The sequence below is a fragment of the Hesperophylax consimilis genome, chromosome 2 (assembly GCF_061612785.1).
Source record: "Hesperophylax consimilis isolate HC1 chromosome 2, BYU_Hcon_1.0, whole genome shotgun sequence".
Taxonomy (NCBI): Eukaryota; Metazoa; Arthropoda; class Insecta; order Trichoptera; family Limnephilidae; genus Hesperophylax; species Hesperophylax consimilis.
In genome coordinates this window covers 14,590,013-15,743,445 of record NC_142837.1, presented here as the reverse complement: position 1 = coordinate 15,743,445, position 1,153,433 = coordinate 14,590,013, and the positions used below count along the sequence as shown (strand labels likewise).

At 34.3% G+C, this 1,153,433-nt stretch overlaps 5 protein-coding genes and 1 long non-coding RNA gene across 6 annotated transcripts; 2 read left to right on the top strand and 4 right to left on the bottom strand.

The window, feature by feature from the left end:
* The first annotated feature begins 444,519 nt into the window (after positions 1–444,519).
* Positions 444,520–1,072,206, top strand: LOC149425722 (gonadotropin-releasing hormone receptor-like). The gene is made up of 7 exons (XM_089646095.1): positions 444,520–444,843; positions 630,524–630,751; positions 691,623–691,827; positions 826,299–826,452; positions 887,357–887,544; positions 960,355–960,437; positions 1,066,054–1,072,206. Exons 1-7 carry the CDS (start codon positions 444,520–444,522, stop codon positions 1,066,693–1,066,695), a joined length of 1,824 nt encoding a protein of 607 aa, XP_089502221.1. The 3' UTR covers positions 1,066,696–1,072,206.
* On the bottom strand, positions 552,807–556,585 carry LOC149425727 (lewis-type alpha-(1,3)-fucosyltransferase-like). Its single transcript, XM_089641372.1, has one exon. The coding sequence runs from the start codon at positions 556,319–556,321 to the stop codon at positions 555,140–555,142; it is 1,182 nt and encodes a 393-aa protein (XP_089497498.1). The 5' UTR covers positions 556,322–556,585; the 3' UTR covers positions 552,807–555,139.
* On the bottom strand, positions 627,001–628,791 carry LOC149425726 (lewis-type alpha-(1,3)-fucosyltransferase-like). The gene has a single exon (XM_089641384.1). The coding sequence runs from the start codon at positions 628,644–628,646 to the stop codon at positions 627,504–627,506; it is 1,143 nt and encodes a 380-aa protein (XP_089497510.1). The 5' UTR covers positions 628,647–628,791; the 3' UTR covers positions 627,001–627,503.
* LOC149425725 (uncharacterized) lies at positions 874,042–876,047 on the bottom strand. Its single transcript, XM_089645660.1, has 4 exons — positions 875,896–876,047; positions 875,410–875,678; positions 874,761–874,829; positions 874,042–874,178 (listed from the first exon to the last, which is right to left on the bottom strand). The coding sequence occupies exons 1-4, from the start codon at positions 876,045–876,047 to the stop codon at positions 874,042–874,044; spliced, it is 627 nt and encodes a 208-aa protein (XP_089501786.1).
* Positions 938,026–939,051, bottom strand: LOC149425724 (uncharacterized). The gene is made up of 3 exons (XR_016304203.1): positions 938,930–939,051; positions 938,771–938,842; positions 938,026–938,433 (listed from the first exon to the last, which is right to left on the bottom strand). It is a non-coding gene; the product is annotated as an uncharacterized LOC149425724 (long non-coding RNA).
* On the top strand, positions 966,457–968,863 carry LOC149425723 (uncharacterized). Its single transcript, XM_089644610.1, has 7 exons — positions 966,457–966,585; positions 966,726–966,963; positions 967,201–967,272; positions 967,385–967,501; positions 967,669–967,743; positions 967,833–967,949; positions 968,411–968,863. The coding sequence occupies exons 2-7, from the start codon at positions 966,757–966,759 to the stop codon at positions 968,471–968,473; spliced, it is 651 nt and encodes a 216-aa protein (XP_089500736.1). The 5' UTR covers positions 966,457–966,585; positions 966,726–966,756; the 3' UTR covers positions 968,474–968,863.
* Positions 1,072,207–1,153,433: the final 81,227 nt, after the last annotated feature.

Below are 1,153,433 nucleotides of genomic sequence, written 5' to 3'. Positions count from 1 at the left end.
GTATATTTTGAAGGATAAACAATCAAAATCCGAACATGATTTTTATTTACGTTAAGGTAATAAACGATTAGAAAAGCGATTAACTTTAACGTGGACCTTATGGGAGTATTTAGATTAGACAAAAGAGATTAAAATTAATAGGTTTGAAATTAAATTAAATTTACGAGTCTAGTACCAAAATTTTAAACGTAAACAGGTGTCCAGACATATAATTTATGTGAAATCTTGTAAGTGAGGGATGGAGGATGGGGCGGAGATTGGATCAGGCAATAAAAGTGACAGATATCCCAGAGTCAAATTAGGTATATCTCCCATAGAAGTGTGGAAAACTATATATTAATTAATAATAAATGAAGTATGAAATTTTCCTGGAGACCACACACATCGGGAAAAGTGGAGAAAAGATAAAAGGAAGGGTAAAGAACGGAGATAAAGAATAATCCAAGTGGAGAAAAGTGGTACAATTCAAATTTATCCGTGAAATAAATAAATACGACTTGGAAAATAATTAGTTATAGAGTTATGAGAAATAACAAAAAAATAAAGAAGAAAATTGTGCAAGAAAACGTCGCGGATAAAAGAAAATCCAAAAGATAAGGAAAAATTCAAATCTGCGGCATTAAGAGAGAAAGTACTGGTGAAAATGGAAAAGCCCATATAAGGGACAATAAAATTGAGTAGAATTTAGACGAATCGAAATTCAAAAATGCGTAGTAAAGATTTCAGCATGGATTTAAACAATTTCGCACGAGATGCATAAAATTGAGATCTATATATATGTTATTGAGGACGGACCTATCGCGGATTGAGAAAAAAAAGGAACGCAAAATCATGAGATTTTAACTACATTTTTGTATGAACAGAGGACAAAGGGAGCTTGGGCGATTAACGCAGACTTACCTGATTCGGACCCTATCGATTTAGAATTGTGAGATGGAAACTGAACACCGCCTTGAGCCGGAAAGCAGAACATCTTATGTAGGAACGATCGATATTGATGGAAGGGGTGTTTGGATTTACGAGTTGATAGGAGATAGAATTAAGCATCAAGAGACATTCAGATACGTCTTTTGGAACCTGAGAGGGGTATAAAAGATGGAACTCATCAGTCAGGAGACAGTCGCGCCGAAGATTCGAAAAGTTGTTACGTGGCAGTACTACGTCTTTGGTAGGATTAACAGTGAAAAATCTTTAAGTGTTAAATTTTAAATAAGCCCTGGACTTAGGAAAATTTTGTGAAAAATACAAGTGCTAGAGTCAGTGAAATTTAATAAGTCAGTTAAATTAAATCAAACAGTAAAACAAATACAGTTTAAACTCAGTGCTTTAAAAGTAAAGTGTGAAGTGCTTAAAAGTGTTAAAAGTGGATAGTGCAAAAAGTGTTAAAAGTGAATTATTAAAATTTAAAAATAATTATTTCATTCAAAGTGAAAACATTAGAATTTAGTGGAGAGTTTTATCGTTAATCTAGAGTGAACGGGTTCGCGGATTGATATTTAAAAATAGATTATAATTTAACGTCAATTTGGTTAAAAAATAATAATAATAGTAATAAATACTTCATCTTAGGTTAAAAGAAACACAAAAAAAAAAAAAAAAGGATTCGATAATAATAAACGTTTAAATCTTTGTTCTAAAATTAACAGTTAGAAAATATTTAATTTATTAATAGTCGAGTAAATTAAAAGTTTGCACAATTTGGAATAAATTTTCTTATCAATTTATATAAAAAGAAATTTAGAATTAATAAATTGTTCAATTAAAATCCATCGTGCGTATAGCGACAGTGTTAAAAGTGTTTGTCGTTCTAACCGGAATTTTAATCATCAGTCTATCATTTCGAAAAAGAATTTGAAACAGCTATCATTCAAAAAGCCTAAACTGGAAAGGTGTTATTAAATCAACGGGTTTTCTGGATTAGGATTTCGTTCGGAAGAAAAATTAAATATCAGCTAATTTATACGATTCAAGCGAGAATAAAATATTAAATAGGAATAAATGGTCGAAAAGATTTATTTTGAAATTAGTTGAAAAATACAATTAATTAGGTAGGATTTCTTCATCAAGGTTGTTGTGTACTACCCGACCGGAAATACCTTGACGTGGGTGAGTTTTCCTTTTATAAATAATTTTCAGGTCCCAGGAGACACAGAAGGGCTGTGAAGTGGAAGTATATCAATTGAATATTAAATTAAAACAACAAAACAAAGAATTACATATTAATATATGTATATTGTATATTAGTATATATATTTATAAATATAAAATAAAATATTGTATATAAAGAATATATATATGAGTAATGTAATTATATATATGTATTTTATTTATTAATCGAAACATCGAAATGGTAGCGATTTTTAATACCTACCCGAGGACATATCTATATTATTGAAAAAGAAAATATGTATTTATTAATATTCAAGACCATGTAGAATCATATATTTTATATTTATTTATTAATATATGTACTCTTAGTTAACATATTTTGATAATCGAGATATGTGTACTTATATATGTATATTTATTCTTCAATTAAACCTAGTAAGTTTACTAAATTCGGAAAATGAAATAAATAGTTTAACTTCAATAAAGGATTAAAAAATATTTTAATAAATAGTGCGCAATAAAAGTAAAGAGGCACAAATGACTTCTAAGGAATTTTAAAATAAACAAATCTCACATTTAGGTTAGTGTGTCAGGAGATGTTTATATTATTTGTTTACAAAACAAAGGATCACTGGAGAATTGGGTCAACCGCATAGTTTGAAAACGACCTTGGCCATAATTAGTTAGTCACAAAGGATTTTATTAATTACCCGAAACAGCTGGAAGATGCGTGTTCTCAAATACTTATCAATCACAAACGACAATTGAAAAATCACGGGTTAGCCAGATTTACATCAAAAAATTACATAAAACATTTAAATACCATTGATTAGATAATCGCACAGTTTTTATTAGTTACCTGAAACAGCTGGAAGCTGCGTGCTTACAAATACTTATCATTCACAATCGACAATTGAAAAATCACGGGTTAGCCAGATTTATATCGAATAATTATACGAAACATTTGAATTTTATTGATTGGGTGCTCATACAGAACCCCATCAGTTGCCTGAGATATTTGAGGGTCGAGTACTCTCTAATGTGGCAATCAACCACTTGAAACAATTGGAGAATCACGGGATAGGATGAACAAAAATTAATGTTGAACCCTGGAGGTAAAATTTAAAACAAATACAGTTCATCAATAGGAGGCAGTGGTCGCTCCTATAACAAGACCATTAACCAAATCCAATAGAGATGGCGATTCTCTTAAATAAAAACGTCAAAACCAAACAAACAAAAGCCTGGAGTTCGATAGCTCTCCAAAACAAACTATCAAATATGACCTTATTCTACTTGTATTTATTAGTATCACCTTATTAGTACGTATATATTCGGTTACCCGACCTAGAGCTTCGCAGAGTTCTTGGCGCGAGATCCGAGCTCGGGATGCGAGGTAGATAGCCTCGTATTGCGAGTTATAAACCTTTCCCAAACTGTATGTATACATATATTTATTCGTATGTACTGTTTACTGGAGAATGCGGACCTGCATACAGCTTGCATTTTAGGTCTTATAGACCACTCCCGCATTTTCTCTTAAACGTGGAATGAGGATTCACGACCCGTAAGTCCACACCAACCGTGAGTATATGATTGTATATAGGACGAAACCGGTTCGCCCTAAGTAAATTGTAGTCCAAGGAGGGGTCGGAATTTGGGGGTATCGGGACTCGAGGGGAAACTTGAATGCAGTACATGATGACGTGGAAGGCTTTTTGGGACGAGATAACTTAGGTATCAATCAAAGAGCCGTGTCAAGGGATTGTGCAAATTTCTTGTTGACTCACGATCATCTCGTTTACTTGCAGGAGGATTTGGAGCCAAATTATGCCAGCAAATGGGCTATTCCGAGTTCGTCAAATATGCAATTAACTAATTACATTAACCTACTAAATCAATCTTTACATGTACCTTATAGCAGCAGAATCATAAAGGAGTGGCGCCAGACAGACACAAGAGTTTACCAAAATCAAATTTACTAACAATTAACCATTTGAGTTATATTTAATTACCTGTCCAAATAAACATGTATAATATCTTTTATCAGCGTTTAACTACGATTTTGTTAGGGTGCAGGGAATCAGAAAATTACAATAGGAAAGTTAGCTCATCCAGAGAATTCATTTAAGTCTAGGTTTGCAATGGAAAGACCAATAAAATTGTGAAACTCAACACCTCGATCAGAACCAAGGGGGTTACCACAAAAATGAAGGTAATTAAAATCCTATATCATAAATCAAAAAAATTACACAACGTTTGATGGAATTTAATTACAATATAAATACGGAAATATTTGCGTTCAAGTTCGTAAATAACGTATTAATTAGTTGAGTACATATGTCTATGAAGATATATAGTACAAGAGAGCTTTAAGTAGCTTTCTGTAGATATCAAAGAAAAGGGTCCAATTTTCATGGAGGCTTATGTGTTGTAGGGGAGGAATTTTCCATCCCTGCGAACACATATGCAAAGCCTTAGAGAAAAAATTAAATATCGGTCATAGCCAAGAGAGAAGAAAATTTTATATTGTTTTAAACAAATAAAAATAAAAGAAAATGGTGAAAAGGCGAAAACATTACAACTGCATAGCCGTGTCCAGGAGGTTCAGGTTTTATAAGTCTTTGAGAGAAAAAAAAACAAAGTTATTGGTCAACCTATTGCAAAAACGGAGAAAATAATAATAATAAATAGGACGAAATTAATTAAAGAATTAACAAAAAAAAAAAAATTTTATCAGAAAAGTGCGACATTACATAAATATACAGTAAAATTTAAAAATAAAAATAGATTAACGTAAACAAACAATAATCCAAAAAGAAAGTGTAAACGAATAAATCTTATAATACAAAAAGTGTCCTTATAAATAAAAATGTGTTAATTCAAATGACCGTGAACTTTAGAGTCAATAAAAATTCCTTTCATACGATAATATAAACAATAAGAAAGGGTATGTAGGTTAATGATGTCATTCACTCGAGAGGAATGCGTTCCGTAAACAAAAACATTGTTTATGTTTTGGGTTCATCGAACAAATCGGAATGTTGATATAAAGCAAGTTTAATAAACAGACAAACCCGAAAAACATCGAACTTATTGGGACAACAAAAAACATCTAAAAATTGATAAGATAAACATCGAGATTTTAAAAGTCGGAAACATCGTTGAATAATACGTATCACTCCGAGGAACAAAAAATTAAATAACAAACGTCGAGATTAAATAAACAATGACACAAAGACGAGATAGCTGGAACAAATATAACATAAACATTGCATTAGGATATCGTGGAGTATTGACGTAAACAATTATTGTTTATCTTAAATCCGAAAATACAGACCAGCGGCGGGCCGTGGTACTTAACAAATTATTCACAAAGTCAGGAAAAGAAATTATTATTATTTCATCGCTAGACATTCGACAGAATTATTAGAAGATGAGAAAGGTTTAGACAAATTAAATTGATTTAATGTTTTGCAATATCCAATGTACCTTACTAGATATCATTGGTTTTGCAAAAATAATGATTACGAAAAATATAAAATTGATTAATATCAATTGATAAACAAAAAAAAAAAAAAAAAAAATGTTTTTTGATTAACATTAATATCATTATAAAACAAAAGAAAAACAATTCTTTTGAGATGTTGGGGTGTAATCTATTATGATCATGTTGTAACATAATAAATAGCGGAAATATTACACCCATATCATGTGATAGATAGATCTATAATAACAATAATATCAAAATAGAAAAGTGTAATTGTATTACATCATAGTTAATCATTAGGACCACGTGTTAGATTCAAATGGTCGCGCTACGTGCCGCCAATGTAGATACTTGTTGTCAGGATCACAAATCTCGATAAACGACAGAGACATTAATGAGGGTGAAACATTTGATGTTTTGTTTTGTGAGGTAAGATTAATCTTACATAATATAATTTACCATATAAACGGGTAAGTTGAAATAACATAAGATTTACTCATGATAATTTTGTTGACATTCGGATCAGGTTGTTGACTATTAAGACATATTTTAAGACACAGAGAACCCAGTCAATGGATTCGATAAAGAATTCAAGTATAGGCCAAACAAATAAACGTTGTTTTGAAAAGACAAAGTGTTAGTTGAGAATTCGAGTTTCAATTTCAAAGAAAAAAAAAAACAATTCAGAGTTGGCTCGAGATTTTAATGTCGTTGACGAATGTTTATGATGGGATATATATATATGTGTATATATATACCTATTGAAAGGAAATTCATGTTAGGTATTGAAAAAAAATCATGTTAGGTATTTCAAAAAAAATCATAATAGAATTTGCAAATTTTGCAAATTGAATATAGATTTGAACTCAACAATAAATAAATATGGCAGAGAAAAGAAAACTCGATGACGCGAAGGTAAGCACCGAGACAGTTCCTATAGTTGATGAACTAAGAGAAATATTCAAACGATCGCGAAAAAGTTCGTTACAAGTCGAGAATTTGAAGGCACCTGAAAATATGGGTCAGTCAGAGGGGGAGGCTAGAACATATTCGGATATCAAACAAGACGAGGGTATACAAGAGAGTGATGTGAAAATCATAAACGAACTTGAAATTTTACAGGAACAGCCAGGTGACAAAACACAGAAAAAAATCTAGAAAAACAAAAAAAAAACAAAAAAAATAAGAAAAACGAGAAAATTAGAAAAAAAAAAATAGAATAAGAAAGGCAACATATATATAAATAATTAAGGAAGTTAAAATAGGAATATTAAGGTTGTCGCTTAGTAAGGAAAAAATATAGATACATAAGCCGGTAACACTCGGAAGAGCTAAGAAAATGGTGGGAAAACGTGGAATGGGGAGGCAAACAGAAGCTTTAGTGACGGCAATCGAGGAAAATGCTACAGCTGGGACGTCAGCAGTGAACATCGGAGATATTACTACAATAATTCAAGCAGCCTTAGCACCGCTTGTTGATAAAATGCAGGAACTTGAGAAACAATTAGGAAGACCAACAACAGTGGCGGTGACAGGAGAGGATAGTGCGCCGAAAAACGTTCTCCAAGTAGTGGAAATGCTACCGCAGCAAGAACGACCTTCATTTTCCGGTGGAAATCAAAACCCCATAAGTTTCTTAGAAGATATAAAAGAATACACTAGAAAAGTGAAACGTACAGATCCATTAATTGTCGTGCGGGAGAATTTGAAAGGGGAAGCAAAAACGTGGGCCAAACTATACAACAAGCGATGGGAAACAATGTTGGATTTCGAAAGAGATTTTTTAGCTACCTATTGGGGAGACATAAAGAAGAATGAGGTTCGCCGTCGTCTTGCGGAAGGGGTATATGATGCCAAGAGAGATATATCCATGCTCACTCATTTCGCAAATTATTGGGATTTAGCGAAAGCATTAAAAATCACAGAAGCACCGTTAATCGTAGTTGACGAAATTATGAGACATTACCCTAAAGAAGTTCAATCGCTATAGTTTTCAGGGCAGTCAGGAGATGAGATTGTCGCTGCTGAGTTTCTTCGAAAACTAGATACAATGGTTTGCACACCGGAAGAACGGAATACAAAGAAAAGGAGTGGGGAGGAGTTCGCCAAGAAGGACAAATACCGTGACCGTTACCACGCTATAAAGAAGAGAATTCACGCAATAGAGAGTGTGGAAGGAGGCGCTAGCTGCAACAAGTGTGCCGAAACTACGACATCTTCAAAGGGAGGTTCTACAATAACTACAAGCGGCAAGGAGCTAGTCATCGCGAACAATTCGGGAAACGGCCGAGGGTTGATTCATTAGCCCTCATGAATACGACTCACACAGGGAGAGGGACGCCGGCACCAAAACACAACACTGCATTGAAGATTATGATGAAATGGGGGTGGAATCCAATGAAAAGACTGGGAAAAAATGAACAAGGTATGATTGCCCCAATAAAAGCAGAAAGGAATGTGAGAAGACGAAAGGATGGAGCGGAAGAAACGAGAACGGAAGCGGAAATAGATGTGGAAGTATGTGTCAATTCTTTACAACAAATAACGGATGAATGGAATCAATTGAAAGTGAACGAAGAGAAAACAAGCAGGGAAATTAGTGGGTTCAACAACATTTTCGAAGACAGAGATTATGAGGAAGTAGAAAAGGGTAGCACTTTACCGTTATTACCGGAAGCCAAAGCACAGATAGATAACACGGAAGTTCACTGTTTAATAGATACCGGAAGTCAAATCACGTGCGTTTCTCAAGAGTTTTATGAAAATTATTTAAATGATCAAACAATTTATCCTATTATGCCTGTAACGACTATACAGATTAAAGTAGCGATAGGACACAAAAGTCAGAGAATATCTAGGTTGGTTCTAGTACCATTGCGATTTGGAGATGTTATAATAAATACGCCGTGTTTAATAATACCAAAGTTAATTAGGCCAATTATATTGGGTATCAACTGGTTAGACGAATATACAGCTGAATTTAAATGTGGAGAGAACAGAAAGTTAAAAATAAAAACAGGAAATGGGAAAAAGGAAATAGAGTTAGTAAATTCAACCGTAATTCATAGGAAACCTAAACAGGAGGCTAGAAATCAAAATTGCACAAGTGGAAAAATAATTAGTATTGAAGTAAACCCTGAAATAAATAATACGGCGTGCCTCGAGCGTAGAATAACGACCTTTGTGTCTGAGTTAAATTTAGATTCAAAAGGAAAAGAAGGGTTAGAAAAGATTTTAATTAAACATAAGAATGTATTTATAGACAAACCGGGTCTAACTACTTTGTACACTCACGAAATAAGAATGACGGACGAGACGCCTTTCGTTAAGCGATCCTACCCAGTACCATTTGCTTACAGAGATAAGATTGATGAAAAAATTAGAGAATTGGAGTCATTAGGAATCATCAGTAGAGAGGCCACGCAGTTTTCTAGTCCTCTAACATTTACCTTGAAAAAAGATGGGACGGTTAGGATACTCTTAGATGCTAGATTCTTAAACACCAGAATGCAGGCGGAAGTAGAAAAACCACCATTAACTTCAGAAATTATACAGCGTTTTCATGGTGTAAAATTCATAACCACAATAGATCTAAATTCAGCTTACTTTCAAATACCTATCAGTCCAGAAAGTCGCAAGTATACTGGGTTTGTATACAATGGAAAATCTTACGTATACAAGGTATTACCGCAGGGGTTAAAAACATCAGTAGGGAGTTTTTCAAGAGGAATGGACAAAATTCTAGGACCAGGGGTGAGGGAATTCTGCGCTAATTACTTAGATGATTTAATAATATATACGTGTGGTAGTCAAGAAGATCATTTTGAACATGTAAACGCAGTGCTTGAGAGGTTAAAGGAAGCAAACATGACTTGTTAACTCGAAAAATGTCAATTTTTATTCACAGAAGTACGTATGTTAGGACATATTATAACGCCTTTGGGAGTTCAAATGGATCCGGAAAAGATTGACGCCATAAAAAATTTTCCGGTACCCAAGAAAATAAAACAAGTTAGAGCCTTTCTTGGACTTTGTAATTATTACCGTAGATTCGCGAATAAATATGGGGAAACAACACGGGTTTTGTGCGATTTACTTCAGAAAAATAGAACCTGGCGATGGGGTGACTCAGAACAGCGCGCATTCGAGAGGGTGAAAACATTATTTTTAGAGACAGTTATTTTACATCATCATGACCCAAATAGTACTTATTATTTACAGACAGATAGTTCGGGGTTCGCCATAGGAGGAGAATTATATCAGTTGGATGAGGAAGGGAATCACCACGTTATTGGATTTATTAGCAAAGCTTTAAGAGGACCGGAGTTGAAATGGACCACGTCAGAGCAAGAGTTATGGGCGATAATATATGCTTTACATAAATTTGAGACATATTTAAGAGGAGTACACTTAATAATTAGAACGGATCATCAAGCATTGACATTTTTAAAGAGCTGGAAGATGTACAGTGGCCGACTAACACGGTGGATTTTGTATTTAAATCAATTTAACTTCACTGTAGAGTACGTCAAAGGGAAGGAAAATATAGGGCCTGATATTTTATCTCGTTATTCTTGTGATGCAAAAAATGTACAGGAGGAGAAAAACACGTGCCCAGAGATAGCAGCTTTTGCAGTGAAAGGTAGACAACAGATTCGAAAACACTTAGAAAATATAACTGAACTACAAAAACAAGACACATTTTTGGGAGAAATTTCCGGATATTTGCGCAAGGGAAAATTTGGGCCGCCGACAAAAGATGTTAATAGGTATTTGAAAAATTACAAAAAAATAGGCAAGACTTTATATTACACAACAGGACTAAACAAAACGGTGTTAGCAGTACCACAAGAGTTGACTGAAGAACTAATAAAAATGATACATTTAGAAATTGGACACGGAGGAGTTTTTAAAACAGGGACAGCTTTGGGAGATAGGTATTATTGGCCAGGCATGCACCGAGATATAAAACGCATAGTGAGAGGGTGTCACCTATGTCAGCTGGCGAAGCGCGAAATTCGACCAACTGTAGGGCCGAGTAAATCCATAATTACCAAAAAAGTAGGACAATTAGCTATGGCAGATTTATACGGACCTTTACCGAGAGGAATAGGAGGGGTTAGATTCATTTTCGTGATCCAAGATTCATTCAGTAGATTTGTAAAATTATATAAATTGAGGATAGCAAGTACTAAGACCGTGTTAAATTGTGTAGAGGATTTTAATAAAACAATACAAATAGATGCTTTGTTAACTGACAACGGATCCCAATTTACATCGAAGAAATGGGAAAACAACTTAAATAGGATGGGCATACGAATCGTACATACTTCAATACGAAATCCCGGACCGAACATAACAGAGCGCGTGAATAAAGAATTAGGTAGAATTTTCCGTATTTATTGTCACGAAAAACATACCAAGTGGGCGGCTTTCCTTAAAGAAATAGAACAAACCTACAATAATTCGATACACTGTTCAACAGGATTCTCACCTAATGAAATAGCTTTTGGGAAATCACCAACTTATAGTTTAGACAGGTATACTCAAGGCTGCGGAAAATCTACGAAAACAATAAATGAAATAAGATTAGCAGCACGGAAAAATTTAGAGAAAAGCGCTGCAAATCGACAGAAATACTATAATCTCAACAAAAGATTAATAACTTATGAGATTGGGACCCTAGTCAAGTTGAAAAAATTTACACAATCAAACCTACTCAAAAAAGAAATAAAAAAATTCAATCTGCTTTACGATGGACCTTATGTAATTGGGTCAGAAGTTTATAGTAACACGTATACGCTAATTGATCCGGTAACTCGGGAAATAAAAGGAGATTATAGCGCAATTCATCTAGCGAAATATTATACATGTAATAAGGAACAAAAACCGAGTTTAGAGATAGTGGAAATCAACGAATAAAATGCGAAATTTACAAATATTTGAAACTTTAAATAAACAAACGATTGAGAAATACAAATAAGAATATGTTAGAATACGATATAATTTAAGGAGGGAGGGAGAAAGAAAATTACTAAAATATTAGACTATCAGTTTGTTTGCGAGGGGCGGGTCGTCCTTAAGTCTTTAAGGTTGAGTGAACAAATTTCTTAATAAGCGACAATCAAATTCTAATTTACTAATAGAGTAAGAGAAAATTTTTTCGATAATATTGATTTTCTAGTTTAGAAAAAATTTTTTGTGTGTTAGTGTGTAGGGAAATTTTGTTAGAAAAGTAAGAACACAGAAGGAAAACGTATAGGAGCTATATACCCACAAAAGGAACAAAAAAATATATTTATTATAAATAGGATAGGGTACGTTTTATAAAACAAGATTTTAAATTGACAATGCATAGAGTTAGAATTTTTTTTTTGAAACTTGAAATAAGGTTAACTATAGATTTAGAGTAGACATTAGGTAAAGATAAAAAGGGAACATTAGAAATTACGATATGGTTAGGTTAAATTTTCAAAAAAAAAAAATTTTAAAGGAAACAGGAACGATGAGAAAATTGGAGGTTAGTTAAGAACATTTATGAAATTAAAAAATTTAGGATGGGCAACACCTAGGCTAGAACAACTTGTTTGAATGATCTATGAAAAGACAATTAGAAATTACACAAAAAAAATTTTTAGCGAATAAAAAAAAAAAAAAAAAAAACAAAATGCTGGAAAAGTTTAAATGAAACATGTATACCACTGATTGTCGGATTGGGTGAGGTCGTGCAAAGATATACATTTCACAAAAATATAATACTTACAAAACCAAAACAAACGATTATTTGCACACCAAGAGACCACCCGCCCTTCAGTTGGTCAATAGACCGCGAGATTGCAAACAATCTTTACCTGAATCATTGTAAGGGAGGTCTTAGTCCAACCAGGTTGAGGACCACCTAAACACGCGAGTCGAGGGGCGTGTTTTTTCCCAGAAAAAAAAAGAGATTAATTTTGAGTTTATCAAAATTAGAGAAAATTCCATAAAATAAAATCTACGCGAAAAAAAAAATAGAAAATACAATGTGATTCAAAGTCAAGGTTGTTAACAATCCAAACAGAATGGAAAGAGAGATAGGGAATGACAGAATGGAAGGAGAGATAGGGAATAACAGAATGAGGGGGGGGAGAAAGGAAATAACAGAATGGAAAGAGAGATAGGGAATAACAGAATGAGGGGGGGGAGAAAGGAAATAACAGAATGGAAAGAGAGATAGGGAATAACAGAATGAGGGGGGGGGGGGGAGAAAGGAAATAACAGAATGGAAAGAGAGATAGGGAATAACAGAACGAGGGGGGGAGAATAGTTAGACTACATTTGAACACAATTTCGATGTCTAAAGTAGTATACAACGTTAGCCACAGCAAATTGAGTTCAGAGGGGGGAACTGTGATGAAAGGCTTTAAATCACAGTGAAAGAAAAAACAGATAAACCATAGCTGCAAGAAAATATGCAAATTATTTATGAAAACGGACATGCTAACGACATCTGGCGGAGAAAGAATTGATCCAGCTTGCTTGCAGTAGACTCCTGTAATAGTTGAAATTATATCGAGGTTCTAAGACGAAAGCAGAGAGGTCGTAAAATCGTCTAGGACGACTGGTACTTCCCCTTTTCCTAGGCCTATAAATAAATATTGAATTTTGTCAACCAATAGATCTGAACAAAGAGCTATAAAATTTTGAGTAACCAATCAGTGAGCGGAGGGAGGTGTGTCTACGACGGACAAAGGAATAAACTTTGGATCGGGCAATGAAAAAAGATAATTAATGGCTTCTTCTTTCCCACAGAAATTAGAGGTGAACGCACTTTAGGGTCAACATCGACTTTCAAGGTGACAAACTCCTGGGAATGTTTACAATAACTGAGAAATTTATGGGGTATCGAACCATTGAAATCGGGTGCTTGGAAGTTTTACAAGTTGTAAAGCGCACACACAAAAATGCAATGAAAAAAAATTATAAACGCGATAGTATAAAAAAAGGACGGAAAAGCGAAGGAAAGTTACTGGCGGAATTTCAACTGTAGTGCAATTATTTATGATAGAAGGAGGGTGTCATGTTCGATAAAAATCGTACTAAAGAGAGGAGTGAGTGTTGGAAACAATGGAAATTAATCGTTATCAATTTAAGATGAAACGGACATATTGGTAAATCAATCTTGAATGAAAATCTCGCAAAAAAAATACACATTTTAGAAAAGTGCGGCGATCGAATGGAAGGTTAATACAGATATTTTGGACTGCTACGAAGGTCCTAGGGACGTGAAAATCGAGTATCAGAAGAAGACAGTAAAACTAAACATATATCGATAGATTAGATTCAGGAAAAGTAGACATTTTCATGATTATTAGGTTAGATATATATTAGAGTTACCCAATATTACGGAGGGATCGAAACAAGATAAAAGGTTGGCGGTCTCATGTATATTTTGAAGGATAAACAATCAAAATCCGAACATGATTTTTATTTACGTTAAGGTAATAAACGATTAGAAAAGCGATTAACTTTAACGTGGACCTTATGGGAGTATTTAGATTAGACAAAAGAGATTAAAATTAATAGGTTTGAAATTAAATTAAATTTACGAGTCTAGTACCAAAATTTTAAACGTAAACAGGTGTCCAGACATATAATTTATGTGAAATCTTGTAAGTGAGGGATGGAGGATGGGGCGGAGATTGGATCAGGCAATAAAAGTGACAGATATCCCAGAGTCAAATTAGGTATATCTCCCATAGAAGTGTGGAAAACTATATATTAATTAATAATAAATGAAGTATGAAATTTTCCTGGAGACCACACACATCGGGAAAAGTGGAGAAAAGATAAAAGGAAGGGTAAAGAACGGAGATAAAGAATAATCCAAGTGGAGAAAAGTGGTACAATTCAAATTTATCCGTGAAATAAATAAATACGACTTGGAAAATAATTAGTTATAGAGTTATGAGAAATAACAAAAAAATAAAGAAGAAAATTGTGCAAGAAAACGTCGCGGATAAAAGAAAATCCAAAAGATAAGGAAAAATTCAAATCTGCGGCATTAAGAGAGAAAGTACTGGTGAAAATGGAAAAGCCCATATAAGGGACAATAAAATTGAGTAGAATTTAGACGAATCGAAATTCAAAAATGCGTAGTAAAGATTTCAGCATGGATTTAAACAATTTCGCACGAGATGCATAAAATTGAGATCTATATATATGTTATTGAGGACGGACCTATCGCGGATTGAGAAAAAAAAGGAACGCAAAATCATGAGATTTTAACTACATTTTTGTATGAACAGAGGACAAAGGGAGCTTGGGCGATTAACGCAGACTTACCTGATTCGGACCCTATCGATTTAGAATTGTGAGATGGAAACTGAACACCGCCTTGAGCCGGAAAGCAGAACATCTTATGTAGGAACGATCGATATTGATGGAAGGGGTGTTTGGATTTACGAGTTGATAGGAGATAGAATTAAGCATCAAGAGACATTCAGATACGTCTTTTGGAACCTGAGAGGGGTATAAAAGATGGAACTCATCAGTCAGGAGACAGTCGCGCCGAAGATTCGAAAAGTTGTTACGTGGCAGTACTACGTCTTTGGTAGGATTAACAGTGAAAAATCTTTAAGTGTTAAATTTTAAATAAGCCCTGGACTTAGGAAAATTTTGTGAAAAATACAAGTGCTAGAGTCAGTGAAATTTAATAAGTCAGTTAAATTAAATCAAACAGTAAAACAAATACAGTTTAAACTCAGTGCTTTAAAAGTAAAGTGTGAAGTGCTTAAAAGTGTTAAAAGTGGATAGTGCAAAAAGTGTTAAAAGTGAATTATTAAAATTTAAAAATAATTATTTCATTCAAAGTGAAAACATTAGAATTTAGTGGAGAGTTTTATCGTTAATCTAGAGTGAACGGGTTCGCGGATTGATATTTAAAAATAGATTATAATTTAACGTCAATTTGGTTAAAAAATAATAATAATAGTAATAAATACTTCATCTTAGGTTAAAAGAAACACAAAAAAAAAAAAAAAAGGATTCGATAATAATAAACGTTTAAATCTTTGTTCTAAAATTAACAGTTAGAAAATATTTAATTTATTAATAGTCGAGTAAATTAAAAGTTTGCACAATTTGGAATAAATTTTCTTATCAATTTATATAAAAAGAAATTTAGAATTAATAAATTGTTCAATTAAAATCCATCGTGCGTATAGCGACAGTGTTAAAAGTGTTTGTCGTTCTAACCGGAATTTTAATCATCAGTCTATCATTTCGAAAAAGAATTTGAAACAGCTATCATTCAAAAAGCCTAAACTGGAAAGGTGTTATTAAATCAACGGGTTTTCTGGATTAGGATTTCGTTCGGAAGAAAAATTAAATATCAGCTAATTTATACGATTCAAGCGAGAATAAAATATTAAATAGGAATAAATGGTCGAAAAGATTTATTTTGAAATTAGTTGAAAAATACAATTAATTAGGTAGGATTTCTTCATCAAGGTTGTTGTGTACTACCCGACCGGAAATACCTTGACGTGGGTGAGTTTTCCTTTTATAAATAATTTTCAGGTCCCAGGAGACACAGAAGGGCTGTGAAGTGGAAGTATATCAATTGAATATTAAATTAAAACAACAAAACAAAGAATTACATATTAATATATGTATATTGTATATTAGTATATATATTTATAAATATAAAATAAAATATTGTATATAAAGAATATATATATGAGTAATGTAATTATATATATGTATTTTATTTATTAATCGAAACATCGAAATGGTAGCGATTTTTAATACCTACCCGAGGACATATCTATATTATTGAAAAAGAAAATATGTATTTATTAATATTCAAGACCATGTAGAATCATATATTTTATATTTATTTATTAATATATGTACTCTTAGTTAACATATTTTGATAATCGAGATATGTGTACTTATATATGTATATTTATTCTTCAATTAAACCTAGTAAGTTTACTAAATTCGGAAAATGAAATAAATAGTTTAACTTCAATAAAGGATTAAAAAATATTTTAATAAATAGTGCGCAATAAAAGTAAAGAGGCACAAATGACTTCTAAGGAATTTTAAAATAAACAAATCTCACATTTAGGTTAGTGTGTCAGGAGATGTTTATATTATTTGTTTACAAAACAAAGGATCACTGGAGAATTGGGTCAACCGCATAGTTTGAAAACGACCTTGGCCATAATTAGTTAGTCACAAAGGATTTTATTAATTACCCGAAACAGCTGGAAGATGCGTGTTCTCAAATACTTATCAATCACAAACGACAATTGAAAAATCACGGGTTAGCCAGATTTACATCAAAAAATTACATAAAACATTTAAATACCATTGATTAGATAATCGCACAGTTTTTATTAGTTACCTGAAACAGCTGGAAGCTGCGTGCTTACAAATACTTATCATTCACAATCGACAATTGAAAAATCACGGGTTAGCCAGATTTATATCGAATAATTATACGAAACATTTGAATTTTATTGATTGGGTGCTCATACAGAACCCCATCAGTTGCCTGAGATATTTGAGGGTCGAGTACTCTCTAATGTGGCAATCAACCACTTGAAACAATTGGAGAATCACGGGATAGGATGAACAAAAATTAATGTTGAACCCTGGAGGTAAAATTTAAAACAAATACAGTTCATCAATAGGAGGCAGTGGTCGCTCCTATAACAAGACCATTAACCAAATCCAATAGAGATGGCGATTCTCTTAAATAAAAACGTCAAAACCAAACAAACAAAAGCCTGGAGTTCGATAGCTCTCCAAAACAAACTATCAAATATGACCTTATTCTACTTGTATTTATTAGTATCACCTTATTAGTACGTATATATTCGGTTACCCGACCTAGAGCTTCGCAGAGTTCTTGGCGCGAGATCCGAGCTCGGGATGCGAGGTAGATAGCCTCGTATTGCGAGTTATAAACCTTTCCCAAACTGTATGTATACATATATTTATTCGTATGTACTGTTTACTGGAGAATGCGGACCTGCATACAGCTTGCATTTTAGGTCTTATAGACCACTCCCGCATTTTCTCTTAAACGTGGAATGAGGATTCACGACCCGTAAGTCCACACCAACCGTGAGTATATGATTGTATATAGGACGAAACCGGTTCGCCCTAAGTAAATTGTAGTCCAAGGAGGGGTCGGAATTTGGGGGTATCGGGACTCGAGGGGAAACTTGAATGCAGTACATGATGACGTGGAAGGCTTTTTGGGACGAGATAACTTAGGTATCAATCAAAGAGCCGTGTCAAGGGATTGTGCAAATTTCTTGTTGACTCACGATCATCTCGTTTACTTGCAGGAGGATTTGGAGCCAAATTATGCCAGCAAATGGGCTATTCCGAGTTCGTCAAATATGCAATTAACTAATTACATTAACCTACTAAATCAATCTTTACATGTACCTTATAGCAGCAGAATCATAAAGGAGTGGCGCCAGACAGACACAAGAGTTTACCAAAATTAAATTTACTAACAATTAACCATTTGAGTTATATTTAATTACCTGTCCAAATAAACATGTATAATATCTTTTATCAGCGTTTAACTACGATTTTGTTAGGGTGCAGGGAATCAGAAAATTACAATAGGAAAGTTAGCTCATCCAGAGAATTCATTTAAGTCTAGGTTTGCAATGGAAAGACCAATAAAATTGTGAAACTCAACACCTCGATCAGAACCAAGGGGGTTACCACAAAAATGAAGGTAATTAAAATCCTATATCATAAATCAAAAAAATTACACAACGTTTGATGGAATTTAATTACAATATAAATACGGAAATATTTGCGTTCAAGTTCGTAAATAACGTATTAATTAGTTGAGTACATATGTCTATGAAGATATATAGTACAAGAGAGCTTTAAGTAGCTTTTTGTAGATATCAAAGAAAAGGGTCCAATTTTCATGGAGGCTTATGTGTTGTAGGGGAGGAATTTTCCATCCCTGCGAACACATATGCAAAGCCTTAGAGAAAAAATTAAATATCGGTCATAGCCAAGAGAGAAGAAAATTTTATATTGTTTTAAACAAATAAAAATAAAAGAAAATGGTGAAAAGGCGAAAACATTACAAAGTTAAAGCAGAAACAGATGAAAATAAAAATTTGAAATGCCTTATTTGTGATGAAAATTATATTGAACCATTAACAGAGGATTAGATTCAATGCAGCCAGTGTAAAAGTTGGGTTCACGAATCATGCACCTCATATATTGGATATGGTTCTTACTTCTGCTACTATTGCGATTCCTAATACTCTTTGCCCGGAGCCCAAGTTCACTTTGCCCGTGTACCCGGGCAAAGTGAACAATACGAAGTTTTTTTAAATTTACATTTTTTTTTATAATTCTACTTAATATTACCTTTTCATTTATTTTACTTTTGTAGACAAACATTTTTTTTACATTACACTTAATAAAGTTTTTATGTTATGCAAACATTGTGTGTTTTATTTAATATCTCCCTTAACATTTATTTAATATCCGCTTTGCCTGGGTCTCCCCTAATTTTTTACGGATAATTATAGTTCTTCTATTTTAAGGGTGATTGCAGCATCTAATTATTGCAAAGCCCCTAAATCGACTTTTATGTTTTTGAATAACCGAAGTGAAATTTATACCTTTTGAAAGCATTCGCAAAAAATGTTCGCTTTTACATCAGTATTTTCTTTAGAGACAATTTTGTGTGATGTGTACATTTTATTTTCTAGATTAATTTTTCCAGGTTATTATTAAAAAATAGTTATGTTTTAGTGGACAATTGAATTATTTTAGCAATTGACTGTACTGGTTTTTGAAATTCCCCACATAATGAAATCATGTGCATTATGTAGTACGGAAAGAAATACGTTTCCGGTAGAATGTTTTTTCAGAAATTTACAAAATTTTCATTATATCAAAAAGATAAAAGACTTTAAAAACAATTCTCGACCAATTTTCCCATAAGAAAGTTTCCAAGATCAACAATTTCTCTTCAGAGGCCTTCTTTAATATGTTGAGTACTGTTTGGCAGTAAATTTCTTAGAATGGGAGATTGTTACGGGGTTGAAATAAGTTTTCAGAAACAGGGTGTTTCTGGGGGCAGGAGGCACTTACTACTTACTATAACGTCTATAACTAGGGGCGGGGCGTACCGGTACTGCCACGCCCCGCTCGAGTTACTTTGCCAAAGCTTACGTATAGATAAAAGAGAATACAAGGATCGGCACCAATGACATGTTTTAATATATTTTGGTAAAAAGATAAGTTTCATAATTTAAAATCTTAACATTTAAGCCAAAACCACAAATATGTTATAAATGCGACAAGTTTAGTGCCAGGTACAGACTTAACGCGTCGTCTTCGGGCCCGTTCCCTCTTCCGTTTTAAAAACGGATGCCCTAGCGGCTGTAGTGAATGTATGGAGCTGTTCACACTTGTCCGATACGATTTGAAAACGGATTCGATGCCAGCGCAGCGCGTCCGTTTTCAAATCGTGTCGGAACACGCTCGCTTATAGTTTTGTATGGAGCTGTTCACACTTGTCGCCAAGTCTTTCCGGCAGAGTCCCCGCCACACCCCGACCCCTCCCCGCACGATGCGTGCTTGTATTTGGTTATTTTGTTAAGTAAATAAATTAAAACGTATTTTTTTCCTAGCAATCTAGCTCGCTAAAAACTCACGGACCGCCACTGGAAGATCCAGTAGCCAACAAACTACAATATTTTATTTTTAATTAAATAAAAACAAAACGCTTGGTGTACACTACTTTTTTGTATCAAAGTTATCAACATGTTTCAAAATTTATTTTTTATTTTTTAACCCTAGAATACTAAACATATTTTTTAGCCCATTAATGCTAAACTTCGCCTGTGAGGCGACTTTTATAAAAAAAAACCATATTTTACTTTAAAAAAATACAACATATTAAAACAAAAACAAAAACACTTTTATTACATATTGGGTAACAAAAAAAAAATAACACAATTCATTTTTTAAATACATTAAATATATTAAAAGCTTATTTTAAGATCATATATTTTGTTTCGTGGTATACAGAGATCTTTTACAAAAAAAAAAAAATCAAAAAAATTCACAATTGGAAATAAAAAAAAAACTTCTGGGTCTTATAGACCTGAGATGTACTAAGTCTATAAAAATATATTTCACAGCTTACAACTTAAAAATATTCATTGAGACCAAAATAAAGTTTCGGTTTTTTCCACCTACTTTTTTTTGTCGCATTTGCAACAGTTTGGAGACCGGTGTTCTAAGCAGTATGTTAACTTGCATTTTGCGCAGAAATAAATACTCATACGCCTCAATTTCGGGGGGCAGAAGTCACACATTGATCTTTTTCCCTTTTTTATGCATGGTTCATCTGAATCAGTGTCAGTATTATGACCAACCACGTCATGAATTGCAGAACGGACTCTTTTCTGCATACGTGGCCTTTCTTCCAAACGGATGGCGCACCAGTCGCTGCATAGGTTCTTGCTTAATATCTTGAGAAATTCTCTTCTTGACATTGGCTTTATTTTCAAAGCTTCGCAATTGGATACATAAATTACAAAGCTATTGAGTAGAGCCATATTCAACATTCCATAGAACATGCAAAGTGGCCAACGCCTAGTTTTACGGCTACAGCTTGAGTGACCACACATCTGGTCAAAAGTATCCACAGCACCTTTTGTTTCGTTATAAGAATGAATTATTGTCGGCTTACCGGAAACGGAGTCAACAGAAGGCTTGTCGTGCATCGTAGAGAGCAAAAGAACGGTCTTTTGAGGTTTTGGCTTGTAGCTAACAAGAGTGAGCTTTTCGTGGAATCCAAAAAGAGATGTCCCAACAGGGCGTGATGAATTATGTTTGAACTCTGGTGGAATTTCTTGCTTATTATTTCGAATTGTTCCAATAAGAGTAAGGTTGTATGGTGGTCGAAGCAATTGCTCAGCTAGCGGTATAGAAGTAAACCAGTTATCGGCAGTTAAATTACGATTTGTGCCATGTATAGTCTTTGTAAGCAGCTTACAATAGTAAGAGCCTAATGGTTCGTTTATAGCTGTACCGAGGTTTTTTCCCAAATACGGTGAGGCATCAAACATATATTTTGATCTAACATCGCACACTAAAACAATCTTTATTCCGTATTTGGCCGGCTTATTAGGAATATACATACGGAATGGACATCGTCCCCTGAATGCCAAAAGTTGTTCATCTATTGTCACGTATGAGCTTGGTTTATACAGATCTCTACATTGCTTGATAAAAATTTCCCAAATATTTCGGATAGGCGCAAACTTATCAGTTTTTTTTCTGTCGTCTCGAGTGTTACGATCATCGAAACGCAGACACTTTACAAGGAACTCAAACCGTTCACAGCTCATTGCAGCTAAATTTTGGGATCCACAAATCGTAGGATCAAACAGCTCATTTGTTGTCAAGTGATTATTTTTCAACGCTCCGCTCAAGATAAATATGCCAAGAAGCGCACGAAGCTCTTCTATTCTGACCTGTGATGTAGTAGTATTCTGAATTTTATACTTGGTAGCTGTTTGTATAATATATTCATTAGTCCGCAAAAGTACTTCGTCCATCAACTCCGAAGTAAAAAACAGTTCAAAACATTTCATGGGATCAACAATGCCCTTGGCGCCTTCTTTTGGGCCTGGCACAATATGGACTATGTTTCTCGAAGGAGTTCTGTTCGATTTTTGTTGTGACGAAGAAGGTTCTGAGGACCAAATATATTTGTTCTTTCCCCTCATAATCGATGCCGATGGCGTAATTATCCGATTCTCACAAGCCGGCTGCTCCCTATTTTGCGCCGTGGCTAAAGCTTCCTGAACATGAGTCGGTGTGGATTGTACATCGACATGAATTTGATTTGATACATGAATATTCTGCAAGTCATCGTCTAACTCAGTGACGTAATTGGGGTCATCCACACTGTCATCTGAATCAAAATCCGCTCCTAAATCGTCGTCCTCTTCACTTCCATCTACCGATATTTCCTCCAGCCATTTAAGTAGCTGCGCTTCAGACGTTGCCATTTCATAAAACTATAAAAATTATACTCAAACTTTAATTTTTAGCAAAAAATCAAAAAAAAAACCACAAACATATATGTACAAAAAAATTACCTTTAATGCTAAACTTCGCCTCACAGGCGCCACACGTGTCTGTATCTCAACAACGCAGCCGAGCAAATCCAAAAAACGTCTGTGCGCTAGCTCGTACAACACTCAACTGAGTTGGCGCGAGCGCATGCTTTGATACGAGTGAGCGATCAGGAGATATCACTCCAAAAAAAAATTGCTTCGCCTCACAGGCGATGTTTAGCATTCTAGGGTTAAACTTTACTTATTTTTCTTTATTTTAAAGCTTAAATGAGCTGCACGATGCATGGAAGGGCGCATTAGTTTGATAAACAAATAATAAATAAAAATATTTGAGTTGTATCTAACTGTTTTATTACATTAAAAATATCGATAGCCTTTCTTCAGGACAAATGCACTCTCTCAATTTTGTATTTTGATGCGTAAAGCTCTCTGAAATTCGTTTCAGTAGATGGTTAAAGGAAGTGATAGACATTCTAAAATAATTAAAGAACTTTAGTTAATCACTTATCAACTCACCAATTAACACTTGGAAAGTTCCTACAAAAATCTTTCACCCAAAATTTTCTTTTCATTTTTTTCCTTCTTTTTAATAAGTACCACATGACAGCAAGAGCTTTATCGTCGTCCATTGCGCACGATCGTCTACTGAAAAATGAGCAAATAAATTTTTTTGGTTAAATTGACAATTATTTGTTTTCGTAGAGTATGATCCGGTTTTAAAACAAAACCGTTTTTAAAACGGAAGTGTGAACAGGGCCGTAGAGCATCCGTTTTTAAAACGGGACCCGTCTCCGATTTGAAAACGGAAGTGGGAACGGGCCCTTCGGGGTGGGGGGCCCCAGCCAGGGACCGTTTTTTTGTTTGTTTATTTGCGCTCCACAGCAGGCCTCTATAGGAAATTAGTTCATTAAGGTATAACATGTCATCTTTGGGGATTCTGTTAAAATAGTGCACAATGAGGACAAAGGACTCGAAAAGCAATATTTCAAAATGTCCATTCGGCCTTATCATCGGAGGGCGCCCAGCTTGGTGCCAAAATGATTCACATTAAACTAGGGGAATCCGACGCATTTGTCCACTTAGCTACTATCCGGTTAAGCTAATATGTTATAACGATTACCATTTTAAACAATACGCAAAAAACAAGATGATAAAATTATCTACATTAAGCACCTTGATGATATGGTGAAAATAATTTAGTGAATAATATGAACAACATTACTTAATCCACTTAATAATTTAAATTGAGAAAATGAATAACGCACTAACAACAAACATACCAAACATATCATCCATAAACAATAATTTTAACATAATGCACCAGAATATTAGAAGTATCAATAAAAACTTTGATGAACTACAAATATTGATGAAAAGCTTAAATTTAAAATGGGATATTATTATTCTTACTGAATGTTGGCTAACTGATAAATACTACCCCCTACAAATTGGGAATTATGTCCCTTACTCTACAATAATGAACAACACAAAAAATGATGGTGTCATCGTATATATTAAAGAAGATATAGAAGCTGATGTCAGAGAGATCTGTATCAATAATGCAAACTGTCTAAGTATATCAATCGGTAATAACACAACAATACTCGCAATTTATAGATCTCCTTCTACACAAAATCTAGAACCATTCCTCAACTCCTTATCTAATCAACTAAGTCTACTAAAAAGAACTAAAGATGTATTTATCATCGGTGATATAAATATTGATATTCTTGAAAATGGCCATCCAAAAAAATTTGATTATATGCAAACACTAGCATACCATGGATATAAAAGCCTAATTGATGAACCAACACGTGTATATAATGAAAGCAAAACTTGCATTGATCATATCTTTTGTAAAACTAATAGAAAAACTCAAGCCATTATTTGTACTACCACACTGACAGACCATTATACAATAATTCTATCTATTACAAAAAAAAATACATATGTAAACCAAAAAAAGAAATCACTCCTAACGAAATCTGAAACAAATTGGGAAAACGTCAAATGCGAGTTAACAGTGAATGACTGGACAAGCCTTCTGGAAAAAGATGATACTGATACTGCTTGGAGTTATTTTATAGAAGTTTTACAGAACATTATCCTATCAAACACCAAAACCATAGAAAAAAAGTTATCTCATAAAAATTTACACATTAAACCTTGGATTAGTCAGAATATTATAAACTCAATCAGAAAAAGAGATGAACTGCACAAAAAAGTCAAAAACAACCCTTATGATATCCTAACACTTCGATTCTACAAAAGATATCGTAATACATGTAAAAATGTAATACGTTATGCTAAAGAAACATTCTATAAAAACAAGATTGATGAATGTAATAATGATTCACGTAAACTCTGGCAGATCATAAATGAAATAACTAATGCTAAAGCCTCACATAATGACAATAGCATTAAGGAATTAAACATTGATGAGATTCCCACATCTTTTACAGAACACCCGGACAAACTTCTTGACTTTATAAACAACTATTTTTGCAATATAGGCTCAAACTTAGCAAATAAAATTAAACAAAATTCAATTAGTACTATCGAAAATACAGTGAGGATTGACGATGTAAATCAAGAAAACAGCCTCAATATTGTCAAGATAACAAGTGATGAAATAAGAAATATTATAGCCTCCCTAAATATAAATACTTCATCGGGAAATGAACTGATATCAAGCAAATCAATTAAATATCTACAAAATGAGTTAATCCACCCACTGACGTATCTTATAAATCTGTCAATATCAAATGGTATTTTTCCTGCTTGTCTTAAAATTGCTACGATCATTCCAATATATAAAAACGGTCCCAAAAATGATGTATCAAACTATCGACCAATTAGTATTTTAACTACACTATCAAAAATATTAGAAAAAGTTATAAAAAAACAAATGCTTACATTTTTGGATTCTAATAAAATATTATCATCTACGCAGTATGGTTTTAGGGAAAACCTGGGTACTGGTGACGCTATAGCTAATGTAACAAATACAATTATTAGAAAATTGGATGAAGGCAAAAAATGCCTAGCAGTTTTCATTGATCTTCAAAAAGCTTTCGATACCATTGACCACGAAATACTGTATTTAAAACTAAAAAAAAATGGAATAACCGAAACAACCCTAAACCTACTTAGAAGTTACTTAACGGGAAGAGAACAATTTGTACAAATTGGTAGAAGAAGGAGCAAAACTCTACCAATTAAGTACGGTGTCCCCCAGGGAAGTGTATTAGGACCTATACTATTTCTAATTTACATAAATGACCTTATGAATCTTCCCATCAAAGGAAACATAATGAGCTTTGCAGATGACACTGTAATTTTATTCCATGAACAAGATTGGACAAGCACATATAAGGAGGCTGAACATGGCCTAACTGTTCTTCAAAACTGGCTTAAAGCAAACTCCCTTACATTAAATGTGAATAAAACCAAATATTTAATTTTCTCCAAAAACAAAAGAGGACAACCAATGAATGAGCATATACTCAAACTACATGAATGTCAAAAAAAATTTCCTCAATGTTCCTGCTCGATTATAACTCAAACCAAAAGCATAAAATATCTTGGTATTGAAATTGACGATAAACTACACTGGGATTCACACATTGATCGAACTTCAAAAAAGTTAACTAAACTCATCTACTTCTTCAAAAAATTACGGAACATTTTGTCAGCTAGGGATTTAAAGAGAGTTTACTATGCTTTATGCCACTCCAAATTGGAATATGGAATAATAGGATGGGGCTCAGCAGTATCAAAACATATAAAACAGCTGAAGGTAACTCAGAATTGCATCATAAAGACCATACTAAAGGTTCCCATAAGGACATCAACAACAGAAATTTTTAAACAATTTGACGTTCCAAGCATACAGAAAATCTATGCCAAAAACATTTTGGTACAACACCTCAAAAATAATTCTCAGGAAAACACCTCACATACTCATAATACCAGAGCCAAACAAACAGAGATACTAACTATACCAAAGTGTAACTCTACCTTTGGACAAAGAAGCTCTGAATTTTTAGCAGTAAAGGTATATAACAAACTCCCACTTAGTATCAAACAAATCAAAACAAAAAACAACTGCATTAAGAACATTAAATCTTGGCTTAAGGAATTACCGGAAAAAGAACTTACTAGCATATTTAAAACATCGTCGTAGAAGTTTCTGGAAACCCTTACCCAAAACATGAAGTCGAACCATAGAAGTCGCTGAAAAATTATTCAAAACCTAGTCCCCCTCAGCACAGGATCTCCTAGTGAGGAGGACTATAAAAATCTATATCAATTAATCATATAAATATATATAATTCTTATAAAAATGTTTAAAAAAATGTAATATAGTAACTAAATAAAAAAAAAAAAAAAAAAAAAAAAAAAAAAATTTTCATCAAGAAAATACTAAGGGATTTTGGCCCTCATAGCTTGTGGAAATAAGCACATGAAGTATCAGTTTTCAAATCAGGTGACCAATCTTTGATAAAAAAACTACAGCCCAATTAGTATACTGTCATGTTTTGCCGAGGTTTTTGAATCGATGAAATACAAAAATATTTTTTCACATTCTAAGCCTATTTTCTGCACTAGGAAACATGGGTTTGTTCCTCGTAGATCTATCAACTCAAATCTTTTGGAATTTTGAAATTGTGTATGTAATTATTTTAATAAAAGATTTCAAGTAGACGCAATTAATACTGATTTCCAAAAAGCATTTGATAAAGTTAACCATTCCATCTTACTAAAGAAACTAGAACAAATAGGAATACATATGGAGACTTATTGCGCTGGATGAAATCATATCTATATAATAGAACACAACTAGTGCTTATTAACGGATACAAATCATCCCCTATAGTTGTAACTTCTGTCAAATCTTGGCCCTCTGCTTTTTCTTATATTCATAAATGACCTTGGCTCGAAATTAAACTGTGATTATGCTTTTTTCGCCTATGATCTTAAAATTTTTGGTAAAATTAAGTCTGTTACCGATCATCTAGTGCTTCAAAAGGATCTCGATACACTAAATAACTGGTGTACTGTCAATGATATGCACTTAAATGTTGAAAAATGCTACATTTTAAACTTTACTCGAAATAAGGTCTTAAAGAATTTTTCCTATTTCATTAATAAGATTATTCTTAAGAAAGTGTCTTCTATAAGAGATCTAGGAATTACTCTTGATTCTAAATTCATATTTGATTTATACATTAATGAAATTGAGTCCAGATCACTTAAAATTATTGGATTTATTCACAGAATAACTAAACCTTTCAAAGATCCTCAATCAATTCTAACCCTTTAATTCTATCCAAATATGAACTTGGCAAACATTAAATGGAGTATGTGCGAACTACTTCTACTACTCTGCAAACTATTTTTATACTTTCCTTTAATCATTATCATTGATTTGGAGGATTTTGGCAGATTCTCTATTTTTCATCTCAATTATTTGTACCTATATTTTGTTAACTCGTATATTTTTGTATATTTTTTTATATAACCTATATTTATCATATAAAATATAAGATCTGTATAATTTATTATCTGTAAAAGCCCTATGGGCGTTTAAATAAATAAATAAACCCTTTACTATGCCTTCATTAGAAGTAAACTATTTGGAATGCACATAATTGCAAGTATGAAAAAATTATAGAATCGGTTAAAAAAAATGCCAAGACTATTATCTTTCAAATGTGGACTTCATGACCATCTTAGATCATACGACGTACGTCGTGAATACTTTAAGATTAATAGATACACTTAAAATAAGAAGGCAATTACTGACCTAATATGTTTATATAAAATTATCCACGGCCATTTTGAAACCTCATCATGCCTTAGCAATATTGAAATAAATGTCCCCAATTCCCATTGTTTAAGACACCAAATCATTTTTCACTTGAATATTTTCAAAAATAATATCGCCTATTTTAGCCCTCTGACCCAAATGTGTGGACTGTATAATAAGATTGAGTGTGCTGAAGTAGATATTTTTGTCGATAATTTATATGGATTATATTATGTATTACTTGCGTCTCTTACTATTCTGTAATATTTGTATTTCATATTTATTTTTAATTTTAATTTTAATTTGTTTTATATTTTAATCTTTATTTAGGTATATGAAAATTAATGTGTATTTGTATGTTAACTGAGTTTTTATAAATGGATTGTTCTCACGTAAGTGAGATCGTCTGTAAAAACCCAGTATAAATAAATGTTTTTTTTTCGGAATAACTTTACTGAGTAAAACCTCAAATTGTAAAATTTAATTATTGAAGACAATATTAGCGATTTCTAAACGAAAATCAGAAAAGGATAGGTCACATCTAGGACTCGAACCCAGGACCCTTGCCGGGACACCGCTCTACCGCTGAGCTAATGGGACCCTATCCCCCTCGGTCACTTTTAACTGTATCATACTTCGAATAAGAACTACCAACATTGTCTTCATTTTTTTCCCCGCACATTTTTTTATTGTCCTAGATGTGACCGTATCCTTTTCTGATTTTTCTGTTTCAGATTTTTGTTTAGAAATCGCTAATATTGTCTTCAATATTTAAATAAATGTTGTTGGGATACCGACTACCGACTCCTAAAAAAAGTATTTTTTGGTTTGCCCTTCGAGCTAGAGATTTTTCCCTCTGCAGCGCTTTTATCACTTTTTGTGAATGCATGTAGCGTGATTCGACAAAACCAACTTAATTACTACGAGAAATAACTTTACATGTCGAAATGGTAAAAGATGCATTAAAATGCCATCTTTCTCTTAGTTATGTTTGAAGGTAAGGTTATGATAGGTTAGGTTAGGTTAGGTTAGGTTAGGTTAGGTTAGGTTAGGTTAGGTTAGGCTAAACTAAACTAAACCCTTAAAATCTATTTTGTGCATGTTTACTTAAACTTCCCATTTAAATAGTTATGTCCGTTAAATTTTTAGTTGAAATCAAGTGTTGTTTTTTTAAAGAGCCTTTGCATGCAGCGGAATTCGTCAAGTTTATCAAATATTCAATCGGACTAAATACATCGGATACCTCAGTGCTCAGTGGCTAAATAAAGAATTGCCATTTTATCAACATGTCCATATTACAAATACTTACATATATATACCTAGTAAAAAAACCTTACAGGCGTTAATAAATTACTTTCCTTTTGATTCAATGTAAGATAAATGTAGACATTCGCAAGTTTGTCCGCGACTGACGCGACAGCTCGTAACACAATTTTGGGCGGTAAATGCAGCGTCATCTCTGAACGATCGAGTCATCTAATTTCAGCCATTTTTAAAACCATAATATTACTTAATAATTTCTCAAAACAACGTTTGCATATATAGAGTAAAAAGGTCATCACAAATAAACCACTCGCGACGTCGTGCGTGTCATGTAAAGTCAAATATATTTAAGTAATTGTCAAAAGCAACGGATTACAGTGCTGCTGTTTTTTTTTTTTTAAATAAAATCACTTAAATATATCGACGACGGATCATTTTTACGTAGTGACGCCATAAGGTAAAAAACGGATTTATATATTTTATTATTAAAAATAAATTTTAATAACATTTTAGTAATATTAGTAATAAGAAGTAGATTATCATAATCATTTAATTTGTACTGGTTTCTGTTGACTCCATCATTTTTAACTCCATAATAAGATAAATGGTAATTAATAGTACTATCGAAAAACATTGTAGTGAAAATTCTTTCTTAGGAATTAATATCCGTAATAGAAATTTTAAACCGTTAAATATTTATGTTATATACAGAAAGCCTACCTCAAACATTAACGAATTCTTAATGTATCTTGAATCTATTTTAAATAACTGTAGAAATGATACCCTTATCTTTGGTGACTTCAACATTGACATTCTTCAAAAAAATAATACATCTCTTAAGTACATCAACACGCTAGACTCATACAACTGTTTCATATGTAACACATCCTATCCTACACGAGTAACAGATACCTCTACTTCTCTAATAGACCATATCATCTCAAACAGACAAAATATTTCCTCAACTACTGCAAATATAGATGCCTACCTAAGTGATCATAACATTTTGATATTAGATTACCAAAACAGCTTGAAACATCACACTAATAATAGAATACATTATTTTTCAAACAACACCAAAACCGATAAAAACATGTTAAAAACATATTTAGAATCCCACAACTTTCCACACGAAACCACCAGTAATGCCAATGAAAACTATAATAATTTTAATGAATACATCAAAACAGCAATAAAATCATCCCAACATAAATCTGAGTTACGCATAGGAGACCAACGGAGGGGTAATACTCCATGGTTTGATGCAAAATTAAATGCACTTATCAAACAGCGCAACAATGCGTTTAAACTCTGGAAAAAAAATCAGCAAAGTGATATATTCACAGCACTGAGAAATAAAACAAGAAATCAAGTTACCAACTATAGAAGATATGCTAAAACCAAATACTACACGACTATATTTAAAGAAAACCTGCGTAATCCGCGACAGACATGGAAAATAATAAATGCAATTCTAACAAATAGCTCGACACCCCAGAAAGATGAAATTGAATGTCTTCTCATTAAGAATGAAGAAATAACATGCCCAACACAGATAGCTTCAACTTTTAACAACTTCTTTATATCAGTTGGGGAAAACTTAGCAGCCACAATTGCATCATATCCAGATGATTCTATCACTATAAACACGGATCAAAAAGCAATCCAGTCCTTATACATGGCCAAAACAAATAAAACAGAAGTTCTCAGTATCATCTCTCAACTAAAGTCTAATGCATCTCCAGGTTTAGATGGAATTACACCAGTGTACCTGAACTTTCGCAAAGATATATTAGCTGACCACCTTGTTTTTCTTATTAATCAATCCCTGGATAGTGGAATCTTCCCAGATCAACTAAAGATAGCAAAAATAATTCCGATTTACAAAGATGATTGCAAAAAAAATCCTTCTAATTATCGTCCTATATCCATCCTATCTGTCGTCTCTAAAGTTTTTGAAAAGGTTATTAAGCTTAGGCTCACTAAATATCTCTTATCAAACAATTTACTCGCATCCCAACAGTATGGATTCAGAAACCAATCTAACACAAAATGTGCTGCCTTCGATTTTGTATACGCCCTCCAAAAGCATATAGACCAGGGTAAGCATGCTGCAGGCTTATTTATAGATTTAAAAAAGGCATTCGATACGGTTGACCATGGGATACTACTAAAGAAGCTAGAACACCTAGGCATAGTAGGCACTCCCCTGAAGTTACTGTGTAGCTACCTCTCTAATCGACACTGTCAGACCTTTGTTGGAAAAGGGACAAGCAACATGGGAACGATAAAATGTGGCGTGCCTCAGGGCTCCGTACTTGGACCATTGCTATTTTTAATATACATTAATGATATTGCTAAATGGGGACTTAAGGGTACAATACAACTCTATGCAGATGACACAGTGATTCTTTATCACAATAATGATTTAAACGAACTTGAAAAGGAAATGGAAAGGGATATAGCTTGCCTGGCAAACTGGCTGCGATTAAACAAACTTAGCCTAAACATAAAAAAAACACATTACATACTGTTTGCAAATAAAAAAAATGTAAGTCTTAATATAAGTCTTGATAATAACCGCCTTGAAAGGGTTGATGTTACAAAATATCTTGGCCTTTTCATTGATTCACAACTCACATGGAATCACCAATTTAAACATGTTCTATCCAAAATTACTCCTATAACTGGTGTTTTATATAGACTTCGCGGGTTACTTCCTCCCTCTCTATTAAAATCGATTTACCATGCTATGATTCACTCACATCTAATATATCTCGCCGGAATCTGGGGATTTGCTACAAAAAAAATGATTTCAGAAATCCAAGTCGTCCAAAATAGAGCCCTGCGAAATATTTTCAGTCTACCTTGGGACACACATGTCAAAGACATCTACAGAAACACCCAAATACTTCCTTTTAATACCATTCCCACTTTTGAAATAACGAAAACTATATTACAAGTAATTCAACACTCGGCACATTCCAACACTACACTCTATTACAATTGCGACGTACACCAACACAACACAAGAAATCACAACAAACTTCATATACCAAAAATCAAATCAACAAAATATGGACTAAGATCCCTAGAATACATAGCTCACACAAAATATAATCAACTACCCAACGAGATCAAATGTGCAAGTCAATGTAAAAAGATCCAAACTAACATGCTCAAACTTCAACTTATTAATGACTATCTGAAATAATAATGTTGTGTATGTCCCATCATATACAACTATATGTTTCATGTAATGCGTATCATTCCCGCAATGAGTTTATTAACTCCTGGGAGTACGATGCTTTATATAATATACTATATTCTGTATTGTATACTTTTAATAAAAAAAAATAAAAAAAAAAATAAAAAAAAAAAATAAAAAAATAAAAATTGTGAGTAAGTGTTAGGAAGTAAGAGCTTCATAGATGCACGCACAGATGGCAGTGCATAGAGCTTGCGTGGAAGTCCGCAAGATGGAGCCAGTGGCCAGTAGTCGCCAGGGCCAGAGCGAAGGGTCTCAGAGAAACTTACTGTTTCAGATTCCAATTAGCAAGCTTCTAGTTAGGTCGACTACCGAGTCACCATTATAATACGTGGAGTGTTTAATAAATCCCTGATTTATCTAAAAGAACCAATTAATCATAAACTCTTTCCAAGACGAGTTGGAGACCTGTTTGTACGGCAAAGTAAGGCACAAATTTTACACCTAAACAAATTTAGTTTTCAAAAAAAAATCATCACACAATTGCCCCATAACTAAACCAGTCAATCTACCTTCCCATCTACTCCCGTCCTTCGTTTCATTATCCTAAACCTAACCCCCCCCCATCAAAATACAAATCATCTAATTAAATAGTACACATATTATTAATATCAGCAGAAACTTCATAATTGGTAAAGAATATATTCTGATTATTATATATAAGTTAATTTAAAGATTTTCTGTCAGCATTCCGAAAGTAAAAATATTTTAGTTCACTGTTTTGTCTCCTGTATACTTTTTAGCGTGTAGATATTTTTTTCCTATTTTTGTCATTGAACCGCCCATATCGGAACTCCTACATTTGGCAAACATTGCTTATTTAGAAGCTTACTTCTATTTCCTAGAACGGCCAGAACAGACCAATCCTAATAAAATACCCCGCTTTGCGAAATAAGATCTTCTTAAAATTCACAGATAAAAACTCCAAATCAATGTTAAGTCTAGAAAATTCGCGATTATCGAAGTTATTGGTTCAAATAAAGAAGTAGGATCTCAATATACAAAATCTATAAAAGCATTACATTCAACCGTACTGATTTATTCGCCTACAATTAGCGCCAAAGATGACTCCAATAAAGTTTTTGATTCAAATGAAGAAGTTGGATCCTAACAACAATTGGCGCCAAATTAATGTGACTATAATAAAGATGCTTCTTTTAGTCATACGTATGAAACAAATATTTCTGCATCGTTAAAACAGTGTTGCATTAATATCACCGTTGTAAACACTTCAAAATAGTTTTTTTTTGCTAAAATGCAATTAGCCCAAGCTGCAAGTAATTAGAAATTTATTTAATTTTTATTGTTTTTTTTTTAAATTTTTCTTTCTTCAGTGTTTTTTTTGGTTATTTTACAATTTTTGGGTGTGTTAAGACCACCAAACTAGGTATATGCCCGTGATGTGGTGGTCGATTATATTTACAGTACATTGAAATAATAATTTAAGTATGAAATATGGAAGAAATTAAAATTAGTACAAAAATTATTTAAAAGAAAATAATGAGTATATAGGTTAAGATAATATATGTAATATACAATTAAATATAAATATATATTTATACATACAAATATATATTTACACACATAAATACCTATATATTTACACACATAAATTCAATTTAAGAAATCCATGTACTAATAAGAAAAAAAATTAACTATTGATATTTTATATGTGCGAGTTATGTTGAAATATAAGAGAATTTAAAAAGTATAGAGTGTAAGACATGGTAAAAAGTAAAAAAAGTGAAAAAAATAAAGAAAGAAAAAAGAATAAATAAAGAGTAAGTAAAAAATAAGTAAATAAAATTATTTTTATTAATTTGAAAGAACATATCAAAAGATTGAGATATAATAGAATTTAAAAAGAATAAAAAATGATAGAATATAAGACATTGTAAAAATTAAAGAATTTAAGAAAAAAATATATAAAAGAAGTTATTAAATTTTTTTACATATTGCATCAAAGTGAGCATGTATTAACTAGGTAATCAAATATAAAAATATGGTAAACTGTTGATAATAATGTTCGAGTTACAGTGTAATATGTGGATACATTATTCTTCAGCATTCTAAGTTTAGATTCTTTTGGAACTCCGGCTAATAATACTAGAGTGAAAAAAATATTGTCACAATATTGTTCTTAATAAGTACTGAAGCGATCCTTAAGTACATGAAACGTATCAGCGGTGTCAAACCATTTTTAAAAATTGATGCAAAAAATAATAAACCTTTCTGCCAATATTATTGTAATTTAAACACGAAATCTTTTTGTGGTGGTATAGATTCATATATGTTTCTTAAAGAAATTTCGCCCCTTTTCAGATATGCATTTTTGGACATCGGTTTTAAATCGAGTAATTGATCTTGATCTTTGATGTCATTATTTAGTGTGTTGAATATTTTAAGTGCGATATATGTGTTTTGTCTCTGTGAAAAGTTAGTTTTTGTTTTAGGAATTTTGAATTTTATATGCGTTGAGTAGCGTGTATGTATATCTTTTTGTGTAGAGTGTATCAAACCATTTTTCCAGATATGGATTAGAATTATCTTGATGTATAGTTGGCGAATGTCTAGGACTATCTGTCTAGGAAGAGAAACATTTTAATATGATCCTTGCACAAGTTTTTGAACGGTCACTAGAGAGTAGGGAATGGATGCTGTACAACCTTCCCATCCTATAACGCCACAAGTTGCTATCGATTCAAATAGAGCAAAATAAACACTTGATCGAAGTGAGTAAAAAAATAGCACAACTTCCGAAGTCTCTTTGTTATGGAGCTAATATAGGCCTCCCGACGTAATTGGTTAATCTATAATGACACCAAAGTACTTAATTTAATTAGTCGGTTTGAGAATTGGGCATTGTTGTAAACTTTTATCCAAATCAGAGCGTCGCTTATTTCAAATACTAAAAGGATGAAATTAACCAAACTAATTTACTTGGTAGTGTTGTTTTCCAAGTTCTTCTACTAAACACAATGAATATATTTAAAACAATAGTAAAAACATAGCTGAGACAGTAAAGTGATAATCAACTTACAAATATTATGAAGACGATGTAAAGACAACTTGAAACTAAATCCAAAAGCTTAAAAAACTACAGGCCACCTCCGAACAGAAATTTGAATTTATACTTTTGTTATACTTTTTATACACGTAGAAACTATGCATTGTAATATTAATAAAAACAAATACGTCCAGAAGATGTATTTAAAAATCTTAATGGAGATTTTTTTTATACGCAGATGTTATATCTTACTTTGGCAAAAACTTAAATAATATACATATGTCAGACATAAAAGTAGTTTGACTTCAGTTTTTCTTAAAACTTAATTTATATAGGTATATCTAGTACTTATGTACATCTGGACCTCGTCCACATTGTTAGATACTGTAAGTATCGCAATTATCTGTGAAATTAATTAAAATAATTATGCGAGTACCTACCTACTGCACAAGAGTCCCAACTGCTCCCAAACAACTGTAGCCAGTAATGTGATGCTGTAGGGCTGTTCAGATCCGGCCACCAAACACGGCCAAAGCCATTTCAAGCAACGTTTCGATCCTGAATAGTAGTCTTTCATCAGGGCGATACTGAAAGTATCTACCACTCTGACCACCATTCAAAATGCAAACGTTGTTTGAATTTGCTTTAGCCGTTCCTTCCACACCTTCCTCATCCCCATCTCCTTCCTCTCCCTACTCCGTTCAGTCTCATGACGTACCCAAATTGGTGATGCCATAGTTCCAGTAGCCCGGAGAGTTGAAGCTCTTGTGCCGCATTTACATAAAAACTTTATTAGAAAAATCACAAATGGATCTGAACATATTAAGCGCTTGGCTTATAAAAAAATTTTTTGAAATAAATATATTTTTTAAACTAGTTACATGATCTAAGGCTCACCAAAAAGAAAAACTAGTTATATAATCTTAATAGCTGACGTGTACCCAGCGTTGCCGGGGTTATCCGTAGGAGATAGACATATTTATATAGCTGACGTGTACCCAGCGTTGCCGGGGTTATCCGTAGGAGATAGACATATTTATATAGCTGACGTGTACCCAGCGTTGCCGGGGTTATCCGTAGGAGATAGACATATTTATATAGCTGACGTGTACCCAGCGTTGCCGGGGTTATCCGTAGGAGATAGACATATTTATATAGCTGACGTGTACCCAGCGTTGTCGGGGTTATCCGTAGGAGATAGACATATTTATATAGCTGACGTGTACCCAGCGTTGCCGGGGTTATCCGTAGGAGATAGACATATTTATATAGCTGACGTGTACCCAGCGTTGCCGGGGTTATCCGTAGGAGATAGACATATTTATATAGCTGACGTGTACCCAGCGTTGTCGGGGTTATCCGTAAGAGATAGACATATTTATATAGCTGACGTGTACCCAGCGTTGCCGGGGTTATCCGTAGGAGATAGACATATTTATACCATCGCGGACTTTTCTGTACGCCTTTTAAGAAATTAGATTTCCGTGGTGCATTATTTTGATGTAACTTACAAGGCTTAGCCAGCGTTAAAAATGTAGTGCTCGAAAACGTATTTTTACGACTTGACAAATATCGTATTTTCTCTACTTTCACTTAAGACATTATTTTATAATTTTTGGAGAAGTTCACCAAAAATAAAAACTATTTTTATTATCTTTTTTTTTATTTTTTTTTGTTTATAGTGAATACCTCACAAGAGTCCCAACTGCTCCCGTCTGGAGCCAGTGAGACTATGGCATCCCCAATTGGGGGATGTTGTGAGGCTGAAGGTAAGTGGGGAAGGGAAAGAGGAAGGTGGGGAAGTACCTGGCTATTCAGATCTAGTCACTAAACACGGCTAAAGCCATTTGGAGCAACGTTTCAATTCTGAATGGTGGTCTTACACCAGGGCGATACTGGTAGTATTCTTCCACTCTGGAACGTGCCGCAAATATACTATATATTATATATTATTTTAATTAATTAATTGTGAAATAACACAAATTAATCAAATAAAATTTATTTGCGACCTTCGGAATGGCGGTCCAATGCGTTACCACTGGACTATGCCGGACGTCAAAAAGAAAAACTAGATGTATGATCCTAAGCTCACCAAAAAGATTAACTAGTTATTTGAACTTAAGATCACCAAAAAGAAAAACTAGTTATATTATATTAAGCTCACCAAAAAGAAAAACTTTTTACATGATCTTAAACTCATCAAAAAGAACAACTAGTTAAATAATCTTAAATTCAAAAAAACAAAACTAGTTTCATGATCTTAAGCTCAGCAAAAAGAAAACCTAGTTATACAATCTTAAGTCGAACAAAAAGAAAAACTAGTTACACGATTTAAGCTCACCAAAAAGAAAAACTCCGTCTCATAAACAATTTCAAATATAAGGGGAAAACTTACAAATTTCTGATTGTGACAAATACCTGGGAATACTTATCGATAAACACTTGTTATAATTGAAAATTTGAAAATAATCTAAAATTAGTAAAAGAAACAGGCCATAAGGGAGTAAAAACATACAATCTTGACAAAAGTAAATAAAATGAATATGCTTAAGAAAAAACTGCTTGCTCTTAACTATTTGTTCAGTGAGTTTAATTAAAATTTACTTATATAAGTTGGTAGTTAAAAAAATATATTTAGATTTTTATTAAGTTAAGAGAGTGAATGTACATTTTGAGAAATTCAGTTTAAAAACCTCGAAGAATTGGGCGATGAAGCGACAAGAAAACAGAAATATACTTTTCCGAAACCAAATACAGAAATCCTGGAAATTCTAGAGTAGAAGATACTTTCGTTAGCTCCCTGGTGAAAGACCAGAAAGATTCAGAATTGAAACGTTGCCTAAAATCGCTTAAGCCGTGTTTAGCCCTTTGTTTCAGCCTTACAACATACACCCAGATTCACTGGCGCCAGACTCTTGGAACTCTTTAAAAAACTCCTTAGAAAATTTTACAAAAACAAACTAAAGCATGAAAACATATCAAGGTAAACATTTCGGCGAACTTGAGGTTGGCTTATAAGTTGTATTAGTTGAGAACCCCGAGGACCTTGATCTTGATGAAGACAGAATTTGAGGTTGGCTTAAGTTTTATTAGTTGAGAACCCCGTGGACCTTGGTCTTGATGAAGACAGAATTTGAGGTTGGCTTACTTAAGACTTTTTTTTCATAAGAAGCAATTACTTTCTGGTTAGGCATTATATTTTTTAAAATAAAACAAACACTTTGTATTTAACCAAGAATATTTATTATTTTACACATCGACCGGTTTCGCTTAAACCAAGCTTCATCAGGATATAATAATAACTAAATACTAAGACAGAGTTGTTGGTTATATATAGGTTGACAGACAGAGGGAGAAAGAGTATAATTAGACAAAGACAACATTATTTGAAAGAGATACAAAGGATAATCAATAAGTGGAAGGGAGACAACAATATACATGTAATTACAAGTAAATTTACAAACAATTAATGGTTATAAATTTTAAAGGTTTTTTAAATAATCATAGAAATTAACACAATAATAATAGTGGGTACTATTTAAACATCTCAGAACAACAATATATAGAATGATGGTCTGAGATGAATAGCCGGAAACAAGTTAAAGATCGGGCTATAGGGTGTATTTTTTTGATTAGATAAATTCATTTGGTTATTAAGTAAAAATTCCGACATATTTGCATTTAATGATTTCCTAATTTCTAAAGCTTCTAAATTGTCTAATTAAATACACCCCATAGCCCGATCTTTAACTTGTGTCCGCATATCTTTCTCGGGAGTCTCTTCAACCGTTAATAATGTAATGAATCTTTCGACGAAGCGTACCCAGGCACACAACGCTTCTTCGTACAGAACCTAATAACCTTGATTTGAAATTTTCATTTCATCTCTCTGCACATTTTCTTCGATATTATTATTAAAAACTACACCCTATACAAATTTCGTTAAAATTAAGATTAAAATCAGTTTGTATTGTAAGTACTTAAACAATGTATAATTTGGTAAACTTGACGAAATTCGCTACATGCCGTAAACTCTTTAAAAAAACAACACTTGATCTCAACTTATTTATCGAATGGAGAAAACTTTCTTAATATATTTTATTTATTTATGTCTATTCTTGAATACACATTTTACGAATGATTACAGTAGTTTATATTGTAGTACAGAGAAAAAAAATACAGAAAAAGGTACAAAAAATAAACAAAATAGGTTGATATAGGTTAAACTGTGTATGGGTGATATTGTATGTTACGTGAACACCTCACTAGGAGAACCTTTGTTGAGGTGTTAACGTGTTTGTGATGATAAGTGTGACAGGTATTTATGTGTTGTAGCAGAAAGTTAATTTTTTTCAAAGACGTATATTATACATGAATACACACATTTATATGTGAGTGTATGTATTTTTGGATAATTCTTGAAAAACGTATAAAATATTTAATTTTACTTATTATATTTTGGTTATGTTTGGTTTGGAATTATAATCTTTTGAATAAAGTGAATATCTTGTTTTTTTATCCAGGCTACGATATGTTTTTTTGAGAAAGTTTTTAGATGTATTTACAGTCAGTAATTGTTTCAGAGTAATGGGCATACTGTTAAAAAGTTTGGTTGCGTAGTATTGAAAGTGTCTTTGTCCGTGTGTGTGTCATCGAAATGTTCAGTGTTTTATTTGTTTAGGACCTGGTTTTTATTGTGACTTTTGGTTGATTTGTAATATGAAGATTATTATGGATGAGGTGTAGGAGAGCAGTTTTGGCGTAAAGTTGTCTTATTGACATGACGTCTAGTGTTTTGTAGATTTTGGTTGAATCTGTGAAAAATGTTACTTAGTATGAGTTTTATTATTGCCTTTTGAACTATTTCAATTGGGTCAATTGTTTTGTTTGTAGCGCTTCTCCAAGCTAATATTTCGTATTATACAAACATTTATATAATAAAATATTAGATAATAAATACACAGATTTAGGAAATGAGATTAAAAGAATTTGCCATTCTCAGACTATAAAAATATTACGAATTATTATTTCGGCTACTGGCATTATACCTAGCTCTCTCATTCCAAATTTAGGCGTATTAGATCTGTCAAAGATTTTATATTTTAAAATGATCAAATCAATCATTTTAAGTACAAACTTAAAAACAGTAATTTAGTATGAGTGGTCATGTTCTTAAAATTATTTCTACAGTGCGCCTTACCCAATACAAATCTAATATTATAACACTAAATGTACTGTACAGTTTATACAAAGCGATGACAAAGAAAAGAATAACAATAACAGCAGGACAGGGCAAAACAAGAACATTAAAACTAAAACATAATATAAAACAGAAGCCAGTTTGTTCACAGAAATGAGAATCTTCTGAGCAGACATTTAAAAAAGGTAAAACAAGGAGGCTACCGTAACCAAACAATTACCGGAAGTTTGAGAATATGGCTTATTATAAAATATTGAAAAGAAGTTTACATTTTTTTTTATTATTCTTTATTTTGGCTTTCACCCATTAAGAGTAATCTTGGCCATACATTACAACATTTTTCTTATTAATAAATACAACAAATTACAGGATAGGATGAATGGTAGGATTATTAAAATAATTTTGTTTTTAAAGCCCGTTTAAATTCAGCCAAATTCGTAAGTAAGATCTGTGGGAAGTATATTCCAGATGAGCGAAACGAGCGATCACAGTAAACGGTTCGATTTGACCTAGAAAGTTCGATTAGACTAACATCTCGATCTGCTGAACTCACAGTAAACTGTCTATCACTTAATTTTTGTCGGACACATAGTTCCGATATAATATAGGCTATAGAAGATAATATATTTCCTTTCATTTAACCTATCTTCACTCAATAAATTATTCATCTTTTGAAAATGGCACTGACAATGACAAAAAATTAAAATTAATAAAAATTGTTTTTACCAGTGCCCCACTGAGGCGCGACTTTCGACGGCATTTGCATGGCTTCCCAGTTGACACTAGCTGACAGAATGAATGGCAGTGTCAGCCATTTTAAAAGGAGCCACCATTGTGGCTAGGAAAATTACCTAGATAGTTTTCATATAAAAAGTTACTTAACACGATAGCTCTGCCGAAATAAAGATTACTAGGTAAAATAATTTTCAATAAAATAATATATAAAATAATTTTCATTAAAATAATAGGTAAAATAATTTTCAATAAAATAATTGGTAAAATAATTTTCCATAAAATAATTTTCATTTAAATATCATGTGAAATAATTTTCAATTTGTTTTTTATTAGCAAAATTTTTGATACATATAAAATTCAGGTACCCACATAGTAATATAAAATGAAAGAGTAACAAAAAAATCCCACAAAGGCGAAGCCTGAGCGTGGGTATTATAGTGTAAGGATAAAACAGTGGTGTTTAAAATATATTTTTTAAAACATGTAAAAAGTATCTATAGAGATCAATGTGATTGGTTTTTTTTACAGAAGTTTCTATTTTTTTAATTTACAAATATGCATACACACACAACACACACACACACACACACACCCTCACCCTCACACACACACACATACCCACACACACACACATAAAACATAGATGCATGTATATTTTTTTGATTTACAGAAATTAATCTTTAATTTACAGAAAGACATGACATGTGGTATTTTAGCTATTTAGAAACAGACAGCTTAAATTATAGAAACAAGTTACTCGCTTCGAAATTATTTCTTATCCAACTTTTAACATTTTTCTTATATAAGTTCAGGTTTTGACACATGTTGATGGAATTGGCACTACAATACTTATTCCGATGTCCTTCAAAATTTCAGACATGATTCATCAATATTTTTTCATTTATTCAAAGATTTTTATAGTTTGTAGCTACAAAACGCAAAACACTTAGTCTCTACAAGAAATATTATATCATTTCACATCATTGGCTTAATATTTTGCAATTTTCTTGCCTACCAAAATAATTAATAATTTCTATTTTTTTTTCTTCATGTTGGCCTAAAACGATTATAAGAGATAACATAGCATATTATAAGAATATGAATACATTTTTACAAAGAAAATACAGATACATTTTTCTACAAGCTTTTTTTTCTTTTACAACATAAAACATATTATTGGATTATTGTTATTTTTTTATAACTTTTATTATTTATTTATTTATACATGCAGCTATTGATTACGTTGTATATTGTTTTCTATCGTGATAATATGACTGCATTATCACGATAGAAATTAATATAATATGCAAAACAATTAAAATTAAGTCAATTCACAACGGTGATCCATTGCCCGTAAATCACAGAAGTAACACTGCATTGCCTCGAAAATATGTACCTACACATCATTTTATCCTAAAAACTTACATTTGAATCTAACGTACAGTAATATTATAATACTTTACATTAATATTTTAATATTTGAAACTGTCATTTCGTGGTGGAATTCCATTATAAATATATATAAAGAACACAATTTTAAACTTTTTAAAACTTTTTTCCACTTGTTTTTATTTGACCGTGACCGGTTTCAGCCTGTTAGGGCCATCTTCAGACTGGTACAATTGTTGTCTTAAACTAAGGTTTATACATAGGCAAATTACATAGAGGGGAGGGGTAAACATAATAGGTTGGTTTGAATTATGAGGGGTTTTATTTATTAAATATGATATTTCCCAAATAAGTATTGTTATTAAAATCAAATGAATTTATCTATAGAACTATGATAATTATGCCTATTAGGACTATCAATTTAAGGATTTACCCAACATAAAGTTATCGGTAATCTATTGTGTGGTTAGGAAAAAATATTTTAATGAATTTTATATAATTCAAATACATATTTAGGATAGGTGACATACTGATTATAATGGATATATCAGCGGAGATTTAGCAACTGATTCTAATTTTGTGTTCATAACATTGTTGGAGTTTACTTTTTTAGCTAGGCGGGTTATCTCTAATGACTCTAATGTTGGGTAAATCCTTAAATTGATAGTCCTAATAGGCAAAAATTGTACCAGTCTGAAGATGGCCCTAACAGGCAGAAACCGGTCACGGTCAAATAAAAACAAGTGGAAAAAAGTTTAAAACTGTGTTCTTTTATATATTTACTCTACATTAGTTTTTCAATATCAAAACCTCACAAAACCGATAACTAACTAGCCTATCCACTAATTGTGCTGCAAATAAGAATTGAAGCCACATAGTTTTTCAATATAAAACATCACACAACAGTAAATTAGCTTATCAAGTAATGACATTGCAAATGAAAGTTGAAGCCACATTGCAATAACTTAGCATATCAAGCATTGACACTCCAGACACAATTTTAAGCCACACACCTTTTCAATATAAATCTTCGCAAGACATAGATTTTTCAATGTAAAAACTTCAAAAACCAATTGATTAGCCTATAAAGTAATGGTGATGCAAATCAAAATTGAAGCCACATTTTTTCAACATAAAACAACAAACCAATAAATTAGTAAATGACATTTCAAATAAAGTTATAAACCAGATAGTTTTTCAATACAAAACTTAAAAAATCAATAAATTAACCTAAAAGGTAATGGCACTGCAAATACAATTTGAAGCCATATTGTTTTTCAACATCAAAAACTTCACAAAACCAATAAATTAGCCTATCAAGTAAATTGTATTACAAATAAAAATCGAAGCGACATTCAACATATATTTTTTACGTTTTTGTTTTTTATAACATCTAAATATTAATGTGTTGTTGAATAATGTTATTTTTATAGTCGACCCAGCATTTAAGGAATTTCTATCGATGATTGATAGAAACAAACATAATTTTATAAGCATATCTATAAGCATGTTTATAACCTACTTATTAGACATATATTTGGTTCAGTTAACATTTTTTATACTACCTACATTAACATAGTCATGTCACTAGATTTTATTTTGAGTAAATTCATAAAACACTATGTAATATGACGTGCTTTCAAGCCCATAATTTATTTTTAAATGAATAAGAGTATAATTAAATTAATTAAGGGTTAACAAAAAATCTCATTTGTCAATCTTATACGTATATACGGTAGCGCATTCGTATACATACCTACTTCTATTTGGTTGATCGAATCTGTTTATGAAATGTAGAAATAATGATAAAATAAAAAGAGTTCATTTTTAGTTGAGTCCGGAGGTCATCTTTGAAGGTGCGAGAGGGAGTCTAGGTTATTGAAGGGGTATGTCGCTCGCGTCTCTGATGTGTATAATTGGAGTATCCTTATTTTTTCGGAGAAGGACGTTCCCGTTCTTCGTCCACGCGTATTGGTAACCCATCGCCTTTGTTGCTCTCGCTAGCCAGAGCAGTTGTTTATTTTGTGGCGTCAGCTTATCGTTTATGTAGATGGGTTTTTCTGAGTTGGAGTGGTTAATATCTTTAGCGGAGAAATATCCCGCTTTCTTTTTTTGGAGAATGAACTTGTCTTTTTCTTCTTTTGTGGCCATTTTTACAGTTATAGATTTTTTTATGGAGTTGGTGTAGGAGTTTGTTATGGTGTCAAGTAAGTCTTCACATCCTATTTTTTTAAAGATGCGTTCTATTGGAATTTTAGGATTTTCGTCTTTCTTCGTGTCGATTCCATTGATTTCTAGCGATGTGTCGAGAGAATTTTGTAGAGATTGGTTAACAATGTACTTTAAATTTTTATTTTCCTTTTCAACTGCCTTAATTTTTTTGTGGAATTTGTTTCTCTCCGCCTCGTAGTCGTCGATTTGTGAGAGAAAATCGATGGTTTTAGTGAGTTCGCTCAATTGGTTCTTGTTGTTTTTGACGTCTTTCAATTCGGAATTAAATTTTTTTCTATGATTTCTGACATTTCTATCTTTATGCTGTCGAGGTTTTTTTGGTTTTCAATATTTTGGTTTGTTATTTGAGATATTATATCTTTTTTCATAATGTCCATTTTTTTTCTAGGAACTGAATAATCTTGTCATCACTTTCCAGAGTGGTTGTCTTGCCTCTCGTGCTTGTCATTGTCGATTTTTGAAGGTAAATTTACCGTCGAATTTAATTAACTGCACACTTCGGTAATTAGCGCCTAAATGCCGCAATCCGTTGAGCACAGACGAACAATGATAACACTTTCCACCAATGGGACACTAAGTGACGACACTTTCGACCAATGATGATCCAAATGTTTGCGTCTGCGCAGTTAGATTGTAATTGATTTCAGATATATTTGTTCTGGATAAATTTGTTTTTCAATTCACGATACCGTACAGTATTCATTACGATGCTGAAATCTAACTGATTTAAAATGTCAAACACGAGATAATTTAAACTGGGTGACACTTTCTGTTATGTTTGGTTGCAAACCGATCTTGTTTACGATAATTAAATCTATATTATTTTTTAAGCCACATTTTTTTTCGCTGGAGTTCCTTATTATTAAAATATAGATAAAATAATTCATGTAAAATAATTTTCAATAAAATAATAGATTAAATAATTTACAATATAATCATTTTCAATAAAATACCATGTAAAATAATTGTCAACTTTTGATTTTTATTCAACCTTAGCGAAATGTACTTATAGATGGTTTTGAAAATTGTAAAAGAGACATTTTTTCTGGTCTTTTCCCAGGTGTTCTAGGCCAAAATGATTGGGAACGTCAAATTTATAATATTTAACAATAAATAAAACATTGGATATATCAATCCGAGACACCATCTGGATCAATAAAAAAAATAAGGGAAAAGCTAGAAACAAGATGATATTTTAAATTCTGAATTTGAAATATGATATCGACAAACATGACGCTTAATAAATAGGTCCTAATGGTCGAATGGTTTAAGACGCTTGTCCAGATAAGACCAGAGATCCTGTAGATCAAGCACGTGAATTTAAAAAAATAAACTTTCTACAGTAGGTACATGTATTTTTTTGGTTTGACTGAGGATTGAACTATCCTTCGCAGGGACTTGAGCCAAACTGAGCCAAACAACTGAGTCAAATCGTGATTGAGTAGGACCGACATTTATTTAGTATATTAACTACTGTAATATCATCCAATTTGAGAGAAACAATCCTCACCCATGCTAAGCCGCTAAACGTAGTGATCCACTTGTGGTGACCTATGGAAAAGGTGTTGGCTATTCAACAAATTGTGTTGTCTAATATTTAAAAATATTTATAAGGTTTTCATTGCCGCGGAATAAACGGTGACCGAATAAATCATCACATCTTTAAAAAGTTATATAAAGTCATGGAAAGTGATGAAACAATAACTTTATTTACTGGGTTAAGTAGGTTAGATTAGGTTAGGGTAGGTTAGGTTGAAATTTTTTTATTTTTCATGTTCCTAATGACTTTATATCACTTTTTAAAAGTGTGTTGAATTGTCACTGTGTTGAGTTATCATGGAACCGGAATAAACATAAAACTTTCCCACCAACGCCACTTTTATGTACCGTACGTGTTATATAAAAGGTTTTAAGACCGTGAATGGATTGAAGGTTTATATTCATTTAGATTTCCTATCCAACTAAGCCATTATTAGAATGCACCAACAGAGTAAAGTAGGGTCAGTTTAGCCAATGTGCACGGCGCGTCAGAACTAAATACATTATTTGACTTTTAGTTAATTAGTTTTATCAGGGCGGACAAAGTTAGCAACGTTGACAGAATAAGCAGATTTATCCACGCCTTTTGATACCAGTGTTAGGTATCACATGGTACAAATATCAATGTTCAAAATGGTCTTAAAGGTCGAAACGGATGTATGCAATCATAATTATTAGTCAAGATGAAAAATGCTGGCAATCCTAGCAAAGTAGAAATTAATAAATCGATAGGTCGGGGGTTTAAGTAAACATGCACAAAATAGGTTTTTAGGGTGTAAGTTTGGGTTATTTTAGTAATTTGTGCGTATTTAACTTAACCTTGATTGAGAAATAATGTAACTTTCATGCATCTTTTACGATCCACCACAACATAATTGGTTATTTCTCGTAGTAATTAAGTTGAAACAAGTTCTGTTCGTATTTTTTTGCGTATTAGGCATGCAGCGGAATTTGACAAGATTAATTTTGATTTTATATACATATATATTATTTACATTAATATTTTTTTTAATCTTTACGCCGCGTCTAAATTACTCTCAACTGTCTGGTGCCAGTGAGACTATGGCATCCGCAAGTGGGGTATGTTGTGAGGCTGAAGTTAGTGGGGAGGGGAAGGAAATGAAGAATCTGGCTATTCAGATCTGTTCCCCAAATACGACTAAATCCAATTCAAGCAAAGCTTCCATTCCGAATGATGGTCTAACACCGGACGACTCTGTGATTTTATTCCACTCTGGAACTTGCCGCAAATAGAATATTTATTTTTTTAATTGAATAATTTGTGAAATAACACAAAATCAATGACCGTCCCAAACATACTAGATGGAATATTTTATTTCACAACAATAACTTTGTATTCAATTCAGTTATCGAGAGGGTACATAGGCTGGACAATGAGAAATTCTAATTCTAGACCCGTACAAATCCAAATCAGTTCAGCAATTTTCGGATCATGCAAACAACGAGTAGGTTATCATAATTTAAGCATAATATGCTTAATTAAATATACATAATATCTTTTATAATTTATTTTTATTTTTTTATTACACGTATGTAAATTTAAAGAGTTTTTTTTAAAGTTAATTGTGATAATAACTTAATTTAAGTTTCTGTATTTTATGCTTCATTATTTGTGTTATACTGTGGTTTTAAATTTATGTTGTGATATTTATGTAAAAGCCCAGTAGGGCGTTGATACATAAATAAATAAATAAAATTTACTTGCCCACACCGGGATTGGTATTATGTTATAGTGTCTATATACATAATAATAAATAAAATCACTTCCACGTCATACGCTTATATTCTATCATTCGAACTAGGTACTCTAAATACCCTAGCATAAATAAGAACCAACTTAGAAGTTTTCAGTGAAATCGGTCCAGTAGTTGTTGACTCTACAACCTGTTCTTGCATCCATTGTTTAAAAACTGTAACTACATACTTGGATATTGATAGCATGATCTATCTATTAATACAATTACCCTAAAAACTCTTTGCTGTTCGTTGGTTCGCCCTAATCTACAATTGCTTGGAGGTTTTTTGCTTCATTTTTAGAAAAAAACGTAGGAAAGACCGTGATCTCATATGCATTTTCAAAATTATTACCGATATGATTGACTCTCCTGCTTTGTTGCAACTCAATCAACTCAACCTTTCAATATCTCTTTACGCGGACTCAGAAACAATGAATTGAATTTATAAAATGAGTAAATAAATATAAAAAGAGTGTCTGTGACCTGTGGCGCGGATTTGAATTGTATACAAATTTACAATCGTACTCCGAAGTTAATGAAATTTTGAACACTTGACCTTCAAAATGCGAGGAAGGTCGCCTATATAAGATATCAAAAAACCCTGCCTAAACCCTGTTCAACGTCCGGGATTTCAGCTAGTTGAATGTAAAGTAAAGTGGCGTATGAAAAATAATTCATAAAATGAGATTCCACAGGAACAAGAAAAAAAGAATTTATCGATAACAGAAAAAGAAGAAAACAAAAAAGCATTCAGGGCTATTTTAAATTTTGATTTTGTAAAAGTAAAACAGGATTGATTGAGTAGCTGAAATACAACGTTCTACCGTTTTGTATAATATGACAGAAGCAGCAATATGCATTCAGGGCGGTCTTAAGCCACGAAGGGGGCCATGGGCATCATGGGGGGGGGGAGGTTAGAGAATTGGGTTTCGGGGCCTTTTGGAAAGCCAAAACATACAGAAAAAACAACAAAACACAAAATAATGTTTCTATAATACAAGTTCCGTGGCCCACGTAAAGGGTAAAGACAAAAAACAAATAATGGAAGACATAACAGATATATTTTTTATATATATATTTTTTTGTTCATGAATGTATTTATGTATGCATGTATGTATGTCTATGTATGTATGTATATGTATATATATCTGAGCATCTATATATGTGTATGTATGTATGTTAGCATATATAAAAAACATATATTTTGTTTTATATTTTCCTTAAATATGTTTATTTATTTTTCTTCTATATTATGTTTTACTTTTTATTACTACAACATATGGTTTAATCGTAATTTATAGCATTATGACTACCACAACACGGGCATAAGCCTAGTGTGGGAGTTATTAAGTACACACAAATTGTAATAGGTACATAAAATTCACTGAATAAAAAAAAAGAATAAAAAAGAAAAACTGACCCTTTTTCCATCATCTGAACATTCGTCACTGAATGTTAGAATATTAGCATTTTGAAACTTTAATCAATAAATTTAATCAATGGTAGCATATCGTTTTTGTCGATGATTTGAGATTTTCACGGCCAAAAGTATAATAGTGATTTATTTTTGGGGTATTATGCCGTGTTGCGCTACCTTCTTCTTCAGCCCACGTTTTGTCCGAATGGACAAAAATGTACCTATTTGTTTCCTCTTGGCTCCGAAGGTTGGACAAAGAAGGAGGTAGCGCAACACGGAATAACACCCCAAAAATCCAAATCTTTTTTCGCTATTTTTAAAAGAGTTTTTTTAAATACAGGAATTTTTAAATATTACATAGAAACAACCGAAATAGGTAGGTACTCAGTTTTATAAGATTTATGCAAAATACAGTAGGTATAGTAAAAAAAACAACTGAATAAAGATATAATTTCTTAAACAATAAAAAGTGTGTAAATTAGTATTTTATGAAGAAGATACAGATAGATCACCAGTGGTTATATACTTGAGGATTGAGAGCATATAACATAAGATACAGAGAGATCACCGTTGGGTGAGGATTGAGGGTATATAACATCAAATGATATAATTATTTACGTTTATCACTATTACCTGACATTGTAAAAATAACGGATTGTAGTGGATCATGCGCAGATAAGCCCACAAACTCACATCAAGAGATAAATGCAGGATCGCTACTCGTAACTAGTTATGTGGTCAAACTTTTGCGGGTAGTTTCGTCTATGTAAAACTTACTGAACTAATATTTACATAGCAGATAAAGAAAGTATTGTAGATAAAAAAGTCAAAGGGATCAATGCGCAACGATTTATGCGCATTTATGTTATAATTCCTGGTTTTCATGCAATATTATATTAAAATACACAAAAAGAAACCAGCGCTAATTTGAGTCAAATCAACTCGCAAAATCCATTCAGTGCTTGGGCATAAAAATATATTATTGTACAATGTTATTTAAAGTTCAGCATCAACCTGAGTTGTCACTGTGGCCAACAAGGATCCTTCCCCGACACTAGAATAAACCAGTACGAAATTGAGGCAAATCAACAAGCACATTTCATTAAGTACCTACTCATACTAATCGATGACAAGTTTCGCTAGCTTTAGTAGCACAAATTGAATATTTGTCTGACATTTTACTGGTTCATCTATAATCAATCAAACAAAAAAATCATTAGTTTATTAGTCAATCTAGTGCTTGATCAATGGCAAATGATATTTAACTTGGATTATTTTTCATTGTTACTTTTAGCGTTTTAACGAACTGCTTCATGTGGATGTTTAGACAGATCCCATTCCAATAATTCCGTATTCAATGCGTGATTGGCAAAGAGCATAGTAGAATTTAAACAGATCATTTTTACTTTGCATGTTTATAAAGTAGAACATGAGCTTTGTGAGTTTCTTTGTAACGCTATTTGTGTGCGATTTCCCCCGGAGATTTACATTTAAACTGAAGAATGTTTTCGATCGACAACGATTGCCTATCTTCCAATTTGCCAGGTATTATAGCAGGCTGGGGGGGAGATGCCTTAACGTTGCTACCTCCTCTGACAACAATACAAAAAGGAATATTTAGAAAGTCCTTCAGGCATCCAACAAAGTCGCTTTACCGGTCTTTAAGAATTCTCAACGTCATACTTCGAGATCCGGATCCTAAAAATAATGCGTACACCAAAATCATCAATGTGTAGTAGAGACAAGAAAAACACAAAGTGTACAAAAACACAAAGGCGACTTTTGATACCTTTGATATACATACGACATATGATATACGACAATCTTTGCTCAAAGACACCATATAAATATGCATACAGCGTCTCACCCGTACAACAAACTGCCACTATAGACTATACCAACAATTTATTTATATTTCAAAAAAATCATCTCTGAATGGGTATAGCTAATGACAAAAGATCACAAGAACATTTAAAACCTTATGAAATAGAACTTGTTATTCCGTGCGCATTAATGTAGTGTCCTGTATTTTATTTAATATTTTAGACATGTAAACTAAATGTCTATAATCTAATCAAAAATATGAATTCTTTTCCATTACATGCTAATTAACATAAACGAATCTGTCAACAACATTGCACTGAGATATTTCTTGTACAATCTTGTCACTACGTCTGAACAGGTCAGATCTGAACACCTAGTGAGTAGCGAGTGTAAGGCAAACGATTAAATTATGATATTTGGTACTTAACCTTAACGCTCGATTTTATTCCACGATTCGATTTTATTGTATTATTACAAATATACATGTGTAATCTAACTAACTTATTAATACTATGTCTTTAATATAACATATCCAACATATCCTATTATAAATGGTCGCTGAAACCCATCAATATTATGGCCCCGTAGTAAGCGTTCAAAGATGGTTTGAAAGGGAGATATGTAAATACGAATTTCAGAGGGAGCGCGCTAATATTAAAAAACGATAATAATTAAGCGAAAATGATGAAAATATTTAATAAAACATGACTCGTTTGAAATAGAGCAAAAATCTCTCAAGAAATGTTTTAGTTGCATTTAAAGATACACTGTGATTTTTTTCATACCAATAACATATTAAATAACAGAATAAGACGTGTTTTTAATAATTTTCGCAGCTTACTTTGCAATTATTTTCTATTTGCTTTTAAATGAAAAGACATTATCATCAAAATTAACTTTTTTTTGGAACTTAAAAAGTTAACGAGAAACTTGTTATAAATTAAATTTGTTATAAATTAAATCTAAACTAAAAACTTATCTTTTTAAGCTGTCGTACCCTTAAATTTAAATACCATTCCTAAGAAAAAGTCCAGTTATATTCAATTTTTCAATTAAGTCCTAAATCCTGTATCTAAATTTCGCTAATAAACAATTAGATAATGTTAATGAAGTGTTAATCTCAAGTGACCTACCAGGTAAGTATTGTACTGTATATTATCTCCATAAATAGTTAAGTAATAAATAGATCACTGTAGAAATGTATTATAAGTTTTTACAGCGCCCTTCAGGTGATTTTGCACAAAAACGTCGCTATACAAGTCATCCACTTATTATTATTATTAAATCGGTAGAAATTGGGTATACGGGGGCGGAGGTACATACAAGCTGTTCCTCTATACGATTACAGAACGCTCTTCACGTTCCACGCGACCTCCAGCTTGCTAGTGGAGAAGCTTCCCCCTCGACAACGGAGGCCGTCAATATTCGCCGTCTATAATTTTCAATCAGTTTTACTCTCTCGTAAATTTGTTTTACAAAAGGAAATTGTTTGTTAATTGATGCAAGCAATGTGTCACATGGTTTTGTGAGCAAAGTAATATTGAGAGTTTCCTATAAAGCATAGACCAGACGGTAATTGACCATGTCGTAGGGGAGCAAATTAAATTGTAAAAGGTCTTCGTCAAAAGTGGTGTCGTCGGTAGCTTCGCCAGCATCCGAGAACGGGGAGTCACTAAACTATTTGCCGTAGCTCCCCTTGTGAGGTAATTGATACATTCTGTCAAAATAATTATTTCAAATTGCCTTTTCATATTGAATAGTCAACATATGAGCGTATTTTCATTTTATTAATATTGTTAGTTATCGGCATGTTTGGGTTATTATTTGTTTGTTTATTTATTTACGACCATACAACTTTTGCATAAAACAAGTCTAAGTTCCGTGTAAGTGTATTAAAATTAACATAGTAATATTCTTTTTTATTTCTTGGCAGAGCAATCCCGATTGTAACGGGATAAATTAAGTACCCGTTAATTTTTATTATTTCGTGTACAACTGGCGACACCATGAGACAAGGTTCGGAGTTGGCTGACGGAACAAGAGGAGCTTCGTCTTCAGTATTCGGGTGGCAGATCCAGCAATCACACGTACGGGGAAGAAAGAACTCTTCGCGGATGGCGTTCAACACGGAATCGGGAAGTTTTTAGTTTATCATTATGCATTTCAATATTCATTTCAAATATTCAATCTATAGTTTCTCTTTTTACTTCAATCATTGGTTTACTATAATTTATAAATTTTGTTCTATCGTTTATATATGGAACTGGCGCCCTTAATATTTATAGTAATGATATTTAAAATTATAATTCATTTTACTACCTACAATGTAGCATATCTTTCAATCACATGTTAATTATTTTTACGTAATAATACCGACCTACTAACGCTTCTTCGAGGTTAGTCGCACCCTGAGATTATTTATATTTAAATCATTCATTTGAGTCTCTTGCTATGTTTTGTTTTACAATAAATTATATTCCGTAAATATGAATCTTTTATTTAAGATTTTCATCATCATTATTCTTACATACATTCATATTATTTTTAGCCGTTACACGATGAGTTATAAAACCCAATTTAAGATGGGAGAAACTTTGAATTATTTATAAGTGGGATTAATAGGTACATTTTTAAATGTACTTTCGTATCAAAATTTAAAGTTCAACTTAAAATACAGTACGAAAAAAAGAGAGGTTAACTAGAACAAACAACAAGAGAAAACAAAAAACAAACAAACAGAAGGTAGGAATTTACAGAAAGGTATTAGTCACACAAAAGTAAAAATAAATGTTGGATGCTTACAAATACAGGGATTCTACTTTATTTCATACCTACTTAAAAAAATATTATTTTAAGGCATTGGCACAAAAATGTTATAAGGAAGTTGGAACACGTGTTCTCCAAACTAATAACACTTTCGCTTCTCGTCCATTACATTTATTCAAACGCGTTGTGAAAGATGGAGTAACAATGCGAGAAAAGAAAGGAGGTGCAATGAGTAAAATGCAAAAGCTTAAAAAGCGGCTGTCTTTGAGCTTTGGCAGATTATAGATATTGCGTTAAGTATTCCTTATACCTGACTCAAGTGTCAAGTGGTGTTGGGATTTACGGGACCTTTTCAACCGAGGATGTCTGCATGGAGGACAGATAAGCCATATTTTGTTTAAAGTTTTTGTCTTTGTTTTTATTTCCTGTTTTTGTTTATGTATTTTGTTACAGATGACACTCATAAACTTCACTTTATCTTTGGTTCAAGATTTTGCTTATGATAGCCTGCGATAAGCGAGCCCTAAGGGTCTGAGACAGAGGTGTGAAATCGTCGGATCACGACAATAGAAAGAATGTATTGGAGCCAGGAAGGAGTCTGAAATGGTCGAGAGGATGCACTAGGTGGCATGAAAGGCTGGGAGGTGACTGGAGAGACTAAGGTAAACTAGGATGAGGTGATTTTGCACAGCGGTGCTGCCAAGGTCTGTTATCTATGTGAGGATATTGTGTCGGCGCTCTTTATTGGCCTTGGCAGCTGGTACAGTTCCTTCGCTACCTAGGACTCTTGCAGCAGAGTCTCCATCTTCTGTCTTCGTCGAGCGTCACAGCGGTGCTGCCAAGGTTTGTTGTCTATGTGAGGATGTTGTGTCAGCGCTCTTTATTGGCAGCAGACACATGTCAGCGCTATATTGGCGGCAGACACATGCCTGAACGGATGACGAACCTCGTGCTGGCACAGTTGGTCTAAATAACAAATGTAGATCCTAGGAAATAAATTGTACAGCGCCCTTGAGGTGATTTTTCACAAAAACGGCGCTATACAAATTATCCAATTATTATTATTATTATTATTATAAGGCCACCTGCATGACCAGTGTTCTGATATATTCGGAATGACTAATATTTTATTAGAGAATTGTCACAGTGTCACATTTTTAACTGTTTCCTGATAAAAAAGGCGTACTCATTTTTCTGCGTATAGATTACATTCCTGGAAAATACAGATTATTTGCATCTGTTTTATATTTATATTGTAGTTGTGGTGAGTAAAAGTGCCAATAACTTTCTAATTGATTCCCCATAACTTTCCCCTTGCTCGTGGCAGGTTGAACCACCCCCCTATACAGTGGCGGATTAACCCTAAGGCAAAGTAGGCACGTGCCTAGGGGCGCCAGTTACAAAGGGGCGTCGGCGGGCGCCCCTAGAATTAAAAAAAATATATATATAAACTTAATTTTGTAAGTAAGTATGCACCTGCTTACACAATATAAAATATTATTTACTTCTGTAGAGATGCAGAGCTTCCAAAGCATACTCGCCTTCTTGATTATTCCTCCATGCCTCCATCGCATGATTTTTTAATAGAAGACCGCTCGCTCGTGGATTCGTTCGCGGGCGTTGCTAGATTGCAGGGCAAAGGGCGCAGCGGGGGCAGGGGCTAAGCGGCCGGCACCGGACTTCCGAACGGATGACGGGGTGACAGTCACACTCATCACTTTCAGCTTGGATGTCGCCGGTTACGCGCGCTTCTATTGATTACGTACTCGCAGCGGTATTTGTGTGAATTAATTAGTACATTGCGTTTTAGTTCATTACCCAAATAATTTTTACATTAACCCAACACAAGAGGCTCTGAGGAAAATAATTTCCCTCAGGGCCTCTGTCATTTTTGAAGATGCTGTGTGGAGGGTCTTTTTGAGGAGAGGAAGGAGTGAACGTGGGTCTTGAAGAGACCCATGTTGTAGGAAGGAGGAAACACAGAGCCCGGCAAATCGTTCCACAGCCGAGCTGTTGAACACAATAACGAGTCGTAGAAGCAACCCGTTTGACATTTGTCACATGACAAATGTCAACCGTGTACATATGTTGGGCGCGCGTTTGGTGTGTTTCCCGACTATGCACCGGTGCCGAGGGGATCAATGATGCTAGTTCCTTGGAGCATCTTCCATTGAAATACCGGTTAGTAAATATTTTCCTGTTGATGTTTTTTCTTTAGAGAATTCTGAATTTTAGTAAAAACGTCCGTAGTTGTTATGGCGGTGTGTTTTCTTGCAAGTTTCAAATCATCAGGAATATCAAATAAATGTTCATCGGGTGACTCGATTGAAGTTATGCAGTTCACACCGGTTTTTCCACCCAATGCCTCTAACACTGTAAATGTGAATCGTAACTTATCCATTTTTCTTCACTAAAAATATCGTTTTATAAGACAAATAAAACAATGCGTTGCTCTGAAGTACAAAGAAACGACATTTAAAGTTTATTTGTCGTCCTTTTTTATATTAAAAAATTACATTATTTTTATTAGTCACTCAGTCAGCCACATAGCGAGTACACAATGCTGTTCATAAATAAATGCTGTTTAAGTGTAACCAAGACAACACATAAGTGACATTTGAAAAGTGCATAAAATAAAATTCGTAATTTAAACACAAAGGGATCCTAGGCATTTCTAGGTAGGTACTTATTAGTGAGTACTTATTCCTTTACATAAATAATTGACCATTTAAATTTTTTATGTTTTATTAATTATCCCTATTAATATTATAACTGCGAAAGTGTATATGTGTGTGTTTGTATAGGTATATGTTACTTCTTCATGCAAAAAAACTACTGAACCGATTGTGATGAAACTTGGTATGCAAAAAAAAGATAGCTGGCAGTGTTGCCAACGAGGGCGATATATCGCCATTTAGGCTACTCAGAACGAGAATCAGCGCTGAAAAAATCTAAAAGGCGACTGGTCGGGCTACTTCAGAGTCAAGTTAAAAACATCAATTTTAAACAATTCTCTAGCCACCCCCCCCCCCCCCATGAATTTTTTTTTTCGGGACAAATTTTATTTTCTTGAAATTCTCTAGCCACCCCCCCCCCCCTCCCACGAAATTTTTATTTTCACGTAAAACCCACCTAACTACAAATTCGGCTACTTTAGGTACTTGTTAAAATTTATAATATGTGGTCGCTAGAGGGGCGCCGATGAGGTGCTTGCCTAGGGCGCTCTCAACAGTTAATCCGCCTCTGCCCCTATATAATTTATCCTTATTGGCGCTATAGCAAACGATAGAAAATAATATAAAAGATAAACGTAATATTTTTAGGTACAATAAAAAAAAGAAGAGAGAGAATGGATACCAGCCCACAATAAATAGATACCCGCCAAAAACAGAGTGCCTTGGTAAGGGGTTGGGAGGGGGATGGTGGGGAAGTGCCTGACTCGGCGAATGGCATTTGAGGTAACAAACAACACAGACTACAGCAATACCAATATTGGTGGCAGAGAAGTTGTGCGCCGCGTGCGTACATTTTTTAAATTGTGCCCAAAATTTAAGAAATGAGACATGAATAGTTTTGAAATTAGATATAAAATACCGACCAAATAATATTAAGTACGAGTTTTTACTTACGATGTGTAAGCGATCAACAAATTACTATTTGTAATTTTGGTGAAAATACAGGGATAGTAACAGTTGTTCAAAGACAAACAGGTTCAGGAAAGCTCGTTCACGTAAAAGTTATTTGTAGGTTCTGTGTTTGATGACAATGTCTGACTAATAATATCAAGTAAACATTTTGAATTATGGAACGGCTGAAACCATCGCAAAAATTTTAGCGATATCTAAAAGTGATCATTGTATTAATTGATAGGTGCCGTATTCGGAGAATGATGAAGGGAATTTATAACTTTGTCAATAATGATTTGAGTGGTTTCGGGTCGTCCTGAATCATCATCAGGTTTAATTAATAATATACACACCAAAAACAAAAACATCAGAAATACCCCGAGTAACGATAGAAGAGAAATGAGAACTTTAACTTTGATGGGGGTTGGGAAAGAAAAAGGGATTGGGTAGACGAAGGGAAGCAAAATTGAATATATCTAAAATTTAGCGACTCGATAAATCTGTTAGTTTATTTATTTATGTACCTATATATTTTTGGATCTATTCCAGAAGTTAATGAATGGAGTGATCTTTTTTAATTAAATGTAACTCGATTTCGCAATAACCTACACTAATTAGGCATCTCGTATAGGTATATCTTGAACTCAAACGGGTTTTAATAAATGATGACAAATTACACAAGATTTTTCTTTCTTACGCAAGTTGTTGTGTTGCAAATGAATACATTATTGGTAGTTCTTAGTCGAAGTATGATACATTTTAATATTACCAAAGGAAGTAAGATCCCATTAGCTCAGTGGTAGAGCTAAGCAAGGCAACACTAAGGTCCTGGGTTCAATTTCTAGATACGACCGTATGATTTTTTCTGATTTTTCGGTTTCAAATTTCAGTTTGAGAATCGCTAATGCTGTATTCAATGATTAAATATTAGAATATGTTGTAAATCCTCCAAGCAATGTTTTTATGAGCCCAGATATTATATATTTATGTTAAAAGGATTTCATGCCAATATATTCTATTAGCGTCAGATGCAGATACTATAATATGGAACTTAAAAACTTATATTTTATTACAAAATCTAATTTTCCAAGATTACTGAACCTTTAATTTCAGTTTTCTCAATGTGATGATTTAACACGGAGATACAGTATTTAAACTCTAAGCCATCGTGCGAACTTTTTCAAAAAATGAACTGTTCTAAAACGGAAATATGATGATTTTGTAAAGCGACATCTGGAGTGTCAGTACCTATACCGGATATATCCCATTTTACTGAAAGGATGGCACGGATCGTGCAATCAGAGGCTTAGCTAGGGTGGTTTAGGGCAGACTGAGGCAGGGTGTGTGGGTGCATTTCTATTTGAGTGTGAGAGGATTGTTTACGTTGTTGAGTTGGTTTTATTGCGGGGTTTTAGAGTGCTTCATTGAATCTGGTATCAGCTCAGATACCTTTAACTTAGATACACACACATACTCGTATGTGCATGTATGTATGCATGTGTGTTTGTGTGTATATTCGTGTAACAGAAAAATCGTAAAAATAAAAATAATTATGTATATGCATGTAATCTAATGCTGATTAGCCGCCAAGTATAGTGATTTTATATATCTATTCTCTGTAAATGTATGTTTCATTGGTCACCATGAAACAGGCAGCCGCCGACTATAACGATTTAATATATCTATTCTCTATAAATGTATATTCCATTGGTACAGGCAGCTTAAATTTACTGAAAGATATAAATTGACGACATTAATAGTTTTAAAAGTGGATAAAAAATACGTAATTGTAAATTTGGTAAGATCCACATGCGTCTGATACTCGTATATTGCGAGTGATATGCGAATGATACAAAATGTGGAAGATTCTGATTCAACGTGTCTTTGCTATGGTACTACATAGATCTTACAAAGCTCGTACATCCTTCCTATCAGTACCAGGAAATAAAATATATTGAATTTCCGCTCTTGGAATTTCTAGTATAAGTAACGTAACAAAGCTAGAAACCCTTTTGTTATTCGCTTCCCGGACGAAGGGAGGATAACCTATATTATACTGGGTACACAACAAGCGATACATATAATAATTTAATAAACAACAAACCTGGCGAGAGATGGAAAGGCTGACAGAGATATTAAAAGAAGAGAAAATGCAAAAAATTACCCAAAGAAGCGCTAGCAGTCCACAATGGAGTGCTGGTACCTACCCGAATGCATGATGATGAGGCATGGAACTGGCAGAGGAAGGATGAAAGTAAACTGAATGCTGAGAAATAAGATCACTGAGGCGTGTGTGTGGTAAAACCATGTATGATCGTGTGAGAAATGTGGAGATCCGCAAATAATGCAAGTCTGACGTAAGCATAATGAGTAAGATTAAGAAAAGGACGCTTAGATGGTTTGGGCATGTAGAGCGAATGAACGAAGAAAGGGGTGTAAGGAGAATACATAACGGTAACGGTAGCAGAAGTCGGGGACGCCCGAGGAAGACATGGCACTATCAAGTGAATCAGATACTTGAGTCGGGCAATGTCAAGAATTAGAATAATAGGAGAGTATGTATGAAACGATGTATGAATGTGAATGAGGCAAGGAGTGTGTGCCAAGACCGAGTTGTTTGGCAGTCCGTTCTCTCTGCCTACCTCTGCGGGGAAACGGCGTGATGGTTAGTTATTAACCTGGTACCAACAGAGAAATAGTACCAACAAGAGAAACACAATCATAAATCGTATGGTCGCTAGCAACTAGCAACTACGAGTACCTACAATAAACTTAACAACGAACTGAGATATTCCGTTTCAACAACCAAGTTATTAGACAACAGTTGATCCACCTTGAGAAAGTTTGTGCCTGGGGTAACTTGGTCAGTTTCACCGTCTCAAAAACCCAAGTCCAAGTCCAATTTCGGCAAAGAGGGAGATCAATGATTGTCTGGTGCAATTTGACGGAAGCAACCTAATCTATGGAGTCCATTCAAATGCTCGTAGTAAGTATATCAGACCGACGCAAGTATAGGGATTCAATGAAACTAGACATTTTGTATAAGGCCACCAGAGTGACAAGCTGCTAACACTGTATGATATACGCCCAACAATATAATTTGGAAGGAATCGTCCCACAATACTTGATAAAGCTACTCGATTCTGTGCAAAGGAGGATAATCCGTTGTTAACAGACCAATTGAGATCTCTAATGCGGTTCCACGATAACTCACAGTGACAATTAAACACACCTTTAAAAAGTGATATAAAGTCATTAGAAATGATGAAAAAAATAAAATAGAAACCTAACCTAACCTACCCTACTTAACCCAGTTAATAAAGTTTTTGTTTCATCACTTTCCATGAATTTATATAACTTTTTAAAGATATGATGAATTATCATTTTGATGATTTATCCGGTCACCCTCTAATGCATAGACGCAATGTGGGCATGCTGAGTTTCATCTACAGCTATTTTAATGGAGCTTGCTCCAAGGAGTTAGTAGAATTGATCTCCGGTGCACCGGTGCACGTGCGTGAAACTTATACACGAGCGGAAATCCCGTTCACAGTTGATGTTGGCTTCATGAGTTCGTTTCTTCAACGCGTTTTTGTGCTGACTCGTATGTGGAACGAGCTACCAGCATTAGTTTTTCCTCCTTCGTATAATCCGGGCCTCTTCAAGACCTGCATTAATAAATCTTTTCATATAGCCCCTACCTTAACCCGCTTTACAACGCTGCCCAAACCGGAGTCATCATAGTTCCCCTGTCTCTAAACTGTACAGACAGAGGCGCTCTTGTGAGATGACGAATAATAATTAAAATAAATAAAACCTACTGAATCAAACGCTGACGAAACCGGTTGCGAATTATTAAAAATAAGTAATAAGTGAAGGAACACTGTCCTCTTGATAAGGACGGAGGGGGTGGGGAGGCATTAGGAAGAAAAAGTACTCGTAAATGGTGTGGTTTGCTTTGTTGCGGCCCACAAACTTAGGCCCTACATGGCTGATATAGATGAACTGCTTAGGGAGAAGTAAATAAGCTCAGAAATCAATGGCTATGGTTTGTCGGGTATGTGCTGATAATTCCTGTATTTTTTAATTTCTTCCATTTTATTTACATAAGAACTAATAATAATAATATATGTAGAAATTATGTTATTAACTTTCTTTATATTATTTACATGAATGTCCAAATATAGTATTGACAACTGAAATTTCAATGAAAAATACTTATATGGTATAATAATAGACTAGGATTACAGTACCTATGAGTTTATCAATTTCTATTTTGTATTTCAGTTATCTTGAGTAAAAATATTTACAAAACAATTATTATTATCAATGTTACGTCTCTGTATGGATGAGTAAAGGTTAGCGCAAAGTTGGTACGAAATAGTTCTTCATGAAATAAAACCATCGACCAACTAAAGTCATCAATGAATAGAACTGCACATTAATCCTTACATGTAACACTTAGCTCCGTAATAACTTACGTACTTAGATCCGCAAAAAAAATAATAAATCGCAGTCAAAAGTAAACAAACCACAATATAAAAGTGATAATAAGGTACAGAATTTAAACATCAAAAACCTGCTAGATTAATAATAGCCAAATTTTCATTACATTCCATTAAAAGTGTACGAAATAAAAATAATCAGAAGCTGTCAAACCAAAGTGTGCTAAGTGCCTAAACTATATCAAAAGTGATTAGTGATTTTATGTTTAATGTAACAGATCGCCAAGTTACTTAACAATCATATTCTGTCATTCAATAATTATAAAAGTTAAAACAATCAGTAATTTTACAGTGAGTAAGTTCATTAAAAACAAAGTTATTTTCAAAATAGCTTTATCATTGTCACAAACTGAATTAAACACACTAAAAAGATCTAAATTGACATCATCTCTCAACCAGGCCGTAGCTTAGTTTGGTAGTACATTATTTTGATGTATCTTCTAAGGTTTAGTCAGGGTTAGTAATGTAGGCGCACGAAAATATTTTTTTTACACTTGGTTAAGCGGTCGATTTTCGATTCAGTTCGTCATAGCGACGGCGCGTATTCGATTCTCAAGTAAACCAACAGATTTATTTTGTATTTATTCTCCCTCTGTGCATCAGTCGCGATACTGTGTGATTACAGCTACATTCAAATTCGAAATAAATATTTAAAAACCTCTAAACATGAGTCGACAGAGAAATGCACATAAGAAATCAACGACATCTAGTGACGCTGAAGAAGATGACAATAAAATCATTACTTATATCGACAAAATATTTCTAAATATTCTGCCAGACATAAAAGACTCCATCGGCTTCATTTCCGCCGAGTACGAAAACCTGAAAAAATGTTATCCGATTCTTTGGGCACAATAAAAAGTCTACAAGCTGAGAATGTTAAGCTGAACACAGAAGTGCGCGATCTTAACGCGCGCACGTCCCACATGGAACAGACAGCCAGGGAAACCAACGTCGAGATCCAGTGCGTAACTGAGCATAAATCTGAGAACCTGATATCGATAGTAAAACAACTTGGAACCGTGATTTCCCGCCGCATTGCCGAGTCCAAATACTTAACATTCATCGAGTCTCCAAGATCAAACCAGATTCCAGAAGGCCCAAGTCAATCGTCGTGAAGTTCCCGAGCGTGAGGGCAAGGGATGAAGTCCTGGCTGCAGTAGTCAGCTACAACAATAAAAACATGAACTCCAAGCTAAACTCAACTCATCTAGGCATCGACGACATCAAATCACCGGTACACGTCAGCGAACACCTCACACCAGCAAACAAGGCCCTGCATGCAGCCACGAGGATTAAAGCGAAAGAAGCTAATTATAAATTTGAGTGGATCCGTAATGGTAAAATTCTTGTTCGTAAAGATGAACACTCAGCGCATGTAGTGGTGATCCGCAACCAGGACTTGTTAGCTTCGCTTGCCTGATATTCCTACCGTATTTTGTCTAAATTTCAATTGGTATATGTATATGTGTATGTATGTATGTGTGTATACATGTATGCACCTTACAGTTTTCTTGTTGTAATACCTATACTGTTAAGCATATTATCCATTTTATCATCAATGTTGTGTTTGTCTGTAATTAGTGATAATATCAACCATGTTAAATGTACTTGTATTTGCGAGAGCTTTGATATGAATCACCGTTCACAAACCTAAAAAAAAAAATTGGTCTAACCCCCTCAGAGGGGGTTGCATCATTTTCAAATATCGCCTGGCTAGCCTGACCATTATCTGTTATATATACCGACACTTGTAACACATCACATGTCAGGTCTGTGTGGCGATCGATACGGTGTTGTATAGCGTATAGCGTCGCCACCCCGATGGAAACCGTTCGTCCTGTATGCCTTGCCTAAGTATATCGGCCGTATATACATAAGCAAGTTTATACCGGCTCCCCCCTTTGCAATATTACACTTTACTAATCCAGTCAATAGGCTTGCCTTGCAAAAAGTTGAATCAAACATATTTTGATTATGAAGGTATCAAAAATCCATGTTTTCGACGTTGACTTTCCTCTGCTAATTTTGTTTGAGAGGTATCAAAAATTATTTTGTTCAACGGTTAATTTAGGTACAAACTTAAATAAATATAATTTCTTACATAATGTGATACAGCGGCGGAAATATGAACGTTATATAAATCGTTAAATTCCCCGTTTTAGTGTTTTATTTTATTATTTCTGGCTATTCAATCGAAAATTATGATCAGTTTATGAACTCATTTCCAGATCACCATGTGGTAGTGTAAGCGTAGCTCTAGGGGCCAAGGAGCCAAGGCGCTGATAATAACAGCGCCCTTAAGGTTTTTACTAGCGCTAGGCGCCGCTTGGATCAGGGCCGGCCGTGCCTACCACTGAGATGTTTTGGAAGGAGACGACAAAGCATCTCATATACCTATATATTGCGTCCTCGTTGCGTACAGATTATGTAAAAAACACTAATATCCATTTGCAACGTTATCGAAGGGATATTTTAAATCGAAAAACTAACTACACACAACATTCATTTTCCAGAAGAATGTGTAATAATATATTTTCGGACGCCGATATTTTATATTTGTCCTTAGTTCAATTTACTTAATGTATATTGGAGAAAATTAAATCAAATTGTTAATTACGTACCCTCTCTCCCTGCTGTGTGTAAGGTATTTGAGGTGTGTAAGATAACTAAGATATCACGGTTATTTTCATTAAGGTATTTTTATGTTTTTCTGTTGATTAATGTTTTTTTCTGTATTTAAAGTGAATTTTAGGTGAAAACTTCACTGGTTAATGCAACATGTAAAATGTAATTATTTATATACAAATTGAAAACTCTTTGTTTCCCCAAATAAAATAATAAATAGAAATATTGATTTACCAAAGCAAATATCGAATTGGCCGGATGTCGATGCAAATAGTTTACAAATAAACTTACAAATGTCAAAAATGACATATATATATTAACTCCACACAGGAGGCCCTGAAGAAAATAATTTCCCTCAGGGCCTATGTCATCTTTGGGGATGCTGTGTGGAGGGTCTTTTTGTGGAGAGGAAGGAGTGAACATGGGTCTTGAAGAGTCCCATGTTGTAGGAGGGAGGAAACACAGAGGCCGGCAGTTCGTATGATATCTTCTTATATGATATCTTCTTGCCAATCTATGTCGAAAGATACCGCTATCAATAATCAGAATTATCGCACAATTGATGAAATAAAACAATATTAACTTTATGTATGCCCAAGATTTATTACAAACGACCGGTTTCTTTTAACACGACCATCATCAGATTACAAAATTAAACTAATAAAAAAATACATGGTGTGTTCTTATGTATACATATATAGTCTTACTTATAAAGATTAGGTACATACGCTGCTGCAGCGCTGGTATAGCTATTCGGCGAGGAGAGCCGTATACTGCTCAGGTTAAAATATTTACTCATAATAATATTCATGAAAGATTTTTAGACTGGCACCACTTTGTTCCAACCCTCAAAAAAACGGTAATTTTTGAATTTTGAGTTTAGTTGCTAACTTCACGTTTCTTCAGATGATATTTGCGATGTCGTTGACCCGGCCTGCTTTGAATTGCTTATAAATTTGGCCAATTTGGTAAATCGACATTTCGATTTAAAATATTCCTCTGATAGTGGTACCAATTGGTATTACTTTTTTACATTTTCACTGCGCGACCGATCGATATTTGTGAAATAAAACAGATTTTTAACAAAGTCCGGGATCTCTGTCTTAATATAATAGTAATACATCCCTAATCCTGGGGGTCGGGTGGTTTAAAAATCTGTCTGTTACTGCGGTATTACGACCGGTATACGCAGAACGCATAAGCGTGATTATGCGTAACGTTTTCTACTAATCTGTTCTAATTCATCCGTATTATCTATTACGAGTAGGAGAATAGAGTGAGACAAACTATGACTTAAAAAAAAAACAATAAGCATGAAGTTTAAAAAAATGTATATAAACGGTAATACATATTGGCATAATGTCGATGCATCGAAGGAGACAAAGCGTATACTGAAGAGGTACAAACAAGCCATTGGTTAGTTTTTCTCTAAGTATAATATTATTATAATGAGTAACGATTTTAAGACTCCGTTATAAGCGTTCAAAAACAAGAAGAAGATTACTGAAGGTGGTTTGAAATTGAAATATTATATAAATACGGATGATAGAGGGAGGGCGCTACTATAAAAAATCCGCGGTTATTAATATTAATGAGCTTAAGCAATTTAAAATAAAGCCAAAATCTTTTGCAATCTGAGTTAAGTAAGTTTTGTGAATTTATTCATACCCTATAATATCATATTAAATAACAGAAATATGTATTTTTTTTATAATTTTTAGAGTATACTTTGCCATTTGTTTTCTATTTTTTTTAGTTCGGCAAATATTTACTTATACTGTATTTCTCTCCACACGGAGAAAACTTAAATCTTGGTGGAATCGTTCACTTTGCTCATTACAAATCGGACAGTTCCGAACTCCTGCAACTAGCTAATTCCCCGGTACAGCGGTTTCGTACTATGCGAAACCAATACCGAACCAATACCGTAACAATAATGTTGTGATTCTCTGATCACGGTACTTTAAATTTTTTTTTTTTATTTTTCACTCAACTTTAAATTTAAATTTTTATTGCATTTATTTTTAATTTTTTTTTTTTTTTTTTTTTTTTTTTTTTTTTTTTTTTTTTTTATTTATTATAAATTTTTAAAGATACAGGTATATGCAGTCCCACAAAGCTGTCACACATGACGGCTTGTCTGTAGGTTCTACAAATAATATATATAAAACATTTTTAATTTTTAATACATGTATGACACAAAATTATACAATAAACAATATCACAAAATAATATATATCAAAGTACCTACCTATATACAAATTATTTAGGCAGGTACGTTGAGATGTTCAGGAATACATCAATAATAAAGTTCAGAGATACATTGATTCGTCGCTTATTAGCCAACGCTTAGTGTTTTTGGGGCAGGGTCTCTCATTATTCTGAGGTTTAAAATAATTATTAAATTTATTGAAAATCTCTGGTATTAAATATTTAAGCGTTCGGCTTCCATACTTATTTGTTACTCTTGGAATAATGAGGCCCTTATTTTCAGTGAATCTTGTTGTGTGATTATGCACCGGTTGCTTTTTATATTTGCTATCTCCCTCATTATCCATTATAATAATGTACCAAAGAAGACCCTTTATTGGAAGTAGGCCCTCAGAACCATACAGTAGTTTTAGATTACTTCTTTGTCTGTAGATATTCGGTGGTACAATTTTTTTTATTATAGCAATTTGTAAGTTTTGTATATATTTAATATAAATATTGCTTGAGTGCCCCCAAGTTCGTATGCCATATCTGAGTATGGATTCGACCATAGAAAAATAAATTATTTTAAGAGTACAATGAGGCAAAACAAATTTCAGTTTATAAAAATTACTTGCAAAAGATCGGAGCTGGTTACAGATTTTAGCCACTTGTTTATCCCATTTAAATTTATTGTCTACTATTAGTCCCAGATAAGTATATTCGTTAGTAAAGTCAATTGTTTCACAGTGGCAAATATTTTCAATTTTTCTATGAATACATTCAGAATTATGAGCAATTATTTTGGGTATATTCCATATTCCCAGGCTTGGTGATTTTACATACATACATTTTGTTTTTTATTTATGTATGTATGTATATTATTTATACTATATTATTATATTATTTATACTATACTATATTATTTATAGTATGTATTTTATTTATGTATGTATGTATATTTTTCATTTATGTATGTATGTATATTTTTTTCTCATGTTAAATTGTACTGCCTTTATGTATATATGTAAAAGCCCTCTGGGCGTAAAATAAAATAAATAAATAAATTACTGACTGCACAAAGGTTTTCCGAGAAGTCAGCAAAGATGGCTATGCAAAAAGGCAAGAGTTTTGTAGGCCTCCAAGCGTTTCTGGACAATTTCGGTGTAGCATTCAGATAGTCAGTCTTTCAAAATTGTCTGAAGAGTAACGTTATACGTATTTTAATTTAAATGAAAAGATTAATTTTTAATTTGTTTTACCTATATGTACTGCACAGCCGGAAAAAAAACAACTGCCAAACTACATCAGTAAAACCAAAGTTTCTCAATTAAGGAATATGAGAAACTGGCGAAAGGAGGCGACGAATGAGTTACAAGCGTTTTTAATCTGGTAACATCACATAGCTTAAGAAAAGCGTTGTAAGTTTTTTGATTCTACTTGAACCCGTGAAGATTATATCCAGAGTGAAGAAGATAACCATTATACACTGTTGTTTAATGTTCTGTATTAGAATAAAATGCTTTATTAAATAAGTTTCATAAATTATATTTCTGTAATTTTAGAAATCTAGATTCACATAATTAAGTTCACCTTTGTACACATACATAATTAGACTAAGATAATTTCGTACGTACTAATTTTCAAATAAAACGAACTTTGCCGTGGTTCATTTCTAATAACTTTCTTTCAACTTCATTATCACTCAAGAAGTGAGTAGGTGCATCAACTTAAAGTGCCCCTTGAGTTAAAACCAAAGTTTTATCTTGTTGTGAACCTTTTCGCAAAATCTGTAGAGAAAATTTTCTGTGCATTTATCGGATGCACAAAATTCTTCAGGAAATTCAAGAAATTGTAAATTTTATAATATTTTAACTTTAGTTTCTCCCAAAGTAGGCATCGCCCGCGGGATTAAAAAAAGCTGTTGGATTTTCAAACCCTAAATGTATTTATTTTAATTTAACACGCAGGAATTATAAATGATCACCCGCGGGATTCGAAAGAGCTGCGGGATTTACAAACCTTACATGTATCTATTTTAATTTAACATCCATTTAAATGCCAAAGGATTTAAAAAAAAGTTAATTTGAAAAGAATAGTAGGTAAGTAGATGGCAGACGTGTTGATTCTCTTAAACTCAAGACAATAGAGAAATAAATAAAAACAGTTAATACCAAATTAAGGTTCCTTTATTCTGAACAATTTAATATTTATTATTCTATAGCCTATGCAGTATATAAGCGAAAACGAGTATCGCATCGAAGAGAAGATTTACGCAGCATACAATAACGAGTGCTTCCCTTTCCCGAATGTGTTGGTCCATGCACCCTGTAAACCAGAAATAATTATATTATATTAAAAGTGTTAATAATGGAATTTTTTTTCTTAGATACAATAATATGTCCGGTAACTAGTGATTCTAGCTTTCATTTTCGAGTACCTAAATAAATCGAGTCCGTATTAAGGTCAAATTTGAAGAAAAAACAATGAAGTACAATGTTAAAAGTACATGGGTACTATACTAAGATATTTGTTGAAACACGTGCAAGGATTAGAAAACATTAAATTGTCAACATAAACAAAACAATTATGAACTCCGATAACTTTAAAATTATGAAGTATTTCGTAGGTAGGTACATCCCAGAAATCTACTAACCAACCAACATACTACAATTGAAAGTATTTAATTAAATTGAAGGCACTGAATCGACATCATCGGCAGCAACGCACTTGGCTGAGGGACTCAACACTCAACAGGGAGTCATACAGAGGCAGTGCCTTTTCTGTGCGGAGTGTGGCCAACTGGCCATCCTCCAAAGAATAACTGCGGTGAATAAGAGCTGGTGATGTATATACTCGTATTATTATTGAACAGCGCGCATCTACTCCATTATTCAAAATAAAGCACACAAACTTTTGATTTAAATTATTCTTTAAAAACGTATGTTTCGATTTCATTAAAAGTATAAGTTTCGTAGGTGTTTACTGACTAACTAAGTAAATATATAAATTTGCATGTTAAAAATATGTAACTTTCCAATATTCTAAGACAAGTAACTTTGAAAAAAACTTAACATATTTATTGTTATTAAGTTTAATTTGTAGAACTCCATTTTAATTTTAATTTTTTATATATTCAATAATATTGTTATTGGGTTTATAAAAACAGTTTATTTTTAAACAAGTTCTGCTGTGTAATTATTATTACGCGTGACAGCTGTTACAACTTAACAAACTGTCCGTTTACCTAGAATAAGGACGATTTCTTCCTTATTCCATGCCTTTTACAATTTACATTACTAATCTCAGTCTAATCACATTTTTTAAAGAAATAGTAATGGTATGCCAATTCAGCCACTGACTGGTATAATGGTCATATACAATGGCATTTAATGTTGTTGGAGAGGAGGGTTTTTAGAGGCCAGGATTGGGGTTTATTGAATTTTGTCAATCCCCATTTTTGAGCTTTGCAACTTAAGCGGTCAAAATCGCTAAAAATACCAAAATGGGCTGCTTCTCGGATACTATAAGACTAAGTACACAAAGACCATTCTTAACATCTTACGAAATGAATATTATATTAAATATGATATGAAAAGGGGACGCGCGACCGAAAATGGCGAGAAACGTCGCTTTCTGTAGCTTCGTTCCATTCCCGTCATTGGTGTCTGGGCTCGCGCATTAACTTAGCATGCTCTATCTATATTAACACTTTCATCTATTACTCTTATAAATACGCCCATTGGGCTTTTAAATTGGGTAAGTAATAATAATAAACCATGGTTTCGTACGGTTTAAAATACACAATAATCTAAACATTTTCAGAAACAATATTTTGACATGAAAGATTGTTATATTAAAAATGTCGATATTAATTGTTTGCTAAACTAATAATTAGCGAGTTGCCTACATAATTTGTATATTCGTTTGCAAAACTATGTAGGCGAGGAATAATTACCGAGTTAGCTATATAATTTGTTTGTGACCGGTTGAACATTTTTGTTTTATGCAGGTTATAACAACATGTTTTATGCAGGTTGTAACAACATGTACGTGAAGAATTTTAGCCAGCGAATCCTGATAATATTTGGAGTAAAAAAGTGGACATCATTTTGCTGTCCGGTGATATTTTCTTTAATGACAACCAAAAAAAAAAATTCTATCACACGTAGTAGCCAAAAATATGGTCAGGAATCGCTGGTTAATCCTTAAAGTAGGTACGTTCAGTTGGACCCAGTATATAATATTACATAATTGATTGTATTTACAACGTTTTTACCAGTAAGTAAGTATGTAGCGCCAAAAATCTTGTAAACGCAGTTTTTTTTATTGCGTTAGTATTTTTTGAATGTTATAAAATATTTTGAATATATCTTAAAGTCCCGTTAAGACGTTAGATAGCATTTTAGCGAACGGGTTCCTTATGACAATCTACTTATGTTTTGTGAACGGGTTTCTTATGACAATCTACTTATGTTTTGTGAACGGGTTCCTTATGACAATCTACTTATGTTTTGTGAACGGGTTCCTTATGACAATCTACTTATGTTTTGTGAATGGGTTCCTTATGACAATCTACTCATGTTTTAAATTTTTGGATCTGCACACATTACTTTTTAAAATAATGCTTTAGTCGAATTTGTCTCTTTTCTTATATATTATAATATACAACTATATGCACCTTTAGACCGTGTATAAGGTCATATTTTTTTGTCTTCTAAACCTTAAAAAATATTATTTCTCCGTATCAGGCACTAAAATGTAAAAAATTCAGAGCACTTGCCCGGACATCAGAAGGTACGGGTTCAATTCCCGTTGGCGGCATTTATTTTTACTAGGGAGATTTTTTCAATTTGTATTCATATTTCAGGCGACTAATGATTGCTTATAATTATTGGTAATACGTGTAGTATTGCTGATATCTAGGCTTCCGACCTTTATACGGATTACGTTCCTAGCCGCGCTGAGCTCCACATTCCAACCAAGCCGAGCTTTAAATCAACCGCTATACCATACTTAGTAGATTAGTTCATATTCCCATTTCTTTATTTGTAATACGTGTAGTATTGCTGATATCTAGGCTTCCGACCTTTATACGGATTATGTTCCTAGCCGCGCTCAGCTCCACATTCCAACCAAGCCGAGCTTTAAATCAACCGCTATACCATACTTAGTAGATTAGTTCATATTCCCATATCTTTATTTGTAATACGTGTAGTATTGCTGATATCTAGGCTTCCGACCTTTATACGGATTATGTTCCTAGCCGCGCTCAGCTCCACATTCCAACCAAGCCGAGCTTTAAATCAACCGCTTTACCATACTTAGTAGATTAGTTCATATTCCCATATCTTTATTTGTAATACGTGTAGTATTGCTGATATCTAGGCTTCCGACCTTTATACGGATTATGTTCCTAGCCGCGCTCAGCTCCACATTCCAACCAAGCCGAGCTTTAAATCAACCGCTATACCATACTTAGTAGATTAGTTCATATTCCCATATCTTTATTTGTAATACGTGTAGTATTGCTGATATCTAGGCTTCCGACCTTTATACGGATTACGTTCCTAGCCGCGCTGAGCTCCACATTCCAACCAAGCCGAGCTTTAAATCAACCGCTATACCATACTTAGTAGATTAGTTCATATTCCCATATCTTTATTTGTAATACGTGTAGTATTGCTGATATCTAGGCTTCCGACCTTTATACGGATTATGTTCCTAGCCGCGCTCAGCTCCACATTCCAACCAAGCCGAGCTTTAAATCAACCGCTATACCATACTTAGTAGATTAGTTCATATCCCCATATCTTTATTTGTAATACGTGTAGTATTGCTGATATCTAGGCTTCCGACCTTTATACGGATTACGTTCCTAGCCGCGCTGAGCTCCACATTCCAACCAAGCCGAGCTTTAAATCAACCGCTATACCATACTTAGTAGATTAGTTCATGTTCCCATATCTTTTAATAATTTTAATACAAAATATCACCAAAAAAATAGCAATCAACAAAGGTTATCATACTAAATTAATAGATAATAAGTTAATCAAAAATATGAGAAAAAGTTTATTTTTATCTAATGTTTACACACATATGTATACAATGTTAAGAAGCGGACAAAAATATTATTTCAAAATAATAATGCTTCAAATTCAAAAATTAAAAACTTTCAAAGACTATCCACCCCGCTTTTCATTATAATAACAAATTTAAAAAAATATAATTTAAATAACAAGAATAAGGAAAATATTTTTTAAAAGAGTCAGGAGTTTTTTTTACATTTTTGTTTTATACGGGGTGTAACAGCGGCAGAGATGTGATTTATTTCAAATGGAAATGCAAAATGCAAAATGGGTATTTTCCATTTTGCATTTTAAATACTTTTCTAAAAACCATTTTGCATTTTGCATTTTAAATGCTTTTCTCAATGCATTTTCCATTTTAAATGCTTTTTTGCAACATTCTTCCTACTATCTCCACTCATCTTTTTTTCATAAGCCCCAAATATCAGTCGGTCTTCAACCTCGCTATGAGAGATAATTTACATTTGTCAAGTTGCTCCCTGGTAGGAGCCCTGGCAATTTAGTGATACCATTACAAAAAATACTGATTCAAAAACTAAACATGGGGCCATGACGCTGTAATATTAACTGCTAAGTTTCTATGTTTTTACGTTGGCAACATTAGTCCCGCGTAAATTTTTTGTGGTTTCATAATCTGTAGTCGTGGTGTTTTTGGATTTACCATCGTGTAATATGTTTATTCTACATTGATATCCATTATTAAATGATAAAAATGTTTAAAAATTCTATAATTATTTTATTGTTTGACCTGAGAAACCATTTTGCATTTTCAATGCATTTTGAAAACAGGTATTTTGCATTTTGCATTTGAAATGCTTTTCTAAAAACCATTTTGCATTTTGCATTTTCAAATGGAAAAATTTTGACCCATTTCCATTTTGCATTTCAAATGGTTTTGAGTACCCATTTTGCACATCTCTGAACAGCGGTGTGGATAAAAAAAAAAGTGGACGTCATTTTGCTGTCTGGTGATATATTTTTTAATGAAAACCAAAAAAAAGTTTTTATCACGTGTCGCCACTGACCTCACTGCTACACGCGCGATGGGATCACGTAATACACTCTCTCTCTCTCTCTCTCTCCTCTTTTATCGTGTAACTGGGAAAAGACGGAGTATAGGTCTCGCAAGTTAAGTTGGCTTCATCACAGTACTCACACAGATGCAAAACTTACATACAGCGTCTTTCGATTTAAGATTGAAAAAAAAAACAATTGATGATTATTTCACAATTGAGAACTCTAAGCCAAAGCGTGTTGAAGTCGGTCACATAAAACTTATTTTGTTTTACGACATCGTTATTGAAATATTGAAGTTTATCATTTTTTTTCTAAACTAATGTGATAATTTTCAGGATTGAATTCAAATGGGTAGGTGTACGAAACAATATACTGTCCGTACAATAACTGTAGATACGAAGGTAGCTGGGTACACTTTTAGGCGTTTTCAGTCTTGGTAGATGTTGTAGAGCCTTTGTGGTGGAGTTTAATGTCACGATCAGAGAGGAATTTATTCCAGATCTGAACTGACGAAAGGAATTTAATACTGGCAAAAACTGAATTTACTACTGAATAAAACACTTGAAAATATTTCTTGAGACTTTTGGAGACTTGGAGATGGTTTCTTCAGGAGAGAGGATTCTCTTTCAGAGGTAGTTGTTGAACTGACTTTGTATGGAATTCGGTTCTCTATTTATAGAACGTTTTCAAATCGAACCCTCTCGGAGGCGTTCTATCCTCTTTCGTGAGGAGTAAAGTGGTTAGGTATTTTTCCTCTCTGCAATTATCTTGTTGAGAGGAAAGTTATATTTTAATATGATACCTTTCACCAAGTCAGTTCAATCTACCAAAACCATCTCCCGCAGTCCCGTTTATTTATTTTATAAATAATTATACAAGTTTTCATATTGGGTTTGAAATTAAATATCTTTGGTTTGAACATTTCCCAAAGGGTAACAAATATAGTTAGATATAATTATTCATGTTATTATATTAGTATATAATCATTTCTTGATGTTGATAAATATTTCGTAGTCATATCTTGCATCTTTTTCCCGTAAATCCAGTCTGATGATATCACAATTAATCACATTTGAATCTGTTATCAGTGTTTGATAAGGAGGTCAAGGTGATATGCTGGGCTGTGATTGGTTGGAAAACGGCGGCCATCATGGAATTCCATCCGGGGAGTAGTGGAGGGGGTCCCACGTAAATACTGCGTAGCCTTCCTAGCTGTGGTCACTTCGTGGGTTGGTGTGTCCGAGGGAGGTAGTGGATGATTATTTTCAGATGTGTTTCAGGTTCTGCTATTATATTGCTATGTAATTATCTTGGTTAATCACATATAATACATCATTTGATTGAGTTATTTGGATGTAAAGATTTCCAAATGTGTCGGCGACACGGTATCAAGCGGTTTCGGGGTTGAAGTGTTTTTGTGTTTTTTGGCGTAAATATGAATTCTCTTGAAATATTCTGGAGGTCTGGATACGTATGATACAGGTAGGTATTCTTAAAAAAGACAATGGTATTCCTATATTCTTCTAATTTAGTGAGATATGTGGTACGTTTAAGTCGGATATCATTTTTTTCAATAAGCAACTTTCGGTTTGTTTCTGTTTTTCTCCATCGAAAACCCAAATTGTGAACAACTTTCCTTAACGTAGTTATACACCCTGCGTAGTCGATGTCCCCTTTCAGAACTCTATGAATCTTTTTCATCGTTGGCAAAGACTTATGAACTAAATGAAAATCATACACACATCTTCTAATAACTTCCTTATCGAAATCATCTACATCTGATTTGGTTGATAGTCTGCGTCGTATCTTCCCTGGTGTGCTGAAGGTTGGTCGTTGAGTTGACGATGATGACGGTTGTGTTTCTGCTTCCTTTGCCACTCCAGTTACGATACGTCGAAAACTAGTCTGCGATACTCCAGTTGCCTTAGACGTCAAATCATATAAGTCAGTCATGCTTAAAAATTGACCACCGTTTTTTATATTATGCATAAAATAATTAAACACGCGGAATAAAATTTCACGACTTTGTCCATTCAGTGATTTGCCACGTCCCGTTTTGTAACAGGACGAATGATGTCGTAATAAATATTCACTTGCACACTTTAAAAACACTCTGTAAATCTACTAATTCGAATTAAAAATGATGAAAACTATTTATTATTTCAAATTCAAAAATTGGTAATTATTTCACTTGCGATATGTAGGTGCACGTATGTTTAAATCAAATTACTAACTGAATGAATAGGACACCCCGTAAGTATACCCCATAACGGTATTGTTAAAACTTGCCTCTCTTCTAACTAGTTACAATAAGTGAGCGTAAGCAAGACAGAGAGCCTTATCGCGTTAGTGGGCGGCGCTTGACGTTCACACAGATAGACCAATACATCAATTCTAAGCATTTTTATTGCTTCCTTCTTTCGTTGCGTTACCTATACCTACGTATCACTTGATCCGTGCTGGCTCCACCCAGTTGCGACGAAAAAAAATATCAACGGACAGCAAAATGAAATCTACATTTTTTACCCTAAATATGCTCAGGATTCGCTGTTTTGTCTTCTAAATCTTAAATACTTTTTTTTGTTAAAAAATCATGTAAAAGCCCATCGGCATCAGTGTCGATAATTAATCAACAAATAAACCAGGATGTAGTCCTGTGAACAATTGCAGATCTTGCGCCCAAAAAGGTGTATTGAAATTTTCTTTTATTTAATACATCAGAAATAAAATCTTCCCTGAAATCTTAAGATTTGTAAGTAGGTAGGTACCTATTTAAATTCCCCTCTACTTAATTATAAACCATATGAATTTCATGATTTAAAAAAAAAAGAATGATATAATTGACCGGTCGGTGGCTGAGTTGACACGCTATTGATTATCACATGATTATCTCCCATCCCAGACGTGGTGTGTTCAATGCCTTGGCTGGCTAAGTCCTCCATCACAACACAAGCAACGTTTTCCGCTTAGTGTGATGGTAGTAAGAGATTTTCAAATATTCTCATGTTATTCGTAACCCGGGAATGTTTGTCTTTCTTTACAAGAAAAAAATAATAATTTGTACAAATAAGTGTAGCTATTTCCATGACAAATCTTTTTTCAATCTTTCTTAAGGCATGTGTATGAAAAAAAATGAGACATAGAAATATTTCACATTTGAAAAAATATTTTTTAGTGAACCCTAGTCAAAGATAGAACTATTCAAAGTTGGACACCTAGTTAAAGTTAGCTATCTAGTCAAACTCAGCTATATAGTCAATGTCAGCTAACTAGTCAAATTTAGCCACCTTGTCAAAGTTGTCCATCTAGTCTAAGTTAGCCATCGCATAGAAAATGAACACACAACCGACTTGACAGATAAGTGAAAAAAGCGCCAGATGTTTTGTTTGTGTTTCCTGGTATCCCAATTGGAGTTACTATGTGGGTCAAGGGAGTGAAATAAGAATTTTTATTCACAAAAATACACGGAAAATCCGCAAGTGACAAAATGTCATCTATAACGGAGAACAAAATAAATCCTTGAAATTTTTGTTTTCGGAAAGTCAGTATCTCAACAATATTTAGACAGAAATCCTTCAGTATTTACTCAAATGATAATGTTTTAGTATTGTTTAAAACGGAAACCTTTAAAATATATCAGCTTAACCGACTAGTAGCCGAGTGGACAAAGTCGACAGATTCCCACCCAGGCGTCACAATTTCAATCAAATGTTCTCCACCATTGCACAGGCAACATTTTCCGCTTATATAAAACGTGAACTATTTTTTCCTAGTCCTGTGCCCCCTATCAAGTTAAAACAGGACTTCGCTACGCTCAGTCTATAAATAAATAATAATATTAACGTAGAAGAATGCTATGCATATTGCATTATTTCTGTGTATAAAATAAAGATATTTACCCTTTTTGTTCAAGTTTTCTTCCATATTTGGGGATATTATTCCATTTCCTGTCTCCGCGTCTTCCATATCTGAAAATCAGAATAACTTTTAATTACTTTCACAAAAGGCGATGCAACGTAAAGTCGTGTGAAATCATGTGTTTTTGTTTGAAAATTTGATCGTTAATTAATATTACACGTATTTCTCTTAAATACTGTTTTCGAACACGTCATGGCCGTTGAAAAGAAGAAATAAAATTATTCCAACATAAACCTATATTTGGTTTATTTATCGAATAATGTATTCGTATTTTTCTATTAGGTATACAGGCACTTATTTAATCTTTATATTAAATTAGAGAGAAAGTATTTAAGCATTATTAATCAATAAATTTTTACGTGTTTTACCTATACAGGGTTCGGAGGGCTGACACAATTTTAGGTAAAACTGGTTAGTTTACGAGATAATTGCACATTTATGAATTTACCTATACAGAGTTTGGAGGCCTAACAGGCCAACTCATGACGGACCAGAATGTCATGACGTGATTTTAGGTAAAAGTGGTTAGTTCGAGATAATTGCACATTTATGAATTTCGAATTTTGAGTGCCACAGCTACAAAATTCCATATTCTAACGTTTACTACGCAACATCCAGTAGCCCTGCTATTATTATTGCTACTAATATTCTTTGGAAAATAACAACAATTTTGCCTGATTCGTGCGTTATTTTTTTATTAACTGACCTTGACTCGTGATTTTTATTAACTGAAAAAATGTACCATGCCAACCCGGCAAACAAAAATAGTTATTTATTATTTTTTTTTTTGGTAAATTAATGTTTAAGATAAGATTTTTTATGCATAGCACAAAGGGTAACAATTATTTTATAAGCAATAATTATTAGCCTGAAACACTCATCCACATTGAAAAATCTCTTGATAAAGATACATGACGCCAACGGGACTTGAACCCGTCTCCTTTCGATTTCCGGTCGACAGCTCTGACCACTGAGCTATGACGGCTTATCTCTTATCCGCGAAATAATTCAATATATACTAGTGTTTCATTCAACAATTACTGCTTATTACATTTTTTCACCTGGAAAAAACGTGTTTCAGGCTAATAATTATTGCTTATAAAATAATTGTTCAAAAATAGTGAGTTGTCATTTAGTGTAGTTTTAACCGTACTGTGCAAAAGTCCTGAAAGTTTGTTCGTTTTTTTGCAGGTAGAAAACTGATATAAAATATTGATAATTTATTAAGAATCTCTTCAATTTAAAAGAAAACCGGTAAAAAAACGGGACTGTGGGCCCTCGATAATATCATTAATAAACAACAAGATGGCTCAGCAAAGGGTTCTAGAACAAGCCTTTTAGTAGCAGATATACTTTTTAAATATTTTCAACGATAAAATTTTTAACAGTCGTGCATTATTATTAAAATATGTTTATATTTGCTAAAAAAACGTTGGCATTATTTTATATGTGAACTGGTTCTAATTAGAGAAAATATAGGTACATATCTAAAATACGAGGAATTTTTCAACGCCAGGACAGTGTTTTCAGTGGTTTGTTTGTCATAATTTCATGACTAGTGCATTCATTGACTACAGCAAAACAAATACTTTTTAAATTAATATCCTTGCGTATTAATTAGCCTGTTTGTGTTTAAAATTAAACAACGATGCAACAAAACTTTAAAATGGTTTGAAAATGGGTAATGAATTAAATATGACCGTTCCTTTAGAAAAGTCGGTTTTGTAACAAACACTTTCTGTCTATCCGTAACGGCACAAAAACGTGACTTCTGATTTTAAAAAGTAGATAACATGTTATTACACAGTTGCCTTGTAATTTGGTGAACTGAGGAAGGTAAGTCTAATAATTTACACAAAGCATCGTAATTTTGTATTGAATGTACATACCTTGTGTATTCAATGTTACGAATTAGACAAAGTTTTCCTTCAAATCAAGTCCAAGCACGCCCACTTGACTGTTACAAAGCTACTCACTAACTGAAGTGAAGAGTCAAGATTGCAACATAGTGTTCACATGGATGTTTGGGCAACACCATAAAAATGAATTTATTAAGAAAAGTATTTGTAATGGTTGCAACTTGCGTTACGAAACCGAACAAAAAAATTTAATTTTTTGATGGACATACTAAAAATGTTTGTATTTCTTTAAATTTTGTATTATTCCGAATAACTATAATTAAAATTAAATGTGTCATTATTTGCACTTCAAAAAATTACAGCGTTTGATGCCTAAGGATTGTTTTAATAAAAAATAGGAAGGTCACATCCAGCGTATTCAAATTGAGACACGTATTTTATTATGAACTAAAAAAAGAGAACTATTTAAAAAAATATTAAATAATCATCTCAATAAAATAAGCTAGGTACTATAATTTCTGCTCTTGACAAATAATAGAAAAATATACGGAATAATATTGAATAGTGTAAATTAGCAATATTGTTAATAATAGTAAAACACTGCAGATTACAGATAGTGATTAGAGTGAATACAAATACACAATATAAAGACACGGACATCTGTAAATTTCTTATACAATATCTCATTAATTCAGCTTTATAGCTTATGACGGCATTTTATATTGTTATAATGTTTTTTTATTATAATAACAATTCGGCACAAGCGGACACGAACAAAACCCCAAATATTGTTTTTATATCCGACTTATTTTCTTGGTACTTTTCTGAATGATTAAGTGACACAGATTAATTATAGGCGTATACAGTTCTGTCATTACCTATTTCCTATTGCAAGTACTTATAATATAATACACAAAATAATGGTTTTAAAACTTCACCCATTAAACAACAACTACTTTTAAATTCTGATTGTAATAAACGGACATGATGAAATCGATACTATCATAATAAGTATGATAGTATCTACTGTAATAACCTTGGAAGATAATGATAAAATTATGCAATTTGATTGGTCAGATAAAATTAACATAGTACATCAGAACATTAGAACTAAAGAAAATTTGTAGGACTTTCTCATATTTTTAGATGATATGAAATCTGTAGTAAGGTCTCATTTAAATTTTTCATTCGTGAATGCAGATTAAGTGATTCCTATAACCCCAAAAAAAATTCAGAAAATAATGAATATCACACATCAACCAAAATAGCGGTGTGGTAGATTATAGCGACAACTTTTGGCTTTTAATTCTTTTCATTAAAAATATAATTATTTTCTTTTCATTTTTTTTCATATTTTTTCTTCTCTTCTTCTGCCATTGGCATAATAACTTTTTTTATTTTACTTTGGTATCATTTTTATTGGTATATTTTTTAAATTTACAATTTGATATCAAGTACGTATTAACCAATACAAAATAAAGCCATTAGTTTCTTAAATAAGCCACTGCCTAGTTAGAAACTAATGTTGACTAGGCCATAATGTATTCACGCCTTTATTACAGCTTATCCTCGATGTACGTTGTAATTTTCATTTCATAATAAGAATAACATGGCATTTATATAGCGTAGTTTAGTGACATTTCACTTCAAGTGCGCTTAAATACAAATTTAAAAACGGTAATTTAGTATTAGTGGTAATTTTCTTAAAATTATTCCTACAGTGCGCCTCACCAAATACAGATCTAGTATTATAGCACTAAATATACTGTTTATACAAAGTGATGACAAAACTTAGAATAACAATAACAGAAGGACAGGACAAAACAAGAATATTAAAATATAATATAAAATAGGAGTTAGTTTGTGCTCAGAAATGAGAATCTTCTGAGCAGACATTTTAAAAGGCACAAGGAGGCAACCGAGACCAAACAAAACCAAGTTTTAGAATATCGCTTATTTATTTATTACACGCCCTAGTGGGCTTTTCTATCAAAGTAAACACTTAAAAATTAATACAACGAAGAAAATGTAAAGATAATAACAAAAAAACATATGAACCATGATAAACACAACAGAATAATGACAAAAAAGGTTGCAAAAAAAACACAGAACCAAATTCGTAGTTAAACATGTGAACAGGAACTAAGAATCCTCACGCATATAATTGAATTTAAAAGATTAAACAAAACGTTTCATAGAATATCGAAAAGAAGTTAAGATTTATAAATGGTATGATTTTTTCATAAATGTATTTATGAACATATCCAATATTCTATTATATTAATTGGCCTAATGTGTGGCTTATACATTTTCTGTATCAGATGTATAATACATTTATAATGACATTAACAGCTCGATGGAATATTATGGAAAAGCTAGAAGAGATTCCGCAGATATTAATTATCAATGGCCTTATTGACTGTTTGCCCCTTTTGTATGAGATCCAAGTTTAAGAGTCCCAAGCATAAGAACTATGTAGAGACAAATCAATTTTTCATCTTCAAAAATGTTCTAATAATCTCAGGCAAAACACTTTTATATTCAGATCGTGTAACTTATATAATAAGAATTTTAATGATATTGACATATTTTCGTGTAGTTTAGGAACATTTAAAAAATATTCCTTAGCTATTATTGAATAAATATTTATAACATACTTCAACTATCTTTAACCAAATACATTTTTTATAGAAAAAAAAAAACAGAATCATAAATCCCATACAGTACGGATTTCAAAAAGAAAAAAGTACTACACAATTACTTTCTAATTTCACTGACCATATAAATTGTCATTTAAATGAAAAATATTACGTTGGTATAATTTTTATAGACTTTAAAAAGGCCTTTGACACATTGGATCATCAAACATTACTAAAGGCAATGGAAGAATGTGGTATTAGAGATCCTTTAAATAAAATGTTTGAATTAAAGTTAAAATTGACGGAAATTTCAGTGATGAAATGTTGACACTGGAGTAGCAACAGGGTCGATATCGGGACCTACGTGTTATATAATGCAAGTAAACAGTTTACCTAACGTTATAAAACATTGTAAATGTTACATGTTTGCAGATGATACTTGCATCATATGTGCTGACAGAAATCTACAGAAAATTGAGGAATTTTTACCCACAGACCTAAATAACATAAACCTCCGTCAAACACAAAAACAATTAATATTGAGGATCAAGATATCAAGTTGAAATTAAATGTATTATTGTTTAAACATACAACAAACGATGTTGCACTCCCATGAGTTATCAAACTCATTAAGGGATCGCCAATTGGTAATTTTGAAATAGAAGAGTAAAAAAATAAAAAAAGAGTTTTGTACAGAAAATTTAGACCCAACCCAACCCAATAAGCTAATAAATAGAAAAAGTGAGAGATTTCTTACAATTAAACTGATTGATCAGTTTTGTAGGATCTAAGTAAGAGAAAATAATGTACAAATAAAAAAAACTGAATAAACACATATAAAAAAAAGTTATCATGTTGTTGATATGAACCCTGTCCATGTGATTCATTATATTTAAAACATTTGTTCAGTTTAGTTGTAGGTATATACATATATTAGTAATTATTGGTGTTGTCAATGAGGATAAAATTTGACATATTGTCATTTATTTGTGTTCTTATTTCCTAGGTCATTTTTATTTTATTTAATATTTACAATTTTGTATTTTTTGTAAATATTTTTAGCCCACGGGTACTGGACCCTTAGTTTGTTGTTATAATTTTATGTTTACGTGAAAACCTGTCATTAGAATTTATTTGTATTGTTAATAATTTTATCATTTAAAGAAGTAAAAAAATATGTTGGTTTTCCTATATATATAAAATAATTTTTTTTTTTTTTTTTAAATTTCTACATTCCATACGTGACCTTACCTTTGTATAACTTGGCTGTGATCATTTGAATGATCACAGCCCTTTTACAATCTAATGCCTTGTAACCCTCCATACATTGGTTAAAAAGTTTGCACAACTATGTGGGAATTATACGGCTCGTTTAAAGTATTCAGCAGCAATATTGTCAAAACCAACGGCCTTACCATTCTTCACACATTTAATCCATCTCTTTATCTCATCCATGTTGATTTCATTAACATTCACCCCCATCATCATGCATATCTGATTCACGGTTCCATGATATTTCATCAAAATGACAATTAAACACACCTTTAAAATGTGATGAAAAAAAATAAGTTAAATATTTACCTATTTAACCTAGTTTTTGTTTCAACACTTTTCATGACTTTATATCACTTTTTGTAAGTGCGTTGAACTGTCATTTTGATGAAATACCCGATCACCCCAATTCTCCGCTGGAATCACAATTACTCGTTTTGGGGTCGCTTTTGGACTTCCTAAGATATTTGATTTATCTCCGTTTAATTTCTTCCTCATTCGTCAACATTTGTCCATCTTTCGATTTTATCACTTTCATGCTTATGTTTTCTGGACCACTCCGGGACCTTTTGACCTCCTTCCAAAACAGTTTAATATTTTCTTGGAGAAAACACAAATGCTTCAAATTAATAAATCATAAAATGTATACGGAGAGAGAACAGAGAGGCATAAAATTCCTGAAATGTTTAACGCATTACCTGAAGACATAAAGAAGAGACATCTATTTCAAAAGTAAAAAAAAGTCAGGCCTTTCCATCTTCGTAAAACATGAAAATCTATGCATCTATTAATGTAAAATACTATGAAATATGCATCACTACATACTGTATTAGTCTTTAGAAACAAAACCTATTTTTTAAATTCTACAATAGGCGCCACATTCAATTTTAGTTGCAAGAAAAAACCTAATTTTAATTCGTACCGCAACATGTATCAAACAAAACTTTTTCTCTTAAGTATTTTAAATAAAATTTACTGATAATATTTAATGTTTAAAGATTTCTTACAATCAAACTGAATGTAACTTAGTTTTGTAAGAAGTATGTAAAAAGGAATTAGAAATGTAAGTGAAAGATGAAGGTCGGCATTTAGTGATAGGAAAGAGAAAGTTAACTTACTTTCACATACGCGAAAACATCCTTCGTGGTCGGAATTACAGACATCGTGACACCGTCCCTTTATTGAGTTCTCGGTTGTGCTCCCAAGTTTGAAGTTTGAAGAAATGCCCATCGCGGGGGATATTGGGGCCCCACTTGCCATGCAACAGGTTATGATGATTACAAACGTGATTTTCATCTGAAAATAAAACAAATCTAATGAAAAGCGAAAATTAATGATTTTGGCTGATTTTTTAGTTTTTTTTAGACACAATGAATGAGTTCTCTCATCGGGTTACAAAGTATAATGAATATTAAGACATTTTATAGTGGAGATATTTAAGTAAACATTGATATTTAAATAAAAAAAATAAAAAAATATAACCGTTTTCGTAATTATCGAAAAAAATATCTTTTTTTATAAATTATTACGAACATTTAACAGAGCGATAAAAAAAGTAACACCTACATATTGATAATAGAAATATTAAAGTTAGGTCATCGATCCATAATAATAATAATATTGGACAATTTATACAAAATGTTTTCACCATGCGTTAAGTAATGGGGACAATAATAAATAATTATAAAGTCAACAAGAAAAGAAAAATAATACACACTAACAAATTAGTGCATAATTAAGGCTAATAACGTTTTTTTATGTAAACATGACGTTTAATTGAATTATTTTAATATTATTATGTCAGTTGGAGAATAGATCAAGTTCATTGAACATTCTATTTTCGTAATACAAACGACACGTCATGCGAGAGAGAGGGTTAAAAATGCTGCATAACTGTTGAATATTTCTAATTTAATAAATTAGTGAAGACTCTTTTAATAGAGTCAAATAAGTTATGGTAAATAATAATTCATAATGAGGGCAATATATTGGGGAACCCGTGGACACCCGATTCTAGTGTGCTACGTACGAACCAGGATCACATTAATGCCAAGTTGGTAACTACATATTTTGGTATTAAAATAAATCACCATATTATTTTTGGCAAATCTTTAATCAATCCGTCACTGTCCTCATTTTATCATAATTTTTACAATGCACTTTTACACCCATTATTTGTATCCACTGGTATTATTTGATAATAAAGCTATTTCTGTTCTAATTTGAATGTTAAAATAAGATGAACATCACTAGTTTTTATTTATTTGAAGATTTCTCAGGTTCATTCAATTCAACACAACAGTAGAATATATCTTCAGTTTTTGATGAATCGTGGACAGCCAAAAGCCTATAAATAAAACCTATGTTTCAAATGATTCCTAGAAAGAAAGTAAATGAATTGTAATGTTTGATTAAAACAAAACACTATAATATACTTTTTAAATTATCATTAACACGATTTCCCAACACCCTGACATTACTCTACTGATTATTCTACCCTGATTACTCCAAAACAAAAACTTTGTAAGTTACCAACTTTTGGCAGAAACATTTGTGGCTTTCGGGATTTTAAATGGTTTCGTAATTGTAACTAAAAAAACATAAGGATCAACCAAGTTGCCTAGATAAAAAAAATATTATCAATATAGTAGTAATTATTGTGAAAATAAATGATTAAGAATATAGGTAGTTGGAATTAATATGAAAATGAATTATTTTGAACAGAGTATCAATTAATGTGAACATAAATTTTGGAGACGAGAAAGTATTTAAAAAAAATTTATTACTAATTTTTGACTTATACGAACACTTTTCATAATTAGTGTTTATTATTTACTTTTATGTAAATTTTGTTTTATATCCGTATTTAAATGGATTTTTTATTTAACGATTTCTAATTCTAAGTTAAATTTTGTTTTATTAAGTGTTAACTTTCAGTACACTTTGTAGATAAAACAGCCCGTATTTTCATTGAACACTTAACGCTCAAATTATTTTAGACAGAATGTAACCAATTTATATTTAAATTAATTTAATTTGCCGACCGTGCGAACAATCCTGCAGAAGCGTCAACGCTGGTACGAGTTTTCAACAGACTGACCAAATACTAGATACGTGTAGAAGAGATGCAAGGTACGTTATATAATTCAGCTGTTGCACAAAATATTTTCACCACCAGTGGCGTAGCTAGGTAACCAAGGGCCCTGGGGCAAATTAAAAATGGGGCCCCACTGCTATGTAAACTGATTAGGTTTTATCAAATAAAAATATGAAATATACAAACACTTTAAAAATGCTAAGCTACTTAAACTCTTTGTTGTGCACTGCAGACTGCAGGGCAGGTAATAAAAATATTAAACAGTAACAACATAAATTACAATAAATACTTGGTGTAGGTTTGGCTAATAAAACAAAATAGAGATGATTCAAGGGTTTATTATATAAAGGTCGGGCCTACCAACTGACTAGATAACAATTATATTTACAATTTTTTCCTAGCTTTAGTTTTCGCAAAAGTATCAATGACTTCGTTTAAATCCAGGCTTGATGCGGTTTTGTTTTCAATTGCTATTAGCGATAAATGTCGGAGTCGAGTTTGGCCCATCTTATTTCTTGAATATTTTTTTTTTGGTAAACTAATGTTTAAGACAAGATTTTTTATGCATAGCACAAAGGGTAACAATTATTTTTTATAAGCAATAATTATTAGCCAGAAACATTCATCCACATTGAAAAATCTCCTGATAAAAGATACATGACGCCAACGGGACTTGACGGGTTTAAGTCCCGTTGGCGTAATGTATCTTTTATCAGGAGATTTTTCAATGTGGATGAGTGTTTCAGACTAATAATTATTGCTCTTAAATAATTTTTTATTATTTTTAATTTACTTAATGACCTTTCAGCTGCTGCAGAAGTGACAGGAATTGTAAAGAAAAATAACATTGCTGTAAATACTTCCGTTAGGTCGCATTCTAGAACTCCATATTTGCTCATTATTTCCTTACATAATTGGTGAACAGTCCATGCTTGAGTTAGTTGAGGTAAAACTAGATGGTAAATATTAATAAATTGAAGTGAAAAACTAGGGCCTATTATATCTGAATATTTTCTTTGGAATTCGTCACACTTTTTTAATAAAGTTGCTTCATCAAGATGTAATAAAAATGTTGGTGTTAGAAAATTGAATATATGACCGACTGAACTCATACCAATAAAACGTGTATCTAATTGAGATATTACTGTGTCTAGTACATTATTGAAAATCTCAATTTTAAATATTTTTCTCGGTTTGGAAATCGGTGATCAGCAGCTAATTCATCAAAATGTTTTTTCTTTGAAAATGCCTTTTTTCTTGAAAATGGGTATCAATACCATATTTTTTTGCAGTTTCACTGGCTTTGCACTTGAATAATTCGAAATCATTTCTATAAATTTGCAACTTTGCTTTGGTCTCTGCTAAAACTTTACTCGCCTCGCCCAAATTGATGTCGAATTTTGTAAAGGTTTGGATGCATAATTGATGTCGTTCAATACACTGTGCATGAATTCGCAAAGCAACACGAACTCGAAATTTAGCATTTTTGTTTTAATACTCTCTGCTTCACTACGCTCATCTTTATTAGGTCTCTTTAGAACTATTTCTGATAATGCTTTGATAATATCAAAATAACGAAGTTTCATTGCAGATATCGTATTGACCCTAGTGGACCATCTAGTCGGATTTAGTTTTTTGTCCGATTCGCCAGTGAATTTTGACAGTAGATCCCAACGTTTGATGCTGTTTCCGAAAAAGTTATACAAATCTTGCGACGTTGCGAAAAAAATCTGTATTTCCACACAACTGCTAACGGCATCATTTATCACCAAATTTAAATAATGAGTGGCACGTACCCTGCGTTAGGCAGCGTCTAGTATTTTGGAATAACACAACCAAAAACGATTAACTGGCCCATATTTAGAACACGAAAAGTAGTACGATTTTGAAAAACACCTATTGTTTTGGTTGATGTCTGTTGGAAAAGGTCCTGAAGGCTGTAAAGGTCCTATATCAAGAATATGACGTTTTTCGTTATCATTAATATTTTGTTCGTGAAGTTTCCCAAGTCATAAGAAGATTTATCGTACACATTTTCGAAAAATGTAGAGGTCTGTGGTTCCTCCAAACTGCTCCAAACCCTCCGCTCTTATGTGTGTCATGCACGTTCACATGATCGGCGGTAGAGGTATCTCCAACTGCAATAATTGTCGAATCTTCCTCAGTAGGCTTCTCAACCAACACTGCAGTTACCACATTATTTGAGTCACTATAAATAGAAATATTTTGGCCTGATGTATTTGCAGAAGGCTGACTAAAAAACTTGGCAAATTTTATTTACTATCTTCTCTTTCTTGGCGTTTAAATGCACCACTTGGTTTCTTCTTTTTATCCATATTTTAATACGCTACAAGTGTCATTTGGGAATGACGCACATATCACTATCCGTCTAATTGACAACACTGCCAACCTACAGAAAGAATTAAGGGGAATTCCCTAGGCATAAATTTTGAATTTCTCCCAACTGAGTTGTCATGATTAGCGTGGGGTTGCAAGTTGCAACCTGTCATACTTATTTTGAAAATGGGAGAAATTTCCAAAATTTCAGTTCGAGGGCCCCCTGAGCTTGAGGGTCCCGGGGCACTGCCCCGCGTAGCCCCTAGGTAGCTACGCCGCTGGTCATCACCCTGCGCAGGTTTGTATGCTCAGTGGCGCGAAGGCCTTGTCCTACGGAGCGAAAGAGACAACATGTCACACATGCAGACAGAATCTTTTCATTGCATCCGGTAGATTGTTAAATTGCATTGGGCGTAGGAATTCGTAGTGGTAATTCGTATTACCTGATCTTCTGGGTCCTTGCACTCCACATTGAAGAAAGTTCGTATTCTTTAAAAACTTTTCATTTCAGTTTTACAACCGGTAGGATCTTAAATTTATCAAAAAGTTGACTGGTTGGAAAATCTCTTGCTTTTTTAAGTATGACTAAATAATAATTTTTGGGTTTTTATTATTGAATATTTATGTATTAAATAATAAATATTTCTAAAACATACTACATTTTGTAATAGAATTGTCTAACCTATATTTATAATAGTTTTAATGATACAAACTGATTTCCGACGTACAAATCAGAGAGAGTTGCTGGTCGCAACCTTTCAGGTGGTAAACAATCGTTTTCTTTAATGGAGTAAGAGTAAAATAAGGAATAATTTGTGTATTTCAACCATCTTTTTCCTTGCTCTGTTGCCACTGTATCCACCGGAAACCTGCACAAAAGGCAATAGATGGTACTTATACCCTACTCTAACTAGTGTTAGTCAAATCAACTGTAACTTTCTTTAAAGCCCATTATCGCATAACTTCGGTACCATGTACCGTACAATAAACGTGTACCAGAAGCGCGTGGCGGAAACGAGTGAGTTATTAACATTCTTCGTCTATGGTATTTGTTAAGTGTTGTGTCGTCCTTTATAATGTTTAACTTATTTTTTTACTGTTATTTTAGGCTTAAAATCACTTTTTCTATATATTTCCACCTATCTCTCTACATTTTCGTTTGTGTCTCAATTTACCTAAAATTATCTATAAAAATTCTTTGTGTCTCTATGCCTTTCTTTATGCCTTTCCGAGAGGTAAAAATGTCAAGTCGTTTCTTTTCTACGGCTGAATATTGTTATCATTTTAATGCAAAAACATCTTCGCAAATCATTCTGGTCAGTCAAATCATTTTGGATATTCACGATACACTGATTCGCCCGCGTTCATTAAAAAAATCATACCTTCGAAGTTTGAAGGTTTATGAAAAAATAATCTTTAAATTCACAAATTCGTCTGATTCTTAACAAAAATGGTTTAAAATGGAACTAAGGTATTACAGGAGGTTTAGTGAACATGTATTTAAAGCTCGTTGGAACTAAAAACAAGGTTTAAGGCGAAGCTTAATGCCAAATAACTATTTTGATTAATCTTTATAACGTGTTCCGTCACGCCGATTGCTTTTGACAGGCCGTGTGCTAACCAATAGTATCGTCAGAATTTCAACTGTATAGTTTAAATTTCGCACACGTCAGCAATAACCACGGAGGGCCGTGGGCCGAGCAGTCGCACAAAAACCATTCGTCCTGTCAAATCTCGATCGCCGGTTATCTATCGGAATAATCATTATACGTATTTTTTATCGCAATTTAATTTAAAATAACGAGTGCTAACGAACCACAATCCCGTTCCAGTGCTGACAGATGAGGCTCACTATGCAGATTTTACCATCGCCACCCGGTAAGTTGATTGTGAATTAACGTTACGCATTGTGTTTTCGCATTCGCCTGTCACAAGCCATAGAATTTTTTTTTTTTTTTTTTTTTTTTTTTTTTTTTCTTTATTCATGAAATATTAATGTGTACAGTTTTTACATGCTTTTCGACTACCACACTAGACACACGCCCGTATTATGGTAGTCGAAATTTATATACATAGGTTTATATAATTATATAAATGTAATATTTGATAACTTGTTAATCTAAGTATTTTTTTCTTACATGCAATGTATGTGTATAATAGGTGACACTTTTACTGGTTCCCAGTTCAGTAGATTGCTCAAGTGTACATCAACCGTATTTTAAACTGTTGATATTAATGAGATAAAATGAACACAATCAGCAAATAAATAGGTTACTTTACTTGTTAAAATAATGAAAATAAAGTAGAAATTATGAAAATGAACTTGTTGAAATAATGAAAATAAAGATTAATTAATTAATTATTAAACTTTTTTCTTTACAGAATTGAATGAAAAACAAAAATGACTAATAAAGAAAATGAGCTTAATTTAATGATGGCAGGCATTCCTTGAAAAAGTTCCTTCCCTTTATAAATAACCAATTTTGAACACTTATGACATACAAATTGTGAGTTTTTGATTTTCTGATATCAATACTCAGCGAGTTGAATATTTTGGGAGCAATATAAGAAAACTGCCGCTGGGCGAAAGCTGTTTTCGTTTGGGGAATTTTACATTTTAGGCGTGACGAGTAACGGGTGTTAATTTTTTGTTGTGTTTTATTCACCAAGTCATTTTTCCGTATGTATATGAGAATGGTCTTAACATATAATTGTCGAATATCTAATATTCTGAGTTTTCTAAAAAGTGGTTCTGATGGGTTTGTTGGCTTACATTTGAATATTATCCTCAGTAACAGTTTTTGAATTAAAACCATGGGATGAAGAATCGTTTTTGCACAACCTCCCCATCCCACTATACCATATGTAGTAATTGATTGAAAAAGTGCAAAGTATACACATCTTAGTGTTTGTAGGTTAAGGATAGATCTGAGAGAGTAGAAAATGTAGCATAATTTGCGAAGCCTTTTTGTTGTAGAATTTATATGGGCCTCCCATCGCAGTTGATTGTCTATAATGACCCCCAAGTACTTAATTTCGTTTGATATTATAAGGTTATCGCATGAACAATTTTTGTGAAGTGATGTAGCCATGTTGAAGTTCTGTGAACATGAATGTATGGTAAGTTTATGATAGTTTTGAGGGAGATTAGGTTTGCGTATGGAAAAAAGTAAGTATTTAGTTTTCTCAATATTTAGAGTGAGGAGGTTGGAATCTAACCAGTGTTTTATTTCATTTATACCATGATTTGCTTTTTCAAATGTTGAATTCAAATTTTCATCTGCAAATATGATAACCGTATCATCGGCAAAAGATATTATAGTGCCACCAGTATCCAAATTGCATAACGAGTTAATGTATATTAGAAACAGAATTTATTCGTTATCTGTGTGGAATAGCCCTTTAGTCGTATTCCAACCCTTGTTCGTTCCTCGAACATAACGAATTGGTGTAAATTATGAATACCAAAAAAATTGCTTTAGATAAATTGAAGGTTGTCCTATCGCGTTGCTTGAGTAGAATACAAATAAAAAAATAAATTACTCAATGAAAAATATAAATGCAAGGTACTAAAAAAAATATTTTTTCAATAGAAATGTATGAACGCATAAAGGAAAACAACGTTTAAAAAATACAGTAGATATTATAGCCAAGATTATCTGTGACAGTTTCATTTGATTAACTTTTTTGCTTTCTTATAAAATTATTTACAAAATAAATAAAAACAAGTATTTGCTTGAAATCGGACGTTTCTAGACTCCGTTTGTCAAACGATTTTAATGCCTATTAACTACAATATAAGGTACACCAAGAATATACACATTTTTGGCTTGTAGCTTCCTCTTAAACAATATTTATTTATGATAACAATACGCATTACTATTTTTAATTTTAAAACATTAAGGACGGGTTGTTTTGAACTTGAAAAATTCGTAAAAATTTAATGTCAATTTTCAATTCTGTGAAAGTCCTATTGAAGTTTTGTTATTATATCATTATGGCTTCACAGAACTGAAATAATAAAATAATTGCAATTGAACTTTCACCGAAATTGAAAATTAACTTTGAAATTTGATGAATTCTTCAAATTTCTTGAAAAAACCCGTCGCGTCGTTAGAATGTAAAAAACTTTAAAAATGGCTTCTTCGTTTTTTCGCTCGCAAATAATTTTTTAATCGTAATTTATCATACTAAACATTATTATCCTAGAATAATAAAAATTGTATTTATTTCTTCGTTATGAATCACTCTAACTGAATTGGTATTAAAAATCACACAAGTTACGATATCACAGATTTTATTTAACGATAATTCAGGTACCGCATTGAAATATGATATCGACAAATATGAATAAATAGGTCCCAATGGTCGAGTGGTTTAAGACGCCCGTCTCGGTTAGACACGCGATCCTGGGTTCGATTCCTAGTTGTGACCGTTATCTGTTTATTTGTATGTGTCTTGTTTTAATTGATGTTCAATATCATTTATTAGTATTATTATCTTCTACCTGATTGCCATAACTAGTTATTTCTTGTAGTAGATAATTAATTTGAAACCAAGCGTTATCAATTTAATTAAGTACTAAATACATAGTTATTCCTTGTATTTGTCAGTATTGGTAATACTCTCTACCACTTGTGACAGCCTACTGTCCCAGACTATTCTTCGAGATTGCCTCTCGATGACAGCCTACTGTCCTAGACTATTCTTCGAGACTGCCTCTCGATGACAGCTCTACGTCACTGAATCCATTTACTGACTGAGTTCTCGATACTCGGGGTATCTGCCTTATATAAATATACAAAAACATACTAAAATTTGACCTTGCTCCCACGTCTTGGTTGCCGTGTGGGATACATTTTTTCTTAGCCTAAAACAATAATTTTAAAGGGACGTGACATTAACAATAGGAATGTATTTACATTATCTTAGGGTTGCATTTTTCAATTTGCAAGCTCTTATTTTATGATAGGTTAGCGGCATCCTTGCAATTCGGTCTTTGAAGCTGAGAGTAATAACATTCGGGAGATTTTAAACAACAACAATAAAATATGCAGAGGCTTCTGAAAGGTACTTAAAAGTAAAACGAACCTACACTAAAAACATATTACAGAGAAATAATTTTTAATCCTAGAAGAACGTTGTGATTATAAAATACCAGGCTGTTATATATTTATTTGGGATTTTACATTTCAGATGTGGGAAAGAAATATTCTGTTGTGCTAATGTTAAAATTAATCTTAAGTCTAAGTTATATAAAATGGGTATTGTCGCATTCTGGAATGCACAATATGCAAGAAAGACATTTCAAGTGATTACCTACATACAATACAAAGACATCAGCAGTGGGTGAGTTGACATCGCTTTGGGTCCCACCCGCGCGTAGTGTCTTCAATTCCTCGACCGTCACAACAAAAACAACATTTTCCATCCACTGGCACTGTGGCGGTAATATCTTTGGTGGCGGTAGTAGGACATTTTCAAATATTGTCAGCTTATTCGAAATGCATAAACAGATAGATATAACATTCTCATAAGCATATCTACACACAAAGGCACACAATATACTTTGACACACTCATAGGCATATTTATACATAAGATTACCTTTTTTACATTTACTCAACACAGAGGTCCTGAGAAAAATATTTCCCTCAGAACCTATTGATTTAATCTCTGGGGATGCTGGGTGGAGGTTCTTTTATTGGAAAGGAATGAGAGGAAGTTCTGGGAAGAAAGAAGCTATTAGAGGTGGGTAGTAATCTGGGGGTCAATGTGTCCAGGAGCGACAGACCTATGAATCCACCCTCCCACTGCGTTTCAAGGCGATGGGTAGAATGATCCCGGCTGGAGAGGTCAAAGGGTCTCCCCAAAAGCAACCTCTCCCGCTCCGACACGCCACGCAGCTTGTGGACAGGCGCACTCTGAACACACCAACCCAATGAACCCGGGCGCCCCGACCTATGGCAGGAGTGTTATCCAATTAATTGGTTCCCTGGGCGACGGTACACATACCCGCTTCCCATTTAATCACTGGATACTAATTTAATAATAATAAATCATCCTTTCTTAAATAATAACATTTTTAATAAGTCCCATTTGCTAAAAAATTTAATGTCACCCTAAACTAGCTGTCTTAATTATCTACTTTATTTCTTCTTGGGAATATTGATTAATGCTTAGTTATGGTTCAAATATTTTTACAATGTACTGTCAAATTACCCATTTGGTAACTCATCTAATAAATATTTTTTCTTTCTTTTTGAAATATTTTTTATTTTCGTGTAGTATTACTTCATGTTTGTAATTACTTTAAGTTTACTTCACTCAAGTATAATTTGTTAACCCTCGATACAGGCTTAGTTGATTTTTATGAGAAAAAACATGATTTATGTACAGTGAGACGCAATAAATAAATAAACGTACAGGGCCGGCCTGAGCCAAGCAGCTCCTAGCGCTAGTAAAATTTTGACGCCTCTTGTCAATACCAGTAGACCAGTAGACCCCTGGGTAGGTGACAATTAGTGTAGCAGCGTTTTTATGAAAAATAATTAATAAGCGCGATTTGTTAAGTCAGTTAGGTGTAAAATATTGTCAATCAAATAAGGAAATTCAGTCCATTTTTTATTTGTTTTTATCAACATCCACATTCAACCTTGAATACCAGCATTATGTTTTTTTAATTCGTTTTCGTAGTTAACCCCTCAGGTAAATTTGTTCGCTTTTGGGAACAGTTCATATACGTTTTATAAAAATCGTTGTGTATCCCTGTTGCGTTCCCACGGAAGATCCTCTTCCTTCCTCCGTGGTTCCCACAAACAGTTCTCCAACTCGTCGTGGAAGGAGATTATAAATAAATGGTTCTTTGTGATAAATCAGAGATTTATTAATACTTCGCGTTTTACAATGGTGACTCGATAGTCAACCTAACTAGAAGCTGGCTAAATGTGATCTGAAACACTTAGTTTGTCTGGGGGCATTCTAACTGGTCCTGGCGACTACTGGCTACTAGCTGCCATCTTGCGGATTTCCACGCAAGCTCTATGCACTGCCCTCTATGAGTGCATCTATGAAGCTCTTACTTCCCAACAATCCCCTACTGTCATTGTGAGAAATATTATCTAAGCGGTGCTATAGAGGGAATAATTAACAACAGAAGAACTAAAATGCGCACCTCTTTGAAACTAAGTTTTTCGACCACAATTTGAGAAAATTTTATGAAACTATTTTTTATTCAATCACCTATCAAAAAGTTTTTTTAATTTACGGATACGTCTAAAAATTTTCCATTTATTTGGATTTTATTGCAGAGCGGTAACACTCCAAACTTCTAGTGTGAGAAGAGGTGATCTGCGAGTGCATCATGTTCCCCAGGGTCATCACTACCGGGGAACTCGGTCTTTCTTGCCGGCACCTGCGGATTGGCGCGTTTTGAAATGCGGTATACCGGTTGAACCTCCACCCCGAAGAACAGCCGGGGACGCCTGCATCTTGGGAGCCTCCGTGTCCTCGGGCGGGGCTGCTGGGATGCGGGGACCGTGTAGCGTGTGGTCCCTGTCTTCATGGTCCACGGAGAGGAGCCTCGTGGGGAACATTGTCGTGGCGGGTTTCTTATACTTCCTCTTCTGTATAAGACACTTGTTCTGATGCGTACATGAGGCCAGCGTGGGTCTGCGTAAATGAGTTTAGTGTATGCTACGTAGTAATTTTAAATCACGTGTTTTTGGTTTGAAAATTTGGTCGCCTAGAAATGTTTCAGATGCTTTAAGCCTCAGCATACGCTGTTTGGAATTGCGATTTGGGTAACACCCTCCTTTTTTAGTTTTCACAACTGCGCATAGGGTTTTGATTGTCGCTAAGATAGCAATTTTATATATTTCACTTCTTGCGTTTGCTACATCTGTTGATATTATTGAGAACTAAAATTAATTTTACCAAAAGTTGGACATACTCTCCAAATTCGCCGTGCATTTAATAGTCCAGTCAAGTTAAACATGAAAAGGGGGTTGTGCTTGCAAAAGGTCCAGTCATTCTGAATTTTTTATATGTTGTTAGGACCTAAACCAGTATTAAAAAAAAAAATTTGCAACTTCGAAAGTGCTGTGCGAGCGGCGGTGGACCTAAAAAACCAGTAAATTTTCGGATTTTTTTCAGTTTTTGCTCAATATCTCAGTAAAGGAAGGGTCTGACCGGTGTAGTTGGTATAGATACTTTTAAAGTAGACTAAATTTTCTACAATTTGAGACCAAATCAAGCAATATAAAGCCATTGGTTTTCAAGATACAGTTCTTCAAAAATAGGCAATTTTTTCCAAAAAGTGAAATTTTTTCGAAATGGTCACTTATTTTGTAACATAATTTCTAAAATACGCATCTCACGTCAAATATTGTCTGAAATAAAGTTGTTGTAAATTTAATTTACTTTCATTTGAAACTAGATTAATATCTGTAGACTTAACGGTTCTCTAAAAAATGACAGATAACCAAAAACAGTCATAAGTGGATTTTGGGTGAAATGCAAATAAACTGTTCTCACATCTTTTTATGGTTTTATTTATCAAACAGTTAACAGATTTTTGATGAAAAAAAGAAAAGATATTACATCTATCGGGAATTACGTCATCTTCAAACATTGTTTTATATACCTACATACCAAAATGCTTGTACAAACATCATGGTACCTACTATAAGGACAAATTACATGTATACAAAAAATAAAACTAATATAAATCATGTAGGTATTGTGTCTTGGTTGCCAAATCATGACTTTCTTTTTATCTTAGCTGGGAGAGGCGCTCAGTCTGTAGTCGGGTCATCTTCATCGTCCGAGCATTTCAGCTCCACATCCGGGACGTTAATGCAAAATTTGCCACCGCATGACTGACAGAGGACTGAGCAGTGGAGCCCAGCCTTTCTACACGAGCAGCTCCCAGAGCATCCTTTATTGCATTTACACGAAATTTTTCGCAAAAGGGCAGGAGGTGCGGGATCCATCGTGGTGGGGATAGGGGTGAGTCCTTGAGAAGACAGCTTCCACCCCCATTCAGTGGGATTCAAGTTGACTCCCCGCCACTTCTGCACTTGAAGGTAGCACCTTGCTGCATGGTGGGCTGCAGCATTTTCCGTCGGTGGCAAACGGGCGAGGTTTATGTTTGTTGAAGTGACAAACATCTTATACCTCAGGAAATCCAAAATATCCCTCGCTATGTCACCCCCATATAGAGCCACGAAGCACTTGATGCCTGCTTCACTCACGGCTTGTGGGGTAGAGTCTGGCCGAAGGAAGACCTCCACTTGCTCAGCAAGTGGTTCACTCTTGCTCAGAAGTGTGCTGATTTTGGTCTTTCCTTGGCCAAACGGTGCTGAGGTGGTATCGCACCCGGCAAACGCGTGGGTAAATAGTACCGTTCCTGGTAATTGTCGGGAGTCCTGGTTGTTGTAGGAGGTCGTAGAGTAGTGACAGCAACCGGTTTCACCCTTCGTGCTCTTCTGAAGATAGACGTTTGTCTCTTCAGCGCCTAAACCATTGAGAAGAACGAGCAGACATCTTCTCCCACTATGACGACCCGATCGGCATCTGCTCTTTTTGATAACGCCATCATGACAATCTCTCGATCAGCATCTTCTTCGGCAACAGCCATTTCTACTCCCTCCTTCTGAAAGGCGTCACAGAGAAGAGTTTATAAGGCGTTTCTTATTGTTTTCATTGCCCAAAACATGCTCTTGAGCAATTTGAATTACTGTGGATTCATCGAAAGTCAATTCGTAGCTGGAATGAGCTGCGTAGCGCCGGAGTCGTTCTGCTGTTTTGGTGTTTTTTTTTGGTAGCATCTTCTAAACCGGTAGAACCGTGCTTTTCCGCTGCCACACGACCTTGTGCAAGAGGTAGCCAACATCCAAAATGACGTGAGTGCTGGCATCTATCGGCGTGTGGCTGGAAAGAGGAGTGAAGGCAGAGTACAGAGTAGATTTTGTGCCCTTGCGCATCCCTTGTTTATTGAACAGAGACATCGGAAACGGGGCCAACTCATACTTGAAGTCATCCTGTAAATCCTGTTCAGATTTCTTTGCAATACACACTCGCTGAAAAATTGTGAGCGGATCCACAGCCACTCTTCTGTTTTTGTCCGGCAGTTTAACGGTTGAGGTGATTGATGTCAGCGTGGTAACTTTATTTTTCCGTTTTATTACTACCTTGTCGTACATTTTCCCCACAATTTTCATTACTCCTTCCGTTCCAACTCTCTGGGCTGTGTGGCAATTAATTTCAGGACCTGCCAGTAAACCACTACTGATAGAAATTAAACTGTCAGTTTTGGGAAATGGAGGGTGGAGAGCAAACCAGTTTTTTAGTTTTTCCACATCACTATTATCTCGGATGATTCGAGAAGGTCTCATGTCTACATGCTGCTCTCTAGTATGACATGATAAGCTGCAAAAACTTTCCAGTTCTTCACAAATGTTCAATATAAACACCATTCCTGTGGTCCACCTTGCCAGAACACTTTCGGAGATTCCTCTTCCTTGGGTCAACCCACCGTAGGTTTTCATGGATCGCATCAGCTTCTGCTCAATTGTTAGGTCTGACCACAACCCAGACCAAAACTTGTCAGACCGGCAAATGGTGAAGGATCCTTTTGTGAACATGTCGTATTCACTTTTATCCATCCGATCTTGTAGAGCCATCATATCCTGAAGGTAGAGGTGCGCGCTCTTAGCATACAAAAAATGTCCAGCTGCGTGGAAAAAAGGGAGCATCTTGTGGACAGTGTACAAATGAAGGTTCTAATCACCAGAACGCTCTGCCTGGATGAATAGTTTTATCAAAGTGGTCATACGAAAGTATTGGACCCACAACTGTGATGTTGGACCATTTGCTTTAATTTTCTCCAAGGCACTTTTAAATTTTGCCTTTAGTATTTGGTAGGTATCAATTTCTTCTGCTGATATAGTGAGAGACCTTTCAGTGTCTCGCAGCAATTTTTCAGTCTCGTCTCGCTCCTCAGGAGTTATGTCAACCTCATAAAAAACAATGCTGGCCAGTGTGAGGTTTGCCAAAATGTGGGCTCGAACAGCTCGTGAATATGCGTGCCCATTCATATGGGTACCCATGGGTAGGGGTACTAATGGGTACTTGAAATTTGAAATAGTCGTAATTATATTATAACCCTAGGATAAACCCACGATGATTAATGGATTTACTTCACAGCACAATAAAACCATAAAAAGACGCGAGAACAGTTTATTTGCATTTCACCCAAAACCCACTTATGACTGTTTTTGGTTATCTGCCATTTTTGAGAGAACCGTTTAGTCTACAGATATCAATTTAGTCTCAAATAAAAGCTTATTAAATTTACAACAACTGTTTTTCGTACAATATTTGACGTGAGATGCGTATTTTAGAAATTATTTTACAAAATAAGTGACCATTTCGAAAAAATTTCACTTTTTGGAAAAAATTGCCTATTTTTGAAGAACTGTATCTTGAAAACCAATGGCTTTATATAGCTTAATTTGGTCTCAAATTATAACAAATTTAGTCTACTTTAAAAGTATTTATGCAGACTACACCGGTCAGACCCTTCCTTTACTGAGATATTGAGCAAAAACTGAAAAAAATCCGAAAATTTCCTGGTTTTTTAGGTCCACCGCCGCTCGCACAGCACTTTCGAAGTTGCAAAATTTTTTTTTTAATACTGGTTTAGGTCCTAACAACATATAAAAAATTCAGAATGACTGGACCTTTTGCAAGCACGGATGTACATCTTGACTGGACTATAACGGCAACACGTAGTAAGGGTCGACAGGAGTCCGCCGGTCGTTAGGTATTTGGTACTTGATAAATAAACTTTTATTTCGGTGGACAAATACTAGCGAAGTTACTTGAACTGGACGCGCGCGGGACTTAAAACGTCTACAATTCTCAAACTAAGGATATTACAGATTTAATTAATTAAATCTTTTTTATATTAAATTAAAATGTAACTTATGTATATACTTTTATAAAATTATATACATAAGTAAATAATTACATATTTATATACTTTTATAAAAGTATATACATAAGTAAATAATTACATATTTTAAAAATACTTTTAATTGTTTTAAGCTTTTTTATATCAACAGGGTTTGAACTCTAGGTTCCTTCTAAGGACTTGTAAAACAGAAGACTTTTTGTAATTATATATTTATTCATTTAAACAGTACAATAATTTTAAATAGTTATCTAATAAGTTTGCATTATAACATTATGAACTACAATCTACCATATTTTACCCCATTACGACGTATATGTGCTGACGGAAAATCGGCTCTACTCGGAAATAAAATCAACAGAACTCAGACTTAAGGCGAAGCTCAATTAGTGCTAAATAGTGATTTTCCATTAATCTTTATAACGAATTTGTTTACATTATGAGTACCAAATAAAATGCTTTATATAAATTGATGCTTTTCTTATCTTTTCTCTTGAGGAGAATTCAAATGAAAAAATTATTTACTTCATATAAAATATAAATGTAACCTACTAAAAAATGTATTTATTCAATAAAAATGTATGAATGCACAAATGAATCAACTTTTAAAAAATAACATATTATGGGTAAAATTATTTGTGACAGTTTCCTTTGATTAATTTTTTGCGTACTTATAAATTTTTATACAAAATAAATAAAAACCACTTTTGCGCATGAAATTGAGTGTTTCTTGAATCCATTTTCCAAGCGATTTTAATGCCTTTTACCTGTGTATTCGTCACGAAATAAGGCAAACAAAGAATATACATATTTTTGGCTTGTAGCTTCCTCTTAAGACGCGGCATTCTGCATTTCGAATTGTAGATGGGCGACGCCCACCACTTTTACTTGTCATAGAGTTCGTATAGGGTTAACAATCTATTGTGTTTTTTTTTATAGAACAATATTTTTCCATAGAAAAATATTTATTTATCCTTTAGTTTATTACCTTACTTACCTGAAATCGACCTTAAAGCGTTGGAATTTCGAAAAATTAACATTTTATTTTTTACTTGTATAATCACGCAGAATTACCTGCACCCTGTGTGGAGTTACGTAACAAAAACATCATCATCATTTAATGGCCAATACAAAACAAACTTACTCGGTTTTTACAGTTATCAATGCATTAAATATGTCTAAATGGACGCAATCTAAAAAATAATACAAAGTATAAAATTATAAAAACAACTTGAAATAGTTGAATATGTTTTGTAATATAGAGTTGTCCCTTGAGGATAATTTCTAATACTCTATTTTTTGCTTTACTTCACTTTTTTCTTTTTTAAATAAAAATTGAATTTCATAAAGATATTTGTAAATTTTATAAAAGTATACGTGATAGATACATTTTAATTAAATATGTTATTCAAAATATTTTTTGTTGTTGTTTTAAACCACTTTATTTTGCTATACACGTCGACCGGTTTCGTTTGATCTCAATCTACTACTATTTCTAATGCTTCTATATTATTAAGTCGTATTCCTATTTTATTTTTATGTACAATTTTGACTCCTGTATTTTTATCAAAAGTATGGTTAGTATTAATTTAATGTTCGGCAAAGTCTGAATAACCAGTATTTGTTAAACACCTGACGTGTTTTACTCTAATATTTCCAGAGTGGCAAAAAACGACTGCGGAATTCATTCAAGAAATAATCTCACAGTTTTAGAACAATCAGCTTACATCGCCTTGTGGCAAACGAATTTTTGGCGAATAGTACTTTTGTACACAAGCCGCGGCCTTGGGACATTTAATTTATGTTTGTTAATTATTTTTCAATTTTGAAAAACAATATTATTTAACCGATAAATGCAATATTCACGTTAAATAAGCTATTCAAATATTTTAAATTAAATATTATTTACAGTAAATCACGTAATTTTAGATGCCAAAAATTCTGACACACATCCACTATGCCTGCCGACTGCGCGGGACTGATGAATGTTTGAAATGGTCTTATGTAAATCAGAATGTTAGAGAGAGCGCGCTAATATTTAAAAGGATTGGAACGAACAGACGTAAGCGACTGCTGTGAAAATATTTTATGAAACACGACTCATTTGAAATAAAGCAAAAATCTCTCTCCAATGTCTTTAGTTGCATTTAAACATACACTCTGAATTTTTTCGTGCTTATAACATATTAAATAACAGAACAAAACGTATTTTTAATAATTTTCGGAGCTTACTTTGCGATTTTTTTCTATCGAGGGAATTTCAAATAATTAACGTTTCGGCAAAACAAATGTATGGATATTATCTTCAAAAACAACATTTTTTTTTTGGAACTCCAAGACTTAAGGAGTTAGCGAGAAACTTGATATAAAATCGGTAGAAATTGAAAATGCCGGGTCTTAATTAAATACTGCGAGTAGAATAAATCTTGACCTTTGAAATAATCGAGTATTTTTTGGATAAGTCTTTTTATAAGCACAGAAAATATAATGTATAGGCCTATGATCACTGCTTTAAAGTTCAAAATCTCCTACTTACGAACCCATTTTCGGTTATGGTTTTATTGTATAATGTGGCAAATTAAGTTATTTATAAAATATAATAAAAGGCACTTTTTGGCCATGTTTTTTTCTTGCATAAATCAAAACAGGTGGATGATGTGAAGCGGGAATTTAAGCCTTATCGCCATAGAGCCGGCAGTACTCGTCCAGTCGGCTGGAAAATAGCGGGTCCTGGCTGTGTACACAACAAGCCAGACAGTGACACTTTTTCGGCTGTGTTTCAAACCACGAAAGTAAAAAAAATCAATCCTTGAACCAATATTCTGCTCTCATTCAATATCTGTAATTTGCGCTCTCCCCCTCCCCCAGATTACAAAAGGGCGCATCGAGAAGATACACATCATAGAGATGGTCACCACATATTGACTCTCCAAGATAAAAGTAAACACATTATTTCAATTAAACCATCTCTTATCTCGTCAATAGCGAAAATCCTTCAATAGCGCTTGTCCGCATACCTGGCCTTTACTTTTCAGAGGAAACCGGGGGGCGTTTTGTCCATACAAACGTATTTCCCGATTTCAGGTGCAGTTGTCCTTTTCGCTCAGTATTCGAGCGGCGGTAGAGGGTTTTAATAAATACGTATACAGTCAGCAGTGATATAATAATAGTGATTGGATTATTTGTATAGCGCCGTTTTCCCGAGAAAATCCCCTCAAGGGCGCATTCAATACATTATATCGATTCTCGGATGTTTGTCCTGTCCCGAGTTATGGATGTTTCTTTTTAATTTTTTTTTCTGTTTGGTGACTTATCTCGAGTATGCTTACACTTACCGTGCTTACTTATTTCATATGTATGCTTACTACGATTGTGTCGAATTTCATTTGTTTACATCAAATCGAAAAAAAAACTCACCTGTGACAGAAAGATAGACAACAAAGAGGTACGTATTACTAATTTATTTTATTTTCTAACAGAAAAACAAACATTTCCGGGTTATGAATAACCCGTCAATATTTGAAAATCTCCTACTACAACCAAAGTAAGCGGTAAATGTTGCTTGTGTCGTGATGGAGGACTTACCCAGCCGAGGAAGTGCACACACTACCCCTGAGTGGGACCTAAACGTGATGCCAACTCAGCCTGTCAAGACAGTTAAATATATTTTTTTAATAATAATAAAACACATTTTTTGTATATGACCATGAGTTTTAATTTTATTTATTTACCGGCCGGTTTCGCTTTGCTCAAGCATCATCGGGGTACAGATGAATACTAAACACAAAATACATAGTGTGTGCTTATACAATACATAAAGACGAAGACAACAAGAAAAACAAATAACAAACAATACAGAGGGAAATAGAGTACATTTACATTAGTACAAATACCTAAGTGTTTTATTAATTATTAAATTTCACAAACCACAAAGTGATTGCTTTGTACACTATTTTTTTGTTTGTAAACGCTTTATTATAGAAAACAACTGTTTTACATCTACACAATGAAATTAATACGATGAATGGTTTAGACTTTTCTCTCATCGATAAATGTCTTAATATACAACTCTCGGTTCCGTAATAACTCAACACAATGACAATTTAACATAATAACAATTCAACACAATAACAATTCTAAACACCTTTAAAAATTGATATAAAGTCGTTAAAAGCGATAAACAAATATATAAACCAAACCTAACTCACGTAATCTAGTTTTTATTCATCACTTTTCATGAATTTATGTATCTTTTAATGCTTTCCGATCACCGCGACCCTCAATTATTTCTGGTAAAGGTATTAGTGGTAGAAGTTTTCTAGCAGTTCGTTTTTTGGCATATTGAATCAAGCCTCTAGGAGACTCCACACAACAATATTAGAGTACTATGTAACTGGTCTTGTGCTTGGTAGAAGTAATTCAGCAAGCCTTTAGGGGACTCCACACAACAATATAAGAGTACTATGTAACTGGTCTTGTGCTTAGTAGAAGTAATTTAGCAAGCCTTTAGGGGACTCCACACAACAATATAAGAGTACCTACTATGTAACTGGTCTTGTGCTTGGTAGAAGTAATTCAGCAAGCCTTTAGGGGACTCCACACAACACTATAAGAGTACCTACTATGTAACTGGTCTTGTGCTTGGTAGAAGTAATTCAGCAAGCCTTTAGGGGACTCCACACAACAATATAAGAGTACTATTGTCTTCAACTTTACTGAAATCAATTTTCTTTTAGTTATGGTTTGAGATTGTCGTGGCCAAAAGTATTATAGTAATTTTATTTTGTTCAATTCCCTCTTCTGGTTACATATTCGCCATACTGTAAGGGCATTTAGCTTCAATTACAGAATCCTTACCGATAAGGTCATCCGAACTTGCAGTTATTTTTTTTTGTTTTCATGGGATAGTCCACAAGCGGATACCTGTAAGCTTGTTTATTTTATTTATAAATTTTCTTTTCCATTATTTGTGGTCGGAGTTTTTAACATTGCGAGTACAGTAACAAGTTTAATACTGAAAATTTCGGCCGCAGCTTAGAACATTTTCCAAGGTTAGATGGTGTTAGCTGCTATGCCTATCAATTGTTTGTATTCGTGAGTGGGTTCTTCGAAACATGTATATATATTTACTCCAAACAGGAGTCCTCCAGGAAGATAATTTCCCTCAGAGCCAATGTCATATTTGGGGATGCTGTATGGGGGGTTCTGAGAATGAAAAAAATATGAGGAATGGGTAGGAATCTACCCATTACTACCCATATTAATTAGTGTGTCCAGTAGTGACGGACGTATGATCTATCCCTCGCGCTGCGGTGCAAGGCGATGGGTCAAGAGAGACCAGTTGCAGAGGTCAAAGGGTCTCCCCAAACCGGCCTCTTTTGATCCGGCCCGCCACGCAGCTGGAGTTCAGGAGGATCCTGAACATGGCAGAACTGTTGGTTATCCAATAAATGTTTCCGGGGCGGCGGTACCCAAACCCGCCTCCCAAATAATAAATTATCTTGCGTGGTATTTCCGTCTTCGGTCTATAAATTATCTTGCGTGGTATTTCCGTCTTCGGTCTATAAATTATCTTGCGTGGTATTTCCGTCTTCCGCCTATAAATTATCTTGCGTGGTATTTCCGTCTTCCGTCTATAAATTATCTTGCGTGGTATTTCCGTCTTCGGTCTATAAATTATCTTGCGTGGTATTTCCGTCTTCGGTCTATAAATTATCTTGCGTGGTATTTCCGTCTTCCGCCTATAAGTTATCTTGCGTGGTATTTCCGTCTTCCGTCTATAAATTTGGCGAAAATGTTGTTGAATAAATTGCTAGACGTTCTATATTTGTTATTAGAGACAAAAAGAATTGTTGGATTTCAGTCCATATTCCACAATCCTGAATATCATTTGTATTATTATTATACTTCTCCAGCTGCAATAGTATGACGCACATTTTTTGTGATAACCATTCGGTGTTGGCCAAGCTTGTTGCATTTTTATAACCATTTTGTTTTGTTTTTTTTTGCTTTACCAACTATTTTTTTACTTATATAATGTATGTTTGGAACTATGCATTTTGAAGCATGTAAATAATATATATTTTTATTTTTCAGTTTAAGGCCCGCTAAACCGAAAAAAATTAACAAATTATATAAGTAAAGCATAAGGCATAAATTTATATAACGAAAAATTATAATATGCAAAATAGAGGTATGTAGAAGAATAATTATTATAGAATACAATAACGTTGGTACAGTACCATTCCTTGATCACTAACAAAATAATGAGTTAATTTCTTATGACAATGTATGGTGTGAGCATTAATTGGTAGGTCCATCTAAGTAGTGGTTGGAGAGTCGGTATTATGTCACCATCCATCACTTTCCAACGTCAAAACTTCCACTCAATACAGAAATAACTTAAATAACAACTCAATAGTGAATACAGATCTGCATTCTTTACTGGTCTTATTATGCAAGACGACTAAAGCTAACACCGCTTGAATTTCAGTTTCCACTTGCACAGTCATTGATTTCTTGAATATGTACTTGAAATACCGATGCCATTATACCAAACGCATTCTTCACAGTCCTTCTGGCACGACATTATCTATAATTAAAAATGCACTCTCTTGAGCTGTGTTGAAATTGTCCACTATACTATGACTTAATTCCGATAGAGGAAAGGCATCATTTTCTACGATGACTGGTTATGGTTCACTGGTAAGAATACACAAGTTTATATTACGATTATTAGTCCCCACGTAAGGAGAAGTTCTTATAAGATGCCGCAGATATATAAGAATGCCAATCAAATATTGACTACAATCACTATCAATCAAATCAACCACTGCCAGAAGTACCACACTGATTTATTTTTGATATATATAATATAAACCCCCTGTATTTGCTGGAGCCTACATGGTCACATGTTTACCATCTAGTGCACCAGAATATGAGGGAAATTACATTTGGCGTCAAAACGTCTAGATATTCCTTTCCATTCATTTTCAGATGTACGACTTATGTACCTGTAAAAAGAGAATAATACTTTATTATTTAAATTTAAAAATCTTTATTTCAGAGTGAAGAATTTCATCAATCACCACCACAGCGACCACGTCTATGCTAACAGCGCCACCACTCCGACCACCCTCTGCGCCAACACCACGACTACCCTCTTCGCCAACACCGCCACCACTGCAACTACCATCTATGCCAACACCGCCACCACTGCAACTACCATCTATGCCAACACCGCCACCACTGCGACCAGTGGCGGCTGGTGCTCACAAAAATGGGAGATGCGCTAAAAATCTTGGACATACCTACGTACTGTAATTAAAATTAATTTTACTATGAAAAAATCCTACCTATTTGTAGATTATGTAGATCCTCCAATGTTTCTATCTATATTGACCCTGGAATTGCAGTCCGATATAATATATATAAATATATTGAATCAGGCGTTTTTCAATGCTCAGCACTGACAAAGCATTGAGTCTTTACCGATGTCACAGGGACTGTACACAATTTAATATACTCGAAAAAGCATCCGAAAATAGATATTGACCCATCGGCATTTGTAAAAAGTTTATCTCTTTATTTAAATATCCAAAAAATGCCTATTTATAGAGACAAAAATCGAGTTCAGGAATTTTTTTGTTTTTTCAGGAAACTTTTCACAACAGAGTAACTTAGCTGCTGTTTGGTGATCTGTGAAATGAAATCCTGAATATACTTGAGATAATATAATATCATACACTTCTTTACAAATCCTCGATTTAGTAGTCTTCATTATTTTGAATCCTCACCTCACCAAGCACGGAAAACAAAAACAAAAAGTGTTCTGTGTATCTTACCAGCACAATCAATCTGCATTATCTCTTCTGTAACTAAATAGTATAAAGTAAAGTAAAAAGTCGCTATCCGTGTCTTGCTTAGATTACTAACGATGGCTAAACCTCATGATATTACTTAAAAAGAGGTCTACAGAAAAGTGAAATTTGGTACATGTCTATATCCAAAGGATAACCCCCAGCAACGCCAGGTAAACGTCAGCTAGTTACTACAAAACTCTTTTCAAAAACCAGTTTCAAACTTGCACTCCTGTAATACGTAAAATGGGCCTGGATCAGCGCATTGTTTTTTATCAACGATTATAATAGAAATCATATTTAATTCTAAAGTTTTTATAAGTTTAAAGAGCTGTAAACATAATTTTAATACAGACATGATCTCAACAGCTATGCATTATACCCGTATAGCTGGACGTCTGCGAAAATATAATCTGCGCTTGCAGTGCAAGGAGAGATTCGAATTTAGTAAATAATTGTACATGTTAATATATAATGTCTAGAGTACATTTCTTCAGATTCCAGCTCTGGTGTTGGTAATTATCAATAATGGCCAGGTTTTGAAATATCTATCAGGCCCATGACACAGTAAAAAGACTCCGCAAGTTCTGCCATATATTCTGCTCTCTTGGACCCAACTTAGACGTGGATACTCTAGGAAGCATCTATTTTGCCCTTTTAATCCGTTGCAACATATGGTATTGAGGGATGGGGTGGCTGTGCTGAATCTAATATCAATCCAGTTATTACAGTACAAATACTAATTTTGAGAATTTTATTTAAATGCCAACCCCTCAAACGAACTATTTGCAAAAATTAGGGGCTTAGATATTCGCCAGTTATTTACTAAGACAAGCTTATGCTACATACGGAAAAATCTTTTCAACATCAAGCACACACCCGATTTTCATCAAACCTGGGATGCGAGGTCACTAAAACTAGAACCACATTTGCTCAACGACAATAGGGTACATGCAGTGTATTTAATATAGTGTTTTTAATGAATTTAATATTTGTAAAGAATTTAACTAAATGCGAATATCGTACTTGAAATCCCCCAAAAAAATGAGTAATTAATTCAGCTTTAAAGTTGTATGAAATTTCAAATACCTACCAATAAACGAGACACGATTAGCTGGGGAGATTGTGACGTCACAACGTCCTCGCGTCATGTTGTGTTTTTGTTTCCGTTGCTGGTTAGATTGCTATAAACGTTTAGTTCAGCATTCTAAACCGATTTGTTTTTAAAAACATATAAGTAAATACCTACCATCATGACAAACAGCGGTTTACTACAAAGACAGTCCGATAATTTGCCAAAAATCGACGCAATCATGTTGGCATCATTCTTCTACACGTGTAAAATCCTTTATATTTGAAATTATATTGCGGAAGCTGATCGATGTGAGTATAAATCTTTGATGGGCGGACATAACAGTATAACTGCATTTTTGACCATTTAACGATTTATATGAGAAAATGTGTCTTGTGTATGCCGGCATCAATGGTATTAACAGTATAGTTACACCAGTACTCAAAACATAAATAAACAACTTTGTGCCTATTAAACTAACTTAAAATACTTGAGATAATTGGGTTCATAATAATGTTTTTTTGCTCTCCTGAAAAGTTACACTTCTGCAGTTATACTCTTATGTCCGCCCATCAAAGAAATAAGATGTGAGATTCGATAGGCAGGTACATTGGCAGGTACTTCCAATCTAAAAAATCACTTAACCAGTGGTAATAAACGCGATTCGAAATTATTTCCGAAAATGATAATAATGGTCACTCTTAAATTATGTAAATAAAAAACCAGATAATATAAATAAATTAAACATATTTTTATAATGAAATACCCCTGACTTTTCATATGAATAAATTAGTGTGTTATTAAAAATATAAGTCAACATAGGTCATAAGTCAATCCAAGTGATTGACTATGTTTATTGGTGCCCGGGTTCACGGGGTAAGGATTGTCTTGGTCTTGGCAACGGATGCATCTGCCCACCTACTGTGTAGAGGGCTGTATTTGGAGAGACTGGTTGAGCGATACCTTTTTACCTCTCTAGCACTCTCTCGACCCATCGCCTTGCACCGCAGTGGTAGGGATGAATTCTTGGTCTTGGCAACGGATGCATCTGCCCACCTACTGTGTAGAGGGCTGTATTTGGAGAGACTGGTTGAGCGATACCTTTCGCCTTGCACCGCAGTGGTAGGGATGAATTCTTGGTCTTGGAAAAGGATGCATCTGCCCACCTACTGTGTAGAGGGCTGTATTTGGATAGACTGGTTGAGCGATACATTTTTACCTCTCTAGCACTCTCTCGACCCATCGCCTTGCACCGCAGTGGTAGGGATGAATTCTTGGTCTTGGCAACGGATGCATCTGCCCACCTACTGTGTAGAGGGCTGTATTTGGAGAGACTGGTTGAGCGATACCTTTCGCCTTGCACCGCAGTGGTAGGGATGAATTCTTGGTCTTGGAAAAGGATGCATCTGCCCACCTACTGTGTAGAGGGCTGTATTTGGAAAGACTGGTTGAGCGATACCTCTTTACCTCTCTAGCACTCTCTCGACCCATCGCCTTGCACCGCAGTGGTAGGGATGAATTCAAACGTCCGTCACTCCTGGATACATGGACCCCAGATTCCTACCCCCCTCATACCTTTTTCCTTTCCAGATATTCCTCTCCTTCCTTTCCTTACAGCATCCCCAAAGATGACGTAGACCCTGAGGGAAAATATTTTTCACTGAGCCTCTTGTGTTTTAATTTTTATTTCAAATACATGATAAAAAGCCAGGGCTTTTTTATAACACACATAATTTAATTATATACAAAACCCAGCGTTATTCAAAAAATATTAAATTTATTTATATCACACGGTTCTTTTATTTACTTAATTTGAGAGTTATTCTAATTAGAAAGTTTGTTTGCCATATATTGACAATCCATTTTTCGTGCCTAATTTCGAACTAGGGGAACCCGGCGTTTATAGTCCTTTGTATGGTCCCTTGTCAACTCTTGACAGGCCAAGATGCCAAACAAAACGTCCGCAACAAAGTGGGTCTTCCGACGACCCCGTGTATTTTTTCTGTCTTATGGGCTTTTAATTTTGGAAAACATGTGATGTATCGGATGTATCCTATTTTTTCGGCAACATAGATCGGTTTTTTCAAACCATCATTGAGAGTGAAGTGGTTTATTTATGCTTTCATTATCACGTCTACTACAACGGCTATCTATGATTATGTCTAAGATGCCGTTGTTTCCATGGAATCGCAAACGTCAAAATATGGTAAAAACGTCAAAACAATACAGATTTAATTATCGGTTAGTACATTAATTTTGTTGATTATTATAAATATAATTTTAGTGGAGATTTCAGTCGAATTAATAGATTTGCCTTATTTATCGGGATAACTAAACATTAATTTTACGAAAGACGAGTGCCCAGAGTTATTATTGACAGCATGGACAGTAATCTAAACGCACCCTCGAAAATAAAGAAAAGAAACGCGGTGATGTGGAGGGAGGGAGGACAAGGAGGCGAGGATAGAATAATAGTTAGCTTTAATTCTCCTACATCAGGTATTATTTCAAACGATTTCCTTTATTTTTAAGAATATTTTCTCACTGGATCCTTTGAATATTGTTCTTTTTTTTAGGTGGATTATTTTGTTTTCAGCTGAATCGTTATAGTGATTTTATCATTATCTGCAGATTTCAGGTCGTCCAAGACCATGAAGATGAAGTACGGTGGGCTGCAGCGCGCTGTACCTGACTTGTGGGGGGCCCAGCAACGCAGTTTCCTTGCACAACGCGGAGGTCTTGATCATCGTCAGAGGATCACCAACAGCATGGACAGCCACTCTTCATCATTGGTGAGACTACCATACTTTGTACCTGTATAAAAGTCAACTAGACCATTTACAGACCGTGGACAACAATAATACCCCTTTACAGTAACTGTTAAATCGTTATAGTGATTTTATCATTATCTGCAGTCTTCAGGTCGTCCAAGACCACGAAGATGAAGTACGGTGGGCTGCAGCGCGCTGTACCTGACTTGTGGGGGGCCCAGCAACGCAGTTCCCTTGCACAACGCGGAGGTCTTGATCATCGTCAGAGGATCACCAACAGCATGGACAGCCACTCTTCATCATTGGTGAGACTACCATACTTTGTACCTGTATAAAAGTCAACTAGACCATTTACAGACCGTGGACAACAATAATACCCCTTTACAGTAACTGTTAAATCGTTATAGTGATTTTATCATTATCTGCAGTCTTCAGGTCGTCCAAGACCACGAAGATGAAGTACGGTGGGCTGCAGCGCGCTGTACCTGACTTGTGGGGGGCCCAGCAACGCAGTTCCCTTGCACAACGCGGAGGTCTTGATCATCGTCAGAGGATCACCAACAGCATGGACAGCCACTCTTCATCATTGGTGAGACTACCATACTTTGTACCTGTATAAAAGTCAACTAGACCATTTACAGACCGTGGACAACAATAATACCCCTTTACAGTAACTGTTAAATCGTTATAGTGATTTTATCATTATCTGCAGTCTTCAGGTCGTCCAAGACCACGAAGATGAAGTACGGTGGGCTGCAGCGCGCTGTACCTGACTTGTGGGGGGCCCAGCAACGCAGTTCCCTTGCACAACGCGGAGGTCTTGATCATCGTCAGAGGATCACCAACAGCATGGACAGCCACTCTTCATCATTGGTGAGACTACCATACTTTGTACCTGTATAACAGTCAACTAGACCATTTACAGACCGTGGACAACAATAATACCCCTTTACAGTAACTGTTAAATCGTTATAGTGATTTTATCATTATCTGCAGTCTTCAGGTCGTCCAAGACCACGAAGATGAAGTACGGTGGGCTGCAGCGCGCTGTACCTGACTTGTGGGGGGCCCAGCAACGCAGTTCCCTTGCACAACGCGGAGGTCTTGATCATCGTCAGAGGATCACCAACAGCATGGACAGCCACTCTTCATCATTGGTGAGACTACCATACTTTGTACCTGTATAAAAGTCAACTAGACCATTTACAGACCGTGGACAACAATAATACCCCTTTACAGTAACTGTTAAATCGTTATAGTGATTTTATCATTATCTGCAGTCTTCAGGTCGTCCAAGACCACGAAGATGAAGTACGGTGGGCTGCAGCGCGCTGTACCTGACTTGTGGGGGGCCCAGCAACGCAGTTCCCTTGCACAACGCGGAGGTCTTGATCATCGTCAGAGGATCACCAACAGCATGGACAGCCACTCTTCATCATTGGTGAGACTACCATACTTTGTACCTGTATAACAGTCAACTAGACCATTTACAGACCGTGGACAACAATAATACCCCTTTACAGTAACTGTTAAATCGTTATAGTGTTTTTATCATTATCTGCAGCCTTCAGGTCGTCCAAGACCTCGAAGATGAAGTACGGTGGGCTGCAGAGTGCTGTACCTGTCTGATGGGGGGCCCAGCAACGCAGTTCCCTTGCACAACGCGGAGGTCTTAATCATCGTCAAAGGATCACCAACAGCATGGACAGCCACTCTTTATCACTGGTGAGATTACCATTCTTTGTCCCTGTTTAACAGTCACCTTGACTACTTATAGACCAAGGACAACAATAATACCGTTGTACAGTAGCACACTGTTAAATACACTCCAGTTAAAAAACTAAATAAGTGAACATCCTCAATATATTTGCGCAAAAATTATACTAATATACATATACAAGAAATCACAGAAATAGTGCAATGAAAGAGTTTATTCCAAAGTATCTGTGTTAACTTAAGGGTGGCGACACATTACGCTATACGCATCAAAGTGTTTTTTCATAATATCGCTCACCATGCAATCCCATACAGACCTGTCACAACTGACAGATGATATGTTATAAGTGTGGGCGTGGCGACGATAATACGCCGTGATCTGCTACCCGTGGATATTTGAAAATGATGAGTAGATCAGTGGAGTGTCAGATCAATTTGTGGAGCGCCGTAATCATGCGGCTGTCAAGGTGACAGATCCCGTTCAAAGAAATGATATAAGAATTGATAGCAGTTCGCCAATTGATCTGATTCCCTCTCCTGCCATAGGAAGAGGAAGATTATAGCTTAGTGTGACACCTCAACATCTAATCTATATAGGCCACACCCAAATAAGCGTTGATGCCTATAGCATTATGTGTCTGTAAGGTTTAAATCTAAAGTTAAAAATCTGTGTTGCCATGACAATTGATAATCACCGATCACTCAGTTCGAACTCTGTCGGTGTGTGTCGTGTGTGTGCGGGAAAGCCGACTCTAGAGACATTTAAACACTGATTCCCCACCAACCGCATCTTGCAGCAGAAACATACCTGTAATATCTATTCTTTTATAACTGTAGCAATCATATTATATATTCTTTGAATACTGCTACAATGGATCCAGGCAACAAATTCACCAAAGGACAAATGGGAAAATTGACACCGCAACTCTCGGAACTACTAGGAAATATATAGCCTTTTTGCTACTAAAATGTGCTTTTTAGAAGGTGAACTTAAGCCTACGCATACCCTATTTCTACCGATTTATAGCAAGTTTCTCGTTAACTCTTTATGTTTTTAAGTTCTAAAAAAAAAAAAATTAATTTTGAAGATAATATCTATACATTTGACATGCCGAAATGCTAATTATTTAATACACGTTTTGTTCTGTTATTTAATATGTAATAGGCATGAAAAAATTCACAGTGCATCTAATTCAACAATAGCATTTGTCGAGAGATTTTTGTCCTATTTCAAACGAGTCGTGCTTTATTAAATATTTTCGCTTAATTATTATCGTTTTCTTTAAATATGAGCGCGCTCCCTCTAACATTTGTATTTACATATCTCCCTTTCAAACCATTTTTGAATCCTTACTACGGAGCCTTAATTAAAGAATAAATCCATGCATCTTAGAGAACTAGCCGCTCCAGCCTCCGGCCTTGTCCATGCCAAATGAGGAACAAAAAGCTTGGATGTGCAAAGTATATGTTCGGGCATTATACCGATAGATATTTTCAACTATTATTTCCTACCTACCTGTCCTTGTAACCCTATTACTAGGAGAAGAATGGTTAGCCAGTACAATTTCTACACTGCCTTTGTAAGGTTGCATTCAATGTTTAGTGCAATTTCGCCGTGGAGTTTCTTTACGTGCTGACCAAGAGGAACATTGAGGACACCATAACCAAGGCAGGACTTTTTTTGAATTTTTCTGGTGGCATCCTCTTATAGATCCTGTTCGTTCCCCTTTCGCTATACCATATTCAAGGAAGAAATTCGCGGCCGGAAATATGTCCGGTTATTTATTTATCCAAGAGCTATCGAACCAGTAGCCCATGAGTTAGAAGAAAGGAAGGTAAGAGCCAAAGATTATATCATTACCAATGTGCCCTAAAGCATCATGGTGAATCAATTAGACCGAATAAAACAGGATAAAATTAAAATATTGAAAATTCTCAACAGAATAGATAAACACGCTTGTTGAAAACTCTGTCAACTTTTTCCTTATTAGCGGGGGAAACCTAACAAAATGCGACAAATAAAATTAATTCTTAGTGAACCATTGAAAGGTTTAAATATAGTGCTTAAAAAAAATATAACTCTGACAATCACCGAGTGTAAAAATTACTCCGACCAAACTCCTCAACAAAGACAATATCTTAATGATCTTAGACAAACCCTGGCAAACCGTACCCTAGAAGGCGACGTCGGGAACTCACCATAAAATTTATTAATAATACACCATTTATAGTAAAAATTGTCCCAAGAAACCTAAATCCACCATTGGATGCGGCCGAAGTAGTCGAAAATGCCAGACCAAATGCCCTGACATAATTAAAATCTATTACCAGATTACATGAGGACTTTGTACTATATTACATAAACTTAAAACAAGATGTAGAAAAAGTCAGGGATACTCGAGTAAGACATGGCACAATCAAGTTAATCAGATACTTGAATTGGAGCATTTCAAGAGTCGGAATAATAGAAGAGCATGTATTAGATGATGTATGAATATATATGCGTACCAAGAACAAGTTGTTTGGCGGTTCGTCCTCTCTTCCTACCACTGCGTGAAATGGCATCATGGTTAATTAGTTAGTTTAAAACAGCAGTACCTTTACACAGATAAAATATATTTCTCCTTACCGAAACATGGCTCGTTCCAGAAACAAAATCTCCAGAAGTTGGCTTTACACACCATAAGATATTTCGGTGTGACAGAAATCCAAAATCTAGTACCAAATCCAGAGGAGGCGGAGTTTTGACAGCAAGGAAAATTTATCAGCAAAAAAACCAAACATGCAGAATAATTCATTGGTGCAATTATTTGTACAAATTTGTTACCCTTATAGAAATAATCGTCATTGCAGCTATTTACATGCCACCAAACTCTGATATTCAAACTTACAAGAAACAAAAAATCCTGCTTCGAAAATAATTATTGTGGGCGATTACAATCTTCCCAATTTAAAATGGAACTCAAGTGACAATGAAAGTTCTAACGACCCTGCATGTGAACTGATTTTTCACCAACATAATTATGTGTACAATGTATGTGATCGCCTTTTAGATCTAGCCCTTTCTACACGCTCTAAACTTTGTGTTGAAATGTCAAACTATCAGCTCATACCGGTTGATAGTCATCATCCTCCCTTGTACATTTTGGTTAATATGTTCATGAATAAACCCCCATTGAAACAAACAACTCATCTTGAAAAACACCAATTACGATTCTATTAGCTACCGACTATGTAGGTACTATCAAATTCATAGAAGAAATATTGAATGTGTACAGCACAAATTTTTACGATTTATTAACTTTAAACTACTGATACCTATTCAACACATTAACTGTACATTCTTACTAAATATGCTTAAAATACATTCCCTAGAAGATAGAAGATACAAATAGATAATTAAATTGTTTGTTTAAATTTATTCATTCCAAAATAGACTTGTGAACTCCTGCACTTCATCGATTTTAAAGGGCCAAATCGAGCAACTAGGCAGAGTATGTTATTCTGCAACAATAATTCTAGGACTAACTACCTCAAACGTGCACTTATTTCTCGCCTTCATACTCTTGGAAACCAATTCACCTCAAATATTGACATATTCAATATAAGTTTAACAGTATTTAAGAGATTCCTGAATTATGTTTTTATGTAGCATAATATTATTTTCTAAGAGCATCGCATAGGAGTGATTGCATATATTTTTATATTCTTCTTGTTCCACTTGTAATTTATGTATTATGAACCTGTATTATTATTTTTATGCCATCTGTAATTTTAATACTGGTTTCTGTTTTTTTTTTTTTCTCTTTTCTCTCTTTTTTTATACATTTAAATGCTTTATATCCAATATGTGCTATGTTAAAATTAAAGTTTTTATATTGTTATTTTTTGTTATCTGAACATTAAAAAACCCTTGTCACTGCATCGCATGATAAATCACGTAAAATTTAAAATTTACTGTATAGAATCATGTAAAATATACTGTATAGAATCATGTAAAATATATATCACGTAAATTGCGATAGTAAATTATGCATTTATAATATAATGAATTTATGGTGCATATTTAAAAATCAGCCGTACATATTATGTATTACCTCTTTTATTTTATTTATTTATTGACGATCTTTTTAGGGGCTCTTACACAGGAATAAAATAAAAATTATACACAACTGAACTGTCTTTTGTATTTGTTTAGTGATAAATTGAGGCCCCTAGAAACAAAGACGGAAGTGTCCACTTTGTTAAATTGTTGGCAATCTAAAAAAAACTTTTAATCAGTCCGTTATTCATCAATATGCAAGGAAATTTTAATAATATGATAGTAAACCGGTTTAAGAATACTATTTTAAATCATCTATGTATCTAAATGCCCCAGTTTCTTTAAAAAATGAATTTTTTTGATGGACACTTCCGTTTTTGTTTCAATCATTTTGACCATCTTGCTTGGACACTTGCTGTTTTGTTTCAATCATTTTGACCATCTTGCTTGGACACTTGCTGTTTTGTTTCAATCATTTTGACCATCTTGCTTGGACACTTGCTGTTTTGTTTCAATCATTTTGATCATCTTGCTTGGACACTTGCTGTTTTGTTTCAATCATTTTGACCATCTTGCTTGGACACTTGCTGTTTTGTTTCAATCATTTTGACCATCTTGCTTGGACACTTGCTGTTTTGTTTCAATCATTTTGACCATCTTGCTTGGACACTTGCTGTTTTGTTTCAATCATTTTGACCATCTTGCTTGGACACTTGCTGTTTTGTTTCAATCATTTTGACCATCTTGCTTGGACACTTGCTGTTTTGTTTCAATCATTTTGACCATCTTGCTTGGACACTTGCTGTTTTGTTTCACAAACAGTTGGAAACTGCCGGTTTTGATGTAAATGACAATTTCAACAGACAGATGTTGCAGTCAATGTAAGAAAACTATATTTTTAGGAAGATTTTTTTTATTGAAAAAGTTGCAGTTGAGTTCCTCTTGAAGATATTATTGAAAGTTGATAGGTCACTTCTATCTTAGAAATTTTCATAAATTCTGGATAACAGAAAATAGATTTAAAAAAAAGTAAAATAGATTTAATAAAAGGTAAAAATAGGTTTAAAGAAAAGTTAACTAAATTATAAAATAATACAAAAATTAACTAAATCATTAATAAGTCTGACACGATTTCTGCCGATTCCTCATTACATTCTATGTGAACATAATCATCTTCTTCTTCTTGAGGTACAAGCGAAGTAGTTGGACATAATTTCGAGTAGAAATTCAATTCGGGAATATTTCTCCAGTCACCGCCAAAGTGGAAATTTAGCAGTTTTGCAACATCTCGTAATTTTAAAGGATTAACCGAAATTTGATTAGCCTCAATTAAACTGGGATTTATCATATTTGCAGTTGAATTCCTCTTGCAGATATTATGGAAAGTTGATAGGTCATATCTATAATTTGTTTCTCCTTTTAAAAGAATAGTAGTTTTATTCTTGTTTCTTTTCAAAATGAACCTTTTCGTCTCTGAAAATCGGCCTAGCCGATTCGATCCAGTTCCTTGCAAAAAAAATTGTGAACAAATTCAGATAAATCTAAAAATTTCATATTTTGACATTTGCCTACAACATGATGGGGGTTTACCTTTTTTTCTTGGCGATGTTTGCCTTCCATTTATGCGGTTGTTTGACACGTTTTCTCACTGATTCCGGTGGCAATATATCGGGGAAAGTTTCCATTCTTGGAATATTTGACGTCCACTAACAATAAATGGTTATTTCCACAAAAAATAACAACTTTTCACTACACGATTCACTGACGCTTCCCCACGAGTTTGTATGAATTCAAGTACGGCCGCCATTATGAATAAAGGATCCTGATTGGCTATTTGAAAAACTGCTGCTTTTGTTTCGGAAGGAGGTGGACACTGCCGTATTTGTTACAACAACAAAACTTTAAAGCCAAAATACTATGGTTTAATGACAATTATATTAAAAACAGATATATTCTCAAGATAGAATGAAACTTTCTCTATAAAACTGCATATTCAACTCATTTTTGACGTTTGGTGGACACTTCCGTCTTTGTTTCTAGGGGCCTCAATTGAAGATGTCTACGGACTTGAATTAATTATTTCCCTCCATAAGTTTTCTGGGCAATGACGAATTCATAAATAAGGTAGTTGTCCCAGAATTTGTGCACTGAAAGAAGTGTATAAGTGTTTCATCGCTTGTTTTTATTAGTTCCAGATAATCCGAATGCCATTGCCGAAGAGAAGCTTGTAGAGGTGTTCTTCATAGAAGGAGACTTTGATAGCCAGCCGTCCACCTCCAGAGCTGCTGCTGAGTACTCAGTCCCCGGTCTAGAGGCCCCGCTCCAGAGGTCCCGCTCTAGAGGTCCCGCTCTAGAGGTCCCGCTCTAGAGGCATCCCACGCAGCCTCAGCCAGTGTCTTGTGCGAGGTGGCAACTGTCTGAAACAGGCCGCCGTCTCGTTGTAGAGAATTCCCCAGACTCGAGAGGGTCCTGATCAAAGATACCGTTTAAAGTACCCTAATTAGGTAGTACTCCGCCTACAGTCCGGCGGCCAACATAGCAAATCTCGTTCTTCTAATATCTTTGGTCCTGATACTTGAGAGGCAATTGAGGAAATAGGAGTATGATGAATTACTGTTACCTCTTACTAATATTGTTTCAGATTTAGTTTTCATTATATTCCACAATCAAACATCAATTCGCCATAACTGATCCATACACTCTTTTTTTAATTTTTTTTTATTTAGTTACTTTTTTAAATTATTAGGTACATTTTTGTATGGCACATGAAAAAAAAAAAATATATAAAATTAAAACAGATCATTGAAGTCCTCCTCACTAGGAGATCCTGTGCTGAGGGGGACTATATATATTAGTATACATTTTCAGCGACTAAGATGATGTTTTTAATATATTAGCTAGTTCTTCTTCCGATATTTCCTTAAGCCAAGATTTGCTCTAATCCTTAACATTCATTCAAAGAAAAACCGTCCATCGTCTCAAAATCAATCCTGGAATAAACATATTATAGACTGTGAAAAGCTAAAAAAAATCACTACAAACTGGAACCTGAGAATCATTATACAAAACTGAAGACCTAGATGTTGCTTGAAAAATATTTATTGAACTCTTTTAATTAAAAATACAAAAATACACTTCATTAAAAACCTACATGTATCCACATAAAATATCCATAAAATCATTAAAAAGGCTTGGATTACTCCTGGTCTACTTAATTGTATAAGAAAAAAGGACAAATTCCATCAACAAGTAAGAAATAGTCCTTACGACCTTTCCCTGAAAATATTCTACAAAAACTATAGAAACATCAGTTTTTCAGTTCAGTTTCAGTGCCGGCAACCCGGGCGTTTATTTAATTTCAAGGTTGTTTACATTGTTTTCTTTTCTTTTACCCGCCTCACTAGACAAAGTCTGTTCCGAGGCGGGTAAATCACATATTATATTTGTTCCAAAAGAAATGTATGTATTTAAAAAAAAAATGTATATATGTATGTAAAAAGACAAAAAGATACAATTATGTGGTGGTATATTAAATATTTACATACATACTTTTTTTTTTTTTTTTTTTTTTTTTTTTTTTTTTTTTTTTTTTTTTTTTTTTTTTTTTTTAATTATTTTTTTATTAGTTACATTCCATGAGAAGATTGCCTATGTAACATAGATAAAAGTAAAAGTAAAATTAAATTTTGTGACAATTGAATATAGATATAGCGGTTACATGATAATTAGTATTGCAAAATTGCAGTTTCTCGCATTTGTTTTATTTGAATAATATATAATTTCGTGAGAAATTGTATGAAATGTTATTTATTTTGAATATCTGTTCTTTCCTTTTCATTCAGCCATAATACAAATCTTTTGAACAGCCAATTCAAATTATTTGGGGTGACGTAAGTTTTTGTTTGTGTTAGGAAGGTATTGAAAATGTGTGGTGCTAGGTAAGATTCGTGTTTTTTTGCAAAAGTTGATTTGATATGGGGAACTTGAAAGTGCTTATTAGTTTTTGCTCTTGTGTTTTGCGAGTGAGGTATGTGGAGATGTGAAGTTTTGATACAGTTTTTGTAAATGATCTTCCTTATGAATAGTTTATTTACGTCTAGTAATTTGTTTTTGATCATTAGCTGTTCCGTCGGATGTTGGTAAGGTTTTTTAAACATAATTCTAATTATTGTTTTGTGATTTATTTTAAGAGAATTGAGGTAAGTATCTGCTGCTCCTCCCCAAACTGATATTCCATATGTTAAAATACTTTGACAGAGTGCGAAATATATATTTTTTAGTTGATTTAATGACATGATGTTTCGTATTGTTTTGAAGATGTATGATAATTTTCGTATTTTTTTTGATAATATATTAATATGGAGATCCCATTTTAGTTTATGGTCAACAGTTAAACCTAGATATTTAATATTGTCTGCATAAACAATTTTGTCACAAGTACAGCATGTGTTATTTGACGAAATATTGGTGCAGGGGTTAAGATGTAGTTGTGGTTGGCTATGTGGTTGACCAGCCTTTGTTTTGCTAAAAGTTAGATATTTTGTTTTTGAAATGTTCAGTGTTAGTAGATTATTTTGTAGCCATTTATTTACTACAGTCATCCCTGTTTCTGTGTTTTTGAATACCTTTTCCCATGATTGTGCCTTGAACAAAATTGCAGTGTCGTCTGCATAACTGATTACTTTGTACTCAATTTTTCCTAGGTTTATCTCAGTTAGACTATTTATATATATGAGGAATAGTATGGGACCCAAAACGCTGCCTTGCGGTACTCCATACCTGATATCTGCTTTGTCACTGCTGTATTTATTTATTTTTACTATTTGCTGTCTCTTTTCAATGTAGCTGACAAACCATTTTAGCGGTTGACCAGTTATACCGATATTTTTGAGTTTTTGTTGTAGTAAGTTATGCGAAATGGTGTCGAAAGCTTTTGCTAGGTCTAAGAACACCCCAATCACCTTTGATCCGCCATCTATGCTTTTCACTATGTAGTTAGTTAATTCTGATAAAGCATCTTCTGTACCCATTTTGGCACGAAATCCAAATTGACGGCTTGAGAGCAGGTTGTGTTTTTCAAGGTACGCAAGTAATCTTTTTTTCATAGCTTTTTCTAGAAGTTTAGATAGTGAGTTTAGCAAAGTGATTGGTCTGTAATTTAATATCAGAGTTTTGTCTCCCGATTTATGTATTGGAGTAATACATCTGCTCTAATCTTACTAAATTGGCTAAACAAAATTACTAGAGAGCTAAAATAGATAGATCCAATAACAACCCAAAACTTATCTGGCAAATAACTACACAAACAATTTTTTTGCAAACATAGGTTCGAATTTAGAGAACAAAATAACCAAACCTCAAAACTTTAACCCGAACATAAACAAACACTCAAATTCGCAAAGGAAGAAATTTGCACAAAAAACCAACCACTGAACACAAACTAACACTAATTTTATCTAAATTAAAAGCAACATCTTCATCTGGTAGTGATGGAATCACAATGAAAACAGTAAAATACTTACTTAAGACGAATGTATTGAACCGATACTCTTCCTAATAAACAAATCCATTATGGAAAGCAAATTTCCTTCTCAATCCAAAATAGGGACTATCACACTACAGGTAAAAAAGACATAAATACATCAATACCACTGCCCCTCTGTGTTTCGGCACGATTCTCAGAATCGTGCCCGCGTGGAACGTAATGACGTCGTACCGCCGGTCGTTCTTTTACACCATATGTTTCTCTACGATTCTCTGTCTGTTTTCCTCTACCCACACTCAGACGTTTTATTTATTGTGATATTACATAATAAAAATGGATTATGTAATATCACAATATTTATTAAATAATATAAATTAGACGTATGACAGATACAGCATTTTTATGATAAGTAGGATAAGGAGAGAAAATATGATAATATGCAATGGGCTGAGCGGGACTAGTTACCGCAAAGCGACTTTAGTGTAGGACAGTGACAGTGGCTGAGTCCGGAGCAGTATGTCCGACACAATTATAGACCAATTACTTTTTTATGATATGTAGGATAAGGAGAGAAAATATGATAATATGCAATGGGCTGAGCGGGACTAGTTACCGCAAAGCGACTTTAGTGTAGGACAGTGACAGTGGCTGAGTCCGGAGCAGTATGTCCGACACAATTATAGACCAATTACTTTTTTATGATATGTAGGATAAGGAGAGAAAATATGATAATATGCAATGGGCTGAGCGGGACTAGTTACCGCAAAGCGACTTTAGTGTAGGACAGTGACAGTGGCTGAGTCCGGAGCAGTATGTCCGACACAATTATAGACCAATTACTTTTTTATGATATGTAGGATAAGGAGAGAAAATATGATAATATGCAATGGGCTGAGCGGGACTAGTTACCGCAAAGCGACTTTAGTGTAGGACAGTGACAGTGGCTGAGTCCGGAGCAGTATGTCCGACACAATTATAGACCAATTACTTTTTTATGATATGTAGGATAAGGAGAGAAAATATGATAATATGCAATGGGCTGAGCGGGACTAGTTACCGCAAAGCGACTTTAGTGTAGGACAGTGACAGTGGCTGAGTCCGGAGCAGTATGTCCGACACAATTATAGACCAATTACTTTTTTATGATATGTAGGATAAGGAGAGAAAATATGATAATATGCAATGGGCTGAGCGGGACTAGTTACCGCAAAGCGACTTTAGTGTAGGACAGTGACAGTGGCTGAGTCCGGAGCAGTATGTCCGACACAATTATAGACCAATTACTTTTTTATGATATGTAGGATAAGGAGAGAAAATATGATAATATGCAATGGGCTGAGCGGGACTAGTTACCGCAAAGCGACTTTAGTGTAGGACAGTGACAGTGGCTGAGTCCGGAGCAGTATGTCCGACACAATTATAGACCAATTACTTTTTTATGATATGTAGGATAAGGAGAGAAAATATGATAATATGCAATGGGCTGAGCGGGACTAGTTACCGCAAAGCGACTTTAGTGTAGGACAGTGACAGTGGCTGAGTCCGGAGCAGTATGTCCGACACAATTATAGACCAATTACTTTTTTATGATATGTAGGATAAGGAGAGAAAATATGATAATATGCAATGGGCTGAGCGGGACTAGTTACCGCAAAGCGACTTTAGTGTAGGACAGTGACAGTGGCTGAGTCCGGAGCAGTATGTCCGACACAATTATAGACCAATTACTTTTTTATGATATGTAGGATAAGGAGAGAAAATATGATAATATGCAATGGGCTGAGCGGGACTAGTTACCGCAAAGCGACTTTAGTGTAGGACAGTGACAGTGGCTGAGTCCGGAGCAGTATGTCCGACACAATTATAGACCAATTACTTTTTTATGATATGTAGGATAAGGAGAGAAAATATGATAATATGCAATGGGCTGAGCGGGACTAGTTACCGCAAAGCGACTTTAGTGTAGGACAGTGACAGTGGCTGAGTCCGGAGCAGTATGTCCGACACAATTATAGACCAATTACTTTTTTATGATATGTAGGATAAGGAGAGAAAATATGATAATATGCAATGGGCTGAGCGGGACTAGTTACCGCAAAGCGACTTTAGTGTAGGACAGTGACAGTGGCTGAGTCCGGAGCAGTATGTCCGACACAATTATAGACCAATTACTTTTTTATGATATGTAGGATAAGGAGAGAAAATATGATAATATGCAATGGGCTGAGCGGGACTAGTTACCGCAAAGCGACTTTAGTGTAGGACAGTGACAGTGGCTGAGTCCGGAGCAGTATGTCCGACACAATTATAGACCAATTACTTTTTTATGATATGTAGGATAAGGAGAGAAAATATGATAATATGCAATGGGCTGAGCGGGACTAGTTACCGCAAAGCGACTTTAGTGTAGGACAGTGACAGTGGCTGAGTCCGGAGCAGTATGTCCGACACAATTATAGACCAATTACTTTTTTATGATATGTAGGATAAGGAGAGAAAATATGATAATATGCAATGGGCTGAGCGGGACTAGTTACCGCAAAGCGACTTTAGTGTAGGACAGTGACAGTGGCTGAGTCCGGAGCAGTATGTCCGACACAATTATAGACCAATTACTTTTTTATGATATGTAGGATAAGGAGAGAAAATATGATAATATGCAATGGGCTGAGCGGGACTAGTTACCGCAAAGCGACTTTAGTGTAGGACAGTGACAGTGGCTGAGTCCGGAGCAGTATGTCCGACACAATTATAGACCAATTACTTTTTTATGATATGTAGGATAAGGAGAGAAAATATGATAATATGCAATGGGCTGAGCGGGACTAGTTACCGCAAAGCGACTTTAGTGTAGGACAGTGACAGTGGCTGAGTCCGGAGCAGTATGTCCGACACAATTATAGACCAATTACTTTTTTATGATATGTAGGATAAGGAGAGAAAATATGATAATATGCAATGGGCTGAGCGGGACTAGTTACCGCAAAGCGACTTTAGTGTAGGACAGTGACAGTGGCTGAGTCCGGAGCAGTATGTCCGACACAATTATAGACCAATTACTTTTTTATGATATGTAGGATAAGGAGAGAAAATATGATAATATGCAATGGGCTGAGCGGGACTAGTTACCGCAAAGCGACTTTAGTGTAGGACAGTGACAGTGGCTGAGTCCGGAGCAGTATGTCCGACACAATTATAGACCAATTACTTTTTTATGATATGTAGGATAAGGAGAGAAAATATGATAATATGCAATGGGCTGAGCGGGACTAGTTACCGCAAAGCGACTTTAGTGTAGGACAGTGACAGTGGCTGAGTCCGGAGCAGTATGTCCGACACAATTATAGACCAATTACTTTTTTATGATATGTAGGATAAGGAGAGAAAATATGATAATATGCAATGGGCTGAGCGGGACTAGTTACCGCAAAGCGACTTTAGTGTAGGACAGTGACAGTGGCTGAGTCCGGAGCAGTATGTCCGACACAATTATAGACCAATTACTTTTTTATGATATGTAGGATAAGGAGAGAAAATATGATAATATGCAATGGGCTGAGCGGGACTAGTTACCGCAAAGCGACTTTAGTGTAGGACAGTGACAGTGGCTGAGTCCGGAGCAGTATGTCCGACACAATTATAGACCAATTACTTTTTTATGATATGTAGGATAAGGAGAGAAAATATGATAATATGCAATGGGCTGAGCGGGACTAGTTACCGCAAAGCGACTTTAGTGTAGGACAGTGACAGTGGCTGAGTCCGGAGCAGTATGTCCGACACAATTATAGACCAATTACTTTTTTATGATATGTAGGATAAGGAGAGAAAATATGATAATATGCAATGGGCTGAGCGGGACTAGTTACCGCAAAGCGACTTTAGTGTAGGACAGTGACAGTGGCTGAGTCCGGAGCAGTATGTCCGACACAATTATAGACCAATTACTTTTTTATGATATGTAGGATAAGGAGAGAAAATATGATAATATGCAATGGGCTGAGCGGGACTAGTTACCGCAAAGCGACTTTAGTGTAGGACAGTGACAGTGGCTGAGTCCGGAGCAGTATGTCCGACACAATTATAGACCAATTACTTTTTTATGATATGTAGGATAAGGAGAGAAAATATGATAATATGCAATGGGCTGAGCGGGACTAGTTACCGCAAAGCGACTTTAGTGTAGGACAGTGACAGTGGCTGAGTCCGGAGCAGTATGTCCGACACAATTATAGACCAATTACTTTTTTATGATATGTAGGATAAGGAGAGAAAATATGATAATATGCAATGGGCTGAGCGGGACTAGTTACCGCAAAGCGACTTTAGTGTAGGACAGTGACAGTGGCTGAGTCCGGAGCAGTATGTCCGACACAATTATAGACCAATTACTTTTTTATGATATGTAGGATAAGGAGAGAAAATATGATAATATGCAATGGGCTGAGCGGGACTAGTTACCGCAAAGCGACTTTAGTGTAGGACAGTGACAGTGGCTGAGTCCGGAGCAGTATGTCCGACACAATTATAGACCAATTACTTTTTTATGATATGTAGGATAAGGAGAGAAAATATGATAATATGCAATGGGCTGAGCGGGACTAGTTACCGCAAAGCGACTTTAGTGTAGGACAGTGACAGTGGCTGAGTCCGGAGCAGTATGTCCGACACAATTATAGACCAATTACTTTTTTATGATATGTAGGATAAGGAGAGAAAATATGATAATATGCAATGGGCTGAGCGGGACTAGTTACCGCAAAGCGACTTTAGTGTAGGACAGTGACAGTGGCTGAGTCCGGAGCAGTATGTCCGACACAATTATAGACCAATTACTTTTTTATGATATGTAGGATAAGGAGAGAAAATATGATAATATGCAATGGGCTGAGCGGGACTAGTTACCGCAAAGCGACTTTAGTGTAGGACAGTGACAGTGGCTGAGTCCGGAGCAGTATGTCCGACACAATTATAGACCAATTACTTTTTTATGATATGTAGGATAAGGAGAGAAAATATGATAATATGCAATGGGCTGAGCGGGACTAGTTACCGCAAAGCGACTTTAGTGTAGGACAGTGACAGTGGCTGAGTCCGGAGCAGTATGTCCGACACAATTATAGACCAATTACTTTTTTATGATATGTAGGATAAGGAGAGAAAATATGATAATATGCAATGGGCTGAGCGGGACTAGTTACCGCAAAGCGACTTTAGTGTAGGACAGTGACAGTGGCTGAGTCCGGAGCAGTATGTCCGACACAATTATAGACCAATTACTTTTTTATGATATGTAGGATAAGGAGAGAAAATATGATAATATGCAATGGGCTGAGCGGGACTAGTTACCGCAAAGCGACTTTAGTGTAGGACAGTGACAGTGGCTGAGTCCGGAGCAGTATGTCCGACACAATTATAGACCAATTACTTTTTTATGATATGTAGGATAAGGAGAGAAAATATGATAATATGCAATGGGCTGAGCGGGACTAGTTACCGCAAAGCGACTTTAGTGTAGGACAGTGACAGTGGCTGAGTCCGGAGCAGTATGTCCGACACAATTATAGACCAATTACTTTTTTATGATATGTAGGATAAGGAGAGAAAATATGATAATATGCAATGGGCTGAGCGGGACTAGTTACCGCAAAGCGACTTTAGTGTAGGACAGTGACAGTGGCTGAGTCCGGAGCAGTATGTCCGACACAATTATAGACCAATTACTTTTTTATGATATGTAGGATAAGGAGAGAAAATATGATAATATGCAATGGGCTGAGCGGGACTAGTTACCGCAAAGCGACTTTAGTGTAGGACAGTGACAGTGGCTGAGTCCGGAGCAGTATGTCCGACACAATTATAGACCAATTACTTTTTTATGATATGTAGGATAAGGAGAGAAAATATGATAATATGCAATGGGCTGAGCGGGACTAGTTACCGCAAAGCGACTTTAGTGTAGGACAGTGACAGTGGCTGAGTCCGGAGCAGTATGTCCGACACAATTATAGACCAATTACTTTTTTATGATATGTAGGATAAGGAGAGAAAATATGATAATATGCAATGGGCTGAGCGGGACTAGTTACCGCAAAGCGACTTTAGTGTAGGACAGTGACAGTGGCTGAGTCCGGAGCAGTATGTCCGACACAATTATAGACCAATTACTTTTTTATGATATGTAGGATAAGGAGAGAAAATATGATAATATGCAATGGGCTGAGCGGGACTAGTTACCGCAAAGCGACTTTAGTGTAGGACAGTGACAGTGGCTGAGTCCGGAGCAGTATGTCCGACACAATTATAGACCAATTACTTTTTTATGATATGTAGGATAAGGAGAGAAAATATGATAATATGCAATGGGCTGAGCGGGACTAGTTACCGCAAAGCGACTTTAGTGTAGGACAGTGACAGTGGCTGAGTCCGGAGCAGTATGTCCGACACAATTATAGACCAATTACTTTTTTATGATATGTAGGATAAGGAGAGAAAATATGATAATATGCAATGGGCTGAGCGGGACTAGTTACCGCAAAGCGACTTTAGTGTAGGACAGTGACAGTGGCTGAGTCCGGAGCAGTATGTCCGACACAATTATAGACCAATTACTTTTTTATGATATGTAGGATAAGGAGAGAAAATATGATAATATGCAATGGGCTGAGCGGGACTAGTTACCGCAAAGCGACTTTAGTGTAGGACAGTGACAGTGGCTGAGTCCGGAGCAGTATGTCCGACACAATTATAGACCAATTACTTTTTTATGATATGTAGGATAAGGAGAGAAAATATGATAATATGCAATGGGCTGAGCGGGACTAGTTACCGCAAAGCGACTTTAGTGTAGGACAGTGACAGTGGCTGAGTCCGGAGCAGTATGTCCGACACAATTATAGACCAATTACAAATCTAAACGCTTTATCTAAAATCTTAGAAACAACAAACAAAAATCAACTCATCAATTACCTAGAATCAAAGAAACTATTATCACATAAACAATTCGGGTTAAAAAAATCTAGGATCATCCAACGCCATAGTAATTTAAAATATTAAAAATTCTCTAGACTCACATAAAAAATGCATCGGCGTATTCCTCGACCTGTCAAAAGCGTTCAACACTATAAATCACTCGCATCTTTTTAAAAAACTAGAAAATATTGGGATTACTGATAATGAATTGATATTTTTTAAAGTTATATGGAAAATAGAGAGCAAACAGTAAAACTTAACAACACAACCAGCGAGTTTATTGATGTCAAATTCGGGGTGCCTAAATGAAGTATTTTGTTTCCAATCCTCTTCTAAATTTATGTTAATGACCTTTGCTATGTGAAGACTTTATGAAATTATAAGTTTGGCGGATGATACAGTTCTTCTAATAAATGGGAAAAATTGGGCAGAAACATTTAAGAAGACACACTAAACAATATCAAAAAATGACTAGACTACCACTCACTTACACTTAATGCTAATACATAAATCCAAATTCATCACTTTCAAAATAAAATACAAAAAACTCGGAAGGAAACCTGAACTTAAAAATACATAGCTCCCACTACTTAAATAGGCATTGTAATAATTGTCCCCAATTGGAAATCGTTGACCTTGTTACTTATCTAGGTGTAAAAATTGATCTATATTCAAATGCGCCTGAGCACATAATAAAATTAAAAAACTAAGTTATTTCTTCAAAACCATCAGGAATGTTCTTAGTAAAAAAGACTTAACACTTTCACTGCGTTATTTTAATATGGCGTAAACCAACTGTGCTGATAAAATACGAAATTTTCATAACGGGACTACTTCCCTAATCCGAAAAAAATTGGGGCTTTTTCATGTTTGGTTTATTATTGGGGATCACATCTACCAATCGCACTGCTTGACAGCGCTACATACTCTCCAGTTGTTATGTAATTGGCAGGACAAGATAGTAGGTGTCATTGCGTAATGGTGAGTTTACACGAGACATTTACTGTACTATTTACTCATCAAGAAATTATATTTTTATAAATTATTAGTAAACTCAAGATTGATTTTTTTACTACTACATACTACGGGGGTAAACAGAGAAAACAGAACGCCAGACTGCCCTGTCCTTACACACAATCTCTGCTTTCACCACGTTCATGCAGTTTGTCATAGTTATAACAAATTGATTTTGACCGCCTAAAAAGGGTAATTATATAGTATTGTTATAACAGTATTGTTATAAAAAGAGAAAGTGCAGGCAAAACCATCGTGAACAGGTAATTATCGGTTTGAAATGAAACAATGGGGTTTTTATAGATTATTTTCATCATGGTAATTCCTAAAACAGGGTTCGATACAAAATCCAGGCATCTGTGGACATTCCTTGCAGCAATAATTAGAATCGTTCCGTTTTTGATTTTTTTCCCAGCAATATTTGCATTGCCATTTTTTTAACTTTTCCTTTGTCGTTTCTTTCGCATAGGGCTGGCAAATGTCTTATATTTGACACTAATGGACGAGGAATGGCAGAAAGAGGAGAACCAAGTAAATTATCGATTACTTCCAGTCTAAAATCATATGGACTTTTCTTACGCTCACTCTGTGCATTGTACAAATAGTAAGCATTTATTAGCATTGATTGGAAAATGTGAATTCCCAGTTTCTTATACCACCTCAAAGTTTTTCGACGACATGGGTAGTAGGCAAGCATTTGGTCGTGAAAATCTATGCTGCTCATGTGTTTGTTGTATTCAATAATCATTTTTGGCTTACAAACCTCCTTTCCTCGACGATTGGTAGCTTTCGTCAATTGCCCATCGAATTCGGAAGATATCGTCACAATTTCGCGTCGATCCTTCCATTTTGTGACGCATATCCCTTTATTTGTATACATGCTGGTAGACTCTCCGGTTTTTAATTTTTTTTCAGTAACTTCCTTCGGTGTGTCCTTCCGGTTTGATCCGAGGGTCCCAGTAACAAATGTTTTGTTTTCTAATAAATGCTCCGTCAATGGAACGCTATTATAGAAATTGTCCATGTATAAACTGTGCCCGACTCCAGTCTTTCCTTCCATCAATTTCTTTACCACTTTGTTAGTGTGGTCTTTACCACCGAGTTCGATGTCTGCTGCACCACCATAAACAATTATTTTTAGGGCCAATCCATTTGACTGACCCAACATATACAGTTTTATGCCATATTTCGCTTTTTTCCCTTTCATATATTGACGGATCAATAGTCTCCCTCTCCAGAGCACCAGTGATTCATTGATGGAAAGATTTTTACTAGGAGTATATATAATCTCCATCCTATCATTGAAAAAATCGATGAGTGGCTGAATTTTTCCTAAACTTGTTGATTCTTCCTCATTACTATTGAAGTGAAGCACTCTAAGGATAAGTAGAAACCTATCTCGAGCCATGTATTGAGAAAATGTCGGCAGGTTGAATAAATGATTTTTCTTCCAATAGTCGTTTAGGCGATTCATCCTAATAGTTCCCATGTGGAAAATAAACCTTAAAATTCCTGAATTCCTCGATTGTTAGGTCCCTCCACCTTGTGATTCGGCTTTTATCACCTTTCGACTTTGATAACACCTCTACCGCATAATCGTTTGTTTGTTTGATGACCATCTCACACAAGTCATCGTTGGCGATGGCATTGAAAAAGTTGATCGGTTCTCTTCCAGCTTCCATAAAATTTATGCCAGATACACCGGTAAATGGGATGTGATGTGATGGTTTGGGTGAATTTGACCACTGTCTTGGTACGGACATTGATGGTTGGTTTGGAGGCAGTGGTGATGCTGCCGGTACTGGCTGGATAATGTCGTCTTCATCCGATTCATCGTTATCCATGTCTTCCAAGTCATCTTTATCCGATTCGGGGAAGATCTCTAAGTAGCTTCCCGAATCGTCGAAATCTCTATCGGTGTCGCTAAAGTCGCTATCTAGCCTAGCTCTTTTGGATGTTGATGGCTGATCCATATTTCAAAGTATGTATAACACAAAAAAATATGAAAAGTCCAACACAAATATAATAATAAAAACACTTTATAGTAAATGAATTCAATATAAATTACTTGTAGTCTAAAACACAATATTTTGATTCAAAAGTCCCAACACACAAAAAATAATAACGAAAAGTCTAATAAAAAATACTTATAAACGAGGAGACACTTTGTATAAAGTCAATAACAATCAAAATTATCGCACACATATAATTCGTTGTAGTTGTGTGAAACGTATAGAAAAAGTCGCATGTAAACTCGCCACAAGGTACTACGGTAGAAAAAAAACAATAGCGACCGACCCACGCAACATATAGATGTATACTGAAGTTATCCTAAATGCTGAGGGTATTATATACACAATCCGTTTGCGCTAACGTTTTTTTTTATTATCATTTCTCTAAGTTATAAGATGTATACTGAAGTTATCCTACTTGCCGAGGGTATTATATACACTATCCGTTTGTGCTAACGTTTTTTTTTATTATCATTTCTCTAAGTTATAAGATGCCCGTACCTTGTACTTTATATTATCCATACTACTAAATTTTCATCATATGTGAATGAAATCCTCAGTATGGGAGATCCCAGTGAGGATATCATTATATCCATTTGTTACAAAAAAGATAATAAAACACTTATTATTATTCAAAAATACATATTCTTATTACACCAACGTGGTTTTTTTCAAGGTAGATCTGTTGAATCGAATCTAGGACAATTTACTGATTTTGTTCTCAACTCTATGGATAGTGGGAAACAGGTTGATTCCATTTACACAGATTTTTCAAAGGCATTTGACAAAGTAAATCACGACATACTATTAAATAAGCTCTTGAAAATCGGTGTATGTGGAAATCTTCTGAGATGGTTCTCCTCTTATGTTAAAAATAGAAATCAAGCTGTTGCCTTAAAAGGTTACATGTCACAAATTATAACTATTCCCTCAGGGGTACCTCAAGGTTCTTATTTAGGGCCTCTCTTGTTTACATTATATATAAACGACATAAAATGTGTTATTAGTCATTCTTCTTTCCTATTTTACGCAGATGACATGAAATTATATAAACTTATTGACTTCATAGATGACTGCAACCTGTTACAAGAAGTCGTAAGCAAAATTAAACAATGTTGCGATATCAATCAACTTTATCTAAATACAGAAAAGTTTAACGTTATTACATTTACACATAAAAAACAGCCGATTAATTAAACCATGTACCCATACAATGAGTAGAATCGATCAGAGATCTTGGAATACTGCTAGATTCTAAAATGTTATTTAAGGACCATATTGAACATATTTTAGAAAAAGCTTATAAAAAATTGGGATTTATTATACGCATTACAAAGCCTTTCACTATAGCACACACACTAATTCTGCTATATATGTCATATGTAAGGTCACAACTCGAGTTTGCCTCAGTCATTTGGAATCCTCAATATCAAATATACATTTGTCGTATTGAAAATATCCAATCCAAATTTATTAAACACCTATCGTATCGCTTTAGCGATCATCGGTTCGACCCTACTGCTTTATATAAATGTAGAAAATTTTCTGATGCCCTATTCTTATACAAAATTGTAAACAGACTTGTTGATTCATGATATCTGCTGGAAAAGATGGCATTTAATTGCCCTGAACACAACACCAGATCGAACAACTTATTTAGAACACCACACTGTAAAGCCAAATATGCGCAAAACTCTTTAATGGGACGTATCTGTAAAACTCACAATGCCTCTAGAGATGTAGACATTTTCAAGTGTAACTTGAAAACATATAAAATGCAACTTACTAAACTGATAACTTAATTTTTTATTTTGTGAAATAATTCTACCATCTGTGTTTATTTTATTGTTTTTACTATAATCATGCGAAAACTGTATTACTACTAACTGTCTTTAATTGTTTTTATAACATTTTGTAATTCCATATAATGTTTATTCTTTATATTTCTTTGTCATTTATAAATATGTATATTGTGCAAATATTGAATCAACGACTAGAATTAATGGAACATTATTGGTCTAATATTGTAAATAATTACTTTTTATGCTAAATATATAAATGACTGTTTGTTTCCTAAATGAAATAAAAAATACTTGTACACAGTATCACAGTTTTATACATATTTGTATATTCCTATTTTGTACCTACTTATAATGGATTACATCCACATATGTACTATTATTATTACCTATATAATACAGATATTCTCCTATGTACACTGCAACCAACATGTATCACTTTTAGGTGTGTAAATAAAAAGAGGTGATTAACCGTTCGGGCTGATTTGTTCGGTTTTGTGAATAAACAGCTGTTACCGTATTCTGAGTCAATTAGAATAGCTACAGCTTCCATATGTGGTCTCATATAAGTTTACTGTTAAACTGAACAATATGAACACTTCTCTTTATATTCAAATCTAGAAGTTAACCACAGTAGGATGAGAATGAGCACTTCTATGGAACCGAAGGTTCCGATCGCAATTTTTGAACAATTTGTCCAACAAAATTAGTGTTTTTTATTCATTACCCATAATTTTAGTTTAGTGTTTACTTGAAAAAACGTAAGGTGAGCCATTTTTTGAATTTTTTTATGTTTGCATTAAAAATTTTAATGTTTAGAAAATTGTATATTGATTTCTGACAGTAAAATTTTAATGCTTATTTTATCACCTTTTAAACGGTTTCTAGTTTTGGATGTAGCGGAAGTACACATAAATTCTCCGACCTTCTGACAGCGTCTTTAAGAAATATAATGGTCAATATGCCAGAGGCCTGAGGGGTTATGGAAACTGAAATCAAATTAAAAATTGCAGTTATAAATTAATGTTTTTTATTTTTTTTAGCAAATATATTTTTTAACAATAAGGAACCCTATGTTATATTTTAACAGGCAAAGCCTATGTCATATACAGGCACTAATAATAATAATAATGATTGGATTATTCGTATAGCTCCGTTTTCATGAGAAAATCACCTCAAGGGCACTTAATAACTTAATTTATGTACTTAATCTATTCCTATCATTGTATGGCGGCGTCGAGATTTGAGACTTGTTAAATTGTCGGCACTTCTTTGACGTAGTTCTTGTACGCTACCATAGTGCAAACAAACATCCTCTGATACATCTCCTGATAAACTATTTCAGTCTTTCGAAACTCCATTATTATGAAGAAAAAGGTGTGACGCTGTCAAACTAACCAATAATAAAATGCTCCTTTATCACTTAGGTCAACTGCATTTTGTAGTGGGGATCATTTTGATGCAAGTACAATTTAAATTTAGGTGATCTAATAAACATTTGCTACAAATTTAACCCATACATATTGTACTTGTAAGTTTGATTACACCTTGGTGTTTCGACTGCATATTTTCTTTTAAATTTTCATGAGAGTTTCTAGGATGTTTTCTTTGTGGTCTCATTGAGGTATATATTTCAATGTGTGTTACCCTTCGTTATGTTAGAATTACATATTTATTTATTTTAGTGTACTCGTGTAGGAACACGCCATATAGAGTATGCGAAATAGTGTGATTTTTTACTGGCGCAACATGTAAATAATATTTCCACTTTCTCCCTTCATTTTGCATCCCGTTTTCTTTCCATTTTTACCTCGGAGTTATTATGATATCTCGTTGGGGATTTCAGAACAATCTGAAGATCGTCAGTTAGATGGCGGAGCTTGTGGGATTTCTCCAAGGGGATGAGATTTAAATATCGATGTATTTCTCGCGGTAATTGATTTGCTTCTGATTGAATTTAAACGTAGATCCCGTTTCACGCTGGCTGTATTGTTGTTCTACCCCTAATTGAGTTTTTACTCGTGACGTATTGCGTTTAGTGATTGATTAGAAAATTTAAAATGTGAGAAGCATTAAAGCTGAAAGCAAACTTATTCAAGACTTGGTACGTACCCAGAGTAACTAGGTATACCTTCTTCTTCTATGGTTTCTTCATTAGAAATTATTGATATTGCACAATAAATATTTTTTTATTATTTACATCATAAGCAGTACCCTATGTAGGTTTACAAAAGAACCAATAAACCCACAAATTTAAAAAAATATATTTTTTGGTATTGGAAACAAAATTAACGCTTTTAACGTTCTTCATGAAAGTAATTATGTACACATTTGCTTTACATAAATTGGTTATATCTACATACATAAATTTGCGTTATTTATACAAATTTTTACACATCAATTTGTTGTACACACGGAGAAATATGAGTACGGCTTTTAAAGAAATATCAAATTATTGTTAAAAATGGGGTGGCCGTTTCAAGTAAAATATTCATTCAGAATATATATGAACGCGTGTTGCCTTGTCCGAAAAAATATAATTGACGAGACGCTAAAATATTATTATACTTAAGAACACGTGTTTCGATTTACTCATAATATATTCGTGCTTTATTATCAAGTTTGTTGTGAAATTTGTCTCCACTTCCGTTTTTAACCGGAAAACAAATAATTTTACAAGATTTTTAATAAATTAACAATATTTCATATCAGTAAGTTATCTCCGTGTATACTTATTTTTTGGATATATATTTTGTCATTTATAAATTAGTTGTACGGTGCGGTACAATATAGTTGTCCTATGATACTATTTACTTAGGAGAATGTTATTGTTGACAACTTTAAACATACTACCCACCTTTAATAACCGTAGTGTATATTTTTGTAGGTTTTTATTTTCAATATTATATTAAGTTTACATGCATTTTTTATTATTTACTTCCATTGTGTTGCTGCATATCTCGACACAGGAATTACCTTGTTAGATGAGCGGCTTATGATTTTATTTATGTTGTCTTGTCTTTAATCTAATGTTGTCTTTACCGAAATGAGTTTTGCAAACTCGCTGGGAATAATACATTATAAATTTGTTATCTTGTAATAAATAAAATAAATAAATAGTTGACAATGATAAAATTATATATGTGTATTATTATGTAAGCAGATTACCATATAAATCTTGTGTTATGATGCCACTCAACTAACCTCAAAATGCCCATCTATCATGCTATACATAAACAGTACAACAGCTTTTGAGTAGAGTGATTTAAAATATATCTATCAACTGTGATTACTTCTATTGGGTGATTAAGTAACGCATGCCTATTTTTAATTTAAATATATTTTTGAGATTTTTTATTTTGATACAACGTGAAGATATTGTCCCAGAGATTGAAAAAGAAAGAAAATCATCTAAAATTTCATTATTTTTTTATACTCTTTATACCTAGCATGATATGTAGATGTACATAGTTTTAAGCTATAATATTTTTCACTGTAGTCTCTTATTATTTACAAATAATATGGAACAACTTAATATATAAAAGATTAAAACAAATATTCAATGATCTGGTGAGTCAATCCAAGCCACCTTGTAACTGATAATCAAATTGGCATCAGAGATCACTAGCACATTTGTGGAGAAAACACCTTTTCCTTTGCGGATTACTTGACATTTTATCCATCTGAAACAAGGAAAAGTAATTAACATTTTAAGTTGGCGAAATGCAATAAAGTTGTATATAATTGTTTAGGTACAATACAAAGTGAGAACCCTTTCTTGTAATCTACACACAGGTGCGATGGAATGCCATCGGGCGACACCAAACAACACACAACACTGTGCGCTTGTTGCTTTCCGACCAAAGTCTTCTGAATGAAGTCAACTTGTGCTTTTTAAAATTCTTCATACTGATTGATCACTATAGTACTGTGTACTGTAGTATGATAGCAAAGATACTTATATCGTGACATTGCAACATGCCCACAGGATTTTGGAAGCCAGGTCCTAAGGGAAGTGAACGATACTGGACGGAGGCGTCCAATAGCCTCCGAGTGCTCCTTTATGAACCTGTCTCCTGACACCAACCGTCAGAATCCGAGCCGGAAACATAACCAACTATAACTTCTTGAGAGTTGTTATTTCTTAAAAACATAATATACGAACTATTAAAAGTGTACAAGCGTTTAATTTATTCACTTATAAATTACAGAAATGAATTTTACTAAAAATTTGGCGACATTGATCGATAGGGATTTTCCCTTCATTACCAGAAATCAATGTAATTGGGCGGTTGACAAACATTATAGTTATTTCATCACCTTGGTTGGACAATTGCAAATTGCAAAACCATTTCTTTTACTTTTACTCATGTAACCAAAATAATTTTCAGAGCCATATTTCTGTAGATAGTTGTATGGCGAAGTTCTAACATCAAGCTTTTAAAGCTTCCATTTATTTTACAAGGTTCTAATATCACTTAGAACCTTTCACAATCACTATTTTGTTTGTATCTGACGACGAATTATCATAGTCTATTGAACAATTTCTGATTTTAAGGTTCAATCTTGTATAAAATATTTTAGTTTATCATATTTTAAATGGAAATATTTTAATATGATGTGGCTGTCTTGGAATGGAATTAGAGAAATGTAGTTAGAACCTTACGCAATGAATGCTACAATGAGTCCCACACGTTTGCCTGGTTTTTTCTGGATGTTTAGGTATGTTCTAAAATAGTAAGTATATGTCCTATTCAAATAAATTGAAGTATTAAATAAATACATAAAGAAATTGCAAATAGTAGAGTAGTATTGAATTGTAGTAGGCATTCTAAGATAATTATTATGCAGAAAAAACTAGGAAGGTTAAGTGTGAGACAGCGAATAATTTATAATATTCTAATATATATATATTTAAGCTAAAAAATAAGATGCTCCCAAAATACATGTTTAAAAATGTAAATTTTAATTTTACAATATATGGGCTACCTCACGAGAAACTGAGGAGATTTTAGTCTTCCGAAAACAAATTTGTCGGGAACCCAAAATAATCTCTATTTTAAAGGATTTAAGATTTTTAATGAGCTGCCAACAAATGTTAAGGAATCTAAAAGCCTTGCTGCTTTTCGTGGGTTATTGTCATGTCATAGAAAAAGGTTTATACTAGATATAAAAATGTAATTTTTTATAACTAATTAAAAACATACAAAAAAAGAAGTTTTATTTTAAAATACGATATTAAAATACTTTACACAAGATTCTACCTAAAAATCAGAGATTGGTAAATAGATAAAAAGAAATTGTCTTTGCAAACTTTGACACTTCATATTTCAGAACAAGGTAAAGTGAAGTTACAACTCTGTCCAAGCTAGGTTACTATTTGCCCATCATTTCTCACAGACTTATTTGATATTACTGACATCTATGATCAACAGTTCAAACTCGAAACTCGCTGGCTTCTAATAATAATCTTGGAATCACACCACCTTTTCAAACACTTTTCACGTAGCCCACAGGAGACAGGGGTCTGAGAGGATTATTATTATATAGGACCCAAGGACCGGTCCGTGGGACAGTTGACATTGCTTTTGGGTCCCACTCAGGCGTAGTGTGTTCAATTCCTCCGTCACAAAACAAACAGCATTTTCCGCTTATTGTGGTGGTGTAGGAGATTTTCAAATATTGTCGGGTTATTCGTAACCCGTGAATGTTTGTCTTTGATTTGGTTGTGGATCACGTTTAGGTCGCGGGTGCAAACTTAATGTGAGCAAGTAAATTTTATTTGATGAATTTGTGTAGTACCCTAGTGGTTGAGAGGTAAGGCTCTCGTGCGTTAAAATCTCGGCATGTGCAAGGAAATATTATTTAATTAATTTTTGTTATTTATTAAATTGCACATAAAAAATAATATATAGTATACAAGAGAAAACTTCGTTATGTTCTCGATTATTAGCTGGAAAATATAAATAGCTTTGACCAGAATATCAATAAAATTTGTTTGTTAATGCAAATTTTTTTTTTGTAATTTTACTAATGGTACACCCTCTATACGTGATTTATTATAATAATAATAATTGGATAATTTTTATAGCGCCGTTTTTGTGAAAAATCACCTCAACTACACTATTTCGGTTACGAGACCTCCCATTCTCCACCTCCTACCTCATCACCTTCCTACTGCCTACCACCTACCACCTACTACTCACTACCTACTAATACCTAGGGCCTAGGCGTCTACTGGTTTTGATAAGGGTCTCCAAAGTTTCACTCACGCCAGGCGCCGTTTGGCTCAGGGCTGGCACTTACTCACTCCCTTACTAATAAACGTGTTTCAAATTTTACACAACTGGTGTGTTAAGTTTAAAATATGTTTACTTGTAAGGGGGTATCTACATAAACATATATCCACTAACCAAAACGCACTGAACGGACTCTTCACCAAACAGGCATGTTGTCATTTCGTACTTCATTTTATATGTACTCCTCATTTTATCGCTTTACTCACACTGGCAATATAGATTGTGCCTACACAATACTTTCTTCTATTACAACAAACGAAATGATCAAACTTCCATATCAATGGTTTTTACGCTTCATTAGGAGTTGCACCCGCGTCCTCTGTCTCAAATTCAAATCATATCATATCACTCATTATATGGTGTCGATGATTCAATCCAACATTCCAACATGGTATTTGTATGCCTCTCTTCAAAGAATTGAGTTTTTTTTACCAAACAAACTGTTTGTTTATATTCATATTGCATATGTACGTAGCAATCAAATAATTTGTCTTAATATAGTAAAGCAATACCTTGCAAAAAGCGTATTTTAATAAAATAAATAAATTAACGCCATCTATGGAACACGTAGAATATAACGACGTAGGGTGTTTGCTGGTACTGACAAGCAAGAGGTAGAAAACTCGGCTAAATAACCGAATAGTAAACTGGGACTTTATCTTGGAGTATTAGCTTCTTCAGGACAACTTGCAGGACAGTATGACAGCATCAAGGCGGCCCTATTCAGGCGCAATTGGATCAGTCCGCCTACCTAGACGTCTACTGGCCAAAACTTTACTCTCGCCGGCCCTAGACAGTATGCTAGGGTTTTGCAAATCGAATGGTGAGTAGTCAAAACCGTCATCAGCCGAATTATTATTATTCCGCTGCCCGGCCCTTGGAACTGGATCACTTCCAAGTTGAAACGTGAGTAGTCAAGACTCCAACCAAAAACAATTTCTCGTTATGATATTGTTCCGTGCGGTTTTTGCTATAATATATATTTTTCTCAATAGATTTGCGAATAAATAGTATTAAACTCTTTTGCCGTCATTAATTCATTTCTAAACTGAATTTGGTAATTACAATAAAATAGCGAGACCTACACAATTTAAGCCTCAGCATACGCTGTTTGGAATTGCGATTTGGGTAACACCCTCCTTTTTTAGTTTTCACAACTGCGCATAGGGTTTTGATTGTCGCTAAGATAGCAATTTTATATATTTCACTTCTTGCGTTTGCTACATCTGTTGATATTATTGAGAACTAAAATTAATTTTACCAAAAGTTGGACATACTCTCCAAATTCGCCGTGCATTTAACGGCAACACGTAGTAAGGGTCGACAGGAGTCCGCCGGTCGTTAGGTATTTGGTACTTGATAAATAAACTTTTATTTCGGTGGACAAATACTAGCGAAGTTACTTGAACTGGACGCGCGCGGGACTTAAAACGTCTACAATTCTCAAACTAAGGATATTACAGATTTAATTAATTAAATCTTTTTTATATTAAATTAAAATGTAACTTATGTATATACTTTTATAAAATTATATACATAAGTAAATAATTACATATTTATATACTTTTATAAATTTATAAGTAAATAATTACATATTTTAAAAATACTTTTAATTGTTTTAAGCTTTTTTATATCAACAGGGTTTGCACTCTAGGTTCCTCCTAAGGACTTGTAAAACAGAAGACTTTTTGTAATTATTCATTTAAACAGTACAATAATTTTAAATAGTTATCTAATAAGTTTGCATTATAACATTATGAACTACAATCTACCATATTTTACCTCATTACGACGTATATGTGCTGACGGAAAATCGGCTCTACTCGGAAATAAAATCAACAGAACTCAGACTTAAGGCGAAGCTCAATTAGTGCTAAATAGTGATTTTCCATTAATCTTTATAACGAATTTGTTTACATTATGAGTACCAAATAAAATGCTTTATATAAATTGATGCTTTTCTTATCTTTTCTCTTGAGGAGAATTCAAATGAAAAAATTATTTACTTCATATAAAATATAAATGTAAGCTACTAAAAAATGTATTTATTCAATAAAAATGTATGAATGCACAAATGAATCAACTTTTAAAAATTAACATATTATGGGTAAGATTATTTGTGACAGTTTCCTTTGATTAATTTTTTGCGTTCTTATAAATTTTTATACAAAATAAATAAAAACCACTTTTGCGCATGAAATCGAGTGTTTCTTGAATCCATTTTCCAAGCGATTTTAATGCCTATTACCTGTGTATTCGTCACGAAATAAGGCAAACAAAGAATATACATATTTTTGGCTTGTAGCTTCCTCTTAAGACGCGGCATTCTGCATTTCGAATTGTAGATGGGCGACGCCCACCAATTTTACTTGTCATAGAGTTCGTATAGGGTTAACAATCCATTGTGTTTTTTCCTATAGAACAATATTTTTCCATAGAAAAATATTTATTTATCCTTTAGTTTATTAACTTACTTACCTGAAATCGACCTTAAAGCGTTGGAATTTCGAAAAATTAACATTTTATTTTTAACTTGTATAATCACGCAGAATTACCTGCATCATGTGTGGAGTTACGTAACAAAAACATCACCATCATTTAATGGCCAATACAAAACAAACTTACTCGGTTTTTACAGTTATCAATGCATTAAATATGTCTAAATGGACGCAATCTAAAAAATAATATAAAGTATAAAATTATAAAAACAACTTGAAATAGTTGAATATGTTTTGTAATACAGAGTTGTCCCTTGAGGATAATTTCTAATACTCTATTTTTTGCTTTACTTCACTTTTTTCTTTTTTAAATAAAAATTGAATTCCATAAAGATATTTGTAAATTTTATAAAAGTATACGTGATAGATACATTTTAATTAAATATGTTATTCAAAATATTTTTTGTTGTTGTTTTAAACCACTTTATTTTGCTATACACGTCGACCGGTTTCGTTTGATCTCAATCTACTACTATTTCTAATGCTTCTATATTATTAAGGCGTATTCCTATTTTATTTTTATGTACAATTTTGACTCCTGTATTTTTATCAAAAGTATGGTTAGTATTAATTAAATGTTCGGCAAAGTCTGAATAACCAGTATTTGTTAAACACCTGACGTGTTTTACTCTAATATTTCCAGAGTGGCAAAAAACGACTGCGGAATTCATTCAAGAAATAATCTCACAGTTTTAGAACAATCAGCTTACATCGCCTTGTAGCAAACGAATTTTTGGCGAATAGTACTTTTGTACACAAGCCGCGGCCTTGGGACATTTAATTTATGTTTGTTAATTATTTTTCAATTTTGAAAAACAATATTATTTAACCGATAAATGCAATATTCACGTTAAATAAGCTATTCAAATATTTTAAATTAAATATTATTTACAGTAAATCACGTAATTTTAGATGCCAAAAATTCTGACACACGTCCACTATGCCTGCCGACTGCGCGGGACTGATGAATGCAGGGTTGGTATGTCCAAAATTTATTTTTCCCTAGATTCCGGGTCTAAATTTCCCTAGATGACAGTGGTATCACCTTGGCACCTTGATATGGCAAAAACTGCTGCTGTCGGGGGGGGGGGGACATCTGACAGTTACGTTTTTCACATTCATACAGAATAATGTGATGGTAATGGCACGGACATTTCTTGATGTATTACCATCATATGGAAAATTTAATATAGGTTTGGGTACTTTTATTTATTATTTCTTAGTTATTAAATTTCTTTACATCGAGAAACTACAGAAAATACATACAGAGAAATAACATTTCAAAGGCATAATATAAATTAGATAGATATAATATAGGCAACATATGCGTAGAATTTTAAAATCGTCATTGAAAAACAAAATAAAACCTCACATTAAAACACACAGTACTTAAATCATCAGTAACATCAGAAACGAAGTATTGTTTTTGGTAATTATGCGGGTGTGGCAGAATAGGCAATATTTAGGAAAAAACATTTGAATAGAGTAAATTGTTAAGATCAAATACTAGCATTACATAACATAATGATACCTTAATCAGGAATTGTGTGTAGTAGAAGATTACAGTAAAAACATTCGAATAGAGTAAATTGTTAAGGTCAAATACTAGCATTATATAATGTAATGATACCTTAATCAGGAATTGTGTGAAGTAGAAGATTACAGTAAAAACATTTGAATAGAGTAAATTGTTAAGGTCGAATACTAGCAATACATAACATAGTGATGCCTTAATCTGGAATTGTGTGAAGTAGAAGATTACAGTAAAAACATTTGAATAGAGTAAATTGTTAAGGTCAAATACTAGCAATACATAATATAGCGATGACTTAATCTGGAATTGTGTGAAGTAGAAGATTAGAGTAAAAAATATATTTTAATGATAATAATAATCGTATAATTTGTATAGCGCTGTTTTTGTGAAAACTATCTCCGAATGTATGTCTGATTTGCAGATTAAGGCATCAATAAGTTATATTCATTGTAATTGGCTTCTGTGATTGTGGGTTCTAGTCATACGCCGAAGATTTTAATTTGAATTTAGCAAGGAACAAGAAAATTTGGATTAATAATATCATAAAAATAATAGTTTGGATAATTTGTATAGCGCCGTTTCAGTGAAATATTACGTCAAGGGAGCTTTAAATATAATATATTAGTACAGGTTGAAGACTAATTGAAGTTCATCAGTTTGGCACTTGGGATAATACAGAAGTGAAATGACAGAGGACAAACTGAATATTTAAAGCGTGAATAAAACCTGTACTGTTTAATGCCGAACAAAACCCAGAAGTTCAGTTAATCATAAATACTTTTATCCAATTTGTTAACCAATGTTTTCCCTATTTCAAAATCTATGCAGGTATTTGAAGAAATTAATGTTTTGGAATGTAATATTCCGGATAATGTTTTGGTTGACAAACGGTTTCTAATTTTAGTTTTATTTAGATTAATTTGCGAAAATAGTCTCTCTACTGTTGCACTTGAGTGCGGCAAACACAGCATTGTTAAAATAAATTTTGAAAGCTTAGGAAATTTAAGAGTGTCATCGCCCAATTTTGTTTGACTGATTCTAATCCAAAATTGTAAAATCGAATGGTCGGGCGATGGGCCAAAATCAAAACATTGCAACTCTCTCCACTCTCTATCAAGGTCATTTAAATCTCTCTCTCCTACCAGATTTGGAAATAACATTGCTAGAGGAGCGATCGACCTGCATTGTTTTGACTTGACATTAACCGGATCTAATAATTTCAAATGTTTTAATATTTTCACTGTTTTATCTCTAAAGTTAAATCTTTGTAAAATTTGGCTAACGCCTTCAATATAAAATTCTAAGCATCTCTTTCTTAAATCTTTATCTAGACTTTCAGAATCTATTTCAATCAGTCCGTTTGATATTTTGCCAGCCAGTACACCACCCAAGTACACATTTTCTAATGTAAGAAAATAGCGCGGATTATTATATTCAACATCTACTAGCTAGGTCCGGTTTAAATAATTCGGTTCAATATAACAACCTAGAATAGTTTTTAGAGTAGATTCTACACGGCTATATAGGAGATGGATTTTAATTTTTTCTGACTGCATCTCTAAATTGAGATCATAAAAAAAGGTAAAGAAAATTCTAAAAAATATAAATACATTTTGACTACGGGATCTCTGAGTTTGTCTAAAATAGATGCGGCTGCGGGAATGTTTTCCTGAAGATGAGCATGTGTAAAAAATAATACGAGTGCTTCGTATTGCTCTAGCAACCTTTTCACAACCGCGATCAAGGATAACCACCTGGTTTGAGATGGGTGGAGAAGTTTGTGTGGTTTGAGCGACAGAAATTCCTGAAATTCGACTAACTCAGACTGTCGCTTATAACTGTTTTTTAAATAGGAATATATGTCCCTTGCTAAATTTTCCACACCGGATGGAATCTTTTCACATGCATTGCTAGCACACAAGTGAAAAGAGTGACACACACATTTCATTATAAAAAGTCCTGGAATATCATTTTTGAAAAGAGAAGAAAGCGAATGCCTAGAACCCATCATCAAATTCGCACCATCTGCAGCAAAGCCCACCATATTAGCAGCATAAGGGATATTATTTTTAATAAAAAAATCTTTAATTTCACTATACATATTATCGGCAGTTGCAGAAGGGAACTAAATTCAAAAATAAATCTACTACTTGGTTAACGCTATTATCAAAAACTCTACTTACTAAGGCTAAATGCTTAATGCTGCTAATATCAGTGGACTCATCTACAATCAAAGAAAATTTATTCTCCCTTAATAATTGACACACTTTGTCAAAACCAACTTTCCCCGTGACGTTATTGACAATTGCTGTGCATTTTCTCCTGCAACATGTAACTTTTTTGGCAATTTCCGAGTCTGGGAAAAGAGCTTGGCCCAACTTGCTCAGATGGTCCATGGCATTAAATGGTATGTTATGTTCTACAGCAAAGGCGGCCAACCTGAAATTACAAATAAATAATTAACAAAATAGTAGATATTATACATTTCAAAAAATGTTATAAAAATAGAGTAGATTTTTTTCATATTAATGTCAAATAATTTAAAAATACAGTTTAGAACCAATAGCGTACCTTATCTCAGCTTCTTTTATTTTTGAAACTTCTGTTGTCCTTTTCTGTATAGCTTGCATACCAAATAATGTGGGCTGGGAAGCGGCAGCTCTGATATTCGTAGTGTGTTTGATACTTTTCGCATGTTTTTGAATCTCTGACTTTCCAAAAACAAAATCTTTATTGCAGGCATTACAGTAGAAGAATGTTGCCCCCTTTTTGCTCTCTTTTAACCACCCTTTAAAACTTTCATCAGTCTCCCACTTCTCTTGATATTTTTGGGTATAATAAGTTTTCTTGCACTTCTTGGCCGAAGACGAAGTTGACGAAGCGTCTTCCTCATCTGACAGGTTCCTCCTTAAGCCAGAAGTAGAAGGTGTTGAATCCATCGTTTTGGCCTATAATAAATACTACATTATTTTCAGGATGCACTTTTAAGTTGTCTTAATGATATATTAGAAAGTAGCAGCTCAACATTGAACTTATATTGTGTTACACTAACACATAACACCGTTTTATATGTTTATTAATTGGAAAGAGATTGGAATGATTGGAACGTAGTAGATGTACTTATAATATTGTGCTTTTCCAAATAAAACAGTGTTTACTAATGTAATAATATTGCCAATTAATAGTTTCAAACTATGTATGTACTTACCACAGAATTCCTAGTAAAAACCACTAACTTTGTAATAAAAAATCAAATAATTAACTGCAATCACCGAAAGACAAGATAATTTCTTGCAATATTCAAAGAAAAAAACGTAATCGGAAACCTATAAATATCTTTGAGGAATCCCCATTAATGGTTTTTATTTTCATAAATACACATTATTTTGAGTTGTCAGTGTTAAAAAATATTATTTAAGAATAATGGGAATCCCAATAATATAAAATTATAATAAAACCATTTTCACTAGCAATCCCAGCTATATTGTCATATGTAAAAAAAAAATTTACCAGAGTTCGAAATTTCCCTAGATTTCGTAAAATTTTGTGCTAATTTCCCTTTTCCCTAGACAATATTTTTCTCCCCTAGATCTAGGGAAATTTCCCTAGACATCCCATCACTGGATGAATGTTTGAAATGGTATTATGTAAATCAGAATGTTAGAGAGAGCGCGCTAATATTTAAAAGGATTGGAACGAACAGACGTCTTTAGTTGCATTTAAACATACACTCTGAATTTTTTCGTGCTTATAACATATTAAATAACAGAACAAAACGTATTTTTAATAATTTTCGGAGCTTACTTTGCGATTTTTTTCTATCGAGGGAATTTCAAATAATTAACGTTTCGGCAAAACAAATGTATGGATATTATCTTCAAAAACAACATTTTTTTTTTGGAACTCCAAGACTTAAGGAGTTAGCGAGAAACTTGATATAAAATCGGTAGAAATTGAAAATGCCGGGTCTTAATAATAAGGAACACCAGTTCTTTTTAATAATGACCTTTAATTGTTATGGTTAGTTTTAATAATTATCAAAGCTTTAATTTTTCAGGTCTCGCCAAAACGCACCAAGTTTATGAACGTGAAATGTGACGTCACCGGTCACCAGTCTCAAAAGCCTACGTTTTTTTTCAATCGTCGCGTGTCGCTGTATTTTGTACGGGAGTCGATTCGTGTTTTATTATCAAGTTTTGTACGGAAGTCGATTCATGTTTTATTATCAAGTTTTGTACGGGAGTCGATTCGTGTTTTACTATCAAGATTTTGTACGAGGAATCGATCCGTGTTTTATTATCAAGATTGCCCGCTTTTACCATTGAAGAACACCAGGTAAAATTTTAGCATCTCATTTTAGTTGGTGGATTAGGTATTTCGGAAAATGGAGAAAACATGAATTTTCGATATCATCAAATATAATCATTTAATTGTAGAGCTAAAATGTAATGATATTTCGCTTTGTGGAAACTTTCAAATACGTAGGTAGATCTTTCTCCTTTGCACAAATTCGCAAATTTTCGACCACTTTTTAAATAAAGATAGCTTTTCACAAATAAATTGAGTTTTATTATTTTTCATCGTGTCTAAGGTAAGGCTGTTTCACGAAATTTGAACAATTCATCAAATGGCAAAGTTGATTTTCAAGTTCTGTGAAGGTTCTATTCTAGTTCTATTATTATATCATTATTGGCCAGTTACTTCACAAAACTGAAAAAATAACAAAACTTGAATAGAACCTTCACAGAACTTGAAAATAAATTTTGAAATTTGATGAATTATTCAAGTTCTGTGAAACAACCCGTTCTAACAATTACATGAATTGAAAAATTGAAATGAACAGTGATACAATTACCAATAAAATTATTATTCACTTAACGGCCTTCGCTATTAAATGTTTCTAGCTCGAATTCGAATATCGAACTCGCTGCACCAGCAGCTGGCAGGTGCGTTCCATTCAAAATCAAGACACGCACAGAGCAAAACAATTTATTATTAATTAAAGATATTGTGATTATGAAAATTATGTTAAAATATATTTTAGAATGTAATGCAATATAACGATAGCTTGATTCATGGAGGAGGTTCTCAGTAACAACATTTAATATATCTTTTTATTTGGAACTTTTTTTGATACATACATAGATGAGATGTATTACTATGTGTACCATTGTACCCATACAAAGGTACACATAGTAATACATAAAGAGTGATAAAAGGCTTGGCCTTTGTTCCAGCCTGGTTTCGCAGTGCGGCCGGGCACTGTTAATACTAAATTGTCTAGTTTGATGTGAGGTCACGGATTCAAAACAAATTTAATTATATTATATGAGTATATCATATTGAAGAATCAATTTTTTTTTATATAGGTACATATAATGAATCTGTACCTCGTTCCAAAGTGGAAGATACGTTCAGTATCACCCTGGTGAGAGACCATAATTCAGAATTGAAAGTTGCTTGAGAACGGCGTAGATATATTTAGTGAATAGATCTGAATACTGAATAGCCAGGAACTTTCCAACCCCCCTCTTCCCTGTCTCTTATGTGGACTACATACATTAGGAATATAAATAAAATTTCTTTTGAAGACCCTTCAATGAAATAAAATGTTGATTGATTTCTTATTAACAATTCCTTCTTACATGTTTTGGTTTTAGCTGAAACTAATTTTACTTTACTTCTTTTCGGTATTATGCACTTTTCTAAATACTCAGGATTTCAAATAGGCATGCAGCGATTATGTCGAGGATCAATTAATTCGGGTAGCATGCAAGTTTCCAAAAGGTATTTTTTTTGGATTATACTGCTTCATATATGAGCATGCTGCGAAAGGATATTTAATTTCAATCACGGTGTCTTCAGAAGAAATTCCATCTGGGGTCGCACCCATATACGGACACTCTTCATCTATGAAAAGACCACACTTTTCTATGGTAATGCTTTTTAGTCCTGCAAGCTCCTTCAGGACACTGTATTCATGTTTTTGTCCCTGTCGAATTGAAGGAATATTTGATAAGGATTGCTGATACAGTATGTGATGAAAGGCTTTAAATCACAGTGAGAGAAAAACAGATAAACCATAGCTGCAAGAAAATATGCAAATTATTTATGAAAACGGACATGCTAACGACATCTGGCGGAGAAAGAATTGATCCAGCTTGCTTGCGGTAGGCTCCTGTAATAGTTGAAATTATATCGAGGTTCTAAGACGAAAGCAGAGAGGTCGTAAAATCGTCTAGGACTAGACAGGGCTTCCCCTTTTCTAGGCCTAAAAATAAACAATGAAGGTTGTCAACCAATAGATCTAAACAAAGAGCTATAAAAATTTTGAGTAACCAATCAGTGAACGAAGGGAGGTGTGTCTACGAAAGACAAAGGATTGAACCTTGGACCCGACATTAAAAAAGATAATTAATTGCATTTCCGTTCCCACAAAAATTAGAGGTGAACGCACTATGGCATAAACACTGACGTTCAAGGCGACAAACTCTAGGAAATGTTTACAATAACCGAGACATTTAGGTGATGGCGAACCGTTGAAATCGAGTGCTTTGAAGATTTTACAAATTGAAAAACACACGCACGAAAATGCAATGGAAAATTTATAAACGTGATAGTATAAAAAAAGGGACGGGAAAAGCGAAGGAAAGTTACTGGCGGAATTTCAACTGTAGTGCAATTATTTATGATAGAAGGAGGGTGTCATGTTCGATAAAAATCGTACTAAAGAGAGGAGTGAGTGTTGGAGACAATGGAAATTAATCGTTATCAATTTAAGATGAAACGGACATATTGGTAAATCAATTTTGAATGAAAATCTCGCAAAAAAAATAGACATTTTAGAAAATTGCGGCGACCGAATGGAAGGATAATACAGAGATTTTAGCTGCTACGAAGGTTCTAGGGACGTGAAAATCGAGTATCAGAAGAAGACAGTAACACTAAATATATAGCGATAGATTAGATTCAGGAAAAGTAGACATTATACATAATTATTAGGTTAGATATATATTAGAGTTACCCAATATTACGGAGGGATCGAACCAAGATAAAAGGTTGGCGGTCTCATGTATATTTTGAAGAATAAACAATCGAAATCCGAACATGTTTTTTATTTACGTTAAGGTAATAAACGATTGGAAAAGCGATTAACTTTAACGTTGGTCTTATGAAGTATTTAGATTAGTCAAAAGAGATAAAAATTAATAGGTTTGAAATTAAACTAAATTTACGAGTCTGGTACCAAAATTTTAAACGTAAACAGGTGTCCAGACATATAATTTATGTGAAATCTTGTAAGTGAGGGATGGAGGATGGGGCGGAGATTGGGTCAGGCAATAAAAATGACAGATATCCCAGAGTCTAATTAGGTATATCTCCCATAGAAGTGTGGAAAATTATATATTAATTAATAATAGATGAAGTATGAAATTTTCCTGGAGACCACACACATCGGGAAAAGTGGAGAAAAGATGAAAGAAAGGGTAAAGCACGGAGATAAAGAATAATCCAAGTGGAGAAAAGTGATACAATTCAAATTTATCCGTGAAATAAATAAATACGACTTGGAAAATAACTAGTTAAAGAGTTATGAGAAATGACATAAGAATAAAGAAGAAAATTGTGCAAGAAAACGTCGCGGATAAAAGAAAATCCAAAAGATAAGGAAAAATTCAAATCTGCGGCATTAAGAGAGAAAGTACTGGTGAAAATGGAAAAGCTCATATAGGTGACAATAAAATTGAGTAGAATTTAGATAAATCGAAATTCTAAACTGCATAGTAGGGATTTCAACATGGATTTAGGTATTTTTCACACGAGATGCGTAAAATTGAGATGTATATATATATTATTGAGGACGGACCTATCGCAAATTGAGAAAAAAAAGGAACACAAAATCATGAGAATTTAACTACATTTTGTATGAACACAGGACAAAGGAAGCTTGGGCGATTAACACAGACTTACCCGATTCGGACCCTATCGACTTAGATTTGTGAGATAAAAACTAACTACCGCCCAGAGCCGGAAAGCAGAACATCTTATGGAAGGACAATCGAGATTGATGGAAGGGGTGTTTGGATTTACGAGTTGATAGGAGATAGAATTAAGCATCAAGAGAAATTCAGATACGTCTTTTGGAACCTGAGAGGGGTATAAAAGATGGAACTCATCAGTCAGGAGGACAGTCGCGCCGAGGGTTTGAAAAGTTGTTACATGGCAGTACTACGTCTATTGGTAAAATTCTAGTGAAATAATCTAAGTGTTAAATTCTGAACAAGTACCTGGACTTAGAAAGTTTTGTAAAAAGTCTTAAATTCAGTTTCTAAATTCTGAAAACCCCACCAGTGAAGTTTTGTTAAATCAGTTTAATTTGGTTAAACAGTGAAAATAAATATAATTTAAACTCAGTGCTTAAAAGTGTTAAGTGAAGTGCAAAAAGTGAATTGTGAATTAATTAAAAATTTAAAAATAATTATTTCATTCAAAGTGAAAACATTCAAATTAAATTTAAGAGTTTGTTATCGTTAATCTAAAGTGAACGTGATCGCGTATTGATATTTAAAAATAGATTATAATTTTGTGTAAAAATAATAATAGTAATAAATATTTACGTCTTAGTTTAAAATAAACACAATCTAGACAGTTCGAAAAGAAATAATAACAAATGCTCAAACCTTTGTTCTAAAATTAACAGTTCGGAAAAGAAATTAATTTTAAGAATCGAGATAATTAAAAGTCTGCGCAATTCGAAAAAATTTTCTTTTAAAAATATATAAAAAGAAATTTAGAATTAATAAATTGTTCAATTAAAATCCATCGTGCGTATAGCGACAGTGTTAAAAGTGTTTGTCGTTTTAACCGGAATTTTAATCATCAGTCTATCATTTCGAAAAAAGTATTTTAACAGTTATCATTCAAAAGCTTAAACTAGAAAAGTGTTATTAAATCAACGGGTTTTCTGAATTAGGATTTCGTTCGGAAGAAAAATTAAATATCAGCTAATTTATATGATTCAAGCGAGAATAAAATATTAAATAGGAATAAATAGTCGAAAAGATTTATTTTGAAATTAGTTGAAAAATACAATTAATTAGGTAGGATTTCTTCATCAAGGTTGTTGTGTACTACCCGACCGGAAATACCTTGACGTGGGTGAGTTTTCCTTTTATAAATAATTTTCAGGTCCCAGGAGACACAGAAGGGCTGTGAAGTGGAAGTATATCAATTGAATATTAAATTAAAACAACAAAACAAAGAATTACATATTAATATATGTATATTGTATATTTGTATATATATTTATTTATAAATATAAAATAATATATTGTATATAAAGAATATATATATGAGTAATGTATTTATATATATGTATTTTATTTATTAATCGAAGCATCGAAATGGTAGCGATCTTTAATACCTACCCAAGGATATATCTATATTATTGAAAAGGAAAATATGTATTTATTAATATTCCAGACTATGTAGAATCATATATTTTATATTTATTTATTAATATATGTAATCTTATTTAACATATTTTGATAATCGAGATATGTGTACTTATATATGTATATTTATTCTTCATTTAACCTAGTAAATTTACTAAATTCGGAAAATGAAATAAATAGTTTAACTTCAATAAAGGAATTAAAAATATTTAAATTAACTATGCACAATAAACGGTATCATAACTGAATCAGTAAAGAGGCACAAATGACTTCTAAGGAATTTTAAAATAAACAAATCTCACATTTAGGTTAGTGTGTCAGGAGATGTTTATATTATTTGTTTACAAAACAAAGGATCACTGGAGAATTGGGTCAACCGCATAGTTTGAAAACGACCTTGGCCATAATTAGTTAGTCACAAAGGATTTTATTAATTACCCGAAACAGCTGGAAGATGCGTGTTCTCAAATACTTATCAATCACAAACGACAATTGAAAAATCACGGGTTAGCCAGATTTATATCAAAAAATTACATGAAACATTTGAATACCATTGATTAGATAATCGCACAGTTTTATTAGTTACCTGAAACAGCTGGAAGCTGCGTGCTTACAAATACTTATCATTCACAATCGACAATTGAAAAATCACGGGTTAGCCAGATTTATATCGAATAATTATACGAAACATTTGAATTTTATTGATTGGGTGCTCATACAAAACCCCATCAGTTGCCTGAGATATTTGAGGGTCGAGTACTCTCTAATGTGGCAATCAACCACTTGAAACAATTGGAAAATCACGGGATAGGATGAACAAAAATTAATGTTGAACCCTGGAGGTAAAATTTAAAACAAATACAGTTCATCAATAGGAGGCAGTGGTCGCTCCTACAACAAGACCATTAACCAAACCAAATAGAGATGACGATTCTCTTAAATAAAAACGTCAAAACCAAACAAACAAAAGCCTGGAGTTCGATAGCTCTCCAAAACAAACTATCAAATAATTTCTTATTCTACTAGTATTTATTAGTATCACCTTATTAGTACGTATATATTCGGTTACCAAGCTAAGAATTGTGCAGAATTCTTTGTGCGAGATCCGAGCTTGGGATGCGAGGTAAATAGCCTTGTATTGCAAGTTATAAACCTTTCCCAAACTGTATGTATACATATATTTATTCGTATGTACTGTCTATTGGAGGATGCGGACCTGCATACAGCTTGCATTTAGGTCGGTAGACCACTCTCGCATCTTCTCTTAGACGTGGAATGAGGATTCACGACCCGTAAGTCCACACCAACCGTGAGTATATGATTGTATATAGGACGAAACCGGTTCGCCCTAAGTAAATTGTAGTCCAAGGAGGGGTCGGAATTTGGGGGTATCGGGACCCGGGGGGGAAACTTGAATGCAGTACATGATGACGTGGAAGGCTTCTTGGGACACGATAACTTAGGTATCAATCAAGGAGCCGTGTCAAAGGATTGTGCAAATTTCTAGTCCACTCCCGATCATCTCGTTTACTTGATGGAGGATTGGAGCCAAATTATGCCAGCAAATGGGCTATTCCGAGTTCGTCAAATATGCAATTAACTAATTACATTAACCTACTAAATCAATCTTTACATGTACCTTATAGCAGCAGAATCATAAAGGAGTGGTGCCACACAGACACAAAAGTTCACCAAAATCAAATTTACTAACAATTAACCATTTGAGTTATATTAAATTACCTGTCCAAATAAACATGTATAATATCTTTTATCAGCGTTTAACTACGATTTTGTTAGGGTGCAGGGAATCAGAATAATTACAATAGGAAAGTTAGCTCATTCAGGGAATTCATTTAAGTCTAGGTTTGCAAAGGAAAGACCAATTAAATTGTGAAACTCAACACCTCGATCAGAACCAAGGGGGTTACCACAAAATGAAGGTAATTAAAATCCTATATCATAAATCAAAAAATTACACAACGTTTGATGGAATTTAATTACAATATAAATACGAAAATTATTTGCGTTCAAGTTCGTAAATAACGTATTAATTAGTTGAGTACATATGTCTATGAAGATATATAGTACAAGAGAGCTTTAAGTAGCTTTCTGTAGATATCAAAGAAAAGGGTCCAATTTTCATGGAGGCTTATGTGTTGTAGGGGAGGAATTTTCCATCCCTGCGAACACATATGCAAAGCCTTAGAGAAAAAATTAAATATCGGTCATAGCCAAGAGAGAAAAAAATTGAATATAGATTTGAAACAAAATAAAAGAATGGCGAAAAGGCGAAAACATTACAAGTATATTTTTGACTAATGGAGCGCAACTGCAACCGCAACTTTATTTTTCCTCTTGACCACAATTCATAGCCTTCCGGTACGTTATTGCACAACGTACAGCCGTTCTCAGGCGTAAAATACGGCTTGACACAATCTTCCTCAATTCTAAGGGATACTTTGTATCTTCTGACAGTGATCTAAGTTTTTTGCAATAATTTCGAAGTAAGTGATTTCGGCATTCGATCTTTTCGACTGAAACATTTTTATACGATGTGCTTCTTTTATTTTATTGTAAAAGCTGGAATATTTTATACACTTTTATATTTTAAATCCATCAAATTGTTTATTACTATATTTATTAGAAACCCGAAAAAAGTTAACAATAAATTAATTCTTAATAATATCAAATTGTTTATTACCTAGAAACCCGAAAAAATGTTAACAATATATTAATTCTTAATAATATCAAGTTGTTTATTACCTAGAAACCCAAAAAATGTTAACAATAAATTAATTCTTAATAATACTATTTGACACTACACAGCTTCGACGGAAACGCACAGATGAAACATAAAAAAAGGCGACACACTATTATAGTCCCTAAGCGCAACGCTTAGAGTGGAATATTGTTGAAACGTCACATGGAAGTGTAATAATTACGCGGAATTTCTAACTTTGAAAAAAGATTGACACGACGGACCGTAGAAAGCGTGCATTCACGGCCACCTCATAGAGCCGAATGAGTAGGAGAATTCTTAGATGTTCATTATATAGTATTTAACGAAAATAAATTGTTAGTAAAAACATATATCTCGGCAGAAAAATGTATTTATGATAGCCTAGCGTGGCTACATTATCGATATTTTGACGATTAATAACTTAGATTGTCGTTTGAATCTGACAATTCATGATTCTCCATACAACGATTGAGATCGCTAGTAAGGAAGGCCCTTAAAACTGTCCCACGAAAAAGGTTTCGTAGGTATTTCTCGTAGTGAAAACGCTCCTCAAATTAAATTTATTTATTTCCAAATTTTGTAAGAAAACCATTCATTACCTATACATATAATATGATCATTCTTTTTGCATATTCATTTGTACTTTATTTATGTTAAATAAAATATACACGGTGTCCGGAAACTCGTAGTACAAGCGGGAAACTGGAGAATCTACACCACATGGCGAACCCAAAAAAACATAAAGTTTTTTGATTTGAGCATTTTCAAAAAAAAAAAAAAACCAAAAAAAAATATTTTTCGGCTATTTTAGGGTTAAAGTTTTTTCTGGTTTTTAGGGTTGAATAACAGATGTTTTAACCCTGCAGAGCAGAAATATTTTATGATTACACCGGGTTAAATGAAGGGTGATTTCAAAATAATGCTTCAAATCCGAGTTTCTTCATTTGTTTTACTTTCAAATAGTTTTAATTAGTTGGGTTAGGTTAGGTTAGGTTAGGTTAGGTTCAAGGTTCAAGTTAGGTTAGGTTATTCAAATAGTTTTAATTAGTTGGGTACTTTGATCTTCAGTAATAATTTATAAGAATTTGATTAAAAAAAAAAAAAAAAAAAAAAAATCAACTTCAAACTCGATTTACTCGATAACGAAAGCTCAAATAAAAAAAAAATATACTACAAAATCGACTCCAAATGTGATGTAGATTCACCAGTTTCCCGCTTGTACTACGAGTTTCCGGACACCCTGTATATGTAAATGTAATTGTGCATAATTTTTCGCATGTAATATAGCAGACTGTGATTACACCGTCCGTTAACTGATAAGGATATTGCAATATGCAGTGGAAGTGGATGGTAGAAAAAGTTGGTGACACCACAAAAAGATATGGTACGATTAAGGGAATAAAATAATGATGTGTGATAAAATGAGCTGATGTGATGAACTAAGAAAGCTGTGAATAATATAAGAAGTCGGGGACGCCCGAGGAAAATAAGAAACAAAAACATATATTAATACTCAGTTTCTTTGTTTTTTTTCGTGGGGCATTTAGGCAAAAAGCGACCGCTCTCCCCCTCAAGTCGATACAACTTGAGGTTCGTTTTGGCGTGCGAGAAAAAAGTTGCCTTTCATTTGTTTCGGGCTTCAGGAGAAAAGCGACCGAGACGCCTTCCCGTCCGTATAGAAGCCGAGGTTCAATTCGGTCTGTAAAAACCGAAAAAACGAGTCAGTAAAAGTTTGTATGGAAATGTTTACGATTATATTCGTTCGGGCCAAGATGTCGACAAAAATTTGAGGAGCCTCTGGCGGCGGAAACTGGAAGCGCTCGCGGCGTGCCATACGAAAGCGTAACACTCCAATAGGTTGATTTGTCGCCGATTAATTGGCACAGCTTCAAATCGACGTTTCCGCGCGAGTGTTGCCAAACGCACGGTTTCGAAACGGCTAAATTTCTATGCATTTTCGCAATATTTTGTTTTCATCGATCGCCATCGATCTGTAAAACTTTTTTTCCCTCACCGTTTATATTTTTATTCAATTTCGAAAGCACCCCGAACGCGAAATGATTAAAAAAAAATTTCATGCGCCTCTTTTGCTCGAAAATGTTTCGTTTTTCGCATTATTCTAACGTAAATTAAAAACACGATTGATTTTGATCGAGCGTCGGGTCTGATTTAATCAGGTATCGTTGTTTTTTTTTTAATTTCACATAAAGTTTTACGAAATTTCCTCATTTTTAGGGAAATACGTTTAATTTAAGTGGAAATGTTTTTCTTTGCATAATGGTATCATTGGAAAAAAAAATAGTCACGTGGTCATGCAAAAACCACGTGGTACGATTTTTTAATCAAATCTACATGGTCATCGTGATGATTGAATTCCGTCGCAAACACGCAGTCTGCGGGTAAAATTTTCGAAAAAAATCATCGTCCGAAAGTTTAGGAACGTTAATCGGCCGTTCTACATATGGCGCTCGGTTCAAAATGTCCCACAATAACCGGCTAAAGTTTGAAAAAATGCCAACAGTCGGGCTTTTGGTCAATCAGAAATCAGCCAATCATAGACTAGCACCGAAGTGATGTACTATTTTTTTAGGGATGTGAATTCAAAGAAACGATAAAATCTGTGTAGGTATTTTTTTATTGTTATTAAGTTTAATTTGTAGAACTCCATTTTATTTTTTTAATTTTTTATATATACAATAATATTATTATTGGGTTTATAAAAACAGTTTATTTTTAAACAAGTTCTGCTGTGTAATTATTATTACGCGTGACAGCTGTTTCGCCCTCTGAAGGCATTATCAAACTGTCTGTGTAGGTACTTACTTTGGCAGTTTATTTTTTTAAAATCGATAGTGCTTTTGAACGAAATAAAATAAAGTTTTATAAAAATAATTTGGCAAGGGTACCGTCGTCCCGTAGTGAAAAACTACATAAATAGCGTCACGCAAATTTAAAATTTATACCAGGAGCGCAGAAATTGGGAAAGGTTAGCCTAGGAGCCATTCATATTTAATGTTATTATCTCTTTTTTAACGTGTAGGTACCTAATTGCGTTATGAATATATTTTTTCGGTAAATTTTTAAAAGTAGGTGCAGGTACCTACACAGATGGTACCGGGTAGAGGTCCTAGGTAGGCAGGTACTGAGAGCGTGTTTTAGTCCGTTTTCTAGGTTAGGTCCGTAGTGTTGTTATATAACGTATGAATTTAAAATTAAAAAAAACGATCATCTCTGTTCAGGTACCTACTTACTTTGGCAGTTAATCTTTTGAAAATCGATAAAACTTTTGAACGAAATAAAATTAAGTTTGGTAAAAATAATTTGGCACGGGTACCGTCGCCCCATAGTGAAAAACTACATCAATAGCGTAACGCAAATTTATAATTTATACCAGGAGCGCAGTTAATATAGTGAAGCGATGTTAATTGTTTTGTAAAATAAACATTTTTTTGAATCAAAAGTTTTTCCAGTTTGAGTGTTTGTAATATAATCATTAAATTTGGGAGGCGGGCATGGGTACCGTCGCCCCGGGAGCCATTCATATTTAAAGTTTTTTATCTTTATTTTTTAACGAGTAGGTACCTAATTGCGTTACGAAAATATGTTTTCGGTATTTTTTTTTTAAGTTTTAAAAGTTTGAAATGACGACTTTTTTCCTCCATAATGATAATTCTTATAAAGCCATTTCTGCCAAAAATTACCTCGAGGACGCTGTAATCTACCAGGAGCACAGAAGTTTGAGAAAGTTATTTACTATTAAAAACGGATTATTTAATTTTTTTTTTTAAATAATTTTTTCCAATAAAAGTTTCAACATTTTGCGTGTTTGTAGAGCAATGTTTTTTTCCAAAATAAAACTCGCTGGGACTTTTGAAGACTGTCGGTGACAAAAACCGTACATACGATATGGGTATCAAATTACGCGTCTCGACCTTCACAACCCGAACGGCTCGGTGAAAAAATGATCAGTTAGCTCCTTGGCTCTTTTTTTTCTCCAAATATACATTTTTTGATCAAAAGTTTTTGCTTTTCGCGTGTTTATAATAGTATAAATTTTCGCAAACGGGCATGGGTACCGTCGCCCCGGGAGCAATTCATATTAAAAGTGTGATCCCTTTATTTTTTTACGAGTAGGTACCTTATTGCGTTATGTATGCATTTTTCCGATATTTTTTTGTGAAATTAAATTAAGATTGTAATGAAGACATTTTTCCTCCATAATGATAATTCTTATAAAGCTATTTCTGCGAAAATTTACCTCGAGGACGCTGTAATCTACCAGGAGCACAGAAGTTTGGGAAAGGTATTTAATATTAAAAACGGATTATAAAATTGTTTTTTTTTTTTATATAATTTTTACCAATAAAAGTTTTTACATTTTACGTGTTTATAGAGCAATGTTTTTTTCCAAAATGAAACTCCCTTGGACTTTTCAAGAGTGTTGGTGACAAAAACACACTCCTTGCTTCATTTTTACCCATTAGTTGCCTGCAACGGGCGAAAAGCTAGTAGGTATTAAAGCGAGGTGTAGGTATGTATAACATGTAAGTCTGATGTAAGCGAAATGGCTAATATTATAAAGAGATGCTTAGATTGTTTGGGGATATAGAGCGGATGAACGAAGAAAGGAGCGTCGTGATATTATATGACGTGAAAGTGAATGGCAGAAGGAGTCGGGGACGCCCGAGGAAGACGTGGTACGATGAAATACACTTTTCAATTATTGACATTATTATTATTTCCTCTTTAGAACTACACCCTGCTTACTAGAATTTACAACCCAAAAACTTAACTCCAAACCATTAATAGTCCAGAGCATCGACGGGTTCACTTCAGTTGCTAGAAGATTGTATAGAAATGAAGGTTATACGGAATTGATGACATTTTGCACACTTGGCCTTCAAAACAAGAGGAACTTCACTCTCTCTAAGTCTGATTTAGTGTAAAGTCCGAGCAACCCCGGGAACTTCAGCTATTTATCAATATCAAGGGCGGGCGGGCGTGCAGATACCGGGCGGGCGGCGAGGATTTGATTTTTATTCAAATCTACAGTGTTATTCTGAGATTGATGTCATTTTGCACATTTGACAAAAACACGCGGAAGGTCACTGTCTATTGTGTGAGATTTCCATTTCATTTTTCGCATTTCAAATCCAAGGTTTCTGAATTCCCGGCATACGTGCAGCCGTAGTACTTACTATTGTTTATTTACTTACATTCAATTGGTAGAGCAATATTTCAACCTTACCTACAGTTGGAATCAGGTGTGGTAAATATCACTATGTTTAGTCACCGTTGCGTAGGTTATAGAGCACAATATTTAACTGTAACCGGAACATTTCGCTCTTTAATTGTACGCATAATAAATCAAAGTACGTTAACTGTTTGCCGTTACGAACATCACAGTTGGTGTATGTGTTAAATTGAAAAATTAAATATTTATGAAAGTGAAAATGTTAAATGAGGAAAATGTCAAAAAGGAAAATGTTAGCAAGCGCTCTACAATCATTATTTTTCGCCGAAATAGGAGATTTAAATTATTTATTGTAGGAAAGGTTTAGTCATCCTAATAACATCCAAAAGGATTGTATTGAGGAATTAATTATTATGGAAATTTTCAGCCGGAAACACTGTCCAAGAATCCACAAAAAACGTCAAAATATAGGAAGTACATTGGTAATTATTGCATCCTTAATAAACACTCGCGTCCTGAACTAAGCCCGTCGTTCCACGGGTCGGTAAGGAATCGAAATAAGAATTACTTCAACACAATCGAACAATGACTAGGAATTTATTAAATTACTATTATATTAGGATATTAAATTTATCTCCTTTTCCAGATTACAAATGAAAACATAAAATCATATTTCAATTTATAAGGACACATTATTTAATTAGATTATATTTCCATGTTTCTGTAAATATTGAAGTTTTTTATTGTGCGGCCCACATAAAGTATGACCTTGTTTATTTAGCCCGTGATCCTTTTGATCGAGAGCCTTTCAGTTTGACATGCTTGAGGTAGACTAGAGGTATTTCGGTTTGACATGCTTGGGGTAGACTAGAGGTATTTCAATTTGACATGCTTGAGGTAGACTAGAGGTATTTCGGTTTGACATGATTGAGGTAGACTAGAGGTATTTCGGTTAGACATGATTAAGGTAGACTAGAGGTATTTCGGTTTGACATGATTGAGGTAGACTAGAGGTATTTCAGTTTGACATGCTTGAGGTAGACTAGAGGTATTTCGGTTAGACATGATTAAGGTAGACTAGAGGTATTTCGGTTTGACATGATTGAGGTAGACTAGAGGTATTTCAGTTTGACATGCTTGAGGTAGACTAGAGGTATTTCGGTTTGACATGATTGAGGTAGACTAGAGGTATTTCGTTTTGACATGCTTGAGGTAGACTAGAGGTATTTTGGTTAGACATGATTGAGGTAGACTAGAGGTATTTCAGTTTGACATGCTTGAGGTAGACGAGAGGTATTTCGGTTTGACATGCTTGGGGTAGACTAGAGGTATTTCGGTTAGACATGATTGAGGTAGACTAGAGGTATTTCGGTTTGACATGATTGAGGTAGACTAGAAGTATTTCGGTTTGACATGATTGAGGTAGACTAGAGGTATTTCGGTTTGACATGATTGAGGTAGACTAGAGGTATTTCGGTTTGACATGCTTGGGGTAGACTAGAGGTATTTCGGTTAGACATGATTGAGGTAGACTAGAGGTATTTCGGTTAGACATGATTGAGGTAGACTAGAGGTATTTCGGTTAGACATGATTGAGGTAGACTAGAGGTATTTCGGTTAGACATGATTAAGGTAGACTAGAGGTATTTCGGTTTGACATGATTGAGGTAGACTAGAGGTATTTCGGTTTGACATGCTTGGGGTAGACTAGAGGTATTTCGGTTAGACATGATTGAGGTAGACTAGAGGTATTTCGGTTAGACATGATTGAGGTAGACTAGAGGTATTTCGGTTAGACATGATTGAGGTAGACTAGAGGTATTTCGGTTAGACATGATTGAGGTAGACTAGAGGTATTTCGGTTAAAAATGATTGAGGTAGACTAGAGGTATTTCGGTTTGACATGATTGACGTAGACTAGAGGTATTTCCGGGTGGAGCCGCCTAATTATTTATTAGATAAATAAATGGAATTTCGAAAACTAATAAAACTGATACTAATACATGATAGATATTATTATTTTTCTTATAGGTAAAAACATTTGAGCGGGAAAATTAATATGTTAATACGCATATCCACCCACCCCCCCTTAGGGAGGGCCCTGACTCCTGGGAGAGGTCTTCATTTAAAAATATAGCGGATATTGATAGAGAACTACCTTGAAACATTCGCATTCAACAAATTTAATATTATCTACAAATAGCTGCGAACGGAAAAAGAAGCGGAAACAAAAATAGATCGTGCCAAGGTAAATGCTTGCGACATTTCCTTTTTCTAAATGATCAATTGATTTCACTTAGCCTGTCTTTCCTGTTTCCAATCTAAGACAACAAAATAAAACATGAATACACTTGAACAGAATTTTATTTTATTGCCTCGGGATGGAATATTGGTTTTGGATGGAATATTCGTTTGGATAGAATATTGGATACAAATTTCGATCCTTCAGGAAGTAAAGGAGGACATTTTTATTTCTTTTAGGTAATTCAAAGTATTTACTTTCGTGTTTTCCAATAACATTTCAAAAACTTTTTTCTGATTCCCCTCTCTCTTGCACAAATACATCTCACCGTAAGTTTTTGAATGCATTCTCAAGAACGGTCGGGCAGTACCGGACAGTTCCGACCGCAACCAGGACATGCAACATAAAAAAACCTAACCGAGCGAGTCTTTCTCGAGCTTAGTGGAGTCGTGGAAACTATTCGTTCTCGTGTGACAAATAACAACCATGTACAAATGTTGAACACGCGTTTGGCGTATTTACCGATTATGCACCGGTTCCACTGAAATACTGGTAGAACAATAACAGCATTCCCACGTGACTTTTTCTAATTTAATGTTATTCTGTATTCATTTAAGTATGTATTTATAAAGCTCTGAGTAAGGTCCGGAGTGAACCGAAACCGGTTTGGTGTTTTCATGATCTCCATAAAATAGTTTTCAAGCAAAATGTTTTTTAACATAATTATGCTACATTTTCTTGAAACGCTCAAAACGGTCTAGGGCGTTATCAACCATACATTCTTAGAGTGCGGTCACACACATGGAAAGAATGTATGGTTGATAACCTAAGAATGTATCGTTATCAACCATACATTCTTAGAGTGCGGTCACACACATGGAAACAGATAGTATTCGTGCAGCTGTTGAGAACAAAATATATACTGTTAGGAAGAAATCAATTGAAGTGGTAGAAATGGAGCCAGATATTTATTTTAATTTCAAAGAATTCCAGTATAACTAAGTAAAAGCGAGAAGTACGAGAAAATGATAAAATCCTTAACAGGTAACCTCCTTTCTATTCACGGAATACGTGTTCCCATTCCTACCAAAAGTGCCCCCTGGTGTACCAAGTTGCACCGGGACATGAATACTCCTGGCTGGGGAGGTACATCCGTATCGTTTCGTATACTTTTATTGTGTATATTCCGGTCCCAATCCAAATTTTAATTGACATTGGACCACTTCGTTTAACTTAATTCTATTGTTCCTTCAATAATTCATCGAGTAGATAAATGTCCAATTTCAACACTATCTTTTTATATGAAAATAATTAATAAAACATACTTTATACTGTTCAGAACACATAAAATGTAACACATACAAATTAAATCTATAAAGTTTTTCGTTTATGTCCATAGATTTTTAGAAAACACGATAAACTGCCTTTCAATCAATAAACCAACAATCGATAATTTTGACATTGGACCTTTTTGTATTGAGCAACAGAAATATTTTATTTAAATATTCAGTATATGTGACGCGTTAATAAAATATATAACCGTCGCGGTCGTGCAAATGCTGCCTATTTGAACATTGATTATTGATAACAACTCGAGCGAATTTAATGAATACCATTCCTCAAACTAATATTATTTGCAGGAATCTTCCTAGATTTCACCGTTTATCCCATATATTTAGGTTCTATAAATATGGCACATTATGGTAAGCGATCGCTCAAAACATTTTTGCAAACTTGGCATAATTTGCCAAAAATCGCTTCAGTGGTTAACGTTTAAGTGGCGTTTCGCGCCGTTTGCGGTTGCTTCGTACCATTCATTTTTTTCGTCATAGCACGGTCATGGTACGTTCCGGTTATGTGGGAGATCATTATCAGCTTCTTGTGCGCATCGGTGTGAGATAGTTCAACGCTTCTTGTGCGTAACGGATATATTTAGAAAAATGCAAATTTACTGCTTATTATTAAACTAGAAAACAAAATCATTTGCTAAAACAGAAATAATTTCCACTGAAAATTCCTTTGTTGAAAGTTTAGATGTTTGCCGTTGTTTGCTTGAAGAAACGTTTTGGATGCAGAACAAAGAGCACATTCATTTCTGAAGGAAAGCTTTCGCGATTCTTGTTCTTAGAAAGCGGCAAACATGGAAATTGCAATTACTTCACCCAACTAACAAGAAATGCGCCACTGTTATTCTATTTTCAATATAAGACGAATTAACTGAAAATATATTTTATTTTCCTTTTATATTTCTAGGTACAAAACAAGAACTATTACTTTTGTTTTAGCTCAGCTTTGACTCATTCTTATTTTATTTTTATCAATAATAACTTAACTTATACTAGTATATACTTTTAGATTGTTAAAGTTTAATTTAATTAATTTTCATAGTTTTAAATTTTCGGGTTTCCCAAAATGGCATGAAATCTATTGATGTGGCGTGTGAAGTCAGCCAAACCAAACGTCAAAGTTTTTTTTCCGACCGGCGCTGTATTTTGTACGGGAGTCGAGGGACACGTTTTTTTATTCTTAACATTACCCGCTTTTCACATTAAAGAAGACTTAGTAAAATATTAACATCTCGTCACTAATGTTATTATATTGAACCAAAGTGCGAAAATAAACCCATGACCGCACCGTATAAATAATTTACTTGTGTTTAAATAACAGCATTACTACAAAAGCAATGTATTTTAAAGTGTTTAATTCGTTTTAAAATGACGATTTATAAGTTCTATGTAATATTAAAAAACTTATCTATTCAAAATCAGCGTTTATTGATCTATATGAAAAATCCATTATATATTTCACTCGTGTTCCTTATTGTCTTTTTAATAAATCTTTTTTAGCACCTAAATGATTTATTCAAATGTATTATTACTTCACAACCATCTATAAGACGCGGTTATGTATACCTAGATTTTAAATTGATTTACTTTTCTTGATTTGTTACATTATGTACATGAACAACTGATTTGCGCAATGTAAAATTTTGTTCAATATTTATTAATTCCCGTTAAAAGCTGGTGCTTGTTCTTAGGAAAGGAGTACTCGTTAATAATAACTCGTTAAAGAACTCTGTAATGAGAACAAATAAAAAAGAGAAATGGAAAATGTCTGAACAGAGGCATGACGAAATGATATTCCTCTAACTAGCTAGGGATTATAGCAATACCCTTTCATGTTTCTAACTGACTAGTACTGCGGCTCACTTGGCCTTATTACTATTACCATCTGATGGTTGTATTTACTTGACTGATTTGTGTTACATTTATTTTTTATATTTACTCCACACAGGAGGCCCTGAAGAAAATAATTTCCCTCAGGGCCTATGTCATCTTTGGGGATGCTGTGTGGAGAGGAAGGAGTGAACATGGGTCTTGAAGAGTCCCATGTTGTAGGAGGGAGGAAACACAGAGGCCGGCAGTTCGTTCCACAGCCGAGCTGTTGAACTTAAGAACGAATCGTAGAAGCGACCCGTTCTCATGTGACAAGTGTCAACTGTGTACAAATGTTGGGCGCGCGTTTGGCGTGTATCCCGACTACGCACCGGTGCCGAAGGGATCAATGACGCTAGTTTCTCAGAGCATCTTCCATTGTAATACCGATAGAACAAGGACAGCATACCTACCTGACGCCTGTGCTCTAAAGATTGCAGTCCGTCTGTTAAGATTGGGGAATCTATCAAACGGACCGCCCGTTTTTGCACAGAGTCTTTGTCCGACTTTGTTTTTGTTGCACATCAATGACCTTTTGACATGTGCACCGATTCATTGCTACGCGGATGACAGTACAGTTCATGATAGCTTTTTGTTTGACAAGCCCCCAAAGGGCACACAAACTCCAACGGCTCGGAGGGCTTTGAAACAGAGAATGGACGGTTATCTCGAGAGTATTTCCTCCTGGGGTAAAAATAATCTCGTCGAATTTAATGTTTCAAAGACCCAATCCTGTCTGATTACGTCTAAAAGGGATCCAAATGATAATCTAGTCTCCTTCAACGGAAGCAATCTTCCGAACAGGCCTTCCATTGATATGCTTGGTATAACTGTAAGTGACCAGCTCAGGTACGGGGGCTCCATCGAAGCCAGAGTAAAGTTGGCCTCTCAGAAACTGGGCGTACTGTACAGGGCCCGCAGATACTTTAATAATACACAACTGCTGACCCTGTACAAATCGCAAGTGCGCCCTACTGTCGAATTTGGCAGCCATCTCTGGTCCGGAGCCCATAAATACCTGAAAAAATCCCTAGACTCTGTAGACTCTACATTAATGGCTTTATGAGGAAAAAATCTTAACTGAATAAAAACCCTCATACAGAGAAACGAAAAACAATAAGTTCTGAACTTTTGACTTAATTTTGCCATTATGATTGACTGAATGTAAGATTAAATTTTGTTCATCGTTGGACTGCGTCTTTTTCTCTTTAGTAGACCTGCTGCACCTACAAATCTGTGTTTACTTGCATATTTACCTGTTGGGAAAAAAGCAGTTGGGAGAACAATAATGTTCGAGAATAATGTACGTTTACAACGAGTTACAATAATGTTTCGGCCGGTGACTGTGATATCATAGCACTGACCGAGACATGGCTAATTGCTGGTGTTTTGACCTCTGAACTTTTTGGTGGTGACTTCTTAGTTTTTAGAAGAAATCGAGATAATGGCAGTGGTCACAGGCAGGGTGGCGGTTGTCTCCTTGCCTACAAGGGTGAGGATGGGGTAAAGGTAGAGCGCATCCACACCCTGGAAACTGAGCAATAAGATTTATGGGTAAAAGTATCAAGCAAATTGAAAGTCACATTCATTTGTGTGGTTTATTTCCCGCCTAACAGTAGGTGGGAAGTATTCAATCAATTTTTTGACAGGATACATTCTAATTTCGATGCAATTGGTCAAAAGAATGTCGTCATACTGGGAGATTTTAATTTGCATTCCGCTCGTGAAGTTTCTAAGTTAAAATCTGATTTGGACTATCTTGCCTTTGGTCTCTCGCAGTGTAATAACATTCTAAATTCCAATTCCAGAATCCTTGACTTTGTTCTGTGTAATGCCAATCTTGAGGTAAGACGCTGTGAATTTCCACTTGTACCTGAGGACAGCTTTCATCCGGCTATTGAATTTCAGTGCAGCTTGATGAGAAAACCTTTTGGAAGTAATAGAGTCCCGACCCTTGAACGTGAAATCTCAAGGGGATGGAATTTAAAAAAGGGTAATTTCATCAACTTGTATGGATCAATGAGCCGGGTGGACTGGCAAAACCTCAGCACTTTCTGTACAGTAGATGAGGCGGCGCAATATTTTTACAGATGTATTTATGACGTATTTGATTCTTGTTTTCCCAAAAAACGTACAGACTGTGGTGGTCGCAAGTATCCGAAGTAGTTCTCGAGAGAAGTCATCTCAAATATAGAGATCAAACACGCCCATCATAAGCGCTGGAAAGCTGAACGCCTTCAGAGTGAATACGATCTGTTTAGTTTTTACCGAGCGTTAGTTAGGCGCGAAATTCGAGTGGCCTATCGAGCCTACGTGTCTGACATTGAGGAAAACATCATGCATGATCCCAAAATGTTTTGGCACTATATAAAATCTCTTCGGAAGGATGGTGGTCTCGAAGACACCATGATGAAAGGTAATCGGGAATTTCGTGGCTTGGGTGTAGCTAACGCACTTGCTGATCATTTTCAATCGGTCTACAATAAAGACCCTCCACTTCTAGACATTAATAATACGGCCAAATTTAATACCAGAGGAGCTTCAAACGTCGATTTAGGTTTACTTACGGAATCTGACGTTATGAGTGCCATAAGACTCATAAAGAACTCACACTCTATCGGACCAGACTTCTTTCCCGTATTTTTTATTAAAGGGTGCGCCGAGTTCCTAAAAACACCACTATCTCTTATCTTTAACTTAGCTATAAGTACTTCCACTTTTCCCGAACTATGAAAAACTTCAAAAATATTTCCTATTTTTAAGAATGGTTCAAAAAAGTTAAGCGATAACTATAGACCAGTTGCTATACTATCAGCTCCTGCTAAACTATTTGAAAAATTAATTCATAAATTCATTATGCCTCAGATAGACGCATACATTATCCCCGAACAGCATGGTTTCAGGAAAGGAAGATCCACTGAAACCAATCTGATGGTTTTCACCGACTATGTTACTAGGTCCCTAGACAGAGGATACCAAGTGGACTGTTCGTACAACTACTTCTCCAAAGCTTTTGATACTGTGAATCACGATATCTTACCCATAAAACTTGCCCAGATGGGTTTTTCACTACGGATGTTATAGTTTTTTAAAAGTTACCTCAAGAACAGAAAACAATTTGTCACTCACGGAATCTTCCAATCTGCCGAATTTCTTGTTTTTTCTGGGGTTCCCCAAGGATCGATCCTAGGGCCTCTTCTTTTTTCCATTTTCATTAATGACATTGCTGGAGTCATTCGTTTTTCTCGCTTTCTGCTGTTCGCTGGCGATCTAAAATTATTTTGTAAGAGTAAGAGAATAAGAGTCTCTCCACATTGACGAGATCTTTCACCACTGACTGAATTTTTTTTTCGAAATTCCACATTTCTTGAAATTTCTTTTTTTATGTACAAATACTTGAAAACAATCTTTTGTAAAAAAATTAAATAACCTACATGCATTAAAACTTATATGCATTAAACCCTAATTTGTAATTGTGTAAGAAATTAATAAATAATAATAATAATTATTATTATTATCACTGTAATCAATCATTTTCTTTCGTTCCTTTCAGTTAAAACCTCGACTTGCTCAATGTAGAATTATTCTGATAGTAACAAAGTCAGCAGCTGGTTGTGGATTCAACTTGCTTGATGTGGGATTGTTCTGACGGTAACAAAGTCAGCGTATTTTTACTGGCTACGATTTTTATACATAATTGCAAGATTCTTCCCGAACTAAATGCAATCTGGATAGTGTCTTAGATAAATATATATTCACTTTTATGTTAATGTGCGATATCTGTTGAGTTTTTCGCAAGTCTGATGAATATTTTTAGTTTAGGATAACTGAGTAGAATCTCAAATTGTATCTTTTAAGAATCTCTAGTTTAAATTAAAAATGGGTTGTGGGATTCGACTTGCTCAATGTAGGATTATTCTGATAGTAATAAAGTCAACAGCTAATTGTGGAATTCAATTTGCTCTATGTGGAATTATTGATTTGCTAACAAAGTCAGCACCTGGTTGTGGGATTCAGCTCGGTATGGAATTATTCAGATGGTATTTGCTCGATATGGAAGGATTTTACTCGCGTGGTGTGGGATTATTCTGATGGTAACGTAAGCAGCTGGTTGTGGGATTCGACTTGCTCGATGTGGGATTGTTTTGATAGTTACAAAGTCAGCAGCTGGTTGTGGGATTCTACTTGCTTGATGTGGGATTGTTCCGATAGTAACAAACTCTGCAGCTGGCTGTGAAATTCGACTTGCTCGATGTGAGATTGTTCCGATAGTAACAAACTCTGCAGCTGGCTGTAGAATTCGACTTGCTCGATGTGGGATTATTCTGATTGTAACAAAGTAAGTAGTTGGTTGTGGGATTCGACTTGCTCGATGTGGGATTATTCTGATTGTAACAAATTAAGTAGTTAGTTGTGGGATTCGACTTGCTCTATGTGGGATTGTTTTGATAGTAACAAAGTAAGCAGCTGGTTGTAGGATTCAATTTGATCAATGTGGGATTTTCGGATAGTAACAAAGTTAACAGCTGGTTGTGGGATTCAATTTGTTCGATGTGGAATTATTGATTTTCTAACAAAGTCAGCACCTGGTTGTGGGATTTAGCTCGGTATGGAATTATTCAGATGGTATTTGCTCGATATGGAAGGATTTTACTCGCGTGGTGTGGGATTATTCTGATGGTAACGTAAGCAGCTGGTTGTGGGATTCGACCTGCTCGATGTGGGATTGTTTTGATAGTTACAAAGCCAGCAGCTGGTTGTGGGATTCTACTTGCTTGATGTGGGATTGTTCCGATAGTAACAAACTCTGCAGCTGGCTGTGAAATTCGACTTGCTCGATGTGAGATTGTTCCGATAGTAACAAACTCTGCAGCTGGCTGTAGAATTCGACTTGCTCGATGTGGGATTATTCTGATTGTAACAAAGTAAGTAGTTGGTTGTGGGATTCGACTTGCTCGATGTGGGATTATTCTGATTGTAACAAAGTAAGTAGTTAGTTGTGGGATTCGACTTGCTCTATGTGGGATTGTTTTGATAGTAACAAAGTAAGCAGCTGGTTGTAGGATTCAATTTGATCAATGTGGGATTTTCGGATAGTAACAAAGTTAACAGCTGGTTGTGGGATTCAATTTGTTCGATGTGGAATTATTGATTTGCTAACAAAGCCAGCAGCTGGTTGTGGGATTCAGCTCGGTATGGAATTATTCAGATGGTATTTGCTTGATATGGAAGGATTCGACTTGCTCGATGTGGGCTTGTTCTTATAGTATCAGTATTCAGCAGCTTGTTATGGGATTCAACTTGGTTGACGTGGGATTGTTCGAGATGAACAATATGCGGAGAGCATAGGTCACTAGAACATAATCATTCAAAGCCGTTTTTCAGAAAATCGTTTTAATTTAATTTTATTATTTTCTTAATCTGAGCTATTTGAAGTATTTTTTCTTGTACTTTCAAAGTTGTTTTGCATTTATTGAAGAAACATTTATATAAATTGGGTATTACATATGTCGTCACATGAAAAATCCTGGTATAATTATAATCTAATTTGAATATATCCATATGGTTATAATTACGTTATAAATGTTTTACTTTCTTTTCTATATCCATAAAAAGTAAATATGGCGATTTTCTTTTCCAAGATATGCCTTTTCCCAAAATGTTTTAGCAATTTATTATAATTCTGTATAATATTTTAAGAACATTTTATTTATCATTTGGATTAAACATTTGCTAGGCAACCTTGGAAAGAAACTAAAATTTATAGGAAGTCAGTAAGGAAATAAGTGTTTGCTGACAATAAACTACCTTCCTTCAATTTAACTTTGTGTCGGAAATTCTAGAATCTGAGAATCAAACTTTATTAATTAATATTCTGTAGGGACTAAAATAGTATTCAAAGCTCATCACCGTAAGAAACTTTTTTTTATGAATAAAACCCATAATTATATTTTGGTCTTGAAATGAAATGGAGAAATTTGTGATCTAAAACAATGTTCGGAGTAGGTAAGCCGTCCATATTTGTGTTGTGAGTGAAATTCTTTTCTGTAGAAAACAACGGATTCCACTATGGTATCTTTTAGGTCTTCATACCAATCGATTCTAAAAATGAAGTACTCATATGTGGCTACTTACTTTTAGGTCTTCATCAAAAATATATTGAATCGTGAAACTGTTTTCTGAAAGTAATGGAGCAGAAAATAAAGGTAATCATATTGTTTAGGTGTGTTTTCCGACAATTCTCAACGTCTCAATTCGAAATTATTTTAATTTTTTATATGATCATAAGCTTTTTTTTTTTTTACAGTGAATACCTCACAAGAGTCCCAACTGCTCCCGTCTGGAGCCAGTGAGACTATGGCATCCCCAATTGGGGGATGTTGTGAGGCTGAAGGTAAGTGGGGAAGGGAAAGAGGAAGGTGGGGAAGTACCTGGCTATTCAGATCTAGTCACTAAACACGGCTAAAGCCATTTGGAGCAACGTTTCAATTCTGAATGGTGGTCTTACACCAGGGCGATACTGGTAGTATCTTCTACTCTGGAACGTGCCGCATATATACTATATATTATATATTATTTTAATTAATTAATTGTGAAATAATACAAATTAATCAAATAAAATTTATTTGCGCACGCCGGGTTCGAACCCGCGACCTTCGGAATGGCAGTCCAATGCGTTACCACTGGACTATGCCGGCCGTCAGCTTACCTGAAAGTAAACCATTAAAGATACAAGAAAGAAACCTACACATTCTAGGTAGTAAAAAATACATGTGCTTACGTATTTTACATATTTACAAACATTCGACCTCTAAACAGATCATTTGATGGAGAAACAAAAAAAATCACTAATTGGTGTGTTTTGTAGAATCGGTCATCGTCTACCAACATATTAAAAAAAAAAAAAAAATAAATAAAAAATTCAGAAAAGAGCCGTTATATTGGCCCAACTTATCTGATAGAAATATGGGAAAACACATATTACATTGTAGCAGTTATTTCAAGCCCGCTACAGAGTAATAGCATTATTAGCAGTTCTGTCTGACTCGCTTGAGAGCAATGACTGTAATCAGTTCCATCTCTGATTTACAGCTGCTTTACCGCATGGCAACTCCAGCACAACGACGGGCTCGCGGTCAGCACGGTCACCTCGGCGAGTCAGTATTCAACAGGCAGCGGTTCCAGAGCGTTGTGGAACAGGGAAAGACACGAGCCACCTCATGGGCCGACACGACATAATTACGAGTTTTGATGACGAAGCAGTTTAGCGAATTTTGCCTTGGTCATCCATCGTTCTTCACATAAAAATATTAGCTTTGCCGATGGCACTGCTTGGCGCCCCTTATTACCATTTATCAGGTTAGTTAAATTTTAAATGTCACCATCCTTTTTGTCACTCTCAATGTAACCTTAAATTTCCAATCGTGCATTCAACCTTCGGCTGATGCACACGCCTAAGATATTTGCTATTAAATAAAAAGTTCTTATGTTATTTAAAAGATGTAGAAATAAATGTTGTATTTTGGAATCATTTCCTCCTATCTTTTATTTTCTACACTTATGTTACGACTTATCCTGAGATAATCGGCGCGCAACGTGCCCTTCACCTTTATAATCTCGTTTCAATACCGCCCAACGTGGTAATAACCTCGTTTCAACATTATTAAATAATTTACAAATAATGCAGTATAATGCTATAAAAAAAACTCTTTAACTGTTACCTAGATACGCCAAACAAAAATACTATATCTATAAATTATTCAATATCGTATACATATAACACATACCTTTTAATGTACAAAATATAAAATGAACTTATACACACGAACACAACATTTATAAAAAATAGCACAAGTACACGAACACTATTCAAGTGGAAAAAGAAGCAAACGCCATAAGGGTTTAAACATTCACAATCTCCTTCCCGATAGACTGAAAAAGGAGAATCGAATAAGTAAATTTAGAAAACACTCTTCGATCTTGAAATAAGCGAACAGAATGTAGAGTGATTGTTAAAATGAGATGTAATGTACTTTTCTTTACGTTTTCTTTCCACATGACCAGCTGATTGCAGTCTTTGAAATCTAAATAATCTGAGGATGGTTTTGTGCTTTTGAGTTCATGGCGCATTTTCATATTTTCTGTTTTCTAGAGTTGCGTTGATTGAAAGATATTTCTAGGTATTTTGCGTTCGAAGATTTCTAATTGAATCGGTTGTGCGAAAGTTACTATTATATTATTATATTCACTTTTTTTTTCTTACCTTTTATAAAACGGTTTGTTTTTAAAATCTATGCGTTATTACTAAATGCGTGAAACAAAAAAAAAACTATAAGCTTAAAATGTATTCTTTTCATATAATGTAGTCGTTAATAATAATAATTATGAATTATTATTTATTATGCATATGTTTCATCAAGTGTTATTTTAGTATATCAGCAAAAATCATAGGGTCACCGTAATGACCGTTCTGACCATCACAAGAGAGATAGTATTAATAATTAATAACAATAAGTATATCATAGTAAAAATTGGTAAATAATAACAGGAATGTAACAATTTGAACAAAAAAATTTGAGATTATTAAAAAACAGCACACAGAACAGAACATAACAATAGAAAAAAATGCTAATCCGAGTCTCAGAACTGGAGTACAAATCTAGATCCAATGTCTTAGAGATAGCGGGTATCCCCCAGAAAAATGGAGAGCAACCCATCGAAATAGTAAGGAGAGTTGCTGCTGCAGCCGGTGTAAAAGTTCAGCACTCTGACGTCGGTGAAGTAACCAGAATTACAGACCGGCGCAACCAGGCACCCCCCAAATTGCTTGTGAAGTTTTTAGACACAAGAATAAGAGATGTACCTACTTTTAGAAGAAAAAAAAGACATAAATAACAGTTCAATTCAAAATCTGGCTACAGACTCGATATTTATTGGAGAAGACATAAGCCCGTACCATAAAGAAATTTTATGGAAGGCAAAACAAATAGCAAAAGAAAAAAAATATCAGTACGTATGGATAAAAAAAGGACAGAAAATGCTACGCAGGGCCCAGAATGAAACAATTGTATACATAAAACACCTAGATGACCTGAACAAAATTATTTAATTAAATGTTTCTCCATATACTACATACCAAAAATAATAATTTACCAAAATGGATGAACAAATAACTATATCTAAACCAGAGAACATAACATCACTTAAACATAATTTTAACATTTTACATAAAACATAAGGAGCATTAATAAAAACTTCAATGAACTACAAGGACTATTAAAAAATTTAAAATTAAAATGGGATATAATTATACTTACCGAATGCTGGATAACCGATAAATACTCTGCTTTACAAATTGACAATTACATCCCTCACTCAACGTTACTGAATAAGGGAAAAAGTGATGGTGTAGTTGTATACATTAATGAAGATATAGAAGTTAATGTTAAAGAAATCAGTATAAATAATGCAAACTGCCTAAAATTATCAATTGGGAACGATACAGCCATACTAGCAATTTATCGATCGCCCTCAACCAAAAACATAGAACCTTTCCTTCATTCTCTATCTCAAGAACTAAATCAACTCAAAAACATTAAAAACGTTTTTGTTATTGATGATATCAATATTGATATTCTTCAAAATGGACATCCAAAAAATTTTTACTATATGCAGACGCTTGCTTACCATGGATTCAAAAGCCTCATAAATGAACAAACTCGAATATCAAATGAATGCAAAACTTGCATCGGTCATTTCTTCAGTAAGACCAATAAACAAACTCAAGCCATCATATATACATCCACCATTACAGACCATTACTCAACAATTCTCTCCGTTAACAAAAATAAAACAGGAAAAATCCAAAATCATATGATTGTACTGCAAATATCAGAAACCAATTGGAAGGAAGTAAAAAAAAATTACAAAATACTGAGTGGACAAACCTTTATGAAACAGATGATACAAATTCTGCTTGGAGCTATTTTAACGAAATTATACAACATACAATACTATCGAATACCACATTAATAGAAAAAAAGATATCCCATAAAAATAAGCACATCAAACCTTGGATTACATAAAACATCATCAACTGTATAAGAAAAAGAGATAAAATACATTTAAAAGTTAAAAAAAGACTCTTACGATATACTTAAATTAAGATTATAAAAGATACAGAAATATAAGTAAAAAATTTATTCGCAACGCCAAAGAAAACTACTATAAAAGGAAAATAGAAAAATGTAACAATGACTCCAGAAAAATATGGAAGATTATAAAATAAATCACCAACTCTGAACCCTCCTACAACAAGAAAATGATTGGAGAATTAAACATTGACATGATTCCAACTTCTTTTGCATAGCATCCTGACAAAATTCTGCAATATATTAATACTTTTTTCACTAACATAGGCTCGAAATTGGCAAATAAAATCACAAAACCAATTACTAATGAAAAGGAAATAGAAAATATTGATGTCTCAATCCAAGATAGCACACTAAATCTAAACCAAATAACTAGCAACGAACTAAGAAAACTGACTAGATAACAACACTTCTTCAGGAAATTATCCCAATCAAAACTATAAAACATCTCCAAGAGGAGTTGATCCTCCCCCTGACATACCTTATAAATCTTTCTATATCAAAGGGGATATTTCCTTCTTGTCTAAAAAATGCTACAGTTTTACCAATTTATAAAGATGGAAGCAAAAATGACATAAATAATTATCGCCCTATAAGTATCCCAAGCACTTTCTCAAAAATCCTGGAAAAAATTTTGAAAAGCCAAATCGTCCAGTTTCTGGAAATTAATAAAAAATTTCCCCGACACAATATGGATTTCAGGAAAGTTTGAGTACCGTGGACGCCATTAAACATTTTACAAGAATAGCCATAAAAAAATTAGACGATTGAAAAAAATGTCTGGCTGTTTTTATAGAACTAAAAAAAGCCTTTGACACAATAGATCATAAAATTCTTCTCACAAAACTTAAAATATTGGCATATCTGGCACTCCACTAAATTTACTGATGACGTACTTGACAGGACGAACACAACAAGTACAAATAGGCCAACAAAAAAGCAATCCTCTTCCAATAAACTACGGCGTCCCTCAAGGAAGTGTCTTGGGACCAATCTTATTTCTCATCTACATAAATGAAATTACCAAACTTCCCATCAATGAAAACATAATTAGTTTTGCTGATGATACTGTTATGTTATTCCACGAAAAGGACTGGATGGACACTTATAAAGAGGCTGAAAATGGACTAACTGCACTTCAAAATTGACTACGGATGAACTCTCTTACGCTCAATATAATTAAAACTAATTATCTAGCCTTTTCAATAAACTCAAGAGGTCAACCGGGTAAAGAATACACTCTAAAATTGCACGAGTGTCAAAACAATAAGTCACATTGCTCTTGCCCTATTATAACAAAGGCAAAAAGTAGTAAGTATCTAGGAGTGGAAATAGACGAAAACCTTAGATGGGACATACATACATATCGACGGTCCCGAAGAACAATGTCGGATCTGCAAAATCGTAGTTTTGCAGGAGAGCTGTTTAAAGTTTCGTTTCTGCATTTTTACTGTTTTTTGAGTGAAATAAATGTAAATTTGATGTGATATTTTGCATTAACCCTTATTTATTTAATTGTAAAAATACAGTATACCACCAGCTTTTTGCAACATTGTTGTAGTTTTTAAGAAAAATCACTTCCGACTTTTTTTTTACGGACAAGGAGTTGTCGTATAGAAACATCCGACATTGTTCTACGGACATAGTATGAAACATGTGTGTCGTATATGTATATCCTACTTTATTCTTTGGAACTCAAACATAAGTTTTTGTCCTATTTACAACCTAATTTTATTCCATATATTTTTTTTGTTTCTAGTATAACCAAAAAAAAGTTAATCTATTTTTTTAGTAATAATTACGTAAAGGAACCCCTTTATAATAAAAGTTATATATAAGAATTTGACACTAAATAAATAAAAACAGGGAAAATAACATATTCAATTTTTTATTCGTTTTTAATGCAACAGAACTGGGAGGATATTTCAATCTCAGTCTGCCATATTACATGAGATATCCACATTATTTATAGAGAAAAAAATATAAGAAAAATTAAAAACATAACAGGTTACCTAATCATATCATAAAATTAAAACATCCGTAGTTTTATTTGTTTTAATCTAGCAGTACTTGGTACTGGGAGGATTATTCAATCCCAGTCTGTAACATGAGTTAGTTACATAAGTACGACTATCACATTATTTAAAGGAGAAGAAATAAGAAAATATAACAAAAGTTAAAACATAACAGGGTGGTACCTAATCATAACATAAAATTAAAACATCCGTAGTTTTATTTGTTTTAATCTAGCAGTACTTGGTACTGGGAGGATTGTTCAATCCCAGTCTGTTACATGAGTCAGTTACATAAGTACGACTATCACATTATTTAAAGGAGAAGAAATAAGAAATTATAACAAAGATTAAAACATAATAGGGTAGTACCGAATCATAACATAAAATTAAAACATTAATAGTCTTATTTTCGAAATAGAATATTTTTAATACCTAGACCTAAATTAATAATTAGGTATTATTATTCAGAGTCACCATCATTGACACAAATGTTTCCGTATGTTATGGTCTTATAAAATTCATGATATTGTTCATTCCTGAATTGCAAAGACTTATAAGGTCATTGTATTTATCTTTTTGAATCGGCAAAGGGGTATCATACGCCTTATGAAGTTCGATGTCAATAGCATGAAAACGTCTTGTGGCATTACGAACGATGATAGTCTGAAACTCTTTTCTGAGCACATATTTATACTCCAGCTGATTGGAATGATCTCCAGAGGTACGAACTTGCTTGACGCAGCTCCATGTCATTTTTTTATTTTGGGTATCTTTAGTCCAATTTTTATTCTTTAGCAGTATTTTAAAGTCGTAAAAGTTATCTTGCGACATATCTCGAACTTCGTAGGAATTTTCATCAATTTTTGCCCATCTTCCATTCATTTGGACCATAAATCGTCCTAGGAGCACTTGCTTTTTCGATTACTGCGTGCACACTATCTCCCTCATTTTGAGTGTGGCCCTTTTCTAAGAAGCTGTGTGTAATGGTGATTCCGAATTCTTTAGCTGCATATAAATACAGGCTAAAAAACACTCTATTTCGATTCTGTCCAGGGCAGTTATCAGACCAGAATCTGAATTCTTTAGCCCCCCTTTCAACTTTTTTTTAATGAAATCAAGCAAACAACTACCTACTTCATTGGCTTCTCGTTTTGCGATTCCTTCGTGCCACATATAGCAGATCCCGTGTCTCGCTGCCATATCGTAAACGGTGAAATTGTAGGTGGACAATTTTCGTTTTAATAAAAAATACTCGCCTTACCATGAGGACAAGTAAACACCTTTTGAAAATCAAAAGTCGCACATATGATTGACCAATCAGAAGCAATAGTTTTGGCTTTGTCGTTATTTTTTATGTCTGGGTTAAACCATTCAATATACAATTTGAACATCCTAGCAATGCTGAGACTTCCATCTAAATATAACTTTGTCGAATCTTTTCTGAACCATCAGGAAGAGGTGATTCAGGATCCCTCTAAAAGGTTTAAAAAAATTAAATAAACTCTGTTTCTCATAAGTATCTGAAAATCTGATTCTACGTACATTTTTAATTTTTATGACGAATAATAAGTAATTAAAGTAAAAATTATTGACCTTCTTCTTCCTGCAACAATGGTGACTGAGACGAATCAAAGAAATTCAAATCTGGATTCATCGTTTTTGTAATATCCGTATTATTTATTTGATTCGGAGTATCTTCATGACGTGAACAGGGATCTAAAAACATGGAATATGTTAATCTCAAATACTTATAAATTATATTTTTTTATTGTAACACAAATATGAAAATATCATAATATTATTATATAATTTATTTACACAGCAGATAAATCTTTACAAAATTGATGCAACATGATACAATAATACATTTTCAAGCACGATTGTATTTCCTTTAGTTAAATCAACAACACCACAGAAAAAAAAAATAATTTACAGGTGTTTAAGAGCTTTTTTTTGTCGAACAAAGTAGTATTGAAAAAACTTCCCAAGAATAATGTTAGATGTGAACATCCGACACGAGAAAACATTTAAATGTTCCAAGAACAAAATCGGATGTTTGTTTCCTGCACACCGCTACTTGACAGATTCCAACAAAAAATGTCGGATGGGCTTTTACGGCGACACATATTTTTTTATCACTTATACATATTTAAGTACCACCTAACAATGTTTTAATTAATGTAAACTAAAAACTCTCATTGTAAAGACAAATGATTTATTTTCTGTGATTGTTGTCGGTTTGACAATCCGACATTGTTTTTGGGAGGCCCGATGAAGTTATTTAAAATCATAGCAGTTCTGTAGGAAAACAATAAAAACTTACCTAGTACAACTTCTTTTTCATTCTCATTATCCTGATTTGGATGAATAATGTTATTTGTAATGTCCATTAACTGCTTTATTCGACAATTAATGTTTCTCGACACGTTAGAGGCATGTCCTGGTTCTAGTTTATCTTTGTCTGCACTTTGTTCATTCCCTTCAATTGGACACATTTTACTAGGCAAACATTTAAAACGATTATTATATTTTCGAGGCAAAGTTAGTTTATACTGCCTTGATAACAAAAGAGCAACAATTTACTTTTATATTGATGTGCACGCACTGATTTTTCACACACGCCTTTACTGTTCTAACTCTCCGAAGAACTAAGTCGATTCTGACAATCCGACTGTGGGCGCGCACCTCCAATGGTGGACTTGTGACAACGAACAAAGTCGGTTGCGCACTACTGACAAAAAAGTATTTTATGCTTTATGTCATTCCCGTCTTGAGTACGGAATTCTAGTATAGGGATCTGCTACAGCAAATAATTTTAACAACTTAGATATTGTCCAGAAGAGCATTATAAAAACCATACTAAAATTACCCATCAGAACCCCCTCAAAAGATATTTTTAAGTGTTTTGACATTCTAAATTTAAAACAAATATATGCCAACAATATTTTAATACATAATTTTAAAAACAGAAAATCTCTTAATGAAACTCGGATACATGATACAAGAGCCTCAAAAAGGGATATACGAGATGTTCCAAAATTCAAGACAAGTTTTGGCCAAAGAAACCACATATATCTGGCAACCAAACTTTACAACATCCTTCCTCCAAGTTTGAAAAAGATAGAAAAGATAAATAAGCTTAAGGAAAAAATCAAAACATGGGTGAAAGAAATTAATGCAGACATACTAGAAAATGTATTCAAAACATCATAGAAACTAAATAACAGAAAATCAAAGAAATCTACCAGTCCGCCTCAGCACAGGACTACCTAGTGAGGAGGACTAAGAACAAACAGATGAAATATTATAGATAATCATATATTGTAACTCCCATCAAACCTGTAATTAAATAGACACTAATAATAATAAAAAAATTAGTAAGTAATAATAAGTTAATAATAGTAAGTAAATAAATATAAATAAATTAAATGGAGACTAATTAGAAAATAAAAAAAATCGTAATTAGGTAAGTAAAAATAACCAAATAATTATATACAATATACAAAAGTAGGAATGTACAGCGAAGAAAGTATTGACGGTCCCAACACTTTCTACAGTGCGCTACAATGCTTGACTCTGGACTCTGATGGGATCTATGATAAGGACATTAAACTTATATTAATAGAGTATTCTCTGAATCTCTTCACTTTTATATTAAAAGATATGTGTAAAAAATATTGACACCAATAAAAACAAAAAATTACTTTTGCGATTAATACGTAACAAGAAAAGCTTAAAGAACTACTATACTTTACCCAGAATGCTGAACAATATCTCTGATTGTCAAAACACCTTATATTGAGTATCATATAAACAAAAACACATTACCCATTTGCCTCACCTACTCGTATACTGTATTTTTTGGTTATTACTATTGGTGTACTGTTTTATTGCTTAGTATTTCTGTCCTTTTTTGAAAAACTTAAAAACAGTATGACGTTTTTCTCACTAAAATACAGTTTAAGATACCTACTCCTATTCTATATGCTATGGAATTCATAAAATCCTATTCTATATGCTATGGATTTCATAAAAAAACGTCTAGTTCTATTTATCAGTTTTGTCACTTCAACTGTCTTTTTGCTTATAACTGTAGTACACGTATGACATTATTCTGAACTATTAAGAGAAACACAATGCAAATTTCAGAATTCAAATAAAAAGATTTTTTCCGAATATCAAAGGAAAAATAATTCGTATAACGGCTTTGACATAAACTTTCCTTCAACGGCTCTATTGAGAAGGCGATGCGAATCGAATCCCTTTGACGTACCTGGTACTTCAAACCTCTAATTTATTACGAAATATTTCAAGTCAAAGCTTATAAAAATTCCATTAATTATGACGGTGTTCCTTTCATATAGTCTATAACTTTTGATAGTGTTGACTCTTTACAATTTCAACACAGAGAACCCTTTTCTATAATTAATAATACAATTGGGATACTTCTTATTGTGTAGAAACTTTTCTTTCTTCTGAACAGTGATGGAATCTTTTAAAACCTTTCGAATGATCAGGAAAGTTTTTGAAAATCTATCTATCTAAGTCCGTTTTAATTGCCTCAATAATAAATATTATTAGAACTTTGTTTCATTTCGAGACTCGCAGTTTATATTCTTTGAGCAAATAATATACAACAGTCTAACGTTTCCAAGATACTTGGAATTGAAACGATTTTTCTTTAACAATAAAATAGTCCAACTTTCTCCTGTGTTTTGTTACCAGTTATGTTTGGAGTGTAAGAACTTTTCACTTAATTGTTTTCGTCTGCCGGGCTAAAAAAATATATGTTTTAAATCCAGCGAGCATTTGACGTGATCAAAAGTAAAAAATTCTACTTTTACTGTAAAAATTTTTTGCAAGAAATTAATAATATTGTAGGTACTAATTATTTATAAATACGTTCTAATTTTAAAATTTCTGAAGATTCAAATTCTTATTTGTTAAATAATAATTTATTTATTATTGAAATTAAGTACCTAATTGTTTTTTGTTACGGAATTATCACCTAAAATTGTTCGTCCAGAATAGCGTAAGTACCAAATCTGTTCACAAGATTTTACAGGTAAAAACAAATATTATTTAAAGGAAAGTAAATATTCTTACAAATTTTTAAACAGACGGTACTGACGTAATCGAGGAAACAACTTTGTAAAACAGTTCATGTTAAAATACGTACAGTGAAAAATATCAATCAATTCGTATCATTATCAATCAAGCAGTACGTGTTATTTGTTTTGTGAAACCGCACAGGAGTCTCAACTGCTCCCAAACATCAGGGAGCCAGTGAGGCTATGGCATCCCCAATTTCAGTATGTTCTGAGGATAAAGGTAGTGCGAAACAGGAAGGCGGGGAAGTACCTGGCTATTCAGATCTGGTCACCAAATACGGCCAAGGTCATTTCAAGCAACGTTTGCATTCTGTATGGCAGTCTTACACCAGTGCGATACTCAGTGTATCTTCCACTCTGGAAAAAATCTACCTTTTATGATTTAAATGATTAAATAGTGAATGAACACAAGTTAATTAAATAAAATTTACTTCCGCACGCCGGGATGTGAACCCGCGGCCTTCGGATCGACTGTCGAGAGCCTCACCCCGCGATCACGGAGATGTCGTGTCACGTGTATCATAGAATGATAGACCGAGTGTTTGTGAGAGATGGGACGATTAGATGTTTTGTAAATAGTTATATAGTAGCGTAGGTTGGTTTGCGGTATATATTTAATTCAATTATATTATTCGATGGGGAGAGGGTTTCTAGCAAGTTTAAGAAAGAATTACTTCATATTTGTACGGTAAACTGTATTTGCGCGTAAATAGAATTTATTAGCTGGAGGAAAGCATTTAGTTATCGATCCGAACCTGTCCAAATACAAAATATATCATCTACGTATCTATTCCATGTCAGGATGTTTTTAAGAGAGGAGATTTGCAAGAACAAATATTATTTTCAAGATTATACATAAATATGTCAGCGACCAAAGGGGACGTTTGAGAACCCACGGGCAAACCCATATTTTGCTGATAGATAACATTGTTAAATTAAAAACAATTTCGGTTTAATCAGAGAGAGGTGACTAGTAAAATCACCTGGTAATTTCAAATTATTCAGTAAAGTACCAATTAGAGATTTGTTTTCATTAAGGGACAAATATACTTCATCAAATGAAATTATATAGTTTAGTTATAAGTAGGTCTCATAACTCATTCATTTGGTCTATTGAGTAAAAGTGTATTTGGGGGGAAACACAGCGGAGTTATTAAATATGTTGAAGATAAATGATAGATGAATTAGAAATTTGTGCCAACTAGAGCAACTTGTTCTATAGCCAGTGAGACTTTGGCATCTCTAACTGAGGTGTGTTGTGATGCTGAAGGGTAGAGAAAGGTGGGGCAATTCAGATTTGACCAAAAACGATTGAAGCAATTTCAAGAAACGTTCTAATTTCGAATGATGGTCGTACACCACACGTATCCTTCACTCAGTATACTTGATTGTGAAATAACAAATTAATTACATCAAATTTATTAGCGCACGATGGCATTTGAACCCTCGACCACAGTCGGGGGGAGTCAAAATAGGGGTATTAGCTTTATTAATTTTTAGAACTCCATATAATTTTGTTATGTGAGTTATCTATAAAGATAGGGGTTTTGCACGATTTTAATGTTTTTTTAACATTATCGAGATTTTTATTTCTTGTGTTTTGATATAAGGTGGCTGAGTTGACATCGTGTTTGAGTCCCACCAAGGCGTAGTGTGTTCAATTCCTCGGCTGGCTAAGTCCTCCATCATAACACAAGCAACATTTTCTGCTTACTGTGGTGGTAGTAGAAGATTTTCAAATATTTTAAGGTTATTGGTAACCCAGGAATGTTTGTAATTCTTTAAAAAAAAAAAGAAGTTTTCATTAATGAAATCATCCAATTTTGAATGATGATCACATTTAGACAAATGATATGACATGATGACAAATTAATTGGTAATTCTCAAAATTTTTACGAATGCTTAACAGTGCTCCGAACTGGATTTATTGTGTAAACCCAGTTCTAACCCTTTTTTAAAAGCACTAGTATATATGAGTAAGGATTTGGGTGGCTATCTAGAGCAGTCTCTATGTCAACAGCAACATTTTCAATTGCATCCTTGAGACTGGCTTTACTGCAGTTTAAATTATATTTTAAGCCTATTGATAGAAGTGCCAATTCTTCTGGAGGAAATTGCATAGGCAAAAGGTTCAGCACTCGGTCGAAAAACTGGTGACAGGTTTTTAAAATTTCACCATTTTTCGGGAATGTTATTGATCAGATTAGCTGTGTGGCACAGATTTTTAAAATTTATTAAATTAAATTTTCACCTTTTTTAACACTTTTAATGATGCAATGTATCTGAATTTATCGTCAAACATATCTCATTCCAAGTACACGTACAAACTCCCTGTGTAAGACATGTGGATTTAGTTTAATGTTGTTAAATTCTTTGTACGCACTTTTTGAGTGCCCTTTAAGCCACGTATTTTTGGATCGTAACACTGAAGATTTGGGGGTTGGTTTACTACTAGCCCGGTTGAAATAACCACTTAAATAGTTTGGGAACACTTTCATTTTAACCATTGTTTGTAAAAAGTATATATATATTAATGTGCATAACTCTTTACTTAATTGTATAGTTTTTATACATTATTTTTGAATTTGCTGAAATATTTTTTTACTATTTTCTAAACACGTAGTAATAACTACTCACAAAAAAAGGAATTAGAAAGTTATTAAAGACCGCACTAACCAATTAACTCCACTTTTAATGTGAAAGAGTGCACGCGGATTACCGATGTTTATTTAAGTGAGAATTTCAATTCAACATTGTCAATATATTCGTATTTTGACGTAGCCGCTTGACGTTTGGAAATGTTGATCCATAGACAATATTTGCCGGTATTGCCATTGTAAAACGATTTCTTATTTATTTCGCTGTCAGTATCGGCTAGACAGTCGACGGACTTGAGATCCGACGGGCGCAACCCTGCTCGGGAAATTGATATGAATTCGTCATTAGTTAAGCATATCGGTCCGATGTTGTTGAGTTGTCAATTTGGCCGTTCTAGATCCTCTTATATCTGCGCAGAAATAAAAAAAAAACAAATAGAGAAATATATCTTAAACTGAATTATATGAATCAACTATTAAAACAATTTTCATGACTTTTTCAACGCAAGGTTAGTAATTCTTGAATTGGCCTATATAGGGCCTACGTTATATTGTGTACACACTAGTAAAAGTTATACATGAAGATCCCCTACCTTCCAATTCAAAGTCAAAACCATAAACCGCTGAAGTTCTCGACAATGTTTCCATCAGCCATTCAACTTGAAAACCGCAAAAACTTAACTGAAAAAACTTTGCGGAATTTCATATCATAACCGTACAAGTTTTACTAAATTATTTTCATTATCACAGCGTGTTCATGAAAATGAAGTTGACTCAGACTCAAGCGGTTGGAAAGAGTTTGAACATTAATTTAAGTCAAGCTTTCCTGGCGGTGCTGGATAGTAACGCAGGATCGTTTGCAATAATAATTGTGATATCAGGAAATGGAGATATTCCTTCAAAGTATGTACCTTCTTTATTCCTAAAAATAAAATAAATTAGAGTTCAGGAATTTCTCCGCTCTTGGTCATTTCAGATTTCTTCATAAAAACTGTCGGTTAACTGGTTTTAGGGGGTAAGCGTTTAATCTGTTCGCTTCCAGGCTAATTACAGTGCATAATAGGACAGCCCTTTGATACTGAGTTAAAGTGCCCTAGAACTCTTCGTATTATTTTAAAAATAAAGTCTTTACTTGGATGGTTTGGGCATGTAGAGCAAATGAGCAAAGAAAGGAGTGTAAGGAGAATATATGGGACGAATAAATTAAACAAATGCAGCATCTAATTCGACAATTAACCGAGCTCTTCACACTTTTAATAATATTTGTCTTAACTCTAACATTGACATTTTTTCGGATTCACTGGCCAAATTCAAACGTGGCATCATAAATAATTAATAAATAATAAATAATTTAAACTATTCAATGCGCATACATACAGACACATACACAAAACACTCACATGTATATTACACACGTCACACACACACACCTATAAACTACACAAGTCACCTGGTAATTAAGGAATAAACATACCACTTGGCAGACATTACAAGGAAACATATCATAGGTACACAACATGAAATATCTTATTCCTGTATATTATTTCAACTTTATAAATCACGTACTGTTTGTTTCTTTAATATAAAATTAAAAAAAAAAAAAAAACAAAATAAAAATGTGACGCAGTATAAAGGTGAATGAGGCAAGAAGTGTGAGGCAAGACTGAGTGGTTTGATGGTCCGTCCTCTCTGCCTACCCCTGTGGTTAAACGGCGTGATGGTTAGTTACTTTTGTTTCTAAGATCCGGCAATAGTGAGGAGAAATCATTTCGAATTGTTTTTATTTTTTATGTACTGTATATTTGTTTTCGAGGGTAAATATGTATGTATATATTAATACAGATTAATACATGCTATATGCTGGGACACCGGCCTATTCAATTCCTAAAAATAACTAAAACAAAGGAATAAGTAATTATTTATTGTAAGCCTGATGCCTTAAAACGTCAAAAAAAATCTGGTTACTAGTAGTTACTGCTCCAATTTCAACACTATTTTAGAGTATTTTATCTTTTGAAGTCGGGCTATTTGTGGCCCCTCAGCAATGGGAGAATGGCCCCTCAGCTCAATGGGAGAAAATTAAAAAGACGGCTATACTACCCTCCTAACCAGCGGATTAAGGTTAAATAGTAAGGTGGAGCGGTCTAGTATGGAGAATTTTTTTTTCGTAATATAGAAATCGGCATACGCGGGATCGGTGCTCTGTTATGTACTTATCTTAAATAAAAAAATATTTATTTATAATTACGACATCGCCACCACTTTGAATTTTTGATAAAAACACTGAAAACACCAATAATGTTCTCCCGATTCTTAGAAATGCTTATAATTATGTTAAAAAAATTGAGTGTTTATTTATTACCTATGATATAATTACATTATAAATTTATAATATAATTATAAAGTAGGACTGTAGGAACAGTTAAACTATTCCCACAAAGCAACGAATCCTTCTACCCCAAACGCGTATCAAACAGAGTGAAGTGTATCGCGTATCATCTTGGCGAAGTTTCCGATCCGCTAGACATTATCTAGTAGATCGGGGTAGTGACGCTATTCCTTCTTGTAGTTTAAACTTTAGACTCTCAAAAAAATGTGCTTCGTCTTCAATTCCTCAAGAAATAATGCAAAGTGAAGCACAACCTAATAATTCTCACCATGAGATGAAGAAAGACTTCCCTGTTGTTGCCAGAACATTAGACAGATATTGTATTTCAGATCGAGCAGGAGTTGCAATTGTTTCCGCTGTATAACAAGATGTTGGCTTAATTTCACAGAACGATACATCTCGCGTTGTGGATAGGATTAAAATTCGTCGAGCTCGAATGAAGAAAAGAACTGCCCTTACTAGTAAGCCGTTACTAATCGATTCCAATTAATTTGGTTTATACTTCGACGGACGGAAGGACAAAACTTTAAGCATGGAGGACAACCGGCGAAAAATAATAACTGAAGAACACGTTAGTTTAGTAAAAGAACCAGGTAGCGAGTACATGAGACACATTCCATTGAAAACCGGAAAATCTGAAGCAATAAGTAATGGAATTATTTCATTACTGTCTTCGAAAGATATTGCTTTGGAAAAAAATATTGTAATTGGATGCGACGGAACTGCAGTTAATACGGGGTACAAAGGAGGTGTTATTCGGCGCCTTGAATCACATCTCAAACGGCCTTTACAGTGGATCGTCTGTCAATTACATGCAAACGAACTCATTTTGCGACATTTATTTATTAGTAAAGGTAAGAGACAAACAGCTTATACATAAAATATAAATATAAATATATACACGTTAAATACAGTCAAGCCAAAAAAGTCTCCTATATTAAAATCGATTGGAGATGGAGTTTTATTGCATAAAAAAAAAAAATATATATATATATACACGGTGTCCGGAAACTCGTAGTACAAGCGGGGAACTGGAGAATCTACACCACATGGGGAACCCAAAAAAACATAAAGTTTTTTTTTTGAGCATTTTCAAAAAAAAAAAAAAAACAAAAAAAAATATTTTTCGGCTATTTTAGGGTTAAAGTTTTTTCTGGTGTTTAGGGTTGAATAACAGATGTTTTAACCCTGCAGAGCAGAAATATTTTATGATTACACCGGGTTAAATGAAGGGTGATTTCAAAATAATGCCTTAAATCCGAGTTTCTTCATTTGTTTTACTTTCAAATAGTTTTAATTAGTTGGGTACTTTGATCTTCAGTAATAATTTATAAGAATTTGATTAAAAAAAAAAAAAAAAAAAAATCAACTTCAAACTCGATTTACTCGATAACGAAAGCTCAAATAAAAAAAAATTATACTACAAAATCGACTCCAAATGTGATGTAGATTCACCAGTTTCCCGCTTGTACTACGAGTTTCCGGACACCCTGTATATATATATTTTAGGTGAGGAGGGGAGGAAAAGGAATTTAGGATGAGGATAGGAGATGCTCTGGATACATACCATACTATTGTATTAATTTTCGATCGTACGAGTTACTTCTAATCGATATTTGTGAAGTGTATTGCTAAAAATGTCTAGGTTTTGAAATTTAGTACTATATTGAGCACATATACGTGGAATTGGTGAATTTTTCTAAAGTTAGTTCTATATGTAGGTAAATGAAACAAATGGTATTGCCGTGTTGATCTTGTTGGAATATGAATTGGTTAGCTCTGGTGAGTCGAGGCCATTGTTAAGAATTTTAAATAATAAGATTTGGTCAAAAATCAAACGTCGTGTATGAAGTGAGTTGAAGTTGTGGTAATTAATAGAATCGGCGTAATTTGAGAAATGTAAGTTTTGTTTATAATTAATGTGTTTAAAATTTTTTTTTTGAATTCTTTCGATTCTTTCAATGTGAGCTTGGTAAAAAGGAGTCCAGATCGGTGTGCAGTGTTCTAGGTGGGGACGGATGAACGCTGTGTAAAGGGAATATAGAGTCTTAAGGTTGCGGAAAGGTTTCGTTAAACGTAATATAAATCCTAGCATTTTGTTGGCTTTGTTGATGATTGCATCAGTGTGTTGAATGAAGTTTAATTTCACATCCAGTATTACCCCAAGGTCTCTGATAGATTCTACTTCTTTGATATGTGTCCCGTTTAATGTATAATCAATGGAAATTTTATTTTTGTTACGTGTAAATGATAATTTATTGCACTTTGAGTTATTTACTACAAGTTTATTTGATTCACAGTAGTTACAAAGACGATTGAGATCTTTTTGAAGTTTAATGCAATCTTCGATTGATTTGATAACTAAGTAGATTTTTTTATCGTCTGCATATGCTAGGTAATTGGCGTGTAAAAAACATTTGTGAATATCATAAATATACACATTAAATAGTAATGGCCCTAAATGAGAACCTTGAGGTACACCGGAGGGCACGGAAAAGAAACTGGACTTAGTTCCCGCAACTGATACACATTGAAGTCTGCTCCGAAGGTATGAAGTGAGCCATCGAAGTAAGTCACCATGGATGCCTATTTGACTTAATTTTTTAATTAAAATGAAATGGTTCACTTTATCGAAGGCCTTAGAGTAATCAGTGTAGATTGCATCTACTTGGTTTCTATTGTCCATATTGCTCGTTAAATATTCCGTGAAATTTACCAAATTTGTTAATACCGATCTTTTTTGTAGAAATCCGTGTTGTTGGTTTTGTATGTTGCGAACAATTGTTGTATAAATTTGATCGTAGACAATTTTTTCAAAGAGTTTACTAAATACCGTTAGAATTGAGATTGGGCGGTAGTTTACAATGTTGCTTTTAGAACCAGTTTTAAGAATAGGGATTATAGTTGCTTCTTTAAACTTTGTAGGAAATTTTCCTGCTTTTAGTGACATTCTAAATATATTAGTTAGGGGGTATGAAAGATTTTTTGCACATTTTGAGACAAGTATGGCGATATACCATCACTGCCAGCACCCTTACTAATGTCTTAATTTTTCAGGTATTTATTGATGAAAAAATTGTTTATTTGTACGTTCCCAATCGGGTTATGATTATTCATATAGGTAAAACTATTGGCTATACTGGGATCATTCGTGTCCTTATCATTAACGTAGGTGGACTGAAAGTGTTTAGAGAATAGTTGACACACTTGATGAGCACCGGTGCCTGACTCATCTTTAAGGTGCATGATTTGTGGGATACCATTTGTTTTACTTTTGCTTTTAGAATAGTTCCAAAGTTGTTTATTATTTATAAGAATATTAGATTCAACTGAACTTATGTACTGAATAAAGCAATGCTTCTGTAAGTTTTTTTGTTGGGTACATTTGATTGAAAACTCTATGTAGTCTACTGGATTATTATAGGATTTCCATTTTTTATGGAGTTTTTGTTTATCTTTATTGATTTTAATTAGAGAAGCTGAATACCAGTTTGGAAATTTTCTCTTTTTGATGATACGTTTAGGGACAAACTGGTTGATGGTACTGTTTAAAATGTTGTAAAAAGAATCGACTACTACGTCAATATCCGAATTTTCCTGAGTAAATGACCAGTCTGTCATTGACAGATGTTGGTTGATTAAGTCGTAATTGGCTTTTGTAAACTGATACATTTCTTTAGGTGGGGCGTAAATAATAGGAAGTGTATCGATTTTTAGCATAATTTTGAGTGATGGGTATTGCGAGTCTTCGCTGACAAGAGGATCGCATGCACGAGATACTTGGCATTCCTCATTACAGATAACTAAATCCAGGATTCTGTTATATGCATTTTTTATGTAATTATATTGTTTTAATTCAGAATAATTGATTGTGTCAGCAAGTGAGGAACTAATTGTGTTCAAGTTTTCAGGTGTCAAGTGTGAATCATTGTTATGTATAATCCATGTTATGGTGGGCATATTAAAATCTCCAATTACAAGTAAAATATCATCAGGATATTGATCTTTTACGTTAGCAAGTAAGCAAAGGAATGAATTGAGTGCAGTTTCATACCCTTGTCCCTGTGGGAAATAAACACAGGAGAGGAACACAGAAGGAGGAATAGTTACCCAGATACATTCAGCATTGCAGACCAATTCTTCGCGAGGGTAAGCATTAAGATTGTTATGTGTTATGATCATCACTCCACCACCTCGACGAGAATCTTCTTGGTTGTTTATGCTATTAATTGTAATGTTATTTGATCTATCCCGTCTGAAAACGCTGTAAAATTCTGTTGGTGCTAGTTCTGGATCTAAAATAGAATTTAAATATAGAAGACAATATTAGTGATTTCTAAACGAAAATCTGAAACAGAAAAATCAGAAAAGGAAACGGTCACATCTGGGAAAATAAAAAAAAATAAGATAGGTTTATCTAAAAAGACGCTGTCTGGATTGCATTTAGTTTGGGTTGAATCTTGCGATCATACATAAAGATAGTTGCCAATAAAAATGTGCGGTGAAAAAAATGAAGACAATGTTAGTAATTCTTATTCGAAGTATGATACAGTTAAAAATGACCGAGAGGAATAGGGTCCCATTAGCTCAGTTGGTAGAGCACTGTCACGGAAAGACAAGGGTCCTGGGTTCGTGTCCCAGATGTGACGGTTTCCTTTTCTGATTTTTCTGTTTCAGATTTTCGTTTAGAAATCACTAATATTGTCTTCAATATTTAAATATTACAATTTGAGGTTTTACTCAATAAAATAGAATTAATTAGCCAAGTTTCAGAAATACCAAATATGTAACAATCGTCATTCAATAAACTATTATTGTGAAATATGTCTGTTTTAGTGCGTAGTCCTCTACAGTTTTGATACATAATAGTAATAATCATGAATTATGTAAGTATTTCTATAAGTGTAAATAATTTTGGTAAAGATAAGAGATAAAAAAAAAAATAATAAATGCAGAGTTTCACGAAGGACACGCATGATGTTATACTATACTGGAGAAATAGTGAAATATAAATGTGAGCAGCAAGTACGGAGAGCATGTTAGGAAAGAGGGGGGGGAGTGAGAGTGGAATGGGGGAATGGTGTAAGGTTATGGATAAATAATACGTCGATTACTCGAAGAATTATAGAATTACAAAAAATATGACTATAAACAATATAAGAAGATAACAAAATATAAGGAAATAGAAAAAACTAATTAAAAAAAACATATATATTACTATATTCAACGGAAGGTTAAGATAAAAATGCAAGAAGTGCGCGATGATCTTAATAGTACGGTTGTAAGTTAAAAGCAATATTTTTAGCATAAACAAAATATTAATTTATAAGATATATAGGATATAAAATCATGTCTAAAATTACATCATAGATACCCAAGTGAATTGTTGGTATATGTGAGTCGTGAGTTACTTGTGAAATACACGTAAATATTATACATATACAAACACACATATGTATACATATTTTTTAATCATTGGTGAAATATAATAATATTTTTATTATGCGCAATGTTCAATACGTCATATACCTACATGCATTTTTCAAATCAATTACAAATTAAAACGGCATCTATGAAGTTAATAGAAGGTGACAATATAATTAAAAAAATTATAATGGTACAGGTATATATAAAACTTCAAATCAAAAAAAGTTAGAGCAGAAAAAGGCAAACTAAATTTATCAATAGAAACTGCTTACGTGCGTAAAATAGAGTTGAAAGATAGACTTACATTCATATAATAACATCATAATATGAAAAATAGAGTAAAATAGAGTAGAAAGAGTAGAAATAGTAGAAAGATAGACTTACATTCATATAATAATATCATAATACGAATGTAAATCTTCATAATATCATATTGTAAACAAAATGTAGGTACCGAGACGCTTAGTTAAAAGTCTGTGTGTATAGTCTGTGTGTACATCTCTCTGAGAAAATCGACGGAACCACGACTGGACCGCAAAGTTTCACTGGAATTATTGGTAAATCTTTAAATAAGTGTGAACAACTTCCTGTCGTGAAATTTAAAATCATTCAATGTTCATTACCAACTATGACAAATACACAGGATTTAAGTACAGATCAGCTGTATCTACTGAAAATGTGTAAAACTATTGACTCCGGATTCTGCAATGAAAATTTATCAAAAACAAATTCTGTTAAAATTGTACAATCCAGGTGGCTCACTACAGCGAATCGGATTCTTCGGCTTTACATTTCTACCTTAAAACTATCAAAAATATAGTAACTTTAATGACATTTGTATTAACAGTTTACGCACCTATGTGGTTCAACATTAAGACCAAACCATTATGTATTTCCGGTGCAATGCATTTAAACGAAACAATAGTGCTTTCACGGTATTTGCCCAGTGATTTAAAAGATATTATTGATCCAGTAATCCAGCGTAATGGCTTTTTTGGGCATCACGAAAAAATACTGTTAGCCATGTTAAACGACAACCGAAAATAAGTAAGAGAGTTGGCTTTGAGAAGAATATTGAAAGCTCGGTGTAAGTGACGAGACAATTTTACAAGCCATTACCGATCACACCATAATTGACGATGTCATACTACCAATGATAAAGAATTTACCTTGCCACACTCAAGCTACAGAGAGGTGTGTGAAAATTGTAACAGAAGCCTCAGCCGTTGTTTGTGGACCCTTGAGGCGAGATGGATTAATAAAAACAAGGTTAGTCACGACACCTTATGCCTATTTTTAATACCAAAATGCAGTACCGTTCATAGTAACTTTTGTAATTTTCAAGTTTTTCAATGCGGTAAATAATATATGAAGATTTTTAATTTCCACTATTTGTTCCATTCTAACTATCGAATGTATTAGGTACAGATAATTACAGATTTTACAGATAATACGAATGTATTATCTGTAAAATAAATGGTAAAATACAAATTTTATGTGTGTTTTATTTCGCGTATATGAGCTATAAATACTTAGGTAAAATCGTGAAAATGATAAAATATAAAGCTTTGGCGATGTCTAGGTATTGTGAATATATTTTTTTTATAATTTTTTTTTGTAATTGTTAATACATGGAGCATCTTTCCCAACTATGCCGATTTTGAAATTCTCAAAAAAAAATGTCACTCCACCTTATTAAATAGGTCACATGCCTCAAGGTTTTCACAATTCTTTAGTATAAAGTTGAATAAAAATGCAGTTAGTTTAAAAATCCATTACCTACATGTAAAATTTATTGATTGAAACTCACCGCTTCAATTTTTATTTTCTATAAATTGTTTTTTTTTTGAATTAGCTCTACATAGGAGGCCATGAGGAAAATAATTCTCCATCTTTGAGGATGCTATGTGGAGGGTTTTATATAAAATAAAGGAGATTAAGTTTAAGTAAGGAAAAGGTAATGAGGAGTGGGAAGGAATCTGGAGGTCAGTGTGTTCAGGAGAGACGGACGTATAGATCGTTCTCTTTCACTACGGTTATGGTTCGATAGAGTCCTGCTAGAGAGGTCAAAAAGCATCCTTCAACCAGTCTCTCCCGATCATCCACATCCGCTGTCAAAACCCAGACAAACCTCAACCAGTCTCTCCCGATCATCCACATCCGCTGTCAAGACCCAGACAAACCTCAACCAGTCTCTCCCGATCATCCACATCCGCTGTCAAGACCCAGACAAACCTCACCCCATTAACCTGGGCACCCCTGCTAAGGCACAGGTCGTAGCTCGCCCCTATGGCAGAGGGATTGGTGGCGGTACCCATGCTTCCATATTGAAAGGCTGATTTTCGTTAATTAACATTGAACTTGACCGGGAAAGCTGGGTGCGTACCTAGACATTTGCCCTTACTTCGCTTCCCGTCAAAAACTATGCACTGCGAGATAACCATGTTACTATTGGATATTATGAGACGTTGGAAAACAAAGTTTCAAACGTTTACGAATAGAGAAAGCGAGGAAATGAGATCACAAAAGCGTTGACTACAAACTGTTCTTTCATAAACGTTTTTATTGCATCCAGCGTATGCTTCAAACAAGCACACGCCGGATGCATGAAAGTTCAAAGGAATCACTCAGGACTCCTATTTTTTAATCGATAGAGTCATGTGGGGCAATCATACACGGCGGGTAAGTGTAAAATTTGTAGCACTTTGGGTCGCCTTGAATCAGGTCGTATGTACACGACCCCAATGACATGCGCGAGCCTGACGAGCGATCCGCCCTCCTTCAACAACCAGGCGAACACTCTGTCCTCAGGATTTTCGGAAACTTTCCCTTCTCTCCCACATACATTTCTTGGAGGCACAATTAGGGAGTGGACATCGGGTTTCAATCCAAAATATCCTAGACCTAGGAGGTTTTTGGTTGATCACCATGCGCATTCTCATTGTGCTAATCGGCGGTTTGTGTAATACCTTATGTGGCTATTATGTTTTCTGCTATTATCATAAATACTTACATTACATTATTACCTTTGAATTTTATAAGGTTTCTCCGCGGGGTTGCAGCTCTTATTTTTTTCTCCTTTTACAAATTTGAATGCTTTTATTTATATTCTTATGTTATCTTTAGAAGAATTATCTAAGTACATTGGAGAACTTAGTCATTGAAAATATATGTTCGGGGGTAAGCGTACGTGGTAGTGTGGGTGCGTACATTTACCCCTCCGCATAAAAATGATTTTGAAGGATTTGTATATTTTATCTCCAGTTAAATTTTGACCAGTTTAGTATGTACGTTAGAAAGCATCCGGAAAAGGCATTTTGAATTCGAGTATGTTGAAAGCAAATTGTGTAAACTTACACTACGGTATGCGTATACTTACCCAGCTAACAAGTGTACGTAATTGACGTGCATTGATGGGAACTTTTGAATACATTTTTATTTTATTTATAAGGTTTTGGTGTTTGTTTTGAGATACAATAATCAATCATAATGTTCAATTAATTGGCATAAAATATCTGTAACTTTTTGACACAAGAATCTTATGCAAACATTGCATACGTTTACCTCAAGTGACTCCATTGCTTTGCTTAAAACAGTTTCAACTTCATTACGTTTAGTACTACATTTATAAATATAAGAATACTACAGTACTACATTTCTAAATATAAGAAAGTGGACCGATTTTTTTATTCTTCTTTCAAAATGCAGAAAGAAAACCATTTAACTTTCGTAATTTACGTGATTTAATTTTTGAGGTCTTATGCTGTGTTGCGTTTCCTCCTGCTTTAGACAACGTTTTGAAATTTCGGATAACGTTTTAGTGTTCATTATAAGCAATAACACCCTAAAAATAAATCACGAAAATATTTTTGGCGGTGAAAATATCAAATCATATTCAATACAACCTAAGCTTAAACATCTCGTGGTGTAAAAAGTCTAATCAAGATAAAAATGTAAAAGCCGGTACCCGGTTGGACAGCTTAGGGGCAATAGGAAGGGTTTTATGATTGCGATGTAGGTATTGTTAAGTAACGGAAATAAGCAATACCTTACGGACTCCCAGAATGCCGGAAAAAACCCTTCCAGTTTTTAGTTCCAACATGTGCCGCAAACACGGCGCCAGTAGCGCTCGAACGCGGCACAAACGAGAGCCGCGACCGACCCGTCACCCGCCAGAACAAAGCAAACGCTTCTAGAGTTAGGGCACGTCAATTGTGGGGCTGAAAGTTCCCGCGTCTGACTCGAACGCTTGGTGCCGAGAACTTCCGCCTCGCGGCAGCCCCATTTAAATAAGATGGGCCACTTATTCGAATAAACCAGACGACAGGTTGTCCATTTTTATCTGCCTGGCCGACTCGAGAGATGGCCTAATTCTCAACGCAATACTCAAGATCCACGTGAGTCCGTTATTTACCTGTATTTTCCCTGCTGTGTCGTGTCTTGCCATAACATTAAATTCAATACCCCGGAGCCCAGATAGAAATTAGATAGGATAATGCTGAGATGTTTATAACCCATGTTTTGTGTTGTTTAATACTATTAATTTATTTATTTATTTATTTATCAAAAGAAAGTACATATTACATATTGGATGCTTTGCCTGTCCAACTAGGAAAGTTTCCCGTTCTAGGACAGACAAATTGACATGTTTAGTTCATATTATTACTGAAATGTACATAATTACATAACAAAAACCAAAAAAGTTTCATTTTTCTCTGAAATTAAGTTGTGTAATAAAGAAAATGTATATAATAAATATAAGTACACATACATTGTTTTGTGAGAAGTAGAAAAAATTAATCTGGTAGCATATATTATAATCGGATTTACCGAATTAACCTGGTAACATAAAATATTAAAATTTACAGAGTATGAGGTAAGCGTTGTAACTAGAATGTGTAATAAATTATGTGCATGATTGTTTTCACTGAATTGAAACATGAATTCAGAACAAATTATATTATACGGCAATACGAATATATACCGCGCTCATTTCTTGAACTACTGCTAAAATGTAAAAACAATAACTATATATATAGATAGAAATATAAACTATGAAACATAAACTATGAATATAAATACATAGTACCTAATTTAGTGCTACTTTGGTGAAATTGGTGCATTACTTCGTACGCCATATTGTGTTATGTATTTATTATAAATCATTACCGTAGTAGGTACCAAGTTTCACACAGAGTTAGTGTGCGACGTACAAATGTGATACGCTTTACAGTAGTGATGTACCTAATGAGCAGACAGGCTTCAGGGGCGCATAACCATAAATCTTAGGTTGAAAAACATCAGAAGTTTGGTGATTTTGTTTAACAGTTGATTTGGTGATTTTGTTTAACAGTTATACAGCATACGTTCACTTTCGACTCTCCCTAAGTTTAGAATCCAATCATTGACTAATTTACGCAGGACGCTTCCACTTTTCAATTTCCAAGAACCGGGTATAAGGTTGAACATTTTTGGACCTAGGTAAGAATATTGTCTTTGAGCAAGGGATGTCATAGTAGCAAGTGGAACTATTGGATTCCTCCCTGCATGTCGGGTGTTGTGATAATGTTCTACGGAGGGGAAGAGGTGACGATATTTTTGTGTGTATAATATAACTTTTCTTATAAATAGTTGCCTCACATCCAGAACTCCTATCTCTTTGAATAAATCATTACTGGGGTATCTAAATGGTTTTTTAAGTATGACCCTTAGTAGTGATTTCTGTGCTTTGGCTAAGGGGTCCAGAATTGATTTGGTACATCCTCCCCATCCTAAAGATGCATATTCAAGTAAAGAGTTGCACATGGCATAGTACATTAGTTTTAGATCTTTTGCGCATAGAATATTTCTAATCGCCATGAAAAGATGCGTGAGTTTTCTGACCTTTGTGGAGATTGAATAGATATGTTCATTCCATTTCAGATTCTTGTCTACAATAATTCCTAGATATTTTATGCTATCCACATACTCTAAGGTATTGCAATTGCAAGTGTTTGGGTCATTGCAATGGTGTATAATAATTCTTTGAGTTTCTCTTGGTTGTCCCGCTTGAGTTGCACTGAAGCAAATGAATTTAGTTTTGTCAGTATTGAGAGTGAGAAGATTATTATCTAGCCATTGTTTTACCTTGTTAATACCAATTTCTGCATTACTATGAACTTCATTCCAATTTTTGCCTTCAAATAATAATACTGTGTCATCGGCAAAGGTGATAATATGATCGGCAAATGAACTGTTACATAATTCATTTATATAGATATTGAATAAAAGTGGTCCTAGAGTGCTTCCTTGAGGTACACCAAAGCTTATATCAGCCGGATCGCTTAGAGTATCGTTAATATTCACTCTTTGGCTCCTATTTTCTATATAACTACCTAACCACTTAAGTAGCTGACCCTGAATGCCGATGCGCTGTAGTTTTTTCAAGAGAATTTTGTGTGAGATAGTATCGAACGCTTTGGCTAGATCCAAGAAGAGCGCATTTTCTTCCTCTATCTAAATTGTTGGAGATGATTTTCGTCAGGTTTGTAATGGCATTTTCAGTGCTCAATCCTGGTCTGAAGCCATACTGTCTATTGGAAAGGATATTGTTTTTTTCAAGGTAATGACTTAGACGATTCTTTACAATTTTCTCAATAATTTTCGAGATTGAATTGAGCAAAGAAATTGGCCGGTAATTGTGTATCTGCGATTTATCTCCATTTTTGCGAAGCAGTATAACAATAGAGTGTTTTAAATGATTTGGAAATTTTCCTGAATTGAAGCTTAGATTGGAAATATACGCGATTGGAGTTGCTATGAAGGATTTAGTAATTTTTAGCAGAATTGATGAAACGTTGTCAGGACCACAAGCATTCGATGACTTGAGTTCGTCAATTATATTTATGACTTCGTTTGAAGTTGTTTGGATGTTGTCTAATTTATGAGCGAAATTAGAGATTTTTAACTTAGCGAGATCGGATTCTGTTGTATTAAGATTGTTGAGAATTTTTTTCGCAAGTGTGACTCCCACTGACGTGAAATAATTATTGGCAAAATTCGCAATGGTTTTTGGGTCTGAGGTGTTCGCGTTATTGATGTTCAGTGATTTAATATCGGAAGATTTATTTATTTTTGTTTTAGTTATATTACGAAATGCTTCCCATAAACGTTTTGGAGTACAGTTATTTTCGTAAATTATTTTTTTATAATAATTTTCTTTTGCCGATTTTATTAGTTTTTTGCAAAAGTTCCTATAATTTTTGTAATGAGCTTGTACTAAAATATTTTCAGGGCACCTATTTGCCTTTTTATGAAGTTGGTTCCTAATGTTAATCGATTTGATAAGGCCAGGGGTGATCCATGGCGTAAGTTTTATTTGTTTATGTGGTATGAGTTTATTGCTTGTATGTTTTGAAATATATGAATGTAATTTAGTGATAAATTCATTCATCGATGAGTCGGCATCAGTTTGGTCTAGAACATTTTGCCAGTTTTCTGAGCTCAAGTCTTCAATTAAGTTATTATAGTTTATTCTTGCAACATGTTTAATTTTAGCAGGATTAGGAGGTTTGTTTTTAAGGCAGAGTGCTGTTGTAAAGTGATCTGAGATTGTAGAGTGAATGACAAATGAGTTAACATGGTTAATTTTTTTGACGTTGATGTGGTCAAGACAAGATTTACTCATGCCCTGCTCACGAGTAGGGCTATTAATTGTCTGAATGAACCCATTTTCAGTTAGCAAACATAGGTAATCGTTGGATTGGCGGTGGTATTCGGTAATTGTATTGATGTTGAGGTCGCCTATAATTATTTGCCGTTCTATATTTTTTGAGCTGTTGATAATTGATTATTATTCAATACAATTTTCAGGCAGTTGGCTTGTGATAAGAAAATTTCATCAACTTGAGATTGAAGTCCGTCTCTGAACGATCCCGATAGACTTATTAAGATATATGTTTGTGTGGTGTTCAGAGTAATTGTGAATAACTTTTGAGGTGTAATCTTTACTAAGCCAGCATTCCGATAAAATAATAACGTCGAATTGGTAATTGAATTGATCCAGAAAAATTAAAAAATCGTCAATATTAGAAATGCTTCTTATATTTTGGTGTATAATTTTAACGCCGTAAGCACACCATTTATAGTTATTTAGATTGTTCATATCATCAATGACATTCATGTTAAGATCTATGCCGGAATCATTTCCGGTATCATAATTTAATTGAATCATAAGTATGTGTTGGTTGTGTGTTGTATAGAAGTTGGTTCCCGAGTAATATATAATTAAATGTGATTCCAAATGTAGTACAAATGTTGTGGTTAGATGTAGTACTATTAATGAGATAGCAAGAAGTAAAAACAAAATGGTAGCAAGAATTGCTTGATATCAAATGAATTAGAAAACGGTTGTAAATTATACAAATATGAGTAATATATAATAATATAGTATAAATAATGTAATTAGATATAGTACTATGAAAGAGATAGCAAGAAGACAAAACAATAATAATAATAAAAATAAGGTAGCAGGAACTGCATAACATACATAACAAATGAATTCCAGAAGGGTAGGAAATGAAACAAATATGGAGAAATATAGAGCGAGACATAAATGCACGGGTCAAGACATACCTCGAAAGAATAGCCATTAATTCAAAATTATCAAAGCGCAGCCAATTTGCTTTCGTCTGAGATAACAATGGCATTAGTTCCCTCGTTTTTACGAAGATAAATTTGCCCCCGTTTAATCCAAAAAAAGCGATATTGTTTCTCCTTCGCCGCTGTTCGTGTCTTGTACCACAGCTGTTTACCGCGAAATGTTAGTTGTTCTGAAATGAAGATCGGCGAGCAGGAACCAGCTATACCGATGTTTGAGGTGTTCAATTTGTCTTCTGGATTCTGTTTGTTTTTGTTGAAAGTTTTTGCGTCTGTTAACAGGTTTTCTCTTGCTATGTTCGTTTTGAATTTAACAATGATTTCTCTCGGATGACTCTTGTTGTTTTTTTTTGCTGCGCGATGAATGGCATCAATGTCCTTTGTATCAGTGGAGGACTTTGTTGTTTTGCAGATATTGAAAAAAACGTCTTGCAGATTTTCTCCTTTGATTTCTGGGATGCCTCTTATTTCTATGTTGTTCGCTTTGAGTTCCCTTTCCTGCATGTCCACACATTTTTCCAAGACATAAATCCTAGCTTCCAGGGTTGAGTTCTTTTTAGTGAGTTCATCATTTTTTAGTTCGATGTCACGGATTCTAGCCATGAAATCCTCATATTGAGAACTCATAAATTGAATACTTTCAAGTATTTTGTTATTCTGATCTAGAATATCATTTTGTGTTTTTTCCAGATTGGACGTCTTGTTCATGACTAGATCTTGAATATCTTTAAGATTTGTCGGTGTCTGAGCGGCGAGCGCTGAACTAATATCCGTAACTTTTTTAATCTGCTCCAAAGGTTCAGTATCACTGATTGTCTGCAACGGGCTAGCAGCGCCGGGCTTGGCTGAATTGCAATGCTTGCAAACTTGTTGAGATCGCCGTTCTTGATTAAGTCGACGATATGTGTTCTCAATAATACCTCCGCAAGCCAAATGAAATGCGCCTTTGCATGCGGCACACGTGAATTTTAACTCGTCAGTACGTAGAGTTTCTGAGCACACTCGGCAATGCATCTTGAATTAATGTTTTTTTCGTACTACCCGCGTAAAAGCAAATTGTATTGTTTATAGTTTTGCTGATTTAATTCGGAAGGAACTTTAAATAACTCGGATATTATAAAAAATTATTTTAGAACTTTGTAGTACGAACACGTAACACTCCGAGTAACTTTTAATTTGAGCGTTATAGTTTTTAAAATACACGTTACTACGGAGCAAGTTAATATGAACTATTCACAGGTATAGAATATTGTTGAATGATAATAATGTCTGTCTCATATTGTGACGCCCTGTATTGCCCGATGTATTAAACCCGTTTTATCACAATACTTCTTTCATTTGGTAACTGAATGCGACGTGAACCCTTTCTAGCAAAAAGGTAGGTCCAGAAACATAATTCCGACTGACGATTCATGCCTGAAGTTGAGTAGTCCATCTTGCCGACCACAGAGCTAGTTGCTGGCACTGTATACCCCTGCCTCGCCGGGGGCCCTCATACCCACGAATCTAACAGTATGTATGCTAAAGTTTCATTGAATTGGAATGAATGGATGGAAAATCACCGAAAGTGGGACGATCACGCGACCTCCAGCGCTACGCGCATTTTGTATGTTCTTCTTTGTCCGATTGGCTGGTCTATTAATTTAAATTCCTATGGAAGAATATAGCGAAGTGGATGGATTATGTGGTCGGGTGCAACCCACGCATTGATGGTCTCCATGGTCGAGCGGTAAGGTCATCGACTGCGAATCCACAGGATGCGGGCTCGAAGTAAATGTTTCATTCATATATTAATTTTTTTCAGTTTTGATTAAAATAAAATAATATATAGTATAGGTACTTGCGGCATGTTCCGAGGTGGTAGATGCTCTCAGATTGCCCTGGTGAAAGCCACACTGAAAGAAATGTTTAGGTACTATCTACAAAATTTTCAGTAATTATCTACTAAACAGTTTAGTTGCTGTGGTGACTGCCGAACTTTTAGCTACTGTTTGCTAAACAACAGTTTATTTATGACAGCTTAAAGATTCAGATATTCTAGCTAAACTAATCGGTTGAGACAGCTTTCTATGTTTAGTTGTGTTACCTAAACTGTATTTATGACAGCTTAACGATTCAGATATTCTAGCTAAACTAATCGGTTGAGACAGCTTTCTAACTTACTGTGTTTAGTTGTGTTACCTAAACTAAAAATTATATAACTAAATCATTTTGTAGTGTTTGGTTAGAAAAACAAAACTGTTTAGGTGTAGTAACCTTATTATTTAGTTCATATTACAAAATGGTTAGGTTGATTAACTAAACTTCGGTTGGAATAGCCCGACCGATATAAGTGTTTTAGCTCTCTACTGCTAGCTAGCTTTAGGTACTGTAGCTTAGCTTTTTAGTTAGATTATCTATATTAAATAGGAAGTGCAGCTTTGCTTAGCTGAAAACAATACAGGGTGTAAATGTAACCATCATCATCTCAAAGGATTATACCCATAATTCAGAATCATGGGTTAAATACTTTGAGTTGCAGGTAGTTTATTACAACCGTTTTGAGAGATGAAACCTAAATAAATAAATATTATGTTTTGTAAGACTAGAATAGTACTTGTTAAAAACCTCATTCATATAAAAGTTATTTTGTTAAGAATCGTCTCTCAAAATATTGTTTCCAGCTACCAGCAAAGCCTAAAAAAAAACACGTTTGATCATACACACATTTATATTATCATATTTTTTTCTTAAATATGGTATAAGTTGTTTGTGTCCTGATTTGGCAAATTCTTTTCGGCGCTGCCTGTATGTGTCTAGTAATTTACCTTTAGCAGCATTTTTATGGGTAGGCCCAAAACATACATATGGGGTGAATACAGCTGCGCTTTCTTTATTAAAGACTTTGGTGATTTGAAAAGCAAATTCATAAAATCTCTTGCTTGTAATGGATCTATCTGGATTACCCTGCAATTCCTTACTAACAATAATACTGCACAGTCTGGCAAAATTTTCCAACAGACCCTTTGACTCAAACTGCATTAAAAATGCTTGCCCTTCATTGATTGATAGGAGATGATTGCGTAAGTCCTAGAAAACAAAATAAAATTGCATATTAATTACATAACTAATAACCACTTCTATAATCATCATAATATTAGTAACAGGCGGCTATTCTACGCTGCCACTACTAAAATACATATATCAGAATGTATAAAACAATTAACTTAAGTTACTAAGGTATCTGAAACTTACTAAAATTATTTAACTTACATTCGAAATTTGCTCTTCAAAAGCTTCTTGCGTTATTCTTTGTGATTTGTTTATATTTTCCAACAAGGAAATGTCATTTTCAACGAAGTCATCGTGTTGATAATATATGGGCGTTGTTTGTTTGGAAGTTGAAGGTATATCTTCAATCTGAAACAAAAAGCAGGTATGTACACAAAAAGGGAAAGAAGGGGTGAAGGGGTCAAGCTTTGTTTTTATCACTTTGGAATTGCTTGACCCCCCCGGCAGTCGATTTTGAAGGTACACCCACCCTGTCCCACCCCGGTATAGGTGACTTATGGTCACCCCTTCGGAGCTCTCGCATGAATCTAATTTTTTTAAATAAACGGCTCTACAATTTATATAAATGAAGCTAAGCCTTCAATGTCCCCGCATACGGTGTTATGAAGCGGTATGCAAGCGCTTAAAAGTACTAAACTAAGGACAACACAGAAAAATAAACAACAAAACAATCAAGTTCAAGTGTCAGGTAGATAGTTGGTGGAGGGGACCTACACTCCAGTACCTGTAAACACATAAAAGTAAGGTAAACAATTGAGTGACGGGGGAGTTTCGTCGAACCACGACTTGCAGTCCTGTTGAGAAATTGGTGGTGGTTGGGGCGACTGGTGCAGGTCAGGACTTCCACACCCCTTAGCCGACCACCCGGTGGTGCCCTGAAGATAAGTATTGGAAAAAGAGGAATAAAACCCTAAATAACCTAGGGGAAAGAAGCGTCCGGAGGTCGGAGGCAGGGTGGAGGTTACCCCAGCCCGCACAGTCACCCCTCTGACCACCAACGCTCATCAGGGGTGGCGCAGGTGATTGGCGGAGTCCCCCGGTAAGAAAGAATAATAAGAAGCTCCAGTCGTGCATGCGGGGACGAGGCCCGTTATCCAACCCCTAATGGGGAAAATAAACAAAACAAAACAGACAACGGAGTTCAGTTGTCGCCTGTAAAATCGTTGCTGTTACTAAAAAAAAAGAAAAGAAAACCAGAAAAAATACATGTAAAAAGAAGAGAAAATAAGAGGAAAAATGAAAAACAATAATCAATCCAAAAAGTGCCACATAAGGGCAACGGTAAATAAGTAAAAACAAAAGTAAAGGTGTAAAAATAAGATCTGCATGGTCTGTAAAGAGGACAGTAAGTATTGAATAAGATAACAAAGTAAAGTAAGAGAGATAATTAGTAAACACAAATATATAATAGCATATCGCATAAGATTCTACTAAAAAAAATGAATAATATAGGCATAAAAGACAACGCGATTAAATGGATTTCAAACTACCTAAAAAATCGACCACAAGTCGTAAAAATAAATAATGTTAATAGCGATAAAGAACATTCTGACTTTGGAATCCCGCGAGGTACAGTGCTTGGACCAATTCTTTTCACCATATATGTTAACGACATTTTCTTTCAACCACTACATGGCCAAATTACTTCGTATGCCGACGACACAGTTCTAATAATAAGCGAAAAAACTTGGGAAAACGTAATACTTAAAGCCACTGAAGACATAAATACTCTTAAGAATTTCTTCTACATTAATTTGCTATCACTAAATAGCGATAAAACATATGTAATTCCATTTGCAATACACACAAAAGACATCCCTAAAAATTTTAACATTATCATTCATGACAATTCCAAAATACATAATAAAAATTACTGTCTCCAAAACTGCACAATACTAAAAAACACAAACACAATCAAATATCTAGGAGTAATTATCGATAAAAATTTGAATTGGAAGGAACAAATATGTCAAATTGTAAAAAAAATCAGAAAACTGATATATGTATTTTTAAGAATCAGAAATTTTTTGTCTTTAAAAAACCTATATTTAATATATTATGCCTTGGTCCAATCAACGCTACAATATGGTATCATTAGTTGGGGATCCACATACAAAACTAACCTTACTCCAATAGAAGTGGTACAAAGGTTAATAATTAAAATAATATTACGAAAACCTTCCGATTACCCAACGGATCGATTATTCGAAGAATTTCAAGTGCCTTCATTTAAAGATCTTTATATTAAAAATGCACTAATTCAAATCATAAAAGAAAAAGACAAGTATCAATTTCTAACTGAAAACCGTACTAGACTTAAATATATTTTTCCATGCCCAAAATTAAACACTTCCTTTGCACAAAATTATTACACTTACCGGGCAAGAATTTTTTTCAATCGACTACCTGAAGAAATAAGAAACATTAATGATAACATCAAAATAATAAACACTGTAAAAAAATATTTTAAAGACAAACTCACAAAAAATAAAAATGTTTCCAATCGAATTAATCTTAAGAATAACTCACTTCATGAAAAATAACTCACTTCATTTAAATAAGTTTAAAATCATTTTATTTTTAATTACTTACTTATTGTAATAAAACAATGTACACTCCTCTTCCAGCCACAAGCTAATGCTTCTATGGAAGAGGGGTCCTGAAATATTTTATCTTATATTGTAACAAATAAACAAAAATGTACTTATATAATAAATAAATAAAAAAAATATAAGAGTGATTACAGTGTCTGTAAAAAGAAAAACAGTGTGTTAACCTAAGACAGGGAAAAAGAAAAATATGAAAAGAAAACAGAAAATAAGAATTAAAAAGTACAAGACAAGTTAATTAAAAAAACAAAATATAAACGAATGGAAATCATCTGCAACAGCTGGTACAGTAAGAAAAAGAAATAAGATAAGAATAATAAAATAAGAAAAACAGAATAGCATATACAATAATGAAAGAGTTGTAAAAGAGTAAGTCATGGAGCAGGAGCAGTACACCGGGGGTTCCCAATTATTACACTAGTCAACGACTCTAAGCACAGGCCATCTCTCAACCCAGATCCTAGTAAACTTCCTCAAACATTCGAAATTCACACTGTTAGAAACAAGATCGGTGTTCCACACCGGTCTAATGGGAACATTCAAACCTTCTATCATTTCGTCTCTGGCATCCTTCAAAATCTCACAGTGCCACAGAATGTGCTCGGCCGACTGGTAATTATTGCCACAAGCGCAATTGGGGTGGGTGGACAGGGCAAGGCTGTGAAGCCTTCCCCTGAATTTCCCGTGTCCTGAAAGGAGCTGCGTAACGTGATGGTCCAGTTTGAGGAAGGCCCCTTCCATTCTGAGTTTAACTGAAGGGAAGAAGGAGAAGGTCCATCTTCCCTTGCTCGACCTATCCCAACGGACCTGCCACTCTTTGAGCGACAGGTCCCTCATCGTTCGGAGCAGTCCTGGGAGAGTTCCTGGTCCACCCGGTGTCAGGACGACACCAAGGTGGTTGGCCGGGGATCCACAGATTAATCGCTGCTTCGCTAACACCTCCCTAATTTCTAGATCGATTGGTAATATACCAGCCAAAATTGGCAAAACGTCCGAAGCAACGGTTCGATAAGCCCCAGATAGTGCCAGCAGGGGAGTGCGCTGACCCCTAGTGAGAGCAAGAAGTATTAAGCAGTTATCCAGGCGATGCTCCCAAACAGAGGCGGCATATGCGACTTGCGCAACATATACCCCCTTGTAGAGAGCGTGCAAAGCCGGTCTGCGAAGTCCCCACTCTGCCGTGGAGATTCTTCGAAGCTTCAGAAACAGCGACTGAGCCCTGCAGGATACATCTTTGACATGAGCCAGAAAGGAGGACGATCGATCTAGAGTGACACCTAAATATTTAACGTTATCCACAAATTTGATATTAGTGTCTTCCATACGGATGGTAGGGTTTCTTGTCTTATTGAAAGAACCCTTCATCAGGAGGCCCATAGTCTTCTGGGGAGCGAAGGTCATTTTATTCCTCTCCCCCCATTTAAGGAGGGTGTCCAAACCTTCACCAGCCTTACGTTCGACTTCTCTTCTACTGTCCCCAGAGACAAGATACATTTTATCATCCGCATAGTCGATCATGATACATCCTTCAGGTAAGGGTAACCTAGAGGAGTCATCGAAGGTTATGTTCCAAAATTAAGGACCTAGTACGGAGCCTTGAGGACACCCCATATTGGTTTCGCGTTCAATAACAGTGTCACCATGAGAAATGATAACAGTTCGGCCCGATAAATAGTTGTCTACTGACTTAAATAGGGTTTTTGGGCAGTTCCTATTTTTAACCTTAATACGTATCATGTCCCACCATGCGAAGTCGAAGGCACCAGTTATATCGAGGAAGATTGCAACTACATACCTCATTGTACAAACCTTCACCCAGTTAAGCGCAAACGAAATGGCGTGCACTGTGGATCTACCGGAGACGAAGCCAAATTGGAGATCACTAGACGGGGAGAATGATTGTTCTAGCCTATGCCGGATAAGTTTTTCCAGGATCTTGCCAAGCACTGGAAGTAAGGTGATGGGCCGATAGGCCTTTACATCAGTTAGTGGCTTACCGTTCCCCTTTGGTATGACCCTGAGCACGCCTCTCTTCCATTCAGAAGGGAAAATTCCTCTTCTCAAACACGTTTTCATCACATGGAAGAGCTCCTCCCTAGCGTGGATCCAGACTTGCTTCGCTATCACGCCATTAAGTCTGTCATGCCCTGGTGCCTTCTTAGGACCGAAACCCTTAATTATTAGGTCGATTTCTGCTCTAGTGACTGGAATGACTCTATCCTCTTGGGCGAGGTCTCTAGGTGGAAGCCGTGCCAGGAGTCTAACCTGTTTATGGTGGTCACTTTCCCCAATTACTGATTCTACAGGAACTAACTTGCCCAAAAGTGTATTGAGAGTAGAGGCCACATCTATCGTCTCAGCGTTCCTACCTTCTGTGATCCCAATAAGACTAGACAAAAACCGATCCGATCCTTTTCCGGATTTTTCAATTGCGCTGTGGATTTCCCACGGGTTGGCGTTTCCCACATTATTAACCCAGTCATGCCAAGCAGCTCGTTTCGCAAGGAGAACCGCCTGTTTGAAAGTTGCCCTGGACCTCCTGAGAGCTGCCTGAAGGGTAGCTGTCTCCTCCTCCGTACAGCATCCCCTCCTGGACAGTCCCAAGGCCCTGTAGGCTCCTTTATAGGCCCCCTTCAGCGAAGTCAGCTCAGGTGACCACCACGGCGTTCTAATTTTCGTCTTTGGGTTTAATCTGCCCAGAGAGGAGTCAGCCGCAGATACAACGGCAGAATTGAAAAAGGTCCCCAAATTTTCCGGATCACTAGCTGCTACGTGGTGAAAATCCCTTAATGTATCTCGTAGCGCCTCCCCAAAGTTATCCCAATTCACCCTAGAGGTGTTGAAATTCCAGGAGGATCTCGGAGTTTTTTTTTCTTAACACCTATTGTAAATGTGATTAATCTATGATCCGAAACTATTGCGAATTCATGGACCCTCCATTTAGATATCCTGGCCGCAACTGATCCAGAGCAAAGAGTTAGATCAATGTTGCTCTCTCCCATTGTGTTTGAAAAGGTAAAGAACGAACTCTGTTCGTTAACGATACAAAGGCCTTGCGCAGCAATAAGGTCTTCAACGGCGTCAGTCCGTGATCGTACTGAATGGTTTTTATTATTGTCAAACCAAAGAGGAGAGCGAGCGTTAAAGTCCCCTCCGATAACTACGTTACGACCTTTAACGGCCCTCGCTACTAAATGTTTCTAGCGCGAATTCGAATATCTAACTCGCTGCACCTGGCAGCTGGCCGGTGCGTTCCATTCAATACAAGACACGCACAGAGCAAAACAAATTATTATTAATTAAAGATATTGTGATTATGAAAATTATGTTAAAATATATTTTAGAATGTAATGCAATATTACAATAGCTTGATTCATGGAGGATGTTCTCAGTAACAACATTTAATATAACTTTTTATTTGGATTTTTTTTTTGATAAATACAATTATAAAGAGTTACAAAAGGCTTCCCTTTGTTCCAGCCTGGTTTCGCAGTGCGGCGGGGCACTGTTTATACTAAATTGTATAGTTTAATTTGAGGTCACGGGTTCAAAAGCCGGCGAGGACAAAACAAATTTAATTTAATTTATATAAGTATGTCATATTATAGAATTAAAATAAATGTTATATAGTTACATATAATGAATCTGTACCTCGTTCAAAAGTGGAAGATACGTTCAGTATCACCCTGGTGAGAGACCATAATTCAGGATTGAAAGTTGCTTGAGAACGGCGTAGATATGTTTAGTGACTAGATCTGAATAGCCTGGAACTTTCCAACCCCCCATCTTCCCTATCTCTAAAAATGTAGACCACATACATAAGGAATATAAATGAAATTTCTTTTCAGGACACTTCAATGAAAATGTTATTGATCTTCTTAAAAATTCTTACATGTTTTGGTTTTAACTGAAACCAATTTTACTTTACTTCTTTTCGGTATTATGCACTTTGAATTACTCAGGATTTATAATAGGCATGCAGCGATTATGTCCAGGATCAATTAATTCGGGTAGCATGCAAAAATTGTAAAAGCGATTCAGCTGTTCAACCATATTAGTCTGCCGAAATTCGTCATCCCGTAAAATTTTTTCGATTTTTATCCGAGTTCAGTCCATACAACAAACATACAAATAGCTTTTTTTGTTACATGTAATTGGCCCTGAACCTGGTAAAACCAATCGTGAGATGTATTTACCAGAATTTCTCCATTTTTGCTAACATAATTTTTTTGGATTTTACTGCTTCTTATATGAGCATGCTGCGTGCTGCAAAAGGACATTTAATTTCAATCATGGTGTATTCAGAAGAAATTCCATCTGGTGTCGCACCCATATACGGATACTCTTCATGTATGAAAAGACCACACTTTTCTATGGTAATGCTTTCTAGTTCTGCAAGCTCCTTCAGGACATTGTATTCATGTTTGACTTTGACTTTGGACAATACCCTCAACACTACATCACTTGTTCTTGTATTCTCTCTGAAACCAAACTGATTGCTAGAGAGTATATTATATGTTTCTAAGAATGATACCAATCTCGACATAGCTAATCTCTCTATTACTTTTGAAAGAGTATTGAGTAAGAATATAGGTCTGTAATTATTAACATCTAGACGATCTCCATATTTAAAAAGGGGAATTACTTTAGCTTTCTTACAATGAGAAGGGAACATCCCACTCTCGAAGCTAATACAGTGTTTTCCAATAAGAGGTGTTATTTTGAATAGCCCGCTATTTCGGTAGATGTTACTTTTGAAGCTGTCATTTTTTGACATTTGACAAGTAGAAACAACGCCATTAATAAAATGGAACGATACACGCTTCAACAACGCATTGAACTTATTAAAATTCACTGAGTGAATCAAATGCAAATCATTTTGAGTGATGAGGCCCATTTCCACCTCGGTGGCTTCGTCAACACGCAAAATCGTCGCATCTGAGGCTCGAAAAACCCAAGAGTTATTGTTAAAAAGCCTCTTTACACTCAACGTGTGACTGTTTGGTGCGGTTTATGGTCCGGCGGAGTCATTGGACCTTACTTTTTTGAAAATGAGGCTGGAGCAACAGAATGGACAACAGTGAATGGACTGCGCTACTGATAAAAAATTAATGATGTTTTATGGCCGGAATCGGATGGTATTAATCTGGACAACGTTTACTTTCAACAAGACGGCGCTACGTGCCACACAAGCAACGAAACCATTGATATTTTACGATTAAATATCAAAATTACACCTCTTGTTGGAAAACTCCTGTATTTACAAGGTGAGATATGAGACAAGCTAATTCGGATACATGCATTTTATACACCATAACACTTAAAGAATCAATACCGCACGAGAAAGACATTTTTAAATCATTTATCACATTTGTGACTTCAGAAATGCTAGTTGGTTTAAAATAAAAATTGTCCCCTGTAACGTGAAGTTCAGATTTAAAATCATTCACCAGACACATCTCAATAGTTTTATTAGCACTGCACAAATTACTAGCGAAGCTTGGACCAATGTCACTGAAGAAGTAATTTATGTGATTAGTAATTATATTTGGACTCTCTTCTATTGAAGTAATAATACTATTAATTTTAAATTTTTTAAGGTAGTTTGTTTCTTTAGTTGTTTAGTGACTAGATCTGAATAGCCAGGAACTTTCCAACCCTCCTTTTCCCTATTTCTAAAAATGTGGACTACATACATTGGGAATATAAATGAAATTTCTTCTGAAGACACTTCAATGAAATAAAATGTTATTGATTTCTTCGAAACAATTCCTTTTTACATGTTTTGGTTTTAGCTGAAACCAATTTTACTTTGTTTCTTTTCGCTATTATGCACTTTTCTAAATACTCAGGATTTCTAATAGGCATGCAGCGATTGTGTCGAGGATCAATTAATTCGGGTAGCATGCAAAAATTGTAAAAGCGTTTCTTGACATTATCAAGCTCGAAGTCATATTGGGTACGTAATTAGTGTCGCCAGTATCCCGTTTGCAAAAGTATGCCCGTTCCTTGCATAGTGAGTGGTCTCCAAATACATGTTTTGGACCATTCAATATATCCAAATAAAACTGTTTTATTTTTCCTAATTCAAAGTCTTCCGGTACGTTATTGCACAACGTACAGCCGTTCTCAGGCGTAAAATACGGCTTGACACAATCTTCCTCAATGCTAAGGGATACTTCTAACAGTGATTTAAGTTTTTTGCAATAATTTCGAAGTAAGTGATTTCGGCATTCGATCTTTTCGACTGAAACATTTTTATACGATGTGCTTCTTTTATTTTATTGTAAGTGCTGGAATATTTAATATACTTTTATATTTTAAAAACATCAAATTGTTTATTACTATATTTATTAGAAACCCGAAAAAAAGTTAACAATAAATTAATTCTTAATAATATGAAATTGTTTATTACCTAGAAACCCGAAAAAATGTTAACAATATATTAATTCTTAATAATATTAAATTGTTTATTACCTAGAAACCCAAAAAAATGTTAACAATAAATTGATTCTTAATAATACTATTTGACACTACACAGCTTCGACGGAAACGCACAGATGAAACATAAAAAAAGGCGACACACTATTATAGTCCCTACGCGCAACGCATAGAGTGGAATATTGTTGAAACGTCTCGTGGAAGTGTAATAATTACGCGGAATTTCGAACTTTGAAAAAATATTGACACGACGGACCGTAGAAAGCGTGCATTCACGGCCACCTCATAGAGCCGAATGAGTAGAAGAATTCTTCGATGTTCATTATATAGTATTTAACGAAAATAAATTGTTAGTAAAAACATATATCTCGACAGAAAAATGTATTTATGATAGCCTAGCGTGGCTACATTATCGATATTTTGACGATTAATAACTTAGATTGTCGTTTGAATCTGACAATTCATGATTCTTCATACAACGATTGAGATCGCTAGTAAGGAAGGCCCTTAAGCGCGTTTAGGGCGCGCGTCAGACTCAGGATATGTGGTCCTACCAGATACCCCATTTAAAATAGACTGAGATCAGATAGATCTCAGTATCAGCAAATTTAATACATACACAGGTTTGGTACTCATTAGACAGCCCTGCCAGAAGGAGGGGGCTGATCAATGATGTATTGACCAGAACACCCGCCCCCGGCGATGAGCCGACTTCGAGTACCGCTCCCGGAAATTCAATTGGTGTTTTACCTTCCCAGGTGTACTGCTCCTGTATAAGCATTATGTCAATATTCAGGTCAGATAAGACCCGCTGCACATCCAGTGTGGCCAACCGGGATCGCTGCAGATTGATCTGAACTAAGGAGAGAAGATTAACAGGAGCCATAGTCAGTCATTCTGACTTGGGCGTTAATAGCGGCCAGTTGGGCAGGGCAATCCCTATCCCCAGTGGGGTGGTCAGCTGACTTCCTGAAACGGGTACAAGTAGCACAGACAGCGGGAAGTGCCTTCTTGGGGCAATCTTCATGAGAATGACCCACAGCGGCGCAGTGGCGACATGTTTCCTTTTCCTGAGAGCAGGATTTACTAATGTGTCCGTACTGTTGACACTTGAAGCATCTAGTAGCTCCAGTATAATCCCGGGTGTGGCAGGCGTTCCACCCAAGGAAGCACATTCCGCTGTCTAGAAGGACTTTGCGAGCGGCAGGATGACATGTCACCACCATGTTCATGGTGGGGATGTCGCGCTTGCCAAAAAGGGAGACTCGCCGCATGGTACAAAGATGATCTTCCAAAGACAGTGTTGTCTGGCCTGCAAGGTTGTTTGAATAGATCTCAGTAAATAATTCTGGGTCAGCGGATTGTTCATTCTTTGGCACATTGTATATAACTATTTTGGGAAGGCGACCCAAGGGGTTGATCATCTTTAAACCACCTGCTGCGAGCCTCGCTTCTGCCTTCTTAATGTTGTCCAAACCCTTCACGTCCTTGGCTTGGAAAGCCATACCAGCCCCTTTAATCTTTCTGGATCGGACGATCTGGAAGTCATCCTTCCTGGGATTCAGGATTTTCTCCAGGGCCTTCAGTGTTTGCTCCGAAGTTTTGCCTTCAGGGGCATCTGGGTAGACCAGTACGGTCACAGGCTTCATGGGGATCGGGCGTTCAAAGCCGTTAATCGAGATCTTCTTGGAGGCAGGCAGATTTGCCGCCGCATTAGCGTAGGATATAGACTCTCTGGTGGTAGCAGTACTCGAAGAAGGAGACGAAGAAGAACATCCTCCGACCTCCTGACGCTTCTTTCCCCTAGGTTCTTTAGGGTTTTATCCCTCTTTTTCCAATACTTATCTTCAGGGCACCACCGGGTGGTCGGCTAAGGGGTGTGGAAGTCCTGACCTGCACCAGTCGCCCCAACCACCACCAATTTCTCAACAGGACTGCCAGTCGTGGTTTGGCGAAACTCCCCCTTCACTCTATTGTTTACTTTACTTTTATGTGTTTACAGGTACTAGAGTGTGAGTCCCCTCCACCAACTATCTGCCTGACACTTAATCTTGATTGTTTTGTTGTTTATTTTTCTGTGTTGTCCTTAGTTTAGTACTTGTAAGCGCTTGCATACCGCTTCATAACACCGTATGCGGGGACTTTGAAGGCCTAGCTTCATTTATATAATTGTAGAGCCTTTTATTCAAAAAAATTAGATTCATGCGAGAGCTCCGAAGGTGTGACCATAAGTCACCTATACCGGGGTGGGACAGGGTGGGTGTACCTTCAAAGTACTCGAAGAAGCAGGACGCGTTTTGATGGCTTGGTCGAGTTTGGTGGACAGAGCTGATTGGGCGGTCAGCATCTCGTCAATCTTCGTGCTTCTCGTAGACAGGGTGTTTAGTTCCAACATCATCCTAGTGATGCCTGACATTAGATCATCAAGTGTGGTGTTTATCAGGCTTTTATCGGCCTTGTTTAGTTTGTTAAGGCTATCCATACAAACAGACCGGATTTTCCGACATTTAATCAAGGCTGGAATTGCCTTCCACTCCTGGTTGGTCGGCGAGTCGCTATAGCGGACCCGTTTTTTGTTTTCCGCATTCGGGGTGGTAGATGGAGCAATCGAGGGCATCTCACACGCGGATGAGTCGCTGTCGGAGTCAACCGACTGTGGTTCCCTTTGTGTCTTTGGTTTCAGCCTTTTTTTAGTCTGCGACAGTGCAGAGGTGGAAGCAGTGGGGCTCAAGAGGTCTTGGATCTGCTTAACAATTTTTTCCGTGTCCCCTGGTGGTTCCACTGGGTTGCCAGTGGGACCACGCGACCCGCCCGACAATTCTGAGTCGAGAGGCATTTTTTTCGAAAAAGTGGGGAAAATGCAAAAATTTACCCCAGATTTTCAATTTCCCCCAAAAATGGGGAAAAAATGGGGAAAATTTTATACCTAAACTTCGATCAAAAGTCCAAAAAAGTGAATAATAAGAAAGTTGGTCAATTTATCACTGAATTTACTGAAATTACCAATTTAATCAAAATATTAATTAAATTTTTAGTATCCCTCCCCATAGAAAATAATTAAAACCGCAAAAATAATGTTTGTTCAAGCCACTTATTAGTCCTCCACATTTAAATGATTAACTAAGAAAAAATATTTTGTTTAAAATGGATATGGCACTAGTCTAGTTGTAAATTAATTGTCTTATCCATACAAAAATTCCAAAAAGGGTATCAAAAATATCTGTGTTCTCAAGGAGTGGACACGTCCTCCTAAAAGTTCTTTCGTCACTTAACAAGAAATCGACGTGGAATGTTCTAGAATTATTACGCACGTGGCGAGCACTTGAACACTAATAACTAGAAAAGTATTATACCCACAGAAAAAGTAAAACGGACACTAGACGCAGAAAAAATTTCTGCGTCGAGTGGTCTAGGTTTTGTTATCACTAACACTATGGATCACTCAGAATTGGGGCGATCCTTGGGTAACACCGCACAACAAAAACTTAAACTCTCAGTTTTATGCTCACAGAAAGAGTCAATCAAACTGAAAATTCGCACTAAGGGTGCGGAAACACAAACTACGCCCTGTATCAATAGTAGATACAGGGATTTTTCTTTAGCACAGCCAAGATGGCAATTAAACGTAAAAAACACCAATTTGTTTTATAATGGAATGGGTTAACACTTTTAAACACAAAAAAAACAATACAGGCGGATAGCCCGTAAAAAATGGCACCGACTGGCACTATTTGAGGTTTGAAAACTTTGTTCCGTAACCGGTTTGTAGAGACTTGTTGCGGAGCAAAAATTTCGCTGCGTTCTCACACGGAGGCGAGAACTGAACTGATTGAATGGCAGTCGATTTATTCATTAATTACAGGAATTATTATTTTAAATACTATTATTTTTGTATCAAAATCGCGTCCGGTACAACTATTTCCAAATGGTTAGCCAAAAAAGGCCTTGGTATACAATATATCATCATTACTGCTTTTAAAAACTTACTCTTATAACAGGTGGATTAATAACATCCTTGAGCGCATAAATACGCCCGGTGCCCTACAGTCGGAATCAATTCTTTAATATCATCTTCAGATATTATCAGGAGTGTTTTCGAGTCTATGGCTTGTTCTGAAATAAAGAAAAAAACGACGAGAAAATACAAATATTTTCAAAACAAGAAAATAAAAATTTATTTTTCAAATTAATGAAAATTATTCATTAAAAAAATATATATTTATACAACAGCAGATACCGAACACCCTATATCGTGAATCAAGCGGAGATAAAATAGTTTTAATAATGAAATTATTTAATTTATGTGAAGATTTCCAATGTAAACATAAACAATGGGTGGTCACCCTGTATTTAAAAAAACATATCCCTCCCAAAAAAAATTATAGAACTCAATGTTCAAAATGTTATGTCCGAATTAATAATTGCAATACAAATTTATTAAAATTAAACATAACCTGCTATGATTGACCATCCATCGCTACGATTTAAAGCTAGTTTGGTTGGTTCTAGTTTCTGGCTAGGGTAAAACTGTAACTTAGAAAATACTGCAGTTTCAAACAACATTCGTTCAATACAAAATAATACTGGCGGAAACGAACAAAGAAATAAAGGCGCCCGTGAGGTGATTTTGCACAAAAACGGCGCTATACAAGTCATCCAATTATTATAATTATTTTTTACATACCACTCTCTGTAACCTGTGTCATGACTCCTGACACAATCTTGGTTGTAGCGTCCACACGCACTCTTCAAACTAGGTACATAATAAATACAAATCTACTAAATCTATTGCGTACTTGAGTCATAGAATAATGAAAGTGCCAGTTTCTAAATCAAAAAGAATGGATGTTATCATAACATATATCATAGTTCCATGATCTAAATTCTAAATCAATAAAAAAATGAAAAAAAGAAAACTCACCTTTAAATGTTTCTATGTAAGCTTCCAGATTCCAAGAAATTAAATAATCCTCCACGGTTTTGTCTGCCACTTTCACTAGGAACTAGGAACAGCGGTTATCATAAAATAAATTCGTAACGAACGTCAATTCACGTATGGTGCGAACTATGGCGAACTGAGAACTGCGTCATAAATAAACAACTGCGTCATCAGACCTCTAGCGACGACGAAAAGATCTATCAAAGTTCGGGAGATTTAACTAAAGTTTTGTTGCACTTTGCTCAAGTTTGTGCAAAGCAACTAATTGTTATGTAAAAATACCAAATTTAGATATTCCAACCTAAGTTTGTCTATTTGAACAAAACATTTAACCAAACTAGATGTTTAGTTAAATTTAGCTAAATACTTTGGGAAGTAATACATAAACTTGAGTTACTAAAGTGAAATAGGTTTAGTAAATTACTTTAGCTTAATTAACCAAACCGATTATTTTGTTTAGGTAAGTAAGCTTTTAGTATGCTATTATTAAAGTTTGGTTGTAATAGCTCAAGCACATTTTACTAAAAAACGACGGTATCTGCACATAAAGTAGTTTGAGAAGTAGTAGCTGAAGTTTAGGCGATGGTTACACAACTTCAATTAGTTTAACACTTTAGCTAAATCATTTTTTTCAATGCACCATTCAGAAACGAAATGTTGCTTCAAATGGCTTTAACCGTGTTTGGTGACCAGATCTGAATAGTCAGCTGCTTTTGCCACATTCCTCTTCCCCATATATTTCCCCTCTCCATACTCTTCAGCTTCACATCGTACCACAATTGGGGATGCCATAATCGCACTGGTTCCGGTTAGCAGACGTAGTAAAACAAAATAAAACGGACGACAAGTTTTCGACTTTCGAAAATCAACTTGAATAATGCTAGGAGTGTTTGCAGTCATGTAAGAGACAAATAAATTCACAAATACAGAACTGTATTAATATTCAACTGCTCCCAACCGTCTGGAGCCAATGAGACTATGGCATCGCCAATTGGGGTATGTTGTGAGGCTGGAGGTAATAGGGAGGGGAAGGAGATGGGGAAGAGGAAGGTGGGGAAGTACCTGGCTATTCAGATCTGGTCACCAACCACGGGCAAAGCCATTTCAAGTAACGTTTAAATTCTGAATGGTGGTCTTACACCAGGGCGATACTGAGAGTATCTTTTACACTGGAACGTGCAGAAAATATACTATATAGTATTTTAAATATGAATGTGAAATGTGAATGTGAAATGTGAATGTGAAAGATGAAATATGAATGTAAAATGTGAATGTGAAATGTGAATGTGAATGTGAATGTGAATGTAAATGTGAATGTGAATGTGAATGTGAATGTGAATGTGAATGTGAATGTGATTGTGAATGTGAATGTGAATGAGAATTAACATAAAGTAATCAAACAAAATGCACTTGCGCACGCCGGGGGTTAGAACGATGGCAAAAAAAAATTGGTTCCAAGTTTTTCCAATTTTTTCGGCAAACCGAAGGGTTAAATAACTTTTAAGGCCCGAACAAACCGCCGCGATCAAAGCGCGTCCGCGATCCCGTGCACGGTGGCGATCAGATGTTGTGTATGAACTTGTAGCAACGTGTTCACATCGAAGCGTTCTCTGATTGGCCGCGGCGTCCTGTGCAGCGTCTGGACGCGGCAATCGCTCGCGTCCGCGATCAGTTGCTGCTTGCAGGATCTGCACGCTGCACGCAACGTAATTATCTCTGAGTTTGTGGTATTTCTCATGATGTCGGATACAAATACAGAGAGAATCATCAACGAAATTAGCAAGCATCGTTTACTTTATGACACTTCACATCCAGAATATAAAAATAATAGAAAGAAGTATCAAGTTCTATGGTTAAGTTATTAGCTCAAAAACATATTTTTTCACAGAGACGAAACATATCATTGTTGTATCGGAATTTAACAATATTACCGGTGCAGGCCTTATTATGGTACAAAATATTGATTCAACATATATCTGAGTCTGATTATAAAAGGAAAGTGGAACATGAATATAATACAAGGTTTACAAAGAATGAAGGAATGGTTGTTCCAAAATATAATAATAAATACGGACGGCGAACCCTAGAATTTAACGTGCCAAAAATGCTAAATATGTTACCCATTAATATAAAAAATTGCGATTCCACAAATAGATTGAGATATATGCTGAAACAATGGTTACTAAATAGAGATAGTTTATATTAATTTAGGTGTGTTAATTGTATAGTTATAGTAATAATATTATTTTTGTATGTATGTAATTGATCATTAACATCCTGTTGACAAACTGCTTTATTGAAGTTTAACGGGATTGTAGCTTGAAAACCAATAAAAAAAAAAAAAGTTTGGAAAGAAATAGGAGAATTATTGGGATTAAGTGGTAAGTTTTAGAAAAAATATAGAAGTAATAATACTTCTTCAGATTCGTCTCCAAACATGATTATGATTATTTAAATGGTTCCCGCTCTGAGCTATACCTACCACACAACCGACACGAACCTACGAGTGCCACGGACGCCAGCTGATCGCTAGTTGATCGCTAGTTTGGTGTGAACGGTTCTGCACGCACACAGGACGCTCACCATGCACGCCATCACGGACGCAAAATGATCGCGGCGGTTTGGTCTTGCCTTTATCACACCAGTCCTATTTTTAATAATATAATAAAAGGTTTTAAACCTTTTTTCCACTATTTTTTTATTTTTGACCGTAACCGGTTTCAGCCTGTTAAGACCATCTTCAGAGAAGTACAAATATTTATTAACCTATGGCTTATATATTACATAACATTTGAGTGAGGGGGTAACATGGGGTGTCATATAATGGGTTTATTCAAATTATTTGAAGATACATAGCTATAATTATCAGACGCTTATTTTTGGAGGGGCGAAACCAATTTAGAAATCATTGTGAAACCATCCCACTGCATGCTAGAATTAACCCTACCTCTTTCTCAGCTAAAAAAACCCCCAAAATGACACTAATTTGTTAAGTTAAAATTGAACTGTAAGAACCACAACATTTTTCGTGACCTTTTGAATTCGGATAAAATAATATTATTGCCTTAACGAATGACTTTTTGGGTTTTCTCATAAATAACGAGTCAAAGTAATTCACTGTTGAGTAGTCTTTGTTGGTGCTAAGAAAGGGGATTAACAAACCTTAACTAAGTCTAGATGTTTCCATTAAAACATTTTTTTCAGTTGCTCTTTGTACAATCATTGTATTTTACACAGGCCTTAGAAAACCGAGGAATGAGGTTGGTTGTAAGAAATCAAACATTTTCAGATTTTTTTTTTCAATAGGTATTTCCTGTAAGTTTATTTTCTAATACTTCTAAAATTTGTATGATATTAAACTAGGTTGTATTATATAGTAACTATTTCCTACTAATTGTAGGTTATTTCCATTTCGTTCATGTTGAACATTATAATAATTAATTATAACATGCGACCAGAACTCTAACGTAGATTAAAACTACCAAAAACATCGATTGTCTTATTGTCAAGGGTGTAGCCATATTATAAAAACACTAATAATAACTTTTTTTAGTAGGTACCTACTAACTATTTATATTATTTGGGGTAAAACCCAACGAAAAGGAACAAAACAAATTGACTGATACTAAATAAATGAGGTTATCTGGGAAACATTTTCGTTTAATTGGGATAATTTCACATCTGAATTCTACGCATAAAGTGTCTCGGAAACAAAGGCGTGTGCTATTTGATATCATTCTTGGAAGGGAATGCGCCTGATCATTCGTCTGTAATTAAATAGATTTTTAAATAAATTTATTTAGTTTAAAAAGCACCCAAGAGAGCTCGAATAAATATCATTTGTATATATATGTTTTTTATTGTATAAATATAATAAACAATACCAATAAACAGTTAATTTTCATTTTTTAATCTACATCAAACTTCGCTTATTTGGGACAGCTGCTCTTTTAGGATAAAAGGTTTGGGTCCAATGTGTCCCAATTAAGCGGAACCGTCTGAAGGTATTATATTTATCATAACTTATGAAAAAAAAATAATTACTGTAAAATGTTATTCAAATAAAATAAAAATATGTAAAATATTACTGTTCGAATTTGCTCCGAATTTCAAACCAATTATAATTTATATAGAGTAACTGATTTAGAATACAGATGGCGCTAGTTTACACCTTCTTTAAAGGCAGCCAAATTATGTTATTTAAGTCCCATTTTCGATTAGGGAACTCACTTCTCTTCGATAGTTTCTAGCTAAAGGAACCCAAAGTGACAATTATATTTCGCTCTCCGTTGGTGGAGTGATCTCCACAGAGTGTCGGTAGCAATATAAACTTTGGAAAAAACCACAATAAATTCGGTGTAAATTCAACTTCCACAAAGTGTATCATTTATATTTATAGAGGAATCTACCCTTTTGTTATCAAGCCTAATTTAAACAATTACTCTGTAAAAAGAAGTTTCCACTGTAGGAATCGTATTGTTTTTGCACTCGACCAAAATGTTATTTTTAGTAAACTAGTGGCAATAGTAACACTAGTGAAAATAATAGCATTTAAAGTAAACATAATGAAGCAATTAAGACAGAAAGAGAATTAAAAAAAATAAATATATGTATTTTTTTATTTTTTTTATTTACCAATATACATATAATACATAATTAACCAATATATAATATTAGTGGTAACAATACCTCCCTAATTGAGAAATTCTCGTGTTTAGGGAAGGAGCTCTATCAAATTGATAGAACTATACATACTTATCAGTTGTTGTCAATTTGGATGCATGAAGGACTACTTTTTTTATACATAAGTTGCATTTTTATATTTTCATAATAATTTTTTTTTTTTTAATTTTTATTCCAGATCTCAGAGAGGGTGGTGCAATCCCACGAGCTCCATATTATACATAGAATATATATAAAGTAAATATAAAAAAATATTGTAAGATAATACATACACAATAAACAAAAACAAAAGACCATAATAATAATAACAAAAAACATAATGAGATTAAAGTTTTTTTTTTTTTTTTTTAAGAAAAAATATTATATATAGGTATATATTTTTTTTCTCTATGACATCAGGATTTGGCTCCATCGCTTGTAAATAGGTCCCTGCCAGAAGTGCAGTGCTGCCATCACGAGACCGTTTTCGCTCGCATAATGAACCTAAAATAATTTAAAAAATATCACTTGTTTATTTATACAATAATATTAAATACAAATTATGTAGTGTTTAAGTTTCGGATAAAAAGTTGTTGGCTGGTTCAATTATTTCTGTTGATTTTTGCGGGTTCGGTTTAAACGGTTAAATAACATATGTAAGTAATATTTTTAAAATTTAAATTTTATGTGACAGTTGTAATGTAAGGATTAAAATGCCGCAGATTTACCTTTATACCTTCTTGTTCTGAATACCTCGGCGGTGCGTAACTGTGATATTCAATGGTTTGCGCTGCGTTTGTCAACAAGGACGCCTTTTTTTCCCACTACACGTTGCGTTTACATCAGCGTACATTTGTCGTTGTAAGGGGTTTGGGAAGATTAGATTTGGAATTTGAACACATGTTTTAGGCAACTCAAGCACTTATGAAACAAATTACGTAGGTGCCAAACCGGGGCAACCAAATAGATTTTGGAAAAAAATGTATACTACCATTAATTTTTACTCTGTGTCTGTTTTTTTATTTATTTTTTCATATTATTTTGTTTGTTGGTGAATTATCAGCTTCCAGTTAGTAAAATAATGCCTCGCTGTTGCTACTCTTGTTGGGTTTTGTATTATTGTGGCCTTTTGTATTTATCTTGAATCGTGTACTTTTCATCGAATTTTTTTTTTACTTTAACCCCACTCAGGGGGGCTTCTTCTCTCATTCATCTTCTCATCTTTTGAGATGCTGTGTGCAGGGTCTTTTTTAAGGAAAGAAAGGAAAGGCAGTTCTGGGAAGGTAAAAGGGTTGGGGAGGAATCTAGGGATCAGAATGACGGACATATGGATATATCCCTACCACTGCGGCGCAAGGCAATCAGCCAAGAGACCAGTTGGAGAGGTCAAATGGTCTCCCTAAATCAGCCACTCCCGATCTGGCACGCTACGCAGCTGGTGGGCGGACGTATCTTGAACACACCTCACCCGATGAACCCGGGCACCCCTGCTTAGCTTGTCACTTGGGGCGACCTATGGGAGGGGTGTTGGTGATCCAATAAATGATTCCAAGGGCGGCGCTACCAAAACCCGCCTCTTAAATTATCTGAGTGCTTCAGGTATTGTCACTAATAATAATGCTATAAATGATGCCCTATTTAAGTGCCTATGCATACAGGCATATGAGCTGGAAGGCACTTAGCTTAGCACACATCCTGCATGAGCCTAGTTTTCATACCACCTCAGTTAGCGAAGGCTTTCGGTATAACTTTGTGAATATTTCGATCGGAAGTTTGCCAAAATGATGCATTTCAGATCGCACCACTGTCTGCACCGCGACGTTCGGCTTCTCTACCCTATATTGAATGATAAAACTAATATATTAATTTGGAGGTATGTTCTCTATACACGTATCTTTGTTTGTACGTGTACAAACTCGAGAGTTCTGCACTGAATCAGTTCAAAATCGATATAAGGAAGGTTAATGAGCAGGTAAACTCAAACCTAAAGTCAAAATGCACAACTTCGGGAGTTCTGCTTTGATTTATTTCAAAATCAGTTTAGCGAATATTGGGGAGAGTTTGAACTCAAATCCAAAATCGATAGGCAAAGTTTCGGCGACATTCTAGAAATTCCAAAGTTCTGCAATATAGGGGAGGTTAGGATTTGCATTCTGATCTTTTTTTAAAATCCCCAACATGACCGTACATTGGATTATGCCAGGCATGACGTCATTTCACGGGCAATTCCATTATTGCTAAATACCAGCGGTGTTCATTTAACGATTTAAGGGTGCAACTCGAACATCTTCTAGCGTTATTATTTCCTACCGCGTTATTGAAGTAAGTAGACGCTTTTAAGCAAATTTTTAGGGTACATTATTATCCGTCTGTGGGAAAAAAGGATAAGGATTTTTTTAAAATCTCCTATAAATAGAGTCCACTTAAACTTTATAGAACGAAAAACTACGTTGCTTTTAACCTCGTCTAATTTTCTGGCAATATATTTAATAAATTAGAGATATTCACATGATCTCAAAATATGATTATATATCATCTCTATTTTATTGTCTCACACAATCTCTATAAAGTGGTTCACTAAAAAAAAAAAAAAAGTATGTATGTAAATATTTAATATACCACCACATAATTGCATCTTTTTGTCTTTTTACACATATATATATATATATATATATTTTTTTTTAAATACATACATTTTGGAACAAATATAATATGTGATTTACCCGCCTCGGAACAGACTTTGTCTAGTGAGGCGGGTAAAAGAAAAGAAAACAATGTAAACAACCATGAAATCAAATAAACGCCCGGGTTGCCGGCACTGAAACTGAAACTGAAAAAAAAGAAAATATGCAACAAGTTCATATTGTCCACAGCACACTTTAACATATTTATTTTTTGATGGAATCTATCCTTAAATATAGAATACGATCATGGGGAAATACAAGCAAAACTTTTAAAAAATATGTACAAATTTACAAATCGCGATCTGACAAAAATTATCACACCTATATATATATTTATATTTATATATATATATATATATATATATATATATATATATATATATATATATATATATATATATATATATTTATCCCCTCTCGTTCTATGTTGATCTCGCGCGACGGTACGCCAGGTATATGTTGATCCGTTTGCATTTGTTGATCCACCCCGGATATGTTGATCCACTACCCAAGCTGGCATACATATGTAAATCCCTACAGATCAACTTGTGTCAACGAGATTTTGCTGTAAGCCACGCCCATTTTTCGGTCGCATATACATTTTACACGATTTATTTTGTTGATCTATATATTTCTGACAAACTTGACCGCTTGCATGTGTTGTAACTTGAAACCGCCAATTTCGCGCGCGTTGTGGTACTTTTTAGATTCCGTTAGAACATCCATATTCTATGAAAATGACTCTGTACTTAAAGAGGATAGACTGCCTCACGCGTATTTATATTGAAATGGAACTTTCAAAAACGTCAAATCCATGCTTAAAAAATCTTTTGAACTTGATTAAACAAAAATGTAATTTTAATGCATCATTTACTACGTTTCGTGACTTAGCAGGGGTGCCCGGGTTCATGGGGTGAGATTTGTCTAAGTCATTTTATAAGAGAAATTTTGAACATTGATTGAATAAAATTTTATTTTAATGTATCTTTTACCATCTCTCCCGACGTAAGTTTCTTGTAATGATTAAGTTGAAACAAAGCGTAATATCCATAATATGTGCCTATTAAAATTGCGGTGATTAGATTGGTGAGAATTTTTATCTTTCAAATTTTAAATTGAAATTGCTGAAAAATTTATTACAATTTGTTTTTTACCAAACATGGCTAAAGTCATTTCAAGCACCGATTCCAACCAACGATGTTTTAGTATATGTTCGTCAATCAACAGGAGCCATAATGTCTGTACATCAGAGCCCTCGAGAATTATTACAATTATGTGTACCGCCGCCCCGGGAGCCAATTATTAGATAACCAATACACCTACCATTAGTCACCGCCAACGATTTAGCGAGATAGTTGTTTATTTTTTGTATTTTTTTACATCGTCTCCACACAGGAGGCCCTAAGGAAAATCGTAACTCTCAAGGCCTATGTCATCTTTGTGAATGCTGTGTTGGGGGTATTTTGAAAGAAAGGAAGGTCAGTGAGTTCTGGGAAGGAAATAGGTATGGATGGGTGGGTAGTATTCTGGAGGTCAGTGTGTTCGAGTGATAAACATAAGATTCCAACTCTCCTACTGCGTTGCAAGGCGATGCGTTGAAAGAGGATTAATCGATCCGGCCCACCACGCATTTGGTAGGCAAGCGCATCCGCCGCCAAGAACCGAACAAACCTCACCCCATAAACCCGTGCACTCCTGCTAAGTCACCAAACATATCAAACTACTTGAGGTGGCTCTCGACTAGCAATCCGTAGGTCGCGGGTTCAAATAAATTTTATTAAAATTAATTTGCACTATTTTACAATTAGTGTTTGGTTATATCTGAATAGCCAGGTACTCTCCCACCTTCCTCCTCGTCATCTCCTTTGAGGTCACCTTTGAGGATGCCATAGTCTCACTGGCTCCAGACGGAAGTTTTTGTAAGTCTCCATATTCAAATTCGGCGGTATGATTTTTTTATGTGACACCTCTCACTAGAGCGCCCCTGTCTTTACACGTTAAATACATAGAAACTATGTCGCCAACCGGTTGGGCAGCGTTATGAGGCGGGTTAAGATAGGGGCTGTAGGAATGAATTTATTAATGCGGGTCTTAAAAGGCCCGGATTATATTGATAGCTCGTTCCACATGCGAGCCGACTTACGATAAAACGAGTCGGAGAAACGACCCGTTCATATATGTATAGATAACATCAACTTAACTGTGAACGTGTATTCCGCTCGGTCCGTCGAGTATCAAGCACGTGCACGGTGCACCGGGGATAAATGCTGCTAGCTCCTTTTAACAGGCTCTAATAAAATATCTGTAGAATAGACACAGCATACGCACATTTTGTCATACATGATTTTACCGTACATATGCCTCAGGGATCTCATTTCTACAGTATTCTGTCTACTTTCAGCCTTCTTCTGCCAATTCCATGCCTCATTTCCATATATTAGGGTAGGTACCAGCACTACATTGTGGACTGCTAGCTTCGCTTCTTTGGACAGTTTTTAGTTAGCTCTAACCGCGTCCAATCATCCATTAATTACCCATTATAACCAAGAACCCGGCCTCCCCTACTAAGTCACGAAGCGTAATCAGGAGAGATGGTAAAAGATACAGGTTCAAAATTTCCTACATAACATTATTCCTTTTGCCGCCATTTTGGATTTTTATGGTCGAAAGGTATCCCTCAACCAGTTTCTTTCGATCCGGCCCGCCACGCAGTAGATGGGCAAACGCATCCGCCGCCAGGACTTAGACAAACCTCACCCTATGAACCCGTGTACCCCTGCTAAGTTATGATTTTTTTATGGATTTGTTTTTGCGAAATTTTCGTTTCAATCTAAATACGCATACTTTTCTTATAAACAATTCAAGAAACACACGTCATTTTGATTTGAAACGGTACCATCTCACAGTCATTTCATGCGATATTCGACTCTAGAGACTAATACTTTGAGTTCAATATCACAAAAGATTACGGAATCACATAAAACCTTGTGATGAACAGTCCACCGATTGCCCCCTTGATTGGTTCATTTAGTAAAACCATATATAGGGACACAGATCAACTTTGTCTAATAACTTCTTACCTGGATCAACATACTACGGGAATAGATCAATATATATGAGATCAACAAAATCTTTTGAACTTGATTAAACAAAAATGTAACTTTAATGCATCATTTACTACGTTTCGTGACTTAGCAGGGGTGCCCGGGTTCATGGGGTGAGATTTGTCTAAGTCATTTTATAAGAGAAATTTTGAACATTGATTGAATAAAATTTTATTTTAATGTATCTTTTACCATCTCTCCCGACGTAAGTTTCTTGTAATGATTAAGTTGAAACAAAGCGTAATATCCATAATATGTGCCTATTAAAATTGCGGTGATTAGATTGGTGAGAATTTTTATCTTTCAAATTTTAAATTGAAATTGCTGAAAAATTTATTCCAATTTGTTTTTTACCAAACATGGCTAAAGTCATTTCAAGCACCGATTCTAACCAACGATGTTTTAGTATATGTTCGTCAATCAACAGGAGCCATAATTTCTGTACATCAGAGCCCTCGAGAATTATTACAATTATGTGTACCGCCGCCCCGGGAGCCATTTATTAGATAACCAATACACCTACCATTAGTCACCGCCAACGATTTAGCGAGATAGTTGTTTATTTTTTGTATTTTTTTACATCGTCTCCACACAGGAGGCCCTAAGGAAAATCGTAACTCTCAAGGCCTATGTCATCTTTGTGAATGCTGTGTTGGGGGTATTTTGAAAGAAAGGAAGGTCAGTGAGTTCTGGGAAGGAAATAGGTATGGATGGGTGGGTAGTATTCTGGAGGTCAGTGTGTTCGAGTGATAAACATAAGATTCCAACTCTCCTACTGCGTTGCAAGGCGATGCGTTGAAAGAGGATTAATCGATCCGGCCCACCACGCATTTGGTAGGCAAGCGCATCCGCCGCCAAGAACCGAACAAACCTCACCCCATAAACCCGGGCACTCCTGCTAAGTCACCAAACATATCAAACTACTTGAGGTGGCTCTCGACTAGCAATCCGTAGGTCGCGGGTTCAAATAAATTTTATTAAAATTAATTTGCACTATTTTACAATTAGTGTTTGGTTATATCTGAATAGCCAGGTACTCTCCCACCTTCCTCCTCGTCATCTCCTTTGAGGTCACCTTTGAGGATGCCATAGTCTCACTGGCTCCAGACGGAAGTTTTTGTAAGTCTCCATATTCAAATTCGGCGGTATGATTTTTTTATGTGACACCTCTCACTAGAGCGCCCCTGTCTTTACACGTTAAATACATAGAAACTATGTCGCCAACCGGTTGGGCAGCGTTATGAGGCGGGTTAAGGTAGGGGCTGTAGGAATGAATTTATTAATGCGGGTCTTAAAAGGCCCGGATTATATTGATAGCTCGTTCCACATGCGAGCCGACTTACGATAAAACGAGTCGGAGAAACGACCCGTTCATATATGTATAGATAACATCAACTTAACTGTGAACGTGTATTCCGCTCGGTCCGTCGAGTATCAAGCACGTGCACGGTGCACCGGGGATCAATGCTGCTAGCTCCTTTTAACAGGCTCTAATAAAATATCTGTAGAATAGACACAGCATACGCACATTTTGTCATACATGATTTTACCGTACATATGCCTCAGGGATCTCATTTCTACAGTATTCAGTCTACTTTCAGCCTTCTTCTGCCAGTTCCATGCCTCAGTTCCGTATATTAGGGTAGGTACCAGCACTCCATTGTGGACTGTTAGCTTTGCTTCTTTGGACAGTTTTTTGTTAGCTCCAACCTCGTCCAATCATCCATTAATTACCCATTATAACCAAGAACCCGGCCACCCCTACTAAGTCACGAAGCGTAATCAGGAGAGATGGTAATAGATGCAAGTTCAAAATTTCCCATATAACATTATACCTTTTGCTGCCATTTTGGATTTTGATGGTCGAAAGGTATCCCTCAACCAGTTTCTTTCGATCCGGCCCGCCACGCAGTAGGTATTTTTTATGGATTTGATTTTTGCGAAAGTTTCGTTTCAATCTAAATACGCATACATTTCTTATAAACAATTCAAGCAACATATATTAGGGTAGGTACCAGCACTCCATTGTGGACTGCTAGCTTCGCTTCTTTGGACAGTTTTTAGTTAGCTCCAACCGCGTCCAATCATCCATTAATTACCCATTATAACCAAGAACCCGGCCTCCCCTACTAAGTCACGAAGCGTAATCAGGAGAGATGGTAAAAGATACAGGTTCAAAATTTCCTACATAACATTATTCCTTTTGCCGCCATTTTGGATTTTTATGGTCGAAAGGTATCCCTCAACCAGTTTCTTTCGATCCGGCCCGCCACGCAGTAGATGGGCAAACGCATCCGCCGCCAGGACTTAGACAAACCTCACCCTATGAACCCGTGTACCCCTGCTAAGTTATGATTTTTTTATGGATTTGTTTTTGCGAAATTTTCGTTTCAATCTAAATACGCATACTTTTCTTATAAACAATTCAAGAAACACACGTCATTTTGATTTGAAACGGTACCATCTCACAGTCATTTCATGCGATATTCGACTCTAGAGACTAATACTTTGAGTTCAATATCACAAAAGATTACGGAATCACATAAAACCTTGTGATGAACAGTCCACCGATTGCCCCCTTGATTGGTTCATTTAGTAAAACCATATATAGGGACACAGATCAACTTTGTCTAATAACTTCTTACCTGGATCAACATACTACGGGAATAGATCAATATATATGAGATCAACAAAATCTTTTGAACTTGATTAAACAAAAATGTAACTTTAATGCATCATTTACTACGTTTCGTGACTTAGCAGGGGTGCCCGGGTTCATGGGGTGAGATTTGTCTAAGTCATTTTATAAGAGAAATTTTGAACATTGATTGAATAAAATTTTATTTTAATGTATCTTTTACCATCTCTCCCGACGTAAGTTTCTTGTAATGATTAAGTTGAAACAAAGCGTAATATCCATAATATGTGCCTATTAAAATTGCGGTGATTAGATTGGTGAGAATTTTTATCTTTCAAATTTTAAATTGAAATTGCTGAAAAATTTATTCCAATTTGTTTTTTACCAAACATGGCTAAAGTCATTTCAAGCACCGATTCCAACCAACGATGTTTTAGTATATGTTCGTCAATCAACAGGAGCCATAATGTCTGTACATCAGAGCCCTCGAGAATTATTACAATTATGTGTACCGCCGCCCCGGGAGCCATTTATTAGATAACCAATACACCTACCATTAGTCACCGCCAACGATTTAGCGAGATAGTTGTTTATTTTTTGTATTTTTTTACATCGTCTCCACACAGGAGGCCCTAAGGAAAATCGTAACTCTCAAGGCCTATGTCATCTTTGTGAATGCTGTGTTGGGGGTATTTTGAAAGAAAGGAAGGTCAGTGAGTTCTGGGAAGGAAATAGGTATGGATGGGTGGGTAGTATTCTGGAGGTCAGTGTGTTCGAGTGATAAACATAAGATTCCAACTCTCCTACTGCGTTGCAAGGCGATGCGTTGAAAGAGGATTAATCGATCCGGCCCACCACGCATTTGGTAGGCAAGCGCATCCGCCGCCAAGAACCGAACAAACCTCACCCCATAAACCCGGGCACTCCTGCTAAGTCACCAAACATATCAAACTACTTGAGGTGGCTCTCGACTAGCAATCCGTCGGTCGCGGGTTCAAATAAATTTTATTAAAATTAATTTGCACTATTTTACAATTAGTGTTTGGTTATATCTGAATAGCCAGGTACTCTCCCACCTTCCTCCTCGTCATCTCCTTTGAGGTCACCTTTGAGGATGCCATAGTCTCACTGGCTCCAGACGGAAGTTTTTGTAAGTCTCCATATTCAAATTCGGCGGTATGTTTTTTTTATGTGACACCTCTCACTAGAGCGCCCCTGTCTTTACACGTTAAATACATAGAAACTATGTCGCCAACCGGTTGGGCAGCGTTATGAGGCGGGTTAAGGTAGGGGCTGTAGGAATGAATTTATTAATGCGGGTCTTAAAAGGCCCGGATTATATTGATAGCTCGTTCCACATGCGAGCCGACTTACGATAAAACGAGTCGGAGAAACGACCCGTTCATATATGTATAGATAACATCAACTTAACTGTGAACGTGTATTCCGCTCGGTCCGTCGAGTATCAAGCACGTGCACGGTGCACCGGGGATCAATGCTGCTAGCTCCTTTTAACAGGCTCTAATAAAATATCTGTAGAATAGACACAGCATACGCACATTTTGTCATACATGATTTTACCGTACATATGCCTCAGGGATCTCATTTCTACAGTATTCAGTCTACTTTCAGCCTTCTTCTGCCAGTTCCATGCCTCAGTTCCGTATATTAGGGTAGGTACCAGCTCTCCATTGTGGACTTTTGGAGGAGGCCCACCACTTCCCCGCCCTGTTTTAGGTACTGATGGTACCCCTTCAGAGCTCTCGCAAGGACGCTAATTTTTTAAAAAACGAATCTACATTTAAAATTTCAAAACAAGACCTCCAAAATGTCCATGCATACGATGTTATTCGCAGTATGCAAGTGCTGTGTTTTAATAATTTTAGTAAGTTCTATTCTACTTGGTTAATATAATAAAAACACATTTACAAAATGTCAACAATAGGTAGAGAAGAATTAAAATAATACACAGCCACCTACAAAGAGAACAAAAAAGAAAAATGGTAAAGTATGCGCCTCTTTCTGTGGTGAAGGGGGTGTCGATACCCACTAACAGGCAGGGAGAGAAAGCTGGGCGTTGGATTGGCTTCACGAGAATCAGGTTCCGCGCCCCTAAGCCAGGAAACCGGTTGTGCCTCGACGAGAAGTGTGAGTTGGGGTTGGGAATATCCCGAAGACCATGAGGAGAAAGCGTCGGAATACCTGGAGGCAGGGCGGAAGGTTGCCGATCCACGTTCGGCCCATCCTCAGTACAGTTCCTGACCTCAGGGGAGGCGCTGCGAGCAGACGATGACACAGATCCCTCATCGTGATTTGATCTTGAAGTTTGATATGCACGGACGAGGTCTTCTGTCACCCCAGAGTTGGGGTACGCCGGACTGACACAAGAAAAATATAAGTTCAGTGCTACTACCAGCAAGCAGGTCACTCTATAGTAGAAAAGAAAGAACAAGATACAAAGCAGTGTATAAAAATAAAAGAAAATCTTAAAAAAATTATAAGCAGAATCAGTCTGTTACAAAATATCCAAAATAACCTGCAATAAGAGATAGAAAGTAAACATTAGATGCAAATAATAAACATTAGTATAATCAGGAACAGAAAATTTGTAGAATGCTAATTAATACAGTAAATAAACAGAAAGAAAAAGAAAAAAAAACAGTTATAAATATGTACATGAAAACAATTGTCTCGTAGTCCATTGTGTCCAGGAGCAACACCTGGCGTTAAAGCTATCGATTTTAGTCTAGTACTCGACTCTAAGATCAGACCATCTCTCAACCCAGATCTTTGTATACTTCCTCAGACACTCGAAATTCACTTTGTTCGAGACGAGATCGGAGTTCCAAACCGGTCTCGTTGTTACTTCCAAACCGGCCAATAATTCATCTCTTGCATCCATCATAATCTCACAGTGCCACAAAATGTGCTCAGCGGTTTGATCAGAACTACCACACGCGCAGTTTGGATGTGGGGACAGGGAGAGTCTATGTAGTCTCCCCCTGAACTCACCATGTCCTGACAAAATTTGGGTCATGTGATGATCCAATTTAATGTGGGCTCCTTCCATTCTGATTTTAACTGATGGGAAGAAGGAGAAAGTCCATCTTCCCATATTCGACCTATCCCAGCGAGATTGCCACTCGTTGAGTGACAAATCACTCATTTGTCTAAGCAGTCCAGGAAGAGTCCCGACACCGCCTGGCGTAAGAGTTACGCCGAGATGGGTAGCGGGGAGTCCCCTGGTCAACTTTTTCTTCGTTAAAACCTCCCTAATTTCTAGATCGATTGGCAAAATACCGGCCAACACGGGCAAAGCGTCTGAAGCAACGGTTCTATAAGCACCGGAGAGCGCCAGCAAGGGGGTTCGCTGACCCCTCTTGAGAGCCGAGAGTATAAGCGAATTCCCCAAACGGTGCTCCCACACAGAGGCAGCATACGAGACTTGCGCCACGTATGTACCCCTATAAAGTAGTCGCAGCGCTGGGGATCGCAACCCCCACTCAGCTGTAGAGATTCTTCTCAGTTTCAAGAAGAGGGCCTGGGCCTTGCTGGAGACCTCTTTAACATGAGTTAAAAAGGAAGACGATCGATCTAGTGTTACACCAAGATATTTGACAGAGTCTGCAAATTGAATAGTGGAGGCTCCCATTCTGATGAAAGGATTTCTTCCTCTACTGAGGGTGCCTTTCATCAAGAGTCCCACGGTCTTTTGGGGGGCAAAGTTCAACTTGTTCCTCTCACCCCAACTGAGGATTGCTCGCAAACCTTCTTCAGCCTTTCTTTCCACTTCCCTTCTGCTGTCCCCCGAGACCAGATACAACTTATCATCAGCGTAGTCGACCGATGTGCATCCTTCAGGAAAGGGTAACCTGGAGGAGTCATCAAAATTTATATTCCAATATTTAGGTGCCAATATGGAGCCTTGTGGGCATCCCTTATCAACCTTACGCACTATTTTCTGATCACCATAAACGATCTCTATTGTGCGATCATTTAAGTAATCGCAGTTGATTTTAAAAAGGTCTGGTGGGCAGCCTCTATTTTTAATTTTGGTGATCAACATCGGCCACCACGCGTGATCGAAGGCACCAGTTATATCTAAGAAGATTCCAATGACATACTTCTTTGGACAGACCTTCACCCATTCAAGCGCATACATAATGGCGTGCTCGGTAGATTTCTCAGGGACGAAGCCAAATTGTCGCTCACATGCTGGTGAAAGATATTGCTGCAACCTGTTATTTATTAGTGTTTCCAAAATTTTGCTGAAAACAGGCAAAAGGGTGATTGGACGGTAGGCCTTCACGTCCGTCCTGAGTTTGTCGTTTCCCTTTGGGATAATCTTGAGCACACCTCTCTTCCATTCCGTAGGGAAAACTCCTCTACGCAGACATGTTTCCATAACCTGGAACAACTCTTCCTTGGCATGGATCCAGACGTTCTTCGCTATTATACCATTAAGACGATCGTGCCCTGGTGCCTTCTTCGGACCCAAACCCTTAATTATAACATCAATTTCAGCCTTAGTTACTTTTAGCGTTCTATCCTCACTGGCGAGGATCCTAGGTTGAAGCCGTGACAGAGCTCTTATCTGTTTGTGGTGGTCGTTTTCCCCGATTACTGAGTCTAATGGAACTAATTTATCCAACAAGGTGTTTAGTGTGCTGGTCACATCGGTACTCTCAGAGTTCCCAGAGGGATTATCCGATATGACGCTAGTCAAATACCGGTCAGAACCTTTTCCCGTTTTTTCGATTGCGCTGTGGATTTCCCACGGGTTGGCGTTACCCACTTGTTTTACCCAATTGTGCCATGCAGTTCGTTTTGCCGAGAGGATAGATAATTTGAAAGCTTTCCTGGCCCTACTGACACGAGTCTTAAGAGATGTGAGCATCTCTTGCGTGCCACCAGTCCTCTTTAGGGATCCAAGTGCCCTAAAAGCCCTCTTATAGTCCCCCTTCAGCAAAGTCAACTCACTCGACCACCACGGCGTTCTAATAGCGGTTTTTGGGTTTGATCTTCCCAAAGACCGTTCAGCAGCTGACACAACGGCTGCGTTAAAGTAATTCCCCAAATTATCCGGATCGTTTGCTGCTACGTTGTGAAATCCCCTTAGAGTGTCACGTAGAGCCTCCCCAAAGTTATCCCAATTCGCCCCTGTGGTTTTGAAGTTCCAGGAGGTTTTCGGAGCATGGGTCTTCTGGACCCCCACAGCAAAAGTAATTAATCTATGATCGGAGACAATTGCGCTATCATGGACCTTCCAGTTTGACATCCTGGTCGCAACTGATCCAGAGCAAAGAGTTAGATCTATGTTGCTCTCCCCATGTATGTTTGCGAATGTGGTTAAGTGACAGTTTTCATTTAATAGTAATAGACCTTGCGCAGCAATTAGATCCTCAACGGCGTCTGATCGTTCCGTTCTATGATTATTATCGTCAAACCACATTGGGGAGCGAGCATTAAAGTCACCTCCAATAACTATGTTACGGCCTTTAAGCGCGTTAAGGGCGCGCGTCAAGCTCAGAATGTGTGGTCCGACAGGGTTGCTATATTTAAAGTAGACTGAGATTAAAATAATCTCTATCTGGCCAAAATTAATAGATACACAGGTTTGGTATTCGTTCGACAGGCCAACCAGGAGGAGGGGGCTGATCAATGTGGTATTGACCAGGACACCCGCCCCCGGTGATCTGCCTACTTCAAGCACCGCCCCTGGATGACTTACTGGTGTTCTCCCTTGCCAGGTGTATTGCTCCTGGATGAGCATAAGGTCGATTTTCAGGTCGGACATGACCTTCAGCGCCTCGAGCGTAGCTGCCCGAGATCTCTGGAGGTTGATCTGACCTATGGTAAAGAGAGGGTTAACGGCCATAATCAGTCATTCTGACCTGAGCGTTTATGGCAGCCAACTGGGCCGGACATTGTCTGTCACCTGTTGTGTGGTTGGACGGCTTCTTGAAACGGCTACAAGTAGCACAGACAGCCGCTTTGCCTTTGTTGGGGCAGACTTCAAAATCATGTCCAGTTGTTGCACAATGTCTGCAGATGGCGGCTTCCTGTGTACAAACCTTCGAAATATGACCATACAAATGGCATTTGAAGCATCTAGTGGCTCCAACGAAATCTCTAACCCTACAAGAATTCCAACCAAGGAAACAATGGCCACTGTCGATTAGAATTTTCCTGGCCTCGGGATGGCAGGTTAAGATCATGTTCATATACGGCCCGTCCCTCTTTCCGAAGAGCGAGACTCGTCGCATGGTCCTTATGTGATCTTCCTTGGTGAGGCTACCTTTATCTGAAATGTTATTAGTATAAATTTCCTCAAAAAGGGCCACGTCTGAGCTTGCTTCTCCTCTTGGGACGTCATACAAAACGATTTTGGGTAATCTGCCTTGGGGGGAGATCATCTTAATTCCTTGGGCGCTTAGTTTTTCTTCAGCCTTTTTGATGTTATCTAGACCTCCAAGAGAGGTGGTCTGTAAGGCCAGGCCAGCTCCCTTTATCTTACGAGTGCGCACCACTTGAAAGCCGTCCTTTTTAGGATCTAGAATTTCTGTGAGCGCTTTCTGTAGTTGTTCAGAAGTTTTACCCTCCGCGATCGAAGGGTAAAACAGCACCGTAGGTTGTTTTTGAGGTGTTGGTCGCTCTAACCCATTAAGTACAATGGTCTGTGATGCTGGGGCTCCCGAGGCTACACTGACATAACTCCTTCTTTGTGGTACAGTGACAGGCGGTTGTACTATGATTTTGTCCATTTTATCTGACATCTTTTGTTGAGCTTCCAAAAGTTCCTCAATGGTTGCACCTCTCGTTTTTACTTTTGTAAGTTCAATCGTCATGGAGGTCAAATCCGTCATGAGTGCATCTACCAAGGTGGTAATTTCCGTTTTGTCGGTTTTATTTAATCTATTGCTGCCATCATTAATAATTCTAACAATCCTCATCAGTTTTTCCATAGAGGGGATAATCCGTTCTTGTTCGCTATTAGGTGAATCATTAATTCTGGCACGTTTCCTATTTTCCTGGTTAGGTGAGTTTTCGATCGAAACTATGGTAGGGTTTGGTTGGTCATCAAGTAGCACGACTTGCTTGTCGCCTTTGTCTCTTTTATCACTCTTATTTTTTTTTCGTGGTTTCTTGTTTTTTTTATTGACAAATTCCATGAATTCTTTGATATTGTGAGTGGATATGGTTCCAGTAGACGTACCAGGTTGTTCTGAACCTGCGACATGCTTGTCACCATTGTCTTTATCATCCATTTTGTTCTTTCCAGAAATGAATTCCATAAACTGACTCAAACTGAGCTCCGCTTCTTCATCGCTTGAAATTTCATTCGTTGAGGACATTGTTTTCGAAAATTTGGGGAAAAATTTCCCTAAAAAAGGGAGAAATTTTTTCACTAGAAATCACATAAAATGTTCAAATACTTAATATCATTAAGCGAAAATATATTTACTAAATATGATAAATGGAAGCACCAAAAAAAAAATATATATATATATTTATTAAAATTAATTAAATAACTAAAGAGAGCCTGTCTAGTTCACTGGTTTCTGTGGAGAAAAAAAAAACATGGCCGGCGCCAAAAATGTCGAGTAATTAAAATCTTAAAAATAAGATTAAGTGTACAATCACTACACCGAACTGGGTATGGGGGGTGTCAAACGACGCAGGAAAATTTCCCGGGTCCGGATGACCGTAGTCACAAGTTAAAAAGAGCACTTAAAGGTAATTAAATTATTTTGAAAAAAACAGTTTTAACACAAGTGTGATGAATTGTCATTGTGATGAATTGTCTGAAACACTCAACACAATAAAAACAACACTGAAATTGTATTAAGAGGATCACACGCAGATTCTACCTGCGTAGATTTTGACGGCGCACTTTTTAGTGTTATATTTGTCTCTCTAACACTATTATTACTAAAGTTATTACACTATTTATATTCGTATATCACAAGGATTATATTAGGCCCTCTATTTTTGAGGACTTAAATTGTTGATAAAATGCACAATTGTTGAATCGGTTTTCAAATAATTTTTTCCTATGCGTACCCGGGAAAAACGCGCACACAAGGGTTACCCTTAGGGGAACCTAAGGGATACGGGGGCACTTGGATGGCACCCAAACGGGAAGTTTGAATGCCAAATTGTTACTTTGAAAACTAAAAATACTAAAAAAGCACGGTTTATACACTTAAGAGAACTGAAAAAAAGCACAAGGCTTTAAGCCCGTCACTTATAATCCCGGTAACACACTTTTTTGTTCGATTTGCACGATATTAATGTTTTTTATGAGAAATATGGCGCTGAGCGAGAGAAAGTTTGACAGATCTGCTCAAAGGCGAGAACTGAACTGTGAACTATGAACACTTCCATTGTGGACTGCTAGCTTTGCTTCTTTGGACAGTTTTTTGTTAGCTCCAACCTCGTCCAATCATCCATTAATTACCCATTATAACCAAGAACCCGGCCACCCCTACTAAGTCACGTAGCGTAATCAGGAGAGATGGTAATAGATGCAAGTTCAAAATTTCCCATATAACATTATGCCTTTTGCTGCCATTTTGGATTTTGATGGTCGAAAGGTATCCCTCAACCAGTTTCTTTCGATCCGGCCCGCCACGCAGTAGGTATTTTTTATGGATTTGATTTTTGCGAAAGTTTCGTTTCAATCTAAATACGCATACATTTCTTATCAACAATTCAAGCAACATATATTAGGGTAGGTACCAGCACTCCATTGTGGACTGCTAGCTTCGCTTCTTTGGACAGTTTTTAGTTAGCTCCAACCGCGTCCAATCATCCATTAATTACCCATTATAACCAAGAACCCGGCCTCCCCTACTTAGTCACGAAGCGTAATCAGGAGAGATGGTAAAAGATACAGGTTCAAAATTTCCTACGTAACATTATTCCTTTTGCCGCCATTTTGGATTTTTATGGTCGAAAGGTATCCCTCAACCAGTTTCTTTCGATCCGGCCCGCCACGCAGTAGATGGGAAAACGCATCCGCCGCCAGGACCTAGACAAACCTCACCCTATGAACCCGTGTACCCCTGCTAAGTTATGATTTTTTTATGGATTTGTTTTTGCGAAATTTTCGTTTCGATCTAAATACGCATCCATTTCTTATAAACAATTCAAGCAACACACGTCATTTTGATTTGAAACAGTACCATTTCACAGTCATTTCATGCGATATTCGACTCTAGAGACTAATACTTTGAGTTCAATATCACAAAAGATTACGGAATCACATAAAACCTTGTGATGAACAGTCCACCGATTGCCCCTTGATTGGTTCATTTAGTAAAACCATATATAGGGACACAGATCAACTTTGTCTAATAACTTCTTACCTGGATCAACATACTACGGGAATAGATCAATATATATGAGATCAACATACATAAGTATGCCAATTTTGGTAGATCAACATACTACGGGAATAGATCAATATATATGAGATCAACATAAGTATGCCAATTTGGGTAGATCAACATAAATTATGCATCCGATTTCCATACAAATTTTGAAAATTTTACTAACAGTATATCAAATGGTTTTTCTGGCAAACTGGCAACATTGATAAGTATTGTACCACTGTTGTCAATTCATTCAGATGTATTCCATAATAGCCAAGTTATATGGTGTTTAAGGTGGATCAACTTAGTCTAACAACTTCTTACTGGATCAACATAATACGGGAAGAGGACAATATATAAATATAAATATATATATATAGGTGTGATAATTTTGTAAATTTGTATTTGTATATATATATATATTTAATTAGAGTTAGGTTTTGTACATTGAAAAACACATTGTGTAAATCGCCACCTGAATATCTGTCCTCTACAGAGGATACGGTTTCTTGAACATTCAATGGTCAACCTGTTAGAATTAGTTTCTATTCCAAATAACCAAATAAAACAATGCAGATTTGTGTAATTTCCAGCTACAGCTTGCCGAAACGCTAATTTTAAAGTTAAAGCTGGAAAACCACTGCCAAAAAAAGTCTAGGTACGAGTTCAACATAGATGGCACCGCGAATGTCTAAGGGTTACAGGGAACATTTAATTTTGAACCCATGCGGTTCGACGGTCTTGGTCATTTTCTTTATTTTGGAGAAGTAAAAGAGGCAGATTTGTTAAAAGTTGGGTGCGGAAAGGAGACTTTTCACACCAAATAATCTTACAATAATCTTACGTAAAATGGTTTGAGTTTATTTAATCCAACGAAAGTAGCTATTATGTGCAATGTACAAGTCAGGGGCAAGCTCATTAGATAGAAGCTTTTACTTTGAATCTTATTAAGTATGCTATTGCCTACTAATCTATCGGTTGTACTTGTCTGTTAATCGCTACGTGATAAGTAGCTATGTAGTGGTCGCACAACTTAAAGGTTTCTACTGTGTTATGAGTTTTTTGAGCAACCAATTCGATGATTGCGAGTAGATATTATGTAAAAAACTAGTCTAGGTAAGTAAAAGCCTTTTGAATATGATTTAAGATTTTCACGGCCAAAAGTATTTTTGTTATTTGTTTTTGGGGTGTTATGCCGTGTTGCGCTAACTCCTTCTTTATCCAACGTTTCGGACAGCATTGCAGTGTCCATCATCAGGGCAGATGTGTTATTTGAGGTTGTGTTAAAATGTGAGCTTATGTATGAGGTTGTGATACCGTGTTGCCAGCTCCAAGCTTCTGAGCTAACATTAACGTATCATTTTATATTTAAAGTGGTTTTCTTCGTTTAGCTCTGGTGTATCCGTCAATTACCGGATACCAAGAACTATTGAGCTTAGCTCCATCGTCTCTATTAATGTTTACGGGATTTTTATGAATTTCAATGGCTTCCGTAATCAGCCGTGCTCAATAAGTTTTGGGTTTCCCCAGGATTTCAGGAACAAATCCAAAGTAATGCCCGGTGTCAATCAAATGCTCGGCAATTGCCGATTTGTCAGGGTGGCCGAGTTTACAAGCTCTGAAGTGTTCTGAAATCCTTTTGGAGATAGTCCGCTCTGTCTGGCCTACATAGATCTTGTCACATCCGGAACAGCTAAGTTTATACACTCCATCTGTTTCCAGAGGAAACTTAGTCTTTGCAGACCTCAGCAAGTCCTGTATCTTTGTTGTTGTTCCGAAGACAGTCTTGATATTTTCCTTTCTTAATAGCCTGGCAATTCTCTCTGTCACATTATGCACATAAGGCAGGAAGGCACAGCCTTTCGACTCTTGTTCAATTCTGTCTTCGTTTGGTGCACATCCAAATAAAAAGACACATCACATCCCGGAAAGCAGATAAAGTATTCCAAAGAGCGGAGGCTGCACTATTAAGGGAGAGGATCCACAATGTGCGAGGCGAGCTGGATGGAGTATCTCGGGACCTTTTCGCTCTACATCTGCACCTAAGTGCAACCCTTACCGAAGAAGACTGGAGAAAAGTTGACAACATGACTTACCAACAAGCAGTAAGATCTAAGCAGTCAACAGATGCGAGACAGAAACAAAAGTTTGAAAGGCTCAACCGAGACAAAAAAGGTGACCGAAAACAACTCGATCAAAATAAAGTTGTCATCAACATTTCGACCCTTGCGTTGAGCCCAGACGCAACTTCTGTGCTGGCAAAGGGGATGAATTTTGCAGTGGCCCCCAAAAAGATACCTGTGAAAACCATCGTATGTGGTGTAAAGACTGCACTACATACAATGATGAAAGTACACAAAATGTCAGAGGTGCAAGCAGAGGACATCCGGCAAGAGACTTGACATATTTTGAAAAGGGCTGAAATACCCCGCCTCAATATCACGAAAGGAGAGTTTGCGGCCCTAAAAGAATTACGCGCCAATGAGGAAATCTTGGTTCTGCCAGCTGATAAAGGAAATGCCACTGTCGTGATTAATACGGCAGACTACACAAAGAAAATGGAAGACCTCTTGTGCGATTCAGGCACCTATAAGAAGATTAAAAACAACCCCACCAACAAGATTGACATAAAGACAAGAGAACTAGTGAAAGTTTCTAGCATCAGGAAAGAGGATTGGTCTAAGCTTTTTGTAAAAGCCTCTAGAACTCCTGCCCTATACGGTCTTCCAAAAATACATAAAAAGGAAATCCCAATGAGACCGATTGTCAGGGCTATTGGTGCTCCTACATACAAACTTTCCCAATACCTCTCGAGATTACTGCAGATGCAAACTGGAAAAACCGAATCGTGGATTAAGGATTCAACAGATCTGATTAGTAAGCTCAAGAAAGTTAAGACTGAGGAAGGAGATATTCTGGTCAGCTTTGACGTCGTGTCACTTTTCACAAATGTGCCTCTAGAAGACTCCATGACAATGCTCAGGGAGATATATGAGGAAGACATTTGCAAACTTTTTGAACACTGCCTCAAAACGGGATACTTTGCGTTTCAGGGTGAACTATTTGAGCAATTGGAGGGAGTTGCGATGGGCAGTCCGTTATCGCCAGTACTCCCAAAACAGTAACCCCAAAAACAAATAACAAAAAAAAGCCTTTTGTGTTAAGAATATTTTTTCTTATATGTAAACCGTGTTAATTGTTAATTTTATTTAATTTTAATTTTATTTTATTAGGGAAACAAACACTCATTTATATATTTAGCAAAAAAAGCAGTTATTTACGATATAAGACCAATAATGTTCCATTAATTCTAGTTGTTGATTCGATATTTGCACCTATACAATATATCTATAAATAACAAAGAAATATAAAAAAATAAACATTATAAGGAATTAAAAAATGTTGTTAAACAATTAAAAACAGTTAGTAAGTAGTAAGTCAGTTTTCGAATGACTATAATAAAAATAATAAAATAAACACAGATGATAGGATAATTTCACAAAATAAAAAATTATGTTTTCAGTTTAGTAAGTTGCAATTTATATGTTTTTAAGTTACATTTGAGTTAGATCTCGTAAGGCATTGTTTTACAGATACGTCCTATTAAAGAGTTTTGCGCATATTTGGCTTTACGGTGTGATGTTCTAAATAAGTTGTTGATCTGGTGTTGTGTTCAGGGCAACGAAATGCAATCTTTTCTAGCAGATATGATGAATCTACAAGATTGTTTAAGAATAGGGAATCAGAAATTTTTCTGCGCTTATATAAAGCGGTAGGGTCAAACCGATGATCATTAAAGTGTTTAATAAACTTGGTTTGGTTATTTTCAATACGATCAATGTATGTTTGATATTGAGGATTCCAAATGACTGAGGCAAACTCGAGTTGTGACCGTACATATGACGTATATAACCTAAAATTAGTGTGTGTGCTATAGTGAAAGGCTTTGTAAGGCTGTGTAAACCACAAATCTCTTAAAAACTACATCAAATTTTGGCTAAAAAATACTGAATTAGATATTCTTTTCTTAAAAGTCTTAGCAAAGCCATCTATTACATTTATATCCATAGACAGATTATTTTTTATTATTTCACATACATACAAAACAGCAGACATATTTTATTGTTTGTTATGCTTTGTTTGCTAATTCACTTAAATTTATGGTTCTTGATAGAACATAGGGATCAATTAATTTTTTTTAAATTTTTTTTTTTTTAAAAGAAAGACAAACATTCCCGGGTTACGAATAACCCAACAATGTTTGAAAATCTCCTACTACTACCACAGAAAGCCGAAAATGTGGCTTGTGTTGTGATGGAGGACTTAGCCAGCCGAGGAATCGAACACGCGACGCTCGGGTGAGACCAAGCGCTATGCCCACTCAACCACTGACCGGTCATTGCTTGATAAATAATTTTGTACAATTTATTAGTAGCTTCTTCCATACTCACTGTATTAAAATATTTGACCAGTTAAATTGCTCTAAAATCTCGTTAATCTTGGTATAGTTAGCTGAATTAAATAACAAACTTGCTGTAGTTGATGTTTTAAGTAAGGTTCTTTTTTAAATCTTATTTCAATTTTGAAGGATTTGTGGTGCAAGTCTTCAGTTAAAGGAGGATAAAAGCAAGGTTGTAACGAGCAGTTAATGTTGCTTATAGCTAGATCAAGAACACGTTGATTTATGTTTAAAATGTTATTATATTGGTAAAAGTTACAAAGAGATAAAAAGTCAATCACAGTAGAGCTAGCTTCATCAGTAGCAGCTTGTGGAATCATCTGTTTTTCTGAATTTAGATCCCAGTTAAGTCAAGAAATATTATAATCACCTATCAGAAGAAAGTCATCATCAGAATAGTTCAATCGGAGCTGACTAGCGGATTCAAAGTGATATTTAAGGTTTGTAATATGATTTGTGCCATGGGAATGATAAGAACAGCAATTATTTTTTTTAATATGGGTATTTTTTTATTTATTTTATTTTATTTTATTGACATATGATTAAGAGAGTACATGTGGTTTTTTGTGATATTTCACCCTCCATGCTAGGGTTACCCCTGCGTTATGGCGGGTGAATTTTACAGTTTGCTGCCTTAGTGCTTTTATGTTCAATAGACCATTTAGCAAATTTTAAAGGAGACTATTTTTTTGTTTTTACAGGAAAATTCTACAAAATTCACGATTTTGGTAATTTGGTTTTACACACATGTGTAACAGGAAATGTTTAAACATAATTTTTAAAGGTTGACGCTATTATTTGCCCATTTTATGACTTTAAAGGACATGGCGTGAAAATTATGAATGATTATTTTGGATATTAAAAATATCGTCTGGAGAATGAACACCTCAGCTCCTATAAATTTGAGGTATTTTTTGTTAAATTGTTTATACAGGGTGATTTTCAACACACCGTTTTTCTCTTAGGTCAGTAGTTGACTTAAAGTATTACTTTAAAAGATACAAACAGGGTCCTTGAGGTGATTTTTCACAAAAACTGCTCTATATAAATCATCCAAATATTATGTAAGTTTGAAAACAACGTACAAGTACAAAGGTACCTACCGCTAATTTACTACTATCGGTTGTCGGTGCATGCGTGATGTGAAATATTCTTAAATCGTACGTATTACGGCCTCCGTGGTCTAGGGTCTACTCTCCGTGGTCTACTCTTGACCAGAGATCCGGAGGTCGCGGGTTCAAGTACCGGCGTGCGTAAGTAAATTTTATTTGATTCATTTATGTTATTTCACAAATTATTCATTTAAAAGTAAGAGTAGTATTATTTAGAGTAGTATTTAAATTAAATTTATTTGCGCCAGAGTTGAAGATATGGTGTAAAGTTTACCATCAGAATTGAAATGGCTTTTGCCGTGTTTGGTGAGCAAATCTGAATAGGTTCTCACTTACCTTCTCTCTCCTCCTTACTCCTCCTTCCTCTCTTTCTCGTATCCATCTCCTTTGCCTTCACACTACCTTCAGCCTCACAATATACAAATATACCCCAATAGGGGATTCAAGAGTCTCACTGGCTCCAGATGGTTGGGAGCAGTTGAGACTGTGTCTGGTATTCCATAAAAAATAATCCGAGTGATGTGTAAATTATTCAAATTCAGTTGTAAATTGGAACTGATTAGTATTAAATTGAATAAATAAATTAATAATTCTATATTTGAAATGTGTTTTTTTATTGTTTCGTTACCTTCATTTGACAAATGTAATTCTCAAAGTTTACTTTCCTTAGAAAGATTTTTTCATTCGTAAGGTCTTATGTGCCGTGAGATAATTATTTAAATTGATTATCGTGAGTAAAATATTATTTTTTTAAAATAGTTTCAGCTCTTAAAATCCTAAAATTATAATAGTTATGGGTCTGCGCTAGTATAACAATACATTGATTATTGTTAGTCGTGTGGCTAGTTGGTTTTATTGTAGTTCCTACATAAAAATTTATTTACTGTTTTTATAAGTGACTAAAAAACCAAAAATTGGAAAGTTTTAATTGAATGAATTCAAAATTGAATGATTTGGACTTCGTTTTCATCAGCGATCTCAGCAATGATAACGGACTAAATATGCGTCGTAGATGTCTTTCAATCAGACTATGAGGACAGTAGACTTCTTGCACATTTCCATGTCCTGGCTCTTTTGTTGTATTTATTGAAAAAAATAAGTTTTGATTCACTTATATACATATATTAATACTCAGTTTCTTTGTTTTCTTTTCGGGGGGCCAATTAGGCGAAAAGCGACCGCCCTCCCCCTCAATTCGATACGACTCGAGGTTCGTTTTGGCGTGCCAGAAAAAAAGTCCCATTCAATTGTTTTTTTGTCGAATTCCTGGCAAGCGAAAAGCGACCGCCGCTCTCACAGAGCCGCTTCGACTCGAGGTTCACTATGGCGGGACGCGTTTTGGGCGAAATTCAGTAAGAGTTTGTATGGAAATGTTTACTATTATATTCATTCCGGCCAAGATGTCGACAAAAATTTGAGGAGACTCTGGCGGTGGAAACTGGAAGCGCTCGCGGCGCGCCATACGAAAGCGTTTATTTTCTCACTTTTCGGCGGCAGGGATGGTAACACTCCAATAGGTTGATTTGTCGCCGATTAATTGGCACAGCTTCAAATCGACGTTTTCTCGCGAGTGTTGCAACACGCACGGTTTCGAAACGGCCAAATTTTGGTGCATTTTCTCAATGTTTCGTTTTCATCGATCGCAACCGATCTGTAAAACTTTTTTTCCTTCACCGTTTATATTTTTATTCAATTCCGAATGCACCCCGAACGCGAAATGATTAAAAAAAATTCGTTCGCCTCTTTTGCTCGAAAATGTTTCGTTTTTCGCATTTACGTTAGAGTATAACGTAAATTAAAAAGACGATTGATTTTGATCGAGCGTCGGGTCTGATTTAATCAGGTATCGTTGTTTTTTTTTTTTTAATTTCACAAAAAATATTTTGAAATTTCCTCATTTATCGGGAAAGAGTTTTAATTTAAGTGGAAATGTTTTTTTTTGCATAATGGTATTATTGGAAAAAAATTAGTCACGTGGTCACGCAAAAACCACGTGGTATGCTTTTTTATAAAATCTACACGGTCAACCTGATGATTGAATTCCGTCAAAAAGGTGCAATCTACGGTTAAAATATTCGAAAAAATTCATCGTCCGAAGGCTTAAAAACGTTAATCGGCCGTCCTACAAATGGCGCTCGGTTCAAAATGTCTCACAATAACCGGCTAAAGTTTTGAAATTTGCTATTTAAACCGAAAAATGCCATTTTAAAACAGTCGGGCTTTTGGCCAGTCAGAAATCAGCCAATCATAGACTAGCAGCGAAATGTTGTGAATTCAAAGAAACAATAAAATCTGTGTAGGTACTTACTTTGGCAGTATATTTTTTTTAAATCGATAAATTTGAACGAAATAAAAGAAGTTTCATAAAAATAATTTGGCACGGGTACCGTCGCCCCGTAGTGAAAAACTACATCAATAGCGTCACGCAAATTTATAATTTGTACCAAGAGCGCAGAAGTTAATAGAGTGAAGCGATGTTAATTGTTTTGTAAAATAAACATTTTTTTAACCAAAAATTTTTCCAGTCTGAGTGTTTGTAATATAATCATTAAATTTGGGAGGCGGGCATGGGTACCGTCGCCCCGGGAGCCATTCTTATATTAAGTGTTTATCTCTTTATTTTTTTAAATTTTGTCAGTGACGAAAATCACTACCGAGTCACAGTGACAAGTTACATTTTTAATCTTATGACGACATCCCTAGCTAGGGACGCTAACTTTAATTGCAATATCTATGGTTTTGAACTTTCTTTTGATTTCAGATTTTTATCTGTTAGAGCTGTGTTTTACGCATTGTCTGAAATTTTTTATTGATTTTACTGAATAATTATGAATAAAAGTTCGCAAAGTAGTGTTTCGGGGAGTGAGTTGATAGATCAGGGTAAGTGTGCTATAAATGCTCAGTGTGAAAGGCAAAATTTGCGAAAATGCTGGGTCCCCTCACAAATTTGTGAAATATCTTCTGAATGCATAATCGGCGATAGGAAAATTATTGATATGGATGTTGTGCCAGATGATCTTGATAAGAAAGAGGAATTAGCTATTGATCAAGTGGGAGAATGTATCGCCGATACCAGTTCTAGAGGATCGGAAAATAGGCGGGAAAATGAAAATAGGAAAATGTTTGGTAATGAAAAATTCAAAGCGAATGAAAGTAAATTAAATACAGGAGAAAAGAAACTAACTTTAAATCAAATAGCATATCAAAAGAAAAACGCAAAGAATGAAAGTAAAAAACAGGCTGAAAATGTTCAGAAAAGCATTAGTGTGGAAGAAGAACGCAAAAATAAAATAAAATTGATAAACAAAAAAGCGTATGAAAAGAGACAGCAGAAAAAGAATGCAGAATTTGAATGCAAGAAGTTGGTTGAAAAAAAACTGGCTGAAAAAAAATTGTCTGAAAAAAAATTGTCTGAAAAAAAACTGGCTGAACGGAAAGAACTAGAACGCAAAAATAAATTATGTTTGAATAAAAAAGCTGCTTATAAACAGAGAAAAATCGATTCGAAAGAAAAAAAAAATTCAAACAGACAAACAATCCTATCGCATTAAACATGCTCAACGTAATGTCGATTCAGTGGCGGATGAAAGTCCATCAACATCGCGAGGTGTAGCGGAATTCGTGGTTGATGAAGCATTTTATCATGAAGTAGTTTATGCGCCAAATGGAGATTTTGCACCAACGAGAGCTGTTGCAGAATTCGTGGTTCATGAATCACTACACGATGAAATTGTTTCTGCGCTGAATGAAATCCCTTCACCGACGATGATCTCCGACCCTGGTGACATATTAAATTTACAATACAATCGCATTAAACATGCTCAACGTAATGTAGTTCCAGTAGTGGATGAAAGTCCATCAGCATCGCGAGGTGTAGCGGAATTCGTAGTTGAAGCATTACATGATGGAGTGGTTCTTGCGCCCAACGCTCCTGCACCAACGAGAGCTGTTGCAGAATCCAAGGTTCGTGAATCACCTCATGATGTGGTTTCTACGATCAACGAAATCCCTACACCAGCGACGAACGTGACTGCATCTGACTCTGGTGACGTATTAAATTTTGTAACAGTTTTATTGCCCAGAATAGTCCTTCTACGCAATAGGAGCAGGGTTTCTTCATTCAAATGTGCCATTTCAGGAACTTCAAACGCAATGTCTCCTTCTGTTCATTATTTAGGAGTTTTGGATCGTGAATGTACCGTAAACCACTGTCGAGCGGTTCATTTTGCAGCAGAGAGAAGTCGTTTGAAACATAGTTGTTGCCACTCTGGAAAAGTCTTCTTCAACCCACAATTAGACTACCCAGCCGAGTTTAAAGACTTTTTGTTAGGTAATGGTGCCCGTGCTAAGAATTTCAGAGCTTTCATCAGACAATACAACAATGCCAGCGCTTTTGCTTCTTTCGGTGCTAAAATTGTTAACGTTCCAGGCAGGGGTCCGTTTTGTTTATAAATTTCAGGCGAGATATGTCATCTTACTTCAACCACGATGAAGCCAGAAGCAGATCGAGCCCCCTCTTATGCTCAGTTATGTGTATTTGATTCAGACACGGCAGTCACTCTTCGAATGAATCATCCGGCCAACGTGAATTGTGTCCAGGAAATCACGTCCATTGTAGATAGGGTAATCCGTCAAATTAGTCCTTATGCAGGTAGCTATATGAATCTTCAAACGGCTGTTGAGGAAGAAGACGCACGTTGCAGAGAAAGCGGTGATCCACAGCGTATTGTAAGTTTGTTGTTTTCGCGTTATGTTATCTCCAAATTTAGATTCCATGGTCTTTCCTTTGCTATTTCCTTCAGGAGAATGCGCATGGTCACCAGATCTTCAGCACCACCCAGATTTTGTAGACTCGAGTTCGGAAGAATGTCACTTTGCTCCAATTTTATTCGCACAAAATTGCAATTAGGCGTGCTATTTTCAACCCCATTCATTCTTCAGGAAAGTTGTTTCAGCAGTACATCGTCAATTCGTATGTTCGCTGCAAATCCAGTAGATTTAGTTATTTGAGGTTACATCAGCAGGAATTGCGCGTCGAGTGTTACCAGAGATTGTTGGATCATTTGAACAATAGGCATGTAGATCGTGACATTCGTGCAGGAAACGTCGTTATCTTGCAGTCGACCTTCATCGGTGGCCCTCGGCATATGTCTAAATTATACCAGGATTCTATGTCAGTGGTCAGAAAATACGGTCGGCCTGACCTGTTCATAACGTTAACCTGTAATCCAAAATGGCGTGAAATAATTAATGAGCTCCATCCATGGCAAAGTGCCTCTGATAGGCCAGATTTAGTGGCGCGAGTTTTCCAGCTGAAGGTTGAAGAGTTCATCGATGATATTGTTAAAAGGGAAGTGTTCGGTAAGGTTTTAGCGTACGTTTACGTAATTGAGGAACAAAAGAGAGGTTTGCCACATTTTCACGGTTTGTTCACTCTTGGCGATTCAGACAAGTTGTATTCCCCGTCCGATATAGATAGTGTCATCAGTGCAGAGTTACCCGACAGAGAGAGGGACCAGAATTTATATAGGACGATTCTAAAGCATAATATTTACGGTCCATGCGGCGCAGTCAATCCTAACTCAATTTGTATGGTTGACGGGAAATGCTCTAAGAAATTTCCTAAAGCGTTTTGCAAAGAGACTGAAGCGGATTTAAACGGCTACCCGGTGTACAAACGGCGTGACAATAGTGCAGAGGATCATTTGTGTCGTAGTCTCAAAGTAGACAATAGGTTTATCGTGCCCTTCAACTCATATCTGACAAGAAAATTCAACGCCCACATTAATGCAGAAATTTGTTCCTCTGTCGTTGCAATCAAATACATTCATAAGTATCTCGCCAAGGGTCACGATTGTGCTCGCATGGAAATAAGACTTCTTCAGGAAGCAGCTGAGAGCACCAGCAACAGTGCGATCGTTCATGATGAAATTAGTCAGTTTTTGGACTGTAGGTTCATCAGCGCCCCGGAAGCAGCTTGGCGTATTCTTGAAAATCCAATTCACGGTCAGTCCCATACCACAATTTTACTTGATGTGCATTTTCCGGGTGGAGAACAATGAAGGAAATGAAGAAGAAACACTAGCGCTCAGCCACATTACGACTTTAACTGCTTGGTACAATTTGAATCGATTAGATGACTCTGCCCATTCCAATTTTTACCAGGATATTCCGAATTTTTTTGTTTTCAACAGCAATTAGATCTGAAAAAAACGCAAACAAGGGGACGACAAAGTTATCGGGCGAATTTTTTTCCGTTTCACCACGCAATCGAGAACTTTATCATCTCAGAATTCTCTTATTGAAAATCAAAGGTGCTACTTCTTATGAACATCTCCGAACGGTTGACGGCGTCATTCTTCCTACTTTCAGTGATGCACCCCGTGAATTGGGACTGACGGATAACATCAACGAATACGTAAAGTTTTTAGAAGAAGGGGTTGTTTTCATGATGCCGAAGGCACTTAGAAATCTTTTTGTTGTCATTTTAGTTCACTGTTTTCCCTCTGATCCACTGCAAATTTGGAATACTTTCAAATCAGCCATGTCGGAAAATTTTCTCAGATATGTTGATGGTGCAGACTTGGCGGTGAATCTGGCACTTCTCAAAATAAGTGACGCCCTCCTGAACGAAGGTTCTTCTTGCATCGCACAAGGTCTACCGGAACCCGATAGAACTGTGAATATAGACATTAACCGTGCAGACAATGTAAATGAAGGAAACCTGGCATCTGAGATGCAGTCATTGTTGAACGCCCAACAACGAGAAGTGTTTGATTCAATCCTTCAAGTGCTCTCGGATAAATCGATTGAAGGTTCTTCTAGGTGCTTCTTCATCGATGGTGCAGGAGGAGCAGGAAAGACTTTTTTGTACAAAACATTAATTCATTCGTTGCAATCGCAGGGGATCAGCGTTTTAAGCGTAGCTTGGACTGGAATAGCCGCAATTTTGATTTCTGGTGGCAGAACGTGCCACACTGCATTCAATTTACCTTTAAATTTAAATAGTTCGGTGACGTGTTGACTTTCAAATAAAAATAAAACTTTAAAGGAGAAACGCCAAGTTAATATTGTGGGATGAAGCTCCGATGGCTCCTATTTTAGCTTTTGAAATGATAGAACGTGCGATAAGAGATGTAATGAGAAACGAACTGCCCTTTGGCGGGAAAGTTATCGTTTTAGGCGAAGATTTTAGACAAGTCTTGCCCGTTTGTTGTAGAGCTTCCCGCGGAAAAATTGTTGCATCGTCCATCAAAAGGAGTCCGCTTTGGAGATTATTTAAAACGATCCATCTAAATATCAACATGCGTACTGCGAGCGACCAGACTGCGTTTGCCGAATGGTTGTTGGAGTTGGGGAATGGAACATTACCAACTCCTCAAAATTGCGTACCGTGATCAATAGTTTTACCGTCAAGTACAATTTGCCAAGATGTTATTAGCGCACTTAACGGAGATTATCATTCTGTAGCCGATTCAAATTTATTCAGTGACAGGGCGATACTATGTCCCAAAAATGTAGATGCACGTAAAATTAACGAAAAAGTCTTAGAAAAATTAGAAGGTCCCTTGAGAACATTTTATAGTATTGATTCCGCGAGAGATGATAAGGGTAATCCAGATCCCGAGGAGCAGGTTAGATTTCCATTGGAATTTTTAAATTCTTTCAATCCACCCGGTTTACCTGTTCAGGCCTTGAATTTGAAGATTGGAGCCATAGTAATGCTGTTAAGAAATATGTCCATCGCAAATGGCTTATGCAACGGAACTCGAATGATAGTTAAAAAATTTTCAGATAACATTTTACAGGTTGAAACAATCACAGGAGATAAAAGGGGAAGCACTCATTTTATACCTAGAATTATATTAGATACTTCCGCAGATGTAACTGTTCCTTTTAATCTTTACAGGCGCCAGTTCCCAGTTCAGCTTGCTTATGGAATGACAATTAATAAATCGCAGGGTCAAACTTTTAATCAGATTGGTGTTTATTTACCAGAACCCGTCTTTACGCATGGACAATTGTATGTAGCTTGCTCCAGAGTCAAAATAATAAATTCATTAAAAATTCAAATAGTCGCCGAAAGTCGTCAAGGTGTAAATGAAGCCGGAGTTACAACCCAAAACATTGTTTACAGGGAAATTTTAGATTAGGTATTGTCGTTTTATATCTATTTAAACCAGTAAATTTAATCTATTTAAGAACAATTTTCCCATTTTAAATTTCTTCGCGGAGTAAAATACATACAGCGTGACTTGAACTTATCATTCGATGATAACGCGTTTCTAAATTTGTAAAAACCTGTAACTATTTGGGGAAACTGTTGATTTTTATCATTAAGAAAATTTAGTTTCAGATTTAATAGATTCCCAAATGCATTTTAACTATTTTTATATTCTGTTAAAACTTTAAAAAGTAAAACAAGTTAAACTCAAAAGTTGTTTTAAATATTACTAAAAAAATATGGCTCGACTAACCTATTAACTATAAAAAAATATTAAATATCTCTGACCAGTATTTAAAATGAAATATAGATTCAGTTATAGAAAAGTAAACATCTACGATATATGAATAATTAATTATCTCACACATACTTTGAAAAAGTATATCTTATATAGAAATGTTGGCTAAAGAAGGAGGAAGCGCAACACAGCATAATATCCCAAAAACAAATCACTATAATCACAGAGATTATTATAAAATATACTTAATAACAGCATATCGTTCCCCACACATTTCCATACTGACCTATCAGACTAGAAAAGATAAAGATAAAAAGATCGCCCGAGAGTGTGTTTTATTTTAGAAAGTTCAAGCACAATTAATGAAATCTTTTTTCATCATTTTCTAGATAATTATTAAAGCGATATTTGAAAAGTAACGCAACTTCTTTTGACACGAGGGGCAGTGTTACTTGAATAGAATTTTGAAGGAATAGGCCTTTGTGGCGAATTTGAAAAACGATATTGGCGATAGCTTCATAATTCATTTGACCTCTTCACTTTTAGAAAGAAATCTTTCGTACCATAATGTTTTATCATTCAGAGATTGAATCAAATTTAAACCGCAAACTTTAAAATGCTTTAAATCTCTATCAAAGGTTAAATTCTTTATAAAATGAAAAAATACGCTGTTATGATCAGATAAATTATTATTTAACAGATGGCCTTGAATTGACATAGGTAATTTCCAATAATTTACCTGCACAGTAAATTCCTTACAAAGATAATTTTGAAGGTAAATCAATAAATACTACTTTATTTATAAACCAATTCTTAGAATTCAACGATTTACAAATAGAATTGTATGTGGACAGTTTTTGTTAACAATTTAATATATTTTTAATATGTTTAAATAAAAGTTTCTCTGTTAATTTTAACATTCTATACCTTGAGAGTACTTCATATTCTTATTTTTTAGTTGTAACACAAAAATAATTGTACAATATACGTAAATATAAATTTTTTATCAATGTATGTATTACGCTATCTTATGTTGGATTTTAAAATATATAAACACAGTTTATTATTCAATTAGGTACTAAACTACACCAAGTGCATAGTTTCTTTCAATATAATTTTTTCTTCTAATATCAACTGTATTTCTTCGTCGACATTATGTTTGTAACCTCCCGTAAATCATTTTATAGAAAAATATATTTTTTACCACACAACTGCATCGCAAAATGATATAATTAGTAACATAATCAATGTAATGAAATATGGTGAATATATAATTTGTAAAATGTAATTAAATGAACTGTTTTTTTTACAATGATCAAATAATATAAAAATAAGTTGAAATAAGATTACATATTTTTTATGCTTCCGATTTTGTTGTCCGGGTTAAATCTTCCCCAAAGGAAAAACTAAACCCTTCCACTCACTTTTCCACAAATGATCAGCTAGTCAATCAACACTATGCAAGTGCATTATATAAGTAAAATAAATACAAAACAATACAAGAACAACAACACGTCAACTCACCAGAGATCAAATGGGAAAAAAAAAATTCACCGACTCCAGATATTTTCATATCAGAGGGTTCGGCTCGGTAGTACTTCTAACAGGGCCTATAAATCCTACTGATCCCTCAACATAAATATTTAAAAAATCTTTCGTTATCCTACATGTATTCAAAATGACCGACTTTTGCATCTTTATATATACATTTTTTGATAGATCTAATACGTCTAAATTTTTAATGAGAGAGCTAGGTATAATGCCAGTAGCCGAAATAACGAATGGTAATATTTTTATAGTCTGAGAATGCCAAATTCTTTTTATTTCGTTTCCTAAATCTGTGTATTTTCTAATTTTTTCATTAACAGATTTTTGAATGTTACAGGAATTTGGAATAGCGACATCAATGATATAAGTTATTTTTTTAATTTTGTCATGTAAAACTATATCGGGTCTATTATGACTAATCGTTCGGTCTGTTAGTATAGTTTTATCATAATAATATTTTATAAAATTCGTTTTCTAAAAATGAATTTGGTTCGTATTCATAGTATGGTACTATATAACGGCAGTCAATCAAGTTATGTTTAATTACCAAATTTTGGTGAATTATTTTTAAAACTTGATTGTGCCTAAATGTATACTCGGACGGTGCTAATATAGAACATCCAGACATAATATGTTCTATAGTTTCCGGAAAAGCCAAACATTTTCTACACAAATCATCAATTTGATATATTATTATTTATTTTTATTTAATTTAATTTGATATATTATTATTTGATATTTTATATATTATTATTCTGGCTGATATTTGACATGAAATATGAATATTTGAAACGCAATCAATATGCTATATGGGTTTCTTTCTGGTTCTTCCCATATTACTTATATCGAATCAGATTTAAAAAAAATAAATACACTTTAATGAAATTAAAACGTTTTTTTTTTTGTTATTTGTTTTTGGGGTGTTATGCCGTGTTGCGCTAACTCCTTCTTTAGCCAACGTTTCGGACAGCATTGCAGTGTCCATCATCAGGGCAGATGTGTTATTTGAGGTTGTGTAAAAATGTGAGCTTATGTATGAGGTTGTGATACCGTGTTGCCAGCTCCAACCCTCTGAGCTAACATTAACGAATTATTTTTTTATTTTTTATTTATTTAAAGTGGTTTTCTTCGTTTAGCTCTGGTGTTGCCGTCAATTACCGGATACCAAGAACTATTGAGCTTAGCTCCATCGTCTCTATTAATGTTTACGGGATTTTTATGTATTTCAATGGCCTCCGTAATCAGCCGTGCTCTATAAGTTTTGGGTCTCCCCAGGATTTCAGGAACAAATCCAAAGTAATGCCCGGTGTCAATCAAATGCTCGGCAATTGCCGATTTGTCAGGGTGGCCGAGTTTACAGGCTCTGAAGTGTTCTGAAATCCTTTTGGAGATAGTCCACTCTGTCTGGCCTACATAGACCTTGTCACATCCGGAACAGCTGAGTTTATATACTCCATCTGTTTCCAGAGGAAACTTAGTCTTTGCAGACCTCAGTAAGTCCTGTATCTTTGTTGTTGTTCCGAAGACAGTCTTGATATTTTCTTTTTTCAATAGCCTGGCAATTCTGTCTGTCACATTGTGCACATAAGGCAGGAAGGCACAGCCTTTCGACTCTTGTTCAATTCTGTCTTCGTTTGGTGCAGATTTGGCTCTTATGATTTGTCTTGTCTGACTTGCTGGGTAGCCGTTACGCTCCAGTGCATCGGTCAGCTTCGTAAGTTCCGCTCCGATTTTATGTTCTTCACATATTCTGGTCGCTCGGGTCACCAATGTATGGATAAGTCCTCTCTTCTGCGCTGGGTGGTGGTGCAAATCAGCGTGTAAGTACCGATTCGTATGGGTTGGTTTCCTATATACAGTATGCCCTAGGCTACCATCGCTTTTTCGCATCACCTCCACATCTAGAAAAGGCAGGATTTTATCTTCGTTTTCCAGTTCCATTGTGAATTTAATTTTGCTGTGGAGAGAATTAAGATGGTCCAGGAATTCGTTTAGTTTCTCTGTTCCATGAGGCCAAATGGCGAAGACATCGTCGACGTAGCGCCACCATACTTTAGGGACAGCCGAAGCTGTGTCGAGTGCCACTTCTTCAAACTTCTCCATAAAAAAGTTGGCTAGTACTGGCGATAACGGACTGCCCATCGCAACTCCCTCTAATTGCTCAAATAGTTCACCCTGAAACGCAAATTATCCCGTTTTGAGGCAGTGTTCAAAAAGTTTGCAAATGTCTTCCTCATATATCTCCCTGAGCATTGTCATAGAGTCTTCTAGAGGCACATTTGTGAAAAGTGACACGACGTCAAAGCTGACCAGAATATCTCCTTCCTCAGTCTTAACTTTCTTAAGCTTATTGATCAGATCTGTTGAATCCTTAATCCACGATTCGGTTTTTCCAGTTTGCATCTGCAGTAATCTCGAGAGGTATTGGGAAAGTTTGTATGTAGGAGCACCAATAGCGCTGACAATCGGTCTCATTGGGATTTCCTTTTTATGTATCTGCTTTCCGGGATGTGATGTGTCTTTTTATTTGGATGTGCACCAAACGAAGACAGAATTGAACAAGAGTCGAAAGGCTGTGCCTTCCTGCCTTATGTGCATAATGTGACAGACAGAATTGCCAGGCTATTGAGAAAAGAAAATATCAAGACTGTCTTCGGAACAACAACAAAGATACAGGACTTACTGAGGTCTGCAAAGACTAAGTTTCCTCTGGAAACAGATGGAGTATATAAACTCAGCTGTTCCGGATGTGACAAGGTCTATGTAGGCCAGACAGAATGGACTATCTCCAAAAGGATTTCAGAACACTTCAGAGCCTGTAAACTCGGCCACCCTGACAAATCGGCAATTGCCGAGCATTTGATTGACACCGGGCATTACTTTGGATTTGTTCCTGAAATCCTGGGGAGACCCAAAACTTATAGAGCACGGCTGATTATGGAGGCCATTGAAATACATAAAAATCCCGTAAACATTAATAGAGACGATGGAGCTAAGCTCAATAGTCCTTGGTATCCGGTAATTGACGGCTACACCAGAGCTAAGCGAAGAAAACCACTTTAAATAAATAAAAAATAAAAAAATAATTCGTTAATGTTAGCTCAGAGGGTTGGAGCTGGCAACACGGTATCACAACCTCATACATAAGCTCACATTTTTACACAACCTCAAATAACACATCTGCCCTGATGATGGACACTGCAATGCTGTCCGAAACGTTGGCTAAAGAAGGAGTTAGCGCAACACGGCATAACACCCCAAAAACAAATAACAAAAATACTTTTGGCCGTGAAAATCTCAAATCATATTTAAATTAAAACGTTGTTTGATTTTTACTAATTTCCAAAATCTGTTATTTTATAATAGGTTAAAAGTTCCATTATGTTGACATTACAGTTATTATACATAATTTCATGGAGTGGACTATTCAACAAACTGCGTCAAACTGTACAGATGATTTTGAAGTGCCATAAGTTAACGTTCCAGAATTTTTCCCCCTTTTTACACTTAATGAGTAGGAGGCCTGAATGAAAATAATTTCCCTCGGGGCTTATGGCATCTTTGGGGATGCAGTGAGGAGGGTCTTTTGAGGAAAGAAAAGAGTGAATACAGGCCTTGAAGAGACTCACGTTGTAGGAGGGAGGAAAAGCGACCCATTATTTTAATTATAATTTTAAGAATTTCAAAGATAATATTCAAATTCTGTTATTATTTAAGTACTGTGCACAGTTCTTCCAGTGAAATAATAAAAAAAATACATTTGATGAATTGTTCAAGTCCTGTGAAACAATCCATACTTTTACTGAATGGAACTTAAGTAGCGTGTAAATCTTAACACAGCATAGATTTGTCGGTCAAATACATTGTACCTAAGTCTGTTCAACGCTATGCAAATCATCCAAATATTATTTTTTTATTATTAAAAGCCAGTTATTTCACAGAAATTCAAATATAACATTCAATTGCCATCAGAGAGCCGTTCAAGCAGTTTTGGCCCCGTTGAACGCTGATTTCAGTTTCAGCTTTATTTGGATATGTTTGTGGTTATTAAAAATTACGTATGTATTATGGTAGATTATTCTCCCTGCAAATGCTTATGAATATACCCTGGGAGAAACTAGGATTATTATTATTCGTAAACATTCTCCACCTTTCAATGGCTCAGATTTTGAAATACACACTACGTTAAAACGTAATTATGACACGAAACAACAAATTAATTTTGAATACATTGTAAAAGATGCGTTTCAATTCTATTTTTATTAAATTAAAGTTTAAAAAGACTTCCTTATGTCTAAAGCACGAATTTGACGTTTTGTATCAAAGAGTTTATTGAAACAAAGTGCATTTCCCGTAAGTTTTTGCTGCAAATTATGGGATATTAAGCATTAACGATTAACCAGCACAGCCTCATAGAAAGTATAAAATAAATCGAAGTGTTATGAAATAATTAGCATAATCTGCCAAAAATGCGCATACGTCAGTTCAAATGACATATGGAAACCACAGATCGATGATAAAGTAGATCGATGATCGATGAACAACCAGTGTTTATGAAAAATATTTAAGGCTAATCAAACTTAAATAATTTGGCAATGTAAAGTCACCATAAATTGTCACAATCAATAATAATTAATATAACCGAATAATATTATATACTTTATTATTGAATTTGATTTAAATGTAAGCATTCACTTTAACATACATATATTTAAATACATTTGTGTGTGCCCACATACACAAAGATTCCATTCAAACATCACAATATAATTATAAAAGTAGCTAAGACAAAAAGCTAATTTTAGGCACATACATTCAAACATACATATATTTTAATACATTTGTGGTCACACATTCATTGCTTCATTCACATGCAAACATACATATTAAATTTTTAAAAGTTTTTAAATTTTGCGTGTTTTTGAAGTAAGGTTAGGTTAGAAAATGGGAAAAGGTATTAGAATCAAATCACAAACCAGTCTATACAAACCTAGCGTAGCCCACAAACTACTTGAAAACTGGGATATAACTCTAAAGGGGACGCGAGCAGGCGTTATTAAAGAGGCAATTTTTTGTTACTTAAAAATTTGTAGTCCCACACCCTAGCCTCATCTACATTCAAATACCACACCACGCACCACATTTTTGCCCATTAGTTGCCTGCAACGGGCAAAAAGCTAGTATACACATAGTAATACTCAGTTTTTTTTTTCGGGTGGCGTTTAGGCGAAAACCGACCGCTCTCCCCCTCAATTCGATACGACTCGAGGTTTGTTTTGGCGTGCCAGAAAAAAAGTTGCCTTGCATTTGTTTCGGGCTTCAGGCAAAAAGCGACCGAGACGCCTCTCTGTCGGCATAGAACCCGGGGTTCAATTCGGCCTGGAAAAACCTTAAATACGAGTCAGTAAAAGTTTGTATGGAAATGTTTACTAATATATTCGTCGGGGAAAGATGTCGACAAAAATTTGAAGAGCCTCTGGCGGCGGAAACTGGAAGCGCTCGCGGCGCGCCATACAAAAGTGCAACAGTACTCTCTCCGGTCGCCGGGATTGCCTAACACACAAAAAAATTATTTCCGGCCGTTTAATCGGGAGAGCTTCCCGGCGAAAAAGATAGTCACGTGGTCACGCAAAAACCACGCGGTATGCTTTTTTTATAAAATCTACACGGTCAACCTGATGATTGAATTCCGTCGCAAACACGCAGTTTGCCTTTAAAATTATCGAAAAAATTCATCCTCCGAAGGTTTAGGAACGTTAATCGGCCGTCCTACAAATGGCGTTCGGTTCAAAATGTCTCACAGTAACCGGCTTAAGTTTTGACATTTGCCATTTGAACCGAAAAATGCCATTTTCAAACAGTTGGCCTTTTGGCCAATCAGAAATAATAGCCGATCATAGACAAGCAGCGAAATTTTGTGAATTCAAAGAAACAATAAAATCTGTGAAGGTCATAGACTAAATAAGACTAGACACGGCATAACCATTGAAAAATAACCCCAACACAATTTTGGTTTGGTTCACGTGCACATTTATGAAAAGGCGCACGCATTGTGTCGCAATGCGAAATGGTCACTGTGCATTGCGTTTTACCTTTTGTTGGTCTAGAGTTAAGCTATTTTGCTTGTCAGCTATTTTTGCTGGTAAAATTCCTGACGTCACATGAATAACACACCCACAAGGAATCCACCAATAGGGTGATTCATGTTAATTATTATCACGTGCGGATATACAAATATCACGCAACCAATGCGTGATAATTATTGATGTATTAGTCGTCTAGCGTTGACACGCGTGACAGCTCAAGTGTGTGTGAATTATTTAGTCCGTGCATTTTGCCAATCAGGGTTGTATTAAGTCGTTATTGCCTTTCGGGTAATATCTGCATCGCCTTTTCGATTTTTTGTAGAAGAATTGATAGAAATAAATTTGCGTCATTTAATGAATTCATTTTTTTTAATGGGTATTTTCGCTTAGCTTTCCCCACAAAACCGGAAAAAATTGAGAAATGGTTAGAAACAATCCGAATTCAATTATGTGACAATAACTGGGTACCATCAGCAGGAAACCGCGTTTGCTCTAATAATTTTCAAACATATTTATCTCACTGCAAGCGGCCTCCGACGTGTAGACTGCAAAACTTTGTTTATTATGGATTTATCAGGTTTTCATTGATAATGTCGGTGTTTTCAGGCTGATATCGGACAGTCGCTGTCCACTATGGGCACAGGTCCTGCGAAAAGAGATACCGTCATTGTTTTTTCTCGAACAGGACTGGTTCTCGATCCAGCTGAAACTTTTTTTGTAATCGAAAAGCCGGTTGTTCCTCTATCAGAATTGCAACAACCGATGTGCGTGAATGCCGTAAATAATACGTAAAATCCTATTTAACGGGCGTAAATAAATAAATAAGTATATATTGTAATCATGTAATCTCCACCCCCCTTAACCCTTACCCATACGCTCTCTGAAGCTCTGTCATAATCATTGTTGCTTATTCAATTAGGTTGCTTCGTTCCTTTCCCATAATTCGTGGTTCAGCTCGCTTGTGAACCCGCAATATTTTATGATTTATCTCTCTCTTTAGGTTAATCTTACATTATGTTTAATGTAAAGTCGTTAGGTTAGTTTTAGTACTTAGGTTAGTTTTCAATAATGCTATCTTGAAGAAGGTTGAGAAACTAGCTGACCAAAACTAGTTGACACAATGTCTTCAATTCTAACAAAGTGGTTGAAGACAAAATAACTTTTAATTGAATGATAGTAGTATAATTATTAAATGATACGTAGTGTTGTTCTAGTCTCTATAATTTTATGTTACTGTTAAATTTTTAACTAATATTACTTTATATTCATCAGTTTTAATTATTTTGAATCACTTTCGACAGCTTACAAGATATATTCTGTTTTAAAATGCATGCAAAAGCCAGACTGGGCATGAAACCAAATTAAATTAAATGATTTCAAGTCACAAAGTGATTGCTTTCTTCAATAATTATATATCATTCTTTATAAATACTGTGGTAAATTAAAAAAAAACCTATTCACAATAGTAAAAATATATACGTTTTTGGTTCTATAAGACCTGTATAGAAAACAAAATATAAATTAAATTAAAATCATTTTGTATTATTTATCAATTCTTTCCTGATTCAGCCCTTATTCAGCGCATAAAATTTGCTGTAAGTGTTAGTTTCTTTTTGGCTTTATGTCCATATTACAACACCTCTGACAACAAATTCTCCGTGGTTTTGCTTACGAGTTTGAACGCTTGTACAAGGAGTTTAAACAGAGTTGGTTTGTTAAGTTCATCTCCATATTTTTGACGTACGCTATGTGGGGTCATTTTAAAAATGAATTTAGCTAGACAGGGCTAATCTAGTATAATACATCAATGGTGTAGGTACTTACTTTAGCAGTATATTTTTTTAAAATCGATAGTGCTTTTGAACGAAATAAAATAAAGTTTGGTAAAAATAATTTGACACGGATACCGTCGCCCCGTAGTGAAAAACTACATCAATAGCGTCTCGCAAATTTATAATTTGTACCAGGAGCGCAGAAGTTGGATAAGGTTAGCCTAGGAGCCATTCATATTTAAAGTTTTAATCTATTTATTTTTTAACGAGTAGGTACCTAATTGCGTTATGTAAATATTTTTTCGGTAAATTTTTAATAGTAGGTGCAGGTACCTACACAGATGGTACCGGGTAGAGCTCCTAGGTAGGCAGGTACTGAGAGCGTGGTTTAGCCCGTTTTCTAGGTTCGTAGTGTTGTTATATAACGTATGGATTTAAAATTAAAAAAAAAACGATCAAATCTGTTCAGGTACTTACTTTGGTAGTTCATATTATTAAAATTGATAATGCTTTTGAACGAAATAAAATTAAGTTTGGTAAAAATAATTTGGCACGGGTACCGTCACCCTGTAGTGAAAAACTACATCAATAGCGTCACGCAAATTTATAATTTTTACAAGGAGCGCAGAAGTTAATAGGGTGAAGCGATGTTAATGGTTTTGTAAAATAAACATTTTTTAAATCAAAAGTTTTTCCAGTTTGAGTGTTTGTAATAAATTTGAGAGGCGGGCATGGGTACCGTCGCCCCGGGAGCCATTCATATTTAAAGTTTTTATCTCTTTATTTTTTAACGAGTAGGTACCTAATTGCGTTATGAAAATATTTTTTTGATAATTTTTTTTTTAAATACCTATATTAAGTTTGAAGTTTTTTTTTTAATATAATTTTTTACAGTAAAAGTTTTTACATTTTGCGTGTTTATAGAGCAATTTTTTTTTCCAAAATAAAACTCGCTGGGACTTTTGAAGAATGTCGGTGACAAAAACCGTACATACGATATGGGTATCAAATTACGCGTCTCGACCTACACAACACGAATGGCTCGGTGAAAAAATGATCAGTAAGCTCTTTGGCTCTTTTTTTTCTCCAAATATACATTTTTTGACTAAAAGTTTTTGCTTTTCGCGTGTTTATAATAATATTAATTTTTGCAGGCGGGCATGGGTACCGTCGCCCCGGAAGCAATTCATATTAAACGTGTGATCCCTTTATTTTTTACGAGTAGGTACCTTTTTTGCGTTATGTGTGCATTTTTCCGATATTTTTTTATGAAATTAAATTAAGATTGAAATGAAAACTTTTTTCCTCCATAATGATAATTCTTATAGAGCTATTTCTGCGAAAAATTACCCCAAGGACGTTGTAATCTACCAGGAGCACAGAAGTTTGGGAAAAATATTAAAAACGGATTAATAAATTTTAATTTCAAATTTTGATTTTTTCCATAAAAGTTTTTACATTTTGCGTGTTTATAGAGCAATGTTTTTTTCCAAAATAAAACTCGCTGGGAATTTTGAAGAATGTCGGTGACAAAAACCGTACATACGATATGGGTATCAAATTACGCGTCTCGACTAACAGAATCCGAATGGCTCGGTGAAAAAATGATCAGTAAGCTCCTTGGCTCTTTTTTTTCTCAAAATATCCATTTCTTTCTAAACATACATATATTTTAATACATTTGTGGTCAAACACTCATTGTTTCATTTATCATTTTTTTATCGGCCGGCGTGGTCTAGTGGTATACGCTTTTGACTACAGATCCGAAGGTCGCGGGTTCGAACCCGGTGTGCGCAAATAAATTTTATTTGATTAATTTGTGTTATTTCACAATTAATTAATTTAAAATAATATATAGTATATTTGCGGCACGTTCCAGAGTGGAAGATACTCTCAGTATCGCCCTGGTGTAAGACCACCATTCAGAATTGAAACGTTGCTTGAAATGGCTTTAGCCGTGTTTGGTGACCAGATCTGAATAGCCAGGTACTTCCCCACCTTCCTCTTCCCCATCTCCCTCCCCTCCCCAATACCCTCAGCCTCACAACATACCCTAATTGGGGATGCCATAGTCTCACTGGCTCCAGACGGGAGCAGTTGGGACTCTTGTGCGGTATTACTGTAAAAAAAAAAAAAAAAAATATGCCAAAACACATATTACATTTTTTAAATTTTTTAATTTTTGCGTGTTAATTGAGCAATTCTTTTTCCAAAATAACAACTTTTGAAGAATGTCGGTGACAAAAACCGTACATAGGATATGGGTATCAAATTACGCGTCTCGACTTACAGAATCCAAATGGCTCGATGAAAAAATGATCAGTAAGCTCCTTGGCACTTTTTTTTCTCAAAATATCCATTTCTATCTAAACATACATATATTTTTTTAAATTTATTTATTTAATATCAACGTTATAAATATACCATAAACAATGATAACATGTCACAGTTAAAATTAATCCTAGAAATATTAAAAAAAAAGAATTACAAATATATGTGGCATTTGATTGTGAAATGACATTAGAGAGTAAGTAAGTAAGTAAACAAGAGATACAAGTACATAAGTTTCTATAGTGCAAATAAGGTAGAATTAGATTAAATTAATATTGATTGAAAAGATTTGATAGCATAGCCCTCTTGTACCTAACTTGCGTGCAGTTAAATAGATCTGCCACATCTGCGTATCTATTACTAACTTCATGCAACCTAGGTACAAGCGAGTGTTTGGAATACTCAGTTCTGATATTGTTGCATTTAAACAAAATTTTAGAACGAGTAGCTCTTGTGGGTATATGTGTAGTGGTACGCAACTACTTCATTCGAACGAAATTCTAGAAGTCTCGATTGTTCCAAACAAACTTCTTGGATGTTCTTTTATTTATTTGTTTGGAAAATTCTACATAGCGACCAAATTGTTCCAGAAGCTTCTTCACCTTTTAAAATCGACAGCATGAAGAAGTCAGTCAGTAATCAATCCGCCATCAGCTAACAAGGTGCTCAACGAGTGATAATCCGCGCACTTCACTTGCGCGAAGGACATTCTTCCCGGCTCTGCTCATGGACTCCATCGGGACATCATCATAGCGCTTTGGCCCAGATCGCCGTTCCTGGCCAACGCTACGTGGATTACAGCGCCCTGGTTCCAGCGTCTCTGACCAGCGCTTCATCCACTCACCATGACTACCACGAGGACACGCAGCATCCTCACTGGTTTGCTCAACTCCCACTCAACCGCCTACAAGGTCCACTGCACCTTCGGCTTTCCCGTCAGCACTGGAGTACTGATTGCCAAGATCGCCAGTGCCTGACAGACAACGAGTCCGGTCACCAGCGCCCGGCGTCGACTCACAGACCCGCGCTTGACCAGCCATCACAGCCAGCATCCGGAGAATACAACATCAGTCCTACGCCCATTCTCATCACGGCTACCTGACTCATCAAATAAACACTCTGACCTTCACAACAACATCTTTCATTCCGTGCCTCCTCACCAGATCCACAAATATGAAATTCAATGAAGTTAATCAAATCAGGACTATCTATACTACCATTTACAATTTTGAACATAACTATTAAGTCGGATATAATTCTTCGATCTGAGAGTTTTAATAAATTTAGATTTTTCATCAAGTAATTATAGTTTATATTTTCAATGGGAATAATTTTAATACATTTGTGGTCACACACTCATTGTTTCATTTATATGCCAAAATACATATTACATTTTTAAAAGTTTTTAAATTTTGCGTGTTAATTGAGCATTTTTTTTTCCAAAATTACAAATTTTGAAGAATGTCGGTGACAAAAACCGTACATACGATATGGGTATCAAATTACGCGTCTCAAACTACACAACCCGAACGGCTCGGTGAAAAAATGATCAGTAAGCTCCTTGGCACTTTTTTTTCTTAAAATATCCATTTTTTTCTTTAATTTTAGTCCCGCACTCTCGCCTCATCTATATTCAAATACTACACCACGCACCACATTTTACCCATTAGTTGCCTGCAACGGGCGAAAAGCTAGTAATTTATTAATACTCATTTTAGGTAAAATCCCTTAGGGTGTAAATAAATAATTGAATAAATAAATAATAAATGAAGCATCCTGTAGCCTAGCAAATTCAAGAAGTACATGTAAAATATGTACTTACTAATGTACTAACAAATTCAAGAAGAACATGTAAAATATGGTGAAAAGGCCTATAAATGACATAATTTTAAGACTCACCTTTCTATTTGAGCTACTGGTCTAAGGTTTATTGATTCTGGAGTCGGTGAAGTCATTTTTTAGTTCCATAACAGCATATATTCTCAATTAAACGTATTTTTAGTGGAACAACTTAGTTGTTAGAAAACAACTAAAAATCAACATGGCCGCTAATCTTAACGAGCCGACTCCTGATTGGTTGAAAGTAGAGATTGAACATTCAAGACCTCAACGTTTGGCGGGATGTTGAATAAATATTTATGAACTTTAAAAAAAATATTTATAATTATTATATCCATAACGTTAAGTGTTTGAATGTTCAATATCCGGGAGTTTGAACAAATAAGCTAACTACTGGTATCATCATCGTCATCGGTCCAGAGCTATCTTTCATTGTCACACTAAAAGATCCCACAGATCCATCATACGGCCTGGACACATGGCCTTCCCAGAAATTCCTCTCCTTCCTTTCTTTTAAATGACCTTCCACACAGCATCCCCAAAGATGAAATGGGCCCCAAGGGAAATTATTTTCCTCAGGGCCTCCTGTGTCGAGCAAATGAAAAAAAAAGTTTTACTGTTTTGTGAAACGCATAAAAAAAATTTGTAAAACTCTCTATAAGTGACGTTGAAAATTTCAATGGTCAATGCAAAATCGGTGAGCAGTTGAGTCGTTCTGTTCATTGGCGATATTTCTATTTATTATTTATATTTTATTATAGACATAACCAAAAACGGTTGTCAGGTTGCACGTTAATCAATTTGTAAGGAGATGAAAATAGTTTAAACTTGCAGATGCCAAATTTCAAACAACATTAGTTGACAATAGACACCGAAAAAGCACAAGATGACAAGTAGTTCTGCTTTTGAAGCATAGACTTAAACCATTTGTCATGCATTCGTGTAAGTACTTACCATCTCAGTGCACATTATAAATAAATAAAAGCATTAACACGATCTTTGAGGTACTTGCTTAAATATTAGGAAATTATAAACTAACCGAAACAAAAATAAATTTTATTTTATAAAAAGATTGGAAAAAAGGAAACGAAGATATTGCGCCAAACACCGCTTAAATAGTCGACCAGTGTCTTCGACGACAAGTATCATCGCTGAAATTCGACTGGACCATCAGAAAAAATTTCCTTATTTATTATTTTATAAGAAATTTTACGATGTTACTGAATTTGAAAGCATTAAATTGAAAACTCGACCATTGCCGTTGATTGCCTGCGGTCGTTCGTTTAATTAAAGTGCCAATCCATACTGAGTAAATAAATTTCCAGTACGTCACCTAGTGCTTGATTGTCCGAAAAATCAATCAGCAAATTGTTAAATCTCCATTTTTTTTATTTTTTATTTTTATTTTTTATTTTTTTTTTTTATTCTTTAATATATTTGTTAAACAATGGTATAGTATATTGTCCTCCACGCTAGGAGTTCACCTGTGTTGTGGAGGATAAAACCAAAAACGACAGTTAGTCACTTTACTAAGAATTATATTACCTGTGTTTAATTGTAATAAAAAAACCTCTTCTACTGTAAAAATTTGCCAAATGGTCATTTGAATAAATAAGCACAAGGGCAACGAGTAGGGAAACCTTTAGCACCATAAAAAACGTTTGTAATTACGATGAACAAAATTTAAAATGCATGATCAAGGAATGCAATATTCCTCATCAAATAATTTTCCAAATAAATTCGTACAAATCAAGATATTTATTAATGGCGTGAATACTTCCTCGAATCTGATTTTCCAACAAATACTGTCTTTTGTTGCTAGCCACTGCCGGCAGCTTTTTTGAGCGCTCAGAGTTAATTTTTAAAATCTTGGGAAGTACTTAATTTTTTGCATGTATTTAAGAGGAACGGCTGCGCGGCCTTCTTTAAACAAAACTTTAATTTAGATTTGGGGCCAAAATACTTCTAATTTTTATGGCAAATATCTACTACGAATATGTGCTGCTTTATTTATTTGAGTTTTAAATTTAAATCTGTAATCTCAGTATCACTAGTGGTATATTCCCCAGCCATTTTAAAAGTGCAAACATAGTGCCAATTTATAAATCTGGAGACAAAAATAATCCCACAAACTACAGGCCAATCTCTCTTTTAAATGTGCTCACTAAAGTACTCGAGAATCTAGTAAAAATCCAATTTGTAAACTACTTAGACACACATAAAATCTTATCAGAAAACCAGTATGGTTTTCGAAAAAATATGGGACCACAAGATGCAATATTAAAAGTAACCGAGACCATTCTAAAAAATGTTGATCAAAAAAAAAGTTGCATTGCGGTATTTCTGGATCTGAGCAAAGCTTTTGATACAGTGTCCCACAAAATCCTCCTTAAAAAACTGTAAAACATAGGTATTAAAAATTCAGCTTACAACTGGTTCAAATCATATATAACTGACCGCAGCCACTCACTAAAAGTAGACAATATAACAAGCCCAAATAGATACATAACTTACGGAGTCCCCCAAGGAAGTAAATTAGGACCCATCCTGTTCTTACTATATATTAATTCCTTATGTCAGCTTGACATAAGTGGAGATGATATTTGCTTTGCGGATGACACTGTTCTTGTTTTTACTTCGGATTCTTGGACAAGTGTATATAAAAATGCAATTGAAGGAATAAATAAGATTAAATATTGGTTAGACAATAATCTGCTGACACTAAATATAGATAAAACAAAGTACATGACATTTAGCATAGATCCCAGACGACAACCAAGACTCGATGAAAACTTAACCATTCATGACTGCACATCTAAAAATAACTGCCTATGCAACCCATTAACACGAACTCAGGTAATTAAATACCTAGGCATTTACATTGACAACTATTTTAGATGGACAGAACAAATAAATAAAACAGCGGGTAAAGTTAGAAAACTGATATATTTCTTTAAGAACATACGAAACATAATGCAAACGAAGACTCTAAAAACAATATATTACGCACTAGCCCAATCAATTATCACTCACGGTATGATTGGTTGGGGTGGTGCTGCTAAAACTAATATGGACCCTCTTGTCAAAGCGCAAAAAGCCTTAATTAAAGTTATCACAAAAAAACCTTACAGATTCTCGACAATACAGTTATTTAAGGACTTCACCGTACTGAACATACAGCAACTATACATAAAAATTATAACTCTATATTACCAAAAAGACAAACTTAACCATCATACTATACAACACAATTACGAAACAAGAAACAGACATCAACACATGACCCCGAAGATAAATACCACCTATGGACAAAGACATTTTCATAATCTGGCCCCAAAAATTTTCAACTTAATGGAAAAAGATATTAAAGACCTGGCAACAAGTGTAAATATAAGACACAAAATCCACACATGGATAGTCAACAAAGGCATTGTATACTGCGGACAGATAACATCTACAATACCATAAATTATAGCACACTCCACGCCTGAATTTTTCTCTTTTGTTCTCATTCATTTATTTGTATCTGCATTATTTCTTATGTTTTATTTTTAATTTTCATCTATCTAATTATTTATCTTTTCTGTATATCTTTTTTTTTTATATCTGTGATTCTATATTAATTAGCATTATACAAAATTAGATCAAACTCCCGCCACCTCGGAACAGGCTCAGCCTAGTGAGGTGGATTATACCAAAAAAAATCTATGTTAATTTATTGGTTAATAAATAGTTTAAAAAAAAAAAAAAAATTAGAAAATAAAGGCAATTAAATAATTCAATATATCACCATTTAACAGGCTACTTTGACATTTTTTTGCAAGTTAATGGCAAATAATTAAAAAATTATCTTTCCTATGTAAATAGTATATAACGTATATAACGTATAGTATATACGTATGTTATATACATTATATAGTATATAATGTATATAACGAAATTTAAATTTAAAAAAGCATTTTTGTGCCTGAATTTAAAATTTATTCCCGACAAATTTGTGTTCCAATGGGAATTGGTCAATTTAAAATAAAATTTAAACCCATCACAATAGGTTTTTTTAACAATTCATGTTATATAATTCATTATGTTTGCATAGTAAAAAAAGTAACATTATTTTTTTGGTAATTATCATTAAGTCACAAATAATTACCGAACTTGCCTGTGAAATCTTGAATAATGGATTTCTTTAATTAATTAATTAATTAATTTACTGGACAATTTGTATAGCGCCACTTTTGTGAGATATCACCTCATGGGCGCTTTAAAGTTGATGTAGGTATTACAAAAATATAAATATTACTTAAATAAAGTGAAGTTAAGTTTGGTAAAATGAATAACAGGAACAGGTGACACGAAGATAGAAGAAGGAGGCTCTGCAGCAAGAATCCTAGGTGGTGAAGAAACTGGACCAGCTGCATCAGCGAGGGAGTCCACAGGGTCCACCAACAGTGCCACCACGAGGTTCATCATCCATCCAGGTATATGTCTGCTGCTAATAAAGCGCTGACACAATATCCTCATAAAGATAACAGACCTTGGCAGCAATAATAATTGGATGATTAACACAGCGCCATCCCTGTGCAAAATCACCTCATCTCTCCTAGTCTATTTAAGTCTCTTTTAGTCACTTCTTAGCTATTCATGCCACTTACTGCATCTTTTCGACCCTTTTAGGTTGAATTCTAGTCTATTCCCATGTTTTAAAGATGACTTCTTATCCTTTCCTATTTTGCCTCTTCCTGGCTATAATACCTAACTCTAACAAAGAAATCTAACAAAGAAATTAAAAATTACAATTTCTTCTATTATGTCGTGGTCCAACGATATCATACCTCTGTCTCAGACTTAGAGAGCTCGCGTATCGCAGGCTATCATAAACAAAAATCTTGGTGAAATCGAATCCAAAATCGAAGTGAAGATAATGTATGTTTGTCATCTGAAAATATGGCTTATCTGTTTTATAGGTAGATATCCTCGGTTGAAGAGCTCCCGTAAGTCCCCAACTAATGACACCACTTGACACTTGAGGGGCCAGGTATATAATCTCCGGCTGCATTGAGGGTCCTTCTGGCTACACTTTCCAAAATTTTTTGGCTTAAAATGTTATAAAAATTGCGAATTCCGACAAAATGGTAAAAGTTGCGAGCATTTCGTGAAATAAGAAGGTAAGCACTATATAAAACACGAATGTTGAACACTTTTCAGCAATCTCTTAACAAAAGAAACTTTCTGAAAGAATTAAAAAAACCGAGGTGGTTGAATCACGTTCGCTCTTCTTAAATCCATTGATATATAGCCCATATTTCATAATGTGAAGCACAAATAAATAAAATAGTACATATCCGTACCTGATTTTTGCTAAGCCCCTTGCTTGAAAAAAATATTCGGTTTGGTTGGGTTTTTTTGGCCTCAAATCCAAATTTAAGTTTTATATGAAAAAGGCGGCGCAACCGTTCCACTAAAATAATGCATAATATAACCGTTTTTAAAGTTATGTCGATAGTAAAATATAATAATTAATAGAAACATCGCCAATGAACAGAGCGACTCAACTACTTACCGATTTTTGCAAATTTTTAACGTCACTTATAGAGAGTTTTACAACTTTTTTTTATGCGTTTCACAAAACAGTAAAACTTTTTTTTTCATTTGCTCGACACAGGAGGCCCTGAGGAAAATAATTTCCCTTGGGGCCCATTTCATCTTTGGGGATGCCGTGTGGAAGGTCATTTAAAAGAAAGGAAGGAGAAGAAGTTCTGGGAAGGAAAAAGATGGGTAGGAATCAGGGGTCAATGTGTCCAAGCCGTATGGATTTGTGGGATTTTTTAGTGTGACAATGAAAGATAATGATAGTATTGTGTCACAGTGTTTATTTTGAGTCAGTATAATTGCGCAGTTGATAGAGTGATGGAGACAGGACTTGTGGATGTGTTCAGCACTGGTGAAGGTGTGGGGTCTTCCGTGTACTTCGGTTTGAACGAGGTAGGCGAAGGTGCAATGGACTGGTCTGCAGATGAGCGGGAGATGCTGGCCGGCGACGATGTCGCGGGGCCGAGGCGCAGACCGGCAAAGTGGTCGCAGGGTCTAGGCGCGTAAAGTCAGCGCTGGCTAGGAATGATAGCCGGGGCCAGGGCGCTGAGGTAAATCCCAAGGAGTCCATGGTTGTAGTCGGTGCAAAACCGGGTGTAGGTCCTGAAGCGTTGTGGTGAAAAAAGAGCGAGGCGCAACCCAGGGGAACCGTCCATAACGACCGACTCCATTACGCCGAGTCGGACTTCTCGGAGTGGAATGATGATGTACTCAAGTCCTTCTCCGTCTATATAGGTGATGATTCCTTTGTGCTCGTCTTCCGCAGGTTGGAGCAGCGTCTGGACATCGAACCCGCAGGACCGCTGACTCGGTTCATTTTATGAACGTTTTGCATCACCCTGCATTCCTTCATATTTGTATTATCAGCAGTTTACGTATCGCGGTATCAAAGGTCGATATTTCAATTGATGTTTCGTAAGTCTAATTGTTGATTCAGCTTGTTTTCTTCGCCATCCTAGACGTGCGGTCTGATTATGATATGATGATATGATATTGGTTACGCGACTGCTACAGATCCATCCCTCCCATTGCGGTGCGAAATGGAGGGTCGAGAGAGTCCGGCTGGAAATTTAAAAAGGTATCCCTCAATCAGTCTTTCTCGAACCGGCCCGCCACGCGGTAGGTGGGCAAATGCGCCCCCCGCTGAGATCTAGACAAACCTCACCCCATAAGCCCGGGCACCGTTTGGCTAATTCACCAAACGTTGAGAATCACTTGGGGTGTCCTATGGCAGGGTTATCCAATAAATGATTCCGGGGCAGCGGTTCCAATATATGTACCATATAGTATGTAGGTACCTAAAATTTATAATTTTTTCAGTGATATATATATTTCTTAATTTTTTTATTTTCTATTTAACGGCAATATAAATAAAAGTAAAAAAGATACAATATTAAGTATAATAAAAATACAGGGTTTTCCAATAAGAGGTGTTATTTTGAATAGCACGCTATTTCGGTAGATTTTACTTTTGAAGCTGTTATTTTTTGACATTTGACAAGTAAAAACTACGCAGTTAATAAAAATGGAACAATAAATGCTTAAACAACGCACTGAAATTATTAAAATTCACTTGTGTTAATCAAATGCAAATCTTCTTGAGTGATGAGACCCATCTCCACCTCGGTGGCTTCGTCAACAAGCAAAATTGTCACATTTGGGTCTCGGAAAACCCAAGATTTATTTTTGAAAAGCCTCTTTTTTCTCAACGTGTGACTGTTTGGTGCGGTTTATTGTCCGGCGGAGTCATTTGACCTTACTTTTTTGAAAATGAGGCTGGAGCAACAGTTACGGTGAATGGATTGCGCTATCGAGAGATCATTCTTAATTTTTTATGGCAGGAATTGGATGGTATTGATCTGAACAACGTTTAGTTTCAACAAAACGGCGCTACGTGGCACACAAGCAACGAAACCATTGATCTTTTACGATTGAATATCAAAATAACACATTTTATTGGAAAACCCTGTATAAAGTGATGTAGTTTGTTCCAAGTCCTACTCACTAGGTATTCCTGTTCCGAGGGGGACTGTGGTTGTTGTAGGTGTGTTGATCACGATTTTTTCATCTTCTAATTTGTTGATTCCCACAAAATATAAAATAAATTAAACAAAAAGTATTTATGTTTGTTGTCTGGTGGTTGCGTTGGGGTTACTTCATTAATTTAATGATTTCCTCATATTCATGTTTAGATAGCCATTATTTGATATCTTTTTTAAACTTTTCTATATCCATGGTGTTTTTAATTTAAATAGAAAGGGCATTATATAATTTTATAGCATGGAAATAGTAGTTTTTTCTGGCTAAATGTATGTATATTTAATGTGTATTTAATTTTGGAATGTTTAGTAGATTTGAGGATTTCGTCCTTGTAGTGTTGGTGTGTTGTTCAGCAAGGTTCTCATATTTTTCTTTAAACTTGAGTAGTGCATTTTTTTAGTACAGTTTTATAATGCTGAACACGTAAAAATTTTTAAAAATTTCTTTTGATGGAGTCCTTATGACCCATAAGGACTTCCCATAAGGACACATTTCAGGATTATTTTCATTATTACTTTTTGTGTTTTAACGAGCTGCTTCATGTGAAGGTTTGAGGCAGATCCACATCCAATAATCCCATATTCTATGCGTGATTGGCAAAAAGCATAGTAGACTTTATAAAGATCATTTTTATTTGGTATATTGCGTACGTTTCTAAAGTAGTACATGAGCTTTGTAAGTTTCTTTGTAATGCTATTTATGTGAGTGTCCCATCGAAGATTTTCATCGATTTCAACGCCGAGATTTTTATGTTTCTGGAGTTTATGGTTCTGGGTTTTATGCTTCTGTTAATTGGTATTGATATATAGACTTTCAAGACCCATCCACCCCTCCAAAGCTTATTGGTGACTATGAAGGAGCCCCTATCATGCACAACGACGGTTTCAGCGTGGTATGAATTTCTACTTATTACTTCTTCAATAGTTTCAAAATTACTTTGCGGCGTAATTTTAATTATATTAAAATGAAAAAGAATGTTAATAGTCAATTAAATATTATAAATAACCCATTAGTTTCTTAAAATTGCCGCCTGTTAAATTTATTTTCGCTTTAATACCAATATCCATAAATGTTATTATGTATTTTATTTTTTGTTATTTTTATCTATTTTAGTTACTCGTTAACTATTCTATGTTGGATTATAAAAGTTTTCTATTTATGCATAATTGTGTTTGTTTATAAAAAAATATTGCTGTATATATAAATCTAATAATTACTTTATGAAAATTTGATTGGTTTTACATAATTTCATTTTATATAATGATAATAATTTATCACTTCTCATTAAAACATATGCATATTTTTTCTGTAAGTACTTATTTATTTTTTTAAGTTCCTTAATTTTCGCTATCCTGTCGAAGAAGCCATTGGATTTTAAACATGAAGATTATTATCGACATAAAGTGGTGTATTCAAAGCATTTTATTATCATATAATTGTGCTTATTAACTCGGCGAGTTAAGATCGCTTGGCGTATGTAATTTCACTTCGGACGTCAATTGGAGAATAACACATTTGCCTACACTATTGCACTCGGATTACCAAGATTCATTCCTCTATGTATTCATTCTGATTTTATTCGACCATTGACCAGTCAGACACTCCAAACGCCATGACAGAGTTTGGAGATTTTCACTTTATCATGAAATCATCAGATGAAATAAGCAAGTTCATAAATGGATCCGCTTCAACAATTATTTCCGTTTTAAAACCCAAATAAATATTAAGTGAATACCTCAGTTGGACAAGATTCTAATGTTTTAAAAAACGACCTTTCAATGCAAAACCACATCTTTTTTTAAAATTTCTATAAACTACAAAGACATGTATATTGTATTTTCGTAGATATTTGCATGACTAAGTTCTAACATGAAGTTTTTAAAGATTTCCTTTATTTTGCAAGGTTCTAACATCTCATTAAAGCTTTTGCAGTTGCTATTTTGTTTGTATCTGACAGTTGATCGTTTTTACGAGGTGCAGTGTAGTTTGTTGGATAGGTTTCTAACTTTGCCTTTAATAAATCACTTAATGCCCTGAAAGTGATAGAGTTGCTTAAAACACTCTTAGTTATCTTAGTTTAATTTTAATAAGAAATGGACCGCTAGCAATAATAAATAAGATTAGTCACCGAACCTCGGAAGTGTGCAGTCGTGTTTAGGTACATCCAGTACTCTGTGTTTGACGGCTTGCTGACGGCGCTGCGTACAAATAAGATTTATTTATTGTTACCTTTTCGTATTCTTTATTTTTGTTTGTGTAATAACATACACGCAATATAATAATAATACCCAATAATACAAATAATAATAATACACGCAACTTTGTCGCAAACCAATAGGTTTGCGACGAAGTTGCGTGTATTATTTCTAAAATAATAATTATTGCTTAATTTTTTTTTAATTTGTTGAAATGGAGGAGGACGAACATCGACCTCCGGACCCTGAGTCAATTTATAATACAGACAACTACGATTCTGATGATACCCAGACTTCTGTAACCATTCCTTCCCGAAAACGACGACCTCCACTTTGCCTTAATGTACCTCCTTAAATTAAATCTCTTTCACAATCAAACGAAGCCCCATTCTCTCATGGAAGTTATAATGATACCATTCCTCCAGAAGCAAAAGCCATTGAGCTTATGTATTCTATTTCATCTTCAGCTCCATTTATTGTCAATGTTCTAAGGACTGAACAGGGGAAAATAATTCATCCCCTGGATTTTGGTAAATTTATTTTTTGCTCGAAACTCAATAACCTCGGTATTATAAATGGATCAATAAAACCGGAAGGTCGATACAAACTATTCAAAGAATTTAAATCTGCCACATTAGCTGATGATTTTGTTAAAAAAATAGGTACTCTTTCAAATAATAAATTTAAATCTTTCATACCTACTTTAAATTTAACCAGAATGGGCAGAGTAAGAGGTATCCCAACCGATCTATCAGAAACAGAAACAGTAGACGCTCTTAATGACTCTCAATTAACTCCAAAAGTTTTAAAAGCACGTCGTTTGAATTTCAAGAATATTTCCACCGGCACCACTATATGGAAACCTTTCCAATCCGTTTTTATTACTTTCGAAGGTCAAACATTACCATCCCGTGTATTTATTTATTATAACGCTCTTCCCGTTGAAGTATACAGATTCCCAACTATCCAATGTTTCAACTGTTGCCGTTTTGGCCATTCAAAACATATTTGTCGTTCCCCTCTTCGTTGCTTCCATTGCGGAGAGGATCATCCCTTTGAACAGTGTCAAAATACAACGAATTACCCTATTTGTATTAATTGTAAGGGCAACCATACAGAGATGTGCAAAATGGGTAACCAAAACCATTTGAAATGCAAAATGGAAATGGGTCAAAACTTTTCCATTTGAAAATGCAAAATGCAAAATGGTTTTTAGAAAAGCATTTCAAATGCAAAATGCAAAATACCTATTTTCAAAATGCATTGAAAATGCAAAATGGTTTCTCAGGTCAAACAATTAAAATTATTATAGAATTTTTAAACAATTTTGTCATTTAATAATGGACATCAATGTAGAACAAACATATTACATGATGGTAAATCCAAAAATACCACGACTACAGATTATGAAACCACAAAAAATTTGCGCGGGACTAATGTTGCCAACGTAAAAACATTTAATATTACAGCGTCATGGCCCCATTTTCAGTATTTGAATCAGTTTTTTTTTTCTGTATTTTATTTTATTATTTACTGTAATATATATTTTTGTTTTGTTTTCTTTAAATATCAAAAAAAATGTTAATAAAAACGTTGGAAAAAAAAAAAAACAGTTTAACTCAATAAACAACAAAAACAGTCAAAATTAGAATATGAAATTTTTACACCAAAAGATATATTCATCCGGTTTTATATGTTTTCAAGATATAAAATTGAAAGTTGAAAGTTTTAATGATAATGTCTAATGATTTTTAATATGTTATACTGAATAAATCAATTGATCTGGTGTGGCAACGAAATGCAATCCTTTCTAATGGATATGATAAATCAAAAGTACATTTCGAATAAGAATAACGCATCAGGGATTTTTCAACGTTTATATATGTTCATTATCATAACGAGTAATGGGATTAAATTGATGATTAATAGCGATATGACAGTTGTTCGATAGTTAAATTGTTGATTACAAAAGCAAAATGACAGTTGTTCAATAATTTTTTTTGGATGTTTTCAATACGATCAATAAACAATATATATTTGACCTATCGAAAAGATTGTTTGATATTGGGGATCCCAAATTACAAACAAGTTGTGATGTATACGTTTGTCTCATAAAGAAAAATAAGGGTGTGTAGTATGATAAAGTATGTTTTTTGCATAGTAACAATAAACTAATATACTAGATTTCTAAAAAAAAAAAAAAGTATTTTTTGTAATGGTATCACTCAATTGCCAGGGCTCCTACCGGGGAGCAACTTGACAAATGTAAATTATCTTTTATAGCGAGGTTGAGGACAGACTGATATTTGGGGCTTATGAAAAAATATGACTGGAGATAGTAGGAAAAATGTTGCAAAAAAGCATTTAAAATGGAAAATGCATTGAGAAAAGCATTTAAAATGGAAAATGCATTGAGAAAAGCATTTAAAATGCAAAATGCAAAATGGTTTTTAGAAAAGCATTTAAAATGCAAAATGGAAAATACCCATTTTGCATTTTGCATTTCCATTTGAAATGGATTTATTTGAAATAAAGCACATCTCTGCAACCATACTGCTGTTAGTGTGGCCTGTCCAGAGTTATCTAGACAGAGAAATATCAAACAGTCAATGGCTGCAGACAACATTTCCTACTTTCTGGCCGCTAAATTATTCGCTCCTACAAAAAAATCTTTTGCAGAGATAACGTCTAACGCTTCTCTCTTTTATTTTTCTTCCCCTAAATCTCCTCTATCATCTTCCCACAAAAAAACAATTTTCAAACCGATAAAATCTTATCAAAAAATTTATTTCTTCTTTCGATAAAAACTACATAATGATCTTTTACTTAACCCGAATGGGAATAATAAATCCCAGGCTCCCAATGGGCCTGCCTTAAAAAACTGTTCCACTTCCGATATCTTCCCTAAAGTCATGATTGAAAATTCTTCTTTTATTCAAACTTTAATTACCCTATTAATTACGATCCTTTCAAAAAACAATAAAGTACCGTCCAACGCTGCCGATTATATGAAATCTTTACTCTCTAGCCTTTCCGATGTATCCGCAACCGAGCAAAATACTTCAATGGAATAGTAGAAGTCTATTCGCCAACAAAATTGATCTTGTACAGTTACTTGATGAAAATAATATTTCAGTTGCTGCCATCTCCGATACGTGGTTAAAACCCTCATACCAATTTAAGATTCCTGGATATCATTGTCTAAGACATGATAGACTGGATAGCAAAGGTGGCACTGCTCTTATTATACATAATTCTATCCCTTTTAAACAAATTATTTTCCACGCTCTCTCCAATAATTTTCAGATAGTTGCAGCTGTTGTATCTGATATTACATTACTATCAATATATATCCCTCCCTCTACAATTTTTGTTGAAAACGAATGGTCAACATTTATATCCCAGATTCGTCCACCATGTATGATACTTGGGGACTTCAATGCTCATTCTCCTTCTTGGGACAGTGAGTTAACAAACCGTTCTGGCTATAATCTATTAGATTTTATGGATACCTATAATTTATGTATTCTAAATTACGGATCTCCAACTCGTTTCACTGCCTCTCAACATCGGAAAAGTGCAGTCGATTTATCTCTTTGCTCATCTTCGGTGATTCCCATATGTTCTTGGAACATTCTTAAAGATCCCCTTTCCAGTGACCATTTTTCTATAATAATTACCTTCCACCATCTTTTTTCCACGCATTCCTTATCGATAAACAATAGTTTTAAATTTAAAACGAAAGATGCGAATTGGAGAAATTTTTCTTCAGAATTAGACTCCATTGTTCAAGCATCTAAGTCTTCCCTTGTCAACACTAGTTTACAATGTGAATTATTTCCTAACATGATAATAAAAGCTGCAGAAAAAAACACTTGTTAGCACAAAAAACGTGATGACGTGAACATTAAAATAAAACATTCCACCCCATGGTGGGATAAAAAATGTACTAGTGTCGTTAAATCCAGAAAAGAAGCAATTTCCATTTTCCGTAAATGTATTTTTTTCGAAAATTACCATTCTGTAAAACGCGCCCAGGCAGAAGCGAAACGCGTTTTGAAAAACAAAAAGCGGTCGGGATGGCCAAAATTCTGTGAACGCTTGTCTCCTGAATCTCCCCAGTCATCTGTATGGTCCAATTTAAAAAAAATCGGTTCGTCATATACTCCCCAGCGTTTCAAACATATTCCAGAAGAAATTATTATAGGTTTTGCTGATAAGATAGCTCCTCAGACAATTGCCAGATGTGAGGAAATGCCTTCTTTTATTTCTTATCCATCTCACTCTAGCTGGCTGGACACTCTTTTCTCAGTAAGTGAATTAAATCGAGTAATCAATTCCCTTCCAGACTCTTCTCCTGGCCCTGATGGAATCTTATATACTTTCATTAAAGCATTCTCAGACATGTCGGTTGAATATTTTTTATCCCTAATTAAATACATGTTCGAAACAGGATTTATTCCGGAAGTCTGGAAAGTTCAAAAAATCCTTCCGATTTTAAAACCAGGCAAAAATCCATCTAAAATCTCATTCTATCGTCCTATTGCTCTTTCGTCATGTTTAATGAAAGTAGCAAAACACTGGATAAAGAACAGATTGGAATGGTTTGTTAAAAATCACAGAATTATCTCTCCTAATCAATATTGCTTCCGGAAAAAGAAATCAAACATAGATAATTTAAGTGTGTTAACAACAGACATCCGTATATCTCAGTCCCTTAATTCTTGCACTCTGGCCACATTTATTGATCTTTCGTCAGCTTACGACGATGTATTAATTAACATTTTGAAAGAAAAATTAGTTAAAATAAAAATTCCCTTAAAAATAGTTCAATTTATTATTAATTTACTAACAGACAGATCCATTATTATCCACTTTTCCTCAAAAACGATAAATCGCAAACTATGGAAGGGGTTACCTCAGGGGTCCTTAATCAGTCCATTATTATTTAATATATATAAGTGATTTAGACAGTGTAATTCCTTCATCTATCAAGCGACTTTATTTTGCTGATGATTTATATATTTATATATTTATCACACAAAAATCTATCGCGCGCTGCGAAGGAATTGAATTTGGCTTAACATAATATTAAAATTTGATTGTTGACAAATGGGTTGAATTTAGCTACGTCTAAACCAAAGTAGTGGTTTTTACGCGCAAAATAAGAATACCTCCCTTTTCTGTCTGCTTTGATAATGTCCCTCTTCAAATCGTTAAGCAAATTAAATTTCTTGGACTAATTTTGGATCATAAACTTTCCTGGCTCCCGCATATTCAGAACATTTCGGCTAAGTGTGAAAAGAGGCTAAATATTATGCGAGCTGTTTCCAGAGTGTGGTGGGGATCTCATCCTACTACTCTTAAATTAATGTATGGTGCTCTAGTGCGAAGCCATTTGGATTACGAAACATTTCTTTTCGATCCTCTTCCTAAATATTTGGACAAAAAACTTGAAAGAATTCAGTCCAAAGCGCTCAGAATAATTATTGGAGCGATAAAATCTTCTCCAATTTATCATCTCCAGGTAAAATGTGTAGATCCCCCCTTAATTTTGAGGAGACAATTCCTGGCTGATAAAGACATCGTTAAATCTTTTTCTATATCGCGTCACCCTTTAGAACAAAGCCTTGATTATTTGTTCACTAACTTAAACAACGAAAAAAGATCGACAGGTAAAAATCGACTTCCTCTCCTTCTAAAAAGTTTTCTTTCATTCAAATCTCTGTCTTCTTCCCCCCAAAATCAACAAAAAGATCCTATCCTTCCTATTTTCACCATCCCATTTGATTCTATCAATTATATCCCCAACGTTATAACTTCAGACTTCCGAACTGATATTTTAACCTCATCTAATCAAAATGTTGAGGAAAAATTTAAAAACATTACATCTTCTATGTTTCACAGAATTTTCACTCATTTACACAGATGGTTCTAAGTCTGATAACAAAGATTGTGGAGCTGCGGTACATATTCCCGAATTTGATTTAGATTAGTTTTATAAATTGCCTAAATAAATTTCTATATTTACTGCAGAATGCTTCGCAATTGAACAAGCTTTGAGTCAAATCCAGCTTTTCAATATTCGACGAGCCTTACTGTGCACCGACTCACTAAGCGCAGTGTTGCTCAAATATCCATAAACCAGAAGACTTTATTATTTATAATATCAGAAATACCCTTATATCTATAAATGAATTAAATTTCGAGACAATATTAGTTTGGGTCCCTGGCCATTTAGGAATCGAGGGTAACGAGAAAGCCGATTCTCGAGTTAAACTTGGAACGGTTTCTGGCTCTAATCCTTTAGATTTTAGAATTCCTATCTCTGACGTCATCCCAATTCTTAAATCCAACATGATTCGCTCCTGGGAAGAAAATTGGACTAATACGAAAACTCGAACTGGTGCTTTTTATGCTGGAATACAAAATCATATTCCAAGTAAACCTTGAGTCCACGGCAAGAAAAAAATCCAAAAGATTTATATCCTGTATCTCGAGAATGAGAATTGGTCATTGCTCCATTGCATCCCATTTGTTTAAAATCCGGGTCCTAGATAGTCCACTCTGCCAGTGCGGCATGGAAAATGAGACTCTTGATAATTTTTTCTTTAATTGTAAAAATCATTCATCTTTCAAAGGCATTTATCGTTTACTTATAAAAATCACCCACCAATCTTCCCTTAGTATTCCTTATTTACTTTTTTTAAACAATTCTCGCATTTTCTCAGTTCTATACAAGTTCATAGACTTAAATGACTTCAATATTTGAGATTTCCTATTCCCGTATAGATTTCCCATAAAATTGTTACCATCTCCCTTAACTTTAACGGCACATAGCACTCTTTTTAGGGTGAATTGCCTAATACAAAAAAAAATACTAAATAAAAAAACTTAACAATAAATAACAATATAATGATTTCTTAATACTTCCACAAAATTAGTTTGTCTTCTTAATAGTAGGTCATTCGTCGTTTTTTACACAAATTCATTAAAAAATGCTTTTTGTTGAACTTTATGTTTGATTAGTGACTAAACCTTTAAAACTAATCTAACATAATCTATTTAACCCTTGTTCATGACTTTATATGACGTTTCAAAAGTATGTTGATTTGTCACTGTGATGAGTTGTCCCGTTACCCACTTTTTTACATTCAATTGACCTCCAACTTCTCCAACGCTAGCAAAGCTCTAGCGCCAAACGACCGGAAAATATGATATCTGGTCCACGCTCACCGTTTACCGCAATGGAAAACGTTTCGAAGAGACATTAGAACTCAAAAGTGCATCTTTTTTACATTAACCCCACATAGAAGGCCCTGCGGAAAATAATTTCCCTCAGGGCATATGTCATCTTTGGGATGCTGTGTGGAGGGTCTTTTTTAAGGAAAAGAAAGAGAGGAAGTTCTGGGAAGGTAAAATGTGTAAGGCTTGGGTAGGAATCTATATATAGATCAGAGTGTTCACGAGTGACGGACAAAATAATATATCCCTCTCACGGAAGAGACCATTTGAAGAGGTCAAAGGGTCTCCCCAAGCCAGCCTCTCCCGATCTGGCACGCTCGCACGATGGTGGGCAGGCGCATCCTGCACACACCTCTCCTGATAAACCCGGGCACCCCTGCTAAATCACCAAACCACTTGGGGTGACCTATTGCAAAGGTGTTGGTTATTCAATAAATGATTCCCGGGACGTCAGTACCCAAACCGGCCTAACTAATTACCCGCCTCTGATTGTATAGGATGTAGGTGATATATATATTTATACTTTGATTGTGTTTTTTATTTAATTATAATTAAAAAAGATAATTTTTTTTTTTAAATCCGTCATAATTATTTTTCATAAAAAGTTTCGCCCAACTAATCCACCGTTTTCTTGTATAAGTGTGCGCCTTTGTAGTGTTATTATTAACTTCAACAAGTTTTTGATAAGAAAATTCCATGGAAATTAATATTTTTTGCCACAAAATATAACATAACATGAAAAAAATCCAATTTTATACCTTTTCAACTCATAACCTTCTATGAATTCCTTACATTTCGTAGAAATCGAATGAACCCCTTTGGCAAGAAGCAACACAACATCAGTAGCGTAGCTAGGTAACCAAGGGCCCTGGGGCAAATTAAAAAATGGGGCCCCACTGCTATGTAAACTGATTAGGTTTTATCAAATAAAAATATGAAATATACAAACACTTTAAAAATGCTAAGCTACTTAAGCTCTTTTTTGTGCACTGCAGACTGCAGGGCAGGTAATAAAAATATTAAACAGTAACAACATAAATTACAATTAATACTTGGTGTAGGTTTGGCTAATAAAACGAAATAGAGAAGATTCAAGGGTTTATTGTAAATATAATAGTTATTTAACTGACTAAATAACTATTATATTTACTATTTTTTCCTAGCTTTAGTTTTCGCAAAAGTATCAATGACTTCGTTTAAATCCAGGCTTGATGCGGTTTTGTTTTCAATTGCTATTAGCGATAAATGTCGGAGTCAAGTTTGGCCCATCTTATTTCTTAAATAATTTTTTATTATTTTTAATTTGCTAAATGACTTTTCAGCTGCTGCAGAAGTGACATGAATTGTAAAGAATAATAACATTAGCATTCCATATTTGCTCATTATTTCCTTACATAATTGGTGAACAGTCCATGCTTGTTTTTTTTGTTGTTTGTTTTTGGGGTGTTATGCCGTGTTGCGCTAACTCCTTCTTTACATCTTCGGATCTACCGGATCTGCCCTGATGATGGACACTGCAACGCTGTCCGAAACGTCGGCTAAAGAAGGAGTTAGCGCAACACGGCATAACACCCCAAAAACAAACAACAAAAATGCTTTTGGCCGTGAGAATCTAAAAACTTACCAGTCCATGCTTGAGTTAGTTGAGGTAAAACTAGATGGTAAACATTAATAAATTGAAGTGAAAAACTGGGGCCTATTATATCTGAATATTTTCTTTGGAATTCGTCACACTTTTGTAATAAAGTTGCTTCATCACATGTAATAAAAAAGTTTGTAATTGATTTAATTTAATAATTAATTAAATTAATTTAATTTAATATTTTAATTCCTCTTTGGTTTTTTTAGCATTGAATCCTCTATCTAAAATGTTAATTAAAAGCAAGTTTGGAATAAAAGTTAAGGGTAATACAAGGGAAATTAGTACAATTTCGCATTTATTATATATGGATGACATAAAATTATTTTCGAATTCTGAACAAAATTTAGAGAAAATGATCGAGGTAGTTAAAAACTTTTCAGATGATATCAAAATGACTTTTGGTTTAGATAAATGTAGAACGATCCATATAGAGAAAGGCAAAATTGTAGATGGGGACTAGAGTATATTTAGAAATTTCCAAATTACTAGTATGAAAAGGGATGAGGTTTATAAGTATTTAGGATACCCACAATCAAATAGATTAGACCATACTAGTATTAAAAATGATATTAGGATTAAATTTCAAACTAGGATCAGGAAAATTTTAAAATGCAATCTATCTGCTAAAAATTTAGTAAAAGCAATAAATACTTGGGCAATACCTCTATTAACGTACTCATTTGGCATAATTAAATGGTATAATACAGATTTAGATAACTTAGAAAGATTAATTAGAACTACGCTAACAAAGTTTAATTGTCATCATCCAAATTCAGCTATAGAACGAGTTAATTTACCTAGAAATTTAGGAGGTAGAGGTATAGTCAAAATAACTTCTTTGAAACATAATCAGGTAGAAATGCTAAGAACTTTTTTCCATAGGAAAGCTCATAGCTCAGAAATGCACAAAATAATTTGCAAGGCAGATAGAAATATTACACCTTTAAATTTATACGATGAAAATGCCAACATTTTTATAAATCCCAACCAGTAATTATTAGATTCCTGGTCAAATAAAATTTTACACGCAAAACACTTCAATTATCTCAACCAAACGTATGTTGACAAAATTTCGTCAAACAAATGGTTGAGTATTGGAGAGTTGAGCGCAGAAATAGAAGGATTTATGCTTGCCATTCAGGATAGAGTCATTAATACTAAAAATTATAGAAAGCATATAATCAAAGATACAAATCAAATTGATGATTTGTGTAGAAAATGTTTGGCTTTTCCGGAAACTATAGAACATATTATATCGGGATGTTCTATATTAGCACCGTCCGAGTATACATTTAGGCACAATCAAGTTTTAAAAATAATTCACCAAAATTTGGTAATTAAACATAACTTGATTGACTGCCGTAATGTAGTACCATATTATGAATACGAACCAAATTCATTTTTAGAAAACGAATTTTATAAAATATATTATGATAAAACTATACTAACAGACCGAGCGATTAGTCATAATAGACCCGATATAGTTTTACATGACAAAATTAAAAAAATAACTTATATCATTGATGTCGCTATTCCAAATTCCTGTAATATTCAAAAATCTGTTAGTGAAAAAATAAGAAAATACACAGATTTAAGAAATAAAAGAAAAAGAATTTGGCATTCTCAGACTATAAAAATATTACCATTCGTTATTTCGGCTACTGGCATTATACCTAGCTCTCTTATCAAAAATTTAGGCGTATTAGATCTATCAAAAAAATTATATATAAAGATGCAAAAGTCGGTCATTTTGAATACATGTAGGATAACAAAAGATTTTTTAAATATTTATGTTGAGGGATCAGTAGGATTTATAGGCCCTGTTAGAAGTTCTACCGAGCCGAACCCTCTGATATGAAAATATCTGGAGTCGGTGAATTTTTTTCCATTTGATCTCTGGTGAGTTGACGTGTTGTTCTTGTATTGTTTTGTATTTATTTTGCTTATATAATGCACTTACATAATGTTGATTGACTAGATGATCATTTGTGGAAAAGTGAGTGGAAGGATTAAGTTTTTCCTTTGGGGAAGATTTAACCCGGACAACTAAATCGGAAGTTTAAAAGAAAAAAAAAGAAAATTGAATACATGACAGACTGCACTCATACCAATAAAACGTGTATCTAATTGAGATATTACTGTGTCTAGTACATTATTGAAAACCTCAATTTTAAATATTTTTTCTCGGTTTGGAAATCGGTGATCAGCAGCTAATTCATCAAAATGTTTTTTTAACTTTTCTTTGCCTTTTTTCTTGAAAATGGGTATCAATACCATATTTTCTTGCAGTTTCACTGGCTTTGCACTTGAATAATTTGAAATCATTTCTATAAATTTGCAAATTTGCTTTGGTCTCTGCTAAAACTTTACTCGCCTCGCCCAAATTGATGTCATTTTTGTAAAGTTTTGGATGCAAAATTGATGTCGTTCAATACACTGTGCATGAATTCGCAAAGCAACACGAACTCGAAATTCAGCATTTTTGTTTTAATACTCTCTGCTTCACTACGCTCATCTTTATTAGGACTCTTTAGAACTATTTCTGATAATGCTTTAAAATAACGAAGTTTTATTGCAGATATCGTATTGACCCTACTGGACCATCTAGTCGGATTTAGTTTTTTTTTGAGTGGTGTCCGATTCACCAGTGAATTTTCACAGTAGATTCCAACGTTTGATGCTGTTTTCGAAAAAGTTATAAAAAATCTTGCAACAAAATCTGTATTTCCACACAGCTGCTAACGGCATCATTTATCACCAAATTTAAATAATGAGTGGCACAATGTACGTTCTCTGCGTTAGGCTGGATATCCTTAATATGTTTTTGTACACCATTATACACACCACTCATCACACTGGCTCCATCATAGCCTAGAAACACTTCTTTTACTTCTATATCAATTGGCTGTCCATTTTCCGATCTGGTTATTACTGAATACCTCACAACAATGCTTAGCTGATCTACCTTCGATATGTCCTGTGTCGTATCCATTATGATGGCAAAAAACGGTGACGCTCTAATTTGTTCTAGTAGATGGGTTTTGAGTTTGGTCCCCAAGCTCTCAATCGTTTCATTTTGAATTGTTGCACTCAGATAACTTGTAGATCCTAAAAACATAAAAAAACACAATTTCAAAAAAGTTATGTCAAGTTAAACAGTTAATAATTATAAACAAAATAAAACGATAAAAAACTTAGAAATAATTATTATTACCTTTGGGCATATCCAAAACTTGCCGCAAAATGTGATCATATCGAGCGACATGCTCTACAAAGGACAGAAAATTTCCGTGGTATCTTTCCTGACTCAAGTCTTCTTGATGTCATCTCAAAGTCAAAGAACTCTTTGCTAGGGTAAGTATGATATCGCATAACCTTTGAAGAACAAATGATGCTTCTTTGCGAATTTCATTTTCAAGTTCCTTGTCGATAGTAAAAGTATCGTTTTTTTTCCAAAATTCATACAGAGCACATGCTTCCGAATGGCCACTCAAACAACTGTGTTGTTTAATTCTTTCTGATAAATGCTTCCAATCTCGAATTCCCGTACACCAAACATTATTCCTTTGTGAAGCAAATAACCAGCAGGGTTGACAATAGGCAGCGTCTAGTATTTTGGAATAACACAACCAAAAACGATTAATTGGCCCATATTTAGAACACGAAAAGTAGTACGATTTTGAAAAACACCTATTGTTCTGGTTGATGTCTGTTGGAAAAGGTCCTAAAGGCTGTAAAGGCCCCATATCAAGAATTTGACGTTTTTTGTTTATCACTTAATATTTTGTTTGTGAAGTTTCCCAAGTCATAAGAACATTTGAGGTCTGTGGTTCCTCCAAACCCTCCGCTCTTATGTGTGTCATGCAAACATTATCCACGTTCACATGATTGGCGGCGGAGGTATCTCCAACTGCAATAATTGTCGAATCTTCTTCAGTAGGCTTCTCAACCAACACTGCAGTTACCACATTATTTGAGTCACTATCAATAGAAATATTTTGGCGAGATGTACTTGCAGAAGGCTGACTAAAAAACTTGTCAAATTTGAGCAATTTTTGTTTTCTATCTTCTCTTTCATGGCGTTGTTTGCGTTTAAATCCACCACGTTTCTTCTTTTTATCCATATTTTAATACGCTACAAGTGTCGTTGGGGAATGACGCACATATCACTATCCGTCAAATTGACAAAACTGCCAACCTACAGAAAGAATTTAGGGGAACTCCCTAGGCATGACTTTTGAATTTCTCTCAACTGAGTTGTCATGATTAAAGTGGGGTTGCAAGTTGCACCCCGTCATATTTATTTTGAAAATGGGAAAAATTTCCAAAAGTTCAGTTCGATCGAGATTTCTGGTAAAGATTCGAGGGCCCCCTGAGCTTGAGGGCCCCGGGGCACTGCCCCGCGTAGCCCCTAGGTAGCTACGCCGCTGCACAACATGTAAAAACTACACATCTTGTATTATCTTACGCTCTACTATATTACTTTTTGCTCCTACACCAAACTCAAGAGCTTCATTAGTGTAGAAATAGCAAACAACATATTTTTTTCTTATGGCATACAGTATAACTGTTTAACCCATATGTAGTAAATCAATGTTTACGTATTTAGTTCAAGACTCTCATGTATTTATTTCGCGTGCGATCCAAAGGAATTGAGAAAATAACAAATCCAGTCATTTAAAAAACTCAATGATGACCTTGTTACTTAAATATCATATATATGTATTTTATTTGTGGTTAGTTTTATAGTAAAGTCTTCATTTTTCGGGTCTCCTAAAATCGCACCAAATCAATAGATTTTAGGTGTGACGCCTGAAAAAAAACCTACACGGGAGTCGATACTTTTTTATTCCTAAGATTACTCGCTTCAACATAGAATAACACAGTTAAAATGTTACTGTATTAAACCAAAGTGCAAAAATAAACCCATAACCGCACCGGATAAACAATTTACCGGTGTTTAAAAACCTACATTAGGTACTACGAAAGAAATTTATTTATTTATTTATTAAACGCCATAAAAGGCTTTTACAGTAATGTGAAACATTAGATTATAAGTACACAGTTCAGGACTGTCAGAGACTTGACAATTAAAAATAACATTTTTCATTAAAATAATACATCCGTTAGCCAACACTATAAGACATCTGAAGCAAGCAGTTTATATTGATGCAATACATATACATTTCACATATATGTGGAATGTATATGTATAGAACACCATACATATTATGTTACACATAAAGAAGAACATGTCAGTATGATGCAGTACAAACAGACATTTAACATTTCACAAACATATCAGTTACATTCACAACCAAGTATTTTTGCCTTGATGCAAGACGGTGAGGTTTTGAAAATATCAAAAAGGTCTGTATACGTGTTGGCAGTGCGGTGAAAACGCGCCAACGGTGAATGATACAAATAGTTAGTGCTTTGACTGTCACTGTGGAAAAGATGGTGGAGTCGAGTTGATTTAACAGGGACACGAAAATTTATAACACTTAACATTTGAGGGCAGTATATGAGATTTTTCAGTAATTTAAAAAGTATAAGAATGTCATTAATAGTTCGCCGTGTTGAAAGAAGTGGAAGATTTAGACCAGACATTAATGTATTGTAGCAGATATCAATTACAGGCTGTCTCAATTTGAATTGAACGTATCGAAAAAATTTTCTTTGTACTTTCTACAAGCGGCGTAAGTTACAGGTATAAATCGGAGACCATACAGGAGATGCATATTCCAGGTGCGATCTCACAAGAGAGCAGTAGAGTAATTTAATTGACTCAATGTTTTAAAAAGTCCTCGTGTTACGCATTACAAAACCTAGAATTTGCATGGCCTTATTGGAAATTGTTTCACAGTGACGATCAAAGGTAAGTTTTTTGTCAAAAATAATACCAAGGTCTTAGATAAATGGTACAAATGCAATTTCCTTATTGTTAATTGAATACGATCTAAAAATGGCGTGACTCCATCAAACTAACAACTAACCATCAGAAGAATGCTTCTCTATCACTTCGATCAGCTGAATTTCGATCTGGTGATCTGATGTAAATACAAATAATGTTGAATTTAGGTGGTATAATAAATGTTTGCCATACATTTATCCCATAACGTATATAAAGATTGTTTACACTTTGGTGATTCAATGGCATATATATTATTTTTAAATTACATGGTAGTTTCTAGAATCTTTCCTTTGTGGTACCTGTTAAATTCGAATTATTATAATCAACAATGATAGTATTAATATAATTACGAAAGATTTAGAAACAAATTATATTGAGGGATCAGTAGGATTTATAGGTCCAATTAGAAGTTCTACCGAGCCGAACCCTCTGATATGGAAATATCTGGAGTCGGTGAATTATTTTCCTATTTGATCTCTGGTGATTTGATGTGTTGTATTTGTATTATTTTGTGTTTATTATGTTTACATAATGTACTTCATAATGTGGATTGACTAGATGATCATTTGTGGAAAAGTGTGTGGAAGGGTTTAGTTTTTCCTGTGGGGAAGATTAAACCCGGACATAAAGTGGGAAGTAAAAATATATTATAAACAAAAATAGCAATTTAGATATTATAATATGAAAAATTGCTTAGCATATGCTTTGCATTTGCTCTCTGATTATTTTTTGTTTTATCATATAAAAAAGAATTAGCTGTGATTCCGAAATATATAAATATTTGAAGGTAAGTATATAAGATAACGTAATAAGTAAGCTGCCAGTAAGCCATAGGATATTCAGATAATTAAATAGGATTTAAAACAAAGATATGTGAGGACTCCAGTAACCAAGGTAAACAAAAATATATGACATTCACTTGAAAAAATAAAAAAATTTTATAGGTATATTTTTATTTTGATCGTTGTTCTGGTAATATAATATATTTAAGATTTGTAATGTTGAAAGGTAGTTTAATTGGAAATTATAGATTTATAATGTTGAAAGGTAGTTTAATTGGAAAATATAGATTTATAATGTTTAAAGGTAGTTTTATTAGTATATTTAATATGGGCATATTGAAAATTATTTGTTGATAAATGAAATTACTAGGTTACAATTGTTGCCAGGTTACTGGTGCAGTAACGATACAATCATCTCCGAGTTGTTTTGCAAAATGAATTTTACCAACGTAGATGAGCAGGGTATTATTATGTCATCTGTACAGATGAACATGGATAGTCCCAATATAAGACCACAATAAACAAAAGCAGGTATTCCTAGACAGCGTGTGAAATGGATAATAATATATTTTATTACCATACAAATACTATTGTGTTTTGATTTTGACACTAACCTTAAAATATCCTTTATTGATAATATACCTATCATCAACGATCCATTGTTCATCAATGGCTAACGCCATTATTAATTTTCTAAAATATAAATTATTGTAGGCGCCTAAATAATGTATCAATTCCTTGAACACTGAAACAACAACAATAATAGTGTGATTTAAGATTTTCACGGCCAAAAGTATTTTTGTTATTTGTTTTTGGGGTATTATGCCGTGTTGCGCTAACTCCTTCTTTAGCCAACGTTTCGGAAAGCATTGCAGTGTCCATCATCAGGGCAGATGTGTTCACTGATGTGCCACTGCAATGCTGTCCGAAACGTTGGCTAAAGAAGGAGTTAGCGCAACACGGCATAATACCCCAAAAACAAATAACAAAAACAATAATAATATTTTACTATCTTCCTTTTAAGAAAGATAAAAAAAAATAAAAGTAAATAAAAAAAATAAAAAAATTACAAATACAGATAGTGATATACTCACTGGGATCTCTATGCTGGGGATTTAATTTAGAAATTATTAAAGTTTACTACTATTAATAATGTAAAGTAATTATATAAATATAAAAAAGTGTTTTTTCTGAAATAATTATAAATAAATTGTATCATACGGGAGTCCTTTACATTGATTGTAAATAGGGGGTGCTGGGTTTTCTAGTCGGTAAGATGCTACATGTTCAGGGTCTGATCCGGTTGATGTGATGTCGTATATCCAAGGAGAGAGCAGTCAGTAGTCTAACGAAGCGCAAGGTCAGAAGTCAAAGGTTGTTGTAGTGGTTCCAGCGGGAGAAGCAGTCCAGAGAGAAGCGGTCAGAGTAGAGGTCGGAAGAGAGATGATTGAGATCGCTTTTCGCGCGGTATATAAAGGGATAGCGGAAGCGTGCACATATCGGTTTGTGCGCGTCACGACCGCCCCGTGTTAACGAGGTGCATTTTTGTGCAGCTTCGTGTGTTTTTACATCACTTTAATAGTCAATATTAAAATTATTTATTCAGTAGTACTCTTTACGCCGCTTCATCTCATGACAACTGCTTTTCCCTAGCATTTTTAATGCTTTTATAATAAATTGGAAAATATGAATCAGTGGGTCCTCAGCCCGACATTGGAGTAAGGCGGGGGTTCCCAACCTTTTGGTACTCTGGAGCACATTCTAAAATATCAGTAGAGTGGGGGGCACGACCTATTTTTAATCGAGAAACTCCTTCAATAACTTCTAATTTTCCTATAATTTATTTTCTTATATTGATAATTTATTGATAAATAATAAACGAAAGTGTTAAAAAATTATTAAATTATTATTCAAATTGCATACATAGATAGAAATGTATTTACAAAACGTAAACAAATTAAACAAAAAACACAAATACAAAGAAAACATTTTATAAAAAAATATTATATCGATATGTCAATGTGATCTTTGGCATTGCCTTTCATTGGCCAGTGCCTCATAATTAAGAGAGTATGACGATAATCCTGTTAAAAAACAATCATAAAGATGCTCATCGGTGAGTCGAGATCTATATCTTGATTTTATTAAGTTCATGTTTGAAAACAATGATTCGCATAAATTTGTCGAACCGAAAAATGATTCAATTTTGTATGCCGCTTTTTTGAAAAATGAAAACTTTTCTTTGTCCACTTATTCCAAAAGTTCTCTGATATTAAGGATTTTGGCAAAATATCATTCTTAGGGGGTATTTCACTATCTCTGATTATGTTCTGACTAAGCACTAATCCGCGTCGTTTTCACTATATCTGAATAACGCTAACGCTCGGGTTAAAGTTCGATTTGACTAATCAGTGCTCGAACTTCACGTTAGGCGCTATTCCTCGAATCGATGACGTCAAAACATTCCGAGTTTGACAGCTAAGAAGTGAGTCGAATTTTGTTGAATGAATTTGAATGATTGTATGATCCATCCTGAATTATTTGATTGTGTTCAAAATAAGAAACAATGTATTAATTCGACACGAATCTATCTAAAATGACCTGATAATCAACATAACATAACCAAAAAAATGCACACTTCGCGGTGTCCGGACTGTGACGCATGACAGCCGTGGCAGTAGATGGAGTAACTGCAAACATTTTGCGATGTTGCCAGACTATTTCGAGTGTTATCTATCTGGAAGCTCGAAACAATGGTGAAACGGTCGCCGTTGAATAACGAAGTTATTCTGATCTTTAAAGCCAGCCAACGGATAGCTATTCAGATATTTAGCCCGACATAGTGAAATACCCCCTTAAGGTCAAACATTTTTAACTCTAGTTCTTCTATCTTAACTTGAACAAAATCTACAGTACATGCGGCTATTTCCATTACATTTATTTGGCAAGTACAGAAGGAAACAATTTGCTCGATATGTGTAAACTGCAAAAATCTGTCTTCAAACTGTTTACTTTAACACTTGAAGATGCTTAATGAATAATGACCGTTTAATTCATTGTTACCTAGCATTTTCTTCAATGCACGACAGAATTGATCTGCAGATGTGATATCAACAAATCCAATTTAGCTTTAAATGACTTTACAGAACTTATCATTTCAGCTATGTTTTTGTCTTTCTCCTGCAACTTCAAATTTAAACAATTCAATTTTTCCATGATGTCTGTGATAAATCCCAAATCTATCAGCTAGCTAGAGTCAGCTAGTTCATCATAATTTTCCTTTTTATCGCGTATAAATGTTTTTATTTCTTCAATTAAGCTGACAAATCTTGTAAGAACATTTCCTTTACTAAGCCAACGTACTTCAGCATGCAGAATAAGATAATGTTCTTTATGTTCAGTATTTTTTAACAGGGACTTGAAAAGTCGGTGTTGCAAAGAAGCTGCTAGAATAGAATTGATTATTTTTGTAACTATTTTCATAACGTGTTAAAATGGCAATATTTTACAACACAGAGCTTTCTGGTGGATAATACAGTGGTAGGACATAAAGTTTGAAAATGATTCATCCTTCTTGCAGAGGGCAACAACTCCTTTGTTTTTACCTACCATTGCTGGTGCCCTATCGGTGGTTATCGCAGACAGCTTATGCAAAGGCATACTTATTGACTTGGCGTATGTTCTGAATGTATTATAAATATCCTCACCCCTTGTCTGTCCTTTCATAGGTAATATTTGCAAGACACACTCTTTTGCTGTGAAGTTACTAAGTACCATTCTCACCATAACTGCTAACTATGCGGTGTCTGATATATCTGTTGACTCATCAAATTGTAGCGAGAACCAGTCACGTATTTCCAAGTCAGTCTTTAACTGAGTTTGTATGTCTGTTGAAATTGCATGTATTCTTCTTGTGACGGTGTTATTTGACAACTGTAAGTCTTGTATTGCTGAAAAAATCTCATGTTTGATAAAAAATCCATCAAACAAACAATCGGCACCAGTCAAAAATAGTTCTTTAAACAACTCACGTCAATGAAAGGTTTCTTCTTTTATGCGAGCATGTAGGAAATTTTGAAAGAAGCAATGGTGGCATTTTTAGAATTTTCCACATGTCTAGTGAAAACAGTCTGTTTTGAAGTAAGACTTGCTTTTAGTTCACATATTTTTTCTTTCTTATTTCATATTTAATTGTCTGAAAGTGTACTACTACCACACAACAAACAAACGCATTTATTTTTCAAATTAACGAAACAATATGATTCCTCCCAGTCAGTGTTAAAATTATAGGTTCGTTGTCGTTTGCTCGGTCCACTCATTTTAGGATTACAAAAATAAAAAATAAATAATAATGGAACTACAATATAATATCAACGTTATAGCGCACGTCTGTTCTAGATTATATGCATAAATGTATTATAACAAGGACTATAACTATCCCCATAATCATAATAGATTATTGCTTATTAATTTAATAATTATAATAGATTACGCCTATAATAGATTAAGGAATATCAAAACTACTAATTCGTGTTTCGTCAGACGAAGATGTCTTTTAGCTAACTGTCGCGACCCAAACGGACCAGCAATCGCAATCACAATGACACCATCGCGATTCCAGGCGGGGAATGTTATTTTCACATCACTCCTTGTACACGCCGAAAATACGAAGTGAGCCGATGATCGCCGAAGCAATCGGGACGGTACAAGCACGTGACTGCTGTCAGTTTGGCTGTCGTGACCATGCTTATTGCTTTCACTGACACGACAGAGCTGTCAGAGTCATGTGCTATGTGTTATGGCGCCTTCGGCGTTCATCGGCTCAGTTCGTGTACAAGGAGTGATGTGGAAAAAGAACTCCCCGTTCCAGGCTAACGTGAAGAGTGCAGTCTGGCTCGCCGCTAGACAAGTTGCGACAAGTACTGTCAGCAAAGGAACCACTCATACATACAATATCGCAAACATACGAACGTATTTAGTAAACCTAGGCACTCAAATAAATTAAAACTCTAACAAATTAATAAAATTAATTCACTTTTTTAATTAATGTTTATGAAAAAATTCTTTCACTGTCGAATAGTGGCGGGCACATACGAATCGTTCCGCGGGCGCCATGGTGCCCGCGTGCACGGGGTTGGGAACCCCTGGTGTAAGGAAATCCTTATAACTACTTAATATTAATGTTTAGATATTTCAATCTTACTTTACAACATAGACGCGAGTCCAGCCTTTCAACCTGTATATTTTTATTTATCATTACTGGGGCGAGACTCACGCAAATATAACATTAATTTGCTCAATTATGTATTAACAGAGAAATATTTCTAGCTATTTCGTGCTTTGTAGTGATTGGCTGACGGTCACCGGTTAGTGTTTGGCCTGGCTTTGCATGGGCAAAGAAGAGGGGATGTGACGTAAATACTGTGTTCTTATCGGTGACATTTCTGATGGTTTTGAAGAAATGACTTAGTTTTTATTATTTATCTAGCTAATATGCCTGTCCATTTCAATGTGTTTTCAATTGTACACGTACACATATGTAAGTCACATGGTCAATGTTTTCCAATGTGGGACAATTATTGCAATGCCTATTTAAGTGATGGGACCATCGACCAATTCAATGGATGGGGCCGATCAATTTTTAAGTTCAGTTCAGGTTTCCTTCCGAGTTGTTTGTCCTTTTTATTTGGAAAGTGATGAATTTGGTTTTATTAGCATTAAGTGTTTTTTATTCATTATTTGTTTTTTTTTTGTTTTTTTGATTTTTTTTTATTTAATGAAATAAACAACATAATATATTATAATTTTACTGGTCTTCCATTAAAAGCCTTAGCTTGTGGATGGAAGAAGAGTTAACATTTCACATATTATGTACAAATAAAGTCATGTGTACAGTTAATACAATGCAGTTAATACAGTTAATACATTTCATATAATTACAATTACTATTTACTATAATCATGTATTTCAATATATATGTATGTGTAGGTAATATAGACACACGGCAATCAGACCCGTTAACTAAAATATGTAAACATATATGTATTCAGTAAGAAGAAAAACAAGTAAGATTTTTAGTGTGACATTCTCTAAAATACTTTTTGATGGAGTTCAACAATTGAATTTTGTTCCTAATGCTTCTGATTTTTTACCAAGCTATTTTAATCCTGTATAGTGTGTCTCCTGTTTTTTAAATGTTAATTTGATCGTTGTATCTAAGATTTTAGATAAAAGGTTCAATAATAGTAATTGGTCTATAATTATTTGTGCACAATTTAAAAAATGCAATCTTTAAAATACAAGCAACTGCAAATCATATTACCATCGAACCAATGATTATAGACCATAGGCATATTACTCACTTTTTCGCTGGAGTTTTTTTTTTTTTTTAAATTTTTTTTTAAAAAAGAAAGACAAACATTCCCGGGTTACGAATAACCCAACAATGTTTGAAAATCTCCTACTACCACCACAGAAAGCCGAAAATGTTACTTGTATTGTGATGGAGGACTTAGCCAGCCGAGGAATTGAACACGCGACGCTCGGGTGAGACCCAAGCGCTATGCCCACTCAACCACTGACCGGTTCCTTATTCAAATCCTAGAAATGGCTCTCTGTTGACCAATTTTTTTAGTACAACTCTACGGTCGTTACAAAGTCATAAAATATCATTAGATAAGATAATGGGTACCTGAGTAGTATTCTCAACAATGTAACGTAAAATGTCTTATGGGAATCATTGCCGTAACATGTGAAGTAAGTTTGCCACCATTTCATTTTCATATTGCAGCACAAGGACACATACATGAGCAGACTGCGGTGAAAGCCTTCAGGAATTCGCTATCAAATTACATAAACTGTTATGATGTGATATAGTACAGTTGTGCGATAATCGCGTAGACTATCGACACATGGGGTTAGATTATAATGGTTATAATCTAGGCAGGTATGTACCTATGTAAATTAACGCTCCATTCGCTGAACCAAAAAGATAGGTATTCGCAAATGTGACTTACAGAAGAGTTGGTTGTGATGTTCGATGATATGGTTCTTTTGGCAGCGCTCGTATGGTGGACGAATTCACAGGCACTCGTATAAGATTGAACTAATTATAACTCCGGCTGAAAATCGAATTGACACAGCGGTTGTTTTCTCGGTACGGTGTTTTGGTCAACTGTCATTAGCTGACGTTTTCGCTACGGCGCGGGCGGCTGGATTAAACTCAAAGCAACACTGCGTAGATTCAAACCAGTAAAATTTGAATCCTAGCCTCCTTATTGGATGGAGCGGGAAAAGCGTTAAAAAATTCAGCGTCACGAAACAACAGTATTATTGAAATCAAGAAATATTGATTCATTATTTTTGACGTTTTTCAACGAAATTATTTGAAGCATTATTTAACAAAATGAAAACATTGTCATTGTAAAGAAATCAATAAATTATTCATCAATTCAGTCAATATCTAAGAAAATCGAACAAATAAATATGAACCACAGAAAAGTTACATACTCAGTACAATATCAGAAAAATACTTTTTCATGGACTTTTTATATTATTTGTTAACTTCGCAACTGAAAATTTCCACTTTTGACATTATGGTATGATAATTATTACATATTCTGTAAAGAAAGAGTTTTGTTTACAGTTTTTTTTGCATTGATCTACTTTAAACAGGAGAGAAGAGCGCGTGGAGCGCGTAAGTATATTACATTGAATCAGTTTCAGTGGCGGCAACCCGGGCGTTTATTTTATTGTATTTTTTCATTGCGTTGTTTTCTATACCATCACTAGACAAAGTCTGTTCTGAGACGGGTACTATCTTACGAGTTTTTGGAAAATTTGACCATTGAATATTATTAAATACAATTTAATATATATTTTGTAAATTTCATTCAATATATTCAGAAACATAAAATGAGAAAATAAGATAGAATTTTTAAAATTTTATCAGACATCAACCAAATTTTATTGGCACATCGAGAGTAAAACAATTTCATAATGTAAATTAGCTCTATTTGAGCACCATAAAATGTGCTAAAGCTAACTTACAATGCAATATTGTTGAACTAAATATATGTACAACATCGAAGTTTTATTTACAAAAAGTGTTACAATACGTATTAATATTTTTTCCGGTAAAAACAGCTAAGACACTGAAATACAGTTTCGTTCTCGACCTGTTTGTATACTTACTTACTTTGTCCATGAGTATTATTCCAATCTCTTTCATATCACTTTATTCAAATGTGACGATAAAAATTTACATATTCTTCCACATAAGTACCTACCATGTTTAACCCACTGTAAACTTTGTTTTTTTTTTAAATTTATAATGCATCTATTTGAATTAACTTTTCTTTTCGGTAATGAATGACTGCAAATCTTGCCACTTTTCAACATCCGATCAAGCTGAAACTTGGCAGACCGACTCGTTGTCAATGACAATGCATTTTTTCAACTTTTGGTTGCAATCACTTTCATATCACTTACATACACGCGGACATTTTTCTGAAATCGGATGAGATTGCAGCAGTTAGTATATGAATATTTTCTTTGTATTTTTAGTTAAAATTTGAGATATTTCCAGTATCTTGAGTAGTGTGGCTAGAGCTACAGACTAAAGAAAATTACAGTCTTTTTCTTAACGTATAGTATTCAGAAGGAACTGATGCCGGAGATCGTGGATCTGTATATACGTACCTAAACTCATTTATTGTATTTTATTGGTGTTCTCGTACCAAGATAGTAGAAACACTAGTTGTCATATGTTTCACAAGGTTATAGATTGCTTCTCCATTGTTCACTTTGGTAACTTTGTTATATTAAATAAATTTTACTATTTGCTGACGATATGAAGATATACCTTCCTATAAGCTCCCCGGACTGTTCTGCGCGTTCACAAGCAGATCTTGATCGACTTACGGATTACTGTCTCAGAAATAAGCTTTTTATCAATATTTCTAAATGTTGCAGTCACATTCACACCTAACCGTGTGAAAATACTGCATGATTACACCATTTCTGGATCGATTTTAACAAATAAAGACTATGTACGTGATCTCAGGGTTTTCTTGGACTCTAAACTTACCTTTGATAAACACGTTGATAACATTGTCACCAAAGCATCAAAAAGTCTAGGTTTTGTACTGAGAACATACAAATTTTTCAAAAATACTAAGACATATCTGACTCTCTACAATTCACATGTTTGTCCTCACCTGGAGTACTGATCATCGGTTTGGAACCCGCGCTATATTGTTTATGTTAACAGGTTAGAAAGAGTTCAAGAACGATTTCTCAAATTGCTCAATATTAAATCATTTAACATATACAACTCTTACGACGAAATCGAGAAACATTTTCGAATCACGAAACTACTCAACAGCAACTCTAAAGTTGACTGCCCGGAGTTGCTGAACAATATAAATTTCTATGCGCCAATTCGATACAGCAGACAAAATACCCTTTTCTACATTGATAGATGCAATACCAATTCCAATCAAAATGAATTTATGCAATGTACATGTAACTACTATAATAATAAATTTGCAAATATAGACACTCATGCTGACATATTCACTGCTAGTTACTATCACAACAGAATTTCATTGTATCACATTCTAACTCATATTCATGACTGTTAAATTGATTATACCTAAAAATTTTAACATTACTTGCGTGGCAACTTTTCCTTATCCCTCTCCTCCCCTTTTCCGTTCCAACCTAAGTATATTTAAGTATAGTTATAATCCCTTTTATTTATTGCTGTTTATGGAAGGCATATTATAGGTTTATCGTTTGTTGAATTTACATTCGTATTATTATTTTTCTTATTTGCTGCTTTATTCTGTTTTTTTATTATTTTTTTTATTAAATATTCTAGTTTTTATGTTTCTGAATATCTATCTGTGAACATTAATAATTGGTCTGTTTTTTTGTTATCCTCTTATGTATATTGTATTACTAAGACTGTTTATGTTCCTCAAATAAATAAATAAATATTATGTGCAGTATATAAAATACGTTTGGAGCAAGATTGCTTCATTTGCGTCATACTTAGAGTTCATTCCGTTGGTACAACAAGGCTCGGATTGGTACAACAGCCAATTGCATGAAAAAAAGATTTTTGATAAATGTGATATTTATGAGAAAGTGAATAATTAGATTATCTTTAAGAGCGCTTTGTAGATGATTTTTCACAAAAACGGTTCTGGGCCAATTTTTTAAAATTTTATTTTAATATTATATTTACTTACAATTGTGACGTATTACCCATCTCACTAGGTATGTTACGAATGTGTTGAGATGGCAATTTACAGATTGGTTGTTAATTAGGTTTTAGTTAACACAATATTGTGAAAATTCCAGATAAAATAAAATCAGTATTTTGTTTTAAATTATACAATTAAAGAATGAATGTTGAAGATGAAGGCAAAGCGATAATAATTTGAAGTAATTAATTAATAAAATTTCAGTTTGACCAAAAGGCTTATTATATTTATCTTATTATATATATATATATATATATATATATATCGGAGAATTTGAACAATTCATCAAATTTCAGCGTTCATTTTTAAGTTTCCTGAAAGATTTTTCAAGTTCTGTTGTTATTTCAGTTCTATCAAGCAACTAGCCTATAATGATATAATAACAGAACTTGAAAATGACTTTCACAGAACCCGAAAATGAATGTTGAAATTTGATGAATTGTTAAAATTCTCCGAAACGACCCGTCCTCAGTGTCTTAAAAATAAATTCAGTATTCGTTCTTAATGGGAGATCCTTTTAGAATAACCTTCAGAATTATTTTTTTAATCTTTGCTAAAGGATCCAGGCTAGTATGTGTGGCACTACCCCAACTGATAATATCATAATTAACAGACGATTCAACAAGAGCACAGTAAATTTGTTTCTGTTGTTTTCTATTTAAAATATCCCTAACATATTTAAAGAAATAGATGAGATTCCTCATTTTTTTCGTTAAGTTTGAGACATGTACATTCCATTTAAGAAGATCGTCTGTTTGAATACCAAGATATTTAATAGTATCAACTCTACTTATAGAAGGACAAGTACATGGGGTTATTACGGGGTTGCAGCTGTGCAGCTTGAGGCCTTGTTGAGACAGTAAGAGCGTGTTTGATATTCCAAATGTTAACATTTTTGTTCTGTCTGTATTCAGGGTTAATATGTGAGCATCAAGCTAATTTTTAACAGTACGAAAGACATTTTCTGCCGTTTTACAGACTTCATCCCAAGATTTCGCGTAAAATAGCAAAACAGTATCATAGGCAAAAGTTGTGATTTGTCCACAAATTTGTAGGTTGCATAGATCATTAAAATATATTAAGAATAATAAGGGTCCTAAGATGCTACCTTGTGGGACACCACAGACAGTATTTTGAGGACGTCTATAGGTACTGTTAATTTTAACGCATTGCGTTCATCTGTTAGATAACTACAAAATAATTGCTCTATATATATAGTCTGATAATCCTATCCTCTTAAGTTAATCTAAAAGTATTTTATGATTCACAGTGTCAAACGCCTTTGCAAGATCTAGGAAAATTGCTAAACATTTATTTCGTCTGTCTACATTACTTATTATGTAGTCTGTAACGTTGGCGATGGCATCTGAGGTTGATAAGTTTTTGCGAAAACCAAACTGGTTTACTGATAATATTTTACTAGAGTCAAGGTAAGAAGTCAGTTGATCTCTTAATAGTCCTTCATCAATTTTTGAGAGTGCACTTAGAATACAAATTGATCTGTAATTGGTAATTTCAGTTTTTTTCCACATTTATATATTGGGCTGATAATACCTTGATTTAATACATTAGGGAAACAACCTTGAGTGAAGCTCTTATTGATTAGAAATTTAAGGGGAAAGGCAATCTGAGATTTCAGCGATTTTAATAGTTGGCTTGGAATTTTGTCGTGTCCAGGTGATGTCCTCTCTTTCAGTGAGTCTGTTTTTTTGATAATATCCTCGATTAATACGTCTTTTAGAGAGAATTTTTTAAAAGTTTCTTTTGGGAGATCATCTGGTGATGGCATTTAAAAGCTGCAGTTGATGTTTTATTTTATTTTACCCTCCAGTTTCGATCCAACTTTTGTAAAAAAGGTATTTGCATAATCGGCAATAGTCTTCGGGTCTCTGAGTATCAATTGTGAGTTCCTCAATTTGACCTTTAAATTGTTTTGCATGAGTTATCTCTTTAAGAATTTGCCAAATCTTTCTGAAGTCATTATAACATTCCATAATTTTTCTTGAGTAGTATTTATTCTTTGCATGTTTAATTAGCTTAGTACATATATTTCTTATAGAATGTAGTAAGTATGTAATTATTTGGATCATTCGTAATTTCTTTGTGTATGTTGTCTCTTTTCCTAATACATTTTAATAGTCCAGGTGTAATCCATGGTTTTGTGATTGTATTTTTTTTTCTTCGGTAGCTCTATGAGTTTGGCGTGTAGATTTATTTGTTTTTGAATAAAATTGGTGAAATAATTCCATGCCGTATTACTATCGGTAATTGAGTACAGAAGTTCCTATTTTTCAGATTGTTTTTTACGTAAACTACAATTACATCATTTTGTTTAATATTATACGAAGTATTTTAGTAGACTTCTATATTTTTGGCGTGTAATTTTGAATCCAACATTTTGTTAGGATCATCATATCAAATTCAAGGTTTAATTGTTTTATATTTATAAGAAATCCTTCGAATTTTTTTTTGATGCTTCTTATATTTTGGTGTATTATTTTTAAATTATTTTTTAGACATGGTTTTTGTTGCTAATGTTTGTAGTAACAGTGTCATTTTCAAGTAGATGGTTTGTAGTCCAGTCAAGTTAAACATGAAAAGGGGGTTGTGCTTGCAAAAGGTCCAGTCATTCTGAATTTTTTATATGTTGTTAGGACCTAAACCAGTATTAAAAAAAAATTTTTGCAACTTCGAAAGTGCTGTGCGAGCGGCGGTGGAACTAAAAAACCAGGAAATTTTCGGATTTTTTTCAGTTTTTGCTCAATATCTCAGTAAAGGAAGGGTCTGACTGGTGTAGTCAATTTACATATTTTTAAAGTAGACTAAATTTGCTATAATTTGAAACCAAAGCAAGCTATATAAAGCCATTGGTTTTCAAGATACAGTTCTTCAAAAATAGGCAATTTTTTCCAAAAAGTGAAATTTTTTTGAAATGGTCACTTATTTTATAAAATAACTTCTAAAATACGCATCCCACGTCAAATATTATCGAAAATAAAGTTGTTGTAAATTTAATTAACTTTTATTTGAAACTAGATTGATATCTGTAGACTTAACGGTTCTCTCAAAAATGGCAGATAACCAAAAACAGTCATAAGTGGATTTTGGGTGAAATGCAAATAAACTACTCTCACGTCTTTTTATGGTTTTATTTATCAAACAGTTAACAGATTTTTGATGAAAAAAAGAAAAGATATTACATCTATCGGGAATTACGTCATCTTCAAACATTTTTTTATATACCTACATACCAAAATGCTTGTACAAACATCATGGTACCTTCTATAAGGACAAATTACATGTACACAAAAAATAAAACTAATATAAATCATTTAGATATTGTGTCTTGGTTGCCAAATCATGTCTTTCTTTTTATCTTAGCTGGGAGAGGCGCCCAGTCTGTAGTCGGGTCATCTTCATCGTCCGAGCATTTCAGCTCCACATCCGGGACGTTAATGCAAAATTTGCCACCGCATGACTGACAGAGGACTGAGCAGTGGAGCCCAGCCTTTCTACACGAGCAGCTCCCAGAGCATCCTTTATTGCATTTACACGAAATTTTTCGCAAAAGGGCAGGAGGTGCGGGATCCATCGTGGTGGGGATGGGGTTGAGTCCTTGAGAAGACAGCTTCCACCGCCATTCAGTGGGATTCAAGTTGACTCCCCGCCACTTCTGCACTTGGAGGTGGCACCTTGCTGCATGGTGGCCTGCAGCATCTTCCGTCGGTGGCAAACGGGCGAGGTTTATGTTTGTTGAAGTGACAAACGTCTTATACCTCAGGAAATCCAAAGTATCCCTCGCGATGTCACCCCCATATAGAGCCACGAAGCACTTGGTGCCTGCTTCACTCACGGCTCGTGGGGTAGAGTCTGGCCGAAGGAAGACCTCCACTTGCTCAGCAAGTGGTTCACTCTTGCTCAGAAGTGTGCTGATTTTGGTCTTTCCTTGGCCAAACGGTGCTGAGGTGGTATCGCACCCGGCAAACGCGCGGGTAAATAGTACCGTTCCTGGTAATTGTCGGGAGTCCTGGTTGTTGTAGGAGGTCGTAGAGTAGTGACAGCAACCAGCTTCACCCTTCGTGCTCTTCTAAAGATAGACGTTTGTCTCTTCAGCGCCTAAACCATCGAGAAGAACGAGCAGGTCGACATCTTCTCCCACTATGACGACCCGATCGGCATCTGCAGTTTTTGATAACGCCATCATGACGATCTCTCGATCAGCATCTTCTTCGGCGACAGCCACTTCTACTCCCTCCTTCTGAAAGGCGTCACAGAGAAGAGTTATAAGGCGTCTCTTATTGTTTTCATTGCCCAAAACATGCTCTTCAGCAATTTGAATTACTGTGGATTCATCGAAAGTCAATTCGTAGCTGGAATGAGCTGCGTAGCGTCGGAGTCGTTCCACTGTTTTGGTGTTTTTTTTGGTAGCATCTTCGGAGTAGCCGTCAAAAACGATGGAGACGTTCTTCCCAAAGTGGTTTCGGACGTAGGTGGTATAACGCGCCAAAAGTGCTCGAACCGTGCTTTTCCGCTGCCACACGACCTTGTGCAAGAGGTAGCCAACATCCAAAATGACTTGAGTGCTGGCATCTATCGGCGTGTGGCTGGAAAGAGGAGTGAAGGCAGAGTACAGAGTAGATTTTGTGCCCTTGCGCATCCCTTGTTCATTGAACAGAGACATCGAGAACGGGGCAACTCATACTTGAAGTCATCCTGTAAATCCTGTTCAGATTTCTTTGCAATACACACTCGCTGAAAAATTGTGAGCGGATCCACAGCCACTCTTCTGTTTTTGTCCGGCAGTTTAACGGTAGAGGTGATCGATGCCAGCGTGGTAACTTTATTTTTCCGTTTTATTACTACCTTGTCGTACATTTTCCCCACAATTTTCATTACTCCTTCCGTTCCAACTCTCTGGGCTGTGTGGCAATTAATTTCAGGACCTGCCAGTAAACCACTACTGATAGAAATTAAACTGTCAGTTTTGGGAAATGGAGGGTGGAGAGCAAACCAGTTTTTTAGTTTTTCCACATCACTATTATCTCGGATGATTCGAGAAGGTCTCATGTCTACATGCTGCTCTCCAGTATGACATGATAAGCTGCAAAAACTTTCCAGTTCTTCACAAATGTTCAACATAAACACCATTCCTGTTGTCCACCTTGCCAGAACACTTTCGGAGATTCCTCTTCCTTGGGTCAACCCACCGTAGGTTTTCATGGATCGCATCAGCTTCTGCTCAATTGTTAGGTCTGACCACAACCCAGACCAAAACTCGTCAGACCGACAAATGGTGAAGGATCCTTTTGTGAACATGTCGTATTCACTTTTATCCATCCGATCTTATAGAGCCATCATATCCTGAAGATAGAGATGCGCGCTCTTAGCATACAAAAAATGTCCAGCTGCGTGGAAAAAAGGGAGCATCTTGTGGACAGTGTACAAATGAAGGTTCCAATCACCAGCACGCTCTGCCTGGATGAATAGTTTTATCAAAGTGGTCATACGAAAGTATTGGACCCACAACTGTGATGTTGGACCATTCGCTTCAATTTTCTCCAAGGCACTTTTAAATTTTGCCTTTAGTATTTGGTAGGTATCAATTTCTTCTGCTGATATAGTGAGAGACCTTTCAGTGTCTCGCAGCAATTTTTCAGTCTCGTCTCGCTCCTCAGGAGTTATGTCAACCTCATAAAAAACAATGCTGGCCAGTGTGAGGTTTGCCAAAATGTGGGCTCGAACAGCTCGTGAATATGCGTGCCCATTCATATGGGTACCCATGGGTATAAGTACTAATGGGTACTTGAAATTTGAAATAGTCGTAATTATATTATAACCCTAGGATAAACCCACGATGATTAATGGATTTACTCAAAAAGACGCGAGAACAGTTTATTTGCATTTCACCCAAAACCCACTTATGACTGTTTTTGGTTATCTGTCATTTTTGAGAGAACCGTTTAGTCTACAGATATCAATTTAGTCTCAAATAAAAGCTTATTAAATTTACAACAACTTTATTTCAAACAATATTTGACGTGAGATGCGTATTTTAGAAATTATTTTACAAAATAAGTGAATATTTCGAAAAAATTTCACTTTGTGGAAAAAATTGCCTATTTTTGAAGAACTGTATCTTGAAAACCAATGGCTTTATATAGCTTGCTTTTGTCTCAAATTATAGCAAATTTAGTCTACTTTAAAAGTATGTATAGAGACTACACCGGTCAGACCTTTCCTTTACTGAGATATTGAGCAAAAACTGAAAAAAATCCGAAAATTTCCTGGTTTTTTAGGTCCACCGCTGCTCGCACAGCACTTTCGAAGTTGCAAAATTTTTTTTTTAATACTGGTTTAGGTCCTAACAACATATAAAAAATTCAGAATGACTGGACCTTTTGCAAGCACGGATGTACATCTTGACTGGACTATTGTGAATTCATCCAGATCGGTATCCATTTTGAGTAAATTATGTATGTCAACGATAAAGTTAGATTTTAAATTTTTAGTAAATCTCTTTCGTGTTTTATGTTTATTATTTTAGATTCGGTTGTCTTCCTTGTGAAAACTTTCCCATTTTTGAACCAGGTATATGGGTGGTTTAATAATAATTAATTTAATTTAGTTTATATTTCATATTATAAAATGAAGGCCTCAGCACGGGCAAGCCACCCAGTGAGGCCTACATTACTGGAAAACCTGAATTGTAAAAAATATTGTACCTAATAAAATAAATAAATAAAATAAAAATTCGTGGGCTCACCTTTTGGTCTTCCATAGCAAGTCCTTGTTGTATGAAAACAACACTTCACCGATGTACAAGGCTGACCTTAGCTTCTTAGTTTTGTTATTTGCTGCAAGGAATTTAAGTCGAGTTTGAATGCTGGAATTGTTGATTTTAATAATTATTTTTCTAATTAAAACCTTGACGACAGTCAGGAACGCGATAAATGTCTGAAAAGTCTTCATTAATGGTTTCAAGGCCTAGCTTATTGGCAATATCCTTTACCATTTTTACCGGGTTTTCGTTTTTATTTTCATCTACTCCAGAGATTTCGATTTGGTTCGACAAGTTATTTTGCTCTAATTCAGCAAGCCGAATATCAATATGGTTTATTCTAGAGAAGTCTTTTTTAATTTTTTCAACTTCTGTTTTTATACCCGTCAGGTCGTTTAATTTGGCTAGTATTTCATCGTATTTGTGTGCAATGAATTCGGTAGCTTTTTTAGTTTCAGTCGTCTCTTGTTCAATTTTTATGAACATTTCTTTTTTAAAACAGAAAATTTGCTGTCTATATAGTCAAAAAGAGTCTGATTAATCTCCATTGGCAAGGGATTCGGTGATGTAATGATATGATTTTTTGATTTCGTGTTTTCTAGTGGCATTGTTGTTGTGTGTTCAATAATACCCCACCCAAAATTTTAATAACCGTAATATAACTATTATTGTTTATGGTACGCAAAACTGCTTTAACATTGTATGTTCACAATGGACTTGTTTATTTATGTTCACAATGTAGACAATGTACGAACAGTTGGGTTGATCGATTGTGCCATGTGGTAATTATTAATTGAACTCTAACAAAACCTAACTTGTATACATGTATTTTTTGTAAAAAAAATAATTTTTAATGCTTCAAACGGGAGCTGTCAAAATAAGTTGTTAGCAACTATAGTTAACCATAACCAATTATCTAAATATTATTATTATTAAGAAAATTTCAAAAATAAACATGGCCTTTCGCGTAATATAACCGTAAACATTGAAACTGGGACTGGAATCCTGATCGTTATTGGAACGATGATTAAATATTATAACGATTTTGTAAGTTTCCATTTGTTATTCTTCGTAAAATTGAGAATTAAACTGATTAAAATAATCGGACAAGACCCCATTTCTCCTAGCTTCTGATTTTCAAAGCTACAAGGTTCTTACCGTTTTTTTAAACTTATTTTTGGCTAAATGACACGAATTTTTTTAAAAGAACATTCATAAGAAAAAAAGAAAATTCAAGTCCTATTTGCTTCAAATTGTATTGATTCAATATTTCAGTATTTCAGTAGACAAGAGGCGTTATCAAATTGGACCCCGTTTAGTCGCATGTTAAACAAAAATCTTGATAACCCCTGAGATTTAATATTCATCCCTTAATGTGTTTCCCCTCACAGAACCATACATAATTCACTCCGTCTGACGTAACGGGTATAACCTTAAGCCCTGAGGTGATTTTATTACTTAACTCAACTTTATGAAAATAACAACTAAAATATTTATTATAAATGTCAGTTTCTTATTACAGACACTAGATTAATATTGCGTAAATACCTACTTGTTGGAAGGCCTACTCAGGTTTTCTTGAATACTTAGCACGTGATTTCAGAAAACGAGATTTTTCAATAAGTATTAAATATTTAATTAGGCCTCAGCACGGGCAAGCCACCCAGTGAGGCCTACATTACTGGAAAACTCGAATTGTAAAAAATTTTGTACATAATAAAAAAAAAAATATATATATATCTCGTTGTGGGATTTTGCTAGGCAAAATCATTATTTGTTTATATATAAATATTTATTTGTAAGATATTTAGGATAAATAATTTTTTTAATAATTTTTAAAAATTTAAATAAAATTAAAATAATAATTTTTATATAAATAATTTTTCAACTGTAGGGCCAATTGCATCGAAAATAATTAAAGTAAGGTTTAAAGTTAAATAATTAAACTGAGTTTAAGCTAAAATTCAACAAAATTGAGTTGCACCAACATTAAAATAGTTAGTTTAAAGTTACCAGTGTTGCCATCGAAATGGCTTCGAATTTTCCTTGTATTTGATGTTTGTTAATAAAAATAAACACATAAGTTCAACGCGCTTTATCATTGTCTTTGACGAATCTTTGACGTTTACGAAGTTTTGAGGTTATTTCGCAGCTTAGTTGAAAACATAATTAAAATGCAAACAATCACAAAGTAAGTAGGTTTTATTATTGTCGTATGTGTATTTTATTCGACTTGTTATATTATTTTCTTCTCAATACGACGAACTTTACTTTCAGAGAGAGATCTTCAAACTTTAGCGCCGAAGATGTCATTTTGCTGAGAGAGCTCGTGGAGGCCCACAAGAATATTCTTTTGAATAAAAAAAGCAATGCTGTGCATGTCAAAGAGAAGGACCAGACATGGGAACTATTGACAAATAAGTATAACGCCTCCTGTCCCGCAAACCGTTATAGATCCACAAAACAGTTTAGAAACAAGTTTGAAAACTTGAAAAAGTCTGACAGAAGGGTTTGTAGATTGTCACACATTGTTTTCTGAAGTCATGGATTGTTTCAAAATTGAAATGATAAGTTAATGTTTTTCCAGGAATCTTCACAATTCACAAAAGAATGCCGAAAGACTGGGGGTGGTCCACCACCATCCAAGCTCAGCGATAATACAACATGGATGCAAGGTGCCATCCAGGATCCATGGAAGGGATCAACTCTGAATTTGATGACGATGCTTCTATAAGTAAGTTCTATATACTATCCACTATATGATTAGCATTCCAAACAGCGTTACTTTCATTCACAGTTATGGATTGCGAATAATCATTTATTTATGACAAAATATGTTATAAAACCAAATCCAACATTCTGTTTTAAGCTGCTGAAATTCTTCCGTGCGCCCCGATCCTGCATTTAAGACCCAAGACACCGGAAGACCCAACTGTGGAAGAAGCGGATGTTCAGACACCATTTTTGATGGAATTTGTAAGAAAGACGTTAATATTTTTTACAATTTATTTATTTATTTAATATCAACGGTATAAATATACCTTAAACACTGATTAAATATCATAAATTAATTCTACTTTTTTTATAAGAAAACTCTCTTTTTAACCCTTGAAGGTTATTCCCATCAATGTAATATATCATTGAAGAAGATAATAATAATAATCTAAATTAAAATATGAAAATGTACATGACACAGAAAAAATAAAATATAGCGGTTGCAACTGGGACTCGAACCCAGATCTCTCGTCTGGTAAAACTTTTCCATAAGCACAATACGTGTTGAAAAGGGAGAACTCATTTACCCGCTATGAGTATGGAACTTGTCCCCCAACTGTTAGCCAATTATTCTTCCCACAATAACATGGAATAATGATGTCTTTATAGGTGGCAGTGGAAGATCCCCCACTCCCTTGTGCATCGGAGTATCAAGGTGTAGCAACTAAACGCTTACCAATAACACCATCCCTGAAAAGTGAGTTTAGTTGTGCCTTAAGTATTATAGAATCTTATTATCTTAACAGCATCTCACTAAATGTTTCAGTAAATTTGTCTAAACTAGGTAGTTTAGACAAATAATTTAGAAAGGTAGTAGGTACTTACTATCTAACGTTTTTAATGTAATGTAATATTTTTTTATGCCTATCAAGAAAAAGAAAATTATGCACGCCAAACGATGTCCGCAGAAATTTCATGGAGTTGGCGGATGCACAAAAAAAATCTGTAGATTTGTCTACAGATTTAGACCTCGAGCACAAAAAAATTCTTCACGAACAGGAATACAGGCATCGTGAAGCTATTTTAGAATTGAAAATTAAACACATGAAACATGAAGACAGGCGTCGTGAAGCTATTTTTGAATTGAAAATTAAACACATTAAACATGAAGACAGGCGTCGTGAAGCTATTTTTGAATTGAAAATTAAACACACGAAACATATACACGAGTTAGAAGTAAAAAAAATCAAAGAGGAAAACCGAAAGGAGAATGATTTCCCCGTTACAATAGATTAAAACATTTATATTCTTTCTTTCTATTATTATTTGTAAATCTTTTTTATTTTTAAGTTAATTAATACATTATTTTATACAAAAAAATTACAATAAATGAGCAAAATAACTGTTGACAAGATTTTGTCGTATGTCATTATTACCCTGTCCAACATTTTCAGGAAAATGTCCTCTGTCAATTTCTTGGAGAATGGTGACAAAGTCTGGTGGCTCTGTGACATTGTTGTTAGTGCATATGTTGTGCAACACCGCTGTGGCAACAATCACGGCTTCCACTCTTGTGGCAACAATTCTCAATTTCATTCCTACTGCAGGAAAACGCCTTTTCCATATCCCGAAAGTCCTTTCTACAACATTTCTTGTCCTGATTTGGCTTTCATTGTACAAAAGTTCAGCGTTAGAAACAGGATTTGCCAGTGGGGTTAATAAATATGGTTTTGCTGCATAACCACGATCGCCAACTAGGTGTCTGGCTCCATAGAGCCCATCTTCCAGTTTTCCTTTAATTCTGGAATTGTTATAAATGGTGCTGTCATGCGTAGAACCTGGCCATCTTGCCACAATGTTGGTTATTTTGCAGTTGGCATCCACTATTGCTTGCACGTTGTATGAAAAGTAATCTTTTCGATTACGGTAATACTCAGCATTGTTCCCTCCAGGAGAGAGAATTCCTATATGGGCGCAGTCGATGGCACCAATTGTGTTGGGAAATCGAGCAATGCTGTAGAACTCGTTGGCACACTGCTGAATTTCATTCTCTGTTTGAGGGAATACAATATATTGTGACCGAAGGCGGGTTATTGCTCTGCTAACCCTGTCTACTACACGCGAGACAGTACTTTTATGCACCCCAGAGATGTCTCCTGTGCATCTTTGGATCGTTCCTGTTGCATAAAAATGCAATGTTATTAGAACCTGGTCCACAACACAAACAGCATGATTTCTGAAATGACAAAAAAATTATTTTGTCAGTTACATAAAATATAACTATGCTAGTATATTAACAATAGAACTTAGTAGATACATTAGTTTAAATAAACCTACTTGTTTGTAGACGTTTTGATGTCATTAGCAATGAGTGATGTTAATTGCCTAACCATACTTTTCGACATCCGAAATCTGGCGATAAAATCCAACTCTTCCCACAGAAAATGATCGGTTCGTTGTTTAAATTGTTTTTTTTTTCTATTTCCCAAATATTCTAAAATCAATCGATTTTCAAAACCCGGATTGTCGGACATTTTTTCAACTATTTTCTCTTCAAACAATCCTTTTTGTTCCTTGAAAGATGGTGACGGATGACAGCTGAACTAAAATTGACCAAAATCTAACTTTAAACTCTCAACATCGCTGGGTTAAATAAAAGTAACTATTTTATAACAATTTAGTTAACTTTTATTTAAACGAAGTTGAAACAACCCATTTAAGCAAGAAATGATAAAAAAGTTACTTTTATTTAATTTTTATTTATTGTTATTAAGTTTAATTTGTAGAACTCCATTTTATTTTTTTATTTTTTTATATATACAATAATATTATTATTATTTTGTTTATGTTGGACAAACGGGCCGGTCCTTTAACACTAGGTTCAAAGAACATATAAGATCTTTTAAAAATAATAATAAAATACAATCTCAATTTGCCAAACATCTCCTAGATGAAAATCACTTACTTAATGATAATAATAAACCAACTCCGTTACACGTACAAAATAAAGGCAGTTAGAAATTAACGAAAATTCTAATAATCCGAAAGCTATTCTAATTAATAAACAAACCAATATAATTCGTTCACCCCTACTAGATATCTTCAAACCTAGTGCAAATACGAGTGCACATTGAAGTACTTAATTATACTATTAAAATAACCCTATGAGTCATCGTTTGGGAATAACTAACATTAAGACATTCAGTCAAATTTAAACATTACACTAATTGGGGAAACTTTACTAGGGTAATAACCATCAATAATTTCTAACATTTTTACACAGAAATCAATCAAGAAATCAGTAATTGAAATTAAAATACCTACCTAGAAATAATATAAATGTATCGTCTGTAAGTGGGCTACCCACAGTTTGATAATGCCTTTAGAGGGCGAAACAGCTGTCACGCGTAATAATAATTACACAGCAGAACTTGTTTAAAAATAAACTGTTTTTATAAACCCAATAATAATATTATTGTATATATAAAAAAATAAAAAAATAAAAAAAAATAAAAAAAAATTAAAAAAAACTTTTATTTAACCTTAACTAAAAAGTAACTTTAACTATTTTCGATGCAACTGAGCCTAAGAGTGAAGCACAAGCTATAATAAATTCATTTTCAACTGTGAGAGTGCAACACAAGCTAGAGTAAATTTATTTTCAACTGTGAGAGTGCAACACAAGCTAGAATTAATTTATTTTCAATTGTAAGAGTGCAGCACAAGCTATAATAAATTCATTTTCAACTGTGAGAGTGCAACACAAGCTTTAATAAATTCATTTTCAACTGTGAGAGTGCAACACAAGCTAGAATAAATTTATTTTCAATTGTAGGAGTGCAGCCGTATGACGAATAATTTTAAAATGATTAAAACAAAGAGTAACGTAAAGTAAAAATATGACTTATTGAAATTTTAATTTTCCTATGACACAAAACGATTGAGTTTTAGGAGCGCTGTTCTAGCGTAATCCCTCGGCTTGTTCACAAATTGTAGCGCTGTTGTCGGGCAATCCCTTAGCTTGTTCACAAGTTATAGCGCTATTTTCGGGCGATCCCCTCGCGTTTTCACAAATTGTAGTGCTGTTGTCGGGCAATCCCTTTGCTTGTTCACAAATTAAGCTAAAAATCATATACGTCCCATTTTATTTTTGACACTTTTTTAACTATGCGGTTGTACATTTTCACATTAAACTGAAAATAAATTTGAGATTTTAAATCATTAAAAAGCTTATTTTTAATAAAAAATATATGCAACTAAGATATTTTCATGTGTCAATTTCAAGTATGCAAATTTAAAAGGGCAGAAAACCTTACATATATGCATTTATCTGCTTAATAATAAAAATTATTAACAAACAAACCAAAAATAATTCATTTTGTCTCTGAATACTTCAGTAATTTATTACTATGCACCTGCGTTGATCGACGTATTATAAATTTATATAATTTGAAACACTATTTGCCCAGTTTTGTTCTTAGAAATTTTACCGTACTTAACCTCCATTTCTAGACTGATGAGTTTTTCTTAGAAAATAAGAAAAGTTGTACGGACAAAGCGTACACGGTGAGGAAATGACCTTTTAATTACTCAGTGCACAGTTCCTCCCATGCTCCTCGCAAATAACAGCTAAATGCATTTGGATTTCTTGACAATATTCAAATCGATCAATAAGTTTTACACGTGGTACAAACTAATCCGTTCTTGATTAAGGGAAGCATTTTAATCTCCTTATTTAATCAGAAACTTTCCTTAACCACTTTTCTTCAAGCTTGGGATTATTTTATTATTGGATTATCTTAAATATACATTTTCGTCATATGAAACGTCTGATGAATCCTTTTATATTTAGGTATGTATAATTTTTTGTCATCACTATTATTCTGTATTTACAAAAAACCGTTTTTGACAATTTCATAAGATACTTTATATTTTAATAATGTCAAATTTAAAAGAGTCAGAGTTTTTTGGCAATCTTAATAATATAAATGTTGAACATTCTAGATTTCTACTCAAAACAAAAACATCTGAAGATAGATTTCTATCTGGAAAAAATTGAGCTTGCTTCGTAGTAGTAATAATTGTGCCATACCGTGCAATTTCGTGGCGATGTTGAAGTTGAACTACGTGGAGTGCAGAAGCCGGTATGCCCAAAAAAAAAACGTTTTTCGAGAGAGCGGGGAGCTTTGTCACCAGCTCTTTTCATGTGAAATGCTAGTCTGGACGCAGTATAATGAGATGTCTTCCAATTTCCAATATCCAAGAATGAAGTCTCCATTTTTAAAATAATGACGAGATTATTAAATTAAATTATGAAAATAATAGCGAGCGGATTCATCGATCATCAGCCAAGAGGATGCCCACTAGGGTGGTTACAAAAAATCAATGTTGTAATTGCGCTGACCCCCCTAAAAGCTGTCAATTGGCTAAAAAATGAGATTGGTGAAGTTTCAGCTCAATTGAATAAAGTTAACCTGTGCCTCATCAAGGTTGAAGTTTAACATTCTATAATTTTTTTATTTTTATAAAATACCTAACAATATTGCAAGAGTTAAGTACACGTACTGTCCAGGTTTGGCTTTATTTATTTTCTCAATTGGTAGATAAAAAAGGGTGTAGTTAAAACTGTTTTCAAAGTAAATACAGCACAATCCAAATTGAAAATGATGAATTTACGAGAAAAGAAATGCAAAAAGGTATAAAAAACAAGAAAAATTAATGTTCAAAGTTTTATTATTTAAAATATACGAAAGAAAGCATTATGAAAGAAAGAAGTTATTATTATTTTTATTTACATTTACAATTAATTATCAGATTAAGGTGGTAATGGCTTAGATAATGTGGCTTTTGAAGTCAGGAAAAAATTTTCGACATTCCGATACAACCTTGTAACAGAAACTGTCGTTGTTCTTCATCTTTTGTCAAACAGGAATTGAAGTCTTGGATTAATTTTACCCCTCTTTCAACCGTTCACTATTTTTTTGTGCAATGTGTATTTTCACACCATATATCAGGATCCGTAATTAAAAATTCTGTATCAATTTCAAATCTCTTGAAAAAATTAAGAGTTTGATGAGAAACAAAAAAATCGATATCTTTGGAGACTGAGTTTTGCTTTCACATCCCTATCACATGTTTGTTCTTCAATTGGAATTAATTGTAGAATTTTTACAGCCATGCTTGTTTTGACACTTTTTTCTAAATTTTCATCAAAGAAAGAAAATGCGACTTGCTCAGAATTGAAGTACCACAGATGATTTATCATTTTAGACAGTGCCTTGTCTGAAAGTTTTTTTTATCGATTTCTATATATTTTACAAGAGATTTTAAAAATTGTAGGTCTTGGTTGGGGGCCAAAGAGTCTTTGGAGGCGTTAAACCAAGCTTTTACATAAATTTTTATTAAAAATAAAAAAATGTCAGTGATAGCTTTTTTTTCTACATTTGTTAATGTAAATTGATCCCTGAAAAGATATATTTTGATACAATAAATGGCCTTTGCCATCCATCTAGCTTGATGAATGGTACCAGGAACTTTGAAAAAAGTATCTTTTGGGGGAGTACGTCCTAACACAACTCACAAAAGTTGAATTAATTCTTTGTAATCATCCTTTGGCTGTTGGTTTTTTAATTTTTCTGTGAGAACAATTGATATTTCATCTGAATTCCCTATTTTATGTCTAATATTTTTATCTTCAATAGCAGTTTTGTGTTTTGTCTTATCTAGCTTTGACCACCCAGTCTGAAAGTTTTGAAAAATATTTGAGCGGGGTCCAGTAGTTGTGCCCATTTTTAAATCAAAAACTGATTTGAGAATAATTTCTAAAATATGGTGGTGACATGCTAAATAAAGAAGATTTTTCTCTAATAATTGCTCCAACAAAACGCAGGTTCCATTGAAGCGACTAGTATTTACCGCAGTGGTATCAAAACACATTGCCTGGATTTTCTCAATTGCCCCCCACTCTTCAAATTGCTGAAAATACAGCTTTGGCCTGAGTAATTCCCGTACCATTTTCAAGCTGAGGAACTCCTATCAATTGTTCTTCATCCCCACAACTAATAAAAACCGCTACCCTTTCTACATTTTCTTTACTCAAACTATCTTGAAGTAATTTTCCGTCCCATGGCACAGCAGCTCTTTCTAAACCGGAATTTTTGAATCTATGTTTGATAAGCTCAGTCCTTTGTTTTCGGAATAGCTGTCTGCGAAGTCGTATTACACTTCTACATACAATTAAATTCTGTGAGTCAAAACCTAACGCCTCTGCAGTAGCTGATATTATTCGAACTGCGACTCCTTATGAAATACTTAATCTATCTAACAATAAAGCCAATTTTTCGGTAATAATCTCTACACTTCCTCTAGCGTACTTCTTTTCTTTATTTCTGGTTCTCCTTCCTCTGTGTCGGGAAAATTCACCTCCATCTCTTCTTGTTCCTCTTCTTCTGATGTGCTGCTTGTTGAAGATTCCAGTTGTGCAATTAAATTTACATCTTCTAAAAAAAAAGAAAAAAACCCACTAACCGGTAACAAGCAGCAAAGCACTCACGGAATAGGCATCAAGTCAAATAATCTCAAGAGAAAAAGGATAGAGAAAACGTGAAAAAAGAGAGAAAAACTCTACTAACCTACTTTTTTGTGATTTTTTCCAATCTCGCCATCTCAGCTGCATGTATTTTTTCTCTTCATTGTTGTGCTTTTACTAAATTCATGCAACGCCTCCCTTGCAGCCAGAACATCCTTTTTTTCTCTGGAGTAACAAAAACTGCTTGTCTTCTTCAACAGTGTTTTTAATGCATCCTGATGAGCAATATCAAAAAGGTCATCAAGGGCTGACTTGAAAGCTTCTACTTTTTATATTTTGAGCTGTTCTTTTAGATCTGTAAGCGTTTTTTTGTAGTTTTCTCCAGTCTTCGTACAGTTTCTCAAGCTTTATAATGCAATCTTGAAAGTGTTTGGTTGGTATCTTAGCTTTCTCCCAAAAAATTACAACTTCCTTTTTTCAACCTTCAAAGGAAGGTTGAAAAAATGTTTGTTTTATTGTATAAAGTATTATTTTATTAAATATAATGTTGTTTATTATATTGTTTAATAATGTATAATGTTCATAGGAAACAAAATTTGATCAAAAGTGATTAAATTGATTGACATTATCCAATTGAACTAAAACTTTCCAAATCTTATTTTCTAGACAAATGACAAATTTAAGGGGGGTCAGGCCGGCATTTGGACGAAAATTTTTTTCACCTTATACTTTGTAACCACCCTAATGCCCACTGCTCTGGGTTGTCATCCAGAAAATGACGTGTTGCTCCGATTTGAACTCTGAGGATCGGTAGTTCGAACGCAAGTTTGACAATCATAGCGACCCAAAAATCCAGGGTTAACAAGATGGCCAATATTCGATGGAAAATGCTGATAATTTCAGCTGATACGAGTTATTGATTGAATAATATTCAAACTGACAATTACAGCTGATACGAGTTTTTGATTGAATAATATTGCAACTGACAATTACAGCTGATACGAATTATTGATTGAATAATATTCTATCTGAAATGTTTTTCATTTCTTCCATGGACACCAGCATCATATAGTTCATATTAAAGGAATTAGAATGTGTTAAATGTTCCAACTGCATCAGTAATTTGCTGTAATTTGTGCAACAAACTTTCAACTGCACATGTAACTTTGTTATTCCAACTTCAAAATTTATTTTGAAACTCGCATCGCAATAATCTATACAGGCAGTTCCATCTGACGAACTGTCAAATTTCTTCGCGCTACTATTTGAAGTGTTAAATACAGTAATTCAATCTGATTCCTTATTAAAAAGTTTTAACGCGAAAATTACAGTGATTCCGGAATATCTAGCTGTATTTGGAGTGAAATCTTAAAAACATAGATAAAATAATTTCCATCAGGGTCTGTGTCACCTTTGGGGATGTTATGGGTCTTTTTGGTGAGAGGAAGGAGTGAAAATATTTTTTTTTTTTATAGTGAATACCTCACAAGAGTCTCAACTGCTCCCGTCTGGAGCCAGTGAGACTATGGCATCCCCAATTGGGGGATGTTGTGAGGCTGAAGGTAAGTGGGGAAGGGAAAGAGGAAGGTGGGGAAGTACCTGGCTATTCAGATCTAGTCACTAAACACGGCTAAAGCCATTTGGAGCAACGTTTCAATTCTGAATGGTGGTCTTACACCAGGGCGATACTGGTAGTATCTTCCACTCTGGAACGTGCCGCAAATATACTATATATTATTTTTATTAATTAATTGTGAAATAACACAAATTAATCAAATAAAATTTATTTGCGCACGCCGGGTTCGAACCCGCGACCTTCGGAATGGCAGTCCAATGCGTTACCACTGGACTATGCCGGGCGTCAAAATAGGTCTTGAAGAGATCCATATTTTAATAGGAGGGAGAAAACAAAGAGGCAAAACGTTCCACAACCGAGCTATTGAACACAAAAACTGGACGTGGCGAAAATGTATGATTTGCACAAAACGTATCGTGAAGAAAAGAATTCAACGTTGTGCATATTTGCATGACCAAATTTAATATTATTTAAGTTTGGACGTGAAAAAATCTGATAGATGTGATCTTTGCGAAAAGCTTCTGATTTCAAAAGATAATAATCTCTTTTTTTATTTATTTTTTTAATTTTTAATTTATTTATTAAATTTAATATAATTACATTTAATACAATATAAGATATGGGTAGTCCTACAAAGCTGTGACAATCAGCTTGTCTGTAGGTTCTACCATTTAATGTTATGACATAATACACATTAGTTTAAGTTTAAATATTAATACCAAATATAATGTTTAGGATAGATAAACGTTTTGTTCATTTATTAACCACTTTTTTGTCAGTTTAGGGCAAGGTTCCTCATTATTTTTCAAGTTAAAGTTTTCGTTAAATTTGTTATAAATCACAGGTATCAAATAGTCAAGTGTTCTGCTACCATACTTATTTGATATTAGTGGAATTTTTAGGCCTTTTTTTCAGTAAATCTTGTTTTTGACTATGCACCAATGGCTTTTTGTACGCATTTTCTCCCGCATTATCCATAATTATAATAAACCAGAGAAGCCCTTTAATTGGGAGTAGGCCCTCAGAGCCATACAGTAATTTTAAGTTGTTTTTTTGTTTGTAAATGCTAGGTTTAACAATTTTTTTAATTATAGCAGTTTGTAGATTTTGAATGTATTTAATATAAATATTACTGTGAGTGTCCCCAAGTTCGAATTCTGATTTTTTTTTTTTAATGAATTTGAATTTGAATTCTGAATTTCTTGACTGAACACATTTGTCATTTAAGTACAAAAACCATATTAGTATGGTGATGGGGAGGGTAAAAAATACTGATAGGAAAAATAATTGTATGATACGAGTATATATTTTGTTATGATTTGCAAAATGTTAAATCGTATCCAAGAATAGAAGTTCCTTCTATTTTTGAGAAAATTGAAATTGTACACATTCAATGCACACTACTCGGTAACTAAAACCATATAATGTCAGAAATGACTTAAAAAAATCTTTAAAATCATTTTAAATTTCCTGAATTTGGAAGTGAATTAATTCAAGATGCATTGCCGAGTGTGCTCAGTAACTCTACGTACTGATGAGTTAAAATTCACGTGTGCCGCATGCAAAGGCGCATTCCATTTGGCTTGCGGAGGTATTATTGAGAACACATATCGTCGACTTAATCAAGAACGGCGATCTCAACAAGTTTGCAAGCATTGCAATTCAGCCAAGCCCGGCGCTGCTAGCCCGTTGCAGACAATCAGTGATACTGAACCTTTGGAGCAGATTAAAAAAGTTACGGATATTAGTTCAGCGCTCGCCGCTCAGACACCGACAAATCTTAAAGATATTCAAGATCTAGTCATGAACAAGACGTCCAATCTGGAAAAAACACAAAATGATATTCTAGATCAGAATAACAAAATACTTGAAAGTATTCAATTTATGAGTTCTCAATATGAGGATTTCATGGCTAGAATCCGTGACATCGAACTAAAAAATGATGAACTCACTAAAAAGAACTCAACCCTGGAAGCTAGGATTTATGTCTTGGAAAAATGTGTGGACATGCAGGAAAGGGAACTCAAAGCGAACAACATAGAAATAAGAGGCATCCCAGAAATCAAAGGAGAAAATCTGCAAGACGTTTTTTTCAATATCTGCAAAACAACAAAGTCCTCCACTGATACAAAGGACATTGATGCCATTCATCGCGCAGCAAATAAAAACAACAAGAGTCATCCGAGAGAAATCATTGTTAAATTCAAAACGAACATAGCAAGAGAAAACCTGTTAACAGACGTAAAAACTTTCAACAAAAACAAACAGAATCCAGAAGACAAATTGAACACCTCAAACATCGGTATAGCTGGTTTCTGCTCGCCGATCTTCATTTCAGAACAACTAACATTTCGCGGTAAACAGCTGTGGTACAAGACACGAACAGCGGCGAAGGAGAAAAAATATCGCTTTTTTTGGATTAAACGGGGGCAAATTTATCTTCGTAAAAACGAGGGAACTAATGCCATTGTTATCTCAGACGAAAGCAAATTGGCTGCGCTTTGATAAATTTGAATTAATGGCTATTCTTTCGAGGTATGTCTTGACCCGTGCATTTATGTCTCGCTCTATATTTCTCCATATTTGTTTCATTTCCTACCCTTCTGGAATTCATTTGTTATGTATGTTATGCAGTTCCTGCTACCTTATTTTTACTATTATTATTGTTTTGTCTTCTTGCTATCTCTTTCATAGTACTATATCTAATTACATTATTTATACTATTTCTAATTCATTTGATATCAAGCAATTCTTGCTACCATTTTGTTTTTACTTCTTGCTATCTCATTAATAGTACTACATCTAACTACAACATTTGTACTATATTATTTATATTAAGCACATTTACCATTTTAACTACATTTGGAATCGCATTTAATTATATATTACTCGGGAACCAACTTCTATACAACACACAACCAACACATACTTATGATTCAATTAAATTGTGATACCGGAAATGTTTCCTGCATAGATCTTAACATGAATGTCATTGATGATATGAACAATCTAAATAACTATAAATGGTGTGCTTACGGCGTTAAAATTATACACCAAAATATAAGAAGCATTTCTATGATTGAACATGGGCACAATACTAGGTTCACAAAGAATGAAGGCATGCTTGTACCTAAACATAATAATAAATACGGACAGCGAACCCTTGAGTATAATGTGCCTAAAATATATAATATGCTACCTGGTAATATTAAGAAATGCGAATTTCCAAATAGAGTCAGATATTTGCTGAAAACGTGGCTACTAGGTAGAAATAATTTGTATTAGGCGATTTAATGTGTAAGTTTATTGTTATTGTATAAATTAAGGTCTAAGTTGTAATCTGTAAAAAGTTGTAATAAAAATCCTGTTTGACAAACTACTTAACTGTAGTTTAACGGGATATATATGAAATAAAAAAAAAAAAATAAAATAAAAAAAATATTGACGATTTTTTAATTTTTCTGGATCAATTCAATTACCAATTCGACGTTATTATTTTATCGGAATGCTGGCTTAGTAAAGATTACACCTCAAAAGTTATTCACAATTACTCTGAACACCACACAAACATACAGTGGGTTGTCATATTAATAGGGGCACCTAAGGAAAATGTGTTTTTTTATACTTTGTGTTCATAAAACACAGATGTGTATGATTTTAGGTGCGGTTATTATTTTTTATTTACAAGGACATTGAATTTAGAAAAATTAAAGACCGTATTTGTCCTTAATCTACGATTATTTTATTTTTTTATTATTTTTAAGCATTATCGAACAAAAAGTCAATATTTCGCAATTTCGCCTTTAGCCGCAATAACAGCTTGTACACGCCGTGGTATACTCTCAATGCACAAATTTGCGTTAATCTTTAGGTCAGAAGAATGATGCCACACCCGGATGAGGGTTTCGATGAGCTGCTGATTCGTTGTGATCACCTCCTTGGCAATCTACCTCCTGGTGAGCTCCTACAGGTTTTAAATAGGGTTCATGTTAGGGGAATTCCTCGGCCAAGGTAAAACCTGCACATTTTTTTCAGCCAAGAGTGCAGTGACAGTCCTGGCTTTATGACAGGGTGCGGAGTTGTGCATAAAGACGTATTCCTGGCCACCAGGGAACCATTCTCCGACTTGAGGCAGTAATCGATTTTCCAGTATTTGTCTGTACTGATCCTGCCCCATAGTCCCTTGCACGATGTGGAGGCGCCCCATCCCTTTGGAAGAGATGACTGACCACATCATGATACTGGTAGGGTGTTTGATAGTCTCTACAAGGCAGTCCGGATGAAATTTCTCTCCTGAGCGTAGTCGGACAAACGATGATTAATCCAACAAAAGTTGGAATATGGACTCGTCAGAGAAGCACATCTTAAAAAAGGGCCATAATCAAACTAATGGAATTTTTTGAAAGCTTGAAAACCACAAAAATGTTAATTACCATATTCCAGTTCTTTATAGTCATGTTTTGGTGCGCGTTGGCCCATTCCAGTAGTTTTTTCCTCATATCTACTGTGAGGCGAGGTTTTTTAGCTGGCCGATGACCAATGAGTTTCTCCTCAGCCAATATCCTTTGGACTCTCCTATGGAAGATTTCGATATCTTCTTTGTTGATCATCAAGGTCAGACAAGCCACACTCTTTTTGCGGTTTTGAAGACAGAAGTCTTTGATTTTGCGGCCAGTAAGAGGTGTAGTGATTCGTTTTCTGCCACATTTCCCAATGTGATCCAATTCAAGGGGCAGGTTTTTATTGATTTTCTAATTTATCCTGTTAACCACAGACTTTAACATACCTGTAATGGCTGCTATATCTCTTTGGAAATGTTTTGTGTTCAACAATAGTGTCTTCACTTCCGGAATTTTTTTTGGTGACGTGTCTGAAGACCTAGCCATACTGAAAAAACAGAACATTGGACTCAATATGGAAAAACTATTCACTGAAATAAAATATGAAAGAAAAAATTACAGAAATTAATAGATAATTAATAATTACTTACATTTTTGTATAGGTAAACTGTTAAAACTCGTAAATATAATTATAATGTATTTTTATTTACCAGAACTTCAATAACGCATTTTCACAAAAATTGGATACGTGCAAAAAACCTTAAATTTTCGAGGGATGTGGCACTTTGCGAGTGTTGCCACTTCTTAAAAATATCAGTGGTGATACCAGCAAATAAAATAACGAAGGAATGGCCATCATATCCAAGTTATTTAGAAGTAGAGACAACGTAAACATAAAAATCAGGAAATATTGGAACTGTCCCTATTAATATGGCAACCCACTGTATATCTTAATAAGTCTAGCGGGATCGTTGTATACATCAGAGACGGACTTCAATCTTAAGTTGATGAAATTTTCTTATCACAAGCCAACTGCCTGAAAATTGTATTGAATAATAATTTATGTATTTTTGCAATATACAGATCACCCTCTTTTCAAAATATTGACACTTTTCTGAATTCACTCCAATCAATTATCAACAGCTCAAAAAATATAGAACGGCAAATAATTATAGGCGACCTCAACATCAATACAATAACCGAATACCACCGCCAATCCAACGATTACCTATGTTTGCTAACTGAAAATGGGTTCATTCAGACAATTATTAGCCCTACTCGTGAGCAGGGCATGAGTAAATCTTGTCTTGACCACATCAACGTCAAAAAAATTAACCATGTTGACTCATTTGTCATTCACTCTACAATCTCAGATCACTATACAACAGCACTCTGCCTTAAAAACAAACCTCCTAATCCTGCTTAAATTAAACATGTTGCAAGAATAAACTATAATAACTTAATTGAAGACTTGAGCTCAGAAAACTGGCAAAATGTTCTAGACCAAACTGATGCCGACTCATCGATGAATGAATTTATCACTAAATTACATTCATATATTTCTAAACATACAAGCAATAAACTTATACCACATAAACAAATAAAACTTACGCCATGGATCACCCCTGGCCTTATCAAATCGATTAACATTAGGAACCAACTTCATAAAAAGGCGAATAGGTGCCCTGAAAATATTATAGTACAAGCTCATTACAAAAATTATAGGAACTTTTGCAAAAAACTAATAAAATCGGCCAAAGAAAATTATTATAAAAAAATAATTTACGAAAATACCTGTACTCCAAAACGTTTATGGGAAGCATTTCGCAATATAACTAAAACAAAAATAAATAAATCTTCCGATATTAAATCACTGAACATCAATAACGCGAACACCTCAGACCCAAAAATCATTGCGAATTTTGCCAATAATTATTTCACGTCAGTGGGAGTCACACTTGCGAAAAAAATTCTCAACAATCTTAATACAACAGAATCCGATCTCGCTAAGTTAAAAATCTCTAATTTCGGTCATAAATTAGACAACATCCAAACATCTTCAAACGAAGTCATAAATATAATTGACGAACTTAAGTCATCGAATGCTTGTGGTCCTGATAACGTTTCATCAATTCTGCTAAAAATTACTAAATCCTTCATAGCAACTCCAATCGCGTATATTTCCAATCTAAGCTTCAATTCAGGAAAATATCCAAATCATTTAAAACACTCTATTGTTATACTGCTTCGCAAAAATGGAGATAAATCGCAGATACACAATTACCGGCCAATTTCTTTGCTCAATTCAATCTCGAAAATTATTGAGAAAATTGTAAAGTCTCTAAGTCATTACCTTGAAAAAAACAATATCCTTTCCAATAGACAGTATGGCTTCAGACCAGGATTGAGCACTGAAAATGCCATTACATACCTGACGAAAATCATCTCCAACAATATAGATAGAGGAAGAAAATGCATTGCGCTCTTCTTGGATCTAGCCAAAGCGTTCGATACTATCTCACACAAAATTCTCTTGAAAAAACTACAGCGCATCGGCATTCAGGGTCAGCTACTTAAGTGGTTAGGTAGTTATATAGAAAATAGGAGCCAAATAGTGAATATTAACGATACTCTAAGCGATCCGGCTGATATAAACTTTGGTGTACCTCAAGGAAGCACTCTAGGACCACTTTTATTCAATATCTATATAAATGAATTATGTAACAGTTCATTTGCCGATCATATTATCACCTTTGCCGATGACACAGTATTATTATTTGAAGGCAAAAATTGGAATGAAGTTCATAGTAATGCAGAAATTGGTATTAACAAGGTAAAACAATGGCTAGATAATAATCTTCTCACTCTCAATACTGACAAAACTAAATTCATTTGCTTCAGTGCAACTCAAGCGGGACAACCAAGAGAAACTCAAAGAATTATTATACACCATTGCAATGACCCAAACACTTGCAATTGCAATACCTTAGAGTATGTGGATAGCATAAAATATCTAGGAATTATTGTAGACAAGAATCTGAGATGGAATGAACATATCTATTCAATCTCCACAAAGGTCAGAAAACTCACGCATCTTTTCATGGCGATTAGAAATATTCTATGCGCAAAAGATCTAAAACTAATGTACTATGCCATGTGCAACTCTTTACTTGAATATGCATCTTTAGGATGGGGAGGATGTACCAAATCAATTCTGGACCCCTTAGCCAAAGCACAGAAATCACTACTAAGGGTCATACTTATAAAACCATTTAGATACCCCAGTAATGATTTATTCAAAGAGATAGGAGTTCTGGATGTGAGGCAACTATTTTAAGAAAAGTTATATTATACATACAAAAATATCGTCACCTCTTCCCCTCCGTAGAACATTATCACAACACCCGACATGCAGGGAGGAATCCAATAGTTCCACTTGCTACTATGACATCCCTTGCTCAAAGACAATATTCTTACCTAGGTCCAAAAATGTTCAACCTTATACCCGGTTCTTGAAAATTGAAAAGTGGAAGCGTCCTGCGTAAATTAGTCAATGATTGGATTCTAAACTTAGGGAGAGTCGAAAGTGAACGTATGCTGTATAACTGTTAAGCAAAATCACCAAACTTTCCTGATCACTAGACCAAAATTCCAACCACACTTCATGGAGTTCTGATATTGCTCCGCAATGTTTCGACATCCATTCTGATGTTTTTCAACCTAAGATTTATGGTTATGCGCCCCTGAAGCCTGTCTGCTCATTAGGTACATCACTACTGTAAAGCGTATCACATTTGTACGTCGCACACTAACTCTGTGTGAAACTTGGTACCTACTACGGTAATGATTTATAATAAATACATAACACAATATGGCGTACGAAGTAATGCACCAATTTCACCAAAGTAGCACTAAATCAGGTACTATGTATTTATATTCATAGTTTATGTTTCATAGTTTATATTTCTATCTATATATATATAATTATTGTTTTTACATTTTAGCAGTAGTTCAAGAAATGAGCGCGGTGTATATTCGTATTGTCGTATAATATAATTTGTTCTGAATTCATGTTTTAATTCAGTGAAAACAATCATGCACATAATTTATTACACATTCTAGTTACAACGCTTACCTCATACTCTGTAAATTTTAATATTTTATGTTACCAGGTTAATTCGGTAAATCCGATTATAATATATGCTACCAGATTATTTTTTTCTACTTCTCACAAAACAATATATGTGTACTTATATTTATTTTATACATTTTCTTTATTACACAACTTAGTTTCAGAGAAAAATGAAACTTTTTTTGGTTTTTGTTATGTAATTATGTACATTTCAGTAATAATATGAACTAAACATGTCAATTTGTCTGTTCTAGAACGGGAAACTTTCCTAGTTGGACAGGCAAAGCATCCAATATGTAATATGTACTTTCTTTTGATAAATAAATAAAAATAAATAAAACAATATTGGAATTCTTTTTATAAGCACTGCAATTATAAAAATCCTGAGAGAAAATTTCACTAATAACTTCGGTTACAATGAATTGTTTGATAACTGGTCATTTCTGCATACAACAGTATTACCGTGCCATTGTATTACTCGATACCTGGTCATTCCTCCATACAACTGTTCGGATACCTGGTCATTTATGCATACATCAGTGGTACAGTGCCATTGAGAAGGACATGTTCCTCCGTAGTCATGTCTAAGAGCGAGCTCTTTTCTCCACTCAGTCTCATGAGAGTTCAGAGGTCATGGAGTAGAACACGGTTTACTACTACTGTACACTGCAACGCTCTCCGATAGATTGGCTAAAAAATAAAGAAGCGTAACACGGCATTCAACCTCATTTAAACAAATATATTAACTCCACACAGGAGGTTCTCAGAAAAATAATTTTTCTCAGGATGATTGATGATCTGGGTGGAACCCTACAACATTATAAATTGTACACTAATACAGCAAAGACTGAAAATGGTAAAAGAAGCGAAGGCCATGCACACTAGGGTGGATCGCCATTGTATGGAATTATTTATTTTTAAAAAATCAGTTTTCGCGGGGTGCGGAATAGATGCTCTAGGTACATACAATTAAGCATACAAAATATCAATTTAAAATTTTGATAGGAAGTACTGCCCCAAAGCAGTTGAATTATTTAAAATCTGGTTAAAAAATGTCCCCTTATAAAACAGTTTTGTGTCTATATTAATACTTCAATTTTTACTTTTACAAATCATAATGAATAATAATTGCCGCGCCTTAAATAATAATATTTAAAAAATGTGATAATATTTATTTTCCCGCGAAAATTTGACAAATTGCTGAGTCCAATTTCACGCCTCGCTCGCGCACCGCGCATTCCCGCGCGCAGTGACGCGGGGCCACGGGGGTGTTGCATGCGTTATTGCAATCATCAGTAAACAATTGTAATTAGCAGCTAGTGTGTTACCAAGTTATGAAGACATGATGAAATATTTTATTCACGTCTCGCAAAGCATAGAAAAACGATTCCAGGATTTGGTAAGAGATACTAGTGAAATTGTTGCTACTAAAATAGAAAATATTTGGAAACGACCGTCTCTACCGATCGTGGAACATCGCACAATTTTGGCGCGAATAAAGGACTACCATGAAAAATATCAGGCGATTCTTAAACCATGCAAAGGTAGAAAGCATAGTGAGAGTTACCTTAAAAAACTGGATGATTTCAAAAGACGCACCTAGACGTTATTTGATATCGCTGCTTGCAAATGTTCTTCGTTCGAAAATTTTTTTTGTGCGCAAGATCAAAAAGTACCTATTAAAGAAAGACATTTTTTGATAGATCAAAGAAGTGACAGAAAAAATGATGATTGGTTCTTTAGATAGAAAAACTACTGAGCAAAATGAGAGCAATATGTTAAGAAAATTAAAGCGAAAACTTTACCAAGAAACACAACAAACATCTTTAGATCAACCGTCCACATCTCGCAGTACAGTTTCAAGTTTTACTAACGTTGATATTCCAACTGACCAACAATACTTTGCTTCATCTACTTCTTCGTCTTATGTAATAAATCCAACAGACAGTGGATCTGTTGTATCCAGAACATTGGATTGATACAGTATTTCTGATTGGGCAGGTGCTGCCATCGTCTGCGCCACATTACAAGATATTGGAATAGTGACAACAGATAATCTAACAAACGTGATCGATCGTTATAAGATTCGACGTGTTCGTGCCAAAACTAGGACCACACTGACTGCCATCAATCAGCCCCATTTTGATTCGTGCATTTGCATATCGTTTGACGGTCGAAAGGATAAAACATTAATCATGGAGGATGGACGCATAAAAGTTGTGATAGAAGAACATATCAGTCTTTTGAAAGAACCTGGCTCACAATACATTGGCCACGACGGTGCTAAAACAATAGCTCACAAATTTTTTGTATATTTTGTGGCAAAATCCATTGATTTAGCGTGCATCGTGGCTATCGGATGTGACGGAACAGCAGTTAATACTCGAACTAAGTCTGGCATTATTCGACTTCTCGAAGGAAAGCTCCATCGTCTACTTCAGTGGTTGGTCTGTCAGTTACATGCTAACAAGTTAAGTTTAAGACACCTTTTCAAATATCTTGATGAAACGACAACAGGTCCTAGAAGCTTTAGCAGCCAACTAGGAAAGTTACTCAAGAACTGTGAACATCTTCCTGTGATAGAATTTCAAGCAATAGAATGCAACTTACCGGACATTACAAAATTCCGTGACGACCTTAGTACAGACCAGCTTTATTTATTGGAAATATGCCGAGCAATTGCCGAAGGACAATGTAACGAAAACTTAGCGAAAAGAAACCCGAGTAAAATCTGTCATTCGCGTTGATTAACAACAGCCAATTCTAATCTTTGACTTTACATTTCAACCAAGAATCCGTCAGAAAATCAGGTGATGTTGACTGAATTGGTGCTAAGAGTGTATGCTCCGATATGGTTTAAAATAAAAACACAACCCTCGTGTGTTTACGGGGCGAGAAACCTCCACGAAACCATAAAATTGTATCGTTACCTTCCAGAGCATTTGAAAAAGGTGGTAGATCCCGTAATTCAAATACACTTATTAGTATGTTAAACGAAGAAGGAAGACAAATTAGAGAGTTGGCTCTGAGACGTATTCTAAGTATCCGAGAACGTACGTCACGGTTTTCTCCAATAGGAGTATTTAAGCTACCAACTTATAATTTCAACGCAGCAGACTATATTGACTTGATCTACTGGGAAAAACCATCAGAACCACCTCTTACAAAACTGATATCTAGCGAGACAATAATTGATTCCATTGCAGACCACGAAATTATCGAATCCAACATTTTTTGTAGGTTTCGATTTATGCCCAGTCACACGCAAGCCACGCAAAGATGCATCAAATTGGTAACGGCATTATGCTTTTCTGTTTGCGGCCCTGAAAGAGGTGAAGGGTGGATACAAAACAAGGTAGAATCTTGTCGTATAATGCCAGTATTCAATTCGAAGAAGGACTATAAAACAAAATAACTTTTATGATTTTTGACTTTATTTTTTAACATTGTATTTTGATTTTTTGTGTAGCAATGGTACTTTTATTGTTTTTTGATTAGATTTTTTTTTATATTTTAACTACTTTTATTGAGCAAAGATTAAGCCCTTCTTTTTCTAGTTTCTCGCTGTTTTTTTTAAATTTGAATTGACTTGGGGCAGTACTTGCACTCGAAATATCTTAATGCTGTCATAATGACTTTTAAAAGTATCCCCATAGAGCATCCATTCCACACCCCGCTACTAAGAAAAACATAAAAACAAAAAATCGATCCACCCTAATGCACACTACACAATTCCAATCTCCTTTCCGATAGCCTGGAAACGGAGAATTAAATAAATAATTTAAAAAGAAGACTGTTCAATCTTGATAAGTTAATGACATAATATTTTACTTTAATTGGGAATATTTTAAAGATATTTTGAAGATACCTAATGCTATATATCAACATTTAAAATCTCTAAATTACCTTAATTTAAATAATAAAGAAACTGAAAGAGTTCTACGAATTAAACTTTAACAATAAATAAACAATTTTTTGGAACCGAAATTATTGTGGTTTCCCCTAAATCCCCTATAATGCTCGTTTTCAAATATAACGTTAAAAGTAGATGGATACGCCACTTACTTAAAATACTCTTAACAGAATGAGGTATAGTTGCGCGTGAGGTTTTAAAATTGAATAGCCTTAAATGTGTACCCTTCACCCCCCCTTTGCCCCTTGTCCCCTTTCCTTGACCCGGGCCCAAAGACAAGGAGTATTGTTATCGTTGCATCTTACCCGCGAACATTCGTGTCATCTTGAAAACCCGCAAATGTTGAACTCGGCTGTGACTGTTTTTGGAGCACACATCGTCCAGTGAAACGTTTTACCCGCCGCAGTGAATATCACTGTTTTTGTTTTTGTGTTAAGTGAGCGAATGTTACCCCTCCCACCCCGTGTCAGTTCGGTTTTGTTCCCGGTAAATCTACAGAGCATGCCCTTATGCATGCGCTTGAATGGGTGAAGGTTCGACCTGAGAAGTATGTCGTGGGGATCTTTCTTGATATCACAGGTGCCTTCGATCATGCGTGGTGGCCGATGATGCTCAACAAACTCAAAAGTAGAAGCTGCCCTCCGTGGCTTTTTAAAATTTGCTCAGACTTTTTCAATAATAGAACCATAATTGTCACCTTTGGGGACTTTGTCATCGAACGTGAGGTGGACATGGGTTGCCCACAGGGATCAGTTCTGGCCCCTGAATTCTGGAACATAAAGTTTGATGACTCCTCCAGGTTACCCTTGCCTGCGGGATGCATCACGGTCGACTACGCTGATGAAAAGTTTTTCTTGGTTGCGGGAAACAGTAGGAGAGAGCTTGAACGAAAGGCAGGTGAAGGTTTAAACATGATCCTCCAATGGGGAGAGAGAAATAGACTGAACTTCGCTCCCCAAAAAACCATGGGTCTCCTGATGAAAGGTTTTCTCAGCAGAGAGAGAAACCCAATCATCAAAATGGGAGACTCTAAAATCAAGTTTGTAGAGACAGTAAAATATCTTGGAGTTACTCTAGATCGATCGTCCTCCTTCTTAGCTCACGTTAAGAAAGTCTTCACTGAGGCCCAGGCCCTTTTTCTGAAGCTGAGGAGAATCTCCACTACGGAATGGGGACACCAGCGATCCGTCTCCTATACAGGGGGGTTTTTGTGGCGCAAGTCACTTATGCCGCCTGCGTCTGGGAACATCGTCTGGATAATGCCCTTATACTCTTGGCTCTCAAGAGGGGGCAGCGAACTCCCTTGTTGGCACTTTCTGGAGCCTATAGAACAGTCGCTTCGGACGCACTTCCAGTGTTGGCAGGTGTCCTGCTAATCGATCTAGAGATTAGGGAAGTGCTTACAAAAAAAAAGCTGACTAAGGGCCTCCCGGCTAACCACCTCGGTGTAATTATTACACCAGGCGGTGCCGGGACCCTACCCAGTCGACTTAAACAAATGCGAGAGCTGTCACTCAAAGAGTGGCAATCTCGGTGGGATAGGCCAAATATGGGAAGATGGACCTTCTCCTTCTTCCCATCAATTAAACTCAGAATGGAAGGGGCTTTCATCAAACCAGACCACTATATGGTTCAACTGTTGTCCGGACATGGGGAATTCAGCGGGAGACTTCACAGACTCTCCCTGTCACCCCATCCCAACTGCGCCTGTGGCAATACGGACCAAACCGCCGAGCACATTCTGTGGCACTGCGAGATAATGACGGATGCGAGGGATGAATTACTGAGAGGCCTAGATGTAATCACGAGACCGGTTTGGAACGCCGATCTCGTTTCGAACAAGACAAATTTCGAATGTCTGAGGAAGTATGTTAAGTCATGGGTTGAGAGATGGCCAGCTTTGAGAGTCGCTGACTAGAGTAAAATCAATCATAAATTGGTGTACTTGCTCCTGACTTCCTTGACCATGATTTGTATACTCTTTTACACCCTCGCCAGATTTTGCTGATAATTGTTCTTCATCCAGCTCAGATGATAAACACCAGACCCAGCAGCAGCAGCTCCCATCTTTGTGGATACCTTGGAATGACAAATAATATATATATATATATATATATATATATTTTTTTTTTTTTTGCTTTGGAAATTGTAGCTTCTACTAATTCTCCGTTCTTTCATACTTTTGTTTTATTTTTGCTTCATAATTTTCTTTATAGTTTCCTCACATTTTTCTTCTGCTTTCTTTTCTTATATTTTGTTATTCAGGTTATACACCCATATAGAAGAAACCTTTAGGGGCAACACGAGTCCGGGATGAAACTGAACATCAATGTTCTGTCAATGTCCATTTTCCCCACAAGGGGGTGGATAAACCTCGTCCCCTCATACGGCCAAAGGACAGACCCCGGAAACAGGATATCCACAAACCTACTGCGCCTCCCCCGAGGACAGTAGCAGGTTTGAGGGATTGTCGGTCGACCTTAGGGAATCTTCCTCCCCGCCTCCAACGATTCGACGCATCTCTCCCTAGGGTCTTCGGGTATCCACTCCCCCATCTCTCAGTTACACTTTCTTCAGGGCACCACCGAGAAATCGGCTAAAGGGAGCGGTCCCCTGACTTCGTAACCGATCAACCCAATCACCAACTGACTCGCCCCGGGACCGCCGAAAAGAATGTGGATTATTCCTCTCCGGACCAGCACCAGATGTTTTTCGTTTGTAATTTTGTTTTATCTAAATTACTATGCACATAATATGTAGACAAATAGTCTACACCAGTTGTTTTTATTTTTGTATTTATTTTTTTTCCCCTTCTACTAACATAGAAACAGAGGCAAGTACTCTACTAACAAACTAACATTGTACACAGAAAGCACTCGCAGACTGCTTCCCTAAAAACGTATGCGGGGACATTCGAGGTTAAGCTTCGTTCTTATTAAATGTAGAGTCGTTCTTAACAAAAAAATTAGCGTCCTTGCAAGAGCCCTGAAGGAATAACCATAAGTTACCTATACCGGGGCGGGTAAGTGGTGGGATCCTCGAATGAGCGAATGTTAAAAGGGAATTGCAAGCTGATAAGTGAAAAGAAACCAGTGGCTAAGGAGAACGAGACCAGGGTAAGTCTTTGGCCTTTCCTACTCATTTTTCTCTTGCAAAGACTAAGGCAAAATTCAATTCGTTTTGTTTGTCTAAGTCTTTATCGCACTTTACCGCACCACCGCATTCAACCCCCGCACAATTGCGAACGAAAGATTTGCGCACCACCATCAGATTGGTCCAATTTTGAACCGGATTATATTGTATTACTTTCGTTCGCAATTGCAATCTATAATCATTATTTGTACCAAAGTTATGACATTTGCATAATAAATGGGTTAAAATTTAGTCCGTCAAATAGCTATATTAAAAACAGATTACATTTAATTCCACGTTGCAAATTATAGGTTGACAATAATTTAATCGTGTATGTAGGTACCTGGTTTAACGCAAGGAATCGTATTGTCTAAGTAGGTACTTGTATTCAATACTCAATTCTAATAATACGAGTACATACTTCGCTAGCGTTAAGTAGGTAGGTATGTATTAACGACCGCTATAATAATAGTTGGTAAACAAAAATAATAATTCAGTTGTTATTGAGTTTAATTTGGAAACACTTCTCAGAAGAATTGTTTACTTTAATCACTCGCGCTAGCGTTAATTAAATAATATCGTTATTTAAATTATAATTAATTATTTGGGTTAATTATTTATTGCTAAATAATGGCTACTAAAGAAAAAAAGCTGAAATTACTGACGGCTCAACGAGATGCGTTAGATGCACGTCTTACTAAGTGATTTTATTTTTTTTATTTTTTATTCTAGATAAAAGAAAATTACATTTTCACTTATTTAACTAGAAATAACATATATATTACACATAAATATATAACACACCGATATTATTCACTTTCATTGTTTTGTTGATTGAGCATAAAACTGAACAATTTTTTTTTAAATGTACCTAAGTATACTTTTTTCATTTAAAAAAAAAACTATCAAATAAAATTTCCGACCTGAGTATTCTAGAGGAGTTTCTTTCGTTAGTTGAAACACTAGACTTGACTAGAAGTAAGTATGAGGACATATTTCAACAAATAAATATATTAAATTTAGAAATCGATTCAAACTTTGAACCTGATTTTGAAAGATGGTTCAAGTTCAATAATATGTACGGACATATCAAAAGAAAAATATCATTAAATCGGGAAAACACTTCAAGGGTGGTCAGTGAACCGAAAAAATGTATTGTAAAACTCCCACCGATTGAATTGGCATATTTCGATGGGGAAATAAAAAATTGGCCCATATTTTATTCAAGTTTTATTAACACCGTACACAATAATGATACACTTTCGAATTCACATAACTTTTGTGAATTCTTAAGGGCTTACCCCCAATCAAATTTTAGATCACCCGCTATGGTTTTATGGCCCACCGTGGATGAAATTTAGGCCTGATCGGTGGCACATTACCACATTTGATGTTACCATGGTGACAGAACCACCCAAACAGAAGTCTATTTCGTTAGTAATGACTTCTAAAGGAGTACATTGCTTTCTCCGTTGGAAGGTTTTAGCAGCCTGATTCCACTTATAATAGCTTGGAACTTAGTCATATGTCTGTGTTTTTGTGAAATGAGTACATAATTAAAAAATAATGTTTGTGATGTATCCGCGGATTAGTAATAATATCATTAATGTTATTTTCAGTGAGACATACTCTGTTTATTTTCTAAATGAACAGCAAGGTGGGTAATTGTGGGTGCCCGGTTATCATGTTGACTGATAAAATCCTCAATAGTTCTTTGTAGCTGCAGATTGATATTTCTCCACTTCATTTGGTGATTGAATCCCAAACGTAGCTTGATTAGTTTCTTTGTTTCTACATTTAGTAATGCGTTGGATTGATTTTACTGAACCGCACAACTCAACGTTCATGTGAGCGTCGAAAATTTTTATAAATAGTGAGTTATAGGGAACGACCCACCGGCTGTCAATTTCATGGTTTTGCACAATACAAGATTGTCAACCTTCATTTGGCGATATTTAGAATATCCGTCGTCGTAGGTATAGGTTTTTAGAACATAATTTCGTGCAGGGTTGGATATTCTTCTTTATTCGGCAATATCTTCTGAGGTATAACAAAATATCTACATTTAAAGATAAATATAATTAATGGGAGTAATTTACATAAGGTTTAAAACTTTATCGGTCAAAGAAGCTTCGAAGTTTTTTTTATTGTTCCGCGTAATATTAAATCTAAGATTCATGAAATGGTATGTTGTAAAGGGCAATCTTAAATCTAAGATATTCATGAAATGGTATGCTGTAAAGGGCAATCTTAAATCTAAGATATTCATGAAATGGTATGCTGTAAAGGGCAATCTTAAATCTAAGATATTCATGAAATGGTATGCTGTAAAGGACAATCTGAAATCAAAGATATTAATGAAATAGTTTGTTGTAAAGGGCAATCTTAAATCTAAGATATTAATGAAATAATATGTTGTAAAGGATCTTAAGTCTAAGATATTCGTGAATTGGTATGCTGTAAAATTTATCCGATTTATCTATTTATCTGGCATTTTGATGTATCTCATAAGGTTTAGCCAACGTTAGCAATGTAAGCGCCCGAAAAATATTATTTTTACGACTTGATTACAAAACAGATTTTCTCTACTTTCTATAAGAGTATTAAATATATCTGAATTATATAAATTCTCTAAATGTATTTGAATATACAATCAATGAAATTATTCTCCAACACCTAAATCAAATCAAAGATCTAGGAGTTATTTACGACAGCAAACTAACCTTTCACCAACACATCGATGATTTAATAAGCAGAGGATACAGGCTTCTCGGCTTCGTAATTAGAAACTCATATCCGTTTCGTAACACAAAAACACTGACGTTATTATATAACACACTAGTCCTAAGTGTACTTGAATCAAACTCGATCATCTGGGCTCCACATGAATTAACATACACTTTACGCATTGAAAGAGTCCATAAAAATTTTTTAAGGTTTTTATTCTCGCGGCTCTATGGACGTTACCCTTGGCTTTACCCATCGATTTATATATTAGGCATGACCAATTACCACTCCCTAGAGACACGTAGAGGTATTGCTTTGCTTAAATATTTTTTCCAACTAATAAACGGTCACTTATCTAATAATGAGATACTGGCCCAATTAAATTTTTTTGTACCAGAGTCTCACTCTCGAGGACGTCATCACAATCTTCTATATAGTAGAGCAAGCCGCACTAATTTATTAATGAACTCACCTGTGGGGAGAGCTACGTGCTTTTTGAATGCGGTAGATAAGAAATTAGATTTATTTTTTGTGTCCTATAGCGCATTTACGAGATTTTTGGCATTGCATATACACTGCATAAATGGTACAATTATAACGTCTTAGGCTTTATTACCTGTAATTGTTATAAATAAATGTACTAATTATATATATAAATAAAATAAATAAAATAAATAAAAAATAAATAAAAGATAGTGCAAACAAACCCAAAATTCGTTGCGTCTTTAAGAATAACTAAGCGCACAGAAAGACACGGATAGAGACTTTGTTTTATGCTATTTAAAGTATTTATTATTTAATAAATATATTTGTACGGCCATAAGCCAAATATTATTATTAGGGATTAGAGATAAAGCAGTCACCAAGGCTATTTGGGAATTGATTGTCATGATGAGTTATCAGAATATAATATTGTTTTGTTTAATATTGTGAAATCATCATTTAGGCATTTGTTATATTATAATGAGAATAATACAGTCATTTTTACTAATTTATTTCCGTTAACACGACACCCATTAGTAAAAGCTGAATTCAACTGATCCTGTAATAAGACAAGCCCGAGGAAGACATGGCACGAACAAGTGAATCAGATTCTTGAGTCGCACTATGTCAAGAGTCAGAATAATAGAAGAGTATGTACGAGATGGTGTATGAATGTGAATGAAGCAAGAAGTGTGTTCCAAGACTGATGGTTAGTTAGTTAGTTTTTTAATAAAGAGACGATCATTTCGGGAAACAGTTCCAGTAAATCACATAATATAATAACCTATCATAACAGAACATTCGCTACTGTCCTTGGAAAAGAATAAAAACAACCGAGACCTTTTATCAAAAGGTAGAAACCGCAAGACGAGTAATAAAACGCACAGCAAATAGAGCTTTTATTGGTAGGGACAGGTAAGAGAAAGCAATGACTAAGACGAATTTTAAATTTAATAAAATATTGAACCCAAGGAATGTTTTTACGTTGAAACAGATTGAACATTCGCAAACTTCATGATACGAGTATAATACTGATTGCAAGCATACACTTTTGTAGCTAACACATTTTTTAGCGTGAAACAGACTGTAAATTCCCAAACTTCAAGATACGAGTGTAATACTGACTATAAGCATACATTTTTGAAGGCATTCTGTATATATAGTATGACAAGAAAAAGTTGTATTTTGAGCCGATTAACATCTTAGGATACATTTAAAATCAAGAAAATGGTATCTGATGATTTTAATTTATACTACCTTAAAAGTCTACCTAATCAAAAAAAAATATACAAAAAATTCATTAGAATACATTAGAATAATCAATATACAAAACGAACTTACTCTCGCTACATCAAGTCAATCAAGTCTACAATAACAATATTCGACTGTTGGATTTAGTGTTCTCCAGTGATCTCTCAATTCATGTTGTTAAATTAGTTGATGAGCTCCTCCCCCTAGACTGCCACCACCCCGCTGTAAGCATAAAAATTATGACAAGTAACTCACTAGACGACACAACTATTCTGCCTAACCTTACTTACAAATTTTCTAAAGCTGACTATCCTAACATGAAACATTATCTTGCTAGTGAAGACTGGTCATTTCTTCACCTCAACAATAACAATAATATTAATCACAATATGGAATTATTTTACACAATTATTAATAGGGCCATTGAAAAATATATACCACTTTCACACTTCAAAGAAGCAAAGTTCCCAAAATGGTTCACTGGAAAGTTAATTAACTTAGTAATATGTAAACAAAATTGCCCACAAAAACTTTAAAGAATCAAAATACCCAAACGACTACAAGATATTTCAAAACTATAGACCTCAATGTAAAAAATGTCTAAAATATGATATATTAATTACTTAAATGGAATCGAAAATTCTGTACCTTCCAACATTCAGAACTTTTTCAATCATATTAACTCTCTAAGAAAAAACAAACAAGGCTTACCCATCTCAATGCATTTCAAAGAAAAGAGTAGTACTGATATGAATGTAAAGGTTAACTATTTTGCTGACTACTTCAAAAGTGTTTATGACGAAGATATCCCAGACAATTACATCCCACCTTCATCCATTAACGAGACCATACATATCAATATAAACGACGTTAAAACTAAGATTAAATTCCTAGACAAAAACAAGAAGGCCGCACCTGATAATGTGCATCCCAGTATCCTTATAAATTGTATTGATTCACTGGCTGAGCCGATTTGCGTATTGTTTAATCGTTCCCTTGATACAGGTTGCTTCCCTAACATTTGGAAACGTTGTTATCTGACACCTATATTCAAAAAAGGCAATAAATGTGATAAAACCAACTATAGACCAATATGTAAGCTATCCGTTATACCGAAACTTTTTGAAAAACTGTTACTTGATAAAATTTCACCTTCTATTAACCACCTCATTGTTCCGAATCAACATGGATTTTTGTCGGGCAGATCAACTTTGACAAAGCTCGCACTATATGAAAACTATATATCGAACGCATTAACTAATAGAACTCAAGTCGATTCCATATATACGGACTTTATTTAGGCATTTGACAAAGTTTGCCATAAAATTCTCCTAGTCAAACTATGTAAGCTCGGTATCGATGGAAAACTTTTAGAATGGTTCGCAAGTTATCTAACTGATAGAGTTCTACTAGTAAAAATCAATTCATTCCTTTCCAACCAATTTATAGCTACAAGTGGTGTACCGCAGGGGTCTCATTTAGGCCTAATATTGTTTTTACTGTTTATAAACGATATCGTTAATATATTTGATAACAATATAAATGTATTACTTTTTGCAGACGATTTAAAAATATTTAAAAAAGTAAAAACCGTTAAAGATTGTATCAGTCTACAAAATAACTTAAACAGGTTAATTAATTGGTGCACTCTGAATAAACTATATCTCAATATAAATAAGTGCCATTCAATAAGATTTTACAAAATAAATCAACCAATTATTTATTCATATGAACTCAATAACTCAACCCTTACCTTTGTTGAAGAAATTAATGACCTGGGCATCATTTTCGACTCTAAATTAAACTTTATATCTCACATAAACTCAATTACAATAAGGGAATGAAATTAACAATAAGGGAATGAAATTAACAATAAGGAAATGCTTGGATTCATTCTTCGAAACTCCAGAGGCTTCAGAAATTTTTCAACCTTGAAAATTTTGTATACATCTTTAGTTCGAAGTCAAGTCGAATATAACTCCTCGATTTGGTCCCCACATTATAAAATACATTCAGATTCAATAGAAAAAATTCAACACAAATTCCTAAGGCACATTAACTTTAAACTCGGTATTCCCATTGAAAGTATAAACTATAATTACTTTGTGAAAAAAATTTTTTTATGATAACTCTCAGATCGAAGAATTATATCCGACTTAATATTTATGTTCAAAATTGTAAATGGTAGTGTAGACAGCCTTGATTTAATAAACCTCATTGAATTTCATGTACCCATAAGAGCTACTCGATTTAAAACCTTCTTAAAAAAATTATTCTAAGACTGAACATTTCAAACACTCGCTTGTACCTAGATTACATGAAATTAGTAATAGGTACGCAGATGTAGCGGATCTGTTTAACTGCACAGAAGCTAGGTAAAAAAAGGCTTTAATATCATATCTTTTATATCATGACCAATAAAATGTTAGTCTACTCATACTTATGTAAATATTCAAATACGTAGAAAATTGGTATTTTTGTGAACTCTGCTTTTCATATCCTCTTTTGTTTTCTATTTGTCATAAATATGAAATCTCTATTAATACTCTAATTATCAAACTAAAAAATTTCAATTTTTTAAAACATTTTTTATGCAAATTATGATAATATTCATACATTGATGTATGTATGTTTTATAGAAATTCGCAGAAAAACATTTAAAATCACTATTTTACTATATCTGTGGTTGAGTGGCATAATCCTAGGCTCTGGCCCTAGAGGTAGTGGTTTCGAAACCAATTATATGTTTTTATCAGTCAACGACATAATGTAGGTCACTAGACTCGCTTTGTCGTCAGGATTTTTGACCTTCGTACCATTGACCTATTATAAATTTAATGTACCTACATTATCGTACTCCTGAACAACTTACCTACAATAATGTTTGCATGTAAAAGCCTTCAAGACGTGAATAAATAAATAAATTTTTAATGAAAGAATTAAAATAATTAAAATTCTCCGACTTAATATTTATGTTCAAAATCGTAATTGGTAGTATAGGCAGCCCTAATTTACTTAACCTCAATGAATTTCATGTACTTGCGCGAGCTACTTGTTCCAAAATAATGTTTAAATGTAACAATACCAGGGTTGAGCATTGAAAATACTCACTTATACCTAAATTACATGAAGTTAGTAATAGATAATCAGATGTGGCGGATCTATTTAACTGCAAGAAGGCTATAATATCATATATTTTCAATAAATATTAATTAAACCTAGAAAGTCTACTTAGAAATTTTGCGTGTACCTGCATCTCCATCTTTAATATCATTATAGAGTTTCTGATCATTTTATACTTTCTGATGTCATTGTATTTGATTTATTTTTTATGGCATATTTATACCGTTGTTATTATTAAATAAATAAATAATTCCTAACATTAGTCAAAACATCTCCGAGAGAATGATAACCAACATGCAAACATTATGAAGATACTCAGTACAAACATATAAAAAATACAGGCCGCCTCAGAATAGGAGACCCTTGTGAGGACAGTGACATTATTCTTATAATTATTTATTCCGGTATATTATATGTTCCAACATTAATAAAAATATAATTAATAAACCAAAAAAAAAAAAAAAAAAGAATTAGAAAATGGCAAATACAAGAGGAAAGGGAGTTATAACGGAAACCGAAGAAAAATTTAACATTGATAAAATTATACAGATTATTGAAAAAAAAATTGAATCCATGAAAAAAGAAGTTATATCAAAAATTGAAAAACAATCCCAGGACACTCAAAAAAGCATTGATTTTATGAGTAGTCAGTACGATGAACTAATAAAAAAACTAGAAATAACAATTCTACAAAATAAAAAAAATTGAAAATGATTTTGAAAACATAAAAAAGAACACCAGGAAAAGAATATCATTATTAAACAACTTGAAATAAAAATTTCAGACCTCGAATACAAATCTCGGTCTAATTTCTTAGAAATAGCGGGCATTCCCCAAAAAAATGGAGAGCAGCAGATGGAGATAGTAAAAAGAGTTGCGGCGGCGGCAGGAATGGAAATCCAGCACAATGATATAATTGATATAAAAAGGACACATGATAGAAGGAACAATGCGCCACCGAAACTGCTAGTGGAATTTGCGGAAAAAAAGACAAGAGACAATCTTCTTTCTAAAAGAAAAAATATTAATTATGCAGCTATAAAAGATATCTCCACCGAACCAATCTATATTGCAGAGGAATTGAGCCCATATCAAAGGGAACTGCTCTGGAAAACGAAAAATCTGCCAATGAAAAAATTTACTCCTACGTTTGGTTCAAAGATGGAAAAATAATGACGCGAAGAATGCCAACCGAAAAAATAATTTAAAACATGTAGATGATATAAAAAATATTGTATAACAAAAGGGCACAAAAACGATTACGAAAAAAATATAAAAATGGCTGACATTATATTAACCTCGGAACCAAATGATCTATCGAATTTAAATAACAACTCTTTCAATATACTACACAAAAACATAAGAAGCATAAGAAAAAATTTTGATGAATTGCAAATTTTATTGAAATATTTAAAAGTTAATTTTCAAATAATAATACTTACTGAATAAATCATAAATACATGAAATTGGAAATTGCTGGATATACAACCTACTCAAGTTTGAATAACAAAAAACAAAACGATGGTGTAATTATATACATTAAAAACGAAATAAAAGCCGAAGTTGAAGAAATTATTATCACTAATGCCAATTGTTTAAAAATTAAAATCAGTAAATAAAAAGCTATATTAGCAATCTATCGATCGCCCTCAACAAGAAACATCGACCCATTCCTTAAATCCGTAGACAAGGAACTCTGCCTTCTTAAAGAAACGAAAAACATATTTATTATTGGAGATGTAAATATAAATATTTTAGAAAATGGACACCCTAAGCAAATTCAATATCTGCAGATGCTAGCATCCCATGGACTGGAAAGCTTAATAAATGTTCTTACTCGAAAAGTGGACAGCAGTGAAAGTTGCATAGACCATATAATGAGTAAAACAAAAGACATTACTCAAACTGTTGTATTTAATTCAACTATAACCGATCATTATACAACTATGCTTTCAATAAAAATAAACAAGTCAAATAAAATGAAGAAAAAACCATTAACAACAGAAAAAACAGAAATCAACTGGAATATCTTTAAACATAATCTACAATGTACCGATTGGAAAAAACTGCAAAGTATGAACAATACAAATGATGCATGGAATTATTTCATAGAACTTCTTCAGAATAACATACTATCTAATACCACAAAAATTACTAAGAAAATCTCACACAAAAATGTACATATTAAACCATGGATTACACAGAATGTTATAAACTGTATAAGAAAAAGAGACGAGTTACACAAGAAACTTAAAAAAATTCCATACGATATACACATGTTAAGATACTACAAAAGATACAGAAACATTTGCAAAAAAGTTATTATGTGTACAAAAGAAACCTACTATAAGAAAAAAATTGTAGATTGTAAACAAAATCCCAGGAAAATGTGGCAAATAATAAATGAAATAACCAGTTCTAAATCTGCCAACGTTACATCAATTGACGTGCTGAATATAAACAATGTTCCCAGGACATACGCTGATAATCCTGACCAAATACTTGAATACGTCAATAATTTTTTCATAAATATAGGATCAAATCTAGCAAAGCAAGTTACAAAATGTAATGAAGATGTACAAATAAACGAACCACCTGAGCAAGGAAATCAGCTCAATTTTAAACAAATTACAGCTGACGATATCAAAAACACAATTTCTTCTTTAAAATCAAATATTTCTTCAGGGGAGGACACAATCTCAACCAACGCAATAAAATATCTCTGTAAAGAACTTATCGAACCACTTACATACTTAGTCAACATGTCTATAACGAATAGCATATTCCCTACAGCCCTCAAAAAAGCGATTGTTATACCAATATTTAAACAAGGATGTAAAAATGACATAAAAAATTACCGACCAATAAGCCTACTAAATACATTTTCAAAAATATTGGAAAGAATACTAAAAAAACAACTCTTATCCTACTTAGAAGACAATAAAAAATTATCAAAAACTCAGTATGGATTTAGGGAGAACTTAAGTACAAGTGACGCCATTGAAAAAATTACTGATATGATCACTAAAAGTTTAGACAGCGGAGAAAAAACTTTGGCAATCTTCATAGACTTACAAAAGGCTTTTGACACAAGAGATCACAAAATACTTTTTTCAAAACTTTCAAAAATTGGTATGTCATGTACAACACTAAACTTACTAAAAAGCTATATGACGGAGCGTACACAGAGCGTCCAAATTAATAAGAGAAAAAGCAAACCTCTCCTAATCAACCATGGAGTACCACAAGGAAGCGTACTAGGTCCGATAAATGATATCTGTAACCTAGAAACAAGAGGAAAAATCATTAGTTTTGCTGATGACACAGTAATTTTATTTAAAGAAAAAGATTGGATAAATACCTACAAAGAAGCTGAACACGGACTTGGTTTCCTGCAAAACTGGCTTAAAAGAAACTCCCTGACGCTTAATTTCAATAAAACAAAATATCTGACATTTTCTAAAACAGCCAGAGGGCAGCCGTCAGAGGACCTTAATCTCAAATTACATTCATGCCAAGGAATTTATCAAAAAAATCAAGGCTTATCATGCCTCTGTCCCACTATAGCACACTCCAAAAGCATCAAATATCTTGGAATTGAAATTGATGATAATCTCCGTTGGAACTCACATATAGATGTAATTACAAAAAAACTAACCAGGTACATATACTTCTTTAGAAACATTCGCAATATCCTCAATATAAACGATATTAAAAAAGTATACTATGATTTGTGTCAATCACAAATAGAGTACGGAATAACTGGATGGGGGTCTGCCTTGAGCACTCACACAGAGCGGCTCAATATAGCACAAAAAGGAGTATTAAAGACTATACTGAAAGTTCCGATTAGAACTCCGACAGAAGAAATATTCAAAAACTTCAATGTTTACAATGTTTACACGAGTTGTCTATGGTTGTCAATGACAGATGTCATCTTTTATACTGCTCCATTAAAAATAGTGAAATATTTGCTAAAAAACAGATTTATGCGACATAAAACGCTATTAACAGTGACAGTGCAAAGCTATAGTAATCTGAAGAAAGGAATGTGTACAAAATCCATGCAAGTGGCCTATTAAATGCTCTTACGATAATCAACCGAAAGTGTGTAAAAAAAGTGAATTCGAACATACAAATTTGAAAATAAGTGCAGTTTTGTGCGGGCTATAACGGTGTTTTTTATCCTCTCGGTATTCCATCGGAAAATATTACAAGTGCAATATTTACAAGTGATATTCTAGCGAATAACAATAATATTGTTAAAACCGGGTAGTTTAAGTAGCTGCATGACGATTGGTTGAAAGTGAGCTCACTTTGTTTACCTTTTACCAGTGCTAGCCGATTTGCGGAAAACAGGCGTATCTCTGCCAATTCCCATTATACAAATAAAGTGCTAGTCCGATTGCAGACAAATAGGCGTTATCTATTCCAAAAGCGAAAAACACATATTAAAGTAATTTTATAAATTCTTAAAAATCCCAAGTGCTGACACTATTATTATAATAATTTATTATTTGACGGTATAACAACAGTGGAATTTGGACTAGAGGCGAACGCGTTAGCGCCGAGTTTCGAAGAACGACAGTTCGAACCCCATTAATTCCAAATAAATAATTACCGTTTTATATCTATTTTTTTTTCCATAAATATTAGTAAATATAAAAATAAATATACAAGTGAAAAAAAAAACAGGACATTACAATAAATACAATACAACTCTTAGTGACATGTAAACATTAAAATAAACTTTAAATGGCAGATCCCCCGTGTACCCCCCCAGGGGCTAAAGATCCTTTTAAAAAATCGGGAACCACGCCGAGGTCACCGATAATCCGGAACATTAGCAGTCCAGAACTAGTTAAGTCCCCAAGACAAACCCGAGCCGAAAGCAGAAAAGTTATGGACAAACGACAAAAGAAGGAAATTAAGACTAATAAACAAGCGTCAATCCCCACTAACACCAACTCTGCTCTTTCTACCACCACCGCAACAACATTCTCCTCTACTACAAGATCCTCACCAATAACACACGAGTCCAGTCCAGCGCTTCCATCTATCAACGAAGACAAAATTCCTCCTCTCAAAACCAAACCGATTCTGACTTCTGTTAAAATCCCCCAATATATTTCTCTCCAGAAAACGAAACAGTCCGAGACAGCCATGAATATTGTTCAAATTGCCACTCTGGCACTGAAAGCAGCCGAGCCTCTCAAAAATAACATATCCAAAGAAGTCCGCGACACAATAATCTCATCTTTGCTGGAGATAATTGAGAAAGGAGCCACACTGGGAAAACAACTTCATGCTCTGGAAGTCGAATTACTTGAAACCAAGGTGCAGAATGCAGAATGTCAACTGAAGATGGAAGAAAGACACTGTAGGGAAATGTCAGCTTTCTGCGCCAACTCTCAAAAAGAACCCGTACTCAGTTACGCCTCGGCAGTAGGGAATCGAGGAGATCGCACCAGACATGCCGTAATAGTGTCGTCATCAGACCAAGAAGCGACGTCAGAATCCATCACCTCAACAATAAAGGATATTATCAAGCCAGCCGACCTCAGAGTGGGTGTCAGTGGTATGTCAAAGGCCAAAAATAACAAGGTCATAATTACCTGCCCTAAAAAGTCAGATGCACAGAAGATCCTAACAGCAATTCCAGGGCTGACCAATGGTAACTTGGTTGCTCATGAGGGCAAACGTCTTAGACCTAATGTTATCTTGAAGGGGATCGAAAAAGAAACACAAGATTCCGAAATATTAGACATGATTTTGCAACAAAATGATACTATCTACGAAGCCACTGGAAATGATAAGGAAGCTATTAAAATTCTAAGATTCACAAACAACAGGAAAAATGATAGGCTACGAAATGTTATTCTGATCGTCAAAAAAGAAGTACACTCAGCTATGTTAAAACAAGAAAGAATAAATATAGGTTTCCAACGAGTCCGAGTCGAAGACAGCTGCCCAATCATGCAGTGCTATAAATGCATGGGATACGGTCACTCCGCCGCGAGATGTACTGAATCAAAAGATCGTTGTCTACACTGTGCTGGTGAACACAAATCATCTGACTGCACAAAAAAGGAACAAAAAGAAGAATTCCGTTGCTGGAATTGCTTTAAAATGGCCAAAGGCAAAATTGAGGCACCAAAACACAGATCAAACGATAGGGACTGCCCCTACCGTGCCATAATGATGTCACGCACAATGGAGAGAGTTGACTATGGCTAACTCAACTGTAACTACAGCATCCGGGACCCAGGCCAGTATAAATGAATACAAATATGAGAAAATTGAAGACTACAAGCCAATAAAAAATAGCCTTCGAATAATGTATCTTAACGCGAGAAGTATCAGAAATAAAATTGACGAGATTGAAGAAACTTTAAAGAGCATCAAACCCACGGTACACGTACTTGCAATATCCGAAACCTGGTTGGAAGATGGTGAGGAGTGCTTCTTCAACATCGACGGCTACCAAAGTACATTTGCGTCTCGCACCAATGAAAGAGGAGGAGGGGTGATTCTCTACACACACCATTCACTAAATGCTACAACTATCGAAAAACATTGTAGTGAAAATTCTTTCTTAGGAATTAATATCCGTAATAGAAATTTTAAACCGTTAAATATTTATGTTATGTACAGAAAGCCTACCTCAAACATTAACGAATTCTTAATGTATCTTGAATCTATTTTAAATAACTGTAGAAATGATACCCTTATCTTTGGTGACTTCAACATTGACATTCTTCAAAAAAATAATACATCTCTTAAGTACATCAACACGCTAGACTCATACAACTGTTTCATATGTAACACATCCTATCCTACACGAGTAACAGATACCTCTACTTCTATAATAGACAATATCATCTCAAACAGACAAAATATTTCCTCAACTACTGCAAATATAGATGCCTACCTAAGTGATCATAACATTTTGATATTAGATTACCAAAACAGCTTGAAACATCACACTAATAATAGAATACATTCTTTTTCAAACAACACCAAAACCGATAAAAACATATTTAGAATCCCACAACTTTCCACACGAAACCACCAGTAATGCAAATGAAAACTATAATAATTTTAATGAATACATCAAAACAGCAATAAAATCATCCCAACATAAATCTGAGTTACGCATAGGAGACCAACGGAGGGGTAATACTCCATGGTTTGATGCAAAATTAAATGCACTTATCAAACAGCGCAACAATGCGTTTAAACTCTGGAAAAAAAATCAGCAAAGTGATATATTCACAGCACTGAGAAATAAAACAAGAAATCAAGTTACCAACTATAGAAGATATGCTAAAACCAAATACTACACGACTATATTTAAAGAAAACCTGCGTTATCCGCGACAGACATGGAAAATAATAAATGCAATTCTAACAAATAGCTCGACACCCCAGAAAGATGAAATTGAATGTCTTCTCATTAAGAATGAAGAAATAACATGCCCAACACAGATAGCTTCAACTTTTAACAACTTCTTTATATCAGTTGGGGAAAACTTAGCAGCCACAATTGCATCATATCCAGATGATTCTATCACTATAAACACGGATCAAAAAGCAATCCAGTCCTTATACATGGCCAAAACAAATAAAACAGAAGTTCTCAGTATCATCTCTCAACTAAAGTCTAATGCATCTCCAGGTTTAGATGGAATTACACCAGTGTACCTGAACTTTTGCAAAGATATATTAGCTGACCACCTTGTTTTTCTTATTAATCAATCCCTGGATAGTGGAATCTTCCCAGATCAACTAAAGATAGCAAAAATAATTCCGATTTAAAAAGATGATTGCAAAAAAAATCCTTCTAATTATCGTCCTATATCCATCCTATCTGTCGTCTCTAAAGTTTTTGAAAAGGTTATTAAGCTTAGGCTCACTAAATATCTCTTATCAAACAATTTACTCGCATCCCAACAGTATGGATTCAGAAACCAATCTAACACAAAATGTGCTGCCTTCGATTTTGTATACGCCCTCCAAAAGCATATAGACCAGGGTAAGCATGCTGCAGGCTTATTTATAGATCTAAAAAAGGCATTCGATACGGTTGACCATGGGATACTACTAAAGAAGCTAGAACACCTAGGCATAGTAGGCACTCCCCTGAAGTTACTGTGTAGCTACCTCTCTAATCGACACTGTCAGACCTTTGTTGGAAAAGGGACAAGCAACATGGGAACGATAAAATGTGGCGTGCCTCAGGGCTCCGTACTTGGACCATTGCTATTTTTAATATACATAAATGATATTGCTAAATGGGGACTTAAGGGTACAATACAACTCTTTGCAGATGACACAGTGATTCTTTATCACAATAATGATTTAAACAAACTTGAAAAGGAAATGGAAAGGGATATAGCTTGCCTGGCAAACTGGCTGCGATTAAACAAACTTAGCCTAAACATAAAAAAAAACACATTACATACTGTTTGCAAATAAAAAAAATGTAAGTCTTAATATAAGTCTTGATAATAACCGCCTTGAAAGGGTTGATGTTACAAAATATCTTGGCCTTTTCATTGATTCACAACTCACATGGAATCACCAATTTAAACATGTTCTATCCAAAATTACTCCTATAACTGGTGTTTTATATAGACTTCGCGGGTTACTTCCTCCCTCTCTATTAAAATCGATTTACCATGCTATGATTCACTCACATCTAATATATCTCGCCGGAATCTGGGGATTTGCTACAAAAAAATGATTTCAGAAGTCCAAGTCGTCCAAAATAGAGCCCTGCAAAATATTTTCAGTCTACCTTGGGACACACATGTCAAAGACATCTACAGAAACACCCAAATACTTCCTTTTAATACCATTCCCACTTTTGAAATAACGAAAACTATATTACAAGTAATTCAACACTCGGCACATTCCAACACTACACTCTATTACAATTGCGACGTACACCAACACAACACAAGAAATCACAACAAACTTCATATACCAAAAATCAAATCAACAAAATATGGACTAAGATCCCTAGAATACATAGCTCACACAAAATATAATCAACTACCCAACGAGATCAAATGTGCAAGTCAATGTAAAAAGACCCAAACTAACATGCTCAAACTTCAACTTATTAATGACTATCTGAAATAATAATGTTGTGTATGTCCCATAATATGTCCATTTAATACATACAACTATATGTTTCATGTAATGCGTATCATTCCCGCAATGAGTTTATTAACTCCTGGGAGTACAATGCTTTATATAATATACTATATTCTGTATTGTATACTTTTACTAAATAAAAAAAAAAAAATAATAATAAAAATAAAATAAAATAAAATAATAATAAAAAAATAATAAAATAACAACGTACAGAAACTATATTCAAAAAATATTTTATTTAAACTGAAAAAAAACATATCCGAATACTCCACTGCCCAACATAAATACACAACCAGGGCAAAAAGCGAAAATATCCTGATTACTCCCAGTTTGAACACATCTTTTGGACAGAGAAATAATAAATTCCATGCTATAAAATTGTTCAATGCTCTACCAAATGTAACCAAAAAAAAAACGAAATGAGTATATTTAAAACAAAAGTCAAAACATGGCTTAGAGATCAAAGTAATAATCAACTTACAAACATTATGAAGACAATGTTGTATAATTTTCAGGGTAATTATGTACCATTAGTGACATCTATGAAAGCTAAATTATATTATTTATGAAAGGTTCGCGCCTTTGCTAATTGCTTGATTAAATTCTGTCAGCAAAGACGATCTCTGTTTTGCGGCCTATTGAATTTGAATGTCAACAGTCTTTTGTCAGGTTATAAAAAGGTGGTCTTTGTTTAAAAACAGCTCTCTTATTCATAAACAATCAAAGGTTTCACCTCTCCGAAATAACTACGGGAACTAGTACCTGTACCCAGAGTACTTATTAAAAAGTGCTTAATCATACCTGTGAAATTGGAAGTTTATTGTCAAATAAAAAGTGATTCAGTTTAACTCTCAAGAATCTGAGTTATTATTCTAAGGACCCCAATTTATAACATGGTCCTAGCGATCCGGATATTGTAATGCAAGCGAGATTACAGAAATTTAAACAAAAACCAAGCGGCCAAAAATATTGAAGAGATCCTTGAGAGATCCAGCTGGAAGTAGCTGGAAGTCTGAGAACCTGGAAACACGCCATCGCATCAGACAGATAAGTCCAATCCTTCCAAATCCAACTCCTATCACATCTAGAATTCCCAAAATATCCTTATTATTTTATTCAAATAATAATATTAGAAATAATTTGTTACAAGATATTCCGATTTACTGTTTGTCAACATCATAAAAATTGCAAGTCATAACTTAATTTTATATGACATTTCACAATAACAATATTACCTACGTGTTTTATGTGCAGATTTTATCGAAAATAGTAAACATTGTAAGGATTTTGTCATCATTTCTTTCAAATTGGAGTATTAATACGCGAATAATTTACCAGTTTTAGTGAATTATTGTAGTGATCATTATTATCGGAAATTTACTGTCGCGATTCATAATACGATGGAGAAATTGAAAGGATTAGTGAATAAACGCGGAGTTTTAAGGGGAAAATTAACCAGATTCAATGATGCATTGAATACTCTTTCAGCTCACGAAATAAAACTAAGATATGACAGAATTAAATCTATAATTGATGAATTTGAAGTTATTCAGGATGAAATTGAGGAAATCTCAGATGTAAATGAAAGCGAAAATGCTTCTCAGAGAGAATCATTTGAAAATCAATATTATTCATTAATGGCAACGGCCAAAGGTGCATTAGAATCCGTAGAACAATCGAGGGTAGAAATAAAATTACCTGACCTAAAGTTACAAGAATTCCACGGAGATCAGAAAAATTGGAACACCTTTGTAGAAACTTTTAAGACTCTGGTTCACAATAATAATTCGATTTAAAATGTACAGAAATTTTATTATTTGCAATCTTGCTTAAAGGGAGAAGCAATTAAAATCATTTCGAATTTAGAAATCTCTGATTCTGGATATCAAGGAGCATGGGAACTATTACATGAGAGATATTCTAATTTAAGGGCAACTGTACATAAGCATATTCAATTCATATTCCAAATGAAGGAAATGAAGCAGGAAGATGCAGTCGCATTGCGGCGATTGATAGATGGAACTAACGTTAACTTAAAGGCTTTACACAACTTAGGAGTTCAAGTAAATCAATGGGATGCTTTAATTATTTACATAATTTCAAACAAATTAGACGTGATTACTAGAAAACATTGGGAACAAAGCCCAATTGAAGGGAAGTTGCCAACACTGAAAGAGTTCTTGAAATGTTTAGCTTTACGAGCTCAAACTTTAGAACTTATGCAAACTACGGACAAAAAACCGCACAGCCAAGTTAAATCACATTTAGGGATTAATAATAGGGAATCAACTGTGTTATTATCTGTGAAAAAGGGAAAATGCACATTCTGCGGTGAGGATCATCCGATCTTTTACTGCAAAAAATTTCTAAAATTAAAAATATCGGAAAGGATAGAAGCCTTGAAAAAGAGTCGAGCATGCTTCAAATGTTTGAAACCGGGTCATCTTGCACAGGATTGCAGGATCACCTTTAAATGCAAACGATGTGACAGTAATGATCACAATACGTTGCTTCATAAAGAGGGATTCCGTGTAGAATCTCCAAATTTAGGAACTGAGGCAGAAGATGTCTCAGTTAACAATCATTCTGCCGTAGGTAAGGCAGAAAATTTAGTATTGTTGTCTACGGCGATAGTAGGTAGGTATCGTGGGTAGCGACAATAATTTATATAAGGCAAGAGTACTAATAGACTCTGGAGCACAATCCAATTTTATGAGAGAGGATTTTGCAAAAAAATTGAATTTAAAATTTAATCACATAAATAAGCCGGTATCGGGCCTATACAATAATGTTACACACATAAGGAAAAGTGTGTCGGTAGACTTTAATTCTTTAAGAACCAACTATAAAAATACAATATCTTGTCTGATATTACAGAAAATAACGACAAGTCTGCCGCAAACATCAATACCAAGAAACCAGATTAAGTTGCCTCATGGATTAGAATTGGCAGACCCGAATTTCAACATCGCAGCGCCTATCGACATCTTGTTGGGGGCTGAAGGTTTTTGGGACATCCTGACCAATGATAGAATGAAGTTGGATACCGGTCCCACACTTCAACGAACACAACTGGGATGGATCGTCTCAGGACCGACCAACGTATATCCCAACCAAAGGCCAGTATCACAATTCTGTAGCTTATCCATAAATAAACTAAGCAATCAAATTGAAAAATTTTGGAATCTTGAAGAAGTCAACCCCATGAAATATCAAAATCATGAGGAGAAAGCTTGCGAAGCTAATTTCATAGCTACTCATGCAAGAGAAGAAGACGGTAGATTTACAGTAACTTTACCACGCCGTCCTTGTATTGATCAATTAGGAAACTCATTGACAACAGCGGAGAAAAGATTCCAAAACTTAGAAAGAAAATTATCTTCAAATACCGAATTAAAATCGCAATATGTACAATTTATGCGAGAATACCAGGAACTAGGTCACATGGGGGTATGTGATAAACTAGAAAGAGATCATAACTCCTATTTCTTACCACATCACGCCGTCATTAAGGAATCGAGCTCCACCACGAAGGTGAGGGTTGTTTTTGACGGATCAGCCAAAACTTCCAAAGGAATTTCCCTGAATGACGCCTTGATGGTAGGACCTGTCATTCAAAAGGATTTATATACCCAATTGTTACTTTTCAGAAAACACCAATATGTCATGACAGCTGACATCGAGAAGATGTATCGGCAGATAAACGTGAGAGCAGCTGACCGCAACTTGCAGAAAATAGTCTGGCGCGAATCACCGGAAGATGAGATTCAGCATTACAAGCTGAAAACTGTAACGTACGGGTTAAGTCCTTCCTCTTTCCTAGCTACAAGATGCCTACAACAAGTTGGTATGGATAACCAAATTACTTTTCCTAAAGCTAGTCAAGTCATAAAAAACAATTTTTACATGGATGACCTATTGACCGGAGACGATAATTTGGAATCCTGTAGAAATTTAAAAGGTCAATTAATTGACATATTGCTGTCTGCAGGCATGAGGTTAAGAAAATGGAGATCTAATATCTTGGATTTGTCATCCGAGTCGGGCCAAGCTGAAATTGCCGGACAGAACAATTGTGAAAAAATTCTATCTGACAAACCCAAGAATGAAAAAATTCTGGGCTTAATCTGGAATAATGAGTTAGATTATTTTTCTTATGTTATAACAAAACCATCAAAGCATAGTGAAAATAAACGCCAAATATTGTCAAGCATAGCATCAACATTTGACCCATTGGGGTTACTTGGACCAATTATTGTTGTGGCAAAATTAATAATGCAAAGGTTATGGCAATCCAAGGCTTCCTGGGATGAAGTATTACCAAATGAAATACTGATACCATGGAGAAGTTATATAAATGAATTAAACCAATTGAATGAATTGAAGATTGAAAGGAAAATTGTATGCAAGCACGCTAGTAATATTAAATTACATGGATTTTGTGATTCCTCTGAAAAGGCTTATGGAGCCTGCATTTATATCACATCAATGGATCACAATGGCAAGCAACATTCTCATTTAATAACATCCAAATCCAGAGTAGCGCCATTAAAATGCATATCATTACCCAAGCTGGAACTATGTAGCGCTGTATTACTAGCAAAACTAATAAAAAATGTCAAACAAGCATTAGGTATGATGGAAGTGGATACATATTATTGGAGTGATTCCACGATAGCGTTATGTTGGATAAAAAGTCAACCAGCACGTTGGAACACATTCGTAGCGAATCGAGTCGCTGAAATTCAAGAATTTAGTAACCCAGAACAATGGCGTCATGTGCCATCTTCTGACAATGCAGCAGATATATTATCAAGAGGAGCTACTGCTGATCAACTAGTGAATTCCTCAATATGGTGGCATGGGCCAGAGTGGTTGACTAGAGAAAACAACACTTGGCCGCTATCGAAAATATCTTGTTCAAACCCTCCGGAAATTAAAGGAAAAAATGTTTTAATTGTAACTAATCCGGAAGAATGGGACATCTTTAAGAAATTCTCTTCTTTAACTAAACTAAAACGTGTAACTGCCTATGTATTAAGATTTCTAAATAATTGTGATAAATTAAAGACCAAAATATAAGGAAATTTAAACGTTGAAGAACTTGAATAAGCTTTGAAATATTTAATTGTATCGTCACAAAAATACAGTTTTCAGGCAGAACGAGAAGCCTTAATAAAAAATGGAAGTGTAAATAAAAATAGTTCTTTAAAGGCTCTCAACCCGTTTTTACATGACCAATTAATACGAGTTGGTGGGAGATTGTCCACAGCAACACATTTAACTTTTCAACAAAGGCACCCTATGATTTTACCTGCAAGGCATAAGTTGACAGAATTAATAATACGTCACTATCATTATGCGAATTTACATGCAGGAGCACAAGCGTTACTGGCCGAAATAAGGTTAAAATTTTGGCCGATATTCGGTAAAAACACAGTAAAACGAATATTACATAACTGTATAATATGTTTTAGATGCCGCTCCGTCGTAGGTCAGCAAATTATGGGTAATTTGCCTATGGACCGAATAACCCCTAGCAGGCCTTTCTCTGTAACCGGTTTGGACTACGCGGGTCCGCTCCAAATCAAAAGTGGAGTTCTGAAGAGAGCTCCTCTAATTAAATAGTATCTATGCATTTTTGTTTGTCTTGTTACTAAGGCTGTCCATTTAGAGCTAGTAACAGATTTATCTAGCGAAACTTTTTTAAATTGTTTGAAACGGTTTATATCTCGCAGAGGTCAACCCAAGAAAATATATTCCGACAATGCTTCTACTTTCAAAGGAGCATGTAATAAACTGGAGGAACTTTATGCCAGTTTGAGAAAAAATGATGACAAAATTCAGGAGTATTTAGCAAATAGGTCAATAGAATGGCATTTTATCGCTACACGCGCACCAACGCAAGGAGGTCTGTGGGAAGCCGCAGTCAAATCTGCCAAATATCACTTGTATAGAATTACTAATTGTTCATCTTTAACTTTTGAGCTTTTTTATACTGTACTATGTCAAGTCGAAGCTTGTCTCAACTCCAGACCCTTAACACCACTGTCTAACGATCCTAATGATTTAAATCCTCTGACTCCTAACCATTTCCTTATGGGCACAAATGCATCTGTTATTCCAGAAGAAGATGTCCGAGATGTACCATACAACAGACTATATCAGTATCAAAAAATGACAGAACTAATTCAATCCTTTTGGTTCAGGTGGAAAAAGGATTATCTGGGAGAGCTTCAACGGAGGAACAAATGGCAAACCAGCAACCAGAGGTCCCTCTAGGAAAATGATCTAGTTATTTTGAAGGAAGATAACTTACCCCCCACTCTATGGAAAATGGCTCGTATACTATCCTGCCATCCTGGATCTGATGGAATCACAAGGGTAGTCACCCTCCGGACATCACAAGGGACGTTCGTGCGACCAATTACCAAAATCTGTCTGAAAAATTGTCCATAGAGGACAACCTTGAACGCCAATGACTGCCTCGTTCAACAAAGGGCGATATGAAGAAACACCACGATCGTGCAATTTATGTTTTTTGTTGCACGCCACAAACTGATGTAACCAAATTGATGACCCTGGCTCAAATTGATGAATCCTCGTGCAAAACTGATGACCCCTCGTGCACAAGGTTATTCTCATGGAAATCATAACAAGGAACCCATCCAGATGGAATTAGAAGATGAAGCCAATCAAGATTTGTGTTGTGTTGTTAAAAACTGAATCCTTTATATTTTATATGTATTTTGTTTTTTCTTTCAATGATTTTAGAATTTAAATTTTTTATTTTTTATTTTGGTTACTATTAATGTTTATATTATGTAGTTATATAATTTTCTTTTATTAGAAAGAACCTTAATTGGTGAATTAAGTTTCTTTCGGGGGGTGCATGTATAATTTTCAGGGTAATTATGTACCATTAGTGACATCTATGAAAGCTAAATTATATTATTTATGAAAGGTTCGCGCCTTTGCTAATTGCTTGATTAAATTCTGTCAGCAAAGACGATCTCTGTTTTGCGGCCTATTGAATTTGAATGTCAACAGTCTTTTGTCAGGTTATAAAAAGGTGGTCTTTGTTTAAAAACAGCTCTCTTATTCATAAACAATCAAAGGTTTCACCTCTCCGAAATAACTACGGGAACTAGTACCTGTACCCAGAGTAGTTATTAAAAAGTGCTTAATCATACCTGTGAAATTGGAAGTTTATTGTCAAATAAAAAGTGATTCAGTTTAACTCTCAAGAATCTGAGTTATTATTCTAAGGACCCCAATTTATAACAAATGTAAAGACAATTTAAAACTAAATACAAAAATTTAAGAAAAACTACAGGCCGCCTCAGAACAGGAAACCCTAGTGAGGAGGACTGTGAAAAAAATCCAAAAAATATACTTATATTATACTTTAAACCTACATAATGTACAAATTTTGCTATTGATATTAATAAAAAAAAAATAAAAATATAAGAAACACCTGGAAGAGGAAGAGGGAATCAAAATGACAGACCGCTTCCAAGAAACCTCAGGCTGTCTGAGAATAGGAGACCCTAGTGAGGACAGTGACATTATTCTTATAATTATAAATTCCGGTATATGTATAATATATACAGGGTGTCCGGAAACTCGTAGTACAAGCGGGAAACTGGTGAATCTACATCACATTTGGAGTCGATTTTGTAGTATATTTTTTTTTAAATTTGAGCTTTCGTCATCGAGTAAATCGAGTTTAAAGTTCATTTGTTTTTTTTTTTTTTTTTTTTTAATCAAATTCTTATAAATTATTACTGAAGATCAAAGTACCCAACTAATTAAAACTATTTGAAAGTAAAACAAATGAAGAAACTCGGATTTGAAGCACTATTTTGAAATCACCCTTCATTTAACCCGGTGTAATCATAAAATATTTCTGCTCTGCAGGGTTAAAACATCTTTTATTCAACCCTAAACACCAGAAAAAACTTTAACCCTAAAATAGCCGAAAAATATTTTTTTTTGGTTTTTTTTTTTTTTGAAAATGCTCAAATCAAAAAACTTTATGTTTTTTTGGGTTCCCCATGTGGTGTAGATTCTCCAGTTTCCCGCTTGTACTACGAGTTTCCGGACACCGTGTATATAAGAAACGCCTGGAAGAGGAAGAGGGAATCAAAATGACAGACCGCTTCCAAGAAACCTCAGGCTGTCTCAGAATAGGAGACCCTAGTGAGGACAGTGACATTATTCTTATAATTATATATTCCGGTATATGTATAATATATATGTATAAGAAACGCCTGGAAGAGGAAGAGGGAATCAAAATGACAGACCGCTTCCAAGAAACCTCAGGCTGTCTCATAATAGGAGACCCTTGTGAGGACAGTGACATTATTCTTATAATTATATTTTCTGGTATATGTATAATATATATATATATATATAATTGCTACAAATTCATGCACACAGCCTCCAGATGCCTAAATCGAATGAATCCATCGGTGTGCCCGCATTGCACGGGTGACTATACTTTTGCTAAATGCCCTGAAAGAGAAAAAACACCGGTTTGTGCAAATTGCACATCGCAAAATAAGAAATATGGCGAGAAAAATAAAACAGACCACGCAGCTTTGAGCAACTTATGTCCCTACAAAAATAAAATGCTCAAAGTAGCAAGAGACAGAATAGATTTCGAAGAAAAATGACAGATTTTTATACAACGCACTAGACGAAAAAAATAATATTGACGAAAAAACATATGACAGCTATCAAGAATACCGTACCCACCAAAACGACCTCAATCGCAGCCCTTTAATTCTACACATGAACATAAGAAGTTTAGAACGAAACATGGATGAATTTTTGACAACAGTAAATAATGATCTCAGGAAGCCCGCTTGCATTGTGTTAACGGAAACACATTCTAGTGGCGAAATGGCGTACTATATACCGGAATATACCTATGTATCCACTACAAACCGAATTAACAAAAACAGTGGAATCGTTATGTTCGTAGAAAATAATTGTGACATATTATGCGAGGAAGAAATTAATGTGAATGGAACAAACTGCTTACATGTACAAATGAAGTGTTATAACAAAAAAATTGATATTATCTCTCTATACAGAACGCACTCGTCTACTGTCTGTTTGTTTATAGAAGAATTAAGACATGTGTTATTAAACTACAGAAACGCGAATACAATAGTTTTAGGTGACATTAATTTAAATATATCGCACGATTATACATCAAACGATAAAGATAATTACTTAATTATGATGGCGGAATTTAATTATGTGTCGTGTATTAACTCTTATACCAGAAACGTCAATGGGCAACGTTCATCATGCATTGATCACATTTTCACAAATATCAAGGATATAAATAATTTAAACTCGGGAATTATAAAAACCTCAATTACTGACCACTACATGACTTTGCTACATTACAATTCAATAATACCTCAGGCGATAAACCAACATTGCGGACAAACTGCTAATAATAAGAAAGAAATATCTGTTGTTAATATCGAATCTTTGAAAAATAAATTGTCATCTGAATTATGGTTAGATATTCTCCAAAGTGATAACGTCAACGAGTGCTGTAAAATATTTGAAAATAAATTAACGAACTTTATAAATGATCCAAAAAAAATTATTCCAAAAGGAAATTCAGCAAAATTTCGTAAAATCTAACCGTGGATAACACATGGGCTTGTTGTGTCCATAAGACACAAAGAATGGCTTTATAAAGAAACAAACAAAAAAACCACTAGACAATAAATTAAATGTTCATTTTAGAGAATACAAAAATAAATTAACCACGCTCATAAAAAACACGAAAGAAAATTATTATAAAAATAAACTTGATGATTCTGAAAATGACAGTAAGAAAGTTTGGAATATAATCAATGAAATCATGGAAAATAAACAAAAAACCAAAAGTAATACTATTAAGAGTGTAATACAAAACAATAACATAATTAACTGTATTGAAGAACCTAAAAAAGGAGCAAACGCTTTTAACGATTTCTTTGCAAATATCGGAAAGAGTCTAGCAGAAAAAATTACCGTGAAAAAAATAAATAAGATGTATATTGAAAATATTCCGAATATAGAAACTAAACTTGAACTCTTCGAACCAACCAATCCGTCTGAAATTGTACAAATTATATCAAAAATGCGAGGTGGTTCTGCTCCGGGATTTGACGGTCTCGCTGTAAAAATACTAAAAATCATTAAAAATTATATTTCTACACCAATCTCTCATATTATAAACAATAGCTTTAAGACAGGAGTTTTCCCGAGCACGTATAAGAAAACCATAATCTCTCCAATATTTAAGTCCGGTAGCCCGGAGGACATTTCTAATTATAGACCCATTTCACTCTTATCTAATATATCGAAAATTTTTGAAAAAATTGCTTAAAAAAAGACTAACTGCATTCTTAAAAAAAAACTCGATTATAAATGAAAATCAATTCGGTTTCACAGAGGGAAAAAGAACCCAAGATGCCATTGCGAAAATTTCATCTAGTATTCAGAGTGCCCTGGACAAATCAAATAAATGTATAGGAATTTTTATTGACTTAAAGAAAGCATTTGACAGCATTTCCCATGAAAGACTTATATTAAAATTAAAAGAAAATGGCATTGACCACTTAGCTCTTAAATGGATAGAAAGCTACTTAACAGAGAGACCTCAAATTGTAAAATTAAACCAAACCTTTAGTACACCACTAACAAGGACATTTGGCATTCCTCAAGGCACGGTCCTCGGACCATTACTATTTCTAATGTATGTAAATGACATTTTCCAACAGAAAATCAAAGGTGAATTAATCTCTTATGCTGATGATACTGTCTTATTAATAAAAGGTCAAACATGGGAACTAGTTAACAAACTTGCAAATGAATGTATTAATATCTTAAAATCATGGTTTGATAATAACCTACTCACACTTAATGCCAAAAAAACAACATATGTATTATTTTCACTACAAAAAATACCTAAACACAAAGTAAATATCATAATCCATAGTGAAAATTGTGACAATGTCAATTGTAAACTACTTAATCCTATTTGTACTGTAATCAACTCTTTTTCTGAAATTAAATATCTTGGTGTGATCATCGATGAAAATTTGAAATGGAAAAGCCATATTACGGAGTTAGTAAAGAGAATAAGGAAATGTATATAATAATGTAAATATTTTAAATGTGAAAATACTAAAAAATGTATATATTGCTCTTGTCTACTCCCTGCTTATTTACGGAATCATAGGTTGGGGAGGATCTTATAAAAACAACCTACACTCAGTAAAAGTCTCACAAAAAATATTATAAAGGTAATACTTAAAAAAAACTCTACTTTCCCAACAAAATTGCTTTTTAAATTGTTTCCAGTACCAAATATTGATGATATATTTAAGCAAACTTCAATTATAAAAATGTGTAAAGAAAAAAATAACACAGAATATCAAGAATGTTACAAACTGATGAGAAATGGAAATCAATTTATTACGCCAATCTTTAAAACAACTCAAATGCAAAACCATTATATTTACCAAGCCATAAAAAACTACAATAATCTCCCTTCCGAATTGCGCTGTATTACGAACCAACAAGAACAAATAAATAAAATCAAACTTTTTTTCCAAAAAAACTTATATTAACCCGGAGGCTGCCGTGCGCATCTATGTTTGATTCAAGATTCCGAGCCCTCGCTGCCGCGCGCAATCATACATGATTTGAATTTCATCTTGCGATATCTCGGGACTTTCTGTATAGATGGCGCAAAACTCGGGCTTAAAAAATAATTTGAACTTTTATCTAGCGACATCCCTACACAGATGTGACAAATTATTTTGTTTATATAATGAAAGACCTCGTCAAACTGGAGACTACAATATTTCCCCTGTCAGTGTTTGAATTCCCCGCGCGCGCGTAGCTGTGTTAGTGTATCACGTGGTTCCTTCTTATCTCGACGGTTCGCGAATACTTAGAATCTGCAACGAATCGTGGTTCTAACGTTATTATTTTAACAAATTGTTTTTATTAAGTGGTCATAATTTTAGTGCAAATAAGTTTTGTGGTAATCAACATGTTTTGTTTTTTTAAATGAAATAAGTTGTTATATCCGCCTTTCGAGTGAAAAGGTAATAATATACATTTTATTTTAATTATCTGTGTTTAGAAACTAATTATTGTGTTAATTTGTCGTTTTTCCTAATATTTTTTTTGTGTAACCCTTCATCATGGCTCGACGCGACTTGTCTGGTGACCAAATAAGAGAATATTGTCTCGATTTTATATCTGTTAAATTCTTTTATTGTACACAACACCATAAAAAATTCAGGTATGAGCTTCCCCGATTATCAGTTATGTGTGATAAGACAAGTAATCGCAAAACACCACAAAAAACTCAACTCTACTCAACTCCTCATTCGTCTCATCATGACACACCATTACGTCTGCTTTCAAAAGAGGTTGTAAACATCAAAACAATCCAAGCCATACAGAGCCTGCCATGTTTGTGCGAATACAAAACTTAAACAAAGCCGCAGAAAAATGGCTCGATATGTGTTCCCAGTGTAATGTGGCATTGTGTATTCATTCTTGTTTTAAAGTCTACCATTCGAATAAAAACTATTAACATAAATAATACGATAAGAAACTGTAAATAAAAGTTTAATAAATAATTAAGTTTAAAACAATAATATTATCACAATTGTATTGTGAGAAATTTAATGGTGAGCCGTTGCAGAGGTCCCACTTCGGAGACGTGAATACTGATATTACTATAGTATGTCTGTATGTGTTGGTGAGATTACTGATTTGATAATGGCGGCGGGTCGAAGTTTGTTGATGTTTCATAGATAGTTTTTATTCGTCAAATAATGCATCAATTCATAAAGATATCTTGTTTAGACTTTTCAAAAGTGTAACGTAAACAAGTTTTTTTTTGTTTTGGTAATAATTTACAATCTCTAAGTGCTGAGGATAATAAATAATGAGGCAATGTAAAATATTCTAAAAATCCTTGGCGTGGGAGTATCTATCTTGTGTTTACTTTCGGGCAGCAAAAGGGTTAAATAAAATATGTAGGTATATATATATATGTAGAATAATGTTCTCGGTTTACCCGCGTAAAGTAGTCCTTAAAAGGACTTTTTAATTTCTGACGTTTCGGACAGATCTCACTGTCCATCTTCAGAGGCCTTATGTCCTGAATTTCGTCTCAAACTGAACGCTTTCGCGTGTCTGTTCGGTCCGGAAGTCAAGATACAAGTGGGTGCTTATCAATTCTTATGTCTAGGACGAAGTATGCGTGTTGATAGTGATTTGACGGTAGAGGGGGTGGGGGCGGGGTTGGCAATATCAAGCAGTATGTGTGTAGCGACCTGATTGGGTTGCTTTGAACTTGTTGGAAGTGTTTCTGAGAATTTTGGAAATGTCGGTTTTGGGTTATTTTGGTCAATTATAACTTTCCAGGTGTAAGGAATTCTAATTGAGTCATTTCTGGTATTCATATTATTTTTATGTTTATGAATTTCAATTGCTTCGCGGTAAATTCTTTTTGGCTCATTGTATATGCTAGCTATTGTTGTGGTATTATTAAAGTCCATTTTATGACCTTCATTAAGGACATGTTGTACTATGGATGAAGTTAAGCGTTTATTAGTGACATCTACCTTGTGTTCTGCAATTCTACATGATATTTTTCTGTTACACCGTCCAATATACACCTTTTCACATGCCCCACAAGGTATTTTATAAATACCATGAGACTCAAGTGGAATGTGGTCTTTCGGACTTAATACAGATGAGATTTTATTTTCCGATTTATAAATTGTTTTGATTTTATTGCTTTTGAGGATACGACTAATTTTATCTGTTGAGCCTTTGATGTATGGGAGAATCGCTATAGAAAGGGGGGGTTCTTCTTCCGTTTCAGGATCAGTTTTTTTTTTTTTTTTTTTGCGTCTATTTATGGATTTGTCTATTAAATATTTGGAGAAGCCATTTGCTTGAAGAGCGCTGCTAAGAAGATCTAGTTCTTCGTGAATATGATCTTTGTCCGCTAGTCGTTGTGATCGGGTAACTAAGGTATTTATAACTGATGATAATTGAGATGGATTGTGATTTGAGTCTGATCCTGAAAAACTGATCCTGAAACGGAAGAAGAACCCCCCCTTTCTATAGCGATTCTCCCATACATCAAAGGCTCAACAGATAAAATTAGTCGTATCCTCAAAAGCAATAAAATCAAAACAATTTATAAATCGGAAAATAAAATCTCATCTGTATTAAGAAGTCCGAAAGACCACATTCCACTTGAGTCTCATGGTATTTATAAAATACCTTGTGTGGCATGTGAAAAGGTGTATATTGGACGGTGTAACAGAAAAACATCATGTAGAATTGCAGAACACAAGGTAGATGTCACTAATAAACGCTTAACTTCATCCATAGTACAACATGTCCTTAATGAAGGTCATAAAATGGACTTTAATAATACCACAACAATAGCTAGCATATACAATGAGCCAAAAAGAATTTACCGCGAAGCAATTGAAATTCATAAACATAAAAATAATATGAATACCAGAAATGACTCAATTAGAATTCCTTACACCTGGAAAGTTATAATTGACCAAAATAACCCAAAACCGACATTTCCAAAATTCTCAGAAACACTTCCAACAAGTTCAAAGCAACCCAATCAGGTCGCTACACACATACTGCTTGATATTGCCAACCCCGCCCCCACCCCCTCTACCGTCAAATCACTATCAACACGCATACTTCGTCCTAGACATAAGAATTGATAAGCACCCACTTGTATCTTGACTTCCGGACCGAACAGACACGCGAAAGCGTTCAGTTTGAGACGAAATTCAGGACATAAGGCCTCTGAAGATGGACAGTGAGATCTGTCCGAAACGTCAGAAATTAAAAAGTCCTTTGAAGGACTACTTTACGCGGGTAAACCGAGAACATTATTCTACATCTTACACCCGTGAAAACCTTAACCATAACATATATATATATATATATATATATATATATATATATATATATATATATATATATATCCCGCTACATTTGTTGCGTCCGACCCCTAAAAACTCCATAGCATTGTAGCGTCCACCGACTTACAGCGTCCGATATACGGACGCTGCAATGTTTTGACGTCAAAATTGGCCAGAACGATGCTTACCCCATGTAGAATCGTATGGCAAAAATTTTTGTGGAAGCAAAAAATCTCTCGGAATGTCTGGAAACGAATATTGAACGTTTGACATTTTGCCGACAGGTTCGCTACACAATGTATATATCGAGCAGTGTATGTTTTTATTCATTTCTACGATCTTGCCGCGTCCACGAAGTAATATAATTTTCGATACATAACGACGATCTTGCTGCGTCTACGCATTACGTCGATAGTATTGCGTCCGATATTATTTTATATACATATCGACGGTCGTACTGCATCCACACATTACGTCGATAGTATTGCGTCCCCATGGCTGTTCGCGAGTAGATATTATTTTGAATACATTACGACAGTCTTGTTGCGTCCACGCATTACGTCGATAGTACTACGTCCCCGTAGCCGCTCATGAGAATATCTTATTTTTAACACATAATGACAATCGTGCTGCTTCCATGCATCACGTCGATAGTATTGCGTCCTAGTGAACGATCACAAGTAGATATTATTTTGAATATACGACGACGGTCGAAATAATTTTCAATACATAACGACGATCGTACTGCGTCTACGCATTACGTCGATAGTATTGCGTCCTCGAGATCGATTACGAGTAGATATTATTTTATATACATAACGAAGGTCGTGCTGTATCCACGCATTACTTTGATAGTATTGCGTCCCCATGGCCGATCACGCTGAAATATTATTATGAATATATAACGACGGTTTTGCTGCGTCCACACATTATTTCGATAGTACTGCGTCCCGTGGCCATTCATGAGTGCATTGTTATGTATTATTTGAGCGTTTGGTTGAGTAAATCATCAGATTTGGCAACATTGGGTTAATTTACAACGATGCCGCTTGACATTCAGAACTAAGAAGCGTCCTGCGTGGTTTTTAATGCATAACGACGATCGTGCTGCGTCCACGCATTACTTCGATAGTACTGCGTCCCCGTGGCCATTCGCGAGTACATTGTTGTATATTATTTGAGCGTTTGGTTGGGTAAATCATCAGATTTGGCAACATTGGGTTAATTTACAACGATGCCGCTTGATGCTCAGAACTAAGAAGCATCCTGCGTGGTTTTTAATGCATAACGACGATCGTGCTGCGTCTACGCATTATGTTGGTAGTATTGCGTCCGTTCACGAATAGATATTATTTTTAATACATATCGATGGTAGTGCTATATCCACGCATTACATCGATAGTATTGCGTACCCGTGGCCGATCTTGATTAGGTATTATTTTTAATTAATGAAGACAATATTAGCGAAACTCAATCGAACATCTGAAACGGAAAAATTTGAAAAAGACACTGTCACATTTGGGACTCAAACCCAGGACCTTTGGGTTTCCGAGCCGTGACCCTACCAACTGAGATAATGTGTCCCTATCTGATTCGGTCATATTTACTGTAATATACTTCGACTAAGAATTACCAATAGAGTGGAAGTTACTCCCAGTATCGCCCTGGTGTAAGACCACCATTCAGAATTGAAACGTTGCTCCAAGTGGCTTTAGTCGTGTTTAGTAACTAGATCTGAATAGCCAGGTACTTCCCCACCTTTCTCTTCCCCATCTCTTCCCCTTCCATATACCCCAATTGGGGATGCCATAGTCTCACTAGCTCCAGACGGGAGCAGTTGGGACTCTTGTGAGATATTCACTATAAAAATAAAACATACTTAATCTTAATTTTCTTGACGCATATTTTTATTGGCTGCTATCTTTATGTATCATTGCAGGATTCAACTCGAACTAAATGCTATCTGGATAGTGTCTTGGATACATTTTTCAATTTTTACTTAATATGCAACACCTATTGACTTTTCTTCATGTCTAGGATGATTATTATTTTATATTATATCTCTACACTATGTTTTCAAAACTCGTATGAGCGGAGTTTACACAAACACACTATTTTACATTGAAATCATTATCGAACGAAGAACGAAACAATATTGTTTTTTGAAGAACATTCGGTGGTAGCGAAACCCGGTCGAAACAAAATATAAAAAATAAAAGTGGTGTTTACAAAGTTATTGTTAAATTATTATTTAATTGCAAAGAAAATCGATTTAAAATTCTCTAATACCACCTCATAACTTTTTTTATTGTTTGATATTATTTATTTTATTTCAGGGAAATCAACAGTTTACAATGTGGTTCATTAATACATGTGTAATTTACCTAACTAAGAAACCAATTACAGATTTCCTCAATATACTATTCTATTATGTATCTAAAAATTTAAACACTATACTTACAAGAACTAAAAAATACTAAATTTATCGAAGAAAACAAACACTTTGTAGCTTGACATTATACAAAATGAAACAAATACTTTGTTTAAAAAGACTTTATTTTAATTTATATTTCGTTGACCGGTTTGGATTGAACACAAATATTGTGATAAATAAATATAAAGTGGTTTAAAACAAAGTACGGTTTTATTTTGTAAAAAATAAAACGTTATTCAAGAGGGAGCTTATTATAACATGAGGTTATTATAACATAATATATGTCATTAGTCATTACATAATATAATTACATTTTTTGCAGTTTGGTACACGTTTAATACATTTTAAATTGAGTTTTTAAATTTATTTTGGTTACATTGAAGATAGAATCAGAGAGAATGTTATTAAACATATGTTAAACATATTCTTCTAAGACAAGCATTTTTATTTGAATTGGTTTTACAGTGTTTTTCTTTAAATAGATTACATGAGCGTGTGTGCCGTGTAGGTACTTTCAAATCAATTCTGCTTAATAAACTCCACATATTATGTTTCTGCTTATCATTTCTTGGTATTATTTATATCTAACCTGTTTTTATTACTTTTATTGTATTTTCTTGTAAGGTTATTAAGAATTTTTGTAATAATATTTGCAATATAAATATATGTAAAAATATATATTTTTTTTTTTTATATTTACTCCACACAGGAGGCCCTGAAGAAAATAATTTCCCTCAGGGCCTATGTCATCTTTGGGGATGCTGTGTGGAGGGTCTTTTTGTGGAGAGGAAGGAGTGAACATGGGTCTTGAAGAGTCCCATGTTGTAGGAGGGAGGAAACACAGAGGCCGGCAGTTCGTTCCACAGCCGAGCTGTTGAACTTAAGAACGAATCATAGAAGCGACCCGTTCTCATGTGACAAGTGTCAACTGTGTACAAATGTTGGGCGCGCGTTTGGCGTGTATCCCGACTACGCACCGGTGCCGAAGGGATCAATGACGCTAGTTCCTCAGAGCATCTTCCATATAGTTGTCCTCTCCTAAGCACAAGCATCTGATTTATCAGAAAAGTGATTGAAATATTACATAATATTATGTAGTAAATATTGTAACGCTAAAGATGTTAAGAAATAAAAATAAATATTTTTTTTTTTTAACTTAATGATAGTAATAAGTTTAACACATTAATTAAAATATTACAATTTGAGGTTGAACTAATTAAGTTAGATATAAAAACAGATATTATTATATTGAATACGTAACGACGGAAGTGCTTCGTCGATGGTATTGTATCCTCGTGACCGATCACGAGTAGATATTATTTTGTATACATAACGACGGCCGTGCTGCGTCCACGCATTACGTCGATAGTATTGCGTCCTCGTGTCAGTTTGCGAATATATACATTGTTATGTAATATGTATTGTTTGAGCCTTTGGTGAAGCAAAACGGTAGATTTGGCAACATTCAGTTCATTTACAACGATGCCACGTAGCACTCAGAATTAAAAATCACCCTGCGCGGGTGGACATTTTTGTAAGATGGTTTACAGTAGACGGTAAATTGATGTCCCGACCTAAAAAGGTCCGACCGCCCTCTGCAATGGAGCGAACTGGCGCGTTATGAAATGATACATTTTTATTCAGGATATCGTTGTAAAAATGATTGTCGCTCGCCTGCGCCCAGTAGGTACTTTTGTATACAAGATGCAACAAGATATTCATTCAAAATTCTCACTATCAATAGACAGTTTTTTGTCAGGTCTGGTGTGTTTCTGGATGTCAAAAAAATAAAACATATATATATATATATACATATATTTTTTTATATACCGCACAAGAGTCTCAACCGCTCCCGTCTGGAACAGCGAGACTGTGGCATCCCCAATCTGAGTACTATGGTGAAGGTATTGGGGGGGGGGGGAAGAAGATGGGGAAGAGAAATGTAGAAAAGTACCTGGCTATTTATATCTGGTCTCCAAACACGGCAAAAGCTTAGAAATAACGTTTCCATTCGGAATGGTGGTCTCACACCAGGGCGATACTGAGAGTATATTTCACTCTGGAACGTGCTGCAAACACACTTTATATTATGTTTAATGTATTAATTGTGAAATAACACAAACAAATAAAAATTTATTTGCGCACGCCGGGTTTGACCGTCAGATTTACGGGCTTCGGATTGCGAGTCGAGAGTCTTACCTCTCAACCACAGATGCTGTAATTAATTCACTATGAACGTGAAAACTTCACTAGAAAAGTAAGAAATATTTTGTGTTGTTTATTTATTTGTTAATTTATTTATTACACCTAAAAGACGTTTACTTTCTAGTTTAATAGTTGAGTTTCGCAGTTATTATAAATTCTTCAAAATTAAAACAATAGAGAAAACAAAATTAAATGAAAAAAAAAATGTTACAATAAAAGCGTATAATAAAATAAGATACATTGGTCAAAATGATAAGAAGTCTCACATAAGTAGATATTCAAAATAAACAAAAGATTGCAAAAATTATGGATGTCTATTTGTCACGATATATAAAAGAATTAAAATAAACAATATTTATATTGATTATTTTTAGGGTGAAATATATCTCCCATATCAGAATAAGTCATGTTATCCTAAGGGGTTTTATAATATAAGGGGCGTAACAACGGCCTAAATGTACCTTTTGAAACTCTCAAAACAAATCCAAGAGTCTTAAGGGCATTATATACGGAAGACGTAAAAATTAAATCGACCTTCAAAACGCCATGTAACAAACAAATAATATACACTCGGACGCCAGAATAAATTATACAGTATGGACGTGAAAACTTTATTAGAATAGTAAGCAATATACGGAAGACGTAACAATTAAATTAGAGTGAACGGACGTGAAACCTATATTAAAAGGAACCTTCAATATATAAAAAATATACACCCGGACGTGAGTATGTACGTGACGCTAGAAATGTATGAAAGTGTAATAAACATCAAAACCTGCATTATTATGAATATTAAAAAAATATGATATTTGCGATTATTGTGAGTAAAACATAGTGCAATATTCACAAAAAAAATCTAAAAAAAAGAACTAGAAGTGCTGGACGCCCAAAGACGGATTTACGCACGGACGCAATAAATGTTGTGGGACCTATATATATATATGTATATATATATATATATATATATATGCATATATATATATATATATATATATATATATATATATATATATATATATATATATATATATATATTTATCCCCCCTCGTACTATGTTGATCTCGCGCGACGGTACGCCAGGTATATGTTGATCCGTTTGCATTTGTTGATCCACCCCGGATATGTTGATCCACTACCCAAGCTGGCATACATATGTAAATCCCTACAGATCAACTTGTGTCATCGAGATTTTGCTGTAAGCCACGCCCATTTTTCGGTCGCATATACATTTTACACGATTTATTTTGTTGATCTATATATTTCTGACAAACTTGACCGCTTGCATGTGTTGTAACTTGTAACCGCCAATTTCGCGCGCGTTGTGGTACTTTTTAGATTCCGTTAGAACATCGATATTCTATGAAAATGACTCTGTACTTAAAGAGGATAGACTGCCTCACGCGTATTTATATTGAAATGAAACTTTCAAAAACGTCAAATCCATGCTTAAAAAATCTTTTGAACTTGATTAAACAAAAATTGTAACTTTAATGCATCATTTACTACGTTTCGTGACTTAGCAGGGGTGCCCGGGTTCATGGGGTGAGATTTGTCTAAGTCATTTTATAAGAGAAATTTTGAACATTGATTGAATAAAATTTTATTTTAATGTATCTTTTACTATCTCTCCCGACGTAAGTTTCTTGTAATGATTAAGTTGAAACAAAGCGTAATTTCCATAATATGTGCCTATTAAAATTGCGGTGATTAGATTGGTGAGAATTTAATTTTTCAAATTTTAAATTGAAATTGCTGAAAAATTTATTCCAATTTGTTTTTTACTAAACATGGCTAAAGTCATTTCAAGCACCGATTCCAACCAACGATGTTTTAGTATATGTTCGTCAATCAACAGGAGCCATAATTTCTGTACATCAGAGCCCTCGAGAATCATTACAATTATGTGTACCGCCGCCCCGGGAGCCATTTATTAGATAACCAATACACCTACCATTAGTCACCGCCAACGATTTAGCGAGATAGTTGTTTATTTTTTGTATTTTTTTACATCGTCTCCACACAGGAGGCCCTAAGGAAAATCGTAACCCTCAAGACCTATGTCATCTTTGTGAATGCTGTGTTGGGGGTATTTTGAAAGAAAGGAAGGTCAGTGAGTTCTGGGAAGGAAATAGGTATGGACGGGTGGGTAGTATTCTGGGGGTCAGTGTGTTCGAGTGATAAACATAAGATTCCAACTCTCCTACTGCGTTGCAAGGCGATGCGTTGAAAGAGGATTAATCGATCCGGCCCACCACGCATTTGGTAGGCAAGCGCATCCGCCGCCAAGAACCGAACAAACCTCACCCCATAAACCCGGGCACGCCTGCTAAGTCACCAAACATATCAAACTACTTGAGGTGGCTCTCGACTAGCAATCCGAAGGTCGCGGGTTCAAATAAATTTTATTAAAATTAATTTGCACTATTTTACAATTAGTGTTTGGTTATATCTGAATAGCCAGGTACTCTCCCACCTTCCTCCTCGTCATCTCCTTTGAGGTCTCCTTTGAGGATGCCATAGTCTCACTGGCTCCAGACGGAAGTTTTTGTAAGTCTCCATATTCAAATTCGGCGGTATGATTTTTTTATGTGACACCTCTCACTAGAGCGCCCCTGTCTTTACACGTTAAATACATAGAAACTATGTCGCCAACCGGTTGGGCAGCGTTATGAGGCGGGTTAAGGTAGGGGCTGTAGGAATGAATTTATTAATGCTGGTCTTAAAGAGGCGCGAATTATATGGACGAGGAAAAACAGATGCTGATAGCTCGTTCCACATGCGAGCCGACTTACGGTAAAACGAGTCGGAGAAACGACCCGTTCATACATAGATAACATCAACTTTACTGTGAACCTGTGTTCCGCTCGTGTCCGTCGAGTATCACGCACGTGCACGGTGCACCGGGGATCAATGCTGCTAGCTTCTTTTAACAGGTTCTTATAAAATACCTGTAGAATAGACACAGCATACGCACATTTCGTCATACATGATTTTACTGCACATATGCCTCAGGGATTTCATTTATACAGTATTCTGTCTACTTTCAGCCTTCTTCTGCCAATTCCATGCCTCACTTCCATATATTAGGGTAGGTACCAGCACTCCATTGTGGACTGCTAGCTTCGCTTCTTTGGACAGTTTTTTGTTAGCTCCAACCTCGTTCAATCATCCATTAATTATCCATTATAACCAAGAACCCGGCCACCCCTACTAAGTCACGAAGCGGAATCAGGAGAGATGGTAATAGATGCAAGTTCAAAATTTCCCATATAACATTATGCCTTTTGCCGCCATTTTGGATTTTGATGGTCAAAAGGTATCCCTCAACCAGTCTCTTTCGATCCGGCCCGCCACGCAGTAGGTATTTTTTATGGATTTGATTTTTGCGAAAGTTTCGTTTCAATCTAAATACGCATACATTTCTTATAAACAATTCAAGCAACATATATTAGGGTAGGTACCAGCACTCCATTGTGGACTGCTAGCTTCGCTTCTTTGGACAGTTTTTAGTTAGCTCCAACCGCGTCCAATCATCCATTAATTACCCATTATAACCAAGAACCCGGCCTCCCCTACTAAGTCACGAAGCGTAATCAGGAGAGATGGTAAAAGATACAGGTTCAAAATTTCCTACATAACATTATTCCTTTTGCCGCCATTTTGGATTTTTATGTTCGAAAGGTATCCCTCAACCAGTTTATTTCGATCCGGCCCGCCACGCAGTAGATGGGAAAACGCATCCGCCGCCAGGACCTAGACAAACCTCACCCTATGAACCCGTGTACCCCTGCTAAGTTATGATTTTTTTATGGATTTGTTTTTGCGAAATTTTCGTTTCGATCTAAATACGCATACATTTCTTATAAACAATTCAAGCAACACACGTTATTTTGATTTGAAACGGTACCATTTCACAGTCATTTCATGCGATATTCGACTCTAGAGACTAATACTTTGAGTTCAATACCACAAAAGATTACGGAATCACATAAAACCTTGTGATGAACAGTCCACCGATTGCCCCTTGATTGGTTCATTTAGTAAAACCATATATAGGGACACAGATCAACTTTGTCTAATAACTTCTTACCTGGATCAACATACTACGGGAATAGATCAATATATATGAGATCAACATAAGTATGCCAATTTGGGTAGATCAACATACTATGGGAATAGATCAATATATATGAGATCAACATAAGTATGCCAATTTGGGTAGATCAACATAAATTATGCATCCGATTTTCATACAAATTTTGAAAATTTTACTAACAGTGTATCAAATGGTTTTTCTGGCAAACTGGCAACATTGATAATTATTGTACCACTGTTGTCAATTCATTCAGATGTATTCCATAATAGCCAAGTTATATGGTGTTAAAGGTGGATCAACTTAGTCTAACAACTTCTTACTGGATCAACATAATACGGGAAGAGGACAATATATATATATATGTATATATATTATATTTTTATTTTACACATAACATTGAATCTAAGTAAGAATCGTGGCTCCCTTATCAGGCACAAGAGCTCCTCTTTTCTGATAAGGTATACATGACCAACTATGTACCTAAATATTATATTTTGCAAAATATGTATGTATTAATGTAACTATGATCTATATTAAAATAATAAAAAAAAAATAAAAAAAAAAAAAATATATATATATATATATATATATATATATATTGTCCTCTTCCCGTATTATGTTGATCCAGTAAGAAGTTGTTAGACTAAGTTGATCCACCTTTAACACCATATAACTTGGCTATTATGGAATACATCTGAATGAATTGACAACAGTGGTATAATAATTATCACTGTTGCCAGTTTGCCAGAAAAACCATTTGATATACTGTTAGTAAAATTTTCAAAATTTGTATGGAAATCGGATGCATAATTTATGTTGATCTACCCAAATTGGCATACTTATGTTGATCTCATATATATTGATCTTTTCCCGTAGTATGTTGATCTACCCAAATTGGCAAACTTATGTTGATCTCATATATATTGATCTATTCCCGTAGTATGTTGATCCAGGTAAGAAGTTATTAGACAAAGTTGATCTGTGTCCCTATATATGGTTTTACTAAATGAACCAATCAAGGGGCAATCGGTGGACTGTTCATCACAAGGTTTTATGTGATTCCGTAATCTTTTGTGATATTGAACTCAAAGTATTAGTCTCTAGAGTCGAATATCGCATGAAATGACTGTGAAATGGTACCGTTTCAAATCAAAATGACGTGTGTTGCTTGAATTGTTTATAAGAAATGTATGCGTATTTAGATCGAAACGAAAATTTCGCAAAAACAAATCCATAAAAAAATCATAACTTAGCAGGGGTACACGGGTTCATAGGGTGAGGTTTGTCTAGGTCCTGGCGGCGGATGCGTTTTCCCATCTACTGCGTGGCGGGCCGGATCGAAATAAACTGGTTGAGGGATACCTTTCGACCATAAAAATCCAAAATGGCGGCAAAAGGAATAATGTTATGTAGGAAATTTTTAACCTGTATCTTTTACCATCTCTCCTGATTACGCTTCGTGACTTAGTAGGGGAGGCCGGGTTCTTGGTTATAATGGGTAATTAATGGATGATTGGACGCGGTTGGAGCTAACTAAAAACTGTCTATTAGTATAGCACTGCACATGTCATCCATAAACTGTGAAACAAATCAGCCTCTCGTTGGGTGGTCATGTTAAATGAATGTTATTCACTGATGTATTAATCATTATCTGATTATAATACTGAACCAATATTTCTATTTTCATTATAAAAAAAAAATGAATATCGCACCAGAGTCCCAACTGCTACCGTCTGGAGCCAGTGAGACTATGGCATCCCCAATTGGGGTTGTTGTGAGACTGAAGATATTGTGAACCTCGAAGGAGATGACGGGGAGAAAGTTGGGAAAGTACCTGGCTATTCAGATCTGGTTGCCAAACACTAATTGTAAAATAGTACAAATTTATTTTAGTAAAATTTATTTGAGCCCGCGACCTTCGGATTGCTAGTCGATAGCCTTACCCCTCGATAACGGAGGCGGTCATTTAGGTACGTTTTAAATTATGTTTTACATTTGAAAGTAGAAGTTTATCACAATTTGGGAGGAGGGTATGTGTACCGCCGCCCCGGGAACCATTTATTTGATAACCCACACTTCTGCCATAGGTCTCCCCAAGTTGTTTGATATGTTTGGTGACTTATCAGGAGTGCCCGAGTTTATGGGGTGAGGTATGTGAGGGGCTTGGCGGCGGATGCGCCTGCCTAATAACTGCGTGGTGGGCCGGATCGATTAGTCCTCTTTCAACGCATCGCCTTGCAACGCAGTAGGAGAGTTAGATTCTTATGTATATCACTCGAACACACTGAACCCCAGATTACTACCCACCCATCAAACCTATTTACTTCCCAGAACTCACTCTCCTTCCTTTCCTTCAAAATTCCCCAAGCACAGCATTCACAAAGATGACATAGGCCCTGAGGGTTACGATTTTCCTCAGGACCTCCTGTGTGGATATGATGTAAAAAATATAAGAAATAAACAACAATCTCGCTAAACGTTGGCGGTGACCTATGCTAGCGGTGTTGGTTATCTAATAAATGGTTCCCGGGGCGGCGGTACACATAATTGTAATAGTTCTCGAGGGCTCTGATGTACAGAGATTATGGCTCCTGTTGATTGACGATCATATACTAAAATATCGTTGGTTGGAATCGTAGCTTGAAATGACTTTAGCCATGTTTAGTAATAAACAAATTAGAATAAATTTTTTAGCAATCATAATTTAAAATTTGAAAAATTTAATTCTCACCAATCTAATCGCCGCAATTTTAATAGTCACATATTATGGATATTACGCTTTCTTCTTCTTCTTCTTCCTAGCACTATCCCAACTCATTGCCTAGGTAGGCTGTTGGGGTCGGCTCTTCTCGTTCTCAGGTTATATCTTCTTCGGTTCTGAGTGTCGCTTTCATCTAGGCCGTTTCTTTGTTTCCACTTAATCATTACTTCGCTTTGTTTCAACTTAATCATTACAAGAAACTTACGTCGGGAGAAATGGTAAAAGATACATTAAAATAAAATTTTATTCAATCAATGTTCAAAATTTCTCTTATAAAATGACTTAGACAAATCTCACCCCATGAACCCGGGCACCCCTGCTAAGTCACGAAACGTAGTAAATGATGCATTAAAGTTACATTTTTGTTTAATCAAGTTCAAAAGATTTTGTTGATCTCATATATATTGATCTATTCCCGTAGTATGTTGAATGTTGATCCAGGTAAGAAGTTATTAGACAAAGTTGATCTGTGTCCCTATATATGGTTTTACTAAATGAACCAATCAAGGGGGCAATCGGTGGACTGTTCATCACAAGGTTTTATGTGATTCCGTAATCTTTTGTGATATTGAACTCAAAGTATTAGTCTCTAGAGTCGAATATCGCATGAAATGACTGTGAGATGGTACCGTTTCAAATCAAAATGACGTGTGTTTCTTGAATTTTTTATAAGAAATGTACCTATGTATAAATCCATAAAAAAATCATAACTTAGCAGGGGTACACGGGTTCATAGGGTGAGGTTTGTCTAAGTCCTGGCGGCGGATGCGTTTGCCCATCTACTGCGTGGCGGGCCGGATCGAAAGAAACTGGTTGAGGGATACCTTTCGACCATAAAAATCCAAAATGGCGGCAAAAGGAATAATGTTATGTAGGAAATTTTGAACTTGTATCTTTTACCATCTCTCCTGATTACGCTTCGTGACTTAGTAGGGGAGGCCGGGTTCTTGGTTATAATGGGTAATTAATGGATGATTGGACGCGGTTGGAGCTAACTAAAAACTGTCCAAAGAAGCGAAGCTAGCAGTCCACAATGGAGTGCTGGTACCTACCCTAATATACGGAAGTGAGGCATGGAACTGGCAGAAGAAGGCTGAAAGAAGACTGAATACTGTAGAAATGAGATCCCTGAGGCATATGTACGGTAAAATCATGTATGACAAAATGTGCGTATGCTGTGTCTATTCTACAGATATTTTATTAGAGCCTGTTAAAAGGAGCTAGCAGCATTGATCCCCGGTGCACCGTGCACGTGCTTGATACTCGACGGACCGAGCGGAATACACGTTCACAGTTAAGTTGATGTTATCTATACATATATGAACGGGTCGTTTCTCCGACTCGTTTTATCGTAAGTCGGCTCGCATGTGGAACGAGCTATCAATATAATCCGGGCCTCTTTAAGACCCGCATTAATAAATTCATTCCTACAGCCCCTACTTTAACCCGCCTCATAACGCTGCCCAACCGGTTGGCGACATAGTTTCTATGTATTTAACGTGTAAAGACAGGGGCGCTCTAGTGAGAGGTGTCACATAAAAAAATCATACCGCCGAATTTGAATATGGAGACTTACAAAAACTTCCGTCTGGAGCCAGTGAGACTATGGCATCCTCAAAGGAGACCTCAAAGGAGATGACGAGGAGGAAGGTGGGAGAGTACCTGGCTATTCAGATATAACCAAACACTAATTGTAAAATAGAGCAAATTAATTTTAATAAAATTTATTTGGACCCGCGACCTACGGATTGCTAGTCGAGAGCCACCTCAAGTAGTTTGATATGTTTGGTGACTTAGCAGGAGTGCCCGGGTTTATGGGGTGAGGTTTGTTCGGTTCTTGGCGGCAGATGCGCTTGCCTACCAAATGCGTGGTGGGCCGGATCGATTAATCCTCTTTCAACGCATCGCCTTGCAACGCAGTAGGAGAGTTGGAATCTTATGTTTATCACTCGAACACACTGACCCCCAAAATACTACCCACCCATCCATACCTATTTCCTTCCCAGAACTCACTGACCTTCCTTTCTTTCAAAATACCCCCAACACAGCATTCACAAAGATGACATAGGCCTTGAGGGTTACGATTTTCCTTAGGGCCTCCTGTGTGGAGACGATGTAAAAAAATACAAAAAATAAACAACTATCTCGCTAAAACGTTGGCGGTGACTAATGGTAGGTGTATTGGTTATCTAATATATTGGCTCCCGGGGCGGCGGTACACATAATTGTAATAATTCTCGAGGGCTCTGATGTACAGACATTATGGCTCCTGTTGATTGACGAACATATACTAAAACATCGTTGGTTGGAATCGGTGCTTGAAATGACTTTAGCCATGTTTAGTAAAAAACAAATTGGAATAAATTTTTCAGCAATTTCAATTTAAAATTTGAAAAATTAAATTCTCACCAATCTAATCACCGCAATTTTAATAGGCACATATTATGGATATTACGCGTTGTTTCAACTTAATCATTACAAGAAACTTACGTCGGGAGAGATGGTAAAAGATACATTAAAATAAAATTTTATTCAATCAATGTTCAAAATTTCTCTTATAAAATGACTTGGACAAATCTCACCCCATGAACCCGGGCACCCCTGCTAAGTCACGAAACGTAGTAAATGATGCATTTAAGTTACATTTTTGTTTAATCAAGTTCAAAAGATTTTTTAAGCATGGATTTGACGTTTTTGAAAGTTCCATTTCAATATAAATACGCGTGAGGCAGTCTATCCTCTTTAAGTACAGAGTCATTTTCATAGAATATGGATGTTCTAACGGAATCTAAAAAGTACCACAACGCGCGCGAAATTGGCGGTTACAAGTTACAACACATGCAAGCGGTCAAGTTTGTCAGAAATATATAGATCAACAAAATAAATCGTGTAAAATGTATATGCGACCGAAAAATGGGCGTGGCTTACAGCAAAATCTCGATGACACAAGTTGATCTGTAGGGATTTACATATGTATGCCAGCTTGGGTAGTGGATCAACATATCCGGGGTGGATCAACAAATGCAAACGGATCAACATATACCTGGCGTACCGTCGCGCGAGATCAACATAGTACGAGAGGGGATAAATATATATGTAGGTATATATATATATATATATATATATATATATAAGAAACGCCTGGAAGAGGAAGAGGGAATCAAAATGGTTGACCGCTTCCAAGAAACCTCAGGCTGTCTCAGAATAGGAGACCCTAGTGAGGACAGTGACATTATTCATAAACTTGCTATGTTATGGATTATACTTATATATTCCTCTTTATTTATTTATTTATTTTTTCATGTTCTCCATGAAACGGTTATACACCAATATATCATAGAGAAGATTACAAATTAAAAGGTTTACACAGGCAGTTTTACTATTTTGTCACATGCGTTATAAGATAGTTACTGAATTGTCTGTAGGTGAAATTGAAAATGTCGATGGCTAATGCAGAATTGTCGCTCTGTTTATTGGCGCGTTCTGATTGGCAGAAGTCCTCGCTTTCGGAGCATATAAGAGTGCATGGGATCTTCCTCGAGTATAATTGTTAGGGACATAAAAGTTAACCTCTTTCAACATAGGCGGATTATGTATTGTACCAGAGATTAACTTAAAAAAGTGTTTGCCTAAAAATATTTTTCTGCGGGCTTCTAATGTATTGAAATCGAGCATTCCTGTTAAGAACAAGGATGGATACAGGAATGGATAGTATGTATATTCCCTCATATACAGGTAACGCATAAATCTTTTTTGTACTTTTTCTATTTCTAAGATATGGTTTTGTTCAGAAGTGGCCCAAATAATGAAGCTGTTTTCCAGGATACTGCGGACAAGCGCTTCATATGTTCTCCGTATTGCAATTCCATTAGTAAATGATCTCGCATTACGAAGAACAAATCCAAGCATTTTGTTGGCGCGGGAGACAATGTCATATATGTGGGATTTGAAAGAGAGATTTGCTTCGAAGATCACCCCAAGGTCACGAATCTCGTTTTTGCGTGTTAATATATTTTTATTAATGTGATAAGGGAATAGAAATGTATCTTTGGATATAATATCTTATATATAACTTACTGTGATTTTAAGTCATAACCTGGTAAAAACTTATAATATAAACTATTAAAATTTTTAAAAAGTGTTTATTTTACTTTATAATGCTTTGTCTTGCGTTTAAAGCCAATCTCAAATACAACATTCAATAATATATATGTAACATGTCGAATACACAAAAAAATATAAAAAATACGTTTTCTCAATCCCTTATAAAAGTAATTAATAATATTATTATTATTGCTATTAATATCCATGACTGGTGTGTGCACGAATCTATACATCGTAATCTCATATTCCACATGTTTTTCCAACCGAGTAGGTATATGATTGAAGTAAGCAAAATTCGTACGATAAATGAAAATCTATACTTAAAATATGTAGGTATTTAATAAAATAACTTTAATTGTAGTTTTACTCTTAGACCCCGAAATAGTGTAATATTAATATTTGGCTAACTTATATAGCGTCGTTTCCGAGAGAAATCCCCTCAATGGCGAGGTTCAAGTATATTTAGAAAATAGTAGTTGAGGTACACACATTAAATTTGTGTAGGTAGATTGATGGGTATATAAAACAGTTGAATGTCTGTTTCCAACGCAATACGAAGTTTCATAAGCAAATAAATAATAGGTACTATCCAACACAGATGATAATTTGCTCAAACAAATTAACGTGTTTAATTATATTTACTTGGCTGTGCTAAACTATTGTTCAGTGTTCAATGTTCAATCCACAACTCGCTCAGCATGTTCTGTTTACTACATTCAGCTTCGTTACCGATTTAGGAAGATCTTTACAAATACAATATAATGGGAAACAATGAAAAAACTAATTTATTGTGTTTTTGTCTTTCTTTTTTGAAAAGTCTTCATGGTTTCGTGCTCGTGTACTTTGCGCTATGTTGGATGATGCTAACAAAACCACTCTTTGTCTGTTAAATAAAGTCACATTTCAATGTAGCTATAAATATTTTACGTTTTTATGTCGATCAAAAAAGTGTAATACATTACTAATTTTATGAATTAATATGAAAAGCTTGTTATGGTAAACACCATAAAATACAAACATTACGTATTTATATCATAGTATAAATTTACCACGATATATCTACCTCCTTGTTGCATTTTATAAAATATTGCATTCTATCAACGTACAATCATTATGATGTTTGTACAACAAAAATGAGATGCTCTATCCATAAAGCTCTCCAAGTAACGGCTGTTGTTATTTTATTTCACTAAGAAGTTTAATTTAAAATAAACTTTTTTTCTAAAATAGTGACTATAGTGATGCATTTTTCCCTACTTCTCGTCTTGCAATAATAAAAAAAAGTCCTATTCCGCGGAGTTATAATTTTTTCTTTAATCTTTGTTTCTGTCCTTATCACATATTTTTCCGGCTTAGCGTCAGTTTTGGTGTAAAAAAAATTGTATTTACAACCACTGCTTTTATTAGAGTAATTTAGTTAATTTCCGAAAAATATGATGGTTGAATAGTGGTAAAATAAATAGAATTTATACAAAGCATATCATAGTCGTTTTGTGTTAAATAATTTTTTTCAGAAATTATTAACGACTAGGTAATGTTAATTTGTAAATAATTTTTCCGAAATAATAAAAAAGCTCCTTAAAAGGAGATAGAAAATTTAAAACACCCCTTTTCACTAACACATGTACTAATCAAGAATAACCCAATAACTTTTATAAATACTTTTCCATGACTATAACAATTTATTTTAATAATAGTCAGTTAAAGTCAAACTATTAAGCCAAAATAATCAATAAATGGAAGATAAAAATGATCAATTCACGACACATAACTTTTCTTACAAAAAGTAGGCACTAGAACATATAGTACATAGGTACAAGGTACTAGGCACGTTAAACTAGTTTATTGTCAACTGCCGGCATGTTTTTCCTTGTTTTCTCACGTCTGCATTCGAAAGACTTCTGAGAACATCCTGAACATCGGTAGCTAATTTACTTATATTTATATTTTAAATTGATGTGGCAGAAGTCGTGAACTCCATCAAAACTTTGTTCCTGTTTTGACTTGACATTATCTCTATTGTTTATGTGCCCTATTTTTGCTATAGCAGACATTTTTTAACTATCCTGTTTTGTAACACATATCCTTTTATTAACTTTGTGTAAGACGTAATGGTTAAATCTACTGTGGTCTTTGTCAAGCCATAACTAAAGCAGACTGTCTTATAACCAAGTTAAAGTAATTAAGTACCAAACCTCAAAACCACACATCTTGTGTAAAAGTATGGCTTTACTAACAATGGTTGGTTTCAAGAAAAAATAAAATGTTGGCAAGTACGTTGCTCTTTGAAGAATATGATTAAGACAGGTTTTATTATACGAATATTGTATACATTTCTCAACTTCTTACATAAGCACCACGTTGATATTAATTCAAGTATATATAAGTTTAATATTATACTGATCTTAAAATTAGGACAGATTCAAATCATTCCTTTCTCTTTTAAACATTCGTCAAAGTATAATTTTTTGGAACGGAGCGTTTTTCCGAAAAATTATTTATGTATTCCGAATCAGTCTCAATCTTCTCAAAATAAACCTTGTCAAAATAAACCTTATTTATTCGAAGTGGCTGACAAAAGAACTCAATACTACTAGTCCCGTTTCCAGTGAGGAGGAGTAGCTACTACCAAATTTATTACTAATCTCATGTCCCGTGACGAGTAGCTACATGCAAGTTTACTACTAATCCCATGTCCTGACGAGGAGTAGCTATTAGCAAATTAAACATTGAAAAAAACGCAAGGCCAAAAATATGAGTGACGGACAAGCACGACTTTAGTCGCTAAAAGTAGCCGTTGACAGGCAATCTAACATATAAAATCAACCTATGCCAAACAGATACTAAACACACTCTCGGAATTTTCAATTTTCGGAAATACATGGAATGTAAAAACTGGCTTTTCAAATCAATAAGACAATACTTAAAATATTATGACTCGCCGAAATAATTACAACAAATTAGGCAACTGAATTCAAAGGAAGTGTTGTTATGTATTTATACCACGTTTTCTATAAAATCGAACAATTATTAATTGTATCATGTAAATACTGAATTGGCCATTGATGCTGACAACCAATTCTTCCTGGCTACCAAATGAATAAGCCATTAATGCTGAAAACCTAGAAGCCGGCCAATTCTTCCTGGCTACTGACGGAATTAGTCATTGATGCTGAAAACCTAGAAGCCAGCCAATTTTTCCTGGCTACCAAATGAATAAGCTATTGATGCTGAAAACCTAGAGGCTGGCCAATTCTTCCATGCTACCAACTGAATTAGCCATTGATGCTGACAACCTAGAGGCCGGCCAATTCTTCCTGGCTACCAAATGGATAAGCTATTGATGCTGAAAACCTAGAGGCTGGCCAATTCTTCCTGGCTATCAACTGAATTAGCCATTGATGCTGAAAACCTAGAGGCTGGAAAATTCTTCCTGGCTACCAACTGAATTAGTCATTGATGCTGACAACTTAGAGGCCAATCGATTTTTCCTGGCTACCGACTGAATAAGCAATTGATGTTGACAACCTAGAGGCTGGCCAATTCTTCCTGGATACCGAATGAATTAGCCATTGATGTTGACAACCTAGAGGCCGATCAATTTTTCCTGGCTACCGACTGAATTAGCCATTAATGTTGAAAACCTAGAAGCCGGCCAATTCTTCCTGGCTACCAACTGAATTAGCCATTGATGCTGAAAATCTAGAGGCCGATCAATTTTTCCTGGCTACCGACTGAATTAGCAATTGATGTCGACAACCTAGAGGCTGGCCAATTATTCCTGGATACCGAATGAATTAGCCATTGATGTTGACAACCTAGAGGCCGATCAATTTTTCCTGGCTACCGACTGAATTAGCCATTAATGTTGAAAACCTAGAAGCCGGCCAATTCTTCCTGGCTACCAACTGAATTAGCCATTGATGCTGAAAACCTAGAGGCCGGCAAATTCTTCCTGGCTACCGACTGAATTAGCCATTGATGCTGGCAACCTATAAGCTGGCCGATTCCTGCTGGCTACCAATTGAACTGGCCACTGCTGCCGCAGTCGCCTACGCCATTTGCTGTATCGTATGGCGCGATGATGCACAATATGCTCCAATCTGAAATTTACGCTAAAAACATTCCGACTGTCTCAGTTTTTTATCTGTGTATTAAAACAAAGTTGTATTGAAATACATATAACTACTGTTTATTGTGAATTGGGTTGGCTGTAAAAATAGGAAGTAACTACAAGCTACACCCCCTTGTACGTTCTGTATACCAGAACAATATTTCTAATTAAAATGTGAATTTTGATTTGAATCGTCTCTTTTATGATGGTTTAGATAGAACAACTCACGGTGTTTTATTTAAATCATTACCCAGGTTGAGGGCTGATGTGTGCCGGTGCTTATTATTTACAGTCTTTTCTTGTTCTGGCAAACACGTCTCGTACACATATTGTGTAACGCAAAACGCCGAAAAATGAAGCACAATAATATTACTTACCATAACAAATGCATCCAAGTGAAACCACTAAATATTAAGATTGACACAAATTATACTAGAGAAATGACGGGCCAACGTCCATCATGTATCGATCACATATGGTGTAGCGCAAAAGTTACCGACAAATGACGCACAATAATATTACTTACCATCGAAAATGCATCCCAGCGTTACAACTAAATATTAAGATTGACACAAATTATACTATAGAAATGTCGTGCCAACGTCCATCATATATCGATCGCATATGGTGTAACGCAAAAAAAATACCGACAAATTACGCACAATAATATTACTTACCATAATAAAAAGGGTAAAAAGTTACCTTTCCAAACGACCTCAAGTCGTAAAAATTAACAATGTGTTTAGCTTGCCAAAAACGAGTCAATTCGGCATCCCGCAAGGTACAGTTCTGGGTCCGTTACTGTTTATCATCTATGTTAATGACATATTCATACAAAAACTAAACGGGAAAATAATATCGTATGCTGATGACACTGTCATAATAATCGAAGGTACGGATTGGAATACTGTTAATAACTTGGCAAATGCTGATATTAATATACTGAAAATTTGGTTCGATAAAAATCTTCTCTCCTTAAACACAGAAAAAAAAAATTTATCCCATTTTCAATCGATAAATTTAAATCAGAACCAGAGTTAAATATTATAATACACCAACGCACATGTGGCAGAACTAACTGCAATCAAACTTGTCCTATCCTTAGTCCAACATCCAAAATCAAATATCTTGGTGTATATATAGATCAATATTTTAAATGGAAAACAAATATTTGTGAACTCCTCAAAAGAATTAGGAAATGTATTTATATATTTATAAGATTTAGAAATATTCTTAGACTAGAAAACCTAAAAAGAGTGTACTATGCGATTGTTCAATCTATATTACAATATGGTATTATTGGTTGGAGAGGAACATATAATAAAATTTTGAATCCACTTAAAGTAGTTCAAAGATTGGTAATCAAAGTAATTTTGAAAAAACCGTCAAAATTTTCTACCGAAATTCTTTTTACAATTTTCAAAGTACCTACAGTAGACAAAATGTATCAAAAATATTCAATACTTCAAATTTACAAAGAAATACAGTCAAATACTCATAACTTGCAATTCAATACATCAGCAAGATACCAGAAAACTATTAAAATCCCAAAATTTAACACTAAGCTCATTCAAAATACCTATCTTTATCTAGGCATAATTTATTTTAATAACCTTCCATTAAATTTAAAAAATATCGAAAACATTCAGGAATTTCACCTTAAATTAAAAAATTACCTTAAACTATTATAAGTCCATAATACGTTCACTACTTACATCTAGAAGTAATATTGTTTAAATCTTGTGTTGTTTCTAATTAATTTATTTACTTTAATACTAATATGTACATAATTGAACAAGAATTCCCTCACCAAACACAAGAGCATTGTCTCTTTATGGTGAGGAAAGGCTATAATTTCAATTGTTTTATATCTTGTTAATATCCTGTATTTATCTATGTAAAATAAATATTTTTCCTAATCTTAAATAAAAAAAAAATTATTATAATTTTTATTTATTTATTTATTTATTATAAGAACTTTTTGAACATTTATACATATTTTTGATAATTCATCCGCCATGCTAGGGATGTCCCTGTGTTATGGCGGGTGATATTTACAGATTGGATTTATAAAATAAGTTAATTATAAGTTATAAAGTTATGCAATTTAGATTAAAATATAAGTTAATTAGATTATACAATTAGATTATACAATTAAATAATAAGTAAGTAATAAAACTATACAAATTAAATTAAATTAAAAGTTATTAAATTATACAAATTTAATTGCATTACAAATATTAAAATCATGGTTTCTAAATGTATTTATAGTAATAAAAATAGTATTAAATATTAATAATAATTGATAATTAGTTGAATAATAATAAATGCATCCAAGTGTAACAAATAAATATTAAGATTTACAAAAATTCAGAAAGCAATACTTATACAAGAAAGTCACTAAACCATATAAAATAAAGTTAAAAATAAGTGCGGAAACCTTGAATGCCGTATTCGAATATTTGTGTGCAGAAACCTCAGCAAAATTTTTAGATAATATTCTCTGCAGTTATAACTCAACATCAAATGATTTCAATATTACTCGTTTTATAACTGTAGCGAAAATGAACTTATAATTAAAGCAAAATTCAAAAAAATTAAACCTTGAATTTCATATCTCTCAATCGTGTCAAATTTAATAATTTAATAAACTTTTCACTAACGTCGGACAAAATTTAACCACGCGGATCTATGAAAATAATAGACCTTTTCGAAATTATCTGTTTGACTTTCTAAACAATATAACATGTCTGTTTTCCAACCTGTAACTATAAAAGATATTGAAAATATTTTTAATGAATTAAAAGGTTATCTGCACAAGGACTTAATATTAAAATATATAAATATTTAAACTTACATCAATTTATTAATCAATCAAATGCAAACATTATAAAATACATGTTTGATTAGTGGAAGATCCCCATCAGTAAAAAAAAACTATCATAAAACCTATATGATTTAAGATTTTCACGGCCAAAAGTATTTTTTTTATTTGTTTTTGGGGTGTTACGCCGTGTTGCCCTAACTCCTTCTTTAGCCAACATTTCGGACAGCATTGCAGTGTCCATCATCAGGGCAAATGTGTTATTTGAGGTTGTGTTAAAAATGTGAGCTTATGTATGAGGTTTTGATACCGTGTTGCCAGCTCCAACCCTTTGAGCTAACATTAACGTATCATTTTTTAATTTAAAGTGGTTTTCTTCGTTTAGCTCTGGTGTAGCCGTCAATTACCGGATAACAAGAACTATTGAGCTTAGCTCCATCGTCTCTATTAATGTTTACGGGATTTTTATGAATTATTTCAATGGCCTCCGTAATCAGCCGTGCTCTATAAGTTTTGGGTCTCCCCAGGATTTCAGGAACAAATCCAAAGTAATGCCCGGTGTCAATCAAATTCTCGGCAATTGCCATTCAATTCATGGTAAACTCATATATTTTGCTGAGAAAACTGCAATAATTATCGAATAAAAATATATTTCACGCCATTACAAATGCAGCCAAACAAGACATGAAGGTTATCAACACATGGTTCGATAGCAATCTATTATCATTCAACATAATAACAAATTCTTAAATTCCCTTCTCTCTACACGAAGACACGCAAAAAAAAATAATTTACATAACTAAAATTAACCCCTTAGATAGAATAAGCAATAGATTCAAAACAAATTAATGGCTCCCAGTCATTCATGTAGTATACTAGATTATCCCTGTCTAGTTAAATTCATTTTAAAAATGACACCACATAGCGTACGTCACAAATATGGAGATGAACTTAACAACCCAACTCTGTTTAAACTTCATGTACAAGCGTTCAAACTCGTAAGCGAAACCAATGAACAGCGTTCATTTTGTTACCGAGGTGTTGTTGAACACCTCGGTATGAATTTGTGTCAATGGTAGTGATCCAAGTCTTTATAACATTTTTGTATATGCTGTAAGACGATATATTTTTAGATTTAATTTCTATAGTCTGATAGAGTGCATTGTAGATTTTTGGGGCAATGAAAAAAGCATGTCTCTGCGCAAGCCTAGTTTTGCACATTGTATCCTTTTTTTCGAATATAGGCACAACTTTAGATATCTACGGAAAAAAATATGACTGTACCTTCCTTCACAAAGATAGGAGTGAACCGCGCCAACAACCTTGCCAAATGCATGCTGATCGGGTAGGACCCACATTTATTTCGTATATTAACTGCTGTAATGTCATACGATTTCGGAGAAATGCCTATTCAGTGTTTTTTTGTAGTGCCATTTTTGTGAAATAATATAGATGGTGCTTAATCAAAGCTAGAAAATAACAACAAGTAATTGAAATAACCTTTCTCAGATGAAGCAACGATACCTTATTTGTGGGTATATTACATTCTCTCCTCCTCACAGCATGCTCAAAGATTATAAAGGACCTGAAAGAAATTGCAGTCTTAACGATTGGGATGAAAATGATTTGAGCACACATGGTTTCCTGATGATGGTACGGTCAACGTGTTCCAATATCGTGATAATTAATGTATTCGAAATTTACTTAAAGTTCAACCAGAAACCTGTTCATTCATTCGTTAAAGGCCTGCAATCCGCTTTTTTTTAAAATAAATTAGCAAAAACTCTTTTTTCCGTATTTATAAATATACATTATATACCATAAATATTACCCAGTTATTTTTACATAATTGAATCCGGATTGCTTATTTCCATTTCTCAATTTTTTCTCTGTTTGTGGTGAAACCTAAGCGAAAATAAGACATTTTAAGAATAATTATCGGAATGTATATAGAAAATATTTATTCATATAACTAACATTTTAACATTATAATTATATAAATAAATATGACAAAAAAACAACAAATTTTTGTTAGAATACAACATCGCTTGTTACTAATAGCTGTTGCGTTGATTAAGGTAACATTTAAAAAAAAAATGCTCAATATATAATAAAAATGGTTAGTGTAATATAAATATATATATATATAAATACTTTGTAATATATATTTTTTCAATGAAAAGAAAAATGTAATTAACATAGTACACACAAAATAAATTACTCAACGACACGATTTTTTCATGTAATTTAACACGCAAATAAATAATTTTAATACAACCCTGAATTAGAGACAAGCCAAATAAATAACCCATACTTCTGAAGTTTTTTGTGAGTATCAAGTAAAAACGCGTGATTTTAACCAACACATCAATAATTATCATGTGCCAAGCTCGTGCAGTGCTTAGAGTAATAATATACTAGAGACCGCACTAATATTTGTACAAATCGTTGACATACTCGCAAAATAAAGCTCTCCCTTCCAGCTCGGTTCCATTAACGTACAAAAAACCGAGACAAACAATTTCTGTTAACCTTTTCGTCCCGGAGAGAAAAAAATCACATAAGATCCGAAGGGGGGTCACTATGGTCCCCCAATTTGTTTTGCTTAAAAGGATGTTAATGGCATAATATTGTGTAATTTAATTTAGTAATAATTAGGGGGGAGTATATTCAAAGTGTTTCAGAAGTCATTATCAAAATATTTTCCTAAATAAAGTCGTAGTTAATATTCTAATGAATTTAAATAATAATGCGCCTTTTTCCATACAAAACAGGGAAGGCGGGCCGATAACGAGCATAACTCCTCGTTTCTGAATCTCGATTGGCGATTGGCGATTACAGCGTAGCTAGTTTGTTGCACAAGGTAGTCCGTAAATGATGGATCTATTTATAAATACATATTTTTAAGTTTTAAAAACCTACCACTACTAAACTAGGTACGGATGTTATTTCTAATATTATGGAATATTTAGATGTTAGTGAAGGTTATAATTCCTAATTTATGATATTATGTAGTATATTTACATTTAGGGTCAAATCGTAGTGTTTGCCTTACCATAAATAATGGGTTCGTTTGTATGTCGAGGGGTTCGAAATACAAAGAATTTTTCGAATATAGTGAAAAAAAGGTATTTTTAGAACTTAAACGTGGAGTAAATTATTTTTTACTGTAACCTCAGATAATCCTGTTTTTGATTTTTCTATATAAAACAACACAACAGTCCCAACTGCTCCTATCTAATCATCTGGAACCAGTGAGACTATGGCATTCCCAAATGGAGTATGTTGGAGTGGCGGCTCGGAACTTTTAGGTGTACTAGAGTGATAATATTACAACTAATAGTAGACCCAAAAGTCACGAGCCGGTACTGGTATGTTGTAAGGCTAAAGGTAGTGGGGAGGGGAAGAAGATGGAGAAGAGGAAGTTGGGGAAATAGCTGGCTATTCAGTACTGGTCACCAAACAAGGTCAAAGTCATTTCAAGCAACAACCGAGAATGTTGTTAATGTCAAGAGTCAGAACAATAGAAGAGTATGTATGAGACGATGTATGAATGTGAATGAGGCAAGGAGTGTGTGCCAAGACCGAGTTGTTTGGCGGTCCGTCCTCTCTGCCTACCCTTGCGGGGAAATGGCGTGATGGTTAGTTAGTTAGTTAGTTAGTTACCGAAATGAATTCTGGTCAGTAAATTGTGAAATATCACAAAGATTAAAATTTACTTGCGCACACCGGGATTTGAACCCGCGACCTCCGGTTTACTAGTCTAGAGCCTTACCCTTCGACAACGGATGCTGTAATATTTATGAAAGAAAAAATATATATAATATCAAGTTGCAGGGCGGTAGATGCTTTCAGTATCGCCCTAGAGAAAGACCACCATGTAGAATCCAAACGTTGCTTGAAATGACTTAAGCCTATATGGTAACTAGATGTGAATATGCATGCACTTCCACCTTTGTCTTACCCATATCCTCCCCCTCCCCATCCCCACTATCTTCAGCCTCACAAAATACCCCAATTGGGGATGCCATAGTTCCACTGGCTAGGACTGTTGGGGCTCTTGTGCGGCTTTCACACAAATTAATAAAAACCATAGAATTTTATGATCTAATTTAAAACATTGGTAAATATGCCGTAATAAACTGCAATAAATACATGCCGACTGATTACATAAATTCTAATATTGTAAGTACAGAATAAATATTTTACAACCCTGAAATAGATATTAATTTATAAACACCATTTCATAAGTGTAAATGTACTGCTTACCAGACTGAAGATGCCCATAGCAGGGCAAAACTAGTCCGCTTTTACAGAAAATTATTTACCACGAAAATTTAGAGAATTAGCAACTAAAACCCAATATACAATTTAACAGAAGTTTGCGATAGACTTTTTAACCATATAGTACTTAAATATTGAAGGCAATATTAATGATTTCTAAACGAAAATCTGAAACAGAAAAATCAGAAAAGGAAACGGTCACATCTGGGACTCGAACCCAGAACCCTTGTCTTTCCGGGACAGTGCTCTACCGACTGAGCTAATGGGACCCTATTCCCCTCGGTCACTTTTAACTGTATCATACTTCGAATAAGAACCACTAACATTGTCTTCATTTTTTCACCGCACATTTTTATTGGCAACTATCTTTTTATGTATGATCGCAAGATTCAACCCGAACTAAATGCAATCTAGACAGCGTCTTTTTAGATAAACCTATCTTATTTTTTTTAAATTTTTTTTTTTAATGTGCGACATCTGTTGACTTTTATGTAAGTCTAGAATGAATATTTTATTTTTCGGAATAACTTTATAGAGTAAAACCTCAAATTGTAATATTTAAATATTGAAGGCAATATTAATGATAAAATAAAATACTTTTTTGTTTTAAAACCACGATATTTATTAATTTAAGAACCGACCGGTTTCGCTTTACTTAAGCATCATCAGGGTACAAATTAATACTGTAGTATATTGAAGGCAATATTAATGATTTCTAAACGAAAATCTGAAACAGAAAAATCAGAAAAGGAAACGGTCACATCTGGGACTCGAACCCAGGACCCTTGTCTTTCCGGGACAGTGCTCTACCGACTGAGCTAATGGGACTCTATTCCCCTCGGTCACTTTTAACTGTATCATACTTCGAATAAGAACCACTAACATTGTCTTCATTTTTTCACCGCACATTTTTATTGGCAACTATCTTTTTTTATGTATGATCGCAAGATTCAACCCGAACTAAATGCAATCTAGACAACGTCTTTTTAGATAAACCTATCCTTTTTTTTATTTTTTTATGTTTAATGTGCGACATCTGTTGACTTTTCTGCAAGTCTAGAATGAATATTTTATTTTTCGGAATAACTTTATTGAGTAAAACCTCAAATTGTAATATTTAAATATTGAAGGCAATATTAATGATTTCTAAACGAAAATCTGAAACAGAAAAATCAGAAAAGGAAACGGTCACATCTGGGACTCGAACCCAGGACCCTTGTCTTTCCGGGACAGTGCTCTACCGACTGAGCTAATGGGACTCTATTCCCCTCGGTCACTTTTAACTGTATCATACTTCGAATAAGAACCACTAACATTGTCTTCATTTTTTCACCGCACATTTTTATTGGCAACTATCTTTTTTTATGTATGATCGCAAGATTCAACCCGAACTAAATGCAATCTAGACAACGTCTTTTTAGATAAACCTATCCTATTTTTATTTTTATTTTTATTTTTAATGTGCGACATCTGTTGACTTTTCTGCAAGTCTAGAATGAATATTTTATTTTTCGGAATAACTTTATTGAGTAAAACCTCAAATTGTAATATTTAAATATTGAAGGCAATATTAATGATTTCTAAACGAAAATCTGAAACCGAAAAATCAGAAAAGGAAACGGTCACATCTGGGACTCGAATATTTAAATATTACAATTTGAGGTTTAACTCAATAAAGTTATTCCGAAAAATAAAATATTCATTCTAGACTTGCAGAAAAGTCAACAGATGTCGCACATTAAAAAAATAAAAAAATAAGATAGGTTTATCTAAAAAGACGCTGTCTAGATTGCATTTAGTTCGGGTTGAATCTCGCGATCATACATAAAAAGATAGTTGCCAATAAAAATGTGCGGTGAAAAAATGAAGACAATGTTAGTGGTTCTTATTCGAAGTATGATACAGTTAAAAGTGACCGAGGGGAATAGGGTCCCATTAGCTCAGTCGGTAAAGCACTGTCCCGGAAAGACAAGGGTCCTGGGTTCGAGTCCCAGATGTAACCGTTTCCTTTTCTGATTTTTCTGTTTCAGATTTTCGTTTAGAAATCATTAATATTGCCTTCAATATTTAAATATTACAATTTGAGGTTTTACTCAATAAAGTTATTCCGAAAAATAAAAAACATATAGTACTTAGTTTTTATTCAAGTTCCTTCAAATCACTTAAAAATGTTAACAAAATATGTGTCTCTTTCTGACCGATTTATTTTCCATGTGAGAAACAGAGACAGAACTAATTTTAATAATGTTTCTAAACATGAGAAATTTACCGGATGTACACTAGACAGGCCGATCTTAGTCCAGCAAGCGAGCATTTAGCATCGCAAAAGGAAATCCCAGAAGTGCAGTGTACGCGACCGGGAGTTAGCCCTTTCCATAAAATGCAACTTTTACGGTCCAATTCTTAGCTCGCTGGATCGTTCTTGGTAGAGACCGGAGAGTGGGGATGGAGACGGGGGAATTTTAGCCGATGCTACGAAGCTGAGGTGCGGGGCAGGGGACAGGAATTTTGCCGGAATTTTGTACAAACTATTTAATATCTAAGAAACTAGAGATACAATATAATTTTTTTAAATGAAGATCGATAACCAAATAGTTTTTTTAGGAATACGTAAATTATAGAGTATGTTGTATAAAAAACAACTTAGATATAGCATAAAACTCTCGTTAGTGTAAGTGTGTTCCCCCCGTCCGGTGCGGGAGTGTTAAAAACATACTGTGTAAACGGTATGAAGCGACTTTTTTAAGCGGGCGAAGTTCACACCAGTGTCATCTGTCAAACTTTCGGTAGCTCGAAAGTGCAAACATATTGATATTTTTACGTTAATTGAGCGAAATTAAAAAAAAAACGCTATGGCTATATGTGCTATGTATGGGTGCTTCAACCGAAGCTCGAAAGGAACAAAAAAAATAAGTTTTCATAGGTATTTATTAAAAAATTCATGTTTTTCACTGTATTCAATCTTTGATATCAAATATTTTATATGCTTAACTACAAAACCACAAGTAACTTCCACCATTATTTAAACAATCTTTGCACTATTTGTATCTATATAATAAACATCCGTTTTGTATGCGTTTTAATGCACTTTTAATATGTTTTACTAACAAGAAATCTTGGCTAAATTATGATAATGCAACTTACTTATTTCAGTCGGCATCTGAATGTATCTCTGTCTCTTTCTCTCTCATAATATGAACGCTAATTTGTTGGTAAATGGACAGAGACGGAATAATTTTTGTCTTTGTTTTTTTTTTCGTTACAAAAAATTCAGGGCTGTGCTGAAATTGGTTTAGTATTAAATATTTAACTATTACAGTTTTCCAAAGGATGAAAAAAGGCTAATGAAATGGATTCGTGCAACAAATAGGGAAAATTGGCCTCCAAAATACCACAGTGCATTCTGTTCCGCACATTTTTTAAATGAACACTTAGACACAACGAAAACAAAGGTCCGTCTAACGGATTTCGCGGTGCCTCAATCTAATTTAAGAGTACTCTTGGTTACACAAAAGGTTTTTATGATTTTTTTTTCATCCGCTTTGACACCACCATAAAAAATATTTGGTAATGACTATAAACTAATAAACCACTAACTTACTATTGACTAATACAGAATAATATTTTCAGATTATACCAAACTCAAATGTGTCCTCCCCGCCTGTGTCAGAACAGGCGCTTATATTTAATGCAGGCATAGATGTTGTAAGTATGTTAACACCATACAAAATTTTCAAACTTCTTACTATCATTTATTTATGCAATGACTTATGACTAATAAACTACTTACTTACCACTAACTAAAAAATAATATTATTTAGATTTCATGTTTACAGATCATGAAGAATTCAGATAGCCTTGACCCGTAACTCGCGCCCCCATACCTGAAACCCCACGAAAAATAATTTTAAGAAGAATTTTAGATCGGCGTAATACGCGAATTGTCAAATTAACAAAAAAAATCTTGACATTACAACAGTCGAAACGGCGACCATTGCGGAAAATTGATGATTTAACAAAAATAATTCAGGACTTGGATAAAAAGATTAATAAATAAATACATAATTTCTGAGTTCCCAATGTTAAAATTTCTAACAATGTATAAATTTAATCAGGACCACATTGAGTTATCTTTTGGAGCGATTCGATCTCACGGTGGTTTTAATCAGTCATTCAATTTAGATCCGCGTATAGAAAACTCCTTATCCATGCAGAAATCAAAGATGTTAGAACCGGGAACTGCTTACCTTTAGACCAAATAAGTATTTTGAACTGTAGTAGCTCTGGAAATTCCGTAAATATTATTAATTTCACCGCTCCCAAAAGCACAATAATTATAGAGGACAAATTAAACAATATGTATACTAATGATGATGACGATGATGATGATGATATTCCTGAATTTATGTGTCCTGAATATTTATGTAATAGGAAATATTTCGACTCTCTGAAAAAATACTGTCGAGGCCTGAAGGGTTAAGTTAATTTTCGATGGAAATGAAATTTATTTTATAATTTTATGCATTACTTTCTAACTGTTCATATTTATAAAATATTTCTAAATTTTATAGGGTTGGAAAATTATTAAATGACAAGCCTAGACCAATAAAAATAGAACTACAAAATTCAACACAGTCCAGAAATATTCTAAGCAAACGAAGTCTTCTCAAGAACAATGTTAGAATTTACCCCGACTCAACACCGGCGCAACAAAAATTTCTGAGCGATCTGAGGGTTCAGCTGGAAAAAAGGAAAGAAAATGGTGAAGATGTCACCATAAAATACATTAACTCCACCCCCCGATCGTGCCTAATCGACCAAAAAACTAGGAAGTTACAAAAATATTCAAGAAATCCCACCTAACCGAACCAGAACCATAAAAATCTATTATCAAAACATCCGCGGACTGCGATCAAAACTCGATGACCTACAAGCAGCTCTACCTTCTCATCATCATGACATCATTATACTTACGGAAACCTGGCTAAACTCGGAAATCAAATCGACTGAACTCGGTCTTACTAACTACAAAGTATTTCGTTGCGACAGAAACGTCAGATCAAGTTCCAAGTCAAGAGGTGGAGGAGTTATTGCAATAAAACAGAAGTTGTCAGCAAGAAAATTAACCACGAAACACAATAACATCGAACATATTTTTGTGCAAATAACGACTCCTCTCGAAAAAATTATATTTGGAACGGCCTATCTACCACCACTTTCTGACCCTCAGTCATATAGAAACCACTGTCAAAACATCGAAACAATTTCATCAAAATATCCTCACTCGAAAATTGTTATTCTTGGGGATTATAACTTACCAAACTTAATATGGAAAGCAAATAACTGTGGTCTCATCATAAACGAAAGTGAAAACGATCGTGCACGTGAAATTTTGGATATGGTAAACTTTCTAAACTTTCATCAACATAATTTTATATATAACAGTAACAATCGCTTATTAGACTTAGCTTTATCAAACTATCCTAAAATGTCTGTTGAACTCTCAAATGATCCACTTCTACCTATAGATAATCATCATCCTCCCCTATACATTAAATTAAATATGACATGTGATAATGAAAGGAAACTTTCACAAAGCGTCCTAAACTTTAAACGAGCCGACTTCAACTCAATTAACTCCCATTTCTCAAATACAGACTGGTCTTTTTTATCCGATGAAAGCGTTGATGAATTGTTAGATAAACTTTATTTATATTTTTCTAATACTATTGAATCCTATGTACCTTTTTACACACCAAGAAGCTATACCTACCTGGTTTGGTTTTCATCAGAGCTTACAACCTCTCTTCAGCAAAAAAAGAGTCAACACAAAAAATTCAAACAAAGTAAATCCATAAATGATTATATAATCTTTAGCGAAACTAGGAAAAAATGTAAAGATCTTTCCAAACAATGTTACAAAATGTACATAACCTCTGTCGAGGACACTGTCTTTAAATCCAAAAACCTTTGGAAATTTCTTAAAAAAATGAACAATGAAAACACAGACTACCCGCCAATAATGCATATGAATGGAATCAGTGCAAACAATACACAGGATATTGTAAACCTTTTTTCGGACTTCTTCAAAAATGTATATGATGAAGACACTCCAGATGATAAAATACCCGAATACAAATTTAATATGACCACAAACTTAACAAACTGCCAAATCACACAAAAGTGTTGCGAACAAAAATTACTTTCCTTAGACACTGACAAATCCGCTGGCCCAGACAACATTCCACCAATATTCCTCAAAACACGTTCTAATACATTATCTAAACCACTTACATTACTATTTAACCATCTCTTGTCCCTTGGACATTTTCCAGACCGCTGGAAATCTAGCTTCATTTCACCGATCTACAAAAAAGGAGACGATACTGACATAGCTAATTATCGCCCCATTTGTATACAGTCAGTACTGCCAAAGCTTTTTGAATCATTGGTCCTTGATGAAATCTATCCCAAATTAATAAAATTAATTAATCAAAAAAAGCATCCAGAAGATCCACCGCAACTAACTTATCGGTATTTCAAAACTTCATTATACAATCATTTGCAGAAAATAAACAAGTCGACTGTATATATACAGACTTTTCGAAGGCATTCGACAAAGTATCCCATAAACTACTAATCCAAAAACTATTTGCTCCAGGAATAAGGGATAACATGCTAAAATGGTTTAGTAGCTATTTGTCAAATCGTAAACTGTTCGTTAAAATCAAATCTTGGATGTCGAAAGCTTTCTGGGCTACCAGTGGCCTACCGCAAGGTAGTCACCTTGGCCCGGTTTTGCTCCTCATTTTCATCAATGATATAACCAATTGCTTCAACGATGTCGAGGTATTGCTCTTTGCAGATGACGTCAAACTATACAAGAAAATAACTGATATAAATAAATATATAAATAATATATATAAACTTAATACAAAGCACACACAAAATACCTATCTCTATCTAGGTATAACATATTTTAACATCCTTCCATTATATCTAAAAAATATTGAAGATATTCAGGAGTTTAAAATTAAATTAAAAAATTACCTAAAAGTACTATAAAAGTCCATATCTTACTCTTATTATTATTTCCTTCAAATCTTGAAACTGTATTATTGATAAATCTTGCCTATTTCTTACTTATCCCTTTTGGTTTTGCAAATATATTATTTACTTACTTACATGATTCCATATAATTAGGCTAGGATTCACTCACCAAACACAAGAGCCTCGTCTCTTTATGGTGAGGAAAAGCTTTTATTATTTACCTTTATAACACTTTATAATATGTATAAATTGTATATTTATTGTAAAAAACATACAAATATTAAATAAAAAAATAAAAAATAAATCATTGCCATATACTACAGTCAAATATTAGTAAGTTTAGAGATTGGTGCGTTAAAAATAAATTATTTTTAAATGTAGTAAAGTGCAAACCTTGACTTTCTTCAGAAACAAAAATCCTGTTTTATTCGAATATTCCATCAATAACATAGCTTTAGAAAGAGTCACGGAAATGAGAGATCTTGGAATTATTTTGGACGAAAAACTAAGTTTCACCAATCATATCCATCAAATTGTGAACAGAGGTATGAAAACACTAGGCTTCGTATTAAGAACAACTAAAAACTTTAATTCTTTGCAAGCCATTAAACTATTATACGTATCTCTAGTAAGAAGTCTAATTGAATATAACTCAGTAGTTTGGTCTCCATCTTATACAATTCACATTAACAACATTGAGCGAATACAAAAAAATTTCTACGTTTAATAAATTTTAAATTAAATATCCCTGTCAAAGACTTAAAATACAATTTCTTATTAAATACTCTAAAAATACATACATTAGAAGATAGACGTAAAATAAACGATTTAACGTTCTTATTCAAAATACTTAACTCTAAATTCGACTGTTGTGAACTCCTGCAACTTATAAACATACATACACCCACAGTAACAACACGACAAAATACAATATTCTACAGCAGCACACATAAGCGTAACTACATTGCCCACTCTCCGATACAACGACTTCACACCATGGGAAATCATTACTTGGGTGATGTTGACATATTCAATACCAACTTGGCAAGTTTTGTGGATCATTTAAAACATTTATTTCAACAATACTCCTAAACACATCATGTAAACCAACAAATAGCTGTTATTTTATGTTTTTGTTTCTTGTGTTTGTATAACTTGTTACATAGCTTTTATCAAATGTAATTTTATTCTTATTTTTTATGTTTGAAAGCATTTGTCAAATTAAAATTATACTACCAACCATGTAAAAGCCCTCTGGGCGTTAAATAAATAAATAAATAATGTAATATATTAAAATATATATACTAGAAATTGCATTTGATTATTTACGACTCACGACAAAATAACTATTTGTTTTAACTTTTGACAACCCTGCATCAGTTTGTAGACCATATGCTCTTTGGTCATCTTTGGTCCAAAACCACTTACAACATTTCGCATAGTACGGTCTCTTGTATATTATTACTCTAAGGTGCAGTGTCGTATTGTTTATATGTATTCGTTAAAAGTGTATAACGCACTGCAAGACGTCATGATTGTGACTAGATTGAAAGATGACGTCAGAAAATTTACTTGTCGATAGTGAAATTCTATTAATTTCTGATATTTGTTAATGCGCTGCCTTCAAGATATTTTTAAGGTACTTATATTTTTTTGTATTCAGATAGCTGATTACATTTTCTAAAATAAAGTCCGCGATGGGTACAATCTAAAATATTTGGAACTGGGTTATTTTTGTGATTAAAAAAATGAACTTGCCCAGCCATAGCTAGGAAGCAAAATAAGTAAACTCTAGACCAACAAAAGGCAAAACGCAATGCACAGTGCCCATTTCGCATTGCGGCACAATGCGTGGGCCTTTTCATAAATGTTAGGGTCATTTTTTAATGGATATGCTGTGTCTAGTCTAATTTAGTCTATGCTCCCAGTGCTAAGAACGATCATGGCTTAGCACCGCTCGTGTTAAAACGTGAGATGAGATGGATATATGACTGTCCAAAAAAAAATATCGTTACCAAAACCTTGAAATACATATAACAATTCAAATAGCAAATTAACTCCCCGAAATTTGAGAATTGTACCCTTAATATTTGATAACAACATTTATAATACATACATGACCGGTCGGTGGCCGAGTTGACATCGCGCTTGGGTCCCACTCGGGCGTAGTGTGTTCAATTCCTCGGCTGGCTAAGTCCTCCATCACAACACAAGCAACATTTTCAGCTTACTGTGGCGGTAGTAGGAGATTTTCAAATATTGTCAGGTTATTCGTAACCCGGGAATGTTTGTCTTTCTTTTTTTTAATTAAAATTAAAAAATTAAATAATATCTTGCATACAAAAAATCTTTGGCTTCTTTGATTATTTTTCTTAAACTATTTTTCTTAAATTGTATTTATGGAATTACGTGAGTGGTTATTTTGAATATTTAATTATATTAATTTGTGTGTTGGAATACGTTAAGGCGAAATAGGTAGACTTGACCTGAAATTTGGCATTTTTGAGGCCAGTTTTAGACCTATGGACACTTTTCTAGAGAAAAACACAAATTGATTTCGAAAGATCGTTATTTTATCTATTAAAGTAAGATGTTAAATTTTGAAAAATAATATTATTTTCATACCATAATAAAGTGTTACCGTTGGACGATGCGCAGATTTGTTGCATTTTCAAAGGTGAAGTTGTATTATACAACAAATATTTCAAATCATATAATAATACAGTATAAACAATCAATAAATTATCTATCATATGTATGTATAAGAATTTTGTTTTTATTTCAAATAAAATTACTAATAAATTAATCCGAGGACGCGTTTTGTGACGAAAATCCCGCAATTTGACTATTTATTTATGACCTTACAAATTGGTATGGTTGAGATTTTTTTACAAAAATAATTTACTATGATATTATTGAAACATTAAAAATAATTTATGACCAAGAAATATATTCTTAAAGTATATAATAGTAATTAATTTCGATTCGCGTTTATTGTTTGTTCGTTGTTTCTGATTACCTCGGCGCAAGCCGAAATTTTTATCATTCCCCGCTGCGACAGGGCGGCGAGCGGACGTCTATTCCACGCCAGTCTACTTGATAACATTTTAACGAAATTCCGCGTTTTAAAATGGGGAGAAAAATACTATCGGACAAAATTTTTATAAGAAAACAAAAATTTCGTCATCAAAAACGTACATGGGAAAAATATTTGCAGAAAAAAAAGGGTTAGTCATATTTAATTATCCTTGTACATTGTACGACGTACGTACTCTATATGCTACAGGGTCGTTCAAACGAATCAGTCAGAATACGCATATATTTTTTATAACATTTAGCGATAATTTTGTGTTGTTTAATTTTCAGGGAAAATAATCACCTTCCGACGAATGATTGTGATTCTGAAGCAAATATTGTCTCTAAAATTCCGTCGGTATGTGTAATTTACATTAATATTATTATTATTTTATTATGTAAATAGGTAATACCTACAATATATTGTGAATCATTGATATTATGGTGACCGAAACCGTCAATATCGGGGTATTTATAAACTAGCAATTATTCCCGGCGTTACGCGAGTTACACGCACAAAACCATACCCTTGTATACATGGTGTCGGGAAACGCGTAGTATATTACTGTGACCGATTCAACTCTAATTACCGCGGTAATTATAACCAAGCATTTACTACCCGGTGTTGCGCGATTTACGCGCATGCAACATTACCACGTGTACACGGTGTCGGGAAACTCGTGGTGAAATTACGGTGACTGAAACCGTGAATATCGCGGTAATTATAAAATATCAATAATTCCCGGCATTACGCGAGTTACACGCACAAAACCATACCCTTGTATACCAGCGCCCTTGAGGTTATTTCAGCGCCCTTGAGGTGATTTTGCACAAAAACGGCGCTATACAAGTCATCCAATTATTATTATTATTATTATGGTGTCGGGAAATGCATGGTATATTACGGTGAACGATTTAACTGTAATTACCGCGATAATCATAAACCATAATTTACTACCCGGCGTTGCGCGAGCAACACGTATGCAACAGTACCTTGTAAACACGGTGTCGGGTAACTCGTGGTAAAATGTTTCCAGTCATGAATTCAACGCTGGGATAAGTATATCTCTAGTCAAGCACAGTACTTCGAAGGAGATTAATTCCATTTGCATGTAAACTTATTTGTAATAAAATTTTCTTAGTTACACATTAAGCTGTACAATTTCTGTTTCGAAATCTTCCTCATATAAATATATTTAACTGGCTACAAAAGAGCAGGAAATGCCGCATTTTAGTCTATGCGTATATGATTCCCGTCAAAATAACGGTTTTGATTCGTGATGTGCGATTCAAATCATGTTTTTGCTAATCATTTCTATTCTATTGTCCAATTCCCTATTACATTGGTATAATTCAACATATTTAGTATTTTTCGTGTTACTTTTTGTCAGTTTCATAATGTCATATTGTGAATTGAGCTTCTTGTTTTAGAAGAAAAAAAAACGAGGTTATTTTGTGTATACTTACTTAATTAGAAATAAAACTTACTGGTAATACCTATCTTACAAACGGATAAATATGTAAGACGAGAGATTTTTTACAATCAAACTTAATGTTAATCACTTTTGTAAAACCTATGTAAAATAAAATTTAAAAAAAAACAAGTGAATAAAAATATTTGAAAAATTAAAACAAAATGTTTATTCAAATACCTTCCTATTTTGTACCTACTATGTCAACGCACTGCATTTGTATTTATTTATGTTTACGCACTCCGACGTATAATTTACAAATATGTATGTAACTACTTATTAGGAAGAAAGCTACAACTGAAAATTCAAACACAATAATTGTTATTTCATCGGAACCATGCTGTAGGTTTCGACCGCCGGGCGGAGTGGACGGCTGGCAGTGGAATGAATATGGTATTTCTGTCTCGTTCTAAAAAACGTCCGATTGCGAGACGGTCTTTTGACGAAATTCGAATTCTCGGTCGCTGGTTAATACGCCTTAAAGTTTATTTCAATAAGTCTTTGAATATCGTTTACAAATCGTCACTTAAGTATTATTATCTTTTTTCTATGTAATTAAGAGCTTATGTAGTTCACCTTATGAAGTAATAGTATAATTTAGAAAAACATTGTGTGAATTTTCAAACAGGTTTAATTTGAAATGTTAGATTATTTTGTAATAAACAAAAAAAATGTTGGAATTTCTTCTTGTAAAAGTAAAGGAACTTTCAGAGGGAAAGAAACAGTAGGTATTTATTGATCTGGATTTTTTTTTGCTAAAAATCACGAATATGTATGTTTTGTTTTTTTCTAGTTTTATTATACCTTATCACCAAAAACAACATCAAATAAGAAAATAAAATATATAACCCTAAATGAACGAACCGGAAAAAAATACCTTGCCAACCAACGACATGGTAAAAATATATTTTCAGTAATTGGAAATGATAATCAATGTATTGAAATAAAACTTCAAACTGATATCCATTTAACTAGTTATAGTTCCTATAATACTAGTTATAGTAAAATACCAACTCATATATAATTATGTGGCGGGTTTGGAATAAGCCGACGTAGTTAAATAGTTAGAGCAGCTGACCGGCAAGCAAAAGACTGTGAGTTCAATTCCCGTAGGTATTTCACGGGAGATTTTTTGGGGTGGATGAGTGTTTCACGTGAATAATTATTGCTTATCTGATAGTATTATTACGTTATCGTCTGGATGGTTTCGGCCCTCTGATTGGTCGAATTCAAATTGTATGTTTCGGGTATATTCCGCATAGCCTTCGCGCAAAAAAATAATAAATCGGGTGTCTGCAGGCAATAAACGACCACTCTGCCCCTCATAAGACATTTTTTGGCTGATTTTACAATCAATGTAGCGTTTCTAGCTTCCGATTGTGTTTCATGTTTTTATTGGGTCGGCAGTGCCTACACTTCTTACAACAAACGCGAATTATGTGCGAACTTCATATCGGTGTTCTGTCATAATGGTGCGTCAGTTAGCCAATTTTCGCGTAAATTATTATTTACGTAAATAATATAAAATAAAAATATTTTTCAACACTGTAAATTCAAAAAGTTGTTGTTTATTGTCATTAAGTTGAATCAAATGTTTGTTTTTTTAAATGCATATTAAAAAAACGGTGGTTGTAGGTAAAATTTTACCAAATTTACCTACAACTAGAATAAATTTAAATATCTTCATTCTTATTATGCCTAAATTGAACATTTTATTATTCATTAACTCCTTCTTGTTCCGTGTTTTAACAATATGTATTCACCCCCTCTCTCTCTGTGAATGGCCTAATATTTACCAATTAAATATAACTATTTTCACTTAAACTGGGCAAAGCCCAATTAAGTGCCGCCCGCAGGGCCCTAAAGCAAAAAACCCGCGGAGTGGGTTTTTAATTGCTAGTTATAATTTATTATCCTCTTTTATAAGCATAAAAATGTCTTGCAACCATTAGTTTATCATTTAAAATAATAAAATAAAATGGTTAAAAGGTTTTTCCCTCCTGGGCCAACGTTGACGCCCTTCGGCCTGAAATCACATTCTGCGGGTCTTTCTGGGTAGAGTATAGTTTGGCAATACGAAGAATTTTCCGATCTTTGACCCAACTTTCCTTTAATTATTTATACTAATTACCAAAGTTTAAAAAGGTTTTCATCATTTGAGATTTCCCCTGCTAAGGAAGTGTTATTTTCTTTTGGAGTTCAAACGGTTACGGTATGCGTCAAGTACCATTAAACGTGGCAGAATAAAGGCGTCAAGACGTCCCAGATTTCAAAGAATTTGGGACAAAATAAATAAGACGGTGAATTATGAGGCTGCTTTAATGTACGCTGACGGAAATACGGAGAAAATTTTTATAATCAATTCAAATTTGATGAGCAACAAATCTGTTGAAATTATTTACCGTAGGATTAGGTAGCAACAATTTTAAATACAAATAATATGGAAAAGACCAGCTGTGTTCTGAGTATTTTGTGAAGGTAAAGCCGTGAGTTAGTACTTCAATGGAAAACATTCAATCTGATCTGTAAAGGATGGGGGTTTTTGTAAACACAATGAAAAAGCGTTACGCATTTCAGATATCGAAAAAATTGCAGCTTAAATTTAAACAAAAAAGGCAAACAACAACGAACTATGGCAAACAGAAGGGGTTTGCTTAATAATGGAATGGTGTGATACCTTGTGAAACACGGTTGAAGAACGTGTAATCCGCAGCAAATATCTCAACTTGATTTCACACAAATAGCTCTTCGCAAATTTAATAGCTCTTAGTAGATCTCACAAATTCCTTTAAGTAGATTTAGAATAGCTTTGTGAAAGTTGTCCCCAAGACCAGATCTAGTGAAAGTCTAGGATCGGAAGATGTATTTGGATTCTCCATAATGCTTCAAAATGTATGAATAAATAAAAAATGATGACTTAATTATCGAGCAGATTCGTCGGTCCCCAGAGGTTTATTTAAGTCAACCACTTTTTGACTCTGTTTCCGAATGAGCTGAAAGCAATCCGAGCGTAATCTGCTTTTAGTATTTTTCGATAAAGGGTTTCGGCCACACTCCACTGTCTTGTAGCGGTTGTAGAAAATTCCAGTGTTACATCTCGCTAATGTCGGATTAACAATATATTCAAATCTGCTAATATTTACAACACAACAGCCTGCTTCAGGTTCAAGATGTCAAACAAAACCACCGCAGATATCCACTCAGCTGTCAAAATTCATAGTTTTTCATTAGATAGTTAACTTGATAACGTTTCAGACCACAGAGATTACCGTTTCTTTTTTTCGATTTCACTTTTCGATCGGAGTTATACCCGCCTGGGTGTCAATTTCTCTGAGCTGTTGAATAGTAAATGATCTGTTGCTATGACTCTCAGAATTCAGGTTTTGTGATCGAATCGCAGGCGATCGCAGGTTTGGCAACCGATGTGTTCTGAAAAATTCCAGGTTCGGTAATCTGACCAATGCACAATCTGCACTGCGTAAAGACTGGAGGTACTACACACCGAAACCATAGATATAAAATATGTATGATGATCCACACACTTTGTTACAAATTCTTTATGATACAAAATGTACTGCAAGTAAAATTAAAATTTCCGTGATATTTGTATAGCTACTAATGTTATTACAAAAATAATTACTTTAAAAACAATTATTCCATTTTTGCAATGGTGACAAAACAACTTCAAATAAAAGTACATTTCTTTCAGGAGAAATTCGCATATTCGACAGAAAATAGGACTGTACGGAGAATGCATGACGGGGAAGCAAATGCCAGAAGAAGTCGTATGTACGAGACGGTGTATGAACACGAATGAAGCTAGTAGTGCGCCAAGACAGGGTTTTGCGGAGATCTATTCCCTATGCTTACCTCGGCCGGGAAACGGCGTGATGCTTTGTTCGTTAGCTGCACGTATTTCACATCAGTGTGTATTTTTGTAATAATCCATCAGAAACTTTAAACTACCAGCATTTTTTACGTGCTTTTTTTACATGCATAAAAGCGTGCACTAGCGAAAAATACATTACCAAGAAAAAAATTGTACCATAATTTTTTATGTCTGTTAAAATATGTACTGCTTAGTTAAATTTTCTCTTTTGTTAAAAAACTGTTGTTCTAAATAGTTTAATGTAGATATAAGTCGCCATTAACCTTTTCTTATCTGTGGTGTGTATTTACTACACATTGCTTCTAGTAACTTTAGTAACTCTAAAAATATAATAAATTCTGGTTCAGATTTAAGATATTCCTCCGTTATACATTTATGCACTGAATTAAAAAATAAAATTTCACATAGTTTTCAAATTCAATTAAAAATCAGATTTTTTTTTAAATCGGAAACAAATACACCAATACAATCAACCGTGTGACACTGCTACTCGAAGAGTGTGCGAGGAAATGACACGCTATTGATGTCCCGCTTTAGTTCGCTATGCGGGAACATGAGAAATCCACACGTCCGCAGTTGTATTTTGATTTAGAACATCGATACCTACGACCGGGTGTGTGTGCTAGCCGCCAGCCAGTCGGTCGCGGACCGTCGATAGATGTGGAATCCTCAAACGTTTTTTTAGCATCTGCCGATGGTTTTTTCATGTTTTCAGCAATTACATTACAATTATTATCAATTTTGAAATAAAATATAATAAACATAAGCAATTAGCTATGAATACTCATATTTTTCCGATATTAAATCGCTTATTTTGATAGGTGTATCGACTACACAGCACCGGAACGCGTATATTTTTTTAGCACAGTAAGGGAAAGGTTAACCGGGTACTTTTTTGAGCAGCCCTAAAATGAAGAAATGAATTTTCTGAAAATAAATGTGCGCCTAACTGTATTCGTTGTTTATCATTTATCTCAATGAAAATAATTTAGTGGTCATGCTCAAAAAATTATGGATCTATTTTAGCTTCGAATAAAAGAGACCCGTATCTAGTGCCATGCCTGACTTATATCGGGCACCGGGTGATAGAATACATATATCTGGTGCCCGGATATAGGTAAAAGAAATTGGACAGAACTAACTAATTAACCATCACGCCGTTTCCCCGCATAGGTAGGCAGAGGACGGACGGATAAACAACTCAGTCTTGGCACACACTTCTTGCCTCATTTACATTCATACATTGTCTCATGCGTACTCTTGACATGGCCCGACTCAAGTATCTGGTCACTTGGTATTCACTTGGTCGTGCCATTTCTTCCTCGGGCGTCCCCAACTTCTGCTACCATTCACATCTAAATCATATATTCTCCTTACTCTCCTTTCCTTGCTCATTTGCTCTACATGTCCAAACCATCTAAGCGTCAATTTCTTGATCTTACTCATTACGCTTACATCAGCCTTTATTTATTTATTTATTTATTAAACGCCATAAAAGGCTTTTACAGTAATGTGAAACATTGGATTATAAGTACACAGTACAGGGCTGTCAGAGACTTGACAATTAGAAATAGCATTTTTCATTAAAATAATACATCCACAAGCAGTTTTTATTGATGCTATACATATACATTTCACATATATGTATATATGTGGAATGTATATGTATAGAACACCATATATATGTTACACATAAAGAAGAACACAACAGTCAGTATGATGCAGTACAAACAGACATTTAACATTTCACAAACATATCAATTACATTCATAACCAAGTATTTTTGCCTTGATGCAAGACGGTGAGGTTTTGAAAATATCAAAAAGGTCTGTATACGTGTTGGCAGTGCGGTGAAAACGCGCCAACGGTGAATGATACAAATAGTTAGTGCTATGATTGTCACTGTGGAAAAGATGATGGAGTCGAGTTGATTTAACAGGGACACGAAAATTTATAACACTTCACATTTGAGGGCAGTCTATGAGATTGTTCAGTAACTTAAAAAGTATAAGAATGTCATTAATAGTTCGCCGGGTAGAAAGAAGTGGTAGATTTAGACCAGACATTAATGTATTATAGCAGATATCAATTACAGGCTGTCTCAATTTGAATTGAACGTATCGAAGAAATTTTCTTTGTACTTTCTCCAAGCGGTGTAAGTTACAGGTATAAATCGGAGACCATACAGGAGATGCATATTCTAGGTGCGATCTCACAAGAGAGCAGTAGAGTAATTTAATTGACTCAATGTTTTGAAAAGTCCTTGTGTTACGCATTACGAAACCTAGAATTTGCATGGCCTTATTGGAAATTGTTTCAAAGTGACGATCAAAGGTAAGTTTTCTGTCAAAAATAACACCAAGGTCTTTGATAAATGGTACTAATGCAATTTCATTATTGTTAATTGAATACGATATGGTTATTGGAGTCCGTGAACGGTAAAAACACATGTGGAAACACTTTTTTACGTTTAGGAATAATTTGTTTATTTCACACCAGCTAGCAAGTCTATCTATATTATGCTGAAGGATAAGTGCATCATTTAAACATTTTATAATCTTAAAAAGCTTTAGGTCATCTGCAAATAGAATGAATTTGACATTTTCGAAACATAAAGATAAATCATTTATAAACAATACGAAGAGAAGTGGGCCCAGATGAGAGCCTTGAGGAACTCCCGATGTTACTTTAAATTTATATGAGACTTTATTATTTAATTTTACCATCAGTTCGCGGTTACAGAGGTAACTATTTAACCATTTTAGGAATGATCCATGTATACCAAGGGCTTGCAGTTTCGCGAGAAGGATATTAATATTTACTTTATCAAAGGCTTTTGAAAAGTCAGTATATATTGAATCTACTTGTGCACGAGACGTGAAAGCTTCACAGATATAGGGTTCATACAATAGAAGATTGGTTGTGGTAGACCGACCGGTCACAAAACCATGCTGTTCTGGAGTAATAATATGCCTAAACTTAACAGCAATTTTATCTAAGACAATACTTTCAAACATTTTCGGGGTGGTAGACAGTATGCAAATTGGTCTATAATTTAAAACACAATTTTTATCACCTGATTTAAATACAGGTGTCAAGTGATTAAGTTTCCAAGGATCAGGATATATTCCAGTTTGAAGTGACAGATTGAATATGTGTTGAAGTGGAGCTGCTATAAACTGAGCGCATTCCTTTATGAATACCGGTGGAATTTTGTCAGAACCTGACCCCTTCTTACAATTTAGAGATCTGATCTTTGTATTAACATCATGTTGATATGTCAGTTACATTGGTGTATTTAAATTCAGGTATAGTTACATTATCATTTTTCTGTTCATAAACACTTGAGAAATGATCAGCAAAGAAGTCAACTATTTCTTGATCACTGTCAGCATGTTTTCGCCCTGAATACATTGATCGAGGACAGCCATTGTTGTCTTTAAGAGAATTCACATAATTCCAAAAATGTTTTGGATTTGACTTGATAGTCTGCTCTACATCTGTAATATAATCTGAATAGCATTTTTTAGATAGACTTTTACATTTATTTCGTAAAACAGGAAAAATTTTATAGCAGTCAGTGGAGTTATCGGATTTAAAGTTAATGTGGGCAATTTTTTTACATTGAATGAGTTTTTTTAGTTCAGTACTAACCCATTTTGGGTAACAGTCGTTACGTTTTACAATAGAAGTTGGTATGCAATTTTCAATAGTATCATAAAGGTTTGAGTTGAACACATTTGTTGCTTCTTCTACGTTTGTAGACATAAAAATGCGGGACCAATTGAGCGAAGAAAGATATAACCGCACTTGATTATAATCGGCTTTCTTGTAGTTTAGTTCGTGAACGGGAGGTTGGGGACTAAGGAGTTCAATGAGTGCCAAATAAATGGTCGCTTGTAAAGGGGGATGATGAGAGTCAATGGATACTATTGATTCACGCGATTCGCTGACATTACTATTATTTATGTTTGATATGACAAGGTCAAGAATTCTGTCATTTATATTTTTAACATGATTTAATTGTTTAAGGTTGAGAAAGTTGATGATATCAATGATTAATTGGGCTTTAGCAGAAATGGGATTTAAAGACTCGGTGGGTTGTACCCAGTTTACATTTGGGAGATTAAAATCCCCAAAAAATATTAATTTTGCATCAGGATATTTCAATTTCAAAGATTCAATTTCATCACAATGTTTACAATACACATCAGCACTAACTTGGGGGGGTATATACACACACACAATTATTATTTTTGTTGCTTTGAGTTTCACTAATATAGCTATTTGTTCAATGTTTTTATTTTTTAGTTTTAATAGTTTTGAATGGAACATCTTTCTGATCGATATTAAAACCCCGCCGCCAATAATATTTTCACGATCTCAGCCGGTAAACATCGTAGTTGGTGAAGCCTAATTCAGGGGAAGATATATTTTCATGAAGCCAGGTTTCTGTTAGGCAGTACACATCGTTATTTATCGTTGGAATATTACATCTTAGGGTGTTGAGCTTGGTACGCAAACCTCTAACATTTTGGTAGTAAAATGTTAGTTTCGTGGGGAGTTTTTTGTATTTACAATAACAGGTTTATTGTTCTTATATTTGATTGTGAGACCTATTTCACCGTCTCGGGTTCTTTGGTCTAGGGTTAATCGTAAATTGGCGAGATAGTTTCTTTGGGCTGGAGTTTGGTCGGAATAAATTTTAATGCCAGGGTACTCTGTTATGCTATTTTTTTTTTCGCAAAATATCAATGGCTTGGGTGGGATTGTCAAGCATCACTTTTAGAGGTCTGGGTTTGTCCGTTTTTTTTATCCCCAGACGAAAGGTTGTGATGTTGGCCTTGGTGATGGTTGAGTTTATGGCCGTTAGTGTATTTGATATTTTTGTCGTGTCATCTGTAATTTTGTCAATTTGAGAACAGGCCAAGCTTTCAGGAAAGTTGAAAATAATAATGTTTTTCGAACGTTTTTTCCTCTCCTCGAGCTCGTCAGCAGCTTCGCACATTGTTAAATTTGGTAAATATGAAGATTCATGTTGTGAGGTTGATTCTATCAATTTTGAGGAGACCATGTGTTCATATGACTTAACCTGTCCCTCGAGGATTCCAACTTTGACACCAACATCCAGCATGGTGCCAGAGAGGTTGGAAAGTTTGTTGAGTAATTTAGTCATCTGATCTTTAGTTAGTTTAAGTGCCGGATCAGTAATATTACTATATAAAGCACTAATTTCCTCCTTAGCCTTGTTGATATATGATAGTGCATCAGTGATACTCATCTTGCAATTGGATTTTGTATATTAATAATTTATATAAGATGCAGTGACAACCCTGTTCATGCGTTGTCTATGGCGAGAAGTGGGTGGGCGTTTTACTTGTACTCTTCGAAACTTTGATTGTATTAGTATCCTTCCTTCTAATCGGCTTTGTATGTGTGTGTCTAATGGAATCCAGTGACAGTTGAAATTTTAATTAATAATAAAGAATTACCGGTTAGGCAGCTGCAACTGTTGGTACACAATGTTAATTTTTGATTATGGTAAAGTACTCGTGGGTGAAAAACACTACTTTAAGCTCTTAATTTTAATATAATTATTAATTTGTGTGGAGCAAAAATTTACTTGTTGACTGTGACACTTAGTATTGTTGTCATCCTTGTCAGCATTGCACTCTTTGCGGATCTACACATTTATCACACGATCATACATGGTTTTACCACACATGCGCCTCAGGGATCTTATTTCAACAGCATTCAATCTACTTTCATCCTTTCTCTACCAGTTCCTTGCCTCACTTCCATACATCTGGGTAGGTACCATTACTCCATTGTGGAATGCTAGCTTCGCTTCTTTGGAATTTTTTTTGCGCCAACTGCGTTCAGTCCTCCATTAATGGAGTTACCTGCATTTACCCTTCTTTCAATATCTTCGTCAGCCTTTCCATCTCTTGTCAACATACTTCCTAAATACACAAACTCATCCACCTGCTCCAAGTATTACTCATTCACAACTATATTGCACACTCTTTTCGTACTCTCTTTCAAACACCGTGACTTTAGTAAGTAACTTAAGTAGTAGAAACTCATTATTCATTCATACTTCGTTCATCCAAACCACGAGAGACTGTAGATCTTCCATCGTGTTAGCCATCAGCACCGCATCATCAGCATATAACAGGAAAGACACTTAAAATAAAAAATAAAAAATAAAAATCAAAATTACGCATTTTTTCGTTTTTATATGTTTATAAAAAATATTCTTTTAAAGCCTTACTTTGATTTTTTTGTACATGCTGGCTATTTTTATGCATTTATTTTCTTAATGCTATTAGGTTTGGAGATCTCCACGCTATGCGCCGGTGCTAAGCATCACGTAGGGCTTCAGTGCCGGCTTTGGCAGGTCAGAGGTAGAACTCATGAGAATCCATTTACTAAGCTCAGAGTAGGTTGGCAAATAATGCCTTTGCACGGGGAACTTTCAACAATCTAGCCTCCACTTCCCTCGTCAAATAAAACTCCTATGGGAATGATAAATGGGTGTATTTACAGTCTAAAGGTACATTGTATAATACAAATGGGGACACAGTAAACATCCTAAATTATTTCCTGGATGATTGAATTGAACAATCTCTCTCGTATTTGCTCTGTCTGGCAGGCGTATTTAACAGACATTAAAAGAAGGCACATTATGGGCCAAAGGTTAAGTAATACGCTTACATGAGCCGTCCAGGGAGATGCAGGAGTTGTGAGACCATGAAAGTGTTACTCACAGTCATGGTGGAGTAGTAACCAAGGTGGTGCTCGTCTACATTTAATTTTAGTTTCGCGGGGTTTTTAAAATGCCTTTGAGAGATCTGCTTCGTGACAACGCCCAGAGGGCTTTTACATGAAGGTGGTACAATTTTGATGACAGACAATTTTGAAACATGAGAAAGAAATAATTATAAATTCTGTCCGTAAGTCAATTAGGTGCTTTTTCTGTGCCGGGGTCGAGTCAGGGTAAATGTGTACATTATTCTTTAAAAGATATTTTTTTTCCTTGTAGTACTCGTATTTTAGCTGTCTGGGAGTTTTCAAATTGGTTTCAATTGGCCTTGGTTTATTATTGTTATTTTTACCAAAGGTAAACTTTTATAATTTTATTTTTTGCGGGTTTATCTTTATTGGAAATTATTTCCGTTAAGTACTGCAGTTTGGTCATCCAAGATTTTGTCAGTAGCTGTTACCTTTGCACTTTCAGGTACATTGCATAAAATTATGTTTTTTGACCTCTCCGTAATTTCATTCATTTTGTGGATTACCTCACAGATATTAATGTTATTTTGAGATGGAATATTTTTTTGAATATGCCCGCTGTTCACCTTCCAAGGCACCGGTTTTGGCAGCTACCGCTGCCGAAATGCTCCTAATCGCCAAGATTTCGCATGCTATCGGCATAATTTTAGCGATTTGGATTTTGTTGAACTTATTTCCAGGATCAAGAAGCACCTTGTTTATGGCGTTGACTGCCCTTTCTGCATATGAGATATATGATTGGACATCAATTGTGTATTTTAATTATTTTATTATAATTATTTTTATTTTTATTTTTTATTATAAAAATAATTGAACCCCGTTTCAGAATCACAGGCTTAACTTCACTGACGCAAGCAGGTAGAGTAATAGGTAGTTTGTATAGATCTATTTAATTTTTCTGTTGACACTGGGACATTAAAATCTGCAGTTTTAACACTTTATTTTACTAAAATTATCACTTTTTATTAATATTGTTTGTTGTTTTAGTGTTTAGATTAACTGTAAGAACGTTAATTTTATTAAAATCTTGAAGACAATATTAGTGATTTCTAAACGAAAATCTGAAACAGAAAAATCAGAAAAGGAAACGGTCACATCTGGGACTCGAACCCAGGACCCTTGTCTTTCCGGGACAGTGTTCTACCGACTGAGCTAATGGGACCCTATTCCCCTCGGTCACTTTTAACTGTATCATACTTCGAATAAGAACCACTAACATTGTCTTCATTTTTTCACCGCACATTTTTATTGGCAACTATCTTTATATCTTATTTATTGGCAACTATCTTTATCTTTATTATAATCAAGTGCGCTTATATCTTTCTTCGCTCAATTGGTCCCGCATTTTTATGTCTACAAACGTAGAAGAAGCAACAAATGTGTTCAACTCAAACCTTTATGATACTATTGAAAATTGCATACCAACTTCCATTGTAAAACGTAACGACTGTTACCCAAAATGGGTTAGTACTGAACTAAAAAAACTCATTCAATGTAAAAAAATTGCCCACATTAACTTTAAATCCAATAACTCCACTGACTGCTATAAAAATTTTTCTGTTTTACGAAATAAATGTAAAAGTCTATCTAGAAAATGCTATTTAGATTATATTACAGATGTAGAGCAGACTATCAAGTCAAATCCAAAACATTTTTGGAATTATGTGAATTCTCTTAAAGACAACAACGGCTGTCCTCGATCAATGTACTCAGGGCGAAAACATGCTGACAGTGATCAAGAAATAGTTGACTTCTTTGCTGATCATTTCTCAAGTGTTTATGAACAGAAAAATGATAATGTAACTATACCTGAATTTAAATACACCAATGTAACTGACATATCAACATACCACATTTCTCTGGATGATGTTAATACAAAGATCAGATCTCTAGATTGTAAGAAGGGGTCAGGTTCTGACAAAATTCCACCGGTATTCATAAAGGAATGCGCTCAGTTTATAGCAGCTCCACTTCAACACATATTCAATCTGTCACTTCAAACTGGAATATATCCTGATCCTTGGAAACTTAATCACTTGACACCTGTATTTAAATCAGGTGATAAAAATTGTGTTTTAAATTATAGACCAATTTGCATACTGTCTACCACCCCGAAAATGTTTGAAAGTATTGTCTTAGATAAAATTGCTGTTAAGTTTAGGCATATTATTACTCCAGAACAGCATGGTTTTGTGACCGGTCGGTCTACCACAACCAATCTTCTATTGTATGAACACTATATCTGTGAAGCTTTCACGTCTCGTGCACAAGTAGATTCAATATATACTGACTTTTCAAAAGCCTTTGATAAGTTAAATATTAATATCCTTCTCGCGAAACTGCAAGCCCTTGGTATACATGGATCATTCCTAAAATGGTTAAATAGTTACCTCTGTAACCGCAAACTGATGGTAAAATTAAATAATAAAGTCTCATATAAATTTAAAGTAACATCGGGAGTTCCTCAAGGCTCTCATCTGGGCCCACTTCTCTTCGTATTGTTTATAAATGATTTATCTTTATGTTTCGAAAATGTCAAATTCATTCTATTTGCAGATGATCTAAAGCTTTTTAAGATTATAAAATGTTTAAATGATGCACTTATCCTTCAGCATAATATAGATAGACTTGCTAGCTGGTGTGAAATAAACAAATTATTCCTAAACGTAAAAAAGTGTTTCCACATGTGTTTTTACCGTTCACGGACTCCAATAACCATATCGTATTCAATTAACAATAATGAAATTGCATTAGTACCATTTATCAAAGACCTTGGTGTTATTTTTGACAGAAAACTTACCTTTGATCGTCACTTTGAAACAATTTCCAATAAGGCCATGCAAATTCTAGGTTTCGTAATGCGTAACACAAGGACTTTTCAAAACATTGAGTCAATTAAATTACTCTACTGCTCTCTTGTGAGATCGCACCTAGAATATGCATCTCCTGTATGGTCTCCGATTTATACCTTTAACTTACACCGCTTGGAGAAAGTACAAAGAAAATTTCTTCGATACGTTCAATTCAAATTGAGACAGCCTGTAATTGATATCTGCTATAATACATTAATGTCTGGTCTAAATCTACCACTTCTTTCTACCCGGCGAACTATTAATGACATTCTTATACTTTTTAAGTTACTGAACAATCTCATAGACTGCCCTCAAATGTTAAGTGTTATAAATTTTCGTGTCCCTGTTAAATCAACTAGACTCCATCATCTTTTCCACAGTGACAATCATAGCACTAACTATTTGTATCATTCACCGTTGGCGCGTTTTCACCGCACTGCCAACACGTATACAGACCTTTTTGATATTTTCAAAACCTCACCGTCTTGCATCAAGGCAAAAATACTTGTTTGTGAATGTAACTGATATGTTTGTGAAATGTTAAATGTCTGTTTGTACTGCATCATACTGACTGTTGTGTTCTTCATTATGTGTAACAAATATATGGTGTTCTATACATATACATTCCACATATATACATATATGTGAAATGTATATGTATAGCATCAATAAAAACTGCTTGTGGATGTATTATTTTAATGAAAAATGCCATTTCTAATTGTCAAGTCTCTGACAGCCCTGAACTGTGTACTTATAATCCAATGTTTCACATTACTGTAAACGCCTTTTATGGCGTTTAATAAATAAATAAATAAATGTATGATTGCAAGATTCAACCCGAACTAAATGTAATCCAGACAGCGTCTTTTTAGATAAACCTATCTTATTTTTTTTATGTTTAATGTGCGACATCTGTTGACTTTTTCTGCAAGTCTAGAATAAATATTTATTTTTTTCGGAATAACTTTATTGAGTAAAACCTCAAATTGTAATATTTAAATCTTGAAGACAATATTAGTGATTTCTAAACAAAAATCTGAAACAGAAAAATCAGAAAAGGAAACGGTCACATCTGGGACTCGAACCCAGGACCCTTGTCTTTCCGGGACAGTGCTCTACCGACTGAGCTAATGGGACCCTATTCCCCTCGGTCACTTTTAACTGTATCATACTTCGAATAAGAACCACTAACATTGTCTTCATTTTTTCACCGCACATTTTTATTGGCAACTATCTTTATGTATGATCGCAAGATTCAACCCGAACTAAATGCAATCCAGACAGCGTCTTTATAGATAAACCTATCTTATTTTTTTTATATTTAATGTGCGACATCTGTTGACTTTTTCTGCAAGTCTAGAATAAATATTTATTTTTTTCGGAATAACTTTATTGAGTAAAACCTCAAATTGTAATATTTAAATCTTGAAGACAATATTAGTGATTTCTAAACGAAAATCTGAAACAGAAAAATCAGAAAAGGAAACGGTCACATCTGGGACTCGAACCCAGGACCCTTGTCTTTCCGGGACAGTGCTCTACCGACTGAGCTAATGGGACCCTATTCCCCTCGGTCACTTTTAATTGTATCATACTTATTTTCCAGGTAGATACATATACTAATAATTTAATACCTGTTACCGGGTACCCGATATATAAGTAGGCATTCTATCGCTGGGTTCCCGATAAATAGCAAGCATGGAAGCCGATTTATGGGCCTCTTTTTTTCGTCGGGTCGCTAAATTATTTTAATGTTCACATATGAAAATAAACAATATCAGATAGGTGCTCGCACATTTATTTCCTGAAAATTTTATCATTTTCTTCATTTTAGGGCTGCTAAAAAATGTACCCCTTAAATGGCGACTTAACTCTACTTCGATAATACTATATGCTGATATTTTTTAAAATAAAATGCATTGAATAAAGATATTAAATATTTATTATTTTGGTACTGGAATTACAATATGGTACGATAGTAGTGTATTCAAATCATATTTAAGGAAATAACATAAATAGTAATGTGGCACAATGGTAGTGTATTCAAATCACATTTAACCGTCGAAGAAAACATCACAAACAGTAATGTGGTAAGATGGTAGTGTATTAAAATCACATTTAACCGTCCAAGCAAACATCACAAATAGTAATTTCGTACGATGGTAGTGTATTCAAATCATATTTCACCACTGAAACAAACATCACAAATAAAACTATCATTTATCATTACCATAGCAATCTAAGTGAGTCCGTTGCGTTAGAGCATACAATTCATTTAACACTTCCACCCCGGACCGGGGTTATAATTCTACACTAACTAGAGTTTTAAGCTGTATCTAGATGGTTTTTTACACCATATAACAAATAATTTAGGTAATCTTAGAAAAACTATTCAGCTATCGATCTGCATTTAAAAAATTTATATCGCATTACTACTTTTTAAGATATTAAATAAATTACATCTAAATCTGATAGAATATTTTTTACGGGGCGGGACTTTATAATCGTTTCCACGAACTGGACGAAGATCCTGCCGAAGCCGGTAGCCGAAAGATAAATTTTGCATTGTAATAAAAAGGGCTATACCGTTATAATTGAGTCACGCTAGTATTCTTATTATCACTTTACCATTTTGCTTTACTTAATGATTGACCGGAATTGAAATGGGAGAGGCGGTAACTGGACAATTTTTAAGGGATAGTAAGTAATTTCTTAGTTATTAATGGAAAGGACTTAATCCGAATCGGTGACACAGCGCTTCTCATATGTCCTTTTGAAATACTAAGATATTCACTTGGCGGTCCCAGACCATTTCGTCTGGGTAACATCCGGCGCAGGTGTCCTTATACATTCTATGAGCAACACATTTTAGGAACACAATTAAAATTGCATCCGTCTCTGTTTGTCGTATGAAATACAAATAGACCAGAAAGAGACAATTATTTTTTTAAATTTGTTGGAATTTGGAAGATAGAACTTGCTCAAAAGTTTAAAGTACAGTATGGTTGAAGACTGCAGCGAATAAATAGTGTTTTCGGTTATTGCTAACTTGTGTTTTGGTGTTAAATAATTCTCTTTGGGAACGGACCAGTTTCACAGTGCTACGGGCGTCTTCAGATTGGTAAGTACATTTATCTTATGCAATGGCGTATAAAAGTATATGTTTCAGGGGTGTTAACTAACTAACTAACCATCACGCCGTTTCCCCGCAGGGGTAGGCAGAGAGGACGGACCGCCAAACAACTCGGTCTTGGCACACACTCTTTGCCTCATTCACATTCATACATCGTCTCATACATACTCTTCTATTTTTCTGACTCTTGACATGACCCGACTCAAGTATCTGATTCACTTGATCGTGCCATGTCTTCCTCGGGCGTCCCCTACTTCTTACACCATTCACACTTGCGTCATATATTCTCCTTACGCTCCTTTCTTCATTCATTCGCTCTACATGCCCAAACCATCTGAGGGTCCCTTTCTTAATTTTACTCATTACGCTCACATCAGCCTTGCATTCTTTGCGGATATCCACATTACTCACACGAGCATACATGGTTTTACCACACGTACGCCTCAGGGATCTCATCTCTACAGCATTCAGCCTACTTTCATCCTTCCTCTGCCAGTTCCATGCTTCACTGCCATACATCAGGGTAGGTACCAGCACTCCATTGTGGACTGCCAGCTTTGCTTCTTTGGACAGCTTTTTGTTGGCGCCTACGGCATTTAACCCACCATTTATGGAGTTACCTGCATTCACCCTTCTTTCAATATCCCTATCAGCCTTCCCATCTCTCGTAAACATACTTCCCAAATACACAAACTCATCCACTTGCTCCAAGTATTCATCATTCACAACTATATTGCACACTGTTTTCATACTCTCTCTTTCAAATACCATGACTTTGGACTTACTTACATTCATAAACATTATTTATTCTCCACAATATTAAAATATTGCATTTTAATAGTTTGCTTTTATTGATGGTATCAGTGTCAAAATTTCTCGGTGTATTATTATTATAACTGCATATTATTGCAGCTTGTTTTTGCGTTTTTACTCAAAATGTTCATTTGGTTCCCATATTCTTTTATTTTATGATAAAAATTATTATATTAATTCTAAATTTATTTTCATGTAAACATTATGTATTATGTTTTCATAAACTATAAAAGTAAAAAATATATATCCATCATTTACAGACCACCCTATGCAAGAAACTAGCCACCCACGTCGACGCTTAATCGCCAATCGGCAGTCGAGATTCGGAAACGAGGCGCGATGCTTGCTACGTACCCGCCTTCTCTGTTTTCTTTGAAAACATATGCGTTATGGTCTAAATTCATTAGAACATTAATTATGACTTTATTTATGAAACGATTTTGATAATGACTACTGAAATATGTAATATATACTTCCCTCTAATTATAACCAAAACAAATTTCATCGAATTATGTCATTAACACCTTTTAATAAGCAAAACAAATTGGGGGACTGAGTGACCCCGCTTCGGATCCAATGTGATTTTTTTCTTTCCGGGACGAAAGGGTTAACAATGTTTCTCCTCTAAAATTAGATGAATATTTGTAACAGTATACGTACGCTGCATCTTCATTGGTCCATGAGAATGACAGTTTCATCATTGCTCCACCACTGGTAATGATGGAATCCATTGGTGTCCATGAGATTGACAGTTTCATCTTTGATCTCACCACTGGAACTGCTGAAGTCAATGAGAATGACAGTTTCATCGTTGCTCCACCACTGGCACTGCTGAAAACCATCGGTGTTCATGTTAATGCCAGTTTCGTCGTTGCTCCACCACTAACACTGCTGGAATCCGTCAGTGTCCATGAATATTACAGTTTCACCATTGCTCTCACCACTGGTACTGATGAAATCCGACGTGTCTTTTTGCTTTTGGTATTATCGGATGGGGAAAAGCAAATAACAATATCCTAAAATCACTCATTAAAACCAAAAAAGCCCTGTAAGAACTAACACTGCCGAAATCTTCAAAAAACTTAACATCATGTCACTTAAACAACTCTATTCTAAAACAATACTCATTTATGTACATTCATAAATGCAAAACACAAGAAATAACACATATGTTAGAAACACTAGATCTCAGGATCAAATACATATCCAAAAAGTAACTACAAATACAACACTTGGACAAAAAAGCTTCCTATACTATGGTACTAAACTCTACAACAAAATCCCACTCTAATTCAAAACTCACAACAATAGTTTAACATTCAAATCTCAAAGAAAAAGCTGGATACAAAACACAGGGAGATCAGACATAGATAACACACTGACACCAAATATAGACTGAAACCGAAACCAATAAAAGGAACAAAAAAACAACTAGTAACATATTCATAATTATTTCAGAAAAAACACGATTCAATATATTTATTATTATTTAAAAAAAAACACTTTATAATTACTTTATATATCCGTAATATAAAACTTTTATCACATGTAAATGAAATCCTCAGCACAGAAGATTCTAGTTATCATTATATTATCAATGTTATCATTATAACTATTTATTACAAAAACATAAATCCCTTATTTTTATTATTAGGTTTAACCTTCGTTGTAAATTCAGTTTTCGTCTGTTTTTTATAATTTATAAATTTCATTTACTGACTGCAATTTATCATGTTTAGTTATATAAATATTTAGCTCTATATTTATTGTGTATTTATATCTCTATAATTAAGCGAGCAGATCCTGTTGTTTACGCGTGTTAGGTTAAACAGTAGATAGTTCTCTAATGTCAATAAATGTACCTAAAGGCAATAATACAACGATAGCTAAACACTTGACATTGACTCTTAATATTAGATAATAATAATAATGAAGAGAAAATTTACGTGGCGCAGTTTTTTTGTGAAAGGTCACCTCAAGGGCATTGTAAATTCAATAGTTAGATTCTCATTTGTAATCGCAAATATTTAAAGAAAACTTTTTGATCGATAGTTAATCTAGAATTTGCTTTGAATAGTCATTTCCACTTTTATGAATCTATTAAGTATTTTCACCGCTAAAAAAGGTAAAAAATATCGTTTTAGAGATAATTTTTTTTTTTTAATCAGAAAAAACCAAAGTCAAAAACTTTAATGGGAGCACACTGGAAATACTATCAAATAAGTTTAAAAAAACTTAAGTAAGTAATTAAAATGTCATTAAAGTACGTACTGACCTTGAACCGGTCTTGTTGCGGAGGGGAAGAGTCAAGCTACACGTAAGTGTAGCAAACATGTCGAAAATAAAATTCATTCGGTCGTGAGAGCCTCAGTATACTGACTTTCTGGATACGCCTCGTATCAAAGCCAATTTTTCCCCTTTATTCTTCTTTTTATTCCATTTATTCGATATTTTTGTATGAAGTAATGAAGGTGGGCATCTGAAATATGTCTGAATCCGGTCTGATCGGAAATTAATGAAAGTGGAATAATAGGCAATCTTCTTGATAATTAAATAGATCTATGGAATAACTGTCGTCTCAGGCGTTGCGTTTTTTTGAAATGAAACGTTTACTTTACTTTCATCAGCAATTCCTTAGCTTACCTATTTGGTGTAAAAAATGTATTTCGGTAAAAATAAAAACATGTCACCGGAAACCAAAATTAATCTACTTCTTTTACTCCAAATTCAATTTGCTCAATTCAAGTTTTTCGACTGCGCATATATGTATATACCTAAATATAAAATTATTTAAACTGACATTGTACAATTATTTTCTGTAGAAAACTTATTCCAAAAATCTAATATATGTGTGTATTTCAGTAGTACCTTCTCCAATCCGTTAAGAATTTTCCTTGGTGCCGTAATTTTGTTCGGGATAAGACTCTTTTTATGTTTTGCTTTCCCATATTTACTTAAAAAAACGAAAATCTATAATTTTTTTTACCTATCACTTTGTGTAATATTTTATACTAGGGCAGAACCTGTGAATTCGAAAAATCAGTGTGCAATTTAAAGTTGAGCATTTTTTTGTTAAAATATTATATCGGCTATAGATATTTATGACATGTTTGAATTCTTCACAATCACTTCCAATTTTTCATTGCCCAAAAATTGGCATGGCTGAAAGCCAAATAATATAATTTGTATGTAAAAATAAAATATGTGCATTACTTATAATAATTATATTTGAAATACTTTTTATATGAAAAAAAGTTCTAATTTATAATAATTTTTAGGCGTGACAATTGCAAATAACAATCACACAAAACAACGAAACTTTTTACTGAAAATAATATTTAATTCTTTTTTTTAAATTTTTTATTATTTATTGAGTTAGTTTATACATTTGAATATAAACTAATATAAACAAGATCATATTTCATTTTTTAAGTTTACATATTTTTACAATAAATATAACATTTCTTTTTAAATACATTCATTCTTCCTTCATTCTTCAGACTTTCAGGCATTTCATCATCATACATTTGTAGTCCTTTGTACATTAGTCAGTTCTGTGATTTTGTTTTTTTTTTCATATGTAGCAATCTAATCCTATTAACATTTCTGGTTTTGTAATTATTTATTTATTTTATTTATTTTTATTTATTATTATTACATTTATTACATACAAGATATACAAATATAAAAGGAAGCTTTGACTGTCCAACTAGGAAGTTTCCCGTTTTAGGACAGTCAAATTGGCAGGTTGCGTGTACATAATTCCAGGTAGGTACATGTAAAATATAAAATAAAATTAAAATATAACATATAAATGTAAGAAAGAAAAATAGAAAGAAAATATTTTTTAGGAAAATACAATTTAGCAGTAATGAACAATAAAATCCAGATAGGTACATGTAAAATATAAAATAAAAATATAATATATCAATGTAAGAAAGAAAAATAAAAAAAATATTTTTTAGGTAAATACAAAATACAAAATCGAGGAAATCAACTCAGACTACGTTTTTTAATAATTTTTCGGAATCTGTCCTACCTAAGTCTAATAACCATTTAGTAATTTTAGTACCGAAGGCTGATAATTCACATAGTTTAAATTGAGAGGGGATTTTGTTGTATATTTTTGGTCCTAGGTATGAGAAAACTTTTTGATAAGCCGCAGTATTGCTAGTTGGAATAGAAAGGTCGTTTCTGCTCTTACTTCTGGTGTGATGATTATGATCGACTGTTATCGTTTTTTTTTATTTTTGTGGACGCAGATTGTTATTTTTTTTATGTAACACTGTCGAACATCAAGCACATTAAACTCCTTGAAGATAGCGTCGCTCGAGTATCTGAAGGGTTTCTTCATAATGACGCGTAGAATGGATTTCTGTGCCTTCAGTAGCGGGTATAATATTGTTAATCCTGTTCCACCCCATCCAATGCAACCGTAGGTTATGACGGAGTTACAGAGCCCGTAGTATATTTTTTTAATGTCTTGAGTTTTTATAATTTCCCGCAATGCTATAAATATATAAATAAGCTTGCGCACTTTATTAGCTGTGTTTTCAATTTGTTGTTTCCATTTAAGATGGTTATCCACTATTATACCTAAATATTTAATAGATTTAACACATTCAAGGGTTTCGCATTTACAAGTATGGTTATTATTTCCAAGGCTACACTTAATATTATGTATTGTGAGGTGATGAGGTGTTTTGGGTTGACCTGCAAGGGTAGCGCTAAATGTGAGATATTTTGTTTTTTGTATGTTTAGTGTAAGCAAATTACTGTCTAGCCACTGTTTTACTCTGTTTATACCTGTGTTCGCAAGGTGGTGTGTTTCTATCCAATCATCTCCTTCAAACAAAATAACTGTATCGTCAGCGAACGTGATAATTTTGCCACCAATGTGTTGGTTACAAAGTTCGTTTATGTATATAATAAAGAGAAGGGGCCCAAGTGTACTTCCTTGTGGTACCCCAAAAGTGTATTTTAGTGAAGTGCTAATAGCCTCGTTAATTCTGGTTTGTTGAAATCTATTAGATATATAACTTTCTATCCATTGAAAAGCTTTTCCCTTTATTCCTATATTTCTAAGTCTCTGTAAAAGAATTTTATGAGATATAGTGTCAAATGCCTTGGCCAGGTCCAGGAAAAGGGCAATAGTTTTCTTGCCATGGTTCATATTCCCTGCAATAGTTTCAGTGAGACATGCGATGGCATCATCCGTTCCCTTACCCGACCGAAAGCCGTATTGGTTAGGACTTAGAATGTTATGTTTCTCCACATATTCGTTTAACCTAGTTTTGAAAAGCTTTTCAATGACTTTGGATATCGCGCTTAATAGTGATATTGGCTTATAGTTTTCTACAAGAGATTTAGGTCCACTTTTGTGAATTGGGACAATTATTGATTTTTTGAAGTGATCAGGAAATATTCCTGATGCAAAACTTAAGTTGTAAATATATGATAGCGGAGCAGAAATCTGATTTTTAATTTTTTTTAGTATTTGTGTATTTAGACTATCTGGACCCTTTGCATGTGTAGTATTAAGGCCGTTGATTATTTTTAAGACCTCTTCTACAGTAGTTGGTTTAATATTAAATGAAAAAGATTGTTCCTTTGTTTCAATTGTCGATGCTAAAGAGTCTTCCGTTTTCTGGGTTTCTAATAAAATTTTTTTTGCTAGATTTGATCCAACAGATGCAAAATATTGATTAGTATAACATGCAATTTATTGATTGACAGTTATAATCAAATTTCCGGTATTTAATTCAGTTACAGATGCATTGGTATTTCTTTTACTTTTAGTTATGTCTCTGACAACATTCCACATGTTTTTGCTGGAATTATCCTTATCAAGTAAGAATTTATAATAACGCTCTTTACATTTGCGAATAACGGTTTTGCAAATATTACGGTAACGGTAATAGTTTTGCTGTTTAGTATCGTTCAATGGGTCTCGTTAAGCTATTTTATGAAGGTGATTTCTTTTGTGTATAGATTTAACAATGCTGTTGGTAATCCATGGTGTGAGATGTATTTTACTATATGGAATGCGTTTAGTTATTGTGTGTTTTGTTATGAATGTATTGATTTCATTAATAAAATAGTTTAGAGCATTGTTAACTTCAGTCTCTTTATAAACATATTCCCAATTTTTATTATTAAGATCATTTAATAAAGCCTCATAATCGATAATCTGTTTGTGATTAATTTTATGTTTTTTGGGTGTTGAGTTTGGGATACTGATTGCAGTGGTGTAATGATCAGTAATTGTATTATGTATTACAAATGCATTTGAATTTGTTATATTTCTGGTATATATATGATCCAAACATGAGCTAGAGCTACCTTGTACCCTAGTTGGAGAATTAATATTGGAAATAAAGTTACTTTCAGCCATAGCACATAAGTAGTCGTCGGACTGCCTATGCAATACTTCTCCTATAGTATTTATATTCATGTCCCCGATCAGTACATATTGTGCATAATCCTTAGTTTTTTTTAACTCACCAATAAGATTTTCCAGGAAATCTTGGATGTCATTGAACGATGGTGATCGGTAGATAGCTAGGATACCTAAATTTTCATTAATGTTGATTTTTAAACAATTACACTGATTTATGTTTATTTCTTGTACTAAGGAATTTAATGTGTTGTCGATATATACTACTACTCCGCTATTTTGGTTAATATGCGATGTTGTATGGTATTCGTTATAGCCTGAAATTTGTTTGGCTATGTATGAATCATTTAACCTGCATTCAGTGAGAATTAGTACATGGAACTTTACCACAGCTTTTATTTTTTCCAAAAATATAAGAAAATCATCCAAGTTTCCCATCGTTCTAATATTTTGATGAACAATATTAATCCTATTAGATTCCCAATTAAATTGCATAATTTTGTTAATGTTTTCAAAAATTATTTCAGTATTTGGCACTAAGATACTATCGATTTCATGTTGAAGATCGTTTATTACCATTAGAATTCAAAAATTAATTGTTGTTTTCTGGGTAAAGTTATAAAACAGTATTTTATTATCATATAAATACTTGTAGTACGAAATATGTAGCGACAAAACGGTAAACAAAATGATGTAATTAGGAAAATTAAAATATATATGAGTAAGAAATAATATCTGAAATAAAATCCAGGAAATAAATAACGTATGTAGTTGGTGTGTGGCATTTTCTCTTTCAAAAGACAGTAAAAAGTAGTATAAGTATGAAAAATAAGTAATATCTGGGTTATATAAAATATGTTGATTAGAGTTCTCTTTTGCCGAATTATTAGTAATATTACTAATAAATCAAATAATAATCTTATAATAAGTGTAGTTACCATTCTAGAGAGAATAAAGATTAAAATTAAAGTTAAAATTAAAATTAGGATTAAAAGTGTTCCAGTACAAATTGGAGTTATGCAAAAACCTAGGTGTTCATATAATATAGTGCTGTTATGTAATAGAGTATGAAATGGCGATATAAAGCGGTAGTCAGTAGTTTTATCACGATAATCAGAATAAAGAGCAGGTAGTCAGAGCTTCGGTATAGTTTGTTCTGAGTCTATTAATATAGGTCGAGAAGAGTCATCTTTTTTCATGTAGATTAGACCTGCTTTCGTCCAGACGTACCTATATTTACATTCCGTCGCACGTTGGCGAGCTAGATACCAAAGCCGTTTGCCTTTAGACGTGAGGAGTTCTGAGACGTATATGGGTGTAATTGGGCCAGACAATCCGATTGTTCCCGTGTTTAGTTTGTCCCCAATATTTTCGCAAGACCTATTATATTTTTTTATAGCATTAAGGAGTTCCTCTTTTAACGGTATTGAATTAAAGTTAATTACCACTGACCTAGGTTTAACTGTTGGAGGAATATTTTTGTTTCTTTGTGATACTCTATATATATTATAAATATCATTTGTATTTAGTTGGCAGTCTACTATTTTACTGGTGTTGAATATAATGTCTTTTAAGGTTTGTGATGTTTCCTCTTTGAATTCTGGAAGCCCTCGAAGTTCAAAACAAGTATTGTTGATTCGTCTGTTCCTGTTTTCTTGGTCAATCTCGATCGCTATTATTCTTTTTTCTAGGTCTTCATTTCGTTCTGTCAAGAGACAAATTTTTATTTCATTTTCTTTATTTTTTTCGCTTTTTTTTTCTAAGACCTCAAGTCTTGAATTTAAGGCTGAGTTTACTTGTTCATGTAGTTTTTCCAAATTATTTATTCGATATTTTAAATCTTCTTGCTGTTGAGATATGTTTTGAATGGTTTTTAATATTTCATTATTTTGGAGCAGGATTGCATCGTATTTTTTTCCAACAGATTCATTAACTGAGTCTTTGAAATTTGCGAATTCAGTTAAAAATAGATCGATTGTCAGATTACTAGTGCCATCTGTGGTTGTTGGTGGTAAGTTCACACTGGCGTATGATGAGGCGGCAATTGTAGATTTTGGTGTTGATGAAGGTTGTTTATTAGGTTTCTCGATAGATGTCAGTTCTAGATTTTTTTCAGACGTATTGTTTTTGGAGTTTTTTTGTGTTTTTGTGCAAAGTTTGCAGCGCCACTGTAAAATCTTAGTTCCTCGCCGTGAGGTCACTGCGATATCGGCACAAATGAAGTGGTAATTATCGTCGCAGATACAACATGAGATGAAGTCTGACGGGGTGTCAATGTTTTTTTTACAGATGGAGCATAGTGTATTCATTTTAAAGGTAGTTTTTCAAAGTTTCACACAAAAAGAAAAAAACGACACAATGCTTGTTTCTTGTATGAGAGATGCCAGAGCCTTTGTGACGCTAAAAACGCCTTTGGGATAGGTTATTTGTGTTTATATAATGATCGAGTCACTTTTGCACTGAATTGTATTTTGTGGTACAAACACCAGAATAATGACGAGTATTCCGCCTTAGCGAGATAATTTGTGGGATAAAAAATTCACTGTCCCAACGCGCACTATCCTGATTAGACGAGTTAACCACTTTTTTAGTTTGATTTTCTAGTATTATGATTGTTAAAGCTAGGTAAATTGAAGCAGCTGTCAAAATACGTCAACACTGGTAGACAATATGGCGGAAGAATTATGAACATCTCTATTAAAAACAATTTCATCCTTAAAATAGTTTGGCATTTGGTTGTTCATGATTTTATGTGCAAAAATTAACACATTAAATAATAGTCTCTTTTTTATAGAAATCCAATTTAGCTGTTCTCTCATTTGATCTATGCTTGCGTATTTTCCTTTTCCTAGAAAAGATCTCATAGCTCTATTCTGTATAACATCTAGCTTGTTCAAGTTTCCTTCATTGGCCAAATACAACATAGTAGAGCAATAATCTAAATGTGGAGCAACTATAGTTTTATAAATCAGCTCTGTAGTGTTTCCATTTAGTTTATTTCTTAATCTTCTAAGAAAATTGACTTTTTTAGATACCTTCTTTAGCACATATTCAAAATTTGCTGCGAAAGTTAGTTTTGAATCTAGTATCACACCCAGGTACTTAATTTCATTTACTTTTTCAATTTTTTCGTCATTAATTGTCAATTTTAACTCTGTGTTATGCGTTTTGTTGCCTATTTCCATATATTTTGTTTTGTTGACATTCAGTTTTAATTTGTTTAATTTCAGCCATTTCGCTATATTTTGTAGGTCTTCATTTAATTTATTGATTGCATCTATGTACTCTTCACATGAAATATAGATTAATGTATCGTCTGCAAATAATCTAATTTTGCAATGTTTTATGGTTTTAATTATATCATTAATGTAAATAATGAATAGAATTGGACCTAATACCGACCTTTGTGGAACACCGAGGTTGTTTTCTATCGGTTCTGATTCTGAGCTTTCCACTTTTGTTACCTGTTTTCTTTCATGGAGATATTCTTTGAAAAGATTTAGAGCTACTTCAGAAAGACCTATATCTTCTAATTTTAATTTAATTACGGAATCCTGATTGTTCGTCCCATAATATATGATGTTTTTCTAAATACTCAACCAGTTGTTTCTTTATTACAATTTCTAGTACCTGTTCGTATTTTGGTAACATATTTATTGGTCTAAATTTTTCACATTTTCTGGTACTAACAACTTTCGGAATCGGGATCACAATAGATGTTTTCCATGTGTTTGGAAATTTTCCACTTCTTAACGATTCATTTATTATGTTCAGTAGATGAGGTCCTATTACTGACATTGCATCCCTTAAAACTGTAAAACTTATTCCATCTCGACTCTCTTTTTATTTGGTGCTGTTTAGAATCTGTAAAAGATATGTTTAATCAATCTCTTTAAACACAAGTTTTTCTCGGTTTAGGGGAACATTTCTCACGCGTTTGTCTTCCTTCAGTATTGGTATACTCTGATGTAATTCCGTTATGCTGTTTACAAAATATTTGTTGAAGCAGTTCTGTATGCTACCCTGTATCTGATGTGGAAATTCAATGTCATGTTTTATTCCTTTATCTTCAGTTTGCATTAATCCTTTTATGGTTTTCCACATTTTTTAGTGTCTCCTTTTTCACAGATAATTTTATTTTTGAAGTAATCGTTCTTACAAACTTTCAGTTGTTTTAAGTATTTATTTCTTGCATTTTTGAATGCTTTCCAGTCTTGTGAGTTTCTTGAAATTTTTGCAATTTTGTACAGTCTATCTTTTTCATATTGTATTGATTGTAGTTCTATGTTATACCATTTATTTGTTCCTCTTATTTTAGTAGTTTGGATTGGTATTAACTGGTCGATTACTTCTTGAAGGTTATTTATTAATGATTGAGACTTTTCATTAAATTCCATTTGATGAAGTTCATTCATATCACCCAGAAGTTCAATTAACCTTTTACTGTTATATTTTTTTATAATTTCTGTATTTTATTACTTTGCTGGTTTTCGTATTAGTTCTTTTTGTGTTATCTGTAATGTGGATAAGGTTATGGTCGGTTATTTTTGGCTCATCTAGAACTTTTACATTCAAATCTAATCTGTTGGATATGACAAGGTCAATTAACGTCATGGATTTATCCGTTATTCGTGTCTCACTTTTAACAAGTTGTTTCAATCCCGAAGCTTGGATAATTTTTTTAAGTCTTTTAGTATATGTATCATTCAAATTTTTCTTTATCTTCTTCTTCTTCGAGGTTTTCGGTGCACCAGTTCTCTATAAATGATAGAAAGTCTTTGGTACTTGCATTTGGAGAATGGTAAATTACTCCGTATACTCCTTTCTTATATCCAGAAGTTATCCTGAACGCTAGTATCCAGCAGTTCTTTTCGTATTGTGGGTTAGAAATAACTTCATATAATATGTCTTTTTTGATAGTTATTATTGCTCCCCCTGTGTGTCTACTGTAGGAATCACAGCGTATTGTTGTATATCCTTGTATATCCTTGTATATCCTATTGAATTAAAGAAACTTAAGAATTTTAAAATTTCTAAAAAATAAATTGTTTTCATATTTTTTTATCAATGTCCAATTTTCTCTGGAACTTCACCACTGTGCACATTTAAAGTACAAATCATTTTAAAAAAAAAATATTCTTTTGTATTGGTGAAACATACAAAAAACCTTTAATTAACTGTAGAAGAAGTCAAATTATAAAAAACAGAAAATTTCACTAATAGATTTAAAAGGAATCGTTTGATTAAATAAATAAATACGTAAAAGAAATCACCGTACATTCGGGCCGGGAAAAACACGACCCTTCCGGCTTAAGCTCTGGCTGAGACTGAACAATAACGGTGTAAGTACTTCAGCACCTGCACACGAATACAGTTACGTATGTTGCGGTATTAAAGTAACTTACGGCGGTGTTTCTTTTAGCGGTATAGAAATTGGATATTTCCGAGTGATATATTTTAATTGATTCTTATGAATACATTAATAAAATCTGTAATTTTTCTAGAGGGATTCGTCGGGAAATTATTTATTCATCGTCTAGAAAAATAAAATCTGGTGCTTGCCGCTTATCTTACAACATTTTAAATTTAATAAAATGTACATACCTTTTTCCATAATATATTTATTGTAAGGTCCTGTTTTTATTAATCTTAAATATAAATAACTTGCATCACTAGGAATCCCTTTAGAAACATTTAAGATTTTAGTAATAAGCACATCAGAAATAATTAAAATGTGAGCGTCGTGGCAAATCCCCGTTATCTGGATATTGTGTCACCTTAACTAAACATGGCATTTCCGGTCTATAATATAAACACCTTTACAATACCTACCTACAGCACCTTTGAAATTATTTTTTTTTGAATCTGTAAAAAAATTTTCTAGTTGTTTATTACAATTTTGAGACAATCGTATTCTAGTTATTACTGTAAATTAGTAGAAATGTAGAGATTCGCAAAGAATGCATGGTTGATATAAGCAGACGATAAGATGGTTTAGGCGTGTAGAGCGATTGTAAGGAGAATATAAATATGCGAATGATTGAAGAAGTTGGAGAGATGCCTAAGAAAGACATGGCATGATCAAGTGATATTTAATTTACTCGAGTCGGGCCATGTCATGAGTCAAGATAACATAAAGGTTTTTGTATGTTACGATATACGAATGTAAAAGAAGAAAGAATTACGTGCCAACACCAAATTGTTTGGCAGTTCGTTCTCTCTGCTTATCTCTGTGAGAAACAGCGGAATGGTTAGTTAGTTACTAACTGTAAATATCTGCGATGAACAATTTCATTGGGACTTTCAGAAGCGGAGGATCATGAAATTGCTTAAAATAGATAGTTTTTTATTCCTGTGCTCTTTTCCATAATACGTACCAATTTTTTTAAATGGCTTTGTTGTAAAACGGGCCTTAAATAATATATTCCTTCCCCACATTGGCGGCTAGAGAAAATACTTTGATTAGCACAGCATCCGAAATGATTTGCGCGTGCGCAAAAAGCCTCCCAAGCAATTCCGGCAAACTCCATTAAAAGCTCATAGTTACCATCAAACCTCCTCAAGGTGGACACCGTTCCACGCACGGAGAGATATTCACGAAACTTTCCGCTACGACAAAAAGAGCGGAATATATCCAAGACAAAGTAAATCGAAATATATATTTAAAAATTACACAAAGTTATTTGATCATCATGAAAAGTTTATAAGAAATCTGTAAAATTGGTACTGTTCGACAAATGAATAGGTATTTTAAAAGTGATATTTTGCATATTTTAAGTGGTTATTTGTGAAATTTCTAAGTGTTTTAAAGTTATTATCATAATGGTTGTTTTTCTCCAACTAAACTTAAGTGTTTTAAAATCATGATATTAGTGTTTTAAAAACTTTACAGTAACATTAACTAGTAAAAGTAATTTTATTTATAATAATTAACGATACTTAAATAATTACTTTAAGGACAATGTCGCCATTAAACTTTGTTAAAAAGATTGTATGCTGGGAAGGTGTTGACATTACTCGATATGTGTTGTGAAGTGTTGAATCCCTGCAAAACACCTTTTGTGTAATTGTCTAAATATATTTGTTCTATTTGATAAAAACAACTTATTTTAAAGCGTTGTTCGTGCAATATTTTCAACGACTCTTTATTGAAAATTTGCTGCACGTCAAGTTTGAGTTTATTTACAAGCATGCTGTGTGACATACCGCTAGATATGAATTTCTCATCCCTCTTTCCACCTTTGTACCCGAATATAGTGGGTATAAAGAGTAGAGAAACTCTCTTCAACGACATACTCAAAAATGGTGGAGGGTTCGTGCCTCTGAACGCCACGTTCCCCAATATACCTCTTTTTGACTACAATTCTCTATCGGTTGTGATTGTGTATTGTATCCTTTTCGTAATTGCGGCAGTCGGCAACCTGACAGTGTTCATTACATTATACAAGGCCAGGCGGAGGAAGTCGAGGATTAACTTGATGATATCGCATTTGACCGTCGCTGATCTCATAGTGACATTTGTGATGATACCACTTGAGGTAAGTGACAAATTATTATTTTTTCCGCTATGTTTTACAACATTCTTGCTTACATAAATACGATGAGTCAAGATAAAATAATATTTTATTTTTGAAGTGTTTTATAGAAGAATGGTTAATATTATTTGTGTTTGATATTTAAAGTTTAATAGTAAAAAATCAACTGTTGCGAACGAAAATCGAACTATTCATCTGGTTTTCGAAAGGAAAACAAACCAGGATCAAGCATAACCGAGATTAATTAATGCTCGTCATTTAAGAGTTTGATACTAATAGTTACAGTTTGTTGAAACTTTCAAAGTGTTACAGTTGTTATAAAAACATCTTATATATAAGTCAGATTTCTACTTTAAAAATATTGAACCAATGATTTCCCGAAATGTTTTGAAATAAATGAAAGGAATCGAATATTAGAAATGTTTTAACTGATTGGGAATTGTTATAATCAATCAAAATAAACTCCAGTAATATTTATCTTTCTCAAAAAGTTATTTGGATTTAAAATGCTTTAAGTTAACCCCCCGTATTCCTAAATCTCAATAGCGATCTATCCTAATCTTACTAAAAGGCATTCTAAAGACTAAATATTAAAATTAAAATTCTCTGAGTTAACCCTTATTATTACAATAATCGACGACACGATATTAGATTATTATAAGAGTCATCCCTGGATACAAAAAAAACATTGCAGGTTTTGAACGATCTGTTATCAAGGCGATGGGTCGAGAGAGTCCGGTTGAAATTCCGACCAAACATAGTGAACTTGGAGTGACTTATGGCAGAGTTGTTGGTTATCGAATAAATGGTTCCCGGGGCGGCGGTACCCATACCCGCTTACCAAATTGATTTTGAATTATTTGGTCCATGTTTGTTAAAAATAATTATGTAGATAAAGTATTTAAAATATTTAGCGAAGAAACGAGTACGATATAGATTCTAGGGCGATGACTAGTTGCGGTCTATTCTCTGTGCCTACCTCAACACGACGGTATGTTTCAGCGAAGAAACGAGTACGATATAGATTCTAGGGCGATGACTAGTTGCGGTCTATTCTCTGTGCCTACCACAACACGACGGTATATTTCAGCGAAGAAACGAGTGTGACATAGATTCTAGTTCAATGACTAGTTGCGGTCTATTCTCTGTGCCTACCTCAACACGACGGTATGTTTCAGCGAAGAAACAAGTACGATATAGATTCTAGGGCGATGACTAGTTGCTGTCTATTCTCTATGCCTACTTCAACACGACGGTATGTTTCAGCGAAGAAACGAGTACGATATAGATTCTAGAGCGACGACTAGTTGCGGTCTATTATTTGTGCCTACCTCAATACGACGGTATGTTTCAGCGAAGAAACGAGTACGATATAGATTCTAGGGCGATGACTAGTTGCGGTCTATTTTCTGTGCCTACCTCAACACGACGGTATGTTTCAGCGAAGAAACGGGTACGATATAGATTCTAGGGCGATGACTAGTTGCTGTCTTTTCTCTATGCCTACTTCAACACGACGGTATGTTTCAGCGAAGAAACGAGTGTGACATAGATTCTAGGTCAATGACTAGTTGCGGTCTATTCTCTGTGCCTAGCTCAACACGAAGGAATTTTTTCAATTTGGTTCAAACGTAATACAACCTTAGCGGAGTGTTTCTTTGAAGCAATACTTAATACTTCAAACACTAGACAAGAGATAAAGACAAGGCAAATATTTGATTTTTATAGAAAAGTGGAGAAAAGGTGTTAATTTCAGTTTATTGCTTAGAGAAAGTTATGAAGGAAAAATTAACATTATATCATTCTGTTCAAAAGACACCTGCATACTATACAGAGTATACAGTACCTTTTTTGAATAATAAAAATAAATAATTTATTTAATAAAATAAAATACTTTTTTGTTTTAAAACCACGATATTTATTAATTTAAGAACCGACCGGTTTCGCTTTACTTAAGCATCATCAGGGTACAAATTAATACTAAACAAGAAGTACATAATGTGTGTATATATATAACAAAATATAGAGGGAGACAACATGATACAAATATAAGCAACACAAAGACGGTCATAAAATACATTAACATAAGTGCACAAGTAATGGAAAAACCGCTAGATAATTATGTAGACTAATGGGTTATATCAATAAATCGGGAGAAACAAAGCATCAACTGGCATGGTGGTAAGGAGGTAAGGAGAACTGGGATTTTTTTATGGGTTTATTGGAAACAGACCTAATGCATTAATATCTTCATCAAATATATATACAATATCATTTATAAATAGTAAAAATAATATTGGGCCTAAATGAGACCCCTGTGGTACACCACTGGTAGCTATAAATTGATTGGAAATGAAAAAATTGATTTTTACAAGTAAAACTCTATCAGTTAGATAGCTAGCAAACCATTCTAAAAGTTTTCCGTCAATACCGAGCTTACGTAGTTTGATCAGGAGAATTTTATGGCATACTTTGTCAAAGGCCTTGATAAAGTCCGTATATATGGAATCGACTTGAGTTCTGTTAGCTAATGCGTTTGATATATAGTTTTCATATAACGAGAGATTTGTCAGAGTTGATCTACCTGACAAAAATCCGCGTTGATTCAAAACAATGAGATGGTTAATACATGGTGAAATTTTATCAAGTAATAGTTTTTCAAAAAGTTTAGGAATTACGGATAGCTTACATATTGGACTATAGTTAGAAACATCACTTTTATTACCCTTTTTAAATATAGGAGTTAGATAATAACGTTTCCAAATATCAGAGAAGCACCCTGTGTCAAGGGATTGATTAAACAATAGAAAAATCGGCTCAGCCAGTGAAGTAATGCAATTTATCAGGATATTGGGATGTACATTATCAGGTCCAGCCTTTTTGTTTTTGTCTAGGGATTTAATTTTACTTATAACGTCGTTTATATTGATGTGTATAGCAGGGATATGTATGCTCTCGCTAAGCGACGAAGGTGGTATATAATTGTCTGGGATATCTTCGTCATAGACGCTTTTAAAATAATCAGCAAAATAGTTAACTTTTACATTCATGTCAGTACTACTCTTTTCTTTGAAGTGCATTGAAAAGGGTAAACCGTGTTTATTTTTTCTAAGAGAGTTAACGTGAGTGAAAAAGTTTTGTATATTAGAAGGTATAGAGTTTTCGATTCCATTTATATAATTGAAATATGAATTTCTTGATAGTTTTTTACATTGAGTTCTATAGTTGTGAAATATCTTGTAGTCGTTAAGAGAGTTCGATTCTTTAAAGTTTTTGTGTGCAATTTTTTTACAGATAACTAGGTTAATTAGCTCGCCACTGAACCATTTTGGGGAGCAGCCGATTATTGGTATTGTAGACTTGATTGACTTGATGTAGAGAGAGTATTTTTTTTTTTTTTTATTTTTTTTATAGTCGGAGGCGGTTTACTTACGTTCCCCGCGAGCACTTAGGCCATAGGCCCATTGTACTATCTCCCATTTTACCTCATTCCCTTGCCAGTAACCCGGTCCCTTTTATGAAGTTCACCAGGGCTGTCATTGGATATGTGGCGATGTCTTCTGGTTCCACACTGTGTCTTCCCAGGTATCTGAGCCTTATTCCCAGCAGAGCGGGGCATTGGCACCATAGGTGAATTGGAGTCTCTTCCTCCTCTTCACATTTCCTACAGATGTTGGTGTTTTCCACTCCCAACAGTTGCATGTGTCTCCTGAGATGGCAGTGTCCCGTTAATAGTCCTACCAGTTCCCTCAGTGAGTTTCTGTCCATATCGAGTAGTTGCCTGGTTCGGTTAGGGTCCGGTCCGTTTATGAGTACTTTAGATTGCCTCATTCCGGGTGCCTTCTTCCATTCCTTCCAGTGTTGGGATTTGATCCACCTCTTGATATGTAGTTTGGTGTGGCAAGCTGCTATTCCTACGGCCGGCTCAGATCCCACAAGTGGTGCTTTCGCCCCTTTCCTTGCTAGTTCGTCAGCCCGCTCGTTGCCCTCAATACCTTTATGTCCCGGTACCCAGAGCAGGGTTACTTTATTGATGGTCGCCAGTTCTATTAGGATAGTCCTGCATTCCATCACCAGTCTGGAGTCGCATCGGTTACTTTCCAGTGCCATTAAGGCCGCCTGGCTATCAGAACATATGTTTATGTTCTTATTTCTGTACCCGATACTCATATTCTCCTGTGCGCAGACTAAGATGGCTTTCATCTCAGCTTAAAACACAGTGCAGTGCATTCCTAGAGGTATACTGAGTTCCCTCTTAGATCCCTGTAGACAGACCCCGGCCCCTGTTCCTTCCTCCATCTTGGACCCGTCTGTGAACCAGATTAGTTCCTGTTTGGAGTTTGGACCTGGGACCGTGTCCCATTCCTCCCTTGTGGGGTACGTCACTTTAAACAGCTGTCCGAAGAAGTATTCGGCTTGTTTGCCGTCCTGCTTCATCCCAGCCGTCGGACTAATTGCCCTCAGTCTTATTCCTATCTCCGTGTGACTGTTTCTGGGCAACTCTCCTCTCCATTGGCCATTGCAATGTAACCTGTAGGCTGCCGCCATCGCCGCCCCCTCTATTTCTATGTTTAGTGGGGGTAGGTTCAGCAGCACTCCCATGGCTAGTATTGGAGTGGTTCTCATGGCTCCTGTGATGCTTCTGCATGCAAGTCCCTGTATGTGATTGAGTGTGACCATCACTGTTTTCAGTGTTGTTCTCCTCCACCAGACCAGGGCTGCGTGCATGATCCTTGGTTTTACAACGGCTGTGTAAAGCCATTGCATCATTTTAGGTTTGAGACCCCACGTTCTGCCGCAGATTCGCCTAGTTGCCCACATCAGAGCACAGGCCTTTCTGCCTACAGTTTCCACCTGGTTTTTCCAGCTCAGTTTGGCATCTATGATGACTCCGAGGTACTTAACCGTGTCAGAGGGTTCTAATTCCTTTCCATAGAAGGTTGGATTGCTCCATCCTTCTAGTTTCCTTTTACGCGTAAAGATTACTAGTTCTGTCTTGTCTGGGTTGACTGACAGTCCTGTTTCTTCACACCATTCTTCCACTGTTGCCAGTGTTGACTGTATAAGGCCTCGGGTTGTGTCTGCATCCCAACACCTTATTATGGTTGCAATGTCATCCGCATACCCTTGCGTATATAGGCCCCTGTTGTTGAGTTTCCGGATGAGGTTGTCCACCACCAGGCTCCACAGCAAGGGTGATAAGACCCCTCCCTGTGGACACCCTCGTGTCACCAGCACTTTGATGCTTACCTCACCCCTTGTCACCGTAAGTATCCGGCCTGAGAGCATGTTCCTCAGCCACCTTCTGGTGGTTTTGTCGAGTCCATGTCTTTCTGCCGCTTCATCAATGGATTTAATAGTGGTGCAGTTAAATGCTCCCTCTATATCCAGGAATAGCCCTACCGCCAGTTCCCCAGTCGCTTGTGCCTGCTCCAGTTTGTACACCAACCTGTGCAGTGCCGCGTCGACTGACTTACCTGCTTGGTAAGCAAACTGTAACTCGTGGAGGGGCTTCTCTTTCAGTGCCCCGTCCCTTATGTGCCTGTCCATTAGCCTCTCCATTGTCTTCAGAAGAAATGAGGTGAGGCTAATTGGGCGGAATGCACCTGGTTGGTCGTAGTCAGCTCTCCCCGGTTTGGGTATGAACACTACCCTTGTCTTCCGCCATGGTATGGGGATGTATCCGAGGGCACAGCATGCCCTCAGGATCTTCGTCACCGTAGAGAGAGTAAGTTCGTCATATCTATTATTTCGCAGGCATTTTCTGGTAGGCTTAAGTTGTTATAAAAGTTTTTATTTATCCAATCAATGCAAGGGGTATTATAGTCACCAAATAAAATTGTTCTGGCATCAGGGTATTTATTTTTAAAGGTTTCGAGGTCATCTATGTGGTTTCTGTAGACAGTGATATTGGATCCAGGAGGAATGTAGACACATCCCAGTAGAATTTTGCCTGATTTAGTTTTTAGTAAAACGAATACCTGTTCCACGTCCAGATGTTTACAAATTAATCGAGTGGATGGCAGTAATTTTGTAACGGATATAAGAACTCCTCCTCCTCTGGTTTTAGTACTAGTGGCTGGATTTCTGTCAAGGCGGTAGGTGTTGTAAGATGAAAATCCAAGTTCCTCGGTGTGAATATCTGGATCAAGCCAAGTTTCGGTAAGAAGAAAAACTTCAATGTGTTGGAGTAGTGGAAGAGTAGTTATATACAATCTCCTTTATCATATTTAATGATGTAATTGTAAAGTTCTGCAAGTATTTTAGTTTTTTTATAATTGTGATTTCTCTTTGTGAATAACCATGTTCCGTTTGAATAATTAAAATACATTATTTTAGACATTACACACATCGAAATTGGGTGGGAGTAAATGGACTCATATAAATAAGTCGGTTCCATAATAACTCAACACTGTGACAATTCAAAAAACTTATAAAAAGTGATATAAAGTCATTAGACACGATGAAATTTTTTTTTAACCTAACTTAACCTAACCTAACTTACTTAACCCAGTTAATAAAGTTTTTGTTTCATCACTTTCATGACTTTATATAACTTTTTAAAGATGTGATGAATTATCATTGTGATGATTTATCCGGTCACCAAATAAGTCATCTCAACGTAGACTGACCACAGTTTTAAAATGGCATTGAACGCCGAATCATTCGCAGAGCTTAATCATTCTTTTTCTCTAACCACAGAAGGCCCGGACGAAAAACAATTTCTCTCAGGGTCCGTCTCATCTTTTAGAATGCTGTGTGTAGGGGTTTTTTAAGGAAAGGAAGGAGAGGAAGTTCTGAAAAGATAACATATATGAGAGTGGGGTAGGAACCTAGAGCTCAGTGTGCCCCGGAGTGAGGAGTGAGGAGTGAATATATCCCTTCCACTGCGGTGCAACACGATGGGTTGATTGACCAGTTGGGGAGTTATTCCCAAACCAGCCTCTCTCGATCTGGGATCGCATCTTGACCACACCTCACCCGATGAACCCGGACATCCCTGCTAAATCACCAAACCTAGCGAACCACTTGGGGTAATCAATGGCAGAGGTATTGGTTATCCAATAAATGGTTCCCAGCGGTACCCAAATCCGCCACCCAAATTATAATAATAACACTATTAAAATTGATTTACATTATTAAAAAAACGAGTTTTTAATAACTTGAAAAATTGAATAACGCACAAGTTAAGAGCCAGTGGGCTGTGTTGGCATCCGCAAATTGGGATGTGTTATAAAGCTAGTGAGGTAGTAGGAAGTACACGGAGAAGCGTAAGTTGGAGGAGTACCTAGCTATTCAGATCTGGTCACGAAACATGGCTAACGCCATTTCATTTGTATTTTTTTATTATTAATTTCTTAAGCATAAGAAAAAAAAACTGAAAGTTTTTGGAGGACTGTATTTGTTATATTTTAAAATTTAGTTGATTATCACTATGTTCTTACTTTAGTTTCAAATATTTTCATTTCAGTTAATTTTAGTTTGATTTGATAGAGCATTATAAAAACGGAATAAAATAGCGTTATTCTATGATTATATAGTTTCGTACCATGAAATTTGATTTTCAAACTGGGAATAACCAGAATATTTTGGCTTATTGCTCCGGTTAAGTATTTTCGTTGGGTAGAGGAGTATTCACGGACGTATTTTTTATAGTTTGAATAAAACAAAGTTTTTTACACTGAAAACTTGAATGTTTTTAAATATTTTATCGGTCGGAGTTCTAACCGGAACATTCAGACTTGTCTTTAGTACTCCTACGGCGGTGACCGTATGACTCATAAAAATGACAATTCAACAAACCTATAAATATTTTATCGGTCGGAGTTCTAACCGGAACATTCATAATTGTCTTTAGTACTCCTACAGCGGTAACCGTATAACTCATAAAAATGACAATTCAACAAACCTATAAAAAGTTTTATAAAGTTATGAAAACTGATTAAACAAAAACTAGGTTAAATAGGATACATATGTAACTATTTAGCCTAGTCTTTGTTTCATCACTTTTAATGACTTTATTTAACTTTTTAAAGATGTGTTGAATTTTCATTTTGAGGAGTTATCATGGAACCGGTTAGGGCTATGGCTAGGGCTGCTCTGCATTATTTTTTTGTATCTTCTAAGGTTTAGCCAGCGTTAGCAAAGTAAGAGCCCGAAAAAAAATTTTTTTGACCACAAAGCATCGACTTTTCTATACTTTCTACAAATGTAACTTGCATGTATTGTTTTTATTTTATTTATTGGATAATTTTTATAGCGCCGCTTTTGTGAGATATCACTTCAGGGGCGCTTTACAGTTGATGCAGGTATTACAGAAAATATAAATATTACAAAAATAGAGTGAAGTTAAGTTAGGTAAAATGAAGTATAGGAACAGGTGACACGAAAATAGAAGATGGAGACTCTGCAGCAAGAATTCTAGGTGATGAAGAAAATGGACCAGCTGCTGCAGCAAGAGAAAAAAACTTGCCAGGGTTCAAACTTGCCCAGTTTCCGAGAATTTTGTTGAAAATATCTGGGGTGCATTTACCGATCGCCGTTCGTTTCGAATGTCCGATATTTTTGAGCGAATTTCCGAATATTCACTTTGAAAACACTGCACTCAAATCACATATTATAAAGTTCAAGTATTTATTAAATTTATTTTTATTTAAGTTCAAATGTTGATTGATTGATTTTAAAAATAATTTTAAAGGGTTGTTTCCTCATTTCCCTTGAAAATACTAAAAAAAAACACAAAGCGGTTGGAGGACGCGTTAGGACGCATCCTGCTGCCACGAAGGACGCTATACCACATGGTATTATATATAAAGCTTGATAGTAAAAACCCTATCAAAATCCTAAACTAAGCGCACAAACACGGAGAGCGATTTTATTTTATACTATTTAGAGATTTTCCAATCTCAAAAAGTAGAGAGTACCTTGCACACTGAACAATAAGGAAAATAACATTTTTATCACGTAAAATCTTTGATAAGTTCATTTTGTATGTCACTAATGATTAATGATTTTAAATAAAAGAGATAAATTTAAATCAATCTTATCTTTTATTAGATATGTTTTTAACTGAATATAGTGGTGTTACTCCAGTTAACCCTTTTCATAAATATGATCTGGCAGAGATTTAAATGTTTTGAAGTAAAATGCAAAATATAATGTTTAATGGATAGTTAAGCTTTATTTTTTTAAATTTATGAATGCTTACATTTGAACCTTTTGAACGCGTTAATTTGCTCCGTTTTATCTATACCCGTACGCGGTACATATTTTCAAATACCTATACACGCAATTAAATGTCAAATTATAGCATTCTGGCATGATTTATTGGACTATATAGACAAAACAGATTATTTTCCACAATATGAAAACAAATTCTTGTGTGTCAACACTCTAAGATGTTTATAAAAACAAAAACATAAAATTTCATATTAAGACGTACAGTATCTTTTGAATGTGGTCCCGCCATTCACTTGGCGTGTGTGTACTTAGGCCACTGCGTTGATAGACACAAGTGGGACACCATGATCATTTATCATTTTTAGTTATCAAAAGTTGTGAATGACATACTAGTACTAACGTCATCCGTTGACAAAAATGTAAACTAAAGGACTAAAAGGCGCGAAGAGGCGCACTTGATTATCGATCTTTTTTATGAAATACAACTTTTTTTTTGAGAAATTCTTGTAAATGTCAGCATCGTGATAGTTCTACGAATGTCCAAGTGAGCAAGAAATACATTTATGACGAAAGAGCGCTGGAATATCGGCCGTCAAAGTTTCCGTATCAACTGTTGATACAGCCGCGTGTGAGTATTGACGTTTTGCCGCAACAACAGTTGATACGGCCGCGTGCAAAGAGTTTATCCAACATTAAGAAATGGCGCAAGAAGATGGCTTATGAATAGTGTGTGTATGTTATGAATAATATATTTTATTTTTAAAAAGTTAGGGGCGCCCGAGGAAGAAATGATCATATTAACCAGATATTTGAGTTGGATCATGTCAAGAGTCACAACAACCGAAGCGTACATATGTGACGATGTATGAATGTGAATGAGGAGAGGAGTATGTGCCAATACCGGTTTGTTTGGCGGTCCGTCCTCTCTGCCCACCCCTGTTGTTAAACGGCGTGATGGATAGTTAGTTATATGTTATATTAGAGTGGATATGTGACTAAAAAGACGATATTGAAACGTTGCTTGAAATGATTTTTGACGTGTTTGGTGGCTAGATCTGAATAGTCAGGCACTTCCCAAAGTTCTCGTCCCATCTCCTTTCGCCTTACAACATACCCCGATCGGGGATGACATAGCAGGCTCAGTGTAGTTGCGACTCTTCTGACTATTTTCTGGGTGCTGCTTTTTCACTTTTTCACAAAAGCGTTGCTATTTGTTGTTATTTTGCTTACCAACGGTAAGCAAAATAAAAAATCGAATATTTTTAATATTATTTTTATAACAGATATTAATATATTTTACAAACTTTTTAAAACAGATGTCTGAATAAGTGTCTGCTAGAGTTTTGACAAAAAATCAGTACCTTAGGCCAAGTATAAGTATGCTACAAGGTTGAACAAAACTCCAAAACTTTAACCCCTGATTCTGGGGAATGACTCCCATGTGAATTAATCTGTATTTACTTACCACGGCAGTATATATTTATTAAATGTTTTTTCTCCTTCTGCTACTTCTACTCCAGCACTAAATATTACTTAAAGTATTGTCGGTGTTCCAAACATATTTTTGTTTAATTTAATGTAATGACTCGCTGCACAAAATATTTATTTTCATTTAATAAAAATAATAATAAATTCATACATTTTATAGTACATCACTTCACTTTGATCGATGAAATCTTCGTAAGGAGCAGGTTCAGAAAAATATTCATTGCGCTTCCATGTAATATGTTTTTTAAAAATGGCAAGCACTGATATAATGGAACACTGAAATTCAACAAGCATTATGACGATTTCCGTCCTTCTAGTTATCGATCCAGAAATCTGTTTATCCACATCATTGTAGGTTCATTATTTCATTTATTAAAGACAATATTAGCGATTCTTAAACGAAAATTTGAAACAGAAATATCAGAAAAAGATATGGTCACATCTAGGACAAATCATGACTATTATTTTACTATTACAAATATAAAAACTAAATTTTTATTTTAATTACTAATAGTTTGTATCTGACTTGGTCCTTGAATTCAGTACCAAATTAAAACTTTTATAACCCAAACAAGGTAATTGGTCTACAACACCACTTTTGCATCCACGTGAATCACTGCATAGATAAGTAACATTATTTGAAAATGAAATTCATAATGCTAGTCAGTATTTTGTTATCCGTGTTCCCGCTGAAATGATACCTCTAATTACTAAAACCATTTCCAGTCACCGCTGTTATGTACGTAACCTTAATAAATACCTCGAAATACAACAAAGATTAACAAAATGCTCTTTTACTCTCCTCGAATTTTATTAAAACATAAATATTTAAAAACAAAATTACGTTGTTTTAAAAGGAAGCTACTTACTTGGAGTAATTTCATTATCATCATCCAACTTGAATTAGACTCGCCTCACCAAAACGATAATGAAAAATAATACGCCCACCCACCTTGTTTCATGTCTTTCATTAAAAATACCACGATCCCATTATATTTCCGAACTCTTTTTCACAAATTCAACTAAAACATAAAGTTGCCTAATTTCTGTGAAAAATTACCTTTAAATTGACGCGTGAAATAACTTATTGCTTCCTGAACGAAAAGAAATGGTCCTGGCGAAAAACTTTTGTTACTTTCTTGGGGTTGTGAAAAAGATGTATTTAGATGTTGTTTTTCTATTGGAATAAGTTTCTGTTGAAAAATATTAGTTTTTATTGAAAAGATTTACAAAGTCTTAATAAAATTATTATTATATTTTTGTTTCAAAAATATTTTTGATACGTTGGAGAATTATAAAATACAGGGTAATATAAAAAATAAAAACATTCAAAATACAAGGTTACATAAACATGTTAAATCCTCAAGGGCTGTGTGTGGGTATTTGGTTAACATTTTTAAACATATTTCTAGGTTTTGTATATTTATATGTTAAAATTGAACACACAAGATTAATTTTTTAGGAAAATTTTATAAAATAGAAGCAAAAACATAAAACACGACATTGAACAGATCTTTTGGAAAAAAAAAATTAATCAAAGCCGACCGGTTTTAGAACAATCCACTCTCACTAATCCCTAGTTACGCATCCTCCACCACTTCTTTTGTAATTGTAATATTAGTTTATATTTTGCCGTGATGAAGGAACAGTCGCGTTCATGTATAAACAAATAAATACATAGTGGTTCAAATAAAGTAATATAGTTTAACTTATTTATAATGGATAAACACAGTTTTAGCTACATTCAAAGATATTGAATTTTTTAAGCTTGCATTTTATTAACAACAGCCACATTTGCCGTCCAAACGAAAAATTAGATATTAGAACTTACTAATGGCAGCTTTTCCAAATGTCTATTGGGGATGAACTTTTTCAGTGATAGGTATAATGCGTAGTATTCAATAACCTGTGATTATTTCCGACTATTTTGAGTAATTGATCATGCAGTTATCTATAACCTATAACAATTTAAATTATTTTTTCGACTTTTTAATTATTTTATATTTGTACAGGACCGCAGCACTGTGCGATGCGTACTTTTATAAAGTTATCTATGGTTATCATAATTATTGTTAATCTTATTACATTAACTATAATTATATATTTATAAACTTAATGATAATCAAATCAGTAAAAAAATTTGATGTGCCAAGTTTTATTAGCGGTGAGAATTTGAAGTAAGCTTTATTTACTGAAGAAAAATTCTAATATCCTAATTGTATTTCTATCCATTGGCAACCAACATTGGCAGCGTTGTTCGCGTTTCGTGCTGAGGAAACTTTTAACTTAACATTTTCGATATTGGAATTATTGCTTACGTTAAAAAATATAATTTTAATTTTCTCATCAGGTTTTCTGGACGCGCGTAGGAACTATATATTTTCAGATATTTAAATACAATTAGATGTAGATGCACGGATGGTGATGGGTAGGTACTAGGTAGGCAGGTACTAAACACGTTAATAATACGCTAAAGATTTTTCATTTACGTATCGAAAAAAGCAGTTTATCCTTCATTCTAATTTTGACATTCCATAAAATTACTTATTTGTAATAATAAATGATCACTTTATTTTTCACCAACTTTTCTCCAAAATGATAATCTGCGAAAAATTACCACGAGGACGCTGTAATCTACCAGGAGCACAGAAGTTTGGGAAATTAAAATATTATTAAAAACATATTATTCAATAATTTTTTGTGCATCATACTAGGTACCTACTTAGATTAGGCACAAGTTCTTTGCTTCATCCACACTTTAACATCAAATCATAAAAGTAGACTCCTTGCTTCATGCACGTTAATTCAATCAACACACAAATTACAACATATTCAAATTTTAAATTTAAAAAAATTAGTGTAATTAAGTGTTTAAAATAATTAAAAAATGATTAATTAATTAATATATATTTTTTTTAACTAAAAAAAAATTATATTTTCAAAAATAATTACAGGGACTGTTTTTTGTACATTTTTAATGAAATAAAATTGATTCGATAAATATATATTTCTTAATTACGAGCATTTGTACTAGGAAAACTCACCTCAAAGGGGTCTGAACAATATGCCGAACTTTAACAAGGTGAAATTTTAATAAAATACATTTATTATGTTAGATTAGACAACTATTTTTTTGGATTAAATGTATGTACGACGCGGCGTACATACGCCGTTTACACATTTTGCATGCTTACTATAAAAGTACCGCCGCCCTGGAACCCATTAATTAGTTGTCTAACAGCTCTGTAAGAGCCCCAAACGTTTCGCTACCAGTTGATTAGAAAATCCGCAGAAGTGTGATCTATACCTATTGACAAATTTCCGTTTCTCAGTGACCTTTCGAATCAATTACTACACGCATCAGTATAAACAATTCGAAGAGTGTGTTGTGTATGAAATGCAGGTAAATACTCTAGGTAGGTACTGTAGATAGGTACTGTGGGTAAGTATTGATTCTGGAACTATTTTTCTTTTGGTATTTAATTAATGGCACCGTAAAGTAGCAGCCATGGGCATAAAACTAAACATTTCGAATTTCGTAACTCGTTAAGGTAAGCTATTAGGTTATTTTGCGAGATAAGGCTCATTCTGAACGCCTCGATCCGGCGATCGAAGTGGCTCAGTTGTAGGCATACGAAATTGAGCGGTTAACTCCCTGGGCCCTTTGTAAAGGCACATACTGCTTGATTCATCCACATTCAAAGACAGGTTTTTTTCTTTAATTTTTTTTTAGTAATATTTATAGGCACACACTCCATGCTTCGTCCACACTCAAACATTAAATCACTTGCATTAACATAATGTGCTGGCACTTACCCCTTGCCCCATCCACATTCAACCATACATATTTTAATATATTTGTAGGCACACACTCCTTGCATCATCCACATTCAACACCAAATCATACTTTTTTTAAATTTAGTTTGAATTCATTCATTTTTACCTCTTAGTTGCCTGCAATGGGCAAAAAACTAAGTGTTGGCACACACTGCTTGCTTCATCCACATTAAACACCAAAAATTTTTTTTGCACATCAGTTTACACAAATATTTTTTACCAATTAGTTGCCTGCAACGGCAATAAGCCAGTTAATATATTATGACTAATATCCAAAACGAGTCTATTTACCATACACAAACTGAAAAAAATAATAGTATTGGATTCAGGTAAACAATTTTTTCTTCAATGACAATACATTTAACCAACGGTGTAGAAATAAATTGAATGAGTCTGTCGTTAAATGTACTACATTTGCCACAAGTCGTAAAAAACATATCAAAGGACGTGCCCCTATTTAATGAGGGATAAATACAAAAGACAAAAAAAGAAAAAAATGCGCTGGCTGGTTGTGGGGAATGAATAGTTTATCGCCGGTACTTTACCATCGACATCAATTTAAGAAGTGCGGTCTAGGGTCTAGGCTAGTCAAGTACAGACGTGAGCTATTTTGATATAATGCTCGCGTTCCATTTGATGGGTTTTGCTTTCCTTTATTTTTCGATGTTATAAATAATAATTTAATAATAAATAAAAGAAAAAAATCTAATTCTTTTGCCAACTCTACAACTAGATTCAGGTTGATACCATCTCTGCGTCTTGAATCTATTAAAGGCAAGACCATTTTGCGTCCGCGACGGCGTGCATGGCGAGCGTCCTGTGTGCGTGCAGAACCGTTCACACCAAACTAGGGATCAACTAGCGATCAGCGGGCGTCCGTGGCACTCGTACGTTCGTGTCGGTTGTGTGGTAGGTACAGCTCGGAGCGGGAACCATTTAAATAATCATAATCATGTTTGGAGACGAATCTGAAGAAGAATTGTTACTGTTTTTGTGAAAAAATTACTGATACAATTTTTTAAGATAAAATAATTTCTAAAAGAGGCGTGTTTTTAATGTTTTTTGTAGTTTTGTTCACTGATATAATATTGATATTTTCTCAAGTATAAACAAATATCGCTAGGTGAAAACAGAAGATGTTAATTCGTGAAAATATTAATTCATAAAAATGTATGTCCTATAAAAATATATATATATTTTTTCTAAAACTTACCACTTAATCCCAATAATTCTCCTATTTCTTTCCAAACTTGGTACTTATTTCTATTATTTTTATATTCTGGATGGGAAGTGTCATAAAGTAAACGATGCTTGCTAATTTCGTTGATCATTCTCTCTGTATTTGTATCCGAAATCATGAGAAATACCACAAACTCAGTGACAATTACGTTGCGTGCAGCGTGCAGATCCTGCAAGCAGCAACTGATCGCGGACGCGAGCGATCGCCGCGTCCAGACGCTGCACAGGACGCCGCGGCCAATCAGAGAACGCTTCGATGTGAACACGTTGCTACAAGTTCATACACAACATCTGATTGCCACCGTGCACGGGATTGCGGACGCGATTTGATAGGGCGCAATCAAAGCATTTTCGCGCGGTAAAACAAAAATTGACAGCTAGACTAGATTTTGACAGCCAATTCCATAGAAACGCCAACAACCTACCACTCGCTGCCCTGTTTCTACTGGTTATACCCAGTAGTTGTTGTGTGGAATGACTTTTGACGTTTGGCGTCGAAGTATGTGCCTTCGACCAATTTCGGGAATAGCAACGACGACCAACGTACGTACTTTCGACGGCGATTACGAGCGCCCTCGATTCAGGAATAGAGCCCCAGGACGCTCACCGTGCACGCCATCGCGGACGCAAAATGATCGCGGCGGTTTGGTCTTGCCTTTAGGTATACTATATTATGTATTAGCGTAGACCCGTGAACAATCTAATTCTCTTGCCAATTCTACAACTTGATTCAGGTTGATACCATCTCTGCGTCTCCCATCTATTAGGTATACTATATTATATATTAGCGTAAACCCGTAAAAATCTAATTTGCTTGTCAATTCTACAACTTGATTCAGGTTGATACCATCTATGCGTCTCCAATCTATTAGGTATACTTATTATGTATTAGCGTAGACCCGTGAAAAATCTAATTCTCTTGTCAATTCTACAACTTGATTCAGGTTGAAACCATCTCTGCGTCTTCCATCTATTATGTATACTTTATTATGTATTAGCGTAGATCTGTGAAAAAAAAACATATTTCGTCACGAAATCACACCAAATATTTAAGCGTTCATTCGCGCGAGAAGACGTTTATCAAATTACTGTGGCTGAATTTTTGTATAGATAATAATCGATTACACTGGATCGAATGCTTCGCTTGTTTTTGAAATATTTCTCAGTGACTGGCTGTCATTAGGTAGAAAAGAATGTTGGTGCTCTTTTATGCCTAATCTGAAATCCTTGACAGTCTGTTAAAAGTGACATTAGGCAGTAAGTACGCAGCAACGAAAATAAATAACTTTTCTATCATGACGCCTGAATTCTGAAAATGAAGTGCCTGTAGATCAGAGCTTTTTTAGATCTGAGAAAATATGTTTCACTGAAAACAGCACGAGTTTTTTTTTATATTTAACAAAGGCTTATCACATATTTTGTTTTAAATGCCGAATTATTTTGTTTTTCCATAATTTTTTTGCTTAACTTCCATGGACACGAGAAATCACAGACATGCCAATAAGGGTGAGGGGAACAAACCAAATTAATTATGTCAGACCTGGTCGTGTTACACAGAGTCATCACTAACTTAAAAGACAGTCCTGCCATCGTTACCACTATTAAATTCCAAGCAGATCAGCATACAACAAATCGGCAAAGGAATGCAAGAGAATCATTAATAGGTCAAAATTTGAACACGACCTGCAGATCAGCAAAAAGCTGGCTGCCTGCCCGCATGGCAGCAGAGCATTCTGGTCCCTTGCGGGCTCAATAGGTCGGAATTTTTGCAAACCAAGTTTGCCACCTCTTACCAGACCTGACGGCTCACTAGCAAACACCGCCACCGAAAAAGATAACCTATTAGGGGAAATGTTTGCGGAAAACTCGACCCTCGATGACGGAGGTGCTGTTCCGCCGTCGGTTCCTCACTGCGGCTTCTATATTAAAAAGCTGAGGATCCGGCATCGGGATGTACTCCACATTATACGGGGGCTCGATGTTAACAAAGCTAGTGGACCTGATGGAATACCTGCCCTGGTATTGCAGAGGTGTGCTGCGGAAATAGTTCCAGTTTTGACAAAGCTCTTCAAAATGTCCCTGAAGTGTGGCGCTGTGCCCTCTGGTTGGAAAAAAGCGGTCATTCACCCTATTCCCAAGAAAGGTGACCGCTCCAACCCGGCCAACTACCGCCCCATAGCGATCACATCAGTTCTGTCCAAAGTGATGGAACGTGTGATCAACGACAAACTGCTCACATACCTCGAGAAGAACAAAATTATCAACGACCGTCAATACGGATTCCGGCGGAACCGCTCGTGCGGTGATCTTCTCGCGTATGTGTCGCATGTTTGGGGGCGGTGCCTGGAACGTCACGGTGAGACCCAAACGGTCGCACTAGACATATCCAAGGCCTTTGACCGGGTCTGGCACCGAGGACTTGTCAACAAATTGCCTTCTTACGGACTTCCCGCATCCCTGTGTACGTGGATTGCTGACTTTTTAAGGGATAGGTCGATTCAGGCAGTTGCTGACGGTTTCACCTCATCCTCACACTCCATAAATGCTGGCGTCCCACAGGGATCGGTTCTGTCTCCGACTTTGTTTTTGTTGCACATCAATGACCTTTTGACATGTGCACCGATTCATTGTTACGCGGATGACAGTACAGTTCATGATAGCTTTTTGTTTGACAAGCCCCCAAAGGGCACACAAACTCCAACGGCTCGGAGGGCTTTGAAGCAGAGAATGGACGGTTATCTCGAGAGTATTTCCTCCTGGGGTAAAAGTAATCTCGTCGAATTTAATGTTTCAAAGACCCAATCCTGTCTGATTACGTCTAAAAGGGATCTAAATGATAATCTAGTCTCCTTCAACGGAAGCAATCTTCCGAACAGGCCTTCCATTGATATGCTTGGTGTAACTATAAGTGACCAGCTCAGGTATGGGGGCTCCATCGAAGCCAGAGTAAAGCTGGCCTCTCAGAAGCTGGGCGTACTGTACAGGGCCCGCAGATACTTTAATAGTACACAACTGCTGACCCTGTACAAATCGCAAGTGCGCCCTACTGTCGAATTTGGCAGCCATCTCTGGTCCGGAGCCCCTAAATACCTGAAAAAACCCTTGACTCTGTGCAGAAACGGGCGGTCCGTTTGATAGATTCCCCAATCTTAACAAACGGACTGCAATCTTTAGAGCACAGGCGTCAGGTAGGTATGCTGTCCTTGTTCTATCGGTATTACAATGGAAGATGCTCTGAGGAACTAGCGTCATTGATCCCTTCGGCACCGGTGCGTAGTCGGGATACACGCCAAACGCGTGCCCAACATTTGTACACGGTTGACACTTGTCACATGAGAACGGGTCGCTTCTACGATTCGTTCTAAAGTTCAACAGCTCGGCTGTGGAACGAACTGCCGGCCTCTGTGTTTCCTCCCTCCTACAACATGGGACTCTTCAAGACCCATGTTCACTCCTTCCTCTCCACAAAAAGACCCTCCACACAGCATCCCCAAAGATGACATAGGCCCTGAGGGAAATTATTTTCTTCAGGGCCTCCTGTGTGGAGTTAATATAATAAAAAAAAAAAAAAAAAATGTGCCTGATCATCATAGGATGCATGATCTGGGCAACAAGTATGGGGGGTACTATTGATGTATTTATTCACTCCATTTATAGAATAAAGCGTAATCTATACCAGAATGTAATAGTAGTATAATATTTAATCTTTACTATCAACATGTAACAGAAGCATAATATTTTATGATACTGTTACACGTTACTAATATTATTTTATATTCATCAGCTTTAATTTTTCTTATAATTTTCGATAGCTAACTAGATATGTTCTGTTTTCAAATGCATGTAAAATCCCGGCTGGGCGTAAAAAGTAAAAAAAATAATAATAATTAAAAATAATTTGCAAGGAGCGGAGAGGTAGCGTAGGTATCACCCTTCTAATGACTGATCAATAAATGAAAGTAAAATAAATCCGACACTTTCCAGGCAACTCGCATTGTAATATACAAGATAACTACAGAAGAATTCAAATTTGCATCCCTATAAAACCAAAGGTTCCGAGGTCAATTTGAAAAAAAAAAAAACTTTGTGAACTTTTTAAACTATTATGTTTATGTAATATAATATATGTTTATTTCAAACATTGAAATATGAAATCATAAGGATGCACTATTCCTATATAAAGTAGTTAACTATAATATTCAATGCCCAGAGTTGCTAAATAAGATTAAATTCAATTTACCTGCGCCTTCAACACGCTCTTCTGTCCTGTTCAGGGTGAATCAATGCAATACAAACTCGGAGCAGAATTCTTGCCTGAACAGACTATGCAATAATTATAATAGCGTATTATGCAAGGTGGATATTTTCAGTTGCGAACTTACCAAATACCAGAGGTCCATAAAAATAATATTTCTCTGATGGTTTGTGAATAATGTTATGTCTCTATTGTTTATATTTCTATTGTGATTTGATTTATATCTACAACCTCTCTTCATGACTATAAATGTATTGATAAATGTTTTATTTTGTATATTTTTCGTTTTATATAATTTTTTATGTTGTATAAATTTTTGAATTCATATTCTGTCTCAGTAGAGGTAAAATAACAAGGAGGAATCCATAATTGGTTTTATTTTGGCCATATAATACTTATGTGCAAACTGAAATAAATGTAAGCTTTCGATTTCCCGAAAATTAATAAATAAATAAATAATAAGAAAACCATTCTCAATTCTTATTTTAATCAATTTATGTTCATTATTTCATACATAATTACGAGCATTTACCTAGTTTGGGGTATTTAAAAAAAAAATTATCTGCGCCGAGTTGTAGTAGATACTCTCAGTATCGCCCTGGTTGCTAGAAATGGCTGTAGTCGTGTTCGATAACAAGATGTGATAGCCAATAAATATTAATATGAAGCAATATAGAATATATAACACCACGGAGGAGCGTATAACCTTATAGAATTATTTGTCCAAACGTAAACGACAATTAACGTTATTTGTCGATTTTATTGAAGTGCCCATGGCACGATTTTCTGTGAATATTTTAGTTATTTTTTCATATCGTTTTCAAAAGGATGATTGGTTCGCTTAGAAACGAACATTCAGACCTTTTACAGAAAAGTGTCACAAAAGACTGCGCTGCAAACCTTACTTTAGCGAAATTTACTTTTCTGCGCAAAGTTTGATTATTTCAATGTTCGCTCAACGGCGGTAAATGTACAAATGATGTATTATATACGTTATTCAAAAAAAGTAAGTATATATAAACATAAACTTTTTTTTAAGAACGAACAAAATATCAGGTTACTAGTAACCTGACATTTTTTGAAAATCTCCTACTACCACTACAGTAAGCGGAAAATATTTCTTGTGTTGTGATAAAGGACTTATCCTGGGTGGGACCCAAACGCAATGCCAACTCAGCCAGTGACAGGTAAAACATGCCGGAATTTTCCGGGGGCCAAAATAATTGTCACTTAGTTTGCATTCAGCTCGTCGAAATAATACTTAGATGTTGTATTACGGCATATCTACTTATTCATATTTCTTTGTTTACTTTAAATTTCCATTTACAGTTCATAAATTCATTATTTCAAAGTGCTTCTTATACCTATAATTTATCGAACATCTTTTATTTTATTTTTTATTTTATTTTATATTATTGAAACAAACAGTACATGATTTACAGAGATGAAACAATAAACAGGAATAAGATACTTCATGTTGTGTACCTATGATATGTTTCCTTGTAATGTCTGCTAAGTGGTATGTTTATTCCTTAATTACCAGGTGACTTGTATAGTTTATAGGTGTGTGTGTGACGTGTGTAATGTATGTGTGAGTGTTTGTGTGTGTGTGTGTCTGTATGTATGCGCATTGAATTCTTTAAATTATTGACAAGATGCAACGTTTGAATTTGGGCAGTGAATCCGAAAAAATGTCAATGTTAGAGTTAAGACAAATATTATTTAGAGTATGAAGAGCTCGGTTAATTGTCGAATTAGATGCTGAATTTTTTTTATAATTTAGCGTGTGGAATAGCACTGTATGTCGTGTACGTCTCAAAGTTATGTTAAAGTTAATAAGGGACAAAAGTTCAGTACAGTCAATCTCATTGTTTAAAATTCTGTGTATAAATATTGAGTCAGCTACTGCTCGTCTTTGCTGCAAAGTTTCAAATGTACACTCAAAATTATTGTTGAATCTGTGGGTAATATATTTTATAATTTTTTTTTGGATTCGTTCTATACTATCTATGTAAAGTTTATATTGTGGATTCCAAATAGGCAATGCATATTCCAGTGTACTTCTGACTATTGCGAAATATAACATTACAATTGTACGCGGATTACTGAATAATTTACTTACACGTAGCACGAAACCAAGCATTTTATATGACCTATTAACGATTGAGTCAATGTGCTTATTAAATATAAGTTTGCTATCAAGTTAAACGCCGAGGTCTTTAAATTCCGTTTTAGAGATGACAGGTTCATTGTTGAGTGAATATGAGTACTTAATTACGAGTTTATTTCTGGTGAATGTCATAGTGTGACATTTAGAAACGTTTATATCTAGACAGTTAACTTTACAATACTTGCAAAGCCTATCTAGGTCACTCTGTAACGCTTTGCAGTCAGAAAGAGAACGAATAACTTTGAATATTTTCATGTCATCGGCATAAAGTACATACTAGGAATTTTGAAAACATGATCCAATGTCATTTATATAAATGTTGAACATTAGCGGACCTAGGTGGGACCCTTGGGGGACACCAGATTTTACCTCGATAGATTTTGAGAAGACACCGTTGATTAAGATTACTTGATTACGGTTACTAATGTTAGATTTGATCCATCTAAATAGGTCGCCGTGTATACCAAATAGGACAAGCTTTTTCAAAAGAATTGAGTGTATTACGCGATCGAAAGCCTTAGAAAAGTCTGTATACATAGTATCTACCTGCTCTTTGTCATCCATCTTTCTATGCAAGAAGTTAATGAAAAGGGCCAGGTTGGATGTCGTAGACCGACTTCTCATGAATCCGTGCTGATTCGGTGTAATTATTGTGGAAATAGCCGAGTATAATTGATCAAAGACAATTTTTTCTAGAACTTTGCTTAAAATAGGAAGTTGGGAAATTGGACGGTAGTTTTTAACGTCATGCTTATCACCGGTTTTATAGATGGGTGTGATAACAGCTGATTTTTACTTGAGGGGAAACGTTCCTTCTGTCAATGATTTTTTATAGATGGCGCAAACCGGAAGACAGATATACTTACTACAGTTGCGTATAAAAACTCCGGGTAGCCTATCAATTCCTGGTCCTTTTTTAATATCTATGTTTGAAAAGTATTTCAAGGTGATTTCTTCATTTATTTTAATTGAGAATATTAATGTGTTGTTCAGAGGATCTTCCTTATTATTAACATTGAGTTTTGGAAGATCATTTCTAAAGACCGTTGAGAAGTAATCAGCGAACAAGTCTGTAACTTCTTTGCTATCGTGTGCCGTTGTCGAATGATAGGTCATATGTTCTGGTATAGTGGGAGATTTTCTTTGCGTCTTAACATAATTCCATATTTTTTTAACATTATTTTGTATATCTGATTCCAATCGAACAATGTAGGCGTTATGAGTATGACTAGAAATTTTCTTTTGTCTTTTGCGAAGTATTGAGAAAGATAGGTAATCTAGAGGATTCTTGTACCGTTTTCAGGCACGAAAAAACTTTAATTTTTCTTTAGTTATGTTAATTAAAGCCGCCGAATACCATGTTGGAAATTTGGTTGATTTGATTACTTTATTTGGAACCAGATCATCTATCAGGGCATCAATAATACCATACAAATAATGTACTGCAGCATCTACGTCCTGTGCATTAACGACAGAGGACCAATCACTGTTTCTGAGAGCATCAATAACTACTTCGTAGTTAACTTTATTGAACATTTTGACTATCTGGGGTTTTAGGGTTTTAGCAGGGAGAGGAATATTTAGTTCAACTATAATAGAATTATGATGTGCATCTTCGATTACTAGTGGCGAGTCAGCCGCGGAGACAATGACTGCAGTGTTACAAAACACGAGATCTAAAATTCGTCCGTGAGTATTATAAATTTCGTTATACTGTGTTAAATTGGAAAACGAAAGGCAGCTAAGGAGGGTAGAGATACAGAGGTCAATACTACGTGGCTCATACGTAGAGTTCCAGCTCACATTTGGCATATTATAATCGCCTATTACTAGAAAAATGTCATTTGGAAATTCAGTAGTTAAGTCAGATATGGTAGTTGTATGACTATTGATAATAGAGAAACGCTGTGCATTAGACAACTAAGGACTAACTCCTGGTAAGTAAGAGCAAAAAATATGAATATTTGAAACGCAATGTTTTGAATGTCTTAGTAATAGTGAGATCCATATATCCTCGGCTTCTGATGTCCATGACTTTTGAGATCGAACTTTAAAGTCTTTTTTTATACCTATAACAACGCCACCCTTTTTAGTTTTACCCGTTCGATTAGTATCTCTGTCATTTCTATATACGTTATACCGGCAATCAAACAGCTCATCATTGGATATGCTGTCAACTAACCACGTCTCGCTAGTTAATATTATGTCGAATTCGTTGATCAGGACGTTTTGATAGAATTCTTTCGTCTTCGATCGGAGGCCACGTGCGTTTTGATAAAAAATTATAATGTTGTTATGCATCATATAAAAGAGAAAATACTATCCAATTTTGATTCAAAGTAAATAGAATAATATTTTTAAAAAAATACATATTATTATATTCACTCAACAGCCAAAAGTCCACTGGGGTGAGCATGGTTTTCGATTTGCGCAGATGTGAGTGTATTATGTTGTAGTGTTTTGAGTAAGTTGAGTAGTGTGTATATATAATTAGAGTTGAGTACAAAAGTGGTATAAGTTGAAAGCAAAAATTCAATAAAATCAAATTAAAATTATATTTCGAAGAAATCATTGAGTTAAGTTGTTCAATACGGTTTGACCAGAAACGAGGATAGCAGGAGAGGTAACATTCTTTCTTATATTAATTTTTGAGTTTCGTACCCATAAAAAATCATATTTGTTTATATTTTTAAATTCTTTAGCTGATCTTAGTATCAATTTGTTTTTTCTGGTGAGGTGATCATTTATAAAAATTTTACCTCCTGCAACACCTACGCTCTTGCAGTCGACCCCCTTCTTCTTTTTAATGGCCGCAAATAGTTTGTCCTTCTTCCTTTTGGAGATGAATTTAACCACCACGTTTCGAGGGCGGGCGTCACGGGGAGCTGCTGCTATTCCGTCTTGAGAATGTTGGCGAGGTTTGGCTCGACTAATGAATTCAATGTCCTCTTCTTTAATGATTTGTCCAACGTTATATGCGATTTTTATTAGACTGTCTGCTAGGTTTTCATCCTTATTTTCGGGGAGACCAAAGATTTCAATATTATTGAGGAGCGACTGCTATTCTCTTTCGTTGTTTGTTTTGTCCAGATAGGTTACGATTTTTTTTAATTCTATTACTTCGGCTTCAAGCTTATCCAATTTTTTTAGTTTTTCTTCTAAAACCAAATTTTTTTTCGTGTAGTCTTCGATTGTGCTATTATTATGAACGATTATCTGTTCAAAGGAAGATAGTTTCGAATTCATTGAGTGGAGCTGGGAGGAGAGTTTCTTGATTTCGCTAAGAAGAATTGAAGAGTCGACAGAGTTGAGATTGCTGAAGAGCGGTGATTGTCCTGTTTTGCATTTAGCGCACGTCCATGACTCCCTGTTCTCCTCCGACATCTTCTTAAAATTTGCAGACGTAATTTTGGCACAGCTGAGATGCATTTGGTTTTTACAACTTATACACCTCATACAGTCAGACGTTTGTACTGCCTTGTTACATTGGTTGCAGGTAGAACTCATAGTGGGTAAATTTATGGCAACAATATTATCAGTGTGATGACTTTTTACTTCAAAATCGATTTCTGCAATGTAATATCACTAAATCCACTCAAATTCGTTACTTTTAAATTTGTAAAATTTCTTCCAAGCAAACAGAAAGCGACGTTTGTGCAAAATGTTCACTATAACATAGTATTTTTTAATTAATTTAGGGAGCAGAGTAAAACACATCTATCACTTGAGTATGGTATTGATGTATATATTACGTAATTTTTACTTTTGATTATACAGGACAGATTTTACCTTCATAAAAATAAACTTGAAGAGATCCCGCGAAATGATGAAACTTTATTCGCGTTTCTACGTTGAAGCTCACGCAACTCGTTTACAAAGTTTTATGACCACATCAACATTTGTTTTATTCCTGCGGAGGGCTAAGCATTTTTAAAAGGCATAAAGCCTATGAGTGAACGTACGGTGAAATTACATCCAACATTCTTTCACGCTGTTATGAAAGAAGACTAAATATCTTATAAAATAACTTGAAAGCTTTTAAAAAAAAATCTTACCTCGACTGTTAGTGGATCAACATGGATTCGGTCATAGACGCCCGTAAAATCGCGTATCGTTGGAAAAGTTAAATTGACTTTCCAACGATAATCTAAGACTACACGTCGTTATGAGTTTTGGTGTCACATAATTAACGAAAATTTGAATACTGTTTTTATTTACTTAAATAAATGACAAAATTATAATGACATTTTCGAATTCTAGGCGAAAAATAAAAAGCGCAATTTTTATCAAAAATTACTCCGGGAACTGATTTGTTAATAATGGTCCACATTTATTAATAAATAACTAACAGTTGTTGTTTAGTATGCTTACCGTATTGGAGTTTATGGAATAAACTATTTACGAATCAGACTTTTATCCTCTTTCCAGTTTCTGCCTCGAATAATTCATAATTCTTTTGAAAATACTGATAATCTTACTTGTTTAAAATCTGCGTACTTAGGCCAAGTACAAATAAATGTCGTAAAAAGTGCAAGTAGCTAATCAAAATGTAATCTGTGAAATATTGAATCATTTCGTTTAGTTGAACGCAATTTTTATGATTTATTCTACTGCAATGGAACATAAATAGTTTTGGAAATTATTATTTATGTTTTTATCTACGTGTTTTTAGTACGTGCCTGTAGACATGTAGCTACTTATAAAGTATGGTGAAGACATGGTTAAAACTAACCCTTCATGAACACGAAATATTTCTTCATGCACTTTCAGAAGCTCTCCGTTCAGGAAAGATGGTGGAATGCTTTTCGGACCCTGTCCGAAAAGCTGATGCACAAAAACGAATAAAAACAGTAGAAAACGTCCCATGGAAATTTCACACTTTGAAGTGACAGAAATATTTGTATGATACGATGCTCATATTTTAATGATGTAAGAAATAGTATCAGGACCGAGTGGCGGTCCATCTGCCCTGTCTACCACTACGGGGAAATTTGTTAAACGATCTTACATTTCAAATTACGATAGTTAATACTTAATTCTAAAAAAAACGTTTAAAATAATGTATCCATCAAAAGGAAAAAGGAGCGTAAAAGGAATAGTTTAAAAGTTTTATTTTTCCAAAAAGACTAACTAATTGCTTTTAATATCTCCGTGCTGCTTCCAAGCATTATATACCAAGGAATTTTATCAGATCTTTTCCGATTTCGAACGCGGTGTACTTTGGAAAGTGAGGAGTTTCCAATATCTACTTAACATCGTGTAAACAAGTCACGGAATAATTTCGCTAACGGAGACGAAGGTGTGAGAAGTGCCAAGGCATGCAAGTCAAGTTCTTGCACACAATTCATTAACTTCTGTTAATAATATTATGACATAAGATTTGTGATTTTGCATCGAAACTTCTATACATTTTTTTTACATTTTAAATAGATGTGCGAATTTAAATTAATCAAAAATGAATTGAAAATTGTGTTAAAAATGATGATTAAATTAATTAGAAATTAAATATATTTTTCATGGAATCATCAAACATTGTGAAACATTACATTGTTTTATATGTATACTAGCGATCGGCCCCGGCTTCGCACGGTTGCAGTGTGGTGTAATAAGTGATTTAGACACATCAACCTATCGGATCCATTTTCATGGAATCATCAAACATTGTGAAACATTACATTGTTTTATATGTTTGTAATGTAATTGATTTATATAGATACTAGCGATCGGCCCCGGCTTCGCACGGTTGCAGTGTGGTGTAATAAGTGATTTAGACACATCAACCTATCGGATCCATTTTCATGGAATCATCAAACATTGTGAAACATTACATTGTTTTATATGTTTGTAATGTAATTGATTTATCTATATACTAGCGATCGGCCCCGGCTTCGCACGGTTGCAGTGTGGTGTAATAAGTGATTTAGACACATCAACCTATCGGATCCATTTTCATGGAATCATCAAACATTGTGAAACATTACATTGTTTTATATGTTTGTAATGTAATTGATTTATCTATATACTAGCGATCGGCCCCGGCTTCGCACGGTTGCAGTGTGGTGTAATAAGTGATTTAGACACATCAACCTATCGGATCCATTTTCATGGAATCATCAAACATTGTGAAACATTACATTGTTTTATATGTTTGTAATGTAATTGATTTATCTATATACTAGCGATCGGCCCCGGCTTCGCACGGTTGCAGTGTGGTGTAATAAGTGATTTAGACACATCAACCTATCGGATCCATTTTCATGGTATCATCAAACATTGTGAAACATTACATTGTTTTATATGTTTGTAATGTAATTGATTTATCTATATACTAGCGATCGGCCCCGGCTTCGCACGGTTGCAGTGTGGTGTAATAAGTGATTTAGACACATCAACCTATCGGATCCATTTTCATGGAATCATCAAACATTGTGAAACATTACATTGTTTTATATGTTTGTAATGTAATTGATTTATCTATATACTAGCGATCGGCCCCGGCTTCGCACGGTTGCAATGTGGTGTAATAAGTGATTTAGACACATCAACTATCGGATCCATTTTTTTGCTTTTGACATTGACAGTTTATATTTCCAAAAAGTGCGTTTAGAAATAATTTTACTTAACATAATGTGTTTTTTATGAATATTTTATTGTGAACACACATTTTTTTACACAGCTTACCAATTTAGCGGCTTTCTTAAATTATATTAGCTGTTAATATTTTTTTCTTGAACCGGACAACACTGCAAGTAACTACAAAATGTTTTTATTTTTATAATAGGGCTATAAATAGTTGTTCATGTGAAAAACATTCAACGCTAAAATCTAAATCTTCCATATTGTTTAGTATTGAAACAGTTTTGTATAATATCTACCATTTTTATCATCATATACCTACTGTCATACCTACTATCCATTTCCTTCCTTAAAAACAGCCTTACCCACACTTAAAAAGAAGAAAATATTTTGTGTTTTTATTTTATTAATACATGATTTGGAGGGTACATGTGGCTTTAGTGATATTTCCAGTTTGAATTTTACAGTTTGCGGACATAGAATGTATACATTACTATAATATGAAAAAGGAAAATAAGAAAAATGATGTATAGCTAGTTTGGGTTGCAAAAAGAGAATGGAGAAGTTAGAGAATTATAAGAAGACGAAAAATTTGAGAAATTATTAGCAAATGTTGCTTTATAAACTGTCGCAAGTACAACATTCGAATTTGTGTCGTGTTCTCGTCGTATTATTCACATGCTTTGTGCTCTGTTTGCATATGTCAACATCATATTAAAGATTATCTAGTTTTGGAGGAAATTTCACCCCGTGTAACAGTGCAAGTTCGTCGAGAGTTCTATTGCCGGGATTCTTGAGAATTCAAGGTAGGTTGTTCCTTTATTCCACTTTTCTCGTGAGTTTTCAAAACCAATTGAATGAGCTTTACACTGTCGTATAGTTGTAGATTTGATTTACAGTTTATTTCCGTGTAATATAACACGTTGCAGAAATTGAATGTTTGACTCTGCGATTTATTAATGGTCATTGAAAAAAACAGTTTTATTGCAAATTGAAAAGGTATATCCGTTGGTCTTGAAGGAATCAATGGAATTAAAACAACTTCTCCAGTTCCACATCCGGTCAGTATTGTACACTCTGTACATTTTTGAAGATTTTACCTGCGAACGTGTTCCATTGCAAAATGTGGGTGAATAAAAGTTCCGTAATAAAATAATAAACACCCTAGGGAGAGTTAAAAGGGCTACAAGGAATTGAGAAATTCGTCGGAAAAACAAACAGCCTCTTTAATATTGAGCACAGTATATACAGAGTAGTATGTTTGCGTTGGTGCATTAATCTTCGAGAGAGTCAAGTTATCCACTTTGTCGATTTTTGGTATATTATGCCAAGCTTGCAAGAAAGCTTTGAGCGATCGCTAGTCGAGGGTTTGAGGCTCCATGGTAGAGGCTGCCGAATTCAACAGTGGGACGCACTTGCGATTTGAACAGGGTGAACAACATTGGCGGGGACCCACCCTTTCCCAACGGCTGTGTGAGGAAACTGATTGTTTAACCTCAGTCACTCGTGGTTCGTGGGACGGCTGCACCGGATTACTGTCACCTGACTCGATGCAAGATCAGGATCTGTCCACCCCAGGGTAAACAACAGTTGTTGAGAACTGTTGAAGTGCCTGCAGGTCATTTACAGTTTGCCCAGCTTCCGAGAGCTTGAATTAATTCTGGCGTCGATGGAGCCCCCGTGTTTAAGTATTTATAGTTCACCAGCTATATCAAAGGAAGGCATAATTTGAGTTGATTTTGCAGATTTTCTTGTCCACAAACATTTTGTATAATTTTAACCGAAATTAAATTTTTATTAATATTAACATTTCATAATATAAAAGGTGTCCCGGGGAAAAGTGCACTAACTTCGGCAGGTGACGATGATGGTAGATGGTAGATGATGATGGTACATGATTGTAGGAGTAAAAAAGAGAACCAATTTTTTTCGAAATTCTAACTTTTTTTATTCCATACAAAAAAAACATAACTAATAGAAAATCTTTAGTGTGTTTACTCACCCAATGAATTAGCTGTGAGCTCGCCGCGGCAACGTTGTATATTTGTGATTGGCCTGTATCTATGGAAACCGCATGTAAACAATAAAAAAGACCGAAATTTTGACATTTACAACAAGCTACAAAATCGTTTGCTGAAAAAAAAATTTTAAAAAAAAAATGTTCTAAATTAGATAAGATTAGATTTGCTTGAGTTGTCCAATTATTATATGAAGTTTGTTGATGATTCATCGTTTAGTAAATATTTTTAATTTTCTGTATATTAGTGTTTTTGAAGTTGTTGTATTTTTTTAGAAGTTTGTGAGAATTCTTTGGTTTTATTGCCAGGTACTTTGTGTATTTTGTGGCATATCATAGATAATAAGTATAAAATACCGCAGTATTTCTATGGCTCTTGTGAAAAATCAGAATCAAAGCATTTGCGGAGGTTGAAATACCGCAGTCTTTCTATGTCTCTGGTGACCAATCAGAATCGAAGCATTTGCGGAGGTTGAAATGATTTTAGCCAAAAATCACCACCTTCACATACTCGCTACCATCAGCCTTACTTTCAAGCTTTAGTTAGAGATGCTATAGTCCCACTGTCACAGGGTTACATAGACTTTTACGATCATTTTGTATCATACTTCTACCGCTATAAGACACTATAATTGTCAATTTCAGTCAGCAACATAATCAGTTATCTAATGTATATGTGCGCCAAACTGCTGGCAGATGCTTAGTAAAATATTGCGCTTACGGGGAAGCATACCCGAAAGTTTTGTATGTAAACTAACCCCTGATCTTACACCAATATAATTCTGACCATAATCATTCCGGGCGGAAATTGTGTAAATCACGTCCGAGTTGTGTATCTTTTGAAGTGGAGCAGACAAATCAATATATAATAATGATCTCAAAATTTCTATCAGTTTAAAACAATCCGTTATGCCTGCCCTTCACTAGCTCACTTCACTGACTAAATAATTCAATTTTCTTAGTGGTTCGCTACGTTCGGTTATTTAGCAGTGGTTAACGGATTCATCGGGTGAGCTGTTGTGAGGTCTTGGTGGTAGATGTGCCTGCCCCCCAGCTGTGTCGCGGGCCAGATCAAGAGAGGCTGGTTTGAGGAGACCTTTTGACTTCTCCAACTGGTATTTCTCCAAATGGCACTCCTGAGCACACTGTTACACCTCTCACTCTATTTTCTTCCCAGAAAACCATCCCCAAAGATGACACAGACCCCGAGGGAAATTATTTTCATCTCTAGCCATCTTGATATCTCTTCCATATCTATGAAATAATTTTACCAAAAAAACAACACCTTTCCTAGTACTATTATTACTTTCATAATTATTACATTAATTATTTTTCTCGCATTCTTCTTGTTCCCCAGAAAAAAAGTTTTTTTGGTTCCTGAGATCTGATCTGACAATATAATGTAATGAATAAAACCGAGCTGCGTTATTTTGAAATTTCCGTAGATTGTCCACAGTTTTATCATGTAGGTACTACAAGCAATACATTTTTAAATGTATGTCAGCAATGGAATTAGAGTTCCGCTTGGAAGGGCCACCACAAGGTCCTGCTCTGCCTTCTTAGATTTCATAGAAATTAATTAATTGCATATTAGTGTCATAATTGTATTCCTTGGAATTTTCACATTATTGTGAAAATCGTTTTAATATCGACGTTTTTACTTCGACGAATGCCGAAATGATTAAACAATAAACCTTATTTACAAAATTGATGTACTTTCCGGTAAAAATAAAATAAAGAATTGGTGGAGGCGATAGGATATTACGTTCGCTTAATCGGTTTGTTCCTGCTTAAAGTGCTTTGTTCGCGCCACGAATCTTTCATTGAATGTCATATTATAATAATTGATCTTCGTACCCAGGGGCATTATGGTATCGCCAATTAAAAGCAAGGTGTACAAGGTAAAGTAAAAAATATAAATGGAATAGATTAATTATCACTAAAATTGCGAGATAATGGCAATCAAACTTTTCTTAATATTATGTTTCGATGAATCTTTACGATAAGTTGAAATTGAAAATGATTACAAAATAAGGAAAACCGATATCTATTCTATATAATATGTAAAAAAATTATATTGTAATATATATATATATACAGGGTGTTGTTATGAAAATAACATACGATTATTACACTAAGTAAGAACCTGTCAAATCTGTGATTTATCTTGTCTATTGTTTATGCTCTGGCAACAAGGAACTCTAACAGGAAGTGACAAAAAATTCAAGATGGCATCACTTCCCGGCCGGACGGAGAGGAGTAGGGTGTCCGGTCGGGGGGTCAATTATTATTTCTGGGGCTCTGAGGATCTGATCGAAAGATATTTCATGGATTTGTGATTAATACTGAAATGTTCAGTTTGTGCTTCAAGTATAGAAGTTTAATAATATTTCCCGCGAGTGGAATTCGCCCCGGGTGGCGTGGATAATGAAAACGTATTTTGCCATGTGTGCCCATGGAGGTAATCAGAGTTTATCCGAGTGATCGGTGGTTATTTCTGCCGATAGACTGTTTTCGCCGTGTGCATTTTGATTCGGAGCATTATTAAGTCCCACCTCGCCTCGTGGAAGGGCAACTTACGGATTAACCGTGAAACCGGCACATGGCTGGACCTTACTGGGCCGTTGGCCAGCCACATCCTGATGCCGTCTACTCCTCTTGGCTGGACCTCACTGGGCCGTTGGCCAGCCACATCCTGATGCCGTCTACTCCTCTTGGCTGGTACTCACTGGGCCGTTGGCCAGCTACATCCTGATGCCGTCTACTCCTCTTGGCTGGACCTCACTGGACCGTTGGCCAGCCACATCCTGATGCTGCCGTCCTCTAGCTACTTGGCTGATTCATCTACTCCGCCATTCGCGGCACTCAATGTTCGTTCCTCATAACTAAATACGTTCATATTATTTTAGACAGGGTAGATAGATTCTACGTTCTGGTCGATGGAGGTAAGTTTTCACTTTTATGTATATCTCTGTGAAATTTATCAAAATATAACTTGTTACGGCCAGTCCAAAGTTTAACCAGATTACTTTCATTCTATAACCTTGCAACTTCCTTTCAAACATCATGTAGATGGGATATATTTTCCCCGCCCTGAATGGAGAATTATGTTCTACCGGGCGGCGGTTGGTCGGTTTGGCGAGTTCTTTTCCAGTTCAACCACTGGAAGGGACTCTGGCGCGTTGGCTTTCAAAGACCAACAAAGTCAAACTTGGCCACTCACTATTCAATCATCATAACAGTCAATAATGTACTTAAAAAAACCTATTTTTACCCAGCCTATTCACACAACATTGGGCTAAGTAAGTATCATAACATTGTGGAAATATATTAACATAACAGTGTATCGGCACGTACCCGACAAACTTTAACCAGCTATTCCTTAGCACATTTGGAGTAAAAAATGTTATGGGCACTTTGCTGTCTGGTAATATTCGTAAAAATGCATTGTATTGGACATGAGTACTATGCCGGCCGGCATAGTCCAGTGGTAACGCATTGGACTGCCATTCCGAAGGTCGCGGGTTCGAACCCGGCGTGCGCAAATGAATTTTATTTGATTAATTTGTGTTATTTCACAATTAATTAATTAAAATAATATATAGTATATTTGCGGCACGTTCCAGAGTGGAAGATACTACCAGTATCGCCCTGGTGTAAGACCACCATTCAGAATTGAAACGTTGCTCCAAATGGCTTTAGCCGTGTTTAGTGACTAGATCTGAATAGCCAGGTACTTCCCCACCTTCCTCTTTCCCTTCCCCACTTACCTTCAGCCTCACAACATCCCCCAATTGGGGATGCCATAGTCTCACTGGCTCCAGACGGGAGCAGTTGGGACTCTTGTGAGGTATTCACTATAAAAAAAAAAAAAAAAAAATGCCATGTTTTCATCCTTGTAACAAAGTTATTGATTTTTAAGTAAAATAAGTGTTTAAGTGTTAGGCATAATATAAACTTATTGGAATTAAAAATAAAGCAGTGTAATACGTAAAAATAAATATAAATAAAATAAAAAAGTCAGGAAACAGTATTTTTAGGGTTTTAAAAAAAAATCCGAAAAAATGACAAATTGAGTGCGCAGTAGGTACATAAAGACGGCGGACGACACTTGACTAGTCCGCTTAAATACGCACAGATATGTAAAAGTTATATTGAAATGAGTTTTTGTCAGACGGAAAAACTGGAAACAGAACATTGTTTGAGATAACACCTTTGTCCACCCAATGCTTGAACTGTGAAATGTTTTGAATCTGAAGGAAAAAGAGAGGGAAAGGATAAGGAGTTTATTTTTTATCGCATATCTTTCACTTTAACACGGGAATCTTCAGAAGGTAAGTTACACTATTGATTTCATCTATACCTTTTTTAAAACTCCGAATGACTTGGATTTAAAGTTTAGACAAAAAGTGATATCGTAATATTCTTGTGTATTATAAAATTGCTATTTTTTAAATGAAATTTGGTTCAGAGATCATGGATTAAGATCGTACAATCGGTATGTAAATTTTTTATACCTTTTAGATATCATATGTAAGTCAAATTTAAAATATACTCAACGAAAGGGCTTCGGAAGAGTTAAAGTATTTTGTATTAAGTACCAACGCAAGATACTTGGTTCATCTGACATATTATGTGCTACTATATACACATTATGTTATTAAATATTGGCATTTATCCGAACCCGCCTCTTCAGACATATGCACGTCAGTTGATAATTACGCACGGAGGGCCACTAACAATAAATAACTTATTAGCTGATTACTTACGAGTTAACTCTGGAAGCAATAATTTGCTCGATTAATTATAATCACTGGCAAAACCATAAAAACGCTACCTTGTACACTAACCATTAAATATTACAAAAGACTTTCTTAAACCTAAGTAAAGATTCGTCTTTACGAGTTTGTGGCCATTCCGCTATAGTAAATGAAATTAGTTATCACCGGCTCAAATTTGAAAACTACTTGAAAATTATGCTTTTTGTTGTACTGAGTTTTTACAGATTTAGTGAGTGTTGACAATACAAACACAAAAATCAGATTCAAAAAGATACGTAACTTTTTTTTTTTTTATTAAAATACATACATTAAATATAATAAAAAATACATAAAGTTAACTAAAAGTGAATATTTTTTTTAACAGAGCTGCCCCTATCTATCAATGAATCAATTCTCGTGTTTGAATTTCATAAAATAGACAAATACTACGAATGAAAGAAAAATAATAGAAAAAAGAAAATAAGAAATACTCTCAAAATTTTGGAAAACGTTTTTCCCTATTAACGAATATAAATCTTACCTTTCTGTCAATCTTACATTGAGCTCTGGACAGACACGATTAATCAAGCGAAAAAATACCTTTCTTCTAGAGACATATTACCTATTATATTTGTAATCTTACTTTCCAAGAATAATTGTTTATTGACGTGGACTCACATTTTCTGAAATAATAAACTAAACAATTACGGACCCAATGGAAAAATGACAAAAAATATTTTTTATTATTTTAAAAATATTTCATTTTAATAATAGGTAACTGGGTACTGTGTGTCAGTAAATAGGGTAATAACTTATTCAGCTGGTTGATTGCTGCTAAGAATGATCATATTTCAAGCACCGATTAAAATGTTATAACCCCATAGATTAAATATGAAATCTGGCATAATAAATGAACAATTAACTCGTCTCTTAAAAATAAAACAGAACTACCCCACGAGCATAAATGCATTTTAATTTAATCGAACCCCTTTGGCCGGATTGTGGAGAGGAAATGACATTTCCCTGTTAATCGGCATTTAATTAAACAGGACTTTCTAATGAAAATTTATTTAATATAAACGGTATAAATATACCATAAACAATGATAACATGTCACAGTTAAAATCGTAGAAAGATTTAAAAAAAAAAGAATTACAAATATATGTGGCATTTGATTGTGAAATGACATTAGAGAGTAAGTAAGTAAGTAAACAAGAGATACAAGTACATAAGTTTCTATAGTGCAAATAAGGTAGAATTAGATTAAATTAATATTGATTGAAAAGATTTGATAGCAAAGCCCTCTTGTACCTACCTTGCGTGCAGTTAAATAGATCTGCCACATCTGCGTATCTATTACTTACTTCATGCAACCTAGGTACAAGCGAGTGTTTGAAATACTCAGTCCTGATATTGTTGCATTTAAACAAAATTTTAGAACGAGTAGCTCTCGTGGGTATATGAAATTCAATGAGGTTAATTAAATCAGGACTGTCTATACTACCATTTACAATTTTGAACATAAATATTGAGTCGGATATAATTCTTCGATCTGAGAGTTTTAATAAATTTAGATTTTTCATCAAGTAATTATAATTTATATTTTCAATGGGAATACCGAGTTTAAAATTAATGTGTCTTAGGAATTTATTCGATTGAATCTAAATGTAATTTGTAGTGGGGGGACCAGATCGAGGAGTTATATTCGACTTGACTACGAACCAGGGATGTATACAAAATTTTTAATGTTGAAATATTGTTGAAACCTCTGGAATTTCGAAGAATGAAGCCTAGCATTTTCATTCCTTTATTATTAATATTATTTATATGCGATATAAAGTTTAATTTAGAGTCGAAAGTTATCCCCAGGTCATTAATTTCTTCGACAGAGGTAAGGATTGAGTTATTGAGTTTATATGAATGAATAATTGGTTGATTTTTTCTGTAAAATATTATTGAATAACACTTTTTTATGTTCAGATGAAGTTTGTTAAGAGAACACCAATTAATTAACCTGTTCAAATTATTTTGTAGACAGGTACAATCTTCAGCGCTTTTGATTATTTTAAATATTTTTAAATCATCTGCGAAAAGTAACGCATTAATATCTTCATCAAATATATATACAATATCATTTATAAATAGTAAAAATAATATTGGGCCTAAATGAGACCCCTGTGGTACACCACTGGTAGCTATAAATTGATTGGAAATGAAAAAATTGATTTTTACAAGTAAAACTCTATCAGTTAGATAGCTAGCAAACCATTCTAAAAGTCTTCCGTCAATACCGAGCTTACGTAGTTTGATCAGGAGAATTTTATGGCATACTTTGTCAAAGGCCTTGATAAAGTCCGTATATATGGAATCAACTTGAGTTCTGTAAGCTAATGCGTTTGATATATAGTTTTCATATAACGAGAGATTTGTCAGAGTTGATCTACCTGACAAAAATCCGTGTTGATTCGGAACAATGAGATGGTTAATACATGGTGAAATTTTATCAAGTAATATTTTTTCAAAAAGTTTAGGAATTACAGATAGCTTAAATATTGGTCTATAGTTAGTAACATCACTTTTATTACCCTTTTTAAATATAGGAGTTAGATAACAACGTTTCCAAATATCAGGGAAGCATCCCGTGTCAAGGGATTGATTAAACAATAGAAAAATCGGCTCAGCCAGTGAAGTAATGCAATTTATCAGGATATTGGGATGTACATTATTTATTTATTTATTTATTTTCACATATACGGCATAACATGTGCCATTCACATACTAAATTACAGAGAATAGTACAGCAACATAAGGAATGCAACAATATAAATGTAAGTATAACGGTATAATCAGTAAATAGTAGTAAGGTTAAAAGTATGAAAAAAAGATATACAAATAAAATATATGTAGCAATCTGTAGTATAGTATTAAGTCAAGTAAAAAATTATATGTTATAATATACAATAAAGTAGTATAAGCAAGAATGAAGTGCTTATAAAATGTCTGAAAGGCAATAAGAGTTTGTAAAAAATAAAATAAAAAATTTAGAAAGGTATATACTATTAGAAAATGAAAAGAATAAAATAAATACTATTATAATATGAAAAGGAAACAAAAGTAATAAATGCGAGAATCGCGTGTATAATAATAATGTGCGACACTGCTTGACAGTGCGATAAAGTTTTACATAGTACCTATGAATGATGACTATGATATATAATGCACTGATATCAGCTTCTACCTATCGAGTGCTAGTAGTTTTTAATCTGAAGTACATAAACATTATGATGGTATGGTATTATTCGACAATTTTTGTTTTATGCATCTTTTATATGATAATAGACAATCAGCGTGATCGATGTTGGAATATTATTATGCTCAAGTTTGGCTAATACGAAAGCAGTACAGACCACGTAACTTTACTAAATAGTGGTAGACTTGAACACTGATTAAAAATAGTCAAATGCGTTGTCCTTGAGTTCGATATCTCTGTAATAGTGTAAAACTAGCAATTAAAAACCCGCTCCGCGGGTTTTTTCTGCTAGGCCCTGCGGGCGGCACTTGGTTGGGCTTCGCCAATTTTAAGTGATATTTATTTATTTATTTATTTATTGTTTGTTTGTAAATATTACATAATACAATTAATGAACTTAAAATGTCCAACTAGGCGATTGCCCGTTTTAGGACATTCCAGTATGATAAAGTTTTTACATGTAGTATATGGTACATTATAGTGTTGACTATTCTGTTGTTAAAAAAAAAAAATATACATATGTATATTCATACTCTAGAATACTTCCAGTTATATCACGACATATTTTACTATTATTTAGCTGACATAATAACTGAATTAACATAACATAAGCTGAATTAATAGATAAAAACAAGAAAATGAAACTGAATTGAAGAAATTCTGTTGGTAAGGTAATACAAATGTATATTCATTTTTTTTTTTTTTTTTTTACTATTGTTTAGCTGATATATTAAACTAAAGAAATATTAATATATAAAACAAGGAAATGAAAAATAACAAAAAATTAAAAATGAAAGTAAAGAAGGAACTTTTCCTTTAAGGAAAAATATCACGAAGAATTGAACAATTTTCGAACTTTCTTTATGTAAAAATACACTTCCTGTAATGCTAATATAATACCAATATAAGTTAAAATGTAAAGAAGAATGTAAAGAAAAACAAAATTTACAATTTAATTACTGTTTTTTAGCATATTCTCGCATTCAACTCTCCCCAAGACCAGAAGCCAATTGTTTACCTGCATACGCAGAATATTAGTACTCTTTGCCTTCCATGCATCAGGTATGAGATTGAGCAGTTTAGGGCCTAAGTATGAGAATTGTCTCTGTGCTAAAGATGAGGAAGTGGTGGGCGGAACTGTTGGGTTTTTTTTTGCATGTCTTGTATTATGACAGTGGTTTACGGAAGCTAAGTAGTGCCTCTGTTTTTGAGTATGTAAAATGATTTTCCTCATGTATAATTGTCTTACATCAAGAACACGAAACTCTGCGAACAATGAATCGCTGGGGTACCTGAAAGGTTTTTTCAGTATGACTCTTATAAGCGATTTCTGGGATTTAGCTAAGGGATCGAGTATGGTTTTGGCACAACCTCCCCAACCTAAGGAAGCATAGTCTAGTATGGAATTGCACATTGCAAAGTAAATTCGTTTCAAATCATTTAGACATAGAATATTTCTTATTGCTATAAACAGATGTGTAAGTTTCCTGACCTTTGTGGAAGTAAAGGCTATGTGTTTGTCCCATCTCAGAAATTTATCAATGATAATTCCTAGGTATCTTATATTGTCCACACATTCTAAGGTATTGCATTTACATGTAATAGTGTCGTAACAATGGTGTATTCTAATGTTAATAATTTCTTGTGGTTGACCCGCTTGAGTTGAACTGAAGCAGATGAATTTCGTTTTATCCGAGTTTAGAGTGAGGAGATTACTATCTAGCCACTGTTTAACTTTGTTTATGTACTAACAACAGTTACATTTAATAGATAGATATTAGGTCATTCACAGAGAGAAGGTGAGTATATATTGTTAAAACACGAAACAGAGAGGAGTTAATGAATAATAACATGCTAAATTTACGCAAAATAAGAATGACAATTGTTTAAATAAAATAAATTTTACGTATTTGTGATGGATTATTTCAAAAGAAACACTATTATTAACTACATGACTACAACTGATATTAACTGTTATCGTACCTAATATAACTAGCTCATGGGAGACTTGCAGTGCTTAAATATTGTGTTACAACCGTCAATGTCTATAAGTTGAATCAATATCGTATAGTTTGTCACAACAATTAAAGATAGTTATAACAAAGTTGACTGAAATAATAGATTATTACATATTGATTAATTGTACCCGTGTTTATGAGTAAAAGGAGGGTAATTGTGCGATGAGATAAGCAGTCGGTCTAATTAAAAGGTGTTAATTTTACTTTAGAGGTGGTAATTCTTTACCTACAACTGTTACTGTATCTAATAAAGTTCAAAGTTAGATTATATATACACCTTCATCAGGAGAGTAAAAATCTATACATAAGGTAGATTATTACAATATAGCGCCCCTGAGGTGATATCTCACAAAAGCGGCGCTATGCAAATTGTCCAATAAATAAATAAATATAATGTTTACATTTTATTGTCTATACACCGAAGTCAAAAATTAAATATAGATTGCAATTGGAAAGAAGAAGTGGAAGGAGGGGGGAGGGGTAAGAGTAGGCTGGGTTTATAAGAATTAAGAATTACAATATCGTTAGACAGGAAAGAGCAGTTAAGTGGGAAAATATTTAAAAGAGAGTTTATAAAAAAATTCTTGTTAATTATATCTGCTTTTATATAAACACGTTTCCTAATTTCTAAAATTTCAAAATTATTTATAGTGAAGTATTTTAAGACCTGAAAAAAACAAATAGCATATAACCATAAAACAATATATTCATAAGACAAATAGCATTTAACAACGGTTATTCTAATAAATTGATAGTTGAAATACTAAATAAAAAAATTAAACATATTTTCTTCAAACGGTATTTCTAAAGATAGAAATAAACAATGGCGTAGAATTCTGTTTGTGGGTAACGATACTTCTAAAATTATATATAAAAACAATTCTGGTACTATTCAACTGGCGTTTTACACTAATAACAATGAAGAAATATATTCCTAATAATAAAGATAGCTAAAATCAAACAAAAAAATCAGGATTTAAAAAACTCAATTGGGATGATTGTAATTTCTTTTACAAAGGTAGAACTAATAGAAACTTTGAAGTCAGAACTAAATAATATCTCAGGGTTCTAAATGGAAATAGTGAATCTGAGTTTGCAAATCATCTTTTGAATAATGATCACACTTTCGATAAAAATTCAGGTCTTAAAATACTTCACTCAGGATATAAAGCATCGCAAATAAATAATTTATAAATTTTAGAAACTAGAAAACATGTCAATATAAAATGAGATATAATTAATAACCAAGAAAAAATTATAAATAATAATGGAAAATGCCTTTACAAAGTGATAAGCTTCCAGAAGAAATCTTCTTATTAAACGCTTTTTAATGGTCAAGTAGTCAAGTATTGTAAGCTGCATATTTACATATTCGCGCCAGTCATTTGGTTCGTTTTTATACTGCGCTCTGTCGGCCATCTATAGCCGTGCGTATCGGCCATATTGAAGGAACGCGTGATTTTTTATAAACGTAAAACATAATCACGTAACTATGGATAATTTTAATTGTAATCCAATGGATTATGAACTTTCTAAAACATATTTTCTTCGATACTATCCAAAACTTATATCAGCAGAAACGATGCTTTTGAAGAAATCTGGTGATCCTATTTTAGTATGAAATCGGGTCTTAATTTTCAAGTTAGCGGAATTTACACGAAAGAGTCAATTTGAATTTGACCAATCAGAGGGCCTACATCGTCCAGACGATCGCGTAATAATACTATCAGACACAACAATAATATTCAATGACAGCTGTCGTGTTTTTCATCGCTCTCTAGAAATATCACAAAATAAAACAAAAGTCGTAGCTAAAATCTAAATATCTATATTTTTATAAGTTTATAATAGTAGAGTGTTAATATATTAGTTACATTAGCTAATATTCCGTGCCAATATGACTACAAGGGCAACTGCAAAGACTGCACTACATAATACAGACACACAACTCCTCCAACTCCATGACAAAAAGTTTCAAGAATTTGAGGTGCAATTTCTGGAAACCGTGAGAAACGAGTATAAAGAAGAAATTGAAGAATTAAAAAAACAAAATGTTAAATCTGGAAAAAAATTGACACAAAAAAACAACAGGATTGAAAAAACACTGGAACAGAATGCTCTAATTCAAAGTGAATTCAACGAATTGCAAAAACAGTTGGATTCTAACGAGCAACCCGCACGCATTCATAACATAGAGATCATTGGGATACCGGAAAAAAACCTTACGGAGATTCGTCAAATATGATTTAAGATTTTCACGGCCAAAAGTATTTTTGTTATTTGTTTTTGGGGTATTATGCCGTGTTGCGCTAACTCCTTCTTTAGCCCTAAAGAAGGCTAAAGAAGGAGTTAGAGCAACACGGCATAATACCCCAAAAACAAATAACAAAAAACAACAAAAAAAACTTACGGAGATTATCCAATTAATAAGTTCTAAAACAATTTTTTTTTTTTTTTTCAATTTACATTTTTTTTATAATTAAACACTTATTAGTTCATATTAGATATGGGAATTTGTGTAAGTATTTGTTTATAATATTTCTTTAAAGTGAACAAATCACAGCTGTTCTGTTACCGGCTATAAAGCGTGGGAAGGGGGGGCCGGGTAGCGGGTGTTAGTTCTAGGATCGGCCGGTGGTATTCAAATGATCCAAAAGCAATAATAATGCAGTACGCACACGCCGGCGCAATTTTTCGTTTGTAGCTGAAAAGTACACCTAAAAGTTGAAATTTCAAAAAAAGTTAATTTTTCTTTTTTACTTCTACCGTCATGTAGAATCACCTCCTAAAGTTACTGCACTTTCACCCCGGACACCCTGTATATATATGTGTTTATTAAAACAAAATGCTTTGTTTATTACACCATTATCGATTCTCTTATTGGATATTAGACTATCCGTCAAGTCTAGTTGAATGTTTTTAATATATATGTGTGTATAAACCCTATCGAAATCCGTTGCGTAGTTTAGAAGAACTAAGCGCACAAACAGACAGACGCGGATATTTACTTTATTTTATAATATTTATAGATTACCTTTGTCTCAGTAGCCCACTATTAAAGAGGTACCTACAATACCAACATAATTTCGACAAGCTAACATCTATCAAAATAAATATTGTTGAATACCTTTAAAGTGGCTTAGGGTAATAATTTCATTAGCATAAACATGTCGTTCCACCATTGAAACACAGTCTTATGTTTATTTATACCAAATACGCTTAACTAGAGATTTATTTCAATGCTATCAACCATTGATTACATTTGGATGCGAAATACGAACTTCATTATATTATAAATGAAAAAATAAAGCTATCAGCAATTTAAAAACTGGTTTCTGATTTTTTATTTCTTTTTCCTCTCTTTTATTTATTGTATACATTTAAATGCACCTATATTTTTTAATACTGTCGTTATTTAAACCTTACTACCCACTGTATCGTGTACTAAATCACGTAAAAGCCCATCAGGGCAATGATTAATTAATAAAATGGAGCAACGTGATCAATGATGAAGAATTTGATTATCATATAGCAGGGTATATTTACTATCGGTCCTTATCTGATAAATAGTAATTTTATGTATTCTGTAGAACTTGTAGGTAATCCCTTGGTAATTAAGGGACTATTCCGTAAAGTGAGATATTTATATATCAATTAAGAGAATATAAGCTCTTTACAGATATGTGAGGTAATGTGACTTTTAATTTACTGACGCAATAACTAAAAAAAAATCCGATTGCTCGAAATTTATTTTTTTGTGAGGCAGAGTGAAAAGACGGGGCAGAAGATTGGAAGAAAAACAAAAAATGAAAAAACAAGATTTTTGTATCTGGTTGCTAAACAATTTGGACATGGATACAAGTTATATTATTAATCACAAAATATTAGCATTAACGTACTAACTTTCAACTATCTGTAACATGGTTCAAAATCCAAATCATTGTCACATTGGTTGTTAACTATCCCGCAGCCTAGTGGGAGGAGAAGGTAGTACCCAAAATTACTATCCTCCTTACATTAACTTAAATACTTGACATATCATTTAAGTATTTTACGTATTTATGAGCAAATACGTAATCGACTGAATAATAGGGATTTTTATAGTTTAAAAGCCCGTAAGACAGAAAAATGCATGGAGTCGTCGGAAGACCCACTTGGTTAGAGACGATTTGTCTTGCATCTTATTAGCCTGTCAAGGGTTAACATCATTTCTGTCCATGGCGTCAATGTCGATTATATTATTTGTAACGCACATAATTTTGTGAGGTACAAAATGTTATGTGTATTACACCATTATTGATTCTCTTGACACTATCCGTCAAGTCTAGTTGAATTTTTATTCAATATATTTTTTAATCTTTTGTGGCCACCATACCAATAGAGATGGGGTTGGAGCATTATCGTTAACGCTGATTTTTATTCCACCCTCCTCATTTTTCGTTTTCACCCTTCAGTCCTTAATATTCAATACTTTGTCAAACTTATATAATTATTTTATTTGACCACCTACTATCTTATACTATCTTCTAGATATTTTCCCGTCTACTGGAAATCCAGCTATATTATTCCAATATTTAAAAAAGGTGATAAAACTGACATTTCAAACTATCGACTAATATGCACACAATCTATATTACCCAAAATCTTTGAATCTTTAATTCATGAAGAAATATATCCCACACTATTAAAGGTAATAAATGATAAACAACATGGCTTCATTAGAAGTAGAACAACTATAACAAATTTACTAATGTTCCAAAACTGTATACTTGAGTCTTTTTCTAAAAATAAACAAATTGACTTTATATATACTGATTTCTCGATAGGCTTTTTATGGAGTATCTCATAAAGTACTGATCCAAATAATTTATGCTATAGGAATCAGAGCAAATATATAAAGCTGGTTAAATAGCTACATATCTGGTAAAACTTAATTTGTTTAAATAAAATCCTTTTTATCTTAACCATTTTTAGCCTCTAGTGGCGTACCGCAAGGTAGTCATCTTGGCCCAATTTTATTTATTGTTTTTATAAACGACATAGTCAAACAAAAATTTGGTATTTAAATGTAGAAAAATGCAAAATTTTGATCATTTCCAGAAAAAAAAATTACAAATTTTTGGCTTTTCAAAAAATTTAGAAAGAGTAAACGAAATGCGAGATCTTGGCATAAAAATGAATGAGAAACTAGACTTTACGGCCCACATTCAACAAATTATGAATAAGGGTATGAAAACATTACGATTTATATTAATTACAATTAAAAACTTTGAATTTTTGCAAAACTATCGTACATATCCCCTGTTATATACATAAGCCTGATAGAGCATTACTCAATAGTTTGGTCGCCCTTCTACAATGAACATATTCATAATGTTTAAAGAATTCATAGAAAATTTCTACGCTTCGTAAATTTTAAACTTAACATTCCTTTAGAACACATAAATAACCTGTCGATAATGAATCTTTTAAATATTCCAACATTAGAAAACAGAAGTAAAATAAACGACCTAAACTTTTTATTAAAATTATTGAACTCTAAATTCGATTGATGTGAACTCCTGCATTTAATAAATCTACACATACCTACACGAACAACTATGCAAATATCAACATTTTACATACATACATCTCATTCGAACTATAGTTTTCACTCTCCAATATAACGTTTAATCAGTCTTGGTAACAAATAACAATATAAATGCATTTGACAATAATTTGAACTTGGCAAACGGAGTATGTGCGAACTATTTCTACCTACTTTGTAAACTATTGTTATACTTTCTCATTATCATTATCGTTGATTTGGAGGATTTAGGCAGATTTCCTATTTTTAGTCTTACTTATTTGTACTCTATCCATACCTATATTTTTTAATCTCTTATATTTTATGTAACATATATTTATTTTTCGGAATAACTTTATTGAGTAAAACCTCAAATTGTAATATTTAAATATTGAAGACAATATTAGTGATTTCTAAACGAAAATCTGAAACAGAACAATCAGAAAAGGATACGGTCACATCTAGTCCTAGATATGACCGTATCCTTTTCTGATTTTTCTGTTTCAGATTTTCGTTTAGAAATCACTAATATTGTCTTCAATATTTTAACATATATTTTGTTAACTCTGATATTTTTTTATGTAACCTACCTATATTTTTTTAACACCTATTTTTTAATATAATCTGTATAACTAAAAAAATAAAGATGTACATTATCATACGTAACAGCCCTATGAGCGTTAAAATAAAATAATTATGAATAAAATTTAATAACGGTTATTTAAGTACTTAAATTATTAATAGTGGCAAAAAATTCCAGAATATTTGCAGTGTTACAACTATAATCATAATGTAGGATCGAGGTTATTAGCGCCTTGCATATATCTCCTTTGTAGACAATAAAATTATGAAAGCTTCATTTAGCTCCGTATCGGTGTTATCGTACGTACCTATCAGTGTTGAGAGTAATTATATTTATACAAAGAGTCGCACGGGTGGTAGATACTCTTAGTATTGCCTTGAAAGACCACTGTTCAGAATCGAAATTGCTTGAAATGGCTTTAGCCGTATATAGTGACCGTGTGTGAAAACCCAAGTACTTATAAAGCTTTTTCTTCCCACTCTTATACAAAATAGCCCAAACTCTTTACATCACAGCCACAAATGAAATAACACATCACTTAATCATAATCCAAATTTCAAAATAAAAAAGGATACAAGTATATTCAATATCAATAAAATCATATCATATCAATAAGATCGTCAACATAATTAAATCCTACTAAAATTGTAGATCTAAACTCTTTTAATGATTGGTGTAAAATCAACTGCTTGAAACTAAATGTTATAATTGACACTAACTGCAAATGATGTCATTTTATCGAGCAAAGAAACCTTGTTATTATAAACTAAATGATCTCAGCTTATCTAGTGTTCAGTCTATTGATAATCTTGGTATAAAAATATTATATTCACGAAACATACAATATTACTCACATACAGTTTCACCTTCTCAAACCTACCTTACACACAACATATTATAGTTATAAGTTTGAAATATATCATGTACAAATATAAATAATTATGTGAACACTGTAAATATTATATAGAAATAAATAAATGAAAATAAATAAAATAACCTTAGATGTTGGCCATCTTTTTATGAACACTGCGTCTTAAATTACTACTGATTACTAAATTTCTAAATTAGAATTACCTCTGACTTCAATTATATAAATACCCTAAGAAATTTTAACTGTTCGTTGGTTTATCCTAATCTAGAATATACCTGCGTTATTTGGTCTCCATTTCATGATGTTCACATTAATCACATTGAATCCGTACAGCATCATTTTTCAAGGGAAATCGCTTAATGGCTAGGGCTAGAAACAGGCAATTAATTATTAATTTGTAAGTAAAATTCAACCTTTCTTCTTTGGAAAAAACGTTAAAATATTAAATGGATTTGGCGCAGTTGCTAGCGCGGTTGATTCCAAACCCTTGGGAGGCCTTCAGCCCTCAAGAAAAACAAATAAATATATTTATTTTAAGTTTTAAAATACATTTAAAAAGTTCGCAACAGTCAAATTTATAAAAAAAATTGCTTTTGAAATTTGCTACTTGATGGCCCAAGAGATGGCGCTACTAGGTCGGAAATTGTAAATAGAAGTATCGAAATATAGTCATTCAAATCTTTGAAGCCAGCTATCTCAGAATTGGGTCAGAGTCATATGAAACGATTTTATGCCTCGTGTTAGGGATTTTGATTGATGACACCAATCTTGATTTTAAAATAATTTTATCGCATTTTACAATTTAAATCATAACTTTTAATGATTACATTTATCGCGTATTGTGATAAAATGTTTGCATTATACTGATGCCCCACATAATTACGAAAAAATCATCAAATTAACGTAAAATTGTTACAACGTTATTCAAAAGTTTGAGAACTTCTAAAAAATAGTGTGTTTCACCATGATTTTGGCGATATACGATGCCAAGCAAGCGTAAGAGAGACAGAGCGCGCACTAAATGTTTTGAAATTGTTTCCATTTAAATTTGTATGGAAGGATCTTCTAAAATGTTCTTCATGGGCTTATCTACTACCCTGCACAGAGTGCAATCATCGTTTGAAATGCCTTTAGCTACGTTCAGCATCCATGTAGCCATATCAGAATACAGAATAGTCAAGTACTTCCCGACATTCGACTTCCCCCCCTTTCCCCTCCCACACTTACTACAGCCAGATAACACACCCCAAACTGGGGCAGTACTCGTATTCGAAATTACAGTCAAATAAGCTCTGTGTTTCTATGATTAACCCGACAGACATTAAATAAAGGTTTAATATAGTTGGCTTTGAAAGCTTGAAGACAGTTCAACGTATACATTTAGACCCGGAAAGGCTTGCAATTGCATCCAGCTTGGTATTCAACCACTACTTTAAAAGGTTTATTTTACTTGAATGCTTTGAATCGGTTTCCATTTTCCAGTATCTACGGAATACTTCCGACAGCTTCCGAAAACAAGTAATGTTTTGTGGCTTTTCAATTCTTAGCTATTTTATGAGCATGAAAGTGTACAGTGAAAACATGTTTCACATTTATTTGGATAAACATTTCACGAACATCAACTTAGTGGCTAATTAACATACATCAAAATATTTAGCTCCATGGATAGGCAGATACGATGGAACACAACACAATTATACATTCGGACTTATCATTTCTTCCTTCTGTCCACTATTACCTCCGCACCAGTGCTGTTACGTCTGGGGACATTTTGAATTTGAAAGGTTTTTTTTATTTTTAAAGAAATAAAATGAATCGTTGAACAATAATAAAATTATACATTTTGTTCGGTGGCCATCAGTGAGCAATGTGTCAAAATATTTATATTTTGTAATGTATCCAAGTAAAATCATACGTAAAACAGAAAAAAATGATGTACTTCAATTTTGTAACTCCTCTCCGCTCATAGAAAGTTGTCGCGTTTGTTTTACATGGCTACAATAGGCAGACCTTAAGACCCCGCATTCCCAATTTCTACCGATTTATAATAAGTTTAAATATATATTTTTTTAAGATAATTTATAAATACATTTGTCTTGCCGAAACTACAATCTTATGAAATTTCCTGGATAGAAAAAAAATCGCACTGTAAGTTCCGAAGGTTATTAAAACCACGTTTTATTCTATTATTTAAAATGTTATAGGCATGAACAAATTCAAAGTGTATCTTTAAATACAACTTAAGTATTTGTAGAGAGACTTTGCTTTATTTCTAACGAATCGTGTTTTATGAAATATTTTCACAATTTTCTCTAACATTCGTATTTACATATCTCCGTTTCAAACCATCTTTGAATGCTTACTACGGGGCCTTATGGCAAATAGTTCTAAAACATGTAGTTCACCAGATTCACTCGAGTGATGGCGTATTTACAAAAAAATGTCTTGAGTGATGGATGTTTCCGGCGGTTCGGGTTTGGATTGGCCCGAGCTCATTCAAAAACTCATACCTAACCACTAACATCACGCCGCGTCCCCGCAGGGATCGGCAAAGAGGACGGACCGCCAAACGACTCGGTCTTGGCAAACACTCCTTGTCTCACGTTCATACATACTCTTCTATTATTCTGGCTCTTAACATGGCCTGACTTAAGTATCTGATTCACTTGATCGTGCCATGTCTTCCTCGGGCGTCCCTGACTTCTGCTACCATTCGCATTTGCGTCATAAATTCTCCTTACACCGATTTATTCATTGATTGACTTTTCCATTCCATGTTCTAGATCGGATTAAAATCTATTTACAAAATTACCAACTACCTAAGTTCATTGTTTTAAATTAAATATTAATAAATCCATTAAAAGAAATACAGTAAAGTAAATGTATAAAATAAAACAATTAAGGAAGTTATTTAAACTTAGCAATATATGTATAATTATTGGTCCGGTTGTGTATAATATGTGTATCATGTGGGTATATTGTTTGTTCTGTTAAAATGTACTTTTTTGTAATTTATCATTTTTCGGTCTTTAATTGTTTTTGGAAAATGTTTCCCTCATTTTTGTGTCGAGTGAAGATTTTTGAATGCTTTCCTTGCCTGGTATTTGTGGTGTCTTTATCCAAAGTTTATGTTTACCGTCAGATTTTTAATGTTATTTTTGTACGCTTGTCTAACTGGTCTGTCAATGATAGTTTGTGATTTTGAAATTTGTTTTTCTGATCAAAAACGTAGATTAGTAGTGTTTTTATGTATAATTATCGTATACGCTATCCGGTTAAATAGATGGTTTTCTGCAAGATTTCCATATGACCGATAGCTGAGTGTATTACTCCTCCCCAAACAATGATTCCATATTATATTATGGATATGACAAAGTGCAAGCTATATTGTTTTCATTTGTTTTAGTTTTGGAATATGTGCATTATTTTGAAGAGTTTAGTTGTGATTTGTTTGATATTTATTTGATATTATTATTTAATTTAAAAGAAAGAAATAAGCCAAAAATACCTCCATTTGAATAAATGATGTAAAATGAATAGGGAATAAAAAGCAAATTTGGATTTTTTGCCACGCGTGTTATTATTTCTGGCAATACTCAATATGTTTGTGACACAATTCAGTGTTTATTAATATATAGATAATAGGTAGTAAAGTTAAAAGGCCATTATGACAAATTTATGAATTTGCAAAATATTTTATATTCTGAGTAATGCTGAAATTTTAAATGAGTCCCAAGGTTTCCGACAATGTCTTTTCAAATGTATTTTATAATGATGACTTTTATTCCTTGTCACATGTCCTTGTTTCGTTTTTGATTTCCTTCACAAGTTAAAAAGGGTGGTAGAAATTTGTTTTTAAATGTTCATATGTATTCAATTACATTACTATCACGAGTCAAAAATAGGAATTTAGAATCCTGAATTTAGAGAATTTCGTGAACCCGCACCCACTCACCCACAGATCCATTGTTTATCTTACCATTCAGCAAATTTTAATAAGGTCACCATGTTTATTATTTTTTAATAATAATAATTGTATTATTTCTAATTTTGAAACAGGTGATGGTTCCCTTCTATTGTGAATTTAAAAAAAAATCCGTTTGTTCCACTTGTTCAACAGAAAATCATATAAAATATAACTTATTCTCTTTTGATTATACTATTACCTGTCATTTACTTTGATTTCTAACTTTGACCTACCATTTGATTTTAATTTTATTAGTACTTACGTACCGGATTTTTGTACATAGCTCAATATAATAATAATTAGAAGATCAGTAAAGCGCCGTTTTAATGAAAAATCACATCGAAGGCTAACATAACTGTAACTATCATAATGAGCGAGAAGACCAATAATAAGTTAAGAGTGTTACTCTAAGTAAGCTCTTATAAATGGTAAATATTTCTCTAGACAGGGCCGCGTTTGGGTAGCAAGGGAAAAATCCATATCCGCCGCCGCACGGTGGGCTGAAAATCGCCTTTCATAGACATAGAGACTTGAATTTTCAAGGTATTTTTTTTGGCTAGAAATGGATTCTGCTGATCATTACTATGCCATAAAAGGTCGTACGAAGCAATTGCGTGTACAAATGAAGGAGTTATAATTTTTTTAAGAAAAATTTGTATGGCGCTGACATTAAAAATGAGGCTATCTCTGGAATCATAAGGTTGGCCGTTCTATCTTTACACACAGATAATACTACTATTTATTTGTATTTTTTTGACATACTTCATATTGTGGCGCAAGGTGCGATTATTTTTTAAAAATCCTCAAAGTTGAAAAAAAACCTTTTTTAATGTTGATGATTCATTTTAATGCTAAAATGATTCATCAACAAAAAAAAGATTTTTTTTCAACTTTAGGATTTAAAAAAAAAAAATCGCACCTTGCGCCACAATATGAAGTATGTCAAAAAAATACAAATAAATAGTAGTATTATCTGTGTGTAAAGATAGAACGGCCAACCTTATGATTCCAGAGATAGCCTCATTTTTAATGTCAGCGCCATACAAATTTTTCTTAAAAAAATTATAATTATAGACATCAGTCTCAATGTGGACTAACCACAGTTTGAAAATGGCCTTGTAAGCCGAAACAGCTGTCACAATAATAAAAAACTAAAACACTTGCAGAACTTAATAATAATATTATGAACAGTTGGTTTAAAACATGTTTGCATTTAGCAAACCTTTATAACGTCAGGTTACAGAACATGGCTAAATTAATACACCTTTAAAAGGCGCACAAGAGGAAGAAGAATTAAAGATATAAATATATATCGGAAGATGGAGTGTTATAGTAGGTAAGTGTTTTAAAGGTAAGTTTGTTAAAAAAAACATGTTGTTGTTGAGGAAACGTGTTTTATAAAACTTTCTTGTCTTGTATTTTTAGAAACTTATAAAAACATAACGAAATATTGAAAGTTGTACAACGGATATTAAATTGTAAGTTGAGTTTAAGCGGGAAGTATGTATGAAATAGTATTAGAAAAAATTATCACAATAAATACTGTAAAACATATTTTCAAAAACAAAACAATGAATATCCTACACATACAGGTAAGAACACATACACTAAGAAATGTGTTTAAATTTTATATAAAATGCGTAAATAGTTGTTCATCACTTGTGTAAAATTTAAAACAGGCAAGGAGGACAGTGTTTAGATTTGGAAGACTTGTTTTAATTAGTAAAAGGTGGTTAGGTACACTGTTTGTCCAAAAATGAAATGAAATGAAAAATGAAATGCTGATTTTGAAAAAAAATACTTACACGGCGTTTTTTTACGTTTGGTCAGCCGTACTTTTAAGAAAGTTAATACCATTTTATACTGAAAAATTTATTTTTGCAATACGGCGCACAGTGGGCTGAAAATCGCCTTTCATAGACATAGAGACTTGAATTTTCAAGGGTATTTTTTTTGGCTAGAAATGGATTCTGCTGATCATTACTATGCTATAAAAGGTCGTACGAAGCAATTGCGTGTACAAATGAAGGAGTTATAATTTTTTTAAGAAAAATTTGTATGGCGCTGACATTAAAAATGAGGCTATCTCTGGAATCATAAGGTTGGCCGTTCTATCTTTACACACAGATAATACTACTATTTATTTGTATTTTTTTGACATACTTCATATTGTGGCGCAAGGTGCGATTTTTTTTTTTTAAATCCTAAAGTTGAAAAAAAATCTTTTTTTTGTTGATGAATCATTTTAGCATTAAAATGAATCATCAACATTAAAAAAGGTTTTTTTTTAACTTTGAGGATTTTTAAAAAATTATCAAATTTACTTAATAATAATATTATCAAATTTAATCTTAATTAAATTTATAAAAAAATTAAATGGAGTTCTACGAATTAAACACAAAAACAATAAACAACTCTTCATGTTTTTTTTATAAATATCAACATGTTAATACACATTGCTATGTAAATACTTTCATAGTACCTTAAGTACTTAATTTTTACTCTTGTTATTATGTACAATTATTGGACTGTTCAACAGAACTCTCTATGATAATCAGTATTGTACCCGCTTATATCGATCATACTCAGTTTATTGCTATGAACTATTTCGTACAAAAATCAAACGAAAAACCTAGGAAGAAATAAACAGGTTGGATTACAATTACCTATCCTTACACTCGGTCAAAACTTACTACATAACATTTACAGTAACGGAAAAAACCCTTTCAACAATAATTCCAAAATTACTATTCTTAACTCTTGTAAAAATTATTCTGACAACTGCAACTCACCAAAATGCTCATCACTATTTGTCACTACAAAAAAGAATTTCATTGAATATTTAGGAATAATAAAAGATCACCGGACAGAGAACTACGGGACAACTAATAATCCCTAAGCTCAATACAACAACGGCACAACACCATTACACATAGTCAGCCAATAAATGCTTTAACAAACTCCCTAAACAAATACAAGCTGAAAAATATAGTGAAAATTTTAAGAATAATCTTAAAATACACATTACCTCAAAGTAATTTGGTTGTGTGTTATAATATTGTATAAAAATTGGTGTTAAAATATATGTATTTATGCACACGCAAATTTTATTTTAGTCAAAATATTTTTTAAATTTTGCAATAATTAGCGTATAGACATCTGTTATTCTGTAAACATATGTTTATAATTATAAAGTTTATATGTTTGGTAGTATTCCTAAAATTATTAAATGTATTTTTTTATTTAATTATTTGAATATTACATTTAAATACAATAATGACGTATTGCCCATCTCACTAAGTGTGTAACGCCTGTGTTGAGATGGCAATTTACAGAGTGGTTGTTAACTATGTTTTTGTTTACACAATATTATGAAAAAAAACTGTAGATGACATTTCCTCTCTGAAAACGAGTTATTATCAATAATAAGATATTAATTAACAGCTTTAAACATATAAAATATAATTACCCTCATGCAGATCATTTGAAATAACATATTGTTGTATACCGTCATTGGACGGTTGGTATTTATTTATTTATTTATTAGATACAAATAATTACACACATATTAAGGAAGCTTTGGCTGTCCAACTAGGAAATTTTCCCGTTTTAGGACAGCCAAATTGCCTGGTTTAGTTAACATTTGTACACGCTGCTGTTTTGAATTATATTTCCATACTTTAAATTAATAGTTACGCTAGTAATATAGTCTATATACATATATATTTATCTAAGTAATCAAAATAAAAACTTTTTCAGACATATTTGTACACCCGAATATTAGTTTTTTTTATGAAAACACCTAATAAATTTTATCAAGGTACATGTAATAATATGCAATTAAGGAACACTGTATCAGGGTACATGATAACATATTGGATTAATTCAATTTATAGTTACAATATAAGAAAAATATTAGGTGGGTTTCTTCATTTGATCGCTGTTACTGTGCTGTGTATTAATTTACATAATCAAGGTACATATAATATAATATACATAATCAAGGTACATGAAAACATATTGTATAAACATTATCAATCACAAAAATTATCAATCGCATTGTATAAATCAGATGCATGGTAGGATTTTTTTATTAAACTGCCAATAACAATGAATAAATGTGAGTACAGAACATTTTTGTTTATCTGTTGGTCATCATAAGTTCGCTTTCGACTCTTCCTAAGTCTAGAAGCCAATAATAAACTAATTTACGCAGAATGCTTATGCTTTTCGATTTCCATAAATCGGGTAAGAGGTTGAATAATTTTGGACCAAGGTAATAGAATTGTCTTTGGGCAAAGGATGTCATAGTAGTAGGTGGAACAACTGGATTCCTCCTTGAATGTCTAGTGTCGTGATAATGATCAATGGAAGGGTAGTGGTGACGTTGTTTTTGAGTGTGTAATATAATTTTTTTTATGTATAGTTACCTTACATCAAGAACTCGTATATCTTCGAATAATACATCACTGGGGTACCTAAATGGTTTTTTTAGGATGACCCTTAATAGTGATTTCTGTGCTTTTGCTAAGGAATCCAGTATTGTTTTGATACATCCGCCCCATCCCAAAGATGCATATTCAAGTAATGAGTTACACAGAGCATAATATAAACATTTCAGATCTTTTATGCAGAGAATATTTCTAATGCCCAGGAAAAGATGAGTAAGTTTTCTGACTTTTGTGGAAATTGAGTCTATATGTAGGTCCCATCTCAGAAATTTGTCTATCATAATTCCTAGATATTTTATACTATCTACGCATTCTAGGGTGTTACAATTACAAGTAGTTGGGTTATTGCAGTGGTGTATAATAATGTTTTGTGTTTCTTTCGGTTGTCCCGCTTGAGTTGCACTGAAGCGGATGAATTTTGTTTTCTCCGTGTTGAGTGTGAGTAGATTATTATCAAGCCATTGTTTAACACTGTTTATACCAGTTTCTGCTTTACTGTGAACTTCATTCCAGTTTTTACCTTCAAATAACAAGACCGTATCATCTGCAAAGGTAATAATGTGGTCGGCAAGGGAACTGTTACATAGCTCATTAATATATATATTAAACAAAATTGGCCCTAGAGTACTTCCCTAGGGTACACCAAATTTAATATTTGCTGAATCGCTTAGAGTATCATTAATGTTCACTTTTTGGCTTCTGTTTTCTAAATAACTAACCATCCACTTTAATAGTTGACCCTGTATTCCAACGCACTGTAGTTTTTTCAACAGAATTTTATGTGATATAGTGTCGAACGCTTTGGCTAGATCCAGGAATAGTGCAGTGCATTTAATTCCTCCATCGATGAGATGATGATTTTTGTCAGGTTAGCGATAGCGTTTTCTGTGCTTAAACCTGGTCGGAAGCCGTATTGTCTATTAGAAAGAATGTTATTATCTTCCAGATATGTGCTAAAGCGATTTTTTACAATTTTTTCAATAATTTTCGAGACCGAATTTAGTAAAGAAACTGGCCGGTAATTATGTACATGCGATTTGTCACCATTTTTGTGAAGCAATATAACTACTAAATGTTTTAAATGATTGGGGAATATTCCTGATTTAAAGCTTAGATTCGAAATGAACGCGATCGGTATTGCGATTGAGGATTTAATAAGTTTTAACAGATTTGATGAGACTTTATCAGGACCACAAGCATTTGATGACTTAAGATCGTCAATTATTTTCATGACTTCGTTTGTCGTTGTTTGGATATTGTCTATTTTATGACCGAAATTAGAGGTAGTAAACTTAGCGAGATCAATTTCAGTAGTATTAAGTTTATCAAGAATTTTTTTCGCAAGAGTGACTCCCACTGAAGTGAAATAATTATTGGCAAAATTTGCCATAATTTTTGAGTCCGAACAGTTTATATTATTAATGTACAACGATTTAATTTCGGAAGATTTATTAATTTTTGTTTTAGATATATTACGAAAAGCTTCCCACAGACGTTTTTGCGTACAGTTATTTTCGTAAATAATTTTTTTATAATAATTTTCTTTGGTCGATTTAATTAAATGTTTACATAAATTCCTATATTTTTTATAATGAGCTTGTACTAAAATATTTTCAGGACATCTTTTCGCCTTTTTGTGTAATTGATTCCTTCTGTGAATAGATTTGACAAGGCCAGGGGAGATCCAAGGTGTGAGTTTTACTTGATTATTTGTAATGTGTATGGGACTAGTGTGTTTAGATATATATGAATGTAATTTTGTGATAAATTCATTCATTGCTGAGTCAGTATCAATTTGGTCTAGAACGTTTAGCCAGTTTTCTGATCGCAAGTCATCGACCAAGTTATTGTAATTTGTTCGAGGGACATATTTAATTTTAGCATCAGTGGGAGGTTTGTTTTTAAGACAGAGAGCTGTGGTGTAGTGGTCCGAAATTGTAGTGTGAAAAACAAATGAGTCGATTAGGTTAACATTTTTAACATTGATATGGTCTAGGCAAGATTTACTCATGCCCTGTTCTCGAGTAGGGCTGTTAATTGTTTGAATGAATCCATTTTCAGTAAGCAGGCATAAATAATCGTTATATTGACGGTGGTATTCGGGAATAGTATTAATATTGAGATCGCCTATGATGATTTGACGTTCTATTTTTTTTGAAGTATTGATGATTGCTTGAAGTGAGCTCAAAAAAGTGTCGATGTTTTGGAAAGCGGGTGATCTGTAGATTGCAAAGATACATAAGTTATTGTTCAAAACAATTTTCAGACAGTTTGCTTGTGATAATAAAATTTCTTCTACTTGTGCTTGTATTCCGTCTCTGATGTAAACAACGATTCCACTTGATTTATTTAAACTTATGTTAGTGTGATATTCAGAGTAATTGTGTATAATTTTGGAGGTGTATTCTTTATTTATCCAACATTCCGACAAAATTATAACATCGAATGAGTAATTAAATTGATCAAGAAATAATAAAAAATCATCGATTTTTGAAATGCTTCTGATATTCTGATGTATGATTTTTAGACTATATGAGCCCCAATTGTATTTGTTTAGATTATTTAGATCATAAATAACATTTGTGTTATAATTTATATCGGAATCATTATAATTATCATATGGTAAACGAAACATATTAAGTATATTTTAGATAAGTGTAGTATTGCGTAACATAGTTATTATATTTTAGATTAACGTGGTGCTGTGATAAACTTTCGCATAATATAAGTTTTAATACAATATCTAATTTAGTTTTATTGACACCTAAAATAACTATAAAGCTGGTGATAATACAAGTTCCTAGCAGGTAGTGGAAAGCAATAGACATGATGAAGCGGGAACAACGACTAAATATAAAAGTAAACAAGCGAGACGAAATATACCTCGAGAGCGAAATTGGTACAATTTTATAACAGTGCTGACAATTTTGTCATCGGAAATGAGAATAGCATTTGTTCCCGCCTCTTTTCTAATATATATGTTCCCTCCTTTAACCCACGCGAATCGAAACATACGTTCCTTGGCATATTGGCGTGTCTTAAACCAGAGCTGCTTTGATCGAAAGGTCAGTTGTTCGGAAACGTAGATAGGCGAACGAGGACCGGCAATTCCAATGTTCAATGTGTTAAGTTTTTCTTCGGTATTTTTTTGATTTTTATTGTAATTTTTCACATCCGCTAGCTAGGTATATATACTTTGTTATTACTTTGCAATTTTCTTAATATTAACCCTCTGTCTGCTGTACAATTACTGATGTTCTTGCGTGCTTATCTATTATTTGTTATCACTCTGTTCCGTAGAGGTGGTTTTTCACAAAAACGGCGCTGTACAAGTTATCCAATAATTATGAATATTGTTAATAAAAAATCTTATTAATGAATTTCTGAACAACTTATCTATAACAATGTATACTTGCAAGCCTTCAAGGCGTGAATAAATAATAAAAAATAAGCATTTTACCCGTGGGCATATACAGTATTTTTGGGACAGCCAAGGTATTTTTTTTCTTATGTTTACTATATTATTCTCCTTTAAAACACACTTCACGCATAAATTCATTATCGACAATGAGTCTATCGACCTACTGGAAGCGTTCGCAAGCGAATTGTCTCCATCTCTATTTGAAACACAGCTTAGAACTAACGTGTTATATTATTGCAATACTTTACTTTCCAATATTTTTTTTTTTTTTTATAAGTCGTTGCAAAATATGGAAACGTAATAGTGTAAAGTTTCGGCGGAATACCTCCCCTCTAAAAATTGCCGCTTTAGTAGGTAGGTGTCTAGGTTGCTTAGGCCTAAATACGGCATTGTCTCCAAGTTGACCTCGCTTCAAGATTATCTTAGAATCTGTATAAATAACCGAATAAAATTAAAAAAATTCTATCCAATTCTGTTTGCAGATACCTTCCTTCCTGCTCCTATGACATACTTGTAGGTATCAATTATTATTGAAATGAAGAGTTCTTTATGTTATATTGTCACCTTATCTCAGATAGCCTTATTTTATTGTGCTGCTAAAATACATAAATATTTTTAAGTCTTTAAGGTATTCATTACTCATATGTTTTCGTGTGCAAGGAAGTTTGGGGATCTGGTGAGGAAGCTCCAAATGAAAGATGTTGTGTAGGTCACAGTGTTTTATTTGAGTCAGGTTGCCGTATATGAGATTACTTGAGGACCGATGATGAAGACTCCGGATGCAGGCGGTGAAGTGCTGGTCAATGTGCAGGTCAGCGAGTCGACGCCGCTGCTGGTGACCGGACTCGTGGACGTATCAGGTACTGGTGAAGAGCGTGGGTCTTCCGGGTGCTCCAGTACTGACAGGAAATCCGAAAGGTGTGGTGGACCTGGTCAGCAGTTGTGCGGGAGATGGCTTAGACCGGCGAGGATGCCGCGTGGTCTAGGTACGTGGATGTAGCGCTGGTCATATGTGCTGGAACCAGGGCGCTGTGATCCGGTGAAACGCTGGCCAGGAACGATAACCGGGGCCAGGGCGCTGTAATGATCCCGATGGAGTCCATGGTTGAACCGTGCAAAGCTGGTTGTTATCGCCCCACGCGCAACGGAGAGGCGCTGGTTTCACTCGCGAATTCTTGTAAATTGTTGTACGACTGATGACTGACTAACTGACTAGTTCCTTCATGCTGTCGCTTCTATAGGGTGAAGAAGCTTCTCGAACATTTTGGTTGCTATGCAGATATTGCCAAGCAAAAATTAAACAATAAAAGAACATCCAAGAAGCTTATTTTTAAGAAAATCGAAACTTCTAAAATGACGTTCGATTCAAGTAGTAGCGTACCACTACAGAAACAAGATCACAGAGTTCATCGCATTTAAAAAAATGCGTTCATATTTAATATTTCTACGCTATGCAACACAGAAACTATTATTTTTGTAACCAACCGAAAGATTACTTCAACATAATACGTATTTCTGTGACCCTAAGATTTAAACTGCCCGGAGCTAGTGGCCAAGTATTGTATTCCCAAATTGGGAATATTGTTCGCTGAATGAACTTGGGGTGGGGGGAGTGAGTCGCGAAAGAGGAAGGTTTGAAATTACGTGACGAATCAACTGTGTTAATCTCCTGTGATCAATACACTATTACACTATCAAGGCAGCATTTTAACAAGGTACCTCACAATAGAATTTATTATTGTGTGTAATGACTATCAAATCGTTCACATGAATTACACAAGGGGCCACCAAATACACTCTGCAGTAGGCTAGAGTGATATTGCAAAAATCAAATAAAATTAGTAGTGTAAAAGCAAAAAAAGACTTATTTAATCCACATTACAGAAAAAATATTTGAAAATTTCTATAATAAGTGAACGTATAATAATTTATTTTACAGCTTTTTATAATTGGTATATTATATTGAACAAAAATTTTATGAAATTTTTTTTAATCAATTTTCTGGGCTGCTTCTGAAATAACCCTGCTGACTTTCACAATGGTGGACAAACTTTATCTGTTTTAACGACACTCATGTAAATATATAATCTCTGAAAGATAACCACCTGTTACTCACGAATTTTAATACGTAACCTACGGATTTTGGAATAGATTTCAAGGTTTTCCAGATTCTAAGAAAAAAATAAAATTTTAATGTTGAACTCAAGACTTTTGGAATGAAATCAAAGACAAATTATTCAACATTGCTTACCAAGTACCAAAACACATGTGGCTGTCAAATGGCACATGATGTAAACTCAAATGAATAACTTTTTTTTTTTAAATAACTTAGTGAGTAAAACCTCAAGTTGCAATATTTAATAATTAAAGACAATATTAGCGCTTCCAAAACGAAAATCTGAAACAGAAAAAGATAGTTCACATACGGCCTTGCCGGGTGACCGTATCTTTTTCTGATTTTTCTGTTTCAGATTTTCGTTTAGGAATCGCTACATCAAAAAATAATAACACAGCAAAATGCGTCAAAAAATTAATGATAATCAAATATTTAATGTCTCTTCTATTTTCAAAGGTTAGTCTACAAAATGTGCAATAAAACAACGAGAACTAACCTTAAATTTTGATAATAGAACGACTAGGTAGTTCTTCTTCGCACCCTTCTCTACGACGAGAAGATTCCCGCCGTTTATCATTTTATTATTATTATTTTTTTTAAATATTTTTATTTATTTTATAAAATACAGTATAATTATTTAAATTTACATAGTAAAAACATATTTCAAATAAAATTTAACATGTTTACCTTTACAAGAGTCTAAAACTCGTGTGTAAAGGGAAAAAAATAAAAATATAAACTTAACATACATATGTAAATAGAAGAAAAAAATTCATAAAAACATATAAAGTGAAGAGATTTTTGGTTTTTTTTTTCTATAATATAGTGAAATGTCATCGTCATTCTAATTCGCTAAATTATTTAAGGTGAAGTTTATTTTATTTTTAAATTTATTATAGTCCGGTTTTAAACTCATCTCTGTCGTTAGTTGATTAAACCACACCACTCCAGTGTACGTGTAATAGTGTTGTGCAAAACTGGTGTGCATTAATGGAGTGCATAAGCGACCCATTGCATTTTGCCTATTGCTCTCAACACGAACCATGGCATGGTTTGAGTTCTTAATACAGATCTTTGTGGATTTGAAGCAGCGTATTTTTTGTATATGTATTTTTTAGGGATAGGACTTGAAGGTCTTGGAAATAATATTCTTTTCCAGTAATATTTTTGTTAAAATAAACTTTCTCAACGAATATTGGAATATTTGAGAGGTATTTTAAATACCATTTAAAACTAGATAAAATTACCTTCTAGATTTTTGTATTTGAAATATACTTTAAATTGTAGAAAACACGAGATTTCGAAAAAAACACTCCTTTTATTTGGGAATCTAAAGTTCCCACATACCCAAAAATCAATATTTGATTTACAAAAATATTTTTAAATTATAAAAAAAAACACATTTGTTCTGTAGCATTATGAGTTGTCAGAGTTAGTATTGATATTACTTAGTTGACTATAATTGTGAAATGGTATGTAGTCTTGATAAATAATAGATGGTGATCTTTAATAACCAAAATAACGTTTATTGTAACAGAGCACACACAATATTACAGCCATTACAGAGACTTATACTTTTGACACTTACTTCCTGTGCATGTAGTGTTACCAACTGAATGTTATTTCATTGCCATATTACAACATCCTCCCTCAATGTAATAACATTCCAATAAATCGTACAAATAACTCTTTACTCAATGATTTAGTGAGAATATCTACAAAAATTTTGAAAACAAAAATTATTCAATAAGTTTATCAACCAGCAAGCCTCACCAGCAGCCATACTCATAGCCACATACTTAGACTCAGTTGACGACAGGCTCACAGATGCTTGTATCTTAGAACTCCATAATATTAAACATTTTGAGAAAAATAACATATAACCAGAAGTAGACTTTCTATCATTTATATAACCACCCCAATCTGCATCGCAAAAACCCTCTAAACCTACATCTGTGCATCTGTAAATCAACTTATAATGTAATGTATACTAAACATAGCGCAATACCCTTTTTAGAGCAGCTAACAATATATTATTTGCACAATATTGATACCTACTTAGCATTGAAACAGCAAAACATAAGTCTGGTCTTGTACCTTGTACAGCATACATTAAACTTCCTATTATCTGCCTACATAATTTTTCAATATTTTTATCTACCTTTTGATTTTGAAAGATTTTAAAATTAAAATATTTAACCATCGGTGTAGCCACCGGTTTACAATTTTCCATTTGAAATTTTACAAGAATATTTTCTAAGTAACTTTTCTGACTTAGTTCAGTTATACAAGATTTTAAGTTCTGACTCACATTAATACCTAGAAAATCAGACATACATCCCAAATCCTTCATTTTAAATTCACTATTCAAAGCCTTTTTAAGCTGTTTAACTTTACAGTTATTTGTTCCAAAAAATAATAGGTCATCAACATATAACAATACAAAAATTTTATCATTTCCATTATACCCTTTGTATAAACACGAATCACAGCTTGATCTTAGAAAACCCTCTCTAGTCATGACATCATTGAACTTATTATTCCAACACTGAGGAGAAATTTTTAAACCATACAGCGATTTGTTTAATTTTACAATATTTTCATTACTAGAATAAGCTCCTTCAGGTAACTGAATATATACCTCATCTTGGATTTCTCCATACAAAAATGCACCGGTAACATCCATTTGATAGATTTGCAAGTTCAATTTACTAGCTATAGCAACAAAAAGTCTAAAAGTGGATAATTTTGCTACTTGAGCATAAATGTCTTGATAACTAAACAAATTATCTTGTTCAAACCCCCTAGCAACCAACCGGGCTTTATATATATATTTTTATTTATTTATTTACGCCCTAATGGGCTTTTAAAAAAGTAGTTAACAAGTAATACAGTTGTGTTACATAGTTTACAATAAATTATGATTTTTGATTAAATTAAGGTCAATTCAAATTTATAGTGTAGATTACGGAAAGCTAAATATGTATTAAGGAACAAATACATATAAAACAAAAGTGTATTCACTACAGAGTTGTGAATTCATACATCTCAGTAAAATGATTAAAAAGATTTCGTTTTATAATGTACCGTCATCTGGTCACAGCCCAATACACTAATTGACTCGCCATTACCGACTATCACTGATTTATTCAAAATGTCTGTTAAATTTGTAAATAAGGCTTTATCACAACACATATTATGTTCATCCGCACCGGTGTCTACGAGCCACTTAGAATCTTGATAATTGTCGTAAATTTTATTTAATACGACAAACGCATTACTTTTCTTTGTGTTGTATTGACTTGAGTCTTTATTTTTACTAAACCAGCACTGCGATTTATAATGTCCAAACTTGCCACAATAATAACACTTGTTATTTTTGTTTTCTTCAGTGTTATTTTTATTTTTCCTACATTCGCTCTGGAAATGTCCGATTTTTCCACACTTAAAACACTTTCCATTTTTTTTTTCATTACGAAAGCTGACGATCATGGGGTTTGTTGAAGTTCAATATTCTTTTCAGAAATTTCTTCTCCCAATTGTTTTAACTGGTTCTTTAATTCTTGTATTTTTGATAAAAATGCAGATATTTCTGTTCCTTTTTCATATTTGTACTGAAAAAATCGCTGTTGTACAATATGAATGCTGGTTCTCGTTTTTTGTTCATACACACTCAGCAACGTCTTCCACATTTCCGCTGAAGTAGAATATGATATAATGTGTAACATAACATTTTCTGTCATCCTTCTGACTATTAAGGACTGAGCCTTTTCATCCTTGTTTTTCCAAATAATTTTCTATGCACTTTCTTCAGGTTTTGTATCCCTGATATACCTTCCACTATATCCAGCCATCCTTGTCCACGTAACAATACTGCAGTCTGGAACTTCCACACATTCCAGTTTCTCGACCCCTCCAATTTTAACATATTCTGATTGCCTTCCATCATTACAAGATGTTTTTCCTCTTTTCACATGTGCCTGCGCCCTTAACCTATAGTCTTGATAAATAATAGATGGTGATCTTTAATAATCAAAATAACGTTTATTGTAACAGAGCACACACATTACAGCCATTACAGAGTCTTATACTTTTGACACCTACTTCCTGTGCATGTAGTGTTACCAACTGAATGTTATTTCATTGCCATATTATAAATAATATAATATAAAATTAGTTTATTTAGTTGTAGTTATTTTATTTAGTAATGCACAAACATTGCATGTTATTACTCTCCATGGGTAAAACTTTTTTTAATTAAGTCATATAAAATTTAATTATAAACGAAGACATTCTTTATATTGCGCGGGCCCATCGACTGGTAATAAATGGTAGTAAATGCGGCTGTGCCTACTTCCCTAGAAAATATTTCCAACATATGAGTTATCCCAATTTTTGATAATTTCCTACACAGACAAGGCCTATTGAGGATACAATTAAAATGTTAACAGTAAATTTATTAACCATTCATATTTAGCAAGTATTTATGAAAATAGATATTTTCATAAATACTTTAACCACCGGAGCAACAAGATATGCACGATGAAATGCTTATTATTTTTGTAATGATAAACTAATGTTTATAAGACAAGGTTTTTATGGATAGCACAAAGGATAACAAATTATTATAAGCAATAATTAGTCGCCTGAAAAATCCATAATAATATTTGACAGGTCAAAATATTTCACCAACAAATGTAGATATAATATCTCTCGACGCCATCTAGTGGGAAATTTAGCATTAACAAAGCCTTTCCTACAAAATAAAACCGTTTTTTTAATTTTTTTTATATTAACTCCACACAGGAGGCCCTGAAGAAAATAATTTCCCTCAGGGCCTATGTCATCTTTGGGGATGCTGTGTGGGTGGTCTTTTTGTGGAGAGGAAGGAGTGAACATGGGTCTTGAAGAGTCCCATGTTGTAGGAGGGAGGAAATACAGATGCCGGCAGAATGTAACACGCCTTCATATAAATGAACCAAAATTATCACAACCACAAAATAGATCCTTCAATTAATTAATCGCTGTCGAAAGAAAAAATAACAACACGTGACATATTAATTCGATTAGATTGAAGGGTCGAGGTACAGTGAAAAACGTTAAGGTAGAAACCTAAACGCGAAGATCGGCCTTGATAAACTACAAGGCGTAGATCGCAACAACTACAACAGAGACAGAATACACCCCGTTTTTATGTAGGGGAGAATCATTACAGTGCGGCCGTGGCCAGGACGAGGCTACTCTACGTTACAAATCGGTAGTCCTTCTATTGTATGAAGAAAGTAGATTCACTAAAGACTCAACCACTTTTTTTCCTCTGAAAAGTTTAAAGCTTTCAAATCACATACAAAAGGTCTAAGTAACAGCCGACCATAACCGGAAATATTTTTGAAATACGAGAAATTGGTATCAATGATCCCTCAGAACTTCGTAATTATCAAAGTACCGTTTAAACTAGGTATTCGTATTTAAAATTGTATCATCTTCACCGGAAACATCACTAATGTTTGGTGTTTCAAAGAAAAAACAGCGCTAAGTGATTTTGAATTGAGAAGGCTACTTAATCACACCATTTAGGTCAAAACAGTGATATGTATTTACTTTTTTAATTTTTTATTTCTTGCTAGAGCAATCCCGATGAGTTACAAAACTCATTGTAGGGTGGTTAGAACTTACAATACATAGTTGGGAGTTAATAGGTACAATTTTACATTGTTATTGTATTATTTATAATTTTTATTTATTCAAACGCCATATAATGGTTTTTAAAATATGGTGATAATAGAATTACCAGCGTACAGAGGTAAACAGTATAATAATAGCAATTGACATAAAAGGGACATACACATAAGCACAAAGACAAGTTAGGAAAAAAGGTACTTACCCTTAATATATTTTTCAGTGTGTGTTAGAGGAATGCGGATTTTATTGTTATTTCGAGTATTGTGGTTGTGGATGTCTGGATTGTAAAGTAGCTTGATGCTTGTGTGGGTTGATTGGTGGATAATTTGTAGGATGGTTCTCGTGATTTAATGTTTGGTAAGGACTGTAATTGGAAAAATATCGGAAACTGAATAGATGTCCTGACATGCGTGTCCCATGAAAGACAAAGAAAATTTCCGAGAGCTCGGTTTTGGACCATCTGCAGGTCAGCTACAGTTACAGCAGAGATAGGAGAGGTGTGAATGTGCAATGGCACAATACTCCGAAGTTAGTAAATGAATGGGTAGTAATCCTAGAAGCCTATATAGTACAGCAGTAATGGAGGTAATTTTTGCTTTCATATAATTTTTGTGGAGAACCTACCATAGCTGGGAATTTACAATCGGCCCAAATATTTTGTGTTCATTTTCTTTTCGAGACAGTTGTCACAAATTTTGATATTGAGGCTGCATTTTTTTCGTTGCCGAAAATAATGTAATGCATTTTTTTCGTTAAGGTTAAGTTTTTTTATTCTCAACCGGCATTCATTTCCGTTTCAAGCTCCGTTAGATTCGGTTTGTTATATTTAGATAAAAATACACTTTGTCGTCCTCATAAGGCTGTAGAGTTCCTGTAATACCCCACTATGTTATGTCATTAACAAAGATTAGAACAGTAACGGTCCAAGAATTGATCCCTGGGGTACTACACATTTTATTTTACCTAAGTTACTCCTGACTCCATCCAGTTCTACTGCCGAAAAGCGATTTGATATATGAGATCGGAAATGTTTCAGGGGAGTTCGAAAAATGCCCAATTGTTTCAGTTTTTCGGTCAATAGCCTTCTTTAGATCAATAAATATTGCCGCGGTAAAATCACGACGCTCAATATGTTTCTGTAGATTCAAAAGAGTAGATACCAAATCAAAAGCTGCACATTGATGTTTTGAGAATTTTGTTGTTTTCGAGATATTTTGTTATTAATAGTCTTTCTTTAATGACACGTTCAAAAATTTTACAGATAGCTGAAAAAAAAAGATTGAACATTAATTTTGGACATTTTTTTACATTCGTCTTTCTGTATAGATATAATCATCGCAATTTTTAGTTTGTCTGGAAAGAAATTTTTTGACAGAGAAAGATTTATTAAGAATACCAAGTTGCCACTAGTTCGTGTTTGCAATTTTCGAGAAGGAAAAAGATTACATCATTGACACTACCTGCCGCTTTAGACTTAAGATTAGATATGACCTGTGAGATTTTTTTTCTATTTGTCCTGATCATATTGAATTGTATTGCTTGAGGTTCCGTGTAGATTGCATTTACATCAGTTTTAGACATTTTATGACTGGTAGCCAGGTTTCCGTGATCACGAGAATGTGCACTGTTTCTGTTACATTTTTTTAGAGTTTCTTCGATTTTATCAATTTTATTTCTAATGCTTCTAGCATTCATATACATAATACGCATACAGGAACTTCATGTGGTGTATTCTTGAATTTTATTTCCTCGAGGTTGCCTTTAGCAGTGGCCCACTTAGTCTCTGAGAGCTTTTCTCTGAAGCGCTCATCCACGAACTTCCAGAATAGGCAATCCAGATTTGTTGCCTGATGATTTCTTGTACCTCTACTGCAATTTGAACACGTTTGCTTCTTTCGCCTTGTTAGGACATGTGTCGTATTTGTGACATTTTCCAAAGTGAATACAGGTTAGTTTCTCAGTACAAAAACGTTAGGTGTGACCAAAACCCAGGGATTGGTATCATTGCATCAACAGTGATTGATCTTTGACAACAAGACTTGATATCCTACGTTTATTCGTCCAGCTTCTACCAACGATTTCCAACCTTTCGGTGAAGCATCCAGGACAACGTTGCACAGAAGATTTTGCTTCTATTACTTTTCTTATACTTTATTCTTAGATTCCGTTGATAGTTCAATTCACATCCTTTATTTCAACTTTTGAGTGATTTCAATATGTCGTTGTGGAAAGCTCCTTTTCTAATTATAAGCGGATCAAGTTGCTTACCGTCAACAACTTTAATTTTGTGCTTCTTTGCTCAGCTCCACCTTCACATTATTTTTGTCCTGTAGTGAGGCCATTTCAAAAATGAGTTTACCTCTGTTAGTTTTTCGCATCCCCAATACACCAATACAAAGAGATCGAACATTAACATGTTTCTTTATCAGCTGGTCCAAATCATCAGTATTTTCCCCGGGCCATCTGAGCTGATCAATACAGCGTGACTCTGTTGGATAGTTCTCGGTCTAGCTGCAATATTTTTCGTATATTTTTTTTTGGTCCAGCTTAGCTTTGGTTTCGTTAAAGTTGGTGGTGAGCGATTTTTTTTATGCGAAAACCTTTTCCAGTGGTTTCGATGAAGAGTTCTGTACCGTAGCCTCCAGATGAACCATAATGCTATTGAGATAGTTTGTAAGGGATGACCGCCTTTTTTGCTTAAAATTTTAATAGAAAGCAAGTTTTTTATTTTCTTGGAGAGCACGAGCCTCAGTTAATATGTCACTCTGTAACAACACAGCGGGCTCGTTCTTATTAATTTACTCCCATAGAAAGTTTACATAAAATAAGAATTATTAATCTACATTAGTGCTTTAAAATAATGAGACATAATATAAATATAAATAATAACGATATTATATTTCAACACAGTATTGATACCTACCTAGAGTAAATAGCAAAAATTAACAGTAAAATAATAAAGTTGGCTATGAATATGGTAAATATTATCATAAAAAGTAAGTTACGGATTGTATAGAAAAATATAAAGGAATTAAAATGGTAGAAATTTTCTGATTCAAATTTTAGTATGGAATAAATGAAAATATTAACGGAACGGAATTTATTTCTAAGCCTATGGAGCCTTTGGAGTGGGGAATGAATAAAATAATTTGTTTTCGACGAATAAATCAATAAAAATTCTGGAAGCTTCCTGTTATGATTTGGAACGTTATTAGCTTTAGTCAGGTTCATCCATTGTCCATTCTAATTTGCATAAAAGTACCAAAATGCTCATGATTCTTCTTCAGATAAGTCGGTTAAATAAATTAATTTCATTAAATTAGCATAAACAATTGGTTCTATGGGTATGGATAGTTTGATATTGATGAACCTTAAAAAAAACGTATTGAACTCTCTCAACTTGTATTTCATGTTCTTTATGGGGACCAAATTGTATTCAAACTTACTTCTGACTAAGGCGATAAAGAAAATCTTATAATAATAAAGCGACATAAAATCTTTTACAGTTCAAAATAAATCCCAACATTTTATAGCCTTATTTGTTACTTCATTGGTGTGTGGGAGAAATGGTAATTTTTAATCAAATATGATATGAGATATCTTTTTTTAGAGGAATTCTGATTCTGTAATACGACATAATAGGAATTTTGTTACTAATAATAATAAACTGACACAATATTTAAAAAGAGTTCATTATGTCTACACAACTCCTGCAAGCGATCGAAATTAGATGCTTTACAATTTATTGATGGACGAAATCGTTTTTTAAATCTTAGGGTCATTGGCAAACAAGAGCATGTCGAACTCTTTATATTTTGTTATAATAGCATTGATAAATATTTAAAGTAATACAGGTCCCAAATTATGACCCTATGAAACTCCATTGGAAGCCTCGAATTGCTTTGAGATTAAATCTAATATTTTGACTGAAATTTTTCTCGAGAGAAGTAATTTTGAACCATTTTAATATACTACCAGAAATACCAAGAGCTTTTAGTTAACTCATTAACATTTAATCTGCTACCTTATCGAATGCCTTAAATGTTAATTTCTGTATACACTGCATCAGTTTGGAAATGTGTATTCAATGTTTCAACTAGTTGATGTTGATAAATCATAAGATTTATTAGTGTTAATCTTATCGAAATGTATCCGCGTTGAAATTGTATAATAACTTGAATTTCTTCCCTGTTTTGTTAGTGAGATAGATTTAAATAATTTAAGATTTGCCTATTGTAAGCGTAATAAACATCTACAATTTGAGATTTTGGTTTAATTTTCACATTACAGATTTCAGTGATAGAATAAAAATATTCATTAATAGAATTGTAAAAGCGGATACCCCTTTTAAAAGATTGGAGGGACATTATCTGGGATTGCGGAATTATTTGGTTAATTTAATTTTAATTTTAAATGTATTATTATGTATTTCGTATTTTAAATTTTAAATGTATTATTTTCTTTTTAAATGTATTATTTTCTTTTTAAATGTATTATTTTCTTTTTAAATGTATTATTTTCTCTTTAAATAATATGTAGATTATATTTTCATATTATAAAATGAAGGCCTCAGCACGGGCAAGCCACCCAGTGAGGCGTACATTACTGGAAAACATAAATTGTAAAAAATAATGTACCAAATAAAAAAAAAATAGAGAGAATTTTCATTTTGATATCGGTTTCATTAAACACAAAATTGTTAAAATGAATCTTATAATAAATTATAATTTGGTTTATGAGATATAATATTATTTTCAGGAACATACCCGGAACCTGCTTAGAATTAAATTAATGCAAATATTTATATATTGACTAGTATTATTTATTAATATTTTAAAGTAAACAATATTTTTTTCTACATTCTTTTGAGATATCAAATCACGGAAAATATTAACAAATGTAGATTATTTAATATTACAGTAACTACAGCCACGTAATAAATAGTTCAATTTGTTATCTAGATGGGGATGTTATCGACGTTTTCTATGTTATCTATGTTGATATCTGCGCTGTTTTATCAGAAAACTTTTCAATGGAAGTGAATTTACTGATACGAACAGGTAAGTACTTCGAACTTCGAATGGATTTCAATTAACGAAATTGTTAAAAACTCTACAATCACTTTTTTCGGCACCAAATTTTATTACTGATTTTAAATCTTCCAAACAAAAAACGATCTGTTTGCTAAAATTAGGATCCAAGATCTTCGCCGGATACTTACTAAGAGAAGTTTAATACGGAAAAATAACCTGCTGGTATCTCCACAACATCAAGCACACACCTGCTTTTTTTCAAACCTGGCAAATTGCTCCCAAAAACTAGAACCACATTTTATCAACGACAATTCTTGTTCATCGCTACTAAAGTAGATAGTGCATTGATCACCGATACAAAGTAAATTTATTCTATATACTTTTTTACTATCCGTGTTCAACATTGGATTATTAAAAGGGGACGAGCTTTGTTTAAAGAATACATGAGTATGCTAACACGGTTTAAAAAAAGTTTTCACTAATTTAAAATTTTTTTATTATTAAACTTTTTTATATCGCTAAATTCAAATGTGACAATTTAACCGTACATAGATACATTTCTAGATAAGTACGTACCACAATTAACCTGTATTAAAGAAAAAAAGATGCAAAATAATAATTTATTTTTTTCCGACTTTATGTCCGGGTTAAATCTTCCCCACAGAAAAAACTAAACCCTTCTACACACTTTTTCACAAATGATCATCTAGTCAATCCAAATTATGCAAGTGCATTATATAAACATAATAAATACAAAACAATACAATGAAAACACGCCAACTCACCAGAGATAAAATGGGAAAATAATTCACCGACTCAAGATATTTTCATATCAGAGAATTTTCATTTTCTAATCTAATCTGCCATTCTGGTTTACTATAACATATAATATATCATCAGTGGACGATAATTTAATTTCTAACTTATTACATACATAAATAGCACTATTGTATGAAAATCTAAAAAACCAATGTCGTCAAATATTATTTTTGGTAAAATTATATTATTTAATTAAAAAATTAAAACAGATAATTTCTTTGACGTATGCAATTTTGGTAATTTTGGTCTCTACATTTATATATCAGTTTATATTATTATGAAGTAAGTTAGGTAATTCTACAACATTATCATCTAGTAAGTTTTAATTTGCAATGTTGACTTCTCTAAGATTATAAATAACGTCTAAGTTATTTGAATCTACTGTAATATCATTATAGTAATATAATATTAACCAAACTATCTACATTCAATGCATCTGATATAACATTATTACTTATATTAATTTGTTTTAAATTATTCCCCATTTGCAATTTATCTGTTACTTCCTTTTTAATCTGATCTAATCTGGAGGAATTAAATTATTTTTGAACATTGTTCGCTTTCGGCTGCTTATCTTTTTCATTTACTCGGGCAATCGGATAATTTTGTGAGAAAAGTAAATATATTTTTTCCTGTATAACATATCTGTTTCTAGTTTAATTGAATTAATTTTATTTTAATATTACAAACAATATTTTTATTTCTATTTTCTTTAAATTTTTTTTGTCGATCAGTTAAGTCTTTATTTGTATATGCAATATAGTATTTACGCCAAATAATGACTAATTGTCGTTTCATAGAGAATTGTTTATGGCAATAAATTTTGTTCCTGAACCCCGTTTTCCTCTCCTTCATACATCTCCTCTTTGTTCGAGAGTCAGTCAAAAACCAACAGCCGTGACGCGAGGTGAACATTATTACCCATAACGTATCTCATCGCAAAAAACTTAAAATCATCTTAACGCATCGCAATAAATAAAGTTTTGCTAATACCAAAACTAGAGTGCAATCAAAGTGCATCCCAACACGTGAATGTTCCTCCACTTCCGTAAGTACCCTTATACCTTTATAAAACTCATTGCCAAAGAATAATTGATTATGTTATAAAATATAACGGGATAAATCAAAGTCTTGGACACTTTTGGAAGTTGGTGTATTATTTATGTTTTACACTTTTAAAATGGCGGGTGATATCTAGATCCGTATTCGTCAGAGATTGCGTCGAGAAGAGAGCGCCAACCAAGGGTGGCTAACCTAGCTACCCTTCCAGCCGGTCCAGTGTGGCCACCCGCAGCATATTAATGAATCTTCCCAGTGTGTCCGGGGTTGGTTGTTGCTTTTACAAAAAGGTCCACAGCTTAAACATATAGTTTCTATAGTAATATGTATATTTTTCATTTTGGTTTTACCATGAGACGTCCTTTTCCCTTATGTTTTATTATTTGTTCTACAAAATATTATTTTGTTATTCTTACATTAATCATGTACGACCATAATGTAATCATCCTAAGGGCCCGTTCCCACTTCCGTTTTCAAATCGGAGGCGGGTCCCGTTTTAAAAACGGATGGCCAATGGCCCTGTTCACACTACCGTTTTAAAAACGGATCCGTTTTAAAAACGGACCATACTCTACGAAAAAAAATAATTGTCGATTCAACAAAAACATGTTATTTGCTCATTCTTCAGTAATGGTGCGCAATGGACGACGATGAAGCTCTTGTTGTCATGTTGTACTTATTAAAAAGAAGGAAAAAAGTGAAAAGAAAATTTTGGGTACACCCAATCATAGCCGAATGATTTTCTGTAGGAATTTTCCAAGTGTTAATTGGTGAGTTGAGAAGTGATGAACTAAAGTTCTTTAATTATTTTAGAATAATAATGATTGGATTATTTATATAGCGCCGTTTTCACCATGAAAAATCACCTCAAGGGCGCTTAATGGCTTAAGAGAATGTCTATCACTTCCTTTAACCATCTACTGGAATGAGTTTCAGAGAGCTTAACATATCAAAATACAAAATTGAGAAAGTGCATTTGTCCTGAAGAAAGGCTATCGATATTTTAAAGTAAGAAAACAATAACAACTCAAATATGTTTTATTATGTGTTTATTAAACTAATTCGCTCTTCCGTGCATCTCATTAAAGCTTTTAAATTTAAAAAAAGTAAACTTAAAAAAATAAAAATAAAAATTTCGATGTACAAAAGTTGTGTACACCAAGTGTTTTGTTTTTATTTAGTTAAAGATAAAATATTACCATACTCTTTCTTCGACCAGTGGTATTAAATTTTCGGGATTTATTTCCTTATCCATTATTGTAGTTTTGATTTATTTACTTAACAAAATAACCAAATACAAGCACGCAGCGTGCCTGCTTCCTTGCGACAGGGAGCGGGCGGGGAGGGGTCGGGGTTTGGCGGGGACTCTGCCGGAACGACTGGACGACAAGTGTGAACAGCTCCATACAACACTATGAGCGAGCGTGTTCCGACACGATTTGAAAACGGACGCGCTGCGTAGGCGTGCCATCCGACAAAAAATGTCGGATCCGTTTTCAAATCGTGTCGGACAAGTGTGAACAGCTCCATACATCCACTACAGCCACTAGGGCATCCGTTTTTAAAACGGGACCCGCCTCCGATTTGAAAACGGAAGTGGGAACGGGCCCTAAGACGATGTAACCACAATATGAGCATGAGCCTAGTATGGTAGTTGAAGAAATCACTATTATTGTAATATTTTAAAATTTATAGGATGAAAAAAATAGGTTTATGTGAAAAATCACGGAATATCCATAGAGGCGCTATTTTACACTAATTTTTCGTCGAAACGTGTTCTACTATTATCAAGCTAGTAGTAGTGCACGCGGACTGGAATCAGTAGTTTTCGGTCGTTCGGCGTTATATTATTGGGACGATGGTGGTCAAATTGGACTAATAGAAGATAAAAAAGCTGAGGCCATTTTTTCGCTTAGGTAGTTCACCTAGTCTGAACTCTTGTCAATTTACTTTCAATTTTGAAAATGGCAATTATTTTATTTTCTCCGAAACAAACACTTCCGCTTTTGAAAATTAATCTCAAATTCAGAGTCCGTTAAACCAGAGTTACAGACGGTACAGAGACATACAACAGAAATAATTATTTCAAATAATATTTCAAGATAAAACTATATTTTTTCTAAAGCTGGGTTCAGTTACCTCGCTAGTCACTCACAATGTTCTGTCGGAGGTAAACACATCATATTCCTAAACAGGTATTTTTTCATAACCTATTTGTGTTAATTCGCAATGTACACAATTGAAAACTGGTATTTGTTTATCTTCTCGTTAATGACACTGAGAGATTAATATACAACCAGTAAAAGGAGTTGTTTACGTACCTCCAATTTGTTCAGAATTAATGGGAGTACGTAAAATAAAACACAGTAATAGTTTTCATTTAATTATCTGCCTACAATGCAAAATTAAACAAATCCACAATAATAATTGACTGAGCGTAGCGAACTCCTGTTTTAACTCTATCGTTCTCATTTTGTCTGACTGTAAATTTGTTGGTACGATCCGTTCCCAGTTCAAGAAGGTGGCCAATTTAATGGTTTAGTAAAGATATTTTTTTGAATTGGAAAATCATCGCGTTTATTCGGAATTTCTTATTCGTATTTTTCAATATTATGGTATTATGGAACTTATGTACATTATAAAGAAAGTTTTCAAATTAAAAACATATTTTTAATTAGAAATTTCTTTGGAAAAATTGTATAATTCCTATAAAAAAATAAATTACATAAAATATCCGTCCTATACTTAACCCATTTCACCCACAGTATGTTGCCGCTACGTCTATCTCAGTTTACTTTATTTACGTATTGGCTAGCATCTCGGGCCGCTAAATGCGCTATTGTAGCATACTGTCATCCGAATGTATGAGACATGTCAGAAGTTGGAGTTATTAATAACTACGAGTATTTTCCACAGAATTAAATCTTCTAGTAAATTTTATGCGATTAATTCGCGTTATTTCACAAATTACTCATTCAAAATAAAATAAATTGTATTTTTGCGGCAGGTTCCAAAATGGAAGATACTCTCAGTATCGCCCTGGTGTAAGAACACCATTCAGAATTGAAACGTTGCTTTAAATGGTTTTGGCCGTGTTTGGTGACCAGATCTGAATAGCCTGACACTCCTCTACCTTCCTCCTCCTCACTTCCTTCCCTTACACAATGCCTTCAGCCTCACAACATAATCCAATCGGTTATGCCATAGTCTTAATGGCTCCAGACGGTTCGGAGCCGTTGGGACTCTTGCGCTGTAAAAAAAATAAAATTGCTGCACTTTGACGCCTCATGCCAATATTTAATACCAATAAACAGAGGATTAATTATTATTATTTATGTTAAAGTTTAATTACATTGCAGAAACCTTGACTTAACCGGTTTGTTCATGAAAATTGCCGCCAATCATCATTCATATGTATAAATCATTTTTATAAATTATATAAATACACTTTTTACAATATATGTCTAATAATCTCTGTACGGGACGTGTTTGCCTGCACAAGAACCTACATTTGTCCTTTGTAATGATTCAAATAAAGCACTTGAGGTATTTCATTTGAATCGTTACAGAGTTATTTAAAATACCATAAAATGCAGGGAATATTGACTCTTGTAATATGTTTGCATAAACGAATGCGTCTTGAGAAGGACGATATATTCGACATTTGTAATCTGCATTTTTAAAATAACGCCTTTATAAAGAGTTGTTGGTTTTTATTGCGGGTGCAACTTCTTGTATCCCTCCAGGCTCAGTCGGTAACGGCTCTGCGGGGCGCTGACTGGCAGGCTGGTTCAGTAGGCAATGGCAGATCCCCTCTCCGAGGCTGGCTGATGGGAAGGCTCAGTCGGTAACGAGTCTGCGACATCAGGTCTAGTGAGTAGGCCAGCTCAGTAGGCAACAGTAGATCCCCTCTCCGAGGCTAGCAGGCAGGTTCAGTAGATAGCGGAAGTGGAGCGGGGGGGGGGAACCGGGTTGAAATCAAACACAGCGAGTTAGTTCCCAGGTAGCAAAGCGAGTATGAGCATAGCGGACAGCGGTAGGTATCGCTCGGTCCAAGGCTCGAAGCGAAATGCCCAGGGACGGTTTTTGCGGCGTATTAATAAGATTCATTACGACCGCCTCACCGACCCTGGTTTGTAATATCAAATTCCCGTAGCGAGTTTTGCTTCTTTTGCTATGAAGCTTGCCACGTTGAAGGATTAAATTTGTTTATCTCAGAAATATCGGAATATTTTATAATATTAGACCTTGTCTACCGCTGTCGTTTTGCCAAAACCACGTCGTCGCAATATTTTTTAATTGGTTATAATAAAACATATTCTACAAGATAAGTGGTCAAATCTCTGTAACATTTTCAGAGTTTTGCTGAGCACATAATTATCTTACGTGTAACATATTTTATTTCTATTCAAGCTTATTTAATTAACATGTAATTATCTCTGTACAAAACTATTTAGATAACATTTTCTCCTATTGTTACAAAAAAGGCTTGCAAATTCTAGTATTTTTTCTAAATCTCTCATTGCCTGTTGACGGAAGAGCGGGTTTTTTCGTTCAGCCAATGAGCGTTTGCTTTGCGAGAGCAAGATGGTTGCATGCGTTAAGGTGAGACAACTGCTCTCCCATTTAGCACGATGAAATTTACCGCTAAGCCGCAGGGCAGGTTTTTAAACATGAGATACCTATATGTAGGGCAGGTTTATCAACATTAGTTTTTATGGAAGGTTTTACAAAGTTTTCGACAGTGGTAAATATGATGGAATTTTGTTGTTTATGTTATATTTGATGTACATGTTATATTGACGCTGTTGCTGATGACGATGATGCTGATGACGTTCGATACAATCTCTAAAGAGTGTAAAATAAAGTCGCTATTCGCGTCTGTCTGTTTGTGCGCGTTTTTCTTCTAAACTACGCAACGGATTTTGATAAGATTTTCACTAATATTTCTGAATTTCTTCCGAAAGGTTTATGTTTATAATACGTGCACATTATATTTATAGAAAGTAGATAAAAGTCATTTTTTGTAATCAAGTCGTAAAACGCTACTTATTAGGCCATTCTGGTTATTTCAAAAGGTCTAGGAAATCTGTATCATCCGATCAAATGATCAGGCGCGGACTGGAAAAGCAAGTTCCGATTCTCATAGGGCGCTTTCAATACTTTAGTGAACGCTGTTTTTTGAAGTGTGAAAACGGATTTTAAATTCCGGACTTTTTCATTTAAAAATGTTATTGTGTCCGCAAAATTTCTTTAATGACTTTCTTTAGCTACCCTGATAGACGAATGTCTCTTTATTCTAACCAGTCCAACCCGAGAAATGCCCACTGCAACCATCTTTGACTGAGGTCACTATCTAACGTAGACCTGGGGGGTCTGCAAGCATTACCGCTAATGTCGATTATTATTTCAATTTCGTCGCTACCTACGTCTTATCAGCCGTTTTCATCAAAACACTCCCTTTCATATTTGTCCTACAATCACAAGATGCGTAGATTGGTTTAAGACTAGACAGCAGTATCCCCTACCGTCTACATTTGTTTGTGATGTGGTACGCTTTGTTTTTAACGCTTTCGCGAGCCTAGCTTTGATCATCTTCAATTTGCCTCTGATGACTCACTTTCCACTCCCTTTTCTACGTGAACCCATCACTCTTCCGCGATTTTTTTTGTCTCCAACTTCCGATTTTTTTCCTGACTGTACGTAATTTTATTGCTAAATATTCTATTCGGGGCTGTACCTTTGTTTTGTCTCTTTCATTCACGAAAAAGACATAAATAAGTTATAATGTGCCAAACATCACTTGAAAATGTTAGCAAAAAAGCTATTAATTTATTTATCTCTGGCCATTAATTTTAATAGATTTTCTTATTCCTATACCCACCATGTAAAATTTTGTGGGTACTTGAGACTCAAATTCTGTTAAATCTTTCCACTTGAATTTTAAAGAAATCGGAAACCTTTTTCTCGAGTAACAGATCTGTTTCAACCCTGTCTCGCGTCGACCCACCCGCTAGGCGTTTAAAAGGGTTTTGAATCCCTCAAAAATGACAAGTTAATCAACCTTGATCCTGAGTGGCTCTAGCTAGTGCGTTCACCTAAACATTTGGTGGGAATATTTTCAAGGTCGATGTCATATAAATCAAAGCTAAAACCCCACCCCTCTCTTAAGATATCCTTTGTCCTGTCAAAAGTCGTACCTTCTTCTTTTTCCCTGTAATCCGATTGGGCAATTCAATTCCTCTGATAATCCCTGATAGAAAATTTTTAAACAAGTATGCAGTTCCCTTTAATTCATATGCGCTTGTTCCGATAGATGTTTGCCATGACGGTTTATTCCATTTTCCTTGGGAAAGACCTTGATCTATCACAAGATTAAACGCTTCTTTTTCAAGTTTCTCGCTGTTTTTTTTTTTTTTAATTTGAATTGACCTAGGCCAGTTCTTGCACTCGAAATATCTTAATGCTGTCATAATGACTTTTAAAAGTATCCCCATAGAGAATCCATTCCGCACCCCGATGCTAAAAAAAAAGAAAAAAGAGAAAAATATATTAGAACAGATGGAGGCAACCTCCGAGCTGAGATGGCAGGGAATTCCCGAAACCTGACACCCTATGCATGTCGGTACTATACTATACTAATTTGTGCAATAAAAAAACTATTTCAAGTGACAACAACTGTATTAGAGTTAGGCGTACTGTAGGGGACAAGAGTAGGTTAAGCGCACGGTTTTATAAGAAAAATTTTTAAAAATGTAATGGTAAAGATATTACTCACTCTAATTTAAATGAAACTGGATTACCACAAACATATGCATTAATATCTCGTTCATATAGGGTAACTACCCTTCATATAAATTTAAAAACCAAAAAAGATAACACAACGCTGAATATATTGCGAAAATAACTCTTAAGATCTTGTTACTGTATACTCCATACAGGGATCGAAAGGCTTAGCTAGGGTTTCTTTTTAAGGTATGCCTACTAAAGGGCGCCACCACTAGCTTCGGAAAATCGAAGGACAATGACCAGGATGCTACAACATTTTACTATCAGATAGGAGAAATCATCATTTATTTTAACGTAGGTAGAAATTTGGGATCATCACAATCTATGTTCAATAAAAGTAGTTAAAATATATATATTTTATTTATTTACTAATAATATTATTAACTAATCAAGAAACAATAAAAGTACCTGTATCGAACATGAAAACATGATATTATTGCATTAAATATTATAAAATTTGCAATTTGAAAAATGCATCAAGATATTCGGTTACTAGGCGATTCAAGCCGGAAAAAAAAAATTAAACACCTGACGCTGACTCATACAAACACCTGCAAGTTTGCCAAATCATAATATTTACGAGTTGAAAAGTATCTATCAATCAAATATCTATCAAAATATCTATTACCAGGCCGCAAAAAGTCTGAATCTAACATGAAACAGTTCGATAATCCTATTTTTACAAAGTGTTGACGAGGCAGTCGCTGGGCAAGATTGTTATTGGCGCCTAAAAATACCTGCCTTTTGAAAAACGTAAACATGTTTTTGCAAGCTGACGCCACACGAACGCTGTTAGAAAGACATTATAAATACCCAGTTAAAACAAGATATTGGGTCAGTCAAATTTCAAAAATTAACACGAGTGGACGGAACACCTCCAGTTAAAAACGCGATCTGTTATAATTATAAATTCCTGAGTGTCAACTAAAATCTGTAGTCGCTTCTGTTCCTCCATCACGGCACAATCATTTTAAAGATAACAACTTTTTCTAACGAGCTGTTTACGGCCGGCACTCTATCAGTTGAGTCAGACGCATCTGTCATCATTACAATAATGGGGCGTCTCCGTGTGCCGGCTCTTATAATCAAACGACTGAACCTAGAGGCTGATGAATTTTTCCTAGCTACCGTCTGAACCAGCCACAGATGCTGACAACTTAAAGGCTGACGAATACCTGCTGGATATCGACTGAACTGCCCACTGCCGGTGATCACCTAGATGCTGGCCAATCCCTGCTGCATTAATGCTGACAACCTAGAGGCTGATAAATTCCTCCTGACTACCGACTGAACCAGCCACAGATGCTGACAACCTAAAGGCTGACGAATACCTGCTGGCTACCAACTGAACTGCCCACTGCCGGTGATCACCTAGAAGCTGGCCAATCCTTGCTGCATTGATGCTGACAACCTAGAAGCTGACCAATTCTTCCTGGCTACCAACTGAATCATCCATTGATGCTGAAAACCTAGAAGCCGGCCAATTCTTCCTGGCTACCGACTGAATTAGCCATTGATGCTGAAAACCTAGAAGCCGGCCAATTCTTCCTGGCTACCAACTAAATTAGCCATTGATGCTGAAAACCTAGAAGCCGACCAATTCTTCCTGGCTACCGACTGAATAAGCCATTGATGCTGAAGCCTAAAGGCTGGCCGATTCCTGCTGGTTACCATTCGAACTGGCCACTGCGCCAGCAGTCGCCTACGCCATTTGCTGTATCGTATGGCGCGATGATGCACAATGTGCTCCAATCTGAAATTATCGCTGAAAGAATTCCTATTGTATCAATTTTCTATCTTTGTTTTAAATGCCAGTTTTATTGAAATACATATAACTGTTTCTTGTGAATTGGGTTAGCTGTAAAAAAATAGGAAATACCTACAAGCTACACCCCTTTGTACGTTCTGTATACCAGTAAAATACTTTCAGTTAAAATGTGAATTTTGATTCGAATCATCTTTCTTTTATGATTGTTTGGATAGAACACCTCACGTTTTTTTACTTAAATCATTACCCATGTTGAGGACTGATGTGTTCCGGTGCTTATTATTTACAGTCTTTTCTTGTGCAGGCTAACACGTCCCGTACAGTACCATTGCTACGCAAAAAATCACAAACAATGTTAAAAAATAAAGTCAAAATATCATAAAAGTTTTTGTATTTTATAGTCCTTCTTCGAATGGCATACGACAAGATTCTAGCTTGTTTTATATCCGTCATTCAAATCTTTCAGGGCCGCAAACAGCAGAGCATGACGCCGTTACTACTTTGATGCATCTTTCTATGGCTTGCGTGTGACAGGGCATCAATAGGAACTTACACAAAATGTTTCGAGATCTACCACCTTTTTCAAATGTTTTGGAAGGTAACGAGACAATGTTATGGTTTTGTGGAGTTGTCTCGCACCGTAAACACACAAAGGTTGTGTTTTTTTATTTTGAACCACATCAAAACATACACTCTTGGCACAAATTCAGTCAATATCACCTGATTTTCTGTCGGATTCTTGGTTGAAATTTAAAATCGGAGAATAGCATTGGCTGTTGTTAACCAAAGCGAATGAAAGATTTTACTCGGATTTTTTTCGCTAAGTTTTCGTTACATTGTCCTTCGGCGATTGCTCGGCACATTTCAAATAAATAAAGCTGGTTTGTGCTAAGGTCGTCACGGGATTTTGTAATGTCCGGTAAGTTGCATTCTATTACTTGAAATTCTATCACAGGAAGATGTTCACAGTTCTTGAGTAACTCTCCAAGTTGGCCGCTAAAGCTTTTAGGACCTTTTGTCGTTCCATTCAGGTATTCGAAAAGGTGTCTCAAACATAACTTGTTAGCATGTAACTGACAGACCAACCACTGAAGTGGACGATGGAGCTTTTTTTCAATAAGTCGAATGATTCCAGACTTAGTCCCAGTATTAACTGCTGTTCCGTCACATCCAATAGCCACGATGCACGCTAAATCAATGGATTTTGCCACAAAATATGCAAACAATTTGTGAACTATTGTTTTAGCATCACCGAATTTAAAGTCTATGTGGCCAATGTATTGTGAGCCAGGTTCTTTCAAAAGACTGATATGTTCTTCTATCACACCTTTTTTGCGTCCATCCTCCATGATTAATGTTTTATCCTTTCGACCGTCAAACGATATGTAAATGCAAGAATCAAAATGGGGCTGATTGATGGCAGTCAGTGTAGTCCAAGTTTTGAATCTTATTACGATCGATCACGTTTTTTAGATTATCTGTTGTCACTTATCCAATATCTTGCAATGTAGCGCAGACGATGGCAGCACCTACCCGATCAGAAATACTGTATCGATCCAATGTTCTGGATAAAACAGATAGTCCACTGTGTGTTGGATTTATTACATAAGAAGAAGAAGTAGATGAAGCAAAGTATTGTTGGTCAGTTGTATGATCAAAGTTAGTAAAACTTGAAACTGTAGTGCGAGATGTGGACGGTTTATCTAAAGATGTTTGTTGTGTTCCTTGGTATAGTTTGCGCTTTAATTTTCTTAACATATTGTTCTCATTTTGCTTAGTAGTTTTTTTTTTATCTAAAGAACCAATCATCATTTTTCTGATCCGCCTCTTTGATCTATCAAAAAATGTCTTTCTCAAATAGGTACTTTTCAAAAAACAGTTTTCTAACGAAGTTCATTTGCAAGCAGCGATATCAAATAACATCTGACTGAGTCTTTTGAAATCATCCAGTTTTTTAATTTAATTCTCTTTCTATGTTTTCTACCTTTGTATGGTTTAAGAATCGCCCGATATTTTTCATGGTATTCCTTTATTTGCGCCAAAATTGTGCGATGTTCCACGATCGGTAGAGACGCTCGTTTTCAAATATTTTCTATTTTAGCAGCAAAAAATTCACTAGTATCTCTTACCAAATCCTGGAATCGTTTTTCTGTGCTTTGCCAGACGTGAATAAAATATTTCATCATGTCTTCATCACTTGGTAACACACTAGCTGGTAATTCCGCACCACAGCCAAACAAAGGACAGTTTTTCTCACCGCTGCGTAAACTCATTGCTATTTTGTTAAACTTGAATAATAATTGTAAACTGTAATTCCCGCGGCCCCGCGTCCCTGCGCGCGGGAATGCGCGGTGCGCGAGCGAGGCGCGAAGGTAGACAATTTGTGAAATTTTCGCGGGAAAATAAATATTATCACATTTTTTAATATTATTATTTAAGGCGCGGCAACTTTTATAGATTATGAAATGTAAAAGTAAAATATTAGTAAGTGTTAATATTGACACAAAACTGTTTTATAAAGGGAAAATTTTTGTACCAGATTTTAAATAATTCAACTACTTAGTACTTTTTATCACTATTTTGAATTGATATTTTGTATGCTTAATTGTATGTACCTAGAGCATCTATTCCGCACCGCGCGAAAACTGATTTATAAAAAAAAAATTCCGTATATATTTACACAAGTTTTGTTTTTGGTTGTACATATGGCACAATAAATACACTTTTATAAAAAAAATTCTCAATAAAAAGAAAGAAAAAAAAGAGGTTAAATAAACATATTCCAACTGGCCCTTTCTTGGTAAGCTGCCTATCAAAGACACACTTGATTTCTATAAAAGAGTCAGCTAATCAAATAAGGTTTTGCGTTTGTAATAATGCTATAGTTTGTTGCGTATTTGTTTAAACAATCATCTAAATTAATGTGTTTAAATTTAAAAAAAAACCCTTCATCATTCGTCGACGAAAATTCTGATGAAAAACTCTGGGTCTGGTAACCGGAGTCACTGAGGCTATTAAATCCCCAAGTAAGGTATGTTGTGATGCTAAGCAGTAATGGGAGTGGAAGTGGAAACCGGCGTCAGTGAGGTGTGGAATCCTCAAGTGAGATACGTTGTGATAAGAAGGGGTATTGGGAGTGGAAATGGTAAACGGAGTCAGTGAGGCTATGGAATCCCTAACTGATCAAGTGAGCCTTAAAAGAACACTTCCACAATCTGGAAAAGTGAGCTCCTTTATAAGCGTTCAAAAAGAAGAAGAATATTATAAAATGTGGTTTAAAAGAGAGATATATTTCTTATTTAAAATACGGAAAAATTCTAGCAACATCTTATTTAGTTTCATTTAAAGATTCTGTGACGAATCAAATTTCGTCACAAATAAATTTGAATTATAAATTGAGTGTGTTTCCGCAAAGACAAAGAAAGTGTTGACAGACGTGGGTTGTAAGGAAAGAAGTGAGAAGTGCGGGGTCGAGCAACACGTCCTACGAGCTCAGGAAGGAAGACAGTCAAGATCAAGGCGGGGGAGAGAGGAGACGGAGACAGGAGTGGTAGTGAAGTACGCGCTCCCCGCCCAGCGGTGTGATGCTGGGCGGTGGATGAAGAAGCTACAGTCGAGTTAGAGAAAGTGATTTTCAAGATATGTATCCTCCGCCCGGCGACCAATGCTGGGCGTGAGGCGAAGAAAGTGCGTTGACCAGACGCAGTCGGGAGGCGAAAAAAGTGCGGTGACAAGACGCAGTCGGGAGGCAAAGAAAGCGCGGTGACCAGACGCAGTCGGGAGGCGAAGAAAGTGCGTTGACCAGACGCAGTCGGGAGGCGAAGAAAGTGCGGTGACAAGACGCAGTCGGGAGGCAAAGAAAGCGCGGTGACCAGACGCAGTCGGGAGGCGAAAAAAGTGCGTTGACCAGACGCAGTCGGGAGGCGAAGAAAGTGCGGTGACAAGACGCAGTCGGGAGGCAAAGAAAGCGCGGTGACCAGACGCAGTCGGGAGGCGAAGAAAGTGCGGTGACAAGACGCAGTCGGGAGGCAAAGAAAGCGCGGTGACCAGACGCAGTCGGGAGGCGAAGAAAGTGCGTTGACCAGACGCAGTCGGGAGGCGAAGAAAGTGCGGTGACAAGACGCAGTCGGGAGGCAAAGAAAGCGCGGTGACCAGACGCAGTCGGGAGGCGAAGAAAGTGCGGTGACAAGACGCAGTCGGGAGGCAAAGAAAGCGCGGTGACCAGACGCAGTCGGGAGGCGAAGAAAGTGCGGTGACAAGACGCAGTCGGGAGGCAAAGAAAGCGCGGTGACCAGACGCAGTCGGGAGGCGAAGAAAGTGCGGTGACAAGACGCAGTCGGGAGGCAAATTAATTAATTAATTCTTTAATTTTTTTTTAAATGTATAAATTCTTAAATTATAAAATGGGGGCCTCAGCACGGGTAAACAACCCAGTGAGGCCAACATTACTAAATTGAAATATGAAATATTGTAAAAAAAATGTATCAACAATAAAAAAAAAAAAAGAAAGCGCGGTGACCAGACGCGGCCGGGGGGCCTTGCATTTGGTTGCAGAACTGCAGAAGCTGCCACCTAGGACTTCGGTCTTCCTAAGGCCAACGCACAGAACCAACTCAGCGACAACAGTGTAGCTACAGTGAACAATGACTATGTGGATAGCGAAGAAGCAACCCGAACCATATGACAACTAGTTAAGCTATAGATGTAGGTAGATCTAAGTATAATGTATATTAAGTATTAAAACTTGACAAACCCAATTAAAATCGAGACTCATAATTAATAGATGTTCTTAATAAAATTCACCTCCCTAGTCCCCACACAAGCGACCCGAATTGATAAGAAGGCAAAACATACGATGAAGAGGTAAGTATAAAACAGCAATATATTTGTAAGTATGATTCTGAGCTAGTTGCGGAGAATATGTTAACGATATTGTTACAATTTACTGTGATCTTTTTCATACCTATAGCATGTAAAATAACAGAACCAGATGAGTTTTTTATAAGTTTTGGAGAATACTTTAGGATTTTTTTCCACTGAGGGAATTTCATATAATTTTAAACTCGGCAACTGAATAGAGATTTTATTAAAAAATAATATAATTAAAAAAATCATGTATGAGCCTTTCGATGCGGTGGCTTCAGTTAGTACTTGGGCCGGCCAGTCGTCTGTGTTTTTTCTGTAGTATTAAAATATTTTAAAATTCTTAAAGTAGGAATCAGTCGATATATTTCTATCAAATAAGATATCTATGTTTTCACATAATATATTAACATCTCAACAACAAAACACAAATCAGTGAACTAAAAATAATACTAGACAAAAATTATATCCTTTTTTAAGATCACATAAGCCACTTTCCATAGACAAAAGAGTTCCGTAAGAATATTGAAAAAAATAATCAATTATGGTAACATAAGGCAGAACACGGTTACGAGGAAATATGAAATCTCTGACAGACCGAAAACCGACTTTTCTCTTAGCTTTTATTTCTTCTCACTATTTTTTGTAATCTTCTGTGCGTCGTGATTAGTTTCTTAGAACAGGCACTGTCTAGTTCGAAACTAATGTTAACTTGTCACATTGAATTCACACCAGTATTGCAGGTAATCCTCGACGCATATCGTACTTATCATTTTGTCGTATATCTACTGTGAATTTATGAATATCTGCATTATTTGGCTTAATTTTGTAACTTAAAATTTTCTGTATGAAATCTCAAATCTCTAATCTCGGAACGATCGCTCAAAACGTGTTGCGAACTTGCATGCCAAAAATCTATCGAGTGGATAACTTGATTCTCTCATAATAAAGTATAAAATACTGACAAGATGTGGAACTGGAGAATTTATTTTAATTTCCCTGATTTCTTTAAGACCAACGGATATACCGTTTCAATTTCCAGTCAAACTATTTTTTCAATGACCATTATTAGGTCACGGAGTCAAAAATTCAATGTTGCAGTTTTAGATTTGAGCGTTGAGTGTTTTTAAAATGGACAACTATATATAGCCCTTTTTTGTATATTCATCAAGATTTATTTGTGCTGTCGATCGAAAAAACAGTTGTTTACATTGTACATCATTCTGTAGCTACTGGCAGTGTTATCTGATTCAAGAAAAAACTTTGATATTTACATCTAATATAATTTAATAAAGTGGATAAATCGGTAAACTGTGTAAAAATGTATGTTTACAGTAAAATATTAATGGAAAAACAAAACACATTATTTAAAAAAAACTTTCTTTTAAAATTATTGCTAAACGCTCTTTTTGGAACTATATTAACTGTCAATGTCAAAGCGCCAAAAAATGGATCCGATAGTTTATCTTTCACTTATGCCGCCACAGTATACATTGCACTCTTGCGAAGCCGGGGCGGGTCGCCAGCAATAAATAATTTTAGTTGAAAGAATTTTGATTGTTTAATACTATTTTTTATGTTATTCTTCTTGAAAGTTCATTCATAAACTTTTTATTTATTGAATGCGAAAACATTTTTCACAAAAAAGTTTCTCAAGTCGCAGTAAAGTAATGACATTTAAAATAGAGCGCAAAGGCGAAGAGAGTAGCGACCTACTTACGGCAGAATCGTCATTTTAAAATTGTAATCAAAAAGACAAGTTTAATGTAAACATAATTATCTTTCGCAGAAAACAAATATAACCGAATGAATTTTACCGGCAATATAGCATTTCTTAGAAAATATTCCATAGCAAAATGCCTGAGGGGGAATACAGCAATCAAACATTGAAAAAAAATTAAATTCGTTCTTTCGCTCTCGCTGTTGGTTCTAACAGTAAATATTAATATCAATTAAGCTTTTTTAGTTTATTCAACTCTCACAAATATTATTTAAACAGACAACGGCGTAGATGCTGTGTGCAGATGCAGGATGCAAGATACCTGAAAACTAGACTGCAGTCGTATAAACGCTAAGTGTTTGTTTTTTCCGTGTTAGTTTGTCGAATTTCATTATTGTCAGCATTAATGTTTTTGGTGCATCTGAACTGTTATTAAAAAAAAAAATAGTAAAAAAAATAAATAAATATATAACCTAACGTAACCTAAAGCAACCTAAAGTTACCTAAAGTAACCTAGCGTAACCTAACGTTACCTAACAAATATATATTTAACCCAACAAATGAGTTAAATAGAATATATATTAGAAATAAATAAATATAAATAAATATATATATATATATATATATATATATATATATATATATATATATCTACATACGGTATAAAATAGTCGTTTGAAACAATGTAGTACAATGCGCACTGCGTAAATTTTTTGTTGCTGGAATTAAACCAATTTTAATATGACAATACAACTCGTCTTTAGTAAAACTTCAGACATTAGTATTAGAAACGATATTTTATGAGAATATATATTGTTTGAACAAATAATAATGGAATAAGTTCGCAAGATAGGAAGAAAGGTGATGCATCGTGGGATAGTGAGATTAAAGCAGTGGTTTCAAAAAAGAAGAAAACATGGTTTTGTCTGATTGATTCTTCGTGTGAGAAATGTGGATATCAGCAAAGAGTGCGAGGCTGATGTAAGCGTAGTGGGTAAGATTAAGAAAGGTACGCTTAGATGGTTTGGGCATGTAGCACAAATGAGCAAAGAAAGAAATGTAAGGAGAATGTACGACGCAAATGTGAGTGGTAGCAGAAGTCGGGGATGCCCGAGGAACACGTGGGACGATGTGAATCAGATACCTGAGTTGGGTCATGTCAAGAGTCAGAATAATAGAAGAGTATATATGGGTCGATGTTTGAATATGAATGAGGCAAGAAGTGTGTGCCGAGACGTGTGCGGGGAAACGTTGTGATTGTTAATTAGTTAGTTAAATTAAATTCTACTAAGTATTTCAAGACCTATGTGAAAAAAACTGAATATAAATGGTAGCTGAAATTGTGATAACACCATCAATATTATACATAATATTATTGATGATTTGTGGGCGCCCGCACAGTTACAGACAAGACTTTAATAAATGGATTATGTTAGGTTTCCTCATGCAATAGTTTTTCACTATTGAAGTACGTGCAGCATTACCACTATGGGTACAATAATTACTCTAATTAATGTGGACTTTTGAATAGAAATTATTAAATGGCTTTTTTTATTTGATTAAATATAATAGTTTTGGTTGGCAATAAATAGATTTCTAATTAAACAAAATAATTAAGAATTCTCACCACCTCCAACTAAAGTGACGAACTACACATTGACTCCAAACAACAGTCAGAGTAATGTTTATTTATTTATTTATTTAATATCAACGGTATAAATATACCATAAACAATGATAATATGTCACAGTTAAAATCGTAGAAATATTTAAAAAAAAGAATTACAAATATATGTGGCATTTGATTGTGAAATGACATTGGAGAGTAAATAAGTAAGTAAACAAGAGATACAAGTACATAAGTTTCTATAGTGCAAATAAGGTAGAATTAGATTAAATCACCGGTCAGTGGTTGAGTGGGCACAGCGCTTGGGTCTCACCCGAGCGTCGCGTGTTCGATTCCTTGGCTAGCTAAGTCCTCCATCACAACACAAGCAACATTTTCGGCTTTCTGTGGTGGTAGTAGGAGATGTTCAAACATTGTTGGGTTATTCGTAACCTGGGAATGTTTGTCTTTCTTAAAAAAAAAAAATTAATATTGATTGAAAAGATTTGATAGCATAGCCCTCTTGTACCTCCCTTGCGTGCAGTTAAATAGATCTGCCACATCTGCGTATCTATTACTAACTTCATGCAACCTAGGTACAAGCGAGTGTTTGGAATACTCAGTCCTGATATTGTTGCATTTAAACAAAATTTTAGAACGAGTAGCTCTCGTGGGTATATGAAATTCATAATATAGGGTTAATTAAATCAGGACTGTCTATACTACCGTTTACAATTTTGAACATAAATATTAAGTCGGATATAATTCTTCGATCTGAGAGTTTTAATAAAGTTAGAATTTTCATCAAGTAATTATAGTTTATATTTTCAATGGGAATACCGAGTTTAAAATTAATGTGTCTTAGGAATTTATTTTGAATTTTTTATAAATTTTTATACAAAATTTTTAACGTTGAAATATTCTTGAAACCTCTGGAATTTCGAAGAATGAAGCCTAGCATTTTCATTCCTTTATTATTAATATTATTTATATGCGATATAAAGTTTAATTTAGAGTCGAAAGTTATCCCCAGGTCATTAATTTCTTCGACAGAGGTAAGGATTGAGTTATTGAGTTTATATGAATGAATAATAGGTTGATTTATTCTGTAAAATATTATTGAATAACACTTATTTATGTTGAGATGAAGTTTGTTAAGAGAACACCAATTAATTAACCTGTTCAAATTATTTTGTAGACAGATACAATCTTCAGCGCTTTTGATTATTTTAAATATTTTTAAATCATCTGCAAAAAGTAACGCATTAATATCTTCATCAAATATATTTACAATATCATTTATGAACAGTAAAAATAATATTGGGCCTAAATGAGACCCCTGTGGTACACCACTGGTAGCTATAAATTGATTGGAAATGAACAAATTGATTTTTACAAGTAAAAATCTATCAGTTAAATAGCTAGCAAACCATTCTGGATGGTTAATACATGGTGAAATTTTATCAAGTAATAGTTTTTCAAAAAGTTTAGGAATTACGGATAGCTTACATATTGGTCTTTAGTTAGTAACATCACTTTTATAACCCTTTTTAAATATAGGAGTAAGATAACAACGTTTCCAAATATCAGGGAAGCACCTTGTGTCAAGGGTTTAATTAAATAATAGAAAAATTGGCTCAGCCAGTGAATTTGTGCAATTTATCAGGATATTGGGATGTACAGTATCAGGTCCAGCCTTTTTGTTTTTGTCTAGAGATTTGATTTTACTTATAACGTCGTTTATATTGATGTGTATGGCAGGGATATGTATGCTCTCGTTAAGCGAAGAAGGTGATATATAATTGTCTGGGATATCTTCGTCATAGACGCTTTTAAAATAATCAGCAAAATAGTTAACTTTTACATTCATGTCAGTACTACTCTTTTCTTTGAAGTGCATTGAAAGGGGTAAACCTTTTTTGTTTTTTCTAAGAGAGTTAACGTGAGTGAAAAAGTTTTGTATATTAGAAGGTATAGAGTTTTCGATTCCATTTATATAATTGAAATATGAATTTGTTGATAGTTTTTTACATTGAGTTCTATAGTTGTGAAATATCTTGTAGTCGTTAAGAGAGTTCGATTCTTTAAAGTTTTTGTGTGCAATTTTTTTACAGATAACTAGGTTAATTAGCTCGCCACTGAACCATTTTGGGAACTTCGCTTCCTTGAAGTGTGAAAGTGGTACAAAATTTTCAATGGCCTTATAAATAATTTTGTAAAATAATTCAAGATTATAGTAGTTAATAGTATTATTTTGGTGAAGAAATGACCAGTCTTCATTTGCAAGATATTGATTCATGTTGGAATAGTCAGCTTTGGAGAAAATATAAGTTAGGTTAGGAAGAACAGTTGTGTCATCTGGGAGTTATTAGAAGTGATGGTTATGCTTAGGGCGGGGTGGTGGCAGTCTAGGGGGAGAAGCTCGTCAGCTGATTTAGCAATTTGGACTGAGGTATCACTGCAGAATACTAAATCCAGCAGCCGATTATTGGTATTGTAGACTTGATTGACTTGATGTAGAGAGAGTAAGTTCGTCATATCTATTATTTTGCTGGCATTTTCTGGTAGGCTTAAGTTGTTATAAGAGTCCTTATTCATCCAATCAATGCAAGGAGTATTATAGTCACCAAATAAAATTGTTCTGGCATCAGGCTTTTTATTTTTAAAGGTTTCGAGGTCATCTATGTGGTTTATTTCTACACTGTGATATTGGATCCAGGAGAAATGTAGACACATCCCAGTAGAATTTTGCCTGATTTAGTTTTTAGTAAAACGAATACCTGTTCCACATCCAGATGCTTACAAATTAATCGAGTGGATGGCAGTAATTTTGTAACGGATATAAGAACTCCTTCTCCTCTGGTTTTAGTACTAGTGGCTGGATTTCTGTCGATGCGGTAGGTGTTGTAAGATGAAAATCCAAGTTCCTCGGTGTGAATATCAGGATCGAGCCAAGTTTCGGTAAGAAGAAAAACTTCAATGTGTTGGAGTAGTGGAAGAGTAGTTTGTAGCTCTATGAGTTTGGTTCGGCAGCCTCGGATATTTTGGCCGTATCCGATGATGTGTTTGAGTTTTTTGAAGTTGACCTTATTATTGTGGGCTTGTTATTCATATATTTTATTGTTAACCCAGCTTCTCCTTCCTTTATCCGAGTTTCCAACAAGTCCGACAAGAATTTTCGTTGGTTCGGTGTTTGGTCGGAAAAGATTTTAACAGTGGGGTTCGTCAGATAAAAGTTTTTTCTCCTGAGGATATTTATTGCTTCAGTGGAGTTCTTTAGAATAACCTTAACGGGCCTTGGTTTTTCCGGCCTTACTGCTCCAAGGCGTAAAGTGTTGATAGAGTTAATTTCAATGTTACTATCAATCTTATTCAAGATATTTGTAATTTGTATTTTGTCATCTTGTATTTTTTTTATTTGGTTGAGCTTAGAACTTTCAGGAATATTTATGATTATTAGATTATTTGCTCTTTTTTTTCTTTCTTCGAGTTCGTCGGCTGCTTCACAAGTAGATACTACTGAGTTAGGTTTATTGGATAATTCTTTAAAAGCTGACAGTTCACCCTCGAGTGCTGGCAGCCATTTGAGCAATGGTTCCGAGAATAGCATTTGTTTTCGGTACCATTTTTGCGATTTGATCTTTGTTTAATTTGCTTGTTGGGTCAATTATTAATTCAGTTAGGGCCTCAACCGCGTTTCTCGCCAGATTGATGAATCCTTGGGAATCCATTTTATTAACTTAAAAAAAAAATATATATATATATTTTTTTTGGAAAAATGGAGGGCGGGTCAGCCTGTATTTAAGGTGGAGTGATTTGAAGTAGATACTTGGAACCCAGCCGCGCGGTAGTAGTTTGGGTGACAATAATACTTAGGACGGGTTGTTTCGGAGAATCTGAACAATTCATCAAATTTCAACGTTCATTTTCAAGTTCTGTGAAAAATTTTTTCAAGTTCTGTTTTTATTTCAGTTCTGTCAAGCAACTAGCCTACAATGATATAAAAACAGAACTTGAATAAGTCTTTCACAGAACCCGTAAATGAACGTTGAAATTTGATGAATTGTTCAGATTCTCCGAAACAACCCGTCCTAAATGTTTTGACTTTTAATTATATTGACAATGCTCAATCAGTTATGAATTTAGGAACCAGCAGGATTGCTCTCCGACTTCCTTAAACTAGCAGTCTCTCATTGACTCGTTAAATTGTTAGTTTCACTGTTTAAAAATACTGTAAAATATTAAATTGTGTTAAGCGTAAAATTGAGTGTGCTCTCCGTGTCACTACTAGAATATGTATGTTAGAACCTTGTCAAAACGTGGAAGCCTCAAAAGCTTGATGTTAGAACTTCATCATACAAGTATCTACGGAAATACAACTCAGATGGCTATGAATATTATTTTGGCTGTGGAGATAAGCAAAATAAATGGTTTTGCATTCAAGGTCATTTTTTAATAAAATGTTAGTAAAAACCTTGTCCAATCAAGGTGTTGAAATAATATTATTAAAATAATGGTTTTCGCTGTGTCAATTTTAACCGCATGTTATATAAACTGAGCGCTGATTAAATAATTACAACAATATGAAAATACGGGTATAAATTACTAAGGCTTACTTTTGTTAAATTCATGTACCATATTATCAAGTAGAATAGACATTAAATCGATTGAGTCAATGTGTAACAATATGCTTGACAATATCCGCCAAGCTATAGACATATTGAGGAAAAAACAAAAACAAAACCGAGTACCCGGGTATTAAAATTTATTCTGACCAAACTCCAGCCCAATGAAATTATCTCAACAATTTACAATTAAACCTGGATCAAAAAACTCGATATGATGAATCCGGACTCATCATCAAATACAAAAACAATATACCTGTAATTTTATTTATTAAGAAGACAAATAACTTACTGTATATACACCATCACCACTTTTATTTATATACACCATCTACATTTTTTTTAAATTTCTTTATTAAATATTAAATTTACAATTACATGTTGTTACATTACATTAAGTTTGTTTTTTTTAATACATTACAGTACATCGTGATACACCTTTTTTAGAGCAAATGCTCGTGTTAAAAAGGCGGAGAAACGCGTGTAAATAATAATTTAACATATTTTTTCAGAGAGTGTAAAGATCATGAAAAGAATTTTTATTTTTTAATATAAGAAAATAAAAATTTTCTATTTAACAAAAATATATCAAACAGAAAAGAGAAAAAGATGTAAAAGAAGTAAAGAGATAAGAATAAGAAATAAGAGAGAAGGATTTCAATATAATAATAATTTAAAATGATTATATTGTATTTTTAAGTATAAACGATTTTAATATGCTATTGATATAGTGTTTTTATTGAGCTTTTGATTTTTTTATAATTCGTTTCCAATCTTAAGTTAAGAGGTAATTGGTTTAACCATTTGACACCAAAATATTTATAAAATTATTGGGCTGTGGTGGTGTTACAGCGCGGGATAGTTATAGAGCCAAGAATACTTGTCTATTGCTGTTCGAAAAAGTTATTAAGTTGTCATTGTTGAAACAATCTTTGTGTATTTGAAAAAGAGTTATTTTTTATAAATAATACGAAGTGAAGGGACTTTAAATTCTTGAAATAATCTAATTGTGGTGTAATCATACGGTTTTTTCAAAATTATTTTTATTAATATTTTTTGGTTGATTTTTAAAGGTAAGAGAGAAGTTTTGAATGCTCCACCCAACCAACAATATTGTAATACAGATTGAATTAGTGAAAAATAGATGGTTCTCAATAATTTAAAATTTAGTATGTTTCGTATTCTAAAAAAAATGTACAATAATTTTCTTAACCTTTCAACTATTGCATTGATTTGTAATGTCCACTTTATGTTACTGTCTATAATTACACCTAGATATTTTACATTAGTTTTAACAGTAAGTACAGAGCAGTCAGGTTTACATAAATTTGAAATTCTTTTACAATTATTTGAGTGTATAATTATCTTTAAATGATCAGGGAATGAATTTTTTGGTGAAAGGTATTATGAAAGTTTTGTCAGTATTAAGTGTTAACAAATTTTTATCGAACAATTTTTTTAGTATATTTATGACTAACTCTGCTGTTCTTTGGGTTTCATTCCAAGTTAATCCCTCAGTTAAAATTGCTGTGTCGTCAGCGTATGAAATAAGTTTAGACATAATTGAGAGTTTAAAAATATCGTTGACATAAATGATGAAAGGAATTGGACCTAGAATAGTTCCCTGCGGGATGCCAAAATTTGTGGTCTGCGAATCACTCAGAGAGCCATTTAACTTTACAAATTGCTCTCTATTAAATAGGTAATTTTCGATCCACGTTAAAGCATTGTTAGTTATACCAATTTTCGCTAGTTTCGAGATAAGATAAGAGTGTGATATACTATCAAATGCTTTTCTTAAGTCGACAAATGTTCCAATGCATTTTTTTTTAACTATCTAAAGATTTATATATTTCAGATGTTAAGTCAACGATAGCATCTTGAGTGCTCATATTTTCTCTAAAACCATATTGATGTGCATTTAAAATATTATTTTCTTTTACAAACTTAAATATTTGTTTTTTTACAATTTTTTCAAATATTTTGGCAATGTTTGAGGTGAGAGAAATTGGCCTATAGTTACTACTTAGATTGGGTTCCCCAGATTTAAAAAATTGGGAAATAATAGTTTTTTTGTAGGTAAAGGAAAAGTTGCCATTTTCAAAACTTGTATTTATGATGTGAGCCAATGGTTTACAGAGTGAGTCAGAATTTTTTTAAAGTATTTCTACAGAAATGTTGTCAAAACCAGGGGAAAAATTACTTTTTTATTTATTTATTGTTTTTGTGTTTAATTCGTAGAACTCCATTTAATTTTTTTATAAATTTAATTTTTGATTAAATTTGATAATATTATTATTAATTTCTGCAAGTGTTTTAGTTTTTTATTATTGTGACAGCTGTTTACCTTCCAAAATTACCTTCTATTTCATTAACAATTTGTTTAATTTCATTAACATTAGTTCGTTGAAATTGTCTCAAGGTGTTACAATTATTGGATGTTGATGGTAGATCTTTATTATCAGTGTTATTTATTTTAAGTGCTAATTTTTCATTATTATCAGTTTTTTTTTTATTATTTTCAGTGCTAATTTTACACAAACTGACCCAAAATAACTGTTAATTCGTTGGATCCGTGTTTACATCGTAAAGTTTGTTATCAATATCTGTGATTTTGTTTATGTAAGATTTTTTTGGTTTTTTATTGATAATTTCATTTATAGTTTGCCATATCTTTTTATTATTGTTGCCAGCAATATTGATTTTTTCTTTATAGAAATTTTTTTTGGTTTTCCGAATAATATGGCATAGTTTATTTCTGATTTTTTTTAAATATTCGTATGTTTTCTGGAAACTTTTTATGTTCTTTATAATTTTTTTCTTTATGTTTAATTGAAATTATGATTCCTTGAGTGATCCACGGTTTGAATTTTTTAATTTAGTTTTTGGAGAGTATTTTATAATGGAAGAGGAAAATTTGATGTGCTTATTCAAGATTGCTTCAAAATTTAGTGAACATAATTCGGTGTTAGTAGAGGATAGAACAGTTTCCCAATTTTCAATATTTAGGTTTTGTTGTAATTTGTCGTAATTAATAATAGTTTTTGGAAAATTATTGCGGGAGTAATTATTCACATCTATTTCGTCAGTTTTAAAAGCTACAATGCATGTGTGATGGTCAGTGATGTTATTTTTCCAAATAATTGTTTTTATTTTTTCAGTTTCATTAGTATTACACCAGATATGATCTATGCATGATGGCCTTTGTCCATGAAATTCTCTCGTTTATTTTTTTACACATGGTTTAAAATTTAGTTCCGTTTATGTGTTGATATATTCATTTTTTTCTTTATTTCTATTGTTTTCAAATTCATTAGATATATAAATATTAACATCGCCTACAACAAATGCATTTTGAGAACAATTAATATTTATAATAGATTTCAGATTCTCGGTGAAATTACTAATGCTCGAGTTATGTGTTCTATATAATGCTATTATATCATAAAACGTATGTTTTATAATAATTTGAATATGAAGACAATTTACAAGATCGATATGAATTTCATTAACGGAAATATTCTCATGAATAGATTTTACAAAAACAATGAAACGCTGTTTTGATTTATTTTGTAAGTTGTGACAAAGTATTTGTATCCAGGTAAATTATAGGTAATCCGCTAATTCTGGCTTCATGCAAGTGTAAAATGATCAAAACTTTTCGAGACACTTCGAATATTTAGGTGAAGGATTGTTAATGCTTTTAGATGATCTATTTCTAATAATGTGTTATTACATTCGACACTAGTTAAACAAATATTTTTCGAAATCTTAAAAGATGAGTCTATCTCTTCAAATAATGAGTCAGATATGGTAGTTTTTTTTTGTTATTTGTTTTTGGGGTATTATGCCGTGTTGCGCTAACTCCTTCTTTAGTCAACGTTTCGGACAGCATTGCAGTGTCCATCATCAGGGCAGATGTGTTATTTACAAATAACACATTTGACTAAAGAAGGAGTTAGCGCAACACGGCATAATACCCCAAAAACAAATAACAAAAATACTTTTGGCCGTGAAAATCTTAAATCAGACATGGTAGTGTTTTAAGAGTACATAAAAATAAATTATTGATTTTGACATTGTTTTATGTTTCGTGAACGATGTTCACATCATCAGGATTGGATGTACACTCACAGTGTACATGTAAATCCAATCTACATAATGGGTTGCTAGCAAAATATAAGGGGCTGCCGCGCCAAATATATTTAATGACTGAAACTTGGTTGGATTCGTCTTTCATGCAATGCAGAGGAATTAGGGTTCACTTCTCACAACACATACAGCTTCGACAGAAGTACCACTACTAGCACCAAATCAAGAAGACGGGTGTAATAATATCTCTTACCAAATCTATAACTTCGTTTAGTCTAAGACAAACTTAGGGATTTTTTTCTTGCATGTTTTTATATTCCACCTGGATCAATTACACAAATATTTTTATTTATTTTTATTTTACGCCCATAGGGCTTTTACATATATACATAAAGGCAGTACAATTTAACATGAGAAATAAATATACATACATACATGAATTAAAAATAAGAGCACAAAAATTTAAAGTACAGTGAAAAATAATAACAATGAAGTAACGATAAAAAAATACACACAAGATATAAAATTACAGCAACAAAAAATTAAAGTACCGTGATCAGAGAATCACAACATTATTGTTACGGTATTGGTTCGGTATTGGTTCGGTATTGGTTTGGTATTGGTTTCGTATAGTACGAAACCATTGTACCGGGGAATTAGCTAGTAGTAATTTGCAGGAGTTCGGAACTGTCCGATTTCGTTTTTAATATTTTATAAAAGTTAATTTGTCCTCCACAACACAGGTGAACTCCTAGCGTGGAGGACAATGTACTATACCATTGTTTAACAAATATATTAAAGAATAAATAAAAAAAAAAAATAATAATAATGAAAAACATTTTTTTTCTTGCAACTAATTAATACTACAGATAATTATTGTTTATAATACTCCTACGAATCATGCATTTTATATCATACAAGATTTAGGTAGAGATATGTTTAGTAAATTTGCAGATGTAGTTTCATAAATTTAACAAAGAACTTCTTTAGTGAGAACTTGTATCATGGATAAATGATTTGATTATTTCATGTGTATATTGTATCAGTGACCAATTCCATAAATCTATGTGTGAATTCATATTTCCCAAGTTTTGAATTCTGTGTAGTGGTATATTGAACTGCGCCCTGGTCGTAGTATTACCACAATAAAACGGTAGTACTGACCTTGTGTTTCTGGATGGCACATTAAAATTTATAATCGCCAATAATTCAGGGCTGTCAATTGTACTATGCAAGATTTTAAAGAGAAATACTAGATCGAAAACAGTTCTTCTGTCACTCAAATTTAATAGATTAGATAACCGTAGTAGATAAGTGTAGTTTATTTGTTCAAAAATCACATTGAAGATGTTGAAGCCCTCAATCAGAAATATCCAGAAGGTAGAATGCTGCTAATCGGTGACTACAATATTCCAAATATAGACTGGATTAATAATCCATCAATACATTTTAATATCTATGCGAATAAATTTGTCAAATTTCCTAGGACTTAAGTCAAATTAATAATGTAGTTAATTCTAATCACCACATTTTAGACCTCGCACTTAGTAGCGATCCTAATGTATGTATAGGAAAATAATGTAAATCAATAGATACCCTTCTCCCCGTAGATTCCTATCATCCTCACTTTAACATCACCATTATAAACAATTACCTTAACACACACTCCAACGCTATTCCTAATTACTCATATAATTTTGCCAGAGCAGAATATACACTGATAATAAAACACATTGAAAATACAAATTGGTATTTTTAGACAAAAACAAAAATGTTAACCAAAATCTTTTAAAAAAAAAAATAATCATAACAATATTCGGCCAATTTATATAGCGCCATTTTCGTGAAAAATCACCTCAAGGGCGCTGTATAAAAATGTTTATTAAATAATAAAACTGCTGGCTTACAATTAGAATTCATAATAACTAGTGACTTAAATCTAAGACTTTCTAGTGACTTACGACTAAGGCTTAAATATGTTTACTTATGTAGACACTTGCAACTAACTTAATTTTAGAACACAAGTGCAAAATGCGCCCAATGTGTTAGCTGGATTTATAGAAAAGTATACATATATTACTTAAATGAATTAATTTTTTTTTTTAAAGAAAGACAAACATTTCCGGGTTACGAATAATCTGACAATATTTGAAAATCTCCTACTACCACCACAGTAAGCTGAAAATGTTGCTTGTGTTGTGATGTAGGACTTAGCCAGCCGAGGAATTGAACACTATACGCCTGGGTGGGACCCAAACGCGATGACAACTCGGCCACTGACCGGTCTGACATTTAATCGTTAAATGTCTGACATTTAATCATCATTTTAAACATTCACTTCACTAAGTGAATGTTAAAAATGAATATTTACCGCATATGATTCATCTGCCAACAATTAAACCGGTTGACGGGTTATGTTCCCACTGATATTGTCCATTTTTACTTCATCATCAACACGGCTATTGATAAATACGTACCCTCAATTCAAATCAAAACCATGAAAGTTTCACAAATGGTTTGATAATGACTTATAACACTGACAGCAACTCTATCTCATACTAAAATAAATTTCACAAATAAAGAACTGACTGTAAAATACTCGCCAGTAAATTATATCAAACCCACATACTTAAGACGGAAAAGTCTATTCCTTCAGATGTCACACACTTTTTTAAACACATAAATTCTCTAAGAAAAAATAAACCCTGCCTTTATATTATATTATTATTATTGCTATTTTTATACGCCAAACTAGGCAAATCCCCGTATTATAGTGGTAACATAAATAAGAAAATATACAAAGAAAATATAAAAACATATAAAAGAAAATATAAAAACGATTATACAATGTTGTACATTATATCGTTATACAAATGCAATAAAAAAAAAAGTGGGTGTGTCAAGCCTACGCAAGACAGAAGTGAAACTTCTTTTGTTAAACCGTATGAACCACAATCAATTACGTATTTCACTCGTATTACACTCACGACGCAGTATACTAACCAAGCAGCTGATGCTTTGCGTGGCGCAGTTCGCTGGTGTCTGAGAGAGAGGAAATAAGAGAAGAGAGAGAACGTTCGTGAGCGGCTCCCCCACCTCAACAAGGTTTCACTTCAAAAATGCCACAGCCGAGAATCGAACCTCGCTTAACTGATTGAAAGCCAACCACGCTGAGCACCAACTGTAAGCAAAGCCGCATAAATTGATTATATTATGTAGGTTCTGAAAATATGAGAGCTTGTTATGTTTTATAATGTTACCTACATCACACCCAAAATATAATATATTTTTAAAAATAATGTACAATGTACAGAAATAGAATCCCACACAAGATCGCGTAGTGCGCTCTAGCGAACGGATATTTTATCAGAGGGAGATAGTTTTAATTTTTTTTTCTGTAAATTATTACATATTATCAAAATAAATAAATTAATTAAATAAATGTAATACAATTATCATAATATACGGATTAGATAATAATTTTAATCCAACACAATAACGCAAAGCGCGCTCTAGCGGAGTAATGTTTTATCACAGTGAGATAAGTGTTTTTATTATTTTGCAATATTATTTTCTTTTAAAAAATGTTCTGACCTACTAAAAAATAAGATATTGAATGAAAAAGGCGTTAAAAACAAAAAAATAATGTGCGATGGCCGAGAATCGAACTCGGATCAACTGCTTGGAAGGCAACTATGCTGACCATTACACCACCAACGCCAGTTGTCGGGATGAGCTAAGAAGCATTTATATGTTACTTCAAAACTTTGACTAGATCAAATGAACTTTAATCGGTGGTGGGGGTACCCGCATTTTCGTTTCGATCGTGACTCGGTTTTACTCCGTCCCCGAAAATGACCATTACACCACCAACGCCAGTTGTCGGGATGAGCTAAGAAGCATTTATATGTTACTTCAAAACTTTGACTAGATCAAATGAACTTTAATCGGTGGTGGGGGTACTTTATCCATATTATCGTAAATATATATTTGTTTTTTTTGAAGTGAAACTTCTTTAGGCGCGTAATGAATTTTCGGGGACGGAGTAAAACCGAGTCACGATCGAAACGAAAATGCGGGTACCCCCACCACCGATTAAAGTTCATTTGATCTAGTCAAAGTTTTGAAGTAACATATAAATGCTTCTTAGCTCATCCCGACAACTGGCGTTGGTGGTGTAATGGTCAGCATAGTTGCCTTCCAAGCAGTTGATCCGAGTTCGATTCTCGGCCATCGCACATTATTTTTTTGTTTTTAACGCCTTTTTCATTCAATATCTTATTTTTTAGTAGGTCAGAACATTTTTTAAAAGAAAATAATATTGCAAAATAATAAAAACACTTATCTCACTGTGATAAAACATTACTCCGCTAGAGCGCGCTTTGCGTTATTGTGTTGGATTAAAATTATTATCTAATCCGTATATTATGATAATTGTATTACATTTATTTAATTAATTTATTTATTTTGATAATATGTAATAATTTACAGAAAAAAAAATTAAAACTATCTCCCTCTGATAAAATATCCGTTCGCTAGAGCGCACTACGCGATCTTGTGTGGGATTCTATTTATTTATTTTGTGAAACTTCTTTAGGCGCGTAATGGATTTTCGATGGACGGAGTAAAACCGAGTCAGGATCGACACGAAAATGCGGGTACCCCCACCACCGCTCACCGTTCACTGTCCCTCTCTCACCATATGCGCTTGTTGAGGTGGGGGAGCCGCTCACGAACGTTCTCTCTCTTCTCTTCTTTCCTCTCTCTCAGACACCAGCGAACTGCGCCACGCCAAGCATCAGCTGCTTGGTTAGTATACTGCGTCGTGAGTGTAATACGAGTGAAATACGTAATTGATTGTGGTTCATACGGTTTAACAAAAGAAGTTTCACTTCTGTCTTGCGTAGGCTTGACACACCCACTTTTTTATCCATCACTCTTATTACAGCTTTTTGTTCCTTGGCTAACGGATCTAGTGTAGTTTTAGCTGCACCGTCCCATGCCATACCAATAGAATGGCACAACATTATATGAAGGTGCCTGCCAGATAAATTCGAAGGAAAGTCACTTTTAAATGTAACAATAACCTCAATACTAACTTTCCATTTATTCACCAATTCCAAGAATTCATCACCTTAAAAATAAACGCTGTCAACTTATCGATGAATTTGGTGTTTAAAAAATTGTGGGTTTCAAAAGGCAACTAATTTCAGACCTATTTGCTCGTTATTAATTTTTATTATTTCTTGTCTTTTTAAAAAATCTTTTTTCTATACCTTCCTACAAGTACATCGCATACTCCTTTTTAGTTTTATTTGTTTTTAACACACATATTAATGACTGTTTGCATGTACGAACATACGTGCTTTATATTTTATACTTCTATTTATTTACCATTTCAGGTCCTATTATTTAAATTCGATATTAAATATGGCATTAGTATTTTGCCATTACTAATTAATTTTTTTTCCATTGATAACTGATCTCTTTTATAATATTAGTATTTACCTTGCGAAAAAATTATTTTCCTGTTTTCAGTGTTACTGGTTTGCAACAAACTTAAATAATTGTAAACGTATACGAATGTACAATGTACATTCTTAGATTTATATTTGAACCTTTGTTTTACTTGCAATATCAGATGTTATTATTTGGATTTGATGTTAATCACAGTATTAGTACTTTCCTGTTTTCAGTGTTGCTGGTTTGCAACAAACTTAAATAATTGTAAACGTATACGAATGTACAATGTACATTCTTACATTTATATTTGAACCTTTGCTTTACTTGCAATATCAGGTGTTATTATTTGGATTTGATGTTAATCACAGTATTAGTATTTAAAAAAATATATTTAGTTATGCTATTATCCATGTATTTGGTTACATTTACACACATAAATTGTTAATTTTACTTGTAAAAGCCAGATAGGGCGTCAATGAATAATAAATAAATAAATCATTAAATAAATATAATACAAAACGGATTTCCAAAAAAATCCCAAAAAGCCACGTTTTATCTACAAATGTAGTAACTACTTACAAGAAAATAATGAAATACGTTCAATAATGGAACATTCGATCATGTGGTTAGAAACTTACCGCAAATATTAATTACTTCAACGGTAACGTTTTTTGTTTCTTGATTTGTGGCATTTTTAAGTTATGGCAAAGAAACATTTACAATCATAAAATACTCAACCAAACCAATAAAAGGCATAAAACATAATGATTGTTAGAACAACAACACTTTTCCTGCTTCCCGTTCAAACAATTATGTATTCTTTATTATTTCTGTCTATTATAAATGGTTTTACCTAAACGAAAAATATAGCTCGCGGTGACATCAATAAATTATTGTTTTGTGTTTCTTACCAATAGAAAAAAATCAACAAGTGAAGCTACAAATGCATATCAGGTATGTAAATGTGTAATTATCAATATTTTAAAATGGTATCTTGATAAAAAATACATTAATTACGCTTAACGATGAGACTTTTAAAAATGTTTGAATCATTGGTCAGTATACTAAAATCTAATAGAAATTCTATGTATCCACCTTGTACAGCTCTAGCTCGGGCTTTTACCTTTAGGTATGTACTGTGAATCTTTAGGAATAAGCATAACTGTAAGTAGGTACTGTGAATTTTTTGAAATAAACATAATTCTAAGTAAGTATTGTGAATCTTCGGAATAACCATAATTGTAAGTAGGTACTGTGAATCTTTAGGAATAAACATAATTGTAAGTATTGTGAATCTTTTGAATAACCATAATTGTAAGTAGGTACTGTGAATCTTTAGAAATAAACATAATTGTAAGTATTGTGAATCTTTTGAATAACCATAATTGTAAGTAGGTACTGTGAATCTTTAGGAATAAACATAATTGTAAGTATTGTGAATCTTTGGAATAACCATATTTGTAAGTAGGTACTGTAAATCTTTAGGAATAAACATAATTGTAAGTATTGTGAATCTTTTGAATAACCATCATTGTAAATAGGTACTGTGAATCTTTAGGAATAAACATAATTGTAAGTAGGTACAGTGAATCTTTTGAAAAAAACTTATTTTAGGATGTTAAAGATAACGTTAGTGTAATATGAATTCATAAAAACCGTTTTTTAAACCAGTATTTTTTTGTGCTTTGATTTATATTAAAAACAGTATTTTTTATTAAACATACGACATAATGCAAATCATATTACCAATCTCATTAAACCTCTCCAGCTGGAGTTTTCATTCGAAAATAACCCGTTTAAAACAAACACTGACACAAATAAAAGTAAAGTAATGATTTGCATATAGGTATGCAGTTTGCGTAAGTTCAACCTGGATAGCGATATTGCGATATTGCCCAAACCTGAATGGTAATGCCGCACTCACGATTTCGAAATTAACAACACACAGGCCATGCTCGGGCATACTGCGGAAAAGCAATAAGTAATTTTTGCTGATTTTTCAAACAAGCTATTTTTACGGAACAACGCACATAATATTTTAGTTCCATCCATTATTGGTAGCATAATCTAAAATCCAAATCGAAATAACCGATTATGTCAGTAATTGAAATTTTTATGTTTGCACTAAAATATTGTTTTAATTTTCTTCGAATATTCCAACCCCTAATTAAATTAACCTTAGAAGGGTACTAGTGAGTAAAAATGACTCACTTCTAAATAGAACCCGCGACCTAGATGCGGTTAGAGCCACGCCACCGCTTTCCCCATTCGGTTATGTCTCAACCAGTGGCAAAACTCTCAAAACCAGGCGAGATTTTTTTTTACTAACTAAAACCCCTAAACTTATATGAATTCATATAAAATTAATGTAAAGCACAACAGAACTTACTGCAAAGAGGACATTTGTGGGAATCTCAAATGCCTGCAGGCATCCCAAGGGTGGAAATATTCTAAAATAATTAATTTATTTAATCGTTACAAATTCGGTATCGTGTAAACTGTACAAGCTATTTTATTTTATTTAGGAAACAAACAGTCATTTATACATTTAGAATAAACAGTAATTATTTATATGTTCCAGACCAATAAAGTTCCATTAAGTTTAGTTGTTGATTTAGTATTTGTACCCACACAATATATTTAAAAAATGACAGGAAATATTTAAAAAATATATATTATAAGGAATTACAAAATGTTATAAAACAAGTAAAGACAGTTTTCGCATGATTATACTAAAAACTATAAAATAAACAAAATGATAGAATTATTCACAAAATAAAAAAATGAAGTTATCAGTTTAGTAAGCTGTATTAATCAATATGTATTCAAGGGTTCCATGATAACTCAACACAGTGACAATTCAACACACTTCTAAAAAGTGATATAAAGTTATTAGAAACGATGAAAAAAAATTTAACCTAACCTAACCTACTTAACCCAGTTATTAAAGTTTTTGTTTCATCACTTTCCATGACTTTATATAACTTTTTAAAGATGTGATGAATTATCATTGTGATGATTTATCCGATCACCGTTTTCAAGTTCCAATTGAAAATGTGTACATCTCTAGAGGCATTGTGAGTTTTACAGTTACGTCCTATTAAAGATTCTTGCGCATATTTGGTCTAGAATTTATCTTAAAACATCAACATTTAATTTATTTTTATTGTTTTAGAATTTAATATTGCGATTATCATAATCTTTCGATCATCACTAAGTTTAATATGATTTAAGATTTTCACGGCCAAAAGTATTTTTGTTATTTGTTTTTGGGGTGTTATTTGTGTTGCGCTAACTCCTTCTTTAGCCAACATTTCGGACAACGTTACGGTGTCCATCATCAGGGCATATATATATGCTCACATCTGCCCTGATGATGGACACTACTTTTACGTAAAACAGTACTTTTTCGTATAATGAATAAAAGCTGTAATTAATTAACTATATTGTGTATTCCATTAAAACAGAGAAAGCTGGCCATTTGTTTCTTAATAATATTCGATGCACTTTTCGCAAACCTCTATCTTGCAATTATCACTCGCTTTATTATTTCGGTTTTCTTGCATTTTATAAAAAGTAAATTTGGCACTTTCAGGAGAATTATTTGTCGGTTCCTTTCTTTCTTCTCGAGTAAATATAACTGGACCAGCTTTGGTATTTGTATGTCATGCTCTTTATTCTCCAATGATACACATTTTTTGTAATCTTTTCATAAATTATTTTCCATGCCATAGCCCACTGTCGACTAGATCACGTGTTTATTTATTGAACACCCGTTAGACTTTTACGGACATAATATAAGTCGAATAATAAAGATTACCGACATTAGAATGCGTATAATACCGTCATATAAGTACATAAATAATACAGATTACCGACATTAGAATGCGTATAATACCGGCATATAAGTACATAAATCATAAAGTACAACATTTTGAGTCATTTGGTAAATTATTTTCTAACTATCTTTGGTAGAATTGAAAATAACAGTCATTTCGGACAAAAAAAAATGCGCACGCAATTTAGCTATGCTGTAAGGCTGCAAACGGCTTGAAAGGGAATGATGGAAAGTACCTGACTATTCAGATCTGGTCCTCGTGTATGGTGGGATGGGTATGTTTGGAAATAATTCGGCTTAGTGGCCGTCACATTGACAGCCGCGGTATTTGTATGTATAAATCAATATGTTTCAAAAATTAAATCAGATGAGAAACTGCTTTTTTCACAACGGATCTAAAATTTTGAAAGGTGAAAAGTAACGTCAAAATAACGAATACGGTCTTTCTAGTGTTAAGATAAGAAAGTTTTTTTTGTATTCATAATGAACATATTCAACATGTAGTCAACTAACCAATCCATTATTCAGCAACTTTAATGTATCGCATTTCATTTAACAAGAATTTTTTAATTTTCTGATTAAAACTTAAACCTTTTTGCACCAAGCCAACGAGTGGTATATCATCTAATGGTGATCGTTAGTGATTGTTGAAATGTTTATAAACATGTTCGCATTGTAATCAGCTACTTCTAAATCGACTTGTCACAGGTATGTAATGAAACGGTTTATATCACAACATACTTTACACTTCTTAAAAACTACTTAATTATTTACGACGTAGTGCTGTAAAAAAATCAAGAATTCAATTAAATGAAAACATCTATCGTAGAAGTAAATCTACCACTTTTTACGTGTTGATACAATGTGATACAGTATAAAAAAATAAAACAATCACTTTGTATGAACCACTAGTTAAATGGCACAATCACTATGTAAGTTGATAATAATACATCTTGAAAATAAGCGATTTTTTATAATACTTGTATTAGAGGCAATAATGAATTACTTAATATACGAGGATATTCTACCAAGTGATTGTTTCAGTTCAATAATATTATTTTAGTCAGTCGTTAATTATATTTTATATTGTTTTGAAGCAACTGGAGTGTTTACGATTAGATTATTATAAACTACAGTCGTATAAAAGTAAGTTGGTACAAACAGTTGATATGATACTATTACGGATGAAATCCTCCCTCGCATACTTTGCCAATAGAATCACCGTTCCACCAACTACTGAAATCGATGTATTGTTTCGATGGCAAATTAGGGTCGTGTAACATTTCACATAATTTACAAAAAGGTTGATTTTGAGGGTCAGTCCGATAGGTGAGTCTGTAAAAGTCTTTCCACCAGAAGTACGACAAATACTCGGTTGCATTTAGCATGACTGATTTTAGTTTATCCGCTAATTCACTAACTGACAACACTGAGGCGTCGATATAGGAATCAGGTGGCAATATTTTGGAGAAATTAGCTCCTCCATACATCACAGGAATTACGTCATTCAACATTGCATTCGTTAACTTCTCCGTTATATAATCCTTACAGTTGGAGTTCTCAAAACTGAGGTAAAAGAAATAGTCCCTTCTAAGCATGTCAAAACAAACTCGTGCATCGTTTCTCGGACACTTGAAAGGGCCACATCCTCCATAGACATCAACCGATAGTAATTTTTGTAAATTTTTTACAAGTTCTTGTCTGTTATTTTTACTACCACAATTTGAAGCAAACCAAGCAACAGGTTTTTTTTTTGATTGATAGATTGACGTGTGTCTGTTGGATTGCAAACGGTTTGATTGGTTATTCCACGGCGGGTCATCAAAGTACGAGGCTCTCTTTCCACTGGCGTCATAAAACTCAAAATATGGAGTCAGAATATCAGAGTCTGATCGATAAGTCATCGTCCAATTGAAGAAACCGTCAAACTTCTCTTTAGCCGGTCTGTTGAGCGGTGATTCCATAGAAAAGTAGACATATCTTTGGCGTTTCGATCTGTCCTTCGGGGTATTATCCGGGTGGTTGGGGTCATATTCCGGTCCATGGAAGACGATGGCGTCGAACTGATCGACCGGTCGTTCGGTTCTATCTCGTGTGATGAAGCACTCCTTCACTGCACAATTGTGGCTGATAAATGGCTGCGACCCCTCTCCGAATTCGTAGGTCGGGTCGGAGAAGAACCCATTCCAAAACAGGATTTGTTTTATTTGGCGCACTCTAGGAACAGACTCAACGTAGGTTTGATTGATTGTTTCTAAGCTCGTTGCAGATTTGTTTATATACACAAGTATGCACAACGTCATCGCCGTTATAAGCGCGACTTTGACAAAATTACTAGTATTGTTTGCGTTAGAGTTCATCGTTGCTCTATTAGGATCTAAATTATAAAATAAACGTGTTTTTCCTGCATCGTGTTATTCAATATTGCACCAGTATTTTAATAAGTCACATTTCAGAGCGATCGAGTACTACGCGTGGAGACTCACATTTTCCCCGTAAGCAGATAATTAGCGTCTAATCACCGTACGCGTGTTAGCAACTCACAAGTAGAATAAACACTATCTACGTTGAATCCACTCCAATTGATGTGTCATACTGACGTCTGTTATATCCGTTAAGTATCGTTTATCGCTCGCACTTCCACTGGCGCTGGCAATGGCTCACTCGTGTACCACAAACCTTCACCAATTCCTAAATAGCGTTATCAGCAGGATGAAGACACTTTCGACAACAAACATTGCAAAACCGATACGTAACCTGTTAATAAATAAAGACACCTCATTGTTTACGTTATTTTGTCAACAAGCTGTCCTTAGAACGAATCCGAATTTATTTATTTTTTTAAAATGTTAATAGGTAATAAGTACCTAAGTACTTGATTGGAGTAGTATTAATTTATTTTTAGAGACCGGCTTAGAAATAGGTGCGCCTCATTCCGAACTACTTACATAAACTGAGCAACTAAACCTACTCGTAACGCGTAATGTTTGTTAAGGTGTTAGGCGCGTCACGTGGCTGTTAAAAAAAGTTGTTAAATTCCTTTTGGTCGATAGTGCAGAATCGGGTCAGTTTTTTAACCATGCTTGCCACGATTCAACTTAAATGTTGTTTTTTTTTTTAATTCGATTATTAAGATTATTGTAGGTGTTTAGGAATAAAACAGATATAACAATACGATTAGGTAATTATAATAATTAACAATAGATTCGATTATTTAAGAAGTTTATACACAACTAGGTACCTAATATTTGGCTAATTTATACAACGCCGTTTTCGTGAGAAATCACCTCAAGGGCGCCTACTACATTACAAACAAAACAAAATAAATAATATACATAAGATATCATAAGAAGAACCAAAATTAATACAACTTTTGCATTATCGACTGATTTTCAAAGTCCTGTTTCAACTCAACTATTTGGAATTTCATCTGTCTGTAAATTTGATTGTTAAGTTCCAGTCCCCAAGATGGTGATCGTGTTGGATATTATATTTTTATCCCGCCAGATTTCGCATGATCGTGGTTACATGAGCTGTCTAATCGGAATTTTCATTAAGTACACCTGATAACAATTATCAGGTGTAGGTACAGGTACATTATATGATATATTGTATTCAATATATTATAAATCGGAATAGCCAATACCATCATATTGATTATTCCGATTTGACAGATGACTACACCTGCCTGAAGAAACGTTCATAAAAGAATTCTCATTAACGGCCCTCGCTATTAAATGTTTCTAGCTTGAATTCGAATATCGAACTCGCTGCACCAGCAGCTGGCAGGTGCGTTCCATTCAAAATCAATACACGAACAGAGCAAAACAAATTATTATTAATTAAAGATATTGCGATTCTGAAAATTATGTTAAAATATATTTTAGAAGGTAATGCAATATAACTATAGCTTGATTCATGGAGGAAGTTCTCAGTAACAACATTTAATATAACTTTTTATTTGGAACTTTTTTGATACATACATAGGTGAGATGTATTACTATGTGTACCATTGTGCCCATACAAAGGTACACATAGTAACACATAAAAAGTGACAAAAGGCTTGGCCTTTATTCCAGCCTGGTTTCGCAGTGCGGCGGAGCACTGCTATTACTAAATTGTCTAGTTTGATTTGAGGTCACGGGTTCAAAAGCCGGCGAGGACAAAACAAATTAAATTTAATTTATATGAGTATAACATATTGTAGAATTAATATTTTTTTATATAGGTACATATTATAATGAATCTGTACCTCATTCCAAAGTGGAAGATACGTTCAGTATCACCCTGGTGAGAGACCATAATTCAGAATTGAAAGTTGCTTGAGAACGGCGTAGATATGTTTAGTGACTAGATCTGAATAGCCAGGAACTTTCCAACCCTCCTTCCCTATCTCTAAATATGTGAATTACATACATTAGGAATATAAATAAAATTTCTTTTGAAGACACTTCACAAGACACAATGAAATGTTATTGATTTCTTCTTAACAATTCCTTCTTACATGTTTTGGTTTTCGCTGAAACCAATTTTACTTTACTTCTTTTCGTTATTATGCACTTTTCTAAATACTAAGGATTTCTAATAGGCATGCAGCGATTATGGATCAATTAATTCGGGTAGCATGCAAACATTGCTATTGTAACTATAATGCTGATCTTTTGCTGGAGCGAGCTGCAGGGTTTTTCTTTTCTTTTTTTTACTTAATACTTGTTGATTATTTTTCTGAAATCTTTTCAATTATAATTTATTTATGAGTTTTCCGGGACTATGACCGGTTGCAAATTTATGCAAAGAATAGTGTGGACGATTGGTGTTGAACGCCACTACCGTTGCAGCGCACCTTCCATTGTCGGACCGTTTTAGAAAATAGTAGATAGTAATTAGTGATACGCTTTCCACAAACAAATTTAGCCACAACATTAGTATAGCCCTCCACAGTATTGCTGTCTACATCATGTATTAAAATTCGAGCATTAGATGCCAAAAGTCGAACGTTCTGCATTATTCTGGACATCATCAAGCTCGAAGTCATATTGGGTACTTAATTAGTGTCGCCAGTATCCCGTTGGCAAAAGTATGCCCGTTTTTTGCATAGTGAGTGGTCTCCATATACAAGTTTTGGACCATTCAATATATCTAAATATAGCTGTTTTATTTTTTCCTCTTGACTAAAATTCATAGCCTTCCGGTACGTTATCGCACAACGTACAGCCGTTCTCAGGCGTAAAATACGGCTTGACACAATGTTCCTAAGTGTTAAGGGATACTTTGTATCTTCTGACAGTGATCTAAGTTTTTTGCAATAATTTCGAAGTAAGTGATTTCGGCATTCGATCTTTTGGACTGAAACATTTTTATACGGATTTGCTTCTTTTATTTTATTGTAAGTGCTGGAATATTTTATACACTTTTTTATTTTAAAAATATCAAATTGTTTATTACCTAGAAACCCGAAAAAATGTTAACAATAAATTATTCTTAATAATATCAAATTGTTTATCACCTAGAATCACGAAAAAATTTTAACAATAAATTAATTCTTAATAATATCAAATTGTTTATCACCTAGAATCACCAAAAAATGTAAACAATAAATTAATTCTTAATAATACTATTTGAGAGAGACAATACACAGCTTCGACGGAAACTCACAGATGAAACATAAAAAAGGCGACACACTATTATAGTCCCTACGCGTAACGCATAGAGTGGAATATTATGGAAACGTCACCTGGAAGTATAATAATTACGCGGAATTCCGAACTTTGAAAAAAGAAAAGATATTTCGAACTTTGAAAAGACACGACGGACCGTGCATTCACGGCCACCTCATTGAGCCGAATGAATGGGGAGAATTCTTAGATGTTCATTATATAGTATTTACGAAAATAAATTGTTAATAAAAACATATATATCGACAGAAAAATGTTCTTATGATAGTTTAACGTGGCTACATTATCGATATTTTGACGATTAATAACTTAGATTGTCGTTTGAATCTGACAATTCATGATTCTCCATACAACGATTGATATCGCTAGTAAGGAAGGCCCGAAGGTGACATTTATTTTGACAAATTGTATAATTTCTCATTGGAAATTTTTTTAAAGTTACTCGTTTGTAAAATATTGATGGTTTATAATTAATTATGTGGGTATTTAAGTACCTACTTACAAATTTCAGAGGAAATTTTGTTTTTAATTTATTAAATAAAGAAAATTATAAACACACATTTTTTACTGTTCACAAAACTGCCAATATGATAAAATTTATTGTGATCGACTGTTATCGAGTTTTATCATTTAATTGAGGATACTTTGTCTCACGCCGATGGCACGACAAACAGCTTATTGATAAGCGTTAGAAGCTTGACTCTTTTATGTATAATATAAAAAGTATTTCGATTTAAATTTTTGAAGCACTAATAGCTTTAATAAATGGAGCCAAGAATTTTCAGACGTAAGTGCTAATTTGGGTGGGAGAGTGGTAAAATTAGAGAGGGACAAAATGTTTGACATATAGATGCATTAGTTAGTCAGTTTGAACATTTAGAGTGTGGTAAAGCCGGCCTTGAGCGTGGTTTAAGACCGTTTAAACAAAACAAATGCCATGATAATAAGTCAAGTTCTTCACTTTAAGTTACGCACCATGTAATATTTACACCGCGTTTTAAGTAAGGGGGTTATTTGGTAAAAGCATATAATATTATTCTTTTCGTTAGATAGGTAGATTTATTTTTCAATGCATGATTCGTTCGACGAATTTCAAACTACAAATAAACAGAATCGTGGTTGTGTTGGACCTATTTTGTAGCAAACCGCACGTGCCTTGGACGTATGAAATAACCTGCTAATATATTAAATATTGTACGACGATAGAAGTCTTATCGTAAAATAGGTGAACTGCGTTAATTTCCCAACCGATTTATATATATACTTGACTGGCTTAGGAACCTACCTACACAGAAGGTGATTATATAATGTGAGTGCATCAGCAGAATGCTGCTCTTTAACTAATAAAAATAAACGTGCAAGTAGTAAAATCACATCGTTGGAAAGTTTCATTTTCATAGTTTCAATTAATCGATTATTGATCTGCAGAAAGACCCACATAAAACATGCCCGCTTTGGGAAATTCAAAATCACGCAGAAAATACAAAATCAAACCATTTATGTGTTTTGCCGTATTAAATTTGTTCAACAACTTTGAAAACTCGGTTTCGTGAAATGAGGACAGCGTTTGTCAAAATTTGATAGTAATTATGTGAAAACGATTTGTAAATTCCGTGTTGATTGATAAAAATAAATTAGGTCAATCGTTTTATATGACAACGTATGCATGATTTGGAGTGATAGAGTGATCTACTATTACTATTATAAAGCAGCCTTATAACTACAAGGTTGGTCTACCTTTGCATTGTGTATAATAAAACCGAACATATTTTGAATATCATTTCAAATACATCTGGCCTACTTTCATCTTCACTCCTTCATGAATCAAAGAGAGCCATTCAGAGGTGGTAACATAGCACATATATTTATAAAAAAATTTGGTTTGAACCAGCAAAAACAATTAATTTAATTATTAATATTTTTATACTTCTCAAGAGCTCTCCTGTGTCAACAGTTTTAGGTAGGGGGGACTATTATTGCCCCAGATTGTTCAACGTTGTGAAGCGGGTTTAGGTACCTAGGGCTATAAGAAGAAGAGAGTTATTAATGCTGGTCTTGAAGGGGCCCAGAATATATAAAGGAAGAAAAACAGATGACAGTAGCTCATTCCACAGTCGGCTTTCGCTGAAACGTTGTGAAGCGGGTTTAGGTACCTAGGGCTATAAGAAGAAGAGAGTTATTAATGCTGGTCTTGAAGGGGCCCAGAATATATAAAGGAAGAAAAACAGATGACAGTCGCTCATTCCACAGTCGGCTTTTGCTGAAACGTTGTGAAGCGGGTTTAGGTACCTAGGGCTATAAGAAGAAGAGAGTTATTAATGCTGGTCTTGAAGGGGCCCAGAATATATAAAGGAAGAAAAACAGATGACAGTCGCTCATTCCACAGTCGGCTTTTGCTGAAACGTTGTGAAGCGGGTTTAGGTACCTAGGGCTATAAGAAGAAGAGAGTTATTAATGCTGGTCTTGAAGGGGCCCAGAATATATAAAGGAAGAAAAACAGATGACAGTCGCTCATTCCACAGTCGGCTTTTGCTGAAACGTTGTGAAGCGGGTTTAGGTACCTAGGGCTATAAGAAGAAGAGAGTTATTAATGCTGGTCTTGAAGGGGCCCAGAATATATAAAGGAAGAAAAACAGATGACAGTCGCTCATTCCACAGTCGGCTTTCGCTGAAACGTTGTGAAGCGGGTTTAGGTACCTAGGGCTATAAGAAGAAGAGAGTTATTAATGCTGGTCTTGAAGGGGCCCAGAATATATAAAGGAAGAAAAACAGATGACAGTCGCTCATTCCACAGTCGGCTTTCGCTGAAACGTTGTGAAGCGGGTTTAGGTACCTAGGGCTATAAGAAGAAGAGAGTTATTAATGCTGGTCTTGAAGGGGCCCAGAATATATAAAGGAAGAAAAACAGATGACAGTCGCTCATTCCACAGTCGGCTTTCGCTGAAACGTTGTGAAGCGGGTTTAGGTACCTAGGGCTATAAGAAGAAGAGAGTTATTAATGCTGGTCTTGAAGGGGCCCAGAATATATAAAGGAAGAAAAACAGATGACAGTCGCTCATTCCACAGTCGGCTTTCGCTGAAACGTTGTGAAGCGGGTTTAGGTACCTAGGGCTATAAGAAGAAGAGAGTTATTAATGCTGGTCTTGAAGGGGCCCAGAATATATAAAGGAAGAAAAACAGATGACAGTCGCTCATTCCACAGTCGGCTTTCGCTGAAACGTTGTGAAGCGGGTTTAGGTACCTAGGGCTATAAGAAGAAGAGAGTTATTAATGCTGGTCTTGAAGGGGCCCAGAATATATAAAGGAAGAAAAACAGATGACAGTCGCTCATTCCACAGTCGGCTTTCGCTGAAACGTTGTGAAGCGGGTTTAGGTACCTAGGGCTATAAGAAGAAGAGAGTTATTAATGCTGGTCTTGAAGGGGCCCAGAATATATAAAGGAAGAAAAACAGATGACAGTCGCTCATTCCACAGTCGGCTTTCGCTGAAACGTTGTGAAGCGGGTTTAGGTACCTAGGGCTATAAGAAGAAGAGAGTTATTAATGCTGGTCTTGAAGGGGCCCAGAATATATAAAGGAAGAAAAACAGATGACAGTCGCTCATTCCACAGTCGGCTTTCGCTGAAACGTTGTGAAGCGGGTTTAGGTACCTAGGGCTATAAGAAGAAGAGAGTTATTAATGCTGGTCTTGAAGGGGCCCAGAATATATAAAGGAAGAAAAACAGATGACAGTCGCTCATTCCACAGTCGGCTTTCGCTGATTCGAAATAAATGACCTACAATTATTTTAATAGCACACAATGCATACATTTTATCATTAGTATTTGGGTCGAATGGGCACGTGAGTTTTTCGTATTTTTAAATGAGTTAAATTTGCATCATTGTTTTTCCTCTTTTGATTACGAAATACTTTGCCAAAGATTTCAATACCTACTGTTTTATCGTAATTCAGAAATTACTTAAAAAAAGCAGACCTTCCTGTTTTGGTGCATTCATTTGTTTTCATGGTATAGATGTGGCTGACAACTAACGCATCATCAATCATTAATGCAGAATAATATAATGGAAAAGGAAAAACGGGTTTCTTGTTCACTTTCGAAGATAGTTAAGTAGATATAAAATTAATAAAAAAATGTTAGAATAAAAGTTTGCATTTCTCAGATAATTTCGCCAATCATATCCACCAAATTGTAAACAAAGGCATGAAAACACTAGGCTTCGTATTAAGAACAGCTAAAAACTTTAACTCCATACAAGCCATTAAACTGTTATACATATCTCTTGTTAGAAGCATAATTGAATACAACTCAGTAGTTTGGTCTCCCTCTTATAAAATTCACATAAATAACATTGAGCGAATAGAAAAGAATTTCTACGTTTTATAAATTTTAAATTAAATATCCCACTAGAAGACTTACAATATCATTTCTTATTAAATAATCTAAAAATACACACATTGGAAGATAGAAAATAAACAATTTTTTTATTCAAAATTCTAAACTCTAAATTCGACCGTTGCGAACTTCTGCAACTCATAAACTTACGAATACCTACAATAACAACACGACAAAATACACTATTCCACCGCAACACACAAGCGCAATTACATTGCGAACTCCCCAATACAACGGTTTCACACTATGGGAAACCAATACTTAGGTGATGTCGATATATTTAATATTAACTTTGCAAATTTTGTGGATCACGTAAAGACTAATTTCAACACTATTCCTAAATGGAAGTTGTATTTTTGTGAACCAGTTAAATCGCTGTATTTTTTAATTTATGTTCTTGTTCTTTTTATTTTTATTTCTTGCATATATTATTTTTGAATGTAATTTTATTTTTATTATTTCTTTCTTATGTTTCAAAATTATCTGTCATCAAAACTGTATCACTAAAATTGTAAAAGCCCTCTGGGCGTTAAATAAATAAAGAAGAAAAATTTGAAATTTATCCAGAAAGTACAGAGATGGAAGAATATAATCGTGCGATACAGGTACAAGAAGGCTTTACTATAATATCTTCTAAATCATTACGAATATAATGTAAGTCAACTCATACTTGTTGATAATATTTTGTATGTACTTGTATCTCATCCTAGTATTAATTTTATACTTTCTGTCGTCATTTTATTATCAATTGCCACAGTGAATTGTTTTTCTGTGACATGAATTGTGGTGTATGGTATATTTATACCGTTGATATTCAATAAATAAATAATGATCTCGACCGTTCTCAAGATGAGTCAGTTTCAATAATAATGTTTGCGATTTATGCATTTTTCCTCGAAATTCGAGAAGATTGTCTCGAATTACGCTACATACATCTACAGGATATGTCTGAACAAAACCGACAAAACAGACAGCTTCCTTATTAATAGACTTATTACATATATAACTTGTAGATGGCACTTTTAGATTAACTTAAGAGGATAGGATTATCAGACTCAGTCCTGCAATTATTTTGTAGTTATCTAACGGATCGAACGCAATGCGTTCAAATAAACAGTACCTTTAGTCGTGCTCAAAAAACGGTATGTTGCGTCCCACAACGTAGCATCTTAGGACTCTTATCATTTTTAATATACACGGTGTCCGGAAACTCGTAGTACAAGCGGAAAACTGGTGAATCGAAGTATAGCGCCCTTCGTGGCAGCAGGACGCGTCCTAACGCTTCCTCCAACCGCTTTGTATTTTTTTTAGTATTTTCAAGGGAAATGAGGCAACATCCCTTTGAAATTATTTTTAAAATCAATCAATCAACATATGAACTTAAATAAAAATAAACTTAATAATTATTAGAACTTTATAATATGTGATTTGAGTGCAGTGTTTTAAAAGTGAATAAATAATCGGAAATTTGCTCAAAAATATTGGACATTCGAAACGAACGGCGATCGGTAAATGCATTCCAGATGTTTTCAACAAAATTCTCGGAAACTGGGCAAGCTTAAACCCTGCAAGTGTTTTTTATTAAGCCCAGGGTAATTTAATACCCAGCTTTTTATTGCGGACAGAATGCACCACTTCAACAATTAACAGGAACAGGATTACGTGGAGATAAATGATGGACTTGCCGAACGTCACAGCGGTGCTGCCAGGGTCTCTTATCTATGTGAGGTGTCAGCGCTTTATTAGCAGCAGATACATACCTGGACGCCGTTGTTGGACGCGGTGTGGACTCTTTTACTGCAGCAGCTGGTCCAGTTCCTTCACCACTTAGGATTCTTGCTGCAGAGCCTCCATCTTCTATCTTCGTAGAACGTCACAGCAGTGCTGCCAAGGTCTGGTATCTGTGAGAGGATAGTGTGTCAGCGCTTTATTAGCAGCAGACACATACCTGGACGGACGATGAACCTCGTGCTGGCACTGTTGGTGGACGCGGTGGATTCTTTCGCTGCAGCGGATGGCCCAGTTTCTTCACCATCTAGGATTCTGGCTGCAGAGTCTCCATCTTCTATCTTCGTGTCACCTGTTCCTATACTTCATTTAACTTAACTTAACTTCACTCTATTTTTGTAATATTTATATTTTCTGTAATACCTGCATCAACTGTTAAGCGCCCCTGAGGTGATATCTCACAAAAGCGGCGCTATACAAATTATCCAATAATAAATAAATAAATCTTTATCACATTTGGAGTCGATTTTATGGTATAATTTTTTATTTATTTGAGCTTTCGTTTTCGAGTAAATCGAGTCAGAAGTTGATTTTTTTATGATCAAATTCTTATAAATTATTACTGAAGATCAAAGTACCCAACTAATTAAAATTGTTTAAAAGTAAAATAAAAAAAGAAACCCAGATTTAAAGCATTATTTTGAAATCACCCATCATTTAATCCGGTGTAATCATAAAATATTTCTGCTCTGCAGGGTTAAAACATCTGTTGTTCTAAAATTCATACCTATCTCTGACATATTCGCAAAATATAGCTTTCTCTAGAATGCTGGGTTCAACTAACATATGAAGGAAAGAGACGCACGATAAGCAGATGTGACATTTCTGTTAAATCGTAAGTAGGTCAGTTTTGGTTTATGGGTCGCCGCACGTGGCCGTATTTATGTGATTGTTTACATTGCATTTTGCTTTAAGAAGTTTTCTCGTTAATTTAAACATAAAAGCAAATTTTGGTCGAAATTTTTGTGTTTTAATACGCGTTATTATTGTTTTGATAGCGATACTTTAAGATTTACCATCGATGCGTTCAACGTGTTTGAAAACAGTTGTACGTTTTTAATGTTTTGATTTTGAGACTTATCATTGACATTAAAAATTAACTCATGACATGATTCAAATAGTGCAATAATCAACCATCAGACGGACCCAACTGTGCTTGAAAGTTAACGGTGAACATTTAAAATAATTTATGTGACGTGTTTGTGTTTTGAATTGGAGATCGGAACATCGCTACATATTGTGAGTACCTACCTATGCTAATAATAATTTCTATCCGTTGCGTCGGCGTTTCAGATCGAATGATGAAAAAATTTTAACCCTGAAAAAGCCGAAAAATATTTTTTTTGGTGAAAATGCTCAAATCAAAAAACTTTATGTTTATTTGGGTTCCCTATGTGGTGTAGATTCTCCAGTTTCCCGCTTGTACTACGAGTTTTCGGACACCGTGTATATTAATTATCTATGCAACCTACAGATTTGTGGACAAATCACAACTTTTGCCGATGATACTGTTTTGCTATTTTACTCTAAATTTTGGGATGAAGTCTATAAAACGGCAGAAAATGGCCTTAGTACTGTTAAAAATTGGCTTGATGCTCACTTATTAACCCTGAATACAGACAAAACAAAAAAAATATATTTCGAATATCAAATAAGCTCTTACCGTCTCAACAAATCCTCAAACTGCTCAGCTGTAACCCCGTAATAACGCCATTTACTTGTCCTTCTATAAGTAGAGTTGATACTATTAAATGTCTTGGTATTCAAATAGACGATCTTCTTAAATGGAATGTATATGTTACAAACCTAACGAAAAAACTGAGGAAACTCATCTATTTCTTTAAAAATTTGAGGGATATTTTAAATAGAAAACAACTGAAACACGTTTACTGTGCTCTTGTACAATCGTCTCTTGAATATGGTATTATCAGTTGGAGTAGTGCAACACATACTTGTCTAGAGGCTTTAGCAAAGATTCAAAAAATAATTTTGAACGTTATTCCTAAAGTCCCATTAAGAACGAGCACTGATTTTATTTTTAAGACACTAAGGACGGGTTGTTTCGGAGAATTTGAACAATTCATCAAATTTCAACGTTCATTTCCGGGTTCTGTGAAAGACTTATTCAAGTTCTGTTTTTATATCATTGCAGGCTAGTTGCTTGAAAAAACTGAAATAAAAACAGAACTTGAAAAAATCTTTCACAGAACTTGAAAATGAACGTTGAAATTTGATGAATTGTTCAGATTCTCCGAAACAACCCGTCCTAAATGTTCCTAACCTGAAAAAATAATATCCACAAAATATCCAGCTTCATCAATTTAAAAATACCCTTATGTATGAAGAACGAATAAGCACTAGAGCCTTGAGACAGTCACATGTAAAATCTTTTGACATCCCAGTTTATCAAACTTCAACTGGCCATTGCTGCAGCAGTCGCCCAGCCATTTACTGTATCGTATGGCACGATGATACACAATGTGCTCCAATCTGAAATTATCGCTGAAAGGATTCCGGTTGTATCAGTTTTCTATCTGTGTTTTAAATCCCAGTTTTATTGAAATACATATAACTATTTCTTGTGAATTGGGCTGGCTGTAAAAAAATAGGAAGTACCTATAAGCTACACCCCTTTGTACGTTCTGTATACCAAAATAATACTTGTAATTAAAATGTGAATTTTGATTCGAATCGTCTTTCTTTTATGATGGTTTGGATAGAACACCTCACGGTGTTTTACTTAAATCATTACCCAGGTTGAGGACTGATGTGTGCCGGTGCTTATTATTTACAATATTTTCTTGTGCAGGCAAACACGTCCCGTACACATACACATTAGTAGTATTTCATAACATATAAAAAAAAGCTTACTGTGTGTTTATATATATATACTATGCCTTTTGGTTAAACTGAAATTTTATTAATTAATTACTTAAATATATTCTCGCTTCTTCTTCATCTTCTACATTCATTCTTGAATTGTATAATTAAAAAATAAAATAAAATACTGATTTAAAAATGCCAGATAAAATAAAATACTGATTTTATTTTATCTGGCATTTTCATAATATTGTGTAAACAAAAACCTAGTTAACAACCACTCTGTAAATTGCCATCTCAACACAGGCGTTACACACCTAGTGAAATAGGCAATACGTCATTATTGTAATCAAATGTTAAATTCAAATTAAATAAATAAATAAATACTTTGCTGTACCATAGACATGGGAAACCATAGACATGTAATAAGGGTGAGGGAACAAACCGAATTGCGAGGAGCGGAGTGGTTTCTTTCAACGACTGGTCAATAAATGAATCCGACATTGTACAAGCAACTCGAATTGTACTATCACTGGGTCTGATTATAAAAGGAAAGTGGAACATGAATATAATACAAGGTTTACAAAGAATGAAGGAATGCTTGTTCCAAAATATAATAATAAATACGGACGGCGAACCCTAGAATTTAACGTGCCAAAAATGCTTAATATGTTACCCATTAATATAAAAAATTGCGATTCCACAAATAGATTGAGATATATGCTGAAACAATGGTTACTAAATAGAGATAGTTTATATTAATTTAGGTGTGTTAATTGTATAGTTATAGTAATAATATTATTTTTGTATGTATGTAATTGATCATTAACATCCTGTTGACAAACTGCTTTATTGAAGTTTAACGGGATTGTAGCTTGAAAACCAATAAAAAAAATAAAATAAAACTTTTAAAACTTTGAAAATAAAATCTGCTTACAAATTTCTAATCCTTTTTAGTAGCTGCAGCTTACGTAATAGCGAATTCAATCCAGCGTAAAAATTCCGCTTGTTTAGATATATTTTGTACAGTATTTAGTCAAGACACTTTTATAAATTAGTTATAATTTACTTAACGCAATAACAAACACATGCACGCTGAGCTAGCCATGATATATATATTTAAGGTTGTCACATGAAAGCTCATATCACGAAAATAATACAATAATCTGTTTAATTTTTAATTTATTCATGTGAATTATTTCAAGCACACATAATTCAATAAAAATAATAAATGGCAGGTAGATTATTTGTCTAGTTGTAGTAGATGCTCTCAGTATTGCCCTAGTTACTTCAAGTGGCTCCACTCGAGTTTAGAAATCAGATCTGCTTAGGCAGGTACTTGTTACCACTACTTCCAGTAGCACAATATATCCGAGAATGGGGATGTCATAGTCCGCAATCTCTTAAGGGCGCGCAGGAGCGCCGAGAAATTTTAACGATAGGTATTTGTAAAAATTATTTCTATTTCGTTCATCTCAGCGGGGACAGCAAAAGCGCTATCGGTGTATTGGTGAACCCCAATGCGTGTGTGTGCGTGGCTGCAGGTGTTGGAAGCACGAATGGTCGCGCTGCGCCCGATAGCGACTTCGCGTCATATTATCGCGATCAGTTCTTATTATTTCATTTACTGTTATTCATTTATTCCAAAAATTAAGTAGGTGCCTAGGTACATATTCGTAATAAAATAGCGAGGTCTACATTATTTAATATTGTATTGTACTTAACTTTATTATTATTATTACTTACTACAAATATGTACGTAGATACATTTATTTTGCCTCCGTGGTTGAGGGGTAAGGCTCTCGACTTCGAGTCCGGAAGTCTCGGAATAAAATCACGGCGTGCGCAAGTAAATTGATTTTAATTAATTTATGTTGTTTCACAATATTAAAAATAATATTTATTAAAAAGAATATTAATTAAATATAATATAAAATAATTGTCTGGAGAAATAATGATACACGCGGCGACTTAGTTACGGCCAAATCAGCTATCAGCTTACAGGGTTTTGTAATACTAGTCCAATTAAGTCGCCAATTGGGGAATCCACAGTCTCACTGGCTCCAGACGGGAGCAGTTTGGACTCTTGTGCGGTATTCACATAAAAAAAGTCACGTCGCAACTCGCAACTAGAGCGCCTGCTGTTCGCTCATCACCTCAGTCACATCGCGACTTGTGCGTAGTTATATACATGTGACTGCCTGCTCCGAGCTCATCTTCTGCACACGCACAAGTAAATGAGACTTGTGGGTGCGTGTATACAGGTTGCTGCACACATAAAAAAGTCATGTCGCAACTCGCAACTAGAGCGCCTGCTGTTGACTCATCATCTCAGTCACATCGCAACTTGTGCGTAGGTATATACATGTGACTGCCTGCTCCGAGCTCATCTTCTGCACACGCACAAGTCAATGAGACCTGTGCGTGCGTGTATACAGGTTGCTGCCTGCTGCAACAGATAAGTCAATACGCGTCGCGACTTGAGCGTGCGTATTCCTATATAATAGATATCTTCTGCGCTCATAGTTCATTCATCTTGTTACTATTAGTAAAGTAAGATGCACGCTGTTTTGGTTTAGTAATATCTGGAGATTAATACCATCTTTTTTTATAAAACGTCAGCATAGGCGCGGTAGGTCCTTTTTTAATTAAACATATAAATATCGCTAAAAATGTTGTTGTTTTTTGGCTCTCCCTGAATAACGTAAATTCATCAGTTTTGACTGTATGCATAAAGTGCATTAGTGCAAGTCGGTACATTTGTTAACATATCTAGTAACCTATAATAAATATTATTCTACGTCTTAGGCTGCGTATACACACGCCAGCCGAACAACGGATTATGGGAAAGGAACGAAGCGAAAGCAAACTGCCCGAAACGCTGCGCCGCTTGCGGTTGCTTCGTACCTTTACCATAATTCGTGGTTCGGCTCGCGTCTCTGTCCGCAAAGAGTGGCGTGCACTGATTTTTCAGTAGGCTAGAATCCTAAGATTGAAAATACGACATTAATGATGTTGTCGTAGCTGAAAATTAGTTTTTTTCCGAAATTTCAATTTTCAAATTCTGTGCACGCCACTATTCGCAAATATATACGTAGCATAATATATGTGTATTTAGAAATTGAGTTACATAAAATCGACCACTATATTACCTACCTTCAACTCAAAATTTTTTTTCTTACAGATAAATAATGGGTAAAAGAAATGGAAACAAAGCGCGTTTGTTTTTATCTACTAGACGAAAAAAACCGATTATTAGTATCAAACGGCAGATTCATGTTGCACCACGTTCGACATCTAGGAAAGTCGAAATATCGCTTTCCTGTTACTCTTACTACTGAACCTTCCTAAGGTTACCTTTACGTACGTAAAGTTTTTTTTCCCGTAAGTTGCTCACATAAGAGAGTTATGGCAAAATTACCACTGGGTATCGTTTACATTGATAATTTTGCCATAACTCTCTTACGTGAGCGACTTACGAGAAAAACCTAAAGATTTATACCATGAGAGCCGTGTATTATGTAGCATGTATAACGGGAAAATGGGATGGACAAATTTAAATAAATAAATCATTTGCATTTACAGGGATATGGATGTCATCGATACTACTTTTGGAAACTTAACTACATCTTCACTAATGCATGAAACTTCCATGGATGAATCATTTGCTCCAAATATAGACGAAAACGCAAGTTCATCATGATCAACAACGCTTGATGATTTGGTGATAGAACCAGACCATATTGATGAAACCCATAATTTCGAAGGTCGCAGAATTGTGGATATAAAATATTTGTTTTCGGAGATATCAAATATAAAGCACGAACACACCAACTGCACATTTTCCGATTTAAAATTTGTGAAGGAACGACGAAATGGTCTTCTAAGCCAGTATGTTTTCGAGTGCAAAATGTGCAAGAAAATAGAATACGTACACTCTGAAGACTCGAAACGGAAAATGTCTATAAATACTGCTGTCGTCGAAGGAGTGATGTGCACAGGAAATGGGTATTCACAATGGAATGAAATTTGTGGGGTTTTAAATATGCCAAATATGGATTGTAAGACTTACACGAACAAATAACAATGTTTAGCGCCAACAATTGAAGAATGTGCCTGAGAAGAAATGATCGCAGCTGGTGAAGAAGAAAAAAGGCTAGCTATTTTAAACGGTGACGTAGACGAGGGTGGCTATCCTTTGGTAACGGTGGTCGCAGGTGGCTCCTGGGCAAAGAGGTCGTACAAAAGTGGATTTAGCTCCTCATCTGGCGCAAGGTGCATAGTTGGACTACGAACTAAAAAGGTTTTATTTCTGGGAGTGCGAAACTCATACTGATGCATATCTGCTAGAGCTACTAAACTACACATAGTTGCTTCTGAGCACAGGTGCTTCATAAACTGGCGTGACAGTGCTAATGCCATGGAAGCCCACATTATAGCAGAAGGGTTCTCGAGAAGCATGGAAATGCATGGATTGAAATTTAATTTAATGGTGATGGCGACTCCAGCATCATGAAAAAAAAAAATGCAACAAATGCCATATAGTCCTAACCTTATAGTACAAAAAATAGAGTGCAAAAATCACTTACTCCGCAATTTTTGCAACAAAATGAAAGCACTTGGAAAAAAACCCAACAACGCTAAAGGCTTTGTACCAGTTCATATAAGCAAAAAGGTTGAAGCAAACGTTTTACGCATGAGAAGAGCTGTAGTTGGAGCAGTAAATTACAGGAAAGAGCAAGAAAACACAGTACAAAGTGATAAAATAAAAAATTTGAAAATGGACATAAAAAATACCGCAAATCATGTGTTTGGTGGTCATAAAAATTGTGCATCGTACTATTGCAAGCCGGAGAAGTATACTGATGATCCAAATTTAGTAAAAGATCTTCGAGATTGTGGAATATGGACTGATATCCAACAATTCTTATTGTCTCTAATAGAAAATGCAGAAAGTCTTATTATTGACGTGACAAATAACACTGTGGAGCAATTCAACAATGTTATCGCCAAATTTATATGTAGAAAAAGGGTAAATTTTACTACAAGAGGATCTTACCAAGCAAGATGTTTTGGAGCAGAAGCTTCGTGGAATAGTGAATTGGCAACCCATTCAAGAATACAAAAGAAAATCCAAGGCCACAGTCCCGGCAAATACACGAAGCACTTTATAGAGAGAAAACGACGTTCGAAGGAGAATACACAAATGTGTCGAAAAAAAAAACTAAAGTATAATGAAAATATGACAGAAAAAAGAAAAAAAGTTACAGGGCCCGATGAAAATTATGGTCAATTGGAATTAGAACCAGATATGCCACCTGAAATATTTGAAACGAAAAAAGAGGAATTTCTCAAAGAATTATGTTCAACAAATAAGAGAGAGCTCGAACGAAATACGGTAGGCTAAAGCAATAACAATCTGTGGGCAATTGAAAGACGTAAGCGGATAACGGCGTCTAACTTTGGAAAAATATATAAGCTTCGTCAAAAAACTTCAGTTACGGGAATATTAAACTCTTTACTGTACTCACAATTCAAAGGAACTATGGCCACAAATTATGGAAAAAAAATGAAAGCCTAGCAATAGAGCAATTTTCAAAAAAAACAAGTTTGCAGGTATCCGCTTGTGGGCTATTTATCGATAAAACCAAAAACTTTTTAGCGGCAAGTCCGGATGGCCTTATCGGTGAGGATTCTATAATTGAAAGTAAATGCCCTTATAGTATAGCAAATATGTCACCAGAAGAGGGAATTGCACAAAAGATAATTGATTACTGTAAATTGGAAGACCATTCTTTAACATTAAAACGGAATCATAATTACTTCTACCAAGTACAAGGCCAGTTACATATTACTCGTCGTAATTATTGTTATTTTGTTGTGTGGAGTCCAAAAGGTTTGCTGTATGAAAAAATTGAGAGGGACGATGAAATCTGGCAAAAAATCGTTACATTGTTAGAAAATTTTTACCACCAATGCCTTTTACCAGAAATAATTGACGGTCGCATACCAAGAAATTTACCGGTGAGGGAAAGGTCTGGACCATAAATTGTTTTAATTTCATTGTGTACATGTTAAACAGTAATTTTTTTACAATAAAGCGTTTAAAAACAAAAAATATTAGGTCATTGAAGAAGATTGAAAATGTCAAGTGATGTAGGAGGTATTCCCAAAAGTGCATTTTTCTGTAATAATATAACGTATTAAAAAGTTAAATAAAAACTAAACTAGTTATGTGTATGTACCTAATATGTAGCACAATAAACAATATGGTGCCTCTTATACATAGATTTCAATATTCATTTGTATAATATGATATTATAATAACAAAATTGATTCAACAACATGTGGTAGATGCATGTACCACTGAACATACGCTGTACCAGCATTCTAACATCAGTGGTGTATGTACTTACCAAGTTACATTCAAACGATCAGTGGTGTTTGTACTTACCATCACACATTTTCTTGTAAAATATATATATATTTTTTTCAAATCTAGAACAATATATTTAGTCAAATATAAAAGTTTTTTTTGGTTCCGTAGTTGTATCTTAAAATAAGTGTCCTATAAAGGGATAATATTATGTTGAGTACAACCTTCAAAAGTTATCAAAAAATATTTTTATTAATTTTTGTGTTCCATATCCAACTCGGCAATACGGAACGGAATCATCTCGGGGTCTGTCTGTAACAGGTGTTTTTTTTTCAATTTTTTTCCATTAATTTATTTGACGTAAACAAATTAAATTTGTCACAATAACTTTAGTAAATAAGCTCGGTAAGTATTGGCACACTCAAGATAAGTCACCAAACAGAAAAATAATTTTAAAAAAACATCGATAACTCGGGACATGACAACACTAGTGGACTAGTGTATCGATATAATTATTGAGAATGTCACATCACTTCGTTAACTGTATACGTATTCAACAAAACCCTCTCCGCCCCCCCTCACCCCCGAATACTGAGAGAAAGGGACACATGCACCTCAGCCTGATAATACCTAAATAAAATTGTCAAAATCGAGGTTTTGTAGTCCTCATTTTTCTACTCCAAAACTGAACCTATTTCGAAGATTTTTTTTACCAAATGTATTGGAACAAAACATTCTATGTCTGTACGTTTTGTTTTTTTTTAAAAATACATCGACTTATTTGTATACTGAACGTTTGTTGATGGCGTTAAAAAAAGGCAATTTTAACAATTTTTGAAGGGTTATAACTCCTATAAAAAGTAATTTATCAAAAAAATCAAAACGTACCGACACGCTTGCGGTCAATATTCATATTATTTAAAAAAAACTATTTTCTCTAGTGTCAAAATCCAGAGAGGGAAATGAGGAATACGTTTGTATGGAAAAAAACACCACCCGGTTTCCTCTTAAATATAACTCTTTTATGTGAATTATTTCAAAGCATAGTTACATTTAAATAATACATAAATACCAGACCAAGTGCTTGGTCAAAATTTTATGCAAGAATAAATTATGTATTTTTGAATGGACTTCTTTAGGAAAATGTTATATACTTTAAGGGAACCATTATTTTGACGTGAATACATAAATGAACACTGAAGTTAAGAAATACAAAATATTTCATATTACGGAGGAATACATAATAAAGTCATTATGACAGCAAAAGAAACAATTATCTGTGTATTTTATTTAAGTACAAAAGGCACATCCCCGATTCTCGTAAAAACGTACATCCAGACCCTGCACAGAAAAGTCCCACAATCGACTGGGCCGCAAATCTTTACCTTACTTTAGCGAACTTTAATTTTCTGTGCAAGATCTGGTTATTTCAGTATTCGCTCGCCGCAGTCAATGTACAAATGATGTCGTATATTATTCAAAATATGTTTGAACCCTCCTGGTGCCAAAATGATTGTCCAGTTCGTCGGAATGAAACGAAACATGATTTGGCGTCTTAAACAATGGAATTGAAATTATGAAAATTTATTTCAATATTCCTAAGACACCTATGAAGTACCAAGATGGCCATGAATAATGTTGTGTAAACATTTCCCTTCTAATTTTAACTGTATTAATTTTAAAGTATTCAAGACTTATGTCGTATTATCTAAGATGGCCGTGTAGACCGCATTAAAGGTAACAGTCTTACTATTTTTTTAACCGGTTCCCTTTTTGAAAGAAATACAAATATTCCCGGGTACGATTAACTTGACGATATTTATAAATCTCATATTGCTACCACAGTAAGCAAAAAGGTTGTATGTGTTGTTATGGAGGATTAATCCAGCCAAGGGATTGGAAGGGTGGGAGCCAAACGCGATGCTAAATCAGCCAATTCTAAAATCTTTTCATATTTGCAGTAATGTAGATTCCAAATAGTGCTTTCATATTCCAGTTAACTTCTAATTAAGGCATTGTTCAAATTGATTGAGGGTCTTTGAAAGATTTACATATTCTGTGAGTAAATCCTATATTCATATTTAATGTCGTTAATGTGTACATAACATATGAGTTTAGAATCAAAAGTGATTTCTAGATCTCTCATGTAAGACAGTTTTTGACAATATACCCATATATTAATACGATAGGAAAAATTATTTTATAATTCTATTTCGATTGAGGTTACGTGAAAAAGACTTTTTTAATTTTAAGATCATCGGCGAATCGAATGTGTAATTACAATTTGATTTTGAACCAAGGTCAATAATGCGCATCAGAAAGAACAGGGGTCGAAAAATTTACCCCTGTGGTACAACAGATATTACAAATATGACACTTAGCTCTATCCCGTACATACAGCCGTTTATGAAATACAGTTAGGCGTATCTGTTGAGAATGCAGGTGGGCATAGGAGGGGACATTCCAAATCTTTATTTGCGTTTCACTCAAAATGATGTTTTTTTTATCCTGTGATCCTAAACCCCCGATTTATATCCATTTATAATCACTAGTTGTGTTCAATTATATAAATATGTTTTCACCCAGCGCTTTAGATCTCCACGTATTCGTGTATGTATGTAGGTTTAAAATTAATACCTACAGTCATAGTCATTTTGTTGCATAAAAAGGGTCTTAAATACTTATTTTTATTGTCTTATTCATACGGCAATAAACAGTGATAAGTGATCCTCATTTATTCAAAAGACTATCATGTTGTAAAGACGTCATTTATATTACTGCTGCTGTTTGTCTTTTTTGTATTTTCAATAACAGCCAACACTTCCCTAAAAATACAATAATCTATCATCTATCACTGCTTATTATATATATATATATATATATATATATATATATATATATATATATATATATATATATATATATATATATATATATATATATATAATAATAATAAGCAGCCATCCTCATTTATTCAAAAGACTATCATGTTGTAAAGACGTCATTTATATTACTGCTGCTGCTTGCCTTTGTGTATTTTCAATAACAGCCAACACTTCCCTAAAAATACAATAATCTATATATATATATATATTATTGTAATACCTATCCAGAACTACTATCCAGAATTTACCCAAATACGAGAGTCATTGGATTTATAAATGACTCTGACAGCTTTTGTTCTCAAACAAAATTTTCAACCATTTGAACGGAATCAGTAGACAACTCAAGAAATTCAGAATAATTTAAAGAATAATAATTGATGAAGAAATTCAGGCGGTTAAAAGTATGCACTTTGTCATTAGATTCGAGTTCAGCGCACCTGCAAACACACTACAGATAGTGAAAGAGGTAGAGAATTCAATACATTCAAAGCGGATGCCAAAATTATGCATTTTCAATGCACGTCCCCTAACTCCCTAATCCAGAATTTGAACCAAATTGGTAGGTAACTTGAGAAATTCAAGACTGATGCTAATATAATAGTTCATTTTAACATTAGATCCGAGTTCAGTTCACCTCCAAACTCTATTTCACTGACATTGAATATCGGTTAAAACTATAGAAAATTAAAGTTTTCATCGATATTACTTATTTTGACTACTTTATCTTCTTTTCATCCAGTGGGTGGGTTTCTTTTTAAGGCTATAAGCGCGCGATATGCTCGACATCTTTATTACTCCCCATTTTGAAAACCTGAAAAAGGTGAAATAATATTAGATAATAATCAAAATTTAATACACCTGCTTACCATTTAATTCCCTTTACAAAATAAAAAGTTTATTCGCATTATTATTTTGGCTTCGGACAAAAAAAACTGAAAAAATATGCGTGCGCCCACTTTAAAAATCACTTCGGGAATCTTGGATTCCGTAAAATGCATTTCTCCATACAACTTTGTATTGTGGAAAATACTTACATATAGATACACTGAAGTGTTTTTAATTAATTTACATGGTCATCTTATTTACTTTGAGGTTACGGAAGGATTTTTCGACAGAAATATCTATAATAGGCTAAGATGTTAAAAAATCACCAGGCTGCTGGTCGACAGACAAAGACCTTTTTCAATGGGATGGGTTATACTACAGTTATACATTGGATTCATTCATGTACTTGATGTCGTAAATTTTAGCTACTTTAAATCCGGCTGCCTGTGAAAGCTCCTGGCTGCCGGTCGGCAGATCTGTTTTTTTCCTCATCTACTAATCGTCCCCTATCGTAAGACACCATTCCTGTCCGCGTACCTCATGACGTAGTTTTGTAGAAAAAATTACTATTCACTATTTCCACTACCCTCCAAATGGCGCACCGTCAGACCAGCTTTTTCGGGCTTACTATACGTCCATTCTAACTACAAAGTTTTATCTGTGTGTCCAATGACGTTAGGTTTGTTGTACTGAGATCCCAGAAAAAGAGGGGTGATATTACCGTTAATACAATAAAAACAAAATACATCACACATAGTGTTACACAAAGAGGTCAACCTCCACCTAACATAGACCTGTTTCTACATGACTGTGAACAAACTTCACCCAATTGCCAATGCGAGCGTATAGAAAGGGTAAACCAAACAAAATACCTAGGGGTCATTATTGATTCACACTTACGCTGGACTGAACATATAACATTCATTACTAATAAACTAAAAAGAGTCATGCACCTAATAAAGTCAATAAAAAACATTTTCCCACATTCGATACTTAGATCTATATATTTCGCACTCTGTCAATCGATTGTTACTTATGGCATACTGGCTTGGGGAAGCGCTACAAACACTGCAATCGACCCAATACAAAAAAATCAAAAGGCAATAATTAAAATCATCTTGCAAGTACCATTCCACACAAATTCGTCATGACGTCATGTCAATAAGACAACTTTATGCCAAATCTGCACTACTAAATTTCCTCCAACAGAAAGTACACATTCCAATGCCACCTCAAACAACAATAAAAACAAGGTCGACAACAAACAATACCCTGAACATACCGATAACATACACCACACACGGACAAAGACACTTCCAGTATTACGCTACAAAACTTTTTAATTGTATGCCCACCACTCTGAAACTACTACTAATGGAAAATACATACACAAACATTCACAAAAAACTGATCACAGCCTGGATCAAAAAACAAGATATCCATTTTATACAAAACATTGTAACACCAAACCAAACATAATCATGGATGAATGTGTATGTATGTATGTATACATGTGTTTACTTATATGTGTGTATGCATGCATATATGTGTATTTATGTATGTATGTATGTGTATACATGGGTGTATGTATATATGTGAATATAAATAAATATTTTTTTCCTTTTTCTTAAAATAACAATGTACAATAACCATTAAAAAAAAATTAAAATCCCAACTTACACTTTTATAAGAAAATTTAACCAATACAAATAAATACATGTACCATTTAATCATAACCACGTAAACACCTCAGCACAGGTTCTCCCAGTGAGGTGTTCACGAAACATATAACATTACCCACCACAGTGTCACCTACTCAAACCCAGCATAAAAAAAACCATTTTAACAACAGTTCTCAATGTATGTATTATATACAAATGTAAATATTTGGTAGACACAGTAATGTATGTATAGAAATAAATAAAAATAAAATAAATTGTAATATTAAAATCGTCACGTTCTTTATTCCTCCGAGGTCATGTTAAATTACGAGGATAGGGTGTACAAGTGTACATTCATTCATGGGCATACGATCATTTTTTATGATTCAAATAAAACAGTCTACGTTTGAAATTTTATTTGTTATGTTTTAGATTTCACAGCCCCTCCTCGAAGTATAGAACCTCTAATCAAATTTTCGTTATCTCTTCATAAAACTCTAAAAGGTTATCTCAAAAAATAACCATGAAGCAGAAACATTATGATATGAAATATATTGCGTCATTGCTACAAATAAACGGTCGATCTGAGACTTATCTAATCTGGTCGAGCTCTTGAACGGGAATATTAAATGATTATATTAGGCTCCATTAAAACCTTCCACGTCAGTGAATAATAAATACCTACAAAATTGTTATAGTCATTGTAATTAGCACATATTTTTCCATTTAGCCTTGGACCACAAGATTATTATATTATTAAATAGAAATAAGACTTAAAAACGAACCTTGCTTAATACATCAACCACAACAAGTCTTATTATTTAATTCAGCTGACTACGTCAAGATTAACGAGTTTTTGGAGCAATTTGACTGGTCGAATATTTTTAGTTCAATGGGTATGGAAGAAGCAATTGATAAATTCTACGAAATTATTAATGTAGCTATTAATAATAATAAAAAAAAAGAAAATGTAGCTATTAATAATAAATTTATTTTACATAAAAATCATACAATAAAACATGCGGAACTTTGACTAGCCAACTAGGAATGGATCCTGTTTTAGGCCAGTCAAATTGACATGTTTAGTTCATATTATAATTTAGCATTTAATATAAAACAAAACCGGTAAAGTAAAAAATAACAGCCAGATAGTAGTAATAAAAAGACAGATTACCAAAGGATTTGTAAGGTAGAAAAAATGGGAAGGGTAGTTTATAAGTTATAATATAGAAAATAATCTATAGCATTGATAAATAAAGTACAGATTAATACAGAATTGATAATTATGTTCAGAGGTGATAAATATGTGTTTTTGTATTTTATGGATTTTGTATCAGTGTATCAGTGTTTTGACAATAATGTACATATATATTTTTTATAATTTTTTATAGTGAGATTATCTATTGATCAACATATCTTCACTTTTTACTCTCCCTAAATCAAGGAGTCAGTTGTTGATCAATATGCGCAAAACTCTGTAATAGTACGTATCTGTGAAACTCACAATGCCTTACGAGGTGTAGACATTTTCAACCATAACTTAATATCATATAAAATTCAGCTTAATAAATTATTAAATTAAAATACTTTTATTTTATTCGATTTTTTTGTTGTGAAAAGTACATTATTATCACCCGTAGTGAATAGTATAGCTATGAGAAAAGTTGTATATTTTCTTTTTGTTTTTAATTTTATGTATTTTTTTTTTTTTTTTTTTTTAAACATACAACAAACGATTTTGTATTCCCATGAGTTATTAAACTCATTAAGGGATCGCCAATTGGTAGTTTTCAAATAGAAGAAATAAAAAAATTAAAAAAAGAGTTTTGTACAGAAAAATTAGATTAAAAATTAAAAATAACCAACCCAACCCAATGTGCAGACACAATGTATGAAGAAAACATTTACAAAACATTTCACAGAAGCGACATACAAACACAACATATGAAGAATCACTTTACAGATATGTTACAAAAACAATTGTCTTATAAGACTTTATGAATTTTTATAATCACTCATTTGATTTATGTACTGTTGGTGTCAAAAAGTTGAAAAAGTATACTCAATGATGGATTATATAAATGCATAAAAACAAAATCAGGAAAATACATTAAAAAGTACGGGGTCAAAAATAAACAGACCTAATACAAGATGTTTTACATTCAAAATACATGAGAAGATTAAAAAAGCTCATCATCTCTGGATGTACAAAGTTTGGTATTTGGAGATAATTAGGACGGCTATCAGAACAGAGTTTGTACCTACTTATGACTCGTTTTCCAAATAACATTTGAAAAAATAGGATTTCAATATATCGTTTCGAGATTTGTTAGAGGCATATTTCTTCAGGCAATTTGTTATAGTTAGTGTAGGCAATATATTCTAATGATTTCAGTCCGAACTTTGTTGAGTGTATTTTTGATATATGTAGTTTGTTGTGTTGTCGTGTATTATATTGGTGAACATCGTTGTTATAGTTCAGTTTTATATTTGTGTGGGTGTTACACTGAATAATATTTAAAATGGTGTTTGTTATCTCAAAGCTAGGAACCATCTTAAATGGCAAAACAAGTGCGTGACGGTAAATATCTTTAACAGGTATATCCCAAGGCAAGCCAAAAATGTTACGCATGGCTCTATTTTGGATTATTTGCACCTCCGATATCATTTTTTTGGTAGCAAATTTCTTTATTATGTTTATTTTTTGCCATTTAATATGTTGTGTAGGTAAAAAATACTAAATCTACATTTAATTTAATGGAACTTAATTGGTCTAGAACAAATGAATGTTTATTGTTATAATTTTTTTACTGTACGACTGTTTGCTTCCTAAATAAAAAGAAATAAAAGAAATAAAAATAAAACATTTGTCGTCATCAATAAATCATTTTCGTTTTCCAAGCATTAGGAATGATATATAATTTAGGTCCTAAGTACGAGAATTTCCGTTGCCCAAGGGACATCGTGGTTTTTATTGAGACTATTGGATTAATCCTTGAAAGTCGGGTGTCGTGAAGGTGGTCGATGGAAGGGAAGTGCTGACGTTGTTTTTGTGCAAGTAATATGATCTTTCTAATATACAGTTGTCTAACATCGAGAACTTTTATTTCCGTGAATAATGCATCACTGGGGTACCTGAATGGTTTTTTGAGGATGACTCTTAGTAGTGATTTCTGTGCTTTAACCAGGGAGTCTAATATTGTTTTGGCACAGCCACCTCAACCTAGGGATGCATATTCGAGTAAAGAATTACACATGGAATAGTATATTGATTTCATATCTTTTAAAGAGAGAATATTTCTGATAGTCATAAAGAGGTGGGTAAGTTTTCTGACTTATGAGGCAGTTGAGTTAATGTGTTCTTCCCATCTCAGATATTTGTCTATGGTGATTCCTAAATATTTTAAACTATCTACGAATTCTAGGTTTTTGCAAGTACAAGTATTCGGTTCATTACAAATGTGAATAGTAATATTCAGTATTTCCTTGGGTTGTCCCGCTTGAGTTGCACTAAAACTTATAAATTTTGTCTTTTCCGTGTTGAGAGTAAGGAGATTATTATCTAGCCAATGTTCAACATTCTTTATCCCAATTTCGGCTTTTCTATGCGTTTTGAACCAGTTTTTCGCCTCAAATATTAAGACCGTATCGTCAACAAAAGTGATGATATGATCGGCAAGGTTACTGTTACAAAGATCATTGATATAAATATTGAACAATATCGGTCCTAAAGTACTTCCTTGTGGAACACCAAATTCGATATTGGCTGGATCGCTTAGAGTGCCACTAATATTAAATCTATGGCTTCGATTTTCTAGATAGCTTCCTAACCATTTAAGTAACTGCCCCTGAATACCGATTAGCTGAATTTTTTTCAAAAGGATTTTGTTCGAGATGGTATCGAAAGCTTTAGCCAGATCCAGAAAGAGCGCGATGCTTTTAATTCCTCGATCGATGTTATTAGAAATGACTTTAGTAAGATTGCCAATGGCATTTTTGGTACCTAAACCCGGTCGGAAGCCAAATTGTCTTTCAGAAAGAATGTTATTATCTTCAAGGTAAAAGCTAAGACGTTTTTGACAATTTTCTCGATAATTTTTGAGACCGAATTGACCAGAGATATCGGCCGGTAATTTTGAATCGCAGAATTATCTCCATTTTTGTGTAGTAATACATCAATTGAATGTTTTAGATGGTTAGGGAATATTCCTGATTTGAGACTTAGATTTGATATAAAAGCTATCGGAGTTGCTATGAATGACTTAATTACTTTTAGCAGATTTGTCGAAACTTTGTCTGGTCCACAAGCGTTAGATGGCTTTAGGTCGTCAATTATTTCCAAGACTTCGTTCGTCGATGTTTGTATATTGTCTATTTTATGGTTGAGGTTAGAGGTGACCAACTTGGCAAGATCGGTTTCAGTTTTATTGCATTTATCGAGGATATTCTTGGCAAGTGTGGTTCCCACCGATGTGAAGTAGTTATTAGCAAAATTCGGTATATTTTTAGGATTAGAGGAGTTTGTGTTACCGATATCTAATGATTTAATTTCGGAAAACCTGTTAATTTTTGTTTTCCTAATATTACGAAATGCTTCCCACATACGTTTTGGAGAATAAGAATTTTCGTAAACGAACGTTTTATAATAATTTTCTTTAGTATTTTTAATAATCGTTTTGCATAATCCTGTATTTCTTAAAGTGAGTTTGAACTAAAATATTATCTGGAAATTTTGCGCCCTTTTGTGTAGTTGGTTTCTTTTGTGAATCGATTTGACAAGGCCGGGAGATATCAGGGCGTAAGTTTTAACTGGTTGTTCGGTATGAGTTTGTTACTTGTATGTTTAGATGTATGTTTGAAGGATGCAGATGAATTTATTCATCGTAATGTCAGTATCAGTTTGATCAAATACTTTTTGCCAGTATTCAAATTGCAAGTCCTCAATTAAATTCTTGTAGTTTGTTCGAGGGACGTACTTAATTTTAGCAGTTGTGGGCGGTTTATCTTTAAAGCAGAGGGCTGTTGTGTAGTGTTCGGAAATTGAAGTGTGGATAACAAAAGAGTCAGTTAAGTTAATATTTTTTACGTTAATGTGATCTAAACAGGATTTGTTCATGCCCTGTTCACAAATAAGTGTATTGATTGTTGCTATGAATCCGTTTTCTGTGAGCATGCGTAGGTAGTCGTCGAATTGGGGGTGAAATGGAGATAAGGTGTTAATATTACGGTCGCCTATAATTATTTGACGTTCAAATTTATCGGAACTGCTGATAACAGTTTGGAGTGAATTTAAAAAAGAATCTATGTTTAAGAAAGAAGGTGATCTACATATAGCAGAAATACATAAGTTATTATTAAGAACAAATCTAAGGCAGTTACCTTGCGATACTAAGATTTCTTCGACTTGCGCTTGAATACCGTCTTTAATGTAAACAACGACCCCACTAGATTTATTTATATTATTAATTGAATGATATTTCGTGTAAGTTTGTATTATTTTAGATGTGTAGTTTTTGTTGATCCAACACTCTGATAAAATTAAAACCTCAAAAGTATGATTGAATCGATCTAGAAATAATAGAAAATCATCAATTTTTGACATACTTCTTGTAACGGACGTAGTTGGCCACATTATTAAATTTCATAAAAAGATGTTTTACATTTATAAAATGTGCCTACCCCACGCCACTGGCAAAATCATCACTCCCCGCCACTGGTCATTTTGTTCCAATTTTTGGCCCAGGCGGCCTGAAAACTTTGACCCCGAACGGCGTCGATACCGCATCGCGCGTCTATCATTGCCGAGCGGATCGATGTTCAACTTTTTCTATGTAAAATTTACTAGGAAAAATCAATTTTTAAATGTTGCAAATGTCCGTATTTTACTTGTACATCCCCTCGGCGGTAGTTAAATAAACACTATTTGCTTTATATTACCGCTGAGGAGATACTAAAAAAGCTGTTTTTCACATATATGTATAACCATTTTTGAAAAATATTTTTTACCTTTTTTGCGTGTACGAAAATCCAGGAACCTCGTAGCATAGTGAATCTTATCTCTTTCTAAGCGCTATGTTATGGGAGACCTGGGAAAAATGCTAACTTAACAATATTTTACAAATTTGATCGCTCAAGATCATTTTTACACTTTTATTTACAAAATTTTCTTATTTTTTGTCGTATCTTGACAAACAAAAAATCTAGTTGTCAAGATACACATTATTATAACTACTATGCATTTAAACTATGTAATTGTTATTCATGTAAGCCTTCAAAATCTTTTCTAACTCGCAAATTCAAGCGACTACCTTCGACTATGCTACCGGCAAAATGAATATGCGACATTTTGCCGGGGCATATAAACACATTACTGGCGCGGGTAGAATCCCCCACCACTCTTGGACTTAAAGCCCAATGTCGGGTGCGAGTCATGCTTATTGCATATAAGCAGCGACACAAAAATAAAAATTAGTTCATCTTTACCACCGAAACCAAGCGTTTTATTTATCAACAAGTGACTCCTGCCCATCATCTGCCTCACCTCGCCAAGTTTTCTGCTCCAAACCTTCTGGTGTTACCTCTTAAAGACCAGCCGGCCCTTCTCTGGAAAACCGCCAACGCCAGAAGCGAGCAGAGACGAAAGCACACCCAGTGCCCAACATTCACCAAACCTGGGTGCGGGAGGCAGATTCATCATAAATATTTCTACTATCATCATCATCGGCCGTAAAGGAGCATTCTCATCGGTTGAAGACACGGTTTGGAACCGGCGCCCAAATCTAGTCTTGTGCGGACTCCCGTCCAGTACACTTCTGATATTCTGGTGAATAATCTTTAAACTATAAGACTTCCAACTGTAATTATTTAATTTGCTGAGATCGACAGTCAAATTCGAGTTGCAAGTTATATTTGTGTCATTGAAGATATCAGGAGGTAATTGAATCATAATTATTCAGACGAAATGCTAAGCAAAAAATATTTCACTACTATACGATTTTGATCCATTTCCAGAAACAGTATATCATACATAATATAATATAGTGTTTATGAAAACAAGCATGTGATAATAATCGAAGCATTCCCAGGTAAGTGAACATAGAAGTATTAGTGAATAAGTACATAGTAGAATCGGAAACATAATAATAATATAATGAATAGCGGAAAGTAGCATACCTCGTGAGTATATTTGGTTCTAATGACTGGGTGAGGATAATCACTGGATATAAATATGGCAACAATACTCTTTTGACAGTACAAACATATTTTGATCTACTCCTGTCAAAATTAGACATTTAAACTAATTACAGTGAATTATTACACATAAATATTATCGAATATTAACAAGCACCACTTATTTACTAACATAGCAGTATTTAGCATTGGAAGAACTTGTGTACTGTGTCAACAAAAGCAAAAATAAATCATCGACTCCCAACAGTGATAAGCAGTGAATAGTGAATTTTTAAACGTTTCACAATGGATGTGCAAAATTTCATCTCCAAAGCAGAAATAGCTGTCAATGCCTTAAATAAAGTACTTTTTGATCCGGCCAACAAATTTAACAAGGATCAAATCTCTGAAATTTCCCCAATTGCATGTAAAATTTTAAGTGCCATAAGTACCATGTCTTCAGCTGTAGCATCCAAAACTGCTAATTTAGAAGGTAAACTGCGTGCATACAAGGATATTAGAGCAAATCCTTCGCAAAACAACTTTAATATTTGCGAGGCAATTTCGGAAATGAATGAACAACAAGTGCGATCTAAAAATATTATTATTTGCAATGTGCCCGAAAGCATTAAAGCGACAGAAGCTGGCAGGATCTTGGATGACCAGGCAGCTGTCACCAGTATAATCGGTGTAATCGACAATTCAGCAAATGAAAATATTTCTATATTTTATAGGGTTGGAAAATTATTAAATGACAAGCCTAGACCAATAAAAATAGAACTACAAAATTCAACACAATCCAGAAATATTCTAAGCAAACGAAGTCTTCTCAAGAACAATGTTAGAATTTACTCCGACTCAACACCGGCGCAACAAAAATTTCTGAGCGATCTGAGGGTTCAGCTGGAAAAAAGGAAAGAAAATGGTGAAGATGTCACCATAAAATACATAAACTCCACCCCCCGAATCGTGCCGAATCGACCAAAAAACTAGGAAGTTACAAAAATATTCGAGAAATCCCACCTAACCGAACCAGAACCATAAAAATCTATTATCAAAACATCCGCGGACTGCGATCAAAACTCGATGACCTACAAGCAGCTCTACCTTCTCATCATCATGACATCATTATACTTACGGAAACCAGGCTAAACTCGGAAATCAAATCGACTGAACTCGGTCTTACTAACTACAAAGTATTTCGTTGCGACAGAAACGTCAGATCAAGTTCCAAGTCAAGAGGTGGAGGAGTTTTAATTGCAATAAAACAGAAGTTGTCAGCAAGAAAATTAACCACGAAACACAATAACATCGAACATATTTTTGTGCAAATAACGACTCCTCTCGAGAAAATTATATTTGGAACGGCCTATCTACCACCACTTTCTGACCCTCAGTCATATAGACACCACTGTCAAGACATCGAAACAATTTCATCAAAATATCCTCACTCGAAAATTGTTATTCTTGGGGATTATAACTTACAAAACTTAATATGGAAAGCAAATAACTGTGGTCTCATCATAAACGAAAGTGAAAACGATCGTGCACGTGAAATTTTGGACATGGTAAACTTTCTAAACTGTCATCAACATAATTTTATATATATTTTTTTTTATTTTTTTTTATTATCAATATAAAGTTTCTTTTACAGGTTTTTTTTTTCGATGTCTGTCTCACTAGGATAAACCTGTGTCGAGACAGACGTATTTGATACATTAAAAATGTTTACATATTTTTTGATACATTAAATATTTCACTACATTAAATGATATTGTGAAAAAGATAGAAAATAAAATAATAAATAATAATAATAAATGATACATTTGTTAATCAGCATCTAGTTGGAGTACATACTTATGTAGGGATTTTTATAAAAAAATTTATCATGGATCTGTCTTGGCTGATGATCCAAGATTTGATGTCTGTTTTATATTTCAGAAAAAAATCGTTCAGTCTAATGGCTAGTGGGAGAGCATTATATAGCCTTGTTGCAAAATATCTAAAGTTTCTCTGGCCAAAAGTTGTTTTAGCGAAAGGGATTTGTAAGAAATTATGTCCTTTTGTTCTAGTATCACGAGCAGTTTGGATATTGTCAAAAGTAGTTTTGTGTTTGAAGAGGTGTGTTAGTATGTTTTTGGCATAAAGTTGCCTAATGTCCATAACACAGATTTTCCTAAAGATTTCATCCGAACTGCTTGTGATTGGTAGTTTGAGGATAATCTTTATTATAAGTTTCTGAGCTTTAGATATTGGATCAATGGCGGCAGCGTTTGCTCCTCCCCATGCTATGATACCATACTCTATTAAAGATTGACAAAGTGCATAGTAGATTGTTTTGAGCTGGCTTAGGTTGAGAAAGTTGCGAGTTTGTCTAAAAAAATAAATGAATTTTCTAAGTTTGTTTGCTGTAGAGGTTATATGTTCTTTCCACTTTAAATTGCTATCAAAAATAATACCTAAGTATTTAATTTTAGTTACCTGTTCTAAATAAGGGCAATCACATATTATCGGATTTGTCAGGTTGCAAGCACAAATTTTAATTTGATTTTCTGGGTTTCTTAAGGAAGGATTAATACTAAATTCAATGTATTTAGTTTTGGTCACATTCATTGTTAGTGTATTATTGTTTAACCATCTTTTAACCACAGTTATGCCCCTGTTAGCTTTTATGTATACATCATTCCAATTGCTTGATTTGAAGAGGAGAATCGTATCATCAGCGAAACTTACAATTTTGGCATCTATTTGAAGATTACATAATTCATTTATGTATATTAAGAACAGGGTAGGACCTAAAACACTTCCTTGAGGTACGCCGTAGCTAATTGGTAATTGATTGCTATTGCAGTTGTTGATTTTCACACTTTGCTTTCGGTTTGACAGGTAATCGCTAATAATAGTAAGTTCATCACCATTTATACCAATATTAGATAGTTTTTGTAAAAGTTTAGAGTGAGAGATAGTATCGAATGCTTTGCACAGGTCTAAAAATATTGATATGCATTTTGATCCCTTGTCTAAGTTTTCATTTAGAAAATCGGTAACTGTTGCCAGGGCTTCGGAGGTGCCTTTATTTTTCCTGAATCCAAACTGGTTGAGTGATAGTATGTTATTTTGTTCAAGGTATTCAATTAGTTGATTATTAATAGTTTTTTCAAAGACTTTAGATAGTGAATTTAGTAATGTAATTGGACGATAGTTCGTTATGTCCGCTCTAGAGCCTCCTTTATGTATTGGGATTATGATTCCGTGTTTTAGATTGTCGGGGAATCGGCCTTTTAGGATGCTTAGGTTAATAAGATTTGTTAAGGGAGTGGTTATTTCTGATACAAGTTTTTTTAAGGCAATATTTGATATATCGTCTAAGCCAGTTGAAGACGAGTTTTTTAATGAGTTTATGATCAATCTAGTATCTTCATTTGAAATTTGTTTTAGACTAAAATGCAAGTTGTTGGGCAAATTTGTATTACAGCTCAGTGAACTGGAGTTGGTATGGTTTACATCGATATTTTTTGCGAGTTGTTCACCTATTTTTGAGAAGTATTTATTTGCATGATTAACAATAATATCGGGATTATTAGAAAAACTAAATATTTTATCATTTACTTTTAGTTGTTTTAAGTCATTCGTAGGATTAGGTTGAGAGTGGGTGGCTTCTTTAAGTGTTTTCCAAAGTTTTTTAGGATCATTATTACAGTTTTCTATTTTCTGTTTGTAATATATCTCTTTAGCCTTTCTTATTATTTGGGTACAAATGTTTCTATATCTTTTATAAAAGTTTCGAAGTTGTATATCATAAGGATTGTTAATAACGTTTTTGTGGAGTTTGTTACGTTTACGGATAGATTTAATAATAGTGTGGTTAATCCATGGCTTAATTGGTAAAATATTATTTGGTATATGTTTTATAATTATGTTTGTATGTTCGTTAATGGTAGTCTGTAAGTAATTGATAAAGTACGTCCAGGCGTCTTCTGGATTTATAATGTTAAGTAATTCTGACCATGATTTACTCATCAGAGATTGACGAACACAATCATAATTGATTTGAATGATTTTTTTCTTATTTGTTGTGTTTTTATGTTTGTCTTTTCTGTTGCATGTTTGTATGGAAAGAATAGTGGTGTAGTGGTCGGTAAGTGTAGATTCATATACAATAGATATTACTGGGCAGTTGGATTTGACCATGATGTGGTCGATGCATGAAATGGAGTCTAATGTAGCACGTGTGGGAGTGTTTATGGTGCTTTGGAATCCATGGTAAGTGAGCGTATTTAAGTATTCTTGGCACTGAGGATGTTCGTTTGTGGGCAGAATATTTATGTTGAGGTCACCAGCAATAATACAATTTTTAATATTACATAATTCAGTTAAACAGTTATTAATTGATTTTAGGAATGGTGAAATATTATAAGAGGATGGAGAACGGTATATTGCTAAGATACATGTGTCATTTTTGAGAGTTATTTGCAAACAGTTTGCACCGCTGACTTGGATTTCCTTGACAGATAAACCAATCAGGTCAGTTCTGGTATAGACAACAACTCCATCATTTTGTTTAGTATGTATTGAAGTGCTGTAGTGATCATACCCTTTCAAAATTTTAGGAGCATAATTTTTTGGTATCCAGCATTCAGTAAGAATAATTATATGAAAAGAGGTTCCAATATTATCAAGTTGTAGCAAGAATTCGTCAAAATTCTTGGAAATTGATCTAATATTTTGCTGTAAGATTTGAAGAGAGGATGAGTGTGTTTGTAGTACATTTTTACAGAATTTAGGATTTGACGTCCTATAATTGGTAATACATTCCATTTTTAATAATATCCATTACAGTAAGGGTTTTCTCTAGAATTAAAAATCTACAATACTATTTTTTTAATGTCACTTTCATGTTTGACTTTGAATGATTTTTTTATATATAACAGTAACAATCGCTTATTAGACTTAGCTTTATCAAACTATCCTAAAATGTCTGTTGAACTCTCAAATGATCCACTTCTACCTATAGATAATCATCATCCTCCCCTATACATCAAATTAAATATGACATGTGATAATGAAAGGAAACTTTCACAAAGCGTACTAAACTTTAAACGAACCGACTTCAACTCAATTAACTCCCATTTCTCAAATCCAGACTGGTCTTTTTTATCCGATGAAAGCGTTGATGAATCGTTAGATAAACTTTATTTATACTTTTCTAATACTATTGAATCCTATGTACCTTTTTACACACCAAGAAGCTATACCTACCCGGTTTGGTTTTCATCAGAGCTTACAGCCTCTCTTCAGCAAAAAAAGAGTCAACACAAAAAATTCAAACAAAGTAAATCCATAAATGATTATATAATCTTTAGCAAAACTAGGAAAAAATGTAAAGATCTTTCCAAACAATGTTACAAAATGTACATAACCTCTGTCGAGGACACTGTCTTTAAATCCAAAAACCTTTGAAAATTTCTTAAAAAAATGAACAATGAAAACACAGACTACCCGCCAATAATGCATATGAATGGAATCAGTGCAAACAATACACAGGATATTGTAAACCTTTTTTCGGACTTCTTCAAAAATGTATATGATGAAGACACTCCAGATGATAAAATACCCGAATACAAATTTAATATGACCACAAACTTAACAAACTGCCAAATCACACAAAAGTGTTGCGAACAAAAATTACTTTCCTTAGACACTGACAAATCCGCTGGCCCAGACAACATTCCACCAATATTCCTCAAAACATGCTCTAATACATTATCTAAACCACTTACATTACTATTTGACCGTCTCTTGTCCCTTGGACATTTTCCAGACCGCTGGAAATCTAGCTTCATTACACCGATCTACAAAAAAGGAGACGATACTGACATAGCTAATTATCGCCCCATTTGTATACAGTCAGTACTGCCAAAGCTTTTGGAATCATTGGTCCTTGATGAAATCTATCCCAAATTAATAAAATTAATTAATAAAACAGCACGGTTTTATCAAAGGAAGATCCACCGCAACTAACTTAACGGTATTTCAAAACTTCATTATACAATCATTTGCAGAAAATAAACAAGTCGACTGTATATATACAGACTTTTCGAAGGCATTCGACAAAGTATCCCATAAACTACTAATCCAAAAACTATTTGCTCTAGGAATAAGGGATAACATGCTAAAATGGTTTAGTAGCTATTTGTCAAATCGTAAACTGTTTGTTAAAATAAAATCTTGGATGTCGAAAGCTTTCCGGGCTACCAGTGGCCTACCGCAAGGTAGTCACCTTGGCCCGGTTTTGTTCCTCATTTTCATCAATGATATAACCAATTGCTTCAACGATGTCGAGGTATTGCTCTTTGCAGATGACGTCAAACTATACAAGAAAATAACTGATATAAATCATTATAAGTTTAGAGATTGGTGCGTTCAAAATAATTTATTTTTAAATGTAGTAAAGTGCAAAACCTTGACTTTCTTCAGAAACAAAAATCCTGTTTTATTCGAATATTCCAATATTATAACATAGCTTTAGAAAGAGTCACGGAAATGAGAGATCTTGGAATTATTTTGGACGAAAAACTTAGTTTCACCAATCATATCCATCAAATTGTGAACAAAGGTATGAAAACACTAGGCTTCGTATTAAGAACAACTAAAAACTTTAATTCTTTGCAAGCCATTAAACTATTATACGTATCTCTAGTAAGAAGTCTAATTGAATATAACTCAGTAGTTTGGTCTCCATCTTATACAATTCACATTAACAACATTGAGCGAATACAAAAAAAATTCTACGTTTTATAAATTTTAAATTAAATATCCCTGTCGAAGACTTAAAATGCAATTTCTTATTAAATACTCTAAAAATACATACATTACACGAAGATAGACGTAAAATAAACGATTTAACGTTCTTATTCAAAATACTTAACTCTAAATTCGACTGTTGTGAACTCCTGCAACTTATAAACATACATACACCCACAGTAACAACACGACAAAATACAATATTCTACAGCAGCACACATAAGCGTAACTACATTGCCCACTCTCCGATACAACGACTTCACACCATGGGAAATCATTACTTGGGTGATGTTGACATATTCAATACCAACTTGGCAAGTTTTGTGGATCATTTAAAACATTTATTTCAACAATACTCCTAAACACATCATGTGAACCTTCAAATAGCTGTAATTTTCTGTTTTTGTTTCTTGTGTTTGTATAACTTGTTACATATCTTTTATCAAATGTAATTTTATTCTTATTTTTTATGTTTGAAAGTATTTGTCAAATTAAAATTATACTACCAACCATGTAAAAGCCCTCTGGGCGTTAAATAAATGAATAAATAAAATAAATAAATAATAATAAAACCTTCATCTTATATTTGTTGTCGGTATGTGTATTGTGTTTAAGATAGTCATAGGGATGCCAGCTAGTTTTCATCTGATATAAGAATTGCGCGTGAACCACTCTCTTTCCGCAAATATATCTGTCCTTTTTTGATCCATGCAAATTGATATCGTTTTTCTCTTGCAACTTGACAAGTTTTATACCAAATCTGCTTCGCCCGAAAAGTTAGTTGCTCAGAAACATAAATTGGCAACCGGGGGCCGGCGAGACCGATGTTTAACGTGTTGAGTTTTTCTTCGGTATTGTGTTTGTTCTTGTTGAATGATTTCACATCAGCTAGCAGTTGGTTCCAAGCCAGGTTTGATTTTAATTTAAGAACAATTGTCCTTGGTTGCTTCTGGTTGTTTTTTTTTTTGTAAACGATATACAGCATCACGTCCTTAGTTTCGATGGGAGATCCTGTTGTTTTGAAGATGTTGAAAACCATGTCTTTTAGTGATTCGTCCTTTATATCAGGGATGCCTCTTATTTCTACATTACTTGTTTTTAAAGCCCGTTTTTGGAACTCGATACTATTCTCCTGTAGAACGATTCTGGCTTCCAGTGCAGAATTCTTCGCTGTAAGCTCATCATTACGGTGTTCGACGTCGCGGATTCTGGCCATAAAGTCTTCATATTGCGCGTTCATAAATTGAATACTTTCCAGTATCTTGTTGTTTTGGTCTATGATGTCGTTCTGTTTTTTTCCAGGTTGTTCGTTTTGGTTATGACTAAGACCTTAATATCTTCGATATTAGCGGGGGATGATGATGATGATGGAGCTCCTTGATCCTTAGTGGCCGTTAATTTTTTGGGCGGATCCAAAGGTGCGTTATCGCTGGCGGCGGCCGATCGTGTGTCCTTCTTACACTGCTTACACTTATATTGCTCTCGACGTTCTTGAGTGAGTCGACGGTAGGTGCTTTCCATTATTCCTCCGGAGGCTAGATGGTATGTGCCTTTACACACCGAACACACAAATATCGACTCGTCTGATAAAATAACTTCAGGGCATACGCGGCAGTGCATTGTGATTGATTTTTAATAACTACCGACACGATGATGTTTTGATAAATTTAATATTTTTTCTGAATTAAACTAAGTTCGACAGTAAAACACCTTGATATTATTTGAATATGTTAAACTTTGATGCCGCGACAGGAAGCAATATAGTTTCTTACTGAATTTAGCGATTTAACCTTCAAAAAATAAATCTTTAAACGGAGTAAAATTAATATGAACTAGTCATACGGATATTGTCTATAAATATATTGATCACTACATACCATCAAAAACCATTTATCTGTCTCCCAAATATCCCCCGTGGTACACTCCCTACCTAATCAAAATCATCAAAGAAAAGCTAAAGTATCACCGAAAGTTTAAAAATTATTCACCCCTCAGATCATCATACCTTCTCATTACTCAGGACTCGCCAAAAAAGAACAGAAAAAGAGTGTTATACTAATTATACAAAGAAAGCCGAGTTAAATATAAGGAAAGATGTGAAATATTTTTGGACTTTCATGAAATCAAAACAGTGATCTTCTGAAGTACCTAATAGGGTGTATAACGTGTATTTGACTCATGCAAAAATACTTTTATTAGCCCGCACCAACACGGTTTTTTTCAAGGCAGATCTGTTGATTCGAGCCTAGGACAGTTTATTGATTTTGTTCTTAACTCTATGGATAATGGAAAACAGGTAGATTCCATCTACACAGATTTTTATAAGGCTTTTGACAAAGTAAATCACGACATACTGTTAAACCAGCTCTCGAATATTGGGATATGTGGAAAACTTCTGAGATGGTTCTCTTCATATGTTTAAAATAGAAGTCAAGCTGTTGCTTTAAAAGTTTACATGTCACAAATTATAATTATTCCCTCAGGGGTACCGCAAAGCTCCCATCTAGGGCCTCTCTTGTTTATTTTATACATAAACGACATGAACCGTGTTATTAGTAATTCTTGTTTCCTATTTTACGCTGATGACATGAAATTATATAAATGTATTAACTCCATAGATGATTGCGACCAACAAGAAGACCTTGGTAAAATTGAGGAATATTGCAAAAACAATCAACTATATCTAAACATAGATAAATGTGATGTTATTACTTTTACACGAAAAAAACATTCAATTTATTATACTTACAAACTAAACCATGTACCCCTACAACGAGTAGAAACAATAAGAGATCTTGGAGTAATACTAAATTCTAAAATGTTATTTAGGGATCATATTGAAAATATTCAAAAAAAAGCTTATAAGCAATTGGGTTTCATTATTCGCATTACAAAGCCTTTTACGGTAGCACACACCCTAATTCTGTTATATATGTCATATGTACGGTCACAACTAGAATTCGCCTCAGTAATTTGGAATCCTCAATATCAAACATAATAATTATATTGATCGCATTGAAAATATTCAGAACAAATTTATGAAATACCTATCGTATCGTTTTAGTGACCATCGATTTGTTCCTGTCACTTTATATAAACGCATAAAAATCTCTGATGCATTATTCTTACACAAAATCGTGAACTGCCTTGTTGATTCATCATATTTGTTAGAAAGAATTGCATTTTGTTGCCCCAAACAAAACACCAGATCGAACGATTTATTGAGAATACCACATTGTAAATCCAAATACGCGTAAAACTCTGTAATAGTGCGTATCTGTGAAACTCACAATGCCTTACGAGATGTATACATTTTCAACCATAACTTGATATCATATAAAATTCATCTTAATAAATTAATAAATTAAAAATACTTTTATTTTATTCGATTTTTTTGTTGTGAAAATTACATTATTATCACCCGTAGTGAATAGTATAGCTATGTGAAAAGTTGTATTTTTTCTATTTGTTTTTAATTTTATGTATTTCTTTATCATGTTTATTTTTTTGCCATTTAATATGTTGTGCACGTAAAATATACTAAATCAACATTTAACTCAATGGAACTTAATTGGTCTAGAACATATGAATGTTTATTGTTATAATTTTTTACTGTACGACTGTTTGCTTCCTAAATAAAAAGAAATAAAAAAAAAAAAAATAGCCGAAAGATTTTAAAAGTGAAATTAACTTGTAGTTCTGTGAACCGTAGACTTCGCGTAGTAATTTATTTATTTATATATGTCACGCCTATTAAAGCTTTTACATACACATATATAAAAATATTTACGAAATTATACACGAAAATAGTGCAGGAAACGACTATTTAAAACAATTGCAGAAAAATAAGTATAAGTCAAAATATCACTGAACTTGATTTACACAGCATGCAGGCACAAAACATAAAAAATCCATAATATTTTTTTCTGTTTCAGTTTACAAAATTTGTATGTGTTCGTAAAATTAAATACCTTTATTAAAATTTTCCACTACTTGATGAAAAAAACTTCAATATGGTATGCTTATATATTGAAATTGATGTACTAAATATATCAAAAACATCGTAGTATTTGTTTCCTAGCTGTTGAATCCGTCGCATAGGAGCTCATATGTCTATGCATAGGAGTGTGATATTGGGACTTTGATATAGAATTGCTACAATAATATGGTAGGTACTGTCTTGTAACCGACCTGCTTGGAGTATGAAAAGAGATTACATATAATAAATCAGGGGTATCAAACATTGAATTACTGATTTTATACAAACAGGTTAAATCGGAAATAATTCTACGATCAGATAATTTTATTAAATTTAATGAACAAAGTACGTTATCGTAATTTAGGTTTTCTCTAGGAATGCTCATTTTAAAATTTACGTATCTTAAAAATTTATTTTGGATTCTTTCAATCGCATGTGAATGAACCTCATAATTTGGGGACCAAACCGTGGAATCGTATTCTACATTTCCTTACTAGTGATATACATATTTTTTTTACAGTATTGACATTATTGAAATCAAAAGATATATTTTAAATAAATCTCAAAATTTTCAAAGCTTTATTGGTTATTATTTAAATATGCTTGATAAAGTTAAGTTTCATGTCAAACCAAATACCTAAGTTATTAATTTCCGAGACAGATACTAACGACATATTGTTAATGGAATAATAAAAAAAATATTGGATTCTTTATTCGATGAAACCTCATAGTTTGACGTTTGCTTATGTTAAGTTGCAAGCGGTTATCACGACACCATATAATAAATCTTGACAAGTTATTTGACAATATATGGCAATCGTTAATGTTTCTGATTGCTTTGATTAATTTCAGGTTGTCTGCAAACATTAATACTTGAACATCATTTAAAATATACAATACATCATTAAAAAATAATAAAAACAGGATTGGACCTAAGTGTGACCCCTGGGGAACACCACTCGTTGCAGTGAATTTGTATGAAAATGTACCATCAATTTTAACAGCCAGTAATCTGTTGGTCAAATAACCATTAAACCACCTATATAGTGAACCACCTATACCAAATTTATGGAGTTTATTCAGCAATAACTCATGATTGACTTTATCGAACGCCTTGCTAAAATCGGTATAAATAGAGTCAACTTGACATTTACTAGACATGGAATCAGATATATAGTGTTGATAGGTTAAAAGTTAGCAAGGGTAGATTTTTTAGTAGAGAAACCATGTTGTTTAGGAGAAATGACGTTATTTAATCGGAAAATAATTTTTTAAGAAGAATTTTTTCAAAAACTTTAGAAATTGTTGATAAAAGACATACCGGTCTGTAATTAATCACCTCGTGTTTATCGCCTTTTTTTAAATAGGCGTAAGGAATCTGAATTTTTATTTAGTAGGAAAACATCCTGTTCGTAAAGACTGATTAAACAGCAAATATAAAGGATACGACAGATTGATAGCACAATTATTCAAAAATACAGGAGGTATTTTATCTGGTCCACCACTTTTGCTTTGACCTAGTAATCTAAGTTCAGTCAATAAATCATATCTATGTGGATAAAAGATAAATTAAGATTATGATCAGTAGTAAAACTTGATACTGCACTAGCAGAAACTGGTGTCTCACATTCATAAACGCTTTTAAAAAAATCAGAAAAAAGTTCAGCAATACTTTGAGTGTCTTTGGCATTTTTACCTGCATATTCCAAGTTGGCGGGTATACCAAAGTTTTTATTTTTCATTGATTTTGCATTTTTGCATAGAATTGTAGCACATTTTTGATAAGATTTCACAATCTTTTCTAACATTTTTAAATTCAATGTAATTTGATAATGACCTGTCTTCTTTATATTTCTTATATAAAACTTTTTTAAGGACAGTTAATTGAACAAGTTTTTTCATTGAACCATCTCGGATATTTTGATTCTTTAAAGTGAATGAGTGGGATGAGATCTGAAATAATTTTATCCAGCAAATAATAAAATTATTCAATATTTTGATTAATATCGCCTTCTTTAAGAAATGACCAATCTTCCTTGTGGAGACGATCATTGTTTAGTATTGAAACAGTTTTTTTGATATTACCTATCACAAGGCTGCCCAGTGCCCAACCTCAGGCCCGCGGGCCACATTGTGGCCCGTGAAAGAATTATAAGTGGCCCGCGTGAACCATTTTCAAAATACCCGCTAATTTGAAAATTACTTGGATCGAAAAATATTTTAGTATCATTGCATCGTCCACCAGGAGGCGTTGTGTGCAAAGGACATAAAATTGTATGATAATGGGGCCGGTAGTACGCTGCATAAATTGCATGCGTTCAAAAGCTCTTCACAGACGTCAATTCAGAGTTTTATTTGAAGAAGAAATCAGCTAATTTGGAGAGTTACAACTGTATTGCGCTCTTCGTTGGCTATCAAGGGGCAACATGTTAGAACATTTCTACATTGAGAGAGCAGGTGTTAAAATTTCTATAAGAAAAAGAGGCGTTACCTTTGGAAAGTGATTTACTCAAGAATAAGTACTGGTTGGGTGATCATGCATTTCTTGTTCACATAACCAAGTATCTCAATTTTTTAAATCTCAAATTACAAGGCAAACATTGTTCACTTCCGACAATGTTTAGCCAACGAAATTATTGATCCTTTTCCCATAGTGAAAGATTTGAAAGGGAAGCTCAATATTGCCACCATAAAGTACGAAGCTAAAATAAGATGCTTATTACAGTCGTTTGAAAGTAAAAAACAAAATTTACAATTTTTTTTTAATCCTTTCACAATCAGTTTGACTCTAATAATTAGTTATTCTGCCAATATCCAGTTGGAACTCACTGCACTGCAAAATCATTTTGCACTGAAAAACCTTTTTGCAGTAAAATATTTTCAAAGTCACAAACTTCATCAGAAGAATTTGGAGATTTATGGAAATTGGCGCCTAAGGAAGACTGGCGTTTCAATTTTAAAGTAGTTTTGGATCAACGCATGTTTGTAAATTTTTTTTTTCTAATCTTAATTTTGTAAAAAATAAATACCGCACATCTCTAACTGAGCAACATATGTCTGATTTGTTACTACTGTCAACATCTGAACAAAAGAGAATTATTTAAACAAAAAAAATGTCAGAAATCACATTGATTGTACCAATTTCTTGGATTTAGATTTTTGTTACACAAAATTTTGTTTCATTATTTGGCAGTAGATGCTATGTATTTTATTATTTTAATAAACGACATAAAATTTCAATATGTTTATTTGTTTGTTGTATAAAACAAGACATTAAAAAGCTTAGGTAACACAAATAGGAACCGTCAGTAGTCAGTGGCCCGCCAGTGACTTTTAAATCGTCAATTTTGCCCAACTTGTTAAAAAGGTTGGGCAGCCTTGACCTATCATTTTTCCCATCATATACTATCCATCTCCTTTCCTAAAAACAGCCTTACCCACAAATGAGATTATGAAGATTTATGTTGCACTTATTATCGCAAGTCAGTCGAATTCGTGTCGTATAACAAGAAGGTGACACATTAGTTACGTCGTTGTATTCACATGCAAATATCAAAATTCACTCGTTTTCTCGTTTATCTCGTTGTGGAGGAAATTTCACCCAGTGCAAGTGAATCGAGAGCCCTTATTGCCCGAATTCACGGGAATTCAGGTAGGCTGTTTCCTTCCTTCCACTTTCCCCGTGATTTATTCAGAACGAATTGAATGAGCTCTCTACTGTCGTTTTTTAATATAAATTTGATTTACAGTTCACTTTAATGTGTAATAGAACACGTTACATTATTTTGGTCCTCTCCGCGGATATTGATCTGGTTGGATTATTTAATCTTATCGTAGATTTATGATCCTTATTAGATTTTTTTAAACATCGTTTCAATTAGCCATTCAATTGTTTTTTAAATATCACAACCTTGTCATCCATTCTCCTGTCTAAAAGCTGTTTCAACAATTTAGAATCATTATTAAATAATAGAAGCATAAATTTAGTACCTAGAATATTGTCAATATTGTTTGCAAATTCGGTGGGTTATCTTAAATTTGTTACCTTCAAATTTGAATTAAGTAGCTACAATTATATATTAGAACATTAAATAATACATTAGAACATTGTCGTGTCGGTAAAACAGATTGTGTATATAATCAGAAAGTGCCTGGTTTTTAAGGTGGTACTATTGAGTAGTCAGCTGTTAGTGGACGGCCATATTGGAAAACTTTTGTTTACAAATTATCTAGCCTTCAAAATAGTGTATGAATGCAATTAAATATAAATTGGCAATTTTAGATCTGGAAAGTATTCGCGCGTCGGCGGTTAAGACTTTAAAAACATGGGATTTATCAGATAAGAAGATTTTTAAAGCACGTTTTTCGGATTTAACAACAATTAGAGATAATTTTGTTCAATGTCATATGCTTTTAGAAGCTTCAAAAAAGGAATAATCTGAAATTGACACTTTGGAAACAAAATATTCTGAATTTCAAGATATTTATTACAAAATACAGTCACATCACAGTGAGTTGTTTCCGGAAAACTTAGAAGATGATTCGGAAAATAAAAATGTTACTAAGAATTCGAATATTTCACTACCAACTATTAAATTGATAAATTTTTCTGGAATTTCAACAGAATGAGTAAATAACATAAATACTTTTGATTCGTTAATACATTCAAATGATACGTTAAATACTGTACAAAAAATGCATTATTTAATTAGTAGTTTATCTGGAGAAGCATTTATTTGTGTTAAACATCTTCCGATTTTTAAAAAAAATGCTATTGTTGCCTATAATTTTTTAAAAGCAAGATTCGAAAACATTAGGTTAATCGCTGATACTCATATCGAATTAATCTTATCATCTCAAATTGTAAAAACCCATGATAATTTGAGGAAATTTATTTCAATATTGAAGGAAAACGTAGCGGCTTTAATGGCATTACATTTTCCAATACATGAATGGAGTTTCCTATTATTACATATTGTTTTACGTAAATTACGTATTGAATTTGAGATTCAAAAGAAATTGGTAAAAATACCTACATTTGACCAATTATTAAATTTTTTGGAACAAAAATATCTAGCTAAAGAGACTGCTTTAGGCATTTTCCGGAAAATCTGTCGCAAAAGGAAATCTTCAATAAAAACCCCTCGAAATCATATTACATGAAAAATCGTTCGAATAATAATATTAATTCTTTTGTATCAAATGTCGACAATAAATGTATTGTTTGTAAATTGTCACATTATCTGAATAAATGTGACAAATTCTTATGCCTGTCACCAAAAGACAGATTTTCATTCGCCAAGGAGCACAAGCTCTGTCTCAACTGTTTACAAAATAAACATAATGCAAAAAATTGTCAGTCTCGTTTTTCTTGTAAGGAGTGTCAAGCTAGACATCACACCCTATTGCATTTTCCAAAGAAAATGTGTAAGAATTCTGAACATCGGGGAAATTCAGAAAATCAAGAAAATTCGGAACCACTTGCATTAACAACGTTCTACAATAAAAATAGTAAATCGGTACTGTTGTCCACAGCCTACGTGGGAATATTAGGAAAAAAATGTGTTTTTCAGAAAGCAAGGATTCTTTTGGACTCGGCGAGTCAGGCTAATTTCATTTCGGAGGAGTGTGCAAAACGCCTTGGCTTTTCTCTTTCAAGTAAACATTCATTATCTATCATCGGTATTGGTGGCACTCGCACAATTGGATCAAACGGATTGGTAAAAACAAATTTTCGTCCTGTCGCCTCGAAGGAGTCTGGTATTACGACGGATTTCCTTATTATCAATAACATTTCATCGTACTTGCCGTCGTCTCATATCGTTGAACATTACTGGCAACATATTAAAGGACTCAAATTAGGAGACCCAACCTTCTATTTGCCATCAGCAATTGACATTTTACTCGCAAGTCATATTTTTACATTGTTATTAGGCCCAGGTAAATTTGTCGGCAAAGAAAATTAACCTATTGTCATCGAAACAACATTAGGATGGATTTCTTTTTGAAAGAAATTCGATCCCCTGATGAAATTCGGTGTGAAACGTTATATATTGAAAATATGTACCGTAACAAAGACGGGAGGTATGTCGTAGCTTTACCATTTAAGTAAAACTCTAAAGAAATTGGGAAAGTCATATGACACCGCATTGTCGCGCTTCAGGAATTAACAATGGAGTGCACGCGTTGTTAAAAAATGCAACTGGCAACGATAATTTAGTGTTAATCCGCTGAGTTTGCCATTCTTTAAAGTTGGCTATGTCACATGAAACTTCAGCTGAAACTCTACCACTAAATGTTGAATTTCTTAATAGAGAAACCTATAATTGGTTTAGCCATTCTTCAAATCGAAGACTCTTAATCGAAAAATGTTTTGAACTATCAATGGTGGCTCAATTCCTTTGACCATTCCACAAGTGTGCAATACCCGTTGGATATCAATAGAACCAGCGGTCTGTCGTATTTTAGACAAATGGATAGAATTAAAAACACTGTTTGAAGTTGCCAGGAGAGACGAAAAATGCTATAGGGTAGACCGAAGCTATTCGGATCGGGTGAGTTATTCGGATCAAGCTAAGCAATATGGATATATATCGGCTATTGTAACCAAATGACAATGAAAGAATTTGGACATAGCGTCCCCATCTACCGTATGTCATAATATATAGTAAAATTACCGATATTACAGATTGCGTGGGTTGACTGCTAAAAATCGATATGTGCGAAGATCGTACAAGTTACGTCTCAAATAAATGCCTGATGTAATATTGTTCTCTGCGTTCTTAGTGTTTTTTCTGAAAAGGTAAGCTATTCAGTCATGTTCATATGTTATATATTTATCAATCAAATGCACAGTAAACAGAATTAAAACGCAATAAATTGCATTTAGTATGTTTTTGTACTTTACTTTGAGTAAATATCATATTAATAAATGTGAGGTTAAACGGACCGATGGTGGGGGGGCTATTTGGATCATATTTTAATGCTTTTAAATTCGATGCGTTAATTGTTTTATATTTTTATTTGAAACAGATGGTGCGCAACTATGTGAAAAAGACGACTAATCAATCATGGTCGAAAATCGCAATGGATGAAACCGTTAGGAAAGTAAAATCCGGTGAAATGGGATGACGCAGTGCTTCTGTGAGCTACGGAATCCCATACATGACAATTTTAGTTGGCACATCCTCCTGAAAAGGATGTGCCAACTAAAAAGAACTCCCGCGTCGCAAAGGTGCCAATTTTTCATATTACATCTCCAGTACACGTTTCCAAATTGCGTAAAGATACTGAAGAAAAAATAAAAGCCTCGAACGCAAAGGAAATCAAAAGATCTCTCGCCAAAAACCGCCCAAAATTACAGTTAAAAAGAAAAGGTACCCCGGGACTTAAAGTTAAAAAATCTTCCGTAACAGCTTCTTCATCGGCTGGGGCTTCAAGAAAGTGGTTTTGCATTTATTGCAATGAAGCTTTTGTACATCCTCCAAAGGAAGATTAGATTCAATGTTCTTCTTGCGAAGAATGGTGCCACGAAAAATGTTACGACAAGAAAGTTTTTAATAAAGTTTTTATTTGTGCTGTGGGTATGCCGATAAGAGTGTAATAAGTGTCATGAAACTTTCATAAAGGTTATGGGTTCTAAAACGTCTTTTTGGTTTTTGTTTTTTTTTGTAGCCCCACCACTGATCCGAATCACCACATATATATGTGGTGATTCGGATCAGTGGAGAGGTCTACAGTAATAGTCATATGTTTTTTTAAAGATACTTAATGTTATGATCATTAAAATTAAAACATATAAAAATGTCAAACGCTTAATATTAAATAAAAAATTTTTTCGCAAATGCATTAGTTTTAATTTTCTTCAAGAAAACATAAAAAATGATCCGAATAGCCGCGGTCTTCCCTACGGCAGAAATATTATACCTAATGTACAATGATCCACGAAATCATTTGTATTTATTATACATAAATCCTATCTTAAAGGTAGTTCAAATAGTAAACAAGTTGTTTGAAAATAACGACGTTGACCCAACCAAACTATACAATGATCTAATTGGCTTAGTGGAATCGATAGGTTGGCGTATTCTAAATTCAACAGCGAGGGTCGACATCATAACAGAAAACATGGAAAGCTATTTAGATCCAAAACAATACATGGGCTATTTAGATATAAAACAATATATGGGCATATTACATAAATGCTTTTGAGAATAAAATACAAGAGTATAATCTTGAGTCTGAAGTAGTATGCCATTTACGCCAACGTTGTACTAACTTCACGCTGAAACTTGTGACAGAACTACGAGATTACCACTTAATTTGGAAACCCTTCAGATGATATCCATGTTTTCAGTCCAAGATACTTTAAAAGGAGTTAGACCATCCATTGTAAAAATAGCCCAAGAGTTCCGACTAAATCAAGGCTGCCCAACCCCAGGCCCGCGGGCCACAATGTGGCCCGCGAACGAATTATAAGTGGCCCGCGTGAACCATTTTCAAAAAACCCGCCAATCCGCCAATTTGAAAACGTGTCGCGGGCCCGCGGTAAAACAAACAATGCAGCTAGCGTGCGGTCACCAGTGTTGCCAACGAAGGCGATTTATCGCTATTTAGGCTACTCAGAACGAGAATCAGCGACGATAAAATCTAATCTGTTGAACTTACTTTTTAAACAAAAATACACCGGTTTTTGCGTCCGAAATGGAATCTTGTAGCCACCCCCCCCCCCCCATGGAATTCGAAAAATTGTTGTGGGGAATCACATATGATGTTTTTGGGTGCGCGGAATTTTTTCTCAGTAACAACCCCCTTCCCCCATGGATTTCAAATATTTTGTGGGGAGCACTCATTTTGATTTTTTTTTGTGGGGAATTATGTTTTATAGAAATTCTCTAACAACCCCCCCCCCCCCCATGGAAATAGGAACCGTCAGGTATTCAGTGGCCCGCCAGTGATTCAAAATCGTCAATTTCGCCCAACTGTTAAAAAGGTTGGGCAGCCTTGGACTAAATGAACCTACGATTGAAAAACTGGTGTCTCAATGGAGAAACATAGTTCACATTAAATGGGAATCCTTGACTTCCACTGTAGAGTTTTGGAATGAAGTCATGCAATATAAAGATGCAGCTAATTATAACCCCTTAGGTGATTTATGTCAGTTTGCAATGTCTATTTTAACATTGCCGTATTCAAATGAGTCTAGTCAGAACAAAACTCCGAAATCGTTTGGCGGTGAGAACCCTGAATGCCATTTTGTACGTGAGATTTGGCCTAAAGAGAGCAGGAAAGTGCTGTTATTCTTACACTGTTCCTGACGAAGTACTACGCTGGATTGGGACCAAAGAAAGTTACGACTCCGTCTCTCAGCCTTCCACATCAGCTGCTCTTAACTCTTAAACCCTACCACTGTGGGAATGTAATTATTCCTACCACGGGGTACTGAAGTACCCCGGGCAGAAAAAAATTAATAAAATAAAAGTATTTGATATTTTTTAAAATATTATTTGTATTATGGCATAGTAATAAGAAAAGACAATAAAATTTATTAATAAAAACTAATAGACATTTTTGTCATCACATGAAGGACAGATTTTGTATTGATGGTCAGCACAAATATGGCGGCGACAAGTGTTACAGACAGATCGAGATTTTCTGTCCTTTGTGCGCGGACAAAAACAGCAGCGACCAGGTTTGAGATTATCAGGGACCGACCTATGATCTTCACTATGAATATTCAAGATTGCACGTATAGTTTCTCTGATATCCCGGGGTAAACTTGGCCATTGAAATTTTGCTCTCATATGAGAATATATGAGTGCCATTGACAAACTCTTAAGAAATTCACGCCGTTTGGTTATTTTCTCTTTATCAATGTTGGTTGACAGTTTGAATAAGACCCAAGAGTTGACAACAACGGCATGTAGCAATCCGTAGAAGAGACACATGGGCCACCTTTTGGTCTTCCTAGATGTGGAGTACTACTTACAAAGTTGGTCGAACACATCCACCCCGCATTTGGTTTTATTATAGAAATGTATTATTTCTGGAAGGTACACTTCATTATCCTTGTCAGGGCTGTCATGCATGGTGGACAGCATGATTACAGATTTTTTCTTAGCTGACTTCAGAGGACAATACGACAAAAGTGTGAGAGGTCCGTCGTAGGCAAACATTGAGGTGCATCTTTCTCAATTTTTAGTGTCCAAGTATACACGAGGAATTTCTCGTTTATTCTTCTTTGCAGTTCCAACTAATGTTATCCCTTTTTCCAGTAACTTCCTGGCCGTGGGTATAGACGTGAACCAATTGTTACATGTCAGGTTTCTGTTAAGACCTTGTACGGGAGCAGTCAGTTCCATAACATTATTATGACATTTTCTGTACAGAACTAATGGAGAATCTAGCACATGAATCAAGTGCCTATCTTCTTCATTTATACCAGCCCCATCATTGTCAGGCACTAAATACTCTTCATCTCCTTCCACTTGATCACCGTCTTCATGAGATGGGACTTCAGAATGGTCCCAGAAATCCTCGATAACACCGTCGGGCTCATCTTCTGAATCTTCTCCTAGGTTTAGCTCTTCGTCGTCAGAAACCAACAAAGCAGCTGCAATTTTACCCCCCCCAAGATTTCGAGTCTGGGATTCCATATCTGAAAACAATACAACACCTCATTACACTGCATACACTGTCATTACATTCATAACACATTATTAGTCCATGAATGTCTCGTTACTGGGCGCAGGCCCTCTCTATCAACACTGTGCTGTAGCCATTATCACAAAGTAAAGTAAATCATAAATAATCTGTAAACTTACCAGAGAGGTGTCGAAAAACAACTTCAGTAATTCAAGTATAACTGGAAGTAAGAACTAACACTATTCCTACCACGGGGTACTGGGGTACCCCGGAACACCTGTGGACGCGACTGCACTTGCCGGGAGGTCACGGCTTACCGACGTACTTACGCGCCATTTATCGAGAGTAGATTAGCAAGAGCGATTTTTGCAACAGTGCAATATTGTCAAAATTGTTGATATTTTAAACACCAGGGGGGTACTCCAGTACCCCAGGTAGGGTTTAAGAGTTAATGAAGAAGAAGATGAAGATATTGATATTTTATTTCTAAGTTAAATTTATGTTAGCTTTTTTTGACATTTCAAGTACCTAATTTAGCATTTTTCTGGCATATTTTTCCTATCACTCTATTTCTCAATAAATATTAAGATAAATTTATGTTGGCTTTTTTTTTGGCATGTTTTAAAGGAATTTAGCATATTTCTGGCATATTTTTCCCATCACTCTAGCATATTTTGAAGTAGTTTGTTTGGCAACACTATTTATGGAACATATTACCAGAAAAAATTAGAAACATGAATGCAAATATAAAAGAATTCAAAAGCCACCTTAAAAAGTATTCCGAACAGTTGAAATGAATCATATCAAATATAAACCAATATAACAACACCCCCCATACACACAAGCCCTGCTTATTTATGGGGGTACATCAAATACTCATATTATATTATTTTATGTAATTAATAACTGTTTTATATTGTGTTATGTAATTCGTGTATCTTTTTTTACTAATAAAAAAATATATATGTATATTATTTGAGTTTGTGAATCATGGTTAATGGGCGCATTTAAAATAGGATATGTTCTAGCTCTGGGTTTATTACCCATAGGGTAACCAGATATTTGTTTATTTTAATTTATAACTTATGCTTCATTTCTCATTGGCAGTTTTATTTTTTTACATAAGGAAATATGTTCGCGAGAGGCGTAATAGTAAAGCACCGCGCCAATTTGCACAACTTAAAAAAATAGAAACTCTGACAGGAATTTCTCCAAATCCGGCGGATATTTTGCTAGATTGAAGGCATTGAGCTATACAATTAGAGGCGCTTTTATGTGCTATCTCGTCGAAACATGTTCTATTACTGAAACGCGATAAGCGGTGAGCGTAGACCGGATTCGGTAGTTTTAGTTAGAGCGTTCGAGGTAAAAAAATGGAACCTACTTTTTTCGCTTCTTTTACATTTTTGCTTCATGTCTCATTTAAATACAAAAAATCTATACATGAATATCCATGATAAGCCCCATTACTTCATCAGGAGAATATTAATACATTTGAAAATACTAACGATTCGAAGGTGTTGTAGGTGAACAAAAGGGAAGGGGCAGTTGGGGGTTGAAACAGAACGATTTGTTGAAAATACGTGATTTGAGACACGGTCGTATAATCGTGAAATTTTTAGGGTTTTACGCCGTGTTGTGTCCTTTAGTTAACATTTCGGATAACGTTACAATTTCTATCATCAGGGCAGACGATGTGATTTTTTTTTTGATTTACTAGATTCTTATTTTATTTTATAAGTTGAGAATCATTTAAATTTACTGGACTTCAGTTAACGTTCTTTAATCAAATCAAACGGTCGTCAAAATTTTTGTATCATAGGGCTGTTTAAAATATTACCTGGCTATTATAGACTTACTAATAAAGTACACACCATTCACCCGTTAAACGGTGTTTAAGTTACATATTGAATGCAGATTGTAAACGCTTTGTTTTAAATTCTTACTTATATATATATTTTTTATTTTAACTGTGCTGAGAATTAGTGCAAATGAGCTGGCAACGTTGCTTTGACGGACTCACGCATGCTTATGTTCTTCAGTCGTCAAGAAGCACAATGACAGTTGAACACCTCTTTTTTTTACTCTTAACGCGTGAGTTAAATAATAATTTCATAAAAGCGTTGTTTTTTACGACACAAATGTATTATGGATGTGTGGGTAAACATGTATCTAAGAAAGAAACGTTTAAAGATGTGCAAATAATGCGTCCAAGTCAGTTATTTATTGTTATTTTTCTGAGAATTCTCAGCAACGCAGCAATATTCTTACGATTTTTCATAATATGAAAGAGATATAAAATTAGGGGATTGTTTTTTTGCAGATTCCTTAAATAATAGAAATATGTTTTTTTTTTAATTTTCGAATTCTGTGATATTTTTCCATGTTTAGAGTAAAAATGTTTGTAGTAAAATTGTTCCACTTTTTTCGTTTTGAAATTCAAATATTCAAATTTATGTATATCAATTCATATTCTAAAATCAAAAATCTGAAGGGTAATTTTATCTAGTTTTTATACATATGTATCTGTGTTGTTTTCGGAGTATAAGAGAGTCGGCTATGTCGTGTTCGTAAGACTTTCCTTCATTTACCTGTGAAAATGTTGGAAACCATAGAAAACGTCATTATTTATTTGAGGCTGAAGGTAGTGGGGAGGGGAAGGAGATGGGAAAAAGGATGGTGGAGAAGTACTGGAATTTTATTATTATTAATATATTCGAATTTGGGAATTTGGTCACCAAGCTCGGCATAAGCCATTTCAAGCAATGTTTCAATTCTGAATGGTGATCCCTTACACTAGGGCGATACTGAGAGTATCTTCCATCCTGGAACGTGCCACAAATAAACTATGAATTATTTTAAATTAGTAATTTGTGAAATAACACAAATAAATCAAATAAAATTAACTTTCGCACGCCGGAATTTGAACCCGTGACCTCCAGCTTGCTAGTCGAGAGCCTTACCCCTCGACCACGGAGGCAAGAGGAAGAGGCCATTTAACAAAGACGCCTTCTGTGATATCAGTTCAATATATGACGTTAGGCATTGTAACTAGTGTAAGGTGTGTATATATATATTTATGTTTTCATGTAAATATATACCTAAACTTTCATTTGTAATATTATAATAATATTACATTGATATTTAAATAAGTTTAGAAATGTTATGTGATAGGGTAGAATGTTGGGATATTTGAAAATACCCCTGCTCATTCTGTCGGCATCTGAATTAAGTCCATCAGGATGTGTTTAGGTAGACTGCGTTTTTTTTAATAGTAATAATAAGTGTTTTTTGTAACAAATAGATATAATGATATCCTCACTGGGATATTCGAGGATGCTGAGGATTTCATATGATATAAATTTAGTAGTCTGGATAGTATAAAGTATTTAAATATATTGAATACTTTTTTTCTAAAATATTCATAAATTTATTACATGGTGTTTTTTTTGTTCAGTTGAGTGCTTTTAGTTTCAATCTGTATTTGGTGTCAGTATATACTATCGGACAGTAAAGTCGCTTGGTGAATTATGTTGTCCGATTTCGTGAATGAGTTTTTTTAAATTATTGAAGACAATATTAGCGATTTTTAAACGAAAATCTGTAACAGAAAAATCAGGGGGATCCGGTCACATCTAGGAACCCAGGACCCTTGCCTTGCTGGGGCACCGCTCTACCACTCAGCTAATGGGACCTATCCCCTTCCTCACGTGTCCCGGTAAGGCAAGGGTCCTAGGCTCGAGTTCTAGATGTGACCGTATCCTTTTCTGATTTTTCTGTTTCAGATTTTCGTTTAGAAATCGCTAATATCGTCCTCAATAATTTAATATTACAATTTGAGGGTTTACTCAATAAAGTTATTCCAAAAAATAAAGAGTTAATTTTTACTAATAATATTGTGAAAACGTTCGGTCAATCTGTGCGTGTGCTCGTAAAAAGTCTGTACCTATTCGTTATCTGTCGTGTAGTTTTGTCAACTTGTATTGTAGGTAAATTTATGCAAATATTTGAACACGTGTTCTCTTGAAGATATACATCATTACGCTGATCGTCTATCACGCACATGTGTGCGATTTGAATCCGTGAGTTTGCCAATTGAGGCATGAGTTCATATTCAGGCCCAGGTATATGACTTTTCCTTCGATTTTATGACGTCTCCCCCCACTTCGATGTTGAAGTCAGATGTTCCTCTTGCTAGTTTTCTCATGTACAAGATCACTTCGGTTTTGTTGTCGCTAAGCTTGAGGCGACAGTTCTCGAAATACTCTACAAGTGCGTCGAGCGCTCTCAGTAATATATTGCGGCAATGTTTTCGTGAAAAACCAAAAATATATTTTTCCAACACACCTTGCTACTGGGTAGTTCGGTACACTCTAGCGGCCCACGTGATACGTACTCCGTCTCGTTTAAGCAGCATGGTAACATACGAGATCCGTCGCGACAGGTAGCAGTGTGATCAATGCGACGTGTGATAGATTTTTGTTGGTTTTTGTTTGAAAAAATGATATCATCAGACAGCATAGTGACATTTACATATTTACTCCAAACGTGCTCAGGAATCGCTGGTTAAAAGTAGCCTGCCATCAGAATTTCCGGTTTTTTATGTTAATGTTTCTTCGTGTGTCTGCGAAATGATTGCCCGACCAGTTCTTATCAGACTGGCAAACAAAGTAAGTGGGTAACAACGGATCTTGGATCTTGTAACAACGGATGATAATATTAAAATTAATTCGAAACCATTAATATACATCGTTCCTACAAAAATGCTCCGCGCCTGCCAATTGTTAATATTCACTCAATTATGAACCGACATATTAAGTTCTCACTTAGTATGTAAATGACATTATCACAAATGTATGTAACGAGATCAATGTACGAGTGATTTCAATTAATAAAGGTGCTGACTCTATGACATTTTTATGCTAACAAACTTACTAAAACTCTCAATAATCCCAATTTTAACAATAGTACGCATCTAAGGGACCAAATTAAAACAGATATTCCGATGAAGAAATGCCTTCGTGGCACTGTAGCTCTGGAGTCCAGTTCCCATGTTTGGTCACGGGTGAATCTTCCATTTATCTATTTAGTCATACAATTATATAATATAAGGATACACACGTATTGGAATTGCTAATCTAAAATATAGCGATAAAATGATAAATTTGCTGAATTGTTACAGCGCAGCAAAATTTGCGATATTTCGTTACTTTTAAAATCGTTAACGGACATTAGACAGCACAGACATTCTGGTTAGCATGGATATTTTTCGCTTAGCAAATAAATACAACATAAGACTCCAAGATTCATTTTATGCAGTTGCTTCTCGCATTCATTTTATGCACAGTTTTTGTTCGCAGATGGAAATGAAAGTTGCTCTTTTGACACGTATATTGATTTTCACAATAAGTTATATCTTACAAATCAATTAATTCACAAAACAAATCCCTGTGGAAATAATAAATAGGTACGGGGACATCATTATGTTTTGGCTATTAAATTGTAGTCTCTTATCCCTACTAGGTAATAAGTGCACTATTCTTAACCTTGACGATCATAATAATAAATAGTTACAGATTATTAGTTTGTAGCATATATATTTTTTGCATTGTGGGATACATAGCAGACTATGGTGAAGTACCTGGCTGTAGTTGTACGGTACGAACAACTTACATCATTCCAGGAGGTATTTGCTATCCATTAAATTATTAAAAATTGTATACGCCGTTACTGATAGGGCCCACTCCTCGTTTTTTTAAATAAAATTATAATAATTTATTTTTCTTAATTTCAACTGCAATATGTGGTCTGAAAATATACGTTTTGTAATCAAAGACTTACCCTAGGTCCATGATTTTAATGTTGATAATACTTATTTTGTAATAAAATAATTGATTTTTATGAGGTTTCTCGAATGTGTAGGTAAATGACATTGTGAAACATTTTTTGTATTAAAAATAATTTATTTTCATCTGCCTATGATGAAATTGAATCTAAATCGGTTTGTAATTTGACACATTCTTGCTCCTCCCAAATCCTCATAAGTAATTTGAGATCATCAGCAAAAAGCAGGCAAGTCGATATTTGACGCATTCTTGAATGTCTGCAATCTAAACTATAAATAGTAGAGGCCCTATATTTGACTCCTGTGGTACTCCAGAGAATATAGTTAGAATATTCCCTAGACCCATATCCGTCGTTATAATAAACTCTTATTCTAAAGTCAATACTCCCGACTCCGAAATTAAAAAAAAGACACAAGTGCAACTATAAATATCTCGGATTAATTTTTTTAAATTCATTACCAGAAAGTACCCGAAATATAAACAATAACAAAGATTTTAAACTGAATACTTTGGCATATTGCATAAAAAACATCGAAGAAAATGACATATCCCTATGCACGAAATCTTAGCTTTATTATATATATAGGTGGTACATATTGTATAAAAAATTAAGTGAAAAAATTACAATTTTTTTTTTGTGAATAAATTTTCAAAAATGTCAAAGGCTTTATATTATCTTTACTATTATTTTTTATAGTGAGAGTTCGAGAAGATTGGAGACGGTGGACTTGTTTGGGTAAAAATACATGTTGATTTCCCCAAAGCAACGGTTTCAGTTGTTTTTAATTTCGCAAATTATTGTTCAAAATATTTGTGTTGTGAATAATTATATAGTCTTGGACATTCGTTTTACTGCCTGAGTTATGAATCGGGTATACTTTAGAAAGATTCCAGGATTGAGAAGAAGTCTAGATTAATAATATTGATAAAACTGCTCACGCTCTTCCATTTACGATGTCCTCGTTCTAACAGAAACCTATAGTTTTAAAAAAAAAAATACCCGTTAAACTTCCAAAGCATTTTGTCAGCAGTTCAATTTGTCAATATTAATCAACACCAAAGAACACATGTAACTAGAAGCTTGATTCTAATATCGCGACAATACTGTTTTTGAGTGAAGACGCTCTGTGATATTCCACTATTTGCTACTTTTAGTTTTCACAAACATAAATTTGCACCTACAATATTACACTTTTTTTACCAGTGAGCATAAAGTATGTGGGATGACCATCATTAATTTGTCAGTTGTGAGTCACATTAATTCATTAACTTAATTATTTACAATGCCTGACAATTAAATTATATAGTGTAAACTAGATCTAAAGCATCGGATTCTCTAGCAGTAAATGAGAATCAAAGTGGAAAATATATAGATAAAAAATGATGAATTTAAACAACAATTTTTTGCCGAAATTGAATTTGAAACAACTTTGAAAAAAAAATCTTGAATCTGAGATATCCGATATGAGAAAAAGCATCGAATTTTTGGTCAACAATATAATGAAATCACCATAAATATTGGGAATACGATGAAATTAAAAAAAAAAAGTTGATAAGCTGAAAACGAAAATTTTTATCAAGATTTAAAAAATTTCAATTTCGTCTAGCTGATATGGAACAACAAAACAAATGCTATAATTGTGCAGAATTGTCGGCGTAGAAACTTATATTGATGAACATTCTGTGGAAACCGTTGAAATATTTATATAAAATCTTGACATTCAGATTGAACTTAATACCAAACAAATGCAAAAAAAAACTAAACCTATTTAGGAATAAAGTATTTCAACATCGTTCCGATTGAAATAAAGAAATTAAAGGATATTAACATACTTCAACTAAAAGTGAAGTTACAATTTCAGAAATAATTAACTAAATAATTGCATGTTTTTCCCTTTGTTGATATTTATTATCAGTCTATACTCATCTCCACTGTATTTACATGTTGTCTCTTTATATATTGTTCCTATTATATATATTCTATAGCATAATGGTATTTTTCTTACAATTAACTATAATGGATATATGTATAATTTAATGTAATATGTAACACTCTCACCAAGCACAAGAACCAGTTTCTTCATTGGTGAGATTGCGAACATAAATATATTTTGTGGGTACAGGTTGTTATATGAGTACATAATATAACAACCTGTACCCACTTATATATATTAAATATTTTTTTTTTTTTTAAACTAAGTTGAATCCATAAAGTTACTCAATACTTATATATACATATATAAATCTATCAATAATCCAGGAGCTCAGAGGATGATCATTTATTTCAAAGATGACAAGTCCCAATCTGAAATCAAAAAATAATCTTTTAAAATAAAAATATCTTAAATAGTAATTGAAAGTCTTGCTATCATAGCTTTGTTTAAACTCATGGATCCAAAAACAAGTTCTGGTCTTGATAATGTCCCACCAATATGTCTGAAAAATTGTGTAAATAGTATTTCCTACTGTACATAGTCTTTAACAAATCTCTTAAAACTGGTAATTTCTCGCATATCACTCCTATGTTCAAAGAAGGTTTGTAAAAATTTGTTTGCAATTACAGAACTATTAGTATTTTATTTTTTATTCCTAGTCTCTTTGAAAGAATCATTCTTAGTAAAATATCCACTAATCGGTGGCCGAGTTGATATCGCGTTTAGGTCCCACCCAGGCGTAGTGTGTTCAATTCCTCGGCTGGCTAAGTCCTCCATCACAACACGAGCAACATTTTCAGCTTACTGTGGTGTTAGTAGGAGATTTAAAAATATTGTCAGGTTATTCGTAACCCGTGAATGTTTGTCTTTCTTTTAAAAAAATATTAAACATATTATACCAATTACCAACATTAGTTTGTCCCATCTAGATCTACTCTCACAAACCTTACAGCATTTTGCATTGACTAATTAGGTAGATTCTGTCTATACTGATTTTCCCAAGGCATCCGACAAGGTCTGCAACAAAATATTAATCAATAAGCTCAGAAAAGTAGGGAAAAGTGCCGATTTATTGGCATGGTTTATTAATTACTATATGGTTTATTTATTATTATCCTATTCATCAATGATATTACAAGAATTTCTACAGTGTCGAAGTCTTTGCTGACGATACTAAGCTGTTTAAGGCGGTTTAACCAGCGAACGAGAATTCAAATTTCTTTAAAAGACGGTCTCGCGATCGGACGTTTTTTTAGACCGAGACAGAAATACCGAATTCACTCCGCTGCGAGCCGTACACTCGCGCGGCTGTGAAAACTACAGCTTGGTTCCGATGAAATAACAATTATTGTTGTTAAATTCTTGGTTGTAGCTTTCTTCCTAATAAGTAGTTACATACATATTTATAAATTATACGTCGGAGTGAGTAAACATAAATAAATACAAATGCAGTTTGTTGACATGGTAGACATAAAATATGTAGGTATATGAATATACATTTAAAAAAATTCAAATATTTGTTTAATTTGTTTTTTTTTTTAAATATTTTACATTAGTTTTCCAAAGGTGAGTAAAAATCTTTTGTTTTACTTATTTATTCGTTTGTCCGAAAGGTATTACCGGTAAGTTTTATTTCTAATACTTATCTTTAAAGTATTACTTGATTTGATATGTATGACATTGAAAAGAGGGTTTATTCCTTACAACTGAAGTAGTATATATATTAAAACTAAGTTTTATTTCCAACTATTTTCTACGGTACCTACCTACATATGTAGTTATGCGTTTGCATAATATTGTATCGCTTTCATGTATTTGTTTTCATGATTAACGGAGCGACCTGACTCGTCTAATTTTCGAAATGTTATTAAATTCACGAGTAAATTTCGATTGAAAAATCATAGGTTAGTATGTCAAAAATAACCTTGTTTTTTTCCTAAAACAAGAAGCTCGATTCACAATATGACATTATGAAACTGACAAAAAGTAACACAAAAAATATAAAATATGTTGAATTATACCAATGTAATAGTGAATTGGACAATAAAATAGAAATTATGAACAAAAAAATGATTTGAATCGCACATCACAAATCGAAATTCATTTGGTTCGTGGCACTTTTTGACTACCAATCACAAACAGTTTCATGTACTTTGGCATAAGTTTTAACATTTATACATGAAAAAACGAATGACAGACATAAACTCCTGTCCATAGTTGATTCTTTTCCCTGGAAATAAAACAACACAAAATTATCGCCAAATGTTATAAAAAATATGTGCTAATTCTGACTGATTCTTTCGAACGATTCTGTAGCATATAAGTACGTACAATGTACACGGATAATTAAATATCACTAACCTTTGTTTTTTCTGAAAATATATCTCCCACGTACGTTTTTGATGTCGTAATTTGTGCTATCTAATAAAACTTTTTTCCGAGGGTATTTTCCTCCTCATTTTTAAGTGAGGAATTTCTTTAAAATGTTATCAAGTAGACTGGCGTGGAATAGACGTCCGCTCGCCGCCCTGTCGCAGCGGGGAATGATAAAATTTCGGCTTGCGCCGGGGTAATCACAAACAACAAACGCGAATCGAAATTAATTACTATTATGTACTTTAAGAATATATTTTTTGGTCATAAATTATTTCTAATGTTTCAATAACGTCTTGGTAAATTATTTTTCTAAAAAAATCTGAACTATACCAATTTGTAAGACCATAAACAAATAGTCCAATTGAGGGATTTTCGTCACAAAACGCGTGCTCGGATTTATTTATTAGTAGTTTTATTTGAAATAAAAACAAAATTCTTAAACATATTTATGATAGATAACTAATTGATTGTTTATACTGTATTATTATGTGATTTTAAATATTTGTTGTATAATACAACTTCACCTTTGAAAATGCAACAAATCTGCGCATCGTCCAACGGTAACACTTTATTATGATATGAAAATAATATTATTTTTCAAAATTTTACATCTTACTTTACAAGATAAAATAACGATCTTTCGAAACCAATTTGTGTTTTTTTCTAGAAAAGTGTCCATACGTCTAAAAGTGGCCTCAAAAATGCCAAATTTCAGGTCAAGTCTACCTATTTCGCCTTAAAGTCATTAATTTGCCTAATCTTTCAAGAAAACCTAAATAATCTTTTCAAATGATGTTCAAAAGTCAGTCCGAAGAGTTCAATCTCTCAATCTCACTCCCTCGACAGACATTTCATTTGGTAATTATGAATATGTGGGTGTGCAGTCAGCAAACATTATCTGCAGAGCTTTTTGAATCACTGCTACTATGTCATCTATCTAACTTTAATAGGGTGTATTAAGTAAATTTTATTAAAAATTGGAATCAACTAAAAAGGAGCTAGTTTTAAGATTTTTTAAATACATTTTTTTCAATTTACCTTTCCTTTTCGTAAATGAATACTTCTTGGTGGTGGAGATTAACTGAAACTTGACAGATAGACTCATTGTTAGTGACAATGCATTCTATCATATTCAATATTGTATTGGTAACAGTCACATGAACACACGTGGACGAATTTATTTGTAATCGGCTGACATTACAGCAGATAATATTAAACGAAATACATGTCGGTCCCACCCAATTGGGATTTGGCACAGTTGTTAGCGTATTCGACTCTAGTTCCTAAGGAAGAAGGTTTAATCCTGAGTCAAACCAAAAAAAACATCTTTGAAATTGGCTTCTAGCCAGTCCTAGAGATAGAGGTAAAAACTGAAAACAGATGTAAAACTTTTTTATTGATTCTAGTTCGAAAAATTTTGAAAAGCTGATAACAAAAAATAATGGTAGCATTAAAGGAGTGTGCTGCCTGAAAACGAAATCTCTTACATAACAAGAAATCTTTTTTATTTTCTTATCTACTTACCTTTACTTATCTACTTCCTTATCTACTTACCAAAAACAGTGTCTGTTTTAACCCGTACTCTGACCTCGTCACCATATTTACACAGCAATACAAACACATTGTACTGAGCCGTACTCCGTCTTCGTAACCAATATTTACACAACAATATAAACACACTGTTTTTATTAAGCCGCACTCCGATCTCGTCACCACGATTTACACTGAAATCCAAACATATCGTTTATGTTTATATTAAGCCACACTCCGGCCTCGTTACCAAGATTTACACTGCAATCCAAACATATCGTTTATGATTATATTAAACAAGAATATTTAATATAATTTTATTCCTGAATCAGTATTGTTTCTACGTCGCTACAGAAAATTATTGTTTTTGTTTTTTTAAAACATTATTAGCAAAAACACTGTTTTAATTTATAATACACTTCCATTAAAAGCATTTGCTTGTGGATGGAAGAAGAGTGTACATTTGCGAAAAAATAGTGTAACTTAGTGACAGCTTCAAGCAACTTCACAAAACGTAGGAAGAGCCAAATTAATTTGCCAAATAGCCTGAAAAGTACTCCGATGTAAAACCAATTTTAGTTGACATTTACATTAATAAATTAAAAAGACTCACCCTTAGTCACTTCAAATACAATCGCAGTAAATAGAAATCCCCGAAAATTGTTATGAGTCTGATTATAAAAATGATTACTTTTATCATTTTTTTTCGTAAAGAGCTGAAATTCATTTTCCTGTTGCCATACCATAAAAAATATCGCTCCATGGTCGAGGGGTTAGGCTTTATGGTATGGCAATAGGAAAATGAACACGCACACACTCCCCAAGCCCGCGCATGATGCCGGGGGAGGCACGGGGGAGGAGGAGGTGGTTCGTGGGACGGACGCACAGGATTTATGTCACCAGACTGGATACAGGAACAGGGTCTACCCGCCCCCATGATGGGGAAATGAACAACACAGTGCGATAGAGTTTGTTAGTAATATAATAACAAACGTAGAAAATAAGTTGTGATCAACACCAATTTGCTGTTCATAATAGAAAAAAAAGAAGAGAAAAAAAATTAACATAGTAGTAAAGAGCTAAGAACATTAAAAAAAACATTTTTATAATTATCAACGCGTACCTAATAAATACGGCTCAAAATCAAAAGTCAAAGTTAGAATATGCATAAATAAACAGTGTTAAGAACGGGGAAAAAGTGTGGTGGTGACCAGTTATGAATAGCCAGGTACTTCCCCACCTCCCTGTTCCTCCCCTCTTTACTCTTCCATATCTCCTTCCTCTCCTCGCCACATATCCCTAATAGGCAGGCCAGTCTCACTGACTCCGGACAGTTGGGAGCAATTGGGCTGCTTTGCGGTTTCACATAACAAATTAAGAATAAAAAAGAAGTGCCTTTCATACAAATTTTAATGGAAAAAAATGTTGCAACTGACTTAATACCTTTCGATTCTAGACCATTAAGCATCTGATCTGTCTCTCTTACACTTGACGGACATCCTACATCGCTATCCTATTTGAATTTCATAATGATGGTGAAACGCAGCTTTGCATTGGAAATTTAAGGCCTGATTGGACAAACATTTGGATCACGAAATGCGCTTTCTGGCATTTCTTGTGTTATTCTTTATTCTATATTGGTATGCTGTGGACTTTCATTTCAAAGAAAACATTTTTTTTTATTTGGAAATATTTTTAATTTCAGAAAATAGAAAATTAATGTACAGAACATTTTGTATCATTTAGTTCATATGATGTTACAATAAAATAAAACGTATTTACATAATATTACACATGTTAATAATTCATCAGTATTCAGGTCCAAAGTGCTTCATTCACCGTGTTCAGCTTACCCCTCGGGTCCAGACAATACAAATTCATGTTAATTACAAAATCTGATTTGATATGTATTTTGAAATATTTAACACCCATTTTGAAATTATTATACATGGTAGAGATTTAAATGCAGAGAAAACGCTTGGTATTCTCTCTTTCTAAAACTGTTTGCCATATGTCCGACCATAACAGAAATGAAGAGAGAAGAAATTTGATGAGTTAATGTCATTTAGTGATAGATGTAGAACGACGCGACTCAACGGATTTTGATGTTTCGTGACAAATACAGCACTACGTGGTGCGAGTGATTTTGAAAATGATACGATTGTCAAAATCTTCATTCATTTTTAGTTTAATAGAATTTTTATTAAATGTCTTTTTACTCTCACAATACAAAATAAGATACACATTTTGTATTAAATTTATATTCTCATCAAAAATCTGACATTGAAATTTACCAGTTTATCTCTGAATTTATCCGTGAATTAATCAGTTTTATTTTATTAGCTTATATGTGAATTTATGTGTGAATTAATCAGTTTTAGAAATAATTAATTAATTGTGAGCTCACATTATTACCATGTTCCACATCCACACTCAAAATCTAACTAAGCACATGGGTTTTGTAACTCATAGGGATTGCTCTAGCAAGAAAAAGAAATACAAACAAAACAAAAACATTAATTATACCTCAACATTAATTTCCCAGAAGGTGTGTGCACAAAATACAATAAGACGCTGATGTTTTCAATTTGTCCTGAGGTCAATTTACTAATGCGTGTTGATAAAATTAAATCGATTTGGGAGGCGGGTATGGGTAATTTATTTGATAACCACCTCTGACATAGATCACCTCAAATGGTTTGCTACGTTTGGTGACTCAGTAGGGTGCCCGAGTTCATCAAGTGAGGTGGGTTTATTATTATTTTTTAACGTGAATTATTTTATGTGGTTTCATTTTACATTAAGTGTCTATATCGGTACTCCATACGTGTTTTTTTTTCTTTTTAAATCACTTACACTTTATTTTCATACATATTTTTTATGTTATGCTGAAACTAAACTGTTACATGCAACAATTTAACATTTAATATATATTTTTTAAATATGTATTACCTTTTGTTTTCTCAATGAACTAAAATAAAAGCTTGTTCTAATACTTTACAAAGAAATACTATTGTCGATACTTTAGGTCTTATCATGTGATAATATTTTACATTTTATTTATTTACACAAAATAGATACGAAGGAAACGTTTTTTCTAGGAATACTTAGTATGTGCCCTTCATCGATATATACGGGAGATTAAATATTTAATTTATATGTTTACTTAAAATGATACTCAGGTAAGTTCTTGATTTACTGATCCATTTTGCATAAAACAACAAATGCCTAAAAATAATAATTATGAATTTACAATACTCAAGACCTCACTACATAAGCTTTTGGCAAGAGTAAAGTTTCCAACTGATGTTTTTGAGAAAATTGAGATTTTGTGTTTATCGCATTGAGTAGTTTATTTTAGATTCAACTTTACGTAGGTTTGTAGGTAATAGAAAAAATAAATATTCAGTGCCATCAGTTGTCGAACCGATTTGTATTAAATAAAATGACACAGGTTGACACAGTTTCAACAAGAGTTGTAACATTTTAAATTGATAAAATAAATTGATCACTTTAAAAACGCAAAATAGTGTACATATATTTCTAAAATTGAACAGTTTTTAGAATACACTGAAAAGTTTATATAAAATAACCCTCCAGAATTAATTGTAAAGTGGTTATACCTACAGAAGAAATACATGTAACCCAATTTCTAAAGTTTCCCAATAAAAAGGTACATACATTAAATAAATTGGTATCCACAATATGTTATGTGTTTCAGTAACTTAATTACCAAATATTTAAAAAAACAAAAATTAGTAAATAAGTTTTAGCTATCATATCTCAAAACCTTAGAGCAATTATTCTAGAACCCTTTCTCTCTAACCAAACGATATCTCAAAAATATTATGCACATATAATTGTTCCACTATGGTTATAAAATATCCTAAAATAACATCGGAATCTTAGTGACGTAAGTGAAGAAGCCATGCACAGAAATATATGACGCGCGGCCCTGGTGTATTGGACAGACCTAAGGTTGAGTTTGCCCTAGAAATTCTCTAAAATAAAGTGGGAATCTTACACACGAATGACATAAGTGATGTAGTCATGTTAAAAACAATATTCGATGAGCGGCCCGGCGTAATGGAGGGACTTACGGTCGACTTTGCCTTCGCAAGCCAAGAAAATTGATCTTTTAGTGGGGCTTATTGTAATTATTTCTAATTAACATATTACTAAAATCTCAGATGTTTCTAAAGGAATTTCTGGAAAAGCTATTGATTCATCGTCTGAAAAATAAAATCTTGATCTTTCCGCTAATTTTACAGTCGGAAAAAAATTTATAAAATATTCAAACCTTTTTACAAAAATAAATTATTGGCAAGGTACTGTTTTTGTAAATCTTAAATATAAATAACTTACATCCGTAGGGATGGCTCTTAAAAATAAATATATACATTTATATGTTATCGTTACAAAATGTTTGGAATTAATTAAAACGTGAGCTTCGAGCGAAGCCCCATTAGTAGTCTTGTGTCATCATAATGTTAGTAATTATTGCTAACATTAACTAATTCGAAGCATATTAGTTCAAATGAAGTACTTACATATAGGTAAACATTAAGTGAAGGAAATTTATTATTGTCAACATTAGTCTATTTTCTATTTATTTATAAATACATGGTATTCAATTGACATTTATAGAGCATTTTATATATTTTTTTTAATTATTTTTATTGCTCTCTAGAGAAATCTCGATGAGTTGCAAAACTCGATGTAGAACGAGAGGAACTTACAATACATAGATGGGAGTTAATAGGTACAATTTTATATTGGTATTTTCATATCAGTAACAGTACAAAAATAGAAAAAAAATAAAAATTATAAGTTTCACATACAAAAAATATAAAAACAGAAAAAGAGAGGTTCGGTAGAACACACAAGAAGAAACAAAAAAAGGAAACAGACAGGGATATATACATGAGCACAAAGCCAAGTTAGGAATATATGAGAAGGATCGTAAAAATAGATTTCGCTTGATAACAAATACAGGGGATACGAAAGGAGAGAGAAAGAAACAAGACAAAATACAACACGATACGAATTACGTATTTTCGTATCTATGTTTTGAAAAAATATTCTTTAAAATATTTACTTTGATTTATTTGGATATGCTGGCTGTTTTTATACATATCTGGAAGAGAGTTATAGAGTGTGTAGGCAGTAAAATTAAGAGATTTTATACCATATTTTGTAATATGTGTTAGAAGAACGCGGATTTTAATGTTTGATTTTAAAGTAGTTTGATGTTAGTGTGGGTTGATTTTTCGGTAATTTGTAGGATGGCGTTCGTGATTTCATGTTTGGGAAGGACTGTGATTGGAAGGACACCATAAACTGAATATAATATGTCCTTGAAATGTTTGTCTCGTGGAATACTAATGAAAAATATTAAATTCGTTTTTTTACCTTAAGGGTCAGTTTGTTTATTCTCAACCAGCTCTTGAGATGGGAAACATCAACATTCATTTCCGTTTCAAGCTCCGCTATATTCAGTTTGTTATAAAAAAATACTGTATTGTTCGCAAGCTGTAGAGTTCTTTTAATACCCCACATTGTTATTTCATTAGCATAGATTAAGAACAGAAACCGTCCAAAAATTAATCCCTGGTGCAGTCCACACATTATTTTACTTAAGTTACTCGTGACTCCACCCAGTTCTACTGCCGAAAAGCAATTCGATGGGATGGAAAATGAAAATTCGAGGGGAATGCCGATAAAGCCATAATGTTTCAGTTTTTCGAACAATACTTTATGATCCACTGTGTCAAAAACCTACTTTAGATCAATACACATTGCCGCCGTAAAATCACCACGATCAATATGTTTTTTAGAACGATATGAAATCAATAGCTGCACATTTAGTGCTAGACCGTCTTCTAAAACCGTATCGTTTTGACGTAAGAATTTAGTGATACATTGACTTACCGTTCTAGACAACTGCTTGTTTCACGGTGACCAATATATGGTTATTTTGTATAAAATTCAAACAATATAATGTATTAATGGCCTTAATAATAAACGCGTTTTAAATAGTTGTTTTTAGCGGCGAAAAATCTACAACTCGCCCATTAGTAAAAAGGTAAAAAGATAAACACTAAGAATTTTTAATTAACTTTATAACTTCTTGTTTCAAATGCCTTTGTTCAATACTACCAGGGTAAAATATTATCTACTAAATAAAATTAATAAATGTATATATTCCCCTTTTTTCTTTAAATTACAATGCTCAAATAATGATTGTAACATAAGCATTTATAAAGATAATAGGTGAATATGATAAATAGATAAGAACAAGATAAGTTATCGTTAAAATGTAGCATTAGCAATTCAGTATTGTCAATTTCAATTTCAATGTCATTTTAGCAATTTGAATGAGAATATAACTAGTGTAAAATATTTTATGAATAAAAGTAAAATTGATAATATGACGAGAATATTGAATAGTAAAGTATGAAAGTACATATTGTCACAGTAGTTGTGTTAAAACTAGGGGAATCTATTTAAGAAACATATTTATACATAGAGACCTAATATATATACATGCATATGCATACATAGAGACCTAATATATATATATATATACACATGCATAAACATGCTCACATAATATACACACATGCATTACATGCATCTAATTTAACACGACAGACTCAACAAAGCACTTGAAAACTACTCAATAAACAAAAGCGACAATGTTAATAAACTTCCCACACTCAAAATGCACCAAAGAACTCTAATAACTGTATTTGCGGGGATGCAATCGATAATAAAATTGCTAAGGCAGTAGCATAATATATCAAATGCATACATGTTTCTTGGTCGTTCTATAATTATTTGTATGCTCGGCAATACGGATCTCTCTCGGTACCGTGCCACCATTCTTGCAAGTTTTGATAGGCTTTAGGCTTATAATTTTTATCGTGCAAGACCTTACAAAGTTCACAAAAAGGTGGCACTGAATACCCAATTTTATAAAAACCCTTCCACCAAAAGTACGTAGAGTAGTGGGATGGATTTCTCATCAAAAAGTTAAGTTTGCTTGCGAGCTCCATAGGAGATATGTTCCTTGCGTCTATGTAGGAACTGGGTGGTAAATATCTCGTTATGTTGGCTCCACCAAGAATGACGGGGATTACATCATGTTCCAACGCCGTCAGAACCTTTTCCGTAATGTAATCCACGCAATTTGAGTTCTCGAAAGACAGATAGAAGTAATAATCTCTGGACAGCATGTCGAAGCAGGCTTTTTCGTCTGTTCTCGGGCAACTGTAATATCCACAATACCCGTACACATCTACCATGATGAATGATTGCAGTTCTTCAACAAAACTTTCCCTACCATTCTTTGAGTTGCAATTGGATGAAAACCACGCCACAGGTTTCTTTTTGGATTCCAAAGCAGTTTGGTTCATCACTGAACGGTCGAAGAAAGGTTCCATCCAATTAGGGTCCAACGATGGAGAGATAATGTTATTATTTAAATCTGCCATCTGGAAGTAAGGCAGCTGAATATCTGAGTCCAGTCGGTACGTCATAGTCAGATTGAACACTCCGTTGGCGTGAGCTTCCACCGGATGATTCTGCGGCGACTCCATATTGAAGTATACGTATATTTGATGTGGGGAACGCAGCTTCGGAAAGTCTGTCGAGTGGAGATATGGACCGTGAAAAATAATAACGTCGAATTGATCCACATTTATCATCGTCTTATTTTCCGTCGTGTAACAATCCGTAACTTCACACCCATTATAAAAGAATGGCGTGTTACCAAAACCAAAATTGTAATCTCGCTCACTAAAGAAAGGATGCCAAAACAATATGGTTTTGGTGTTGATCATTTCACTTTGTTTATAATCGTAAATAAGCAATTTATTCCTGCTGAACACATTTTCTATAAAATTAAACAGTATGAGAATGGCAAAGACGTAAATGGATACAATTACACTTGTTACTATCTTTCTTTTAAACTTCATTGCACTATGTTATACATATCACTATTTTAACACAAAACTTGTTTATTTAACAATAAATTTTTCAAAAATATTTCAAAACGGTTATATTTTACCTGAACTTATAATAACTTTCGTATTATATAAATCACACCACATCGATTGTCAACCGAACTAACAGCGAGAGATAAATGCGTAATGTGTCAAACTTCAAAGCGACAATTAGCTTAGCTGAATCACGAATCGATATGTTTCCCGCATATTTATTTATCATGCTGTAACGCTGACAAGGTTTTGATAAGTGTATTAATGTTGCAGCATTTTATTTGATTGCTCGAACGCAGCTCATAGGTCTGCTCACTCTGGCGTTTAGTGTGGAAACTAAAATATGTGTGGCCCAAATAGATTACGAAATACAGAAAATCGATTTGTCTAATATCCCGCTAAAGTTCCACTAAAAATATTGATTTAATGAATATTGTGTTTTTAAGGAGGTGTTACTAATGGTTATCCGTAAAATGACACCGAAGTAGTACGTCGAAATAGCCCTTCCTCGGCGAGTTGCTATTGTGATGGAGTCGCAGGAGCATTTATTAGTTTGTCACGTAATACATGTAATATTTATCCATATCACAATACTATTTCACGCGTGAGGCCCTGATGTGGCCAAATCTTTGTTGACATTCGGGAATAATTTATACATTCGTCGATAGAAAATATTTAGTTGTGCTAATTGCTATATTCCATTTGTAACTTCTGACGGTCACAACGTTGCGAGCTGAAATTTAAAAGTATTTCCAGCCGACAAAGCCACAACAGATACTTTCAGCAAGCTTAAAGACCCTCATAGCTCTTATTTTCAGCTCGCAATGCCACAACAGATACTTTAAGCAAGCTTTAACACCTCCATAGCTCTTAGTCTTCGATTTTTACGTGAGACACAGGTGCAGAGTGTGTTTTATGTTTTTTTAAACTTTAAAATGAAATACAATTTTATAATTTATTTGTTATTGATTGACTATATGATCTTTAACATTGTGGATGGAATTTGACGTCGGCCAAGTGGCCACATCTGGCCGTGGTGCAAAGACGAGCTGTTTAAAGCACATTTTTCACAATATTTTCGCAGACTTCTGGCGTTATTTCGGTACTTTCGTTTCAAATGTTGACCTTAAGCATTTATTGGCGTACACCTTTTTCTTTAAGTACCCTCAGAGTAAGAAATCGGGAGTGGTCAAATCAAAAATTCGTGGGGGCCAGTCGTTATCACCACTTATTTTCTCCCTTCACAATTGAACAATTATTTAAATAAAATGTTTTAATCATTTCAACACGTTATGGCGTTAGATGCCCGATAATAAATAGCTTTCGACCACTCTCTACGACTGTCAAAAAATGTCATCCAAACCAAAATGGCGGCTAAACAAAATGGACCTGGAACATAAAACGCACCCTGTACTAACACTTTTTACCGTACTGTACTGTACTTAACATTTACCGGTGTCCACCCTATATATTATTAATACCTTGACTACAAACATGTCACTATTAGAAGTGCTAGTACCTAGTGAAGCTGAAATACCTAACAGCTAACAACGGCCCTTGGAAAAACTAAAATGAAGTAAAAAAAACATTACGAATATCGATTATCTTTCAGGTAATAGGTATTAGGCATAATTTTCCTGGAAATTGGTAATCCAAATAGTCACCAATTTATTGATTCATGTTTCGGTGTTGGTCATTTATTACCGTTAGAAATACTAATAAGTAATCCATTATTTAAATTACAAAAAACTTAAATTCTACAATTCTACAACTGACCTTCAAAACTTTCAACTGGCTGAAAATTTAACCAAATTGTTGAATGCGAAGTTTTCGCTAATTACAAATACTTATTTCAGGTCAGCTGGAGAATTACGGTGCAATGGGTCGCCGGAAATAAAGCCTGCAAAATCTTAATGTTCCTGCGCGTCTTCGGGCTGTACCTGTCCTCCAACGTGCTGGTGTGCGTGTCCTTGGACCGGTACTTCGCTGTCCTCCATCCCCTGCGGGTCGCTGACGCCAGACGGAGGGGCAAAGTGATGCTCTATTTCGCCTGGGGAGTGTCCCTCATAAGCAGCGCACCACAGGTAAGTCAACTTCGTGCCATGATATTTTGTTGATAATCTTTTGACAATATTAACGGCCGTTGTTCCGTGACTAAAATACTAGTTCTAAAAAGTGTCAATGAGAGAGAAATGTAGAACGTCATTCGGTTAACGTACTTTTTTTAGTATCGCATATTGCGAATAAATGTTGCTATCATTTTTAGCATGAAGCTTATATGGAAGATGAAGATATATAAGATAATATCAAAATAGATTTAGCGGAATGGGCGAACGTAATGGACGATAATATCGGGTTAGACTGGCGGCGAAAGCCAAATATTGATATATATATATATATATATATATATATATATATATATATATATATATATTTGTATAAAGCATACTTTGAGCCACATTATATACACTTTTTTTTTAATGCCATTTTGTTTAATCAACCCTTAAAAACTACCCCCTCACAGCTATATACGTCTATGATGTACCGTTTAATATATATATCGATACATACATCTAGAGCATACTTTGAAGACATATTTTTATTCTGTACAGACGATAGTTTGAAGACAGTCCTCAATGTATGCGTTATATATAATTTCCCGTCGTGGTCTCAAACAATGCTTTTCACAGAGAGGTGTTTCGTGTACATAAAGCATACTTTCGACCTATGGTAAGTAGGAAACTTCCATTGGAATAATGTGTAATTATTAATATTTTTGACGCCAGATGGCACAAATAATAATATCAAATATGTAGATATTTACGCGCTGTGAATTTGGTACATTATGATAAAGTAATGTTTCGTCTTCAAGTCCAATCCTTTATGAAACTTTTTCGTTGAGTTTTTCGAAAGGTAAGAGTGAAAAATTTCATCCATCTCGAAAAAAAACATTTTTAATACTTATTGTTAATTTTAGCTTTTTTATAGGTACCAACAAACTTTTACCCATAGATAATAGAAACAAAGCGGATATGGCATGGAAGCGTGCCAACTGTCATCGAGCTTAGACCATACTGCACGGGTTGTACGTTTGGTGACTATGTAGGAGTGTAGATGCAGGGCATTGTAAGTTTATATGATGTTGGCGACACTACACACAAACTAAAAACAATTAATGGCCTATCTTCCCTGTTCCGGTACACATTTTAACTTATGTGTTAGGTAGGTACCTAGATGGTTTTACCCATAGATAATAGAAACAAAGCGGATATGGCATGGAAGTTTGCCAACTGTCATCGAGCTTAGACCATACTGCACGGGTTGTACGTTTGGTGACTATGTAGGAGTGTAGATGCAGGGCATTGTTAGGTTAAATGATGTTGGCGACACTACACACAAACTAACAACGATTAATGGCCTATCTTCCTTGTTCCGTTACAAATTTAAATTTTTGTGTTAGGTAGGCACCTACATGGTTTTACCCATAGATAATAGAAACAAAGCAGATATGGCATTGTATTATTTCACAATTTATCTTTAAAAATAATATAAGGTATATTTGCGATACGTTCCAGATTGGAGGGTACTCTCAGTATTGCCCTGGTGTAATACCATCATCCAGAATTGAAAATTTGATTGAAATGGCTTTAGCCGTGTTTGGTGACCAGGTACTTCCCCACCTTTCTCTTCCACATCTCCTTCCTCTCTCCAATACTTTTAGCTTAACAACGAGCAATTTTGAGCTACCGGCATCTGTTTTTCCTCCCTCCTATAATCCGAGCCTCTTCAAGGCCTGCATTAATAAATCCCTTCCTACAGCCCCTACCTTAATCCGCCTCACAACGCCGCCCAACCGGGTGGTGACATAGTTCCCCTGTCGGTACACTGCACAGGCAGGGACGCTCTTGTGAGGTGTCACATATATGTATATAAAAACATACCCCAATTGTGTGGGGAGTAAAACTTGGTCTGTGATTGTGTGAGTTCTTTCGTATAACACTATTGGCCGAAGCCTTGAATGAGTGAGTGCATATTTGATGCAAAAGTATAATATATGGAGTTCGCAAAGTAATTTTTTTGCGTAAATCTTTTTCATGATGAAACTTGTGCGTGGTAATCCTTCGCAAACCAAAAAAGGATTTACTAAAGAAGTGGAAACGTTTATGAATTGAAAATATATATTTTTATGATTTCGACAAAAAATGTGTAATTCGACTAAACATTCAGAAAAAAATTAAGCATTTACCTTCAGCAACAAAAACACATTAAATTTTAAATGTGTAACATTTAGATGAATAATTTTTATCACAATTCTCCATTAGGAGATATAAAGTTAATTTCTCACTTCCTTTATTTCTCAAAATGTCCTTGCACACTTATTACGTTTATTAAATATTAAGTCAATACATTTGAAAATAAATATATCTACGGCCCTACTCATAAATATTCCCTAAAACGACGCTTCAACATCGTACTAGCTATTCTGGGGAGGGGACTGATCCTGCCGGATTGTAAATTTTTTACAAGAAGATTTGACGAATTATATTGGTGACGATTTTTTTAGCGTGGCAATACTCATTAGCATTTAACATTTTCGGCGTGTTGTCAACTTCACGTTAGTTTATTTACGTCAATATTTAGACAAAAGTGGCCGTCATGTTATAGTAATCAGATTATACCTCAAATATGATTTAAGATTTTCACGGCCAAAAGTATTTTTGTTATTTGCTTTTGGGGTGTTATGCCGTGTTCCGCTAACTCCTTCTTTAGCCAACGTTTCGGACAGCATTGTAGTGTCCATCATCAGGGCAGATGTGTTATTTATTGCCCTTGATTCTTGGTTCTGCCCTGATGATGGACACTGCAATGCTGTCCGAAACGTTGGCTAAAGAATGAGTTAGCGCAACACGGCATAGCACCCCAAAAACAAATAACAAAAAAGATTTTACCTCTATTCCCATAATTACTTTTTAATTTTGATGAATACCTATTTATACCAATTTTATTTTCTAAATACTTAAGTTTTTTTACCGAGTTGCATCTCTTTACCTAACCTTAGTAACACCATTAAATAAAATAAAAACACTTTGTTTACCTTTTATAATAGAACTGCATATACTACATCTCATTTTCATAAATGATACAGAAATATTCCTGGTTTTAAATTAATAAAACAACATTTAGTATTCGATTAAAACTGATTTCTTTTATTGTTCCACAAAATGATACAATTAACGCAGTTTGCCAATAGTAACTGTCTTAATTAAAGCAGGAAACATCGAACGGAAGACATGCTTTCAGTATTTATCGATTAAGCTTACATTACTCCGACACACACTAGCTTAATTAACGATCTTAATTAATCACAGGCAAATAAAAAATAAAAAAATAATTGGATAATTTGTAGAGCGCCGTTTTTGTGAAAGATCACCTCAAGGGCGCTAAATGGTTCTAATAATGGGTTCAAGGAAGCAGTTTCCGAAAGAAATCCGAAATAGTAGTACCTAAATATTTTAATATTGTTGAGCGACGAAAATCCGAAATAGTAGTACCTAAATATTTTAATATTGTTGAGCGACGAACGAACTTTGAAACAGCCTGTAGGTAACATTCGATTCACGCGTGCCAAGTCCATGCGCGTTGACTACCATCGAGAACGATAAATGCGAAGCCTTTATTATATGCACTCACTTCTAATAATAATAACAAATTAAATAAAAACAAATCACTTTGTTTACACCACTTACACCGCTTTCTTAGTAATTTAAAAATCACCTAAAATAATAAAGTATTTTACCTTGAATTCACGGCAACAAGCTCGAAAAAAAAACTGTCCCGACGAAAAGTGAATGCTACGCCCAGACACTTGCCACTTGACACTTGTGGCAACGCAAGCCTAGGTAAGCGTAGGCAAGCCAAACGTTGGCATCTACGTTCTTGGCGGACGTCGAGGCAACTACATCAGCTGTGTCAGATGTCATTTTTCCTATTTCTATTTAAAAGCTAAACGAAGAAATTGCCCAAAAAAAAGACAAATTAATTTTATTAATAATTTGAGAAGAAATTTGAAAATAATGTAAAAAGATTGCTGCCAAAACTATGGGAAAAAATAGTTGAAGATAATATTGTTAATTTTGAAATTTGAAATCGTCAGAAACAACTTAAAAATAAGTGCTCTCGCTAGCAGAAAAGTTGCTTGAAATGGCTGTAGCCGTGATTAGTGATCAGATCTAAATAGCTATGTACTTCCCTACCTTCCTCTTCCTCATTTATTTCCCCTCCTCCACTACCTCCAGCATCACAACATACCCCAATTGGGGATGCCATAGTCTCACTGGCTCCAGATGGCTTGGAGCTGTTGAGACTCTTGTGCGGTATTCACACACAAAAAGAGTGGTATAATGCATTCGTTCCGGATATACGAGAGACCCAGTTTCAACCGTTACTTTATTTATTTTTCTGTGACTTGTTCCTTTTCATATAAAAATTAACTAATTTACTTGAATTAATTATATATGTTTTTAAATTAATAAATCCATACATAGGACCCTGCTTGATATAATTTAAAAAAAATGATTATCGTTTGTCCAGTTATACATTTTTACGATATTTACTATAAACAGCTCGGAGTTGCACTCTTCTCAGGGTTAATTGCCATATACAAGGCGCAAGTTAGCAACGCTTGCCGCGCCTTGTGGACAGAATACCAACCGGACCCCGGCCTGATCGGCAGCAAGCTATCGCAAGCCTATTCAAGCCAAGCCAAACGCTTGCGGACGCTTGCCGAGCCGAGACAAGTATGTGGGCGCCCCTTAAAACACTTTTTATGGTTTGTAGAAATATCACAATATCATAAATATCGAAATGTTACAATCGATATGATATTATAAGAATGTTCGTATATTTCGGTAACAAAACCGAATTCCGAAACCGGAACTTTTCGTAGGGCAACATAATATATTTTTTAATGTAGAAACGGACTTCAAAATGTCCAAAACCCAATAAAATGCTTTATTATATTATAGCTTAAAAGAAAATATATTTATTTGTGATAACTATTTGTGATTTTGATAACTCCATGCCACACCAATTTAATTTGTATGGAAGGTAAAAAACAGTTTCTCAAGAAAACTTAAAAAAAAATAACTGGCTATTCAGATCTTGTTACTAAATATAGCTAAAACTATTTAAAGCAACGTTTCAATTTTGAGCGGTGGTTTTACTCAGAGCGCCTTTCACTATGCGATGCGCCGCAAGTGCACAACAGATTATTTAAATGAATTGATTGTGAAATAAGACAAATTAATTGAATAAAATTTACTCGCAACTCCGGATTGCTAGTTGAGAGCCTTACCCCTCGACCAAACCTTACCACAAACATTATTAATTTTCTCCATCAGGAGTGTTGAAAATTTTGAAGTGTTGCATATAAATCGAACTCACATGGAATAGCACTATTATATATCCCTACGCGATAGTGTGACATAACACATAACACCACTAACCAATGATAGCTAAAATGTATCACGCCACAAGAAAGATACAGCGGCAAGGGCTACACAAAACAAACAATTTAGTTTCATGCTTGATATCGATAGTTAAATCAAATCTTGATGTTTTAGACTTCGGTAGGCAGGTACCTACCTAGGTCACTACTTACTTGGACTTTACGATAATTTATGAAAAGATATGTACAAAGTAGGTAGGAATATAATTATGTTGCATTCTGTAAATTGATTCGAATTCGTAAGATCAAAGAAGATAGACCGCATACCTACCACAGTTCTTACAATACAATTAGGTTCGCTATTTCGCCTTTCGGAAAAATCTCTGGTGTATTTTGTTTATCTAGGTACCTACCAAATCAGAATCCAGTCGGTGTCCCGAAACGAACGATTACTCGTACTAGGTACTGTAGGTACGAAGAGAAGGAAATGGAGCGGTAAAGGTTCCTGACTAGGTATTTATATCTGGTCACCAAGCAAGACTAAAGTTATTATAATGAACACGATAAAGAAGTGGACGCTTTATATGGATTAGGCATATTGCACGGATTAATGGAGAAAAGAGTGTAAAGAGAATACAATCGAATCCTAGCTGTTCAAACCTAGTTAATTACTGTGTAAACGTCCTAATTAAAACCTCTTCAAATCTAACAACTGAATAAATATTAACTATTTTATTCGATACTTAAATAAGTGAGATAAGGAATTAATATGTATTTATTTGTAAGAAACAAACAGCTTACAGTATACATAATATATAATACAGAGATAAATACCTACAATACGACTGCAATCCATTCACACAAGTGAATTGCAGTCAAGCCAAAAAAGTTTCTTATGCTAATATTGGTTTGGAGATGGAGTTTTATTATATCTTAAAATTAATGTTTGGTTAGAGAAAAAGGAGAGGAATATAGGATAAGGATATAAGATGCTCCCGATACATTTCATACTTTCGTATTAATTTATCGTACGCGTTTCTTCTATTCGATATTTCTGAAGATTTTTTTAAAAATGTCTATGCTGTGAATTTTTTTGTTATATTGCGTACATATTCCAGGAATTGGGATTTTTTTTTCTAATGTTTGTTCTACATGTGGACAAATGGAATAAATTGGATTGGCGGGTTGATCTTGATGGAATTGGAATTTTTATTAAATTGGTAAGCTCTGGCGAGTCTCGGCCATTATTTAGAATTTTATAATACAGGATTTGATAAAAAATTAAACACTAGTAATTATTACGGTTTTGATAAGGATAACATTTTCATTTTAAAACTGGTTTATGCCTGTTGATTTCCGTAAAATACAACAAATAGAAATGATGGTTCACAGAATGATAATACCGATAATCTTATATGGCCACTAACTGAAAATAATATTAAAAATGTATTTTAATTATCATTGGTTGTGACAACCCTTTCCTAAAAGAAATATATTTGTTCAATGTAATCCGATAGCTGTCTGGGATATATCCGGTCGAGAATATGTGGAAAGGGTTCAATCAAATTACGGAACAAACTGTTGGGTAGCTGTCTCTTTTCTGCGCGGTGGCAGGAGCACGTCAGTAACACGTGTTAAAATGTTCACGTGATCGCGGAGTGAATTCGTAGCTAATCGTTTGAGAACTTTGTTATGAATTAAGTTTTGAACTTATTAACCACCTACCTATGATGTTTTTCAATTAAATTAAAATTAATCTTGTAACCGACCAATATTTAGCCCAGTTACCTAGGTACCTAGGTACATATCTATGAACAATAAGTTTTCTGAAAAATGTAATCAATTTATTTAGACAAAATTAATGAAATTAAAAGTTTTTCGATTTTAAAGAGGTCTAGGATTTTAATGTTCTGAGCCGGGTAGCAGTATCTACCATTACATCAACACCACTACCATCACTCAAGAGTCTGCTCCTAACCGTCTGGCGACAGTGAAAGTACACATTTACAAATGTTCCGAAAGTGCCAATGCAAAGTGAAAGTGCCGAAAATATACTATAGTATAGGTACCAACGTATTAAGTAAACTTAATAAACTGTTAATTACACCTATTTATCAAATATTTTTTTTATTTTACAAGCAATAATTATTCGCCTGAAACACTCATCCACATTGAAAAATCTCCTGATAAAAGATACATGACGCAAGATATAAGATATACAAGATAGTTTACCAAAAAAATAATAAATATTTTTTTCTTGCGCACGCCGTAATTTGAACCCGCGACCTCCGAATTCATAGCCAAGAATCGTAATCTCAATCTCAACGGCGAAACAATGAACAACTATTTTCTAGTTATTTAAAATATTGCATTATTCACGTAACATGGCGATACTGAAAGTACCTATCTACCATTCTTGAACTTGCCGCAAATATACCATATAGGTACGAACGAATTATTTGGTATAATTTATCAAATAAAATTTACTTGCGCACGCCCTAATTTGAACCTGCGACCTCCTAATTCGTAGTCAAGGATCGTCATCTCAATCTCAACGGCGAAAAATTTAACAACTATTTTGTAGTTATTTAAAATATTGCATTTTTTACGTAACATGGCGATACTGAAAGTACCTATCTACCATTCTTGAAATTGCCGCAAATATACCATATAGGTAGTAACGTATTATTTAAACAAATAAATATTGTGAAATTATACAAATTTATCAAATAAAATTTACTTGCGCACTACGTAATTTGAACCCGCGACCTCCGAATTCATAGCCAAGGATCGTAATCTCAATCTCAACGGCGAAACAATGAACAACTATTTTGTAGTTATTTGTAGTTATTAACTATTTTCTAGTTATTAAAAATATTGCATTATTCAAGTAACAGGGCGATACTGAAAGTACCCATCCACCATTCTTGAAATTGCCGCAAATATACCATGTAGGTACTAACGTATTATTTAAACAAATGAATGTTGTGAAATTATACAAATTTATCAGATAAAATTTACTTGCGCACAACGTAATTTGAACCCGCGACCTGCGAATTCGTAGCCAAGGATCGTAATCTCAATCTCAACGGCGAAAAATTTAACAACTATTTTGTAGTTATTTAAAATATTGCATTATTCACGTAACATGGCGATACTGAAAGTACCTATCTACCATTCTTGAACTTGCCGCAAATATACCATATAGGTACGAACGAATTATTTAAAACTAATAAGTATTGTGAAATTATAGAAATTTATCAAATAAAATTTACTTGCGCACGACGTAATATGAACCCGCGACCTCCGAATTCATAGCCAAGGATCGTAATCTCAATCTCAACGGCGAAACAATGAACAACTATTTTGTAGTTATTTAAAATATTGCATTATTCACGTAACATAGCGATACTGAAAGTACCTATCCACCATTCTTAAACTTGCCGCAAATATACCATATAGGTACGAACGAATTATTTAAAACTAATAAGTATTGTGAAATTATACAAATTCATCAAATAAAATTTACTTGCGCACAACGTAATTTGAACCCGCGACCTCCGAATTCGTAGCCAAGGATCGTAATCTCAATCTCAACGGCGAAACAATGAACAACTATTTTGTAGTTATTTGTAGTTATTAACTATTTTCTAGTTATTAAAAATATTGCATTATTCAAGTAACAGGGCGATACTGAAAGTACCTATCCACCATTCTTGAAATTGCCGCAAATATACCATGTAGGTAGGTACTAACGGATTATTTAAACAAATAAATATTGTGAAATTATACAAATTTATCAGATAAAATTTACTTGCGCACAACGTAATTTGTACCCGCGACCTGCGAATTCGTAGCCAAGGATCGTAATCTCAATCTCCACGGCGAAAAATTTAACAACTATTTTGTAGTTATTTAAAATATTGCATTATTCACGTAACATGGCGATACTGAAAGTACCTATCTACCATTCTTGAACTTGCCGCAAATATACCATATAGGTACGAACGAATTATTTAAAACTAATAAGTATTGTGAAATTGTAGAAATTTATCAAATAAAATTTACTTGCGCACGACGTAATTTGAACCCGCGACCTCCGAATTCGTAGCCAAGGATCGTAATCTCAATCTCAACGGCGAAACAATGAACAACTATTTTGTAGTTATTTAAAATATTGCATTATTCAAGTAACATGGCGATACTGAAAGTACCTATCTACCATTCTTGAATTTGCCGCAAATACCTATACCATATAGGTAGGTACTAACGTATTATTTCAACAAATAAATATTGTGAAATTATGCAAATTGCACGCCGTAATTTGAACCCGCGATTTCTGAATTCTTTTTTTATAGTTATATTATTATTGCATTATTCACGTAACATGAGAGTAGGAAGTATGTACCTCTCATTATTATTTTTCATACATTTATACTTTTGAATAGGTACCTAGAAGAAAAAAAACTATAAAAATAAAAAGTATAAAACTCAGTACGGGTAGTGAAGCCCACATTGTCAAAGTATGAAAATAAATTTATTTTGAAAATACAGGTATCTGTAATATGATTAAAAATTATGGAAGTATTTTTTTTTTCACAAAGCACTCTTTTCAGGGTGGAATGCCTAAAACCAAAAAAAAAACTTTTTTTTTAATGTTTGCACAAACGTAATATGTGTAATTATTTTTATTAGATTATTTTAAAATCAGTTTTTAATACACCATCAAATTATGTACGAGCATATTAATTTTATTATTATCTAATGAGAAAAAATAATACCAACAATGCGGACACCGGGTTTAAAAATGCGACATTCTCCGACAAAAGCAAGCGAAAAAGAATACAAACATAAATTAGGTAAATAGGTACCGAGCCTTTGCTAATTCGAAAATTCACAATAGAAAATTTCAAAAATCTGAGAACGATACGATAGTGGCATCTATGGATATTTTAGTAATGTATGGCTCAAAGCATGCCTTCTGCATAATTTTAAAATTGGCTTCAATCTATGCGTTGCGTATATAATGCAAAGTGTTAGTTTGGGGACAGATACTTTGGGCCTGTCCCCAAACTATACAAATGTCCCCGAAGTATGGGCGCGCTCGAAAAACTGTCCTCATTCTATGCTTCCCACATATATATATATATATATATATATACCTACTTATATATATATAGTTATATATATATATATATATATATATATATATATATATATATATATATATATATATATATATTTATTGTCATTAAAAACCCTTGTAATTAATTTACCAAATTTAAATAATTTAGAAATACTTAATACTTACCACGCGGACCTTACTTCTTACCGCAAACTGGCGACAAAATTGTCGTAGAAAAAGTTTCTATGACCACCTCCACTCTCTTCCTTCCTTCGTGTTTTTACATAATAGTTTTGTTATTGTTTCTTATGAGACCATTTTGGCGCCGATCGCCATTCATTCGCATCGACTTTACCCTCACAAAATGTTGTTTAACTCAGTGAAAAAATCTCTCCTATGATTTAGGTCAAAGAAGATTATTTCAAGTACGAAAACTCATTAAACCCATCATATTATAGGTAAACAGAACTGAATTGTTAAATAAAAACAAGAATAGTTATGTTTGTTTCCTTTTTGTTAATTCAAAACGTACTGATATACACGGTGTCCGGAAACTCGTAGTACAAGCGGGAAACTGGTCAAACTACATCACATTTGGAGTCGATTTTGTAGTAAATTTTTTTTTGATTTGAACTTTCGTTTTCGAGTAAATCGAGTCAGAAGTTGATTTTATTGCTGACCAAATTCTTTTAAATTATTACTGAAGATCAAAGTACCAAACTAATTAAAACTATTCAAAAGTAAAACAAATAAAGAAACCCGGATTCAGAGCATTATTTTGAAATCACCCTTCATTTAATCCGGTGTAATCATAAAATATTTCTGCTCTGCAGGGTTAAAACATCTATTCTTCTAATATTCATACCTATCTCTGACATATTCGCAAAATATACCTTTCTCTATTATGTTGGGTTCTATTTACATATGAAGGTAAGAGACGCACGGAGTTTTTTTAAATTTTTGCCTTACCAATTGCCCAGACAATTTTAGGAATTTAAAAGACAAGAATTGAAATCTAAGCAGGTGACATTGTTATAATTGAAAAAATAAAGATCCATCTTTGATTTGTGGTAAGGTGCGTTACCTTGTTGGAAACTGCCAAACCTACTACTTACAACTTCTTCGTAACCCACTACGACTACTTCTTAAGTTCAACAGCTAATCTATTTTCCAAAAGATTTTTATATCGTGACACGTGTTACCACAATCTACATATCTGCCCTAATGATGAACACTACAATGCTGTCCAAAACGTTGGCTAAAAAAGTGCGTAAAGAGAAAGCGCAATACAGCATACTGTCCCAAAAAACTTTTGGACCTGAGAATCTAAAATTTACATCAATTTATTTCATGATAATAATTATTGTCACTTACCCACTGACGGATCAAAAACAGACTGGAAAACAAAAACATAAGCAATTAAGAAATAGATTAGTAATATTGATTTTCTATAAGGAATTATTTATGTTATTAAAGTAATACAAACCTTTAAATCAGTGCCCCAAAATATTAAGCAAACACAAACAATATTCGTCAATAACCAATATATAAACAAAAGATTAGACTGGATCATATCAAAACCTTTGCGTTCATTCTAATTCAATCCCAAAATTTTTCAATTCGTCATCCATGTGATCAAAATAACTTTGTTATTTTTATTGCTTTTGAAGTTTCAAATATCTTCAATACGGTTGCTCGGACCACGAGAGCTTGGGGACATAATTATGTTAAAATAAACAGTCAAGCAATAGATAAAAAGTGAAATATGGGTAAGTCTCATCTTGCAGATTTCTTGGTAGAATGAAATCTTTAAATAGTAATAAAGTTATTTGGATGATTTTTATAGCGCCGTTCTTGTGCAAAATCACCTCATTTGTCTCTTTTCGAATTCACTGGTGAACTTTGACGCCGTTTTTACCGCTTTTGGCCAACGCAAAATCAAATGTCATGATCAAGTTGTAAAGCTTTCACTAAAAACGTCTTTTGACATATTATCAAAGCCGTTAGACGAGAAGAGCCACAGAAAATAAACACGCAGACCATTTCGACACACGTATTGTAATAACGACATTTGCGCGCGGACCCCGAAAAAAAATCCGGTAAATTTAGAAAAAAAAAACGAAAAATTGAGAAAGAAGTTTTTGATATTGAGGAAGATTAAGTTTTGTAATTTTTTTTTTGACATTTTCTCATCGGAATGTTAGACAACGAAAGAGGGTGCCACAATGAAAAGTGTACAGGCATTGAGATACTAATACTATCAAATTCTTCCAACTCCAGTTGAATAGTGGCAATACTGGCCGCTAGAAGCGCTAACATATTGACTGAGATTCCTGTCAGTGTTCAATTCAAATTTTAGTTGTTGGTGGTGGTGTTTTGCGCTAATTTGTATTTTGATCAATATAGAAATATATATTTTTAAAAATATTCCTAAAAGAAGCTTTTATACGTGCCGTTTTCGAAATATAATAATTACAATTTTGGAGGATTGTTATCATTGCCAGTTTATATTGGTTGTTGGCTAAATGATTCTGCGGTTTTCCAATCCGCAGAATCGGAGGTTGCGTGAATACTCTCAGTGTGAAATAACGAGAATTTTAACGAGGATAATTCTAATTTAGTTTTTTTTATTTAAAAAAAACTCACTTATAATAATTTTTTGAACAGATAAATCACGTACGCTAGAGGAGGTTTAGGGTCAACCCGACGGCTAGACTGCTGGAGACAGAATGATATTATTTGCCACGCGAGGTACCGCGTGCAGTTTACAATGATACCAGCCTCACAAGAATGTAAGTAAAAATAATATTGTATTTTATTTTCGGGAGATGTAAACTCCCTATAATATACCCTACACAATCAACAAAAACACTCCAAGTCATTTTCAGGCTGCCAAAAAATGTTTACAGGTTAGTTGTTGAAATATAATACGATTTCATTAAATCTTAACAAATAAAGTGTTCTTGATTACATAAAAAGTGAAATCTACAGTAAAAAATAAATACTAACAATTCTACAAGAACCAACGACAGAGTAAACAGGCGCTTTCGTATTTTTTGCATACGAGCAAAAACGCGGTAAAATCGTACGAAGAATTTAACACACACACATAAAATCCACAGGTAGCATATATCGTCATTAGATTGTATGGGAGTTGTCAGAAGTTGGAAGCATTATAAATATTAAAAGGTATTTGGTTTATTCTTCCGTTAAATTCGAACCATTTGAGAATTCAGAAAAAAATAGAAAGTAATACAAAAACTCACCCACGCCTTGTACTGAAAACCAATATCATTATATCCACCGATATGATCTCTGTAATAATATTTCTGTCTCACACCTACTAACTGACGAGGGTATTTTATCACCGGAACGCGCTATAAAAACTTTTTGAGAGATTATTACCGAAGTTTTGTTGCGAGACTCATTTCATGGAGAGACAAATAAATTATTATCAGAACATTTTTTCGGATATGTATATTATGCCTGTTGATTATCTAGAAATATATGAATCATAATAATAATGGTCAACTTTTTATTGCCTTCGTTTAGTGATAATATTACCTGAAGAACGCTTTAGATTCTATTAAAGTTGGTAGGCCCTCCAAAAATTAAAGTTCTTATAATTTTTTTAAAATTGTTCCTAGCCGCACATTATTTTGTAACACATCTATGATAATTATTAAACTTCTTTATCAAAATAAATAATTTCACTACAAAAAAATTATAAGACGGTACTTGCCTGTCGGAAAAGTTATTTTTAAAAATGGTACTCGCTTTAAGTAAATTAAGTCTTGAGTAGATACTTGATACAGAAAAAAGCTTTTTGTTATTTCCATAATTTATTGTTATTATATTGAATCTGTGAGAGAGATTGAATTTGCAAATATATTATTTTAGAGCGGTCGGCTCTGTGTGCGTTATCATAAATGCATGTTATTACCATGACCCCAAGAGTGTAGCACCGTGTAACGTGTAACGTAACTGATACTGTATCAATCTGCAAGTGGGTACGGCTCGTCCAAGGTAACCGCGTATCCAGCTACAAGCTCCCGGATCCGCCTTTAGTGCTTGCAGTGTGATCGCAGTGAATCCGCAGTCGGCGGCTCGCTGCGATCACACTGCGCTCCACCCGCGAGCGGCTCGCAGTAGGCTCGCGCCTACGTACTCACTTTATACAGTATCAGTTACGTTACACGTTACACGGCTAGATGAGTACCCTGCTTTAGACCTTCTGAGGAATTCCATTATTCGGAATAAATCAGTACCTATGAGGTTACTTTAACAGTGTTCATGTGTTTTTTTGTCCATGACAATATGATATCCCTTTTCTTTTTGTTTCCTCATATCAAAACATCGATGTTAACCGACATATTTGTATTTGATTTTCTGTGCGTGAGTCGTTCATCAACAACGAACACTCGATCGCGTTGTGATTCGGTCATTTGATAAAAATTATATAACTATTTTACAAGTCCTACGGATCGAAACAGATACGAAAACTCCTGACATCTTTAAGGGCTCAGTTTTTAGAGGTGTACCTTAAACCCCTCTTCAGTTTTTTTACAATTTTTCAGAGAAAATGATGAGTTTGTCTATTAAAAATAGGTTGTGCCCACCACCCTACCGATATTTTAGAATGTGCTCTAGAGTAAAAAAAGGTTGGGAACCCCTGGAGTAGGCCATCTGATTGGTCGAATTCAAATCATGTGTTTCGGGCATTTGGCATAGGGGGTCTGCAGGCAAAAAAATACCACTCTGCCCCTCAATTTTAAGCAACCGTATGGTTCATTTCGGTTAGCAGGCGACCGGATTCAAAAAAATAAGACCTTTAAATTAAGACCCGATTTCATACTGAAATAGGATCGCCATATGTAATACGAGATTTCTAATCTAATATCGTTTTTGCTCATTTAATTTTTGGATAATATCGAAGAAAATATGTTTTAGAAAGTTCATAATCCATTGGATTAATTACATAACAATGAAAATTATCCACAATTACATGATTATGTTTCACGTTTATAAAAATATCCCGCGTTCCTTCAATATGGTTGATACGCACGGCGGCTATAGATGGCCAACAGAACGCACCTCTGGCGGTATAAGAACGAACCAAATGACTGGCACGAATATTTAAATATGCAGCTCACAATACACATAGTTATGCAAAATTACTTGACCATTAACAAGCGTTTAATAAGAAGATTTATTCTTGAAGCTCATCACTTTGTAATGGCATTTTTCATTATTATTTAATTTTTTTTTTGCTTATTAACTATATCTGATTTTATACTGACATGTTTTCTAATTTGTAAAATTTCAAAATTATTTATTTGCGTTGCTTTATTTATTTATTATTTTTTTTTATTTATTTATTTTTTATTAAGTAAAAGATTATACATTTATATACATTATTTAAGAAATGTTTGACTGCCCAACTAGGAGGATTCCCGTTTAAGGACAGTCAAATTAGAATGAGTATTAACATTTTGATAAGTTGTTTGATAAGTAAAGTATTAAAATAATAATGAAATAATAGGTATACATATGTACTTTTAACTGGAACCTTAGCCTACTAACATATTTTTTTATAAATATGAATAACAAAGAGAAGAAATAGATTATATCCCGAGTGAAGTATTTTAAGACCTGATTTTTTATCGAAAGTGTGATCATTATTCAAAAGATGATTTGCAAACTCAGATTTACTATTTCCATTTAGAACCCCGAGATGTTCTTTGGTTCTGACTTCAAAGTTTCTATTGGTTCTACCTTTGTAAAAGAAATTACAATCATCCCAATTGAGTTTATAAACTCCGGATTTTTTCGTTTTATCTTCTTTATTTTAAGAATATATTTCTTTATTGTTATTAGTGTAAAACGCCGGTTGAATAGTACCAGGAATGTTTTTTTATATAATTTTAGAAGTATCGTTATCCAAAAACAAAATTCTATGCCATTGTTCATTTCTATCTTTAGAAATACGGTAAATATACCGTTTGAAGAGAATATGTTTAGTTTTTTTATTTAGTATTTCAACATTCATAATTATTTCACATTCATAATTATAAAAACAGCTTTTAAATTTTTTTAAAAATATGACAAATATTCTGAAATAACACTAGATGTGAACATACAGTTTATTTTTTATTTACTAAGCCTTTATCCAAAAGTACTTGTACCAATTAGCTTAAAATACAATCACTTTTATATTGTTAAATATTTAATATTAAATTCTTCAATTTATGCTCAAAACATGTCTGTTAAACAAAACAAGAAAATAATTAATTACCATCACGAATTAAATGGCGCAGAATAATTTTTCTTATATAGATAATGATAATGAAATAGAAAGTAGTACAGTAAATAATTTAGAAGATTGGATAAAAAAAAAAACAAAACATAAATTCGTCTGATAATCTTGTTTGTATTCAATTAAATATAAGATCTATACAAAAATATTGGGATGTTTTGCATATATATTTACTTAATTGTTTGAAGTATATTGACATTCTGATGCTATGTGAAACATCTGTTCAAACTGATAGTATGTGTATTTACAATATTCCTGGATATAATGCATATAACTACTGCAGGACTGATAAGTCAGGAGGAGTCATTATATTGTATATAAGAAACAAATTTGAATTTAGAATAAAAACATTAAAATCGATACATTTTGAAAATATATCAGGAAAGCTCATACTCCAGGACAAAACTAAAGTCAATATAATAGCTATCTATAGACCTCCTAATTTCATTAAATCTTCATTTCTGACGGAATTATCAACATATCTTGAGACAATTAATAGTAAGGAAAATATTATCTTACTTGGAGATATAAATCTCAATTTGCTTGATGAACAAGATAATATTTTAACTTCGTATGAAAACTGACTTACTAACCATTATTTAACTAAATGCCTCAATGTAGTAACCAGAGAAGCTGTATTAAATTGACAAATTACTCGCACGTGTATTGACCATATATTTGCCAAATTAAGAGGCAAGAAAATAACAGCTTGCATTTTATCACTGCTATTAATATAAAATGTCATAAACGTCAGATAGACTTTGCAAATAAGTATATTCAAATCATCTCACAAAAGGATATTGATAGACATATCAGAGATTATAACTGGAGTAAACTTATAGAGGAGAAGGATTGTATTTCATTATATGAAAAAATAAAATCTTTATTTAATAAATTTTACAAGAGTAGTTTTAAAACGATAGTGCAAAAACCGAAAACACGACCTTATGCAATAAATGAATGGGTTAGCAGTGAATTATTATGTCAAATAAATAAAAGGGATAAACAATATAAAAAATGGAAAAGTACACCAACAAACAAAACATTGGAAACAGAAAACAAAAAATCACGAAACCATGTCAATAAACTTATAAATAAAGATAAAACTAACTACTATAATAATAAATTTAAAAACTGTTTTAATGATACAAAAAAACCTGGGATGAGATAAATAATATTTTAGGACGTAAACCCAAAAACGATTGTGATGAAACAATAACACGATATTATGTTAAAAGATAGAACTGAGGATTCTGTGTCAAAGATTTTTTGAATTACTTCTCGGATAGCATCAGCAACATGTTACATAAATGTAACATGTTGCTGATGATATTGAAAACATTGTTAAAAAAATGAAAAACTCTAAAAGCACAGGTATTGAAAATATAAGAATGTTTGATTTAAAAAGAAATATAAAAACTCTTGGGCCAATAATCACTCATTTAATCAATACGATAATAAAACAAGCAAAAATTACACAAGAATTTAAATGTAGCATTACTAAACCAATATTTAAAGGTGGAAAACACATTGAACTGGGAAATTATAGGCCTATTACTATACTACCTGCGTTAGAAAAAATTCTCGAAAAATTTTTATCAAATAAATTAAATAATTACATTGAAAAATTCGCTATCATAGATCCAAATCAATATGGCTTTCAAAGAAAAAAAATACTTATTACTGCAAGATTTTTCCAATTACATAAATAATCAATTAAATAATAAATTACATGTTATTGTGTTATTTAACGATAACTCTAAAGCTTTTGACACAATTAACTCTAAAAAACTGCTAGAAACCTTAGAAAAAATTGGAATAAGAGGAAATGTGTTAAATTTATTTAAAGATTATCTTAGAAATAGAAAAATATGTACCAAAATAAATAATACTTTTAGTAAAACAAAGAATGTATCTGCAGGAGTTCCACAAGGTTCCATATTGGGACCTACACTATATATAATTTATGTAACTATAATGAAAAAACTTTTCTCTTTTTTAAACATTTTGTATTTGCAGATGATACGGCATTGGTCAAATCACATAAAGATCTAAAAATTGCAATTGAACTCATACAAATTGACTTTAATCAACTTTGTAAATGGTCACATGATGCAGGACTATTAATAAATGCTAAAAAAAACAAAGTTTTGCATATAAGATCACCTAATGCCAGGTTTCAATTTAATCCTCATATTATTTCTCATAATTTTAATTGCATCCATAAAAATATCCCGACTAATTGTAAATGTGAAAGCTTAGAATTAGTTACAGAATATGTCTATCTCGGTATTACGGTAGATTGCTTTTTCAAATGGGACAAACATATTTAAAAAACCTGTAAAAGACTCAGATCAATTGCTGGCAGAATGTACACATTAAATTTTTTCATATCAATTGAAACACTTAAAATAATTTATATGTCAATGGCAGAATCTATTATAAGATATGGATTAACCATATGTACTAGTATAACCAATCTAAAACAAGTCCAAGTTGTACAAAACGCAATTGTAAAATTACTAGTCGTCCCTTATATTTTTAAACAGAGACATAATACACCGTCGCTGTTTCAGAGTGCCAAAATTTTACCTGTTAAGGCTATTCTATGGCAAAAATTCATAATTCAGTATATATTTACCCCGCAGCATAAAGAAAAATTAGAACATAAATACAGTACTAGATTCACGCGCAATGACGGGTTAATAGTTCCGAAATTTAAATATAAATACGGACAGAGAACGTTTGAATACAACATACCGAAGATATTTAATTTATTACCTGACACTATAAAGCAATGTAAATCTATGAATAAGGTTAAATATAATAATATGGTGAAAAATTGACTATCGGAATAAAAAATTACTTTAATATGTATGAAAAATTGTATGAAAAAATTGTTGATTCTGTAGATATAAAATGTAAATTATAATTTATAAGAATGTATATGAAACTAAACTTAAAGCACCTATTGATAAGCCAATTCAATTGGCTTAGCAGGACATGTTTGTTGATATGTATTAACTATTTATGCAAAAAAAAAAACAATATATATCAATTTATTAGAATAACCGTTATTAAATGCTATTTGTTTTATGAACATGTTGTTTTATGGTTATAAGCTATTTGTTTTTTTCAGGTCTTAAAATACTTCACACAGGATATAAAGCATCGCAAATAAATAATTTTGAAATTTTAGAAATTATAAAACATGTTTATATAAAAGCAGATATAATTAACGAGAGATTTTTTTTTAAAAACTCTTTTTTAAATATTTTCCCACTTAACTGGTCTTTCCCGTCTAACGATATAGCAATTCCTAACTCTTATAAACCCAGCCTACTCTTACCCCTCCCCCTCCTTCCACTTATTCTTTCCAATTGTAATCTATATTTAATTTTTGACTTCAGTGTATACTTACTCCTGATGAGGTAAACTTCGTTTATGAAACATGTTTTGGTTGTATATAATAAAGTGATGTTAACAAAGTTATTTGTTTTTTAATAAAATAAAGTTTAATCCGTTTAATTTTATTTCCGTTGTATATCAATGCATATGTACACAATAAAAACACTATATTTATGTATTTATTGGACAATTTGCATAGCGCCGTTTTTATGAGATATCACCTCTCGGGCGCTATATTGTAATAATCTACCTTTATATATAGAATTTTACTCTCCTGATGAAGGTGTAAATATAATCTTATTTTAAACTTTATTAGATACAGTAACAGTTGTAGGTAAGACTTACCACCAGTAAAATTAATACGTTTTAATTAAACCGACTGCTAATCTCATCGCACAATTACCCTCTTTTATTCATAACACGGGTACAATTAATCAATATGTAATAATCTATTATTTCAGTCAATTTTGTTATAACTGTCTTTAATTGTTGTGACAATCTATACGATATTGATTCAACTTATAGACATTGACGGTTTTAACACATATTTAAGCACTGCAAGTCTCCGATGAGCAAATTATATTAGGTACGATAACAATTATGTTTCATTTGAAATAATCCTTCACAAATAGGTAATTTCATAAATTCAAACAACTGTCTTAATATGCCTAAATTGAGCATGTTATTAATTCATTAATTTTAGAATTTGAATTTTTAAATTCATTATTTCTGTTCCATGTTTTAACAATATATACTCACTCTCTCTCTGTGAATGACTTAATATCTTTCTATTAAATTTAACTGTTTTTAGTATCACTTAAACTGGGCAAAGCCCAACCAAGTGCCGCCCGAAGGGGCCTAGCAGTAAAAAACCCGCGGAACGGGTTTTTAACTGCTAGTATATAAATAATGCAATACGAAATATCAGCGGACAAATCCCTTTACGTATCGATCACATATGGTGCAACTCAAATAACACTGAAAAAACCATGTCGATATTATGGAAAACTAGCATAAACGACCACTACACCTGTATATTCGTTAACAAAACAGACAAAAAAGTACCAACCCCAACAAAACTGACAAAAAAACAAGAAAAAAAACAATTAAATATGAAAACTTTAGAAACATATCTTAAGATAGAAATAATAACCTGGGCATCAATAATTGAATCGTAAAATCCAAATACTTATGCGGAGAATTTCAAAACTGTTTTCCTAAATCACATAAATCTTTCTAAGAAAATACCTGTGTCTAAAATAGAAACTAAACACAGAATATTTAAGCCATGGATAATCCATGGATTAGTGATTTCAATCAGAAATAAGGAAAAATACTATCACCAGTCTAAAAAATTCCCTAACGACGAAAAAATCGCTATTTTCTACAAGAAATACCGAAATAAACTTACTCTTTTAATTAGACTGACAAAAGAAAAGTGTTTTCGTGATAAATTAAAAAGTCAAGACAGCAAAGAGTTCTGGAAAATTATCAAAACAATAACCAACGAAAGCACAAAAAAAATATTTCAAAAGAAGTTACTCATCAAGGAATCAATACTGACACAGAAAAAACCCGAAACTTTGTGGTGATATCTTTAACAATTATTTTGTAAATGTCGGCGCTAATAGTAATAGCTTGCTATTAATATTATATTAGACAAAAACAAACTCAACAACCAGAGCTAAACCCAACTTTTGAAGAAGGTTTACATACATTAGCCTTAGTAACTAATAAAGAAGTTAAAAACGCTATAAAAAGTTTACGAGGATCAGCAAGCCTTGGCTACGACAACATAACTGTAAAAACATTAAAAACTGTACGAGAGATAATAAGCAAACAAATTGCTCATATAATAAATGTAAGTCTAAAGAAGGGCATATTCCCGAACAACTATAAGAAGACTATTGTGACCCCTGTTTTTAAATCTGGTGACGAAAAAAACACTTTCTATCGCCCCATAGCACTCACATCAAACATAGCAAAAATCTATGAAAAACATGTTAAAAAAACAACTCAACAACTACATAAAAAAATAAGAAGACAATGAGCTCAAACCAGTTTGGATTTAGGGACAGTGTCAGCACACAGGATGCGATTGCTAAATTAACATCAACAATAATGGAAAAATTAAATAATGGAGAAAAGTGTCTTGGAATCTTCATTGATCTCCGCAAAGCATTTGATAGCATATAACACTCAAAACTCACTGAGAAACTAAAACAAATTGAATTGGACGGAATAGTGCTATCATGGTTCTAAAGTTATCTAAAAGAGAGATTTCAATATTTCAAAATCAACAATACTCTTAGTGAACCCAAAACCTCATCTTTTGGCATACCACGAGAAACTGTCATCGGTCCAATCCTTTGTATTATATATGTAAATTAAATGATCACTCTTCTCATTGTTAGAGATATCATATCTTACGCAGACGACACTGTAGTTATCACAAAAGGAAAATCATGGAAGGAAACAATGAGGATAGCCAATATCAATATAAACATACTCGAAACACGGTTCGAACTAAATTGTCTCTCACTAAATACCGAGAAAACATAATTGTACTGGACAGGAGTCCGCACAAGATTGTAGATTTGGGAGCCGGGACCAAACCGTGTCTTCAACCGATGGAAATGCTCCTTTACGGCCGATGATGATGATAGTTGTATAAATCATTGCAATTTGCCTCCCGCACCCGGTGCATTTTGGGCACTGGGTGTGCTGTCGTCTCTGCTCGCTTCTGGCGTTGGCGGTTTACCTAGGCAGGACCGGATGGTCTTGAAGAGGTAAAACAAAAAGATTTGGAGCAGAAGACTAGGCGAAGTGAGGCAGTTGGAGGACAGGAGTCACTTGTAAAAATAAAAACACTTGTTTTTTATGGTAAACTTGAACTGATTTAATCATATTTTCGTCGCTGCTTATATCCTATAAGATTGACAATCAGCCGACATTTGGCTGTCGAACAAAAAATGGTGGGGATTTTACCCGTGCCACATACGCGTACATAAGCCACCGAAAAACGTCGCATATACATTTTGCCGGTGGATTAGCTGAAGGCAGACGCTTGAAATTGAGACTTTGCAAAGATTTTGCAAGCTCGCCTGTATTACAAATACATAGTTTTATTACATAGTAGTTATAAAAATGTGTATCTTGACAACTAGATTTTTAGTTTGTCAAGATACGACAAAAAATAAGAAATGTTTGTAAAAATGATCTTGATGCGATCAAATTTGTAAAAGGGTTATGGCAGTATTTTTCGCAGGTCCCCAGTAACATAGCGCTCTGAAAGAAGAAAGATTCACTTTGCTACGAGGTTCCTGGATTTTTGTAGAGACAAACATGTAAAATAATTATAAAAAATGGTTAAATTAAATCAGTAAAAATAGGCATTTTGAATATCTCCTCAGTGGTAGCATATCGCAAATAGTTTTTATTTGATTACCGCTGAGGAGATGTACAAGTTAAAATAGGTATTAGTAACATTTTGTAAATCATAATTTAGTTAGTAAAATTTGAATACAAAAAAACTGAACATCGTATCGCTCGGCCGGGGTACGTGCGCGATACGCAATTGTGGCCGAAGAGAAGGAGAAAGCAGCGAGGAAGAGCAGAAAGAGCGAGCGATTCAGCGTAGTTTGTGGTTTTTTCGTGGCTTGCAACATAGCCACAAAACTGCTTCCGTCTGGATTGTGTTCACACAGCCAGGCCCCAACACCTTATAGCCGGCCGGAGAAATCCCGCCGGCCTGAAGCAGGCGCACGCGCCCTATCTGCCCTTTTTAAGGCAACTTCGCAAAAATACTCACGCCGCCCCAACTGCCTTTCTCAAGGCAACCTTGCAAAAATACTCAAAAATAATTAATTTTTCTTGTTCTTTTACAGAATCAAATAATTCAAAATGCATTACCGCACACCAAGAGGTACTTCGACATTCAAGCGCAGCAAGATTTTGCCTATAGAATTTCCGGAGGGAGCTACTGGCTATAGACTAAATACATTGACGAATCAGCCAGAATCGATCAGAATCGATCAGAATCAGAATCAGATCTGAAGCTGAATGGACGAGAGCTACGGCTTTAAAGCGCCCCCATTCCCCTCCAAAGCCCGTTTTTCGTCTGGTTCACAAAAATAAATACAAACCTTTACATAAGGTAAGCGAACCGCTTCAAGAAATTTCGTCGCCACCGATGAAGAAACGCCCGACGCCAACAGGACCAGTGGCATCCACTCTCAGGAAGAGTTCAAGAGTGCCACCCATAATCATGACCATAGGGTCAATGACGCACGACGACATGACGGAAGAAGTGCAGAAGCACATTGGAAGTGCCAACTTCAACTTCCGGTATACCAAAGGAGGTAAAATCAGCGTTGTGGTGAGCTCAGTAGAAGCCCACAAAAAACTGACAACAGCCCTACGTGGAGAGGAGAAGCCCTTCCACACCTTCACCACAGAAGCGGACAAGCTGAAGAAGACCGTCATCAAGGGACTCCCGAAGATTTCACCAGGTGACATAATGGAAGACCTGGAGAACCAAGGCTTCCCGGCAAGGACTGTGATCGTGATGACCACCCCCGGGAACAGAATACCCGCTTTACCTGGCCCACTTTGGCCAGGAAACAAACATGGGCCACCTGAGAGACGCAGTGGTCTACCTGTGCCATTGCAGGATTACAATGAGGAAATTTTTGGATATGGGTCCAGAAATTACGCACACGTAGCCCGCTGGGTCAAATGCCACATGTCATGCCACACCGGAGTGCCCAAAATCCAACAGAGAAGAGCCGGCCGTCTGCTGCGATTGCGGCCGAGCCCATCCCGCAAACTACGGCAAATGCCCCAACATGGTGGCATACGTAGCTACTCTCCAACGCAGACAGGAGTAATCCAACGCCCAGAGGTGCAAAGAGGCAGAGCCCCGTGCACAGAAATCCGCGGCTCGAGTAGACGGCCGGTCCTGGGCAGACGTAGCGGGCCGAAGCAACCACCAGCAACAGGCTCTAGAAACGCAGGAGCCACGAAGAACCCCACCGCCCACACCGGAACAACGCCAAGCGCCAAACGCCGGAAACTCCTCTGATGACGAGGACATAATGTCATTACTGCACGGCCTCATCAAGGTACGCGAAAGACTGGCCTCCTGCTCATCCAAAGCAGAGAAACTGATCATCCTAATGGAACTTCTCAAGGACACCTCACCGTGAAGTTCCGTGAGAAAATTGACAGCGACGGCGAAGAATGTATCCTTTTTAATGTCACAAAATGTTTTTTCTCCCACAGGATTTTTCATCCAAACTTTTTTCTCCCAACAGGTAGATGACCACCGAGGCGAAAAGGATGCAGACCAAACATGAAAAAATGAAATACTTAAATTCAGTAAATTATAATGGCAAAGCAGAGTAAAAAGTTCAAAACTTATTATTTTTTCTTTTCCATGTCTTTTTTATGAGGTTTTTTATTCAGTTAAGAATTTTTCCTGAAAAACCGTGGCCGAAACGGGATACAAATGAGCAGTGGCGGGGAGTAAAAAATTTGCCAGTAGCGCGGAGTTGGCACATTTTATAAATGAAAACATATTTTTGAAAAAATGAAAAAAATGTTCCCAACAACGTCCGTTACAATAATTCATGTCATTCTCTTTGAGGAAAAAAAATTCGAAAACAATATAACCATTAAAATCCATTCATCACAGTATGAAAATAAAAAAGAATGCGGCAATGGAAATTGTTTACCAATAACATGCAAAAATAGTATTAAGTATCTAGGTATCGTAGTTGATAGACACTTGAAATAGAACGAACAAGTCCAAAATGCGGCAACCAGAGTAAGAAAACTTATTTACTTATTCATTAGATTGAGAAACATCATATCATATAATATGATTAAAACTATTTAATTCTATCTTGCCCAATCTATTCTACAATATGGTATGATTGGGTGGGGGGGGGGGACTTTCAAAACTAATCTCTTACCTGTAGAAAAGGCACAGAGGTTTATTCTAAAAGTCATCCTACGTAAACCATCTATATTTCCAACAACACAGTTATTTAACTCGTTTAGGGTTCTCAGTCTCAATAATATATGAAAAAAGAACTCATTATTACAAACTCACAAAGATCATTTCAATCCTACAATAACATTTCCAATAATAAGTAACCGATCAAGATCACGTGGTAACTTAGAAATCCCTACATTTAAAATAAGCGCTTCTCAACACCATTATATTTATCAAGTTATAAATTTTTTTAATGCACTCCCATATAAAATCTTATCTGAAAAAAGTTATAACGCTTTTAAATTACAAATAAAACAACTTCTTGATCAACCAAATAATAATTATTAGTTTTAATTTATTTTTTTACGAATCTTTTGATTACAGGTACATATTAGTAGTAATTGATCAAATTCAAATTTTAATAGTACATACTTAGTATATAATTAACTATTTAATTTCATCATTAATTAACTTTTTTTTTTCTTTTTTTACCATATCCTCTTGAAATATTTTATCAGCATTCAAACTACCAGCATAGCTAATTGTCGCACTTTATTATGTATCTTCGCTTGCAATATTATCAGCTCCGTTTACTTCAAATGAATAAAATAACTCCATGTACTTATACCACCTACTACCTACTTATTAATCGAAATATAATAATATAATTTTTATTTTACTACAAAAATCAATCAATGTTAAATATACAAAAATATATTCTTCAATTTATTTACATTTACTGTGTATCTAATTAAATAACTGCTATTTTAGTCTATTTTCACTATCTACATTTTTGTCATCATGCTATATACATTTTGTTTATTTCTTACTTTATAAATAAAAACTTTCTTTCTTTTTTTTACTATATAATAATAAAATAATAATACTTGGATGACTTGTATAGCGCCGTTTTTGTGCAAAAACACCTCAAGGGCGCTGTAATCTATCTATATTGTAATGACGCTACTCCCCAACTCAAACACGAGAAACGTTTTTCTCTATTGAATTGGGTAGTTACGTTAAAAAGAAAACATTTTTATTGTATTTAGTTTTTTTTAGTATACCATATTTATGTTTTTGTATAAAAGAAAGATATTATTAAATAAAAAAAAGTTTATCAGACTGGCTTAAGCATTGGGGTCCGTAGAAGCCCGAGTAAATCTGGTTTCCAAGAAACTGGACGTCTTGTATAGGGCTAGCAGGTTCTTCAATAGTGATCAGCTGCTAAACCTATATAAGTCTTAAGTATGCCCAACAAATGAATTTGGGAGCCACTTCTGCGCCGTATAGTTAACAATCCATTGTTATCGGACCGATTGCAAACACATAATGCACAGACTTAATGTAGGCGTGCTCGGTCTGTTCTACAGGTGTTTTAAGAAAACCTGCTCTGAGGAGCAAACAACATTGATAAAAAAAATGGTTCCCGTTGAACTGGGGCACGTGCGTGAAACTTAATGGACATGAGCGGAACATTCGTTCACGGTTGGTATCGGCTTAACGAGAACGGAACGTATTTTCGACTCGTTTTTGTGTAATTCGGCTCGTATGTGGAACGAATTACCAGCGTCAGTTTTTTCTCTTTCATTCAATTCAATTCAATTTGTTTATTCTTTAAAAAACATTACAAAATTACATTTTAATTCGTTTTTAAGTACATTTGTAAAATAGTATTTCATAATAAATAAACGGTGTGTCAACTATACCAGCATGAATAGAGCTTGTCTTTTAAAGGCAGTTTCACCGGTGCTAAATATGTCGATACCTGAATTGATTCTGTTAACAGCAAGACTGCTCTCCCCACAGCTACAGGCATGATAATTGGCAAGTTAGTCCTGCAGGCCGGGAGATAAAACAGTCTATGCTGTCGGTGACGGAGATAACCACCAGGAACATAGAGACTAATACTCTCCATGATAGTCGGATTTTCAAACCATCCACGAATCAGTTTGAAGAAGTGTATAATTTGGGCCTCTTTATGATCCGCATTAATAAATGCTTTCTTACAACCCGTGCTTTAAGCCGTCTAACAACGCTACTCCCACTACGAAACCGGTGAACCTTTTGGAGCCAGGTCTAAGCTTCGATGCATTAAAAATACACTAACAGCTCACATCAACTAATGACCTATTTTTTTCAAATTTTACCTTAAAAAATCCAACTTCAGACTCGATTTACTCGAAAAAAAAAACTCACCCTTAACTCAAATTAAGACATCAAAATTTCCTAAATGGTTTAATAATGACTTAACAAAACACAAAAAAAAATCTGGCTTAAAAAACCCAAAGAGAGCAACTCAATCTCTGACTACAAAATATTTCATAAATACAGCACTGACTGTAAAATAATCGCCAATAAATTATATCAAACATACATACTAAATACAGAATAGTCTATTCCTTCAGAAACCAAAAACTCACAAAGAAAAAGCAAACCCAGCCTACCCACTTACATGTATTTCGAGGGGAATAGTAGTAGTGATACTAAAGACATTGTTAATTTCTATATACCTACAGACATCCCAAATGGTCAAATTCCACCCTTTCATCCAAATGTATCGATCCACATTCCCGCTTTAGATATTAATGTTCCTGATGTTATACACAAAATAAAATCACTCGATATAAAGAAAAAAGCGGGTACTGATGAAATTAATCCAGCTTTTCTAATTAACTGTGTATCAATACTTGCCAAGCCACTATCTCAATTATTTAAACAATCACTAAACTCTGGCTGCTTCCCTGATCTATGGAAAAAATGTTACCTAACACCAAAAAAGGAGATATTCATGATGTCACAAACTATCGACCCATTTGCATGCTCTCAACTATTCCCAAATTATTTGAAAAACTTATCCTTGATAAAATCTCCATACATATCAATAAAATCATTGTACCAAATCAACATGGCTTCATGCCGGGTAGATCCATTATATCAAGTCGACTCAATATATACAGACTTTGTAAAAGCTGTTGACAACGTTAACCACAAAATTCTCCTCAATAAACTTAGAAAAATTGGAATAGAGGATAAAGATATAGATTTTTCAGAATAACTCAACCTTTTTACTACAAATATAAAATCGATAATGTTCGCCTCACCTCTGTCAGTGAAATTAATGATCTTGGCGTGATTCTTGATTCAAAATTTAACTTCATTTCACACATAAATTCAGTTACCAACAAAGGATTAAAAAAGCTTGGTTTCATTCTTCGAAATGGAGACTTTCGTAATATTTCAACATTAAAGATTTTATATTCTTCTTTAGTTCGTATTCAAGTCAAATATAATTCTTCTATCTGGTCCCCTCACTTCAAACTCCACTCTGACTTTATTGAAAAAATTAGGCATAAATTCCTTAAATTCATTAACTATAAACTTGGTCTACCAATTGAAACAAAAAAATACATTACTTGATGAAATAACTAAACCTATCAAAACTCTCAGATAGAAGACTTGTTTCCGACTTGATTTTTATTTATAACATTGTTAGTGGTATTATAGACATCCCTGATTTTTTAAGTCTAATTAACTTCCATGTACCTATAAGAACTAGTCGATCCAAAACTCTTTTTGATTGCAATAAAAATATCAGGACTGAGTCATTTAGATTCTCGCTTGTACCTAGATTGCACGCAGTTGGCAATGTTTTCTCAAAAATTGTAGTTGTGTTCAACTGCACGGAATAATATGGTTACAAGAAGTCTTTTATAACATACCTCAGTAATAATAACAATTGAGTTTAGCATAATACCATTCTTCTGTATAATTTTAAATGCAAATTTTAATATTGGAAATGTGGCGAATTATTAAATGTTAGATAGCTACTATTTCGAATAGTAAAGTCAGACTTTATAAATAAATATATCTTGAAAATGCGTTACGTCTTACGATTATTTTCCCATATAAAAGCTTTCTCTCACTCTTATCACATGTTTTCCATGAAATCCCTCTCAATGATCTATTATTATAATTTTCCCTTAGAAAATTTACAGCTTGTTTATTACAGTAATTACTTTCTATATAATGTAGAATATAATATTCTGTAAAACGATTTCCTGTAGCGCCTCGTTTAATCAAAACCTCCTAGATCACAAGGCCGGGGCTCATTCAAAACGGCCTCCTAAATTGTATGGGATCTTACAAAAAATTAATTTTAATTATTTTTTTCAATTTATTCTTATTTATTAAAACATTTTTAAATCTTTAAGTTAATTTTAAAAAAAAAATAACAATACATTTTTTGGATGTTCCTATATAAGTTAGGAGGCTGATTTGATTCAATGTCCCGGCCTTGTGATCTAGGAGCACGCTTTAAAAGTAGTTGACGCATATTAATCAAATTATGCGCACTATAAAATACAAAGAATTATTTCATTTAACGTTGTATGTTGCCATGACTGAAATTTCTTAGCAGTTTAGTCATCTTATTTAGGTTTAATTAATTCAGTTGGATATTTCCTTTTTTACTATCGAATTAGTTTTAAATTAAACCCTTAAAGAGCAGAACTCATCAACTGGAGCTAATTAAATCCTAATTAGTTGCTTTCGCTGAAATGAGAAACCCAACAGCAATCGATTCCAAATAATATTCACTCGCGACCTTATTTACCAAGTAGCCTTTTTTGTAATCAAGTCATCTCACTCTTATTTAGAGGATATACTACATGTCTAAACATTGGTTTTGAATGTATGAGTAAATACGTAATTCTTAATTTAAAGTTTTTACTACTATTTTAGTAATATCCACCTAATATATTATGTACATTTATGTATTAATTTTCAGTTAGTAATTACCAACGAGTGTGCTAATAATTTATAAATGTAAATACGTGTTGTCTGGGGTAACACTTTACATGTTGTAAAGTGCACTAGCTTTGGGAGGTGATTTTATATTCTACTTGATGGTAGAAGTAAAAGAAATACATATGTAACTTCATTGCGAAAATTCATTGTTATTTTTTCACACAAGAATACTTTTCCATGGAAAAATTTATTTAATTTATGAACTACATTCCCCTCTTTGAAATTTTTGCATCCTCAAAGATAAATCCTGCTATGTTTGGTCACAGTATTGGCATATTGCTAGTCAATCCAAGGGAGCCTGCTATGCCTCAATACAAAAAAACTATCCCACCAAAACCGTGCTTTCAACAATTCCCCCATTTTTCCGAAAAATAAATTTTGCTCACTTATTCTATTTAGGATTGGACATTTTTCCGTTTTTTCTCACCTTTTTTATAATTTACGAGCTTGACTCCTCAAATTTTACATTTTGTGGTATAGATGTTGGAAACATAGATCACATATTTTTTGGTTGTCCCTCTCTAAACAAATATCCTCTCTTCTATCAAGCCTTTTCTAAAATTGCCTCCCCTCCGCTCAACGTTTCATCTCTTCTTATTCTGAATTCACAACTTCCGTCTTCAAACTTCCATAAAATTTCTAAATCTACCAATTTAAACAAAATTAATATATAAATTCACTTTCCCTCTCTCTATAATCTAGTAAATGTCACGTTGACTCTATTTATACCGATTTTAGCAAGGCGTTCGATAAAGTCAATCACGAGTTATTGCTGAAAAAACTCTATGATTTCGGTATATGTGGTTCACTATATAGGTGGTTTAATAGTTACTTGACCAACAGATTACTGGCTGTTAAAATTGATGGTACATTTTCATACAAATTCACTGCTAAGAGTGGTGTTCCCCAGGGGTCACAAGGTCCAATCCTGTTTTTATTATTTGTTAATGATGTGTTATATATTTTCAATGATGTTCAACTATTAATGTTTGCAGACAACCTGAAATTATTCAAAGCAACTAGAAACATTAACGATTGCCATATATTGTCAAATAACTTGTCAAGATTTATTATATGGTGTCGTGATAACCGCTTGCAACTTAACAAAAGCGAATGTCAAATTATGAGGTTTTATCGAATAAAGAATCCAATATTTTTTGATTATTCCATTAATAATATGTCGTTAGTATCTGTCTCGGAAATTAATGACTTAGGTATTTGGTTTGACACGAAACATAACTTTATCAATCATATAGAAATAATAACCAATAAAGCTTTGAAAATGTTGGGATTTATTTTAAGGGTATCTAGTGATTTCAATAATGTCAATACTGTAAAAACATTATAAATGTCACTTGTAAGGAGTCATGTAGAACACAATTCCACGGTTTGGTCCTCAAATTATGATGTTCATTCACATGCGATTGAAAGAATCCAAAATAAATTTTTAATATATGTAAATTTTGAAATGAGCATTCCTAGAGAAAACCTAAATTACGATAACGTACTTTGTTCATTAAATTTAATAAACTCATCTCATCGTAGAATCATTTTCGATTTAACCTGTTTGTATAAAATCATTAATTCAATGTTTGATACCCCTGATTTATTATATGTAATCTCTTTTCATACTCCAAGCAGGTCGGTTACAAGACAGTACCTACCATATTAATGTTACAATTCTATATCAACATCCCAATATCACACTCCTATGCGACGGATTCAACAGCTAGGAAACAAATACTCCGATGTTATTGACATATTTAGTACATAAATTTCATTATATAAACATACCCTATTGAAATGTTGTAGATCAATTAGGGGAATATTTTGATAAAGCTATTTAAATTAACAGTAGTACAGTATTTTGCACGTTAACAATATTTTGTCGGCTGAAAGAAAAAAATTATTTTGGATTTTGTATATTTATATTTTGTACCTACATACTGTGTGGATCAAATTCAACAATATATTTTTTACATATGTGTTTTAAACAGTCATTTCCTGCACTATTTATGAGTATAATTTCTTAAATATTGTTATATGTGTATGTAAAAGCCTTAATAGGCGTAAATAAATAAATAAATAATTTTAAATGGTGACCTAAAACACCCTTGAGGCGTGAAAGCCTGATACATTTGAAAAAAATCAACTCTTTTAACTGAAAACTACTTTTCAAACGTTGACAGCCTATTTTACCTATACTATAAAATAGAATCACTTGTCGAAGTGAGTGCACTTTGCCTCTGGACAACATGGAGGTACATTGTACAACAAACATTGTCATTTGGAAAATAGTTTGTGAAATTTGACAAGCGTTGTAAGCAATAATTGAATAATCTTTGAATATTTTATGAAGGAGGTGATCATTTTAGGTAGGTTTATTTTTGGGATTTACCACGTTGCTGACAATAAAGTTGACTTTCGTAAATTGATATTTTGGACATTGAATTGCAGATGTCAGAAAATTAGATTAGTAAATTTCATCGAAAAATGTTCCATAGTATTTTGGTATTTTTGTTGGTATCTGGTATTTGTATTTTATATTTGGTATTTTTTGGTATTTTGGTATTTGTAGGTATTTAAAAACAAGACATAATTTGTATTATTATTATTATGGATATTCAAATAATTCTTACCTAATGAGAAAGAAATTAAGAGGCTTTTCTGAAAAAAAATATTAAGCATCAAGTAGGAAGTTGTCAAAAGTGCATAACACCAACGCTTACCGGTCAGTGGCTGAGTTGGCATCGCGTTTGGGTCCCAGCCAATTCCTCGACTGAAGTCTGCCATCACAATACAAGCGAAATTTTCCGCTTACTGTGATAGCAGGAGATTTTCAAATATTGTCAGGTTATTCGTAACACGGAAATTTTCGTCTTTCGTTAATAAAATTATTTATTAAAAAATAATAAATTAAAGGAAAAGTCCAGCGGCCAGAAATACACATACAAGTTTATGGGAAAAAATCAATATACAGATTTTTTTTATTTTATTTTTTTTAATTTTTTTTTTTTAATTTGCCGGTAACCCGGGCGTTAATTGACATCAATATTTGTTTACAAATTATGTGCGCTACCCGACTCACTAGACAATATCTGTTCTGAGCCGGGTAGCAGTATCTACCAATAATAATAAAAGTGAATAAAAATACAAAGAAAATAAATAAAAATACAAAATACAGGAAAAGAAACGTAATTAAAAAATAAAAGATTACCTAGATAAAATAATCTAAATATAAATTATTACATACATATGTAACAGTAATTGAACATTTTTTTTTTTTTTTTTTTTTTTTTAATATGTCATATAAAAATTAGCATGGAAGGTTTGCAAGTAACTTGTTAATGCAATTTCTTTTTTTGTTCATTAGCCACGTATTAAAGTATTTTAGTGTACATTTTCTGTTGATTTGAGTTGTATGTTGTGTTTCTTTTAAGAAAATATTGAATATGGAAGGTGCGAGATAAGATTCATGTTTTTTAGCAAGAGTGGATTTAATTTTTGGCACTTGTAAATGATTGTTAGATTTAGCTCTAGTGTTCTGGGAGTGAGATATGTGTGAAGGTGACAATTTTATGCAATTTGTATGGATAATTTTTTTTATGAATAGCTTCCTGATATCAAGTATTTTATTTTTAATTAAAAGATTTTCAGTGGGATAAAGATATGGTTTTTTTAACATAGTTCTAATAAGTGCTTTATAAGCTGTATTAAGTAGCTTGATGTATGTGTCTGCGGCACCACCCCATGCCGATATACCATAAATTAAAATGCTTTGACAAAGGGAAAAGTAGACATTTTTTAGTAGTTTAAGTGACATAATGTTTCTAATCGTTTTAAAAATGTATATTTGTTTCCGGATTCTCATTGCAAGTGAAGTTATGTGAAGTTCCCATTTTAGTTTGCAATCCACTGTTAAACCAAGATACTTAATATTATCCGAATGTTCAATTTTTTTGCAGTCGCAGTTTTTGGTTTGTGATGTAGTACATGGATGCAGGTGTAAAAGCGGGACGGTTTTTGGTTGCCCAATATTTGTTTTACTGAATGTTAGAAATTTGGTTTTCGAGGTGTTTAGGGTAAGAAAATTTTTGTCGAGCCATTTTTTTTATCTCCCTCATACGAAATTCGGCGCTCTTAAATGCCTTTTCCCAAGATTGCTCTTTAAAAAGAAGTACAGTATCATCTGCGTAGCTGATCACATTGTAGCAGAGCGTTAGAATTTTAATATCAGTGAGACCATTAATATAGATAAGAAAAAGAATAGGGCCTAAGACACTACCCTGAGGCACTCCGTACTTTATTTCTGCTGTGTCACTCAAGCATTTATTAAGTTCAACTATTTGTTTCCTATTTTTTGTATAACTTATGAAACATTTGAGCGGTTTTCCATTGATGCCAATATTTTTAAGTTTTTCCTATAGCATATCATGAAAGATGGTGTCAAAGGCTTTAGCCAGATCTAGAAAAACTCCAATTACTTTAGATCCCTTAACTACATGTTTAACAATGAAGTTGGTTAATTCAGAAATTGCCTGTTCTGTGCCCATTTTTGCCAGAAAACCGAATTGATGACTTGATAGTAAGTTGTGTTTATCGAGGAAGGATAGCAGTCTTTTTTTCATTGCTTCATCTAGGAATTTTGATAGAGAGTTAAGTAGTGAAATAGGTCTATAGTTGGATATTAACGTTTTGTCTCCAGATTTATGGATCGGGGTAGTACTGGCAATTTTAAGTTTGTCAGGTACAACACATTGGAAGAAACTTTGATTAAATATATGTAGGAGAGGTATACCAATATATTCTCGTAGTTAAATCAGGATTTGGTTAGATATGTTGTCCGGGCCAGGTGCACAATTAGTTTTGAGAGAAAGAATGAGTTCGTTAATTTCTTTTTTATTTATTTTATAAATGTTAAAGGAATGATTTGGTCGCAAGGAGGAACTTTCTTTGACAAGTAGCTCTTCTGTCGTGTGGTTCTTTGTAAGTATTTTTTCCGATCAATCTAAGCCAACGTTGGAAAAATGATAATTAATGTGATTTGCAATTTTTTTGGGTTCTTTTTGTGTTAAACAGATTTCCCCATCGACTAACAATTTATTAATAGAAGTACTGTTCTTAGGTTTTAAATAAGCGGCATCTTTGATAACTCTCCATATCTTTTTTGTGTTTCCTCCGGCACTATCTATTTCTTTCCTGTAGAACTCATGTTTCGCCTGCTTTAAAAATCGGACTATTAAAATACACTTTAATTACATTTATAAAATTTGGGAACACATTTTCATCTGCGTTTTGTCCTGATAATATACAGGATTTTCCAATAAGAGGTGTTATTTTGAATAGCCCGCTATTTCAGTAGATGTTACTTTTGAAGCTATAATTTTTTAATATTTGACAATTATAAACTACGCCATTAATAAAAATGGAACAATACACGCTTCAACAACGCATTGAAATTATTAAAATTCACTTGAGTGAATCAAATGCAAGTCATCTTGAGTGATGAGGCCCATTTCCACCTCGGTGGCTTCGTCAACAAGCAAAATTGTTGCATCTGGGGCTCGAAAAACCCAAGAGTTATTGTTGAAAAGCTTCTCTTTTCTCCGCGTGTGACTGTTTGGTGCGGTTTATGGTCTGGCGGAGTCATTGGACCTTACTTTTTTGAAAATGACGCTGGAGCAACAGTTACGGTGAATGGATTGCACTATCGAGAGGTAATTTTCGATTTTTTATGGTCGAAATTGGATAATATTAATCTGGACAACGTTTACTTTCAACAAGACGAGCCACACAAGCAACGAAACAATTGATTTTCAACGATTAAATATCAAAATAACACTTGTTATTGGAGAACCCTGTACAATGACGAAATGCGAAAATATTAGAATTTTTATGAACACTTACTGAAATTTTTCTACGAAACCTGTCAATTCATTCGCTAAAGGCCTTTATAACCCTATTACGAATAATTTAAAGAGATTTTTAATAAAATGTAAATATTTTAGTAAGTTTTCTCCGTGAGGGAATATAAAATTCAAGATATGAAAAAAAATCATGTATTGTACTGGATTTTCAAAAATTACTTTTATTTAAAAACAAACATCCCGTTTAAATATACATTATAAATTGAATGAATAATACAGAGGAAATAAAAAAAACAGCTGACGCTGATAAAAGCAAGCAGAAGAGATCACAAAAAAATAGTAGACGAAAATATAAAAGGCAGACAACTAATTTATGTTAAGAATAAATAAACATATTAATACATAAACGTATTTAAGCGTGCGCTCTTTTAAATTATTTGCCTATACCTAATGTAAAAAAAAACGAGGAAAATATTATTCACTCAATATAAGTTTCTTGTGAATTAGATTTCGATGGCTGAATTCAAGAACCAATATGGGTAATTGCTTTGTGATATTTTTTGGCTCCTACCTACACGAAAATACTTCAATTGCTCTTTCCAGTTGATTGCGCATCTTACCATCAAGTTCGTCAAATTTGAAGGTTGCTCACCAAGCATCATTTAAAGAAATAAGCTGTAAATATTTAATAATCCAGTAACCATTCAAAGTAGACTAATTTTTTTACAATTTGAGCTCAACATCGTCTTTGTAAAGCTAAAAGTTTCCTAAATAAAGCTTTTCAAAATTAATAATTTTTCCAAAGTCGGATATTTTTTTTAATATTTCCATGTCGACCCCGAAGGCCTATTTTCTTCAGGAAATGTCCCCTCCCATATTCCAACAAACACTGAAAAGGTTTGACGGGATCCACAGGAAAACAACCCACTGCATTTTTAATATTTCTCATTTCTAGCCCTGTTATTTACCTATGTTGCATCACCGTTATGTTACGACCATAAACCCCTTTCCTTGGTCTCCATTCATAATAAAAATTCTTAAAAAGACGATATTTTCAAGTAATGATGTTTTGCTCCTTTTACTTATTATACGGGGATCTTATAAAAGAAAATCAGAATAATTAATTATTGTTAATTCATTTTCGAAACATTTATTTAAAATTAATTGAAACTTAAAGTTAAGTTAATAGTGATAAAAAAGAAAAAAATAAGAACACTTATTTAAGTACATTCAAGATTAAGATAAGATTATAGTTTGTTTTCACTGTAGCCCTCACAAATGGGTGATATTGCACAGCTCATCAAGGATCTGGATGTCAGGATTGCCACCGAACAGAGAAACTGTTATGCGCTCCCCTGCTGCTGCTATCTTTTCAGGTGCAGCGGTGGTGTTGTGCAAATTGGCATGTCGGGTTATTCGGGGATGTCGAGTAACACCCACTGAAGGTATGGATGAATAAGAAAGTCTTCAGTTTTGAAGTTAACAAAAATCTGAAGTCTTATAATGCTTTTCAAGTGTTTTCATTATTCTTTGATGACGAAGTGATTCAGTTTATTCTTGAGAGGATGATCAAATACGCTCGATTTAAAACCAATACCGAATTCCAGTAAGATATATACGAATTGAAGCGTTTACTTGGTTGCTGTGTTGACCGGCTACAATACATTGCCATCTACCACAGATTATTATTTGTCTGAGCTGACCTTGGGTGTAAGCGTCATCAAAAAAGGAACCAACGTCCACATTTCGAGCTTATAAAGCGCTATATACATTTTTGCGATAACAACAATCTAGATATAACCGACAGAATGGCTAAGGTATGATAATGACTAACGTTCTATCTTTATTTGTATTTGATGTTTTTGGACACAAACTTTCCATCGACGAGCAAATGGTGCCATATTTCGGTTGACATTATTGCAAGATGTACATTAAGAATAAGCCAATCAAAGTTGGCTACGAGATTTGGTGTCTTGCTTCCTCCGAAAGCTACCTGTTTCCAAGCAATGCCATATTCCTGAGCATCGAATACATATGACCCCGTATTAGGTCAAAGATTATCCTTCGTACTGTCTATGATGGAATATATGGAGTTCCCCGCACGCTATGAAGTATTTATGGACAATTTCTTCACATCTCACCATTTGATGTGTATCCTGAAGGATAAGAAAATGTGCGCTACTGTCATATGTAAGCCAGTTCGCTTCCCTAACCTTGAAGCTTCAGGCAAGTTGAAGACAGGAAAGTAATTGCCTAAAGGTAACATTTTCTTCTATATTTCCCTTGCGCATAGCAAACATTTATCTAGCAGGTGAATTTGATGCGGTGGTAGACGTAGAAAGCCAAATCCTCGTATGCCGTTGGTTGGGACAACCGTGAAGTAACAGTGGCCACGAACTATGATCAAATGGAGCCAGTAAGTCAAGTGCAGAGTTGGCAGAAATTGAAGAAAGACAAAAAAGACAAAGTTTTGAAGGAAGCATGCAAAAAAAATCGGTTGCCCAGCGTGCCAACACGAAATTATAATTTGGGAATGGGTGGGGTAGACCTCCATGATAATGGTTTACAAAATTATTGGGTCAACATTCGGTCAAAGAAGTGGTACTGGCCTTTATTTTCATCTTGCCTGAGCAGCACTCTTTTAAGTGGATGGAAGTTGCTATGCTTCTTTAGGAAGTACGAGCATGATATGGGAAACCAGATGACTAGGCGACAGAGAAAACCTTCCCAGAAGGCATTCCGTGTGGAGGTTACCCGTACTCTTTTATTGTCGTTTCCAAATCAGGTCAATGCCGAATTCGGAGATTCTCGTGTGAAGGAAGAAGGCCATGACGCAGACGATGGGAATCGTGTGACATATCGTGGCGAATCTCGAATTCGTTGTGCTCTATGTAAAAAAAATCCAGCAGTCTATCGATGCCGGGCCTCCAACCGCGCCCTTCATTTTGACTGCTTCGAACGGTATCACTTAGAGAATAATTTGGTTAGATTTGGTTTGTTTTCCTCATTCTAGAAGGTTTTTTCTAATATTGAATTTTTTGTTATTTTGTGTATTTTCCATTAATAAATTGTTTTTTCATTGAATTATAAACAATGGCAATTATTTATTTTAAATTATCAATATAAATCATACAGTTTACTGCATTTTACCCATACTTGACGTAAATTTTGCTTAGGGGGGTTACCTCCAAGCGTTGCGTTTAGGCATCAATTTTCTAGATGCTCCTGTGAGAGAGTGGGCGGGCGGAAAATTCTAAAACTGATTTTGGGCTCTCCTTTAAGTCTATACTATCGGGTTATAATGATGATTAGAGTTTATAAAAATAAAATAAAAATCTTGGAGGTAATGGGTTTTGATGTCGCTACTTTTTTTATTTTTATTTATTGTGTTAGTTTATACATTTGAATATAAACTAATAAAATCAAGATCATATTTCATTTGAAATTTTACATATTTTTACAATAAATATAACATTTCTTTTTAAATACATTCATTCTTCCTTCATTCTTCAGACTTTCAGGCATTTCATCATACATTTTTAGTCCTTTGTACATAAAGCAGTTCTGTGATTTTGTTTTTTTTCATATGTGGCGATCTAATCCTATTTACATTTCTGGTTTCGTAATTATGAACATCTCTATTAAAAACAATTTCATCCTTAAAATATTTTGGCATTTGGTTGTTCATAATTTTATGTACAAAAATTAACAAATTAAATAATAGTCTCTTTTTTATAGAAATCCAATTTAGCTGTTCTCTCATTTTATCTATGATTGCGTATTTTCCTTTTCCTAGTATACATCTCATAGCTCTATTCTGTATAACATCTAGCTTGTTCAAGTTTCCTTCATTGGCCAAATACAACATAGTAGAGCAATAATCTAAATGTGGAGCAACTATAGTTTTATAAATCAGCTCTGTAGTGTTTCCATTTAGTTTATTTCTTAATCTTCTAAGAAAATTGACTTTTTTAGATACCTTCTTTAGCACATATTCAAAATTTGCTGCAAAAGTTAGTTTTGAATCTAGTATCACACCCAGGTACTTAATTTCATTTACTTTTTCAATTTTTTCGTCATTAATTGTCAATTTTAACTCTGTGTTATGCGTTTTGTTGCCTATTTCCATATATTTTGTTTTGGTGACTTTCAGTTTTAATTTGTTTAATTTCAGCCATTTTGCTATATTTTGTAGGTCTTCATTTAATTTATTGATTGCATCTATGTACTCTTCACATGAAATATAGATTAATGTATCATCTGCAAATAATCTAATTTTGCAATGTTTTATGGTTTTAATTATATCATTAATGTAAATAATGAATAGAATTGGACCTAATACCGACCTTTGTGGAACACCGAGGTTGTTTTCTATCGGTTCTGATTCTGAGCTTTCCACTTTTGTTACCTGTTTTCATTCATGGAGATATTCTTTGAAAAGATTTAGAGCTACTTCAGAAAGACCTATATCTTCTAATTTTTCCAAAAGTTTTTTCCTTTCTATCGTTTCAAATGCTCTTTTAAAATCTAAAAATGTTGCAATGGTGATTTTTTTAATATCTGTTTCTTTCTTCCATGTATCAATCACAATGTTTATTGCAGCTTCACAAGAGTTATTATTACGGAATCCTGATTGTTCGTCACATAATATATGATGTTTTTCCAAATACTCAACGAGTTGTTTCTTTATTACAATTTCTAGTACCTGTTCGTATTTTGGTAACATATTTATAGGTCTAAATTCTTCACATTTTCTGGTATTAACAACTTTCGGAATCGGGATCACAATAGATGTTTTCTATGTGTTTGGAAATTTTCCACTTCTTAACGATTCATTTATTATGTTCAGTAGATGAGGTCTTATCACTGGCATTGTATCCTTTAAAACTTTAAAACTTATTCCATCTGGACTCTCTTTTGATTTGGTGCTGTTTAGAATCTGTAAAAGATATGTTTCATCAATCTCTTTAAACACAAGTTTTTCTCGGTTTAGGGGAACATTTCTCACGCGGTTGTCTTCCTTCAGTATTGGTATACTCTGATGTAATTCCGTTATGCTGTTTACAAAATATCTGATGTGGAATTTCAATGTCATGTTTCATCCCTTTATCTTCAGTTTGCATTAATCCTTTTATGGTTTTCCACATTTTTTTAGTGTCTCCTTTTTCACAGATAATTTTATTTTTGAAGTAATCGTTCTTACAAACTTTCAGTTGTTTTGAGTATTTATTTCTTGCATTTTTGAATGCTTTCCAGTCTTGTGAGTTTCTTGAGATTTTTGCAATTTTGTACAGTCTATCTCTTTCATATTGTATTGATTGTAGTTCTATGTTATACCATTTATTTGTTCCTCTAATTTTAGTAGTTTGGATTGGTATTAACTGGTCGATTACTTCTTGAAGGTTATTTATTAATGATTTAGACTTTTCTTTAAATTCCATTTGATGAAGTTCATTCATATCACCCAGAAGTTCAATTAACCTTTCACTGTTATATTTTTTATAATTTCTGTATTTTATTACTTTGCTGGTTTTCGTATTAGTTCTTTTTGTGTTATCTGTAATGTGGATAAGGTTATGGTCGGTTATTTTGGCTCATCTAGAACTTTTACATTCAAATCTAATCTGTTGGATATGACAAGGTCAATTAACGTCCTGGATTTATCCGTTATTCATGTCTCACTTTTAACAAGTTGTTTCATTCCCGATGCTTGGATAATTTTTTTAAGTCTTTTAGTATATGTATCATTCAAATTTTTGAAATTTATATTAAAGTCACCAGTTAGGATATTATCTTCTTCCTCTTCTAGGTTTTGGGTGCACCAGTTCTCTATAAATGATAGAAAGTCTTTGGTACTTGCATTTGGAGAATGGTAAATTACTCCGTATACTCCTTTCTTATATTCAGAAGTTATCCTGATCGCTAGTATCCAGCAGTTCTTTTCGTATTTTGTGTTAGAAATAACTTCATATATTATGTCTTTTTGATAATTATTATTGCTCCCCCTGTGTGTCTACTGTAGGAATCACAGCGTATTGTTGTATATCCTTGAAAAGTAACTTCCTTGTCTTCAATTTTGCATGTTATGTGAGTCTCGCTTAACATTACAAGTGCAGGATCATTTCGTTCAATCAGTATCTGGATTTCTTCATTATTCGCTATCAGACTCTGAATATTTAAATAAATGATTCCTTGCAGTTGGTTGCTTTTTATAAAAAATTTACCTTTTTCTTCTCCAATTCCAATTTCCTTTTGTATACTGGACATTCGAAGCTCCACGCTGGATGATTTGAGTCTAGGTTTATCTTCAACTTGTTTTTAGTATTAATACAATTATTACACTTTTCTGTTCCTCTAATAGCCTTGCATTCTTCACTTTTATGACCACCTGTACATTAAGGGCATACAAAGGAGTCTTTTTTACATTCGCTCTTTTTATGGTTGAACCCATAGCATTTATAGCAGCGCTTAATGTCAAATGCATCAAATACTCTGACCCTTTCACATCCAATATTTATTTTTTGCATTTGCAACATTATTCCATGTGTTTGTGTATCTACTTCCAAATATATTATATATTTTTCTCCTGTTTTTAATTTCTTGTTTTTTATTACAGTTATTTTCATTTTTTGTGGTTCTTCTGGAAACTCGTTCTGAATTTTTATGTTCTGAAAGATTTCTTTTTCTTACAAGCAATAATTGTTCGCCTGAAACACTCATCCACATTGAAAAATCTCCTGAAACATGACGCCAACGGGACTCGAACCCGTGTCCCTTCGATTTCCGGTCGACAGCTCTGACCACTAAGCTATGGCAGCTTATCTCTTACCCCCGAAATTATTCAATATATACTAGTGTTTCATTCAACAATTACTGCTTGTTACATTTTTCACCTGAAAACAACCAACTTTATTTTATATGAGAAAGGCATTGTAAGTGCTAACTCTCTCGCTAGATGGCGTCGAGACAAATTGTCTACATTTTTAGGTGAAATACTTGAACTTGTCAAATATATTTATTATTATTTTTTGGTAAACTAATGTTTTTAAGACAAGATTTTTTATGCATAGCACAAAGGGTAACAATTATTTAACAAGCAATAATTGTTTGCCTTAAACACTCATCCACATTGCAAAATCTCCTGATAAAAGATACATGACGCCAACGGGACTCGAACCCGTGTTCCTTCGATTTCCGGTCGACAGCTCTGACCACTGAGCTATGGCGGCTTATCTCTTACCCCCGAAATTATTCAATATATACTAGTGTTTCATTCAACAATTACTGCTTAATACATTTTTCGCCTGAAAACAACCAACTTTATTTTATATAAGAAAGGCATTGTAAGTGCTAACTCTCTCACTAGATGGCGTCGAGACAAATTGTCTACATTTTTAGGTGAAATACTTGAACTTGTCAAATATTAATTATTATTTTTTGGTAAACTAATGTTTTTAAGACAAGATTTTTTATGCATAGCACAAAGGGTAACAATTATTTTACAAGCAATAACTGTTCGCCTGAAACACTCATCTACATTGAAAAATCTCCTGATAAAAGATACATGACGCCAACGGAGCTGTCGACCGGAAATCGAAGGGATACGGGTTCGAGTCCCGTTGGCGTCATGTACAGAACTTTATTTTTATGTCTTCCTGTAGTTTTTCAATATGCTGACTATTTCTACATGTAACAATTATTTTACCATCCTTTGCATTTTTTATTCCCATCACTCCTGTTTCAATTGGATCAATTTGTTTTTTAATATCCTCTTCGGTTTTCTCCGTGGTCTGCTCTTCTTTCGGAGTGATAATTTTTTTTTTCCCCAAATTTTGGTATTGCTTATTGTTACCCGTAACTTCCTTAAATATTCTATTTTCTCCAGAAATATCGGCCATTTTTGCTGCCATTTTGCTTATTAACCCCAAAATTGTAATTGTTTTCGGGGTTAATTTATTAATTTGTTCTTTGTTTAGTTTTGTCAAAATGTCATTAATGCAATTTTGTAGAATTAGAACTGCATCTGTGGCTTTATCAATAAAACTTTTAGGATCCATCTTGAGTTACTTTATTTATTTCACTATTCACGGCAAAAATCAAGTTTTATGTCCGTTTATCTCAGATCACCTGTCTATTTTAATTTTTTTCTGTGGTTTTCTTCTGTCAAAACTTTTAATGTAAAATATCCATACATTAAAATTACTTTATACAACTCTAGTCAGAAGTCAATTAGAATATAATTCGTCTATATGGAACCTTTCTTACAAAAACCATGCAAACTCCATTGAAAGAATCCAACACAAATTTCTCAGAACAATTAACTTAAAATTAGGAATTTCCTCTGACGACATTGATTACGATTCATTATTACAATTAATGCATCTCTTATCGTTACAACATAGAAGAATACTTAATGATCTAATTTTTTTATTTAAAATAATCAATCACTGGTTTGACTCCCCTGAATTAACTTTGTTGATAAACTAGCATGTTCTCTGTAGACCAACTAGACTCAAGTCACCTTATTATTGCAACAATACTGGAACTAACGCAGAACAAAATTCAATAATCCATCGCTTGCACAGATTACGCAATGAATATTCCGACATCGATCACGCTGATTGTCTATTATCGTATAAAAGATGCATTAAATAAAAATTGTCGAGTAATACCATACCATCATAATGATTATGTACTTCAGATTTAAAACTACTAGTACTCGATAGGTAGAAGCTGATATCAGTGCATTATATATCATAGTCATCATAGGTACTATGTAAAACTTTATCGGACTGTCAAGCAGTGTTGCACATTATTATTATACACGCGATTCTCCCGGTAGATTTACGTAATTTATTACTTTTGTTTTCTTTTCATATTATAATAGTATATATTTTATTCCTTTCATTTTCTCATAGTATATACCTATCTAATATCTATTATTTTATTTTTTACAAACTCTTAATGCCTTTTAGACATTTTATAAGCACTTCATTCTTCCTTATACTATTTTTTTGTATATTATTACATATAATTTCTTACTTTGACTTATTACTATACTATTGATTGCTTCTTAGGCATATTATATTTATATCTCTTTTTTTTATACTTTTAACCGTACTTGCTATTTACTGACTATACCATTATACTTACGTTTATATTGTTGCATTCCTTAGGTTGCTGTACTATTCTCGGTAAATTAGTATGTTAATGGCACATGTTGTGCCGTGTATGTGAAATAAATAAATAAAGGTACAGTAAAAAAGAAATGGTAAAAAAATATAAAAACAAGCAAGTACGTTGTGGTACTCGTAATAAAAAGTTGTAGAAGTACATAAATAACGTCTATATGTTGATGATTTAAAAAAACACTAAAGAAGACAATCTGTAGCAAACAAACACGCAGAAGGAAATTATTCTTGCACTACTCGTTACGATGATGCAATGTCAAAATGTAATAGGAAATAAAGCAAAGTAGAAGTATAAAAAAGTCATGAGGTAGTGTTGGCACCTAGCATCGTGCTACCTACCTTTATATCCTTTGTAAAATTATTGTGGCCTATCGACCTCTCCCCTCCTCTCCTCTCCTATGCCGACGTTAGTTGAGTTAAAATATTCGTCCTGTCAACATCGTTTGATTACGGAGCCCCCTTTATCGACCGTGTCGAAAATCAAAGCCATCGTGAGCTCGCGCATGGTGAAATTTGTGAATTGTTGTGAACCATCGCAAAAAAGGATTGAAAACCGTGGAAGAATAGAAAAGGGTAAGTCGGCATTCCGAACTTTTCCAATCCTATGATTCCGCGTTGCGACGGTGCGTTTTCGTCCCCAACATTGGTCATTCGAGCCTGATAATTTATATTAATTGAAAAAATTGTGGTTAATTTAATTATTTCAAGGTTAAATTGTTCATAAAAGTTGATCTATGTGTAAAATTCGCGTCAGCCGTGCTGTTAGCGAAAATTGCCTGTAGGTAGTAAAAAATACTTAACTGGTGACAAATTTGTTAACATTTAAAATAAATTGTTGTACTCGGCATTTTTGTGCAGATTAATTTCTCAAGACAATGGCTGAAAAAAAAGCACTTTTGTTGCAATCCCGAATCAGTTCAAAACGAGATTGAGGAACAATTACTGTCATTAGACAAGATTACAGAAATGTCAGAACTAGGAAACATTGCGAATAATGTTGATTCAATGTATTTCGAGATCATGCAAATGAAAAGCGTTATCACTAGTAATAATCAAAATTCAATTCCTAAAACGGCAAGTAATTCGGTGATTCGTGCACCAGTGATAAAGCTGCCCACTTTTGATAGTAGCATTAAAAGTTGGTGCTCATTTCATTCATTATTTAAAAGTCTTATACATGACAGCAATGCATATACTAATGTAGAAAAATACCATTATCTTTTATCGGTAATTACAGGGCCGGCACTGGCACTTATACAATCATTGCCTCTTATCGAAGAGAATTATGACATTGCCTGGAATATTCTGGTAAATCAATACCAAAATTCTAGAATTCTTTTCACGCATTATGTTGATGAAATTTTTAATTTCAAAATATTACAAAACGAGTCTGCGTCAGGTATAGCGCGGTTACTCAGTACGTTTCAAGAGAATTGCGCCGCTATAAAGGCGATGAAGATAGAAAATATCTTTGATAAATTTGTTGGTCATATTACGATACGATCGATGGATCTGACAACTAAACGTCAATTTGAATCCAAATTGCCCGGTGAAGAGATTCCAGAATTGAAGTCAATTTTCGAGTTTCTGAGAAATCAAACGCGTATTTTAGAAAAGTTATCTCCACATACTACAAAAGAGAAAAAAGGTTCGTTTAAAACGTTGTTATCTGCCAACAAGAATGATAATAACCTTCATTGTCCATAATGTAAAGGTGCACATTTTCTTTACAAATGTGCATCTTTTACATCTTTAAGTCCCCATCAAAGGAGGGACAAAAGTAAAACTTTAAACCATTGTTTCAATTGTTTGAAACAGCACCATGTAAAAGATTGTGTATCAAAATTTATATGCCAGGTTTGTAATAAAAAACACCATTCAATGTTGCACATTGCCGCCGAACCATCGGGCGAAAATGAACTTAATAATTCAAGTGCAACCCTGGCCGCAACAGCGATTCCGAGCGTTTCTACCGTTTTGTTAGGAACTGTACAACTTGAGGTCCGAAATCAATATAATGATTATATACCTATCCGCGCCGTCGTGGATTGTGGGAGTCAAGTCTCTCTGATTACGGAAAGATGTGCCCAGCTCTTGGGTTTGTCAATTAAAAAACATCGTATTTCACTGAACGGTTTAGGAAATTCTAGTATAAATTCTTGTCATGGAAAAACAAAATGTTTTATAAAACATCGAAATAAAAAAGGGCCTATTCTTCAATGTCAAACTGTCGTGATTACAGAAATCACTTCTAATGATCCGTCATATGATTTACCATCGAGTGGAACGTCACAATTTAAAAATTTAAAATAAGCTGATGAATCATATTACATGTCGGGCAAAATAGACCTTTTGTTAGGAGCTGACGTATTCTTGGATATATTTAATAGTGGCCATGAAATAATTCACGGCTCTCCATGTGCTGTAAACAGTGTATTTGGTTACATTATAATGGGGAAGATGGAAAATTCGTCATTTCAAACGCCTTCGTCTTTATTTGTTGAAACAAATTCGTTAAGCAATACTCTTAGAAAATTTTGGGAAATTGAAGAAACACTTTCAATTGTGACGAGAAATCTGGACGACGAATTAGCCGAAACAATCTACGCTTCGAATCACGATCGAGAATGTGATGGTAGATATGTTGTACCATTATTAACAAAATCTGAAATTATGCCTTCTCAAAATTCCTTAAAACTTACGGAATCGCGATTGAACAAACTAGAAATTCGTTTTAAAAGGGATCCCATGTTAGCAATTAATTACGGAAATTTTATACAAGAATATGAGGGTCTAGGACACATGACACGGGTACCCCGGAATTAAGATGCATTCTATTTACCTCATCATTGTGTTTTGAATCCTGACAGTAAAACTACAAAACTACGTGTGGTTTTTGATGGGTCGGCAAAAACCCAACCAAATAACTTATCTCTAAATGACTTATTATTGAACGGTCCAAAATTGCAAACTGAAATTCCACGTATGATTTCAAATTTTCGTTTTCATAAGTATCTATTTACAGCTGATATTTGTAAGATGTATAGGCAAATATTAATTATTCCATCTCAGCGTAAATTCCAAAATATTTTGTGGAGAGAATCTCAGAATGAACCGGTTATTGATTTCGAGTTACAAACTGTAACGTGCGGGTTGTCTAGTTCACCATTCTTGGCCATTCGTACCCTTTGCCAGCTATTACAAGATGAAGGATCAAAGTATCCTGACGCTGCCAAGGTTCTATGCGATGATTTTTATGTAGATTACATTATTCACCTGAAAACAACCAACTTTATTTTATATGAGAAAGGCATTGTAAGTGCTAACTCTCTCACTAGATGGCGTCGAGACAAATTGTCTACATTTTTAGGTGAAATACTTGAACTTGTCAAATATATTTATAATTATTTTTTGGTAAACTAATGTTTTTAAGACAAGATTTTTTATGCATAGCACAAAGGGTAACAATTATTTAACAAGCAATAATTGTTTGCCTTAAACACTCATCCACATTGAAAAATCTCCTGATAAAAGATACATGACGCCAACGGGACTTGAACCCGTGTTCCTTCGATTTCCGGTCGACAGCTCTGACCACTGAGCTATGGCGGCTTATCTCTTACCCCCGAAATTATTCAATATATACTAGTGTTTCATTCAACAATTACTGCTTGTTACATTTTTCACCTGAAAACAACCAACTTTATTTTATATGAGGAAGGCATTGTAAGTGCTAACTCTCTCACTAGATGGCGTCGAGACAAATTGTCTACATTTTTAGGTGAAATACTTGAACTTGTCAAATATTAATTATTATTTTTTGGTAAACTAATGTTTTAAAGACAAGATTTTTTATGCATAGCACAAATGGTAACAATTATTTTACAAGCAATAATTGTTCGCCTGAAACACTCATCCACATTGAAAAATCTCCTGATAAAAGATACATGACGCCAATTGAGCTGTCGACCGGAAATCGAAGGGATACGGGTTCGAGTCCCGTTGGCGTCATGTATCTTTTATCAGAAGATTTTTCAATGTGGATGAGTGTTTCAGGTGAACAATTATTGCTTGTAAAATAATTATTACCTTTTGTGCTATGCATAAAAAATCTTGTCTTAAAAACATTAGTTTACCAAAAAATAATGATTTCTTTTTCATCCATTTTATGTGTTACTCCAACGACTTTTATTGATGGGAATCTTTTATCCGGGATCTTCGTTGTATATTTTTCACAGAACTTTATTTTTATGTCTTCCTGTAGTTTTTCAATATGCTGACTATTTCTACATGTAACAATTATTTTACCATCCTTTGCATTTTTTATTCCCATCACTCCTGTTTCAATTGGATCAATTTGTTTTTTAATATCCTCTTCGGTTTTCTCCGTGGTCTGCTCTTCTTTCGGAGTGATAATATTTTTTTCCCCAAATTTTGGTATTGCTTATCGTTACCCGTAATTTCCTTAAATATTCTATTTTCTCCAGAAATATCGGCCATTTTTGCTGCCATTTTGCTTATTAACCCCAAAATTGTAATTGTTTTCGGAGTTAACCCAATCGCTGCCATTTACGCGTATCGGCGTACGAACGATCCGTGCCACAACTGCCATCTACGCCGTATCACGTAAATCGCCAGTATGAATGTTTCGAAGATGATATTTCTAAGTTCTAACGGTAGATGGGGCTAAATATTATTTTGTAAAATATTATGAACTGTTTCTTTGCGACATCTCTGGTAAAATATGATAATTTTAATTGTTTATACTACGAAAAGCAGCATCCAAAAAAGGTCAACAGATTTCTTGACGCAGTCGTTTGATTCTCCCGCCATCGCAGCGTCGTGTGTGTGGATGTCACGTGGTTCTTATTACGTTCTCTGTGGTGTGGTTCTAAAAGTTTTTTTAATATTCGGTGAAATGTGGACTTGAGTTTTTATTCCCGAATTGAGAATTTAGTTTGCGTATTTTTTTAAAATTTAGTTCGATATTTCTTTTCGTGTGTACTTTTATACAATCATTTTTGAATCTTTATTTTTAATATCCCTAAATATGTCAAGACGCGATCTCAATGAAGAAGAGATAAGAGAATTCGTCCTCGATATTGACTCTGAAATTGAGGAGAGTGATGATGACTCAGATATTATAACGCAACTTAGTGACAATGAAGATGAGCCTATGGAGACTGAAGTTACCCAAAGAACTTCGTCAGGAAATTGGACTGTGAATTCCGGAAATTTTAAACCAATCATCCATCAATTTAATGATTTTCCATCTGGAATAATCGCGACCCCATTATTATTAGAAAATTCCCCGGAAATAATTTTTTTTGAACACTTTCTAAATACAAATATAATGGCCAAAATTGTCAAGGAGACAAACAAATATTATCAAGCGACTATTAGAAATAAAGTTATTTCTGAACATTCACGGCTTCGCAGGTGGAAAGATACATCAGTTAATGAACTCTACATATTTATTGCAGTGACAATGCTAATGACCAGAAATAAGCACCACACGATACAAGAGCACTGGTCGAAAGATCCCCTTCTGACAAGTAATATATTTGGCAAGACGATGGCAAGAAATCGTTACCAGATATTGCTGAGTATGCTGCATATGTCAGACCCTGATTCTCAAATTGCTGGTGACAAATTAAATAAAATTAAACTTCTGGTCAATCACACTCGAAAAATGTTCAAAGAAACAATGGTGCCATACGAAAATCTTTGCATTGACGAGAGTATTATAGAGTTCAAAGGACGTCTTAAGTTTAAACAATATATTCCATCCAAACGCCATCGGTTTGGAATAAAAATGTTTATTTTGTGCGACTCGAAGACAGGTTATATTTTAGATATAATTATTTATTGTGGAGATGGGACGGATGTCACTGACAATCAATGTCTTGGGGCTTCAGGAGCTGTTGTCACCACTATGTTAAATGACTACCTCGGAAAAGGCCACAAATTATATGTAGATAATTGGTACACTAGTCCAATATTATTTAAATTTTTGCATGACCACCAAACTAACGCATGTGGAACGGTGCGAAAAAACCGTAAAAACATGCCAAAATTCAACAAATTGAAGAAAGGGGAAATTACTTCTCAGTATTCCGATTCACTGATGGCATTAAAATGGCACGACAAAAGAGAAATTCACATGTTAACGACGCTTCATGATGATAAAGTTTCTCCAACTGGGAAAATAAATTTTAGAACTGGAGAAGTAATTTCGAAGCCAAATTGTATTCAAGATTATAATAAAAACATGGGCTTAGTAGATAAAGCGGATATGATGATAACTAGTGTAAATTCGCTTAGAAAATCAATTAAGTGGTACAAAAAAGTTTTCTTTCATTTAATCGATTTATTTTTACTGAATTCGTACATTATGCACAAAACCGTTACTTCCAAAAACATTACTTTTCCTGATTTCCAATTATATGTGATAAGACAATTATTAGAAAAATATCATACTACATCGCACCCTGAAGTTGGTCCATGTACGTCACAAGATGTGCCATTACGGTTATCTGCCAAAATGCTAGTAAAACATATGCCGATACCTATACCCGCAAAGGAAAAAACCCAAAAACCTTATAAAAACTGTTATGTTTGCTCTAACACTAAACTTAGACCAAAAACAAGAAAAGCGACGAAGTACATGTGTGGCGAATGTAACGTACCGTTATGTGTTTGGCCATGCTCAACAATATTCCACGAGAAAAAAGAATATTAATTTTAAATCTTTAAAACATTGTGTAAATAAAATGTAAAACAATTTAGTGCAATATCAAATATAAAATGTGAAAAAAGTTGGAGAATCGTTGCCGACTCGATACAATCCATAATGACTGTGAGTGTTTATCTTATATCTCTTTGTTTATTTGTGTTAGTGAGTCAGCACTATGGCGATTCACCGCACTCAATTATTCTGTCGGTGTTTATTATTTATGTCGAAAATACATTACGGGACACACTCGAGGATTCAAATATCTTATCAAGTATGTACCAAAGATATCAGTAATGAGCATCTAGTATAAACAAAGCCCTCAATGGCAATGGGAATGCCGTAAAGATTAATTTAATTGAGAACTTAAAAAAGACTGAAATAGCTTGGCGTGTCGTAGTTGACAGAGTATATTGCTTGGGCAGGCATTGGGTTAATTTATTAATTTGTTCTTTGTTTAGTTTTGTCAAAATGTCATTAATGCAATTTTGTAGAATTAGAACTGCATCTGTGGCTTTATCAATAAAACTTTTAGGATCCATCTTGAGTTACTTTATTTATTTCACTATTCACGGCAAAAATCAAGTTTTATGTCCCTTTTTCTCAGATCACCTGTCTATTTTAATGTTTTTCTGTGGTTTTCTTCTGTCAAAACTTTTAATGTAAGCTTTAAAGATATATTGCACCTTGTTTACTCAAGACAACGAAAAACCAATTATTTGAATACATTGATTTACCACTTCTTTTCAAAACGATATATTGCTTGATTATTTTGAAACACCAATAAAGCAACACTTTAACATAATTTAAGGACAACTTTATTGTTTTGTTCAGAGTTTAATTCCATAGATTTATGTTTAATTCATAGTAAAGCAATGAAAATATTAGGCTTCATTACTAGAATATCTAAAGATTTCAAAAATATCCATACATTAAAGTTACTTTATACAACTCTAGTCAGAAGTCAATTAGAATATAATTCGTCTATATGGAACCTTTCTTACAAAAACCATGCAAACTCCATTGAAAGAATCCAACACAAATTTCTCAGAACAATTAACTTAAAATTAGGAATTTCCTCTGACGACATTGATTACGATTCATTATTACAATTAATGCATCTCTTATCGTTACAACATAGAAGAATACTTAATGATCTAATTTTTTTATTTAAAATAATCAATCACTGGTTTGACTCCCCTGAATTAACTTTGTTGATAAACTAGCATGTTCTCTGTAGACCAACTATTTTTTATTTTTATTTTATTTATTTATAATGTATTACAAAAAACATGGTAAGTAACACATTATTCCCAATGAGTTGAGATAAAACTCATTACGGGAAGTACAGACACATAAAATACATTTTACAAGGATATTACACTTTTAAAAAAATACAACATATTGAAAAGGAAAAGAAAAATAAATAAAAAAGGAAAAATACATTGTTAAGAATAGAGATTTTAGAAATACTGAGAGACATCTATACACATGAAAAATAGTAAACCAACATATGAAAGCGAGCGAAAATTCACTGGTTTAAAAACATTTTCAGGAAATAATCTTTAAGCGTTTTAACTAATATTTTTTTGTTAGTTACTGATTGCTTTATTTCATTAGGTAATGCATTGTATTGTCTATATGCAATATATTGTAATGAGTTAATACCAAATTTTGTTGTGTGGGTAGACGATGCTAGGTGTATTAGATTTTGGGACCGTGTTTTGTGCTGGTGTATGTCTGAATTAAATGCTGGTTTGATGTTAGTGTGTGAGGATCTATGTATGATTTGTAATATTGTACAAGTGATATTGTATTTAGGTAGAACCGTAAAAGGAAGTATGTTTGTCTTTAAATATATATCTTTGATATGTATATCCCACGGTAGACGGTAGATATTCCTTATTGCTCGATTTTGAATCACTTGTATTTCTGATATTTGTTTTTTAGTAATAGTGCCCCAGATACTAACTAAATAACTCAGATGGGAGTGAATCATCGCATAGTATGTGGCCCTTAGTAGAGATGTAGAGAGAAGACCTTGGAGTCGGTACAGTACGCCGGTTATTGGGGATATTTTAGATTTCACATGCTCAACATGGGAATTCCACGAAAGTTTAGAGTCTATTAATAGCCCTAAATATTTCGTGACTTCTATATTTTGGAGCTTCTCAGTTCCAAGTGTGATATTCATTGGCACATAATCCTTATTACCGAAAGTTAGGTAGTGCGTTTTTTTTATATTGAGGCTCAATTTATTAATACGCAGCCAATTAGCTAGAATTGAGACATCTACATTCATTTGAGACTCCAGGTCACTCAGGCTTGTACTGTGATAATAGATTACAGTGTCATCCGCATAAAGTTGGAGGTTTCCAGAGATACCACATTTAGTTATGTCATTGACATATAGCAAGAAAAGCAGAGGCCCAAGAATTGATCCCTGTGGCACTCCACATGTGATTTTACCTAAGCCACTCGAGACACCTTTGACTTCAACAAGACAAAATCTATCATCTAAGTAGCTTCGGAGGAGATTTAGGGGCTTCCCAACAATTCCCAAATATTCCAATTTCTTTAAGAGTATTTCATGATCGACCGTATCAAAGGCTTTTTTGAGATCTATAAATATGGCTGCCACATATTCACCCTGGTCTATATACTGTTGAAGGTTGGAGATAAAATCAAAGGCGGCACATTGAGTACTAGAATTTTTCCGAAAGCCATATTGTTGTGGTGTAAGGATATTATTCGCAGATATGTATTTTAGGAGTCTATCTTTGATTATGGTCTCAAATACTTTTGAAAAAACCGATAGAAGTGATATAGGACGGTAGTTAGAGATACATGTTTTACAGTCTCCTTTGTGTATAGGTATTATCTTCGCTAACTTTAATTCATTTGGAAACTTTCCCGAGGACAGTGACCAATTAAAAAGTTCTGTAAGGTGACCCGCTAATTCTTCTTTACAAGTCTTAAGAACTGATGGTGTTACTCCATCGAGTCCCGGTGCTGCTTTCAGCTTAGTTTTAGAGATGATCCTCAGTACCTCATCTTTGTTTGTCCTAGCCATGTACAAGGATTGGCAAGCCTTCGGTTCCACAAAAACGGTATTACAGTCATCCGGGAATGACGGAATGGTAGCTGCTAGCTTTTTTCCTATTGAGAGAAAAAACTCATTAAATGCGGATGCTATTTGGCTCGGATCCTTAATTACGCAGTCATTTACCACGAGGGATTCTATTTCGTTAGTTGGTTTATGTGTTCGGTTTGATAGAATAGAGTTTATGATTTTCCAGGTTTTAGTGGGGTTATTTTGGTTTTGTTGAAAGCTGTTCGCATAATATTTGTGTTTTAGATTTCGCCTATAATTAGTAATGGTATTTCTCAATCTCTTTTTAAGTGTTACAAGAGTAAGATTACCAGGGTCTTGTTTCCACTGCTTGTGAATCTGGTTTCGTTCTTTGATTAATGTATTTAATTTGGAATCAAACCACGGAGTATTCAGTTGTACCCGACTTCTTAATCCTGTTTTTGGTGTAGTTGTACCTGATTCTATTGCCTTTTTAATGTGATAATTGAAACTTTTAAAAGGGTCTTCTGAGTTGCTTAAGTTGATCGTGAAATTGTTATCAAGAAGATAGGATTTTACTGACATACTGTTGATGATAGGTCTCGTAATCCGGGATTTGGTTCTATTATTAAAACATTTTTTTAAGTTGTTCTTATAATCAACAATAAGTATATTATGGTCACTAAGTGGATCATCAATATTCGATATAGTAGTCTGAATGTTTTGCCTATTTGATAAGATGTGATCTATTAAGGTGCAGCTTGTATCAGTGACTCTCGTGGGAAATGTTTTGTTATGTATTGAAAAATTGTAAGATTGTAAGATGTTGCAAAAATTTAATGAAGAATGTGTGGATATGGATATGTCAATGTTAAAGTCTCCGAATATTAATGTATCTTGTCTACTTTCGTTCAGTATTTTTTCTAGATGTATTAGAAAATCCTGCATATTTGTGTTGGGTTTTCGATAGATAGCATAGATGTTAACTGGTTTCCTATCACTGCTACTAAGCGTTATACCTAAAAAGGAATTTTCATTTGAGAAATTTTTAATAATTGCACACTTCATAGTATCAATCACATATATTGCTACGCCGCCTCCTCCTTCGTTGGGGCGAGAAGAAAAAACACTTTTGTAACCATTCAGGGAGTAAAACTTTTCCTCTCCAATCTTAAGCCACGTTTCCGTAATGACGAGCACGTGTACAATGTACCGCGAACTTCTTACTTTTTCTTCGATCTCATCAAACTTATTACGGATGCTTCTCGCGTTCATATACATTATTCGTAGACAGTTCGTCACGGGATTATAATTCTCGATGGTGAGGCACTTATGCTCATGTATGTTACACTCCATAATCTATAGTTGCAAGGTCGTTCTTGAGTGCAGCGATGTAGGCCGGGCAGTTGTCCCTATCTCCAGTTGAGTGATCAGCAGGCTTACCAAATCTGGTGCATGTCGCGCAAACTGGTTTGATGGTGGAATTTGGGCAGGACTCACCAGTATGATTCTGTTGAGCACAATGTCCACATGTGGGTTTGGTATCTCTGCAATACTTGTATGAGTGGCCAATCATGTAGCATTTGGTGCAGACAGTAAGGCCAATAAAATCTCGGACGCGGCAAATAGTCCAGCTTATAAATACTTTCTCTTGCTCGACTAGAAATTTACGTACGGTAGCGGGTACTGCGTAGATACGGTGACAAGCGTTACCTGTGCGAGCACCAGCCAGGTGACTTAGTTTACAGCCTGCAATAGTTTCTTCAATGTCTTCAACGTTGGGAATACCAGTGAGAGCCATCCTTAAAAAATCTTCGTCGGTCAGGTCCCGGGGAACATTAAAGAATATCAGTCTCGGTAGACGCTTTGACGGTAGTCGGGCCTTCAGTTTGCTCGAGTTGTCGAAGCAAGGTGCATTTAATAGCTTTTGTTGTTCGCCCGTGGTTGCCGTATTGATCAGGATGCCTTTATTTCTTATTTTTTTTATTCCCGTGACCCGAACGCCTAGTTCAGATGGCCGAATTGTATCTTCAATCATTTTTTTCGTACCGTCACTGTCCTTTGTGGCGTCCGCATCCGTTGGAAAGATGCAAACGGCAGGTCTTGGTGGTCCGACGCGATGTCCTTGTTGAGTGATTGGTGGGGGTTGGTGAGCATCATATGGCTGTTTTCGGGCGATGTCAGCAAAAGAGAGGGTAGCCTCCGTTGCCACTGCCACTCTCCGCATTACAGGCCCGAGATCAGACTCTAATTGTATGATTTTTTGCTCAAGGTGCCTTTTTTCCCTCTTTTCGTGGCGTATTTTTATTTCTGCCATTCTAAGTTGTGCTGTAACTGTAGCTAAATCCGCACGCATCGTCTCTCGCTCCAACAACAGCTGAGATACGGATCTGAAAACTTCCGATACGTTTCTAGCGATCCTCAGCTGCTGGTCTTTTGAGACCTTAGATTGCTTCTCTGCTAACACAAGTTGAAGAGCTGTCAAATGTGCTTGGGTTTCATTGAGCACATCTACTCCTGAAGCGCAAGGATATTCCGCTTCGGTGACGTCCGAGCCTTTGGATGACGTAACCGAGCTGTTTTCATCCGCATCCTCAATCGTCACGCACTTTCCTCCTATATCCTCTGGACTAGGAGACATCATGGTGCTTATGTGTCGTTTTTTAGGACGATTCATTATTAAATTACTAAACATTACTAAACTCAAGTCACCTTATTATTGCAACAATACTGGAACTAACGCAGAACAAAATTCAATAATCCATCGCTTGCACAGATTACGCAATGAATATTCCGACATCGATCACGCTGATTGTCTATTATCGTATAAAAGATGCATTAAATAAAAATTGTCGAGTAATACCATACCATCATAATGATTATGTACTTCAGATTTAAAACTACTAGTACTCGATAGGTAGAAGCTGATATCAGTGCATTATATATCATAGTCATCATAGGTACTATGTAAAACTTTATCGGACTGTCAAGCAGTGTTGCACATTATTATTATACACGCGATTCTCCCGGTAGATTTACGTAATTTATTACTTTTGTTTTCTTTTCATATTATAATAGTATATATTTTATTCCTTTCATTTTCTCATAGTATATACCTATCTAATATCTATTATTTTATTTTTTACAAACTCTTAATGCCTTTTAGACATTTTATAAGCACTTCATTCTTCCTTATACTAATTTTTTGTATATTATTACATATAATTTCTTACTTTGACTTATTACTATACTACTGATTGCTACTTAGGCATATTATATTTATATCTCTTTTTTTCATACTTTTAACCTTACTTACTATTTACTGACTATACCATTATACTTACGTTTATATTGTTGCATTCCTTAGGTTGCTGTACTATTTTCGGTAAATTAGTATGTTAATGGCACATGTTGTGCCGTGTATGTGAAATAAATAAATAAAGGTACAGTAAAAAAGAAATGGTAAAAAAATATAAAAACAAGCAAGTACGTTGTGGTACTCGTAATAAAAAGTTGTAGAAGTACATAAATAACGTCTATATGTTGATGATTTAAAAAACACTAAAGACAATCTGTAGCAAACAAACACGCAGAAGGAAATTATTCTTGCACTACTCGTTACGATGATGCAATGTCAAAAGGTAATAGGAAATAAAGCAAAGTAGAAGTATAAAAAAGTCATGAGGTAGTGTTGGCACCTAGCATCGTGCTACCTACCTTTATATCCTTTGTAAAAATTATTGTGGCCTATCGACCTCTCCCCTCCTCTCCTCTCCTATGCCGACGTTAGTTGAGTTAAAATATTCGTCCTGTCAACATCGTTTGATTACGGAGCCCCCTTTATCGACCGTGTCGAAAATCAAAGCCATCGTGAGCTCGCGCATGGTGAAATTTGTGAATTGTTGTGAACCATCGCAAAGATGGATTGAAAACCGTGGAAGAATAGAAAAGGGTAAGTCGGCATTCCGAACTTTTCCAATCCTATGATTCCGCGTTGCGACGGTGCGTTTCCATCCCCAACAGGTAGTTTTTACAAGCGTCAAAAGTTAGAGGCCAAACTGTCTGTAGGCGACGATGAATGTGTAAACGGTCGCTTTCTGATACTCGCAAGTTTTCGCTTTGGGAGCATAAAAAGTGCATAAGACTTATTAGGAATGTATATATTTATCTCGTTCACCATGGTGGATCACGTATCCAGAGTTAAACTTAAGAAAAAACTTTACCGCAAAAAATTTATGGTTTTCTAAGGTGTCAAAATCAAGCATTCTTGTTAAGAACTAGAATTGAGATAGGAATGGATAGTACGTGTATACTCCCTCATAAACTATGTTTACTCCCATTGCACTGCATTCGCGCTCTTCCTATTTAGAGGATAAAGTTCTGATGCGATTCAGAAGTGACCCAAATAATGGAGATAATCCCCAGGATGAAATATTTAAATTAACGGAATAGACACTATAGTAACATTAAATATTGTATAGAACGAGGCGTATCATCCTTCGTGTGGAAAGCCTTGAGATGCTCGATAGAGGAATTACTTCAATGGACTGAAGTAGCACAGGACAGGAAGTATGGACTTTGGGACTAGACAAAGGCAAAATGAAAAAAAAAAGACAAACCAATCAACCACGTCCGGAAGTCCTGAGGTTGCGTTACCACTGATCCAACATAGAAAGACATGATTCCAAAAGCATCGTTCATTTACTCCTCGATTTTAATTGAAATAAATTCCCCAGTATTTTAAGCACTGAATTGAGCTTTTTGTAGAAAAAATTGTATTTTCATCAAGAATTTATATATTTTAAGCCGCCAAACAATTATTGCATTTTAAAATTTTCACCTGAAAAACAACCAATTTTAATCAATCAGAAGGCTGCGGGCTCGATGGCCGTCAACGGTATTTATTTTTTCTCGGAAGTTTTTTTCAATTTATATGGGTGTTTCAGGCCTTTAATTATTGTTATAATAATTTTATAAATGTATTGTTTCAGAGTGTCGTGTTCCACGTATCGCCGCACCCCGAGACCTTAGAGTTTGAGCAGTGCGTGTCCTTCGGGTTCTTCACAAACAGCGCCCAGGAGATCGCCTACAATCTCTTCTGCGTGTCCGCCCTGTACTTCGTCCCCCTGATTATCATCGTGGTGGCCTACTCCTGCATCCTTTGCGAAATAACCAAGAAGTCACGGGAGAATAGAGGTAAATTCATTTAACAATATAACTTAGTTTGAAACACTATTAACGTCAACCGAACCGTTCCTTCCTCATGGCAAAATATATATTAACTTAACATGAATAATATTACAAAATTATGGCAAACATAACATACGTTTTGAGGTGGGTTTAGTAAGAGTTGGGGCCGGAAGAACGGGAGGATTTTCTCTACATTAATAAACTTAGATAATTTTAAAGTCTTATAAACCACTTTATAATAATGGGATATACCCTTAATAATAATGGGACAATTATTAAAAAATAAAAAACACTACAAACCTTAAAGCCCCAAAAAGAATCTGGAATCTCCATAAAAATACGTTTTGAAAAATCGCCAAAAATATTTACTTTGTTAGAACGGGGTCACCTTTGTTTTCTTTATATTCATACTCCATTCAAAACTTTACAAATCTGTAATGCTACATGGAGAAAAATGTATTGCTTATTTATTAAAATCCCGTTAGAAACGGGATAGCAGGTCGTTTCCCAATAAATTTTGACTACTTTCCGAGCATATCGAAACATGTGATCATGCACCTACGCTTGTTCTGTTCATATGTATATAATGACGAAATGCGAAAATATAATGTTTTTTATGAACACGTGTACCGACGTCGCGATAATATATTCCTTTTTTACTAAAAGCTTAACATGAAACCTATAAATTCGGTAAAGGCCTGCAGTCATGTTTTATCAGGATTACGAATAATGTGTAGATATTCTTAATAAATTAGCAATACTTTATATCGGTAAATTTTCTCCGTATACAAATATGAAATAATTATTACTATGTGCCGTTTAATTGATCAATAAAATAATGAACAAGTCAACCTATTGAGAAAAAATAATTACTTGAATGCCATCACAATGCTTTAAGTTATTTGTATTTATACTCAGTCAGACAATTGCTGATTTAGTTAATGTGGGTCATATGAAAATATAGGACTTGGCATTAAAATATACTTTAATCCGAATATTATCACCAACATAGTACTATATATCTGAAATTTCAGTCGGTTCGGCTACATATATCCTGAGAAAATCGCTTTCAAAGATCGAACCCAAGTCTTGCATTGTGCCCATGAGCCATTTCCATTTTCGAACGAGGGTGACACCGCAGTTTAGTGATTTTGCCTTTGGTCATCCTTCATTCTGCATATAAATAATAGCCTTGCCTACCGCATCGCTTGGCGCCCATTATTACTTATCATCAGGTTAGTTTTACATTAAATGTCACCATCCATTTGTCGCTCTCAATGCAATTTTTAAATTACCAATCGTGCACACAACCTTCGGCTGTTGCACACGCCTGAGTTATTTGTCATTAATTAAAAGAGTTCTCATGTTAATTAAAAGATGTAGAAATAAATGTTGTATTATGGGAAACATTTTCTCCTTTCTTTTATTCAATACACTTTTGTTACAACCATTCCTGAGGTATTCATGCCCTTCACCTTTATAATCTCGTTTGAATGGCGCACCCACGTGGTTAAACCCGATTGGCATTTAATTTATTTATTTCGGTCTCGTTGGCATTGAGAGTTGACAAAAATTTTTGCAGGTGGCATTTTTTTAACTAGCTTGATGAAGGTTATTCTTATGTCGGCTCATGGGGGTCTTTCTCTCTTTCGCGACGTTCCGGCCGCATTTCTATCTTAATATTTGCTTTATTAATATTTTGATATAATCATAATTATACTATAATTATTTTAAAATAATTTTGGCCGTGAATACTCTGCGGGACTGGTGGGTGTCCCGTATATTTTATTTTTATTATTGTTGTAATGTTGTTCCAGATTCCACATCTGAGTAATAGTATTGGTGTATGTCCATTTCTGAACTTTTGTCCATTAGATGTGTAGTATGGTGGATCGCCATTGTATGGAATTTTTTATTTTTTACAAATTAGTTTTCGCGGGGTGCGGAATAGATGCTCTAGGTACATATAATTAAGCATACAAAATATCAATTTAAAATTTTGATAGCAAGTACTGCCCCAAAGCAGTTGAATTATTTAAAATCTGGTAAAAAATTTTACCTTTATAAAACAGTTTTGTGTCAATATTAATACTTTAATTTTTACTTTTACATTTCATAATGAATAAATATTGCCGCGCCTTATTTAATAATATTAAAAAAATGTGATAATATTTATTTTTCCCGCGAAAATTTGACAAATTGCCGAGTCCACTTTCTCGCGCCTCGCTCGCGCACCGCGCATCTTTAGATCAACCGTCTATATCTCGCAGTACAGTTTCAAGTTTTACTAACGTTGATCTTCCAACTGACCAACATTACTTTGCTTCATCTACTGCTTCTTCTTTTGTTATAAATCCAACAGACAGTGGACTATCTGTTGTATCCAGAACATTGGATCGATACAGTATTTCTGATCAGGCAGGTGCTGCCATCGTCTGCGCTACATTGCAAGATATTGGATTAGTGACAACAGATAATCTAACAAACGTGATCGATCGCAATAAGATTCGACGTGCTCGTTCCAAAACTAGGACCACACTGACTGCCATCCACCAGCCCCATTTTGATTTGTGCATTTGCATATCGTTTGACGGTTAAAGGATAAAACATTAATCATGGAGGATGGACGCAGAAAAGTTGTGATAGAAGAACATATCAGTCTTTTGAAAGAACCTAGCTCACAATACATTGGCCACATGGGCGTTAAGTTCGGCGAAGCTAAAACAATAGCTCACAAATTGTTTGCATATTTTGTGGCAAAATCCATTGATTTAGCGTGCATCGTGGCTATCGGATGTGACGGAACAACAGTTAATACTGGAACTAAGTCTGGCATTATTCGACTTGTTGAAGGAAAGCTCCATCGTCCACTTCAGTGGTTGGTCTGTCAGTTACATGCTAATGAGTTAAGTTTGAGACACCTTTTCGAATACCTTGATGGAACGACAACAGGTCTTAGAAGCTTAAGCGGCCAACTAGGAAAGTTACTCAAGAACTGTGAACATCTTCCTGTGATAGAATTTCAAGCAATAGAATGCAACTTAACTATGAACCTTACTTGTGAAATTACAAAATCCCGTGACGACCTTAGCACAGACCAGCTTTATTTATTGGAAATGTGCCGAGCAATCGCAGAAGGACAATGTAATGAAAACTTAACGAAAAGAAACCTGGGTAAAATCTGTCATTTGCGTTGGTTAACAACAGCCAATAATATTCTCCGACTTGACACATCAACCAAAAATCCGACAAAAATCAGGTGATATTGACTGAATTTGTGCTAAGAGTTTAGGCTCCTAGAGGTGGTTTAAAATAAAAACACAGCCTTCGAGACAACCAAGAGCAGACTTCAACTGGCGAGACACCTCCACGAAACCATAAAATTGTCTCGTTACCTTCCAGAGCATTTGAAAAAGGTGGTAGATCCCGTAATTCAACGCAACGGGTATTTTGGCCAAGCGAAAATATACTTATTAGTATGTTAAACGACGAACGAAGACAGATTAGAGAGTTGGCTCTCAGACGGATTCTAAGTATCCGAGAACGTACGTTGGGGTTCTCTCCAATAAGAGTATTTAAGCTACCTACTTTTAATTTCAACGCAGAAGACTATATTGACTTGATCTACTGGGAAAAAACAGAAGCACCTCTTACAAAACTGATATCTAGCGAGACAATAATTGATGCCATTGCAGACCACGAAATTATCGAATCCAACATTTTGTGTAAGTTTCGATTGATGCCCTGTCACACGCAAGCCACGGAAAGATGCATCAAAGTGGTAACGGCATCATTTTCTGCTGTTTGCGGCCCTGAAAGACGTGAAGGGTGGATACAAAACAAGCTAGAATCTTGTCGTATAATGTCAGTATTGAATTCGAAGAAGGACTATAAAATACAATAATTTTTATGATTTTTGACTATATTTTTTAACAGTGTTTGTGATTTTTTTGTTTAGCAGTGGTACTTTTATTGTTTCTTGATTAGTAGATAATATTATAAGTAAATGAAAATTTTTTTTTTTTATATTTTAACTACTTTTATTGAGCAAAGATTAAACCCTTCTTTTTCTAGTTTCACGCTATTTTTTTAAAATTTGAATTGACTTGGGGCAGTACTTGCACTCAAAATATCTTAATGCTGTCATAATGACTTTTAAAGGTATCCCCATAGAGCATCCATTCCACACCCCGCTGCTAAGAAAAACATAAAAACAAAAAATCGATCCACCCTAGTGTAGGTACAAATAATTTTACACCCATTTTTCCTCTTTTGGGAATTTTACTTTTTATTATTGCCGTCTTCGAACGTGATTAATGTTGCCTTGTTGTTTTCTTTTTCCAATTAATATTTAGGTACATCTAGTCACAATGCCTGATACAAGGAGTCAAGTAAAAGAATCCGCCATGTCTTCCGTCAAGGACTCAGACATTATTGTTCCCACATCTCCGTTGGTTCCACTGCATTTATGGAATATCAAGTACGATGGCACTACTTGCATTAAGAAGTTTCTTGAACGTGTTGAAGAACTCGCCCTGTCTCGCTCTGTAAGTAAGCACAATCTTTTTTTAGGCGCGTTTGAACTTTTTGATGGTATTGCCCTTGATTGGCTGAGGGTCAATTGCTCTCTTTTTGAATCCTGGGATGACCTTGTGGGAGGCCTCAAGGAGGAATATGAAATTCTCGATTATGACCGTAGACTCCTTGCACAGTTGAGATCAACTATGCAAGCACCTAATGATTCACTTGGTACCTTTATCACTAATGTTCTAATCTTAAATAAAAGATTAAACAAGAAATTGCCTGATGTAGAAATTTTGGAAATTCTCCAATGCAATATGCTTCCCAGATATATTCAGAAACTTGCATTAAACTCCATTCCGGACATCACTACCCTAAAAAGATTGGGCAAATTAATTGAATTGGCAGACAGTCGTTCTGACCAGAGGAAAGGTTCAAAGTCCCCTCAAACCCCTTCATCTGCTAGCGAAAAGGCGCCACCAAATACAAATGCTCCTTCTAAACCTAAAAAAAAAAAAAAAAAAAAAGCTAAAAGGTAAACACTAAAAAACACTTAAACACTTTTTTACCTAAAAGGTAAACACTACCTTTGGACAAAGACACCATAAATACCACGCTATTAAAGCATTCAACAGTCTTCCACTTGAAACAAAAATTGAGGAAAGTAAAAATAAATTCAAACACAAAATAAAAAAATGGATTAAAGAACAAAAAGACAATATTACCAAAATTCTATAACATAAAAAAAATAAAACATATACACGCAACACAAAAAAAGATATAAAACACGCAACACGCACAAACACATATATCATTATAAATACCGATTTACATTCTCTTTTGTTATTTTTCTTTTATTTTTAATCTTTATTTTTATTTTAAATTTATCTTTATTTTAATGTTGTTTTTCTTTTATTTTTAAATGTATAAATTCTTAAATTATAAAATGGGGGCCTCAGCACGGGTAAACAACCCAGTGAGGCCAACATTACTGAATTGAAATATGAAATATTGTAAAAAAAAATGTATCAACAATAAAAAAAACCTAATTCTTTCAGGCATGCGAATTCTTCTCATAAAAACATGTCTTTCAAACGTTATAACGTAAATTCCAGGGAGGAGATTCATTGCTTCCGCTGTGGATGTCCAGGCGTCAAGACTCCTGACTGCACTTGCGTTAGGTCAAAAAACACGAGAGCCGGACGTTAGCTGTGCCGCTGGCGGAGACGTCTTCCAGCATCACTGCTCTCGATCCGGCGTGGCAAGAATGGCTTTCGGTAGTCAGGAATTTCTACAGAAATTTAGGAGCATCAGGTTACGGAGGGAAGGCTGACAGGGACGGCCGTCCTTTCGTATCCTTTTCTACACTCGGAACTGTTTTTTCTGGCCTGTTGGACTCAGGCTCACATGTTTCAATTCTCGGTAATAATTTTCATTTAAAACTTTTAAAACTTGGTGCCAGGATGGCTAAGCTCAATAATTCATTTTCTTTAACCTCTGCGACGGGTCATTCCGTTTGCTGTAACTTGAAAATCTCGCTTCCTATAACATGTAATAATGTTGTAAAAGAGTTTATTTTTGTTGTCATGCCAGATATAAAGACGGATGTAATTCTCGGTATTGATTTTTGGAAATCTTTTACCATTTGTCCGGACATTTCTAATTTTATGAATACGAAGGTAGTTAAATCTGCTCCTCGGGTTACTTCTGAAGTCAGAGGTATTGTGGACAAACAACACTTATCCATATATCAGCGAAATTTACTTGATAATGTAGTTAAAGAGTATATTTCAATCTGAGGTGACAAACTTGGCCGTACGCATTTAGAGGAACACGTTATAGACACTGGTAATAGTATACCTGTAAAACAGCGTTACTATCCGATTTCACCTCACCTGCTCCCGGTTGTGCACAAGGATCTTGATAGAATGTTGCAGATGGGTGTCGTTGAACCGAGCAGTAGTGCTTGGAACAGTCCCATCTAACTAGTACCAAAGAAAAATGGCACTTACCGCCTTTGCTTAGATTCCAGAAGAATTAATTCGATCTCTAAGAGAGACGCATTTCCTTTACCATACATTTCAAATATTTAAGACAGCTTGGGGGGAGCTCGTTTTCTATCCACTATTGATCTAAAAGATGCTTTTTATCAAATTCCACTAGAACGTAGTTCTAGGGAAAAAACGGCTTTTACTATTCCTAAAAGGGGTCTTTTTCAATTTACTTCTATGCCTTTCGGTCTTCATGGAGCCAGTTCGAGAATGATGCGGCTCATGAGTAAAATCTTTGGCCCAGAATTTGATGGTAAATTCTTCTTTTATTTAGACGATATTATTGTAATTTCCAGTACTTTTGAAGAGCATTTAGCATTACTTAAACTAGTAAAACGTAAACTGTTCGAGGCGGGTCTCACGATTAACATTGAAAAGTCAGTATTCTGTAGAGAATTTCTTAAATATCTTGGTTATGTAATAGATAGTAATGGTCTGAGAACTGACCCAGACAAAGTAAAGGCTGTGGTTGATTTTCCGGTACCTACCTCACAAAAGAGTCTTAGACGTTTCATTGGTATTATATCATGGTACAAGCGTTTTATTTTGAATTTTTCTATTATTGCTACTCCGTTACACAACTTAACCAAAAAAGAGTTCATTGGTAAAAAATTTTCTTGGAATAATCAAGCGCAGGCGGCGTTCTCTAAATTAAAGGAAACTCTAGTCGCGGCTTCGGTTTTAGCATGCCCAGATTTTAATAAACCGTTTACAATTTCTTGTGATGCATCAAACGAAGGTTTAGGCGCAGTACTCTCTCAATTAGATGAATAAAACAGGGAACACCCTATTTCCTTCATTAGTAGATCGTTATCAGCTCAGGAAAGGAACCACTCTACTACTGAGAAAGAACTTAATGCGTTAATTTTTGCTTTGGAGAAATTCAGGGGTTACATTGAAGGGTCACCCATTCCTGTAAAGGTAATTACGGATCATTATAGTCTGAAGTGGCTAGTAAACTTAAAATCACCCTCTGGAAGATTAGCTCGGTGGGCTGTCAGATTGCGGCAATTTAACTTTATTATTGAACACAGGAAAGGAAAGGGAAATGTTGTACCAGATGCTTTATCTCGCGATTCTTTAGTTATTTCATCTATTGTTCAATCTCCCATTATTAGTACTGATCGGTGGTACAATAAAATGTGTCGTGACGTTTTAGCTAAACCTGAGTTATTTTCTAAGTGGAAACTTGTAGAGGGAGTTTTATATAAGCATGTGCAGAGTATGGAAGCCCTGCATAAGCCTAATAATTGGAAGGAAGTTGTTCCTAAGGATCAAAGACAAGATTTGATTGCGTTACATCACGTACCTCCTACATACGCCCATTTTGGGATTATGAAAACTCTGAATAGGATTTGTTTGAAATTTTACTGGCCTTGAATGTCCTCAGACGTAAGGAAATTTGTATCTAGATGTCACACTTGTTTAGGACAGAAAAGTTCAAATCAGGCTGCACCTGGTCTTATGGGAGATCCTAAGTTGGTCCAGCGTCCTTGGCAGGTTATCTCGACAGATTTATTGGGACCTCTTCCCAGCTCCTATAAGAAAGGTTATAAATATCTATTAGTTGTCGCTGATTTCTTCACTAAATTTACAAAAAATTTTCCGCTAAGAAGTGCGAATGGGAAAAATGTCTCTGCTATTATAGAGGATGAAATTTTCCTAAAATTTGGCGTTCCTGATTGCATCATCGCAGACAATGGTCCCCAATACATTTCAAAAAAATTGAAACATTTAGTTGACAGATATCATATACGTCATATGTTTTTTAACTGTAGATATCATCCACAGAATAATCCTGTAGAGAGAATTAACAGAGTTTTAGTTACAGCCTTAAGTTCGTACGTGGGAACGGATCATCGAACCTGGGCAAATCATTTACCTGAAATAGAGCTTGCTATTAACACTGCTGTACATGAGGTAACGGGTTACACCCCTTTCTTTTTAAATTTCGGCAGGGAAGCCATTATTTCAGGCAAAGATTACAAATCACCTGATTTTTCTTCGGAAGATTTAACATTCTCGAAACGTGACATATGGGCTCAAGATGTTTCTGAGCTTAATGACATTTTCTGCCAAGTTAGGACGTGTTTACGTCAATCTTACGAACGGAATAAAGTTCACTATGACCTTCGTAGAAGGAATGTGGAATTCAAAGTTGGTAATATTGTTTGGCGACGCTCTTTCTTGTTGTCCGATGCTTCTAAGCATTTCTCCGTTAAACTTGCTCCAAAATTTTTAAGGAGTAAAATTATTGATAAGGTCTCGGCCGTCGTTTACAAACTGGCAGATATGAAGGGAAAGCCTATTGGAACATTCCATATTAAAGATTTAATTGTGGCAGAAAATTAATTGTTTTATTATTTTTTACAAGGGAAAAAGTGAACAAGTTTCTGGTACCTACACTGATCACGTGGGTATAGGAAACTTATTTCCTTTTTGATACTTTGTTGATTGGGAGTAATGGTTTTCTTTTCCCTGGAGAATTCCATTCCTCTTTTCAACCTGCTTTGTATGTTACTATGTCGTCATTTCTAATGATTATTATCTATTGTTATTTGTGTTTTGTCTGAAAATTGTCATACATATCTATTTCTCTTAAGAAGATCCGCTCTCAGCATTATGGTTATTGTTTACCGCTGTTATTCTCAGTATCATTGATTAAAATGTGCTTATTTTGCGCTCTACCTTACTTATTAAGCTGTCATTTCTTGTTGAATGACCTTATCATAGGCTTATGAGCTCCGAGCTTTTGTTTTCACACATTAGCATACCAGCTCTTCTGTTGTGTTTCAGTATGTTGAAGGAAATATACCTTCTATCTAGATGCTGTCATTTTAGCACTTATTTTGGAGAGTTGTTGTGGTGTTATAATGGCTTAGGCTCTTTAGCACATGATAGCCCTCATCAGGCTTACAATTAAGATATTTTTGTTGATTTTTTATGAAAATTTCAATATCAATAGTCGGTAAGCCATTATCACATTCACAGGTTTATGGTGGTTGGTTATGTAATGGGTTTATGTTTTACATATTTAATCATAGTGCATTTCCTAACATTTTTCTTCGTAATTTGATTCCTTCCCTGCTTTTCTAGAGCTCGGAAAAGTATGGAATGAATCAGATGTTCTATCAATTGTTCATCGGTATTCTTCAGCCACCCACTGGTTCACTTGGTGACGGAAGAATATGTGTATGAAAATGAAATTATTTATTAAATTAATTTTCTAGATAATTTCTACAAACTATCGGTAGACTGTTCAATAATAATTTCAAGAAGATTTATTATTATTGATTAAACACATTACTGCCATCTGTGTCTAGATGAGCTAACTATTACCTACTGATCTTCAGTTTGGTTTAATGTCTGGATTTTTTTTTAATCAATTTTTCACTGGAATGTTGTTCCGTTATTTTTCGTGGAGATTTAAATTCAAGTAAAATTATTTCATAGGAAATTTTAAAATAATTTCTAGCTGTCACGTAGATACTTTGGGTGGTTTTGACTTGTCATATATTTATGCATTGTTCATTTTACTTAATCACAACTCTGTTGCAAGTTTTGCTCAACTTTTTTAAGCTTGTTTTATAAGCTATTACTATTAATCTTTTGTGTTTAGAACAATGATTCTTTTATATACACTCTTTCTTCGATAAGGGCCTGCCAATTTGCTCAATATTTCTTTTTATTTATTTCAACGGTGACCAAGGGTTGGTTAGGATTAGACTTCTTCAACCATCAAGGAAACTTCTCCATACTACGTCAACTGAAGACATCTGGACCACACTCTTCTCTCGTCATCTCCATGCTGGGTCAACTGAAGACTTTCGGACCTTACGCCTCCGTCTTCATATCTATGCTGCATTCTTCGGAGTTTCAACCGCTCCAGACCTCACTGAACTTCAAGGAAATATTTGTATACGCAACTTTTTCAATGCCGAAGCCGCTACTACCCGCCTAATCCGCACCACATATTTCTGCTGCTGCAGGGTGTATCGAATTTGTCAGGAGGTGTCAGGCGAACCTCAGACTTATAGCCATAAGTCCTTTGGCTGAGGGGGCATTGTAGCAGTCATTTCCTGCCCGCTACAGAGTTTTAGCAACATTCAGTGCCCATCTCTAATTTACAGCTGCTAGCTATGGCAACTATGCAACTATGGCAACTCCGGGACAACGAGGGACGGGCTCGCGGTCAAGACAGCAGCTCGACAATTCAGTATTCATCTGGCTGCGCTTCCGGGACGTCGTGAACAGAGGGGAGACACGAACCTCGCCATGAGCCATCTCCATTTTCGAACGAGGGTGACACCGCAGTTTAGTGATTTTGCCTTTGGTCATCCTTCGTTCTGCATATAAATAATAGCCTTGCCTACCGCATCGCTTGGCGCCCATTATTACTTATCATCAGGTTAGTTTTACATTAAATGTCACCATCCATTTGTCGCTCTCAATGCAATATTTAAATTACCAATCGTGCATACAACCTTCGGCTGTTGCACACGCCTGAGTTATTTGTCATTAATTAAAAGAGTTCTCATGTTAATTAAAAGATGTAGAAATAAATGTTGTATTATGGGAAACATTTTCTCCTTTCTTTTATTCAATACACTTTTGTTACAACCATTCCTGAGGTATTCATGCCCTTCACCTTTATAATCTCGTTTGAAGATCTTGTTATTGATTCGTCTTTCGACCATCAATTCTAGTATGTATCCGAAATTAAAGAAAGACTTGGCATTAAAATACACTTTCATGCAAAGTATAGTAATTGTATTCACTCATTTTCTACTATGAGACAGAATCCTGACATGACCTGACTCGAGTATTTGATTCCATTAAACGTACCATGTCTTCACGGGAGACTTTTAAAATTAAACTGATTAATATCTATCGTTTCTTAAAAAGAAAATAATTTCGACACAGAATATGTCAAAATTAAAATATTTCACAAAAAAAAATATTTACATGTTAGGTCTTTTTGGATGTATCTACCTATCTACCCAAAGGCAAAAAAGGTTATATGGGAAAGACTAACAAAGTTGGGTCATTTTAAAACGTCGGATGTCCTCAAAGTGTTAATTCTTCAGATATTACGTTTGCTCTCCAGAAAAAAACGTCTTTTGTACGGACGTTTAGACGTTAGGATTTTGGATGTTTTACTGCATCATGTTAAATACCCCACTAGAAGACTCACAATATCATTTCGTATTAAATACTCTAAAAATACACACATTGGAAGACAGGCGTAAAATAAATGACTTAGGTACCTTTTTTATTCAAAATTCTAAATTCGACTGTTGCAAACTTCTGCAACTCATAAACTTACAAATACCTACAATAACAAAACGACAAAATACACTATTCCACTGCAACACACATAAGCGCAATTACATTGCGAACTCTCCAATACAACGGTTTCACACTATGGGAAACCAATACTTAAGTGATGTCGATATATTTAATATTAACTTTGCGAATTTTGTGGTAAAATCACGTAAAAGATTTATTTCAACACTATTCCTAAATGGAAGCTGTATTTTTGTAAACAAGTCAAATCGCTGTAGATTTTAATTAATGTTCTTGTTGTTTTTATTTTTTGTTTCTTGCATATATTATTTTTAATGTAATTTTATTTTTATTATTTCTTTCTCATGTTTAAAAATTGTCTGTCTTCAAAATTGTACCATCTATATGTAAAATCCCTCTAGGCGTTAAATAAATAAAAAAATAAATAAATGTTTAAAAGTCATCATAAAGCCTCCTAAAACTAAATAAATTCACAATTTCAAAACCCATATATATATATCGGAGTATATTTATATATATATATATATATATATAATCATATATATATACATTTCTGCTGTCCGATAAAAAACCATTAAATTTTAAATGGGTTTATATTGTAAGAGTGTATTTTTAACCTAGGGTGGAATGCAGACTTCAAAATAATAACCATTTATTAGTGTTTATTATTTTCCTTCTTGTGATAAATAGAGATAAGATATCTTCGTCGGTATCTTGAGATTGAGAGCTGAGGATTTCGCATTCATAAAATTGTGAAAAAATTTATGAACCTGAGAAGTTTTGTAGATTTTCTTTTCGGTATTTTCTCGTCTGGGTGGAGCTAGAAAACAACAAAAGTTTTTCGAGAATTTTCTAGAAGAATCCTAAACTGTACACTGTAGTGTGGGCTGATTTTTTTTCTTTAGAATTCCATTTGACGCTACTTATAAAAAGTTGTCTTTGTATCTAAAACATCAAAATAATATACTTTTAAAAAAATCAAAAAATATCTTGAGGCTCCACTTTGCCTTTAAAGCTGGAGAAAATATGCTAAAAAATTTTTTTCAGTCTCATTATAAAGTATTCTGGATCAGTTTAATCATGTGTATTTATGAAATCTTCTTTAATAAAGTATGTAGCTTTACTGTATATAACTAGAATCTATTATTTTTGTAGTAATACGACACAAAAAAGTTCCCGCCCGCAGTTCCTGTTTCAAAAAAAAAGTATCTCAATTTAAGGAAACAAGTTCCCGACTGTTCGATATTTGTTCTTGTAAATATAAAGACGATTATTGTACTTGTTCGAAAGCAAGAAAAGTTTCCCTTAAAGAAAAACAGTTTTTGGAAGACCAAAGAGGTGAGAGAAAAATGTTCATCGGCAGTGTTGATACACCGACTACGAAACAAATGGAAAAATTTATGAAGAGAAAGAGAAAAAATCTCACTAAAATAAAAGACCAGGTGTGTGAAAAAAAATAATTTGTTGACACTGTATCATTATCTTCCACTTCAACATCAAAATCATCTTCTCCGATCGCAAAATCAAGTAGGTTACAAGACTAATACCACTGCTTTTCCGACGACCAGCAAATCTCCATCTTTTATATTTCTCTCCAAGATCTGTGACAGGTTCAGGATATCGGATCGAGCTGGTGCAGCAATCGCTTCTGCCGTTTTTAATGATTGCAACATAATAACGCAGGATAATACTAATAAAGTAATAGATAAAAATAGACTGCGTCACGCACGTCTGCGTACCAGATCTATACTCATGAAATTAAAAATTTGGGATAAAGTAAGTGGATTATTTTTTGATAGTCGAAAGGACAAGACTTTGGTTAATATAAAAAAAGGTTAGAAATATTATAAAAGCATGGTACTTGAAGAATACGTATCGTTAATCGTGGAACCAGGATCTTATTTCTTGACCCATATTACCCCTAGGTCAGGCACTGCCGTTAATATAACCAAAGCAATTATAGAATACTTTGCTTGTCAAAACATTTCACTTGACCATTTAAAAGCAATTGGTTGTGATGGTACAAATGTTAACACGGGAACAACTGGTGGTGTGTTTCGAACGATGGAGAGACCCTTAAATCGTCCAGTACAGTGACTGATCTGTCTTTTTCATTGCAACGAGCTGCTTCTACGCCATTTGATTATTAAGTTGGATGGCACAACTACTGGACCTCGTGCTTTTTCCGGCTCCGTAGGTTCGGCTCTTCATAATTGTAATAATTTGCCGGTTCAATCTTTTTTAAATATTGATGTGGAGTACTCAACCGATGTCCTGCATGCTGATTTAAGCACTACTTGCTTGATATTTTCAAAACAGTTCCCAGCGGACGTTGTCATCCTGATATTGCCAGAAGAAACCCAGGAGTGATGTCACATGCACGATGGCTTACTACAGCGAGTCGTATCCTACGACTGTATATTGGATGCGCAACGCCATCAGAAAATCTGGTCATATTAACCACATTTATCATGAGGGTATATGTTCCCATGTGGTTTGATATAAAACTACATGGGTCGTGCAAAGATGGTGCGAGGCATATTTATAATATGATAAACTATTCGCGTTATCTTCCGGACGAATTAAAAGCCATCATTTATCCCGTAATACAGCGAAATGCTTACTACGCTCATCCGGAAAATTTACTCTTATCAATGATAACCGATGAATCGCCTATCATCAAATAACTTGGGATAAGACGATTGTTGAAAGCCAGAGAGTTTTCCCGGACAGAGCTCCGAACATTTAAAGTACCAACATTGAATTTTAATACACAATGCTATATTGATATGATATCTTGGCAAGATACGCCGATCACATATCCTCCCATTTTAGAAGGTGTAACAAAACAAGACCTGGAGGATCTTAACCTAACTTCAGAAATCAGTTCCATTTTCATAAAATTTGAGAAATTCCCCTGTCACACACAATCGGTAGAACGCTGTGAATTGAAGCATCTTCGAAAGTGTGTGGCAAGAAGAACAGGGAAGGCCTTATTACTACTACCATAATCTCTAGAAAAAATATGCCAAAAATAGAAACTAAGCGTGATTTCATACCGGAATAATTGATTACGTTTATTTCTATACGATATCTGTAATATTTATGAGTTAAATTCTTAATGTTGAAACAGCATTTAATACTAAACAAATTATTGTGAAAATTGTAATTATAACTCTTTCATTACCTTAACACTTGGGAATAATTCACAAAAAATGTATTTTAATCAATTTTCGATCGCAAAATGGAACCTAAAAATGATAACATTCAATGACTTTTTTTATTTTTTATTAACAATAAAGACCTAAGACATCTTTTTATCGGTAGCGCTTATTGAAATAAGTCAAATTTTTTTTCGCCATACTTTTGCGGCCCAGGCTACAGTGTACAGTCATTATGATAGTTATCAGATAGATTACTGACGGTTTACGGTTTCTTGACGGGAACGATTCATAATTGAGAAAAAAATTAGAAGCGTTTGAACGCAAAATATGATTTTCTTTTGACCTACCCTAAACAGGATACTAAAAGACAATGAAAGACACTAAAAAGGCTCAACAAACTGATCAGGTGCAGATCAAATTACTTTTTGAACCATCTCTTTTCTCATTTTTAACTTCTTATGGTATTTCTATATTTCCTCTGACTATATGTAGGCGGAAACAACTCTTATTATAATTTTTAAAATTCGATAGATTTCTGTGAGTCGTGAATTTTTGATACTTCCTACGTTTAAGTAGGTAATTATTTTATTTGAGAAGTAGAACGTCTCTACGATTCGTGTACAAAATTGTATTATTATTTTTCTAGAGTAAAATGATTTTCGAGAGTAAAAGTTGACTACCAATTATTATCTTTATGAAAGGTATTTAACTTTCGTTTGAAATTGAGTATTTTATCATATTTTAAGATAAAAAACATTCGACTCATGTGGATAATCCGAAGGGTTTACTTGGTTTCGGAAAAAAATAGGGGCGAAAATTTTTTTTTATGAGAACAAAGGAATATTTTAAGAAATGGTAGAATATAAAAGAAAAATAAGGCGGAGTGTAAAGGACATTCTAAAACAGATTGCAAAGGAAACTTCACGTGGTTAACATAATTATTATTATCATTTTTAGCTGCGCAGAACTGTTTTCATTATCTTTTTACGCTTTTTGGGTGAAAATTTATGCTAACAACCTGTTGAAATAGTTTTAGCAAACATTGTTACTAAAGTGTGAATTTAACTAATTATTAATACTTCCATAGTAGTTATTAGATATTTCCCTCACAATAATATCCGGCATACGCATTGTGTCCTTACAATGCCGTAAGTGTCTTTAATATTATTATAGGATAGCTAAAAATCTGCTCTAAAACAAATATTTTCAATCGCTCCGGTTTCATGAAATTTATAATTTCTTTTATGTGGATTTTATAGGTACTGTTGAATGTTAGTAACGTGAGTTATTAGAACATTGAAACGAAAAATGCTAAACGCCATAAAATTAATTATATTACTCACCTTTACCAAAATTAATTATAAATATTTGAACATTGGCTTGGGCTAGGTAAGAAGGTTTACTTGTATAAAGTGAAGTATGTTAACAATTTAGAGATGAGGTGTTAGAATCTCATCTGCCATAACTAGCTGGAGATATCAGTGACTAAGCTTTAAAAGAAATTTATTTATAAATTTCATATTATAATATATCAAAAAAATGTAAAATGTTCATATTAAAAGGACGTTAATCCATCTATTTATAATATTACACAGTAGTTCTGTAAAGTTGTGAGGAAGTGTGTGAGTTTTTTAATCAAAATGAAAAGTTCCTCTGAAATCAGTGTTCAAGCGCATCAGGGAACAGATTTTCCATTGTATAGTGCCAGACCGAGGTTGGTAAAAAATAAATTTAACAAGGTTAGCTCATCCAGAGGGTAGAGCGGCGACTTGCTAGAAAGGCCGATATAGACGTAGCTAGAAACACAGTTTCCTTTGAAAGATTTGAATTTACTGCAATAAAAGTGGCGTCAAGCATTTGCAATCATTTATTTAAAACGCGATGGTAATATTATACAATTATCATATTAAAACTAATGTTCGGAATAGAAAGGAAAAAGCACAGGAATGTTGTGTTACTTATTCGTTGATGATGTAGAATCAAAGAGGTTATCTATTAGCGCCTTATTATTGACTTTAAAGACATTTAACTCGTGTCAAGAATATGACAATGTTAGAATATGAATATGAAATTTAACTCGTGCCAATAATATAGAAAGTGTTGAGAATAATTGTATTTATATAAAGAGTCGCACACACTGGTAGAGATACTCTCAGCATCGCCTTGGTGGATGTGACAGGGAAAGTGTTGAGAATAATTGTATTTATATAAAGAGTCGCACATACTGGTAGAGATATTATGTCTGTCTGTCTGATTACGTCTAAAAGGGATCTAAATGATAATCTAGTCTCCTTCAACGAAAGCAATCTTCCGAACAGGCCTTCCATTGATATGCTTGGTGTAACTATAAGTGACCAGCTCAGGTATGGGGGCTCCATCGAAGCCAGAGTAAAGCTGGCCTCTCAGAAGCTGGGCGTACTGTACAGGGCCCGCAGATACTTTAATAGTACACAACTGCTGACCCTATACAAATTGCAAGTGCGCCCTACTGTCGAATTTGGCAGCCATCTCTGGTCCGGAGCCCCTAAATACCTGAAAAAAACCCTTGACTCTGTGCAAAAACGGGCGGTCCGTTTGATAGATTCCCCAATCTTAACAAACGGACTGCGATCTTTAGAGCACAGGCGTCAGGTAGGTATGCTGTCCTTGTTCTATCGGTATTAAAATGGAAGATACTCTGAGGAACTAGCGTCGTTGATCCCTTCGGCACCGGTGCGTAGTCGGGATACACGCCAAACGCGTGCCCAGCATTTGTACACGGTTGAAACTTGTCACATGAGAACGGGTCGCTTCTACGATTCGTTCTTAAGTTCAACAGCTCGGCTGTGGAACGAACTGCCGGCCTCTGTGTTTCCTCCCTCCTACAACATGGGACTCTTCAAGACCCATGTTCACTCCTTCCTCTCCACAAAAAGACCCTCCACACAGCATCCCCAAAGATGACATAGGCCCTGAGGGACATTATTTTCTTCAGGGCCTCCTGTGTGGAGTTAAAAAAAAAAAAAAAAAAAATACTCTCAGCATCGCCTTGGTGGATGTGACAGGGAAAGTGTTGAGAATAATTGTATTTATATAAAGACTCGCACATACTGGTAAAAATACTCTCAGCATCGCCTTGGAGGATATCGTGAAAGATCACCAATCGAAATCGAATCGTTGCAACGAGTTACTTGAAATGCCGTATTTGGGGAAGATATATGAATAGTCGGGTACTTCCGACTATTCATATATCACACCTTCCCCATCACCTACCTCTCACAATACCGAAATAGCCCACTTTTTTTCATCACAGCTAAATGGAATAATGCAATTTATTTATATAGGTATACAACGTTAAAACAACAATTTTATACACCGTTAAAATAAAAACACAGGAAGCCACGAGGAAAATAAATTCCTCAAGGTCTGTGCCATCTTTGGGGATGCTGTGTGAAAGGGTATTTTTGAAAAGACTAGGTTGTGAAAATGTGTCTTGAAGAAATCCGTTTTGTAGGAGGGAGGAAACAAAAAAAAAATTGTTCGACCGAACTGTTGAACTCAAGTACGAGACGTAGAAATGACCAGTTCTCGTGATAAAAATAAATTTAACCATGTATAAATGTTGTGCGCGCTTTAGTCATGTTTCCCAACCATGCACCGGAGACAAAGGGATTAATGATACAAGTTCGTCGGAACAAGGACATTGGAGGGGACCCACCCTTTCCCGACGGCTGTGTGAGGAAACTGATTGTTTAACCTCCTTAGCCGCACACGTCAGGACTCTAATTTTTTTTGTAAAAAGAAGCTAAAGTTATTTTAAAACGATTTTAGACCCTCCAATGTCCCTGCATGCATGATTGTTAGTAACATAAAAATATACAAGCCGCGTATCGAGGGCAGTTTACCCCACTATCACGGGGCAGTCCCGGCAAGAATGAGCGCGGCAAGCGGCCTGGCCACAACGATCCTAAGCACCCGCGTCCCTTAGCCAGTTTTCCGAGAGTACCCTCGAAGAAATGTAAATGGGGGGAGGGGGGGGGAGATACTCCCAAAGACCCTAGGGAATGAAGTGAGCTTCAGGTCACCGGAGGCAGGACGGAAGGGGACCGGGCTCGCGCAAACATTCCCCAGGCCCGCTCATGATGCCGGGGGAGGCACCCATGGTTCGTGGGACAGCCGCACCGGATAAATGTCACCTTACTGGATGCAGGAACAGGGTCTATCCGCCCCCTTGTTGGGGAAATGAACAACACAGTACGATAGAGTTCAGTTCGACAACTTATTCATAAACCAATTTGTTAGTAACAAATAAAAAAGCAAATAACAAACGTAGAAAATAAGTTGTGATCAACAACAAATTGACCGTTCATAATAGAAAAAAAAGAAGGGAAAAAAATTAACATAGTATTAAAGAGCTAAAACATAAAAAGAAACAGTATTATCATTATCAACGCGTTCCTAATAAATAAATAAGGCCCAAATTCAAAAGTAAAAGGAAGAATGAGCAAAAAAAAATACAGTGTAAAGAACGGGCAAAAACGGTGTAAAAAGCCAATATACACAATAAATGAATAAGAAAAAATAAAAAAAAACAAATAAGATAATAAATGCATTGCGATCATGCCATAAAACATAGAAAGTAAAACCAATGAGTATATAAAAATAAAAATAAAAAACAAAGCAATTGCGCATAAACAATATTAAAGTTGTTATAGAGGAGTAACCGTGGAGTGACAGGAACAATACGCTTGGCACCTGAAACAAAGATGATTTTAATCTAAATCAGCAACTCTAAGCACAGGCCATCTCTCTACCCAGGACTTTACAAGGCAAAGTGCCGGAGTCCGCAATCCCCACTCAGCCGTTGAGAGCCTTCTAAATTTCAAGAATAGGGCCTGGGCCCTGCTAGAAACGCTCTTGACGTGCGCTAGGAACGAAGAAGATCTATCTAAAGTGACGCCTAAATACCTGGTGCTTTCAACAAAATGGATAGTGGAGCCTCCCATTCTGATGGTAGGGTTTCTGGCACGACTGAGCATACCCTTCATCAAGAGTCCCACGGTCTTATTGGGAGCGAAGTTCAGCCTGTTTCTCTTACCCCATTCAAGAATTTCACGCAGACCCTCTTCTGTTTTACTCTCCACTTCCTTTCTGCTGTCCCCTGAGACCAAAAGAAACTTATCATCTGCGTAGTCGACCGATATGCATCCTTCAGGCAAGGGTAACCTAAAGGAGTCGTCAAAAAGGATGTTCCACAGTTCAGGCCCGAAGACTGACCCTTGTGGACAGCCCATGTTAACGTCACGTATGATGAAAAAATCACCAAACATCACAATAACCTTTCTGTTACGTAAATAATCACTAATAATATTGAACAGTGAAGGCGGGCAATTACGACTTTTCAACTTAGTTAAAATCATCGGCCACCACGCATGATCGAAGGCACCCGAGATGTCCAAAAATATTCCAATTACATACTTCTTGGTACAAACCCTCACCCATTCAAGCGCATACTTAATGGCGTGCTCAGTGGACTTACCGGGGACGAACCCAAATTGGCGGTCGCAGGGCGGAGACAGGGTGAGACGGAGCCTATGTTTGATGATTTTTTCCAGTATTTTACATAAGATTGGAAGTAAAGTGATGGGTCTGTAGGCTCCAATATCTGTTCTCGGCTTGTTGTTTCCCTTTGGTATAATCCGGAGCACGCCTTTCTTCCATTCTGTAGGGAATACTCCTCTACGCAAGCACGTTTCCAACACTTTATAAAGCTCCTCTTTAGCGTGGATTCAAACAGTCTTCGCTATTATGCCGTTCAATCTGTCAAATTCCGGTGCCTTCTTTGGACCCAAACCCATAATTATGATTTCAACCTCTGCTCGACTTAATGGTGGCATGCTGTCCTCCTGGGCGAGGTCTCTAGGTGGAAGCCGTGACAGGTTTCTTACCTGTTGATGGTGAACACTTTCCCCATTAACTGAGTCTAGAGGAACTAACTTGCCCAGAAGTGTCTCAAGAGTGAAGACTATGTCAACACTCTCTGCGTTCCCTTCGCTATTACCGAGCACAACGCTCGATAAGTATCGTTCTGATCCTTTTCCCGAGTTTTTAACAGCGCTGTGGATTTCCCACGGGTTGGCGTTACCCACTTCATCTACCTAACTATGCCATGCAGCTCGTTTCGCTGAGAGGACGCCCGCACGATGGGCACCACGGGAAGCCCTAAAACGGGCCTGAAGTGCAGCCGCTTCTTCAGGTGAGCATATACTCCGTCTAACCACTACCAGGCCCCTATAGGCTCTTTTGTAGGCCCCTTTCAGCAAAGTCAGCTCTTGTGTCCACCACGGCGTCCTAATTAACTTCTTTGGGATTGATCTGCCCAAAGAAGTTTCAGCGGCTGATACCACCGCCACGTTGAAGAAATTCCCCAAGTTGTCCGGTTCCCTAGCGGCTACGTCATGAAAACCCCTTAAAGATTGACGCAGCGCATCCCCAAAGCTATCCCAATTCGCCCTAGTGGTTCTGAAGTTCCAAGATGATTGTGGAGCTTTTGTCTTTGTAATTCCCACTGAAAAAGTTATCAATCTATGATCAGAAACTATCGCACACTCATGAACCGTCCATTTTGATATTTTTGACGCAACAGATCCAGAGCAAAGAGTGAGATCAATGTTGCTTTTGCCACCGGTTCCTGAAAATGTTGAAAACGTACCTGGTTCATTGAGGATGAACAGACCTTGCGCTGAGATAAGATCTTCGACGGCATAGGATCTTTCCGTTCGATTTCCGTTCAAGTCCAACCAGAGAGGCGAGCGCGCATTGAAGTCACCTCCAATAATTATGTTTCGGCCTTTTAATTTATGCAAGGCACGCGTGAGGCTCAAAATATGCGGTTCAACTAAATTACCATATTTAAAATATACTGATATCACGATGATCTCAGTATCGCCAAATTTAAAGGAAACACAGGTTTGGTATTCGTTCGACAGTCCCTCGAGAAGGAGGGGGCTAATCAACGAAGTATTGACCAGAACACCCGCCCCGGGAGAGCTGCCTACTTCAAGTACCACCCCTGGACTAATGATACCAGGTGTTTTCCCTTGCCAAACGTATTGCTCCTGAATGAGCAGAATGTCGATCTCAAGGTCGGTCATGACCCGCTGGGCCTCAAGGGTGGCTATCCGAGACCGCTGCAGGTTGATCTGGCCTATGGAGAGGGGATTAGCGGCGGCCATAATCAGTCATGCGAACTTGAGCCTCGATCGCAGCTCTGTTTGCGGGGCAGGCTCGGTCACCAGTACAATGATCGGCTGGTTTCTGAAACTTGGTACAAGTTGCGCAGATAGCGGCTTGTGCCTTCTTGGGGCACTCTTCGAAATGATGACCGGCTACGGCGCAGTGGCAGTAAGAGATGAACTCCTGAGTACATGATTTGCTTACATGGCCGTACATGTGGTATTTAAAGCAACGGGTTGCTCCCAGGTAGTCACGATCCCGACAGGCATTCCATCCAAGGTAGCAAAGACCGCTATCTATTAGTACCTTCCGGCAATCCGGATGACACGTGACAATCATATTCATAGACCCGCTTTCACGTTTTCTAAAGAGGGAGACCCTCCGCATTGTCCTTAAATGGTCTTCCTTGGAGAGAGTTGATTTTTCTGCAACGTTATTATCAAAAATTTCCCTGAAAAGAGCCGTGTCAGCAGTTGCGTCTCCTCTGGGGACGTCATAAATGACTATCTTGGGTAGTCGTCCCTGTGGGTTAACCATTTTCAAACCTTTGAGGGTTAGTTTTTCCGCCGCCTTCTGAATTTTTTTGACACCCCCCGGGCTATCAGTTTGCAGAAGAACGCCTCCATCCTTGATCTTGCGTGTCCTTACCACTTTAAAACCGTCTTTTTTGGGATCCAGAACCGATGTAAGTACATTCTGGGTCTCCTCAGATGTTTTGCCTTCAGGGGCAGTGGGTTAGAATAGAATAGTGGGCCTTAGAGAAGGCAGCTTACGCTCCTGTCCCTCGAATAAGATGGGACCACTGGGAGGCGCTCCGGAAGCTGCACCCGCATATGTTTTTTTACCTACCACTTTTTCAATAACTGGTGGCATATGGGACGGACGTTTAATGAGTAAATCTATTTTTTCCGATAATCCTTTCTGTGATTTAATAACCTCGGCAAAGGCGCCAGCTCTCGCGTTGGCGGCGGCACAGGTATTTGCCAGGTTTGCGAGCTCATTACGAATTAGATCTAAACTTACCTCAATAACTGAGCGGTCCTCCTTTTTCATTTTATTTTTCATCTCATTCACCTTTGCAGAGATCGTCGAAAGAGGGCTCCAAAATGGGGCGAGATAATCCTCCTCGACTGGCATATCGTAGTTGTCACCTGAAATGAACTGTTCCTCAATTCTACCACGCTTCTTTTTTCTTCGGGTTTTTGGCCACGTCACCAGTACCAGTGGAAGTATTTCCAGAAGGAGCGTTCGCTACATCTTTCGGGGCGGCCAAAATGGATGCTGCTCCCTCTTCACGGAGTAAGCTGCCATGGATACTGGTAAACGGTGAAGTGGGCCGACTATTCTGCTGAGACAAACAGACACCTCCAAAATCATCACAATAAAAAATCTCCTTGATCTCGATCGACAAAAACGTCAATCACTGTGACAGTTGATAAAAGGTATTTCATTCTTTACTGTGCTGCATAATAATAATAATCATTCGGCTGATATCTTTTTTTTCGTAAATTTTTATATGTGCCGGATCTCTAGTAACAAAGTATATACCCAAAATAATGCCTTTTTACTGTCTTTAGTATTTTTATCTTGTAACAGAATGATTATTGTAATAATTGCTAATCTTGCTACTTACTATTCTTACTATATTTTATCTATTTTGTTTGAAACTCGAGTTTCTTCAGTACCCTTTAAGCAAAAATTTGCTCATTCCGTAAATATTATTTTCCTTGCAAGTTTCTATTTGTCTCGTATCACTCTTAAAAATTTAAATTCTCAAAATAATGTATTCTTACCTTCTTTAGTAGATTTCTCTTGTACGAACATAATTTTTATAATAACTGCTAATATTGTTGTTAAACATTTTTTCCATATTTTACTTCTTATCATCCAAACACATTATTTTTTAACATTATTTAAGAAAAAAATAGATCTTTCTGTAAATATTTTTCTCTTAGCATGTTTTTGTATGATCCATACAACTATTTGTCATTTATTAACCATTCAAATTAACATATTCGTACTTTCTTGTAACAGCATAACTATTGCAAAAATTGCTAATCTATCTTGTAATTACTCTTACCATAGTTTATTAATTTTGGTAAAAACTAAAGCCTCTTTAATATTCTATAAGAAAATAGTAGATCATTCCATACGTATTGTCCTACTCACATGTTTTTATATGATTTACACCACCATCAATAATGTATTTACCCAAAATAATGTGTTCATACTTTCCTTAACAGATACCTCTAGTTTTGACATAACTACTGTCACAAATTCTAATGTTTTACCCTATTTTTCGATATTCTCACCATATAAACAAATAATACCACTTTTATTAACACGAATATTTCTCACCAGTATTAATATTTGCGGTTGTTTCTTGACAACACTTAATACATTTACCTCAATACTATTTAAATCTTGGAAAGAAAGTTACTGGAAATGCTCTAACTCTGTTCTAATTACATCTTTGTTCACTAACCTTGTTCTTATCTATTTATCACACTTTATCATACTCTTCATACATGCTCGTGATACAATTAGCTGGTACTAGTCAAACGAAATGATTGATATTAATCTACAAATAGAAAACCACGGTAACGTGATTTCTACTGAAACCAATGATGCCTCAAAGTGCATAAATATTCTAAAACCCTATAAACGATTAAAAATATTCTCAACAAACATTCGAAGCATTGATAAGAACTATAATGACCTACTTGTAACACTTGCCGATTTGAATAATATTTTTGACATTATTATTTTAACTGAATGTTGGATCAAATCAAATTACACTCACAAAAACATTACAGGATTTACAGTTTTCAATACACAAAATAATAAGACACAGTCAGATGGAGTAATTGTCTATGTAAAATCTGAGCTGGACCCGATTATCTCTGAATTATTCATTGATAATGCCAACTGCCTTAAAATAAAAACCATCCAAACCACAATTCTTGCACTATACAGGTCACCTAAACACCAAAATATTTCATCCTTCCTTAAATCCTTAGACTTGGCCTTATTTAACTGTACACCAAATGAAGAGCTAATGGTGATCGGTGACATTAACATAGATTTACTTAAACCAAAAGCATCACAAACACTCGACTATAAAAATCTCATGACTCAACACGGGCTTATTTCTTATATTAATGCTCCTACTAGAGTAACTGATACTAGTAACTCATGTATTGATCACATATTTCTGCGATCAAAAAAAAATGCAAAGGGAATTATATATCAATCAACCATAACAGACCATTTCTCAATAGCAATTGGTTTTATGCATAATAAACCCACTACCGAAACGTCACGTAGTAATATAAAAAAGAAACACATTAATCTCGAGAAACTAACTTCTAAAATTATTTTAGAAAATTGGCTCTCCACTCTAAACTCCACAGACGTAGACATTGCTTTTAATACCTTCTCTGAAACTCTCTTGCAACATATTGAGGATGTCACTGAAGAATCCCATGTGAATAATTCAAAAAATAAAAAACTGAAACCATGGATAACAGATGGCCTAATTTTTTGTATTAAAAAACGGGACAAGCTTCACAAAAACTTACTCAATAATCCAGACATTCAAGCCCAAATATTTTATAAAAAGTACAGAAATATATGTAATAATATCATTAAAACCACAAAAGAAAACTACTACAAAGAAAAACTGTCCAGAGTCGGTAATAATAACAAACAAATTTTGAATATCGTCAAAGAAATATCTAACACTGATCACCCAGTACAACCAATCAATAAATTAAACATCAACGGCCAAGACACCTCCCTAAATGACCATCCAGACACTGTGACCAATCACATAAATGAATACTTTTGCAATATCGGTAAAAATCTAGCATCAAAGATTTTAAATAAGACATCAACCGATGAAAATGCCCTTGCCGACATTATCAATCAATGTGCCAGTGAAACAGATAATATACTCACCTTAAACCCGACCAACTACGATGAAATTTCTCAAACTATTAGACAGTTAAAGCCCTCTCATTCGTGCAATCATGACAAAATTTCCTCAACTATACTAAAAACAGTTGAACCCTTTATAATACATCCATTAGTACATATCATTAACCTCAGTCTCACTAAAGGTGAATTCCCAAACAAACTCAAACTTGCCCTAGTTCAACCAATTTTTAAGTCCGGAAATCCTACTGATATAACAAACTACAGACCAATTTCTATATTATCATCACTATCAAAAATTATTGAAAAAATAGTAAAAAAAAAGACTTATCGACCATCTTACAAAATATAACATACTCTCGTCAAACCAGTATGGCTTTAGAGAAGGACTAAATACAGATTCAGCTATTTTAGAACTAACATCACATATAACACAAGCCTTAGACAAAGGTGATAAATGTTTGGCAGTATTTCTGGATTTAGCTAAGGCATTTGATACAGTATCTCATCCAATCCTTCTAGCCAAGCTAAAAAAAAACGGAATAAAGAATAAGGCATTTGATTGGTTCAAATCGTACCTCACAGACAGAAAGCAATGTGTTAAGCTACCATCGCATAAACCATCCCACTCAACTAGCATTAACTTTGGTGTGCCACAGGGCAGTGTACTCGGTCCCACACTTTTTCTCATTTATATAAATGACTTATGTAAACTATCTATTATTGATGGCAATATAATCACTTTCGCCGATGACACTGCCCTAGTACTAAAAAGTAAGGCATGGGAAGAAACATTTCATAGAGCGGATCTAACATTGCAAATTATTAAACAGTGGTTGGATGATAATCTACTCACCCTAAACATAACTAAAACGAAATATATAACGTTTAGTCTTAATATTCCGAGTCAGCCTTCAATCAATCGTACACTAAAAATACATTCTTGTAGAGATAACTCTAGTTGTCTGTGCAATCCACTAGAACGAGTAGATTCCATTAAATATTTGGGTGTAATAATTGACAATAAACTACGATGGGAAGATCACGTAATAAATGTTACAAACCGTATACGGAAACCGGCATATATCTTCAGGTCATTACGAAATATTCTAAATAAAAATACACTAAAAACGGTATACTTTTCTTTATGCCAATCAATTATATCTTACGGTATAGTAGTCTGGGGAGGATGCTCTAACACGATATTAGATCCATTAATTAAAGCTCAAAAATTGATAATGCGGACTATTTACAAAGTACACTATATTCACCCCACGAAGGACTTATTTAACGACTTCAAAGTACTCAACATAAAATCCTTATACGTCAAAAACATATCCTCCTACTATAAATTCAAACATACGAAAAAAAATATTTTTGAATCGATCCATAATACAAGATATTCCAACAAATCCAATTATACTATTCCCCCAATAAAAACCTCAATGGCACAAAGACAATTTAACTTTCTTGCTCCAAAAATATTCAATAATTTAACGTTAGAAATAAAATCAATAGCCAAATACGACAGTTTCAGGAAAGCGCTCGGGAATTTTTTGATGTGCGATTGTTATAGTGTTAGTAGCCTATTCCAAGTACTCAGATAGAGGTGTATATATTTTTTATATGCGTGAGGATGCGTCATATGGGTGTATGTATACATGTGTTGTTATATGTTTATAGGTATGTCTGCTGCTATATACACATGTGTGCTTGCATGCACACATATTAAAAATTATATATATAATTATGTACATTTTTACAATCTAATGCTAATTTACTTATTTCTCCTTTCTAATTTCTATCTTCTACTTTTTATTACAATTTTTCCAAAATTTTAGCTTCATCTATAGTTACTAATTTCATATGTTTACACTTGATTTCATATTTCATACAAAGTAATTACACTCAATTGGTCACCATGAAACAGGCAGCCGCCTAGTATGGTGATTCATTATATCTACTTTATGTAAATTTCAAAACAATGTAACATGTATTAAATAAATAAAATAAATAAAAAAAGCCTTATTTTTTTGCTTAAAAAAAACAATTAGGTACCTATGTACTTCCCACATTAAAATTAGATTATGGAGAATGAGGGCCGGAATATCGGAGGTATTTTAAATGTTTGACGACTGTTTTCATATCGTTGCATTCATTAGAGATAAGTTTTTATTAGTTTGCTCGACGCAATACCACAATATTTTAAATCAGAAATCCAGTTCTAACTATTTGACTTTAATCGTTGATGAGACGCCACGATAATTTTTGCTCCATATTAGTTAAGTTATCCACTTCAAGGGTCGTCTCCAATTTCTTCTTCCATCCACTTGAGAGTCACATTTTTTCTTCAGGCACTGTGACACATGACTTATCCTCTTCTTAACCTACTCCATCGAAAATTTTATTTAAATATTTAATGTTTTAATGTCAAATTCAAATGGAAAAATGAGAACGCAACTGACTAACACATTTACATTAAAATGACGAAAACATAAAATGTACTGAATGTCCTAAAATTAAATACTTCTTTTGGCCAGAAAAACTATAAATTTCATGCCACAAAACTATAAAAATGCCCTTTCCGATGAAAGTAAGAACATCATGGGGATAAAAAAAGGTTTTAAAACGACATCAAAATATGGCTAACTAAACATGAATATGAGGAAATCATAAAAATTATGAGGTATAAAGTCAGAAAATAATGATTTAACACCCACAAAACAACCTACAGTCCGTCTCGGAACAGGAATACCTAGTGAGTAGGACTGAAAATACTTTAGTTTGTATTTCTTACAATAGTAATAAAAAAATAAAAATATAAATGAAATTCAAAGACGCGTTATGTTCATACAAATCGAACTAAAAATTAAAGCATCCAACTTTATCTAGATTGAAAACAAATGACAAAACCCATTTAAAAAGAATAGCCACAACGAATATGTGTGAAATAGTGACCGGATAAATAATCAAAATGATAATTCATCACATCTTTAAAAAGTTATATCATTATTATCATTAAGTTATGTCATGGAAAGTGATGAAACAAAAACTTTATTAACTGGGTTAAGTAGGTTAGGTTAGGTTAGGTTAAAAAAAAATCATGATTTTTAATAACTCTATATCACTTTTGAAAAGTGCGTTGATAGTCACTTTGTTGAGTTAGCATGAAACCGTGTTAAATAATAAAATATCTACAAATAACATCCCTCGAACTAAATAGAACGAAAAGCATTAGAAAAAGATAGGCATTCAGATAATATGTGTATGGGTGAAACAGCTATATTATTACGAACGTCCCTCGTTTCTGATGTTTGCCTCGCGACACCAGTTACTAGCAAGCGGCCCACTGACGGGCGATCAAATCCGCGGCAAGCATGACGTCACTGGCGATGTCCGCAGGATAAATCGCGTAACGTCATGCTTAAGCTGGCTCTACACTCTTAAGCTGGCTCTGCTCTACGCGCGAAGTCGCGCCGTGATTTGACACCGTGAATATACGCCGCGATCCGCGCGTAAACTGTGTCCATCCACACTCGCAAAGCTTCAGTCTTGTTTGCGACTTTAACCGCAAACCCTTTGTCGCGGGCCAAAAAACCGACAAAAATCGGGGAATGGCGCGAAGCGCGAATGCGAAGATTGCGAAGGCGTGAACAAGATCCACACTCGTGTTTCGCGGCCTTCGCGGTCGTTCGCGCCGCGAGTGTAGAGCGCGCTTTAGACTGTTCACCGCGTACATGATCGCCTGTCAATGTAGCCCAGTCAATGAAGGGAAAAAAAACCCAATGTCGGAACTAATTCCCCGGAAGCTGAATTTTTCACAGATGTTAGAAGACCTTTAGACATGTATTTTTTCTAAAGTCCCCGACTTTCCCCCTTGTGCTTCCTTCCCCACCCCCTCTTGAATATATGTTTCAAAGCCTTTCGAAATACGCTAATATCTCCTTAATGGTTTTATGAAATCAGATTATTTTTTTTTTTTAAGTCTTTAATCATTTACTCTGAAAAATTGTATTCTCTCATTTTTGCGAGAAAAGCTATACAATCTCTATAATTTATTAGTAAAGGAAAAATATCAGTTTTTAAAATAATATTTCAGAATATATTTGCACATAACTTTTTTCTGAGACTGTTAACGAAACAAAATTAATCAACAAAACTTGTAGACAATGTTGTTAACTATAAAAAATGTATATAATGATGGGTTTTAATTTATAATAAGGCACGTAGGCTATTAATAAAGAGCACGGCGCGCGGCGGCTCGAACGCGCAGCGGTTCGCGGCGCAGCGAGAAATTACTAAAACCTAAGGGAAGTAATGATTAATTCATGTGTTTGCTTTTTTTATAACAAATTCGTCTAACGTTGAAGAGTGTTATTATTATTTACCAGTTTTAGTTCGGAGGGGAGGAGGGTAATATAAATATTTTCCCCTGCCCAATGAAGCGCTTTCATTATCCACCAACTGCCGTGGCCCGGTCTGGCTAAACAGTCTTATTATGTTGTATGATTGTTTGTTACTTATTATTTAAATAAAATTATGTGGGAAATTTATGGGAATCAGTTTACGCGTCCTCAACAGTAACCCACATGCTCCATGGACATGAATATTCTCGGGCAAACAGAGCCTACACTTTAACAGCAGCGTCTCTTGTCCACGTAATGAGAGAAGAATACCGAGATATTGATGGGAAATTAAGACAAATAGAAAATATGTATCAAGATTTAGTTACCTGGAAAAAAGATATGGAGGAAGTTAATAATGATGACAATCTAAAAGAGACGATTCCATATATACTGAAGCAAGTAAAGACAGAATTAAGGAATCATCGAGTAGGACTGCCAAGTTGTGGCTTTACCTTCTACATTGCATCGACCGCATGCTTAGATTTATATTTGCAGAGAAGTCTGGGAATCGGAAAATGCACCTAAATACTATTGTTGATATGCTTCCATTTTTCCACCCGGCAGGACATTTACCATACGCAAAATCAGCACATATGTACGTTCAAAGTATGTTGCATCTCGAATCAAGAATAACTAAAGAAGAATATAAACAATTCACTGAAAATGGGTACTTTACAATAAGAAGAAGCGACAGATATTGGTCGGGTACGTGGACGGACATGATCATCGAGCAGTGTCTCATGCGACCAATGAAGTCAGTAGGAGGTTTGACACTTGGGCGCGGAATCTCTGACAGCGCTTTGTCAAAGTGGAAACTTGGAACCACTTACTGCGTGAAAGTGCAAGAGAGCATTGAAGAATTCATTGGTGTAGAATTTAATTTTATTGAACAGCATGTTGAGCTGCGCAAATCACGGAAGAAAAGGGATGAGCTAGATACAGGAAAATATACATCATGGCTAAGACAGCACAGCCCGTTCACCAAGCTCTCGGGGGAGCTGGTGTCTTTATCTTCAGGGTTTATTTCAGATAATAGTGTCAATTGTGATAACGCTTATGAGGTGAGCCTGGCAGCTATGCAAAAAATGAAAGGATGTCATTTTGGAGATATACGACTGAGAAGGAGAGACATGGTGACTACCCAGAAAGATTCAAATCCGCAACTGTTAGGACGAGACAAGTTGCAGTAAACCCCCAGTAGCTATTTAACAGAATACTGTGCATTAGTGATAGTCCTAGCAAGCTTTAGACCTACTTAGGATATGAATTGTTTTCAAGACCCCTTCTATTTTTGATGAAGTTTCCCTTTTTAAAGGAACAAAATCATGTATGGCGAAAGTATTTAGCGAAAGTATTCATGACGAAGTTGATTTGGAAAATGCTGCAATAGTCATCGATGGAGGAAACTTCCTACACTCTGTTGTTTGGCAAACTTAAACTACTTACGGAAACATCATTAAATCATACTCACGTTTGGTCCATATTAAATTTGGCAAACATTCTATTGTCGTTTTCGATGGATACCCTGAAGAACCAACTGTAAAATATGAAGAGCAAAGACGAAGGTCGGCTAACAACTCAGCGTGCGATATTGAATTAAACTTCACTACACGTTGTTTGACTAGGAAGGAAGCTTTCTTATCTAATAACAAAAACAACAAAAGTAATGATTGAAGCACTGTGTCATGAATGTAGTGAATCTGGTTTGAAAACAGTCACGGCCGCAGGTGATGCCGATATTGACATTGTACTAACAGGCATCGAACAACTCAACATTTTCTCAAAAGTTGTTGGCACGGATAGTGATCTTTTGGTATTACTTGTAAGTCTTGCTCCTGGAGGAAAATCTATTTTTTCTGTAAAGATGTTGGTGGAAAGGCCCCTTCAAGAACTTTCTACATCATAGAGAAACCTATAATGTTACATAAAGATATTCGAAAACACATGCTATTTACCCATGCTATTACGGGCTGTGATACGACAACATCTTTATATGGGTTAAGAAAGATAAAAGCTGTTGACATGATGAAAAACAATCCCGAAGCAAAACGCGCAGCTGACGCATATCTGGAAAAAGATGCAACTGAAGAGTGTTGCAAAATGGAGAAAAATTCGCCCTCGCCATGTATGGTCTTGGTAGTTACTCTAATTGAAACGAAGCTCGACTACAAGTCAAAAAACTACAAATTGACCAGAATAACGACAAAATCAGCTATTAAATCTAAATTTGACTTGGCAAAACTACCACCGACTTCAGAATCGTGTCATCAACATTTGTTGAGAGTTTATTTGCAAGTACAGTTTTGGTTAGGAAACAAACTAAACCCTATAAACTGGGGATGGAGGTATGAAAATGTAAATGAAAATGGTGGAAAGAAGAAATTTTTGAAACCATTTGCTCCTGATGACCTTCTTTCTCTGGTTTCCTGTTCCTGCAAGTCTGGATGAGGAAATTACTGTGGCTGCAGAAATTCTGGATTTACCTGCTCTGCCATGTGCTACAACCGTAACGGATTATCATGTCCGAACACACCCCAGTATTACGAATAAATGGAAGACTCTCTTGACTAGAAAATTATTTGAATATTTGCCTAATTTTGTCATAGATAATATTGATAAGTATATAATATAATTTACAAACCATTTTTGTCATAAAAATATTTTTGAGGTATATTTTAAGAAGTTTCTTTGAAAGTAAACCATTTTAGGTCTATGCACTATTTTAAGTGATTTTTTATTCGGTATTTTATTGTTGATAGGTGCACATAATAAAACAAGTGAGAATTTCCACAAACGATTTTTTAGAACTTCGCCATAACATAAGGTCTGCAATATTTAAATGTTTTGAAAGGGTATCCCCACGCTGTTGTAGGTATTTTCGGCTTATTTCATTAAAATAATAAGTAACAAACAATCATACAACATAATATGACTGTTTAGCCAGACCGGGCCACGGCAGTTGGTGGATAATGAAAGCGCTTCATTGGGCAGGGGAAAATATTTATATTACCCTCCTCCCCTCCGAACTAAAACTGGTAAATAATAATAAAACTTTTTTTTGTTATTTGTTTTTGGGGTATTATGCCGTGTTGCGCTAACTCCTTCTTGGCTAAAGAAGGAGTTAGCGCAACACGGCATAATACCCCAAAAACAAATAACAAAATACTTTTGGCCGTGAAAATCTGTTGAGAATAGTTTGGGGCTTGATGACGTCTTCAAAATAACAGACGCATGGTTTTCGTTTTTACTGCACAAACTGCATTTTTTAATTTATTTAATGTTACGAGTTTAAAAATTATTCCCGACCCGGACAAAACACTTTTACTAACGGTCAGTTGACCGTAATGACTGACTGTTACTATTTTTTGGAGAGAAGAAGTGAGAAATCCACTCGGCGAGGCTTTTTATAACCTAATCAAAAAACACACACTGACAAGCTAATTATCAAAAACAAAACACTGTCAAAGAAAAGCCAATTGGTAATTAAAAACACCTGTTTTATCTATAGGCCCTAGTTTTGCTTCTGACCGCTAGGTGCTAGACAACAACCAGTAAAATAACTGGTTGTGAACTTAGCTAATAGCTCGCACATTTTTAACATATTGCCACCGCCGGGATGAGAATAAAAACAAGTGGTTTTTTTTTTATATCAATACAAAAAACTTTCAACAAATATTAAAATAGTTCATTATAACTAAACTACTTAAACCTGAAGGGATCGGGAATATAATTTAAAATAATCAAAAATAAATAACCCTCATACAAATACATAATCCATAAAATTAATCACATTTTTCCATAAAATTAATAAGCCCATAACCTGATAAATCATAAAATTGATAAAATTCATAAAATTAATAACATTTACACATATAGATAACTTAATTAACTAATATTCTAGCTCCCGTATAGAGCAGTTCAAAAATTGAAGCCTGTTTTTTTTTTTATGAGTTCATATTTGACTCTTTTTCTTTTAGAACACAAAAACACTGTAATCACTGCACTGTGTAGACCGTTCACTCTGCATTCGGTCCAGTGGTGATCATCCTGTCAAGGGTGGTACATGTTAACTCAGGGGGTTGAGTCTCATATTAAGGGTGCCCTGTCCTGGTAGGCAGCGAATACCCCTGGTCCTGGTTGACTGGAAGCCCCAGTGGCTTCTGGATATAGGTTGGTCAACCACAGCGATGCTCTATGGTCAGTAGTCCTGTGTGGTTGCATCGGTTCAGCCCTGGTTACATTAGGCTGTGACCTTGGGAAGGTCTGTAGTTTGCCGGGTCGGGAGATGCAGATCCTGGTTTGATTCTATTGGCATCAAACATATTTTTGTGATAGGTCGCACAAAAATGCCTTGGGACGTCTTGAGGGTAACCACCCTCACTACGCCATCAGGTCCTGGATGAGTTGCTGTTATGCGCGCCATCCTCCATAATGCAGGAGGCAGATTGTCCTCCTTCAAGATGACCAGATCGTCCTTTTTTATGACTTCTTGGCTACTGGCCTGCCATTTGGTCCGTTTTTGTAGTTCAGCAAGGTAATCTCGTTTCCATCTACACCAGAAAGTTTGAATTGAGGCATTTAATTTTTGATATTGGCTTAGTCTGTTCTCTGGTAGCTCGTGGACGTCTAATTCAGGGATGATAGAAGCCTCAGTGCCCATAAGGAAGTGGTTGGGGGTGAGGGGGAGTAGGTCATTGACGTCATCAGACAAGGAAGTTAAAGGACGGGAGTTCAAACAAGCCTCTATCTGACAAAGTAAGGTATATAATAATTCAAACTGTAATGGATTATTTTTGGTAATTCTATATAAATGAAACTTGGTAGATTTAACTGCAGCTTCCCACAGCTCGCCGTGATTTGGCGCCCTAGGAGGAATGAAGTTCCAAACTATACCTTTATCTGCTAAAAACCTATGAATTTTGTCATTGTTCAGCTTAAGACTGGCATACAAATCTTGAAGCTTGTTGGAAGCTCCTCTGAAGCTAGTTGAATTGTCAGAAAATATTTTTTCAGGTTGACCCCGCCGGGCGATAAATCTCTTTAAGCAATTTAAAAAAGCATCGCTTGACAAATCTGTTACAAGTTCTAAATGAACAGCTTTAGTAGAAAAACAAACAAATATGCAGAGATACGATTTGATAAGTGGAGAGTTCCTCAGCGCTCCACTCTTCATGTCAATAGGTCCAGCATAATCAAGCCCCGTCACCGCAAATGGTCGACTGGGAGTGATTCTTTCAACAGGTAAGTTTCCCATAATCTGCTGGCAAACTCGAGGTTGGTATCTAAAACATATAATACAGTTATGAAAGACTCGTTTAACAGTATTTTTTCCTAGTATGGGCCAGTATTTCAAGCGTATTTCCGTTAACAGCGCTTTTGGCCCGGCATGTAAATGCACATAATGATAATGTCTTATGATTAATTCGGTTAATTTATGTGTAAGCGATAATATTACAGGTTGCCTTTGTTTATGTGATAAGTACGTAGCTAGTTTTAGTCTACCATTTGCGCAAATTAAATCATCTAATAAACAAGGATTGAGGGCTTTCAATCTACTATCTTCTCTTTTAAAGTAATGTTCTTGAGATGATTTCAGCAGACATTTTAAGGCTGCTTCTAGTTCGGTGACAGTTGTATTGCCTCCAATTTTATCTTTAGGATTCCGACAATTATTTATAAATCTCAACGCCAAAGCGGTTATTCTCTTCAATTTGGTTTGCGATGAAAATTTTTCGAAAATCTCCCATTCTTGAACATTAGCTGCCAGTAATACATTTTTGCTCTTAATCTCAGGGGGATTCAAACAGGACACCTTGGATAGTGGCCAAGCGCTGATCTCTTCTGTCAACCAGCTTGGTCCCTTCCACCAAATTGAAGCGTTGACTAACCTTTCAGCTGTCGTACCTCTGGACAGTATATCTGCTGCATTTTCGGCCGATGATACGTGTCGCCACTGGTTTGGATCGCTGATATCCTGGATTTCCGCTACCCGGTTAGCCACCAAAGTGTTCCACCGAGCTGGTTGACCCTTCAACCAGCATAACGCTGTAGTTGAATCGCACCAGTAATGATTGGCCAATTCCTCTATACTTAGCTCCAACCTGATATTCTTAATCAGTTTGGCTAGTAGCACCGCACTGCATAGTTCCAACTTGGGCAGTGAAATACATTTCAGTGGTGCTACTCTAGACTTAGAAGTAAGTAGATGTGCATGTCGCTTACCCTCTTGATCAGTTGAGACGACGTAAGCGCAGGCTCCATATGCTTTTTCCGAAGCGTCGCAGAAACCGTGTAATTGTATATTCCTTGGCGCTCCGTGGTTAATTCCCCTCCTGATTTTCAATACATTTAGTTGTGATAGTTCACCTAGATAGGCCCTCCAGGGTAGTAAAATTTCATCAGGTAGTGTGTCGTCCCATGCTGCTTTTGATTGCCATAATTTCTGCATAATTAATTTGGCCACCACTATTATGGGGCCTAGGAGACCCAATGGGTCAAAAGTTGAAGCTATGCACGACAATATCTGACGCTTACTTTCCGTCTTACTTGACGGTTTTTTAATTTCATATGATAAACAATCTGATTCATTATTCCAGATCAACCTTAGGATCTTTTCAATTTTGGAATTGTTAGTGATCATTTGTTCACTATTGTTTTTCCAAGCAATTTCACCCTGGCCCGACCCAGATGACAATTCCGAAACATTCGATCTCCATTTCCGCAGGGTCATTCCGGCGGACAGTAAAATATCATGTACCTGTTGTTTCAACCTGACGCATGCGTCCAAGTCGTCCTCTCCGGTCAACAGATCGTCCATGTAGAAATCTTTTTCTATGACCTAGCTTGCTACGGGAAATTTAATGCGATTGTCCATACCGATTTGCCGTAGACATCTAGTTGCCAGGAAAGAGGAAGGTCCCAAACCGTAGGTGATTGTCTTCAATTTATAATGCCTGAGCTCCTCTTCTGGAGAGTCGCGCCATAAAATCTTCTGCAGGCTGCGATCCTCTGGGCGTACGATGATTTGACGGTACATTTTTTTATATCAGCCGTCATGACGTATCTATGCTTCCTAAAACGTAAAAGATGAGTGTATAAATCTTTTTGAATAACAGCTCCTACCATTAATGCATCATTCAGGGAAATACCGGTCGACGTTTTAGCCGATCCGTCAAATACTACACGCACTTTAGTAGTGCTGCTCGCTTCCTTTATTACCGCATGATGCGGCAAAAAATAGATTTTTATGGTGAGCGTTGATCGGGCCTGAGATGATCCATCCTAATTCTGTCCTTTGGAGCGTAGGTCCGGTATCCAATCTTAGCCGATCATTCTTCAAGATCTCCCAAAAACTCTCAACGCCCATCAGTATATCGATGGGTGCTGCTATGTTGAAGTTTGGATCCGCCAATTCCAATCCCGGCGGAAGCTTGAAATCTTTCCTGGCCACCGTTGTTTGCGGTAAATTTGTAGTTATTTCCTGCAATATTAGACATGTGATAACTTGTTTATAATTTGTTTTTAAAGATTTCATTTTAATTGCAACCCGTTTCTTTATATGGGTCACGTTGTTATATATACCCGACACGGGTTTGATTATGTTTTCACACTTCAAATTCAATTTTATTGCGAAATTTTCGCAAATAAAATTTGATTGGGCTCCTGAATCAATTAATACCCTTGCTTTATGCATTTCATTATTGCGATCCAACACTCCTATGATTGCTGTCGACAATAACACAGTTTTTTCCGCCTTCACCAAGGCGGAGTGGTTAGACACTGAAACTCGTTCAGTTTTCATATGGTCGCCGCCTCCAGGGCGGGCTTCACCATTTTTATCGGAATCATTACTCGGGTGATTCCCTTTATGCAATGTGGCTATCGCTACGACATAGCTTGCATCGTATATTAATTTTACAATATGAGGCCGTATGCCCTAATCTCAAACATTTGAAGCAGGCCCTACACCTCTTTATCATTTCGCTTCTCTCTCCTGAAGTTAACTTTAAAAACTTTTTACAATAATAAATTGTATGTCCTTTATTGTGACAACATATACAATTATTGTGGGCGGCTGCTAAGAAAACTGATTCCTTTCTAGGAATGTTATTGTTTCCGCCATTTGTTTTCGGGTAGGTAACATTTTTTTTCGATTTTGTATGTAACATTTATTCTAAAACCTGCGCCCTTGACATTAGACACTTGAGAAATTATCCTAACGTTGGTAATTCTTCTTGTAATGTTGTTTGTTCCCAATGCTTTCGCGATATTGCTTCTAATTTATTAGAAACTATATAAATAATTAATGCATCCCATTGATCGATTTTTAAGCCTAAATTTTGCAGAGCCTTTAGGTTCACATTAGTCTCATCAATTAAATAGCGCATGGCTACCGGATCCTCTTGTTTCATTTCTTTAAGTTGAAACAAAGCTTGTATATGCTTATGAACGGTAGTTCGTAAATTTGCAAATCTTTGTTGCAACAATTCCCAGGCTGACACGTAATTTAAATCTGATACTTCGAAATTGGCGATCACTTTCGCTGCATTCCCCTTTAAGCAGGATTGCAGATAATAGAATTTTTGCACATTATTTAACGTTTGATTATTATGCACTAATGTTTTGAATGTCTCTAGTTTACCCATGTTTTTTGATCACCATTGAATTCCCTTAATTGGAGGTTAGGAAGTTTTATTGCTACCTTGTTTTGCTCAACGGATTGTAACATTTCTTTTGCTTTCGCTAAAATCGAATAATATTGATTTTCAAAACTTTCCCTTTGGGAATTATTCTCGATGTCGTCAGAATCTGGTAGAGCTTCTATTTGATCTTGAATTAACTCAAACTGGTTTAATATGTTTTCAATTTTTTCGTACCTAATTTGGATCTCATTTAACGATAAACTATTTATTGAATCCCCAAACCTCGTGAGTTTCCCTTTTAAAACCCCTCGTTTGGCGATTAGCAATTTCATATTATCCATCTTAATTGCGTAAAAACCAAAAAAAAAATGTTCCCTTTGAAATATTTTCTGCGCAATCGTATTGTAATTGAAAATACAAATAATGAAATAACCAAATCCAGCCGTACCTTGACAAATTCTTACAAATAATATATTTGAGCTACCTAACCTTAAAAAAACACCAACAATAATAATATACAATGACTTGCTTCTATGCTGTAGGTAGCCGTTTTTTTCTTTTCAAATTATTATATAAGCAAAATACACAGTAAAACATAGCTTGTTTGAGCTTGGAAATGATTAAAAAGATAGGACGGCACAAAGGTACTCATCTAAATTTTTTCTGGAATGTCGTCATCAATTTTTTTCCATCAAAGCCTTTTGTTTGGTGCTGGTTCATTTTTTCTGGTAAATCCTCTGATTATATCCATCCGCTTGTTAGGACCATGTTGAGAATAGTTTGGGGCTTGATGAAGTCTTCAAAATAACAGACGCATGGTTTTCGTTTTTACTGCACAAACTGCATTCTTTAATTTATTTAATGTTACGAGTTTAAAAATTATTCCCGACCCGGACAAAACAGTTTTACTAACGGTCAGTTGACCGTAATGACTGACTGTTACTATTTTTTGGAGAGAAGAAGTGAGAAATTCACTCGGCGAGGCTTTTTATAACCTAATCAAATAACACACACTGACAAGCTAATTATCAAAAACAAAACACTGTCAAAGAAAAACCAATTGGTAATTAAAAACACCTGTTTTATCTATAGGCCCTAGTTTTGCTTCTGACCGCTAGGTGCTAGGCAACAACCTTTAAAATAACTGGTTGTGAACTTAGCTAATAGCTCGCACATTTTTAACAAAATCTTAAATCATATTTAATAATAAAACTCTTCAACGTTAGACGAATTTGTAAAAGCCCAGCTACACTTCTCGCGAAGTTGATCGAAGTTGACTGAATACTATAGTGTGGGCACGAAACTTCACTTCGCTTCGGGCAACTTCGCTTCTCTTCGCCCGACTTCCGATTGTTGTCGGTAAATGCGCCCGAGTCAAAGGACTCGAAGCGTTACTCGCGACGTTGCACGAGTGTGTTGGCACGCACTTCGAACTTCGGCTAACTTCGTCGAGGACTTCGTCGAAGCGTCGAAGCGAGTAGTGTAGCTGACACTTTAGGTTTTAGTAATTTCTAACTGCGCCGCGAACCGCTGCGCGTTCGAGCCGCCGCGCGCCCTGCTCCTTATTAACAGTCTACGTGCCTTATTATAAATTTAAACCCATTATTATATACATTATTTTATAGCTAACAATATTGTCTACAAGTTTTGTAAATTAATTTTTTTTCGTTGACAGGCTCAGAAAAAAGTTATGTTCAAATATATTCTGAAATACTATTTTAAAAACTGATATTTTTCCTTTACTAATAAATTATAGAGATTGTATAGCTTTCCTTGCAAAAATGAAAGAATACAATTTCTTAGAATAACTAATTAGAAACTAAACAAAAAATAAACAATATGATTTTAATTATAATAATGTACCAAAGAAGACCCTTTATTGGAAGTAGGCCCTCAGAACCATACAGTAGTTTTAGATTACTTCTTTGTCTGTAAATATTCGGTGGTACAATTTTTTTTATTATTGCAATTTGTAAGTTTTGTATATATTTAATATAAATATTGCTTGAGTGCCCCCAAGTTCGTATGCCATATCTGAGTATGGATTCGACCATAGAAAAATAAATTATTTTAAGAGTACAATGAGGCAAAACAAATTTCAGTTTATAAAAATTACTTGCAAAAGATCGGAGCTGGTTACAGATTTTAGCCACTTGTTTATCCCATTTAAATTTATTGTCTACTATTAGTCCCAGATAAGTATATTCGTTAGTAAAGTCAATTGTTTCACAGTGGCAAATATTTTCAATTTTTCTATGAATACATTCAGAATTATGAGCAATTATTTTGGGTATATTCCATATTCCCAGGCTTGGTGATTTTACATACATACATTTTGTTTTTTTAACATTAATAATTAAACCAACATCATGAGCCCATTTAAGTAGCTCATTAAAGTCACTTTGCAATTGTTGAATAGCTATGATAGGATTTTCATTGGATACTACAAGTGCAGTATCGTCAGCAAAAATGAATCTAAAGGCCTTTTTAAAGAGTTTTGACATAACAATAACATATATAATGTACAATTTTGGACCTAAAATTGATCTTTGCGGTACTCCTGATTTAATATGTCTTCCTTTACTCATATCATTTAAAATCTTTACGTTCATTTTTCTATTAGTTAAGTAGTTTTCAAAAAATGAGAGGAGTTTACCCCGGATTCCAATGTTTTCAAGAACCTTAATTAATTGTATATGGCTGAGAGTGTCAAAAGCTTTTGAGTAGTCAATAAAAAGCACCAGTACATGTTTTTTAGAATTAAGTTGAGAATTTATAAAATCAGAAAATTTTTCCAGCAATTTATCACAACTTTTTTTTTTCTGGAACCCGTACTGGCATTCATCTATAATATTCAAATTATTCAAATATTTATCTAAATTTATCGAAATATATTTTTCTAAAATTTTTTCTAGTGCCGGGAGAATAGAAATTGGCCTGTAATTGTTAATTTCGGAGTGATCTCCATTTTTGAAAATAGGTCTTACAATGCTATTTTTTAATTCATCGGGGATGAGGCTGGTATCGATTATTCTAATGATAAAGTGAGCAATAACAGGGCTAAGTAATTTGACATGTTTTTTTAAATCAAACATACGAATTAGATCTATGCCCGGTGACTTTGAATTTTTCATACCTCCGATAATATATTCAATTTGCTTAGCATTAGCTCTAGGTAAGTACATTGAATGCGGTAGGGATTCTTGCAAGTGATTAGACGCTCGGAAATCACATTCATGTAACAACTTATTAACTCCTTCATCAAAAAAGTTAGCAAAATTTTCTGCCACTGCATCAGAAGATTGTGACTTTAGGAAATATTTAGATAAGACTTCATCGCAACCAGATTTATTTTTCCTACCCAAAATTGTATTAATTTCATTCCATGTTTTTTTAATGTCCTTGAAACAGTGATTAAATTTGTTATTATAGTATGCCTTTTTTGTGTTTAATATTTGTTTATTAAGTTTATTTCTATATTTTTTGAAAGCGATTTCATATTTTTTATTATTAGGCTTGTTTTTCCACTTTTTCCACATGGCATCTCGTATTAGAATACTTTCAGCGAGACTGTCATTCATCCAAGTTTTTTGGTTATTTCGAAATTTTTTGTTTTTAATTTTGTAAAGGTACTTTTTTCATAAATATTTTTAAAACTCGATTTTAATTCTGCATAAATAATGTTTGGTTCAGACAATTTTAACATTGCATTCCAATCGGTGATTTCGATCAATAAATCAATCCTTTTGTCCGATAGTGCAGTGTAATACTCTTGGTGCGATTTGTCGACGGTACATTTATCATAGTAACAGAAGTTAATACTAGCTGCAGTTAGGTAGTGGTCAGCTATTATTGAATCGCATACGCATGAACTGATTTCGGTCGTCTCCTTCACTCTTACATAGATATGGTCTAAACATGAAGCCGTTACATAGTTAGTCAATATCGCTTCTCTAGTCACATCATTTATACATCTGGTCATTCCAAAATGAGACATGAGGTTTTCATATTGCATAGTTATGGGTTCGTGTCCATTTAATAAGTTAATATTCGTATCATCTAGAACCAATACGGATTCTTTTATATCAATATTTCCCAATATTATCTCCAGCTCATCAAGAAATAATTTTTTTTTTTGTATTAGGCGGTCTATATATTGCTAAAAGATGTAAGCGAATATGTTTGTTTACTGAAATGGTTCCGTAAACGCATTCAAAATTATTAGTCTTAATATTTATTTTTTCAAATGTAAGGTGATCTTTCACGTACACAATAATATCGCCACCCGATCTTTTTGTTCGACAAAAATGGTACGAATTAAATCCCGGTTATTTATAAAGATTTATATTATTTTCATTAATAGACGTTTCGCATAGCGAAATTAAGTCGATGTTTCTCAAAGAGCTAGAAACAATTAATAGTAAAGTGTCCCAATATTTAGATAAAGATCGTATATTTAAGTTGAGGGCAGTTATTTTATTATTTCCTAACACATGTTTTTTTGTAGCCCAGTTTTCAAAAATTGACGTGCGTTCATAATCTATTTCTGCTGTATCAAAATCACAGTTCAAGTCACCCATATAGAATAATTTTTTAATTGGCAGCAATAATATATAAACATGTATTGGGATTTATAAATATAAATACGATAGATACATAACAATATAGCAGTAAGTATTTCCGATATGTTCCAGGTTAGATTATAGTTTTGTACAGAACAAGGTAGGTTTACTAATTGGCACCAATAATTACATATTGAACTTGTTCTACACATACGAATACACGAATAGTGCGCGAACATCAATATAATCATAGATTTCAGTATACTAGCGTTTAACACTGTGGCAATTGGATAATGCATTGTAAAATAAATGGCAAAATTTTTCGGCAAGGATATGAAATATTTATGTCTCAATAAATTATATACATTACGATGCATAAATGAAAGTGATAATATGAAGTTAAAAAATGAAAAAATTGTGATTAGCATTGTAATTGTTTTTTAGAATTATAATACATACCTAATCATAGTCTATACGACTTTGAGCGATATGCATCATCTTTTTGTAGTAAGAACAATTAGTATTATTAGCTTTGTGATTGGTATTTAGGGTCATCTTGAATAAGGTGTTCTGATGTGCACAGTTACTACATTTTTCTTCAGTGTTTTTGTTAGGGCATTCCTTCCATTCGTGATCTTTTGCGCAATGTAAACACGTCGCACGTTTGTCCTTATTAAAACATTTTAATGCAGTGTGATCAAATTTGAGACAATAGTAGCATTGCGTCAAGGGGCTGGCATCTTCCACTCGTACTCTGCTAAAACCAATGTTAATTTTTTCCTTTTCCATGAGGTATGACCTTACTGCTCCGCTGGTTTCAAATATATAATTAGTGAGTCCATTTTGGTTTTTTGGTTTAAACATTTTTATTAGTTTAATACCGTTTATTTATTTAAACAAAGCTATCTAATTTCAGTTAATTCGTAGTTCAACTATCTACCTAATATTATTCCAATAGAAAAGATAATTCTAATTTTAAAAAAATAATTCAAATTATTTACTGTCGAAATATATATACCTACTTTATCGCTTATCTAATGTTCTTCTCACAAGCAGTTCCAATTGTGAATACGACACTTAAATTTGAGTTCATGGATCATGAATAATTTAACGCTGGAACAGTTTTAACTAATTGTGTTCTAAATTTGTAATCTTCTCGGTAAAATATGGTTTTCCAATAAGAGATGTTATTTTGATATTCAATCGTAAAAGATCAATAGTTTTGTTGCTTGTGTGGCATGTAGTGCCGTCTTGTTGAAAGTAAACGTTGTCCAGATCAATATCATCTAATTTCGGCCAAAAAAAAATCATTAATCTTCTCTCGATAGCACAATCCATTCACTGTACCTGTTGCTCCAGCCTTATTTTCGAAAAATTAAGGTCCGATGACTCCGCCGGACCATAAACCACACCAAAATGTCACACGTTGAGAATAGAGAGGCTTTTCAACAATAACTCTTGGGTTTTCCGAGCCCCAGATGCGACAATTTTGCTTGTTGACGAAGTCACCGAGGTGGAAATGGGCCTCATCACTGAAGATGATTTGCTTTTGATTTACTCAACTGAATTTTAATAATTTCAATGCGTTGTTGAAGCGTGTGTCGTTTCATTTTAATTAATGGCGTAGTTTTTACTTGTCAAATTTCAAAAATTGACAGCTTCAAAAGTAACATCTACCGAAATAGCGGGCTATTCAAAATAACACCTCTTGTTGGAAAATTCTGTATTATGTTGCTGTACAACTGTTTTGTGCAAACTATGAAAGATAAATTTATTTCCCTATCTCATGGGCTCAATCATTACAATTTACTTTTAAAAATAACATTTAGTAGTATTTTATGTAAATTTTGTAATATAATATGCATTAATGTGCTGGAAGCGAACAGCGTATGCAATGACAGAGTTGTGTGACGTTTTACTTTTATCTGCCTACCCCTGCGGAAACAGCGTGACGATTTGTTAGTTTGTTAATCAATAAATCAGATACTCGCTATTTAGCACTAGTATGGTGGCTGTAGACAGCAAAAACTGTAATAATTTTTTATGAAACACAAAAAAATGTATATTTATAATTACTTCATATTATCCATACTACATTTTTTTTTATTAAAATGAAATCCTCAGCACAGGAGATCCCAGTGAGGATATAATTTTATCTATATGTTACAAAAAAAGAAGATAATAAAACATTTTATAATATTTCTGTCGGATTATAACTAATTTCCTTTTTTTAATGGTCTTATACAAGGTGTCCTGGGGGTAAAAGTGCATTAATTTCGGGATTCTAGATGGTTGTAGAAGTAAAAAATATTAACTATTTTCGAAATTTAATTATTTTCTTCATACAAAAATATATTTTTATCCATACTAACTATTCAACTTTTTAACCTGAAAACTATCTTAAAATGTTGGAATTTTTCATGTGTAGAACACTTCCCGTTAGTGCACTTTGCTCCCCGGACACCTTGTATTCCTACTATCTTACATATATTCCTACATTATTAGGTAAGAATGGATTAAATACATAATGCTGCTTGAGTTGAATGGATTAAAATAAATAATTTTTGTAAACTGCTTTTTAAATCACTACCTCATTCCTTTCAACTGGCCTTCAATCGAAGAAATAACTACAATCATTGTTACCTAATTAATGCAACACAAATAACTACACGTGTATTAATTAACATTATTAACAGCATTATATGTGTTAATAAATTTAAAATGAATTGATTTTAAAATCTTAGAAAGCGTATTACTAAATTAATTTAAATTTGATATAAAACTGACCCCGTTTAGGCTCGAGTTTCGAGATTATGTGAAAATTCTAATTGTTAGCCACGCAAACCAACGCGTTCTATCTAATATTTCCGGTTTTTATTTATCCTTTTTCATAGTTGTTTTATGCATTTACCTTCGGTTGTTTAATAATTTGAGTAGTTATGGACTCTATAAATGGAAATATGTAAAAATTTCTTCCTGACCGTGCATTTGTGATTGAAAACATTTGATTTTAGTCAAGGCTAAAAGTTGGGATATTTCTCATGGGATGTGTTAATATGGATGTTATTAAATTCATAAATTAAAGAAATTCATAACAGTGATGTTTTTTAATCATATTGATGCCTTATGCGGGTATCTACGAACTTGTTTTTACTGTATTAGTATTTGTTTTAATAAAAAAATGAGTTCAACATTTAAAAATATTTTTTGTCATTTACTTTGTCGGAAAATAATTCATAAAGATATACATTTTTTATTAAAAAAATTTGTATGAAATGCAAAAAAGTGAAGTAATGGTTTTCTTTTTAATTTTGTAACAAAAGGAAAATGTTTTCTAAATATGGTATTATCTACATATTATTGAAGTTTCGAGTAAAAATGTTTCGGTAAGTTTTTTTAAAAACATTTTGAATGTTAGATTTAAAAATTTTACTGTTTATAAATGTCGAAGTTTCTTTCAAATACATATCTGATTATTATTTTCATAGAGTTTCTAAAATGTTATTAGATTTTACGACAACTTCAAAAATAAGAAATCTATGTTAAATTTAAAATACCTCGGAAATATTCTTGAAATTCATAGCAATTTAAATGTCACTTGGGACTAATATGAGAACATATTTATAATACTGTAGGGTTAAAACAACCTGTTAAGCGGGGTCACTTGCGACTGTTTCCAAACACAGAACCTTAAACCTGTCGTACACATTCCGTCTCCTCCGTTTGCTGAAATATTGTGGTGCGGTGGGCGTTGCCATATAAATTACATCATTATTAAAACACTGAAGGAAATTAATACAGATCTCGGGTTCGATCGTACCTTCGACCATGACATTTTTATATTTATTTCAGGAATTGAAAATGTAAGGCAGATTTGGTATAGGTAACTTCATCTGCGTTTTGGAAGGTGATTTCGAATATTTATTTTTTTTATTCGTGTAGAAGTTACGTCATTTCACCAGAAACGATTTTTTTTATGTGAATACCGCACAAAAGTCTCAACTGTATTAATCCAGTGAGACTATGGCATTCCCAATCGGGGTACGTTCTGAGACTGAAGGTAGTGGGGAGAGGAAGGAGATGGGAAAACGAATTCGGTGAAGTACCTGGCTATTTTGATTAAGCCAGTAAACACGGCCAAAGTCATTTCCAGTAACGTCACAATTCTGAATGATTGTCTACAGGGCGATACTGAGAGTATCCTCCATTTGAACGTGCCGCAAATAAACTTTATGTTATTTTAAATGAATTAATTGTGAAACAACATAAATTATTAAAATAAAATTTACTTGCGCACTCTGGGATTAAAATATGAGCCCATGGTGTCATATTACGATTTCTCTAAGAATTCATATACGAGTATATACCAACTTGAAATACCAGGGGGGGTATAACTCCGATCAAAAAGTGCAACCAAAAAAAGACACGATAATCTGTGTGTTCTGAAAAGTCATCAGGATAATATCCAATGAAAAACATTGAATTTTGACAGCTGCGTACTGATTGAGTGGATATCTTCGTATAGTGGTAGTTTCGTTTGACATCTTGAACTTGAAGCACGTCGTCGTGTTGTAGAAATTTGGAAATTTGAATATATTGTTTATCCGATAATAGCGAGATGTCCGTCAGTTTGTGGATCGTGGAGTATGGCCGTGTAGTATGCCGATAGTGGGGGTGGCCGAAACCCCTGATCGAAAAATACTTGGCAGATTATGCTCGGGTTGCTTTCAGCGCATTCGGAGAAAGAGTCCAAAAGTGGTTGACTTTTAATGAACCTCCCGTAGTATGTCAGCAAGGATATGGCAGTTTAGGTGCCGGAAAGCCTCCTGCATTGAATTTCTCAGGTAAAAAAATCAACATAAACATTCTATGAAAATCTTATGTCGTAATCATAAAATACGCATCTTTGTGAAGTTATAATGTATTAATAATTTCTGGTAATTTTCTTGGTATTGCTGACTACTTATGAGCACATACTATGATAAAAACCCATGCCAGGATCCACCATCTTCAGACGATGTATTCAGGCAACGCAAAATGGTTAGTAGAAGAGAAGACTTGTTATTTTACATGTAATTCATCAACAATGTCACCGGCCAAATGCCTGTGTTAATAAGTGTTATAAATCGATCCATTGAAACGAAAATGTGGGCAGGACCTACAAATGAATCCACTGCATTAATGCTTTCAGGAAGAATGGGAATGAGTATCAACGTTGATTGGAATTAACCAGAAAATTCAGATTCTGCTTCCGATATCGAGGCTTTTTTAAGAGGTTTTGAGTTCACAGTTAGTGATTTATAGACACGATATTATAAACAACAATGTAGAAAAACGTTTTTAATTTGTCATTGATTTTATTTCATGACCACATCATATTGTTTTAGTTAAAAGGATTTTAGTGTTACATGCTTAATAAATATTTTCTGGGCAGGGTGGTACGGTCATTCAATTTTCTCTGAGGAAAAAGACTCCCCCACAGTATTCAGCTTCAGCTCCTTTCGTCTTCCCGCCTTCACTCCTGAGAAAGTCGAGTGCCTCAAGGAGACCTACGACTTTTTTGGACTAAACCACTACTCCAGGTCATGATGTAACTTTGTTCCTTCCAGGATTATGCGTATTTTGATATCGTATTGGATCGTAATTAAATCATGCAAGGTATAATTCCATCGTTCTAATACATTCATGATTGAACCTATTATATAGCTATAATTTTTTGTCTTGCTTAAATAAAAATACTTAACACTTAACTGAGTTTTTCAATTCGTACTAGCAGAGAAAATTCGATGCATCAAAACAATTGACCTCTCAGTTTGTAAATATTTGTATTTTTTTATTTTTTTTATTGATACATTACTCTACAGTACTTCACATTTCAATTCAGCAACGTTGGCCTCACTGGGTTGTTCACCCGTGCTGAGGCCCCCATTTTAAAATATACGAATTTATACATTTAAACAAAAAACAACATTAAAATAAAGATAAATTTACACCAAAAATAAAGATTAGAAATCAAAATCCAATTCTCACACCAAAATAAAAACATTAGAAGAGAATGTAAATCGGCACTTATAATGATCTATGTGCTTGTGCGTGCCGCTTGCCTTATAAACTATTATTGGAAACTATCTTCCATTACGACATTATTTATTTAAAATTTATTGAACTCTTGACTCATAATTATTATGCTAGCTCATTGCATACCTCGAAAACACTTAACACAAACCGCACTGCGCGGCAGCTGACAGAAAATGAAATAATCCCCTTTACCGCCTCCCCCGTTTCGAATGCGCGGAGAATGTTTTCCATCAGCCACGTAAAATTCGAACATTCCGTTTTTGAACAGAAATGTGGATGGGAACTCACCGTTATCGAATGTTTAAGGCAATGTTTGACGTAATCGTCTCTTATAAATTCTGCTAAAGAATATAGAAGTACAAGTTTACCGATCACGTACGGTGTGCCTCAAGGCAGTGTATTAGGCCCACTTCTCTTTCTAATATATATAAACACTTTATGTAACTTGGCAATTGATGGAACTATAATTTCTTTTGCTGATGATACGGTAATCATCTTTGAATCTGATAATTGGAACTCAACTATGGAAAAAGCAAATAAGGGCCTAAATAAAGTAAAACATTGGTTAGACGACAACCTTTTGACTCTTAATATTGACAAAACAAAATACTTACTTTTCTCCATACGCAAAGTCACTACTCCTCAAAACTGTCCTAATCTTATCATTCACTCATGCCCACAAAATCATATTACCCCTACGCCTCTCCTCAATAATTGCTCATGCACCAACCTAAAAAAATCCGACCAAATTAAATATCTAGGGGTTGTTATAGATGATCAACTACGTTGGGAGGATCATGTCAATTTCACAACAAAAAGATTGCGCAAATTGTGCTATATATTTCTCTCTCTCAGATCAATCCTGAACCTTCAAACAATGAGATGCATATATTTTGCACTTTTCCAATCAATAGCTACATACGGTATCGTGGGATGGGGAGGCTGTGAAGCTTCAATTATTAATCCCATGATCTTAATTCAAAAACTGCTACTAAGGATTATATTAAAATGTCACCTATCTCACCCTTCAGACCCAATTTTTAAAAAATTCGCAATCCTAGACATTAGACAATTATACGTTAAGACAATTTTTATACACATAAGGAAAAATGATTTAACACTCAAAACTCAACACAATATTTGCACCCGCTACTCATCACACCAAAAATGTAAAATTCCTCCAACAAAAACAGCCTTCGCCCAACGACAGTTCTCTTATATAGCGCCTAAAATGTTCAACTTACTGAGTATTGATATTAAGACATCGAAAACTGATGATCTGTATGCCATTAGTGTACAGAACTGGTTATTTGCTCAAGGAAGGAAATATTATAAAGAATACCTTACAACTTAATAGTGTTCTTATTTTTCGAGTAAAAATTTTATCTCTAAATTAACTTTCAACAAAAACTTTATATTACGCTGATGCGATTATTTTTATTTTTATTTCTATTATCCCTAGCATTATCTATTTTTTTTATTTGTATCCTACCTTATTTTTATTTTTATCTTTATGTTTACAAGATTCACCTACTCCAATTTCTTTCCTGTATGTGATCATGTACATAATATTATATATTCAGTATTGGTTATTTATGAAGGGAAAGAACTATTTTAAAGAATACCTGACATCATTAAATAAGTTCATTTGCTTTCTTATTCTTTTTTTTTCATTTCAATTCTGTTTAAAATTTATTTTTAAAATAATTATTTAATTTATCTTTATTTTCATCGCTTTCTTGTTTTCAGTTAAACCTATTTAACCTATACCTATTTTACAACTGAATGAATCATGTATTACATTTATATAATTATATACAAATTTCGACTACCATAATACGGACATGTGTCTAGTGTGGTAGTCGAAAAGCATGTAAAAAACCTGTATCTAAATATATTTTTATGAATAAAGAAAAGAAAAAAAAAAAAAAGGTTAAAGTAATAATGTGGAAACGATCGCTAGAGACGCGGCTTTAGGTATTCACAAAAAATCCATCTTCCCAGATTTTTATGACGATAAATTAAAAGTTTTTTTTCGACTAAAGATGGTTCGACCCTCGTAGTTCTTATTTAAGCTGGCTTAAAATCACTTTTGCTCCAGAGGATTTTTCCAGGTCGGTGGCTGATTTGGCAAATGTTCCAACAGTTTCCCAAGTTCTCCGTCATTGCATAACCAACATCTTCCGTTTAAAATGATGGCAGTAGGGGATTTTCAAATATTACCTATTTTTATTACGCGAAATATTATATACTAATAGTAATGTAAATATTACTAGACCTCTTCTTAGATTATTCCGATTTGACAGTATATCGGACGCTTGTTCATTATAATTTAAGAATGACTTTTTATTGTTTTTGTTTATATTTTTCGCTACTATTTACTACTATAAGAAATAAATAAATATTGTTTGCGTATAATGTTAATCCGTGGATCTGACATTAATAAACTATTTGAAAATGTCCACATTCACGGAACCTTGCATTGTGTACCTAGCTTTAAGATTGTCAAATTCCTTGAATGTAAAAAAATGTAACTTGTAAAAAAAAATAAGCAATAAACAATTAGCCGGCGGGTAGCGATAAGAAAGTGTGGGGTCCAAGGCTGGCTTGTACGCTCCAACGGCTATAGAAATCCGACCAATGAGAAGCCACAAACGGGCCGCTGGACCTTGGTTGACCTTTTTTTATGTGCCGTTGTCGAGTCGCAACTTTGACAAAAAGCAGCATTTTTAAATTCTAAAGTCTCTTTCTCCATAGGATCACCCTCGCCTCGGACCTTCGCATCTACCCGCTACCTGCTGCTGCCCTTTTCTGCCGAGTTCTGAGAATTTTATTAGCCTTTCTCCTTCAACTGAAGAATCCTGCATCGACTAGATTCCGGCGGGCACCACGAGGCTTAAGAAGCTGACATACTTAACTGCCTTTTTAAAGGCGATCTTTCATTTATTTGCATTTGCACAAAGTCGTCTATATACCAGAAACGTCCTTTTCAGGACGAGGTTCAATTAATTTGCATTTTGCACAAAGTCGTGTATATTCCAGAAACGTCCTTTTCAGGACGAAAGTCAATTGATTGGCATTTACAAAGTCGTTTGAGTCGTGTAACTAACTACTAGCCTGGAGTACGGATGTATGAAAAAAAAAATTTATGATTCATAGTTCTAAGAGGGGGGGATTTGTGCCTTATGTTAAAATAAAAATACGTGGGATTTTTCATTTCATTTAATTAAGATCTTCTGCCTCCGCAGTGATCCCAAAAATTGAAAATTAGGGTAAAAAAGTTAAAAGTTAATAAGGCGATACATTATGATTAATTTAGTGGTAAGTAGGTGTTAAATGATAAACAATATATATTAAGATGTTTATTAAGGCATCGCTCTAAAAAAAAAAAATTGAAACATAATTATACATTTATTATTTAGGTTTAAAATCCTTTTTTAGTTTAAAATTCAGGTATTTTGTTCCACGATTCCAGCCTGGCATCACCTAGCCGCGACTTTCTTGTACACTGAGAAATGGAAGCTTCTGTCGTAGTCTTTACAGCTCTTGAAATTCGAAACAAACTTGAAAAATTATACATTTATTATTGAGGTTTAGAATCCTTTTTAGTTTCAAATTTAGGCATTATGTTCCGCGATTCCAGCTTGGCATTTATGGCACCTGGTCGCGACTTTCTTGTGCACTGAGAAATGGAAGCTTCTGTCGAATTCTTTACAGCTCTTTCAACAGCTTGAGTATGGCAGGGAAGCCTTATAAACAAAAGTTCGCTTTCGCCACCAGATTCCACGATATTCTGAATTTCCTGGTCCGATATAATTTATTATATAATTTCCTGGTGTCGCCCAAACCTCCAACGGTGTTGGACGCGAGTGAGCGCCGTAAGCGGTGAATAAATAAAATAACACCTTCAACCCAAGACAAATTATACAAATACATAAATTTACGGAAAATATATTTTTTTAACCTGGAAAAATGGAGGAAGCGGTTGATCCGCATGCCTTCATAACAAAGGCGAAACAAAACATAAGTGACTTACATACAATCATAGAAGAAAATAAACTTACCAAAGAAACCAAATCAAAAATGACGAAAGAAATAAATAACATCATTGAAATGATATCGCACATGGCAATAGAATTAGCTAAATTACAAGAAAAGTGTGATATTCAAGAAAAAAACCAAGCACAAAAATACCCATTTTCATACTCTTTTGCAGTAAAAAACTTAATATCACAAACGCAAGAAAAACGATTTCCTATAATAATTAAAAGCTTAAAAGAAGAAGACACTGAAAAAATAAAAGAGAAAATACAAAAGATTAAAATATCGCAGTTGGGAATTCGAGTATGCGAAATTAAAAAAACAAAAAAAAAACCTTATAATAACATGCCCAGAAAAAGAAGACGCAAAAAAATTAAAAGATAAGATAAATGAAGTCGACAAAACCATAATAGCGGAGGTACTTCTGAAAACGGATCCATGCGTAATATTCAAAGGTCTTGACAAAAACTATACCGAAAAAGAATTCTTAGAAGACATCATTGAACAAAACAACGACATCAAAATGATGAAAACTAACAGCAAAAACTTAATACTACAAACAAATCCCGAAATGAGACTACATCTTATTAATAAAAAAAAAATTCATCTAGGATTCATGAGAATCTTTTTAGAAGACTGCAATCCTCTTACCCAATGTTTCCACTGTCAAAGATTTGGACACACAGCACAAAAATGCTACAATAGAATGAATAAACCAACATGCAAGCACTGTTCAGAAGATCATCCCATCTCCGAGTGTAAATCCCTGGTACTGCCACCCAAATGCGCTAACTGCAACTCAGCTAACAAGAAGAAAAAAATAAACTCCTTGAACAGTAAAATGAATGAAGTAGACCACCGAACAAACAGCGAAACATGTAAGTTCCGATCTTACATGCTTAAATTAGCCAAAGAAAGAATTAACTACGACATTGAATAAAAATCTTATAAATAATTTTGTATAATACAACCGAAAATGCATTAAATGGATGATTTCTTAAGTAACGAATTAGAGTTAAATATTAAAATTCAAGAATATGAATGTATATGTACCGATTCGTGTAACAAAATTATTTCTAAAAACATCAATGATATAATTATTATGCACATAAACATCCGTAGCGTTCAAAAAAATTTAGATGAATTAATTCTAAAAATAAATAATTTAATTAAAAAACCGGACTTTATAGTGTTATCCGAAACATTTACGAACGCTGAGTCACCGTCTTATAACTTACCTGAGTACAACTATATTTCTACCAAAGTAGACATCAATAAAAATTCCGGAATAATAATATTTGCAAGCAATAAATTTAGTATTGTTAACATAATAGAACATCCAATACACTTAGTAATCTGCATCGAAGTACATTTTTCAAACTCGGCAAATCCATATACCATCTAATAGCTATCTATAAAACGCATGGCTCGAGTATTATTACATTTGTTAATGACCTCAAATACATATTATTAAAATTAAAAAATAAACTTTGCTTCGTCGTAGGAGATTTTAACGTTAATATTAATGAAAAAATAGAAAATAATAACAAAAATGAATACATCAATTGTATGACTGAACAAAATTTTATATCTTGCATAAATAAAAATACTAGGGAAATAAAAGAACATACTCTATCTTGTTTAGACCACATTTGGACAAATGTAAACATTAAAGATCTTCACCAAATCAATTGTTTGGAAAACTAAAATAACTGATCATCACTCATGCTTACTTCTGTATAATAATAATATTAAACATAAAAAACATAATTTAATAACCAAAAAATCAACAATAGATATGACTATTCTCTCTGAAAAATTAAAAAAAGAAAGATTGGAATAATGTTTTAAACAGTGATGATACTGAAATTTGTTCGACTAACTTTGAAAATATTATGTCACAACACATTAAAAATTCGACAACTGAGATAACAACACACATAAAATCAAAATTAAGATGTTTAAAACCTTGGATTACCAAAGGACTTATTATATCTATCAGAAATAAAGAAAAACTTTACAAAATAACTTTAAAAAATCCCCAAGATGAAAAAGCATATATTTTCTATAAAAAATATAAAAATAAATAAACATCTTATATTAAAAAAAGTAAAGAAGAGTATTTTAAAAATAAAATATTATCTTCAGAAAATAACCATAAACAAATGTGGAAAACTGTTAATTTCGCCATAGAAAATACAAAAAAAAACACAAAACATTAAGTACATTGAACATGATAAAAAAATTATAGATGCCAATATACAGCCTAAACAATGTGCAAACATATTTAATTCCTTCTTTGCAAATGTTGGGAAAAATCTTGCGAAAAATATTCATAAACCTTCAAACCAAGAAAACCATAAAAATAAAAATATACAGAAACGTAATATACTTTCAATTTTTGAAACAACAACAGAATGTGAAATCTCGAAAATAATAGAAAATATGAAAGGAGGTTCATCCCCCGGTTTTGATTCTATTACGACACACATGTTAAAAACTATGAAACCTCACTTAATAAAACCTATCACTCATTTAATAAACTTAAGTTTAACAAATGGAATTTTTCCAATGAACTACAAAACCACAATAATCTCACCTATTTACAAATCTGGAGATCCACATCAAGCAACGAATTATCGCCCAATATGTCTTATTTCTAATATAGGAAAGATCTTTGAAAAAATAGTAAAAAAACAATTGGTAAATTTTCTAGATAATAATAAAATATTACACAAAAACCAGTTTGGCTTTATAAAATCACTCAGCACACAAGATGCTATTGCTAACGTAACTTCATACATTTGCGAATCATTAGATAAAGGTAAAAAATGTGCGGGTATATTTATTGACCTTAGAAAGGCATTCGATAGCATATCCCATGAGATGCTATTAAAAAAATTGAATAATATCGGCATAAAAGGCAACGCGATTAAATGGATCACCGACTACTTAAAAAACCGTCCTCAAGTAGTAAAAATCAATCGTGTTAATAGTGATCAAGAGATTACAAGCTTTGGAATCCCCCAAGGTACAGTTCTTGGACCAATTCTATTTACTATATATGTAAACGATATTTTTTTTCAACCTTTACACGGTCAAATTACGTCATACGCCTATGATACAGTATTAATAATAAGTGATAAGACTTGGGAAAATGTAGAATTAAAGGCCACAGAAGACATCAACACGCTGAAGAATTTTTTCGACACTAATTTACTGTCACTTAATAATGAAAAGACATTTGTAATTCCATTTGCAATCCATACAAATGATACTCCTAAAAATTTAAACATTGTCATACATAATAATACTAAAATTCACAGCCAAAACTATTGCAAATCAAACTGTACAGTACTAAAAACAACAAATAAAATTAAATATCTAGGAGTAATTATTGATAAAAATCTGAAATGGTAGGAACGAATATGTCAAGTAGTAAACAAAATTAGAAAATTATTATATATATTTTTAAGAATTAGAAACTTTCTGTCGATAAAAAATCTATATTTAATTTAACGAGACTTGTTCTTCTTATTTCCCAGAAACTTTTCCTGTGGCACTTGTGGGTGCATGCTTTCAAAAAACAAAACTTCAGCAGAAGTTGTAACTCTGGCACGCCGTGCTCTTTTCACCCCTTTAGTGCTTTTCTTTTCCATAGAATCTGGGTATCCATCGAATACCACTACTGCATTGGATCCATAATGATTTTGTACATACCTGACATATTGCTGGAAAATTACTCAAAAAGGTTGAGCACGACCCCATACAACTTTGTGCAGTAAATATCCTCCATCAATTACGTGTATTTTACTGCTTCCCAGTTCTGTATTATTTGGTAGAGGGTTGAATGATGCATAAAATATAGACTTCGTATGTATTTAAAAATGCAAACAAAAATCTAATAACGTGATAAATTTTCCGTGATAGATTTTCTGTGCGTACCTACCTAGATTTGTTTATTCTTTATATCGGTAAAAAAAACTATACAAACATAAAAACTACACAGTTTTTTTTGAAATTTTATGTTCTACATAATTGGTATCAATAAAATTTTCATGAAATTCCACTGGAAACGAGGTATTTATAAAAAACCAAACCTAGTCGCGCAAAAAACTTGTTTTTTCAAAAATATACGCACCTTTACGACTTTCTACCTCGGTACCTATTAGAGATAGAAGAAATTTGTTTTTACAAAAGTTCTAGGTTATTTTATGTTCTATTATACTTGAAAATTTATTTTAGCCAAAATTTGCATTGAAAATGAGATATTTGGGATAAACTAGATTTTGGCCCGATTTCGGCCAGTTTTTTCAAAATGGCGGCGCGAGCACAGGTGCGCCAAGGTCGGAAACTCAGATTTTACATCAGGAGATCAGTTTTTATAACATATAAAAAAATTGGGACTACCGGAATTACTTCGATCGCGAATCGCTAATTGCACTGGCCTATATCCACTGAAGTGGTTTTTGTAGCTTTTTCTCAAGCAGTCTTATAATTCAAAAAAAATCACAACAACAACACACGGTGAGCACATCAAATATTCGCTCTATACAAATTAATAGAAAACCAGTGAATTTATATACTCAAAAGCAGCGAAAAGTATATTAAAACGTGGCTTCAATTGCCCAAAAGTGTAACTGGTCTTACATCTTTAAAAAGAGTGATTTTAAAGTGTCAAAAGTGAAAACAAAATAATAATTAAAAGTGACTCAGTGCAAATATCTGGAAGATTATTATTGCTACCTGCCTTGTCAAACTTACTGTCTCGCAGTGTATTGTAACTACATAAGTACTCATAGACATATTACATAGGTACTCGGAGTAAACCAACTTTTCAGGGGAGTGAAACCATTGCAGTTAAATAATTAAATAAAAATAATAACCTTTTTTCTACTTGCAATCCAATTTTTACCATAATGGATGTCGAATCATTTATAACAAATGTAGAAAATGCTGAAGCTGCATTTAATACCTGTTTAACGGATCCAGCAAATAAGTTCACGAAAGACCAAATAACAAAACTAACCCCAATTACAAGTCATTTCTTAATAGCTATTGGTAGATTGGCGCAAACGGTGTCTAATAAAACTGCTAGTCTAGAGGGTGAATTACGGGCTTATAAGGAAATCGGAATAAATATCCCAGCCCCACAAAACAACCTCGACATTTGCGAGGTAATTTCTGAAATTAATGAGCGTAGCGAAAGAGCTAAAAAAATCATTCTTTGTAATATACCCGAAAGCACTGAAACGACTGCGGCCAACAAATTAATAGATGACAAAAACAAGGTAACGGTTTTAATCTCTGCTCTCGATGATACCGCAAACCGTGATATGCTACGCGTTTACCGCATTGGAAAAACCAAGTGTTGAAAAACCAAGGTCCCTTAAAATAGAATTCAATAACTCCACAACATCCAGAACATTACTAAGTAAACGTCATCTTTTAAAAAACAACACAAGGATATACCCCGATGCTACAATTTTTCAACAAAAACATTTAAAAAATCTAAGAGAAGAACTGGAAAAACGAAAGACAAATGGCGAAAATGATATTACTATAAAATATGTAAACGGAAACCCTAAAATAGTGCAAACACCGCCAAAAAACGATGCAAACTCAAGATATACTACCAGAACGCGCGGGGACTACGCACCAAATTAAATGAACTTATTAAATTAATCATAGGGCAAATGACAAAAACAACTGTAAGGTATATAAAAAAATGCTCGCAATTGCTGAACAAAATATTGAATATTAATTTTTACTTATCAAAAAAAATGCAACAATATATTTTAAATAAGAATCTTTTGTTATATTGTAGTATTTTGATAATTAATGAAGATAATCAATTTTATTTACATGCGTATGTGATATGTAAGTTTTCTTCTTTTAAGATGCTTGTTAATATTAAATGAACACATCAAAAGTTACACACTTTTCTTTACCAGATACAGAATATTAAAATACATTTTATAATCATTGTTTATAGGCCTACACTATTTAAATACGTTCTATACACCTACTCTACATATACTATTATGTCCATTGCCTTGCATCTAAATTATCTATTAATAAATACTGTATTTCAACTTTTTACTTTTATACGGAATGTTATAAGTGTAATATTTTATTATATTTTAAATAAAGAGTATAATAGTTTATATACACCGCAATACCAATATTCCCATTTAAATCTGCACTACTGTTTCAATACTTGTTTTAGCGGCGTAAAATCACGCACACTATCTTACTTACAAATCGTTACCAAATGGAGAATGAAACAAATAAATTATTGTTATCCATTAATTATCATGTTATCAATTAGTTATCAATTAAAATACAATCAACGAAAAAAATATATTTCATGTAGAAAATGTACAGTATGTATTTACTGGTGCAAATTATTAAACCTACCTTATACTGAACAATACTATAATCTAACCATGAATGTTTTTGGAAATATTTTATTTAAATCATTATGTCTTTTAGTTTCATAGATGATGACAATGATATTAATTTTTGTAAAGTAAATAACCTGCGTGAATGGTTTCAAAAGCAAGATTCAAGGAAATGTGATACAAGTAAACTTAATTTTGTTCAACTAAACATTAGGTCAATATGTAAATATTTCGACCTATTTCATGTTTATTTTAAAGACTGTTTAAATCACGTTGACGTACTCATGCTTTGCGAAACGGCAATTCGTTCGGAACTTGTTAATCTTTATGATATTCCCGGATACAATTCGTATCACTATTGTAGAAAACAAAAATCCGGTGGAGGCATCTTGTTATATATAAAGAATAACCTTTCCTTTTCGCAAATATTTCTGGACACCAAATTTTTTGAGAACGTTTTTGGAATATTGACACTTCCAAATAAGAGCACTTTAAATGTCTTAGCAATATACCGACCCCCGAATCTAAATAAGCTATCATTTTTGTCAGAAATATCCTCTGTGTTTGAAAACAATATTAAATCAAATGAAAGTGTAATATTTTTCGGCGACATAAATTTAAATTTATTAAACAAAAATGATCCTATCATAATAAATTATGAAAATATTCTTACAAATAACTATTTGAAAAAATGTATAGATGGCGTCACTAGGGAAGTAATTGTTAAACAGAAAATAAATAGTTCATGTATCGATCATTTCTACGTGCGAATAAGCGGTAAACTGCCTGCTGGATTAACCAGTACAATCTTCGCATGTGTATGTGACTATAACATTGCCGATCACAACACAACAGCTATAAGTATACGCTATAACTCGGTAGATAATTTAAACTCAAATGATTATAATAAAGTTAAAATTCTTTCGCAAAAACTGGTTGATAAACATATTTGTAATTATGATTGGAAATCGCTTCTAAAGGAAACCGAATGTTCTGTTATTTATTTGAAAATTAAAAATTATTTTGATGACTTGTATAAAAAAAGCACAATTGAAATAAGCAAAAAATCAAAAAACCGACCGCATGCCATAAATGAATGGATATCTACTGATGCACTTTATAAAATTAAAAAAAGAGATTTTTTATACAAACGTTGGAGAAATGCTCCAACGAACAAATACTATGAAAAAGAATATAAGTGTTTTCGAAATATTTTAAATAAATTGTTAATAAAATTAAAAACCTCATACTATAATGATAAATTCAAAAATATATTTCAAGACTCAAAAAAAAACATGGGACGAATGTAATCAAATTTTAGGAAAGAAATGTAAAAATGATTGTGACCAAGTTGCATCCAAATATTTGATGAAAGATCGGACCGAAGAAAGCGTAACAAATGACTTTGTTGATTATTTCTCTGACAATGTTTGCAATATGTTACATAAATGTAATTACAGGACAACTGGGTTTGAACCAGAGGAGATGCCTCAAAGCATGTACCTACCTAGGGCTAAAATTGCTGATATAGAAAACATTGTGAAGCAACTTAAAAGCTCTTCTCCTGGAATCGATAATATCAGAATGAGCGATATTAAAAAACATATATTAACATTAGGTCCAATTATAACCCATTTTGTAAACAGAATCTTATTTGAAGCAAAAATTCCAGATGATTTAAAATGTAGTATTATCAGACCCATTTATAAAGGAGGTGATCACACCATTTTGGGTAATTATAGACCAATCAGTATTTTGCCATCACTCGAAAAAATTCTTGAAAAATACATTCAAATTAAATTAATAAAATATTTGGAAGATTTTTCTATTATTGATACTAACCAATATGGATTCCAAAAAAAAAAGGGCACTGAAGTGTTACTTCAAAAGTTTGCCAGCTTGATAAATAATAATTTAAATAATAAACATCATGTATTAGTCTTATTTATAGATTATTCCAAGGCATTTGACACTATTAACCATAAAAAATTGTTGAAAATACTAGAAATCATAGGAATAAGAGGGAAACTTCTAAAGCTATTTGAAAATTATTTGAACAACAGGTGCATGCAAATAAAGCTTTTGAACACTTTAAGTAAAAAAAGAAAAATCTTAGCAGGTGTTCCTCAAGGTTCCATATTAGGTCCTATTTTATATATAATTTATGTATCTTTTATTAAATTTATTTTTAAACATGTAAAACACTTTGTGTACGCGGATGATACTGCATTGGTGTTTTCTTGTAGTGATTTGCAATTATGTATTGAACTTTTACAAAAAGATTACATTGAACTTTTAAAATGGTCTCACGACTCTGGCCTAATCATAAATGCAAAAAAAACTAAATTGATACACATTAGATCACCCAATGCCAAAGTAAATACTATTATACCCGAAATTAAAACACACAATTCAGATTGCCTACATGTTGGTATCCCTGCGTTGTGTACATGTGAAAATATTGAACTGGTTAAAAAATATGTTTATTAAGGTGTTATTATTGATTGTTTTTTCAAATGGGATTTACAGATAAATAAAGTCTGTGAACGACTGAGATCTATTATTAGTAGATTATATAAATTAAAATTTTATGTTCCAATATGCACACTTCGAATAATTTATTTATCACTAGCTGAATCTATCATAAGGTATGGAATTACAGCTTGGGGATTTTCCTCTAAAACAAATATAAATCATGTTCAAGCAGTTCAAAATTCTCTTGTTAAATTATTAGCTCATAAAAGTTTATATGAACAAAGGCATAATGTTCCACACCTTTATCAAAATCTGAAAATCCTCTCGGTAAGAGCAATTATGTGTATATAAAATAATTTTTCAGCACATAAATAGCCCTATGTACATAAATAGACTGGAACACACTTACAATACTCGATTTACATTAAATGAAGGACTAATCGTACCAAAGCATGTAAACAAATATGGAAAAAGAACGCTAGACTACATGATACCAAATTGTTTAAATATGTTACCTGCAGAAATCAAAAAATGTACAAATATAAAAAGAAAATTTTTGTTGAAAAATTGGCTAGCTGAAAGAAATAGTTTGTACTAGACTCTAATACAAACTATTTCTAACTGCATACGCTTTAATTGTTTTTTGTTTTTATTTTTATTGTATTACACCTCTCATGATATGAATGTATATATTTGATATAATCTGTTTAAGTTAAAAGCACCCAATGACAAACTACTTTAAAGTAGTTTATTGGGACTTTTTGATTTTTGTATATTATTTTTGATATTTAATAAAAAAAAAAAAAAAAAAAAAAACTACGTTCTACAATATCGCTACACCATTACGGCGTATATGTGCTGACAGAAACTTGGCTCGACTCGGAAATAAAATCAACAGAACTCGGACTCAACAACTACAAAATTTTTCGCTGCGATAGAAACTCTAAATCCAGTTCCAAAACAAGGGGAGGCGGAGTACTAATTGCAATAAAGAAGAAATTGATGTCAAGAAAACTCAAAACAAAAAATAATACACTCGAACAACTATTTGTACAAATTGATACCACTGTAGAAAAGATAATAATTGCAACTTTATACACACCGCCACTATCTGATGCCGGAAACTATCGAAGCCACAGCGAAGACGTTGAAAATCTACTCTACAAATATCCTAACTCTAAAATTATTATTCTCGGGGATTACAACCTCCCTAACCTAAAATGGAAAACAAGTGATAGTGGTTTCATTGTTAATGAAAGTCAAAATGATCGTGCACGTGAGATTTTAGATATGACAAATTTTTTAAATCTTTTACAACATAACTTTATATACAACATAAATGATCGCTTACTAGATCTAGCAATATCAAATTATCCTAAATTGTTCATTGAGAAATGTAATGATCCTCTGTTACCTGTTGATAACCATCACCCCCCTCTTTATATTAAGTTAAATATATGTGGCGTCGAGCCGAAACCCGTTGAAAAAACTCTCAACTACAAAAAAGCAGATTTTGAATCTATAAATTCTCATCTTTCGCATGTTGACTGGTCTTTTTTGTCTGATGTTAATACTGACGATTCCTTAGAAAATCTATATTCAATATTCTCCACCACTATCAAATCATATGTACCACTATTTACTCCTAAAAACATACATATCCAACTTACTTCTCATCAGAATTAATAGCCTCACTACAACAAAAAAAAATACTTCATAAAAAATTCAAAAAAACTCTGAAGAAAATCGACTATACAAATTTCAGTGAAAGTAGGAAAAAATGCAAAGATCTCTCTAAAATCTGTTATAAAACATATATAAATTCTATCGAGAACACAGCCTTAAACTCGAACAATCTCTGGAAATTTATTAAAAAAATAAACAACGACAGCACAGACTATCCTCCAGAAATGCACATGGACGACAAATACGCCAACAATACGCAAGACATTGTAAATCTTTTTTCTGACTTCTTTAAAAATGTTTATGATGATGAAACACTAGAAGAAAATATTCCTTCATACACATTCAAAAAAACCACACATTTAACAGACTGCTACATCACCGAAGAATCTTGCAAAAAAAAATTAAATTCCTTAGACATAAACAAGTCTGCAGGCCCGGACACCATCCCGCCAATTTTCCTAAAACAGTGCTCCTCCGTATTGTCTAAACCACTAACCATTTTATTTAACCACCTACTATCCTCTGGATATTTTCCCGTCTACTGGAAATCCAGCTATATTATTCCAATATTTAAAAAAGGTGACGAGACTGACATTTCAAACTATCGACCAATATGCATACAATCTGTATTACCCAAAATCTTTGAATCTTTAGTTTTGGAAGAAATATATCCTACACTAACAAAATTAATAAATGACAAACAACATGGCTTCATTAGAGGTAGATCAACTACAACAAATTTACTACTGTTTCAAAACTATATATTGGAGTCTTTTTCTAAAAATAAACAAGTTGACTGTATATATACTGATTTTTCGAAAGCCTTTGATAAAGTGTCTCACAAAGTACTGATCCAAAAACTTCATGCTATAGGAATCAGAGCAAATATGTTAAGCTGGTTAAGTAGCTACATATCTGGTAGAACTTTACTTGTTAAAATAAAATCTTTTTTATCTAAACCATTTTTGGCCACTAGTGGCGTACCGCAAGGTAGTCATCTTGGCCCAATTTTATTTATTGTTTTTATAAATGACATAGTCAACTGCTTTGAAAATGTCAATGTACTGCTATTCGCCGACGATATTAAATTATATAAAGAAATAACCTCATTAAACGACTGTCAAGTTCTTCAATCTAATATAGACATGCTAAATAAGTGGTGTTCACAAAACAATTTATATTTAAATGTAGAAAAATGCAAAATTTTGACTTTTTCCAGAAAAAAAACATCACAATTTTTTGGCTATTCAATAAATAAAACAAATTTAGAAAGAGTAAAGGAAATGCGAGATCTTGGCATAATAATGGATGAGAAACTAGACTTTACGGCCCACATTCAACAAACTGTGAATAAGGGTATGAAAACATTAGGTTTTATATTAAGAACAATTAAAAACTTTAAATCTTTACAAATCATAAAACTATTGTACATATCCCTTGTTAGAAGCCTGATAGAACATAACTCCATAGTTTGGTCACCCTTTTACAATGTACATATTCATAATGTTGAAAGAATTCAAAGAAAATTTCTACGCTTCGTCAATTTTAAACTTAACATCCCTTTAGAACACATAAATTACCAGTCATTATTGAATCATTTAAATATTCCGATATTAGAAAACAGAAGAAAAATAAACGACCTAACCTTTTTATTAAAATTATTGAACTCTAAATTCGATTGTTGTGAACTCCTGCATTTAATAAATCTACACATACCTACACGAACAACTAGGCAAATATCAACATTTTACATACGTACATCTCATTCCAACTATAGTTTTCACTCTCCAATACAACGTTTACACAGTCTTGGTAACAAATACTTAAATAATATAAATGTATTTGACAATAATTTGAACTTGGCCAACTTTAAACGGAGTATGTGCGAACTATTTTTACATACTTTGTAAACTATTGTTATCAACTAATTTTATACCTTCTTATTAACATTATCGTTGATTTGGAGGATTTTGGCAAATTTTATATTTTTTGTCGCACTTATTTGCACTCTATCATACCTAATTTTTTAAACTCTTATATTTTATGTAACCTATATTTTGCTAAATCTGACATTTTTATATGTAATCTATATGTATTTTTTTTTATATAAAATGTATAACTAAAAAAATAAAGATGTACATTATTATATGTAAAAGCCCTATGGGCGTTTAAATGAAAAAAAAAAAAAAAAAAAAAAAAAAAAATTCCAGCATACTTTCCAGTATTTACATTCGTACCATCGCAACCAATTGCCATAATTGTATCTTGGGAAACTTCTTTATGTAACAGAAATCCTGTTATTGCGGTTTCTATTCCTTTTGCTGTTCCAACATCAGGTACCACGTATCCCATGTAAATGGATCCCGGCTCTTGAATTAGTGAGATATGTTCCTCCACAACCACAGTCCTGTAGCATTTACCGCCCTTTTTAACAATATTCAAAGTTTTTCCCTTTTTCCCGTCAAAGTATAAGGCCAAGAGCTCTGAAATTGTTGCATTTTCCGTTATTTTTTCTCTAGTTTTAGTTCTCTCTCTTTGTAACTTGTGCCGATCAATGACCTCAACATCAGACCCAATGTCGAACGAAACAGATGCTATTGCTGCTGCTGCTCTGTCAGACACTCCATATCTATCACATGTCTTTGATAACGTAGGAAAATTAAGCGTCGATTTTTTATTTTCTTTTTAATAACGCCTTTGATCATGTAGCAATCAGATTTTTCTGTCTCTGATGATGTCGCTGAAGAAATACTAGCATTTAAATCAGCTAACGTTGAAGTGCTTAAGGATGTTTTTCGGCGATTCTCTCGTTCATGGTTCCTTTTTAGAGTTTTTTGCATGTTCTTTGTAGCAGTTACGTCGATTCCACTGATTACCATTATCCGAGACGTTCTTTGATCGGTCGAAAAAGTTTGCTCTCGTTTAGGAACCTTTTTATCCTTAGGACAGATACATTGAGCGAATTCTTTGCACTTGCATGCTGAAATATCAAAAAGTATCTTAATTTTTTGCTGAAAACTATTTAACTCGTCCGGGGAGAGCCTCTTGATAGATTTGAGTAGATTTTTGCACTTTAGATGATATGCTTTCAACATTTGAATGATCCTTGTTCGCGTCACTGTAGGAATAGATGCCGTTTGCCATATATTTTCAATTCTCGACGTTACTATGTCTGCTATCTCGCCAAAAATTGGTTCTTTTGCAGTTTCTAATTCCAATTTCAGTTGATGTCTCGTCCACTCATAGTATTTCACTACATCTTCATAAGTAGGTAGAACGTTTTCTTTCATCTCACAAAGGCAAAGGAATGCAAGAGAATCATTAATAGGTCAAAATTCTAACACGACCTGCAGATCAACAAAAAGCTGGCTGCCTGCCCGCATGGCAGCAGAGCATTCTGGTCGCTTGCGGGCTCAATAGGTCAAAATTTTTGCAAACCCAGTTTGCCACCTCTTACCAGACCTGACGGCTCACTAGCAAACACCGCCACTGAAAAGGCTAACTTATTAGGGAAAATGTTTGCGGAAAACTCGACCCTCGACGACGGGGGTGCTGTTCCGCCGTCGGTTCCTCACTGCGGCTTCTATATGAAAAAGCTGAGGATCCGGCATCGGGATGTACTCCACGTCATACGGGGGCTCGATGTTAACAAAGCTAGTGGACCTGATGGAATACCTGCCCTGGTATTGCAGAGGTGTGCTGCGGAAATAGTTCCAGTTTTGACAAAGCTCTTTAAAATGTCCCTGAAGTGTGGCACTGTGCCCTCTGGTTGGAAAAAAGCGGTCATTCACCCTATTCCCAAGAAAGGTGACCGCTCCAACCCGGCCAACTACCGCCCCATAGCGATCACATCAGTTCTGTCCAAAGTGATGGAACGTGTGATCAACGACAAACTGCTCACATACCTCGAGAAGAACAAAATTATCAACGACCGTCAATACGGATTCCGGCGGAACCGCTCGTGCGGTGATCTTCTCGCGTATGTGACGCATGTTTGGGGGCGGTGCCTGGAACGTCACGGTGAGACCCAAACGGTCGCACTAGCCATATCCAAGGCCTTTGACCGGGTCTGGCACCGAGGACTTGTCAACAAATTGCATTCTTACGGACTTCCCGCATCCCTGTGTACGTGGATTGCTGACTTTTTAAGGGATAGGTCGATTCAGGCGGTTGCTGACAGTTTCACCTCTTCCTCGCACTCCATAAATGCTGGCGTCCCACAGGGATCGGTTCTGTCTCCGTTTGTTTTTGTTGCACATCAATGACCTTTTGACATGTGCACCGATTCATTGTTATGCGGATGACAGTACAGTTCATGATAGCTTTTTGTTTGATAAGCCCCCAAAGGGCACACAAACTCCAACGGCTCGGAGGGCTTTGAAGCAGAGAATGGACGGTTATCTCGAGAGTATTTCCTCCTGGGGTAAAAATAATCTCGTCGAATTTAATGTTTCAAAGACCCAATCCTGTCTGATTACGTCTAAAAGGGATCCAAATGATAATCTAGTCTCCTTCAACGGAAGCAATCTTCCAAACAGGCCTTCCATTGATATGCTTGGTGTAACTATAAGTGACCAGCTCAGGTACGGGGGCTCCATCGAAGCCAGAGTAAAGTTGGCCTCTCAGAAGCTGGGCGTACTGTACAGGGCCCGCAGATACTTTAATAGTACACAACTGCTCACCCTGTACAAATCGCAAGTGCGCCCTACTGTCGAATTTGGCAGCCATCTCTGGTCTGGAGCCCCAAAATACCTGAAAAAAACCCTTGACTCTGTGCAAAAACGGGCGGTCCGTTTGATAGATTCCCCAATCTTAACAAACGGACTGCAATCTTTAGAGCACAGGCGTCAGGTAGGTATGCTGTCCTTGTTCTATCGGTATTAAAATGGAAGATGCTCTGAGGAACTAGCGTCATTGATCCCTTCGGCACCGGTGCGTAGTCGGGTTACACGCCAAACGCGCGCCCAACATTTGTACACAGTTGACACTTGTCACATGAGAACGGGTCGCTTCTATGATTCGTTTTTAAGTTCAACAGCTCGGCTGTGGAACGAACTGCCGGCCTCTGTGTTTCCTCCCTCCTACAACATGGGACTCTTCAAGACCCATGTTCACTCCTTCCTCTCCACAAAAAGACCCTCCACACAGCATCCCCAAAGATGACATAGGCCCTGAGGGAAATTATTTTCTTCAGGGCCTCCTGTGTGAAGTAAATATAAAAAAAAAAAAACATCACCAAATAGAGGACATTTGAATACACTCCGAGTTCTTTGCATGGTTGCAACGAAAGATTATCGAACGTATTTTCAACGATAAACGAGCGTGCGACTGATCCGAGCCACGAACGATGGAACGATAGAGCACTGACGACGCGCGACTCGAGACGCGACAAGTGCAAGCAAGCTCAGTATCACCTCCCGCGCTTCCTCTCTCCCCTTATTTAAATTATAAAACACAAATTCGAACTTCTTTTTATTTTGTGTCAAATCTATATTACACCAATTAAACTTTCTTGATAAAAATAGGTAGGTATGTTTATTCTAAAATATCGTACATAAACATTACTTCAAATTAGAGTGTAAAACCGATTATTTTTATAAATTCGATGCCGTTGCGGAGGCAGTTACTCTAAACCAAATGGTATAATATTTTACATGGCTTAAATTAAACCTAATATGCACCAAATTTTGACTCTTACGTTACCGTCCAGTGAAAAAAAAGATTTCACTCCACTCTACTAACTACCTTATTTTTTCAGTCTGTATGCACACGACATTTAGTCGGGTACAGACAGTTTGTAACGTTCATGTGAACTCTGGTAGGAAGAAAGGGTACTATCAGTCACGGCTACCATCTTGACAGGATTGACCGGACACGGAAATCACAAATAAATTAACAGACAGACAAAATGAAAAGCTCTGAGCAGGATTATATCAATGACTGAAAGGATGTTTTTGTTATTGTTATTGTTAGGATATTTGCATATTTTTGTTAAAAATGAACGCTGTTCGTACTTAGTGTTTGAGTATGCAATGTGGAATAGCTTGAGCATGTGTTTCGTACTGGATATAATAATTTAATACAGACGCATGAGGAGGGAATAAAACAATTTTCTCACCCCTAAAGTCTACAAACGCCTAGCCTAGATAAACAATGTTCTCACCCCTAAATTCAACAGACGCTTAGCCTAGATAAACTTCCATCTTCTTTTATTTACTTACCTTATTTCAATTTCATGCTAATTAAATGTTAGGGATAGTTAATTTTTCTTCAATTTCGCCAAATTAGCTTATTTTGGTCAAAATGAATGATGAGTTTGTTACAGTACCATGTCACCTTTTTTTATTAATTTCAAAACAAAAGTTGTTTATTTCTAGGTATTCGTAAATTTGTTGCCGTTTCGAAATACGACGAGTGTTCGAATCATTTTTAGTGTTATAAAATCGTAACTCTTGTAATTTTATGTTTTATACCTCAACAACAATACGAATATACACATTACTAACGTGTTTGAATCAGCTCCTGCTAAAATATTAAAAAAATAACGAATTTAAATAGATCCTGATCATAAGTAATACGTTACTCTAGTGCTAATTTAGTAACAGTGCAGTGAAAGTAGTGCATCACTCCACATACGTGTTGTGTCAACTCAAAACCTAAGTTTATTAAAAATAATCCGCCATTACCGCTATTAGGTACCTAATTCCACCGAGCGCGACTTACTACTCTAGTGTGACTGTGTGCGTGTCCGTACTAGCCGCTCAGCGCAAGTACTCACTCCTTCCCGCCGATACAAGTCAGGGCAGCTAAACCTATCTCGCCAGCTACTTTATCATGGACTCCTGCGATACATATGCATTCATCACATTAGCAAACAATATTATACGTGATTTAAATACGACCATCATGGATCCCACTAATAAATTTACTAAAGAACAAATGGGTAAATTAACGCCTCAACTCTCAGTGCTACTAGGCAATATTAGTTTGGTTTCCACAAAAGTTGGTTTTCTTGAAGGTGAATTGAATGCCTACAGGAACATTTCACCTAATCATTCCAAAAATTTATCAATTACTAACATCGAAACGGAACAACTAACAGGAATTTGCGAAACTTTGAATGAAATGGACGAGAGAAAATCGCGATCTAAAAATGTAATAATGTTCAATGTTCCTGAAAGCTCGGGTAATTCTCAAACTGCAACAATGAGTGATGATTTGAATAATGTCAAGAATATTCTTAACAATGTTGATAACGTAGATACCTCGCTAATTAAAGTGTATCGATTGGGTAAGAAGGACACTAATAAAACACGCCCCATCAAGGTCGAACTGTCCGATAAATATCAAGCCAGAACTGTTCTACAGAAAAAAGGAATACCGTATGGAAATGTAATTATCAAGACCAAGAACGACTTAACAATGCTTCAACGGCAAGAAGTACAAAACTTGTGGAAGGAGCTGGAAGATCGAAAAAGCAAGGGAGAAAATAATTTAATTATCAAATATATCAACAATAGACCCAAAATTATAATAAATATACTAAAAAACTTATAACCGCGCCACGTTACATCTTCTACCAGAACGTCAGGGGACTTCGGACTAAACTCAGTGACTTTAGAACTAATGCACCCACCATCACACAGGACATCATCATACTCTCTGAGACCTGGCTGGAACCATCGATATACTCAGCGGAGCTCGGTCTACCTAACCACAGTATCTACCGAGTTGACCGAAATCGGAACACCAGCTCCAAATCAAGAGGAGGAGGCGTCCTGATAGCAGTAAATAAAAAAATTTCATCGAAATTATTAAAAAACAAAAACAATGATGTTGAGCAAATTTTTGTAATGTTAAACGATAAATCCAAAAAAACTATCATCGGATGTGTATATATTCCACCAAATTCTAATATAATAATGTATAAAAATCACTGTGAAGATGTCGAGCTACTCAAATCTAACCACCCTAATCACAATATTATAATTTGCGGTGATTATAACCTACCTAATTGTAAATTTAATGATTTGGATTACTTACCATTAACGGCGTGCGAGAGAGAAATCTTAGACATGTCGAACTATTTAGGTCTATTTCAATGTAACAATGTGCTAGATTGTAGTAATCGGACACTTGATTTAATTTTTTCTACTGATGAGGGTATAAAAGTCTATGAGTCAGCCGAATCCTTTGACCCAATTGATAGTCACCACCCTCCACTTACAATACTAGTACCTATTACAATAGAGTGTGACCCTCTAATTAAAAATTGTAGTCGTAATTTCATTAATGCTAATTACCAGGACATTAATCATGCACTTAACAAAGTAAATTGGTCTGTTCTCAAGGAAAGTGATCTCAACTATAGCGTAGAACTATTTTACTCTCAACTGAATAGTATCATTTCCGACACAATTCCTCTAATTCATCATAAAGTACGAAAGTATCCGATATGGTTCAGCAAAGAATTAATTCAGTTAATTGTTATTAAAAATGAAACACATAAAAAATATAAAGAACACAGAACAATTCCCAACTATACGGCATTCAACAATATTAGAAGAGATTGCAAAAAAATGACAAAAAGATGTTATAAAAATTACATTAATTCGGTTGAGAACACGATACTTCATGATGTAAAATACTTTTGGAAATACACAAAATCAATGAAAAACAATGATGCTGGTATTTCTGGTAATATACGTTACAGACAAAATAGCTCCAGTAAAATTTATGAAATTGTTAACATGTTTGCTGATTACTTTAAGGACGTGTATGAACCTGATATTCCAGATGACTTAATTCCTTACTTCAATTCGGATATAAATTTACACTTATCGCAAATACACATTGATATTGAAGACATTATAGTCTGTATTAAATCACTTGAACCCAAAACGAGCTCGGGACCTGATAAGATTCCTTCCATCTTACTTAAGAATTGTGTCCAAAGTTTATCTGTTCCGCTTAATATACTGTTCAACAAGTCACTCTCCACAGGACACTTTCCACAAATATGGAAACTTAGCTACCTAACTCCTGTATTTAAAAGTGGTGATAAATCCTTTGTTGAAAATTATCGGCCTATCTGTATTCAATCGTCTATACCTAAACTTTTTGAGAAATTGATTCTTAAGAAAATCAGCTTCTTTGTAAACTCTTGTATCGCAACTTGTCAACACGGCTTTATCTCCGGCAGATCAACTTTGACTAACCTAACATTATATGAAAATTTTATTTCCAATGCACTTGCCAACAAACAACAAGTTGATTCTATATATACCGACTTCAGTAAGGCGTTTGATAAGGTCTGTCATAAAATCCTCATTAATAAACTTTTGAAACTCGGCATTAATGGAAACCTTTTATCTTGGTTTAAGAGTTACCTACTTAGGCGTCAGTTAACTGTCTGTATTAATGATCACTTATCCTACATGTTCGAAGCTACCAGTGGCGTACCCCAGGGTTCGCATCTTGGTCCTTTACTTTTTAATTTATTCATTAACGACGTAACAAACATATTCACCCGTGTTCTCATTCTAATGTTCGCTGATGATATGAAGATATATAGAATTATTGACAATATCGAGGACTGTCTAACACTTCAATCTAATATTAATAGCTTTTACGATTGGTGTCTTAAAAACAAATTAACTCTTAATGTAAAAAAATGTCAACTTATGAGATTCCACAGAAAAAAAAACCCATTTTTGTTCACCTACTTTCTCAATAATCACACCTTATTATCTGTGGATGAAATAAGAGACCTTGGTATAACATTTGACACTAAATTAACATTCATTAAACACATTAATAATATAACCAGTAAAGCAATGCAAATGTTAGGATTTGTCTTACGGATTTCAAAGGATTTTAAAAATTTAAAAACTGTCAAATTACTTTACACTTCACTTGTTAGAAGCCAACTAGAATTTAACACCACCATTTGGAGTCCTTACTACAGTGTACATGAGAATTCCCTTGAGCGAGTCCAACATAAATTTTTACGTTATATTAATTTTAAATTGGGAATATTCGTCGAAAACATTAATTACCCCTCTCTGTTACAATTATTGGGACTCGATACATTAAAAGAAAGAAGAATTTGTTTTGACCTATTTTATTTATTTAAAATCGTTACCAACCTGTTGAACTCCCCTGAACTTCTTTCGTTAATATGTTTCCATGTACCTAGTCGATCAGTTCGTTTCAAATTACCCTATCATTGCAACAATACAGGATCTAACGCTGAACTCAATTCCATAATAAATCGCCTACATGTACTTGGTAATAAATATGTTTTGGATGAATCTATAAACATTACTAGCTTAACCTCATACAAACACTATTTAATTAAAACTGTATGTCAGCGCTTCTCAGATTGATTATAATCAAATATAGTTTTAAAGTATTAATTTATCCGGGATTTATTGTATATGAATTGTTTATATATTTATAAATATATAAATATATAAACAATTGTTGTATTGTATTTATAATAACTATTTCTATTGTTCTCTTTTATGTATTTTATATTTATATTTTTTTTATCTATGTATATTCTGTATTAATATGTATAACAAATGTTATTTTTTTGTAAAAGCCGCTATAATCGGCGTTAATAAATAATAAATAAATAAATAAATAAATAATAACACTCCCTCTCTATTACGTCCCGGTGTTACTTGCTAGATTTCCTAACATCTCAGCTCGTAGAATTCGTGATCTGATGTTAACCCACATTTTTTATAGACAGGGTTTTCTCCTTTGATGGAATTCGTTTGATGTATTGTTTTGACCTTTTTTTTAAATATAGTAATTATTATACAATTGTTACTGACAGAAAAATGAATCGATAATGGAATAGGTTAGGTTACGTTATTTAATGAATAAGGTAAATTAATGAAAAAATGAAAACGGAATAAACAGGTTTAAAATTATTTATAGGATAATAATAATTTCTACTTAACCATTTCGCTGGTTGATTAAATAATATTCGTTTCCTCGTTATTTACATTACGACTGCAAGAAAAATAAATCAAATTCGAAACCTCCGCGCTTTCGCTTCAAATATTTGCTCACGACCAACTAAATTCATAAAAATAGAATCGTGTTTATCAATAGATTGCACGGCCAGAAATATTTCATCTATTTTAGTATGGCGCAAAGGAACTGGAAAATTCTTAAAATTTTAGTGCTTTAAAAAAAATAAAAAAGTAAATACAGAATTTTGAATCAGTTTAGATCGGGGCACATATATTTGAACCTCTTCGCCGTTGGGGGGAGGCATGTGAACGTTTGTAATATCACCCGCGGCCTGAACTTAAATTTTGATGGCGAGAGGGAGGGGTGGAGTGTCGGAATCCTATATATATTATTATAACCTCCTTTTTACGTTGGGGGGCCATGTGAACGTTTGTGATATCGCTGAAATTAGATTTTGATGGCGAGAGGGAGGGGTGGAGTGTCGGAATCCTATATATATTATTATAACCTACTTTTTACGTTGGGGGGCCATGTGAACGTTTGTGATATCACCAACGGGCTGAAATTAGATTTTGATGGCGAGAGGGAGGGGTGGAGTGTCGGAATCCTAGATATATTATTATAACCTCCTTTTTACGTTGGAGGTCCATGAGAACGTTTGTGATATCACCAGCGGGCTGAACTTAGATTTTGATGGCGAGGGGGAGGGGTGGAGTGTCAGAATCCTAGATATATTATTTTTACCAAGTACCTATTTTATTTTATTCTTATATCGCACCTGATAAGAATTATTTGAATACAAAAAGGATAATGCGTGACCAAATGTTATGAATCTACCACTAGAAATTTATAACTGTACTCGGAACACAAAAATTGAAACCTTCGAGTTGCGTCTAAACATGAGTCCATAAATAGAATTTTCAGTTGCATTCAAAACTGGCTTAAACATTTCTCCAAAAAAGTCCAGGAACTCCAATAATCATTACACGCGGAACAACTAAAAGGTTTTCTTCGGAATTTTGGAGCATACATGGTTTGAAACTAGAATTTAAACTCTACTAGGACATCCGAACGATTTCCTTCGAAACGCTTTAGCGGATGAATCGTCAACGGGAATTTTGAATTAGATTTTTTTGATGTGAAACCGCAGAAGAGTCCCAAATGTTCCCAGCAGTCTGGAGCCAGTGAGACTATCGCATCCCCAATTGGGGTATGTTGTAAAGCAAAAGGTAGTTGGGGAAGTGAGGATATGAGGAAGAGAAATGTGAGGAAGTACCTGGCTAGTCAGATCTAATCACCAAACACAGCTAAACCCATTTCAAGCAATGTTTCAATTCAGCCTTACACCAAGGCGATACTGAGAGTATCTTCAACTCGGGAATGAGCCGAAAATATGTTTCATATTATTTAAATTAGTAAATTATGAAATAACATAAATTGATCACATAAAATGTACTTGTGTACGCCGGAATTTGAACCCGTGGCATCCAGCTTGCTAGTCGAGAACCTGACCCTACGACCTTTGATGCCGTCGAAATGATACCCAGATTTCATGTTAGGGCAAGTTTATCAAGTTGGATGTTTGTATTATTTGATTACAATTCAATGCTTTGTTTTTGTTGAAAGAAAATTGAAAACTGTCATTTTGATTAAAAGCGTCAAATTGATGGGAATGCGTGAGACCCCAGCTTTGATTTAAACTACACCCGACATGTGAATATTATTTTCTTCGATTTTTGCAGCATACAGTCTGCATTTTGGATTTTATAACTACACTTCAAACACGAAATGTTTTCCTTCAAAATGCGTCAGCAGATAAATCCAGAACTAGAATGTTATCTTTATATTCTGACCACAAAACTGGTTTTAACTTTCATTTCATCAAAACTGCCTTCAGAAAACGAAAACAGTTTTTTTTAATATTAAACTGATCTTTATAAGATAAGGTTTTTAATGCATAGCACAAAGGATAACAAATTATTATAAACAATAATAATTAGTCGCCTGAAATATCCATACAAAACGAAAATACCTCCTGAGTAAAAAATATAATAAGCTGTAATTGTTGATTGAAGTACTAATACATATTGAATTATTTGGCGTATTGGGAATAAGCCGTTTTCCAGAGCACCTGACAGAAATCAGAAGGTGCGGGTTCATTTCCCATCGGCGGCATTTATTTTTACTCGGTAGATATTTTTAATTTGATTGGATATTTAAGGCGACTAATTATTGTTTATAATAATCTGAAAACAGTTTAAAACTAGAATTTAAAAACGGCGTTTCGCTTGCGAGAATTGTTTGCTTCTTAAATGCATATCATCTGCAGATGAATCTACAACTTAACTGAAAATGTATCCATTAGCGGGTCCCCAATTAATTACCATTACACTCATAATTTATAATTACTAGAATAATAAGAAATTTAAATGGGATGGAAATGTTGGATCGCCTATTGATTTTTCCTTTAACTGGCTTTTTTAATAATGTCTTAAAAATATATCTGAAATTCCGTGAAAGAAAACCGTTCTCGCGTTTTGAAAGTAATTTTTTTATCCTTGATTTTCTGTGGTCAGCAGGCCGCATCGAAAGTGCTCGCGGGCCGAACCAAAAAGCCTCACGGGCGGCTGGTTCCGCTCCCTTGGTTTAGATTGTTTTATATATTATCTACTCTAAGATTATTACTAAAATGTTTATAATAGGCACCTCCGGGAAGGCATTTTCCAACATTATACCTAAAGTTTCAGTGGGTATTTCATTTTAAGTTAAACCGTTAATACAGTTTTAATTGTTCCTTCAATAGTGATATTTTTTTTTTGTATTTTTGATATTTCCTTCAATATTCCTTCAATTATTCCTTCAGTTCCTTCCTTCAGGCAGTCGCCTAGTGTGGTGATTTAATGTATCACATGTAAGAAAATGTATTATTGTATTATCATGTATTCTATAAATAAATAAAAATAAAAATAAATAGTAACTTTAGATAATTTTCCAACTACCGTATAGAATTTTATGATAACTTATTTGTATTATTACTAGTACGCAGCATTTTTAAAGTGACATTTCACGCCACTTTTAAAATGATTACTTAAAAGACGGGTTGCAGAACTTGAAAAATTCATCAAATTTTAAATTTAGGACGGGTTGTTTCGGAGTATTTGAACAATTCATCAAATTTCAACGTTCATTTCTGGGATCTGTGAAAGTCCAATTCAAGTTCTGTTATTATATCATTATAGGCTAGTTGCTTGAAAAAACTGAAATAAAAACTTATCACTTTTAAAAAGTGATAAGTTTAGAAATGATGAAAAATATAAATTAAACCTAACTTACCAAAACCTAATCAAACCTAACCTAACCTATTTAACCCAGATAATAAAGTTTTTGTTTCATAACTTTCCATGACTTTATACAACTTTTTAAAGATGTGATGAATTATCATTGTGATGATTTATCCGGTCACCGGTTATTTCATAGTAATTGGATAGTTACATACCTTGAATGAGACTTTCACTGAACTTGAATATGAACATCGAAATTTGAAGAATTGTTCAAATTCTTTAAAATAACCAGTAGTTTTCCAAGAAAAATGAGTAAAATTGAAAATATTAGTTAAAATAATGAAAAATATTACCCTGTCTTGATTGTGGCGTAGCTATTGTATCTCTTGTGGTGTGTAATTTTTAAATCAAATTGCTTAAGCATTATTAAAATTGTTATAATAAATGATATCTTAATGATACGTAAGGCTATAAAAAGCTGTTTTTTAATCATATTGAAAACATAATTTTTATTATTGTAATAAATAATATCTTAATGATGCGTAAGGCTATGAAAACCTGTTTTCTTTTGAGCTACAAAAAACATTTTAAGAAGGTCTTATTCTTTTTCATTATTTACCATCATCACATCGGAACTGTGATGTGTTGTAGATGATGCGGTGTGGATAGGTTTTTTTCTAGATATCTCTTTTGGGGAGCAGACAATGTAGGAAAGAGCCTGAGACATTTGTTTATATCGACTGTGCAAGCATTCCTTTTTGCTTGAACACATACTTTTTATATTTATTATCTCTAAAATCAGAACTTTTGATTCCAAATCAAAAACCCTTTTTCCCTGATAATATTTTTTTTGGTTATCTAGGCTAACTAACCTTTCATTTCTAATCTTGTCATCAATTTTTTTTAATCCCGATACTTGTCAGTATCCTTCTTTGGAACAACATTATTATAAATCAATCTAATTTCTCTACCATCGTATATGAACATACTTGGTTCTTACCAGTAGACATCAAAGGCGTATTCCTAATATCAACTAAAAATGTAAGTAATTTATCTTCTAAATCTATAGGATACCTATTATTATTAACTTATATATCTCTAAATTATCTCTATTGACCAGCATGTTCAGTTAAACCGTTCAAAGCCGGGTGCTAAACTGACTCGATATTAAAATCTCTGCAAAAATCGTGAAATAACTTTTGCGCAAATACTGTACAGTTATCACTTACAATTAATTCTGGTGTACCAAAGTTAGGAAACCCTTTCATTTAACGCTTTGATTGTACAAAATGGGTCAATTTTGGCTACCTCTACACAATCCATTTTAGTAGTTTCATCCTCTAAAATTAAGAACCTTAAATTTTCCAAATTTTTTTCCATATTAAATCTTTTACTCGCCAACTAGTTAATGATACTCTGCTAGGTGTAGGTAGACACTATACAACGTAAACATTGATCTACGATTCTTTAAACGTCGGAATTTATACATTTATAATAATAAATATTAAAAGTGATTCCTTCAATTCAACTAGAATTACTAGTTTATTATTTCAAATGTTAAATTGCTTCAACTTCATCTTTCAGCTGCATGATTCCTTCCTGAGAAATCCTAAATACTACAAATCCTTTCTCGATTTCACAAAACCAACACTTGTTTTCATTGACGGTCAATCCACACACAATTTTAACACGTACTGATTCACAAATAGAATATAACTCTTCTTCTGAGAGTGAAAAGAATGTTATCATCTAGAAAAACACGAAAATTATTTAATCTATCGACGATTGATACCTGCATACAAATAGGAGCTTGTAGTTTATTTGTGAGCAAATAAACCGATTTGAGTTCAATGACAGGTTTTTCGACACTCAAGTCAAATAAATCTGTCCGAATGCATTTCGTAAATATATGCTTGGAAAATATTTCGCATCATTTAATGGTGAAACTTAATCGCCAATTCTAGGTGGAGGATATTTTGAAGGTTCCAGCATAGAATTTAAGGCGAAGCTTAGTGCCAAATCACTATTTTGATTAATCTTTATAACGAATTGGTGTACATTATGAATACTAAAAAATATGCTTTAGATAAATTTAAGAGTTTCCTATCGTTTCGCTTGAGTAGAATACAAATAAAAAAAAAAAAATTACTCAGTAAAAAATATAAATGTAAACTACTAAAAAATATTTTTTTTCAATAGAAATGTATGAACGCATAAAGAAAACAACTTTTAAAAAATACAGTATTATAGCTAAGATTATCTGTGACAGTTTCGCTTGATTAACTTTTTTGCTTTCTTATAAAATTATTTACAAAATACCTAAACAAAAAACAGTTTTTTTCTTGAAGTCGAACGTTTCTAGACTCTGTTTGTCAAGCGATTTTAATGCCTATTACCTACGATATAAGGTATACTAAAAATATACACATTTTTGCCTTGTAGTTTCCTCTTAACGTATTCTTAAAATCCGTACAAATTCTAATTGTGCATCGTTTCTTACTCACAATAACAATCGGACTGGTCATATAACTTATTTCAATAATATCTTCCTTTAACATCCTCTTTAATTCAACTTACACCTAATCAGATAAAGTATGTGGAATCGGTATAACAAACGATTACCTCAATGTTCGCTTTAGAAGTTTTTAATCTACCCGTTCAAAGAAAAAGAGCTGAAACAATTAACAAAAAAATCCTAATCTCAGCGCTTCCGGTAAGATGCGCTCCAGATTACCGACATTCATCCTTGCCACTCCGATAAACCCTTAAAACAGTGACAGCGCGTGATCCGCGTACCCCTTCAGATGCCGTCATCTGACTACACGGCCCGTTTCCCTGCATCTGACCGATCCTTATCCCTTTGTCCAAGTCCTTTTCTTCCAAACTGCAGCGAAAAAAACTATTTCTCAATTTTCGCTATTTCTTCATTTTCCCCAATTGTATGCTTACGTTTGGTGATTTGCCTCACGCCATCAATTCAAGCGTGAGTTTTCATGATTACGTCAATAGCCCAATTGATGTGGCTTCTTTAATTTTGCGATTCCAAATATTGCAGATACGCAAAGCTGCTCCCGTCTTCTTAAGCCCAATTGCTGCGGCTTCTTCAATAAAGCGATTCCAAATATTGCAGATACGCAAAGCTGCTCCCGTCTTTTTAAGCCCAATTGCTGCGGCTTCTTCAATAAAGCGATTCCAAATATTGCAGATACGCAAAGCTGCTCCCGTCTTCTTAAGCCCAATTGCTGCGGCTTCTTCAATAAAGCGATTCCAAATATTGCAGATACGCAAAGCTGCTTCCGTCTTCTTAAGCCCAATTGCTGCGGCTTCTTCAATAAAGCGATTCCAAATATTGCAGATACGCAAAGCTGCTCCCGTCTTCTTAAGCCCAATTGCTGCGGCTTCTTCAATAAAGCGATTCCAAATATTGCAAATGTCATAAGTTTTTGTATTTCACTTAGTTTTTTGTATTCTGTCCCAACTGCGCCAGCTGTGATGTATTTGTAAATCAGGCGGTATGGGTAGGTTTTACCAAGATATTCATTGGGGAACAGACGATGTAGGATCTAGAGGTGACACTCTTTATTTATTTTAATCTCTTCGGGCGAGAAAGTAAGCAGTTTACTTTCTTTAAAGTAGGTTAAGACCAGTGGCGGCCGGTGGTCAAAATATGTGGGGGTTCACCGGATTACAACATTAAGTCATCAAATAAATTAAATTAAGGTACAAACCTATTTATAAAGAAGTTCTATTCTCTGCTCCTTTTGTTTAGCGAAGACCTCTATTAATGATTTACACTGATAGTGCGTTCAGTCTATCCGGGCTCAACGTGTTTAAAAAAGATTTTATTCTTTTTAACGTTGAGAAACATCTTTAGCTTTCATCTGAGGTCATTCCAAACGTCATGAATGGTGCACAAAAGTTTTAGTAATTTCACAGTCTCGCAAAAGTCTTCTAAAAACAAGTACTATAAAAAACGATGTAAAATTGATAAAGCGCCGTTAGCTTTTGAAAAATCGTCGCGGGCGTAAATTGCACAGAGTTCATCTTTTACTGAACTTTATTTAGGAAGTCATACGTTTTAAGCGTCACATTGTAATCATGTTCTGGGAAATTTGACCTGTATCGATTTTTATTAAATAGCTCATTATGGTGTTTAACTTAGGCACGGTAGCCTGAATCCAATTGCATTCTGATGTCAACTTTTCCTAAAACCTTTTAGCTCAAAACTTTTTGTAAGTGTAAATGACAAGAATTATGTTTTTTGATTTTTCAGAAAGGTGAGTTACATCAGTAACACCGCTGATTGTGCAAACTGAATCAATATCGTAAATTAAACAAGTAAAACAAAATAAACTATTCAATTGATCACATGCACAGAGCTACGAAACTTTGTTATACATTGTTTTCTCAAATGATCGAGTAAACTTCTTCGATCCAGATTTGAACTCTTATTTTATTATCAGTTGTTTAGGTGGACCGGCATTTTTTATTATCACTTTGTTTTCAAAACTCGACCTATTGTTCTTAATATATTCCACATTCAAACTCATTCTTAATTTATACGTTGAACAAACACAAAAGTAATCATAAATTACTATAACCTGCAATTGATATGCCTTATTAATAATTTAACTAACTTTAAAACTTTCGCAGAGTAAGAAAAGTTTTAAATTCAACAAACAATGCCCGGCAACGGCGAGTACTGACTAAACTGATAATAAGTAATCTGACCATTACTCATCTCTTAATGACATGTTTTATCCTGTATACTTGTATCGAAGAAGCGGAACATTCGCTGAAAAATAGCAGATGGTAAATTGAAACCACGATATCGACAATAATATCAAACATACGCGTTTTAGTTTAACTTTCTACTGAATAAACCGTTCCTTCTGATGTGGTGGTAAAACCCCGAACGCCGTCCTTTCATATGGTATTATTTGCAAAGAATAGTATGAACTGGTATGTACCCACGCTTTCAACTGTTCCAAAGAATATGAGACAAAGCAGTTAAATTTTGGATCGCAATCGAAAACGAACTGCTACGAACATAGGCACAAGTCAAAGTCGGTCTGCACGTTAAGCGCGCTTAATAAGTAGGTACCTTTTGTATAAGATATTATAACCGAACCGAGTTTCGTATTGTGATTAGCCATTTCGGAAATCTTGTTGGTTTTTCTGCGCTCGGGAGCACATATTAGCTGGCCGCCACTGGTTAAGACTATCCGAACCATAAATATTGGTTCTAAAGAACTTTTAAAATAAGGTGGCAGCTACAGGAGGCCCTGGGAAATCAATTTCTCTGGGACCGATGTCATATTTTCTGATACTTTGAGGAGAATATAGGATCTCAACAAGCGGATTGAAATATTCAGGGCACAGTGGGAATGCTGTCCTTGTTCTACCAGTATTTCAATTGAAGATGATTTGAGGAACTAGCGTTAGCTGATTCCTTCGGCACCCGTACATAGTTGTTAAACATGCACAACATTTTTACACGGTTGGCATTCGTCAGATGAGAACTAGTCGTGACTCATTATTGAGTTTAACACTTCGACCGTGGAACAATTGTGGCCTCTGTGTTACCTCCCTCCTACAACATGGGTCACTTCAAGACAGCATCCTCAAAGATGACCTGGTTCTATAGGAAATTTAAATTAAATTTAAAAAACTTTGGGCCTCTTGCGTATTAAAAAAAATAAATAATTTGATGTATTTGCTCTTCGGTTTCTTGATCATTTTAATTTATTCCACAAGGTGGACACGATGTTAATAGTCCTCATCCAGAACTAAGCCTTGATCATTTTAATTTATTGCACAAGGTGGACACAATGTGAATAGTCCTCATCAAGAACTAAACCTTGATCATTTTAATAAATTGCACATTAAAGTGGACACTACGTAAATGATCCTCATTGTGAACTAAACGTTGTTAGATTACAAACACAGAAATAACATGTTTGTTAAGTGTTACGGTCCCCACAAAAGTGAATAATGAATCTAATACTTTCGAACAAACTAAAAAATAACTCACACCCGTAGAAGAAATATTTAGAGTTACCTATAAAATTATTAAAATATGCTGAATTTTCCAGAATCAATGAGTTATATTTTTACACAAATCATATAACGGCGAATCCCTCTAAAATCAGGTTATAAAATATAAATATTTATAGATACATTGAAAGTATTTTAAAAATCCATAATATATAAATTTTGTTTGTGATTTTTTTTGTTTCCCTCCTTTTTCGGTCAAGTGTCAGATTGTTTTTTTTTTTAAATTACCCCAAATGGTTACAAATATTTCGGAAGTATTGATAGATAGTCATAAAATGAATTTTCTTTACATCAATATTTGAAAGGTTCCTTGAGGAGCTTTGTTGAAGTTATTGCGTAGGTATTTCATTATCCTTTGATTGCTGCAGTTGATCTTTTTTGTAGTTTTGTTATTTTCTTCCTACGATCCGTTATCTCGTTGAAAAATATGAATCGAACATCGTTACGTCTTGTCATATATTTTACAGATCAGAAAGAAAAAAATACAATCTAATGGTAGAAATTACACTCTGGCATAAATTTTGTAGTTGCGTTTTACTTGAATTTTCAGACAAAAAGCTCTGCAAAATTATGGATTTTCAAGCTTCGTGTAAATAGATTTAAGATAACGTAGATAATAATTTCACTTCCTAAGTCTTGGTTTAAACGATTTTTTTTCTTAAGGAGTTTCAAGCGTCTTAGTTGGGTAGGTACTTAACTACTCTGAAACGAGACAAGTAAAATTAATAATTATTCATTATGTTTGTGTGAGTTGTTCACTCATCTCACTTCTATCTCGTCTGCTTTAGACAGATATAATCTTACGAAAGGATCCATTTTGTTTTCACGACAAATGCTGCAAAATTCTCGGTAAATAGGAGAAAAGAAAGCAACATTTTTAATAAGAAAATTTATTTCTTCAGTGGCGACCAAAGATAATAGTTTGTGGTGACCATTAACAATGGATAATTGAGGTTTTAATTGGTTAAATATATGTATGGTCGCGGGGTAAGGATCTGAGGTCGCGGATTCAAATCCCGGCGTGCGTAATAAAATTTTATTTGATTAATTTGTGTTATTTCACAAATTACTCATTCAAAATAATATAAACTAAATTTTCCGTAAATTCCAGAGTGGCAGATACTCTCAGTATCACCTTGGTGGAAGACCACCATTCAGAACTGAAACGTGGCTTGAATTGTCTGTGGCCGTGTTTGGTGACCAGATCTGATTAGCCAGGTACTTCCCCATCTTCTTCTTACCAATCTACTTTCACTACCTACTATCACCATCCTCACAACATATCCCAATTGGGGATGCCATAGTCACACTGGCTCCAGACGGTTCGGAGCAGTTGGGACTCTTAAGCGGTTTCAAACAAAAATAAAAAGTAAATTGATTGTTGTAACTTTTCAACAAATATAATTTTTATTGCTTTTTTGAAATAAATTTTTAACAGGTAGAACAGAAATTAAATTGGTAAATTCATGAATCTGTGGCTTGCTTCTAAAAGGGCCAATGTCATATTTTCCATTTTAATTGCGATTTTGCCTCGATCTTCTGAATTTTGAAAGAACTTTTTGATTTTTGGGGCCAATTTCACATTAAAAAATCGCGAAAAGAGATCAAATTCTACATAGATCTCGTGGAATATACAAAATGGCCTTTTAGAAGTAAGCTTTTCCGAGATACCGGCATCTGTTTTTCCTCCGTCCTATAATCCGAGCATCTTCAAGGCCCGCATTAACAAATCCCTTCCTACGGCCCCTACCTTATTCCGCCTTACAACGCCGCCCAACCGGGTGGTGACATAGTTTCCCCGCCTGTGCAGTGTACACTCTTGTGAGGAATCACAAAAAAAAGGCACAGAAATAGATCACTCCTATCCAATGCCCTGCTTTCTTCCCCTAGGACTGCCTGGGAGCGGGTGAAAACACCCCGCCACCACAAAATGAGGTGCACATTTCACCATTTTCTTTTGGCTCATAATTTTTCATTTTCGCAGGTGGTTTTAAATTATTATTTTCAGCTGTTATTGTTGATACCTTTTACATATGACTGAGCAGCGTCCTCGTTCGTGACTCCAGAAGCCTCTAGTCAGGTTGTAATACTGATCGGCTTGTTGGCTTCTTTCGTTTTCACGCCAAGGATTGGCTTGCCGTTTGAGAGAGATTGAGAGGTTTGCTTCTGAGTAAAACACTTGTGTTTTTTTTATATGTTTTAAAATGTCACAAAGAAGAGGGTAGACATTAAAACTTAGAAAGAGAAGCGAGATTTTGTTGATAATGAAAGTAGACTGAATGATAATGAAAGTAGACTGAATGATAATGTAGAATTGAATCCTGGTTTGGAATCACAACACGCTATTTATAAACAAACCAATATTTGACGTGACCCCAGACACAAGATATTATAGTCGCGAAATTCATGACAATATTGCACTATGACGTGCCATAGACAAAAATATTTAACATAAATGGTGGCATAGACAGAAAAAGATAATGTAAAAGGCTCTACACATCGAGATTATAACATGAAAAAGTGAAAGAATTTAGGCTTGACTGAATTTAAATATAAAACAGGACAACCACAAGATACTACACGCAACATACTCCCGGCTTTGACAAACTACGTTTGTTAACAAAATAATTGTTCATGATGAAGTCGATGAAAGTAAAGTTCACTGGGTTTCACTGTGGGGAATGTCACTGGAGAGTCGTTGTAGGAAAGTCACTTAGGTGACAGAGATGATGATGATGATGATGATGACAATGATGATGTGGTCTGGTCAACGGGTAGTAGACAGAGCCGGTTGACAGCCCTTGTTACTGTCGATTTAGAGGTAGCGACAGTAGCTGCTCGTGTGATGCCATCAGCGCCAAGGCGTAACGTCAGAATGCGACCAAGCGCCCACTTGGTAGGAGGTAAATTGTCCTCGAAGAGCAGCTCCAAGGAGCCTGGTTGCAGCACGTCTGGGGTTTTGGTCCTCCATTTAACTCGTTCGTGCAAGAAAGAGAGATACTCCTTAGACCACCTTTGCCAAAAAATGTTGAACGAGCTGAGTGGGTCGTTCAAATCCGGAGAGTCTTCCAGAATTCGTAGCGGTCAGGTCCAGTTGAGGTGCAGCAACCAAAGATTCGCCGATAAAGAAGTGACTCGGGGTGAGAGGAGTGAGGTCAGATGGATCAGTGGAAAGGGGATTGAGCGGAAGAGAATTGAGGCATAACTCGACTTGCGTTAAGACAGTATACAGCTCCTCAAAAGTCAATAACAAGTTACGGAGAACTCTAATCAAATGATGCTTGGCTGACTTTACTGCGTTTTCCCATAATCCACCCTAATGAGGAGATCTAGCTCGAACAAAATGCCGTTGAATAGAATGAGAACAAAAAAAAATCCGAAAATTCAATCTGAGTCGAAGAGTTCTGAAAAAAAGAGATTAAGGACTTGAGGTCATTTGAAGCTCCTGCAAAATTCCCAGCATTGTCTGAGTAGATATGAGCACATTTTCCACGTCGTGCGATAAAGCGATTGAAACATTTGAGGAAACCCGTAGTAGATAAATCCGTAGCAAGCTCAAGATGAACTGCCTTGGTAGAAAAGCACACAAAGATACACAAATAAACCATGAGAGTTGTTTTACTACGAATATTTCCAGATTTAATGTAATAAGGTCCTGCGTAATCAACACCACGCGTAAGAAACGGGCGTGTTGGTTGCAGTCTAGAACGCGGTTGTTTGAGATTCAAACTTGCGGAGAGCATTGGTTTTGAAATGAATACAATAAGCTACTACTCTTTGCAATTTATGTAAAGTAGAATAACGATCAAAGATGTCAGTGTTATGTATTTGTGTTATGAATGCTTGAGTAGTGGTTTTCTAATCCGGAAGTTCTGGTGAATCTGGGATGACGGTAGTTGGCCAATGTGTTTAATTTTGAGATAGTCATAGAGAACCATTCCACCACAGGTTACAAGATGCAAGATCCATTGGAGAAACGCCTCTAGATATGAGATCAGCAGGGTTTAGTTTGGTTGAAACATGTCTCAATTGTCCATGAGAGGTTGTGTCTTGAACCTCTGATACACGATTGGCGACAAAGGTTTTCCATCGTGCTGGCGATGCGGCGATCCACGCGAGAGTTATCGTAGAATCGCACCAGTAAGAGGTGGATCCTTCGAATTTTAATGAGTCTGTTACCTTCTTCATGAGTTGAGATAATAAAATAGCTCCTGATAGTTCAAATCTAGGTAAGGAGATTTTTTTCAGAGGCGCCACTCTTGAGCGAGCGCATAGCAACCTGCAGATTCAGATGCCGTTTTCGAATATCCGTATGTAAATACATGCTCCATATGCGCGTTCTGACGAATCGCAGAATCCGTGTAATTCAGAATATTCCTTAATTGTAGGTACATGTCTAGGTATAGATATTAGATTGATGTCTTTCAACTGATGTTGAAAGTTGAGCCATGAAGTTTGAATATGACTTGGAACGTCTGAATCCCAGTCAATTTTTAATTGCCATAAATCCTGGATGAACGATTTTGCAGTGATATTTATTGGAGCAATTAGATCGAGAGGGTCGAACAATTTCACTATTTGTGACAAAAGATTTTTTTCAGTTATAGATGAATTTACAGATGATCTAGCAGGTTGATATATAAGTGTATCCAGAGTAGAATTCCAACTCAGACCGAGTGTTTTGGAGGTTCCAGATTTTCCCAGTAATGTCGAATCGACAGACTGGGATTTTTCGTCTGCGATGAGATTGTCGTCATTGGATTTCCATTTTCGTAGATTCATACAGGCCGAACTTAATATAGAATTTATACTATACTTGAGTTTTAGCGTTGTCTCAAAATCATTACTTCCTGTAAGGAGATCGTCGACGTAAAAGTCATGCAGAATGCGCTGACTTGCGTCTGGCGACGATTCTTGTGAATCCAGTTAGTTGCCGTAGACGTCTTGTCGCTAGATACAGAGCTGATGCTGTACCGTACGTAACTCTGTTGAGTCTGAAATGAGACGATTTGTTTGAAGATGGGTTTGACCAAACAATGCTTTGTAAATCACAATGTTTGGGAGTTATTAAGATCTAACGGTACATTTTTTCTATGTCCGCAGATATTACATATCTGTAAGTTCTGAAACGTAGGATTATCGAAAGGAGATCATCTTGAATGGTTGGTCCAACCATGAGGATTTCATTTAGAGAGAGCCCTGAGGAGGTTTTCGCAGATCCATCAAACACGACCCTCAGTTTGGTGGTTTCGCTGGATTCACGTAGAATAGAATGGTGAGGTAAGTAGAAATGATGGTTAGAGGATGAAGTGTTATCCTTAATAGATATTTCAGACATATGGTTTAGTTGAATATATTCATTCATGAAATCAGAGTATTGCAATTGTAATGGAGTTGAGAGTTTCCGTTCAACATAGAGCCATCGTTTTGAAGCTGCGTTTAGCGAATAACCCAAGTCTTGTGGGTTTTTCTTGAGCGGAAGCTCCACGACGAATCTACCATCTTCATTTCTGTAATGTGTGTCAATGAAATGGGATTCAACAGCTTTTTCTTCCAAGGACTGAGGTGGATAAGAAAGGTTTTCATCCATATGCCAGAATTTAGTCATGAGATCACGAATGGCATTGTTGTCTTTAATGGAAAATATAGAAATACCTTCGTTAGCTGGTGTGTCGGTGTGTGTAATTACCCAGCCGAAAGCGGTTTGTTGAAGTTGCATTCATGAGATGTTTGTTCGCCTTTGTTCTAGGCAACTCCAGAACATGTCACAGCCAAGAAGGATGTCGATTGATGCAGGTTCATGATAGGTTGGGTCTGCTAGCTACGTGTGTGATGGGAGCGTAGCTGTTGCGTTGCTGGTGATCTGGAATGTTTGGAGTAATTTCATTTAAGCAGATGCAAGATAATTGTTTTACAAAACGTTTTTTATATTGTGAAGCAATGGTTATATTAGTTTTGAAATTACTGTTGAATGATGCGCTGGTTATTCCAGTAATTGGGCTATCTGACTTTATTAGCTGAACGCCTAGCTGCGTAGCTAATTTTGTGGTAATGAAGTTGCTTTGACTGTCAGAATTGAGTAAAGCTCTGGCTTGGATGAAATGTCCTTGCGCATTCTTCACATTGAGAAAGTAGACAATAAGGCATGAGATTCGTTTGCCATGTATGTAGTGGAGATGATTGGACCTTGTTCAGATTCAGTTTGACCTTCTTTGCGAAACAGAGTGTGATGTTTTTTGTTTGCTCTCATTTCTACAGCATTCAGTCTACTTTTATTCTTTCTCTGCCAGTTATGCCTCACTTCCATACATCAGGGTAGGTACCAGCACTCCATTGTGGACTGCTAGCTTCGGTTCTTTGGATATTTTTTTTGTTAGCGCCAACTGCGTTCAGTCTTCCATTAATTGAGTTACCTGCATTTACCCTTCTTTCAATATCTCTGTTAGCCTTCCCATATCTCGTAAACATACTTTCTTAATACACAAACTCATCCAAGTATTCCTGATTATCAACTTTATTTCACACTGTTTTCGTACTCTCTTTCAAACACCATGACTTAAGACTTACTTAAATTTATAATTTACTCATTCTTCATTCATACTTCGTTCATCCTAGACACGAGAGACTGTAGATCTTCCATCCTGTTAACAATCAGATTCATTTTCAGATTACTCGAATACGCGCCCAATCCCACCTTTTTCATTTCTTCTATGCAATTATCCATGTATGGATAACCATAATAACCATGGTGAAATTACGCAGCCTTGCTTAACACCTTTTTTGATATAAAACCAGCCCGTAAAACCACCGTTTACCCTAACACTGAGACGCAATTGCCTGCGTGAGATTTGTTTTCACTCTTTCAACAATACCTTGCTTAGCTATTTCCCGTAGACTTGGTCGTATGCTTTTTGTAGATCTACAAAGTCACAGAAACTACTCAATGAGCATACGCAATGAGAAGATCTGGTCCATGCACCCCTTTCTTTTCATAAATGCACCATGAACATACCGTATTTTATCCGTTATTTCCTTTCTATTGTTATATTATTATATTGTTCATGCATAAAATACATATATACATATATATATAGTGTTAACAATACAACAATAAACAGTGTATACCACGATATTTGCTCTACCGATAAAATCATAAAATCTATATTTAAAACCGTCATATTGAAAATTAAATGTATTGAAGGTGATTCCTTGGGTCACATTTAGTGTACAAACTTCAAACTTGGTTATAATTCATTAATTCTACAGCGATTACAAGTGTCTTAATTTTCGATCAAGTGACATTTGACAGTGACAGTTCAATCCAGTGTTTATCTGTGCTAAGAACTGTGACTGCTTATAGCAAAACTTTTACTGCCTATTACAAATAACGTAAAATAACAGTGAAACATCATCAACATATCATACATCATCAACATGAATAATACCTGTCAAAAATGTTCCGAACCAACACTTTCAGACGAGTCTTTTTTTGTGTGCGTAACCTGCAAGGAGACATTCCATCTGCAATGTGGAGGTGTGACGGAAAGTACCTACCGTCGCCTCTCCAAGGAGCGGCGTGCCCTCATAAAATGTAAACAATGCATTTGTGTCACACCGACTGTCAAACCCAGTGGCAGTTCACTTATTGATAGTGAACTACTCGCCTAACTACTCGAACAAAACACGCAAATTCTTGCCACTCTAGCGGGGATGAGCAAGCAATATGAGGACATTCTTCTTCGCGTCCACGAGCTTGAGGACACTAATAACAAGCTTGAGAAAAAGAACACCGGCCTCGAAGCAAGAATTGAAGTATTAGAAAACCAAATGGAGCAAATAGACAGGCTAAATAGGTCTAAAAACGCTGAAATCAGGGGGATCCCGGAAAATAATGGGGAAAACTTAAATAACCTCATATTCAACATCCAAAAAACTACTAATTCAAACGTGGAAATGAACAGGATTGACGCAGCTTACCGCATCTCCCAAAAAATACCTAAAGACCAATGTAGGCCCATAATCATATCATTTAAAACCAGTATTGACCGTGATGTTTTCCTGTCAGACATAAAAAAGTTCAACAAACAAGCTAACAATAGAGAGGAAAAACTCAACACCTCCCTCGTCGGAATTGCAGGACCTCGCTCTCACATATACGTCTCGGAACACCTGACGTTTCGTGCGATACACTTGTGGTTCCTTGCACGTAAGGCTACACGGGAAAACTTATATAAATTCGCCTGGACCCGTGGAGGGCAAGTGTACGTCCGTAGAGATATTGGAACACCAGTCATTATTATCAATGACAAAAACAAACACATCTTATCTCACACACCCAATAACTTGTAAAAGAACTGTAACTATTGTATTTATGTTGATAAAATATTTTTTACTTTAAGTACTCAAAATTCATTAACATTACTATTTTAACTATTAATCTCAACCTATTATATGAAACAGAAGGGCACAGGTATATGGTTACAGGGGAATTTAAATTATTTAATTTGTATTTCTCTAGTTTTCTTTTATCTCTTTACCCAAACACTACATTTAGTTTTAGCATTAACCAATATAAATCTTATACTATGTATCTTCAATTCATAGTTACACTATATGCCTGCTATAATTATGTAAAATACTTACAACAACTAAATCCCTATAACACCTGTGTACTTTACATGCTTATGCTTATGTTTTATTTTCTCTATATACTTATGTTCTATATGCTTTATATGCTTATGCTTTATATGCTCGTGATATATACTCGCAACAACTATATGCATACTCTGTATACTTATGCCAATGTTATGCATACTTTTCACGCTTATGTTAAATATCCGCAACAACCAAATCCATATATCACTGGTATATTTTATATGCTTATGTTTTATTTTCTTTATATGCTTATGTTTTTTAATCTCTTTAACGGCCCTCGCTACTAAATGTTTCTAGCGCGAATTCGAATATCTAACTCGCTGCACCTGGCAGCTGGCCGGTGCGTTCCATTCAATACAAGACACGCACAGAGCAAAACAAATTATTATTAATTAAAGATATTGTGATTATGAAAATTATGTTAAAATATATTTTAGAATGTAATGCAATATTACAATAGCTTGATTCATGGAGGAGGTTCTCAGTAACAACATTTAATATAACTTTTTATTTGGATTTTTTTTTTGATAAATACAATTATAAATAGTTACAAAAGGCTTCCCTTTGTTCCAGACTGGTTTCGCAGTGCGGCGGGGCACTGTTAATACTAAATTGTATAGTTTAATTTGAGGTCACGGGTTCAAAAGCCGGCGAGGACAAAACAAATTTAATTTAATTTATATAAGTATGTCATATTATAGAATTAAAATAAATTTTATATAGTTACATATAATGAATCTGTACCTCGTTCAAAAGTGGAAGATACGTTCAGTATCACCCTGGTGAGAGACCATAATTCAGGATTGAAAGTTGCTTGAGAACGGCGTAGATATGTTTAGTGACTAGATCTGAATAGCCTGGAACTTTCCAACCCCCCATCCTCCCTATCTCTAAAAATGTAGACCACATACATAAGGAATATAAATGAAATTTCTTTTGAGGACACTTCAATGAAAATGTTATTGATCTTCTTAAAAATTCTTACATGTTTTGGTTTTAGCTGAAACCAATTTTACTTTACTTCTTTTCGGTATTATGCACTTTGAATTACTCAGGATTTATAATAGGCATGCAGCGATTATGTCCAGGATCAATTAATTCGGGTAGCATGCAAAAATTTTAAAAGCGATTCAGCTGTTCAACCATATTAGTCTGCCGAAATTCGTCATCCCGTAAAATTTTTTCGATTTTTATCCGAGTTCAGTCCATACAACAAACATACAAATAGCTTTTTTTGTTACATGTAATTGGCCCTGAACCTGGTAAAACCAATCGTGAGATGTATTTACCAGAATTTCTCCATTTTTGCTAACATAATTTTTTTGGATTTTACTGCTTCTTATATGAGCATGCTGCGTGCTGCGAAAGGACATTTAATTTCAATCACGGTGTATTCAGGAGAAATTCCATCTGGTGTCGCACCCATATACGGATACTCTTCATGTATGAAAAGACCACACTTTTCTATGGTAATGCTTTCTAGTTCTGCAAGCTCCTTCAGGACATTGTATTCATGTTTGACTTTGACTTTGGACAATACCCTCAACACTACATCACTTGTTCCTGTATTCTCTCTGAAACCAAACTGATTGCTAGAGAGTATATTATATGTTTCTAAGAATGATACCAATCTCGACATAGCTAATCTCTCTATTACTTTTGAAAGAGTATTGAGTAAGAATATAGGTCTGTAATTATTAACATCTAGACGATCTCCATATTTAAAAAGGGGAATTACTTACAATGAGAAGGGAACATCCCACTCTCGAAGCTAATACAGTGTTTTCCAATAAGAGGTGTTATTTTGAATAGCCCGCTATTTCGGTAGATGTTACTTTTGAAGCTGTCATTTTTTGACATTTGACAAGTAGAAACAACGCCATTAATAAAATGGAACGATACACGCTTCAACAACGCATTGAACTTATTAAAATTCACTTGAGTGAATCAAATGCAAATCATTTTGAGTGATGAGGCCCATTTCCACCTCGGTGGCTTCGTCAACAAGCAAAATCGTCGCATCTGAGGCTTGAAAAACCCAAGAGTTATTGTTAAAAAGCCTCTTTACACTCAACGTGTGACTGTTTGGTGCGGTTTATGGTCCGGCGGAGTCATTGGCCCTTACTTTTTTTGAAAATGAGGCTGGAGCAACAGAATGGACAACAGTGAATGGACTGCGCTACCGAAAAAAAATGAATGATGTTTTATGGCCGGAATCGGATGGTATTAATCTGGACAACGTTTACTTTCAACAAGACGGCGCTACGTGCCACACAAGCAACGAAACCATTGATATTTTACGATTAAATATCAAAATTTCACCTCTTATTGGAAAACTCCTGTATTTACAAGGTGAGATATGAGACAAGCTAATTCGGATACATGCATTTTATACACCATAACACTTAAAGAATCAATACCGCACGAGAAAGACATTTTTAAATCATTTATCACATTTGTGACTTCAGAAATGCTAGTTGGTTTAAAATAAAAATTGTCCCCTGTAACGTGAAGTTCAGATTTAAAATCATTCACCAGACACATCTCAATAGTTTTATTAGCACTGCACAAATTACTAGCGAAGCTTGGACCAATGTCACTGAAGAAGTAATTTATATGATTAGTAATTATATTTGGACTCACTTCTATTGAAGTAATAATACTATTAATTTTCAATTTTTTAAGGTAGTTTGTTTCTTTAGTTGTTTAGTGACTAGATCTGAATAGCCAGGAACTTTCCAACCCTCCTTTTCCCTATTTCTAAAAATGTGGACTACATACATTAGGAATATAAATGAAATTTCTTCTGAAGACACTTCAATGAAATAAAATGTTATTGATTTCTTCGAAACAATTCCTTTTTACATGTTTTGGTTTTAGCTGAAACCAATTTTACTTTGTTTCTTTTCGCTATTATGCACTTTTCTAAATACTCAGGATTTCTAATAGGCATGCAGCGATTATGTCGAGGATCAATTAATTCGGGTAGCATGCAAAAATTGTAAAAGCGTTTCTTGACATTATCAAGCTCGAAGTCATATTGGGTACGTAATTAGTGTCGCCAGTATCCCGTTTGCAAAAGTATGCCCGTTCCTTGCATAGTGAGTGGTCTCCAAATACATGTTTTGGACCATTCAATATATTCAAATAAAACTGTTTTATTTTTCCTAATTCATAGTCTTCCGGTACGTTATTGCACAACGTACAGCCGTTCTCAGGCGTAAAATACGGCTTGACACAATCTTCCTCAATGCTAAGGGATACTTCTAACAGTGATTTAAGTTTTTTGCAATAATTTCGAAGTAAGTGATTTCGGCATTCGATCTTTTCGACTGAAACATTTTTATACGATGTGCTTCTTTTATTTTATTGTAAGTGCTGGAATATTTTATATACTTTTATATTTTAAAAACATCAAATTGTTTATTACTATATTTATTAGAAACCCGAAAAAAAGTTAACAATAAATTAATTCTTAATAATATAAAATTGTTTATTACCTATAAACCCGAAAAAATGTTAACAATATATTAATTCTTAATAATATTAAATTGTTTATTACCTAGAAACCCAAAAAAATGTTAACAATAAATTGATTCTTAATAATACTATTTGACACTACACAGCTTCGACGGAAACGCACAGATGAAACATAAAAAAAGGCGACACACTATTATAGTCCCTACGCGCAACGCATAGAGTGGAATATTGTTGAAACGTCTCATGGAAGTGTAATAATTACGCGGAATTTCGAACTTTGAAAAAATATTGACACGACGGACCGTAGAGAGCGTGCATTCACGGCCACCTCATAGAGCCGAATGAGTAGGAGAATTCTTAGATGTTCATTATATAGTATTTAACGAAAATAAATTGTTAGTAAAAACATATATCTCGACAGAAAAATGTATTTACGATAGCCAAGCGTGGCTACATTATCGATATTTTGACGATTAATAACTTAGATTGTCATTTGAATCTGACAATTCATGATTCTTCATACAACGATTGAGATCGCTAGTAAGGAAGGCCCTTAAGCTCATGTTTTATTTTCTCTTTATGCTTATATTTTATATTATTTATATGCTTATGTAATGTATTATTTATATGCTCATGTTATACATTCGCAACAGATATAAGTACACTTTATTCACTAATAGACACGATACCGATATAATTATAATAACAGAGCGTAATTCTTTTAATTTAATTCTTCATAGTTTTGGCAAGCTTATGGATGTATTTGCTATCAATTGCTCTAAATGAATTAAAATTAATTTTAAATGGATGATTTTATAGCTAGCCAAATAGAAAATTTCTACAAAATCCATGAATACGAATGTGCAAGCACAGAGACATGTAATGAATTTTTCCCACACAAATTTAACGGTTTATTCATTTTACACAAAAATATTCGTAGTATGTTTCAAAATTTTGATGAATTTATTATTAAAATCAATAATCTAATATTACAACCAGACTGTATAATATTAACAGAGACATTTACAAATGATGAGTCACCAGCTTTTCAGCTTCCTAACTATACATACATCCAAACTAAAATAAATATCAATAAAAATAGTGGAATCGCAATATTCGTTCACACCAAATTCAGTATTGTCACGACTTGTGAACACCCAATATTACTGACTAACTGTATTCAAATCGAAATTAAACTCGATAAATATATTTATCACATAATTGCCATTTACAGAACACACGAATCAAATATTTCACATTTTATAACTCAACTGAAAAATATATTACTACCGCTTAAAAATAAAACCTGTTTTATCGCGGGTGATTTTAATATTAACATCAACGAAAAATCAGAAAATATTTTCAAAAATGAGTTCCTAAATTGTATGAGTGAATTAGATTTTAAATCATGCATAAACAAAAATACTAGAGAAATGCACGGACAAAAATCGTCTTGCTTAGATCATATTTGGATAAACATAAAATTACAAAACCTATATAAAATCAAAACAATGATTTGGCAAACGAATATTACTGACCACCACACTTGCTTATTATTGTATGATAATGAAATAAAATCACAAATTAAGGCTCCAATTACTATTAAAAAAACCACAAATATTGCCACTTTAGAGAAAAAATTGAAAGCAGAAACTTGGTATACGATACTACAATCTAACGATGTCGAACAATGCTCAAATATGTTTGAACAACAAATTATGGATCATATTGAAACCTCCACAACAGAGGTCTCATTATACACGAATTCAAAATTCAGACGTATAAAACCTTGGATCACTTGTGGCCTAATAAAATCTATCAGAGAAAAAGAAAGGCTATATAAAAATACAATTAAAAATCCACACGATGAAAATGCTAAGATAGTTCTCAAAAAATATAGAAATAAATTAACAGCTTTAATTAAAAAAAGTAAAGACGACTACTTTAAAAAAATAATCTCTACTTCAGAAAACAATCTAAAAGTTATTTGGAAAACGGTAAATTATGCAATTGAAAATAAGAAAAAAAATAATTCTATAAAATATTTAAAACATGAAAATAATATCATAGATGTATCCAAAGACCCAAAACTAACAGCAAACATTTTTAATTCTTATTTCTCTAAAGTAGGAAACAATCTCGCTGATAAAATCACTAAATCTGTACACACACCAAAAACTATAACAACTAATACCCAAAAACAAAATACACTATCCACTTTTAAAAAAACTACCGAAACTGAAATACAACTTGTAATAGAAAGCATGAAAGACGGATCCTCTCCAGGTTTTGACCACATTTCTGTGAAAATTCTTAAAGAAATGAAAATGCATCTACTGAAACCACTAAACCACCTTATCAATCTCAGTCTGACTAAAGGCATATTCTCAACAAATTATAAAAAATCTATAATATCCCCTATCTTTAAAACCGGCGACCCGCAAAATGTTTCAAATTATCGACCGATATCACTAATATCGAATATAGCAAAAATATTTGAAAAGATTATGAAAAAAAGGGTTGTCGATTTTCTAGAAAACAATAAAATATTACATTCCAATCAATTCGGATTCTTAAAAACAAAAAGCACACAAGACGCAATAGCAAATGTAACATCATTTATATACTCTGCACTTGATCAAGGAAATAAATGCGCAGGAATATTCATAGACCTAAGAAAAGCATTCGATAGTATCTCACACGCAAAGCTTATCAAAAAACTGAAATTAAATAACATCAATGATAAAGCCGTCCAATTGATAGAAAGTTATTTGAACAATCGTGCACAATTCGTTAAAATAAATGACCAAACTAGCGACCAAGAAACATCAAATTTTGGTATCCCACAGGGCACCGTGCTTAGACCAATATTGTTCATTTTGTATGTAAACGACATATTTATTCAACCATTGCATGGCCAAATTATCTCTTACGCTGATGATACAGTCCTTTTAATAAAAGAAAAAACTTGGGAAAAAATTAATCTAAAAGCTACAGAAGACATAAATAATCTAAAAATATGGTTTGACAATAACCTCTTGTCGTTAAATAGTGATAAAACATATGTCATTCCTTTCGAAATTAACACTAACATTGTACCTCCAAATCTTCAAATATTCTTACATAATCATTCTCTCGCACAACACGATACTAATCACTGCCAACAAAAATGTTCACTTCTGAAAATAGCGGATAAAATTACATATCTTGGAATAATCATAGATAAAAACCTAAAATGGAAAGATCACATCGACCATACAAAAAAAAGAGTTAGGAAGTTAATTCATATATTCTTACGAATACGAAACTTCTTATCAACGAAAAACCTATACTCAATATACTACGCATTAGTACAGTCTATTCTTCAGTATGCCATTATCAGTTGGGGAGCAGCTTACAAAACTAATCTGACCCCCATAGAAATTGTTCAAAAACTAATAATAAAAATTATACTAAAAAACCTCCAGACTTCCCAACTGACAGCATATTCGAAGAATTCAAAGTTCCAACATTTAAAAACTTATTTATAAAAAATTCAATTATACAAATTATAAAAGAAAAAGATAAATACGCATTCATAACTGAAAATCGTACTAGACTTAAACATGTATTTGTGTGCCCCAAATTAAACACTTCTTTTGCACAACACCATTATACTCACCAAGGAAAATTCTTTTTCAATAACCTACCAATAGAAATCAGAAGCATTAGGAACAAAATTCAATTGTTGAACTCCATCAAAAAGTATTTTAGAGAATGTCACACTAAAAATCTTACTTGTTTTTCTTCTTACTGAATACATATATGTTTACATATTTTAGTTAACGGGTCTGATTGCCATGTGTCTATATTACCTACACATACATATATATTGAAATACATGATTATAGTAAATAGTAATTGTAATTATATGAAATGTATTAACTGTATTAACTGCATTGTATTAACTATACACGTGACTTTATTTGTACATAATATGTGAAATGATAACTCTTCTTCCATCCACAAGCTAAGGCTTTTAATGAAAGACCAGTAAAATTATAATATATTATGTTGTTTATTGCATTAAAAAAAAAATAAAAAAAAATTTCAGTGCAAATTTTTTGGAACAAACTTCGACTAATACGAGTAGGTCACTGACAATAGGTCAAGCGTCCAAAACAAGTATACTTAAGATTTTCTTTACTTATCAAATGACATCCAAATTTTTGTCTAAAATCATTAAATCTTTAAGTAAGTACTTACGTTAATATCTAACTATTTAATGATTTCAAATCAAGTGATGTTTGCAACAACAATTATGCAACCTTTTTTGTTCAAATAATGTACTGTAAAATTTGATCAATAAATATCACTATCTCAATGACAATTAGTACCATTATAAAAACCAAACAATTATTAAATTAGCCATCTAGTCAAAGTTAGGCTTTCTTTAATAATATAGTGGATGCAGCAGATTTTCGAAACCTGAAACGGAACGTCCAAAGAAGTTTAGAGACAGATGAAATGAAATTTAGAAAACAGCACTCCGCCACGCTCAATCAATTACTAATTACTTACACAATAGTACATTTTACATAGAAGTTGGTTTAAACGCTCACAAAAAAACTCGTCATAAACATTGTTCAACAGGTTACTGTAACTGCTTTTCCTAAAATATAATGACGTTCATATATATTACAAAACTCATCATTATTATGACGTGTTGTGCTACCTCTTTCTTTAAGCAACCTTTCGGACATCACTACAGTCTGCATCATTAGGGTAGATGTAAATGCCGCACAACAGTTCCAATTGATCCTAACCGTATGTAGACAGTGAGACTGTATCATCTCCAAATGGAATGGCGTATTTTGTGGAATTGGTACTTAAACACGGTTAAAGTCATTTCGAGCAACTCATGGACTTACAGCAGGGGGATAAAGTTAAAGTTAATAAAGTTGTTTTTTTCACTACACAGCACGAACAGATTTTGATTAGAAGTTACACACGAAAGGGCTACATTAGCTTACCATCTGGAAAACACCCAGCGCTCAAATCTAAACCAGCAGCATTGAATGTTTGCAATAATTAAAAAGGTGTTAGAGAGAGAGAGAGAGAGAAAACCACGCTTTTTATTTGTATTTAACAACTTACCTTAGAGTCTACAAATTTAATAAAAATAATAATCTAAGAAATTTCATTTACCATATGAAAAAAAAAATCAAATATAATACAAATTTTAAGACAAAAAAAAATTATGTTAGCTTTTGAGCACTTTGCTTCCGTATAACGCCGAACAATTTAAAGTAAATTTTTAAAGTCACCGATGGTTTTTATCATTTAAACTGTAATTACCAATTTAAACGAAACTAAAAAACATGTTTATTTAGACGAAGGTATTATTAAAGTCTCACTTCACTTTTTTTTAGTTTTTTATGAATATATTTACTAAAATTGTGTTATGTTATGTCTAAGAATTATTATTTTTTTAAATTTGTAGATTATTGGTAGTTATAAAATAAGTAAGTAAGTTATTAAATGCAAAAAAGCGTGGTGTTTTCTTTCTCTTACACTTGTTAAAAATTATAATCATGTCTTATCGTAATACAAAAGAAGATAAAGAGAACTAATTTTTAAGTTCATCGCAAATCCCCGAGGGGTTAAAGACTGCCTAAACCTATGGTGTACGGTGAGCCAAGCATAGAGTAACGTATATTGTTACTCTAGGGACCAAGGCATACCAGTGCGCCGTCTGCCGATGGTCGACGCTATGAAATTATTGTCTCTGCACAGTTCCTGTGCACACAACAATAAATACATATTTCTCAGCGTTAAGACCGAATCAGGGCTAAGCCGAGGGTGACGACATAACTTGTGATGACTCCTTATTAGTTTACACTGACGTTCTTTTTCAATCCTGTCATCTCATATTAAGTCGCTTAATTGTGAGTATCTACTAATTAAGTAAGTACCTACGATGACCATTGTGGTCACTGGTCCCACATTAAGGACGACTAAAATCACCGCAATCTTTATTAATACAGGCCGTGCCATAAAACCGGCAGTCAAAGAGATAGTGTTTAGCAGGGTTGTACTAATCCCTGCTACTAACCTATACTTACCATACTGTTTTAATATCAACCCAGTCGAAAAGTTCAGAAACCAGTCTCACTAACTGTCAGTTCATTTTAAACAGCACGGCCTGCATCAATAAAAGATGGCGGTGCTATAAAACATCCTATATCAGAAACATCCTATTTTAGCTTCTGACCTAATCGCAATTGAGTCATTATAAATATGCCAAGTTTCCAAATACCTATGCATAATTTGCCTACGCTCATATCCAATAACTCCTTTATCAAACCCTATACCTACGTTTTGTTAAGTGGTACTCGGCTACTATTTCTAACTGAATCTTTTATTCTGGTTCATTGCTAAAATAAATTAATTTCCTTACCTGATTCATTTACGAGGTATAATTATATACATATAATAGTAATTGGATGACTTATATAGCGCCGTTTTTGTACAAAATCACATCAAAGGCGCTGGGTTATAAATATATAATAGTTTTTTTTATAATCAAAAACTATAATTTTAAATCAAAGGCGTAATTGAGTTTCTCTGTAAAAACAAAAGATTTATTAACAATACGTATTTACAACTCTTAACCATCACATTATCTGTTAACAAAAGATTCACTCACCTGTAAAAACCAAAGAAACAACATTTAAAGCCCTTATTTCAGGTTTCTTAATAATGTGAGATATTATATTCAGGTGTATTCGGTGTATTTAATGAAATAATGACGACCCTTTTACTTTTATATATCTCGCTTTAATTCGCAAATGTCAAAGCTGTCAGCAGTGACATCTAGTGGGCCACCAACTAACTTGTCGGTAACGCGGCAAATTCAAACTTAAGGAAAGCACTCCTAAGTGGTTTCCTTAAGTTTGTCTTAAGTCTTTACAACTATATAACCGTGCTTCCCACACCTGAAAAGCATAATAAATATGCACAAATATAAAAAAGATTGAAGAGTAAAATAAAAAAAAATATAATGCGTTCGTCACGTAGCATATGACGGATCGACCACTTTGAATGGTTCAACTCAGATTGTCTTATACAAGATATCCGGGGGTAAATTGCACTAACTTTGTGAGGTGATTCTACATGATGGTAGAAGTAAAAAAGAAAACTAATTTTTTCGAAATTCATTTTTTTCCCATTCAAACATATTTCCCATAGAAGAATATTTATTTTCCCATAAAAAAAAATTTAACTTTTTTTTACCTAAAAACTACCTTAAAACGTTCGAATTTCAAAAAAAGTTATTCATCTCTTCTACTTCTAAAATGTAGAATGTCATGTAGAATCATCTCCCAAAGTTAGTGCATTTTACCCTCGGACACCCTGTATAAATAATCTCAAAAAAACCACGGTTATGATTTACAATTATTTACTTTCGTTAGGCCATGTTAGCATGGTAGAAGTTAGTAAGCATGGTAAGAACCATAGACATATGAATATTAGTAGACCTGCCCTAAGTGATTAAAAGCGTATTATCCCCACTCCCCATACCGGTTCCATTGGAGCCGGCTGTGCTCGCTTATGGCCTCAAGTGAAATTTGAAAACGTGACGTCATCATTCTTGTGCGAACTATGGTCGAGGCATCATCGGTTCATTTTACGAAATAACACTGCAAAATGTTGACTTGTGATATGAAAACTTGTAAAAATAGATGTGAAAAAGAGAATAAACCCAATTGTCGTATTACATTCCATAAGAAAGCATTATTTTACTGTATTTTAAGCTTATTCACACCGTATTATATGGATCAGTTTTAGAAACATATACTATCACATCACAATGTAGCGATTCTCAAGTGTGCTCATCGTTGTTTACTGGGGTAAGTAAATTATGAAACATTTGTAAAAGTGTCTTCACTAAATACTCTGAAACTAACTACGACTCTGAAAATAGAAGCTGCCTTACTTTGCCGAATTTTGACTTCGCAAATTAGTTCATAACGTGGCGAGTAATTTGCGCTCCCATGTAAAAATGTCTATTCATTCAAAAGCAGATTTTACTTTTAAGAACTAAATGGTGATATTATAATGCGAGATGCCTATTTACTGTCAGATTGATTTATTGACGAATCACAGTCAGCCTTACCCCCTTCGTTCTTCAACAGTTGATTTTACCCCTCGCCATTATCTTCTCGTCTATTAATTCCTTTGTCTGTGGTAAGAACACTACCCGAGGCAAAATGCGATTTCATGTTTATATTTGTTTGCTAACAAAACATTACAAGTTTGGCAGTTTGCTTGATGACATTAAAACTAACTAACTGAAGAAATAATATTGCATATAATTGTGAGCTTGCTAGCTCGCGTAAAGCTGAAATTGATCAAACAAAATAATATTTCGATAAAGAGTTGCATTTTAGTTAGAAGCAAAAGAGTTGCCGACCACTCTATTAAACCCCCACACACCCAATTTCTACCGATTTATTACAAATTATCGTTAATTCTGTAAGTTTTTAACTTCTAAAAAATATATGATATTTTTTAATATAATATCCTTACATTTGTTTTTCCGAAACGTTAATTATATGAAATTCCCTCGATAAAAAAAATCGCAAAGTAAGCAACGAAAATTATTAAAAACACGTTTTGTTCTGTTATTTAAAATGTAATGGGTATGAATAAGTTCACAATGTATCTTTAAATGCAACTATAGCATTTGTCGAGAGATTTTGGCTCTATTTCAAACAATTTTACCAAATATTTTTACCATTTTCGAATAATTATTATCGTTTTTTTAATTGATATTAGCGCGCTAACTCTAATATTCGAATTTACATATCTCCTTTTCAAACCATCTTTGAACGCTTACTACGGGGTTTTAAGGCGCTAAACAACCGGGGCACTTTTCTTCAACTTTATTTTAATTGTTTTTTTTATTTTTATTTTTTACTTAATAATGAAATTCAGTTTTAGCACGTTTTACGGGAAAACAAAATACCCATGTACACTACTCATCTATTGAAAATATATTTTTTTTAATAAACCACCTCAGTAGAGCCTGTTACGAGTTCATTAAATTGAATTTTATTTACATAAAATTAAAGAAATTGACTAAGATAAGAAAAGAGAAAACAGTTAAAAAAGAATGCTTTGAGTTTGTTGTTATATTGTAGAAGTTCTGAGTATATATACGTCTGTAGTAGATAATGCCTTTGTTGACATTCCATATATGTAGTTTGTGTTTGAGATTCACATTATTTATCAAGTGAATGTCTATAATACAATTTTAAAAAATTGTAACAAGATTATGTCAGTTCTTTGTCAGTACGTGGTATTTGTCTTCGAGTCACGTGATATTTTGATGTAAATGTCTTGTTTCGTAATTGTGTTGTGCACTATGATGATTTACTTTGACTTTTTGGTAATATAAAGATAATTTTGATATTAACACTTTCAATGAATAGTGTAAAATTAATGGCCTGAAACTAAATATCGAGAAAATGCAAAATTATGTCCTTCTACAGAACAAAAAAACCGATTGTTTTCGAATACAAACTTAATAATATTAGATTAATAACAGTCACATCTATTAAAGACCTTGGTGTCTCTCTAGATGGCAAACTTTCTTTTCAGGAACACATGAATATAATTATTAATAAATCTTTCAAACTACTTGGTTTTATCAATAGAACATCTTAAGAACTCTATACTGCTCATGGTTTGTCCCCATCTTGAATATGCTTGTATTGTTTGGTCTCCTTTGTATGCTGTTAATATTCGTCAACTTGATTTCGTTCAAAATCAGTTCTTAGTACGCATTGCTAGGATAAGAAAGAGAAAATTACTCATTTGGTAAAATTAAGATAACTCTATAATTTTCTCCTTTAGAAGACCATAGGAATCAATTTGATCTCATTGTTTATTCAAAATGATTAATTGAATTATTGATTCGCCTACTTTATTACAACTCATCCCTCTCGTAGACTCTCGTAGAAATAATGAACTACTCTTCCTCAATCACCATTCAATTACTTATGGTTATAATTCACCATTGTTCAGAATGCTTAGACTTGTCAACTCTAAAAGTAAAAGTCTAAATCATTTTTATCGGTCACAAAACAAGTGAAGAAATATTATTTATTTAAATATTTTGACTTTTAGCGAAAAACCTTGACTTGACTTGTCACATCAAACATTTCTTTGATTATGCCTATTTTTTTACTTTTCTTTAAGAAACCATTCTTTACTCTTTCATTTACATTTAAAAAAAAATTGTTTTATTGTTTTGTAAATTGGACGTAAGACCGTTAGTTAATAAATACACAGTTTCTGTATTTCAAAATGTTGTATGGCAAAGTCCTTAAATGACTTATAGTATAGTATAGTCATTTAAGGACTTTGCCATCCATCTTATAGTATAGTATAGTCATTTAAGGACTTTGCCATCCATCTTATAGTATAGTATAGTCATTTAAGGACTTTGCCATCCATCTTATAGTATAGTATAGTCATTTAAGGACTTTGCCATCCATCTTTTTGAAATACAGAAACTGTGTATTTATTTACTAACGGTCTTACGTCCAATTTACAAAACTTATACAGTATAGTATAGTCATTTAAGGACTTTGCCGTCGAGAATCTAAAATGTTTTTTTTGTAATAACTTTAGTTAAGATTTTTGCGCCTTGTCAAGTGTTCATATTAATTTTAGCAACACCACCCCAAACACACCATGAGTGAAAATTAATTGAGCTAATGCGTAGTATGTCGTTATTATGTAGTATTATTTGGAATTATGCTACATATACTTACACGTATGTAGGTTTACTGACTTCACCCGCTGTTGCGCAACCTATTTGCAATGTGGTTGTTCTTTCCATCTAAAATACGTTGTCTTTATTAGTGGGTTGCATGGGCAGTCGTTTACGTTTTTTTTTATCTAGTCTGTGTTATCGTATGCGATCTACGCTAAGCACTATGTGCTTTGTTTTTTTCTATGTTTGGTGTCAACAGGTAATTATCTGACCAATATCAGTGAATACTATTGATTCTTCGGTAGCTTTTTTATATTCACTTGTCCAAGAGTCGGAAGTGAAAACAAGAATAGTTTCATCCACAAAGGTATGATGTACAGTAAAATTATAATAGTGTTTATAGTAAGTATAAAAGGTTTTATACTTTTCGACATCGATATAATACTTTTTCATGTAAATATATTATCCATTAATTACGTTTGCAGAAGACAAGAAAGAAATATGGGGATGAAGGGGATTCGATGTGTAATTTAATAGTTTAAAGTTAGATCAAGCCAAACTTCGCAACGCTTCGAATCCAAGGTTTTTCTCTCAACAATATTACAAAAACTGTTGAACAAAATAATAATAGTTATTGTTATTTAATTATTTTTTACTAACGACTTAAAGATATTAGCATATTCACAGTACTCCTCACTAGAAATTCCTGTATTGAGGCGGAGAATAGGTTGTGTTGGTGTTAAATCATAATTTTTATGATTTTCTTATCGTCGTAAGCTTATCTTCACGTTGTTGTGATTTCCTGATCTTCATGTTTGTAGACATGTCAGCTTAACTTCATTTTTGTTGATTTCTTCGTCTTTGTGTTCATTGACTGTTCTTGATGATTACCCTACTTCATGTTTCTTGACTGTTCTTGATGATTACTTCATATTCATGTTTATTGACTGTGCTTGATGGTAACCTGATTTTCATTTTGTAGATTGTTGGGTTAGTGTTATTTTATTATTTCCCCGTCTTTGCCCCTTGTTTACCTAGCCATATTTTGATGTTGTTTTTTAAACCTGTTAAGGTCCATGATTGATACTAATTTATCAACTTTGTTTTACCTAGTTAATTCCATTCATTTGAAAAAATTCATTCGTTTTTTAATATTTCATTAATTTGTAAATTGCCGACGTAAAAATATATATTTATAGAGGTAACGTTATTTTTTTCAGGGAATCATAACATACAAATATTTTTAAAGAATAATTTGGATTTTTAATTGAAAAAAACTTCAAATGAAGATAATACCTACATTACGATAGTAAATTACATTATTATTTGATTACCACAACAAATTTCAAAGTAGTTGTTCATTTGTACAAATAAAATTCATATCAATTTGGATCAAGGTTAGGTTTTATCAAAATATAGATACCCAAAGAAAATCATTCGCGGAATAAATATTTGAATGGTCAATTTAGTACAAAACATATGAGGCAGACTTTATCACATAAAATCTTTAGAAAAATATTGTCCTTGATTTTAATTCACTATAGTAAAATAATAAATATCTTAATAATTTTAACGTCTTAACATCACGCAGGAGAAAGATAATGACATAATCTTATTTATTTTATTTTATTTTGTAGATCATACAACAAAGGATATACCTACCTACTATTGTATTTACGATATTGGAAGTTGGTAGGCATCTACAATTCTATAGCTCGTAGTTTTAATTGAATTTTTTTTGGTAAGATCTTTTATGTCCTTCCCAACAAAATTATGGAAATGTATAACTTCACTGGAGATATCGATTTATTTTAAAACAGCATTTTTGAAATCATAACATTAAAAACTATGGTGACAAACTGCTCAATTATCACGACGTACCAGAAAAAGACGCAAACAAAATTCAACGTAGACCACAATGCCAGCAACAGTTCAAACAAGCTTAGGAATCACTGATTAACATTTGTAGGGCATGACGTTTGTATAGGCTGGATTAACAACTTGGCTTCATTCTCCGTAATGTCAGAATCTTCAGAAACGTTTCAAGATGTAAAACTTACTAGTTACTCCGCAATGCTCTGACCTCTTCCACCATTCTGTTCTGTACACCACAATATGACTGTTTTAAAACTACATTAAATCAACTTCAATTTGTCGCCGTATCTCTTTCCAGTGCGGAGATATTGCGTTAAGTATTAGACTTGTTCTACCACTCTCTTAACACTCCTGGCACCAAAGTGCGGGTTAGCGGGTTATAAATAATAACTAACTTTGGACTTTTAACTACTTTTAGAGGTTTACGAGCGCAAACATACCCATGATGAATTTTTATGTATATTTTCTTCCTTAGTTTATAACTCCAGTCGAATACGATTCTATCTGGTCCCCTCAAATTAAAACACACTCTGATATCATTGAAAATAATCAATATACATTTTTAAAGTACGGGTTGTCATACAAAATTTGAAAAATTCATCAAAATTCAAAGTTAATTTAAGTTCTGAGAAAGTTCTATTCAAGTTCTGTTATAATAACATTATTGACAATTTATTTCACAGCACTGAAATAATAACAGAACTTGAAGATTAACTACGAAATTGGATGAATGGATCACATTTTGTGAAACAACCCGTCCTTAGATGTATTAACTATAAACACGGTCTACCTAAAGAATGTATAAATTACAACCACTTGATGAAACATTAAATTATTAAAACTCTCAGAGAGATTGAAGTCTTGTGACGACTTGTCTTTTATTTTTAAGAATGTTAATTGGATTATAGACAGGCCTGATTTACACAGCCTAATTACCTACCTACCTTAAATATAAACCAATTTGAAGTAGGTACTCGATCGAAAACTTGATTTAATTTTAACAAGATTGAGTCAGATAAGTCATTCGCTTGTTCCTATATTGCACGCAGTTGGCAACACTTTTGCAGAAATAGTAGATATTGTGTTCAACTGCGTGGATATAGTTACAAGAGGGTTATAATAACGTAATAATAATAATATCAATGAATGTTAGCAAAACACTATTCATCTGCATGGGATATGTATAGGGTTGCTATATTCGGCCAGGGTCTCGTCGGGACGTTTCAGGATGGAGCAAATAAACATTTTGTAATACTTAAACAATTTCTTTATTTTATAATAAGTAAGTAAATATGTTTGTTTTATAGGTTACTTCAATTGGTACTAGCAGAAGTACTTGGCTGGCCATACTTTTCAGAAGATTTCGCTTTTCTCAACAATTTTGGGTACCTTTTAACATAATTGTAGAACTCTGTACAAGTCATGTTATAATTGACTTGACACTGTAAAATCGACTCCACAGTCTCTGGTAGCAGGCGATTTCGTTCATGAGTCCACTGGGCCGACATTAATGAAAAAATCTTTCTACTGTGGCGTTGTGAGCAGGAATAGAAAATAAATACTCGCATAATTTCAAAAGAAGGCATTTTCTTTCCGGATTTTCAATTTCTTTGAAAAAGTAAAGCCACTTCTCTGCAACCGAATCGATCGAATTCCATTCTTCCGAACCAAGAAGACCTAAGATAGAAAACTTAAGATAATTATGTTGCTTGTTTTGTTTTGTTTATTTGTTTTGTTTATTTAGGAAAACCAACAGATTTTTTACATCTTTAAATAATTAACTTATAAAAAATACAAATAATATCTAATGATAGGTTTTCACTTAAAAATTTAATTATAATAACAAACTAAGGGTCCAGTACCCGTGGGCAAAAAATATTTACAGAAAATACAAAATACTAAATAAAGTAAACATAACATCGGATATAAGAACACAAGTAAATTACAATATAACAATTTTATCCTCACACAACACCAATAATCACCAATATATGTATATACCTACAACTAAACTGAACAGATGTTTATAAAATGAGTCACTTGTAACTGGACAGGGTTCATATCAACAACATGATAACTTGCAGTATGTTATTAATTATTATTTAATAATAGCTAAGGTATCTTTTTTAAATGTTCCTAAACTACACGAAAATATGTCAATATAATAAAAATTCTTATTGTATAGGGTACAAGCTCTGAAAATAAAAGCGTTTTGTCTGAGATTAGTAGAGCATTTTTGAAGATGAAAAAGTGACTTATCTCTAGTTCTAAAGCTCGGGACTCTAAAATTAATCTCAGACAAAAGGGGCAAACAATCAATAAGGCCACTGATAATTTTATAGAGAAATATTATATCTGCGGAGTCTCTTCTAGTTTTTAATGGTATTAGTCCATAATATTCCATCGAGCTGTTAATCCCGTGGTTACCAATATTCATCTTAAAATTTAAATGATTGACAATTTTTTTTTGGATGGCTTCAATGCGCTTTACATAAATGTTATATTGAGGATTCCATATCTGAGAAACAAATTCAAGATGACTACGAACATAAGAAAAATACAATATTTTAAGTGTTTGAATATTATTGAATTCTTTTCCAATACAGAATAAGAATCCTAACATTCTAAGGGCTTTCTTCACAATCATATCAACATGCGCCTCGAATGTAAGTTTACTGTCAAGCAGAACACCTAGGTCACGAATTTGTGTAACTTTTTTAAGTACTTGACTGGCAATGTAGTAGTTATGTTCAAATTTTATTTTGTTTCTAGTGAAGGTAATCACATAACATTTTGAGGTGTTCATGTTGAGATGATTGATAATGCAGTAGTCATCAAGTCTATTTAGATCTTCTTGTAATTTATAACAGTCAATAATAGAATTAATAGGAAAGAATATTTTCATATCGTCAGCGAAGAGTAGAATATTTGCATAATTAAAGCATTTTATAATGTCGTTGATGAAAATTGTGAACAGCAACGGTCCCAGGTGAGATCCTTGGGGCACACCTTGTAATGATCTGCCCTTTTCTACTTCAAACTTTTTCCTTCTCTTCTTTCTACGATAAATTTTCTTTAAGTCCCATAGGTAACTTTTCCATAAAGCTTTGGTTATGTATATATCCGGGGTAGGAAGGTCCTCCCTGCCGTCTTTCAATCCCTTGCCTCTCTCTTTATTACACACCCCTTCAAGTGTGTACATCCTAGTTTGTCTACGTGACGTACGACCTTGAACGTACTCATTTCACGTGACGGTTCAGTATAAAAAGGCTTCACCGAACGTTGTGTTGGTTTTTTGTTTCTCGGTTTAGAAACCTAGTTATCTATGTATGTGTGGTATCCCTTGGTTCTTTTGAGATAGAGTGAGTTGAATCCATTACTGCTGTGTTTTAAAGCCATCTCACAAACCTGATTTTTCTGAGTCGCCTGCTCTTCAAACTAGCTACGTGAGTCTACCTGTCATAGGGTTATGTGAGTATAATAAAGTGTTAGATTTTTTATGTGTGATGAACATACGATAAATTTATGGTGTTAGTTGTCGGCGCCATCCATGTATATATTTTGGGAGGGGAAGGAGAGGAAGGAAATGAATTTTTTTCAAGTTAAGATTGGCTCCTCCTCTTTACCAAACAAAACCGATGGATGATAATTTGAGCAAGGCGATCGATATCTGCGTGTCTGGATATCACAACCGGCCGGGTCTCCCCTTGTTCCAAATCGGCAACCGTCACGCCAGAATAAAGAAAACCAGGTCTCATCACCAATTTCAGAATTGCCCCAACCTCAAACACCCCCAGGAAATCTACTTTACTGAGTGTAGAAGGGGAAAGCCATGACATCCCTTGTCACGAATCTAGTCGCGAAAATGTGACACGTAAGGTCCTAAGTTACGTGCCACCTCTAGAAAACGTTGTAACTCCCTCGTCGTCGGGGATTTACATCCCTTTCTAGGTCAATAACATAGATAACACACGACAATCTTGTCGACATTTAGCCTGCTTTTTAGCGATAGGTTGTGTGCCTACCCATTCAGCCAATTATCATGTGAGCTATATGTAAGGTCTACTCGAGATGCCAAATTTAGGATGAGGACTGTCTGTATTTTAATATTTGGTTCTAGTAATTATTTTATGAGGTTACTAGCATCCTCGTGTATTAGGTATGGGTAACTTCTACTGAATACCTTTCCTCTCAGGTAGGTATAAACGGATAATTGGTTTGATTTTTGCATTTAATTTAAAGAGGCTGCCTACCTCTCGAAAGGTACCTGTTGAGAAAAGTTGTTCGGTTGGTAGTTTTTATTTCGGAGATTACCAACTCCCTCTTTTGCCTCTAGATTTGTTTTTGTGCATCCCATTTCGTAACTTAGAAAGTCAAACAATAGATGAAAAGTATTAAATTAGAAAGTCAAATAACAGAAGAAAAGTTTTCATTTTGTTCCGTCTGGTTGCATCCGATCGCTTTCAATTCGGGAGGGCATACGCTAGCAAAACTTCCCCTTTGACTGACTGTACACTGCCATAGCCTAAACGCCTCTCGGCCTCATAGTATTCGCTGTTTCAATTGTACGCCCGTGTTGTGGTAGGTACCCTGTAGATAGGTATTTTTATACTGCGAATTTATATTGGTTGGCCTAATTTGTAATAGGTATTTTATGTTTCGTCGGCGATTCAATACCTACCGCAGGGACAACGTCATGATTTGATTCGTAATGTTTTAAAAGAATAACAGATCGGCAGGTATGTCAATTTTCGATATGACCCTCGGTCCAAGGCGTTCCCCTAAAAACAAAAGTTATCGGCCTACATATGAAAGGTCGTTGACTCGTCTCTCGCTCACAGCTGATTGACAGTTCGCCTAGCACATCCCTTTTAATGATAACATTATTTGGGCGGCAGGTGTCGTAAACTTAGTTCCTGTACCTCGGTTGTATCCGTCTTTTAAAAGGGTCCTCTTAAATTTAATAAATAATATTAAAAAACTCACCCAGTTAGTCATCTCTCATTCTCAGCGTGAAGCTTATCTGGTTACACTATATAGCTAAATCACTTTAATTTTTGATCTCCCCCCTATCGGCTTCTTTCCTCATTTTAGCGAAATCCTTGCAATCTGTTCAATTTTGGTCCCCTCCCTACGACTTTAAAAGGGTAATTAAATATTCCTGTAAATAAAATTGTACCTCCCTAATCTGTCAGGATTCGAACCCACAGTTAATAATTTATTTGATTCTCTGGTTTTCGGTCTCCGTAGATAGAATGCCATCTCGCCAAATCAATAACCTAGCCCGATTAAACACTTCCTGCCTTTATACGTTCACTCTGTTTTAAAAACGCAATCATTATTTTTCCATGTTTTTAAGACAAGTCACTTAGTTTGAACTACATATTTACGAAATCACGTTTAATCTAACACACTTTCACTTCACACAAACACCGGATCAATAATATTTCTCTTTAATTCAATATTCCACAATATTCTCTAATACCATTTGAATTCAATAATTAACTGTAACTTCACATATCACTTCTGACTTGTATTGATTTCTCGGAGCTGTCAACGTACTCAAGTTCAAAGACCGACTGTCCGTATTTTATCCCTTTCTGTCGGAATGTGTTTACTCAAGGCCTATAATCTATCCCATGTTGCTAGTCTAGACAAAAAAAATTTAGAGCACGTTCGTTTATTATTTATCGTTTATTTATGTGGATATTCAAAACATCACAACCTGAGGGTATATTTACAATCTCAGATATGAAGCCATTAATAGTTACTCCTTGAGTGCGCCCATTAAGATAGGAGACCAGCTATCGGTACAAATCCCCGTGAATTCCCAGAGCTAGTAGTTTAGATAATAGAAGACTGTGATCAATTTTATCAAATGCTTTGGAGAAGTCTATATAGATTACGTCAAATTGGATTTGATCATCCATATATTTTGAAATATTTTCAGTGAAAATTGCAAGATTAGAGACAACTGATCTTTTTTTCATGAATCCATGTTGGTTAGCAATTATTACAGACTGGACACAGTCATACAGTTGTTCATGAACAATTTTTTCAAATATCTTACTGAATATCGGTAATTTAGATATTGGACGATAGTTACGGACTTCATTTTTCGCCCCAGACTTAAATACTGGTGTAATATGAGCACACTTCCAGCGATCCGGAAAGACACCTTCTTTCAATGAGGATTGAAAGAGCAGTAATAGGGGCTTCGAGATTACCTTGCTACACATTTTGATAAAGAATGCCGGAATTTTATCGCTACCTGCACCCAATGAGCAAAAGATAGTATCAATTATTTTTTCTATTTTTTCTTTGGAAACTGATACCGAAGATATGTTAACTTGATTGTCTACGTGATAATTGGTAGAATGAACATCGGAAACAGTTTTGTGATTAAAAGTTGAGACGAAGTGTTGTGAGAACAGGTTGCATATTGCGAAGGGATTCACGGCAGTTATGTCACCCAGTTTCATAATATGCGGTAAACCAGAGTTATTTTTCTTTCCTTTAATACAGGTCCAGAAATGTTTCGGGTCACGGGATATATTAAGTTCGGCGTTTATTATAAGGTGTTTAAGACATTCCCTAGACATTTTCTTTTGCCTTGATCGAAGAACACAAAATTCACGGTAGTCCAAAGGATTTCACCACTTTTTCCACATTTTGAACACTTTATATTTTTCTTTAGTGAGTTTTATCAGGGCTGTATTAAACCAATAAGGATAAGAGTTGTTAATATGAACTTCTTTTGATGGGACGTTCAAACGAATAATTTCATTTAAAATAACATAAAAACGGTCAATGGCATTATTAGTTGATAGGTTTAAAAATTCTGCATCCCAATCAATATTATTGAGGATGTTATTGATCGTTTCAAAATTAGCATTCCTGGAGAGATATATTGTCCTATTGTTGTCCACCATAGGGGTTTCCAGAGCTAAATTGATGTCGAAAATAATGGTTTTATGATGTTTACATTCAGGTATGAGATAATCATCAGTATTATACACATTAACAGGGAACGAACTAAAGACAAGGTCTAGGAATGTACGGTAAAAGGTGCAGTATTGCGAGAGATCAGTAAAAGAAAGGGTATCTGATAGTTTGGAAATAATTTCAGATTGATAACCATTCATAATTTGCATACTGTTACCGTTACCAATAGACCAGTTAATTAGTGGTAAATTGAAATCACCTGATATGACGAAGTGATCGTCGTGGTAAAGTTCTCGAAGTGCACATAATTTATCCATGAATTCATTTATGCTTTGAGAGTGATTGACTCCTGGTGGTATATAAACACAACATAAATGAATATTTTTGAAATTCTCAATCAAAATAGTCACCCAGATGTCTTCAGCACTCGTATACCAGTCATTTTGTTCGTGAGCTTTGAGGTGCTTCTTCAACGCAATTATTACTCCACCTCCTCTTTTTTGCTCATTGCGATCGCGCCTAAATACCAGGTAACGGTTGTCAAATAGCTCTTCACTAGCAATACTGTCTACAAGCCAAGTTTCAGTTTTCATAATAATATCATCGTTGTTATTGGTAACATTAAAATAAAATCTATCAGTTTTAGAACGCAGTCCAGTCACATTTTGATAATATACATTCAACATTTTAGTACATTTAGTTGATAAAATATAAGACTGATAAAATAGTTGCAAGCATGTTCTAGTAAATTATAAATATTAGAGTGGTGTTGTAGTAACGCAAGCAGAGTAATTGTAGGATAATTTGGATTAAAGTTGGTAGTATTAAAAGAGTTAGTTGTTAATATTATACAAATAAAGAAAAACCAGTACAAATGATGATATTTTAAAGTAGGAAAAAAGATAAGGTAGATAGGAAAAATAAATTGATAATAGCTTATAGTCACACGAGACGATGCTAAATCTAAGAAGATTATCAGCAAAAAACCTGAGTTACGTCAGATTCCAATGTCACCTGAATAATGGGACTAGTTTCATTTTTGCGTATAAATATTTTTCCGTATTTTATCCATCAGAATTTAAAGTTTTTATCCTTGCTTAAGTCTCTCACTGTCTTGAAGAGCGCACGGGTTGCAGCAGTCAGATGCTCGTTGACATACATTTTGGAGTCCCCGGGAAGCTTCAAATCACTTGAGTTGAGACTGCCTTTCTTCCTTATAGCAGCAAGAAAGTTATCTCTACTGCGGCTGGCTGTGAACTTTACTACAATTGGACGAGTAAATTTAGGATTTTCTCTGGGTAATTCCTTGACCCTTGTACGAGAGATTCCATCAATATCATTTGGGAGAACATCAACACCTGCCTTAGCTCCTAGCAATTTTATGATATCTATTAAATTTTCATTTCTTTTTTCCGGTATGCCAATAATTTCCACGTTGTTTTTTAATGAGGTTTGCTCAAGACGGTTTAATTTGGACTATACCAGATTATAATTAGTTTGAAGTTCATTGTTTTTGACTTCGAGGTTATTAATTTTGGAGTGACACTCTCTTAGCGCATCATTCATTGTTTTTAATTGCATAAACACTTTATTAATTTCTTCTTTAATTTCGTCCTTAAACGAAATTAGTAAATTACCAAAGTCTGGCTCTGAACCAGCCTCGGCAGCGGGGCACTCCACGGCAACATTACGTTTTGACTTAGTACCCGCTTTAGTAGGTAGAACAGACATTATGAATAGGTACTGAACTGTCAAGGTTATGAAACAATGAATTGTAGCACTCTGTAGAGTCAACGAAATCACACGATCACTTACGATGTACAATATACAAGTGGAATAATTAATTAGGCAACAACTTTTTGTAGAATTGATCACTTTTATAAGCCCAAATAAACATTAAATTAACAACGATTTTACAGTCGACCACTTGGTTCAAGAGTATTGTTAAGATTCTGATTCTAGTTAAGATTCTTCTTGCTCAAAGAGATTATCGCTGAAAGTCTTCACACCATTACTATTCAGATATAAAATGGTGTTTTAGATTTTTCCCCATTCTGGGATTTCAGATAGTGTCATCCAATCAAACACTTCATATTTATCAAACGAAACAGACCACTTTTTCAGATACTCGGAAGCTGTATTATAAAATGCTACAGCTTCCTCTTCAAATCTTGAAATCAAAACTGTTGTTTCAGGAGTTGGATTCTCATTTTTAAGTTTGTTCATTTGGATTTTGGTTTGCATGCCAATAAATTTGGCAGATTTTTTTTTTTTTTTTTTTTTTTATTGAAAATTTTTTTGATACATATATATACAGGTACATACATAATAACAAAAAATAAAAGAGAGTAACAAAAAAATCCCACAAAGGCGAGGCCTGTGCGTGGGCATTATTATTTGTTTGTGGATATTTATAACAGTGGTTTAAATAAAAATAAAATATTGTACATGGTGATTGATTTTACCGTAATTTCAGTTACAATTAAAATTCCAAAAATATTTAAGTGCTCAATGAATATTAATTGGTACAACAAGTATTAATTGATACCCCAAACACATAGCAGACTTTATTATATATCTACTCTTAAAGCTAATTAATTGTAAGTATAATTAATGGCTTTGTTAATAACTTATAAGAAAAAAATATCTATTTTGGCTGTTTTGAGCCAAGTTTTGATATATTTTTTATATGAATGAAGATTTTGACGAGTGGTCTCTTTAAGGGTTGAACATACTGAATTATAGATTTTTGGAGCAGTAAAACTAATGTGTCTCTGGGCCAGTCTAGTTTTACAGTGGGGTACAACATACTCACAGGCGCCACATCTTCGACTGGAACAATTAGAGTTTTTAATAAAATTGTTTGGGTGCTTGTAGATAAATTTAAGACATTGAAAACTATAGGTTTGTCTAAGGTCCAAAATATCGGTTTCCCTAAACAATTGTTTGGAGGGATAAGATTTACTTTTCTGGTACATAATCTTAATTATTGATTTTTGGGCAATTTCTAATGGTTTGAGATGATTATTGTAACTTCCTCCCCAACCAATTATACCATAGGAAATAGATGAATGAACTAGTGCATCATAAACTAATTTTATGGTTTTTATATTAAATATATTACACATTCTTTTAAAAATATAATTTAAATATCTCAGTTTGTTAACAGTTTTTTTCTATATGGCTGGTCCATTTTAGTTGAGAATCTATGGTTACACCTAAGTACTTAATATTTTTTCCTGATTTCATCTCTTTACAGTTTGAGCATGCGGTAGGGTTACAATTTACATTATGAAATCTTAAATTAAGATTAGTTTTGGGAGCTGACTTCAGTGTGTTATAGAAAGGAATACAGAGAGTTTTTTCATAATTTAAAGTAAGAAGGTTTCTATCTAGCCACTCTTTGACAATAGTAATACATTTGTTAGCCTTATTAGTTGTGTCTTGCCATGTATTTCCTTGGACTGTTATTGCAGTATCGTCAGCAAATGAGAAAATATTACCAGGTATAACAATGTTACATAAATCATTTATATAGATTAAAAAGAGTAGCGGCCCTAATACAGTCCCTTGTGGAACACCGTGTTTTACTGTATCAAAATTGCTCAAACACATTCCAATTTTTGTACATTGTTGTCGATTCGAAATGTAATTTTGTAAAAGCATGAGACATTTATTTTTAATTCCAATGTTGGATATTTTATTTAAGAGAGTACTATGGTTGACTGTGTCAAAGGCTTTCTTTAAATCTAAAAAAAATGTTAGGGTTTTAATATTTGAGTCTAGGTTAGAATAAATTCTATTGGTTAAATTAAATATAGCATCGTCAGTGCCGAGTTTGGTTCTAAAGCCATATTGGTTAGCTGATAGGAGTGCATGAGATTCCAGAAAATCGATGATTCGTTTTTTTATACATTTTTCTAATATCTTGGATAATTGAGAAGTTAAGGTGATTGGTCTGTAGTTTTCTGTTTTACATCGAGGTCCTGATTTGTGTATTGGAATGATATTCGCAAGTTTAAATAAATCCGGGAAAATACTCTTACTGATACATGCGTTAAATATATGATGTAGTGGTTTGATTATATGTGGTTTTATGGATTTAATTGTAGCATTACTTAAGTTATCAGGACCATTTGCAGACCTAACGCTTATGTTATCAATATGGTTTGAGATTTCAACTTCTGTAATTTCCATGAATTCAGATAGTTCAGAGGTAGAATTTTTAGTCTCTAAATAGTCTGAGAATACATTCTGAGAGTGTAAGCTAAGAGAAGGGTTATTGTCTATTAGGGTAGATGCAATGTTTGTGAAAAAGTGATTGAAATTGTTTGCAATATCTTCAGCATTCTCTAAGATTATATTATGTTCGGTTACAATTTTTTGGGGAATTTTGTGATCCTTTTGTTTCCTGTTTGAGATCTCATTTATGATGTTCCATGTTTTTCGTGAGTCGTTTTGTGCTTTTTGGAGTAGTTCAGAATAGTACTTTTGTTTGCATTTTTTTATAAGAGTATTAAGGTAATTTCTATATATAATATAATGGTTCCTTTTGCTGTAATTTTGTGTTTCATTGTTGGTTATGCAATGGTTTTCGTAAGTTTTGTAAGATTTGAACAGTTTATTTCTATGATGTATTGATATTATTAGACCACGTGTGATCCATGGTTTTATGTGTCTATGTTTACTTTTAGGTGGTTTTCTTTGTTCATAACATTTTTCAATGTGGTTTTGAATAATTTCATAAAAGTTATTTAGAGACATATTAGGGTCGTTATTAGAAAGGACCGAATCCCATGTTTCGGTTGTTAGTGATATGTCTAGTGATAGGTAATTAATTTTTGTTTTTATTTCCTGCTGGTTATTGGGATCGATGTTTCTGGGAGAATTTATAACGCAATGACCGTAGAAGGTGGGATAGTGGTCTGTAATGTCAATTTTTAAGGTAGCAGATCTATTTGGGTATTTTTTTTTTGCTTTCAGAATTATGTGATCAAGACATGAATCATTAGGATGATTGGGCCTAGTAGTACTGTTCAGGTAAGATAGGTAACCTTTGGTGTACAGTAAGTTTAAGTATTCGTTTGCAGATGGATTTAGTATTGCGTTTTGTATATTTATATTAATGTCTCCCATTAAAAATGAAAAATCAAATTGATTTGAGCTATGTTCGTCAATAAAAGTTTTAATTTCGTGTATGAACAAATTTGTGGATAATGAGGGAGAGCGGTATGCTGACAAAATAGAATACTTTTTTCCTTGAGAGGTAAAGGTTGCATGAACAGCATTTGAATATTTGAAATTTGGGCTGACAATGTTAATATTAGATATAGAGTGTACATTATAAAATATGGTAATGCCATCATGAGAGGTGTGTCTAGCTGGAATTGAAAAAGAAATATAGTTTGGTAGGCTGAAAGGGATACATTCGCGCATTTGCGTTTCGGTAAGAGATATAAAATCAATTTGGAAAGATAACGAGTTTAAAATGATACAGAACTCATCAAAATGTTTCCTAATACTTCTGATGTTCATATTTAGTACATTGAAAGATGTGTCTTCGAAGATTGAGTTTAGGTCTTGATAATTTTCGCATTCATGGTTTTCCGGGATGCTATATACTTCTAAGGAGGCCATTTTTATTGAGTCCGGGAGGTATCCAAAGAAGTTGTAGAAGTGAGGCACGGTTACTGGAGTGGAATGTCGCTCGCATCTTTGACATATATTATTGGTGAATCCTTATTTTTACGGAGAAGGACGTTCCCGTTTTTCGTCCACGCATATTGGTATGCCATTGATTTTGTTGCTCTCGCTAGCCAGAGTAATTGCTTGTTTTGTGGCGTCAGCTTTTCATTTATGTAGATAGGGTTTATCGAGGTGGAGTGATTTATATCTTTGGCGGAGAAATATCCCGCTTTCTTTTTTTGGGAAAGGATCCTGTCTTTCAATTCTTTTGTAGCCATCTTTATTGTTATACATTTCTTTAGTGAGTTGGTGTAAATGTTTATTATGGAATTATTATTTAGTAAATCTTCACACCCTATTTTTTTAAAGATGCATTCTATAGGTATTTTAGGATTTTCTTCTTTTTTAGTTTCGATTCCGTTGATTTCGAGCGATGTTTCAAGGCAATTTTGTAGAGATTGATTTACAACAGATTTTAAATTTTTGTTTTCTTTTTCCACTTCCTTAATTTTTTTGTGGAGTTTATTTCTCTCTACTTCATAGTCATCGATTTTTAGTGAAAGAAAGTCAATGGTCTTGGTGAGTTCGCACAGCTGGTTCTTGAGGTTTTTTACATCTTTTAATTCAGCAGAGAATTTTTTTTCTATAATTTCCGACATATCTTTTTTTAAGCTATCGATGTTTTTTTGGTTTTCAATGTTTTGATATGCTATTTGAGACATTATGTCTTTTTTCATTACGTCCATTTTTTTTTCTAGGAACTGTATAATTTTATCTTCGCTATCCAGAATGGTTGTCTTGCCTCTGGTGCTGCTCATTGTGGATTTTTAAAAATAAGTTTATTGTTTAATTAGATGCTCTATTTTTTTTTAATAGGGTTTCAAAAATATCACACGTTACAATGCAGATTAAAATTAAATTTAAAAGAACAAAAAAAAAATGCGGTTGAAAAAAAAGCAGCAAAGTTTTTTTTTTTTTTGGAAACTGTGGGGTTTGAACTGACTTCCCGTATTCCACGGAGAGTATTGGCGAAACGTTTATACCACCAGGCTACTGACCGCCTGTGACGTATCGATAAATAATTATAATATTAATTGTGAGGGCACAGGTCCGTTTGTATTTGTTGTAATAAAAGGTTTTGATTGAGTTTGCAAGCCGGTCACTGTCACTTCAAATTGTCACTTTAATCACTTAAAATTGTAATGACTAGGCCGTTTAGACTTAACTAAATTGGATGAATCACTTCACTGGTTTTACAGGTAAACACCAACCGTCGGTTGTTTGATTTTGGTGAGATTTTAACTATGAATTTGAGCGATTTTTGTGGAGCGATTATTTGACGTGCGCACTGTTTTAAATGTTGTTGATTATGATTATGATATTGATTATATCTTTCAATCAGGGTGTTACGCGTTTTGTTTAATATTTTTCTGATTTCAACTATAGACACCTTGTTCTTTTCAACGCTTTTTATATTATTGAAGTGAAACTTCTTTACGCGCGTTATGCACTTTCGAGGACCGGAGTAAAACCGACTCATGACCGTCACGAAAAACCGTGATCATTTCGCTATAGGAGCCTAGCTAATATTATATACCTAGTTTAGGTCACTCTCCAAACTCAGTTTCGCGGTCTAGAGGCAGATCGCCCGACTGTCGTCGTGAAGAACCGAGGTTCGATCCCCGCTTTAACTAATTTTTTTTTCTTCTTTTTGTGATTTTTTTAATACGAGGAAAAGTGATAAAATGCTTTCGTGCTGCGACTTTGTCAGGCATACATATAAGAAGAGATCTACATGATTTGTTATAATGTAGTAAAAAATTACATAAATTTGTTAATTTTAACCGAGAGTCTCCCGAAATGTCTAAATCCATTTAGTGAGACTCTAGACCGGCAGGTGTTCACTTGAGTAATTGGCTAGAAGTAACGGTCGGTACCTATATGATATTTTGGTCGAAGTATAGCTTACAAATCGAGCCGGTAGAGTCGCTCGGTATTTTGATTAATTATTTTTATTTTGAATCATTAAAATTACTAATCAAGGCCAATAACGCGACTAATTACCTTCGCAGACGTGCGTGATAAGTTTTTTTAGTAAAAAACACAGCCGTAAGTGACTTTTTCAAAATTTAGAAATGTTTTTCAAATTGACTGTTCAAACACGATAGATCTTTTCCAAAACGGACAAATATACGGAAATATTTTGAAAAACGACAGATATGACTTCACACTGCCGATATATCTTCGATTCGACCCTATATAAAGCGTTAACGAGACGTTATGTGATATTATTCATTTGCCGTGTTTGAAAACGAAAAATTGCGCGGGACAAGTTAATTGAGGAGTACACGTTGTATACGCGGTTCTCGTCGCGCGAGATACCTCTCCTCGTGGTCTAGAGCCAGAACGTTCGACACTCGTTATGCAGGACCCGGGTTCGAATCCCATATTTTTATAACTTTTTAATTTTTCACATGCTACTTATAAATATGTCAATATTAGGAATCTAGTTAAACGTTCATTTGTTAACAACACACCTATAAATAAATTTATGCTTTTTAAAACTATAATGTACAGCATTCTGAATAATAATAATATGAAATGAAAAGAGAGAGAAAAGAATACTAAAAGTTTCAATTCCGTCGTGCGTAGGCTTGCCACACACTGTATTTTTTTTAAACAAACTCAAGTTTGAATGCAGAAAGAGGAAATAAATTTCACTGATCGGACTTTTAAAGAAATCTGAAATAATTTTAGGTGGATTTTCTTCCGAATCGAAAAAACTTTTGAGTGGTGAACATAGTTTCAGGATTCTTTCAACCGCGGGCATTAATGATAACCATCTTGTTCTTGAGTATAACAAAAGAGTCTGATGATTAATATTAACATACGAACAGAAATCTTTCAGCTTCTCTGTCCTAACAGTGTATATTGAAAAAAAATTAAATATTTTGATATTTATTAAATTATTTCTATACGGCTGGCATTCAAAGAGCGACTAACTAGCGGCGAAGCGGCGCTCTCGTCTCTCTCTCTCCCCCCCTACCTGCCACCCACATGCCGCCTGCGTCCGTCCAACGGCACTTCATGGGCACTTCACGGCACGTACGGGCTATGGGACGCACGGAAAATTAAAATTTGCATTTCGAAATTTCAATCGGGACATTTAAGGCTTTTGTCGGGACGTCGGGACAGATAGCTCAATAAAGGTGACAGTCCCGATATATCGGGACGGATGGCAACCCTAGATATGTATAATCTATTAGGAAATTTTACTTCATGGTTACTGTTCCACTAAAATATTATGTCCATCACATGTTTTATAAAAAAATGAATATGACCCCGAATCGGTATTATTACTGTAAACCCTACAGAATACCTTCCTCATTTTATTCGATAGGCTAGCTTTAGACTTGTAAGATTTTTCGTAAATTTACGACTTCTAGCCAATGGGCATATTGGATTTTCAAAATGCAATATGCCCATTGGCTAGAAGTCGTAAATTTACGAAAAAACTTACAAGTCTAAAGCTAGCCTTACGCTATCCATATATTCCGCAATTGAAACACGCTTCAATAACTTCCGAGTATGTACCTACGTCCCTTTAGAAATGATTTGACCACATCGAGGCTTATCGATGGTGCTTATATTCTTGTTTGATACAGTTATATGAAAATAAGCTTTGCATGACCATTGGTCAACACTGTGTCTTAGATGAGTTAGATGTCTTAGACTCGGAGAAATATAAATAATGGTCTTATGTTTAATAACTCCCGATAAGTACTAGATATATTACTCTCATCGGGTGTGTTTCCTGACCTTTGGAAGTATAGTCATTTGACGCCTATTTTCAAAAAAGGAAATAAAAGCGAAGTAACAAATTATAGGCAACAAATTATTAATAATTCATAATGTCTTCTTGTCCCAAACTTTTCGAAAGCCTAGTACTGGACAAGTTGATATCTCAATTTAAACGAGTAATCTCACCAATTCAACATGGATTTATTAAAGGAAGATCAACGCTTTCCAATTTAATATTATACACTATTGATATGGTCAATGGCTTTAACACATCATATCAAACTGACTCCATATATACTGACTTCATTAAAGCATTTGATAAAGTAAACCACAGAATCTTAATACGTAAATTAAAATTGTTGGGAGTGAGAGGGAGCATGTTTGAATGGTTTAAGAGTTATCTGTTGGGAAGGTACTTAGCGGTAAAGTTGTATTCATTCACTTCTTACAAATTTGCGGCATCAAGTGGAGTAACGCAAGGATCTCATCAATATTATTTTGTTTTGCCCAATTTTTGGTCCAATATTATTTTGTTTGTTTATCAATGACAAAGTAAATATTTTTAGCAAAGTCAAAGTTCTGTTATTTGCCGATGATCTGAAGATCTACAAAATAATTTAAGATGATCGCGCTATTTTGCAGTCGAATCTGAATAAAATATTTGCTAGGTGTTCAGAAAATTATTTGCAACTAAATATTAAATGCCAGATTATTAGTTTTTACAAAGGTAAAAATCCCCTTCATATTTCTTATATGATTAATGGCGCTAATTTTCATCGAGTTTCATAGATTCTAGATCTCGGTGTCTTATTCCACGAAAGTCTACAGTTTAACTTACACATCGATGAAACTACAAGCGATGCAATGAGAATGCTAGGTTTTATTTTGCGAATGGGGGCAAAGTTTAAAAATATGTTAACTTTAAAACATCCATATTGCTCATTAGTACGAAGTAAATTAGAATATAATTCAACAGTATGGTCACCGTTCTACAAAGTTCATTCTCAAGCCTTAGAAAAGGTACAAAATAAAATTCTTCTATACATCAATTCTAAAATGAATATTTCCATCGAATTTATAAATTATAATAACTTACGTACCGGAACCAGACTTCTCAAACTATCAGTTTTAACAGAGTTCGCTGTCCTAGTTCTTGTATGTTCAATAGACCTTTTTTTTTGCAAAACTGAGTTATGAATGCCAATATGTTCATTTGCCTATTGCGCATTAATGAAGCTCAAAAAAACCATATTTTTTGGTTTTTAAGTGACATTTTAAGCATTTTTCGAGTGCCAATATCCACTCACGGAATAATGTTTCAGTTCTTATTTGTTCAATCTCTTGGATATTGAACATTCAAACACTCAAAGTTATGAATATAATATTTTTTTTAAATTCATAGATATTTTTTCAACATCCCGCCGAACGTTGAGGTCTTGAATGTTCAATCTCCACTGTCAACCAATCAGGAGCCGGCTAGTTAAAATGTGCGGCCATGTTGATTTTTGGTTGTTTTCTAACAACTAAATTGCTCCACTAAAAATACGTTTACTTGCGAATATATACTGTTATTGAACTAAAAAATGACTTCACCGACTCCAAAATCAATAAACTTTAGAACAGTAGCTCAACTAGAAAGGTAAGTCTTAAAATTATGTCATTTATAGGCTTTTTCACCATATTTTACATGTACTTCTTGAATTTGCTAGGCAAATATACAGGTGCTTCATTTATTATTTATTTATTCAATTATTTATTTACAAACTTTACAAATTTAAAAAATAGGACTTTTGCCTAAAATGAGTAAATAAATTATATTAGTGCATTAAAACTTATTTTTATTCAAGAAATACAACAAAAGAGCCAGGACATGGAAATGTGCAAAAAGTCGACTGTCCTCATAGTCTGATTGAAAGACATCTCCGACACATATTAAGTCCGTTATCACTGTTGAGATCGCTGATGAAAACGAAGTCCAAATATTTCAATTTTGAATTCATTCAATTAAAAGTTTCTGATTCTTTGTTTATTTTAGTCACATAAAAAACAATAAACATATTCTTATGTAGGAACTACAATAAAACCAACTAGGCAAACGACTAACAATAATAATGTAATGTTAAATAGCGCACACCCATAACCCAAATCGCGGGATATTATAATTTTAGGATTTTAAGAGCTAAAAGTATTTAAAAAAATAATATTTTACTCACGATAATCAACATAAATAATAAGCTCACGGCAAATAAGACCTTCCGAAAGAAAAAAAAAATCTTTCTTAAGTAAGTAAACTTTAAAAATTACATTTATCAAATGTAGGTAACGAAACAATAAAAATAAAACAAATTTTCAACTGAAAATTGAACTTCAATAGTTTTACGCATCACTCGGGATTTTTTTTATGGAATACCGCACACAGTCTCAACTGCTCCCAACCATCTGGAGCCAGTGAGACTATGGAATCCCCAATTGGGGTATATTAGTATATTGTGAGGCTGAAGGTAGTGTGGAGGGGAAGGAGATGGAGAGGAGAAAGAGAGAAAGGAGGATGAAGGAGAAGAGATATGGTATGTGAGTATCTATTCAGATCTGATCACCAAACACGGCTAAAGCCATTTCAATTCTTATGGTGGTCTTTACACCATATCTTCCTCTCTGGAACATGCCGCAAATAGACTATATGTTATTTTAAATGAATAATTTGTGAAAATAACATAAATGAGTCAAATAAAATTTACTTGCGCTCGCCGGGATTTGAATCCGCGACCTCCGGATTTCTAGTCAAGAGTAACCCTATACCATGGAGGCCGTAATACGTACGATGTAAGAATATTTCACATCACGCATGCATCGACAACCGATAGTAGTATATTAGCGCTAGGTACCTTTGTACTTGTGCATTGTTTTCAAACTTCCAAAATATTCGATGATTTATTTAGAGCTGTTTTTGTGAAAAATCAACTCAAGGACTCTGTTTGTATATTTTAAAGTAATACTTTAAGTCAACTACTAATTAAGATAAAAGTAAAGTATTTGAAATCTGAAAATCACCCTTTATATGCAATTTACCACTAATTGGCTAATTGAACAAAAAATACCTCAAACTTATGGGAGCCGAATTGTTCAATCTCCAGACGATATGTTCAATATCCAAAATAATCATTCATCATTTTCAAGCCATGTTCAACGTCCACCTTTAAAGTCATAATATGGGCATATTATAGCTTCAATCTTCGAAAAATGATCTTTAATAATTTCCTGTTACACATATGTATTAAACGAAATGACCAAAATAGAGAAGTTTTTAGAATTTGCATGTAAAAACAAAAAAAAACGTCTCCTGTAAAATTTGCTAAATGGTCTATTGAACATACAAGAACTAAGGCAGCGAGTTCTAATTGATATTTTATTTTTATTTAAAATTATCAAATCTCTCATTGACTGCCCTAAATTATTGGAATTAATTTATATGAATATACCTGCCAGACAAAATCGAAGCAAAGACACTTTTAAATGTAAGAATAACCTCAATACTAACTTCTCTATGTAGTCACCAATTCCAAGAATTCATCACCTTGCAAACAAATACTGTGAACTTATTGATATATTTGGTGTTAATAACTTTGTGAGTTTGAAAAGGCAACTAATTTCACACCTATTTCCAAGTTATTAACTTGTATTATTTATTAGCTTTTAAAAAAAGTCTCGTCTCTATACCTTCCAACGTTAAACTCATATACTGCTTAGTTTATTTGTTATTTATTTTTCGGACGCATATTAATTACTGTATGCATGTACGGTCATACATGATATGTTTGATACTTTGATTTACTTTACCATTTCAAGTACTATTATTTAAATCCAATATTTACGGCTTTAGTATTTTGCCATTACCTATTGGTTTTTTTCTCTATAGATACAACAGACATTATTTTTCTTCTTTTTTTAAACATTTGTTTTATAATACATATTAGTATATTACATAAATTATTACGAGTAAATTATGTTTAGCTATTTTATCCATGTACTATGTTACACTGACATACGTATACTGTCAATTTACCATGTAAAAACCCGATAGGGCGTTAATGAATAATAAAATAAAATGAAATAGATAATTGTTTTCCAGGAAGTTTTAAGACTTTTGCATAAGGCATTTCAAATATTTTGGAAAAAATGGGCGATGGAAAAATATTTATTAGTATGAAAAAATTGTCGATTGTACACCCTCTTTTTTGATACCTCTTGGAATATTTGTCTCGGACCGCAAGTTTCTTGTGGACGAAATAATAGAAAAGGGAACGGAATGTTACTATTAGAGGATGTAACCAGTATATTGACAAGTCCTACATTGTATTCGATACCCTCTATGTTCTTTCTTTCTGAAGCCTAAAACTCCACGGCGAATTGCACATTTCACGGAATTGAACTCGCAACCTGTGGTCGGTAGAGCGGTAGAAAAGGTATATATCCAAACAACCTCTTATTTAGTGGTTTGAAATCGATTATTTTAGCTTTTGTGGGAAAATCCCAAATGCAAGGGACTTATATAATTTTCTCAAGCTAAATCCGGAAACTGAACTTACTTTGGATACCTTAGTATTCTCCGTTGTTTTAATTTTTAAGTTTTAGCGTATCAAAAAATTAAGAAATAAAAGTTGATAAAGCATAGTATTTTTTTATTATATTCATTTTATATTATGAAAACAAAAAGGACATTGGTTTCAGTGATAAAACGATATACAGATATTTAATATTTCGAGTTGGGTTTCTATGACGTGTTTCCTTGTAATATCTAAAACGTGGTATGTATATTTTGTAATTACCGGGTTACGTGTGCAGCGTATTCGTGTGTTTGTGTGTCAGTGTATATATGCATGCGCATTGAACAGATTATATCATTGACGTGGTGCTCCTTTTAAGGTGATGATAGTATCCCGCCTTTCAAATGCTATTTAAAAGTTTGTTTTGCATTCAGAGCATTATTTTATTTTATTTAAAATATTATAAAGCTTATGGGCAGTGAATCCGAAAAAATGTCTATGATAGAAGTTAGACAAATATTATTGAATGTATGCATAGCACGGTTAATTGGGGAATTTGATTTGCTATTCGATTAGGCCGCTGATTTGTGTCGTAATTAAGCGTGCGGAAAGCGTTGCATGTCTTGAAAGTCTCAAAGATATGTTACAATTATTTATTGGCACAAGTTCGGTACGGTCAACGTTATTGTTTAATATTCTATATATAAATTTTAAATCAGCTACAACTCGCCTTTGTTGAGATTGAAATAAATCGTTCAAAGTCATTGTTGAATTTTGAGGTAAGATATTCCTCTTAATTTGTTTTGAATACGTTCTATGCTATCGATCTACAGCTTACATATATTGTGGATTTCAAATAGGCAAAGCATTTTCCAGCGTTCATCTGATTAATGCGAAGTATAACATTACGGCTGTACGCGGATTACTGAACACTTAACTTATACGTAGGTATCTTAAAACCAAGCATTGTATAAAACCTACGAATAATTGAGTCATTGCACTTATTAAATATAAGTTTGCTCTCAAGGTAAACGGAAAAGTATTTATATTTTGTTTTAGAGATATATAAGCATTATAATATGACAAGAGTACCAATTGCCTCCAACTGTCTGGAGCCAGTGAGACTATGGCATCTCCAATTTGGGTATGTTATGTGATGGGAAAGAAGAAGGTGGGGCAGTACCTGTTTATTAAGATCTGATCACCAAAAGTTTTAATTCCGAATCGTGGTCTTACACCAGGGCGATACTGAGAGTATCTTCCACTCTGGAACGTTCTCCAAATATACTATATATTATTTTCAATGAGTATGTTGTGAAATAAGCACGGAAGTTGAACCCGCGAACACCAGTCGCGAGCCTTACCCCTTTAATTCTCTATATATATTATTTGGCACGGTGTTTTGTGGAGAGCAAACACATATTAAAATCATTCGCAATAGTCATAATTTTGTCAAGTATCAAAACGTTCTAAAAACCAGGAAGAACTTTAAGAATTGAAAAGCTAGTTACAATGATCGTTTTCGTTAAGTAAACTCCACTATTTTTTTTTCTAATTAGGTACGATTTCGCCGTACCTAATAGGTAAGGTACTTATCCACGTCTTTTAAAAAAAAAATTGAAGCACGGTATTTAGACACACCACACGAACGCACGGTTTTACGTAAATAATTCAATGACTCTTATATTATTACAAAACTATAACACACAAAATTTTGGTTTAAGCACTGAATGTACAGATTTAAATGACTTCAACAATCGAAAATAATTTTTTTACGATTTCTCTTAGGTATTAAAATGAAAACGACCTACTGAAAAAACAGAAATTACTTCATAGCATGAACACAATTAGCATTATTTACTATGTCAATGATGAATGAGTATTTATGTTGCTTAATTAATTATTATGAAAATGTTTAATCAAATCATTCCGCTGTGCTGAAGGATGGTAATTGCATTTTTGATTTATTTGCACCTGTTTATTTATTTAGTTTACAGTGTTTAATTTGTGAATAATTGTTTATTCATTTGGTTTATTCGGAACTCTAAAAAAGCATTTTCAATACCTATGAAAGTGAAAAAAAAACACTTATTTTACCGATCCACCGTCCCTACATGGATTTTGAATTTTTTTTTGAAAAATGACGCCTGAAGTTGACTGATGCGAAAACCAAAGCTATCATGTACACGAGGAAATGGAAGAAGATACCTGACTTCAACATTGAAACGGGAGGACACGTCATCGAATGGAATGATGAAGTCACATATCTGGGCCTAACCATGGACTCGCACCTCAACTGGAAATCTCACCAAACCAAGGTGCACGCGCGCACGCGACAGGCGATCGGCGCGATGAAGTCGATTTTCAACAGACGAAGCCCGCTACTTCCCACAACCAAACTCCTCATTTACTACTCACTTATTCGCCCGGTACTGTCTTATGCGATTCCCGTATAGAGCAGTATCTCACACACGGACCATGCGAAACTAAAGAAGCTTCAAAATCTCTGCATTAAAATCACATGCAGCACGAGACACAGAACAAACCTGAAGAGACTCCTAGAGTAGTCTCTAACAAACTGAGTACATAAGTATATATTTACATAAAAACAAACACACACCTCAAAATGCAGGACTTCATATTCGGATGTTACTGAAGGCCGCCTCTGTTTCAAGTTGACAGAGGCCGTTTTCTATTATGGTTTTCTGCGATTTGCCATGTCTCCACAAGCGAATGTAGAGGAATTCCCTATAATAAGGCGCAGCTGAATTTCCCTTTCGTTTGTACTATCTCAAAATAATACAAATAGACATGTATGTAGTATATAGCCGCGGTCGGCTGCTGGTGATTTATATTTATTAACGGACATCGTTCAAATTACAAAATAATAACACGAATAAAGTTAAATGAAAAATACAGGAGTAGACAAAGGTACATGAAAGCAAAGACATATGGTAGATATAATATAAGAAAATAAAGTGACAAGACAAATAAAATAAAGTGATGCTGAAGCTGAATAATATGCTGCTACAAAACATGCAATTTTAGTAGGGTTCTTAGGTAATTTTTTTCTACCAAGAAAACACAAGACCTCTAAGTCTAAAATAGTCAGGTAACATTTTAAACACGCATATGAGGTAAAAATTGTGAGACGCAATTATACCGTTCTATTTGTATAAAGAAAATGAACTTTAAATTCAGTAAATTTAAATGATTCACCACTTCATGGAAAATAAGAATCTATAAAATAAATACTAAGAAAAGCCCTCTCAATTTTACGTAAATGTGAATTTTATTTTTAAATGTCGGCATAATTACGGACACGTATAATATAATTGTGGATCATAATGGTAATAGTGCCAACAACGCTTCATGTGTGCGTTTGGAAAGGGGTGAACGCTTTAGCGTAAGCGAAGACGTGCAGTAGCATTGGTTAACAACATCACCAACATAAGTACCCATAGTAAAAATGATTGACGGCATATCTCCTTATACTAAGATTTTGTGTAGAATTTCCAGATCATTACTAATATTGGATAATAATAAATTATATTCTATCATGAGCTGTGTAGCGTAGAATCTCATATATGCCATTTAAAATAATAAATACTAATGGTTTAATATTTTAAAATACTACGGACACGATTGTACACCAAAAACGCAAAAATGTAAGCCTTTCATTTTAATATTACAACCAGTTTTTTAACATTTTTATTTTAACTTCGAATTATATTTAACACTCCGATGCGCGCGCCGTACCGCGTGGAGATTTTGAATCTTTATCGTTATACCGATCGTTGAAATTCGACAACCTGAGCACAACACAAATTCAAACAAAACAATAAGATCAAGATGCTACAGTTGACGATTTGACATTAAATCCTTATAACATTTTGTCGTTTTAATTTCCAGATATAAGTAACCCCATACAAGGCAGTCGCCTGAGACTGAGACGATCGGATATCAGAAACATAGAGCGCGCCAGGAGCAGAACCCTGCGCATGACGGTGACCATAGTGACAGTGTTTGTATGGTGCTGGATGCCATACATCGTCATGACGTTGTGGTAAGTGTACCAATTTACTATTACGTACGTTTCTTTCTATCAACTTAGTTTTATTTTATTTATACATGTATAATAAGTAATGGGTGTCGGTTTGGTTTTACCCACCACATTTTATCAATTTTTTTTTTTAATGCTTAACTTTACATATTTTAAACATTATTTTACAATATGTAAATACAATCCAATAATTGCCGTGCTGAGGCCCTCATATTAAAATTTAAAAATATTCAATAAACAGATAATATGATATAAAGCAAAATAATATACAATAATAAAGGCAGTAATCGAAAAAAAAGGTTGTATATGATGAAGCAAATTTTTCGATTCGGGAGGTGGTATGGGTACCGCCTCCCGAACCCGGGAACCATTCATTGGACAACCATACCTCTGACATAGGTCAACCCAAGCGGTTTGCTACGTTTGGTTACTTTGGTGAGCAAGGGTGCCCGGTTCAAGGGGTGGTATGGGTACCGCCTCCCGAACCCGGAAACCATTCATTGGACAACCTTACCTCTGACATAGGTCAACCCAAGCGGTTTGCTACGTTTGGTGACTTTGGTGAGTAAGGGTGCCCGGTTCAAGGGGTGGTATGGGTACCGCCTCCCGAACCCGGAAACCATTCATTGGACAACCTTACCTCTGACATAGGTCAACCCAAGCGGTTTGCTACGTTTGGTTACTTTGGTGAGCAAGGGTGCCCGGTTCAAGGGGTGGTATGGGTACCGCCTCCCGAACCCGGAAACCATTCATTGGACAACCTTACCTCTGACATAGGTCAACCCAAGCGGTTTGCTACGTTTGGTGACTTTGGTGAGCAAGGGTGCCCGGTTCAAGGGGTGGTATGGGTACCGCCTCCCGAACCCGGAAACCATTCATTGGACAACCTTACCTCTGACATAGGTCAACCCAAGCGGTTTGCTACGTTTGGTTACTTTGGTGAGCAAGGGTGCCCGGTTCAAGGGGTGGTATGGGTACCGCCTCCCGAACCCGGAAACCATTCATTGGACAACCTTACCTCTGACATAGGTCAACCCAAGCGGTTTGCTACGTTTGGTTACTTTGGTGAGCAAGGGTGCCCGGTTCAAGGGGTGGTATGGGTACCGCCTCCCGAACCCGGAAACCATTCATTGGACAACCATACCTCTGACATAGGTCAACCCAAGCGGTTTGCTACGTTTGGTTACTTTGGTGAGCAAGGGTGCCCGGTTCAAGGGGTGGTATGGGTACCGCCTCCCGAACCCGGAAACCATTCATTGGACAACCATACCTCTGACATAGGTCAACCCAAGCGGTTTGCTACGTTTGGTTACTTTGGTGAGCAAGGGTGCCCGGTTCAAGGGGTGGTATGGGTACCGCCTCCCGAACCCGGAAACCATTCATCGGACAACCATACCTCTGACATAGGTCAACCCAAGCGGTTTGCTACGTTTGGTTACTTTGGTGAGCAAGGGTGCCCGGTTCAAGGGGTGGTATGGGTACCGCCTCCCGAACCCGGAAACCATTCATTGGACAACCATACCTCTGACATAGGTCAACCCAAGCGGTTTGCTACGTTTGGTTACTTTGGTGAGCAAGGGTGCCCGGTTCAAGGGGTGGTATGGGTACCGTCTCCCGAACCCGGAAACCATTCATTGGACAACTATACCTCTGACATAGGTCAACCCAAGCGGTTTGCTACGTTTGGTTACTTTGGTGAGCAAGGGTGCCCGGTTCAAGGGGTGGTATGGGTACCGCCTCCCGAACCCGGAAACCATTCATTGGACAACCATACCTCTGACATAGGTCAACCCAAGCGGTTTGCTACGTTTGGTTACTTTGGTGAGCAAGGGTGCCCGGTTCAAGGGGTGGTATGGGTACCGCCTCCCGAACCCGGAAACCATTCATTGGACAACCATACCTCTGACATAGGTCAACCCAAGCGGTTTGCTACGTTTGGTTACTTTGGTGAGCAAGGGTGCCCGGTTCAAGGGGTGGTATGGGTACCGCCTCCCGAACCCGGAAACCATTCATTGGACAACCATACCTCTGACATAGGTCAACCCAAGCGGTTTGCTACGTTTGGTTACTTTGGTGAGCAAGGGTGCCCGGTTCAAGGGGTGGTATGGGTACCGCCTCCCGAACCCGGAAACCATTCATTGGACAACCATACCTCTGACATAGGTCAACCCAAGCGGTTTGCTACGTTTGGTGACTTTGGTGAGCAAGGGTGCCCGGTGTTCATAATGCACATGAATTATTACTTTGTTATAAATTATGTTTATATTTGTATCAATAGTTAATTTAAACCGCATTCATTTACAAATGTCGTCAAAATGTAAAGTTAATAATAGTATGGACTTAACGTTGTAGTCGACAAAATAAATAAATTTAAATATCCTATTTACAATACTAAACATAATCCAGGTGTTTCACTCCGTACTCTGGAATTTTAAGTACACCATAATATTAAACATAATCCAGCTATTTCACTCAGTCCTCAGGAATTTTAAATACACAATTAAAATAGTACACACAATCCAGGTGTTTCACTCCATACTTGGAGTTTTAAGTACACAATTAAAATACTACACATAATCCAGGTGTTTCTATCCGTACTCTGGAGTTTTAAGTACACATTTTTGAAAAATGTTACTCTTTGACGGTGGTCAAATAGAAATTTAAAAAAATATTAAACCAACTTGAACGAAACAGTGGAAAAAAATTACGAAAAAGCTGTTTGTAAGTAAATTATTTCGGTACATAAATGTTTTGTTAATATTTTGAAGGGAATTTTATGGAGTGGCGCATTGTGAATTTTCCTTAAACTTAGCGGTTTTACCAATACTATTTATTTTTTATTACATTTGAATACTGTTAGAAGGAGATTACTCGAATAACGTAGTTTTCAATCGCCAGGAAGTATTTGGGATCTTAGGATCACAGGCGCCTAACTATAAAAACTGTTGTTTTGAGTTAAACTTGGTTTCGGTAATACCATAATCATATTTTTTTGTCACACGAGTATCTTGTACGTACAGCCGCTAAGGAGATACAGTTGGGCAAATTCGTATTCCAATTTTTATTTACGTTTATCTCAAAACTGTAGATAGGCCTCTGCGATTCTACACCACGTATTTATTTTAAAACTTGACGGAAATACGATTTTATCGAGGTTACCAGCTTTACCGTCTAGAAAGTTTAGAAATAAAACTTTATTGCGGAATGGACTTTTAATGATGCAAAATAACGAACCTTATAATAAGTACTCACTCTAAACGACATTTTATAATATATGTACATGGGAATGGAGAGGCACACTAACAAGATAAAGTACCAACCCTGTATTGCCGCGACCCAATAATCTAAGAGCAAAACAATTTCTCGTTTGTTCAATTTTATTTTATTAGAGATAACATACTCGTATATGACGATAATATTAACATCTCTCAATGAAAATATGAAATAAACATTCTCCGTACTCGAGGGGTAAGACTCTGGACTAGCAATCCGGAAGTAGTTGGTTCAATACACGGTGTGTATAGTTAAATTTTTTTTGATTTATATTTATTTTATTTTATTGATACATGATTAAGAGAGTACATGTGGTTTTTGGGATATTTCACCCTCCATGCTAGGGATGACCCTGTGTTACAGCGGGTGAATTTTACAGTTTGCGGACATAAAATATATACATTACTATAACATAAAAAAAGAAAAATGATTTATCGCTAGTATGGGTTTATTTATTTATTTATTATTGGATAATTTGTATAGCGCCGCTTTTGTGAGATATCACCTCAGGGGCGCTTTACAGTTGATGCAGGTATTACAGAAAATATAAATATTACAAAAATAGAGTGAAGTTAAGTTAAGTAAAATGAAGTAAAGGAACAGGTGACACGAAGATAGAAGATGGAGACTCTGCAGCAAGAATCCCAGGTGGTGAAGAAACTGGTCCAGCTGCTGCAGCGAAAGAGTCCACCGCGTCCACCAACAGTGCCAGCACGAGGTTCGTCATCCGTCCAGGTATGTGTCTGCTGCTAATAAAGCGCTGACACACTATCCTCTCACAGATACCAGACCTTGGCAGCACCGCTGTGACGTTCTACGAAGATAGAAGATGGAGACTCTGCAGCAAGAATCCTAAGTGGTGAAGGAACTGGACCAGCTGCTGCAGTAAGAGAGTCCACCGCGTCCAACAACAGCGTCCAGGTATGTATCTGCTGCTAATAAAGCGCTGACACCTCACATAGATAAGAGACCCTGGTAGCACCGCTGTGACGTTTGGCAAGTCCATCATTTATCTCCATGTAATCCTGTTCCTGGTAATTGTTGAAGTGGTGCATTCTGTCCGCAATAAAAAGCGACGGTTGGGTAATAACTTACCCTGGGCTTAGTAAAAAACTTGCCAGTGTCCAAGCTTGCCCAGTTTCCGAGAATTTTGTTGAAAACATCTGGAGTGCATTTACCGGTCGCCGTTCGTTTCGAAAGTCCAATATTTTTGAGCAAATTTCAGAATATTCACTTTAAAACACTGCACTCAAATCACATATTATAAAGTTCTAATAATTATTAAGTTTATTTTTATATAAGTTCAAATGTTGATGGATTGATTTTAAAAATAATTTCAAAGGGATGTTGCCTCATTTCCCTTGAAAATACTAAAAAAACACAAAGCGGTTGGAGGAAGCGTTAGGACGCGTCCTGCTGCCACGAAGGGCGCTACAAGAGGATGGAGAAGTTAGAGAAATATAAGAAGATGAAAAATTTGAGAAATTATTAGTAAATAGATCACACTAATTAATTATTTATTTAATAAAATAATTAAAGCACTATGTTTTTACCACGATAATCTTTATTTTTTATATAAAGTCAACATGTTTCGAGAACGATGTTCTCTTCATCAGGACAATTAATGTACTAAAAACTAAATTGTCAAGTATATAGAGACAGGTGTGGGTAGAAAAAGAAGTAGAGAGGGGGGGGGGGGGGGTGAGAGGAGGGGTGAGAGGTGGAAAGGGGAGGTGCTTAGAAGATCAAAGACAAAAAATTACAATGGAAATATGTTTAGGACAGGGTTTGTCTTAAACATATTTCAACCCTGTCTTAAACATATTTCCATTGTAATTTTTTGTCTTTGATCTTCTAAGAACCTCCCCTTTCCACCTCTCACCCCTCCTCTTAACCCCCCCCCGCTACTTAAGACAGAGTTGAAATATGTTGAAGACAGGGTTGAAATATGTTTAAGACAAACCCTGTCCTAAACATATTTCCATTGTAATTTTTTGTCTTTGATCTTCTAAGCACATCCCCTTTCCACCTCTCACCCCTCCTCTCACCCCCCTCCCTCACTACTTCTTTTTCTACCCACACCTGTCTCTATATACTTGACAATTTAGTTTTTAGTACATTAATTGTCCTGATGAAGAGGACATCGTTCTCGAAACATGTTGACTTTACATATATAAAAAATAAAGATTATCGTGGTAAAAACAAAGTGTTTTAATTATTTTATTAATAAAATGGTGCCACAAAGTGAAATTGCAAAATTTGAAGAAGAAATTATTTGTTTATTAATTTTTACTTATTTATTTATTTTGTATGAAACAAACAGCTTTTACATAATATGCAGTGATAGATATAAATATACAAGTTAATTGTAGCCAAACAACATAAGTTTCTTATGCTAAAGTGCATTAGAAATGAAGTTTTAGTTTCTTATGTACATACTTTACCGATAAGTTAGGGAATAAGGATATATTATGTTTTGTCTGAAAGGTGATTAAATTGATAGAGTGTAGAATGAATGGGTATTAGAGTTGTAATGTATTCCGTGTGTGAGGATCCATTTCGTAATTTGTTTTTAAAGGAATGGGGTTGACTCACGGTTTTTAGGTTTTCAGGGATAATCAAGGATCAATCAAGGATCAGCTAGGAAGAAAAATTGTCTTTGAGCTGACGTGGTATGTAGTGAAGGTACTTTGTAGTGACCGTTGGTTATTGTTCTGGTGGTGTTGTTGTGTTATAAGAGAGTTTTGTTTTTATATTTGAATAGGAAATGAATTAGCGAAAATTTTATGTGGAGTTGGCGTATGTTTGACCCTATACTCTATGAGGAGTCGAGTGGAGGGGTATCTTGTCGGTCGCTTGTTAATGACACGTATTACCATTTTTTGGGCTTTTAGAAGAGGTTCGATGGTAGATTGTGCACAGCCACCCCAGATTATAATGCCGTAAGCTAGTAGGGATTGGCAGAGAGCGTAGTATACAGTTTTAGGAATTGAGGTAGTAAGGATATTTCTCAGATTTCGAAAAGCATAAGAGAGCTTGCGGATGCTTGGGGTTCGACTGGCCAAGTGCTGATTCCAGCAAAGATGTTGATCAATGATGAACCCAAGGTATTTTATGTGGGTGACTTGTTCCAGAATTGGGCAATTACAGGAAGAGCAAGTTATTATCTTCTGTTTTTTGGTAGGTTGGGTTGCAGCTGACAGACTGAAGGTTAAGAATTTTGTTTTTCCAGCATTAAGGGCAAGGAGATTATCGGCTAACCATTTTTTTATAAGGCCTATGTGGTTTTGAGCTATGTCAAATGCTCCTTTCTAGTTTTTGTCGAGATATAATCACAGTATCATCTGCAAAAGATATTAGTTTTCCGGTTATGGGAAGGTTACAGAGTTTATTTATATAAATGAGGAACAGAATAGGGCCTAGGACTCTTCCTTGTGGGAATAGGATAGGTAAAGAATTACTTACAGCTAACTAACTAACAAACTAACTAACTAACCATCACGCCGTTTCCCCGCAGGGGTAGGCAGAGAGGACGGAGCGCCAAACAACTCGGTCTTGGCACACACTCCTTGCCTCATTCACATTCATACATCGTCTCATACATACTCTTCTATTGTTCTGACTCTTCACATGGCCCGATTCAAGTATCTGATTCACTTGGTCATGCCATGTCTTTCTCGGGCGTCCCCGACTTCTGTTATGTATTATATATATATAATATATATTCACTTACAGCTATGTTGTTAATTTTCACCGTTTGTGACCTGTCAGTTAAGTATGATGAGAACCAGTTAAGAGTTATACCTCGAACACTTATTTGAGTTAGCCTTTCTAGAAGTCTGGGGTGGGAAACCGTGTCAAAAGCTTTGGCTAAGTCTAAGAATATGACTAAGCAGGAATCGTCTTCATCCAGGCTGTTAGTGATCTTATCAATCAAGTCTAAGATTGCAGATTCTGTGTTTAAGTTGTTAAATCCAAATTGATTAGGCGAGAGAATCTTCCTTGGTTTCTAGATGGGAGACAAACCTACTTTTGATGATTTTTTCAATGATTTTCGACAAAACACTAAACATGTTTTAACGGCTTGGTAATCAAGTGAACTATGTGTTTTATTATTGTTTATTTATTTATTTATCGTTTCTTTACATTGTATCTTTTTTTTTAAGTTATAATTTTTAACCTCACTAGGACAAGCCTGTGTTGAGGTTATTATTATCATGAAGCGAGGAATGTTTTCATTACCAGCAGCACTGTTTGTTTTAATGGTGAAGATTGTGTGAACAATTTCTTTGGAGGAGGTTGGGGCTAGAGTGAATTCGGGGTGAAGAAAGTTCTGTTGTCTTACGCGTGAGGAAAATAGTTTTTGTGTTTTGTAAATCACTTTCAGAATTTTGTTGGCTAAGTGAGTACCGATGTTACTGAAAAAATGATTGGAATAATTGGCTGAGGTTTTTGGGTCATCATGGATTTGGATATTTTTCCTTGGCTTTTTTTTATTGAATTTTGAGTGAGGTTTTTGTGTTTTCTGAGATGTCATTGACTACGTTCCAAATTACTTTATTGCTGTCCTAGTTTTCGTGTGTTCATTAGACCTTTTTTTGCAAAACTGAGTTATGAATGCCAATCCGTTCATTAGCTTATTGACCATTAATGAAGCTAAAAAAAAACATATTTTTTTGGTTTTTTAAGTGACATTTTCAGCATTTTTCGAGTGCCAATATCCCCTCACGGAACAATGTTTTAGTTCTCATTTGTTCAAACTCCCGGATATTGAACATTCAAACACTAAACGTTATGAATACAATATTCTTTTCAAAGTTCATAGATATTTGATCAACATCCCGCCGAACGTTGAGTTCTTGAATGTTCAATCTCCACTTTCAACCAATCAGGAGTCGGCTAGTTAAGATGTGCGGCCATGTTGATTTTGAGTTGGTTTCTAACTGTCACCGGAGTTACGCATCATTCCACTAAAAATACGTTTAATTATACTGTTATTAAACTGAAAATGACTTCACCGACTCCAGAATTAAAAAACCTTAGACCAGTAGTTCAGATCGAAAGTAAAGTCTTCAAATTATGTTATTTATAGGCTTTTTCACCATATTATACATGTACTTCTTGAATTTGCTAGGCAAATATACAGGATGCTCCATTTATTATTTATTTATTCAATTATTTATTTACACCCTTAGGGTGCCAATAAATAATTGAAACTGAATTGTTCCACTAAAAATTAATTTTAATTGAAACTAAATTGTTCTACTAAAATACGTTTAATTATAATGTTATTGAACTGAAAATTGTCTTCACCGACTACAGAATCAATAAACTTTAGACCGGTAGCTCAAATAGAAAGGTTAAATTATTTCATTTACAATAAGCTTTTTCACCATATTTTATATGTACGTCTTGAATTTGCTAGGCAAATGTACAGGATGCTTCATTTATTATTTATTTATTCGATTATTTCTTTACACTCTTAGGGCTTTTACTTAAGGTGAGTCTTAATAAATTATATTAGTGCATTAAAACTTAATTTTATTCAAGAAATACAACAAAAGAGCCAGGACACGGAAATGTGCAAGAAGTCGACTGTCCTCATAGTTTGATTGAAAGAAGTCCAAATATTTCAATTTAGAATTCATTCAATTAAAAGTTTTCGATTTTTTGTTTTTTAGTCACATTAAAAAGAGTAAATAAATTCTTTTATAGGAACAACAATAAAACCAACTAGACACGCGACTAACAATAATAAATGTATTTTTATACTAGCGCAGACGCATAACCCAAATCGCGAGATATTATAATTTTAGGATTTTAAGAGCTGAAAGTATTTAAAAAAATAATATTTTATTCACGATAATCAACATAAATAATAATCTCACGCAAATAAGATCTTTCGACAGAATTTTTTTTTCTAAAATAAACTTTAAAAGTTACATTTGTCAAATGTAGGTAATGAAACAATAAAAAACAAACCAACACACATGTCAAATAAAGAATTATTAACTAATTTATTCGATTTAATACTAATCAGTACCAATTTTTGACTGAAAATTGAACTTGAATAATTTTACGCATCACTCGAGATTTTTTTGATGGAATATCGCACACAGTCTCAACTGCTCCCAACCATCTGGAGCCAGTGAGACTATGGAATCCCCAAATGGGGTATATTCGTATATTGTGAGGCTGAAGGTAGTGTGGAGGGGAGAGGAGAAAGAGAAGAAGTAGGAGGAAGGAGAAGAGAGAAAGTAAGTGAGTACCTATTCAGATCTGGTCACCAAACACGGCTTAAGCCATTTCAATTCCGATGATGGTCTTTACACCATATCTTCCACCCTGAAACATGCCGCAAATAAATTATATTTTATTTTAAATGAATAATTTGTTAAATAACATACATGAATCAAATAAAATTTACTTACGCACGCCGGGGTTTGCGTTGGGCCGCGACCTCCGGATCTCTATTCAAGATAAGTCAGATTGCTATTAGTTGATTTTATATTTGATTTAACCTTGTCTAAAAAGGTGTCTCGTGCTTGAGTGTTATTGAATGTCGCTATAATGGATCTCGTGGTTTTGTAGGATGTTTTTTGGCCCATCCTGCAGATTTTTGTGATTTCGGTATTCAGAGGAGAGGAGGTGTTGTTGTGGTTAATAATTTTTTTATATTTTCTCCATTAAATCCATATTGTTTTCTGCGGTTGTCTCGGGAACACCTCTTATGTCGATGTTGCAGAGAATGCTTTGATACTCCAGTCGATCAATTTATTCATCTTGTTTGGAGATTATGTTTTGTAAGGCAGCATTTGATTTTTTAATTCGATTACTTTGGAGTTAACTTAACATTTAACTTCTTTTTTTTCTAACATTTGATTTTTTGACAGTATCTAGACGATTCTTCATTTCTTGTTGTTGGTCAGCAATGAATTGTATGGATTTTATGATTTCGTTGTTCTGTAGGACGATTGCTTCATATTTATTTAGAAAAAATCAAAGAATTTTTGCTCTGCAAGTTTCATTACTTCTTTTTTTAATGTTTGTATTTCCGATGGGAATATTTCTGTAGTGAGGATGGTGTGGTGAGAGCCATCTATGTTTATGGGTATGATACTTTCTTTGTTATTGGGCAGAACAGTTTCCAATTTCTGTGGTTGGATTATCTGTTTTGGTTGTTTGGCAATAGATGGCAGATCATCGTTTTTTGTTGTTTTGTTTGGGAATTTCGGTTTTTTTAATGTTTTTTATGAAGGTTTTGCATTTCCACTGTGAGTTTCTTGCAGTGCGGCGAGCTGTTTCAGAGATATCAGCACAAGCAAGGTGGAAGTTGCCTTTGCAGATGCAGCATGAAGTGCAGTCTGATGGTTTATCAATGTTTTTGCCACAGGTAAAGCACTTAGTATTCATGGTAGATGTTTTTTGCTTCAGGCTTTGAATAAGAGAGAATCCACTAAAGTTTTTAAAATTAATAATGAGGAGCACCACTGAGGTTTTCTCACTTTTTGTTTTATAGTGATAGCCGAAACGTTTACATCAAGTGACATTTGTGGAGGTGTTATAGTGAGGTTTAAGCACTAAAAAATCCACTTTTTGAGATAAAAAATACACTGGTTTGTCGCGCAATATCCAGTTTGGGATAGTAGGGCACTTTTTATTTAGTTCACCGTATTTTTGTAAGTTTATTTTTGAATATTTTGCCGGCATAAAAATGCGTCAAGACGAGACTCGGGTGTAGGTAGGTGTTGTGATTAATTTGGGTTATTTCACAATTTATTAATTTATGAAAATATTCTCAGTATCTTTCTGATGAAGACCAATGATTTTAAACGTTGCTTAAAATCGCTTTACCCGTGTTTCGTGACCATATAACTGATTGGACCGCCTTACTTTGCAGACGCACGTTTACTAGTCTTGTTACATAGAATTAAGAAAATTGGTTAATTAAAACCACTGCATCGAACATGAAAAAATATTTTATTGCATTTAATATCAATTGTGACTAAAGTTGCACACCTTCAATTTTGATGACCCCTTTTTCCAAATCATAATATTTACCAGTTGAAAAATGCATCAATCTGTTATCAGGCGGCAAAAAAACTGCATCGAACATGAAACAGTTCGATTACCCTATTTTCTAAAACGAAATTAAAATATTGGCAAAACTAGTCGCTGGGCGAAATATTACTCGCACCAAAATACCTGCCTTTTGAAAACATAAACATGTTTTTGCCAGCTGACATCACACAAACGCTTGTAAGAGACATTATAAATAGTCCATTAAAACAAATATTTGCGGATTCAAGTTTTAAAACTAGGAGTGAACGGAACACCTCCAATTATAACGCGATCTGTTATAATTTAAAATTTTAAATTCCCGAGTGTCAACTGAAATCTGTATTCGCTTCTGTTCCTTATTTGCAATGTGCTGTTTACTGCCGGCACTCTATCAGCTAATCCAGACGCATCTGTCATCATTACAATAATGGGGCGTCTACTTATAATCAAATGACCATGCCGCCGCTGAATTCTTGCTACTGAACCAGCCACAGATGCTGACAACCTAAAGGCTGACAAATAGCTGCTGGCTACCGACTGAATTAACCAGTACTGCTGATCACCTAGAGGCTGGCCAATCCCTGTTCCATTGATGCTAAAAACCTAGAGGCCGGCTGTTTAGTATTGAAACAGTTTTTGGATATTACCTACCATTTTTCCCATCATATACTATCCATCTCCTTCCTAAAATAGCCTTACCCAGATTGGAGATTATGAAGATTTATGTTGCACTAATTGTCGCAAGTCAGTCGAATTCGTGTCGTATAACAAGAAGGTACCACCTTAGATTCGTCGTTGTATTATTCACATTCAAATGTCGAAATTCACTCGTTTTCTCGTTTATCTCGTTGTGGAGGAAATTTCACCGAGTGCAAGTGCATCGAGAGCCCTTATTGCCCGGATTCATGGGAATTCCATTCAAGCTGTTTCCTTCATTCCACTTTCCCGTTACTTATTTAGAACCAATTGAATGAGCTCTCTACTGTCGTTTTTTAATATAAATTTGATTTACAATTGACTTTAATGTGTAATAGAACACGTTACACCTGCCAATTCTTCCTGGCTGCCGACTGAATTAGCCATTGATGCTGATAACCCTAAGGCCGGCAAATTCTTCCTAACCACCAACTGAATTAGCAACTGATGTTGACAACCTAGAGGCTGGCCAATTATTCCTGGCTACCGACTGAATAAGCCATTAATGCTGATAACCCAAAAGCTGGCCAATGCTTTCTGGCTACCGACTGAATTAGCCATTGATGCTGAAAACCTAGAGGCCAGCCAATTTTTCCTGGCTACCAACTGAATTAACCATTGATGCTGACAACCTAGAGGCTGGCCAATTATTCCTGGCTACCGACTGAATTAGCCATTGACGATGACAACCTAGAGGCTCGCCAATTCTTCCCGGCTACCGACTGAATCAACCATGGATGCTGACAACATAGGGGCTGGCCAATTCCTGTTGGCTATTGACTGAATTAGCCAATGATGCTGATCGCCTAAAGGCTGGCCAATTTTTGCTGGCTACCAATTGAACTGGCCACTGGTACAACGGTCGCCTATGCCATTTGCTGTATCGTATGGCACGATGATGCACAATGTGCTCCAATCTGAAATTATCGCTGAAAGAATTCTGATTGTCTCAATTTCTATCTGTGTATTAAAACCCAGTTGCATCGAAATACATATAACTATTTCTTGTGAATTGAGTTGGCTGTAAGAAATAGCAAGTACCTATAAGCTACACCCCTTTGTACTTTCTGTATACTAGCACAATACTTTTAATTAAAATGTGAATTTTGATTTGAATCGTCATTCTTTTATGATGGTTTGGATAGAACACCTCACGGTGTTTTACTTAAATCATAACATTATATATAAAAATAAAATATGTACCAAATATAGACATATTAACTTAAAGCAACAAACAGAGTAAACTATAGGATGCAGATTCCTATAAATTTGGATACATTGAAAAATTATAAACATTACAAAGCTATCAAGATAGACATATAGATTTAAAAACAATGTTTCTATAGGCTTATAGACATTCAGTACCTTTGGTGTTCGTGTGATATTTATTCCCTGCACTGTGCAGTCGGTTCATTACTGAATTTATTTCTGCTTTGGTACCTGCAATTTAACAATGGTAAGGTACCTTCTGACAAACCGTTCTACTAGGCACATGAAAGTCAATCAGCCTAAGGAGTTCAGGGGAGTCAAACATGTTTTTAACAATTTTATAAAGAAAAAAATAGGTCAGAACATATTTTTCTATCTTGTAATGTGGCAAGGCCTATGACATTCAACAGTGAGGTGTAGTTTATGTTTTCTATAGGAATTCCTAATCTTTAATTTATTATTCGTAAAAATTCATGTTGGATTCGCTCGATAGATTTTTCATGAATATTGTAAATTGGATTTCAAATGGTTGATTTGAATTCTAAATGGCTTCTGACAATGGTTGAATACAATATTTTTAATTTTTTTGAAATCTTTTGAAGTTCTTAATATGAAAACCAACATTTGCATCGCTTTAGTGGTTATATTGTTAATGTGGGAGATAAATGTTAATTTGGCGTCAAATATTATCCCCAGGACTTTTATTTCAGGTATAGATACTAAGACTTGATTGTTCATACAGTATATGAAAAACAATGAGTTCTTCTTCCTATAAAACCTCATGACTTGACACTTTTTTACATTCAGGGTTAATTTATTTAGGATACACCACACAGAAAAGCTAATGCGATTTGATTGTAATAATAAACAGTCATTATTATTGTCAATAATTTGGTAAATTTTTATATCATCTGCGAAAATCAAAATAAAGACACGTGTAAATACATTTGTAACGCCATTTATAAATATTTTGAAAATAATGGGTCCTAGATGTGAACCCTGGGGCACGCCGCTTGTAGCTTTAAAAGTGTAGGATAGTTGACCTTTGATGCAGACAGTAAGCTCTCGATAAGACATATAATTTTTAAACCAGGATAGTACGTTAACGGTTATGCCGATTTTCGCCAGTTTGCTTAAAAGAATTTTATGGCAAACCTTATCAAACGCTTTGCTGAAATCAGTATATATAAAATCGACTTGTTGTCTATTGGCAAGTGCATTGGTTATTTAATTTTCGTAAAGGGATAGATTATTTAAGGTTGATCTGATTAAAACAAAACCATGTTGGCAAGTTGTAATTATGGATTTCACGTTGGGGTTTATCTTTAGAAGAATCAATTTTTCAAAAAGCTTATGTATGGATAATTAAATACAAATTGGACAAAAATTAAAAATTGCAGATTTATCTCCGCATTTAAATATTGGAGTTGGAAAGAAAAAAAAAATCAAAATGGATGGAATTTGATCCGACCCGGAACATAATTTGGGTTCAAGTGTTTTAAGGTAATTTGCGATGTCGGTGATATCTGACGCTTTTAAATTTAATATAATTAAGTACAAATCTATTTTTTTATATATTTTATGAGATTCTTTTTTACAATTTATCAAGTGAATTAATTTCTTAGTGAACCATATTGGATACTTTTATTCTTTATGTTGGGTAAGAGGAATATTATTTGAAATTACATAATTTTTATTGTAACTTAACTATATTGTAACTTAACTATTGTAACATAACTTTTATTGTATCGTATTATTATTTTTTTATTGTACTTGTTTTGAGGTATCACATATATTGTACTAGTGTCAGAATCAAGAATCCGGTAAAAGATACTATTCCTATTTCTATTGCTTTGAAACATCAACATTATTTTCTAACATTGCCAACAGTAAAAACTCTACATACAACTTGTTTTCTAAATTGCTCGCCAAGTTTTGTTCAGCTTCTAGTCCTCATCCAAAGTTTAGCTACCAACACCCTACACCAATTTAAAAAATGGAAGATAATATAAATAATATTTTAGACAATTTGTCGCAGATTCCATGTATCGAAACAAGTAGTTCTGTAGAAGTTCAAAAAACCCTAAATAAATCCAACCTAAAAATATTTTCCATGAATATCAGAAGCATGAACAAAAATTTCAATGAACTAATGATACTACTTACAGAACTTGACTCAGACTTTGACTTGATTATTCTGAGCGAATGCTGGATCAGAGATAACTATATTCCTAAAAACATAAAAAACTATAATCAATACAGTACTCAGAATAACCAATTACAAAATGATGGCGTTATTATATACATAAAAAATCATATACAATACTCTATAAAGGAAATCACAATAACTCACTCAAATTGTCTTAAACTTGAAATAGAAAATAGCGTTACTGTTCTAACTATATACCGATCACCGAGCACTTCCAATATAACACCATTTTTAAACTCGCTTAATCAGTTTCTGGCATGTATTAGAGATCATGAAAATGTTCTAATTATTGGTGATCTAAATATTAATATTATAAATACAATGCATCCCCAAGCAAACGACTACATAAATTTATTAACTCTTCAAGGATTTATCCCAGCTATTACAGCCCCTACTCGTGTCTCAGAGTTATCCGCCAGTTGCATAGACCACGTCTTTGTCAAATGTAAGCTAAATATCAAATCTCTCATATATCAGTGCACTGTGACAGATCACTACGCTACTATCACCTCCATTTCTCATAAAATTCAAAAAATACCAGCATCCACTATACAACTAAAGAAAATTTCTTATGACACTCTCTTCAAACTGGTTTCCAATGAAAACTGGTCAAATTTCTACAAAATTAGCGATCCAAACTTAGCGTGTGAATCTCTCATCAACATCCTACATAAGCATCTGAAAAATGCCACATCCCACACACACAACAATCAAAGTAGTCGTACAATTAAACTAAAACCTTGGATAACTACTGGTATTTTACACTGTATCCGCAAACGTGATAAACTTCATAAATATTGTAAAAATAACCCCACTGATTACGAATCTCTCTTATTTTATAAAAGATACAGAAATGCCTGTAAAAAAATAACCTGTACGGCCAGAGAAGATTATTATAGGAAACAGATAGAGGAAGCTGCGAATGATAATAAAAAAATCTGGAACATTGTCAAAGAAATATGCTACACCGACAAAATTACCACACCCATAAATAAAATAACCATCACAAATAAAACACTAAATGCAACCGAAAATTCAGAAACAATCGCAAATCACTTCAACCAATTCTTCTCTACAATCGGATCGGATCTAGCAAATAATATTTTAAAAAGAAATAGCAAGTCTGAAAATAATCTTGCAAATACTATCTTTCTCGATAATCTGAGCTATGACCCTTTCAATCTCACACTAACAACAGAACAAGAAATCACTGAAATCATCAATTCACTCAAAAATACACACTCCACGGGAGTTGACAATATATCCACTAAACTAATTAAACACCTTAAACCAATCATTGCTAAGCCCCTTGTATACATCACAAATCTAAGTTTTCGAACTGGCCTTTTCCCAAACACTCTAAAACATTCAACAATTATTCCTATCTTTAAATCAGGGGACAGATCAATCGTCAATAACTATAGACCAATATCTCTACTGAGTCCAATCTCTAAAATAATCGAAAAAACAGTAAAACAAAGGCTCTACAAGTTTCTCGAAGAAAATAAAATCCTGTCAAAAAACCAATACGGCTTCCGCAAAGGTCTTAGTGCATCAGATGCAATTGCAGCTTTTACTAAATTAATTTCTGATAACCTCGATAAAAGTCGCAAGCCCCTCGCTGTATTCTTGGATCTGGCTAAAGCCTTTGACACTGTATCTCACCACATACTTTTGAAAAAACTCTCACAGATAGGAATAAAAGGTGTTCCTCTTAAATGGTTTGAGAGCTATCTAACAAATAGGTCCCAGTCAACTATTATTAACTCCGCTAAAGAGTATAGAAGTACAAGTTTGCCAATCACATATGGCGTGCCCCAAGGCAGTGTGTTGGGCCCACTTCTGTTTCTAATATACATTAACTCGTTATGCAATTTGGATACTGGTGGCACTATAATATCTTTTGCCGATGATACGGTTATAATATTTGCAGATGAAAATTTGAATTCAACATTTGAAAAAGCAAATCATGGTATAAATGAAATAAAACACTGGTTAGATTCCAACCTCCTCACTCTAAATATTGAGAAAACTAAATACTTACTTTTTTCCATACGCAAACCTAATCTCCCTCAAAACTATCATAAACTTACCATACATTCATGTTCACAGAAATTCAACATGGCTACATCACCTCACAAAAATTGTTCATGCGATAACCTTATAATATCAAACGAAATTAAGTACTTGGGGGTCATTATAGACAATCAACTGCGATGGGAGGCCCATATAAATTCTACAACAAAAAGGCTTCGCAAATTATGCTACATTTTCTACTCTCTCAGATCTATCCTTAACCTACAAACACTAAGATGTGTATACTTTGCACTTTTTCAATCAATTACTACATATGGTATAGTGGGATGGGGAGGTTGTGCAAAAACGATTCTTCATCCCATGGTTTTAATTCAAAAACTGTTACTAAGGATAATATTCAAATGTAAGCCAACAAACCCATCAGAACCACTTTTTAGAAAACTCAGAATATTAGATATTCGACAATTATATGTTAAGACCATTCTCATATACATACGGAAAAATGACTTGGTGAATAAAACACAACAAAAAATTAACACCCGTTACTCGTCACACCTAAATTGTAAAATTCCCCAAACGAAAACAGCTTTCGCCCAGCGGCAGTTTTCTTATATTGCTCCCAAAATATTCAACTCGCTGAGTATTGATATCAGAAAATCAAAAACTCACAATTTGTATGTCATAAGTGTTCAAAATTGGTTATTTATAAAGGGAAGGAACTTTTTCAAGGAATGCCTGCCATCATTAAATTAAGCTCATTTTCTTTATTAGTCATTTTTGTTTTTTCATTCAATTCTGTAAAGAAAAAAGTTTAATAATTAATTAATTAATCTTTATTTTCATTATTTCAACAAGTTCATTTTCATAATTTCTACTTTATTTTCATTATTTTAACAAGTAAAGTAACCTATTTATTTGCTGATTGTGTTCATTTTATCTCATTAATATCAACAGTTTAAAATACGGTTGATGTACACTTGAGCAATCTACTGAACTGGGAACCAGTAAAAGTGTCACCTATTATACACATACATTGCATGTAAAAAAAAAATACTTAGATTAACAAGTTATCAAATATTACATTTATATAATTATATAAACCTATGTATATAAATTTCGACTACCATAATACGGGCGTGTGTCTAGTGTGGTAGTCGAAAAGCATGTAAAAACTGTACACATTAATATTTCATGAATAAAGAAAAAAAAAAAAAAAAAAAAAAAAAAAAAATTGAGTTGCGAGTAAAAATAGTCAGTATTGAAATCAATATCACCTTCATTAAGACTTGTCCAGTCAATGTTAGACAGTACCTCATTAACTTTATTGTAATCTGCATTTTTAAAACTATAACAAAATCTTGAGATTTTAAGATTATCATCTTGAGTGTAGGGTATAGAAATTATAAGTGTAGGATTGTGTTTATCTGTAGGGACAATGAACTCAGGAGATTCATAAACATTTACATCATCTTCATTTGAGAATATCAAATCGAGAATACGAGTGTTAACATTGGGTACGTTATTAAATTGAGAAAGATTTAAATAAAAACACAAATCCAGAATATCCCTTTCTCAATCAGAAATTGGCGAGTAATTAGGATCATTAAACTTACAATTCGGTAAGTTGTAATCGCCACAGACAATTATTTTTTGTGTTGGATATTTTGTTTTTACATACTTGACGTCCTCACAGTGATTTTTGTATATCAACAAGTCTGAGTTGGGAGGAATATATACACTGCCAATAATAGTTTTACATGATAGAGTTAGTGCTTTTATATAAAAATAATATATACCTACCAAAACAAAGTGTCGTGCCACTGTCACCTTCTAGATTATAAAAGATAACAACAGAAAAAGTTAAAGTGATCGAAATTGCTGAAGTTACTTAATTCAATATCGCGCATCGACTGTGCCTAGTTCTAATTCAAAATAGTGTCTTTTTTCTGATTTATAAGCCACAAAAAATCTCATACACAGTGACTAAACGAAGAATATAAACATTCATAAGAATCTCTGAAACCCAAGTGAACACTTTACGAATAACAGTGAAACAGTGTATATAACACTTTGGTGAAACATTCAACACAAAAAAACATTGTATAAATTGTCCAATTAATAGAAATATAAGCAGTGTAAATTTCGATACGGATCGCCGCTATTTCATTTGACAACAAACAAGCTAAGAAAGTTAGCCCTATTGCAGACTTTACACCAGACAGGCGCAAAACACTGAGTGCCAAGAAAGTTAGCCCTATTGCGGACATCACATAAAACAGGCGCAATACACTAAAAATAAAAATAAAAATTTATTAATCAGTCACCAAATGTCATACCTCTAACTTCAATATGAGAGAGTGCCGTGCCTGCCCAGAAAACATTCTCTCCGACGATTCTATGTTCGTTTGCTCCAAGTGCAAAGGGACATATCACCTTCACTGTGGTGACGTGACAGAGAACATATACCGCCGCCTCACCAAAGAACGACGCGCTCAGCAAAAATGCAAGCAGTTGCAGTGCATCAATTCGATGACGGGCAGTGATGGCAAACCATAAGAAGTAGTAGCCAATAAACAAAACAATGATACCATCAAGAACTCGACCGATTTGAGTGTATATAATTCAAACGAGCTCCTTCAATCTCAAAACGCTATTATTAAACAAAATAATAAAATTCTTGAAACTATATTGAATATAAGTAAGCAATATGAAGGTATACTCATAAGAGTTCATAATTTAGAAGAACAAAATGAAGAGCTAAAAAATAAAAACACTAAACATGAAACCCGAATTGAATTTTTAGAAGGGCAAATGTATAGTATGGACCGTGCAAATAGGTCTAAAAATATTGAAATTCGGGGAATCTCCGAACTAAAGGGTGAGAATTTAAAAAATGTGTTCGATAACATTCATCAAACTACAAAGTTTAATTTAAATATAAATGAAGTTGAAGCAGCTTACCGAATTTCTCAAAAAACTAATAAAGAACATAAACCCATCATCTTCAAATTCAAAACTAACATGAACCGCGACCAATTTCTTTCCGATGTCAAAACATACAACAAGAAAGCATCCAGCGTGGTATTATTAAAGTACATTTTATGACTTTCATTAAGGACGTGTTGAACTCTGGATTAAGTTAAGCGTTTATTAGTGACATAAACCTTATGTTCTTCAATTCTACATGATATTTTTCTATTACACCGTCCAATATACACCTTTTCACATGCTCCACAAGGTATTTTATACTCATGTGACTAAAGTGAAATATGGTCTTTCGGACTTCTTAATAGAGATGAGATTTTATTTTCCGATTTATAAATGGTTTTGATTTTATTGCTTTTGAGGATACGACTAATTTTATCTGTTGAGCCTTTGATATATGGGAGAATCTCTATAGAAAGGGGGGGATCTTCTTCCGTTTCAGGATCAGTTTTTTTGCGTCTATTTATGGATTTGTCTATTAAATATTTGGAGAAGCCATTTCTCAGAAACACTTCCAACAAGTTCAAAGCAACCCAATCAGGTCGCTACACACATACTGATTGATATTGTCAACCCCGCCCCCACCCCCTCTACCGTCAAATCACAATCAACACGCATACTTCGTCCTAGACATATGAATTGATAAGCACCCACTTGTATCTTGACTTCTGGACCGAACAGACACGCGAAAGCGTTCAGTTTGAGACGAAATTCAGGATATAAGGCCTCTGAAGATGGACAGTGAGATCTGTCCGAAACGTCACAAATTAAAAAGTCCTTTTAAGGACTACTTTACGCGGGTAAACCGAGAACATTATTCTACATCTTACACCCGTGAAAACCTTAACCATAACATATATATATATATATATATATATATATATATATATATATATATATATATATATATATATATATATATATATATATATATATATATATATATATCCTTATCCCTATTAAATCTACTCGACACCACTGTAATACCATGACACTTACTATTCATATCACTCACCACCAGTGCAATTTCACCGATCTGCAAATTTCAATATAATCAAAACCTTTCAGTCCTAGATCAAAGCAAAAATAAGTAGTTATTAATATAACTGATATGTTTATGTATTATGTTTGTAAACTGATAATATTAGTCGTAGTGATATGAATATAACCAGTGTGTAATATGTATTTCTGCATAATGCTTGTACATTTTTGATATGTATTATGTTTGTAAAGCCCTACGGACGTTAAATAAAACCAAAACGGGCGTTAAATATAAATAAAACCGACCGTTTTCGTTTTGACCTAAGCCTTCTTCAGTGTTTTATAAAACATACAAAATTAATCAACACAGGCTTGTCCTAGTGAGTTTAAAAATATAACCTAAAAAAGATACAATGTAAGGAAACAATAAATAAATAAAATAAATTAAGTAACAGTGTGCAGTAACCCAGAAATATGGAAATAGAACGTAAACTTTGGGGAGGGGGGTTGGGTGGCGAGGAGGAGGGGTCAAGAAAGGGGGGTTAAGAGTGGGTGTAGTGAACATGAACATGCTTAAGACCGGGCTATTTGATGAAAATAGTTTCTAGATTATTCAGATGTAGTCTTATCCCATTTCTGTGAAATGCAATTCATATCCAAAGGTTTATGAAAAGAGTGGTCTTTCCAAATTAAGTTTTTGCTTCTTTTTGGCTCTCTTTGCGTATTCTAGTCTCTTATTGCATCTTATTGGTCCTTCTCTGCTCTTTTTGCCACTTATTTCTTCTCCTAGCCGCTCGTTGTTTCTTTTTGGATGTTCTATCGTTTGCTTGATTTTTTCAGGTAGTTATGTACCACCATTTGGAAATAAGTATTATCGGAGAGAACAGATTTTTACAGAAATTTCACATATACCTATAGAAAACTTAAATACAGCTTGAAATTTCTTGCACAAATTGGAAACAAATAAAGTATTGGCATCCAATCAAAAAGGTAAAAAGCACTACTTAGATCTTTGCCGTGTTTGTTTAAACCGTGTGCTTAGTTAAAATACGTTGAGCCGCTCGAAATTTCAGAATAAAATTATATATAATTATATATTGACGAGCTGCCTGAATGGGAATAAACTATTGTGTGAATCTTTCCGGATCATTATGAAGTTCTTCACACGGCTGTATCCTCTCCCTGTTGGCGAGCTGCATACGATGCTGTCACCTGGGTAATACGACCGTCCGGCTCGGGGAAATGCTGACATCGCTGTTGTTCCTCTGTCTGATGAATTTACTGCGAGCGCTTCGCAATTCAACTGAAGGAAGATTGAAGTGGATTTTCCTAAATATATTTTTGTTTATATTTGATCATAAAAAATATTTGTCACAAAAAAATGTGGGGGTAAATCAATCCTAGAAGTGCACATTTCATTGATAAAATAGTTACCGCTTATTTTTTTAAGGAAGAAATACCATTTAATCTTTTGTTGGCTATTGGAAATGACGGATTGAATGTGATCATTGGAAAACTACTGGGGAGCTTACTCCCCATATGTATGCTGAGTATTTGCTTGAAAAACGTAAAGATAAACCATTTCAATGGATAATTTGCTAGCTTCAATTAGTTTGCACGTCTCGACGGTAAAAAATTGACGCCTCAGAGATATTCAGACAGTATATACCTGTATTACGACGATGTACCCAATTCTCTTAAAAACTTAATAGTAAGGTACCTACAACTTTGTTAACAAAGTGAATTTTGTACGTTGATTTTAGAGGTCGTGTTAGTCAAAATATTAGTACCTACCTATTTACGCACAAAATATTAGAATTTTAGGGTTAGGGAAGGGAATTTAAAAAATCAAGGCAATGTCATCTTATAGGAATGCGCTTCCCTGTGAAAGGTTTTTTATACATTGTTAAAATTAATTAATCTTTCAAAATATAATGTATTTAAAGGATTTTAGTTTCTCAGAAGTATGATAGAGTACTTGTTGAGATTTGAGATAATTTTCCATTTCACACTAATGTTTCCACTTGAACTTGCCAACGGCTGAGTTTCTCTGACATCTCAACAATAAGGTTCAAGACAGACTCGGGGATATCTTGTTAGAAAGTTTGTTGTTAGATAGAAGCTCTTTGTACAGCCATGATATATGTGCTTTAGGTCGGGTTTCTAATGTAAAATAATATTTCGAACTTGGGGGAGGAGCGCGAGCCGCCATCTTAGATTGTTGGTCCCGAAAATAGTTTTTTTTTTTTTTTAATATTTCGTTAATAGTTGATCCAATGATAATATTACACATTTTAAAACTTAGATAAAACAAATAAAATTAAAATTCAAACAAAAATTCTAATTATGAATATTTTTCAAAGAAAATTCGTGGAATCCGTTACATAATTTAAAAAATATTGTAAACTCATTTCCATAACATCATGGAGGTACCTATAGAAAATGGCGCTTTTTATAATGGAATCCGCAGTATGTATATCTATTCCACAGATAAATCAGTTTTGCGATATATCGAAAAGGCGCTGTAGCCTCTGAGAGTTCGGCTTGTATTCATAATTATATTATCCTCTATAAGATCATATTTTTTCTAGTTTTCTATGGTCCGGTCGGTTGATATTGCCGAATTAATGTTAGTCTTCGACCTCAGTGTCATGATCTAATTCATTTTCTGTGCTAATTAGAAGCTGGGTCGGTTGATATTGCCGAATTAATGTTAGTCTTCGACCTCAGTGTCATGATCTAAATGAATATTTTTTTTTTCTAAAAACACGTTAAAGTTCGTTTTACAATTTAGGGTGGGTCACGACTGTATGTGATTTTCCCCCATTATTGATCTGTGTAATAGTGATAAACACATAATAAAGGGGATGTTTTGATTCATTAATAATAAAATAAAATAAAAAAAATAAAATAAAAATTGTAAAAAACATTGTAGAAGTAGAAGAGACAATTTACCTTTACAATAATTAAAGATCTTTATTAATATATTCTTTAGTAATGAGGTATGGTTACATTTTGCTGCCCATTAAAACCCTTCAGTACTTTCAACACTTTTTCAGTTTTCCGTGTATCTCAAATAAGGTATATACATATTATTTTTTAATTTCCCGTAAAAACAAAAACTGTTTTAAAAACAACATAAAATTAATTTATCGGTGTAGAAATACAAAATAAATATTATTTTTATAATAAAATAAATATAATATTATTCCAAATAATAGAATTTAAATATCATACGAGAAAAATGTAGTAAAAAACGCTCAACACAGTTTTACTTATTTTTTTACTCCAATCGTAGAAAAATTGAGAGAACTCGGTATTTGGAAAACACATTCGTTTTGTTTAAGGAATTTGTAAGAAAAATGTTAATTCAATTTTATCTCGTTCAAATGATAAAAAAATAATTTAACCGATTGTTACGATGGAGATGAATTATTCATTTCAGCTATTTTTAGGATTTTATTAATGGCATCCAGTATAAATATTTGAGGCAAATTATTTTTTTATTTTGTAAATTCGAATTTATGAATATCCACCTAATTTGGCCTTATTCACTCTGCGTTCCACCTGATTTCAATAATATTTTTTTGGCCCACCAAACGATTTGGCCCTACAGACTTTTTAATGCACTGAATTTAATATTTCTCAAACATTTTTATTTAAGAGATATTTTGATTTAAGCATAAATAAACCGGGTTAATTTTGAACATGAATTTTGAAACTTGGGTAAACCAATCTACATCTAAAATGGCATTTGGAAAAAATAAATTTTCATTATAATCTATTCATGAAAAAGCGATAAAAGTGATTTATAAAACTACAGACCAATTTGTATAGTGTCTGCTTTACCGAAACTTTTTGAGAAATTAGTACCAGATATCACTGTAAAACTTATCAACAACATTATTTTTTCTAATCAACATGGCTTCATCACAGGTCGGTATACCGCAAATAATTTATGAAAATTACGTATCTGAATCCTTTGGTCTCAAACAACAAGTGGACAGTATATACACTGATTTTAGTAAAGCTTTTGACAAGGTTCAACATCACATACTTATATATAAACTAGGATTGTTGGACATCAAAGGTAAATTATTGAATTGGATTGTTAGTTATCTTAGTAATAGATTAATTCTGTACAATCTTATATTTTTAAGGCCGCAACTGGGGTTCTTTACCTCTTACCTCAGCCCAATATTTTTCTTATTATTCATCAATGACATTATTGACCAATTTAATGATGTAGAAGTCCTGCTATTTGCTGACGACGTCATAATATATAAAAGAATATGAAATGTATGCGATTGCCAAATTTCACATACGAACTTATTACATTTCAACTTCATTAATGGTGTGAACAAAATGTTTTATTTTCAAACATTTATAAGTGTCAAGTAATACTATTATCCAAAACTCATTTTAATATCATACATGGGAACTATGTGTGTGACAAAACTTAAGCAATAGGCAGCTTACTCTGAGGTCAGCAGATATAGATGTTAGTAATCTTCTAATCGATCTTTCTAGGTCAAATCGAGCCGTTTACTACGATCGTTCTTTTCGTGTAACAGGCTCGCTCATCTGGAATAGACTTCTTTCAGCTCTAACTAATCTCCAGAATTTGGCTGAATTTAAACGGGCTTTAAAAATAAAATGATTTAAAAAATTTTACCATTCATAAATCTCTACTTCTTGTCAATATTTTATAATAAGCCATTTTCTAAAACTTCCGGTAATTGTTTGGTTTCGGTTGCCTCCTAATTTTACCTTTTTAAAATGTCTGCTCGGAAGATTCTCCTTTCTGAGCATAAACTGCTTTCTGTTTTAGTTTTAATATTCTTGTTTTGTCTTGACCTGCTGTTATTGTTTTTCTAAGTTTTGTCATCACTTTAAAAAAAAAGTTTATTTAGTGTTATAATATTAGACCTGTATTGGGTAAGGCATTCTGTAGGAATAATTTTAAGACATGACCACGAATACTAAATTACCGTTTTTAAGTTTGTTATAGTAAAGCGCACTTAAAGTGAAATGACACTATACTGCGCTATATAAATGCGATGTTATTATTATTATATACTTTAAATAATATTTAATTAATACCAATGTCAGTGTCAGATGAAAACTTGACATTCGTTGCACTAATTAAATATATAACTTAGATATCTTTAAAGATGCTAAGCTTCCTTTGCAGAACTTTAACAGGACATTATTAAGTCCTTCGATTGTATTCTATATTTTATTAATCAGAAGTCAAGTGGAATTCAATTCACCTATTTGGTTCCTTTTGTATAAAGTTCACTTTAACAAGGTAGAAAAGCGTTCAGCACAAATTATAAGCGGAAAATTCCAATTAAATACATAAATTATGTCAGTGTGATAAATCAATTGCATCTAATAACACTATCTGACAGAAGAATTATATTAGAACTGGTTGTGTTACTCACAGTCATTAACAACGGAATTGACAGCCCTGCCAACGTTGCCACAATTCCATGTGCCGACTAGGAACACAAGACAAAATGGAACAATATTCTTCAATACATACACGTATTATAGCATTAAGCGTAATCCATACCAGCATTATTATTAAATCCTACAAATTATAGTAGCGTTGGTAATGTAGTTTTAGTGATTTGTCTTATATTATGTAGTATTGTTCTTGTTTCAATATTATTTAATGTTACTTTTAGATGTTTTTATAATATTGTTTTATATTCAGTTTTTCAGTTTACTGTTATATCATGCTTAAATTTATTTTGTGTATAATTTTCGATAGCTCACAAGGTATATTCTGTTCTTAAAATCCATGTCAAAGTCCGCCTGGGTGTAAAACCAAATGAAATAAAAAATAAAACAAAAATATATCTTTATTTTGCTATAAAATTATCCTCCCTATCCAAAAAAAAGATAAAATAAACCGACTTCAAAAGAAGTATTAAGACACGGATTATAAATACGGTAAGGAAAAATAAAGATACAATGTTGCCACCCAAAAAAGATTAGCGCTACGTTGTGTTTTGTTCTATAAGATACTTTATAATTTTCCTCTTGTAATATTTTAGCACACATATAAAAACTTACTAAACAAAGGAACTTATTTTCAATTTACACATAAAACCATGTACAATGTGACCTTAGAACGGGTACCCAATTAGGGTCACTTTATTTTCACCGTTTTGTAAAAAAATAAAAAATATGTAGCAGATCTTGTATTTGGGAAGCATAATATTATTATCTATAAAATATTAAAAATTATAAAAATTGGGATATGTATTATTATTATTTTATGATTCGAGTCTGATTTCGGTACTAATATTCTTCTTTCATGTACCTACATAAGTACCCATGTATTTTTTCATACATAATTGAATTCACACGTCAAGATTTGAAAGAAAGAAAGTAATAAACTTTCTTCCAAGAATTTTCATTTCAATTTTTGTATATTAATATATATATTTTCACGCGCGTGTGCCCAAAAAAGAATTATTTTTTAGGATTTCGGCTAACCACTCTTCTTATTTTTTATTTTTTTTATTTAAATATATTTATTAAGTAATTAATTAATTTACAGAGTATAATCAATAATGTTAACAAAGATAATTCATACAATTAGTACAATTAGTTTTCATTGCTTTTTATTGAAGTCGTATAATCGAAATCCGGCATTTGAAAATATTTTGGAAAATATTGCTTTTGATTTTTGATTTTTAGGCCTTATCGTGGATTTATAAATTAGGAGTTTGTTTCTTGAAGATACTTTTTTATTCTTTTTGCATATCATGGGATAAAAGGCTGCAAGAGTTCTATTGGCTGAATTAAGATTTTCGGTGATATGCTTTTTCCAATGTAATCTGCTGTCAAGAGTTATTCCAAGGTATTTAATGTTTTTTCCAAGAGACGTTTACGCCGAACAGGTGGAAGTTGGGGGCTCTTTAAGGGCGTATACGGGAGGATGGGTGGATGCTAATTCGCCATTGTTTAAAAAGGGATTCTAGTTCTCAGGCGTGGTCTTGTACGCATCGTGTAGCAGTAATTTCTCTTACTGAAGTCCATATAACTTCAGTGTCGTCTGCAAATTTTCCAATTTTAGTTTTTTGATGCGACGCACAGTGGGCCAGCGCTCAAGGGAGGGCGATTATAGCATATTGCCATTGTGATAAACATTGAAATCATATGCTATTGTATTTAAAAATGGGTTTTGTTGATAAATACTTAATAAAAACAATTAGTTTGTTAACTATATACACATATAACTAACTAACTAACCATCACGCCGTTTCCCCGCAGGGATAGGCAGAGAGGACGGACCGCCAAACAACTCGGTCTTGGCACACTCTCCTTGCCTCATTCACATTCATACATCGTCTCATACATACTCTTCTATTTTCTGACTCTTGACATGGCCCGACTCAAGTATCTGATTCACTTGGTCGTGCCATGTCTTCCTCGGGCGTCCCCGACTTCTGCTACCATTCACATTTGCATCGTATATTCTCCTTACACTCCTTTCTTTGCTCAGTCACTCTATATGCCCAAACCATCTAAGCGTCCCTTTCTTGATCTTACTCATTACGCTTACATCAGCCTTGCACTCTTTGCGGATATCCACATTCCTCACACGATCATACATGGTTTTACCACACAAACGCCTCAGGGTTCTCATTTCAACAGCATTCAATCTACTTTCATCCTTTCTTTGTCAGTTCCATGCCTCACTTCCATACATCAGGGTAGGTACCAGCACTCCATTGTGGACTGCTAACTTCGCTTCTTTGGACAATTTTTTAGTAGCGCCAACTGCGTTCAGTCTTCCATTAATGGAGTTACCTGCATTTACTCTTCTTTCAATATCTCTGTCAGCCTTCCCATCTCTCGTAAACATGCTTCCTAAATACACAAATTCATCCTCCTGCTCCAAGTATTCCTCATTCACAGCTATATTGCACACTGTTTTCGTACATTCTCTTTCAAACACCATTACTTTAAACTTACTTACATTCATCATTAACTCATTCTTCACGCGTACTTCGTTCATCTTAGACACGAGAAACTACAGATCATCCATACTATTAGCAATCAGGACCGCATCATCAGCATACGATAGGCAACATACTTTCAAATTACTCAAATTCGCGCCCAATCCCACCTCTTTCAATTCTTGCATACAATTATCCATGTATAGATTGAATAACCACGGTGACATTACGCAGCCTTGTTTAACACCTTTTGTGATATCAAACCACCCCGTAAAATCACCGTTCACCCTAACACATGCAACGCTTCCCTCATATAGTGACGCAATTGCCTGAGTCAGATTTGCATTCACTCCATACTTGGACAACACCTTCCATAGCTTTTTCCTGTCGACTCGGTCGTATGCTTTTTGTAGATCTACAAAGGCACAGAAAAGTTTCTGGTTTTTTGCCAGAAACTTCTCGGTGAGCATACGCAATGAAAAGATCTGGTCCATGCACCCCTTTCCACTCATAAAGGCACCTTGCACATCCCATATTTTATCCTTTGTTCCTTTCTTACCCTTTCAATCAAAATTCTACCATACAGCTTGCCAACTGAACTAAGAAGGCTAATAGCCCTTTGATTCCCACATTGCATACGTGACCCTTTACCTTTGTATAATGGCATGATCACTGCCCTTCTCCAATTTAAAGGCGTGTAACCTTCCTTTAAACATTGGTTAAAAAGATTGCACAACCATGTTAGAATTATACGGCTACCTCCTTTAAAATATTCAGCAGCAATATTGTCGAAACCGACAGCCTTACCATTCTTCATACACTTAATTGATCTTTCTATCTCATCCATGCTAATTTCGGTAACATTCAGTCCATCATCATTCATATCTGATTTACCGCTAGAATCACTGTCACTGACTTTGCTTTCAAAGACTTCCTCGAAATACTTCATCCATCTCTCTTTTATTTTTTCCTCATTCGTCGACATTTTTCAATCTTTCGATTTTATCACTTTCATGTTCCGGTTTCAGGGCCATACCGGGACTTTTTGACTTTCTTCCAAAACAATTTAATGTTTTCTTGGAAATGGTTTGTCATTTTCATTCCTTCTTCCTCTTCTAGGCGTTTCTTTCGTTCTTTCACTCCAACTCTAACTTTTTTCTTACATTCCTTATATACTTCTTTTGCTCGATCCTTCTCTTCGCTGGAAGCACTGCCAGCCGCAATCAGACATAACCATGCTTTCTTCTTCTCTGAGACCAGTGCTTTAATCTCATCATCCTACCATGCATCATCTTTCTTCCTACCTTGCGTACTTATTCCACAAACCTCTCTATCAGATTCACAAAGACTTTTATGTGGTTCCATATTTTGTCTATGCTTAGACCATCCATTTTCTTCTCATTCAATCTCATCTCTGCACAACGTACTTACTTCTCTCATTATCGTTTTGTAGTTTTTCTATTTTGATTCTTGTTGGAGTTAATATCGTTTTCACTTTAGAGCGCCAACAGCGAAAGAGGTTTACTCTCGACACCACCAAAAAGTGGTCAGTTTCAACCTCTGCCCCTCTGAAAACTCTCGTGTCCTCGGTAACAGCTCTCAACCTAGAGTCAATTACTACAAAATCGATAATTGAACTCTCATTTCCTCTTTCCCACGTATATTGGTGGATACCTTTATGATCGAAAAAAGTATTGGACACAAACAAGTTTCACTCTAAACATACTTCAAGTATTCTGTTCCCGTTGTCATTCGCTCTTTTATCCCCAAACATACCTAAGGCCGATTCAAATCCATCACGTCTGATTCCTACCCACCTATTCAAATCGCCTGCCATTATAATCCTTTCATTAATATTTTTCAGTCTCATCACATCATTCACACCAGTCCAAAAATCATCTTTCTCTTCTTCACTCTCAGAATTGACAGGGGCATAACAAACAATAAGAAACACCCTTGTCAAACCGATTTTGAACCTGATCCACATTATTCTCGGACTAACACATTCATACTGCAACCATACATTAAATCATTCTGGGAGACAGTAGTGCTGCAACACCCTGACACGCCCTCTCCGTATCTGGTCTCCCAGACCAAATGACGAGCCTATCATTATGCTGCATTGTACCGCTCCCTTTTTTCATACTCTCTGTTACACAAAGTATGTCCAAACATTTGCTTATCATTGTGTCACACAATTCATTCATCTTTCTTTCCATACTTCCTCTAATATTCCACGTACCAATTCGACATTGTTCAAGTTCCTTCCTCCTCTTTGCGCCACCGAAGGGTTGGCGATGTGATGGATAGTGAGCCTCATCGACACCTGTGTCGGCCATTCCCTTCTACGAACTCCTTATCTAGTCTAACATACTGATACTTAGGTATAAATCACTAACATATAAATTAATATAATATTTAACTTAATCCTAACGCCATCAAAACTGATCCAGATGTCTCAATGAAAAAACTTAATTCTAAAACAAAAAGTATCGTATCACTATAACAATAAACTATTCACTGCATAATTGTTTGTAATAGTTCATATTGGCAGAAGACAAAAGACGCGGCTTCATTTCAATTTCGTCCTTCCTGGGGCGTAGGGGCACGGGGGCGGTGCAGCGGGGGTGTTGAAATTGCCAGATGATTGTCTTGTACGGGTCATCTTGTAAGGGCGATGGTCGTCGGCGATTCAGTGACCGAACCACGGACAGGTCATATGGCCGACAGACGTCTATAACGGCGCCGGTGAAGGTAACGGCGAGAATGGTGGCGGCAGCGGGGGTTGAAATATCGGTATGCGACGGCCGATGAGGTCTCCACATCTGGTAAAAATTATCAAATGCCAAACTCGGGCTCACTGACACTGCATTTTTTTTGCGGCACCGGGGGTTGACGTATCGGTACGGGTGGCGAGAGACACGGGTAAGTTGCTGCGACCGCCGATGAGATGTCCACATCTGGTAAAAATTCCGGGCTCGGGCTCACTAACACAAATATGGCTTTATTAATTATTTAAAACTATAAAATGTGTGTAAAATTGATTGTGGTTGATTTGATAAAGAGTTTTAATATTTTTAATGGTTGGTGAATGCTAATAATATAATTATGTGTATATTTTAGGACTTTTTATTTAAATCTATTACATAATCACAATAAAGTCCCGTTAAACTGCTACATAGCTGTTTTTCCAAAGGGGTTTTCCACCTTAATTGCTTGAGGACTTAAATTTCAAATTGTTTGGTACTAGCATTATTATCTGTTTTCAATGATTTGTTGAAATTTCGATTTATTTTACTAATTACTATTGGGAATAACCCATATTATTAGTATATTGTGTTAATCCCTTAATAATTTACATTGTTGCTTAATGTCATTTTCCAAGCATTAATTTATATCAATAATGAATGTGATATTTGCCAATGCAGTAGATATACTTATTTTCTAATTTCCTAAGTAATGGTTTATCGATATTTTTGGAATTATTCAGTACGTAAACTAATTACTAATTACTTAAATAATTTTCAAGTACTATGCATGGAGTGTTTATTGCAATTTTGCAGGAATTTATGGTAATAGAGATGTTTAATTTAGTAATGATAAAATAATTGATAAAATTAAGAGATTTTGCTTTAAGTTCTAATCGTTTATTTTAAATTCAAAACTATTTGTACATATGATTTTTACGTAGAACGTCGTAAACCGGCGCGCGGCGCTTGGATGACGCGTACATAAACCGATTACCAACCATACGTATGTTTTTTCGTAGACCGTAACTTCTACGACGGTTTACAAACGGCGTAGATGACCCATAATTAAGAACAGAGCATAAATGTGCGGTAAAAAAAATTATCTCTTAAACTGCTAATTCTAAAGAACATTTTTCATTAAATAACACTAGTGGAATCGTTTGGTAAAGTAGTTAAAAGTTTATAGAAACACAAATACAAATTTAGATATAACCAAGAAATTTATACGCGCGTAGCAGGCGTACAATTCAAAAGCCTATCTATTTATCAATTATATTAAATTATAAAAATAATTTAACATACCTTCAACTTGAAATTCTATTGAAAAACAACACTCACAAATAAAAAATTACAGCAAATTAGCAACGGTAAACACGGTGACTAATAAGGGATCTGATAATAGTAATTTATCACTTCCAGCAATCAGATCTCTATCGAAGCCGAAATACTAATAAAATTTTTGGCAAACCGGGATTGTATTTATACATGTAGTTAGTTTGATAATTAGGCAAGACTTACGTAAAATAAAAACCTTATAATGAGGTCATCAATATTTAATGGCTATGACCTACCGAGGTACCACTGTGCGATGGTTATCTGGGGCGGAGGATATCGCTTAGGTAGATATTGAAGAGAGCTGGCGAGAGAATAGAGCCTTGAGTGACACCTGCTCTTAGTAATCTAACTGTGGAAAAAATTCCATCTAATTTGATTCTAAATTTACGATCTTTAATAAAACTCGCTACGAGTTGAAGCATTGAAAGAGAGATACAGAGGAGGTACATTTTATAAATGAGACCTCTGTGCCAGACTTTATCGAAAGCTTTGCAGACGTCTAGGGAGAGGACTACAGTGTGTTGGCGAAAATTGAAACCGTTTGTTATTTGTTCGACCACCCACAGAATTTGATAGAGAGTTGAGTGGCCCGAAAGTCGGGGATGAGTTTTAATTCATCGACTATTTTTTTGAGTCTAGCGAGGATAAGTTTTTCCATTATTTTATCTATACTGGGAAGCAGGCCAATCGGTCGGTGGTTTATGGTCTTAAGGGGGTCTTTACCAGGTTTTGTGATGATAATAACGTCCGCAGTTTTGTAGTCTTGTGGATAAACGAAGTCTAATGGATTGGTTAGCTGATGGCTGTGAAGGCGCAAATGGCTTTGGAGGGGAGGCATTTTATAATTTTATTTGAGATTAAGTCGGGACCGGGAGATTTTTTTGTTTTGAGAGTTTATATAATTTTGGAAATATCCCGAGACATATCTAATGATTAATTCACTTGTTGGCCAAATACATCACAGTGAATAAAAGCTATAACATATCTAATGATTCATTCACTTGTTGGCTAAATACATCATAATGAATAAAAGCTATAACAGATCTAATGATTCATTCACTTGTTGGCCAAATACATCACAATGAATAAATGCTATAACATATCTAATGCTTCATTCACTTGTTGGCCAAATACATCACAATGAATAAAAGCTATAACATATCTAATGCTTCATTCACTTGTTGGCCAAATACATCACAATGAATAAAAGCTATAACACAACGGTGTTTTATAACGACTGAAATCAATGAAAGTATTTTCGCATTCTTATTTATTTATTTTTTCATGTTCTCCGTAAAACGGTTATTCACCAATACATTATGGAGAAGATTACAAATTAGACAAAAAGTATAGCAAAACACATAAAAAGGTCAGTTTCACTACTTTGTGACATACGTCAAAAGATAATTGTTAAACTGCCTGTAGGTTACGTTAAAAATGTCGATGGTCAATGCAGACTCGTTGAGCAGTTCAGTCGCTCTGTTGACTGGGGCGTTCTGATAGGCAGAAGTCCTCGCTTTTGGAGCATAAAAAAGGGTATGGGACCTTCCACGAGTATACTTGTCTGGGACATATAAGTTAATCTCTTTCAAAATAGGTGGATTATGTATAGTTCCAGAGATTATCTTAAAAAAATGTTTTCCTAAAAATATTTTTTGGCGGGCTTCTAATGTATTAAGATCGAGCATTCCTGCTAAGAATAAGGATGGATACAGGAAAGGGTAGTACATATATTCCCTCATATATAGGTAACGCATGAATCTCTTTTGTACTTTTTCTATTTCGAGAATATGGTTTTGCTCAGAAGGGGCCCAAATAATGGAGCTATATTCCAAGATACTGCGAACAAGTGCTTCATACGTTCTTCGGATTGCGATTCCGTTGGTAAATGATCTTGAATTACGAAGAACGAATCCAAGCATTTTGTTGGCACGGGAGACAATATCAGATATATGGGATTTGAAAGAGAGATTTGCTTCAAAAATTACGCCAAGGTCTCGAATCTCATTTTTACGTGTTAATTCATGTTTATTAATGTGGTAGGGGAACAGGAATGTATCTTTGGACCTTGTAAATGTAACGACACTGCATTTCTGAATACTGAAGGGTAAGTTGTTCAGTTCCGACCATTTGACAAGAGAATCAAGATCGTTCTGCAGAAGAATGGAATCGATGTAACTTTTGATTGCTTTGAAAAGTTTTATATCGTCAGCAAAAAGGAGATATTTTGAGTGGTTTATAGTGTTGCCAATGTCATTGATGAATAAGAGAAAGAGAAGGGGTCCTAGATTCGATCCCTGGGGAATCCCGGAGTTAGTTTTGTATTCGTGAGAGATATGGTGTCCGTAACTGACATACTGACGACGATTGCGTAAGTAGCTAGCCACAAAAGCGAGGAAATTCTGAGAGAATCCGATGTCACTTAATTTTTTTAATAAAATATCATGGTCGACTTTATCAAATGCTTTCTCGAAGTCTGTATAAATCACATCAACAGGTACAAAATTTTCAAATGAATTATTAATATAGGTAATGAGATTCATAAGATTCGTTGAAGGTGACAGTGTGGGACGAAATCCGTGCTGATTTTCGGTGAGTGCGTGTTTTGTTTGGTTATATATCTGTGAATAAATTATGGTTTCTAAAAGTTTTGCGGGTGCTGACAACACAGCTACAGGTCTGTAATTATCTATTTCTGACTTTTTTCCTTTTTTATGTATAGGCGTTACTTTCGTTAGTTTCCACATTTCCGGAAAGATATTTTTGCGAAGTGATAGGTTAAAAATATGTTTTAGAGGTTGAACAAAATAACTTGCATATCTTTTGAGGATTATAGGTGGAATACAGTCTGGGCCGACGGAGTATTTAGGTTTTAGCTTATGGAAAGCTGTAATAATATCGTCATCGTTAATTTCATGAATTTGTACAGGTAAAGAGTTAAATGACGATGAAGCTATAGAGGATATGTCAAGTTTGGGGATATTGTCGCTAAATACTGATTGAAAATAGTGTTTGCGAAACCTGCGGCGATCTCAGACGATCCATCATATTTATTGTCTTTGTAGTCCATGTGGTTAAGTTTGTCACAGCCGCGGCGTTTATCGTTAGTGTAAGACCAAAATCGAGTTGGGTCTGTTATTATACTGTTCTCGGCCTCACGTGTAAAGTCAGTGTAGGCCTGACCAATTAACCGTTTGATTGATTTTCGCAAAGTTTTAAAGTTAGCTAAGGCATGTTCGGATTTTGTTTTTTTCCAAAGATAGTGCATTTTAGTTTTTTCTCGTATGAGGTGAATGATTTCCCCATTAAACCATTTCGGATATTATCTAACATCTTTGAGCATACGTGTAGATCTTTTCTTAAAACAAATGTTGAAAATATTATTGAGCTGTTCATAAAACATTTCGACAGCTAGATTTACGTCAAGGCAATCGTAATGATTCCAGTGATGTTGTTCTAAGGCATTCTTAAGTGTGTTATCTGAGCTTTCGTGGAAAATCCAACCCATGTTTATGTCTGGAGGCAATGTGTCTGTTTGTATATGTGATTGAGTTGTGTAATCAAATGTGAATGAAAGTGAAGGGTGATGAATATTCTCTCTGACTAATGGGGAGTCGTGGCGGCAGATAACAGCATTTTTAGAATTTACATTACTTAATACTAGGTCTAACATGTGTGCATTTATGTTATAAACAGTGTTGAATTGTGTTAAATTATAAAAAGAACAAAAGTAATCGAAAACGTCAATTGGGTTTTTCCCTGAGGGAAAGTTAAAATCACCGAAAATAATAATATTTTTTGATTGTAACTTTACACTTTCACTTATAGTTTTGTCGTAAAATAATTGATTCTGTTCAGATGTTGTATTTGGAGGAAAATATACAACACATATATAAATGATGACATTTCTATGCGATACTTTCACCCACAAGTCTTCACCTTGGGTTTCTATGCAGTCCATTCTTTCCGCGTGTGAGTGGCTGTCAGCTCGGAGGGCTAGGAGAGTCCCTCCTCCGCGACTGCCTCTATCCTTCCTGTAGACGTGGTATAGGTTTTCGAATAGCTCCGACGAAAAGGTGCTTGAAGTTAGCCAAGTTTCGGTAAGAGCAATCAGAAGTGGTTTCTGGCACATTACGTTTGTCATGAAGTCGATAATTTTATTATTCAGACTTCGAACGTTCTGGTATACTCCACTAATGTCTATCTTTTTCGGACGTCGTATCGACCGTCCTAGTTTGGGGTCGTGGTCTCCGAAATGACCATTCGTTGAAGGCCACGTTTTCAGGCCAGATCGTGGGGTCCAGGAAAAAGTGGAAGTAATTTTCCGGTATGCCTATTTTGAAGGCAGCATAACGTTCATGCCTCGTAACCAGTTTTTCGACAATGTAAATTAAATCCGGCTTCTTCTTTTTTAAGAATGAAGATATATTTTCTTCTGTGGTATTCGGGTGAAACATGAATACATGCAGATGTAGGTTTTTGGGAATAGTGACCAAGCTGTCGTCGATAGACCCTGTCCCTTTACAGATTGGCCGAGATCGTCGTCTACCGTTGACGAGGGCATCGCTATACGATGTTATTGGCTGGGTTGGCAGCTTGGGCACAACAGGCTGTATTGTACTCTGTGGTTGTGGAGGAGAAGACGCCGCTGCAGCAGATGTGGAAGCGGAATGTAGATCTTCCTCCGGTTTTCCTTTTTTAGCAGTGGATCTTGTGGTCATTTTGCGGGTAGTGAGCGGCCGGACGCCGCTAACGGGAAGGTGAGTCTGGCCGGCTAGAGCGGCTAAGGTAATAGCAGGAGCGGGGGCGGGGCCGGGGGGCCCAACTTATCAGTTGCATTTAATCATTCCCGTGTCAACTTGTTGCCAGACTGTATCCAGTAAAGAGATTTCGAATCTTTAACGAGACAACACGTTCATGTTACATTTCAAACGAGTTGGCCTTCAACAATTTTGTTTTAAAAGAGTTCATTTAAAAAAATGTTAACAATAAAATATTTTTCATGCCAGCCCACATATGAGATAGAATGGTGACCGGATAAATTACCAAAATGACAATTCATCACATCTTTAAAAAATTATATAAAGTCATGGAAGTGATGAAACAAAATCTTTATTAACTGGGTTAAGTAGGTTAAGTTAGGTTAGATTAGGTTAATTTAAAACAAAAAAAATTCATCGTTCTTAATGACTTTATATCACTTTTTAAAAGTGTGTTGAATGGTCACTGTGTTGAGTTAGCATGGAACCGTTTTCTAGAATTATTATGTTAACACCAGCCAACGGACGTAATGGGATGGTTGAGGCTGAAGGTACTGTTTTCCAGAATTATTATTTTAACATTATTGTTTTTCCTGAAAATTACAAATATTATGTACCAACATTATTAGTACACGATTGCTGATGAGAGTTAATACGCATTAACGTGTAAATTTGTTTAATTTTTGGTAACAGCTGCGTCTTAATGTTAAATGTTTTATGTTGTTAGGCTGTCCACTTTCTAGGAATATGTGATTTTAAGCCCCAGCCACTTACTGAAGAGAGAATTGCGATAACCACGACCAAATACCTATTAGGCCATTCTTCCAAAGGGATATACAAGTATCCCATACTTACGTTATTCACTCACGTCACAAACTACTTGCCGAACACAGCCCGTACACGATACTTAAATCATGAGACCCAAGTCGCTACCAATTGCTGCTGAATTCTCGAAAATTCAAAATTAGCCTCTAAACTTTAATTTTTATGTGATGTCATTCTTTTTTGACGGTCTTGTTCTTAGCATTGATCTAAATCGCACGCAATGTTACAAAATATCTGACGAGGGGTAAGGCTCTCGACTAGCAAGCGGGAGGTCACGGGTTCAAACTCAGGCGACTTTTTTGATGAATTTGTGTTATATCACGAACTACTCATTTAACATAATATATAGTATACTTGCTGCAGGTTCCAGAATGGAAGATACTCTCAGTATCACCCTGGTGTAAGATCACCATTCAGAATTGAAACGTCGCTTTTTTAATTATTTTTTTTTTTAATGTGACACCTCACAAAAGTGTCCCTGCCTGTGAAGTGTACAGACAGGGGAACTATGTCACCACCCGGTTGGGCGGCGTTGTGAGGCGGAATAAGGTAGGGACTGTAGGAAAGGATTTGTTAATGCAGGCCTTGAAGAGACTCGGATTATAGGAGGGAGGAAAAACAGATGCCGGTAGCTCGTTCCACATACGAGCCGACTTACACAAAAACGAGTCGTAAAAACGGCCCGTTCTCATGAAGCCAACGTCAACCGTGAACGGGTGTTCAGTTCGTGTCCGTCGAGTTTCGCGCACGTGCACTGGTGCATCAGGAATCAATGCTGCTAGCTCCTTGGAGCAGGCTCCATTGAAATACCTGTAGAACAAACACAGCATGCCTACATTGCGTCTATGCATTAGAGAAGGCAATCGGTCTGTTAACAACGGGTTGTCAATCAGACGGATCGCTCACCTTTGCACAGATTCAAGCAGGTTAATCAAGTATTTTGGGGCACCAGCCCAAAGGTGGCTCCCAAATTCAATATTTTGGCGGACTTGAGACTTGTACAGGGTCAGCAGCTGGTCACTGTTGAAGAATCTCCTAGCCCTGTACAAGACGCCCAACTTTTTGGAGGCCTGATTTACTCGGGCTTCTATGGATCCCCGATACTTGAGCTGGTCTGATATAGTAACTCCAAGCATTTCAATGGAGTCTAGAAGTGGCTTTGGCTGTGTTTGGTGAGCAGATCTGAATAGCCAGGTTATTTCCCACATTCCTCTCCCACATTTCCTTCTCCTCCCGGCTGCATTCAGCCTTACAACATACCCCATTTTGGGGATGCCATAGTCTCACTGCCTCAGGACTCAGGATGTAAGGTTTCGCAGAAAAAATAAAAAATAAATATGTATGACGGTAGTCGCCAAAATACTTGAATCGTTTTAGTATCGGATACTTGCGTATCCTTGTGGAATAATGGCCTTGGGTATAAATATATTTTTTACACTTTCCCTTTCAGCACCTAACTTTTGTTTCTACAAATTGACCATTTTTAGGCTAGATAACACCTTAAGTATATTTTCCGATTTTATGTCGGGGTTTAATCTTCCCCATAAGAAAAACTAAACCCCTCCACACACTTTTCCATAAATGAACATCTAGTCAATCAACATTATGCAAGTGCATTATATAAGCAAAATAAATACAAGAACAACACGTCAACTCACCACAGATCAAATGGGATAATAATTGACCGACTCCAGATATTTTCATATGAGAGGGTTCGGCTCGGTAGAACTCCTAACAGGGCCTATAAATCCTACTGATCCCTCAACATAAATATTTAAAACATCTTTCGTTTTCCTTCATGTATTTAAAGTGACTGATTTTTGCATTTTTATATAAACATTTTTTAATTTATATTATATTATAATTTTTTTTTGATTTTTATTATCTTTAGGCCTCAAATGGTTATTTTTTATTAGTAAGGGAAAAAAACTTCCTCAAACAAACTAAAGTGTAACATGCATATGAAGAAAACATTAAAAATAAGAATGGATCCCAGTCTAATTCTCTGTTATTGGAAGGATCAAGAATTATTCTTTCTGGTACTGAAAGAGTTTTTTATAATATACCTCCCATACGTGCCTGGGATCTGATGTAACTACCTAAAGTTTGCAATTTAAGGGTTGTTTTTCTCCCATTTCTTGTATTATAAATAGATGACTGTTATCCTTATTCTTACTTTTAATGGTTATTTATTGAAGCTGGGATAAAACGTTCGTGTCATTAGTCGGCCAAAGAAGATTAAGAACCGTAATTGCTTTGTACGTAAACTAACCAATAACGGACATCTGACTAGATAACCGACTCAGTTTTGTGCTCTATTGGTTTATTCTCATTTATAATTTCCTCTCAGCTAGGATTGATATAGTTGGCAACTAACGGGGAGTTTTTAAATGTAGTGTGCTTGAAAATGTTAACAGTCCATCATTATCTCGGTGTATTTGCTTTATACGACTAAGGACTCGAATTTTATTATGATGTTTAAAATTTTCTGCGTGCCACAAGGAAGGTAGGAGTACCTACGGTTCCATGATAACTCAACACAGTGACAATTAAACATACTTTTAAAAAGTGATATAAAGTCATTAGAAACGATGAAATTTTTTTTTTAACCTAACCCAACCTGACCTACTTAACCCAGTTAATATAGTTTTTTTTCATAACTTCCATGACTTTATATAACTTTTTAAAGATATGATGAATTACCATTTTCATGATTTATTCGGTCACCATTCTCATACGTGGGCTGGCGTGAAAAATATTTTATTGTTAACATTTTTAAATTTTTTTTTTTATTTATTTTATTTTATTTATGTACAAAAAAAATTTACAACATTACAGATACTTTATCTAACTAATTGTAAAAGTACCATTTTCACAGTGAGAATGTAGCGCCAAAAACCTTTCAAAATCATTGAATTTTCCGAAGAATATGTCGAAATTTTTATCTTATATATTTAAATAGCGTATCCCTCTTCCCACGAGCGAATTCGGGTACAGATTTGTAAGACTCAATCGGCAATATAATATGTTATGGTGACGTGCCCGAGAATGAGACTCTGGGACAAATAAATTGATTTGCGCCAGAATCTCACCGTTAGAGACGAGGCCATTGATTAATTGAAAGAAATATTTTAGCAACGCAAAAAATCTACGAGTTTCTAAAGAATGGTAGTTAGTCATACCTAGAATAAATCTCGATGGATATAAATTTGCATATGTTCCATAGAGGCGTAAAAATAAAAAACGTAGGATTTTTTTATGAAAAGAGTTCATAATGTTTAAAATATAGGATGCTTCAAATGGGGCCCAGATAATACAATTCGACTCTAGTACACTTAGCATCAGTGAGTTGTAAAGTAGCTTAGTTGTTAGTGGGTTTTAAAATGAGCGTGAATTGCTTATGACAAAGCCCAGCAGTTTATATGCTCTGTTGCATAAGTCATTTGTGTGCTGGTGGAATGTCATTTTGCTGTCAAAAGTAACCCCTAAATCTTTTATTTGACTAAAGCGATGAAAAATGTTATCGTTTATTGAATATTCAAATTAGATCGTCTGTTTTGAAAAGTGAAAGAGACTACATTGTGAAACAGACTACATTGCTTTTAGGTGCACTGAAGCTTAAGCATTTTGGAGGAGGCCCACCACTTCCCCGCCCTTTTTTAGGTACTGATGGTACCCCTTCAGAGCTCTCGCAAGGACGCTAATTTTTTTGAAAAAACGAGTCTACATTTAAAATTTCAAAACAAGACCTCCAAAATTTCCATGCATACGATGTTATTCGCAGTATGCAAGTGCTGTGTTTTAATAATTTTAGTAAGTTCTATTCTACTTGGTTAATATAATAAAAAGACATTTACAAAATGTCAACAATAGGTAGAGATGAATTAAAATAATACACAGCCACCTACAAAAAGAACAAAAAAGAAAAATGGTAAAGTATGCGCCTCTTTCTGTGGTGAAGGGGGTGTCGATACCCACTAACAGGCAGACCTAGGGAGAGAAAGCTGGGCGTTGGATTGGCTTCACGAGAATCAGGTTCCGCGCCCCTAAGCCAGGAAACCGGTTGTGCTTCGACGAGAAGTGTGAGTTGGGGTTGGGAATATCCCGAAGACCATGAGGAGAAAGCGTCGGAATACCTGGAGGCAGGGCGGAAGGTCGCCAATCCACGTTCGGCCCATCCTCAGTCCAGTTCCTGACCTCAGAGGAGGCGCTGCGAGCAGACGATGACACAGATCCCTCATCGTGATTTGATCTTGAAGTTTGATATGCACGGACGAGGTCTTCTGTCACCCCAGAGTTGGGGTACGCCGGACTGACACAAGAAAAATATAAGTTCAGTGCTACTACCAGCAAGCAGGTCACTCTATAGTAGAAAAGAAAGAACAAGATACAAAGCAGTGTATAAAAATAAAAGAAAATCTTTAAAAAAAATTATAAACAGAATCAGTCTGTTACAAAATATCCAAAATAACCTGCAATAAGAGATAGAAAGTAAACATTAGATGCAAATAATAAACATTAAGTATAATCAGGAACAGAAAATTTGTAGAATGCTAATTAATACAGTAAATAAACAGAAAGAAAAGAAAAAAAAAACAGTTATAAATATGTACATGAAAACAATTGTCTCGTAGTCCATTGTGTCCAGGAGCAACACCTGGCGTTAAAGCTATCGATTTTAGTCTAGTACTCGACTCTAAGATCAGACCATCTCTCAACCCAGATCTTTGTATACTTCCTCAGACACTCGAAATTCACTTTGTTCGAGACGAGATCGGAGTTCCAAACCGGTCTCGTTGTTACTTCCAAACCGGCCAATAATTCATCTCTTGCATCCATCATAATCTCACAGTGCCACAAAATGTGCTCAGCGGTTTGATCAGAACTACCACACGCGCAGTTTGGATGTGGGGACAGGGAGAGTCTGTGTAGTCTCCCCCTGTGTGAAGCTTAAGCAGTTAATTTTTCCCAGTTTGCGACAGAGTTCACATCGATTTGTAAGAGGACAAAACTGAACTCTTTTAAAATAAAATTGTTGAAGGCCAACTCGTTTGAAATGTAACATGAACCTGTTGTTAACAAAGTGATGAAACGAAAACAAAAAGTTTTTGTTTCATCACTTTCCATGACTTTATATAACTTTTTTAAGATGTGGTGAATTATCATTGTGATGATTTATCCGGTCACCATTGAAAATTATTGACCTATCTCTAAACTATGTATCTTAAGTAAAATCATGGAAAAAATCGTATATGACCACCTTTTTAACCTATGCAAAAATACTATTACTAGCCCCCACCAACATGTTTTTTTTCAAGGCAGATCTGTTTAATCGAATCTAGGACAGTTTACTGATTTTGTTCTGAACTCTATGGATATTGGGAATCAAGTTGATTCCATTTACACAGATTATTCAACGGCATTTGACAAAGTAAATTACGACATACTATTACATAAGCTCTTGAAAATCGGTGTATGTGGAAATCTTCTGAGATGGTTCTCTTATAATGTTAAAATAGAAGTCAGGCTGTTGCTTTAAAATATTACATGTCACAAATTATAACTTTTCCCTCAGGGGTACCTCAAGGTTCCTATTTCGGGCCTCTCTTGTTTACATTATATATAAACAATATAAAACGTGTTATTTGTCATCTTTTTTTCCTATTTTACGCAGATGACATAAAATTATATTAACTTAATGACTCCACAGATGACTGCAACCTGTTTCAAGAAGACGTAAGCAAAATTCAACAATATTGCAATAACAATCAACTTTACATAAATACAGACAAGTGTAACGTTATTAAATTTACACGTAAAAAACAGACGATTAATTATCATTACAAATTAAACCATGTGCCACTACAATGAGTAGAATCAATTAGATATCTTGGAGTACTGCTAGATTCTAAAATATTATTGAAGAACCATATTTAACATATTTAAAAAAAGGCTTTATTAAATGATTTATTATACGCATTACAAAGCCTTTCACTATAGCACACACACTAATTCTGCTATATATGTTATATGTGAGGTCACAACTCAAATTTGCCTCAGTCATTTGGAATCCTCAATATCAAACATACATTGATCGTATTGAAAATATCCAATACAAATTTATTAAACACCTATCATATCGCTTTAGCGATCATTGGTTTGACTCTACCACTTTATATAAACGTAGAAAAAATTTTGATGCCCTATTCTTATACAAAATCGTGAAAAGTCTTGTTGATTCATCATATCTGCTAAAAAAGATGCATTTCGTTGCCCTGAATACAACACCAGATCGAACGACTTATTTAGAACACCACAATGTAAAGCCAAATATGCGAGAAACTCTTTAATAGGACGTATCTGTAAAACTCATAATGACTTACGAGATGTAGACATTTTCAAGTGTAATTTGAAAACATATAAAACTTAACTTACTAAACTGATAACTTAATTTTTTTATTTTGTGATATAATCCTATCATCTTAGTTTATTTTATTGTTTTTTTATTATAATCATGCGAAAACTGTATTACTACTAACTGTTTTTAATTATTCTTATAAGATTTAATAATTCTCGAAAATGTTTATGCTTTATATTTCTTTGTCATTTATAAATATATTGTATAGGTGCAAACATTAAATCAACGACTAGAATTGATGGATCATTATTGGTCTAATATTGAAAATAATTGCTGTTTATGCCAAATATATAAATGACTTTTTTTTCCTAATAAAATAAAATTAAAAAAAAAATACTACTTCCTAAAAGTCGTTGAATCTCTTTTGATAAGTTATAGAGCCATGTGGGAGATTCGAATTAAGTTTGCGAGGTCTTAACATTTTTGATATGTTGCGTCATGGTTGGTCCATCCGATTCATTAGAACACCGTAAAACCGCTAGGCTCTTTCTGATCTCAGTTACCTTTACCCTACCTTCATCATCCCCGAAGATAACAGAGGCCTTGAGAGATCTTTTTTTCAGTTATCCTGTCTGTAGTTATTAGAAAAAATCTTCATTAAGTTCAATGCATAATGATTTACTTGCATCTTATAAAATGTATCATCCGTATTTATGACCGTCGCCATCAATCAGAATTTTTTTGTTTTTTTTATTTATTATTTATTTTACAATTTAAACCTGCTTAACTACTTTTGCAGTTTGTCAGCAGGTACATACAGGCAACACTTCATACTCATGACATGACACGGTTAAGTTAACATAACACGTTTAAGTTAATATAACACGTTTAAGTTAATATAACAGAATAGAAAAAATGAAAATATTGTAGTAGTAGCTTTATGGTTCCATGATAACTCAACACAGTGACTATTCAACACACCTTTAAAAAGTTATATAAAGTAATAAAAAATTAGATATCTTGGGCACAATGTAGTTTAGAGTTCTTTCTCCGTGCTTATTGGTACATTTCGGAACTACTAATCCATCATTTTGAGTGAATCTTGTGTTATATTTATGGTAGATTCTTTCCTTATACAAGAAATCCGACGATATAATTTGTTGACTTATCCACTCGAACGATCGCGCGTCAAAAAACTTTTTTCTCCGATTGCTCGCGGTTTTTTGGCGACGATTTTGAATATTTTCCGCCAACATTAAAAAAATCAAACCTCCGAATTTTAATACGAAGACATAAAACTGATTGTAGTGCTATACAGCCAATGAATTTACCTATATTTAAATAATTATTCTATATTTTTAGAATTGATAGATAAATTATTAAAAAATCTTAAACTTTATTAATGCGCGAAATTAGCGTTTTTGTGATTTGAAATTGCCGCCAAAGATTTTAAAAAAGGCATCCACAGGTTTGCCCATTTCGTCGGTATTGAAAGTTGGTCCTGGCGTGCCTGTGAAAGTCTCCCTTATCCCAGTGAAACGTAAGATATCATTAGACCAATCGAAAGAGTAACCTTCAGGCGTCAGAATCGAACGCATTGCCTCACTATCTACCTGGTCTTGTCTACTAAAGTCTATATCCATAGCGGAGTTAGGTGAAACGTTGATAGTATTATGATAAGGTATTGGTGGCATGCAGAAGGTATCCTCATCGCTCTCTTCGTGGTCGACGTCGCTCGTTTCGTCATCCTCGTCGCTCGATCTGTCCATATCTGAATAGCCAGGTACTTTTCCACCTCCCTCTTCCACACCTCCTTCCTCTCCCCGCTACCTTCAGCCTCACAACATACCCCGATTGGGGATGCCATAGTCTCACTGGCTCCAGCTGAGGCTCTTGTGAGGTATTCATATAAAAAAAAAAAGTTAATCAAATACTTGAGGCGGGCAATGTCAGGAGTCAGAATAGCACAGTCAGGTAGGTATGGAATGAAAAAAAGAGTATCATTAGACTATCATTATCATAAGACTAATATAAGACTAATAATAAGTATCATTAGACTAATCGAAAGAGTAACCTTCAGGCGGCAGAATCGAACGCATTGCCTCACTATCTACCTGGTCTTATCTACTAAAGTCTATGGCCATAGCGGAGTTAGGTGAAACGTTGATAATATTATGATAAGGTATTGGTGGCATGTATCCTCATCGCTCTCTTCGTGGTCGACGTCGCTCGCTTCGTCATCCTCGTCGCTCGATCTGTCCATATCCATTTCTGAAACAACAGAAAACCCAAATTAATTTAATGTGTCTATATTACGATAACCCACTGCCTCTGGTACGGCTTATGACTCGCAATACGATGGTCGCGGGATCAAATCAAATAAATTTTATTTTAATAATTAGTGTTATTTTCACACAAAATTCATTAAAAATAATATATATTATATTTGCGGCACGTTCCAGAGTGGAAGATACCCATAGTATCGCCCTGGTGTAAGACCCCATTCAGAATTGAAACGTTTCTTGAAATGGCTTTAGCCGTGTTTGGTGACCAGTTCTGAATAGCCACACCTCCTTCCCCTCCCCGCTACCTTCAGCCTCACAACATACCCCGATTGGGGATGCCATAGTCTCACTGGCTCCAGCTGAGGCTCTTGTGAGGTATTCATATAAAAAAATAAATAAAAAGTTAATCAAATACTTGAGGCGGGCAATGTCAGGAGTCAGAATAGCACAGTCAGGTAGGTATGGAATGAAGAAAAGAGTGTGTGTGCCAAGATCGAGTTGCATGGTGGTTAATCCTCTCTGCCTACCGAAATGGCGTGAAGGTAAGTTAGTTAGTTTTATAACTCACGGTTTCCAAGTACAGACTCTTCTTGTACAGCTGCCTCGTCCACGTTACTGTTTCTGCCCATGTCTGACTCTGAAATAAAAGAAAACACAAATTTACAGTAGAATTTGGATATAATGACTTTGCATTTAACGGTCTACTGTTTTAAGTGACGATAATGTAAACTCTAGTAAGGTTTCATAGCTTTTAGTAGGAAAACGTATCCGTTTAAAGTGACCAACTACGTAAAGCGACCTATTTTAATGATAATTTGTCCGGTTACAAAACCCACCTACCAATACAGCCTCGCTTTTAACTAGGAAGCTCGACACAATGAGTCCCGTGAAGCGAAAGTGTTTTTTCAATTTAAGAAAAAAATGCTGTATTACACCGTTTAGAAGCCGGTGAATCAAATGTAATCCTCGCAAAGAAGTTCGGCATGTCTTATTTCTCACTCTGCAATACCCGTTACAGAAAAAAAAAGATGTGTAATGATGCATCCACGTCATAACAACAATACATTTTGTATGTTTGTTATGTGGAATTTTTAAGTACTATGCTTATTTCCTGCCAATATACCAACAGTGAAACTGTGCTAGGGATATCAATATAAAATATAGATAATTGATTTTATATTGAGCCCCTGGTATGACATTTCAAAAAATAAACTCACCGTTCCCAAACGCCGACAATTCTTCGTAGAATGGCACGTCCACCCACAGCTCGCTATGATAGCCGGCCTCCGGAGAGAAGAGTTCCCCACTCCGCGATGTCCCAGGTAACGGCTCGGGAGATGCTGCACGGATAGGCATAATTGGTGCATTGGGAGCCGTTGATTGGGTCTGTGCGGGAGTGGACATCCACGGTGGTGGTACGGGTCGTGGCAACGGTGAAGGCGTCCCTTGTGAAAAGGGACACGTTGTTCTCTCCGGAGATGGAATTCTGAAAACATTTACATAAATCATATAAATTGTTCTCATTCACGTGTGAAACAGTATGTACAGTATGTAAATAAACAATAAAATTAGAACTCTGTAAAATATGCACTGAATGTGCCAAATGCACAGAGCGCTGATCTTACCAACTCTCACTGTAAGAGTGGAACGCTGTCAGGAAAAAACAATAATATTGTATCAAGCATCTAAATACGATTACTTACTTTTGTTTAGTTTTTCTTGGAGGTGCGGTAGGGAGCAAAATGCGCGCCGCCTGCTTCTTGAATTTTCGGCTTTCCAGCTCTAGCCGGAAGGAAGCAGGCAGGGCCCTAACAGCCTTTAGGGCCTTGACGCGATCCTCTCGCACCAGTAGCATAGCAGGGTCGCTGTTTAAATAAATACAAATATATGATGAGTTCAACGGCCACAGCAAAGTACTTTCATAAAAAAACATTAAAAAATACTAACACTCCAGACGAGGCTGCAATTGCAGCTCTGCGTTGACGTCCACGTGCAGGTAGTCCGGCACCAGCTCGTACCCCACCTCTCCCTCTTCCTCTGCCTCCTCTTGCAGTCAGCACCACTCTATATATTTTAAATTGAAAACACTTAATGTAAGTACTTAAATGTTTAAATTTTGTTAAATATTGCACTAATATAAAATTTGAAAATAATTATTGGGTCGTGGAGTGCTCCTTTTCCCTGGACGACAGCTGTTTCTGCACAAATTTGGTAAAAGTAAACAAATTAATTAATTATACAACTAAATTACTAAATTTTTATTGTGTGACGAAGGCTTTACACCATTTTACATGTAAAAAAGAGTCAACTTTTTGACATATGACTTAAAATAATTGGTTAGCAAATATCTGTATTAATAATGAACCAATTCAAATAAAACTTATATAATATATCTCTTTTTTTTGAATCAGTGTGATGGAATATCTATATTTCAAATGCGCGAGTGCAGTATTTAAGACATTATTGTAAATCAAAAACAGATGACGTCTTCAGTTGACGTATTCTTACACAAAAACTTCAACCAAAACAATATATTAGAAACAAACGAAATAAAAACGCATTTCAAAGATAGATAAGTCAATCATGATTACACAGATATATAATTATGCGTTAAAAACCCAATAAATTAATTACTTACGGCATTTTAGGAAGAGACCAAAATTTCGTGAATGTTGAAAATTTATAATTTTGTTTTTTGACAGGACGCCATAAAAAAACCGCGAAAACTCGTTAAATAACACTTCAGAGACAACGGATAAGTTCATAGACAAAGAGAATATATTATCAGCTATTCGATAAAACAAGTAGCTGGCCATGGAAACGTTTTAAATAATTACAATAAATATTTTATGAATGGTAGAAAAATCGGTCCATTTTTGGACCGATATCGATCGCAGAAAAATAAAAGTGGTCGATTTTTCGACCGAAATCGTTCCAGTGGTTATGATATTATACAACAATAATCCTCTAACAGGTAAAACATTCAAAGACTTGTACATTATTTTGATGTTAGTTTTTATAGATTAAGTTGATGCCATACGTAGTAATGCAAAATCATGGTTTGAAAATTTGGTCGCCTAGAAATGTTTCAGATGCTTTAATTAAATACTACGAGTAGAATACATCTTGGCCTTTGAAATAATCGAGTATTTTTTAGATAAATCTTTTTATAAGAAAAAAATAAGGCATATGAAAACTGCTTTAAAGTTCAAAATCTCCTACTTACGAACCCATTTTCAGTTATGATTTTATTGTTTAATGTGGCAAATTAAGTTATTTATAAAATAAAAAGGCACTTCTTGGCCATGTTTTTTTCTTGCATAAATCAAAACAGGTGGATGGTGTTAAGCGGGAATTTAAACCTTATCGCCATCTACGTAAGGGTCATTATTGATAGCGCCTCAATTTAAAATTTTACACGACGTAGTTCATCGCTTTAATCATTTAATAATGGAGTTTTGTAACGTTTGCATATAGCTAATATTTGTTTTAAATGAATGTCCCCAAGACGTAATTCCATATCGGATAGTGGATTCGGCCAGAGATGAGTAGATTAATTTAAAAATACTTATTGGCAAGAAGTATTTTATTTTATAAATCCTACTATAGCTATAGCCCGTAAAAGTTTACAAACATTAGTAATGTGTACATCCCATTTCATCTAGCAGACACTCGTTACACCCAGACATACATATTTTCGACAAATTCAATGGTTTCACAGCAACAGGGCTGTGCAACATGTTTATGTATGCAGTCAAATGTGTGTGTATGCAGTGAATGCGTGGCGTGTGGAGATCTGTGCATGATTTTAGTTTTTTTAGCATTTATTATGAGGCCCGCGTAATGAGACCATTTCAGTAGGGCATTGGAATCAAGCTGCATAAGGTTAATTGCAGTAATCAGGTCTTAGTGTGATATTACGAGTGCCGCATCGTCTGCATACATGAAATGTTTAACGAAGGAAAACAATCTACTCATAATTGAAACACATAATATAATATAAAGGGTTGGCCCTAAAATTGACCCTTGTGCGACACCTTTATTTGTTTGATAATTTTTTTTAGAATTTTTACTGATAATTTTCGATTTGTTAGTAATTTTTTTAATAAAACTAGCAACTCTCCTCTGATTTCTATTTCCTCCAATGTTCCTAATAGTTTTTTTTGTATCGATGGTATCAAAACTATTTTTGGAAAAAAATAAAATTAAAATTTTAGAAAAAGTAAAAACTGTTTTACTTTGTTCATACAATTCCTTAAAATTCTTTTTATTTTAACCGTATAATATATTGCAATCTTATTCCTCCAACAAGCTATGCCAATTAAAAATATGAATATTTTTGTCGATTTTGTTTTGAGATAAAATCGAAATATATTCTCCTTCTTCTTTCTCTTTCTCCGTTCTGTAGCTTTTTTCCTTGCACTATATTTAAAACTAACTGCGGTTATAAAATAATAAATATCTGCTAAAGTGATATTTTTACACACACATGAGGAAAAAATATCGGTTTGTTGGCAACCGTTGTTAAATCGAACAAATATATGATCTAAACAAGTATGTGTAACTTTTCCCATTACTGTACTGAAGCGCCCTTCGTGGCAGCAGGACGCGTCCTAACGCTTCCTCCAACAGTTTTGTGTTTTTTCTAGCATTTTCAAGGGAAATGAGGCAACATCCCTTTGAAATTATTTTTAAAATCAATCAATCAACATTTGAACTTAAATAAAAATAAACTTAATAATTATTAGAACTTTATAATATGTGATTTGAGTGCAGTGTTTTAAAAGTGAATATTCTGAAATTTGCTCAAAAATATTGGACATTCGAAACGAACGGCGATCGGTCAATGCACTCCAGATGTTTTCAACAAAATTCTCGGAAACTGGGCAAGCTTGGACCCTGCAAGTTTTTTTACCAAGCCCAGGATTTATTACCCCAACCGTTGCTTTTTATTGCGGACAGAATGCACCACTTCAACAATTACCAGGAACAGGATTACATGGAGATAAATGATGGACTTGCCGAACGTCACAGCAGTGCTGCCAGGGTCTCTTATCTATGTAAGGTGTCAGCGCTTTATTAGCAGCAGATACATACCTGGACGCTGTTGTTGGACGCGGTGGACTCTCTTACTGCAGCAGCTGGTCCAGTTCCTTCACCACTTAGGATTCTTGCTGCAGAGCCTCCATCTTCTATCTTCGTAGAACGTCACAGCGGTGCTGCCAAGGTCTGGTATCTGTGAGAGGATAGTGTGTCAGCGCTTTATTAGCAGCAGACACATACCTGGACGGAAGACGAACCTCGTGCTGGCACTGTTGGTGGACGCGGTGGACTCTTTCGCTGCAGCAGCTGGCCCAGTTTCACCACCTAGGATTCTGGCTGCAGAGTCTCCATCTTCTATCTTCGTGTCACCTGTTCCTATACTTCATTTTACTTAACTTAACTTCACTCTATTTTTGTAATATTTATATTTTCTGTAATACCTGCATAAACTGTAAAGCGCCCCTGAGGTGATATCTCACAAAAGCGGCGCTATACAAATTATCCAATAATAAATAAATAAAAATTGCCTCCCTTGTTACGTCGCAGATGAATCTACTTAAATAATAATCAGACATTATATTTTCGAATGTTATAATGAGTTGGTTTTGGCAATTTAACAAGTCTAGGTTAATATCTGGTTTAAGCTAAACATTTTCTTTTTTATTTATGTTAGATAGGATTGAAGATATTTCCCTGAGAAATTGGGGTTGGCTGGAGTTTGGTGTGCGGTATATCGCTATTATGTTTAAGATATTCTTATATAGAAGTGTTACAAAGCCAAGTACACATTCAAAATAAATTATTTCTATTGCTTTTTGATGAAATGTAAGTTCGTCTCGAACATATAGCAATATACCCCCTCCCGATTTTTGTGTTCGGCAATAATTATATCTTTTGAAGTCAGGAATATTATAAATGCAGACAAGATCTGGTTTCGGCGGCTTTTGGGCAGTTTATCCGGGCGTGACCTTCACCTGTACAGTGTCCACATCTTTGTTGTTCCATGCGAAACTTGAAGGAATGTCCGATCATTTGGCACTTGGAGCACACTGTAAGGCCAATAAAATCACGAACAAGGCACACATTTCAGTCCACAAATACGCGTCCTTGCTTTATCAGTGCATGTCTAAGATATGTGTGGACCACGTAGATTCTATGGCATGTAAGTCCAGTTGGAGGGCCGGCTAGATGACTAAGTTTACATTTTTTTACTGTTTTGTTTGTCTCCTCGATGTTTTGTAATCCATTTAGTGCACACTCGAGTTTAGTCAAACAACTCCCTTGGAACGTTAAAGAAGATGACCCTTGGTAGTCTTTCGTTGGGATTTGGGCGCTCAGGGTCACAGATCCGGTAAATATTTCCGATCTTAATATCCTCTCTTGTTCCGCCACACTAGCCGTTTGGATGATAACTCCTTATTTCTGATATTTTTTACTCAGGTAATTCGTACTCCTAGCTGAGATGATTTCAGTTCAGCCCTGATAATTTTTTTTGTTTCCTCGCTGTTTTCTACCGATGATTGTTTTGTAAAGAAACAAACGGATGGCCTCGGTTTACCTACAAGGACAGTCCAAACACGATAATGGTGGAGGTAAGTTCACCCTTTTACTCGCAACCTCAGCAAAAGATAAACTCGCCTGTATAGCCTCTGCCACTCTTTTCGAATAATTTTAGATTTGAGTTGCTTATTTTTATTTTTTTATTTATAAATTCACGCCCAGCAAGGCTCTTACATGTTAATTTCTATTTTTTTTTACAAAGAACACAACAAATCAAAAAGAAAACAAAGTCAAAGTAAAATCGAAAATCAAAATCAAAAAGAAAATGGAAGACATAATAAAACACAACCTCTTAAACAAAAATAATGTCAAAACGAAATAAAGTGGAGCTACTTAGTTTATATAGTTAAATTATATTTTATTTGATATTCTTTTTTCTGAAATAAATTGGGTAATGACTTGTTTATATTTGGTAAATGATGTGTTGAATATATCAACAATATCTTTATAGTCACTACCCAAATTTTGTATACGGTGAACGGGAGTATAGAATTGAGATTCTGTGTTGGAGTTATCACAATAGAACGGTAGATAATGCCTTAATGTTGGTTTGCGAGGTATATGTAAAGAAATCAAGTACCTACAGGGTTTTCCAATAAGAGGTGTTATTTTGATATTCAATCGTAAAAAATCAATGGTTTCGTTTCTTGTGTGGCACGTAGCGCCGTCTTGTTGAAAGCAAACGTTGTTCAGATCAATACCATCCAATTCCGGCCATAAAAAATCATAAATCATCTCCCGATAGCGCAATCCATTCACCGTAACTGTTGCTCCAGCCTCATTTTCGAAAAAGTAAGGTTCAATGACTCCGTCGGACCATCAACCGCACCAAACAGTCACACGTTGAAGATAGAGAGGCTTTTCAATAATAACTCTTGGGTTTTCCGAGCCCCAGATGCGACAATTTTGCTTGTTGGCGAAACCACCGAGGTGGAAATGGGACCCATCACTCAAGATGATTTGCATTAGATTCACTCAAGTGAATTTTAATAATTTTAATGCGTTGTTGAAATGACGTAGTTTCTACTTTTTTTTAAAAAATCACCGCACCGCATTGATTTGGTGCGGTGAGGAAGAAGAGCCGTCAACCACGGTTTGAATTGTTCTTCCCCTCAGAAAGTCCGTAATCCAACTATGCAGGGTTGTGTGGATCCCATACGATGGTAACTTCCCGATAAGCGCCCGGTGCCAGACTCTGTCAAAGGCTTTAGAGATATCCAACCCAACGGTTTGAGTTTCACCAAAACGTTCCATGTACCGCACACGATCGGTTTCGACATAAATCATTCACCTCGTCATTTTCATGTTTTATCGCCATCTTTTCTGATAGTTTTACTTTATTTTGGGCTATTGATAATACAAGTTCCCTTTTTGCAAGTTTCTCTCTACAAAATTAGTTGCTAAAATGCTAAAATGATAACATAAGACGCCATTTGCAAAAATTATAGCATTTTCCGATAGGATAACATCGATGTGTTTAACACGCACCTAGCTAAATTCACAGCATTCGTAAAAAATGACACTGCATCTTATGCCATATGCTTAATCAAAAACTTAATATTTCATAATTTTTTTATTTTTCATTATTAGATCATCACATTTCCTCTTTTACCTTTGGTAAGTTCAAATTTGAAAAAAATCACTTCCTCAATGATGTTATTGATGTCCATTAAACATTAAATGTAAACTTTAGAAATATATCATTAAAACACTTTTCGTCATTTAAAGATGTACTGTATCAGAATTGTTTGTATTAGGTATGTTGTAATGTATTTTTCTGTTGTGGTTTGTTTTGTCGTTATTTTATTGGTCAATGACATAATTACTTTTATCACTGTCATATATACACGTATAAAGACTGTTTATAACGCTAATAAATAAAATAGGGCGATGACAATGCAATGTTTCAATTATTAATTTACGTTTTATTTAATGTATAACCCTATCAAGTATAGATTTACACTGGGCAACCATAGCTTCTGTACCTGAAATAATGGACCTCGGAATAATCTTTGATACCAAATTATCACATATTATTAGTACGTGAATATCAAACGGTTTCAAAAATATCCATACTTTCCAAATATTTTATACCATTCTCGTTAGAAGTCACTTTGAATACAACTCCTCTTTGTGGTACCCTTCCTACAACAATCGTGGAATTTACATTTTTTTACATTAACTCCACACAAGAAATTCCGTGTAGAGGGTCTTTTTACGTAAAAGAAGAAGAGAAAAAATTTCTGGGGAGGAAAAGGCGAGGAATTAGTAGAAATATGAGGTCAATGTATCCTGGAGTGACTCGTATGTATCCATCCCTCCCAAGGCGGTGCAAGGCGATGGGTCTAGAGAGTTTGGCTGGAGATATCAAAGGGTCTCCTTCAACCAGTATATACCGATCCGGCCCACTTCGCAGCAAACCTCACCCACGAACTCGGGCACCCCTGCTAAGTTTCCAAATGCACCAAACCACTTGGTGATCTATGGCAGCGGTGTTGGTTATCCAATAACTAATTCCAGCGGCGGCGGTACCCGAACCCGACTCCCAGATTAAGAGAATCGATTGATGTATCTATACTAGTCAATGCGAGAATCTAAAGAAAATCTCAGAACAATTCATTTAACAATAAAAATATGTACACTTGTTTTAGACCACTTTAATTTTAATTACACTCTATCGGTATTGGAAGCACCCTTCCTTCGTCAGGAAAATATTAAAACTAACCTAAGATACAAAATATTGACAATTTTTTATTATTTTATTTTTATGTGTTTGATTGGGAGGAAAACGAACAATAGAACACCTAGAATTTTTTTTTGTATATATCTGTCAATATTTTGTATCATAAGTTAGTTTTAATATTCTCCTGACGAAGGAAGGTTGCTTCCGAAACCGGTAGACTGTAATTAAAATTTAAAAAATCTTAACAAGCTTAACACAGTATAGATCTTGGATTCTCGCAGGAAAGAAATTGAATCTACATCTCGGAACACATAACTCCAAAAGGCAAATTTCTATTGGCCCAGAGAAAAAAAAATTGCTAGAGATCATCAATTCAAATACACATGGGTAAAATCTGGCCGAATCTTACTTAGGCAGACCGACGACTCGAACATAATATCAATACACAATGAAGGAGATATTGAACGAGTGAAACGCCAACTTATATGACTAACGATACACGGTATGCCTATATTTAATGTCATCATGCACACACTTCCAAGTACCACCACTCTATACCTTTTTAACCACTAAAAACATATTTTAATTAACGATAGCATTACTATCATTACACGTAACTGTAACTTACTAAATCCAAATTATCCAGGCTTATTTTTTCCTAGTCTTGCCAACATCGTAATCCTTTCAATCACACCACTCTTATTATCTATAAATATACAAAAACAGCATAATATAGCCACAATTCTTACTTTCTAAATATTACTTAATGATTATATTTTTCTATTACAATAGTCTTTATGTAAACATTGCTTATTACCCTGCAATACCAAAATATTATTTATATACAATTGAATTTGACACTGAGTACCAGAAAGTCACCACTTACACTAATAAAAATGTCATTGAACTCTGTTATGACAGAACTATGTATAGATACTGTAATAATTTCTCACTACCATTATCATTTGTAAACACCTATGGCACCACTTACTCAAATAATTCCTATAATTTTACCAGGTTCATCCATAAATACAAAAACATCATAGCTTTAACCACAAGTGAAACTAACCCTTCACACATCAGTGCTCATAACCACAACAAGTCATATGTACACCACTTACCCTCAACACCAACGCGTACGTTCCTTACTAGCGTAACTCTGATTATACATGTAATCCATTCCACCATTATAATTATCTACATTGTTATAATCAAACAAATAAATCTCATACTTTCATTGCATTTAATAACCATTACGATTGTAGATCTTCTATGTTTACTTACTTTTCTAATTAATGTTATTCTCTCAAGAACTGTAAAATTCACCCTCCATAACACAGGGTCATCCCTAGCATGGAGGGTGAAATATCACAAATACCATATGTACCCTCTAAGTATTATAATCAATTCGAATATTATCGTCAAAAAATAGAAATGATCTACTTTTATTATTGACCTATAGCTGTACACCGCCACCCTTTGTTGTGGCTTAACCTGTCTGTACAGATTGAGAAACAATAGCGCGTTTTTCTTTTACGTCTAACAGATGGCGCTGTTTAAAGAAGACGCATTTTATCTTCACAGTTGACATTAACATAAAGGCAATGTTGTATTATATGTATATATAAATATACTTGAACTTGTAACTCTTTTAGTGAATAAGGCTTATAAAAGATTTTTCACGAGTTTATACAAATATTTATATTCCAGCAAAATATCAGTAAAGGATTGCCCTAACGACAGATATTTTAAATGTCATTGCCGGCAACCCGGGCGTTTATTGTTTTGTTATTCCTTGTACCTACTCAAAATGAGTTGGAAAAAACCTAGATTATTTAGCTGTTCCATTCAAAGGCATTTTTTGTATCAAAATAATAACATATACCTTTTTTCACACTCATAAATAAATACAATACACAATACATATGATGCCAATTTTTTAAACCACTACCTACATGAAGGTATGACTTACCTATTCTGTACTGATGACACATTCATCACAGACAGAGAACAACCACTACATGTAGGTACCTATTCTATCCTGATGACACATTTTTCACAGAATGAATTTATTGTTATCCCGTTTTAAAGATTTAAATACTGTGTGTATATGTTAGCTATATTTTTAGCAATACTTTTACTAGATGATACGTTTTTTATACATAAACAAAAACAATGTTTCTAATAAACCTATGTGCTTGCATCAATTCGTTAGGGACTAATTTTACACATAAATAGCACTATGGTAAAGCAAGACAAAAAATAGTTACATTAATCAATTGATCTGCTAAACTGCCAACCTTTGTATAGAACACACTTGTATTACTTAGAAACGCAAAACGGCCATATAATTTGACCTCTTTCTCGCACACAACACGTGTATCACTGCACAATAGATACTTTTTAAAGAGTTAAAGACTTCCACACGAATTTCTCTAATTGCAACTTTATTTTCATCGTGTATGGTCAAGGAAAGTCATGAAGAAGCTATTTGTGTTTTGATTTATTTTTTAGATTGCTTAATAGAAAAAAATCTTGAAAGTGGGGTGTATATGTGTAATAATCCGGTTACGAACTACGAGTTTGGTTTCAGTTATAAACCCATATTTTCCGCACTGCTTATGATTTGAATTGAAAAAGAAAATAATAAAAACCATTAACTTTGAATTCCTGAAATAAGGAATGTATTGGATTATCCGTAGGCTTTCATATTAAAATATTGTTTTGCTTTCTCAGGAAAGAACAAGACGAACATATTTTAACAGCGCACTTGGCTTGATTTTTCATAGACGTAGCAAGTTTATAATAATAATAATAATTTTTTATTCCAGAATGTCGGGAGGTTAGTGCAATCCCACACGTTCCATATATATAAACATATATTTTTTTTGTATAATAGATATAATAAATTAACAAATAAGGACAACTATGCAGAGTGTGGTCTTGAGTGCGCTTCTGCTCAGCGCTCACTCAGGAGTGGCGCTTGGTGCTGGTAGGCTGCGGTCACCAACGTGTTGGCGGAGGCCATTAGCCGCATCCTGGCTCCAGTGACCCGGTGTCTCATCAGGCCGGCAAATACATTCAGTCCTAGTTCCTTGAACATTGTCGATGCGCTGCTGTATCTTCGGTATCCAAATATGATTCTACAGGCGTCAATATATTGAATTCGGAGTCGTTCCATCGATTTCATTATACAATTATTATTTTGTGGACATTAAACAAAACATTTATAGGTGATAGAAGTCCCATTTTAAAATAGATTTTAATAAATCAGCAATACTAATTTTTCTCCGACTATGACCAGGGTTTCATGAATGTACAAATGCTGTCATTTATCAAACCCTATTTTATTTACAATAAAATATGTTAATTTGTTTTAGACCACTTTAATTTTAATTGCACTCTACCGGTTTCGGAAGCACCCTTCCTTCGTCAGGAGAATATTAAAACTTAAAATAGAAGGTTGGATAAAAAAATACTTATTTTCTTTATCTATTTTACGCCCATTGAGGCTTTTACATACATATATAACAATATTTATGAAATTATAATTGTAAATAGTGCAGGAAATGACTGCTTAAAACACTTGCCCAAAAATATATAAAAATAAAAATATGGTTGAATTTGATCCACACAATATGTAGGCACAAAATATAAAAATAATAAAATAAAAATCCAAATTATTTTTTTTCTTTCAGCCGATAAAATACCGTAAATGTCTCAACCCTTTAAATATCAGGAACCCAAATTTGTATGATGTTTGGGACCAAATTTGGTCTCCTAATAATTAAAGGGATGAATAGCTTTGTCAAAATATACCCCTACTTGATGAAAAAAAACAGTATTAAAAATATAATAAATCAATTTATTTGTTTTAGGTACATGTTCGACCGCGAGAGCGCCGAGAAAGTCGACAGCCGCCTACAGGACTTCTTTTTCATCATGGCCGTGTCCAACTCCTGCATGAACCCAATCGTGTACGGCTCCTACGCCACGAACTTCAGGCGCGAAACAGCTCGCTGGTGTTGCTGCTTCTTCTCGCGCTCGTTGGACCGCAAGTCCACAGGTGGGCGGAACACACATACCTTCCATTACTTTTCATCGTGACCGCGTCCAACGTGACTTAGCAGGGGTGCTCGGGTTCATGGAATAATGTTTTTGTCTAGGTCTTGGCGGCGGTTTTCCCAACTACTGCGTGGAGGATCGGATCGGGAGATACTGGTTGAGGGAGACCTTTTAACCTCTCTAGCCTTGCACCGCTGTGGGAGGGATGGATTCATACGTCTGTCACTCCTGGACTCATTCCTTCTCACCCCTCATACCTTTCCCCTTTCCATAACTTTGTTCTTCCTTCTTCCTAAAAAGACCCTCCACATAGCATTCGCAAAAGATTCTAAAAGTTTTGGGAAGGTTAAACGTATGAGGGATGGGTAGGAATCTATAGATCAGTGTGTCCAAGAGTGACGGACATATGCATATATCCCTCCCAGTACGGCGTTAGGCGATGGGTTGAGAGTTTGTGTCCAAGAGTGACGGACATATGCATATATCCCTCCCAGTACGGCGTTAGGCGATGGGTTGAGAGTTTGTGTCCAAGAGTGACGGACATATGCATATATCCCTCTCATTACGGCGTAAGGCGATGGGTTGAGAGTTTGTGTCCAAGAGTGACGGACATATGCATATATCCCTCCCAGTACGGCGTTAGGCGATGGGTTGAGAGTTTGTGTCCAAGAGTGACGGACATATGCATATATCCCTCCCAGTACGGCGTAAGGCGGTGGGTTGAGAGTTTGTGTCAAAGAGTGACGGACATATGCATATATCCCTCCCAGTACGGCGTTAGGCGATGGGTTGAGAGTTTGTGTCCAAGAGTGACGGACATATGCATATATCCCTCCCAGTACGGCGTAAGGCGATGGGTTGAGAGTTTGTGTCCAAGAGTGACGGACATATGCATATATCCCTCCCAGTACGGCGTTAGGCGATGGGTTGAGAGTTTGTGTCCAAGAGTGACGGACATATGCATATATCCCTCCCAGTACGGCGTTAGGCGATGGGTTGAGAGTTTGTGTCCAAGAGTGACGGACATATGCATATATCCCTCCCAGTACGGGGTAAGGCGATGGGTTGAGAGTTTGTGTCCAAGAGTGACGGACATATGCATATATCCCTCCCAGTACGGCGTTATGCGATGGGTTGAGATTTTGTGTCCAAGAGAGACGGACATATGCATATTTCCCTCCCAGTACGGCGTTAGGCGATGGGTTGAGAGTTTGTGTCCAAGAGTGACGGACATATGCATATATCCCTCCCAGTACGGCGTAAGGCGATGGGTTGAGAGTTTGTGTCCAAGAGTGACGGACATATGCATATATCCCTCCCAGTACGGCGTTATGCGATGGGTTGAGAGTTTGTGTCCAAGAGTGACGGACATATGCATATATCCCTCCCAGTACGGCGTTAGGCGATGGGTTGAGAGTTTGTGTCCAAGAGTGACGGACATATGCATATATCCCTCCCAGTACGGCGTAAGGCGATGGGTTGAGAGTTTGTGTCCAAGAGTGACGGACATATGCATATATCCCTCCCAGTACGGCGTTATGCGATGGGTTGAGATTTTGTGTCCAAGAGAGACGGACATATGCATATATCCCTCCCAGTACGGCGTTAGGCGATGGGTTGAGAGTTTGTGTCCAAGAGTGACGGACATATGCATATATCCCTCCCAGTACGGCGTTAGGCGATGGGTTGAGAGTTTGTGTCCAAGAGTGACGGACATATGCATATATCCCTCATAGTACGGCGTAAGGCGATGGGTTGAGAGATTGTGTCCAAGAGTGACGGACATATGCATATATCCCTCCCAGTACGGCGTTAGGCGATGGGTTGAGAGTTTGTGTCCAAGAGTGACGGACATATGCATATATCCCTCCCAGTACGGCGTAAGGCGATGGGTTGAGAGTTTGTGTCCAAGAGTGACGGACATATGCATATATCCCTCCCAGTACGGCGTTATGCGATGGGTTGAGAGTTTGTGTCCAAGAGTGACGGACATATGCATATATCCCTCCCAGTACGTCGTTAGGCGATGGGTTGAGAGTTTGTGTCCAAAAGTGACGGACATATGCATATTTCCCTCCCAGTACGGCGTAAGGCGATGGGTTGAGAGTTTGTGTCCAAGAGAGACGGATATATGCATATATCCCTCCCAGTACGGCGTTATGCGATGGTTTGAGAGTTTGTGTCCAAGAGTGACGGACATATGCATATATCTCTCCCAGTACGGCGTTAGGCGATGGGTTGAGAGTTTGTGTCCAAGAGTGACGGACATATGCATATATCCCTCCCAGTACGGCGTTAGGCGATGGGTTGAGAGTTTGTGTCCAAGAGTGACGGACATATGCATATATCCCTCCCAGTACGGCGTTATGCGATGGGTTGAGAGTTTGTGTCCAAAAGTGACGGACATATGCATATATCCCTCCCAGTACGGCGTAAGGCGATGGGTTGAGAGTTTGTGTCCAAGAGTGACGGACATATGCATATATCCCTCCCAGTACGGCGTTAGGCGATGGGTTGAGAGTTTGTGTCCAAGAGTGACGGACATATGCATATATCCCTCCCAGTACGGCGTTAGGCGATGGGTTGAGAGTTTGTGTCCAAGAGTGACGGACATATGCATATATCCCTCCCAGTACGGCGTTATGCGATGGGTTGAGAGTTTGTGTCCAAGAGTGACGGACATATGCATATATCCCTCCCAGTACGGCGTTAGGCGATGGGTTGAGAGTTTGTGTCCAAAAGTGACGGACATATGCATATATCCCTCCCAGTACGGCGTTAGGCGATGGGTTGAGAGTTTGTGTCCAAGAGTGACGGACATATGCATATATCCTTCCCAGTACGGCGTTAGGCGATGGGTTGAGAGTTTGTGTCCAAGAGTGACGGACATATGCATATATCCCTCCCAGTACGGCGTTAGGCGATGGGTTGAGAGTTTGTGTCCAAGAGTGACGGACATATGCATATATCCCTCCCAGTACGGCGTTATGCGATGGGTTGAGAGTTTGTGTCCAAAAGTGACGGACATATGCATATATCCCTCCCAGTACGGCGTAAGGCGATGGGTTGAGAGTTTGTGTCCAAGAGTGACGGACATATGCATATATCCCTCCCAGTACGGCGTTAGGCGATGGGTTGAGAGTTTGTGTCCAAGAGTGACGGACATATGCATATATCCCTCCCAGTACGGCGTTAGGCGATGGGTTGAGAGTTTGTGTCCAAGAGTGACGGACATATGCATATATCCCTCCCAGTACGGCGTTATGCGATGGGTTGAGAGTTTGTGTCCAAGAGTGACGGACATATGCATATATCCCTCCCAGTACGGCGTAAGGCGATGGGTTGAGAGTTTGAGAGGTCAAAGAGACTCCCCAAACCTGCCTCTTCCGATCTGGCACGCCACGCAGCTGGGGGGCAGGCGCTTCCTGAACACACCTCACACGGTGAACCCGGCCACCTCTACTATATTAATAAGGGCTTGTTTTTTTAAAAACACCTTAAATTTTTTTGCTACTTATGATGAACTGTTTTTTTGTGCATGTACAAACGGAATATTACTAGTTTTGTCCCTATTAAAACTCACTTCTTTTCAATTTACAACAACATTGTACCAATATAAATAATATTTATTCATTCGCAATGGAAGTAGTCTGAAAATAATATGACATTTAAATTGGTCAACAAAGTAATTGATAATCATATTAAAAAAATACTTTTTTATTATGCGCTCCCCTCGGGGTCCATGTCATCTTTGGAGATTCTGTACGGATGTTATGTTTATGAAAGGAAAGAGATGAGGTTCTTGGAAGGCAAGGGATGTGAGGGGTGGATAGAAAATTAGGGATCAGTTTCTGGAGCAAGAATGAGGCAGGTTGAAGTAACTTAAACTCATATCTACAACTTTGATTTGTGGTTTCTCACCGGGGTGATTCTGATAGTATTTTTTACTCTAAATTTAATTTTTAACAAGTTTGCAAATGCAAAAATTTCCAAGTGTTATTGAACTTACTTAAAAAATCTTTCGCGAGTATCACTTAACCTTTGGAATCGCTTGCCAAGTTTTATCGAAATGTTTTAGTATATTTGCTATATCTGCCTTTACTATGCAGACTTCGGTGTTGGGAACTATATGGAATTAGTAAAATGTTCTTCTTATAATTGTGTTTATCTCCGTTACAATAAAAAGGTCTGGATTAAGCTACACTGTTCACTACCCGAGGGTAGGTAATTCTCTGGCTCCCGAGGAGCTTGCTCTCTGACAATATAATCTCACAAATACCTGTTACACCCTAGAGATATCTGACGGACTCTGGAGTAAGCTTTATGACTAGCGCCATCTATCGATTAAATATTCAACCTTATTATCATACACCACAATATTTAATTGTAATAAATGCCTAACCAACTTTGCCGGGAAAAATATCGATGTTACCAATATAATAATTCCAAAATTTCACTTTCCAGAAACCTATAGGACTCACAAAGAACTTTTTTAAAAATTAATTTTTATAAACGAGCCCATTCACTGAATAATCACGTTACATTATTAATTTATGAAACAATTAATTATACTACGATTTTAATCAAAGGAAATAACATATTTAATTGTAATAAACCAAGAAAAATCATTTAGTACCTACGCTTTTCACGGAAATTAATAAAACAATAAATTTCAAGAAACTCTAATAGACGGTTAATTGAAAAAAATAAACGGTATTACGTTTAATTCATGAATTGCGTTGAATATTAAATCATGTACAAGTTTTTTCCTGTCAGTTTCTGACTGTCACAGTAATTTAAAATGATCCTTTAATAATTTTAACTGAATTCTGGAAAAGGAACAAAGCAACCGCAAAAAAATTAAAAATTTCCTCCCGTTTAGCAGAATTACAGCTGTGAAGTTCAGATCATTCTTCCTTAAATTCTATTGAAGTTGTGAGGGGGATTATTCAAGTAAAACGCCTGTAGAAATTATATTTCACGTATCTAAAGTTTTAAGCCCAATTACCATCCTAGCGTTGAAAACCTTGAAGCGAAATTTAATTATATCTCTGAACCAACTTCGATAAGCTAATGGTCGAGTTAAGTGACTTACGTGTTATTTCTTTTAAAAAGCACAACATTTATATTATTCATTCAAGTTTATTCGTAAAACTTCCGATAAATCAATGGTGACATATTAGTTAATTTGTTAAAAGGAAAGCACATAGTCCCATACAAGGCTAGGGACATTTAATATAATTAGAATTATTAGTTATAAAAAAAACATTACTCAATTGCAATATCAATACTTTGTTATTTCATAATATAACTTAATACGCTCACATCAGCCTTACATTTTTTCGGATCTCCACATTTCTTAAACAATCGTACATGGTTTTACAAACATACGCCTAAGGGATCGCATTTCTACAGCATTCAGTCTACTTTCATCCATCCTCTGCCATGCACCAGGGTAGGTACCAGCACTCCATTGTGGATTGTATAGGCTTCGCTTCTTTATAAATATAATAACTGTAAAATTTGTGAAGTTTGAAGTATTTTATAAAATTGCTTGTCGCGTTTCAAAGACAAAAAAATATCCCGGAACAGAATCATCATTAAATGTTTAAAAAAAGAGGACATAAAAAATGGAGGTTTAAAAATTAAGAAATTAAAATTATGCCGGAAAATAAATAACATAAACCTGTCTTCAAAGTCAAGAAAATAATTAAAAATAAATTTAATAACACATCTAATTATGTGGTCGAAGTAAAGAGTGAAACCCGGAAAATACTCGTAAACAAAGAAAAAATAAAAAACGGATACCAAAGAATCTTTGTTGAAGACGCAAATCCAGTTATGCAAAGCTACCACTATCCACGCTTCTGACATGGTACTGCAAGATGTCTGCTGAGAGAGAAGGACAAAAAGTCTGCTTGCAGTTACGGCGGTCTCGATCGCATTGTATTTATATTGAAAACATTGTGGTATGTTACCTTCTCATCAAAATAATTCTTTATTTTTATTCGCTCCTATTGCATTCTAAACATACGGATGGTAGGATTTCAAGTGAATATTCTCAAATGAAAAAATGCTTTTAGTTATTTTGATGATGAAATAGATGTAAATTATTGTAAAATTAATAATTTACATGAATGGATTCAAATACAGACTACAAGAAAATGTGAAACAAATAATCTAACTTGTGTAGAACTACACATTAGGTCAATATGCAAGTACTGGGATCTCTTTCATGCTTATTTTAAAAACGGTATAAAATACATTGACATACTTTTGCTTTGTGAAACAGCAATACGCTCTGAAAAGGTTGGTTTTTATGAAATTCCCGGATTTAATTCGTATCTCTATTGCAGAAGTTACAAATCCGGTGGAGGTATTTTAAAAAATAATTGATTTTGGTGACATCAATTTAAATAACAATTATAGAAATTATTCAGTCACAATAACTTTAATTAAAAATATTCTTGCCAATAATTATTTAATAAAATGTATAGAAAAGAGAAGTTATATGTAGTTCAACAGTGTATCGATCATTTATTTGTAAGGATTAGCGGAAGACAATCCGCTGGAGCTATTGCAGATGTGTGTTCAATCTCCTCATGAGTATGTGATTATAACATTGCAGATCACCATACTACGGCTATAAATGTTCAGTTAGATTCTATAGAACAAGTAAACTTGAAAAAAACTGAAAATATAACGATTTTTTCGCAGAAACCTATCGACAATAACATCCAAAATTATGATTGGAAATCAATTCTAGAAGAAAATTATTGTTCTACTATTTATTAAAAATTTCAAAATTATTTTGATTACTTGTAGGTATAAACAAAGCACAATTGTTATAAGTAAATCCAAAACCCGGCATTATGCGAAATACGATTGATATCTTCCGATATTTTATGTAAGATTAAAAAAAAAAGATAACTTATATAAACCTTGGAAAATGCTCCAATAAACAAATATTGCGAGAAAGAATATAAATGTTTTGGAAATATATTAAATAAATTATTAGTTCAATTAAAAACTTCTTACTATAATGATAAATTCAAAAATTATTTTCAAGTCTAAAAAAATATGAGAGGGGTGTAGTAAAATTTAAGGAACTAAGTGTAAAAATAACTGTGATGAAAATGCTTCTAAATATCTTGAAAAATCGAACAAAAGAAAGTTTAACTAATGATTTTGTTGACTATTTCTCTGAAAGTGTTTACAATATGTTATATAATTGCAACCATACGATAATTGAATTTAAACCACATAATATGCTTTGAAGCATGTATCTATCATGGGGAAAAGCTGCGGATATAGAAAGTATTGTTAGACAAATGTTCCAGGAATTGATAATATCAGGATGAAATATATTAAAACACATAATTTAATCTCTTGTCCGATTATAACCCATTTTATAAATAGAATATTATTTCAAGCAAAAAGTCCCGATGACAATTTAGTATTATAAGACCTATATATAAGTGAGGTGACCACACTGTATTGGGTAACTACAGACCAATTAGTATATTGCAATCACTAGAAAAAATTCTTGAAAAATATATTCATATAAAATTAATAAAATATTTAGAAGATTTTTCTATAATAGATACTTATCAATACGGTTTCCAAAAAAAAGAGGACAGAACTGCGGCTTCAAAAATTTCTCAACATCATAAATAATGAATTAAACCGTAAAAAACATACATAAGTCTAATTTATAGATTACTCAAAAGCCTTTGATAATATTGATCATGGTAAATTACTTAAAACACTAGAAATTATAGGAATAAGAGGAAAACTATTAAAACTTAAAAATTACTTAAAGCGATACACTACGTCGTGTAATATTTTAAATCGAGCCGCTATCAATAACACCCCTTATGTAACGGACGTACTGCTCTGGGATCGGACGCGGTCGCCCCATATTAATATCTGCTATCTGCCTTAACTTTGCCTGTCCTTAAATTGAATAAACTGCCTGTAAATATATGAAAAGCTAAACTGTTATGACTCTCTATGTATGTAAAATTATGTAAAAATGAAAATGGAAAGTAAAATGTAAAAACAATAAACGAAACGTCGGAGCTTGGCTAGAGGTATAGGGCAGAGAAGTATTGTGAGAGCTGGTAAAATCATAAGAGCATTTTAATTCGGGCACGATTATGAGAATCGTGCCTATACGAGAAGGAACGTTCGGCCACGGCCCGAAACAAAGGGCCGTGCGCCGTCATGGCGTGCGAGATGATTTACATAACGTTCCACATGCGCGATTCTGAGTATCGTGCCCGAACAAAGAGAGGCCGTGGTCACGTTCGACTACGGGCCCGAAACTACCGGCCGAGCGGCGGTAAACGGACCGGCAGCGTGCCGCGATCGCGTCACAACGCGGCCCTCGATTCCAGGAATCAAAGAGAAAGTGGGCCCGTGTGAGCATCGCGCGCCCGCCGGCGGCCTATAAAACGGGCAACAGGCCCTCAGAAAAGCAGATATCCAGCAACCACGACCAGCTCTACAACTCTCTTTCTGCTCTGCCCTCTACCTCGCTCCGACTTCTGCCTCTGCTCGCCTTCTTTCACTCCGACCCCCGCCTCACCTTGGACCACGGACTTGCCTACCCCTTCGGACCAGACTCAGAATCAGCATCAAGAACAAGCGACAAGCGATCGGACCAGCTCTACAGCGGCTTCAGAGACGGCCCCGTTCTACCCCTCCACGCCACTGAAGGACGACGCCTTCCGCCTCCACAGATTGGGATCACCGGCCCCATTAATAGTCTTGTGTATCACACACTTCTGTCTGATACACCTTACGTAGATGGCAATAAGGTTTAAATTCCCGCTTAACACCATCCGCCTGTTTTGATTTATACATGAAAAAAACATGGCCAAAAAGTGCCTTTTATTTTATTTTTTGGATGTTCAGGCATAAATATTTAATTTTTTCCGATCATTTTATAAATAACTTAATTTTCCACATTATACATTCAAATCATAACCGAAAATGGGTTCGTAAGTAGGAGATTTTGAACTTCAAAACAGTTTTCATAGGCCTTATACATTATTTTTTTCTGGGATTATAAAAAGGCTTTTAAAATTGTTTTTTATGTTTTCATAACTTTCTTTTGCTATATTTCTGTATAATTTTAAATTTTTTGTTTTATGTAATTGTAAAAATGAAACTGTAAACTCACTGTGATAACATTTATGATATAAAGAACCCGTTAGACAAACTGCTAAAAAGTAGTTTATCGGGACTTTGAGCTGTAACCGTTGCTGTCAAATGTCCTTACAAACAGTTTTCATTGTCATGTTTGTGTGTATTCTATTTGTTGAAAATAGAGATGGTTAATACCTGAAATGGGTATTTAATGCGGTTCCAGTTTCCGAAGAGCGATGTGGAGCGTGTTATTTATTCAGTTATTTTTGGGACCGGTTTCTAAAAAACAAAAAACCGTGGTAAGACTGCCAGAGAATTTCTGAGAAGGAGTGGAGTGGCTAGATAAATTCTGCAGAAAAGGATCCGGTTCCTCAGAAAGAAGAAACCGTGGTAAGATTGCAAGAGAATTTCTGAGAAGGAATGGAGTGACCAGATGAATTCTGCAGAAAAGGATCCGGTTCCTCAAAAAGAAGAAACCGTGGTAAAATTGCAAGAGAATTTCTGAGAAGAAGTGGGATGGATAGATAAATTCTACAGAAAAGGACCCGGTTCCTCAAAAATTCAAAATATTTCGTTGTTTTTACATTTTTCTAATACTTTTGTCGTATTTGATATATTCCAAATTTACCGGTTGGGAGAAGCTATACCAAATATTGATTCTGAAATCTGGAAAAGACGTCAATGTCAGGTTAAATCATTTAATCATTTTCGCCCTCAATAAGTTTCAATGGAGTTTGATTAAATAAAAGTTTGTAGTTAATACACAATGATACAATAGTTTTTACGGGCATACATAATGTAAAATTTGTGAACTATTTAGCCGAACGGAATGATATGTTGGATTCGTTCTTAGAATTATACTGTGAAGTGGAATCATAAATAGAATCTCAATAAAGCGACATTTGTAGAAAAATCACAGTTTTCACAGGCGTTAACGCAAGACTTGGGTTCGAACTTGGAAAGCCTATTTCTCAGGATATGTCTTGCCAAATGGGCTGAAATTTTTTAAACATACTGAGAATAATGTTCATAATAGGAATCAATAAAAAAAATCTCAATAAAGTGGCATTTATAGAAAAATCACAGTTTTTACGGTCATAAATTAAGACTTGGCAATATAAATTTTTCTTCCCACCCCCTCCCCCCCCCACCCACCAACTACCCACGGGAATTTAAGCTTAATCACCTGTTATCTATGTGGTTTTGCTGTGAGCCCTCTTGGTTAGGCTACACTATTATGTCCTGCCTATTTTCACTATAATCATGTCACGTAATCAATTGGGTTAAATTCCCCAGTCAGTAAACCGCACACAATTTCTCAAAAAACTAGGGCGTAGGTACTTACAACGTGTTTCTAATATCGTGATATGAAAACACCCAATGGTAGATAGGAAAACATTTTCTTCGATTTTTCTGCACATCAATTTATTTTAATAAAGTGTAAATACAAAGGGACACTTTCTTTAGAGCTGAATTCAATACGTTTTTTGGAGATTTTAAAAATAGACGAAGACGAAGTGTAATCAATGCAGACGAACCAACATTTAAACATACATTTTACAATGAGAAATAATTTTTAATTTTAGAATTTGTGACATCGTTGAAGGGAATTGTGTATCAGCATGTTAGATAAATTATTTAATTTGAGATTTTACTTATATGCAGATGTGGGAAAAAATATTATGTTTTTATAATATTTTCATAGTATTTTCGCAATCATTCTGTGAACGCAAAGCCTTTTACCGTTCGAGATGATGACGACTGAAATAGAGTAGGTTTTCAAATTCATTCCCAAAAGCTATTTCATCTCAGTGGCTGTAACTAGGGAATAGAACAATAAACGTGCCAACTGAGAGGCGTTCGTAGACATTTAATATTTGGAATGCCGAAGTCTCGCGACCTCCGCCTTCGTCAAACGCCGAAGCTAAATTTTCGCGCCACTCACCGTGCCCCAACTGATTCTATTTTCGTAATATCTTACTTATAAATTTTGTTGTTGTAATTGTATCGTCCAACTAGATAATGTGCTTGTTCATTTATAAAAAAAATAGTACACAATTTACCATAAGTGGTGTCCTCAGAATAGCTACCTACTTATTTATTTATTTTTAATTATTACAAGCACCCGATAAACAACCAAAGCAGTTTGTCAGCTTTGGCTGTCATTTTTTAAAATATTAATTGTAATGCTAAGCAATTATTTAGACAGATGTTTATTTTCTCTGTCACAAAAATATTAAATTTTATCACATTTTCTAAAGCCAAATAAGCGAATTTCAGAATGAAAAATAAAAAACAAAGAAAATAGGATTTTGGAGACATTTTCAGCAAGAATAACGCATAAATGAACATTTAATATTGATGGATTTAAATTTCCCGCCCTTTTGTAGTAACTCTTACTTGACCTTGTTGTAGATAGAATATATGTACTCTTTTTTTTTCTTCTGTGACATTGCAAAGCGAGTGTATAAAAAATGTACTTCTTATCAGTTAATAAAAGCAAATCATACAAAATAAGAGTTTATTTCTGTTTAAATCATTAGGTTATGGGCCCAGATAACCCATAGGCATTCAGTGAAAGTTTTTTCTAATAAACTAGTAGTGAAAAAAGGACTATTAGTAAAACATAACCTCCGCAGTGAAAACATAACCTCTACTCCAAAAACAAAATAGTGACTTTCTCGAATCATATTCCAAAGTGTTTTCATGTTTGAACTCTGTGTTTTCATACATAAAAATGGCAACAAACAGTTCATTGGCATTAATCGAAAAGTTAACCGGCCGTGAAAACTATGCGACATGGCAATTCGCAGTGAAAACCTACCTACAACACGAGGAATTGTGGGATTGTATTAAAACAGCTGACACATTTACAGTGATTGATACGAAAAAAGACACAAAAGCAAAAACAAAAATTATTCTTCTTGTCGATCCTATTAATTATGTACACATAGAAGAAGAAAGTACGGCAAAAGGAGTATGGGATAAATTGGCAGCGGCATTTGATGATTCCGGGTTGACACGCCGGGTTGGTCTTCTTCGTGATTTGTGTAATACCTCGCTCAGTGCATGTAAAAGTATTGAAGAATATGTGAGCTAAATAATGTCGACAGCTCACAAGCTCCGCAATATTGGCTTCAAAGTGGACGATGAGTGGCTCGGGACTTTGCTGCTCTTCGGTCTGCCCGACTCATATCAGCCAATGATTATAGCAATTGAAAGCTCTGGCACGAAGATAACTGCAGATTAGCAAAAGCAAAATTATTGCAAGATGTGAGAAATTATGAAAACAACACAACAGCCTTCGCAGTAAATAAAAGGTTTCATAAGAATGACAAAAAACAAACCAAGGGTCCGAGATGTTATTTCTGTAACAAATATGGCCACAAGAGCCCTGAATGTAAATCAAAACCCAAAAACAAGGTACAGAAACCTACCTCATCCTATGCTGCTGTGTTTATCGCATCGTCTAATTATGATGACGCCTGGTATATAGACTCAGGCGCTTCAGCTCATATGACGAAGAACAAGAATCTCTTTCAAAAGGAATCAACTCCTGTAATAAAGAACATTAGAGTTGCAGACAATAAAGTGTTGTCTGTGCAAAGCTCGGGAGAAGTGAGTTTAGATGTTTATAATGACAAAGGCCAAGAAAATAAGATTCTGTTTACAAATGTTCTACATGTCCATGAACTAGCAACTAACCTGCTATCTGTGAGTCAAATTATTCGAAATGGTGGCCAAGTAAAATTTGATAACTCCGGCTGTGTCATCTTGAACAGCAAGCATCAAATAGTAGCAACTACAAGTATTGTTAACAACATGTACCGGCTGAACATGCCTGGAGGGCATGCTCACATGACTAATGTTGAAGAACAAGATGCTTACCTGTGGCACCAAAGAATGGGGCATCTGAATTTTCACAGTTTAATGAAAATGGCTGAAAATATTAAACATGTAACTTTTCTAAAAAAAACAGAAAATCTGACATGTATAACCTGCAAGGAAGGTAAACAGACACGATTACCTTTTAAAAGTGAAGGATCAAAGGTAAGCAAACCCCTAGAATTGATTCACTCTGACATATGTGGGCCAATGGAAACCCAATCTCTTGATGGTGCAAGATACTTTATAACTTTTCTCGATGACTACTCAAAGAAAATTTTTGTATACTTTCTCCACAACAAATCTGAATCTGAAATCTGATTTAAACAAGAAGTTGAGAATCAACTGGATACTCATATAAAGATTCTTCGGACAGACTATGGCCTAGAATATGATTTACTGAAAAGTGCTGGAATCATACACCAGACAACCACACCGTACACACCTGAACAGAATGGTACAGCGGAACGCATGAATAGAACACTGGTAGAAAGAACAAAGTGTATGCTTCTCAATGCTGAACTGCCAAAGTTATATTGGGCTGATGCAATACACACTGCCGCTTATATCATCAATCGTTCTCCAACGAGATCCTTGTTGTTCAAAACTCCCATGGAAAAATGGCTTGGCTTGAAACTAAATTTGAATCATATGCGTATATTTGGATGTGAGGCAATGGTTCACCTGCCTAAAAAAAAGCGCAAGAAATGGGATCCAAAAGCACAAAAGATGATCTTCATCGGATACTGTGACCACACAAAAGGTTATAGATTCATACTGCCGAATTACAGAAAAGTAATAAAAAGTAGAGATGCTACATTTCTTGAATCTTCTGTGAAAAGAGACTTTGTTCCTTTATAATTATCCATGAATAAAATTGAAACAGAAGAGGAAAGTTCAAAAGATGAAGATTGTACCTCAGAAAGTTAAAATGAATCTGTAAAAGAAAACAAATCCACTTCTGACAGTGAATACATACCAGACACCAGTATTGAATCACCTGAAGTAAGTAGTGTGAAGTTGAGACCTAGAAACAAAAACAAAAACTTGCCTGAAGAAAGTACTTACCTATGTTCATTTATTCCTGATGTTCCGGAAACATATGAAGAAGCAATTAGTTCAGAAAATAAAGAAAAATGAATAAAATCAATTGATGAAGAACTAGATGCACATAAGAAGAATGAAACCTGGATATATCGGACGTGCAGAGCCAAAGTCATTATGAGATAACAAGATCTCAAGTTTTTACGATGTCCTTAATATTTTTGATAAAACCATTTAGATATCTGCTTCAAAATAAATATGATACTATAATATTATTCCACATCCTTAATGTGCGACTGCTATAGTTAATATTAATGGATTTTCGGCGCCACCATACATTTAAAAACTAATGTTTTTGTTTTGTTCAACACAGTGAAGAGATAAGGGTGATCGCTAATTACTCTCATTGAACATGTGTGAAATTTAATGTATAATTTTGTCCAATAAATAGAGAAGTAACTGGTACAAACAGTCACTTCTCATCCGAGAGTACTCGGGAAAGTAATACTTGTTTAATTTAATGTTTTCTTACTGCCCCTGTAAAAACTCTCAGATCAAGGTGTCAATGTGTGCCGGTGCCCTATTGAATTTGCAGTATTTGTGCGGGCTTCACTAACTTGGTCCCGTACACTGGATATTGATAGAAAAACCTCCAAATGCCAAAGTGATAGGATGCAAATGGGTGTTCCAAATAAAGGAGGAGTCAACGGGTCCACGGTTCAAGGCACGACTTTGTGCAAAAGGATTTGCACAAACAGCAGGTATCGACTACACCGAAACCCTTGCACCAACTGTGAGGTATGATTCGATACGTTTATTATTATCCATGGCTGTCCAGTATAACCTTAAAATCATCCAACTTGACATCAAAACCGCATTCTTATACGGTGAGCTTGAAGAGACTATATTAATGACTCCACCTGAAGGTTGTAATGATCTGGTCTTTTTTACTTCAAACTTTTCCTTCTCTTCTTTCTACGATAATTTTCCTTAAGTCCCGTAGGTAACTTTTCCATAAGGCTTTGGTTATATATATATCCGGGGTAGGAAGGTCCTCCCTGCCGTCTTTTCTTTATTACACACCCCTTCAAGTGTGTACATCCTAGTTTGTCTACGTGACGTACGACCTTGAACGTACTCATTTCACGTGACGGTTCAGTATAAAAAGGCTTCACCGAACGTTGTGTTGGGTTTTTGTTTCTCGGTTTAGAAACCTAGTTATTTATGTATGTGTGGTATCCCTTGGTTCTTTTGAGATAGAGTGAGTTGAATCCATTACCGCTGTGTTTTAAAACCATTTTATAAACCTTATCTTCTAAGTCGCCTGCTCCCCCCCCACTAGCTACTCGATTCTACCTATCGTAGGGTAATGTGAATATAATAAAGTGTTAGATTTTATATATGTGATATACATACGATAAGTTTATGGTGTTAGTTGTCGGCGCCATCCATGTATTTATTTTGGGAGGGGAAGGAGAGGAAAGGAAATGAATTTTTTTCAAGCTAAGATTGACTCCTCCTCTTACCAAACAAAACTGATGGATGATAATTTGAGCAAGGCGATCGATACCTGCGTGTCTGGATATCACAACCGGCCGGGTCTCCCCTTGTTCCAAATCGGCAACCTTCACGCCAGAATAAAGAAAACCAGGTCTCATCACCAATTTCAGAATTGCCCCAATCTCAAACACCTCCAGGAAAATCTACTTTACTGAGTGTAGAAGGGGAAAACCATGACATCCCTTGTCACGAATCTAGTCGCGAAAATGTGACACGCAAGGTCCTAAGTTACGTGCCACCTCCAGAAAACGTTGTAACTCCCACGCCGTCGGGGATTTACATCCCTTTCTAGGTCAATACATAGATAACACACGACAATCTTGTCAACATTTTGCCTGCTTATTAACGATAGGTTGTGTGCCTACCCATTCAGCCAATTATCATGTGAGATATATGTAAGGTCTACTCGAAATGCCAAATTTGGGATGAGGACTGTCTGTATTTTAATATTTGGTTCCAGTATTTATTTTATGAGGTTACTAGCATCCTCGTGTATTAGGTATGGGTAACTTCTACTGAATACCTATCCTCTCAGGTAAGGTATAAACGGATAATTGGTTTGATTTTTTGCATTTAATTTAAAGAGGCTGCCTACCTCTCGAAAGATACCTGTTGAGAAAAGTTGTTCGGTTGGTAGTTTTATTTCGGAGATTACCATCTCCCTCTTTCGACTTTAGATTTGTTTTTTGTGCATCCCAATTCGTAACTTAGAAAGTCAAATAATAGATGAAAAGTATTAAATTAGAAAGTCAAATAACAGAAGAAAAGTTTTCATTTCGTTCCGTCTGGTTGCATCCGATCGCTTTCAATTTGGGACGGCATACGCTAGCAAAACTTCCCCTTTGACTGACTGTACTCCGCGCCTCTCGGCCTATATATGAAAAGGTCGTTGACTCGTCTCTCGCTCACAGCTGATTGACGGTTCGCCTAGCACATCCCTGTAAATGATAACATTATTTGGGCGGCAGGTGTCGTAAACTTAGTTCCTGTACCTCGGTTGTATCCGTCTTTTAAAAAGGTCCTCTGAAATTTAATAAATAATATAAAAAACTCACCCAGTTAGGCACCTCTCATTCTCAGCGTGAAGCTTACCTGGTTACACTATATAGCTAAATCACTTTAATTTTCGACCTCCTCCCTACGCTTATAAAAGGGTAATTAAATATTCCTGTAAATAAAATTGTACCTCCCTAATCTGTTAGGATTCGAACCCACAGTTAATAATCTATTTGATTCTCTGGTTTTCGGTCTCCGTGGATAGAATGCCATCTCGCCAAATCAATAACTTAGCCCGATTAAACACTTCCTGCCTTTAAGTACATTCACTCTATTTTAAAAACGCAATCATTATTTTTATTATTTTCATGTTTTAAGACAAGCAATCTAGTTCGAACTGTATACGAAATCACGTTTAAATCAACACAACTTTATAACACAATCGCGATTGCACAACACCTGGCGCCCCTGAGGTGGGTTTTTACAAAACGGCGCTCTACAAATTATCCAATTATTATTATTGTCATTATTATTAATTGTTTTCCCACTGAGTCGAACCACTTTCACTTCACACAAACACCGGATCAATAATCTTTCACTTTAATTCAATATTCCGCAATATTCTCTAATACCATTTGAATTCAATAATTAACTGCAATTTCAAACAACACTTCTGATTTGTATCCCTTTCTCGGGGCTGTCAATGCACCCAAGTTCAAAACTCGACTCTCCCTCCGGTCTCTCCTTTCCCGTGGGAATCTGTTTACTCCAGGCCTGTCTGTCCATAAATCTTCCGTCGTTGTCTAAACAAAAAAATTTTTTTGAGCACGTTCGTTTATTATTTATCGTTTATTTTTGTGGATATTCAAAACATCACAAGGTCTGCCTAGTGAAGGCAATATGGTATGTAAGCTCAACAAGTCTCTGTATGGCTTGAAGCAATCTCCTCGTTGCTGGAACAAGAAGTTTGACTCGATTTTAAAGAAATTTGGTTTCGTCAACAGCAAAGCTGGTCAATGTGTTTATTTTGGTCAAGTCAACAATAAGAAATGCTACCTTTGCCTGTATGTTGATGACGGCTTGTTATTTTCTAAAGATGAATCAGTACTAAAAGAAATAACTAATGACTTAAAAACTGTATTTGATGTAAAAATAGTGAATTCAGTGAGTAACTTTGTAGGCATGCAAATTGAGATACTCGCCATGGTATATTCATACATCAAACTAAATATGTGCAACAGATATTGCACAAGTTTAACATGACTGATGCCAACCCCAACAGTGTTCTGTGGACCCTCATGTAAAGTTACAAAAAGGAGATGGAGACCCAGAAAAGAACATTCCTTACAGAGAAGCTGTGGGTCCCTCATGCACGTAGCTATAGTGAGTCGACCTGAAATTATGTATGCAGTGAGCCTAGTGAGTCGATTTTTAAATTGTTACAATAAAACACACTGGAATGCCGTGATGAAAATCTTCAAATATCTGAAAGATACAAAAGAGTACGGACTGTATTACTCATCCATATCACAGCCACCAGTAGTGACTGGTTATAGTGATGCTGACTATGCCAATGATCCTGATACAAGACGTTCAATCACGGGCTATGTTTTCATCAAAAATGGAGCAGCTGTAACATGGTCTAGCCAAAGACAACAAACAGTTGCCCTGTCAACAACAGAAGCAGAATTTATGGCAGCCTGTGCTGCAACCAAAGAAGCTATGTGGATAAAACAGTTGTTATGTGATATTGAGGAATATAAACAAGATACAATGTGCTTACATTTAGACAATCAAAGTGCGATCAGTGTTATCAAAAATGTAAACTTCCATAAACGCTGTAAACATATCGACATCAAGTACCACTTTGTTAAAGAAAAATATTATCAAAAAATTATTGATCTAAAATTTGTAAGTAGTGATAATCAATATGCAGATATATTTACCAAAGCATTGCCAGAGGATAAATTTCAATTTTTAAGATCTAAACTTGGAATGCACAATTAAAAACTCTACAAATAATATTATGTAAGAATATTTTGAAAGTTGTATAATATCTTGTTTTAAAGGGTAATTAATATCCAGTTATTTTTTTTTTATATTATAAGGCTCGAATTTAGAGGGAGTGATGGATTTAAATTTCCCGCCCTTTTGTAGTAACTCTAACTTGACTTTGTTGTAGGTAGAATATATGTACTCTTTTTTTTTCTTCTGTGACATTGCAAAGCGAGTGTATAACAAATCTACTTCTTATCAGTTAATAAAAGCAAATCATACAAAATAAGAGTTTATTTCTGTTTAAATCATTAAAAAAAATGTAATGCTAGTTCAATAAGTATATTACTAGTGCATTACTACATGCACTAGTGGGTTTTAACATAATTATTTACATTATTGTAGAAAGCAATCACTTTGTGGTTTGACATATTTAATAAAATAAAATACTTTTTTGTTTTAAAACCACGATATTTATTAATTTAAGAACCGACCGGTTTCGCTTTACTTAAGCATCATCAGGGTACAAATTAATACTGAGTAATATTTGAGTATTAATTTGTACCCTGATGATGCTTAAGTAAAGCGAAACCGGTCGGTTCTTAAATTAATAAATATCCTGGTTTTAAAACAAAAAAGTATTTTATTTTATTTAATTATTTACAAGCTATTTGTGTCAACGTAAATACTTAAAAATTAAAACAATATAGAAAATATAAAGATAATGAAAAAAAACTAAGTTTCAACAAAAACATAAAAGAAAATACATAGGTAATAATTTTAACCGAAAATAAAAATCATCACACGGATAATTGAATTTTAAAGATTGAAAACAATAATAGAAAATAATAAAAGGTATATACCTACATAGGTATATTTTTGTAAAGACAAATAAAGGTGATGGAATAAACAACAGATTAACCAGACATAGTATTTATTTTCGAAATGATGTCTCGGAATCGAGGAATTTCGGAAAGATTTTTTTGAAACATGGATATTGATTAATTGAAGCAATTCAGGACAGTCGATTTTTGAATTTAGTACTGTATGTAATATTGTTAAATCTGTGCTTATTCTTCTTTCTGAAAGTTTCAAAGACACATTTTATCCATGAGGTAATTGTAAACAATATTTTGTACAGGAATAAAGTCAGCATTTGATAAGGTTTTTATAAAATATGATAAATGTGCCTTTTGCAGCACTCCAAACAAATTAAAAAGGGGCTTTTTGATAATATTATTAATGTGATGTACAAAGGTTAATTTGCAATCGAATATAATACCTACTTCAATAAATTCACTAACGCAATATTTTTTTCATTATTCATATTGAAAAAATTTGTATTATTTTTTTTGTAAAAATGAGTGAACTGGCATATTAATGTCCAATGCTAGTTTATTGATAGAGCACCATTAAAAAAGATATCTCAAGTGAGTTTGTAATGTAATGCAATGATTAATGTGATTAACCTTTGCACATATGTCACTTTTTATGTCATCGCCAAACAGTAGCTCTATATTGGTTGAACGTAGCAAATTTCATTTTTACTGTAGACGGTACCTACCAGCGACCTACCAGCGAACAGCACAAAATAATTATTAAGTTAATTTCCTTATTATGGCAACATTCTGTGTTCAACACAACGGTCTGTCAGTCTGCCGGCTGAATTATTCTTGATTTCTCGTTGGTCCCGACTGGTTGTGCCTTTTAGATTACCGTCTACATTCTAGAATCGTCCATGTAAATTTTATTGTCGCGTATAACAATGTGTTCAAATAAACTCAGTGAATTTATATATTCTTTTATTAAAAACAACCTTCTGATATTGAGAGTCCTTTAGGATCTGTTTTACCCAAAACACGTAAGTAATCCTAAATTGGTGACCCGACGTTTCACACGTATTTTTTTAAATTTTTTTTTATTTTTTTATTTATTCACATTTAAAACCGCTAAACTACTTATGTAGTTTGTCAGCAGGGACATAGAGACAACATTTATACATTCATAAGATACAATTTGAACGGTACATAATTACATAAATTGGTTACATTGCAGAAAAGTTTAAATAGCAGCATAAAAGCCTTATATAATAAGCAAGTAAAAATAAATGTATGAACAAATTAGTATTATCAACATAAAACATAAAAGCCTTATAAAATAAGCAAGTAAAAATAAATGTATGAACAAATTAGTATTATCAACAAGTACATCAATAGTTTCATAAATAGAGGTAGGTAGTCAGGTATTACAAAATAATTGTTTTTCCATTTTCTAAGAATATGAATTCCATTTCAGGGGCATCAGTATAGATCATTATTATCCAATAACCATTTCCTTAGATTATATTTAACATTAGCAGTATACATGTTATTATTTTTAATTGTCATTGGTAATAAGTTAAACATTTTGGGTACTATATAGTTTAAAGTTCTTTCACCATATTTATTAGTACATTTCGGAACTACCAGTCCTTCATTTTGAGTGAATCTTGTGTTATGTTTATGGCAAACTCTTTCCCTATACAATGAATCAGACAATATAACATGTTGACTTACAATATTATAAAACAATAATCCTCTGATAGGTAAAATATTCAGAGACTTGTATATTAATTTAATGTTACTTCTGTGTTGATTGTCATATTTATGGATTAACAATTTTATAATGGAGTTTTGTAATGTTTGTATATAGCTTACATTAGTTTTACAAGAATGTCCCCAAGAAGTAATTCCATAACGTATAGTGGATTCAGCCAGAGATAAGTAGATTAACTTTAAAGTACTTATAGGCACGAAATATTTTATTTTATAAATCCTACCTACAATAGCTCGTAGACGTTTACAAACATTAGCAATTTGTACATCCCATTTCATGTAGCAGTCAATAGTAACACCCAAATATACATAACTTTTGACAAAATCAATGGTTTCACATGAACAGGGCTGTGCAACATTTTTATGTATGCAGTCAAATGTGTGTGTATATAATGAAGGAATTACATTACATCTGGCGTGTGGAGATCTGATGTGCATAATTTTAGTTTTTTTGGCGTTTATAAAGAGGCCTGCATCATGCGACCATTTCAGTAGGGCAATAAAATCATGTTGCATAAGGTTTATTGCAGTAACCAGATCTTCGTGCGATATTACGAGCGCCGTATCGTCTGCATATACAAAATGTTTAACAAATGAAAACAATTTTCTCATAATTGAGACATAAATAATATAAATAATATAAAGGGTTGGCCCTAGAATTGACCCCTGTGCAACACCTGTTGAGATATATTTTCTTTTGCTAAATTTTTTAAGAATTTTTACTCTTATTTGTCGATCAGTTAGTAAATTTTTTAATAAAACTAGCAGCTTTCCTCTAATTCCTATTGCCTCCAGTGTTTCTAATAGTTTATTTGTATCAATGGTATCAAATGCCTTAGAGTTATCTATAAATAAAACCAAAACTTGTTTTTTTAGATTTAATTCATAATTTATGTGATTTGAAAATTCCTGAAGCAGCATTTCCGTACTTTTTTTCTTTTGAAATCCATATTGGTTGGGATCCAACAAAGATAAAGATTCTAGATATTTATTAAGTTTTATGGAAATGTATTTTTCAAGTATTTTTTCTAGGGCTGGCAATATGCTTATTGGCCTATAATTTTGAATATCTGTATGTTTGCCCCCTTTGTAAATTGGCCTAATGATGCTACTTTTTAGTTCATCTGGTATTACTGCTTGCGATAAAATTAAATTGATAAAGTGTGTTATAACAGGCCCTAAAATATTAATATGTGTCTTAATGTCAAACATTCGAATGTTGTCAATCCCTGGTGACTTTGAATTGTTTAATTTGCTAACAATAATATTGATTTCTTGGCAGGTAGCTCTGGGTAGGTACATACTATGTTGCACTTCATTTGGCCTGACGGTCGATGCTAAATAATCACATTTATGTATCATAGAGCTAACACTATTTGTAAAATATTCAACAAACTTATCTGCTACGGTTTCTTCATTATTCGTATTTAACATATATTTCGAGATTATTTCGTCACAACTACTTTTTATTATTGTGCAACTTATTATTATTGTCATTCTAAATTTTACGCGTATTTATTATTATTGTCATCTGCCATCCAGTCGAGCCAACGTGAAATCAAGAATCCTGAGATAGCGTACCCCTCCGTAAGTAACTTTAACTATTATTACTTGACCGCATTGCATTTCGTCTGTGTGTAAATTTGTTTCGTCATTCCGTTTCGGTTTCACGGGGGTTGCCGTTTTCAGCGATCAAAGATTTTTTAAAATTTTAAATTTTTGTAATTATTTGGAGTTTCTTTTAGAATTTTTTAAAAATATAATATACCTACCAGCCTTAATAAAGTTTTAAAAAAGATTTTTTATTGAGATGGTGACCTTTTTTCGGACGAAATGTGTAATTCCTTAATAGAAAAATAAACATAACATAAATAAATGGTTTATAATTAACAACCTAGGTACTTATTTAAGTACCTACTTACAAGTCTTTGAGATTTGAGAGGGAATTTTAGTTTTATTTGTTGAATAAGAGCAAAATGGAAACTCCTTTTTTTGGAGGCGAGGTTTAACCGTTCAAAGTTTTACGGGTCGCAATACCCACACCCCCCTTAAAAGCAGACATTGCGTAGAAAGTGAGGGAAACTTTATTATTAAGTCCTTGCGTTTTTCTTGAAACGAGATATACCGTTCACAAAACTACTAGTTTTACAGGTCGCCATGTCCACATCCCTCTTTGATTATTTCAATGAATTTTTTGTTTTTTTTTGTTTATCAGGGGTTAAAAGATGATACACAAAGTGACTATATTTCTGACGTGTATGTCAGAAAATGATGCATCTCTTAATAATCATGTTCATATTTGTGGCTGGTATGTCAGAAATGGATATTTATCACAATTCACGGTTTTTTTTATTTTGAAAAAAGATAAATATAAAGTGATTTATTGAGTAATTCACTTTATATGTACGAAAGAAACATTAAGTAAGTAACTTTAAATGTACACAAGAGACCTTAGAAAAGTCGCTTAGTGAAATTGAAAATAGAAAATGTATCACGAAAGTTGATGATGAGAATAAGACTGAACAATGAATCTTGTATATTATAGCGAATCAACGGTTCCCTACAACCGACACAAATAGGACTGAACAATGGATCTTGTATATTTTAGCGAATCAACGGATCCTTACAACGAACACAAATAGGACTGAACAATGGATCTCGTATATTATAGTGAATCAACTGTTCCCTACAGCCGACACAAATAGGACTGAACAATGGATCTTGTATATTATAGCGAATGAACGGTTCCCTACAACCGACACAAATATGACTGAAAAATGAATCTTGTATATTATAGCAAATCAACGGTTCCCTACAACCGACACAAATAGGATTGAACAATGGATCTTGTATATTGTAGCGAATCAACGGTTCCCTACAACTGACACAAATAGGATTGAACAATGGATCTTGTATATCAGTTATTTTTTTTTAAATATTATGAAAATTCATCTTCTAACTCAAATACAAGTATTTTTTTACAAATAATATCGATTTCATAATTAGAATAATTTTATAAGTTTGTAGTTTTCAAAACCTGCCAGAACGATCGAAAGCTGACTAATCACCTGACTAATCATAGAGCATTTATGTCTCTTATGGTTTTATTCGTTTTTAAATGACTATTTATTGATTCTGTGTTTAATTAATAATTTTTTTTTATAAAATAAAACTTATTTATTCAGAATCAGCGTTTGTTGATCTACGTGATTATACGTTATGCAAAATATTTTTCACTCATGTTCCATAATACAAAAAAAATCCGCAACTGACAAGAGGAAGTTAAAGCACTTTAAAGAAGAGAAAAAATAAAAAAAAGGTATTTGTAATTTTACCCTGTAAATTTTAATGACGTTTCTAAAAAATACGGATTTACATTTAATTTTTGTGTCTGCTAATTTAAGCTAATTAAAGGTTGTTTCACATAGCTATGCATTCTTAAGGTAGGTTTGTGAGAAATGCCAACACCCATTGCCAAATTCCGGATTCATGATGATTTCAGTGGGTTAGTATTATTGACATGCATGTCAAATATTAGAATCATTATTGATTTTGGTACGTCAGAATTACCAACATCCCATGTCAAATATTAGAAAGATTGATTCCGGTATGTCAGAAAGGGTGTTTTATTAGCACGATACATATTAAATGAAAATAAATATTTACCAGAAATGCATTTATCAAAAAAAATATTATTTGAAACTATACAATGTTTCTAAAATAATAAAAAAATAATAATTTATCAATACAGATCATTTTTTTATCATAAAAAGTAATACCTAAACGTCTGAGAAATAGGTTGTTTTATCTCTGTGTGTATATTTTTAATCCATTTTTTAATTTTCTCTCATTTCAGCAATCAATATAATTTTGGAGAAGCAGTAGACTTAAAATTATTTAACTTAAAATTTAAAAAATTAAAATTAAAAATAGTGGATAGGATAGACATCTCAGTTTTGTATAGATTTTGTTCTGCAGGTAAGTGATAATGAAATACAGTCATCTGTGCATTAAGCAGCTGGATTCATCTGAATTACATTGTTTGATAAAAGAGGGAACCACTATTCCTGTTTGGTCGATTTAAGACTAAAAGATTAATATATTTTTGTCACAAGAAAATGACAGTACTTTTAGAATTACAATGTGTTAATTCAATTTTTATTCTAAATTCCACACTCTTGAGAGCTTGTCGTGACAGATCATTATTTGATGGTGCGAATGCAAGTGTTATTGTGCTGATTGCCGTCCGCTGCCGAATTTGGAGATTAAGGATTCTCTGCCAATCTCAATGCGAGTGATATATTCGGTGAGCTCTCCGTTTTATGTATTTAGTGGCTGGATGATAATTTGTTACGTTTTCTGCAGAGTGAATTTTGTAATCAACCTTATTTTTTCATAGGGAATTAATTATTCCCTGATGGTCTATGTGGTTTACAAGCCAGATCATCACCAATATTATACTTTCATAAGTTATTTTTTATTTATTTTTTTTTAAAGAAAGAAAAACATTCCCGGGTTACGAATAACCTGACAATATTTGAAAATCTCCTACTACCACCACAGAAAACGGGAAATGTTGCTTGTGTTGTGATGGAGGACTTAGCCAGCCGAGGAATTTAACACGGTACGCCTGGGTGGGACCCAAGCGCGATGTCAACTCGCCCACCGACCGGTCAATAATTTTCTATTTTTAATTTAGGAGGCGGGTTAGGGTACCGCCGCCCCTGGACCCATTTATTATAACCAACACCCCTGCCATAGTTCACCCCAAGTAGTTTCCACGTTTTTGAGCGGAGGTGTCCGGTTCGTGGGGTGACGTTTGTATTGGTGGAAGAATTGATGGCGGATGCATTTGCCCATCTATTGTGTAGCGGAGCGGATCGGCAGAGACTGATTGAGGGGGACCCTTTGACCTATTCAGCCGTACCCTTTCGATTCATAGTTTTTCACCGCAGTGGGAGGGATGATTTCATATGTCCGTCATTCCTGGACATTTTGACAACTAGATTCCTACCCACCCCTCACATTTTTTTCCTTCCAAAGAACCTTCTCTCGTTCCTTTCCAACCCATTACCTCAAAGAATTAATTTATTATATATTATTCATATGACGTATTCTATAACTTTAATAAATTTTATTTGTTCGGGTGAAGAAACCAAGGTAAATTATATTAATTTGAATATATGGCAAAGTTGGAATTTTAACTTACACCCTACAAAAAAGATTTTCGAAAGCCGTATATATTTTTTTATAAATATGGTATTTAGGAGGACATTAATAGATTTGATACTATCCCTATAAAAAATATCTTCCTACTTTCAAAATAACTCTAACAAGGAAAGGCACAAAGGCCGATGTATTATCTTAGATTTGAAGAAGACCTTGACGTAGATTCGCTTTACATAAGTGGAAATCTTAATATCGTGGAAAGTTGGTAAATATTTTTTTTAGTTTTTTGAGTTAGCGATGATTTTAATGTTTTTGTATTAAAATTTTTGTCTAGAATAAGTTTGGGTCCCCTCTTACGTCGGAAAGTGGGATTTTAGCTAAAGCTTTTTTTAATAAAACTTTGTTAAATAAAAATATAACAAGCTTATTCAAATGAGCACGTTTGTTTAAAAGACAACATTAAAAATATATATTTTTTTAAATGACTTTGGCATTACTTCCCTAAATCTTGATTTATAATAAAGATCAAACTTCAAAATTGAGACCAAAACATGTTTTTGTAAGTCACCAACTTTTGGAAGTAACCCCCCGATATGTTTCTGGTGATTATTAACTAATTTTCTGCTTTAAAAAGTAATAAAAAGGTGAGGTTTTAGCGAAAAATAAATAATTAAATCTTGTGGCCTTTGTTCATATTCTCTGCTAAATGATTCCGCTGTACATAACTAAGCCGTAAATAGAAAAATACTTCAATTGCCGAAATAGCTGACACCTGAAATTTCTGTTGTATCATTTACTTCACCTTTTAGCTATGATGGGTTTCTTATATAATAATAGTTACTTCACCTTTGCTTGGTTTTTTAACAACAAAAATACTTAACGTTCCTTTCTTTTTCACGGCACTTTTGTAGTTGTTGTTTAGTTTAAGTAGAATCATATGATGCATTACATCCGTAACTACTTAGTACTGTGGTAGTTTTCCTTTTCAATCGATCAATAACACGGCACGATAAATCAAAATAAGAGCAACTCACAATTTTGCACACGCCGCAAAATATCTCTCCAATTTAAAACAATTTTCAATATTGGCCGTAATTTGTGAATACATCGAAAATTTACTTTATTTGCGAATTTTATACATTGAAATTAGTGAAATTTCGCATTTGAGCGAATGTAAACGAATCCATACACTGAAAACCATTATTAATTAATTAATTTACTGGACAATTTGTATAGCACCGATTTTGTGGGATATCACCTCAGATGCGCTTTACATTTGATGCACGTATTACAAAAAATATAAATATTACAATAATAAAGTTCAGTTAAGTAAAGTTATTTGAAGAACAGGACAGGTGATACGAATATAGAAGATGGAGACTCTGCAGGTCCAGGTATGCGTCTGCTGCTAATAAACTGCTGACACAATATCCTCACATAGATACCAGACCTTGGCAGAACTGCTGTGACGTACGACGAAGATAGAAGATGGAGACTCTGCAGCAAGAATCCTAGGTGGTGAAGAAACTGGACCAGCTGCTGCAGCGAGAGAGTTCACCGCGTCCACCAACAGTGCCAGCACGAGGTTCATCATCCGTGCAGATATGTGTCTGCTGCTAATAAAGAGCTAACACAATATCCTCACAAAGATAACAGACATTTGCAGCACCGCTGTGACTTTCGGCGAGTTCATCATTCCAGCCTCTAATAATAATAATAATAATATTTGGATGATTTAAAAGTAAAAATTTGGGTAAATTTTCGAAATCGCTGGCTACGCTAAATACGATTTTTTTAAATGAAACCTTTTGATTCACTTAATTACTATAAAAATAAACTGACTGAACTTGTGGAAACTATTAACTTTAGCATTTTAATTTTTAATTACGTAAAATGAAAATTCGCCTTCCTTCTATGAGATGTTAGCCATATTAAATAATTTCTGTTAATTAGTAATCCTGATTCTTCATAAGGGGTTAGAAAACGAACGGCTAGAGACAATTGAATAACGTAAATTAAAAAAATGTAATAAGATTAAATACTTTTACTTTTAAAACCACGAGATTTTAATATTTTTTAGAACCAACCGGTTTCGCTTTATTCAATCATCTTCAGGGTATTAAAATTAAATTATTACTAGACAAGAAGTCCAAAGTGTGAGCTTAGATATAAAAAAAAAAAATTTGAGAGAGAAAACATGATATATGTTTGTTATATTTATATCATGTTGTGTTCAAAAATTTTATATATTATATATAAGGAGTTGTTTTTGCCGTCATCTCATACAGCGAAAGCAAATTTTCACTATACGTAATTAAAAATTAAAATGCTAAAATTAAAAATTACCCAAATGCAATCAGTTTCTTTTTATAGTAATTAAATTAAATCTAAAGATTTTTTAAAAACGTACTAAGCGTAGCCAGCGATCCCAAATAATTACCAAATATTTTAATGAGGTACATTGTATCTATTTTGAAAAAAGACTTTAATGTCTTTTTGTCTTATGGAAATAATGATGTATTTTTCTACTTGAGTTTTATATGTATTACACATGCATGAATGCACTACGAAACAATATAAAGTATAAAGACTCCGTGAACCCGGGCACTCCTGCTAAATCACCAAACGTAGCAAATCACTCGGGGTGACCCTTGGCAGAGGTGTTGGTTTTCTAATTAAACGTTCCCGGGCAGCGGTACCCATACCCACCTTCCAAATAATTAAAATATAAAATATAAATTAAATAAAAGTATTGTATACCTAGCCATAGAATAAATATTAACACAAGAAGTTCGTGTTTCAAATATTGGCCAATCGAGGCTTAAATTTCCCCTAGAAAACTTTGTTTACGAAATCCAAATGGGATGGAGATCTACGATTCCCAGCGAGTGTAAGTGAGACGGAGCGTTAGGCTATTGAGCGAAATGAAACATTGCTTTACGTTCAAATTAATATGAAAGGCACATCTAGTGTTATTTTTCATTCTGTGTGTACGGCAGATAGAACGACATAAATTTTGCTATTGGAATCTGGAACGACAGAATATTTCATTTGATTTCAAATCGATTTTCAGCCGAGTGCATTGCAAAAACTAAATCTCTCAAATATACAATTAAAAATAATTGTGAACATTCCCTTGTTCTCTCTGATTCCCTCAGATCCATTCGAAAACTTAAATCCAGCCCTATTTCTCATCCTAATTGATGATCACTTTGTATGAAATATTCGAGTGGTGATTAATTCAAAGCTTAATTCAAAGCTCTGGAAAAACCGTAACTCTGATTTAGATTCCTGGACATGTTGACATTGTTAGTAACGATATTGCAGATTTTTGGGCAAAAGAAGGTGCATCTAACCCCTGTCATCCTCAAATATAGATTCCGCATTATTTGGAAAGAGTATTGGCACTATCGAAGAAGCCTGCTATGCCTCAATATAAAGGATTATCCTATCAAAACCGTGTTTTCAACCATTCCCCGATTTTCCTCACTTCTTTGAATGAAGATAGGCCATTGCATGGTTCTTTCTCACCTTTTTAAAATTCACGTGCTTGACTCCTCAGAATATACATTCTGTAGTCTAGAAGTGGGAACTAAACATCACTTTTTTTTGTCCCTCTATAAACAAATATCCTCTCTTCTATCTCGCCTTGTCTAAAATTGCCTCCCCTCCATTCAATATCTCATCTCTTCTAAGTCTGAACTCGACTCCTATTTTCATTATATTTTGAAATTTGTCTATTTAAATAAAATTAATATTTGAATTTACATTTTTTTTCTGCGCAATTTTAAGTCCGATTTCGAATCAAATTTTCCATAGTATGGTATTTGCAAATTTAAACAAAATGAATATATAAATTCACCCTCCCTCTCTTTATAATTTTAAATGATGGCCTAGAAAACTAAAATAAAAATAAAGCATTTTAAATAAAATTTCGTTACTTAAATCTGTCAACTCACATGGATGTTGGACTTATTTAAGATAGGGGCTTAAAGAGAAAAGATATATAAGACAAATTAAACAATATGTTGCTCTGAAATCAAAGAAACGACCATTAATGTTTGCTTGTCGATCATTTTTTTACTAAAAAAATTAAATACATCAATGACTCAAATGTCAGCCACATTGCGAGAAAACAATAATGCTGTTTGATTGGTAACCAAGACAACATATCAATGACATTTGAAAAGCGTATAAAATAAAATAAAAATTCAAAGTTCAAACACAAAGGAATCCTAGGCATTTCTAGGTAGGTACTTATTAGTACTTATTCCTTTACAGATATTATAAACTTTAAAAAAAAATTATCAAATTTTCCGATAGAGCCTTGTTGTCCCAAGGGCACGGTTACAACTTGATATTTCCCTTGTTACATGGGCAAGGGTTGCAGTAAAAGAGATAGGGGAAGGTTGCGATCAATGGACTGGTGCGCGACGCAAATGAACCATTTCATTATTTCAAAAACTAAACGTTTTAAAAATCATCTACCTATAAAATTAGTTCTAGTTTCATGAATAATTCTTTTTGAGTTCATCACTGAAATTTACAGTGTTTTTATTTTAAATTTCATTGCGTTTCTATTTCTAACTTGTTGTTTTGGTTTTGCCAAATACAGCAAAATACCTAAATATGTAGATATCTTTCCACTACCTTTTGATTAAACTGATAGCTCATATTAAACTAAAAATTATTTTATTGTTATTTTTAAAAAAATGTTTTGTTCTTATTTTAGTTCATGTTTCATATTTATTATTACTCTTATTCTAAATCTTGATATGCATTACAACCATATTTTTAAAATACGCTATGTTCTTTCAAAAATTCGAAAAATCACAAAATTCTTTGTTCAATCATAACAACCCCGTTGTCCAAACAAGGTGACAGTGGTCCAATTCAGGCCACCCAATTTCTTTGGTCCGATCGGTTCCGTGATAACTCAACACAGTGACAATTCAATACACCTTTAAAAAGTTATATAAAGTCATTAAAAACGATTAAAAAAATAATTAAACCTAACCTAACCTAGTTAACACAGTTAATAAAGTTTTTGTTTCATCACTTTCCTTGGATTTATATAACTTTTTAAAAATGTGATGAATTATCATTTTGATCATCAAATAATTGTGTAATACTAGCGCAGACCCGTCTGTCTAAAATTAAAAAAATATATATATTTTCGACGGGTTGTTTCACAGAATTTGAACAATTCATCAAATTTAAAAGTTGATTTGACTGTTCAAGTTCTGTTATTATTTTGTAATTGGAGATTTCGCTTAGGGTACAATTGTAACATTTATAAGGCTGTAATGCTTGGTAATAAATAATCATATGAGGATTTGCGCGTATTGTAATCAAATTGAGCACGCGGGGTGCTATAGTTACTTAAGTTAACAATACTCGCCCAAACCATCATCAATATAAACAAGCGTGGATTCATGGTATCAAATGCAATTATTTATTGTATAAAATGCAAATTGTATAATACGCAAAACAAAAAAACATGAGCGACTCTATAGTTAAGCTATTGAAAATAATTAATTCTCAGGATCATGCGCCAAGTCCGAAGGATCACCAGCGTGATGAAATTTATATTTTGAAAGAAAAAAATTTAAAAAGATCGTTTAAGTGACATTATTATACATGAATAACTGACCTTGGTTAGAGAGTAGGGCGCCAGTGAGAAACAGAATGTTCTTCTTCCAATTCTCAACAACCGGCCGGCACAAACGTCCGAGTGAAGGCGTTTGTAACCAGTAGAATTATGTAACAGTTCATGCACATTAAATTGCTGGGGTGGCAATTTAAAACTGTAACAATTTCAGTTTTGTGAAACAACTGGCCAAGAATGGCATAATAACAAAACTTGAGTAGAACCTTCTCAGAACTTGAAAATCAAAATAAAAATTCTTCAAAACCACCCATCATAAGAAATTTCAACTATTAATCAAATAATTAAAACAAAATAATTTTAGTAGGTACATACCTTGTTTATCGCTTCTTAGAATTGTAGTTCGAATTTTTAAAATTAAAAGTTCACTGAACGTAAATGATTTGAGGCAGGAATATCACTTTTGACGCATGCGCCGATGCACTAATAATAGATAAGTTCACCCGTAAATTAGTTTGTTTAATTTATCAATTACAGCATAACATCATACGTCATTCAGCCACAATTTTACGTATGCATCACTTGACGTATGCGCCGATGCACTGATAATAGTTTAGTTCTCCCGATATTAGTTTGTTTAATTAAATAATAACAGCATAACGTTATACGTCGCACACTGGGGCAAGAGTGATGAAAAACGCCCTTTATTCACAGGTACGTTCGTGAGAAAAAATTTCAATATTAAAAGGAAGGTGATAAAAAAACAAAAAATTTAAATACAAAACATATGTAACCTTTATTATGTACATATGATATATATACGATTTAAATAAATAAATAACAAAATAAAATACAGTTCTCTTTATCCGACTTGTTTGAGTCAAAATCACTACCATCATCACAATCATCATCATAATCGTAATCATCAGTATCATTATCATCATCCTGAGTACTTGAATAATTTTCACTTGTCGGCTATAATGATGGAGCCATTCGCAGTTATACCGCTTCTTTGGGGAGTGTGGTCAACTTTTGTTTTTGGCAGCTTCCTTTGCTCGTTATCAGAGGATCTGATGACAAAAACAACAAATTAAAAACATATTTTCTAATGTCTTAGAAATGAGTGTACGTATTAAATCACCCTGAGTGAAAACTTAACGCTTAATTGTAAGATTGAGCATTGTCTGCAAATCAACATGAACTGAAGTATCACTAACATCGATTCCTTTTTGCGGCCTGTACAATTTTATAAGACGGGTATTGTTTTGGAGCGTTTGATCTTATTACATTGTATTGGTGTTGAGATAATCCCGCTTCCACTACGAGTGCTACAGCATCCTCTCCTGACATTTATTTATTCATTTATTAACGCCGATTAAAGCGGCTTTTACAAAAGAATAACAATTGTTTTACATATGAATACAGAATATACATAGATAAAAAATATATAAATATAAAATACATAATAGACAACAATAGAAATAGTAGTATCAACATAAAAAAGTACAATGAGTAGGTTATTATAAATACAATACAACATATTATAAATCCCGGATATTATGCAATGAGTGTTAAGAAATTAATACTTTAAAACTGTATTTGATTATAGTCAATCTGAGAAGCGCTGACAGACAGTTTTAATTAAGTAGTGTTTGTATGAGGTTGAACTAGCAATGTTTATAGGTTCATCCAAAACATATTTATTTCCAAGTACATGCAGGCGATTCATTATGGAATCGAGTTCAGCGTTAGATCCTGTATTGTTAATTAACTCCGACAGTAAATTCAAGCTTTGGACAAAGACACTACCAATACCAGGCAATAAAAGCTTTCAACAGTTTAAAACTTGAAACTAAAATTGAGGAAATTAAAAATAAATTCACACACAAAATTAAAAAAATGGATTAAAGAACAAAACAGACAATATTACTAAAATTTCATAGCATAAAATAAAAATAAAACCTACACGTAACACACAAAACCAATATAAACACACATCACTCACAAACACACAAGATTATTTTCAATGTACTTTTTTTAAATTTTAAATATATTATTATTTATTATGTATTTTTAATTTTAAATGTATAATTTTTCTATTAAAATATATTATGTAGTTTATATTTTCATATTTTGAAATGAAGGCCTCAGCACGGGCAAGCCACCAAGTGAGGCCTACATTACTGGAAAACTTGAATTGTAAAAAATATTGCACCTAATAAAAATAAAAAAAATAAAATGATATGGGAATTTGAAACGAACTGATCGACTAGCTACATGGAAACATATTAACAAAAGAAGTTCAGGGGAGTTCAACAGGTTGGTAACGATTTTAAATAAATAAAATAGGTCTGAACAAATTCTTCTTTCTTTTAATATATCGGTTCCCAATAATTGTAACAGAGAGGGGTAATTAATGTTTTCGATGAATATTCCCAATTGAAAATTAATATAACGTAAAAATTTATGTTGGACTCGCTCAAGGGAATTCTCATGTACACTGAAGTAAGGACTCCAAATGGTGGTGTTAAATTCTAGTTGGCTTCTAACAAGTGAAGTGTAAAGTAATTTGACAGTTTTTTAATTTTTTAAATCCTTTGAAATCCGTAAGACAAATCCTTACATTTGCATTGCTTTACTGGTTATATTATTAATGTCTTTGACGAATGTTAATTTAGTGTCAAAGGTTATACCAAGGTCTCTTATTTCTCTTATTTTGCTTTACTGGTTATATTATTAATGTGTTTGATGAATATTAATTTAGTGTCAAAGGTTATACCAAGGTCTCTTATTTAGTTGTGATTATTGAGAAAGTAGGCGAACAACAATGGGTTTTTTTTTCTGTGGAATCTCATAAGTTGACATTTTTTTACATTAAAAGTTAATTTGTTTTTAAGACACCAATCGTTAAAGCTATTAATATTAGATTGAATTGTTAGACAGTCCTCGATATTGTCAATAATTCTATATATCTTCATATCATCAGCGGGCATTAGAATGAGAACACGGGTGAATATGTTTGTTACGTCGTTAATGAATAAATTAAAAAGTAAACGACCAAGATGTGAACCCTGGGGTACACGACACTGGTAGCTTCGAACATGTAGGATAAGTGATCATTAATACAGACAGTTAACTGACGAATAAGTAAGTAACTCTTAAACCAAGATAGAAGTTTTCCATTAATGCCGAGTTTCAAAAGTTTATTAATGAGGATTTTATGACAGACCTTATCAAACGCCTTACTGAAGTCGGTATATATAGAATCAACTTGTTGTTTGTTGGCAAGTGCATTATAAATTAAATTTTCATATAATAGCCCAGTCAATGAAGGTTTTGTGTCGGAACTAATTCCCCGGAAGCTGATTTTTTCACAGATGTTAGAAGACCTTTAGGCATGTAGTTTTACAAAAGTCCCCGACTTTCCCCCTTGTGCTTCCTTCCCCACCCCCTCTTGAATATATTTTTCAAGGCCTTTCGGAATACGCTAATATCTCCTTAATGGTTTTATTAAATCATATTATTTATTTTTGTTTAGTTTTTAATTAGTTACTCTAAAAATTGTATTCTATCATTTTTGCGAGAAAAGCTATACAATCTCTACAATTTATTAGTAAAAGAAAAATATCAGTTTTTAATATAGTATTTCAGAATATATTTGCACATAACTTTTTTCTGAGCCTGTTAAAGAAAAAAAATAAATCAATAAAACTTGTAGACAATATTTTTAGCTATAAAATAATATATAAAATGATGGGTTTTAATTTATAATAAGGCACGTAGGCTGTTAATAAGAAACACGGCGCGCGGCGGCTCGAACGCGCAGCGGTTCGCGGCGCAGCGAGAAGTTACAAAAACCTAAGGAAAGTAATGATTAATTCATGTGTTTGCTTTATTTTTATAACAAATTCATCTAACGTTAAAGAGTTTTATTGTTATTTACCAGTTATAATTCGGAGGGGAGGGGGGGAATATAAATATTTTCCCCTGCCCAATGAAGCGCTTTCATTATCCACAAACCGCCGTGCCCTGGTGTGGCTAAACAGTCATATTATGTTGTATGATTGTTTGTTATAACTTATTATTTAAATTAAGTTATGTGACATAAGCCAAAAATACCTACGACAGCGTGGGACTACCCTTTCACCACATTAAAACATTGCAGACCTTATGTTATGGCGAAGTTCTAAAAAATGTTTTGTCGTAATTCTCACTTTTTTATTATGTGCACCTATCAACAATAAAATACCGAAACAACAAATCACTTAAAATAGAGCATAGAACTAAAAAGATTCACTTTCAAACAAGCTTCTTAAAATATACCTTAAAAATATTATAATGACCAAACGGTTTGTAAATTATATTATATACTTATCAATATTATCTGTGACAAAATTAGGCAAATATTCAAATAATTTTCTAGTCAAGAGAGTCTTCCATTTCTTCGTCATACTGGGATGTGTTCAGACATGATAATCCGTTACGGTTGTAGCATGGCAGAGTACGTAAATCCAGATTTTCTGCAGCCACAGTAATTTCCACATCCAGACTTGCAGGAACAGGACACCAGAGAAAGAAGGTCATCAGGAGAAAATGGTTTCAAAAATTTCTTCTTTCCACCATTTTCATTTACATTTTCATACCTCCATCCCCAGTTTATAGGGTTTAGTTTGTTTCCTAACCAAAACTGTACTTGCAAATAAACTCCCAACAAATGTTGAAGACACGATTCTGAAGTCGGTGGTAGTTTTGCCAAGTCAAATTAAGATTTAAAAGCTGATTTTGTCGTTAGTCTGGTAAACTTATAATATCGAGCTTCGTTTCAATTAGAGTAGCTACCAAGACCATACATGGCGAGAGCGAATTATTCTCCATTTCGCAACAAGTTCTCTTCGGTTGCATCTTTTTCCAGAAATGCCTCAGCTGCGCGTTTTGCTTCGAGATTGTTTTTCATCATATCAACAGCTTTTATCTTTTCTAACCCATATACAGATGAGGTCGTATCACAGCCCGTAATGGCATGGGTAAATAGCATGTGTTTTCGAATATCTTTATGTAACATTATAGGTTTCTCTATGATGCAGAAAGTTCTTGAAGGGGCCTTTCCACCAACATCTTTACAGAAAAAAATAGATTTTCCTTCAGGAGCAAGACTTACAAGTAATACCAAAAGATCACTATCCTTGCCAACAACAATCACTTGTGAGAAGATGTTGAGTTGTTCGATGCCGGTTAGTACAATGTCAATATCGGCATCACCTGCGGCCGTGACAGTTTTCAAACCAGATTCACTAAATTCATGACACGGTGCTTCAATCATTATTTTTGTTGTTATTCTTATTAGATAAGAAAACTTCCTTCTTAGTCAAACAACGTGTAGTGAAGTTTAATTCAATATCGCACGATGAGTTGTTAGCCGACCTACGTATTTGCTCTTCATATTTTATAGTTGGTTCTTCAAGGTATCCATCAAAAACGACAATAGAATGTTTGCCAAATTTAGTATGGGCGAAACTTGAGTATGATTTAATGATGTTTCCGTAAGTAGTTTAAGTTTGCCAAACAACAGAGTGTAGGAAGTATCCTCCATCGATGACTATTGCAGCATTTTCCAAATCAACTTCGTCATGAATACTTTCGCTAAATACTTTCGCCATACATGATTTTGTTCCTTTAAGAAGGGAGACTTCATCAAAAATAGAAGGGGTCTTGAAGCCAATTCATATCCTAAGTAGGTCTAAAGCTTGCTAGGACTATCACTAATGCACAGTATTCTGTTAAATAGCTACTGGGGGTTTACTGCAACTTGTCTCGTCCTAACAGTTGCGGATTTGAATCTTGCTGGGTAGTCACCATGTCTTTCCTTTTCAGTCGTATATCTCCAAAATGACATCCTTTCATTTTTTGCATAGCTGCCAGGCTCACTTCATAAGCGTTATCACAATTGACACTATTATCTGAAATAAACCCTGAAGATAAAGACACCAGCTCCCCCGAGAGCTTGCTGAACGGGCTGTGCTGTCTTAGCCATGATGTATATTTTCCTGTATCTAGCTCATCCCTTTTCTTCCGTGATTCGCGCAGCTCAACATGCTGTTCAATAAAATTAAATTCTACACCGATGAATTCTTCAATGCTCTCTTGCACTTTCACGCAGTAAGTGGTTCCAAGTTTCCACTTTGACAAAGCGCTGTCAGAGATTCCGCGCCCAAGTGTCAAACCTCCTACTGACTTCATTGGTCGCATGAGACACTGCTCGATGATCATGTCCGTCCACGTACCCGACCAATATCTGTCGCTTCTTCTTATTGTAAAGTACCCATTTTCAGTGAATAGTTTATATTCTTCTTTAGTTATTCTTGATTCGAGTTGCAACATACTTTGAACGTACATATGTGCTGATTTTGCGTATGGTAAATGTTCTGCCGGGTGGAAAAATGGAAGCATATCAACAATAGTATTTAGGTGCATTTTCCGATTCCCAGACTTCTCTGCAAATATAAATCTAAGCATGAGGTCGATGCAATGTAGAAGGTAAAGCCACAACTTGGCAGTCCTACTCGATGATTCCTTAATCCTGTCTTCACTTGCTTCAGTATATATGGAATCGTCTCTTTTAGATTGTCATCATTATTAACCTCCTCCATATCTTTTTTCCACGTAACTAAATCTTGATACATATTTTCTATTTGTCTTAATTTCCCATCAATATCTCGGTATTCTTCTCTCATTACGTGGACAAGAGACGCTGCTGTTAAAGTGTAGGCTCTGTTTGCCCGAGAATATTCATGTCCATGGAGCATGTGGGTTACTGTTGAGGACGCGTAAACTGATTCCCATAAATTTCCCACATAACTTTATTTAAATAATAAGTAACAAACAATCATACAACATAATATGACTGTTTAGCCAGACCGGGCCACGGCAGTTGGTGGATAATGAAAGCGCTTCATTGGGCAGGGGAAAATATTTATATTACTCTCCTCCCCTCCGAACTAAAACTGGTAAATAATAATAAAACTCTTCAACGTTAGACGAATTTGTTATAAAAAAAGCAAACACATGAATTAATCATTACTTCCCTTAGGTTTTAGTAATTTCTCGCTGCGCCGCGAACCGCTGCGCGTTCGAGCCGCCGCGCGCCGTGCTCTTTATTAACAGCCTACGTGCCTTATTATAAATTAAAACCCATCATTATATACATTTTTTATAGTTAACAATATTGTCTACAAGTTTTATTGATTTATTTTTTTTCGTTAACAGGCTCAGAAAAAAGTTATGTGCAAATATATTCTGAAATACTATTTTAAAAACTGATATTTTTCTTTTACTAATAAATTGTAGAGATTGTATAGCTTTTCTCGCAAAAATGAAAGAATACAATTTTTTAGAATAACTAATTTAAAACTAAAAAAAAAAATAATCTGATTTAATAAAACATCCATTAAGGAGATATTAGCGTATTCCGAAAGGCTTTGAAAAATATATTCAAGAGGGGGTGGGGAAGGAAGCACAAGGGAGAAAGTCAGGGACTTGTAAAAATACATGTCTAAAGGTCTTCTAACATCTGTGAAAAAATCAGTTTCCGGGGAATTAGTTCCGACATTGGGTCTTTTTTTCCCTTCATTGACTGTGCTATCATGTTAGGTTAGTCAAAGTTGATTTGCCTGAGATGAAGCCGTGTTGACAAGTTGCAATACAAGAGTTTACAAAGAAGCTGATTTTCTTAAGAATCGATTTCTCAAAAAGTTTAGGGATAGACGATTGAATACAGATGGGCCGATAATTTTCAACGAAAGATTTATCACCACTTTTAAATACAGGATTTAGGTAGCTAAGTTTTCATATTTGTGGAAAGTATCCAGTGGAGAGTGACTTATTAAACAGTATATTAAGCGGAACAGATAAAATTTGGACACAATTCTTTAGTAAGATGGAAGGAATCTTATCAGGTCCTGAGCTTGTTTTGGGTTCAAGTGATTTAATGTAGACTATAATTTCTTCAATATCAATGTGTATTTGAGATAAGTGTAAATTTATATCCGAATTGAAGTACAGAATTAAATCATCTGGAAATCAGGTTCATACACGTCTTTAAAGTAATCAGCAAACATGTTTACAATTTCATAAATTTTACTGGAGCTGCTTTGTCTGTAACGTATATTACAAGAAATACAGGCATCATTGTTTTTCATTGATTTTGTGTATTTCCAAAAGTATTTTACATCATGAAGTATCGTGTTCTCAACCGAATTAATGTAATTTTTATAACATCTTTTTGTCATTTTTTTGCAATCTCTTCTAATATTGTTGAATTCCATATAGTTAGAAATTGTTCTGTGTTCTTTATATTTTGTATGTGTTTCTTTTTTAATAACAATTAATCCTTTAAATATCAGGAACCCAAATTCGTATGATGTTTGGGGCCAAATTTGGTCTCCTAGTAATTAAAAGGTTAACTGAATTAATTCTTTGCTGAACCATATCAGATACTTTCGTACTGATGAATTAGAGGAATCGTGTCGGAAATGATACTATTCAGTTGAGAGTAAAATAGTTCTACGCTATAGTTGAGATCACCTTCCTTGAGAACAGACCAATTTACTTTGTTAAGTGCATGATTAATGTCCTGGTAATTAGCATTAATGAAATTACGACTACAATTTTTAATTAGGTGGTCACACTCTATTGTATTAGGTACTATTATTGTAAGTGGAGGGTGGTGATTATCAATTAGGTCAAAGGATTCAGCTGACTCATAGACTATATCCTCATCAGTAGAAAAAATTAAATCAAGTATCCGATTACTGCAATTCGGCACATTGTTACATTGAAATACACCTAAATAATTCGACATATCTAAGATTTCTCTCTCGCACGCCGTTAATGGTAAGTAATCCAAATCATTAAATTTACAATTGGGTAGGTTAAAATCACCGCAAATTATAATATTGTGATTAGGGGAGTTATATTTGAGTAGCTCAAAATCTACATAGTGATTTTTATGCATTATTATATTAGAATTTGGTGGAATATATACACATCCGATGATAGTTTTTTTGGATTTATCGTTTAACATTACAAAAATTTGCTCAACATCATTGTTTTTTTTTTTAAATAATTTCGATGATTTTTTTTATTTACTGCTATCAGGACGCCTCCTTCTCTTGATTTGGAGCTGGTGTTCCGATTTCGGTCAACTCGGTAGATACTGTGGTTAGGTAGACCGAGCTCCGCTTAGTATATCGATGGTTCCAGCAAGGTCTCAGAGAATGTCCTGTGTGATGGTGGGTGCATTAGTTCTAAAGTCACTGAGTTTAGTCCGAAGTCCCCTGACGTTCGGGTAGAAGATGTAACGTGGCGCGGTTATAAGTTTTTTGGTATATTGGTTATAATTTTAGGTCTATTGTTGATATATTTCTTAATTAAATTATTTTTTCCCTTGCTTTTTCGATCCTCCAGCTCCTTCCAAAAGTCTTAAGAGAATTTCTATAAGCTTTTAAATATTTACCTGGACTTGATGAATCCGATAAAATATCAGTGATTGCTATAAACGCCCCTGTCTGTCCTATAGCTCCAAGTTCCATTTGTGTGGCATATACCAATTCAGTTAGAGGAGCAGAATCAAATCCAGAGTCTTTTGTCGTTTAATTCGTTTTGAACTCCGATCAAAGGTAATTTTCGGGGACCGAGACCACCGCGTTTGACCACCGACCGTGCTATATCTGTCACCAACTGAAACGACTTCATGTCTCAGGAAACGCGTTGTACCTATCTTTTTTCTATAATGACCAGACATGTGGTATAAACAGTTTTAGAAAGGGAGACCATGATGTTTTATCTTTGAGTTGCACTTTACCACTTTACCAAAAATTGGAAATTGAAAGTCGGTAACGATTATTTTGAAATAAATCTCTTTTCTAACAGGTTTTGTAACTAACATGATATTAAATTGTCTGATCCCGAGTTATTAAAAAATCTGTTCATGTAATTATAGCTACCGATCACATTAAAATAATTCATTACTTCAAAAAGTGTACATATGTGCAAAATTTTGAAAGTGATTCGTAAATAACAATAGTAACTGGTCCTAAAAGTGTTTGAATGAAAGCTCGGAGGTGTCCGGAGCTCAACTAATCTCTAAAAGAATATTATTTTTTTTTTAATTCACGACTATTTGTATATATTTGATATACAATTTTATCTATCAAAATAATTGATAATGTTCAAAATATAATGTGAAATAATAAGATAAATCTGAAGATAATGGTTTCAAAATCACTTTTGGGATTTGTAATAGGTGTCTTCCGGAATAAATTCTTGAACTTAAGGTTTATGCTGTCACTTGTAAGCGGCGTATTATCTGCACGGTGTCACAGGTGTCACAGGTAGAAGGGTATGGTCAAGGGTGTCTACCTGCTTTATAATAACTATCGAAGTACTTCAAAAAAAATAAAGCGACATCGCATACTTGATTTTTTTGTTTTGTTTATTGTATCAACTTCTAGTATTTGGCCCCAGTGTGCGTCGTTCAGCCACAATTTTACTTCTTTTCAAGAGTGATATTTTGTTGGTCTTTTGAATTTAGGACCAATAAAACTGGTGTCTGTTTGAAATAATGTGGTGTAATTTTGAGAAGTTAAAATAACACTTTTTTCTTATTTTGTATATATATAAATCACTTTTGTTTTTACTTGTAGAATAAAGAAGAATAGAAATACCATGTGGGCGTATTTTGTGATTTAAAATTCTGACGATTCTCCGCTTAGATTTCATATGCAGAACTCTATTTCACCATATTATTATTAATAATAATAATATTTGGATGATTTTTATAGCGTTCTTTGTGCAAAATTACGTCAAGGACGCTGTACAAACATATATATATATATATATATATATATATATATATATATATATATATATATATATATATTTTTTTTTTTTTTTTTTATTATTTAACATTATAAATGATAACAATATGCAGACTTATAAATAATTTGTTCATTATTATTCTATTTCTCCATAAGTTGAGCTCCAGGAGCTCGTGTTTATGGGAGGAGTCTTTACATTTAGTTCTAATGATTTTTTAAACAATAATCAAAAACTTTTGAAATAAATACAAACATAATATTAACATAGGTACACAAATTAGAAAATTGAATTTTTAAAGATAATTAAAATAATTCATCTTTTTACAGATTAAGTAAGCGTGAGGAAATTAAGGGTACAATATATCAAGAAAAATTTAGAAAAGTAGTTTTTTTTTAAAGACAATCAAATTAATATATATTTTTTACAGATTGAGTAAGTGTAAGAAAATTAGGGGTACAATATATCACTATCCAATTTTAGGGACTTAATTAACTTTTTGAATTGTTCATAATTCACAGTTTCGGTTACACTAATTTTATTTTTGGACAATAATATATTGTACCATCTCACACCTAAATACGAATAGTGGTGCTGAGCCGTGGTCGTTCTAAGCATAGGAATGGCTATTAAGCCATTTGTTTTGAATCTATTGCTTATGCTATCTGAGGGGTGAATTTTATAAATAAAATATTCTTTATAAATTTGATATAAGGCGATTCTCTTATACAATTCTGTTATAGATGGTACATTAAATTCCTGAAATATCTCTAAAGTAGGAGTCATATGGTTTTCTAAGGATGATTTTTATAATTATTCTTTGAATTGTAATTATGGGCTGTAAAGAAGCCTTAAAAGCCCCTCCCCACCCAATAATCCCGTACTGCAATAAGGACTGAATTAATGCATAATAGACAATTTTGATAGTTTTCTTATTTAAAATATTTCGTATATTATAGAAAATATAGATAAGTTTTCTTATTCTTTCAACAGTGAGATTAATATGGTCTTTCCATTTAACATTTTTATCTATTAAGATACCAAGATATTTTATATTGGATTTATGATTTAGTTTCGCGCAGTTCGTATTACATGTACCGTCATTTACACAGTTTTTAGAATGAATTGTTATGTTAATTAGGTTATTTGGCACATCTTCTTGTAGAGTGAAAGGAATACAATATGTTTTTTCTGTGTTAAGTGATAATAAATTGCCATCGAACCAATTTTTTATAACCTTCATATCCTGATTCGCTGCATTGGTAATTTCGTTCCATGTCTTTTTTTCGATAATTATTGCAGTGTCGTCAGCAAAGGATATAAGTTTACCATTAAGTGATAATTTAAACATATGGTTAACGTAAATTATAAATAAAATTGGTCCAATAACAGTCCCTTGGGGAATTCCAAATTCTAAAGTTTCATCTACGCTAAGTGAGTTATTAAGTTTTACTTTTTGGTTTCTTTGAGTTAGATAGCTTTGCAGCCAATACCTTACCTTACCAATAATACCGATATCATTTAATTTATTAATTAGTTTTGTATGGGAGATACTATCAAAAGCCTTACGTAAATCAATGAAAATGCCAAGGCATTTATTTTTTTTATCTAATGCACGGTATATAGTTGAAGTTAGTTCTGGAAATATATATATATATAACGAAAAAGATAGACTGCGTGCTAAATGGTCTATAATCTAAAGGTACTAAGTCAGTAGTGACATTGCTTTCTATTCTTATGTGTATGGAAGCCATATCTAATGTGATTTTTTATTCTATGATTTTTATGAATGTATTTCAGAGTTTTAAGAACTAAGAGTTTTATAACTGGAGCATAATACAGTTCATATGACAGTAGCGTGCAGTACGATTATTTCGTATAGTTTAATTTAACTATCTACCGCGCGCCACGTTATTTTGAAGGTGTTTGAAATGTAATTCTGCATCAAGTGAGCCCGCCTTATTCTGTTTTCCAGGTACAGAGAGGAAAAAACGAGGGCTCATTTTACGTCTAAAGGAGTGCTCACTCGCCTTACACAAAGGTAACACTGCACTCACAATAATACTATAATACACGCTTTACGTAGGTACTTCTATGTACGAGTAGGTTCGACTAGTGGCTGAGTAGTTTGATGCAACGGATTCCTGATACCAAATTACAAAGTGTATGATCTGCTTTCATTTTCTTATTTCTAATGTATTTCATTAATAACATGATACGTTTTAATTATTCGATCGTCTCTTCTATTCCAGAAAAGTCCAACCGTGGTGTATCTGTTGTCACCCTCCCTTGTTTTGTATATTTATTTATTCAAGAAGTAGTGTAATACAACTAAACCATAAGCCGTTCATTGTACTAGGGCAGGAGTCGGCAACCTTTTGAGTCGGAATAGTTCAAAATTACAATTTACAAAATTTCAAAGTTTTTAAAGAGCCACAAAATTTTTTCTTGCCAACAATAAAATAGCATTGCTTAAATAATTTTTTTCATAAAAAAACTAATCTATTTATTTGTTAGAAAAAATATCTATTTATTCATAAATAAGTAGTATTTTTCACAACAAATTAGATAATATTTGGTATTTTTAGGTAATTACTTATTATTTAAGGAAAAAAATTAAAACATTTACTTACAACACTAACTTGTACTTCCATAACATACAATTGAACAAACCAATTCAATTGGAGCGTTGGCTTTGCATGGTTTTAGACGATTTGGATAAATTTGGCTCATAACTTCTTGTTTTAAGTTTCAAACACGACTCTAAATTTTCATTTGTTAGTTGGCTTCATACTTTACTTTTGATTATATGCATGCAAGAGAACACTTGCTCGCACAAATATGTCGATCCGAAAATAGTCAGCACTCCAAATGCCAACTTTTTCACCTCACTGTAGCAATCTGGTAGATTATTCCATAAGTTTAATGTAAGTGCCTCAACTCGTGGCATTTCTTTTAAAACTGTTCACTTTTGTTGCGTTACGTACATACATTTTTGGATTTTCAACTCTTTTAACTTGCTTTTCAACTCTGTAAATTTTCCACTCCACAATGCTTTACTTTTCAAATCCAGATCCAGTATCAACTCCAAATGGCTCAATGTGGATTAGCAACCATTTGTCGTTGTCTAATTCAAGGTAATTAATGCTTTTTTCGTTGAGGAATGTATTTATTTCATTCAAGCACAAAGCAAAACGTTTCAACACCTTACCTTTGGAAAGCCATCGCACTTCATTGTGAAGGAGGTCGGAATACTGAGTCTCCATTTCGTTTAAGAATTTTTTAAGCTGACGATGGTAGAGTGCTTTTGATAAGATGCTATTAACAATCTTAATTACCAATTTCATGACCTCAACTATTTCGGCCGCAAATTTTTGAGCACAAAGCGCTTCTTGGTGTAATATGCAGTGAAAGGTAAAAATTTCGTGCTGAAGAATCGTTGTTACCCCTTTATTTTTTAACGTCATACTTCCGGCTACATCAGTTGCTATTGAAACGATTTTATTTAAGATCGTTCATCGATCCAGAATGATTTTTAAATGTTTTTTTTTGATAAAATAAATAATATTTGCGTATGGAACTAAATAGCCGCAGTTTCACATCCAAAGAGCCGCATGTAGCTCGCGAGCCGCAGGTTGCCCCTGCCCCTGTACTAGGGCATTGCTGTGTTGAGATGTGCAGCTTTACAATTTATTCAAGAAGTAGTGTAATACAACAAAAACAAAAGCCGTTCATTGTACTAGGCCTAGGGCATTGCTGTGTTGAGATCTGCAGCTTTACAATTAATCTCTCCAGGAGCATCTGGTAGAGATGTTCTTACCCAATTATAATTTTTCTTTACTGTGGCGACAAAATAATAATTAATATGAGAAAAATAATAATTTGTTAACGTTCTACGGCCACGTGGATTGGCGCATGTGAGAAAAATCTGCGCAATGTTTATGCAACTTATTGGAACACAACTTACGCGGTATCAAGTCTTCGGTCTTTTCAGTTTTGGAGTGGTTCTCTTCGCATATATTATACATCGTAACTGCTTCTCCGTCCAGTTGCCTCGAAGACCAACATTCAGTAATTGTAAAAAGGACGCCGTATTTACACATGGCCCTCACACCCTTAAAGAGATGGCCGTCTCACCCGAATGTAAGGGTTAGATGGTTACACCAAAAACCTGAGCCACACATAATGACGACGCTCCCAATTGTTAAGTAAAACACTTCAACAAATGTAGCTTCATTAATACCTATATGTGCAAAACACACTTCCTTACAAAAATATATAGTAAACAAGAAACCTATAACCTAATTGGTAGGTTTGTAAATAAAATGATGTAGCAGATAATAAAACATTTTACTACTCACTTTTAGCGTGTTTTCTGGTGATGAAATATGCAAACGTTCGATATTGTCACCACGGCGAGTCATACTAACGTACATGCGTCGTCACTTGTGATTAGGATTTGAAATTACGGATCCGGGCCATCTCTCCCGTAAGGTCAACTCCCCGGACCCTAATATTGAAAATAAAAACCTGCCAAATTATTTCAAAAAATAACACTACATTTGAAACAAATAAATACATTGAAAAAAAATTTAAAAATACATTGAATACATAGATTGAAAAAATAAATACATTGAAAAAAATAACACTCATTCAAAATAAAATTACAGCGGAGCAGTACACTTAGAGGTGGTAACAATAACATTCTACTGTAAACTAAATAAGTATTACAATGTACAATGGGATAGTACACTGAAAGAAATGTTTAGGTACTATTTACAAAATTTTCAGTAATTATCTACTAAACAGTTTAGTTGCTGTGGTGACTGCCTAACTTTTAGCTACTGTTTGCTAAACAGCAGTTTATTTTTGACAAATTATCTACTAAACAGTTTAGTTGCTGTGGTGACTGCCTAACTTTTAGCTACTGTTTGCTAAACAGCAGTTTATTTTTGACAGCTTAACGATTCAGACATTCTAGCTAAACTAATCGGTAGAGACTGCTTTTTTTTTATTCTTTATATTGGCTTTCACCCATTAAGAGTGATCTTGGCCATACATTACAACATTTTTCTTATTAATAAATACAACAAATTACAGGATAAAATTGACATGATTGACAAAACAACATTGATAAAACAACATAACATAACATAACGTAACATAAATAAACCAAACATAACATAAACATAACATAAATAAAATATAAACATAACATAAGCATAACATAACATACTTAACATAAACGGTACAGAGCTGGTAACAGTAGATTATCACAAAATTATAAAAATAGGAACCTGTGTACAATATAAGTGGGCGCTTTTCATTATTAAACCAAAGATTTTTCTAAAATTAGTAGCGTTTTTTAAAATTAGAATTATGAAATTGGCAATCTTATAAACAAACACAGCATATGGGAGTAAACAAATGTGATTATAAAACATAAAGATAAACATAACACAAACATACTATGAACATAACATAAACATATCATAACATAACATGCACATAACATGAACATAACATATCATAAACATAAACCTACCATAAACATAACATGGGTGTAACATAAACATAACTTAACAAAAACAATACAGAGCTGGTAATAATGGGTAATTACAAAATTATAAAAATAGGAACCTGTGCACAATAGTAGTGGGCATTTTTTGTTATTTAAAAGAACAGATTTTTCCAAAATTAGAAGCATTACTTTTTTTTAAAACAGTTCTATGATATGAATATAAACAAATACAATAAAAGAATCAAGAAAAATATACAAATGCATAAAGAATAGTGTTTTAACTCAGTCAAAATATGCAGAGTTGGGATTAGTAAAAATAGATGAAAATAGGAACCTGAACAAGTGAATACAAATGAAAGTGAAAGAAATTTGGTTTATATTTATTATTATGGTCAGATATTAAAGCCATTTTTATAAATAAATTTTGCCAACAAATGGTAAATTTCAGGAGTGTTTAAACTAAGAAGGCAGGGAATACTGGTAGGCAATTTAATATCAAGTTTTACCAATTCATGCATGAAGTTTGGAAATTGGTCATTGATAGGACACTCAAAAAAATTATGGTCCAGAGTATCCTCTGACCCACAATCACAGTACGGCGAACTGACTATGTGGAACCTGGCAAGATGGCTAAGACAACAAATGTGACCCAGCCGCATTCGGGTTAAGGAAGAAATATATTTTTTAGGCATGGTAGTGTATTTGTGAAACCAGGGCTTAACAGGAAAAGAAGGTTGAATTAATGAGTACTGGTGACCTTTTTTATCAGAGAAGATTTTTTCCATTCAGAAGACCATTGGAGTTGGTACTTAATTTTTAGAATAGGGAAATGGTCTCTAACCGGAATAGGGATATCACTTAACGGACCATGGGCAGTGGCTTCCTTAGCAATATGATCAGCCATGTCATTCCCAGTAATACCGAGGTGTCCCGGTATCCAGGCTAGGACCACTGATGCATGAACCAGTGACATGGAATGCAGTAGGTTCCTGATCGAGCAGATTAGAGAGTCGCTACTGGAATTGAGTGGGGATGCGCTTATTTTTTGTAGTGAGTACATTAGTGAGTATTTGTACAGCTTTATGTGTTTAGTTGTGTTACCTAAACTGTATTTATGACAGCAAGGGCCCGCTTTCCGCGTGAAGAATTTAGATTTGGGCAACACCCTCAAAATAAACAATATTTAGTGTTAAAAGAATCCGACAGAGGTGTCTGAATTCGTATTAGGAATAATTTTGGGGATTATAATTTAAATAACGAAATTAAATTACCGACATCTATTGCAATTTTAGAAAAACAGAACCATTTTTAGTTAGCACCGAGCGAATTATAACGATGTCGAAATGAAGATGGTTCTCAAAATATGGGTTTTATTACGGATTTAATTAATTATTATTTTTTTTTTAATTTTACAAAAAACATTTACGAAAGTTATTTGAATAGGTATAAAAATTACTTTACTTTACTAAAATACTATTATCACTTTTATAAAAGTAATTTATAACTTTTATAAAATCAATAAATATATTTTTACATCAATAAGGTTTTTTTTATATGGTTATCTTTATAGGGTGTCCGAGGGTAAAGTGCTCAAACTTCAGGAGGTTATTCTAAATGCTAGAAGAAGTAAAAATGAAATGGAAATTATTCGAATTTCCAAATTTTTTCCACAAAAATTTATTTTCCGTAGAAGAAATTGTTTTTTTTTTCTATACAAAAAATTAAACTTTTTTACTCGAAAACTATCTTAAAACGTTGGAATTCCAAAAAAAGTTTTTTTTTCTTTTTTACTTGTACTATCAATTAGAATCACCTCCCGAAGTTTGTGCACTTTACCCCCGACATCTTGTATAATATGCGCAATATAATATTTATACACGTGTAATATCTACTTTTGTACATTTATATCAATTATATACACGTTTACATTTTTATGCTCATCAAATTTATTATATTATAAAGATAGATAGAAAGATCCTTAGTGCTTCCCGAGGACTTACAAATCAGAAGACTTTTTTGTAATTATTTATTTATTCATTTAAACAATTCAATAATTATAAAGAGTAATAAAACATGTAAGCAACATAAAATTACATTCTAAAATGTGAAAGGGGCTCTATTTATTTACATTTTTATGAAATTACTACTTTTAATAGTTTAAGCTTTCAGTGAACTTTCAATTTTATTTTTAACTTCTCTAAATATTATTTGTTTAAATTGTCAAATATAATTTAATCACAAACACAAGATTCACTCAAAATGAAAGATTGGTGGTTCAGAAATGTTCCCATAAATACGGTGAAAGAACCCTAAACTATAAACTTATTACCCTAAACATGCTTCGAGCGAAATGCGGATCTGGAAACCTTATCGTCAATCTGAGCAAAACATACCATGAACGTCAATATAGCAACAGCCTTTGTTCTGCTGCAGTTTCATTAAATGCCGAGAGATCCGTTTACAGTCTCCAAAAAGCAATACTGGGGCACAACCCTAGAAGCAAAGCTAAATGATTGGAATACAGAAAGATAAAAACACACCATTGTCAAAAATATCTTGGCCGTTAATGATTAAATAAAATTAGATTTATTCAGGAAGGCAAGCATTACGGTGATCGATGTTAAAAATCTAACATAGCCCTAGAATAACTCCAGTATCTTTAAGAAACCTTTCTCTTAAAGCTCAGAAAAAAACTTTCCATGACAGTTAGATATACCATTCTACAACAAGACCGCGTACGGTAAAACTGTAAAAAAAAATAAACTAATAAATAACAAAATAAATATTTCACAACACAATCATTTCATCGAAAATCTTAAATCCGTTTCACCTTTCTACATTTTCTATATTCTCCTTAAGAGTATAATCCTTAGATAATGCCTTTTCAGATTATTCGTGGAAGCTAGAAAAAAATAAAATCATTCATTATAACTGCACTTCAAGTGACCTTTTAAATAACAGTAAAGGGCTCAAATGATTTTATTATTACCTCCGTGCCTTTGCATCTTTACAAGACTTGGGCAAAACATTCTGTAGCGGAGTATAGATTTCACATCTGAAACATAATTAAAGAGTTTATTGAAAATAGAACACCAAGGTACGGTTAGTCAAAAAACGTACAATAAAGTTAATTCTGGGTAGAAATTGTACAGTTGACATTCAGGACAGGTTCACTCCCTCCTCCTCAAAAAAGACCCTCTATACAGCATTCTCAAAGATGACACAGGCTCTGAGAGAAATTATTTTCTTCAGGGCCTCCTTCCGACATGAAAAATAACATCACTGAACTAAATTATATTATTGTAGAAAGCAATCACTTTGTGGTTTGACATATTTAATAAAATAAAATACTTTTTTGTTTTAAAACCACGATATTTATTAATTTAAGAACCGACCGGTTTCGCTTTACTTAAGCATCATCAGGGTACAAATTAATACTAAACAAGAAGTACATAATGTGTGCATATATATAACAAAATATAGAGGGAGACAACATGATACAAATATATTATAGAGGGAGACAACATGATACAAATATAAGCAACACAAAGACGGTCTTAAAATACATTAACATAAGTGTACAAGTAATGGAAAACCGCTAGATAATTATGTAGACTAATGGGTTATACGAATAAATCGGGAAAAACAAAACATCAATAAAACCTCAATAATAACGGTTTTTCCGAATTTGCAAATCATTTGATCGATAAAGATCATACATTCTGTCATAGCACCGGTGCTAACATCTTACATAAAAACGGGCATGGTAACAGACTAAACAATTTAGAGGCACTAGAAATTAAAAAAGCTGTAAAAACCAAAAGTCAGATACTTAATAATCAATTAGACATATCAAGTAGTCCAATATTAAGTCTGTTTCCAATAAACCCATAAAAAATTCCCAGTTCTCCTTACCTCCTTACCACCTTGCCAGTTGATGTTTTGTTTCTCCCGATTTATTCGTATAACCCATTAGTCTACATAATTATCTAGCGGTTTTTCCATTACTTGTGCACTTATGTTAATGTATTTTATGACCGTCTTTGTGTTGTTTATATTTGTATCATGTTGTCTCCCTCTATATTTTGTTATATATATGCACACATTATGTACTTCTTGTTTAGTATTAATTTGTACCCTGATGATGCTTAAGTAAAGCGAAACCAGTCGGTTCTTAAATTAATAAATATCGTGATTTTAAAACAAAAAAGTATTTTATTTTATTAAATTATATTCCCCACAGTTTCAGAACTTTCAATAGCTTTTTTCGCTGGCCCGTTCATTATTTTTCTGGATTCCACGTTCGAGTATTGTTATTTGAAACAGGTGGCCCTTATTATTATTACATATTATATTATATTTCGGACATCGTTGCATTGTGAATCATTAGAGCAGATCTTAGAGTAATATTACTCTAAGGAGCAGATGTAAAGCTCGGTCCAGACATGTTCTTTTGTCCGTACCGTACCTCCGTTTCGTACCAGCGTCGCGATCAAGAACGCTAGTTTGGACGCCCGTTCGGTACGGTACGGTGGTACGGCATCTCGATACGGATAGAGGTACGCTCCGATCCATCGCGAGTCGGTTTTTCGGCCCGTTCAAAGGCGATACGGTACGGGTCTGCGCCAGTCTGGACGTGTTCGCGGCGTCTTACATCTTTCTCTGTTTTTGAACAATTCTAACTCCCACCAACGTCGCCTTTTTTGTTTTTTTTTCGTTATATTATTGTGAATAACAATGAAGGACGCGCAAGCAATCGTCAAATTCTCAAACACTTCCGCAGTCGACGACATGGTGGGAGGAAATGGACACGCGATGATCGCAGCGACGTTACGGAGATACGGGCTCTTGATCGCGACGCGGATACGAAACGGAGGTACGGTACGGACAAAAGATGATGCGTCCAGAGTTTTTGGATCGCGACGCTGGTACGAAACGGAGGTACGGTACGGACAAAAGAACATGTCTGGACCCAGCTTAAAGTGACGTGTGTATTTGTGTACGTAGAAAGTTAATTCGCAAATAAATCACGATCGTATAGGAACAAGAAAAGAGACAAGACAACAAGAAAACTAAATTAATAAAAATTTACCTCGTAATTTCTAATGCATTGGAATTAGTTTTATTTCCCAAAGTACCTATTCTGAAAAAAAAATAATAACTTTTTACTACACAATACATAAATAAAAATATGAATTATTAATTTTTATAGTAAATTATCGTTTATAATAAATATAAGCTTATAAATCAAAAATTGTATTTTTTTCTTCTCACCTATTAGATAGGATATAATTTTATGAGATAACATTTTTTCTTTGAAATACGGGATATCTTTCGTGTATTTCCCATCTTTGAAAAAACAATATTTATTAACTCATAAACTTTACACGCGTAAAAATTATCTTTATAAATTCAAATATTTGCACGTAATCGCACGTCTGTAGATCATAGAACGATGAACGACACGTCTGCCCCCAAAGCCCTCGAGTTGGCGAATGAACTTTTCAAATAAAGATAGGTTAATCTTCAAGTCGGAGCGAGCGCGCTATAATAAATATGATTTAAAAGCAATAGGCGTAAGCGACAGTTGTGAAAATGTTTAATAAATCACGGCGTATTTCAAAAATAGCAAAAATTACTTTTGGGGTCTATTGAGTAGCATTAAAAGAAGCATTGTGATTTTTTTCATACATATAACTTGTAAAATAACAGAAATAAAAGTGTTAATAATATTTTTCGGAGCATACTTTGCGATTTATTTCTATCGAGGGAATTTCAAATAATTACCGTTTCGGCTTTTGGAACAAATATATACTATCTTAAAGAATAACATATATTTTTTTAAGAGCTTAAAAACTTCAAACTTTTAAGAAAAATGTCTCGGAAATTGGATGAAATTCGAATAGTGGGCCCTTAACGATTCAGATATTCTAGCTTAACTAATCGGTTGATACAGCTTTCTGTATTAAGTTGTGTTACCTAAACTAAAAATTATATATATATATATATATTTTTTTGTATTTCTTTGGCATTCACTATGTAACAATTTCTAGACATTTTTTGTTTTTAATGAGTTTTTATTATTCACAATGTACATTTGTTACGTATAATTTTTTTTATATGTCATTAACTAGCTATTTTAAAACTTTTAAAATACGTTTTAAAATAGCTAGTTAATGACACGGACGTGTCGAAACCGGTCGCGAATTTTATAAAAAAAATTATACGTAACAAATGTACATTGTGAATAATAAAAACTCATTAAAACAAAAAATAAAAATTATATACCTAAACCATTTTGTAGTGTTTGGTTAGAAAAACATAACTGTTTAGATGAAGTAACCTTATTATTTAGTTAATATTCCAAAATGGTTAGGTTGATTAACTAAACTTCGGTTGGAATAGCCCTACCGATATAGGTGTTTTAGTTCTCTACTGCTAGCTAGCTTTAGGTACTGTAGCTTAGCTTTTTGGTTAGAATATCAATATTAAATAGGAAGTGCAGCTTTGCAGTTTAGCTGAAAACAATACAGGGTGTAAATGTAACCACCATCAACTCGAAGAATTGATTCAAAATCATGGGTTAAATACTATGAGTTGAAGGTAGTTTATTACAACCCTTTTGAGAGATAAAACCTAAATAAATAAATATTACGTTATGTAAGACTAGAATGTACTTATTAAAAACCTCATTCACATAAAATTTATTTTGTTAAGAATCGTCTCTCAAAATATTGTTTCCAGCTACCAGCAAAGCCTCAAAAAAGAAAACACGTTTGATCATACACACATTTATATTATCATTTTTTATAATAATTTTTTCTTAAATATAGTAAAAGTTGTTTGTGTCCTGATTTGGCACATTCTTTTCGGCGCTGCCTGTATGTGTCTATGTGCTTTTCTACGACAGTATTGAATGTTAAAATTTCTCTGTTTATCAGAAAAATTAAAAACTTTGTTACATGTTGTGAAGTATTTTTATTTTATTTCACTAATATAACAGAAACAAGAAACACAAATAAATTTATAAGCACAAAACACATTTTAAATGTAAACCAAGTCTGAAACCGAATCTTTATCTGGTTAAATATTCATTTGAGTCGCTAATATTGTTTTAAATGATTAAATATTTCAATTTGATGTTTTAGTCAATAAGTTTATCCAAAAATAATGTGGATATCACAGAAACAGTAAATGCTAGGATATATAAGCACAAAACACATTTCAAATGTATGCCAAGACGATATAGAACACAGAACAAGTAATACAATAATATTGAAGAACAAAATACATTTTAAAGAAGGCGTTGAAAGACATTCATTAGGACGTTGAGTAATTAATTAAAAAAAACAATATATTATAATTGTGACAAATAAAATAATTAAGAAATTTCTTTCTATATTTAGAATATTGTAAATGACGTAGAATACATTATTCCGTACATTCTCTTAAAAGATTCAGTTGGTACCAAATTGTAAGCCGTCACCAAATTGTCCCATGAATCTAACTTTTTTACCCCCTCATAAAAAATCATGTCTTTATCGAAAAGATTATTTTACGAACACACTTCAAAAGATGAGGTGCGTCAAATATGGGAAAAACCATGTTTTCATTTACCATAAAGTATCCTCCCCTATATTCTGTTTTATACCTTAGGCAACTTGTGCGAGTGTCTTCAAGCAAGGCTTTTACCACCCTACTATTAAAAGTGCCATGGTCGCAGACGGTTGCAACGGGCTTAAGACCACAGTTAGAAGAATTTCTTTCAAGTCGGAAAAATTAGTTCCACTTTCTGAAAACGAAAAAAAAACTGGCTGCTTGTAGGGATCGATAAGACCTTTAATCATTAAGACTAGAGCATGATCAACAAATTTTTTCCTTCTTGCATCACCTTTATCCTCTAATCCTTCGATAACCTCACTTAGCACGTTGAAGTTAATATGAGGAAATATACCTACTCATCTCACGAAACATTAAAATGCAGTATTTTTTAATAACCGGCATAGATACTGCTGTTTTTTTTAAATTTTCAAACAAATTTTGATTCATTCCCGGTTTTAGAGATACTGAAGCTAATTCATTTTTCAGGGTCAAAGACGAAGGTAATGCAAAAATTTTAGATAAGAATCGATAACATTTTGGTTCTCCCTTATATACAGCAAGTGCCAAAGATTTATCAGCGCGACTATATCTTCGACCCTTTTTTTGACGCGGGCTAAGCTTTGATTGTGATAAAATGAATTTAGGAGAACGGGATTTAAGCTTGAAAGAGAATCTTCCAAGCAGGTTCTATTTCTGTAACGAGTTGCCATAGAGAGACGTTTCTTTAAAGAACAATTTTTACGCTGGTGCCAAAGATTTATCACCGCGACTATATCTTCGACCCTTTTTTTGACGCGGGCTAAGCTTTGATTGTGATAAAATGAATTTAGAGAGAGCGGGATTTAAGCTTGAAAGAGAATCTTCCAAGCAGGTTCTATTTCTGTAACGAGTTGCCATAGAGAGGCGTTTCTTTAAAGAACAATTTTTACGCTAGACATACCGCAGCTTCCGCTTGGTACCTAAAATCTCCAAACGCATTTTCTTCTTCCTGGGAGAAAGAGCTGCGGTTGACCTAATGTAACCTTATATGCTCTTCTTTTTACCTGAAAAACATACAATATTTCAAGCTAATTATTACATTATTCAAACAAAAGGAAAAAATAATGATTATAAAACAAAAAACTATAAATATTTTTATAGTTTTAGAAGAAACGTTTTTCCGTGTGGCTGAATTACTGCCGCCGATGTCTGAAAAAAAAATTATCTTAGTGGAAAAGAAGAAACGATCAGCATATTGGATGATCAAAATTTTGAATATTATTCCTTATCAAGTAACATAGAACAGATGTAATCTTACCTACCGTGATCCTTTTGACAGGAGGAACCAAACTGCTGGTACCCGGTAAGATATAAGCTCTGGAATAAACATATTTATCGGGTTAACCAACGTCTGTGAACACATAGCATATTATTCCTTTTCAAGTAAAATAGAACAGATTTATGCCTCTGCAATTCTTCATAATCCTTTTGGAAGGATTTATATTTTCCATGATGTAATTATGGTCTTTGAAGACATCGCACCGTCCTGGCGGAACACAACTTCAATTAGCTTATAAAGTGTTAAGTGTTAATTATGGTCTTTTATGACATCACATCGTCCTGATGGAAAACGGATGGGGTCTAAAAATAAATTCAATTCTTAGGTGAAATTATGTTACACATTGCATGGAACACTGGAGACAAACAAAGGGATATTCACACCTGTATTTTCGTCATAACGGGTGCGATACTGTCTTAAATCTGGATAACTTCATGCCGGGTAGATTTAAAGTGGCAGTGCAGAACAGCGATCCATTGGGCTTTTTGTTTTTAATGGAGAAATGGCAGCCGCAAACTAACGCATATCTTGCCATCATAGGGTAGGATACGTATTCGATTATATCAATTCACCAGGCCCATTTACCCTCATATACTCCGTGTTTACTGTGTGTCACTACAGCCCTCCACACAACACGGCTTGATAACTTTATCCACTTTATCTTCATACATTTTAAAAGAACAACAACACAAAACACCCAAAAATCTGAACTGTCAAGATGTCAAGATGGCGTCACATGCGGTGCGTACTAAGAACTGAAAACTGCGTCATCGCGGCTAGACGGCGAAAAGGTCGATGTGTGCTAGTTTGGGTGTTTCAACTAAAGTTTTGTTGCAATTTGCTCAAGTTTGTGCAATGCAACTAATTGTTATGTAAAAATATCAAATTTAGATATTCCAACATCAGTTTGGCTATTTGAACAAAAAATTTAACCAAACTAGATGTTTAGTTAAATTTAGCTAAATACTTTGGGAAGTAACACATAAACTTAAGTTACTAAAGTGAAATAGGTTTAGTAAATTACTTTAGGTTAATTAACCAAACCGATTATTTTGTTTAGGTAAGTAAGCTATTAGTAAGCTATTATTAAAGTTTAGTTGTAGTAGCTCAAGCACATTTTACTAAACAACGACGGTATCTGCACATAAAGTAGTTTAGGTACTGTAGCTGAAGTTTAAGCGATGGTTACACAACTTCAATTAGCTTAACACTTTAGCTAACTCATTTTTTTCAGTGTATGAATAATTATTAACAAACAATAACCATTATTCATAACGATCTCAATCGTCTTTTTAACTACTGTGAATCAAATAAACTTGTAGTAAATACCTCAAAGTGCAATAAATTATCATTTACACGTAACAAAAATAAAATTTCCTTTGATTATACATTAAACGGGACACATATCAAAGAAGTAGAATCTATCAGAGACCTTGGGGTAGTACTGGATGTGAAATTCAACTTCATTCAACACACTGATGCAATCATCAATAAAGCCACCAAAATGCTAGTATTTATAATACGTTTAACGAAACCTTTCCGCAACCTTAAGACTCTATATTTCTTTTACACAGCGTTCATCCGTCCCCACCTAGAACATTGCACACCGATCTGGACTCCTTTTTACCAAGCTCACATTGAAAGAATCAAAAAAGAATTCAAAATAAAATTTTTAAACATATTAATTATAAACAAAACTTACATTTCTCAAATTACGCCGATTCTATTAATTACCACAACTTCAACTCACTTCATACACGACGTTTGATTTTTGACCAAATCTTATTATTTAAAATTCTTAACAATGTCCTCGACTCACCAGAGCTAACCAATTTAATAAATATTCATATTCCAACAAGATCAACACGGCTATCCCATTTGTTTCATTTACCTACATATAGAACTAACTTTAGAAAAAATTCACTAATTCCACGTACATGTGCCCAATATAATACTAAATTTCAAAACCTAGACATTTTTAGCAATACACTTCACAAATATCGATTAGAAGTAACTCGTACGATCGAAAATTAATACAATAGTATGGAATGTATCCAGAGCATCTCCTATCCTCATCCTAAATTCCTATTCCCCAGCTCCTCACCTAAAATAAATATAAATATTTTTTTTATGCAATAAAACTCCATCTCCAATCAATTTTAATATAGGAGACCTTTTTGGCTTGACTGTATTAAACATGTATATATTTATATTTATATTTTATGTATAAGCTGTTTGTCTCTTACCTTTACCAATAAATGAATATTAAAATTAATACAAACAGGTAAGTAATAATTAGTGCATAATATAAGGAAGGTGGAGGAGAACATGCCTATTCAGAATTGATCACCGAAAACGGCTAAAAGTCATTTCAAGCAATGTTTCAATTCTGAATGGTGGTACTACACCAGAGTGATACTGAGAGTATCTTCCACTCTGAAACGTGCCTCAATAGTTAGGCCAGTGCAATTAGCGCCAAAAAGGGGGTCGCGATCGAAGTAATTCCGGTAGTCCCAATTTTTTTATATGTTATATAAACTGATCCCCTGATGTAAAATCTGATTTTCCGACCTTGGCGCACCTGTGCTCGCGCCGCCATTTTGAAAAAACTGCCCGAAATCGGGCCAAAATCTAGTTTTTCCCAAATATCTCATTTTCAATGCAAATTTAGGCTAAAGTATCTTAACAAGTATAATAGAACATAAAATAACCTACAACTTTGGTTAACAAAAATTTCTTCTATCTCTAATAGGTACCGAGGTAGAAAGTCGTAAAGGTGCGTATATTTTTGAAAAAACAAGTTTTTTGCGCGACTAAGTTTGTTTTTTTATAAATACCTCGTTTCCAGTGGAATTTCATGAAAATTTTATTGATATCAATTATTTAGAACATAAAATTTCAAAAAAAGCTGTGCCGTTTTTATGTTCATATAGTTTTTTACCGATATAAAGAATAAACAAATCCAAGTACCTAGGTACGCACAGAAAATCTATCACGGTTTATTATCACGTTATTAGATTTTTTTTGCATTTTTAAATACAAACATCTATAAATTTACTAGAGGGCACTTCGGTATGGGGAGGGCTACCCCCCACCCTTCTACTCCTCCACTCCGGTTCCCTTCAGTTGCCGCGTATCACGTCTTGAGCCTGGAGCGGAGCTTGACAGCGTCAGTGTCACAGCAGCGTTCAGTTCGAAATGATTCAGTGCAATCGAGTATGAAAGATTTACAAAAGAGGGCTACTTTACGATCCGACGGTCTCATAAATTTTGGTCAGGGATTTGGTCTGACATGACCATCGAACAAACTCTGATGAGATCGATGAAAACATCTGGAGGTTTGACCCAAGGACGGGGAATCACAGACAGTTCCATCCTTCGTTGGACTGCTGGATTCGTTTATCTGCATAACATTTGTGAGGGTATCGAGTCATTTTGTGGGATTGAATCGGGAACGTCAGAGCAACATGCAGAGATGAGGCCTGCAAGAATTAAGAGGGATGATCGAGACGTTCAAACTCTCATTGATTGGTTTGCTTGCCATGAACCATTTCCTAAAACAAACGTGATTGTCACTTGTCACATGGCTGAAAAGATGGGGAAATTAGCTACGTCTAAAGTTATCAACAAGAACTTTGGAAACCTACACTTAAAACGTATGATGCAATATTTTCTCTTGCGGCGGTGACCAGCAGTGTCAAAAATCAGGGTGTGACTATGTCAATAGATCCATTAATGCTATTCCATCGTATGTGTATTGCCAAAAAGTCTGAAAGTGAACTTAAATAATATTTTCAATATGAACTCTCTCCTGTACCATTGTCTCTTTTCTCAGAAGAAGGCATGCGCAAAAGAACGAAGTCTATATTTTATTTATCATTAAACCCTCTACCAAATAATACAGAACTGGGAAGCAGTAAAATACAGGTAATTGATGGAGGATATTTACTGCACAAAGTTGTATGGGGCTCGTGCTCATCCTTTTTCAGTAATTTTCCAGCAATATGTCAGATATGTGCATAATCACTATGGATACCCAGATTCTATGGAAAAGAAAAGCACTAAAGGGGTGGAAAGAGCACGGCGTGCCAGAGTTACAACTTCTGCTGAAGTTTTGTTTTTGAAAGCATGCACCCACAAGTACCACAGGAAAAGTTTCTGGGAAACGAGAAGAACAAGTCTCGTTTTATTTCCCTACTCAGAACCTCATTTGCACGATCCTACATAACGACAGTACAAGCTGAAGAGCATGCTGACGTTCTCTTAGTGAACACAGCAAATTCGTTGTCATCTCAACATGATGTAGTCATAATCGTTGGTCAGGATATTGATCTGCTGGTACTCCTCACAGCTCTCTCACCTCTCAACGTATATTACCAAAAAGTTCTAACGCGTTGTACTCGAAAAAATGTTTTAAACACATCGAAATAGTTGAAAACATTTTATTACTTCATGCCATAAGTGGTAGCGATACAACTGGAGCTCCGTTCGGTAAAGGCAAACACAAATTTTGTAATATTCTTCTCAAGAACCACTCAGTGAATGAACTTGTTCGTGTATTTCAAGACCCAAAAGCAAAGACAGAAACAATCACTTTGGCTGCCGAACAACTATTTGCACTTTTGTATGGCGGCAACGAGAAATCAAATTTGGAAAATTTAAGGTACATCATTTTCGTCAAAGGAGTAAAAAAGAACAAATTCAATTTATCCAGGCTACCACCCACCAAAGATGCAGTCCAGCAACACGCTTCAAGAACATACTTGCAAGTGCAGACTTGGCTTGATCACGATAAAGATCCGACTGAATGGGGGTGGAAAAAGGATGCTGTTGGGTTACTTACTCCAGTAACAATGTTGAAGGAAGCTGCACCTCAGGCCTTGCTGAACTTCATATCAAGTCAATGTAAAAAAGGTTGCGCTGGAAAGTGCACCTGCAGAAAGTCGGGTTTGAAATGTTCCCTACTCTGCATTCATTGCAATGGCAACTCCTGCGAGAATGCTGTAGAAGCCTTCGTTGATGACGATGACAGGAATATGATGACCCAGTCGCCACAAATTTGGGTGATAAGACAAATGAAGAAGCTATTCAGGGCCAGAAGTAAGAAACTATAGTCAAGGGCTCGTACTTCTGTCTAAACTGATCTACCATTAATTTTATTTTTTGTTATGCTGACAACTTAACTAATAAAGAAAAGAATGTCAATAAATGTTAATTTTACGAAAATACCAATTTTTTATCTTTTTTATGTACCTTATCATCTTAATTGTATTAATAATCTTAAATGTATGTTGTGATTACGTTGATAGGCATGTCAAACCAAGCTGCGAGCACAAATGTAGTGACTTGGCCTATTTTAGTGGTCTTCCCATTGGGAATGTATGGCGACCGATATGCTGAAATAGTCTATCTACTATATTTATAGCTAGGTCTGACACAGGCATGACGATTGTTGTCAACGTATATGTTCTTAGAACAATAATTGTTAAAGAAAAATAAAATCAAGGAATGCCAAGTTTAAAACACCTAACCTCAGTTTCAATTTTTGGCCTGGTTTTGGTGGATTAGAGTTTGGATACGTAATAGAGATAAAAAAATATAAATTATATACCTATTTCTTTAACGAAATTTTATTTTCTACAAAATTATTATCAATAAATTTTTCACAAAATTGTACTGGAAACGAGGTATTTATAAAAAACCAAACCTAGTCGCGCAAAAAACTTGTTTTTTCAAAAATATACGCACCTTTACGACTTTCTACCTCGGTACTTATTAGAGATAGAAGAAATTTTTGTTAACCAAAGTTGTAGGTTATTTTATGTTCTATTATACTTGTTAAGATATTTTAGCCGAAATTTGCATTGGAAATGAGATATTTGGGAAAAACTAGATTTTGGCCCGATTTCGGCCAGTTTTTTCAAAATGGCGGCGCGAGCACAGGTGCGCCAAGGTCGGAAAATTAGATTTTACATCAGGGGATCAGATTATATAACATATAAAAAAATTGGGACTACCGGAATTACTTCGATCGCGAATCGCTAATTGCACTGGCCTAAGTATACTTTATATTATTTTAAATGAATAAATGAACAAATGAATAAAATAAAATTTACTTGCGCACGCCGGGATTTAAATTAAAATTTGAAATAAAAACTTTTTTGACAGCTCCCTCGACTACCCATTAATTGATTTACAGCCCTTCAACTCAAAAGGCCGACCAAAAACTTTGCCAACCCTTCCATTGTCAGCAGCGTACCCAAAATATTTTATATTAATATCCTCCATCTTTAATTTTAAACGAAGGCCTTCTAGTTTTTGTATATTTTGTATACCTACAAAACCTTTAGACACATAATCTATCATTCAAAAAATGAACCAAAATTACTAGATTAAACAGAAAATATTATGTAGGTATCATGCCTTCCCGCAAATAATACTTCTTGCTCTCTGGAACCACAATATTTCACTCATCTCACTTTTATTATTACCAACGCTGCGTGAGGAGATGATAACATTACGTGACGCGGGATGATTGTCAGCAGGTATTAAAGAACCGACTGGTTGTAATATTTTAGTTAGTATATCCAGAAGTTGCGTTCCTTGATGAATGAGTGCTGAAAACAACATGGAATTAATGAAAAAAATATCAAAAATTATTAACCACAATAACACCTCTTCTCCTCTGAACACAGAAATCATAAAAATCTGCAGGCTGGGACAAAAAACATCCGAAAAAACCACGAGATCCATTATAGCGACATTCAATAACACCCAAGCACGAGACACCTTTTTAGACAAGAGTAAATCATATATAAAATCGACTAACAAAATTGGCAATCTTAACAAGCTTAACACAGTAGATCTTGGATTCTCGCAGGAAATAAATCGAATCTACATCTCGAAACACATAACTCTAAATATTACTGAATGATTATATATTTCTATTACAACAGTCTTTATGTACAACATTGCTTACTACCCTGCAATACCAAAATATTATTTATATACTATTGAATTTGACCCTAAGTACCAGAAAGTCACCACGTACACCAATAAAAATGTCATTGAACTCTGTTATGACAGAACTATGTATGGATACTGTAAAAAATTGTCACTACCATTATCATCTTTAAACACCTATGGGACCACTTACTCAAATAATTCATATCATTTTACCAGGTTCATCCATAAATACAAAAACATCATAGCTATAACCTCAAGTGAAACTAACCCCTCACACATCAGTGCTCATAACCACAACAAGTCATATGTACACCACTTACCCTCAACACCAACGCTTACGTTCCTTACTTGCGTAACTCTGATTATACATGTAATCCATTCCACCATTATAATTATCTACATAGTAGATAATCAAACAAATAAATCCCATACTCTCGTTGCATTTAATAACCATTACGATTGTAGATCTTCTATTTATACTTACTTGTTTAATTAATGTTATTCTCTCAAGAACTGTCAAATTCACCCTCCATAACACAGGGTCAGCCCTAGCATGGAGGGTGAAATATCACAATAACCATATGTACCCTCTAAGTCTTGTATTAATAAAATAAATAAATAAGTAAAAATAAAAGAGTAGGTTTTTCTTATAAAATTAACTATGTTATAACCTAATATCTCAGCAACTTCTCGTAGGATAAATATAAACATTTTCATTGCACACATTATTAGTTTGCAGGAGCATGTTTTTCTTAAGCTTGTAATATTATAGTTATCGTGTTATATATTATGTGTTGTTTAATTGTAATCATATTTGAATGAATTTAATAACAAAAATTAATCTGCTTGATCTGATGATTCATAACATGTCCTTTTACTATTTTGAGCTTCTTGAATAGGGAAAAAACACTAGAAAAATGATTTAAATGCGGAGTAACAATATAATAGAATACAAAGTGCGTTGTGTTTAGCAATTGTATCAGTTATGTATTCTAAATGCTTGCCAAATTTTAATTATAATCTAATATTAATTCACCAAAACATTTTGTACTGCTAACCTTTTCTATATTTATGTTATCAATTTTTGTTATCGCCTGCTCATTTCCACCTTGGCTATCGACAATCAGAAACATTGTTTTCATAGCATTCAATTTAAGTTTGTTTTGGTTACGAAATTTAAGTCAATTTTAATTTTTCTCAATGCCATCATGTACATTTTTGCTCTCTGTGTATTAAAATGTATTATCAGTAAATAATTGAATGGCAAATTGTTTTAAAACGTAAACAGTATCATTTTATAAATAATGTTCAACAGTGGACCTAATACAGAACCCTGGGAAACGCTTTTACTAGTATGACCCTCCTACTATTTTCATGTACAAGAAGCAGCCCATCATCGTTTCGTATTTATGAGTACAAAATAATTCAATTTTCTATAAATATTTTAGATAAAAATAGCAAACTTTGACACTTTGGCAGACCGAAGAACATTGCCACCGACAGCTTTAAAAATATTTTTTTGAAATTTAATATTATTACTATTATTAGTTTAAGAATTTTGGAGTTTTGTTTAATAATTTTCTTTATTCAATATAATTTAATTGTTTGCTATGGTTATATATATATATATATATTAAATATTTACCAACGCCAGACTAGGCGCATGCCCGTGTACTGGTAGTTATCACAGTTATTCTTTAAATGCTGTAATAATATAATAAGGTCGTTCATAAAATCTCAAACAGTATGATTTTGAAGTTACTTATAATATTGAATAACGTAATTAATAAAGTAAATATTTCCAACTGAATTAAGAAAAATAAACATCGCGATGCTCCAACAAAATGCTTTTCGAAATACGATCAAAAAACTGACCACAGAGCTACCAAAGTAAATAACTCACAATGAATAAAAAAACTTAAATTACTTGAATGAACATCGAAGGCAATTCATTCGTGTTTGTAGTGGTTTCATGAACGTCCAATGATTTCTAAATGGAAGTTTTATTACAAGAAAATATTTAGTTTTTGTCGTCATTGCCGTTGCCATGTCTCGTTCTATATTTTTCCTTTCGTCTTTGTATGAGTATGTCTACAAAATATGCATACAACTCAATATTAGACATGACAGTATCATGAAGAATACAAGTACGTTTTTTAACGATTAATACAAAACATTTAAATAATTGAGCAATATCGTTAACATAAGAACTATGAGGCTCGTTTATGATGCAATGGTACTTTCATCCATTTCCTACGGAATAATCGCCTGGGGAGGAACATTCAATAACCATGTGAATCCTCTAGAAATTATTCAGAAGTCTATCATTAAGATAATGCACCAGAAGACCAAGACATATCCCACCGATAAATTGTTTAAAGAAACTGACATTATGGAACTAAGGCAGATCTACTGTGTCCAATGTCTTAAATTTGTATACACTCGTCCTTATAATTTCTGTAAAAATCCAAATCGTTCTAGCCAGAGACACAACATATGCATGTACACAGTGCCTCACTGCAAAACTAGGCTAGCCCAAAGACACATTAACTATATTGGCCCAAAATTGTTTAATTCCTTGCCGAGTTCCATCAAGATATGCCAAAACCTAAACTCGTATAAAATAAATGTCAAAAGCTGGGAAAAAAAGTATCTGGAAGTGAGAGAATTTTTTCTATAAGTTATACGAGTATGATACTTATATATGATAATATGTTACCATCTAAATTAAAAAAAAAAAGTTTAACTTCTTTTGAACTCTTTTTTTATTAAAATAACCAAATGTACTACATGATTTTTTTTCTTTATTCTTATCTCTTTTTTCATTTAAACCATAGATAATATAACCACCACTGTTTTAATTTTCACCTTATAATGCCCACGCACAGGCTTCGCCTTTGTGGGATTTTTTTGTAACTCCTTGTATTTTGTATAATTGTATATGTAACTGTATGTATCAAAATAATTGACGATAAATAAAAAATAATAATAATAATAATTATTATTTTTTTTCATAGGAAGCAATTACTTTGTGGTTAGACATTATATTATAAAATAAAACACAAACACTTTGTATTTTACCACGAATTTATTATTTCATATATCGACCGGTTTCACTTCGACCAAGCCTCTTCAGGATATAATAATAACTAAATGCTAAGACAGAGTTATGGCTTATATATAAGAGTGACAGAGGGAGAAAGAACAAAATTAGAGGGAGACAAAATATTTGACATAGGAAAAATGGATAATCAATTTGTGGGAGGGAGACAACAATACAATAATCAATTACTGGGGGGGAAACATCAATACACATCATAATCCCAAGTAAATGAACAAACAATAGTTAACTGTAATCTATGAGATATTAAAAAAAGAATTTTTTGTTGTATTTTACATTAACTAAAGGACAATATTTAGATATATGATAATATTTATAATGAATCACGCTACAACACATATATACTATCATGGGTTAGGATGGATTGCGGGAAATAAGTTAAAAATAGGACTATAGGGTGTATTTTTTTGATTTGATAAGTTAATTTGATTATTAAGTAAGTATTCTGACTATTCTTTGTGGGAAATTGGATGATTGGATTGGACAATTAAATTCCTTCCTCCAGCTTTTAAATTCATTTCACACTCAAATACAATTCACCTTAGAAATAGGTATTAATGCTTCTTTAAATTTTCTGGATCTTACAATCACTTTGTTAAATAATAGACTTGATTTTAACATATACAGCAAACCAACCTACACAGACATAACCATCCACAACACATCCAATCATCCAATCTCCCACAAACACTCGGCATTTCATTCAATGGTTCACAGATTAGTTTCTGTGCCATTGACTGACAGTAATTTTTCAAAAGAATTATCTCTTATTCAGCAAATAGCGATAAACAATGGCTATGACCCGGATTTAGTTAATAAAATACTTAATAAGAAACTAAAACAAATAGCTACAAATAAATTCCTGTATAAAAGCACCCCGGCTAACAATAACGATACACTAAATTACCATTGGCGTAGGATTTTATTTATAAATAACTTTTCTAACCTAAGTGTTAAGAACCTTCCTTTCGATATAAAACCGGCTTTCTACACAAATAATAACCTCGCCAAATTGTTAATTAATACTAAGGATAAAGAAGATAAGTTAAGCTTCTCCGGTATTTATAAACTTAGCTGCAGCGATTGTCCTGCGTTCTACATTGGAAAAACAGCACGTAATGTCAACATTAGAGTAAAAGAACATTTACGCTGCTTAAATGGAAAAGGTTTCTCTGAGCTCGCAAATCACTTGATCTCAACAGATCATACATTTAATAAAATTTCAGGAACTCGCATCTTACATAAAAATAGTAAAGGTATAAAACTAGATAACTTAGAAGCTTTAGAAATTAGGAAATCTTTAAATACAAATATGTCAGAATACTTACTTAATAATCAAATTAACTTATCAAATCAAAAAATACACCCTATAGTCCTATTTTTAACTTATTTCCCGCAATCCATCCTAACCCATGATAGTATATATGTGTTGTAGCGTGATTCATTATTAATATTATCATATATCTAAATATTGTCCTTTAGTTAATGTAAAATACAACAGAAAATTCTTTTTTTAATATCTCATAGATTACAGTTAACTGTTGTTTGTTCATTTACTTGGGATTATGATGTGTATTGATGTTTCCCCCCCAGCAATTGATTATTGTATTGTTGTCTCCCTCCCACTAATTGATTATCCATTTTACCTATGTCAAATATTTTGTCTCCCTCTAATTTTGTTCTTTCTCCCTCTGTCACTCTTATATATAAGCCATAACTCTGTCTTAGCATTTAGTTATTATTATATCCTGAAGAAGCTTGGTCGAAGTGAAACCGGTCGATATATGAAATAATAAATTCGTGGTTAAATACAAAGTGTTTGTGTTTTATTTTATAATATAATGTCTAACCACAAAGTAATTGCTTCCTATGAAAAAATTATATCAGCAAGTACAGCTAATAAAGCAATAATGTATAAAAACTATACATTTAAGTGCAGAGTTACGTCTATAAATATATTTTTCTTTAAACAATGTTTAAAATTAAAATTGTTCCCTAATTATTTAAATAGTTACTTTAACCGGATAAATAGTAAATTGAACTCCAATTCCTCAGCGTCACAAGCCAAAACAGCATGGCTCAAAGAAGATTTAAAAAGTGCCTACAAAGAACGTAATAACATTAAACTAAAATTACATGTGTTACACACTGAGTTAGTTCATGTACTTCATCCATTGGAATGGGATGTGTTTGATGATAAAGTCAGATACTTTGCATCTTTAAAAGTTTTTAAAAAACGTAATATTATAAAAAAAAAAACTAAATAACCTGTGTCTTGCGGCCAATCTTAACAAAAACATTCCCAAATCACCAAACTACCAGTTCTTCGATCGAGTGCAGAACCTTTCATCAACGCAATTTCTTCCAGAAGAAATGGCCCTTTTATCAAAAGGCCTAAAATATAATCTAAATTATACCAAAACCAGTATCAAAGATGCAGTTGAAAATGTTGCTGTCGACATAGAAACCGCCCTACATAGCCGCCCTAATCCTTTCTTCTATAAAAGTGCTGAGTTGTTAAAAAATCTAATACCAAAATGCAAACCCTTATCTAACCCAGAAACACGCTACATGTTAAACATCCGCAAAAAATTAGTGACTGACCAATTAATTTTAACTAAAGCTGATAAAGGCAATACTGTCATTATAATGCATAAATCTGAGTATCATTCAAAAATGGATGATTTCGTTAATAATGATAATTTTAAGATCTTATCACAAGACCCAACAAATAAATACCTAAATAATGTAAAAAATGGCTTAAATTCATGTAAAACTCCAATTTTTATAGATGACTCATATAATAAAGAAAAAAATTTTGACAAAAAACCCAAAAATCCCCAAGCTATATGGAGTTCTAAAAATCCATAAACCTTATTCCCCCATTAGGCCCGTTGTTGCATGTTGTGAGTCACCAAATTTTAAATTAGCTTCCTTTGTCACTAATGTCTTTAATAATTCTAAAGTGTTTTCCCTCAAACACACTATTAGAAACTCATTAGACCTAATCAATGAGTTGAAAGACCTGGTTATTCCTACTAACAGTAAACTAATATCATTTGATGTTATCAACTTGTTCCCGAACATCCCAGTAAATGAAAGCAAATCTCTTATTAGTAATTTACTTAATAATTCTAAATTGCCAAAAGATTTTTCTAATGATCTCTCTCGTCTGTTTAATGTTTGCTTAAACGAAAATTATTTTAAATTCAACAATATCATCTATGAACAAACTATGGGATTGCCGATGGGGTCTCCAACGTCACCCTTGGTAGCTGATATATTTATGGATAACCTAGAAAATAACATTTTTTCTTGCAAATCCCCTCTCCTCAAAAACGTGCTGATATGGAAAAGATACGTAGACGATGTGTTTTGCATTTGGTCAGGCCCGCGATTCTGGAGTTAAACGATCAATCGTTTTCGTATGCGCCGTCTTCGAGTGAAAAACTACTAGTCGTCGCGACTAACTTTTTCGAATGTTTCAATTTTACGCATTCTTGAGCGTCGAACGGTCGAAGTTGGTAGAAGAGATGATTATATTGGCACCCCTGTGAATATTGTCTATGTTCCTGATGTTTTTGGGATTTCTATGGTGTGACTGTCAAACAGACAACAGTTATTCGTTATTCAAAACAGAAATGGGTCTCAAAGCAGCCGCTTCAGCTTGCTCAACATGGTGAATTGTAGCCAACATCGCTGATAAATTAGCCATTGTAAAATTGTAATAGGATTGTATAACTTTATAAACCTCTTTGCGGGTCCGAACGTTCGTGCGGTAAAACAAAAATTGACAGCTAGACTAGATTTTGACAGCCAATTCCATAGAAACGCCAACAACCTACCACTCGCTGCCCTGTTTCTACTGGTTATACCCAGTAGATGTTGTGTGGAATGACTTTTGACGTTTGGCGTCGAAGTATGTACCTTCGACCAATTTCGGGAATAGCAACGACGACCAACGTACGTACTTTCGACGGCGATTACGAGCGCCCTCGATTCAGGAATAGAGCCCCAGGTACGGATCGACAGTTAAATTCCTTCCTCCAGCTTTTAAATTCATTTCACACTCAAATACAATTCACCTTAGAAATAGGTATTAATGCTTCTTTAAATTTTCTGGATCTTACAATCACTTTGTTAAATAATAGACTTGATTTTAACATATACCGCAAACCAACCTACACAGACATAACCATCCACAACAAATCCAATCATCCAATCTCCCACAAACACTCGGCATTTCATTCAATGGTTCACAGATTAGTTTCTGTGCCATTGACTGACAGTAATTTTTCAAAAGAATTATCTCTTATTCAGCAAATAGCGATAAACAATGGCTATGACCCGGATTTAGTTAATAAAATACTTAATAAGAAACTAAAACAAATAGCTACAAATAAATTCCTGTATAAAAGCACCCCGGCTAACAATAACGATACACTAAATTACCATTGGCGGAGGATTTTATTTATAAATAACTTTTCTAACCTAAGTGTTAAGAACCTTCCTTTCGATATAAAACCGGCTTTCTACACAAATAATAACCTCGCCAAATTGTTAATTAATACTAAGGATAAAGAAGATAAGTTAAGCTTCTCCGGTATTTATAAACTTAGCTGCAGCGATTGTCCTGCGTTCTACATTGGAAAAACAGCACGTAATGTCAACATTAGAGTAAAAGAACATTTACGCTGCTTAAATGGAAAAAGTTTCTCTGAGCTCGCAAATCACTTGATCTCAACAGATCATACATTTAATAAAATTTCAGGAACTCGCATCTTACATAAAAATAGTAAAGGTATAAAACTAGATAACTTAGAAGCTTTAGAAATTAGGAAATCTTTAAATACAAATATGTCAGAATACTTACTTAATAATCAAATTAACTTATCAAATCAAAAAAATACACCCTATAGTCCTATTTTTAACTTATTTCCCGCAATCCATCCTAACCCATGATAGTATATATGTGTTGTAGCGTGATTCATTATAAATATTATCATATATCTAAATATTGTCCTTTAGTTAATGTAAAATACAACAAAAAATTCTTTTTTTAATATCTCATAGATTACAGTTAACTGTTGTTTGTTCATTTACTTGGGATTATGATGTGTATTGATGTTTCCCCCCCAGTAATTGATTATTGTATTGTTGTCTCCCTCCCACTAATTGATTATCCATTTTACCTATGTCAAATATTTTGTCTCCCTCTAATTTTGTTCTTTCTCCCTCTGTCACTCTTATATATAAGCCATAACTCTGTCTTAGCATTTAGTTATTATTATATCCTGAAGAAGCTTGGTCAAAGTGAAACCGGTCGATATATGAAATAATAAATTCGTGGTTAAATACAAAGTGTTTGTGTTTTATTTTATATTATAAAATAATTATTTTGTTGCAGTTGGATCTGGAACTACTCGCAGTACTGGAACTTGCAACCTAATCCATCGAATACCAAAACAAACCGGAAGCAGGAAACAAAAGGTAAATGCTTATTTCGTTCAATGTTCTGAATTCAACTAAACCAGATAATAGTCGTACAATTCCTTAATAAGATTGATAAGATGTTTGCCTTAACAGAGAATTGCAATAGTATTTTTTTCATTCAATGAATAGTAAGATAAGTTCCATTTGCTAATGTGTCAATCTTTTTTAAGTTTATTTTTTTGTTGTTATTATAATGTTTTATTTCAAGTTAAAATATTTTATATCTACGCAATACAATGTACCCAACTGGCCTTTAGATTTAGAGTTTAATCTGACTTTCAACTTATTGTACATCTCTGGCATCCCAATCAGGCAAGTTGGGTACATTGCATTGCGTAGATATAAAATATTTTATATCTACGCAATACAATTTAGAGTTTAATCTGACTTTCAACTTATTGTACATCTCTGGCATCCCAATCAGGCTAGCTTGTTGTCTCTTTTTTAACGGAATTGGAGGCAAACGATAAAATTCAAGTGAAAAAATTTCCTATAGGTAAAATGTCAAATGTGGAATATTGCGCATCGCTAAACATAAAAATCATGAGAGTGTTTAAACATCTCTTTACAGAGGTCTGTCATTTTCAAAAGAACGTGGAGAAGCACGTTTATTTATTAACATTGCAAAACACAATCAACTTTAAAAATATTATTTGTGACAGCTTTCCTTAATTACCCTTTTTCGCGATTTTTAGACCAATTACCTTTATTTGCGGTTATATAAACTACGAAGATACAAATTTCTTACCTACATGTTTAGGTGTTCAAAATGAATACACACGTTGTAAAGAATGAAATTCATTTTGAGTTTTTCAATTATTAGTAGTTAATGTGGCTCCAATTAAATAGAAAAAAAATAGTTTAAAAAGTCGGTAAAGGTTACGAATTCCGCTTCACGGTAAATATGGAATGTTTACTTTGAATTAATACTTGAATTTAGTTATATTATTACTAAAAGTTACTATAAATGTTGGGGAAAACCTTTCATAACGCCTGCTCGCGTCCCTTTTAGAGTTGTATCCCAGTTCTCAAGTAGTTTGTGGGCTACGCTAGGTTTGTATAGACTGGTTTGTGATTTAATTCTAATACGATATTATGAATATAATTCAACTCTTGATATGAACATAGTCACCGTCGGCTGCGACTATAACGGCGCCGCATACTAATTGACATATCGCGTAACTGATTTAATAAACGAAATTCAGAGCGCTTCTCCGCCATCACATGGGAAGCTTATGGCGCAGACTACGCCAATCTAGTAACAAAATCATCGCTGCCATGGTTGCCTGGATGGAGTCCCCTCTGATGGCCCTCTGGAGACGGGAGATGTGCAAATATCCCCCATAAACGGCTGTTCACGCTCATTTTTGTGTTTATATTATATCTTTTTTCACTTAAATTCCGCTTTTTTGTGCCTGTCGGAATCACCTATGTTATACCAACCTTATTATTATTCTTATTACCTATTATGTATATTATTTCAAATATGGAATGTATTGCATTGCACTACCCCTGCATACATACTGGAATAAATTCTTATTATTATATTATTATTATTATTATTATTAAAACTAAAAGTGCTTATTTTTCCGTCTCCCCCGACATAATAAATCATGTTTTGAATTAATAAAGCTAAATCCATTTATTTGAAAGTGAAATATTGCGTATTAAGAATGAAGCGGAATAAAATAAAAATAATAAAAGTCTACAACGTGAGTTCTTTCATCGAAGCACTTTTTCGACGATGATTACGCATACAGAGCCCTATTCGGCCTCCCCTGGCGATGCAGCGCCTCACAGATGTTTACCGAAGGAAGGGTGCATGGGTTCGCTGCTTTGATGCGCCACAGAATAGCCGGGACAAGTCAGCGCTACCAGAGATCGGACAACACTCTTGTCCAGGCCGTCGCCCAGTGGCAGGGAGCGCCTCTACACTAGAGATGGAGAATTTCACTCAAGCCACCATAAAGTCCTAATGTGCTCATCAATGTTTTAATTTTTTATTATTTTTATTTTTATTTATTTCTTTATTGATTTTCTTTTTATATATTAACTTAAATGTAAACTTTTATGGCAGGCAGAGCATTGCACACACCGCTCTGTCCAGCTGAAATAAACATTATTATTATTGTTATTATTATTATTTCCCAAAAAATTTTGTTGTTAATAATTGATAAATTTCTTTTTTCCTATTTTGGCGTCGGTACGAAACCCACCAATGACCTACAAACGGAATTTCTTACAAATTCAACATTCCGACTTTGATTTTGCCTACATATTCTGTTACTATGCGACCTACGAATAAAGCAACGAATATTAATATCGCCTCGAGGACAAGTGAAATGATTCGTAGAATTCATATAAATCAATACTTGCGAAAGTGTATTTATAAACCATTACGATTAATCTTTTACCGGTAGATTTTCTGTCACCAACAATACCTTGTCTTTATATTTCAATTAATAATATAAAATTATTTTTCAAAGATATTTAATTATACAAAAATCAATTTTTGTGGGTCATCCATTAATGGAAAGATCTTAAATTATTGTTTTCTTATTATTGTGAGAAATCGTTTGAAAAATAATTTGAATAATAATGACAAATATTAATTGACTGAGCGTAGAAATCGTGTTTTGACTGGACCGTTTTGCATTTCGTCTGTCTGAAAATATGATTTGCACGTCCCGTTTCTGTTTCAACGCGGTGGTCGTTTTAATGGTTCAGTTCAGATACTTTTTTCGCATCCGTTTCTACTATTGTGGTACGAAAACACCCAGACAGGAGACAGGAAAACACTTTTTTGTAATTTCTTTTTGGGGTGCTATGCCGTGTTGCGCTAACTCCTTCTTTAACCAACGTTTCGGACAGCATTGCAGTGTCCATCATCAGGGCAGATGTGTGTGGTGAAATGTGAGCTTATGTATGAGGATGTGATACCGTGTTGCCAGCTCCAACCCTCTGAGCTGACATTAAAGCATATATTTTTTTTAAGTGGTTTTCTTCGTTTCGATCCGTCTTTTACCCGTTAATTACCGGATACCAAGAACCATTGAGCTTAGCTCTGTAGTGGTACGCCACTACTTGATTCGAAGGGCATTCTAGAAGTTTCGGTTTTTTACTAATACTACTCTTTTTGTAGTTTGCTCATAGTTCGCACGTGTACAACGTTGCGCAGAAGGAAATGAAGAGCCTCCTTTTTACTGCGGTACAGTAACGCAATGAACAGCATCTTTTCAATATTATAGTACCTACCTGCCTAAAGAAATTTTGAAAAAAAAATTAAAGAGATTGTAACGTTTCTTTGGACAAATTGTGTATTGACATTACATATTTATAATTTATTTAAAAATTAAATACATAAAGTATATATGGTTTATAATTAGTACCCACTTGCAAATGTTCAGAGGTATTACATAAAGTATAATATACGGTTTATAATTAAGAAGGTAGGCATTTAAGTACAAATGTTAAAAAGAATTAGATAAAGTATGTATGGTTTATAATTAAGTAGGTAGGTATTTAAGAACCTACATTTATAATCCCCGCAAATTATAATGCTTCCGTCGCTTTTAACTATGGGAACAATTGGAGATGCGAACTTCCTGTAACTGATCGGAACTAAAATTCCCTCTTCCTGTATTAAATTCGGTTTCAATTTTCGCTTTCAAAACGAAAGGAATACTTCTCGTATTGCAGAATTGTTTCTAAAATGTGCCTTATTTTTGCAATTAAAACACGCCACGTTTTTTAATCAACAATTACTGGAATTATTCTTATTTAAATTACAATATCTGCGTTTCAACTGTTGTATACGTTCGACTGATTTCCTTCTCGGAATTGTAACATTTTTGTCTTTCGCCCGCGCCGGTGAACGAGAATAATTCCTACCTGCATCGCTATTAAAATTTTTTTTACCTCTAGAAATAAGCCCGACATTCTTGGATTTAATACACGTAATATTTTTTTCAAATGAATTCATTCTCGATGCACATTCTAATGTACTTTTTAAAGTCAGCTTCTCAGCACCTAAAAACCTTTTTTCTTTAATACGACCTTCTAATAAACCGGTCATAAATATATCATTTAAGTTTTCTTCTAGTCTGCTTTCGAATTCGCAGAATCTCGTTAGACAACGTAACCTAGCTATATAATCATTTATGGATTCCCAACTCTTTGTTTCGCAGTAAAAAAAAATTACACGTTCCTCAAAAATATTATTTGAAACACCAATGTGGTTTTCTAACCTCAAAAATATATTTTCAACCGATAAATCTGTATTTTTTTTTGGAAAACATAAATCAATCAGTAGATTAATCGTGTCTGCGAGTATATGGGATATCAGAACCGCTCTCTTTTATTCCTCTGATTTAAACTTCTCATCATTGACGAGGATCAACTGTTCGAACTGTAGCACGAACGTCTCCAGCCCGTCCCTAAGGTGACAAAACCTAGGTAAACCCACTTCCTATTTCCACACCGTTGAAACCAATAATCAGAAAAGCAACAAACAGCCCTCAACTCACGAGGCTGATGCTGCCTGCCGATCGCCGCCCTTCTGCGTCCGACCGTCTTCTGGTTCCGTCCGGATTCTTGATCCTCCTTCTTGTCCGGTCACCACCGCCACGCCTTTCCGTGTCGGATCCCGGTATAAGCTGCCTGGATCCGTTTTTCTCCCGGTTTCTCGGCTGCTGATTCCTTGAGCTCAATGCCTTGAAGCTCCTTGCCAGTTTGTAATGCTCCTTTAATGCTCCGCTAATGTCCGTCAAGCTGCCCCAAATCTCTGCGACAATAATCCCTTCCGCGGTGCTCGGTGGGATTATAACCAACTATGGTTCTTTCTGCTGCGCCTTTTCCAATTTTCAATCAGCTTCCTGATTAGGCTGCCGACTGTGGTTCTTCCTCCAGGAAGAATTAAAGGCTATTCAGCTTCCTTTTTAGGGCCAAATGTGGTGATTTGCCGTGCCGATTATCCAGATTTCTTCTTAATGAAAGAATGTGATTGAATTGACTGAGTTGTTTGCCCTCTTTGTCTACCCCTGCGGGGAAATGGCGTGATGGTTTGTTAGTTAGTTACATAATGCACTATATACTTATAAGGTGTTAACGGACATGGTCGTGAAACTTCAGACCAGAGATTTCTGACCTTATTTGGAGTAGTGATTACTTAGCCGATGCCCCACACCCTTTCGTTATTTTATTTTATAATACAAACAAATAACAAACATTGATATGTCTTCAGCGGCCGCTCGCCCCATATTGACGCTGTCCAAAGTTTCTTTTTTCATGTCAATATTTGAAAAAAAAAAAAGGGTGCGTGAATATATTTTTTTCAAATCACTGAACCAAAATTTCATCGATATTTTTATTTTTAATAATTTCTGAACACGCTTGCTCAAATAATTCACGTATGCCTTTTAACACCCTATACAATCTATACATTTCATGTACTTTCGTAAAAATGTAAAATTCTCCAAAGCGTGAATAAATAAAAAATGAAAACAAATAAGTTATACGGAAATAAATCACGCACACGTAATGACAGTAAAAAAGACACAGGTTTTGAAAATAAAAATAAAACTCAGGTCATGTTGCACCGTTAAACATAATCAGTCTTACTCATAATGAAATCCCTAATACGAAGATAATACCCCGTATTAGCTATACAGGGGTGGGGGCCTATACTGGTCAGATTAAAATTTTTTACTCATAATCATAAATTTTCCCAATATAGCTCGACGGCTGGATTATGGAATATGATTTTTTTACAGTAGCAACACTTGAAAAATTTGGCATTTCGCGGCGTGTTGCCAACTTCACGTTTATTCATGTGTCAAAAAAGTAATCCAAGAGTTGGTTTGTTTATCTTTGAATAACCTAAAAATGGATAATGTTGACATTAATTTGGAGGAAGAATTAAAAAGGTGCAAGCGTAACAAAAATTGGGGTGACGTTGAAAAGGTTTGTTAACTTTTATCTTGGCTCTAATGTTTTGTTTACTTGTTTGAAATTAGTGTAAGTATAATGATTGTTTTCCTTGTAGGCCTTGTTGAAGGACTGTGTGGCTGAACACGTGAGGGTTGTAGAGAATAAAAACTCGGACAGTAACACCCTAATTGCCAAGAGGGAAGCTTGTTTTATTAAAGTAAGTATACCTCCATAATATATCCGCATTGTTAACTTTTCTACAGATTAAACTTTAAGTTTGTCGCTTCTTAGCTTTGACATCCATTTCAAATGTAAAGGTGTGCATACCACATAATTAATAGCACACTATTTTTTCAGATTTAACACACTAAGTGACCAAAAAAGAGATATGGGTCAGATACAAGCTCATTGGAAGATGCTCAAATTTGCTTGTAAGAACCAATTGAGCCGGTATAGGAGGGAAGTGATGGCAACAAGTGGAGGTCCCCAACCACCAAGTCCTTCGCAGGATATTCTCTCGATGGTGGATTTGTTACCACATGAATTCGTAACGGACAAAAATGTTGATGATAGCGATTCAACATTTAAAGCAAAGGTAAATATCTTTTTACCGAAGGAAGCAAATACTTTGTGGTGTGACATTATATATTAAATGGAAAAACACACTTTTTATATGAATTAATATTTAACAGCCAACCAGCATTTTTTTTTTTCAAAAGATAAGTTGATAGTAATATTATTGAAATATTGATGGTTCTGTCTATATTTAAACTCATGTAAATCTTGCTTTAATTGTGGGAGTTATATTGGTAATTGTGTTTTATTATTACAGATGAATTTTCCTACATCAACCCCTCACTCCACACTGCCACACTCTGTTCCCAATAGGAAGTTGTCTTTTGAGGTAATATACCTAAACCTACTTAAATGATCAGCGCAACAATGAGTGCTAACTATTTGCAATATTTAAAGCAGTAACTTTTCAGTTGGACATAATCTTTTGTTTATATCAACAGGAAACAAGTGAAGCTGATTCACCACCACCGCCACTATCACCACAAGCATACACCATCCAGCATGTCCCGCTGCACGCTTGCCCTCCACCTCCACCTCGGAGGCGACCATGCCATAAAGTAAGTATTTCTTCACACCACATTTTTGTTTGCTCAACTGACTTTATTGTCGTACCAAAACTGAAAGTTTACTAAGAAAAACAATAACTCATATATGAATATTTTTTTTATATGTATAAAATGCATGATAATTTCAGTTGGACATAATCTTTTGTTTATATCAACAGGAAACAGTATCGAGTAACAAAACTGCTGCTTCGGAGAGAGACGGAAGACGTTTAAGCAAGAAGTTTCGGACTGAGGTACGTTTTTACTGCCAAGATGCTCAAATAGTATTGTTATTTTCCTAGGAATTCAATGTTGATACAAATAATATATGTGTTTTTTACAGGTTTCCAGTGAAGCTGATTCACCACCACCGCCACTATCACCACAAGCACACACCATCCAGCATGTCCCGCTGCACGCTTGCCCTCCACCTCTCCCTCGGAGGCGACCACGCCATAAAGTAAGTATTTCTTCACACCACATTTTTGTTTACTCAACTGACTTTATTGTCATACTAAAACTGAATGTTTACTAAGAAAAACAATAACTCATATATGAATATTAATTTTTTTTATGTATAAAATGCACGATAATAAGAGATTTGCAGAGAATAGATTAAAACACCGTACTAGGTGACTGCCTGTTTCATGGTGACTAAAGTTGAATATAGTTATTTTGTATGTAGTGTTAACATAATATGGATTAATAAAAATAATAATTCTAAAGCGCCGTTTTTGTAAGAAATCACCTCTGCTGTACACTTTGTTATATATAGGCACTATCTAAGTTTATTATTTACAAAGATACATAAACATACTTACCTGGATTGGAAATTGGAAAAATTATAATAGAAAGTTGGAAATAGAATAATTATGTTAAACCAGTTATGAAAAGTTTGTCATTTAATGTTTTTATTTTCAGGAAGACGACTTAGCCCAAATGAAGGCGAACGTCTTTGAAGAAACAAAAAAAATAATGCCTTGAGCACCAAAAAAAAATGGAGTACTTGTTCAAGCTCATGAAAGACGAATCCAGGGCCAAAATTCGTCTACAGGAAGTAGAGTCACAGACCAAGGTTAGCTTGATGAAGAAGGAAAGTGACCTTAAAAATTGTCTACAGGATGAAGAGTCGCAGACCAGGATTAGGTTCATGGAGGAGGAACACAAAATTAAAATGTCGATGCTGAAAGATGGATGGATAGCCAAATAATAATTTTATTTTATCTATATTTCATATTTTCGTTTACATTTATTAATGTTCTTCACTGTGCTAAATAAAAATGTACAGACGTACATCAAATTGAATTCCTTGTAATATAAATAGACCAGCTCAACGCCCATGTAAACATAATGAGGAAATCTATAAATGGTTTCTCAATTAGGTGAATTACACATGACTATAAATTAAGCACGTTTTAAACTGATTTTCCTAAAATAAAAATAAATAAACAATATTGATCATACCTTAGTCTTATTATTATATCTTCATTATTGTGTAATATGCATTTGTGTCGCAGGTACATTATACTATTGAGTATGTACATTTTTTCAGTGTAATATAATTATATATGTAGATACAATCATATTGAGTACATACTAATACATTTAAAAATGTTGATCAATGAACACCTGTCTAGTGGCATTTCCAATATGATTGATTGGGGCTACTTGTTCATTTGGGGCTACTTCCATGAAACCACCACCACCTGCTTCTGTTCCTGCACCCTCATCATGTTCTTCATCATCATCTATTCCAAATTACAAATCATAGCATTAGTACATACAAAACTCTAATGTAAGGAATGTCTAAAAACTGACATATTATATTATGTTTCATTTTAACACATCTTTTATTTTGAGTTGTTTTCTTACCTAACTGAGGATCATTCATATCGATGGCAAGACAATGGAGAACAGCAAGAGCTACGATAGTTGTCTTGATGGTATCGAGAGATCCTGACATACCCCGCAGCAGGCAACGAAATCTCTGTTTCCATACCCCAAAACATCTCTCCACCGTGTTGCGAGTAGATATTTGAGCCCTGTTATACGCCACTTCTCTGGGGTTTCTTGGGTTCCTAACTGGGGTGAACAGATATGGTGTACAGGCATAACCTCCGTCTCCCAACAGTCGTCCGTTGAAGTGACCTTCTTCAAACCTCTGCTTGATGGAATTTTCCCGGAAAATACGAGCATCGTGAGTACTGCCTCTCCAATGAGCAACAATATCCATAATTTTTAGATCTGCATTGCACACCACCTGGAATGAATTTATTCATGCAATCAATGTTGGTTAATGTTTATATTTCAGACACGTATTGAGGTTATCACTTTACAAACCTGGACATTTAATCCCCTTCCTATTGATGTACTATTGGCCGGCATCACCCCCAACTTTCCTTATTTTAATGTGTGTGCAGTCAATGGCACCCATTACTCCAGGAAAACGTTTTATTCCTTGGAACTTTGCAACTGTTGATTGCTGCTCTTCAATACATTGTGGCATTTTAATGTACTGTGGAGCAAGGCGGGCAAATGCAGTTGCGACCCTTTTGGCAATACGGGACATTGTCTGTTGACTAAATCCATGTAAATCTGCACAATCATCTTGTATCTGCGAAAAAAATGTTATAATAATTTAAAAACTGTTTAGTTATCGATTTTGCTGATTTGTTTCACAGGAATGCAACTATTAACACTATCCTTACCTCGTTTCTGCCCCAGTATCGTATGGCACAAAGAACTTGGAGATCGGTAGATATTTTTCCACCCCGTTTGTTATTGACATGCAAATATGGCCGTACCAAATCGATCAAACGTCTCATATTTGCTTTGGTGAATCTATATTTGGACCTAAAATCTCCTTCCGTTAGCGCCGTAAATGGGTCATACCGCTTTTTGTATGTTTTCCGTGCCCGTGGTGGATGAATACGGTCAAGATTTGCCAAAGCTCCAGTCAAAACGTCAAAATTGTCAAAGTCAGCCATTTCCGAATTTAATACGCTCATAATACTGCCTAATCCTGCTCTTCGGGTGGGTTAAATTCTGACGTCTGCTAATACGGTCAGATTAGGCAATGCGCATGCGCGCGAGTTGGCGCTATTATGAGTAAAAAATTCACTTAACCTGTCCGTATTATCGTAGTGTTTCGATTATGAGTAAGGCTGAATAAGTGTAAAGACTTATGACGGAATCGGAATAAATTTTGTTAAACCAATGTGTAAAAAAACTGGAAAAGTGTATTGTTATTTGCAATCGAACTAAGAACTCTGTATAAGACTTTTATGCGAAGTTTACAAATATCTTCTATACGAAACCCTCTTCATAAAATAAAGCTGTGAAAAATTTAATCTAAGCTTATCTACAGATCTTGAAATCAGTCATTTGCAACTGAAGAGTTTAATTATTACACAAATGAAAAAATATCTTTGTTTTAAACCACTTTATTACATTTATAGACGTCGACCGGTTTCGGTTGAACTCAACCTTCATCAAGACAGTACAAATATAAACTAAAATATAATACAGAGGAAGATTATTAAGTAAACAATAAAGCAAAAGAAAGTATATAAATGTGAGGGAGAGAGCATCAGGGCAGCGGAGTAGGTAGTGGGGTCGGGGAGGGGTGGGGATTACCCAGGGAGAAAGGAAACATCTTTAAAATAGGGCTTTTAGTGAGTTCTATCTGTTTGTTTAAAATTGGGTAACTATTTTTATTTTTACTTGCTTTTGAGATTTCCAATGATTCTAGATTATTGAGACGTATTCCTATTTTATTTTTATGTAGTATTTGAACTCCTGTCGTTCTATTAAATGTATGATTAGTGTTAATTAGGTGTTCGGCGAATTCTGAAAAACCGGTATTTTTTAAACACCTGACATGTTCTTTTACTCGAATATTTACATTACGCGCGGTTTTACCAATATATATTGCCGGGCAATCGTTGCAATTAAGTTTGTAGATCCCAGAGTGGCTAAACGTATCTTCTTTATCTTTACAATTATTTAAAAATTTGGCTAAGTTATTATTAGTATAGAACGCCGGCCTAATTTCTGATGGAAGTTTAGATGTGCAAAGGGAAGAGAATTTACTTATGAACAAAATTCTACGCCATTGGGTAGTTAAATTATTATTATTAATAGTTGGTAGAGCATTATATAGAAATAAATTTATATATATGTATATAATGCTTTATATAACGCAACAAATAAATTTCTATATAATGCTCTACCAACTATTAATAATAATAATTTCTTCCTCTGTATTATATTTTAGTTTATATTTGTACTGTCCTGATGAAGGTTGAGTTCAACCGAAACCGGTCGACGTCTATAAATGTAATAAAGTGGTTTAAAACAAAGATATTTTTTCATTTGTGTAATAATGTCAAGCCACAAAGTGTTTGCTTCCTTCGATAGTTTAATTATTCTTCTTACGAAATTATTTAGAGGCTACATCAATCCAGAAGAACACAGTAAATGAGCTGCCGGCGTGTTTACCATTTCATTGTCATTATGAAATTTTAATTTCGATCAAATGTAATGGCAATAAGCGATGGGCTAGAACCAAAAGGACAACCATGGTGTCCAATGGACATAGTGGGCTTCGGGGAAAACATCAACATTTTTGATATTAATACAATCCGCACTCTGTTAACCGTATCTGCCTTTTTATTGTGGGCATCAGGGAAAACAACAATATTATTGATATTTATACAATCCGCAATCTGTTAACTGTATCTGCCTTTTAGTGTGGGCATCAGGAAAAACAACAATATTATTGATATTAATACAATCCGCACTCTGTTTACCGTATCTGCCTTTTATTGTGGGCTTCGGGGAAAACAACAATATTATTGATATTAATACAATCCGCACTCTGTTTACCGTATCTGCCTTTTATTGTGGGCATCGGGTAAAACAACAATATTATTGATATTTATACAATCCGCAATCTGTTAACTGTATCTGCCTTTTAGTGTGGGCATCAGGAAAAACAACAATATTATTGATATTAATACAATCCGCACTCTGTTTATCGTATCTGCCTTTTATTGTGGGCATCGGGGAAAACAACAATATTATTGATATCAATACAATCCGCACTCTGTTTACCGTATCTGCCTTCTATTGTAGGCATCAGGGAAAACAACAGTATTATTGATATTAATACAATCCGCAATCTGTTAACTGTATCTGCCTTCTAGTTTGGGCATCGGGTAAAACAAAAATATGTTTGATATTAATACAATCCGCACTCTGTTTACCTTATCTGCCTTTTACTGTGGACATCGGGGAAAACAACAATATTATTGATATTTATACAATCCGCACTCTGTTTACCGTATCTGCCTTTTATTGTGGGCTTTGGGAAAAACAACAATATGTTTGATATTAATACAAAGCTATTTTTAGACAACTGTTTTGGTGAAATAATACGTCAAAACCGTTATACTAAGATTCAGCACCTTGACATCTAAGTGACTGACGGTGAAGCAGCTTTGGCATGAAATAATTGGGCAGAAACATTTAAAAAATCAGAAGCACATTTAATTTTTTTTTTAAATGGCTTGACTACCCTTCGCTTCACTTAATGCTAATAAAACCAAATTATTCACTTTCGAAATATAAATAAAACTCAGAAGGAAACCTGAACATAAAAATTCATTGCTCCCATCTCCTAATTAGGAATTGTAATAATTGTCCCTCATTGGAAAATGCTGGCCACGTAACTTATCTATTTGTAAAAATTGTTCATAATTTTAAATGGACTGACCATATTATTGACTATTTAAAAACTCAGTTATTTCTTCAAACCCATTCCTCGATAAAAAACACTTAATAAAGATATACCTGGCTTTTTGCTAATCGCTCCTAAAATACGGTACTATCGGATGAGGCAGTGCAAATTAAAATATATGTAGTCGGGATACACGCCATACACGCCAAACGCGCGCCCAACATTTGTACACGGTCGACATTTGTCACAAGAGAACGGGTCGCTTCTACGATTCGTTCTTAAGTTCAACAGCTCGGTTGTGGAACGAACTGCCGGCCTCTGTGTTTCCTCCCTCCTACAACATGGGACTCTTCAAGACCCATGTTCACTCCTTCCTCTCCACAAAAAAACCCTTCACACAGCATCCCCAAAGATGACATAGGCCCTGAGGGAAATTATTTTCTTCAGGGCCTCCTGTGTGGAGTTAATATAAAAAAAACTACTAAAATAGCTCATAAACCAAAACGTTAAAATGAAAATTATACTAAAAGTCTCTGTAAGAACTAGCACTGACAAAAACTTTAACAAACTTAACATTATATCATTTAAACAACTCTATTCTAAAACAATACTCTGTTACATTCATAAATCCAATTACAAGAAATATCAACTAACACAAACATTAGAAATACTAGATCAACAACAACACCTACTAGCGTTTAACAGTTGATAAGCTTTAGTCTCTGTAATAACTGTGATTATCAATAAAATATAAGTTTCTGAATCTAAAACTCCGGTACTAAATCAATGCAGTTATTCTCAATCTACAAAGTGATATTATTTATCTGATCTACAAACGCTGATAAACATCAATAACCAAATAAATCTCCGAAAAATTCTTGCTAACATTCTGTGCTAAATAATAACATTGAAGTGAGAAAATAGTGTCGTCACCGCAGAGATCTCTCATTGGTCATCAAAATAGTATCGTCACTGCGGAGAGCTCTCTCTGGTTATTAAATATCTACCCATTCTGTTATTGGCTGAGTGTTAGAAATTAAACTAATCACGTTGATAATTATTATATTCCAATTTAAACAAAAAAATATAAAAATAATACGAGGGCAAACAAACAAAGTACTGACGATAATCCAATAAATTTAAATGATATCCCTAACCAGTTCTCAAAAACCCTCGATGACAGACTTAAGGAGATGGAAAAAACATTGTCTATAAACTAGACGCAAGATTCGAGGACTTTACAGATCAATTGGAACTTATTATAAAATCAGTGGAATTTTTATCTTCACAAATAACTTTGAACACCAAAATGTTAGCTTTGTGTAATAAGTAATAAATAATAATAATAAATAATAATAAATAAATAATAATAAATAATAATAAGTTATAAGTGACCAGCTCAGGTACGGGGGCTCCATTGAAGCCAGAGTAAAGTTGGCCTCTCAGAAGCTGGGCGTACTGTTCAGGGCCCGCAGATACTTTAATAGTACACAACTGCTGACCCTGTACAAATCGCAAGTGCGCCCTACTCTCGAATTTGGTAGCCATCTCTGGTCCGGAGCCCCTAAATACCTGAAAAAAACCCTTGACTCTGTGCAAAAACGGGCGGTCCGTTTGATAGATTCCCCAATCTTAACAAGCGGACTGCAATCTTTAGAGCACAGGCGTCAGGTAGGTATGCTGTCCTTGTTCTATCGGTATTACAATGGAAGATGCTCTGAGGAACTAGCGTCATTGATCCCTTCGGCACCGGTGCATAGTCAGGATACATGCCAAACGCGCGCCCAACATTTGTACACGGTTGTCATTTGTCACATGAGAACGGGTCGCTTCTACGATTCGTTCTTAAGTTCAACAGCTCGGCTGTGGAACGAACTGCCGGCCTCTGTGTTTCCTCCCTCCTACAACATGGGACTCTTCAAGACCCATGTTAACTCCTTCCTCTCCACAAAAAGACCCTCCACACAGCATCCCCAAAGATGACATAGGCCCTGAAGGAAATTATTTTCTTCAGGGTCTCCTGTGTGGAGTTAATATAAAAAAATAAAACCGCTTAAATTGATTCTCTGGAATGCGAAGTTATTCATTTGAAGGAAATTGTAAAGGACATAAATATGAAAATTAATCAACGAGAACAATACGATAGACTATCTTATGTTGAAATTTACGGAGTTCCGATATCAAGAAATGAAAACCTTTAGGATATTATAGTAAATATATCCCAGAAAGTTGGGTACAAACTACAAAAAGGGGACATTTACGTCATTCATAGAGTGCGACCATGGCCAATGGCAGCTTCTAAAATGACACTCACACCTACATATACATCAAATATTATCGTACGTTTTCTTCGTCAAGATTGCAAGGATACTTTGTTAGCAGCTGCTCGTCGCCACCGGACCTTGATTTCAGCAGATATCGGCCTTCCAGGAGTAGCAAGCCGTATATTCATCAATGATCACTTCTAACAAGTTACTTATGAAGAAATCCAGGGAACTTAAAACTGTCAAAAATTATAAATACCTGTGGATAAAAAACCGTTACATATTTTTGAGAAAAAATGAGGCTTATCTTGTTATTCGAATTTCCTCTGAGGCAGATACAAACAAAATAGCATGACTCCTTTCAAATACTCCAATGTTTTCACTTAAAATATTTAATCATAACCTTTTTTCTTCTCATTTATTTTCGCATTTAGTATTTTTAAGTAACATATACAATTTAAATATACTCATTGATTTTATAACTTCCAGTAAACAAATTACTTTTAATCAAGTTATGTCACATCATACGTCTCGTAAGAGATTAAATTTACATCGCACACTTTTTGTCTTCATAAATCAAACTCGCATTACTACTTTACCATACCATTATTTTTATTATTATAATGAAAATGGAATTTTTGTCATATCGTATTTATGTTTTACAATATGGCTTATTTAACAGTATATTATCAAAACATACGTGGATTGCGTACAAAAACGATGACTTTCTTAGGGCTGTTCTAAATAATGACTTCAATGTTATCTGTATTTTAGAAACTTGGCTTCTCGACAATATTTGTGATTGGGAGATATTCGATGAGAGATATAATGTTTTTAGACGTGATAGAAACTAAAATCTCACAGGTCAAACTTTGGGAGGGGGTGTTCTTATTGCCATCCAGTAAAAACCTAATGTTACTTATCAACCTAGCTGGTCCACATTAGAGGCTGAAGATATATGGGTAACTATTACTTCAACTACTCATAGTAAAAAAAATAATATTTGCTGTTCTTACCATGCCAATGGCACAAATCATATTAAAAACCTTAAATATCACTTTGAATCCGTCAGTCAGCTCCGATATAACTATCCTGACGATGACTTTATTCTGATAGGTGATTATAATATTTCTAGACATACCTGGGATCTAAATTCTGAAAAACAGATGATTCCACAAGCTGCTTCTGACGAAGCTAGCTTTACTGTGATTGACTTTTAATCTCTTTTTAACTTTTATCAATACAATAAAATTTTAAACGTAAATCAACGTGTTCTTGATCTAGCTATAAGCCATATAAACTGCTCGTTACAACCTTGCTTTTCTCGACTTTTAACGGAAGACTCGCACCAGAAATCCTTCAAAATTGAAATAAGATTTAAAAATGAACCTTACTTAAAAAATCAACCACAACAAGTTTTGTTACTTTTCACCTAACTTTATCAAGATTAACGAGCTTTTAGAGCATTTTGACTGGTCAAATTTTTTTAATACAGTGGGTATGGAAGAAGCTAGTAATAAATTCTACAAAATTATTTATGAAGCAATTGATTCTATGTTCCATCAAGAACCATACATTTGTCTCCCAAATATCCCCCGTGGTATACTCCCAACCTAATTAAAATCATCCAAGAAAAGCTAATATTTCACCGAAAGTTCAAAAAGTATTCACACCTGTCAGATTAAAACTCGACAAAAGAGAACTGAAATAGAATGTAACACTAACTATATAAAGCGTTCTGAGTCAAATATAAGGAATGATGAATGATGTAAAATATTTTTGGACTTTCGTGAAATCAAAACAATCATCTTCTGAAGTATTCAATAACATGTGTCACTAAAAAGTTTTCTCAAGTGATGGTCAGCAAATTTGCAATCTTTTTAATGATTATTTCCAATCTGTCTTTATTCCTGATAAAACTACTAGGAATACTTCCTTTAATAATGTCGAAATAGTTAATGATGATACCATGAATACAATTATTTTCAATGCAATTGATATAACCGCACCTTTAGTATTAAAACACCTCAAAAACATTGATACATAAAAGCGTGCAGGTTGTGATAAATAACACCCAATTATCATTGTTAATTTGTTCTGAAAAACTAGTGACTCCTGTAACACTGCTTTTTAAAAAATATTTTAAACAAGTTGTACTTGGAGTACAACTGGTTTAAAATATATTACACAAGTATTTGGAAAAAAGCATTTGTAACACTTTTTTAATTTTTTTTTGGGGTTTTATGCCGTGTTGCGCTAACTCCTTCTTTAGAAAACGTTTTGAACAACGTTACAGCGTCCATTACCAGGGCAGATGGGCACATCTGCCCTTATGTGACAAAAATGCTTTTAGCCGTGAAAATCTCGAAAAATAGAAGTCATGCTGTTGCCTTAAAAGGTTACATGTCACAAATTATAACTATTCCATTAGGGGTACCTCAAGGTTTCCATTTTGGGCCTATCTTGTTTACATTATATATAAACGACATAAAACGTGTTATTAGTCATTATTTTTTCCTATTTTACGCAGACGACATGAAATAATATTAATTTATTGACTCTACAGATGACTGCAACCTGTTACAAGAAGACGTAAGCAAAATTAAACAATATTGCGATATAAATTAACTTTATCTAAATACAGAAAAGTGTAACGTTATTAAATTTACACGTAAAAAACAGCCGATTACTTACAAATTAAACCATGTACCCCTACAACTAGTAGAATCAATCAGAGATCTTAAAGTACAGCTAGATTCTAAAATGTTATTTAAGGACCATATTGAACATATTTTCGAAAAAGCTTGTAAACGATTGAGATTTATTATACGCATTACAAAGCCTTTCACTATAGCACACACACTAATTCTGCTTTATATGTCATATGTTATGTCACAACTCGAGTTTGTCTCAGTCATTTGGAATCCTCAATATCAAACAAACATTGATCTATTGAAAATATCCAATCCAAATTTATTAAATACCTATTATATCGCTTGAGCGATCATCGGTTTGACCCTATCGCTTTATATAAACGTAGAAAAATTTATGATGCCCTATTCTTACACAAAATCATGAACAGTCTTGTTGATTCATCATGTTCGGGCATAACGCTAATAAATTATAATTATTATATTACCTACATCCTATTGTTCCCACCTTGCCATCGGGAGAAAGGGATTTCGTCTGACCGGCGCTAGTACAATTTCTACCACATACCGATACGCGTCTCGGGTCATACCTTTCATGGTCATTTCTTTCGTGGTCGATATCGAGTGACAGAACAAGATAAATACTGTGTGAGTTTGGTGCTACCACGGAGGTTGTAAGGAGATACATGTACAAGGGAGGACTTTTCCTTAATTCTGGTGGCATCCTCAAATACCTATCCCGTTCCCGTATATCGTTCAATTTGCACCCGACAAATACGATAAGTTTTCAAGAGCTATCGAAACACATCATATCTGCTAGAAAATATTGCATTTCGTTGCCCTGAACACAAAACCAGATTTTTATTTTTATTTTATTTTATTTATTCAAGACACAAACAGGATATTTATAAAAAACATTAATTATAGATTACAAAATAAAATACAATTATGAATATTCCTAAACTAATGTATCTGCAGCAATCACACTTGCACATTCAAATTAGCAAAAATGCAAAACAATAAAAGTAGAAAAATTTAAAGAGTAAATATTTAAAAAATTCTAAACCACTTAACAATTTTTTTATTTATTTATTTTTTTAAATTTTTTTTTCTAAGTACAGAAATCGAGGAGATATTTCTTGAAACAAGATATATTATTTGCAAAAATATCTATGACAGTGTGTGTTTTAGCAAGATCATTGTATGATCGAGACATTCTAGACATAGGATTAAAATATCCAGTGTTATTGGAAAAAATTTCGGTTAAAATATGTTCATATTTCTAGTATATTTGGGCCTGGCGTAAAAATTGATTTGATTGACTAAGTTACTATTTACACGATTATTCACAATTTTTTAAAGCATTAAGAGGTCATTTATATTTCGTCTTTTAACTAAATTCTCAAGTTTGAAATATGTAAGTCTTTGTTCATACCCATTTAGAAGATGGTACACACCTAATCGATAAGACAACATGCGTGTAAATTTTCTTTGGACAGATTCAAGTCTGGATACCTGTGTAATGTAATGTGGATTCCAGACTGTTGACCCGTACTCAAGAACACTACGGATTAATGAATTGAATAGAATTATTAGGCTATTAGAGTTCTTGAACAGTGTTGTTGATCTTATAATAAAACCTAGTACTTTATTTGAATTATTTACAATGTATTCTATGTGTTGGTTGAAAGTTAGTTTGTTGTCGAATATAATTCCTTAATCTTTGATCGATTCAACTGTTTCCAGATTGTGACCACATATGCTATATGAGTATAGAGTTTTGTTGGTGTTCTTGGTAAAATTTATAACTTTGCACTTAGATATATTCAATTCCATTTCACTGTCAATACACCAGGCAGATAATGTGTAAAGGTCTTGTTGTAAGAGTTCATAATCTTCCATAAATTTAATTGCTTTATATATCTTGATGTCGTCAGCGTATAGAGAAAAAATACAGTGGAGTTTACATGTAAGGTCGTTAATGAAGATTAAGAAAAGCAAGGGTCCAAGATGTGATCCTTGTGGAATTCCCGACGTAACTAATATTGGGGAAGAGTTAAAACCGTTAACAGTAACTAATTGACTTCTATTTGATAAATATGATTCTAACCAACGAAGCAGATTTCTGTGTATGCCGATTTTATCCAGTTTATTCATTAAGATAGGGTGACTAACTTTGTCGAAAGCCTTACTGAAATCGGTGTATACGGCATCTACTTGTGTTTTTTTATTCATTGATTTACACAGAAAGTCTATATACTCGATTAAATTAGTGTTTGTGGATCGTTTAGCTAAGCTACAAAGTCATGTTGGAAAGGGCTAAGTATGTGTGTTACATCATACAATATGTCTTTATATACAATGGACTCAAATATTTTGCCAAAACAAGATAAAAGGCTGATAGGACGGTAGTTCTTTACATCGTTTTTACTGCCAGACTTATGGATCGGAATGACGTGGGCAACTTTTCACAGATCTGGAAATACCCCTTCGTTTAAACTGAATAATTTGTGTAAAGGTGCTGCAAGTTGATCTGCACAATTTCGAATGAATAGTGGAGGAATACCATCTGGACCGGAAAGCTTATTGATATCGAGAGTGTTCAACTTCACTTTGACCTCGTCTAAGGTTATTTTGATATGAGATAGTGGATAATTATATAGTGGAAAAGAAAGTTTAGAGTCATTTTTAGAATAAGATGGTGAGCTAAATACAGAAGAGAAGTAAGTAGAAAAGAGTTCGCATGTTTCTTTACCATTTTTTGCTGATTTGTCGTGGAGATTGTGATCATGATTTTTGGGAGAAAATTAGTTCGATTTAATGAGGGTTGACAGATTTTTGATACTGTTAGGGAGAGAATTTTCTGTTGAATCTACATAGGCTTTAAAGCAGGTACGTATGAATAATTTTGCTCTAGCCCTCAAGATGGAAAAACTGTCATAGTCACATTGATTTTTGTATTTTTTCCACTTCTTTCTAAACTTTTTTTTTCTCTGAGTTGGTGGATCAAAGCACTGCTGAACCAAATTGGAAACCTTTTGTTGCTGTTTCTAAAGCGTGGAGTGTGTTTTTCAATTGATAGCCATAATAAGTTATAAAAATGTAGTAGGGAGTCATTAAAATTCAGAGTATTAAGATCGTTCCAGTTAATTAGTGAAAGCATTTCATTGCATTTAGTGTAGTCCGTTTTTTTGAAATTATATTTGATGTGATCTGGGTTGGTGGGTAGGAGTCTGTATTTAGATATTAGAAAATCGAATTCAATGGGAGGATCATAGGAGTCAACTTTAGATAGCACATGTGAAGCAATTTGAATTTCAAGGTGATGGTTGGAAAACACTTAATCTTAAATTCGATCTATATTATTAGAGACGTGATTAGAGAACTGATTTAGTCCAGGTAAGTTTTTAGATTTTCACGGCCAAAAGCATTTTTGTTGTTTGTTTTTGGGGTGTTATCATCAGGGCAGATCCGGTAGATCCGAAGATCTACCGGATCTGCCCTGATGATGGACACTGCAACGCTGTCCGAAACGTCGGCTAAAGAAGGAGTTAGCGCAACACGGCATAACACCCCAAAAACAAACAACAAAAATGATTTAGTCCAATCAAATTTTGAAAGTCTAGTAGGGATATTGATTTTTGGCTTTTATAATGACTGGTCTGGTGTGAATTTCATTGACATTTAGTGGGCATTGAATAGATGGTACATTAAAATCGCCCATTATTATTGTTACATCCTCTGAAGATAAATTATTATATGTTGTTTGAAACTTTTCGAAAAAATGTGTGAGATTTTTGATTGGTTTATCTGGAGGCAAATACGCCAAACATAAGTCAATGGTTTGCCTAGATGTTTCATGCAATTTAAATTTAATCCATAAATCTTCTGTAAATTTTGAGCTGTGTGTTGGGACTGTGATAGATGTCATTTCTTTCTTTATGGCTATTAAAACTCCACCACCTGATTTTTTAAAAGAACTCGATGTGTCCCTATCTCGTCTAATATTATATCGATCATCTACTATTTCATAGTCATAGATTGAGGAGTCTAACCATGTTTCTGTAAGACAAATTAAATCATAATTACAACTGTGTTGCAAATCATTTAATTTGCTTTTCAAACCACAAACATTTTGATAATAAAATGTTAATGCCGTTTTGCTAGAATGCATTTTGAAAGTATATATTAAGCATTATTAAATATGTCTTTTTGTAAAATTGATGTGAAAATAATTTATGTGTTATTAAGTAATTGTGCTTTGAAAGGGGGCAATTTAGAACATGAGAATTTTTTGTTTGTTTGTGGTAAATGATTTTGTCTATGGTATCAGATATTGACAGAATTAGGTTAAGAAGTTCATTTATGATTAGGTTAATTGATTGTAAACATAACATTTGTGTCGTTATTACTTGCAATGGTGTGTAATAGTTTTTTGTACTTAGCAGGTTGTAATAATTCATGAGAGTAGTGACAGATCGTGTGAATCGTGTTTTTTAGTGACTTTGTACAGTAATTAAATAATATTAGAATTAAATATTTCCTAAAGGGCCGGTTGATCTGGTAGAGTGTGCATCTTGTGTTGACTTCAATGTTGATAGCCTGTTGATATCCTCTTGGTCAGCAATTAGGATTATGGGGGTTGAATCGCTTATACGAGTAAATATTTTGCAGTTTCTTACCCAACAATAGCGAATTTTACCGGAAATTTTTATGTCACGACATTGTTTCAGCAGATGTTGGTTTTTTGGGGTTAGATGGTCGTTGATGTATATTTTAATGGCACCAGGGAGCTGTAATTCAGAAGCGAGCATCCCTTTCCTCTTCCTTATTGCAGCTATAAGTTCATCCTTGAGGTACCTGCGTGAATTTGACGACAATGTTCCTTGGTTTACCATTATTTGCATCATGATTTTTTCTGGGAGCAATTCTGCTGGCGAATTCCATTTCTTGTCGGGTGATATTGCAACCAGCGGTAGCACTAATTTTGGAGAGAATGTCGCACACATTTTCGTTTTTGGTTTCGGGGATCCAACTCATAATGACGTTATTTGAACGATTAAATTGGTCGTTGCTTTCAATTTGTTTTTCCAAATGGAACACTTTCTTTTTAAGCTCGTTAATTTCCTCCTTGAATTCATTTTTATGACTTCGACTATAGTGTTTTTAAATACTTTAAAGATTTTCTCTAGGAAATGAATTTTGAAGTCTTCAAACTTGTTGTCCAGTAATTGCAGAAGTTCCGGATTGCTGGCAGGTTTAGAGTTTGATCGCGTTGTCATTATTATATAATGTAATATTTTTTTAAAAATTATAACTTATTAAAACGATCGCAATATATTATTTCATTAAAAAAAATATTGGAAGAGCAAATTTTGACAGCAGTTGAAAGCAATGTTATTGTTGTATGCATAGATTGAACGACTTATTGAGAACACGACAATGTAAAGCCAAATATGCGCAAAACTCTTTCATAGGACATATCTGTAAAACTCACAATGCCTTACGAGATGTAGACATTTTCAAGTATAACTTGAAAACATATAAAACGCAACTTACTAAACTGATTATCTAATATTTATTTTGTGAAATAATCCTATCATCTTAGTTTATTTTATTGTTTTTTTTATTTATTATAGTCATACGATAACTGCATTACTACTAACTGTCTTTAATTATCTTTATAACATTTTTTAATTCCTAATATTAAGTTATTTTTAGTTACTTACTTTTTTAAATAATTAGGTACATTTTTGTATTGCACATGAAAAAAAAAATATATATAAAATTAAAACAGATCATTGAAATTCTCCTCACTAGGAGATCCTGTGCTGAGGGGGACTATATATGTTAGTATACGCTTACAGCGACTAAGATGATGTTTTTAATATATTAGCTAGTTCTTCTTCCGATACTTCCTTAAGCCAAGATTTGATGTCCTTAATGTAGTTATTTTTTGTTTTCGTTTGTTTGATTTTGAGAGGGAGTTTATTATATAATTTTATTGCTAAAAATTCAGAGTTTTTTTGTCCAAAGGTAGAATTACATTTGGGAATATTTAGCATGTCTGTTTGCTTGGCTCTGGTTTTATGATCGTGAGAGGGGTATGCCTCTGGTTTATTTTTTAAGTGATGAACTAGAATATTTTTAGCATAGATTTTTTGTAAACTTTGAACATCAAACAGATTAAAAATATCAGTAGTTGGTGTCCTTACGGGGAGCTTTAATATGGTCTTTATAATCCAATTTTGAGTTTTTTTTAATTGTTGAAGATGGTTTGATGATGCTGAGCCCCATTCTATTATTCCATATTCCAGTAGAAAGTGGCATAGAGCATAATATACTCTCTTTAGATCTGTAGTTGACAAGATATTTCGTAATTTTTTGAAGAAATTTATTTATTTTATTTATTTTATTTATTTAGTACAGGTGATGATACAATGACACATGTAGATAAAAAATACTTTGACTGCCCAACTAGGAGGAATTCCCGTTTTAGGACAGTCAAAATTGAGTTAGTATTCATGCACGCATACATATAGATGAGTTTTTTGAGTTTTTTTGGGGTTCCTTCGATGTGTGCATCCCAATGAAGTTTGTCGTCAATTACGATCGCAAGATATTTAATTGTTTTAGTTTGGACTATATGAGGGCAAGAACATTGCGGATATTTGTTTAGACATTCATGTAATTTGAGTGTATGCTCATTCGTTGGTTGACCTCTTTTGTTTTTAGAAAATGTTAGATATTTAGTTTTACTCACATTTAATGTAAGGGAGTTTGCTTTTAACCAGTTTTGGAGTACAGTCAGACCTAGCTCCGCTTTTTAATGTTTGCTTGCCCAATTTTGTTCATTGAATCTAATGACAGTGTCATCTGCAAAGTTCATTATGTCTCTTTCAATGGGAAGACTCATAAGGTCATTAATATAAATGATAAATAGTATTGGACCCAATACGCTTCCTTGAGGGACACCGTACTTGATTGATAGAGTTTTGCTACTTTTTTTACCAATTTTTACATACTGCTCTCTTCCAGTTAAGTAACTTTTAATAAGATTTAGAGTTGTTTGTGTTATTCCATTTTCAAAAGCTTTTTGAAGGTCATTAAAAACTGCCAAGCATTTTTTACCTTCATCCAGTTTTTTTATGATTGTATTTGTTACTTTAGCTATAGCATCACCAGTACCCAGGTTTTCCATAAAACCGTATTGCGTCGTTGATAATATTTTATTTTCATCCAAAAATTTAACCATTTGTTTTTTTCTTACTTTTTCCAATATTTTCGATAGTGTAGGTAATAGACTAATTGGTCGATAGTTAGATATATCATTTTTGGGACCACTTTTGTATATTGGAATAATCGTAGTAATTTTAAGACGTGTGGAAAAAATACCTTTTCTTATTGAAAGATTTACAAGGTACGTCAGTGGGTACATTAGCTCATTTAGTAGATATTTAATTGCTCTGTTTGATATCAGTTCATTTTCCGATGAGGTATTTGTGTTTAGGGAGGCTATGGTATTTTTTATATCTTCACTTGTTATCTTGAATATGTTAAGGGAGTTTTCTTGATTGACATTTTCATTCCAAACTGTTTTTTTGGCAGTAAATGAAGATTGTTTGATTTTATTCGCTAGGTTCGAGCCTATATTGCAAAAATAGTTGTTTGCAAAGTCGAGAATTTTTTCTGGATGTTCAACAAAATATGTTGGTATCCTGTCAATGTTTAATTCTTTAATGTTTTTAACATTGTGCGAGGCTTTAGCGTTTGTAATTTTGTTTATAATCTGCCAGAATTTCCGGGAATCATTATTACATTCCTCGATTTTCTTTTTATAGAATGCTTCTTTAGCATAACTTTAGCATAACGGATTACATTTTAATAATGTTTATTCTTTATATTTTTTTGTCATTTATGAACATATTGTATAGGTGCAAATATTGAATCAACGACTAGAATTAATGGAACATTATTGGTCTAATATTGTAAATACTTGTTGTTTTTGGCAAACATATAAATTACTGTTTGTTTTCTAAATACAAACAAATAAAAATTAAATAAAATCTGATCAGGGTCAAAAACATATCCAACAAGTAACTACAAATACAACATTTGGGCAAAAAAGCTTCCTATACTATAGTACTAAACTCTACAACGAAATCCTACTCTCATTCAAAACTCACAAAAACATTTTAATGTTTAAATCTTAAATAAAATGCTAGATAGAAAACGTAGGGAGATCAGAAATAGATAATATACTCACACCAAATACAAAAAAAACAACATGTAATTTATTTACAATCATTTCAGAAAAACATTATTTAATACCGACTTATACATTATATTCCGTTACATATTAAAAAATATAAAAGTAAACTGGGGTATGACTCACCTTTACCGAGAATGTGCCGTTATTTTAACGAGTCATATAAAAGTCATCCCATTGATTTGTCAATGTCATCATTGGCCACCTTCAAATCAAACGTAAACAAGACTTAAGGCTACCTATCGTGTTGATCTAAAAAATAATTACTGTTGCTGTTATGAAATGTGTATGTAAGTGTATGTATGTGTGTATACATGTATGCATGTAGGTGCATACATGTACATTATTCTTTACTTACAGTGTTGTGTTCATCAATGTTGTGTTTGTCTGTAATTAGTGATAGTATCAACCAAGTGTAATTAATGTACACAATTGTATTTCGAGAGCTTTGATATGAATCACTGTTGACAAACCTAAGAAAAAAAAAAACATTTATAGTATTATCCATACTACTAAATATAAAAAATATTTAAATGAAATCCTCAGTACGGGAGATCCCAGTGAGGATATCATTAAAATATCTATTTGTTACAAAAAATATATAACCAAGCACTTAGTATTAACATTATTGTATAGAAGAAAAAAAAAATTAATTTAAGTTTGAATTTAAGTTCAGTTATTTTCCACGTAAAAAATGTAAGTTTACCTTGCTGAAACCTCTTGTAATAATAATTGACTGTGTGAGGTTGACGTCAGAAGCGGATTGATGTTGGGAGGTGTTAAAAACACGATGGTTTGGATAAAATGCCTTGTCAATATCAATGCCATTGTTTCCGAATCCGGTAACAAAATATGAACAAGGGGATAGATTCATGTCGGAATATTGAAACTGGCCGAAGATAATTTTTGTTTGTTGTTATCTGAAAAATATATACCTAATATGAAAAAAATGAAGTGCCCATTCAGAGAATTGTATACATGGTGTTAACGGACCTACGACTTTACTTACTGATTCCTGACATTATTTTATTTTGGTCTCCGGTGACACATATTACTCAACAGTGAGTGAGCTAGTCACATTCAGCCTAGTAACCGCTTCACTCCTTAACCTCCGGCCTTAAATATCCAATACTGACTATTGATGTTTTGAGTGAAAGGGTAAAACATCAAATCCTTTGGCAGTATTCCGTATTTACGGATTAATATGTCGGCTTTACAGCGCTCAATCAATTCCATTTGTAGAGTATATCACATGAATTTATTTTTATTTGTTTATTGAGGTTCCTTCCAATGGAATTGACGACAGCACAATGCTGTAACTGTAAAAATAACACTTAAGTAATTATTCGCAATCGATAAATTAGGTACCTATTATTTTATAAAAAATAATTTTTAGTAAGGTAAGAGTGGGTATTTCGATTTTACCGACTGATATTAGGAAAGTGAGAATTTCGTACCTTTCTCTCTCAAACCCATATATAGAAAAGGGACTATTTGACCACCAGCTACCACAATCATATTAAGTAATAACCCGGCACTATTGTGAGTATGGTACTATTGTGAGATTGTGTATTTTTCACATTATTTGGTTAGTAATACACCTTTTCACCGGGCACCCCTTCTAAGTCACTAAACGTAGTGGACAATTTGGGGTGACCTATGTCAGATGTGTTGTTTGTCTAATAAGTGGTACTCGGGGCGACGGTACCCATACTCGCCTTCCAAACTAGGCAAAAAAAGGTTAAAAATATTTTGGGGCCAGGTCGACACCTCGACAAATTTTTAAAAACCAAAAACCTGATTTACTCGAAACCGAAAGCTCAAATCAAAAAAAATTATACTACGAAATTGACTCCACATGTGATGTAGCTTAAAGAGTCGCCCGTTTGTACTACAAGTTTCCGTACACCGTGTATAAGATGTACCTGCATAACATAAAATTTCAGTGGTATTTTGAGTGGTAGGTACTTCCACCATCGCTCTGGTGAATGACCACCGTTCACAATCGAAATGTTGCTTGAAATGTCTTTAGTCATGTTTGGTGACCAGATCTGAACAGCCCTCCCTACTACCTTCAGCCTCATAACATGATTGGGGATACGTTGTGACGTTTGGAGCAGTTAGGACTCTTGTGTGGTACGCACATAATATTATTTGGTCAAACATTTCATAATCGTGCCGTTTCTTCCTCGGGCGTCCCCGACTCCTACCATTTACTTCCGTATCACATTATATTTTCCTTTAACTCTTTACTTCGTTCACCCGATCTACTTGCCTTAACCATCTAAGCGTCCCTATCTGAATCTTAACTATAACGCTTACATTAACGCCTTGCATTTTCATTATTAACGCCTTTCATTATTTTTTCATCAAACTTTTAATATTGAGTTTTAAGTCGTCCAACGATATATGAAAAATAATATAAGTACATAACATTATGGAAAAAGGCATTTCGTTTTAAAATAATAATAATAATGAATATATCATTTCTATAGCGACGGTTTAGTGCGCTTCATAATTATACGTAACGAAAAATATAAAAATATCTTCTCACTAATTTTTGCTACAAAATACTTAAATATCACTTACGTACCTACGAACGTACTTTGTGGAAATATGGTAGCATTTGAATTCTCAGCATTCTCTAAAAACTTTAGATAATTTAGGCAGTTGCAACTGAACAGTAGCTCGCATGCGTCACCTTCATCGGAACTCCATTTTACCTAGTAATGTATTTTTATGCCCGCAACTTGTTTCTTGTCTGCGGGGGCGTTTATCGTACAACTATACAGAAAGTACAAAGGGTAATAGCTTATAGGTACATCTTCTTGTTGTCATTTATTATTACAGTATTTTAATACATAAACAGATACAAAAACGTCATTGCAAACAGATTTAATACTAAAAAATATGAAGACTTTCAACTGTGAGTATCTTATCAAAGCCTACGTGATGGAATGTATCTTGAAGAATTGGAAATTTTCTTTCCCATAGAATGATGACTATTACTATTCCATAGAATGATGAATATTTATAGTCGATAGAATGATGAATATTTCTATCCTATAGAATGATATATATTTCTATCCAATAGAATGATGAATATATCTATCCCATAAAATGATGAATATTTCTATCCCATAGAATGATGAATGTTTCTCTCCCATAGAATGATGAACATTTCTTTTCCATTATTTTTACGGGCCGAAGCTAATACATTCATAAGAACCTAGATGTTAAAGAAAAGTATTTTTATACTTTTGAATGTAACTTTGTGGCTATCCATTATAAATAAATGAAACAATGTTTTTTTTTAATGTGAAACCGCAAAAGACTCCCAACTACTCGCTAACGTCTGAAGCCAGTGAGACTATGAGATATAACTTTTGGGTATGTTGTGAGAATGAAAGAAGTGAGATGGGAAGGAGATGGGGAAGAGGAAGATGGAAAGACGAAGATGGGGAAGTACGCGGCTATATTAAGATCTGGTCAACAAATACGGGCAAAAAACAATTGTTTAAAAAATACAATAATAAAAGATATTTTTAAGCTGGATATAACCTGCCTCACTACCACCAGACACTAGCCGAACCTGTAATGCGGCAGTTGCTAGGTGAACCTGTATTGTATTGCGGCAGAATTTTTGAACAAAATTAATTCATTCGATGTCATTTCAAGCATCGAGACAATTCTGAATGGTTTTCTTACACCAGAGCGATGATGAAAGTATCTTTCACTCTGGAATACTCACTACCATAAAATATATATATATATATATTTTTTTAATTATTAAATTGTGAAATAACTCAAATTAATCAAATAAAATTCACTTGCGTACGCCGGGACTTGAAGCTGCGGCTTCCAGCTTGCTATTCGAGAACCTTTACTATGGACCTTAGACCATGGACCATTCTTAACCTTTCACTTTCCCATATACCTTCCCTACGTCACTTTGTTTGAACAACTACGTTATTTTGTAAATACGCCCACAGGTTTCGTAACAACCGTTTCTTCCTCAGGGCAGATTACACCAACTTGACATTACAAAAAATAATGGGACATAATATATTACTAAGGGTTGAAGTGGGGGTGGGGCATGACTTTTTTTTATATTAACTGCACACAGGAGGCCCTGAAGAAAATAATTTCCCTCAGGGCCTATGTCATCTTTGGGGACGCTGTGTGGAGGGTATTTTTGTGGAGAGGAAGGAGTGAACATGGGTCTTGAAGAGTCCCAAGTTGTAGGAGGGAAGAAACACAGAGGCCGGCAGTTCGTTCCACAGTCGAGCTGTTGAACCTAAGAACGAATCGTAGAAGCGACCCGTTCTCATGTGACAAATGTCAACCGTGTACAAATGTTGGGCGCGCGTTTGGCGTGTATCTCGACTACGCACCGATGCCGAAGGGATCAATGACGCTAGTTCCTCAGAGCATCTTCCATTGTAATACCGATAGAACAAGGATAGCATACCTACCTGACGCCTGTGCTCTAAAGATTGCAGTCCGTTTGTTAAGATTGGGGAATCTATCAAACGGACCGCCCATTTCTGCACAGAGTCAAGGGTTTTTTTCAGGTATTTTGGGGCTCCGGACCAGAGATGGCTGCCAAATTCGACAGTAGGGGGCACTTGCAATTTGTATAGGGTAAGCAGTTGTGTACTTTTGAAGTATCTGCGGGCCCTGTACAGTACGCCCAGCTTTTGAGAGGCCAACTTTACTCTGGCTTCGATGGAGCTCCCGTACCTGCGCTGGTCACTTATAGTTACTCCAAGAATATCAATGGAAGGCCTGTTCGGAAGATTGCTTCCGTTGAAGGAGACTAGATTATCATTTGGATCCCTTTTAGACTTAATCAGACAGGATTGGGTCTTTGAAACATTAAATTCGACGAGATTTTTTTTACCCCAGGAAGAAATACTCTCAAGATAACCGTCCATTCTCTGCTTCAAAGCCCTCCGAGCCGTTGGATTTTGTGTGCCCTTTGGGGGTCTGTCAAACAAAAAGCTATCATGAACTGTACTGTCATCCGCGTAACAATGAATCGGTGCACATGTCAAAAGGTCATTGACGTGCAACAAAAACAAAGTCAGAGACAGAACCGATCCCTGTAGGACGCCAGCATTTATGGAGTGCGAGGAAGAGGTGAAACCGTCAGCAACCGCCTGAATCGACCTATTCCTTAGAAAGTCAGCAAGCCACGTACACAGGGAAGCGGGAAGTCCGTAAGAAGGCAATTTTTTGACAAGTCCTCGGTGCCAGACCCGGTCAAAGGCCTTGGATATGTCTAGTGCGACCGTTTGGGTCTCACTGTGACGTTCCAGGCACCGCCTCCAAACATGCGTCACATACGCGAGAAGATCACCGCATGAGCAGTTCCGCCGGAATCCGTATTGACGGTCGTTGATAATTTTGTTCTTCTCGAGGTATGTGAGCAGTTTGTCGTTGATCACACGTTCCATCACTTTGGACAGAACTGATGTGATCGCTATGGGGCGGTAGTTGGCCGGGTCGGAGCGGTCACCTTTCTTGGGAATAGGGTGAATGACCGCTTTTTTCCAACCAGAGGGGACAGTGCCACACTTCAGGGACATTTTGAAGAGCTTTGTCAAATCTGGTACTATTTCCGCAGCACACCTCTGCAATACCAGGGCAGGTATTCCATCAGGTCCACTAGCTTTGTTAAAATCGAGCCCCCGTATAACGTGGAGTACATCCCGATGCCGGATCCTCAGCTTTGTCATATAGAAGCCGCAGTGAGGAACCGACGGCAAAACAGCACCTCCGTCATCGAGGGTCGAGTTTTCCGCAAACATTTTCCCTAATAGGTTAGCCTTTTCGGTGGCTGTATTTGCTAGTGAGCCGTCAGGTCTGGTAAGAAGTGGCAAACTGGGTTTGCAAAAATTCCGACCTATTGAGCCCGCAAGCGACCAAAATTCTCTGCTGCCATGCGGGCAGGCAGCCAGCTTTTTACTGATCTGCAGGTCGTGTTCGAATTTTGACCTATTAATGATTCTCTTGCATTCCTTTGCCGATTTGTTGTATGCTGATCTGCTTTCGGGCGTTCGAGATGTGGTGTAGGCTCGGTAAGCCGCGTTTTTTCGTCGAACTGCTTCGGAGCATTGTCGACTGAACCGCGGCTTTGAACCCACACCAGTTTCTTTAGTAGTCGATTGTATGAAACCATCCATTGACGATTTGATTACTTCACCAATCTCCTGGGCTCATCTTGATGGGTCCGATGTCCGAAAACAAACAGCTGACCACGGAAAAGCGTTGAAATGTGCCCGCATACCAAACCAATCTGCTGACCTATAGTGACACACTTTTCTCCTCAGCCTCTCATTGGTTGGTACTAGTGAAGAGTGGCGGGAGGAGATAGTACGGGTGGTGAAAGGGAACATCTCTAAGATGGGACTGCAAAGGAAAAATATGTCTCCTCGCCCCACTCTCACTATTCCCCACTTCATATTTTTAAGTTACATTTTTCCCATGCTAGTGGAATCCCTGTGTTATGATGGACAGTAATAAAATGGATGATAGAATTGAACACATTATTGTCGAATTTAGCTTGTATTAGGTACCGAAACACAATAAAATAATGTGTTTTTTAAGATCTTTGACCATCTATTTAAGTATTTATAAGAATATATTCAGTTGACATTTTACTAAACAAATGTGAACCTTTCTGTAATCCGGGAATGTGTTGTGCAAGTGTAACTATAAAAATGATAGTTTTCTTGATAAAACCCAAGTAGTAATATCCGAAAACATACATTTTGAAGTTAATTTGAATCGTAGTTAAGACTTACTCTCTTTCTTTGTAAATGTAACTTTAAAAAGTACCCGTTAATAATATCATTAATCTGAATTCTTAGAAATTACAGGCACAATTGTGTGTTTGCTTGTTTAATTGTTTGTCAATACCTTTCGTTATTTAGCTGATTATTATCATTTCAAAAAGGTCTTCCACAGGCAAAATAGCCTAACAATAATTATATTAAAATAATTCGAAATAAAAATTTGCAGTAAGTAATTTTAACTTCATAAAATAATTGTTTTTTTACGTAACTGTCCACTTCATTTAGTAAAAGCGGTAAATTTAACACACTTTTAAACTCTTCTCTTTGAAATTCATCTTCATTATGAAATATTAAGTGTGTGTACATCAGGCTGGAGTGAATTTGCAAACATCAAATAATAATAAAATGTAATTGTCCCGCATAGACATTGTGAGAGTTTTTTTATTTCAAGTTTTGTCATCGTGAAAGCTTCCATTAACCCACACGTCACCATATTCTTTAGAAAAATTTAGGTATGTACAATCATTTATTCTTGTGTGGGTAGATTCAAGGCAATGGATTCTAAGAACAGGTTTGAGGTGTGGTTAAGCAGTTGGAAAACAATATTGGCAGCACTTTTAAAATTTGAGTTGATTTACAAATACGAATCATGCTGCTTACATCAACACGACAGTTTCATCTTTGTTAAATAATTCTGTTTTCTTAATTTTATCATACAGAGAGTATTTTCCACTTTGGGACGTGCCGGAAGCATACTATAATATTTTTTTTAAAGAAAAATTTGGGGATGGGAATGGGTATCCCCGCCCCGGGAACCATTTATTCGATAACCAAAACCTCTACCATAGGTCATCAGAAGTAGTTCGCTACGTTTGGTGACTTAGCAGGGCTCCCCAGTTTCTTGCGATGAGGTTTACGTCTGCCATCAACTGCGTGGCGGGCCAGATCGTGAAAGACTGGTTGAGGGAGTGCTTTTGACCTCTCCGGCATGACTCTCTCGGATCATCGTCTTGCACCACATTGCGAGGGATAGATTCATATGTCTGTCGCTCCTAGACACACTGACCCCCAGATTCCTACCCACACCTTTTTCCTTCCTGGAACTTCCTCTCCTTACTTCCCTAAAAGGCCCCCCTTCACAGCATCCCCAAAGATGACATTTGATTTGAGAGAATTTATTTGCATCAGGACCTCCTGTGTGGAGCCATTGTAAAAAAATATTATGCAAGCGCACGCCGGGATTTAAAACCGCGACCTCCGGATTGGTAGTCGAAAGCCTTACCCTCGACCAAGGAGGCTGCGTCGGAATGCTTTTGGTATTATACAGGAAGAAATCCAGAATAAAAAAATGCGATTCATTTTATCTCTGGGGATGCTGTATGGTAAAAGTATAAGTATCTAGTGAAATAATATTTATTATCCATTTTCCTAGAACATAAATGCTGTAATAATACCTAAATGAGAACTATCAGAATGAAACATGCCTAAAATATGTTATCCTAGCACTTTCCAACAGGCTGTACAAATACGAAACGACTTATCCTCTCCTGAATCTTTCACATCTTTAAATATGTAAATACCGTTCCGACGTATGTTTATTTGTGCTTAAAGCCAACTAAATTTAAGATGTTCCGTTCCACGAATATTTTTTATTCAAGCATTACAGAAGGCAACATTAGCACATTCATTATCAAAACATTTATCTTTTTTCATTATTTATTAGAATTCCGTTATGCGGGTAGGACTTTCGTGTATCAACTACTGTAATTTTATACGAATTCAGAGAAATGCGTATATTTCCGCGTGTGTGTAAGTGATTTCCATCAAAATAATACATTGCCATCATCAACAAGTCTATCTGCCGAGTTCCAGCTCGATCGAATATCGGGAAGTGGGTTAATTTCCACTTTCAAGATTTGCATTATTCCCGAAATAATTATAATATTAGGTAGGTATTAATATTAGGTACCTACATATGTGAAATAATATCAAAAATATATGCGTAGGAATAATACAAAATTTTGTTTGATAACATAATATTATGTATATCAGCATTTAACTTTAGTATACGACTCATCCCGATGAAGAGAACATTGTTCTCGAAACTAGTAGATTTATATTATTACGAGAGATGGGAGGCTGACAGAGATATTGAAAGAAGGGTAAATGCAGGTAATTCCGTTAATGGAGGACTGAACGCCGTTGGCGCTAACAAAAAATGGTCCAAAGAAGCGAAGTTAGCAGTCCACAACAGAGTGCTAGTACCTACCTTGATGTATGGAAGTGAGGCATGGAACTGGCAAAGAAAGGATGAAAGTCGATTAAATGCTGTTGAAATGAGATCCCTGAGGCGTATGTGTGGTAAAACCATGTTTGATCGTGTGAGGAATGTGGAGATCCGCAAAGAGTGCAAGGCTGATGTAAGCGTAATGCGTAAGATCAAGAAAGGGACGCTTAGATGGTTTGGGCATGTAGAGCGTATGAGCGAAGATAGGAGTGTAAGGAAGATATAAAATGATTTAAATGCGAATGGTAGCAGAAGTCGGGGACGCCCGAGGAAGACATGGCACGACCAAGTGAATCAGATACTCGAGTCGGGCCGTGTCAAGAGTCAGAACAATAGAAGAGTATGTATGAGACGATGTATGAATTTGAATGTGAATGAGGCAAGGAGTGTTGTTTGGCGGTCGGTCCTCTCTGCCTACCTAAACGGCGTGATGGTTAGTTAGTTGAAGCCAACAATACCAATGCAGCAAACAACTCAGTAATTACTCGCGCAATCACAACTTACACCCATTATGAAAAATTACTACATTTAGACATATTTCATGATTCCTTTCTAACATACAAAACTAACTTATTAAATTTCTTAGCATGACATATTTCAAAAATATTTTCACATCGTTTTTCAAAACTTCTTTTTATTAACAGTCAATTACAATTCGTGAGCTAATTATAATCCTTGATTTCAATTCATTTATTTCTCTCTACACACTTTCTTCCTTTTATAACAATCTCAGGGGAAATTACGTAATGATATTTTATGGACATACGTAATAGGTACTACAACTATGTAATAACGAAAAATGTCCTTAACTGTATCTTATTGTACTGTGTAAAATCATGCTGCAAAAGGTTCATTAAAGTAATTAGGTCTTCTTACGAGTGCCGTGTCATGAAATGTCTAACGAATAAAAATTTTTTAGTTATAAATGAAAAATATATAATATAAAAGTTTGTCCCGAAATCGAATCCTGTGGGATACCTGATGGCATATTATTTATAATTTTTTTACAGAATTTTCAGTTTTAAAAGATTCTTGAAAACCAAAAGTTACATCTGAACATTACAAAATTGTTAATTCACAAGTATATTATTCACAGAAAAGTAACTTTAAATTAATACACAATCGTCTGAATGTTTTACATGTTAAAGGAATATCATTGTTTAAAATTGTAAGTCAACAAGTCATATTGTCTGATTCTTTCTATGAGGAAAGAATTTACCATAAACGTAATACAAGATTCACTCAAAACGACGGATTGTTAGTTCCGAAATGTACCAATAAATAGGGTGATAGAACCCTTAACTTTATTGTACCTAAAATATTTATTTAACTTCCGATGATAATAAATAATATTACCATTTATATGGCTGAAGTCAAATACAATCTAAGAAAATGGCTATTAAAAAGACACTACCTCCTGGGTCCAGGGGTAAGGCTCTCGACTAGCAATCAAATCCCGGCCTGCGCAAGTAATTTTTTGATTAATTTGTGTTATTTCACAATTTAGTAATTTCTAATAATAATAGAGAGAGAAAGATATTGTCAGCATCGACATGTTGTCAGCCCACATTTCAGAATTGAAACATTGCTTGAAATAGCTTTCGACTTGTTTGGTTACCAGATCTGAATACCCAGGCACTCTTCTTAACCTTTCACTTTCCCATATACCTTCCCTACCCACTATCTTCAGTCGCACAACACAGGGGGATGTCATAGTCTCACTGGCTCCAGACGGTTGGGAGCAGTTCAGTTTTGATGATTATTATATCAAATCAAATAAAAACGCCATAAAATCAGTAACATTCAACAACATTCGTAATTAAATGTCGATATTTTAAAGAGAATGTGGAGAGCGAAAACAGAAAAGCTTCATAAACTTCGTCGTAAAGTCGGCAATCAGGAAAGGAATGAATCGGTTTCGGTAAGTTTGGCCCATCACGGTGCAGGAGAAATAACTACAAATATCGCGTCCACTATTGGTGGACGAGACGCCAATGGAAGTTAATCCATCTTAAGGTCACTGCTGCGCTCGCTTCCCACATCAACCCCCCAGTGGAAAGATTCCTTCCTACCTAAAGAAGGTTTGAAAAAACATAAAATTGTCATTAAAATAGAAACGTTTCTTCGGATAAATAAATATTTTTGAAGTATGCTTTATAATTAGGTAGGCAGGTATTTTATTAACTACCTACTTACAGATCATATGATTTTGCGCAGTTTACACTATTCACAACAATATTAGTAAAATATTGGAAATGCTGACAAAGGAAAAAATCACAGTTATTACGCGATTGTAAATCATCAATAGTTAAGTCTCTAAAAACATTCTTATTTATTCCTTAAATACTAAAAAAATGGTCACAATTATGTGAAATCAACCTTCGTGGTATTCATCTTTTTAATCATCCGTTTGAGCAGTGATTCAATGGTCACTATCTTGTGAAATCAACCTTCATGGGATTCATCTTTTTAATCATCCGTTTGGGCAGTGATTCAATATTGTTTTTTTTTAAATCAAATGAGCGCAAAAGCCTTTTATTAAATATTCAATTAGTCTGCCAAGTTATTTTTGGAATACCCAAGCCGATGTTGAAACATTTTTCTATATTTTATTTATTTCATCGAAAAACTATATATTTCCTTTAAAAAAAATACACTTACCTACCACCTACACATTTTAATTATATATCGCTTTTTTATGTTATTGTTCTTTTTATTTTTGTTTCTTGCACACGTTATTTTTCAATGTGATTTTATTTTTATTATTTCTTTCTCATGTTTCAAAATTGTCTGTCATTAAAATTGTACCACTTGCATGTAAAATCCCTCTGGGCGTTAAATAAATAAATATTTATTTGATTTATTACTGATTTTTGTTAGACTGGTAAATTATTATGTACCTTTAGGTAGGTATTATCAACTACGAACAAAAACAAAATTTTTCGGAAATCTACCTGTTTACCTGTAGATTTTCTTTCCAAAAGGAAGTCTTTGTCCATAAAAACTGTTAAAAAAATTATTTTAGTTTAAGATAATAGGAAAAAAGTTACGAATGAACTTTTTGGTTTCACCTCATGTTTTTTCATTCGCCAGACAATTATTGTAAAACGTTTCCAAAAATTTCATAAAGCGCACATTCATATTATAGAGTGACTACGTGCTTACTAACGGTATTTAATGAAAGTCTAGATACCACAGTAAATACTACTCACTCCAATGTCTCATTAGCCATCCCGCTATGGAGGAGGTAATACAATTCTCCAAAAGGAGAGTTTTGTTCAATATCTAAGTTGTTTTTTACATCATAATATACTCTGTCGAGGCTCAATTTAAACGACCAAAGTAATTCTATCTGTTGTATTTACTAAGAATTTTATAAGGTGAAAGGTACTTACAGTGGGTGAATTTGGGATGCTGGTCCGTATGGATATTCAATTTTTTTTTTGTATGGCACTGCATAAATAATTTTATTATTATAATATTGTGATGCTGGTTTAAATTGCGTTTGTAATAACATGTGATGCAAGTTATGATGTCCGATTATACTTTTCGACTGAAAGCCCGTGAACGGGGAATGGAAGAGAGGAAGGGGTCTTGAACAAAATTCATTGCCAATTAATAAACCGATTGCTTATTTAATAATTGATTTGCCGTCATCGGCGTAAACATTCTCCCCGCCTTAACAGAACGGTCAAAACAAACCAACATGCAAAGAACAAAAAAACCCAAATAAATGCTGAAAACAGCATTGTGTTTCACTGCTCAAGACGTTAAGTTAATACCATTGATGTATGTCTATGGTTAATACGTATTTAATATGCGAGTGCAAAAAATAATAAAAAAGTTAAAATTGATTAGATACATAAAAATAAGATATATGTGTGCATACTTACTACTAACAAGACTAACTTATGAAAAATATGCGCTTATTGATTTGGTAAAGGGCAAACTTTATCACAGGGTGCTCATAAGATCCTGTTTTTGTTTGAACAAGTACCTTACGCCATCCTTGACTGGATAAACTTCATATATAATGCCTATTGGCCAGTGCAGGGGCGGTGCATTGTCAGTTTTTAATGTAACCAGCACGCTCTTTTTGACAGGATTAACTAGAGTGTTCCATTTTAACCTTGTTTGTAAAAATACTCTAGTACTATATCTTCCAACGTCGCCAATAGTTCTGAACCATGTGATTTAACACAGATGTTCTTTAAGTAATCCGACGGGTTCGTAAGAAACATCTGTAGAAGGCAACGTCGTCAAAGGGGTTAAGGTGAAGAAATGCGCTGGGGTAAGTGCCAACGGTTCCAATGGATCAGAGCTCAGTTGAGATAGAGGACGAGAGTATAATAACGCTTCAATCTGCGCCAAAATAGTGGACAATTCTTCGTAGGTAAGGAGCTTCCCAGATACCTCCAAAACGAGGTGCACTAGGTGAGTTGTATTTCCAATCAACTCGATATTCGGATAGGGTATGTGAAAATGCGTCTTAAAATTTTTTGGAATCTAAGAAATGAAACAAATAATCCAAATATGATATTTTACCGATGAAAGCAGTTCCGTTATCCGAATATAGCGTACCACAAGGTCCTCGTTGTCAAATAAAATGTTTGAAGGCGTTTGGAAAGCAATATGTGCTGAGTTCAGAAACAAGTTCAATATGCACTGCTCGAGTGACGAGACATTTGAAAAAACGGTGACCGGATAAATCATCAAAATGATAATTCAGCATACATTTACATTCAATACATTTTTAAAAAGTTATATAAAGTCATGGAGAGTGATGAAACGAAAACTTTATTAACTGGGTTAAGTCGGTTAGGTAAGGTTAGGTTTAATTTTTTTTTCATCGTTTCTAATCACTTTTTAAAGGTGTGTTGAAAAAACATATGTAAGCCTTTAACCGATGAGTTCCTCTTTGCCGATTCATTGTGATTGAAGTAGGTCCCGCTTGGTCTACGCCAGTATGTAAAAATGGCTTTGATTGTTTCACACGGCACTCGGATAAGTCTCCCATAATCGGAAAAATAGATTTTGGGTAGGTTTTGAAGCAGATATTACACAGGTGTACACGTTTTCGTATCAAGTTTTTAGCGGAAAGTATCCAATATTTTTGATGTAGTAAGGAAATCAAAAGCTGTGGTCCAGCATGTAGATATTTTGTATGGTGATAGTCGATGAGGATGGTCGTGACGTGTTCCTTACTTGGCAACAAGATCGGATGTTGAGAGTTGAAGTCTAGATCAGAATTTTTCAATATGCCTCCAACACGAATAAGTTTAATGTCTAAAAATGGTCTTAATTTTCTTCATGCAGGGGCTGAGTTACGTTACTTTTGTAAATTCTTTAGGTCATTCTCAAAATGAACCACTTGTACAGCACATAGTATGGCCCTCTCAGCAACTTCTAGGTGATTTGATGTTATTTATTTATTTATCAATTTTTTGGGAAATCGACAGTTTACATTTATTATATCCAAAATCATTGAAAAAGTAGTAAAAATAAGACTTCTCAAATTCCTTGAAGACAATAAAATCCTTTCCAAAAGCCAATACGGTTTTTGCAAAGATTGCAGTACTGCTGATGCAATTGCAACCTTTCCCAAAATGATATCAGATAACCTCGATAAAGGCAATAAACCTCTTGCTCTCAAAAAACCTTTCTTAACTAATTATTCACATTTGCCCACAAAATTTAGACACTCTCCCACTATCTCTTACTACAAGCTGTTCATGCCCAATTATTAAACCGTCAACTGAAATAAAATACATAAGTATCATTATATATAACCATTTATGCTGGGAGGCCCAAATCAACTCCATAACAAAAAGACTCCGTAAGTTATGCTATATTTTTTTATTCTCTTCGATCAATCCTTGATATAAAAACACTCAAAAGTGTTTATTTTGCTCTATTCTAATCTATAGCTACGAACGGCATTATAGGATGGGGAGGTTGTGCTGTTTACATTCTCTTCCCTCTAGTGACTGTTCAAAAACTTTTGTTAAGGATCATCTTCAAATGTTCCCGTTCTTACCCATCAGAGCCACTCTTCAAGAAACTAGCAGTCCTGGACATTCGCCAACTATATATTAAGATAGTTCTCATCCGTATCTGGAAAAATAGTTTGATAAATTCTACGCAAAAAAATATACATATACGCTACTCAACGCATGGAAAATGCACAATCCCCATAACAAAAACCACTTTCTCACAAAGACACTGAAAATATAAAATGCACTAAATAACGACATCAAAAGATCCAGTACACTTACTCACTTTGCAACCGGTGTCCAAAAATGGATATCCGGAAAGGGTCGAAATTTCTTTAAAGAATTTTGAAAGTAAGTTATACCACCAATAAAAGTTTTTATTTATAAAGAACTATATAATATAATTACTATAATACTAACAGCAGAAAGTTTAAAAACTTTTAACATAAATTACTTAAAACTGTTTGGCACCACTGTACGGCATACAAGTTCCATGTACCTACTGTGCCACCTTAGCTACCAGCTGAGCAAACCACCGTAACTATAATAATTGACTCCAGTGTTCAGTGTAATTCGCCGGACTTGAAACATTTTTTTTTTCATTTCTTTACATATATTATACATATTAATAGTTAGTAAATAATAACATAATAATATATATGACTTTAATTATGTGTTTTTGAGTTACTTGTAGGGGCTTAATAAATGTATCAGGTGCACCACCCCATCCTATTATGCCATAAGTGATTGCACATTGCACCAGGGAGAAGTAGATCATTTTCAATTTTTCAGCGTTTAAAATTTCCTTGAGTCTATAAAATATGTAGGTAAGATATCTTAGTTTCGAAGTGGTTTGATTAATATGTGATTTCCAATTAAGATTAATATCTATTGATACTCCTAAATATTTTATATTTTTGACATTAGCGAGTTCGTTGCACAGGAAGCACATTTCTTGATTGCAAGTTGTATTATGGATTCTAATTTTAAGGTTTTCATTTGGTTTGTTTTTTTATGTTTTTATAAAAAAGTAAGTAAAATGTTTTGCTGTAGTTCAAGACAAGTTTGTTTTTAACCATTTTAAACAAGTGAAATACATTCAGTTGCTTTCGAAAAAGTTTCTGTCCAATTATTACCATCCACTATTTTTGCCGTGTCATCGGCGTAAGAAAAAATTTTACCAGGGATTACAAAATTACATAAATCCTTTATATAAATTAAGAATAAAATCAGGCCAAGTACAGTTCCCTGTGGAACTCCGTTTTTTATCTGTGTCTCTAAACTATAATTATTTCCAATTTTTGTTTTTTGTTTTCCGTCTTTAAGATAGTTTGATAGTAGTTTTAGTGTGTCTTTTTTGAAGCCCAGTCGAGTTATTTTTTTAATGAGTAAATTATGATTAACGGTGTCGAAAGCTTTTTTTAAATCTAGGAATATGGCAAGATATTTTTTTTTTATCGATAGATGGGTAAATATTTTTTGTCAATTCATATATGGCATCCTCAGTGCTTAGATCTTTACGACATCCGTATTGGTTTTTTGATAGAATTTTATATTTTTCTAAGTGTTCAATGACTCTAAATTTGATGCATTTTTCGAATATTTTTGATAGGTTTGAAATAAGGGATATTGGTCTGTAGTTGTCTAATTTATGCGTATCCCCAGATTTATGAATAGGTATTATAGTGGAGATTTTAATTTGTTCTGGAAAATGATCATCTTTGAGGCATATATTTGTGAACTCCTGCAACTTATAAACATACACACACCCACAGTAACAACACGACAAAATACAATACTCTACAGCAGCACACATAAGCGTAACTACATTGCCCACTCTCCGATACAACGACTTCACACCATGGGAAATCATTACTTGGGTGATGTTGACAAATTCAATACCAACTTGGCAAGTTTTGTGGATCATTTAAAAGATTTATTTCAACAATACTCCTAAACACATCATGTAAACCTACAAATAGCTGTAATTTTCTGTTTTTTTTCTTGTGTTTGTATGACTTGTTGCATAGCTTTTATCAAATGTAATTTTATTCTTATTTTTTATGTTTCAAAATATCTATCAAATTAAAATTATACTACCAACCATGTAAAAGCCCTCTGGGCGTTAAATAAATAAATAAATATATTAAAAATATGTTGTAATGGAGTTAAGACATGTTGTTTTTTTTTGTATCACATGATAGTCCATCATTTCCCTTAGAGTTGGATGGTTTTAGGCTACCAATATATTTTCAATTTGATTAAATGTAATAGTAGAAAAATATTCTATAGAGTTAATTGAATCGTTATTAGAATCTAATTGAAGAGATGTCTCCATATAATCATCATTAACATTAATGCCGGAAGATTCAAGTACCTCGTCTACTATATTTGTAAAAAAGTTATTAAAACATTCTGCAATGGTCGATTTGTAAGGTTATTATTTCATTATTTATTTTAACCTTATTTACAATATTTGAAGACATAATTTTTTTGTTGGCAATTTCATTTATAATATTCCAAGTTTTTTTAGTATCATTTTTAGCATTTTCAATTTGTTCACAATAGTATTTCTTTTTGCAGTTTCTTATCAGTCTATTTAGTAAGTTTCGGTACATTAGATATTTTGTTTTCAGATAAGGCATTGTTCTGAGATTATTATTTTGGCAATCCATTTGATATATTAACATTTCTCTATAAAATTTATCCCTTTGTTTAATTGATATAATTAATTCAACTGTAATCCAAGGTTTAATTTTTTTATATTTTCTGTTAGTGACAACTATTTTACTTTCACTTTTTAGAAAATAATCTCTAAGAGTGTTATAGAAATTCTCTAATGCTAAATGTGGATTTTCTATTGATATTACATTTTCCCAGTTTTCTGACTGAAGTAAAGAGTTAAGAGTTTTATAATCAATGTCTACTTTGTCTAGAGTTACGAAATTTCGGTTTAAAGGTGTATTTTTGAAATGGTGTCCATAAAAGGTCGGGTAATGATATGTGATATTAGTTTCAAGAATTGAAGAGATAATATTGGCCGCCTTGTGTGACTTGACAAATATGTGGTCTAAACATGCAGCGTTACGGTTACTCTTGTTGGTGAGTTAATATATGACATATATCCTGAGTTTGATAAACAATTTAGATACTCATTTTGACAATTTACATTTATATTGTTATCATTAATATTTATATTAATGTCACCTGTCAAAATGGAAAAAGTAAAATTGTTTCGAATTATTAGAAAGATTTCTAACAAAAGATTTTAGTTCTTTTACAAATAAAAAATCATTTAATGATGGGGATCTGTATATGGCTAGTACATGATATTTATAGTTGTTTTGAAAAAAGGTTAATTATATTGCATTGGCTGACTTAAATTCAATATGAACATGAATTCTAACTTTGATTTATTTGTAAGAAATTGCTGCAAAATAATGTACCTACCAATGTAATCATGTCCATATAGATTTCCATAATAAAAATAATCCTTTCTTATTTGCTTACTCTATAGTACTATGTTTGATTTTATATATTTTATAACTACATACTCTTTATATTCTGTTTTATGTATCTATTTTATTATAGGAAAATCAACAGTTTACAATGTGGTTCATTAATACATGTGTAATTTACCTAACTGAGAAACCAATTGCAGATTTTCTCAATATACTATTGTATTATGTATCTAAAAATGTAAACATTTTACTTACAACAACTAAAAAATATTATGATCAAAATTATTTGATTTTTAAACTTCCGATTTAGTTGTCCGGGTTAAGTCTTCCCCAAAGGAAAAACTTAACCCTTCCACTCACTTTTCCACAAATGATCAGCTAGTCAATCAACACTATGTAAGTGCATTATATAAGTAAAATAGATACAAAACAATACAAGAACAACAACACGTCAAATCACCAGATATCAAATGGGAAAAAAATTCACCGTCTCCAGATATTTTCATATCAGAGGGTTCGGCTCGGTAGAACTTCTAACAGGGCCTATAAATCCTACTGATCCCTCAACATAAATATTTAAAAAATCTTTTGTTATCCTATATGTATTCAAAATGACCGACTTTTGCATCTTTATATATAAATTTTTTGATAGATCTAATACGCCTAAATTTTTAATTAGAGAGCTAGGTATAATGCCAGTAGCCGAAATAACGAATGGTAATATTTTTATAGTCTGAGAATGCCAAATTCTTTTTATTTCATTTCCTAAATCTGTTTTTTTTCTTATTTTTTCACTAACAGATTTTTGAATATTACAGGAATTTGGAATAGCAACATCAATGATATAAGTTATTTTTTAAATTTTGTCATGTAAAACTATATCGGGTCTATTATGACTAATCGCTCGGTCTGTTAGTATAGTTTTATCATAATATATTTTATAAAATTCGTTTTCTAAAAATGAATTTGGTTCGTATTCATAATATGGTACTACATTACGGCAGTCAATCAAGTTATGTTTAATTACCAAATTTTGGTGAATTATTTTTAAAACTTGATTGTGCCTAAATGTATACTCATATAGATTATATTATTATTAATATTATTTTTTTTTATTTTACTTTGTTGGTGTCATCGACTCTGGAAATTACAGACCATGTTTGTTATACGCTCAACTGACAACATCTTCCTAATTTATTGTCTTACCTTATTACAATGATTGAAACAATATATTGAAACATTATAACAATAACATTCAGAATAGAAAGTCAAGTGCAATTTGCTCCGTATAAAACAGTAAAAATAAAGTGCAAAACGTATGTTTAATCAACGTAAAACCTTTGAAACAGAAGCATAACAATGTTACTGTAAAACTGAAGCAATTACTACGTATGTACATGAACTATATCTAAGAAAAAAATTATTTTAAAAATTCAAATCAATGTGATTTTTTGACATTTAATGATTTGATATCGAATACTCTACCTACATACGTTCCACGTTGTCAATAGATGGCAGTAAATGCATAAATTTAACCCTAAACGCAAAATAAACTAATAATTTGCGCTAGTAAACAACAGATGGCTGTTAATACATAAATCAATCAAAAATATATTATTTACCGCTATTGTTCAATAGAGGACAATAAGTGCATACAATATCAAATTCTGTTGAATAATCTTTGAAATCGAGTTTGAATTTCCACTACCAGGACGTTTCTGACAATTATTTACGAAACTCATTATCCAAGCGACAACGCGTTGCAGTTTATAAAATGAAGAATATTTACTAATAATCGAATAAGTGCTATTTGAGATGATACAAACGTTTTAAGGTTGCATATTTTGAGTTCTGGTATTTCTCCGTCAGATTGATTGTACACAGCTGAACAAGGCAATAGTGATATGGTTGATGAAGCCATTTTGGTCCCATAAACCACAAAGGGTGTGATATAATTTCTGCTTGGAAAAGCCCTCTTGAACCAGAATCGGCACAATTTTCCTCCGAGACAACATGCTTCCAAACAGCATTTGGTGTATTTTCCAGTATTTGTACAACCCTATTAGCGACAAATATTTTCAATAAATATGCCGGCGTTTTTAACCCCGCTAGTACAATAGTCAAATCTGTAAAAAGAAAAACGTTTTCTATTTATTCGGAAAATTTTACAGATGACATAATATACTTTACAAGTTTCGTGAGGAAAACGGCCCCACATAATTCTAGTCCTGGAATCGCGAGGATTTTCATAGGAGCGACCTTCGATTTCCCCATTAAAATGTGAGTGGTATTACTACTTCGCTCTAATAAATATACTACTGCAGAATGACCTAATTGTGAAGCGTCACAGAACTCTACGAGGAAAAGACGACTTGTCATCACCGTGTTATAATATCTAGGAATATTCAATTTTCGAAGTAATGAAAGCTGACTTACAAATTTACTCCACTTATTATGTATATATGGTGGAACATCACGATCGTCCCAATCGACACTTAACTTTCATAGTTCCTGTAATAGACATTTTGCGAAAAATGTCACTGGGGTGATGATCCCAAGGGGGTCGAATAAACGAGCTACCGTTGATAAAATTGTTCTTTTTGTGCATATCTCATTTGAAGGTAGATCGACCTTGTGGGTAAAATTATCAATCGTTGGACTCCACTGAATGCCTAATATTTTAACAATTTGATCAATTCCGGCGTTATCAAAAGAATGACCATCTTGCTGGTGCTCTTGCGAAACATGATCCAAAAGTGAAGGTGTATTAGATTTCCATTTACTAAGTTCTAATTTCCCAAGATTTAACAATCCAATGATATCATGTTTTAGTCTGAGGGCTGTGCTAATTGTTTTTGTCCCTGTTACCAAATCATTTACATGAAAATCATCGCATAGAACCTTGGCAGCGTCAGGATACTTTGATCCTTCATCTTGTGCTAGCTGGCGAAGGGTACGAATGGCCAAGAATGGTGAACTAGACAACCTGTACGTTACAGTTTGTAACTCGAAATCAATAACCGGTTCATTCTGAGATTCTTTCCACAAAATATTTTGGAATTTACCCTGAGATAAAATAATTAATATTTGCCTATACATCTTACAATTATCAGCTGTAAATACATACTTATGAAAACGAAAATTTAAAATCATACGTGGAATTTCAGTTTGCAATTTTGGACCGTTCAATGAAAGGTCATTTAGAGATTAGTTATTTGTTTGGGTTTTTGCCGACCAATCAAAAAACACACGTAGTTTTGTAGTTTTACTGTCAGGATTCAAAACACAATGATGAGGTAAATAGAAAGCATATAAATTCGGAGGTACCCATGTCATGGGTCCCATACCCTCAAATTCTTGTATAAAATTTCCGTAATTAATTGCTAACATGGGATCCCTTTTAAAACTAATTTCTAGTTTGTTAAATCGCGATCCCGCAAGTTTTAACGAATTTTGAGAAGGCATAATTTCAGATTTTGTTAATAATGGTACAGCATATCTACCATCACATTCTCGATAATGATTCGAAGCGTAGATTGTTTCGGCTAATTCGTCGTCCGGATTACTCGTCACAATTGAAGGCGTTTCTTCAATTTCCCAAAATTTTCTAAGAGTATTGCTTGACGAATTTGTTTCAACAAACAAAGACGAAGGCGTTTGAAATGACGAATTTTCCATCTTCCCCATTATAATGTAACCAAATACACTGTTTGCAGCACATGGATAGCCGTGAATTATTTCATGGCCACTATTAAATATACCCAAAATACGTCAGCTCCTAACAAAAGGTCTATTTTGCCCGACATGTAATATGATTCATCAGCTAATTTAAAATTTTTAAATTGTGACCTCACACTCGATAGTTAATCATATGACAGATGATTAGAAGTGATTTCTGTAATCACGACAGTCTGACATTGAATAATAGGCCCTTTTTTATTTCGAGGTTTTATAAAACATTTTGTTTTTCCATGACAAGAATTTGTACTAGAATTGCCAAAGCCGTTCAGAGAAATACGATGTGCCTTAACCCATTACCTCCATGACGATGTCTATAGGCATCACAAAAATAGATGAAAAGTATGATATTTTTTCACTGTGAATAAAACTTAATTCCACCAAATTATTATGCAACATTTACAGATTGGTATGTTAGCTTTCAATAGTTAACATAATTTAATAAATTTTATAAATTATTCAATTTTTAATTATTTTTTTACTAAAGCCCTGAAAATAGACCCATTTTGAAAAAATAAAATAAAAGTTAAAACGGAAAAAAATAAAACATGTGTGCATCACATATTGTTATCAAAAGATGAAATAGTCGACAACACTGTTTCAACATAGTATTATATGCATAAGATGACCGCTGGATGTCACTGAAATCAGGTGATGCCTGCGCGCAACGTTTGGAGGTTAGCTGTGACAGTGTTTACATACGTTTTTGGTTAGCTTGTCTTCAAATAATACGGTTTTGTTGAGTTTTTATGGGTGATTTTTTATTAAAAATAACAGTTAATCTGCAGATTTCGGATATTTTTAAACAGACGGACAAAGAGCATATTGACGATGATTTGATGGCATATCACGACTTGACTGGAATCAGCCTTCGACATCCTCTGGTGCGAGTCGTAATACCTTGCGAATATCTATTTCAAATGCACCACCACCCAAAAATCAAAACTACAGTAAACTGTTACGTTCCTGAACCGCTGAATGTGGTGCACAAAGATATGTACGAAAAGCTGAAGTCTTGCTTTCCAAGTGTTTTCATCATTCTTTGATTACGAAGTGCTTCAGTTTATTCTTGAGAGTATGATCAAATACGCTTGATTTAAAATCAATACCAAATTCCAGTTAGATATACACGAATTAAAGCGTTTTCTTGGTTTCTGTGTTGACCAGCTACAATACATTGCCATCTACCACAGATTTTTATTCGTCTGACCCAACCTTGGGTGTAAGCGTCATCAAAAAAGGAACCAACGTCCACATTTCGAGCTTATAAAACGCTATATATACATTTTTGCGATAACAACAATCTAGATATAACCGAGAGAATGGCTTAGGTATATTAGCCATAACACAAACTTTTATATTTAGTATTCTTCGACTAACGTTCCAGCTTTCTTTGTATGTTCGTCCATTGTTTAACATACTAAACGTGAAATATCTTCAATTTGGTGTTTTTGCACACAAACTTTTCATTGACGAGCAAATGGTGCCATATTTCGGTCGACATTCTTGCAAGATGTACATTAAGAATAAGCCAATCAAATTTGGCTTCAAGATTTGGTGTCTTGCTTCCTCCGAAGGCTACCTGTTCCAAGAAATGCCGTATTATACATATGACCCCGAATTAGGTAAGGGATCATGCGTCGTACTATCTATGATGGAATATATAGAGTTCCTCGCAAGCCATGAGCTATTTATGGACGATTTCTTCACATCTCACCATTTGATGTGTATCCTGAAGGATAAGAGAATGTGCGCTACTGGCATTTGTAAGCCAGTTTGCTTCCCTAACCTTGAAGCTTCAGGCAAGTTAAAGACAGGAATATAATTGCCTAAAGGTAAAATTTTCTTCTATATTTCCTTTGCGCATAGCGAACATTTACCTAGCAGGTGAACTTGATGCGGTGGTAGACGTAGAAAGCCAAATCCTCGTATGCCGTTTGCAGGACAACCGTGAAGTAACAGTGGCCACGAACTACGATGGAATGGAGCCAGTAAGTGCAGAGTGCAGAGTTGGCAGAAATTGAAGAAAAAAAAGGCAAAGTTTTGGAGGAAGCATGCAAAAAAAATCGATTGCCCAGCGCCAATACGAAATTATAATTTGGGAATGGGTGGGGTGGACCTCCATGATAATGTTATACAAAATTATCGGGTCAACGTTCGGTCAAAGAAGTGGTACTGGCTTTTATTTGTATCTTGCCTCAACAGCCCTCTTGTAAATGGATGTAAGTTGCAATATTTCTTGAGGAAGTACGAGCATGATATGGGAAACCAAATGACTAGGCGACAGAGAAAACCTTCCCAGAAGGCATTCCGTGTGGAGGTTACCCGTACTCTTTTATTGTCTTTTCCAAATCAGGTCAATGCCGAATTCGGAGAATCTCGTGTAAAGGAAGGCCATGACGCAGAAGATGGGAATCGTGTGCATCGAATGCAAGAATTTCATTTGCCATATCGTGGAGAAACTCGTATTCGTTGTGCTCTGTGTAAAAAAAAATCCAACCGTCTATCGATGCCGGGCCTGCAACCGCGCCCTTCATTTTGACTGCTTTGAACATTATCACTTAGAGAATAATTTGGTTAGATTTGGTTAGTTTTCCCTATTCTAGAAGGTTTTTTCTAATATTGATTTTTTTGTTATTTTGCGTATTTTCCATTAGTAAATTGTATTTTCATTGAATTATAAACAATGGAAATTATTAATTTTAAATTATCAAAATAAATCATACAGTTTACTGCATTTTACCCATAGTTGACGTAAATTTTGCTTAGGGGGGTTACCTCCAAGCGTTGCGTTTAGGCATCAATTTTCTAGACGCTCTGGTGAGAGGGTGGGCGGGCGGAAAATTCTAAAACTGATTTTGGGCTCTCCTTTAAGTCTATACTATCGGGTTATAACGATGATTCAAGTTTATAAAAATAAAAATAAAATCATGGAGGTAATGGGTTAATTGACAAACCCAAGAGTTTAGCACATCTTTCCGTAATCAAAGAAACTTGACTCCTACAGTCCAGGACGGCGCGGATAGGTATATAATCATTATATTGATTTTGGACCTCAAGTTGTACAGTTCCTAACAGAACGGTAAAAACGCTCGGAATCGTTGTTGCGGCCAGGGTTGCAATTGAATTATTAAGTTCATTTTCGCCCGATGGTTTGGCGGCAATATGCAACATTGAATGGTTTTTTTTATTACAAACCTGGCATGTGAATTTTGATACACAATCTTTTACATGGTGCTGCTTCAAACAATTGAAACAACGGTTTAAAAATTTAATTTTGTCACTCCTTTGATGGGGACGTAAAGATGTAAAAGATGCACATTTGTAAAGTAAACTTTTTCAATAAACACCTCTACCTAATGGACAATGAACGTTATTATTATTCTTATTAGCAGATAACAACGTTTTAAACTAACCTTTTTTCTCTTTTGTTGTGTGTGGAGATAACATTTCTAATATATGCGTTTGATTTCTTAGAAACTCGAAAATTGAATCCAACCCTGGAATCTCTTCACCGGGCAATTTGGATTCAAATTGACGTTTAGTTGTCAGATCCATCGATCGTATCATAATATGACCAACAAATTTATCAAAGATATTTTCTATCTTCATCGCTTTTATAGCGACGCAATTCTCTTGAAATGTACTGAGTAACCGCGCTATACCTGACGCAGACTCGTTTTGAAATTTTTGAAAACATTTGAAATTAAGAATTTCATCAACATAATGCGTGAAAAGAATTCTAGAATTTTGGTATTGATTTACCAGAATATTCCAGGCAAAGTCATAATTCTCTTCGATAAGAGGCAATGATTGTATAAGTGCCAGTGCCGGACCTGTAATTACTGACAAAAGATAATGGTATTTTTCAACATTAGTATATGCATTGCTGTCATGTATAAGACTTTTAAATAAGGAATGAAATGAGCACCAACTTTAAATGTCACTATCAAAAGTGGGTAGCTTTATCACTGGTGCACGAATCACCGAATTACTTGCCGTTTTAGGAATTGAATTATCATTATTGCCAGTAATAACGCTTTTCATTTGCATGATCTCGAAATACATTGAATCAACATTATTCGCAATGATTCCTAGTTCTGACATTTCTTTAATCTTGTCTAACCACAGTAATTGTTCTTCGATCTCGTTTTGAACTGTTTCAAATTCTTGTAACCAATCTTTTATCTTTTCGCATCCAGCAAGAAACGTATATTTTTTCTTACTATCATCATACATGCTCGCTATAAGCTCTTGCGTGATACGAATACGAGATACTATTCGCTCACGTCGGGCTTGCTTCAAAAGTACTATTTTCTCAGCCATTGTATTGAGAAATTAATTTGCACAAGCAATGCCGAGTGAATACAACAATTTATTTTAAATATTAACAAATTTGTCACCAGTGTTTTATACTAACTACAGGCAATTTTCGCTAACAGCACGGCTGACGCGAATTTTACCCATAGATCAACTTTAATGAATAATTTTATCTTAAAATAATAATTTTAACAAAAATTAATAAAAACTATCCAGGCTCGAATGACCAATATTGGGGACGTTAATACACCGTCACACCGCGGAATAGATAGGAATGAAAAATTCGGATATGCCGACTTACCTTTTTCTATTCTTCCACGGTTTTCTATCCTTCTTTGCGCTGGTGTATATACAAATCACTAAATTTCACCACAATGCGCGAGCTCTAGATGGCTTTTTTTTATTTTCGACACGGTCGATAAAGGGGGCTCCGTAATCAAATGTTGTTGACAGGACGATTTTTTCAATTCAACTAAAGTTCGACGAAGTTGGCATAGGAGAGGTAGGAGTTGGGTCGGTGGGAAACAATAATTTCATAAAGGAGAGGAAAGGTGTAGGTAACACGATGCTTGGTGCCAACACCAAGAATATACACATTTTTGGCTTGTAGCTTCCTCTTATCAATTCTGTGAACACAGTTATTGCTAGGAGAATTTGTGTTATGTATGTAAGTACGAGTACTCCGTTATACTTCCGTTAACGGATTAGCGCTTCCAGGGATTAGACTTCCACTGCATGCAAAAATTCTAAAATGCCACCATGTTTAAATAACAGAAATGGAAAAACATCAACCAAGTTGGTTATTTATTTATTTATTTAGACGCCGTAAAAGGCTTTTACAATATACATGATTTATGTTTACAGTGGTTCACAGGAGCGAAACAGTATTATGTTAAACAGAATAATTACTGAGAAATTATGTTGAAAATTAAACAAAAATAACATCTGGTATACATAGGTACATTAGCATTTTTATTTTCAATCCGTACAGTTTAGTATTGAGGTTATTGTTACCTTCAATATTGAATTTGGTTGAATTTGCTGAGAACTAAGAGTTAGCTCTATTGAATCAGGGCTGTCAGTAAGACATCTCATAACAATTTTGGGAAAAATTATAGTTTTGATTAAGTATATAAAATTATTAGATAACACTCTTCTGTCTGATATCTGATGTAAGTGCATTGTTTAGGTTCTGTGATAACTTATGAATAGAACGGTATTATGCCTAATAACATTGATAATTACGACAGAGGTATGTTATTATAGCCTTCTTATAGCTATATTCCATGGTTATGCAGTTCTTAGTTTGGGTTATTTTATTAATTCTTCTTGAAAAATAACGATAAACGTATTTTACGATAAATTAAAATAAGAAAAAACATAGTGGGAGCACGAGAAATTTAATTAATTTAGTATCTAATTTATATGTAACCGAGTGCTAGTTATTTGCGTACAGCGTTTCGTGGTAAACGTCGACTTGACAAAGGTTTTGTTCAGTTTCTTTGAAGTATACAATTCACTTTAAGCACAGTGAATGTTTGAAATATTATGTAGGCGCCTTAAGACGAGACAATACCCTAAAATAAAGCCAAAATCTTAACAACATAAGTGAAGCAGCCGTGCACAAAAATATGCTACGCGCGGCCTTGGTGTATTGGACAGACCTACGGTCGACTTTGCCCTAGCAGGATTAGAAAATCGACATTTCCGTGGGGTTGGTATATGAATTATTTCTGATGAACGTATTACTAAAATTTCAAATGTTTCTAGAGGGATCCTTCGAAAAGCTACTAATGTATCGTCTAGAAAAATAAAATCTGGTGCTTGCCGCTGATTTTATAGATGAAATATGTTTAATAAAATTTACAAACCATTTTACATAAAATATTTTAATGGTAAGGTCCTGTTGATATTAATCTTATATTTAAATAACTAACATCCGTAGGAACGTAGTAACACTCTAGAAACATGTTGATTTTAGTAATACGTTCAACAGAAATAATTGAAATGTGAGCGTCAAGCAAATCCCCGTTATGTCGCCTTAAGATAAAAAGACGTTTTACCGACTTTATAAGACGTTTAATATTAATTTGTTACGTGTTATGTTCAAAGCCTGGTGTCTAGTAACGTGCCTTTAGTTGCCATGCCAACCTTTCCATCATACAAAAGATGGCGTTGGTACATACTACCAACAGAACGGAATGAACAACAGTTTGGTTTTTAATTGTGTTTTGCTTTGAGCTACCTGAGAATGGAACAGAACACATTTAACCCTAGAAGCCTAATCTATTTTATAGGTACATAAAGCTTTAACATACGTCTCAGAAGCGTACACATTAGCCCGGAGTGAAAGAGGTCAAAAAAAAATTTTCTTCGAATTTCAAAAACCCTATATCATTTAATGTTGCTGTAGATAAATAGCTGTTGAAAAATATTTTTTATTTTTTTTTCACATGTGATCTTCAGGTGGCGCAGAGGACTTGAAATTTTGAAAAAATGATCGATTCTAGAAATTTTTAAAAAATTTATAAAAAAATTATTATCATATTTAACTTTATTATTTGCATTAAAATATAAGGAACATTAAGAATATATATATTTTTTAATCATTTCAGCCTTCAGTCGTGTCATATGCGTATGGGGTAGCTCCCGGAATTCCATAGGAAAAGTGTAATTTTGTTACGAATTTCGGCATATCTTTTTTCGATTTTATTCTTGCTCGAATATATCCATTGCGTGCTGTACTTCCGCAAACAGCCAAGCTAGCTTCAGTTTCAGTTTCAGTGCCGGCAACCCGGGCGTTTATTTAATTTCATGGTTGTTTACATTGTTTTATTTTCTTTTACCCGCCTCACTAGACAAAGTCTGTTCCGAGGCGGGTAAATCACATATTATATTTGTTCCAAAAGAAATGTATGTATTTAAAAAATATATATATATGTATGTAAAAAGACAAAAAGATACAATTATGTGGTGGTATATTAAATATTTACATACATACTTTTTATTTTTTTATTTTTTTTATTTATTAGTTACATTCCATGAGAAGATTGCCTATGTTACATAGATAAAAGTAAATTAAATTTTGTGACAATTGAATATAGATATAGCGGTTACATGATAATTAGTATTGCAAAATTGCAGTTTCTCGCATTTGTTTTATTTGAATATTATATAATTTCGTGAGAAATTTATATAATTTCGTGAGAAATTGTATGAAATGATATTTATTTAGAATATTTTGAATATCTGTTCTTTCCTTTTCATTCAGCCATAATACAAATCTTTTGAACAGCCAATTCAAATTATTTGGGGTGACGTAAGTTTTTGTTTGTGTCAGGAAGGTATTGAAAATGTGTGGTGCTAGGTAAGATTCGTGTTTTTTTGCAAAAGTTGATTTGATATGGGGAACTTGAAAGTGCTTATTAATTTTTGCTCTTGTGTTTTGCGAGTGTAACAGCAAGTAACCAGTTTAACTTCAGTAACCAGCTTCACACCTCTCTCCACAGCCTGTGTATTACAGGGAAAATTTTCAATCCGGATATTTACATCTTCGCTCATAATTTTGTCCCATAATTCACTGTCACCGTATTTTTTTGTGAATGGTGGCTCGAATATTTTTTCTGTCTTCCAGTTTATCAAATCATAATAATCGTTGGCTTCGAAGTTTAGTTTTGGAGTCAAGAATGTCCTTACTTTTTTCTCCTTTGCATTTTGTCGGGCTTTAAGAATTCTTCTTACCGCTAATTCTTTTATATGCTGTCTTTCGTCTTGTAGCATCGCTAATAAAATATTTTCAGAATGAGCGAAGAAATAGTTCCGCTCGATTATTCGAAAAACAATTGTTTTCAGCTCATATTTTAAATAGGAGCATATTTTTATCATACTAAGGACATTTTTCGGACCATCTTTACATGAAGGTTTTGTTTTTATGGTGAACCATATTGGCGCATACACTTTTATCACAAACGTAGCAATCTCAACCAGACTATGAGTTGGAAACTTTATGCTACATATAGTCTCAATATTCTATTTGCACAGATAAGCCAACAGAATTGCTGTCTGATAATCTAACGCTATCATCCGAGGTCTCTGAAGTCTCTGGTGAGGGGCTCAGAGGTTTCTCAACAGTCTGTTTTTGAAGTAATTTATTTTGCCTCATCAGTCGTAATTGCCTACGCTCCAAAGCCTTGGTTGCCACTTTATCTTTTGAGCCGATATACATTTTGCGGCTACTTCTCTGATTTTGCAGGAATTCTAGCTCCTTCTTGGGTATTTTCACTAAACATTTACAAAAATCGACACATAATATCCACAAATAATACTTTATTACATCCGAATAAGTTGGCAACACATTGTCTTTTAATTTTTCTTGGCCACCAAACATAGAACACATTGAATTTTTTCTTGTTTTAGGCATATTACAAAGAAATCACAATCAAGTTTTCGCAGCTGTTCCAACGAACGTGCTAATGTCTGTTAATTACTGATTGACTGTAGCTGTTGTTACGCAAAAAAGTGTCAAAGGGTGAAGGGAAGAGGGGTTAGTTAGATGGCTAAAACTTAAATACATTTTGTGACGTTTAAGCTGGATTAGATAATGTGCTTGTTTACTAACAAAATCTGAAAAAAAATCATTTTTGTAGAATTTTAGGGTCAGTGCACCACCTGCAGATGAAATTGGAATTTGATGATATTTTGTGTACTTTAAAGGGTACTACCAAGGCACTCATTGGTAATATAGGAAACACGAAATTTGAAAAAAAGTTTTTTCACTCCGCCCTAGTACACATGTTAATGACAGCCAGTAGGCCAAAATATACCTACTTGTGCCCTATTTTTCGATAGAAAGTTAAAGTTGGTATGTAAACTAATAATAAAACACAGTTTTATCAATGAAAACTACTATCACAGGTATTTATTACAACGAATCAAAACATTATACTTATATTCAAACAAAAAATCATCTTCTTAAAAATCAACTTGAACATATGTTTTTTTTAAATATTCATATATTTTTTCAAGATTAATTTCTTATTCTTAGGGCAAACATTAAAAGTAATCATGCTTTTAATTAATAGATATATTTTTAGAGCAATCTACAGAGACATCAACTTTGTGCTCAGAAAATATCGACTTTTTGCACTTACAGCACACTAATTTCGACATTCTCTTTTTTTTTAGCAGCAAAAAGGGCAGTATTTACGATTTTCGGGCTCTGGTTCTCCTACCTGAATTTTATTTAGTACCTGAATCAGTAGGTTTTGCGAGAATTTGGCTTATATTTTTTAGTCGGAGCTTCAAGTCTGAATCCAAGGCTTGACCGGATCTGTGCTGAGTTGTTAGATAAATTCTCTTTTGGTTTGAGAGTTTATTTGATCATGTTGTGGCCATAAATTATAGCAGAATTGACAAAAGCCATGTTAAAGATGCAATAGAATCCACCCATTGACCATCTATTAGTTTTGCGGCTGCACGTCATTGAGGAGCACATTTGATCAAATAAATCTACTCTTTCTTTTTGTTTGGTTGTAGAAATGAATCATGTCTGGTTTGCCACTTGAATTATTAATTATTGCATTTTCATCACAAGAAGATAAACGGTAAAACATACTTGCAAGTTTTGGCTTGTACGATAGAAGTGTCAGAGGGCCATCAAAACAAAACGTAGAACTGCCAACAGGTCGAGATCTCGAATTCTTTAATTAATCGTGGATTTCCCGCCTATTTGATTGGAAAGTGCCCACTAGATTTGATTTGTAATTTGAGCTGGTCCTTGAGAGGTGCGGACATTACTCATAGCTGAAGTTCTGTGACATGATTGACCCTTATTAGCTGACCAAGCATCCCGCGTCCATTCTTACTGGGAAGAGTATTTGCAGGAACACGATAAATTCGCCCTGAGTTGGCAGATAGCGAAGCATGAGCAGAATCAGATGCTAGGTCAGCTTCTGCAATTTTGAGTCTGCTTTTTCAGTGGGAACAGACTCTTGTTAAGGGAAAGCCTCTTCATTTACATAGTTATTCTCATTTCTTTGAATGTCGTCCACAAACTGGCTGTCCTCGTCTTCAGAGGCTGATTCTGCCAGAGAAAGACTATCTTCTTGGTCTAAGATTTTCAAAATATCGTTTTTGTTAAATACATTAGACCATGATATGTTGATATCTGAAACAATGCCAAAATAAACATAAAATGGATGAAAAATTCACCAAAGTAAAAACACATAATCTTAGTTAAAAGTTACACAAAGCCAAAACATACGTCTCGCAGGCGTACTATACCTCAAAAACTCAAAAATGGCTGGACTTATCTTAGCGATACAGGTACCATCGGCGAGCTCTCGTCGGCCACTGGGTTGGTTAAAGAGCACGAGGCGCTAACTTCAACAGTAAGAAAGAGAAATAGAATTTAAGATTTTGTGTACGCCTCGCAGGCGCAGATAAGGCTTCTAGGGTTAAATAACTGTTATATTAAAATATAAATGATTTTTGTAATGACTCTGTATTTATATTGTGTTTCGTCTACAATGTCTTTTGTCTTGTGTTGCTGCTTTCAATACCTCTCACATGGCGAGTGACTACCATTCGGAAACATTCAGTTACTTAAAACGGCATTAGATATTTTTTAACTCTTGTGTCGTATCATTATTGTTTTTTTTATAATGTTTTAAATGGGCACTCGAAAAAAAGGATTTATGAGCGACGTAATTAAAGTAAGTACTTAATTAAAAAGAATAAAATAAGAATAGATTAGCAGACCAAAAGCGAGCAATTTTCAAAAATAATTTAATTCCTGTAGTCACATTAGAACAGATTAAAAGAGAAGTAGCAGATAGATTGCAAATGGGAAATAATTTAGAACAAATTAACACAAGTAATGTCATATTAGATACATTGAATGTAGATAGTTTGGATAATATTCTAGTCGAAATGGCCAATGATATTACAGTAGATTCAAATAACTTAGACGTTATTTATAATCTTAGGGAAATCAACATTGCAAATTTAAACTTTGTTGATGATAATGTAATAGAATTAACTTACTTCATAATAATATAAACAGATATATAGATGTAGAACCAACAGTTAGACCAAAATTACCAAAATTGAATACGTCAAAGAAATTATCTAAATTAATTTTTGAATTAAATAACATAATTTTACCAAAAATCATTTTTGACGAAATTAGTTTTTTAGATCTTCATACAATAGTATATGCTAGTGCTGTTACTGTTTGTAATAAGTTAGGAATCAAATTATCATCCTCTGATGCTAGATATCATAGTTATAGTAAACCAGAATGGCAGATCAGATTAGAAAATGATGTAGTATTTTTAAGAAGTAACATAGCTAGAGTAATAGAATATAAAAATGGGAATAGAAATAGGAAAATTTTGAGACATGTAGATGAAATTGGGAGAAAATTTGGTTATAACATAGATAGTCATAATAATGAAAATATAATCAATGATATTGGATTTACTAAAAAAAAAATTAGGCGTAAAAGCTAGTAGATTAAAAAGATGTAATTATACGTATAATAAAAAAAATAATAACAGATTATTCCAGAAAAATGAAAAAATATTTTATTCCAAACTTGACGATAAACAAAATATTATTTCGAATAATAATATTCCGTTGCCATCTGAATCAGATATGCGCGATTTTTGGACTAAAATTTGGAGTAAAGATATAAAACATAACGAATCAAGTACCTGGATAGAAAATGAAGAACTCAATTTTTCAGACATTGAACAAATGAGTTTTTCTAATATATCGGTTGAATTGTTAACCAAAATTATTAAAAAATACTCATAATTGGAAAGCCACGGGTTGCGATTGGATACATAATTTTTGGTACAAACGTCTAACTACTTTACATCCTCTTTTGGCAAAAAATCTTTCAAAATTTTTCAGTCAACCACAAAATTTTCCAAATTTTCTAACTAAAGGCATTACTTATATGTTGCCCAAAAGCGAAAATATTAATAATCCCTCTCAGTACAGACCCATTACATGTTTACCGACAATATACAAAATTTTAACATCTTGCTTGACAGATTTAATATATACTCATTTAGATGAAAAAAATATTTTATCTGAACAACAAAAAGGTTGTCGCAGAAAACATATGGGATGTAAAGAACAATAAGTTATTGATTCTGTAATTCTAAAACAGATTCAAACTCGAAAACGTAATTTACATACTTGCTATATAGACTACCAAAAGGCTTTCGATAGTGTCCCGCACTCGTGGCTGATCAAAGTATTAAATATATAAAATTAACCCCATTATTATTAGCTTTTTGGAAAATATAATGTCCTTTTGGAATACCAATTTACTTTTCAATTTAAAAGGTAAGAAAATAGTAATACCGGGCATTTCAATTAAAAGAGGAATTTTTCAAGGAGACTCATTGAGTCCTCTTTGGTTTTGCTTAGCATTGAATCCTCTATCTAAAATGTTAATTAAAAGCAAGTTTGGAATCAAATTTAAGGGTAATACAAGGGAGAGTAGTACAATTTCGCATTTATTATATATGGATGACATAAAATTATTTTCGAATTCTGAACAAAATTTAGAGAAAATGATCGAGGTAGTTAAAAACTTTTCAGATGATATAAAAATGACTTTTGGTTTAGATAAATGAAGAACGATCCATATAGAGAAAGGCAAAATTGTAGATGGGGACGAGAATATATTTAGAAATTTCCAAATTACTATTATGAAAAGAAGTGAGGTTTATAAGTATTTAGGATACCCACAATCAAATAGATTAGACCATACTAGTATTAAAAATGATATTTGGATTAAATTTCAAACTAGGATCAGGAAAATTTTAAAATGCAATCTATCTGCTAAAAATTTAGTAAAAGCAATAAATACTTGGGCAATACTTCTATTAACGTACTCATTTGGCATAATTAAATGGTCTAATACAGATTTAGAAAACTTAGAAAGATTAATTAGAACTACGCTAACAAATTTTAATTGTCATCATCCAAATTCAGCTATAGAACGAGTTAATTTACTTAGAAATTTAGGAGGTAGAGGCATAGTCAAAATAACTTCTTTGAAACATAATCAGGTAGAAATGCTAAGAACTTTTTTCCATAGGAAAGCTCATAGCTCAGAAATGCACAAAATAATTTGCAAGGCAGATTGAAATATTACACCTTTAAATTTATACGATGAGAATGCCAACATTTTTATAAATCCCAACCAGGAATTATTAGATTCCAGGTCAAATAAAATTTTACACGCAAAACACTTCAATTATCTCAACCAAACGTATGTTGACAAATTTTCGTCAAACAAATGGTTGAGTATTGGAGAGTTGAGCGCAGAAATAGAAGGATTTATGCTTGCCATTCAGGATAGAGTCATTAATACTAAAAATTATAGAAAGCAAATAATCAAAGATACAAATCAAATTGATGATTTGTGTAGAAAATGTTTGGCTTTTCCGGAAATTATAGAACATATTATATCGGGATGTTCTATATTAGCACCGTCCGAGTATACATTGAGGCACAGTCAAGTTTTAAAAATAATTCACCAAAATTTGGTAATTAAACATAACTTGATTGACTGCCGTAATATAGTACCATATTATGAATACGAACCAAATTCATTTTTTAAAAACGAATTTTATAAAATATATTAAGATAAAACTATACTAACAGACCGAGCGATTAGTCATAATAGACCCGATATAGTTTTACATGACAAAATTAAAAAAATAACTTATATCATTGATGTCGCTATACCAAATTTCTGTAATATTCAAAAATCTGTTAATGAAAAAATAAGAAAATACACAGATTTGGGAAACGAAATAAAAAGAATTTGGCATTCTCAGACTAAAAAATATTACCATTCGTTATTTCGGCTACTGGCATTATACCTAGCTCTCTAATTAAAAATTTAGGGTTATTAGATCTATCATAAAATTTATATATAAATATGCAAAAGTCGGTCATTTTGAATACATGTAGGATAACAAAAGATTTTTTAAATATTTATGTTGAGGGATCAGTAGGATTTATAGGCCCTGTTAGAAGTTCTACCGAGCCGAACCCTCTGATATGAAAATATCTGGAGACGGTGAATTTTTTTTCCCATTTGATATCTGGTGAATTGACGTGTTGTTGTTCTTGTATTGTTTTGTATTTATTTTACTTATATAATGCACTTACATAGTGTTGATTGACTAGCTGATAATTTGTGGAAAAGTGAGTGGAAGGGTTTAGTTTTTCCTATGGGGAAGATTTAACCCGGACAACAAAATCGGAAGTATAAAAAAAAAAAAAAATTCTTAAAATATTTTGTATCGAGATTAAAATAAATGAACCAGTAGAAAATAAGCCAAAACCCACCAGGAAATCATACAAAATGGAAATGTTTGGATGTTAAAGTTAAAAGTCACTTCCGCCTAGCATTGTTCCTTTTGTCATCCGAGGACTTTTGATGTTTCTTTCAATAGAAACCTAATGGATAAACCTCAACATTAAAAAAAAACACAAATAATAAGACTAAGGCGGATGTTTGTATAACTAACAATACAATGGAAGAACAAATTGGTAAAAGAATTAAACAAATTTTATTAAAAACATTTTTATATTTCGTACCTCACAAATATGTTCACAATTAGATTTGTTCTGAAATCTTTTGCTATTATTGTGAGGCAACTGATTAACAATAAATTTTTCACATTTAAAATAAAAATCGTCCTTTAATATTTCATGAATTCATTCCATAAATTCACTCGACAGATAATTATAATTGTTAATTAACTTTTTCCCTTACTATTTACGTCAGGTTATTAAATTTCTGTAACAGGAGAAATAAAAATGAGCTGCGCTAGGCAGCCAAACAGAAACTAGCCCTGTTGTAAACAAGTAAAACTTGTTTTATTTACTCAACTCAAACTGTACATTATTTGAACAGAATATACCTCTCTTAGATCAGTACCTCGCACTCCAACAGTTTCTAATGTTTGAAACTTAGTATTCAAATTCTTATTATTTGGATAATTTTTAAGAAGAAGTTTTGTAAAATATAGCTTGAGGGGCGAGGGGAACATTGTCTTCATTTATTGGCAGCTATTTTTATGTATTATCGTAAGATTCAACCTGAACTAAATGCAATCAAGACAGTGTCTTCAGATTAATAAATCTTATTTTTATTTTAATGTGCGATATCTATTGACTTTTTTCTACCAGTTTAGGATGAATATTTAATTTTTTGGAATATTTTTATGAGTAAAATGGTATATTTTTTTAGTCTGGTTTCCCCAGGTCTACTCCACAGATATTCCAGTTTCTCGATATACCGAAACCTCACATGATGGATCACTTCAATCCAAGTTTGCTGCAGCCACTTCCTCCGCCGCATCCTTTTTTTTTTTTTTTTTTCAAATTCAATTTATTCAATAAACAAATTTACAATGTGTGATATACATATATATATTTCACTAGTAATAAGATAAGATATTACGATATGATTAATATTTATTATTTTTCAATGTTCTCCCATAAAAAGCAATTGCTTGTGTGTATGGGATGAGGTATTATTTGTTTAGTTTCTTAGATTTTTATTTAATTTTTTAATTTTTTGTTTTTTTTTATTTTATTTTATTTTTTAATTTTTTTTTTTTTTTAAATTTAGTTTAGGTTTTCAGTACATTTTTTTAATTGTGTTTTGAATTCTTTGAAACTATCATTTAGTGATCTTATATTTTCTGGCAATTTATTGAAGAAATTTGTTCCTAAGTATTTGTAGTTTTGCTGACCCAAAGTTTTTTTATAAATCGGAATTGGTAACATGTATTTTTGCCTGAGATTTGCTATGTTTTTGAATGGTACGGTTTTGTTTAGGGATATCATCTTTGTAAACTTGTAAGGTTGCGTGATACAGGAAAAGAGTATTTAATTTTCTGACTTTAAATTCTTTGAAAATGAGTTCAGACGAATATAAAAATGATTTCTTTAATATTATTTTAATTATTAGTTTTTGCGCAATGTAAAGAGGTTGTGTGTGAGTTATTATCCTATTTTGCAATTACATGAAATGACATTCAATAAAGTCTCGGGTGTAGGTTTTTCTCTCATTGTTACTGGAGCAGCCCGTTAGTGCCAAGTTTCCAGTCCAAATTTTTGGATTTTTTGGATTCCGTATAATTTATTGGACTTCATGGTATATCCTAAATGCATGATACCATGCGGCATCATTCGTTGGTGGCAAAGAAACAAGATAGTTGTTGATTTTGCAAAACGTTGGTAGTGGACTTCCTCCAAGGTTTCCTTTTCCAAGTCGCTGCCGTACAAAGCAATAAGAAATGTCAGCATATGCAATCATTTGGTTTTGCATCCTGATATTTGAAAATGCCAATCTTGTGTCATTGAATCTTGCGTTTCTCTATATAAGCAAACGAAATTCTGTTTTTTCTTAGTTGAAGAAGGACACAGTTTTATGGAAAACCCTAGAGGAGTGGAGAAACAATGTTCTCAACTCTTTATTTATATTTACTTTTCGGAATAACTTTATTGAGTAAAATCTTAAATTGTAATATTTTTCTGTTTCAGATTTTCGTTTAGAAATCAATAATATTGTCTTCTTTATTTATATTTTAAGCTATTCTCAAAATACAGTCTTTTAGCAGTTTTGACTCTCCCGGGTGTACGAAGGTATATGTTGCTTTAAGATGGTGCTGATGCTAACAGAACTAGGAGATTGACGTCTTCGCCAGAAACAAAAACAGCATCAGCTCTGTTGACAATCAACACATCAGCATCTCCTTCAGCCTGCTTAGCTGTAAAAGCAGCCTATTTGAATTGATTTGTTAGCATCGTAATAAAAAAATTGACTTTATTGTTTTCATTGCGTCGCAACAGTGCTTAATTTTTCAAAAGACCATTTTAGAGAAAATCAGCTTTATACGCAATAATGTAAAAAATCAAATTTCACGTCGTTACATAAATAAAACATGGTTTTACCAGTCTGTTACACTTAATTATAAGCATTTCAAAATGTCAATATACACAACAATATTTTTACGGTCAGTGCTCATTTGGCAAACTCACTTTAAGTAAAAAAAAAGCATTTTAAAATATTATTAGGCAGTTTTTGATTAACAAAAGCAGAAAAATGTCAAAAACTAATTGCGAAAAATCATACATACGCAGCAATGCGGAAATAGAGCGCTAAGTATTAGTTTTTAGTGTCTTTATCGATACCGTATTAGCTTAGTTTTATGCATTGCGATGAACTTTGTAATAGAGCGTGTTCACTTTTCGTGAATACTGAAAACTTTAATCCGTATTAATATATAAGATTTTGAACAAACGAAAATTAACATTTTTATTTACATAGATAATAATATGATTTTTTTTTCCATTATAAGTCATTTCCCCATTTGTTTTATTATTTGTATCCAGCCTAGTGTTCTTCTAATATCTTTGAGCCTAGTGTTATGGTAGTTAAGAAAAACACCACAATTGAAATTTTTTAATTTATCAATAAAATATATTATATATAGATATATAAATTACATTTATATATATATATATATATATATAATTCATAAATTAAAAAAATACAATTTTGGTTACATTTGAACACAAGTAATCATGGTTCGTTCATTTCCAGAAGTATACATGTTTGTACCTTTCTAGAAATGTACGTGTTTACGGTCATATTGTCACATTTTAATTAAGTGATGTGAAAAAAACTCATGTATTCTTAGTCTCCTTTCAAATAGCTAATGTCGAACACGGAAAAGGGGGTATTCAATTATTTTATATTGGTGCTCAATGTATTATTCTCAGACTGTGTTTTTTCGTGAATAAGTATTTCAATAAATTATTAAAATATTTGAATGTGTTTCAATAACAATTGACGTAAATTTTTTTATGATGTGATTTTATGAAATAAACTCACCTGCATTTAGGGTGGTCATTTGAACAAACAAGCACAAAAATCTTGACGCGTAAGTTATCTTATCTCCATTCCATTGTTTTCAATCCCCTTATTAATAATTTTGATGGTATTCAATCTCCATTTTAAAATTAAAAATAATTTATTTTAAACGATAGTTAGTCATATATCATATATTATCTTAAATCATATTTGATAGTTAGTCACATCATTAAGAATTACTTACACTAAATCGACCTTTACTCTAATAGCTTCATCTCAAACACCTTATAAATATGTATAACGTGAAGCATAATGTTAATTGCATTTAATAATATGCATTATTTAAAGTATCAACAACATGAAACGCACAACGCACACCTGCTAGTTTGATGACCATATTTTTCAAAACAAAATCATAACCAGGCGATTCAAGCCGCAAGAGTGAACCAAAATATTATTGATGAAACTGAACACCTGCATTGAAAACTGTAAACATGTTTTTGCAAGCTAACTCTAACGTCACAGGAACACCTGTAGAATGTAGTATAAATAATAATATTTATTTTTTTATTAATTTCTTACACAATTACAAATTAGGGTTTAATGCATATAAGAAATTAGGTTATATAAAATTTTTACAAAAGATTGTTTTCAAGTATTTACAAATAAAAAAAGAATTTTCAAAAAATGTGGATTTTCCAAAAAAATTTCAGGCAGTGGTGAAAGATCTCGTCAATGTGGAGAGACTCTTTCAAGAATCAGAACAATTTCCCTTCTGAATCTCTCCTCACTGACGCCAAATATATCAATCTCGGAAGAGATTTGGTTCAAGAGCAATATACTCCTCCCTAACGGGAGAACTATTGGCAGGTTAGTTCTGCAGGCAGAAAGATAGAATAATCTATGATGACGTTGTCTAAGATAGTCATCTGGAACATAGAGACTCACGCGCTCCAAAATGGCTGAGTTCTCAATATAGCCTCGTAGCAGTCTGAATAAGTGGGTAACGGCATACCCTTCCCTTCTGAGCTGCAGGGAGTGAAGTCCTAGCATGTCCAGAAGAGAGTTTGTTGGGTAGAGCCATGGATAGTGGCCGTACTCTCTCATGTAGAGAAATCTTAGAAACTTTTTTTGAACCCTCTCCAACATGAGGGAGCACCCCACCTCATAAGGATTCCAGATAAGCGAACCACTCTCCAGCCTACTGCGGACCAGGGAGAAGTATAAAATCTTCAGAGCACGGGTATCCTGAAAAAAACTTTGGAGAACAAACCCTAACATTTTTAAGGCCGACTGGCACACCCCTTTGATATGAGGACGAAATGTCAACTTATTCTCTTACATAATCCCAAGATCTTTTATGTTTGAAACTCGTTTGAGATTATGACCGAGCATAGTGTACCTGTGGTATGTGAGACTAAATGCTATGGTGAAAGTCAGAACTACGCATATCATGACATTGACATGAAGCTTGTTTCGTTGACTCCATTCTGAAATGTTATCAACATCAGCTTGAAGGTGCAGGCAGTCCTCAATATTTCTTATTAGAAGAAATAATTTTAGATCGTCAGCGAACAGCAGAAAGCGAGAAAAACGAATGACTCCAGCAATGTTTTTCAATTTGGTAGGCGGGAATGGGTACCGCCGCCCTGGGAACCATTTATTGGATGACCAACACCTCTGCCACAGGTCACCACAAGTGGTTCGCTACGTTTGGTGACTTAGCAGGGGTGCCCGGGTTCATGGGTTAAGGTTTGCCCAGGTCTTGGTGGCGGGTGCGTCGGCCCACCTTCTGCGTGGCGGGCCGGTTGGGAGATGCTGGTTGAGGGAGACCCTTTACAACCGGTTACCGGTGTCCGGGCCGCTCGATAGTACAGGGGCCCGACCCTCAGGCTCACGACTAAGGGTGGGCTGCCCCATCAGCGAGTGAAAAAACCCTGCCACTGCTGTTGTGCCGGTTCGTGACCGGAGGGGACCCAGCAGCAGCGTTTGGGGCGCATTGGATGCCCTCTCCAGCCGGACTCTCCCAGCCTATCGCCTAGCACCGCAGTGGGTGGGCTGGAACCAAACGCTCAACACTCCTGGACAGCCTAAACCCCATATTCCTACCCACCCCTCATACCTTTCCATTCCAGACCTTCCTTTCACTTCATACCCTTAAAAACAAAAAAAAAACAAAAAAAAAAAATTAAAATCATGAATATACATAAAAACAAACTTAACATCTTTACAGCGGCGAGTAGCAGGCGTCCCCGGTGCGGGCCAAAACTGTTGGTGAATTTTGCCAACATTCGCGGCCTGCACATAAATTTAAATTCCGTCCATCACCATCTTTTGTCCCAACGTCCCAACCTTCTTTTCCTATCTGAAACTCAGATAGCCGAGCCGCCAGACTCCTCCTATCTGGGCTGCCCGGGCTTTACCCTCGCAAGCTAATTCCGACTGAAAGGAGGAGTCTGCCTCTATAGTCGAGCTGACGTCAACTGTGTGCGACTATTGAGTCTGGAAAACTCCAGATTCGACGTAATGTGGGTGCGCGTCAATCTCGCCAGTACGGTAAGATTCTACGCATGTCTATACCGCTCACCGAACCATAGCGAATCAGACACTCTTCTGAGCTCTTCAAACATTTTAGCGATACTATTGATGATCTCTTGCCCCGCTACCCTTCGGCTGAGTTTGTTGTTCTGGGGGACTTCAACGTTCATAACGAACCATGGTTGAAGTTCTCAGGCCCAACGGACTCGGCTGGCCGACAGGCGGAATCCTTTGCCATTTGCTACGGATTAGAGCAATTGGTTCAGGAGCCTACAAGGGTTCCTGATGTCCAGACTCACCGCTCCAATCTGTTAGACCTATTCTTAACTACTGTGCCACACGGTTATAAGATTGACGTCACAGCGCCTCTGGGATCATCTGACCACTGCCTAGTGACGACATCAATCCCCGTTAGCCTCAGACCAACCAATGAGAGGCTGAGGAGAAAAGTGTGGCACTATAGGTCAGCAGATTGGTTCGGTATGCGGGCCCATTTCAATGCTTTTCCGTGGTCAGCTGTTTGTTTTCGGACTTCGGACCCTTCAAGATGTGCCCAGGAGATTGGTGAAGTCATCAATTCGGCGATGGATGGCTTCATACAATCGACTACTAAAGAAACTGGTGTGGGCTCAAAGCCGTGGTTCAGTCGACAATGCTCCGAAGCAGTTCGACGAAAAAACGCGGCTTACCGAGCCTACAACACATCTCGAACGCCCGAAAGCAGATCAGCATACAACAAATCGGCAAAGGAATGCAAGAGAATCATCAATAGGTCAAAATTCGAACACGACCTGCAGATCAGCAAAAAGCTGGCTGCCTGCCCGCATGGCAGCAGAGCATTCTGGTCGCTTGCGGGCTCAACAGGTCGAAATTTTTGCAAACCCAGTTTGCCACCTCTTACCAGACCTGACGGCTCACTAGCAAACACCGCCACCGAAAAGGCAAACCTTTTAGGGAAAATGTTTGCGGAAAACTCGACCCTCGACGACGGGGGTGCTGTTCCGCCGTCGGTTCCTCACTGCGGCTTCTATATGAAAAAGCTGAGGATCCGGCATCGGGATGTACTCCACGTCATACGGGGGCTCGATGTTAACAAAGCTAGTGGACCTGATGGAATACCTGCCCTGGTATTGCAAAGGTGTGCTGCGGAAATAGTTCCAGTTTTGACAAAGCTCTTCAAAATGTCCCTGAAGTGTGGCACTGTGCCCTCTGGTTGGAAAAAAGCGGTAATTCACCCTATTCCCAAGAAAGGTGACCGCTCCAACCCGGCCAACTACCGCCCCATAGCGATCACATCAGTTCTGTCCAAAGTGATGGAACGTGTGATCAACGACAAACTGCTCACATACCTCGAGAAGAACAAAATTATCAACGACCGTCAATACGGATTCCGGCGGAACCGCTCGTGCGGTGATCTTCTCGCGTATGTGACGCATGTTTGAGGTCGGTGCCTGGAACGTCACGGTGAGACCCAAACGGTCGCACTAGACATATCCAAGGCCTTTGACCGGGTCTGGCACCGAGGACTTCAACAAATTGCATTCTTACGGACTTCCCGCATTCCTGTGTACGTGGATTGCTGACTTTTTAAGGGATGGGTCGATTCAGGCGGTTGCTGACGGTTTCACCTCTTCCTCGCACTCCATAAATGCTGGCGTACCACAGGGATCGGTTCTGTCTCCAACTTTGTTTTTGTTGCACATCAATGACCTTTTGACATGTGCACCGATTCATTGTTACGCGGATGACAGTACAGTTCATGATAGCTTTTTGTTTGACAAGCCCCCAAAGGGCACACAAACTCCAACGGCTCGGAGGGCTTTGAAGCAGAGAATGGACGGTTATCTCGAGAGTATTTCCTCCTGGGGTAAAAATAATCTCGTCGAATTTAATGTTTCAAAGACCCAATCCTGTCTGATTACGTCTAAAAGGGATCCAAATGATAATCTTGTCTCCTTCAACGGAAGCAATCTTCCGAACAGGCCTTCCATTGATATGCTTGGTGTAACTATAAGTGACCAGCTCAGGTACGGGGGCTCCATCGAAGCTAGAGTAAAGTTGGCCTCTCAGAAGCTGGGCGTACTGTACAGGGCCCGCAGATACTTTAATAGTACACAACTGCTCACCCTGTACAAATCGCAAGTGCGCCCTACTGTCGAATTTGGCAGCCATCTCTGGTCTGGAGCCCCAAAATACCTGAAAAAAACCCTTGACTCTGTGCAGAAACGGGCGGTCCGTTTGATAGATTCCCCAATCTTAACAAACGGACTGCAATTTTTAGAGCACAGGCGTCAGGTAGGTATGCTGTCCTTGTTCTATCGGTATTACAATGGAAGATGCTCTGAAGAACTAGCGTCATTGATCCCTTCGGCACCGGTGCGTAGTCGGGATTCACGCCAAACGCGCGCCCAACATTTGTACACAGTTGACACTTGTCACATGAGAACGGGTCGCTTCTACGATTCGTTCTTAAGTTCAACAGCTCGGCTGTGGAACGAACTGCCGGCCTCTGTGTTTCCTCCCTCCTACAACATGGGACTCTTCAAGACCCATGTTCACTCCTTCCTCTCCACAAAAAGACCCTCCACACAGCATCCCCAAAGATGACATAGGCCCTGAGGGAAATTATTTTCTTCAGGGCCTCCTGTGTGGAGTAAATATAAAAAAAAAAAATAAAAAAAATGTCATTAATGAAAATGGAAAAAAGAAGAGGCCCTAGGATCGATCTTTGGGGAACCCCAGAAAAAACAAGAAATTTGGCAGATTGGAAGTTTCTGTGAGTGACAAAATACCTTTAAATACCTTTCTTACAAAATATTTATTAATATTCCTATTTAAAACTGGTCGAAGCAACACCTAAAAACGCGATTTTTTTTATAACTTGAATAACCATTCCTGATTCTCAATTGAAAGCTGCATTTCCTTCAAACGGCTACCCGGACAGCTACGTACGATGAGCTACTTACTGCCGGCACTCCAAAAGCTGAGCCGGACGCATCTCTCTAAAGACATTACATTAGTGAGGCGTTTCCGTGTGCCGGCCCTTATAATCAAAAGACCATGCCGCCGCTGACGTCCTGGCTACCGACTATAGTCTGGCCACTGCTGCTGACCACCTAAACGCTGGCCAATTTCTGCTGGTTACCGACTGAACTGGTCACCGCTGCTGACAACCTAAAGGCTGGCCAATTTCCGTTGACTACTGACTGAACTGGCCACCGCTGCTGACCACCTAAAGTCTAGCCAATAACTGCTGGCTACTAACTGCTGACCATTGCTACTGGCCACCTACTACTGGCATCTGCTATAGCAGTTGTCTGCGCCATTTGCTGTATCGTATGGCGCGCTGATCACAATCAAGATATGCATGTGCTCTAATCGGAAATCATTTTTGAAAGCATTCCGATTGTCTCAGTTTCTATATGTGTATTAAAACGTATTAGTTATTGAAATACATAACTACTTCTTGTGAATTGGGTTGGCTGTAAAAATAGGAAGTACCTATAAGCTACACCCTTTTGTAAGTTCTATATACCAGTACAATACATGTAATTAAAATGTGAATTTTGATTTGATGGTTTGGATAGAACACTTCACGGTGTTTTACTTAAATCATTACACAGGTCTTGGGCTGATGTGTGCCGGTGCTTATTATTTACAGTATTTTCATGTACAGGCAAACGCGTCCCATACACACCTATCATAATGTTTCAATGAAATAAATAAAGAAAACATCCTCCTCTAAAACTTGCAAATGGTCGTTTGAACAATTAAGCAATGAGGCAACAATTGGCTAAGCATCGCCTTTCGGAAATTTGAACGGGCATTGTTTCATCAAAAAGAAAATCCGTAGATGTATGCTTCTTTGATCGGGGAGTCTTTCAGAAGTCTTCGTATTTTTTGCCATCATCAAACGGATACCCATAAAAAAACATTGATTGCATATGATCCGTAGAGTGATTTCGTACATAATGAACGTCCTTCTTGCAAATTGAACCAAACGAATACCTATAAAAAACAACTACTGCATGTGATCCGTAGTGATTTCGTACATGATGAACGTGCTTCTCGCAAATTGAACCAAACGAATCGTTATGTACTGAACAATTGGTATTTGACGAGTGGACTATAATTTTCAAAGAGGAAATAAGATTAAACAAACATGTTTATCACAAGGAAAAATAGGATTGCGAAAGGAGGCCTTTATCTTATGAATGATCTTGCTTCATTTGGAATTTCTTATGTTGGTCTTGAATGTTCTGTGGGCACTATTGCTTAAAGATGTACATCTAGTATTGTTTCACAATACGGTTTTCGTATCACAAATATTTATTGTTGCACAACTTGAACGGTTTTTTGATTACTCTCGATGTTGGTACCTAGCATCGTATTACTTACACCTTTCCTTTTGATCTCCTTTATGAATATTGTTGCTGCCCACCGACCCAATTCCTATCTTTCCTATGCCGACATAGTGTAACTTTGGTTCAGTTGAAAAAATTGTCCTGTCAACCAAACACTCGATAATGTACAACATTTATTTAATGTACGGTGATTGGGCCTGATTATTTAAACCATTTTCCGATAATTATAACGAGGGGGCGACAAATATACAACAATGACGAAAATAACATTTATAACAAATGACACTTGTTTTTTGCTTCCATTTAAAAAATTCTTCTTTCTAGCTTTTTTCCAAGGTAAAACCTGGATGAAATGAAGTAAAAATAAGGGGGGGGTAATTTAGATAGGAACCGCATTGTTGAAAAAAACATATTAGTTTTTCAATGCTAAACAATGCCATACGATTTTGTGTAAAAGATATCCATCCACAACGTTGATTTCGTTCCCACCGAATTCCATACCTTCTGAAAGTTGTTTGAAAATACCATAAAATGATAATTTTGTACCTTTGAGCATTCCCGCTTCACTGAAATAGACTGCTGTGTAATATTGTGGTGTGGAAGTACGTTAACATAATGTTGCGTAATTTATTCTAACAAAATGTAGCAAGAAAATCTTTGTTAGTCGATTAATGTTAGTCGTTCTACCGCTGTAACTTGTTACGCACTTGACTTATAAGAAATTTTTATGTAAACCCCCCCCCCGAATTTTTAATTTTCATTAGAGACCTGATCTAACCATCATATATATAAGTCTCGCTAGTACCTTACCTTTTGTAAGGCAAAACTCCCCATTGACTGGACTACGATATTATTGCTTCGGTTGAAATCATCATTTCAACAAATAACTTCAGTCTATTTTAAGTGATTAGTAATAAATAATTCTTCGAGTCTCCCGAACATGCATCAAATCTATAGACGTGACCCGTGACGCCACCAGTCACCAGTCTCAAAAAGCCAACGTGTTTGTTTTCAACCGGCGCTTTATTTTGTATGGCTGTGGAGATATTTTTCATTCTTAGGATTACCCGCTTTCGAAATTGAAGAACACTACGTAAAGTTTTGAGATCTCGTTACTAATGCTATCGTGTATAATAAAAGTGCAAAAATGCATCCATGACTGCACCTGATAAGCAATTAACCGGAGTTTAAAAACCTGCATTTAAAATTTTTCCATCGGTTCAAAGGTAAACGTGGACCAGATTTACCAATGCAACATCTTCTAAAATACAAAGAGATGAAGAGATATTTAAATTCCACAAAAAGTGGCGGCTGATGTTCACAGAAATGAGTGGTGCGCTAAAATTTTTGGACATGTAAACCTACCTACTGTAATTAAAATAAATTGTGGGACTACTTTAACTCATCCCACATATGATAACACTAAAATAATTACTCCGCCGCCTGAAGCCCCGGAGGAGCTAGGCGCGGACGGGAAGACGACTCTCCGTCATTCTAGTTTCAACTTTCGACCAGACCACCACTCTCCGCTACCACCGTTTCTGCGTTCGAATAACTTGTAAAATCACTCTCGCAAATAAATTCAACAAAGATCGCAGACCTTTATCTTTCAATCATCCGAATTCCTTGAACACAGATTTACGGTACCGGCAGCCACCGTAAATTACACTCCACACATCGCTATCATACTGGCGACCCCACGCTGCCATACTGGTGACCCTCGACATTTCTTTGGGTGGTAATAATATTTAGTGGACACGGTAGGTCGAACGTTGAAGCTGGAATCCTGGACAATTGAGTAAGTAACTTCCAATCTCATTACTTTCAATCTCATTTTCAACATTTTTAAGTCCAGTACATTTATTAGAGTCTGATTGTCGAATCATAAAGCACATTTAAAAAAAAAAAAACATTATTGTCTCACCAATTCTGATACTTAAGTATATCAAATATACCCACTAATCTGAACCAAAAAAACTCGTATATTCGAATAGTATAGTGCCAAAAAATCTCAATTTCAGTGAAACACCGCACCAGCAGCTGCAGACCAAGCATCAAATTCACCGCAGAACGCAACAATTTCTGCAGACCAACATCAATTTCATCGCAGATCAAGAATCTACCGGATTTACAACGCAGGCAGAACTCCAGTTCCGGACCTCGTAACATCCAATCATACATCAATGCCCAGTAATCAACACCAAGTAACGAACCATAATTAATCCTACATACAGTGATTTTACAGCAAAATTTCCGAAAACGAACATTCTAAAAAAACTTTAAAAAAAAAAAATTTGTTGCAAGTGTACAATATTGTTACATGTCTATTAAATTAAGTGACCAGACAAGTTGAACTCGTCACTGTACATCCACATTATTTACATTGTATGCACTCTAGATTAAGGGATTTTTGAAATTTTCGGATACCATCAATCTAACATTTTTTAATTTTTAAAATTTTTTTCAAAATATAAATTTACTGTCGTCATTGCTTTTGTTTCCTTGCTATTTTTACACATACATCTGCCTATTTTATACTGCCTTTTGCTTGCCGTATTATCAAAACAATATGTCATTCGAGAATAACCAGACATCGAACGAAATCCACGGTAATAATTCCACAATGGACACAAAAATAAACTCTGTCTCGGTTAAACTACCCGCGTGCTGGCGCGACAACATTGCACTTTGGTTCGCACAAGCTGAAAACCAATTTTCTAACTCAAGAGTAAAGGATGATCTCACCAAGTACAAGATTATTGTCGCCGCTTTGGACATGGAGACCCTCAGGACCGTAAGCGACATCGTCATCAATCCTCCTGCAGCAGACAAGTACACTCATCTCAAATCAGCACTCATCGAGAGGTTACAAGATTCTGAAGAAAAGCGACTCACTCGTCTTCTAACCGGACTACAGCTCGAGGACAGGAAACCTTCTGGACTGCTTCGACTCATCCATGAACTCGCTGGTCCCGGGCTATCGGAGAGCCCAATCGTACGCGTACTTTGGCTGCAAAGACTCCCGCAACACATTCGGCCATACTTACCGCACTACCCAACGATAATCTGTTACAACTAGCATCTGCAGCAGATAAAATATCGGAAGTTTATCAAAAAACTGAATGTGAAACTATGGACAGTAAACATTATAATGGCATCCCGAACTCGAATCCAAACATCAGTGCTATATTACAAAATTTACAAGAACAAATTTCGGCACTCACTCTAGAAGTCAGTCGACTTAAAACAACTCGGAGAGATGATCATGGACAGGCAAACATTAATTTCGAAAACCGAAATCCCAGCACCCGCCGCGAATGGCGTCATCCATCGACATCGTATCCAAATTCCGCGCACCGACCTCGTTCCAGGTCACGCGGTAGCCAGTTAAACACCAATAACACTTCACACGGCTACTGCAGTTACCACGCGAAATTCGGTAACAAATGACATAATTGCATCAAACCATGTAATTTTATTAATAACAAGTCGGGAAACGACAATGCCCCACCACATTATACAGTGCCAGTGGGAAACATATGAAAACATACGGTACAAAAACCATAAACCATAAAGGAGCAGACTTCTTACACTTCTTCAATCAGCCGTCAACAATTTGAGAGAAACGCAAATAATAACCCGCGCAGCTTCATCGCGCAAAGGACGATATTCCTGGCTCTGCTCATGGACTCATCGGGACATCACTGTAGCGTCCTGGCCCCGGCTGTCGTACCAGGCCAGCGCTACATCGGATCTGAACGCCCTGGCTCCTGCAATCGGACCAGCGCTTCATCCAAGCACCACGACCACCGCGAGGATACGCGACATCCTCACTGGTCTAAACACCTCCCGCTCAACCTACAAGGTCCACCGTACCTTCGGCCTCCTGTCAGCACCGGAGTGAAGAACCACGTTCTTCCCCAGCGCCTGACCATCATCGAGTCCGGTCAACAGCGTCCGACGTCGACCCACTGACTCACGCACGACCAACAAACCACCGCCCGCATCCGGGGAATTCAATATCCGTCACACATCATCTCTCATCACGACTATCGCATATCACCCTTAAGCTAATGACCAAGCTGAAACCTGCATTCTTTCAAAGCACAGAAGAAATTCCATCAAGAGGAACCGTCACACAGCCTCCAATAACAAAAATGACAACTCGATCCGGAAGACATGTTCATTTCCCGGACAGAGATCAAGCGCAGTAATAACTTGGCCATACCACAATTAAGGCACAGTAATTAGCAAAAAACTAACCAGAAACCTTATATTGACGTATCCATAAATTTCATCAATTATTTGTAACTATCATATCGCAAATGTCAGCCAATCTAATAAATTACTGTTACTAAAAAAAAAACAATCTTAAAATTACAATAAGCATTCTACACTTAATTCTTTATTATGAAAACATTTACAATCGCACGTACTCTGTCAAAAGTGCATTAATAAAAACAACAATAGAACTGTCAAACCAAGCTATTTTAAATCATTGTAAACAATCATAGTATACACAGGTAGCTCGGTACTACGCTAGGTACATTGCGACTAGCGCTCGCCGTTCATCAATAATTATGTTTACCTTTATATCATTTATGTTACCTACTTACTACGGCGAATAAAAATTCGTACGGCCACTCATAGGTACACAATTACTATGCAACGGCGGCATTGAGCCACTATTATTATTATTTTACCATTGTTATTACTTTCCTGTCGTTAACCGAGCGCAATATTATCACAACATTATGTACCCTACATTATAAATGGACTTGTGTTTTTGTAAATTATTATTGACATTGTAAAATATTCATTGTTGTAAATATGTACTATATGTCTTTGTATCGCGTAAAGACGCTGGTGGGGAGGTATGTGGGACTACTTTAACTCATCCCACATATGATAACACTAAAATAATTACTCCGCCGCCTGAAGCCCCAGAGGAGCTAGGCGCGGACGGGAAGACGACTCTCCGTCATTCTAGTTTCAACTTTCGACCAGACCACCACTCTCCGCTACCACCGTTTCTGCGTTCGCATAACTTATAAAATCACTCTCGCAAATAAATTCAACAAAGATCGCAGACCTTTATCTTTCAATCATCCGAATTCCTTGAACACAGATTTACGGTACCGGCAGCCACCGTAAATTACATTCCACACATCGCTATCATACTGGCGACCCCACGCTGCCATAAAATGTTATTATGACAAAAATCATAACTGTAGATTAGTTCGATCCTCCGCTGTCTCTGAGTGGCAAAAACGTCAGTGACCCTGGAGTTAAAGTCGGGTATAGATTGAATTAGGCGTTTTTAAATACAAAGCATTGCATTGCAATGCATTGAGTCTATCTTGACTAATTTTATTTTTTTTAAAAGATTTAATTCTTTTAAAGTTGAAAAACACCTTACACTCTTACACCGACGTCATGGGGATTGTACAAACAATTTTCAGCAATTTAACATCCGATAATACATTATTAGAAAATAGTTTTTTATATAGATTAATCCATCAGCATTTTTAAAGTCTTCACAATTGTAAATGTTCAACAGTTCATTCATCAATTTAAACAATCCAAAAAATTGTATTTATTTATAGTGGCACGAAAAACGAGTTCGGGAAAATTTGTTCTATATTCAAGAAAATTATCACAATAACTATGATCTTCATTTTTGAGTGGGTGGCTCGGAAACACTGTCAATAGAATTTCGAACCATTTGAATCTGATTTTCAAAAGCGCACACATTGTTGTTTGTTATAACATGATCAATTTATTGCTTTTGCAATTGATGGAATAAAATGTCACAATGGGGCATTCTTTTATTGAAGAATTCCAACAGTTTCAGTTAGTAAAAGTTTCACCTTGAGGTAATTTAGAATCATACCGGCCTGACAAAGAGTATTTGGGTCATTTTCAATTTCAAATATCTTTTCCATGTCATCAATTAGAGAAGCGGACTTTGCATACACGGTTTTTTCCTTTTTTCATATAAAAATTTCACCTTGTTGGTGGAGCGACGGGGATCTTCTTTTTAACAATCAGTATGTCTGCACGCTGGCAGATAGGGAAGAAAATTGGTATTGATTGTAAATTAGCGAAAAACCTTCGAACTTCTTTATTTTACGTTAAACTTCTCTGCACGATTAAATTAAACTGATGAGCATAACAATGTACAAAATATACATATGGGTACAAGGTTTGGATTTTAGCCCGAACCCCTCCGATTTTTCCACTCATTACGCGGGCTCCATCGTAGCACTGGGCGGTAAGCTTAACTCTAGCTTTTGCAAAATGATTTCAGAGATTCCAACGGCACAGTATGACTTTGGCTTTAGATATTTCCAGAACCTTTAAAAAATTTCGTCATTTTGTTTGTTGCGATAGTAAAGACCATTTGCATAATTATGGAAACATATGTACTGTCGTTTAATCCGCCTGTATAGCTAAACAGTAACATTCAGAAACTTGCTTCTTGACTTCAGCATTATAGACGGTCAAGATAGCATCCAAGATATCGTTTTGAATATTTTTTGAGGTACCTTTGAAAACAGTAGCAGATTAAAGGTGCTGTTTTATAGCCATGTTCAGTTTCGCGACGAAATTAATTAATCCACGAAAGATTCCAGGGCTTGCAGCTTCTTTTCACTTATCGTCCCCACGCTAGGCCAATTCAAATGCCCCACAGAATTTAATGCAGTCGATCAATTTAGAAAATATGTAACCTTTTTATTCACAAGTTAGTTGTTTTGTTTTGTATCACTTCTATAACAAGAATCTGACTGATCTATAATATCAACTGTTCCTAAGACCACAAAACATTAGGCACGGAAAACAAAAAAAACTATTTAAATAGTTTATCACACTCGCAAAACTAATCTGCTTTATTAATTAAAAAAACTCCTTTTTAAATAACTGTTTGATACATCTAATGAGCCTAGGTGGTACACTTTTTTAATTTTTAACCGTTTTTCAAATAAAAGCGCATTATTTTTATAATATCAATATTAATAATAGAATTCATGTTTAACCCTCCCTCTCGCATGGAAAAAACGAATCACAGTTACATATTGACATGGAACGACATGTCGGCATTGTTTATGTTGCCGATGCTTTGAATGAAAGAGAGTAGAAGTTAAATTAAAGACCCATTATCGACAAAAATATGATACATACCGCGTCGTCCCGTTTGATATGCCATCGAAGAAAGCGTTTATTTTGATGTGGGGGAGAAATCTGGAACGCCAATCCCCTTGCGGTAATATTTTCAAAGCATTATAACTACCCACCTTTTCGACTCATTGGGGAATTATGAAACATTCTCTTAAAATCCTGGAGCGAAATGCGAAACGAACGGCCGCTCTCAAAACAAACCAGTACAAACCACTCTGCTTTCGTTGCGCACGCATATAGACACCAACATTATGTGTATGCGTTATAACCAAATTGAGTTGATGTTGTTATTTGTGATGAGGCGTATCAAAAATGTTCTAAAGAGCTCGGGGATTCTTAGATTGACAGAAATTTAGGTACATTTTGAGAAATTTTTCTCCTTCGCTCCTTAAGGCTAGTCGCCTATGCCTACAAGGGGGAATTTGCCTAAAAAATGTAACAAAATTCTATTGTTTAGCATTTACGAATTTTCTCTATCGTTCAGGCTTTAAAAACTTTTTTTGAAAATTTGCTACTAACGAAAACGAAATATAATGCGTTCTCACAATTATTGTAGTTATATATTATTTTTCAATATGGTTGGAAAATCAAGAAATCTCCAGAATCCCCGCATTTTCCCTACAAAAAGGCTCTCCTCGTAACTCTTAAAATTTTTTTAGAATCTTAAGCGCTTGTTATATGATAGCGAAATTTCGCAAACTGTCAAAATGTCTTCATTTTTTGTCACTAGAGGGCGGTAGTTGTACATTAATGAACTTGTTAAAATATAACATCACATGTGCGTTTGTCGCAAAGCAATGAACGTATAATATGAATGTGAAATATTAAGTAAAACAAACAACTTAGTAAAAAGATATGACTTATTTGCAGAACCTACTATTTTGGTAAAGCATTTAATTTGACATTTTTTATAAATGTTTCATCATTCACTTGCTGTTGTCATTAGTGTTGAGGAACATTTCCGATACATATAGTTTGTTTTACACGGTGTTCGGAAACTCGTGGTATAAACGGTAAAACCCTTTATAGGTCATAAGCTAAAAACGGATAGTTTTGAGACCTGCAACATTAAGGTTTATATTTCTTTATGTTTACAAGTTATAAGCCCTTGGGTCGTAATCATTCTGAGGAAACGCACAGAGGTCTTGAATCGAACCAACCGCCCGAAGATCGCATATGTTGAGTAAATTTACGAAAATCGCGTCCTGGTCAGTTTCTCTATAAAATTATCAAAGCAGTTATTCCCCTGTAACGCAAATAAATAAAAGTAAATTTTTCCTTACCAACCTGTCGTTTTGTAATGAAAACAATAATTTTATATCATTTTTTTTAAATGGACACCGGTCAGAAAAAAACCCGCTGGAAAATCGAAAGTTTCAAAAAAGCTAAGCAAAAAAAGTTTTTTTCTGTTCATCAAAATGAATATAGAATACATTAATAAAACCATTAAGGGCGTATCGTTTAACAAAAAGTTGTCCTATAAAGGGATAACTTGTGAATAACCTTTCATTTATTGTCAATTTTGGGTTATGACTTTTTTTATTTGAGCTTTCGTTTTCGAGAAAATCGAAGGTGGATTTATTTGGTAGATTTCTTAATTTTATATTTGATAGAATATTTATACATATTAATAACATCATTAATAAATTGACCTCGAGAAATGAAAGAAATTTTATTTTTTTATTTATATATTTGTTAAATTATTCTGTGTTATTTAGTACAACTAAAGAAAAATCTTTTTTCATTTATTCGTTACTTGAAGCATACCTTGTTTGGAGTATTTTTTTCGGCTGCCATGGATAAATCATAATATTGATCTACAAAGAAAAAAATAATATTATTGTTTGGAACTTTACAACACAACACATAGATAGAATATCTTTGATTTGACAACGTGTGAATGGTAACGTGTTTATACGCAAAAAAGCGATGGTATTGTTAATTTCCTTAAAAAGATTTTTTTATCTGTTTAATCTTAAGATAAAAATAAAAAACGGTAATAAACTTGTTTACTCCTCATAACGAAAATCGTCATTTTTCTCCCATAGAGCCATGACGGTCACCGGTGACCGCAGTTAATTTTCTTGATTTTCATGGAAAATTTTGGTAAAAAAAAAGGAATACGTTTTGATGGTCGCCGATGCCATCTGAGTATTTTTTTTTCAAATTTAAAATGGTAATGTTTCTTCATTTCCACAGTGGCGTTCAATGTGTTAATACCCCTTACCATTTAAGGTAGGAACAGTGAAAAACTTGACTTGTTTTCACTTAAAACGTCCGATTTTACCAAACCAACAAATGATCAGGCGTGAGATGGTAATTTTTGGTTTAGTTACCAAACGTGCCCTATGAAAAAACGTTCACTCTCCCACTTAGTCAGAGCGCGTAAAGACAATGAATTCTCTCACACACACTTGCATAAAGATGCCGCCAGTAAACAACATGACGTTAGTGCTAACCATTAGGAAAAGGAACGCATATTAAATGTTGTATTATACGCCTTTTAAAAAATATGACACTTGAAAAAATACAATACCTACGTCAAATTTACATGAAAAAAGAGAATTTGTGAGTACTTACTGTTTTTGTAGCTTCCCTAGATTATTGCAATTCTTTAAGTGAGTCGGTATTCTACTTTTAGACTCATTAATGAAAAATTTTGAAAGCATTTTCGAAATATATACGCCGTAAAACAGGGAGCCTATAGTTTCACCGCCATCACCGGGGACTTCCATCCCGGAATAAGTAAAAAAACTGTGAAATGTGTTGAAAATTTGGCGCAAGATGAAGTATTTATTTAATTGTTAATATCCACAGATAGCATAACGATAATAAGAGGCCGTACTTCTACAGATGTGTGTATTATATACATATTTTAAATTAAAAATATTGTGTAAAGCCGTTATTAACGCGATAATCATAGATCCAAGTTTTAAAAGTGGGTTGTATGGTAGTCCGGAGTGAAAGAGGTCGAAAAAAAATTTTCTTCGAATTTCAAAAACCCTATATCATTTAATGTTGCTGTAGATAAATAGCTGTCGAAAAATATTTTTTATTTTTTTTTGACATATGATCTTCAGGTGGCGCAGAGGACCTGAAATTTTGAAAAAATGATTGATTCTAGAAATTATTTAAAAATTTAAAACAAAATTATTATAATATTTAAATTTATTATTTGCATTAAAATATAAGGAACATTAAGAATATACATTTTTTTAATCATTTCAGCCTTCAGTCGTGTCATATGCGTATGGGGTAGCTCCCTGAATTCCAGAGGAAAAGTGTAATTTTGTTTCGAATTTCGGCATTTCTTTTCTCGATTTTATTCTTGCTCGAATATATCCATCGCGTGCTGTACTTCCGCAAACAGCCAAGCTAGCTTCAGTGACCAGCTTCACACCTCTCTCCACAGCCAGTGTGTGACAGGGAAAATTTTCAATCCGGATATTTATATCTTCGCTCATAATTTTGTCCCATATTTGTTACACTGTCACCGTATTTTTTTGTGAATGGCGGCTCGAATATTTTTTCTGTCTTCCAGTTTATCAAATCATAATAATCGTTGGCTTCGAAGTTTAGTTATGGAGTCAAGAATGTCCTTACTTTTTTCTCCTTTGCATTTTGTCGGGCTTTAAGAATTCTTTATCTTTACATGAAGGTTTTGTTTTTATGGTGAACCATATTGGCGCATACACTTTTATCACAAACATAGCAATCTCAACCAGACTATGAGTTGGAAACTTTGTTGCTACATATAGTCTCAATATTTTATTTCCACACGTTAGCCAACGAGAGTGTGCTAGCTTTCCTGGTTGCTTACTAGCCAAATCAGTTTTTACGCTGCCTTGTGTTATAGCTTGACAAATTTCATACAGATATTTTTGATCATTGCTTAGAATTATCGATATCGGGTAAGAATATCGTAATTTTATGAAATTTCACCACAGGGAGGACTTCACAGTGCTGTAACATTTTGCCAATGACTCCTGCAAACGTATTGGGACCTGAAGTATTGCCATCCAAAGTATTTAAAAGATGACGCCGTGGTAATTCGTTAGCATGCAACAAACATATAAACCAGTGTAATGGTCTATTTAAATGTCTTTCAATCGATGCGATTGCTCCATTCTTGAAGCCCGTGTTTACAGCCGTTCCATCGCATCCAATGGCTAAAATGGTTGATAAATCTCCGAAGTGCAAATTTAAAAATTCTACAATTGAATCCTTAATAGAATTAGCGGTTCCAGAAGGAAGCGCGACGTGGCCAATGTACTGAGAATCTGGCTCGGAGAGCAAAACAATATGTTCTTCAGTAATGGTTCTCCTGTGGTACTTGTTATCATGTTTTTCCTGCACAATGGTCTTGTCTTTCCGACCATCAAAATATAACCCACTTATTTTACCGTCAGAACTCCCGAAGCTCGAAATCTGCCTTCTTTGCAACTCTTTTCGAACTTTTCGGCGCTTGCGTCGTAATTTACTTCTATCTATTACTTTTGAGAAATCTTGTTTACAAATAAAACCAATATCTTGAAGAACTGCACTGGCGATGGTTGATGCTGATCTGTCGGAGACACGAGTCCTGTCACAGGCAGTTGCAAGATTTTTTAATCGATGGCTCATCTGATTTGTTTGTGATTTCGATGTGGATGGCGTGGAGTATGCCGGAAAAAGTGTATAAAAGTCTGGATCTTGATTGCTGTCTGATAATCTTACACTATCATCCGAGGTCTCTGAAGTCTCTGGTGAGGGGCTCAGAAGTTTCTCAACAGTCTGTTTTTGAAGTAATTTATTTTGCCTCATCAGTCGTAATTGCCTACGCTCCAAAGCCTTGGTTGCCACTTTATCTTTTGAGCCGAGATACATTTTGCGGCTACTTCTCTGATCTTGCAGGAATTCTAGCTCCTTCTTGGGTATTTTCACTAAACATTTACAAAAATCGACACAAATGCACTTGCAAACAGCAATATCAAAGAGTTTTTTTGTTGCATCTTCATAAAATTCAGTTTTCTTTTTAGGTACTCGACATTTCTTTAAGCATTTGTACTTGTGATAATACCGGGTTAGTTTAGTTACAATTTGACGTTCAGTTACAATAGGAATAGACGCTTTATTCCACAACGTAATTAGATCAATTGCAATTATTTCACATATATCTTTCACAGAAGGATCTTTTCCATTTGATAACCACTGCAAGTAATTTCTAATCCACAAATAATACTTTATTACATCCGAATAAGTTGGCAACACATTGTCTTTAAATTTTTCTGGGCCACCAAACATAGAACACATTGAATATTTTCTTGTTTTAGACATATTACAAAGAAATCACAATCAAGTTTTCGCAGCTGTTCCAACGAACGTGCTCATGTCTGTTAATTACTGATTGACTGCAGCTGTTGTTACGCAAAATAGTGTCAAAGGGTGGGGGAAGAGGGGTTAGTTAGATGGCTAAAACTAAAATACATTTTGTGACGTTTAAGCTGGATTAGATGATGTGCTTGTTTACTAACAAAATCTGAAAAAACACCATTTTTTGTAGAACTTTAGGGTCAGTGCGCCACCTGAAGATGAAGTTGGAATTTGAAGATATTTTGTGTACTTTATAGGGTACTACCAAGGCATCCATTGGTAATATAGGAAACACGAAATTTGAAAAAAAGATTTTTCACTCCGCCCTATTGTATGGTGTATCAATGTTTTTATTTTTTATGGTCGAATGCCTACAACAACTACAAAAAAAAATAGGCAGACTGAAAAATAATAGTCCATTAATTGGTAACAAAGAATATGAAGTCTGAGAATGACATACGAAAGGTAGTATTAAGCCGTTTTCCAGCAAATCACCATTCTGCCCTATAACCCACTCTTAAAAACATATTGTAAAAAATGGGACATCACTGATCTAAAAGTGTGTTGAATAAGGTCATTCATCATAAAAAAAGTTCCATAAAATCCAATGAGTCTAATTTATTGATTCAGAAAGTATAATACTCCAGCTGAGACAAAATAAGAGGAATTAAAGCGATGCACTACGTCGTCGAATATTTTTAATTGAGCCGCTATCAATAACAACCCTTACGTAGATGGCGATAAGGTTTAAATTCCCGCTTAACACCATCCGCCTGTTTTGATTTATGCAAGAAAAAAACATGGCCAAAATATGCCTTTTATTTTATTTTGCGGATGTTTAGGCATAAATTTTTATTTTTTTTCGATCATTTTATAAATAACTTAATTTGCCACACTATAAAATAAAATTGTAACCGAAAATGGGTTCTTAAGTAAGAGATTTTGAACTTCAAAGTAGTTTTTATAGGCCTTATTCATTTTTTTTCTGGGTTTAAAAAAAGACTTAAATAATAAAGACTAAAAAATACTCAATTATTTCACAAAGTCCAAGATATATTTTACTCGCAGTATTTAATTAAATCCATATTTAATTACACCCCCCATACACACAAGCCTTGCTTATTTATGGGGGTACATCAAATACTTATATTATATCATATTATATTATGTAATTAAAAACTTAATTATATTATGTAATGTAATTCGTGTATCTTTTTTTATTAATAAGTAAAAAAAATTTTTTTTTTAAATCTAACATTTCTAGGCGACCAAATTTTCAAACCAAAAACACATAATTATGCATTGCTACGTATGGCATCGCCTTAAGAGGAATATGAAAGCCAAAAGTATTTTTGTTCTAACCCCTTCCATAATAATAATCACGAAACTCAGATTGTATGTCATGTCTGCGCGAGGCAAGGAATTGTTAAATAATAGATTTGCCGTGCGCGGCAAACCTGCAATAGGTAGGAAGCGCCCGGAAAGATCTTGTTCTGTTGACGCTTCCGCACGCTTGCTAAAACCCTTTTCAACTGGTGGACGCATACTGCCGGAGTTTTGTTGACAACTCAACAACTTTTGTAAACAGACAACAATTCTCCAAATTTAAAGATTACTGATCAATATAATTACAAAGTTTTTTTAAAAAACTGCATTTATTTTTTTTTAGATATGTTTTTTATGTATTTATAATCATTCAAAACAACAGGAGCCTTATTAACACGTAATATGTGTAAGTCAATTTTTTACAAAACAAAAAAAAACTGCCACATCTCCGGAGCAACAAGTGGGTGGACGTCCTACCCCTTCTACGGGTTTATACACAATTTCCTTTCGATAAAAGATTCTTACACACAAAAGACAAGAAGTTGAAGAGTTGGTTCAAATTTATTAAATACATATACATTTAGTTGAAATTTGAAACCTTTACAAAGAGATTGTTATAAAAATAAATATAAAATTATAGGACGGCAATGAATATCTCGCCATTCAAATAGGACCGGCGCACAATGGGGCCGATAACCCCGAAAGTTGGCATCAAATCAGTGGTTGCAATGACATCAAATCTTTTTCTATTTTTAGTTCCGTATTGACATGTTGATAAAAATAAGTGAAAAAAATTGTTCGAAAAGTCACGCATACTTTGTACAAAAATATAAAATTGAATAATATAAGATAAATTAAATCTGTCAAAATGCTCACTTTATTTCTCGTGATATTTATTGACAGTTACGCACATAATAAATCGTCTTAATCATCTTGTGACAATATACTATCGTCATCACTACTTGATTCAACTATCGAATCATTCCTGGTAGTCGTATTAGGGTCTGGTGTCTTTAGCACTTTCAGTACTTCTTTTGGAATTGTCTTCATTGTCCGGCTGCTGAACTTGTATTAAACGCTCAGCAATGTGATCCAGCAATTCTTGCAATTTCACTTCCGCTGAAGATTCCGTGACCGTTAGGCCCAGGCTACACGAGCGGTTCTCCCGCCGCGGGAGAACCGCTGTAAACCGCTCCAGACACAATTTACTATGAACGTTGTATGGCCCAGGCTACACGAGCGGTTCTCCCGCCGCGGCCGCTCGCGGTTCACGGGCGGGAGAAATTTGACCGCCGCATGCAGCGGTTCTCCCGCAGCGGATAACCGCCACGTTCATACTACACGAGCGGTTTCCCCGCTTTTGCTCATTCCCTGCGAGAGAGCGTTGTTGGTCGGTCGTGCGCGTGAAGGATTCATGTTACAACATGTTTGATACGGAGCGATTCATAATAGAAATACAAGATCGGCCTGCTTTATATGATGTAAAGTTAAATGATTACGCCAATCGAGAATTAAAAGCAAAGTTATGGATGGAGATAGGACAACAAATGATGGATCATTGGGATGATTTAGGACCAGAAGATAAAAACAGATCTAGTGAGTATACTTTTTATTCTTATACATGGTGACCTCAAAAATGTTAGAGAAACTTTATAGGATGGTTTTGTATCGATAATGAACATTCTAGATCAGTTCCTATTAATTGAAATATGCTTGAAATTGTTTGGTTTTGCGATGCAGTTAACGTGAGTATGAATAAATGTACACGAATTTGACGATTATAATGAACGCTTCTCCATCTTGAAAACTTTCACCAATATTTTTGGGATCACAGGGTAACCATATGGCATTTACGAATATACAGTTTTTTTTAAATCATAAACGCTAAATAATAATGTTATAATAATTGAAATTTAATGTTAGTAACCAGCGTCTTAATGAATCATCCTGTTTTGCCAAGGAACGGCACCAGGACCATTGAAGTATCGAATAAACGAATCTCTTACTGTGATGCCAGTAGATCGGCCTGCAACTGCCTGAACTACATCGTATTCTTCGAAATAACATTCAATCGTGTCTTCAAATCGATACCCATCTCTGCGTCTTACAAAGTTGTGTAGCACACAAGCTGCTTTTATAGTGGGTATGGCACTCGGTGGATTGATCATGATGCTTGAATGAAAAATTCTCCACTTTGCGCTGAGAATACCAAACGCACATTTGACAAAACGGCGAGCTCTTGATAATCGATAGTTATAAATTTTCTTGGGCAATGTTATGTTCCGTAAAGAAAATGGTCTCATAACATTTTTGTTTAGACCAAACGCAGCGTCACCTACAAATACAAAAGGCACAGGTGGTTGTCCTATATTGTCAGGAAGATAAGCGGGCTCTGGTAGATCTAACTGAGAATTTATTAACTTTTGCCCAAAATTTGAACTTTTGAAGATTGATGAGTCAGCTTCTCGACCTGGAGCACCAATATCAATGGATGTAAAACAGTAGTCTGCGTCCACCACTCCAAATAAAATAAGAGAATGGTATTTTTTGTAATTAAAATATTTAGATCCACCTTTCGGAGGGCAAATAATTCTAATATGTTTGCCGTCCATGGCGCCAACGCAATTAGGGAAGTTCACTTCTTTGTAAAATTTCTCAGCAATATTGATCCATTTTTCTTTATTTGGTTTTGGAATTTCTAAAGGTGCCAGTTCTTCCCAAATAGCTTGACATGTTTTTTTTACAATAAATGGTATGGTTTTTCGTGAAATTTGAAAATCGTATTCCAAATCTGTGAATGTTCCTCCTGAAGCCAAATATCTGAAAAAATAAATCATTGTCATCATCAGCCAATATTGTCTACTGCTGAACATAGGCCTGTCTCAGAGCTCGCCACAACGTAAAAAATAATAGATGCATTATAAATATAATATATTTGTTTTTTTTACAGTAAAAGATCTCATGAAGAAGTGGAAGAACATCAAAGACAGTTATATGAAAGAAGTCAAGTCAGAAACCAACACAGTGTCGGGACAATCAGCACAAAAAAAAAGATATGTTTATTTTGACCTCTTGTCATTTTTACGCCCTACTGCTGCCAGTACTTCAGACGAACGTGAGTCTAATATTTCTCCTGTGGTTTTAACACAAAATCAGGAGATAGAAGCAGATGTTCTAATGAGACCACCTCAAGAAAGACAAGTTTCTATGAAGAAAAACCAAAAAGAAAAAAATGCAATTCCTCAAATAACCAAAATTTTGAACGAAAGTTTGCAATTGCAAAAAGATAACAAGGATAAGGATGAAAAGGGAAATCGTGCATTTCTTATGTCGTTTGTACCCATTATGAATTCGATGACACCAGATTTGGCAATGGAAAACCGATATCAAATCACCAGTTTATTCAGAAATATACAAAGAAAGCAAACAACCTACGCAAATAATGAAAATACAAATCCCGATATTCCCAGCAACTTGTCTGAATTTATTTACCGCAGAAACCAGGATGGGAGCTCAGGCTCAAGAACATATTCTGAAGCATTTTCTCCAATAAGCAGAGTAGCATCGCCACAAAATGAGACTGCTTCTGACACATCACAAGAAAATTATGATTATTATAATATTATATCTTACCTACCTCTTCAATAAATTACTCTGGTCTACTTTTTATTAATATTTTTTTTTAAATAAAATAATAAATAATATTATGTGATTTTATTTACCTGAGTGTGATAGCCAAGCGTTCTGCAGGTTTGATGGATCGTCGCATGTTTGTATCTTGTTTGTTAATACTATGGCTCACAATTGATAGAAGTTCATCAAACGAGTTCACAGACATTCTGTAGTATGTGAAGAACTTTTGAGGATTATCTCGGTGTACACTAAACATTAAATGAAATATTCCGGAATTTAAACGATTACTTAAATTGGTGCCACCCAAACGCTTCGTCGTTTTTTTATTTTTAATAACTCTATTAAAATAAGCGCTGCAAGAGCAGTGATCATTGACGGATCCATTTTGAAGAATGAACCAAATAATGTCCGCGGTCGCTTTCTCGAGCGGTTTCCCGCGGCGGGAGAACCCCTCGTGTAGCCTGGGCCTTATGAATTCACTTAATGGGTAACATTTTTTCTTAGCTCCTTGTACAATTTTGTATGAAGAAAATACCTCTTCATCCCTTTCTCTTATTAAATTGTATTGGTAGCGACTAAGTTTGGCATCTACAATCAAAGCGAGTGCTTCATCACCACTCAATACCTTTTTGTTTTGGGTTTTATCGGTAAAAGCTTTTCTGTACTTATTTGCTCTGGTCGGCGTACTTAACGTGACGTCTTTGACTACAATCGATGCTGCTGCTTTACCTGGCAACCGAAAACTCATGTGGGTAGCAAAGGCTAACTCAGTACTAGATGTTTTAGATCGCAATAGTATAGTTTTATGACGTTTCGTATGCTCAGACGACATATCAAATGACAGTGTGGGTCGACCTCTTTTCGTTTTTACTATTTCTGGTAAAGGTTTATAATTCTTAAATATAACGAGGCTTTTGATCTATTCTTTATTATTTAATAAAAAGAAGTCATGGATTCTGTGACACTTCAACCATTTGGTTTTCAATTTAGAACAGAATGCAGCTATTTCATTAAAAAGTTCTTTTTGATTAAAGAGTTGACAATGAGTAAGTTCTAAGAGGTGTTTTTTCAGGAATTTTACTTTTTCGTCAAATTTCTTAACGCCAGAATTCTTCATAATCATGTATTATTCGAATCTCGTAAGAACCACGCCAGAAATTGTATCTAAAACAAAAACACATTGATTATTAGACTACAACTGATTTATATGAAAACTGATAGTCCTTACTTTCAAGTACTATAATTTAAAAAATTGTGCATACTAGCAACTACTTATAATTTAATCTTGTAGCTAAGATACTTAACCATATAAAAACACTTAAAATATGACGGAATCTCGTGGAACTCTAAACTATATACATACCTCTGTGTTTAATATACAAGTAAATATTTCATTCAAATAGGTGTTTGTTTTAATTTAAATTTATGACATATAGTATAAGGATATCAATAACTACTGTAATATAATTAAAGTACATACCATAAGACATCCTATCCATATTGAATTGGATCTGTAAACTTGATAGGTTTTGCTTTTTATAAACTTGAAAGTATTGAAATTTACGCGCTTTCGAAATCTGACACAGTCACCCGCACAAAGGTTAAGTTCAAACTGATCTCTTCCCGTCAGTATCGCGATTAGGACGACTGGCTTCGGGGTAATTGTGGTGATCTGCCGTGCTGATCACTCAGATAATTTGTAAATAATATACGGTTTGATACTCCATACTATTTGGTGTATTTAGTATTTATAGGAATGGACAGTATTCGAGATGCTATTGCAAAGAGAGGACGAGTTACAACAGCGCCTTTTTATACGTCTCGGTCATGCTGTCTCACTCAGATATGCCTGTCTCTTTCATACCGACAGACATACGTTCACCACATCCCTCCACACTTAAATCAGCAGACAGTAACACAACATGATTATCTTAATAATAATTATAAAACATACATACACATATTTAATTATTATTTAACAACATTTTCTTTTTCTATTTATAATCATGTTGATTCGGGAGTTGACTGCTGCTTATTATGATTTCTCTGTCCTTGGTCGAAGGCGCTCCTTCCAGTTCCCCGACGTTGACGCCATGTTGCCCCGGGTTAGATTGTCATCCGAAACAAAGTCGGAGACATCGTACTCATCGAACGATAGCCTCCTCGTCTCAGACTCTAATACTAGGCTTCTTTTCCCATGATACACACAGTTTGGATAATTGATCAAAATGTCTTTTCCAGTACATGATTTTATCATTCAATTTAACCTCAATTAAATATAGTTTATTTCCCAAACGTTTATATACTTTCCCTGGTACCCACTTATCATTGTTTTGGTCTCTAAAATCTCTAACCATAACTTTCTGATTAATCTTAAAATTCGTCGATACTTTGTTATTCCTTTTATAATAGAATTTCTGATTTTCCTGACATTTTGACATTTTCATTTTGGTATCTTTATCAATCACATTTTCCTTTACCTTCCCCCCTCTAGGTATAAAATTATTCAAATTTGACCTTAACCTTCTACCAAACATTAGAACTGCTGGCTCTAACCCTGTTGTACAGTGTGGTGCATTCCTATAATCTGTGAGAAAACATTCTAACTTCTCATTATAACCTGACTGAAATTTTTTTTCTAATAATATTTTATCCGTATTAGATTCTGCTTTAACTTCCTCAACATCTATTGGCATCTCGCTATTATTTTTGAATAAACACAAAATTCTTGAATCAAAGTTATTATTTTCCTCAACAGGATATCCTACAGGTACGCGAGATAAGTAATCCGAACAATTTAATGTTGATTTTACGTATTGAACTTTATAATTGAAAGATGAGAGAATTACACCATAACGTTGTAATCTATTACAAGTTAAAACAGGAATTCCTTTTTTTTCACCAAAAATTCTACATAAAGGTTCATTATCTATTTCTAGAATAAATTCCCTTCCGTAAATGTACTCGAAAAACTTCTTAAAAGCAAACACAATTGCACAAGCCTCGAGGTCTAAAATTGAATATTTCTTTTCCGCTTCTGTCAGTTTACGAGAAACAAAAGAAATAGGTCTTTGTAAATTATTTTCATACACATGTAACAATGTTGCACCCAAACCTTTCGTTGAGGCGTCCGTAACTACCTTCAAAGTAACATTTGGATCGTAATGTGCTAACACTCGATTATCACATAAAATTAATTTTATTTTATTAAAAACTTTTACGCAATCTTGATTAAAATCAAAATTCGTATTTTTTTTCAATAATTTGTGCAAAGGATCTAATAACATAGACATATTTGGCACAAAAGATCGGTAAAAATTTACCATTCCTAAAAAACTGCGTAGCTCTGATAAATCTTTTGGTTGCGCGACTTTACTAATTGCGTTCGTTTTATCTTCCATAGGTTTAATCCCTTCCTTCGAGATTTCAAACCCTAAGAAACATACCGATGAAGCGTTAAAATTGCACTTTTGAATATTTACGCACAAACCGCAATCTTTTAACCTATTAAGAACTGCATTTAAATTAGCATTATGTTCCTCTATCGTTTCTCCCGTAACCATAATATCATCCAGGAAAACCGCTGTTTTCTTCAAACCTTGTAGACATGAAGCTATAGTTCTACAGAATATTGCCGGTGCACTGTTTATCCCAAACACTAGCCTAGTGAATTTAAATAACCCCAAATGTGTAGAAATCGTAGTATATTCCATACTTTCTTCGTCTAGTTCCAACTGTAAATAAGCTTGACGTAAATCAATTTTTGAAAATATTATTCCGCCCGAAATTTGTGATAATAAAACTTCTATCTTCGGCATGGGATATTTGTCAACAATCAATTGTGGATTCACAGTACATTTATAATCCCCGCAAATTCTAATGCTTCCATCGCTTTTAACTACGGGCACGATAGGAGATGCAAACTTGCTATAACTAATCGGAACTAAAATTCCCTCTTCCTGTAAACGGTTCAATTCCGTTTCAACTTCCGCTTTCAAAGCGAAAGGAATACTTCTCGGATTGCAGAATTTCGGTTCTGCATTTTCTTTCAATTTTAAATGAACTTTAAATTTATTGAATCTACCTAGTTTACTTGAAAATACCTCCGGATATTTACGCACTAACGTCTCGACACTATTATTGTTTACGTCGTGAATATTATGCGTGAGAATTTCACTTTTCAACTGTGAAGAAACCGTCTCGAAACCCGTAAAACCAATGTTAAATTCTTTTACGAAGTCTCTACCCAGCACAGTGGTTGAACCATCCCTTACAACACAAAATTCCATTATTTTAGTAATACCATTGAAATTAATTGACAAAATTAAACACCCAAGTAACTGTAACTTACAATTATTGTAACCTTTCAGGGTTAAATTCTTCGGCTTTAATTGTACATCTTTAAAATGTTCCCAATAATCTTTATCCGATAGGATCGATATTCCTGCACCCGTGTCAAATAATCCTTTTATGATGATACCGTTATTAACTTTTAACGATAAATAAATGGGATCGGTATTTCTTGTTAACCTTGAATTTATTTCACTTGAATTCACAAACACAGATGAAACTTCCTCCCGTTTTTTTCCGCGACAATTTTTACTAAAATGTCCCTTGTTTTTGCAATTAAAACACGTCACGTTTTTTAATCTACAATTACTGGAATCATGATTATTTAAATTACAATATTTGCACTTCAACTGTTGTATACGTTCTACTGATTTCTTTCTGGGAATTGTAACATTTTTGTCTTTCGCCCGCGCCGGTGAAGTAGAATAATTCCTACCCGCACTACTATTAAAATTTTGCTTACTTCTAGAAATAAGCCCGACACTCTCGGATTTAATACACGTAATATTTTTTATGAAATGAATCCATTCCCGATGCGCACTCTAATGTACTTTTTAAAGTTAGCTTCTCTGCATCTAAAAACATTTTTTCTTTAATACGACCTTCTAATAAACCAGTCACAAAAATATCTTTTAAGTTTTCTTCCAGTCTGCTTTCAAATTTGCAGAATCTTGTTAGACAACGTAACCTAGCTATATAATCATTTATAGATTTCCCAACTTTTTGTTTCGCCGCAAAAAAATTTCCACGTTCCTTAAACACATTCTTTGAAACACCATTGTGGTTTCCTAATAACAAAAATATATTTTCAACCGATAATTCTGTTATTTTTTTTGGAAAACATAAATCCATCAGTAGATTAATCGTGTCTGTGTGTAGGTGGGATATTAAAACCGCTCTTTTTTTATCCTCGGATTTAAATTTGTCATCATTGACGAGGATCAACTGCTCAAACTGTAGCACGAACGTCTCCAGCCCGTCCCTAAGGTGACAAAACCTGGGTAAACCCACTCCCTCCATTTCCACACAGATTACCAATAATCAGAAAAAACAACAACAAACAGCACTCAACTCACGAATCTGATGATTGATGCTGCTGCCGATCGCCGCCCTTCCGCGTCCGACCGTCTTCTGGCTCCGTCCGGATTCCTGGTCGTCCTTCTCGTCCGGTCACCACCGCCACGCCTTCCCGTGTCGGGTCCCGGTACAAGCTGCCTGGATCCGTTTTTCATCCGGTTTCTCGGCTGCTGATTGCTTGAGCTCAGCGCCTTGAATCTCCTCACCAGTTCCTTGCCTCGATGCTCCTTCAATGTCCGATACTGTCCGTGAAGCTGCCCCCAAATTTTTTTTTCATGCGACAATAATCCCTTCTGCGGTGCTCGGTGGGATTATAACCAAACTCTGGTTCTTTCAGCTGCGCCTACTGTGGTTCTTCCTCCAGGAAGAATTTAATGGCTGATCAGCTTCCTTTTTCGGCTGCTCCAACTGTAGTTCTTCCGCCAGGAAGAATTTAATGGCTGTTCAGCTTCCTTTTTCGGCTGCTCCAACTGTAGTTCTTTCAGCTGCGCCTACTGTAGTTCTTCCTCCAGGAAGAATTTAGCGGCTGTTCAGCTTCCTTTTTTCGGCTGCGCCAACTGTGGTGATCTGCCGTGCTGATCACTCAGATAATTTGTAAATAATATACGGTTTGATACTCCATACTATTTGGTTTATTTAGTATTTATAGGAATGGACAGTATTCGAGATGTTATTGCAAAGAGAGGACGAGTTACAACAGACACGCCTTTTTATACGTCTCGGTCATGCTGTCTCACTCAGATATGCCTGTCTCTTTCATACCGACAGACATACGTTCACCACAGTAATTATGCAACACTTAATGAACTTCAAAACTAGCATACTTGTTTCATTGTAAATAACATTTGATTTTCTGAATTTCAGCCAACGCATTACATGAAGTCACCCCAATGTGCGGCGTAAGAGGTTTAACTACCCTTCCCGCCGGAAGTGTTAATTATAATAAGACAAACATTCCCGAATTGCAAATAACCTGACAATATTTCAAAATCTCTAACTACCATCACAGTAAGCGGAAAATGTTACTTTTGTCACGATGAAGGACTTACCCAGGCGATAAAATGAACTCACAACGCCGGGGTGGGACCCAGCTGCAATGCCAAATAAGCCATTGACCGGTCATACATATGTTAAATATATTTTACTATAGCTATTATATTATATTTTTTTATAAAAAGATGTGCTGCAGAAGGAGATCTTACATAATCTTAGTGTATAAAAATCACGTGTTACTGTGTTCGTTCGTACACGCTAATCTCTGAAACCGCCCAACCGATTTCAGTGAAAGTGTATGGTTGGTTCCAGCTTGAAATATAGAATGGTTTTAGACACGATATGTGGCCTCTGTTGTCGAGATCTAAAAATTTTTTTTCAACGACAATTTAATTTTTCTTATTTCTCAGCCAAAAATTCATACAAAACCAAAATTTAACTTCCCCTCATAAAGGCGGTCTGTGGCAGAACAACGTCTGCCTCGGCCCACTGGAATCATTATAAAAACCATTTTACAAATGAAATTTAAAAAACAATTTATTTTAACTAATCTCAGTATTAGAAATTATCGATGAATTATAAAGCTACAAAAACGAATTATTAGTCATTATAAATACAAATGGAAAGCATGTTTTCTATGAGACATAAATCATTAATTCAGGTAAATAAGGAATAAAACCATCTATTAACAAGTAGTATTTTGAGATTTAAAAAATCAAACTGTAAAAATAAAAAAGATTTTTTTCGCTATAATACATCTGTTTTTATTAGTAAAAAAGTTTTAAAAAAATGGTTTTACTTAGTATTGAACCTTCCTCCCAAGGGACTGAAGTCAACCGCGCTGACAACTGAGTCAGATCCCAATTAGGAAGGACCGATATTTATTGATTATATTAACTGTTGTAATGTTATACAATGTCAAATAAATACGTACATGTCCTCGTGTGTATGTTGGCTTTTAAATGTATTATCATCGACAGCGAGTCTAAATGCCGAGTTTCAGCTCGATTGGGTGTCGGGTAGTGGGTTAATTTCAAGATTTCTTCTAAGATTCCTAATTACAAAATAAAAGTTTTACCGAGGAGTAAACATTCCTCCAAGGGGACTTGAGTCAACGACGCTAACAACTGAACCGACATTTATTACGTATATTAATTGTTGTAATGTCATAAAAATTCAGATAAATGCGTATACGTCTACTATGTCTACCAAAATGCATTATTTTCGACAACGAGACTATCTGCCGGGTTTTAGCTCGATCGGATGTCACGTAGTGGGTTAATTTCCACTTCCAAGAATTCACTTCATTGATTCATTCTTTCAAGAAAACGAAAGTGAATTTCAAAAAGATGTATTGAAACGATAAAATATTTTGGTGATGAAAAATAATAATATCGGAGAAAGACAAGCTTACACGCAATTTAATAAATTAATTAAGTCAATAATATAATAAAAACGGGAAAAAAGTTAATCAAGTAAAGTGGTAGCAAATAAACATTTAAAGTTATTTCTTATACGAGTTCATAGTAAACTCTTGAAAAAGAAATCTATTTAGTAGTTTACGCTTATATTTTTCATGATGTGATTAACAAATTTGATTTTAATTCTGATCAAGCCAAGCGATAGAACAAGCTTCAATGTACCTATATTATATTTTTGGTATTTATAACCTATACCGATTTGTAGTAGAGATTAATCTAAACTAGCTTTTTGCCCGTTGCAGGCAACTAATGGGTAAAAATGTGGTGCGTGGTGTAGTATTTGAATGTAGATGAGGCGAAGGTGTGGGACTACAAAATTAAAGAAAAAAATGGATATTTTAAGAAAACAAAGTGCCAAGGAGCTTACTGATCATTTTTTCTCCGAGCCGTTTGTGTTGGAAAGGTCAAGACGCGTAATTTGATACCCATATCATATGTACGGTTTTTGTCAGCGACACTCTTGAAAAGTCCCAGGCAGTTTTATTTTGGAAAAAACATCGCAAAATTTAAAAACTTTTAAATAAAAAAATGTGGTAAAGGTTACAAATCCCGCTTTACGTAAAACGCAATATTTCACTTTCAAATAAATGGATTTAGCTTTATTAATTCAAAACATGATTTATTATGTCTGGGGAGACGGAAAAATACGCACTTACTAATTGACATATCGCGTAAGTGACTTAATAAACGAAATTAAAATTAAAGTGCGTATTTTTCCGTCTCCTCCGACATAATAAATCATGTTTTGAATTAATAAAGCTAAATCCATTTATTTGAAAGTGAAATATTGCGTATTAAGAGTGAAGCGGAATAAGAGAAAAATAATAAAAATGTTTATAAATGTAATATGTATGTTTGCATATGAATGAAACAATGAGTGTGTGACCACAAATGTATTAAAATATATTTATGTTTAGAAAAAAATGGATATTTTGATAAAAAAATGTGCCAAGGAGTTTACTGATCATTTTTCACCGAGCCGTTCGGGTTGTGTAGGTCAAGACGCGTAATTTGATACCTATATCGTATGTACGGTTTTTGTCACCAACACTCTTGAAAAGTCCAAGGGAGTTTCATTTTGGAAAAAAAACATTGCTCTATAAACACACAAAATGTAAAAACTTTTATTGGAAAAAATTATATTAAAAAAAAACAGTTAAATAATCCGTTTTTAATATTAAATACCTTTCCCAAATTTCTGTGCTCCTGGTAGATTACAGTGTCCTCGAGGTAATTTTTTGCAGAAATAGCTTTATAAGAATTATCACTATGGAGGAAAAAAGTCTTCATTCCAATCTTAATTTAATTTCATAAAAAAATATCGGGAAAATGCATACATAACGCAATAAGGTACCTACTCGTAAAAAAAATGAAGGGATCACACTTTTAATATGAATTGCTCCCGGGGTGACAGTACCCATGCCCGCATGTGAAAATTAATATTATTATAAAAACGCGAAAAGCAAAAACTTTTATTCAAAAAATGTATATTTGGAGAAAAAAAAGAGCCAAGGAGCTTACTGATTATTTGTTCACCGAGCCGTTCGGGTTGTGTAGGTCGAGACGCGTAATTTGATACCCATATCGTATGTACGGCTTAAGTCAGCGACACTCTTGAAAAGTCCCAGGGAGTTTTATTTTGGAAAAAGCATTGCTCAATTGACACGCAAAATTTTTAAACTTTTAAATAAAAATGTTTATAAATGTAATATGTATGTTTGCGTATTAATGAAACAATGAGTGTGTGTCCACAAATGTATTAAAATATATGTTTTTTCGAAAGGAATGAATATTTTGAGAAAAAAATATGCAAAGGAGTTTACTGATCATTTTTTCACCGAGCCATTCGTGTTGTGTAGGTCGAGACGCGTTATTTGATACCCATATCGTATGTAAGGTTTTTGTCACCAACACTCTTGAAAAGTCCAAGGGAGTTTTATTTTGGAAAAAAACATTGCTTCATAAACATTCAAAATGTAAAAACTTTCAATTGAAAAATTTATATATCATTATATATAAAAAAAATTAAATAAACCGTTTTTAATAGTAAATTACTTTCCCAAACTACTGTGCTCCTGGTAGATTACAGCGTCCTCGAGGTAATTTTTAGCAGAAATGGATTTTAAGAATTATCACTATGGAGGAAAAAAGTTTAAAATTCAAACTTAATTTAATTTAAAAAAAAAAAATACCGAAAAAATATTTTCATAACGCAATTAGGTACCTACTCGTTAAAAAATAAAGAGATAAAAACTTTAAATGTGAATGGCTCCCGAGGCGACGCGTGACGGTACCCATGCCCGCCTCCCAAATTTAATGATTATATAACAAACTGGAAAAACTTTTGATTTAAAAAAATGTTTATTTTACAAAACAATTAACATCGCTTCACCCTATTAACTTCTGCGCTCCTGGTACAAACTATAAATTTGCGTGACGCTATGGATGTAGTTTTTCACTACGGAGCGACGGTACCCGTGCTAAATTATTTTTACCAAACTTAATTTTATTTCGTTCAAAAACATTATCGATGTTAAAAAGATAAACCGCCAAAGTAAGTACCTACACAGATTTTATCGTTTTTTTAATTAACATCACTATGTAATAAAACATCTCTTCGGTGCTAGTCTATGATTGGCTGATTTCTGATTGTCCAAAAGCCCGACTATTTTAAAATGGCATTTTTTTGTTAAAATAGCTAATGTCAAACTTGCTATATTATGTTTAGGCCCCTAGTTGAAAGTTGCTATATTATGTTTACCCATCTGGATTTGAACCAGGTGTAATGCAATTTGCTAGCTCAGTGTAAAAAGGTAGGCAGATGAGAAGTCGAATTCGATCAGGGGTGGGGAGCTTTTTAGTTCATTTCTTCGTCCATCGGTCAGGGAAGGGGCAGGTTAAAACAATAATTACTCATGAATAAAAGACACAGGTATATTTAACATTTTCTAAAGAAAAACAGGGTTGAATTGGATCTCTACTCTCTCTTTAACGTAACGACAGGATGAAGCATGGGATTTAAAGAGAATTTACGGTTTTGAACACAGGTAAAGTGGATATACTGAAGATCTTACGGTTCGCCTTGTCATGAGATAAAGTAATCACGCCGAGCTGGTTTTTGCCCGCGCCCCAAAGGGCGGCGGTACTGTTGTGGTGATGTGAGGCACTTGAAAATTTGACGGAAGCGTGGTTCCGTCAAACAAAGTTTAAGTTAAGATGTCGAAACATGTTTGTGAATTGGCTGCGCGAAATATTTAGTTATATTCAAGAATTAGTCCGCTTCTAATAATGCGTGATTTGTGCGTCATGTTGCGAGCGTTGCAGTTTGTTCCGGCGCGGGACACTGTTCGCGCAAAGGCGGGTGAATTGAAATTGGGTCAGCGCGGCGAGTGTGAAAGGCAAGAAGCGGTATTCGTTTGACCATTTGTTTGGTGGAAGGGGTAACACGTGCATTTAACATGACCGTGGCCATGGGGGAAAGTGGAGTAACACAAGTTGTTAAGCGATCGTATTACGTAACAAACTTTAGCCGGTTATTGTGAGACATTTTGAACCGAGCGCCATTTGAAGGACGGCTGATTAACGTTCCTAAACCTTCGGACGATGATTTTTTTGAATATTTTAACCGTAGCCTCCATTTTTTCGACGGAATTCAATCATTAGGTTGACCATGTAGATTTGATAAAAAAAGCGTACCACGTGGTTTTGAGTGACCACGTGACTATTTTTTTCCAATGATACCATTATGCAAAGAAAAACATTTCCACTTAAATAAGACCTTTTTCCCGATAAATGGAGAAATTTCGTAAAACTTTTTGGGAAATTAAAAAAAAAAACCACGATACCCGATTAAATTAGACCCGACGCTCGATCAAAATCAATCGTCTTTTTAATTTACGTTACAGTAATGCGAAAAACGAAACATTTTCGAGCAAAAGAGGCGCACGATTTTTTTTTTTAATCATTTCGTGTTCGGGGTGCGTTCGAAATTGAATAAAAATATAAACGGTGAAGGAAAAAAAGTTCTACAGATCGATGGTGAACGATGAAAATGAAACATTGAGAAAATGCATCAAAATTTAGCCGTTTCGAAACCGCGCGTGTGGCAATACTCGCGGGAAAAACGTTGATTTGTCGCCGGGAAGCTCTGTCGATTAAACGGCCGCGAATCAAATTTTTGTGTGTTAGGCCATCCTGGCGGTAGAAGAGCGTACTGCTGCGCTTTCGTATGGCGCGCCTTGAGCGCTTCCAGTTTCCGCCGCCAGAGGTTCCTAAAATTTTTGTCGACATCGATTCCCAAACGAATAAGTTCGAGTCGGTCGGGGAAAAATTTCCATACAAACTCATACTGAATTTCGCCTAAAACGCGTCCCACGAGAATGAACCTCAAGTTGAAGCGGCTCTGTGAAAGTGGCGGTCGCTTTCCGCTCGCCAGGAATTCGACAAAAAAACAATTGAATAGGACTTTTTTTCTCGCACGCCAAAACGAACCTCGAGTCGTATCGAATTGAGGGGGAGATCGGTCGCTTTTTGCCTAAATGCCCCCCGAAAAAAAACAAAGAAACTGAGTATTAATATATGTATAGTGATTTCACTTATAGCTTCACCTCAGTAAAATTATCATTGCATGATGTAAACCTCACGTACTCATGCCAATCGCCAACCCGTCGAGCTCCTTCCGTCTGTCTGTCTTATTGTAATCGCTGTCCGCCGAGCACTGCTTGCTCATTATCCGAGCAACCATCGGAACAGCAGCTAATGAGTGTTGCCAGTCATAAGACAGGTCTCGCTCTCTCAAAATATTTAATTTACTTGATGTACATCCGTTACAAATTTCCACATTTTGGGGAATTTTCCACGACTTTGCCAATCGACTTTGATTTAGATTTTTTATACCATAGATATAATACTGACGTAAACTGGTTGTAATGAATCAGCGGTTCAGTCATGCGGTGTGTTTTATTTGTTTGGTGTTGTATGTTTTTTAATTAAAATTTTTAATAATATACCGACCGGTCGGTGGCCAAGTTGACATCGCGTTTGGGTCACACCTAGGCGTAGTATGTTCGATTCCTCGGCTGGCTAAGTCCTCCATCACAACACAAGCAACAGTTTAAGCTTACTGTGGTGGTAGTAGGAGATTTTCAAATATTTTCAGGTTATTCGTAACCCAGGAATGTTTAACTTTCTTTTAAAAATTAAAATCTCCATGATTTTTTTCTAAACCATAATATGTACTTAAATATTATTTTAATCATTGTACACAATATTAGCAATTCTCAAACAAAAATATGCAACATAAAAATCAAAAAAGATATGGCCGCTTTTAGGAATTGAACCCGGAACCTTAGCCTTGCCGGGGCTCTACAAACCACTGAGCTAATCTGACTGCATTTCCTTCGGTCATATTTTAACTGTATCATACTTATTTTAAAAATTACCAACATTACCTTCATTTTAAAAAATATTTTTTTTGGCTTCCATATTAATGTATTTATGCAAGATTCTTCCAGAACTGAATGTTATCTAGATAGTTGTATTGAGGGCAGGTGTCTCGCTGATTATTAGCGGCTAAACTGGTTGAATTGGTTCCGAGTTGGATCACGGGCGTAGGAGTCTTGCTTATTGGACACCCCTTTGTGCGGTATGCATAGGCGCCTTCAAGTTATACTATCTTTGCAATGCAATAGTAGTGTTTTAGGAAACAATAATATTAGATTGCTTGCCGATCTCGCCATTTAGAAGTGTACGCTAATCTCCTCCGTTAGGTCTTTTATTGGTGGGGTGACAGTACTCCAGGCCTGGGGTTGTCTGCTTCTCATTTTATTATGTAGTGTAATAATCATGACAACACGTAAAAAATTGGTATCGGAATGTAAGTGAATTTAAATTAACATTATTTTCGTAATTATGATTTTCTTCAGTTCATTGATAGTGTTTCAATATCCCGAATTTATTGCGCATATCTTGAAAAAATATAAAACTTAAGTATGCAATCATGACTAATAAGAAAACAAATTTTTAAAAATGACCTACTTACAAAATAACTACTCGTATGTCTGGTAGGGTATGTGAGACCCGCGCGGACTTAGATGACGTATGCTTCTGAGGGCAGTATGGGTAGATCTTACTTCTACTCATGCAATGCTAGCGTAAATCACTAGCGGCAGCTACTGAGACACCTGACGTTCACGCCCAATATTTTAAATAGTAATGGTTGTTTCATGCCCTGCGGCACGCGGAGGGTTAAAGTAACATTATGTGAGTAAGTATTGGAGGCGGATATTTCTCTGAAAATCGTACGAGTATGTTAGAAAGTTTAAAAAATACTGATTCGAAAAACTAGTTTATTTTTTACAAAATAAATGTTAACACCATTGAATTTATACCTTATTTTTGGTAGTTGGCAAATGGCTTTTGATCATTTAAAATTGTTTTGGCAAGTAAAAAGCAAGTGAAAGGACACTGAATAAAAAAATAGTCCTGTGAATAAGTCAATAACATTCTGTGAAATGATTGTCCCATCTCACGGAAATCAAATACTTCATATTGTTGAAGGTTTTTTTATTATAATATATTTTTTCTAATTGAAAAAACGCTTTGGAAAGAATCTTATTACTAGAAAATTACATATCCATTATATTGCTCAATACTGAAGTATTTTTATTCTATAAATAGTGAGATTACTATTTATTTTACTTGCAACTAAGATTGAAATGGGTTGTATTTATTTCACTGCGTAGTGCTTTGTGAAAGAAAAATAATAATGTTCCTTCTCATGGTTTGTTTCTATGACTAAACTAATTGTGCATTTCTGATTATTCCAGCAAGTTCGTATCCAAGAACGACCCTCAATTGTTGGCGTTGCGGTCATGAGCGAAACAAGTCACACTAGCTGTCGTCCTCTCTATCATTCGGATCCCAACCCTCAACCTGAAGATTACCACAAGTACGAGGCAGAACTACACCAGAGCATGACGGAGCAAGGTCTTCACACCACCCGGAGTCTGGATAGGTCAATCTTCAATCTTGGCTACAGACGCAGCGGCCACCAGAAGAGATGGACAATGAACGATATAGGCTCCCAGGAAATAAATACCGTCCCAAACGAATACGAAAGTCATTCCTCAGATTCCAAACTTAATTCTGTCAGCCTCACAGACAGTTGTCCCACAAAACTAACTTCCATAATAAAGACCAGCGGCTCTTACCCGAACAACTTCGGAAATCATTATAAAAAAAAAATTAACAGCGGACCCAAAAAGAACCTTACCAAGGTCCATTTCAGTCTTCCTTCAGTAAAGTCGCGAAGCGCTAGCAGTAAATTGATTCGAAAGCGGAACAACAGCGATGTCGGCATTTCCCTGAACCAGTCGGTCATGTTTCCCGGTCGTCAGCACCGTATGCAGCTCGCCAACAGGGAGAGGCGAATGAGTTGTTTAGGGTTACACAGTGATACAGCCGTGTGAGGAACTTCATAATGATCCTGAAAGATTCACCATTCATTAAATATCATTCAGGCAGCTCGTGAATAGGTTCTCTTCTCAAAGGCAGGTGAAATTTTGTACTATCAACGTATATTAATGAAGCACAGAGTTAAAACAAAAATGGCAAAGACAAAAGTCCTACTTTTTGCCTATGTGATTGAATGCTTTGAGTAATTTCCAATTACTGAAAGAAATATCTACGTGTCCTTTAGTTTTCGATGGTAAATGTGAAATATCTTTAAAAATCTGTTATGTGTCTCCGCTAATAAATATTTTTAATGGTGGTTTTTACTCACCTTAGGTAGGTTTATAATATTTTATAAAATATTTCCCTGAAGGATAAAATGTCATTAAAAAGAATAAACGAGTAGTCGGAATATGGTATTAACATTGTAGAATTTCAATTTCAAATGTCCACTTCCTTTGCAAAAATGTTGCATAAATTCACTCTTTTTTTAAATTTTTAAATTTCATTTTTAATTTTTAAATTCCCTTTATTGTATTTTTTGTCTAAGTGTCATAAAAAAAACAATTAATTTGAATGTTGTTATATAACCTAGCTGATATTGATGTTAATATGTTGCTTCGGTAAACAGGTAGTGAGACGAAGTTCACTGTAAAAAAATTCAAATTTCACATGTAAAAATATGTGTTCTCCGCGATTAAATCCAGGAAAGAACTCTATACTGGTTCGTCTCGCACCTAGAAAGTGGAAAACAAACCGAGAAAATTAACAATATAGATTTGTTACCCTAGCGGATGTAATTTGGTTAAAACAAAACCAATTAATACGTAGTCAGAATATGGTACACCCCTGTAGAATTACAATTTTTTATGTCCACATCGTTTTCAAAAATGTTCAATAAACTGACTGTCGTATTTTACTGTCGATGTAGGGGTTTTAGAACTCCCTTTGTTGTATTTTTCGTTTTGGTGTTGTAAAACGAAATAGATCAGATTGTTATAACTTAACCCAGCTGGAAATTTAGTATTTATTAAAATTGTCAATATGTTGCTTGTGTGAAAATATGGTTAGTTGAAGTTTATTGTAAAAAAGGAAATTTTAATGTTAAAAAAACGTTTTCTCTACTATTGAAATCCGGGATAGAATTCAATATTGGTTCATCTCACACATACATGGTAGATCGCAAGCCGAGATAATTTTACAATATAGATTGTAAGAAACCATCTAAAAATTTAATTCGTAGTCCCAAAAGTGAGTGTTATAGGCCCTTTTCTGTTTTTCATGTATAATAATACCTTACTGAAATATCTATGAAAACCCGTTATTCGTCTCCGTTAGTAAAAAGTTCAAAATTCTGTTTTCCACCCACCTACCTCAATAGTTGAACATTTCATAAAATGTTTCAATGGCGGAAGAAATTTCGTTAAAAAAATCACAATTAGTAAGTAGTCGAAATATGTTAAAATACTTTTATAATCTATATTTCAAATGTCCACTTCTTTTGCAAAAATGATGCATTAATTCATTCTATTTCTCTGTCAATGTAGGGATTTTTAAACTCCCTTTATTGTATTTTTGTCTAAGTGTTTTAACATTAAATCAGAATGTTGTAACTTAACGTAACTAATATTACGGTATTTATTGAAATTGTAAATATGTTACTTAGGTAGACAGGTAGTTAGATGAAATTCATTGTAAAAAAAGGAAAACTTAATATTTTAAAAAATGTGTTCCCTGCCGTTGAAATCTGAGACATAATTCTTTACTCGTTCTTCTCACACCTTACCTACCTAAATCGTTTATAATAATTCACAAATAGTTTCCGAAGCGGATGAAATTTTGTAAAAAAAAATTACTATTAAGGATAAGTCGGAAAATGGTAACCTCCTGTAGAATTACGATTTTAAATTTCCACTTCCTTATCCAAAATGTTGCATAAATTCACTCTATTTCACTGTCGATTTAGGGGTTTTTAAACTTCCTTTGTAGTATTTTTCGTTATAAAACAAAATAGATCAGATTGTTATAGCTTAAGCCAGCTGAAAAATAAATATTTACTTTAATTTCCAATATGATGCTTGTGTAGATTTATTGTTAGTTGAAGTTTATTGTAAAAAAGGGAAATTTTAATGTTAAGAAGACGTGTTCTCTGCTGTTGAAATCTGGGATAGAACTCAATACTGATTCATCTCACACATAACTGTTAGATCGCAAACTGAGATAATTTAACAATTCAGATTGTAACTAACCCTCTCACAATTCAATTCATTGTCCCAAAGGTAAGTTATATAAGTTATATTTCAAATGTCTACTTCTTTAGCAAAGATGTTGCATGAATTCACTCTATTTCACTGTCGATGGAGGTATTTTGAAACTCCCTTTATTGTGTTTTTCGTGTAAGTCTCATAAAATACAATTAATCATAATGTTGTAACACAACCTAGCTAATGTTGTTGTTTATGTGTTGCTTCGGTAAACAGGTAGTGAGATGAAGTTCACTGTAGAAAAAGTAAAATTTAATTTGTAAAAATGTGTGTTCTCCTCGTTGAAATCCAGGATGAAACTCTGTAATGGATCTTCTCACAACTAATATCGTAGATCGCAAACCGAGAAAATTTTCAATATGTATATAAATAACTTTTGACCAATTCAATTCGGAGTCCCACAAGGAAGTGCCCTAGGCCCTATTCTGTTCCTCGTATATATTAAAACTGTAGTGAAATATCTATAAAAATATGTATGTTACGTGTCTCCGCTAGTACAAATTTACAAAACGCGTTTCTATCTACCTACCTAAATCATTTATAATATTTTACAAATTGTTTCCCTGGCGGATGGAATTAAGTTAAAAAAATCGCTATTAATGACTGGTCAGAATATGGTAACCCCATGTAGAATTACGATTTTAAATGTACACTCCCTTTTCAAAAATATTGCATGAATGCACTCTATTTAAATGTCGATGTAGGGATTTTTAAATTCCCTTTGTTGTATTTTTCGTCTTGGTGTTATAAAACAAAATAGATCAGATTTTTATGACTTAAACCAACTAAAAAAGAAATATTGATTAAAATTCTCAAATGATGCTTGTGTAGATTTATGGTTAGTTGAAGTTTATTGTAAAAAAAGGAAATTTTAATGGTAAAAAAACGTGTTCTCTTCTATTGAAATCCGTGATAGAACTCAATACTGGTTCATCTCACACATTACTGGTAGATGGCAAACCTAGATAATTTTACAATAAAGATTGTAAGTAACCCTCTAACAATTCAATTTTTCCCAAAAGTAATTGTTTTAGGCTCTATTCTTTTCTTCATGTATAATAATACTTTACTGAAATATCTTTAAAAGCTTTTACGCGTCACCGTTAGTAAAAAGTTCAAAATGCTGTTTCCCACCAAACTATCTAAATAGTCCGTAACATTTTATAAAATGTTTCCCTGGCGAATGAAAATTCGTTTAAAAAATCAATTTTAATCAGAAATCGAAATACGGAAACACTCTTATCTAATTTCTATTTCAAATTTTTACTTCTTTAGCAAAAATGTTGCGTGAATTCACTTCATTTAACTGTCGATGTAGGAATTTTTAAAGACCCTTTATTGTATTTTTCGTTCAAGTGTCGATGGAATTTTGGGATGGAATTTTGTTAAAAAAATAACTATTAATGAGTAGTCGGAATATGGTAACCCCCTGTTGAATTATGATTTTAAATGTCCACTTCTTTTTCAAAAATGTTGCATAAATTCACTCTATTTTAAACTCTCTCTGTTGTATTTTTATCTAAGTGTTAGAATTGTTTTTATCAAAATGTTGTTAGATAACCTAGTTGATATTACGGTGTTAGTTGAAATTGAAAATATGTTGCTTATATAGACAGGTAGTAAGAATTTATTGTAAAAAAAAGGAAATCTTAAAAAAAAAAAAAAAAAAATAACAAATTTCCTTAAGAATCCGGGAAAAACCTCTTCACTGTTTATTCCCATACCTACTTGGTAAATCGCAAGCCCAGTAACCCTCTACTAATTGAATTCAGAGTTCATCAAGGAAGTTTTCCAGGCCTTTTTCTGTTCCTCATATATATAAATAATCTCTGTGACCTACCCATAAATGGAAAACTAAAATATATTTTTCAGATGACACTGTGCTTATAACTCGAAATAAAAATTGGAAAGGAACATTCTTCGCAGCTCAAAACGACATAGGCCTTGTTAAGAATTGGGTAGATGGTAATCTCTTTTCCCTCAATGCTGGAAAACTTTATTTTTAACCTTCAGTCTATCCGCTGCAACTCAACTTACTAAAAACAAAAAATGATAAATTACTCGCCAATTCATTAATTCTAACTAACTAACCATCACGCCGTTTCCCCGCAGGGGTAGGCAGATAGGACGGACCGCCAAACAACTCGGTCTTGGCACACACTCCTTGCCTCATTCACATTCATACATCGTCTCATACATACTATTCTATTATTCTGACTCTTGTCATGGCCCGACTCAAGTATCTGATTCACTTGGTCATGCCATGTCTTCCTTGGGCGTCCCCGACTTCTGCTACCATTCATATTTGCATCGTATATTTTCCTTACACTTATTTCTTCGCTCTTTCGCTCTACATGCCCAAACCATCTAAGCGTCCCTTTCTTGATCTTACACATTACGCTTACATCAGCCTTGCACTCTTTGCGGATCTCCACATTCCTCACACGATCATACATGGTTTTACCACACATACGCCTCAGAGATCTCATTTCAACAGCATTCAATCTACTTTCATCCTTTCTTTGCCAGTTCCATGCCTCACTTCCATACATCAGGGTAGGCACCAGCACTCCATTGTGGACTGCTAACTTCGCTTCTTTGGACAATTTTTTGTTAGCGCCAACTGCGTTCAGTCCTCCATTAATGGAATTACCTGCATTTACTCTTCTTTCAATATCTCTGTCAGCCTTCCCATCTCTCGTAAACATGCTTCCTAAATATACAAACTCATCCACCTGCTCCAAGTATTCCTCATTCACAGCTATATTGCACACTGTTTTCGTACTCTCTCTTTCAAATACCATTACTTTAGACTTACTTACATTCATAATTAACTTATTCTTCATGCATACTTCGTTCATACTATACACGAGAGACTGCAGATCATCCATACTATTAGCAATCAGCACCGCATCATCAGCATACAGGAGACAACATACTTTCAAATTACTCAAATTCGCGCCCAATCCCACCTCTTTCAATTGTTGCATACAATTATCCATGTATAGATTGAATAACCATGGTGACATTACGCAGCCTTGTTAAACACCTTTTGTGATTCAAACCTCCCCGTAAAATCTCCGTTCACCCTAACACATGCAACGCTTCCCTCATACAGAGACGCAATTGCCTGAGTCAGATTCGTATTCACTCTATACTTGGACAACACCTTCCATAGCTTTTTCCTGTCGACTCGGTCGTATGTTTTTTGTAGATCTACAAAGGCACAGAAAAGTTTCTGGTTTTTTGCCAGAAACTCAAGTCAGTGTATTTTTGTGTCATCAAGATTGTAATTCTTACATTTTTACTTTGGCAGATCTTTAATTAAATCCTCATCATATATGTATACTGTATATATATGATACCATCATATCAAATAACACTATCAATCCTTATCACGCTTCCTCAAACGTAAGCCATTGTACTTGTTCGGGCTACATTTGTACATTACACTGGACAAGATCAATTGTTTTCTTTGTTGTATATTGTTGTCTTATATTGTTGTCTTAAATTAGAGAGGCTGAAGCACTCAGGCTTAAGAATGAGAGTAGGCTTTTCTACAAAAAAGTAAATAACAGAGAGCTGAGTTTAAGCCAAAAATAAATATATGCAAGGACGAGAACGGAGTGATACTGAGTGAAAAGCCTGACATCCTGAGGAGATGGGTGAGACACTTTGATACTCAATACCTGCATAACCTAATTCAAAAAGTAAGGACAGAAGAAGAGATGCCCGAAGAGTGGAGACTAGGAATTGTTTGTCCCCTACACAAGAAGGGCGACCAACTCGAGTGCTGTAATTATAGGGGAATAACGTTGTTAAATACCGGCTATAAAATTATGTCTAACATCTTGTACAAAAGATTGCTCCCAATGTCCGAGGAAATTATTGGCAACTACCAATGTGGCTTCAGGCCAGGCAAATCATGCATTAATCAAATTTTCTCCTTGAGACAGATCCTAGAAAAAACGTTAGAATACAATGTCGAGACTCATCACCTCTTTGTAGACTTCAAGGCCACGTATGACAGTATTAATAGAAACGCATTGTATAATGCAATGAGTGAGTTTGGAATACCGCGTAAGCTGATCAATCTGGTGACACTGACAATGTGCCCAGTAACGTGTAGAGTCAGGGTTGGCAGTGATCTGTCCGAACCATTTGAAGCGCTCTAGAGGGTGTGACAAGGAGATGGATTGGCCTGCCTCTTATTTAACAAAGCCTTAGAAAAAGTTATTCGTGACTCAGGCATTGAGAAAAAAGGAACGATGTTTGACAACTCTGTGCAACTATTGGCTTACGCTGATGATATCGACATAATTGCGAAAAATCCCAATGATTTACAAGACGCCTTCATAAATCTTGAAAGTTCTGCCAAAAATATGGGTCTTGTAGTAAACCAGCAGAAGAATAAATGCATGGCCGTAGGATGTACCCAACAAACCCCATCTCTCGTATGTGGAAGCCAAAATTTTGAAACGGTACCAAGATTCACATACCTGGGCTCCCTGATAACAAACAATAACAACACTACAGAGGAGATCCAGAAGCGCATCGTGAATGCAAACCGCTGCTATTTCCGCCTACAAAAACAAATAAAATCCAGACTGCTTTCCAGAACCACCAAGGTATTAGTGAACAAAATACTAATTAGACCAGTGCTTTCGTACACAGCCGAGACTTGGGTTCTAACTAAGAAGAATGAGCGAGCACTGGATGTTTTTGAAAGGAAAATTTTGAGGCGCATCTTCGGACCGGTTCTAGAAAATGTACTATATACTCTGTTTGAGGAGCTTAACGTCACAAAGTTCATAAAACTGGGAAGACTTCGGTGGTTAGGTCATGTGGAGAGAATGACCGAGCACCAAAAACCAAAGTCCCTGCTGAGCTCAAGACCGATAGGGAGAAGGAGCCTGGGAAGGCCAAGGTTAAGATGGAGCGAGAACGTCCTCAAAGATTTGTCTGCCTTGGAGCTTCAAAACTGGAGAGAGCTGGCGCGGGACCTAGATCAGTGGAGGAAGACTCTTGAGGAGACCAAGACCCACCAGGAGTTGTAGAGCCAAAAGTGATGATATTGTTGTCTATTTTCTATTGTTGTCATAAAATATATACATGTATGAAAACTGACCGAGCAACTTGGAATCCAAAGAATGAACGTGACATTCAGAGTTATAATATAACCTCACAAGTTTTTCTACAAAATATTCAACAAGATTTTATATCGAATGAGAGAATTGGCAACCCTGCAATTGCGAACATCGAGGCACTATATACCCACATAGTGGACGCACTACGACACGCTGCAATTGAAGCATTTGACAATCGTAAACAAAGATCACAACGGCATAAACAAATATGTGGTTGGAATGACTTCGTCGCGCAAAAATACGCAGAATCGAGACGCGCTATGATGATCTGGATCGAAAATGGTAGGCCCCATGAGGGCTCCATCGCGGTGGAAAGAAAGTTAAAGCGTGCAGCGTTCAAACTAGCATTGAAAAAATGTCAAAACGACTCCGAACAAATTCAAATGGACAAAATAGCTGGAGCTTTACATAGCCGTGACTTTAAACAGTTTTGGAATAAGACAAACAAACACTGCAACATACGATGTAAAATTCCGTGCAATATAAATGGAGAAACGAACACTAAAGCTATTGTTAACATTTTCGCAGAACACTTCGCCACCTCTTCTCCGACCTCTCCAATCCCCGCAAGCGAACCACCACTGAGTCGTTTAACAAATGAAGACAGCGGCTTATTGATCACAGCAGACATAGTCATTACCGCCCTGAGACAAATGAAAACTGGGAAATCAGCGGGTCATGACGGACTGAGTACCGAACACATCAAACACGCTGGAGGACCGATTTTTCCACTGCTGGCGAGTTTATTTACCGACATCTTGAAGAACGGATACTTACCAACTAATATGACAAGAACTATTATAACACCTGTTCTCAAATCTAAATCATTGGACTCTACCTCTCAAGACAGCTATAGACCTATCTCAATTGCCACTACCATCGCACGATTATTCGAACGTCTATTATTAAACAGTATCGGACCCAGTCTGGAAACCCATGACAACCAAATGGGATTCAAAAAGCAAACTGCTACCGATACTGCTATTTTTACGGTAAAAAGAACCCTGGAATACTACAGGAATAAAAAGACTACCTCATATGCATGTTTCTTAGACCTGAGCAAGGCCTTCGACAGGGTTTCTCACCCTCTGCTATGGGCTAAACTCAGAGAAAGAGGCATATCATCGGAGGTCATACATATCCTCGACTCGTGGCACAGACAGCAGGAAAACTTAGTAAGATGGAGGGATGATTTTTCCGAACCTTTCCTCCTAAAGAGTGGCGTCAGACAGGGAGGATGCATGTCACCGATATTGTTCAATCTGTACATGGACGAACTCACCGAAAGGCTAAACAATGCAGGAGTAGGCTGCCACATCGGAGGACAGTGTCTGAATAACGTCAGTTATGCGGACGATATGGTCCTGATGGCACCATCTATAAGGGGACTGCGCATTCTTCTGAAAATCTGTGAAGAGTATGCTGAAGAAACAAATATGTTATATAACCTTGCTAAAACGGCACTATTGGTCATAAGACATGGGCAAGGCCCGAAAAATATTCCTCCAGCTACCTTGAACGGTGTGAACTTGAAGGTGACCGAAGGAACTAAATACCTTGGGCACATAATCACCAGTAATCTGATGGACGATGATGATATTGATAGACAAAGGAGAGCTCTCAGCGTTAAAGCAAACATGCTCAGCAGAAGATTTCGCCTTTGTAGTACCGCAGTAAAAAGGACGCTCTTCCTTTCCTTCTGCGCAACGTTGTACACGTGCGAACTATGGGCAAACTACAAAAAGAGTAGTATAGAAAGACTACGGGTCCAGTACAACAACGCCTTCCGCACAATGTTTTGTCTCCCCAGATACTGCAGCGCTTCCCGTATGTTCACGGAGGGGCGAGTTCCCGGATATGCAGCCCTTATTAGATCCAGGGTGGCAGGAATGAGGGAAAGGATAAGAAGCTCTGGAAATATCCTCACTATGGAAGCCCGTCTCACTCCATCCTCCAGCATTGACGCACACTGGAGAAAAATACTAGCTCCTAATATAGTCACGGCTCCCTAAAGGCTTCAACTTTCTATTATTCTATTATTTTATCATTTTATTCTATTTTATTCTCAATTTATTCTGTTTTCTTTTCTTTGGTTTTCTGTTCTATCTTTTTGTTTTTGATTATATATTTTATTGTATCTCTATATGGAATGTGTGGGACTGCACTAACCTCCCCACATACCGGAATAAACACTTTATTATTATTATTATTATTATATCACTATATTTGCAAGTAGAATTTTTTTATTTATTTTTTTCTTTTATATTCGTGATAGCAAAAACACAGAAATTTTCTTCAAAATATTTCAGAAAAAAAGAACATTTCTCCATCTTTCTATTTTCTATTAGACCTAATTTTATAAGTAACATTCATGAACTACCTTGAAATTATTTTCGACAAAAATATTTGACCATCACCACCGCTCAATTTCCAATTGCCATAAGTTGCTTATATATGTTCAATATTAGTTAAAACCCATGTTTCGCCACTTCCAGTTCTCGCAATAGGTTTTTGATGAAATTTAGATATGTGGTGTAAAAACATTTACTAACGAAACAGCGAAATAAGGGGTAACAAATACATATTCAAAACAGCTTACAAAATTATAAATAGACTTAACTACACTTAAATGTATGTATAGAAATAGGTGGACCTACCTAAATTTCAATATGAACTTATAAACAAAAACGTATTTGTTATTACATTAAACTTTATTTTCTAATATGGTATATTTCATGATGCAATTTAAGTGAAACCGCACGAACCTTCTGGAGGCCATGAAATTATGGAATCTCGAATCGGCGTATGTTATGAGACTGGAGGTAGTTGGGATGGGTAGGAGATGGCAAAGAGGATGTGGGGACTTCACCAAACACGGCCAAATCCATTATATTGGTCTTACATCAAATCGATTCTGAGAATATCTTCCACTCTGCTATAGAATCTTTTCTGCAGTGCTGTTTGATTGATTGGAATTCTGCTACCTCGAACACATTGATAATCACAAATCATTCTGAGATTGTGATCAGTGTCTTATTAGTCTGGCGGGTTTAGTTTCGGCATATTTAGACGTTTTAATTGTTGTTACCAAGTGTTCCTGTTAACCACTAATTAACCTAATACAAGTTTTTGTCAATGAAATGTATGAAAATTTGTGAACTTTTGATGACTTCATGAAAGTCGTGGCAATACTTGTTCTGAAATTCAATAGACGCATATTTTCGTCTGGACGAACTATTTGAACAATACAAAAGTTGGAGAATTTAAGCCAACGTTATTTGACACTCGCGAAAAACCAGGTTGAGATTTCATAAAACGCATTCCCCCTACACTGACGACGAAGATGTTGATGGTTGTGGTTGTGGTTGTGATGGAGTTATTGAAGTTTTTTTCAATGGCCTTTTTGAGTAAATTTTCAAAGTTTCCGCCATATCCCGGACTTTACGGCTAATGTGGATCTTCCTGTAAATCAGACTTCAGGAGGTAAAACGACACTATTTGGAATATCTCTTTCGCCATTATCATCATCATCAACATTCAAATTCTTTGCGATGAAGTTGACAGTTTCTTGTGCGGTAAAAAAAATATTTCAAATTCATCTCATTCAGTAGTAAAAACACAGTATTAGTGATTGATGTCGACAATTATTAATAAGCAAATCAAACCTTTTTACCCTGTATTTCAATAACGTCGCGCTAGCGCAACACAACATTAGTTTATATAATATGAGTATCTCTTCTATTGGTTACTTTTCTGAAGTTACGATAATAATTATTCAAAAACAGCTTACTTAAGCGTTGTATTTCTTCCATCTTTGACGGTGTCCATCTTGGAACTGAATCGGATTTGTTTCTACCTGTTAATACCTACCTGCTAATGGAAATATAAATTATTTTTAATAAAAATAATAATTTCCGTTCTCAGGATACGACTCAAACAAACCATTGCGCTTCCGCGACGTCAGCGAAATATGGGTTTATCCGACCTGTGTTTGATATCTATTCCAAAACATTAATATTACTCACTGTTATCTGAATCTACCGCTACTTTCTATCCGGAGAACGATTAATTATATTGTTATACTTTATAAATTACTGAATAATTTCATCGACAGCGTTCAAATGAAGTTGTTGTTGTGTTGTAAGTTTCCGTGTCCCTGTTAAATATACTCCACTCTCTGACACTATGGCACTAAATATTCAGATCACTCAACACTTCACTAACCACACAGCGGTTTCACCGAACTGTCGATACAAACCATTTCGATGTATTCAAAACCTCTCCATCTTATAACAAACCAAAAATAATTACTTGTGAAAGAACCTGATTTGTATTTCTGTAGTGTTTTTAATATAAGTACATATCTATTGTACTTACTGATATATATTAAAAATATATATGTTTACTACATTTCTACATTATGCCAAACTTCTAATTGTTTTATGTTTGTGCTAATATATTTATATTATATTTCTACACCATGTCAAACCTCTATTTATTTTATGTTTGTGTCATTCAGTTGTTAAGAAAACTTTAAAACATCTTTAGCTAAATGTAATCATAATGCTTTCATGAGAATTTGTAAAATTCTGTCATTGTTTCTAAATGTTTCTTATGATAAGATATTATAAAATTTATGTAAAAGAAAGCACCTGAAAAATAATTCAATTAAGGAAGAGTAGCTAATCTATTTTGAAAGATATTTACTGTCAGAATGTATGAAATGTAAAATTTTAGAAAATAAATGTTTACTTCTACTAAATTTTTCTTTTATCCTTTTTTTACTTAAGCAATCATTGACTACAGGTAGAAAAAAACATTATTTCAATAATTAGGAACTTCAGTGAATATTTTATGGCTTAAAAATATAAATACACTTAAACGCCCTGTGATTGGTCAGCAGATTCTGACAAAACTTAGACCACTCCCTGCGGGTATGTCGGCTGTGTGTCATCAGAATGCGAGCAGTTTTAAAAGGGGCAAATTACTTCAAATGTATTCAGAAGGTGAATATTCAAATAAAAAATGAAAAAATAAAAAATGGAATTCTGTATTTTACAAATATTCAAACACTTTAAGCAAGTCACAAATAATAACGGCTTTCGGTTAAGGGTGGTTTGCGGCGGTTTGTGATGGTGGGTCATTTAAAAAATGTGATTTTTCAATGCAAAAAGTTATAAAAGGTGTCAAAACAACGGTAACCGGATAAAACATAATAATTAATAATAATAATTCATCACATCTTTAAAAAGTTATAAAAGTCATGGAAAGTGATGAAACAAAAACTTTATTAACTGGGTTATGTAGGTTAGGTTAGGTTAAGTTAAAAAAATAATTTATCATTTCTAATGACTTTATATCACTTTTTGAAAGTGTGTTGAAATGTCACTGTGTTGAGTTATCATAGAACCCAAAACAACATGTTTAAAATATTTCAAATTTCTGATATGACCATTTACCTACAGATTGATTTCAAAGTTTAGATTTTTTCCTCCTTTTTTATAGATTATTTCTAGTGAGCATAAAAGTTACTACGAATCCGATGAATTTTTTTTTGTATCTACGGCAAAAATACTATATTTTACAAAATTACAAAATTATTTACCAAACATCCCAGTTTTGACGAGTGGAGGCGTATGGTGAGGTGGGAGGAGCACCAATTGCACTAACCCCAACGCCTCATTCAACGTCTTCTGGTTCAAAAGAATCCTATTGAAATTATGTTTTCTCACCGACTGTTATACTGCAAACTCCTCAAAAGCCGACTGCTGTAATTATTGATATTCCGCACTGTCTAAAACTTGTTATAGATATTGAGTGTGAGATGTAATGTTCTAATTATTGATTACATTGGGCTTCAAAAGAACGAAAAAAAAACAAGATAAAATATTTTAACAAAAAACGTATGATAACAAAATGTTGATGTGTTATCTTTCAAGTAACTGTTTTATTTATTTATTTCATTAAACGCCCATAGGGCTTTTACATACAATGAATTTGTTTTTAAATGCAATAAAAATAAAGAACTTACAGATTAAATAAAATATAAGATTTAAAAATGCATGGGTTAACAAAATATAGGTAGCATGAAACATAAAAGTTAACGAAACGTAGGTAACATGAAATTTAAGTAAGTGAAATAAAAATAGATGATCTTCCAATATCCTCCAAATCAATTGAGTAAAAAAGTATGAAATTGTTATTCACATTAGCCTATAAACTATGTAACTTTAATTAAAAATCTCCATTACGCAAGATGAGGATACTTAGAAAGCTATATGGTAGAATTTTGATTGAAAGGGTAAGAAAGGACACAAAGGATAAAATATAGGATGTGCAAGATGATTTAATAAGTGGAAAGGGGTGCATAGACCAGATCTTCTCATTGCGTATGCTCACTGAGAAGTTTCTGGCAAAAAACCAGAAACTTTTCTGTGCTTTTGTAGATCTACAAAAAGCATACGATTGAGTCAACAGGAAAAAGCTATTGAAGGTGTTGTCCAAGTATGGAGTGAATACAATTATGACGTCTCTGTATGAGGGAAGCGTGTGATGATATCGTTTTTTGATTGTTCGTGATGTAGTACTCCTGGTCACGTGGACCAGCCTTTCGACTCATCTACTAGCCTACCCATGGCTGTTAATGTGAAATAAACCTTCGTGGGTTTAAAGCTCCTAACTTTTTGTTTTAATTGTAAGGAGGTTCTAACTCCTATTGCCTAATTTTCCACGAGTGCCTATGATTTTTTTTTTCACATAGTAAACAAGATCTTCGTGGCTTTATCGTACAATAATCTTCCATCTAACGCTGTGTGATTTTTTGCTTTAAGATATGGAAAGGTTAATGTTATTTGTTGGTGTGGTAACTTTTGTTCTTTTAGAAGGTAGAGTGAATGATAAATCGGCTATTGAAAGACTCAAAAACATTTAAACCAAATCTAAATTTTACTAATATTTCTATTCTGTTCTTAATTCCGATCCTAGACATGAATTCTTACTATTTCCTCTGCCATAGTAATGAACGGTGTGTACATAATCTATTATAAACACAAAATAAAGCAATATTAAATTTTACATACATTCGATTATTAGTAATGGTAACAATTTTCAATCGAAGTCCTCTCTGTCTGCAACCTCCATCTGACATAAAGATTTATATAGTTGTAAGTAAACACTAAATTGTATTGATCGGTAAACGAACTCGGAATAAACTTTTTTCTGCAAAATCTGGCTCCTCCGACACCAAAGTCACCAAAATAATCAGGGATCGGACAATGCCTTCATACACCCATGTGGCGCGGGAAACGAGACCGGTTTTGCCCTCTTCTTGCGGGACACCGTGCTTCAAGTTTACCTCTTTTGCCGTCATGTATGTCAGTAAAGCTTCCTCCTGAGTTCTGAGACCCCAGATTCCTTCACCTCCGGTAACTACATTAATTAATGATTGGATTATTTATATAGCGCCGTTTTCGTGAGAAAATCACCTCAAGGGCGCTTAACAACTTAATTGAACATTAAAATTGATCACTTAGACTTAATTACTTTTGGTTTATAACTAAGTTTCATAGATAGAGAGAGACTTATAACTAAGACTAATGTCGAGTGATTTACAACTAAGACTTTTAACTAATAACTTAAGCTATACATATTTTTATGACCAAGTGGGCATTTACACAATACCGCTTTAATACGACTTACAACTACGGCTTAAATTAGAGATTTACGACTAACATACATATTTAATTTGTATTTACAAATACCGATTGTTATGATTCTACTGAAACAAACCGGTTTCGTTTTCTGATCAATCATATACTCACGGTTGTTGTGACATGTGGTATCCTAGGCCAGACATCACCTCCAAGCAGGCACTGTAAAATGGTTGCTATAACCGAAGGTTCTGCATTGCCCAGTTCAACAGTACATAAGAAGATATATATGTAAACATACGTTTTTTTTATAATCTGCAATGTATTACTTTGGATAATACATCCCAGACCAGGGAGTGCCGAGATATGGAGCTGACACCATCCATAGTCGGGTTACCCCGTTTAGATACATTCCAATATATACGATATACATAATAGACATACGTTTGGTTTCGGTTGATAGTTTTATTAAAGAGAGCTATCATCTCATGGTTGGTTGAAACTGGGAACCTAAATGTGCATTTGTTAGATACACACTTCATTGTTTGTCGAAATTTGGTTTGATAAAATTGTGTTGAAAAACCTTCATCCGGAATTCCATCGAAAAATAATTTTAATTGATGAGGCCCATCTCCACCTCGGTGGTTAGTCAACAATCAAAATTGTCTCATTTGTGGCTCGGAAAACCCAAGAGTTATTGTTGAAAAGCCTCTCTATCCTCAACATGTGACTGTTTGGTGCGGCTTATGGTCAAGCGGAGTCATTGGACCTTACTTTTTAAAAAATGAAGCTGGAGCAACAGTTACGGTGAATGGATTGCACTATCGAGAGATGATGAACGATTTTTTATGTCCGGAATTGGATGGTATTGGTCTGGACAATATTTACTTTCAACAAGACGGCTACGTGCCACAAAAGCAACGAAACCTTGCTTCTCTTTTACGGGAAAAGTTTCCAGACCTTGTTTTCTCTCGAAAAGGTGATCACAATTGGCCAACAAGATCTTGTGATTTAACACCTTGCGACTTCTTCCTTTGAGACCACGTGAAAGAAAAGGTCTACGCCAACAGCCCAGCATCGATTTAAGACCTCAAACATGGAATTCGCGGGGCTATCGAGGACATAAGGCAGCCATTTTGCAATTTGGTTATGGAAAATTTCATGAAAAGGATATGGTCCTGTTGGCGTGGTCGTGGTGGTCATTTGACTGATGTTATTTTTCACTATTAACGGCATACCTTTTTCTTTATAATAAAATAAACATTCGATCATTTGTATTAAAAAATGGCATTTTTCTTTTAATATCAAAAAAAACACCTCTTATTGGAAACCCTGTACTACCAGCCACTATTAGACGAACAGAGTCAATGACCAAATTCAAACATGAAATAAAGAAATGGATAACAAGTATTGGGCGTCTCACTATCACAACATATGTTAGCCAAATTACACGTAAACAGTAACAACAATTCACATACAAAATAAAATAATAGATTCATTAATTTTATAATAGCCCTTTGGGGATCTGATGAGGAGGTACTAAATGAAAGAGGTCGTGAAGGTCACAGTTTTTATTTGAGTCAGGTAGCCGTAAATGAGAGTTGACTTAGGACTGATGTTGAATTCTCCGTATGCAGGCGATGATGTGCTTGTCAAGCACGGGTCAGTGAGTCGACGCCGCTGCTGGTGACAGTCAGGCACTGGCAAAGAACGTGGGTCTTCAGGTACTTCAGTGCTGATGAGAAAGCCAAAGGTGTGGTGGACCTTGTAGGCAGGTGAGCGGGAGGTGCGCAGACCAAGGAGGATGCTGCTTGTCCTCATGGGGGTCATGGTGCATGAATGTCCGGAGGTAGCGCTGGTCAGATGCGCTGGAACCAGGGCGCTATGATCCGTTGTAGCGCTGGCCAGGGACGGCGGCCGGAGCCATGGCACTATGATGATATCCCGATGGAGTTCATGAGCAGAGCCGGGAATATTGTCCTTCGCGCGATGGAGGCGCGCGGATGATCACTCGTTAAGCCTAACAAACTGACGGCTGATTGATGACTGACTGACTGCTCGCTGCGTCGGGCTTATTTATACAGTACAGCCGACGGCGACAGAAGGTAGGCGAGATCGCAAGTGAAACGGAGACACTCGCTCAGTCTGGGTCCTACTGGAACTTTCGGTGGCGTTGCTAATACGCAAAAGCGATAGGCTAGAACCTTCTAGCGAGTAATGTGCCAGAGCAACTTGCAACGTACTGTCGTAGGTAGGTCGCGTTGTTTACAATTAGTTCTTGGTAGTAATTCGCAAGTGAATAGGTAGGTCGAGTTGTTTACTATTAGTGAGACAATCTGGATTATTCCACCCAACGCCACAGCCCCTTTGTAAGTATTCTTCAAGTACCTGAATACGTCTGTCTCGACACAGGTTAGTTAATTTATGTAAAAAAAAAATATATTGATAAATAACAAAAATAAAATAAAATTTCCACGACATAAATTCTACTTTGTTCATCAGATACGCTTGTTCGAAAATGAAAGACAAATATTCACGGATTACGAATAACGTTAATAATTGTTGCTTGTGCCGCACATTTTTAACGTTAAAAAAAATAGATTACAACGAAGTTGTCTATGGTTGTCAATGACAGTTGTCATCTTTTATACTGCTCCATTAAAAATAGTGAAATATTTGCTAAAAAACAGATTTATGCGACATAAAACGCTATTAACAGTGACAGTGCAAAGCTGTAGTAAGCTGAAGTAAGGAATGTGTACAAAATCCATGCAAGTGGCCTATTAAATGCTCTTACGATAATCAACCGAAAGTGTGTAAAAAAAGTGAATTCGAACATACAAATTTGAAAATAAGTGCAGTTTTGTGCGGGCTATAACGGTGTTCTTTTATCCTCTCGGTATTCCATCGGAAAATATTACAAGTGCAATATTTACAAGTGATATTCTAGCGAATAACAATAATATTGTTAAAACCGGGTAGTTTAAGTAGCTGCATAACGATTGGTTGAAAGTGAGCTCACTTTGTTTACCTTTTACCAGTGCTAGCCGATTTGCGGAAAACAGGCGTATCTCTGCCAATTCCCATTATACAAATAAAGTGCTAGTCCGATTGCAGACAAATAGGCGTTATCTATTCCAAAAGCGAAAAACACATATTAAAGTAATTTTAAATAAATTCTTAAAAATCCCAAGTGCTGACACTATTATTATAATAATTTATTATTTGACGGTATAACAACAGTGGAATTTGGACTAGAGGCGAACGCGTTAGCGCCGAGTTTCGAAGAACGACAGTTCGAACCCCATTTATTCCAAATAAATAATTACCGTTTTATATCTATTTTTTTTTCCATAAATATTAGTAAATATAAAAATAAATATACAAGTGAAAAAAAAAAACAGGACATTACAATAAATACAATACAACTCTTAGTGACATGTAAACATTAAAATAAACTTTAAATGGCAGATCCCCCGTGTACCCCCCCAGGGGCTAAAGATCCATTTAAAAAATCGGGAACCACGCCGAGGTCACCGATAATCCGGAGCATTAGCAGTCCAGAACTAGTTAAGTCCCCAAGACAAACCCGAGCCGAAAGCAGAAAAGTTATGGACAAACGACAAAAGAAGGAAATTAAGACTAATAAACAAGCGTCAATCCCCACTAACACCAACTCTGCTCTTTCTACCACCACCGCAACAACATTCTCCTCTACTACAAGATCCTCACCAATAACACACGAGTCCAGTCCAGCGCTTCCATCTATCAACGAAGACAAAATTCCTCCTCTCAAAACCAAACCGATTCTGCCTTCTGTTAAAATCCCCCAATATATTTCTCTCCAGAAAACGAAACAGTCCGAGACAGCCATGAATATTGTTCAAATTGCCACTCTGGCACTGAAAGCAGCCGAGCCTCTCAAGAATAACATAACCAAAGAAGTCCGCGACACAATAATCTCATCTTTGCTGGAGATAATTGAGAAAGGAGCCACACTGGGAAAACAACTTCATGCTCTGGAAGTCGAATTACTTGAAACCAAGGTGCAGAATGCAGAATGTCAACTGAAGATGGAAGAAAGACACTGTAGGGAAATGTCAGCTTTCTGCGCCAACTCTCAAAAAGAGCCCGTACTCAGTTACGCCTCGGCAGTAGGGAATCGAGGAGATCGCACCAGACATGCCGTAATAGTGTCGTCATCAGACCAAGAAGCGACGTCAGAATCCATCACCTCAACAATAAAGGATACTATCAAGCCAGCCGACCTCAGAGTGGGTGTCAGTGGTATGTCAAAGGCCAAAAATAACAAGGTCATAATTACCTGCCCTAAAAAGTCAGATGCACAGAAGATCCTAACAGCAATTCCAGGGCTGACCAATGGTAACTTGGTTGCTCATGAGGGCAAACGTCTTAGACCTAATGTTATCTTGAAGGGGATCGAAAAAGAAACACAAGATTCCGAAATATTAGACATGATTGTGCAACAAAATGATACTATCTACGAAGCCACTGGAAATGATAAGGAAGCTATTAAAATTCTAAGATTCACAAACAACAGGAAAAATGATAGGCTACGAAACGTTATTCTGATCGTCAAAAAAGAAGTACACTCAGCTATGTTAAAACAAGAAAGAATAAATATAGGTTTCCAACGAGTCCGAGTCGAAGACAGCTGCCCAATCATGCAGTGCTATAAATGCATGGGATACGGTCACTCCGCCGCGAGATGTACTGAATCAAAAGATCGTTGTCTACACTGTGCTGGTGAACACAAATCATCTGAATGCTCAAAAAAGGAACAAAAAGAAGAATTCCGTTGCTGGAACTGCTTTAAAATGGCCAAAGGCAAAATTGAGGCACCAAAACACAGATCAAACGATAGGGACTGCCCCTACCGTGCCATAATGATGTCACGCACAATGGAGAGAGTTGACTATGGCTAACTCAACTGTAACTACAGCATCCGGGACCCAGGCCAGTATAAATGAATACAAATATGAAAAAATTGAAGACTATAAGCCAATAAAAAATAGCCTTCGAATAATGTATCTTAACGCGAGAAGTATCAGAAATAAAATTGACGAGATTGAAGAAACTTTAAAGAGCATCAAACCCACTGTACACGTACTTGCAATATCCGAAACCTGGTTGGAAGATGGTGAGGAGTGCTTCTTCAACATCGACGGCTACCAAAGTACATTCGCGTCTCGCACCAATGAAAGAGGAGGAGGGGTGATTCTCTACACACACCATTCACTAAATGCTACAACTATCGAAAAACATTGTAGTGAAAATTCTTTCTTAGGAATTAATATCCGTAATAGAAATTTTAAACCGTTAAATATTTATGTTATATACAGAAAGCCTACCTCAAACATTAACGAATTCTTAATGTATCTTGAATCTATTTTAAATAACTGTAGAAATGATACCCTTATCTTTGGTGACTTCAACATTGACATTCTTCAAAAAAATAATACATCTCTTAAGTACATCAACACGCTAGACTCATACAACTGTTTCATATGTAACACATCCTATCCTACACGAGTAACAGATACCTCTACTTCTCTAATAGACCATATCATCTCAAACAGACAAAATATTTCCTCAACTACTGCAAATATAGATGCCTACCTAAGTGATCATAACATTTTGATATTAGATTACCAAAACAGCTTGAAACATCACACTAATAATAGAATACATTCTTTTTCAAACAACACCAAAACCGATAAAAACATGTTAAAAACATATTTAGAATCCCACAACTTTCCACACGAAACCACCAGTAATGCCAATGAAAACTATAATAATTTTAATGAATACATCAAAACAGCAATAAAATCATCCCAACATAAATCTGAGTTACGCATAGGAGACCAACGGAGGGGTAATACTCCATGGTTTGATGCAAAATTAAATGCACTTATCAAACAGCGCAACAATGCGTTTAAACTCTGGAAAAAAAATCAGCAAAGTGATATATTCACAGCACTGAGAAATAAAACAAGAAATCAAGTTACCAACTATAGAAGATATGCTAAAACCAAATACTACACGACTATATTTAAAGAAAACCTGCGTAATCCGCGACAGACATGGAAAATAATAAATGCAATTCTAACAAATAGCTCGACACCCCAGAAAGATGAAATTGAATGTCTTCTCATTAAGAATGAAGAAATAACATGCCCAACACAGATAGCTTCAACTTTTAACAACTTCTTTATATCAGTTGGGGAAAACTTAGCAGCCACAATTGCATCATATCCAGATGATTCTATCACTATAAACACGGATCAAAAAGCAATCCAGTCCTTATACATGGCCAAAACAAATAAAACAGAAGTTCTCAGTATCATCTCTCAACTAAAGTCTAATGCATCTCCAGGTTTAGATGGAATTACACCAGTGTACCTGAACTTTTGCAAAGATATATTAGCTGACCACCTTGTTTTTCTTATTAATCAATCCCTGGATAGTGGAATCTTCCCAGATCAACTAAAGATAGCAAAAATAATTCCGATTTACAAAGATGATTGCAAAAAAAATCCTTCTAATTATCGTCCTATATCCATCCTATCTGTCGTCTCTAAAGTTTTTGAAAAGGTTATTAAGCTTAGGCTCACTAAATATCTCTTATCAAACAATTTACTCGCATCCCAACAGTATGGATTCAGAAACCAATCTAACACAAAATGTGCTGCCTTCGATTTTGTATACGCCCTCCAAAAGCATATAGACCAGGGTAAGCATGCTGCAGGCTTATTTATAGATTTAAAAAAGGCATTCGATACGGTTGACCATGGGATACTACTAAAGAAGCTAGAACACCTAGGCATAGTAGGCACTCCCCTGAAGTTACTGTGTAGCTACCTCTCTAATCGACACTGTCAGACCTTTGTTGGAAAAGGGACAAGCAACATGGGAACGATAAAATGTGGCGTGCCTCAGGGCTCCGTACTTGGACCATTGCTATTTTTAATATACATTAATGATATTGCTAAATGGGGACTTAAGGGTACAATACAACTCTATGCAGATGACACAGTGATTCTTTATCACAATAATGATTTAAACGAACTTGAAAAGGAAATGGAAAGGGATATAGCTTGCCTGGCAAACTGGCTGCGATTAAACAAACTTAGCCTAAACATAAAAAAAACACATTACATACTGTTTGCAAATAAAAAAAATGTAAGTCTTAATATAAGTCTTGATAATAACCGCCTTGAAAGGGTTGATGTTACAAAATATCTTGGCCTTTTCATTGATTCACAACTCACATGGAATCACCAATTTAAACATGTTCTATCCAAAATTACTCCTATAACTGGTGTTTTATATAGACTTCGCGGGTTACTTCCTCCCTCTCTATTAAAATCGATTTACCATGCTATGATTCACTCACATCTAATATATCTCGCCGGAATCTGGGGATTTGCTACAAAAAAAATGATTTCAGAAATCCAAGTCGTCCAAAATAGAGCCCTGCGAAATATTTTCAGTCTACCTTGGGACACACATGTCAAAGACATCTACAGAAACACCCAAATACTTCCTTTTAATACCATTCCCACTTTTGAAATAACGAAAACTATATTACAAGTAATTCAACACTCGGCACATTCCAACACTACACTCTATTACAATTGCGACGTACACCAACACAACACAAGAAATCACAACAAACTTCATATACCAAAAATCAAATCAACAAAATATGGACTAAGATCCCTAGAATACATAGCTCACACAAAATATAATCAACTACCCAACGAGATCAAATGTGCAAGTCAATGTAAAAAGATCCAAACTAACATGCTCAAACTTCAACTTATTAATGACTATCTGAAATAATAATGTTGTGTATGTCCCATCATATGTCCATTTAATACATACAACTATATGTTTCATGTAATGCGTATCATTCCCGCAATGAGTTTATTAACTCCTGGGAGTACGATGCTTTATATAATATACTATATTCTGTATTGTATACTTTTAATAAAAAAAAAAAAAAAAAATAAATAAAAAATAACGACTTTTATGGTGTGACAGTTAATCCCCCTACAATTGGTCCCCCAACAGGTCGCCCGCTGAAAGTTGACCCCCCAGAAAATTGATCATTCTGACAGTTGATTCCTAGGACAGTTGTTCCCCTGAAGGATTATTTCCTTTCAAGTTATGTCCTCATCCGAAAAATTAGTACGCAGAGAGGATATACGGCCTTACAATAAAAATCAATATACTTACGAGTATATCTGCAGACGTCTTGAGTGGAAATTCACTGTACAAATATGTTTAGAATCAATAATACCATGTCCCCGAAAGTGTATGCAGTAAGAATAATAAAATACGACATTCATATACATGCAGTCTGTTTAAAGAAATGCGCGCTATATCTACTTACATAACTAAGTGGTTCACAGTAGGTATAACAAAAGTTGATATATTTATATCTGCAGGTGTCTTGAGTGAAAATTCAATGCACAAATATTTTTAAAATGATGCCCTATCCTCGAAGGAATATGCAGTGAGAATAACAAAACACCACGTACTATATATAAATATATCTTATTTATATATATTTAAGGTTAAAACCACTTTTTTCAGTAAATCTTGTTTTGCGTCTGTGCACCAGTGTCTTTTTGCATGAGCCTCAGCAGTTGCTGTCATAACCTGAGATACCCTTTCGCTCAAGAATAATTACTGAGTTGCTTTAAATTCAACTACCATGAAAAAAATAATATTGATGGGTGCCGCGTATCCAAAGTGAATGATTTTGCTAAATTAAACGCCATCACAACCTTGAAACTCTATTTATAAGAAGTTTAGTATTAATCAAGTAAATTTACATATTTTACCATCCGTTATGCTTCACAGATAACTAATTTGATCACTGCAGAGAATAATGTTTATCTTTTTGTAATCCACGAATCGGCTGAACCTTTTGGATTGTATGCGGGAAAACTTTCTCAAATTAATCGATTAGCTTCATCGAAATCGTTTTAAAAATTCAAATGGTTGAGTTGCAACAAATAATCTTACCTGTATTTAATACTTCCTTAAAAGGAACTCGAGGATAAATGTGGGGAGATTAAATGCTTGTACCAGTAATAAAACTCTTATAAAAAATATAACATTTATTATATAAAATGCGGTTTCTAAACAAATAGCTCTAGCAAATTAATAAAAGAAGCAAGAGAATTAATATAAAAGGTTATATCTCAAAGCGTGTCGAGATAGAAATCACGATGGTTAAAAATGCAAGTCATGTCAGTTGAAAATTTACGAAAGAATAAATGATGCTAAAAGAATTAAATGGGCGCCAGCTCAGAATTAGATAATTCTGAACAAATTTATATATTATCAGTGTAATCCCTAAGAAACAAAAGTATATGGTTATGCGCAAATCTTTTGTTCGCGATTGTGCGGGGGGTTGGTGCAGATGCGGATGCGATATAGACTAAGCCAAACAAAAACGAATTGAATTGCCTTAGTGTTTGCAAGAGGAAAATGAGTAGGAAAGGCCAAAGACTTACCCTGGTCTCGTTCTCCTTAAGCCGCTGGTTCTTTTCTCTTATCAGTTTGCATACAATTAACATTCGCTCACTTAACACAAAACAAAAGACAGTGACATCCACTGCTGCGGGTAAAACGTTTCACTGGACGATGTGTGCTCCAAAAACAGTCACAGCCGAATTCAAACACATGCGGGTTTTCAAGATGACACGAAATGTTCGCGGGTAAGATGCAACGATAACACTGATAACATTACTCCTTGTCTTTGGCCCGGATCACGGAAAGGGGACAAGGGGCAAAGGGGGGTGAAAGGTACACATTTAAGGCTATTCAATTTTAAACCTAACGCGCAACTATCCCCCCCGCCTTGAAAGGGTGCGAAATCACCCCTTTTAAAACCGCATTGTCATGGCATTTATCATATAAACAAATTAACATAACCTACAGTTATCCTAAATTTCCTAACCTACATTGACTAAACCTAATGCTACTAGACTACTATTGAGTTGGCAAAGAGTATAGCCGTATTACTGGGCGAATATAAGATCCCAGCACTGTTTTGACACGAGCAACACGAATTACTCCATCTTTTGCGGGGAAAACTTCATCAATAACAGCTAACGGCCAATGTAATGGTGGGGCGTTTTCAGTTCCCACTATTACTACTAAGCCGACCTTTACTGGATTAGTAGGAGTATTCCATTTCGGACGTGCTTGCAAAGTATGCAAGTAATCTAATCTCCATCGCTTCCAGAATGATTGAATTAATTTATCGAGTAAATCATGACGCGATAGAAGGTTCAAATTATCCTTCTCGATTTCCATGGCGGGCAGGTGTTTTAAGGGAGTTGTCGTCAAGAAGTGAGCTGGCGTTAACGCAAGGGGCTCGGAGGGGTCTGAAGAGAGCGTTCTACACAATGGCCTCGTATTCAGAATGGTTTCTACTTGTGCAAGTACAGTAGTTGCCTCTTCAAACGATAGAATTTGATCTCCTATTACCCGAAAAAGATGAGTCTTCATACTTTTAATATTGGATTCCCAATTTCCTCCAAAGTGGGTTGCTATTGGCGCATTCAAATGCCAGCTTATTCTATTATTGGCCAAAATACTTGCGAATTCTTCACCAAAATGTGAAGATGACGAAAATGCGTGCAATTCATTCAATTTTCTCTTGGCTCCTACAAAGTTAGTTCCGTTGTCTGAGTATTAATTTGACACAAGACCACGCCTAGAAAGAAATCGTTTGAATGCGTTCAGAAAACATTCGGTGCTCAAACTTGACGCCAATTCAAGGTGTATAGCTCTTGTTGTCAAACACACAAATAAGCAAATATACGCCTTTTGAGAACGAATTCCACGTCCACGTGATACGGTTACCCTTATAGGCCCGGCAAAGTCTATACCCACATGCGTAAATGGTTTTATAGACTGAATGACACGACAATCTCTATGATCCGCCATTAAAGGTGCAATTGTTTTAGGGCGTAGCCGAAAACACTAATTGCATTTATGTACTCGATTTCAAATTAAACTACGAGCTGACAGTATCCAATATTTTTGCCTCAAAATAGACATTAATAATGCGGGACCCGAGTGAAAATGAATTTTATGATAATGATCAACCAACAAATTTAAAACGTGATCCTTTCGCGGGAGAACTATGGGGTGTTTTTGATCATAATTTAAATCCGAATTAACTAAACGACCTCCCAACCTTATGAGTCCGTCATTCAAGAACGGTCTCAAACGTTGAAATACGGGTTTACACGTTTTTCCTTGTTGTAGATTTATCAATTCCCTGGGGAAAGTACGCTCGTTGTATTTCGCGCAATATTTTAAGCTCAACGAACTCTAAATCTGACCCACTTATATATTTTCGATATGGCGACACCTTAAGAAAACGAAATACGTAAACCAAACATCGTAATAATTTATTCCACGAGGAAAAGCGCTTTGACAGGGTTAGAATATCATATTCTTCTAAACCAGAAGTCATTACTAACCAAATAGACTTCTGTTCGGGTAGTTCTGTCACCATAGTAACATCAAATGTGGTAATGGGCCAACGATCAGGCCTAAATTTCATCCACGTTGGGCCATGAAACCATAGCGGGTGATCTAAAATTTGATTGGGGGTAAGCCCTCGTGACAGACAATCAGCGGGATTATCTGTGCCTGCTATATGATTAAAACAGGTAGCCGATAATTAAGATTGAATTTTAGCAAGTCTATTAGCCACGAATGTCCCCCAACGGTGCGGAGAAGACTGAATACAACAAATTGCTACAGTGGAATCAGTAAATGCTTATATATTTTCAATTTTCAAGCGTTTTTCTAAGGTTTCTACTACGTTATGCATTAATTTTGCAAGTATTAATGCAGCGCAAAGTTTTAATCGTGCGAAAGAAACAATTTTCACAGGAGAAACCTTCGATTTTGCACAAGCACATGTACTGAAATTGCTTCATGATTTTGGACATGGAAATACACTATACCTCCATATGCCTTTTCGCTGGCATCTGCGAAACCAACAATGGTTACGATGCTACTGGATGTGATGCCAGTATGGCGTGGAATTTGTATTCTATTTAGTGAGGAAAGTTCCTCACAGAATTGCGTCCATATCCTTACAATATCGTCGGGAGGCTCATCATCCCAATCGCATTTGTGTAGCCACAATTGTTTAATTAAAAGCTTGGCATATAAAACGACAGGCGCGATGAAGCCCATAATATCCCATATTTTTGCGACACAAGACAATATATTTCGTTTTGTACAACCTGTTTTAGGTGTAGAAGTGACGAACGAGAATAAATCGGAATTTGGTGACCAGTATAAACTCAATTTTTTATGCATGCTTACTTCATCAAATTCCTTTATCGCTGATAAGCGATGCGAATCTGGAATAGATTCCAGAACATCTTGCGAATTGCTGATCCACTTGACAAGGTCAAATTGGCCAGTCTTCAATAATGCGATTAACTGAGAGGACGTTTCCTTTGCACCCTCTTCAGTTTCCATACTATATACAAAATCATCCATATAAAAAAATTCTTCAATAATTTTCTTAGCCTAAGGAAAAGCTTCTCCTTCATCGGAGGCCAATTGCCTGATAGTGCGTAAAGCTTGAAATGGGCTGGATGTAAGACCAAAACAAACGCGGTAAAACTCATAAGTTTTAATATCTTCGCTGGGCGAGAAGCGATACAAGATTCGTTGATATCTCCGATCACTATCTTTCACTCCTATACACAAAAACATTTTGCGTATATCAGATGAGAGAGCTATTGGGAATACACGAAAATTCATTATTATATTAAATAAATTTCCCTGTAAATTTTCCCCACAATATAAAATATTATTCAATGACACGGAAGTGCTTGTTTTTGCGCTAGCGTCCAGGACTATTCTCAAACTGGTCGTGATTTTATCCTTTCGTTCAACTCCATGGTGCGGAATTATGTATGAAGGCATCTCATTTCCTTCATTTGAAGTGCTGAGAGTCAAATAATCCTTCTCTAAATATTCATTGATAATATTATTATAAGCTTCTCTTAATTTTGGAGAGGCTTCCAATTTACGTTCAAGACATAAAAAACGTTTCTTTGCGATTGCAAATAAATCCCCAAGGGTTGAAACATCCCCTTTAAATGGCAAAGTTACTATATATCTTCCATTTTCAGGATCTCTTGTGGTTGTTCGTTGAAATATATTTCCTCACATTCACGATCTTCAGGACTTTTAATAGACGGTACGTTTACCTCTTCAAATTCCCAAAATCTTTTGAGACAAATATCATCTGGTTCTTCTAGCATGGCACAACAAGATACGCTAACATTATCCTCAACCCGAGTTGGTGCTGATCCCAAAATAACGTATCCTAGAACTGTTTCTAAAGCATGCAGATTATGCCTCTGAAAAGAGTTTTTAACCCTTTTTGACAACAGGAGATGCGGGAAGAGCTGGGCTCCTAGCAACATGTCAATTTCTCCTGGTTCTCCATATGACTCATCCGCCAACGGTAAGTCATTCAAATATGACAATGAAGGTACATCAACTTTGGCGGTAGTTAAGCGCTCTGTAACTTTATTCACAATCAATGAAGTAATGTTATAATTTATTGCTCGATTGAAACGAGAGTAAATTTCAGTCTGTATGGAGCCTGTAATGGGCTTAGACGATCCTCCAATACCCTTAACGGTGGAACAAGACGGGCGTTGATATTCAAAAAATCCTAATTTTCTACAACAATCCCGAGTAATAAAATTGCTCTGAGATGCGCTGTCCAATAAACACCTAACGAGATGTTCATTTCCCTGTGCGTCTATTATTCCCACTCGTGCGGTAGCCAGCAATACAGTACAATGAGTCTTTAGATTATGAGATCGAACAGTTGAAAAAGTACACAAATCTACATCAGAATCGGAGCAGCCCGGTTTTGGATCATTCGATTGATCAGCTTTCTGGTTTTCAATTCTTTGGGCATTTTAAGAGTCTGACTGCCCCTTGTGTGATGCACCCTGTTCTTCAAAATGTAACATTGTATGATGAAACTTGTCATTACACTTATGACAATTTTGATTTAAATTGCAAGCCCTAGCCTTATGTCTATCACTAAGGCATCTAAAACAGAATCCCTTGCTTTTGATAAAATTGAACCGTTCCCTTACATTCAATTTTTTAAATTCTGAACATTTTAACAAATTTCTATGCGATTGATTTTTGCAAAGTAAACATTTAATAGGCTGACGATTTTCCTCACTACCAGCGCTCATATAGGCTTGCGTCGATCTTTGTGACCGTTTTAACGTTTCACTTTTATTTTCCACCGATTTCCTTGAAGAATCGGTTCTTTGCAAGATCTTAACTTGTTCCCGCACAAATTTCACCAAGTCTTCAAACGAGGGGAATTCATTTTCCCGATTGTATGTTTTGAATCCTTTCACCGAGTCCATATCCAGTTTTTTCAATGCAATGCGTAAGAAAATAAAGTCACACAAATTATCTAAATTTACATTTTTAACGGCTGCCACAGCTGACGCAAAATGATCAATGAAGGATTCCAGATTATTAATATTTGCAACAGCAAAGGATTTAAAATCCAAAATTTGATCGATGTATGCAGAAGATATTACTCTTTTGTCGTTATATTTATCGATCAACGAGTTAAAAATAATTTCGTAATTTTCCGGCGATAAAATGATCGCGGCGAACGTTGATTTAACCCGGTTACTAATTTTTCCCAACAAATAATATAACTTTTCTGAATTCAGTGTATCGTTATTGTGTACGGTGTTAATAAAACTTGAATAAAATATGGGCCAATTTTTTATTTCCCCATCGAAATATGCCAATTCAATCGGTGGGAGTTTTACACTACATTTTTTTGGTTCTGTAACCACCCGTGAAGTGTTTTCCCGATTTAATGATATTTTTCTTTTGATATGTCCGTACATATCGTCGAACTTGAACCATCTTTCAAAATCAGGTTCAAAGTTTGAATCGATTTCCAAATTTAATATATTTATTTGTTGAGATATGTCCTCATACTTACTTCTAGTCAAGTCTAGAGTTTCAACTAACGAAAGAAACTCCTCTAGAATACTCAAGTCGGAAATTTTATTTGATAGTTCAAATAACTTAGTAAGACGTGCATCTAACGCATCTCTCTGAGCCGTCAGTAATTTCAACTTTTTTTTCTTTAGTAGCCATTATGTATTTAGCAATAAATAATTAACCCAAATAATTAATTATTATTTAAATAACGCTATAATTTAATTAACGCTAGCGTAATTGATTAAAGTAAACAATTCTTCTGATAAGTGTTTCCAAGTTAAACTCAATAACAACTGAATTATTATTCTTGTTTACCAACTATTATTAGCGGTCGTTAATACATACCTACGTACTTAACGCTAGCGAAGTATGTACTCGTATTATTAGAATTCAGTATTGAATACAAGTACCTACTAGACAATACGATTCCTTGCGTTAAACCAGGTACCTACATACACGATTAAATTATTGTCAACTATAATTTGCAACGAGGAATGAAATGTAATTCGTTTTTAATATAGCTATTTGACGGACTCAATTTTAACCCATTTATAATGCAAATGCCATGATTTTGGTACAAATAATGATTATAGATTGCAATTGCGAACAAAAGTAATACAATATAATCCGGTTCGAAATTGGACCAATTTGATGGTTGTGCGCAAATCTTTCATTCGCAATTGTGCGGGGGGTGCGGTTGCGGATGCGATATAGACTAAGCCAAACAAAAACGAATTGAATTGCCTTAGTGTTTGCAAGAGGAAAATGAGTAGGAAAGGCCAAAGACTTACCCTGGTCTCGTTCTCCTTAAGCCGCTGGTTCTTTTCTCTTATCAGTTTGCATACAATTAAAATTCGCTCACTTAACACAAAACAAAAGACAGTGACATCCACTGCTGCGGGTAAAACGTTTCACTGGACGATGTGTGCTCCAAAAACAGTCACAGCCGAATTCAAACACATGCGGGTTTTCAAGATGACACGAAATGTTCGCGGGTAAGATGCAACGATAACACTGATAACATTACTCCTTGTCTTTGGCACGGATCACGGAAAGGGGACAAGGGGCAAAGGGGGGTGAAAGGTACACATTTAAGGCTATTCAATTTTAAACCTAACGCGCAACTAGTATATCAATCTCAATTTAACACTAGAAAGACCGGGTACTGCTCCATACCTATAAATACCACAACGGTCATTTTGACCGCTGATAACATGCGAGTTTATTATTATTGTAATTGTGTCATATTTGGCTAATATTAAATAAATAAAACAATAATTATGTATTGAAATGATTTACTTTAATCGATTAGGTGCACATTTAGTACAAACTGTTTTTTTATAATATCCGAGGCACTTTCCGCAAACAGATTTCTTACAATTATTAAATGTGTCAGTTGTTTTATTTTGCTTACATTTTTTATTAATTCGGCACTCTCGTCTTTTAGAATTTTTATTTTCGGATTCCCTTTCTGTCAATTCTTCAGTAGCAAACACAACTGGACCAGCGCTGGTATTTGTATATGTTGACCGTAGTTCTCCAACAAGCTGTAGAATAAAATTGTGACGAGATATATATTTTTTTTGTTATCTTTTTTTATAAATTATCCATGCATTCATAGCGGCTAGATCTCGAGTATGTTGTAGAAAACGTGCACAGGCCACCTTCTACTTCCAGCTCTTACGGAATATTTACGAGCTATTTGGTCGATTATATCGACACCATATTTTGTAGAATTGTAAAATTCAATCGTTTCGGGAATTTTATTTGTTCTGTCGCCAAATTGAACATCCGGATATACTGAACTCAATATCATTACATTTTTCTTCGGTTTTCGTTGATGAACAGTTAGTGTAGTACCATTGTTAGCCTTCAAAATAAATGATTCATAACGTGGAGTACAAATTGTTTTGCAAACTGCTGGTATTTTTCTCCTGGCCCTTCTCATCGTTTCGACAATACTTATTTGTTCAGCTCGTATTTTCTCTGCCAGCTTCATCGAAGCAAAAAAAGTTTAGTTGTGATGTTTCGTCTTTTCTTGAGATGCGGTTGTAATAGTTTCATTATTAAATATTCTGGTAGTGACTCATTTGAACTTTCTTCAGTTTTACCTAAATATGGAAATCCATTACATAGGTATTTAGTATCTACGGCCACCACAAACCAATATTTTTTCCAAATTTGTCAGGCTAATTTGCTATATACTGAGTAAACGGACAACGAATTTTGCAGGAAATAGCTTTTCATCGCCCAACAAAATTTCACCAGGAACGTAAAATAGATTACAGTTTTCAATGAACTTGTTCCAAATTACCGATGCTAGTGCAAATTTATCAGTTGCCAGTCGTGAAGATCTCTTAATTCGCAAATCAAAACGCAAATTTTTAATAATTTTTTGAATCTGTTCTTACTTATAGTTTCTTTGAATATGAGGAGTCCCCATAATGTCGACCATAATAAGTCTTTTAGAACTTTATTGTTTTCAACATACATATCGCTTCGCATAAGGTGTTGGGCCTGCAACTTCTCTGAGTACATTTTGTCAATTACGTCGTCCTAGCTGGCTGAAAGTACTCTGAGTATGTGATGTACACGTCCATTCTGTACCGTCAACTGCAACCTGAATATCTCCAATTTCCGGAAGGTCTGTTACTCTTGCAGAAAAACGTCCTCCAAGTTGTGTAGATCTCCCTCCGCGGCTGCCTCTTATTCTAACTTCTCGACCATGACGATTTAAAGTCGGATTTCTAGAAAAAGGTGTCGATGTCATCTGAAGATCTTCATGTCCGAAGAAAAAAAAATTGGGCTCCGAAACAAAAACGTTGTCATCAATTTTACTGGCACGACATTCTTCATCTGACTGATCCTTTGCAATGTTTTTAAGTCTTGCTAGTTCTTCCATTATATCCGACTCAGTAAGATTTCTACGAGCACACATATCGATGTGATATTATGTTCCAAAGTTTCAATAAAACTATAGCAAAAAAAAATAGAAAACAATCTACAAAAATAAAACGAAATTTTCGATGATTTGAAATACATACGCACAGACCAACATGCGGTAGAATACTAACAACTGACACCCACAGTGCAGATCGACTAAGAACGATACCGAAAGAAAGAGAAAGGTAAATTAGTAGTACCATGTGTAAGGTGGAATGAGTATATTTTAAACTTGAATAAAGAAGATCCTAAACAATCCCAGCTTAAAATGGCCCTAACGGTCACATTGACCGCGGCGGTCTTTGTAGGTATACATCATTATATTTCTATAAATAAATAAGGTACGTACCTGTTTTTTTTCACCATGGTCGTTAAATCATGAATTATGAAAAGTAAAAAAAAATCAGATCATTACCATAAATTTTAAGCAAAATATCGTCATATTACATCGTGAAACGGTCAAAATGACCGCTTCGGTCTTTCTAGTGTTAAAGAGCCTCTTACGTATATTCAGGGTCCGCCAAAGTCGGCAAGTCTTTCCCCGTTCCTTATCACACGAGACTCGAGCCACAACTGACAGAACCAAAATCAAGTGCAGCGCAGCGTCCTTCAGAGTAGTTCGCAAAAACAAGACGGCAACTTGAGAATGCTGACTGTCGGTAAGGTAGGTACTTAACGGGCGAGACTGCTACATCATCCCCTTTCCTCAGCAAAAAAAAAATTTCCAAAGGACAATTTTTTTTTCATCGTGTCTCAATAGTCTAAGTTCCTCTTAGAAGGATCCAAGTCCTCCAAGTTATGGCAGAAGCAAGAACTGATCATGCTTATGGATGACCCCAAGATGAGCAGCAAGCCATGGAGATCTAGCGACGCCAGAATGTTGAACATCTTCTGATATCCTTGAAAAAATCCGAAAGCGCAGGGTAGTAATTATGGACCACTGCAATCGTAAGTCGTACAGCAAGACGACAGCAACAGAAGCCAGGAATAACTGCTCCATCCATCAATGAATCGGCTTACGACATGACGCGTCCAATAAGATCAATCTTGACAGTTCCAGTTGATGATGGACCCTCAAAGAGAAAAGATCTTGAATTGCCTTAAGCACGAAATTAAAGATTTCAGGCCGCTTGCTTGAAGTAAAATTATGATAAGCTGCATCCTTGAAGTATAATCTTGATAAGCCGCATCCTTGAAGTATCATCTTGATTTGGTCTTGAAGTGATGAAGTATGTAGAATGTATAAGGAGATTGACTAACATGAGGCGTCTGAATTAAGAACTAAACTAAAACTTACAATATGGATTACTGACATGAAAAGAAAATATGAATGATTTATAATAAGACCTAGAATAACACAAATTCCAAAATTTAAACTGTGGTGAAAATTACCAAGATCTAGAGCATTAATAAACGGTTGCTAAAAAAACTAACAGACTGCGTGAATCTAAGCGCCCAAAAAAAAAAAATAATTTAAATTACATTATTAATAATTTAACAGAACACAATGCACGAAACGCATTCAAATGCAAAATCTATCAGACTGCCATCTGTGAGCCATAAAAGAAAACAAACTGAAACCCAAGACCCAAACTCAAGATGCAACTCAAAAAAAAAGAGTTTCAAAGAAGTTAAGAATGTTGCAAAATTGAAAATTGCAAAAGAAAACTTAAATAACAACTCCCAAAATAACAGATTACGATTATATTTAAAAAGATCATTTTAAAAAGATTGTTCAAAACTCATTAAATAATTTCAATGAGATAATGATAATTAACATTATAATTTTCATTTTCTTAACATAGTAAATAAAATTACCCATTAGAATAATTAAAATTACCCTTTATACTAATTAAAATTAAGACGATCCTGTGTAAAGTGAATAACAATAAAACTTATCGACAAAGAACCATGCTTAAGGTTTCATAAAACCTCAAAAATAGATGATTATTAGCTTCGGAGGCTCTCGTACATCGAGACATCGTACTGAACATCCCTACGACGAAGATTATAATTCACCTTGTTGCGTTCATACAAACGTCTTAGGGACGTGCGAACTTGGGAAAATATGTCATTTAGTTCCTGCAAATCCGATGCCCACGTATCCCGAACTAAAAAATCTAATGTCTTCAGCGTTGAAGTCATCACCCTTATACTCGTTCCCTGAAATCACAATTTCCCTCCCGAAATTTAGGAAAAACGGAGTATAACCTGTAACTTCATGCACAGAAGTGTTAATTGCCAATTCAATTTCCGGAAGATGGTTACCCCAGGATCTGTGATCAGAACCTACGAATGAGCCCAGGATTGATACCAGCACCTTGTTTATGCGTTCAACAGGATTGTTCTGCGGATGATATCTGCAATTAAAGAACAGGTGACGGATGTGAAATTTATCGGCTAGCGCTTTCATGTCACGCGATACGTACTGCGGACCGTTGTCCAAGATAATCGTATCAGGTACCCCGAATTTATAAAATATTTCAGTTTCCAAAGTTTCAGCAATGACCTTACCAGTAGCTCTTCTAAGTGGAAAAAGTCTTGTATACTTAGAGAAGAAATCTGAAACTACTAATAAATAAGTATAACCCTTTTTGTATGAACTGGGGTAAGGACCTAAAAGGTCCGTCGCTATCATTTGCCACGGGCGTTGTACAAGTTTAGGGTCTCCCATGAGACCAGAGAGTAACAAATTTGAGCTCTTGTATCCCAAACAAGTGTGACACTTACTTACAAAGGACTTGACATCCGCTGCCATTTTGGGCCAGTAGTATTTTTGTCTAATTCTATTAATGGTTTTCACTATGCCAAAATGTGCACATGAAGGAGGAACGTGATGTTGAATTATGACGTTTTTCCTTCACTCTCTAGGGAGAACTTCTTTCTAGTCATGGGCCTTGTGTAGTGCCTCCATGCTCGGAATGTGTTTGAAAATGACTCCATCGCAGACTTTCCACGCTGAAAATTTCCTCGGATTAGCCAAAATTTTCTCTCTCAAACTTAAATACCGAGGGTCGGAAGTGGAAAAGGACTGATCAATCAAGTCAACATGTAAGGGGTCACGAGACAGTGCGTTCGGAAGAACGTTGTTTTTACCGCTCCTATGTATAATTTCAAAGTTAAACTGCTGTAGTCTAACTGCCCACCGCGCTAATCTACCCGACGGAGACTTTAAGTTCGTAAGCCATTTCAAACTATAGTGATCTGTTATAACCTTAACCGGAATGGGCGATCCCTCAATGAAACCTCTTAACTTTTCGAGTGCAAAAATCATCGCATTTAATTACTTCTCGGTTGTAGAGTGATTTTTCTCCTGTGCAGTTAGTGTTCTGGAACCGAATTTTTATGAACGCGCATCACTGTATGACCCGTTGCAGAAGTGAGAGAGAACTTCTTCCCAAGATTTGAAAGTTTCAAACCTAACTTTAAGAAATGACGATGAAAATTGTTACCAATAATGGAGACATGTGACGCAGTATCAAAAAAGCCAGAGAATTCCGATCCCAGAACCGGAAAATGATGTGTGGACGGCCATCCCTGTCGGCCGCACGCACCACTTTCAAAGTTCAAAGGCTCTCGAAGAAAACTCTGGTTTCAGCCAGCACAGCAACCCGATGCCTGGAGGTGATGTCAGCGAACGATGTCGACTTGTCGCTCGCAGTCAGGACCCCCAGGGCATCTTGTTTTTTGAACGCCGGCAGTTGCATGAAGGCGCCTTAACACCAGGACGACCGCAGCAAAAGCATCTCACCTCCCTAGAATTCACGTTAGACAGGCTACGATTATTGAAATCACAAGATTGCCGAAAACTCCTATTATTGGGAATATTTAAATTATTCTGGTTAGCAACACGATCTGGATTTAAATAGGGATTACCAGAATTATTCCTATTATTTCCTCTGGATGAAGCATTATTAAAAGATGAACGATTTGCGTTTTTACTGTTACAGTTCGCTTCTGCAGAGGAAAATCTGGAATCTGAGCAACTGTCAGCCAACTCAATCATTTTCCCCAACTTCTTTAGAGAATTCACATCCGTTATTACAAAAAGATATAGTTTCTGTATGTATCTAGGAAGCATGTTACATTGTAAAATTTCAAGAATTTCATCATCAGGCAACTTAGGGGTCAAGCGATTATTTAACAACAAAACTCGAGTAAGGAAGCACCCAAGGTTTTCCTTTTGTTGCTGAAACGTAGCTCTGATCTGCGCTAGAAGACGTCTTTCGTGGTCCAACAATTCAAATTCATCTTTTAACGCGACAACAATGTCTGCCCTGGAAGAGAACGACTCGCGATTTACTCTGAACCAATCCAAGGCACTTCCTGAAAAGAGTTCCACAGCAGAAGAGAAAAGAGAAATGGTACTTACATTTCGAGAGATAGCTAACTCGTCGACTCTTTCTATAAAATGACGGACATCGCCGGAACCGTCAAAAGTTAAATTCCATTTATGTACGGGAACAGGGGAGTCCTCGTTTGATTTCGACATGATGACTTTCAGTTTCGTTTGGTTTCTAGTCACAATTGGAGAATCCGTCATACCTACACAACTATGTGGGTAGAAAAGTAGTTAGATCACGCTAAAACATACAACAAAATTGTCACACAAATTGCTATGTAATAAAATAAAAATAAAAATATGTGCGACGACATAGTGCCGACACAGATGAGTAAAAAGACGAAACGTCTTTGAGTTGGGCCGAGATATCAAAGCTGCATAAAATAAAAATTTAAAAATAGACACGTGGACACGATCCAATGAAAAAAAGTCACCGACCACCCAGAATCTACCAGAGACCCTCCAAAAAGAGATTGACATACGGGAAAGTAAATTATAGCATCACTTATCTCTGTAAATAAAATTAAACAAAAATCAGGAAACAACATTAAAATGAGGATGAACTTGCATATTCTCGTTAACTAGATTCTACCAAAGTCGGGCGCCATTTGTAACAAATAATCTTACCTGTATTTAATACTTCCCTAAAAATAATTCGAGGATACATGTGGGTAGATTAAATGCTTGCACCAGTAATAAAACTCTTATAACAAATATAACATTATTTTATAAAATGCGGTTTCTTAACGCATAGCTCTAGGAAATTAATAAATGAAGTAAGAGACTCAATATAAAAGGTTATATCTCAAAGCGTGTCGAGATAGAAATCTCGATAGTTAAAAATGCAAGTCATGTCAGTTCAAAATTTACGAAAGAATAAATGATGCTATAAGAATTAAATGGGCGCCAGCTCAGAATTAGATAATTTTGAACAAATTTATATATTATCAGTGTAATCCCTAAGAAACTAAAGTATATCAATCTCAATTTAAAGAGCCTCTTGCGTATATTCATGGTCCGCTAAAGTTCCTTATCACACGAGACTCGAGCCACAACTGACAGAACCAAAATCCAATGCAGCGCAGCATCCTTCAGAGTAGTTCGCAAAAACAAGACGGCAACTTGAGAATGCTGACTGTCGGTAAGGTAGAGTCATTTGTTAGTGGGCTAAAAACAACTTTCAAAAAATCGCTTTCGAAGCAACCAATTTAGGAGGTATATATCAAGAGATATATGCTTTACTTATTTTATTAGTTATAAGAGAAACTCTTAAAATATTGTGAAGTATTTCCCCAGTGGCGTATAATTGACTGTCCGGAATGGACAGACAGTGAGAGGGGGGACTTAAAGGGGTAGATCTAGAGACAGATAAGCAACATTAGATTTACTGAACTCTTCAATTGTTTGGGAAGATGATTTTTTGTGAACTATTCAAAATAAAAACATGAAAATCAATTTTCTGTTGGAAAAAACTTGACTGAAATGTTTGCGTATTATACAAGCGCTAAGTAGCCAGATTTTAATCTTAACCACTTTTTAAGTGCACAGAAAACCGCTCGATAGCCAATTTTTATCTTCAATAAATAAGTATGCACTCATTATAATGCGTAAATATTCATTTCAACGCATGCGCTATCGTTATGACAGTGTTATGAAATGAATTTCCAGAAAGATTAACATTTAACCACGTAATATCTTTTCCTGAACTACTGAATCTGTCTGTTTATATAAGTATGGGTGTCAAGCGGCTTTGGTTTTTATTAAAAAAAAAACAATTTTTGACAAAACAAGAGGAAGGTCACTGTCCATATGAGATTTCAATAAGGTCCGCAATAAATAATGGAGACCGCAGCTAGTATTTAATATTTAACCAGCCATAAACTCTCGACAATACTGACGTGCATGTTCATAGGTGCGAAGTTTTTAAAGTATAAGATGCGACGGTCAGTTTGGCGTACAAAAACCTTTCCGGAACTCTATGATTTTTAGAATCGAAGGGATTTGTCATGGTCGCTCCCGTACTCCCTCCAGTGTCTTTGAAGTCAAATAATTATTTAACTAGTATTTTTGATGTTGCCAAATAGAATTAAAGTTACAGTGTAAAGAAATCAATAGAAGTCCCTTGTCACGGCTGCAATACACTTGTTGCGTTTCTCACCTCTCCTCCTTTGGCCGGGTAATGTTGAATTTAATTTTGTTAAGGCTTCGGTTTATGCAAATATGTGTGTTAGCTGTAATAAATTTAAAATTAGTTCATAACTTTTAAATTCATCCGCAAAGAGGTTCACTGCTTTTTTTATCCAAAAGTGACAATTCATTCAGGCATTTTTAATGGCAAATAAGGTCGAGGTATTCTTAATTTATGTACTTATCCGTTCATCTCCTGCACCCCTGCGGAGGAGTGGTTTTCCAAGCCAACCATCAATGAACTGAAAAACGGTAAATATCTCCCGGTTGGGCTTGTGATGGGATGAATGTGAGTATTTAATGATTTTTAATAATAATAAAATAAGAGCTCTCTACGTTTTCATTTTTTTATTAAGTTCTTTACTATTTATTAAGAATTTGTACAGGTATTAGTTAGGGTATAAATTCCTTCTATTCGCAAACATTTCCCGACAAAATGAGGAGCAGAAATTCCAGCAGCAAAAGGGAGACAGGTAGGTATTTGGTAAACACATTTTGAAACGCTTAGAATAATAGAGATTAGAATTAGATTAGAATTTCATGGTGATTAGGGCTGGGAAATGGGGTGGTTGAAACACCTGTAAATTCATTTCATTTTCCACATTCGAAGTGAAGTTACGTACATATTAGATAATAAGCTTTTGTTATGAAAAAATACAGAAAATTTTTCCTTTTCTCTCATTGAGGACAACATTTTTATTAAGTAGTAAATATACTGAAATTCTTGCATGCTGAATATGGCATTTTTTGCAAATCTGAACCACACCACTTTTTAATACGACGTTATATTATATGCTTGGAGTTCTACGTCCAAACAAACAGAAACTGAACAAACAGAAACAACAGTGTAAAGGGTTTCAATCTGTATCTAATTGGAATTATGTTATTATGATCTAGCCACAAAATGTTCCAGCCAATGAGCTTCAAAAAATCTTCAAACTTTCCTCTTCGTTCATTGTCCTATTAAAAAATTTTCATTATTCATGTAGTTTTACCGAAATTGGCTTTCATTAACATATAAAGAGTTCATTATTAGTAAAATTGTTTACGTTTGTGTCTTAAAAGGCGTTATGTGGTTTTAAACAAATTGATTGCAGCTTTATTCAAAAAAAATTCTCACAATTAATAAGAAAGAACGATGACTGGATTTTTTTCAACTTTCGGAAATAAAGTCAGTAATATCAGTTAATAAATAAAAATATATTTCCGAATAAAATTGATATAATGTTAGCATTATGTAATAAATTATAAAATTCTGCTTATTTAAAGATGAATACAAAATTTTGCTTCAGTAAACGAGAAAATCTAATTATTTTGACGTTTTAAAAACATTTTAAGTTAAGTTATTTTGACAAAGCATATTGTGATCTAAAATTGAAAGCCAAATTTTTATTTTTGAATCGTGTACAACGAAATCAAAATACTCTCAGAGGCGTACATATGTAAATGACAGCCAGTAGGCCAAAATATACATATTTGTCCCTATTTGTTCAATGGAAAGTTACGGTTGGTATATAAACTAATAATAAAACACAGTTTTATCAATGAAAACTACTATCACAGGTATTTAATACAACGAATCAAAACATTATGCGTATATTCAAACTAAATAAATCATATTCTTAAAAATCAACTTAAAAATATGTTTTGTTTTCATATTCATTTGATTTTTTTAAGATTAATTTCTTATTCTTAGGGCAAACATTAAAAGTAATCATGCTTTTAATAACTAGCTATAATCTTAGAGCAATCTACAGAGACATCAAATTTGTGCTCAGATAATACTGACTTTTTGCACTTACAGCACACTTATTTTAACATTCTCTTTTTTAAGCAGCAAAAAGCACAGTAAGCGTTTTGATCATGTTGTGGCCATAAATTACAGCAGAATCGACAAAAGCCATGTTTAAGATGCCATAGAAAAGAGCTATTGACCATCTATTAGTTTTGCAGCTGCACGACATTGAGGCGTCGATTTGATCAAATGAATCTACTCCTCCTTTTGTTTGGTTCTAGAAATGAATCATGTCTGGTTTACCACTTGAATTATTTATTAATTATTGCATTTTCATCACAACAAGATAAAATGTAAACCATATTTACAGGTTTTGGCTTGTACGATAGAAGTGTCAGAGGGCCATCAAAACAAAACGTAGAACTGCCAACAGGTCGAGATTTCGGGTTCTTCAATTTTTCGTGCTTTTCCCGCTTATTTGATCGAATAGTGCCCACTGGATTTAATTTGTAATTTGAGCTGGTTCTCGAGAGGTCCGGACTTTATTCATAGCTGAAGTTCTGTGTGATGATTGACCCTTATTTGCTAACCAAACATCCCGCGTCCATTTTTACCGCGAAGAGTATTTCCATGAACACGATATATTCGCTCTGAGTTGGCAGATTGCGAAGCATGAGCAGAATCAGATGCTAGTTCAGTTTTTGAAATTTTGAGTCGACTTCTTCAGTGGGAGCAGATTTTTGTAAAGGGAAAGCCTCTTCAGTTACATAGTTATTCTCATCTTTGCTTTAAATGTAGTCCAAACTGTCTGTCCTCGTCTTCAGAAGCTGTTTCTCCCAGATAAAGACTATATTCTTTGTCTAAGATTTTCAAAATATCGTTACTGTTTAATATATTAGACCATGACATGTTGGTATCTGAAACAATGCCAAAATATACATAAAATGGACGAAACATCAACGAAAGTAAAAACACATAATCTTAGTCAAAAGTTACACAAAGCCTAAACATACGTCTCGCAGGCGTACTATACCTCGAAAACTCAGTAATGGCTGAACTTACCTCGGTGATACAGGCACCGTCGGCGAGCTCCCGTCAGCCACTGGGTTGGTTAAAGAGCACGATGCGCTAAATTCAACCGTTAGAAAGAGAAATAGAATTTAAGATTTTGTGTACGCCTCAAAGACTTCTAGGGTTAACAAGCAACAATAAGTCTACTTAAGGCGACACAATACCCTGATAACGGGGATTTGCCCCGACGCTCACATTTTAATTATTTTTGATGAGCTTATTACTAAAATCTTAAATGTTTCTAGAGGGATTCGAAGGGATGCAAGTTATTTATATTTAAGATTAATAAAAACATGACCTTACAATTAAATATATTATGTAAAACGATAAGTACATTTTATTAAATGTAAAATGTTGTAAGATAAGCGGCAAGTACCAGATTTTATTTTTCTAGACGATGAATTAGTAACTTCCCGACGACTCCCTCACAAAAGATTAGAGATTTTATTAATGTATTCATAAGAATTAATTAAAATAAAAACACTCGCGAAAATCCAATTTCTGGCCAGATACACGAAAAACGACCGCCAGTACTTCAAAACTCTCTATTGTGCGTAGTATATTTGTGTGCGGGTTGACAAGGAGTTACTACGTATTGATTCAGACGCCGCGAAAGTTCCTGCCTGTAAGGTTGTGTGTCACCCGGCCCGTCGCTCAGGTCATTTCTTTTACGTATTTTTTTATTTAATCAAACGATTACTTTAAAATCTATTAGTGAAATTTTCTGTTTTTTATAATTTAACTTCTTCCTCAAGTGAGTAAAGGTTTTTTATATAAATAATAAATATAAATATAAATAATAACCAATACAAAAGAATACATTGTTAAATGCGTAAATGTGTAGGCACTTGAGAAAAAAGATGACACTAAAGTATTGTCGTTATGTTATTATGTATCATTTCTAGCCCAAGTAGACTTTTTTACTATTAATCTTTTTTTTCACGCGACGCGCCTGTCTGTCCGGTTGTCACAACCAGCGGCACAGAATGTTATAGAGTGCCCCTTCACTAGAATCGTTTTCCTAGTTTTATTTATTTACGCCCTACTGGGCTTTTACATAAATTTCTAATTATACAGTCATGTTAGTTGTAACAATGGAATATCTAATAAATTATGGTAAAATAAAAGGAGATTTTTTACTAAGGAGTGGTATTCTCTTATATTTCAATAAAGTGTTTGTGAAGAGTTCGTTTCATTACTAATACTCCAGGGCAATTACCGATTCGCGATCGTAATTATTCCGGTAGTCCCAATTTTTTTATATGTTTTATAAACTGGTCCCCTGATGTAAAATCTGAGTTTCCGACCTTGGCACACCTGTGCTCGCGCCGCCATTTTGAAAAAAACCGGCCGAAATCGCTCCAAAATCTAGTTTTTCCAAAATATCTCATTCCCAATGCAAATTTCGGCTAAATTAGCTAAAAAATTAAAGTAGAACATAAAATTACTTACTACTTTTGTGTAAACAATTTTCTTCAATCTCTAATAGGTACCGAGGTAGAAAGTCGTAAAGGTGCGTATATTTTTTGAAAAAAACAAGTTTTTTGCGCGACTAGCTTTTGTTTTTTGTAAATATCTCGTTTCCAGTACAATTTTGTGAAAAAATTATTGATACTAATTTTGTATAAAATAAAATTTCATAAAATAAATAGGTATTTAATTTATGTGTTTTAACTCTAATATGTATCCAAGCTCTTATCCACCAAAACCAGTTAAATTACCCAACAACAAATTTTTGAAATTCGAAAGTTTTTTTTCCATAAAACAAAAACTCTACATCGAAAGTTTTTCTCCATACAGACAATTTGACATTTGTCACCTATAAAGTACCTAAAGTCATTCGAATATTAAAAAGAGTCATTAATCTTTTAAGTTTAGATTGTTAGATCATTTGTTGTAGATAGAATTGTGCAATTATCTCCCCAAGTTACTGCACTTACTTACGTTGAAATGATTTTCAAATTTAAGGTAAAATTGAACCAATTTATAATAAATCTCTTGGCTAATATATACTTACGTTTCAGTTAAATATGGGAAAACAGAAGACAAAAGGAGTTTTATCCCGAACAAAATTACGGCACCAAGGAAAATGTTTAACGGAATGGAGAAGGTACTACTTAAATACACACATAAAAATAGATCTTTGGGATACGTTTTTTACAGAACATAATTGTACAATGTCAGCTTAAATAATTTTATATATGTAGATATATACATATATACGCAGTCGATAAACTTCTGAGCATATTGAATTTGGAATATAAGAAGTAAATTAATTTTGATTTCCGGTGACATATTTTTATTTTTACCGAAATGCATTTTTTACACCAAATAAGCTCAGGAATTGTTGGTGAAAGTTTGTCGGGCATGTCTTAATACATCTCTAAATAATTAGGGAATAGAGACAGTATAAATAATTAACAATATTTCTCATTTTAGGAAAAATTCCGCAAGACTTCATCCAGATAATATTGCAAATAATAAAGAAAATACGAGTATTGTGTTAAACACTATACCGACACTCAACATGGTAATTTTTTCACAATTTCTGTAAATATAAAGTAAATAATATTAATTTTATATGATTAAATAAGCGCTCTAAAAAAATTAACAAAAACTGACATTATTTTTCAGCACGGTCCAGAGATGAATGAACCTGAAAAGTTTTCACTATTTGCTGGCTCTAGTTCTTATGACACTAACGTGCATGCCGTTTCCAGCCCCTTATAGCTAGGTCTGACGCAGGCATGACGATTGTTGTCAACTGATATGTTCTCACAACAATAATTGTTGAAGAAAAATAAAATTAAGGAATGAAATTTAAAACACTTTACCTCTGTTTCAATTTTTGGCCTGGTTTTGGTGGATTAGAGCTTGGATACGTATTAGAATTAAAACACATAAATTATATACCTATTTATTTTATGAAATTTTATTTTCTACAAAATTAGTATCAATAATTTTTACACAAAATTGTACTGGAAACGAGATATTTACAAAAAATCAAAGCTAGTCGCGCAAAAAACTTGTTTTTTTCAAAAATATACGCACCTTTACGACTTTCTACCTCGGTACCTATTAGAAATTGAAGAAAATTGTTTTCACAAAAGTTGTAGGTAATTTTATGTTTTACTTTAATTATCTAGCTAATTTAGCCAAAATTTGCATTGAGAATGAGATATTTTGGAAAAACTAGATTTTGGCGCGATTACATCCGGTTTTTTTTTAAATGGTGGCGCGAGCACAGGTGCGCCATGGTCGGAAATTCAGATTATACATCATGGGATCAGTTTATAAAACATATAAAAAAATTGGGACTACCGGAATAATTACGATCGCAACCCCCTTTTTGGCGCTATGTGTACTGGCCTATAATACGGAATCCCCAAATATATCGACAACATTCTCACATTTATAACCCAGATAACATGTAGGTACGTTTATCATCAACAAATCAATACAAAAACCAATATCATAACAATATCATATATATCGACCAATATCATATAACAACAAAGGCAAAGGCATATGGCAACAAAGAAAAAAAGAACAGGTATCCGCCAGTAAGCAGGGTGAAAAAAATCAAAGGCAGAATAAAGAACACAGAAAAAATGTGCAATTAATGCTTGCTTCTAGACTCAGCAATATACCACCTCTATCTATATTACAGCAGGTAATTTTTACACATTTGTTTATACCCGTCTATACGTACTTATACGCTCGTGTGTATAATTCCAAAATTTGATTGAAAAGTGAATTAACATAATGTTTCTAATATTGTTTTTATTTAATCACGAAAATACTTAATTTATCAATAATCCGATGCCGAAAGGACCGATTTCACCGGAGAAAAATTCTGAGCAAGTAATAACTGATTTAAACATATAATTTTATTATGAACGTATTGAAGTCGTAAAAAATTTTCAAATACATATTTCCCATACATATTGTTTTCAATTATATATCCGTAATAGAAATTTTAAACCGTTAAATATTTATGTTATAAACAGAAAGCCTACCTCAAACATTAACGAATTCTTAATGTATCATGAATCTATTTTAAATAAATGTACAGATGATACCCTTATCTTTGGTGATTTCAACATTGACATTCTTCAACAAAATAATACATCTCTTAAATACATCAACACGCTAGACTCATACAACTGTTTCATATGTAACACATCCTATCCTACACGAGTAACAGATACCTCTACTTCTCTAATAGACCATATCATCTCAAACAGACAAAATATTTCCTCAACTACTGCAAATATAGATGCCTACCTAAGTGATCATAACATTTTGATATTAGATTACCAAAACAGCTTGAAACATCACACTAATAATAGAATACATTCTTTTTCAAACAACACCAAAACCGATAAAAACATGTTAAAAACATATGTAGAATCCCACAACTTTCCACACGAAACCACCAGTAATGCCAATGAAATCTATAATAATTTTAATGAATACATCAAAACAGCAATAAAATCATCCCAACATAAATCTGAGTTACGCATAGGAGACCAACGGAGGGGTAATACTCCATGGTTTGATGCAAAATTAAATGCACTTATCAAACAGCGCAACAATGCGTTTAAAATCTGGAAAAAAAATCAGCAAAGTGATATATTCACAGCACTGAGAAATAAAACAAGAAATCAAGTTACCAACTATAGAAGATATGCTAAAACCAAATACTACACGACTATATTTAAAGAAAACCTGCGTAATCCGCGACAGACATGGAAAATAATAAATGCAATTCTAACAAATAGCTCGACACCCCAGAAAGATGAAATTGAATGTCTTCTCATTAAGAATGAAGAAATAACATGCCCAACACAGATAGCTTCAACTTTTAACAACTTCTTTATATCAGTTGGGGAAAACTTAGCAGCTACAATTGCATCATATCCAGATGATTCTATCACTATAAACACGGATCAAAAAGCAATCCAGTCCTTATACATGGCCAAAACAAATAAAACAGAAGTTCTCAGTATCATCTCTCAACTAAAGTCTAATGCATCTCCAGGTTTAGATGGAATTACACCAGTGTACCTGAACTTTTGCAAAGATATATTAGCTGACCACCTTGTTTTTCTTATTAATCAATCCCTGAATAGTGGAATCTTCCCAGATCAACTCAAGATAGCAAAAATAATTCCGATTTACAAAGATGATTGCAAAAAAAATCCTTCTAATTACCGTCCTATATCTATCCTCTTTGTCGTCTCTAAAGTTTTTGAAAAGGTTATTAAGCTTAGGCTCACTAAATATCTCCTATCAAACAATTTACTCGCATCCCAACAGTATGGATTCAGAAACCAATCTAACACAAAATGTGCTGCCTTCGATTTTGTATACGCCCTCCAAAAGCATATAGACCAGGGTAAGCATGCTGCAGGCTTATTTATAGATTTAAAAAAGGCTTTCGATACGGTTGACCATGGGATACTACTAAAGAAGCTAGAACACCTAGGCATAGTAGGCACTCCCCTGAAGTTACTGTGTAGCTACCTCTCTAACCGACACTGTCAGACCTTTGTTGGAAAGGGGACAAGCAGCATGGGAACGATAAAATGTGGCGTGCCTCAGGGCTCCGTACTTGGACCATTACTATTTTTAATATATATAAATGATATGGCTAAATGGGGACTTAAGGGTACAATACAACTCTATGCAGATGATACAGTGATTCTTTATCACAATAATGATTTAAACGAACTTGAAAAGGAAATGGAAAGTGATGTAGCTTGCCTGGCAAACTGGCTGCGATTAAACAAACTTAGCCTAAACATAAAAAAAACACATTACATACTGTTTGCAAATAAAAAAATGTATGTCTTAATATAAGTCTTGATAATAACTGCCTTGAAAGGGCTGATGTTACAAAATATCTTGGCCTTTTCATTGATTCACAACTCACGTGGAATCACCAATTTAAACATGTTCTATCCAAAATTACTCATATAACTGGTGTTTTATATAGACTTCGCGGGTTATTTCCTCCCTCTCTATTAAAATCGATTTACCATGCTATGATTCACTCACATCTAATATATCTCGCCGGAATCTGGGGATTTGCTACAAAAAAAATGATTTCAGAAGTCCAAGTCGTCCAAAATAGAGCCCTGCGAAATATTTTCAGTTTACCTTGGGACACACATGTCAAAGACATCTACAGAAATACCCAAATACTTCATTTTAATACCATTCCCACTTTTGAAATAACGAAAACTATATTAAAAGTAATTCAACACTCGGCACATTCCAACACTACACTCTATTACAATTACGACGTACACCAACACAACACAAGAAATCACAACAAACTACATATACCAAAAATCAAATCAACAAAATATGGACTAAGATCCCTGGAATACATAGCTCACACAAAATATAATCAACTACCCAACGAGATCAAATGTGCAAGTCAATGTAAAAAGACCCAAACTAACATGCTCAAACTTCATCTTATTAATGACTATCTGAAATAATAATGTTGTGTATGTCCCATCATATGTCCATTTAATACATACAGCTATATGTTTCATGTAATGCGTATCATTCCCGCAATGAGTTTATTAACTCCTGGGAGTACAATGCTTTATATAATATACTATATTCTGTATTGTATACTTTTAATAAAAAAAAATAAAAAATAAAATAAAAATTGACGTAAATAAAGTAAAAGTTTTGTTTACACAGGAAGAGAAGAAACCCGTTATTCTGGAAGGAAGGAGAATAGAAGACATATTTTTTCTTTAACTGTATTAAATAGAATTTCGCAGCACGACTCTTTTTATGATTGTAATTATCTAACTTAGAGATAGTTGAGCGTATACTTCGAGATGACAAGTTCTGGGAAGAAAAAATGCTTATTAAATTAACTAATTTTTAAATGGATTGCATTCTTGTCGAGCTTATCGATCCTGGAGTCACAAGGTCTATGAATGTTCGTGATCCTCCACATATCTTAGATATTGTATGTAAAGAACGTCAATTTGGAAATCGTCGTTTAGATTTCGACGAAATGCTATTTATTGAATAATTATTTTCGTTTTTTATATAAAATTATTTTTACTACTTCTAACTTATATTATAATAAATGATGGCCTTTATACAAAAAAAGTTGCATCTTATGCTTTTTACATTACATAATTATTTGTTTTATGTAACTTTTTGTAAACGATAATAATAAATATTGAAAATGACTGATATTTTATTTATCTTGTCAATATATTCAGATATAATTATGATCAGATATTATGAAAATGATTCGTGATTGAATACCGTATTGCTTTGACATCTGTCAATGAAGAACACGTCGGTTACGAGTCATAAGTTACTGCCTACCGTCTAGCAGTATGGTTACAGAAATCTGATAAGAATCATAAAATCATGAGCTCCTTCTGCAATAGGTAACGTTTCTATCGAAATTTGCCTAAAACATGCACATTCAACTTAATATTACTATTCACATAGTTTGAAAGACGCCCATTACTAAGCATTTCATGTTCAAACCTTACTCATGGGTACCATCTAGTGGATTTCATCGCTGCTCTGACTTCGAACTGTTCGTGGTGTCGGGTGTTCCCCATTGCAACGTACTTCATTCCTCTGCACCCCAAAATATTATAATATTTAATTCGAGCGGAGCGCGTGTGAAACTAATTTGCTTCGCCCACTTAAATCGCGTTCACGCCCATAACTGATATTTTTTTAGGATCTTATTTCGTCTTAAACGGTATGAGAATGGTCAACCATGGTATGTCAGGAACCCATTTTGTAGAAATGATGAAAAATAAAAATCGACAGGGTGTTCAGTAAAATAACGACTTTGACCTGGAAACCTGGAGAGCCTGTTTTTTTCAACTCAAAATAGATTTTATAAGTACAAATCGTATCTACATCCGTATTAAAATTACGGTTTTTCTACCTGTCGTCCGTGATTCAAAAATGTCTAAGTGTCAACTGAAGAAGAGAAATCTATCAAACAGATTATTAATTTTGGCGTAGAGTTGAAGGTTTTAAAATAATCTCTATGAAGACTGGATCAAAAGTGGCTGCCTACAATAAAGTTATATTTTGTCAGCAGGCGTCGATTAATGGAAATACAATTTTTTTTTTTTTTTTTATTGCCGGTAACCCGGGCGTTTATTGACATCAATATTTGTTTACAAATTATGTGCGCTACCCGACTCACTAGACAATTTCTGTTCTGAGCCGGGTAGCAGTATCTACTATTACATGTATCAATAATAATAAAAGTGATAAAAATACAAAGTAAATAAATAAAAATACAAAATACAGGAAAAAGAAACGTAATTATAAAATAAAAGATTACCTAGATAAAATAATCCAAATATAAATTATTACATTCATATGTAACCGTAATTGAACATTTTAATATGTCATATAAAAATTAGCATGGAAGGTTTGCGAGTAACTTGTTAATGCAATTTCTTTTTTTGTTCATTAGCCACGTATTAAAGTATTTATATGTACATTTTCTGTTGATTTGAGTTGTATGTTGTGTTTCTTTTAAGAAAATATTGAATATGAAAGGTGCGAGGTAAGATTCATGTTTTTTTTAGCAAGAGTGGATTTAATTATTGGCACTTGTAAATGATTGTTAGATTTAGCTCTAGTGTTCTGGGAGTGAGATATGTGTGAAGGTGACGATTTTATGCAATTTGTATGGATAATTTTTTTTATGAATAGCTTCCTGATATCAAGTATTTTATTTTTAATTAAAAGATTTTCAGTGGGATAAAGATATGGTTTTTTGAACATAGTTCTAATAAGTGCTTTATGAGCTGTATTAAGTAGCTTGATGTATGTGTCTGCGGCACCACCCCATGCCGATATACCATAAATTAAAATGCGTTGACAAAGGGAAAAGTAGACATTTTTTAGTAGTTTAAGTGACATAATGTTTCTAATCGTTTTAAAAATGTATATTTGTTTCCGGATTCTCTTTGCAAGTGAAATTATGTGAAGTTCCCATTTTAGTTTGCAATCCACTGTTAAACCAAGATACTTAATATTATCCGAATGTTCAATTTTTTCGCAGTCGCAGTTTTTGGTTTGTGATGTAGTACATGGATACAGGTGTAAAAGCGGGACGGTTTTTGGTTGCCCAATATTTGTTTTACTGAATGTTAGAAATTTGGTTTTCGAGGTGTTTAGGGTAAGAAGATTTTTGTCGAGCCATTTTTTTATCTCCCTCATACCAAATTCGGCGCTCTTAAATGCCTTTTCCCAAGATTGCTCTTTAAAAAGAAGTACAGTATCATCTGCGTAGCTGATCACATTATAGCAGAGTGTTGGAATTTTAATATCAGTGAGACCATTAATATAGATAAGAAAAAGAATAGGGCCTAAGACACTACCCTGAGGAACTCCGTACTTTATTTCTGCTGTGTCACTCAAGCATTTATTAAGTTCAACTATTTGTTTCCTATTTTTTGTATCACTGATGAACCATTTGAGCGGTTTTCGATTGATGCCAATATTTTTAAGTTTTTCGTATAGCATATCGTGAGAGATGGTGTCAAAGGCTTTAGCCAGATATAGAAAAACTCCAATTACTTTAGATCCCTTATCTACATGTTTTACAATGAAGTTGGTTAATTCAGAAATTGCCCGTTCTGTGCCCATTTTTGCCCGAAAACCGAATTGATGACTTGATAGTAAGTTGTGTTTATCGAGGTAGGATAGCAGTCTTTTTTTCATTGCTTTTTCTAGGAGTTTTGATAGAGAGTTAAGTAGTGAAATAGGTCTGTAGTTGGAGATTAACGTTTTGTCTCCAGATTTATGGATCGGGGTAGTACTGGCAATTTTAAGTTTGTCAGGTACAACACATTGGATGAAACTTTGATTAAATATATGTAGGAGAGGTATACCGATATATTCTCGTAAATTAATCAGGATTTGGTTAGATATGTTGTCCGGGCCAGGTGCACAATGAGTTTTGAGAGAAAGAATGAGTTCGTTAATTTCTTTTTTATTTATTTTATAAATGTAAAAGGAATGATTTGGTCGCAAAGAGGAACTTTCTTTGACAAGTAGCTCTTCTGTCGTGTGGTTCTTTGTAAGTATTTTTTCCGCTAAATCTAAGCCAACGTTGGAAAAATGATAATTAATGTGATTTGCAATTTTTTGGGTTCGTTTTGTGTTAAACAGATTTCCCCATCGACTAACAATTTATTAATAGAAGTACTGTTCTTAGGTTTTGAATAAGCGGCATCTTTGATAACTCTCCATATCTTTTTTGTGTCTCCTCCGGCATTATCTATTTCTTTCCTGTAGTACTCATGTTTCGCCTGCTTTACTAGTCTATTACATAGGTTTCTGTATAATAAATAATTGTGTTTTAGTTTACTGTCCATTGGGTTTTTGTTTACTCTTGCATGCATTATATTCCGTTTGTGTATACTTTTTACTAGCCTTGATAAATCCATGGTTTAATTTGAAGTGTTTTGTGAGTAGTGTTTTTACGTGTTTTTATTATAGTGTGTTTAGTGGTAAACGTATTCAGGGTTAATAGAAGTTAAAAAAATGATAATTAATGTGATTTGCAATTTTTTTGGGTTCATTTTGTGTTAAACAGATTTCCCCATCGACTAAAAATTTATTAATAGAAGTACTGTTCTTAGGTTTTGAATAAGCGGCATCTTTGATAACTCTCCATATCTTTTTTGTGTCTCCTCCGGCATTATCTATTTCTTTCCTGTAGAACTCATGTTTCGCCTGCTTTACTAGTCTATTACATAGGTTTCTGTATAATAAATAATTGTGTTTTAGTTTACTGTCCATTGGGTTTTTGTTTACTCTTGCATGCATTATATTCCGTTTGTGTATACTTTTTACTAGCCCTGCTGTAATCCATGGTTTAATTTGAATTGTTTTGTGAGTAGTGTTTTTACGTGTTTTTATTATAGTTTGTTTAGTGGTAAACGTATTCAGGGTTAATAGAAATTCATTTAGCGCTTTATTTGGATCCGTTTCTTTTAGAGTTGTAATCCAAGATTCGTGACTTATATCAGAGCTAAGTGCTTTGAAATCTATGATATGCTGTGACATATTTGTATATATTTTACGTTTTATTTCATTTTTCAATCGCATACCAAGTGTGGTGGTGAAATGGTCGGTAACGGTAAAATGAATAGTGGATGAGATGGTTTTATTTTTTGTTTTAACAAAAATATGATCAATACAGGATTTTGACTCTAGTGATGTTCTTGTCGAAGAATTTATAGTTGACTGAAGGCCATAGTGAGCTAGTAGACTTAGATATTCGTTAATTTTGGGTTTACAGTTAAGAAAGTTTATATTTATGTCTCCTGCTAAGATGAGTTGTTGAGTATTTTTATTGTTTTCCATGAGTTGTTGTAAAGAGTTTAGGAAAGGTGATATATTTTTGTAGCATGGGGGCCTATAAATAGCCAAAATAGATAAATCTGACCCAAGAGATATTTTGACGCAATTTGCTTCTGTTAATTTTATTTCCGATAGAGAAGAGTTCAGCGAGTCTTTAATAAAGATAACGATCCCATCATTTTGGTTCAGTTTAGTAGTTGTGTGGAAAGTCGTATATCCTAATATGTTAATGTCAGTGAAAGTTTCGTCTATCCAACATTCGCTTAAAATGATAATATCAAAATGAGTGTTAAGGTCTTGTAAAAATACTGCAAAATTGTCAAAGTTTTTTTGAATGCTTCTAATATTTTGAGAAATTATGTTTAGGGAGTTATTTTCGGCGACGGTTGCTTTAAAATCTGTAGTATTGGTGAAAGTGTGTTCTACATTACATGATATTTCAAAATCGATATTCAGTGTTGATGCCATTTTAGAGGATGAATATTGCGTTCTATTATCTCTGTCGCAATTTTAGATGGAGTAGCCATATAATGCAAGTATATCCACAATGATAAGATTTGTAAATGTACAGATGTGTGTGTGGTGTTTGAGTAAAATATTATGTGTATGCTTGTATTGGTGAGTCATAATGTGAGAAGAATATTTTCAGATGAAATGTGTATAGCTCGCGATTCTGATGTTTGGCGTACGTAGACCCTTCCCGCTTTAACCCATACGTAAGCTAGCTTTTTTTCCGTAGCCGTCTTCTTCGCCAGGTAGAGTAAGCGTTTATTTGTCGACGTTAGGTGTTCCGATATATAAACTGGAGTGCGCGGTCCGGAGAGGCCTAAGGAGCTCGTGTTGAGTTTGTCTTCGTTCGTGGAAGCGTTCAAATTGTATTTTTTTACACAATTTAAGAATTCATCTCTTAAGTGAATGTCTTTGAACCGCACAATTATTGGCCGGGTTTTTGTTGGAGCTTGCCTACCAGAAGCTCTAAAGGTTGTTTCGATGTCATTTTTAGTGGTGGTTGTGCGTATTTCTTGATTTATGTTGAAAAAAATGTTTTGTAACTTTTCACATTCAGCCTCAGGTATTCCTCTTATTTCGGCAGCGAAATTTTTTTGTTGGCGTTCTTGATCGTCTAGTTTAAACTCGAGCATTGTAACTTTATAATATGATATTGATTTGAACGATTTCCCCAAAGTTTCTTTATCATTCTATTTGCTTTTCTTGTATTATTTTTTAAGTAATTATATTTCAGTGCAAGCATTACAAAATATGTCACTTTTTCTTCAAAGATAGGGTAAGTAGGTAAAGTATTATGTCTCATAAACTTCACCCGCCATAGCACAGGGCTTCCCTAGCGTGGCGGTTGAAATAACATTAAAAATGTACCCATGTAAATTTTTTTGAAATAAAAAAAGTCCATATGTTCACATTCGTTTGGCAAATGCTAGTTCAGACCATTTACTTTATTTACTGAATAAGATCCATTATTTAAGTGAAGCAAAACACATTACCATTTATCTCACCCATTGTTTCATTATTAATTCAGAGGGTAAATATTTTAGGTTAAATGGTTGGTGGAAATTTTATAAAAGAGGGCCTGGGTATTCAAGATCCCTCCAGAGGGTTGTGGTGTGAAAAGCACTTGTGTTCTTCATTTATTAATCCACTTGAGTGATCGCTAAAATAACCGAAATATGTGTCCAGTGCACTTTTGAGCATTCGTTTTGGAAATTTCCCGCACTCATTAAAAAAATCACATCTCTGAATTTTAATTTAAAGACGTGTACACTAAGGTGGAGTGAATTTTTTTTTTGAGAATTTCGAAATTGGCATAGTTGGGAAAGATGCTCCATATATTAACAATTACTACAAAACTAATAAAAAATATATATTCACAATAGCTGGATATTGCCAAAACTTTATATTTTATCATTTTCACGATTTTACCTAAGTATTTATAGCTCATACACGCGAAATAAAACACACAAAAAATTTGTATTTTACCATTTATTTTACAGATAATACATTCGTAGATTGTTAGAATGGAACAAATAGTGGAAATAAAAAATGTACATATATTATTTACCGCATTGAAAAACTTGAAAATTACAAAAGTTACTATGAACGGTACTGCATTTTGGTGTTAAAAATAGGCATAAAGTGTCGTGACTCTAACCTTTTTTTTATTAATCCATCTCGCCTCAAGTGTCCACAAACAATGGCTGAGGCTTCTGTTACAATTTTCACACATCTTTTTGTAGCTTGAGTGTGGCAATGAAAATTCTTTATCATTGGTAGTATGACATCGTCAATTATCGTGTGATCGGTAATGGCTTGTAAAATTGTCTCGTCAAAAACAAATTTGGTTAGTGGTGGCTCGGTTATATTTTCCCACTTTATGACATCAATATAATCATCTGCTGAAAAATCAAAAACAGGCACTTTGAAGGTACGAATAAAGTCTGATTTCATTTTCATTTGCCGAGCTTTCAATATTCTTCTCAACGCTAACTCTTTTACGTATTTTCGGTTGTCGTTTAACATGGCTAACAATATATTTTCATGATGCCCAAAAAGCCATTACGCTGGATTACTGGATCTATAATATCTTTTAAATCAATGGGCAAATACCGTGAAAGCACTATTGTTTCGTATAAATGCCTTGCACCGGAAATACATAATGGTTTGGTCTTAATGTTGAACCTTAAAAGTGCGTAAACTGTTAATACAAATGTCGTTAAAATTACCATATTTTTTATGGTTTTAGGGTAGAAATGTAAAGCCAAAGAATCCGATTCGCTGTAGTGAGCCACCTGGATTGTACAATTTTACCGGGATTTGTTTTTGATAAATTTTCATTGCAGAATCCGGAGTCAATAGTTTTACACATTTTCAATAGATACAGCTGATCTGTACTTAAATCCTGTGTATTTGTCATACCTGGTAATGAACATTGAATGATTTTAAATTTCACGACAGGAAGTTGTTCACACTTATTTAAAGATTTACCAATAATTCCAGTGAAATTTTGCGGTCGCAAAATGAGTTCGTTTGCATGTAATTGACAGACAATCCACTGTAAAAGCCGTTTGAGATGTGATTCAAGGCGCCGAATAACACCTCCTTTGTACCCCGTATTAACTGCAGTTCCGTCGCATCCAATTGCAAAATTTTTTTCCAAAGCAATATCTTTCGAAGACAGTAATGAAATAATTCCATTACTTATTGCTTCAGATTTTTCGGTTTTAATGAAATGTGTCCCATGTACTCGCTACCTGGTTCTTTTAATAAACTAACGTGTTCTTCAGTTATTATTTTTCACCGTGTGTCCTCCATGCTTAAAGTTTTGTCCTTCCGTCCGTCGAAGTATAAACCAAATTGATTGGAATCGATTACTAACGGCTTACTAGTAAGGGCAGTTCTTTTCTTCATTCGAGCTCGACGAATTTTACTCCTATCCACAACGCGAGATGTATCGTTCTGTGAAATTAAGCCAACATATTGTAATACAACGGAAACAATTGCAACTCCTGCTTGATCTGAAATACAATATCTGTCTTATGTTCTGGCCACAACAGGGAAGTCTTTCACCTCATGGTGAGAATTATTTGGTTGTGCTTCACTTTGCATTATTTCTTGAGGAATTGAAGACGAAGCACATTTTTTTGAGAGTCTAAAGTTTAAACTACAAGAATGAATAGCGTAATAAGCAATAATTTCATGTTTTTTTTTTAGCATCTCGGTCCAGACCTCCTATCATCATTTTTCGATCAGTTCGCTGATCCAGTAGGAATTTTTGTTCTTTAATATGAATTTTTAGCTTCTTTTCACACGAACATAAGTCAAAAGATGTGCGTCTGCATGTCACTATATCAAAAATAAACGGGTTTTTTTCTAGCGGATCGGAAACTTCGCCAAGATGATACGCGATACACTTCACTCTGTTTGATACGCGTTTGGGGTAGAAGGATTCGTTTCTGTGTGGGAATAGTTTAACTGTTCCTACAGTCCTACTTTATAATTATATTATAAAATAATAATGTAATTAAATCATAGGTAATAAATAAACACTCAATTTTTTGTACATAATTATAAGCATTTCTAAGAATCGGGAGAACATTATTGGTGTTTTCAGTGTTTTTATCAAAAATTCAAAGTGGTGGCGATGTCGTATTTATGAATAAATATTTTTTTCTATTTTTTATTCAAGATAAATACATAACGGAGCACCAATCCCGCGTATGCCGAATTCTATATTACGAAAAAAAAATTCTCCATACTTGACCGCTCCACCTTAGTGTACACTGATTCTAGTGCTATGCTATATAGCCAATGAATTCACCTATATTTTAACATTTATACAATTTTTTTATGTATTTTAAAAAATATATTAAATAAAATCATAAATTTTATAAACACGTGACTTCTGCATATTAGTGCATATAAAATTGGCGTACTCAACACTTACTTTGGTCAACATTTTTTTTTTTTTTAAATTTATTCTTTAATATATTTGCTATACAATGGTAAATTATATTGTCCTCCACGCTAGGAGTTCACCTGTGTTGTGGAGGATTTTTTCAATTGTAAAGTTATATAATTCTAAAACAATACAGTGGAGTTGGTTACACAGAGAAACATTAAAAATTAAAATATTGAATATTTTGTATTTCTGTTTATTGTTTATGGCCTACTTGATAATCACAGATACAAATAAATATTACATTACTTAATTTTTAATCGTAAACAGCTATTCCAAAAGTTTTGTATGATAAATATTTTATAGAATTTCTGTCAACTTGGGTTCGCAAACTGTCAAAATTGAATTCACTAAATTAGTATAGTAAATACTTTCAACACAAAAAACTGGCATTGTTTTAGAAACATACGTTAACTTTATACAATTTGTGTTTTTACCGGACGATAATATTTACCTGACGATTTATAAACAAAGCTGGCGCTCTACAAATAATCCAATCATTATTATTATTTTTTTCTTTTTAAACTTCCGATTTAGTTGTCCGGGTTAAATCTTCCCCAAAGGAAAAACTTAACCCTTCCACTCACTTTTCCACAAATGATCATCTAGTCAATCAACATTATGTAAGTGCATTATATAAGCAAAATAAATACAAAACAATCCAAGAACAACACGTCAACTCACCAGAGATCAAATGGGAAAATAATTCACTGACTCCAGATATTTTCATATCAGAGGGTTCGGCTCGGTAGAACTTCTAACATGGCCTATAAATCCTACTGATCCCTCATCATAAATATTTAAAAAATCTTTTGTTATCCTACATTTATTCAAAATGACCGACTTTTGCATCTTTATATATAATTTTTTTGATAGATCTAATACGCCTAAATTTTTAATTAGAGAGCTAGGTATAATGCCAGTAGCCGAAATAACGAATGGTAATATTTTTTAGTCTGAGAATGCCAAATTCTTTTTATTTCATTTACTAAATCTGTGTATTTTCTTATTTTTTTCAACAGATTTTTGAATATTACAGGAATTTGGAATAGCGACATCAATGATATAATTTATTTTTTTAATTTTGTCATGTAAAACTATATCGGGTCTATTATGACTAATCGCTCGGTCTGTTAGTATAGTTTTATCATAATATATTTTATAAAATTCGTTTTCTAAAAATGAATTTGGTTCGTATTCATAATATGGTACTACATTACGGCAGTCAATCAAGTTATGCTTAGTTATCAAATTTTGGTGAATTATTTTTAAAACTTGACTGTGCCTAAATGTATACTCGGACGGTGCTAATATAGAACATCCCGATATAATATGTTCTATAGTTTCCGGAAAAGCCAAACATTTTCTACACAAATCATCAATTTGATTTGTATCTTTGATTATATGCTTTCTATAAATTTAAGTATTAATTACTCTATCCTGAATGGCAAGCATAAATCCTTCTATTTCTGCGCTCAACTCTCCAATACTCAACCATTTGTTTGCCGAAATTTTGTCAACATACGTTTGGTTGAGATAATTGAAGTGTTTTGCGTGTAAAATTTTATTTGACCAGGAATCTAATAATTCCTGGTTGGGATTTATAAAAATGTTGGCATTCTCATCGTATAAATTTAAAGGTGTAATATTTCTATCTGCCTTGCAAATTATTTTGTGCATTTCTGAGCTATGAGCTTTCCTATGGAAAAAAGTTCTTAGCATTTCTACCTGATTATGTTTCAAAGAAATTATTTTGACTATACCTCTACCTCCTAAATTTCTAGGTAAATTAACTCGTTCTATAGCTGAATTTGGATGATGGCAATTAAACTTTGTTAGCGTAGTTCGAATAAATCTTTCTAAGTTATCTAAATCTGTATTAGACCATTTAATTATGCCAAATGAGTACGTCAATAGAGGTATTGCCCAAGTATTTATTGCTTTTACTAAATTTTTAGCATATAGATTGCATTTTAAAATTTTCCTGATCCTAGTTTGAAATTTAATCCTAATATCATTTTTAATACTACTATGGTCTAATCTATTTGATTGTGGGTATCCTAAATACTTATAAACCTCATCCCTTTTCATACTAGTAATTTGGAAATTTCTAAATATACTCTCGTCCCCATCTACAATTTTGCCTTTCTCTATATGGATCGTTCTACATTTATCTAAACCAAAAGTCATTTTGATATCATCTGAAAAGTTTTTAACTACCTCGATCATTTTCTCTAAATTTTGTTCAGAATTCGAAAATAATTTTATGACATCCATAATTTAAGTTTTTAAGTAACTAAGTTTTTAACTACCTCGTTAATTCTCTACCTCTAAAATAAGTTTTTAACTACCTCGATCATTTTCTCTAAATTTTGTTCAGAATTCGAAAATAATTTTATGTCATCCATAATAATATAAATGCGAAATTGTACTACTCTCCCTTGTATTACCCTTAACTTTTATTCCAAACTTGCTTTTAATTAACATTTTAGATAGAGGATTCAATGCTAAACAAAACCAAAGAGGACTCAATGAGTCTCCTTGAAAAATTCCTCTTTTAATTGAAATGCCCGGTATTACTATTTACTACGTTTACTTACCTTTTAAATTGATAAGTAAATTGATATTCCAAAAGGACATAATATTTTCCAAAAAGCTAATAATAATGGGGTTAATTTTATATATATTTAATACTTTGATCAGCCACAAGTGCGGAACACTTTCACAAGCCTTTTGGTAGTCTATATAGCAAGTATGTAAATTACGTTTTCGAGTTTGAATCTGTTTTAGAATTACAGAATCAATAACTAATTGTTCTTTACATCCCATATGTTTTCTGCGACAATCTTTTTGTTGTTCAGATAAAATATTTTTTTCATCTAAATGAGTATATATTAAATCTGTCAAGCAAGAGGTTAATATTTTGTATATTGTCGGTAAACATGTAATGGGTCTGTACTGAGAGGGATTATTAATATTTTCGCTTTTGGGGAAAAGAAGAACTAGAAAATTTGGAAAATTTTGTGGTTGACTGACAAATTTTGAAAGATTTTTTGCCAAAAGAGGGTGTAAAGTAGATAGACGTTTTTACCAAAAATTATGTATCCAATCGCAACCCGTAGCTTTCCAATTATGAGTATTTTTAATAATTTTGGTTAACGATTCAACCTATATATTAGAAAAACTCATTTGTTCAATGCCTGAAAAATTGAGTTCTTCATTTTCTATCCAGGGACTTGACTCGTTATGTTTTATATCTTTACTCCAAATTTAAGTCCATAAATCGCGCATATCTGATTCAGATGGCAACGGAATATTATTATTCGAAATAATATTTTGTTTATCGTCAAGTTTGGAATAAAATATTTTTTCATTTTTATGGAATAATCTGTTATTATTTTTTTATTATACGTATAATTATATCTTTTTAATCTATTAGCTTTTACGCCTAGTTTTTGTTTTAATAAATCCAATATATCATTGATTATATTTTCATTATTATGACTATCTATATTATAACCAAATTTTCTCCCAATTTCATCTACATGTCTCAAAATTTTCCTACTTCTATTCCCATTTTTATATTCTATTACTCTAGCTATGTTACTTCTTAAAAATACAACATCATTTTCTAATCTGATCTGCCATTCTGGTTTACTATGACTATATGATCTATCATCAGAGGATGATAATTTGATTCCTAACTTATTACAAACAGTAATAGCAGTAGCATATACTATTGTATGAAGATCTAAAAAACTAATTTCGTCAAATATGATTTTTGGTAAAATTATGTTATTTAATTCAAAAATTAATATAGATAATTTCTTTGACGTATGTAATTTTGGTAATTTTGGTCTAACTGTTGGCTCTACATCTATATATCTGTTTATATTATTATGAAGTAAGTTAGCTAATTATACTACATTATCATCAACAAAGTTTAATTATTATTATTAAAGTGAATTTAAAATTACGAAAATATGTATATAAAATATTAAACAAATATTTTTTATTTTAAGGATTATATTGAAACTCAGGTAAACATGCATTTATTCATTTAAAAAATAAGCACATACCACACCCCTTCTTTAAATGGCTGGTTGGAATGGCTGGGGTGGAACTCAACGTGCATCATGCAGCCACCTCTTCGTGGTGATTTGTAGAAAGTTTTGAGACAAAACGGGCGAAGAGCTGCAGAATGAAACCTTGTTTCGAATACTTAGGACTATCAGAAAACATTGCAAGATTAATGATGTTCTTATTTAACTTTATTGAACCATAAAATAAGTGTAACCAAAGCGCGTCACATATAAAACTTGAAGAAATATTTTATTTTTATAAAAATATCTTTAAGACGCAAAATGTAAAACTTCTATAAACATTAAAGCGATCCAATACCAAGTAATACAAAATCAGATGTTTTTGGTTTGAAAATTTGATTTCATTATTTTGCTTAGAAATACTACAGATGCTTTAGTTAAATACTGCAAGTAAAACTCGTTTTGGGCTTGTCAGCAAACGATCATTTTTTGGGTAAGACCTTTTATAAGCCTAGAAAAAATGACCACTTTAGACGACATAAGACTTGAAAATAATATAAGTTATGGGCGTTTCTAGTGGGCGCGGCTATAGCCCAAAACATTTCGTTTACGCCCCGCGTTGGTCAAAATTTCGCACAGTGTCACATGGTTTGATTTCACACGGACAAGTTTTATAATGATAAATTTAAAATGATAATAATAACTTTCATTATTGTTGGCATTAGTTAATGAATTGCATAATTTGCATGGTGTTTTGAAAATCGTGGTATCTACATACAGTATTATAATCATCTGCAGTATGTAAGGCATCTCAAATAATCATAAATCACAAATAATTTTTTGGTTACTATTTTTTTTTCTTGATAGAACAATCCCGAAGAGTTAAAAAACTCATTGTAGGACGGGAGGAACTTACAATACATAGGTGGGAGTTAAAAGGTACAATTTTACATTGGTATTTTGATATCAAAATTATAAGTTTCACGTACGAAACAGTACAAAAATAGAAAATTATAGAAATTTTATACCAGCTACTTTGTGTAATATCTTATACTGGTGCAGACCCTGCGAATTCTTGAAAAATCTGTTTGCATTTTAAACTAAAGCAATTTTATGTTAAAATCTTATATTAGGTATAGAAAGGTATTTATGGCATGTCTGAAATCTTTACATTCATTTTAAATTTTGCTGTGCCCAAAAATTGGCATGACTGAAAGCCAAATAAATATAATTTAAATGTAAAAAGAAAAAAGGACATTATTTATAATTATAATATTTGAAATACTTTTTACATGAAAAAAAAGTTCTACTATATTATCATTTTAAGGCGCTCCAATTACAAAAAAACAATCACACATAACAGCAGAATTTTTAATTGAAAAAAATATTTAACGTTATATTTAACTATTAAAATAAAGAAACTTAAGAATTTAAAAAAAATCTACAAAATAAACTGTTTTCATATTTTTTTTACTACGTCCAAATTTTTTCTGAAACTTAACCACCGTGCACTTTTTAAGTTCAAATTATGAGGAAAATATAATCTTTTGTTTTTTATTGGTGAAACACACAAAAAACCTTTACTGACTTGTGGAAGAGGTCACATTATAAAAAACAGAAAATTTCACTAATAACTTTAAAATTAATCGTTTGATTAAATAAAAAAATACGTAATAGAAATTACTGGACATACCGGCCGGGAGTCAGACGACCTTTCCGGCTTAAGCTCTGGCCGTTACTGAGGAATAACGCTGTAAGTGCCTGGGGACCTGCACACGAATACAGTTACGCGCGCCTCAGCATGTTGGAGTAACGTACGGCGAGTTTACTTTATCGGGACAGAAGTTTGATGTTTCCGAGTGTTATATTTTTATTAATTCTTATGAATAAATTAATAAAATCACAATTTTCTTCTAGAGAGATTCCTCGGGAAGTTACTAATTCATCGTTTACAAAACTAAAATCTAGTGCTTCCCGCTCATCTTATAGTTGAAAAACGTTTTATAAAATTGGCAAACCGTTTTACGTAAGATATTTAATGGTAAGCTCCTATTTTTATTAATCTTATATATAAATAACTTGCATCCCTGGGAATCCCTCGAGAAACATTTAAGATTTTAGTAATACGTACATCACAAATAATTAAAATGTGAGCGTCGGGGCAAATCCCCGTTATCAGGGTATTGTGTCACCTTTATAATAATCGTAGTAATAAACTTGACCATTTAGAATAAAACATAAAACACAAGCAATCTCTAATGCGTGAACTGACAATAATTGACCACTTTATAACAATCCTAGTAATAAACCTAACCCTTGAAACCTTTTAAGACCAAATACGTCCCAAATTTCGTTAAAATTTACCACTGTGCGTCGTTTCGGTACGCAAAAGCGGGCGAAATTTGAAATTGGTTTTACACTCTACACTCTTTATACGTTGTTTTGTTCAGCTGCGTTATTTACATATTTTTGGCAAAGAAATTATTGCATGGTGGTTTTTGAAAAAGTATTATCATATAAATCGACTAAATTAAATAAATTACAATACCTAATTTTAATTAGGAATTATTGAAAAAGCAGTATTTTTTAATCTTTTTTAAGGAAAGATTGCGTAGAGGCCTGTAAAAAACATTTAGATAGAGTACATTACAAAAGACATTGCATGCATCGAAAATTAAAAATTAATTCCTACTCCATGAGTATATCTTACCTAATAGTCTAATCGTGTTCGATAATTATAATCGATGATGACCGATTTATAATATTTTTTTTGTATATTTAAATAATGATTGTAACTTATTTTATCGTGCGTTCATTTTGCAATGTATATTTGTTATTATTCTTCATGAATATCTGTTTGATTTATAAACATAATAACATAAAATAAACAAATATTTCTTGCGTTATTGTTTTAAGGTACCTAATTATGAAAAAAATTATTTGAACTAACCCAAATATTCCAGCATGTTTTTTATTTTGTTTTAGGCCACTGAGCGTACACAGTTTTTATTATCTTTCCTCCCCATCGTATAAAAATGGAAATTAAAAAAAACGATTACACGTAAACTGATTTTAGTTGAAAAGATTTCACAGAACAGAGCGGCACTAAGATAAAGAACGTCTTCATACCGCCAGCACCGGGCGGTAACTAAATACAAAAGCGTGAAACCCTTACGTAGACGGCATAGAGTTTATGAATATTCGTCTAAAAATAAACATCGCGAAAATGCATATTTTGTGAAGTTCTGGTACATATATGAAAATTTTCCGATAATCAAATAAAAAAAAAAAATTTCCCACATTATACAATAAAAATATATCCGAAAATAGGTTTATAAATGGGATATTTTGGACTAGACAGTTTTTTTTAGGCCTAATACTTTATTTTTTTCTAGGCTTATCAAAGGTCTTATCCAAAAAATGATCGTTTGCTGACAAGCCCAAGACGTGTTCTACTTGCAGTATTTAACTAAAGAATCTGTAGTATTTCTAAGCAAAATAATGAAATCAAATTTTCAAACCAAAAACATCTGATTTTGTATTACTTGGTATTGGATCGCCTTAATGTTTATAGAAGTTTTACATTTTGCGTCTTAAAGATATTTCTATAAAAATAAAATATTTCTTCAAGTTTTATATGTGACGTTTGGTTACACTTATTTTATGGTTCAATAAAGTTAAATAAGAACATCATTAATCTTGCAATGTTTTCTGATAGTCCTAAGTATTCGAAACAAGGTTTCATTCTGCAGCTCTTCGCCCGTTTTGTCTCAAAACTTTCTACAAATCACCACGAAGAGGTGGCTGCATGATGCACGTTGAGTTCCACCCCAGCCATTCCAACCAGCCATTTAAAGAAGGGGTGTGGTATGTGCTTATTTTTTAAATGAATAAATGCATGGTTGCCTGAGTTTCAATATAATCCTTAAAATAAAAAATGTTTTTTTAAATTTTTTATGTACATATTTTCGTAATTTTAAATTCACTTTGTTTATAAATCGTCAGGATTCTATCATCACTTTATATTGTTCTGAGGTATGAGGTGTCAAAGTTTGCAAAGATGATTTCTCATAACGTATTTACAAATTTCCGATTTCTAGGTTGATTTTTGTGTAGTATTTATCATACTTTAATAGAATCTACACTTACCATTTTAGAACATACCTAAGCGTGCTGATAAAATTTACAAAAAATGTCACTTATATTAATGACTCAGAATTGCAAGATAATATAGGCATGGAATATATTGTGCGAACAAACAACTTTTCCTTAACCTGGAAAAATGTTACAAAACATCTTTCACAAAAAAAACATTATTCCCGTACAAAATCAATGACGTAGAACTAAAAATATGCAGTGAAGTAAGTAAATCGGGTATAATAATGGACTCTCATATAAATTTCACCTCTGACAGGGCGAAGAGTGACGAAACCATTGAGATGAAATAAAAATACTGTATGTATGTCTCCTTCGTTCGCTCAATATTAAAATTTAGATCAGTATTAGGTTCAGTAGTATCAGGCTGTGGTGTTTTGGCAAAACTTGAAATGTCCGATTCACCGAACTTTATCGGAGAGGAGATTTTGAATTAAAATATTTAATAAAATCAGAATCAACAGATATTTTCAATATTCTTTCATTTTTCATTTTCGACTAGTTTATTTGATTAAGCTATAAAATTTAATTTTGTGACTTATCATGATTTGCCTCCACACGCACAGTTCCTTTCTCTCTTAAATCTCTGGAGGTAATGTTTGATATGTCATTAAACCAAAACCTTTATATTTAGTTGAATTCATAAATATAAAAAAAATTAACAGTAGCACCAGAAATAAAATTACAACACATTTAATAAAATGTAAAATTTACTTTATGATAAATAATAATTAATACACACAGTAAACATGATACTTAAAAAAATAAGGGAAAAAATAAAGGTGATCACACAAGTTCAAACACATAGGAAAAAATTTAAAACGACCTTAAAATGATATAAACATGTTATTCATTATTGACTTCAACATCTTCTTCGCCTTCAAAATCGGATTAATCAAATTCAGGGCGTGTGTTGCTTGTTTTTAAATTACTGTTCGGCAGGGATTGAATTTGGAAGGTGGTCCCTAGACTGTATATTATCCAAGCTATGCTATTATCCAAGTGCCGCCGCCCCTGGAACCATTTATTGGTTAACATACACCTCTGCCATATGTCAACCTAAGTGGTTCGTTACGTTTGGTGATTTAGCAGGGTGCCCGTATTCATCGGGTGAGGTGTGTTTAGGATGCGCCTTCCCACCAGCTACCTGGCGTGCCAGACCCTTTGACCTCTCCTTCTGGCCTTTCTTGACCCATGGCCTTACACCGCAGCGAGAGTCCGTCATCCATATGTCCGTCACTCCTAGACACTGATCCTTAGATCCTATCCACCCCTCATACCTTTTTCATTCCCATGTCCGAAGTTCTGCCTCTTTTATTACGTCGCAAATCTAATATTCTAAATGAATACTTTTGTCCAATATGTAATTGAACTTTCAAAACCAAATTAATTTTTGAAACTTTTCCACCTTAATTTCATCCAGTTCACATCAACATCAATATTTTTCTTTGATTTTAACAAGTACAGAAAAACTTGAAAAAGCCCAGAAATCATCTTGAGTCATTTCAAAGATATACATTTTCCCCTCTAACTGTTCAAACAAATTGATACCAATCTCTAGAAACCATAATGGGAACATAACAATTTTTTTTTGGCTCACAAATTACATATTTTTTGTACAAACATGATGCAAAATCGTCAGAGCCTTTTTTACCTAGTGCTTCATGCCACATTTAGCACTATGTCGAACTAGCCCCTTATTGTTAGGTTGTATGTTACAGCAAACGTTTTTAATATCCTATATTCAATCTAAACAATGGATTATCCAACACATTCTGCAAGTCGCAAACCAAAAACTTATGGTTGTAAAAGTCAATTTACTGCTTGCACTTTACGTAGTTTTATGTTAAAGGCAAATTAATTGTATGTTTTACAAGTATTAAGTTTAGTTTGCTAAAAAATTGTATCCTGTTGACATCCGTTTCTATGTCTATTGAAATATCTTCACAGATCATGTTTTTTCATAAAATTATCAATTACAATTGTGTGATTCAATTGGTTTTAGACAAGTAAACGTATACTAATAGCATCTGTAAAATCAATTTTCATTTCATAAAGTGTGATTTAAAATTTTTTGATTTTAGATTTCTCAATTTTATCGAGTTTCCAGAATAGTATTTTTTTTTACAACATCTTCAAAATAAAGAAATATGTAGAACATTTAAAATACTTTGGATATACTACGGGGAATTATTATTATTTGAAGTTTACACAACGGATAAACTACCCCCGTGACTGGATAAGCAAGGTAAATATCTTACGTATCTTTTCACGAAGTATTTTAAGTCATTTTTTATTTTACGTTTCAATTAGTAAAGATTTCACAAACAAGGTCGTTTATAAATTAAATAAAATTTTCACCACGTTTTTAGTAAGACCGTTAGACTTTATATCATTCCGACCACGCCAAAATTTAAAAGACTCATTGCCATTCCACAAATTATCAACGTTGGAAGATAGAAAAGATATATCCAACCAAAATTTTTTATTCCAAATCATCCACGGCGCTATTGACAACGACTACCTTATAAACAAGATTATTTTCAATGTACTATTTTTTTAATTTTAAATATATTATTATGTATTTTTAATTTTAAATGTATAATTTTTCTCATTAAATGTATTATGAAGTTTATATTTTCATATTATAAAATGAAGGCCTCAGCACGGGCAAGCCACCCAGTGAGGCCTACATTACTGGAAAATTTGAATTGTAAAAAATATTGTACCTAATAAAAAATAAAAAAAACAAAAACGTCCGTTTCCACTGTCCAGTATGAAACACGCGGTCAAACAAACGATTCCATATCCCACGCTCAAAAATTAGCTACACACAATATTTTTTTCAGAAAGACATGCACAAAATACAATAATGTTTATCCATTTGTCCTTGGTTTAGTTTACTAAACGCATATTGGAGAAAATTAAATCAAATTGAATTACGAACCCTCTACCTCTGCTGTGTGTAAGATGTCTAAGTTATTTTCTCATTAACATTAAGGACGGGTTGTTTCGGAGAATCTGAACAATTCATCAAATTTCAACGTTCATTTTCAAGTTCTGTGAAAGATTTTTTCAGTTTCTGTTTTTATTTCAGTTTTGTCAAGCAACTAGCCTACAATGATATAAAAACAGAACTTGAAAAAGTCTTTCACAGAACCCGAAAATGAACGTTGAAATTTGATGAATTGTTCAAATTCTCCGAAACAACCCGTCCTTAGTTGTTTTTATGTTCTCTTTTGTTCTGTATGTAACACGATTTTTATGTCGAAACTTTACTGGCAAACTTGTAAATGTAATAATTGAAATAAAATATGTGTTACTGATTGTTTCCACAAAAAACGAAAATAAAAATTAAAAATTAAATCAAAATAAAATTTTAGACAAAATCAGATATTATTCAATAGATTATTGAAATTCGTCTTTAAACATAGACACTTCCCAACATGGTAATGCAAATTTTTCCCAGTAAACACTTCCCAACCAAAGTAACGACCTGCAATGCGCCTAGTCAACAACAAACAAAATTCATTGTAAAATAAATTAAAATTTTAATAGCTTCATTCTAGAACCTCTGGAAATTATTTTGTTGTGGAAATGGTTTTGTATTCAAAGGTCATTTTTAATTTTTAAAAATGTTAGCTGGAACCTTGTTCAACCGAGGTGCCAAAATATTTTCTTCTAATCAATTTCCTCTAGTAATAACCATCATCGCTCTATACATCAAAGACTTTTAACTTAAGGTTTTTTTCTAAAAAGAAGCATAATTTAATTCCTTTCCTATCTCGTTTGCCTATGCTGCAGGTTTTTCAACAATTGTTTAGTAATGTTTTAAGACTATTTACAAAATAAGCATGGATTCAGTGGTTCATTGCTACTTCTATTGTTTCTTTTTATGAGTACACGTTTGAAGAATTACTTTTGGAAGAAGCCAGATATATCCGAACGTGATAACAAGTAGATTTGATGTGGCCACATGCCCTCATGGGACTCATGTCGACATGTTTTAGTTGATAACGCTGTTATCAAGATCGTATATATTTTTATTGGTTTCCGCTGCTTTTTTACTAAACAAACATGAAGCATTAAGAATTAAAGCCATTTCCACTTTCCATAAAAGTCTCCTCTTTCTGTTATCCCATGATATCGTTTTATATTAACACCACACAAGAATCCCAAAGAAAATAAGTTCCCTCAGGGTCTATGTTATCTTTCGAGATGCTGTGTAGAGGGTCTTTTCTAAGGAAAGGAAGGAGAGAAAGTTCTGGGAAGGTAAAAAGTATGAGGGTTGGGTAGGAATCTAGAGATCAGTGAGTCCAGAAGTGACGGACATTTGAATATATCTTTCCCACTGCAGCACAAGGTGATGAGTCGAGAGAACAATTGGAGAGGTCAAAGGGTGTCCCCAAACCAGCCTCTCTGGTGGGTAGGCGCATCCTGAACACCCATCACCCGATGAACCCGGGCACCCCTGCTAAATCACCAAACGTAGGAAACCACTTGGCGTGACCTATGGCAGAGGTATTGGTTATCTAATAAATGGTTCCCGGGGCGGTGGTGCCAAAACAGAATACTTATTTTCTATGCCTCATTTGGCAGATTTCATTCATCAACAATATTTGTATGGCAGACATTTTAAATTTATAGCGAAACTATAAATAAAGTTGGTCAGTAATTTAATAAATATCCACTGTGGTATATAGTATACAAAATACCCAAGTTTAAGTGCGTCACAAATTGACAGCTCCGTATTTAATATCAATTAAGTGACAAAAAAGTAACCTAGTAACATATTAAGAGTTGAAAACAAATAAACAGCGATACCCTAGTCAAATTGGTAGTGTTTTCGACAGTGGCAGTGTAATCTTCAGCCATCGATTGTGATTTTAAATTCTAAATTTAACTAACTAACTAACTAACTAACCATCACGCCGTTTCCCCGCAAGGGTAGGCAGAGAGGACGGACCGCCAAACAACTCGGTCTTGGCATACATTCCTTGCCTCATTCACATTCATACATCGTCTCACACATACTCTTCTATTGTTCTGACTCTTGACATGGCCCGACTCAAGTATCTGATTCACTTGGTCGTGCCATGTATTCCTCGGGCGTCCCCGACTTCTGCTACCATTCACATTTGCATCATATATCCTCCTTACACTCCTTTCTTCGCTCATTCGCTCTACATGCCCAAACCATCTAAGCGTCCCTTTCTTGATCTTACTCATTACGCTTACATCAGCCTTGCACTCTTTGCGGATATCCACATTTCTCACACGATCATACATGGTTTTACCACATATACGCCTCAGGGATCTCATTTCAACAGCATTCAATCTACTTTCATCCTTTCTTTGCCAGTTCCATGCCTCACTTCCATACATCAGGGTAGGTACCAGCACTCCATTGTGGACTGCTAACTTCGCTTCTTTGGACAATTTTTTGTTAGCGCCAACTGCGTTCAGTCCTCCATTAATGGATTTACCTGCATTTACTCTTCTTTCAATATCTCTGTCAGCCTTCCCATCTCTCGTAAACATGCTTCCTAAATACACAAATTCATCCACCTGCTCCAAGTATTCCTCATTCACAGCTATATTGCACACTGTTTTCGTACTTTCTCTTTCAAACACCATTACTTTAGACTTACTTACATTCATCATTAATTCATTCTTCACGCATACTTCGTTCATCCTAGACACGAGAGACTGCAGATCATCCATACTATTAGCAATCAGCACCGCATCATCAGCATACAACAGGCAACATACTTTCAGATTACTCAAATTCGCGCCCAATCCCACCTCTTTCAATTCTTGCATACAATTATCCATGTATAGATTGAATAACCACGGTGACATTACGCAGCCTTGTTTAACACCTTTTGTAATATCAAACCACCTCGTAAAACCACCGTTCACCCTAACACATGCAACGCTTCCTTCATATAGAGACGCAATTGCCTGAGTCAGATTCGCATTCACTCCATACTTGGACAACACCTTCCATAGCTTTTTCCTGTCGACTCGGTCGTATACTTTTTGTAGATCTACAAAGGAACAGAAAAATTTTCTGGTTTTTTGTCAGAAACTTCTCGGTGAGCATACGCAATGAGAATATCTGGTCCATGCACCCCCTTCCACTTATAAAGGCACCTTGCACATCCCATATTTTATGCTTTGTTTCCTTTCTTACCCTTTCAATCAAATTTCTACCATACAGCTTGCCAATTGAACTTAGAAGGCTAATAGTCCTATGATTCCCACATTCCATACGTGACCCTTTACCTTTGAATAATGGCATGATCACTGCCCTTTTCATCACGTAGCAGCTAATGATCCGGACAATTTGGGGAACTTTTTCAATTCGGCCGTTGTATCTGCGGCTAATTCTTCTCTGGGCAGATCAAACCCAAAGACGAAAATTAGAACGCCGTGGTGGTCACCTGAGCTGACTTCGCTAAAGGGGGCCTATAAAGGAGCCTATAGGGCCTTGGGACTGTCCAGGAGGGGATGCTGTACGGAGGAGGAGACAGCTACCCTCCAGGCCGCTCTCAGGAGATCCAGGGCAACTTTCAAACATGCGGTTCTCCTTGCGAAACGAGCTGCTTGGCATAATTGGGTTAAAGATGTGGGCAACGCCAACCCGTGGGAAATCCACAGCGCAATTGAAAAATACGTCAAGGGTTCGGATCGGTTTTTGTCTAGTCTAATTGGGAAGATTGATGGGAGGGACGCTGAGACTGTGGACGTGGCCTCTACTCTCAACACACTTTTGGGCAAGTTAGTCCCTGTAGAGTCAGTAATTGGGGAAAGTGACCACCAAAAACAGATTAGAAATCTGGCACGGCTTCCACCCAGAGACCTCGCCCAAGAGGATAGAATCACTCCTGTCACTAGAGCTGAAATTGGTGCTATAATTAAGGGTTTGGGTCCAAAGAAGGCACCAGGGCATGACAGACTTAATGGCGAGATAGTGAAGCATGTCTGGGTCTACGCTAAAGAGGAGCTCTTTCAAGTGATGGAATCGTGCCTGAGAAGAGGAATTTTCCCTTCTGAATGGAAGAGGGGCGTGCTCAGGATTATACCTAAAGAAAACGGCAAACCACTCACCGACGTAAAGGCTTATCGCCCGATAACCTTGCTCCCAATCCTCGGCAAGATCCTGGAAATACTAATTCGGCAGCGACTTCGCAGTACACTTTCACCGTCCAGTGAACTTCAATTTGGTTTCGTCCCGGGTAAATCCACCGTGCACGCCATTTCGTTTGCGCTTAACTGGGTGAAGGTCTGCACAAAGAGGTACGTTGTAGCAATCTTCTTAGATATAACTGGTGCCTTCGACTTTGCGTGGTGGGACATGATACGCACAAAGGTTAAAAGTAGGAATTGTCCAAAACGCCTGTTTAAATCGGTTGACAACTACCTATTGGGACGAACTGTCTCGATATCCCATGGTGATTTTACTATAGAACGCGAAGTAAATATGGGCTGTCCCCAGGGCTCCGTTCTGGGACCTGAATTTTGGAATATTGACTTTGACGACTCCTCTAGGTTACCCTTGCCTGAAGGATGTATCATGATCGACGACGCGGATGATAAGATGTATCTTGTCTCGGGGAACAGCAGAAAGGAAATTGAAGAAAAGGCTGGTGATGGTTTGAACACCCTCCTTAAATGGGGAGAGGAATAAGATGACCTTCGCTCCCCACAAGACAAAGGGTCTCCTGATGAAGGGCTCTCTCAGTAGAAAAAGAAACCCTACCATCCAGATGGGAGACTCCAACATCAAATTTGCAGACACGGTCAAGTACCTAGGTGTAACACTCGATCGATCGTCCTCATTTCTGGCTCATGTTAAAGATGTTTCAAGCAAGGCTCAGGCGCTGTTCCTAAAGCTGAGGAGACTCTCCACCGCTGAATGAGGACTACGCAATCCGGCACTACGTGCTCTGTACAGGGGCGTATACGTTGCGCAAGTTTCGTATGCTGCCTCTGTTTGGGAGCACCGCCTGGATAACTGCCTTATACTCCTCGCTCTTACTAGGGGCCAGCGAACTTCTTTGCTGGCACTATCTGGCGCATACCGTACTGTTGCTTCGGACGCTTTGCCAGTTTTGGCCGGCATTTTGCCAATCGATCTGGAGATTAGGGAAGTCTTAACCAAGCAGAGACTTTCCAGAGGATCCCCGGCAACCCATCTTGGTGTCGTTCTGACACCAGGTGGACCGGGAACTCTCCCTGGACTGCTTTGGACGATGAAGGACCTTTCGCTCAAAGAGTGGCAGGTCCGTTGGGATAGGTCGAGCAAGGGAAGATGGACCTTTTCCTTCTTCCCATCAGTTAAACTCAGAATGGAAGAGGCCTTCCTCAAACTGGACCATCACATGACGCAGCTCCTCTCAGGACATGGGGAATTCAGGGGGAGGCTTCACAGCCTTGCCCTGTCTACCCATCCCAATTGCGCTTGTGGAAATACTCACCAGTCGGCCGAGCACATTCTGTGGCACTGTGAGATCTTGAAGGATGCCAGAGACGAAATGATAGACGGTCTGAATGTCCCCATTAGACTGGTGTGGAACACCGATCTTGTTTCTAACAGAGTTAATTTCGAATGTCTGAGGAAGTTTACTAGGATCTGGGTTGAGAGATGGTCTGTGCTTAGAGTCGCTGACTAGTGCGATAACTGAGAACCCCTGGTATATTGCTCCTGCTCCATGACTAATTCTTTTACAATTCTCCGATTATTGTTTATGCATTCTGTTCTTCTTATTTTTATTATTTTTCTTTCCTTACTGTACCAGCTGTTTCAGATGATTTCCTTTCGTTTACATTTCTTTTAAATAACTTGTATCCTATTTTCTTCTAATTTTCAGTTTTCTTTTCTTATGTTTTGTGTCTAAGGTAGACACACTGTCCTTTTTACAGAAATTGCAGACACTCTTTATATATCTTTGCTTAGCTAATTATCTCTTTTACTTTGTCTTTTATCCTATACTTCACATACTGTCCTCTTTACAGACCATGCAAATGTTATTTTTATGCTTTCTACTTTTGTTTTACTTGTTCTACCGATGTTCTTAAGTGGCACTTTTGGATTGTTTATTGTTTTTCTTTTTTTCTTTTCTTTTCTCGTCTTTTTTATATGTATTTTTTTTTGGTTTTCTTTCTTTTTTTCAGTAACGGCAACGAGTTTACAGGCTAGAACTGAACTCCGTTGTTTGTTTTGTATTGTTTACTTTTCCCCAATAGGGGTTGGACAACGGGCCTCGTCCCCGCATGCACTGCTGGAGCTTCTTTTAATTTCTTGTTTTTACCGGGGGACTCCGCCAATCACCTGCGCCACCCCTGAGGAGCGTTGGTGGTCAGAGGGGTGACTGTGCGGATTGGGGTAACCTCCACCCTGCCTCCGACCTCCTGACGCTTCTTTCCCCTAGGTTCTTTAGGGTTTATCCCTCTTTTTCCCATGCTTATCTTCAGGGCACCACCGGGTGGTCGGCTAAGGGGTGTGGAAGTCCTGACCTGCACCAGTCACCCCAACCACCACCAATCTCTCAACAGGACTGCCAGACGTGGCTCGGCAAAACTCCCCCGTCACTCTATTATTTCACTTTGTTCTTTTTGTGCTTACAGGTACTGGAGTGTGGGTTCCCTCCACCAATTATTTTCCTGAAACTTGTTACTTGATTGTTTAATGCTTATTGTTCTGTGTTGTCTTTGGATTAATACCTGTAAGCGCTCGCATACCGCTTCCTAACACCGTATGCGGGGACATTGAAGGTCTAGCTTCATTTATATACTTTGTAGAGCCGTTTATTCAAAAATTAGATTTATGCGAGAGCTCCAAAGGGGTGACCATAAGTCACCTATACCGGGGTGGGACAGGGCGGGTGTAACCTTCAATGCCCTTCTCCAATCTAAAGGCGTGTAACCTTCCTTTAAACATTGGTTAAAAAGATTGCACAACCATGTGAGAATTATTCTAAATTTGAAGTATGAAAATATTTTTGTCATTGTAACGTCAAATAAAAACCATAGACAATATTAACTTATTCGCCATCGACTTGTATTTTCTGTGGCTATAAAATAAAATTAAAAAGGGCTTACTTTACACAAAGAGGCCCAACTCACAAAAATACCAGATCTGCTCAAGTGATGGATATTTTAACAGAATTGAAACAAGAGTTCCAAGAGCTTCGTAAAGACATCACTGACTTTAAGGTCACAATCGATTACTGTGCCATCAAAATTGACGACTTTTCTAAGCAAATCCAAAAAATTGACAAAAAAAATAAAAAATTGAGAAAAATGAAAACGACATTTCTGTTTTTAAGAGTGCCCTAAAAGAAGTTCAACGAAAATTAAACGATATAGAACACTCAAATAAATCGTGTAACATCGAAATTCGAGAAATTCCAGAAAAAAACAATGAAAATCTTTTGGAAATCATTAACGAAATAAGTTCAACCGTCAAATTCGACCTCGCTAATCTTGAAATAAACAATTTCTACCGAATCCGACGGAACCTGAAAATCTCTGATGATGTGCCTCCCTATCAACCGGTGCGCCCAGTAATAGTCAAATTTAACAATCAGCTGAAAAGAGACAACTTCCTTGCGGCCGTAAAAACATTTGACATTAAACAAAAGCTGAAAGAAGACAAAATAAATACAACCCACTTGAAGAGGTTCACGACACAAAAAAGGAGCCCATCTTCATAAGCGAGCACCTCACTACACACGAAAAAAATATACTCAGACCAACAAAAAGATTCGCAATAGATCAAAACTACGCAATTTACAATTTGGTAGGCGGGAATGGGTACCGCCACCCTGGGAACCATTTATCGGATGACCAACACCTCTGCCACAGGTCACCCCAAGTGGTTCGCTACGTTTGGTGACTTAGCAGGGGTGCCCGGGTTCATGGGTTAAGGTTTACCCAGGTCTTGGTGGCGGGTGCGTCGGCCCACCTTCTGCGTGGTGGGCCGGTAGGGAGATGCTGGTTGAGGGAGACCCTTTACAACCGGTTACCGCTGTCCGGGCCGCTCGATGGTACAGGGGGCCCGACCCTCAGGCTCACGACTAAGGGTGGGCTGCCCCATCAGCGAGTGCAAAAACCCCGCCACTGCTGTTGTGCCGGTTCGTGACCAGAGGGGACCCAGCAGCAGCGTTTGGGGCGCATTGGATGCCCTCTCCAGCCGGACTCTCCCAGCCTATCGCCTAGCACCGCAGTGTGTGGGCTGGAACCAAACGCTCATCACTCCTGGACAGCCTGAACCCCAGATTCCTACCCACCCCTCATACCTTGCCTTTCCAGACCTTCTTTTCACCTCATACCCTTAAAAAAAAAAAAAATTAAATCATGAATATACATACAAAACAAACTTAACATCATTACAGCGGCAAGTAGCAGGCGTCTCCGATGCGGGCCAAAACTGTTGGTAAATTTTGCCAACATCCGCGGTCTGCACACTAATTTAAATTCTGTTCATCACCATCTTTTGTTCCGACGTCCCAACCTTCTTTTCCTATCCGAAACTCAGATAGCCGAGCCGCCAGACTCCTCCTATCTGTACTGCCCGGGCTTTACCCTTGCAAGCAAGTTCCGACTCAAAGGAGGAGTCTGCCTCTATAGTCGAGCTGACGTCAACTGTGTGCGACTATTGAGTCTGGAAAACTCCAGATTCGACGTAATGTGGGTGCGCGTCAATCTTGCCAGTACGGTAAGATTCTACGCATGTCTATACCGCTCACCGAACCATAGCGAATCAGACACTTCCGAGCTCTTCAAACATTTGAGAGATACTATATGTTTAAAATTGAATAATGCAGTTTTTTTTTTTTTTTTTTTTTTTTTTTTTTTTTTTTTTTTTTTTTTTATTGTTATTAAGTTTAATTTGTAGAACTCCATTTTATTTTTTTATTTTTTTTTATATATACAATAATATTATTATTGGGTTTATAAAAACAGTTTATTTTTAAACAAGTTCTGCTGTGTAATTATTATTACGCGTGACAGCTGTTTCGCCCTCTGAAGGCATTATCAAACTGCAACTGCAACAGTTTGATAATGCCTTCAGAGGGCGAAACAGCTGTCACGCGTAATAATAATTACACAGCAGAACTTGTTTAAAAATAAACTGTTTTTATAAACCCAATAATAATATTATTGTATATATAAAAAATAAAAAAAAAAAAAAAAAAAAAAAAAAAAAATAAAAAAAAAATGCAGTTTTTATCTAGGACTCACACCTCTCCAAGAAGATAAAATTGAATTTTATGTAACCAAGATAATTAGTTGTAGAAATTATGCATAGATGTCGGTAGGTGCAAACTCCCAAGTAAGATTATAAAAGATCAGATTTTCATTGTACCTCTCTCTTTTTTTCGCTAACGCTTTTAATAGTAAAATCAACCTCCTTGGTCTGTCTTGTGTAGTTTTGGATCTTCTGATATTCAAAACGTAATTGGGAATAGAGCAAATACAAGTCGAGAGTCCTTTTAAAATTTCTGATGTGTTATTATTTACAAGTTCCTTCCAATCAAAACTTAACATATGGTCCTTCAAGCCAGATGATTTAACGCGAGTGATTAAATTAATAAAAAAGAACCAGCACTGAAGAAGGAACATCCAGCTAACATGCAGCTTCCAGCATCCAGCAAGCAGCAGAAGACATCAGCAATAAAAATGGGCGAGTGACCAATCCATATACTTTATCCTACCTTACGACTAAAATCCTTAAAAATGGAAGCATAATTAATGACATCAATATTGTGATTACTCATAAAAAAAATTGTTGCAAGCCGGTATAATCAAGTCTAACAAAAAATAATTCGACATTGCAGTTATATAGGTAATAAGATTATTTCGAAAAAACTACAGTAATGTTATTAGTTTCGAGATTAAAATAAAGTTTATTTAAATTACCCGCGAAGCCGGTAAGGCAGTTTTTCAAGAAATACCCTATGGGCGAGCTAACAAAACCGCTTAGTCATTGTCATTGTGCATAATTGTCAAGTTGTAACGGGTTTAGAAATCAATAACGATCGTTTTTGGGAGGTTATCAGTGTTTTTTAAGTGTATTTATAGTGAATGTGATAATTGGATAACTCAGTGAACTGCAAGTAAACGCCTGATTGAATCAAAATGGATTTAAAATCGCTAATCGCTCAACGGGGAATTTGTAAAGGGAAAATAACGAGGTTCAAAGATTTTTTATCCAAAGATTCTATGACGCAAAGCAAACTAGAATTACGTGTAAAGCGTTTCGAACCTTTGCTAGATGACTTTGAAGGAATTCAGGATAAAATAGAAGCACTATCTCCCGAAGATGACGAAAATGACCGGGCGAGCTTTGAAAACGATTATTTTTATACATTAGCCAGCGCGAAAGAAAGGTTATGTTGAAAGGAATCATCAATCAGGACAAATAATAATATCAAGTTACCGATAATCGAATTACCGAAATTAAAAGGCGATTACTGTGAGTGGATAGAGTTTCGAGACGCGTTTATATCTTTAGTGGGCAGCAACCTAACTTAGATGCCGTCCAGAAATTTTATTACTTGAGGAGTTGTCTCAGAGGAGAAGCATTTAAGCTAATCACTGCATTACCTATGCATATGGACAATTATGTTACGGTTTAGGAGATGCACAGATACGAAAACTCAAAAATAATTATAAATAATCATGTAAACGCGTTGTTTAAATTACCGGACGTAAAGACAGAAAATCACGTCGCAATAAGAAGCTTATTGAACGAGGCGCAATTGCATTTAAAACCGCAAAATAATTTAAATATAGCTACTTAAAATTGGGATGTAATTTTAATTTATTTGTTATCAAACAAACTAGACTCAAATACAAGAGCTCATTGGGAACAATACCCAACAAAAAATAATCTACCTACCTACGAAAAATTTATTAAGTGTTTGTATGCAAGGGCCCAGGTACTAGAAGCATCGGCAAATAATGAAAAAAAAATTATCCGGGAAAAGCGAATCCGCATAATTATAAAAAAGAAACTATGGTGTCACTATCCGCACAAAAATTAAAATGTTTACATTGCAACGATAATAATAAGATTCATTATTGCCGCAAATTTTTGGAATTAAAACCGAAAGAACGAATTGATAAAATACACAAATTTGGCGCTTGTTTAAAATGTTTAAGCCTCGGTCATAAATTAAAGGATTGAAAATCTAAATAGGGAATTCTCGTGCATTTTGTAAATAATTTATTTCAATAAAGATAATTATTTTATTATGTGCCTCTTTTTTTTTTCTTTTTTTTTAAATGCATTTTCAATTTTTTGTAGTTGTTTTAAAAATTGCGTGCTATTTCGGCTCTGAAAACGGTCATGCGACATTTTGACCGCTACGTCACAAGTGCTACGTCACACCTTTGCCGCCGCCGTCACCGTCGGTTTGCAGGATATACTCAGGCTGGTCAAAAGTGACGTCATCGTTCGCCCTTGAACGTTTGATCAATCACCGGGCGTTTTTAGCTGCATTGAAATATTTCGTTCGCGCCTGTTTTTAAAGTCATTATAACTTTAATAAATGATTTTTGAAAATTATAAAAACTATGTATTCTTGTGTCTGAAGTGTTTCTACATGTGAATAATTAATAATAAGTGATTTTTCGGTGTGAAGAGAATTCCCTATTCAATTGCCGTAAATGCGATGGTAAAAATCACAATACATTACTTAAAAAGGAAGAAGATTCAAAACACGAAAGGGCATCAACATCTTCCACTACGGAAGCAACTTGAGTATCAAATCATGCCGCGAAGGTAGAACCAAATTTCGTGTTATTGTCCACTGCCATCATCAACATAATAAACAATACCGGAAAGTCAATTCAAGCCAGAATTTTACTAGATTGTGGGGCGCAATCAAACTTTATAAGTGAGGAATTTGCAAATAAATTAAAATTGAAAGCGAAAAGGGCCAATATTCCAGTCACGGGAATTCACAATAAATTTTTAAATATAAGATCTAAAGTTGAATTAAATATGACTTCAAGCTATTCCGAATACGAAAAGAAGATAGAATGCCTGATAATATCTGAAGTGACCAGTAATCTGCCGCAAATTTCCTTTAAAAAAAAAGACACTGGGATCCCTAGCGGTCTCCAATTAGCTGATCCAAACTTCAAAATTACCAGCCCGATAGATATGCTGTTGGGAGCGGAGGTATTTCGGGAAGTCTTGCATGCCGATTGAATGAGAATTGGAGAAGCAGGACTCACACTGCAAAGGACCGAACTAGGATGGCTTGTATCCGGACCTATCTCCACTCCAAAACCAAAAAGGCCAGTAAATTACTGTCATTTATCTTTAAATTTATTACATAAGCAATTAAAAATCTTTTGGAAAATAGAGGAACTAGCTCCTGTAAAAAATAGCAGCCACGAAGAAAGAGCATGTGAAGAGAGCTTTTTACACACGCATCAAAGAGATGAGAAAGGACGTTTTGCGGTAAGATTGCCGCTGTTACCTAATTAAATGGGTTAAAACCTAAAGGTGGCTGAAAAAAGATTTTATAATATAGAGAAAAAATTCCTTGAAATAAAGACCTGATGCTAGATTATAAAAATTTCATGAAAAAGTATCAGAAATTGGGGCATATGACGCTGTGCGAAGCACCGCCAAAAGATAAAATTTACTATTATTTGCCACACCATGCAGTGATAAAGGAGTCTAGCACGACAACCAAAATCAGGGTCGTGTTTAACGGATCAGCCAAGTCATCAACCGGTATATCATTAAACGACGCCCTCATGGTAGGACCAGTTTTGCAAAAGGATTTATGTGCACAATTATTGTTTTTCAGAAAGCACCAGTATGCATTAGCTGCCGACATCGAGAAGATGTATCGTCAAATATTGGTGCAGCCGGAGGATAGAGATTTGCAGCGCATAGTCTGGAGGGACTCTCCGGAAAAAGAAATCCAACACTATCAACTCAATACTGTCACCTAAGTTTTGGGACCATCATCCTTTCTGGCTACCAGATGCTTGGAGCAGTTAGGTACAGAAAATCAGGAAGCATACAAAAGGGTCAGTCGAATCCTAAAATACAACTTTTATATGGATGATTTGATAACTGGCGACGAAAATGAGGCAGACTGTCTCACTATTAAACATCAGTTAAGCAGCATTTTGGCATCTGCTGGCATGAATTAACGAAAATGGAGATCAAATTTACCCTCTATAAGTTCGAAAAAGAGAGTGAAACATATGATTATTACTGATAACCCCAAAGAAAAGAAAATTTTAGGGTTGTCATGGAATAACCAGCAAGACTATTTTCAGTACATTGTGGAGCCCTTAGAAACGTGCGTTAAAAGCAAACGCCAAATGTTATCATGTATCGCTTCTACTTTTGACCCCCTGGGGCTGATAGCACCTGTAACTTTAATCGGAAAATTGATAATGCAAGGTTTGTGGCAAACTAAGATTCAGTGGGACGAAGATTTTCCATCTGACCAGATGAATGCATGGAATTCATATATAAATGAATTACCTCTTTTGAATAATTTAAAAAAACCGAGAAAAGCAATTTGCACTCATCAAGTTAAACTGCATCTGCATGGATTTTGTGATTCGTCAGAAAAAGCCTATGCAGCGTGTATATATATAGTGTCTACTGATGAATTGGGAAACACAACTTCTAATTTAGTCACATCAAAATCAAGGGTGGCACCGTTGAAGAACATATCACTACCAAAACTGGACCTTTGTGGTGCTGTGTTACTCACAAAGTTAGCAAATTATGTCAAAATTGAAATAGATACAACCTACTGGTGTGATTCCATGATAGCACTATTCTGGATTCGTGGACAGCCAGCAAGGTGGAACACATTTGTGGCGAATCGGGTATCTGAAATCCAGGAGTCCAGTCAACCCGCACAATGGAAACTACTAAGTCGCAACTACTAAAGTCTGACATTTGGTGGCATGGGCCCACCTGGTTGACGTCAGGCGATTACCCGATTACCAGCAGTGAAGTTACGCCGTTGGATCTGCCAGAAGAAAAATTAAAACTAACTTTAATTTCAGCAGTAAAACAGGATTGGAAAATATTTTCCAGATACTTAACCAAATTGCAAAGGGTGGCAGCCTATATGTTACGATTTATTTTTAATTGCAGAAATTCTTTGTCAAGGCGTGGCGGAGCGGTAACTGTCTACGAATTGGAAAATTCGCTTCACATATTAATATCTCGCGCACAATGTTTTGCATTCCCGGAAGAAACGAGGGCTTTACAGGCCAAGGGTAGTGTAAGGAATAGTAGTAGGTTGAAGTAATTAAATCCTTATTTGTTTAAGGATTTAATCCGGGTGGGGGGTAGGTTATCTAACGGAAAAATGATATCGGAAAATCAATAACACCCCATAGTATTACCTTCACATCATAAACTAAGTGAGTTTATTGTCAAGCACTACCATTATTCATATTTACATGCAGGGAAGCAGGCATTGTTAGCGTTAATTAGAATGAAATACTGGCCAATTATGGGTAAAAACTTAATTAAAAAGATTCTGAAATACTGTATTATATGTTTAAGATGTAACCCGAAAACAGAACAACAACTGATGGCAGACCTACCGGCCGAACGAATAACGGAATGTCGTCCATTTCAATTGTCCGGAGTGGATTACTGCGGCCCCATTATGATTAAATCAGGTGTTAGCCGTAAGACTCACAGCGTAAAATCTTATATATGTCTATTTATATGTATGGTTTTCAAAGCGATACATTTAGAAGTAGTAATGTCTTTGAGCACTGATAGCTTCCTTAATGCGTTTAAACGTTTCATTTCGCGAAGAGGAAAACCCAGTAAAATGTTTTCAGATAACGCCATTAATTTTAGGGGAGCGAATAATGAACTAAGGGAAATCTATGAATTGTTGGAAAATTCAAATGAAAAAATCGATAAATACTTAGCCAATTTATCTATTCAGTGGAAGTTCATACCAGCAAGGGCTCCGCACTTTGGTGGACTTTGGGAGGCAGGGGTCAAATCAGTAAAATATCATTTGAAAAGGGTAGCAAATACTTCACTATTAACATATGAGGAATTTAGCACAGTATTATGTCAAATTAAATCATGCTTGAATTCCCGTCCCCTCTGTCCGATGTCCAACTACCCCAAAGACCTAAATCCGCTGACTCCTGGTCACTTTCTCAATAGAACGAGTTGAGCAGCAATCCTGGAGCAGAACTTGCAGAATGTGGCAGTCAATAGACTGGATCATTACCAAAAATTAAATCAACGAATACAATCCTTTTGGTTGAGGTGGCGCAAAGAATACTTGGCTGAGCTGCAGACCCGGACGAAATGGACTGGCAACCACCAAAGGCAGCTGCAATCAGGCCAGATGGTCATTCTGAAGGAAGATAACGAGCCTCCTTGCTTTTGGAGGCTAGGACGAGTGCACGCTGTACAACCGGGACCTGATGGAAGAGTACGGGTAGCTACCATCAACACAGCACAGGGAACAGTCCAGAGGGCAATATCGAAATCATGCCTACTGCCAATTGAGGACAACAAATGCGGAGACCACCTACCCAAGAGAGACCAAGGAGAATAAAAAGCGACCCGGCAGCACCAATACGCAGTGTGACGCCAACAAGCAGAAGAAATATCAGAGAAGCTAGGAAGCTAGAAGCTTAAAATCAGACTTTATGTGAAAAACAATTAAAGAAAGAAAAAAAAATAAAGATAAAATGCAAAATGAATAAAGGTGGTGGAGGTCGTGACCTCTTGTGAAACTATAGTGAGAAATTGGTCTAAGTGAAAAGTCAAGATGATAATTTAACCAAAAGAAAAGTGAAGAACACTGCAAGTGCCCGTTCAAATTGATATACAAAATTTGCCGTCCTGGAAGGAAGACCTGGCCCAACCATCATTGTATTGTGTTTGTCCTAAAATTAAATGTTTTAATATTATAGAAATTATTGATTTGATTCTTTATCTTAACTTAAATTAGAGCTTGTAAAATATGAATTGTTAGTTTATTTAATATGGTGTGAAGTATTTAAAGTTATAAATATTGTCAGTTACCCTGAGTATTATAAGTTATTTATTAGTATTTTTTTTCTTAGTAATTTTATTTGTGTAGTAAAAAAAAACTCTATTGCTAATCGTTTTTTTTGGCGGGATATATGTTTAAAATTGAATAGTGCAGTTTTTATCTAGGACTCACACCTCTCCAAGTAGATAAAATTGAATTATATGTAATCAAGATAATTAGTAGTAGAAATTATGCATAGATGTAACTCCCAAGTAAGATTATAAAAGATCAGATTTTCATTGTACCTCTCTCTCTTTTTTTCGCTAACGCTTTTAATAGTAAAGACAACCTCCTTGGTCTGTCTTGGGTAGTTTTGGATCTCCTGATATTCACAATGTAATTGGGAATAGAGCAAATAAAAGTCAAGAGTCCTTTTAAAGTTTCTGATGTGTTATCATTTACAAATTCCTTCCAATCAAAACTTAACACTATTGATTATCTCTTGCCCCGCTACCCTTCGGCCGAGTTTATTGTTCTGGGGGACTTCAATGTTCATAACGAACCATGGTTGAAGTTTTCAGGCCCAACGGACTCGGCTGGCCGACAGGCGGAATCCTTTGCCATTTGCTACGGATTAGAGCAACTGGTTCAGGAGCCTACAAGGGTTGCTGATGTCCAGACTCACCGTTCCAATCTGTTAGACCTATTCTTAACTACTAGGCCACACGGTTATGAGATTGACGTCATAGCGCCTCTGGTATCATCTGACCACTGCCTAGTGAATACATCAATCCCCGTTAGCCTCAGACCAACCAATGAGAGGCTGAGGAGAAAAGTGTGGCACTATAGGTCAGCAGATTGGTTCGGTATGCGGGCCAATTTCAACGCTTTTCCGTGGTCAGCTGTTTGTTTTCAGACTTCGGACCCTTCAAGATGTGCCCAGGAGATTGGTGAAGTCATCAAATTGGCGATGGATGGCTTCATACAATCGACTACTAAAGGAACTGGTGTGGGCTCAAAGCCGTGGTTCAGTTGACAATGCTCCAAAGCAGCTCGACGAAAAAACGCGGCTTACCGAGCCTATAACATATCTCGAACGCGCGAAAGCAAATCAGCATACAACAAATCAGCAAAGGAATGCAAGAGAATCAAAATTCGAACACGACCTGCAGATCAGCAAAAAGCCGGTTGCCTGCCCGCATGGCAGCAGAGCATTCTGATCGCTTGCGGGCTTAA

Coding starts and splice junctions, on each gene's coding strand:
- LOC149425723 (XM_089644610.1), top strand. CDS start 966,757: ATGGGTCAGATACAAGCTCATTGGAAGATGCTCAAATTTGCTTGTAAG. Junction 966,964..967,200: donor ATTCAACATTTAAAGCAAAG/GTAAATATCTTT, acceptor TTATTATTACAG/ATGAATTTTCCTACATCAAC. Junction 967,950..968,410: donor GGAGGCGACCACGCCATAAA/GTAAGTATTTCT, acceptor TTTTATTTTCAG/GAAGACGACTTAGCCCAAAT.
- LOC149425726 (XM_089641384.1), bottom strand. CDS start 628,646: ATGAAGTTTAAAAGAAAGATAGTAACAAGTGTAATTGTATCCATTTAC.
- LOC149425725 (XM_089645660.1), bottom strand. CDS start 876,047: ATGCTACTGGTGCGAGAGGATCGCGTCAAGGCCCTAAAGGCTGTTAGG. Junction 875,679..875,895: donor CCAAGAAAAACTAAACAAAA/GTAAGTAATCGT, acceptor AAATGTTTTCAG/AATTCCATCTCCGGAGAGAA. Junction 874,179..874,760: donor AGAGTCTGTACTTGGAAACC/GTGAGTTATAAA, acceptor CTGTTGTTTCAG/AAATGGATATGGACAGATCG.
- LOC149425722 (XM_089646095.1), top strand. CDS start 444,520: ATGAATTTCTCATCCCTCTTTCCACCTTTGTACCCGAATATAGTGGGT. Junction 826,453..887,356: donor TACATCGTCATGACGTTGTG/GTAAGTGTACCA, acceptor TATTTGTTTTAG/GTACATGTTCGACCGCGAGA. Junction 960,438..1,066,053: donor CCGGAAGCAGGAAACAAAAG/GTAAATGCTTAT, acceptor TGATTATTCCAG/CAAGTTCGTATCCAAGAACG.
- LOC149425727 (XM_089641372.1), bottom strand. CDS start 556,321: ATGAACTCTAACGCAAACAATACTAGTAATTTTGTCAAAGTCGCGCTT.